This window comes from Dunckerocampus dactyliophorus, chromosome 15 (genome assembly GCF_027744805.1).
Source record: "Dunckerocampus dactyliophorus isolate RoL2022-P2 chromosome 15, RoL_Ddac_1.1, whole genome shotgun sequence".
NCBI lineage: Eukaryota > Metazoa > Chordata > Actinopteri > Syngnathiformes > Syngnathidae > Dunckerocampus > Dunckerocampus dactyliophorus.
Window position 1 is genome coordinate 11,482,746 of NC_072833.1, and position 1,153,433 is coordinate 12,636,178.

The window sequence follows — 1,153,433 nt, forward strand, 5'->3', positions numbered from 1 at the left end:
GTTCACATTCACACTTGTTAGAAGACAATATTTCAAATCGTTTTAAACGTGGCTATGTAGCTAGCAACTTAAACTAACAGATAATGGTAACAGATTTCTAAATTCCTTACATTTTGCAAAAATAAAAAAGGTTGCGGAGGGCCCCAAGTATATGTATACTGTACATACAGTGTATGGTGGTGGAATTGCACTGCTGTTCACATGCTCTGGTCAGAATAAAGCTATAAAAGCGGCAGACTCAGAGTACACAGCAAAGCGTTTGGGCCATTTGCGGCCCGCGACTGGACATGAAAGAGTCCGCAACATCCGGGCAAGCTCAGTGTTACTTCCACACTTCCAGGGGCAAGTAAACACCAACACTGAACTAACAGTGGTGTTATCACATGGATGTATTGTGAATTGTATCGTATCGTGAGGTACCCCGAGATTCCCAGCCCTACTCCCAATACTTGATGCGGCCCAGCCTCACCCAGACTCTACCTCCACTGGCCCCCAGTGAAATTGAGTTTGAGACCCCTGGTTTAGTGGGTTAGCGAGGTGTGTTGAGTCTAAAGCCAAGCTTGCCTGTTCAACGGAGGTGGCTCTCTTTTAAAGCAGCTATATGGCTAAACTCATAACCTGGTCACGACCAGATCCTGTCCAGACTTTTATCTGAAAATCAGTTACTAAAGCACCGCTGTTTAACTGTGGAACTCTTTCGGAGTTCATTGAGAACCCGTTGGATGTGCGAGGAAGACTAATTCAAGCAGCACTACAGCGGGAGTTGTAGCTCTCTGTAGTCGATCTCTAAGTGTACTTTGAGATCACACTGGTTTGCTCGCATTCCCTGATGAAATTCTTTATAAAAGAGGGAATAAGTGACATTTGCTCACTTTTTGAGCCGAGCGTCGGGAATAAAATCCAATATGAAATATTAATTTGGCCAATGTTCACAGACATGTACTGTATATTTGTCACAGCATTCTTTTAAATGGATAAGCGTTAATATGTCAACATGTTGCGCAATGTTGAGCGTTCATAAATGAAAGGAGCAGTAGGATATAGTTAGCATAATAATTAATGTTCACGTGCGCAATGACACACTCGGCATTATTCTACCAGAGGTCCTCCCTCGAGCTATTGGTGGCGACATTGGCAGTGATAATCTTTTTGAACTCCTCATAACGCTCCATCATAATTACTTGCTCATCTTGTGTAAAATACACCAGCTGAGATTGCTTGGTTTTTGCACGGAAGTACAATAATATGACGTCAAATGCCCCCTTTTCTGTGAACACGCACTGAGCACAAAGCTGAGAACCGGACTTGACAAAATAAGTTGATAACCACCGTTGCAGTATCATTTAACTTTGTTTGGAACTTGATGTTGTTAAGCTGCATATTGAGCACAAAACCCGGGTTTGTTGAGCCACTTTCGCAGTATACCCCCCTCTATGTGACTGTGGGGCCGCTATTGTGGCTCTTTCTGCTGTCATAACGGAGAGATGTGGCTTGACATGTTGGGGGGTATACGGCCAAAGTGGCTCCACAAACCCAGGCTTTGTTCTCAAGATGAAACTCGACAAAACCTAACATCCGCGATCAGACTTAATTGGTTTTGAACTTAATTTGTTAAGTCCGGTTTTCGGCTTTGTGCTAAGTGCGCGTTCACATGAAAGGGGGGCGTTTAACGCCTTATTATTCTACTTCAGCTGAAAAGTAAACGACCCCAGCCAGTGTATTTTACAAAAAAGTAGTACGTAATTATTATGGCGCGTTACAATGAGTTCCCAAAAGATGATGACTGCAAAAAGCAACAATGTTGCCGCCAATACAGCGACGGAGGACTGCTGGCATGCCAGCATGTAGCGTATGAATTTGCAAGTTAACACTGATTATTATAAAAACTATACCCAACTAGTCTTTTCATTTATCAATGCTCAACATTGCACAACTTTGACACATCAACACATATCCATTTAAAAAATAAATACATTGTAGCAACAACTTTCTTTTTGACGTCATAAACTCATTAAATATTTGAATCTGCTGTATCTCTTTGTAACCACTAGATGGCAGTGTTTTGCGTGTGACGTGTTATGTGGTGATTTGAAAACTTTTTTTTCGTGTTTATAATAAAATAAGTGTTTTAATGCAGTTGATTGGTGCCTCAGAGTGTTTATTCCTCCTGGAAATATTGTAATATAAGATGACGAACAGACTCAGTACTCACGTAAGGACTCCTTTGACATTTACATCTGCGAACATTATTTATTAATATTTCATATTACATTTTATTTTTGGTGCTCGCGTGAGCATATCTAGCGTAATTGCCACGGCTGAAAATCTATCTCACTTATAGATGGATAATATCATCAGGGAATGCTCTTTAAAAAAAAAGTTTCCATGTCCCATCGGGAACCTTGTAGTTTCCAAATAAATGGTGACGCCATCTCCGAATTAGCTAAACAGTGAAACAGTGGCACTTTCGTAGCTGATTTTAAGTTGAAAGCCTGGACATAACCTGGTTGCGACCAGGCTATGAGTTTACCGTAGCCTCAGTTACCATGGCGATACAGCTGCTTTAAAAGAGTCACCTTTGCTGAACACGCGAGTCCGGCTTTCCACTCAACACAGCTCGCTAACCCACTGAACTCGCTTCGCAGAATACCCCCGATGTGCGTGCGCTAATAGCGTAACATTTTTTTACGTATTTAATGAGATCAATTAGTTACCGCTGTTAACGCGCTATTTTAGACAGCCCTAAAATATATTCTTTATATCCACATTTTTGTTGGGAATAAAAAAATTGGGATTCACAATGCAGTTTATTCACTGAAGCCAGACTACTGTCGGTTGTAACTAATTTATGTGGCTGTTATTTTCTTGATTAATCAACTGGATGTGCTCATCACGTCTTGTTCAAATGGAAAGATGTTTAGGCGTCACGTCTTTTTCCCAAACAACATCTCTTCATTACCAAGACAAGTCTTCCACTCAGTTAATCAATGGACTGATTGACTGCTCATCTTCAATTAAAAATGAAGCATATACTTGGAATAAACACTGCAGAGCGGCCTTCGTTTGTCTTGATGGACGGCATCTTTTAAAACATTTCCAAGTACTTGCAAGTGGGTATGGTCCATTTCAAGTTAACTACCGTAATTTACGCATTTTAAGCAAAAGGATGCTGTTTGTTCTCTCTGTGGCCATTGCGACACTCACGATGTGTTGGTCCCATTTAACAGCACAGCCACCCGTACATGAATATTACTCAATCAAGTACTTGAAAATTGTGAGTGAGATAAAGCGGTGTCCTGGTCCTAATTTTATGTAAAGTTTGAAAGAGACTTTGTGCAGCATTTAGCGAAGCAGCATGCACAACCAACTATGTTCATCTGTACTATCTGCTTTCTTACTGAAACAGATGTTTTCCATTTTCTAGAAGTCTAGGGCAGGAGCCCGTACTACAAAGCACGATTTGTCCTTATCCTGGATGAGTTTGAGAATTAAGTCCAGATATGCCGTACTACAAAGCTGGTTCACTTTTTTAGCCGTCTATGTCACCACGGTAACATACGCTGGAGCTAACTTGCTCACAAGCAGAGGCCTGTGCTGCGAAAGTGGCTCAACTAGGGCTGCAACTAACGATTATTTTAATAACCGATTAATCGGTATTTCTTCGATTAATGGATGCATCCGATTAAAAAAAATAATTATAATTTCCGCCTATGAATTCAGAAATAGAAGATTTGAGCTGCCAAGAGCAAATACGTGCCCAAACACCAGGCTCCCGCTTGATTACTCTGTTAAAATAATGTTCAATCATAAAAAATCGAAAGGTTTGTCAAACAGCTTCAGTAAGACAATAAATGTACACAAAAACACAATCATGATCATTTTCTTTGTCGATTAATCTGAAGCTTGTTGTTTCAATGAATGGAGTAATAGGTTTGACCACAGGTGGACCAAATGAATATGACACAAACACCTACAGTTAGTGGTTGGGTCCGCAACATGTCAGAAATGAGGTAAAAATGTCCATCACTGTTTTCCAAAGTCAAAGCTGATATGTGGGAATATCTTGTTTGAGATTATAGGTCTGCTTTCATGGTTGACTAAGGAAATGTAAAAAATATTCACATTTAAGAGGTTGAAATAAGAGGATATTTACATATTTCAATTAAAAAAAACATTAATCGATGACCAAAATAGCTGTCGATTAATTGGGTAATCCATCGATTAATTGTTGCAGCTCTAGGCTCAACATACCTATACTGTACCTGGGCTTTGTGCCCATGATGCAGCTCAGCAAAACCTAAATTCCTCAAACAGAGTTAATGTGATCTTGTCTAAACATTTGAACGCACCTGTCCGACTGTTCAATGTTTCAGTACTTTCTGAACAACTTGCTTACTTACTTTCTCTATCAAGGAACTGAACGGCAAAATTCACAAAGGTGTGTGACCCTTGAATTGACCAGTAAATGTCTCGGTTCTATTAGAATCGGCATTGAAACAGTCCTCTTCATCATGTTGTTCATATTTTGACTTCATGAGACCAAGACCACACATAACAATTGATCCTGGGAAGGAGAGAGGCCGAATAAACCTCATATCTATGTGGGCGTTTACCCTAATCTACACCAATGGATTTTGTTTTAAAATTGCACATTGCACTTTACACATGCGCACGCCGGGTGGTCTCTCACCCAGCCCTCTAGTGCAGGCGTCGCCCGCCGCCTTTGCAGCGCCGTGCAGAATGCGTGCCATCAGCCGCTAATCCCCGGATCCTCCCGAGTAGGTCGGACGGTGCTTTCCGGGAGAGTCGGTCAGTGTTGCCGTGGGGGGGTCGGCGGCGCTGGGGACCTGTTGGAGATGACAGCTGACCAGGGCGGACTGAAGCTCGGGCACCAAAACAACACTAGCCGAAGAGGAAGTTGCAGTGAGACGGGTGTGTTTTGTTTGACTGCTTTAGCCTCCCGACGAAGAATTTGGTGTTGTTTTCCTCTCGAATGCATTTCTCTCTCCCCTCTCTCTCCGTGTGTGTGTGTGTGTGTGTGTGTGTGTGTGGCCACTGTGCCCCCACCTGTCACGTTAGCTAGCGTGCTAGGTGGCTAAGTTGGCTAATAAACCAGAAACACATAGCACCTCGGGCGAGGAGACGGTGCAAACGATCTTAGAAAGCGATGCAAAGCATAGAAAGTCCGCATGTTCTGATGCACTTAACATGTTACGCTTATTACTGCTTTATTAGCAAGCACCTTAATTAGCCAGCGTTCACTTCCAAGTCAGCCAAGCTGGCTAATTAGCTGTGCTATTAGCGTAGCGGCGGCTAGAATTAGCGAGCTGGCTAATTGACCCAGTTTTAGAGGGGCAGAGGCCGTCTGTGTCTTCCACTCGATGTTTTTGTGTTTACTTTGGACCTAAGGCATACACGGACCCGGAAGCTTGTAATACATTCAGTGTTGTGTCACTATAGTGTATGCGCACCTATAGCTTGATGGGACGAACTACTTCTGTGTACTGTGCATAAAAACAACACGCGGACTGCTTGGTTTGATCACTTTACACTTAAAAAGCTTGAAATATAAGCTGGGCGCTTGCATATTAGTTACAGTCATGCACAGGCACCACATGCTAAATAAATGCAGTTAGAACCAGACACAGGTTTCATTGTGGAACTAAACTGTAAGGAAACTCACTTGTGCATGAATGTGCCCATCTTTGGTCTTGTGATCCCTGGAGGCGTACACACTATAAACAGCAATCATCACGTTAGAAAAATAAGCAAATCAGCTCAACTTTAACCACTTTAACCTTGTATTGTTGTTGATAGATGCCCCTTTTTAGTGCCCAAATGTGCTAATGTTACCCCGTAGGGCTGTTGAGATGGATTCCCTGATGAGTGCTGTGTCGCCACGCTCACCGGCACCCGGCAAGAAGCTCTGTGAGGTGGACTTCCGGTCCGGGGCGACCCTGGAGCAGCTGTCCTCTCAGGTGTCCGAGCTGGTGCTACTGGAGCAGGGCGAGTTCGGTGATCATACCGCCTTGGAGGTGCACACGGCAAAGGATTTTATCTTCAACATGTTAGGTGCGTCTCAGTGCATTTTTATTGTTATGTTCTTTGGTTCTGGAGCTCCTGCAAAGGCTTCTTTTAAAATCGTCTTCAAAAAACAGGGGAAAAAAAACATAATTTTCCAGTTCTGTTTTTCCCTCATGTGTTGATGTATTTTTCATGATCCGTCTCCAATAGTCATCTTTCGTCTTCATTCATGGTGACTTCTTCCAAGTCTGCAGGCTTGCTTTCCTTGGCGTAATCACTTGTGGTTTTGCTGCTACTTTTCCTACTCCTTTTCTCACCGCCTGCTGTGGGAGTGGGAGGGAAGTTTGGGCTTTTTGCAAGAAAAAGATGATCTCTGTTGAAATATAAATTTAGGAACATGGCAGAGGCGGCTTTAATACTTCTCCGCCTCTTGAAGGTTCTCGTGAGGAGGCGCACCACAGCGAAATGGATCTTTAAACTTTGGAATTTACAGAGAAATGTGTTCTCCTTTTTGTTTTACTGCAAGCTTTTGTGCAGTCATTCGTGGTGCGGTGACATTTGAAATGATTGTCAAAAGACCTCATTAGTAAAAATGGTCTCGCACACGTAAAAGATCAATTCAACTGCTTATATGATTTTTGCAGGGAATAATCAACTGTAAAAACACGAGTAGTGAGCTTGAACTTCTTGCTGCAGAAGTAAAGCTTAATGCTATGTTTTGCATGATGTATTCCCCGTGCGCTGATGCAAAAATATCAAGAGTGGCAGCTCCATTTCCCTCATGGAGACATGTGTCATGCTAGCTAGCGACTCCAGTCATCATCTGGCAGCCAAAGCAGATCTATGGCATGGTGTCAGGAAATGACTGGAATATATTTGAATATTTGGTGCCAAGCAGCATATTGCCTGCCATAAATGACGGTCACGCTTGTTTACGGAGACGCCGTGTTTTTTGGCACTTTGCTGCGTTCCATCTCGAAAACTGGCGCAGCAGCTTGGATGAATGCAAATAGCAGCCGACTCGGTGTTAATGTTGGACACAGCAGGCCGCTCAGCGAATTCAATAACAAATGTATGATGACTTAACGTTGCACATTGAGCAGAAGTGACACTCCACTCACCAGCTGTTTTCCTGCTACTCTCGGTTGATATGACAATTTCCTCCAATGTTTTTGATGACATTTCTGCCGAATACAAAGGAGTGGTGTTCCTACAGCTGCGATGTAAGTCAAGTTTTAGTCATCTAAATTGACACCTAAATCACTCACACAGTACGTAGAACACATGAAGGACATATACAGCGGTCATAAAGATGACTGTAAATACGAGTATTAAATAAAAGACCTTACACTCATCTCTCTGGCTGTCTTGCACACTGGAAGGGGCGTTGCAAGGGAGGGAGAGACAGGCTTAGTGGGAGAAGGAAGTCTCTACACTGTCCAATTCATAGTAGCAGATCCTTTCACATTTTCATAGATACCATCTTTATCCCGGATGATGGTCGTGGTGTTGAGCAGCTTGGATCAGTCTTGTTGGTCGGCATTTCTCAATTTCGGAGCATTTTACGATGTGTAATTTCACTTTCCTGCCCTGCGATTGGCTGGCGACCAGTTCAGGGTGAAGTCAGATGGGATAGGCTCCAGCATACCCCCGTGACGCTAATGAGGATAAGCGGCATAGAAAAAGGATGGATGGAATTCACGTTCCTTTTCTTTGATGCACGGCACCAGAAGAGTCTGCCTCACGCTTGGGAGACCGAAAGGGTCACAATAAAGGGAAGAAAGTTAATTTAAAAGAACAACAAGTGACATTGTGCTTCCTCAGTGTAGCGACGCGCGAATGCGTATTCTTTCCCCGATGTGTTCTTCTGCCATGTGCTCGTAACTAAGTTCTTTTTTTCTTTACGTATAGTATTAATAATCGATGTGAGTGCGTACGTAGTCGGAAAACGTTGTTAATAAACACTGCAGCATCCCGAGGGGAATAGAATAACAGGCGGTCCCACTTACGGGCTGTAATTATCTTTACTACAACATTTGATTCCGCCATGTGCCACGGGAGACATCATTACGACATCACATCGACTGCACAGTAGACACCCATCCATGTCTATCCAGCTTGTCCTCATCAGGGTCACAGACGAGCTATCCCAGCTGACTCCAGGCGAGAGGCAGGGAAACCCTTGACTGCTCGCCAGCCAATCGCAGGGCACATACAGACAAAGAAGCATTCACACCTATGAACAATTTAAAGTAGGGATGAGCTTGCCACAGGCTACGCCAATCAATGCCAGCCTCTTTGATCACTCCCTAACCAAACCTATTCACCTATTCACTATTCTTGCATCTTTGTTTACACTTTGTGTAGCTGTCACTGGCTGTACTTTGCAATGGCAGCAGCTAGCTGGCTAGCTAGAGTAATCTGCCTCGCTGCTGGTCTTCGGACTCCGAATGTGACATTTTTACTACAGCTACATTTTGTTCTTAAAACAAAACAAGCAATGCGGTTAGTTTGGAGCTCGTTTTTGTCCCATGGGGAAGCCACAAGTGGATATCACGTTCATGGAGTACGTGTTAACTTTTTCTCGTGACCGTGATTAACTTTACTCTCTTGTTGTCATTATACTAATTACTGTATGTCTTGTCCCCAAAACACTATCTGTGTGTGGTTGTTTAATGAACATAAATATAGTGTGTCCAGCCTTATGATGGCGATACTATCACAGGGGTCTCTGACCTCGCCAGCTGATTTTGAGCTCACAAAGGCTCAAAGATATTTGCTTCAACTCTTAGTAGTTTTTTATTATAATGATGTTGAACTCAGATTTGAGGCCTTTTTGTATAATGACAAATGAGCACAAAATAGCATAAAGACGATTGTCACACTGTTTGAGTGGAGATCTGCTTGGTAAATAAAGTAGAGTATAATTTAAATGTTGCCAGTCCTAAACAAAACACAAATAGTTGACAGCTGTAATCGTGACGAAGGCTGAAGAGCCCTGCAATCTGGACACTACATGTATTGTGTTCTAAGTTAAGCAGGACAGATTTCTATTTAATAAAAGCTATTTATTTGTATTATTTATTCTGTTAATTTTGTTATTTAGAACTTAATTAATTATTGAACAGTTTATTTTGTATCACTCCAAAACATGCATCAAATTAAATTCAGGTTTGTGTCAAATTGTACAATAATAATTTCACACAAATCAAGGCAAAAAAGACATTTCACCCAAATGTTGACTTAAATAAATAAATAAGTAAATAATCACCTATTTGCCAGGGGCCCTTGGAATTGTCTAACCGCGCCCCTGACCAATTGCACTCATCATAAATAAATTGAAAAATGTACAGTTAATCCATGTGATTGGTATCGGCCCATCTCACCGTTGGATGATCGGTATCAGAATGGGCAACATAAAACCCTGACAGGAGCATCCCTAATTTAGACACTCAATTAACCTAATGTGCATGTTTTTGGGATGTGGGAGGGGGATGGAATACCCAGAGAAAAGCAAAATATGCATTTGAACAAATAATGCCCTTTCATTACGAATTTTGACATAAAAGCCGTAAACGGTCTTGCAGCCATTTGCAGGATAAAACAAAGAGCCACAGTTTTTGAAGAAATCCCATTTTCCTGAGGGATCCTCTAAGCTATTCTCCAGAGCAACAGGATGTTTTCACTTCGCTTCGGCTGTGATGGACCGTGGCCAACTCGTTCCCATGCCTCTCACCTCGTTTTTAAGTGTCGGCGATGTCTCGGTGGATTCATGGGGCCGCTTATTGATTAGTTTTTGCTCCTGTGAAGATGCTCTCTTTGCACATTTCAGCGTCGGCAGCAGCACAGTTTTAACCCCGTCATTATTGGATACCCTTTTGATTTTAGGCTGCCTAAATGGCATCAAGACAACACACTACGGTAACTCTACAAGTTATTAGATTCAACAATAGAAGGAAGACAACCACAGGTTTGTTACAGTAACTAGCTGTGCAATAGCCAAGCCTCGCTATTAAATTGTCATTTCACTGACACGGAATTGGGTCAAGCCTGAAAATAGTTCACAAAGAGAAACTTCAGTGTCCAGTTCCACTCCTTACAGGATTAGGTTCAAATCTGTGGCAGTGAAAACCAGCCCAGGCCGTCCCCCCCATCTTGGTTCTATTCTCAGACTACTACAAGCCGTGAATTTGTAATTTGGTCGCTGCTTCGGCTTCCCGGAATGACCTTGAGCTTCCCGCAACCAGTGTGAGAATTGGAGTTGCATTGCTAATTGATGGAGTTTTTTTCTTCTTTCATCCCCTCTTCCTTCTGGAGATAAATGTTTCTTCTTTTTCCCTGCCCGTTTGAGCCAATTTGTCAGCGGCAGATAAAAGCAGTTGCACGACTCCAAACGCGTTGCCCTTTGGTTTGAATCCCTCTGCGAACGTTTCCCCTCTCATCCTGCCTTTTGATGTCTGTTTCCTTCCCGTTCGTTAGACCTTCACCCTGAATTGCTCATAATTAGCTTGCACCACCTCAGTGACCATTCTCTGTCCACCAATCAACAGACTGCTTGGTGGTAATGCACGTTTTTGGATTTGAGCTGTGTCCGAACATATTCCCTCGCCTAGCTCCGGACGAGCTGGTGTTCACGTCTTCTGCTTCTGCGTGGCTCTATTAAGCTGCCTAAACATCATTTACATAATTGACTCCCGTCCTGCGGGTCAAATGGGCCCACAGTGCAGGCTGTTACAAGTGTGCTAAGTAGTCATAAAGAGGTTTCAGCCGCTCTTGCTTTTATCATAAAAACAGTTGGTAAGTAAAAGCAGCTCATATTTTGTTGCCCAAACAACCCAATTGACTATTGTTTCGTATAAGGTGCTAATAGGTCAATCCTTTCCACCCCCAACTTCTTCAGGTTTAGTCCAAAAGGTGGATCAGCGCCTCCCAGTGGCTAACGAGTACTTACTGCTGTCCAGCGGGGCCCGAGAGGGTGTCTTGGACCTGAACCCAGAGGACCTGGGCGACTACGCCAAAGGTGCAGACTTTGACCTGGACTTCACCCTCCTGGTGCCGGCCCTGAAGCTCCACGACCGCAACCAACCCGTCACCCTGGACATGAGGCACTCGCCACCATGCCACTCGTGGCTCAGCCTGCGCCTGTGCGACTCCAACATCCTGTCCCGCTGGAGCATCTGCTGCCAGGAGGAGAGCGGACTTCCTGATGGGGAAGACGAGGAGGAAGAGGGTGAAATGGGTATGCTTCTAGAAGTCATCACATCTGTTATTCATTTTAAGAAGACTTAATGTTTACCATTACAAGAGCCAAGCATCACACCAAATTATAGAAAAAGATAAAAAGTAGCCTGGAGGGAATTTCGTAGTCACCCTCTTTCCCTTTTTCCCCATCCAGGACAAGGCTCCATCCCTTCCCTGGGCTCCCCTCAGGCCCTGGATGGCTGCTACTTCTCCCCCACCCTGGTGGCAGACTGGTTCTGGGGGGTGGTGAGTGAGGCAGTAGATGAGCTGCGCCGAAGCCCGCAGAGAGGCATTCCGACCCCTGAACGACTGGAGAGGAACGGGCCGCTCACGACCATCATCCTCCAGGTATGTGGAAGAAAGTCATGGTGCTTCATTTTAGCATTACTATGAAGCATTTCATCCCTTTTTCTGTCTCCACGCTGCCCCCTGCAGGCAGGCTCCAGCCGGGTGCTGTATGACCTCCTTCCAGTGGTGTCGTTTCGGGGCTGGCCTGCTGTGGCTCAAGGCTGGCTGACCGCCAACCACTTCTGGGATGGTAAAATCACAGAGGAGGAAGCTATATCGGGATTCTACTTGCTGCCCTGCTGCTCACCGCTGGGGGGCCGGCCTGACAGGGAGTGGAGACTGGCCTTCTCCCGCAGTGAGGTACTTTTTCTTTCTTCTTCTTGTCCCATCCAGTCTTTGGAGTGTGTGGTTTAAGAGTGCTGTTTTTTCTTTTAACCAGGTTCAGTTGAAGAAGTGCATCCCCTTCCCCATGGCGCAGGCTTTCCAAGCTGCCAAGGCGGTGTTGTCGCGTCTCCTGGCCCGTCCTCGTGCAGGTCTCAGCCTCTACCACCTGCGCACGCTTCTCTTTTGGGCCTGTGACAGACTTCCTGATGCCTACCTGTCCTGCCAAGACTCTGATACCCCTGGTCGTCTCCTCCTGGGTCTCCTGGATGACCTGGCGCATTGCATCCTGGGTAAAAACTGCCCAAACTACTTCCTGCCGCAGTGCAACATGCTGGAGCACCTGACGGACGGCCAGGCTCTTCTCGTGGCTCGGAAACTGGCACACGTGCGTTCCGATCCCAGCGAGCACTTGCGGGCCGCTTTAGACCAAGCCCAGCAGGCGGGTCAGCTCAAGAAGGAACTTGCCACGAGCGCTAACGGCTCCCCCAGGCATCACCCCACCAATGGGATCATCTCGCCTTCCGAGGACAAGCTGGCTCAGCGTCTGCAGCAGCTGGTCACAGAGAATCCCGGGAAATCGATCTCGGTCTTCCTGAACCCGGACGACGTCACCCGGCCGCACTTCCGCATCGATGACAAGTTTTACTGAAGCTGCAGTGAAATATTTGAGTGTGTGTGTGTGGGCACACGCTGCATGGGTTGGGTGTTTAAAGCTGTAGCTGCTCCTGGTCGCCCCCCCAAGACACCCCCAGCCTGAATGATAACCTCCCTTCAGACCAAAACACACTCCTGTCCTACTACTGAACGGAATGACACGTCACTGAGCGGTTGCCATGGAAATGGGCGACTCTCACGAGCTGGCCTTAACGAGACTGATCTGGCTTGGTTTCGTCAAGCAAAGGTGTGAGCACCCAGACTGTTAATGTGCAAACGTGTATGCAGAAGGATGATCACGTAAGACGAACACTTCTAAAGACTGCGTGGCTAAAAGCTGCTTGATTGTTTTGATCGTTTTTTCATGTTTTATGATCACGTTGTGATGTATGAGTTAGAAAGCCAGAACAAGATGCGGCTGATGTAACTGAATGTAATGCGGTGAAGAGACCTGCCTCGCCTCTTCTCATTCACTCCCATTCGCTTTACGCTTTCGTTCATGTTTCTCAGGTACCAATCATGCTTACCTTGTTAAATTGAAGCCAGTCCCTTCAAAAGGTCTTTCAAGCATTTCAGCGTGGCTTCATTGGATAACACAATGTACCAAAGAGAAATAACACTTGCAAATGAGTTTGCAAAAGTACAGTTTACACTTTCCTGCCGATTGAACAAGTCTGTATCCAGTGAACGTTACCGTTGGCTGACCCAAAATTGATGTGAAACCACTTTTTTAAATAATGAAAAAAAGACATATCGCTCAAATTAGTGTCTTTGTTGATTGTTCAGTGAATGAATCTTTTTCTATGGCTGTCTAGAATGTCATGTAAAAAGGCTTCCATGTTTTTCAAGCTACAAAAAAAGCATTTGAAGGCGCGTGTGGTGGTTAATTAAGCCTGACTATCCATGAGGTGCAGAGCCGTGGACCTTCCAATTGTATTCTTTTGTTTTTTTTAACACTTACAAGCACACAGCCAAGTGTACAAGGCAACATGCAAAGTGACTCACTCTGCTGGTTTTTGTTTTTCTTTTATTCAAGCTGCTGTTTCTTAAAGGTCGGGTGTAAAGATTTGATGTGCAGACTGCTGATTTGTTTTAACTGCTGTCTGTGTGTGTGTGTGTGTGTGTGTGTGTGTGTGTGTGTGTGTGTGTGTGTTGAAGCTGAAGAGCAACCAAAGTGTGTTGGTGCAGGATGATGACTGCAGTGCATTTAGCTTAATGTTGAAAATGATAGTGCAGCATTTATGTACACAATACTTCTTGATTGAGGTACTTTGTCATTCTGTTGGCTTCAAAACAATCAGCTGTGCATATGAACGTAGTGCTTTGCAGGGATAGCATGACATCTGTGCTATTTTAGTTGCCATTTTCTGCGGAATATCTCAGACTCGTTTCTAAATCGCTCAACTTTTAAGTGCTGATAAAACCACACTCTTAGGTCAATTCTATTAATTTCAGTATATTTTAATATTTAACTTCTTGCTTTGGAAAAAAAAAGATATAAGTGCTAATTATTATAGTGATTTTGACTGTAACACGACTGAGTTAATGTATTTATTATCATCACCGCTGATTCTGAGGGCTTCATATTGATCAGTCTGAGCTCTAGCATGAAATAAATCACTACATTTTGGAACATCGTGTGTGGGAATTATTTGAAAACGCATGAGAATATGGACGTCACGAGGATAACATGACAGTAGTAGAGGAGGAACAGATGCAATGTACGTTAAATCCCATAGAGGGGGCTCCAGGACTACACAGAATGGGTGGGTGTCATACACTATCAGATCCCGACACCCCATTAAACTAAAACAATAATGACAAGTATAAAACTTTGCTACACTAAAGTTTTATACTCACTACAAGGACTGTTTGACTTTTCATGACTTTTTGAATCAGTTCATATCTCCAGTAAACTCCCAAATGTGCGGCTGAGTCATCTTGTCTTTTCTGGTGCATTTGTCAAAAGTGAACCTCGTGACCAGGTTAGAGCCACCGAGCTGATAATTTGATTTGACCAGAGCCTCTCAGTCTGGATGGTCAACAACAAGGCTGGACCACACTGGTTACAAATTACACATTCATGAAACATCCAAAATAATCATCAAATGTGTCCCCAGTCGTCAAAGCCGGAGATGAAACGGGGGCTAATAAATCAGTATAAAGCATTTACAAGCACATTTAGCAGTCTGCGGGTCATTTAAAATGTCTTTAAAGCCTCCCACTGAGACGAGCTCTGTGAAATTCATTCGGCTTTGGAGCTGATTGCGGGCAGAAGGAGCTGCATACTAAAACGTCCCCCTCTCCCGAAATCAGTGCTGACGTCAGGGACAAAGAGCAGAGAGGCTGGATGAATGAAATTAGATGGAAAATCAACTCGCAGTCCAGCCAAATGGCAAGCGGCTAGCGTTCACAGTGAGCATGATTTATCCCGGAATGAGTTCAGGAAGAAATCAAACGCAGCTTGACCTTTGACTTCAGCTACCTCTACTGTCTCACTCAAAATGCAATAATGCTCCTTTATCAGGCACACCTGCACAATGTGATCCAGGGCACAAAAAATCCAGTCTTTACAAATATAATATTGCCCAGAAAGGTACTGATTTAGCAGGTGTACCTAATATTGTGGCCAGAATATCACACTGATGCTACAAAAAAGTTTTTTGCATCCCATGCAGTTCAGGAAAGATAATTAAAGGGGGATATTTAGTGTATACCCCTGCCCACTAACTACACATTACAGTGTGTTTGCGTCCCCTGCCAGTAATTGTGTCTTCATCTGCCTTTTAAATGGGCCACTGTAACCTCAGCCCTCTGTGTGTGTGTGTGTGTGTGTGCGTGTGTGTGTGTTAAACTCGGAACAAGGCCAGGCTGTAACTGGATAGCACTTGGCCGCCTGTCACTGAGAAACTGGGGCTGAACACGCGCACACACACACGCCATCCTAGTTACATGCTGCATTAATGAAGAGGTTTTGGGTCTTGTCGGTGTCCATCTGCCACTGTGCTGGTTTCAGCACTCACATATTTTCCATAATGCCCAACGGGGCTGTCAAGAAACCATAACCTTGACCTCAGGGCATTTAAGCGCATGTGTGTGTGTGTGTGTACACATGTGGAAACATTTAAGAGGGCTCCCTTTTCGTAGCGAGTAAGGTTTGTGCACCTTCCCGTCTGCGAATCCAATCCATCTCCCTGTCCTCGTTTCTTCTGGTCCAGGACAACCTCCCCACAACACGTACGCAAACACACCCACCCTCTGTCGTTTTGTATTCCCACTCTGCCTCATTCTCCACTGCATCCTGAGTGTGTGCATGCTGAACATGTTCCTGTGCCAGTGTGCATTAATCTCCATTACAGCATCACGTGTATTAAAGGGAGTTTGGTGCTAGTGAGTGGGATGGGTGTGAGATGAGAGGACATGGAGAGGAGATGCAGGTCGCACATGGAAGGCGTTCCCCTTAACCTCCGACCCTTACACCTTTAAAGGTGTCTGGATGCTTATCATCAGGGATGCTACCCAGGCTCTTGAGATGACTAAACTGTTTGGACACGCCTCTCTCAAGTGTTCTGCTGGATGAACAACACCGTCATCAACATGATGAGGAGGCAAGCAGGGGTAAGAGACAGAGTGGAGGAGAGGGACACATTAAGGCGGCAACAGGAAAAAGATGAGACAGGAGGAACAGATGGATGAAGAACAGCGAAAAAGGGGGAAGACAGATTCAAGATCCACCAGATCCACCTGGGAGTTCTCAAAAAGAATTCAGATTGTTGTTTCCACTCTCCTTATTTTCTGCCGTCTACTCCGAAAGTACAGTTCAAAGCCCCACCCACAACTCTACCGACCCACCCTCACCCCCCCCACCCGAGCCAGCCCCTCCCCTCCCGTTCTCACGTTAATTAAATCTGTGTGTAATTACTGTCGTCGACAATCGGAAGCGAGCGAAGCAAATTGGTCACAGCCTCCGTATCTTTGAAGTGAAATTACTTCAGCAAACTTTTACTCCTTCCATCACAAGTCACATGTATAAATGTGGCTGGGGGGGGGGGGGGGGGGGTGGCGCAGGCGGGCGGTGGCAAAAGGGCAACCTTTTCCTCTGCAGGCATTAATGAGTATGAGGGTGTATTTAGAGAAAAATGGCCAACATAAAGTACAGTGGAGCCCACTTAAGTCCATGACGCCAATGATGCCAATCCGTCTACGTCCAACAACTCATCACCAAATCTTATTTATTAGCAGTGACGTGCGGTGAGGCACATGGCTGGCGAGGCACTGACTCTTTTGGAGTTTTTTTTATGTGAATACTGGTTGCTCATTGAGAGGATAACAAGAAAAATACGAAAATAATTCACTTTTGTTTAAAAAAAATGTCTTGGAATTGTTTTGAAATACTTCTTTAGTCCCATTTATTAACTGGAAAACGTGTGTTTTTACCTTTTATTTGTATAAGAAATACTGTACATGCAGCCTTTCTGTTCTGATACTTTGTTGCAAAGGTCTGGTCACCTCCTGATGAGTTTGGGTTTATAATCCTCCATTTTGGCAGTCAAATTCATTCAATCATTCAGTGGAGCATGAAAATAAGTTGCATGCATTCGCCTTTCTGCTAGCTAGTGCTACTGCTGTCAAAACAAAACAAAGAAACGCTGGCTTTTCCTCTATGGAAGAATGGCAGTGACAAGCACCTTCTCGCTCATGCAAGCCTGACCCCTTCAGGATGCAAAAGTACTGCAAGTGTCTCCCGAATGACATTACTATGTATTTTATTGTCCGATTAGCAAGAATGATTATGTCACACTTGCATGAAAGGCATTACACGGGCTGTAGAAAGGCATGGTGGTTAATACGTGTTTCTGCAACATTGTATTAGTGCCCATATGCTGACAAACCGAAACTGACAAACGCAAACTGACAGGCGCCATGATCCAGCTCCGTGTGCCACGAGATGATAGGCAGGCACGCTCGCGGCAGACTCGCTTGGCCAGGAAATGTGCAAATTCAGTGATTTTTACTTAACAAAACGAAGGAAATGAAAAGCGATTGGACAGAAAATACGTTTAGAATACACTTAAGCCTGCACATGACAGTTGAGCAATGTGGCGTAAACAGAGAATAATAGGAGTGTACAGGTGACTATAGGGGTGTTATTTCATGTCTACAGCGTTCTAATAATAGCAAAAAAAAGTATTTAGAAGGCTTTAAACAGGTTTTCTATCCTCTAACTATGAAAATATTCCATTCATTAATATCAAATCCTACTTTGCAGAAATTCACTTATCGTTGTCGGGTCTGGAACCGGTTAACCGCGATAAACGAGGTACTTCCTCATTAGCACTAAGCTACAACATCACTGCTGTCTAGTTAGACAGCATTAAAACGTGCACACAGTGACTTCCTGTTCAGTGCAAAGTAAGCTTCAAAATAAAAGCACGGCAGTATTAACCTGGATTCTACACCCATTCCTTTTTCTTTAGATGGTTAGCTTTGTGATTTGTGCATGTACAAAACTTTATTGTCATTGCAGTCAAGACATACAATGAAATGATCACAGAAGCTCTGTTGGTGAAGTGTATTAAATATTTGAATGCCGGTTGACCGTGCCTTTTAGAATAGAATAGAATAGAATAGAAGAGATCAGAATAGAATAGAATGCCTTTTATTGTCAGTATACACATGTACAATAAGATTTACAGCAGCTGCTCTGCAGACACGTGTGTAACTATAAAAAAAATGTAGAACAAAATATACACAGTACACAATAAACAGGTATATACATTTGCAGCACAGAATAAAATATCAGTTCGGAAAAGTAAGAATGAGGTGATATGTTCATGAATATACTGTACGTAGTGGTATGATATCACATGGCATACACAGACATTGCACAGGGTTTCAGTCATATTTGATATTGCACATTTGTAGATAAAGGGAAGAAAGAGGCTTGTTTTTACACCCCTGTAGCGCCTTCCCGAGGGCAGCAGGTTAAAAAGTTCAAGCCCAGGGTGGGAGCTGCCCTTGACAATCTTTGTTGCCCTGCTGAGGCAGCGGGAGGTGTAGATGTCCATCAGCGAGGGGCGAGGGCAGCCGATGATCTTCTGTGCAGCTTTAACTATTCTCTGAAGCCTCTCCCTGTCCGCCATGGTTCAGCTGCCACACCATTCTGTGATGCCACAATGTCATCAGGCTCTCGATGGACGAGCGGTAGGAGGACAGCAGCAGGTTGCACCCCAGGTTGTGCTTCCTGAGGACCCTCAGGAAGTGTAGCCTGGCTGCTGAGCCTTCTTGATGACCGCTGTGGTGTCGTTCGTCCAGGAGATGGACGCCAAGAAACCGGAAGGTGTGGACCTTCTCCACACACTCGCCGTTGTAAATAACTACACTGAATGGTATGTAAATGCATATCCATTTGGGGAAAAAGGGCCATTATTTGATTTTAAAAAAATTGTCTACAGTTGGACATCCCAAAGTTTTTACATATTTTTGCTGAGACTCGTCCCACTTTGTTCAATGGTCCTTGAATGCACCATTGCACAGATAGACTACAATACTGTATTTTTCATATTTGCTCCCAAAAGCTGATACTATGTTGGAATGCATAAAGGTAAGATTTGATGACTTTATTGCGCTCTAATGTGCATATTTGTGCAGTGCACAACCTTTCTGAAAAACAAAGTCCAGGCTTGTACTGGTGGACGGTGGCTCTGTATTCATTTAGTGCTTTTAATTTGATGTTGTTCCTGTCTTGGTTTTACACAATACACACAATACATAATCAATACGATCAATTAGATCGCTATAATGTAAGGATGTCCGATAATATCGGCCACCGACGATTATCGGCCCGATATTGGCATAAAAATGTGGTATCGGCATTGTTTTTTCCCTACAAGGCACAAGAAACACAAATGTATTCTTACATAAAAAGATTCATATTTGTATATTTGTATACAAATACATTATCGACTCAGAGATGGGCGGAGTAGCCAACAAAACAACTGTACTCATTTAAGAGTATTGTTACTTTAGAAGAATTTTACTCAAGAAAAAGATGTGATGTTACACATATCGGTTGATATCGGAATCGGAAATTGAGAGCTGGACAATATCGGCATATCGGTTATCGGCAAAAAAGCCAATATCGTACATTCTTACTGTAATGTAATTTCTCCAATCTTAGCAACGTTTTTCAGGATGTTGCACATGCATAGTAGAAGTATTGGTGCCTGACGTTTATGCTCTGTAACTGCCGTAAAACAGATCGACGGATGATGTACATTACACATGCTAGCAGTACAAATCGGCTTGCCCAACGCGTGACTGCCGAAATATAGGTTGATCGGATGTAGACACATTCCGCACATGCGTAGAACCGATTTTGTTTTTGGTACGTATTGCGTAATGACAGGGAAGGCTGCCTTACAGCAAAACGCAACTATTTTGTTTTTGGGCTTGGCCTGGCTATAACTATTGTTAAACAGTTGAACGCCACTGCGCCCTACTGACCAACCACTGAATTATTGCTCAGAACCATACACAATACGATACTCCCATCGCTACAATATCATATGAAAACAGAATAATCCAAATGGAGGAAAACCACATCAACAAACCGCAAGCAATGGTTAGTTTCATGGCAGGTCGCCAGTCCGAGGGGCATAGAGATAAACAAGTTCCACTGTACTTACAAATGTAAACACAACTACGACTTTATAAGGTTGTGTCTTTGCTGGTGGTAGTACTTTTATGTCGGACCACCTTCGTTTGGCCCTCCAGATCCAAAGCTGAATAAGTGACAACACTTAACGTCTCCACCTTTAGAATTCCATCAAGCCAACGATAACTTCAATCATCTCGCCATTCTTCTACCTACAGACTAATAACTTTACAGCTGTCAATCACATACTCCGCACCTCCAGGCCATGCTGCTCCATCCATCACATCATCTATCAATTCATCCATTAGCCGCTCTTCCTCCCTCCCTGCCCTCGTCTCCTCCCGCATGGACCTCTGAGGTCAAGAAAGGCCACATAAATCAATGTATAAATAATGTCACATAGGCCTCTGTATATGAATACTCTATATACTGTATGTGTTGTAGAGCTGCATGATGATTGGGAAATACCCCCCTCTTAAACAGTCCGAGAAAGCGTCGGCACCGCTTTTATTGACTTTGACCAACGCACCAAAGGAAGGACGGCCGCCTGCAACATAAAGGCTGTGCATGTACAATCCAAGATGACATAGATCGATGTGTACTTATTACAACTGTGGCAAAAAAGGTGATAGTGTTTGTTCTCGCCTAGTTGTTTACGATGCGCAGCACGAGCGTGTTTACAATAAATACACGGCGCATGTGTAGGAGCGATCCATCAAATATGATATGCGTCCACATTTCAACACACCACACAAAAATCCAAAGCACGGCTGTTATTAAAGCAAAACGTCACACACGAGTACACGCACTAACACAATCATAGCGCAGCGGCGCTAAGTGCAGAACCCTGTTCCGCGCATACAGCATGTGTGCGGCCACGTCGTCGTCCTCCTTCCTCACTGGTCGCCATTAAAGAAACCGCATTCGGTGTCCAATTTAAATATTTATCTCATGCATGCTCGAGCACCCGAGCGCGCTGAATGATGATGTTAAGTAAACACCAAAACAGAGACGACGCTCTCATCCGTGCAAGCCTCCGTCGCACTTCTGTTTGCAAACTAAACTCACCCATCCTGGGATCTCGTTTACAACTCTACTTCAAATTGCCGCTGGATTCTGATGAAATGATCTGTGGGCATGTGCTCTTTTCTAAAGGCGTTTAGCCCGCAGGCGTGCACCCCTTTTAATTAGAGGTCAATGACTGGATCAATCAAGCCCTTAATCAATTATTACACCCAAATCGCTTGTAAAGTCATTTGTCACAGCTCAGTAGCTCTCTTCAAGCTGTGAGAGGGAGGCAGGGAGTCTCCTGGGGTTATTTGGAATATGCCTCAGGGTGAAAGAGCAAAGACGAGTTAAGGCGCTGCCATGCATGCAGATGCATTGATGGACAGTTTGAGCCTGGAAGGAAATCATCAAATTAACATGGTCTTTTATGGAAAGGGTATTTTCAAATACACACGTGGGAGGAAATTGTTGGTACGCTTACGCCAAAACAGGAAAAACCCACAAGATTCACTGAAATAATGCAGAATATTAATGCTGTGTTGCACAACCTTTTGAAGCCATTACATTGAGACTTATTTTGGCCCACTCCTCGTGAGCAAACTGGGACAGCCCTCTCAGGTTTGATGGGTACCTTGTCCAGACTGCATGTTTCAGCTTTTTCCACAGAAATTCAACTGGACTTAAATCAGGGCTCACAGAATAGTCCAGTGTTTTGACTGTCCTGTTGAAGGACCCATGACCTGCAACTGAGACCAACTTTTGTGACACTGGGTAAAACATTTCGGCCAGAAACCCATTGAGAGTCTTGAGTTTCCATTGCACCCTACGTAGATTAAAGACACCCTGTGTTGGCTTCAGCAACGCAGCCTGAGAACATAAGCGTGCCCTCCGTAGGTATGGTCGTTTTTTCTTTGTATGCTGCATTTTTGCGTCTGTAAACGTAGAGCTGACGTGACTTGCCAAGAAGCTCGTTTGTCATTTGTGTGAAATTTGCTTCTCAGAAGCTTTGCAGCTTGTCAGTTTGCATTTTGAGAAGTTGGAAAAAAAAGTTCAGACTTATTTCAGTGACCATTGTGGGTTGTTCTTTCTTCCACAGAAGGGTACCAACAAGGTCCGTAGCCTACATGTCAGAAATCCTACCTTTTTGCCAAAACTAGCCTTAGTAATAAGGAATGTGTGACTGCTGGCTCCAGGGCGCCCCCTACAGTTGTAATTGAATTTATGGTAGCATGCTAGTGCTAACACATGCTTTTTTCCCCACTGAAAGAGTACATAAAGCTTAGTTAAATATTTGGCTGACCCACTCTGTGTGTGCACACCATCATCATCGTCATGTTCTTTGTGGGCGCACATGTCCCTGATTTGTTTAACCACAGCGTGCTGTCCTCATCAGTTTGAGGCTAATCCCTGCAGCGACACGGCCATGAACGTGCTCGGCCCTCTATCGCCCCTCCACACTCTTGCTCTATTTAAAATTTGAAAAGGAAGCATATTCTGCTTACACTAGATTTAGGACCCCCACAGGTAAAGTGGTGTCTTCTCCCCGAAATTATAATGACTAGTAACATCCTACCTTTCTCTCTGATGCAATGAATGACCTTGGAATGCCGTCAGCCTCTCACGGCATTACATAACATTGCATGTCATGTAAAATGCAAAGACAGGGCGCTCAATCTACAAATTAATTGTTGATTTGTGTGCGTTATGGAGGTTATTCTTCACTGTGATTGGTCAATTTCACACGTTTATATTCAAGGGGGGCAGGGGACTTGGAGTTATCAGTCCATTACCCTTCTGGAAAGATAAGCAATGTCCACAGAATGTTTGCAGGTTAGTGCAAGGCATCCTCTCCTCGCAGGAGAAGGTCACGCCAGCCTTCCTCCAGGTCGGGCGAGAGTTGCTGATCCACTCGCCTTTGCAAAGGTCACATGTGCCATCCCCAAAGCCCACAGGCCTGTGAAGGAACATCAATCACTGCAAACCTTGGACGTACGCCTCCACTCGAAGGTGATAGGACCATAATGGGCCATGCGGATGCCCACAGTGACCCCACTTGTGTACCTTCATCATGCAAAAAACCCAGCGGATAAACCACTGCATCATATGTCCAGTAGATACAGCATAGTGTATATTGTACGCTTACTTTTTAATAAAAACAACTCAAACCAAAGTCAAAGGTATTTTTACATTTTCCTTATTTTTTTGTGAATAGAGCATGAATTTTGATTGCACAATTCATGACCAAGCAGCAAATGTGCATTTTTTAAAGTGTGCAATGTGGTGCTGATCCAAATTAGCATCGTGTGGCCTGAGTGTGATCACAGTGCATGAAAACAAATAAGAGTCATTTCAAAGGCAATACAAAACTGGGAGCGATGAGCAGAAAAGCTGCCGAGCCGTGTGATCACACCTCTTCGCATTTCGCTGCCTGTCGCATTACTTTTGTGTTGTGCATCTGGCCGCTACGTATTCATACATTTATGCAGGGTTTAATTAAGTCTATATATCTGCAGCTGCAGCAAACAATCACTCAGGAGGGCGCCAAGAAGGAAGGCCTTTTTATTCGGCATTAACCGTAAGGTCAAATTAAACTTTGAGTGACGTCTATAAAAACGTGCAAAGAGGACGTAGAGTGACTGTGGGTGCGAACGGAAAGCAAACAAAAGCGCTGGCCTAGATTGTGTGTCGCCTCCAAGCGCGGTATTAGCAACATGGCAACTTATGCATGCATTAGCTGGTCAGAGCTGGTAGCAGCTTAGCTTAGCTTCTACTGATAACACCCAACACTCTTGTGGTGATTTATGCTTTCATTTTTCCCCCTCAGCAGATATTAAAAATCCTCCATCCACTTTCACACATGCACACACACACATGCACACACACGCCTGCATGGTAATGGCAGAGCGGGCTATGGAAGGTGAACAGCTGGCAAAGTGCAGATGCAGAAATGCTAGGCAATAATGGAGATGAAAAATGTGAAGGATGAGTATGGATTCCAACATGCAGCCTACGCTGGCATCCGGGCACATAGAACAGCTGCTCTTCGCCCCTCCACGGCGCCCGCCACAGATGCGGCGCTCCACTTGAAGAATGCAAAGTGGAGAGGCTCTCTGGTAGATTTATGGCGATGTAATGGCGTGCACATCCAAGCGAGCGTCATTATGGCCAAAGTGGAAAATAATTGGGGGTGATTTGAGGTTCCCCTCGTTAGCCTTTATATCCTCGTACATTTACTGGCCACAACATTAGGTACACAAGCGCTCTTTAATGGGCTGTAAAAAAAAAAAAAACAATGCCAGTGAAAGACAATAATGCTCAGTTTTGATGGCGGAACAATTAATATAACGCTGACTTGTGGGAACTAAAGTGCTTTTCTTGACTTTTAACCTGATCCATTCATCTTCCTGCTGGTACAATGTGTTATTTATTTTTATTTTAATGGCAGAGGGTGTCAAGTGGCAAGTGAAGGCTGTATGATTTAAGAGGTCTGATCATCTCCTTTTAAAATGGAGCACACCTCCAGGCCTGTTGCATGATAGAAAACACACGTTAATACACACCATGCTGCATAAATAACCGGCAGACTGGAGGTGTGACCCAACTTGGTTTAACAAGCGGGAGATTGACGGGGGTCACCGCCGAGCGCCTCATCTAATAAACCCTTCATTATCTGAACTGCCTCCCCATGAAACCCCGTCCCCTCTTCCTCCTCCTCCCCGTCCTGTGACTCACACCCGCCGGATGCTGGATGGTGCAGCGTCCGCAAACTTATACTGTTTTCATAACAGATTACACTCAGCCTGAAGGATGGACTTGGATGAACAAATTATCGTTCCCCGAAGCCAGAAAGACATTTCAAATCATTTGAAGAGCCACTCTGCCTTGGAAGGCATGGATGCATCCAGGTTCATCTTGGACAGAGAAGTCGTGGAAGCATTGCATGAGCATTCGGCACATGAGGTCCAAAAAGAGGCAGAAGGTGATGCTGGAAGTCAACGACGGGCAGTTTTTGATGGACTATTTGGGTGTAATGCAGGTATTATAGACCACTTTCAGACCAGTTTCAAGTCTCCCCATGGGAATACAGACAAGGAAGGGGACGTTGGACTGTTATCAAAGAAGTAGGAAGGACTGATGAACAGAGGACATCAGAGAGCAGCATCAGGAAGTTTGGTTCACATGGATGATCACATGGACAAACACCAACAGCGCTAGATTAGATATTGACTCTGAATTCGATCCCTGCTCTTGGGGCAATGCTAATCCGCTGCCAAACCGCAGATACGACTTGCCTTGGGGCCCCGCCCACTTTACACAGAGCGGATCAGTCTGTCAATCACGCCATGTGGAAGATTGCCCCCTGGCTGGCAGATGTGTAATCCTGCAGTGATAATTGCCAATCCCGTTTGGAAAATCCCTGCCTTCTATAGAGGCATGCTGTGAAGCAAAAACATAAATATAGATGTAATTTACCCGCAGGTGGTGTCGATAAATTCAAGTGAGCATAAATTTGCGACATGAACATTGAATAGAAAATGTTGTGAATGTAAGAACGTATCAAAATGATTGTCTTCTCCGCTTTTTACAGCAGACGTTTTGCACTGAATCCGACTAAATTCTGTGCAAACAAGTAAACTCTGTGTGTAGAAGGACTCTGAAGGATGCCTCTTCCACATTATAAAAACCGCCCTCCATTTCTTTTTTCCCCCACTCCGCTCACCATCCCACACTACATCCCGCTTTTCTCCTCAGTGGATCACAGGAAGCTAATCTCAATCTGTTTCACTGCGATATCGCACAACAGCTCTACTGTAGTAGCAGCGCCATCTTTTCGGGTTCGCCCGCCTCGGCCAGCGCCAGGCCTGGCGCTGGCCGGCTGCCTCATCGCTCTGTCCCTCCTGCCCTCTCTCTTTGGCGGCATGCTAGCGCTAAGCTGCGCCACTACAACACCCATGTGCAACGTTCCCATCGTGCCATGGCTCTTTTTGACACATTTTGCTTCTACAGCATCAAAGCTACTGGGAAGACAGTTTAAACTAGTGTCTTGTATGGGTACTACACATTATCAACACACTATAGAGTTTATTTGACTTATTCTGCTCATTTCAGGGCCTTTTAAAATGATATTGGATCCCAATGGGGCTGGGAACTACGTGTCTTTGTGTAAAATAGTCCATAAATATCCAGGGTGTTTTCAGGGCAAATCTGCATTCTTGTCCTCTTGGCTGAAAAAAAATAATGCTGACAGTAACATTGTTTATCGGCAATAATTTGTAGGACAATTATCGTGAGCCTAGATGCAGTTTTTCTTGGCATTTTTACTTGGCAGTTTTACTCAGTATCCGATCAGAAAAGAAATCAGTGGTAGTGTCAAAGTTAAAGCAACAACCGCCAAACTCCCAAATGTGGCTAAAAATGTACTTTGGTGTGTATCGATTTCAGTTTACCAGATTTTTTTGCTTTTTTTTTAGCTATGAATGAAGATACTCATTGTGGTTATTTGCCCTGTCATTACTATTGCGATGTTTCCCTTTGCTGTAGTTTAGTTTGTGTCCTTGCTTGCATGTGTACATGGCATTAATAGTTATGACAAATACATAATTGCTCCAGTTGTTAATCTCAGTATAATAATGACTGGTCTCCTGCATTCTACCATTGCTATACAGTCAGGACATGAGTAAAACAATAAAGTGAATTGTGTGTATGGATAAAGGGCTAAATGTGTTTCTGTTCCATATTTGTATGTTTTATGCTTTATGTTGTGATTTTGTATTTGCAAAACACTTTTAATTTTCATGTCAATAATACTTAATTAGTGTAATCTGCCTTCATGTTGAAATGAAACATTTAGCAAAGTATATATATAAGCAATAATACGTTTGAGGCGGTCTCATCGCCCCCTTTTATTGTTCCCTGCAGCTGCCTTTCTTTCATTTCCTCTTATGCCGGCCTCTCTTCAACAGGATGTTCCTGTCTCTGGACATCTTGTCTCATGTTGTTTGTTGTCCTCTCTCATGTCCCGTCATGTCATCTCAAAACAAGTCAGTATCGTAACAGTCTGGTCACATGCAGCCTTATTTGGCCTCATGCCTCAGCTACAACGATTTTGCTTGATACTTCTCGTCTCCCAAACGTTTGATTTGCCGTATTACACATTCTACTGTGATGAACACAACGTTTAACACTCATGTTCGCTGTCATTTCGCTGCCAGCCTGTGAAGCGCGTGCAGCGTTCATTGCGTCTGCGGGCTCGTGTCTTGTACTTGTCTTGTTCAGCAAAAGCAGAGAGAGGAATGAGACGGAGGAGCGCTTTAATGGACTCTTAAGATGACTGTGTGCAGGAAACAGGCTTTCTCTATCTGCACGCAGCAGCAAATGAGACAGCAAAAGGTGAAGGGTCGGTTGAATTATTAAAAGAAAAAGAAAAGAAACAGTGGCAAAGTGGTTGTGAACTCATTCTTTTTCTTTACAGTGAGAGGCTGCCTTAAGGATTCTGCAACTCTTCTGCAAAGTTGAATGTACAACTTGGACTGATGAACAATGAATGGGGCGCCAGTGAGCATTTTCTGGCATATTTTGAAATGAATTTGGCATGGCATTAGCGTCATCCTCTCGTGTCAGTGTTTGTGCGATTTACAGGCCAGGCGACACCCCACAAATAAACAACACCCTCTCGTAGTTCCAGAAGCATGGCAATGACAAACACGGCCTGTTCAACCTCTCCTTAAGGCTCTGACATGGTTCCATTGGTGCTTTTATAGATGCACTGTGCATGCTTTCCATCTTTATTGGCTCCATTTATATCTGTGACACGGAGTCTCAGCGGGGTGCATGCTGAAAAATGATGCAACCGAGTGGTGGCAGACCGTGACAAATCCAGTAAATCTATATTGGAGCTTCAGTCTTATAGTAATGCTTTTACTGCAGCGATTTTTAGGGTTACAGTAATATTTAGCATGATCAAATATGGCACACGGAGCTGGTAGACTGAGGGTGTTCACTCAGCTTGTTTTCTCACAATTAAATGTACCTTTCTGCCACTTTCTCACCCTGGAGAGGCTGTGCTGTGCGAGAATATCATCATCTATCAAGCATGAATATAATGGAAGTGACGCCTCGCACGAGCGCAGCTATAAAACTTGCCATCTGAATTACGACTCACTTTGCTTTCACAATCCAAATGTTGATTTTGCTCCAAAAGAGCCAGAGAATAGGACGGCGAAAAGGTACAGTAAGAGGAAAATAATCAGACGGAAATAACAAATGAGCCCAACACATAATGAGCCTGAAATTCCACTCGGGGGCAAAACCGCACTGTGACGAGGAGGAGATGGCGAGCAATTAAGTCTTTTAATGAATGCATACGCTATTAATTATTACTGAACTGTATTAGAAAGGGCCATGTAAAGTAATGTCCATTTATTTCTGTCGGTAGATGTATGACACAGGCCAAGTCAGCACAAAATATGACTTTTATGGAAATCGCCACACGTGCGTCAATTCATATTTTGTACTATAATACTATAATACTGTACTATAATTTCATTCTCATTTCGGGATTGTTATTGTGCTTTCTCTCAGCAGCTTTAGCGCCACCTGTTGTTTTGGCATGCACGTGGCAGCCCGTCTTTAATGCCTTTCATGTTTTTACACTAAAATTGGGTGGGAAATTAAAAAGGCTGTATGCAATGCTCACATAGGTGATGCGGGATCGCCGTGGCAACAAAAGGGACGCTTTTCCATATTGGGATGGAGGGGTGGCAGAGGAGTGGGAGAGTGAGGGAGGCTGTGTGAGTTAGAGAGAGAGAGAGAGAGAGAGAGCGGGAGCTTGTGAAGCATGCTGCTTGCTATGAACACACACACACACACACACACACACGCGCGCGCACACACACTAAGACTAAAAGGTGCCTTTTCTTTTAGCCACGAATTTGACTCTTCCAGCACCAGACAGGACTTCTTCCACCGCATACCTGCCAGCTGCCCCTCCCCCTTTACTCGCCCCCCTCCCTCTGTCTTTCTCTCCGTGTCTCCGCTCCACTCATTCATCCCTCGTTCTGCCAGCTGCAAGGCAGTGAGCGTGGCTGAAGGACACGGCGCTCCACTCGGATTTGGTGGAGGGACTTTGAGAACCTGTTCCGACATGGGGGGGGTAGATACATTCATACCATTACCCCTTACCCTAACCCCCCCTCCTCTTTCTTCCACTCTTTGAATGTCACCTCTGTGTCTGGAATGATGGATCGCTCCACGTCTTTTCTACCACTTCTCTCAGGATGAAGTCCACACTGTGATGCCAGGAGGGCATGAAGGACTCTAAATGGGGGGGAGGGGGGGCAAAAGGGGCTGCTTCCTTCTTTCGACCCAGCTCTACGAGCTGATACCTCAGGTCCGGTCTGCACTTCTTGAACTTGCGCTGTCATTGTGTCGAGCGGTGCCAGGAGGAGCTGCTCACTGGACGGTTGACATTTGAGACAATGATATGGGCTTCATCCACAGGACTGATGTGAAGGGACTACATTTTTGTCAGTGTCCACTTTAAGGATTCCACAATTGGGCAAATCGTGGAGCCGAACTTCTTCCCCGTAGCTCAAGGAGACCGGCGGTGGTGGCACGATGGACTGAACTGCTTTATTCGCGTGACAAAAACATGACAAACCCAAACCGAAGAACACAAACAAATCAAGGCTTCACCTGATTGGGATCTTCCATTTCCGTTTTTAAGAGTTCACCCCGTCTTTTCTTTCCTCCATCTTCATTTTTTCCTGCTGCCCCAGCTCATCATCAGAAGACGTCCCCTAGCGCTGCTCCGTCGACCTGGGTGAGTGGGCTGGGGGGTGGCCCACAGTACCCCCCGACATCTGGGCGCCAGCGGGGCGCTGGCGGCTAGTGAGGCAGCGGCAAGGCCTGTGCTGGGAAGATGGCCGCCCTTGCCAGCTCCCTCATTCGGCAGCGTCGGGAGGTCAAGGACCCCCAGACCAACCGGCAGATTGCCAGCAAGCGGAAGCCGTGCCCGAAAAGCAACAAGTCACTCTGCCAGAAGCAAATCCTCATTTTAATATCCAAGGTTCGATTATGTGGCAGTCGGGGAAGAAAAATGGAAAAAAGGCCAGGTGAGTTCCACCTTTTAAATCATCTGCTTCTCTGTCTGCTTTGGACGTCATCACGTTGATGGTCTCAGGCCAGAAAACAAATTAATCTTCACAGTTGAGGACATCCACTCTGTAATTTCCAGTCCACAGCTTAATCCCAATCTGGGAAGCATCCCAGCCTATCTTCCTGTTGGCAACACTGGAGGAGCTGGAATGGGATAATTTCCAGTTTAATCAATCGTCTGCAGATCTTTTCCACTGTCCAGATTTGTGTTGCTTGGTTCAGCTCAACAATAAACTTATTGTGTTTTAAAAGTGAGCCTCACTAGTGATCCCTGGAGGCTATCGGGTGTTGGGGGGCCCGGGGGGACATATTCACCTATTTACCTTTTTCAAGGCAGGTTGCAAACCTTGTGAATGATCCCGCCGATTGCACCGCTAACCACAGAAGCTAAGGGAGGCAAATGGGACATTTTTTACTTGCTCATCTTCAACCTCCCCAGGTGATCTTGGGTTCATTTAGTTTGACTTTTTCTGATGTTCCAAATGACCAGAAATGGTTTCTCAAATCATATCCTATCACAAAATCGCATTATTTCTATGAATTTGAATATTTCTTGTTAAGTTTGCTTTTATTGAGTAAATCTTGAAGTCATTTTCCAAAAAGCTTTGTTTCTTTTTAATAAAACTTTCATATTTTTCATTGCCTCCTGTTGAGACTGACTTCCACATCAAAATCTACTGGAAGAAAACACCTCCATCTTAGCCTTTCTGTTACAGGTGACAAAGCAAATTGGTATTATTGTAATATCTAATAATACATCTAACATATCTTATTCGTAATGAATTAATTACAATTTCAAAGTATGCAGAGGGCCAATGAAAAAAAAAGAGCTTTGGGATGAAAACGGCCCTGGGGCCACACTTTGAACACCCTGCCTTAATCTTTCGGTGAGCATTTTAAATCTTGAAAATGCATCTTATGCACAAATGCTTTTGCGAATTAAGATTGCTCAGCCTTGGCCACTGCTCTACTGGGTGCCGTTAGAGATTTTGTTTATTAATTTTATGTGACAATCGTACTTTGGAGAGCCACAGCGGTGTACCCTGCCAGGTGCGCAACGACTGCGGCTCTTGAACGTGCGATATTCATCACGCCGGTGTGCAAAGTTCACATCAATAATGACGTGGGCAACCTCTAATGCGGGAAGCAGCATCTGCCGTGCAGCAGGCGGTTGCTCTCTTGCGTAATTACGGCTGTAAAATATGTTGCAGCAGCGCTGGCAAAGCGGTGACGCCCGGCCATTGTCGGGGGAGAAGATTTCCATTGGGATGGCCTCGCCGCTTTTCACACACTTATGGATTTATTGTGGTAATGGCGGGCCGGAAGTATGGAGGCTGGGGTTAGAGAGCTATTATCAGGTTCACCGTTTCACTGATGGGGTCTGCGTTAAGTACCATGTATGGCAATGTGCATCTTCATCATTCAAGGAGGCTGTGCATGCGTGTGGACGGCACTGGTGACCTCTAGCTATGTGTGTGTGTGTGTGTGTGTGTGTCCTCCCTCCGACGCTGAGCTCCAGCCTGAGGCCACACTTGACCCTTCGTCAAGATGTTCGAGACACTGGCTGACATTTCATGAAATATGTTTATATCGGGGTGTTCGAGCTGCACCGCATGTTGATAAGTCCTTGTTTGCCTCATTTAGCGTCAAACGTTATCACACATGCAAAACTGTCTGTTTGTGTATGGAAAGTTTAGGCTGCCTTTGTGCCACCGAAGGCCGTTTCAGGCTGTTGCGCGTTAGTGTAGGTCCTTAAACGTTCACTGCCTACCTGTTTCTAAGTGATGGATGTGGGTGGGACAGGTGTTCGTTCGTCCAGCCCTGACCCACATGCCTTCTCACCTAAGTAAACCTTACTAAAGATGCCACCACAGCCCACTCAGCTTACAAGGTCAACTTGCCCTGCACAAACACGCACACACAAACATTCTTATGAGCGTACACATCCACACAACACAAACTAATAAATCAGCAGACTGATGTGCTTACACACACAAATGCTGAGATGGCATGATAATTGAGGTAGTGGGTGCAGGGTGGAGATAATTTCACCCCTCCAATATATGAGTGTGTGTGTGTGTGTGTGTGTGTGTGTGTGTGTGTGTGTGTGTGTGCATGTCAGTCTGATAAAATCTAATGAGGATGTTAAGCTGCCTATTGGATATCAAAGCAAAACCGAAATAGCTTGTGTTGTCCTCTGAAGTCGTCGTGGAAACCCCGGCTCCAGCACGGGAAAACAGCTCCAGTTCATACCAGGAGCAGCACCAGGCTGGGCCAAGCTGAGCATGGCCAGGACGAGCCGGGCTTTCCACCAAAGAGCGTGCTGTGCGGTCCATGCTCGGGCCGTGATTCATCATCTCCTGTCGTTAACACACACTGATTGATCAATAATGTGCGGGCGCGTTTGGAGAGCACACATTGAGTTGGGCCCATTTACTGCCTCATAGACCGGCCCGCTGGACAGGACCACACCAGGGAGCGACTCACTCTGTCTATTAGCTTATCTTCTCAAGGACATCTGGCCTCCACCCCCACCTCCCCTCCTCCCCTGGCATGTCCCTCCTCAGCCGCTCCATTTTCCCGCTAAATCATCTTGTTTTGGGGCCAATGTTACAGATCCCGCAGCTATTGTGCTGCCATGTTACATAATGGCGCCTCTATTGTTAATGGATCAGTACAATGAGCGGGTAGCTGAATTCTGCTCAATAAGCAATGCGACAGCTCTGTGGAGGCATCCACAACTGCTGCTTCAGGGCACAATATCAGGTAAACCTGCACAGTATATGGACTGTATCACTGCCGTTGTCAGTGTACGACATTATTTAGCAACACGAGAATGGCAAACATTTCAATTCAATATAATTAAATATACGCCTTCCAGCCATTTCCCCCTGCTGCTGTGCAGCAAGCTCCGCCCCCTTGTGTCCACCCATAAAAGGGTGCCCTTATTGAGAACTATTTGGAGTTTGTAAATATTTTGCGCGTGCGATGATCAATGTGTGGCTTTCAGAGCCGCCTCCTCACAGCCTATTGATTGATGGCACCGTGCGATGTTTGTTTTACTGCAGAGCTCTTCTTTTTTGGGGTGTGGTTGGGGCGGACTGCATCCATCATTGTTATTTGACAAAGTCTTTCTGCTTTTTTCCCCCAAAAACTGCATCAGAGAGAAAATATTTCACTTAAAGATGGCCGCTTGTGTCCTCCAGGTGACCTTGTTCTTAATTACTGAAGCATGCAGACAATATATTTATCCACGCTACCTATATACGCTACAGTTGCCGACGATTTTATTCCTGTTGAGTTGCCCCCTTAAATCACCCACTCAGCATGTCGAGCCCCACGGACTCCCTGTCCATGTCCATGCCGAACCCACATTGAAGAGGCGCACTGTCCCTTTAAACGACGCTGACAGTTCAAGATCAGGACAGTAAAGCCCGCATTAGCATTTTATATGCAATCAATTTGCCGCATGGTTTGCGTGCAGAAGTGAGCGAGACGTGTGTCACATAGCGATGCCGCTTTGGTGACACATGACGCACACACGCGCACGCAAATACACACAACAACAACACCGAACAGAAGCGCACGCACGCACACACACACACATATGTCAACACACACCTTGTGGTCATGAGCGTGACATTGTCCCTGACCAGCCTGACACTGTCAGACTCGTTAACTCGTCATTTTTGTCCACTTGAGTGTGTGTTTACCTCTCGCTCGCTTTCTCTCTCTCTCTCTCTCAAACACACACACACAGTCTTGTCAGTCATCATCATGCCAGGATAAATTGTCCCGGCCAGGAATGGATGCGTGTGTGCGTGCGCGCTTTCCCGCTTGCTTATGTGTTAATTTACTTTGATCACACAAGACTGGAGCACCCAAGGGTGGTGTAGGATTCACTGACAGCAGGTGCTTGGGCCCACTGGATCAGAACACATTTGATACTGTAATTACAAATCTCACAACAGATGCACACGGAATCATTCATTCTTTCACATGCAATACTGTATATAGTCTTCACTGCATTTGTCCAACATATATTCTTGACATGTAAATATATTGTTAAATGGTTATGGTTTCATTTGATTTGGACACGCATGCAAGTTACAATGGAATACATCACATAATTCAATTCACAGTTCCACATGTCCAAAAGGAGTAGGAAGAAGCGAAGCTCATTTAATCCTACCCCCCATCCGTTCCACGTAGTAGATTTTATTCACTTCCTGTATTCCAATAAAATAGAAATAAAAGCAGAGATTGCATCAAAATGTACTAAACTAATTGTTATTAGGTTTAAGACTGTTTTAAAGACAGTAGTGCAGCAGCTTGTATGTCACAGTGAGCCCATTCTCACAACTTTTTTGCAAAATTTTGTCCACTGTAATTAGTAGTAAAGAGACATGTTTCGGAGTCATTTGTAAAACGCGAATGAAAGTTGTGAAAAAGAGACATCCTCTCCATGCATCGTTTCCTTTGTTTTTGAATCAGTCTTCCACCTATTTGACTATGCTGTCTTGTTGTCCCTTCCCTGTGGAACACGTGCAACACATGTACACTTACATCTCTGCACTTAAAGTGCGCCTGCCAACTGAGTACACGCATCGCGCTGAATAATGTAGCATGCGCAGGTCCATACAGAGTGGCTGCATAGCGTCACACTGTATGAGTGGTCCTCAATTATCTTTTGTCATGCCCCCGCAAGGGGACAGAAATCTTTTTACGCCCCCCGATTTGAAATACTATTGAGAAACTTCCATCCATCCATTTTCGATGCCGCTTGTCCTCATTAGGGTAGCGGGGGTATGCTGGAGCCTATCCAAGCTGAGAGGCAGAGGGGAGGTAAACCCTGGACTGGTCGCAGCCAATCGCAGGGCACATATAGACAAACAGCCATTCACACTCACATTCATACCAATGGACAATTTAGAGTACCCGGAGAAAACCCAATCACGCACGGGGAGAACATGCAAAGCCCACACAGAGACGCCCAAACGGAGATCCAAACCCAGATCTTCCCACTGTCCCGACTGTGTGGCCAACATGCTAACCACTAATCATGCAGGTATCAATGGTGTCGATATCTACATTCACCTCCTTGTTCTCCTCAGTTCCCGATCGCCCTGGCATTTCACCTGGGTATAACCCGGAGCAGCGTCAGGATCACATCGTTCATTCCTGCATTCTGATCCATCGCATCAATTCTATTCCTCATTTGCTCAATTATTTTTTTCCTTTGCTTCTTTCTCTTCCTTTAGAGCACCGTGCTCCTTGATATCATTTCGCAGTGTTCTATTTTCCTCATGGATCTCAGAGAAGCTCTCCTTGAAGCTGTTATTCTGTGATTATACATTTCCAACCTGTGTGTGCAGGCTTCTTAGAGCTTGCCGTATTTGTGCTACAGTTTCCTGCAATCGCTCATTAGGCTCTTCAAGACGCAATGTAATATCAAATCCTTCTCATTCAACGGCATATATGACCCTGTTTCTGATTGCACACCCGTATCATTTAGCTTTTTGCTAGGCTACCGCTTTGAACTTCAGCAGTTTGCCAGTTAGCTTGACTAGCTAGTGGCTGTCGGCACTTGGAACTGGTATACTTAAAGGAATTTGTATCTTTCGCTGGTGCTACTTCAAGTCAATGGTGTCAGCAATACTGTGATCCCGAAATGTGGTCAGGAAAGCGCCAAAATAGTTAAAAACTCCAGTTTCGACAGCAGAGCTCTTGCCATGAACGTCCCTTCCGGTCACCCCCCAAAAAAAGAAGTGACATGATGTTGTTTTCGGGTAGAAATGTGGTGAAGCACTTCGAGGGGGACAGCAGATGATGAAATTGGACAGGGTCCATGCATAGCTCAGCTCTATGATGCACCAACGCCTGTGGCTATGTTTAAGCGGCAAGAGTGTGTCAGTGTTGATTTCCGACCTACTGTATATCTATTCTTTTACTTGGGATTAAGCATATCTATGCAAAAATGGAGAGTCCTGTAGCAACACACTCAAACAACAATGTTGCAAGTTCACAGAACAAAACAGAAGTTCACCAGGTTACCAGCGTTGCCGACCTGAGGGTCTTTTAAGACTTAAGACGGAATATGTTACAGTATTACAGCAGCGGTCTAGTGATGTGCGGATCGAGAGTGAAATATTGATACTTCCGATACCAGCTCTTCATGCTCTAAAATCAATTCTCAAATCAAAATATCGATACTTTTGATACTTCAGTCATTTGAGGTCATGTACATCATTAACAGGAACACAATTGAAAGTAAATAAATGATTGAGATCTCGTCTTAGGCCCTGTCCACACGAGGACGTTCTTGATATGTGGTTTGTTTTTTTTTTTTGGCAGATTGAAAAAAAGTCACGTCCACACTGTGCCTGTTTAGTAAATAGGTGCATCCAGACAGGAACGGATCGTTTAGTGAAAACAACGTAATACCCAAGGCACACCTATGTGTGGCGCTGTGAACACACACACGGATGGAACCACTTGACACACCAAACCATAGAGGAAGAAAGAACGTCTGTGCATAAGTCCGTCGTCTTCTGCTTACGAGAAGTGGAATTATTTCTGCGAGTAATTATGCAGTGGAAGACAACAAAATATTCAGATATGATGCTGGCTTGTCGTCAAGGCTCACTTCTGGTCACGTGACGGCGACATAATCGTTCTCGTGTAGAGCTGTCCACACGGCAACGACTAGCCGACGTTTTCAGATTTTGCCATTTTCAAAAACTACCGTTTCAGGTCACCCAGAACGCTGTGCCCGTGTGGGTGAGAGGCTGAAACCATAAAACCCTTAGTCGTTTTGACCTGAAAACGTTTCTGTGTGGATAGCTGATACGAGGTTGGTGCGAACTACTTTTTCTTCCGCCTTAGTAAAGCGGTGTTTAAACTTGCATGCATTTTGCCTCCGCATTGTCCTGCAATTCGCCTTCGCCTCGGCAATACCTGAATTTGAGTCAGTGTGGGATTAGAAACAAAATCAGTGGTATCACACATCACTACAGTGGTCCCCAATGTTTTTGAACCCACAGACTGCCTCGCATTCCCACAAGCCTCTGGCGGACCGGGGTGGTGGAGGGACACAGACGTTATTGTAATCTAATGCTATTCATTGATTGAGTATTGTGTATAAAACAAATACAAGCACATCAAATTAGAAGCATACAATGAATACAGACACATTATTGGGACGAGCCTGGAGTTTGTTTCCCAGAGAGGACATTTTAACATCGGTATTTGATGTGTGGGTGACAGGTTGTGTGTTCTTTAACATCTATTTTTTGGTAGTCGCCAAAGATCTAGTTTTGGACGTGAGTAACAACAATGTCTTTGTATTCAGTAATCCCCGTTTATCGCAGTTAATCTGTTTCAGACCTGACCATGAAAATGTAATTAGGATTCTTTCTTTATAAATAGAATATTTTTGTAGTTGTAGAGCATAGAAAACCTGTTTGTGATCTTCTAAATACAGTTTTTACCATTTTTAGAGCCCTCTAGGCATGAAATAACTCCCCTATAGTTACGAGGGAAAGGCTTCTTGAGACGTCATCTGTACTTCTGTGAAGAAAGTGTCGGACGTTTCGCTCCTCATCCGAAGAGCTTCGTCAGCGAACTAACAAGTGCTGGTAGCCTAGGCCTTAAATACAGTAAGAGTGGGCGGAATTGGTGTGCCAACACCCTCCTCCTATTGGTTCCTAACACTAAGACTGGGAGGAGTTGTGGTCTAATCCTCTCCTCCCATTAGCACCTCCGATCAAAGGGAAATGTAGCTCCCTGTAGTTGGGTATGAACGACTCTGATACTTGCTCAGAGTCAGAGTCTTTCATACGACTCTGATACTGGCTCAGAGTCAGAGTCTTTCATACGACTCTGATACTGGCTCAGAGTCAGAGTCGTTCATACTCAACTACATGGAGCTACATTTCCCTTTGATCGGATACTGGCTCAGAGTCAGATTCGTTCATACGACTCTGATACTGGCTCAGAGTCAGATAACCTTCAGGTCGGGTGCCCCTGGTAGCCTGGTTAACTTCTATTTTGGTCCGTGAACTTGCAGCATTTCTCTCATGCGGTTGTTTTTGGGAGTTGTGTGTGTTTTTGGCATTTGCAGAATTTTTCTTTTGCATCTGTTTATCATCCTGCAGCGTTTTGTGATTGCAGCATTTTTAATCTGCTGCATGTTCTCATTGTTTTGGGTTTGGATCATTTCTGCGTCATATTTTGCTGAAGAATGATACATTTTGCCATAAAATGTTATATTTTGCATCAAAAGCAATGGAATGAAACAGTTTCAACATGGCGGCAACTGGAGAGTAATATGTCAAATTTCTACTAAAACACCCAAAATCAAAATTCAACTAAATTCTCCACGTCGTTAAGTCCTGCCCCGTGACCAGCCAGCACACGGGTGCGTGACACGTCCTTCACTTCGCAGACTCCGTCATCCGTCTGCGAAGTCTAAGACAGACACACAAACACATGCACTCGTGCTCTGAAAATATCTACCAGGCGCTCGCTTAAAAGTTCATCTGCGTGCAGACGAGAGTGAAAACTCAGCAGAACTTCTTGCAAAAGTGGGGCCTCGGCCATTAAATTATCCATCATGCAATTAGACTCTGTGGGGGGGGGGAGACATTCATTAAGCTCTACATTAGTGAGGGTGCTTAAGTTAAAGCACTTGCAACATATTTAAAAAATGTGATAATATCACCAACTAATGACTTAATTAACATCAAGATAAATGTCAAAAAGAAGCCAAATTGTCAGAGCAAGAACACTTTAGATTTTCCCAGACTTGGCAGCTGAGGTTGAAGATCAGGTTTGTGTTGCTTGTAACACAAATTTAGCTGAGGTCACGTTTGTAATTGTTCTTGTTTCATGTTGCACTTTCGACTTGATAATATGTCAACATGACATATGTTGCTGCATCGTCCTGCAAAACAGTTGCCACGATCTTGCAAGAGAGACAGCGGGTGGGTGATTTCTCCTAAATCCTACTCGTCTTTTAAGATTTAAGCCCCGCGAGTTGGTTAAAACATCTTTGTTTTTTTTATCCCCTCCTGACATCAAACTACGAGGCGCATGGACGGACGGCAGAATGGAGGCAGCTACCAAAAGGGCAAAAGAGAGAGGGAGATGCTGCAAAGTCCATAGGGAACATTGGGCCATGAAGGACAGCCGTTCTCAGATATTTATCATCATTATTTTTTAAACCGTTTCGGCTTTATTGGGCGTTTTGAAGTAGGAGGTGACAGGCCAGCCCCCAGCGCTCGGGTGCTGACATTCACTAAAGGTCACGGGGGGCTGACAGAAGCTGAAGAAAAAACCTTCACATCCACACTCTTTCCTTTGATTCACAGCCCATACATAAATGGAAATATTAACATATATATTCAACTTTAGTGACTTTCATATGATTTGCTTAAGGACATGCCAAAGCGGAGGTGGGGGGTGTAGGTGGGGCATTAAATTGTCATAATGAAACCTGGCAATGTTATGCGGTGTTATTCAGCCCATTTTTCATCGCAAATTCACATCACACTCTCAATCACGACATGCCTTATGGACGAGGAGCGGCATGTGAGACATAAAATGTCATTTCCAGACTATAGAGAGCATGTGGGATGTAAGTCGCACCCACTAAATTTCAAGAGAAAGATTTGTACATACATAGGCCGCACCTGTCTGTACGCCGGAGGTGTCCACGTCTTAGTACACAGAAAGGTGTTACACAATGATTTTTTTTGTTTTGAATAAATGTATGTTTTTTTTCCAAATAGTGCCGAAGTGCATTGTAAAATGGCTCGTTAAACAGTGCCAAACAGTGAGTGTCGTCAAGGCCCACTTTGTCGCTAAATCTGGCGACATTCCAAGCCCTCTTGGCGACATATTTTCTCAAAGCAGCGACAAAGCTAGCTACGTTTTCTGGCGTCGCTGGAGAGTTTTCTGGTATTTGGGGACTGAAAAGTGAAAGCTCATATTAATCTGCAGTTTCTGATCTCACTGAGCAGCAGTGGGTGCAGCTGAGAGGTCCGCCCCGCCCCAAAGCACTCACAAGCTCCACACAGAGCATAGTGGAGCTCCACGCATGCGCGAGGCGGGATGCCACTGGGGTGGATCTCCCCCTGTTTTACAGAGCGGGATCTAAAATGTAGACATTTCTTTATTTAATTACTACTCATTCCACTCAATCCTAATTCGGACTTGGTCACTTACTTGTCAGTGTGTCAGAAAGTGTGATGGAAGAACGATGTGTGCAAGATAAAAGGTGGCTGGAGGCGAGTCCGAATGTAATTATTACACTGTCTAAATTTTGAGAGGCGCTGGCCGAGATAAAATATTGAAATGATTTTGTTTTTATGAAGCAATGGTTCATCTTAAATGAACAAACTAAGAATCAAGTTTATTTGTAGTTCTAAACATGATTACAGTGCTTTTACTCACTTTTTTTGTCTCTCCTACGGGGTTATGCTTTTTTCCTACAGCATCATATGCAAAATATGTAAATTAGCATCGTCATCTAGCGACTTGGAGGACGGCCAATAGCTCCTTTTCTTACTGAGAAGTTGGCAACAGTGAGTATGGCTTGTTAAATAGTAGCCTACCAGAAAAGTCATTCATGGCCGTGCTCCTCCTCCTAGGAAGCCACTTAAGTCGTCTTGACAAGCATCACAGCTGAACAGCCTCAGAATTCCTTCATCACACACTTTGTCAGTCTCTCTCTGTCATTGTCGCTCTTCCTTGCTTAGCCATTTAGCCTGAGCTATCCTTTTCGTTCACTTCAGCCTTTCCAAAACTCGTTGATAGCGCAAGGTTGGTGGTCTGAGTAGGCCAAACACAAACTGTAGTAAGTCTACACTTGACCAGGCTTACTTAAGATGTGTTAGAGATCGCTGCATAAGACTTGATATTAGCTGATATTAGCTTCCACTTCACTCGTCCATGTCACTACTTCCTGGAGTTGCACTCTAAGCATCATGGAAAATGTAGTTTTTAAGCCATAAATTGGCCGCATCACTGTACAAGCCCCAAGGTTCAAAGCATTAGAAAAAAGTAGCAGCTTATACACCAGAAATTACAGTACATAAAATATATGAATATGATTTTCTGTGTTGATTCTGTCTTTTATTTGTTTATTTACTTTTTTTGTTTGTTTTTCTTTGGTGCTTCCCAATCAGGGGTCTCCACAGCTAGTCAATCGCATGATTTGATTTGGCTTATTTTTCACGCCAGATGCCCTTCTTGATGCAACGCTCCCATTTTCGTCTCCAATGCAATGAATGGGTGTTGGGGCCCTGGCCAGGAATCAAACTTCTGGCCATCTGCACAAAATGCATTCATTAATTTACATATTTTATAATATACTGTATAAATGACTATAAAATACATTCATTTATTGTATTCGGGATATGAATTTTGTTTTTTTTTTACCACAGCATTGTACAAGAAGGAAATCGAACCAAACTGAATTGCGGCCCTTTGACCTGCAGGGGCTCAGTACAAATGTTCCTGCAGTCGTGACTTTCCTGGCCTTAAAAACACCAGGCAGTAGTGACTGTGAAGGTGGAAAGGAATGGAGATCCATCTTGGAGAGACGGGGCTGATAGTGAAGAGGAAGCAGGAGCTTGGAGCCGCTCTAAAATAGTGAGGAGGAGGAGGAGGCGATGGCGGCGATAGAGAGACACAAGGAGTCAGCTGGCCAAAGGAAGAGGGTAAAACAGACAGCTGGCCTGATAAGGACAAAAATGGAGGAATGAAGTAAAGATCTGAGACGTAAGGAGATACTGAAAAAGCTCTCTTGTATGAGAAAGACTCCAAGCAAATCCACTTATGAAAAGTCATGAATTGTGTGTACAGTATGTTGAATTAAACGGACACGCTCCCTGACTGACCCTAAAATTTTGGATTGTATCTATACAAGACCTCCAAAGAGGTGTACATCAATTTGGTGTGGGGGTTTTCTGCTTTGTGACTGTATGTAATGTGCAGTCTGACCAACGCTGCTTTTAAAGCTCTTTGGAAAAATGACGTCAGAACCTGCTCTACATTATTATATAAGCAGGAAGTGATGTTACTTCCACATCTCAAGGTGACGTGAGGCTTGAGACACAGCAGCTTCAAATATGAATTTGCACGCACGCACACACCCTCAGGGTCATGTTGTGGTTTCCTGCGGAAGTATACATGTAAGATTAATGTCATTGAGGGAAGCCGGGGAATGCTAATGTCAGGCAAGGATGGGACGTGGAGTGGGCGCCTCAGCATTGACATCCGAGCGCGCTGCACTGCAGCGAGGCTTGCGTGCGGTGTCTCGCACGGGGAAACACACACAGAGAGTCGAGAGGACAGTTTGAGGAGAGATTGATACCGACTGTACGTGATGGACTATTGAGTTGTGACGTGTGTACAGCATGTGTGAAATGTAACATTTTGTACTAAGTTGCATAAATTAATTAACAGATCTTCGGTTGGCATCACGCATCTGTTCCGGAAGGTCAGACTCACACCAAACCAAATACATATTTTGCCATAAGAAAAAATGTATATCCAATTACATACAGAAAACAATTCGAAATGCATATAAACGACAAATGAAAGGGACATAAAAAACATTGCATGTCACTTTTACGTTGATGAACGGTGATAACGAGCAGCAAAGGAGGAAGAGAAGACATATCCACATGGACGACACCTTCATTTTTTGCTATGAGTTTCATACCTTTCTTATTAAATGCTAGCCACTTGCAACTTTCTTTGGGTTTTGTCTCTGTGATTGTCTTGCATACTTTAAGGGGCGTTGCAAGGAATGGAGAGAGGCCTATTGCGAGGAAGAAGTCTCAATAATGACACTACTACAGTGCTTAGTTATCACTGTCCATTTCATAGGAGCATATCCTTTCACATGTTTAAAAATACAATCCCCATCCTTCATGATGGCCGTGGCGTCAGAGCATCTTGGACCGGGCATGCAGTCAGTGTTGATTAATGTTTCACTACTTTCTGAGCTTTCTTCAATGTCTAATTAACTTTTCACTTCCCTTTTCTTTGACCCACAACCATCATAAGAGTCTGCTCTATACTTGGGAGACATGATGGAGAGAAAAGAGTTAACTAAACAGAACAAAATTGACTTTGTCCTTCCTAAATGTAGTGATGCCTACATAGTCTAGTCATCGCTGAGTCCTTTTTTGAACATGGTATTTCTAGTTTAGAGCGTTTTCAGGGTTTTTTGAGCTATGGTCTTACTTTTGATCAGCTGACGAACAGCCTATTTCACTTTAATGGTTGTTTGCGATAAATTGCTTACTCAAAATTGTTTTTGTCTGACTCTCATTTCTTCTTTTTGCATTTTGAAGCTCTACTAAGAACGCTCTTAAGATCCAACAGTGCAAAATGTAAATTCTTGCAATTTTTCTACTGGTCTTAAGACTTTGATCATGAGTGTATTCATTTTACAATATGCTACTGCACTGCATCATACTGAAAGCTGTTTCTTTCTCAAAGAGAAACCTAAATAATTAGTCTTTGTGACCTGTGTGGCATTTTGGGGAGATTGTGAAGCTGTCAACAAGAACATGGCTGAGGAGACGCAGTGCATTACTGAATGTAGAGACAGACTTGAGGAGAAAAGTCCCTGCAAATCAGTTTAATTAAAGAGTAGCGATGCATGAGATTGCATTGGGAGCCTATGGTGTAAAGGATACGATTACACAGGCATGCACGCACAGATTGGGGAGACAAAAAGAAGCAAGTTAGAGATTGTTTTGAGGCGGATAAAACACAAAGAGCCACTATTGCCTGTGGTGGTTCTCCTCAGGTTGCTCTCCTGGTGTTTCCTGATGTGGTCCCACCTTGATGCAGAGCCTAATTAATACTGTCATCCGTGGGGTGACAGCAACACACACCTGCTGTGCGTCCTATGTGGTCACTTTCTTCGGCTGTAGACTCACTCAGCCACACTTTGATGTCATCAAATAAAATGCACTCACCGCACTTTAAGTCCCTTTTAAGATGGGTGTGATTGGTTTTGCATTCAACTTTTTAGGCAAGTAAAAGACACCACAATCTGAGGATCATGAGTGTGATGTAGTGTGCATTAAAACATGAAAATTTGATGAACGGAAAGCTGAAATGACAAATTAATACAAATGACAAGCAATAGATCATTTGTGGATATGTGCAATTAACTCGAGAGAGCGCGGATGAGATGCTTCCATGCACACCATGACTGACATTTCCTCATATTTGACTGATGTATTGCAGTACATCACTCAGCCGGAGCCGTGCAGTCGGTGTTGTTCACTTTGCAAATGAAAGTGATGAAAGTGATATGACCTGCAGCAAACAACAACAAAAAAAAAACAACAGCAGCTTCTCGTTAGGCGTCTCTTAATTGCCTCATTTGGGAGAGAAGAAGAGGCGGAGGAGGGAAAAATATGGCAAACTTTTTTCTTTTTTAACGACTCCTGACACTCGTTAAGGCATTTTAGTCTCGTGTGGTGTGTGTGCGCGTGTGCAGCCTGATTAGCATTGTGCCCCATGTTCCACTGCTGTGACTTCTGAGAGAGGCTGTGACAGAGGGAGCATTCAAAAGAATCAGAGAGCGAGAGCGGCAGGAAGGAGGAAGAAGTGCTGGCTCAGCACTGTGCCATGGAAGGGGAGGAGAGGTGCTGCACACCCACGTGCCCAAACATTAGGTACACCTGCACGATGATAATAACGAGCTCAGTTTGACTGACACCATCAGCGTGGTATTAGCGCATCCTTGGTATTAGATTGAATTAGATTGGCGCATCACATATCATATCACATGCTTCTATGACAGGTTTTATTTAGGCACTTTACAGACCACTACTTGAAATAAGTACAAATATAATCATGACAACACAGAACTGTGAAGACGTACAAATGGCTGCTCTGACACACACACACACGCACACACACGCGCGCGCGTGCGCACACACCCACTCGCTTCGGCAATAAGATAAAAACTACACTTTTGTGTATGTGTCTCTGCAGAAAGTGGTCATTAACTAATGCACAGTGGGCAACTGCCCCCGCCACTGTTGGTGTTGCATAGGGGGTCAGAGGTCACCGATGCAAAGGTGCAAAGGTACCTTGCAGGGTTAGCTGCACTTCATCCATCTTTGTCCCAGTGTTAGCCACACACACACACACACGCACACACATTGAGGACACACACATCTTTCATTTGGGGCTTCTATAAAATCACAGATGCAATGAAAACAAAGCCATGTTGCATTTCCAGTTTCACAATAAAGGTCCACTGGTGATGCTGTGCCCTAGCACACAGTTCAGTTAGTCAGTCAGCCAGCCATAACTAAACATGCACAATTTACATCTGCATGCTTATTATGATATTCATCTCCTCCTCTTGTGACTGTGAGTGATGGCGTTGTATGGTTTGAGTGTCATCTGGAGAGCATCTATAGACAGAAAATTGGTTTGTATTTGCCCCTAATGGCTCTTGGGGGAATATTGCCATCCATCTTGATAGGAGTCTGCACTTAGCATGAAGAAGAGACATACAACACTGCATTAAACAGCTGAAAGACGGAGAGTACCAAAGGAGGTGGGGTTGGGGAGGTGATAAATGACAGAAAGGAAAGGAGAGAGAAAAAGGTGCATGGGTGGGAATTGTGGTTCCTGTCCATTGACTCCTTTGAGTGTTACAACAGCGAGGTGATCGATTTCCCTCCCCTCCACCGCTCACTCACTCACTTTTATCAAAGCCTCCCTCTTGGACCTCCACGTCCTTCATCGCCCTTCACACCCCCGTCCTTGGCTTGGTGTCCCCCTGCTACCGTCCTTAGATATCATCTTCCTCTCCCCGCCCTCCATTCTGTGCCTATCTAATCATGTTCAACCTTCAAAAACCATTTTTTCCTATTTAAACATATCTCCTCCCTCAAAAGATACTGCACGGATGCTCCATTGAGGGATGCTGGAAGCTGTGTCTCACTGTGGACTAGTAGAGGGAGAAGGGGAGAATAGCAATAGTTGCATCCGCTTCATTAAACAGTTTAAAGTGTACCTTTTGTCTTCTTCCCCTTATAAATCAATCAATCACATGCAGTGTGTCTGACTCCACGCTTTTGCTACTTTACTGCAACTGGTACCTCAACAGCATGGTGCCAAAAAGTGGGATGGTACAGATCAGCAGTTTTGGTGACCTTCACCACTTTTGACAATGGAAACAAACAAAACAAAACTGTGCCCAACTGTGGATCATTTGCTAAGTTAACAATGGGATGATCATGAAGAGTACTCAAAATGTACCCCACCCTATTATTAACACAGTATTTGTGGTGTCGTGTCTTAGTTCATTTAACCTCAGGATAATCAGTTCATGTAAAAAAAAAAAAAAAGCTTGCTAATAGTTGTGCTTTTAAGACAGCTGCCTGTGATGTTTCAATTCTTTTTGAAAGCACTCAGAGCTCATCTCAGAGTATTTGCAAATAACAACTCTCAAGTCTTTCCCCCGCCTCCCCACATCACCGATGGCGCCATCACTCCTCTCTTGATGTATGCCTTTTGTCTTCTCCCTCTCATCCTATTTTCCATCTTGGCCTTTATCCTTTTGCTTATCTTCCTCGGCACACGCGGTCCCTTGCGTTTTTCCTCTCTGACGGCCTCTTTTGTCCCTCAGACTCGATCATTAAGGCTTTTTTTCTGTTTTGAAGCTTTAAATCATTACTTCTTACAGCACAGGGTGACCTCGGCGTTGTTCAACTTTCAGGGTTTTTGATTTTGATCTGAGCAAAAAGCTGAATTTGGAATGATATCTGAATCAAGAGGGGCAAGGTAGCTATGGTCTAATGCCAAATGAATAACTTTTCGCCGGTCATGATCTTCTGAAACTTTAAGAATTTGAATTTTGAGGACATTAATCCAAGCATAATCCGTCACATTTTGACCTTACCATGAGCCACAACGTCATATTGGCAGTTGAATCCTTTGGGGGTTGCAAACAATTTCAGTGATTGATCAGACAATGTCTCAAGTAAACAATCCCTCGGATTAGACATACTAATTTGGAAAGGCAAACAAAGATAAGACAGTCAAATTAACATCCAAACTGTGCTTGCTGGTTTTACTTTAACCTTCCGTTGAAAGACACGTGCGGTTTTGTTTGACAAATTTGTGTTTTCCCCTGGAAAGTGATAAACTCCTTATGACACGACCACTGCATCCTCTTATTGTGCTGCAAGGAGCTCCGGTTGGTAAAGACCACCGCCGGTTTGCCCTCTAGTATCGCTCCAATTAATTGCATCACATTTAGATGGCTGAATGTGCCTGCCAACACCTCTTCTGATGGAGATAAAATGGAAATAGAAAAGAGAGTAAATGTGATCATTGTAATCCTATTAGATGCATAACAATATCCTTACAGCCTCTTTTCACTTGCATTTATTTCTTTTAGATATTTCTAAATGTCAAGGTCTCCCACTAAGCAGTATTCTCCTCTACCACTTTGGTCAAATTAATTTTGTGTGTGTCTTTACTGTGTATCGTTCATGTAATTCATATCAGCCCGTCTAATGATTCATTACGTGAAAACAAGCTGCGAGGCTGTTAAACTTTTGGTGGTTACTGCACTTCATCACTTTCATCCCTATTGATCCTAAAAGTGTAAAGCAAAAGGGGGAGGGAGGGAGCTGATGAAATGGGAAAAGAGGAGGGGACTGTGTTTTGAAGGTCTCCCACCTCCTCCACTTCCTGTGCGGCCCTGCGAGCGACCAAGCCAATGTTGCTTTTTGGCAATGATTGATGAATCTTTGTGAATGTGGCCATTATCATAAAGGCCCTCCCTTGCATTCGACCCATTTTTCTATGTCACTCAAAGTGCCGCCCCAATAACACCACCCCGCCTCAATTTTAACGTAATTTAGAAACGTCCTTAATGTGAAGGCTGAGGATGAATCGGCTTGCATTTGTGAAGCACCTTCCATGTGCTCCACATCCAATACAAGAGATGTTATTACCTTTTTTGCCACCAAGTGTTTACCATTGGATGCCATAAATGCTGAGAGTTGAAATACTCGTGGTTGTAAAATCCATACTGTACAGTATATCCACAGATTAATAGCCCGGTGGCCGTCGTGCACGGGGCGAGAGAACGAGAGAGACAATATTGGAGTCAGTGGGGAGTAACAAGCTTATTAAGTCTGGGAAAAAAAACTGGGACGTGGTTGTTGGAAGTGACGTGCGGCTGCAGTCAAGCAGGACTTTGCCCAAAGTGCTTTAATGGTAAACGACATTGACCTTTGTGGTGACGAGGACAAAAGATTCAAGATTCAAGATTCAAGAGTTTTATTGTCATGTGCATGGTAAAACAGCAGTTATACCATGCAATGAAAATCTTATTCTGTTCATACTAAGACGGCACACAGCTAAGCTTTACTTTTAAGCAATATGGAACATAAACAGGACACATGTAGCATTGTGCATCCAACAGCATTACACAAAGTGTAAATTAAAGCTGCCTCCGAGAGTTATTGCTTGACAAAAGTCAACTGCGCTTTCTTTCCAGCTGTCAGCCAGTGCAAACAACAACGTGTCAATCGGCTGACTGAGGAGGTTGTGTTGCCATATGCATACTGAACGCACAAATGGAAAGGGGCGTCCTCTGCAGAGCCGCTGGAGGATGCAGAAGACGTCAGTTCTGCGGCTCCGAATGCATGCACATTTTGTTCGAAAAGCAATTACTGTTATGAGTTTGTGTGGATGAGCAGATCAGTCAGCCTTTTTTAAAGGACTTTTTCTTGTGTGTCAGGCAAACAGGCACCATTTTCCCACAATTATTGGCAATTTGCAATCTATTTTCAGTAAAATATCAAAGAGACTTCTCCTCCCTGAGCTACCACCTTATCATGATGGAGGAGTTTGCGTATCCCGATGATCCTAGGAGCTAAGTTGCCGGGGTTTTTATGCCCCTGGTGGGGTCACCCATGACAAACAGGTACTAGGTGAGGGTCCAGACAAAGAGTGGCTCAATAGACCCTTATGATGAAACAAACCATTGGACCACGTTGTCCCTTGGCCGGACGCGGGTCACCGGGGCCCCCCTCTGGAGCCAATGTGTGATTCACACTCCTCACTCCTTACCTCCCTGGTAAGGTCTTTTCAGGGGTTCTAGAGAGAACGATCCACAGGATAGTTGAATCTCGGATTCAGGAGGAGCTGTGTGGTTTTCGTCCTGGTCGTGGAACTGTGGACTAGCTCTACACTCTCAGCAGGGTCCTTGAGGGTGCATGGGAGTTTGCCCAACCAGTCTACATGTGTTTGTGGACTTGGAGAATGCATTCGACCGTGTTCCTCGAGGAATTCTGTGGGGAGTATGGGGTACCGGACCAGCTAATCGGACCAGCTAATTCAGGCTGTTTGTTCCCTGTATGACCGGTGACCAGTGTTTGGTTCGCATTTCCGGCAATGAGTCCAACCCGTTTCCAGTGAGGGTTTGACTCCGCCAGGGCTGCTCTTTGTCACCAATTCCATTCATTATTTTTATGGACAGAATTTCTAGACGCGGCCAGGGCGTTGAGGGGTTCCGGCTTGGTGGCTGCAGGACTGAGTCTCTGCTTTTTGCAGATGATGTGGTCCTGCTGGCTTCATCGAGCCGTGAGCTTCAACTCTCACTGAATCGATTACCAGCTGAATGTGAAGCGGCCGGGATGAGAATCAGCATCTTCAAGTCCGAGTCTATGGTTCTCGCCCGGAAAAGGGTGGAGTGCCATCTGTGGGTCGGGGATGAGATCCTTCCCCAAGTGGAGGAGTTTAGGTACCTCGGGGTCTTGTTCACGAGTGAGGGAAGGAAGGAACGCGAGATCGACAGGCAAATTGGAGCAGCGTCTGCAGTGATGCGGACTCTACATCGGTCCGTTGTGGTGAAGAGAGAGCTGAGCCGAAAGGCAAAGCTCTCAATTTACCGGTCGATCTACGTTCCTACCCTCACCTATGCTCATGAGTTTTTGGCAGTGACCAAAATGCCAAGTTTGCAGATACAAGCAGCCAAAATGAGTTTTCTCCGTCGGGTGGCTGAGTTCTCCCTTAGAGATAAGATGAGAAGCACTTGGAGTAGAATCGCTACTCCTCCGCATTGAGAAGAGTCAGATCATGTGGCTTGGGCATCTGGTCAGGATGCCTCCCGGACGCCTCCCTGGGCAGGTGTTCAGGGCAAGTCAGACCGGTAGAAGGCCTCGGGGAAGCGAGAGACTATGTCTCCCAACTGGCCTGGGAACGCCTCGGGATCCGCCGGGAAGAGCTGGACGAAGTGGCCGGGGAGAGGGAAGTCTGGGCCTCCCTGCTTAGGCTGCTGCTCCCGCAACCCGACCTTGGATAAGCGTTAAAAGATATGGAGAGACTTTATTTTTTAGCTATTATTATTACTATTATGATTATTATTATTATAAAGTATATATTATTATTCCCGCAGAAGAAAATTTCAACAGTCTCTTCTTCAAAAAGTACATTTTGACATCCCTGTACTCAAAATGTTTTGAGTCTCAGCATCATGACCAAACATTGTCACAAGGAGGCGGAGTCACTCTGAAGGGCAAAATGCACCGCCTGCCGCCACATGGAGGCAGATGTGCTAAGCGGCACATGGCCTGCTGTGTGGTCTGAGGCTTAATTTGGGATTAAGGCTCAGGATGTTACAGATTACCACACTCCACGTTAGACCTTCTGTGTCCAGACAGCCCTGCATGGTTGGATGAACTTTTATCTGCGATGGGTTACAGCAAGTCAATATCGCAGCTGAGGCCGCCACATCCAATCAGAGGCGGCAGCCCGTTGTTTGTCAGCGTGAGGTATTCCACGAAAGCATTTCTTTGACTAATTCACAACTGATCTTAATTTAAAGACTTATCAGATTGTATGCTTTGTTTTGCTGGTCTTGTTTAGCTCCTCCCTTCAAGTAGACTTTGCAGATATAGTGGTCAAAAGGTGTCTATTATACACAAAAAAATGTCCTGGCTGGTCCACCAGCATCACAGAATGTTAAATCGTTTGAAGCAAGGTCGCTGTGGACAACAGAGATGTTATTCCCCTCAATAAAAGCTATGTAAAACTTTTTAAAGGTAAAGGATTTCCAGAAATGCGATAAGACCAATGTTGATTCAGCATGTGGGTCAGGGAATCTCACACACACACACACACACACACACACACACACACACACACACACGGACGCACGCACGCACGCACGCACACAGACTGAGGGCAAACTGCCAGCTGCCCCTGTATTTCTCTGTCCTCATCCATATTTGATGTTCCTCATTAAAAGTTGATCACGGAAACACTTGTGCACGCTGACGTTTCTTCTACGTCTTCTTCCACGCCCTTAGACCTGCATTCGTGGTTGGAAAAGCCAAATACAATGCTCATGTGTCAAACGTCTCATTGGCTAATTGAGGCAAACGGAAGCCTGATGCGAGCGGAGGAGCTGAGTCATTGTTGAGTTCCACTAAGAAAGTTACAACCTTCATTGGATGTCAACATGTCCTTTGCATTTAAGTTCAACATCTATTGCAAAAAAGGAATCAGCAGTAGCCCTTAATTACATGAAAATACTACATAATATCACATAAACTCATGGAATACAATGGTATTTTCTAAGATATAGGTATCCACAGTAAGTGTACTTGCACCTGAAGTTGTGCGCTTTAAGTTTCACTCATTGCATGCGTTGCAGCGACAAAACTTGCACTTGCTACTCTAGTTCCATTTGACCGTTGAATCCAGTACTGTTACTTGAAAATGTCATTGTAATATTGATGTAGTTTTAGCAGTGCAGGGTTTTTTAATGTAATGCAGCACTTAATAATTGAATATTTTTCCGTAAGTGGTTTCATGCAAGTACTTCCACGTGTTCCTGCACTGTGCTGTCAAGCTATCTGTGCTAACAAGCTGTCCCTCTCCTCCCTGCTATTGATTGGCTTAGTGACAAGGGTTCTGGGTTTGGTGCCGTCGTTCATGCAGAGTAAACACCCACACGCCGTCCCATCAATTCTGCAGAAGGTCACAGTCCTACACATGCACACATCTTTGCTATTTGACTGTTTGACAGTGCAAATATCAAGACTCGTGCACACTTACAGGTGCGTGGAGATTTGAGCACTGGTCCGTGCAAGTGTTTAACCCGTTTTGTGTTTGCTCCGCAGAACCGCAGCTGAAGGGCATCGTCACGCGACTCTACTGTCGACACGGCTTCTACCTCCAAATGCTGCCGGACGGCACCATGGAAGGCACAAAGGACGAAAGCAGCTCCTTCTGTAAGTCATGTGATTAAGATGTGTGTCAGTAAACTAATCTCCGCTGCTTCCAAGCGATAGTTACAAGGGACTTCCTGCCAGCAGGCTCGTATATCGGAGTAGGAAGGCGCATCATAACGCCGCCATGCTTCCTTGGGTTGATTCACTCCGGGATCAATCAGGCTGAAAATGTATCCACACTTGGCAAGGTGCTGTGTGCCAACAGCAGCTAAATGGGCTCATGTTCCTATGATGTAATACCTCATACATGTGAGGAAGTCAAGCGTGTATTTCTCACTATTTGAACTGGAAGTGTGCACACATCCTTGTGCATGGCAAAAACATCACATCCTCGACTCCCTGGACTCTCTCCAAGCCTGCCAGAGAGATCAGTATTGTATTATGGGATAGCTCTGATGTGGCGACACAGCGTTTTCTGTCAGAACACTGATTTAGACAGAAAACATGAAGTTAGCACAATTCTGGGATTTACAGCCCTGCGGGAGGGGCAACGGCCGCCTGCATGAAATTTACACTCAGGCAATTCATTAAATGTGTGACTTTTTTGGCAGTGGCGCCACTGTTTGTCCTCTTTACATGATGCAAATATTGGCAGGTTGCCGTTTGCTGCAACATTTACATTTGGTCAAGTGGACTAACAAGCTAATTGTGAAGCTTTAACAACCTTGCACTGGATCATCTTGTTGGAATCCCTAAAATTGTGCTCCCGGAAGCGAGTTCCTTCAGGTTGCAATCAGGGGTTATCGTGCTGCCAAAATGTCGAAGTGGAGTGATTGTGTCTGATGATTGAGAGGCTGCAGTTGAGCAGGAAAGCTTTAACTTTTCAAGGAACGTCTCAGAAACTCCCAGAAAAAATAACCGATATTGCATGGGAATCATTCAGGTGTCTGACAGTGGGCATCAATCAACGCACTGCAAAAACAGACTTTTATTGTGGGGTTTTGTGTCGTGACGCCAGCCGGCCTCGCCACACTGACACAAACAATCCCGTCGTCAGGGGGCAGGAGCATGGAGCAACAGGGAGGGAACCGGACACATGTCAGAATCTCTTATTGTCACCTGCCCTCCTGGTTCTCCTGAACCTGATCAGTTGAGGCGAGACACTGACAAAACGGCCCTGAAGGACAGCATAGGCATTTCATAGAGGAGGTCATTTAAAAAACTAAGGCTAGTAGTAGTCTATCATTTCTGTCCCAAGATGCTTGAGGTAGCTGGGGTCAGAAGTCGGTCAAAAACAGGTTAAACAGGAGAAAAACTGTCACAAACGCTGCCGAAAAGATGTGCGAATACAATGTGGGAGCACAAAGCAAAGGGAAAAGAAGAAAGGAGAGAGGAAAAGCGAGATTAGGCTGATGAAAGCCATATTGACTCTCAGCGTGTAGATCAGAAAGCCACAAGGAGCGGCGTCATCCTCGGACTTTTATCCTCTTTAATTAGCGTCTCCCGCTGTTGGAAGGAAATGTTATTTATCTGTCTCTTCGCACGGGAACAACTCTCTCTCTCTTTCTCTTTCCATCTGGCTTGCTTTGTCTGACTCTCCCCCAGCGCTTGATAACACTCCTTCACACGGCACAAGACGAAGGAAAGAGAGAGGGACCAATCAAAGAGTTCGAGTGTGTGCGCCACGGTCGTGAGCTAAGAAGGGCGAGGCAGCACAAGTGGCCTTGTGAGGGTGAGAGCTTGAGGAAAACCAAACGAGGGGAAGTGAGGGCAGCGTGAGATGGGGTAGCTGATGCGTATAAAAGAATAGAAGAGAATACCGTTATTGTCATTGCAATACACTTGACTGTACAGGGCAAGCGAATGAGGTTTGGTGCGTATGATAAAAAAGACAATACAGGAAGCAAGTGGAATTAGTGCAACATGGCTGTGCAGGACATTAATCAATAACGACATAAGTAAAACAGCGCAGACATAGCGATGTCCAAAAGAAAACTAAACTGCAGTTCATCCATTAGAGGGCGGTTCAGAATGACAAGCGAGGGAAGATGGATAACGTCATAGAGAAATCGTTAAAGGAGATGGGGGGAGGGTACGTTAAACAAGAGCAGAGTGGAGGTACTCATCTTCTTCTTCGTTAGTCATTGACCACTGGGGAAATCAGACCACGTCATCTGGTCTTCAACTGCGATTTCTTACAGCTCGCCGACGATTAAAGATGGTTTGATTTGTTTGTCGATGGAAGTCAAAGACAGCTCTGTCACGCAAAGTGTCGGCTGGCTGATCCCTGAGCTGTGCTTGTGTCTTGTTCCAATATCTACTGTATGTGTGGAGTCTTACTGAAGACGTGTAGTGAAGGTGACCATATATGGGAGTGAAGTAGTTTTCCAGCATAAACAGACTGAAGGATGCAGACCAAAAATATAGAAATGAGATCCAAGGCCGCCTCTAAAGCATCGGTACACCTTAACAAGGCATCAAACCCAACCAAAACTGCTCAGAGGTGCAAGACTGTGGCAATTCCAAGGCTATTTTTAGCTGGATTTTGGGGTGTTTTTAACGTGTCCTTTCATAATTTCAACTAATGAGCTAAACACGTCCAAGGATGACTACGGTATAATCCTCTTTTCATCCCAAACAAAGACAAACTTTGTTGCACAATTCTAAACATCTTAACTTTGTGCTGCTGCTCCTCCTTTGCCCCCCTTCTTCCCCCGGCATCCAATCTCCCTCCACTTTCTCCTTGTTTATTTATTGTCTCCATGATCTCCAGCCCTCAAATTGACTCGCGGGATTGATTTGGCACCACCCTCCTTCCTCCCTTCTCTCATTTCCTTTCCTTGGGGAGTGACAGAAAAACAAAAGTTTTGATAAATATTTTTTGGAGGGGAGAATCAAATTGAATAAAACAGAGAGAGGAGGTGCTTGTGGGGAATCAACATAATGATCGGTGCTTTTATTACTCAGAAATAGTTATGGTGATGGGTGTGATAGCAAAGTCCTTTTTGATTGCGGGATGAAAAAGAACTGTTTAAACCTGAAGAGGGGTGCTTAAAATTGAACCAACATGACTTTGTACTTTTGAGATGGTGTGTTTCAGTGAAATATGAACATTTCCCTCCAAGACACCCAACTGGAAGTAGGCAGAAAGTTGCATACATTCACAAACTTTCTTTTCTCCCTCGTGTGGCTAACATTGACTTTCTGTCTTCATCCATTATGTTGGCAGAACTCCTTATTTAAAATTGATTTGAAACTGGCCTGTATTAAATTTTTCATTTCCACAAGAATTCCTTCACCCATCCATCATTTTAGCATGCACACGCATAATTAGTCATTGACAAAATGCATAGCACCGGTGCTGCTATTGATGTTCACTCTCGTGCATGTGATTCCAAGGCGGCCTTTGAATGATCCTGGTGAAAATAAACAGGAAGCGAAACCGCGACGTGGTGTCAAAATGAGGATTTAGTGAGGTGCATTGCCAAATGTGGCTCCAGTGGGAATGAGCTCCAAGCGAGTTCAAGAGGTCATTTTCTAATGAAGTGTCCTCCTAATGCTCTCTACTGTGATTTGGTCTCTTTTGGCTGCGTGTCCACCTGGGGAATTCTGTCAGTGCCGGGTCGACGTGACCTCTAACGGCCCGAGCCACTAGATTTTTAATTCCTCCTAATCCCACCGTCCCACGTCCTCCTCTTGCTGCTTATTCCCAATGTGAGACACAACAGGAGAAATTCACCCATTCTTTTGTCTTTGTGTGTTTTCAACAGTGCAGTTCAACTTGATTCCTGTGGGCCTCCGGATAGTTGCCATCCAGAGCACTAAGACGGGGCTCTACGTGGCCATGAACAGCGAGGGCTACCTCTACACTTCGGTATGGACCTCCTATTCAAACATGAATACAGTCCAATTTGAATCAAATAACCAGGTTTCATTTGGAACTGATGAAGCAAATATGTAAAGTCGTTTTGCGTAGGTTTGTCTTTCAAAAGACATAACACAATGAACCTACTTCACGAAGAGGCCAGGAGTAAACAAATGAAACTGAATGAGCTCACTAAATTTGTCCTTGAACATATTCTGCAAGGCTTGGACCATTCCCCCTCCCTGGAGAGAGTTAAACCCCTCCTATAGAGGTTATACTGGCTGTATAGGCTTTCTTCGAACAAAAGGGAAGGTGACCCATTTTTTTAGCACATCAGGGAAAGGACCCTTGCTGAAAAGTTTTGAGAAAATCCCTCTGAGTCAGATGAGGGGAGGGGGCGGGCGCTTTACCTCACCTTAAATGACCTGCTTGGCTCTTATTCATTGCTAAATATGAGTGAACGACAGAGGGACAGACTGTCGGAAAAAAACATTTGAAAGGCAGATTTTTTTCCTTTAGAGTCTGGAGAGGGTCGATGTGTTATGCTATGTGCAAGTGGCATGAAGGCGGGGATTTTATATTTTAGCAAGCCCAGAGTAGGCAAAATACAGCACCAAAACAAAGCTTGCATGCGCCATAAATCCAAAAAAGCTTTGTGCTCCGGCTCTGCATTGCAGGTAAAGGAGTGATCGGTCCGAGCGGAAAAGGGTGGCCATCCGAGCAGTGCAACCTCATTAAGGTAAAGGTTACGCTGCGAAAATATACTGTCCTGTTGGCCACAGCACTCCGGGCTCGATATCTTAACTACTGCGAGAAATGAGGGCACTATATAGATGACAGTTTGTCTGAGAGGTCGCTGTGTTGCACTCTTCTAGAGTTGCTTCTTTAGCAGGCAGAGTAACAAATTCGGTACTGAAGTGGGTATTCACATTGGACCCTTCGCTATATGCCAAGAACAATAAAAGATTTCGCCCGGCCATGAGAAAATTGAATAAATGAAAGAAATAAACAAGCAAGATATTTTTTTACTCCAGGGCTTCCTCACTTAAAAGGGCCGTATCCCACATTCATGTACAGCGAAACCTCGATTTTCATTATTAATTTGTTCCAAAAGGTCAGACGAAAACCGAAATGTATGAAATCCCATGCAATTTTGGCCATAGGGAATAATGTAAACCCAATTAATCCGTTACAGACGCCAAAAAATATTAACAATAAATATGTTTTATAGAGAAAAAATAGTTTTACATGCAAGATAATTAGAAATGATGCATGAAATGGCTTAAGGAACATTTAATGTCACTTTTAGCTTTATTGAAAACTCTTGTTGGGAAGACTCTGCGAGGAGCAGAGAGGCAGGAGAGGACGGCATCCACACCAACAACTTCTCAACATCGCAACATTAGTTTCCTTCCTTCTTTCTTCGCCAGGATGGAACTTATTGTTGATGCGTACATCCGGGAGAGATCAGCCACACGGACGCCACCTTCATACCTTGCGACAAGTTTTTCCTTGAATTCAATGGTGTTTCTCACCTTCTTTATCCAATTGCTGGCACTTAATGTCTCAAATGACAAATGCCAGCGGGACCACAGGATCAGAGGCTTGCCAACTGGAGTGAGGAACGAAGGCAGACGTGAAAACGAAAGCTCCATCCTCAGCATCGAGAATGTCCAAGAATGCACGGACATCGACTTTGTGCTCACTCAACAAAATGCCACACTGTCGTGACTCGGCAACCCCACAACATACGACCTGTATGCAACACTCTGCACTTTGGCCCCATGGTGGCTTATTTAGTGGTCGCACTCAATAAAAAATGCATCGTGAAAGTGGGTCAACAACGAGTAGGGGGCTTTGTTTGGGCATTCGATTCCGCTGAATGATACAGCACAGGCCAAACGGACTAGTTTATGTAATATTCTCTCTATCGTTTAACTTAGTATCACGAGATTTGGTGTCAGGTGTGCGATCCGAGATGGATGAATGAACAAGCAATGCTGCCATCGCACAGTAAAATATTGGACATGGCTACACAGCTTGCTTGAGCTTACATTGAAGCCATCTTTTATTCTACATTTTGCACACAACATTGCGAAAGCTATGGGAGCCCTGCAGGGACAAAAGAGACTGCCACCGCTTTAACGATAACTGTATATTCAGGACAATACATTACACATACCCTGAGGCGATTCTAGAGTCTGTTGGGGTCCTAGGCAAAAAGTCAAAAGGGGCCCCTTTGCATAGCACCACTGCCGTAAAAGTTCAAAGGTTGTCAACCTTCGGGGCCTTGCCTGGCGGCAAGCACATACCTATGTGTAAAATCGATACGCGCCGTATTGTATGATAACCAAGACAGTGTACAAGACCAGAGGCAAAATTTGGTGAAATTTTCAATTGAAAATTGAATCATACAAAAACAGGGCTGTTTGAAAGCAGAGGTTTCACTGCATATGTTGTACTGTTGTTCTACATGGTGTGGGAGTACCATATTGTGAAGTTGGTGTGTTTTTAATTTATCCCTGGTTTCATTATACAGTAGACGCCCCTACAACGTAAATAATCCATTCCGAGAACGTTTACGTTATAGGGTTTTTACGTTATACAAAGAGTAAAATACATGTAAATAGCCTAATCCGTTCCAAGATCTTCCCAAACTCTTCCTTTGGCCCTTCAAAATATTCAAAGTCCATCAAATATGGTGGGAAAATATAAGAAAAGGTTAGCATAAACATAGTAGAGTAACATTCCAATATAAAATAAGGTAATAAATAAGATTACTGTAAATGAATAAAACTGAAAAACAAAAACAATCAACTAGTTTAGGGGCGACTACGATGAGGAAGGGAGGTTGAAGGGAGAAGCCTGTCTCTCACACAAACTCACGTACGCGCCGTATAAGTCAGCCAATGAGATGAGAGCGTAGGCGGTGCCCCGATATTTGGCCAATGAGAGCGTGAAGCGTCAGAAGGCGTCACCTAATGTACTCTGTTAGTCAGGGAAAATGTTTCCCTCTCTCTGTCGCGCGACCTATTCAAATCGAATTTCTGAACTTGCACCGACTTCACGCTTTACGTTATATGGAATTTCTTACGTAAAACGATGCAAAAACTTTACATAAATTCTTTACGTTCAGTGGAATTTACGTAAAAGGAGGTTTACGTTATGCGAGGTACTACTGTACTACTCCTAAATCTTGTTGGGTACGGTTAGGTACGAAAACTTCTCGAGATTTCCACGAGGAAAGTCCACGTATGGCAGCACATGTCAGCCAAAAGGAGAAGAATTCAGATTTCCAATGTAGACAACCTTGGACTGGAGTATTGAGTACTGGAGTATGGAGTATTTTTTTGTTTGTTTTAATCAAACTGACTACAGTGCCACACTGGGATCCAATATCATTGTAAAAGCCCCTGAAAAGAGCAGGATAGGGCCCCTTTAAATCCTGATGGATAGTAGTAAAAAGAAGCCAACAAATGTAAATGTACATTTTATAAATAATAATCTTTGTGTTCAGGTGCTGCACGCCCCATGCGAACCAGCAAATGTAGTTTGTGTCATTGCTTGCAAACACGAGGTGAATTATTGAACACTTCCCTCTCGCAACATCGCACTCAGATTAAAGAGATACTACAACAACCAAGATGCTCCTTTTAATGCTCGGTTGTTGTTGAGCACAAGGCGCAAAGTACTAGAAAAGAGAGGAAAAAAACAAAAAACATGTCTTCCGTGGTGAAAGCTCAGGGTGGATTTGTTGTTTTGCACATGACAAAAACCTAGAGGCTCCTCTGAGCACTTTGTGGCACTTTTAAGACTAGGTGGGATGCTAGAAGCAGGCGTGATGGATTGACAAGTTTGTGGTCCCACTGGGAGCTATGACAGTCACCATCTTTGCTTCGCCTTCGTTCCCTGTCGCCCCGTTATCAAACCATTTGTGTCAGCTGGACTGTGCTGTGCTTCATTTTTTCCTCCATAAGTGTTTCCCTGTCTACATGTTCCTCTTATCTGCTGTCCTTGTTCTTTCCGCTGGACCTCTATGCCATTCAGTCCTGTCGCATTCAGCGCAAATGCTGGTGTAAACCCCTCATTGTGCACATAATGGACCTCTGCACACCTGTGGACACCCTCCCGAAAATGACTTCCTGGTAAAAATAGTGCTCAGCTGAGGATGCAGTGGCCCATTTTATTAGCCGTGTGGTGCGGAAAAGCCTCTTGGGCAGAGATGTGGAGATGATGTGCTTCTACTGCTGCTACTCTGTGTCTGCGCGTGCGTGCGTGCGTGCGTGCGTGCGTGCGTGCGTGCGTGCGTGCGTGCGTGCGTGCGTGCGTGCGTGCGTGCGGATGTGTGTGTCTACAGTATGTGTGGTGCAATCACGCTGCCTTGAACTGTAGGAGAACGGCACACACAGACACACACTTTCTCCCGTGTTCAATTTGGCTTCCCTCCACATCCCCACAAGGCCACATGTGCAGTCAGGAATAAACAAAGAAAGCCAGGCAGACATAATTGGGCCAGACCAATACCGGGGTCTCCACTAGCGATGCTTACCAAAACTCGTTACCATTATGGTACCGGTGCCGACGTAAACAGTAGCAACCAGACCAAAAAATCGGTGCCTCATTCTGGTGCACTGAAAATGAAGTACAGTATATATAATATGAAAATGAGTTCTGTTTTTTCTGCCCTTACTGATTTAAATGGTAATTTCACAAGTCATATGCACAATGTTTAAAAACTATAAAGTCACACAGTAACAGTATTTGTATCCCCAAAATAGCTCCAAAAGATGCACAGCTTTAATTTTCGGAGCCTCACACTTTCTCCTGCCTTTGTTATCTCTGGCATTATTCCTCCCCTGATAGTCTTCCACTTCCATTATCTCCTATGCTGCTTTTTTCCAGGGACAGGCAGTAATTTAAGCAATTTTTTGTGGCCCTCTCCCAGCTGAGGGTGCACCCACACGAAAACAGGGAACACCTCCTCTCACACGAGCCAAGGAAAGGGTGGTGGAAACCCCACACACACACACACACACACACACACACAAATACGAGGCTGTATTGTTGGGATGGAGGAACGAGGCGTGAGTTTTACATTCACCCTAAAATGCCGCAGGAGGATCCAAAAGCTGCCTCCCCGCTGCTTAGGACAAGACTTACAGCTGTCCCAAAAGAGCTGAGAGGGCCAAGCCCTATTCTGCATTCCAATCAGTGCTAACAATCCATAAAAACACACACACACACACACACACACAAACAAGGTCGTACACAAACACACTTGAGGAAGCTGTACTTGCAAGGTAGACTAGAAAAGGACAAAGGACTCACACGTGTGTAATTTATTACACATTGTTGGACTTAATAAATAAATCTCCCGCCGTGTCATGTTTCCAGCAAAGTTAATAGGGATGGATGGGTCCTCTGTGATATGTAGTGAACACATCCATCATCCAAAACAAAAACACAAGATGCTTTTTACAGCATGGATGCTGGAACATGCTCTTTTCATGCATGTCTAAATCCTGACACGTTTCATACTTTATATTGACTTTTGGATGTACAGTAGTTTATTTCCAAATAAATACTAAAAAAATCTTAGATCTTAAATCTTAAAACCATGATCTGCTATTGCTCTGACCTTTGACTAGCCAAAGCCAATGCATTATGCAATAACATCGTTCTAAAATGTTTTAGGTAAAAGCGACAGCTGGATAGTAGGATAGGTGCATTATACACACACATACACACCTGACAGGTGGAAAATTGGCAATTAGTTGTCTCCTCCGATAAACTCTTTAACAGTCTTTTTACAATAGGGCCTGAGAGGACACACACCTCCTTTTCAGTGACCTTCCTTCTCATCCTCCCCATCAAATCACAACCCGCTCGTTTTTTCCTTCGAGTCAGCACCCTTGTTTTTCCCTTTTCCTCTGCCCTCTTTTCCTTCACTTTTCCTCTCTTCAAGAGCCAGACAACCCCAGTCCCCCAACACACACACACACACACACACTCCAGAAAATGCCCTCTGATCGACCACCACTATCCTAACGTCCCCTCTGTTATGTCCTCCTCTCGTGTGGCGGACACATGTGGCCCGCAGGAAGGAGATGAGAGGAAATGTGACGGATGGATGAAGCGTCAGAGGAGGGGGAGGTGAGAGGGAGAAATAGCAGATGAAGCAAAAGGAGGAGAGGGGAAGAGCCATATTGGGAGGGGCTTTGGAAAATCCCCAAATGCACGGCGAGGGTCTGCTAGTCAAGGTGAGGAGCAGAGGACGTCCCTCCTCTGCTTCTTGGTCCTCATGCGCATCCTCCAGCTGTTCTCATTACCGCATGGCATGAGTGTGTGTGTCTCCACTGCTCAGCATATACAGTACTTTATGTATGACAGGCTTATTTCAATATATATATATATATATATATATATATATCAGAAAATTTCTTCACTACATGCAACAGCATGTTGATTGGGAAACACCTCCAATTATGACGTTTTGGTTGGATCTAAGACTCAGAAATTAGAAGGACTATTTTCTTGGATGTAGTAATAAATCTAATGTCTAAGGCTATAAATCTCAACACATATAACACAAGTCTGAACGTGCCCCATTGATGCTGTGAAATGTGTCCGCCCCAGAATGAACCCGTTGCTGCCTGATGGCGACTTCCAAGTGAAGTCGCTCACTCTTTGTCAGTGGCGCAGCCAGAAATGTTTAATCAGGGTGGGCAAGGTGAGACCATTCCTCACATAGGGATGGCAATACGTTGATACCTGAAATGTCTAGATGGCCATCGGGGTGGCCGGAGAGTGACCAATGCTCCGCCACTGCTCTTTGTTGCATCCACTCAAGGAGCAATCCAGTTTTTTGCAGCCTAATGTCTGTTGACTTTGTGCAGAGGTCTTACATTGAATCAATCTACCAGCAGAGCACACAGGGAGCCGAATGGTTAATGGCAGTTGTGTGAACATGGCTGACGAATGTCTTCAGTTGTGTGTGTGTGTGTGTGTGTGTGTCAAAACCCTTGCCTACGTCCACAGCGTGACCCCTCATCATTATTGTGTCTCCTCCTTTTCGCTCTCTATTCCCTCTCTTCTGTCTTTGCAAGTGAGTGATGAGGCTGGCGATGCATCCATCTGTCACAGTTTGTGTGCGTGCACAGGTCACATGGTGCTGGCTGGGTGGCCTCTGCTATGCAGGTGCGCGTGAGGAGAAGCACACAACCCCGCAAACCTAGTTGTGTAACGATGGCGTGTTCTCAAATAGGTGAAAGTTGAGGGGAAGTTTCAACTAATACCTGCACGGTTTGGTGCATAAAAAAGTTGCACAGAAATGAGCGCATACAAAATGACGGCGTGGTAGCTGCCTGTGTTTGGAGCACCCCCTGCTGAACACAAGAGGAAGTGCGGCAGGTTTAATGGGCCTCACAGCTTCCATTTTATTATGATTATTATTATTTCGCGCAAGCTCTCATCAGCGATCCTGTTAGACGTTCAAGGTGACGAGGGTTGTCAAAGAGACCCTTGATTGTTTGCTGAGGAGGAAATGATGAAATCGGCGTGACGGCTCGTCTGAGTAAGAGCTCGGCAGACAGAGTCTGCATCTGTCCCCCGAGTACGTGCCCTGTGAGCAATGCCCCCTAAAATGAGTGTGTTGTCACACAAAGTAGCAGCAGCTGACGGCACCCTGTGGTGAGTCTGCGAGCAAAGTGATGAAGGCCTCATTAAATTATAACGTAATGTGGCTGCATAAGGCCTAACAGGGTACTATTTGAATTATTATTGCTCAAAAACTACCTAAACCCACAACATTAGGTACACCCGCACACTAATGAGATGCAATCCAAGTGTTTTGATTGATGGTGTCTGAGAGGTATAACAATGTGTTTGTCATTATGGTCGGCGTTGCGCAGCATGATAATGAGAACCTCCTAGACCTTGCCAATGCTTTTGTCCTTATTTTCAAGACAAATACAAGACACACACAAAGTGCTTACGCGGTTAACGATAGCAATCTGATTACACCTTCTGAGGAGAATTTCTCTGGCTGCTATTAGAGTTGAGCAAATGGGTGGGCGAAGAAATGAATGGCCGCCTGACTGAATGGACGTGTAATTAAAGAATGTGCGATACAGTCAGTGTAATGGGCATGTTTATGTGCGTTACAATGGATAACAGGTTTACTGTCGCTGACAAGCAGCGAAGGAGGGAGAGGAGACGGAGGATGAAGAGAGCAGAAGGAAAAGAGAGAGAGTGAAGTCCTTATTCAGGCCTTTTCTGCTCACCCGTCACATCAAGGCTCCAAATCAATCCTGCAAATTGGTTTGTTCCCCGACAAGGTTACAAAATGATGGAGGGATGCGGGTGGAGGGGATGAAGTGAGAAAGGATAGACAGAATGTGGCAAACGGAGGAAGGAGGGGGGTTTGCATGGGGTGTCCCAGTGTTGACGTATTGTCGAATACAAGCGTGTAAATGTGTGTGTTTGTGTACCGAAGGCCAAAAGCGGGGTCGCTGGACCATAGCGGGGAATCGAAGGGAGGGTGGGCGAAAGATCCAGCTGAAGGTTGTTTGTTACAGGTAAACGCAAGCGGATGAAAAATGGCACAACAAGCTCAGAATCCCACTCCAGTAACCCTGTCATGATGAAATGTGGGCTCCATTTCCCCAAATTCCCCTATCCCAAATGTGTTATTCTTCACCTTTGACCATTTACATGTGTGTGTCTTTTTCAGGAACACTTCACGCCAGAGTGCAAGTTCAAAGAGTGTGTGTTTGAGAACTACTACGTCACCTACTCGTCCATCCTGTACAGACAGACGCAGTCGGGCCGGGCCTGGTACATTGGCATCAACCGGGACGGGCAGGTCATGAAGGGTAACCGTGTCAAGAAGACAAAGGGAGCCGCACATTTTCTACCTAAACTCATTGAAGGTAGATGGAAACAAAGCCTGTTTTTTTATTTCCTTGCGACAATTAAAACACTCTGTAATTGTGTCACCGTCTCGCCCTCTAGTGGCTATGTACAGGGAACCGTCCTTGCACGACGTTGCCGAGCAGAGTCCGCCCAGGAAGACGCCCAAAACCTCCAGTGACTCACCTGTGCTCCAGAATGGCAAAAAAGACCCTGAAACCAAAACAAAAACCTCTTCCTCCTAGCGCTTAGAAACAAAGGGGGATGGAAGGAAGCCACCAAAAGGACACCTGAACAGGGTTGCCAGATCTTATAACGAGACTTTTTGGCTGCCACAGTCGGTACCAAGCCTCAAAACAATATTTGCCGTCCACCTCCATGTCCGAGCCTCTGTGTGAACATAATCTGGGAAGCAATAACTCCAAGGAGAGGCGTCTCCACGCATCAGACACTGCGTTACGTAAGCTAGAAGGGAAGAACCAGATGCCTTCTTGCCATAACCACTGACTTTATCGATCCAGCACCCGAGTCTTCCTGGCTTTTCTCACAATGGGTGCAGTAGTGAAATGTTGTTTGGGTTTGACTGGTTCCCATCTGCTTCATCTTTCCATGCATTTCAGCAACCTTGACAGAAGCCCTGTGTGTGTGTGCGTGGGCGTGTGCGTGTGTGTGTTCCATTTACCACTGATGTGATTTGATGAATTTGTGACATGTACTCAATTTTCCACTCTGTGTTAATGGAGTTGATCAGAATCCGTCAACCTTTAAACGAGGAGCCTACAAGGCATCCTCTGTACACTGCGCACACATACACACACGTAATATGCATTCATTCCCTCACAAACACAAAAGAGGCAGGGGTGAATGTTTTGACTGGCGAGGAGGATTACAATTAGTATATGATACAATGATATACCAGATGGCTATATTTGTGCTTCATTCAATATGTTGATGACACGTTTGAAGCAAAATTGCATGACGGACGCAACAGACTGAGATGGCAACAAAAGTTGAATTACATAAAGGCCTATATGAAAGTCTACCCTGTATAGAATACTTCCCGTCATTCCCAAAATAATGGGCAAGTGCAATGTTGCTCAAGAAGCAACATTTCAAGGGTGTAATAAACAGAAAGAAAGATCTTTATTTTGACATAATATTTTGAATTCAGTTAACCCATTAAATATTTCCATTACTGTTACATTTGTGCCATGCCAGTAGGTGTTAACGATACTTTCACACCCCGCAGAAGCACTTAAACCTTAATTAAATGGCTAAATAGACCTCCAGGTTGCCATGTTTGACCAGTCATCCCCCATGGATCACAAAGTCCATTAAATGTTTGACTATTCCTCACAAAGTAATTACACAAATGTTTAATTAAACAAAGACGCTGCAAGAAGAGAATTAAGACCGTCATCAGATACTGCTTAGATGGCAGTCTGAAAGATTTAACTGTGATGGAAATAGAAAAAAAAAAAATACATCTCACATAGCCATAACTATTTGATTCTAAGGGCTGGGACATCTATGTTGCAATATTTTCTTATAAATGTTTGTTTTCACCGTTAACTTTAAATCAAGAAGCAAGAAGCTGTAAAGGGCTGATAGCAGCTTGTTGTGGTGTTGTTTGGGGCTCAGGACGGAACTTAGAAATAATAGAAATATAATATAAGTATAATATGTATCAATGTAATAATGATGTAAAATAGAAAGCATGCATTGATTTTTGAAGTTTAAAGGTTTGAGGTGGGATGCTTTGGGCAGGGCTACAGGAAAAAACATTACCTTTTGTTTGTTTTGATGCAAAAAAGAATAATAGCACATTAGCAACCTCTATGTGTTTTAAATGCTTTAAAACAGCAGTGGTCATTTCTGTTTGGCTCCAGGGCTCCCGCTGTTGTTGTGGAGTGCAACTAATTACACTCCATGTTAAACACTGTGGGTTTGCCATTGCTTTCAGAGGATGCAAAGGGAGGGGGAGTTTTAGCTATGGTGTGTGGATATGAACGGGGGTTAAACTCTAGAATTCGGAGGCATGCACCCGTCTCCTCCTCGGGGACTCCCTTGCCTCGGTCAATTCTCTCCATGCTTACTGAGCAGACTGCAGCGAGGGTCATCCCGGGCTGAGCAAGAGAGGCTGGCGCTCCTGGGGGAGTTCCACATCTCTAACATTAACCTGGTTGTTGTGCATGTGTGCGTGCGTGCGTGTGTGTGCGTGTGTGTGTTTAGGACCATATACAGGATGGTGAATCTTTGTGTGTGAGTTGAGGGAGAATCAATGAGCTGGAGTCCTTGGACAAAAAAACAATCAACACTATTAACAAGGTGCAGCCACCACCATGTCTGGGATGGGGGGAATGAAGTGGTGGAAGGGGAGGGCAGCTGCAGATTAATATTGATATCGAACACGTGTAAGCTTTTATTTTTCTTTGCCCTTTGTGTGTGTATGTGTGTGTGCATACATTACGTTGAGGTGGAGTCCCTTCACCACATCTGCAATGCAGCAGAAAACACACCAAAAAAAAGAGAGAGTAACGGGGGCAGGGAGGGGGAGCTCTGACAAAAGAGTGACGCTGTCCTCTCTGACTTTATTTTATTTTTAGACGTCAAGCTCGCCCCCATATGTGACTATACTGTATTATCATCATGATTATTATAACTAGCTATAGGGAGTAATGCAAAGTGATGGGACTGGCAGACGTTGGAGCACTATACCAGCACAGATGTGGTTACACGAGTGACCTTTACATACCTGCAACACAACACACACACACACACACACACACACCACACCATGGAGGGACTCCCAACCAAATGCAGCACAGAGTGTCATCAGTGTTTCAATGCAGTCCGTTTTACGTTTCTATTTAGTTTAAGAATATAATTGGGACTTTGCTGTTTGTTTTTTTTTAAGTGGTGGGGTTTTTTTTGCCCTCGAAGGTGGGTTGTAAGAAAAAGAAAAGCAAAAACCGTCTTCCTCGTCTTCCTCCTGATCTGCTCGAACCAACTGGCTGACCTCCTAACCTTTCACCTCATCAGCTGACTTAAACTGCACACCGTCTCTCATGCACCTTCTACCTTTAACGTGTATGAGTGATCCATCAATCTACGACGCATTATTTTTGTCGTTCTTTGTATTGCATGGACACTTGTGACAAAAAAAGAAAGACTTCCAGGAAATCATTGTCTTCCAAATGCAAAAAGAGCGCTTTAGTCTCCCAACTATCAAAGGTACAATGACACTATTTTTGTATACAACCACGCAAAAAAATATATATCTTTCTATAGAACCCATGCAGGGGTGGCATGTGTGCAACAGCTTCACCTGTTGCTCTGGAATGGAAAACCACTGCTGGACACCACCCAAAAAAAGAGCTGAGATGGACGACACACTGTGAAGGAGCAAAGGCGGGGCGGGTGGGTGGTCTTCCAGAGTCACAAAAGCGGGACAAGCTTGCATGCTCCAAATCATTTACTGGACACAAAGAAACAGTCTATGCCCTCTATTTACTCTTTAAACCCTTACCTTTCATGTGCAATATGATCTGCATTTATTTCTATGATAACTTACACAAAGTCAAGGGAGACATACTATTGGATATCATTGAATAAAACAACTAATATATTTGTATGATTGTAACACAAGTGGTCAGAGTGTTTTTTTATTGTGTCTTTTAATCTGATAAAAAAATGCTGTAACACAGACAAAAGAAATTACCAATATGACCTTGAAAGGGGGGTTTGGTGTCATTTAGCTGTGTCCCCAATTCAAGGTCTGTATCGTGCACAGTGTTTTTGGGGTGTTGAGGTCATGTGCCGTCCCAGTTTCAAAGGATCTTTGCGGCCTACAAATGCGCCCTTTTCAAACTATGTTCCTCAGTGTTCGAGACAATACTTCACGGCCTTCCCATACCTGTCAACCCTCCCGTTTTCACTACCATATTGTGCCCTTCTTTCCCGGCGGCCTCTCGGTTGAATAATTTCCTGTAGTTTAACTTTCATGAAAAAAAAAATTCGCTCCTGTTCAGCCGGAGCAGTACAGCTTCTGGTCTGCCTGGCAACAGTCAAAATACATTCTGTAACTGGTTAAGTCAGGCCTTCAAAATAAAAAAAAAGCACGGCAGCAAAATAAGACAGTGGCTGCGCGGTAGTTGTTTCTTTGTAAGCCCAGTTCTGGAAAATATTTCAGCGTAGTGGCGCTAAGCGGAGAGAAACCGAGCGACTTATAAAATGGAAGTACACTGTTCCCTCGTTTATCGCGGGGGATAGGTTCCCAAAATAGTCTGCAATAAGCGAAATCCGCAAAGTAGCCAACTTCATTTTTTAACAATGATTATATATGTTTTAAGGCTGTAAAACCTCTCACCATACACTTGATACTTTTCTCAGACAAGCAATAAAATGCGCTCACATTTCTCTCTTGTTTAACCGCTCAAAAAATTTCAAACCTTTGTTTGAATTTTAATGATCAACGTACAGGTCAGACACAAGAAATTATTAAGTCACTCACACGTATTTCACTCATGTGACCTTGCCTTTTCGTCCTGGCTCTGTTCCGCTGTACTGTAGCGTTTTGTATCCTTGTTAAAACATATCCTTCGAACCGAAGCAAGCTAGCGATGACACGGGAGACACGGCAGGGCGGCAGAGATTGATTGAAAATGGTCTACAGCCAATCAGGACACAGAAAACAATGGGCGGTGCAGACAGACAAGTGAGAGAGAGAGTGAAAGAGAGAGAGCAAGAGACATTCTTCCCACAATGCGATTCTTCTTAAAGGGCCTGTAACAGCGTTCATACCTGTAATTAAAAAAAAAGAAGCACTAAAAAAAAAATCTGCGAATCCACGAAATGTGAGCCAGGATAGACCTTTTTTTAATTCTTTTTTACAAGGAAAATGAAAGGCACAACACATAAACAAAGAATGATGCAGTTCGAACCATAGTCATCAAAAAAGTGACTGCAATAACGTTACAATAATGACACAGATTGGGACACCAATTTCTTTTTTAATAATGGTTGCCAATTCCTTAATACATAACATTATGTGTAGATCTTCAATCTCCAGACCTCCAATGGCTCAAATCTACTGTACATATAAAGCTCATTTCAAAATAACTATAATGATCAAAGCACTGTACAAATGGGCTAAGTAGCTCCAAACTCATCAATCAAGTAATTTAATATTAATAAGGTTAAAAAAAAATAAAACGTTTACCGCTGGTCCTCTCTGAGCTGGAGGTAAATCTGCTTTTCCACACAAATAAAAATAAATCAAAAATATTTTACTGTATTCAGCCTTTGCTTTTTACTTTTTCTCTTCTTTGCGGACGTGGTCATCAGTATTTCAAGAAGCGTGACGATGTGAACGCATGACAACCAGGGGCCTTTTGAACAAAACCAAGATAAGGGATATCTTGGTTATCCTGGCTTAATTTACCCGTGATCCAGTTGCACAAAAGTGGGGTAGTGGAAAGTGGGATATGTTCTGACGTAAGTTACCATGGAGATTTATTCTGTGGAGTTAGCCTGCTCCAGACCAGGTTAAGGTTCGGGATCTATTTTATATCATCCCTTATCTCAATCAGTAGTCGCTATAAATGGAAACCAATAATCACTCTACAGCCCATTACACATTGTTATCACATTCACATACAATACACATCCCATATAAATAGAAATACACACCTACAAGATAAAAGAGCCATACAGTCTGATGGAGTTATAGTCACACAATTTTGGGCACCACACACAGGAGGCGACAAACGACCGCGATTGGCAAAATTCATCGCCATCGCGTATGAAACCATGCGCACGGGAGGCGACAAGCGATTGTGACCAGCTACACAGGTGGGCGACGCATTCACATCCAGAGAGAGTTGTACGAGTCTCCCACGGTTCGATTGGCTGTCAGATATGGAGGGAATTTCGGGGTATCAAAGTAGTTCAGAGAAGGAAAAGCGGCCAATGTTGATCGAGGGCTCCTGCTGGTATCGGATCTTGCTAGTGTTGAAGATAAACTTACATAAATGTCCATGAAAATTCATGTAAACTTACCCGATATGTTTACCCTGGCGCCGAGTTCCCAAGCCGCTGCTTTTTTCTTTATATTATATTTCTTCTCAATATTATTTGTTTAGAAAGGTCAAATAGCTCCAGGAAATCTGACACGGCAAGTATTGCGTACCGATTAGCATCCTGTCCGCTTATTGGTCGATCAATCAAACTCACGCTGAGTGAATTTCAGCCAAAAACGTACCACTTACAGACGGAATGTTAGAGAGAGAACATTTTTATTCTATCATGTCCGACTTGCCATGGCTGAGTCCATGCAGTGTGGAGGTAATGTAATCTAATGCCATGTCTCATCAATGTAACATTACTGACGCCTACTGACCAGAATACTACATATAACTTGTCTTTTTTATACAAATAATAGACTACAGTCAATCACCAAGCAGCAATCAATTATGAATTAATTAATTTTTAAAAAAGAGTGAGGGAGCGATCTTCAAACCGCAGTGTAGCAAGGGACGACAGTAGACCCTGTATTGGGACAGAGTTGACCCCAACCATCTTGGGTCAGCCATCCTTTAAGATCCAATGTTGTTCTGACACAGAACAGGTTAATTTAACATTTAGTCAATCAAGAAAATGACTAAAAAACAAATTCAATTAGGCGGATGCCTTCTTAATTTAATTAACTGTGGATCCTTAGCACCATCAGATTGATTTTACACTAATAACGTCAACACTTTGCCATCTCTCACTTGTTGCTGATGCGCCTAATCCCAGGAAAACAATCCCACTCAACGCGGCCGATAAAAACTCAAGTGATCTATTGTTGATGCAGCTCGCTGTTAACACTTTGCTTCTATGGGAATTAAATTGGCCGAGGACCAAATGGCGGTGAGAGTGGATCATAAATGATGGTGGTGTGTTGTTGCTCACCGCTAAGCGGCACATCAATCATTTGTTCCATGGCTGTCTATTTTGGCGAAGGCCCATCCAGCACGGCATGAAAGCAAGGTCCTCTGACCTCACAATTGCTCCAAAATTCACACACTCTTGGAAAAAAGCACTTCCTCGATAAGTAGTTGTTATGGCTTCAAAAGTATAAGCTGTTTGTACAGTAGATACTCGCTGTTCGCGGGGGTTACAGTTCAACATCACTCGGGAATGGCAAATAAACGTGAGTCATTGAGACGGCCATAAAAATGTCTATTTTTACACTCTAAAAAAGCCTGGATTATGCTGTTGCGTTGCTTCGGCGCCACAGTACGCTACAATGGCTTGCTCCTTCTCCTCCAAAACCTCCTGCTAACTTGATGTTGACGTTATCCTCCAATTCTGGATCAACATTTGCAATAAAAGCGACTGTTTTAATTATTAGATTCATCCCCTGTCTCTCTTCAATTGATCTCTCATGACAAAGAAAGCTAACAAGCTAAATGCATTGAAGCCTATTGCAGGTTTAAGACTTATAATACGCCTCACACACTTATTAAACACATTTTACATGAGGTACTTACCACTAATGAACGATAATGTACGGTAATCGATAGAACGGACAGAATCAGAGTCACAGTCTAGCACTTAGCCTGGTCGTCAGGCTAGCGCTACAACCACGCTTCTGTCTATTGTGGGGCTGCCTTCATCTCCCTCTAAAGCGGCTAGCTCTGGTACACGATTCCGCTATTCCACAGCCCACTGGGTTATCCTGCTCGTCCGAGCAGTCCAAGAAGGCGTTTCTCCACACCGTAAACGACTTATGATCATATATTAATTTGTGTTCACCTCGCTGCAAGTTTTGAGGCCGGACTGCAACAAAGCTGACTGTCAAAGCTAGTGTTTTTGTAGCCACACAGGCCTGCCATCGTCGTTACATCGTAACATATATGCTATCCTGTATGCTGTATTATTATGCTGTGCATTTTATGCTGTATTATCACAATTTTGTAAAATATGATCAGTTTAGGACGAATTAGATGTGTTGTCTGCCAAACAATGGCCTATTTTCTGAGAAAAAAAAGCACAAATTTTCCGTAATTGTTTTTTTTTTCGCCTCACAAAATATCGGCAAGTTTGTGGTACCCTGAATGCTGAATCACAAATTTGCAGACATTCACCGTACATGAATACATGAGCCAATCGGCGACGCACAGCATCACAGAACACAGCAGCTGTGGGCCTGAAAGGGTGTGGGGGTGACACATACTCTCCCCTCCGCCTTGTAGGCTGTAATTGGAGCAGACAGCAGTTGGCCTTCCTGGCCTGACTGACAGACAACAACAGTCCACTCGGACCAAACTCACACTAAGGATCTGTCGTGAGCCGCTACAGAAGAGAAAAAGACAAAGGGAAGACATCGGATTAGCCAGGAAACAGGCTTTTTTGTGTCGTAGATTTTTTGTTTCCGTCACTATGAACACCTCAAGTCTGTTCCTGCTGGCATGTTGTCTATGCAGCCTAAGTGCACTGGGAGGTAAGAGACAGCAGATAGCCATGTAGCACTTCCACTAACAAGCCACAAGCAGTAGTCTGAATGCCACCAGCACAATAACAATCACACGCAATCAGCTCAAGGAATATTACCTACCTTTATTGTCCAAGATCAAATAACCAGGTGTGGCGATATAATGTGCACAGCTAAAACATGTTGCAGATATTGCAATACCAAGGACAGAACAAACATAGACCGTATATAGACCAAAAATCAAATGAATAAATGTAATTCCCAAACATTCACTGTTAGTTAAGTGGCATTGATCATTGTGGAGAAAATCATTAGCGTTCCGTCCCTCAGGCAGGTGATTTGATTAGCAACCAATTCCTGGACATGACTTGTAAGCATATGAATGTATAGTGATTAAATGGCCGTGCTAATTAGCCATCAGCTTTGATGTTATTTCCATTAATTAGACATACATGTACAGATTAGCGATGAGAGAATCATGAACGAATCGTTCAAAACCTCTTTTTTTTGGATCTGGACTCCCAGGTACTTGTCTACATGAACTCGTTCACAGACTCGCTCCTGCTACTGAAATTAAAAAAAGGAAACCAGCTAGCATGTCATTAATTATAACTCTTTTACAACTGTTACTCTAACTGCATGTGTATATACTGTATTTATTACTGACATGTATTGACAAAGACTCGAGTTTCACTGATTCATGGCACGGGTGTAGATGTGAGTCATGGGCGAATCATTGAAAAGAAAATCAAAGAAAAGAAAAAGAAAACTGCTTGTTTAACTATTTTATTACAATACTGCACTATTATTATCATATTATTATCTTATTGTAATGGTGAACTATTGTTCGGATTGTTATTTACATTTAGCTTATAATTTATCATGATGTGTTCAGGGTCATGTGGAAGTGGATTTATCTTTCTTTTTTTCCACTCAATAATTTAACCTCCAATGTGTGCAGTCTTTTGCAGACGTGATTAAATGTGGCACAAGTCAATTTTTTCCAATGGGGCGACTTTGAGAAGTGAATCAAGTACTCGATTCATGTCAGTGAGTGACTCATATGTACTCGAGCCAGTAAAAGGAATCAAGTTCACCATCACTAGTAGAGATGACCTTTCAAATCTGACAGGCTTTTTCCACTTGAATGAAAGTGAAAGTTAGCACAGATTCATTCAATTGCCAATATTCCATTCCGGATATTGACATTGTTTGGGGTCCTTTGATTGATCTAAGCAGAAACTCAGAGCAAGAAACTTGTGTTACTTACTAGATCGTTGCATCTAGACCAGTTGTTGGCACCGCTCAGGTTCCTCTGATCTTGACCCACTAGAAGTGCAGGACTGGTTGGGTTTTGTCATGGCTGAGGGGGCCTTGGTGAGCCAGGGTGGTGCCATCGGGGTTAGGCAGTCCACTCAGCATGGTAGCCTGGTCTGATATGGGGTTCCTAGTCACATTTCTGTCTTGTGGAAAGCAAAACAATTGTACATTTTAGTAGAAAGTCACCAACTTTACTTAAGATTATAAACAGTAGAAGTGGCTCTAACCTCACACAAGCAGAGGTTTGTTCGCACCTTAAAGTGCAGCTAAATACAATTTACAGTGCATCCCTCACTATCGCTGTTAACTGCTTCCAGACCCGGCCTTGAGAAGTGAATTTCCGCAAAGTAGGATTCCTTAATCATCCATCCATCCATTTTCTATGCCGCTTCTCCTCATTAGGGTTGCGGGGGCATGTTGGAGCCTATCCAGGCTGACTTCGGGCGACAGGCGGGGTACACCCTGGACTGGTCGCCAGCCAATCGCAGGTTTCCTTAATCATAAATTTTATATTTTCGTAGTTACTAGTTAGACCATAATAAACCTATGGTTTATGATACGTTTTTTAAAATTATTAGAACCCACTAAACATGAAGTAACACCCCTATAGTCACCTTTAAACTATTACGCAATATAGTAGACATAATAACAGAAAATAAAACATATTAGACATAAATAAGACATAACATAGACTCACACGTTAGCATTGGGCGAGTGTTCTGGACAGTGAACTTCCTGCGGGGGCTATTTGCTCAGCAATGTAACATTACTGACCTTTGTACATACTACATATCACATCTTTGAATGCACCTTTTGAATGCCTTATATTTGTATTTTTGTTCATTTAAATGCTTAATTTAGGCCAAGAATAGGTAAAATTTGTGTAAATGTGCTTCTTTTTTTTTTTTTACTAATAATAGGCCGCATTCAACTATGAAACAGTGATTTCTTTTATTTATTTATTTATTTTTGAAAACCCGTGATAGAGTGAAACTGCAAAATTTTAACCGCAATGTGGCGAGGGACAACTGTAATGCTAATTGAATCTTCAAGGCCAAGTGGACCCATATCACTAACAGCGCTTCCTGTGTCCCGTAACTCACACAACTACAGAACATGACAAACCGTCTTTGTCTCATTCTCAAGCATGACCCAGTTCTTCCTGAAAATCCGACGTTAGATATCTGTTGTTTAATTTGATACCTTGTAAAACAGGTGGAAAAGGTGGAAACATATTGAAAAATAAGTGAAAAATATTTGTAATGATCGGTGGGCCCCATTGCGTTCTGAGCGTTCAAACACACACATACTGGTATTGAACGCCTAGTAGCGATTTAGAACAATCTATGACCGAGCAAAGGATTTGATAGCGGAAAACTAGAGGCAAAATTAGGGAATAATGATATTCTATCCCTTCACAGCCACCTTCCACACCCACCCGCCCACAGCAATGCAGCTATAACTATAACCTTCCATCACTGTGACTGAAAAGGCTGAAAAATATAACCAATATCGGGAAAATGTGTGTGAATATGCAAGAGCACATTTGTGGGCTACATTTTAATTTACTGTTTCTTGTTATTGTCCAGGAGCTGCGGATGTAGAGCAGGCGCTGATGAAGAAGGTCTTAACCAACTACAACCTTAAGGTCCGACCTGCACAAACCCCCGAGGAGCGAGTGGTGGTCCGAGTGGGCATGATCCTCTCCTCGTTTGTTGGACTGGTGAGTTACAAAAAAAAACTAACAATGACCAATGATAAAGTATATAAAAAGTGGTGATTGTTTTTGTGCCGCTCTCATATAGCAAAATAAGGTGTGCTGTTCCGGTAAGCCCCCACTCGGTGCCAGCTGTCTCGCTGACATTCCTGACTGTGTTTTAAATAGACAGCCAGTCGCACACTTGTGTGATTCACATATGCAAAATAGTTACATTTCAAATCCTGTCATGTGTGTAAACATATGTTTCATACCTGTGTTTCCATGACTGTAGCTTCTCCGTCATTTTATAGCTCTTTTCTTTTGCTCTATCTTCAGAATATGAAAAATGAAGAAATGAGCACCATTGTTGTCATGAATCTGGTAAGCGTGTGTTAACGACGTATATGCAAAATTCACTTAACTGTAAAAAAAATAAATAAATCCTTTTAAAAGGAAACTTTAAAAACAGGAATGGTCAGACTACCGGCTGTCATGGAATCCCAAAGAGCATGACGGGATTAAGGTGTTGCGTATCCCCGCGGCGAAGGTGTGGCTGCCAGACATTGTTCTCATCAACAAGTAAGGAAACAATTTACTTCCCTTAGCTCCAATACTTCAAACATCCACAGTCATTATTGGCTTTTTAATTAAGGTGGAAAGCGCCAGCATGGAAGGAATCAGGCTATATTGGCAGAATGCCCTATTGAATGTAGCCTACTGTACGGTGGCCGACGTGGGCAAATATGCAGCAACAGCCAAAATTGATCCACTATCGCATACGCACAATCACAATAAACTAAATGCACCAGGAAACGCTGCAATCACATCATGACTGCAGGCTAAAAAACAAACGAACAATAACAACTGCAGAAGTAAACATAGCAATTAATCAATAAATCAACACATATCAATATTGAATTACAGTGGAACCTTGATTAATGTCATTAATACATTCCAGATGAATGTTAGCTGCTCTGTAGCTAGCTAGCTAGCCAGCTAACTTGACAGAAAGAGGCAACAAACACCTAATGTTGCTATACCACACTATCCTAAAGATATTAAAACTTTAAAATATATGCTTTCAATTTAACATCTTGCAGGGTTTCCCCAAATATGTTTTGAAGCTGTGGTGGTGGGCTGCATGGGAGGGCAGACTGCCGCCGCTGTGTTGGGCACCTGCTGCGTCTGCATTTTTAATTTTTTTTAAATTTTGACAAATAACAATTTTTATGACTTATTTATTTACTTATTCATTTAACTTTTTCAACAACAAGCAGAACAAGAAACAAGAATATTGCAAAACTGTTAATTTAATGGCAAAGTTTCTGAGAGCACTTAATGTACAGCCTTGTTTTGTTACCTGGCCTATTTAGTCAAATAGTACTATGTGGCTGGCACAAAAGTACCACATTTTGTACTATTTGACACAAACCTAAATTAATTAAATGCCTCTTTTAGAGTAATACGAATACATGGGAAATTCATTGTAAAATTAATCAATTGAAATAAACTTCATCGTGGTTCACTGCTAAATCAGCATTGAGCAGCAGCCTGCCCTTTGCCCCAGGGTCCTAGCACCCTATTGTTACATGCTGCACAGCTACCCATTCCACTGCTTGTTTTTAATTAAAAAAAAAAAAAAATTTCACACTGTTTTTGTTGGCTTGCAGCAATGATGGCGTATTCGATGTGGCGCTGCATGTTCACGTGCAGGCCTACAGCGATGGCAGAGTGACCTGGACCCCGCCTGCACTCTACTTGAGCTCCTGTAGCGTTAAGGTGACCACTTGCACCCATTGCCTTAAACACCTCCTCTCTTCATGCTGCTCATATGGACCTCCAGTTTGTCTTATTCCTTCGCACAGGTGACATATTTCCCATTTGACTGGCAGAACTGCACCATGCAGTTCCGCTCCTACACGTATGACTCCACCGAGATAGAGCTGCAGTACGCGCTGGACTTACTAGGAAATGAGATCAGGGAGATACAACTGGACGAAGCCTTCAGCGGTGAGGGAAATAATAAGCATCACCTGCATGTTTTGGGGACGTTGGAGGTGGCCAGAGAAAGTATGCATACTCGACTCATGCTCCAATGGAGTTTCCAACTCGGTCTCCAGACTGTCAGAGCGACCACTTGGTTCACTTTCTACAGTAGCTAACTGGAAACTCTTATTTTTATCAGTGTGAATGTGATTATGAATGGTTGTGTGTCAACTTAGATTATAACGTGACGAGATTTCTTGTTCAGAAAAAAACTGTCTCACGAAAATAAATTAATTAATAAATTAAATTAATAAATAAGTGAAAATTAACTTCATCATTTTTCCGGCAACACATGTCGACATAAACCGGTCCATTTTTCATAGATATGACCCCTTTGGGTCTCAAATTTTATGTTGACAAAAGCGGTTGTCCATGTATGTCATCTTCAACTTTACTTTTTAGTTATAAGAGGAACAAGATAGAGCAGGGCTTGATGAGTTGGCCGATATAGACCGGTTGTGAAGCGCAACTGATTTGAGTGGGTTCCACTGTACGTCTCTTGTGATTGGCTGGCGACCGATCCAGGGTGTAGTCTGCCTCTCCTCAGCTGGGACAGGCTCCAGCTCACATGTGACCCTAATGAGGACAAGCAGTATAGAAAACAGATGGATGGATGTCAGCACATTCATTTGATCACCATGAATATGTGATTTGGAATTCACATTTATTTGTGCTGTGCTTCCAGAAAGCGGGGAGTTCCACATAAGACACAAGCCATGCAGGAAGAACATGAACAACGACATGTACGAGGACATGACCTTCTACCTGATCATTGAGAGGAAGCCGCTTTACTACGTCCTCAACATCATCCTCCCCTGCATCCTCATCACCATCATTGCCATCTTCAACTTCTACTTGCCGCCAGACGCAGGTATGACTCTTGAGATTGAACTAACTTATGCTATTTTTAAAGGTTTTTAAAGGTGGTTAAAATGGTTAAAGGTGAGAAAATGGGCCTGTCCATCAACGTGTTGCTCACCCTCACCGTCTTCCTGCTGCTACTTGCCGACAAAATTCCCGAGACGTCGCTGGGCGTCCCAGTCATTGTCAAGTACATCATGTTCACCATGATCCTGGTCACCTGCTCCGTCATCCTCAGCGTGGTGGTGCTCAACCTCCACCACCGCTCCCCGAACACCCACATGATGCCCCTGTGGGTCCGCAGGGTGAGCACCAGCAAGCACACCTGCATGACAAAGCACTTGATTTCTCTTCTGTGAATTCATCCAGAAGTATGTTTTTGACACAACTTTTTCCACAACAACACTTGTTTGTTGTGCACCACGCTGAAGGTCACCTTAGGAGCCGACTGCTGAGGAGATGGATCACATTACCTGGCCGCTGCCCTTAAGCACATCATTCACCCTTGAGATGTTCTCAAGGGTTCTCGCCCTGCTAAAAGCCAACATTTTGACTAATGTTTCCAGCCTTAACAGGCAAATGCAGGCCAATTATACCTCATTTAGCCCATAAATCCTGCATCCCAAATGCACTTTGAAGACGTTACTCTCCTCTCTGTCCTCGATAGATCTTCATCCACATGCTGCCCCCTTACCTGTGCATGTTGCGCCCCAAAGTGGAGATGCCCCTGGCTTTGGAGATGCTTCCCGTCCAGCGGGAGAAAAAAATGCTGGCCATCAACAAGGGTGCCGATGAGTACTTCATACGCAAGCCAGACGCCTCCGTCTTGTTTCCCAAGCCCAACAGGTGAGTCCTTATGGGGGTCAAAGGTCATACTCGACCCTGCTTAAGTCAGTCCCACTTATGTCGCCATCCCATTTATGTCGAACAACTCATTCCTGGTCCACCATGTTGATACTATTACTAAAAAGTTCCCGCTTAAGTTGACGCAGGCATATACTCAATCCAAAGGGATCATTTCGACGAAAGTTGTTCTTTTTATGTGTTGTAGTACTGTGAAGCAGCATGCCGCAATGTACTGTCTAGTTATACTGTATCGCATTAAATACTGCACACATGACTTCCTTTTCAGTGCAAAATAAAGTTCAAAATAAAAGCATGGCAGTGTTAACAGGGATTTTTATTTTTTTTAGATTGTTAGCCAATATTTGTGCATGAACAAAAGTTTTATTGTCGTTGTAGTCAAGACATACAATAAAATTAGCAGCTGGAGCAGCTCTGTTAGATACGAGTATAAAATATCATACGAAAACAGAAGCATCAAAATAAAAAGATAAACAAATGGAGGAAAACCATGTGAAAAATCGCCATAGGTTCAAAAATCCTTCCTTATCACCCATTCTCCTTATGTGTCTGGCCAAAGTCACAAGTAAATGCATTTCAATCATTCCTGCTATGTTGACAACCACCTATGTAAAGGGGCATTGAGACAAAGTTTCCAGTGAAAATGACAACTGTGAAAGTTAAAACTCTCCCAAATTTGACAAGTAAAACGTTACCGCAATTTTCGGATTTTTAACCACATACTAATGAGTGTGAACAGCAAAAGGTCAGCCCGGCTTGGGTCTATGTGAGCAATTTGATGAGGAAGCAGTGTGCCCCAAGACACACACACACACACACACACGCACACACTTAATTGGATTTAGTGCATGTCTTGGCACCAGACATGGCTGGTTTTAGTTGAATTAGTCTAATGAATTGTAATTTACTCCTCGCTGAGGTGCTACTTTGAGTCCTGATGGAAGGAAATAGGAGGAGGAAGTGCATCTGAGGGGCAGTTCTTCACTACTGAGGTCACAGGACCAGCACTGCATTGTAAACCACCAATGTTTGCAGTGAATACCAAGCAGGTAATTCCTTTCAGTTTCAGGTGAGCTGGTTGGAGACACACTGCCCTCTAGTGGACAGATGACAAAAAACAAACAGAATGAAAAGGATCATGGAGGATAATCAGTTTTTTTAGCTTTATTGCGCCATAAAACAATCCCATTGCAATCGCAAGAAGACATTTCTTATATCTTGGCGTCAAACTGTGGGGTTGAATAGTGCCACCCTGTGGTGTATTTGTCAGAAAAATAATAGCACAAGCAACACAGTAGGGTTGCATGTTTTGACAAATTTTCGCCATTTTGTGCGCAGCGGCTCAGGAGTAGAAGTGTTAGTTAACACAGACCAATACAGGCGTGTATATTGCCCAGACTGTACATCCTCATACTCATGGCCATTTCTGTGTTTGTGCAGGTTCCAATCAGAGGGCAAGTCATCCGACTTGAGGAAGTACATCGATGGGCCCAGCAGCTACCTAGCTTTGCCCCCTGAACTCAAGTCAGCCATTGACGCAATCACGTACATAGCTGAAGCTCTGCAGGCTGAGAAGGATTATGAAGCTGTAAGATTTATTTGATTAAGAGTCCACATTTTCCAGAAAACTGAGCTGTTAACTGACCATCTCCCCCATGTTTCCCAGCTGAAGGAGGACTGGCAGTACGTGGCCATGGTGGTGGACCGCATGTTCCTCTGGATATTTGTCATCTTCACCACCGTGGGCACCTTGGCTATTTTTATTAAGGCCAGCCTGAACCGCGCACCAACCGACCCTTTCTAAAAACACAACCTCATGTCCTGTGTGGAAGTTTGACAGCACAAAAAAATGCAAATAAATGGACATTTTGACTCTTCACAGATCGGAAGCCAGGCTTGAGAACTTCAGGTTGTCTTTTCACAGGGTAGATTATGTTACTCATGGACTCAGACTAACGTATCAAACAGTCTGCAACAATTTTTAATATCATTAAATACATTTAAAAATGAAAAATATTCGAAAATGTAATGTTTATCTAATGTGGACAACATGACATAAATATGCCGACGTGGTGTCAACAAATAAACACATGAGGCCCAGCAGATGCCATAATGAGCCGGCCGTATGCTTTTCATTTCCATGTGTCACAATGTGCCGCAGTGTGTCACATGCTTTATGGATATTCCTGTGCCCAAACTAATCCTCTTTTTATTTAAAGCACTTGTGTGTGTTTGTGCACGGAGGCTATTCTTATGTTGCAGCTGTGGAATTCCCTTCGTATAGGCGACCTTTTTTTTCCCCTTGCCAAACACACACATGACTGAAAATTGTGTGGTTTTGTGATTTTGTTTTGTTTTAAATAATTTCAATAAAGAATGGAAATTAACCAGAAGGTATTATTTTTGTAACTCAACATTCTATTGATACACAGACACACACACACACACACACACACACTCGCGCACTGGCACTGCTACAGCCACACGGTCTTCCCTGGTATGTGTGTTAATTCATACATTTTTTTTATATTAAAATCACAAAAAAATGTAATATTACCCCCCCCCCCCCCCCCCCATTTTGCATGCATTTTAATGGGTTTGAATCATTTCATTGTCAAGTAGCATTAAAAAGGTTTAGTATTTTTGCTGAGTGCTTTCGTTTACAAACCTAAGTAGTTGTTGTCAGACATAACGGACCTGGAACGTTATGACATGAACATCATTTGGACTACAGGGAAAAGGAACACAATGACGTCGGGACACGAATTTCTTTTTTAATGATGATGTGATGTAAAGCAATGTACAGTATTTCATTCATTTATCATTTTTGATCGGTTATTCTATTTTGTTTTACATTTTATTTTATTCTAGCATTTATTTTAGATTCATAAATTATTTGTTAGGTTTTTAACTAATTTTATTTTCTATTATGAATTACTATTATTAATTTAATTGATTCTTAATGTACGGTACTTTTACGGCTACCCATTTTTATCTAGATTATTTATTGTTATTATTATATTCCTACAGCATATTTAATTTTATTTTCCTTTACCACTGCACATGCTATATTCTGTCAGTTTTTTTTTTTACTTCTATTTGCTTACTTTTTATTTTATTTTTTCAACACTTTTCCTTTCTTATTTTCTTCACCTCTGCATAATCCTGCTATTGTTGCACATTTTCTATTCTTTCCTCTCACCATTGCAAAATAATGGCACTTAGAAACAGGATGCGAAGAAACTTTTACTGTAAACTGTAAATTGTTGTCAGTGTTAAACACGTTTAACACATCGCGTGAATGATTGATCTGTAATAGACATGGAGAAGCGGTGGGATTAAATAAGATCTGCTTCTTTCTTCTCCTTTTCAGACATGATGGATTGTGTTGAAAATGTGCTTTAATGTAAATCGTTAAGCATTTTCAAAATAAATTATACATTACCATTACATAAAAGAGAACAGCGTTCGAATAAACTTTAGCATGCTGATGGCGTTGTCAACTCATACAAGCGCAAGCTCAAATTGTGGAAAAAAACCCTTGAGAGTGCTGTCTTGCCTGCTCCGCAAGGAGGTTGTGTCATTGATGTATTTACAGTATCCAGCTGGAGGGGGGGGCGGAGACATATTCCCTTTCCCAAGCATCAACCTGTGGCTGATTTATGGCCTGTTTATGTTTTCCCGCTGGAGACCCTGACCACCGCGAGGTACTGGGGGGACAGTCTGACCTAAGACACAATAGCTTCGATGGTATGGAAATGTACAGAGAGAGGAGGAGGTGATATATTATTATTTTTTAACGATGACACAATACAAGATCAGTCTAGTTGGCCTTTCGTGAGTTCTGTCATGAAGGCACAGTGCAGTGTCCTGGAACTCTGCCATGCAGGCCATTTTTGGCCAGTGTCTTTCTTATGGTGGAGTCATGAACACTGACCTTAAGGGTGTCCAAACTTTTCACGAATGAGAGGGCCACTTTGTTAATTCATCTTGGTCAAAATATGCAAAGCAGTTAAACACATCCAAACTTTGTGATAGTTGGCAAAGAAATAAGTAACAGTAAGTATTGTTATATCTTGCAAAATTCAACATTTCAACATTTTCTTTTAACATTACAACTTATAAGTATCTAAATATGCCGCAAGGCCAAAAAAAAAGAGCTGCAGCCAACAATGGCCCCAGACTGCACTTTGGACACACTGCCTTAAAAGTTCTAGCGTTGTACTATTTTTGCATGGGTAACGTACACTGGAGTCCAATAGTTAACCCAGTGGTTGACATGTGTGTAACTCATTGTGGACCCCAGTGGTACCTCTATTTCTGACATAATGTGTACGTTTCACCTGGAGGATACATTTTGCTTCCAAAGAAAACGGACTCCTTATATTTCGTCTAACCTCCACCCCGCCCACGTGCACGCCTCCCCAAAAATATCCCCATTGTCATAGCCCATAACCTACCCCTTTCACCCCCATCACACCACGACCCCTCCACTTCCTCTTTCTGTCCCACTGTCCCAACCTCAGATTGGTGAGCACCAACAGGTGCCTGCCCCAAAGGCTTCCCAGTACAAACACATTCCACCCTCTCGTCACTCCCTGTACCAGCACCCAATCAGGCCCCAGTTGAGGTATGGTCCCAACCAAGCAAAGACAAAGGAGACGGAGCTGCCAAAAGGTAATAGATGACTTAGAGTGGAGGTGTGAGGTCTTTACCCACCTGGAGCTACTGAAAGACCCGCAGGTTTGTTCTTGCTTGCAACTGGATGCCTAGAGGTGGTCTTTGGTCTTCCACAAGAAGATGCCATGACGGCCACAAGTGGACCAAATCGGAAGATGATGAACCTTCAACTGCGGCTCAACCAACTCATCCTCGCATTCTTTTGTGTTTCTTTTACAGGTAAGGGTACTTCATGTTTTCATTGAGAGCATTTGAAGGATATTTGTGGGGATTTTGACACATTTGTGTGGTCATTTGTGATGTTGAAGCTGGCTTGCATTAATCTTCGCTCATCATGTGCAGAGGTGTTTGATGGGGTTCTTCCACACCACATCCATTCAAGCAGGTTGCATTCACGCTTGTGGTTTGGTATTCTGGTTTTTCAAAAGATGCGTACTTTGGTGCAGTTCACTCAGCGTTCACACTGGTGTTTTTGTCAAGGAACCAAAGGCTGCACAGTAAAGAACATACGCATAAAATAAGAACTTAATTGGGCAGTTTTTGTGATATCATGTGATGTATCTCATATATTCTGCTATATTTACCAGCTTAGATTTCACAAAAAGCTTCTAAAATATACTTTGAAAGTCGCACAACAGGGTTTGGATGATGGTGAACGAACCATACTAGCAGAGCAAACATGCCAGAGTTCAGTTTAACCGAACCAAAATGCACAAGAATGAACGCATCCATGATGAACTTTGCTTCGTGCGCTGGGTACAAAAAAGGGCCTTTCCCAAAGTGTTCCCAAAAATTTGGAAGCTTACAATTCTCCAAAATGTCTTGAGTGTAGAGCATGACTATGCTTCTCAACAAGAAGGTGCATTCTGTGACATGCACACAAAGGAAAGGGAAATAGTTGGATGCCGTTGACTTTCACCTTCGACCTCATGTCAGACAGGGAAACAAGCTTTTCTGCATAAAATTCCCAGTTATAATGTTTTTGTATAAAACCACCAAATCGCCTCCATGGCGGTGACCCTAAAGTCAGTTTCTTCTACTCCGAAACAACCTGTGAGACGGTGCTCTCTGGCACATTTAATGAAACATATTAACACGTCATTGTTTGATAATCAGAGTCTATTTCGGGCCCAGATGGCGATGGTATCCCAGACATCCCTTTGATCCCTCTCCCCTGCTGCATATCAATTACATTAGCTCAGTCACCTTTGCTACTCGTCGCACACCACCAGCACCTGCCCTGCTGACCGTTCACTCTGGGCGTCCTGCCTGTCCTTCTTTGTCCACCCCACTCGTCTTGATGGAACACATATTTGGAAAGAACGTCATCAGGGGATACTAGAGACATGACTTTGGATGATCAAACTATTGACTCTTACGTTGCAAAGATGCACCCCTCCTTTTTATATCTTATTTACAAATAGAATTGTGTTTGTTTTTGCCCAGGGGCGTCAGAAATAGAGCGGCAGCTCCATCAGAAGATCTTTACGAACTACAACCTGAAGGTGCGGCCCGCTCAGTACTGGGAGGAGAGAGTGATGGTGCGGGTGGGGATGACCCTTTCCCAGCTCGTCAGCTTGGTATCATTTACACACTCATATTTGCAAATGTATCTGCGCTAAAATGTACAAAATACTAATGGTTGACCTCGGATTTACAGAATGAGAAGAACGGAGAGATGACGACCAACGTTTTCATGAATCTGGTATGAGAGAGAAAGCAGCCGTCATCATCCGCTCACTCTACTGTCATCTTTCATGCACCACTAATGATCTCATGCTTGGTTCGCACCTTCATTGACACGCATCACGTAGGACAAATTGGAGTCTCTTATAGGTGCCGTAAAATGCGATAGGGCAGGGGTGCCCAAACTTTTTCCACAGAGGGAAATGAAAAGATTCTGAGGCCATTTTGCTAAGAATTTATAGTGAATGACAACACGACTGAACACAAAATGCAGTTTTTAAATGAAACATTTTATTATTAAGGGACTTTATTAAGGTCCATGTGTGAAAAAGTGCCCCCTAAATCTAACTGGTTGGGCCACACTTAGCAGCAACAACTGCAATTAAGCATTTGCTATAACTTGCAATGAGTCTCTTACAGCTCTGTGGAGGAATTTTGGCCAACTCATCTTTGCAGAATTGCTGTAATTCAGCCACATTGGAAGGTTTTCGAGGATGAACCGCCTTTTTAAGGTCATGCCACAGCATCTCCGTAGGATTCAGGTCAGGACTTTCAGAGGTGGACTTGCTGGTGTGTTTAGGACCATTGTCCTACTGCAGAAACCAAGTTGGTATCAGCTTGAGGTCACGAACAGATGGCCGGACATTCTCCTTCAGGATTTTTGGTAGACAGAAGAATTCATGGCTCCATTTATCACAGCAAGTCTTACAGGTCCTGAAGCAGCAAAACACCCACAGACCATCACACTACCACCACCATATTTTACTGTTGCTATGACACTCTTCTTCTGAAATGCGGCGTTACTTTTACGCCAGATGTAATGGGACACACATTCCAAAAAGTTCAACTTTTGTCTCGTCAGACCACAGAGTATTTTCCCAAAAGTCTTGGATCATCAAGATGTTTTCTGGCAAAATTGAGACGAGCCTTAATGTTCTTTTTGTTCAGCAGTGTTTTTTGTCCTGGAACTCTGCCATGCAGGCCATTTTTGGCCAGTGTCTTTCTTATGGTGGAGTCATGAACACTGACCTTAACTGAGGCAAGTGAGGCCTGCAGTTCTTTGGATGTTGTTGTGGGGTCTTCTGTGACCTCTTGGATGAGTCGTCGCTGTGCTCTTGGGGTAATTTTGATTGGCCGGCCAATCCTGGGAAGGTTCTCTACTGTTTCATGTTTTCGCCATTTTTGGATAATGGCTCTCACTGTGGTTTGCTGGAGTCACAAAGCCTTAGAAATGGCATTATAACCTTCTCGAGACTGATAGAGCTCAATTACTTTCTTCCTTGGGGCATTTTGTGTTCAGTTGTGTTGTCATTGATTAATATTTAAATTTGTTTGATGATCTGAAACATTTTAGTGTGACAAACATGCAAAAAAATAAGAAATCAGGAAGGAGGCAAACAGTTTAAAAAAAATATGATAATATATTGCAATTTACTACTAATCTCCACCCACTCCATTCATGCCGTTGTTTTCTGGAACAAACGCACCAAGGTGCTGAAACCAATGCACAGTGTGAATGCTCTTCCTGCCTGTTTGAAGGCAAGAGACGAGGAAAACAGACACACATGCACATGGCAATATATTCAGGCAGGCAAATTTATTGACTTCATTTTCATTAATTGTGTGATTAATTTTCTGAACGAGAAATCTTGTCACATTTTTGTCTCGCGAGATCTTGTTCCACGAGATCTTGTGACACCCCTAGTTATTACTATTAACATTTCAACGTTTTCTCATTGCATTATGCCTTTTTAACTTTTATTGTTGGTTTAATTTGAGTTTTCTTGTTTAATTGTATTTGGCCCAATATAGAACAAGCTATGGGCCATGTGGCCCGTGGACCGCACTTTGTGGCACCTCTGCATTAGAGCTAACACACCAATACCACACCAATATAAGGTTTTGTGAAGTCATCATGGCAGGCTCGATAGAAACGCTATTAGTGTATTAGGGCTATCAATTGATTTAAATATTTAATCGCGATTAATCACATTTTTGTGCTCCTGTCCACCTCTCTGAAAAACTCCAGGCTCGCACTGCTGGATGGTGGGTCTGTATTCATTTAATGCTTTTAATTTGATGTTGTTGCTGTCATAGTTTTTCACAATACATAATAAGATCAATTAGGTCACTATAATGTACATATAATGTACATATGTTTTTCTGATGTGTTGAAAATCTTTCCCGGTGACTAGCTACCACGCTGCTAATGCTATTTAGATTTTTTCTCGTCTTCAGTCATGGCCACATTGACACAAGCCCCAAGCTGTCCTCCGCTATGCCTGCCAGTAGCTAGCAGCTCGTAACCGTGAATAACTTTGGTCTTGTTGCGAGAGCCATCTGCCAGGGCTTTGAAGCTAAACTCACTTGTCAAAATACCCTTTTTTGTCCATTCCTGCTCAGCATTTGTTCCCACTTATATATACAGTATATATAAGATCTAGTTGTTACATGTTGCTCTTCCAAGGAGTGGAGAGACTACCGCTTGTCATGGGACCCAGAGGATTATGACAACATTAGTGTTTTGAGGATTCCTGCCAACAAGGTGTGGCGTCCTGATATCTACCTCATAAACAAGTGAGTGGCCCCCTCAACTTGGTCTCGATAACGCTACAAATGTGGAGAAAGTATGACTTATTACGGTAAATTTCCTTTGTTTTCTCCACAGCAATGACGGTCAGTTTGATGTAGCTCTGTATGTCAACGTCTTGGTGTACAATGACGGCACAGTCAACTGGCTCCCGCCGGCCATCTACCGCAGTTCTTGCTCTATCCAGGTATCCAGTAGCTATCCAGTCTGGTTGCAAAGCATGTTCCCCATGCTGAAAACTCATGGCCGCTTATGACCCCTGAAACCAATCCCAAGGTTGCATATTTCCCCTTCGACTGGCAAAACTGCAGTATGATATTCCGCTCATATACCTACGACGCCTCGGAAGTGGAATTGCAGTATTTTCTGGATGATGAAGGCAAGGAGATCCAGGAGATTGTCATAGATGAGAACGCATTCACGGGTGGGCGAGAGACTTCTTCTGCGTGTCCTGATCCATGTTGACGTTGAGCCATTACTTTTATTGTCTTTAATTCCACGTCCTGTGTTCGACAACAGAGAACGGGGAGTGGGCCATATGTCACAAACCCTCGAGGAAGAACATCAAGGACGACCTGTATGAGGACATCACCTTCTACCTGATCATCGAGAGGAAGCCTCTGTTCTACATCATCAACATCATCGTTCCCTGCATTCTCACAAGCGTCCTGGCTATTTTTGTCTTCTACCTTCCCCCTGGAGCAGGTCTGTCGCTGATGTCCAAGTCCAGCAAACACAATTCCACTTGAACAATCACTTCCTCGTCTTGTCCTCAGGCGAGAAGATGACCCTTTCCATTTCGGTCCTGATTGCCTTGACTGTCTTCATGCTCCTGCTGGCGAACAAGGTCCCCGAGACATCGCTGGCCATTCCCATAATTGTCAACTACGTGATGTTCACCATGATCCTCGTCACCTTCTCTGTCATCCTGAGCGTGGTCGTCCTCAACTTGCACCACCGCAGCCCAAGCACGCACATCATGCCCAACTGGGTTCGGAAGGTAAGTCCCTGATTGTTCATCTACAGTCTGGAGAATCCAAAAAGATCCGGTTGATGTCTACAAACAACCATATCTTCTATGATTTTGCCATTTCTAGCTCTTCATTGACTTCCTGCCAAAGTACATTGGGATGACCCGACCAGAGCCCGACGAGTGTCTGCTGAAAGACGAGTCTTGCAACGAAACCCCCGTACCCACCTTCAACGGACGTCAGCCCGGAGGGGAGTACTTCTTCCGCAAGATCAACCCCGATCTTGTCATACCCTGGAGAGGCAGGTAAAGCCACATTGACACTTGCAAAGAATCATTCACCTCCACACAAACAACCTCCCTGGACCGAGGCCCGGTCCCGGCCATCTCTCGGTCTGTTCCCAGAGCATCAGAGTCAAGCTAAGCCCTTTATCCTGCCCACAGTCGCCAGCGCCTAAGCCGCTGTTTAGGTTACGCATCAGGGTCTAATCTTGCTGAAAGTAGGTGGAGGGAGTGTGAAGATTTGTGTGGTGACGGTGGTACCACTTGTTATCTGAGTCAAGCAAGGTGTCGATCTTTGCAGCTCATTTATGGGAGTTGTGTTCATGTTTGCACTCTTATGCTTGTTATGGATATACAGTACAGTATGTGTGTGTTTCATTGCAACTGGCCAGTGTGTGTGTGCAGTCGTCCATGCGGGCTGTGGAATGAGGATGGCATGTAAAGCATAACCACTCTACTATCACTACACACACACACACACACGCACACACACACATCTCCTGGTTGCTTGTTCTGTTGTCGCTCCGTTTCTAGGCAACTCTCAGAACCTGTCAGAACTGTGCTGACGCCTGGCGACTAACGTTGCAGTACGTGCTGCAGGCTGCGGTACACGCCATGAACATGACACTATCCAAGTGCATGCAGACAGTGTGAAGGTGCCAGCTTGACAATGCACACCACTCTTTTATGATAGATCCTATAGGGCATTAAAGGATTGGGGAATACGGTTTGTACATGAAAGAGGCTAAAAAAAAATCCAGTGTAGGTCATTGTATGCTAAGCTATCAGAACAAAACATCCAAATCTTGGCTTTGTGTTATAGGTTACAAATCAAATTAGTGTAATATGTCGTAATACAACTCAATAATGAATTCATTTTAATTTTACAATCTGCCAATAACAACAAGATGTGGGCTGAAATTGGCCCCCGGGCCACACTTTGCATAGCCCTGCTACAGTATATGGCCGAAATAATATACTGTAAATATACTGTAATAAATAGAAATGCATGTAATAAGCTTCAATACTAAAAATTAAATCAGAGTACATACAAATAAAAGTTTTTTTTAATGAATTTAATTCAATTCAACTGGTAACGTAAATGTACAATCATCGTAGCTTTACACTAGAGGTTGAGACATACGGTGTAAAACTCATGACAGCAGTAGGAAGTGGAATATTTAGCACCTTATTTAAATGGTAACCAGAACCAACATGTGGTCAGAATATGTTGCTATGACTGTAAAACGCTGGGTCATGGATTTAAAATTATATTAGCATAATTGCTATTGATGCGTGCTAGCAGGTTAGCAACAGAATGTTGTTATGTTTTGTTTTGCTTTTTGGAGCAGCTGTGTGTGGGCGTGTGTGTGTGCGCGCGTGTGCCTGTGTGCGCAGGGGTTTGGCGTGGGGGGTGGGTGGTAATAAAACAAGCAGGTCAAAGGTCCCGACCCTGCATGCTGTGTTTCGGGAGTGTGCTGCCGCTGTCACTCAGAGCTCAGAAGAACCGCACACGCATTTGTGTCCTCTGGTGGACAGCAAATGTCACTTTGTCTCTCTTAAGGTCAACAACAGCACATGTATCGAAACAAATGGTGGTGGGGACCTTTTACAGTCGGCAGTGTCCCTTTTGTGAAGGTGTTATCAAGATCAAAGAGAACTATTTAAAGGTCGGAATACTGCTAATTAACAACATTATTTTGCCATTTTAAAACATGACTTTTCATGTATTGTTTGATTTGCAAACAACCAAATGGCAATATTATGTGAGCACATACATGTTCCATGTCTCATATCATTAAATAAGGTAACCAAAATATTAAAAACATTTTAAGTATGACTTCTGTAGTGTAAGGGTGCATTCACACATGTCATGTTTGGTTCCGTTAAAACATGGGTGTTCAAAGTGCAGCCCGGGAGGCATTTGCAGCCGGCAGCTTGTTTTTTATTGGCCCCCAGCACATTGTAGAAATAAAATTAAACCAAAAATGAGAATTTTGGTTTGGAATACACAAAAGCTGCCCAAAGTATTTACTTTATGCCTATGTTCTTTAGTGCGCAGCCTTTGGCCCGTAACAAAAATACCAGTGTGAACGCTAACCGCACTAAAGTGTACACCGAGTATCTTTCTTTCATTTTTGGACCAGATCAGAGTACCGAATCACAGCTGTGGACACAGCCTTGGATTCTGCAGCTATACTTAATGTTGTGTAGTGTGTGCTTTCACACCCTAACATCCTAATGTCCTGTGTCTTCTTCATCCTTTTAAGGTGTGACAGTCCTGTGCAGCTTCAGAGGCTTCCTGAAGCAGACGGATTCTGTCTGATTCTTCCTCCCAACCTGAAGTCAGCCATTGCCGCCGTGACTTACATGGCAGAGCAACTGAAGAAGCAAGACACGGATGATTCGGTGAGAAGCACGGCCCATACACGACATCCATTGAGCTCGAGTGCTTACTCTAGTGTGTGTGTGTGTTTGTGTGCGCGCGCGTGCGTGTGTGCAGATAACAGAGGACTGGCAGTTCATCGCCCTGGTGGTGGACCGTCTCTTCCTGTGGCTCTTTGTCGTCATCACCACGTTGGGCACCTTGGCCATGTTCTTGGATGCCAGTTTCAACTACACGCCAGACAACCCCTTCCCATAAGGGGGCGCCAAACCGCCCTTCATACAAACAATGCATCCAAGGGGTCATGTTGTTGCTTTGTACTTCCAACGCAGCTCAACATAAGACTTTTCCATTATCGTGTTTGTTATTATCAACAAAAATGTCGCCTATCAGTCATAAAAATATGTCATTATGTTAGGTAATTAACTTAAACGATGCTATGTGTCCATTATTTATGTTTAAAAGATAAGAATACACTGTAAATGCTAATAATGATAAGAATAGAGTGTTTGGCAAGTGCAGGTTGTGGTGTAGGAGTTTGCCCGCTAGAGGGGAGCATTGAACCTGCATTTCAAAGTACATGGACCACAGAAGTTCCATAGAGAACATAGAAGCAACTCTTTGTTAGTTGATTGCAGGGCAAAGTGGCAAAAACAATTACAAGCTATCTCTGCACTTTCATTTCCTTATAACAACACAAATTAAACGCTTTAATCCAAAGGTTTATGCACTACAGACCCAGCAGCTTGCTTTTAGGCACACAACAAAACACTCCAGGACATTAATTGGCTTCCAAAGTGTGTGATGTCATTAGCTGTTTTTCCTGCTTGCTGATGTGCAGCGACAGAGCGAGTGTTCACACGGTGCAAATATGTCTTTAATAAGAGAAAAGAAGGCCTCTCTCTGTCTCCAGAGGACCACAGTCCACTGGTCCCTGTCCCGCTTCTGGTTCAACACTAAAGTTACATAAGAGCCTCCAGCGAGGAGGATACTGAGCGTGAAGCAAAAGGGCGCCGTCCCCCTCATTTGTGCGCGTTTGAGCTTTTCAGGGAAAAGCCGTGCGTGGGTGCTTTATCGACATCGGAGGGGGCACTTGTGGGACTTCAATCACTGTATTCGCCCTCCTTCTCGTGCACTTCAACTCAGGAGGAGGCCTCAGAAATGTGAGGGGGGGAAAGCCCCATGAGAGAATGCTGTGAGTGCTCGTCTTTGGGTTGATTTAGCTTTTTTTTTCTGTCAGGCATTGAACAAGGGCTAAAGCAGCGAGACAAATCGGTGTTTACTGCTCTAATAAATAAAAGAAAAGTGGATTGTAAGAAGAAGGGAGGGCGGGGGGTGGCTTTAAAGTGCAATTTTTGTCTTCTGTGCAAGCCAAGAGGACATCATATAAATCAGGTTACCAATGGAGACACCACTGGAAGGCGCCTGGGACTGTCCACAGCAACACACACAACCTTCATGTCTTCATCCTTCCTATCAAAGCGTGGGTGAGGGTGGGGGGTGGGGGTCCTGGGCAACAATGAAGCATTTGTTGAGGCGAAAAGAGATGGAGGTGAGGCGGAGAAGGGGACAAAAGTTCAGCACAAGTCAGGGGAAGGAAAAATAAGCTGATGGCAGACCTTGGAATATCTGCTAAATCCACCCAGGATGGAGGGAGGGAGGTGAGCACGCTCCTGATCACCTGCCAGGCAGTTGGGGGGCCTTCAGGCATGCTGCTTATGACTTCCTCTCTCATTTTTGCGGTCTAGTGTAAAGCTGCGTCTATAAAGGTGTGTTTGGGTGTATTTGGTGTCGAGCAACCAAAGTCCAAAGTCCAGCCCAGCATTGTTTTTTTAATGGCCATACATTTTTTTTTTTAATCCAAAGATGAGGGGCAAACTGAAAAGAAAAACATAAAACAAAGCTATAAAATCAATACAGCGCATACTCCCATCGCTACAATATCATATGAAAGCAGAAGAATCTAAATAAGCGTATACTAGGGCTGTCAAAAATAACACATTAACGGCGGTAAAGGATTTATTTCATTGAATACATGTTTACCGTTGACGTATGCACGTCATGACAAGCCACCCCTCTCCGTGGTGACGGTGGACGGTGGAGGCAAGCATTGCATCCCCACAAATGTAAACAGAGTCTGACACTCTTTATTCCTAAATTAACACATCAGCAGCAGTGCTCAATTCCAACGCCCCATATAACATAGCAACAACTCGCAAACACTTCTCTCTGTTCAACCACGAAACAACACTTCCTCGTTCTCCACCGTGCGACATCGAGGTGCATTCACACACACACCCAACATCAACACCGCTGGACATCAGTGGTTAACATCTACTGAAGTTCATGCAAGCAATCTTATTTTTTCACGCAAAAAAAGAGCAATCATTGTGTAGAATGAAACGGTGGTATTTCTGACTTTTACTATTCTTACTGTACTGCTTTGAAAACTACAATACTGTTCCAAATACCTGTAACTCCAGCCTACAGCCGGGTTCAGAGGAATTGCAGAAAGACATGCAAGAGACATTGCAAAGAGTCAGACGCATTATATTATGGTGTGGACTATGTTTTAGCTTGACTAAAATTTTCAATGAATTTGTATCTGTTAATAAATACGTACAATAGATACAGTATGTTAAATATATACTGTATAATGGTGTCATGTCATTTCTCTTTCTCTTAATTAAATACAGTGAAAATGGGCATATTCCAGGCGTAACTGCAAATAATTAATCAAGATAAATTAATCTGGGAACTGTGATTAATCTGATGTAAAAAAAATAATAATAACTTGACAGCCCTTAAAATATACATCAAATATACACAAAAAAAAACTTTTTTAAAGCCACAAGTAAATGTGCAAGCACAGGTTACATTCGGTTTTGATGTCGTCGGCGTCAGTCGGTCAGTCCGAGGGGTGTTGACATGAGCGGGTTCCACTGCACTAAAAGCATTTCTTTTTTCTTCTTAATTTTAACACAGCTGAAATGTAATTTGCCTTTTAAAATATATTAAACGGCTTAGCGTATACTGACCTAAATTCGAGGGGAACCATTATGAATATTACATACCGGTAAATTATTATTGTGACTGCCTTATTATTATTACCACATTACTGTTTGATAGGAAAAAAATATGCTCACACTTCAGTCCTAAAAAAAAAAATTTGCTAAAAAAGAATCATATGTCAGTCAGTCGGATATCGTTTCATTCCCAAATTACAATGGATTTGTTTTAGTGTCTTTCATAAACAAGTAAAAGGGGAAGAATATCAGCGTGCCACACGCCTGAAGGTTGAATGTTCTTTCATTTTCACTTCCTGTATGTGTCGGGGTGTCCCAAAACTTTTGTCAATACAGTGCATTCTTGTCCTCAAAGTCAAGTGGTGACATTTTGTATCAGGAAAATGGCCGAAATATGCACTTTCCTGATCATTTGAAACTTTAAACATCCTCTAATTGCATAGTTGTACATGTTTTCCTCACAACAGCCCCTCATTAGCATATCACTGGCTTGGAGATATGCTGTAAATCTGCTCCGACTGAGCCGTTTAATTAATCGTCCGTGTGGGAAAACACCTAGATCTAGGTCAGCACACATGCACTCATAGGAAGACGAGTATGCAAAAACAAACACTATGAAATTCCTCACAGGGATGTGAACATGTTTGTAGAGTAGAGGGTTGACAAAAAATAGGGATTCCAGTGGCAACCTGTTTGCTTGGAAATGGGGGGAACATTTCCCAGCACGCATGACACATGGCACAACACACACCCACATCTTACATGCCCATCCCCAAGAAGACCCCTTAGAGCACACACACGCACACACTCCCAAGGGCTTTTTGCATAGAACTTGAACACACTTACAGGAGCGGTAATATATTTGGGACAAGCTTATTTTGGTGGCTTTTTTTAGAAAGAAAAATGGCCAACTCTGGAATTCAGCTTTTGGGCTTTTTCATGTCCCTGATTGGCATCGTGGCCCTGATTATAGGTACCATTCTGCCCCAGTGGAAGATGTCAGCCTACATTGGGGACAACATCATCACGGCCGTGGCCATGTACCAGGGACTGTGGATGTCCTGCGCCTTCCAAAGCACCGGGCAGCTTCAGTGCAAGATCTACGACTCCATCCTGCAGCTCGACAGTACGTCTCCCTACAGAAATAATAATAGGGTAATAGGATGCAAGGTTGTCTTCAATGTTCTGCAGTGAGTAGCTTACTACAAGGCAGGGGTGTCAAAAGTGCGGCCCGCATCTCATTTTTTCCTGACCGGCAGCATATTTTTAAAATGACAGGAAAAGAATGCTACGTGGCTAATCATGATATTACACGAATACTAGCATTTATTTGCTTTGTCGTCTATGTCACAAAGTTGAAAAGTCTTAGTTTAGCATATCTTGGCCTCGATTGGATTGGTATAAGCATGTTGAATTACAGGAGCCCGTTTTTCATTGGCCCTCGCCGTGTTGTAAAAATGAATTAAATAACATTAATGAGATATATTATTCCATATGCCACTAATTTGCTTTGTCACCTATTACACAAAGATGTACATGTTTTGTTGATATAGCTTAGCATATATTGACCTACATTGGATTTTAGCATCTTTAATTTGCAAAATGTGGCCTTCAGTTTTTCCTTGGTGGAAAAAGGTTGGACACCCCTGGCGCTACTGTACAGTATATACTTGAAGTGCTTTTATGCATGTTCTTTTAGTACATGACCACTAGAGGGCGCTGCTACAGGTCATGTACACAACAGTCAGATCATTAGGTACACTTGCACCATGTAATGCCATCCAAAACAAGAGCTTTGTGCAAAATTCTGCCATTCAAAACTGAGAGTTAACCCTAAACCCTTGTTTGTTATGATTAGTAGTACTAGTAGTCATAGTAGTATTGATACTCAACCACACATTTATTATGATTTTCAGACATACACAAGTGTTACAGTAGTGCAATAATAAACATATCCTCAATATAGCAGTGTCATTTATATAACATTATGTTTATTTAGACGATGTATTATTATGTTTAGTGGGGACAATAACATGTCCATCCAGATGGGGGTTGTATCTCAGAAAGTTTGAATTGTGGTACAGCATGTGAACTTTTTGAAACTCTTGATGTCGAGCCAGGAAAAGCGAAACAAGCTGGTACGTAAGCAATGATACTACTGCTTCCAGACTGTACCATCTCACAATAGAGGCCTCCCACCACCATCGCACCCCTCGCTGCAGGAGGATGCTGTTTGTGTGCGGGGCAGGGTCGGGCCGGGCAGGACTGGCACAGACTGGTTCTAGGTGGACAGAAACAAAGGAAGGTTCCCCCTGATGGCTTTATAGGAGGTGGAGAGGAGGTGGGGTGGGGGGCACTGACAGATGAGGAGAGGGCAGTCGTATTTCAACGAGTGGCGCCACAGCGTGTTGTTACCCATGGTTTCTCTTCCAGGAAGAGTTGACACTGAGGCCCAAACCATCACATCATAAATAAAAGTGTCCTAACGAGCTTTTTTGTAACATCATGTCATTCTCTGCAGGCTCTCTGCAGGCCACCAGGGCGCTGATGATCGTGGGCATCATCGTGTCGGTTGCGGGCCTGGGCGTGGCCTGCATGGGCATGAAGTGCACCACCTGCGGAGGGGGCGACAAACTCCGCAAGGCTCGCGTTGCCATGACAGGGGGCATCATCCTGCTAGTGGGAGGTGCGTATCCTGAATAAGCAATACACATTCTTTATTCTTTTTTTCTCTATTAGAACAAAGTGAAAGTGAAATCTGCTTCTTCCTGCTCCTTTTCATGCATGTTGAATTGTGCAAAGGTAAACATGACCATGACCATACTGTAAGGCAGTTTATTGAGCCAAGGCACATGTTTTCGAGTGGAATGACTTGATATCTCAGGCCATTTAATTCTTCTGCTTGTCACTGCACGTTGCTGGTATGGATAGATGAACAAAGACACGTTATTTGTAGTTAATAAATAATTATTTTCGGATGAATTATCTGAAACCGGATCACCTGGTGATCTCTCACAGCACACAACTGTGCCGTGGCGCAATGTTTTGGAGTCGCTGTAGTATGCCATCTAAGGACAGCCAGTACAAGAACTGCATAAAGGGATCTGCCGATTCAACATGTCATAGATTCAAAGATCATACCCCTAAACATTTGGTACATCTGCACAATCTAATGAGATCCAGTGCAGATGTTTTCCACAACCTCGTATCATGCGTCACAGCATGATAGGTGGCGCAGCATGATCATTTGGACCGGCGTCCAAAGTGCAGAATTCACACTGCATGCGAGGCTTTAAATGGGGTAAAATGGAGTAAAACCGGACCAATGATCGATAATGTTTGCCATGATTTTGTCATTCGTGTCGTAACGGTATTTTCCTTCCTACCTTCCTATTGGTGGAAAAAAAAAGGTCGCCAGAGGTGGTTTGGTTAAAGAGGGAGATGGGGAAGTGTAAGTGTAACACCACCACCAAATGGCCACTTGACGTGAAGATGCACATCAAGCCTTTGAATTTTATAAACAGGTCTTACTTACCCTTGAATGTTATAGTCAGCTGTAAAACCCTTCACAATACACTTTATACAGTTTTCTCAGACAGACAATAACATTTTCTCACGTTTCTCAAAGTTCAAATTTCGTTTGAATTTTACTACTAGGTCGGACACAAGAAATTATTAAGTGACTCACGCGTATTCACTCCTCTAACCGTGCGTCGTCCTGGCCCCGTTCAGCTGTAGCGCTTTTGTATCCTTGTTAAAAGATATTGTTCCTGCCGTCGTATTTTCCTCCTCCTCGTCCTATTACTTGAACTGAAGATTAATTTAGCCGGTTAGCCTCTTCTTCCTTTATTGTTTTTTGGCAGTTAGCAAGCAGCTCACACAGTTAGCACACAGGCCAATCACAACAGCACAACAGGAAAGGGCAGGTGAGAGATTGATTGACAATGGTTTACAGCCAATCAGGACGCAGAACACAATGGGCGGTTTCTCCCTTACGACTGTTGTGGCTCTATATTTAGCCTGGGTTCTTAATATGCTCCTACAGGCACATCACCACATACTGAGATGAGGTGGAGCTGCACACGTCTTCAATTCTCACATGAGTATACAACACCCTCTACTGGTAGCAGTAGTAAATACAATAATATACAATGTGGCGGAGCTACTTGTTCACTCTCCGGCCATTCCGTGGCCACCCCCACGGCTGTTGTGTGGTGCAGAACATTAGTTTAGCCTAACCGCTGTTTCCGCTTGGACGCATTTCACTGCAGCACACAACATTCCGTGTGGAGGAAGCTGTCAATAAAACCTCGTCTCGCATGAAACTGCAAGCGGTCCGTAAGTTTTCCATGATTACTTTGGTCGGTTCCGATCAAGTTTTCTCACTATGTTGACTCTGACTTAAATTCTGAAGCGTGATTCAGCACGTAAATCTGTTGACACTGTTGACACTGTAAATCGGGGCACTGTAGCAACATGATTGGGCGTGTAAACGAAGGATTGTTGAGTTAAAATAGTAGTGCCAGTGGCTCGGCACAACACCGGTCGGCATCCACTTCCGCTCTAATACACCACAAGGACACAGAACACAATGTGTATTCATAGGCTGTTAAAAAAAACATGCAAAATTGCACTTTAAAAAATCCGCGAACATTGATCTGCGATGTAGTGAAGGAACAATGTTTATATAATTAGGAAATTGTAACTGCCTGAGGCCTTGCCTAGCTTTGAAGATAAATACTTAGCATAGTAAGTATTTCACTACGTTTAACTTTGCTATTTGCCGAATTTGCACTTGAGTTTTTGACTTATACATTTTATATTACAATTGTAACTTATAAGAAGGGTTCATTACACATGTGAGACATTTTTACAGTAAACATTAAAAAAAATTCCTACTGGATGTTAGACTTTAGTGTGATTTTGGTCCCAATGTGCTGATACACATGTCAAAAGTGACTGTACAGTCACACATGTACTGGAAAAATGGAAACCACCTAAGGAAAGATAAACCGTTTTCCCTTTACATAAAGGGAAAGACAGTACAAATACGTAAAACCACTAAATCCTACCCTGGACTCCAAAGGGTTAATGTTTTGGTTACCTTACAGCTTACCAACACAACAAGAGCAAATTATTCGTTTCCCTTAAAAAAAAAAAAAAAAAAAAACTGACTGCCTTCTGAAGTTGCAATCCTGTGTTAAAAATTTTTAAGACCCTCAGTGGGTGTGATGTAGTTTGACCCCTGGGCCTCTCGAGGCCACTGGACTGAGAGACTCCACCGCGCCAGACTTGGATTCCAACATGAGACGACCAAAAAAAACCCACTAAAACATAAAACCTGTCCCACCTTTTCAGGACTGTGTGCCATTGTGGCGTGCTCTTGGTTTGCTCACAACGTGATCCGGGCCTTCTACAACCCCTACACCCCCGTCAACACCAAGTAAGCCCAGGGCCACCTATTGAAAACCAGAATGTTTCTTTGATAGTTGGAGGGTTTTCCGGTGTGCAAACAACAGATGATAATTCACCTTTGAGGTTTTTTAACGGGCTAATCTTTGTCACAGGTTTGAGTTTGGCGCCGCCATCTTCATCGCGTGGGGCGGCTCCCTCCTGGACGTCCTGGGCGGCACGATGTTGGCTGCCTCCTGTCCGCGAAAGAAGCAAGCGTCCAAGTACCCGTCCATTGCTAGCTCTCGCTCCGCGCCTGGAAGCAGCAATAAGGAATATGTCTAAATATGCCCCCCTCCCTCCCTAATTCTTATTATTGTTATACAAAGAGTCAAAGTTTTTATTACTGTATTAGTTAAAGTGGGACTTTTTTCCTCATGTGTGCCTTTAATAACTTCTTGATGATGACTCAGCACTGTTTCACACAGTCCTAATATCCCAGTGCTACATGACAACACACTGGCAAGATGCAAGACCATGCATGCATCTTTCGCAATCCAATTTGAGTCAAGCTTTTGTATGACTTAACTTTATTTTTTACAATATGCAGAGGTCCATTAAAAATTGAGCCGCGGGCCGAAAAAAGCCCCCTGGCCGCACTTTGGACAACCCTGGTGTAGCCACATGCGTGTAATAAGCCACTAGGAGATCAAATGGGTTTGCAACTATTTATTTTTGCCAAATGTAGGATGACTTTTACACTTCCAAGATGGATTTTTTTTTTACATTACATACTCTGCATGTATAGCATATGTTTGTGTCAAAAATAAAGGTTGTGCAACATTATCCATGGTGATGTAATAAAAAAAAATGCATTCACATGCATTCTTCAGATTTTATCCTCATGAACACAACCAAACCACAAACCGGTGTCTTGGATAAAAATACAAAATTCACGCTAACGTGTTAAACATCATTCTGTGCGGCATGCTATGTGCAACCTGGCAACCTGTCACGCTGTGGACACCTGCTGAGCTAAAAACAACTTCCACTGATTGTTACAAGTGTTGGGTGTTTTAAATACAATATAATATTTGAAAAACTGTTTTAAAAAAACAACACATATCCCAAGAGGATATGTCTTTTATTTCCCTGGATGCAGTTTAAAAGATTGACCACTTCCATGCAAACAGCAGACACTTTTCAAATAAGATAACATCTTGATAAAAAAAATAAGTTGTTTTACAGCCAAAAGATTAAAAAATAAATAAGTCACATTTTATCAACACAAGCATTTCTGGACAACAACAACAACAATAATTAGAAGTCATTTATTTGGTGCTTCTCGTGAGGGTGGGATTGTCTTGTCCTGTCCATTGACACCTGTAGCGTGTCACTGAATGAAACATTCACAACTGTACAGGTTGATGTCCCCCGGTTGCCACAGCGACTCGGCCGTCAGCATGCAGGCCACAGCGGTGCGATGAGAAAAACACTACCACATACTTGTAGCCCTTTAGAGACGGGGATCATTGAGTTTGGGGATGATGCTCTTACAGACTCCATGCATAGAAGTATGCAACACGTCACTGCACGTAACGTAAGGCATTCCCACAAAGTGCAAACCAACAAAAATAACCATTTAATAATTACATTTTGAAAAAAACCCAGCACAACAGTGTTTCTCTTCATATTTTAACAGAAATCAGTAGTTTTTCTTGAAATGTCATAACTAACAAGCTTTCATCTACTCTTTAATACAGAAAGCACTTGACCAGTATAGAAGACACTCAACCTGCAAGGTAGCAGGGTGCTTTAACGCCATCACAGCTTCGTACCAAAACACTCCATCAGTGCAACTCCACACAAGCAGCTGTCGTCTAGAAGTCGGCTCGGACCTCCCGAGATGGGCGGGAGGGGTAAACAGACCCATGAAATATCTGAAAAGAAGTGATATGATTTACAATGAAGGCGTAGGCTCCGCCCCTCTTTGGGCCTTGTTGCGCCATCACCAGCCTTCACTGGAGACACTTGGCATCAAGCATGGATACGTTTTGGTTGGGGAGTTCCTCATTCAGGACATGGGGATGGACACGGGACATTGGCCATTGTTGTTCATGATGTCGTCCAGCACTTCATCGTCCAAGTCCACTATAAAAGGAAGTGCCGGAAATGTCAACAGAAAAGTCAGGATTGCGTAGTTCCTCCCAATCCACATCATATATCTACATCACATTGCTAAATATGCTACATACCAGTAAACAAATGTGACAAATATGGAAGCAAAAATGCGCTGGAAGTTCTGTCTCTCCTTTGCTCTCTCCCTCTTTAAAAGTATATTTTAGACGCTTTTGGTGAAATCTAAGCTGGTAAATATAAGAAAATATAAACATAACCTACGTATTGAACGCAGCATTCAGGTTTGGAATATTTGAGTTACGTTCCCTAATATGTAGGGGTGACACAAGATCTCGTGTCATAAGATCTCGCAAGATTAAAACGTGACGAGATTTCTTGTTTGGAGAAAAGATGTCTCGTGAGAACAGGGCAGCCAGAGAAGCCAATCAGACTGTGAACTATGACATCACTACTGTGAATCATAATACAGTAATATGGAAGCGGTGTGAAAGCTGCATAAACCCCGCCACAATGCAGCGCGACAGAGCCAAGAAGCCAGAGCTTGGACACACTCCTCCGTCACCTGGCAACACCAAAACAGTCTGGCTCGCCGAACACGCATGGGTGTCCAAAGTGTGGCACAGGTGCCATCTGTGAAACGTGGGTTATTGCAGAATTAAAATGAAATAAACAAAAACCCAGCAAAAGGGGAAACATAGAGCAAAAAGGCATAATGTAACTAGAAAACACCCAAATGTTGATACGAATAATTAATATGACAGACGGTACGCATTGCAATACATGTGACAAACGCCAATTCTGCAACTTTACAGAGTGAAAGATGACATATTAAAGGAAATATTACTGTTACATGATTATATTAAATATTACTATGACATATTCTCATTTATTATTAATACTATTCTGCTATTATCACAACAGTGGTTTGTTTGGTCCCAAAAACTGTTGATAATAATGTTGTTTTTCTGTGGGGACAATAAACATTTCAAAATGCGACTGCATTGATTCGGGACTCAAACAAAAAGGATTTTCTACTTATATTTTTTCATTGCACTTTCTTAAAGATTCATGTTAAAATCTCATCTTGTCTCGTCTCGTTCTTGTGGACCCAATTTTGTGCTTTTTGTCCGAGCTGGTAAATATAGTAGAATATAATAACCTGTGTATTCAACCTTGCAGACAGCATTTTGGTTTGGAATATTTGAGTTCCGTCACGTAATATCGCGTTACAAAAATACCAGTGTGTTCTGAACCACAAGTGTGATCTGATAATAATAATCATCATCATAAATGTATCATATAGCATCTTTCAAAAGGAACCAATGACTCGTAACAATATATCAGTTCATTATAAAACGGAAATAGTAGGTGTGCGAGATAAATATCGGGGCAATTATCGGGTCGGTATGAGGAATTATGATGTCATACCGATTAAGCCGATAACATTAAAAAATAGCTCAGATAACCGATTATGACAACAAAACGCTCTAATGAGGCGAGATAACCGGTGGGGGTGAGCAATGGGTTTTGTCCAGGTACTCCGGTTTCCTCCCACATTCCAAAAACATGCATGTTAGGTTAATTGGCGACTCTAAATTGTCCATAGGTATGAATGTGAGTGTGAATGGTTGTTTGTCTACAGACCCTTTCCAAAATATTAGAATTTCATGGAAAAGTTGTTTAATTTCCATTATTCCATTCAAAAAGTTAAACTTTCATAGATTTTAGATTCAGGGCCCACAATTTAAACGATTTCAAGTATTTATTTGTTTATTTTTACATAATTTGGGCTTTCAGCTCATTAAACCCACGAAAACAGGAATTCAAAAAATTAGAATACTGTGAAGAAATCAGCCCAAATTTTGCAGGGCATGAATTTTTTAAACTGAGTGTTACACACTAATCATCTACTAAAGTCAAATCACCTGCACAGGCTTCCCCAGGTGTCATTAAATTGCTTCAGTTTGGTTCGATTGTCTCATTTTGGTTCAATATGGGGAAGACTGCAGACATGACAACTGGCCAGAAGACCAACATTGATACCCTCCATAGGATGGGTAAGCCACAAAAGTTCATAGCTAAGGAGGCTGGTTGTTCACAGAGTGCTGTGTCCAAGCATATCAATGGAAAGTCTAGAGGAAGGGCAAAATGTGGCAGGAGAAGATGCACCAGCAAAAGAGATGACCGTGGGCTTTAGCGGATTATCAAACAGGGAAGATTCAAGAATCTGGCAGAGATCCAGAAAGAGTGGAATGAGGCGGGAGTCACAGCTTCAAAAACCACCACATTCAGACGCATCGGGGAGATGGGCTACAACTGTCGGGTTCCTCGGGTCAAGCCACTTCTGAACCTGAGCCAACGTAGGAAGCGTCTCCACTGGGCCAAGGAGAAGAAGGACTGGACTGTTGGCCAGTGGTCCAAGGTCCTCTTTTCCAATGAAAGTAAAGTGTGCCTTTCATTTGGGAATCAAGGTCCAAGGGTTTGGAGGAAGACGGGTGAGGAACAGAACCCAAGCTGCCTGAGGTCCAGTGTGAAATATCCACAGTCCGTCATGATTTGGGGTGCAATGTCCGGTGCAGGTGTTGGTAAACTCTGCTTTCTTAAATCCAAGGTCACTGCAACAGTCTACCAGAATGTTTTAGAAGACTTCATGATTCCTTCTGCTGAGGATCTGTATGGAGATGCAGATTTCATCTTCCAGCAGGACCTGGCCCCTGCCCATACCGCCAGAAGCACCAAAACCTGGTTTGATGCCCATGCCATCACAGTGCTTGACTGGCCAGCCAACTCACCGGACCTAAACCCCATTGAGAATCTATGGGGTATTCTCAAGAGGAACATGAGGGGCACCAGACCCAACAACAAAGAAGAGCTGACAGCAAGCATCAAGGAAATCTGGGCTTCCATAACTCCCAGGCAATGCCACAGGCTGATTGCTTCAATGCCACGTCGCATCGAGGCAGTGACATATTGTTTTAAAAGTACCATATTTTGATTGCTTTGATGTGATCCTAATTTTTTTTTTTTTCCTGCAAAAACTGAGAAGTAAATGGTGATTTCTTCACAGTATTCAAATTTTTTGAATTCCTGTTTTTGTGGGTTTTATGAGCTGGAAGCCCAAATTACGTAAAAATAAACAAATAAACACTTGAAATCGTTTAAATTGTGGGCCCTGAATCTATAATCTATGAAAGTTTAACTTTTTTAATGGAATTATGGAAATTAAACAATTTTTCCATGATATTCTAATTTTTTGGAAAGGGTCTGTATATGTGCCCTGCGATTGGCTGGCGCCCGGTCCAGGCTGTACCCCGCCTCCGAGGATAAGCGGCATAGAAGATGGATGGATGGATATACACACTACCAATACAAATAACTAGAAACATAATGTGTGCTAATGAATACAATTATGTGTTTGTAAAACAAACAGCACATTGGCTATGTTTGGGAGTTCAAATCAAGACATGCTGTGATGCTGAATGCCAGTCATACTTTTAGTACTTAAAAATCAATGTCACACAATTCAATTACTGTGGCATGAACCAAAATACATTACTTCAAGAAAAAAATCATTTAAATGAATGGAAAAATTCACTGAGCAACATTGTAAAGATTACCTTTCTTGGAGCGACCAATCTGGCCGAGCTTGGGGGCCCTCTGGCCCAGCCTCTGGGGGTTGGGACCGTTGGGGCCGCCGCCCTGGCCGTGACCCGGGCCGTGCTGTCCCCCCTGACCGGGCTGCAGAGGCGGCGCTGTGGGTGGAATAAGCTCGGGGATGCCGGAAGACCCGTACATAGCTGCAAAGAGATGCAGTACCTGCTTTGGCCACTGGATGTCCCCACAGTACGAAGGCGACTGGTTTTGTGCTGCTCTTCACTTCCGCAATGGAAGCGATGAATATATTGATCACAATACAACGTTGGGATTGTCCTTACGCGCTGTGAATTAAAAGAAACAAGTTTAAACAATGAAATGTTGAATATATGTTGAAGATGATGTTACAAAACCTCAATTTATCTGACCATGACCACCCTGTCAACACTCCTAACCGATACAAAAGAAGAAGAAGAAGAACTAAGCTTCCTAGCAAGGTTCAAACGCCTTCTACACATCCAGAAAGGGTATAATCCCGGCAATTACCTTCCAGTGATGTTGAAGTGAAGATCTGAAGCCGCTAAAAGACTTCCCAGAACCGTGTTGTTGTTTACTGGAGCTCTCTCTCTCTCTCTACGCGCCACATTGGGCGAGTGGATTTATTTAAAGGAGCCTCTTCCTCTCTATGGTGGAGATATGCTCCAGTTTTAATCAACCTCACACATTCCTAACCGAATATGCGCACGTCACTGCGATGAAAAATGTTGTTGACGCTTCTCATCACACGGGAGAGGTGGGCCTTAAAAGCAGCGGTGCGTAATTACGCACGTCAGACAAAGGCCCAAAACTAGCTGCGTGACTCTGCCAATGGGTGACACCGCTCAATAAGCCTTATGCATTAGTCAAGTGACGCTGTAAGTCACCTGACCAGGCCTGACAAGCGCAAAGAGTTTAGGGAGGAGATGGTAAAGCCCCTTTTCCACCTCAGGAACTTTACTCCGGAACTATGGAACTAACTATTACAGGAATAGTCATAATATTACCAGAGAAAATTTTAATATTTGTCAATTTAAAGGGAAAAAAACAGCCAAAATTGGAAAACAGGCAAAAAAAAGTATAAACTAAGGAGAAAAAGTTCATAATGATACATTTTGTCAACTGTAACACAAAGCTGAGATAGAGGTTGTTTTTTCTTGAAATGTTTTCAACTTCTTAGCATATTAACATGGGTTGGTTTACAAAATGTAAAATATTCAAGTGTCCCTGGCACTTTTATATTTCAGTATGCGGCCCTTGGTGGTAAAGTTCGGACACCCGTGGTCTAGAGTCTACAATTAGACTAACATGCATGTTTTGGGGATGTGGGACAAAGTACACAGGGAAAACCCATGCAAACATGGGGAGAACATGCAAACCCCACTGAGCCAAGGAACATGTTTTACATCACCACCGAGCAAAAATGTTGTATGAATGGCAACAGGTGGACTCACAGGTAATGTAATTGCTCTGCCTTCCACTATACGTAGCATATATAGATGAACAAAGAATCATTATTTGTAATAAATAAATAATCCATCCATCCATTTTCTATGTTCTCCTCATTAGGGTCGCGGGGGCATGCTGGAGACTATCCCAGCTGACTTTGTACACCCTGGACGAGTCGCCAGCCCATCGCAAGGCACATATAGACAAACAACCATTCACACTCACATTCATACCTATGGACAATTTAGGGTCGCCAATTAACCTAACATGCATGTTTTTGGAATGTGGGAGGAAACCGAAGTACCCGGAGAAAACCCACACACGTAGAGAACATTCAAACTACACACACAAATGCCCAAAGGAGAACCAAACCCAGGTCTTCCCGATCTCCAGAGTGTGACTGTGTGGCCAACATGCTGACCACTAGACCACCGCGCGTAAGTAAATAATAATTCAGCTAAATTGGATAATTTCCTACAGCACGCTTGATGATCTCTCGAATGTGCTGCAGCACAGTGGTTCGGAATCGCTGCACGGGAGCACCGTGTGGCCACCTTGAACGTTACCATAATGCTTTTTTACTATTACTGGATCGACGCAGTCCATCCGAACCAAACACAAGATGTGCTCTGACAAGCTGTCAAAGGAACATTTGGTGCTGTAACTCTCTAACGTATATCAGAAGCCTGAAGTAAGCCACTAATGGAAAAGGCACAACGATGCATAAGCAAAAAGAGGCAATCGAAAGAATAATTGATGGATGTGTGTCAGTTAAGAGGCCATATTCCCACTTGTTCAGGGGTGTCTAAAGTGATGCTAAGGGGTGCCATTTTTGGCCCACAACTTGTTTTTTATTGGCCTGTGGCATATTCTAAAAACACATGAGATATATTGTTAGCTTAGCATATACTGACCTACAATGGATTGTTTTGCATTTGTAATAAACAAAACGTATCAAAGTAGCCTCCCATCCTTTAATTTTTCTGTATGTGACCTTTGGAGAGAATGTTTGGACACCCCTGCACAAAAGCAACGGCTATGTCACAGGTCAGAGTTGATGTATCACCACAGATTGGTCTTTTGCACCAACGTAGATCTTGGTCCTGTCAAGTCCAAAATCTAACGGTGAATTTCCCTTGATAAATGCGTGTTCGACAGGATCAATCTGTGACATATTAACTGCTGCCTTCTTGCAATTTGTTTTAACGCTGTTCCATCCATCAGCCATGGGAGCAAAGTTCACATCTGCAGATCCAGCTTGAAGATTTGCAGACCTCCCAAGTTGTTCCCTCTGTTAAAATCAACTCCAAAACAACTTAAACTTGACCCTTTTAGCTGATGGTCTCCACATGAAGAGCTCTTGTGAAACATTTGCTGTACAAATCTACCCAGTCATCTCACTGAGTCAGCTGCATGGGCCCTCATGCGTGAGCAGGCAGAGGGCCTAAACTTATCTCCATTGGGGACAAACAGAAATCGTGCACAAACTCCATGCTATGCGGAGGATCACTGGAAGTATCATGTGGGCTTTGATGCAGAACGTCTTCTTAAGGTACAATCAAATAGAAAGTAAACTAGGATATACTTCAGAGTATAGATTTACTATCCACTGAAAATGAAACAACACGCAGCCATTATTGTCGAAATAGCTGGCAATGCAATGAGTACACCTCACAGTGAACATGTCCAAATTGTGTCCTTGGTGTGACTATTTAGTGTGAGCACCAGTGTTATCTAGCACTGCCTTAATCCTCTTGGACATGGAATTGACCTGATTGTTACTGGAATCTTCTTCCACTCCTCCAGGATGACATCAGTAGTCGAGCTGGTGGATGTGAGACACCTTGTGGTCCCACACCTTCCTTCCTTCCTCCCTTCCTTCTCCTTAAGGATGCCCCACAGGTGCCCAATTGGGTTCAGGTCTAGAAGAAACATAACTGTTCACTCCATCCCCTTCAAGAAGGCACTTATCTTGGAGGTGTTTCATATGTTGGAAAACTCCCATGCGGCCCAGTTTTGTCTTTAGATTGTCACAGAACATGTTGGAACTCATTTTTCCCCTCAATAACACAACCCGAACCCTAACCATGACACTACCACCACCTTGCTTGACTCTCGGCAGGACACAGTTATCATGCTACTCATTTGTGTTGGAATTAATGTCTCCCCTCAATGAACCACAACTCAGCCAGTGCCAGCAGCACTCATGCAGCCCCAGACCATAACACTTCCACCACAATGCTTAACTGTAGGCAAGACTCAATTATCTTGCTACTTACTTTTGTTGCCAGCTATTTAGACAATAATGTGTATGTGTTGACTCATATTCAGTGTATAGTGTATAACTAGTAATAAATAATAATGAAATCTATAGGCTCACTGACTACTCTATGGTATTGCCCTTTGACTTATCATTTAAATGGAAAACTTCCTGTTGTCTCAGCATCCTTACTTGGACAGAAAAGTTCTCAAGAGTAGATCAACATCAACATCACTTGGGTCAGCAGTAGTCACACAGCAACTGGTTTTACGTGTTTACACCAAAACACTGCAGGTCAAGCACACAGCGAGTTAATGCGGTGGCAGGCAGACACTAAGCTACAAAAGTGCAACAAGATTTGTAAAGATTTCGGAGGAATACATTGATAGGTAAGTTTTGTTTTCTTAGTAACTTATCCAGCACTGAATCATTGATAGAAGCACAGCTGAGAGGATCTAGTAAAGAGTTACTGGAGTCAGCAGGGTCCAATCCGGTCCACTGAAGTCTGTTAGCCCAGATGCTACTTTATTAACAACGTGTAAGATTGCTTTAATGTTAATGTGTCATTAAGTGGACACAACATTAGGTACAACTGCACAATCTAACGAGGGCCAAAATAATGTTCACTTATAATTTTGAGTGCATCCTCTGAGGTCAGCGATGCCCCGACATGTGATCCGGGTCCAGCCGCAAAGTAGGTGCCTCCAGGGGACAGAGCAGTGGAGCACGGGTCTGTGTGCGTGTCATGAAGAGATGGGAGACTGTAAGTAAGTGTACTTATGACCTTACGTTTTTGTGCGCACTGAGCCTGTTTGTGTTTGTGCAGGCTGCTTTGCACTCTGCTGCCTCCCTGTGTTCACCTGTAAGGTGAGCAGCAAGGCGGGCGCGTGCCCACTGCTACCCCTGCTGGACTGTATCGGCTGCGTGCCCCCGGCCTCCCTCGCCATCAGGGCCTCTGTGAGGGAACGATACGGCATACAGGTACTGTGTTCAAATATGAACAATATTTCCAAGCATGTGGTCACATCACTGATGTTGACTGATGTCCATTCTAGTTCATACTGAGGTGTTGGATGGGCCTTTACGGACCTTGCTTTGTGCACTGGTAACAGAAAAGCACCTTCCTTATGTCTTGTAGAGTTACAATTTAGGGGCCCGACCCAGCCCCTGATTGAGAAATTAGTTGATTAAAAGGTGTAGTATTCCATTCCTAAGGTCATTGGCAGGCCCAGTTGTGACTTGCTGCTTGACGCTGTGCTCAGCAAGTACAGTAAAACTAAGATGGAGGTGGAGGCGGTTGCAGAGCTGGAACGCTGCCATGGTAGAAGGAGGTGGTTGGTAATGTTGGCTCCACTGGAGGCGGAGTGGGCCGCAGCTCACGCTCAGTACTGCTAAAGTATGAGCTCGGAATGTGCTACATGTAAAAAATGTTCCTAATTTCTCAGTGAAGAATGCATGAATCCCAGGAATAAGGTTCCTGCATATGCTGGTGGAGAGTATCTACAGTGTACAGGTGCACATCCGTATTAGGAATGTTGTCTCGGTGGAGGTCACCGAGTGCCACTCTCGTTGTGTAGTGGCATTTTTACCTCCTCTCAACAGTGCACACGAAACAGAAAAATCTTGCATAGGTATAAGTGATGATTTTTAAGGATGGTGTGATAATATGGAGTCGTAAGTCCATGCAAGTGTTCAACTCCCACTCGTGCTCTCTTGCAGGGCAGCGTGTGGAGCGACTGCCTGTACGGATGCTGCTGCTACTCACTATCTTGGATGCAGATCTCCAGAGAGCTGAAAAGAAGGGCTGCAGCTCACACCTCCTCTTCATCCTCCTCCTCCTCGTCCTTGTCCTCTTCTGCAGCCAAATACATTAGACTCCCTCCCCTGCAGGGGTCGCACTTGGTCTGAACCACTCGGACTCACTGTGCTCATCAGCTTTCATGTCATCATATTATTTTAAAAACACAGGGATGATGTTGTGTGCAGAGGTATGTGAAGAGTTTTTGCCAAGAAATGCCAAAATTAACATATATAGCTATTTGTTAGTCTCTTATATTTGAATACAAATAAAAACAGCTTGCAGTGTCAACCCCAAAAATATAAGGGCACCACCACTGGGTAACAGTTGTTAGCAGTAGTGATTTATAAAAACAGATTGAATAAATGCATGTCTAGATTTGTCACAATTCGAAGTTAGAAAAAATTTTAAAAAATTAATTTCGACCCTAATAAGAGGATTGGTGTTCACTGCTTTCACTCACCGCTGTATGGTGTTCATGTAAATGTCCGTGGCACGTGCACATATACATATACAACAGCACATATACGACAGCAGCCTCAAAGAAGCACCCAATAATTTGTAATCGTTGTGTGGTTATGATAAGCTATTAGGGGTGTAACTATTTGTTTTACTAACAATTCGATTCGTATCACGTTTCGTGGTTGCCGATACCATTCAGGGCCGATATTGGTTCATTTAGAATGATACGATCCTACCTACTTTTTATCTTGTTCTGAAGCTCCGATACATGAGTTTGAAAAGGACTTGGACTTAACTTTCCTGTATACCCAATATCATATGAAAAAATTGCATTTTTAGGCTGGCTGCAGTTACACTACTCTTTGATGTCCAGTCGCGGGCCGCAAGATACGATTTGGTGGGCCGCAAATGGCCAGAGGGCCGCGAGTTTGAGACCCCTGGTCTAGAGCAAAGTGCACAAAACGCCTTTACTTTGCATATTGTCCCCATAAATGTCACTTAAAAGGAGTTTCAAATAAGGCCAGATGAGTTGAATATGAATACTGAATAAAGTGAATGAACTGACCAAAAGAAGAAGAAATGAATCAGCTGTATTTCACAGGTCAACTACAACTCCCATGACCACCACATACCCGGAAGACAATGACATCACTGGAGGATCAAACTTGCAAACTATAATAATAGTATATAATGTTATATAATAATGTATTTTTTTTCTTGAATATTTCAACACTATGCTACTAAAATTACATTATTTTTCCTCATAATATTATGAGTTTAAAAATAAAACGTAAAATTATGCCTTTTTCTCTTAGGTTACAACTTTTTTCTCTTAGTATATTGACTTTGACTTTTACAAAAATACTGCAGTTTGCTGTTGTTGTTTTTTTGTTTTTTTTCTTGTTCAATTACATTTTTAGAATGTGCTGCTGGCCAAAAACAGCCAAATGCCGAAAATGGCCCCGCACTTTGGACATCCCTGCTTTAAACTACAGTCATGGAAAAAAATGATTAGACCACCCTTGTTTCTTCAGTTTCTTGTTCATTTTAATGCCTGATACAACTAAAGGTACCTTTGTTTGGACAATTATAACAATGACAACAAAAATAGCTCATAAGAGTTACATTTTTTGGCAGTACAATGCTGTAGCTATTCATGTAAGAACTCGAGTGATTTTGGTTATTATCCACAAAACCATGAAAGTTGCTAGATATCCGCTCTTAAATGAAACTCTTATGAGCTATATTTGTTATCATCATCATATTTGTCCAAACAAATGTACCTTTAGTTGTACCAGGCGTTAGAGCCCATATTGTTTCGAGGAGTGCTGCCATTTAATGAATGTGGCACTGACAGAAGGTAGTCAGAGACGAGGCAAATCTCCTCTATGCCAGCTTAAGTGAAATAGCCTACAGGTTACAGCCCGCGGGCTCCAATGCACATGAGACAGAGAGCTGGCAAAGACCCCTGTGCCTGGGGTTCCCTGGGGATCTACCCGTCTGGACCAGAGTACCGAACCACGAGTGTGAACACAGCCATAAAAGCTAAATGGAATTAGAGTCACATCTGGTCATCTACTGTTTTACTATGTAAAAGTGCTGCGGTTGTGCACTTTTACATAGTTGTGGCACCTAAAACCCTGCCCTCATATTTATCATAATGTCCTATCAGCGCAAAAAAAGTATTCTTATTTGGTATTCCAGAGTGTCTCGCACCACGTAAGCAAATTGACACTGACGCACTTTTCAATAAGTATATCTTATCAACACAATCAGTCTGCTCGACATGACACAATTTGGCACGCTATAGGACCGGCCCGACCTGTTAGTGCGACACAGACACGTGTGTCTATAAAATAAGCACGACGGAGATGCTCATGATGAGACTGGACCACACACTGCTCAGGTAAGATGTCCATGCACTGTATCTTTTTTGCATTACATTGTGGGAAATGCACATAAAATGCACAGAACTCTTAAAGTAAGACCAAACTGTGGTGCTGAATTGTTTTTGTTTGATCTTTTCTACATTTATTTCTATTTCTTCTATTTTCTCCCTCAGTCAGCCATGTCACAACAACTGAGCCAACCCAAGCCCTTCACCATGACCACCATGACATCCATGTCAAACCAGTGGAGCTCAGGCATCTGCGACTGCTTCCAGGACGTGAATATGTGTAAGAGGGAGTGTTTCCTGCACGGCCCAGTGCTCCTTTATAACCCTCCTGTCTCTGCACGCAGCTGATGGCTAGGCCTGATGCAGCCTGATGCACAGGAATGCTGCAGATTGGAGATGAGGCGTTGAGGAGGATATGCAGGCGCTGATAGCGTTACCGCCTTGGATTCCCCATATGATTTAACACTTAACTGTGTGCACTTTTAAGAGCATTTAAATGCACCAGGGTGGTGGTGGTGTGATTTGGGAACAACAGGCAGGAAGGAAAGTTTTTGCGAAAACAAAAGAGTCAAAAGTTGCCAACAGGAAGGTAAAACAACATTCTCAAAATTGAAGCACACAAGGGCCATAAAGCCAACAGGAGCAAAGCCAAACAGGCAGCTTAACAGCCTCACACCAGATGTGACACTGGTGGGAAAAGAACGGGGGAAGCTGACCAGATGGGACTCATCACAAGCAGTGCAGGTGTCTCAAGTAATTAATTAATAATTTTAATCAAGTTTATAATGAAAATAAACTATGTGCTTCCATGCAGTGAGACTAATGTTGATCTCTCGGTTCTTCTAAGCATCCTGTCCAAAAATACTGTATTGAAATTCAAGCAAACACCAACACGCTCACCAATAATGTAAAAGCATGTTGGCCAAACAGTCAGGAGATCTGGAGGATGTGGGTTCTAATCTCTGTTGGGCATCTCTGTGTGGAGGTTGCATGTTCTCCCTGTGCATGCATGAGTTTACTCTTCTATATTTCTTCATTCGTCACACAGTGTTTCTGTTTGTATTTACTCCTGCAGTTATTATTTTGTTATTTAATAAACTATCTATTTCCAGTAACTGCTGAGACAAGGAGAAGGGGTCAGTTAAATAAGCTCTGCTTCCTCCTACTGCTTTTCAGACATCTTGAACTGTGTAAATTTAAACAAATTGTGTTCCTTATTGTTATTATCTTAAGCATGTTTGAAACTAAACCATTGCCATTAATGGCTTATTATGTTCTTTTCAGGCTGTTTCGCCTTCTGGTGCATTCCATGCTTCACATGTAAAACGTCAGTCGATGCCGGAGAGTGTCTCTGTCTACCGCTGCTGGACGCCTTTGGGATCATCCCGCCCATGACCACCGCCCTCAGGGTGTCTGTACGCCAGCGTTACAACATCGAGGTAGACGCACAATTGCTACATTGTATGTTTTGTGTATTTTGGTTAAAGGTGTGATCGTCCTGTGTTTGTTTTGGTTCATTTAAAAAAAGGTGGTGCATTTTGTCCACAGGGTACAGTCTGCAACGACTGCGTGTACGCTTGCTGCTGCGGGCCGTGCACATGGTGCCAAATAGCCAGAGAGATGCAAGTCAGAAGTAACCCCATTACATTTGTCAACATGGCATCCTGAAGATAAAAAAAAAAAATGTTATCCCTGCGTTATCACTGAAGCCAACAGAGCCATCTTTTACTTTGTGTCCACTTCCTTCAGCTGACGATATCTGAGATCTCCACTCTTGGAATGTCACAGAGCAGCTGATTAAACTTTGGGACAAACGGAACATCACATAATAGCACGAGAGACTTGACCTCTGTGACATCGCAAGAAAAAATCAAATAAAATAATTTTGTTTTTATAAAGTTATTATACACTACATCATAGGTGTCCCGGTGTGACAAGTCTTTTCTTGGCCTGCAGCACATTCTAAAAATACAATTAATTAAAAAAACAATAAAAAAAGAGCAAAAAGGAGAAAAAAATGTCAAATGCTGATCCAGTAGTAACAACAAAAAGGTGAGATACATGTTGTTTTATACATATGTAATTAAATTATATAACTTTTGGCTAGTCTTTTTAGAAAATTAAAAAATATCAAAATGGCTCTTGCGTCCTATTGGGTGAATCTGGTACAGATGGTCAGTGCCCCACGTGGCATCGATGCAAGTGGGCTGTAACAGCCAAAGGTGAAACTACTTGATATGCATCAAAAACTGATAGTACTGTACTGAGTTCACACTGAGCATATATCAAATAAAGTAACAAATGAAAACATTTACACTTTTCTAGGACTAGGGTTGAGACAAAATATTGATATTGCACTTTACATCATGATAATAATAAAAATAATACGCTTTGCCACATTTAACACAAAACTGAGATTCAGGCTGTTTTATATACAGTAAAATGTATTTCTATGTCTACACTGGATCGGTTTTAGGCTTTTTAGAAAATTGTAAATATCAAAATAGCCCCTGTGTCCTCTGACTGTAAAATATGCAGCCTTCAGTAGAAAAAGTATACAGATTTTGATCTGATGTCATCAGTCCCCATTTATTCATAAATATCCCCCCAAACCGCTTCGGTGTTATGGTGATAGAGCCAAAAATTTTACAATTTTAAAGAAAAAATCAAATAAATATTTGTATATAGTTGAAGGGTTCAGTTTTGGGGGGGATGCTTACCACTGGTATTATTATATCATGAAGGCATCATTGTTGATGCAGCTTGTACTGGACATCACTACACTGTGCAGGCTATGTTAAGGCCTAGTGTGCATATTAGCCATGAATTCAAGTTACAACACACGTGTGGAACTTTCCAAAGCTGTCTCTGGGGGAGGGGCCGCATAAACACAGAACATTGTGTAAAATTCCCGCAAAATTATTGTATCATAAAGACTGACTCATGCCTCAAAAACAATCGGGTGTCGGTGGGTGTTGGAGTAGGACATAGGGATTGTAAACGACCCATCATCATGAGACCGTGGACAATTGCAGGAAGGAAGTGCTTGTGGAGCAGCGAGCGTCCCGAGAGCTTGTTGGCTTTCAGATCGACCTTGAAGAGGTGCAAGGAAATGTATTTATTATTGTTATTATTGATGTTGTTTTCAATGCATTTGTTTTGACATGGCGACTCACGCATCACTGGAGCAATCCTGCTTTGTCTTTAATGCATATTTATGTGTTATATTTAGCGGTGACAATAATGAACGCTACATCCTAACAGGACAGACCAATGCACCAATGTTTCTGTCCATATGTCCAGACAGCTCCACTGACAACACAGATCTCCAACGTCAGTGATAGGGGCTCACCATGGCAACAACAGAGGCGTAGAGTCTGTTTTGAGTTGAGAATTTTAAAAGACTTAAAGCACGTTGTGTAACATGTTGCTTCAGTGGCATGATAGCCCCGCACAAACTACACCCACAACAGTGGAGACTTTTCACTGATAACCCTGAAATGTGGACTTTGACCTGGCGGATCAGGTGGTGTGTTACCACTTTTGCGTTAAATAGAATCAATACTGCACGTCTTAGACCTCAGGAGGAAAACTTGTGGATTTTAATACAACAAACACAACAGAGGTGAGACTATTGAGCACACTGCACCATTCATTACCGTGTTGTTCCCTATATTGATTCATTCAGTCAACCTTTATCTGTACCTCGAGGAATGTCTGAGGGCATGTCGACAGCACAAACTAAACATGCAAAAAATGAAACAAGCAAATAAGCAAACAAAACCGTTTCATGCATTCAAAAGCAATATAGTTATAAATCATGGCTTTAAATTGACCTGCAGTTGTGTCGCATTTTAATGTTTGTTGTTAGGTGTTGCAAGTTATGCTTAAAAACTAGTAGCACGAATAAACACATAGATTGAAAGTGTATTCATGATGACTCAGTGACATACTGTAAATGTCAACATAAGAGCTGTTCAAAGATGTGTTGTAAATATGTCTTCCTTGCCAGGAAATGTCCCACGTCTTTCCAGTGCTCCTTGTACTTCTCAGCTTCCTGTCACTCAGGCCCGCTGGCTGTAGCAGGATCCTGGTGGTGCCGGTGGACGGGAGCCACTGGATCAACATGGAGGTGATCCTGAAGGAGCTGCACTCCCGAGGACACTTCCTCACCGTGCTGCACTCACCCAAGAGCTGGTACATCCCCACCAATGCCTCCTTTTACACGTCCATCACCGTGCCCATGCTGGAGGACGGCACCAGTAAGGACTTCTACAATGAGATACTCAAGGACGTGATCGAGTGCCGCAAGTCCGCCAACTTCCTGAGGACATTTTGCCAGCAGCGCCTCATTACAAACATGCTGTCCATGGGTCACAGTATTCTCGCCGCGGCGGTTGCTACTATGTTGGACGATCCGGTTTTCATGAGGAAGCTACAGGATGCCAAGTTTGATGTTATGTTAACCGACCCTGGCCTGACAGTGGGGGTGCTCCTGGGGAATTACCTGAAGTTGCCGATGATCTTCAACGTGCGCTGGATTAATAATGGAGAGAGTCACTTCGCCACATCCCCCTCTCCTCTGTCCTTTGTCCCTGTGTCCGGAAGTGAACTACATGACCAGATGGATTTCCAGGGAAGGCTCAAGAACATGTTGCATTACATTTATAGTGTCATTGAAATTTACTTTTACATAAACCCAAAGTACTCAGATGTATTCCAGAGGCACTTCCCTCCTGGAACAGACCTGCTCTCCTTGGAACTTGCAGCAGATATCTGGCTGGTGAGGTCAGATTTCGTCTTTGAGCTCCCTCGCCCGACAATGCCCAACATGGTCTATGTAGGGGGGTTCCAGTGTAAAAAGGCCCGGCCCCTTACTCCTGATCTGGAGGCCTTCATGCAGAGTTCTGGGGAACACGGGGTGGTGGTCATGTCTTTGGGAACGTTGGTCTCGGCCCTGCCTCGTGAGGTCACCAATGCCATCGCGGCTGCATTTGCTCAGCTGCCTCAGAAGGTGATCTGGAGGATCGTGGGAGAAAAGCCATCATCCTTAGGAAACAACACCCTGCTGGTGGACTGGCTGCCTCAGAATGACCTCCTGGGACACCCCAAAACTCGCGTGTTTGTCGCCCACGGGGGCACCAACGGCATCTATGAGGCGATCTACCACGGAGTTCCGGTTCTGGGTCTGCCGCTGCTCTTTGACCAGTTTGACAACCTTCTCCGGCTGAAGGTGCGTGGGGCAGCCCTTGTGTTGGAGGCTAAATCACTTACCCAGGAAGACTTCCTCCAGGCTCTTAAAGACATTCTCGAGACTCCATCATACCGCGACAACATACTTCGACTCTCTCAGGTCCATCACGACCGCCCCGTGTCTCCTTTAAATGTGGCCATCTTTTGGATCGAGTACGTCATCAGGCACAAAGGAGCGGCCCATCTGCGGCCGGCAGCTTACGGCCTTGCCTGGTACTCCTACTTCTGCCTGGACGTGCTTCTTGTCATGGTTGCTGTTGTCGGAGCCTTTGTGGGGGCTTCCATCTTTATCTGTAAGAGTGTCTGTTGCCGCAGGTTCAGGAGAAAGATGAAATCTGAATAATAAATTTGGTGACTTGTTTTTGCAGTTGCTGAAGCACTGATCACTAATCCAGCATTGATTGCAATGGTACAGCATAAAAGATGGACAAGTGAAGATCTTTGGTGTGTGGTGGGAGTGTTTTGTTGGATATTGGCCAAATTGGATATGAATGAGTGATTGGGCACGAACAAGCCCTTTTAAACCACATGGTAGATATACTTTCTTCAAGCCATTGCCCCCACTGAGCCATTCTTTCCCTGAAACAATGTCAATTGTGTTTTCTTTTTCCGTGGTGCCTGAGCAGAGTTCATAACACTTCCTAAATGTCTAGAAAAAACCCTTGGCCTTATTTGCCACTCTTATAAATGCAGGTCTTATTTCATTAAAATAAAAATTCTCTTGTGTATTCTGTGTTTTCATTCTTGTCAGGTAAAACAACACTCAATAAGAAATAAAATAAATACCAATATCTTTCTTGTGTGCATGGTAAGTGAGATTTTAAATAAAATGAAGCTAGTGGAGCAACAATGTACACATCCCAAATCTTGATGAATACAATGAAGGAAGGTGTTCATGTGTTGAATGCGTCTAACGAAAGGGCAAAAGTGACAGCCGTGCATGAGGCCAGCATGATAGCCATGTCTCCTCCAAGTGTATGTTTTTGTTCTGGGCACGATAGGCGTTCTCCTCCCTCAGGATGTTGCCCTTAAAGCTGAAGACGTTGACTTCCTGTGGTAGGAAACGATCAAAGAATGGACAAAAGTCGGTCCAGACACCGTGTTCCCAGCACTTGCAGAGTGCGGGTCACAGCAGCAGCAAGATCAGCAGCAAAGCTTCCAGGGGTGAGCAAATTACACTGGAGTAGATTATTTTTGACATGATGGTAACCTTCTCTGTGTTGCAGGTGACCCCTGCTAGATTATTCATGCTTGGAAGTGACTGGCAATTTGGAGCCCCACTGGAGGAATATGACATAAAGAACACTTGCTTCTGAACGAGTTTGTCCAGCAGAGACATGTCCAATGACAGCTGTGGCCTTCCTTTGGACACAGACGTACTTGGCCTGACTTGCATATACGGCTTGGTGTTCTCCTTGGGCCTGCCCAGCAACCTGCTATCGCTATGGGGACTGTACCACTTGGGCCGCGGTAATGGTAGTTGCCAGCAGGTCTACATTCTCAATCTGCTGCTGTCCGACCTCCTGCAGCTGCTCACCCTTCCCTTGTGGATCCTGTACCTCCAGGGCAACCACCGCTGGCCCTACGGTCGACTCACGTGTGAGCTGGTAGGCTATGTGTTCTACGTCAATGTCTATGCCAGTGTCATGTTCCTGTGCCTGATAGCGCTGGACCGCTGCCTGGCCATCGTGTTCCCGCTGAGCAGCCGTAGGGTGAGGACGGTCAGGGTGGCCGCAGTTTCAGGCGTGGCGGTGTGGACACTTACGTTTCTCTTCTGCCTGTTTGGACTCTTGCCGTCTGTTTTCAACCCGGACCGACTGCTGTGTCTGGAGCAGTACCCAGTCAGCCTCAGACACGCTCACTTCAAGATCACCACTGTGGCTCTGGGCTTCCTGTTGCCATGCGCCATACTTGGGTGAGTTAAGCTGGAGAACACAGTCATGATAGCTTGCTGCATCACCACAACCCAGTCCACAACACTGAATATGTAGAGAAAATATAGTATCTTTGTGTCAAAAAATTCCTTCCCACAAATTTTGTGGGAGTGTTTAATTTTTTTTGTATAATTCTTACAACAATACAGGGATGAAAACATTCTCCTTGCCTTTTGTCAAAAGTCATGTAATGTCCTCCAAAAGTGATGGCGCTCTCACCCCTCCTCTTTCAGCTACACTTCAGCCCACATTGGAGTGACTCTGCGCCGCTCTCCCACCCTGTCGGCCCATGAGCGTCACAAGATCGTGGGCATCCTGGTGGTCATCACAGTCAACTTCATCGTCGTGTTCGGACCCTACCACCTGGTGGGTGGCTACAGATTTGCATCCTTGCTGTGGGCCAACGAGCCGTGCGCACTGGAGCGCGCTATCTTCCTGCTCTACCGCCTGTGCTACGGGTTGACCAGCCTCAACGCGCTGCTCGATCCCCTCTTCTACATCTTTTTGTGCGCCGACGCCCGGCTGGAGCTGCGGAAGGCACTGCCCTGCTCAGGGCGAGGCCAAAACATTCACAAAAAGACCACTACAGCTCACCAGGATGCCAAGGGACATCGGGAAAGTGGACATAATAATCTTTTTGTAACGTAGATCAGGTGTGTGGCACATTGGGCCTCCCCTCAGAGAGTATGCTACATTTGGGCCTTTGCCTAGTCCCAGAACAACTTATTTTCTGGATTTTCTGCTCAGCCTAAACTCTGTTTATTCTGTCATCGTAGGAACTTAAAATCAACAAATTTTGCCTTGCCTAACTGAAGTTATCTAAGCAGGTTTGAAAAATTAGATTTTTGTTTTGTTTTTCCCAAGCTGCTATGCCTCACACTTCAAATATTGCTGGCAAAGATCACTTTAAATAATCGAAGTTGTCAGGGGACAGGGCACAAAACGACAAAACAGACTAAGCTAACGTTGTTAACTTTGCAACAGTGTGTGTGTTTGCTTATGTTTATAGTGGGGAGTACAACAAAAATAATCATGGAAAACAATTCAGTTGTTAAGTGAAGTTTTTATTGACAAAACATTGCCCGACACAAATCTACACGTTTTTCATGCAAAGACCCTTATTTTTTTCACTGAAGGAGGTGGATGTTTTTGTCGTTGACCCCTTTTTCGTGACAACGGCATTAAGGTGGAGTCTGAAAGGCGAGAGTGAAGGATGTTCAAGCTTTGCATGCTCGTGGTCGCTCTTTTTAGAGCTTGTAAGTTATCCAACGCTCCTTTTTTTTCCTATAGAAAATAATACACCGAATTTTCTTAACACTTCTGTTTATGTTTCAGATGCCACTGTCCTTTTTGCCAGCCTGGGTGACGATGTGAGCCTCCCCTGCTTCTTCGAACCCGGAGCCAAATATCTGTGCTGGTACAAGCAGGTTGCAGGTGACAAACCTGAAATGGTCTTCTCTTTCTACGTCTACTTGCACAATTCCAAAAGCCCTCAGAAAACGGAGGAGGTCAGCGAGCGACTGACGGTTCGCCACGGAGCAAACTTCTTCCATCTAAAGATTTACGATGTGGGGCTCTCGGACACGGCCATGTACTACTGTGGGCAGACACAGCTCAGCGTTACGAGCTTTGACAATGGAATATTTTTGGTTGTACAAGGTACATGGCCTCTTTTGTACATTATGCTACTTTTGTAATGTTAATTATAAGACTACAGTGTATCAATTTAATTATATTTTACAATAATTTTGTCTTGTTTTTTGTTCAGTGATTGGCTGACTGATTTTATAAGCAAAGTTAAGTAAATAATTATGGTTTGCCACATTAAAAGGGTTCACAGCATGTCATACCTTACAATCTTATCACGAGTAAGGCGCTCATTGAAAAATAATGTAAATCCAAGTTTTACTACCTGAAAATAAGTCCATTTTAAACACCCACTGAGGTCACTGTAATGGGAAATATCCAGAATATTATAATTATCTGATGACCCTGAACACAAAATAATTACGTTTATGTTGTGAGCGTAGTGCTCCTTTGTTCTGCGGTTGTCTCTTCTTTAATTCCGATCATGTTCTGAGACAGTAAACAATTACAGGTTTGGATCTGATCATTTCAATGTATTAAATGGTCATTTTCTATTTATCAATAGAGTGAATGTTTGTATTCAGCGTATGCGAGTGAATGTTTGTATTCAGCGTATGCTGTGTGCACCTTCTTTGTCTCATCTTGGAGATTAAATCCAAGAAGAGCAATAACAAAAACTGCCGTTACAGTCGACAAAATTTGATTTCTGTTGTAGAATCAAGCCACCTATCCATCCTCCAGCAGCCAACATTCATCACGGCGACTCCGGGGGGTTCGGCTGGCTTACAATGCGCCATGCACCCTGGAACCAGCGATGGACATCACAGGTTCTACTGGTTCCGAGAGGCTTCAGGAGACTCCCGTTTGGGAATGACGTACGTCCACTTGGGGAACGGCAGCAGGTGTGCAAAGACGTCCGAGCGCCGTTGCGTTTACATGCTTCCCAAGCAGGACGTCACTCTCGCTGACGCCGGGATGTATTACTGCGCTGTGGCCTCCTGTGGGGAGATCGTGTTTGGCGAGGGGACCAGGCTGGATGTTGGAGGTGGAGAGACACACACTTTGTTGACAAAGTGTCTGCTTGCAGCTCTGCTTGTGTCTGTCCTCTTCAATATCCTGCTCACAGTTTGTATTTGCAAAAAGTCCAGAAGACAGCAGCTTCCAAATGGTGGTACGATCAATATCTATTTAACACTAATAATCACAAAAAATCGGAATGTAATGTTTCTCTATCATCCTGACAGAAATAACAACGCAACCAAGTGTCCTGGAAGACAATGTGGAAGATGAGGTGGGCTCATGAAACTCAAGTGAACTCCTGCCGCTGCACATGCACTCTCCAAAAACTTACAGGCTGTTTGTGTGTTTGTCCGACAGAGTGGGGACGCTGCTGCTTTGCCGTACGTGGCTCTGGACTTCAAAAACAGACAGTCCAACAGCAGGAGACAGAGGAGCCCTGAGGACACTGTCTACGCTGGAGTGAGACTCAAATATGTGGACTGATGTCTGCTAAGTCATTCTGTTTATTATGATTATTATTGTCGTCGTTTGTAACGTAGCTTTTGCAAAATATGTGTACTCGGGCTGCACAAAAAATCTACTTTAAAAAAAACTGTAATCTCAATTCCATCTAACATGCGATTTAATATAGATTATTTTTGTAATGTTACTTAACGAGCTGTATAACAGAAGCTGCCATTTTATCAAAGGGCTGTACTTTTGTGAGCATGGTGGCCAACATTTCTCACTTTCCAGCCGGGGCAATTTTGTTCCACTGACCTTGCCTGCGAGGAGAAGCGACCGCATTAACTAATTGACTTTCCTTTTGACTTGTCTTTATTACATGCATGAATATGTTGTGGAGTTAGCAAGCATGCTATTTTTTTACTTGATGGATTATTTTGTCTTTCAATGCGTTTTTCGTATTATTTCTATTTTCCTGGTCCTCCCATAAAGAATGACAGAAAGAACATTATTTAAAGCAGAACAATACAACAAGGAGTGTAATAATAATGACATTTACAATAAAAACTGCAGGATTTCTTTACATTACTCAGAATATGGTGTGTGTGTGTGTGGGTGGGTGGGTGGGGGGGGGTGGATTGAACGGCATAGAACATGAATTATTTCCCGACACGTGACCAATAAATGCTCTTTTACCACAGTAGGGTTGTTGGTGATGCACAATGAGCCAACCCTTGAAGGCAGCTACCTCGAGTAGCACTCGTCCTGATGGATAAATTGATCATGCTCATGAAACTACATTGTTCACAGTTGTCAAAACAAGTCACGCAGCACTATTTGCTGTGTGCACAGCAGGCAGGAAGTGTGTTCATTTCCACCTCTGCTATACATGTGCAGCGGAAAGTTGTGGAAACTTCTGTCATCTAAAAGTGGCACGGTCAGCGCACAAACCACACGTGACACATATTGGATGAAGACAGCGAGAGTCATTGCTTAAAATGATGAGAAGAAGACAAAAGGATTTTTTTTCTCTCTGTAGTGAGGCTGCGCCATTGCCTTCATTTGTACTTTATTTGTATGTTTTAAAAGTTGCTGTGTACAAAAAAACAAAACCAGGCCACATTAAAAGGACTGGATGCAACTCATTCCAATGTATGTTGTTTTTTTAACCAAAAAATATATGAGCACCACCACCGGCTAGCATACGTTACTGTGGCTTAAAAGTACAGATTGTAACAAAAAATGCCTATATTTTTCACAATTTTGAATTAAACTTCACAAAAATTGGCGCAAATTTGAATTCGGCCTGAATGAAATCCCTGCCGTTTGTGGCTGTCACTCACGGCTGTTAGCACACGCACACAAACACACACACACACAAATGCAGACTCAGAGAGGCGATCAACAATTTGCAGTCATGTTGTTATTACTATTTTAAGCTAAACTTTGCCAAATAGATATCTTTAGCTGACAAATGTGACATACACAAAACATATGGTCACTTTTGTGACATGTATTTTATTTAGTTTGGATTAATAGAATATTGAACTTATCATTTGTTTGGGACATTATTTTTGGAGGCAAAATTACACTTTCATGGGAAAAAATTTTTGCCAACCATATTATAATTCTCTGGGACATTCTTAGTTTCACCATTAGGGGGCAGTGCAGCGATTCTCTCTCGCTAAACGTCTGACGTGACTTCCTCAGTCCGCTGAGGTGGCTTGTTGGAGAAGGTCTGTCGCTGTCACTACACAACCGCAAACACGATCGCCGCAGCTTCTGCGACATCACATGCCGTGATATTCATTCGTACTTTTTTTTAAATTTATGAACACAAATGGTCACTCACCTTACTTCATATAGACAGAGTATACCAGTTTACCAGCAGCTAAATAGCACAATTATGAGGCAGCTTCTTTTCCTCTGGCAAAATGGGCCAGAAATGAGATTTAACAGACTCTGAAAAGTCAAGAACTGTAAAACATCTTTCATAGAGATGCAGCACTCTATGAAATTGCCAAGATATTAGGACGTGACCACACAACCATTAGAATGTTTTGTTGCAAGTGCACAAAAGGGTCGCAAGAAACGTGTGGAGAGAAAAACGTGCAAATCCAAAGCCAAATATTTGAGAAAAATCAAACGAGAAGCTCCGAGGAACCCATTATCATCCAGTGCTGTCATATTCCAGAACTGTAATCTACCTGGAGGGTCCAGAAGTACGGTACCTGGTGTTCAGTGCTCAGAGACATGGCCAAGATAAGAAAGGCTGAAACCCGACCACCACTGAACAAGGCACACAAGTTGAAAGGCTATGGCTTGGCCAAGAAATATCTGAAGACACATTTTTCAAAAGTTTTATGGACTGATGAGATGAGAGTGACTCTTGATGGACCAGAGGGATGAGCCCGTGGCTGCATCAGCAACTCAGACGCCAGCAAGGTGGAGGTGGGGTACTGGTGAAGGGCTGGAATTATTAAAAGATGAGCTTGTTGGGCCTTTTCAGGTTAAGGATGGACTCAAACTCAACTCCCAAACCTACTGCCAATTTTTTCCACACAGTGGTACAGGAAACAGCATCTTTCAAGAAGACCATGATTTTGATGCAGGACAATGCTCCATCTCATGCATCCAAGTACTCCACTGCGTCGCTAGCTAGTAAAGGTCTTAAGGATGAAAAAATAATGACATGACCTCCTTGCTCACCTGACCTAAACCCTACTGAGTACTTGTGGGCCCTTCTTAAACGTAAGATTTGCAGTGAAGAAAAAAGGTACACCTCTGTGGACAGTGTCTGGGAGGCTTTGGTTGCTGCTGCACCAAAGGTTGATGGTCAAATGATCAAGAAACTGACAGACTTCATGGATGGAAGGTTTTCTGTGTTACTGTGTTACAGTTATGTTTTCATTTTGTGAATCTAAACGTTTTTTGGGTGTGAGGGAATAACGCATATTGCACATTCCAAGTACAAATCAGGTTGCCTGACACTTGACTGCCGGAAAATAGGTCAAATGGATGTACATGCGTTTTGCACATGTGCAGAACGGATCGTGTTTACGGTACAGATCGTGTATATATATATATATATACTGTATTTATATATATCAAGTTGAATGAAATGCAGGATGTGTTCAGATACTAGAATTAAACCTATACAAAAAGCTATAAAAAGTAATTCATATATGTTCCCACCACACAGTGCAGTAGGTCTAAACTGCTGAGACACACAGTAAGTTTCCATTGGTGGAAACACACTCAAACACACACATGCACACACACACACTGAAGTGACTTCTGATTGGCCAATCAGTGACAACAGTTGAGACCTCACAAAGACTCTCCATTAGGAAGATGAAGACAACAAAATGATGTCTCGTGTGCTCACATGTCTCCTCTTGTTGACCTTCGGTGAGCACTCCCCCCACCCCCAACTCCCTTTATCGCTTTGAGCTCCATTACCTCCGCCAAGGAGATTCCTGTGATGGTTTGCTAATTAAGTTTCTTTGCTGTAAAGTTTTTGATTTGTGTCCTTACTCAGGATAATGAACCAGAACTTCTTGGTCTCTTCTCTTTACTAGCTCATACGGATGGCCAGAGGTCGTCATCAGACGTGCGCCATCTGCCAGTTCAAGCGGGCCAAAATGTGACTTTGGAGTGCTTCCACAAGGAATACATTTTCGGCATTTCCTACTGGTACAAGCAAGCGCCTGGGAAGAAACCGAAACTGCTGGCCAGCTCATACATCAATGGTCAAGAGAGCAAACTTTATGGTGAAGTAAAGCAGCACCCCCGCTTCAACCTGACTTCTCTCCCCGACAGGAACTGTTTGAACATCTTAGATGTGCAAGCGTCAGACTCAGCAACCTATTACTGCATAATTCACAGTTTGTCTGTCTCTGAATTCCATGAGGTCATTCTCATGGAGGTGAGATCGTCCACTTGGGCCATCCCAGCATCAGTGAATCAGTCAGCATCCAAGAGCATCCGGCTTAGAGGTTCTGTGACTCTAAGTTGCACCGTCCATACCGAGTCATCCTGTGACGAGGAACACCAAGTTTACTGGCTCCGGGGTGACCTGGGTTCCAGCCCAGGGATAGTTTACACATCCAGAGGGAGTAGGATGAATGGGAGCTGCGTCTACGAGCTGCCGATGAGCGGACTGAATGACTCAGACGTGGGGACGTACTACTGCGCTGTGGCAACATGTGGACACATCCTATTTGGAAACGGCACCACGCTGGCCTTTGAATGTGAGGGGCAGGATTCATGTTGATGCTGAGTGCTTTACCTGCAAATGACGCTTTGTGATGCTTGGATCTGCAGGTGACACAGTGCTGGTGCACATCTTGAGTGGAGCTTTGGCCTCCTCAATCTTGCTGATTGTCATCTTGGCCTGCAGCATGAACAAGACACAGACCTTGGGTCAGGCAGGTAATGCACTGTGCGTCATTTACTAAATATGTTCATGTTGAAAATATCAAAGTACTTTTTTTGCCCTAACAAGACCCACAACAAGCATCACCGCCTGCCTTGGCTCCAAAGGAACAGGTATGTTCTTGCGTCTCAGAGTGTGGTTAACTTTCATTATTTATTTTGTCTTGTTTGAAATGTATTATCTTAATGAACTTTATTAATGTGGTTGTACAGCAGGGGTGTCCAAACTTTTCCCACCATGGGCCACATGCAGAAAAATGAAAAGCTACTGTTTGTTTATTAAACACACTAAAACCAGCCTGATGTAGGTCACAATATACCAAGCAGTTAACTATAGTTAAAGACAAAACTACATACAGTTCAAAACTAAAATAGAAGCCAATAAATGTTTCTAATTTATTTATTTGTTGTTACTTTTACAGTCAAATATGATCTTTGAATCTACAATTAAAAGTAATTATTTTGGTCATAATTAATAATTAATTTCCAATTACTGCAATTGTTTTAAAGTTTTTAAAATCAAAGTTCCGTGTATAATTTTTTTTTTTAAGTTGTTTCATTCACAATTATAAATACTCGACCAGTAACTTCTTCGTCCGTAATTTTCGTTCATTGTTAGGGCATATATAATAGTAGATGATGGATTTACTCATGATTATGTCTTTCAGTCGACAGTTATAATAAATTCATGTGAATTTTGGGGTCAATGAAAGGCAATTATAAAACAAGGCTCATACTTTTTTCCTTTATCTATATATTACATATATTGAGGAAAAGGCTTCTTGAGACGTCATCTGTACTTCTGTGAAGAAGGTGTCGACACCTTCTTCACAGAAGTACAGATGACGTCTCAAGAAGCCTTTTCCTCGATGGACAACTCCTGTACGACTGAGAGCCTACACAGACGTATTACATATATTATTAACATTACTTATATTTTCAGTGTGGCCATAATCCTCCTTAGTAACATTGTTTTTTACTTTAGAAAATATGCCACAGGTCAATAAAAAACTAGCTGTATGCCGCAAAAGGCCCACGGGCCGAACTTTGGTCATGCCTGTTGTACAGTATTTGTCTGGTACATGCAGGAGATTAGAATTCTATCCAAATTTTCCGTCCCTATGATAAATACCGATTGTTGCCAGGGTGATGAAGACACAGATCTCCATTACACCGATTTGAGCGATCAGAAGGTCAGAAGGTTGACCAGACAGAGGGACGTCTCCGCTGAGTGTGTGTACTCAAGTATCAAGCAGTAGAAGGCTCGTGTTGTATGACATTAGTGTGAATTTTGTTTGTGTGACATTGTACAATAAATTCCCAGCCTCAAGTCGTACGGGACAATGTGCTGCTTGTGCACTACCAAGACACACTATCAGTGTGAAAAAGATTCCTTGTCTTGTTGCCCTCAGGGAATCTTCACAGCCAGTCCAGTTTCATTTTAATCCATGTTTAAAGATTCACTGACATTATTCATGCAATTCATTAATACTGCATTTGCTGCACTAGTAAACATGTTCACATAATGTATTTGACTGCTTTTATCTGCATGCTGTCCCATTCCTGTGTACGTAATTATGACGTATTTTTGTCCATGTTGGCCAAAAAACAAGCAACTCAACAAGCAAAAATCTAAAATAAAATAATACGCTGTCTGACGTCGGGATGTAATCGAACATCGTATCAGTGACATCATCAAACAAGAGCGAACACATCTTGAACTGCAGGTAGATCTGAAAAAATGTGAATATCATGAAAAAATTATATTCAGAAATTTCAGAAACTGGAACGTATATTACAGATTTGTTATACAGAGTGAAATATTTCAAGCAGTGGCAGGCAGTGCATTTGGTACACGGGTCTTCAGTGGGCTAGCCAGAATTTTTTTTCATCAGACGGCTAGCTGAATAAAGGTTCAGACAACTCCAAACATCTACACTAAAACATCATCTGAAGCAGTTCACAATCAGTATGTATCTAGTAACATGACCAAAATATAAAGCCTGTTAAGTAAAATACATCTACTCACCACAGATTCAATCCCCCATTGATGTCAATTTCCTTCTATTGAGTCAACCATTGTGTGGGTAATTTGTCTTGTTAAACAGTTTTGCTCTGATCAACCAATCAGAGGACAGAAAAGTGCAGATGTCACTGTGTGGCCCCCTCGAGAAGCAAATCTGAAGTCTGATTGGCTAAAAAAAAATTGTTTTTAAATACCCAGCCCCACTGCTAATAGTATGTATGTGACATGGACCAGCCCTCCTGACTCTGAAGGCCCCGGTGAGATTCCATTGATATGGCAACACATATAGAAGCTGAAATCTAATTGGACAAAAACATCCATCATACACATACGCTACTGGAAGCAGTGCAGACAAGAAACACACTACTAAATAAAGATAATAGACTGGAATAAATTTATATGATTTCTTGAAACAAATGCAATAAATGTTGGTCAGTGCTTCTGGTCATGGTTAGGCCAGTAGAGAAGTCTTCGCTGGCTGTGACTGCACACCACTGACTTCAAGCTTTTATTTTTTGCAAATTTAATAATAGCTTACAGATAATGAAAACCTAAGATTCAGAATATTACAATATTGCATATGATCAACTAAAAAATTATATAAACAGAAATGTTTAAAATATCCCCTTTTATTTGATGTGGCAATGATCAGGTGTCATGGAAGCCCAGATGGCTTTGATAGCGATCTGCTTTATCTGGTATTGCTCATCTTCCTTTTGACGAACCCGTAGATTCTCCCTGAGTTTCCGGTCAGGCAAGTTTGCTGGCCAATCAAGGATAGTAACACCATGGTCATTGAACCAGCTTTGGTACCAGTGTGGCAATTATATGGTGTATTTTGGAAAAAAAAGGACTATATAAACTCTTTAAATCCAGTGCTAACAGTGCTGCCAAGAGAGAAAATATTGTGGTGACCCGGTTATAACTGTGATTTTTTTTGTGTCGTCTGTTTTGACGAGTTTCGCACCAGAGGTGGGGTGTTGGCGTCTTTTGAGGAAAGCCACTGTTGTGCTTTCTGGCGTAGTTACGGCCGACATTAGCCATTTCTTTAAAATAAAGACCTTGTTGAGCAACCACCTCCTCGTTATTTCAATAGCGTCATGCTTTACAGAACACAGGGACCATAGGGCCCCTAGTGGTAGCGACCACTGGTCTGTGCCAGAGACCAGCTGGTCCATACCCCACGGACCTGCATAATCAATGACAATAGTGTATTTTAGAGAAAAAAAGATTAGGATCTCTGACATTACCCAGCTGACAGTGCTGCCAAAAAGGTCCAGAAAAGGGAGAAAATTTTAAAACAGCTTCATAAACCACAAGGACCAGTGTCTTTAGCGCCCCTAGTGGTAATGACCAGCTGGTCTGTGCCAGAGACCGTGGTCCATGCAGACCACAAAAATCGGCAACAAACAAAGCACGTTGAAGACTAAAGCCCACTGATTTGTAAAATATGGCACTGGACCTTTTTTAAATATACACGTCAACATACATGTGAAATATGTACTAATAGATTAACCAGTTACTGACATGAAATTGAAATACGTTCCTTGCTGAAATCACCTAGTACGCCATAAGCAAATCAATTCGCTATACATACCAACCACATAACTGAGAAAGCTCAGGAAGCAAAAACGCTACAAACATTGAAGTGGTGCTTAGTGTAAAGAACTTTAACCTTTGCTACATTTCAAGTGCGACAGCTCCCTCTGCCGGTATTTAGCCAGACTGAAACACTACGCCAATAATATTTTTGTTGGTTTTTTTTTTTATTTGGTAGTACATTAATTTCATTAGCACAAGGCTGAAATAAAATGTTTTGGTATGGAGTGGGGAAAAACATGAAAAACTGACAATTCTACATGTAATAAAACTTTGAGTCTTTTTTTTTTTTAATCTTTATTCATGCTGGTAAGAATACAAGGTTGTTAATGCAACATTTCTTCAGACAATCAGCACCCAATCCCAAGTATTTTTTATTTTTTTTTAAAGGGAGCCATTTCATTTCATTTCACTTGAACATTAGTTTTGGTCAAGAGGAAGATAAATGTCTACATAATTTGTCATGTTTCTCCAATCACTGAAGGTACCTAGTCAAAACAACAAATAGTTTTACCTGACAGCAGCTGTGGACACCTTTGACTTACCTGTTGCTTCTGAGGGTCTTCAGCCTCTGGATGCCACCCCCTGCCCCGACTGCAGGACTAAGCCTCTGCATGAATGTTAGCAGCTACGTACATGTTAACTAAGTGGGGCGAGCCTCAGACATTTTTGACAAAGCCTGAAGGGGGATTTTAATTCTCAGTAAGTTTTGTGCGTCACTTTTAACGCGGCTCGGAGAAAGAAAACTCTTGTTTTTTTGTTTTTTTAAAAAGGGGCCACACTTGCTGGTGTTTTTTCCCCCTGTTGGGTTTATTTGGACTACACAAGACTACACAAATAGCATTTGAAGACAAGGTGGACAGACAAGCGAGCGCTATGTGTCCTCAGTCGGTCAAACGTTTAAGTGTTAAATCTTCACAGCTCGTTCGATGAGAGCGCTCGACAAGCTGGAATAAAACGTGCAGCACTATTTTAAACATCAACATGTTTAGATATATACAGTGACAGTTTGGCTAAGACCGGCTGCTATCTAACGTCACAAATTATAACGTAGTGAAAAGAGTTAACGCTTTAAAAGTCCTACATCACAATGACAATCAAAAAGGGAGAAAGGTAGAGGTCTGTAAAAACTGGACCAAAATTATTAAAAGAAACAAGAAAACAAAAAGACGTGGACGTCGCCATTTCAGTTCCTCCTGAGAGATTTGCAGGGGAACATTAACGCGCTGCGCCGCAGACAGGAAGTGGATAGCGTCACAAACATCCAATGATGGCGAGTGGCAACGTAGGCGAGCGACGATCCTGAAAAAAGAGCAAATGACATGAGTGAAGCGTCTGCAGCTGTTGGCACAACACCACGTATCGCTCCATTAGAGCTGCTGTGCTCTCGAAGGGTGTCGTGCGGGTGTCGCTTCGCCGCGGACAAGAGCCACTCAGTCAACGACTGGTGCGCACGCCTTTCACGTGAGATTCAGATTGTGCGGGAACGGAGGACATTGACATTTTCTACTATTCTCACCTCAACTTCAAACGGCGCTGCCTCGCTTAATAAGCGTAGCGTGCAGGCGGCGGCGGTGGCGGAGGCGGCAGTCGCTCTGCGTAGGGGTCCCTGGGCCGAGGAACTCCGTACGGTGGGACCCGGGAAACAGGAGGGATACGGGAGCGCTCGTAGGAGTAGCCATTACCGGCGGGAGGAATGGCCCCATTAGGCGGTCTTCGGTGGGGGCTGCGGTCTCGGGCATAATACGCCGACGGAGGAGGGGGAGGAGGCGGAGGCCGACGCTCATACGGGTCGAGCGGCGGGTTCATGAGACGATCTCGCGCAACGCTGGGAGGAGGCGGCGGTGGTGGTGGCGGCGGCGGAGGCGGACCGCCCGGGCGTTGAGCTTCGTAGCCATACGGACGGGCTCTGTACTTTTCGTAGTAATCTACCACGCCGTAACTGCCCCGCTCGTCCTCATAGGGGCGCTCGGGGTAGGCGGCTCGCCTGGGAGGCGGTGGCGGCAGAGGTGGGGCAGGGTAACCTGGGGGCATGTGGGGGCGACCTCTCATGTAGCCTGGTGGGGGAGGCTCAGGCCTGTCTCCTGGGTAGTGTGGGGGGGGCCAAAAGCCACCACCATCTGGGGGGGGAGGAGGATAGTCCTCTTGCTGGTCACCTCTGGGCCTGGTTTTGGAAATCTGCACATGGATGCGTTTGCCTGGATGCAAGAGGAACAGAGGGTTAAAAAGGCATGACTACTGAGAAAGACACCCTGTGTATCATACTTACCATGAAACTCAGTGTTGTCAATCCCCTGAATGGCATCCATGGCTTCGTCAGAGTTGGCCATGTGCACAAAAGCAAAATTTTTGATTACGGCACATTCCGTGACCCTCCCGTACTCTTCAAATAGGGCACGCAGGTCGTCGTCAGTGCCCCGCTCTACATTGGCCACATGCAGCTTAACCGCCCCGTAGTTCTTCCCGTGGCTGGCCTCCACATTGATGGCTGAGCCGTGGAGCTTATGGAAGTGCAGGTTCTTGATAGCTTTCACCGCGGCCCTGCGGTCATCCATGTGGACGAAGGCGAAGTTTTTGATGATGGCACATTCCGTGACTGTGCCATACTCGGTGAAGAGGGCCTTGATTTCATCCTCGGTTGCTTCCTGGGGCAAGTTGCCGACAAAAATCTTCACCATCCTCGATCTGTTTCAAGGAAAAGTAGAGGACGGTGCTATATGTTGTACGTGCGCGGGCATCTCAGGAACACCTTATGAGAACGTCGATCATTCTGCGAGTGGGAGTAAATGGCCCCTTTGTCTCCGCAAAATGGCGGACACATTCAACACCGCGCAAATAATTCACTTAATAAAGGGTGAATGCGTCATGCAAAGTGTACACTATTGACATTATGGTGTATTCGGGTGTAAACCAACGATGCGTTTTCAGTTGAAAGTCGGGTTTTGTCAAATCTATTATATTAGCAATTAGCTTTGGTTAGCTTAGTTGTGGCGCCATGTTTTATTTTACACAAAGCATGGTATGACTTAAAGGGTATACACACGGTAAGATACAATCCCCCACTGATTAAACTAAACATGTTAACACATTATAGTATATATTTAAACCACTGGATTTTTTTTTTACATTACTCACCTTTTATCAAGAGGAACCAAACGTTGTACCGGCAGCCTGCGATTGCTTTTAGCACTGCTTCCGGTTCTTCTTGACTTCTCACTGCCCCCTATTGGTCAGAGTGATGACGTAACTGCTATTGGTGGGATTTATTTATTTATTATTTAACTTTATTGGAAATATCAAGCAGCAGTAACATAGATGGTACGCATGACAATTCAGCATTAACAAAAACACAAGGATTAACGTGAATATAGAACAAAAGCTGGACCACTGTACAACTTGCAACATTTGTAGTCAAGTCAACATTGTAATTTAAGTATTATACCAACAAGTTTCGCTTCATTCTGTCACTTTCTTTGGTGTAAAAAAAGACACATAAGGAAAACAAAACGGGGTTTTAATTTGTAACATGTCACGCCCGAAACTAACCAAATGGCCTTCTTTTTATACATGCGTCATCGGGGACTTTCGGTTCTATACTGCTGGATTCAGAGGCACGATAAAGCAAAAGAACGAACTTAACGTATTGGGTATTGTTAGTCCAGCGTTTACCACGGAAATAATATGTTACAGAAATGCTGAATAAGGTAAGAAAATTTCTTAAGTCAGTAGTTTTTCGCCAATTTTTTTTCAAATTGCCCTTAAACGCAACACTTAGCCCCCACTCTCCCATTTCCTGTCTCAACAGGGTGACGAAAGAAGGGAGGCGCAACAGAAGCTGCAGCAGAATTCAGCTTTAATGTCACTAGTACAGACAGGACAAAAGCAAGTTGCAGTTCTTCATTCATCTTCGGTCATCTTTACATTTGAGGAGCCAAAACAAGGTAAGAGCAACACAATGAGGAGAAATGAATATTCACCTTTTACAGTAAGCCTAAACTAACACCTTGTGTCAATATTTTTGTCCAGTTTATTCAAAATGAGTGTTTCTGAGACAATGGAGACAGAAGAGGATCTTTTGACTTGCCTCCACATCAAGTTCTACCACCCCCAGCAGAACACTAAAGGTTTTTACAGTTTGCTCCATCTGGGCAACAGAAGTAAACACTGTGCAGATGAGCCTCTCCGTTTAGGACGGGATACCCAGGTTTGCAACTTTTCTCTGGTCGACCGCAGGGTGTCCCGCAAGCAGCTGGCCCTCCATGCTTACCGCACACCTCAGAGTCAAGACATGCTGTTCACCCTTCAGAACTTGTCTCAGGTGGCAAAGGTGTACGTTAACAGCTTAGCCCTGGACTTCTTGGAGAGGGTGGATCTCCCGAATAAGGCCCTGGTCCGGTTCGGGCAGTACGAGATACTGATCGTCAGGGAGGCCGGCGAGGCCAAAGGGAGCTTTGAGGTGGAGTTGGACGTCCTGCCAGCGCCTCCATCTAGGGAGACATGCGCATGTCAGCCCAGCACCGTGCCAGTCATGGACACAGGATCCCAGCTGATACCCAAACCAGAAATCCAAGACCCTTTGGAGACAGATGAGACTCTCATGTGTCATTCACTCAACACTCTACCCTCTCTGTGACTTAGTTTTCCTTTCATTTAGCCACTTTCTGATCTTGATGACATCCTGTTGGTTTACTGGGCTTCTTGTACAAGTCCTGTTAATTATGAACTCATATTGTAAAGCTGTGATCTTTATGTAGTGTATCCTGTACTTATACATACTGTATACTGTGAAGTTTGTTTGAAAGCTGTTTAACCTACACTTTGTTAGTGCTTTGCAAGTACTAGCCACAGATCAGCACATATTTTAAAGCAGCTCTTCATTCAAATGAGACTCAGCATCGCTAAACTGTGTATCTTTATATTCACACAAGAGTGACAAAGGCCGGCATTGTTATATATATATATATATATATATATATATATATATATATATATTTTTTTTTTTAAACATCTTGTCAGTCTGAAATTTGAAAAAAATCAAAAAGGTGCATTGTCAAATAAAAAAAAAAGCATTAAAAATAACCTTGTTTGACGTGTCATCCTCATATCAAAGATGGTATTTCACACTGTAGAGGTAATTTTCTATAAAACACATACGCTATGCATATCAACTTGAATGGTGCAGTGTGAACGTCACTGAATGCACAAAAACATTATTCCTCCTCCAGAACCTTAATTTGAGGTCATCGGGTCTCCAGGCTTCCTTCAGTGCAAGGTGCCCAAAAACGTCCAACTCTGAATTGAATCCCAGCAACAAAGACAACCCTGTGGCAAAAACGAAAAAATAATTTAAAAACACTAAACCAACGCCACTGAACATTACATAAGGTAGCACAGAACAGAGTTGGCACTAAACTTTAAAATGGATCGGTCTCCTCCATGTGGAAAGACATTAGCTTCCATGATCTGGGGTCACCTGCAGAGTCTAAGACAAGCACAGAAACTGAGAACATCAAGATATCACGCAAATTAGGATGATGGACACAAACGAAACATTTACTAAATATCATAAAGTCACTGTAAAAGATGAACGTGACCAGGAGCAAAGCTTGAATTATTGTTCTACTTAAGTAGAATATACAGTATATTCATATTCGCAATGACTAGGTAGCATAACAAGTGACTCAAAGCGCAAGCTTATTTTCTTTTAGCGCCCAGCTAGGTAATTTGAAAAGCGTAGGATAAAATCTCAGTTGACAAAATGAAAACAAAAGACATTTCGCAACGTTCAGGTTGAACAACCTACCCTGTGTCGAGCTTCAAACTGATGAGGACAGATAGCAAAAGCATCTCCACGCTGTGATTAAGACCTCGGCCTGAGCAATGACTTGACAGTTAAAACTTCTCGTTTTGTGTTTCATATGTTTATTAAAAAACTTCAAATGAAAGGGGGAAAAAAGCAACTTCTAAATAAAATCATACATAACTTTGCTGTATAATCTAATACACTAACAAAATGTAAAAAGGGGGAAAAAAAATCCAAACTAAAATTTTGAGTTTACATGCGTACAAGTCGAAAAAGAAATCGTTTTTAAATAGCGCCACACAATCTGAATAGAAACACTCGCTGAAGTCTTTTTAAAACGTGATTTTGATGGAAAAAAAATCAAATTAATCTAAACAATGGCAACTATATTTCTGTTTACAAAGACTGGATGTATTCCAATTTGAATCATGTTTTTCTGCCATTATTAAATAGGTAATAATAGCGTGTCACACTGAACTAGACTAAGCAGTGAAACCCAAACAATCTGAATTTGAAAAGTGAAAAACAGAGGAACAGAAAAAGCATTGACAGCTCAGAGGAATACGTGAATGCAACAAAGAATCGCAGTTTTTTTGTTTTGTTTTTAAGAACGGCGCCGTCCGCAATACAGTATCTTCCAGTAAGTCTCCGGCGAACGCAACGCAATCCACCATACACAAGGGGGGGGGAGCGTATAGCACCATGCGCATCAGCAGACGGCGTTCTCGTCATATTCTAAACCTGGAGAGAGAGAGCATACCACACATGTCAAGGAACGGGTTTTACCCAAGATTCACGCAGCTTTTTAATGCTACAGCAGCATAGTTTTACGCTTGTAACACTGATTTACTAGCTAGATTATAGTTGAGCGAAGGAGGAGCGGATTCTTTATGATCTTTTCATCTGTCATTATTCTCAAACAAATCTAATGTGATGAGTGACACTTTGGAGGTCTCAATTCATCTGTACTCACCTCTGTGTTAAACTCCATGGGCCTGGTAGGCACCATAGTTGGGCTGCGGCATTGGAGGAGGGTGACCGCTTTGTGCATAGCTGGCCCTGGGGTATGGGGGTGCGTACCCCTGAGGCTTTGTCTGCGGAGTGAAACGGGTGCGCTCGTAGGAGTACCCATTGCCAGCCACAGGAGCAGGGGGAGCAGGAGGAGGTGGGGCTCGTCTAATGGGGCTGCGATCGCGGGCCATATAGGGCATAGCAGGAGGGGGAGGAGGCCGCCTGTCGTAAGGATCATGGGAGCTCATCGCAACACGCTCTCTAACCATTCCCGAAGGCGGCGGTGGAGGGATGGCACCAGAGCGCCTTTCTTCATAACCTGGGGCACCATAAGGGCGGGCTCTGAATTTCTCATAGTAATCCACCACTCTATAGCCTTCTCGCTCGCCATAGCCGCGGTCTGGATACATGGGTCGTCTAGGAGGAGGTGGTGGGGGGGGTGGAGGCGGGTAAGCAGACATGCGGCCTCCATAGGGAGGCTCAGGATGAAAGCGAGGAGGAGGAGGAGGTGGTGGATAATAGCCTCCTCTGCCAGGTGGCGGCGGTGGTGGTGGTGGTGGATAGTCCTCCTCTGCTTGAGCCCATGCAGGCTTGCTTCTTGACAACTGAACATGTATGTAATTACCTAGTGGACAAGGTTGTGGAAATAATGTCTTCATATACAAATATACCTTGTGATTCAAAAGACTTAAGTATAGCCATCGAACTTACCTTGAAACATCGTGTTATCTAGACCCTTTATGGCATCCATGGCCTCGTCAGAATTGGCCATGTGAACAAAAGCAAAATTCTTCACGATGGCACACTCTGTGACTGTGCCATACTCTTCAAAGAGCTCTTGTAGCTCTTTCTCATAGCCCCTTTCCACATTGGCAATGTGAAGCTTGACAGGACCCTGACTGTTCCCTCTGCTGGGTTCCACATTCATGGGCCTCCCGTTAAGTTTACGAAGATGGAGCTCACGTATGGCTTTGGTGGCTGCCTTGCGGTCATCCATGTGGACGAAGGCATAGTTTTTGTATTTGGCACATTCCGTCAATGTGCCATACGGGGTAAAGAGGGCCTCTATTTCATCCCTGCCAGTCTCCTCAGCCAGGTTCCCAATAAATATCTTCACCATTGTTGCTCTGCAGGCACGACCTGCATGGGGTTGAGAATATGAATGAACACAGAAAATTAGTGTACCAGGTGCAGTCAACTGAAGACAAGAGCGAATTGACCAATTTTGCATTATTCGGTATATTATAAATTAACAAAGTTGTGCTTTTAAGTTTAGTTGACTTCACGTGCAAGCAATATGGCTAGCAACAAAGAGGCTAACATGTTAGCACTTCCTGTTGTGTGCGCTGCCAAAAGCTTGCCATAAGCAAGCTAACGTTAGCAAGCTGCTACATTTCACTGGCATGAGGTCTCAACGCAAATTAATTCACATTGGTTATTGTTATTATGTCAAATGGGTTACCCTTTGCTATACTTTCAACGAGGAAAATTTGTATAAAGCTTAAAACCCACCGTAATTTCCAGTTAGCTTCGACAACCCGCACCACTACCGAGTCGCAACTCAAGGGAAAGAAATACGTAACGCAATGGCGGACACTGACGATTGGATCGGGAATATAAATCTCATTGGCGTATATATGTGTCACTCAAAATATATCCTATCGTGATTGGCTAATTTTGCAGGCATTATGGACGACTAAAATATACGTCATTTCCGCTTTAAGAAACATGGCGGAGCACGTTAACGATTAAAGTAGTGATTAAAATGGAGCATATGGTATGTTACATCCACAAATCATCATATTAAAGGTGATTTACAAAGACACGATATTTTATTTGTAGTCCTGTCGTCTTTCGCAACGTTTTAACCACACTGTTTTTAAAGTCTGAACCTATTTTTTGTAAATGCCACATAATGTCAATGCACTGTATGTGATGTGATATTTAAGTGTAGCGTGCACTATTTACGTAAACTGTGACAATTCCTTTGTGCGAACTTCAGTCGCTGCAACCCCACTTGACGTCCAGCAGAAGGCGCTGTAGGCAGAATTGCCAACCAATTGAGTTCTTGCAAATCCTGTAGTTCCTAACGTCGCACAATGAACAAATTTGAATTAAGGTAACTGCTCAAATGATGCATTTAGTTGTAAGGGAAAGGAAACTGGCAGACGTTCTTTCTGTCCAACACTCCGTTTGAATGGATATTAATTAATTCTCTGCTAAAAAAAAAGTGTGTTCATCAAGTGTATACCAAATAATGAAAAGTCCTTTATTGCCATCAGATCATGAGTGTAGAGACAAAATCTGACAGAGAAATTGACTGTACAACCAGCACGCACACACACTCACACAAAGTGCGACCAGTAGTAGGACACAAGGGTTACAGATACATAAGGGAGTACAGTACTCACACAATGAGGTATAAATGTACACAAACATACCAAATCAGACTTGCACACATGCAACTGAACCAAAAAGGTACAAATACTCTTAAGTGCCGTCTCCCTTTCTCTCTCTCTCTCTCACACACACACACACACACACACAAAGACACAGGTGAGTAGTATCATTACAAGCAATGCCAGTCGTCAACCGTTCTCCCATTCATTTGCCTCTCAAAACCTTTGGTCATGTGTATATGCTTGCCTGTTATGCACAATGCTGCCCCAGTAACCCCAAAATGGGGGACTGGAAGTTGCAAGCCAAAAAGAAACAAACGACCACCCTGGTCTCGCTCTACTTTCTAGTCGTGTTGGACATTCAACGTGTACATTAGCAGCAGTTCTAGTGGATGAAACAGATGGCTTTGTAAGTCAAACTAACAACACCCTTTCTTCATGCACAGGACAGGCGACCACCGACTAATGGTTAGCTACGTGTCATGCAAGTTAGAAAAATAGACTGCAAACCCACAAGACAGAGAAATCAAAAGTTCATCTCCAGAGCACGGGTACATTTCACTTCCATTTTTTATTTCATATTTTCTAAGATGTGGAAATAGCAACAACAAAAAGAGCGTTAACCAAGACAACAGTAGCAACATGAGCAGAGAGCCACTGAGGACTGTCGTACACCACTCGCCCAACACAGAACACCTTGCTCTGTTGTGTGCCAGGCGGGGCAACCACCACCTGGGTGGTGTGTGTTTGCATGTGGCTCTCATCTCATTTGAAGCTGTACCCACAGTTCTGTCGTCGCTGCCCCCGGCCCCATCCTCTCGGGCCCTCTCCCACCTGCAGCACATTCCTGCCCCCGTCTCCTCAAAAGCTGATCGACCCTCATGTGCATCCGGAGCGGCGTGCGACCGTGGTTTTTCCCGAGACTGTGGTTGGAAGCTAGCACTACTTCTCTTTTGTTTCTATAGTTTGGGCTTAAAAAAAAAAAAAAAAAGAAAGCGGCTGCTCGGAGCACCGCCCGTGACCCACCTTGACAGACTTAAGACAGGTGAGGAGGAGACCCATTACTTCACACCCTCCTTCCTGTGTTGACATGAGGCCAGAAATTGTGTTTTTAGTTTTGTGGCTGCCAAATAAGTAGAGCCTCCACAGTCTACTCAAAATTAGGAAATTGACTATTCTGATGTTTGGCACCGAGCTCGTCTATTTTTCCCTCCAGTCATTCCTTCTAGTCCTCTTACAATTCCCTCATCAGTCAGTTCTCTCCTTGGAACTGAAATAAAACACAGAACCTCCCTCCGTGGAAACAAAACACTTTTTTTTTTTTTTTTTTTTCTTTTTTAATTCAAGGCACAATGTCGATCAATATTCCAGCCTCTGTGAGTGTGAACACTGCGTCGTCGCATTGGACCGTCTGCTCATGTGCCACTCTCCACAGTTTACACCTCTCTCGCCTGCACTCAAACGCCGTGAATAAGACGTGTCTGTTTCAGTGGAGATATAGCGACTGCAGAGTCCAAGCCAGTGATAAACAATGAACGAAACAAACATACACAAAAAAAGACAACAAAAAAACCCTCAAAAAAGTCTAGTCCTGTTTGTTGTGTCTCAGTATTTTCCTTAAAAATGAAGTCGTATTCACCAGCTCTTTTTTGGCAAGCTAGTTTTGTTTTTTTTTAAATAAGCACTAAGTACTGATAGATAGGATAGCATACACCATGTGTTCTTAAGTAGATGCGTTTGTCGGGTTTTTTCACTCTCATAATATGGATTCAGGTATTTTGTCAGGTACTTTTCACTCGTCTGTTTAAGGTTTAAGTTAATGCAAGCAGGGACAATTTGCCATGGAGTCTTCTTGCTCGATTCTTGGGTTTCGCAAAGGGTGTGGCCGCCTCATTACGAGACGCCATTGACCAACGTTAGCGTCTCGCTGGTCGGCGTTGTGCCATTGCTGGGGGAACGCTTGGAGGGCGTTCGCTCGTCCTTTTTGCTGCTGGTCCCATTCTCCTGTGGGTAAATAAAAGAAAAATATGAACACTTGAGAATAGACAAATAATAGCTTGTCATCTGTCCGTACCTTGGGCTCAGCGCCAGTGTGGTTTTCCTTTTGAGGAAGGTTCTGTCTGCTCTGGGACTCAGGACGGGATATGTAGTCAGCAACAGTCACTAAAACATTGAAATTGGTTGAGAACAACAGGGGGACGACTGTGCATGAGCTGGTAAAACGTGGCACCTCACCACTATCAGTTGGCTGCCTGTCACGGCTGGTGGAGCCTCCCTCGGGGCGACTGCCACGGTTACGGCGGCGGCGGCTTCGGTTGCGTCGCTGAGGTCGAGCTTCGTCATCTAAAAAAGGTCAAAGGAGAACACACACATTCAGAAGAAATTTTGGGGGCTGACTTTCAGGAAAATGTCGATGATTGATTGCTAATAAAGTTTCTGACCCAGTCCATTCTCACTGGGCCCGGCCTGGCTGTCGGACTCTGCCGCAGCATCCATCACACTGGGCTCCTGGTCGTTGCGGCGCCGACGGGAGCGCCTACGGCGGTCTTCTCCCATGCCTTCGCTGACGTCCGTGTCGGCCTGCTCCCCCTCACCCTCCAGCAGCGAGTAAGGATTACTGTCTGGGTCCCTCAGCACTGCAGATGCCACAGCACAGTGGTTTGCAACTACACATTCAACTGCACTTTGCTCTCACTCAGTAGGGGGCACTGTGCAACCAGAAAGTAATTGGATAAAACAAATGACATACTGACTTCCTTTGCATTAGCTGAGGGTCAAACTATGTACGCTCCATATTTTCAACCTCCATCTAACATGAAATTTAACTACAGTGGAAGCCGTTTATGTCGACACCTCTCGGACTGGCTGATTGACATAAGCGGTTGTCGACATAACCGAAATGGAAACCGAAACTAGCCATTGCTTGTGGATTTACTTGTGACTTTGGCCAAAGACATAAGGAGAATGGCTGATACTTGAAACGGATACTTCAGATTTTTTGACAGTTGTATGACATCCCCATCAGCACTGTAGTCCAATAACAGCGACCTACCCCTCACTCGGTCTCCTAAGTCCAGTCCAGGTCAGATTTCCGTGATGAAGAACGTAGTTCCACTTAGTTGGCTTCTCAAAACAATATGAGTTCAAAAGATTAATACATTTGCATCACAAAAATGCCTTCTCAAAAAAACCCAAAAAAATCAGACCTCACAAAACGTTTGGCGTTATATATCTGTCTCGCCGTATCCCTGCGCACTGTCGCCTGCGTGTTCATTTGTATGCGACGAAGACACTCGCATTTACTTCCGCGACGGAGCGCCGCAGCCATCTTGTTTACGTATGTGTTCCACAGTGGAAGAAGATGAGAGTGTCTTCGTCACATTCCCATAAACGTACAGGCGACACTGCGCAGGGATACGGCGGGAGTGAAAGATATAACGCCGAGCGTGAGGTTTGAGTTTTTGAGAAGGCATTTTTGTGATGCTAATGTTTTAATCTTTTGAACACATATTGTTTTGAGAAGCCAAACTCTTTACTTAATTGTCCCCAGCAACTAAGTGGAACTACGTTCTTCATCACAGAAATCTGACCAGAACTGGACTTAGGAGATCAAGTGGGGTTTAAGTCGCTGTTATTGGACTACAATGCTGATGGGGACGTCATACAACTTCATGTCAAAAACTCTGAACTATCCCTTTAAAGGACGTTTGAACCTATGGCAATTTGTTGACAAGGTCTTCCTCTATTTAGACATATTTTTAATTTGATTCTTCTGTTTATGATATTTTATACTCTTGTTCCCTGTGGTGATTTTGATGTACTGTATGTCTTGACTACAATGAGAGTAAAGCTTTCATACATGGGCAAATATTTCTTCCGGTGGCTAACAATCATTAAAAAGTGGTAGGTTAATACTGCCATGCTTTTATTGCTCTGAAAAGTCAGTCACTGTGTGCACGTTTTAATGCTGTGTCTTGTTTCACATTGTCATTTCACGCTGCTTAGGGATAATAATGAGGTTAACAATACTACATGTTGACATAAAAGTACCCATTTTTCCATAGAAATGACCCCTCTGGCTCTCAAAATTTAGATTGACAATCGCGATTGACCAAGTATGTCTGCATAGACTTAATGGGGAGCTTTAGCAATAAGAACAGTGAACCAGGAGTTGATAAATTGGTCGATATAGACAGGACCGTCTTAAGTGGGCTCCACTGTACCTGAGCTGATGGAGTTGGAGGGCTTGGACCCTGGCCCGCCACGACCTCGCCCAGGGTTGGAGCCTCTGCCTCGGCCACCCCGCCGGGAACTTCTCTCCTCTACGCCAATGCCCCGGGGCCGCTGATCTCGCTCGTTAAAGTCCTCCGACTCAGAGGCATTGGACAGTTCAGAGTTTGTGCCTGCAGAGACCACAAGGTTGTCACAATTCTGAAAGCGTGTCTAAAAAGGAACCCCATGAAAACTTTTCCTCCTTACCATATCCAGAATACTGGCTGTTGGAGGTTCTGCGTCCTCTGCCGCGAACCCCATAGGTACGAGAAGTATGGAGTGAGTTGCTGCTCTCGTCAGTCAAGTACCCTTTCTCTCGGTCAACGGTGCCACCACCTCCAGCCCCAGTTCGACTCGGAGTTGCGCGATAGCCCACCCCAATCTGGCGGAGCTGTTCATCAATCTGGAGACGTTCGAGGCGTAGCTGCTCCACCTCCTAAAAGCATGAAGAGAGGAAGGAATGGCAGATAAAGCTTCCATTTAGATATATTCCACTAGGGGTGTCACAAGACACTCATTTCATGAGGCAAGAAGATAAACGAGATTGGGTCTACGAGAACGAGACGAGACGAGATAAGATTTGAACGTTACTTACTAAATATAAAAAAATATATGACAATACAATGTAATCTACTAACTTAATTTCTACTACGTTACACTCTTCTGTACTCTGTGTGTATGCTACCTGCCCCGCCTCCACCCACTGAGACAAAGAGACTGTATGACTGACAAAAGGGCTCTCTCCGTTCATGCTGTCCTATGGAACAAACACGCCAAGGTGCTGAAAGCAATGCACAGAGTGAAGTCTCTTCCTGCCTGTTTGGAGGCAAGAGATGAGGGAAACAGACACGCAAGATACTATAATGAGGCCGGCAAAATGATCAAGTTCATTTTCATTTTTTGTACGATTATTTAATTTATTATTCTGCCAGACTTAGTGGCCAAGGGACATTTTTTTTTTTCAGAACAAGAAGTCAGGTTTTAATCTTGCAAGATCTTGTGACACCCCGATATTCCACCACCAGACTTCATTAGTGCATTTGATGCCATTTAAATACCGTAAAGCACCGTGTATAAACCACACTTTTTTTCCCACTAGTAAGAAGCAAAAAATCGGGGTGCGGTTTGTACACGATGACAAGTCTGTGACCAGACGCATAAATTGACGAGAAGCCCATTTTACAATAGCCGTCTATGGGTCAGACAGTTGCTTTGACTTTACCGCCCTCTGCTGTACAGTTGCTGAAAATGCTTGTGTATGCAACTAACTTATCTGACGGCTGTCTGTATTTTCACAGAGTGAAACGATCTCTACACTGAAGCTAACCTAAGCTTCCAATGTAAAATACAATACAACGTTGGAGTTTATTGAAATTCACACTGAAGCAATGCAATAAAATAATAGAGAAAAAGAGAAGCAGTGAAAGATAAGATATCAAAACATCTCTGAAAATTGCTAATTTCTTTGTTTTTTTTTATTATTATTATAATTATTATTATTAATCTGTGCTTAGCCATAATATTAAAGATCTAGATGCCGAAGTTCAGATTTCTCCTTTATTCTTCTTTTTGAAATTGCTTAATACCTTTACGCATGTTGATTTGAGATGAAAGAGTTGGCAAGCATTTATGAACAAACATTTTTTTTTCCCCCGCCATGAGCCTGAAAATGGGGGTGCAGTTAATACACGGGTGCGGTTTATACACGGTGCTTTACGGTAAGTGTTAAGGCAAGGGTATTCAAATTCCGGTACAGGGGCCATTTGCGGCCCCGAATCCTTTTTTTTTTTTTATTGGCTTGTGGCATGTTCTAAAAATACAGATGATGAGGTGCCAAAAGAAGGAGTGGGTGGGGGGTGTAGGGTTTAAATTTTCACAATTACATTAATATTAATAACTATTAGCTTTGTTAGCTATATATTACATTGGCTTTACCGTGTTTAATCAAGTCAAGTTCAGTGGGCTCTGTGTCCTTCAGTGTTTGTTTCCCTCGGTGAAAAAGTATGGACACCCTGTGTTAAATCAATTCACCTACTTGAACATGTAATACATTCGTCACCAAGAAGAGTGTACTCAAAAATGTAGTTTTAATTAACATTAAGCACCCACATTGAATAGTAATGCTTGCAGAATCTAAACTAAGCCATATGAGAGAAATAAAAAGTCTGTATACATTTAAAACCCACTACCTCCCACACTGTCATTTATGTCTCGACACCCAAAGCCGGCCATGCTGCCATTACATTTGCATATCGTGACATAACCCCACCCCACGCCCTCTCGTAGCATCTATGAATTGATGAAGAAAATACAAACAACCCAAATAAAGACGATTACATGACGGTAAAGATGACGGCACATGATTAGGTTAATTGCCTGCATCGGCCTTCACTATAACCACACAAACAATGCTCACACAGTTCAAAACAAGCAGAAAACAAAACTACAGGATTAAAAAACATTTTTTATACTTTATATGGTGGTTTTATTGGCGGATGATTGAAGGCAAGGATTTTACTTTGCGGCGTGACTGCTGTCTCCACCAACGACAGCTGTACCACAAGGGAGGTGGCAGAGGGGGCTGTGAAGGAAATGAGGCACAACAAGGGGGTAGAAGGGGGGCGTAGTCTGCAGCTAATTTTGGACACCGAGAGTCCAGATAGGTGTAATCTAAACTCACAGCATTCTGGTCACCCAATCCCAGAGGGAAGGGCTATTTATAAAAGCACATGAGGTAAGGGTAAAAACGCATTGCACAACAGGTTTGCTCGTGTGGTTCCAGTTGATCCAATACGGTTCACGCATGGCCCATGCCACAAGCACACGCTGGTGCTGTTCGCTTAGCATTCGCACTGTGGTATTTATGTCATGGGACCAAAAAGGTTGCAGTCCTATGCATTCTTCCCTCTAACATTTGAGGGGAAAAAACACATTCACTCCACTCTAATGCCATCATGTTACCCTCTGTTGGTGACTATGCAGTCCACACTGACCTGCAGATAGGAAACATGGTACTCCAGCAGTGCCTGCGCGTTGCTGATGTTCTCCTTAGTTCCCACAAACACAAAAGGGACCATGCCCTTATATAACAAAGAGAAAACACAGAAAATAGAAGAAGTAAGTCTGTTGTTCACTTTTTCAAGAAAATCTGATGGTCATGACTGTAAAAACATAAATCAATTATTTAAATATGACATTGTAAACTCTTGAAAGCAAGCATAGTTAGGGCATGAAGTACAGAACATCTCGGATAAGCTCAGAGCTAGGTGCCAATAGCCCCCACACAGCAGACAGAAGTTGTGTGCATTGAAAACATTGTGCAATATGCACAATTTTCAAGTGGGGAAAAAAATTGCAGCAAGTGTGAAAGCAGACAGGACATGGAACATCGACACACTGTTGTACTAAAGTCATGTCATTTTTGCAGAGTAGACAGTGGTTTTAAAGCGACGAGGAGACAAGCCCAACGGTTCATTCACCTCTTTGCTGCTGGAAGTGTCGTCCCTGCCTGCCCCCTGCCTGCCTACCTCCTCCCGGGGAAGCTTTTTGTCGTTGTCTCCTTCAATCCTGACACGGACTACGCCCGACTTGTCCACAATCTCCTGTATGACTTTGCCATTCTTGCCGATCACTTTGCCTGCACAAGAGGGGGGCAGGTCAGAAGTTGTCTTAATATTGGGAGGACACTGCCGTAGTCAAAAGCGCAAAATGCATGCAGTGAAGCCCAGTATTGTCGCCAACAAACTGAACCACCTCAAGAATGTTTCCTCACTCACCTACAAGGTTCCTGGGTACCTGAAAGTAGTCTTCTTTAAATTCAAGATATTCTCTAGCCTGCTTTACTGCTTCGGGAGTCTGTAAAACAACGCACACATCAGGACAAACTGAAAAGGCTGATGACAATACAACTACGTTTAAGCCCTGAAGCCACATACCTCTCCATAGATTCGGAAGGTACAACTCTCTTCTTCTAGCTCGATAGCGGTGACACCAGGCACCTTTCGGGCTTGTTGGATGTTGGCGCCATGGGAGCCAATGGCGAGCCCCATCAGGTCCTCTCGTACCCGAACCTCCTCCTGGTAGGCTGAGGCTAACTGTTTACTTGTCTGGAAGAGGGTGGGATAGGTTTCAAAAGGAATACACAACACGCAATGGACAAATCATGTGCACACTGACAGCACATCAAAAGGTATGATTACCTCCAAATGTTTGGTGGCTTCCTCATTACGGGACATTAACATAAGCTTGGTACGGATGCTGCGGAAGTGCATGTCGCTGAGAAGGGTAGCACGCTTTGTCGTGGTTTCATTTGTAGACTGAAAATCATACAGAATAAAGGAAGAGGTGAAGACATGAGCGAGCAATATAGCTGACAGATACTGGGGGAAAAAAAGCTTAATTGGAAGTACTAACCAGCACAATGAGTTCATGTGATTGGGCACTGTAGAAGATGCAATTGGCGCCAATAGCTTTCCTGAAGTCTTTGTGAATGTTGTCGCCTGCACAGCTGTTATGGGGGAAAAAAATGACAATATGCAGTGCCTAATTGGAACAAAAGGTACTAATCAGAGCCCCTTAAAACATCATCATCATGCAGTTAAGACACTCACATATCCTGCAGGTCCTCCGGGACAGGGATGGTGACTTTGTGGAAGGATTTCTGCGAGGAGGGGCTGTTTGGGTTGAGGGGCCTGATCCGCTCTGCTGTGACAATCTCGTTGTAAGTGGCGTCACACGCCGCGTATTCGATCACATAAAACTTGAAAGCAGCCAGACACATTTTACGTTACAATGATGCTCAGATCATTTCCACTTTTAAACCAAAAAAATCACCATTCTAGTAAGGCTACAAGCACGTTCCTACTTTGATGTAAAGGGCAAATCAGGAGGCAGAGTAGGGGATCAATAATAAAGTTTATAAATGTAAAGTTTATAAATGTAAAATAAATAAATAAGAGGATCTGGTAGAGAGCCTACTTCACGCTCAAAATGGAGAGAATTAAAGTTATAAGTCAACACAAGAGATTCCTGGAGGCTCTTATCAGACCGTTCCAAATAACAGTGACACATTCGGCAGCAACTCCCCTGGCATGGAGGCGCTGCAAAGCTTACCCCCAGTCTATATTCCACTGACCCACTATTCAACGTACAGATCATGCTGGTGACTGAAAGGCTCTTTGCTTCAAATGTGGATAGAAGAAGACAATGAAATGAACAGTGTTAAAGCAAAGATGAGCTTTATTTACCTCCCCCTTCATCATTCGGACCCGGGCCAGCCACCAGCCACATGGCTCCTGTTCATTGGCCCTAGAGTAAACCTGTGAGGCGAGGCATACAATAGAGTCTTTTTTCATTTGCAGATGTTCTGCTTTTAAAAAGGATCCCTGATGAGGGCTGTGACAGTGAGAAAGTTCAGGAAAACAAGAGTGGCTGAGACTCAAGGCGCCAGAGGCCTTACCTCCACCTCCTCTCCTTCGCCAATTTCCTTGTGGTAGTCTGTTGGAGGTGGCAACCGCACGTCGCTGAAGGGCAACTGTCGCTCTGGCTGCCAGCTTCAGTGAGAGGGAGAGCACAAACAAGCTCTAATCCGGTGACACAAGCTTTGGCGATTCACACATCAAACTCTTCTTCAGGTCTCATCAAATTAAAACTGTAAGATGTTACAGTATAAGTTATAAGTATAAGTATAAGTAAGTTATAAGACGCAAGTCTAGACAGCCGTCGACAATAATCGCTGGATCATGTCCTACACACTAAATTACATTGTAAATAGTTTGAGTGCCATAAAGTTCAACAAATTACTTTGGGAGGGTGACTTGATATGCTGGACAAAAGTTCATAACGGTCTCGTTTCTTTAATCGGAACTACAATCTTTGTCTTATACAACCAGCCGAGCACGTTCTCAGGGAAAGTAAAAAAAGGGGGTCGTGACAGAGGGTGGGGGTGCATCCCAAAAACAGCAGAGGCCTGTCACCCCTCCCGCCCACTCTGCATAACTTGGGTCAGCCACTATTTTTAGGAGCGCCCTGCACTATATTGCACTGCCAGCCGAGTAGATAAAAAGGGTGCTGGGTGTGTTGATGGGAGAGGTGGAGGCTGGTAGGTGCAGTGGGGTGGGGCTACGAGTGCAACCGCCTAGGGAGGGGGCTGTTAAAGATGTGTAAGGACAGCTGCATTCCAAGCACAGGTGCTGAAGAGGAACATTTTGAATGCTCGAGTAAGGCACCGGCCAGAACCAGTTGTGGTAACTCAATCACAACACACACACGCGCGCACACAACGTACACGTAGGAGAGATTCAAGCTTACTTGTTTTCAAACACAATGGTGAGAGAGTCATCATGAACATCCTTGATGTAACCCTACAGGGGAAACAAAGCAGAGAGGGGGTACAAATTTATTGCAGTTATGAGGATTGGAGCGGTTCTGGTTGTGTGTAAACAATATTTTGGTTGGACGTCAGGAACAGAAAGAGGGGGTAGGGGCTTTTTCGGAAGCTGAGACAACAATGGCTGCGTGGAAACGTCACATGCCGAACAAGACATTTGTTAAGATCACAGGTAGACAATGTGCCCAGCATAGAGTTAAACAGGACGCCATTGTAAACAAACGGCAAACCTCGGCCGACACCCCCTGTGCTGAGCGATGGCAAAGTGGCAGCCGTGGTCTACCTCTCACTGTGACACTGCCCTGTAAGGGACAGAGGCGGCATCCATGTTGGCATGGGTACAACTGCTGGAAAATATCAATTTCACTATCAGGCAAATTAATTTATATTTACTGATGGTCTGGAAGGAGTCACATTGTAAACGTGGCAAGGTGGGGGGACCACATTTTCTTCCCCGCTCTAATTTATAGAAGTTACTTCAGGAGACAGCTGCATATTTCATCTCAGATAGGCTGCCACCAAGAAGTACCAGGTCAAAGGTTGGGCAGGTCCTCTTCCGGACATGACACGAGTAGTGGACAAGCGTCACAAAGACACCACATCCCCATCGCCCAAACGAGGGGACTATAAATCATCAAGCTCCATGACCATTAAGATGGGATAAATTTGCTGTGAATCTACGGATAAAATGTGTCCATCAACTGGCCATAAAGCCATTTGTTTCATTGTCCTAATAAAAACAATTGCAACAATTTCAGGATGAGTGACTACGCGAGCTGGAAAGTTGCTCGTACATGCCACAGCCAAACTGTCAACCAGTAAAGGACAGCGACAGGTGAGGTGGCAGAAGGCGAGTAAATTTAGGCGCATCTCAAACCTCCCATTCGGTCAGCCTGGGCCTGCTGAGCAACCAACGACAGGAGGGGGTGGGGGGACATAAGTTTGCACTGTAATACACAGGAAAGAGAAGCTCTTAAAAGTACAAATAGAAAGCAGTGAGGGGGGCTTAAGGTTGCCATTCCTCTCTTAAGTGGGTGCTCCTAAATGGTTTGTTTAACTCCAGGAAAGATCCAAATCAGGTTTCATCTGAAATTAAAATAATTCAAAATGTGCTGTCCCTGAGCGTGCATCTGTATTTGACCCAAAACGCGACAGTCCAATGGTGAAGACCATTTGACTGTCCGTATTTTGGGTCCACAAGATGTGAACGCTTATTTTGAAAATGTGGCAGAAATGAAACCGAAAGTCACCCATTCCTAGTAAATGACTGGTGGCTGCACAAACAAAAAGTACGTTAGCTTGACATGTAGCATCTGATACACCAGAGTTGCAGCATTTACACAACGTGTGTGTGTGTGTGTGTGTGTGTGTGTGTGTGTGTAGTTAGCAGATTGCTTTAACGCCCCCCTCCCAACCCACACAAACACACCTTTAAAGACATATCACACGTAGACAGATATAACGTTGACAATGGCTAAAATAGCGATGATGATGACAATTGCACCTATTAGCTTAAGAGCTAACTCGTGCTAGCTGCCCACCCCACAATGACCAGCCATGCTGGGACACCAAAGCATCTTCATTTCATTCAAAAAGGACTCGACTCGAACTAATAAAGTCATCCTTAGCGACCACAGTGGTTGAAAGAACAAAATGTAACAACTGGAAAAAGAAGAAAACTTTGCTTAAAAAAAAGGAGTGGTGAGCTACACCGGGTGCCTCGGTTACCTTATAGAAGGCCCCATTCGAGCCGCGAACTTCCACCGCCAGCCCGTCCATACTTGACGGCAGCTCCCCGCGAATGTGCTTGTCGGCTGAAGCCGCGACGACTCCGAGCGCGTCGGGCAACGAGATCACCCCCAGCTTCGCCGGCCCGTCGCCGCTCTCCGGCCGCTTGTGGATGTCCAGTGTTCCAGGTGGGAGGGAGAGGGAGAAGGGGAAGAGGTGATGGGTGTGATAGTGTCAAGTGAACCGACGAAGGCGCAGTCTCTCCAGGAGCACCGTGGTCACTGCTGGCAGCACGAACACCACGGACACACGGCTATGGACGCACGGTGACGAAGATACAGCGGCTGGATTTGGGCTGATGGTTGATTAGCAACGAAGCTAGCCACTATCAACACCTTGATCCAGTCAGTTGGAGGGATGCTAGCCTGCTACTAGCCACTGATAGCCTTCTGCCTCAAGTGTGGCGCAGTCGTTGTGTTGAACAACCGGAGAGGGGAAATCTTCACCGGGCGACGGTCCTTTTGAACCTGCTGTGCAATTTTCACAGGCGTTCCCCTCCGAAGAAAATGTACAATACCCGGCGAGTCCTCAGTGAAGCTAGCAAGCCTCTCCAACACACGCCGATAGAGTGAATCAGTGAGGTGCTGAATGACCTCAAACACCCAACAAAGCCCCGCCCACTACGGAAGTCCGCTCTGTGATTGGTCGAGAACCTTTGAATCAAATGATTCAAGGATTCAAAGGCTTTGTATTATGGAAAGGTAAACAAGGCATTCACCTTTTACAACGTCACTACCTACGTACATATAGGTAAAATTAAAAACGGAAAAACTATTTGTAAAGTTTTAAAAAATCATTCATACTGTACAGTGTGTACACAGAGGCATAGTGGTTAGCACTAAGAGTGGGTAACATGGCAAATTTTGGTATCGATAAGTAACTTACAGAGCAAGTATTGCCAATACCAATACTTTTTACATGAAACATTTCAAGCGCATTGAATGTTGAATGATGTTGTGATTTAGCCTTGAATTTGTTTATCAAGATTATAATCACATCAGAACGCAGGACAAACATTTTAACGAAACAAAAAAAAAACTTTTCTCAACAAACTTATTTGCGAACAATTTAACAATACATACTGTAAATACAACAATATAAGGCAATGTAGAAATATAAAGCAAATAATCAAATGATTCCTTATTACTACGTACAATTGTCAGAGCAAAATAAACAGTGCAACATAACTAAACAAAAGCAAACACTACAATTGGCTCTCATCCTAAGCCTTCTTGTTTCCAAGAACGTACATATTTACTTTTTTTTAAAACAATATAATTTCAATATATGAACAACACAACAACATAAAACAAATATTTCTGAAAATAAAAATAATTGAAATTGATCATTCACATCATGATGCTGAACTGTGGGTATTGTTACTCATACTTGTTACTGATTTGGATTGATCCACCCACTCCCAGTTAGCACATCAGCCTCATGAGTCTGGAAATCCAGGTTTGAATATCCAAAGTTGCATTTATGGAGCTATGTAACACAACACTTCCAGATAGCGGCATCTAAAATTCAATTGAGTGTCTTCTTTCCAGGTACTCCAGCTTCTTCCCACATCCAACATACATGCTTGCTTGAGTGTGAATGGTTGTTTATATACTGGTCATTTGAATCTCCATTGGCTGCAGCTTACCTGTGATTAAACAATGGATGGATGGCTGGATGATGCTCCATACCTAGGTGTGCAACCCAAGCTTTCAAGATCTGAGACAATCCACAATGTTGACTCACTTGACTCATATCCATCCATGCATCCATCCATTTTCTATACCGAGTAAACCCACACAAGCACAGGGAGATCATGCAAACTCCACACCAAGATGCTCAAACATAGATTCAAACCCAGATCTTCAGACTGTGAGGCACACAGCTTACCGCTAGGCCACCATGCACCTTGACTCATATCTCAAATGGAATTTTCTGCACCACTTAGTAAAGCAGCATTTTAGATTCTGCAGGCAGGAAGAGTTGAGGCGTATGGTTACATGGCACCATAAATGCAGCTCCGAGCAGACCAGAAGGACTGATGCCGGGAAGCAGGTGCGGACTGGGGAGGGGGTCAAAAGGTCATGGTGTAGAACCTCACTTAACAGTTGTGAAGTCCATGTGCACTTCTGTCATGGAGAACACCAGTGGAGAGACCACAATATAACATGTACATTTCACATACAAATAAACATATGCAGATACATATACACACATCTGTCAGTTACAAATCAAGCCTAACTCCATCCATCCATTTTCTATACCGCTTCTCCTTTTTTGGGTTGCAGGGGCATGCTGGAGCCTATCCCAGCTGACTTTGGGCGACAGGCGGGATACACCCTGAACTGGTCGCCAACTAATCGCAGGGCACATATAGACAAACAACCATTCACACTCACATTCATACCTATGGACAATTTAGAGTCTCCAATTAACCTAACATGCATGTTTTTGGAATGTGGGAGGAAACCAGAGTACCCGGAGAAAACCCATGCACACACGAGGAGAACATGCAAACTCCACACAGAAATGCCCAGGGGAGAATCGAACCCAGGTCTTCCCGATCTCCAGGCTGTGTTGGCCAACATGCCAACCACTAGACCACCGTGCGGCCCAACCCTAACTCTTAGTAATATATATTTTTAACTCCTTTGCTGACATTTACCATAATTTTGTCTTGATTCTAATCCAAACAATTCATAGTCATGACTTGTAAATTACAAACTTTAAACCTAACGAACACAATGTGGTTTCACAAATAATTAAGAGATCAATAACAGCTCTTTTATTATTATTATTATTATTATTTATTCCATCCATCCATTTTTTATACCGCTTGTCCTCAACAAACATTCACATTCACATTCACACTTAAGGACAATTTAGTGTCTCCAATTAACCTAACATGAATGCTTTTTGAATGTGGGAGAAAGCAGGAGTATCCGGAGGAAACCCATGGGGAGAACATGCAAACTCCATATAGAAATGCCCAAACAATTTGAACCATTGATCTCCTGTCTATACATAGTATGTGATCATGTGTCGTATATACAGGTCTAGTAGATATATCTGTGTACAGTTGTAAACTGCATTTCTTTAACAATTGAACATTTCAACCCTGCACATTTACGTTTATGCTCTGATTGTACGATAATGATAATCCATAATGCACATCAGAGGTTGTGTTTATGTTTTGTTTGTATTGTATTTTACTGATTTTGTTTGCATTTTTCTTGGCTTTTTGTTATTATTTTGTTGTTTGTATTATACCATCTTTAAATGTGGTTGCTGTAGCAAAGTAATTTCCTGCAATGGACCAATAAAGTAGTCTCTATCTGGACTTCACGGGTTTTTTCGCGATAGGTAAGCAGTTCTCGCAGGCGGATTGTACCACGTGTCTTCTGTATCCAATCAGAGGGCTACCCGCGGTCGCGCGCTCCTTGATTCAGGAAGTTGCTACTCACAGCTAAACATAACCGCTTGTTGGTGAAAAAGAGGCAGGTTTCAGGCAAAAATGGCAACTGGTCCCGGAGCTACTGGTGCATCAGGATTCGGAAGTGAAGACAGTTTGCACCAACAGGGTGAGACAATATTTACATGTTTTTGGCTGTTTTAATTGAATGTAGTCCTCCTGTATCTACGACGAAAACTACGTCATTGTACTCTTGCACAGTTTTGGCGTCCTTTCCACTATGTGACATGACCGAAGAGGACCTGAGACAGAATCCTCAGCTCTGCAAGCTCCTGGCAACTCTGGCACAACACGTGGATAAAACAGGGCTCACTGCCCATCTGAAAACAGAGCTGGAAAAGGTAGAAACAGAAATGTGTTTACATATCATGTCTGTGGGATCATTCCCACTTATTTGACGCTCACATTAGGGCTGCACCATTCTGCAGAAAAATCTGAATCGCAACTTTCTTGCTTAGAATTAAGATCCCGATACTCTGGGGCAATTTACACACGCACACGCACACCAGGGCCATGTGCGTTTATTTTGAAATTATTATTGTATTAGACTCCTCATTGGCTTTGCCTGCTTTAAAGAAACCTCCAATGATCTTTCTGACATTCTTCATGAGACGTCCCAGAAGGACAGTTGTTAACAGAGGATTTTTTTTTATATCAATGTATAAAAAAATTAAATACATCATCAAGTCAAAAACATGGCATGCTTGCTCACTCCCCACCACGTTCATGTACATAGTAAAGATAAATATTTACAAAGATTTGACTTGTGGCTGCTTTTCTTCAGACTGAGCAGAAGCTGCAGAGCCAGCGGCGTGTCTGGTTGTGTTCCGAGAGCTTCCACAGCTCACTGCAGGAGATGATCCAGGACTATACTGTTAGGAAGCATGGATCTACTGTACCACAGGACCAAAAGATGGTAAAGTACTACTACAGGCCATAAATGAACAAACATCTGCCACCATATGACTGATGAAAACTACTTTTTAATGTGTTCACAGTTTTATGAGACAATGGAAAGGTGTCTCCTTGTGGCCATGTGTGCCAGACAGTTGGACCCCAGCAACACCACCAAGCCGGATCAGCCCTCTCTTCTAGGCTTGACCCCCCAACAAGTGATGGAGATCATGCCTTCAGAGAGGGTATGTGATGAAATGAGTTTTTTATTTTTAGCCTGGTATTATCTTGGATTTTTTGTAAGCAATGCATATTTTGCTGTTTCTATGCCAGAATGTGCAAAGAATGAAGCAGATACTACCCAGAGAGGTGGAGGAACATCTAAAGAAAAAGTGTTTTAGCTACCTCTCCTACTATCAACCTGAATGGGGTGTGATTTCTTTACAAACACAAATGGATTATGTTACCAAGTTGATCTGTACATAACACGAGTGTTGATTTATTTCTAGAGAATCAGAGTGAAGGTCTGAAGAGAAGCAAGTTGTCTTATCTGTCTGGCCAAATGGACAAAGACAGAAAAAGGACAAAGAGTCTGAAAGAAAGCTCTTATGAAAATGCAGTTCTCCTGCAAAGACAGACACAACTGTGCCTTTCTGTGAGTTGAGTATCCTGTAATTGTATTCTTTGTGGACAAAGTGCTGTTCATTCTAGCTCTTTGCTCTGCCATAATAAGCACTTCTAGTTACTTTTTAATGAGCTTGCCATTGTACATTTTGTGCATTTTAATGAAGCCCACTCTCTGCAATGTGTGGTTTCCAAAAAAATGAGCTACAGTAATTATGCGGCACTATATTTAATGTAACTTCTCCAGGAGATGACCAAGTGTGTGCAGCTCTTGCAGTCTCTCATCTTGGAGCGCTGCTTGACGATCCAGGCAGATTTGGACAGGAAGAAGTTAGACTACTTTGAAGGCAAATGCGAATTAGTCTTGCAGAAGATCAAGTAAGGAGTTTACTGTCTTAATGAATGCGTAGGTGTATTTCCAATCTTTTTAATGATGTTTCTGTTTATTCTAAGGGCTGAGATGGCTGGGATTCAGCTGGACACTTACACAGCAGAGTCAATATCTGCCCACAGAGCAATAAGGCAAGAGGCGTTCTAAAAAAAAAAAAAAAGTGCATATATAGTTTTGGATTTTACAGATTTGGAAAACATGTCATATACTTTTGTCCTATTCTCATTAATGTCTTTCACACTGAAGAATTAGAGAGGGATGTCAAATTTGAACAGTAGGAGAAGCCAAAAACGTTTTTGTTTTTTCCCATCGGTGTTTAACGTTGCTGTAGTATTTGTATTTATTGTTGTTGGGTTTTTTTTTGTTTTTTTTACTTTTATTGTTACTGACTATTTGGTGAACCCAGGTTGTGCTATAGAAATAAACTTTGACTTGACTTTGACTTTTGCCATTTTCTCATTGCAGGATAAACCTGGAGTCAGAGCTGCAAGCCTACCAAGTGGAGAAACAATCTGTGGAGTTAAAACTTTCATCCTTTCAGATCTTGGGCAAGGAGTTTGACACCCTGGCTGAGGAGTACTGCAAATTTCGACAGGAGATCGAAATGAGAAACTGGGCTCTGAAGGAATTCACCAAGGACAACAGCAGTTGATGACCATGCCTGATCATTCACATTATGAAACCTGTATTAATACCATTAATACCCCTTCTTGTGTACTAAATAAACAAGAATGGGTTGAAAGTGTGAGGCGATCCTTCCCTGGGAAGCCACCAGAAGACGTCAAGGGAGGTGAAAAACATGTTTCAAACCTGCTAAGTTGAACTTCACTTATGTTTAAAGGCATATTACTTAATTTTTTAGCTCCTAGAGTGAGTGAGTCAACAGATGCTGGAGTGAGAAGAAAATTACACACAATTCACCAGAAAATTAGTTTTAGTGTATGCCGGTATATGCGTGTGCACAATGATGAAGACGTACTGTACTTGGAATTATCTGTAGTGCACTATATTCTCCACAAGAGGGGAGCATAAGAACGAACACCAAGGTCAGTTATTTTTGTCTAATCCAGTTTTAACACACATTAAAAGTAATCTTAGATACATTAGATTTGTGCCACATGCAGTAGATTGTAAACTACAATTACTTGAATAAAAGTATCGCTGCTTTTGAACGTTTTATACTATTTCTATTTTGGAGGCTGGTTTACCAGAAATGAAGGAAAAAACAAAAACTCACCAGCCTTAATTTTTTGATAGAGCTCTTGTATTCGATCTAATGTGCAGGTCTACAATACTTGTGAACCGGAAGTGTGCGTCAGCAAATCATCCAGCGTCGTCACTCCTCTTTGGCTTTTTCTCATCAGCATCACAGGAAGTGGCCGCCCCTCCTCACGACGTCAAACCTCTGGATAGCTGGTCCACCCCCCGCCAAACACGGTCCACATCTGGACACATGCACGCAGGGATTGTGGATTTCTACACACACAAACATTTGACCTTTTGGGGGACACGATGTCGGAAGTCCGGAAATTCACCAAGAGGCTGAGCAAACCCGGGACGGCGGCGGAAGTCAGACAGAGTGTCTCGGAGGCGGTGAGGAGCTCCGTGGACCCGGTGGTAAGCTTAGTGTTGTCTTGTTGCTGTCATTTTTTTGTACAACATAAACAACATACACATACACGCAACTCATTTCTGATCAGCAAAATTCAGTTTATGTTTGTTTGTCCAACCATCCATCGCACTGAAATGCGTTGCGTTCAAGTGCACACAATAAAAATGAACGTGCTGCACTCATGTGCCGTAATTTACATTTTCTGTCCCTTCATTCCCCGAAATGATCTGCATTGATGCGCGAGTTCCTTCAGGGACAATGCTCTCCAGTCCTCTGCAGCTTCTTTTGTCTACCAGTTGGGACAGCTGAAGCATGTCTGATGTCTGATGGACTCAGCCACATGATGCAACGAAGCCCACTGCTATCCATGCCCACATTCATGCATGTTGATTTTTTTTGTAGAAGCTACATTACATAGCTGACTGCAGTCATGAGGGGATTAGGCGCAGTGGTTTGAGGCGAAAAAGCCAACAGAGAGCCCTGCTGACACAGCAATGTGGTTGTGTGTGGATTTATTTTCCACTGTGTCAAAAGCACATGACTTGTCTTTGACATTCCAAGTGATCAGCTTGAAAGTGCACCTTGTCTTCTGCTGTTGTTATTCCCTTTCTCATTTTTAGATAGGTGCATGAGTTTGCACAAGAAATAGACTCTTGTTTCTCTGGGGGGAGGGGAGGCTGAAAGATTTTGAGTCTCATGATGACCATCTTGAGGAGTGTGATGCCAGGAGCGTAATGATCATGTCATAATGTCATAGCAGAGAATGTTGTCGTGCTTTAAGTAATGCCTTGAATCATTTCTTGCTGTTACTTTTCCTGTTGCATGCTTTGGCGGGTTGTTTGATGAGTTTTTTTTTTTTTTTTTTTTTACAAGGCACTGTTCTGAGGAGCTTTTGTTAGGAATTCCCCCAGGCATTTGTGCAAGCGTACTTTCTGTGACTTGTGTGTCCGTCATTTTCCTCTCTTCTTCAGACCTTTTTATGTATTGCTGCTTTCCGCGAATGCTCCTTTTGCACGTCTGGGCCTTCGATGCAGTTAAACTTATTTTAGTATTCACTCAGTCATACTCAGTACTGTTTCAAACTTTACATATGAGCTAATCCCAACACATGACCAGTTGCCGAAAAGACAAATGAGGCTTTTGCTGCTGTTGTGTTGCTGCTGCTTAGATACAGACACCCTGTGGAGCACCTAATGGTGGTGGAGGTCATCTGCTGTTAAAGTCCACATGTTGTCGCCCTCACATGTGTGTGCATCTGGAAATCTCACTAACATCATCATCATTAAACCTTGCAGGCCCAGTGGGCAAGTATACCTTGTGTTAGTCTTTTGGAGGAAAAGTGTGAAGAGAGTGTCCATTGCAGGCTCGCTCTGACACACCTTGTGGTGTGAAGCCCCTTGGGTGTTTTTGTATATTTACAGAAAAGCAGAAGTTTCTTCTCTTTGCCCTTGCCCTCCCTCTGTAGTAACATGATCCTGCTTGCTGGCGCTGCTCAAAGCTGGCCCGTGACTTGCAGCGTTGCGGTTGTTTGTTGCACATGACAGGAAGCGCAACTGCCGCTTTTGGGCCCTAGCATGCACTCCATTCTCAGGAGACTGTAAATGTTGCTTACATGTGGCCGCCGGGTTCATGTGAAAAGGCGGGGAAGTGTTGGATTTAATTCGGACCTTACAGTGCATTGACGAACCAAACTGATGGTGTAAAAAACTGCAAGGGCTGTAACGGTACACCATAAATCGCAGTTCTGTACATACCTCAGTTTTAAGGTCACGGTTTGGTTGATTTTGGGTACCGTAAGGAAAGCAAATGTGAAACTTATTGGCTGAAGTGCAGCATTAATTGCTCCTGCTTGTAGCCACGTTCCACATCCCCACTGAAGAGTGGGAACACCAAGTGTTTCCACACAGGAGACTTTAACAACAGAAGAGGCTTTTCAAGGCCTCCTGCTAGCCAAAGGCTGGGCTGTACTGTATTTGTTTACCGAGTACACGTATGACGATGGGCAGTTATAGTTCCTGTCCCTCACTTGATGTGTACTGTGTGAGAACTCAGTATGGAATGTTCGGTACCAAAAAATCTGATTCTGAACGCATGTACAGTTACACTCCTATTAAATATCCATGAGGGAGGTGTCTCTTCCAGTGATTTTGTGGCAGACTGGACAAGCTACTACCTAGTACTAACCTAAAAAATGGCATTCCCATGGAGTTTACTCCCAGGTTTTCCATGTGTTTCTGCTCGGACTCACACGCTGACCTAGTTTTGGAGCTCTTGGCCAAGCCTGTCAGTCCCCTTAGTCTCAGATGTTTAAAAAGTGGAAATTGAATGTAATATTTTCTGCATTTGCATTATTTGTTTTGTTTGTTGTTTGCCTTCTGCATGCAACATCACACAACAGGCTTGTTTGATTCTGTACACACTGTAAGTGTCCTTGTTTATCACCCACCACACCTCATTCCGCAGGAGCAGCCCAAGATCATCGAGCCTCTGGACTATGAAGCTGTGGTGTTCCAGAGAAAGGCTCAGATCCACAGCGACCCCCAGCGAGACTTGTTGCTCTGCCCGGTCGACGATGTCTCGGTGATGTCTTTTAATATAATCTTGAACTTGGTCACCATTTCTGCATCGTGGGGTTGTCGCCAGCATTGCCACTATGCCGCGCCGTGGCAATATTGACCTGAATATAAAACTGTCATTATTTTGTTCCCCCTCGAAAACAGTCTGAAAAAGATGGATCATCTCATAGTCGGGTTCTCATACATGCAAACCAACAGGCCCTTGCTGCAAGCAGTGCGAGGTGTACTCTTTAAAAATATATTGTCAAAGCTTTTCCTGAAATTTTAGCTCATAGATGAAAAATAGATAGATAATATAAAATAGGGGTCTCCCGATATCATTTTTTCACTCAAGTGTTTGCCCCCTTCCTGATTTCGTATTTTTTTGCATGTTTGCCACACTTAAATGTTTCAGATCGTCAGACAAATTTAAAATATTAGTTAATGACAACACAATTACACACAAAATGCAGTTTTTTAATGAAAGTTTTTATTATTAAGGGAGAAAAAAATCCAAGCCTACATGACCCTGTGTGTGTGGTTTTTTTTTTTTAAATAAATATGTTTTATAATACATGATGAAGGCAGTATGATTTAACATGTAAGCATAATTTACAAAATGTGTCTATATATAATGTATTTTCTAAAATTGTATCTTTAGAAAATATATTTCCAAAAAGGGTCTTGAAAAAGAGGGTTTGTTTTATGTTCAAAGTTGTCTTATATTCAGGGTCATCTAGTCAGGCCAATGCGGTAATGCAATCTGAATTCGTAGTGCAGGTTTTATCAAATAGAATGAAATTGAAATAAAGCCCTAATAATCCTCATGTACTGCATTAAATCAGCCACATTTGGCTGCATTCTGTGTATGCAAAAGCACATTTTTCCCTTATGATAATGTTCTGGGTCCATTCTGTAATACAGTGGAAGTATTCTTCCTTCCACCAGCGGAATGCTTGGTTGCAAACATACTGTTTTTACAGTTTTGACCAAAGAGAGCCAAGAGTTCTCCCAAGCATCCCAGCCGGACACCTCTGCTCTCAGCACATGTGGTTTTATTTACTTAGAGGAGGACAATCTTATGACGTTCATATGTTTCTCCCTTCTGTTTTCCACTAACTCACCATGTGTGTGCACGTGCAGGAGTCCCAAATATCACGGCAGAGAAGGACTGTGGTTCCCTCTGTGCCCCAGAATGCTGAGCGGGAAGCCAGGAGTCTGTTTGCCAAAGAGGTAATTCAGAAAACGTGTGGTAATTAAAGGTCTTGAAGTGGTGGTTAATGCCGCTTATGGCTTCAAATGTCAATAATGGGATGTAAGTAAAGCATTCAACGTTATAAAAAGTTTACAACCAGTGTGAGCTGTTCTTACAAAGGCAGAAATGATGATTTTAAGCTGTTATTAGCCAGATATTTTTGCTATTTGGTGGACCTAAGAGATCTAGCCATCCTTGTCTTCTGCACAACAAAGAAACATCAAACCTGGCATAGTTGAGCTTTCTTTTCCATGCCAAATAAAAGCAATATGTGCGACAAAATCCTTTTCTTCAGCAATGCAGGATTCAGTGTCCTAGAAACAAGTCTCTTCCAGGCCTGTGAGTCACAGTCAGAGGACTGCAATTCCGCAGACCTTGTTATTAAGGTGTGTTTTTTGTGTGTCTGGCAGTGCATCAAGATGTACAACACCGACTGGCATGTCATCAACTACAAATATGAGCCTTATTCTGGTGACTTCCGCATGTTGCCGAGGTAAGTTAGGACAGAAGTTGTGCTCATTATTGTGGTTGTCGTTTGCAGTGGAGTAGAACTGGCCTGCTGAGAGCTATTTGCCATCCTTCAGAATGCAGAATGCAAAACCCAGCATAACGGCTTTAATGATTTTTAAAATGAACATATCTATCATGTAATTCTCCTATAAACGCAGTTCTCTAATTCCGAATAAATAACTATGAAAAAATATGTAACAGTTTACCCCATGATGTGGACATGTGGTATAGAAAATGGAGGGATAGCAAAAATAAGCCAATAAGGAACCTTATTTTTCTAAAAACAAAGTAATCAACACTTTTCAAACTATTACTGTTGCAATTTTCTGCATAGTTATACTTTCTTAAAAAGAAAAGATGAACACCAGGGTTGTCAATGTGTTGCTTGGGGTAGTACAGTCGTCTCTCGCGACATCGCGGTTCGAATATTGCTCCCTCGCTCTATCGCATTTTTTAAAAAATGTATTAATTAATAAATGATCACCGTGTGTCACCGTGTGTGGATGATTGCTGAGCATCTCTCTTTCTCTCCGCCTTTCCAAAGCAAAGGCCTCAAGGCGGACAAGCTAGCCACTCACGTGTTTGAGGTTGATGAAGATGCAAAAGATGAGGTGAGGCCCGCTCGCCACCAGGTTTTGCCTCAAGGGGCCTTGCGGTTATCGACTCACTTGATGTCACCCGCCTTTCGTTCATCACCATGTTCTGCATACACTGCATTACACACGCTGATGCGTGGGCCTTGAGTCCATCCAGCGATGCCATCAGAGAGGGCTGTAAAAAAAAAACAAAAAAAAAAAACAGAAGCCCACTATAAATATTCCATAAATAGCTCCTATTGATCCTCCTCCTTGCTGCCCTCAGGCCGGATGCGTATGGATCTAGATGGAGAAAGGGTTTAACTGGGGGAAACAAATGCTGCTTTATCACTGTGCAGATGGCTGTATTGCTTCTTGAAAGTGTGTCATTGTGGCAGTTTGACCTGACAAAAAGTATTTTTGCTAAACAAAACAATGTAAAAGGGGGAAAAAAAGAAAAAGCACCATGGGTATACCTGCACAAAAAATGCAACACAACTGTATCATTGCTACAGGGAGATGCAAAATAATCTAAGTTTAACCAGAATTACAATCATATTGGTGCTCATTAGTTTGTTTGGGTGTACCTAATGTTGTGGCCAGTGACTTGTGCAATGTCCAGGTCTGTTAGATTTGGGGATTAGTTTTGCAGGCGTACGTGTTCGGGGAATTACTAACATCAAAGGCAAATACATCTGCAATAATATGAAACCTGGCAAGACATACTGGTAGTATTAGTCCTTTATGTAACCCTCCATGCATCCCCACAGGCCCATAACCGTGAATCATTACGATGATATAGGAGATGTGATCCAATAGGTGACAAGTGCAGTGCTATCAATAGAAAGTAGGCTGTAGTGAGGTTTGCATGCATGGTTGTGCAGCCACCCATCCATCACCAGGATGGAGCAGAGCAGCCAGCCAATGAGATTAGAAGGAGACGCTGGAGAGAGCAGCATGCAGGAGGACAAAAAGGCTACTTCAATGTGATTAGGCCCATCTCTCCCACACACTCATACACACACACACACATACACACACACGTGTATAATTGGCTGAATACATTACTTGGATTGAGAAGCAGCTGTGACATCACTGATGTTGTAATTGATGTGTTTGTGCTCAACAGGATACGGCGTCACTGTGCTCCCAGAGAGGTGGCATCATGAAGCAGGGGTGGCTTCAGAAAGCCAACATTAACAGCAGCCTGTCCGTGTCCATGAGGGTGAGTCACCCACCACCGTCGCACAAACAGATCGTCACAAATGACACAAAACTGCGGAGTCCTACACTGCAATCATCTCCGTTGCAGGTGTTCAAGAGGAGGTACTTCTACCTGTCCCAGCTGCCTGACGGCTCCTACATTCTCAACTCCTACAAGGATGAGAAGCATTGCAAGGAAACCAAAGGCTCCATCTACCTGGATTCATGTATTGACGTTATTCAGGTAGACTATGCTGGAAAAATGCGTCTTTTATGAGAATTAAACAGCAGTGTCCTTTTATTAGTGGTGTAATGGTATACAGTATGTATTTGCAATTCGATTTTTTGGTACAGACAATAAGGTATAGGTCAGAGGTGTACCGAATGTTCCCACACGGTACAAGTTAAGTGAGGGACAGGAAATACAACTGCCGATAGTCACTCGGTAAGGAAATACAGTGCAGCCCAGCCTTTGACAAATTTTCTCTCTGAATCAGGCTCATTGAATGCATCTATTAACATCCAGTCAGGTTTAAGAACAAACAATGAATGTGTAGATTACATTTCTGGCATTGACTAAATCCTGAATGCTACATCAGCACTCTTTTTCTGGGAGTAAGTCTTGTCACACTGGTGTTGTGCATGCATGTCTGTTTTCTTTGTCTCCTGCCTCCAAACAGGCATGGGCAGGGTTCACTGCATTAGTTTCAGCATCTTGCCGCGTTTGTTCCATAGAATGGCATTAACAGAGTGAGCCCCTTTGTCAGTCATGCATTCTCTTTGTCTCGGTGGGTGGAGGCGGGCCTGCAGGCATACACACAGAGTGCAGAAGAGTGTAACGTAGTAGAAATTAAATTAGTGACTTGCAATATATATTGTCATGTACATATCTTTTTATATTTTTTTTCAGTGTACTTTAAGTAATGTTAAAATCTTGTCTCGCGAACTGAGTTACTACGTTTACATGCAGTCAATATTATGCCTGACGTGAAAAAACAAAAACAAACCCGCACGGACAATGTTTTGACACACGGTAAACGTCACAACGTCATTTCCGCTTCTTCTTCCTATATCCAAAAACAACAACACCGGCACAGCGGATGATGAACTCCTTTGTTTGCGTTTTGGTGCTGATACTGACCCACCACCAGTACTTTTCTGTTCTATTAGAAAAGTACTTTTCTATTCTACACTATTCTGTCTCACTTTCTCTCACTTTCTTCCTCCACCTCCAAATCCGAGGCCATGGTTCTCAGTTGGAAAAGGTTGGATTGCACCCTCTGGGTTGGGAATGAGGTCTTGCGCCAGGTGGAGGAGTTCAAGTATCTTGGAGTCTTGTTCAGAAGTGAGGGAAGGTTGTAGCGTGAGGTCGACAGGCGGATCGGTGCAGCGTCTTGCTGTACTGGACCATCATGGTAAAGAGAGAGCTGAGCCGGAAGGCAAAGCTGCCAATTTATCGGTCGATCTATGGTCCCACCCTCACCTATGGTCATGAGCTTTGGGTCGTGACCGAAAGAACGAGAACGCGGATACAAGCGGCTGAAATTAGTTTCCTCCATAGGGTGGCTGGACTGGATAAGCAGAAGAAAATGGATGGATGGATAACTTTATTTTGTGCACATAAAATAATTATCAACTTAAAGTGTCCCATTTTGGGTTTATTATAAATGTGTGTTCTTAAATATCAACACAAATTTATTTAGAAACTTGATTTCATATTGTTTGTCTAGGTTTTTTAAAATTCTGTCTTTCTGTTACGATAAACATACCATAGAAATCCTGGACTGTTCACATCTTTATAACAGGGTAAACTTCCAAAATCAACAATCAGCAGGGGATCAAAAACATATTTTCTTCACTGTACATATATACATATACTGTATTTCACCTCATGTACCCCCTGGAGTGCCTTTAAGTATGAAATGTCCTCTGCTTCGTTCAGAGCCCTAAAATGCGGCGTAATGGCTTTGAGCTGAAGATGCAGGACCGCTACAGCCACTTTCTGGCAGCTGACAGCGAAGCCGAGATGGAGGAGTGGGTGACCACACTCAAACAGGCCCTACAGAGCAGCACCGAGGCCGGCCAGGAGAGGAGGAATGGCGCAGAGTCCCTGGATGGCTCCTTGGGTGAGAGGAAGGAAGGAAAACAAATACTGTTCATATAATAGCCTGCTATTTTAACTGATGCCGTACTGATGATGGTCCTGTCCAATCAGATGATGACACCACCAGCCAAGGAAAAAGCGAGAGCCTACTGGAAGGTCTCGGCAGGAACCTACAACCTGAGCTCACAAAGGTACTGCCTAATTGTGTGTAGAACTGAACTGTTAGTGGCATTTTTTAAATGACATTGACAAAGATATGATGACTTACAGGAAGTGAAAATATGTGATTCAGCGTACCATGCCCAGGCATTTCTATTCAGTCTGTGGAGACTTAATGTGTCTATAAACACACAACAAAGTCTTCTGTACACTGCTGGAGGCCACTCAAGCACAACTTTGCCCTCCCCCTCTGAAAGACAACTCCTGCTTTGGTCTGTATGAGAGACAAAAAAATGAGGACTGCCTTGTAAGGATTTTCTTTGACCTGAGGATTGTAGTTGTTTGATGGTCCTCTCTGTGGGTCAGTTATTACACGTGCAGTGTATGCAAAATATGAAACAGGCCAGAGAATAACAACCGAGAGGAATAAATCCCCTGAAATCTTGACCTTTGAACCTTTGTGTGTGTGCAGTATACCAGGGAGACAGACCAGCTCAATAAGATAAACCGGAATGAAGGCAGGCAAAAGCTTTTCTGTCTGGATCCCGAGACACAGGTGCAGTAGAGGAGATGCACCATCCACTGCTCGATTGATGATGTGATGATTGATCGCATCTCTCTTTGATCTCCCCTCTCACTCCTGCTTCCCTTAGAGGCTGGACTTTTCGGGTATCGAGCCAGATGTGAAGCCGTTTGAGGAGCGCTTCGGCCGTCGCGTCGTGGTCGGTTGCCACGACCTGACCTTCAGTCTGCAGGGCTGCGTCAGTGAGAAGGGCGACGGCGTCCTCACCAATGTATGCCATCACTTAAGACTTTGTTTGCGTTGCTGCTGGTCGAGCTATAAGGGGGTAACAAAGCATTTACTTTTAAAGCAAATTAAAGACTTCACAGCTAGGTTTGAATCCATAAAAATGACCGGATGGCAGAGATCTCCAAAGTGCGGCCCGAGTTGCAAAGTTGCAGACGCTGTTTGTTTTTTTATGGGCCTGTTGCACATTGACAAATATTTAACAAAAAACAACAGCAAAAATGGAAAAAAAGAGCTAAAAAAACAGCTAGCACAAAGCAGACATGCATGTCTGTTTTTTTTCTATGCTTTAGTATGCTGTCCTGAAAAAAGTTTGGATACCCTGCTCTTCAGGCAAAAGCAATGTCCAGCAACTCGAAAATGAAGTGTTGTCAAAAACATCTGCCTTTATTATTAATGTTGGATAAGAGCAGGAATTAGGCAAAACGAGGACACTCTTGTAATGCAGTCAAAAAAATTTTGTGAGCCAGTTTTCATGCAAAAATGACTTATTTTCATTTCAAATACACATGTAAAAAAGTAAATTACCCGTGGCTCAAAAACAGCAGCTAAAAAGTAGTATTTGCAGTAGTTTGTACATAAAAGCACAATGAAAGTGCCATGTTTCAAGTATTAAGGTGTTTTGTGTTTATACAGTTAAAAAGTCACCAATAAATGTGTCTGAAAATTAAGAATTCTTTCATAAGATGACTGAATTTTGGTCATAGGTGGAGCCGTTCTTCATCAGCCTGGCGCTTTTTGACATCTCCAAGAACTGTAAAATCTCTGCCGACTTCCACGTTGACCTCAACCCGCCCTGCGTGAGGGAAATGCTGACCGACACCTCGGGTCAGCTCTCGCCTTGCTCAGACTCCGAGGGGGGAGGAGGAGGGAGAGGCAGGGGTGGTGGGGGAGGCCGGGCTTTAATGAGCGGGGACGCCGGGAGGGGGAATGGCCTGCTTGTTCTTCAAAGGGTGTCGGAGACTCTGCTGCACTTTCCTACACAGGTAAAAGCTTTGTTGTGATGCCTTACTGTAGAACAATGAATCAAAGGCCACACATTGGTTGTAAGTGCTTTTTCTGTCCTAGGCTATCTTTTCAGTAACCAACCCACATGCTGATATCTTTCTGGTGGCCCGTGTGGAGAAGGTGTTGCAGAATGGCATCACCCACTGTGCCGAGCCATACATAAAGACCTCTGATATCAACAAGGTTTTTGCTTGTTTCCCCTCAACGATAGCATACGTAATGCTCCACACTGACTGGCTTCTTCCATATCTGCCCAGACCGCACAGAAGGTCCTCAAGGCAGCCAAACAGACATGCCAACGACTTGGCCAGTACAGGATGCCTTTTGCTTGGGCTGCTAAGTGAGACATCAACAAATTGTCAAGAACAGCAAAAAGGGAGTCCGATAAGCAATGTTCCCTCACTGTGTATCGCTGCAGGCAGGTGTTTAAGGACGCTCAGGGAAGCCTCGACATGGACGGGAAGTTTTCTCCACTCTACCGGCAGGACAGCAGCAAAATCTCCACTGATGACATCCTCAAGCTGCTGGCTGACATCAGGAAGTGAGTCATGGACACTGCCCTACTATTACAGCGCTCCTGCAGATTTATGCCTCAAATTATGCCTTAAATAAATGTCTGTCTTGAATTAGACCTGAGAAGAGCAAGCTTCAGACCATCCCTGGACAGCTGAATGTCACCATTGAGTGTGTCCCGCCCGACTTCTCAAGTATGTAAACATTTCTAAACAGCCCTCCCCACACACTTTTCTTTATACTCTGACTATTTTACAACATGTCTCACTGTGCCATGCACAGACTTATCTGAAGCAGATAAGACACTCCATTGAAGTCTGCAGAGGTGGTCACACCTTTGCCTGGAATGCTGCAACATAATCTAAAAATCAGTTGTTTTGTTGTGTTCACCTATGCAACAGTAGTATGCAGGCGGTATATAAACAGGGAAGTTGTGTGCTTCAATTAAAAAGCAGACCATGCACTCACACAAAATATTTTAGATTGCATTTGCAAAAGTGCATGCCTTTGTTTTTTATGGTTTGTATGATTAAATTGGGAGAGGCCTCAACCCAAAAACTTTGTGTCCGTTCATCATAATGTGGAGTCATGAGAACCAGCAATTAAGCAGTGCTAAGACTGGCTCTGAGCTTTAGGTCATGCTTCGGAGAAGAGGTTTTCACACGAAACGGAGCTCATCTGGAAGAGAATATTCTGTAATTTCTGATCATGTCTTTTTGTTGGCATGCAAGAAACAATTCCTTGTGTAATTCAAATATAATCAACTGAAAGATGACCTGTAAGCAATGAAGAAGAAAAAAAAGAGCAATCTGCATCACTATGGCTGCGTAGCCACTTGTGGTACGGTCCTCTGGTCCGGGCGGGAGAAAACAAAACATACTTGGTGGGCACTTTGGTGTGTTTGGCTTCACGTTCACGCTGGTGTTTCTGTCATGGAACCCAGAGACTGTGCAGTAAGGAACATACGTATAAAGTAAGGACTTGATTGGGCAGATTTTGTGACATATTACGTGACAAAACTCAAACATTCCAAACCAGCATGCCATCTGCTGGGTGGAATACACAGGTTATTTTTATATTCTGTTCAGCTTAGATCTCAGCAAAAGTTTGTAAAATATACTTTTAAAGAGTGCAGTATCACAAACACACACAGAGAGGGAACAGCAAAGAGCACTTCCAACACATTTTCTGTTACATATTGGTAATTTTTGCATCCTGCATGCTGTTATTTTAACGATGGTCCGTGTCTTTGGCCTGTGTAGCATTCCCATTTGAGCCACACCAGAACTGAACCGTACCAGAGTTCACTTGCATGCAGACCGAGACCGCTTGAGAAAGGGGTCTGAGTCATCACACCATGGTTTGGATGATGCCATTCACACTTGACCAAACAATCCATACTAGCAGAGCAACTGAGTTCCATTTAGCCGAACCAAGCATGAAGTGTGAACGCACACTAACTAACTTTGCTACTTCGCTCCCCAGACACGGTGACCTCCTCTTACATTCCCGTGAAGCCCTTCGAGGAAAGCTGCGAGCGTGTGTCCGTGGAAGTGGAGGAGTTTCTCCCCGATGAGGCGAAGTACAACTACCCTTTCACTACATACAAGAACCAGCTCTACATCTACCCTCTGCAACTCAAATACGACAACCAGAAGAGCTTCACCAAGGTGTGTGGGCCTCACAATGGAGCTGTTTGCATGTTTACAAAACTATTGGTTGATAAAAGTTGCTGTTTTTCCTCTCTGGTAGGCAAGAAACATTGCAGTCTGCATACAGTTTTTGGATTCTGATGAAGAAGGTGCAACCCCTTTAAAGGTGAGATGCGTCAGAATGCAATTATTTTACACTGGGTTGCATTCGCACTTTACCCGTTCGACTTGGTTAAAAGGAACTCTGGTGCGATTGCTCTGCGAGTATGGTTTGTTCGGTCGAGCGTGAAAGCAATCATCCCAACCCTGCACTAAACAAGCAGACCGAAACTGCTTGAGAGATGGTTCTCGGTCCACCTGCAAGTGAACTCTGGTGTGGTTCGGTTCACTTGAGCTCAATGTGACGCTACACCGACCAAAGACATGGACCAATGTTAAAATATAGCAAAAACCATTCAGAAATGACAAACATGTAAGAGAAAATGCATTGGAAGTGGTGTCTCTTTGCTCTAAACTCACCCTCCATCTGTGACTACGATGCTCTTTAAAAGTATATTTTAGAAGCTTTTTTGTGAAATCTAAGATGGTAAATATAGCAGAATATAAAAATAATCTGTGTATTTAACCCATCTGATGCTATTTGGTTTGGAATATTTCAGTTACGTCACCTACTGATACAAAAACTGTCCAGTCAAGTCTTTACTTTATATATATGTTCTTTACTGCATCACCTTTGGTCCTATGACAATAGCACCAGCGTGAATGCTATGCTGACTGCACCAAAATTCCTACAAAGTTTTTAATTTTTTGGTCCAGACCCGAGTACTGAAAAACAACCTAAAATAAATATGGGTGCACTCCAATTCGGATCTTATCTTGAATTTACATCGGGAGCAAAATAAAATGCATGCTGCTGCAAGTTTGTTTTCACATGTGTTTCATGCATGTTGTGTTGATGCTAGAAGAAATGGGGGTGGGGCGGAAAAGGGAAGAAGTAAAAGCTGGTTATTATGGCTGCCGCTATAAGAAGGGAAAATGAAGGGTCAGAGTTAGTTCCTCTCCTGTTCTCCCTGCTGAAACATGTCTCAATTATTTGTACGCGAAAATAGCCATCAAAGCACAATAGGTTGCTTTTTTCCTCCAAGCAGGATGGAGGTTCTTGGACCGGAACTGCCTAAACATTCCTCGCTGATGCTTGTGATAGGATTATATGTATGCATTGATCTGATAGGAAACGCTGAACTTTCTGCTTTTATCAGGAGGTAGAGTCTATGTGAGGCTGGGCCGCATCATGTATTTAGTGTGGAACCGGGGCGCCATACGGGGGAATATGTTAGGACAATTCCAAAAAAATAGAGATGTGGTGATAAAAGGTGCCCCAAAGTGAGGTGGTCAGAGGCACATGAGTTTGATAAAAGGAAGTTTCTCTTTATCTGGGTAACCCAATGCATCCTGTGAGCCGGCATCACTCTCGTTGCTGGGAATGGTTCCAGCTCAGAGTTAATGTAATGTAGTAGTAGTAGTAGTAGTAGTAGTAGTTGCCCTATGTGTGTTTACGTACCTGTTATATGTTGTGCTGTCGTTTTTGTGTTGGCGCCACGTTTGTAGTTTGTGTTCTGTCCAGTGATTCCTCTGTTCTTTTCATGTGTGACAAGCTCTCAGTGTTGGCTTGTGCGCCTCAGAACTTGCTCAGGCTTTGCGGGCCATACACAAATTTTTTTTAAGTCAAGTAGGAGGCCACAAAATATGATCTTTGTGACCCATGGGCCGTGAGTTTGAGACCCTTGGTTTAAATTTTTTTGGACCTGGTGTGGCACAACGCTAGTATGAACACTGGAAGATACTGTAAAATAAATGGCCGCAACTGTAGCCACACCCCCACCCTCATGCTAAAACCCTGCAATCAAGCCTCCCATCTTAGTGCCCCTGTCTTTGCCCTTGGCTGTGCCGATTTTCCATGATGGTACGACCCAGCCTGTTGCAATCTAAGACATCTTATCTAATCCTCCCCCAGTCCACCACCTCTTGCACGTTCTTTGTATGGGAAAATGAAGCAGGCTGGTCCTCCTGCAGTGTGCGCGTCTAATCCCAGCTTCAGTCAATCACAGTTTCACTCAGCTGTTCATTATCGTTCCTTCATAACAGTCAGTGAAGAAAAACATGGAGAATGAATGCAAAAAGTTTATTAATGTTTGTATTTCAGCTTATCTATGGCAAACCTGGAGACTCCCTCTTCACCAACAGTGCCTATGCAGCCGTCCTGCACCACAACCAAAGTCCAGAATTCTACGATGAGGTGAGATGCATCCCCAAATAAATATTTTCATTTATTAAGCCACTGTAATGGAAATGAATATGAAGGAGCCTCAATTCTCTTGGAAATGCCGTGTAGTCACTGAAATAATCCAATTACAGTAATCTATAGCACACAGTGGAAGAGGTAAAGTCAGGATGGCAAGGCTGTGGGGGGACCATATGGTCCCCAAAGTAAATGGATTAGAATCTTAAGAGACCTCCCTGCCTCCCCAGACCTCACTTTAAGTACACTGACATGTACAAAAGCACTCAAGTCATGAGAAAAACACACAAAAATATTTATGAACGCATCAGGGAGACATGTTGCATTTGACTCAGAGTCTCATGGAGGACTTGCTCATAAGTAGTTGAGTCATGTTCTTTGTCCATGACATTCTTTTGTACTTTTGAGGGGAAAAAAAGCTGAATAATGTTATTTCCTGCAGCTGGGATAGATGCATGCCCTAGCTGGGGCTGTCGCCTTGTGGAAAAGATGTGCATTGCATTATGTGTACTCACTGAATGAGTCGCGACACCTGAAGATGCACACATGCCAGGGACTAGTAAGGAAGAGTAGCCATGGTGTTAATTCGCTAACATCAAGCTTCTCCCTGCAGGTAAAGATGGATTTGCCGGTCCACTTGCATGAAAAACACCACATCCTCTTCAGTTTTTACCACATCAGCTGTGAGTCAAGCACCAAAACCAGCAGCAAGAAGAGAGAGGGCGTAGAGTCTCTGGGTATATATTCTTAATTATTTAACACAGGCAAATAGTGGATGTATGGTATATCAATAGGTTGATGTATGTATGATGTTTTGCCTTTTGTGTCTTGTGTGGTGCCAGTGGGGTACTCATGGTTGCCTCTGCTGAAAGATGGCAGGATGCAGTCCACAGAGCTCCAGCTACCTGTAGCTGCAACCTTGCCTCCTGGATACCTCTGTCAGGACACCAGAAAGGTACTTAAGTTAATTCTATAGGATTCTGCAACAATTCTCAGAGGTCCCACAATTATGTACAGTATTGAAAGTGTGTTGTTCAAAATCTTGCCTGTAATTTTGTCATTTTAAAAGTGCACTGGCAACACCTTTTGTGTGTCTGTAGCTGTAATGCTAATGAGCTGTGTCTTAGAGTATGAGTCTCCAAGACACACTAATGTGAACTTTATCCACTTTTTACATGGGTGCTAACTATCTACTTGTCCAACATAATAGATGCCATATATCACATACAACAACGTAACTTTAAGAAGTGGGACAGGAAGATACAAATGTTAGCAACAGTGCTAACATGACACATTTTAACAGCAACATCATGCTAGGTTAGCCTATTCTCTGAATAAAAAATGATCAAACTTACAGTGCCCACATCTGTAAATGACTGACTGAACTCTAGGCTTTATATTAAGATATGCAGTGAAGCCTGCGTTTTTTTTTTAATAAAGTGGTGGCTGCCCCAAGTGGTGGCATCAAGCTAGGGCCGGAGTAGAGGTAATATCATGTCCATGAGGAGGGAGGTTTTTTCTTCATGGCGTCATGAAAAGTGTCACAACTTCAAAAGCGAGCGTTTGAGTGCCTCTTCTCTCAAAAGCGGATCAAATAAGTGAGGTAAATGAGAGATTTTACTCACGTTTACTCATAAACAGGCTCCAGAGACACATATGACTGTTAGACCATCATTTAAAAGTCACTTTGGCATAACAGGGGAACTTTCAAGATACATCCATCCATTTTCTATGCCACTTGTCCTCATTAGGGTCACAGGGGTATGCTGGAGCCTATCCTAGCTGACTTTGGGCGAGATGCAGGGTACACCCTGGACTGTTTGCCAGCCAATCGCAGGGCACATATAGACAAACAACCATTCACTCTCACATTCATACATTTGGGCAATTTAGAGTCTCCACTTAACCTAACATGCATATTTTTGGAGGAAACTGGAGTACCCGAAGAAAACCCACGCACGCACCGGGAGAACACACAAACTCCACACGGAGATGCCCAAATGGAGATTCGAATCCAGATTGTCCCGGGGCCAACATGCTAACCACTAGGCCACTGTGCGGTCGTGAGCAGAATGTCATCATGAGAATTACACTTTTGGTCTTCTTGTCACATTTGCACAGTCGCAGCCGGATATCAAGTGGGTGGAAAATGCAAAGCCACTGTTCAAAATGAGAAGCCGTGTTGCATCAACAATATATGCTCAGGTGAAATGATCAGTTCTTCATAGCATTAGTCATAGACTCACCTATTTGCATGGCAACTCAAGTTGAGTGTGGTTTCCTCCACAGGACCTACATCTCCACAAGTTCTTCCTGCATTGTCAACTCATGAGGACCACATCAGAAGACAACCAGGCAGAGCTCATTAAATACCTGAAGGTCAGACACTTCGGGATCATGTGCTCAATGGTACATTACAAATGACTGTATCATCTGATCATCCCTCTAACCTTAGTGCCTGCATGCCATGGAGACGCACGTCATGGTCAACTTCCTGCCCATGGTACTGATGCAGCTGTTTGAGGTGCTCTCAGCAGCCACCAAGGAAGCCCAGCAGATTGCAGTCAACTCTCTTCGGTCAGTCAGTCGATCATTTGTGTGAATTATGTTTTCATTTAATAGTGATGAGTGTATTCTGTGTCCATGCAGTGTTGTCATACATGTAGTCTCTAGATGTCATGAGGAAGGGCTGGAAAACTACCTGCGTTCTTTTGTCAAGGTATCTGGCTTACCACCAGCTTCTATTTCCCACAAACAATAAACACCCATTATGTATTTTTGTCTCGCTCTCTCTCTTCTCAGTACGTGTTTGTGTACAACAAGCCTACGTCTGGAAACGCTGCGTACACCCACGAGGTGCTAGCTACGGCGGTCACAGCCATTCTCAAGCAGACGGCAGATTTCAACACGAGCAACAAGCTGCTCAAGGTGCCTGTTGTAGTACTAACAGTGAACAGCGGGTGGAACATACGCCAATAAGAGCTTTCAGCACAGCCTCTACATTCATTGATTCATTTTCTATACCGCATGTCCTCATCAAAGTCACAGGTGAGCTGGAACCTATCCCAGTTGACTCTTGACCAAGAGGCGGGGTTCACACTGGACTGGTTCACCAGTCAATCACAGGACACATATAAACTCTCATTCACACCTATGGATAATTGACAGCAGGGGTCGCCAATCCGTCGATCGTGAGCTACTACTTGTAGTTGATTTTTGGGACTTTGGCGGTCCATCTCGACTGATCTCTTGAAAAAAATGTATTATCAAAGCAGTGCCCTCACCTCCCGGAGAGCGACCAACAGGCACGCATTTTGTCCACTGAACTCGCCTGTACGCCTCGCCGCTGCCCAGTCCCCAAAATCCGGCCGGAGGTACACTTGTACACCGTCTCGCCTCATACATCGACTCGCCACCTCGCGCTAGCAAAAAGGTTGAGCGACAGAGGGAGCGAGTGACAGCGCGCTGCAGTGATGTGCTTGTGCACACAACAGTAATTATTGCATGTCAGTAGGGCTCAAAGTCTGCCTTTGCTACCTTTTAAAGTTAAGGGCACAAATACAACTCTATAGATGTGCACCTCCAAAAATTCTTTGAGCCGCGACGACACTGCTTGTTAAGGGCTGACTGTTGTAGGGCATTGACCGGCCCCTCTCTCATCAATCTGTATCGCTCGTCCACTACACTGAGCCAAAAAGCCAGGGATCTTGGGGTCAAAAAGGTTGGTGACAGATTTTGAGTCTGCAATGAACCTTACATGCATGAAGCCAGAGTACCTGGAGAAAACCCATGCAAGCACAAAGAGAACAGGCAAACTCCACACTCAAATGCCTCAGCAGAGATTCAAATCCTTGATCTCCTGATTGTGACACTGACCGCTAATAGGCCACCATGCGGCCCATGTTTTAGACTGACGATTTACAGCAGTATTTGATTTGTGTGCAACTTTGTTTTTATATTATTTTTAATGACTAGGTACTCTTGTATATGATGTTGCTTGTATAAGTTGTTTCCCGGTTGCATTTACATTGAACATCTTTTTCTGTAGTACTCATGGTTCTTCTTTGAAACAATGGCGAAATCTATGGCCCAGTACCTGCAAGAGGAAAACCGCATGAAGGTTTGTGTTCAGTAATTCCAAATGCAGTTGCATGTCATTTGTGCACTTCTCATCACAAATCTCATCACAGATGCCGAGGGCCCAGCGCTTCCCGGACATGTTCTACCAGGCTCTGCAGTCACTGGTACTCTCCATCATGCCTCACATCACCGTTCGCCACATGGAGATCCCCGAGGAAGCACGCTGCATCAACCTGAGCTTGGCCAATTTCATCAAGGTGAGCAGGCCAATTGCACTTGGAAGCAACCTGCAGCTTTACTTATCTGATGCTCTCCTTCCTCCTCCGTTAGAGGTGCCTGACTTTCATGAACAGGGGGTTTGCTTTTACCCTCATCAACCACTACATGTGCCACTTCACTCTCAAAGATCCAAAGGTGCACTTGCAGACAAACAGATTAATGTATTCTTTCAGAGTGCACTCATACATGCCTGTCGCCCACAGGTCCTGACCGAAATGAAGTTTGACTTCCTGATGGTGGTGTGCAACCACGAGCATTTCATCCCCCTGAACCTGCCCATGGCATTTGGGCGCACCAAGCTGCAGAGGGTGCAAGGTGAACTAGCTGCTGGATATGCAAACCCCTTCTAATGACCCTCCACAGCACCCTGTCTCCTCCCTTTTTTTGCATCCCCCACACTGATCCTCTCTTAACAATTCAACTGGCCACTTCACTAGGAATGTGTGTACAATCCATTGCAATAAAAAGTTTTGTATGAATTTGCATTCGATTGCACATGCGGTCCACATGATGAAGACAGGGTGTAGTCACAATCGTAGTGTTGACATGTAATGTAAATGCTGCATGCATCGTTTCACCCGCAGTTACTTTATTTGTACTCCCCTCCCCTTTTTGCCTGTGGTCAGATTTTATTCCGTATGCGACGGAGCTTTTTGGCCCTGTAGGTAGGTGACGCTCATGGCACCATCCGTCACTCCCGGCGCCTCCTCCTGCCCTCTGCGCCTGCACTCTCCCGCCGCCCCCACTGCCTTCCATTAACCACCTCGTCCAGTGCACGGCGCTATTGCTCAAGTTAACGCTTGCGTGTTGCAGAGGAGAGGAGCCTTGCTTCTGTGGGAATCGACTCATAGTCTCAATGAGTAATTGACTCTATTCATGAGTTCAGGCTCTTTCTTCTACACCTGTCTTTCTCTCTCTTTTGTATGTCACTATCATTAGAGATGATGATTGCCAGTGGTACCTTCTCAGGATGCGCTGCCTGTTTGGATATTAACATAACATTATTTGGTGGCATTGCACACAGTCGCTTCTCTTTGATTTCTGCTCATTTATTACTGTTTACTGTTTGTATCCAGCACAAATGTAGAAAATTATACATTTCCTGCATGAGGAAATATATAATGAACCCTCCCCCGTTGTTCTTCTTTCTTTTGTATGAGGAAACAACCATATAAGTCAATTTCACAGTAGTAGTTAGTTTAGCGAAATCATGTAAGCAAAATTATTTGCATCATGGGAGCCATATCATTTCAAATGAATTAAGTAAAATTGACTTAGTAAGTCAAATTATTGGATAATGGTATTGGACCCAATCTTGGATTTGAATGAGTGACAAAGAAAAAATTTTTCACCTTGTCAACATATCAATTTAGTACTATTGTACTCTGTACTTGACAATGTTGTGGCACTTCCTGTTTTTGCCTGAACACAGAGCAGAGTCTGGAGTTCAGCTTGACTGAGGAATACTGCCGCAACCACTTCCTGGTAGGCCTGCTGCTCCGAGAAGTGGCGGCGACCCTGCAGCAGGGGCCCGAGGTCCGGCAACTTGCCGTGAGTGTGCTCAAGAACCTGCTGATTAAACACGCCATGGATGACCGCTACACGGCCTTCAAGGTGGGCAACATGGACCTCAGCCCAATGATCACACTGTTTGCTAAAATACAATCCTCATTTTGTTGATTGCATACTTTAATGATGAGTTAAATGATGCGTTGAATTGAAATCGGCAAAGGTTGGCATACAAGTACAAGCCTGCTAATGCTAAGTTGCTATCTGTTGTTCTAGAACCAGCAGGCCAGGATCTGTTTGCTCTATCTCCCTCTATTTGAGCTGCTTTACCAAAACCTGAAGCAGCTGTCCGCCCAGCCATACATCTCCAGCCCCGGACTGGCCCTCAATGTGAGTCCCTGGTGGCCCTCTCTTAATCCCAAAACCATATTTATTGTTTATTTGAGCAAAAACTTAACCTTTTTGCTTGCAGGGCTCCAGAGATGACCTTATATCAAACAGTTCTTCAGACAGCAGGAGAATCAGCACTGCCATAGAGCGAGATCACGGTGAGTCAAGGGACACAAGTGTCTCAGAAACACCAATTAGCCACTCAAGGGACAGGTTTAAATGATAAAAATGATTATTCAGAGGGCGTAGCTGATCAAAGTGCTGGAACCAAACGCATGATTGACTCGTTGCATCCAGGTCCGCCCGCCCTTAACGGCCATGTGAGGAGGGATGACTCCAGAGGCTCTCTGTTTATGGATCCTGGGACGCCAGATAGCATTGAGGTGTGGCCTTTTTAATAGCTGTCCTACACAACGTTGCCCTGGTGACATCTGCCCTATGTTTACTCATGCTTTGAATAGGCTGTTTTACAGTGGTTAAAAATTAATCAAAGGAGACATACACTGTCTTTATGAATATATTTTGCATCCTAGCTTCTGTTTTGAGCACAGATTAATGATTACCGATACAATTTTGTTTTATTGACATACTTATTTACAGTGGGGAAAATAAGTATTTACTCCCCTGCTGATTTTGTAAGCTTACTCGTTTACAAAAATACAAACAGTCCAGACTTTTTATGGTAGGTTTACAGAATCTAAAAAAATAATTCAAAAATGTGTGCATATTTCATTAATTCATAAATATTTCTGTTCGTATCTTTGTAATGGAGTGAACTTACAAAATCATTAGGGGATGAAATACTTATTTTCCCCCCTGTTTATGCTGACAATGCAAAACAAAACACTGCCTTGCTGTATTAATTCCTCCATATGCACAAGGTTCACAAAAATGAATGAATACATTTAAAACTGCAGCATCAGCCTACATTTTTTGCGGCTGCAGAGACGTGGTTCCACCATGAGCAGCAGTCCCGGGGCCTCCGTCGGGCGTCTGGGCCCCTACGAGATCAGGGGCCTCCTGTTTGCCTTCCTGCACGTGGCAAAGACTTTGTCAGAGGGTGGGTGTGGGGCGACACTGCATTGCACAAGCCTTCTTCTGGAAATTAGAATTATAATATATATAGAAAATAAACTGCTCTTTGTCCACAGATACTCTAATGGCCTACTGGAACAAACTCAGCCCTCAAGACATCATGAACTTCCTCAATTTGCTTGAGTGAGAAGCCTTAATGTGACGTTAACTATGAGAGGGAACATGAAGAACAAAACTTTTTATTATTTGCATAAGCAAGCTTCCTTCAATCGCTTTCTGTTTGATTCCAGGACCTGTCTGGTTCAATTTCGTTACGTTGGAAAGAGGAACATCAGCCGGTGAGATATCACACTTTTCTTTCTCTGAAATTTGAATAATAATGTTATTGTTTTTTTTAGGAGTCAGGAGACATGCATGTCCAAGCTGTTCTTGTCTGACAGGAAGTCGCAGACAATGCCGGCCATGCGCTGCAACCGTGCAAGCGGTCTTCATACCAAAATAAACCAGTTTAACACCATGGAGGCCTCGCTCACTCTCAACATAGGTGTGGCACACGGTTTATTTCATTTGGACTCATGGACTAGTACAGGCAGTTTGAAGTGCACATTCAATCATGTTTGCGTGACACATCAATGACAGGTGCTTCACCTCAAAAACCAACAAAACAGAACTGAACTGTTTGGAGACACCTGACACATTGATGTCTACATACTAACACAATGAAGCTGACCTATAAATGGTGTACAATTACACAATCTGGATGTTTGATGCAGGGACGGGGCCGTCTGAAGCAGAAATTCATCATCAGGCTGTGCTTGAGGGTAACATCTCCACTGAGGTTTGCCTAAGTGTTCTGGATGTCCTTTCACTTTTCACCCAGTATTTTAAGGTGAGCGCACATTCATTAGCAAGGGGTATCCATGTAACTACTCTGTTTATTCCGGGTTTAACGTTACGCCAACATACTGTAAAACCGCTGAGCTTTTGTATAACCAGCTTTCATGATGTTTTTAAATTCAACATAAAAAACTGCTTGCAGGTAATTCCCCAATAAATACAAGTCTCAAATAAAACATATATAATAGTGTACAATGTTTCTTTTTTAAGAAAGTTCAATGACAAGCAGACAAGTGCAACAGTAAGCAACTGATTAAGTTGTTTGTTTACGTGTTTCAACGGGAAGACCAAGAGTTCCTGAACAAGAGCCTTTAACGACAGAAGAGGTTATTCAACCTCTGGCATTGCTAGCCAAAGGCACTGTATAGTATTGGATGTTTCCCGACTAGATGCATGACTAAGGGCAGTTAAGCTCAATGTACGTACCAAATGCGCCATACCGTTACACCGCTCATGTTTATGGTATATTTTGGTATGTGCCCTTTTCAGACCCAGCTGCTGGACAGTGACGGTCACAACCCAATGATGAGGAAGGTGTTTGACGTGTACCTGACCTTCCTCAAAGTGAGCCAATCAGAAGCCGCTTTCAGGCATGTATTTGCTGCCCTGCGAGCATTCATGAACAAGGTTGGCTAAAGCACACAGACGGGTCCAAGCAGGGTTGTAGAAATTATGAAATTGGAGTCTAACACACTAATGTGACGCCTCGGCAGTTCCCTTCAGTGTTGTTCAAAGGTCGTGTGACCCTTTGTGAGCTTCTGTGCTGCGAGGTGCTCAAGTGCTGCGTCTCCAAGATGGCGTCCCTGAGGGCCGAGGCCTCTGCGCTGCTCTACCTGCTCATGAGGAACAACTACGAGTACACCAAAAGGAAGACCTTCCTGCGCACACACCTTCAGGTAGAGCCCAAGCTGGCATAGCCTTGCAAGAGTTTAACATACACTTCCTCAACAGATCATCATAGCTGTTAGCCAGCTGATCTCCGACGTGGCGCTCAGCGGTAGCTCTCGCTTCCAGGAGTCGCTCTCAATCATCAACAACTTTGCAAACAGCGACAAGGCAATGAAGGTAACGTTAGCAAACTGTCGTCTTGCTTCACTGTTTGTTAGCAAGTAAGCACATTCAAGAGGTGGCTTTAAATTTAGTCCACAGTGTTCCCCTCGGAAGTAAAGGGTCTAACGAAGCGCATCCGCACGGTGCTGATGGCCACGGCCCAGATGAGGGAGCACGAGAAAGACCCGGAAATGTTGCTAGACCTGCAATACAGCCTGGCCCGGTCCTATGCTAGCACTCCCGAGCTGAGACGGACTTGGTTGGACAGCATGGCCCGCACACACCTCAAGAATAATGACCTCTCAGAGGTACAAACATCACCTCAGTATTTCATTATTGGGCGATGCTAGCTTGAATACAACCCCAGCAATATTCTGCAGGAGGGGTGTAATGGTACATGAATTCGTAATCAGATTTTTTGGTACGGAACAAAGGCGTACCACATTCAGTGAAGGCAGGAAGTATAACTGCTCGTAGTCACGCGTCTACTTGGTAAATAAATACAGTACAGTGGCAGGAGGGACGTGCAGGCAGGGGAGGCAGAGCCTACACAATGACTTTCTACAGCCTGTGTAATGCATTTATTGTCAGTGTGTCAGTTTAACATCAATGAGTAGGACTTTGGTCTGATGACTTGAAAATACTTCGGATTTTCATTGAGTGTATTGAGTGTCCATTCAAAGTATTAAACTAACGTGGCCGTTATGTCATTTCTAGCAAGACACCATATTTTCCCACAGAATCTGCCTCATTGAATACATCTATTAAAGTCCAATCAGGTTTAAGAACAAACAACGAGGGTGTGGCTTACATTTCTGTTAGCTCCAGACTGCTCGAGAGCTATAATGATTAACACCGAGATGTATCATCATGCTACAGAGGAGAATTTAATTTGCATTTGCAAACTACGGGGTCATGGTATTTTATTAGGTAAACACTTAACAGTACTTAGGGTTTGTAAGGACTCTAAAATTTCAAACCTATGGCTCTGACTTGCACGTCTTTACTTAAGACTTGACTTAGGATTAAAGACTTGAGACTTACTTGAGACTTGCAAAACACTAACCTCTGCTAATTGGATAGTAAAATACATAGAAATGTCATGCGGGAGGTACCAATGCATCTTGAAGGGGTCAGGCATGCGTGAGCTGGAAGGTACTTTTCACTGCAGTTCTTCCATAGAGGAAAAGCCAAGTTTTTTTTTTTTTGTTTGTCTTTTTTTTTTTACATCTGCAGCACTAACTAGCAGAAATGTTTAATGCATTCAAGATACAGTATTTTTAAACTCTGCTGAATGAATGCATGCAGTTAACTGCCAAGATGGAGAATAATATACCCTAGCTCACCAGGAAGTGATCAGACTTTGCAGGAAAGTATCAGAACATTTTGTGGAGAAGTTTTCTTCAAACAGTTTGCATTTTTTCATTTTAAAAGCTAAGCAATTTCATGTTTTACATTTTGTTCCCTTATTGTACCCAAAAAGAATTTAACTGTGACATTGCAAGCGAGGTATGGGCCGAATCGTAAGTATGGCATTCCGTTCCACCCCATTCTTCAGTAATGTTTGAATATTTAACTCTATATTGCTCTTTTTGTTTGCATTCCTGCTCATGTAATTGTCATTGTTTATCATTTCTACAGGCGGCGATGTGCTATGTTCATGTGGCTGCGCTGGTTGCGGAGTACCTGCACCGGAAAAGTAAGATTCCACTGTTTCCACTCACACCAAAAGCAGCAGATTCAAATTGTTAGAAACACAATAACACACACACAATAAACTTGGACAGCTTAATTTTCAAATGTCATAGTAGTTGACACAAAGACTAAATTGAGTCTAGCTACCAGGGCCAACAAACAAGCAGAATGAAGCAAAAGCCTGACACTAGACTCACAACCGGACACAGGTGGGACAGGTGAGGGCTGCACTGATTGGCTGGGGTGGCAGCTGACGCTCATAACGACCTCTGGGAGACACGTTCACACAAAAAATCTTTTTTTAAAAATCCCAAACAAATCCCTGATTCTTTCTCTGCTCAGAGTTGTTCCCCAGCGGGCTTGCTGCCTTCAAAAAGATCACGCTGAACATTGAGGAGGAGGCCGCCATGAAGGAAGACACGGGGATGCAAGATATTTACTACACCGAGGTTCTTGCACAAAGCATCCGACCATCATTGAATACGGCAATAAAATAAATCAAATTTCCCTTTTCCTGCTCCTCGTTAGGAAGTCCTGGTGGAGCACCTGGAGGTGTGCGTGGAAGCTCTGTGGAAAGCTGAGCGCTATGAGCTCATCACTCACATCGCCAAACTGGTGATCCCGTGTTATGAGAAGCGTCATGATTATGAGGTACCAGAGCTCGGATGTTATGCTTGTATCATCATACTGTGTACTACAGTGGTACCTCCTTAAGGAGGTTGTCGACAACCTGTCTATGTGGACCAGCTCATCAAGTCCTGGTCGACCATGTTCTTGTGACTAAAAAGTGCGGCTTTAGACCATGTCAGTTTTCACTCTACTATTGATACTGCTTTGTTGTCTTATGCCATCATTCTGTCCTTGATGTGGGTATTGGCAATTTTATATTCTGCTTGCCTTGCAGAAATTGAGCCGACTGTATGACACGCTGCACAGAGCCTACAACAAGATCATGGAGGTGATCCAATCAGGTCGCAGGCTGCTCGGAACCTACTTCAGAGTTGCCTTTTATGGACAGGTAGATTTTGTTATTGTTTTTGTTACTGTCTTATTGTAATGTAAAACATGATATCAGATACTTCTTTCTCTTATTTTGCACCAAGTTAAAATTCCTTACAATACTGCAAGCACTTAAGCAAGATTGAGCAATATTTTAAGCAAGGCAAACACAAAAAGCAGAAGAAAGTTGTGTCTTACCTCTGAATGACCTTCACTCCTGCGCTTTTTATTTCATCACCTTGGGCCCTCCTGGACAGCTGTGGTCTTCACATCTCTATCGACCCATTAAAAGCTGTTTTTATCATATTTGACTGGAACCTGAATGTATATACTGTAGATGCTTGTTTTCGAGTAATACTTATTGTTCAATAAATTGTTTTTCCTGAAAAATAACAAATTAACAAAATTCTGGGCCGGGATTGAAGCTGCCTATGCCTTTAAAATGTAGCAGCTGTACCATTACACCACAAGGAACTGATAGATGAGTAGGTGAATTCTGCTGTCTGCTGTCAATCATTGTGCCAACGAGCGCAGAGTACCTGTCTCATTTTTTTCCTGTCCTGCCTCGGGCTGACTTGGTGCTCTATGCCTCACAGCAGAGATGTACATCCTTTGTGCATTTGCACTGCACAAAATGGAGCCTCTCATGAGGCCCTACGCACAGCGCGTGTTCTGCATGTAGGGAAGGGCAGCTCTGTCTACAAACAAAAAGTGGAAATCTAAGAGATTAAATTGCTCAAATCAAAATCAAGTGTTTTGTTTTTCACCAAAAAGATCTTTTTCATGTTCTGTTGGCAGATTATTTTGCATATTTTAAGTAATACACAGGGTGGGTGTAAAGTAATTCACTAATTGACATTAAATACAGAATATGTTACTCGGAAAAAGCAGATTTTAGCAGTATTATTTAAAATTCAATATTTGATGAAAATCTTTTGGGATGGAGGGCCAGGTTGTCGTATTCACCCTTCAAGTTCTTCCGTCTTTGGTTTGGTTTTACAGACTTCATCCTCAAAGAAAGAGATCACAAAGCCCCACTTATGTTAGTAGTATTTTATATTAGGGAGTTACTTTTTTGGATTTTTGTGGTGTACAAGTGAGTGAGTGTGTGTTTTGTGCAGGGCTTCTTCGAGGAGGAGGATGGGAAGGAGTACATTTACAAGGAGCCCAAACTCACCGGTCTGTCCGAAATCTCCCAGCGACTTTTGACGCTCTACGGGGAAAAGTTCGGGCCTGAAAATGTCAAGATCATTCAAGACTCAAACAAGGTGCGTTCTGTAGTTTCAGAATTCATTAATTTCAATGTCATAATGACAAGTCATGTTGCTCTTGTGGCCCACAGGTCAACTCCAAAGACCTGGACCCCAAGTTTGCCTACATGCAGGTGACCTTCGTCAAGCCCTACTTTGAGGAGAAGGAGGCGCCGGAGAAAAAGACGGACTTTGAGAAGTGTCATAACATCAACCGCTTTGTGTTTGAGACGCCGTACACGCTGACGGGCAAGAAGCATGGTGGCGTGGAGGAGCAGTGCAAGAGGAAGACCGTGCTCACAAGTACTAACTTTTGAGTTGTAAAGTTCAAGTGATGACCGAGTGCTTTCCCTGACGTCATTTCCTCCCTCTTGGCCAGGTCTCCCTTGTAAAGGAGATCTTTGATCTCAATGGGACTAACCTGGTTAAATAAATGCTTAATAAAAAAAATTCAGGCTGCGTGACACTTGTGGTTCAGTCCTCTGATCCAGACCATAAGTTAAAAAAAGATACAGTTCCTGGTGTGCACTTCGGAGCAGTCCTGCTTAGCGTTCACCCTGGTATTTTTGTCATGGGATCAAGGACTGCATAGTAAAGAACATAATAATAGAATAAGGGCTTCATTTGGCAGCTTCCATGACATATTACCTGACACAACTCAAATATTCCAAACCAAAATGCCGTCTGCTGGGTTGAATATCGAGGTTATTTTTATATTCTGCTGTATTTACCAGCTTATATTTCACAAAAAGCTTCTAAAATATACTTTTAAATAGTTGTGACACACAGAGGAAGAGAGCAGAGTAGAAAGACAGTGCTTCCAACACATTTTCTCTTACATAATTGCCATTTCTGCATGCTGTCATTTTGACACTGGTCTGTGTCTTTGGTCCGTATAGGATTCACATGTGTACCTGTAATTCAAGTGAACCACACCGCACCAGAATTCACTTGCCAGCGGACTGAGACCCATGTCACATGCGGCCTCGGTTTATACTTGTTTGGTGCACACCAGGGTTTGGTTTGATTGTTCACAAACAGAGCGTACTAGCAGAGCAAACGCATCAGAGTTCCTTTTAACCAAGTATAAGAAGTGTGGAAGCAGCTGAAATGCACGGTCTTGTGGCTGTGTTTTAATTTGAGCACTTCCATATTTAAAATTCAATAAGTGTACTATGTACATTGTAGTACTTAGTTCCTTGTGGTGACAGTGTGATGCTGTCCGAAATCGATGACTGTTGCGCACTTACTGGAAATTATGATTCCAATATCTACCCGCTTCCTCTTCTCTCCTTTGTAATTGGTGAATTACGACCACTCGAGTCAGTCCCTTCCCTCCTGCTAAATAGCTAAGACGGTGACGATTTAAGTTGGCTGCGGTCCGTCGCTGCACATTTACCATGTGGGGTGTGTTAAGTGCAACATTTGAGTACTGACAGTGCACTCAAAATGCTAATTGCAAGTATGGAAGAAGCTGAAACACAGCCTTTGTATGAGTGCATAATTGGGCAACCATTAGTCTCCAAATTCAATTATATCAGACCAGCAGCTGAGTTGTTTTCCTTCTTCCTTGCCGTCTGTGTTTACTGCATATTTAGTGTAAATGTTTGTTGTGTAATGAGATCAAATATACAAAACAAATGATGCCTTTGCGAATAAGACACATTTTGAGAAGTATCTTTATTATTGTTGCAGTGTTTGTTGTTGCTTGTGTTGCAATGCTAATGCTTTTCTCATGGTTTGCCTCCCCTTCAGCGGCCAACACCTTCCCTTATGTGAAGAAGCGAGTGGAGGTGGTCGCGGAGAAGCAAGTGGACCTCCGGCCGGTGGACGTGGCCATTGACGAGATGAGGTCCCGCACGGCTGAGCTGCTCAAGCTGTGCTCCAGCGCCGAGGTGGACATGATCCAGCTGCAGCTCAAACTGCAGGGTTGCGTTTCTGTGCAGGTGCGGGATCTTGGAGCATGATGATGATGATGATGATGATGATGACCTTGAAGGACCTGGATGGTGTTCAGATGTGACGATTGTTACAGGTGAACGCTGGCCCCATGGCCTACGCCAGAGCCTTCCTACATGACAGCAAGTCCAACCAGGCTGGGGGCAAGAAAGTGAAAGAGCTTAAAGATATTTTCAGGCAAGCTTTGTTCATTCGTATGTCGAACATATTCCCTTACTAACCCAGTCTGTATATTTAGTCACTGATGGTCCATCTGATTAATTTTCTTCTTCCTCTATTAACTACAAATATCACATCTATCATATCAAATATTATCCAGTTTGAAAAAAAATTCCAAGTATCAGATCAGGCTATAATTTGTTGTGCTTGTGTCAGATCTTTTGTTTTGTTCCTTTGAGCCACTAAGAAACGTTCTATTTCAACCTTCTCACAGACGTTTTGTGGAGTCGTGCAGCATGGCTCTGGATATCAACGAGCGTCTCATCAAAGAGGACCAGTTTGAGTACCACGAGGGCCTCAAGGCCAATTTCAAAGACATGGTGAAGGAGCTCTCTGACATCATCCATGAGCAGGTAAACAGGACTCGGGCCTTATGTTTTCTCATTATGACCACCACAAGGTTCTGGTCTGGCTGGAGTTTGACAATATCAGTATGTCATCCATGGTCGTCAGTGTAGAACCATGCAATAGCCGTTAAATGTTCAGCAAGAGATATTTAGCAACACTGAAGATGAGACTCGGACAAATAACTTCCTGTGAGCTTCTCACGCTTTCTGAGGTCATCAGCTTGTCACTCCCAAGCTTGTGTTTGTGTGCCTTTGCAATGATTTGGCGTGAAAGAGTGCGCCATTGCTGCATCCTCTGATCTGTTCACACTAACTGCTGACGTTCTCTTCTTCCCAATTGTGCTGTCCCTCAGCTTTAAAGGAGAACAGGTAACATTGCCATTCACAGATCCTACCAACTAAAATCAAATGTGGCCTTGATGCTGGAATTTAGACCGGGAACATGCTGTTTTGTGTGTCTGCATCTTGAATGTTAATGAGCTGTGTGTGTGCGTGTGTGTGTCTATGCCTGACAGTGTGTGTGGCAGTTGTGCACTTTATCAACTTTTTACGTATACGCTGCAACTCTGCACTTGTCCAACATAATAGATGCCATATATCACATATGAGACCGTAACGTTAAAGAGTGTGACAGGAGGACAAACGTTAGAAACACTTGCAAAGCTATGTGAGCTACAGTGCTAACATACTCACATGCTAGGTGAGCCGCTGTTTGCTGAAGAAAAACATGATCAAATGTACATCTCCTGCAATATTTTAAGAAAACTACAAGGACAAAATATAGGTAGGACTAGACAAACAAGACTTTTTGGGTACCTCTTCTCTCAAAAGCAGACTTTTGCATACCAGTGGACCTTTTAAAATGCAACTATATAAAGCAGCTGAATGACATTCATACACTGACCTCACAACCAAATGTGAGACATCATCATATAGCATTTGCATGCTCGTCAAACTGCTTCTTTACAGTGACGTCCCGGTGCCTGACACCATCATGCTTTTATTATTCTACAATATAATTGTTTAATAGTAGCTGTTTACAGTCTCCCTGTGCGTTAGCAGCATGAATACAACTTGCTTTTTTTCTTTCTTGTGAGATGAGAGAGCTTCTTTTTTGCCTCAGATCTACCAGGAGGGTATGATGCGCTCGCTCCTGCAAAACTCCCTCCACGTGTTCCATGCTATCAGCGGGACCTGCTGACCTCGGCTGACTGTTACCCCTTCATGATATTCCACCACCCTTAAGTGTCGCAGCTCTCCTCCCTCTGTGCCCACTTTCTGCCTGCCTGCCAAGACGAGGACGCCATCAGGTTGCATTTCTACTGGATGTGCAGCTGAAGAATGTAATGCAGCATAAGTCATGCTGATATGCACTGCACTTTTTAAATTTTGTTTTTTTTCCTAGGCGACAAATTGCAGGACTGACTCATGTTGCCCTCAAGGGATATTAAAGCCATTATGCCGCCCCGCTATCACCCTTCACATCTATGCAGGATACCTCCTGATGAATGCTCGCATGTTCCCACTGCTATTAAACAAAGGCTAAAAGGAAAACAGCCAGCAACTAAAACACATGAGTCACGTTTAAAGAGCGTCAAGCAGCTTCATGTGTAAACAGGCACTCAAGGCAGAGCCTGTGTTGCATCTGGAATGTTGCTAAGCAAACAATGGCAGCCTAATGACACATGCCTTGGTTCCCTCACTTGCAATTGATAGTCTTTCACAAGTGCTACACTGAAAATGTGCATAATGTACATATCGTGTCACTGTGCTGTACATTTTATTCCATGTTAATGTTTGTAAGTACTGTGTGTATGTAATATGGTCACATGTTGCACTCTGGAACCTCATTTTTTTAATTATTGCATACAGGAGTGCAGTTCCTTGTTAAAATCATTAGATAGCTTTTTTTCCTAATAAATGACAGTATCAATTCAAGCTTCCTTCCTTGGACAACATATGATTCTCTGGCAACTACTGATTTTTCAAACGAATGTTGAGCTGCACCATTCTGAAAGCTGTTTGTAATATTTTGACTCTCCAAAATATTGTAAACGTCTGAGCATAATGCAAAGTTTAATGCAATTGTACACCAGTGGCGGCGCTATGGGGTGGCGGTGTTCCCTTGGTCACCGCTACGGCTGGGGGGACAATTTTGCTCTGTGGTGCAGAACATTAGTTCAGACTATCCGCCGTTTCCGTATGGACGCATTTCACTGCAGCACACAACTTTCCGTGGGAGAGCAGAAGAGAGCCGCCTATTTTGTGGATTTTGCTGTCAGTAAAACCGCGTCTTGCATGAATTGCAAGAGGTAGGTAAGTTTTCCATGATTACTTTACTTTACTTTCGGTTCCAGTCAAGTTTTCTCACTGTGTTGACTTTTACTTCAATTCTGACGCGTGATTCAGCACATCAATTTGTTAGTATTGGTAGCGCTCTGTAGCAACATGAGTGGGCGTGTAAACCAAGGAGTCTGGAGTTAAAACGAGTGCCGATCGCCATCCACTTCTGTATTATGCCCTGAGCGGGTTTGGCCGCCATCATGGTGAGCAGAATCCAGAAATTATACATTGAAAATAATGTCCTCGGCACACTGCTCAGCTAGTAATTGCTCTAATAGACGGTCCAAAAGCAGTGGCGGAGCTATGGGGTGGCTATTGGTGGCCGTGGCCACCCCACTGGCCATCTAGACAATTCAGGTATCGACTTATTGCCATCCCTATTTGAGTAATGGTCTCACGTTAGACACCCCAATGAGAAATTTCTGGCTCTGCCACCGCCACTGTACGGCACTGTCAACTACAACTTAGATATACTTTAGAGAAGGCATCATACAACTTGTGTAGGAGTATAGGTTTATAATCCACTGAAAATGACAAAACACAGCCATTATTGTCTAAATAGCTCCCAAAACAAGAACCAGGGCTGCACTAGTGCTGACAACACTGGGGAGCTGTGATTCATTGAGTGGAAACATTGAGTGACTTTCAACACAAGTGAGTAGCAATGCATCATAATTTTGTCTTGCCTACAGTCAAGCATGGTGGTGGTATCATTATGGTTTGAGTGATGCATGACTGCTTCCGGCACCAAGGGAGCTGTGGTTCATTGGCAGGAATCATACATTTGTACTGTGGCATTGCGAAGCCGAGCATGATTCCCCCTTAGTGAACATGTCCAAATTGTGTCCTTGGTGTAAATGTTTATTGTGAGCACCATTATTATCTAGCTCTGCCTTAAACCTCCTGGGCATGGAATTGACCAGAGCAACACGGGTTGTTACTGGAATCCTCTTCTACTCCTCTATGATGACATCACTAGTGGAGCTGGTAGATGTGAGACCTTGTGAGCTGCTGGTTCAGGACTGAAGGAGACGTACTTGCTCACTCCATCACCTTCAGCTAACAATACGATAATAAATTTACAGTTTCAAGATCATTAAATTACTTGATATTGCCTTTACTTTGTTAATCTTGGTTATAGTCAGAATAAAACCCATGAGAAAGATTTTAGGCAAACAAAATAAACAGAAGAGAATTGAAAATATCCATCTCATCACTTGAGTATAGCTAACCCCGTGGTATCAATAATGTGTGGCTCCACCCGCCCACTTCCAAGAAGACATGTTCGTCACGTTTTGCCTTTTACTTTTCCAGTTCCCGGCATTGACTCGGAGGCTCCCGCGACTCGTTCGACGACGGATTTGTTCTTGCTATTTTGCTTCCCACTTTTATTGTCCACGTTTGTCTCTCAGCGGTTTTAAAACTGGCAAATAATTTCAAGGTGCGAGGACGCCGCAGGGCAGTATGTCTTTTACTATCCTGGCTTTTTGCTTCTGCTCCTTACTCTGTTCGCTCCACGCCGAAGCAGGTATTGTTTGACAATACACAAATACCATACAAACTACCGTACAAAACACTACTGCCAATAGTAAAGTAAGCAACCTTTTTTTTACCACTTGAACTGCGCACTTTGTCTTTTTAAACGGACAATTGTTGGAAAATACCCCTTAAAATGCACTATGGGGTGCTTATGTCGTTCACTGTTATATACATGTAATTAAATTATGAAAATATTTATTTTATTTTCTGTGTCATGCTACTGGAATTGTTCATTTTTCGCCCGTACCGGACGCAGACAAACAAGGCAATCAAACAGCGGTGAATGCTTGTCTCACATGTTAGACTTAATGAATGTAGTAGCTGCTTCGAACATGTGTTCCTACACGAAATCGGTCTGCACGAATAGTATGTGCCTTTCATCGATCGCTTCGCTGTGCTGTTATTCCATAGGGGTGAAGCTAGGAACATTAATTAGTTGTATTGATGGTATTTGCAGTGAAGGGCGTAACTTTGGATCTACCGTTGGGGGGTTAAAGTCTTTGCCTGTTTATTTATTTACTGGATCATTTGCTTTTTTTTTAAAGGAGTATGGGTAATTTGGCATGACTGTATTAGAAATACGCTGTGATACTTTTACTGTGGGCTGTGCCTTCTTGGTCATTTCCTTCTCTTTGATCAACTGTTCGGCAATCACGTGCTTGAACCATATATAAAAAAAGCTTAGTTAATGTTCAAATGGTAACAGGCCGATTAAAAATGACAAGTGACGTCAAAGCAGAATTTAAGGAAATGCATTCAAGTGTTTCCCCAAGCTTGTCAATATTCACGACATGAAGTCGCTCTACACTTCTCTATGGAATCACAGGAGTGCCAAAATTAAAAGGGGAATACGTGTGTAAATACAAAGAGAATCAATAATAAAACAATGTACAAAAGTGGAAATACAAAGAGAATCAATACAAAAAAATATACAGATGTAGTCATATCTTTTTCCATTTTGTCATTGTTTTTTCTGTATTGTCTTTGTTTTTTTGAATTTGCCGTTGTTTTTCCTGTTTTGTGTTTGTCTTTTCCACTTGCGTTTTGTCATTGCATTTAGTAATGACAAAGACAAAAGAATGATTTCTGTATTGTCTTTGTTTTTTCCATTTTGGCCTCGCTTTTCCTGTTTTGTCTTTTTTGTTTCCATTTGTGTTTTGTCATTTAGTAATGGCAAATGCAAAAACATGCAAATGGGTAATTCTGCCAGGATGATGACTACTCCATACGTGATTACACGATTTCTGCTTGTAGTGGCTATGTAGTTATGGAAACTCGGGAGCCCGGAAATTATGTCACGGACCGAAAGTAGACGTAAATACACGTTTATCAAAAGTAAACGGGGGAAACTGAAATAAGATAATAAGATAGATAAGGCATTTACCTCCTCAAGATTGTGCCACACAGCTTCATCCATATCTTCATTCATCAACGCAGATATAGCCTTTAAAGACTTTTTTATAAAAACTTTCCATGACATCTTCCACCAACCGAGCAATTGCTCATAATTCTCGTTGAACACCTCTTCTCAATTCGTCCACGTCCACCATATTTAAATTTCCCACGTTTGCTTTTGATAAACATGTATTTGCGTCTACTTTCTGTCCGTGACATTATTTCCGGGCTCCCGGGTTTCCATAACTACATAGCCACTGCAAGCAGGAATTGTGTAATCACGTATGGAGTAGTCATCGTCCTGGCAGAATGCCTTTGCTGTGGGCGGGTCATTCTTTTTCATTTGCATGCTATTGCATTTGCCATTACTAAATGAAAAAACACAAAAGGAAAAGACAAATACAAAACAGGAAAAACAACGGCAAATTGGAAAAAACAAAGACAATACAGAAAAAACAATGACAAAACGGAAAAAGAATATGACTACATTTGTATATTTTTTTTTATTATTGATTCTCTTTGTATTTCCACATTTGTACATTTTCTTATTATTGATTCTCTTTGTATTTCCACATGTAGTTCCTTTTAATTTTGGCACTCCTGTGATTCCATACTTCTGTCACTGCCACCTGCTGCAGCAGAAGTCAGGAATGGTACGTAATGTCACTTGACGGAGCGTCTGTCATCACCATGATCACATGTTTATGCAGCAGAAAGATATTCATGCAAGATCATGTAGATTTTTATTAAATCGGAATGATGTGGTTATATTTGGGGGGTTACATTGGCTGGATCTGATTTTTGCGGGGGTCATGACCCCGGTATCCCCCGTGCAAATTCCGCGCTTGTGTGCAGTTCATTCTTCTTAACTGATGATACAGTCTGCCTTCATGCAGACAGAGCGATCGATCGGTCCACGTAACACACCAATAGAAGAAGAAAGAATGCATGAGCGTTAGTCCGTCATCTTCCGCTGTCCAAAGCTCATCTAAATTTATGAGAAGTGGAATTACTTCTTCGAGTCATTTTGGAGTATAAGACAATGAAATATCCGGAGAATGTCGACTGAGGTGAGTCATGTCCGTCGAAGCTCACTTCCGGTCACGTGACGGCGACGAGGTGGCGGTGGGTCAGTGAAGTTTTCGTGTAGGCCGTGCCGGTGTTTTCAGATTTTCCCACTCTGGAAGCCATATTTAAAAAAATAAGATGCCTTCAGGGCACCCAGAATGCTGTTTCCGTGTGGGTGGGTGAGAGCCTGAAACGACAAAATACTTTGCCGTTTTGACCTGAAACTCGTATGTATCCACACGCTGATACCAGCCTGACTTTTACTCCGTATCAGATCAGAAAGGAAATCAGTGGTATCGCACATCACTAACAGAACAAAGTTGTTAGTATGATTACTAATCAGACACTGGTGCACTCAGTGTCCTTAAACCAAAATAAAGGCACTGCCTACAGTGACAAACAGGAAACTGAGATACAAAGTAAGAGTCTCAAACAGGAAATTAAAGGTAGAATACAAGAAAACCAAAATTTAACTTACAAAAGTATTGTTTTATGTTTTCCCAATTAGAGAAAGTTTTTCGTCGCCACTGTGCCAACACTGCTAGCTCATTGAATTAATGGTGCATTACATCATGCATGAAAACACCATTGGTTCTTCTTTTTTATGTCCGGAAGGTCGTCTTCCTGCACCGGTGAAGCTGATTTATAAGTGGCTCGACGTGTTTACGGTGAACGTGTCTTGGCTGAAACCCAGGAGATTGCCGGAACACTGCAACGTCCGTTACAAATATGGGCCAGACAATGTAAGAGAAATTCTACGGCAATGATTGTGTTGTAGTGGTGTAGTAGTATAACGCTGTTTACTGAGGGTTGTTTGTAATATTTTCTTATTTAACTAAGGGACGGGTGCTAAACATTAGATGTATCAAACTGTATGTGCAGTGTTTTAGTACAGGCCAAAGGGTCAATAATAAGCAACAGCATAATCAGTACAGGTTGTGTTCGATGACTCAATGTTTCCTCATGTTCTGTCAGTCTTCCACCGAGTGGAGGAACATCACCATGACTCTCCTGACAGAAAAAGCTGGATCGTCTAACTGGACCTTTTCCGTCCAGACGGTCAGCGTTGGCAACTGCAAAGCAAATGAGAGCATACCTGCAGTCATCACCATCCACTCCCCGCAGCCACGCGGTAAGAGACACAACAGCTCCGCAGCTTTACTGTCATATTCTGTGATGCAGTCAAGTGACAGTATTTATTTTTTGGACTTGACAGCTCAGCTGGTGAAGGACTTCAAGTGTCTCTTCCAAGCTGATAAGACGGATTGTGATTGGATTCCGGTCGATCCCTCTGTTAACCTGATGCTTTCCTTTAGGTGGGCAAGGGGAAAGTCTTTTTTTTTTAACTGAAATTGTCTTCGTAATTTCCAGAACTTCAGGGTCCTTTGCCCAATCACCTCAAAATTCACCTTTAGGGGACAGGCAAGCACGTGTATAAAATCTGACCAATATTGGTTGAAAAACATGTCCGCCATCAAATAAAACGTCTTTATAGGTACCTAGTACTTGGTGGGTCTTAGCAACTACAGTTGTTTTGCAAACACCTTAGACGCTAACCTAAAAAGTTCTCGCTCAACTTTCAAAACAAATGACTCACCTATCAGGAAATACTATAGGAACACTACTTTAGATCATCCACACACAAGATACCAGTAGTTGCTGTGCTAAGTTGTTTTTCCAGTCCCTTACATTACTGCAAAAAACACTTGATGCATGTTTTAATAATGTTCTTTATGTGCTTCTAAACAATAGCGATAATGGAATCATTGAATAAAATGTGAAATTTATGTTTGAAATACAATAACAGTTGGTTTCATTGAAGATTGGCAAAGAAAAGTAACCATAATTTAAAAACAAGTAGCCATAAAAGTCAATGAAACGAAACATTTTCGTGAAATTGAAAATTGAAAGGTGAAGGGTTGTAAACAAAAACAATACTGTAACACTGTTACTCATCATTTGCAAAAAGTCTGTCTTTTGGAGTTGGCTAGATATTCTCATAGGCGTCACAGTGGATATTTTTCCTTGCCAGACATCGGGGGAAAATTCACCTGGCGTGATGAATCCAGGCTTGTCATTGGTCTGCCGTTACATGGAGGAGCTGGATGATGGCAGCAATGATCCACAGCCATTGCTCTGATTTCCTTTGACACCCTTTGCTGTGGCTGACGAGGCCCACGGCCACCTCTGTAGAGGGGACTTTGTCCTTGTCCTCTACCTTTCTAAATCTGTCTACCTCACCTCCATGTCCACGTCCTTTCACTGCTTGACCTCTCAGCTGATCTGCCTGCTCCATGCTGTCGCTGTGTTGAAGCACATGGGTGCAAATCCTTACCTACGTATATACTTTTACCGCAATGCGAAATCAATCATCACTAATTTGAGTTGTTATCCCTACGCACATGAGATCCATAAATTGAGGTTATCCATAAATATGTGCTTTGGGAACCATACCGTTTTTTAATTTTTTTTTACCAACAATACAGTTACTTATCATTTTGAGCAGTTGTAGTCATTGATAGTTAGTTGAGATGAAAATACAGTCATGTCATATGAAATGTGTGTGTTCAATTTTGTAATAGTAACACTTTGATTCTAACTGGTCATTTTGAACAAGTGATTTAAGTTGAGTGAACCAATTACTTAAATGTAAGGTGTATTGTATCCAAGCAATTGAAGAAAGTGTTTAGAGTTTTGAGAAATGTTCTTTTTTGATTATGTTTTGAGGTTTCTATTGAGAGTTTTGAAAGTTGAGCAAAAGCTTCTCAGGTTAGCGTTTGTGTAATTGTAAAAAACTGTAATTTTATTTTTAGAAAATGCAGATCAAATAAAAAAAAAAACGATCCGCGGTCCGAAAATGGTCCCCGGGCCACACTTTGGACACGCTTTTTTAAAAATAAAATGCAAGTGTAAACCTATTAGTGCCTGATGATGCCATCCCCTTCCCCTCCCCATTCTGGTCAGTGCAGGGTTTGTGGTGATGAAGAAATCAGTGAAGGTTTGCAGGTGTGCGAGCAACCTTACCACCGTGGCGGCAGGGACGGCTGCCACCTAAGTGCCGACTTTATTGGCATGGACATCTGCATGCTCTTGAGCAGCCAGGCTGGGATGAGCACGTTTAGACCAAAGCGAGGTAGGTTCTGCCTTCATCCCGCACATCATAGTACACAATGGCGTGGTGTTAAATGCGTGTGTGCTTCTTTCAAAGTGGTTTCCCCTCCAGCTCTGAGCTACGTTGTGGAAGGAGACAACCTCTACCTGAGGTGGACCACTCCCGAGGTGGGGCAGGACTGCAGTTGGGTCTACGAGTTGTGCTACAAGAGGTGCATTGAATCCCAAGTAGGTATTTTCCAGCAAGTGTGTACTTGAGCCATGTAAACAGGTGTCTCGTTCATCTCATTAATGTACTCTGTCCAGATATGCGAGCCCTTCTACATTTCCAGTGGACAACCCCGGAAGATAGCCTACGACAAAAGCTGCAGTTATGAGTTAAGGTCCCGGGTCTTAAAAGTCGAATACTGCCCTGAAATGGACAGTGACTACAGTACAGAAAAGATTGATGGTAAGATAACATCAAAATAGAAGTAAATGCACACGGACATGGCTGATTACCCTTCATTGTAGAAGATAAGCTGCCTGAGATCTGTTTGGGTGTGAAATGAATATAACGACAGTGCAGCAACAGTAAAATAATTTTTCATTTATGAGCCACCATGCATGGAAGTTGCATTACTGTGACCTCTTGCTGTGATTGACCCTATACAGTATCTGACAAGAGTTTGTATGATAGTATGAATGACGGAAATTTGGTTTCAGGTTTTTTCCGAATGAACCACAACTCCCCCAGTGTCCGCAGCACTCAAACCGCGATGCAACCACCATATTTGACTGTAAACAAGTTATCTTTCAACTCACCTGTGTTGGAATTCATGTTTCCCTTTAATCAACCGCAGCTCCACCAGTGCCAGCTGCACTCATGCAGCCTCAGACTATGATGCAACCTCCACCATGCTTGACTGAATTCTATTTTTTTTGCTACCCACTTGTGGTGCTGTCAGCTATTTACACAATAATGACTGCGTATTGACTTATTTTTTTATATGCTCGATGTTGGCTTTCTTACCGATATTGTCCACGACTTCATTACCGATACCGATTTCAAACGATACAATAATGGCTATTCCGAGCTATTGCCTCAAACTAAAGTCGTGTCATGAACACATTATGCTTCTCCTACTGGACGCATTTCGCAAATAAACACTGTTTGTGCAAAATAAGACAAATACTGCAATATGCAATACAAGTTATAGAAAAAGTGTCAAAAAGTTGCATGTGGCTGAGTGATACTTCCCGAGGTGTGATGTAAGATTAAAAGTATTGACAGTATTGATGCCATGTTCCGCATGACAGGTTGGACTTTAACTTTGGTTTTCCTTAGTTTTCACGTCTTAAGCTCTGTCATCCGGGAGGAGCTCAGAGTAGAGCCGCTGCTCCTTCACATCGAGAGGAGCCTGTTGAGGCGGTTCGGGCATCTCGTCCAAATGCCCTCCGGGCGCCTCCCTGGTGAGGTGTTCTCGGCATGCCCAGCCGGGAGAAGGCCCCGGGTCAGACCTAGGACACGCTGGAGGGATTATGTCTCACAGCTGGCCTGGGAACGCCTTGGTGTCCTCCCGGTGGAGCTGGAGGAGGTGGCCGGGGCCCGGGAAGTCTGGGCTTCCCGACTGAGACTGCTGCCCCCCCAACCCGGATAAGCGGAGGAAAATGGATGGATGGATGGATGGATGGATGGATGGATAGGTCAGTGTTTCTGATTGTGTTTGGCCTTGAGTGCACACCACTGCCGAGATGTACAGCTGCTTTGCTGTCGCAGAGGTACCCGTTTGTCATTCGTAATCAGCGCTACCAGTTAGGTGGGTTATACGGAGCAAAATGTAACACTAAACTTATTGCAAATTGCATATTTACTATACAATCCGAAGGCGAAACCTGAAAATACTTCCAGACCGCGGACATACAGCACTTAGCTTGTTTCTTTGTGGCGCATGGTGCAGTTTTTTGGGGTCTCACTCGTTCACTGATATCATTATTGGCAGAAAAAAACCTTTATTATCAGGCATCCCTTTTTATTTGCAGTTGATAGAGAATCTATACTGCTAAACAAGCTGTACAATGACGACTCTAAAGTAGATCCAAGTTTACTTTCTATAGTATTGTATAATGATAGTCAATGGCGTTCTTTTCTTTCACAGCCCAGGCTCCAGGCAAGACTCCCAGCGTAACACTGATTGTAGTAGCCATTGTCGTCCCTCTCGTCCTGTGTTTCGCCATCTTTTTGTTCTGCTATTGCATCAGGAGGTAGGTTGTGTAAGCCTCTAGGCAAAGACCTGTTTTTCCACCAGACTGCCATCAAGTTATATGTTTTTCTAGGCACAGCGCCATTCTCTACCCTGTCAAACACGACCCATCAGTGATATTCAAAACTGAAATTAAGGTAAATAATAAGCTTTGAGCTCATTGCGCTTGGATGCTAACATTTTTGTTGATTTTTTTTCAGGCCCTGACAAATCTTTACACACCTGTGCCAGAACTTATAGAGCCGTGCAAAATTATTATACCTCACGGACATTGCACTTCTCAGTTGGCCAACACACCCTCTGGCCTAATACAGCAGAACCTGACAGAGTGAGGGGTTCTGTTCAGGAAGAGAGACACGAATGGGACACTATGAGGAAATGCAGTGAACCTTAAAAAAAGACGCTTGCCAAAAGAATCTTAGGAATCAGGGCATACAAAAGGTGGTCATCACTCTCCTCAGGACTGCGAGTGGACTTGTGGACGGCGCAATAAACCACAGAAAGATTTTGCACAACACGAGGACATGCAGGACGTATGTGGACATGTTGCACGCGGTCTTTATGAAAAGACGTGTGCACTAGCATTTTTGACTCGTCCGAACTTGCCTTGTTCAACTCACTCAAGGATGCTTTGAATGTTATTATAATTATTGTTTTTTTCACTGCTGCATGACTCCTGAATGAGACTGTCAAATAGAATAACAATTCCAACATTTAAATGTGTGAATAAAGAATAGAATATACCACTGTAGTTCAGGAACACATCTATACAATCCAGAATGATGATGGTTGATTAATTATAATTCATCTTATATTAGGAACAGCTGTCGGTATGACGCCTGGTATGTCTACCAGCGAAATAATAAACGTACGGTTCAAATAATACATACAGCGCATCTGGAAAGTACTCACGACGCTTCACGTTTTCCACATTTAGTTGTGACAACCTAATTCCAAAATAATAAAATTCTGCACACAATACACCACAATGACAACATGAACATGTTTGCACATTTATTTAGAAAAAAACAATGAATAAATCACATGACAATAAGTATTCATAGCCTTTGCTTGATTATTATGGAATCACAGGAGTGCCAAAATTAAAAGGCAATACGTGTGGAAAAACAATGAGAATTAATAATACAAAAATTTACAAATGTGGAAATACAAAGAGAATCAATAATAAAAAAATATATACAAATGTAGTCATATTTTTTTACTATTTTGTCTTTGATTTTTCTGTCTTGTCTTTGTTTTTTCTGCGCATGTGCAGACCGCGTCTTCATGTGGTTGGCCTATTTTTCAGCAGTCACATGCGAGGTAACTCGATTTGTACGACGCATGGGTAAACAACGTCATCCGTCAATCTATTTCACGGCAGTTACAGATCTTAAGTGTCAGACAACACGATTTGTACTACACGTGCAATAGACGTCACCCCGCCTCACTCCCCAAATAATGTTTAGACTGGAGAAATGACAACATAATTGATTTTTTTCCCCTCATATCCTATCCATGGTGCAAGTGGATAAATTATAAGGCCTCATTTCCTGGTTGCATAAATGTATTTTTTTTATTTTTCATCACTTAGAAAACATGTGCTAGCAAGATATGTTTGGGTGGATGGTATTTCTCTGCTTAAAAAAAAGCTGAATCCTGTAGATCAGTGAATCCCAAACTTTCTACTGTCGCATACCCCTTCAGACAGTTGACCTAGGGGGCCTTGTACCCCCTACTCCTCCACACTTAAAAAACATAAACCTTTTGTTCATAATTAACTTGGAATATTGAACATAATTAATTGATTAATTCATTTCATAGTAATTGCGGGTCAAACATTTTTATTTTACATGGTCACATTTTGATGAGCACATGAGCACTGATAAATAGATAAGCAATCATCCTACATAACTTTTATTCCAGTTTGATGTTGGCATACTTCCGTTTGAATGGAATGAATTTGAGCTTGTATACCAACCACTGAATTATTATTATTTTTAATTTAATTGATTTTAATTAAAATAAAACGCAATCATTTTATGATACCTGATACGTTTCAAATTAGACATAAGACATACTCCCACACACACTCCGCCCATTTCCAGCATAGTGAGTGCGTCTTCCTCTGAAGAGCCTGGGACAAAGAGCTGCATAGATGGAATGTAACTTCCTTAGTACGCCCTGCGCGGGTTTGGCCGCCATGATGGAAAGCAGAACATTTCCCGGCACACACGTTTCAAGTATATGATAGTAAAATTATATTATTTTTCCTCAAAACATTACATTACGTCAAAATTGTGACCTTACGACTTTTTTCCTCTTAATATTTTGACTTGTTTTTCTTCAAATGGTATTTCCATTATTGTACGCCTATCCCCTCCCAACTCTCTTGCTTTCCATCATGGTGGACTTTCTGAGCCATGGCGTACTACACTCTAATGCATTCAGTTGCCGGAGAAGAACAGATCTGTATTTCTAGCGTCTTTGGGCTGGAAGCTGACGAAATCCCGAAGAAAAGAACTCTTGAAATGAGCTTCAGTGGAGCTATTTAACATTTTAAAGCTCGCTTAAAGACGTGAGAAAGTTTTAGTTAGGATGTTATTTTTTCATGTTTTGCTTAGCCTCTTGCTAGCAGCAGGTTCTCCAAGTCAGACGGGTAGGAAAGTTTGATTATACCCTTTTTTTCTCCTTTTCTGCGTTTCCCCTTACCTTACTGTTACCTTTTTCATGATCACTGAATGATTTTAAGAGCAGGATTATATGATTATCTCAAATAAATGTTACTTAATGTGTTACATGGAGGTTATATTCCGTGGCTGGTTCAACTAAACGGTTGGCGAAGCGCCCCTTGGTGGTGGCCAATGCAGTGGCCTTTTGCGGTGCTAATGGTCATCCGTGAAATACGGTCAGCAGCTGACCATATGTAACGGATGCCAGCCATTGTGGCTTTGCCAGTGTATGCTAGTAAACCTCAACTCGCGGATTACACATAGTTATAATCAGAATAAAACTCAGGTTAAAGATGTCAGTAAACAAAAATTCTTATATATTAGGAGACGCCTAACTCACGAGACAAGACGATGCACGAGATATGGTCCACGAGAACGAGATTTTAACATTAATTTAAAGAAAAGCACAGTACAGTGTTTCCTCGCTACATCGCGGTTCACCTTTCGCGGATTCGCTGTTGCTCAAATTTTTTAAAGTGCAATTTTTGCCTATTTTTTTAAAGTAGAGTATGAACGGGCATTGTGATCTGCGTCCTGATTGGCTGCAGACCGTTGTCAATCAATCTCATTCCTGTCGTTGCTATCAAGATAGCTAACTGCATGAGCTGCAGTCATTAAACAACAGAAGATGAAGCTAACCAGCTAAATTGCAGTAGCAATATGTTTTAACAAGGTTACAAAAACGCTACAGTGAGTGAATACCCGAGAGTCACTTAATAATCTATTGTGTGCATCGCTGCCCTTTGATATTTCTAATAAAAAAAAGATAATAATACAAAAACAAAACATATATTTCAAGACAAATCTTTGTGTTTTTATTAATTATTAGTGTCAACATTTTAGCTTTTTCCAGTTACCTTGTGCCTTTTTTCAGTATTTTTCCACTTTTGCTGGGTTTTTGTTGATTTTATTTCTGCAATGAGCCACGTTCCGCAGACAACAAATGTGTTTGTGAGCAATTTAACAATAGGTTACGTAACTACAACAATATAAAACAACTCACCAATTTCAATAAAATACTTCCCTTTTATTACATACAATTGTTTGAACAAAATAAAGTCAATAGTGCAGAATAACTCAAGGAAAAACTCTCATTCAAATCCTTTTGGCTTTTGTGCCAACATAAAATATAAAATTGTTGATGTCGTCTTGCATTGATCCGATACTGACACTACAGTACATTATCAATATTTTTGATGCTCCGCCCAACCCTACTTTCATGAGGCTGGCTCTTTATTTTCACCTTTATAAAGGTTTGTGTTAAAATTGAATGTAAAACAATGTTAGTGGGCACAAAAAAATGACTCTTTTTGTGTGGAGTGACAGTAGGAAAGTGAGGAAGTTACAAACACAAGTTCTCCAATGGTCGCAGTTTAAGCAATTGTGCAATCATTCCCAAAATAAACATCTAAGAACAAAAAAAAGAAATTTATGGTAGAGGAAATAGTACTAAAATATTGTATACAATTATAATGCATAAAAGAAAAAGCAGTACCGATGTCTTCATGCAAAAAAAAAAAAAAGTCAATAAGTCTCCCTGCAAAATGTCCCACCCTTTTGTTGTCCCATGCCCATCATTTACTACAAACTCTTCCAAGTGCATCTTTGTTCCTTCCATTCTATGCCGCTTCTCCTCATTCGGGCGACAGGTGGGGTACACCCTGGACTGATCGCCAGCCAAACAACCATTCACTCACTCACCAAAACATGTTTTTGGAATGTGGGAGGAAACCGGAGTACCCGGAGAAAACCCACACAGAAATGCCCAAGTCTTCCCGACCTCCAGACTGTGACTGTGTGGCCAACATGCTAACCACTAAACCGTGCGGCCCTTCTTTGTCCCTTAAGATTTTGAAGGTTGCAGCGTGCAGTGCTTTAAAGTCCAAGTTGGCCAGTACGTACATGAAGAGACAAACTACGTTAACTACGATTTCTCACGGGGGCTGCTTGAAGCACACTTGAAAAAAATAGTGAGTCAAGAAATTTCAACTGAAATTATGACAGCAGCTACTTAAAATATGTTTTAGTCACTTCCTGGCTATCTCCTGTGTGTTGTGTGCGTGGAGACGTTTGTTGTTTCGACATTTTGGATTTAAGTCAAAAGGAACTGGCCGTCTGTGGGCTTCGTTGTGGACCATAAATAAATGCAGGCACAGATTTCAATGACTTGAAGAAAGTACAAACACAAAAAGTAACTCCTCAATTAAAGTGATGCAAGTAAATGTAATGTAACAGAATCAAAGTATATCGAAACTTGTTCAGCGTGTTGTTAGCTTCATGGTGATGGGGATGCAGGAGTCCTGCAGGCACTGCGGGAGCTGTGGTTCATTAAGGGGAAACATGATTTCCAACACAAGTGAAAAGCAAGATAATTGTGTCGTGTCTACAGCCAACCATGGTGGTGGTAGCGTCATGGTCTCGGGCTGCATGAGTGCCTGGGGGGCAAGACAAATTCAAACATGTACAGTACGGTGACATTGTGAAGCAGAGCATGATCCCTTTCCTTTCCAACATCATAAAAAAACATAGCATTTTTCCAAGTGTTGACAGAAGAGGCTAATTTCAGACACATTGATCTTGCTCCTGTTTCTCTTCTTCTTAGTCAAAATCACACCCCCGCACAACTTGACACTTCAGTGGACCAGCGACTTTGATGCACAGCTGTGGTGGGCACATGAGCGTCTGCCGCCAAGCTGCAAGTACAAAGTGTCGTGGAGAACGAAGGAGAAATACTCGATGGAGGAGAGCGTAAGTGACTGTTAAATTGTTGGCAGACACTAATTTCGCCTTTCCACTAACGAGGAAATGACCTGCAGGGTGAAGCCTCAGATCGGCCGGTTTGGCAAAATAAGCGGTTTTGACTCAATGATTGCAATGACGTGAGGCTTTGTTGTTAATTCCCCTGTCATTCCAGGATCATCAGACACCGCCATCCCTGTTGAGCTTTTCAATGGAGGGGGGCTCCTTGTTTGTTTCTGTTCACAGCGTCTGTAAGGACCAACACAGCCAGCCTGCCGTCCTCAATGTTACATACCCAGGTAGAGCACGTTGTTGAATATTTATCAGTTCATGTTGAAAGGCTCTACAGTATTTGTTTGTTCATTGTTATGGTCATTTCCTTGCTCTCAGAGCTGGTCTCTGATGTGCAATGCGGCATCATCTCATCCACGCTCACTCAGTGCTCCTGGCGGCCGCTCAGTCCTCCTCCAAGTCTCTCTTTCTATTATGGGTATGACGCTTTCTCCACTTGTTTTTTTTTTTGTAATGTTGCAATGCTCTTATGAATACACTCATGGGTTTATTATTTTTATTATATTTTTTAGATTTTTTGAAATGTTTTATAACTTTGCATGCATGACCTAAGCATGATGCTTTTAACTGATGAACATTTTTGAACAACCATTTCTTCTTTTTGCATTGTGAAGCTCTACTGAGAACCTTCTCAAGAGGACTCCAACGTCAGTGACGCTAACATAGCTATAGGGGCTACTGTGCTAACATTACAGTCAGATTTTAACAGCAACATCATGCTAGGATATCCTATTTGCTGAAGAAAAACAAAATGATCAAACTTCCAGCTTTCATGACCTCACTGACAGGCTTTAAGATGCGGAAAGAAGCCTGTTTGTTTTTGTTTGTTTTACAAAATGGTCAGTGTATACACGGGGCAGGCTCATGTAACCGGGTCAGAGGTGGTATCATGTCCATGAGGAAGGTTTTTTTCTCTTCATGGTGTCATGAAAAGACTCAAAACTTCAAAAGTGAGCATTTGAGCGCCTCTTGCTCAAAAGTGGTGCAAACAAGTGAGGAGATGATAGATTTTTCTCACATTTGGTGCTCATGAACTGGATCGAGGGACACATATTACTGGTAGAACATCAATAAAATCGCTTTTGCATAATAGGGGATCTTTTAAACTTTCTTATCTAAGGTTAGTGGACGAGCTGGAAGACATGGCCTCCTTCGATGTCAAGTTACGAGAGTGCCCGTTGTACACTCACACCGACAGCCTGAGGACGGGCTGCCATCTGCGGTCCACAGCCATCCAGTCCATCTACGTATTGTTCAACACAACCCTTAATGATACCCTTGTCAGAAACACCTTCAAAATAAAACCTGTGCCAGGTGGAGACATTCTCAATCATTATTGTCCTTTCATGGACGTATTGTGTGTAGTCTTGGTCAACATTTTAGCATCCATTCCCTGTGCAGTGACTCCTCGTCCACTAAACTGGAGCATTAGTGAAGTTGGAGGCAAATTCATCTTAAGCTGGGTCCCTCCTGATGTCTTACATCTGTCTCGCTGGACCTTCATCATAAATTACACTGAGTGTGATGAAAGGAAGGTAGGAGCAGGACAAGTGGACTTTTATTTGCACACTGAATGTGTCACTCTGCTTTATGTCCTTACAGATTATAGAAGTCCTGGGAAAGACGTCAAAGCTAATACACCGGGTGTCTCACTGCTGCTACCACATGTCCCTTAAAGCACGCAGCTTAGACGGAGAGACGGGATGGAGTGATGCAAAGTATTTTGGTACGTGACAGAAACGAGTGTAGTTTGCTGTCCTCTTGTGGTGCTAAAGGGGCACATTTTCATTTTTGAACGTGTCTTGAGTACAGCTGCAGCCAAAGATGCGAACGCGAGGCTGTATGCCGCCATCATCATCCCGCTGCTGCTTGTTGGCCTCACCTTGCTCACTTGTGTGTGCTGCAGCAGGTCAGTGAACGCATCACATGTGCACTTTCTGGACTTTGTTCACAATCACTGTCAACGTGCAGGAATAAAGAACACATCTTCACCAAAGTGCCACAACCTCGGGACCTTCTCAGTGATATTTACAACAACAAAACAAAGGTAGTGTGCGTTTTTTTTTCCCTCAAGGAGTCTTGTAGTTTAGATTTGCCTACTGAATTTAGGTGCTAAGTGTACGAAAAATGTATTTGTCTCCGTCTCAGAGTGCAGTTTGCAACCTTCATTTCCCAGAAAAGGAAGAAGAGAATTGCAAGATTACTCTGGTGACGGATCAGCAACAAGAGCAATTTCACCATTTCATTTGACTCTTGATTGTATTTAACCTGTATTTTCAAATTAAAAGAGAAACAAAATTGACTACCTGAATCTACTTGAGTGAAACGAATGAATAAAAGTGTCAGGAGGAGAGGAGGTTCCTCCTCTGATGCAATTCTGCTTGTAGTGTTTTTCCATTACTCAGCATGTCCATAAATGTGATCAAAATAACACAGTATTGCTTTTAAACAAAACAATACCTTGTATTTAGCGGTGGACTTGGATTTCAGAGGAATCCTGATGATTTCATGTTTATTGTATGTGAAACTGTCATACGAGCCGCCATTTTGGGTCAGACTTTAAACCGTAAAGACATCGTCTGTAAAATATAGTTGCCGCTCTTGTACGTTCGAAGCAAAACGTGTTGCAGTGTGCGGAACAGAACAGTCTTATTTTTTAGGCTAAATCCGGATGTAACACTCGCGACTTTGATGCATTTCTGGAACTTGGCTTCAGCAGAATGGTGCCACGGCGCCCTCTGGTGGCCATAGTTGTCACAACAAACATGGCGTCTCAGAGTGGTCCTGATGCTGCGCGTCGATGAAATAGCGCTGCCTCCTATAAATTCTGATACTTGGTGGTCTCCTCGACGCAGTCTCTGTGGCGCAATGGAATAGCGCGCTGGACTTCTAATCCAGAGGCTCCGGGTTCGAGTCCCGGCAGAGATGGGTCACGCTCAGAACTGTTTTGAGTGTCATCTTTTGTTGTATTGTACGGATGCTGATGCTTTGAAACATGAGGATGCTGTGGTCGTCAGTGATGCACGTCACATTTGTGTAACTCAGTTATTATACACATCAGCCTCTTCTACAAGTTAAATCAAACCATTTACAAATAAATACGAAATTAAACAAGAATTAAAGTTAATTCAAGAAGGATGCTTTGGTGTGTGTGTTTTCCATTGAATGAAAGGGTCACGTACACACAAAATTGCAAGAATTTACGTTTTGCACTGTGGGATCTTAGGGAAGTGCTACGTATCAGTAGAGGTTCAAAATGCAAAAAGAAGAAATGAGCGTGAGACATAGAAAATAGAAATACAATTTAAAAAAAATAACTCATGTAATGAGTAGCTGTGCCATTTTTATTAATCACCTCAAAAATTGGTTGGCCATGCTTGATGCCAGTGTTTCCAGGAGACTAGTGGGAATATTGTTTCAGATGGTGAAGATGGCTTCACGGAGGGCATCCACTGTCTGGAACAGATGTCCATTTTTGTAAACTTAATTTGCCGTCCATCCCCAAATGTTCTCAGTTGGATTAAATCAGGGGAACACGCAGGATGGTCCAAAAGAATGACATTAATTCTCTGGAAGAAGTCGTTTGTCAGGTGGGCATTGTAGCGTTGTCCTGTTGAAAAACCCTGTCCTTACCGCACAGATGAGAGTCTTCAGTCATGAGGGATGCCCCCCTGCAATATCTCCACATGGCCAGCTGCCGTTTGACAACCCTGCACAACCTGACGCTCCATTCTCCCATTGAAGGAAAAAGCACCCCAAATCATGGTGGCGCCCCCTCCACTGTGCCGTGTGGAAAACATCTTAGGTGGGATCTCATGTCATGACTTACAGGGGACAGGTGACATTTTTTGTCATCAGGGAATAACCCTTTATTCCACCTTTCAATGTCCCATGTTTGGTGCTCTCGTGCAAATTCCAAACGGGCAAATTTGTGGCTTTGAAGGAGACGAGACCTTTGAAGACGTTTTTTCTTCTTATAACCCTTCTCTCGCAGATGACGTCTGGTGGTTATTGGACTGCACTCGGCACCTGTAACAACCTTCATTTGGGCAGGGGATCGTCCCGTGTCTTGATGGACAGCCAATCGGATTCTTTGATTCAGTGCCGGTGAATTTTTCGGGTCTAGACTTTTGTGTTCCCTAACCCTAAGGATAATTTAAGCAGCTTAAAATGACTTGTCTTGCTGCGTCACACCTCAGCAGCAATGGAGCTCTATGAGAGGCCTTGTTTATGCAGCTCAACAATCTGACCTCGCTCAAAGAGAGAAAGCTTTGTTGCTATCGAGAGATCATGACAGTGTGAATACCTGACCAAAAATGACATTAAATCCACATTTTTTGCCAAGACTTCGGCATTTAAAGGCTGTGGTCTTCAACTTTTGAGAAGCTGATGAACAGCCTGTTTCACTTTAATGCTTGTTTGCAATAAATGGCTTACTCAAAACATTTTTTTGTTGCACTTCCATGTTTTACTTTTGCATTTTGAATCTTTACTTAGAATGTCAATTCTTGCAAATTTTCAACTGGTCTTAAAATTTTGATCAGGAGTGCAGACACTGTCAACCTCGGTAACCACCAAGGGCCACATACTGAAAAATCCAAATCCAAAAACTTCTTATTTCACTGACATTTCTGAAAAAAGATCGATTATATGGATGACTGTATCACGTGGGCATCTCAAGGGAATTTTATCGACTTAAAGACAAAATAATTGAACTATAAGGTGTTGGAATGGTTAAGAATCACTGAGCATATAATGTGGATGTCAACATAATGTCAGTAAATAATCTGGTCTTCCGTTCATCAGTGATGAATGTGCAGCAGGTTGACCACAAGGTGGCGCCCCAGCATCAGTTTCTTCCCTCTGGGTCGCTTTAGTAGTAATCAGCAGAGAAACACAAATGACAAATGTCTAGCCTACATTATGTGACGACCATGACGGAGATTTGTTGTGTGGGCTCATCAGATCAGTGACGTCACTGCTTTCAGTGATTCCTCCGCTGTTGTCTGTGCACATTCCTGGTAATCCCTCCTCCTCCCCCATGTTACAACATTACCTCTCCAGGCTACTTGGCTGTTTTTCTTCTTGTCTTTCTTTTTTTTGGCCCACGCTGCATCCAGGGGAGGGAAAAGGGGGGCAGTGATGTGGTTCTGTTGACGTCAGAAAGAGAGCGAGGAATGCGCCTCTAATGAGAGTGTGACGTCAAGTTGGAGACAACACCGGAAGTGGCAAACGTCATACACACGTAGAAGGGTGCGAGTCAACCGGCAGCCTTAGTTTCCCGAAAACAGCACAGCACTGTAATATAGACGATCTACGAGTAGCGTTTTTACAGTAGGTTCTTAAAAAAGAAAAGCATTTCTGCCATAGAGAGGATGTTTGACAAGTGTTTTTAAAATTTTTCCTTAAAAACAGCAGAATGTTCCTCTGGAGACGCTTTGACTAACGTGTCCTTAACAGCAGCAGAGTGTACCTGTTGTATAAAGGCTCTTTGTTTCGTGTAAATATATTTATTCTGCTTTAATTTATGACAGAAATCATGTATTTATGTCCATTATCCATTTGGTGAAGCTCTGGCAGCGTACGGTGGATGTTATATACCAAATAAGAATAGTGGAGGGAGAAATTCATTATTTTTTTGGTTTAACATTTAAGAGATGCGTGTGTGTGTGTGTGTCTGTGTGAGAGAGAGTACTTGTATTGTCTGTGCATCGTCTTCGCCAGTTGTGGTTTTATTTTGAAGGGACAACCGGAAGCTTTGTCACATTCCGTCCAACCTGACGTGGCGTGCGCAGCGGAAAGCCGACCGGAGAGCAAAAGAAGCGGAGAGCGGAGAGGTTGGGGAAAAGGCACTAGTGAAATGCTGTAAAGCCCAGTGGGACCAGCCCGAACCAGGCAAGAACCGAGGAGAGTTCTTGTTTTTCTTCTTTTCCTGCGCGTCCCTCACAGTGCTTGCCTTTTTGATGCCGTCCTCACGGAGTTTTGGGCCAGTAACGGACTTCTCATTCCTGGTGGGCTGAACCATGCAGAGGCTGCTGCTGCTCCTCACTTTGCTGCTGACTTTACAAACTGGTAAGGATGCATTTGCCTCTTTACACAGCTACAAATGACGATACACACACGCGCACACGGACGCACTGATAATAAATCCCTGTGTTGGTAGGGGGGGTGGGGGGGTGAGGAAAAGGCCTCGTTGACCGTGCTTGGGTCGCCACACTTTTTTGTCCTTATTTTTCATACGTTATTCCACGGCCTACATGACCTTTGCATGCATGGTTTATGCATATGCCCCACCCCCCCCCAACACCCCCCCACCACTACCACCTTTAACCGTCCTTTGGGTGCTGTAATTGAGACTGGCCGTGGACGTGACAGGAATGACAGTGATTGATCTACGCTGCTCGGCTTGTTCTCCTGTGCTCCAATTCGTCCCGTGTCCTTACCTGCATGCCCACCATTAGGATTTAACTTTCCACCCCTTTCCCTTTCTCCACCCCCCCAGCATCAGCATCCTCTGTGCCAGCATCTTCAGTCGTACCTGTGGGGGTAGCATGTATTGGAGTTGTTGCTAGGCGACAGGAGGAGGAGGCTGCATGGATGCTTTAAAGCTACCTGTTAGATGGAGTAGTAATGTATGTGCCATTGTCTCGTCCTGGTAGAGAGGGGGGAGGGGGGCGTGTGCTGTGGGAAGGTATGGAAAAGGGATGATGTCACCGTGACTGCCACCTTTAAAGTGTGTGTTGCGCAGCGGCAAGCAGCCGTGCTAATGAATCCACTCCTGCTTTGTTACTATATCACATGCTCTACTCCTTCCCCTGTTTGTCCACTCATAAACCCGTTTGTCCGCATGATCATCACACCGCATATTTACATGTGAGCATGCCATGTGTCACATCGTCCCGTCATCCATTATCCAAAACACAATTTTGCCTCGTGTGTTTGCTGCTTCCTACAACGATATTTCACACTGTTCCATTTGCGAGCGATAGGCCGCCTCGGGCTCATGAATGACGGCATGGTTATTAGCAGCTCATTGTTATTTTTACGTGGCTTAGATCCGACAATACTCGATTGGTTTAGCATCCCTGGCCTTGAGACTCCGCACACAAGGTGATGGTCGCTAAATGCAGCTCTTTAAAATGTTACTGAATAATCAATGAGGGCAAACACGCTCCTTTCAGGACAAGGACGAGGTTTGACCTGCAAGCGCTGCAACCCCAAGTGCTGGCAAAAGGGTGTAAAGTGCAGGTGTTGCTAAACGATGGAGAATAATGAATGCAGTCTCTTGAACTACACCCGTAATTCATTACCTTCCCTATTGACTTGAATTGTGTGCGTCCAGCTTTGTCCCCAGTGCACAAAGCAAGGTCCATAAAGGCGTGTGTGATCGGCCAACATCAGACACTGAAATGCTGTTAAAATTCCCACAGACACACACTGAAATCTCGGAAAAAAGTCTTCCCACAAGAGAGGGAGCGGTTGCCCACATGTCCCAATACTTTTGTTCTTGTTTGTACTTCCATCCATTCATTTTCTATGCCGCGTATCCTCATTAGGGTCGTGAGGGTATGCTGGAGCCTACCCCAGCTGACTTTGGGCGAGACACCCCGGGCTGGTCGCCAGCCAATCGCGGGCTTGTTTGTGCTGATGTCGACTATTCAAATGATGACCTTAAATGACATCAGACCGGCGCCTGAGTTGATAAATGATGTGAATGTTTTTGCAGTAGTTTCCCAACAACAGCGGAGCCCTCCTATCAAATTTAGAGGATCTTTGACTCGTGTTTTTGCCGTAGTTCCTTCAAAACAGCACAGCGCTCTTGTCATATAAAAGATCTGCGAGGCAAGCTCCTGTAGAACATCTTTGACTGGTGATAACCAAGTGCTTGTGTTTTATTGTATGACTTTATGACTTTATTCACGACTTTGTTAGCCATTTTGATGAAGTCCTTGCCTTGTGTTGACATTACGGACAAAGACGAGTCTGCTTCCCTGGTCCTTAGCATTCTGACAATGTGGCTCCTGGAATCACTTAGTAGTAGGCCTATCGTGTCTATGAGGCTATTTTGTAGCAATGCTCCCCCTATGCCGGGCTTGTGTAGCAGCATAGAGACTGGAGTCTGTTGAGCATCCTACCGTTAAGACACCAATTGGGGTCACCGTTTTTCCACAGGATTGGGAATGAGGCCCATTTCCCAAAGAGCATATCTAATCAGCCGTCAGCCACCGAAGGCAGTCACTGAAGCGGCTGTGAAGCTCAACCTGGAAGCGGATGGCAACCATCCATCCATGCTGCCCCCCCCCTTAATCAACAGGGTCCTTGCTTTCACGCCATGACGGGTGCTGATTGTACCAATAGGCTGACGTGTTCGTCTGTGGGTTTCTCCTCCGTCTGCTAATGCATAGCGAAACGGTACATCCGAGTCGTGATGATCTGACAGAAAACCTCCGACTGCAAGCGCCCGTACTCCAAAGTAGGATGAGCGATGATCAAATGTGTGGTCAAAGATAAACCAACAACTACGAGGGCCTTGGGGGCTTAAAGCCCAATAATGTGATGGTGTTTGACAGGCTGGAGGCGATCGCAGTTATAAAAAGAAAGAGAAAAAGACGAAAGAGGAAAAACACTCCCCATTAAAAAGGTTTCTTTATGCAGAGTCCCCCAAGCAAGAGAGGCACACTTAATCACATCTGACGGAGACTATTGGACTTGTTTTCCCCAAAGTGCAGCGAGAACCCTTTTTAGGGTGGGGGTGTTAGAGAAAAAGTTGTTTGGTGGGACAAAGCGGGCAGGTGAGTGATCGAGAGGTGGTCGAGGTGGAAAGTGAGGGGTTTCATTGAGAGGGGGTGGAAGGAGAGGCAAAGGGTACGGAGGGGGGGGGGCGACCATTACTCAAGCTCTACTGCCCCCTCAGTGAGGCTGCTCATTCACATAGAACATGTTGGGATTGCGGCTTCAAAGGCTTTGCGCTGTAAACGACGCTCCTGTAAATCGAAGGCCGACCCAGCCTTGCCTGAGTAATTGGCACAAGTTACTGTTAACATTCCCCTTCTTCAGCTTCTTTCTTTCCACCTACCCCTTCCTCCGCTCTTCGGCTCGCTAATAAGTTCCAGATGTGCTTCTTGCATTCCTCTGGTCGGCGGAGAGGGGAAAGAGGAGAGGGGAGGGGATCGGGTGGTATGAGTCGGGGTGGGGGCGTGGGGGGACGGAGCACATGAATTAAAACTGGGAGCACATGACGAGGAAGAGGAGCTCGTGTATTGTAGCTCACAAAACACACACGCTGCTGAGTGCGGTGGTGGGGGAGACAAAAAGGAGGGAGGGAGGGAGGGCGGGTGTGCGTGTCAAAGAGGGAGATGGTGGGGGGGTGGGGGTAATGGTCCTGAAATCTCGAAAAGTTGTCCCCCCCCCTCCCCATTTCCTCCCGCCGCAGGAATGCAGTGACACTGATGATGTCACTCCATTTCGCCACCCTCCCACTTTCTGCTCCTCACTAGGGACGACGGAAGGCAAGGGGGTGGGAGGCAGGGGTTCGACTCGTTCCATCCATCTCCCCTTGACGATAACAACATTAGGGTCAGCCGTCCAACCAAATCAGTTCCCACTCGGGCCGCCGTGTAACAAAACAGCCCACGGGGGTTCAATTATTGTGCAACAAATAACGAGCCAGTGCTGCCGATGGTCGATGGCTTGCGATGACGTGCAATCATTAAAGCGATGCCATGCACATGCTTAAGTTCCTCCCGTCAGATGCAGACCCTCGCCAACCTAATTATGCCCTCTGGCGTACGCTTACCTTGGCTCGGCCTGTTAGCGCTTCAACTTCCTGATTAATCTGCTTGAAACTTTATGCAAGTCATCTCGATTGGGTTGAAGTGTCATCCCAAGTATGTTGACGCCAAGAAGGATTGAGAGAGGCTGCTGGGAGTGATGGGAATCAGCTACACGATAGGATCCAAGCTGGATGAAGGCTTCTAGTTCACCTGAAAAGGAGTGTTTCTTATGCTGATCCACAAGATTACCATAACTGACACGTCGTTCAAAAAGGCTTATCAACCCAAACTAGTCCTGTTCTTGCCCCGATATGTGTTCCTCTTGCGGGTCCTGCTCCTATTCCTGTCCTTCATGCTGATTTGCATCCGGATCCTGTTCATGTTTTGGCCTGCTTTTGCTTTTCTCACTCATTTTCCTGTTGCTATTCCTTCTCCTATTTCTGTTCCGGATTCTTTCTGTGTCCCTGTTTCTGCCCCTGGCCCAGCTCATGTTCCTGCCCGTATTCCTGATCCTGATCCTGTTCATCTTCCAACCACATTCTACTCCTGTTTCTGTTGCTGTTCCTGACAGATGCTGATCTTGATCCTGAACCAGTTTATGTTCCAGCTCCTGTTTCTTTTCCCACTCCTTTTCCTGTTACTGGTCCTGTTCATATCCATGTTTCTGACCCTAATCATTTTTCCCGTTTCTGTTCCTGCTCCCATTCCATTTCATACTCCATTTCATCCTGCTCCTATTCCTTATTCAATTTTCTTTTCCTCTTCCAGCCCCTGTTCCTACTCTTGTTCACTTTCGCACTCTTTTGCCTGTTGCTGGTTCTATTCCTGGTCCCAATCCCATTCCTGTTTCTGCTCCCATTGCTACTTCTGCCCCTGATTCTGCTCCTTTCCTGGCCTTGCTTTGACTACCAAAGCTTGCATGGACAGATTCTTGTCCCTATTATTTTATTTGCTGTTGCTAATTTATTCCTGAGACGTCACAAGACTGGCTGCAGAGCCAAGGGGTGTGACTTTCATTGCTCTTCCATCAGCAGAGAAGCTCTCACCTTCAAGAAGGTATGTATGGCGTTGTTGGCAAGGCTCCTGATATGAATACTATTACTGCACTCCAAGGGGTCAGGAGGTCAAGGCCCGGAGCTTTTATTGGCTGCCTCGTGACAGATGACATTGCAACAAGCCACGGTACATACCAATGAAATTAGATGGCGCTGGATTCAATTAAAGCGGACCTTGGAGGAGGTAATTTATCGACGGGATGCCGCCTGTGAAATTGTGTCGCTGCACTCCATGGCGGCGTTGCTCGCTCGCGTTTACCTGACAAATCACGTGACTTTTTTGAAAGCCGAGTGACGTTAGGAATGGATCGTTGGCCGAAATCAATCAGGAACCACGACTGTGAGCTAGCGATTCATGATGACATCGATTGTGGCGCGCGAGGAGTCACGCTGCTTCATCCGTATGACCCGTCCCCCCCCTCCCGCCCCGCTCAAGCATGCCCAGAGGACAGCCATTGTTAGATCCGGTCGCTCTTGGTTACCGCGGAGCCATCTTTGTCAGACGCCCGCCATGCTGGTTGTAAATCGCTCACGGATTACCAGCGGCTGGCTGGGTTTTTCCTGAGCTCCAGCATATTCGTATAACGTGTCAGATGCCTCGTCGGCGAATTATCATATTATCCTGCAGTGATCCCGGAGTTGCCATGGTCACACTTTCTATCATTGTGTCAGTGGTCCTCACGGGCTGTCGCCACGGCAACCACGCCGGCTACAGTGGTTTGCCGCGCACACAAAAAGCTCTTCAGATGTGCGTATGAGAGGAGCCCTAAAGAATGGGAGAGTGCTGCACACACACACACGTGCACACATATACACACACACTGATATAAGTGCAACCATTTTGACAGTGGTCAAGGTAGGTGGCAAGGTAGAGCAGGAAGGAACCAAAACGTCAGGCAGCAGGAGGAGAGGAGGAGGCCGGTGGACAGAAAGGAGGTGAATGGACTAGTTGACAAAAGATGTAAAGAAAGAGGTCGCTGACTGCTAGTAAGGGGGAGGGCTGCAAGGTAAGTTGACGGAGGAAAGCAGCGAGCAGGCAGACAATGCGGCAAACAAAAGACAACCCCTCCTTGCGAGACGTACCCCCCCTTCCACCACCACTCACACACACTTTGCCCTAATCTTGCCTCTGCTCCGTGGAGTCACCTTTGTGCTGTGAGAGTCAGCGCACCCAGCGGGTCGCCGCCTTTCACTGCCTACCACTCCACATTTTAGGCTCTCATTTATTTGTCGCCTCATATAGCGTCTCCATGGTGATGAGTTATTATTGTGGCGGCCATGTTGTTGAGAAAAGGCAAGCACAGGTGCTGGAGTCCATGGTGGATAAGACACCCAAAGACAAAAATGACATTTGTGGTGGACATATTTTTCAATCAGTCTTGCTCCAATGTTACACGCATGTGCTTGTCCGTCCCCGAGAGGTGTGCAGCGAATTTCGTGGTGATTTTGCTAAACACAAGTTGCAGCGGGTGTTTTGTAGAGCTTCGTGAGAAATGTCAAGTCAATCCAACTTATGGGGTTTAATAAGAGCGCCTCCATGTGGTGTATTTGTCCGAAAAATAATAGCACAGGCAACACGGGGGGTGCATATTTTGACCATTTGACCCTTTTTTGTACAGCGTTTAGCTTGCACAAACAAACACATGTGGAAAAATGTGAAAATGTATTGAGTGCCTAGAAAAGCACTAAAGAAACATTGCTATTATAAACTTGCAGGAAGAGCAGACATCATTTCCACCGAAGGCCACAAATAAAAAGGTACGGGGGCCACTACGATATGCTTCACATTTAAATCAATTAAACACTCCAGTCAATGCAGTGTGGGTCCATATATGACAAGTTATTAAATAAATGTAAAGAGAAAACAGCTTACATCTCAGCTTTGTGGTACAGGTCACAAAGGCAACCTCTTGAAATGGATCATTTCTTCTTAGTCTTTGTTATTATTATTATTATTAGTCCTTAACTAAATCACCTTTTTCAATCTTTTGAGCATTCGTATCCGGGCCTAAATTGGTTGTTCAGCATGACAGGATGCATTGAAATCATCAAAAATGGTATACTGTAAGACGCACGGGTCGTCAGCCATTTTGGTTGGAAGGTGACATTTTTGGAGCATTTGGCCATTTCCTGTGTGATGTTCAATTATGGCTGTGTAATGTTGCCCGGAGAATATGTTGCGGGCTGCATGATGTAGTCGCACGCTATTGGGGGGGGTGTCCAAAGTGCGATCCGAGGATGGCCGTTAGCATTTCCAAGAAATTAAAAAAAACAAAACAAATGCGATTTTTTTTTTCATGCGAATAAAGACCAAATATTAGTTGAATATTATGAGACTAAAGTCCTAATAGAAAGAGAAAAAAATAGCATGAAGTTGAAATAAAGACTAAAATATGTCAACTAAAAAAAAAAAGTGGTAATATTTTGACAAACAAAACAAAGAATATGTTTACATTTTTAGGAAGATTAGGTTGGGTAAAAGTTATAATATTCCCATAATGAAGTCGTAATATTATGAGAATAAAGTCATAATACTACAAGAGAAAAGATATATAAAAAAAGTGAAACTATTTGTAAAAAAAAAGTTCAGCCTAATAATACGCTTTGTTACCGACAAGACAAATCTGAGATACCAGCTGTTTTTTCTGGGGTTGGTTTTAAAAACTGCATTCTTTGATTTTCCAGTACGCGGCCCTCAGTGGGAAAACTTTGCACATCCGTGCTTGGAATGGATGCGCACACTTAATGATTCCACCTTGCTGCTATTGTGTGCAGATAATAAACCTCAAAGCTATTAAAAAAACAATCAATGATTGATTAATTGATGCTCTTATTAAGTAATTTCCGACCCCAGCACAAGTGGCTTTGTTTATGCCTTCTGCGCGAAAAGAGAGTCGCGATCACAACGCGTCAATCGACTTGTCATCCTGGTGCTGTGATGCTTTCAATCAACATCAACACAGCGAGCGGCGAGAGAGGCTGTGAGTCAGCCGGTGCCGCCTGACTTGGAGGACCGCAACTTTGTCCTGAAACAATGATGTCATCCTCCTCATTCTCACCCCTCCACTCCACGTTTGTGGACCTCGACGTCTCTTTGTTCTCACCGCGCCACCGCCATGGCCGCCGCACGCCGCGGCTACATGGAATTAGGGAGATAACAGAATCAATTTGGAGTGTATCGACGAGCGGCGAAGGGATTTGAGGGAGGGGTGAGACCATTGTGTGTGACTATCAGTGGGATAGGTGGAGGGAGGATGAGGTCATTTCTGCTCTTTTACCCCCCCCCCCGCCTCCATTCCAGACGAATGGGTGTAGCGAGCACATTTGGGAAGGTTTCATCAGACGGCCAGATGCGCTCACGGATACGCCAGTGCAGAAAAACTTTTTTGTCCGACTAATTTACAACGTCATCTGTTGCTATGGTGACGCCAGCCTGTAATCCAGCCAAGGCGCGGGATTGGCTGGGGAGGTGCAAGGGAGAGAGGATGGCAGCGGGGGGGACTTTGTTGGTGGGGTACTAAAGGGAGGTAGCAGGGAGGTGGCCAGAGACAAAGATAACATGATGGATGCCTCCCAATCCATGACGACTCTTAAGACTTTATGGCCTCCATGGCTTCACCTCCATGCAACAGTGAGAGGTGATGCAAGCCTGGAGATGAACGCTGAAATAAAGCGAGCGTTGACATTTGCAGCCTAGCATCAGGGTGTGCGGGGGCATATTAGCAGCACACTCAACTAAAAATAGCTCCAGATGTCTTTGCATGCATTTACCCTCACTGTTAGTTCGCCGCCGCAAATCCTCGCACCGCTACCTTGCCGCGTCGTGCGAGAGGCGCTCGCAGGCCACACTTGTGCTTCATGGTGCCTCACACCATCGTGAGTCACCTTGGTGATGGCATGCTGGCGTGATGATTTGATGAGCTGTGGCTGGTGTCAAAATGTCTGTAAAGCGGCCCGGATGGATCCCAAACGCTGCACCAAACTTTGGCCTGGACCGATGCTGCTTTGGAGACAGTAGAAAATATCCCACAAGGTTGAAAGTAGACAAAAAACATATCTGACGCCGTAATTAAGTTGTATTTGTACAGATGCAGTACATCTAGAAGCACATTTTAATGCTTTTAATGCTTAATTATAATGTCAATGTATTATTATGTCAACATAATGACCGGGTTTCCTCCCCATTCCAAAAACATGCATGTGAGGTTAATTGGCGACTCTAAATTGTCCATAGGTATGAATGTGAGTGTGAATGGTTGTTTGTCTATATGTGCCCTGCGATTGGCTGGCGACCAGGCCAGGGTGTCGCACGCCTCTCGCCCGGAGTCAGCTGGGATGGGCTCCAGCATACCCCCCCGCGACCCTAATGAGGATAAGCGGCATAGAAAACGGATGCTGCAGCCGCAACACTTATACTTTGAGACTACTATACTACTGCAGTTTCCCTGACTTTCTTATTTGGAGTTGTCATTCTATGACTCGGCTATGTTGCGCACGTCCACGTGTGTGTACATGCAACTGTGCCGCGCTTGGGTGCGGATCAGAGCCCTTACACTAGCCGAACATGCCGGACTTAGGGTATGATTGGTTTAGTGTGTGTACGGCCCGAGCCACATAGGCCTGACATTTCCAAGTTTCATGGAATGCCACAGCAAGGCCGCCCTCCCATGACGGCACATGTCCAACAGACCGCCTCGACGTGTCGATTATACGTTTGGGCTGCGGCGTGGTTGTGTGTGCATGTGTCCACAGGAAGTGGCTCACCAACTAGTGGCGGCAGCTCGGTCATCCGCACTGCCTGTGGTGTGTGTGTGATGCGTTAGTGTGTTTTGTGTACATGCGGTCACGGTCGCAGTTGCGCGCGACCTCTTTGTGTGGACAAGGGAGCTCCGGTGGTATCTTGGGGATGAGTGACTCAAGGAAATCAGGACACACTCTATATTTGTCACTGCAGCATAACCCACATAATGAAAGAATACAAGCTCCCTTGCAAGCACTCTGCGCTGAGATCTCCTTTTTTTAACACAGTGAAACACACACACACACACACACACACACACACACACACACACACACACACTGCTGTTGACAAGTGTTAACTGGCTAATATGGAAATCAGAAGGGGATGAGCACATGTTTAAATGAGTCAGTGTTTTCGCTTACCCGTGCCCCGGCTTGGGTGTTTTCTCTGCAGATTGTGCAGCCCGTGTCGGGGAGCGTTCAGTTTGGATTACATTTGTGGTTTACTGTTGAGGGAATACCTCCAGCTAGGCTCGCTAAGGTAGCTGAGGCGAGGATTTGTTTGGCCTCGGGCCGCTGTCGGCTTTGCAGCTTCGTTAAGAAAAAAAAAAATCTCTATAAAACCACGCAGGACTGACAAGTCTTTTTCGTGTTTGTTTTTTTTGTTTTTTTCAAGATGGTCCAAATCCACTCTTAACATGCTACTAATTAGCATCAGACATAGATTCTGGTGCCTGCAGGAGCTTAAACATGCTAATGTGATGACTACATTGGCCTTAGCAGCTTCCTTTAACGCTGCCTCCCTTTTGTTAGGTCAACTTTAGAAAGAAAAGTCAACTTTGGATTGAACTTTCAATGCAGGGGTACATTTATAGGATGCGGGGTCCAATTGGATACAGTAAAGATGCTAAAGCCCATCCATTATAGGTGAATATATGCTAAACTGTGTGAACAAAAACAGCGTCATGTATAGGCGATAATGTCTGATAATATACTGTATCTTAATTTGTTGTGTGCCGAAAACTTTGAACACCCCTGTTTTTGTGTATTTATGAAACATTTAAAATGTTTCCTGTGAGTCACGTGCAGTCTACACAAACAAAAAAAGGCAAAATACACATGAAGTGGTGATAGAAAAGAACAAAAACACACAGTGGACCAACAAGGAAGGACCCAGACCGGATGACCAGTGGATGGCTGTGCTCGGAAATGATTGGCTGAGAGCAAAGGGGCAGGGCTAGCTGACGAGGCCAGGTGCTACTCAGAAAAGAGATGTGGAGCCTCAAAAGTACAACAGAAAACTGCCTTTTCCTAATCCTTGTTGAATTGTACAAGTGATGGACTTAACAAAACCAGGGGTGCCTGTCTGTTTCGTTTGTATATTGGATCTAATGCACAGGCCGAGACAGTTGCAAAAAAGTATTTTACTATTTCTCAAGGAAAACAAGACAAAACCGGGAGAGGGAAACATAAAACAAAACGGGGACGGGGAATGGGCGGTGACAGTGTCCAAACTTTTGCCATACACAAAAAATGAAGGCTGCGGTGGGACACTTTTTGATATTCTTCACCTTTTGTTTACATGAATTACATGCTAAAAGTCAATCAAAAACGAGAAACAGCCTACATGTCGGCTTGTGCAAAAGGTCACAAAGCAGAGCGCCTGCAATTGTTCTGATGAGAAGCCATGTTTCATTTTGCGTTTAAAATATATAGACCTGGGCCTCAGTTGGCCCCTGGGCCGGTCTTTGGACACGCCTGAACTAAACCACATACAGAAGAAAATCTATTTTTTATACCGTTTGTCTTCATTAGTTTCATGGGTGAGCTAGAGCCTATCCTGGCTGACTTTGGGCAAGAGGCGGGGTACACCCTGGACTGGTCGCCAGCCAATCACAGGGCACAGATAGACTAATGACCATTCACACCAATGGACAACTCAGAGTCTCCAATTAGCCTTATGTATTGTATTTTTATTTTTAGCACCCAGAGAAAACCCACTCATGCATGGGGAGAACATGCATTAGAACCCTCGACCTCCCAACCTAAAAAAAAAAAAAAGGCCTACAGATAGAGTCGTGTTATATGTTACTTAGCAAATAAAGTAAGACCCCCACCTATTCGCGGTTTGGCATTCACCTAAAACCTTCTCAGTAGCGCCTCTGAGGAGCGTGGTAAAATATTAGCAGCCGCCAGCAGCTTATGCTGTAAGACAGCCATTTCGGTTTCTAGGTGCCATTTTTCAGGAATTTCCTCCTTCGTAATGTTGTAATGCAGCCAGCAAATAGCCCCCAGGCCTTACTTTGGACACCCCCGCATTATGTAAACCCCTTTTTCCCTCTAATTCATCTTTTCCAAGGACCGTAAGCCAACTGTGGTTACAATTTCCCACTTTGACATCAGTTCTGTGGTCTTTGCATGGCGAAAATGCAACTCAACTTGCATTTTTGTGTATTTGCGCAACAACCTTCCACATCCAATCACGGCATACTTTATTTCTCTTCATTAATCTTGTCCATTTGGTCCATCATCTCAGGAAGCAAATGACGGCCTTCTTTTCTTTTTATGTCTCTCCTCCTTTTTTTGGGCTCACTGTTGAATTATTCTAGGTATGCAAGCCGCAGAGCTCCATCTGCATCTGATTCCCTACTCTCCGTGTAGCCTCGCACATCTCCTTTATCTTCAGAATATTAATGTGCAGCACTGTCAGAAGCTATTGTTGTGATTGGTGCTGGAATTTTTCTTTTTTGTGCACGACTGCCTTCTTTCACATTAGCGGGCATATTGTACTTCCGCAGAATCAGCCTGGTCGGCAATGGAATAGGAGGGATGGGATGAGGACCGAGGGTTGTCACCGGAGGCGAGGCGGGGCGGAGGTGCGGTGACCGAGGCATATGGCAGTTGTTTAAAAAAAAAGAAAAAAAGAAAAAGTGAAATAGATGTGAACCTTCAGAAAAAAAGTGCTGGAGGCCTCAGAAGAAGTGTGAGGGAATGGGCCGCAGAGAGCGGGGAGGGAACGAGGGGGGAGAAAATGGGAGGGTGACTGTTAAAAAAAATTCGGCAACAGTGGGAGGTGACGAGAAAAGAAAGAAGCGAGGATAGAGGGAGAGAGAAAGTGCCCGAGGGCTGATATTTAATGTGATAAACGAGTTGTGACAGTCCGCTTCTAACCCCCTTCCAACCAGCAAGGAGGAGGGACACCGGAATAGAAGGCATTGTGGGTGAAAAGCACAACACGCCATTATATATGTATACAGACGGGAGAGAGGGAGGGGCTACTGTACCGGAGCATTCATTGACAGCAGGTCAGGCCCTCACGTTGGCTACAGCTGCACATCACAACTCATGGGTGACTTCACAAACATGCTCACTTTGATTGACACACCATTCATGATTGGCGGAGAAGTGCACTGCATCATACAGAGACGTGTTTGCAAGGCTGCGTTCACACTTATGGTTTGGTACTCTCATACAGACCAAAAGTAAAAAAATACATACTTGGTATGCACGCCGTTCACACCGGTATGTTTGTCATGAGGCCAAAAGTTGCACAGTAACGACTAGCAAGTAACATTGGGAAGCTTTTGTGACATAATACTAATAAACTAATAATCATAAACTAATTTAAAAATTGTTCACTTCCTGTGACAATTTCTCATCATTCCGTCCGCTGGGTAGATTATTATTATTATTATTATTATTATAATTATTATTATTATTATTATTATTATTATTATTATTATTATTATTATTATTATTATTATATTCTGGTATATTTAAATTGAAAACATAAAAAAATTGTTTTAAATTACATGACGTAACTGGTCTGCTGGGTTGAATATTAGATTATTTTTATATTCTGCAATATTAACAACTTAGATTTCACTAAAAGCTTCTAAAATATACTTTCAAAGAGCGTTTGTGAAAAATTACGTGACGTCACACAAGTATTTTAAACTAAAATGTCGTCTGCTGGGTTGAATATGTAGGTTATTTTTATATTCTGGAATATTTACCAACTTAGATTTCACTAAAAGCTTCTAAAATATACTTTGAAAGAGCTTTTGTGAAAAATTACGTGACGTCACTCAAGTATTTCAAACTAAAATGTCGTCTGCTGGGTTGAATATGTAGGTTATTTTTATATTCTGGAATATTTACCAACTTAGATTTCACTAAAAGCTCCTAAAATATACTTTGAAAGAGCTTTTGTGAAAAATTACGTGACGTCACTCAAGTACGTATTTCAAACTAAATTGTCGTCTGCTGGGTTGAATATGTAGGTTATTTTTATATTCTGCAATATTTACCAACATAGATTTCACTAAAAGCTTCTAAAATATACTTTGAAAGAGCTTTTGTGAAAAATTACGTGACATAACTCAAGTATTTCAAACTAAAATGTCGTCTGCTGTGTTGAATGTGTAGGCTATTCTTCTATTTTGCTATATTTACCGTCTTAGAGTTCACCAAAAGCTTCTAAAATATACTGTCAAAGAGCTTTTGTGACATATTAAGTGACGTCACTCAAATATTCCAAACCAAAAATGCAGTCTGCTGGGTTGAATACGCAGGTTATTTTTATAGTCTGCTATATTTACCAGCGTAGATTTTGCCAAAAGATTTTAGAATATACTTTTCAAGACTTTTTGTGACAAATTAGGTGATGTAACTGAAATATTTCAAACTAAAATGCCATCTGCTGGGTCGAATATGTAGGTTATTTTTCTATTCTGCTATATTTACTGGCTTAGATTTCACCAAAAGCTTCTAAAATATACTTTTAAAGAATTTTTGTGACATATTACGTGAAATAACTCACATATTCCAAACCAAAATGCCATCTACTGAGTTGAATACCCAAGTTATTTTTATATTCTGCTATATTTGCCAGCTTAGATTTTGCCAAACGCTACTAAAATATACTTTTAAAGAGTTGTCATCGCATTTTTTCATGCAAGTGTACCTAATGTTGTGACCAGGGAGGGTACAGTAGTGACAGCACAGCAAATTACAGGGGTAATCCAGATTTAAAAGCTCATTTCATTACATTAAAAACTACAGTGCCGTGATATTTTCCAAAGCGGCGGGGGCGGGACAGACGGAAAGGACGAAAATTCAAAGTGAGACGCACATCCTCCCCGCGATGGGCGTCCTGTCTTGGAGGGACAGCTAATTACAACTTGTCATCAAAGCGCAGGACACACAATGGCGTTTCTTTCTCTTCATTTTTTTTTTTTTTTGCCCCATTTTCCACATACTGTATGAGGCAGCAGCAGCACTCTCGTTTATCTGCTGTGGCGAGCACACAATGATGGCCACTGTAGCTTTGGAAGCCTGCGAGATGACTCACAGGGAGGAATGAGCAAGAAAGGACGAGAGAGGGGGGAGACGAGGGGGAAGGATTCTGAGAGTTTGGAGGAAATAGGGAAAAAGGGGATGAGAGTCTTTTTGATCTCCTCGCGACTGAGTCAGCATGAGATGCCTCTTCTTCATCTTCCTATTCCTGGTCTTCGTCTTCTTCCACTCGACTGATCTCCGCTGCTGATGGCCAAAGACCATGACGTTCTATTGCAGTGCACTCAATTAGCTGTAAAATAAAACCGCGGGCCACCGAACCTGATGTTTTGCATTGACAGCTCTCTCCTGTCTTTTCCTCCCATCCTCAGTGTGGACCGCCAGGTTCTCCCAGGAGCCGGCAGACCAGTCGGTGGTGCGGGGCCAGAGGGTGATCCTGTCCTGTGTGGTCTTCAATTACTCGGGCATCGTTCAGTGGACCAAAGATGGCCTGGCGCTGGGCATCGGCGAGGACCTACGGGGTGAGACCGCGCGCCTCCCTCCCTCAAGCGGCCTTCCTTTCGCAGGCTGCATGCAAATGAGATGTCTCTTTAAACGCTGCTGACGATGATTTGGTGAGATCGTTTGGAATCTGGGGCACTCTGCGGACCTTTATGGCAGTCAATCAACTTGATTGCCGAGACATAAACCTTACACTTTTAGATTGCGCACATAAAAAGTCCACAAGTAGTGTTACATCTGGCCCACTCTCTTTTTTAATGTAGTTTTGGAAGTCACGCTTGGAAGCTCAGACACTTGCTTTTTTTTTTTAATGTAGAGCTATATATTGATAAATAACGGCTAGGATATAAAAAAAAAAACAAAGTATCCAGCAGCTCACATGAAGACAGGAAAATTAAATGTGTTAAAACAGCGCATTTACATCATTTTATAATTAGCCTGCCTCATTTTCAAACAACAATGATCTCGTCGTAGTTTTTTATGTTTGGTGTTAAAAATCATTAAATCTGTTTACACAAAAGCTAAGCAGATTTTATAGTTTGCGTTTTATTCCGTTCATTTAGTTTGAGCGGTGATCTGAAAAACGAGGCACGTGCCCGACCGTGATTATGGCCTTTCATTTGCACTAGCGGTAGTTAGCATACAAAACATTCAGTCGGCCAAAGCAGCACATTGATGCTGCAGGATGCGTTCAGGTACAGCACAGAGTGTTGGCTAAAAGAGCTTTTGCAGAGCCAGGCACACACAACCCCCGCTGTCGTAATTTGTGCACACAACAGACTTGTGTTTGTCTGCCTCTCTCCGGGCTTTTCATACGCTGTCTTGCCCTCCACATTTCAGATGCAAATGCATGTATAAACAAGGCGCGCATGCACGTGCGAGCACAAGCAAGGACGCACAAGGTTAGGAGGCAAGCAGCAGCGAGGCCTCGCTCTCGCTCGCCTTTTTCTTTCGCAAACACCGCCTCCGTCTGTGCAGCAAATCATGTGTGTGTGTTTGAGTGCAACGGGACAAAGTCAATCGGGAGTGCTCCCCCCCCCACCAAAAAAGGAAATAAATAAACAACTTTAAAAAGCTGCTGTCATGACAGCTTTTCTACTGGTGACAGAGCGCGTGAATGCCACCTCATGGCGAGAATGTGCAGCAGTGGCACAGCTGGCGGATATGGGAGGGTGGGGGTGGTTGTGCTTGATTGTGCGTCCCATAATGTAGCCATGTATTACACAAAACAAGGCTTCATTCGGCCAAAACGTGACATGCAACTGAAGGTTCCACCATGAATGATATTGTGAGTTCACATCTTGTCAACTGTGTTGTCCCAGCTTGGCCCAGGTACCGAGTGCTGCGGGTCCAGGAGCTGGGCCAGTACAACCTGGAGATCCTGTCAGCTGACCTGTCTGATGACTCCTTGTACGAGTGCCAGGCCCCCGATGCTGCCCTGAGGTCCAGGAGGGCTAAGCTCACCGTCCTCAGTACGCCTTTGTTGACAGTGTATTGTGACCAATGCATATGCTATCATGCTATACAGTAGAAGTTTCAGAAAGCTGAAGACAGCTGAGTTGGGGGGGCTTCTCCCTTCTTTGTTACAGTATTTTTATTTTTACCTCACAAATGGCTAACCTAGTCATAAATAAGTCAAACTTTTTCCACTGAGGGCCACGTACTGAAAAGTAAAAGGATGCGGAGGCCACTTTGCTATTTTTATATCCACAATATTTTATAAAAAGGCTAAAAAAAAGCTTATACTGTATATATTTAAAGACAAATCTTTGTTATTATTACTATCAAAATGTCTGCTTTTTCGCTTTACATTGTGCATTTTTGCTCTATTTTTCCCATTCTTGCTGTTTTTTTGTTTATTTTTATTTCTACAATGTGCCGCAAGCCAATAAAAAAACAGCTGTGGGCAACAAATGGCCGCCCCGGGCCGCACTTTGGACACCCCTGTTCTGTATGATAGGAGCACTCTGCTGTTTTGAGGACCTGCTACAAAAACGCTGGTCAAAGATCCTCAACATCAGTTCTTCTTAGCCTTGTTTCAGTGAAGTACCACCCATGGAATAGTTTTTGCACCCCCGAACCAGAGAAAAACATTTCTGTTTGGGGGAGAAAAAGAAAAAAAGATCTGATTTGTTAAGGTACATAACAGTGTTGATCTGCAGTGGTCATGTTTGAAACATTTGGAAATAAAAACACATATGAAATAAAATGGAAAAAATATCATACAATTAAATAATTCAGAAAAAAAATTGTGCCAAAAAAATAAATGCCAGAAAGTGTCCTCTTGTGGGATTATAATAAAGATGTGTTCCGGTACCGAACCGTCGGTTATTTGGTACCGGGCCGCACAGAAAGAAAAAATAATTTCCATTATGTTTTATTTTGAAAAGTGACCGGATTCTCTCTGTTACATCCGTCTCACTTGACGCATGTCCATTGTGCGTGTGCTAACTTTTTTTCGCCACACAGATAGTCTACTACTGTATTTTTACCATTTTTCTTTCACCTCATATTTGGTCTCAAATGCTGATACTATGTGGGAATGCATAAAGGTAAGTTTTGATGACTTATTGAGTGCTAATGTGCACATTTGTCTCAAGTGAATTCATGCTAGCGTCAAACAGCGATGTAATAATCTAATAATCTCTCTGGAAAAACTCCAGAGATAAGATAAATTAGATCGCTATAATGTACGAAATGAATGCAAAAATGTTAGTTGATAGGATGTCTGATGTCATTCATGGCCCTGCCATATAGTTCAACTATGTTTAGTTATGCATTTATCATGATCTTTCTATTTACATGCATGATTTCATTATGGTTCCTTGTATACCTTAAAAACAATCGGCTTTGCGATGTCAGATGGTATCAAACCAAGAATCCAGATTGAATCCAATCAGTGTAACACATGCGATTTGGAACAAACCCTTCATTTTTATTCTGTCATCTTCTCCGCAGTCCCCCCAGATGACCCCGTGATCGATGGAGGGCCGGAGGTTCTCCTCAACGCCGGGGAGTCCTACAACCTCAGCTGTGTGTCCCGGGGCGCTAAGCCGCCTTCCATGATCGAGTGGCTTAAAGATGGCCTGCCTGTGGACGGGGCTGTCAGCGCCACCGTGAGTGGCGCATTTGAAAAAGAAAAGTCAACACAACGTTCACAGAGCTCAGCCTTTGCCCTGCTGTGTGGTTTCTTCAGGAGGTTCTTCCAGACCGCAAGAGGGTGACTACGCGCAGCTTCCTGCCCGTCCACCCTATCGACACGGACACAGGGAGGAACTACAGCTGCGTGGCCTCCAACCTGGCGGCCCCCGCGGGCAAGAGCACGACAGTCACCCTCAACGTGCACCGTAAGCACGCTAACACAGTCCTGTCAGCAGAAAAACAAAACACTTTGGCGCAGCTCATTCGGAGTCAAATAGAGGGCACACACATTTTGGAAGCGTCATACTTTGCTACCTGTCTCCCACAGATCCACCCACCGTGACCTTGTCCATCGAGCCTCGCTCCGTCCTGGAGGGCGACAGGGTCACCTTCACCTGCCAAGCCCATGCCAACCCTCCTATTATGGGCTACAGGTCAGCACTTTTTTAAATATTACGTCTTGAGTCTTAAAAGTCTTCAGTCAACTTGCAGCAGTTCTCTCATGCAGTTGTTTTCGGGGTTTGGTTTTGACACTTGCAGCATTTGCACTTGCTTTTTGCAGTGTTTATGTGACTGCAGTGTTTTGCTGTTGCATTTGTTTTCTAGTTTGTGTGTTTTTGTTTTTGGATCATTCCTGTGTTTGGGGCGTTTGGATGTTGCGGCGTGGTTGTCCCTGCCGGCCACCGTACAAATGTGGTTGATTCACTGCTGTTTTGTTGTTATTGGTTGATCACATCATGGGTTAGAGTGTTACTGTACTGTAGTTGAACACTTTCTTGCGTTATTACATGAGAGACTATCTTAAATCTTGCTCATTTACATAAACAGCAGATTGCAAAGTTAGCTGTTAACCCAAAAATGCTTTTAAATTTTCTGGCAAAATTATTAGATCAACTTTTGCAGAAAAATTATAATGTTAAGTGCAAGCAAATTCTATTTTCCTTAGAGTGAAGAGAAAAAGAGCAGTCATCCAAGTCAATTTAGCTTGTTGGTCGGATGTAATAATTTTAGTAGTCATTATTTAAAAACAATGAATGTAAACTAATACCTTGATTTTTTTCCTTTGTTAAGCCAGTTTATTATTTATTAGAGTGCAGGAAGAGCTGTCGTTTGCTGCAAAGTGGCCCTTCGAGGACGTCTTTGTACTTTATTGCCACGTCTTTTTACTAGTTTGTGACATTACGCTGCGTTAGATCTGCTCCCTTGTAAGAATAAATGGGAATATGCTCTTACTGACCTCCACAATGCAGAAGATGTCCAAAAAGCTGATCCCCTTTGTTGAAACCGCCCCCCCCCACACACAGGTGGGCCAAGGGTGGTGTGGTTCTACAAGGCGCCAGGGAGACCGTGTTCACCACCAAGGCGGACCACTCCTTCTTCACCGAGCCCGTCTCCTGCCTGGTGTTCAACGCCGTGGGAAAGACCAACGTCAGCATCCTGGTGGACGTCCACTGTGAGTGCCGCGCTGTCCAGTCACGGACGCTTCATTCCTTCCCAGCATGATCACACGCTTTTGTTCCTCCAGTCGGCCCCATTCTCTTGGTGGAGCCTCAGCCCAAAACGGTGGACGTGGACTCGGACGTTACCCTGAACTGCAAATGGGCTGGGAACCCCCCGCTCACGCTCACGTGGTTCAAGAAAGGTTCTAACATGGTGAGCCCAAAAAAAAAACATTTTGGGGTTTGTTCCTTGGAAACAAATGCATTCAGTCATTGATGATATGGTCTTTCCAGTAAATAAGCTTTAAATGTCAAGGGAGTGGCTTGTAATTGATTCATGCACAGGAAGTAAGTGTATTTAAACATAAAATGATGACTTATCTGCAGTATTTATTTATTTTTTGGAGAGCATGAATCAAAACTATTAATTAAAAGTTACTTATTGATTATTTTTGATTCAGCACTGATACTACATTTAATTGGATTGTGCGGGTGTGCCTAATGAAGTGGGCAGTGAGCGTGGCTAAATATAGGCTAACTCATTTGATGGATTCGGTCGCCAGGCAACAGCAGGGCCTGCAAGAGTTCGGTTAAAAGAGGACGGGCAGGTTTGCATTACTTTTAGGGTCACTGAGCGCATGCTGTACTATATGTGCGTTTGTGCTCCCTCGTTAATGTTCAGCCCGCGCATTAATGCTTGCTCTGCTCCCACACAGGTCCTCAGCAACAGCAACCAGCTGTACCTGAAGTCCGTGAGCCAGGCTGACGCCGGACAGTACGTGTGCAAGGCCATCGTGCCGCGGATCGGCGTCGGAGAGACGGAGGTCACGCTCACTGTCAATGGTCAGGAAGCAACTACACCGTTTACACGTCAAAGTTGCCTTTATTTTTACTCCTTTATTCCTATATATATATATTTTGTTTTTTTGACCCGCACAGGTCCACCCATCATCTCCAGCGACCCCATCCAGTATGCAGTGCGAGGGGAGCGGGGTGAGGTGAAATGCTTCATAGCGAGCACACCTCCTCCAGATAAGATTGTAAGTGGAAAAAGATGCTGTTAGTAATTATTTTAAGTGCACCACAATTATTTCAATGAAGGTTTTTGGTGCCGTTTGTTTGCTAGCGAGCAGGATTACATACAAAAATATTGAGTTGATAATTATTGACGGGTGGGCCATGGGAAAAAAGGAAAAAGATCACATTTGGGTGCAGATTCAGGACTCAAGGGCTGGATGGATTATCAGTGACTAATGCATGCACAAAATGGTAGCATATGTAGGTGGATGTCTATGAAGGTGCTGATCCAATTTAGGATTGTTTGGCCTTGGGGGGATGTGTGTGCTTTATGGAGTGACATCCTAGTACCATCCCTGTTGTTAAGACACTGTCCCTTGGAAAAAAATGTCCTCCATCCCATCATATCAACAAACCAACTCCAAGCCGGTCCACTTTTAGCTTGTGCGTCACAAAAAGCGTCCCAGATGCTTTCTACGCTCAGCTGCATCACGCAGGCGTCGCGGTTCCTTGACGGATGCGTCCTGACTGGCGGCGCCCTCCCCCTAATGCGAACGCCGCGGCTTGGGACATGGAAAGATTTATAAAATATAAAAAGGACAGAGGGGGGAACAGTTGTCCCGGTAAACGCCACAGCCGGGAGATTCTTCTTCTCCCGAACAAGTGGGCGCATTATGGGAACATGTGGGTTTATGCATAATTAACTGGCCTCAGTACAGTATATGCTGAATAATACAGTTGCTTTTAGTGGCTTTAAAGATGGAGGATGAGCACGATTCCCCCCCCCCCCAACCTCACCACCCTATGCCTCATGCATGCCATGTGACGAAATGCATGTCATTAGATAAAGAGGTCATGGTCACTCTGGTGTGATGAAATGTGTGAATATATCTTTACATAGATTCATTTTCTACAGCGCTTGTCCTCATTGGGGTCACAGTTAACATTAACGTTAACTTTGATGCTAACACGCTAACCACCAGAAAGATAATAATGACATTTTTTCGGTACAGTGCTTGTGTTGTATATTGCAGGTGTACCAAACGAACAGTGGCGATTGTTAATTGGCTGCTCGGGAAGCTGCACTTCCCCTTTAAATGTAATGAAATAATCGGTCAAATACGCATTGATAAACTTAAATGTGTATACTTAAAAGTGCATTGAAAGTGCGCTAGCATGTGCTTCGTTTCGTGAGTATTAAACTGCTGTTGAACGAGTTTGCTCTCTGATGCGATTTCTGGTTCATCTCTATTGAAGCTGTAGCTCCAGAACACGGAAGCTCGCAGCGAGAAAGTCAGACCCTCATTGGATAAATGATGGGGGGTCCAGGGAGCGGGACGGCCCTTGAGTTTAGCAATTACAATCTACAGCTATTTTCACTTTGTACATACCACATTGTAAGTGAAAGACATGATCTCAGCGTTGTTTGAGTTCTGTTCTTTCGTTGGTTCAGTTAGCCCAGCCACGACGGCAGCAGACGGCGTTGCTAAAATCGACACCAATGAGCTTCCCCTGTTTCAAAGACCAGCAGCTTCCACTGTGATTTGTTTTTTTGTGTAATGATGTGTGTGCATGTTGTGTTATGCAGTGATGGTAGAACGTATGCATGTGTGTGTTCAGGTGTGGGCGTGGAAGGAGAACGTGTGGGAGGAGGAGAAGGGAACGCTGCTGGAGCGCTACACGGTGGAGCAAAGCAGGACGTCGGCCGAGGGCGGTGGAGTCCTCTCCACGCTCACCATCAACAACGTGATGGAGTCCGACTTCCTGACCTCGTACAACTGCACGGCCTCCAACTCCTTCGGTCCCGGCACCATGATCATCACCCTGGATGAGACCGGTGCGTTGTGAGGGGGGAGTAGAAGACTGACGTTGACGTTGACGTTGACGTTGTTGCGTTGTGTTGTTGCAGATGAAGTCCCAGTGGGGATAATAGCTGGTAGTACAGTGGGCTCTACCATCCTCTTGTTCATCTTCCTCCTGGTCCTTGTTCTCATCTTCTACCGGCAGCGCAAAGGCAGTGAGTCACGCCATCTACCAGTATAAAGACACCATATGCGAGTTTCATGCTAATGCTAACACCACTAGCGATAGCACGAAAACCTCATGGTGTTGTCCTCTAACTCTTCAACTCCTGTAGTTCTTCACATAACAGGTCGAAATTTGTTTTACTGTGTTGCCTATCCTATTATTTTTGGGACAAATGCGCCACATGGTGGCGCTGTTATTAAACCTCAAAGTTTGACCCCATAAGCTGGGTGGACAAATTTCTAGCTGATTCACGACGAAATTTGGTACACACCTTTAGGGGACTGAGAAGCACAAGTCTGTTCAGCAACATTGGTTGAAAAACCTGGCGGCCTCCCAGCAAATGTCTTTGCAGGGTCACAGGCGAGAATTAGCAGTTACGATGCCACCTGCTTATTTCTGTCAAGCGTTGTTGTTGTTAACTTCATCATTACTGCTAAGCAGCGCAAAAAAACGCACAACTCCCGTCTAGTTACACAGCATTCAAACAGTGACTTCCTGTTCAGTGCAAAATATGCTTAAAAATAAAAGTTAGGCAGTATTGGGCTGGATTCTGGATTGGGCTGGATTCTACCACAGAAACTAACAAAATGCAATAATGTCATTATTTTTTTAGAGTGTTAGCCACCATAGAACGATGTGTGCATGTAGGAAAACTTTATTGTCATTGCAGTCACGACATGCGATTACTGAATTATTCTGGCTGTCAGTCGATTAAAACATTTCATCGCGATTAATCGCATTTTGTCCATTGCTGCGTTTCCTCACACTACGGTGTTGGCCGAGGGTCAAACAGGACGTGCACACCTTAATTGCGCGTCAAAAACAAAATTGGGCCCTTAAAGTAAATGTCCGTAAACGGGTTGTTAAAAATAGCTAAAACTGTAAAACATCATATGAAAACACCGGTCCGACTGGCGCTGACATGAGCGGGTTCCACTGTAATTGCCCATAAGTCATTGGCCATTTGTCTCATGACTATAGAACTTTGACGATATCTGCGTTGCATGGATGCTAGCATGTCTTCCATAGGTCAGTTCCACCAGGGGATGTTCTAATTTTTTCACATGGCTGTGTATACCTGAGTACATCACTGTAGCACAGTCATAATATTTACATAGAAGTAAATAAACCCCTCCATATGCATGCAGGCCCCTGCTGATGGTGCACCTGTAAAAACACAAGAGGTGTGTGTATGTGTGTGTGTGTGTGTGTGACCTCGTTCTGTTTTGCTTCCAGGTCGGCGAGGGGTCACGTTGGGCAAGCCTGACATTAAAGTGGAAACCATCAACAAGGAGAGCCACAGCTTGGAGGAGGATTCGGGCAGCGTGTCCACGGCTTCACGTATGGTCAAGGCCATGTACTCGGTGAGTCCTGCATGGAGCGTGTGCGTGTGCGTGTGTGTGTGTGTGTGTGTGTGTGTGTGTACGTTCTTATGTGTGAATCCTCTCTTCCCTGTGAGAATTCTTGTTTTAACACCTTTAATTCCATTTTCTCCTTTTCTGTCACTTGCATCCTTCCCTTCTTTTTTCCCCCCTCCCTTTCCGGCACTTCCTCACCTTTTTTTTTTTGGTTTGTTTGACCGTTTAGTTTCTCCCCTCTGTGTCCTTTTCTCCCTCCAATCAGCCCTTTAAGGATGACATCGAGCTCAAGTCCGACCTGCGCAGCGACACACTGGAAACCCGCCAGGAGTACGACCTCAAGGTGAAGAGTGCTCCCCTTTCATTTTGCACCCATGCAGGCAAAGCAGACAAGCTCAAATATAAAGTAGACTTCAAATTGATTCATGCATATGAAATGCCTTTTGACCCCCAGTGGGGTTGGACCGAGGTGACGAATGATTTTCATGCGTAAAGCTGTCAAAATGTTGCCCCACCAAACCATTTTGAGCGGGCACGCGCTGCAAAGCCTCCAGCTGGAGGACCAGTCGGATCATTTTAAAGGACGGCAGACATGAATCCACCCCAGGAGGTGGTTAGATCACCCCGACAACAGCCGGGATGCTTTTTTGCCCCCCGCCCCCTGCACTGCCCGAAGTGCTGTGAAACAATGCCTGAGTGGGGCGTCTGTTTATGTGAGACATTATGGGATGGAGGACTCTTGTCACGGATAGTCAAGTATTGCAGAGTTGAACCCTGACGAGAACACACTCTGATTCATGCGAATAAGGCGTGTCAAGAATTAAAAAAAAATTTTTTTTGTAAATAAAACAAATCTATGGCCCGACTGAGCAAGCCAGCGGGTTGTAGTTCACATCCATTAGGGGCAGTACATCCCCTTTTTGCAACAACAGATAAATGGGAACAAATTAACAAAATAAATACAATTTTAAAATATATTGAATTATAAAAATAATAAGTAAAGTAAATAAATGAAATGTATGACATTATCTGAAGTGTGGAAGTCTTGATTGTACTGTAATTCCCCACCTTTACAACTTGTTAGAGGTGAGCAACTACACGTGAATTATGCTTTTTCCCACCTGACCTGCGTATATGCTGTGCTGGTCTACGGCCACGCATGTCTAATGAATACAGAGTTCTTTTGAGGTCTGACATTGTTTTACTACATTTGGGAATGATTTTGTTGCTTGCATCGTAATTCCCTCTCTGTTTTTTCCAAGGATCCCACCAACGGCTACTACAACGTACGAGCGTCCACGCTCGACGAAGGACGTCCCGCCTCCCGCTCTACCATGCATTACTCCGACTACCGCTCCCCCACTGGCACCCCAGGCGGAGCTGCATCCATCAGCAGCAGCGCGGCCGGCTCGGGGGCCACGGCCAGCGGCGGAGCCCCCGTTCCGCCCGGCCCCCTCACATCCCCGGGCCGTCCCCAGGCTTGCTACGACCCCCGGCCCCCTTCCAGACTGTCTCATATCAGCTACGCCCAGTTCAACACCTTCACCCGTGGGGGCCAGAACCAGCAACCTCCAAGCAACCCGGCCCCGGCTCCCGCTGACTTCCCGGGGGACTGCAGCCTGCTGGACTCCACCTCCCAGCTGGCCTACGACAACTACGGCTACCCCTCGCATTACCAGACCTACCGCATGGGGTTTGCCCCGTCTAGCCTGGCCCCACTGGAGGCCGGTCCCTCATATGAAATGTACGGGGTGGGGCCTGGGGTAGCGGGTCCTGCGGTTGGGGTGGGCCCCGGGGGTGCCACACCCTCGGGCTCAGACACGGGACTTGGGAAGTACGGCAGCTCCACTCGCTTTTCCTACACTTCGCAACACTCTGACTACTCCCACAGCCGACACACGCAGAGGATGCAGACTCACGTGTGAGACCGACCTGTCATGCACAGCATGACGAGTGTCTTAGCGATAGCGTTGCAGCTAAAAACACACACAGGCACACACAGATTTACATGCACACACTAACACGCCCCAGTGAACACAAACAAGGCACACGCACACTCGTAGAGGAGCGTGCCCGTGAGACAAGGGTGGGTTTTGGGGAGGAGAAAATGGAGAGTCAGTAGTGACAAAAGTGTGGGAGACATCACACCGGCTCTTTTTTAAACGGGAGCTCAGAGAGAGCAGACGGCGCAAATCACAATCAAGACAAAGAAGGGGACGACAACATGATCGCAGAGACGTTTTGCAAAAGAACGTCACGTTTCCACCAAGCAGCACAGTTCGGTTCACTTCTCAGAGTTGTGAAGGGTACCAAAAAACCAGACATGTCGCGCCGCAGCACGTTTTGACACCTGACAGCCGCTGTCCAGTATGTGAAGAGGCGGAGCTCGCACACTGCAGTCCGTTAATTGCGACACAGAAAGTGATTACTTGGATGGGATTTGAAGATGACAAAAAACAGCTACCAAGAAGAAAGAACACCAAATGCTGGATGTCTTCCGTTGGTAGGGTGCCAAGGACCAACATGATGGAAATATGACTGCAAAGGCTGAGCAGACAAATATGGTACACACTGATCGGGAGAAATATCAGCCAGTGGAAGTCATGTCTGGTCGCCATTTTTTTCCTTTCTTTGCTGGCCTTCTTGAAGAAAAGCCCATTCAGATTCTTTCTATCATGCTTATTATTAGCCAATATTTAGCCAAGGGAAAGTGTTTAAGGGACTGTGGGTGGTTGTCATCGTTTTGCACTGCGTCATCATCAGTATTCATGCTTTCTCTCATCTATATCTGTCGTCTTTTTATTTGCACACCCGACGAGAGCTTTGTATTCTATTTTTTAACATTACAGAATTATTTTTGTCAATGTAAAACATGTAATGATGTATATGTTATGGACCAAAAGTTTGGAGGAGTCATGCCATCAAAAAAGGGTATATCGGTGTATAAAAGAAAACCTAGTGCCAAGTGTTCATATTTTTCTTCACCGTAGACTATGTACAGTATATGCAGTAGGAGCTCCTTCTATTGGCGACTGTTGCTTTACAAACCAGGTGAGGGACCTTGGGTCAGACTTTTTCCTTGGCTTGGGCCTTTTTTTTCGGTGCCCTGAGCTCTAAAATGAAAGACTAGTGCGGACGGCAAGAACAATGCGGATGTTGGGTTTAGAACTGAGTGGCCTTATCGGGAGAACATAATCTTTCCTCATCGTCTGCCTGCCAAAATGGCCAGAAGAGAATGTGTATGGAGCGTTTCCATGAAGGCTGTCTACAATATTGACATGTAGTAGTGAGTGTGTGTTTGTGTGAGTGTGTGAGACACGTCAAGATGGAGTGTGTGGGCACAGGCACGCACATCAATTTGTACAGTGTGTTTGTATAGACGTGTGAATGGATACGTGCATACTCCAAACGTCTGACTCATGTGTGCGTGGGACTGTTGAATGCATGTCCATGTGTATACAATACGTGTGTGTGCGAGTGTGCGTGTGTGTTTCAATATATGTCTATCATTTTTCTCACAAACCAGTACTTTTATACCTCTGGTAGGACTGTATCCTGTATTATTGTGTCTTTGAATATAGACCCCAATTTTTATGTTATTGTACTGTTCCGTAGCAGGAAAAAAACTGTTTAAAAGATGTACAAAAAGCCCATTATCAACTCATTTTTTATTTCATTACCGTCAATATTTTTTAAAAATCGTATGTAATTATTTTTCCACAGTATTACATAAATAAAAGCACTGTTTTTTATAAAAAAAAAATATATATATATACATATGAAAATGTGCCGTCTTTTCTTATGAAACACGATGTTGTATTGTTGTAATAATGACGCTCACCGATGGGTGGCAGCCAAGTGCGCTATCCGCAGGTTTTGCCTCTTTAAGACGGCCGAAGAAGAGTCTCCACACGTCACTTACCTGAGGTGGCTTGACAACCAAAATGGCGGCCACAATGTTGAGGTCGCTTACCAAACTAGGACGTCCTTCAGCAAAAGTATTATTAAATAGTAATATTGGGAGCCCTGGTTGCACTGTCCTGCAAAACAGGTAAGTAAGAGCATGGTTAAAATGTGCGATATAAAATTGTTGATGGTGTTGTACTGTCAGACCGACAGTGTAGCCAAAACAAGATGCACACTCACTCGCACTACAGTAAGCTAATGCTAGCAAATTGCAATAACACGCCGTTTATCTGATAACTGCATGATATATTTTTTCAACACCGATAACAAGTATTCAAAAAAATAATGAGTCCTTCTATTGAACTAAGCGCCCCCATAATAATGGCATTGCTACAACATCCAATAAAATAGAGACAACGTAGTGAATGAAACAGCAATGTCGTGATCATTGTGTTTGTTGTCAGGAAGAAACAATGGCAGCCAGATGTGGAGTGGACTGAGCAGTTTGCAGGCGCAGTGATGTACCCCACTGCTATGAATGAGAAATGGGTACCACCCCCGTGGAATGGTACCGTTGTCACTCGCTGAAAAATGATGCATTTGAAACGATAGGTCTAATCTCCATACAATATTCTACGCTCTTTGCTTTGGTCAGACAAAGATCCTCTGGCACAGAAGGATGTGTCCAACCTCACCATCAACTTTGGGCCGCAGCATCCTGCCGCTCACGGCGTGTTGCGTCTGGTGATGGAGCTCAGTGGCGAGTCAGTCAAAAAATGCGACCCTCACATTGGCCTGCTTCACCGCGGCACAGAGAAACTAATCGAATACAAGACTTACCTGCAGGTACTCAACTCAACGGATAAAGAATGGCAACACAGTGCTTCTTCCACCTTACGCACCTTAAATCCATCATGTCGCTTCTTCCTGTGTCTGCTGAAGGCTCTGCCCTATTTTGACCGTCTGGACTATGTTTCCATGATGTGTAACGAGGAGGCCTACTCGCTGGCTGTGGAAAGGCTTCTGAACATCCAAGCACCACCCCGTGCTCAGTGGATCAGAGGTAAGCATCACAAGTGGACCCTGAATGCATCATTATAATTTGCTAGAAACATGAAATTTATGAACAAACGGCTCCTCTGGGTTTAAATTGTAGTTCTGTATGGAGAGCTGACCCGCATCCTCAATCACATCATGGCTGTCACCACTCACGCGCTCGACATCGGAGCCATGACCCCCTTCTTCTGGATGTTCGAGGAGAGAGAGAAGGTCACTGCCGACTTCTTCTGTCTTTGCAAAAAACATACACCAGTTTATTTTCAGCATTTGGATTTGACTCCTTTGCTCTTTATACTGTAGATGTTTGAGTTCTACGAGAGAGTGTCCGGGGCTAGAATGCACGCCGCCTACGTCCGGCCTGGTGGCGTTCATCAGGTAACCAAAACAAACTACCAGGAAAGTGTGTGCACATGAGTGGCGAACTCTTCCACTGTGTTCCAGGATCTTCCTCTGGGCCTGATGGACGACATCTACGAGTGGTGCAAGAACTTCTCCATTCGCATTGACGAGGTGGAAGAGGTGAGTTGTCATTCTAGACCGGGGCGGTTCTGACAATTTGACTGGAGGGTCGCACTTCTGACGTCACTACTATTCTTATATTGTATCGTAGAGAAAGTAAGTATCTAATGTAAACGTACAAAATAAACAGGGGATCAAATAGTTATTTATTGTCATAAATTAAAACAGAAGCAATAAGCTTACATTGGTGAAAGATCGAGCACGCTGCTGTTTTTAAGGACTAATTGCAAAAATGCTCGTCAAACACTGCAGATTTTAGGAATCTGCTGCAGAAATGTTGGTCGCTCCCAAGTTTTGGACTAAACTTGTGGTCTGATGTCATTCATGGCATTCATTTGTCCCTCGGGCTGCCAGTTGAATAGCCCCGTCCTGGTGGCTCTTAGGCTATGTTCACACTGCAGGTCAGTTCCAATTTTTTTGCTTAGTTTAGTTTGGTTTGGTTTAGTTTAGTTTAGTTTAGTTTAGTTTAGTTTATTAAGGACAGTGTGCAGTTTCATTAAAAAGATGTCTGCACCAGATTTAGCTCAGAGCTAATTTCCATCTGCAGTCCTCACTCGTGAGCTGTATCTGATTTTTTTTATTTTCATGTCAGTGTGAACAGCACAGCACAGTTCTGATTTTTTTCAAATGCGACTCAGGCCTCATTCGTATTTGGATATAAATCCGATATGTATGCGATGCTACTGCAGTATGGACAGTCAGGTCCGACTTATACGTGTGTCATCGTAAGGCATGTATTTCCGAGACTTGGATAAAGTTACTCACCGATGAAGGCAAAAGCTGCTCTTGTCATTCGAAAATTATTTTGAAAAAGTGTCAGTGAAGCGGCTCACGGTTCCTGTCACCCACACGCTCCTCGGAACAGACGTCGCAGCAGGTCCTCCACAAACTCCACAAAAGTCTTGTCCTCAATTTGGTGAAGAAAATATTAACACCCTTTGCACAAAATCATTGAAATTGCCACAAACGCGCCGAGGAGAGCACACACACTGCAGCAATCTTCCGTAAACACACGGAAACGCGTGTGACGTTGTGTTTTTGCGCATGCACGTCACTTCCCGGACGCTTTGCTTCACGTTGACATGTCACATTTATTTGGTAATGTGAACGACAACATAGGGAATGTGGTGGAATGATGTCATCAACTACCTATCTGGTTGCTCCCCTCTGTGCAGATGTTGACCAACAACCGTATCTGGAAGAATCGCACTGTGGACATTGGTGTGGTGACTGCAGAGGAAGCGCTCAACTATGGCTTCAGGTGGTGCCAGATGCTTTTTTAGAAGGGGTTTCTCTGAAGACACTTGTATTTATTGGTTTGGGTTTGTCCCTCCCTCCCTCCACCAGCGGAGTGATGCTGAGAGGTTCTGGCATCAAGTGGGACCTGCGCAAGTCTCAACCGTACGACAAATACGACGAGGTGGAGTTTGACGTCCCGATTGGAAGCAACGGCGACTGCTACGACAGGTTGGACAGTGGGCCGCGCGCTTGGCTCCTCCCTTCCTCGCGCACTACTTGCCTCAACTGTGTCATGTCCTCGCTGCAGGTATCTATGCAGGGTGGAGGAGATGAGACAGTCCCTGAGGATCATGCACCAAGCCCTTAACAAGATGCCGGAAGGTGAGATCAAGGTAGACGACGCCAAGGTGGCGCCGCCCAAGAGATCTGAGATGAAGGTGAGTTGACGCTGGAAACACTTTTCAGATGTGTGTGTGTGCCGCTGAGGTGCCATGTTTGTCTGGTTCTTGTGGCAGATGTCCATGGAGTCTTTGATCCACCACTTTAAGCTGTACACTGAGGGCTACCAGGTGCCTCCAGGGGCCACGTACACCGCTGTGGAGGCCCCCAAGGTGAGGGTGCTTCAACCACATTACATATTTCTTCTGTTATTAGTGAAATGGTTTATTTAAATGATACACCATTGAGCTAATGTTTAGAATATGCACCAAAACCTTTAGTCATCTGTGCGCAATTCCACAACCAAACATACAATAAAAACCTCCACTGCAGTGTTCATAATTAGGAAGTCTTTAGGGAGTTGTTGTGATGCTTATTATTTTGTGTCTGTGTGTGTGTGTGTGTTGCTGCAGGGAGAGTTTGGTGTTTACTTGGTGTCAGACGGTTCCAGCAGACCCTACCGCTGCAAGATCAAAGCTCCCGGATTCGCCCACCTGGTGTGTTCTTTAAAAAAAAAAAAAAAATAAATAAAATAAATAAATAAATTGTGAATATTAAAAACAAAGCCATGCATCATGCAGCACCTTTTTAAACGGTTCGTCCTCGAGGCAGCTTTTACTTCATTAAGTACTTTTGAAATCCCCTCTCTGCTGCTTCCTTCCTGCTCATCTCAGCAACATTAGTGATTTAATTTAAGCCCTCAAAGTTGCTTAAACAAACTACTAGTGCTTTAACTTCAGGTTGGAAGTGGTTTTGTTTTTTAATGTACCGGTATGTTTTTGTTGTTTTTAGGCCGGTTTGGACAAAATGACTACAGGACACATGCTAGCGGATGTGGTGGCCATTATTGGTAAGTGAAGTTGTCAACAAGAGCGACGGCATCATTGAAATTGAGGTCACCAGCCCTTTTCTTCCTCCCGCAGGCACACAGGACATTGTGTTTGGCGAGGTCGACCGCTAAGTCTGCGTGGTTTTTTTTTTGTTTTTTTTTTTGTTGTAGAGGTTGCGACTTCTCACGGCCACACCTGCTAGTCAGGCTTACTTACCATCCTTCACGTACACAGGCCTGATGTTTGCAATCTGATGTATAATGCCTAATAAATATTCTATGATCCAACTCAAAAGAAAGCTTTTTGTGATGTATTCACTACCATGCGCAAAGAGAGCAAAACAGTTTGACTTTGTCCTGGTTTGGTCTTTTCAAGGGGGAGTGGCCTGATGAGATCTGAGCAAATGGACCTCAAGCTCAGACCACAACTTCCCCCTCTTAGCTGTGAGGGTTTTTCTTTTGCTACTCTTTAAGTATTCACCAGAAAAAGAGACATCCGCTGGGTCATCTCGTGTTGTTGGACGCGGAAGAACCATGGCCTTGCGGCGCAGGAGCCCGCTGCTGGCAGCCATTCCTCTGTGGATGGCTTTGGGTCGAGCCGGTGAGTTCAGGCCTACAAACTGGGGGGTTTGTTGACACGTGCTTAGGTCATTGATGAAGGGACTTGCGACGCCGAGGTTGTTTTTATCATATGAAAGTGAACAGAGGCTTTAAAACGGGTGAAGTTTAGTCAAAAATAGGCAGGTCCAGCTACAGTACATGTCGCTTGTGTAGGGAATAGGGGAGTAAAACGACTGATTTAATCAGAGTGAATCAGTTGTGAGTTTTACTGTTCAATGTGTACCATCTACAGTAGGTGATACTACATGCTGGCGCCGTCATGTGATCTCAGTCTTTCTGAAGAGTGATTCATTTCCTTTTCATTTTTGGTGGACAAACAGAAGTGACGTCACTGGGCACTTTATTAGGTACACCTACACAAAGTGTCAACCCGCAGCTCGTTCTTTATTGGCTTTCGGCATATTCTACAAATACAATGAATGTGTCGTGAACGAGCTATGATGAGATATGACAGCAATTTGTTTTGTGTTTTTTATTCACATTATCGTTATTTTAAAAAATTGTTATTTTAAATGTATTGTTCTTATTTGATTTACTCGTCGTAATTGGACCTTTTTATTATTGTTTTTATAATATTTGGCAGCACTATGTTTATAAAATATGTTCTAGAAATAAAGTGGACTGGATTGGATTGAATAATTTGCATTCTAATAATAACACAAAGCTGAAATTTGGATGATTTGTTCAAATAGAATATATTGATATATTGACCTACATTGGATTTTAGCATCTTTGAATGCACAAGATTTGCATCCTTCACCGTATGCGACCCTCTGTGGAAAAAGTCTGGACACCTCTGGCCTAATGAGGTCCAATAGGAGAGCCGTATCCAAAAATAATGACGCTCATCCAACACTGTTTTTATTATTGTGGTTGTCGATTAGCCTGCTGTTTCTAGTAGTAGTCAACCTTAAAAGTCACAGTGGTGTGAGAAAGTGTTTGCTTGGTCCAACTTGGTCTTCGGCGGCCAAATCTGGTTCTTGGGACATGGAATGTCACTCTTCTGGTGGGGAAGGAGCCCGAACTTGTGAGAGAGGTTGACAAATTCCGACTAGACATAGTTGGACTCGCCTCTCCCCACAGTTTGGGTTCTGGAACCAAACTCCTCAAGAGGGGCTGGACCTTGTTCTATTTTGGAGTTGCTGCAGGGGAGAGGCGGCGAGCTGGTGTGGGCCCGGCCCGGTGCCTCTGTGTTGGCGTCATCCCCGGTGAACGAGAGGGTCATTTCTCTACGCCTTCAGGTTGGGGAAAGGGTCTTGACTGTCATTTGTGCGTACGCGCCGAACGGCAGTTCAGAGTACCCAGCCTGCAAGAACTGCATTTTGTGTTGAGTTGTGTTGTCATTGACTAATATTTAAATTAGTTTGATGATCTGAACTATTTAAGTGTGAAAAACATGCAGAAAAATAAGAAATCCGGAAGGGGGCAAACACTTTTTCACACCACTGTATGTTGTTACTGAGACTACTACCCAGAATCAGCATGATGCCATAATCCCACAAGTCCACGATTAATTAGTATTATTCTTGTATGTCCTTCTTTGTGCAGACGCTCTTGCTGAACCCGAGATCTGCTACGTGCTGGATGGCATCCTGCTGTTGTACGGCATCATCCTGACCGCCCTCTACTGCAGACTCAAGGTTGGAAAAGAAAATCTAACCAACTGTATGGATGTGTTAATGAATTGCATGGATGCGGGACTGCCTTAAAAAAAAAAAAAAAGCAGCATGAATCAGTTGTCAATGGACATCCCTGAATACAGTATGCACCGCTTGAATGCAGTGTGTCAGCGGGTGTTGCTTCACTTCCTGTATGATTGTGAAAGATGTCTGAGCTAGAATGTTTGCACTCACATGAAAGAAGAGGATGTTTTCGTGAAAATCTGTCAAATGTGATCACCGCCTTCCTTATATCCATTTAATGTGAACATATGGGCCAAGTGGAAATGTTTTTCTTCTCTGAATATGCTTGGCCTACAGATCCGCAGTGCTAAGAAGTCTGCAGAGAGGAAGGAGAAGCAGGTGAGTATATTGAAAAATGATGATGCAAATGCACCTAAAGAGCTCACATGTTCAAAGAAGCGCCACACAAGCTAGAAAGTAGCATGAGCAGGCATATCCTACACATTACGTGGTCAATACGGATGTTTGCAATACATTTATGTCATTTTAAGTACAGGAGGCCTCACTATTGCGTCTTAATTTTAAACACCTTTCTCCCACTAAACAGACTGCAGAAGAAGGTGTCTACACGGTGAGTCTTGGAGCCAATTATGTTGATGTCTACTTGCCAAAATCTCCCTTTATTTATATTCTTGTTACGTAATTCTTATTGCCTTTTCAGGGTTTGACACCTCATGCCCAGGACACATACGCCACAATTGGCATGAAGCAATGACCGGGAAAGAAAACAGAATTTATGGTCTTATTTTTTACATTTACATAATCATTAACGGCTTGCTTTTGGGAAGGAAGGAGGGGGGGAATGCAAAGTGTGAGTCTTTTTTTGTGTCTTTTGTACAAGTCAGGAAAACAGAGAAGTTGAAATGTTGCGCAATTTGCAGCAAAAAAAAAAAAAGTAACGATAATTAAAATAAAAAAAGATACAATACATTTTGGAAGGGTGTGTGTCCCGCAAACTGCCAATTAGAATTTTTAAAATAAATATCATTAATTGCTGAGACATGGAGAAGGGGTGGGATTAATCAAGATGTTTCTTCTTGCTCCTTTTCGGACGTGTTGAATTGTGCAAGCGTAAACGTGTGATCGAGGGAAAGGCTTCTTGAGACGTCATCTGTACTTCTGTGAAGAAGTTCACAGAAGTACAGTAAGAAGCCTTTCCCTCGATGGACAACTCCTGTACGACTGAGAGCCTCCACAGACGTAAACGTGTGATGTTCTGGGGAGTAAATTAAAAAAACCACAACCACTAAAACTACAGTATTTGGAATACATGAAGTGAACAAATGTACTGCGATTGATGTAAAGCGCAAGGGCGGTAGGATTAAATAATCTTTGCTGTTTCCTAGTCCCTGTGGACATGTAATATGTGATTTGTAATATGTAACTTGTAGGCATGTTCAAATAAATTCAACCTTTACAAGATAAGGTTTTTGCAATGCATTTGATAAAGCAATCATTCAAACACACCACTAGGTGGCAGATGTATTTCTATGCTCACACGAACACACAAACGTCTCATACTTTATAAAAAACACATTGATTTCTTATGGTCCGTTGAGTGTGTAACCACCACCAGGACAGCAGCACATATCTAACCAAGCCACTTTTTGGATCATACAGTATATCTCAGTTCAGGTTAAACATAACCCTTCCCAAAATGTCACTACAATATTTCCATCATCAAAAAAACACATTCAAATTCAGTTATTGGTCTTGTAGGAGAGGAAGCATACTTCCAATTCACACCAGCCTCTCGTGTGAGCGGAGCAAGTAAAGACTAGAACATAACTGTCACGCTTCCTCAGCCAAACCGGAAAGGTGACTTCTGGCCCGAGCGAGAGAAAGAAAGGGAGGGAGAACCAAAAAGGTGTAATGCAAACAGGTGTATCCCTGACAGGTTGAGCTGAGCGCTGAGCTCGTCACTCCAAAAGGCCATGTGTGTCACCAGCCGCCACAGGAAAAGGACTTAAATTTGGGATTTTTGGTTGAAATATAGGAAAGTATGAGTGTTTTATGCAGCCAGGCGGATGGTTAGTAGTCCTCACATTGTGCGCCAGTAAGAAGTGTTGGGGAGGATGACGTTCCGGCTGAGAGGACCCTCGCTGCGTATCCTGGTGCTGTTGATTTTTGGTAAGACGACACTTTGCATGCTTATTTTCATCCTCCTTTACAGTGAACATATATGTCGTCATTATGATTCCATTAAATGCTAAATGCTCCCTGACATACTGTATAATCCACATTGCAGCACACTAATGTGCACATCAGGCAGGAATGAGCATTTTAACACCACTATGCGATGCGTTGTACTAAGAAAAGTGGCCAATAATGGGCCAGCACTCTCTGAGGCAAACTCAGAAGCCAAACTCAAGAAAACAGAAATAGAGAGGGTAAAAACAACAACCGTGGTTCTGCTGTCTAACATTTCAGGAAAAACTGGTCGATCAATCGCCTCCTTCTGTCTCGGCTTAACTGCTCGGACCCTCCTACAGAATTGTGTGTGTGGTGCAGACTAGAGGCACCTCAAGACGGAACCTTAATCAAGCAAATTTTGATTATGAAGCATAATCGTCTTTGGAAATGTGTCGTTTTTTGGCCTTTGCCCTCAGCTATCTACTGTAGGCTATCATGCTTCAGCGACTACTAAAAATCAAGAGTCCTTGCTCTGGTATTGCTAAATATTTTGGCTATGTTTCTAGAGGGCTGGGGGAAGGGGGTGTTTTCAGTGTTGTGTTGCTCACTTACCAGGATATTTCCACTAGACCAGTGGTTCTCAACTGGTGGGTCGCAGGTCTTTGCCTGGGGAAAAATTAAAAAAAAATAATGTATTGACCCAGTGTTTGTTTCTGGGTGACTGTCGAGCTTGAGTGGCAGAGGAAGGACATCAAGCGGAGACTTCCACTGTCCGACGCACAGTTGCAGATATCTGCAGGAGAAGAGCGTGCCATAAAGAGACAGCGTCTCAGCGCTGCGGCTCACTTTGTGTTGAAAGCAGTCCCTTAAAATCTAAGTTATATGAGAAGTTTGAGTTGAAAAATTCCCACAATTTGGGTCGCCACTTGTCATTGAGGGGTGATGGTGGGTCTCGCAGTTAAGAACCACTGCACTAGATGTTCTAAAATAACTAAATCCACAGAGGACGTATTGATATATTTCACATCCTATACATCAACCTAGTGGACTATACAGGGGGTTAACTGAACAATGCAGCACTGATGGATTCCACACACACCAAGCCTGAGACTCCTCAGGAGGGGTGAGAGAACACCCGCCAGGCTGCCAAATACTCAGAGGGTGTGAACAGCACACGCATGCATGAATCACATGCCCGTCACTTGATGCACGCTGGCCCATTCCCACTGCGTTGTGATTCAGAACCTTTGCGTGTGAGATGCTTTCATGCCCCCGGGCCAGAGGATGGATACTACTGGATGGCGATGACTGGGAATGAACTACAATTTGCTGGTGCAGGATGGAGAACAACAAGCAATTTTTGCATTTGGAGAAATATAATGACTGGACTTGGTTGCATTGATAGAAGTGTTCTGAACTGTAGAGGTGTTCTCCAGACACAATGTCAAATACACCGCGGCTGACTTTAATTCCCACAGGCTTGAACATCTCCTGTCCAGACATGGCGAGCTATGACAGCTCGTCTCGAGTAACGAGTCAAGCGACATATCTTCATTTGTGCTGATAGTTTGCGTCTCTGCCTCTTATCTGTCGCCGATCACTGAGGACCTCTTGTCCTGAATGCACGCTACGTGGACTCAAGCATTAGGGACAGCTACAGGAAGTGAAAAGTGGAGAAAAGAATGGTACAAAAGTAGTTTGCAGCTGTCTGAGGGCGTACTCACGCCATTCATGCCGTGCCGGACTTGGTCTCTCCTGGCCTCCGCTGGCCTGCGTTCACACTGAGTACTCGTGCTGCAGATTATTTCTTTTGTGCAAGGTGGCGGCTGTCATCAGTAACTTTCAAGAGGAGGGATCGCATTCATTTAATTCAATTTCACATCATTATTACACACAAACACACACACATAGTCGGGGGTGAGTGCGCGTGCTGTGAGTTTTGACTTTTGGATTATTTGGGATATTTTTACAGGTGCATCTGAATAAATTAGATCATAAAAAATAATACAAGCACATAAAGTGTAAAAATTCTAAACTAAAAAGCAGTATCTCATAAAATGTGAAAAACTGTCTGAAAGTTATATATTGTTTAACTGTTTTTATACATTTTAAACTGCAAAAACCTCCTGAGCCATTAATTGTACTCTTGGTCTGAACTGAACTCCTGCAATCAAATAACTTTTGCACCGTATTCTGATTTATTGACATGCACCTGTATTTATTTCTATGATGAAATGTGTCGGTTATCATTAAGAATCTCTTCCAATCGAAGTGCACCAAACTTGAGCATGGATCAGAGCGCTCACACTAGCCAAACGTGCCGCGCCGTAAGTGTGAATTGGGCCCAATCGCAGCACGTTTGGCCTCGTGTGAGTACGACCTAATGCTACTCCTTTTTTGTCTCATTTAGTCGCAGTGGCGCAAGGAGGATTTATCGAACAGCCCCCCAACAACGCCATACGCTCGCTGGCCGAGGAGGAGACGGTCCTGCCCTGCCGCTACCAACCTGGCGACAATGTGGTGGTGCAGGTCACATGGTACAAGGAGACCCCCAATGGCGTCAAGGAGCAGATCATCACCGCTCATCACAATAACGGCCAGACAGGTACTGCAGCTCCATGTGAAACATGTCTACTAATGTTTAATTTGTGGTGTGGGAAGATTTTGTCGAAAAAGACACTACAATTAGAAGAGAGGCTACTATTTTGACTTGAAACATTGGGGCTTTCTGGATGGGTGCAGTGTTTTTATGGCAAAATATCACATTTTCACTGCAGCATGACTGCTGTGTTGCTACAGGCTTGTCTTTTTTATATTTTTGGTGGGAATGCTGCAGGGTTTGGCGTAAGCTTTCCTTCTTATGTCCTAAAGCAGGGGCGTCCAAACTTTTTCCACCGAGGGCTGCATACTGTAAATCGAAGAATGCGGGGGCCATTTTGATTTAATTTTGTGAAAGAGACAAAATCCACCCCATGTAGACATGGTAAGAAGTCATATACAGTCTAACCTCAGTTTGATTCTTTTTACCACATAACTGTATTTTTGTATTATAGAATTTTTGCTAAAATTCTGCCTTGCTTTTTGTACACTGTTTTGTTTTTTTGTACAATATTGCACTTAACAAACTATTCCATTTGCCCCGTACTGTATCGTTCCTCAAAATCAAGTTCCCAAACAAAGCACCCTACGCGTTACAGACTCACTTTCTGTGTTTTTTTTTTTTTGAGTGCGGCTGTCAAATAACCCACCATGGGGTCAAAGAAAGTTATGAGTGCCAGTTCCATCCATTCATCATTTATAATTGTTTTGCATTGTTTTCTGCATGTAAAACTTACATTTTTTTCCCATAAAATGTGTTTTGTTGTTAATATTTTTGAGTGTTTGGAATAGATTAACTGGATTTACATCATTTTTGATGGAAAAAGTTATGTACGTTTTCTGTTTTCATTGGACCTTTTGATACAAATTAATACCAAAAACTGAGGTTCCACTGTATATTGCATGTCAGCTATGTGGTAACCAAGCATATTATAGGTATAAACTTTTAAACTTTTCCTCGTTACATTAGGACTTTTTGTTCTTTTTTCAACTTTTGGTGTTTTTTTGTTGACCTTTTTGTGTTTAATTTTATTTTTACAATATGCCGTGAGCCAATAAAAAAGGCCAAAAACGCCCCCCGGGCCACACCTGCCCTAAGGTGACAGTTAATAATAATGTTTTGTGTTCCTCCTTCCTCACCTTCTGTCTGTTTTTATAGCATTTGGGACGTGGTCTCGGCGCGTGCGATTCAAAAGCAGTGACCCCACGGTGGATTCGTCTCTGGTGGTCATGAGCACAGATGTGTCAGACGAGGGGACGTACATCTGCCGCATCACCATCTTCCCCTTGGGAAACTTTGACAGAGCAATGTCACTCACAGTGTGGAGTAAGTCTCTCATATTATTTGGGAAATCACAACATAAAAATAAGCACAAGCAGGTAGAAGAGGACAACGCTTAGAGCAGCCTGATCTACATTCCGACCCTCACCTGTGGTCATGAGCTTTGGGTAGTGACTGAAAGGACAAGATCGCGGGTACAAGCGGCCGAAATGAGTTTTCTCCGGAGGGTGGCTGGGCTCTCCCTTAGAGATAAGGTGAGAAGCACTGCCATCCGGGAGAAACTCCGAGTGGAACCGCTGTTGCTCCGCATTGAGAGGAGCCGGATGAGGTGGCTCGGGCATCTGGCCAGGATGCCTTCTGGACGCCTCCCTGGGGAGGTGTTCCGGGCATGTCTGGCCGGTGGGAGGCCTCAGGGACACGTTGGAGAGATTTTGTCTCTCAGCTGGCCTGGGCGGCCTCGGGACGAAGTGGCCGGGGAGAGGGAAGTCTAGGCTTCCATGCTTGGGCTGCTTCCCCTGCGACCCGGCTTCGGATAAGCGGAATAAGATTCAACTTCAACTTCAGAACAAAAAATGATTATATATTTTACCATGAAATCAAATGAAATATCATTATAATACCACCATAATCTTACCTATGATCCGGTAATCCATTATAGATATTTTATGATTAGCACTAGTTATTTTGCAGAGTGTTCCATAGTGAGGTATATATTTTCCATACAGTGGGATGTTTAACTGATGGAAATATTTGGTATTCTTCCCAATCTTCCAGCCATCCCCATCTCCTCCCTGGACCCTGTCATTCTGGTCGAGGGACAGTCTTTCCGCCAGGTGGCCTCCTGCCGCTCCTTGGCCCGCCCGCCGCCTCTCCTGTCCTGGGACACCGAGCTGAGCGGCCAGTCGGTCAACCGTTCGTCTGAGAACGGGGCCGTCTCCACCCATTACTCCCTGCACCCACTGAGGAGGATGAACGGGAAGAAGCTGGACTGTCTGGTATGGCATCCCACTCTGACGGGGGGCCCACGCAGGCTTCAGAACAAGCTGGTGGTACACTGTGAGTGGGGATTTGTGAATGGGTGAAACCTAATCCTTGAAGTGCATTCATGCATATTGTGTTGTATTCAAGTAGCCCGTATTTATACCTCTCAGTTCCTCCTGATCCTGAGGTGTCAGGCTACAATGGCGACTGGTATGTGGACCTGGAGCATGCAGCCCTGAGGTGTGTGAGTGGAGGAAATCCCAAACCTCAGATATTCACCTGGGCCAGGTACAGTTGGCCCCGCCTCCTAATCCGTCTGTTGACTCAGCGTCTGGTCTCAGTTACTTTTCCAGTAAGCCATGATGTGATTACACCATCCCAAAATTTTCCCACGAAAACTATGCACACTCATCCTGGCATCCTCACTTGTTTGTGGAAGCGAGCGCTTCGACTTGTGAAGTGCTGCATACAAAAGGGCGAAAATGTGTCAAAACACGCACCCCTTGTGTTGCCTGCGCTGTTATTTTCCTGACAAATGGGGTTAAACCCCATTAGTCAGGTTGACTTATCATTTCTCACACAGCACGCCAACACACCCACTGTAACTTTAGGGTGTTTATACCAAAAACGGTACACAGCTTTTAAGAGACTGACAAGCAAACGTGGAGAAGATTTAAGCAAGATTGGTTGAAATGTATGACTGCCATCAAGCGTAACATCTCTGCAGGGGCACAGGCGGGACTTGGCAACTAATTGTCCATTAGTCAGTTGTCTGATGTGGAGGTGTTCAAAAGTTTGCCGCAGAGGGCCACATAGTGAAAAATAAAAGGATGATATTTTTTTTATTCTATATGTATGTATATATACATAGTATATTTATATATTTTTTTAATTAAAAAAAAAAGGTAAAAAGGCTTAAATCACGTTATATATATTTTAAAGACAACGCTTTGTGTTATTATTAGTTATTAGTATCAACATTTCATCTTTTTCTGTAAACATTGTGCCTTTATGCTCTTTTTTCCCCCCATTTTTAGTGTTTTTTTTGGTAAAATTTTACATCGATAATGTTCCGCGAGCCAATAAAAAACAAACCGGGCCCAGGCTGCATTATGGACATTAGTTTGGACACCTCGTCTAATGACGATAAAACTGTGAGGATATCTGCATTACATGTACTCTAGTACTGTATGTCTTCCATAGCAGTTTGTCTACCACCACTGCAAACCACTTATTGTTCAAGTAATATCTAAAAACTGAGCAGTTAGACTTTAGGACATCGCCCTTGTTTTGCATGTCATTAGACAGCACGGACAGATTTCAGCTTTGTTTTGCTTGTGCCTCTGACACGCGAGGTGGTCGAGTCATCTTTGTCTTGCTTAATTCAGGGGAATTAAAGTGTCACCAGGGTGTGACCGATGGTGGTGCTTGGTTCCACAAAAAAACAAGCAATGATGTCTGCCACTTCAAGCAACACAGGGTGGAAGGACTCTCCTAGTCCTCGCATTCTGCCAGGAACACTTTATTGTTGTTAATAGCAGCAGCACGCCTTGAGTAAAAGCACACGGCAGGCAAACAAGACCGTCAACCTCACGCACACGTGGCGTGTCAAACCAGTTGGCTTTGTCAATAACAGGCGTCGGGTGAAGCAATCGATGGTGCCGCCGTGTCGTACATGTGCTTGTGTCGATGTCGTGACGGGCGGCAGAAGGGAGGAAAAAATGGAAAGGCAGCCCAAATGAAGGCAGCAGGAGACTGTAAGAGGAAGTGCAAGTGTTTGGTTTTTTTCTGTGTTTGTCAAGGAAACTGTAATTCACCAACATCCCCACTAGGGAGACCGCTCAAGTTGTGCTTCCCCTAAAACAGAAGATCACCCGTATGATGCACGGTGGTCATTTGCCAACATGCACTGCTACTTTTTGGTTGAATTTCTTGTTGTTGAATTTTGTGGCAGACGAAGACAGACAGTTTTAATGTCCTTTGAGCTCAGCCATGTCTCGTCCTGTAGCTCGAGGGTGCGTTGGTTGGGTTGTTTTATTTTTATGTTGTTGTTGTTATTGTTTGCTTTGTAAAGCGAAGCCCTTGGCACTGCATTTTATGTAGGAAATGTGCATTTTTTGTGCATTTCTATCACTCCAGTACCTATTTGCCATCAATATCTTTACTTTTGTTTACTTTATATTTATTATCAGTTATATTTATCCTTATTTTATCTACTCTTATGATACTCTTTTTATTTTGTATTTATTATCTTTATCTTATCTTTATTTCTTTGTTTTCCTTTAACAGTGCACAAACTCTTTCCTGTTTTTATGGTCATATTTGCTTATTATTATTATATATTATTAATATTTTATTTTTTTTAGTTAGTTTTTTTACAACATAACATCCTTTCTTTCTGTCTTTCTTTCCTTCATCAATGCTATCTATCGATCAATAAGTTATCGATCCATTACCACACATTATTATTTTCTCTTTAATTAGAAAATGGTTAAACACGGCAAGTGGGGGGGAAAAAAAAACTAAATAAAAGAATGAAAGAAATTAAATGAAAGATATCAGTAGTAGATCCGGAAAAGGGTAGGTTTAAATAAGCTCTGCTTCTTCCTATTCATTTTCGGACATGTTGAAATGTAACTGTGCTATATATACTATGTTAGTTAAGCATGTCTAAAACAAATAAGCCATACAATACCGTAGATCAGGTTTTCATTGATTGATTGGTAAGGGATGCATAAAAAGTCCCCAAAAAGAGGATCAATCAGGTTCAACTTCTGTGATTCAAAGTGTTTTTTTTTGGTGTGTGTTTGCAGACTGGGTGACAAGTTACCCGAGGGCGTGATCCCTCACCCCAACGGAACCCTTGAATTTGGGCGCCCCCTCAGCCTGTCAGACAGCGGCACCTACCAGTGCCTGGCGAGGAACGAGGTGGGGGTGGGCACAGCGGAGGTGGAGATCGCGGTGGCAGGTGGGTGTCCCATCAAGAGGTCACCCTTTGACCTGACATGCAAACACAACACCCAACTTCTTTCTTTTTCCTTGCTTTGTAGCAGAGTCTCACGAGAGTCAGACCATGACGGAGAACGTGCTGATGATCATTGTGGGGGCCATCGCTGGGGGGTTGCTCATCTTGATGCTGGTCATCGTCATCTGTGTCACCTGCCACCACAAGAAGAAGAACAAGATGCTGAAGAGGGAGCTGACCGAGAAGAAGTATGACATCACCATCAGGTGACCATCAGGTACACCTGCTCCTTCAATGAGGCGGGTGTACCTGATGGTGATTGTATGGAAGCAGAGAATGTCTTCATTGGTTGGTTTTGTAATTGTGCCCAACAGGGAGGAAATAAGCACTCTGTCCCGCCAAGCATCTTTCAGGAGGATGAACTCGGTCAGCACAGATGCAAGAGGAGCGGTACGTGTTCCTTCCTGAATTATTCTTTTCACACGTCATCCCGACTTTTCTCATCTCAACCCAGTTCTGCCTGTGTGGTGCTGATCCAGAAACCAGCAGGGTCCCTTATGTGTCACAGTGGCAGGGAGGAGGCGCTCAGATCGGCGCTTCATTGCAAATTGATAGACTTAGTCAGACATTCTTTCTCTTTCACATAAGATGAAGAGATAACCCGGCACTTTATAATCCTGCTGGGACGACATATGAGATCTTCTCGCTGTCGTGTTAACCTACTTTGTCTCTCAGAGGAAACGGGAAAGTTTGACTTGAGCAAGTTTGTCACTCAAGTCTGTCTGTTTCCTGTCATTGCAGACTGAGGAGAGCATCCCACTGAGGGTAGAGGGAACCCTGAGGACCAGCATGTCTTCTCTCGGGGTCAGTCTGTTGGATCAAACTTTAGCTCCGTTGTATGATGGCTCCACAAATATACAACGGAAGGGCCCCTGGTTCGACACCAAACTGAGAAATTACATTCTGATCGCTCGGCTGAATTAAATTCAGAGGTTCGAAGAAGGAAGTTCATCAGTTGTGATTGTGTCATTTCCTGTGCTGATAGGAGATGGCTCAGAGCCGTGACAGCCGCTCTACTCTCTCCGGCGGGAGGGGAGGAGGGGGAGCGTACGACTACCTGGGTCGACCTGTCCTTCACAACAACTCACGGAGGGGCAGAGAGAGGCCCCTGGACCGGGATGAGGAGAGCCGAATTAGGGTGGAAACCTATGTGAGGAACAGCAACATATCTCTGGTATGGGCTCACAGACACTGCATTTAATACATGTGGCACTGAAAACTGGGGTTTGTTACTCTGGTTCAGACCAAAAATGAAAAAAAGTTACTTGGCGCGCACTTTGGTGGAGTTTGCTTAGCGTTCACGCTAGTATTTTCGCTGTGGGACCAAAAGCTGAGCGGTAAAGAACATACAGACATGGATAAAATCGTTGGTACCCTTCAGCGAAAGACACAAAAACCCACAATGGTCACTAAAATAACTTGAAAGCTTGAAAGCTAACAAAGCTTCTGGGAGAAAAATCTGAAGTTTTTTGGCAAGTCACATCAACTACGTATGTTTACACATGCAAAATTGAAGCATACAAAGAAAAGAAGATAACTACTGTGAAACATGGAGGACACTCGGTTATGTCGTTACGCTGCTTTGCTGCATCCGACACAGGGTGTCTTTAATCTATGTAGGGTACAATGAAATCTCAAGACTCTCAAGGAGTTCTGGAGCAAAATATGTTGCAAGTCTTGGGTCCTCCAACAGGACATGAACCAAAACACACAACCAAAAACACTCAAGAATGGCTAAGGGTGAAACACTGAACTATTCTGAAGAACTTCTATGAGCCCTGATTTAAATCCAATGTAACATCTGTGGAAAGAGCTGGAACATGCAGTCTGGAGAAGGCACCAAAGCTGAGAGAGCTGGAACAGTTTTTCCATGAGAAGTGGGTCAAAATACCTGTCGACAGGTGCAGGAGTCTCATCGAGAGTTACGGGAAGGGCTTGATTGCAGTAATTGCTTCAAAAAGACGTGCAACAAAATATTAGGTTAGCGGCGCTATCATTTTCATCCGCTGTTTAAAAGCTCTCCTGAACCACACTTCACAAGCAATGTCTGATTTCCATTCGTTACATTTTAGTACATTTTTCCGTGTTATCACTTTTGTCCATTTCCAGTTATTTCAGTGAATTTTGTGGGTGTTTAGTAGAAGGGTACCTACCATTTCGACCATGTGTGCATATACAAAGTAAGGACTTGATTGGGTAGCTTATGTGACCCAGACTACACTTCAGAAAAAGCTTCTGAACTATACTTTTAAAGAGCGGCATTATCACACACAGAAGGAGAGAGACGAGAGACAGCACTTCCAGTGCCTTTTCTCATCATTTGACATGATGTCATTTCAACACTGGTCCGTGTAGCGTTCACATTTGAGCTAAAGTGAAAGGCCATCTATCTCTCAAGCGGTCTCGGTTGTTTGGCGCACACCGGGTTTTGCATGACTGTGTTCACACTTGACCAAAAGGACCACACACACCAGAGATCCTTTAATAGAACCACACATGACAAGTGTGAATGTTCCCTGAAACATGTGTATAATATTGTAGATATTGCACATGATGATATATTGTGTACCTCTGCAGCAGGAATCCCGTCTGCATCCTCCTCTCATCCCGTCGTCGCTGCCCGTCGTCCAATCGTCCACGGAGGTTGTCAGGCACATCAACGGCTCTGCCGAGGGGGGCTCGAGGCCCACCAGCACCACCAGGTCCCTGCGGCACTCCTCCCTAAGCTGCAGCTATCCACCCGTGACGGACGATGAGGACGAGGTAGACGAAGGCCTCGGGGGGCCCGGCAGGCGGGAGCATCCTGGCGACAGAGAGAGCGTGACCAGCAGCTCCCAGGCGTCTGAGGCAGGCTACCAGCTTATAAACGGGACAGTGAGGTTAAAACCAACTCCTAGCCCCACTATGGTTAGCCCCCATGCCTCCTTGGTGCACAAGGCCCAGATTGTGTAGCAAGAAAATGGTCACAACATACAGTTTACTTTGGAAAAACTCTTTAAAGGGAATGTCTACACTGGACTGGATTCAAGGACATGTACAGTAACTCTGTGCAGGTTCATTTGTGCACAGGTTTGGACTGGATCCAAGACGTGGATGTCTCTCCTTCTGCCACACCTGTGACTTGCATTACCTCCACTTATCATCTTCGTGCCTGAGACACTTTAGGACCCGATAAAATCTCCCTGCAGGCAGACGCAATATGACCACCGTGAACCATGTGTGGTCAAACTTTTACATATTTTGTATATTACCTGTGTATAATTTTTTTATGTGTGTCAAGTACTTTAGGGGCTTTTCTTACAGCAAATAGTGCAAATGTGAAGTATTATTTTGTTTGATGCATATATTAGACATCTTACATAGACACATAGATATGTTTAAAAAATATTACAATGCAATTTGACTAAAGACTCAGTGCTTTTTCATTTTTGTTTACATCCTGTATCTTCGAAGAGCCAGTTGGATTATTTTTCTACAGCGCCATCTAGTGTGCAGTGCTGTGCAAGGTGGTGTGATTTATCTATTGGACCAAAGCCTAAAACCTAATTTCCATTAGCTGGGCATGTGTTTGGGGTTTATATTTTAAGTGTGAATAAACTACATGTGATGATTTTTTTTTACAACAATTCTGTTTTTTTTTTAACCATCCGAATATATTTATTCATGTTAAAAGATGGATACTAAATTGACAATAATGGAGACGCCCTTTGTGAAGTAACAATGTTAAAATTGCCACAAAAGGCATATAATCATTCAATAATGTGAATATGTTGCCAGGGTTAGTTACCAGATCACAAGACGTTTTAAACAAAGAAGAGCGCAGACAAAAGTACTGTGTATAATTATTCCCTCTTGACCTATTAAAATCGAGTTAAATGTTATACCAGTGTGTGACGGCATAAAATATTGTGTAATTACAGTCAAATCTTTGTAGAATTCTTCTTTATCCTCCAGTTTGTTGTATGGTACTGTTTTGTCCGTTTGTCCATAAGCAATAAAGTTGTGAAAAAACAGGAAACAGAGCTGGACGGTTAAGATGGCGGAGGAGCAGCAGGAAACATCACAGGGGGAGATTGAGGGTGAGAAAAGCAAGTGTAACACAGAACGCACAACACGCAGCCAAAGTGTTTGTCTTGGTGGCATGAAGGGCAGACCTGATACGGGTGCTTTGCTTCCTTTGGGGGTTTTGGCTGAGCTGTCCGAGGACAAAGCGGCGGACACGCAGCGTTCAAATTAGAGAAAAGAGGCCATAGCTTTTTGGCTAATGCTAACAAGCTAACATTGCTACACAAAGAAAACAGAACGGTTGTGTGGTGACTAAACAGGACAACAATGTGACAGTCCCAAGGCTTTTGACTTAAGGAGACGTTAAATCAGTAGGGTTGATATTAAAGCCATTGAAGCGTGGTTATGTTTCTCAAAAAACGACGTGGGGACCAGTATGGTTTTGTTTTCGAGCTAGCTTGGGTTAGCTAGCAGCCGCTGTTGAGCATACATATCTTGTTTCATCTCGACACGATGTCTCTTTTAATGACTTGTTATTTGCTTATTTACATTCTAACCCTACCCATCAGTTATTGTACGATTAGACGGTTATACTGTTAGGATGAAAGTCCCGAACATAACTTAGGTGGGGAACCCGGTTGAATTCATTAATCCGCACTGATGTTTTATAGGAGTGAACTGCCTCGCATATGATGAGGCCATAATTGCACAGCAGGACAGAATTCAACAAGAGGTGAGAATTATGTTAACTGACTGGAGCAGTGTTCACTTGGAACCATGCAGCCATTTCCAATAAAGTATCCTTTTTCTCTTTTGTATTACCTTTTGTGGTTTGGCCATGTAGATAGCCAACAGTAACCCATTAGTGTCTGAAAGAAAGGAGCTCTCCGTGCTGCAGAGGGAGTACTCTGAGGAAGACACAGTTTATCAGCTCAAGATTAAGGTCAGTGAAACCTCATCACTGTGCGCTCTGGTCACCCTGCCTTCACTCCAATTCTGTTTTGTTCTGCTTGACTGCAGGACTTGTACAAAAAATATTCCTACATCCGCAAGACAAGACCAGACGGGAATTGTTTCTACAGAGCTTTTGGCTTTGCACACCTCGAGTCTCTTCTCGATGACAGCAAAGAACTGCAGAAGTGAGTGGTTGCGGTTTTCCCCCTCTCATCAAAGTAAAGCTGAAGCAGCATACATTCATGGTGTTCCTCGTGTGCTCAGGTTCAAGGAAGTGGCAGCAAAAAGCAAACTGGATCTGGTTAATGAGGGATTCACTGAGTTCACCATCGAGGACTTCCATCACACTGTAAGTTTGCTCATAAAGAAGTTTTATCTAGTCCTCATTCTAAAGCCTGGTTCATGCTTCGGTGTCGAGTAGGCCTGTCACAATAATAAATTAATTTCATCGAATGATAAAAAAAAAAAAAAGAGTTACACAATTATGATGCCCTTGATAAATTGACATGTGCATGTATGCGTGTGTGTTTTATCTGCTGGTCTCAGTGCCACACAGGCTGGATGACAAGAGTGTTCACTCTGCATCTGTCTGTGCACATTGGTTCTATAGTGCAATGATTGGAGAGAGTGAGCCGTCATCTCAATCAGCCTCTTTGTGGAGGCGGGGTTACTAGTGAGTGGAGACAGAGTGTTAGCAGTTAGCCTTGTGAGACAGCATATGCTAACATGAATGAAGGCGAGTGCCACAGCCCCACTGTGGGAATATTTCAGTTTTAAACAGAATGAAGAAGGTGAGCGCATGAACACAGATGGCCGACACAGACAGTTTTCTCAATTGGGGAAAAAAAAAAACTACAGATGGAGGTGCCTCGGGCAGCGAAGCCTTCGTCCCGACAGTCAACGCTGACTGAGGAGTTTGGTTGGCAATGTACACTCCACAAAAATATAAACGCAACACTTTTGTTTTTGCTCCCATTTTTTATGAGATGAACTCAAAGATCTAAAACTTTTTCCACATACACAATATCACCATTTCTCTCAAATATTGTTCACAAACCTGTCTAAATCTCATCAAGATGCCGATTAGACACCATGATTAGTGCACAGGTGTACATTAGACTGCTCACAATAAAAGGCCACTCTGAAATGTGCAGATTTGTTTTATTGGGGTGGTAGGGGGTGTGGGGACTCAGAAAAGCAGTCAGTATCTGGTGTGACCACCATTTGCCTCATGCAGTGCCATACATCTCCTTCGCATAGAGTTGATAGGGTTGTCGATTTGTGGCCTGTGGAATGTTGGTCCACTCCTCTTCAATGGTTGTGCAAAGTTACTGGATATTGGCGGGAACTGGTATACGCCGATACAGAGCATCCCAAACATGCTCAATGGGTGACATGTCTGGTGAGTATGCTGGCCATGCAAGAACTGGGACGTTTTCAGCTTCTAAGAATTGTGTACAGATCCAGAGCAACATGGGGCCGTGCGTTATCTTGCTGCAACAAGAGGTGATGTTCTTGGACGTATGGCACAACAATGGGCCTCGGTATCTCTCTGCATTCAAAATGCCATCAATAAAATGCACCTGTGGTCTTCGTCCATAAGACGCCTGCCCATACCATAACCCCACCGCCACCATGGGCCACTCCATCCACAACACCGACATCAGAAAACCGCTCACGCACACGATGCCACACGCTGTCTACCATCTGCCCTGAACAGTGTAAACCGGGATTCGTCCGTGAAGAGAACACCTCTCCAACGTGCCAGATGCCATCGAATGTGAGCATTTGCCCACGCAAGTCGGTTACGATGACGAACTGGAGTCAGGTCGAGACCCCGATGAGGACGACGAGAATGCAGATGAGCTTCTCATTGGTTTCTCACAGTTTGTGCAGAAATTCTTTGGTTATGCAAACCGATTGTTTCAGCAGCTGTCTAAGTGGCTGGTCTCAGATGATCTTGGAGGTGAACATGCCATGTGGAGGTCCTGGGCTGGTGTGGTTACACGTGGTCTGCGGTTGTGAGGCTGGTTGGATGTACTGCCAAATTCTCTGAAACGCCTTTGGAGACGGCTTATGGTAGAGAAATGAACATTCAATACACGGGCAACAGCGCTGGTTGACATTCCTGCTGTCAGCATGCCAATTGCACGCTCCCTCAAAACTTGCGACATCTGTGGCATTGTGTTGTTTGGTAAAACTGCACATTTCAGAGTGGACTTTTATTGTGGGCAATCTAAGGCACACCTGTGCACTAACCATGGTGTCTATTCAGCATCTTGATATGGCACACCTGTGAGGGGGGTGGATTATCTCGGCAAAGGAGAAGTGTGTAGCGTCGAGCTGCTTGCGTCCTCTAGGCTGGGTCACTCCTCCCCCTTTAAACCTCTCTTGCGAAGCATGATGTGGACCTCCAAAAAATCGAACCTTGCTCTGCAGCGAAGTGGACCGAAAGGGCGCTGATTGATCAGCTTTTAGTACATTTTCTCTGTATACGACTCGTTCAGACCACTTTCGCAAACGCCTTCTCCAATTTTTGGATCAACAGTTGTAAAAGTTAGTGAAAAATGACTGTTGGAACACAGTGATTAGTTCTCCCTCCATCTCTGTCATGGTTGCTCACTTAGTTGACTCACCAGAAAACATGTCCCCTCGCGTTTGGTGTAGAATTGAATGGCATGTTCAACACCCACACAGAACTTTGAAAGTAAACATTGTTGGAAAGGTGTAGTGACTGCTGAAGCATAAGCCAGCCTTTACACTCTTCACTTCCTGTCTGTCCTGTAGTTCATGGACTTGATTGAGCTGTGCGAAAAGCAGCCAAGCCTGAAGGAGCTACTGAGATCCTTTAATGACCAGAACGTGTCGGACTATGTGGTTGTGTATTTGCGGCTGCTCACCTCGGGCTACCTGCAGCGGGAGCATAGTTTCTTTCAGCACTTCATCGAGGGAGGATGCTCTGTCAAGGAATTCTGTCAGCAGGTGCGTTTTGACTTTCATTTAGCTTCAGTATGTTTTTAATTTTTTTTTCAGTGTTTGCTCATTTCTTTTATATGTACCTCTCCCAAGGAGGTGGAACCAATGTCTAAGGAAAGCGACCACATTCACATCATCGCCTTAGCCCAGGCCCTGAACTTATCCATCCTTGTGGAGTACATGGATCGAGGAGAGGGAGGAACGGTCAATCATCACGTCTTCCCGGAAGGCGGCGACCCACGCATCTTTCTCCTCTATAGACCAGGCCATTATGATATCTTGTACAAATAGCGCTACTGCCTCTCCCCCCGTCAATATCCTCAGCAGCCTAACCCACTAGGGATGAAACGGTATACCAGACAACCCCAACCGGCGGCCCCAGAACTACGTTGACTCCATCGTATTCAATTTTCACCCTATTTAACGAACACAAAACGTGAAATAAAGTTTGTGCGAGTCTGTTATGTCATTTACAAACTCCATCTGTTCCCTGAATAGTGAGCTCCAACCATGCATCTCCACTTAAAAAAAAAAAGCAATTACTAAAATAAATTTTAGTAATTACTAAAATAGTAATTACTAAAATAGTAATACTAAAATACATTTTAGTAATTAAATCACCAAAATCTAATGCAGAAATTTGGCGTTTAAGATGCTAGGTGGTCTACTATATACAGTGTATATATATATATATATATATATATATATATATATATATATATATACACACACACACACACACACACACACACACACACACACTACTTGGAATAAAATCAATAACATCTGAAATGGATGTTGTGGTCCACAGCTTAGCATGATTGACAAAATGTGGCCCTATGTAAAAAACTAATTGTGGAACTCTGCAGTATACGATTTATCGATTGAGATACTGCTGTGCCTACAGAGGCGGCTAGGGTTGAAGGAAAATCTCAATAACATGAAAATACTGATAACCGTGACAATTTGGGGCCCAGTAGTCGTCAATGTATGACATGTTGGTACCGTTTCATCTCTAGCAGCCACACAGATGAAGCATAACAATGGTGGTCTGAAACCAAACAAACAGATTGAACACACACAGTCCATGGTGTCCCCAAACAACGCCCAAGTCATCACAAAATATCGAATGAAATTATGACTGACAAGAATAGATGAAGTGACCCCTGGCATTTTAGAGTTGTACAGGTTTCTTTTGTGGTTGTAAATGTTATCTTCTTGCTTTGTTGGATTCTTTTCCTTTGTTACACTGCGTTTCATTGAGTTTTATTAAAGGGATTTACATGACAGTTACAACTGAAACTGAAGCTGTATTTTTTTTCTTTATTACCAATGACAATATATTAAGCTTTGTGGTCATATTTCAAACTTTCTGAATATCGACGCATTGACCCAAATATATCTTTCAAGTGTTGTTTTTGGAAAAAGTAAGACAAAATACATCTTTTTTTGTAAATCATGGTTTCTATAGAATCAGTATTTTTTTTTTACCTGAATGTAAGACCACCCTGAATATAAAAAGTCTTCTTCAAGGCTCATCTTTGCAGAAATATTTTGCAACAATGTAAATCATGTTTTTGAATATGAGTAAAAAACTGTAGATGCAATAAAAAAGTATAGCCTATTTCTTAGCTGCTGGACAGTTGACTGCATCATTAATAAGGTCACTGGTGTGTGTGTGTGTGTGTGAACGACAGGAAGAAAAGCTCTAGTGTGGGGAGAGGAGTCGTTTGGTGCTACCTGTTGGTTTACATAAGGCCTTCGTGATCCTGAAAGATTTAGTATTGATCAGATACAAAGTCATTTTTCAAGCTGGGAATGATTTTGTAATTTTGCTTTTAATTTGTTGATCATTGACAAATATCTGAACAGTTAACAATATAAAAATACAACAATACGGCATAAGACAAGCCCTTTTATTACACACAATTGTTTGAGCAAAATAAAGTCAGTAGTGCAAAACAACTACACAAGCCCTCCTGTGTCCAAGGCAATATAACATATAATTACAGTATATACAATATATTTGACCAACCCAACAAAAAACGTGTTTGTGAAAATAAAAAGAAGCGGATTAAAAAATATCGCTCATCATGCAAGTATCGATCCGATACTGATACTACTACTTGATTCGATTCGCTGACATTACGTGGGAGTGAACGCTCCTGTCGTTCAATAGTTAAGCTCCAAGCCAAACGAAGATGACACCGTTGTTGTCAAAGACGTTGACAAGTCGTGGAATATTTTCAGCTATTTATGTGCGACTTCATTCGTCTCTTACGTGTACGTTTCGTGGTGGTAAATGCGTTACTGTTCGTCATTTTCCCCTTCCACCTTTGTCTTGTGTGATGCTGTATTGGCACTTCACTCATTGCTCATTGTTAGCCCGAATGCTAACTGTTGACCTAGCGAGCTGTTTGCGGAAGTACACGATTAAATGCCACTGTTTATATGCGTTTGCACAAACGTTACCATATTCTCATAAAAGCTTGAATAGAAGTGTGGTGTGTTGAAACCTGCATACGATACAAATGTAATTACTATATAAAAAAAACACATTTACTCCAAACTACAAAATAGCATGTGAATGTTGAGAAGTGCTATTGACATGACATGTCAGATATAACATAAACATGGTCATTAGTCCTGTCCTTTCTGTCTGTCTAGCTGAACTGATTGAAAACATGGACAAGAAAGCCACCTGGGACCGCTTCTATTCTGAGAGCAGCAGCAGAACAACCACATTCAAGAACTTTGAGTGGTTCTTTGGCTTTGAAACTGTCCAGAACTTCATCATGCCCATACTACAGACTATGTCCAGCACTGAGGCTCCAGTCCAGGTCCTGGATATGGGCTGTGGCACCTCTGCGTTGGGTCCCTCCATTTACCAGCACTGTTCTGTGCCAGTGCGGGTCACATGTGCTGACATTTCCCCTGTTGCTGTGCAGCTCATGCAGGAGCACGTGCTGGCTAAAGCTATCCACCCTCGCAACTCATTTTCCCAGCTGGACTTTGTGGAGCTAGACTGCACGCAGCTGCACAAACACTTTGGTCCCTGCAGTGTGGACCTTATAGTAGACAAGGGCACCACAGATGCCCTACTGAGGTCCAAGGAAGGGCGAGGGAAGGCTCGCCTCGTGCTGAAGCAGTGTTTGAAGGTGCTGCGGCACTCAGGGTCTCTACTCCAGTTCTCTGATGAGGACCCGGATGCCAGGCTGCTGTGGCTGGAGACAGAAGCACGGGAGAGGTGGGCAATGGCGGTAAATGTTGGGCTGCAGGAAGTAGGGGAAGTGAGGGGTGTGTGTTACTACTGCTACCAATTGACTCCTCGTCTGAATGTGCAGCACTGACTAGTCCAAATGTTTCAAATAATAAAAATGAAAATTGAGTATAGAGTTTGTCTTCTTTGGAAGGCCAGATTCTGTCCACATGCTGTGCAGTCTTCATGTGGGATACTCAATATATTCCGCACATTATTGAAAGCGCAAATCCATGTCAAGCATCATTTATGAGTGTAGTGCGCCCTCTGGCGGTCAGGCAGTGTCAGTAAAAAATAAAATAATGCCAAAATTGAGTTAAGAATGGGGGAAAAAAACTGACGACTTGAGGTCTAAACATTGTATTGAAGTGTTTTGGCTAATGTTAACAACATATTCTATATCTAGAGTGTATCTCAGCATGACTGAAGTGTAATTTAATGACTACAGGTAATCCCAAAATGTTGCAAAAGAAGGAGTATTTATTACAGATTCTTTTTCCACTCATCTTTCACCGCAAGATGATAATTATTCATAATTAGTCGACTAGTGATTGACTTCTAGTAGTTGATTTAACTTGAAAACATGCACTCATTTAATCTGGAACAAGCTGAAGAAGTCGACCGGCTCCTCGTGCGACGCGTCTTGGCAGAAGTCTGGCGGGTTGAGCTGACTGGGGTCCTGAATGCCAATAACGTTGTTGACGAAACTGCAAAAAAATAAGAATGACACCTGGTAGGATGCAGCTATTGCTCATTGCTACGCAACCACCATTGTTAAATGAACAACTGTTGTCAGTCAAACATGTTATCTTTGTTAATTGTCATTAGAGTCCACTGACCTTGACACCATCCATCCAAATGGCTGAGTTTGGTAGGCCGTGGAGATAGGTATGCATCCAAATTCAGTGACTGTGCTCAAGTAACGTCCTGCAGGATGAAGGTAAGCGTGATCACGTGTGGAGATGAATAACGACCTTATTTCTGACTTCTGCTCTGGCTGCACTTTCACCTCCAGTTGTGGGAACGATGCCTGTCCACGTGTTGACGAGGAGCCCCTCACCCGGGCCGGAGGAGCTTCCCAAAACGGCCTGACCCAACAGAGTGGCGTTCCTCGGGATTTCCATCGGGTGGAAGTCAACCTTAAGGGGCTTCCTCTTGCAAGTGTGGTCTTTATTGTTGATCTCGTACATGGCGGCCTGGAAGGTCCAGTTGGAGTTGATTTATTCCACCCATCCTTCTTAGGTTTATTTGTTAGATGGTTCCATTTTTTGAAGGCCTAAATTCTTCAAGTGAAAGCGCATATGCTGTGTTTGAATTAAATATGATCGAGCACCTCTCTGAAGAGAAGCAGAGCATCATAGGTGAAGGACGTATTCTGGTAATATCCCATCTCCTGGAGCCTGATCCTCTGTCCCCAAGCGTCGTACTGGTAGTGAATGAAAGCCCACAGCTTTTCATTTTGTGTGGCCTGCACAAATACAACGTTTTAGTGAGCTCATATGTGGTTGTGTTCAGGCACTCCTTTACAACACAGCATACTGAGATTAATACGCACCACCGAGATTTCGCCACTCAGAAGAGGAGGGCTCACTGTTTGGCAGACGCAAAGCAGAGGTTAGCATAGTAAAAAAATACGGTGACAGGAAGAAATGCAAGGAATCTGCAGACCAGCAAGCCTGTCCTGCATGTACTTACTGCAAGGGTGAGGCTTCTGGGCCGGACAAGCTGCTAGAAAGCAAGCAAACACGACTAGAACTCGCATGTTTGTACCTCGCAAAGCTTCCACACTGGCAACAGTGAATGAGGAAGGAGGAGCCACTTCTTTATAAACACCAGCACACTCATACCAGGATAAAGTTCAGCCTCTTTATGTCGTTTAATGACCACCTTCTCCATGTGATAAATGTCTAAACTTTAGATAACACACTGAAAACGAACACAAACCTTTAACCAACAAAGCTTCTTTAAAGGAGGAATGGCTTCAAGGGTCAGTGTGCCATTGGATGCTTAATAAAGCAATAGGTTGTTTGTCAAAACAACCAGGAAGTTACGTCACAGTCATATGATATGGACACCTGTCCTGCATTTCTGTTAATAGAGAACTTAACACATTTAATTATAATTATTCAAAATCCACATTGTAACAGTTTGCCCGGTGAAGCACAACACGGCAGATCTTGGTCACACTTCTATTTTATTAGTTACGAAAACAAATGAAATCACATGATCAGCGTGACGCTTGGCACAATAAGATAAAGAAATCACCTGACGACTAGTGTGTTTGTGTGTCATTCACTGACTACGTATATGACGCCATATTTTGTCAGTCACAGAACGAAGTTACATTCAAGGTGGCTTTTGGTCCATGTGTCAGGTGATTTATGCACTGTCAAACCGGTCAGACTACAAGCCACTCATATCCAGCACTGGTACAGCTGTCAACTGCAATCAAATATAAAAATAAAAAATATAACAAATATATCATAAAAATCCCAATCATCTGTTATTCCCATTATTATCAAGACAAATTAATCAGTGGTTATTGATTTACCTAAGCCGCAAAGACAACTGGATGTTCATTGGAAGCTGGTAAAAACCAGAGAGGTGGTTATTTCACAGTTTTGAACACTCATTATAAATAAGTGAATTTTTCCCTGAGAAAGTTACCACGTGTTCATCTGTTAGTAAGTATATTGTGCAACACAGCAGCAATAGAAGCAATGTTGTAACAGCGGAAAGGAGCAAACTGCTCAGCCAGCTTTCGTAGCCCTGATGAGTTCATTGTAAACCCTAAAAGTACCGGTACGGCAAGTGTAACAAGATTTTCACACCAACAGAGGAGTAGTAACATTTTAAAGCGCTTGCAGAGGTAGATAAAGGTGCTTCGATAAATAAATGCAGCTACTTCACTCTTGTGGAGTTACTAAAAAAATACATAAGGAGGTTTCCTGCAACCACAGCTGTTATTGCCAAATAACCTCTGCAGTTTTGGAGACGACTCACCCGGCAATGACAGGAGAGTCTTGAAGAGAGGTGTCAGTTGGAGCATTTACGGTAATTACATTTCTATTATTTAATGCACACATGGCTGTATCACTGTTTAGGCACCGGCTTCAGATTGAGCAGCTGGCACACACTGTTGCATTCTGGTCCGTGTTGGTCCCGCAGGAAGGAAGTGATACCGCTGTGAACGAAGTTGGGGCCTCGGGAGGTCCTGGTGGAGTGAATCTGTGGGTCAGTGAGATACGTCAGTCCTTTGCCGCTGGCTGTCACCCACCCTGTGAGGAGATAAAATTCAACTCAAATGAATCTCATCTTCAGGTAGAAAGACCTTCATCGCACACTTCCGACTTTCAGACCTTGCAAGTCCACCACAACTTCCTGGCAGTTGGAGTGAAGGTAGGTGAAATGTCCAAAAGCGAGGCCGTATTCCGTTGCCGGGAGCTTGTTGTTCTTCTTTTCCTTGTTGTTGGTGAGTTTGACAAACTGGCCGAGCATGTAGGGCTCCACTGTGATGCAGCCCGCTATTTCATCTCCTTCTAGAATCTGTTCACCAGCACAGAACAGCATGATTGTTCAGTGTCAAAACAAACACAAATACTGTTGCCAAATGGCATTAAACCTCAATGCATGTGTGTGTCCTTGGTATGACCTGGCCTCACCAATAGCACCTCTGATGGCAGGAAGAACATCTGGGCCATGACCTCCTTGTCATAGAGTCTCTTGTTGAATTCTGTGACGTAATACTGGGCCGTCATCTGTCTCTCCACGTCTCTCAGGTGAAACTGAATCTGCGTCGGCTTACGGTAGTCCTTCCCGACGTAACTGCGGATTGGCACAAAGTCGGAAGCCCTCATCCTCAGGTTTGCGTAATGCTTTGAGTCATGTCTTGCTTTCTGGATACCTGCTCAGCCTCTCCTCCTGGTGCAAGAACTGGACCCAGATGGCGCTTCTGTGAGTGCCGTGCAAGTTCATTAACTGACCGATGTATGCACAGGTCTCCCTCGCCGTCCACAGTCCTGTGGCCTTGGAGAACTTCAAATGAAGAGCACCTGGTAGAGACAATGTAGAGGTAGTTTCTGTCAAAGGAATGTACAATGACTGAGAAAGTGTGGACTTACTGTGGGCTGTGCTGTATCGGTCCAGTTGGAACTTCCTCTTGTTGCTCTGCAGTCTCTTCAGCAGACATTCATGACAAACCCCAGCCAGGAGGCTCTTGTAGTCCTCCTGAGACAAAGAATACTTCCCCTCTGGAGCAACACAAGCAAAGGCGTTATGCTTCAGGCAGCTGTGGCACCAAGGGTTCAAGCTTTCAAGATCAACCGTGACCTCCTCCGGTACGCCATGGGAGTCTTGTGTGGAGAATTCAGTACTGCTACACTCTTCTGGAATTGCTACATTAGGGGTGTCTACACGTTTGGGAATACCCAGAAATTCCCATTCAGAAGTAGGGTCACACTCCGGATCACTGGTCTCTGAATCTTGTGTTCTCATGAGAAAGAAGCTTCCGCTGGTCTCCGATGATTTGCTGCTTTGGCGGGTCCCTGCAGTCCTGGATCTTGAGCCTGCTGAGATGTTTTCCCCTGATGACTTGGAACCAAAACTGTTGCTCAGAGAGCTTGATCTTAGTATCAACTGCGATAAGGACTGCGGCGCTCCATCTTCTGGCCCACGATCGTCGTCTGCGACATCAGAGTCGACTGTCGGTATTTCAGCTTCTATTACTTCAAACTTGTCAGAACCACGACTTGAGCATAAGGAAGTGTCTGGTCTTTCCGATTTCAGGAACGTAGCAGAGCCAACATTTTCAGGTCCAGCGGCACTTCTTCCTGAGTAGCCACCGCTACTACCGAGCCGTGGAAACCGGGAACTTTTCAAGGAGAGCTTCTGCCACGAAGAGCTAAGGCCATCTACACTTCCACTGTCAGGCGGTCGAGGAGCATCTTCTTTTGAAGGCTTGCAGGCGTCTGTCATGCATTCAGTGTTGAATGCATCCACTGTTGTCCCCAGTGCAGTCATGCACATCCTTGCTCCATCCTCTTCCTCCTTCCCGGCCTTACACTTTGCTTCGGTGGTCCCGCACAATGACGCGTGATACTTTTGAAATCTCTGCAACAGCTTGGAGAAGACTTCCATAGTGAAACCAACCAACGTGTCACTAATGTTTCTGTAGCTATCGGGGATAAAAGAACGGTCATCAGAATTGACGAAAGGCTCCACTTGCAACTCCAGCTTGACTTGCGCGATCAGCCGCATGATTTCCACGCAGGAGCCGCCTCTTTCCTGAGTGTGTGGATGGCAGTAGCGGTAAAAATGGGCCAAAGCTTCTTGGCAGGCTTGCGTGGCATGCTTCACGGCCTCCGAAGACCCGCTGAGCCATTTGTGAGTGACGACGAGCGAATAAGCAGCCTTGATGAAAGTGTGGAGCTCCTGCTTGCTGGTGACCACCTCGCCATCTGCTTTGGTGAGGAGGCCAATCTCAAATGCTTTTTTGGCCTGCAGGAGGAAGGGCTTCCTCAGTGTGGGGGGACACGCCACTGAGAAACTGTACGACAGCAAGCAGGTCCCTTGCGCTGTCTGCGAGAAGGACGTAGCACGATTTTAATGACTAATACACACATCATTAGTTACTATACATATGCACACGCTAAGGCAAAAAAACATACCGCATTGGTCAGCACATAGAGCGACGTGTACTGGCTGTATACCACCGCCATTTTGGCTGCCTTGGCTGCTGACAGGAGACGATGGCTTGCATCGCCAAGCAAAGACTGCCCATAAAATGAATACATAAAGTCAAACGACACAGCGCAAATGTTACTGTTAGAACCCATCAGTTTGACTCACTAAGTCAATATCTGGGTTGGCCTTGAAAGCACTGAAGTCCTCATCATTCATGGACACCAGAATGTTAGCCAGGATGCCGAGAGAGGTCCCGATGCCCTGTGAGGTTGGCACAAGTCAAGACGTTTTTCATACGAGTGTGCAAATTTGACCGCACTGGCTTCTAAAACTCGTAAAGTGGACCACTGTGACCTTCTTATCTGGCTGAGGCAGAGCGTAGTAACCGACCAGAGATGCCCAGACGAGCAGGGCGGCCTCCAGCCACAGGCCTGCAAGCATTTTACATTCCACCAGTTAAAACAACATCATATTTGTTTGGATGGCGAGGGAGCAAAAAACGGACCGAGCTTTTGCAAAACCATCCCGCGCACTTGCAGGCTGACAGCCTGTACCAGAGCACGGTCGCTTTCAGAGCCATACACCCAGTACCCTGTTGAAAAATAAAAAAAAAATGTTCATGGCATGCTATACTGTGAGGTGTCAACAGCTGTTCACCTGTGGCTCCACTGCTGATGATAAGATGGCTCAATATGTATTCAGCCTTCTGTAGTTTGCCTGTAAAAGGAGAGCTGGTGATTCTGGCACTCAAACATCCAACAAATCCAACACAGTCTCAACTACCTGAGTTGAGGTAGACCCGTGCCCTCCGTATGACCAGCTGAGGGGCCACGGGGGCGACCGGGTAGCGTTTGTGAAGCAGCTTGGCGACCTCCAACAATCGGCTGGACTCGTCGGTCCAGTAGAGGAAACGGTCTACCAGAAAAATCACTGCGAGTGCCGCGTGTGCCTCCTGGGCCACGATGGAGGCCTTGAGGACATTCTGGCAACACAGCAAACGAAAAAGTAACATCACAACAATTTTGACACCAGAGAAGACTTGAACAGTGTTGCACCAGCAGCTGGGGTAGGTGCTGGCTGATGAGGTCACTCAGGTTGGTCTTGTCGTCGGTGCAGATGGACTGCTTGTACTGCCACTTCTCAGGCACAAAGGGCCACCTCATCTCCATGGCCTCCTGCAGGAGAGAGGCCAACTCGGCACACAAGGAGTCTGCACAATTGAGCATAAAAAATACTAATCAAGTTGACGTTTGCCCCATTAAAACATCAAATCGTCAAGCGTCTTCATGTTACACAGCTCTGGTGCAATAGCGCCATCCTGTGTCTCACCTCTTAAGCTGCAGTACTTCTGCCTGTCAGTGTCCTCTATGGAAGCTTCTGCTGTTACTGACCTGAGGCAGTCTTCCAACAACACCCCCACTTCCGGGCCGGCCATTCTGGTGCACAGATAAATAAACAATATCGATAGTAATAACATAGCAATAATACGACAATAGCTATAGAGGATCTTTGCAGTCGAGAACACATGTCAAATAGATGATCTTTGACCAGTGACCAGTGTAATGCATGCTTTAATGCATGACTATGATTTATTCCGGAATACATCAAACTTTTGGTGATTTTAGTTGTATAGACTTTTTATTTTACTCACCTTACGGTCGGTTTCAAGTTTTGTTTCACTTTTAGGTTACGGGGCGGAGTTTGTAATGATGCATTCATGGCAATAGGGCATTTCTCCTCTCTAGGGGCGTTCTCGGCACAGCAAAAAGTTGGAACTTTTGCTATCAAGTGGCAGGCGTCGGTGAGCTCACGAGCACACAATTCATTTGAAGTAAATAATGGCGATGACGCATTAAAATATTTGGGGCCACAACGTGCTGCAAAAACGCGCAGTGCCGTGGCGCGTCGCCGTGACGACACAGACAGGCGGGACTGTGGGCTGCACAGCTGGAGGAGAGGAGCTGGCATGCAGATGACTGCATCTTCCAACACGCATCATCTGGATAAGTTGCTCCTTCTTTTCACGGACTGTAAACATGCATTAAAAAAAACAAATACCCGGATAGGCAATTTTAAAGAGTTCGAAATAAGTTCAGAGCACATTTTACTGCAAGACTGTGGTGTGTTGGAGCTTTTCTTTTTGGACGATGCCACGACTTTAACGTCCCTGCTCACTCCACAGTTGGTGTCCGTGTTGCATCCTACACGTGCAAGGTATGGGAGCCGTCCACTTGTGAAGGTAAGACGTGCACAATTTGATTTGAATGGATTATAACCCACATTTAAGTGTGCCGACTGCGGTTTAATGTAACTCTTGGAGCCACGTTGATGCCAAACACTGCTGAGGTGACGTGTGAAGCAGCCAGGCTTGCTCTGTCGTCCAACCTGCTAGTTGTGCATAGCTAGCAGAATGAATGCATGGATACATTACGCATGGCGTCACAACAACTGTTACATGACCCCCTTCGGGTCTGCACATAAAGAAAGCAGAAACACAAAAAGAGCTATTGAATGGATGGACCTGTGTGCTGCATCCCCAGGAGAGGATGGAGGAATGCCTGCTCCCAAAATAGACTTTTAAGGAGCGTCTGGGTGTGTATAAGGGACTTGCATATGTCAGTTTCGGAAATGTGTTAAAGTGAGGCAAATGAGGTTGCATTCACGCTTTGGTTCGGGGAAAGGAACTTGAGCATTTGCGGTGTGGTTCGGTTAGTCAAGTGCAATCATCCGAACCCTGATGTGCACCAAACAAGCGGACCGAGACCGTGAACTCTGGTGCGGTTCTGTTCATGTAAACCAGGAGTGTCAAACGCAATTGCACAAGGGGCCAAAACTCAAAGTCGACTTCAAGTCACGAGCCAAACAACATAACCCACCCCCACTCCCGGCGTCCTTCTACATTTATTGTGTATCCAGATATTTCCAACACTTGTATGATTCTTCATATTGGAAGTATCAAAAACCTTCTTGTCTTTTTTGCCGACATAGTTGGTTAATAAATGTAGCATGCCCCAATTACCCAGGCTCAAAAATAGCATTTAGTATGGTCAGATTTGGGGAAAATGTCACATTAGCAGTGACAAATAGATAAGTAAGTAGCCTACATATCTTTTATTGCATTGAAACCGACTGAAGGACTTCATTGCGGCGATCATAGCAAGCATGTTGATTAATGAGGTCTACGACTCAGGCCAACTTAATTCTGACCAATTCCGCGCTCCACGTTAAATGATGTAGCGGTCCACGAGTTTGACACTTGATGTAAACCAGAGGTCTCAAACTCAATTTGACTGGGGGCCAGTGGAAGTACAGACTGGGTGAGGCTGGGCCGCATCAAGTATTGGGAGTAGGGCTGGGAATCTCGGGGTAGCTCACGATACGATACAATTCACAATACATCCATGTGATAACACTACTGTTAGTTCAGTGTTGGTGTTTACTTGCCTCTGGAAGTATGGAAGTAACACTGAGCTTGCCCGGATGTTGCGGGCTGCAGTTACACTACTCTTTGATGCCCAGTCGCGGGGCCGCAAGATACGATTTGGTGGGCCGCAAATGGCCCGCGGGCCGCGAGTTTGAGACCCCTGATGTAAATGTACACGGACGGGTGTTAAAATGACTGCCGAAATGACAACTATGTCAGGTACTCACCTTACGGTCGGTTTCAAGTTTTGTTTCACTTTTAGGTTACGGGGCGGAGTTTGTAATGATGCATTCATGGCAATAGGGCATTTCTCCTCTCTTCTCCTCGCACTGGAAGTGCTCTGCTCTCTCCCACTGTGGGGGACAACTCTTCAGAAGTATATTTTAGAAGCTGTTTGGGAAATTTAATTGTAGGATATAAAAGTAATCTACGAATTTAACCCAGCAGACGGCATTTTGGTCCTTACAAGTCTTTAGTGCACAGCCGTTGGGCCCATGACAAAAATACCAGCGTGAATGCAAAGGGAACTGCGCCAAAGTGAGTACCAAGTGTCTTTTTTTTTTTTTTTTAATATTTGATGTGGACCAGGGAACTGAACCACAAGCCACTCACTCTGTTGGACAACCTGCAGCTGTCTTGACTTGGTGGTGTTTCACGGTGATTTTGCCCTCCTCTTTACTACGCCCCCGGAGAGATTAAGAGGCATCTTTGAGTGTCAGGCCTCTGCAACATCTTTACTTGCTCCAACTTATGTTTCTTGGAGCCAGAGCGGCAGGATTTGGACGCTATAATCTGCTGCAGTCCGCCTTAAATGCAAGTTTTAGCAGCTGTTTGGAAGGCATGAAAAGTTCCTGCTTTTTATTTACTGTTTTGCTTGCCGGGCCAGCTCAGTGTGTGTGTGTGTGTGTGTGTGTTTGTGTACAGAATGCAAATGAGGGCAGCCATCATCTTACAGTGTGTGCGCGCTGCTAAACCTGCCAGCAAAGATTAATAAATCAATGTAAAATCCATTTCATCAAGCTTGTCACAGCCGTGATCTCAGCTCGGCTGAAACGGTGCTCGACATGGGAAGATGCTTTAAATAGAAAGGTTTTTCGCAAATTCAAGCACCACTGGTGAAATCAGGTGATTTAAAATAGCCACCGCAATTTCCACCCCTCTTTTTTCCCCCTTCATCCTCATCTGCCGCAGTGCAATGACTTCAAGCCATTCTTGTTCTGTAGCACTGCCTCCAGCTCACCTCTTCCAACTCCACCTGCGCCTGTGTTGCGCTTAACTCTGCCCTAATTGGCCTCCGCTGTTGAAGGGCTGCTGCTTGATGTCTGCAAATATTAGAGGAGGAGGCGGAAAAACTACACTATCCGTTTTGTCTCCAGAGGCAACGCTCATCCCCTGACCTCCCGGGATCTGTCCCTCTTGTCCCGCCCCCCCCCCCCCGGAAAGGGCACAGACCTTGGAATTGCTTCATTAATGCACCCCGCCTCCTCACCTTTACCATGGCCAGAACAAGATAGCTGGAAAGTCATAAATCAAGCTGGAATTTAGTCACAGCCAAGTGGGACGTGCCTGATTGCCGAATGGAAGGAAAAGACACAATGCTGGTAGCATCCCTGACCACTCAGGCGGTGATTGCCGTGATTAGCTGAGGCCTCAGTGGAGTGACATTGCTCTGCTACAGATGTTACTCTCACAGAGGTGAAGCGTGATTGGGAAACGAGCGGCTATCGAGTGCCAAGAGTGCGCAACGTGACTTTTTTACAAGGAAAAGAAAAGCTCTCATTGCTTGTGGTTTGTTCAGTTTCTAAAGGAGGAATACGTCAGCTCACAGTGACTATTGTCTGATGTAGCCCTGAGCTTCGGCATGCAGGGAGGAAATGAAGCACGGCACTGAAGAACATGCGTAGAGGAAGGACTTGATTGGTTGGCTTTGGTGACATGTGATGTGATACTGTATGCTGGGTTGAATGTGTAGATTATTTCCTTATTCTGCTATATTTACAAGCTCAGAGTTCACAAAAAGCTTCGATACTTATTCCCGTTATTGTCAGACACACACACACACACACAGGAAGAGAGACGAGCAGAGAGACAGCACTTCCAACACATTTTCTCTTACATATTTGTCATTTCTAAATGCTGCCATTGCAACACTGGTCTGTGTCTTCGGTCTGCGTAGCGGTCACATTTGAGCCAAGTAAACCAAACCACACCAGATCCATCGCTCAGTCCGCTTGTTTGGTGCACTCCATGGTTGGACTGATTGCGTTCACAGGTGACCAAAGGAACTGTACTAGCAGAGCGTTTAGCTGAGTTCAACGTGACGAGTGTGAACGCACCTTTACGTAGCTACGTTAGCTGTGCTCACAAAAGCATCTCAGCCACAGTAAAAACCATACTTGCCAATGTCACTTGGACAAAGACGGAAAAACGTATGGACAGAGACAAGCAAAGTAGCCACGAGCCCGTTTACAAATTCATCCTGGTTCCATAACTCTGAACGTCTCTTAAAAAAAAAAAAAAAAGGCAAAGACTGACATTTCCGCTCATGTTAGTACAGTACGTGGAATCTGTGGATGCCACCAGCAACAACAGGAAACGACTTTTCTGACTTCAGCATCGCCTGCTCAGCTATGAAAAAAAAAAGATGAACTCTGACCGAGGCGCGCTCTGAACTTAGCGAAAAAAAACCCAATAAAACTGCTATTGTGTAAGTTTAGTATGCGGTATTTTACACAACTCCCAGCAACAGGCAGGCTTTCAGAAAGGAAGTTGTGTGATTGAGAAGAGGAAGTAAGACCTCGAGCACTTACATTGCATCCATACTCAATATGTGACTATACACACACACGGAGTCACACCTTTCCTGTGTTTGTTAGCTAGAACTTTGAGCAGGAAGCCCCCCCTGAAAACAAAGCAGGTCAGAGCCCGACATAATGATCCGTTGTAATGGCACATTGTTCCACACTTTACAGCGTTGCTGTGTGCTCGACACAAGTAGAAAAGTCCACAGTTGCACATGAAGTGGTGCAATATCTTGGTTAGAGTTTTGGAACCTTTACCTGTGTCACCCTTAAAGGTCCGATAGTATGTTACGTTTCCACAGACTTTAAATAAGCGTCAGAGGTGCCACAGTAGTGTACTGGAAGTGTGCTGTCCAAAATCTAACCTTAATGCTGGTGTTGAAGTGCACGCCAGCTTTGTGTTATACTGTAGGTGAAAAAGCCTATTATTAGCACCGTATTGCACATTATTATTGTTTTTTTCAAATATATCAGCTTTTTTTTTGCAAATAGTCTTCTTAAATGTTCTTCTTGTAATATTATAACTTTATTCCCATTTTTTCCCAATTTTCTCGTTAGAATACGACTTTTTTCTTTAAATTTTTTTTACTTTATTCTGGTAAAAATCACAGCAGTTGATTCCATTGCTGCTGCTGTTGTTGTTTTTAACAACAACAAAAAAAGATCCAACTATTTCAACTTTCTTTTGGTAAATTTTCTTCCTGTAATATCATGACTTTTTCTCCGTTATATTATAACCGTTTCGCTAAAAATACAACTTTTTTACAAATTTTGTTTTGTTTGTTTCTGATACGAGTTAAAAAAAATACAATAACTTTTTCTTCTTTAATACTTCAACTTTATGCGACTAAAATGACGTCATTTTTCCTCTTAATATTACGTTATTCTCGTAAAATTACGACTTCTTCTCGTTAGATTGGAACTTTTTTCTCTTAATGTTTTGACTTTTTTTGAGTAAAAGTGCTGCTGATTTTGTAATTTTTATTTTTTATTTTTTAATTTTTATTTGTTAAATTATATTTTTAGACTGTGCCGTGGGCCACACCTTGGACACCCCTGCCCAACTGGGAACACACTTTTTTGTGTGTCTGTAGCTTTAACGCTAATCTGCTGTGTCTCCAACAGACTGTGTGGTCTTAAGAACTTTTTCCACGTACACGGTAACTCTGCACTTGTCCCACCTAATGGATGCCGTACGTATATCACAAACAACAACGTAATGTTAGCAACACTAGCTATACCATTACAGTCACATTTTAACAGGAACGTCTTTTTAGGTTAGCCTATACTCAGTGGAGTAAAACAAAATGATCAAAGAGTAGAGAGTTTTATTTTAAGATGCTTAGCGAAGCCTGTTTTTTTTTTTAATTGCAAAGTGCTGGGCGCATGCACGGGTCGGCCTCATCCAGCAAGGGACAGGTCAGAGGCGGTATCATGTCCATGAGGAGGGAGGTTTTTCCTTCGTGGCGTCATGAAAAGTTCAAAAGCGAGGGTTTGAGTGCCTCTTCTCTCCAAAGTGGAGCAAACAAGCGAAAGAGATGATGGAATTTTGTCACATTTGGTGCTCATAAACAGACTTTGGAGGCACACCGCTTTAAAAAAGTCACTTTTACATAACAGGGGACTTTTAATTAGCCATATGTGGTACGTTAGTGTAGACTGGAGCTTGAGTGACACATATTGACTCCTACTGGACTCTTACTTCTGCCAGGGTATGATTACGATACTTCTCTTCCATGCATATGACGATATAAGCAGCTACTGGTGTTATCATGTTTCCATCTTCTCCCAACCAAATGAGCTGGAGCACATCCTCCCCCTGCTGTCTTACGGTCTCTTCCGTTATCTACCTCACCCTCCATGCCTCCTAATCCAATTCACAGCAGGCACCCCCCAAAGCCAAGCAACCACCCCCTCGTGTGTGCACAGAACAGAAAAGGCTCCCTCTTCCTACCATCAGTTCCCCCTACGTCTTTAAATAGAGCCTGCCAGCAACCACCCTGCAGCCCCTCCTTCACCAGCCTCAGGGGAGAGCGCTATCTACCCCATCATGCAACAGCTGTGCTTCTTCCGACTGTCCATTTGTTTGTTTTTTAAAAATACAACTACATGCTCACTGTCTCCTTTGGAGTTCATCTCAAATGTTCTTGACGGGCTTGAATGAAGTTTTTCTACACCAAACTCATCCAAGCACTGTCTTCTTGGTGTCTTCTTTTTTCATCTACCTGGGCACAACGTATGTCAACGTCAGGGGCAGGCTGGCTTATAGTTGAAGTCAATCAATGGCTGCACCCATGAGCAGGAGCTCAAGGTATTTACTTGCATGGAAATGAGCCCATTATTGAGATATCGATATGACACTCATCAGTGTCAGCGTCTCGCCGTCATTCATTAGCTTCATTCTTGAGATAAGAAAATCATTGCATGCGGCTGGTAAGTTGTTTGTTTTCCTAACTAGGACTAGCTTGTCTCATTAGGGAAGAAGATAGAAAAGTCGGCTGCAAACCAGAGGTGAAGTGACATTTTCAGCAGCACAGCCAGGACGGCGCTGTCAGCGTCCCTTTGCTCCCCATCCCGCCTCTCTCTAATCTGCCTGATCGAAGGGCTTGACTTGCCATCACCAAGCAACCAGGCGTGACACAAAAAGCTCTCCTGGTGTGTGCAACCCGGCGGCCATAAACAGCCTGGCAAAGAGACTGCAGGGAAATATGTGAGGAAGAAAAGGAGTTTGTTTGAAATGAAACAGCATCCTCAAATGATTTACGTCCTGCTGGAAACATGATGAATGGCGCCTTTGATTGTGGATGGCGAGACAGTATCGGCATCGTCGGCTTCATTAAGCCGGGTGCCGCCTGTGCCGCAGTGCCACCCAGGACTCACCAGCCTTGCCTGTCTGTGTGCACCTTTTTTTGCTTCAGCATTGCATTGCAGACATGGCCAGCAGGATGTGTGTACTCACTTTTTAGGACACATTGTTCTCACATGGAGGCAGAACTGAAACAAGCTTAACTCCGATGCACAGCTGCACTGTTAAAAATACAAATTGAGCACACTTTGTGCAGCAATTTATATTCCCCAGGTGTGAGCAGCAGGTTCTGTTCTGATGATAATCAGCTTTAAAGGTGTGCTACCCATCCAAAACGTGAAGGGTAGGATTAAATAAGATCTGCTTCTTCCTTCTCCTTGTCCGACAAGTGTAAACGTGTAATGTGTCGTCATGTGCTGTTATGAAACACGTCCATGACCACTTTACAAGGAAGGACGGCTCCGGAAGACTAATACTTCCTGTTTGGATTTCATATCCAGCACGTTTAGGCAGCAAACAAGTTGGGCCTAATTAAATTGTGCCCTCTGCTGGTTGTTAGCAAGTAGTGAAACCACATTGCTTTGCTTTTGGAACAATCCAAATACACGTGATTGATCAAAAATGGATAAATACAAACATTATCCCATCCCAAGCTTGACTTTTACATAGCAGCGTCCATTTTGGTGGCGGGAACGGTAGAAATTAAGTTCAATAATCGCCTGTCTGGGGTACATTCATGTAGGTTGTGTCTTTATATTACGGACTCTACCCTCCTGCACCTGTAACTCTGGAGCAGCTCTTTCTTTTTCCTCAGATTCCGCATTTGTCCGCAGGAGTGTGCATGAGCGTTTGTGTGTGGCCGAGGAAACTCGTGAAGCCTGTAATTGAGCGTGTCCGCCCACCACTCTGCAGCAGAGACAGCATAGTGGAAGGCTTCATTGTGCCACAACACACACACGCACTTCACACCCACAAAACACATGCAGAGTCTCGGGTGTGTCGTTGTTTTTCCATCAACAGAAATGTTTATTTTACATATTGATTCTCCAAGTTGTTGTTGCCATGGTTCCCTCCTCTTGGACTAACGTACTGCACATATTTCCCCAACACAACCGTCAAATAGGAGCAGCATTGTGCACATGTTTGCTGATAAAATATGCGATTATTTGTGTTTTTTGCCACAAGCTGCATCGGACCAACAAGATAATGACAGTGGTTTCCTGTCATTGAGGTCATTTGTTCTAATGAGCCGCAGTGAAGTCGACTAGTCTGACACTGAGCACACGACACAGACCGTTGACAGAAGTGAGTCATTTGCAGTCATTTTTTTGTGTCTAGTGCAAGACACTGAGCAAGACACAGAGAAAACAACCGAGGACCTCGTTATGGAGCCCCTAATGGGAGAGCAGTCAGCCACGGTGGACGAGCTGTTGGAGGGCTGCATCCAAGCCTTTGGTTTGTTGTTATACACATTTCCTGGTGTGTGTTGTGAATACTAAAATGCTAGAAAATATCTCATTGCCTGTGCTGTTGTTTGCAGACGAGAGCGGCACTTTGATGCACCCTTCGACAGTCCGCATGTTCCTCATGATGCACCCGTGGTACATTCCTTCCACGGACATGGCTGCCAAGCTGGTGCTCAAGTATCCTTAGATAAAAGAATGATGTGCAGTGTTGTTAATAAGCCAGCCTCCTAAAGCTTAGAGCAGGTCTGGTGCAGAAGAGGGGTCTCACAGAGCACGTTGGCTATTAAAATCCAGGTTCATGAAGTCCATCACATGTTCACATATTCACAAATAAACACGTCCAAAAAGCAGTAGGGTAAAGGAGCGCTTACGTTTTAAATTAAATGTTTCAATTGCCCTTTTTTGCAGGACAGTTAGTGAGTGAGGTGTGCTTTTGTAATAATCCACACAATCATTCAGATACATGGATGGTAGGACCAGTGAGCAGTACAGAGTATGGGGTGATCTGTGGTCCAGAACATGTTTTGCTGTATTCAGTATTCAAGTGATTCTTGCAATTTTATGTTGCATATTTTTGATGTGAGATTTGCAGCTCATTTTCTCAAAATGTGGGCTGATTGAAGTGTATTTTGGCGTCCAACACCTCCTGGCAAGGTTGATCCTTTACTCTGGTCTCAGATCTCAAGAAGAGGGCTGCTCAGCGGAGCATCGAACCAGAATATGCCACCTTGTCAAGTAATAAACAGCCATTTCACATGAGTCTTTGCAGAAGTCACACTCTGGCTGAGCTGCTTTTCTGCTGTCTCTCTCTCGTTTCATGCCTGACAGGTATTGGATCTCTGAGTTTCCTGCAGAGTTCAATCTGAACCCGGAGCTGGCCGAGCAGATAAAAGACTTTAAAGACCTCCTGAGCACGGAGGGCAACGAGCGCCAGAGTCAGCTCATTGACATTGAGAGCGTGTAAGCCACTAAAAGTTCGCGATCTGTTTTGTTTTATTGCTTGTGTTCTGCAATAAAACAGGCCTAGAAGCTTTCATGCTTCTTTTGGCTCGTAAAAGTAATTTTGGTGTGACCGCAGCTGCCCTTTTGGGGGTCATAGACATGCTTGGAGCAGATGTTGCGGAGATCACATCACTAACAAATAAAATAAAAACAAACTTCTGCATGTACGTACTTCCTTTTTGTAGCCATTTTTGCTTGTGCAATGCTGAGTCTGTATTGCTGCCTTCAGGCCGTCGTACAAATGGAAGCGTCAAGTGACTCAGCGTGTCCCCTCCGTGTCCAAAAAGAGGAAAATGTCCCTGCTCTTTGACCACCTTGACTCCTGTGAACTGGCTGAGCACCTGACCTACTTGGAGTACAAATCCTTCTGCAAGATTTTGGTCAGTGAGGCCGCAATTTTTTAATGAAGTGGCTACATTTCCGGCTCAAGCCATTTTCTTTGTAGTTTCAGGACTATCACAGCTTTGTGATGCACGGCTGCACGGTGGACAACCCTGTGCTGGAGCGCTTCATCACGCTTTTCAACAGCGTTTCGCAGTGGATCCAGCTCATGGTGCTCAGCAAGCCCACGGCGACCCAGAGAGCCTCCGTCATCTCACACTTCATCAGAGTGGCACAGGTAAAACAGTAACTGAAGTGCTTGTTATTCATTTTCATATCATCTTTTTATTTTGAGAAATCTGTCATCCAGCTGTTATATGCTATTTAATAATGCAAGACAAAAGAGGTGTGATGTTTGTGGGTCATAAAACAACTGAGCAGCAACAGACCCACTAAATAGACCAATCACGCAGACTTGGAAGAGGTGGGTAAAGGTAACGCCTATGATTAGATGAGATGCGGCAAACTTTGGAAACTTTCAGTGAGAAAGAAACAATAAATATGACAAATGAACACATCCTCACGCTTCTGGATATGACCCACGGTTTATATGTGCACAGAATTGTGCATTTAATTAAAAAAATGGTAAGTATTTTAAAGCAAACGGTGTGTAAAGGTGAATATTTAAGTGGCGTTTGGGTTATCTTGAACTTTTGTACACAATTTCTAACATAGGACGCCTGTTTTGCCATTCCTATCTCCCACATTCCCATACAAGCTGCGAGATGACTTCCTTATATGGTCCTGTGATGGCTCCCCGTCATCCTTTCAGTCCCAGGCTTTGCGGTAATTGATATTGCCTCTGCTGATGCTATCATCTGCTTTGGTGTCGTCCTCTCATTTGGAGGCAACTGATTTAAGCTGCAGTGCGCCATGGCGTTAAATATCCCACGCGTTGTTAATTCCCTTCCTGTCTAAATGGCCTCTAAACCGCTTTGGTATTCCACCGCCGTGCCCACGGAGAGTACACGCTGGGACAAAAATGATGTTGGTGCTGATTTCATTTGCACAGAAGGGAGCACAGAGGGCTGCGATGACAGCCGGAATTTCTCAGAGCTTCCCTCGGGGCGCAATTGTCGCGTTCCATATGAAGGGCACACAACAACTCAACAACTAGATTAATTTAGTACAGACATGCAGCTTTGGAACACAATCAGCGGTGTATTTTGTCAACCATTTAAGGATGAATGCTCCCAAAATCCCAAAACCGATCCTTTTCCCGGCCACGTGCTGTATGCTGGTTTGCAAACGGCTAGGCTGATTGCAAACGTGTGACCTGAATTGAGATTATTCCCCTCCAGCGTCCCTCCCACACAGCTGCGACCCCATCGATTTTGTGCAGGGAGACGCCGCGCAGGCTGAAGGGCATCGTAAGGCCCCGCTGAGCGCCATTCACAATATGCTAGCTTTGATGCAGCCAGGTTGAAGCACTCAGCTATGGGCTGCTGAACATTTTTGCATACATTTCCCGAAGTCTTCTCACTTGGAATGTTATCTGCAGCCACTGTTTATTAATTCCTCCCGTTACTCCAAACAGAAGCTGCTGCAGCTGCAGAACTTCAACACGCTAATGGCGGTGGTAGGCGGCCTCAGCAACAGCTCCATCTCACGCCTCAAAGACACGCAGGCCCACATCAGCGCTGAAACCAACAAGGTGAGCATCACAGATTAGTTGGTATTTTGTGGAGCTTCATTGAGTAGTGCCTGCAAGTTCCCCCCCCCCCAACCAAAACCTGAGTGCTTGCCAACAAATACCACGCCATGTTTGGGTTCAAATACTTATATTCCTCATATAAAATAAATTTATAACCTTTATTTAATGTTTTTTTGGGGGGGATTTTGACATTATCCCTCTCTGTTACAATAAGCCTACCATAAAAATGTGGAACTGTTCATATCTTTGTAAGGTGTACTTACAAAATTAGCTGGGGGTCAAATAATGATTTTCCTCACTGAGCATCCATCATCTCAGGTTTTTAACAGCCTCATCGAGCTGGTGACATCATGCGGCAACTACAGCCAGTACCGCAAGCGCTTCTCTGAGAGCTCCGGCTTCCGCTTCCCCATCCTGGGTGTGCACCTGAAGGACCTGATCGCCGTCCACGTGGCTCTGCCAGACTGGGCCGACAAGGAGAAGACGCGGGTAAACCTGGCCAAGACCCAGCAGCTGTACGCTATCCTGCAGGAGCTGGCGCTGATCCAGAACACGCCGCCCAACATTGACGCCAACACAGACCTGCTGAACCTGCTGACAGTGGGTGCTGAAGATGGATGCAGGCTGTCGCTAGCTGTCTAGATCCATATGGGTCTCTTCCTGTTTTGCGCAGGTGTCTCTGGACCAGTATCACACAGAGGAGGAGATCTACCAGATGTCTTTGCAGAGAGAACCTCGCAAGCAAGCGGTGCGCACCAATATTGACCTTTAGAGCACTTTTCAGTCCTGAAATGAATGTGGGAAAACTGTTTGCGTTTTTAGCAGAACTCTAGCTCCACCCCAGCTCCGGACCCCAAGCCCAGCATGATCGATGAGTGGGCTGTGTCGGTAAAGCCTAACGCTGACCCAATGGTCATCAAGAAGCACATAGAGAAGATGGTGGAGGTAACCAAAACTAACCGATTGTTTTCTCCCCCCAGCAGTTCTTTATTCGGTTCCTTAACCCTTCCAAACACCTTGCTTACAGTCCGTCTTCAAGAACTTTGACACAGACGGTGACGGCCACATCTCCAGAGACGAGTTTGAGGACATCAGGAACAACTTCCCCTACCTCAGCAAGTTTGGAGAACTGGACAAGAACCAGTGAGGAAGATTCTTTTCTTCCGGGCGGTAGACAAGGCCGATGTGTCGTAACCCGAGCTAACCGTTCCACAGAGATGGCAAAATCAGCCAAGAGGAGATGATCGACTACTTCACAAGGGCCAGCTCGCTGCTCAACTGCAAGATGGGCTTCATCCACACCTTCAGCGAGGCCACCTACGTCAAGCCCACCTTCTGTGAGCACTGCGCTGGCTTTGTGAGTTGATTTTGTTCAAAAGTTATTATTAAAGGCTAATTTTGAATGTTCATTCTAGAAAAGGTGAAAGGCCAAACAGAGAACTGCATAGACACACTTGATTATTTAGACTGCCAGGTCAGCTTAGAGCCAATTATATTGATCTACAAACTGCAGAATGTTGCATTCTGGGAGGATATGTGTGATGATAACCCTCCTCTGTGGTCGTGATACACTGTATGTGTGTGTGTGTGTGTGTGTGTGTGTGGCCCTTGACATTTTCTGTCCAGGTGAGTGGGCTGTAATGAGAGCAGCCCTGGTATTGTTAAAGGGCATATTTCGGAATATTGCATGCGTAAGCCAGAAGCCAACTGTGGTTCTGAAAACAGAACTCATAGGCTAAGCGATGCCGTACTATATCACATACATTAACGTAACAGTAAGCAGTGGGACAGGAGGACACAAACGTGAGCAACACGAGCATAGCTGTGTGAGCTAAAATGCTAACATTACACTCACATTTTAACAGCAAAATCATGCTAGGTTGGCTTATTCGCTGAAGAAAAACAACATGGTCAAACCCACAGCTCCCACGTCCGCAGCTGACTGACGAAGCGATCATCCGTGAGGAAGGAGGTTTTTCCTTCATTTCATGAAAACTCGCAATTTCAAAGGCGAGCGTTTGAGAGCCTCTTCTCTCAAAAGTGTAACAAACAAGTGAGGGAAATGATGGCTTTTTCCTCACATTTGGTGCTCATAAACAGGTTCTAGTGACACATATTACTGTTTGAACATCAATTAAAGCCATTTTTGTGTAATTGGGGACCTTCCATATACCGTTTCAAATGTATTTGTCACTGAATGCACAGTCAGAGGAAACATACAAATATGTTCTGTGGATCTTGCCAACTCCACATCACCGTATGCTGTATGTATAAGTGTGCATATGGTGAGCGGAAGCTGAAAGATGATGACACACAGTTCAGGAAGCGCAGGAACAAAATGACACGTCACTGTTGTCGCTGGGAAAGACAGATAGAAGCCATTCAGGCTGAAGATACTTTTTATGAGTAAGATCTGTGACTACTTTAGGGTAAATATACAGCCAAATAAGAGAAGCTTCCAATCCCAACCTTAATTGCAAACATAACAACTGCATTGTGTCATGGTGTACAGAGACAGTAAAGGTCAGTCAGTGTGGGCTGAGCTAACCTTCCTGACTTTGTTGCCCACTGCGTGAGTTTGTATACATGCATGTGCTGTGTGTGTGCGTGTATGTGTGTGTGTGTGTGTGTGTGTGTGTGTGAAGAGGTCAGGATATTTTCTGCCTCCTCAGATGTTCCAGGGCCGTGTGTGATCTCCCTTTCATGTCATTGTTCCCCCCGTCGTGTGCGCGCCTTGATGTCCGCCCGCCTCCATCCTCCTCCGACTGTCCCACCAAGCTCATCTCACCTTACATTGCGTACCCTCCCTCTTTCACTGCCTTCATTTAGCACTCTGGGATCAATACGGGGTATAGAGATTGTCCATGATACTGTAAGTGTGTGTTTGACAATTTAGTGGTGTCTTGAACCGCAAAACCATTTACCTAAGTGGATTTTTTTCTTGCTTCAAGCCTTTTATTGCTGTCTGTAGTGGCCCTAAAAATGAAGTGTGCGCTAACATAAATCTAAAGGTGTTGCTTATTTTTAGTAAATTAGATATACTACATGTCAATATAATCAGATCCCATTCAAATAACATGAGGCGTTCCACCTCATGGCCTTGTCCTCTCTTTTTTGCAGATATGGGGCTTCTACAAGCAGGGCTACAAGTGTAAAGGTAAGACGGTCATTCACCTTGTGTCATCAGATCCTGCATAGGCATGCATGGCCCACTCATAAGCACAGGCACTAACACGATTGATTCTCAGCCATCACATACACACCCTTTGCAGAGCCGGACATCAACACAGAGCTGCAGGGCTGTCTCTTTTTACCGCGTGCATCACTGCAGCTTCAAAATACACGTTTGAATACAAGCCTCAAGCCAAGCAAAAGCGTCATCAATGGTCAATAAGTGATGATAAGTTGACCGCCGTCAGACGTGTGTGGCATCATACATCAACGTTAACGTCCATGCGTGTTTGGCATGTGTATTGACTGAAACGTCATTACACACACACACACACACAAACACCACCCTATTGTAGTACATCAATAAGTTAATGAAGGAAGGTTCACCGCCATTTATCCCAATTTCCAGTGTTCGCTTACACTCAGAGCTCTATAGCGCCATCGACAGGGACATAATTAGAATGAATCATCCGGCAAGCTTTGTGTGTGTGTGTGTGTGTGTGTGTGTGTGTGTGTGTGTGTTGTTTTTTTTGGTGTGTTTCAGGTCAGTGGACTTTATTTAGAGAAGAGAGGAATTTTACAACTAGCAGTTTGGATGTTTGGACACCAAAGTGACAACACAACACACACATTGTGATATCAATGCAATCTAAAGCCACTCTTTTGCAGCGAACACAACATTCAGCTGTTATAGTGAGCTTAAAGGTTCTATATTGTAGTATTTTTCACCAAGGCACGCATTTTGACCACTGAAAATGCACGTATGCCCCGCCACTCTCCAGGCACGCAACCCGCAAGCTCCAGCCGGGAGCCCTGTCCCCAAAACCCGACTGGAGATACCGGTGCATGCACGCACACACTGGAGACGTGAAATAACATGCCTATAGGCACCTTTACACTCCTATTATTCATTGTTTACAACACATTGTGCAACTCTTATGCTGCAGGGACTCCAGACGGCCGCTAGCTAGCGAGCGAACCAGTTAGCATCAAATGTAGCCAAAAACTTACCATTTCCACACGAAATGGGAGGAGAACTTTTTTTCACTCTATCATGTCAGACATGCCATGGCTGACTTCACGCCGTGTTAGGGTAAAGTTTTGTCATTACTGCCATCTAGTGACCAGGATATTACATATCACTTGTATTTCAGTATGTTGTGATTAATAATAGACCATAATGTACCATGAAACAGTGATGATTTATTAATTGATTTTACGAAAGAACGCGATATAGTGGGGGGGCGATAATCAAACCGCGATATTGTGAGCTACGACTGTATACATATACTTTTTTAACATGTAAAAAATGAACAATTATGTTTTCAAATACCTACCCCGTCGTTCAGACTCCCCGTGGTTTGCCGAGATGTTGTCGGGCCCAGTTGGCATCGCCGTGTGTTTGTGTCAGTGCTCATGTGTGTGCATGCCGTGGAGCAGCCGCTTTCTGTTGCCGCTCGCTCTGCCTGTGGCGCCCGTCCCTCTGTCTGATCCTCTCTCTCCACCCCGCTCCATGTCTTTCTGCCGCCCCCCGACTCACCGCCGCCGTCTCTCCCTCCACCTCCTCCGAATGTCCCAACGCCCGCCGCTCCTCTTCCGACACCTCTCCCTGCCGTCGTCCCACCCCACTGATGCGTCAGCCTGCGGGGTCAACTGCCACAAGGCCTGCCGAAGCCGTCTGGCTGTGGAGTGCCGGAAGAGAACCAAGAGCATCAGCCACGAGACGCCGCCGGCCCTTCAGGCCAGATCCTACAGCTTCCCGCCTCCTGCCAACCCTCCACCCAATCTCCAGAACACTGGTAGGATCTTTTTTACCACTTCCTTGATTACTTATTCTGTTCATGGTCACCGGCAATTGGAGGCCTATCGCTACAGGCGAGGGTTCAAGGTGGGTTAGCCTGGACAGATGTGAAGATACACAATACACAATACACAATTTCAGGGAATCCGCGGGGTCATAAAAAGTCTAAATGCCAATAATTTGATTTTAAGGCCTTAACATGTCTAAAAGTCTCATAAAACATCTTAAACATCTCTTAAAAATATTTTAGCTAGTGAGTCAGCCTAGTCGACCATTAAATGAGTCAATGGCAATTTTTTTTAGTCGACACATCGTTTTACTGTTGACTAGCCAATCAAATCTGTGCATTGGTGCTAAACATCGCAACTCTAAATACAGCAGACAGACGAAAGAAGCGGACAGGAGGGAAGTGATGCGAGCAACACGGAAGAACGAGTGGGAAATTTGGGGAAAGAAGAGAGAAACTCGCGATGGCTACGGAGAGAAAGGACAGCGAGTGAAAGTGGTCATATCTTGTATCTATGTGTGGCTTCTATCACTTCAGCAACAATTCTGATGTTCGGGCTCACTGGGCAAACTTCGGTGCAACACTTACTGCATCTGGTCAAGTCCGGCCTTCAAAATAAAAGCATGTCAGTAAAATAAGACGGTTATGCCACAGAAATTACTGGGAAAGTAGAGAGATTCGTAGCTTTGTATCTGGATTTGAATTTGAGTTGATCGAAGAAGAAGAAGCTTTATTGTCACTGCAAGGGGGTACAATGAAATTCCGTTTGGCAACATCTCCTTGCAGCAGCAGCATGTTAAAAATACATCATGTGATAAAAATAAGAAAAAAGTACTAAATACGTGCAGAAAATGTAAAATATTTACAACAGATACAGACTGTAATAGTACTGTAATAGCTAATAAGTCATTGCCCATTTGTCTAATGATTATACGACGTTGAGGATGTCTGTGTTACGGTGTGGCGTGTGTTTGTTTGGACCCCAGATGCAGAGGCGAGGAGAGGCGCAGGTCTTTGTCAGAGTCTTTAATGGACAAAACTGGAACAAAAGGCGATGGCGAAAAACGTACCATGAGAAACAAAAACACAATTTACCCTGGCTGAGGCAGGTAGCTGCTGGAGGCAAAAAGTAACCGGCGAGAACCAAGCTCGGGCGTTTGGTGTAGCAGCAGGTACAATAATCCGACGCCTCACAGCTGGCAGCACAGGGCCTAAGTAGGTCGGTGTGAATTGGAGTCAGGTGCGTCCAGCAGCTCCGCCTCCCGCTGGGAGTGTAGGGTCTGAAGAGAGAGGGAAAACAAGGAGAAGGCAGGAACCAAGCGAGGACATGGAATGTAACAGTATCCCCCCCTACCAATGGGCGCCGCCTGGCGGCCTACCTGGCTTCTCCGGGAAACGGCTGTAAAAGTCTGCCAAGAGAGTGGGGTCTAAGATAAGGGCGCGAGCGATCCAGGAGCGGTCCTCGGGACCATACCCCTCCCAGTCTACCAGGTACTGAAAACCCCTGCCCCTTCTTCTCACGTCTAAAATGGCCTTGACCGTGAATGCTGGGTGACCGTCGACAAGCCTGGGAGGAGGGGGAGGCACCTCGGGAGGGCTCAGGTCGCTGGAAGTGACCGGTTTGAGGAGGGAGACGTGGAACGCCGGGTGGATCCTGAGGGAGTCCGGGAGGCGAAGCACAACGGAGGAGGGATTGATGATACGTTCGATGGTGTATGGGCCAATGTACCTGGGCTGTAACTTCTTAGAATCCGTGTGGAGAGGAAGGTCTCGGGAGGACAGCCAGACCCTTTGTCCCGGTTTATAATCCGGAGCGACCGTGCGATGCCGGTTGGCCAGGCGTTGATTCCGTTCCAACGTTCGTGCCAACGCTGCCCTGGTGTTGCGCCATGCCTGGCGAGCACGCCGTAGGTGGGACGACACAGAGGGGACTGCAGAAACCGACTCCAACGAGGGGAAGGCCGGAGGCTGATATCCATAGGCCCCATGGAACGGGGAGAGGCCGGTGGCAGAACAAACCAGGGTGTTACGGGCGTACTCTATCCAGGGGAGGTGGAGGGCCCAGGAGGCGGGTTGTTGATGGCACACACATCGGATGGCGGCCTCCAAGTCCTGATTGGCCCGCTCCGTCTGGCCATTAGTCTGAGGATGGTAACCGGACGACAAGCTGGGCGACGCTCCTAGCGCCTTGCAGAAAGCCTTCCACACCGCAGATGAGAATTGTGGCCCCCGGTCAGAGACCACATCGAGGGGAATGCCATGGAGCCGGAACACATGGCGCACCAGCAGGTTAGCCGTCTCGAGGGCAGAGGGGAGTTTGGGAAGGGCGACGAAGTGGGCCAGTTTGGAGAATCGGTCCACCATCGTCAGGATGACTGTGTTGCCGCAGGACGGTGGGAGGCCTGTCACGAAGTCCAGAGCCACGTGAGACCATGGACGGGAGGGAATGGGCAGCGGGCGAAGGAGTCCCGCCGGAGCCTGATGAGACGGCTTGTTCCGGGCACAGCTGGGGCAGGCTGCCACAAATGCTTTTGTGTCCGCACGAAGGGAAGGCCACCAGAACCGCTGCGAGAGAAGGAACATGGTGCGGGACACTCCTGGGTGGCACGCCAACTTAGACTCATGTGCCCAGCGCAGTACCTCCGAGCGCAGTCCTGGGACTACAAACAGGCGCCCGGCAGGGCAGTTCTCTGGGCGGGGGTCGTCCTTGCAGGCCTCTTCAACCCGCCTCTCAACATCCCATTGCAGGGCCCCGAGGATGCGGGACTGGGGCAAAATAGATTCCTGGCGAGCCTCTTCGGAGGGAGGGGAGTGCAGTCTGGAAAGGGCGTCTGGTTTGCCGTTCTGGGAGCCTGGGCGGAATGTCAGTGTGAAATTGAACCTATTGAGGAAAAGGGCCCAGCGTGCCTGTCTGGGGTTCAGTCTTTGAGCGGATCGAAGGTAAGCAAGGTTTTTATGGTCCGTATGCACAATGAAGGGGACCTCTGAACCCTCCAGCCAGTGCCTCCACTCCTGCAGCGCCAGGACGACAGCCAATAGTTCCCTGTTGCCAATATCATAGTTCCGCTCAGCGGGGGTCAGGCGGCGTGAGAAGAAAGCGCAGGGGTGCAGCTTGTGGTCGGAGGTGGAGCGCTGGGAGAGAACTGCTCCCACCCCGGTGTTGGAAGCATCCACCTCGACAAAGAATTGAGAGGCGGGGTCAGGGTGAATGAGCACGGGAGCAGAAGTAAACAGTGTCTTAAGTTTTTCAAAAGCAGAATTGGCGTCTGGGGTCCAGTGAAAAGGTACTTTAGTGGATGTGAGCTTAGTCAGAGGTTCTGCAACTCGACTGAAATTTCTAATAAACCGACGGTAGAAATTAGCGAAGCCCAGGAACCTCTGAAGGTGCTTCCTTGTTGTAGGAGCGGGCCACTCGACCACAGCCTGAATCTTGGCAGGGTCGGCTCGGAGCTGCCCCTTCTCCACAATGAACCCCAGGAAGGAAACAGAGGGAGCGTGAAAGGTGCATTTTTCGGCCTTGACAAACAGCCGGTTTATAAGAAGTCTCTGGAGGACTAGCCGGACCTGTTGGATGTGTTCCTCTAGGGTGGCGGAAAAAATTAAAATGTCGTCTAAATAAACGAAAACAAAGCGGCCGAGCATATCGCGAAGGATGTCGTTGATCAGATTTTGGAATACAGCAGGGGCATTAGTGAGGCCAAAAGGCATGACGAGGTATTCGAAGTGACCGAGAGGGGTATTAAAAGCGGTTTTCCATTCGTCCCCCTCCCGGATCCGAACTAGATGGTAGGCGTTCTGCAGGTCGAGTTTGGTAAAAAATTTTGCAGAGTGGAGGGAGTCAAAGGCAGAGTCTAGTAAAGGGAGAGGATATTTGTTTTTAACTGTGATGTCATTAAGTGCGCGGTAGTCAATGCACGGGCGGAGGGAGTTGTCTTTCTTTTCCACAAAAAAAAACCCTGCTGCTAACGGTGAGGAGGATGGGCGTATGAGGCCAGAGGCGAGCGAGGTCGAAATGTACTCTTCCAGAGCCACCCTCTCTGGTCGGGAAATATTATAAAGACGTGACGCCGGCAGTGCTGCGCCAGGCAGCAGGTCAATGGGGCAGTCATACGGGCGATGGGGGGGGAGTGAGCGAGCGCGATCTTTGCTAAACACCTCCCGGAGGTCGTGATAGGCAGTAGGAACTACGGATAGGTCGATAGCTTCGGGGGTGGAGGAATGGGTGGCGGCGAGGCGCGGGCGAGCAGCCTTAAGACAATGAATATGGCAAAATGCGCTCCAGTTGAGGATAGCGGGTTTAGCCCAATCGATGTGAGGGTTATGCTTGAGAAGCCAGGTTAGACCTAACACGACAGGGGCTGAGCGAGATGGAATAACAAAGAACCTAGCGGATTCGAGGTGATTGCCGGATAAGCGTAGCGAGAGAAAATCAGTCTGATGGGTGACGTCAGCCAGAGGACGCCCATCGAGAGAGCAAACTACTTTAGTAGTGTGCAACGGAGTTACAGGAATAGAAAAGCGTTTAATAAAGGCTTCATCAATGAAGCAGTCGTCCGCCCCAGAGTCAATAAACGCCATGATGTCTATGTCCTTGTCGGACCAGGAGAGCGTACCTGGGAGTTGCAGGCGGCTGGCCGACAGCGTCGATGTGGCGCGTCTGGGAGCAGGGACCGGCGCCGAGGAGCTCCTACGCGGCGGGCTGGCTGCTGGAGAGCGATGGCGGTCCGGGCGAACCGGACAGCGGGCGATGGGGTGATCAGCTTGGCCGCAGTAGATGCAGAGGTGCAGCTGGTGGCGTCGATTCCTCTCTGCCGGCGTGAGGCGGCTGCCTCCAAGTTGCATGGGCTCGTCGCCCGGGAGAGCACCGTGTGACTTGGTGTAGGAGTGGCGCACCCCGTCATCGTTTGTGGCGTGGGGAAATGTTGAGGGCGTCCGTCGATGGCCTTTATCCTCCTCTCGGGCGGCGAGGCGCTTATCCATCCGGACAGCCAGGGAAATGAGGTCGTCCAGGTCCGAAGGGGATTCCACGGAGATCATGTGATCCTTGATGGCGTCTGATAGTCCTGAAAAAAATGCATCCAGAAGTGCCGCGGGGTTCCAGTCACTTTGGGCTGCAAGCGCACGGAACTCTATGGCGTAGTCCGATACGCTGCGCCGTCCTTGGCGGAGACGAAAGAGTGCACGCGAAGCCTCGCGGCCTGGCGGCGTCCTTTGAAAGATTTGTTCCAGAGTTCGGGAGAAGACTGCATAGGAGGAGCAGACGGGGGATTGGCGCCCCCATTCGGCAGTGGCCCAGGCCGCCGCTCGTCCAGACAGGTGAGAGGTGACAAACGCCACCCGGGCCCTTTCAGAGCGGAAGGCCCCTGCTTGTAACTCGAAATGGAGTTCACACTGAGTTAAAAAAGAGCGTACGTCACCGGTGTCCCCAGAAAAGCGCTCAGGCCTTGAGAGCAAGGAGCAAATGGAGGGCGAGCCGGCGTCAGGGGCCGCAGGAAGGTCGGGGAGCGAAGGGGTCGCATCGGTTGCAGGAAGGGGTGTGGAGGCGGCGCTGAGCTGAACAGCCGACAGGAGGGCGCTGATCTGGGTCTCTAGGGTCTTCAACCGAGAGTCCTGTCGCTCGGCCATGTTGGTCACACAGGCGCCCAGTGCACCAACCTGCTCTTCCTGCTGACCCATGCGATGCGCAAGGTTGTGGAGTGCTCGCTTGAGAGGGTCGGTCTCCGCGGGGTCCATAATCCTTTGGTCGGATTATTCTGTTACGGTGTGGCGTGTGTTTGTTTGGACCCCAGATGCAGAGGCGAGGAGAGGCGCAGGTCTTTGTCAGAGTCTTTAATGGACAAAACTGGAACAAAAGGCGATGGCGAAAAACGTACCATGAGAAACAAAAACACAATTTACCCTGGCTGAGGCAGGTAGCTGCTGGAGGCAAAAAGTAACCGGCGAGAACCAAGCTCGGGCGTTTGGTGTAGCAGCAGGTACAATAATCCGACGCCTCACAGCTGGCAGCACAGGGCCTAAGTAGGTCGGTGTGAATTGGAGTCAGGTGCGTCCAGCAGCTCCGCCTCCCGCTGGGAGTGTAGGGTCTGAAGAGAGAGGGAAAACAAGGAGAAGGCAGGAACCAAGCGAGGACATGGAATGTAACAGTCTGTATACCTGTACGCGAGCATGTCTCCTAAGTCTCCTAAAGTATTTTGACCACAGCCCATTGGGGACACCGTGTTTTTTATACTGAGGCTGGAGCCAACAGACAGATTAGTGTGGGTACCAAATTTTAATTCATTCAATCCCAGCCATTTTTCAACCCGTTCAGTACCGGCCATTTTAGACGATTTGACTGATCTTTCAAGGCATGCAGAATATTGTGTTCTATGGCTATATAAACATGGAACCTACCAAAAGAAGGATTAGACTCCCGTCTTTCATCAGAAAAATAAGTTTGTTTCTACCTTTTTCCGTTCTTTGGTAATCAGCAGGAAAATATTAGTTCCCGACCAGAAAAGGGAGAAAACAAGCTTTTTGTGAAATGATGCATTTCAAGCACAACTTTCACTTTGACACAAATATGTTTTGCTTTTGTGACAGCTCTAATATCTAAACCACTATACCAACATAAACAACACAAAAAGGGTTTGTTTTACATCAAAATAACAATTTATGTACAAAAATAACGCCATGAAATATTTAAAATTGTCACATTTCGAACTGAACTATGTGTGTGCATGCGTTAAAATTTCCCTACAATGCGGATTTCTTTTTCGTGTGGTACGCAATGCAACAGCCTTTATGCAAGGGCTTCCTCTTCCTGTCATGTGTGTTTAGCCTTTCTCAGCGCTTATCAAATGCACTTCTGCCACCTAGTGGCCGTTATTATAGCATTCAAATTGCTCTCAAGTCTAATCCATTGATGAGGAGTTGCAGCAACACCTCGTTTAGCCTCTTGCGCAAAAAAATGTAAGAGACGTATAAATACGTTGTTGGGATTGGGCGTTCGGGTTTACAAAGACGTATAAATACGTTTTTGCTATTGAATGAGTTATGTTTTTTCCTTGGTCCGTGTACGACTCCTCCATAAAGTTCAGCAAAAATTGTTTGAGTAGTTTTTGCCAAACCTAGAAGAGGCAATATCATCACCGTTTTCAGGGAGTTGATGAGCTCACTTAAATGAGATGATGAAGTCATGAGTTGTGCTGTCATCCGCTTGGAAATATCCCGCCAAGCTTAAGCTGCTGCGTCTCAGTCTTTTCATGTCATGGCGGCAACAGCCACCCACAGCGCTTTTGTCTCCCTCGCAGCAAACGGTGCATTTGCAAGATAGAGTCCTAAAAACAATGGCGGCTCATTTGCAATGGAAATGTGATTGGCTCACTGCGGCGATGCCACCAACTCACAGATGTTTTTTTTTTTTTTTTTTTTTCATCCGACGACAGCCAAAGTGTTGCGCCGCCTCCGGCATCCAGCAGCTGTTTTATGTCGGCATGAACCCGTTTCATCGGCGGGTTAAGCAGCACCGCTGGGCCAACACAACAAAGTGACGAGATAAACAGACAAAAGCCATGATTCATTGCCTGTTTCTACCAATATGATAGACCAATCAACCTTGTGTTGCTTGTGTGCGTTCTTTGTTTTGCCCAGTAATCGCTGAAGAGGACATAGAGGCAGTGGAAGGAGGAGTGTTTGACATTCACCTATAAGCAGGTGAGGAGACAACTATTCATACCTCATGCTGTCATTCTCTCTCATTGCTTGCAGGTCTAAGTATAATGCAGCACTTCATGCACAATAATAAAGTCAAAGGTCCCAGGTTATATTCAAAATGGAGTTTTTTAATGATGTTTTAACAGTAATAATGTGACGCTAGAGCCCGTTTATGAGCACCAAGAATAATCTACCATCTCCCTCACTTGTGTCTTGAAGTTCCATGTAGAAAAAACAAACAAAACAAAAACAGGCTTCACTGCGCATCTTAAAATACGGTCCGGAGCTCTGCCAACTATCTGTCACCGACAGACATGGGAACTGTAAATGCTGGTTTATGTTTCTGTGTTGTCACTGTGTAGTCTCTTCCTACGCCTTTGTGATCCTCTCCAAATTCTGTGTAACGGTTAAACGCCCGTCATGCAGTTCTCTGCTATAACGCCGGGGTTAGTGTCATTTGTTAGCTTCTTTCGTCATGAGTGAACAATGGCAATTAAGGAGAGTCTTATTAGAGCTGGAACTAATTAGTGTCTTACAACACTCACTTTTATTGCAAATGTTGTAATCACAATAGGCGTTGGCGAGTTATACACACATTAATGTACTAAAATAAATAATCTACTAAAAATCGACCAGTCATAGCCATTACGGTGTCCGCTCAGTATTGCATTGTACTGTATGTGATATATGACATCTATTACGTTTGACATGTGCAGCGTTACAGTGTTTATGTAAAAAGTGTATTTTAAAAAAGTGGACAATAGTGCTTCTTGGAGACACACACACTGCTGAAGACAGGCGTGGACACAACTCATTAGCATTAAAGCTACAGACACACAAAACAGTGTGCTCCCAGTACAGCTTACTAAAAGCAATTTTAAACACTTAAAAATCCAGGATCAAAGCTAGATTTTTGACAACACACTTCTAGAAAAACACTATTGTAGGACTTTGGAGAGTTAAATGAAACTGAGCCATCATTTACGACACTTGCATTGGACCACATTGGGCAGGCGTACCTAAAATCTCTTTCTTTGCAGGAGCCTTGAAGTATTAAAGATGTCGTCCGAGGTCCTGTGGCTGCTGGTGTGCACTGTGCAGGAGGCCGTCTTGTGAGTAACATCACAGGACTGGAGATGCTGCAGTTACACTGTGGACACACACACACACACACACACACAATCCCAACAGCAGCTCCACTGGACTCACATGGACGTGCCAGTTAGTGTTCATGGGATGTGTTCATGTGCAAAATGTCTGCACGCGTTTGGACCTTGAACAGCGTTAGCGATAGTGGCATGACCCTTGTGTTTGACCTCCTTGCAGAACCGTCAAGTGTCATTTAATTGTAAAGCAGTGTTTATTTTACTTATTTTGATGCAAGCTTGCATGTTGAAGTGATTTTTTTGTTGTTGTTGCACGCCAAATTATCGCTTACTCCGCGAGGAGACGAGCATGTTTTTCTTCCCCCTGTGGAGATGCTTTCATCCCTGGAGTGCCACATTGTGAGCGGCTGGTATGTTACTGAATGAGATGCTTCTTCTGTGTGAATAGCTTGAAGGATGTCTGTTATTAGCACGCCTGTTAGTGCATATGAATAAAGCATACGTGATGAAAAGAAGAACATGTCTGCTTTAGTCTGGTCAGTGCCACATCTAAGACTTGAAGTCAGTCTGGGACTCGTCTGGACCGTGTCCCATTCAGTGCAAGCACATTGATCCGGCTCTACCCTCGACCCACTTTTCATCCAATGGTGCTATGACACTGCGAAAGTGATGCAGTTTCATTTAAGGCTTGCCAAGACCGCATTTCATGTCTCTCAGTGACAAATCATAAAACATAGGGTGATGAAGGAAGGATAAGCACTGTTTTTTTGAAAGAATGTCCCTTTATTTGGAAATATAGAATACTTGCTTGGAAAATGATTCTTTGTGGCAAAATATTGGCTTATCAGTGTTGCCATGTTTGTGGAGTGTGTGTAATTGGGCCCATTTGGCTAATTATTGGACTGAAAGGCAACCATTCCTCAATAAACTACCTGTGTACTAATCATTTTTTTTTTCAAGCTATTTTGGCTGTGTTGAAGAAGTATAGGTATTCATTTCCATTTTTTTAAATTATCTCTGTTCCTTAAATAACGACAAAACCTGTCCTATTTGAAAACCACTGAAAACGCCATTTTTGAACATACATTTATCTTAAAGGGGACCTTTTAGGCTTTTTCCTCTTTTCTGACCTATAAATGTTGCTACAATGTTGTATTCTAGTTTGAAACAATGCAAACGGGTCAGATAATGACGTTTGCGCATTTGGAAGTGAGCCCTGAAAGAGTTTTTTTAACACTGAGTTCCACTGACGTCAGTGCAACCCAGACTTCCTTATATGGGCATGCCCAGCACCCCCGCTCTGCTTCGCACATCGAGCAATGGCGCCCATGAAATGTTTGTTCGGGTGTGCCTAAAGAGGCAAGCATCAGGCAGAAGTGGTTAGAGTTGCCGATTCCCGGCCAGAAACTGTAAAATATGCTCATCTGTCAACGGCATTTCACTGTTTTGTGAACATGGGCCAATACGAAGCTGGATTATCCGCCAAACTGTTGCTGAAGTCCGACGCCTTTCCAACATTACTTGGTCGTGTTGAAGAGCCAGAAGAGCAAGCTGTAAGTAACAATTTATCAGTGTCCTAACTCTGTTTATTTTGTGTAAGTAATCGGACAAAAGGGGTTTGGCAGCTGGCCGGAAGTCTTCAGGAGCGTAGAGTACAAGTATAGTCGGTCCCCTTTAAACTAATAAAAGGACAACATTTCAGTTGTTAATTTTTATATTTGTGCATCAAGTGGCACTACTTTATCTCATTCAAAGCATGCAGCAAAAAAAAAAAAAGAAGTGGAAAATAATACATATATTTTTACAGCAGCTTTTTTGGAAGAGGGCATTTTTGGTCATTAGGATCTGGAGTGTGAAAGAACTGAAGAACTGAAGCTGTACTTCAAATCAATATCCTCTGCTAATAACAAGAAAGCTATCAAGACTGTAAATCTGTGCTCCCACTTCAATATCCTTAATTCAATTTAATTTCCATTGCTCATGTCCCTTGGTGTATCTTGCTTTAATTATTATTATTATTATTATCTTTATTTTTTTTAATGTATTTATCACTTTTCTTTTACGTTTTTATTTCTTTAATCTCGATTTCTGTATGATTTATTTTATGTGTTTTTGTTATCCAACTGTTATTTTTTAATGCCCATGGTTTGATGCACCATTAGTGTAATTTGTAAGGCATTAATAAAGTTGATTGGAAAAAAAAAGCTAAACTGACTGGTCCTTCCGCATGCGCTACTGATGGCGCGGGCCGATTGAGTTCCGAGTTCACGCTCTCTCTCGCTCTCTCTCGCTCTCTCTCTCTCTCTCTTTCTCTCTCTCGCTCTCTCTCTCTTTCTCTCGCTCTCTGTCTCTCTCTCTCGCTCTCTCTCTCTCTCTCTCTTCCCTCACTTGTACGTCTGCACAGTCCATTGTTTTCTGCGTCCTGATTGGCTGTACACCATTGTCAATCAATCGCCGTGGCGCTGCCCTACCTGTCTCCTGTGTCATTGCTAGTTTGCTTGTTTGCTAGCTTGTAACTGAATCTCGGTCCGAAGGAGGAGGACCGCAGCAATATGTTTTAACAAGGATACAAAAATGCTACAGTACAGTGGAACGGTGCCAGGACGAAAAGGCACGGTCACAGGAGAAAAAAATATACGTGAGTGACTTCGTTTCTTGTGTCCTACCTGTAGGTTGATCATTTAAATTCAAACGAAGGTCTGAACTTCTTTGAGAGTGTTTAAAGAAGAGAGAAATGTGATAAAATGTTAATGCCTGTCTGAGAAAAGTGTACAACGCGTATGGTGAGGGGTTTGTCAGCCTTAAAACATATATAATCATTGTAAAAAAATGAAGTTGGCTACTTGGCGGATTTCACTTATTGCGGCATATTTTGGGGACCTATCCCCCGAGATAAACAAGGGAACACTGTACACATCATTTGGTAATAAATTAAATTAAGACAACAAAAAAATATGAGGAACCCCTTGGGAGCCAAACCAAAAGAACTGGCTCTCTAAAACGAGCCAAAATTTCCATCACTATGACTCACCCCCCACTTGGGCATCACAAGTCCAGTTGTGGTCGGACTTCAGTGATGAAGAGCCAAGTTGCTGGGGTTACACAAGTAAGGAGTTTGGCTTCTCAAAACAAAATGCGCTCAAAAGAGTAATATATTTGCATCACAAAAATGCCTACTTGAAAAAATCAAACCTCACAACCTCTCCTTGGTTTGACTGATTGTCCGCCACATCTAGCTATCCACTTTAAAGTGGAGCATTGAAGATCTCTTTTAGCTGGTTGATACACCCCACCCCTCCAGTCAGCCACATCAAGACCCATTCATAGCCTGTAGAACTGATATTGATAAAAAAAAAAGGCAATTGAGGGAAATTGAATAGCGCCCCAGCTAATTAGGCCCTGATGAAGGCAGGATAGAAATAACCTCACATTGTTAGCTGGCTCTTGCTGCGACCTTGATTGCCACCAAGGTGAAAGATTTTAGGCCCTGATAGCTCAACCGCAGCATAGCAACGATGTAATTTGCCCCCCTGAACAGATGGTGGGGGCCTATTAGAAATAAATTTGCTCTGGAGAAGACCATTTGTGCTGCATGTATTGGCAATCTAGTGGGGTATCCAGAGTCTGTTTGGGGAGCCATTTGTGGTATGCAACTTACTTTGCGGCATCCGTAACATCTGTTAATTATTTTATATTACTTATATCTGTTGCTATTTACTAATTACATTTTATTTTATATATCTAACAGCTTGCTTCTTTGTATTCCTTTAAAATTGCAGAAGCTATGTACTGACTTAAAAAAAAACAGTCACTCATAATGGAAAATGACTTTATTTTTTCAACAGCTTTTGTCATGTTGTAAGATTTGGTGTAGCACGGTGGCCGGTGTTGCATTTGGTACCCGGGCCTTAACAGGCCAGAATTTTTCTCTACCGATGCTGTGAAGGCTAGTATTGTTAAAAAAAATGCTATATACATTACGTTGCCATTCACTCTCACTGTGATTCCCTTGAAACCTTGTCTCATTTGCTATTAGCCTTTCATTTCTCCTACAAACTTTGAGCATTAGTAACTTCCACCTGTGACCAGCGATGCTTGTAAATTTGGCACTTGCGTAAATGGAATGGATCGGTGATAAAATGTTCACACAAATCCAAACCTCTACACTACAACATCATCTGGAGCTGTTCGGGATCACCATGTAGCTAAAAACATCCGTAATTGGAATAATAAAGATAAAAGTTGCGTTATCCGTGTGTGGCTGGGGACATCTGTTCTCCACTTTTTTTCTTCCCGCCAAGGCACAAGAGCGAATTAGGAGGAGGCTTAATGTCAGCCGACTGATGTCATATGACATCTACAAGTTTATGATGTGGGTGACACGCGACCAACACTACCTTTGCGATCGCTGTAATGGGCACCCCTGATGTAGAATATATGTCCATTCATACACTGTATTACTTAACATTGTTTTCATGTAAAAGAAAACCAAAAAAAAACACATTTCCAAGGTGTGGCAGGTTTTATTTTACTGTGGCAGTACGACACGATCCATTGCATGTAGCTGAAACCCTGCCGTAACAAGATGATCATAACACAAAGATGAGATGTTGACTTTTTTCCCTTGAATTACTTTCATTTATTTTTGCATGTTGAACATGAAAGAAAATGGTAAAGAACAAACAAAGCATTATTCCATTTTTCTGATTTCGGTCCTCCATGAAAAAAGTTTATACACCCCTGCAATATAGTAGCATGTGAAGAGGCAACATGTTAAATGTCAAACAAATGATTGACAGCAAGGAGAGAACCACGCCTTATTAGGTCTTGTTTGCACATCTTCTTTGTGGGCATCAATGACTCCTGCCTGCAAGTGTTCACCTTCAGCCAAAGTGATGTTCGGGCTAAGGCTCACCACTTGGTGGAGATGTTGAGCTGTGCAAGTCATATTGACTGCTGGTAAGGCGCCCATTAAAAAAACAAAACAAAAAAAACCCCCGCAAAATAATTTAAAAAAGTGGTGCACCCCCATCTCCCAGCAAACAACTTGTCTGGGTTGCGTCACAATGCAAATAACAGCTGCCTGTGTAGAATCAAACATGCATACTGTACAACACGCTGCATATATAACACCTGACATGTGGCGTCATGCTTGATTTCTGTGAGCTGGCAGTCCCCTATTTTAGTTCTTTTTTTCACATCCACGCACAAGCTGAAAGCACACACAAAAAATGCCTTTTGTGTGTGCACTTTTCTTTTATGCTTTTGTCAGAAAAGAAAAATACATTTGTACCGTCTCATGTGTTTATTTGTGTAAAAGCAGTCCAAAAGGCTTAAGGACGATGGATTAGCTTACACTCGACTCTATTTAACTGAAAACAGTGTTTTTTTGGTTGTTTGTTGACACAATAACAGTGTTTTGCTAGTAGACAATGACACAAGCTGTTATTTTTTTCTTAATCAAAATAACAATGGAGTGCTACAGCGTTTTAGCAGCTCACAATGAATGCAGTCACTGCGATACAGTGTTCCTTCGCTACATCCGCGGGTCACATGTCGTGGATTTGCTGTTTCGCGGACTTTTTGAAGAGCAGTTTTGCATATTTTTTTACAGCGTATGAAAGCGCATTGTGTTCTGCGTCCTTGTGGTGTATTAGAGTGATCTATGGGTGCTCTGTTGTATGTGTCTGTTATTGTATTTACTACTGCTACCAGTAGAGGGTGTTGTATGCTCATGTGAGAGTTGAAGACATGTGCAGCTCCACTTACTCCATGTGTTTATGTGCCTATACAAGCATATTAGGAACCCACAGTAGACAATAGCCAGCTAAATATATATAGCTGCAACATTCTTGGCTAAGCTGTTGTGTTCTGCATCCTGATTGGCTGTAGACCGTTGTCAATCAATCTCCTTCGTGCCGTTTCCTGTTGTGGTCAATAGTCGCTTGCAAACACGCTAACTGTGTGAGCTGCTTGCTAACAGCCAATAAACAATAGAAGCTCACCGGTGAAATGAATCTTTGGTTCAAAGAGTAGGACGAGAAGGAGGACGACGGCAGGAGCAATATGTTTCAACAACAATACTAAAACGCTACAGCTGAACGCCGCAGGGCGAGTCACGGTCAGAGCAGTGAATACGCGTGAGTCACTTCATAGTTTCTTGTATCCAACCTTGTAGATTGATCACTAAAATTCAAAAGAAATTAGAACTTTGAGAGTGTTTAAACGAGAGAGAAATTTGAGAAAATGTTAATGCCTCTAAGTGTATAAAGTGTATTGTGGGGTTTTGTACAGCCTTAAAGCATATAATAATTGTAACAAATAAAGTTGGCTACTTGGAGGATTTCACTTATTGCGGGCTATTTTGGGAACCTATCCCCCGCGATAAACGACGGAACACTGTATTAATGTCTCCGATGGTTATGTGAAGGGGGTAGTCTTTTCCTGAAATTGAGCAACCACAACTTGTGGTTTATTTAATCCTACCACTTCTCTATGCCTATCACATGTAATTCAGTTCCACCATATCTTTTACATCTTGAAACTTGTTTTACATTTTTGTCATTTAAAGTTTGAGTGTTTTAATTAGACCTAAATTAACTCCTAAGTCACTCAGTGTACACAGAACACATGAATGACATATAAATGCAGTAATAAAAAGATTAAACACAATCATTAAAATGAAACGGTAGTGAAAAAGAGAGAAGAACTCCTTATTTCTGTCCCTATGGAAGGGAGTGACAGACATGCTTGTTGGGAGGAATAAGTCTCAATAATGAGACCACCTCGCTGCTTAATTATCACTTTCCATTTCATAAGAGAGCTTACACATGTCCAAGAATACCGTCTCTATCTGTGACGATGATTGAGGTGTTTGAGCGGCTTGGACTGGGCATGCAGCTAATGTTGATTTTGCCGCTTCTCCACTGAACGTTTTACAATGTCAATATCACATAACTTTTCCTTTCACTTTCCTTTTGTTGATGCGCTGCCACCAGAAACGTCTGCCTCACGCTTGTGCGACATAATGGAGGTTAAAGTTCACAAGTTAAGAACAAAAGTGGCGCTGTTCTTCCTCAGTGTAGCGAGCGTGGCTACGTATGACTCCGCCCATGTATTACTCCACCTACATATTCTTCCGTCACGCGCACAAAACTAGTTCTCTTTTTCTTTTTGTACAGTATTTATAATTTAAGGGAGTGTGTTTGTAACCACGAACCATTGTAACACCAAACACTGTAAAACAAGGCCCACCTGTAACAACAAAAACAGTAAAGGTGTTGGAATAAAATGAGTAAAAGTGGCGATGTTTTTATGTGAAATCTGTCAATAAAGACACAAAAAACATTTTTAATATTTGATACGTTGCATGTAAACGTACCCTTTACATCTACTCAATCCACTTTTCATCCAGTGGTGCTTTGACTACTAAAGTGATGCAGTCACACTTGGGTGTTGTCTCTTCTCTAAGTGACAAATGGACAGGAAGGTGACATAAAACACGGGGTGCTGACGGATGGAAGAGCACCATCCATCCATCCATGCATTTTCTATGCTGCTTGTCCTCACTAGAGTCGCGGGGGTATTCTGGAGCCTATCCCAGCTGACTTGGGGCGAAAGGCAGGGTACACCCTGGACTGGCCGCCAGCCAATCGCAGGGCACATATAGACAAACAAGAAAAATTTATGCCAGACTTGGAAATCTCCCATACTAGCTTGGAAAATATTTTGAATTGTTACTATTGTCCACCAGATGCAGCTACTTTTTTCCCATTCGAAGCATGCAGCAAAATACCTCACCTTTTACTGTTTTCTGCAACGGTGCAATAACGGCAATGCGAAAAAGGTTGTTGAAAGGGGATTGAATTCAGCAGCCAGCCAGTGACTGACAGAGCCCTATAGATTCTATCACGTGCCAACAATAGCCGTGCACCTCCCACTTATCTAGTCTACATGTGATAAAGGCGACCACACACATTTAACAATTTTTAATTTGCCGTTCTTCGAGGGGCGAGGGTTAAGATTAAAAACCTTTTGTGCATATAACGTTCTTGAAAGCAATGAGGCCTTTAAAAGTGTGCATGCTTGACTCCAAAATACATTTTTCGCTTTGAAAAACAAAAAAACCCTGCACAACCTTCATTCATTCACTGGCTGGCCCTGACAACAACTGGATGAGACACTTCAGGCTTTTGCTTCTACTGTACACTTTTGAATACATGCAGGAATGTACACAGGTGGTTGTCCACACTAGCCACTGTTTTTTTATATATATATACAGTATATAATATTAATATTGTTATACACTGTTATAGACATCCTTCAAGGCTGCAAACAAAACAGGCCAAGGGGCCAAGGCCAGGTGACGGCGAGGGAATCGCGCCCAAGTCCAGCACGGTGCGAATGGCCTGTTGTGAGTACGCCTTAAAAGAATCAGTCTGTGCTCATTTGCATAACCCGCCTTGATGGTGGCGTTGACAGCAGTGGAACTAATGCATGCCTCGTAATGGCTCAATTTCAAGTAGAGCGAGCCCATAAATTATTCTCAGGTCTTTGGTCCTCTTCCTTAACCACACATCACGAGCAGGGACAAGAAGAGGAAAAAAATGGAGGCTCGTCTCAGTTTGTGAGGATCAACTTGTGATGGCCAAACAAGAGGTGAAAAACACTGTTGATAGATGCTCATATCATCATTGCGGTCAGAGGAGGACATTGGCATTTTTACAAACCCCATAAAACGGGATTATTCACCAACCTCTTTCAGGTTTTTATGAGAAAACGTCTGAGAGAGGCATGTTAAAACTGCCTTTATTAAAGGCCTCTTAAGCCTCCTTTTATACCCAACAGCAATTGCTGCTTTATATAAGCATAACCTTGCTTCATGTAGGCTTATCAAGTGGATGAGGAGCGCTGCGGTGAGTGGGAGCAAAGTAAAGAGTTGGGATGGTGTAACGCAAATGTGGAGAAGTCAACAAGATTTATTCCCAAAGAAGAGAACAACTCAAGGAAGAAGATGGAGATGTTTTTACCAGGAGGTCCAGTTCATGAAGGAAGCAGCCCTTTATTACAAAAAGACAATCTGTTTGTTTTTCTCCTCTCTGGACGTGATCATTTTCTGTCCACCAATCAACAGACTGCAGTGTGTCTAGCCCCTCCATCTAGGTACTCTTTTTATGAGTACAAAAACAAATTGGTTCCTTTCATTCATTCCATTCAATCCAGAGCACCCCAAACATGCTCAGGGGGTGACACCTCCGGTAGGTTGTCGATATAAGCGCGATCGACTTAAGCGGGTCTCATATGGATGAGTACTGAAAACGGTACTTTTATAGGTACCAACCGAATTTCATCAGTAGTACCAAGCACCGATTCAAGTCAAATCAAAAGATACCAGTACCAGTCTACGTGGAGTGTCACGGTACCAGTCTTGGTAGAAGAGTAGAAGACCATACCAGAGGGAGGGGGCAATGTTTACACCAACAAGGAGGCAAATTAAAGCTGCAGAAGTTGAAATAAGTCATATTTTTAAGTATATGGATACAATAAAGCCTACTTGTTTAATTAATGTCAATTTTCTGGAAGAAGACACTTTTAAGACGAGACATGACACCTGGACGTATCCCGGTATGTAGAAACGACCAAACCACCAAAACGTCATTTTTGTATTCACAAATGAATAAAAATAGACTGAAAAACATACAGTATGTACAGTATGTGTGTATTTCGTTAGTCAGTGGTAAGGTTACAGCCAACATCTTTATTAATACTTAATTTAATGAAGTAAGCCTGGAATGTCCGGATACAAAAATTTAGGTGTCATTGACATGTAATCCAGCAATTAAAAATCATTCACTACATAGCAGACAGCTTGTACTGTATAGTGAAGTTAATCTACCCCAACAGTGATTTCTTTCTATGCCTCTCAAGACCACCACAACCACACGAACCACAGCAGATGTAATTTAAACACACATTAAAACATTACCAACAACACAAAAGAGCTGTAGAGAGTTCTACTATACGTTGGATGGACTATCCGATGGCTTTGGCAAGGAAAGATTCACAGCTAATAGCAATAGCATGTAGCTTCATCTTGACCACTATCGGCCACTATGTTCGTAGTAGTGTAGTTCATGGTAGTTCAAGAAGTTTGCTTCGCTTTCATTTGGAGTTTGTATTACAGTACTTCAATTTGTAAAATACGATACCTTTATTTTTACTCCAGCCTCTTTTGCTCATTTGTTTTAAACTTACTCCATGGTTTTCCATGACACAATTTTTCCAGAGGTAAAAGGAAAGGAACAGAAGTACGTAGAGCTGGCGTTTTGCTGCAGTTAAGGGTTTTCATGTTGATGACATTTCAGAAACAACTGTGATGTTATAATGCAAACAAGTGGATGTTGTTTTGATATATTTGTGAAAATGTACATACGGTATATGGAGAGATAAATATCTTACAATTAAAAAAAAAATAAATTAATAACATTTGTAAATTAATATTTATTACCATATAAACACACACAAAAGTACCTGTTAAGTACCGGTATCGATTTCCAGGTACGGGATATCGGTACTGTATCGGTTCAAATATCAAAGGTGCCCATCCCTAACTGTACATACTGTATGGTTATTATTATTATTATTCGGGTGGGACAGTGCATATTAATGGACATACAATACATTTCAGGAAACATAACGGATTTCGCACAGTGCTAGTTTCCAACCGCAATCCCAGATATAAAGGAAACATAAAAACAGAACTACCTGTAAAGAAGGGGTGGGATAAGTTCTGCCTCTTCCCACTCCTTTTGGAAACGTGCATTAAATTAATGCACGTTTCTTAAGCATGTAAAAACAAAACTAGACTATTACCATCCCAAAACAATGACTTATGATATAATACAGATAAATTAATGAATAAAAAAGGGGAATCAGTGAATGAGTGCACCTTTTGCAGTAGGGAGGTATGGACATTTTACTCCTGAAGACTCCAGAGATGTATTATCTTCTCTTCAGGCATAGTTGAGCCTATAAACATGAACAGAATGCACCCTTGGTCTTGTCTCTTTCACTATCCCTTCTCCCTTCACTGGCAGCCTTGCTTTTAATTGCTTTGAAGCAGAGCGTCCACCCCAGAGGAGCTCAACGAGATGTTTTACAGAGCTTTGGGGAGGCCGACTATTAATAAATAATACTTTACTTGTCTTGTTCTCTAACATTTTCCTCTTGACAAAAGTGTGTGACATCTGGGATGAGGGCACCAGAGACTTCCAATAGACATTGACGGGGAATAATATGGCGCATTGGTCATGAAAGGCACATTTTAATATTATAAATAGCTTTTTTATTAGACGCCATACTACATAGGGCATATAAAAAAGGAGGCTACAGCATTTTAATCATGTTTTGTCATTTTAATAGATTCAGCACGGTGAGGGGCTAACATTACAATCAAGTAAGCTTGATTTTAAACGCTCATCAAAACCGTACGCCCAATTATCGCTCCAAAGGAAGGAAGGAAGGAAGGAACCTTACTGTCACTTATACAGCAGTACAAGCGAAATTTTGCAATCACTCTTCCATACATATACAACAGGTAGACAGGACAGGATGACTGGGCGAAAACGGGGGGAGACCAAGTGGAGAGGTGAGGAGAAAAAAAGCAGTCCAAGCCTATGCTCCTGTGGGGCAGGGTACAGAGTGGTACTGGCAAAAAACCTCAGCAACATAGGCACAAATAAACACACTTTACAACATAAAATCTCGAAAGTTGCCCCAGGGGAGGGGGAAAGGGAGGTGGAGGTTTTCCAGCGCAGGCTGGCAGCCAGCCACTCATTGCAGCCATATTTCGGCTTGTACCGTGGACCCCACCTGTCAGCACTGGGGGGATGAATCGGCAAAGGCATGGAATGGAGTGTGTGTTTATGTGTGCGTGTGTGCATGTGTGTGTTGGGGCTGAAGAAGTCGCTCTGTTGTAGCGCACAATCTTCATGCCTCAGTTCGCAGGATGTCATCACTGAGTAAGGACAAACAGACACAATCTTTTCTCAAGCCATGTTTAATGACTGAGGAAGGTAAAGAGGTATCCTTTGTGTAGCTCAAAAGTGTTACGCTCCCCCTGCTGGAGTCCTCCAGTACTACATTGACTCATATTTTTGCTGGTATTACAATAATATTAAACCTAGAAACATATTACTGTACTCTTACTGGTGCAACTAACAATCAATATTTTAAGCATGAAATGAGATACAGTATAAATTATGGCAATCAATGTTAAACATTACTATGCTTCACCCACATAGCTGGTGCATATTATTCTCTGTGACATTTTTCGTTTTGAACTGGAGTCAACACTCAGGTGTAATGCGTCTCTACTACTTTCGTGGTGGCGCTGACCTTATCACAGAGCTAAATGTTAGCTGGCGTGAATGCACTGAAAGCCGGCCCGTACATACTACACAGGGATAATACATTTGTAAACCAAAACACCCTTTTGTGTAACTCACTGCACAGCTAAAAAGACATTATCCTCTGAGGAGTACAGCAAGGATTCACATGATATGGAAACCAGTGAAAATCCTTCCTTTTTCCATGCAGGGGTTTTCCTTCTTGCAGAAAGGAAGTGTCATTGAGAGCTAAGTTGAGGGAGTACACGCAGCAAACGACAAGTCATACACCTTGTAAAGTGACTCTGTGGGATTTGTTTCTTTCAATGCAGACCTTTCTCGTACAATCTCCAGACGATGCGACTTAATTAGATGTTGTCATGCTTCTGATGTTACAATAAAATAGAAAATTGATCCAGTCCTGGCTGAGAGATAGAGGAATTGATCACGTGGCAATTTGGAAGAATGGTAGAATTGATGGACATGCAGGCAAAAAAGAGGGTACCGGTATACTTGTGGGATGGATGGATGGGGAGGTTGGCTGGGAAGACAGACGTTTTCCTGGTTTGGTTGCCATGGAGATGAAGCCAGATGTTTTTGTAGGAGTCTACTTACGCTAAGGTCAGGGGAATCTGTTGCAGACGTGCCAAATCTATACAATTCTTGCAGGCACAGATATACAAATGATCGCTGAACATCTTGCAAAGATGAGTATGGGCACTGGAAAAGACACCTCCCGATTTTTACCTTTAACCTTGGCTATGGCGGTGTTTATTGAGCCACTTCCTATCTGAATCAGAGTGTTGGTAGTGTGATCTGGTAGTGTGATATTTTTCAGTTTTTCAGTTATCCTAGGTTTATTTTCACAAATATTTGTTTTTGTTGCATTGTTCATATTGTTATGTTTATATATTGTTGCTAGGTAATGGGTTCTGGGACACACAAGGGCTTCGAGGGGCAAAAAGCCGAAGAATCTGAATGACAGCCAATACTAGTTTTAGGTTTTTTTTAAATTTATTTTGCGCTGTTGATTTTTTTTTTGTCATATCAAGATCAAAAACCAAAACCCCTGCTGAATGTCGTGGCATACAGTACAGTATATTGCTGCTTAATTTATTGGTATTTATGTTTCTTATTTATTGGTATTTATGTTTCTTATGTTTTATTCTTTCTTGTGTTTTCTTTCTTTTCTTGGGAGAATGAACAGAATAAGATTTTCATTGCATAGTATAACTGCTGTTTTACCATGCACATGACAATAAAACTCTCTTGAATCTTGAATCTTGAATCTTGAATAATTCAAAAGCCAATAGAAACGAGATTCTGCCTTCCAATTTCAAATTGGCCAATAGGTTTACCTACAAGTAAGTTATTAGTGTTTTAGTCATTGTAACTATATAATGTAAAACTTGAAAGGACAATAAACCATAAACACTGACTGAAAAAATATGCAAATCATACATATCGTTTAAATTGGTACATCATTGTAGAGGTTGAAGTGTGGGCACGAAAAAAGTGCATCTTGACACTTTAAACACTTGAATTGCGCAGGTGACATGATTGGGGGGATATCAGTAGAAATGATAGTGTGAAAATAACAGATGTGCATGCTCAAATCACATCACATTGCAACATGTGACTTGTAAGAGTGTAGATGTTCAATGTGGTGTCCTTTTGATTATATAGTATTATATCAAGTAAAGTTCATAGACAGTTAAATATGCGTTCTGAATCCTTTTCCCCACCAAACACACAAACGCACACAGATTCAAATATTCATGTAAATAAAACCTCGGATATTAACATTAGTTTAGTTGACATAACCCAGGCAGAACAAACGGCGAACATGTTCACAACTTAGAGGGTAGTCTGCGAAAGTGGCTCAACCCACCGAGGCTTTGTGCTCAAGATGCAGCTCAACAAAACCTAAAGTCCCCAAACAGAATTAAACGGTACTGCAACGGTGGTTCTCCATTTACTTTGTCAAGTCCGGTTCTCGGCTTCGTGCTCAGTACTTAAGTGGGGCGTTTGACGTCTTATTATTCTACTTCTGCTCAAAAATGAAGCGATCCCAGTCAGTGTATTTTACACAAGATAAGCAAGTAATTATTATGGAGCATTATGAGGAGTTCAAAAAGATTATCATTGCCAAAAAGCAACACTGTCGCCACCAATAGAACAAGGGAGGACAACTGTCATTTCATTTTTGAATGATGTCTATATTGTTTTCATATTTTACTAATCTCAATCATAGAGTGTGTGTGTGTGTGTGTCTGTGTGTGTGTGTGTGTGTGTGTGTTTTGTTGAAAGCGAGGCTCAGCGTGCGCAGGCTGTAAATGTTCTGTTTTGTTTTTTTGGGGTTTTTGTTTTTATTGTCAGGATGAACACGCAAATCAATTATTCATGGCCATATCAAAGTGAAATCATTAATTATACTAATTATCTGTGACAAATAAGTACTAGGTCGACTGAGTTGCATCTGTATGCTCGAGACATGCTGTTGTGTTGACTTGTGGCGACTTCTTTTGTGACAACTTTTTCCTTTTTGTTAAAAGAGATTGATACCTCAGAGTGCTTATTCCTCCAGCGAATATTGTAACATAAAAAGACCAACAGGCTGAATAGTCAACAAGGACTTCTGTGACATATACAGTGCATCTGCTAATGTTACACAGCAGAGTGAGACAGACCTCTGTGTCAAGATACTAGAGAACAGCGCAAATCCAGTCTATATCGGTAAAATTGATATTTTTGTTTTTTGATATTGTGCTTAAAAGAAATATCGATATTTAAAAAATATTGATATATCGCCCAACCCTACTCGTGATGTGACTTTTTTTTCCTTTTTTTTTTCTCCATGCCTCCTTGGGTTTTGTAGGTTCTCAATAAATGATGACGCCATCTCCGAATTAGTTAAACAGTGAAACAGTGGCACTTTCATAGCCGACTTTAAGCTGAAAGCCTGGACATAACGATGGTATGAGTTTATCTTAAGTTACCACGATTATACGACTGCTTTCTTCCTTCGCGGAACAGGCAAGGCTTTGAAGAATAACCCCATACAGATTGACATGAACATGAACACCTGTGAGAAGTGAGAACGTCCAAGCGTATAACAGTAAGACGCAGCAATAAATAAATAAATAAATAATTTTGGTCGGCCCACTGGGAAAACTCTTTGTACTCCCAATGGCCAATGGCCTGTTTGTGACCTCAAGCTGAAACCAACTTGGGTTCTGCTGTGTTCTGTTTGTGTTCAATTGTGTGGTCATTCACTAATATTTTGAGATGACTATGTAATATTGTAAATATAGCAATATACATAGCTAGAGCGGCCACACGGTGGTCTAGTGGTTCGCATGTTGGCCACACAGTCACAGTCTGGAGATCGGGAAGACCTGGGTTCGATTCTCCCTTGGGCATTTCTGTGTGGAGTTTCCATGTTCTCCAGGGTTTTCTCCGGGTACTCCGGTTTCCTCCCACATTCCAAAAACATGCATGTTAGGTTAATTGGCGACTCTAAATTGTCCATAGGTATGAATGTGAGTGTGAATGGTTGTTTGTCTGTATGTGCCCTGAGATTGGGTGTACCCTGCCTGTCGCCCAAAGTCAGCTGGGATAGGCTCCAGCATGCCCCCACGACCCTAATGAGGAAAGGCGGCATAGAAAATGGATGGATGGATGGACATAGCTAGAGCCAAGTTTTTTTTTTTTTTAATGGAAAACAGTCCTCAGCTTGAGTCAAAATGAACAGGGTTCTTGGCCTTAACTGGTGACCGCCTTTGTTTTTAATGCTGTGATGATGGCCATCTTTACAGCCCCATCCCTCACTTTGTTTACTCGGGTGTTGCTATAGTGCCGTAATGGACTCCAATGATGGACACCAGTGTTGACGACTGTGTTATTTTGCACAGGGGGCCATTTGGATGGGAGCACCATGTTAATGAGATTGATGTATCACACACACACATGCAGAGAAAAAAGGAAAAAAATCAATGTTTTTTTGTTAGCATTTATATGGCTTTTGCTTGGGTATGGCCAAGAGAGTGCCTGCAAAACCTAATAAAAAGCGCAGAGAGTGTTAGCTGTAACAGCTGATAGCGATGAAGCCGACCAAGCAATGTTGTCCACTTAGCAAAGCCCATTAAACATCATTCCGCGCTAAATGGCCTCTTGCTTTAACACACATTCATAAATGTTTATTGTCACCTCCGGCCAATCACAAGCCGGGGATTTTTTTTTTTTTTACAGATCCTATCGTGTGTACTAGCACTGCATGCTTATTCTGGAGCTTTAATCTATTTTAACGTGTGATGATGTTTATTCGGATTTGTCTTCATTAAGTGCTTCATTTGCAAATGTGAATCCCTCTAATAGGCCCGAGAATTATAATGCAAGCTGAATTTAGATTGCAGGTAGATTTTGCTTTGCGTCTTTGCTTCTTAGCTCTTATCTGCACTGTGAAACTGTGACTTCTTAACATCCTGATGTGGGAAAAAGAGAGTGACTGAGCATGAAAGTGAAACATAATCCATATCTCTTGGTGCTAATCTCTTTCATTTGGGCAAATTTTCCTTCCGCAGCCGAATCAAAAAGGTCTATTTCCATGTTTTAATTTTTTTTTTAAAGAGACGCGGTTTTCATTTGCACACTTTTGTCGGATTACCTCAAGTCAAAGCTCCTGTCAGAAATGGAAAAGATGTCTATCTGCGACATTCCTTCATTCATCTCGCTGGCTGTTTGCACAAAAGGGAAAATTTCATGCAGGGAAGCTTGTCGCCTTTCATGCAGGGTCCCCTAACACTAAATTATATTTGGACGGATTAGCTTTCTGATCAATTGGGTATGCTAATCTTGCAGTGCTCTTCCCTCACAAGCCTCTTAAGAAGGGGAATGAGGAAGTGGGAAGACAAGATGTCATTTCTTCCTTTGCCAAAAGTCTTGATTTAAGTTAAACATCTCTCTTTTTTTTTTTTTTGGATGTGATGCTTCAACACAACAACAGTTTTGTTTCTCCAAGATTCCCAGAGGGAGGAGGAGAAGGAGGAGGAGGAGGAGTAGCAGGCTGCAAAGCAATTAACATTCACAAATGGCGTCAGGGAAGCTATCCGCCGAGGTTAGGCAGCCACTGAATGTCACCTACTGCCTGGGCCCGCTTCCTTCATTAAACCTTCCCACAAGGGCAGACACGCTTAAATACATATTTGCATACAAATGCAGCCATTAACCCTCCCAGTGCCGACCGTATCGCTGCCCGCATGTCCATCATTGATAGGAAATGTGGCTGGATAATGATGCTTTATTGACCTGGATGATGGGTGATGTGGACTGTTGGGGAATATGAGGCTTTTTGCCTCTGATGGCAAAACACTGTCACACATTATAGCTAGAAATGCACCACTGTGCAACTGCCACAGAACACGTTGTTTATAGACAAATAAGGAATAGACACCATGACCGCCCTGAAATGAGCTTTTATTGTCAGAGGACAGCTTCTTCTTAAAATAAAAAAACAGGCTTCACTACAGCTGCGCTGTAATCCAACTATTCCACCAGTCAGCTTCAGATGTGGGCGCTATATGTTTGATCGTTTTTGTTTTTTCTTTAGCGAATAGGCTAACCTAGCAATGTTAGCACTGCAGCCCACATAGTTCTGCTAATGTCACTAATGTTACGTTGTTGTAGGTGATATATGGCATCTATTACGTTGGACAAGTCAGAGTTACAGTGTACAGTAATCCCTTGTTTGTTGCGGTTCATTGGTTCCAGACCAGACCGCGATAAGTGAATTTCTGCAAAGTAGGATTCAATATTAATAAACCATAGAAAACCTGTTTATGATTTTCTAAATATGTTTTTTACCATTATTAGAGCCCTCTAGACAGGAAATAACACCCTCATAGTCACCTTTACACTCATCCATCCATCCATTTTCTATACCGCTGCTCCTCATTAGGATCGCGGGGCATGCTGGAGCTATCCCAGCTGACTTCGGGCGACAGGCAGGGTACACCCTGGACTGGTCGGCAGCCAATCGCAGCCTTTACACTCATATTACAGAAAAAATAAGCCAGGCTTGTGCTTGTGTGTGCTTCCATAAATGTCTTCCGGACATGTAGAAAGGAAGTAACCTGAAGATTGGATCGGACCATCGCTAGATTATGTTATTATTGTGCCTGTTGTGAGATCTTCTTCTTCTCCTTTCGGCTTTTCCCTTCAGGGGTCGCCACAGCGAATCAATTGCCTCCATCTAACCCTGTCTTCTGCATCCTCTTCTCTCACACCAACCACCTCCTTGTGAGATAAATAATTATAAAAGGTTGCGTGTTACCAGTGACCCTTAGTGGCCAGGGTAGACTGCAGTTCGTCAATGTCTTGTTATTTCATGTCTATAGGGCTCTAATAATGTTAAAACATAAACAGGTTATTAATATTCTGTTTATTAATATTGAAACCTACTTCACGGAAATTCACTTACCGCTGCCTGGTCTGGAACCAATTAACCGCGATAAACGACAGATGACAATATTGCCTTACACTTTATTTGTATTTTAGTTAGTTTAGAACATTTTTATGCTTGAAAATTCTTAATTTAGGCCAAGAATACGTAACATTTGCTTAAATATGCATTTTTTGACGAATAAAACTGCGATGGAGCAACGGACCACTGTATATGTAAAAAGTGGATAAAGTACACAGTGGCGCTTCTTGGAGACACACACTCTGTCTTTGACGGGCATGGACACACACAGCTCATTAGCATTCAAGCGACAGACACACAAAATGGTGTATTCCCAGTAAGGCTTATTAAAAACTTTTATACTGTCTAAATTCCAGCATCAAGGCGGAATCTTGTCCAGCAAACTCCCAATATACTATTGTAGCACCTCTTGGACCTATTCAAAACTGGTAAAAATACAATAATAATGGACCTTCATAGCCAAGATGCTTTCATTATTTGAGTTGAAAGGTCAGTTTAGACTAGAAGAGATCAAATCAGTGCACCAGCCTTGTCGTTACCCTTATATACTTTACACTACTTTGCAACATCCCTTTCAAGGTGCTCCAGGTGACTGGGGCATGTATACATTTTTAGCTTCTGCAGTGAGTACAGTTTTGCCGCTTTGGTGATAAGAACGTCAATTAATTAGTCATCTTCCAGCAATCACACCCTTGCATGGAGATTGATGATGTGTTCACAAAGATCCATATGGACTTTTCATTGGTCGTGCTTCCATCACACCACAGCTATTGCCCCCCTCCTCCTCTTCCTCCTCTCTATCTATCTTCTGCATCTCCCCGCCGCCGCACTTCGTCAGCACACGCACAGCCGTGAGCGGAGCTAATTAAATGCTTCTAAGTGAGTCGCCTTGCCTGCAATCGCAGCCTCGGCAAAAGGTCAGCTGACTCACAGGCATGAGGCAGACATTTCTCATGACTGTTTTCCTTTTGAGAAATTTAGCAGATTGTTAATTATCAGATTACAAGTTTGCCTTTCTAAAGGCCAGCACATTTCCCCCCAGAGGTGGTGGTGGGGGGGTGTATATGAAATGAAGATGGCTGAAGGCTCTGTCTCCTCCTTTGGCTTGATTTGAGTCAGGACTATGATTTGTTATCAGAGAGGGAAAGTGAGATAAGCGGAGGAGAGAGCTCCCTGTGTCCGACACTGACCTCCATACTTCTTTGTCAGCCCTGCGCACAGTCTCCCACCACCTCTGTCACTCATTGCACCAATTTTGAGGAGAAAGTCACACGTTTTGATGAGGCAGTGCATTAATAAACTTACTGTTCAATGAATACCTTTCTCATAGTGACATTTGGCATTTACTGCTGAGCCAGACGACCTGCCTGCAGTGATAATTACCTGATTGCATTCAAAATGGCAATGGGAAGTTAAATAAATACACCGAGTAGAGGCACAAATGTCAAACTACTAGAGAGGTTGTTATTGTTTTTTCTCAACACTGTCATCTGTATCCCCGATTCAGATGAGCCAAAGACCATTTAAACTCAGTTTGTTTTGAAGCAGCTTTAATAAAATGGTGCGATGCTTTAATGAGCCATTCATTGAATTCTGAATCACATTTGTCCACATCTTTAAAAAAACATTCTTATTGTCAGCACATTGAATGGCTGGGCCTACTAGCACCAGGAGAAACAAATACCAGGCCAAAGAGAGGCACAAGAAAACCTTTAGCCTCTTTTGGTTAAAGGTCCTCTTTTATGCAAAAGTGATTCACCAAATGTGACAATAATCTATCATCTCCCTCACCTGTTTGTTCCATTTTTGAGAGAAGAGGCACTGAAACGCTTGTTTTTAAAGGTGCATCTTTTCATGATATCATGAATGACAAACCTCCTTCCTCATGGACATGATCCTGCCTCTGACCCGCCGTGTACACAACCACCACTTTGTAAAAAAGATAGCTTCACGACACATCTTCAAATAAAGATCTGCCAACTATCCATTAGTCAGCTACAGTCTTGGGAGCTGTAAGTTTCATTTGTTTTGTTTGTTTTTCTTCAGCGAATAGCTTAACCTTGCATGATGTTGCTGTTAAAATGTGAGTGTAATGTTAGCTCTGTAGCTCACATAGCTATAGGCTAGTGTTGCTTACGTTGTGTGGCGATAATTATAAAAGCAATCTTCACTCACACAATGTACTGCAATAAAGATCGGTGAGGATGATTCCGCGTATAGAGAACATACAAACCATTTATTTTAAAAATGACATATTAAAATGAGCTGATTTAGTAAATTTTCTAACTGCTAAAATAATGCATAAAGTTAACAATAACTTGTTACCCAAAAGCGTATTTGTCTTTAAGAGAGGAGAAATATGATCTTAGAGGGAAATGAAATCTAAAACACTTCTATGCGAGAACAATGCTGAAAACCCACAGTATTTCAGTATGCGGAATTAAATTATGGAACGGATTGAGCAAGGAACTCAAACAATGTAACAAAATGGAACGGATGGCGGGGTAGGATTAAATAAGCTTTGCTTTTATTAGAGCCCTGTAGACATGAGATAACACCCCTATAGTCACCTTTGCACTCCTTATATGCATTGTTTGCATCACATTGCTCAACTCTTATGCTGCAGGGACAAAACAGCAATCATTTATTCATTAATTAACTTCTGGAAAAAAAATGGGCCGTATGGTGACCTAGTGCTTAGCATGGTGGCCACACAGTCAGGAGATCTAGAAGATCTGAGTTCGAATCTCCGTTGGGCATCTCTGTAGGGTTTTTTTCCGGGCTCCTCCCACATTCCAAAAACACGCATTTTAATTTAATTGGTTACTCTAAATTGTGCATAGGTATGAATGTGAGTGTGAAAGGTTGTTTATCTATGTGTCCTGCTGGCTCAATAAAAGTTGGGAAACACTGCATTACGGCACCTTTGTAATAAATGGCAACATCCATTTGGAATAAAATTTCCAGAAAAACAAGCTTCATCTACTGGTGTTGGCAGGCTCGACAGCTACCTAAATTAATTGTACTCTGTTTTCTTAACTAAATGCATCAGGTCGTTTAGCCTCACAGATCTATTTCCTGTTCTCTGACCTTCACCCTGCATTGGTGATTTGTAACTAATGTGCATATAAGAAGTTATTTGTGCTCCCTGCCTGAGGCCACGCGTTGTACCCAAACAACCCGCTGCATGCCTAGCCAACTATAAGTAAATTAACGGGACGAGAGGAACAAATGACCATAGAGATGGATGTTCTCTTCTCTAGGACACACACACACACAGGCCTAATTTGAGGTAATAAAAGACCACATCAAGCGTGACCCCTCGCTGCGGAATTGAGGGTCGATGAAGTGTCTGAAAGGCTTGTGCAATCTCAAGTCAATCGCTCACAGGTCCAAAGATCTCCTCGACTTGACAGACACAAAGCAATGAGATGGCGGCATTAGGAAAAAAAAAAAAAAAAAGACAAATGACAAAGAAATACGATACCCGACACTTCATGTTTTCATCCTTTATTATCTTGAGCAGTCTATGTGCTCATTATTAGCTTTATTTGTTAAAATATCTGTTTTGTGTGAACTGTTTGGAAGTGTCGGGGGAATTATGGGTAACGGCCAGAGCACTCCCAGCGCCAGTTGTGCCGTCTGATTTGTGGCAGAGGGCAGCCAATTATAAGCATCACGTCACTTTGTTCAACACTGCTGCTGCCTGCAGGAGGAAGAGGAAGAGGAGGAGAAGGAAACTTTAAGCCATTCGCTGCGATACGAACTACTTTGACGATGCTAATAAGGAGAGTAACTGGCGTTGCCACGGCGACCCTACATCACCTATTTTTGATGCATGAAGTATATTTGTACAAATTACTTGGATATACTAATGCAGACACTGCACACACCCCCCGCCCCCCTCCCCCATGGATAAATTTGCGCTCAATTTCCTGTTTCCTGCGATGAAGCTAATTTCCTCTATGTGCTTCCTTCATTAGCTCTCATAAGCTCTGGTGAATAAGATAATTGAGGATTCTTAAGATTTTGTAGGTGACATTGAGAGGGAGATTGGCTTCACTGTGTGGGGATAATCTTTGCATAATATTTAATGACCACTCATGCACGCACGCACACACGCACACACACTACACTGGCTATGGTGTCACTTTTTATTAATTCCCACTATGGAGAAGCTGCACTTGTGTCTCTGAGTGGGGGGGGGTCCAACTGTATGTGCAAATTGATAGAGACGTCTGTCTCGCATGGTATGGTGTTGGTCTCTCGTGCGTCTGCTGTCTTATGGTTGTGTGTGCCGGCTTCGTGCATGCATGTATGCATCTACGAGTTGCGACTGGCTTGATTAGCTGGCTGCATGACGGATCGACCTTGGATAACCTTTTTTGTGCTGTTGGTACTCCCTGGCCTCCTTATTCACTCGTCTACGTCAGTGCAGAAGGCAGACATGTTGGGATGTTGCAGCTAATTTAAAAAAGTAGTTTGGCAACAATATTAACTTGTTTGGGAACATTTTAAATATTAATGAATCATACAAAAGCATCAGCACTTGGTAACAAAAATTCTTAATTTCAAAGTGGATAAGGTGAGTGGGTTGGGGCATATGATTTTTTTGAATCTGATGTTTTTTCGTCGTTACTAAATTACTTACAACAGGCTCAATGTGTAAAAAAAAATACATTTAAATACGGTTAATGACATTCTTTGTAGCATTTCAGTCGACATTTATGTTAACTTATGTTAACTAACTTTATGTTAACTAACTGGGGTAACTAATAATGCAGTTACCGCATTAAAAAGACAAAATACAATGCAATTGTGTCAGCTTTTAGGAACAATATCTTTATTATGGACTTCACTGTACATGCAAATGCACAAGCCCATCCCATTGTTACATTCAATACATGAATAATATTATAGTGTGATGGATGGTCTGCGATATTAAAAAAAAGTGTTACTTGCTGACAGCTGCTTGCTATTCCAGATATCATCCTTTCCAGTCACTCGCGATTAGCACCTGAACATATCTCCTGGATAGAAAATTAAGTATTGATCTATTTTTCTCCTCTAGGTTCCAACCTCCCATCATATCCTAACACACTTTTTCTTATTTATTTTTTACACAGAAAATGCCACAAGCTGATGGAATTTCATATATGAGTTGGCGAGATGTTAAGCATGATAAAAATACATATAATCATAACACCCTTTAATGGATGTGTCCAGTGATTTCTGTGATAGGTGTTGTACTGTACTCTACTATTCATATATGACCAAAAAAGAACAGCTACAAATACATATGATTTGAATTACATCTACCCTCCGCCTCTTACTCCTCTCCTGTCTGTCCTATTTGTTTTTGGCAAGGATCTGTATTGGGGGGGAGTGACGGCCGCAGAGGCGTAGAGTAGTTGTGACGGCCGGCGATGGCGTCGCCTCACTGCTGTCTTGGGGAATTACTGGACATTCTTGGGAATGAAAGTGCCGCTCGTCTCCTGCCTTCTACGCACATGTGTAAGGCCAAATTGATCATGTTTATACTACATGAAATTAGTCGAGGTGTAATGATTCATTCACTACATCAATGCAACAACTATATTCCTATGATTCAACTACATCGATCAGGGTCTCAAGTTCCATTCAGGACGACATACTGTATATATTGATCTAACATTGTTTAAAAGGCGATCCATTGATTGAATCGATACTAGGACATGTAAAGCATTGGATTTAAGCACAGCAAGCTTTATATGAATGTGTCTCTTTCAGCACTTTTAATGATTGACGTTAAACTTTACTCGATTCAGTCTGTCCGTCTGTGACGTCATCGTCTTCCGGGTATGCGGTGGTCATGGGAGTTGTAGTGGACTTACGGACAATTCATTCATTGTCATTTCCCACTCTGTCACTATTTTCAGACATACTCGCATACACATATGCACATACATGAAACATGTCAGTCATGAAAGTGTATCCCTGACACACACGCATACACAGGCACACACAGTGCTGCCAGAACAAATGTGGAGTGATGAGATGAAGAATGTGGGATAGTTGACATCACTTTGTACTAGCAGAGATGTGGCTGAGTGTGACTGGGTGATTGATTATGTGTAACATAAGCATGAGTTCTAATATGTTCATTCGGCCCGCACGGGTGAGAAAGTTTCAACAACTAATTATCCAGGTATTTCACAGTCACACTGGTTTAATTTTTGGCAAAAAATTTACTGAATTGATTTAAGGTTACTGAATCGTTTGGGATCGTATCGTTGTAAGTGAACCAATATCGTCCTTGAATCGTATCGGCAACAACAAATTGTGATACGAATCGAATAATTGTTAAACGAATTGTTACGCACCTAGAAATTAGTAAGGATGTGACGGTTATGCCAATATCACATTTCAATACATACATGGTTTTAAGGTGACGGTTCGGTTCATTTTAGGTACAGTAAGGTAACTCAATGCAAAACATAAAAGTGGAGGTTATGTGTTTTTAGTGTCCATTTCAACTTGTCTTTTGGTTAAAAATCAATGCAATTACTTTTTTTTTGCATTTTGTCACACTGAAATGTTTCAGGTCATGAAACAAATTTAAATATTAGTAAATGACAACACAACTGAACACAAAATGCAGTTTTTAAACAAAACTTTTTATTATTAAAGGAGAAAACAAATCCAAACCTACATGGTATGAAAAAGTGATTTCCCCCTAAACCTAATAACTGGTTGTGCCACACTTAGCAGCAACAACTGCAATCAGGCGTTTGCGCTAACTTGCAATGAGTCTCTTACAGGGCTGTGGAGGAATTTTGGCCCACTCATCTTTGCAGCATTGCTGTAATTCAGCCACACTGGAGGGTTTTCCAACATGAGCTGCCTTTTTAAGGTCATGCCACAGCATCTCAGTAGGATTCAGGTCAGGACTTTGACTAGGCCACTCCAAAGTCTTCATTTTAGTTTTGTTCAGCCATTCAGAGGTGGACTTGCTGGGGCGATTTGGATCATTGTGCTGCTGCAGAATCCAAGTTTGTTTCAGCTGAGGTCACCAACAGATGGCCGGACATTCTCCTTCAGAATTTTTTGGTAGACAGCGGTATTCTTGGTTCCATTTATCACAGCAAGCCCTCCAGGCCCAGTCCAGTTTCATTTCAAAACTGCATTTTGTGTTCAGTTGTGTTGTCATTGACTAATATTTAAATTTGTTTGATGATCTGAAACATTTAAGTGTGACAAACATGCAAAAAACAAAAATACATCAGAAAGAGGGCAAACACGTCTTCAAACCACTGTAGCTATCATGACTTATGGTCCCTGACATGATAAAACAACACGTTGCTTTAACTGACCTTTTGCTTTCATAGATTAGCACGAGGAAAAAAACCTGACCAGAAGGGAAAAGCCTGTTTTTCAGCTACTATCTTTTTCATCCATGAAAATACTTTGAACTTTCACACACCATAAACAGCCACAATGTGGACAGTGCCATTTTGTCAGTTGGAAGAAAAGACGCACATTAAACGACAGCGGCAGAACAGATGGGATGCTTCACTCTGTTGACAAAGCTCCGGACTCCATCCATTTATGGTGACCGGTCCAGCGGGGGGAAACAAGCAAATGGAGACTGGATGAGATGCTAGCAACCAATTATTCAGCGTCAGGCAAGGAAAATCTCTCCTCCACCTCCACCAGTTGAAACATGGAGCAGGCCAAGCCGGCTTTCATTTCCAGTGGCAGCAAGTAGCCATGATTGAATGCCATTTTAATGAGCTTTCCCAATGAGGTGCCACCTGTTTTATCCAGATAATTGGATGATTGGCCACCCTTAAACGACCCGGGCTTGGCGAGAGACTCCTTTCTCGTGCCTTTCTTCACATCACATTACAATCCATGTGTATTGAGAAATGGCTCTGCCACTGTAAATTATTGCAACAACTCAGGTGACGAGTCCCCCCCCCCATTGTTGCACTGGGTGAGAATGCTATGCCTTCTTCCTGGAAAGTCCACTTCATTTTATTGTAATAGGTCTCAATCAAAGCAAATGAAGAAAGTCACAGTTTGTGGATGATGCTTTGTCTGTGTTGTACTGTGCCACAGACTTTTAACAGTCAACTCCCATCTGCACCATTTTAAACCATGGCATTAATTTCACACTGCTGTCTAGCACTAGCGATGTGCACATTGAGGATCAGAGGTGTAATGGTACGCCATCATCATGGTTCGGTATGAATCCTGGTTTTAACCCTCCTATCGACCCCATTCAATGTTTGTCATTCAAAAAGTAGTACAGTCATCCCTCGTAGACATGATATAACACCCCTAGAGTCACCTTTACACTCCTATTATTCTTTGTTTACACTCATTGCTAATGCACAGGCTATGGGATCACAAGAGACACAAGAGACGACCACGGCTGCATAGCATGCTAGCGAGCTAACTAGTTAGTCTCCAGTTTATTTATTTTAAACTTAAGAAAGGGTTTCAAATGGAGTGGGGAAGAAAAAAAGTAAGAAGCCAAAAACTTACCACTTCCACTATTGGAGTGAATATAGTGAATAGGGGGAGAACCTTTTTTTCCACTGTCATGTTGTACATGCCATGGTTGACTCCATGGATGTGATGTAACGTCATGTCTCATCAATGTTTTGTGTAACTACTGGCACCTAGTGGCCAGAATACTACATATAACTTGCATTTGAATATTTTTTTACTAATAATAGGCCATACTCAACCATTAAACAGCAATCATCTATTAATGAATCAAAAACCGCGACAGGAGTGCGGAAGCAATATTCGAACCGCAATGTAACGAGGGACGATTGTAGTTGACTTTTTATTTTTTCCCCTCATATTTCATAAATTTTCCTATCACCACCGTCATCAATATGCTTCATTCTGGGAGAGTCATGAATGTGAACCTCGAATTCGAAAACATTCGGATGGAGAATTTTCAAGATACACGAACTTTAAAAGTGAAAGTTTGACCTGATGGAGGCGCTGCAAGAAAGGTCATATCATCACCAAAACCAATATTGTTCACACTCTTGTGGTCATTAATGTTGTCAGTTAATTTGACAAGATTTCAATGAAAACTTTTCTAGATAAATTCATTCAAATGTAATAATTTGACCAGGTGGTGGCTCTAAAGAAAAGGTCAGTGCCTTGTCATCAAGGGGTTATTTACGTATTCAACAAATAAAGTACCTGACACAAAAACTTGAACAATTTTCTGTAAATCATTTTCTGGAGGAAAATATCCATGGGGTCAAATTAACCCCAAAATGTGTGAGTAATATTTGAGGAGAATATGAGGGTCAAGGTCACTGTTTGCTTCATTTTGGGTAAAAAATAAAATTCTGAATACACCTGCTTTAAAATAATCTTACTAATATACTTTAACATGCAGAAAACAATTTGAATTACATATAAATGATGAATGAAAGGGATAAATGAACATTTAAGTTGACTTTTACCTTCATTGAGGACGTGATTCTTGATGTGACTGGTCCCAAAGACATGATGTAGCAGTGAGATCAGCCACCACCATTTTCCTGTTTTGCCATAAGTTATTTCTTGAATTCAATAGCGTTTCTGACCTCAATAACCCAAAATAAAGCAAGCGCCAGCATTAGATCGAGACGTTGAGAAACACTATTGATTCAAGACATAACTCATGACAAAACAGGAAGCTAGTGTCCTTGTTGCTCTTGCTTCCACATCGTGTCTTTGGGAACAGTCACATCTTCAATGAAGGTAAAAAATAACCTTACATGTTAGTTTATCCCTTTCGTTCGTCATGTAGAACTATAATTGCAAAACTATTGTGTTGCCATTTTGTAAGACAGCTAGGAAGGATGATGTGAGATTAAAAAAATATGTTAAAAACACAGTTGGACTCACACAGCGTATTAACAACAAGAGAAGACATGCGCCATATTGTACGCTAACTGGAGAATGCATGCAAACTGAAGCAAAATTGTGGCGTCAATTTTTGGCGTTGAAAAACACGCTAACCGTGGTTCCACTGTATAGGTTTACTTTTGTTGAAATCAAAGAAAAAAAATTCTCTACCTTAGCCATCAACAACAACATTCCTTTAAGGAAAGTGCAACGAAGCAAACAAGTGCAACAGTAAAGTTTGAACAGCTCGTAGTCTCCTTCCCCATCTCTACTAAACAATGGTGGTACACCACTTTTGTCTTATCCACTTGTGTTTGTCTGTTTATGTATTTTGCTGGGAGGGCCAAGTGTTCCCAAACAGGACACTTTAACAACGCAAGAGGGTTTTTAAGCTCTGGCCTCTGCTTGGCACTATTGCTAGCCATGACTCCAACTAGCCAAAGGCTGGGCTGCAATGTATTTTTTTAGTGAGTAGACATGTAACTATGGGCAGTGATCCAGTTGTTGTTGCTGGGATAGGCTCCAGCTCACCTGTGACCCTAAAGAGAAAAGCGGAATGGAAATGAATGAATTAATATTCTCCCCATAATGCAGATATGAGGACAAAGGTAAAGATGTTTGCTATGAAGTATTTTGCTACCAGCATCTTTCAACCTGAGAGTTGTGTGGTGGCAGATTAATGGAATAAACGAGCACTTAATCCCATCAAAGGCTCCTTCATGATGCCCCCCCCATTAATCTGCCTATAATTACACACTCCCAAAACACACACAAAGTTGACCTTGTGTGAAAGAAAGACTTGTTTGGTCTTGAACACAGTTTATCATGAGGTCATTTAGGATTTTGTCTCCATGGTTACTACATTTCTATGCTACTATTGTACTCTACTCTGCTACTATTGTACTAAAAATATCAAATGGAAGAAAACATAGAATAATTCTCTTCCTTTGCATATACATAACAGATTCAACTATTGTGGGAATGTCACTGATGATGCATCATTGTATAATGGAGTTAAAGGTAAAGTTTTTTCACACAGAACTAATGCAAAAACATGTCTTTATGGACCTGCCCGAAAAGGGGCCTTTCCCAAGCTGTTCCTGCAAAGGTCCTGTTAATTTGATTTTGAGCTAAGTGGTCTAGCCCAACCCTGGATTCATTGATCAATCAGTGAATAGGTGTGCCTCAGCATTTATGTCCATTAAAGTGACTTTAAAGCCACCAAAAAGCCACAAATTGTAGTTGAAAAGTGACATGAGTGGATGTGGTAAAGGGGACACAATGGAACTATGAGTATAAAGTGGGACCTGTTCAGCCATTCAATGCACTTTTATGACTTGTGTGTTGTATTGCAGCACTCACACATGTTTGATCGACCTCATAAATGTCTCTAACAGGAGAGCTGTCAAAGATAAATCCTAAATGGCAGAGGTAAGCTGAGGAGAAAGGAGAAGGAGGTGGTTTCTCCTGCTAAAGGGGGCTAACACCAGGGCTAGTAAATAATATAGTAAATACTGACGCTTTTATTCCCCAACACTCCCATCTGTCTGGCCTAGGGAGGGGAAATAAATACTGCTGGAGTGGAGGAGGGAGCTGGAGATGGATCATCATGCAGTAGGGCCTACAGCAGATGAAAAATGCAGATTTGAGACAAGAGGAACATCAGTTTGAATTGCGAGGGCCTCCTGGGAGAGTCTGGCTTTAGCAAAACAACCTCTCTATATGCAAGTTCCTCCTCCCGCGGCTACAGGCGCAACTTTGGGATGTGCACTTCGCTCGAGGAGGACCATTTTCACATTTGTCGTCAAGAGGATGTCTGGGCAGGGGGGTGTTTAAACCTTCAATTGGTGTTATGGGGGGATGTACCAACGTGAAAGATTTGTGGCATCGGGATTAGCTTGGTGCCAATTGAGTTTCTGGATCCAATTTAGATGTGTGATGGTGCATAAACAACTGTGAATGTGCTTCTTGAAGAAAATACAGTGAATTTACAGGAATAATACTGATACATAGGCAGATATTATTATTTTCCATATAGTGACTGTAGTAGTAGTGCAATATAAGCAAAGCTTGTATTTAAAATTCTTCTGTATTATGTATATGAAATGCATTTTTTCATTTTTTTTAAGCAAAAGCAGGCATTTTTTCACTGTTTAGTGAACTTTATTGAAGATATTCAGCCACGCATGCAGTTCAGTGCTGTACGTATAATTGATGATTGGGCTGTTAGCCTCGGTGGAAGTGTCCTCCATTTCCCACGTTGGCTTTTTCGACTTATGTCTGTGCTTGATCTTGAGCGCACTGTAATGAAGCGAGGCAGCAGGCGATTTGCTTTGAGGAGGAAATATCAGTCGGCTCCCCTCTTTGAGTTGCAAATGCTCTCTTTTACCCAACGTCTCTGAACGTTCTCACCGAAGCCGTAAACCTACCGATGACTCATATTAGTTTATTTAAACATTTTCTGACCTATAATCTCTGAGACCCAACAAGAGCGTGAGTGTAAACATGAAATAACAAACGCTAAAGGGAGGAATGGCATGTTTATGGATCCAGCCACGGCCTTTCGCCAACAGTGTTCTACACCAATGATTCTCAGCTGGTGGTGGGTTGCGTCTGACTGTTTTCAGTGGATCGCGGGTCTTAATCTTTTGTTGCCCTTGCCATCTTATGACATGACATGTGCGGCTTATAGTCCGGGGTGTCTTATATATGTACAAATCTGTTTTTTTCTCTAAATTTAGTGGGTGTGGCTTATACACCTGAATTTACGGTTTATAACTTATGAGCATATCTACATGTGTTGGTTTGCAACATATCAAAGTGGTCCTTCCATCCTTTCATTTTTCAGTATCTGAAAAAGTTTGGAGACCACAGGTTGATATGTTTCATAACACCTGAATTTAATTTTTACAATATACCACGGGCCAATGAAAAACGGAAATGGGCCGTGGGCCACATTTTGGATACGCCATGCTATAGGGCTTATTATTTGTTTTGCAGGGACAAAAAGCTACATGTACCTGTATGTTCCCAAGTTGTAAAAGTCAAGGGAACAAAAGCAGAACCCCTTGATGGTGCCACCCCAGTGACAAGCCATTCCACCCCTAATCCCAAGAACTTTCTCAACACACAAAGTAGAAAAGTAAGTTTTTTTACTCCTACCCTGTTTTGTTCTTGTAATCAATAAATGCTCCATTTACTGTGGAAGTTTCGGGTGCACATTCACTTCCTGGCTGTGCCACTGGCTCCTGGTGCAAAATTCAACAGCAGGTTGCAGGCTTTAAATTGGATTTTGTCTGGAGTCGACAATGCTGTCAAGCTTAGTGCGGAATGTGGGGAGGATACTGGGAGTCCTCTGTCACCTCTGCACCTCTTCTCTGACTCTTTTCCAGGCTGGACTTTCTGTCTGCGTGCCTTTGAGCCAAAGGAGCCAAATGTCACTTTGGGTGTTCTTCCGCTGGCTCTGCTTTTATTGTGGAGGCTTCTTGTTCATTTTGAGCACTGAGTCAAACTGCTGTAGTTCTCATCTCAACCCAACATGTTCTCACAGGGTTGTATAGGACTAAAGAAATGTATGTTCTCAAATAGTAATACTGACACCATCCATCCATCCATGTTCTATACCGCTTCTCCTCTTTAGGGTCGCGGGGGTATGCTGGAGCCTATCCCAGCTGACTTTGGGCGACAGGCGGGGTACACCCTGGACTGGTCGCCAGCCAATCGCAGGGCACATATAGACAAACAACCAATCACACTCACATTCTATTTAAAAAAAACAAACTTTAATCATAACTTGGAGTGCATGAGAAAGTGAAAGGAAGCCCTCTTTGACCACATGGTCATTTATTACTGTAAGTATATTGCAGCAACAGAACTAATGTTGTAATCACTGTAGGGAGCAAACTGCTTATTAATACAGCTGACGAGTTCATTGGAAACAACAGTACATTATGTGTAACATGCATGGTTTTCACACCAACAGCTGAGTAGCAACAGTTTAAGGCGCATGCAGAGGTCAATGAAGGCCCCGGCATTTATTGGCTTTTGTACACCATGCGCTGGCAACTGTACAAACTACCTTTTAGGGCTAGTAAAGCTATAGAGTGCTCCATTTGATAGTCAACAATAATCTTTGAATGTGAAGACTGAGGTGGGCTGTGTTGGTGTTATTGTATGCTGACTTTTCAGCAAAACCACGCTCCCTGGCAACCTTGTCGCCTGGCAACACGAGGGAGGTTCACCAAGGGGAGCGAGAGAGCTCCTTGATTCTTAACATCCGCTTTTTGTTAACTCCATTCTCAGCCTCAATTATTCAAAGATAGTTTGTGGTCTGCCATGTCTTAGAGTGGGACACGCCCCCCCACACACAACCCCCTCACTTAAAGCTATAGGACTTGAGATGTATCTTCTTTTTAGAGCTGTTACACCACAGAGCTGCAATTACATGTTGATGCCTGCTCACTGCTGGGTAATCAACACTCCATTAGGCTGATGCACATATGTGATGACACACACACATGTGCGCACACACACACACACACACACACACACACCCTGCTGCTGTTTCTTTCTTATTTTAATTTTCCTTTTCTCTTTCAAGCCCTTAAATTCATACCACATTCCAAATTTTTCCTTCCTGAAGGAACATTTAAAAAAAAATCATATTCTGGCACAGGAAAATGATCATGTAATACGCTGCCTAATGTTCAGAGTAAATGTTTTATTCATGGCCAGAGGGTTTTCTCTCATGTTAAGCGGAAAATCTGCCACAGATAGGTGACACACACACACACACACACACACACACACATATGTGCACAAACAAACCAATGCTAATGAGCGCACACAGTCAGTAAGATGACAGTGCAAATATTTTTTGTTTTTTTGCTTAACACTTCATACAGCTTTGCATATTCCTACATCTTTTGTCCCCTTTAAGTTTGCAAATATTTTTGTTCTTCCAGTCCAAATAGGTGCCTTAGTCTTCTAGTACATGTCTATATTAGATTTTGCATGCTTTCTAAGAAGATGTGAGCCCTCCAAGTGTGTTATGATTCTACTTGCAGAAGAAATTTTTCAGCAGCAATTCTGGGCTGCCACATCCGTATTGCTCTCATTTGCAATTAAATGATAAATGATACAACATAATAACGCGATGTTTACGTGATGGCGCTTACATGACTTGCTTATAGAGCTTGCTGCACAAAATAGTGAGACGGAAACATGTCTTGACGCCTCTTCTGTCGAAAATGAGCTAAATTCCTGATTGCATGTCAGTATTTTGCAGTAAATAATAATTAGGCTGTCAGGGAGACAGCGTGGAGCAGTAATTGTTGCACTCTTGACAGGATAAGCAGAAAATATACAGTTGAGGATACTTTGTTTGACTTTGTGAGACCCCGTAAAGCCCAATAATAAACATGCAATCACCAATCTACAGATGCTCCACCAATGAATGTCTTCAAAAAGTTAAAAGGGGCTAAGATTGTACTGACACTAGGCCAGGATGGAAGTACAGGTACTACATCAATGTTAGCGATGTAAAAGGCAAGAACATACATGTGAAGTGTTCATTATGTCTCAGACACATCCATTATGAATAACTCTAATGTCAAGAAATGTCCACCAAGAAGGATTCAATAATAATAAACTGAATATTTTTGTTTTTGGAGCCTGTTTATGACTTTCAAAATATGGATTTTAACATTATTACAGCCTTGTAGCCATGAAATAACGCTCATATTGTCACCTTTACGCTCCTATTCCTTATTCTTTGTTTACACCACATTTTTCCAGCAGGCCTGTAGCGCAGGCTACAGGATCAACGCAGGGCCATAAGGTTGCTGTTGTACTAACTACAGTGGTACAGTACCAAAAGGGCGGGACTACAAGCACCCTTGAGTCCACTGATTGGTTGACAGCTGAGAGGGAAGCAACATGGGAGTTCACTACAAAAACCTGTTGACTCCAGTAGACACATCACCGTGGGAGCTGTCACTCCAATTATGTCGACATGCTGACCCACTAACACACAACGTCCAATCTCCACTACACATGCTATCTGTCCACAAACACACACGCACACACGCACACACGCAGACACGAGAGTATCACGGCAACAAACACGTGCAGCAGGGGGTTTAAAATGCTCGCCGCTTCATCAAGACTCCTATCATGGAGACTCTGACATCGCTGCTCGTGGCGCGACACATCAAAGTGGCATCTTGCTCGCCCACGTTGTGTTGTGTACCCCCTCCCTGCAACTTCCCACCCTTCCAAATCTCCAAATGCCAGAACAATCTCTTTGAACATCCAATCCTGCTGCTCTGCTTGTTTTTTTGTGATATTGCGTTCTATTGCATTGCCATGCCTGTTGTGATCACTGCGTGTTTGCACCTGTCATTGTGCACACCAAACAGCCATCACTGTCTGTTTGTTTCTGTTATTTTACAACCTATTTTTTAGTAATTATTACAGAAAATTTGCGGATGAAGATAGTGTGGAATATTGTAACGTAGTCTATCCACAAAAAGCATGGACTAATGACCTTTAACCCCAGATACCATTTTGTATTATCCATGATAAATACTGAAAATCCTCCAATTCAGGCCTCTATTCATAGTTTCCTATAATCGCACGGCGCATGGTACAAAAGCAAATAACTGACGGGCTCTCTAATTAGCAACAGGTCAAAAAACATTGTCATTAAAGTCTTTGGCTGTTGGCAACCTTCTGATGAAGGTGTTGGTATCAACTCCACAAGATGGCAGTAGCTGCATTTGAATCATGAGTGGTCAGGCTCCAGCATCCTTGTTTATCTCTGCACGCAATGTAAAGTGTTGCTACTCCGCTGTTTTTGTGCAACAAATGTGTTGTCACTTGTCGTACTGTTTACAATTAACTCACCTGCCGTATTAACTCTGGTTGAGCAGTTTGCTCCTTACCAATATTATAATGCTGGTTCTGTTACTGCTGTGTTGTGCAATATTCACTCCTGATCAATTTTTTTTACATTTACACTGTTGGAAAAAAATGCACTTTTTTGGGGGGAATTTTGCAATTCACCTAGTCCGCCTATAATGCCTAATAAAAAAAAAACAAAACAACAACGCTTCTTTTACATAACGTGACCTGCATATTAACCAAGCTATAGCGACATTGTTATTGTGGGAGCTAACACTAACAAGGGAAGAACTACTTTTCTGGCGTAGCAACACAGCATCTTGCTCACAGCGCCTCAGGCCACTACCGAGCGGTAACGTAAGCGACTGGAGCTGCTGCATTGCCTTTGATTTTGGAAATGTTAATGCTAGGTTATAAATCATGTCTCGCACGTTTACAGTAGAAGGTTGTGGCAATAAACTGAAAAGTTGGTCAACTTTGAGATTCCACATGCTACCAACTACAAATCTAGACAGACTTGGTATCGGAGCTCAACTTAGACCCGCCAGACATTGCTAGGAAGACTCAGCTCGATGCTCTCAGACTCTAAATTGTCCACAGGTGTGAATGTGAGTGTGAATGGTTGTTTGTCTACATGTGCTCTGCGATTGGCTGGCAACCAGTCCAGGGTGTACCAGGCCTCTCGCTCGAAGTCAGCTGGGATAGGCTCCAGCATGCCCCCGCGACCCTAGTGAGGACAAGCGGCATAGAACATGGATGGATGGATGGACTTCCATGTCTTCTTTTTGCATTTTTAAGCTCTACTTAGATCCTCCTTAAGATCCAACAGTGTAAAATGTAAATTGTTGAAATTTTTAAACTGGTCTTCAGTTATTGCTTGAAGTCAATAGTGTTTCTAACCTCAATAACCCAAAATGGAGCCAAATAAAGTTTCAGATTCCAGCACTGTGATATAAAGAAGGTAAAAACACTATTGAATTGAATGGAATTCAAGAAATAACTCATGACAAAACAGGAATATGGTTTTCGTGTTGTGTCTCGCAGCCACATCGTGTCTTTGGGAACACTCAAGAATCAAGAATCGTGTCTTCAGTGAAAGTAACCTTAAATGTTCATTTGTCCCTTTCATTCGTTATTTATATGCCTTTAGAATTATTTTATGCATGTAAAACTATAAACACGTGTTTTGTGTTAACAATTTTGAGAGTGAGCTGCTGACTGTACTGTGTAGCTAGCTGACTTCCGGTTCTGGTTGCCATTTTGTTAGCAAGCTAGCTTCTTTGTTATGAGCTAAGGACGTTTCTCCGTAAAAATACATTAAGAACGCAGTTGGACTCCCGCAGTGCATTAATAACACAGCAAGACGTGTGCCGTAACTTAGGCTATCCGGCACATGTACATAAACCGAGGCAAAATTTTGCCGCAAATCTACAACATTAACTTAAAAACATGCTAACTGGGGTGGAAGCTAAGCAAGGTTCCACTGTACCTGTTTGTTAATTATGCTCTAACTGGTAGAGTAGTGAAAGACGAGCAGTTTAAATTTGTAATGTACTCCTGACTGGTATAGAGGTGAAAACAAGTGCGTGTATGACATTTTACCTCATCTATGCCTTGCATCTTTGATTAGACATCCCAAATCAATAGGACTCATTGTACAAAAGTCACATCTATTGGAACTGACATCTTTTTACTTGTTTACCACATATTGTATATCCACAACAGGTACGAATTAAAGCTCATCGCTACTCACAACAGTACTATACATACAAAGGAGGTTGTGTTTACAACATTATTCAGACCTCCCGCTTGTCCCTGTGCTTGGTGGCGCTCGTGTGGCTTTCTTTTGACATTTAACGCTGTCTCGTGTTCCACAACGTGCTGTGTGATTTCTCCCCACTCAACGACCACGCCTGATGTGACATATGATAATGACTTTTTTGTGCACTGTTCCCTCCCGTGACATATGTCTCTGTCACGCAGAGATAAATGCAGAAGCTCTCAGCTGGATTGATTTTTGTTTTATTCAGTGATTTCTCAGATGAAGAGAACAAAAAACTGCACTTAACTTGGGAACAAACATTGTGGGGTTTTTTTCTTCTAGTGAACTGCATCAAACAGTTCATTTTTAACTGCTACAATTTAAAAGGTTGCCATGATTGATTGGCAACTGTAACACAGTGATGAGCCTCTCAGTCCTGTCATAACATTGAATTGAAGCTCCATTTGCAATAGACTCCAATGCATTTTGATGCATGACCACCTTATAAAATGCACTTGCCATCAATAGTATCGAAACATTGAATCAAATGATAATAGTCGTTAGTTCTTGTCTATTAGGGCTATTTATTTACACTACAATCACTGCACAATACCAACAAAAAATAATAACGCAGGTTGACATTTGCCGCCCTTATGCAGCGAGAGCACATTAGCATCGCCTTAAACGACTGGGGAGCAGCCCTGTGCGCCCCCTGGGTATGGAGGGCTGGTCAGTGACAAATGGCCCCCAACCCACTCAAGTGTGACGATAGGGAGAAGAAGAGCAACCACATTGGTGATGTCCCCTCCAAGACTCATGAAGTGGATGCGATGCTTGGTCGTCATGGTGATTGCATGGGACTGCTTGACTGGCTCATGACCACCCAGTCATGACATAACATTAAATTGGTTTATGTATTATGTATAGAGCATATGTACTGTTGTGGGAAGCAGGTAGCTGGGAAGTGACTTTTCTTTTTTTTTCTGTGTGCATGCATGTGCAACATTTTTCAATAATAATGTCAGCTCTTTGATAGGTGGAGAGTGCTCCCCAATATTCCTGACATATCTAGTGACCTGGAACACGAAAAAAGCTTATCTTTATGTGAGGGCGGGGACTGATCATTTCGATGTATAAATGTTCGATGTTTGTGTCTAGCAAAGCGCAAGCGCAGCGCGGGGGTTGTGTTTTTGCTGCCGTTCATCTGTTTGTTTGTTTGTGTTCAAAATAACTTGAAAAGTTCTGAATGGACTTGGATGACATTTTCAGGAATTGTCGGAAATGGGATATGAAAGAAATGACTACATTTTGGGGATGATCCAGATCACCGTCTGGATCCAGGAATTTTTTAAAAGGATTCTTTAACATTGCAAGACAGGACCATTTTCAGCATTTGTGCATATAATTCCACAAAAACTGGTCAGAGCACTTGGGGAAAAAAATACAAGAATAGAAAATATCAAAGGCTGGTCCAAAAAATGTAGGATTATTATTTGGGTGTGAATCGCAATATGGGGGGAACTATGGCCCTTGGTGGAGGTCTCTGGTTATATATTTTATTGCATTATACCCACTCGTTGTGTTGAAGGCTTTTGCTGGAACACTCGAGGAGACGTAGTAAGCTTGTTAACGTTTCCTAAAGACACCATTCGCCTCGTCGGATCAGCAAACTTCGTGGGACAAATGTGATAGCCCTGCAGAGGGTAATAAAAAGTCAAAAACCCACAAGACATTCGACCGTGGAAAAGCGTGCCAAGGTGGCAGTAAGTCAATTCCCATTTCTCCTGCTGATACCGTATGCTCTATAGTAGCCAGCCTAGTGCTGGCGTTAATGCAGTGCTAATTCCTATCTGAGGCGCAAGCTAGGCGGCTAAGCTGTTGTCGCTATCACTGCCAGTAAAACATATCATACGCCTCACAACACAATATTAGTGAATTATTGCTGTGAATATGTCCCTTTCTTCGCTGTGCTTGTTTGCATCTGTTGCCGGTGTCATCCGTAAGTGTTGTAGACCTGATTTGCTTGCAGTCAATCTGTCAGTTTCAGTCAGTAAATAGATAGATTTTGTTTTTTTTTTTACTAGATCTATTATACGACTACAATAATACTACGGGGTTTCATTCTAGGGCTTCATTTTTCAGTGTCTCTGTGTCATATACTGGCAGTCAAAAAAAACATGCTTGTGGCCATTTTTTGCATATATCATATCATATAGATATCACAACACAATGTCAGTGAATGTTATTGTTGTGGATATGTCACTTTCTTGGCTTTGGTGTGAGTTCATGGTTGCATGTGTTTGAATGTGGTTCCCGGAACGTAGTCTGTCAGTGATGTAACAACCAAGATGGCGTCGGTTCAGAAAACTAACTTGGGGGCATGTCAAAATTGTGTCAAAATCCTCACTTCATTTCAGTCCTATTTTATAGTTGTTTATTTATCTATGACAGCAGTATGACAAAACTGCTTTATTACATGAGTACTTTCATTTTGTTATTGTTTTTTTTTTTTTTTTACATTTTTTGGTAGCCACGGGAGTCCTTGTCCGGATGGATAGATGGCGCCGTTTCATGAAAAGAAAGCACCAAGACAGACCTCCTTGAAAATGCTCAACTTTCATTTCTTCAGCAAGCTTTACTGCCCTCAGTCGAATGGTGGCTGACACGCTTCTCCCAGCTGCTCTTTGAACGTTGATCCATTGCTCCAGTTGGTCTTCCAACTCCGGCCACCTCGCCTTGTTTCCGCGGAAACTCAGCGTCGTCTTCTTCATTTGGCGAAGCTCGTTTTCCTGCTTCCTCCATTTGCGAACCATGGATTCGTTTAGCTTAAATTCTCTCACGGCTGCTCTATTTCCATGTTCCTCAGCGTAAGTGATAGCTTTCAGTTTTAATTGTGCTTCATAAGCATGTCTCTTTGCAGGTGCCATTTTCGGGTGTTCTTAACCAAACCAATGTTGTTTTGCACAGTGCACATACGGGCACTATATACGTACCTACTGGGGGCGTGTCTTTAGTGTCCTCTTTCACACCGCACCCTTCCCCCTCCTGTCCTCTGTCACGTCCGCATTTGCTTTGCTGTCCTCAGTCACATCTGCCTTTCCTCTATATAAGCAGCGTGTCGGCAGGCAATGCTGCCAGTCAGTCAAGAGGAGCGCTCATCAAAGTCACACATGAACACTTGCCGGTACAAATTTTGGAACTCGGCGCACACATAAGGCGCTTCGCATTATAAGGCGCCCCACCCAGTTTGGACAAAATGTAAGACTTTTAAGTGCGCCTTATGGTCGTGTGGTTATGTAAACTGTTTTATGTTAATTGTTGTATTTAAATTTTATTACTATTATTATTTATTCCCTGATTTCCCGGATTTTTATTGTTATAAGGTTATTTCAATTATATTTCAGATTTATTCTGAATATACTTGAAATTTGTTGATCATGTACATTGGATGACACGTTATCTTACAAATTAAAGACAGCAGTAAGAATAATTCCATACATTTTTTTGCAAGCTGTGTAATTCGCCGATGGAGGGAGGGATCCGATAAAATCCCGTCTAAGGGGCCACTTTGGGTAGGGCCGAATTTGTGAAGTGCTGTCCCAAATTGAATACTGTCGTGACACACGTACCGAAAATGCTGATCACAACATATATCCACTTTCTCTTTTTCTTCTGTTCTTTTTTGAAATTGTGAATTACAACCAGTCAAGTTAGCTTCTCCCCTTCTGCCTCGAAGCCACCACCGCCACTAGAAAGGGCGGTAAGTGTCCATCACTGCAACATCCGGGTACTGATGGCGCACTGCATTTTGTCAAACCTTTCAGTGTGACTGCGCTTATGCACTAAGTGTAAGTATGGAAATGGGCAAATTGAGACACGAGCAATCCCTTGGTCATTTCCAACTTTATTCCAGTTCATTGTAGCAATAAGAAAAGCTGCCATTACATGTGTAAATCCTCACGCACACACATCTCATCCCTCGTCATCATTTCTAGCCTTGCACAACCTGTGCGCTCATCTCCTGCCTCTCAACCCTCATTTTTTTCGCTCGTGTGCCCCATAGGGGAGATTCAGACAGAGTGAGATACAGCCTTGCCAGCATATGTCTCTTGCAATCAATTGATGCCACAGGGCTCCTGCTCTCTCTCTCTCCCGCTCTCTCCTGGCCACCATTGCTAAATACTGCACCACAGAGGCCACCCTGGCTCCCCTCTTATTACGCTCCCTAGAACCATTTGTCAGAGAACGAGTGGTAATTGTGCTTGTTTTAATGTACACGTATTAAGGAATGAGATAAAGCAGGCGGCCCTGGCGCTCGTCACTTATACGTACCGTGTTTGATGCCAATACCGCCTTTCATTTTTCTTTCTTTTTTTAATGTTTGGAGCGAACTTTCATGTGCAAACAGTCACTGGTGTGTCGAGCACCACGCTCAAAAAGTAAAGTCAGTTTAGATATGCGAGCATGGCAGCGAACATCAGAAAGAGGCATGTGAAGTGCTTCTGGCGTCTCCTTAAGTGTTTTGTTTTCAAGACAAAGAGTGTTGTAATGACGGCGGGCCCAATGTGACATCTATGCCCCTGAATTTCCCAGAATTTTCTCTCTCTGTTGCCTTATTTTCCAGCAACAAAAAAGTGCCTCTTACAGCGTGATGACTAGAACACAAGAAGATGCAGAAATGCTGATTTTGTTTGATTTCTTTGCAGCTGTACTCTTAAGAAGGAATCACGTCATGGCTTTTCTTTGCACCCTGATGCATGCTCACTGACTTGTGATGCAGGGAAACCAAAAAAATGAACATATCAATCATACGCTGTCAAGCTGACAAGCAAAGAATATACAGTATACCATACACACTTGCATAGAAATTGCTTTCCTTGACAGTTCCTTTAATTCTGCACCCACACAAGAGCTAATGTGTAAATAAATGATCAAATAAAGAGCAGGATGGACTGATGGACTGTCTTCATTATGTTCCAGTCATTCTGGAGACCACTGGGAGAAGACATGGTGGTTTTAAATAAGCATCATCCATTCTCAATGCAGCTTTTAAGTCCGTTTTGCTTCAGTTACTGCGTGGCGAGTGGGCTGAAACATTCGGCTGTTCCATGCATTCATTCACTATCAACCATTCACATTGAGACTTTATTCTTTTGCTATCAATTGGCGTTGTGATGAGAATTGCATAGGGCAGCAAAAGCACACCTCTCAACTTCACCCTGTCATCTTTTATGGATGGTGGCCATGTAGCCTACAAGGGAGGAGGCCTCAGAAGTGCTTAGCTTTGGTCTCCATCCTCCAGTCATGTGCAACAGAATAAGGGAATAACAAGTGAAGCTTGGCCAAGCTTGGAATGAGTGGAATGTGTGCTTAGTTCTAAAATATATAAGGCAGTGAGATGTTTCTGGAAAGATGTTCGCCTTGAGGACTTTCTTTGCCGATTTTGTTTAATTTAGAGACTCGTTTTTTTTTTTATTCTGCTCTTTTTTTTCCATGGAAACGCACAGTATTGTCCAAAGGTAACAGTTTTGTTGGATGAGCTGACCTAAAAGATGTGAAATTTTGATCGATGAAGAACTAACTTTTCATTAATGAAAGATTATATTATTAAGTCTCAGAGGTCCCACATTAATGGAAGTGTGTTGTCCAAATATAGCCTTGATCCTGGAGTTTAGACAGTTTAAACATGCTTTTATTAATCCCTACTAGTTTTGTGTGTCTGTAGCTTTAAATGCATAATGAGCTGTGTTTGTCCACACCTGTCTCCGACAGAGTGTGTGTCTCCAAGAAGCGCTTTTGTGCACTGAATTCACTTTTAAATATACAATGTAACTCTGCACGTCACATACAACAACATAACATTGAGGAGTAGGACGTTAGCAACACTAGCATAGCTATGTGAGCTACAGTGCTAACATTACACTCACATTTTAACAGCAACAACATGCTAGGTTAGCCTATTCGCTGAAGAAAAACAACATGATCAAACTTGCAGCTCCCACATCTGCAGCTGACCAGAGCTCTCGGCTTTAGGTGTGTAGCAAAGCCTGCTTTTGTACAAAGTGGTGGGCGTATACATGAGGTGGGCTCATCTATCTACGGGCGCGGGTCAGGAGGAGTTTTTTTTCCTTCATGACCTCATGAAAAATTACAACTTCAAAAGCGAGCGTCTTTTCTCTAAAAAGTGAGGGAGATGATAGATTTTTCTCGCATTTGGTGCTGATAAACAAGCTCGAGGGAAACATATGATGGGTAGAACAACATTGAAAATTCATTTTTGCATTTAAGGGACCTTTAAGTCATTGATCCAAACCTTGTCTTTAAATGCTTGTAGCCCATACATAGCAAAGTGTGTATGCAGTGCCATGAATTATTTTGAAATGCCGGTAAACTGAATCGTGCGCAGGTGCAATTGCCGGCACTTTGACAAGATTACCTCTACGCGCAATTCACTTAGCGGCGCACTTGAGTCGACACAGCCCTTCAGGCTGTCCGTAATCGCCACAGATGGCTTTGTGAGATGTGCACGGAAATGCTCGGAGTGAAAGCTTGAGCATGGTCAGAGAAATGAAAAGTCAGTGACATTCCTTCTCACCTTGCTTTTCCTTACATTCCATCCATATAACCAAGACAGTGTGACTCCTGGAATGGGCTAACAATTTAAGGTAAAGAGACATGCGGTTTGCTGGAGTGTTCTTGTTAATATGTATCTTTAAAAAAAGGCCCGAAATAGAATGAGTGAGGCATCAGTTTGTCGGTGTGATTAAAAAGCATCTCTTCCCCACCATGTGTTGATCTAGCTTAGGACGGATAGACCTATTTAGTCCCAAAAATGTCCTGGGGCCCCCCTCTCACTTTGCTGCATTTGAGTTCTGTCACGTAACACCACTGCAGTGTATATTCCTACTGAGCCACTTCAAAATGTCCCCGTTTGACTGCTTCCACATCAATAGTAGACACTTGTGTTATAAAAATTCCTTTATTTTTAAAAGATGTCATTGCCAGTTGCTCCTGATGCTCATCAGTACATAAATGAGGTGACAATGTTAAAGCGCTTTGTGTAACGAGTATTTATACAAGTGAAACGGCGTCCTTTTAAAGGATATTTTAGAAGTTTTTTGTGAAATCTAAATATAGTACAATGGAAAAATAACTTTTATTTATTTATTTTTTTTAATTATTTGATTTACGTCACACAATACAGTCAAACTCATTAAAGTCGATGCCGCTAGGATTGGCTGACTCATTTTGACATCGGCCTTTGACATAAGGACATAAGGACGCTGGACACAGATATAAAGACGATTGGCAATAATAAAGGCTTTTTTGAAAGCTACAGTAGTTTCCTAAATTTCTGCATAGTTTAATTTCATTCTTGTCTTTTCATATTGTATTGTATTGTATTGTATTTGTATTGTATTTGTACTTTATTTATCCCACAGCGGGGAAATTTACTTGTTACAGCAGCAAGCAAGATACGCAAGTAAAGAGTACAGTGTAAAGAAATGCATATTGACTACAACATGGTTCAGGTGGTGAGGTGTGGTGGTCATATGATATTTTATACTCTGCAAAGGTTGAATTGAGGCAACTGGATTCTCAACTGGAGTGGATTTTTGTTTGTTGAAGTGTTGAAGATGTTTCGTCTTGAACCCAAAAGGCTTCTTCAGTTTGGAAGTTTTAAGTGTGGAGTCTCCCTATTTAGGTAACTGGTGGAAGTGTCCCCTGGGGGTGGTCACAATAGGGCTGTTTTTGTTGTGGTTGTAGCTGGGCGTGGTTGGTAAACGAGCGTCCTGCCTAACAATAGCTCGTTAGCCTGCCCTGTAGAAAAACAGCTCATTAGTGGCCACCCTTCCCGTGGAATGAAACAGTGTTTGGGGGGGGAGATGTTAGGACATTGTGGTAAGCATACGATGATGATGGTGCAAACCTCCTCCATTTTTGAGAGGGCCTTATTAGTTTGACGTAAATGGCTTCTTTCACAACCACCAGAGACATAAATAGGGAGACTCTACACTTAAAAATTTCAAACTGAAGAATGCTGTGTAATTACAAAGTACTCATGTTGCTATTGTTGTTTCACACTGCTTAGCAATAATGATGACGTTAACAATATCACACACAGATTTTTCATAGAAATAACACCCTTTGGGTCTACATTTTATACTGACAAAAGCAGTCAATCATCCATGTCTTATTAAGTGGGTACTTTTTAGTAGTAACCAGAACATGGCGGACCAGGACCTGTGAGTTGGTCGACTTAGACGGGTTGTCAACATAAGCCGGACTGACTTGAATCGCACCAAAGTGTATCTTCTTAAAATGTTTGGTTCGGACCAGAGTACCCAACCATGTGTGGACGCCGCCGTAATGACACAGCTCTCGTACTGGATCTCATTAGACACTGCAAGTCCATTTTTGGCTTCCTGTTCCTGCCAACAGTTTCTCTACTGGGCTTTCTGGACTTTACGACTCAGGAGAATGGGGGCGTCAATTCTGTAAGTCTTTGAGTTAAGTGCATGGAGGAAATCAATGCCAGTAGAGCATCCTTGGTCCCAGGGTCTAACATCTAATACCAGAGGGCACTGATGCAATCCACAACATCCCTTTCGGGTGGCGCTTTAATGAGCTTGTTCCTTATTAAGCTCTTCCCTGAGGAACACTAGGTTAGCAGTGGGCAGTTTGTTGACTGAAGGATTTGTGTTCAGAACAGAAGAAAATAATAAACTAAGGCTTTTTTTATAGGATGTATGCTGGCTAAATGTACAAGCAGTACGCTGTTTGAATGGCTGATGTTGAATTCCATTTCATTCTCTGCAGTAAATATATTTTGGATCTCTCTCTTTTGCATATTTCCTTTGGGTGCACTCCTGTGCGACACATGCACTCGTCAGATATCATGAAATATGATTTGAATTCAGAGTACCCCAAGTCTTAATACTGGGGATGACAAGCTTTGGAGAGCATGAGAGGTTCATCAACAGTGCAGCAGGTTCAGCCTTGGGTGAAGGCAACAATATGTAGAACAGGCCGTCAATCGCTGCTTTTTCCTTAATCATCGTGTCTTGCACAGCTTTAATAATCCATTTGGAAATGTGAGGGAATCACAGGTGTCTCCGCTCAGAAGTAAAGCGCCACTTAGAGTGCATTTGCAGCCTCGACTGGGCCGCTTGAAATTGTCTAACGTCAGAAAATTGCGCCGCACTTTGCGACATCAGCAATTCAATGAGGACCGACGATGGGAACAGCGAGACATTTAAAAGCCACCAGATTCCAAAGTGAAACCTCACTCATCTTGTTTCATCTTGTTAATAAGCAGCACACCTTGCCACATGCTATTGAGAGATTTTGACTGAGCTTTGTTAAACTAGCTTCTCCGACCAAGGAGAGAATGCTACTAATTATTTTTTGCATGAATGCCACTAAATAATGACAAGGAAGAAAGCACACCACACGTGCAACACGGTATTCAATTTATTCGCAGGTGTCTTACCACACAGAGGCAGCCATTTAACACATTGCGAACACTTTCAAAAGGGCCTTTGTATTTAAACAGTCTATGTTAACACTACAAATCAAACTGTCTGTTATTACTTCCAGAGGGATGCTGGCCCTTATAAATTTTTGAATGGCGGCACTTGCGATTTGCTTTAAAGCTGACACATTTACAAGTAACGCATCTCAACATATATCTTTTCACAAATGTGAGTACCAAGAGACAATACTAGGGCTGTCTTTGAGTAAGGATTTTCACAGTCAAATCTAATTTGTTCGATTTTGGCCATACCCGACTAATTGTCAAATGTTGTTTATTTATTTATTTTTATTTTAAGAGCACAGCTAATGGCAATCCCTACATATAAGAGATCTCATTTGCGACTTTTTCCACCTCGAAGAAGAAAAAGGCTAAGACACTCATAAACAAATAAACATGGAAAGTGTGCACCAGCAGTACCTTAATGTATTTAGTGACTAAAAGGATAAATTAGTTCTATATTAGCATTCTAAATACACACACATTTTTACCACAATATGTCTGCATGCTAATTGTTTTATCAGTATTATATTGTAGCATAGGATACATCCAAAATAAATCTAAGACGGTATGAAACAATAGCCAGTGCAGGAAGTACGCTGTCAATCCTAACATTGAGTTCTACTATTATGTCTACTGTAGTGGGGTAATATGAGTGTAAAAGTGACTACAGGGGTGTTATTTCATGTCTAGAGGGCTCTAATAAGAGAAGTTCATAAACAGGCTTTCTATGCCCTATGAAAATATTCCATTCATAAAGAAGGAATCCTATTTCGGGGAATCTCACTTATCACGGTTGTGTCTGGAACCAATTAAGCGCGATATGTAAACCTAAACCTGTATATACTTGAGAATAGTCAGTGTACAGCTTGTATAGCAGAATAGATGTCTAGCAGCACAAGTGAGTAGAAAGAAAATGGTGTCTTGCTGACAGTCAAGCATGGTGCTGCTATTGTCATGGTATGGGGCTGGGGGAGCTGCGGTTCATTGAAGGAAAACATGAATTCCAACATGTACTGTGACATTGTGAAGCAGAATCAAGGTGAAGGTGATGGAGTGGCCAAGTATGTCTCCTCTGTTTCCTCCAGACCTGAACCCAATTCAGCATCTACCTTTGGGGCATCCTCAAACGGAAGGAAGGAAAGTGGAGCATTGAAAGGTGTCTAACATCCACAAGCTCAACCAGTGATGTCATCATAGTGGAGTGGAAGAAGATTCCAGTAACAACCTGTGCAGCTTGGGTCTATTCCAAGAGGATTACGGCACTGGCGGCAGCTTGCTACCACCTAGCTAGAGTTGTTTGCCTACCTTCTGGTCTCTGGACTCCAAGTGTGACTTTTTACCACAATGACATTTTGTTTTGTGTGTGGTTGTTTAATGAACATAAACACGTAGTGTGTCCAGCCTTATGATTGTGATGCTATGACAGGGTCTCCTAGCCCGCCAGGTGATTCTGAGTAGCTCGAAGGGTCAAAAAATATTTTCTTCATCTCTTAATAGTTTTTTTAATTAGCTATAACTGTTGCATTCAGACTTTATGCCTTTATATCATGACACATGAGCACACCCTTACTGACTACTTTAAGTTATAAGCAGATAGTAATTTAATTTCTATTGTAATCTTCCTTGAGAAATATAATTAAATGCTTGCTGAAAAATGAGGGCTTGTACTGATACTGTATTTCGTCAACATCTGAATATGAAAGTATGCCCCCTGAAACCCTGTTCATGGGGCATCCATGTCCTGATGGTTTTGTGGATGATTGGCTTCAGGGCGCTCTGCAGAAGGATCAAGACTGTGAGCTGCACACCATTCCCTTGTATTAACTCCAGCATGAACCCTGTGTTTATACCCCGCTGTCAAAAGGAATAAGCTGAGACAGGGCGCAGTGCTGCAGTTGGCGGCTGCCTGGGCGTGTAGCGGTGACAGGAGGGTAGAGGGGGCAGAGGCCAGGAACCACTTAGGGAAAACAAAGTGGATGTGGGACTGCCCGTGTGTGTGTGTGTATGTGTGAGCAAAGCAGTGAGTAAGCATGTGCATATGCTGGAATGGGAGTCGGGCCTCCACCAGTGCTGAGGGCAGCTCGATTTTGGCGGGAGCTGTGTTGTTTATGGCTGTGGGCGAGGCGAAAAAAGAGGCGGGGGGGAGTGGAAGCGAGGAGGAAGTGGAGGATGAGGATGAGGAGGAGAGGATTTTGGCTGTGCTGTGCATGCCAGGTGGCCATGTCAGGGTCATGTTAGGCCCACTTTGATTGAAGTTGACCTCCAGACCTTATTGCCTTTGAAGGACTCTGTTCATTCCCAGCTTCTGTAGCTGGGCCACACAATAATCATAACAATACAAGTCTGCACAGATGTGCTCAGTGCATGATGAATCACTATGAAATATACGCTATTTTGTGTCATCAGCGTTTAGGATTAGTTTGAAAGCATCTGAATTTGCATACAGTGATAATGCTCAGTTTTTGGATGTCACTATCAGAAGGCTATTCATCAGTTGAAAATGTGTCTGTACAGTCCATCCATCCATCCACTTTCTATGCCGCTTATTCTCACCATTGTCGTGGGGGTATGCAGGAGCCTATCCCAGCTGACTTTAGGTGAGAGGCGGGGTACACCCAGGACTGGTCGCCAGCCAATTGCAGGGCACATATAGACAATGTATATGTATATATGTACTGTATGTACAGTATGTATATATATATATATATATATATATATATATATATATATATATATATATATATACACGAGGGATGACTGTATATATAGTAGGGCAGATTCAATATTTTAATCAGATTAATGAATTTTCAAAAATAATTAATCATGATTAATCAGCATTGCAACCATGTCTGAAATATGCCCATTTTTTACTGTATTTTATTGAAAGAAAGATAAAAGAGAGGACAGGATTTTAATATATTTTGTATGTATTGACAGATCCAAATGAACTGAAAATTGAAATTAAGCTAAAAGATAGCACACATGTTTGAACACTAGTTTCTTTAATAGTAGCACACTTTAATAATAATCACACTTCACCCGTGTTATTATGAGCAATGAGGGGCTGCATTCAAAGACACCACGTAACTTAAATTGAACTCACGTTCTGAGTTTATTTTCTGGGATTTCCGAGTTTACTTAAATGAAGCAAATTGTACTTCCACATCATGAGTTACAAAGTGAGTGATAAGAATATCCACTCATTGTTTTTCTTTGTCTTTCTGTTGATTTAGACCACACATACACGCATAATAAATATGATGTTCGGAGGTACACAGTAAACAGTACCTCCAGCGAGAGTAATTAAAATGTAGATTAGATTATTAAATTACTCTAAGCAACATAATCACCAAATACCGTCACCATATCACTTGATCATACCTTATGAAATAACAATATAGGATGAGAGAATGAGGGGCTAACAAGACACAGAATGACACATAGAATATCTTTTATTTTATGTATAATAAAAAATGTCTTTTTGAGTTTCTCCTGCTGAAAACCTTCATCCTCTTTCATCTCAATATGTAGTAGAAAGACAAAGAAAAAGAAAAGATGAGGTGTGAGAAACACAATAGACACCTCTCACACTCTCTTTTCTTTTTTTTTTCCCTCCACTTAGCCAACTTGATAAGCGTGTGGGTGCACATTTTTACCGTCACTTAATTAGCCTTCATCATAGCGCACATGAAGGTATCTGGGAGGAAACGCCTATGATAGCAAGAAAAGGATCTACTGTATATGTCTTTTAACACCTCTGTTTTACATTCATTCTTCTAGAGCCACGGCACATGTGAGCCTTCTGTCTCCATTCAAGGTGTGCATGGTCTATACATTTCAAAGGCCTAAGTAATGACTGTCAACATATGCAGTGTTCATCACGCATGTGTGATGTGACAGAACATCACCCCATTGACTCTGCTCTGCATTATCTATAATTACGTATGTATTCAGTCAACAGTTCCTTACATTTTATGCCACGGTGGATTGAATCACTATTTCCTTTTCCTTATATTACCTTATTATTGTTTTGAAGACTGCCTGTCAGGTTAACGTTAACCCATAACATTATCTCATACTATGAAAACATTTGATTAATTATTCATTTAATTATGTAAATGGTTCAGCCATCTTTTATTTTGGTAGAAAACCTGTTTTCTCTGCTGCTTATCCTCACTGTTTGATATTGATAGACATATCTCATGGTTAGGTCCTTTGGACTATCTTTAACATTTGTACAAATTGTACAAACACAACTGCCGCAAAGATGCAGAAGCAGTATGGCAGTGAAGATCTCTTAATAATAAAAAAAATTCTCCTCTTAAAATGTTTTTCTACTTATTACAGTGGACAACTTAGCATTACAAAATACTCCATTTGTCTCTCCAATTCTGATTTTAGAGTAGACTAGAAAGTCTAGATTTAGATCACGTCTACACTGAACACTTTGCAACCTCTGTGGTGTAGTTGAGTGTGAGCCCTCTCCACCTGCTAGGTCCAGTGATGGGGAAAGGAGAGGGCGAGGCAATTGGGAGCCATAGTAGCCGTCATCCACCGCTGATGGATGGGGAACATTATGGCTCTTGGGGACAGGTGCCACGACGATTAAAGGCCCCAGCCACTGGCTCGGAAAGAGTGGAAGTGGAACGAGCAGCAAAGTGAAACTGTTGCCGCAGAGCAAGTCAACACAAATGCTGCAGGAGGGGAGGGTGAGGGTGATAGTGGTGGTAGCGAGACCCTCTCTTTCTCCATGCTGGGATCTTAAGTGTGACACAGTGCGACTGTCTGCGGAGACAACAGGTCATCAAATAGCGACGCTCTGCCACTGCCATCTGATACCAGTGAAAAAGCTTCTCTGTGTTGGCGTTGTCGCTGTTTGATGACAGCAAGGAAGCACCCTGCCAAAAAGACACTCAAACTCATCTTGCTGTGGAATCTGTAGTTTCGTCTTAAAGATTAAACGTCGGTCATGAGAAAGAACCCAGACTTGCATGGCAACATTTCTTCCCAGAGTGCATTTCAGCCACAATGAGCGCCGCAGTCCACCAGTAAAAGGCCCATCTTTGTTGAAGTACAACAAGCTGATTGTAGAATTGAATCTTTTATGGGATGGTGTTGAGGAATAATGGGCCCTGGCTGAGAGCATGGAGCTATAATTTGAGCCTTCAAACTGCAGCGAGAAAGGGCCAGTGTCTGTCTCCGTAACACCGGTGATTATCTGGAAATTGCCTCGACATTGGGCTGTAATTTGGTGGGTAAGGACCACTAGGCTTGGGTCTACTTCCATTGCTATGCTATCAAAAATTGTCAGATGGAAAAAAAAAAAAAGATTTTCAGATTCCAAACTGCATAGGAAACCACTTCATCAAAATCAACACCTTTACTATTTCATGACAACTGTCTTTCTGATTGCTACTACTTTCCCTTCTTCCAGGATCTATCCATCAGTATTTACTGTTATAATGTTTTAACGTTTGCTCATCTACTTACCCATAATCCCTCAGCACACAGTCTCTCGCCTCCTTGGCCCCCACATTAGGGCTTTGATAGATTAGCTTCTCTGATTCACAGTGAGCACACAGCTGGCTGCCGTACCCACCAACATTCTCCATTGGGAGTGGATGTGTGTGTGTCCGTGCGCGTGTGTGTGTGTACATTTGTTGATGACTCAAAGGAATCTAAGATGCTCTCATAACAAGCGGGGCTATCTTGTGTTTGAACTAACACCGATGTATGTTTTCCGCGTTAAGGGCTTCTGAAACCAGCAACGTCTCGAGTGAGCTGACAAGGAATTGCGTTTCCCTCCGAAAATGTGTGAATGCTGCATTTTGATACGGCTATGATGTTGGTGCAGGCATGCCTCCTAGTGGTTTTGAGATAGTGATGGTATAGTGATAGTGATCTCATGTCGTTATCTTGAAGGAAGAACACATTTTGAATGAGTTAGTATTGAGACAATTGTAATTGTAAGTGATCATGTTGCTATGATGAACATGGGTTCTCTTTTAGGATTTAATCTTGCACAAGATGAGAATAAACACACAGGATTTAAGTTTTGCCTCAAATGATAAACAGAAATGTTTAATGTAAACATGCTGACAAGGGGAATATTTGAGTGAAGATGCAAGGACACAAACTTTCCTCATATCATGCCCGTAATGACGGAAAACGCAGTAAATCACATACAAAAGAGCTAGCAGTTGGCGTAACAGTAATGAAATATAAACAAAAATAAAAACATACACAACAATGGACGCGCAGTGATATGGAAGGAGAGAAAGTAACGCCGCGCGATTGTGAGGTCTGATTTTTTTCAGAGGAGGCATTTTAATGACGCAAATGTATTATTCTTTTGAACGCATATTGTTTTGAGAAGCCAAAGTCTTTATATAAGTGGACCCACCAACTAATCAGAACTACGTTCCTCATCACCGAAATCCGACCAGAACTCGGCTCACGTTACAAAGTGGGGGATAAGTCACTGTTGATGCACCACACTGCTGATGGGGATGTCATACAACTTCATGTCAAAAAATCCAAACTATTTCAGTTGAACTACGACCTGAAACTAAGAACAGTTGAAAAATCACAAGAACTTACATTTTGCACTATTGGATCTTACAGTGGTTCTAAGTAGAGCTTCAAAAGGCAAAAATAAAAATGGGAGTGAGACAAAAAAAATTGGAGTAAGCAATCTATTGCAAACAAGCATTAAAATTAAATAAAAAGTTTAAGTCCACAGCATTTAAAAGCCAAAATATCGGCAAAAATGTGGATTCAATATAATTTTCTGTCAGGTATTCATTCACACGTCATATGTCATAATCTCTTGATAGCAAAAGCAAAAACGCTTTCAATCTTTAAAGGCAGTTGGATTGTTGAGCTGCATAAGCAAGGCCTTCCAGACAGTGGATACCCTCCATGAAGCCATCTTCACCACATGGAGCAATATTCCCACTCGCCGCCTGGAAACACTGGCATCAAGCATGCCCAAACCAATTTTTGAAGTGATTAACCAGAATGGCGCAGCTACTCATTACTGACTCTTTTTTTGAACATTTTATCTCTATTTTAGGGGGGTTTCAGGGTTTTTTTAGCCATGGTCTTAAACGTTTGATAAGCTGATGAACAGTGCATTTCACTTTAATGTTTGCAATAAAATGCTTACTCAATTTTTTTTTGTCTCACTCACATTTCTTCTTTTTACATTTTTAAGCTCTACTTAGAAGCTCCTTAAGGGCCAACAGTGCAAAATGTAAATTCTTGATCGAGTGTATTAGTAATAACATAGCATAGTCCCTATTTCAAAGATTGCGAAAGAACAGCGCATGTATGCAACATTTTTGTTCTTACTTCACTCGACGTCTAGCTCCACATATGCTTGAGCCTGTGACGACTGCAATCGGACTCAATGTCGCCTGCAACCCAGCAATGTATTGAAATGATCAATGTATTGACACAATCATACCATATGATTGTGGACTGTCCCAGAACATGCTACGTTTTTAAAGAACAGACAACTGTATGATGTACAACGGAGCATTATTTAGTGTTTGTGGGAATTGCACAATTTTTTACACACAATAATATTTCACTCACTCCTGCTTTCCAAAGAAATGCACCTCACCTAATTATAATGTAAATATAGTGTGGCCGCTCATCCCTATGTCTGACTTGCTGTCATGTTGGGTTCCTCTTCCTGCTGAAAATGTCCCTTTTATCAGTGAAGCCACACAAATACCGCTCACCACCTCTTCCCAGCTTATCTTCGTCCAACTGTTAATTAACAGCGAGTGCAGCAATTACACTCGAAATATCCTGAGCAACAAAGACACAAAGATACTCCACCCTGCCTCACCCTGACCTTAAAACCGGACCGGCTCCCACAAATGAAGCCAATAAGGAAGACAGTTGATTGGAAGGAAAATGAGGGAGGGAGATAGCGGAGCAACACAAAGTACACTGCGCTCAGATAAGATTCGACTGTCTCTTTTAATTGGTTTGTCTCTCCTGAGAGGAGCCCCAAATCTGGAAGGTTTTCGATGATGAGCCTCTTGCTGCATGTGTCTGTAAGTTAGCAAGTGTTTGCGTTATGCCTGCAGGAGTATGTGTATATATATATATATATACATATATGGTTTGACACTTACACTGATATCACTGTACTTGAAGTAAAATTTGAAACAAGTTACAGGTTCTGTGTAAAGAGATGGTTTGTCTCGGCTGCTGTATTGGTATCCCTCACTCTTGTACCGAACTAAATGGCTGGTAAGTATCCATTGGATGCTCGCTGTGTGCGCCACACTCCGCTGCCTTTGACAGTGTCTGAAAGAGCCCGGGGGGTTAACGTGCCCTCCACACTTGCATATCGGGCTGCTGTGTGAACAGCTGACTAGGCAGCAACAAGGATACTGGCAACCATCTGGCGCCATCGGGGATCCAGATTCCTTGTGTAGCAGTTCAACCAGAACTGCACAACTCCAGCGGGGAAAGAGGAGATGCACAAATTAGGATGTACAACGACACCATCCTAAAGGTCCTTGTATTCGGTTCAACAAGAGTTGACAATCTGCAAGCCATATAAAAGGAGGCAAACATGTCAAGGTTTTTCACGTGTCTGGTTTGGTTTCCATCCATCCATTTTCTATGACGCTTATCCTCATGAGGTTCGCGGTGATATGTTGGAGCCTATCCCGGCTGACGGGCGAGAGGCGGGGTAGACATGCGCACGAGTACGGCTTGTCATTATCTGTAATCGTGATGAAGGAAAATCCTCATTGGGTAACTACTTATATATTCACTCCTCACGCTCTGTGATTGGCCAGTTACACACAGCGGTGTTTTTTTTCACGTCTGCTTGCTTCTAATTTGGCTGTTAGTCAGTTAGAAAATTTTGCTCGTTGCGCTTTTGAGAAAACTACAGTGAACAAGGCTGACAGATTATTTCCCTGTATTTCCCCGCCCACTAAGAGTACAGATACGGATATAGATCATTTAGATGGGTGGACAGATACAGACAGTGGTGCATAACAGATATCAAAACACTTTTATAATCACTAAACAAATTGTCTATGACTAATAAGTCCCACTCGTGCCCATGCAATGACCTTTTGCTTGATAATGTTCATATTTTTCAAACAATCTTGTTCAAAGCTCATAGGCATGTGCTTATCAGTCCCCTAAAGGTGTGTACCAAAATTTGCTAAACACCCTAAAGTTACAGTGGTCGTTTTGTAGAGTTCATTGAGCTATGCAAGAAATTTCAAATGAATCCCACTTACGGGGGTTAAACTTTGGGGTTTAATAACAGCACCACCATGTGGTGTATTTGTCAGAGAAATAAAAGCACAGGTAACACAGTAGGGGTAGATATTTTGCCAAATTTTCACCATTTTTTTTACGGTGGCTGGGAAGTGAAAAACACTTTAACAAACTCTGAAACACTTGAACATTTCAGAGAAATGAACATTTCAGAAAACAAATTACAGTTAGTGTTAGTGTTGTGTTCCAACAAAAAGGAAAGGGACTGTACCAAATCCCTGTACCCTTCCTGTAAATATGGGGTTTGGTATATTCACCTTCCGGTTTGGGTAATTGTAATTACTTTTGCTGTTTGTTGAAGTGTTTTGCACTTCTTGGCCACCATTCACCTTTCAGGAGTAGAAAAGTAAGTTTACACAAACAAACACACAGTACAGTAGCTGTAGCACCTAAACTGAAGATAGACACACATATTGCACTGTGATTAGTTGAAAGAGAATTGTCGATACTGTTTGATAACGTTTAACTGTGGATTACAATGAAGACAGTGTGTTATTTGTAGAATTCTATTGTACTTGAAATCCCACATTTGTTCCCTCTTCAACGGACAAAGACAAACACTGGGGGCCAGAATCAAAAGACAAAAAAAGGTAAAGCTCACATCTCTTTAACCGCCACCGCACAGGCTTGAAAATAGATCTTAACAAGCAGTGTGAGACATCCCTGCTATGTTTTTGGGAGGGAGTCACAAGGGAGAGGTCTGGAGAAAAGAAACTAGAGTGGCACCTCCATTTGTAAGTACAGCTGCAACGTCAGGATGCTGGCTGCGACAGAGCTGATGGATGATGGTGTGTTGAGATACCTCCTCTATGAACCCATACACAGAGTCTCTGAGGGAATGCTGAATAATGCTAAGAGAATCAGTTATGAAATAAGTCACGTGATCGCTCTAAAAGTGAGCCCTTTCCTAACTCCCTCAATTCTCTTTAAATATTTAGGGCTTGTAATTAAACTGTGATGGAGTGGGGTGCCACAGGGGGCGCTGGCTTTATTGGATAACAAGTGACAAAGTATCAGTCGCTGCCTTGACCTCGACATTTTTTTTTCCTGATCTTGTTATGTCCCAGTGACAGGTTGGTTGCCTGCGAGGGGATTCGAGGTAGGAGCCTTCATCCCCCCACCAACCCTTTTGTTCACGGTTAGACAGACAGGGAACCTTCTCCATCAATCATACAAGACATGCTCGGTGAGCTGAACTTTAAATAAATTCAAAATGAATTAACAGATGATAGGAAAATTGACAGGAGAAACATATTGCGGACTCTTTCTTGAAACGGATTTGAATTGTGCAAGTTAGATTATTGCGTCCTAGAGTTTGGACATGGAAGGCTGCCAGTGACAACCATGCATCAGGACACAAAAATGCAGGTTTCGCTGCATATGTTATAATGCAGGGGTCACCAACGTTTTTTCTTGCGAGAGCTACTTTTAGAAAATGAAAATGGCCACGAGCTACTCATTTTTGTAGAAATGATTTTCATACCTTATTTCAACCCAAACAGATCAAATATGCTTGCTTTACCAAAACATTCACAATTCACAATATCCACAACTCACATTTTATGTTTCAGAATACTTTTCTTTCTAGTGTTCTCACATTATTAACTGAAAACCTGAATGAAAAGCAGGCTTGCGGGCACCTCATGTGGTCGTGGGGGGCTACCTGGTGCCCACGGGCACCACGTTGGTGACCCCTGTTATAATGCAACCTGGAGCTCTGTCAACTACTGTATCTTTCAGTTAGCTACAGACGTGAGACCCGTATATGTATGATCATGAATAGGTTAGCCTAGCATGATGTTGCTGTTAAAATGTGAGTGTAATGTAACTCACATAGCTATGCTAGTTTTGCTAATGTTTATGGCCTCCTGTCTCACTCCTTAATGTTATCTTGTTGTATGTGGTATATGACATCTACGTTGGACAATTGCAGAGTTACAGTATATGTAAAAAGTGGATACAGTGCACAATAGTGCTTCTTAGAGACACACACTCTATCGGAGACAAGTGTGGACTTACAGTATTAGCATTAAAGCTACAGACACACAAGTATGTTCCCCAGAGGGCTTACAAAAGCACTTTTAAAAATGGTCTAAATTCTCGCATCAAAGCTATACTTTGGACAACACATTTCCAACAACCTATTGTGGAATTTTTAAGACGTTAGTTTGATCATTTCCTGAATTAATTTTCTCTGGCTTCTGCTCTTGAGCCAGCCCTTGTGTTTATTCTCATCCGTTCCTCTCCAGCAGCTAATAAAAAGATGTCCTGACTTGTCACCCTTATCATAATAGTCTGACAATAAGCTCGAAGAGGAAAGATGGAATATAGTCAAAGTGTGTGACTGCTGATGTGCTTGAAGGTCTTGGAATGAGCATTACATACGTCTCCAGTCCCAGGTGCTGATAAGGCAGGTCACCTGACTCACCTTTGTGGGAAATTGGGTTCTTGGAGAAAATAAATTAATGGTCATAGTGGATTTTCAAGGACTTTGGATGATGTTTCTAGCCTATACTTTATTTATGAATGCAATATTGGGTTTTGGGTTTGTTTGCCCCTCTAAATTGTATTCCCAGTGCAAATAACAACCGACCATGTTAGCAAGAAATACATGTCTAACAACATTTGTTGGCCCTCCAATAAGCGCATTGAACTCAGTGTAGCCTGAATTATTCATCAGCCTGTTTGCGACTTGAGACCAGTTCAAGGAGTTCATGTGGCCCTGCAGTGAAAAGGTTCATTAGTGGAATAAAAGATTTTGCACAGGAAGTCAATAAAAATAGGTTAAAGATGTCCCAAAAATTATCAGTTAAAAAATTGTCAATTTTCTGAACGATTGTTATGTTTGAGATATGAGACAACAGGCATTTTAATTCAAGTGTTTTTTTTTTACATTTGTCATCTCTGGCAGACATGCTGAAGCCTGTTTTATTTACCGTGATAAGTGAATTCCCGCAAAGTAGGACTGCTTATTTATAAATCGAATATTTTGCAGTTGGAGCATAGAAAACCTGTTTATGACCTTCTGAATACGTTTGTTTTTAACATTATTAGAGCCCGCTAGACATGAGCTAACACCCCTATAGTCGCTTTTACACTTTTATTACCCAGCATAGCAGACATAACAATGGTAAATTTAAGACATAAATAAGACTCGTGCTCGTGTGTGTTGCTATAAATGTGTTCCCTAGGGAAGCTGAGTGACTGGCGGAAAGGAAGTGACGTTGAAGGTTCAGAGTTGAGTTTTAGCTTGCTGTATTAGCCCGTGTTTTTATTAGGGACTTGTATTAGGGATTATTATACCTCTTGTGAGATAATTCAAACCTGCAATAAAAGCCTATAAAATAAAAGTTGTTCCGGCGATCAAATGTGGCGCTTGGGTGTGTCACCGAACGTTAACATTCCATTAACATTAACAGTAACATTACGGACACCTTATGACCAGTGTAGAATACTACATACAGTATCGTCAACATTTTTTATTGCGTTATTGTTATTATAATGTGTATAATGTGTATTATAATGAAGATACTTCATTTGTGCGAAAAAATACTGAACATTTGCTTAATGCACATTTTTTTCAACCACAAAACAGCATGTCTTATTTAATATATTCATTTGTGTTTTTTAAAAAAACGTGAAATTACAGCCGAAAAGAGGCGAGGGACGACTGTATAGTATTTTTGATTAGTGAGACGAACGCCATACAAGACAGCTACTTCAGTGAGCTTCTGCCAGAGTGAAACAGCCTGCGATTGATTTTTTTTTTTGTCACAGCAGATCTCTTAACCGATCTCTCCTAACTGTAATAGTAATGAATTTCATTACACAAAGCTGGAACACACAGGCAGGTGGCAATGCATGCAGAGGATGGCGTGAGGGGAAAGAAGAAGGCCTGGTTGTCACTTGGGGACTATCTGTCAATAGCGACGTATCTTGCCCGCTGGCTAGAGATCGAAATAACAGCCCTGCATGGAGCAATTATAGCAGCCGTGTAGTGCCTCCCTTTAGCCTGATGTATTATCTCCCAGTACAGAGTGTAATATACATGTAAATATAGATGCACAATCTTCAAGTCCACTTCGCACACAAGCATGTCGTAACAAGAGTGCCCCATAACCACGGTGACCAAAGACATCCTTGTGGCCATGTTTGTTTCCAAACCACAGTGAGTCAGGATTCTTGATTGGATTACTCATCTTCTCCTTGGGGCCAGGAAAGGCCTCTCACCGGTATCTTCATCCTCTCCTCTCTTCTGCATCATTTTTGCCTTCCCTTGCACATCTGGGGACGTGGGAAAAATATCACTTGTTTGTTCATTTTTAAGAAAAAAGACCAGCCGCTCCTTAAAGGGAAACTGCACTGTTTGTCAGCTGTCCCAACTATCTTTCCTCGAGTCATCTGCGAGTGAAAACACAAAGGAAGATGCTCCAAGCGTGCCAAGGTAGCTAAACAATGCCCGCTGCTCACTTGTCTTGTATATTGCAGTCTCTGCATGGATCTGTAAGTGTTAGACACTGCCTATAGAGCAACATAGACATATGACATACAGGAACGGAAAGTCAGCTGTGTCGCCAGTCTATGATGTCATCAGCGGTTGATTCTCAAAAATATTAACACAAAACATGTTTTTATAGTTTTATATACACTGTAACTTTTCACTTTTCCAACATAATAGATGTCATAGATCACATACAACAACATAACATTAAAAGAAAACTGCACTTTTTTAATTTATTTTGCCCATCATCCACAATCCTTATGTGAGACATGAACACACATGCCTTTCTGTTTTCTGTGTGTTTTAAAGATATAAAAACAGATAAAAAGAGACATCTCATTACTGCACGTAATGGGACACCCCAAGACCGCTATTAAAACACGTCCAAAAACCTCCAGCAACGTTTTATGGTTTTATATACATGCTGTGACCATGTAGTGACAGGTACATTCATGATAACACATAATACTTATAGTATTTTGCCGTATTTTGGTCCTTTTAAGCATTACCGGAACTTCCTTCCTGGGCGCAGTGATTTCACATAGAAGCATAGAAATGCCTACACCTAGCATTAACTTTTCCAAACTCAAAAACAAAAACACAGCAGCAGTGGCGGCAGGCAGCTCCAATAGCGTAACCTTTTTGGTCGTGGTCTGAGGCATTGTGAGCTGCAGGCGAGTGTGTGGTGAAGCTAGTCGCTAGCCGGTGTGGTGTGGCAAGGTGTCAACACGCCAATAACTAGTTCAATCGGCGTAAAAATGTTAATAATAATAGTAACAATGTCACTGTCGCTATTGTATTACCTGTAGTTAATATGCACATCACATTATATGTAAATTGAGCGTTGTTGGAGTGTTTTTCAGAAGGCTTTATAGGCAGAGTAAGTGTTTCCCAATACGTGCATTCTTAGCAGCGACTTTTAAGCTATTTTAGATCTTTACAAAGCACAGAAAAGAGAAAGATATATGTGTTCATGTCTCACATATGTGGATGATGGGCAAAATTCCCAAAACTTAAAAAGGGTAAATATGTCAACATTCAAGCACACATCTAACACATGAAATATGCCTTTTACAGTTATTTTGGACAGCAAAAATAACAAGATGAACATGTTTTGGAGTCATGAGCGCTTTAAAGCCACAGACACAGAAGACAGTGTGATCCTCGTTGTAATAACAATTTTAAACTGTCTGAATTCCAGCATCATGGTTCCATTTTTGGACAACACGCTATTGTCAACATTTTTATCAACATAATGACATTTTACAAAGGTGTAAAATATGAAAATGAAACAGTGAAATAACACACACTAATTATTTGGTAAGTTATTTGGTAAGATAGTTGGTATACCGTGAATACTCATGAGAAATCTCATGCAAAGTGTTGTGCTGGTCACTGGCTCACGCTCTTTTCTGAACCAGAACAAATCCCACTATCTCTTTCTTTCCGGCTTTGTCCGACTGTTTTTAGTTCATCTACTTACTGTTGCCCTTATCTCCCGTTCTCACAGATTCACTCTAATCCCATTTTCTCTGGCCCATCCTCCAACCGCTTTCAAGTTCTATTCTTGTTGGGCCCTTTTTTTAACTTTAGGTTTGGAATTTTTCCTGTCGCTACCTCCATCCTCTCTCTCTGTCCACTTGTCCTCAAACTCAACACTCAGCTGTGTCCTTCAATTATTCTTTTTCCAGATTTGCCCATTTACCCAGGGGACATTTAATACTTGCACAAAGATGGCTTCAGCTTTTCACGTATATAAATACCACCTTCTGCCTGCAGAGTTGATGGCTTGTCGCCAAACTGACGTGAACCCCATGGAGGTGACATGGCTTCTGTCAATCTGGCAGCCGGCATTTTACAGAAGGATTATAGAAATCAAGAAAATAGAGAGAGCGAGGGAGCAAGAACAAACTAAGGCCCTGTCCACACAGGAGCGTTCTTGGGATTGTTTTTGGCGGGTTGAAAAAAAGTTACATTCACAATGTGCCGGATTAGTATGCCGCATCAGTCATGTCCTCATTTATTATGTTGGCTTGTTGTCAAAGCTCACCTCTGGCCACGTGAGGCGATGGTGGGTCGGTGACGTCATCGTTCTCGTATTGCCTTGTCTACACGGCAGGCGTTGGGTTGGTTCAAAGAAACTCTGATGCGTTTGTTGTGCTAGTGTGGTAAAGGGTGATCATCCCAATCCTGGTGTGCACCAAACAAGCGTAAATCAAGACCACGTGAGAAATGGGCCTCGGTACTCTTGTAAGTGAACTCCGGTATGATTCGGTTCATTTGAGCTCAGAGAGCAACATTACATGAATCAAAGACACAGACCAGTGTTAAAATGACTGCAAAAAGCATGCAGAAATTACACATATTTAAGAGAAAATGCGTTGGAAGTGCGCTCTCCCTCTATGTGTGTGACAATGGCGCTCTTTAAAAGTATATTTTAGAAGCTCAAGCGCGCTAGCAAATGGCATTTTGGTTTGGAATTTTCTCAGATAAAATGTATATTATGTAATAGGTCACAAAAGCTGCCCAACTAAATCCTTACTCTATTTGTTCTTTACTGTGCAGCTTTTGGTTTAATTACGAAAATACTGTGTGAACGCTAAGCCAACCACACCCAAGTGCACAACAAGTATTTGTGCTTGTGCTTGAATATTTCTGCCCTTATGAATTATCTGCCCTTATACGGAACATGAAATTGACTTAGCTTCATTCAGGCGTGGTATGTTTCAAGGACACAGTGGAAATACGATAGAGCACCTTGTAATTACGCAGCTTTTTAAAAAGTGGGGGGGAAAGTGATGTACGACTTGTTCTTCTTCACAACATATCCCCAGCATTTTGCATATGAATAGAGCTCATCTCTGTGTTTGGAGAGCCAGATGCATTATTTTCAATTAATCAAAGTTGGTAAATCCCTCCATTGTTTACTTGTGTTATGACCTTGAGTCGTAATTAGAGCACACTCTGCTATCTGCCAGCAAATGGATATGTTTTCTCGTTTGCCAATTACATGTTCTTTGTTCACTGTATGTTTTAGTTTCTGTAACATGTATGTGTATTACACTGGCATTGTTTTTGTGTGCGTTGTTATAGCCCCCTGTTGTGTGTTAGCAGCACATTTTGACCTCATCTCGAAAGGCTATGTGTTTTATTATTGATCAACCCTGGCCAGTGGTGATCAAATAGAGATATTTTCATTCAAAGCCACCAATCCATACCTAAGTAATCAACCAATGTTTTTTATTTGTGGTGTTTGAAGGGACTTGGAACACACAGCATGATTTCATCGTCATCATGTGGCTAACTAACTTATTTAACCATGGCACTGACGAGCAAAGAGCTGTTAGAAGTTGCATGTCACTTTTGAAAGACTGATGAAAAAAACGCTGCGTGTTAAAGCCCCTTTTGATTGCTTATAAATGGAATTCAGGCGTATGCCGCAAGCGTAACTAACAATGTGGCGGAGTCCCCATGCTGAATTTAAAGCTGGAATATGCTGTGTGAATGTAGCAAATAAAAAGGATTCTGGTCTGGTCTCTGCCGTGCAAGATGAAAAGAACCATGTCCATGTTTGAAGTCACGCGTCAGGTTTATATCTCACATGAGAGAAAATGAGGGTGAGCTATCGCACCATCAACTCTCTCAGGTTACTCTCTTCTCACGTTGCATTCTCACTCATTTCCTAATGAGCCTAATGGACTGAGAGGAGCGTCTCACCTCTTTAAACACGATGAGGTCGAGCAGAAAATTGATCTGCATGGTGGGCCGTAATGAGACAGAATTCTTTCCTGTACCGTTCCAATGACACAGAAAAAAAAAAAAAAAAACCTGCCATAGAACGACATGTCCTCAGGAGAAATTAGCAAAATTTGACACTGGATTATCTTCATAGGTGACTATTTAAAAGTGTTTTTCTTCAAATTGCAGTGCATATCTTTTTGTGGGAGATTCACATTGCAGCACAGATTTTCGGTGCAGAAGGTCCCAAGCATGGGAATATTATACATATTATAAATCCTCATGCCTCATTTGAGCTTGCGATTTAAATAGCAATAGTGCCTTTCAATGATATCATACGTTGTAATTTAACCCTCCACTTGATGAAATCATTGTTTTATCTGCGAAGGTCACTGCTTTTAACGCCCAACTCTTTCAAATTAATGCTCACTTTCATGCGTGCCGTGAATTTCATTTGCCAATTTAGAGGCAGCTTTGGAGTGTTAAACACAAATACTTGATGGCGCTCAATCAAGTGAATGACGAGTGACTGTGTTTGATCGCAAGTCAAAAAAGAAAGAAGAAAAATCAAATCCTTCTCCACAACAAGGTATCTTTGAATATGTGCGGCAAAGACACCGATTGAATCATCAGATACTGTATGTGTCCGTGAGATGTACAGAGGAGGCGGTCTGAGGGGCTGACTCAACGGGATACAAGAGACTAGCTTCTTCTATTAGATGAGTAAAGCTCACAAGGCATGTGAAGGCATGAAGGCATGTGAGCAAAAATACAAGGGATAGACTGAGCCTTGATTCTGTCACATTACTGGATTACTCTGGACTACTTCATAAAATGCTAACAAAATACCCAGAATGAAGGGCATAGATTGTTCAAGGCACAAAATGATGGTACCCCAAACCCTAAACCTGTGATAAACACTGGAATAGTTCTGAAAGCACCCTAATCATCGTAGTAAAGATGGTGTAATTTCCTTAATCCCTTGGAAACTGGACTACCTGGCAATATAGCAAAATTGTGCGAGACCAGATAATAGAGCACCTAATTCAAACTCTGGGATATGAACTGGAATAGCTCCGAAAAACCCACAGACCTGGGTATAAACTCAATTGATCTCCGATATACCCCAATCCTGGGATAACTGGAGAAAGTCAGTATAGAGCTTAACCAAATCATACTAACTTGACTGGCCCAGAATATAGACTAAACTCTAGGCTATATAAACTGGGCCTACCCTAAAAATATCAGTGGACTACCTTAGAAAATGCCTAGTCTGCATGAATGCACCTTTGGGCCTTTTGCCCATCGCCAGTATCCTCAAATACTTAGCCCTGTTTGCATATCCAAGCCATCCCAAAGTTCCTCTTCCTCCCTCCTTTCCAGATTCTCCCATTGTCAACATTCAGGAGGAGTTCTGATTAAAATTCTCTTTGTGGGGGTTCATGAGCCATCAAATCCTTCAAAGCAACTCGCCGCCTCTCCCTTCTGTTTCCCAGTCAGAAGCAGGGTGACAAATCAGGTGCGTGACAAACCTCCCCCAGTAATAAGAGCATATCTTATTCCTTAGCTGCCAATATAACAGGGAGGAGTGAGACATCTGCTATTGGAAGAAATTGCTGCAATTTCAGCTCTACATGTCAAGAACTTAGCGACAATGGAAACCCTGCAAGGGTGCCTAATGAGGAAGCGTGGCGAAGGAGAGCAGGTGACATGCCAAGTGTGTCACGAGACAAGAGGTGTTGACATTTAGAATAGACACACAGGGTGCACGCCTGTCGATCATGCACATGCACCTACTCACTGCAGGATTCCTTTTATTTTTTCTTTTGTTTCTTGTTCTCCGAGGCATTTTGATTGAAGCTTACAATCTGTGGAGACCAATGCTGAAGAAATCCAATGCATATAGCATGATTGCGCTATGGGTGTATATAGTGCTTGTATTCTCAATTTCCATGGACATAGTATGCATTTCACATTGTTTCCTATTAGCATTTTCCTTTTAGCGCTCTTTATAGGGAATACCTTAATGTACCTTAATCATACCTTAATCATAATGTAAATGTGTAGCACAAAACTGTGACTAAATATATGGCACAAAAGTGTAAATAATTCAACAATGCCACAAACATGCATGTGCTCCCTCCTCACTGATAGGCATGCCCCAAAAATGGTATGCCCTTGTATTTTTCGGTCTGTCAAATCACCCACAGGAGCCATGATTGACAGCTGAGTGTGGTAGTGGTGTGTGTGTGTAAGAAACAAGAGGTTGAGTCAGAGGTGACATGTGTGTGCATGTGTGTGTAAGGACGAGGACGATTCAGGAGTAACGATCTTCGTCTCAAAGATGTAATGCGATGGGACGGGTCGTGTCAGAACAAAGAAATCGCAGGTTCACTAAAGCCCAGCATGGATGTGCTCATCACTGTGCAGTGACGTGAAAACGAGCGCTCGCTGTGACACAGGTAAAAAGGCTGTGAAAAGGAAGCAGATTCACTCGGCCTTAGCGCAGTGTCACCTCTGATGTACAAACATGAGGGATGCTGATGCACTCGGCTAAGCACTGAAGTTTGATTCCCAGTCTCTGGGTATCTTTTAGAATATACACCTGCATGAGGGTGACTTTAATTAAATTAAAAGTAATGGTTTGTATGTCAAATGTGATCTAATCATTAAATGTGATGTTGGAAGTTTGATCACAAGCTGTGTAACTCAAGTCTTCCTTTTAAACATAAGATGCATATCTCTTCATGTCTGTAAATCCCACTGGCCTGTGGGAACTGCAGCCCCACTGATGTGCCTGTGCTCCCCCATGCCCTCTGCTGCTTGCTGACCGAGCAAGGGGCACCCTTGGAGGAGTTTCTCGCTTGAGTGACTGCTCTAGATTCGACCAGGGTCATGTCTTTGAGGAGGGCTCTTTTTCAAGGATGCATTTGATGTCATTTGTTGTTGTGGACGGCATGTCAGCTGCAAGAAAAAGCCTGTAGGATAGAGCAAAACAACTAAAAGTACCACCTCAAAAAATGTAGTGGTGCCATTGCAGAAAAAATGCAACATGCATACAAATGACGAATGAAAGGGATAAATGAACATTTAAGGTCACGTTTATCGTTATTGAAAACTCTTGTTGGCGAGGATGGGTGAGGACCGGAGAGAGAGGGGAGGAGAGAGCCACACGGACGACACCATCGTACGTTGCTACAAGGTTTTTCTCACCTTCTTTATCAAAGTGCCGGCACTTGCAACTTTCTTTGGCCCCCCTTTCTTTGGGTTATTTTGCAGCCGTACCCAATTTTAAAAAAGACACTTTAGGTGTAACTGTGTCAGCTAGCAAAGAACTGCAGAGTCAAGAGGGGCCATTTAGCTAGGGGACAATGACTTCCGGGTGGGACGCATGCTAAGGCACCGTTTGTAATAAAGACACTAGGGATGTCCTGATCCCATAAAGATATTAGATATCCGATATCACCATAAAAACAGCATCAGATTATATCGGCATGCATATAAATTTGCGAAATCTGCACTTTAAGCATCATGGGAACTGTAGTTCTTTTAACCATAAATTAGCCGCATCCTTGTTTAATGCCTCAGGTTCAAACTGGAAAAAAGTAGCGGCTTATAGTCCAGAATTTACGCTTTTTGAAAACAATTTGAAATCATTTATTTTTAACCAAAGTGAATTATGTTCTTCCTTTTATTGTTATGCTCTTAACAAGCGACCTGTATTGACACAAATAGAAACTCCAAAAGAGTCAGTGCCTCACCAGCCATGAATGTCACTGCACGTCACTATTGACTGATCTTTTCCGGGTTTCGTTTTCAGCGACATCATTTGCTGCTGGCTGTATTCCAGAGGTTCGCGCAGCATGTGGAGAATTTCCACCAGAGACAGTTGGGCATTAAGCATTTCCAGTTTTTAGTCAGTCTATGAATGTCGTAGATGTTGTTGTTGCTGTAGCGAGAGTCCTTTGAGGGGGTTTCTCTTTATGGAATGAGTCCCTGTAGACTCTGCAGCATTTATTCTTCCTATTATTTCAAGTGTAGTTGGTGAGGCGGCCTTAAAATGTTGGCGTTTGGATGTTTAACTCCATGCGTGTGTTGCCATGTTGAAGTATACGGTCAGGTCTCACGAGGCCAACCATACAGGCCTAATTGTTATTGTCCAACAACAGAATCCGTTTGTGGCAATATGCAGTATCCATCGTTCTTACCCAGCAGCCACTCATGGTGGTCCTTGCAGGACATTGATCCCTCTGACCTTTCTGTGACTGCTCTTCTTTTTCTGGGAAGCGAGGTCCACTGCACTTCTTCAACACGCTTCAATGCGCAGCTAATTTCCCAAGGCTCATTGCAGACTACCATTAACACTCCGGCTAAACATTGGCTGCAACAGGCGGCTTTGCCTTGGCTGAATCTATGAGCTCGCTGGGTGAAGACCGTCATCAAGGCTGCGAGTGGCTCCTCATGCATGAAGTAGCCTCATAGACTCCTGATCAAAATTTTAAGACAAATTGAAGACATATACGAATTTACATTTTGCACTGTTGGGTCCTAAGGAGGTTCTAAGTATAGTTTGAAATGCAAAAAGACAAAAAAAAATGGTGTCAGCAATTTATTGCAAACAACCATTAAGCTGAAATAGGCTGTTTATCAGCAGAGAATTCAAGAGTTCAAGACCATAGCTCAGAAAAAGCTAAACCCACCCTAAAATTTAAACACAATTTTCAAAAAAGGACTCAGTAATGAAAAGCTGCACCATTCTTGTTAATCACCCCAAAAGTTGGTTTGGGCATGCTTGATGCCAGTGTTTCCCGGGGACTCGTGGGAATGTTCACTGTCTGAACTGATGTCCATTCTTGTAAACTTCCCTTGCCATACATCCCCAAATGTTCTCAATTGGATTTAGATCAGGGGAAAACGCAGGATGGTCCAAAAGAGTGATGTTATTCCTCTGGAAGAAGTCCTTTGTCATGCAGACCCTGTGAAATGCAGCATTGTCCTGTTGAAAAACCCAGTCATTATCACCCCTGCAACATTTCTACATAGCCATCTGCCATTTTTGTCAAGATTTTGGCTTTTATGGGGCTGTTTCTTTAACCGATCAGATTTCAGATTCTCCTCACAGGCCTACAGGTCAGCATTTTTCCATCCTGTGATTGGTTGATCAGAGCAAAACTGTTTGACAAGCCATTACACCCACAATGGCTGACGGAGAAGGAGAAATTTTGAGAGAACAGATGGATTTTTCTGATGTTATCTTGGCGTGGTTGCCAGTAACCAGTTTTGTTTCAATAAAGAGGCTGTTGATCGACCACCTCTTTGTCATCCTTACAACGTCCGGGTAGAACTTAAGAGGATTCATCCCCAATAGGCAAAATACCTCTCTCTGTAATGACATGTTACATTGCATTTTTGTATATTATAGATGATTTGTGTAATTGTGGTGTGATCGTGGTGGTATTAAGAGGTGGATTAAGTCATTTAATTCTCCACTGAAGGTCCAGGTACCAAATGCACCGAGTCACTTAAAAAAAGAGATGAATGGTACAATTGCTTCTCTTAATGATATAATTAGGACTGTCTTTAACGAAGGATTTTCATGGTCAAACATAACCGACTAACAGTTGAATTTTTTGGGTTTTAAAAGCATCACTAATGGAGATCTCTACAAATAAACATCTCATTTGCAACGTTTTCCACCTCAAAGAAAAAGGCTAAATCACATACAGTATGTGTTCACATAGATGCACAATATTCTGTCTGTCTTAGCTGTTTCAGCCGGTGTTTTATCAGCCCGAAGTCGGCTAGCTCAATATTATTGTCCGGTACGCCGCTGTTAAACCATGTCTCAAAAATTATGCGGTTGAAGTCCAAAAGTCGCTTACTGTGGGCAACGTGGAGTCATAACTCGTCCATTTTATTCATTAAAGACCGCACATTAGCGAGGAAAATGCTCAGTAATGTGAGTTTGTGCTGTGTTAGCTTCAGCTTAGCTTGTATTCCGCCTCATCTTGCTCGCCTTTGTTGACGTTGTCGACGCCGCTTGCGAGCACTTCCGCCCGGCTGAGTGGCGTGTGTGGACTACTCTGGACGTCTCAGGGACAAGTTGAAGATCGGTGTTAAAAATGCGCTGCGAAATCCAATATCCAAAAGCTCTTGTCGGATGTAAGATGTTAAATCAGACGCAAGATAATAACTACAAAACTGCAAATGTGGAAGAGACGCTGGACTTCACTGTGTATGCGCCACCATCTTGTGTATGTATATCGTCTTCTGTTAAACACACACGTCATTTTCAACTCTTTATTAAAACAAATTACGCTGAATTGGTATCAAAATAGGCTATTTATAACAGAAGTCAAAAAATGTACGCTCAGCAGCAGCCGTGGGCACCCCTTTGTAATCAGAATGGTACAATCCTGGTCACATGGCATTTTCATATGATTTGACTACTAGATTGATCGTCAAATCAGATTCGTCAGAATGGAATCATCGAGGAGTTGACACCCCTAGATGAAATTGTCACTTGTGTTGCATTTGGCCAATTTGGGCTCATCAAGCACTGTCTATTTCAGATTTCTGACGCAAATGGGCCTGAACACCCTCCAATATGTAACCTATACCCAGTCGCTATGGAAACCTTGACCCAAACCCTGAAGTCGGGGCGACACTGTGTTTTTTTCTATCATATGCATTAAGGGGATTACATTAGGAATACAATGTCTTGTAGTCCTCACTTCACCTTTTATGTCTTATTCTGTTGCCAAAGTGATATCATCACTGTGCTGAAGACATAATCCTTCTGTTTTTTTAGTTAGCATTTGTCTGTGTGCACTTTATCGGTGTGATACCATTAGCTTATGCTCACCCTTGGACTCAAGTCAAGACAGCAGAATCCCCCACAGGGTGATTGCTGAATAACTCTCTCATGGCTAATCCCCCTGTGGAAAAGGTTCCCGGATTCTGAGAATGGCGCCTGCACATGTGTTTCTCAGAAGCTTTGAAGACCCTGGCTGGCCTCTGACGCTCACTTCAATCCTCTGTGATCCTCCTGGATGAAGCTGCAGCCAGAAGGTGCCCGGTCCAAAGCGATGGCGGCGGTAAACAAACGTGCCTGGCCATTGCTGAGCATCATCGTTTTTCCACACAGACACACGAAAGAGAAAGAGATTGCGGTGGCGGGAGAATGGTTGACATGAAATGTGCTCACACAAACGAGGCTCCGCTCTGCAGTGCACAGTCGTTATTGGTCAGACCGTGTTCCTTTTGGGATGATGGTGGGATTTGAGGATAAACTGAGAGAAAAATGGTTTCTTAGACAAGGTGTCATGAGACTTTGTAGACATTTTTGCAAGAAATATAGCTATGTTACACTAAAATGGAATATCAGCCATATATAAAATGACACCGTCTTGACTACAAGACATTCACAAAGACTTGAAGCAGCTTGAAGTCAACAATAATCGACTTTAACATACTGTATCTACATAGATTATAACGAAATCTGAAAGAAACATTTTTATTTATTCATTATCACCAATAACTTATGGGTCAATTTATGTACCTAAATTCCTTATGAACTGTGCCATTCAGTTAAAAAATGGAGTATTTACTGTATAAATTTACTCTCAATGTATTTGATTTTTGTCTTATTCAATATCTCCACTTATTCAAAATTATTTATTCATATATTTATTATTAACAATTTATTCCTATTTTATCACTAATACTGCATTTTTGTCTTATTTTTGTCTTTATTTTTCACATTTTGATTTCTTCCTTTTTCTTAACGCTGTACAAGCTATATGCTGTCTTCTTTTTAAAACTCCTGTTTGCTTCTTGTTATATATTTTTTCAACACCTACCATTCTTTTCACACAGGAAGTGAACAGAGCGTGAATGACAAAATGTAAGCAAACAACATTGTAAGCGTCAACATGTAGAAGACACGATGTGAATCAAGTCTCAGCAACGGGTATGGCGGAGGGTTAGGATGAAATAAGCTCCGCTTCTTCCTACTGCCTTTCAGACATTTTGAATTGTGCAACTGCGACCATGTGATGTTCCTTAATATAACTTAAGCGTGTCTGAAAAAGCGAAATATCCCATACTGAATTATAGTACATAAGAATTGCACAAATGCGAAGATCGTTGCATAATAATTTGATAGCATTCATTAATTCAAACATATTTTCATGCATCCTCCACTAAAATCACATTTTTTTCATTATTGTTTTGGAAGAAATCGCCATTGTGCGTTGAGACTAGGCATCGGCTCGCTATGAGATTCTGACGGTATGACAACCTGAGGCAAAATATCATGGTTTGACGATATCACTGTATGTATTAGAATATATTATACAGCTCTAAAATCCGTAATTTGGAAATATCTGTATTGAAAAAAACAGAACGACAGCCTGTTGTAAACATAGTAGAATATGATGGAAGTGAAACATATGTATTTCAAATAAATAACCCAAAATAACTGAATTCTTTCAAAATAAATACAAAATAAAATGCTGTAATGTGAATGCAGTCTACTGAGGCTAATCCTGCACCTCAAGTCACAAACAAACAAGGCAAGATCCAAATAAATGATCTAAGTGGCTCAAGAAGGTCACAAAATAAATAATAATTAAAAAACAACTCATAATGTTACGTCATTCTTTCAAAGCGTGGTGAATATGCAACTTTTTACATCCACTTAATATTTTATATATCCACAAATTCATAGACAGCACGTCTGTTCCTTCTGAATATTTGTCTTCAAATATATTCTACAGCAGCAGGGAGGTTTTTTTAAGGTTTCGTATTTGACATAAACAAAAGACTATTTTGCTTGTATTGTCATTTTTCTGTTTACAAATTTCCCCCAGCAGTGACCTGACAGCAGAATGAAAATACAATTCAGCAAAAAAGATCCCAGTGTGGGAAATACGACATTCCCAGCGCTCTCACAATGCCACGTTAGTTAAACCTAAAGTCTTCATGGATCTTTCTAGAAAGTGGGACAAACATACACAAAACTATTCCTGTCAGTATAACAGGAACAATCTTTTTGCTGCAAAATAAAATAAACTCATCTGTTGAGTCCAGTGACGTGCGGTGAGGTTCATGGCTAGTGAGGCACTGACTTCTTTGGAGTTGTTTTTTTTTATGTTAATACATCTTGCTCATTAAGAGGACAACAAGAAAAAGAAGAGGATACTTCAATTTTGTTAAAAACTTTATTTTCAAATACTTCTGTGTCCCATTTATTATTATTATTTTTATTTTTTAAACTGAAAAACATTTCTGGTCTTACCTTTAAGCACAAGTGCCCGATCCTTCTCCAGGAAAAGGTCTGATACTTTCTTATGGAAGGATGGCAGCGACAAGCACCTTCCAGTTTAAGCACGCCCCCCACCCCCTCAGGATGAGGAGGGACCTGCAGCTCCTCCGCATATGACGTTAAAGATACTACACGGCTGTAGAAAGTCATCCAGTGCACTCAGTGAAGTGCGCTCAGACGGTAGGCTCAGCTCGCGTACTGAAGCCAAGAGGAAATTCGCCGCAGGCTCATTTTACGTTTCTGCCCTGCATTTGAGCAGGAAATGTTCAAAATCAGAGCTTTTTTTACTTAAGAAGATGTTAAAAAAGGTTGGAAAATATATTTGGAAAACAGTTCAGTAGAAAAATGTTTTAAATATATGTACTATATGTATGTATATTTTTTTTCATTATGACTCCTCCCCCACGCAAGTCACTGGTTGAATCGTCAGACGTAAGCACTTGGGTAGGAACTTTTGTTCGTACGCTAGTCATTATTTTACTGTAAAAACATCTAATATGGCACAAATCCACATTCCCAGTGTTTTGTTTTAGTTGTGGGTCATATTTGTAATCTTCAACAGATGTCGGCTCTATGGATAGTGATTACATTTTAGATTTACTGCGGAAATTTGCCACCAATTGATGTTGTGTGATGCATCTTGCAAGCAGAAAATGATAAATAGCTTAGTTTTAATGGAAAAAAAGTATCAACCTCAGTGAGTAATGGCCACACTAATAACACACACGAGACACAGCTTGGCTTGGCCGGTCTAGGTGCAGCAGGTCAGGATGACGACACCGTCTGAAAACCATTCTCTGGCCACGGGTGAGCAAAAAAACAACAGCCATAGTCAATGAATATAAACAAAAATATGTTTAAAACCAAATAGAAAGCCCAACATGTCACTGTACATTGTGTATCATCAAGACACTGCAACCAAGTACCAATATTCGTATCATTATACTATTTGTTATTGAATGCTCTTAGTGGTGCCGCTGAAATGCATTTTGCTTAAAACAATTTCCTGCTGAAGTAAAACACCCATAAACAACAGAAAACTATTTTCAGTATATCACGTTTGCCTTTTTTTTTTCAGCACAAGACTGGACTACTGCAACGCACTTTACGTCGGCCTCAGCCAGACCTCAATTTCGCGTCTGCAGCTGGTCCAGAACGCTGCTGCCCGGTTTTTAACAAACACGCCCAGACGTGAGCACATCGCCCCGGTGCTGTCGTCACTCCACTGGCTTCCAGTTTGTTTTAGAATCGATTTTAAAATGTTTGTATTTGTTTTTAATGCCATTAACGGCCATGCTCTGTCGTACCTGTCGGAGCTTTTAACTATCCGCAATCACGGCAGGGCCCTGCGTTCCTCAGGACAGCTTCTGTTAGAAGTCCCACGGGCAAAATACAAACAGTGGGGCGATCGCTGTTTCTCCGTCGCTGCTCCCAGACTGTGGAACAAACTGCCCACTGATATTCACACCACTACTGAAGTCGGCCTTTTTAAATCGAAATTGAAAAGTCATTTTTTTAGACAGGCGTTCAACACCGACTAGGGCGGTCTTGTGTCTATTTTTATTTTATGCATATTTATTTCTTGTTGATTCCCTGTACTTTTAAAGGCTTTTTTTTGTGTTTACTTTGTGTTTATGTTCTGTGTTTATGCTGTGTTCTTACGTATCGTTTTATTGCAAAGCACTTTGGGAGCCTGTGAGCTATTGTAAAGCGCTATATAAATAAACTTTGATTGATTGATTGATTGATTGATTTTTTTTTTAAATAAGATGTGGCACATTGCATTATTACATTTGACACTCACCTTCATTTGCAATATTAATAATTGTGCAGTACTGCATTTAGCCTAGCTTGCTGTGCTCCGTGCTTATTTACCACACGATGTTCCTTGGAAAAAATAGTAATTTTCTAATTTAATCTTCTCTGGTTGCACAGTTTAATTGAAGGTATTAAACTGAATTATGACACATTTAACATGATGTTTTCCAGAAACAGATGGATTGAAACTACTCCTATATAAAACACAGACCATATAAATAGAAATAAAATGCAAATTAATGACAAACACAAAAGCCAAAATAACCTGTTCACCTCATAATTGTCACACATGTTACATAAGGATTTGTTATTATATTACACTATATGTAAACATTCTACTGGATCCAATCATAGGAATGTGATTTTCCAATGACAGGATACTCATTTTAAGTCCACAGCCGGTGGATAGATGGGGAAATGGCGTTAGGGTAATAATGGACAAATTAAATGGTATTGCGACGTGGCGCACAAATTGCCAGCAGTAACACATTCACTGCAGGGCTGGTTTAACATTGCTGTGTTGTTGATTAAATGTGCAGAGACTGATAGATGTAAAAGATGAAATGTGAGCGCAAAGACACAAAAGAATGGGGGGGGTCACACAGTATGGTGTGGGTGTATGACAAGAAACGACACACGTATGCAAAATAGTCCATACTGAATAATGAAAAATGTGGAAATATAGTTCACCTACCAATTACAAATACAGTAGCGGCTTTAAATGGCTGGCGCCCAACTGATAATCTATTTATCTCACTGATAATAGCAATAATCTGAAAGACCTTTGAATTGCATCTGTCGTTGGATTTCATACAAAAATAACAATCTTTACTTAGTAGAAGTGTCAGCGTTTTAGTTAATCTTTGTCAAATGGAAAGTAGACTCCAGTAGGTATTCATGTATTACCGTGTGTAACCTGCAAGAACCAAGAAAAGGTTAAATGCCCTTTTCCATCTTCTGGCATCTGTGGGCAGCCACAATACAATTGATTTAGTACAACAACTACGACTCAGGACTTGTAATATTTTATTCATGGACTGTTAAATTCATTGAATGCATAAAGCTGTTAAATCATCACACTGGCGATATTAAGCAGACAAAAAATACACTTGGCTTTAGAATAAATCCTGGAAATAAATGTTAAATCATGAAACCCTAACTCTGAAAGTTGCAGTGGGTATTATGATTACGTTTTTCCTCACAGTGATAGTGGATATAGATGATTTAACACGTTGTGCTGCATTTGATGAGTCATTGTAAACCACTTCTATGCATCCATTACAACTGAGCGTATGTGAGAATATGGGAGGTTTTATCTGCCTGTTAAATTGATTTTTCTTTTACAGACTGCTGGTAGTCTTTCTCTTTTTTTCCTCAGTCATAATCAAGACACAACTAAATATTTCATATCTTATTGCCCTTTCAGTACCCAATCCAAGAAGTTTCATGTACATTTTGGAATGTATTGCACACTTTTCCCAACTGCAGTCAAGAGTTTGGGAGACATTTCGAACTCAACTGTCTAATATTTGGTTATGGACGTAGGATCGCTTAAAACCCCAAACAGTGAGCTAGAGAATGACTGCACTTCAACATTGTAGTCCATCCAAAAAAAAAAAGTTACTCCCTTAACATGTCTTCAATATATCAAATTCTATCTAACTATTCTAACTTATCTCTTTATTTAGTACTGGATAAATCTTGGTTATATACCTTAGGTGAGATAAGTAACAGGATGCTGGAGTTTATTTGTCAACATTTTACCCCCATATTCCATCCATCCATGCATTTTCTATGCCGCTTCTCCTCATTAGGGTCGCGGGGGCATGCTGGAGCCTATCCCAGCTGACTTCGGGCGACAGGTACACCCTGGACTGGTCGCCAGCCAATCGCAGGGCATACCCCCATATTACACTGCTCAATTTTTGTCCAATAACATGGAACGCCAGTTCAAATTCATGTGTCACATTCTATTTTTAACCATTAGAACTGTAATCTTTTGGTTTAGTCCTGGATATACTCTGGTTATAGAAGTGGGATCACTGAAACCTCAAACAGCATGCTAGAGGTTGACTTTGAGGAACATTGATTAACAGTTTTAGTCAAGCATTACTGGTATTTATTCATTTTCCACACATAACTGCAGTACGTTCGAAGCTGACGTCTCAAATAAGACGCTGGATTCCTGTCCAAACGTACACGAGACAGTGGAGTCATCTGAGGCAAAAAAAGGACAGTAATTTCCCACCAAGAAAGTCAGACGGCACATTGCGCACTTAGCTTATTTAATGCTCCAATGGCGATACCTACTCCTCCCGCTGTTTAAGAGCTTTGTTTCCTCATAGGGATTGCACCATCACTTTCCCCTGCAGATGTCTGGGTGACACACTCCTCCATGCCAGCCAGGCTAATGGGCGTCATTTGGGGATGGTGCTGGGAGAGAATGTGAAGAGGTCATGGCCGTTGCAGTTTGCAAAACATGCAATTGAGCATACGCAATTATTTTCTTTTATGGACTTATTTGTCAGTAACCATTACACTACTTTTCTTGGTGCATGAACTGAATGCTTTGCTAGCAAGATTGGCTAGGTTGAATCCAAATGTGCACCCTGTCAATTGCAGAAGTTACAGCAAACACTAGAAAAATATTACTCCAAATGCATCACTGAATCTCATGGCACAATGCAACAATGCAACAATGACACTGTCCTACTGAATTTGTGTCCAATTTTTGAAAATGTTTGATATAATCCCGGTACAGTCACTCTAATAATATTAAAGAATGTATGTAGAAAGTCATAAACGGCTTTTCTATCCTCTAACTACGAAAATATTTGATTTATAAATAAGAAATCCTACTTCACAGAAATTCACTTATCGGGGTCGGTTCTGGAACAAGTTAGCCACAATAAATGAGGAAACGAGGGACGACATAAAATAGCGTCACTTGTTAGCTCTGATGATGAGATGTGAGATGCTTTTTTTCAACATCTGCCACGGTCCAAGAAGTCCAAGCAGAAGCGGTAGTAATTATATCCTTGATCAAACTTACTTAAGATTTGTCAGATCAAAACACGATTCCTGCATAAAACTTAATATTAGAGTCCACTTCAGTAGTCCAATTCACTACTTCCTGAAGCTGCACTCATGAAGCATCATTGAAACTGTAGTTCTTTTAGCCATAAATTTGCCGCATCACTGTCTAAACCGCAGGGTTCAAAGTGTGAGGAAAAAAGTAAACGCTTATACATAGGTATGTTGGTGTTTCATGTGCTGCGTCGCTCCTTGCGTCACTCCCAAACTCTCTCTTAATCATGTGACAAGGACATGCAAGCGTCCTCCCCATCATGTGATACGGCATGTCTGGCTATACTCAGTTTGAACAGCAGAGAGCATTTCCAAACTCAACACACATGAACCCCTCAAGCAAACATTTGGCTGTGACAGCAACAATCTCAAAACATTTGGCAAGAACATTTGTTTTGATGTCATATTAAATATGACTGTAATTCATTCATCGCAATTAATCTTTCAATTTGACACTCCTACTTTTATTACCATACTGTATAACATAAAACTGCTTAAATGTTTGCACTATTCCTCCCAAATTCACCAAACAGTAGTTTCTGTTAAGACTGGTAAGCAAAAATGTATGTACCCTTTTTTTTTTTAATAGTGAAAATAGATTACATTTCACTTCAGCAGGGGGAGTACGGGAGCAGAGTTAAAATTGCGACAGCTTTAAAATGCACACGCCAACTTAATTTCGTTGCATCGTCATCCTGCCTTGAGCTGATTCTCTCCATCATGATGGAGCGCTGCCTCCATCTCAGGAGGGTGGGTTTGCGGGAAGGAGAGGGGGAATAATTGCTTACCCTCACACCCTGCGATAAGTGTCTCCTAACAGCCAGCCGCTGCGATGATGCCGATAACGACACTTCTTGCACAAGAGCGCTCTTACACGCTCACAACACAAGGTGCACTGCTGCCCGCACCAATGGGACTCCCTGGTGGAGCGGAGAGCCCATCATGAAAACAGCAAATACAAACATGTTTAAACTGGATCTTTATACCATCTGTCTCCCGCCTGTTGTAAACAAATGCAAATAAGGTGACAGGCATCACATAACAAAAACACAAAGTGAGCCTCTCCTCTGGCTTTTGTGCAAAATGTGCTGATAGTGGCACTCTTGCACACATACGTACAGACACATGCATGTCCAAAGGGTGCTGTAGGCTACAGATGTTAGGAGCCGTCATGCCTGATCATCTAATCATGACTCTTCCTTTAGGGAGCCAGTCTTTTTTTCGCCATACAGTTACAGAATCCTTTGCTGGCCATCAACACAACAGATTCACATTGCTGATAGAATAAAGAGCCTTTTTTGACAATATACTGTATCTCTTCATCTTTTTGGTTTTCCTCCGTATAAGCCAAGCGTTATGATGTTTTTGGTGGTGTTGTTGTCGTTTTTCCTGCCACATCTTATCAGCCTTGATGTTTTTTCAACAGTTTGCTACTGCACACACATTACTGCTGCCATCGTGCATTTGTAAATAACATACTGACCCCCTGCCTGGCTTCAGTAAGCATGCATGCAACTCCTTGAAGAGGAGAAGCTTGACATTTAAAACTTAAATGTGATTGGTTATAGAAGTGGGATCACTAACACCCCATACAGCGCTAGAGTTTGGCTATTCATAAACATTTTAGGCCCATATAACTCTTGGAGTCTAATTTCTCTTGGAGATGAATAAATTATCTATCTATCTATCTATCTATCTATCTATCTATCTATCTATCTATCTATCTATCTATCTATCTATCTATCTATCTATCTATCTATCTATCTATCTATCTATCTATCTATCTATCTATCTATCTATCTATCTATCTATCTATCTATCTATCTATCTATCTATCTATCTATCTATCTATCTATCGGATCTATCTACTGTACCTATCGTATCTATCTACTGTATCTAACATAGTTTTTGCCCAACATTGGGGTAAGTTACTGCCTTAGCTTGTCTCAGTATGTCCACAGTCTACATAGAAATATAGTATCTATTCTCTTTACTGGAAATAAGATAAGATATGCCTTTATTAGTCCCACAAGGAGAAATTCCATAAATATCTTGGTTTGAGAAGTGGGATCACTAAATCTGCAAACAGTATGCTGTGTGTATGCTGTATTTGTAAACATTTTAGGCTTGACTCGTCAGTTTTAGTCCAACATTTGGGAAAGTCATTGTTTTAACCTGTACCGAGATGTCACATTGTATTTAAACCGTTACTACTATAATCTCTTCATTTAGTACTGGATATATCTTTGTTATAACAATGGATGCTGAAACCCCTAAATGCTATACAGGGTGTATCAAAACAAGTAGGAGAGTCTACTTGTAGCCACTGAAGTTTCAATGTATTTATTTGCATATGTTGGTATGGACATCATCCTTCGGTCCATACCAAAATGTATTGCATAATTGCATGCATGACTGAACACAAGCCAGTTTTCCGGTGGAAAAAAAAAAATCCTCCAAAGAAATTAAAGGGTGAAAATTTAAGGAAAAGTCAGAAACTGTGATTTTGTCTTCAAGGAAATGGTCGGTTGGCACGTGCTTGGTGGGCCCAAGATGGTCCTCTACCACAATCAGAGTTAACATCCTCCGGAGCGACAGGTGAATGACCAGGTGAGCAGTGTAGAACATGCGGAGAACAGCGCAACTGTGCATCCAAAGAAATTGAGGTCATGAGTACCAGTTGACAAAAACGTACATCCATTGCTCCATTGCAAAGCGTGAAACAAAGGGTCAATCTGGGTATCGCTGCATAGAGGAACAAAAATTCTCATTTCGCATCACAGTTGGAGGATTATTTTTTTTTTGCCCACTGGAAAACGGGGCTGTGTTCAGTCATGCATGCAATTATGCAATAAATTTAGGTATTGACCCAAGGATGATGTCCATACCAACATATGCAAGTAAAGAAATATCATGAAAATATTCAATTGGAACTTTAGTGGCTACTGTTTGGAGAGTCTATTTTTTAATACACCTTGTATCCTTTGGTAAAAGATTGACATTTGACACTTGTCCACATTATACGCATTACTGCTGCCATCATAGATTATTAGATAACCTACACTTTCATGTAATTTAGTGGCTATACATTACACAACACAGTATAAGTCCTTCAAACATAGTCTAAGCTTAAACAACAATATCTCACAGAATGTGTATGCACTTTGTTGAGAGTGGAAGTGTTTTTGCTCATTTATATTAGGACTTTCACAAAAAACACTGTCGTGAATAGAGAAAAGATACATTTTTGATGGTTTAGAAATGGAGATAATGGCACATATATATGCCCTGAACCCCTGATCCAATCGACTTCGAAATTATGCAGAATTTTGTGCCAAAATATAGGAATCATGCTGGAAAATAGTCAGTATTAAAATGCAAAGGAGAATCTAAATGGTCATCGCCTTTAATAGTGTATTTCTAGTTAGATTTTTTTAGTGATGGAAATAATATGCACTGAAACCGGTATCCAAAATGTGTTTGAATTATAGCATTTTGAGATCAAATATAAGAATAACAGCAATATAGACGGAACGGAAATCAGTCTGTATTGAAATGTATGGATTAGTCCCCTTTTGTAGGGGACCAATAGAGCGAGGGGGAATCGCACCCAAGTCCAGAACAGCACACGACGACACACCCTTTAACTCCTTTGGTTTCTTAACATGACTGTGGCGTGTTTTCTTTTGTATTCATTCATTTGTATTCATGATATTATTAATTTGTGTACTAATATTGACATAATAGGTGTTGACATGATGAATTCATTATTCAACACCATTTAAAGGCAATGCAGCATTAAACATCAATACACAGTATCAATAACCAACCTACATACCTCCTCATCCTGAATATAATTGATGTTAGTTGTACAAAAAAATATATGAATGCTTTTCTGACACCATGCTGTGATTGATGAAGGCCCCCATCCACCATATGTTCACTGACACCTGCATGGACGCTACACAACGTAAAGGCTCTCCAAAGACTGACTATCGACTGATGTGTCAATGGGGGGAGTGTGTTCAATGGTTCCCAATGACTTCTGATTGATCTTCCACTCAAGAGGAAGGCGGCCTTTTATTTACTTGATTTTGAAAAGCTTAACAATGCCTTGCGTGGCGCCGTAAAAGGGCCATGCTATTTTGCAGAATTTGTTGCACCTGTTCATCTTGAGAGCTATGAATCTACCTTTTTTCCGTGTGATAAAAAGATGTAACAAAAATATTAAAATGTAAGAAATATTATAGTTTGGATTCTTGTTGAGATGAACACATACAGCATATTAAAATCTACATATTACAGCACAAATTGCCCCATTGAGACATGATTGCTCAAATAGGTGGAAGAAAATGCACCTTATACACTAATGATCCAAATTTTAAGACCAGTTGAAAAATTGTCAGAATTTACTTTTGGATCTTAAGGAGTTTCTAAGTAGAGCTTCAAAATGCAAAAAGAAGAAATGGGAGTGAGACAAAAACATTTTTGAGTAAGTATTTTATTGCAACAATCATGAAACTGAAATACCTAGGCTGTTCATCAGTTCATCAAATACCTAGGCTGTTCATCATGTCTTTATTCAAAGGCAAAAAACCTTCTCTCTTTGAAAGTGGTCGGATTGGTGAGCTGCATAAGCAGAGCTTCTCGCAGCATGCCATTGCTGCTACGGTCGGACGTAGTGAGACAGTCAATGGAAACTTAAAAGATCCTGAGGGTTATGGTATGAGGGCTGTTAAAAAAGTCAAGTGGTTGCCCCCAAAATTGTCACCGGCCCCTACCCGGAGTATTCAGTTGGTTGTCCGTCAAGACACGGGACGATCCTCAGCCCAAATGAAGATTGTTACTGGTGCCGAGCGCAGTCCTATAAGCACCAGACGACATCTGCAAGGGAAGGGTTTTAAGAAGAAAAAACATCTTGAAATGGCTCGTCACCTTCAATGCCACAAAAATGCCAATTTGAAATTTGCACAAGAGCAAAGTTTTATTTTCTGATGAGGAAAAATGTAACCTTAACAGTCCAGATGGCTCCCACATTACTGGCATGACAAGGATCTTCTACTTGAGTTGTTTTCCACACGGCACAGTGGAGGGGGCGCCATCATGATCTGGGGTGTTTTTCCTTCAGTGGAACAATGGAGCTGCAGGTTGTGCAGGGGGGTCAAACGGCGGCTGGCTATGTGAAGATGTTGCAGGGGGTATCCCTCATGACTGAGGGCCCTTGTCTGTGTGGTAATGAGGGTTTTTCAACAGGACAATGCTGCAGTTCATGGCCGCCTGACAAAGGACTTCTTCCAGAGGAATAGCCTCACACTTTTGGACCATCCTATGCGTTCCCCTGATCTAAATCCAAATGAGAACATTTGGGGATGGATGGCAAGGAGGTTTACAAAAATGGACATCAGTTCCAGACAGTGGATGCTTCTTTTTTTGTCTTGGCTCCCTAAAAAGAGCCAGCTCTTTCGACTTCCAAATGGTTCCTCAGATTTTTTTGTTGTTTATATTGATTTATTACCAAAATCATGTGTAAAATAAATTTGTAATATAAAAATGTTATTATATCAAATGTGTATTTTGGAACAGATTGCTACCAGAAAAACCCCAAAACAAAACAAAGACTCATTTAATTTAGACCCTAGGTTCCCAAAGTGGGGTACGCCAATTGTCATAGGGGTTACATGAATGAAAATGAAAAACAATTACATAAAAACAATAACACTCCCAATTACAAGTGCACCTGAATGCCCCAGAGCAGAAAGAAGGAAAGAGACACAGCATGAAGTTTTTCATTCCTCTTTGTGAGTTATATGAATAAGTTTAATGAGTTTGATGATTATGTTGTGCATTAAGAGTGTTTAATCTTGAAGATTTTATTTATATTAGTGTTCCAATCCCCGCACCGTGCGTGTCAGGATGACAAAGTGTGGATTGCCCTGAAAATGAGGCTTTATCGCTGGTTGTACGACTTTGGATACTGCTTTATCATGTTTGTTCAACTTTCCCTTTCCATTTGCTATCAAATTCATATGTAGACTTAAATCATAGCGATTGCAAGTGGACAACATCCGACTGAAATAAAATATATATGACGAATACTTGAACTATTTATCAGTGCTCATGTAAAACTTTTGTCGAAATTTCACCAAGCAAAATACACATTTTTGAACCAGAATGACTTACTTACTATACAATTAATGAACCTAGTAATCATGTTGAATTGTTCAAGGTAACGAAGATTAAAAGAGGTTTATGTTTTTGAAGTTTGCATGAGTAGGGGGTACATGGCTTCAAGTCAAATGTCTGAAGGGGTACGCGACTCTGAAAAGTTTGGGAACCACTCATTTAGACAAAAAAAGGTCCAATCTGAGTGTGTGTATTATTTGTAAATGTCCAACTATTTACAGTGAAAAACCCATCAACAAAACACTACACAACAAAATGCAAGTTATAACGTGAAAATGTAAAAATCAGAGCAGCATCCAGGGAACAGTTTTTGCTAGTCGAGTGAAGATTGGCATTCAGAAGCACAAAATCCCTCAGCTATTGTTTCCCTCTGCTCATTTTCTTAACCTTTCCAGAGTGCAGTCTCTAAATATGTAGTAGCTACGTTCTCTCATTCTTTCTTCTGTCTTCCTCCCTCCTGTTTGTGTGCTCAGGACTGTGCTGTGAGTGAAACTTTTCTGTCTTCCTTCTGCTCACTGTTGACACATACTGGTAGGCACCACACGTGCGGGTTTGGAGAAAAACAGACTAGGAAAAAAAAAGAAAGACTCTCTCGTACAATCCAAAGAGTTGACTCTAAGAGCCGGATCGTTCGTGAAACAGTGGCAGGATCATGTTCCCCTGAAAGAGAAAATCAGGCTGCCAGAAGAGAAAGGAGAGACAGGAGAGGAAAAGAAAGCTAAAAGCAGGCAGCTTGAATGCTAACTAAGTTTTTTTTTCAAGGAAAGGTTCGTTCAGCTCAAACGTTAAAGCACATTTTGATTGATAAAATGGTTTCAGACTTGACTTAAGGATATACTACAGTGTGAGTGTATGGGTGGGTAGCAGGGGTGGGTTTAAGGTGGGGTGGGGGGCCCTTCAGGAAGCTTATGTATGGGGGCTGAGAATTTGGTGCTACGCCCCAATCTGTTCGGACACGTTATGGTTGTCTCCCACAATGCATTTCTAGTTTGTTGCTTCTAATAAGTGAAATACGTTTATAGGGAAAGTAATGAGCAGGAGAGATAACATGAAGGTGACTTCATTACAAGTCATTTTGTGCAGATTTTGGGTACATCCCGTTGTAGTAACCCCGTCCAGCCTGCGAGGGGCATGCCTGTGCACCGCCTCACGGCTGCAGGTGGACGTACAGTCGACGTCCATGAACAACAGAGAAACAGCACGATTGCACTCTCGCAGTAAAAGCATGCAGTAACCCAAACAGCTGGGGTGCTTTTATTTTGAAGTAAGCACTGTGGTGATGTGTTTTCCTCTACATCCGGTTGTCAATGCAGGTGGAGCGCCTCGTCCACGAGCGTCCACATCTGTCCTGGAGGAGAGACACGGTGCTGCTGACTGATGTTGGTAGAGGCAATGGAAGGCTGCCTTTCGGTCTTCCCAACCTTGTGGATAAAGGCAGGAAAGAGACGCCAGTGACACACATCCTGACCGAGAATTAAGATTTTTTTCCCTTACTCCTCCTCAAAAATCAGGAGAATAACAACGGGAGGACTGCAGCAGAACAGTAAGTGAAGACTTTTCTAGTCTGTTTTTGCTGTGATGACGGGTGATGCTGAGGCACAAAAAAATATACGTTATTTGGGTTCGTCGCCTTTACGCGAACGATGCGTAAAGAGTCGATAGTGGCTGATTCATTTTCAGGTAACGTGATACTGTCTGCACTCTTTAGCACTTTGGAGGCAGCGTGGAAGATATCGCGATCATATATGGTAAAAAGCCACGTGTGTGTGTGTTTGTGTGTGCTAATTCATGGGCAAAACATGTGCACAATGAAGGCAAAGGGTGTGTTTTACGCATTGTCGCCGCACGAATATTCTAACCGCTTTCAACACTGATTTGGCCAATTTGGACTGGAATGTGCATTCATATTGAGGACTTCATGGAGAATTTCACTTGCTGTTACGCACACGTCTTGTGGACATTTTTCACTTCTATTGCCTTCCATTAAACTTAGCCTAGAAAACGAGCGTTTTATACTCATTTTTAGTCATGAGCATGCATAATATAATTAGGCTACTCTTTACTGCATGGGGAGAACCGTGACAGTGGGCTTTCGTGATTGGACCCAATCCTGTTTTAGGATAGCAGATAACCCCTCCCCAAATAAATGTGATCAACACGGTTTGTTCGTGAGGGGTGCTGCTGTAGGTGCATGCGTTGCGACACACGCACACGCACATGCACACACACGCAACCCGTCTTAAAGTCGGTGATAGAGTGCATTGAAATGCGTTATTGGTGGAATTGGTGATGTTATTATTTGCACACTTGCAGTAATGCAGTATAACTGATCTTATGCACTTGTATGCATTCACAAAGTGCTCGGTTTTGATAGACGTGGTAGTTTACAGCAGTGTAGAAAGTTTAGAACTGCTGCACTGATGAGGTCTGTTCCTAATCAACGTTCCCACTACTTTGTCAAGTGTCTGAGCATGCACACAAACGTAATGAGCATTCCTTGGACCTCTGTGAGCGCCATCAGACGTGCACACTTGTAGTATCACACCTGTCCAAAACTTCCATTCTGTCAGATTTTGTTTGTTTGTGGGTTCAAACAGACTGCAAGGTGTATTTCACAATGTAGCTGTCTTTATTCCCAACCTCAGACGAAACAAGCCGTGGAACTGTCTCAGACAATTCATGATGTGAATCTTGTGTGGAAAACCCCTAGTTTATACTTTTCCCGTTTACCATTTATCTTGTTAATTATGCATACTTTAATTTCCTTATTTGGCTTTTACTTTCTTTTTTTTTTGCAGCAATCTGTTCTGGCACTATTTCATTCATACTTGAAATTGATTTGGCTCACTTAAACTCTACTGCTGTATTAGCCAACCTGCAAAAAAGCAACATGTACTACATAATGCGCTGTTAATGAATTGATTGGCTGCGTATGGTAAATACGCGGCTGAACAGTGTTCGTCATTGCGTTATATGTTGTTACCATTTGTTGTCCCCTCTCATTCAGTGAGTTACATTGCAAAATGGTAAGAATAAATTATGTATCTATTTCATTGACAGTTCAGTTCGGATTTGTGTGCTGCATGGATTTGATGTGCGCTGAGAATGCGGGAACAGTGCGCGATTGCGAGTGTACGCGGTTTAGAGGGAACATTGTTCCTAATACGGTATTTTGACTCACATAGCTATGTAATATATATACTGTATGTATATATACTGGGTATGTATATATACTATGTATATATACTCAAAGCTGTTACTGCACTGCATTACATCCTTTTGTGCATTCGAATGCATGGAACAAATGCAGAGAATGCCTGATGGGATGTGTTGTAGTTGTCTACAGCAACTTTGCAAATCTAGTTTGACATCTGAAGCATTTTGACACACCTTCTGCATTGGCTGGTGCAGATGTACCTCGTTAAAATACACACTTTGGAAACCTTTACACTCTTTGTCTTCTTTAAGTGGATCTAAGGTTGCAAACTTTGCAGTTTCCTTTCATCAGGCAACTTTCTGCAGGGGCTTTTCCTTTTCCCGAATGTCATCAAGCAGGGCAGCAGGGGTCAACACCGTTTGACCCCCACAAAACAGTAAACTTTGAGTGTTTGGTAGATGTTGCAGCCTGGCCGTGATGGAGGCATTGTCTCCCATCTTTTCATCATCTATGTTGACGGCAAGGCTGAAAATTGGAGGAAAGCGGGAGTCGGAATTGGGTAATCTTGCTGTAATCCCTGGCATGGCAGCCCAGAAGACGTGCAGTCTGCCTCATTAACTCCCTCCTTCGCCGCTCCCAGCCTGGCCCTCATCCATCTTTGCCTCTCATCCGTCCGCCATGCCAGCAAGCAGAGAGGTTAAAGGAGCTTAGGGGAGCCATAAAAGCAGACACTTGCATAAAAAGGGGAGGATATACACAATAGGGAAATGAAAGATTCTCCCCTCCTACTTCTACTCGCTCTCCGTTTCAGCATTACAGAGCCTGATGATGGAAGACGTGCCCGCCCGGCTCTTCCTGCCGCACTTCTATCACTTTTCGCTTTTGATTAAGTGGTGAGGGAGGCCCATCATGCACACTGAAGGACCTCTCATTGTTTCTGAATGATTGCATGCATAAATTTGTAACGGAGGACGATGGACCGAGGAGGGGGAGGGAAAGATGGCGAGATTCACTGGTGGCTTATTGATCTGATCAGGTTACCCTTCCTCCGGGTTGCCATGGTGGCATGATATCTGCATCCAGCCTGGGACTTAGGCTGTGACCATCACTTTTTTTTTTTTAAAAGCATGTATTTTTCCAATGCAATATGGAGTTTGGCGACAGACAGGCTTGAAATGATTACAGCATCCCTTGTTCTACTTTGAAATCACATTTACGGTGCCCCCTACGGGTTGTGTTCAAAATTCTGTGGAAGCTAGCATAGATGTAATGTAGATATAGACATGTAATATAGTTTTACAATCATTAGACAATTGGTCAATTACTTATGGGCCATTAGGCTGCTAAGTCCCACCCGTGCCCCTTTTTAAAGACGTTTTGTTTGATGACACCCATCTTTTTCAACCAATCCTGCAGACACGTACCTGTTACTGCTCTAAAGGTGTGCACCAAAGTCCGTGGTGTTTCGGCTAAACACCATAAAGTTACAGCTGGTGTTTTGTAGGGCGCATTGGAAGAAATTTCAAATCATATTTTAAAGTTCTGAATCGTAATAGCAGTGCATCATGTGATGTAGTTATCAGACAGATAATAGCACCAGCAACACAGTTGGGGTGGGTGAAAGTTTTTGACAAATCTTCACCCTTTTGTGTGCAGCGGTTCAGAAGCAAAAGAATTACAGGGGTGTCGTCATTTTATCACCCGACTGCTGCAGTTTTTGTTTTTGTATTTTCGCCTTTTTTTTTTTATTGCTTCTTCTTATTATTCTAGCTTTCTGATTAGCTAAAAGGGCCAAACAGTTGAGGCTTATAGTGGCACCTGCTGCTGTGGCATGCACTTGACAGCCAGCAAATGCGCTTTGAGTCTTTAGTTTTCAACGTTTACTTGCTGGTGTCGGCCGCAGAGGAACTCTTGCAAAATTGTCGTATGATGGCGCCAGTTGAGTTCAAAGCGCCGCGCCGCTTTTAATAATGTGCCTTTGGTCTTCCTAATTGGGGAACCGTTGAGGGACTCGCCGCGGGAATCCTGGATCTGCATCCCAGTGTATTCCACAAAGATTGGGTCATGAATTCATTCAGCGAATTCATTTTAATCTTTGATGAGTTTTTTTTAATATATTTTTATTCCTCCCTCAAATATGTAATCCCGGAACCCTTCTTCATATCTGAGTAACCTCGCAAAAAGCAGGCACTGCCAATGAATTAATGAAGATGTGCTTTGTAGCCTCCAGCCTGATTTGGAATATTTGCTGTACCACATCGCTCAGCTTTTAGGAGGTGCAAGTCGGATTCTTGGAAGTATATTTGGATACTCGGCTTTCTTTCAGTGAACGGCATTCGCCCTTGGAACACTGTATGAGCAAGTGCAGGCATTCACCTCTTAATCTTACCACAACAATTTGGACTATTCCATGTTTTCAGAAGGCCCTTTTCTGTGCACAAACATCAGTGACCTCTGACATCACGCATGCTCTTCTGGATGAATGGGACAAGTAAATTCCCACAGTCACACTCCAAAATCTTGACGCGAGTCATTTCCCAGGCGAGAGAAAGCGGTGATTGGCTCCTTTCGGTGCAAAGTGGAGCACGTTGTGTAACGGCTATATGGGACACACATAAGAGTTTTACGCTCATAATTGAGGAGTGGGTGTTAGTAACTAATCCGTGTGCTGTGGGATATCACTCATCCACACAATTTCCAGTTTTGCATAATCATACAGTTTGTTTGCATGACAGTAGCACAACGAACTATTGGCTGCAGTGTGGCACAAAAGACAAAATGAAGCGCCTATCGAATCTATTGTATTATCCAAATGTGCAATTTCAGTATTTTAGGGCTTTTCCGTTTCATCTTTACAATTTACGAACCTATAGTACCGTGGTCACTTTAGGACAAAGAAAAGTTGTTTTGGGAGCACAAGGATTAGGACTGTACTGCTATTTTGTGTCCAGTTTACGTTGCTTCCCAAATTGTCAGCTTACCCTGGAGGGAGCAAAAAAAAAAACGAGGGGTGTAACGGTACGCCATAATCACGGTTCGGTACATACCTCTGTTTTAAGGTCACGTTTCGGTTCACTTTGGGTACATTAAGGAAACAAAATACAAAACATAAAACTGCTTCGCTTTTGTGTAAACAGCTTGTATTATTTTTTAATGAAACATCAAAAAACTGCAAACTTCTAGCAGTTGGTTCTCCATAAAAAAAAAAAAAAAAATCAATTTTTTTTGTTGTCTTTTGGCTCCCATTTATCTGGGCTTAGGACCAGCATTGCACATCTCCAATGGATGGGTGATAAAAAAAAATAAAATAAAATGAAACAATACATAAAATAAAGGTTTCTTTTTAGGACGTGCAACAGTGTAACACTAACAATGTGAATGATTATTTTATTTTATTATATTTAATGTATTATTATCATTATATTTTTACTAAATGAAACTTCCTGATTAGCTGAAGTGCAGCATTAATAGTTTCAGTTTGTAGCTCCACTCCCCATCTCGACTGTAATGGTGTAAAGCTGCTTTTGTCTTATTCAGTGTCTGGTGTTTCACTGGGAAAGCCAAGTGTTCCCAAACAGGAGACTTTGACGACGGAAGAGGTTTTCCAAGGTCTGGCTTCTCCGTGGCACTATCACTAGGCAAAGACTGGTCAGCACTGTACAGTCATGGAAAAAATGATTAGACCACCCTTGTTTCTTCAGTTTGTTGATCCTTTTTAATGCCTGGTACAACTAAAGGTACATTTGTTTGGACAAATATGATGATGATAACAAATATAGCTCATAAGAGTTTCATTTAAGAGCTGATATCTAGCAACTTCCATGGTTTTCTTGATAATAACCAAAATAATTTAAGTTCTTACATGAATAGTTATAGCATTGTACTGCCAAAAAACTCTCATGAGCTATTTTTGTTGTCATTGTTATATTTGTCCAAACAAAGCTACCTTTAGTTGTACCAGGCATTAAAATGAACAAGAAACTGAAGAAACAAGGGTGGTCTAATCATTTTTTTGAGCAGGCACGTGACTATGAGCAGTTAAAATTCCTGTCCATCACTTACTCTGTACAATGTGGGAACTTTGTATGCCTCAGTACCGCACCGAATGTTCCGTGGCAAAAAATCCCATTACGAATTTGTTACAAAAACTGTAGGAATATCTCTCAGCCAAGCACTCTTAAGAGACATGTGGTGCACCTCCACTGACAGCAATAAGGCATTTGTCTTTGCTGTTGTTGAAGGACATAACTTTACCCACAGCTACTTCAGCCTGTCAAACCTAAATGATGTTGAGAGTTTAGCCTAAAAAATCTTGTGCTTGAGCTGAATCTGGCTTGTACTGTGGTGTAAAAAGGGATGAGATGGTGTCCGTGGCTTGTCACATATCCTGTGTGCAGGGCCAAAGTGCAGGAATAGCGGCCATTCATTCTGCGGCAGAGGGCTCTCAGCAGGTTGAGAAGGCAAGGTCAAGCGACTACAGAGGGCCATTCTCTCATCTGGAAAAGAAATGCAGAAACGCTGCTGCAGACAACTAGCAATGTAAATGTCATCCTTTTCTGCCTGTCTTATTTAATCGTGACAGCTTTATCATTTCTTCTTCAATAGTAAAAGCTCGCTTTGTTTTACGCCGTGTCCTACAATGACCTTAAGTGTCGGCGACGTCTCCTTTTGATGCGCTGCTTGTTTGTAGCGAGCAAACGACAAACGTTTGCTGAGTCACCACTTCACTTAAGCCCCTGGCGGAGAAAATGTGAAGGCTGATAGCGTCAGAAGCATCTCAGCTGCTTACATTATTTTGTAATGAGGTAGGAAAATAACAGCAAACACAGAGCCAATTTGTTGTTAATCAATGTCCAAGGTCGCCGTGGTTCTAAAATCAACGGAGTGATGATTTTACAAGATCATGCTTTTCTGTTCATGACTTCAAAATTAAATGAGCCCAAACTGTTTCAGGCTCACAGCCACTCCTAATCAGTGGTGCTAATTGTACGGGTTTAGCAGGTTTCCAAGCACAGCCTCCTCCCTTTTTACTCCCCCACATTCCAAAATGGAGCAGTCCAAGATTCTATTCAGTGTTTGACGCCTCTTCCAAGCTGCTGTGACGCACCGTTTGGCCTGAGAGATTTGCGATTGGCAACTATGGGTGACATGCACCTACCATTCTCCCGGTGAGCTCCTGTAATAATTTAGCGATTTGATTTGACATGGCTCCTGGTGTACGGCAAGCTGTGGAGTGTGTGTGACACAGATGGTGTTAGCAGCAGATATGCTCACCATTCTAACAGAATGGTAATGCATCAGGCATTGCCAGCGTAAGAGATTGGCCCGTCACCCAAATTAATGTTTGACAGTTGAGCCTGAGCAGCATTTGGTTGCACGATATTCCACACGAGAATGTGTGCAACTGTTGCTCCTGCATGCAAACACGTTAAAAGAAGCTCTGAGAAGAGCCATGTTGTCGCCTGAGTTTCACCACCATGGATAGCTCCCATAGGAGCTGTTCTATCAGCACCACCTTCTTTCACCAGCACCCTGAGTTGCTCTTTAACCGTTACATTTCTAATTCAACCACAAATTAATGCCAGCCAATGAAAAGACACAGTCAAGCCCATCTGTAGGAGCCAAACAAAGGTCGTGTGTGTCTTGGGCAAGCTGAGGCTGCTGTTTTTTCTCTCCCTATTTTATTATTGACTCTTGTGAAGCCAGTGGGAAGGTCTTACAGCCCATGTGGGACAAGACTACGATGATTATATCTGATTTACAGCCCACGGCCCTCCTAGTGACGAGCACACACACTTTCCTCCGCTTCACACACACAGCTACCTTTCCCTCGTCACGCATCACTTTCCCGCCGTATTCTTGTGGAATTAAACAGTATACTTGAGAGTGGAATTATTTGGGCTTAAGGCATAAAAGATGCTGACTGGAACTGTTTGATGTTTGGGTTGCTGCTGTTTGAGCCTGATCACGGTGTGAGTGTGTGTGGGCTCCAATAAATACACCAAGATGCTTTGAATTGCATCAAAACAACTGCACAATGGCTACCGTGCTCAATGTGAAATGGCAGCAGAGACTTATTGTTGCTTGTAGCGCTTTCATAATGCAGAAATGTATGTAATGCACTGTGCAGAGACCGAGCGTCATGCATATGCAAGCGTTCCGTGCCCCGTCTCATGTCCCCGGGCCTCACCTGTCACCCAAAGAAGGGTAAAGTCTCTTTGCTGATGCAGCAACTGAGGCGTCACCTTTGCCGTGCAGATGGTCCTGATAGGCCATGGCACAGTGCAGAGACAGCTGCTGCACACACAAAGAAAGAGAGGTGACAGGAAGGGAAGAAGGCTTTAGATGGTAAACATGTGGTGGTGTTTGCAGGGCTTATGTGTGCTCTTCACTTTGTGGCCCGTGTATTCTACTTTGTGCTCACAGAGTCACCAAATAAGTGCTAGGGGTGTAGCAGTACTCCAGAATCTCAGTTCGGGATGCACCTCGGTTTTTAGGTCATTTTGGGTACCGTAAGAGAGCAAAATGCAAAAAATGGTTTTGTGTAAAGAGTTTTAATTATTTTTTACATTAAGCAAAAAGCTGCTGTTAGGTCATTTTCCACTTAAGCCAATTCTAAAAAAAATGGTTTGGTTTATTTATATGATGTTTCAGACGTGTTTAACAAGATACATTGAGGAACATCACAGTGTTACATTGATTGGTTGGGATTAAGCAATAACTTATTGGTGGTCAATGAAATAACAAATTAAATGAAATAATAATAATAAAAAGAAATAATATTTAATAGTTTACCAATCTTTTGATGAAAGGACAACAATGCAGACCAGTGCAGCAGCAACAGTTTGATCAGCGTGAATTATTATTTTATATAAATGATCATTATTATTTTACATAAATTAAAGCTCCTTGTTGCCTGGAGTACAGCATTAATAGTTCTAGAATGTGCAGAGGTGCCTAAGTATGCGGTACGGCTCACACGATAGGAAGGTTGTCTCCAACCTGAAGGTTGGGGGTTCAGTCCCCCACTCCCCCATGACCTTGTCGAAGATCCTTTTTAATGCCTGGTACAACTAAGAGTACATTTGTTTGGACAAATATGATGATGATAACAAATATAGCTCATAAGGGTTTAATTTAAGAGCTGATATCTAGAAACTTCCATGGTTTTCTTGATGATAACCAAAATCACTGAAGTTCTTCTATGAATAGCTATAGCATTGTACTGCCAAAAATGTAACTCTTATGAGCTATTTTTGTTTTCTTTGTTATATTTGTCCAAACAAAGGCACCTTTAGTTGTATCAGGCATTAAAATGAAGAAGAAACTGAAGAAACAAGGGTGATCTAATCATTTTTTCCATGACTGTACTTCACCAGGGAGGCCAACTGTTGGCAAACAGGAGATTTTTTTTTGTTTTTAACAAAGACGCTATTCAAGGTCTGGCTTCCCCTTGACTTCCCCATCGCTAGCCCTGACTCCTGCTTGCCAATGGCTAGGCTGCACTGTATTTGTTGACAAAGTAGGCGTGACTTTGGGCAACCATACTTCCTGTCCCTCACTAAAAGTGCTGTGCGAGGAAAAAATGTGATTACAAAAACATGTACACACTCCTGATAAGTACATGTTTTCACAAAGTCGGCAAGTCTGCTAGAATGCATGTGTTTTACGTCTGAGCGGTTTATTATGGTGCAGCACTTACTTACGCCTCCAATGTTCAGCAGGGTAAAGTGGAGTCAACTGCACATATTACTTCCGCTCAGTTAGTCCAAAAGAGTGAATGTTATAGGAGAAGACCGAGAGCTGAATGTCGGCAGAGAGAGAAAGTTTTGCAAATGGTGCTTCAACATTGACTCACCTTGGGTGCTTGTTTTTTTTGTTTTTTTTTGCCTCCCTGCTGCTTAATAACTGTACTGGCCTCCAGGGCAGGCCTAATGCTATTGTTGATATTTATGCATGCACTGCTAGCTCATAATATTCATCTCTAGGTGTTATTTCATGGCGCAGCTCACGTGGCTTGTCACTAATGTATTTTGGGGGCACATTACATTGTATTGCTTTACCTCTTGATTAAATAATCAGTCAATCGTGGGTCGAGAAAAAAAAAACAAACCCTTAACTCTTACTGCTTCACCTTAGCAGAAATTGTGGTCTCACGTGAATTCAGGGGATGTGAAATATGGAAGCATGAGGCCACTGCAGTTATCATCCATTCCCATTAGAGACAGAGAGGTGAGGGAACAGGGACAGTAAGAGGTACCAAAAGCTGCGGGAGGGAACAGGACACAGCTCAGCGTCGCGTTAAAAGGATGAGAGAGGCGAGAAGAGAACGAGGGACCGGAGCTGCAGTGTCGTGTTAAATGCTCAACATGCTACTTTTCACTGCGGAGGTTTCCCAGAGCCTCCAGGCTGTTTCCTTTTGCAGCTGAGTCTCCAGAGGTAGGCGGAGCCAGACAACTATGTCATCTGCATGCTGGCCCGCTATCTAGCCTGCTCAACTTTTCCTGGTTAGCATAGCTGCGCCAAGTGCGAACATTTCTGTGGTATTTAAAATATGCTTGAGCTGTTATGGACGTGATGTGATGGAACCTGACAACATGGCCGCAGGTTGCATGACAATATAACAGAGCTGCACAATTCCTCTCATGCTTTTTTTCCCCTGAATTCACACATTCATCGCCCTCACGTTGTTGCTAAATTGGTGCTTTTGCACTGCATTGCAAAAATATTTGCCAGCCTACATTTCTTGCATTATTTGTCCGACTGACCAAATTAAAGGTCAGTTGTGTTCTTGGGTGTAAGAGAAATGGAGCCCATGTGAACACACAGCGTCTCTGGGGGGCCCCCAGTGTCTCAAGATGATGTATACAAAAGCATCCCCCTTCCAAGAAGAATGATATCCCAGGGTGCAGGGCTGTCCCGTAATATTTAAGTGTTGGGCCCATGCTGTTTTACTTTCATGGACATTTATGGACTCCTCCAGTTGTTGTGTGAAAAGACAGTTTGTGAGGCCGACTATTGAGTTCATTTTCCCGTTTGCAGCCACGAGGGAGTAATCATGGATGCCGGCCTTTGAGGCGCCCTGTCAGTGTAAACAAGGCAAGATTATGTTTCTGAACCCGGAATGTAAGCTGCCTTTTGTACAGTCTCTGCCCAGTGGTATGTAGAAGTTTTATAATTGAATTAACCCAAGGCTTATGGCCTGACGTTGACTTCAAACGCAACGCTGCTTGCTGCTCATTATTCAAGCAGAGGGGTCGTCTGTTAATCTTTTTTTTTCACTGAATTCATCCTCTTTGCATTATCTTGCGAACATCCTCACACAGTTTGCGTGCGTGCGTGTGTGCGTGTGTTGGGGTGGGCTTGATTTATATCGCTGCCCTGGATGCGGCGATGATTGCTTCCTCATCACGAGCCTTGTAAATCTCCAGAAAGTTGAACAGCTGTCAGACGCGTCCATCAATCAGGGCCCTCCAAGCATTTAGAGAGGCTCAAATAAATGTCGCCATTTATCTGGTGGAGCGTAGCTGGATGTGCTTTTATACGGGAAGGAAGTAGCCTGTGTGCGGTCTGGCCAGTTAGCCATGATGCTAAAACATTAAAAATACAAAAAAGAAAAACGCTTCAGTTCTCTGGGTGTCATTGTAAACTTCATGTCATTTATTTTCTATGTGTGCTGTGCTAGCAAGCTGACATTGAAAATACCATTAAACATGATCAGATGCTTACGTATAGGCCTGTCACAATAGCACATTTTGCTGGATGATAATTGTCCTTCCAATTATGGTTATGGTTTAATTTATTTTGAACGTGCATACAGCTTACATTGAATGCTTCATGTTACAATTCACAATTCCATGTGTCCGAAAAGGAGTAGGAAGAAGCAGAGCTCATCATTGCTGATAAACAATATTATCAACATTTGCAACATTTGCATATACACATCCTGGATTCACTTTTAGCAACATTTGTGTGTGGAATGCTCTGTACTTTTAATGAGGTCCAACATTTTGTTTGAGTTTGGTCAAAGTACATGTTTTGGATGCAGCAAAATGCGATGTGTTTGGTCCACGTTGAGGTGTTATACTTCGGGAATCACGGCAGCTGAAATGTAAGTTCCACTGTTTTGCATTATTTCTTTCATTGTCTTTGTCACAAACTCTTTCATGTCACAAAATGACGATGCGCAAACAGGCTGAAATTGACATCAGATCGTGTTTTATACACAACAGGCACAGAGAAAGTATGCAACACTGTTTCCTCTGTTAATTCAATATGTTTGCAGTATTGTTCCACATGGCTATGGCTTCAAATCACTGTAGTCTGTGCATCAAGACCCTCGAAGTAACTGCATTGTCACCGGTACCCCTTGCAGGAGAATCGCCCATATGCTTTTGCTTGCTTGTTACTCCTCACAACGTTCACTTGCAGCACTGTGTGTGCACTCACTAGCGCCCCGCCTCCCTCCCCTGGGACAAAGAGACTGACCGACTGACAGGATGGTTCACTCACTCCGTCCATTTTGCTATAGAAGACAGATGCACAGAGTGAACTCTCTTGTCATCCAGCCTGTTAGGCAGAGAGACAGGAGGAAAGCAAACACGCACGCACATGTCAACATATCGAGGCTGACAAAATTATGGAGTTTGTTTTTATTTATCGTGCGGTCAATTGATTTATTGATTATCGTGACAGGCCTACTTACATCTTTGTCCTATATCATCAGATCAGGTTGTAATTTGTTTTGCTTATGCAGAACTTATTACATTCTCAGAAGAAGTTCTGGATCTGGATGAAACTGGTCTCTGAGAGCGCTTATTGTTTGCATATAATCCTGATTGTAGAATACTTTGAATTGCCTCCATGGATCAACAACAAGTGCTGCACTTATTTCTTTGTCTCATTTCCTTCCAGAACATTTTACGCTGTTTTTCTCCAACTGGCATCTTGTGCATTTTATGCACATCAGGGAATCTATGCATTTGCATGTCTGCTTTTGCTATGTATCTTTTCTTTCCTGCATTCAAAACCGAGCAGTGCTTTGCACAAAATATGCTTAAGACACATTTCTCTCCCATGGACAATGCTGATGTGATAATGTGCTCATTGGATAATCGGTTTGGTAGACTACAGTTTGTAACGGTGGTTCTGTGCAGGCACGTATAATGAGGATTAAACCGTACGGTTCCCATAGAGCGACTGTGTGGTTTATCTTCTTCAGCTCGTGCCACTACGTGTAAAGGCGTTTTAAGGCTGCACGGCACAGAGGCGTTCAAACGCATGTGCAATATGTCATTGTGCATTATTCAGCGAGAACAAACGGTCCCGTTGTAGACGTGTTAGCTGGGATGTCGTGTTGTGAAGTGAGTTTACTCACATGGAATCGCATGGATGGGCTCAAGTGGTGAACTGATTGGAGGACAGTGATAACACCTGACTGGAGAGGGGTCGGTAGGTCGGAGCTTAATTCAACCAAAAATGGCCTATTTAATATTCAAACATTATTCAATGGATGATAACTGCAGTAACGCTCCTCCTGATCACGTTTTGTGGTTTAGTTCTTTAGAATCCACCCCCCTGCAGAGTGTTTTTGACACCCCCATTCTCAGGCGACTGCAGTTTCAGGCCCGTTTTGACTCCAGCAGACAGCAGCTGTGTTTAATTTTGTTGCATCCCCACAAGAAAAACAAACAAAAAAAAAAACATTCCAGTAGCGCTATGCAAATGCAAATAAATGGCTGTTTCTTCTTTGTGTTTTGGGGCCTACTGCTCACTAGGGTTGTCCCAATGCGATCAGGAACCCCACAAACACTACTAAACATGTCGAAACAGTGGCGAAAAACCTTGGAAACTCCTCTGTTATGGAGCGTGAATGGAAGCTAGCGTGGTTCGCTTAGTTTAGCTCGTGCAGCTGTGTGTGTGCGTGTGTGTGCGACTCAGGCTGGATGAGTATACAGTATTTTCACCGTGCTGTGTTTTACTGCTTTAATGTAAGGACCATCTTACAATGCCCACTGACGACGTGCAGGTTCTGAGTGAAAAAAGACGAGAGGCACGTTTTATTCTTGCACCCAGCGCGTGTCAACCGTCAATTGCCATTCTCAACACACACAACACATTCCGGCCTTCAAAATAAAGCGCTCTTTGTCACATTTGTCTAATTGTGTAAACAAAATAATGGTGTCATTAAAATATCTTACATTAATAACGCGATTGGCATTACATCTGTGACTCCAAATCAAAACCAAAGATCGGTACCGGATCAGATCGGCAAGACTACAAACAAAATTGGATCGGATCGGAAGCCAAAAAATGTAGATCGGGACATCCCTAGTGCGCACCATTTGGTACTGTTTGGTTTGGTCAATGACCGATGCCCTGATTAGATATGCGGTGAGTCATTATGGCCGCCCGCTGCTTGGCAATAAGCCCCGCTCTGCGTGTCGTGCCTCTACCATGTTGATCAAGGTCCTAATGACCAAATTCAGGAGCCGGGCAACGTTCGGCTCCAGGCTGCAGGTTTGTGTTTGCAGATGGAAGGCTAATTGGATTCTTATTGGGCCCTGCTTGTGCTGGCTTTGGCCTCTAATAGGACTGTTCATAGAAAACACACTTGCACACGGCTGTAGTGTCTGTGGGTGACACACTTCGCCCACCTTGTCTCCACTGTTGCCCAGTAGGGGTGGGACTCTCAGGCCAGCTCACAATTCCAGGCGATCAGAGGCCTGCGGTGCAATGATAAAACGTTTATCGATGCATCTCAATGCATCTTTTTTGTGCTAAATAGCTTGTCAGTTTTTCCATGCATAATCTTTTTCTTTATATCATTTCTTTTTACTCAAGATTCAAGAGTTTTATTGTCATATGCACAGTCAAACTGGTGGTTCTGCTATGCAGTGAAATTCTTTTTCTGTTCATTCTCCCAAAAAAGAAAGAAAGAAAAAGAACACAAGAAAATGAATAAGAACAGAAGAAACATAAATACCAATAAATTAAGCAACAACAAAAGAAGAGACATGAATACAAATAAATAAATCAATAAATAAAGTGCTATGAGTGTGTGAGTGCTTCGTTGAGAAGTCTGATGGCCTGTAGGTAAAAGCTGTTTGCCAGCCTTGTGGCTCACTGTGTATTACTAAAACAAAGCATATTTGGAATGATCCACAATTCAAATAAACATGGACCAGATTCATTTATTTCCATTATCTTTTAATAATTGCAATGTTACATCTACCAACATATTTCCCATTGCACAGAACTAGCAGGAAAAGTAAAGTACAGCAGTATTAGTATCTATAAAATGAACAAACTTCAACATATTCTGAGTAACCAACATAAAAAAATCATTCCAGATAAACAATAGACTTCTGAATTCAATCGATTATTTCCCCCACGCCTATTGCTCACGCTGGTGTAAAAATGTGAACGAATGTTTGGTGCTGTTTGGAGAGACCGTTGCCGCAAATGGGCAGCCACGTTTCCGTCACTTACCACTGGGCAGCCGAGGCTCCAAATGTAGATTACCACCAGTGTGTGGCTGACGAATGAATGAAGAATGTTTGCATGTTCTCCCCATGGGTGTGTGGGTTTTCTCCGGGTATTCCGGTTTCCTCCCACATTCCATGGCATTCCACATGCATGTTAGCTTAATTGGCGACTCTAAATTGTCCGTAGGTATGAATGTGAGTGTGAATGGTTGTTTGTCTATATGTGCCCTGCCATTGGCAGGCTGTGCCCCGCCTCTCGCCCAAAGTCAGCTGAGATAGGCTCCAGCATACCTGCGACCCTAGAGAGGATAAGCGGCATAGAATATGGATGGATGGATGGAAAGAAGTCAGCAATTAGACTAGACTTTAGCCTCCTAACAGTCAGACTGTTACATTGAGGAATGACTTCCTGCAATTTCCAGTGGGTTGATAAGCTCGTCATGAGTGGAAAATTTGATTCAGTTTACGTCCGTTTTGATTAGAGTCGGGCCTTCTGCAAATTAATGATGCTAACCAAGGCTCCACTGTACAGGGCAAAAAGTTAAGATGAGGTTCAGGGGTGGATAGAGGGGTCTTAGTACCCCTGCTCTAGATACACATACAGTATATACATATACAGCATATATACAGTATATATAGAAGATGCACGGGACAAGCGCAATATTTTACATTTTAAAAACAGGTAAGAAAGACTGAGAACTAATGTATTATTATTTTAGTTTGTTTTTTAATACAGAAAACAACAGCCTATCCCAGCTGACTGTAGGTGAGAGGTGGGGTACACCCCGGACTGGTCGGCAGTCAATTATTATTGTTGTGGTTATTATTATTATCCACTGATAATAATCATATGTTAACGAGCCCAGCTCCTGTTTCACGCTGTACATTCATGCATCACGTGACAAACAGCAGGTGCTCCACAATAGAATATAGTACAAAGAGTGCACACTATAAAGGATATTGATCAACAAACAGGACCTGTTCTTCAAAATGCATTTCAGGACTGACTTTCAGACTAACTAGCGAGCTAAGTAACAACATCCTTTTAGAGCTGCTAGAATCTAACCTTTGAGTGACAGCACCATGGAGACATAAGACATGTGCAAGGTGTCGATAGTGCAAGGAATGCAAGACGGGTTTAGTCAAAGAGAGCATTTGGTTCATTGATAACGCTGGACTTTCTGCTGTTAACTGTTGGGTGCTAACTCCCAGTAGTGTGAAGAATACTAACTTTAGTTGAACACTTTCATATCTACAGTATATTCTCTAATTCTAAAAGCTAATTGTAATAGCCTCACCAACCATGAACCTCACTGCATATCACTGTCTCACAGGCGTCATCAAACATCATTTTTGCATCTGTAGTGATTTCATATTTTTTATATTTTATATTTAGGATGAACATGGCACTGTGATTGATGGTAGTAATTATTTTCACTTATAATGTTCTGGTATAATGTGGTGTGATTTGTTCAGAGTACAAAAGAACAGATAATAGGGGGGAAAAATCCAGCACTTCCTTCAGTTTTTTTTCTGTATCACATTGACATGGTTTGATAGAAATGTAAGAAAAATAGCCTGCATTTTGCAGTTGTTGTTTTCTTAATTTGAGTTGAGTGTATGTGTCCTAAAACAAGATGAGTTGTCTTTTATGAATAATGCAGCAGCTTAAAAATTAGATGACATTTCAAAAAAAGCTTGTTTCAGCTGACCTACGACTCAAAACAAGATGTTTTCGAGACCCTTTGACTTAACGAGATTTTCAGGCTCGATTGTCAAGCTCTTAAATCTCATTGAAAAGTTACTAATGAAGTGATTCTGTCTTATATTAAATTTGATGAGATATTTTGACTGGAAATGACACAAATATACTTTGTGAGATTGTGAGTATCAGGCTTTCACCCTGAACTATTTCCTAGTAAAGGTGAGATCACACTTGCTGACTATTCCCCCATGAGACCAATACTGAGCTAAATGAGCCGCTTTGTTGTAAGAATAGCACCTGCTAGAGGGTGCTATGAAATTAGAGCATACAAAGCTTGACACCTGGCCTTTAATAAAAGACAATTTGTAATGCACAGACCCTCTAAGTAACCAGGGCAGATTGACCATATAATTAATCAGTCTCTCATCCTCAGTTACCTGATCACTAGTAGATGGATGTGGACTTTTCAGTTCAGCATAGCTGCAATAAAAGAATGACTGTCACGGACTTCCATTCTGTTGGGGTTCCCTCAGTGGACAGTTGCATGGCTGGAGAAGAAATGGCAGATGCTTCAGTTGCGTTTTCAGTGTAAATTTTCATATCATCGAGGTTGCTTTGGCTGCACCGCATCAGCAATTCTACAAAGCCAAAGTCAATGAAAAGATCAATCAGTGGTGCTGAGACGTTTAGCCTGGTTAACTTTTCAGTTACATGAACACATGTTTGTTCTTCCTGCAGGCAGATGCTGTTTTTTTAACTGCAACAATCGTAATCTACGCCAAAAACAACACAACACAATGATTGCTCAGCAACGTCCTCTACATGTACGGCGAAAAGCACACACGTCCGTGTATACCACCGACACACTATCACTGTCACGCCAGGTCATGCTGAAGGTGCCTTCACTGACCTCTGGAATTTAGAAACAGCATGAACGACATTATATAACCATAACCAGGGTTTCCGCTACATGTAATTGATCGTGCCACTACAAAATAAAGGCTGCCACACCTTTAAAAATGAGGGTTTTTTAAAACCTGAAAACAATTTTAAGTAATATTGTAAGAGTGGATATACATGCTATCTAGATACACATATAGTTTATTATTTACGCACATTTTGACCACGATTAGTTTGAAAACGATTAAAAATGTCAATGGCACTGTAAACTAGTTCTCCAGCGAGTCTCGTGTTTACTGACCAAAATGACATTTTTAATTCAGTTATGAGAGCATGTATGTAACCACGGAGTGACATACTCTGACAACCACCTGCGTTGGTAACTTATGCTATCTGATGGTGGTGTTCTTGTTTATTTTTGTTTAAAAAAAAAAGTAATCTTGAGCCAGTTGCAAACAGTCCCTTTAATCAGCATGTAGTGAAACACATTTGAAAGACAACGTTCCGGCCTGATTGGTGAGCGTGTGAGCTGCTGTTGTCAGAGAGCTTCAACTTTCCAATACCACTCTGGGGTCTTATTCAATCAGGCGCGCTCACTGTGTCTCAGCGTGGTGCGAATCAGCGTCACTTTGAGCTCCTTCGAGTGCCTTTGAGCGCCTTACCGCAACTCCTTCTGTCTCTCCCGCCGTGGTTCGCATAAACCGCAAAGGACTTGACGCAGAAAGGAGCAGCCATCCAGCTGCGGCTCGATGGCGGAGAAAAGGCTCTTATCCGCGCCGGCCATCTTTGATGCTGGGCTTGAATGCTGGCAGATTACGCCTGCTGCAGCGCTACAGGACATGCGGTAGGAACGCCAGCTCTGTATCTACTGTGTACTTGCTACTGCAATGTTAATCTGGATGGACTGTAATTTGTGTAGTGTGTTCCACAAGACTAAGACCATACTACATACAGTGTGTAGGCCTACAGTAAGACCCCATTTTGGTCCCTCAAAGTACAGTGTTCACAAATGAAGGCCACAGGGCAAATTGCTGGAATCCAGTGTACCTTTTTGAAATTCAAGTGTGAAGACATAAAACCTTTGAGGGCATCACCCAAATTGTGAACCACAAAGTATCAGTATGAGTGTACACTTTCATGAGAACACTTAACTTTGCTGAGTTTCCAACCTTTGAGTCACGGCTAGGTTTTACTTGACTTTTAATATTGGGGTCAATACAGTAATAGCTCACCTTGCACTTGCAGGGTTTTTTTTTCTTTTAAAGTCGCTTCTCCACAAACTTAGGAGGCTTTTGCACAAAACAAAAAAAAGCACTATGTTTCATGAACGTACATCTATACTCATTTTCAGCATTTTATGCAGGTTAGCATGGCAGCTGGCTACCACATGAGCATACACCTGTATGGGAACACTTTTTTTGTATAGCCAATAGCAGGGGTGCAGCCATGAATTTTGGGCTCCATGAAAAGTAGATCATGTTGGCCCCCACCTTTTTATTTTTTATTCATTATTTATTTTTGGGGGGCACTAGGAATTGTCTCAGCTTTTTCCACCTATGTCGGCCAATAGCACTCATCTTAAATAAATTAAAACATTTACAGTTAATACACGTGATCGGGATCGGCCAATGTCAGTCATGGATGACCGGAATCGGAATAGGCAGCATACAACTCTGATCGGACCATCCCTAGTCAGGGACTCAACTGAAACCAAGTCTCTGCCTTGTTTATTTCTTAGAGGCTAAATGGCTGAATCTTAACACCACCCTAGCGGCCATTGTTGGCTGGCAGAGGCCTCACTCCACTGTATCCTTACAAGTGTCGTTTGACACCATAAAAAAGTAGGGCCCTATAATTTCAGCGGAATCACGGAATTGGCAAATGAAAACATAATCTATTGTTCAATGCGGAATCTTACGGATATTGACATTTTGTGAATGACGTGCTGTAATCGTGAGGAGAAGGAACGTTTGTGTGGGGAAATGTTTCCCCAGCGGACGACTCATTCATAGCGACATGTCCTCACAAACACTAACTAGCCCGCGAAAACACTCTTCACCGAGTGTGAGCAATTGCCAGTGTAAACTGGCTGGGTTAGCTTAGTTTAGCGGAGCATGCTAGTGCAGCTGTGTGTGTGTGTGTGTGTGTGTGTGTGTGTGTGTGTGCGCCAAAGTTGTGTTTTAGGTATAGTAACCAAGCGTTTTAGGATGCTCATGCCCGCTGACTTCGTGCGTGAAATAAAGCCAACAGCCAAATCTGCAAGAGGCAACCAGCTAGCTATCTCACTTAGCAACAGTCAAAATACATTTTCAACACAAACCAAACTTCCGGCCTTCAAAGTAAGAGCGGCACACATCCTGTAATAGTGGTAATAAACTAAGGGTGTTTTAAAACATCCATCCATCCATTTTCTATGCCGCTTATCCTCATTAGGGTTGTGGGGGTATGCTGGAGCCTATCCCAGCTGACGTATGAGCGAGAGGCGGGGTACACGCTGGACTGGTCGCCAGTCAGTCACAGGGCACATACAGACAAACAGCCATTCACTCACATTCACACCGGGACAATTTATAGACACCAATTAACCTAATTAGGTCTTAAAACAATAGCTTATATTAATACAACAATTGCAGTTGCATCTGCAACTACATCTTCTTTAACCACAAGCACGGATGCGATCGTTTGTTGAGGATTCTGTAGCAGTGAAAAAGAAAAAAACGGAATTTCGAGCATGATCTGATGAAGCCAGCTCGGATGAGAGGCGGAACGTCTTCTAAGACAACCTGAACAGTCCAGTTGCGATCGATTCAATGCCCCGAGAATGCAATGACCTGGTTTCTACTACAAAAATGGACGCCTGCAGAAACCCTCACACTCCTTCATTGGCATTCAGGAGAGTTTTGCTGGAATTAGATGTATAAAGTGTCGAATGTGACACTGCCCAACGTGTACATCTTCGTGCACAGCAGAGGGGAGGCATAATAGACAGAGATGGAGGGGGAACATGGCAGCAGCAAAGAGATAAGAACTTGTAAGTGCTTTCCTTCTATTATCCATCCCAGGCACTCACTCCTAGCGCTTTCTCAATGCATGCGTGAACTAGTCTGTTTGTGTGTGTGTGATTTAAATAGATCTGTAGGTTCATAGTAGACTTTGATATTTAGCTATTTATTTTAGGAATGGAAATAGAGTCAATGCTATGGCTGACATGCTCATTGCTCCTGAGAGAGTAAAATGACCCCCACTTACTTTTGAGCAGGGATCATCTCATCATCCTATGCAGGTGATATCAACGCATTGATCCTCACGTTGCACCTGGAGGCTGGTCGGACGCACGGGTTACAAAGCTGATGTCGTGCCGGCCTCCCGTCTGCACCGATCATCCTTCATGGCAAGATCTGCATGTAGCATGAGGGGTCACATGACCATGTGGAAACAAAATAGAACCTGGAGACTATGTGGGTTCACTTTGATATAAAAACAATAATGGAAATGAGGTTAAATAGCCCATCGGATGGAGACGCTGGCTCAGTCCTTTCCATAATTCATTCCCATCTGCGGGGAGAAAAGTCCTTCATTCCACTTGAAATAATACATGAGTCGTCCACCACAGACACGTCTGTGTTAATCTTTCATGGCCGTCTCTTTTCAAGGGACTATTTCAAATCAATCAACGTCCCGAAAAAAACTCTCCCTTTCATAGTCGTGCGCTATTTCATTTAATCAAAATTATTAACGGACTGCAAAGCACGGATGGACGTCATCTCAAATGGTTTTGAAGGTCTGCTTTTAAGGCAAGGACTTGTCTGTATGGCAAAGATTATATGTATGTGTATATATATTTATTTTTTACTCTTGTTGAAATATGCATCCCTGAGTGCCTTCTCCTGTCCCGGACTTGAAAGGGGCCAGCACTCTGCTTTTACTGTATTAGTATATGGTGTATTAATATACATGCACTCCAAAATTAGTGGCCAGTGAGTGCCTCCATTTTGAAATAAAGTACAACTTTTTCCTTTTAGAGGTTTTGGTGGCATGGAGGGGTGACATTCTTTGGGAAATGTCACCACCAGGTAATTGTGGTTATGATGCAATGATGGCGTAGATGTCTGTCGGGCCGCTTGGTGGTCATTTGCAAGCGTGCATTTATTGGGGTACGTGATTGCACAGAGATGGACTTCTCCTGGAGCCACATTCCTAAAACAGTTCAATCCAAATTGTCTTTGCAACTCATCTCTGTGCATATCTTTAGCCATGTTTGTGTTTGGTATGAATTTTTATGTGAGTGCCTGTTGGAGGTTTGCCTTGCACTTTTGTGCGCCATGCATATTTTACAAGGCTGCCTCCCCATCAGTTGGCCGCCTCACACCGACCCTGACAAGTGTTGCCCACCTCCCCTTCGCATGCACACACACACGCACGCACACACCTCATGCCACAGTATCGTGACGAAGTCCAACTTGCTTTTTGTCCATTCCTCCCGCTACAGTTAGTTTTCGGGGCCGGTGCCAACGTGCTGTTATAGATCGAAAATGACGTGGTTTTCCCCCCCCCTGTACTCACAGTGGCATGAGAGAGGAAACTTTTAAGTCATGCTTTAGTGGCTTCTTGGTTAAATCAATTATTCTGAGTCATAATAGCCTCCCTCCTCTCAGTCTGACATCCTTGTTGTTTATGTATAATTGCTTCATGATAGCAGTGCCTTATCGAGTGCATCGTGCCACGCACTTCAGCCCCAACGCTGACGTGCATTTTTTATCTCAGATGCATATCTTGAGAGTCATCTGCAAGGTCATCTGGACTCTCGCCTGCTGCTGTTAAACGCTAGAAGTCTCCAATGATAAGAATGTGAAACAACATTTTTTTCTTTATTTTATGGGAGAAGTGGAGCATCTTGTATTGACTACGCCTCTGCCAACCCCCTAATTAGCCCAAGCGTATCCAAGGTACCACTTCACTTGCTTGCATGCTTTCCTTTGCTCCTATTGTTCCTGGTTCCAGTTGAAAGTGTTGAAAATTGTGACCGGGTAAAACCCCACTGCAACTAAAAAGGAAAAGGAGTAGGAAGACGCAAAGCTTATTTATTAATCTTACCAGAAAAGACACATCAAACCTTATCAGCCACCTGGAACACCAACATAGCTACAACGCCTGTGGCCCGGGCTTGTTCCTATCGCTGCAGCGTTTGAAAAGTGCAAACCGGTTTGCCAGAGGCAAACCTGAGTGCTAAAGCGATCTGTGATTTTGGAAATGATGGTGCTGGACACCCAGCCCTTTACCATCATTGAAGATACTAGCTTTTGTTGGCTAGTAAACCCCATGGAGCCATGGTTTGTACTTCTGAGCCTCCGCAATTTATTTTCAAGGTTTTGTTAATAGTAGTGATGTCACAATATTTTATTACAGGTACAGTTTGTCAAATCCATTTTAGTTTGAGTCGTTCTTACCTCCAGGTGTGAACAAACTACAATTAAATCTGAATTTTAAAAAAGTATAGATATAAGAAGTTACCTGTATTGTTTGGGAGAATCAGGAAGTTAAAACAATACTGTGCACAATACTTTCCCTATAAAATACAGTAATAACATCTAAACAATTCATTGAAATGGTTAAAAAAAAAGTCTTACTTTTGTATATGCTCCGAGCGATCGGCCACCGATCAATATTGGCCGATTTCCGTAACAATACACGTGATCAGCGTATGCCGATAAACGCCTTTCAAAGCCGATCACAAAAAACGGTCGCCGTGCGCCGGCAAATCCCGTGTCATGTAAGGTTGCCAACAAAATGATGCGTCTCATATTGAGCTGACGCAGGCTACGCCAATCATTGCCAGCGTGTTTACACACTCCTTTGCCAAACCATCTCCGTTCGATTCACTCAACCTTACATTGACGACAGCTAGCTAGCTAAGTAGAGTTACCCGCCTGGTTTCTGGTCTTTGGACTCCAAATGTGACTTTTTAACCACAGTAACATTTTCTTTTTGAAACAAAGAAGCAATGCGGTTAGTTTGGAGCTCGTTTTTGTCCCACAGGGAAGCCACAAGTGGATATCACATTCATGGGGCATGTACTAACTTTTGTCGTTCAACAACTTTACTCTCCTGTTGTCAATATACATTATATTTATATATATATATATATATATATATATATATATATATATATATATATATATACTTTGCATGTTCTCCCCGTGTGCGCGTGGGTTTTCTCCGGGTACTCCGGCTTCCTCCCACATTCCCAAAAAACATGCAGGTGAGGTTAATTGGCGACTCTAAATTGCCCATAGGTATGACTGTGAGTGTGAATGGTTGTTTGTCTATATGTGCCCTGCGATTGGCTGGCGATCAGTCCAGGGTGTACCCCGCCTGTCGCCCGAAGTCAGCTGGGATAGGCTCCAGCATGCCCCCGCGACCCTAATGAGGATGAAGCGGTATAGAAAATGGATGGATGGATGGATATATATATATATATATATTAACCGATATGCCGATATGCCGATATTGTCCAACTCTCAATTTCCTAGTCCGATACCAACTGATACCGATATGTGTAACGTCACATATCTTTCTTGAGTAAAATTGTTGTAAAGTAACAATACTCCTAAATGAGTACAGTTGTTTTTTTGGCTACTCCACCCAACTCTGGGTAGATAACTAATATATTACATATTTTAGATAAGAATTGTGCCTTAATTTATGTTATTTTTGGAAATATTTAATTTGTTTTTAGTTAAAGGGGTATTGTTTAAAATATGTGAATTTGCTGATTATTTTGATTGATAGCGTTCATGTTCTTGTTTTATACTCTTATTTTATTGTATTAAAACTACTCAATGGGACGAATAAAGTTCTTGTCTTAGCCATCTGAGAAGATGAAAAACATTGTTTTTGATGCAAAACTGTTTCCCAAGTGTATTAGTGCGTGTGTGAATTCAGAAACGAGAGGCGTTAACGCAAATTTCTTTGCCGAAAGGCGCTTTATGAAAGTAAGTACATTTATTTGTATTCACTTACAGCGCAGCCTTGCCACATCCAATATGTTGATATCTCCACTTTCTAAACCTTTTACAATGTAATTTCACTTTACCTTTCACTTTCCTTTTCTTTCATCATCAGAAAAGTCTGCCTCACGCTCGGTTGTCCTTTGTCAGTGTCGCGACGCATGACTGCGTCATGACAAAAACAAAACAGCATAGATCGATAGTTTACTCGGTGAGCAAGACATTCTGCACTTGGAGCTTATGCTTGTCCACCTCAAAGGGTAAAAGTCTAATGTTGTCAAAGAACATGTACACAATAAGTTAGCAGTTCCTTTGTCAACTGGTTGAATTTGCCCAGATTTTGCTAAGTCGTGTGCCATTGTACTTTTCCTAGTCAGGCTGGACGTTTCCGACGATTGCTGTCAATGTCCTTTGTTCATATTCTATTAAATATGTTCAGAAATTGTATTAAGGTGCATTTCTGTATCACAATTATGAGATTCATTTATTGGAGATGTCCAAAGCTGGTTCCAAGCCTGGATAAATGGGAGGCTTGCATCAGGAAGAACATCCGCTGTAAAATCTAAGCCAAACAAATCATGCGATTGACTCGTGGGAAAAGCTGAATGTCAACCACCACGACAATTAGTTTCATTTGATTAGTTGTTTTTTTTTTAGCCCCTTTAGTCTGTCTCCACTTTATAGAATTTCCATGAGTTGTGACACGGTGCCAATTTCAGAAGGGACGTGTTAAGGCCAACAGGCTGTGAGAAAGGTGCTTGTCTTACACGTTTGCGGGGGTCTCTTGCCAACGCTACTTAAGCCCTCACACCTCAGGCCAACCTGATTAGACCACCTCTGCCTTGTTTCCATCCATTTTCTCTTTATTAGCTAATAGGCTTAGCGCTCTCCGGGGGGCTCCCGCTCCGACCTGCGCTCGCTCCTCACCGTCTCCTTCTCATTTGCCTCATTAGGCGTCTCATGGTTAAAATCTCACTTATGGCCCCATTTTTGTTTTTGAGATTCATGCCTGAACGCCGTTGCGAGCCATTTTGTTTTGACCATAGCTCACAAACAACGTCGATCGCGCACATTATATTCACTCAATTTAAAGTGAATGAATTATTCATACTGTTGCTGCTCTGCATTTAGGGACCCATCTCCTCCGTGCACTTTGTGTATGTCTGTTTTTTTTCTCCTCCCCGCCCGCAGGGTGGAAACGCACACTCAAAGAAGAAGGGCAAGTTTTATTACTGCTTTGCTACTACTGCTGGGCGTGGAGTCATAAAAGCAGAAGGCATCAGGCCTGACTTATCACTCGCAGTATAAACATAATAACTGCACCGCGATGCTGCATTACACTGTAATTGACCCTTTCTCATCTGCAAAATTGAGACCATCATTTCCAGCTCATGTGTGGCCAAACCTTTGTGTGGGTGATACATTGAATTAATACACGTATCTCTGACTTCATAAAGGCCACTTTAAGCTTAATTTGTGTTGTAGCATCAGCTCGTGTTAAAATTATCGGCCAAATATTCCCCAAACCCACCCTTTCCCCGTATCTTTTACTGACACGTTGCCACATACAGTTTGACACATTTTGTCATTTAAAGATTCACTTCCTGTGTTCAAGTGTCACCAATTTCTAATTAAAGACAAAAGAGTAGAGAATTTGTAGCCGTGGATAGATAGCTTATGCGGTGATGAAGAAAAGAAGGAAAATGAGATAAAATAAAATACAAAATAAGCAAATATGAGTCATAAAAAGGAAGAAAAAAATCTATATAGTACATATAGCTTGTGTAATGTTAAAGATGTTAAAATTAAGTTGAAATAAATTAAACATGAAATGAAAGCAAATAAAATGAGAAGAACACAAATTAATGATAAAAAATATATTTAAAGCTATTAAGGTGAAATTAATAAATAAACAGGTAAATCGATACACATTTTCGAAGAAACGCACAATTCTTAAATAAACATGGGTATACATTAAGCGGTGATGAAGGAAAGAAGAAAGGTGTTGAAAAAAAATAAAATATCAATAAGCAAATTGAGTGCAGGCCCAGCCTGTTTTTTTATTGGCCCACGGCACATTCTGAAAATACAATTAAAGAACAAAACAAAACAAAACAAAAAGTTGAAATGCCACATCGCCTTTTTGGGGTTTGTGGCTTCACACGTTTTTTCATGGATAGATTATGAAATCATGCCGTTTTGTGGTTGGTTCCGGCCTATTTGGAAAGTATGCATATTTAAGCAAATGTTACATATTTTTTGCCCAGATGAAGCATTTTCAAGCATAAACATGGCTACATGAGCTAAAATATTACCAAGACGCATTCAAATCGTAATATGCAGTATTGTACACTGGTCACTCGGTGTCAGTAGGTGAGTCATACAAGTGCCGGACTTGTTTGCCAGAACAGGCTTTTATTGCAGGGCTGAATTATCTCACAGCAGGCTTAACAATAATAATCATAATCATAATAATAACATGGCTACCGCTGTGGTTGTAATCCATCTTAAACTCAACTCTGAACCCACAACTTCACTTCCTGTCCACACATCCACAACACATAGCACAGGTTTTATTTAAAGGGATGTCCCGATAGACCTTTTCCACTTCCGATCCGATACCAATATTGCAGCCTATACCGGTTCATAGCAATATCAATCCGATATCTGCACAAATTCAGGATGCTCCGATCAGGGTTTTTTACTGCCGATTCCGATACCGAACATCCGTGAGTGACATTGGCCGATACCAATATGATTTTTCAACTCATTCATGATGAGTGGTATTGGTCAGGGTTGGCGTTAGACATTTCCAAGGGCCCATGGCAAATAGGTCATTACTGTATTAAAAGGACTCCTTAAAAAATAAACTTTGGACCAGATTGTCTTTTTTTTTTTTGCTTTTATTTGTGGGAAGCTATTTTTGTCCTATTTGACACAAACTTGAACTTAATTTGATGCATGTTTTGAAGTATTATGGAAACCTGAAAAATAAATTGTTCAATAATACATTTTTTTAGTTCACGATAACAAAATTAAAAGAATAAATAATTACAAATAAATATCTTTATGAAATAGAAATCTGTCCTGCTGAACTTAAAACAGACTAAATTCAGTGTCCAGGTTGCAGGGGTCTCCATCTTTCAGCACTTAGAGCTGTCAGCCATTTATGTTTTATTTATGACTGGCAACCCCTGTGACAGTATCACCATCGTAAGGCTGGACACACTATGTGTTTATGTTCATTAAACAATGACACACTAATAGTGTTTTGAGGACAAGACATAATTAGTATAGCAGCTAGCGAGCTAACTAGCTGCCGCCAGTGACAGCTCGGCACATCTGTAAACACAGATGCAAAAAAAGTAGAATGACAATAGGTTTGATAGGGGAGTGACTAAACACGCTGGCACCCATTGGCGTAGCCTGTGGCAAGCTGAAGCCGTTGAGGTTTTATAGACTAGTTTTGATTCCCCGATTCCACGGGACAAAGTGCGTCCATTGTCGGGTGAATACGGGTGTGGGCAACCCTATGTGACGCAGCACACATGTAGAGTTTGCTGCTACGCGCAGATCGGAATCGACCGCTGGTATGAAATGTTTTGTCTTAGTAGTACACAGTGAGTAAAAATAAATAATATACAGAAAACATATGCATACCATTGATCACAAAAAAGATGCATAGAGATGCGTTGATAATCATTTTGTCATTGCAGGCCTCTGAATCGTAATCGCATCGAATGGTGAGGTGGCGGGAGATTCCCACCCCTACATGATCTGTTTAAAAAATGAATAATATCAAAATGGCCTCTTGAAGTCTTTGATTTTCAGTATATGGCCTTTGGTGGGAAGGTTCGGACACCCCTGATCGATAGCAAATACCTTCATGTAGACAACAAAAGGAAGTTGCTGCTTTGTGTTCAAATGAAAGGAAGGACAAAGACGGATGCAACTGAGACTCAAAGTGATGTATGGATCTAGGTGAAAAGCTCAGTGGGAGAGAGTGTCAGGAGAGCGCTGGGGTAGCGCGTCTTAGGCGCACTCTGATCATGGAGTGCGTGGCTGTTGTGGGATCAAAGGCTTTGTCAGTCAAAGCCCCTTAACTCTGTCTCAGCTACTCTGGGAGGCCTGGACGTGGAATAATTCATGACCGAGAATGCTCGGGATGAGACGGCACATCTGGGGTCAGCGGGTCCCAGAGTCTTTCCCTATCAAGCCTCAGCCTCGCTGCATGGAGATGAGAGCGGCTCAAGGGTTCTGGCTCCTCGTCTGTGTCCTCGTCCCAGTGCCGTGTTCACCACGTTGCCATGCAGTGTTTGGCATAGGTGCATGTTTTGCATTTTATTGGAGTGAAGGTGGGTGGACTGTTGGCATGTGCGATGTGTTGCTCATCCTCGCCAGCGTGTTTGTATTTTTAGCTATTCTGCATATGCCTTAACTAATCCTTCACTGATGCAAACAGTTCAATCGCACTCATTTCGCAGATTTCAAGTTTCAAGCGGCATATGGTTGGAGCTCGCCGCAAGCCTGCATGAATATTGTTCAATCTTCCTCTGGCAGTTGTGCCATGGAAAGATGATGAGTAGCCTCCAAAGCAAACATCCTTGGTGAGAATACAAATTTTGCAGTGTTGTGGTAAAACACAGTGGCACATAGTGGTAGAGGTTTATTTGGAACATGCTGAGCAGCTACATTGAAATACCAAAATTTCCGTTGTACAAGATGCACCGGTGTTTAACCCACACCCACTAAATTTAGAGAGAAAAACAGATTTGTACATATATAAGCTTCACCGGACTAAAAGCCGCACATGTCCACGTCATAAAAAGGCATATAGCCTGTGAGGACCAGGTCGCTCTAAATTTGACAGGAGCCAATCATGAACTATAAGAAAACTCACAACGAGCTTATCAACCCATTGGAAATAAGAGGAGGGGGCCTTTTAGCATTCTATCTAAGATGCCACCGTAAGTCAGACTGTTAGATTGAGTAATGACCTCATGCGATTTCCAATGGGTTGACAAGCTCATCGTGAGTTCCCTTCTAGCTCGTGCTTGGCTCCTGCCAAAAAAAGAGCTACCGTTTCCTCACTGACTCATGAACGGCACAGTATTTAAACGATTAGTAGTAGTTAAGCTGCGGGGTTCAAAGTTTAAGAAAAAACGTAGCGTCTTATACGAAACGAAATGATGGTACATCACGTTTAAATTTGCACAGTTCATAGTTCATCATTTCATGACTGCTATTATGTGTGACTGTTTCAATGCAGTATTGTCATTGTGATCACTATCATAGTTCATCCTTTCATGACTGCTATTATGTGTGATTGTCATTGACAGCTTTGTCATTGTGGTTGTTGATATTGTTTTGTCCTTATGTCCTTGTTCGTCTTTATAGTTGTCACAGACATTTATTTGCTGATGTCATTCTGTATGTTTCTGTTGTTCTGTCACTATTGTTGTTGTTGCTGCTGTTGTCCTTGTCTCTTGTCTCTTTTTGTTTTTGTCCCCCTCTCGTCGTCCCCCCCCCCCCCCCCCCCCCCCCACCACCACCACCACCACCACCACCACCACCACCACCACCACTGTTTCCTTTTCTCTTCTTCTCTGTCCCCTCCTGCTCCGGTCCGGTCGCTCCAAATGTGCTTTATAACAAGCATCAAGGTCCAATAAATTTTGTATGACAGGGGAAGTGTATACCACACTTCTCCCTGGCAGAGTAAATCTGTTGAGCACTTGACGGCATTTAGATCTACAATTCTATCTGCTTTAAAGGCTGGACAGGACAGGGGTAAAAAAAATAAAAAATAAAATAAAAAAAAAAACAATTGCACAGTTCAACATGTTCGAAAAGGAGCAGGAAGAAGCAGAGCTGATTTCATCCTTCATCTTCATGGCTCATCAATTATTGATTGTTCACTTCCTGTGTTGAACTTGTACCAGGATTTTCTTATCGGGAGAAAAAGGGATAACACAGTGTTTGTAGTTAGCCTATTCACTAATTAAAACAATAAAATCAATAAAGGAGTAAAACATTTTATAGTTATAAAGAAGTGCATGATGATACAGTGTATATAAACAATTAGGGGTGGGTATCGTTTAAATTTGATCTGATACCGGTTCCAAATCGGTACTTTTGAAACGGCACCAGTGCTTAAACAGTGCTTGAACCAGCACTTGTAAAAAGGAAAACATATACATTTTGGCCAAAAACGGCGCCTTTTTATTTTTATGGCCTTTTGTGACATTCAAGTGGACTAGAATAGTAATTGAAATACGTCAATAATATAAATAAAATAAGTAAGTACGACATTCACCGATATGAAAATAAAACACAACAAATTGAGAATGTGCAAAAAAAACGACCTACTTGCGTTTCTGCTTGTGATATTCAGAATCCCTCGGTTCATGAATGCACCTCGCATGCCCTGACTGTGATTTTTTTCATAATGAGGACGTGTGTGTGTGTGTGAGTGAGCAGTACTGTTGGCGTATTAAGGTATAAATAAATTTTAAAAAGTGCATCTGACTCTATGTTTCTCTGTCGAAACTAACAAGACTTTACTTGCACAGTATCACCTTCAAGCCCTTGTTGCAGGTGCATTAATTTAGCACTAAAATGAGGGATCGATAGGCACTTAGTTTGTCGGTCTGGTTACTACTCTTAACGTTGGCACCAGTGGCAGTATGGAACAGAGTTTCGGTACCAAAACATCATCAGTAGGCTTTAAAACTCTAAACTCAATACCAAACCATACCTTAACTAAATATGTGAATGTCTCCTGTATATTTTTCTTTGTTAAAAGCTTTACAAATGCAAGATTTGTCTGTATTAATTAAATTGAAAGGCTTATTTTGTATTTCCTCAAAGAAAGGTGGACACATTTTTGTGAAAATAATGTATTTTGCCCAAAAAAAAGCTATACAGTGGAAGCCGCTGAAGTCTGTCCCGCTTATAACGACAACCTGTCTATGTCGACCAACTCATCAAGGCCGGGTCCACAGTATTCTTCTTATTGCTAAAATCGATTTCTGCTTTGTAAATAAAGTACAGTTTAAATGTCGCCAATCATACAAATAAAACACAAATAGCTCACCTCTCCTTTGTTTTCGTCAAAGTAACTCTAAATTGTGTCGGAAGTTGGACACTCCAGGTTTAGACAGTGTCATGCTACTTTATTCAGTTATTCGATTATTTCAGTGATTTATTGATGTGTGGATGAATGACTTTTAACCCTACCTTGGCTTGAACATTCCCTCATGGCATCACCTCTTCTCAATAGACGTCAACCTTTTAATGACTAACTCCTTTGCATACTATCCCTGCTGGCCACAAAATGACTGACATGTGAAGGTCCGCGATGGTTTCATTTAGGTTAGAGGACATTCTGGGGATTTTAAGACATCACAAATGTTCCCAAATCTTCATTTGCACTTCGTGCAGGCGTCATATTCGTGTTCATTCATGTTCCCCGGATTCATCTGTCCTTCCTCAAAAGTCCCGTGATACTCTCTTCATCCATCAATTGTTGTCTTTGGATTAACACAATCTTCTCGTGGTAACGTTAGCTTTATCATATTGATTAGCCTCTTTAAAGAGGGATAAAAGAGTTAAACCAAGATTTGGAATTGATGAAGAGGTCTTGGCAAGTGGATAATGACTTTATTTTCTGGTAACTATAGTTACTAGTATTCCAGTTGGTTGTTGCTATGTTTTCATTCATTGACGTGGCCATTTAAACCCCTCAGGGACAAAAGTTGTATGTCTAGTTTCTGCAGAACTGTCATCCTAAATAACATTGCATTTACTGAAGCATGCCTTGTGTATCGCCAACCCCCTCCACCAGTGTTTGTGCGGGTATTGTGCCAGCCTGTCACAATTAAAGTGCTGAGATGCAGGTAAAAAAGCCTTCATTATATTCCTCAGGAGCCCGTGTGCTATTAAAGCCAAACACAAACCCCTTTTGTTGGCTGGGCAATTACATTGATTCTTCACTTATGCTTCTTTTTGCGCTTTGTCTGGCATCCATTTTCTGGAATGGGCTTGCGTCAATGAGTCTTAGATATGACCAGAAAATGGAATACATATGAGTAGACAGGAGATTGAAATGAAAAGCAAAGCAGCAAAGGAGGCAGAGAGAGAGAGAGAGAGAGAGAGAGAGAAGAAGAAGAAGTCAGGCAGAGCAGCAATGGGGGGAAAGGGATTATTGAAAATTGTGCTATTGTTAGTCAGGGACATCAGAGTGCATGTGTGCGTAATCCAGTAGGGGAGGCAAGGGACTCACAAAGCCATGCCAACTGTTACTGACAGCACGCTGCAGGATTATTGATGCACCTATTCACTACCCCTCTTTTTTATTGCCCACTCACACCTCATAAATAAATAATCTCACATTCAAGAAAACACTCTTTATTCCCTCGTATCAGACCATATGAAGCACGTATACTGTATGTCTGAACATCACCTGATGCAAAGTGGCAGCACGGGGACAAACACCTGAACACCTGAACAATCTTATGACTTACAATACAATACAAGAGCTGGATCAAAAATCAGCCTGTTTAGGCATGTTGCGTCATGCCGGGGAGCATTTTCTTTATGTTTCGTTTGGCTTATTTAGCTTCAAGAGAGGCTAATTAGAAACAGCTCTCAGTATGATGCAGTGCATTTTTTCAATTGCAGTAATAGCCATATTTTTTTAATTTGTTACTTTTATCTGGAAAGATTGACTTTTAGATAGAGCTCATTGAATTGGGCACGTGTACCTAATGAAGTGGTCGTTGAGTGCATAATGAAGGACAAAGGTTAATGAAACATTTGCAGGTACAAGCGCTGACCCTGACGTTTTTAAAGGTGGCACCCTGCGCTCCAGAAGTGCACGTTGTTAATTTTAGTAGGCATTATTCCCGCCGCTGGCACGCTGCCTGCGCGTGGCGTTCCATAGTCTTACTCTTCTCCACTCTCGGTCAATTTACCTTGCTGAAATATCCTGTTTAATAATGAATGGAGCCCATCAGCTTCAAATGCTAATGGTCATCTCCCTGCATCCACTAATCGTTCCCTGAGCATGCTTCATGTGCAATACTGAATAAAATGTACTGCCAGCAAAGACTCCTGCATGTACTCCACCCTTCTGCTGCGTGTGGATGCTGCAGAAGCCGAGATGATGATAGCAATGTTGTCTTAGCGCCCCCCGGGGACCGTTGCAGTGCTCCCACCCTCAGGGTCAGAACCAGTGGCATACATCTCTGTCCGCGGGCCGGGTCTCCTTTGCGATTCAAAGCGGACCGAGTCGCTATACTACCATCCAGTTGCGGCGCACGTCGTTAATCATCCACATCTTCTTCCGCCACCTTGGATTCTTCACGCTGCCTGAAGCAGCTCGCTTTCAGTCCCTTTTTCTCCACACGGGTTGAGACACTTTTATTTCACAACATAGTGCAAGGTTAGTATTGGACCGCGTAACTCTAAACATCAGACTCACTTTACCTATGGGGGCCATCGCGTCCTCTATATTGCTCCTCTTTCACCTCCTCTTGAAATAAATCAAACACTTACAGTATGTGTGCACCAGAGAGAAATTATCTTCCATGATTCTGTATTCAAAACAGCAGGTTTTTATCTTACCGTTCATCAGTCATATAGTCTGTGAAGGTTCCCGCAGGAAGCCCTTAATGATGTAATTAGCAATTGGGAAATTACTGCACACATAACGTACAGCATGATACACAGAAAAGAAGATTCTGAAGCAATCAAGTAGTTTAGATGGCACGCTGATAACTGAAATGATTCTACTTGTGGCTGCTTCATTTAATGAGTCAACATTCATGGCATATTCCTTGGCCGGTGTGTCCGTTTGCAGTGCATCTGATGATATTTTCAATTGACTCTCTTCTGACTCGTCCAGGAGTGACAACCCCCGAATGGTGGGAAGTGGGAGTCTTTTGTGTGCTCACGAGACGGGAACAAATATGAAAAGGAGCCACGTGTCGGAGTCGGAGGCACTAACGCGCATTAACTTCTGCTTAGCTGAACTCTTCCTCACCTCGCCGAAATCAGTGCAGCCTTTTGCACATGGCAAAAGGAAGAGAAGCGCTGCAGAATATCAAAATTCTCTATCTATAACGCCTCCCTGGCATTAAGATGTGGAACGTGCATTCACCAGGCATGTGCTCTTATTTGGGCTGCAAGGTCTATCAAAGTTATTGGGGTTAGTATAAATAAATTTCCTTTCAATTTAATTGATTGCCACTGTAGCTACCATAGAAGTGGCTTGACTGGAAAGACAGCTTATTAAAGACAATTGAAAATGAAGTACAGTCATTCCTCGTTTATTGCGGTTAATTGGTCCCAGACCCCACCGTGAAAAGTACATTTTCGCAAAGTAGAATTCCTCATTTAGAATGTTTTCACAGTTAGAGCATAGAAAACCTGCTTACGGCCTTCTAAATATAGTTTTAAACATTATTAGAGCCCTCCAGACATTAACTAACATCCCTATAGCCACCTTTTGTATTACCCAACACGGTAGACATAATAAGACATAAATAATGTGTTCCTGAGGGGAGCAGAGTGAGTGGTGGACAGGAAGTGATGTTGGGGGTTCAGAGTTGAGTCTCATCTTGCCGTGGGTTATGGCCGCAACAGTAGCCTGTGGCTTTTTTAGGAATTTTCATTAGGGATTATTGTAGCTGTGGGATAATTCAAACCTGCAATAAAATCCTGTTGTTCCGGCAATCAAGTCTGGTTAAGGTAACATTAACTGACACCTTGTGTAGAATACTATATCGACATCTTTGAATTAGTATTTTAGTTCATTTAGCCATTTTTATGCTTGAAAATGCATAATTTTATTTTTAATTGTCTTAAATTTGCATATTTTTCCACGAATAGTAGGTCATAATCAACCACAAAACAGCATGAATTATGAAAAACTGTGATGTGACAGAATGAATTCTAATAGCGAAGTGGCGAGGGACGACGTTTGTAACTTAATTGTAAGCTAGGTAAGGATTTACAGTATATAGTGCCTTTGAAGATACCCAAAGTGCTTTAAAATGGAAAACACATTATTCGTTTCCTCCACAGGCACACACTGGTGGTGGTAATCTACATCTTTATCCACAGCTGTCCCAGGGAAGGCTGATAGAAACATGGTTCCCAGTTTGCACCAACAGCCTCTCCAGCCACCACCAAGCATTCATTCACATTTATACATCAGTGTGGGCGGCACTGGAGGCAAGATGGGTGAAGTGTCTTCCCCGAGGACACAACATACTTTCTGCATATGTTCTTTACTGTCCGTTACTAAAATACCAGCGCAAACGCTAAGCCAGAGGTCTCGAACTCAATTTCAGTGGAGGCCAGTGGAGGTAGAGTCTGGGTGAGGCTGAGCCGCATCAAGTATTGGGAGTAGGGCTGGGAATCTCAGGGTACCTCACGATACGATACAATTCACAATACATCCATGTGATAACACTACTGTTAGTTCAGTGTTGGTGTTTACTTGCCCCTGGAAGTATGGAAGTAACACTGAGCTTGCCCGGATGTTGCGGGCTGCAGTTACACTACACTACACTACTCGCGGGCCGCAAGATACGATTTGGTGGGTTGCAAATGGCCCGAGTTTGAGACCCCTGCGCTAAGCAAACCACACCAAAGTGCGCACCAAGTATCGTTTTTTAAATTAAAATTTTCATTGTACCCCAGTGGTGGGCCAAAAAGTGGTAGGCCTGAGTTTCGTTAGTACACACTGGTAATAATAGACAATATTCACAGCCCCAGCATGTCTCCAATGAAAATCTGCTTGGGTATCCATCGTTTCTTTGTACTGCCTTTTTTCCTCAGTGGAGGAGAAACGTTTTCATCACACCACACAAGCTGAACTTCTTTTTGGCAAGGTCGCCAAAGGAAACATTCCCTTGTTGTCTCTTTTAATTCCTTTCTTTCCATCTGTCATCAGATGTAATTATTTGTCAGCCATAAACATTGCACTGCAAGTCCTTCTTCAATTTTTGGACCCCCTTAGCCCCTTTTTGGGCTTTGAAGTTCCTAGAGGTGATGGTATATAAATGAGGATGCTCATTGTTGCACTACCAAAAGTGAGGACATGCTTTTTAAATCAGCCGTGACGCTGTCTCCTCTTCTGGCCACCACTTTCCTTAGTCACACCCAGAGGAGAGCCACTCCACCTGGGAGTCCATTGTTGGGTGACCTTCAGTTGTTTAGAAAAATGCATTTGTTGCAAATTCCCTCTACATTGCAAGTAAATGTGGCTTCCTGTGTGTATTGACAAGCCCGGTTGTTGGTTGGGGTTAAAGAGAAACTTTTAAGACAAAATAAATGCACCTCCTTTTCTTGAAATGAAAAGGGCACACATACTCACTATTTTTACATGCACTAAAAAAATTACATTTGCATGAATTTGGTTGAAAACAGCTCTTAAAAACGCATCTAAACACCTTGATCGGATCTGTTTCGATGTTTTAAAGGTCAGTTGAACATGTGGAAAAACAGATCTTGCATGTACACTTTGATGTATCAATCATTGGAGCAGGCTTCAACAACATCAAATTTACAAGAGAAGAAGATGAAGGATGGGGTACATTTACAACAAATAAGGCAATATTTATATTACATATACAGTATACATAAAGGGCCAGTATTGTAGAAAAAAAGAAAAAGTACTATGTATTGCCATACGTTGCCATTCACCCTTTCTGGGTTTAGAACCAGTTACCTTGTGCCAAGCGTCAGAGTCATTACCCACTGCACCATCCAGCCACTTACTTAATAATGTGAACACTATTACTAATAAAACAAGACACCCACTTAGTCCTTTATCTTCGAATACACTGCCACCGATACACCTTTCATTTCTGCTAGTAACTTCCACCGGTGATCGGCGGTGCCTGTAAAGTTGGCGCCCAGCCAAATGTAACGAGCAAAAATATCACGGTTTGGTGATAAGGGGTTCAAACGACTCAATATCGTCAATGTCAAATATATTTTGTCAAATTGTCAAATTGTCAAATATGTCAATATTTAATTAAAAAACATGACAAAAACTTTTAAATAAAATACATCTACTCACTATAAATGTCAATTTTTAATCCTGCTTTGGTGAACCATTCAGAAGACGGAAAAATGCTGATGTTATTGTAGGCCAGCTAGCTGGCCCTGTAATTTAAACACACATTAAAATGTTACCAACCACATGTAGGATATGTAGAAAACTATATACTGCGAGCTGAAATGACCAAAATCACCCCGATTTCTAAGGCGCACAGCATTTGTCCGATGATCGAATTAGAGAAAGTGCGTGTAAACTGGGACTTCAAAGATAAGTGTGTAAAACGGAGAGGCCAAACTATTTCTGAGATCCAACATGCATGTGAACATAGTGAGTGGCTCTAACTGGAGGGGTTGTGGCCGTCATAATCTAATTTAGCGTCAATTCATAGTCTCACATCCAGTATCTATTTAATCAAATCACTAAGTAGTCTTTTTCGTAGTCGTGCAGCATAACCCTTCTTGGCGGAGGTATAAAAAGGTTGCCATAAAAATGCAATTACACCTGAAATAGCAACCTCGAGAGTTACCGCAGCGGGGAATCAATCTCCCGGACAAGGTCTCGATAAAAAAGACCACACCATCAATCAGCGACAACGAGCTTCATGAAATATTCACGCAAGACGTACACGAGAGATGGATGTAACTATTAGCTAAGAGATGATACGCAGTGTGTTTTGTCCACAAATGAGGCTATTTTAAGGGCAAACTCTTTCACCGGGCAGCCAATCAATTTTTATGATGTATTCATCTCTTTCTGTGTGTCTTGCAGTGTGTTGAAGTCAGTTGTCAGTTTTTACTCAATCTAATCATCATTTTTTTTTTCTATAAAATACATCTGAAGGGGGACAAAGGAATGGAACGCCTGTAAACAAGTATGCTCAATTTGACCTCCGGGAGCACTTTTGTTTCCCATATTGTTTCCCTTCTTGAAATAACTCAGCAATATGTTGTTCCAAATAGCCATTTAAAGAACTTCCTTTTTTGTGGGTTTTAAAAATTTTTCATGAGAAAAAAAAAATGATTGCCATCCGGTTTCACAAAACGCATTATGTTATGTATTTATTTTACTTTTCCTGCTCGGCAGCTTAGTCATGCAGCACAAGTAGACTGGATGCGTATTTTCTATACCGCTCCCAGCTGACTTCGGGCAAGAGGCGGGGTACACCCTGGACTGGTCGCCAGCCAATCGCAGGGCACATATAGACAAACAATTACTCACACTCACATTCATACCTATGGACAATTTAGAGTCGCCAATTAACCTAACATGCATGTTTTTGGAATGTCGGAGGAAACCGGAGAACCCGGAGAAAACCCACGCGCGGGGAGAACATGCAAACTACACACAGAGATGCCCAACGGAGATTCGAACCAAGGTCTTCCAGATCTTCAGACTGTGACTGTGTGGCCGACATGCTAACCACTAGACCACCGTGCGGCCCTGGATGGATATTTTGTCACAGCAGATTTGCTATACAAGTCTGGTGTACTTCTCTTGTTGTAATTGTATTGTATTTTATTTGTAAAACTACTGGGACAGTACATGATTTAAAAGGGGTCAGAGAGCAGCAAGCGAGAGCAGTGGTAAAACATTAATGGGCTGTTTAAGGCACATACTTGATCAGAACCTTAGCAATAATCAATATTCCAGAATATGCTGCCCAGCAGTCAAATAAATGAATTCAACTGCCCAGCTATGGATTGTCACATGCTTGATGACATCACAAAGGAAGTAAATACTCCGCTGCCCCAGGCTCCATTCCAATAGAAAATGTACTTAATGGTGCCGTAGGTGTTGAACTGTCTTCTTCCCTCAGAGGGGACTTACTGCTGTCGGGTCTTTTCCTTCATTCATCCCTCCCTTGCTGCACGCTTGAAGACGATGAATTAGTCTCAACCTTCGCCTGGGACGCGCATCTAATGAAAGCCTTTGTGTTTGTACTCTCAGCCGGCACCGCTTCCAAATTGAATTGGATGTTGCGGCCCCGCTCGGTTTCTCTTGGCTTTCCCGCTCCTAACGTGCCGCCATTATCATGTTGTTTCGAGGCGTGAGTGTTACTGTCTGTTTAAACACACCTGGGCACTCCACACCTGATTGCATGTTAGCTTCGCACATATTTTGCTACTCTTTCTTGAGCAGACCAAAGAAGAAAAAGCATCACTTGGTTTAGAAGTTATGCACCTTCATGGATAGCCACCTCCTGCGTATCCAGGGAGTTCTCGTGTTCGGACGTTTCGTGGTTATATGTATGCACTCCCATAAATGACCAATATTGTACAAAAAGAAAAAGAGAAGTAGTTACATGCACGCAGAAGAAGAATAGTTGTGTGTCGCTGTACTGAGGTCGGACAGCGTCACATTTGTTCTTTTTAATTAATTTTTTCCCCTTGATTATGTCTCCCATGCGTGAGGCAGACGCTTTTGATTATAGTGCATCAAAGAAAAGCAAAAGTGAAGAGTGAAGTGACATCAGGCATCGTCAAATGCTCAGAAGGTGCAGAAAGCCGATCGATAATTGGCTGCATGCACGGTCCAAGCTGCGTGAACATTCACAACCTTGGACATGTGAAAAAAAATCTGCTGCTACGAAATGGAAAGTGATAACTAAGCAGCGTAGTCGTCTCATTATCGAGACTTCCTCCTCCCAATAAGCCTGTCTTTCCCTCCCTTGAAAGAGCCCTTCCAGTGTGCAACCAGTACAAAAGTAAGGAGTTGTTCTCTATTTTTGTTACTGTTTCATTTAATCATTGGATTTAAACTTTTTCTTACTGTATTTAAGATGTCTTTGTTGTGTTCTGTGTACAGTGTGAGTGACTTAGGTATATTTTAAGTTTAAGTTCTGACTTAATCGCTGTCGTAGGAACAGAACACGTATGCTGATGGAGGACCTTCTGTACTTACGGTAGATTTTGCCAGTGTGACTGATGCATTATTCAGTGGTAAATTAATTTAAACAGCAACTTGTGTATTATTTTAAGGCATGGAATGCAAATGCCTCATTTGAGGGTTCTGTTTTGGTTATTCCATCTCTTCTGACAAATTGCAACTTGACAAAAATCCATCGGCGTCGCCTCTGGCCCAACATGTCACATTACCTCCAGTCTTTGCTACAGCCGCCACTGTCTGTTCTCAATGACAGTGACACTTCAGTGTAGATAAAAACATGCAAACGTGACATTTTGCTTCACTGACAGAGCAGAAAAGTAACCTTCATTTGTACAGTACTTGCAAGTGTTGTTATGTAAAAACAACAACTATGGGGCGGGGCGGCACAGTAGGAGTACAACTTCATGTCCTTGCCACTATGCGACCACCAGGGCTAATTACACTCAAAACATGATGTGTTGGATTTTCTTAATAATTATGTTTCAAGTGTTTCCATGTAGCTTTGTTAAGTAGATGTTAATAAACTGGTTTTCATACAATTTACATTTTGAAATTTGTAATTTCCATTGTAAACGACTGAAGTATGTTGTACAATGGTGAATGAAGCCCACGTTAAACTCATGTGATACGGTTAAGTTCAGTGAGTGAACTGGACATACATTAAAAACAAAGGTTCTCTATTATTTTCTGTCATGACCCTCCCAGTGGACAGCATTTTTTTCATGCCCCGGCCGATTGGAAATATTAATCACAACCAGTAGTATTTATTTATTTATCTTTACAAACCATTGTATGAGTTTCTGGGCACTAGCATCATTCAAGCGTGGATAAAGTCACTAACAGACCTGCCAGCGTTGAAGAAATGTATAGTATCGTGTATAGTGGGGGTGTCACAAGATGGCACCGTGGCACAAGATTTCGCAAGATTAAAAGGTGACAAGATCTCATTCAGGAAAAAAGCTCTTGTGGGCGCTAGGCCTGGGATGAACTTAAATAAATGAATCACACGATAAATGAAAATGAAGTCAATAGTTTTGCCTCAATACATTGCCAAACAGGCACAGAGAGTTCACTCTGTGCATTGGTTTCAGCACCTTGGCGCATCTGTTCCATAGAACAATGGCATGAACGGAGTGAGCCCTTTTGCCAGTCATACAGTCTGTTTGTCTCAGTGGGTGGAGGCAGGGCCGGTAGCATACACACAGAGTGCAGAAGGGTGTAACGTAGTAGAAATTATATTAGTATATTGCAGTATATTGGCATATATTGTTTATATTGTTTCATTGTACTTTTCTTTAAAGTAAAGATCTCATCTCGTAGACCCAATCTCATGTATCGTTTCATCTGGTGGTCAGCACATGCCGTTAACTGCCTTTCAAAGCTGATCACCTGTGGCTGATACGATTGAAGACTACAGCCTACAGACTCAAGAGAACTCTGTGTGCAGTGTCGTGTCCCCCTCCACATTTCCTTCACACTCCGCAGGCGGAAAACCCAACATTCCTGCTGTTGGGTTGCCAACCGTATCAACCCATCGTCCCGTATTTATAAACAAAATGACGCGTCTCATATTGAGTTGACAAAGGACGCACTTTGTCCTGTATTGCCGCGAGAATCAAAACTAGTCTGTGAAATGTCAATGGCTTCAGTTTGACAGCTTGCCACAGGCTACGCCAATTGATGCCAGCGTGTTTGATCACTGCCCTAGCAATTGTCGTTCGACTTTTCTGTCATCTTCTTTTACACACTCTTGCTTAGCTGTCACTCATCCTTACATTGACGGCGACTAGCTAGCTAACTACAGTTATCCTCCTAGCTTTTGGTCTTTGGACTCCAAATGTGACTTCTTAACCACAGTTACATTTTGTTTTGAGAACAAACAGGCAATGCGGCTAGTTTGGAGCTTGTTTTTTGTCCTACGGGGAAGCTACAAGTGGATATCACGTTCATGGGGTACGTACTAACTTTGTTAAGTGTCACTGAACTACTTCCCTCTTTTGTTGTCATTATCAAATTATGTCTTGGCCTCAAAACACTATTAGTGTGTCGTTAATGTTGTTTAATGAACATAAACACATAGTGTTTCTAGCCTTATGATGGTGATAGGATGACAGGGGTCTCCTATCTCACCATCTGATTTTGAGTAGCTAACCAAAGGGTCAAAGAATACTCTAAGTAGGTTTTATTTAACTGTTGAATTCAGACATTATGCCTTTATATAATGACAAATGACCACAAAATAGCATGAAGACGATGGCCGCACTACTTGAGTGGAGATCTGCTTGGTAAATAAAGTAGTGTACAATTTAAATGTTGCCAGTCCTAAATAAAACACAAATAGTTGACAGCTCTAATCGTGATGAAAGTTGGAGACCCCCGCAATCTGGACACTTTATTGTGTTTTAAAGAGGACCTATTATACAAATTTTGGGACCTTTGTATTGAGTTCTGGACTCCTATAGAGCAGCTACACACGATAACCCGCACAGAAAGCTTTCTAGATCTTCCAGACTCTGCACCTCTTCCTGCAGTGTTTCCTGCCTCCCGCCCAAACGGCCTGTGTAATTTACCCTGCTTTCAGGTCTCACTTCCAAATGTGCAAACCTCATTATCTGACGCATTGGCATTGTTTAACATGAGAATACAACATTATAACAACATTTATAGGTCAGAAAAGAGAAAAAGCATAGTAGGTCCCCTTTAGGTTAAGCAGGACAGATTTCTATGTTATAAAGATATTTAGTTGTATTATTTTATTCAGTTATGTTGTTATCTTGAACTAAAAAATAAATTATTGAACAATGTATATACAATGTATTCATATTACTTATTACTTATTCATATTACAAAACATGCATCAAATTAATTTCAGGTGTGTGTCAAATCGTACAAAGATAATTTCACACAAATAAAGGTAAAAAACAAAGACCATCGGCACAAAAGTTTATTTTTTTTACCCCCCATACGGCGCCCCTGGCCAGTAGCGCTCATAAATAAATAATCCATGTGATCGGTATTGGCCGAGCTCACTCACGGAAGATCAACATACAGTAAAACCCCGAGCGGAGGATCCCTACTTTTAAGTGCTGAAAACAACCTGTTGTACAAAAACACTAAAACACTTATCATAAATCATAACAATGCTTCACACGTATGAACATTATGCATTGCCATTAGCTTCCCATGGACTTGCTTTGGACTTCAAATTAACTTACACAGCATAAGACAAAAATCTAAATGCACTGTACTGTCGTACAATTGACATTTAAAGAGCGTACATTTTAACAAAACATCATGAAGTTAAGTGCCACAAGACATATTGCCAATGAATTCAATTTATTGAGCTCTGAGCTCCGGATGAGGTGACAATGACAGACAGCTTATAGCAACTGAGGGTCTATCCACACAGAAACGTGTTCAGGTCAAAACGGCAAAGTATTTTATCATTTCAGCCTCTCATCCACACGGAAACGGTGTTCTGGGTGAAAGTGTATTTTCTGAAAACTGATTCCAGAGTGAGAAAATCTGAAAACGCCGGATCGCTGTTTCTGTATGGACTAGCAGTCTGTTAAAAACGATAGCGTCACCGCCCCGTCGCCGTCACGTGACCAGAAGTGAGCTTTGATGACAAGGCAACATGATATCTGAATATTTCGCCGGACATGACTCACATCAGTCGACATTCTCCTGATATTTTGTTGTCTTATACTCCACAATGACTCGCAGAAGTAATTCCGCTTCTCGTAAGGTAAGCGGAAGATGACGGACTTTATGCGCATTCGTTCTTTCTTCTTCTATGCTGTGTCACATGGTTCCGTCTGCGTGCCTATTCACAGCGCCACACATTTTCATTCAGCGATGCATTCCCGCCTGGATGCAACTATATAGTAATCTGGCACAGTATGGATGCAACTTTTTTTTTTTTTAATCCCAAGAACATTCCCCTACGGACAGGGCCTGAAACTTCTGTACACACAATGTGACACAAAATTACAACAATCATGACAGGAAGAAAACTCAAACAAGTTTATGTGCGTGGGTCAAATGAACAAAATCTTAACAGAGGACTTTCCACAAGCATCAAAAGGCTCCATTAGGTCCCAGGTCAGTAGTTTGATACTCTAATACTGCCTTAGAGTTCAATTTGGAACATCTACATTCCAGGTAAAACATTAACTGTAAGAAATGACAGAAAACCTTAACGTGCAGTCAAAAATACAGCTCAAGTACACAGGATGACTAAAACATTCCGGCACACCGAATAGCCTCCAGGTGTCAACACTGTAACGGCTTCATGCATTCATTCAAGTTCTCCTTGTTGTTCTGTCGTTCTGCATAAGACAGCGGAAAATATACTGTATAAACAAGTCATTAACATTTAGAAGTTGGAAGAATTCCAGAAAGTGATCCCTGACACAGATCAGTTGGCCAGCCAGCCTTCATGCAGAGGTCACTCAGTGTTATGTGACTTGTGTTACTGTAAGATTTATTATGCAGTATCCAAAGCAGCTGAGGTATCTGTTCATATGCAAGCCACTATACACACACCTGGTCACTGACAGCCATAATGTTTTGGATTCTGCACCCTGCTGCTCCTTCTACTTGAGTAGTAGAAACATCAACATCAGGATAATGCGCATGAACTCTGCACTTGGAAACAAAACAACAAAAACATGCAAAAACTGGGGGATTTCTAACTGTGTATTATTTTTTGATTAAAATAATCGACATGGGTCTCTCCTGAAAAGGGGTACCAAAAGCAAAAATTGAAGTTGTTATTTTCTAATGAATTTGCATAGTAAAATAAAGTATCACTTTTTCTCTTTCAGTTGATGAAGGAAAAACTTGCAAGAAAATAGCACATTGTGCTAAAGTTCATGGCAGCAGGGCACCGTTTGCTGCTCTGTCAACTGTAGCATTTACATGTACATAAAAAAAATGCTCTAATTTATTGACTTGTAATTATTTTTTCTTTATAAATGCTTGAGTTGCGCTTTGTACAAGTCAGTAAATGAGTTTTAAGTCAAAGGTGGAAAAAGAACAAATGTTGACATTTTTACATGTGCTTCAGGATGATTAACAAGTGCCTCACCGCTTCTTTAGTTTTTCTGTGCATACACATAAATGGTAATGGATAAACGATTCTGTGCACTATCGTGCTTGCTCTCTATTAGAATTTATGATGGGATTGCTTTTTCTGTGAAGTTTTTATCACAGCTTAGCATTTTCGGTGTTGTTGGGCTGAACAGAGCGACCTATTCTGACACGCAACACAGAGCTAGTGGATGGACTGAATCGTGACACATGGACATTATGCCATATTTGTGATTTTGAACCAGTGTCACCTTCGTTAATACAGCCTTCCCTCACTACAACACGGTTTACCTTTCACTGATTCGCTCTTTCACAGATTTTTTAATGTGCAATTTTGCAGTTTTTTTAACAGTGTATGAACACACATTTCTTCTGCATCCTTGTGGTGTATTAAGAGTGATCTATGGGTGCTCTGTTGCATGTGTCTGTTATTGTATTTACTACTGCTACTCGGAGAGGGTGTCGGGTACTCAAGTGAGAGTTGAGGACGTGTCCAGGCATGTCCATTTTGTCTCAGTAAATATAGAGCCACAACAGTCCTGTTTGGCTAAGGGAGAACCCACCTATTGTGTTCTGCGTTCTGATTGCTTGTAGACCATTGTCTAAGGCAGAGGTTACGCGGCTGTAGTGCGCATGGATTGCTGTAAATGAATATTCGGTTCATGGAGGACGAGGAGGAGGAATATGTTTTAACAAGGATATAAATACAAAAGCGTCACAATCAGAGGACTGAAACATGCGTGAGTCACTTCATTTCTTGTGTCCAGTCTCGTAAGTTGGTCATTAAAATTCAAACAAAATTTGAACTTTGAGTGTTTAAACAAGAGAGAGATGTGATAAAATGTTATTGGCCGTCTGAGAAAAGTGTATAAAGTGTATGGTGAGGGGTTTTACAGCCTTAAAACATATAATCATCATACAAAAATATAGTTGGCTACTTCGTAGATTTCTTTTTTTTGGCTATTTTGGGAACCTATCCCACATGATAAACGACGGAACACTGTATCTGAATTGTTGACGAAAAAACAGAAAAATAGCACACAAATACTCTGAAGTTCACATTGTGTGTCGACGCAGACATCAACTCATTTCTAAGTAGACTTCCTCATCACTTTTAGTTACACTGTGTGTAACTGTTTACATTTAACAAGGTGTGTAACGTTTTGTTGGAGTTTGGTCAAAGTACACATTTTGGATGTTGGGTTGATGGTGGCAGCGTATAAGCGGCTTGGGACGGGCATGCAGCCAATGTTGCTATTGCCGTTGAGCATTTTACGATGTGTAATTCCACTTCACTTTCACTTTCCTTTTCCTTTATGCGCTGCTCCAGGAAGAGCCTGCCTTATGCTTGGGAGACTTAATGAAGTGTAAACAGTAAACTAACAAGTTATCCTAAGCCGTGTAATGCGTGTGCGAATGAGGTGCACACACGGTATTCATCTTCAGCGCGCAAGAATGGTGACATGCGACCTTGCACTCCGCGAAGCGCGTATTCATCCGCTGCACATGCTGTAACTAGTTCTCAAGCAAGTGTGGTATTTATGGACCAAAATTACGTTTTTAATGAATTTATGAGAGCGTGTTTGTAACCACAAAACTCAGTAACACAGAACAAGGAAAGCTGCGACCTGAGGACCAACAGTAATGCTTGTTGCCTTAGAAGCCCTAATAAAGGTCAAAGCCTTTGCAGAGTTTTAATGTATCATCAGTACAGTGGAAGGAATTAATAACGAAAACCGTGGTACCCCTTTATCGCCAATGTGCAAGCAGTTTGTTCAGGTCGGATGCCCAAAGAATTCCTCCTGCATTACCTTTTTTTTTTTCGGAAAGAGAGTGAGCATTACTTACATAATGTAATTCTTTATTCTCAACTGATGTGTGCCCAGAGGCTTGTAAATATGTGCGCACTCCACACTACACACACACGTGCACACACACGCACGCACAGTGTTTTTCACAGCTCTCCATTTGTGTCTCACTGTCCATATGCGTACGTGCACACACAAAGCTGCATGTCACCTCACATCTTCTCAAGCCCCATTCGTGCTACTTCCCCCCAGTGAGTCACAAAGCGGCACCGCCGTGCCCGTGCATGTTCCCGCTCGCTCGGATTAAGAGCTGCGGCCGCCAAAGGAGAGCCGAATCGATGTTTTGTTTTTTTTTTGGTGAGAGCGGGGAGACATCACTTGTGCGTTTCATCACGCCTCTCCTCGGTTGTCGCCTCCTCACGGGAGCAGACGAGGCTACAGCGGAAGATGCATTATACAGACAGTCGCATGCAAGAGGAGCCGGGGCCGTGGGCCCGGTGTGAGGTTCTGCCTTCGAGCAGATCAATACGCCACCGTAAGAAGAGCGCTAAGTAAATAGAGAGGCCTGTAATGGGCTCAATGGGTTTAGTGAGTGTGTGACACTGAACACATTGCTCACACAGTGCATGTTGTCTCTTGGTTATCATATCTGTGCACCAATCTCGATGGACATTGCAAAGCTGCGGCAATGAGCGCCACATTAAGACTTCACTTCATTGCTCCTTGCAGTTTGTTTGCTCTGATTCGACAACTCACTGTGCGGACCCGACACAATGTCACGGATCCTCCAATTCAACGAATTTTGCAAATGTGCAACATGCATCTCCTGTTGCCTCTGCTGCCTATGAGGTGCACACAATACATAGTTAGGCCAATCATCGTCTTGTCAGGCTCTTTGTACGGAATTTGTGACGCTGTGAAATTAGATACTAGGGTGGTATTATTGATTTAACGTCTCAGCTTTGCTCCAGTGGCTTGGATTAAACACAAGGTACTCAAACAGTGTTAAAGTTATATAGTCTATTCCGTGCATGGATTATTAGTTTACAGTCAAAAGACCCAAAAAATTGACCATGTGTTTGAATAAGCAAACTCTTCTACTCGTGAATTGCTGCAAACAAAAAGGTGAAACTTTGTCAAAACATGCACCCACATTGTGTTGCCTGTGCTGATATTTTTCTGACAAATACACCACATGATGGCGCTGTTATTGAAACCCATATGTCAGGTTGTTTTAAAAGTTCTGATACAGCTCAGTGCGCTCTACAAAACACCCGCTGCAGCTTCAGAATGTTTAGCAGAATGACCTCAACCTTGTTGTTGAAAAACGTGGGCGCCATCAAGCAAAATGTCTTTGCAGGGGCACAAAACAACTCGTTGTCCACCAATCATTGACCGTTTGTGTAACGATTAGAAAACTTTAAGGATATCTGTATTACATGTATGCTGCCGTGCCTTCCAAAGTATCCAACAAGGACCACCTTCCTTTGTGCCTTCCTCGTCGCCCCCCCCCCCAATTTGAAATACTAGTGAGAAACTGATAATATCTATTTACGTATTTGTCTGTACTGTACAGACTGAACTCGAAAGTGAAACCAGCAAAATGCAGCAAAATGGAGAGCAGTGAAGCATACAAGCCCATTCAAGTGTTAAATTGCATGCTGAGTACGACAAATTCATACTTGTTGGCAGGTCTGCACTCATATTGAAAGTTCCCCCGTCCCAACAGTTCACCACGCCCACCCCCGGGGGGCCCGCCCCACTATTTGAGAAGCACTGCTTTATGCTGACAAATATATTTATGTATCTATTTACGTATGCATTGTCATCAAAAAGTGGATGATAGGATGTTTATTATGGCCATCATGAGGTCAGTGTAGTTGAATGAGGGCTCTTTTTCACCCCAGTGGTTATTTTGGACTTCATGCTTTGTCAGCCTCACACGCTCAGAAGATGGAAGAAGGAAAGAGCATGAATGGGTTTTTTTCCCCCAAGAAATGATATCGAGCAAGCCAGCCTGGCAACGTAAGAGTCCTCTCCCTCGCCATCCCTCTGTCTGCTCTTCTTCTTCTTGTTATCTACTCCAGCGTTCTCTGTCTTTTTCCTGCGTGCTGTTTCACTCGGTCGCCCCCGAAACCCTCACCTCTTTTTCTCCCAGATAAGGACGGCAGAGCTGCAGGCTGCTGGGCTGGTTAATTGGAAGCGGGAGAGAGTCTCAAGGCCTGGCCAGTGAGCCTTGTGCTTTCCTACCAAAAAACATCTCCAGGCACCAGGACAGCCACACGCATGCTGGCGGCCACACACACTTCGCCCACACACACACACACAAACCTAATCGGCCATATTCCCTTGGTGCCCACAGCAAACATTTCACGCATGCAAAACATCTCAACAGGAAGTATATTGACTATGTTACGCAAAGAGATGAAGTTGCTTACTGTAAACATGCTGCAGCGGCATGCTGCTTTGATGCGTTGATTGCCATTTAAGTGTGCAGGTACAAACCGCCAGAAAAGCACCTGTCTAATTGTTGGGGTGTGGCAGGATGGGAAATGACAGGACACAGAAGAGTTTGGCTTCATTGGACACCAGCACAATGGTGAAATAATGACATAAAATATGAAGAAATGATGGCCTGTGGAATTATTAATTTAAAAAATGTTTATTATTGTGGTTTGCGGTGGTGCACTCACATACAAGGCCACTCGTACCGTGCTTGGGCCCACTTTACACCTGAAGTCCAGCACCATTGACTAGTGTGAGTACTCTGATACGTGTTCATGTTCTCTGGCACGACTGGAAGTTGTGAGCCAGGGCTGGGGGCAATTGCATGCACACGTGGAGTCATAAAATGACTGTAATGCGTTCGCTCTGCAGGTTCTTAACTCTTTCACTACCAAAGACGTCTATTGACGTCTTTTCAAAAAGTAACGTTGACTGCCAAAGACGTCTATTGACGTGTTTTGGGAGCTACAGATCAAAGTCTTATTCAAAGTCTTGTGTGTGAATTTCTGACTTGTAGGCAATGTATTTCTGTCCCAGTAGGGGGCAACAGTTCTCTTTTCCTCCAACCGGCAGCGACAGATTGCCGATGAAGAAGACGGATTGTGGGTTGAGAGAGGAAAACGGCGAAACACATGCAGAAATCGAGCGGAGACAAAAAATACAGGCAGCTAACACTGTCACAGAGCTTGTCTGGCGGTAGATCTGCCTTTTAGTAGTGACGCGATCGCGAAAGATAGAGGTCCTGCGTGATGTAGGTGACGGAGACACAAATGCACTTGACAATGGCAGCCGAAGCAACAAGCTAGTGGTTAGCGTTGCTGAGCCATGTGGCGCGACACCGGAAGCAGTTCAGAGTCGGGTGACTCAGAACCCGACCCTGATTCTTCTGACGAGTGGCTGCCTTCTGGATCGGTCAGCAGCAGGGATTCATCCCCACATCCAGCAGACCCCACCGTCACTCTGCTTGAATTTGCTTCGCTGCAGAAAAAGCTTGTTTTCTCTGTTTTTTGGTCAAAATCAGGTGTTTTTGCTGAAACTACCCTACCCTACCGCCAATATCTAAAGACCCAAAAAAGACTAGAAACAAAATGTTTTTTCTGATGAAAAAAGAGAGTCTAAAGTCCTAGAGTCCTAAAACTCAATATTCTGTGGGTCTTGAAAGTTCAGCAAAAATGCCCAAAACCTCTGGCAGTATGGCGCTCTCTGCTCTGAACTTGGCCGGTAGTCAATGAGTTAATGATAACCGCCAGATTTTGTAAAAAGTTATAAAAACACAAGGATGCAAAACTCACTCATGAGAACATTTGTGTGTGTAATAAATAAGTGCCATTAATCAGAATCAGAATCAGCTTTATTGGCCAAGTATGCTCACACAAACAAGGAATTTGACTCCGGTTAAATTAGCTCTCACTGTACACATACACAAACACTTAATACATATATAAAAAGTAAGGTTAAGATGTGCAAAATTGATAATAATATCATGACAGTGCAATTCAAGTAAGGATGTGTGATTAAAACACCAGGACATTATTTGTATTTGTAGAAAAACAGTATTTACATTTAAAAAAAACTGGATTTACATTCAAGGTTGTTTTGGCTTACAGTGCTCTGTAGCGCTTACCTGAGGGAAGGAGTTTGAGCAGTTTGTGCCTGGGGTGTGAGGGGTCTGCAGTGATGTTCCCTGCCTGCTTCCTGACCCTGGAGGGAAGGTCGGCTCCAATTATTTTTTCTGCAGACTTGAGTAGTCTGTTCCTGTCCTGTTTGGGCAGCATTAAATTGACATGATTGCTCCTCTCGCAAGTAATTAACGACAACCACCGCCTTGCACAATAGAAATAATCAGGGTGACCCAAAATGAAACTGCAAATATACCACAAAGTCAGTGAAATTGAAGCAATGCAGCGGAATAGAAGTGATGGGATAACCAACCTGGCCGAAGCACGGACGCTCAGTGTGAGCGCAGGGGTACAGAAGAGGGAAGGGGAATGGCACCCATGTCCAGCGGGGTACGAATCATCTAGTCTAAGAATGTGAAAAGTGCTGCCTGTGGGCCATTTATGGCCCGCGGCTTGTTTTTTATTGGCTTGCGGCACAATGTAGAAATAAAAGTGTAAAGAAATCTAAAAATTGAGCAAAAAGGCACAATATGAAGACAAAAAGCTGAAATGTTGGTCCTAATAAGTAATAACACAAAGTTTTGTCCTGAAATATATACAATACGTGCACATAACGCTTTACTTAGGCTTTTTACAAAATAAAAAATATATACAGGTATATAAAAATACCAAAGTGGCCCCCTGCATCTTTTGATTTTTCAATATGTGGCCGTCGGTGAAAAAGGTTTTGGACACTAGAAACAGCTCGGCGGCTCTATTGCTTCTGATGATTCACCAAGCCGAGGTGTCCGTGCGCCAAATGACGACGCGACGAGGAGTCCCGCTGAAAGTCGCCATTAATCTGCCGAGCTAACGGCGAGGCTAAAGCTCTTGATCTGCTTCATTAGCATCTCCTCATCTGGGATGAATGCAGTTAGCGCCGCAGTTCTACGAGCGGCTCACGGTTGACGAGGCCCATCAAAGAGGAATGAGGAAGAGAGCTTGAGCAGAGCAAGTCCTCACGTCTGTAAAGACTATAATATGAGAGCTTGCCGTTTTAGTTCCACATTGTTTTAAGTGTTTTATTGTGTTTACTGTGGGTATAACAGTATGTATTAGTGTATTAGTGATCGAATGTTTTGGTTCGGAGCTTTTGGTTCGGTACAGAGGTGTACAGATTTCCCACACGGTACACATTAAAAGTGAGGGACAGGAAGTATAACTGCTCATAGTCACACTTCTCGGTAAACAAATATAGTGCAGCGGCAGTCATGGCTAGCGATAGTGCCAAGGAGAAGCCAGAGCTTGAAAAAGCTCTCCCATCATTAAAGTTTCCTGTTTGGGAACACTTTGCCTTTCCCGTGAAATACAGTGTGCCACCATTGTTCACTGTGCTATATTGTTATTTGAGAATTTATTGGAGAGCTGTTTACACTAAAGCTAAGCAGTTTTATGTTCTGCATTTTGTTTTCTTACTGCACCAAACTGTGATCTTAAACCTGAGGTCCCGGCATACTGTTACACCTCTAATCTTTACCAATGAGGTTGTGCTTTCATTAGCATGGTTTGTTTGTGTGCAACTTCTTGGATAGAACTTGAAAAAAATCCTGTCAAGTCTGAGCCAATTTGAATTTCATTTGGTGTGTGTATGCTAAATCTGGTCCAGATTTCAAATTTGAGCCATTTGCATTTAAAGTAGTAAGAACAATCCCAACACGCTTGTAACCTAGTCACATTTTGTACTCTTCTTCTACTCTGCAAACCCTTTTCAAATGTGACACCCGAAAATTGGCTAAATGGCACTTTCCTCCCTAAATTTGCATCACTCCTCTCTCCATGTTGTCCATGTTGAATATTAAAAGTGTCTCGGCGTGAGTCTCTGGTTAATTAGAGCGCGGCAGGGGCGGCCTCATGCTGACGGATGCTTCCCTGCTGAGCTTCTTACAGGATAGGATTAATGACTCCTGCCTGACTGGAGTTTGCTGCCTGTGTGTGTGTTTTGTTAGGTCGTTAGTGTGTATTAACTGTGTATAATCCTCACACACTGCTGTTTGTGGAAAAGAAATGAATATGTAAATACGTGTCTGAGCTATATCTACTTTATTCTGGATTATTACAATATGACTATATCAAAGCCATTGCAGGCGTTGCAGCTGGAAATACGCGCAAGATAGTCGAAAAATACACATTAAACTGCGTAGCACGAGGAGCACGAGGAGCCATAACTTTACCTGCTTCATGTGTATTTGCGCTGGAGGCTGGTGAAAACACTAACGCACTGCCATTTATTACATTTGCATGCAGTTAATTTGCATGCAAGACAACGCACTCATTTTGTGTATACTGTCAGCATACCTCAATTTTAAGTTGGCAGTAACTCTCCACTAAAGAAAATATTAAAACACATTTATATGAAATAATTCTTTATATTGTAATTTACAAGGTTTTTCTTAATAGGAAATGCAACGATGCAGACAAGTGCAACAGTAACAGTGTGAATTATTATTTGATTTTTAGTAAATGAAAGTTCCTTATTGGCTGAAGTGCAGCATTAATAGTTTCAGCTTTTAGCCTCATTCCCATCTCGGCTGAACAATGGGAAGGTGAAGTTTTCACAGGAGACTTTCACGACGGAAGCGGGTTTTTCAAGCTCTGGCTTCTCTTCTCTTTGTTTATGGAGCAGATGCTTGATATCAATGTCCTATCATGTGTGTAATGTGTACCATGTTGGAAATCGGTACGCCTGGGTACCGCACCAAGTGTCCCATACTGAAAAATCTGATTGCAAATACATGTATCGCAACACCCATGTCTTTTATATATGCTACGTATTCAATTCTTTCAACTGTGAAGTAGCAGAGAGTGCTTGTGCTACAGAAACTTTGCTGCAAGTGCGGGATGTAAAAATATAAAATGGGACAGCCTGCATCGTCGACTCCTCAAGTGACGGAAGGGCAGAGTTTCTGCCAAGATCACGATGCCAACATCCCCCGCGGGGTCGACTTGGGAGGAAATGGGTCGCTTCTTGCTCACATGACCACGCAGTTATCCTGAGGGCTTGCACAGCTTCGCTTTGACAAGGAGTCGGGTCAGGGTGTACACATTGCTCTTTCACTCAACTTCGCCTCTCGCACTGCCAGTGAGAGAGCTGTCCTCTTTCATAAGGCAACATCAGAGACACATGGAGGGATATAAAAAAAAGGGGGGATACATTGGATTTATAGTCACATTTTTCTGGGGGACACGGGTCACAGTTTTTTGGGTTTTTTTGAGTTTTTGTGTACGTGTATGCAACACACAGTAGGTAGAAAATGTTCATTTTTGCCAGAACATTTGTGTCATAAATTCAATGTAAAATGCCCAATGACTGATGGTGAGCCACTGGTCTTGGTCAGGTGCCTAACAAAACAAGCAGGGTACATGTAAACTTGTGTCTCTAGCCGATAGCTAGCAATAAAGGTGTCATTTTTTTAACAGAGTTTGATGGATGTGCGCATTTTAAACAATCCAATAGCTTAAGTAGTTAGTCACTAAATGGTGCTGACGTTTATGTAAAATGGGAATACTTTTGCGGAAACAAGAGATGTATGACACGTACTGTAACTACCTCAAATGTAGTGTTTAAATAAAAATATTTTAAATTGAAATCAATTACGTTTAACCATATTCTCTCATTAAAAGTCATTCAAGCCTATTTTACTCACTGAAAAATCTGTCTGAGGCAAAACAGTATTTTTTGTGTTTGTAAATATTTCCTGATGAAAGGATATTATCATATACATGGACATACATGGTTTTTATCCAGCAATCTGTAAATAATCTACAGTATACTAGAATTTTATTCACGGTATCTGATTGCTCTGTTGAACAACTTACTGTTATGGCATATGAACATACTGCAAATACAGGACGCATTCAGGTCGTCTACAAGTTTGTGTCAAACAACAACATTTTCTCTAATGCATGTCTGAATATACATTTGCCAAAGAGAAGCCTGTGCTGAGTCGACACACTTCTTGCCGCTGCCATGACACCACAAGGGCGGCCTCTCTATTGAATGCAAACTGCAAACACATTCAATCAAAGCCACTGTTCACACATGCACATGCACACACACACACACACACACCCACACACACACACACACACACGCACAATCCTCAGAGCTGCCGGTATCCCTCAAGACTTGTTATGCTTCTTCAATGTCCTTGGGATTTTGGCAGTTGGACTAGCCATCCTTCCTAATCACCAGCAAACAAAACAAAAGCCAAAGTGAAGCAGGAAACTGTAATATTTAGGTAGAAACACTGGTGTTGACTGCAGAACCTGTCTAATATCAAATGGTTCTGATCAATGTCAACAGACTCAGTGAGTCAGACGAATTGGTGTAAGTCGATGTTGTGTCTGACGCTTATATTTGTTTGTGCTAGAATCAATCACGAGTTCCAAGTGACATAAAAACAAAGGATGTTATCGCACTAGGCCAATCGCATCTTGCTTGGGTCCATTTCTCACCTAAAGTCTGGCACCTTTGGCTAGTGTGAGTGCTCTGATCCCTGCTCAAGATGATTCCCTTCCTTTGCACGCGCACAGCATAGTCGAGTCATAGAAGTTCTTAATGATAACTGACACATTTCATAAAACAAAGACTCAAAATAAGCCAAAGCCACGGCACACTTGTTTGCCCACGGCTACATTTGATGAGTAATAAAGATGATTTTATTGCTCCCCTCGCAATTAATTAATGACAGGGTCCACCTTGCACAATGGTAATAACCAGAATGGCTCAAAAAAGACTGGAAATCATCCACAAAATCAGGGAAATTGCAGTAATACAGCAGAATAGAAGTGATGGGACAAGGGTTGAAGCACAATGCTCAGGTTGAATGCAGTCCAGCGGGGGCCAGGAGAGGGATGGGGAATCACACCCATGTCTAGCAGGGTACAAAATGGCCTAGTCTGAGTACTCCCTACAATTTTCTTGTAGGCGTAAAATACACGCAGGCAGACTAGAACATGACCTTACCGAATAGTGGAGCACCATTGCGCCTTTGCTCTTGATGTTCTACACATCATTCCATAATGTAGGCGGTGCTTTGTGCCTACTCTTGCATATTAATGTAAGCATTACCCAAAGAAAAAAAAAATCTCCAACCTTCCAGAGACGATGAGTTCCTCGGTCCTCCCTCATCTTCCTCTATGAACGTCATGCTTGTGAGATGTTGATTTATGCAGATGCCACGCTCCCTGTCCCTCCTGTGCTGCTTAATCCAACGGCATCACTGTCAAGAGAGCATAAAGGGGAGCAAGTGGAGTTTATCATCTTTCATTGTGCACTACCAGGATGCAAACGGTTTCAGAGTCAAGGACAGCTATTCAGATTTCCCGTCAATCTGCAGCATTTTACTGTGAACTGCATTGGACTGAAAGCAGTGTATGTTTGCATACTTTTGCTGTCACTAATAGACCAGGTGCATGGATGACAGCTTTGTTGACATAGCATTTACATTCAACTACAGAAACCCTGATTAGACCTCCACCGTGGCCAAACAATCCTCATTTGCATCAATACCAAAGTGTACACTTAGATACCCACCTCCTAAATTCCTTTTTCTAAGAGAGGTTTTTTGCAGTGTTCACATTAGTGTGCACAATTCGTCGCCCCACATCTCTGAGACACCTCACGATTACATACCTTGCCAACTAGCAAACAAATATGTTGGATTATATTGCAGGGATGAGCAAATCACTTGCAAGCATCATAACCAATTACGCTTCATGTGAACTCATTAGTGTTTTTTGAGGTGCAAGCATTTCCATTAATTGTGTTTTTGTCTTTCCTAGATCCTGCCTCGCCACCGCCATAATGGCACCCACGCTTTCCTAGATTGTTGTGCTCCAGAGAAGAAAGGCCGTCCACTGAAACCATGAGAGTGTCCAGCGTTTGCTTCACGAAACATCCCAGCCAAGCTTTTTTTGGCCGCTCCTCTGCTTCCCTGGGAAAAAACACAGAATCTGGATTTTAGAGACAAAGCTCCAAAAGGCCCTCCCCTGTTCTGTTAGATTTCACTCTTATTTTGTTCCATTCCTCAGAGTCCTAGAGGCATCAACTGATGGAGAGACGGAGGAGAGTTAGAATAAGGACAAAGAATTAGATCAGGTAGATCTTGAAAAAGAACTGCTGAGTCATTAGGAAAACTGGAAAAAAAAGGTCCCTGCTAGGCTTTTTCCTGGGTAGCTACAAGAGAGAATAATTGTTGCTCACAAATCTATCGACGGCAGCAGAAAAAAGGTCCGACCTCTGCATCATTTAGCGTCTCAGAACGTCAATCATGATAAGGAGTGTAAGATTCCTGTGTTGGCCGTTGTTGCTGCTGACCCTCCTCAGCCTTTTCTCCAGAGTGAGGATGCTGGAGTTTGGAGGGGCACCTGGCCAGTGGGCACGGTACGGCCGCTGGGAGGCTGGCTCGGTGGGTGAGTTGAGCTTCAGCTTGAAGACGAACATCAGCAAAGCTTTAGTACTCTACCTGGACGATGGTGGCAACTGTGACTTTCTGGAGCTGCTGATCGCTGGTGGGCGCTTCCAGCTGCGTTTCGCTATCCACTGTGCCGAGCCGGCCGTTTTACACATGGAGACGCGAATCAGCGACGACCGCTGGCACATGGTCGTGCTCACCCGCAATTACCGAGAGACCCTCCTCATGGTGGACGGTGAGACCAAAGTAGCAGAGGTCAAGTCTAAGCGGAAGGAGATGGCCGTGGTCAGCGACCTCTTTGTGGGTGGGATACCGCCCGACATGCGCCTCTCTGCGCTCACCTCTAGCACGGTCAAGTACGAGCCCCCTTTCATGGGCTTGATTTCCAACCTGAAGGTGGGAGAGACGCCGCCCACCTTGTTGAACAGCCAGGGCATCCAGAGCGACCTGGAGTACCTGTGCACGAAACAGAATCCATGCTTCAACGGAGGCTTTTGCTCCATCCAGTACGGAGAGGTTCACTGCGACTGCACTCACACCCGCTTCAGGGGGAAGTACTGCAAGGAAGGTAAGCATACGTCATATATCGTAGGCTTTAAAAAGTATCTTCAATTTGTCGTGTTTTTTAGATAAAACACTGCTGGAGCATGTGTTGGAGTCCTCATATCAGATTCATGCATTCTTCACTGAGAAACTAACAAACATGTTGGGAAAATGTAATGTAAACAATGGGTGTTTCCTTAGCCCACATCTCTAAGGCTGTGTTCACACTCAGTAGTCTGGTCCGGACTATTTTGGTGTGGTTGGCTTGGTCTTCACACATGGTATTTTTGTCATGGGGCATACATACAATGTAACACGCACATTCTCATGTTTTCTTACACAGTATAATCATTGTTCAAGTGGATGCTTGTACAAAAATGAAACAAGACTGGACCGTGCAGTGTAAAACGGCTATTTTTTTCTTGGCTTTTTAGAAGGTATCCTGCACTGAGGTCACACATGATTGATTTTCTTTGGTGTGAGGCAGTCAGATGCAGGACAGGGAGGACTCAGGGTTAAACTCTGGTTAAAGCCATCCGGAGGCCCGGAGGAAGGAGGTTGCTCTCGAATAGAGGACACGTGTTTTTCTGCTTTTGCACCCTTACTTTTAAGATGTGTTTTGAATTATTGAAATGTTTAAATAGATGTGACTAGATGAGTCATGCAGGAGTCTTAGAAAGCACAGATGGTGGAGTGTTGGATGTATCAAACATGGTCGGCTCCTTTCTTTGCAGGCCTATTGTCTGTTTAGCTGCTGCTACCTTCATGTGCTCATGTGCTGTCAGCTCGTGTCAAACTCTGTTATGTTTTAAACCTCCTCCTTCCGCCTTCACTGACACATCCCATTTCCATATCTTGTGGTGCTTGGGCCTCTCCTGCACATTCATCCATCTCGCCAGGGTCCGCACCCCTCCCTTCTCAAGGCTATCTGGGTCCTCCATCTCTTTTTTACCTCCACAACAAGTCTTTCTCTCTCTGTCGCTCAGTTCACTCCACTTATCTCTTTTCACCTTTGCCCACTGTCAGCGTTTCCCATTCCTGCGGCTCTTACATCCTCCTCCCCTGTCTATCACGCTGGCAAATTCAGAAATGGATTTTGCTTCTGTGAATCATTCGTAATAGGGCAAAAGTATCACTGTGAAGTCACAGTATACTAGCTGCAATTGCTACGGGCCTCAGCAATGGCGTTTTTGCATGACAAAAAAAAAATGGTCGCACACCTGCCTAGATGGACTACAGGAGCCTACCCTGGTGGCTTTTTGACTAACTTTTATTACGTAATAACTTTATTAAAAGCACAACATGAATACCAGCAGTAAAAGCCTGGAGTTTGTTTTTCAGAGAAAAGATAGGCAGTGTATGTGTGGATGACAGGCAGTGTGCTAGCGTGAATTAACTTGAGGTTGTGCACCTAACAAGTATGCACATTAGCACTCAATCAAGTCAATAAACCTTACTTTATGCATCCCATGTAGGAGAAAGTTAGCAAAAACAACTATGGTGCATTCAAGGACCGCCCAACAAAGTGGGACACAATGAAACAAAACCCATCCATCCATGCCGCTTATCCTCACTGGAGCCTTTCCCAGCTGACTTCGTGTGAGAGGCGGGGTACACCCCGGACTGGTCGCCAGCCAATGGCAGGGCACATATAGACAAACAACCATTCACACTCACATTCACACCTATGGGCAATTTAGAGTCGCCAATTAACCTAACATGCATGTTTTTGGAATGTGGGAGGAAACCGGAGTACCCGGATAAAACCCACGCACGCTTGGGGAGAACATGCAAACTCCACACAGAGATGCCCAGTGGAGATCTTCTCCATCTCCTGACTGTGTTGGTCAACATGCTAACCACTCGGCCACCTTGGCCCCTGAAACAAAACCAGTGGTGCTTAAAATTTTTCAGCCTGCCAGCTACTTTTAACATGACCAAGGCCCAAAGATCTACCGCCTACTATAAATATAGAGAATATATGTATTTAGTATATTTCTAAATATGACCATTTATGTACATTGTACATGTATATCCGAGGTGCACACAGTTTTTCTGCATGCAAGTTACAAGTCAATGATCTAACTCTGACTATAAAACATATATATAAACTCTAACAAGTAAACAAAACAGTGCATCTAAGGCTTTTTTCTTACAAGGTGGTGACTAATTTGGACTTATTTAGAACACCTCCCTCTTTGCAAAAGCCAAAGTGTTTCCACACACTGGACTGCAATGCAATGGTGGTTTAATTATTTATCACTCGCTGGCTTGTGCTCTGGCATCCACCATGCTGCGTTTTGTTGTCCGCTGGTGCATGGCGATGACGTCGTAGACTGAATCGAGTCACGTTTAACGTCTTTGTCATTAAAAGTGCTAACCCCCCCCCCCCCCCCCCCCCCCCCACACACACACACACACACACACACATCAATATAAAGCCTGCCGTGCTTAAATCCAATGCTTTATTTTGTAGTATCGATGCAATCGATTGGTTACCTTTTAAACAATGTTAGATCGACATATGTCGTCCGGAATGGCAACTTGCCGAACACAGATTGATGTAGTTGGATCATGGGAATATAAATCGATGTAGTAGGTGAATCGTTACATCCCTAAGTGTGACGGTAGTCTAATGTCATGTCTCAATAATGAAACATTGCTGATGCCTAGTGACCAGAATACCACATATATCTTTGTCTTTCAGTACTTTTTGACTAATAATATGCCATAGTCAACCACGAAACAGCAATCATTTATGAGTTAATTATTTTTTGAAAAAGTGCGATAATCGAAGTGCTATATTGCGAGGGACGACTGCACTAGAAATGAAAATGATTATGCAAAAGACAGTGAAGCTGAAGTCAAATGTTAAAAAGGTTTCAGCAATGGGCACAATTTCCAATTAATCATGAAATATTGGTTTCACATACGAAAGTGTAGAAAACACACATTTCTATAGTGGAGTTTAGGGTGTGGAGCAGAGCCATCAAACAAGTGACTTTTTTTTGTCATAGAGTAACTAGCCGCTACTACAGATAACCTTTGTCATAGAAATAGGCATCTTACCGTAGAGTTCAGCAATAATCAGAATAATAAAAATGAAATTTGCATTATCCGTGTGGTGTTTTTTGAGTCCTCTGTTCACCACTTACTTTGCCGCAATGGCAAAGACGCAACAGCGAATCAGGATGGCATATGACATCTACATAGTGACGTTTATGACGTAAGTGACACATGCGATCGACCCACACTACCTTGCGATGGATGTAATGGGCCCCCCTGCTATAGACAAACAACCATTCACACTCACATTCACACCTATGCACAATATAGAGTCTCTAATTGGCCTAACATGCATGTGAATGAATGGGAGGAAGCTGGAGTACCCGGAGAAACCTACAAAAAACCTTCACACAGATGTCCCACCACATCTTTGAACCCGGATCTCCAGACTGTGAGGCTGATGTGCTAAGCACTAGTCTACCATGTAATTAAAATTTAAATATTAACATTAACAACATCCTGCTTACTTTTGACTGGTCACATGTCAGAATTCTTATAGGGCTCCATAAGGCCTGTCACAATAATCAATCAATCAATTAATCACATGATAAATAAAAATGAAGTTGATAATTTTGATATGCGCATGCCTGTTTGTTTTTCCTTTTTTCTTTCTACCAAACAGGCTGGATGACAAGAGGTTTCACTCTTCTGCATCTGTCTCAACACCTGGGCGTGTTGGTTGTATCGCGGAATGAACAGAGTGAGTGAACCCTCCTGTCAGTCATTCAGTCTCTTTGTCCCAGTGGGGAGACGTGGGGAGCTAGCAAGCGTGCACTCTCCTGCTGTGTGTGTCGTGTGCAACACTTTCTTCGTGCCTGTTGTGTATATAACATGATGTGATGTCAATTTCAGCCCCTTTGGGCACCGTCATTTTGTGACATTAAAAGGTTTGTGGAAAAGACAATGAAATAAATAATACAAAACAGTGGAACTTACATTTCAGCTGCTGTGATTCCCGAAGTATAATACCTCATTGTGCACCAAATGCATTTTGCTGCATCCAAAATGTGTACTTTCACCAAGCTCCAACAAAACGTAAACACCCCATTAAACATAAACAGCGTATTCCACACACAATGTTGCACAACGGAAGCTGGCGTCTGCATTGACACACAATGTGAACTTCAGAGTATTTCCGGGTAATTTCTCAATTTTTTATTTTATTTTTTGTCAATATCCAGACAACAACGAAAATGACACTGACTCAAAATCAGAAATAAAACCTCTTGACATGCCAGTAACAATGTTAAATACTCTCGAGAAATGAAAGTTGCTTTTGATATGGTGTACATATATTATCATTACATTCATGAAAACAGTTGTCTCAAAATAATGTTTACAATATTGTTTAACACCAATAATTTGTGGGACAATTATCGGCCAGCAAAATTTGTTATTGTGACAGGCCCAGGCTCCATCATAACTGCACCGTGTGCCAGTGAAATAATTGGCAGCAATCAAACCCATTAAGCTACATGGCAAGCTCGGAAAGGCATATATTGAGGAAACTAGTCCAGAAACACAAAAGTTAATTCATACAAGATGTAATCTCTGTATTAAATGGAGAGAGGTAAAAGCACTGACACTCGCAAGTAATTTGACGCAACCATAACAACATTGCTTCATACATTTTCTGCAGGAGTTCTCCGGTGCACTCTTGACAAAAAGAATCAACACCTCTAGCAAAACATTGTCTTCCAAATTTTTGTCTAAGCATTGCTTTTGACATTTGCGAGAGTGGAATCGGCACGCAGCTTTGATTCGGATCAAGGCCTTTAAGTCTCTATGTATGGAAGTGAAGAGCCGCCTCTAGCAGTTTCACAAAGCCGTATTGTTTCATCTTTTCTCAGCTTGGCTCTCGTGTGCCGGATGAACAGCTGCTGTTTAAGACAACGTTTATAGCGCAGAAAATGATGTCACCGCTGGCTAGCCGTGGACGTGTCTTCTTGTCCGCCTGCTTCCTCCTCCTCCTCCTTGCCGCCTGTCTGTGCGCGCCGTGTCAGATTGCTGTGCGCTGGCTAGAAGCTAAATTGAGAGCAGAATACCAATGCAGGGCTACAGTGACTGCAGGAAACATTTGTCCTTTTGAAACCACAGAGAGAGAGAGAGATAGGAGGAGAGAGGACAAAACAAGGCGACGGCGTGGAGACATTCATTTTCTCCGTCTTAATTTATCCTCAGATGTTCTTTGGTTTGACGATGGTAAATTGGGTCATTATGGCGGAGTGCTGTTGCAGCCGTCTATTTATTTCATCTTTTGACTAACTTCTTGACGGGAACGGAAAAGTCTCCCTCTTGTTACTTTTAAAGCACTTGAGATGTCTCTGTGAACAAATGCGTGCATATTGTGTGCAGGGGCCAAGTCCATGGAATAATTTTTTTTTTTTTTTCATTTTTACATTATTTTTACATGCTTACAGCGTATTCTAGATCCTAGGTTCCCAAAGTGGGGTGCGTGTAACACCAGGGAAACACCAATTGTCATGGGGGGTATGCGAATAAAAATGAAAAACAATTAGCGCCCAACACTCACAATTACGAGCGCACCTGAACGCCTCACAACACAGAGTGCTATAGCAGAAAGAAGGAAGGAGTTCTTCATTGCTGTGTGTGAGTTATATGAATAAGTAAGTTTGATGATTATGCTCCGTATTAAGTGTTTAATCGAAGGTTAATTTATATTGATGTTCCAGTCCCCGCACTGTGAAAACCTGTCGATGTATTTGCGCGTCAGGACGAGAGAGTGGACATTCCCCAGATAATGAGGTTTTATCGCTGCTTGTATATGTATTTTTGTACTTGGGATACTGCTTTAGCAACTTTCCCTTTCAGTTTGGTATCAAATGAATATGCAGATTTAAATCGTAGCGATTGCAAGTGGACAAAAGTGAAGCTCAAGTCCAACCCATTCAAAGGGAAGAATCACAACACCCGGCTGAAATAAAAGATATGCAAGTATTCATCTCCAAGATAATTCACATCTTATCTATTTATAATGTAAAACTTTTATCAACATTTGACCAAATTTTCGAAATTTTTGAACTAGAATTACTTACTATAAAATACTTACTAATTAAACCAGTTAATCTTGTTTAATATTTCAGTTTAATGACATGTAAAAATGCTCTATGTTTCTTAAGTGTGCAGCAGTAGGGGGTACATGGCTTCAAGTCAAATGTCTGAAGGGGTGCGCAGCTGATTTCTAGACGTGATTGACACCCAAAGCACTGTACAGAACTGCACTGGCTCATCTAGCTAATGCTATACTAGACACATATTTATGCTATTTACCAGCGTGAAATCCCATATGTTAATTAAATATGCGCAACGTTAATCAAAATTAACATGTCGTAAGCTTTAGAAATATAATAATAATAATAATATATGATCTCCATGTCCTGTATATACTGTATATCATTGGTTTAAACCTTTTTTCAGAGAAGTGTCCCATGTGGAATATTTTTCCAGCCAAGAATCACCCCAAGCAGAAAAAAAAACATTATTGATTGAATCAAAACAATGTAAAACTGTAGCACTGTAGCATTACTATCTGCTTTTTTACTGTCCAAAACATTTATTTGTTTGGAAAATTTTGAAATAAAAATACATATAAAATCAATAAATAAAACATAAACTGTAAACAACAAAATAATAAATCTAATTACATATAAAGCAGTGAGCTCCTATCATTGAAAACTTACTATTTTATAAGGGGGTAAACGTACAAAATAATGATAAAATACCTATTTTCCTGACTCACTCTCTCTATATGTATTTTTTTTTTATCTCCAGTACCCCCTGGAGTGCCTTCAAGAACCCCCAGGCGTACTAGTACCCCCATTTGAGAGCCAGCGGTCTCGATCAGTGGTTCTCATTTGATTTGGCTGCAGGACCCTCCATCACCCCTTAATAATAAGACCCAAAAAAATCCAAGCGCAATTAATTGGTTCCAGAATTGGTTCCAGAAAGCCAAAAATGTTAACACAAAACACTTTTCATTAGTTTTACATGCAGAAAACACTTCTAAATGCGTATAAATTACAAATGAAAGGCATAAATGTAGGGGTGTCACAAGATCTTGCGAGATTAAAAGGTGACAATATTTCTCATTTAAGAAAAAAGCTGTCTTGCCAGAACAGAGCAGCCAGAAGCCAATCAGACTGTGAACTATGGCATCGCTACTGTGAATGATAATACACATAACATAATGTGGAAGTGGCAGTGTGCGAGGGAGGATTTAAGTGCTTTACGCACACCATAAACCTTGCAAACTAGCCTGCACTTTATGTTCCCGGAGTCACGTCTTGTGACGTGTTAATGTCCAAGCAGAAGCTGAAGTATTTCTACACTTAATCAACCTTACTTAAGATTTGTCAGATCGAAACACGATCGCTGCATAAGACTTCTATCAAATCATGTGATACCATTTAAGAAAAAATCACTACTTCCTTGTTCCGCACTTATTATTTTCGTATGATTTTTTTTGCCCAAAGACCAGTGACTGAAAACAGCCCACCAGGTGAGAATCACTGCCTTAGGTTATCTCTTCAATAAATCGAAAGGTTTTAAATGACTCACATTTGTAAGGTAGATTTCTGCATTGCATTGCATTGTCATGTAAATATTCATGAATTATACATGTCATGAACGGTGGCCAAGTGGTTAGCATGTTGGCCACACAGTCAGGAGATCTGGAAGATCTGGGTTCTCTGTTGGGCATCTCTGTGTGAAGTTTGCATGTTCTCCCCGTGCGTGCGTGGGTTTTCTCTGGGTACTAGTTTCCTCCCACACGTCCAAAAACATGCACGTTAAGTCAACTGTAAATTGTCCATAGGTATGAATTTGAGTGTAAATGCCCTGCGATTGGCTGGCAACCAGTCCAGGGTGTACCCTGCCTCTGGCCCAAAGTACCCAATGACCCTAGTGAGGATTAAGCGGCATAGAAAATGGATGGATGGATAAATGTAATGTTGAACGATAGTTTCTACTTGTACTGGTAACTGACTTCAAGTCAGTAAATAAAACATATCTAAAGCAATGTAGATTAGCCGCAACAGTAATGCAGTTTCTCTATGCCGAGTAATTCAAGGCTCAGAGAAAATATGTCTGGAGAAGAGATATAAAAAAGAAAGAAAAACTAATTCTCTTCATGCTGAAAGTTTGGACACCTTATCAAAAACCCGTTATTGGCCACAGAGGGCTAATTTAGTTCTCCAGAGTTTTGTGTCATCCCAAAATGGAGTCTGGGGATTGTTTGTAATTAAAGGAGATTGTAGCATCGTGGGCACATTGTTTATTGACCTAGCTCCTGTTGCATTTATTTGAATACAAGCCATTGCACTCAAGAAGTGATCATTTCAACGAAACATCATCACACTTACATTCCCTGATGGTTTGTTAGGATAACCTGTAGAGGTGCACTGTAAATGTCCCCAAAATGTGTGCTTAGCAAAGTGAAACAGTGGTTTCGGGTCATATTAGTCGAGCTAGGACTTTGACAGATCGCGGCTCGGGCATAGAGCGGAGGACGCCGAGGAGAGTCGTACATCATGGTGATAATTGTAGCCAAGCAGGCTAGGGAGGAGGATTGGGATTGGGGTGGGTGATGATGTGGTCAAAGCCCAATAACAGAAGTTTGAATTCCTTCGGGAATGTGTACATAACTAAGTATAGTGCTAACCAAGACCAATCTACAGTAGCGTTCTAATGACAAGGCAATATGTCTTGTTTGTGTTTTAAATACTGCATTTTGTGATGAAAATGCAACATTTTCAGCCATTTTCAACCATTTCAGGGGTACGGTCAATATTCATCACTATTCTATTCATCACTGAGACACTTTTTGTATGAAATCCTCCAAAATGGTCTTGCTGTGCAAGGTGTTTGCCGTGTGGAATGAAATTGGCTTCCGGGCAGAGTGTCAATTGCGTGTTTTCCAGCCCGGGACCTCCGTCACATGTCTGTCAGATCAGGTGAGACCCTGACTGGCTCCAAGGTGTATAGCCACCTGGGCAAGCGTTCATCACATGCAATTAGATCCCTCTGTCAGTCTCTATGTGCAGGAGCGATCAAGAGGTCTAGGTCGCGTGACAGCTAACACCCACTTGTCGAAGGAGATGTTCAAAGCGACAGCATCTATGAGCAGTTCATTCATCACTATTAGTAGCGTTAGTGCAGACTGAGACTGCCATCACTGCGTTTTGACCTTGTTGTTTTCCGAATCAAAGCTGATCACACTTCTCTATTTATTTATTCAAAGTGATTCCCAACTGACAGGATCGCCTATGGAGTTAATGTGACGCCGGTGCCACCAAATTACAAAGGAAATGAGCTCCAACTGCCAAAGTGCCTGCTGCTTGTGTTGCTGTCACTCAAAACTCATGCAGGAGCGCCCCTTTTGTTTTATTTATATTCTCATCTGTGTACTATGTCTTTCAATATGGAAAGTACTAAGTGTGATTTTTAATTTATTTTTTTTTTTTACACAGCTCCACCGATTGTACATTCACGTTAACATATACGAATATAAATATCAGGGGGACTTCGTTTATTTAGTGCATTTACTAATTTAGGCTACGTTCACACTTGTTAATTCTCTGTATTTCACTGGTATTTTGTAAAAGGTCAAAGGCTGTGCAGAAAAAAAAAACATATGCATAAAGTAAGCACTTGATTGGGCAGCTTTTGTCAGATATTAAGTGATGCAACCCAAAATGCCATCTGCTGGGTTGAATACAAGGTTACTTTTTATATTCTGATATTTTTACCAACACCACAAAAAGTAAAATATACTTTTAAAGCACATCGTTTTTGCGCACACTGAGGGTGAGAGCAACGCATTTGCTCTTACATATTTGTCTTTTCTGCTCGTCATTTTAACACCGGTCTGTGCTTTTGGACTGTGCGGCGTTCACATTTGAGCTCAAGTGAACCGAATCGTACCAGCTTTCACTTGCAAGCGGAGACCCATTTCTCAAGCGGTCTCGGTTGGCTTGTTCGGTGCACACCGGACTTCAGATGATTGCCTTCATGCTTGACGAAGCGAACCGTACTGGTAGAGCAAATGCCCCAGAGTTCCTTTTCACCGAACCAAACGTTATTTACGTAACGTAACATAGTTTGGCATCCGATGAAAATGCTCATTTAAATCAAATGACAACACTATGATATCATCTCAACACACGTTTAGAATTATAATTATATAACTGTTCTGTGTCGCCATGCTTTTTGAGCAACCGTGATAGTGTAACACGTTCATTCACAGCCAGAGGAATTAATCACACATTAGCATAAACATTGACACACACATTTCCACCACTTCTCACAGGCTTACCAGAGATGGCAAATATTTACTCTCATTGGAAGTCTTTTGGCGGACTGTAAAGGACATGTTGTCCAGCAGTTGCAGTGTGTACAGGATGATGCTGGGCAGCCCGTATCTTCTTCTTCTCCCGCTGGCTGTGCAGGCGTGTTGTCAGGGGAAACGTCTGGGACGGGAGGTCATCCCAGATGCTTGGAATTACACGATTCCACTGTAAATTCAGTTCACGCAAAAAATAGGGTTAATCTTGTTATGCTGGGGGGGGGGGACGACTGGTGCCAAGTTGTTGTTTTTTTACAATGGCCACAGTTTCTAGTCGCATCGCCGATGCCAGCTGTTGTTTCAGCGTGACACTAAGCCGTGCATTAAAGCAAAACAACACACGCGGCTCCGGGTTTGACTAAACAATGCTTGTTGTGTAGCCATGGATTAAATTAGCTCAGTCGTGGCAACAAAGTCATACAAAGTCAGTAATTATATTTCTAAATAATGTCAATTTGAGTGTAGGGACTTATCATGGTGAATGTGTGCCTTAAGGCTGAAGAATGATAATTCCAGAGAGATGAGTTCTGCTGTTCACATGTGTGATGAAGCCTTCGGTGTGTTAACACTTGTCACGTTTTGTTCGGTTAAAAGGAGCGTTTGCTCTGCTAGTAGGCTTCATTTGATCAAATGAACTTGATTGTCCCAACCCCGGTGTGCACCAAACAAGTGTCCGCCTGCAAGCAAACTCTGGTGTGGTTTGGCTTACTTGAGCTCAAATGTGAACGCAACAAGCACCAAAGAACCAAACCTGTGTTAAAATGAGTAATAAAAGCATGCAGAAAAGACTACCATGTTAGTGAAATTGTGTTGGAAATTCAGCAGCTTTTAAAATTAATTGACATATTCAACCTAGTAGATGGAAATGTTTGACTTACGCCTTGTAATATGTCACCAAAGCTGCCCGGTCAAGTCCTTACTTTATGCGGATGTAATTTTCTGCACTTTGGTGCTATGACAAAAATAGTGGTGTGAATGCTTAGCTATGTGTCTTTTTTTATTATTTTGGTCTGGACCAGATTACTGAGCCATAAGTGTGATCTAAAAATTCTGAGACCCACCAGAGCGTCTCTCCTTGGTCACACAAGCTTCACCCCTCTTTCACCACCAGAGGATAATACAGACCTTATCCTGTTTTATTTGTATGAAAAAGAAAAGCGGCGTGATTTCATTTCCGCTGCAACTGGAGCTTCCGTAGTCTGACAATCATGCACAAAAGCTATAACTAAGAAGAACTGGTGTGTGATGAAACAAGCTATACAGCTGACCCTCTTATTACCCTTCAAGCGGGGAATGTGCAGACAAGAGTGGATTATCTCCCCTGGTGGACTCCCCGCTGCATCATCTTGCTTCCCGACTTGGCGCCTTCATGCAATATTTAGTGGTAGAGACTGATGGAGCTTGATAGTTGTCTTGCTGGGTGACCAAAATCTCTCTTTAACTTTACAGAGGTAAAAGCGTCAATAAAAAGTAGGCTCAGGTGTGAGTTTGCGGGCTGTCTCCCACCGGAACCCCTGCCTGTTCACCCTCTGCAGTACGCAATGCAGTGGCTTTTCTTATTTGGTCCTTGTGAAGCGACAAAGATTTGGACCGAAACTAAATCCATCCCTGTGTTGCTTTTTCATGACAATAACACACAATACTCACGCCCGCAAAGCCGGTAATGGAGGATCAACCTTGGCATTATCCTGTTATCCTCTCCCACTGGGGTGTTAATGTTGAACTAAGTCTGGGCTGAATCGCTACCAGTGGCACATTTGTGACGTAAATTCAAAGGACTTAAACCCAATGCGTGCAAAGATGATACACGCCAGCCGGAACCCTAATCCGGACACACAGGTGCGAAAGTGTTTACTCCGTCTGTCACTGGCCAGGTAACTACTGAGATATGGCCTGATTTTGCAATGTGTGGTGTCACAGCGTACAGGTGGCAGGCAGCAGGGAAGGGAGCAGGCCGACGTTCATGTGGAATACCACCCAGGTGGAAATAACACAGTCTGGACGTCTCACTGCTTTGAGAGGCCTGATGTGGAATGCTGCTTTCGACACTGTTGCTTGAAACAACACTCAGGACATAAATATGAAATCAACAAGCAAATGTCAACACTCTTTGGCAGTCTTTTTGTTAGCACTGTTCAGAAAATATATAATGATATCTTTACTTATTGTCGCTAACCAAAGCAAAAACACAAAATGAATATTGCCTAAAAGTTGTTTTTACTGTCTGCATCTGTATTTTTAAAACTGTGATGTCATAAAAGAGCAGTATGGTAGCCTCTTTTGCAGTGGATTTCATTTGCTGTTTTTACATCTCTGCGACGTGTGTTGGTGTGGCTTCCGCCAAGTTTTTCATTGGCCTATGGAGCAATTATGATGACGCCCTATAGGAATTCTGCCTGACAGCAAGACCTGTCAAAAGTGAGCAGGCTGTTTGTTTTTTATGTGTCCCTTACATTCTGGAGATAGTGGGTTTGAATTTCCATTGGAATATCTCCCGTGCTTGCGTGGGTTTTCTCCAGGTATTTCGGCTTCCTTCTCCTAAAAAATACAATTGTTAGGTTAATTGGACACACTGGTTTTTGTCTAACAGTGTTCCCTCGTTTATCGTGGGGGATAGGTTCCCAAAATAGTCCGCAATAAGTGAAATCTGCAAAGTAGCCAACTTTTTTGCAATTATTATATATAGGCATGAACATTTTCTCACATTTCTCTCTTGCTTAAACACTCTAAAAGTTAAAATTACATTTGAATTTTAATGATTAATCTACAAGGTTGGACACAAGACATTATGAAGTGACTCACGCGTAGTCACTCCTCTGACCGTGCCTCGTATGTTCAAACATATTGCTCCTGCCGTCGTCCTCCTCCTCCTCCGTGTCGTACTCCTTGAACCGAAGATGAATTCAGCCAGTTAGTAAAGATGAGCCGTTACCGATAATGCATTTTTGCCTAGTACGAGCATTAAACGAGTACATCTCGTCATAAACCGTAATCGTGATGAAAGAAAATTCTCATTATGTAGTCACTCTTCACGCTCTGTAATTGGCCAGTCACACACAGCAACCGCCCGTCCCGGGACAGACTCTTCAGGCTGCAGGCGGCAGCCACAAAGGAGCTGATCGGTGCCTCATTCACATACACGGTGCAATTGGCAAGTTGAAAACGGCTCGTGTGGCATCAAACATTCTGCCTGTATGGCTATCATTCTACATTATATACATAAGCGTGGTAAAATATTACACCCCTCTCAATACGTTGCAGTATGCAATCTTAAACTTGTTTTGTAACGTACGAGGTGCATTTCACAAGACAGCTACAGTATATACAGCTCGTGCGTCAGTCACTGCCGGTGTTTCAAGGCTGACAGATTATTTGCCATTAGGTGATGTTTGCATGAATCACCAACTTCACACAGATCATTAAAAAAATTATTAAATAACAGTCTTACAGATCACTGACACACATACACAGTACACATCTAGCGGAATAATAAACAATAACTATAACAACTTCTGATCAATATATGTCAATTTCAGACTGAAAATAATGTACCGATTTAAGTCCCACTCTTAATGGGTCATGGGGGAGGGGGGTGGGGGGGGGGGGGGGGGTGTTAAACCACGCCCACTTCCGGTTTATGCCCCGCCCACTCAGAGTACAGCTACGGATACAGATTATTTAGATGGGTTAACAGATACAGATACAGATAGTAGTGTACTTGCTCATCCCTACTGGTTAGCTTCTTCTTCTTCTTTTTCTTCTTCTTCTTCTATTGTTTATTGCCGGTTAGCAAGCAGCTCACACAGGTTGCTAGTGCGCTGCTTCTCGTCACTAGTTGCTAGTGACTATTGACCACAACAGGAAACAGCACAAAGGAGATTTATTGACAATGGTTTACAGCCAATCAGGACGCAAAACACAATGGGCGGGTTCTCCCTTAGCCAATAAGGGCTGTTGTAGCTCTATATTTAGCCAGCTATTGTCTTCTGTGAGTTGTTAATATGCTCGTACAGGCACATAAACACTGAGACGCGTCTTCAACTTTCACATGAGCATACAACACCCTTAACTGGTAGCAGTAGTAAATACAACAACAGACACACACTGTACACCAGAACACCGATTGACGCCCCTGCACAACCTGAAGCTCCATTGTTCCCTTAGAACAAAAATCACCTCAGATCATAATGGCGCCCCATCTACTGTGCCGTGTGGAAGCCGTCAGGACCCTCCAGGTCCAATTTACTTTACTTTAGAATGGATGGCTATTTAGTGGAAAAAATAGAGAACAGTTACATTTTTTACATGCAGTATCTTTTATAAAAGTGTTTGTGAGGACTTGGCCTCGCCAGCAGACACTTGCAGCACCAGTGAGGAGATCAAGTGCATTAGGAGACTGCTGGAGGCCCCAATGATGAAAAGGCGATAGCAGTGTTTATGTGACTCTGTCTGACCAGCATCAAACTTCCTGGTGTGTGACAGACCAGTCAACTCCCTTCTGCTGCGTCTCATCCGGAGCCTTCTTTCCATTTTGGCAGCAAGCCTCCGTCCAGTCAACTTTTTACTGCAGTGACGCATCTGTCGCTCATTGAGCTTCTCCTTTAAGAGAGTTCAAGAGGAGAAAGCGAAGGCGAGGAAGGCGTGAGCCTCCTGGAGGGCCCGCCATCGGCCCAGGCTGTCAAAACAAAGGCAGCACTCCTTGATAAACTTGGTGTCATGGAGGACGGGAGGCAGCATTTCATCCTGTTAAATTATTAACACCAGTGACTGAGGGAAACTTAGAAAGGTGAGGGGAGGAAACTCATATTTGTACCTCTAATCCCCGGGGGCAGGTGTGTTTATATTCATCGTAAATCAGATTCAGAATGGGAAATTGCATGTAGACATTAACAAAAAATGTCTGAGCTGCTTTTAAGCCTTACCAGATTCCATGTAAGTATATAAGATAGTTAAGGGTTGGACGAGAGTACCCGCACACCCCCAGCCACAACATTTTAGCAAGATTGGTTGAAAAACATGGCCGCCATCAAGAGGGTCCATAAGTCACACACTATTTGTTTAATGATTCTAAAACTTTGATATCTGTAGTACAGTACATGTATGCTAGAATGCTTTTCAAAGCATTTTGACCAGAACCCATTGGCCGCGCCACAAATGCCATAAACAGTGAAAAATTTCCAGCCCCTTTGGATGAGTGTTGTTTTCGGAAGCCATCTTAGTTTTAGTCTTTTGTACGAAAACACTTTTTAGTTTTAGTCATATTTGAGTCATTTCTATATGTGATAGTCTTAGTCCAGTTTCCATTGAAAAAACCCCCACAAAAATGTTCTAGTCTAGTTTTAGTCACATTTGAATCATTTCTGTATGATAGTTTTAGTCCAGTTTTATTCAACGAAAACTCAAAAATTGTTTTAGTCTAGTTTCAGTTTTAAAATATATATACATATATGTCTTTTAACAAATGAAATTAGACCAATAATTATTGGAAATTGGGACCAAGACTGGCATGTTGTATCAAGTGTTGCAATTCATAAAACAACTGTTAACCTTAACACTTTTGCATAATTACCAGATTCCTTACAAGATTTATAGTTCTATAATTAGGTTTGTTTTTTTGTATCCCCCCCAACTTTATTGTAAGCATGCTGCTTACATTACAGAAGCCAAGTGTGTTGTTTTTTAAGACACCTGGCGAACAGCAATAGGTCTAAAAGGCTACATTTCCCTCACATAGGCCAATATGTATTGCATTATACTTGCTGCCCGGCCAAAAATCACACACACACAAGCTAATGAATTGATGTTTGCACAACAAAGCTAACTTTAGCCAACTTTAGCCTGAAGCTAGCTAGCAGCCATTTGCGCCAGATGTGTTAACAGAACTTTGTGTATTGTTCCTTCGACTGAACATCGGTGTGGTGAGCCTTCAGGTGCCGCTTGAAATGTCTTTATTTTTCTTTCCGCCAAGTTTGTGGGCACATTTACCGCCATGCATTCAGTTTTTTTCAGATAGATTATATTTCAAGTATGTCTGTATATTGTTTTGACATTTCTGGCCCCTTTTTTGACACTGCCGCCATGGTCCAGAATGTTCGCTGTATGCCAGCTGGTGGGCGTGACCCAACAAGGGTAGGCATTGCTGATACATTGTAGCTTTTGATAGACGTTGCACGCACAGTATGGCAAAATTTAATGCATTTTGAATGTCTGACAGACCACCCAGTAACATTTTCAACCAGTTTCGTCTCATCTCGTCATGTTTTAGTCACTAAAGATCCATGTTTAGCTCGTCTTGATCATGTTATCGTCATGAAAAAAAGGGATATCAGTCATTGTCATTGCTGATGAAAACAACACTGCTTTGAATGTCCTATTTTTTCCACATGACTTTAAGCTCCTCTCATTTCCCACATCAGCGTAAGCTGTTATTCACGTCCTGTAGTTGGAATGGTCCAACAGCTTTTCCCTTTTTCCCCCGCTTGTATGTATGTCTGCCTTGGCCTCTGTGCATCCCGTGGAACCGTCCTATTTGGCGACCCACTGACCCATCTGAACACTGTCCCTTTTCATGACGCCCACAGCCCATTTCACATTCACTCTGGCGAACAAGACTGGGAAAAGTAGCTTCGTGGTTATAGCCCTCGTTCCGACTCCTCGGTTCTGTATTCCTTCCTTATGCTTCAGTGGGCCGCTGTCTCATTGAGAAGCACCAAGCTGACGCAGTCGCTTCTACATCTGCAAAAATAGGGGGTGGGCAATTAATGTTTCAGTCGGATGAGCAACAGTGTGGGGGCCCGAGACGTGAACGTGGGCTGGTCAGGGTCGATAATGTGTACGTCTCAAGCAGAAATAAATGTCCTCCATCCCTAGAAAGAGCTCCGGTACCACCACAGGCCAAAAACATTCATCCTGCTCTGTGGACCATGTGGGGGACCAGAATATCTGCTGCCTGGTCACAGTGCTACAGTATACAGGGAATTGATGTGTTTATCAGCGTAATAGAATCGGAGCTGGTTAAGAAAAATGTTGCATTTGTTTTTAGTGTTTTTTCCCTTCCTGGTGAATATCACCCCTCCATGGGACATCACGCTCCCATCTTAATAACGTTACGTTAAATGACTCCAGTACCCAACATTATGAGGGTGCATTCACATCTGGCTCATTTTCTGTTAAAACTGGAAGTGTGCCTCCCGGAAGAGCACTCAGTTGGACCCACATGGCTTTAAATCTCTGCATAGGTGTGCGTGTTTGTACCCTGGAGAGCCACCGACCAATACATTGCATTTGTTGCAAGCCAGTGCAATTAGGGACGCCTTTTAAGTAAGTATATCACATGTTAACATTTTCACAAAAGGAGTAGGAAGAAGCAGAGCTTATTTAATCCTGCCCCTTCTCAATAGATTGCTTCTACTGTTGAGTGTGTGAATTGAAAAGTGTCACATGCATTGCATTATAGGTAGTTTTTTAGTATTACAGGGTTATTTCACTTCAGCAGTAATTGGTCAGTCCATTCTGGTGCATGCCAAGTAAATTCAATCGAACAGGAGGGAGGCGGTGCAAGGGGGGCGTTATTGGTGTAAGTGAATAAATAAAAAGGTCATGTCATTATTTCATAAAAACTCATTAACTTTCATCCTCGGTAAAAGATGTCAGTGTAATTAGAATAACGCAGCCTGAGCTAATGAAAGTACAGTAAATAATGTTGGAGTGGGGGGGGGATCGGCACGTTATTGGCAGCTGCCCTTTGGAGGTGGAGATTGGGGTGATTCCTGGGTTAGTTTGCACGTGTGCACGTTTCATGCGCTGCTTCTCGCATGAAGCGATGTTTTCGCTGCTTTTGCTGGAGCTAATTGGGGAATTCATTTCATTCACTCACGCAAGATCATCAGCTCTGCAGTGAGATGACTGGACGCCACCTCGCCGCTCATTCATTATTGACAGGGTGCAAGTTTAGGTTTCACTGTTTGTCGTTAAGCAGACGAGCAGCGCCATGAATGATGGATGACACCTGATGGTTTGCCCCGCCAGAGTGTAAAACTGTAATCAAGTCCGAGCCAATTTAATCACCTCGTGGCTCGGATGTCTGCATTTGACCTTCACGCACAGAGATCACTCCTTGGGGCCGCCGCTGCTGATACTTTAAAGCAATAACATTGAATTAGGGCATTACATCAACAGCAGCATATTACAAGCTATCTGTCTGGGCTCTGTAGACACCAGGGAGATGAGCCAGGCTCTTCTATTTGTCCACCATGAGCGCTGGTTTGTTTGTTTACGCCATGTCTAGGTCAAACCTGATGCCCTCTTTCGTCGATGCCACCCTCAGCCAGCCTCTCTTGTAGGAATCTCTGCGCCGACCTTTTCAAACGTGCTCTTGTGTAACCTTGTGGCTGTTGTCACCTTTTCGTCAGATGAATGCGGATGCCTTTGGAAATCCATTCAAAGACAGAAGTAAAAGTGATTCATGTTGAATGTGTGTTTGGGCCGTGATGCATAGACTGTAGTCATCCCAGTAGCGTATGTTTAATACTCAAAGTGCCAATATGACAGATGGACTGATTTCAACTGGCAGTAAAAAAGGCCTTCATCTGTCAACGAAACACCAGTTTTGAAGGCACCTTTGTGATATGTCTATGAGTGGATGTGAAAGCTATATGACACCTTTTGATGCATTGTTTCTACATTTTTTTCAAAATAATATAGGTCAAAAAATGTTAGTCTATCTAGCATGGTCAAGTGCCTTACCGCTTCTTGTGTTTCTTTCTTTTCTTGGGAGAATGAACAGGATAAGATTTTCATTGCATGGTATAACTGCTGTTTTACCATGCACATGACAATAAAACTCTCTTGAATCTTGAATCTTGAAGTGTTAGCCTGTATTTTCTTGTTTTTGGCCTTAGTCATTAGGAGTTTTACGCATCATGCAGCTGATACAGAAAGTGCCGAATACGCATGTTTTTGGAGCTGAAGCATCACAGCATGCAAAAATTATTTTACTGCACTAATTAAAGTGAAGGGAAGTCCGCATGAGTTGGAAATGTGACAGCTTGAGCAAAAAAGGAAAAAAACAAAAAACAGAAGTCTTCTAAGCCTCCAGCTTCATCCTCATAAGAACAGAGATGGAAAGAGAGTTGACAGCGACAACAGCAAACACCTCTATTGATTTTTTATTTTTTTTTCCCAGCAAAAAAAAAAAAAAAATCCTCAACATTGATGGATATGCAAATGCTGCATGTATTGGGCTCCAAGCTCAAAATAGTAGTTTTGCTTTCATGTTTGTACTTAACATCCAATGCTAACCTCAGCTAAAACTGACTTATTAAATCTTTAGTTTCTTGTAAAAAGTAAAAAGTAACCTAAATGGACTCCAAGCAGCGTTTGAATGGATTAGTAGCTGATGAGCAGATGAAATCACACTCCATCATCAGATTGCACTCTGGGATCAGATTAAAATGCTGTCAAATTGCATAGCTTAAAAATAGAACACATGAAAGAAACATAGAAATGTATCCAATTACGTTGGGAGTGCTCACACGTGTCATGTTTAGTTTTGTTAATACGAACCTTTTGCTCAGCTGGTATGGTTCTTTTGGTCAAGTGTGGACCGAGACTGCTTGAGAGATGGGTCTCGTTGCGTTTGCAAGTGACCTCTGGTGGGGTTTGTTCTCTTGAGCTGAAATGTGATTAAAGTGTTAAACGACACTAAAAAGCAGACAGAAATGACACATATGCAAGAGAAAATGTGATGGAACTGATGGGTCTGTGCTCTGCTCTTTCCCTCTGTGTGTGACGAGAGCATTTAAAAATAGATATTTTAGAATCTTTTCGTGAAATCTAAGCTGGTGAATCGAGCAGAATATCAAGATATCCTACAAATTCAACCCAGCAGATGGCCTGTTGATTTGTAATATTTGAATCATGTCACGTAATGTGTCATAAAAGCTGCCCCGTCGAGTCCTTACTTTATGCACATGTTGCACACTGCTGCACTGCACAGCCGTCGGTCCCATGACACAAATACCAGTGTGAACACAGCTGTATTTTGTCTACACGTGAACAGCTGTAGTAAGTACTGAATTAAATATTATTTTATTAAATATGAGCAGAATTATAGAGGGAGGCTAATTCAACAGCTAAAGGGGACTTTTTAAAAATGTGTTTTTCTCTTGTGCTACTCATTTCATCCTCATGTATTACATATAATGATAAGAGCTTCAAAGAGGCTTTATTTGAAATGACCCACTTTTTTTTCTCTCAGAATAAAAAGTCAGAAGTAATTTTATGTATATAAATACTTAAAAAAAAAATCCAAAAATGTGTCAGACTAATAACACTTTTTTTTGTGAGGGGAGTGTAATTTACTAGACTCTTGTACTTCTTCATCTACTTCTTAAGAGTCCATTGCAATCTCTAGAGGTACAGTTGATCATAAAAGCCTCACTTTCTGACGAGCATTAAAGGTCAAGGATACCACACAACGAAATGACCTTCTGTTTTGCTCCTTTGAGCTTCATGCTGACCCGACACATTGTTGTATTGATTTCTATGGAAGGAAGGCAAGGTGCTTGTTATCACGATTGTATTCCATCAAGTGTTTACTTTCTGCTACAAGGACCGCATGCATTTTTTAGGCTTGGCACCTGGCAAGATGCCCCGGTGGATGTTGCAAGTGTGTCGTCAGTGGCTCGTCTTTTTTTGTTTTCTCTCTGCCGATCAGCTCTAAAGCCGTGAGCGCAAACCGTCAAAAGCACGGTGCGTGTTGAAAAGGTCACGGTGTCATTGTCACCCTTTTGCACACGCGTCACACAGGCGGGACCGCGATCCGTAATGGACTTCTTGTTGCAATAGGGGCTTGATTTAGTTTTAGGCTGCGCTCACACTTGTGGTTGGGAAAAAATGATACTTGGTGCGCACGTCGGTGTGGCTCGCAGTTGTATTTTTGTTCATTGAACTAAAGGCGTTTTTACCAGCTTAGATTTCACAACAAGCTTCTCAAATATACTTTTAAAGAGCAAGATTTTCACACATGGAGGAAGACAGCAGATCACACAGACGACACATCCAGTACTTTCTTTTTGCTGATATTTTAACAATGGTCCACGGAGCGTAAACTTGCAAGCTGTTTGACACCCATCTGTCAAGCGGTCTCGGTCCACTTTGGCGCACACCAGGATTCGGATGATCGTGTTCACACTTGAGCAAACAAACCAAACTAGCAGAGCAAATGCTCCAGGGTTTGTTTTATCCGAAAGCACCCTTGTATGAAGTGCTATGAAGCAGTTGTTGGGGTAAAACACCAGAAGTGGAATCCAAGGTCTTTTGCAGCTGGCAGCGTCCTTACTCACTGTTACAGATACACAAAAACAACATCCCAAGGCACCTTTGATGGAAAACAATTGCTGTAATTGTTCTTACTGTCGTTGGCGATGGAAAGCTTTGCAGATGGCTGCCAGTCACATCAAGCAAGTAACGTCTGCACAACATTATTGAACCTAAAAAACAAAACCCTGGTTGGTTATTGCAATGTTTCTGTGTGGGCAGAAGTTCATTTAGGAGAGTAAATAAAAGGTGTTCTCTCCCGCACTTTGTTTTGCTCCGTGAAACAAATCAATGCGCCTGTGATGAAACAAAACAATAATTCTGTTTCACTTGTCTTCTCAAGCGTTTGCTTGCTTTGCTGTTACTATTTCAACTACAGAAATCCTCACATTAACTTAATTCCTGGACTCTATGCTGCCCTTGTCCATTTTAATCTGGGCTTGGCCTGCTCAGCACCTTGGGGAGTGTGAGGCTCGTTGACCACTTCCATGCGGTTACATTAGCTCCTCTTGACCTCTCATTTGTAATCGGCTGTGTGTGTGTATGTTGCATTAATGTGTGGTGTTATAATCCCGTTGCGCACTCATAGACACTTAATAGTTTTGCAAGTGTAAAAAGCAGGAAGTGAAGAGCGGCGATGCGAGCGTTACAGCGGCTTACCTGGAGATTACGGCATCAGCAGTTCATCCACAATGTAACATGGCAGATCACCTTTAGCTGACGGTGAGCTTTCATGCACAGTGGAACCTTGGTTTTCGTCATTAATCTGTTCCAAAAGTCCGAAAAAAAACAAAACCTACCAAAACCGAATCCATTTTTCCCATAAAAAATCATGTAAATCTAATTAATCTTTTCCAGACACCCAAACATATGAACACAAAACACATTTTACGGAGAGTAATACAAGTTTTTACAATACAAGCTCTTAAAGAACCACTATCCTTTCTTCACAGAGACAGAGTCACCAATGTGTGAATGCTTTTTTGGACGCCGATTGGCCATACAACAGCCGAGAAAGTGTACGGAAAACGAGACATATTTGTGGCAATCATTTCCTACCAAAACTGGGCCGTATGAAAACTGAGGTTCCACTGTAATCATTTATTTCATCTTTTGGAATCAGGTGTACGTAAAACAAGAAATGCACCCACAATCCTTAAAGGACTTCGAATTTTAGTTATTTTATTTAATTTCTATCGTTTGTGTTTGTTTTTTACGATGTTATGCATTGTTGAAAGGCTACTCCCCTTACATTTGTGCAAAGAATACACAAATAATGTAATCCTTTTTATAAAACAAAACTGCCTATTTTCGGAAGAACTTTTAAAGAAAGCGCCAGTGTGCATGCAGGCTAATCATGTGGCGTGTTTCCCCAAGATTTACAACTTTGGCTGTGTTGCTGAGGCGTCATGGGTGGCTAACAAATATCAACTCGTGCATCTGCGCAGCATAGCCGACTGTATTACACCAAACCACACACCAAAATTGTTTGCAATTTGAATGTACAGACACTTTAGATCAGTGTTTTCCAACCTTTTTGGAGTCAAGACACATTTTACCTTTACAAACTCTCACGGCATACCACCAAGCGTGGCATTGACTTATTATGTTGTATGAATGGCAACAGGTGGATAGACAAGTTCATTATGTACAGTACCCTCTGCCATTGAGTGGAAGACCATGTGATTGTTCTGCCTGTCTTCATGCATAACTGGCATAGAAAGATAAACAAAGATAAATTATTTGTCATAAATAAATAAAATTTAAGAATTTAATAACTGAAATTGGATAATTTCCCACGACACACCTGATGATCTCTCATGGCGCACTAATGTGCCGCCGTACAGTGGTTGGGAATCACTGGTTTCGATGAGATGTTTGTTACCCGGGCTGAATTGAACATGTGTAAAAAGGTCCATTTCTCATGTAGCATCTTGACTTCTATTAATGAGACTTTTGGCATTGCATTTGGTACAGCTTGTAATGTCTGCATTGGCTTTGTTGCATCAATCCGGCATCAGTCTTGCTAACACGCTCACAGCTGTTGTATAATATCCCCAGTGTGTGGTGTTTCCCTTCATATTGTCCCAAAAAGATTGATGGAAGTGGATGGGAATTGGGTAGCTTTCTTTTTTTTCTTCTATTTCCCAACAATGTAAGCCACAGAGGAGCTGATGCATTGAGGATGCTAGCTCAATCCTAACTCAATTGGGGCTAGTCAATAATTGTCACTAAATCAGCCCCTTTAGTCTTTAGCTTCCTTCTCCATTCATTATAAGTGAATGGGCTTTTGTTCGCGTGACCGTTCTAACAGGGAGTGCGGCCACATGGACGCAGGCAATTTAAAAAGGGGTTGGACAGGCGAGTCCGTGTCCAAAAACTGCACAAAACAAACAGTGCTGCAAATAGCAAGCAAGGAGATCAAGAGATTTGTCTTCCCAATACTCATCTTCTTTGTTTTATCATTGTTTGTTTTGCTCCCTCCTCTGTTGATCTTCTCGTTGGCTTATCTCCACAACAAATTGCTCGACGTGTCCGGGCCAAGTGACGAGACTCAATCAGATTTGGCGCATTTGAACACAGACTTCAAATTTTTCAGGGACTATTTCACCTTGTCAGGCCAAGAATTGTATTGATTTTGACTGATTTCTCGCATAAGGTGGCTGAAGTAGCCTTGTTTTCAGATACAGATAGAAAGGATAGGTACAAGACACAAGGTTAGAGTGATTTAGATATTGCAGTATTTACAATAGTTGTAGGCAACAGTGACGGACAATGCATTTGGTACCCGAGCCTTCAGAATGTTTTTCGCCAGACACCGTGAGAGCCAGTACAAAAAAAAAAAAAGCAAATATTTGCCATGGAAGGGTTTGAAACCACAGTTGCCCGTGGAGAGAAACAGACATCTTAGCGCTGCACCATACAGGCATTTAGAGAGACTGGAATGCCAATGCTGTGAGATTGCCGCAGTACCAATACTAACATAAATACCAGTATAATAATATAAGTCCACTAATATTCAAATACATCAGCAGTACACTGGTGCTTGTAAAGTTGGCGCTCAGCCAAATGTAACAATAGAATGGCTGTGAGATTAAGTGTTCAGACAATTCCAAACACCTACACTACAACATCATCTGAAGCAGTTCACAATCAATATTTATTTAATAACATGACACGTAAAAATACATCTACTCACCAGAGATGTCAGTTTCCTCCTTCATAGTCAGCCATTGTGGGCGTAACTTGGCTTGTTGAACAGTTTTGCTCCGGTCAACCAATCAGAGGATGGAAAGGTGCTGTTACTGTGGGCCAATTAGCTGGCCCCGAGAGGCGAATCTGAAGTGTGATTGACTGAAAAAAAACAAAAAGCCCCGCTGCTAATATTGTGTATTGTGGACCAACACTCCTGATTCTGAAGGCCCTGGGCAGATCACATTGATATGGCAACACATAGACGCTTGCATTTGATTGGACAAAAAAATGTAATATACACATACATTAACGAAAGCAGTGCAGCCAAGAAAGAATTGTTTGAAATGAGTTAATACTATTTCATGGAACAAATACTAGCATGGGAGTTTTCAGTGTAGGTCAGTGCTTCTGGTAGTGTATAGGCCAGCAGAAAAGGCTTTGCTGGCCCTGACTGAACACCACTGACAGGCATGTTTAGGAACATCAGTATGTGGTGTAAAATAATGGAGCTGATTGAGTAAGGAACTTGAATGAGTTTAGAAAGTATACACAGGAAGCAGAATGATAACCAGAGTGTCTGATATAATATATTCCTGAATTTATTAATCAATTTTTATTGAACAAGTCATTGTTTATGATATATTCTGCATCCATTTATCCATCCATCCAATAAAGTATTTATTATTACACATATTAGTTTCTTTCCATTGGTGAAGGGGTGTTAATTAATATGATCTTCTTCTTCCTTGTCCTTGCCAGGCAAGCGTAGCCATACAGAATGAGTTTCCTCAATATAATTTTGTTAAGCGTGTTGGAAATAAACTCGACCCTTACCATTATCGTGTTGATTCAAACAGGTTCAACTCCCTATGATAGTCCTTGCATTTGTCCATGCAGAGAATAACAATATCATTAGTGGACTTAGAGTAGTGGCAATCGATCATTGAAAAAAAATTTCTAGGAGGTCACCAGAATATTTTCTTTTCTCCAGCAGTTTATCAAGACGGTGTTTATTTACCAGCCAGGGTCTGTTAGAGCACATTAGCAAATGCGACCACATGTAAGAACGTCTCATTAGCATGAGAACTACTTTTTCTGACACCAAACTGTTTCCTTTGACCTTCCTCTTCATGTCCCAGCTCTTAATGACGAACGGCCAATGCTTTCATCTACGTGGCTCGCTCCCCAACTCCATTAGGGCGCCCTTGAAATGTGTGGACATCTCCGTTTGTCGCCGGCATTGGCCCATTAAGCAGCAGTTAGCTTGAAAAAAGGCGAGGGGCTGCGGTGGTTTTGACATCTATTACGGCGCACCGCATTGTTTTGCCTCTTATAAGAGGCAGATAAGTTTTCCTGCCAAGGTGTGCAACTGCTCTGCTTCCTTACATCTCATATCTCCTCCCTCCTTCCCCATTATCTCCCCATATTCCCTGTCTTCTCCGGCTTTGCAAAGATAAGATGCACTGTCCCCAGTGACTGCCGGATGTCGATACCAATGTGCTGCTATCATCAGTAAACTGCCAGACTACCTTCAGCAGGCTCCTCCCGCTCTCTCGTCTGACCTTCAGTGCACAACATTCCGCGTGACGTTTTTCCGGACTGGGATTAAGTCATTTTCTCTAATGACCACGGGACAAACAAACACGTAATGGGAGCTGGAGCCTGCGCAGCCGGCGGTCCGTCTGAAAAATGGAGCGGCAAACATGTCGCCGAATGCATGCCGATATGTGTGTGTACACAGCTGTCGACCTCGGCGAGGGAGCCCAGCGGCTGCCAGCCAGCGGTTAGCAGCATCGGTCAAGTGGAACCGCAGCTGCTGATGGAACCCAAATATGGGTCATCTTGGTGGGCCGCACTGGATTAGAACTGGCCATGTTTTAACAAAGAGACCCCCAATGGGGAACCAAAAGGATGATTATTTAGCAGAGGTGTCACGAGACGCCCAGCTAGCACAAGACAATACACGAGATTGGGTCCATGAGAATGGGACGAGGCGAGAAAAGCACAATAAACCACAAAGATTATAATATATAATAATAATAATAATAATTACAATAATAATTGTATTGCAGTATTTCCTTTAACTTCTCATCATTGTCTCTGTAAAGTTGTGGAATTGCCGTTTGTGACATGTATTTCCTCAAAGGCAATTTGGAGCATTTCTTGAAATGCTAGCTTTTAACTGTATTAAAGAGAGGTATTTATTTTGTGATGGCGGCAAAGTGCACTTTCCGTGAGCACCATTTTGCTCTGTTCCGTTTCTATTTACTTTGCCGGTCAGACGCCTCAGTGAATGTTGACTGCTGGCTCTGCATCTCGATGTGTAGTTTTTTTTCTCAGATGGGAAAACTGGGTCGGGTGGATATTGTTTCAGGTAAGCCCATCAATCCGTCTGTGTTGATGCCCTTGCTCATTTGGTTTGAAGCAGGGTTCCCGTGGCATTTTTGCTTTGCAATTATCTTTTTCACTCCTGATTTATACTGTATGACGACTGGATGACTGACAATGAGGTCTCGGCCAGTTCAAGCCATTGCTCTATGGAATGCCGTTCTTCTCTGAAGCGTCTAGGTGCTGAATCAATGCACATGGCAATTTCTTTTTTATTTGTATTCATTTATTTTAGTATTGCGAGACATTGTTTTTCTGAACGAGAAATTTCATCACGTTTTTATCTCGCGAGATCTCGTGACGCCTCTATTATGTATAATGTAGATTCACCTATGAGTTGCATTCGAGGCCAAAACCTGGATTAGTCGAAGTACATGTTTACTTATGCAAGCGAAACATGTGTCCAAATGTTTTTGGCTGACAGCCATAGGACTAAGTAGAAGATCTGAAAGAGGATTTGATGGGAGATGACAAAAAAACATGGTCCCTTCCTGTCCACTGATTAGTTTGTGAGGGACAAGGACCTTAGGTCACTTTGAACAAAGAGTGATTAAATATCAATTGTCTAAATATATAACCGGAAGAACTCATTTTTTAAATCTGATTTCAATGTGCGTATTAGGTCAGGTTGAAAATACAAATGTACTTCACTTTCTTGGACATCTTATTTCAAATAGCAGGCAAAATGAATCGGGTAGATGTAGAAACATAACCATTCAGGGTGATGAGCAAGAGCCTTCAAGAGATAAAAAGTTCTCATGTGACACCACGTTGTCTTTTCGTGAACACACACTTGCTGCCATCAAGTCTTCAATACAGTAAAAACTAAATTCCACGCGCTCGAAAGCAAATCCAGGGGACGTGAAGTCTTGACTTTATGGAGTCATAATAGGCTTTTCTGTCGAAAATGTTATTCAATCTGGTTTCATCTTTTTGCACATGGCCACACGCTGTAGTGTCTTATAGTTACATGTTGCCTAACATCAGTCACCTGACAGCCATCCTTTTCCTCTTCTTTTTTAAATCAGCTTCATAAAAACAACCACAGGTTACCCTGGAGAGTAAAAGGCATGTCAGGCTTTATTGCTGTCCTTTATTTGTGTTTTATTTTCTATAGGTGTTTGCCATGTTCCAGCCTGGTCAACAGGGAGTATGCACACTTTTGTCTGCAAAACTTTTGCAGCCTCAGAATGTCATGCAAAAAAAAACCAACAACCATAGTGATAATAAAGATTTTGTTTGCTCGAGAAACGCTCAACATAACAGAATGTCATAACGGAGCTATTCATACTGGCTATCCTGCAGCTATCATGTCCACAACTAATGGTTCCAAAATATTAATAACTTCTTCTCAGAGATCATGAACTGCTGGGGGTTACCTCTGGATCAATGTAGTCTGATTGCTTACAGCGGGAAAATAAATACCAACATTCCATCCAACACCACACATCGGAATTGTCAGAAAATATTTTTTTTACTCAAGAGCCAAACTAAAAAGCAATTGCTGAGACTTGGATTGGGCTAGGATTACATAAACTGTGCGTCTTCCTGGTCCTTTTCGGGCATGTCGGTGTAGTGTTGTGTAAAAGTGATGTTCCTTAATCTAACACCGTTAAAGCATGCTACAAGTAAACATAACCATGACCGTTTTCCTCGCAAGCTTGTTTTAGAAATGTGAATGCAAGTCAAAATAAGTCATATTGTTCAATTATTGCTTTTTTTTTTTTTTCCTCAGCAGAATACATTCCTCAGTGAAGAAAGTCCCTTTCATATCTGTTTCATCGTCTCTGTTTGACCCCAAATCTCCTTTCCTCCCTTTCATGCTGAATGTGCCACGCTTCTGCGATCCAAATCAGTCAGTTTATTTTTTTTTCTCTCACTTTATCTGGCAGAGAAAGCCTTAACTGTAAAGTCCCATTTGTCTGGGGCAGGTTTTTTTCGTCGTGGAGATTTAATGTGAAATCTGCAAAGGCCGTCTCTCTCGGATTAACTTTTCAGTGAAAGTTTTTGGCAGTGTGATGGAGTTCAGGACAAAGCTTCCGTTTGATAAAAAAAAAGTGTGTCCTCGTGCGTCTTTACATCCCTCCCGTCTCCTCTTTCCTCATCAAGTCATCATTATCATTTATGTTTCCTGCAGCGTCTAAAAGGATGTCAAACAGCCTTCTTGCCTCGGCAAAATCAAAACACGCAAACCCAAAAATGTGTCTTTATCATGACAATCTTATAGTTTTCCACGACAGCTGCTATTTTATTATCCCAGTGGCTCTGTGTAGTCTGTGCTTTTTCGTTTGCATCTTTAATTAATACTTTGTTATTTTACACCTCCACAAAAAATTTATATGTGGCCTTTGTTGTGCGTTGTTTTGGATGAGTAGGCATGCTTTTGTGCATTAAGAAACTATTGGGTGAGGATTAGTTTTTGAAAAGAAAAGAAATAAAAATGCTCCACTGCTTCCATTTAAATGTGACTTTACCGCATGTTCATTCATTCCGTTGCAGCCTCCTTTTTTATTTATGCTCTCCTCCTCCTCGTCTTGTGAATTTTAGTGTTGATATACACCGTGTGTGTTTGTACTGTATGTGACAACACATATTTTATATATTACACATTCCCAGCTTTTCCACAGTACACTTAAAAAGATGCATGCGTCCCAGCGGAGCTTCAAACCTGAGGCAATGCGTGATCCATTTTAATTGCAAACACCTCCAGGATAATGGTAATGGGTGGTAAAGATGACTAGGAACCTATCAACAGGATGTAACAGGTTTAAGCGGGCGAGTGCAATTCCTCCTCGGGCAACTTTTCCAAAGTATTCTCGCATTGCAAACAAACCATTTTAGAAGCAATATGCGCCAATTAACCTTCAGTCAAACTGGGAATGATATGGATTTAACATTTTCTGGCCCTTCAAGTGTGTTTCTTAATGTTTTCAAGAGGGTCTAAATGTGACTTGTACAGGAAAGATGAAATAATGAACGGTCATCTGTTATTTTTTTTCAACCGCTTAATCCGTTCTCCACAGGGAAGTCGTACGCATTAGAAGTCACCACATTAACCAGTGGCGTAATGGTGCACCGTAATCAGGGTTAATAAATGGAATATTTTTGTTGTTAGAGCATAGAAAACCCGTTTATGACCTTCTAATTTTGATTTTTACCATTAGTAGAGCCCTCTAAACATGAAATAAAACCCCTGTAGTCAGCTTTACGCTTGTGTTATCCAATGTAGTAGACATACAGTAATAATAGAAAATAAGCCATATTAGACATAAATGAGATAACGGTAGCATTGACAGTGCACTTCCTGGTGGCTTTTGTCTCATTTGATTTGATTTGATTTATTTGAACATTTCATTTCACTTCAGTATACATCACATATCATTATTTACAATTCCACATGTTCAAAAGGAGTAGGAAGAAGCAGAGCTAATTCAGTCCTTCCTCCTCCTTGTTTCACCTCAATGTAACATTACTAACACCTAAAGACCAGTGTGGAATACTACTCTACTATTGTTACTGTTTGTGGTTAAGGAGAGACTCACCATGCACTTCAATCGCTTTATTAACAAGCAGAGGACACATGCCGTGAGCATTCACTCAGGAGCTGCTCTCGGCAGTGTATCACCTGCTACACTGCTAACCTGCTGCTATCGCTCAGCTAACAGTCAATGTCTTTTCCCAAGCCCTGCGTCGTAAAGTTGCAGATACTGTGTTACACTTCATATAATGCCTTTTGAATGCCTTATATTTGGATTTTCATTCATTTGGCCATTTTTATGCTTGAAAATGCTTAATTTAGGCCATGAAGACGTACAATTTGCTTAAATATGCATATATTTTTTATATTATTTTTGTATCTGTTTTCTCTTGTATGTCCTGTTTATGGACCTAAAATGTATTTTCTCTCTTCTCCATGCACTCGCTTTGGACTCTTCCCTGAAGTTGAGGAGTACGTCCTGGAAGGTAAGACCGATGTTGTCCTCCTCACTCCCTCACGTGACGATGTTGTAGATGGTGATGCTGGCTGCTGTGCTGATGCTCTGCGCATCGTCATCGTGCATTGTCACTCTGGACTGCGGTTTTAACGTGACTTCCAGGGGGCAAAATTGACGCCAGTGACAATACTCAAATTGTCACTGTTGTTTCTCCTCTTTATTTTTTGACCTTGTCCTTTTGAACGTGGTGTTGTTTTGATTATGGTTTGCTTGTTTATAACATACTATACAATCACACGGTCAGCGTTAAGACTTTCTTGACACACTTCAGCTCTCCCTCACACAACACACCCAGATTAACAAGGAATGCCCTTATCTTGAGTGGCAAGTAGTGGCTTAAACGTGCATATGTTTGGATGATTTAGATCTCCTCCATGCTGAGTCGCATCTGATGGATTACCTGTCAAGTAGGCAAAAGCGGCAGGAGGAAATCACAATGATGAACTGGAGGTTGTGTGTGTGTTTCCTTTTAAAGATGCAAATGTTGCAGTCTTTTCTCACAGCAAGAAGGGAGAGTTGTTTTCATATCCGAAATAGCGAAATAGATGTCGGCATGTTATTTGCTTGTTATCAGCTACCCATGGTGAGCATTTGAATTCCAATGTGCCGCTCTGGATATAAAATGGAGGCACTTGTAGACCGTAGGTTTGGAGCTGACAATTTCTTGAGAAAATGTAAGGTTGTTAAAACTGTCGACAGTGTTTTTGTGTGTGGGCAAGGAAGGAAAATAGTCGTTATTGTGGGTTTGTATCATCACTTTGTGACTCAAGGCGTGTTGTATTTTTGTCAACCACTCAGATTGAAAGCTTGTGTTTGTCAAATGTATATTTAGCCGTATATTCCGATGAAAATGAACAGTAAATGACTTTCAAGACACTTATAAACAAGTAGTTTTTGCATTAATCATTAATCATTTAGGCTGGTTTATAACCCTCACCCTCCATCCATCCATTTTCTATACCGCTTCTTCCTCATTAGGGTCGCGGGGGTATGCTGGAGCCTATCCCAGCTGACTTTGGGCGACAGGCGGGGTACACCCTGGACTGGTCGCCAGCCAATCGCAGGGCACATATAGACAAACAACCATTCACGCTCACATTCATACCTATGGACAATTTAGAGTCACCAATTAACCTCACCTGCATGTTTTTGGAATGTGGGAGGAAGCCGGAGTGCCCGGAGAAAACCCACGCGCACACGGGGAGAACATGCAAACTCCACACAGAAATGCCCAGGGGAGAATCGAACCCAGGTCTTCCCGATCTCCAGGCTGTTACTGTGTTGGCCAACGTGCTAACTAAATATAGACTTATATCGGCTCATTTTCTTCTTTGCGTTTTTTTTTTTTTTATTACTGAATAAGCTAGATCCCATCCTGTTAACTTTACTATGACAAATTTTGATATTTTTTCCTTTATTAGAAAATGGTAGCCTGATAATGTTTGGTCACTGAATCAGTCGCAACTGGACTGTTCAGGTTGTCTTAGAAGTCGTACTGCCTCTCATCAATTTGTGCTCAAAAACTAGGTAGGACAGCTTCAGTCTGACTAGATAAGACAGCTCCAGTCTGAAGGATTGGTACAGGATCCAAAGAGGTGGATCTCAACTGGTTTGGCTGCGGGACCCACCATCACATCACCATCACACATTCGATGACAAGCGGCGACCCAAATTGCGGAATTTTTTTAACGTAAACTTCTCAAATATCTTATTTATTTAGTCACTTACATTTCCTTGTTTACATTTTAAATATAAAAAGACTGCAACGTTTACGTGGCTCGCTACAGGGTAGAGTTTTGAACCTGTTACAAGCATTATATCCCCTCCCCCTTCCTGCTCTGAGCATGTAACCTGCGGCCTACGTAACACGCACATGCACAGGAGCCTTTGCTAAAGTATAAGGTGGTTGAGCCGGTTGCAAACAGTCCCTGTAATGAAAAGACATTAAAGTGCACTAGTGCAAAATAACACGGTGTGCCAGCACAAAACCAGTTTCAGTTCAGCGACAATACGTTTTTATCCACAAATTCAAAAATTATTTTGAAAAACAGGCCAAGGTTTTTGTCAAGGTTTTTGGTATATCTTCCGGGGAGTTAAATCAGAGCATTTGCACAAGGAGCTGGATGTGACGTGAAAGAAGAAGTTAAAATCAAGCGAGTCCAGTTGCTCTTATTCAACACTCTAATAATAATAAGAGGACAATTTCTTCAGTAGACCACCCCTCTGCCTGGGCTAATAGATTGAATTGGGCGTTAATCTGTACCGGCATACTGTACCTAATAGCCTTCATTGTGGTCACAAAATGAGCTCTCGCTTTATGACACACTTTTCTCCAGTAGATATGTGGCTATCTAGCTGTGTGTCGGATGGACGGCACCTTAAGTCCACGCTCGATGTCCTTCCTTTCCCGCTCAAACTTGACCAAGTCGCCCAAAATCATGGCGCGCACCTCGTGGTGGCGTGGGAAGTGAGTAGCACAGACACGTGGTGCATTCACAGACACCGGGTCATTACACCATTCATTTTGGAAAAGTCTCTGCAACCCACTGAAAACGCCTGCCGGTCTGAACCCACCAGTTGGGAATCACTGTTTTAATGGTAGCGGCATGCCTCAACAAGAATGGTTTCACTCTTTTGTGGTACAAAACGACCGTCGTTAAGATACAATTTAGTGGGGCCTCTGCCAGCCAACGGCATTAGTCTGGGCGGAATCACCTCGTTAGCATTCTTTTCACAATGGTCACGGATACGCCTGAAGCAAGGGGCTGTACTGTATTGTGTTTATTTGTTAGAAACTAAATTATTGAATCTCTTAAGAAGGGATGAAAGGACAACATTGTATGTGGGGGTTAGGTGGTCTGATAGACCTCCCCCTCTGTTTACAAATGGTTTCTCAGCTTTGACGTAGATGACTTCCCTCACTCCTCTTTCAAGCCTTCTGTCTCTTCAGAATGTGCACATTTTTGTCCTCAAAGGAGTGCTGTTTGTCTTTGAGTTGCAGGTAGACATCGAAGTCTTGACCTGAAGTGTTTGCCCATCTGTGTTCTGAATGGCTCCGCGCTATTGTATCTTAACAATGGTCATTTTGCATCACACACAAGTGCAACTGTTCCTGTCTGGACGTGTCTCTACATTAGAGTATACTGTAAATACTAGTGATGTTTTGAGATGTGTCGAGTAATGGAGTGGGCGCTTCCGCAAAGCGTGTACCGAGGCTTGGTTCATTGGGGGGAGGGGCCGGGAATTATGGCCTCCGAAGCCTCGCTGCCCGGCTGCACCACGTGACGGATTTGGGAAGTGGTTCAGAATTTGGCGCAATGTAATATAAACCGGCCGCACGGTGGTCTCGTGGTTAGCATGTTGTCCAGCACAGTTGGAGATCAGGAAGACCTGGGTTTGATTCTCCTTTGGGCATTTCTGTGTGGAGTTTGTATGATCTCCCCGTGCTTGCGTGGGTTTTCTCCGGGTACTCCGGTTTCCTCCCACATTCCAAAAACATGCATGCTAGGTTAATTTGCGACTCTAAATTGTCCATAGGTATGAATGTGAGTGTGAATGGTTGTTTGTCTATATGTGCCCTGCGATTGGCTGGCGACCAGTCCAGGGTGTACCCCGCCTGTCGCCCAAAGTCAGCTGGGCTAGGCTCCAGCATGCCCCCGCGACCCTAAAGAGGAGAAGCGGTATAGAACATGGATGGATGGTAATATAAACCCAATATAAACCCCTCAGGCTTAGACATTAAAGTGGGGGTTTTGTGGAGAGTCATTTGAGAGTCAGTCATTTGAGCGTTTGGATAGTGTTTGATAGTTTGGAGAGTTTGGTCAACGTTAGTTTGGAGAGTTCAGAGAGAAGATCTAAGATTAGATATAGGTGTTAAGAGGATGAATTTTCTGTGCCATGTGAAAGGATATTTTTAAGGGCCGGAAAAGTTGTGTCAAAGAAGAGCAATCGCCTGAAACCAAAAATAGTTAAGAAACTATTATTTTGGAATAAAAATCAATAAAATCTCCCCTGTTCTGTACATCATTGTTCAAGTTACACAAGCATGCGTCTTCAGTGCCCTCTTCCTAGTTACACAAGCACTGTCACTGTCCCCTGCCTGCATAAATCCATGCCAGGTGACATAAAACCATGATCAAACTAGCCAGATCACATGATACTGGAAGCATTTATGGACAAGAAAACATAAAAAAATATATATGTATATATATTATCATACACTTTGTCGATTAATTATTTGGTCATATATTTTTTTGTAATACATAGTCATTTCCCACAGCCAAAACAGATGCCAGAATTCAATGCATCACACATGAACATACAGCTGCCTGTAATTGTATCCAAGGCCAGCAGGTGGTCTCGTGTGCACATGAAGCTTCAAGAAATGAACCCTTTCTCGAACCAAATTAACTGAAATGGTTCAAAGCCTTGTGAGGCTTCATCTCATCTTGTAGGATTCAAAGTATTTACTAAATACTTTGGATCCTACAGCAATTCCTCAGACGAGAGCTATCCGTATGGAGCTATTTTAGGGTTATTTGAAGTTTTGGACTTGGAAAAATACAAATTGAAACAGAAAATGTTAAAGTTTTGATGTTGAATTTTGAAAAAATACAGAAGCGTCTTCAAAATAAAACATTTTCTTTTTAGGTTAAATATAATTATGATTCAGGCCGCACGGTGGTCTAGTGGTTAGCACGTTGGCCACTACAGGAACAGCCTGGAGATCGGGAAGACCTGAGTTTGATTCTCCCCTGGGCATTCCTGTGTGGAGTTTGCATGTTCTCCCCGTGTGCGTGTTGGTTTTCTCCGGGCACTCCGGCTTCCTCCCACATTTCAAAAACATGCAGGTGAGGTTAATTGGCGACTCTAAATTGTCCATAGGTATGAATGTGAGTGTGAATGGTTGTTTGTCTATATGTGCCCTGCGATTGGCTGGCGACCAGTCCAGGGTGTACCCCGCATGTCGCCCGAAGTCAGCTGGGATAGGCTCCAGCATGCCCCCGCGACCCTAATGAGGATGAAGCGGTACAGAAAATGGATGGATGGATAATTATGATTCACTAATTCTTTTAATACATTCTTTATTTTCATTTTTCACTTTCATATATTTTGATATTTGAGATTTTTTTTTTCTACTTTCAAATCTTTATTTTTCAGGTTTAAATATTTTCTTTTCACTTGCAGTCTTTTGGCTCGGATTTTGCGGCTGTGGACCTTCCCTTATCACGTTTCTTTCAGGGAACAGTTGGAGATGAAATTCTTCGCAACCTAATAGAGGTCTGCAGGACCACTCTGTTAAATAAATTTCACCTCCCCTTGCGTGGTCTTTAATCCCCAATTATGAGAAGGAATAAGACTCACACTCCAATTGACAAGTTTTACAGAATGTATTGAAAAAAAGTCAGACAGAATAGTTTCACGTTCTTCGGATATCCGGGCTAACTGTCTCTCCTAATGTCCTCCTGCGGCTCCCTGACCAGAAGAAGAGAGAGTCCGCCTCGGGCGATGGGCTCCCAGCTTTTTATAGGTGTTTTCCCAGAATGCTGACGTGGGATCTGGCATCAAGATATCTTATCCTTTGCATTCTTCGGTGATGTGTGTATGATGACAACAGCTGAGAATTGCGTTTTAGCTGACGTGGTAGAACTCTCATCAGCACCTTTTCCTGCAGAAGTACATTCTATCAGTAGCGGCTGCAAGCGGATGTGACGTCGCGTGCAACCCAGCAATTAAGAGCGATGACGGTTGTGTTCAGAAGATGCCGCACAATTTAAGTTGCTACATTCGTTATGTCTGACACGGAAGATAAGCGTTCACCTTGTTTTCAACTATTTCATGTGAGTTGCATTGTTTTAATTCCAGCATTCCCTGAAGGAAACTCATAGGGGAAGGTCCACAGCCTTTTTGTTAAGCTGTCATGATTCCACACCCCTCTCAGTTGATGACACGCCCCCCACGCGGACTCTACAAGTGCAAGTCTGAAAGTCTGCAAGTGAAAAGAAAAGATTTTATCCTTCAATAGGAAGATCTGAAAGTGAAAAAAGAAAAAATTAAACTAAAAAATGTCATTTGAATTAGAAAAAAACCCTCCAGAATGTCAATGGGGTGGTATTTCATGTCTACAGGGCTCTAATAATGGCAACAATTGTATTTAGAAAGTGAAAACAGGTTTTCTATGCTCTGACTGCGAAAATATTTCACTTATTAATATTGAATCCAACTTTGCTGAAACCAATTAACTGTGATAAACGAGGGACGACTGTTTGTGAAAATGAAACATTAAATCAAATAATTTATTCAAAGGAGTTACCAGAGTGAATCATAATTATATTTAACCTGAAAAAAATGCACCTAATTTTATTTTGAATACACTGATATTTTTCAAAATTCAAAACCAAATCTTGAATTTTCAGTTTCAAATTGTATTTTTTCAAGTACAAAACTTTTGGCCCTAATATAGAACCATCTGTCCTACCTATTAGCATGAACTGATGACAGGCAAAACGTCTTCTAAGACAACCTGAACAGTCCAGTTGCGACTGAGTCATCCATCCATCCATTTTCTATGCCGCTTGTCCTCGCTAGGGCTGCGGGGCTATGCTGGAGGCTATCATAGCTGAATGACGGGTGTGGGTACACCCTGGACTGGTCGCCAGCCAATCGCAGGACAACAATAAAGACAACCAACCATTCACACTCACATTCATACCTATGGACAATTTAGAGTCGTCAATTAACCAAACATGCATGTTTTTGGAATGTGGGAGGAAACCAGAGTACCTGGAGAACATGCAAACTGCACACAGAGGTGAGAGATTGGAACCCAGATCGAACCCAGATCTTCCAGATCTCCTGGCTGTGTGACCAACATGCTAACCATGAGGCCACCGTGCAGCCGCGACTGATTCAATGCCCTGAAAATACAAAGACCTGGATGAATGAGAATATTCTCAGGCATGGTAACCTGGTACATACACAGGAAGTGAACAGAACATACACTGCTTTTCAGGGGTAGGATTAAATAAACTCTGCTTCTTTGAATTATTTTTGGACATGTGTAAACATGTGATTTACTTTCATTGAACTGTGTTCATGTTGTTCAAAATAAGCTAAACCATTACCGTTACAATTTGTTGCCAACAGTGTGGTCTGGACTGATCCTATTGATGTTCAGTCATGGCAGCATTGTAATTAAATAGATACAACCCAATGTTATTATCTTGAGGTTGTCATACGTGGTGCACCGATGGGTGTTTTTGGTTTTTGATTCGCGCTAAAAGCAAACACACATCTGGATAAGTGAACTTCCCAAATGGAAAGTCCATAAATGTAAACAGATTTTACTCTGGGAGTCTTACATTGTAACGGAGACAATGCATTTAATTGGACTGTGGTACCAATCACCCTTGGACCGCTCCTGCACCTCTCTCTGCTATTTTTAGGGGCTTTCACTTTGACCTTTTTTAGGCTAATTAATGTCACAAACCCTGTGTCCAAAGGTGCGTTGAGATTGATGACGCTGAGGTACAGAAGCCCGGGAGGTGTTTGTCGCAAGTGGTTGCCTGCCCTTACTTGAACATGTTGCCTGGTGGATTGATGATGTTCTTGCGACACTGACCCCCTTTTCGATGGCGAACAATCCGTGTGCCGCCATCTGTGTCCTCATATGAGCATGTACACCCCTCTTCCTCCTTAGGGACTTCATGAATGATTTATAATCTCGATATTTAAACACCTAATTGTCTGTTGGTGTATGACTTTTTCAACACGGGAGTGGTCACTAGGAGGTTGCAGAAATGGTCTCATGACCTAAGTGCCTTCTTCGTTGCCATCGTCTTTGGATTGTTCCAAGTTATGTTGGGCTTTTTGGCTTGAATGTCGATGCAGTTATGCAAATGTGATGTAGATAGTTCTCTCAGCTGACAGATAAAGTGCTTCACAAATGGAAAAGCAAACAAATTCATGCATTTTAAAAGGCACTAAAACACCGAGGCCATTTTTAATTTCCACCTGATGATTGAACAAAGCCCGAGCGGGCCCAGTCGGACTAGTTCTGCCGCTCTTATACGATTGGACAGCAGCAGATTAAATGCAAACCTGCTCAGGTTGTCTGATTTAATGTTGGGCTGAGGGATGTTCTTGCCTAGCCAAGCTGATCTTAATCAATCTGATCAAGGCTAATGATCTTTTCTGTCTCAGTCATCAGACCTCTAAGCTAATCCCATCCTCAGGGAAGGCAACTAACATTTTTATCACTGCTTTTCTTGCTGGAGAAAATGGCTTGATGTTGGGATTACCGTGTTAAATGAGATTATTTGGGATCACTCAAAATAGACGGTGGATTTGATTCTTATTTGTTTGTGAGAAACAAAATTCATAAAGGCAAAACTTATCTGCAAAATATATATTTTTTGCAACAAAAGGAGATAACGACACAGAGAAGATATTAAATGTACCTGTGTTGTTGTGGTATTAACCCAGATTTTCTGTTTCTGGAACAAATTGTGCTCTTGTACATTATCCTCAGTCACTTCGGAACAGGTAAACAATGGACCAGCCCAGTTGAAAAAAGATAATATGTATACACTCTTGATCAGAATGTTAAGACCAGTTGAAAAATTGCAATAATTTACATTCTCATTCCCATTTTTTCTTTTGGTATTTTGAATCTCTCCTTAGAACCTCCTATCAAGTAGTGCAAACTGTAAATTCTTGCAATTTTTCAACTGGTCTTAAAATTTTGATTGGGCATGTTTTTTAAGTAGCAAAGTCATAATGCATTTACTTAAATAAGTGTGAAACAAGGGCCCTCTAATCAATAAATCTTAAGTGAGCAGTTTTCATTGAACGCATGAGAGATTTGTTCAAACAAAGCAATCGATAAGTGGATGATTGCTGCCTTTTTTACACACCCACACACACACACACGCGCACAAACAAACGCACACAGGATGAATGGACGGGCCAAAAACAAGGAGCAATAGGGCTGAATGGCTTCTTTCTTCCACTCTGAAATTGCTCACCAGCCTTTGGACAAGTCTCGCGCTTTGAATATGTTGATGAGCCGCCAGCCTCTGCCAGATGTTGCAGTGAGATTAAGCCTCAGCACATTGTGGATGAGGCCAGGTCTCCACGACATCATTTCACCCCTCTTGTGTTGTGATCGTACGGCCAATGCATGAAGTCAGTCCACCACCAAGTGACCACTTCCAGAATCTGTCTTTGGACGATTCTGTGTGCACATCGGATGAAGAGATGACTGGATTGGACCATGTATGGCCTATAGCTCTGCTGCTGAGGGCTCCTCAGTTTTGCATAAAGTTTGTTCACTGTTCTTGCTATGCTCTTTGTGTGAGTTTTGTGTAACCCGCCTGGTTCAGCCAGCCCTGGGCTTGAACCAGGGTGCACAGAATGAGAGTCGATCGCACCAGCAATTGAGTTGACTATGGCGTATTATTAGTCAAAAGATATTGAAAGACAAGGTATATGTACTATTCTGGCCACTAGGCGCCAGTAATGTACATTATTGAGACATGACATTAAATTGCTGTCACGCTGCATGTAGTCAGCCATGGCATGTTCGACATGATAGAGTGAAAAGTTCTCATTCAATTCCGTGTGGAAGTGGTAGGTTTTTGGCTTCTTTGTCCTTCTTCCCCATTCCGCTTTAAACCCTTTCTTAAATTTAAAATACAGTAAATGAATTGGAGGCTAACTAGTTAGCTCACAAGCTTGCAAATGGTTAAAGTCATGGCCGTCTCTTGTGTCCTTGCAGTGATCCCGTAGTCTACCTATTACAGTTGAGTAATGTGGTGTAAACAAAGAATAATAGGAGTGTAAATTTTACTATAGGGTATATAGGGTTTACTATACTATAGGCTGTTATTTCATGTCTACAGGGCTCCAATAATGGTAAAGATTGTACAGTCATTCCTTGTTTATAGCCAGTGCTCTCAAAAACTGAATATGGACGTAATCTCGTGGCTATAAAAATACCATGTGTTACTGCTTTGGCCCGGTCAGAGTGGCTTGCTATAGGTTGTTTATATGCTGAAGTTATCAGTGTTTGCACTAAGCTACTTTTCTTTCTTGGAGATGTAACATTCACTGCCGGATGATGCCGCTTTAAGTGTGCTAACATGTTAGACGTGTTTTCTGCAGCATTCCCGATATCGTGGAACAATATCGACACACAACTTTGGATTTATCCACTTGCCTTTGTCCATCCGTAATTTTAACAGGGAAGCCAAAGTGTTCCCAAATAGGAGCACTTAGATCACTCTACCAATAAATTTAATGAGAAAAATAGCACACAATATAACCGAAACTGTACACAAGTGAACCGAACCGGAACGGTTCAATACATCCATGTGAACCGTTACACCCCTAGTGTCCATATATATGACTTTCCCATTTTTTGCATCTTTGTGTATAAGAGGCACTTCTTTCCTTCCTTTGGGAATATAAGACGAAAACTATTTTTGAGCATTTGCCAATATGCCTCAAGTTCACGGTTAGTTTTATATTGCCTCGTCTTGGATGTGTTTGTCTAATTTATACCCAGTCAGGATCACATTATGTGTTTGTGCATACTGACTGGAGGGATGAAGTGAGAAAAATTCTCATTTTCCACCTGACACCTTCACTTTTGTGTGGCTCAAGACAAGAATCGTTGCTTTTTTATTACAAAAAAATAAATAACTGTTCCTCTCTCTCTTTCTATACACACACACACACACACACACACACACACACACACACAAAGAAAAGAACGTTATTTCATGAGTGTTAGAAGACTCCCTTTGTGTACCTGCAGCCTTTTCCAGATTCAATTATGCCATGAAATGCCAGCAACTGCAAAGCTTAGACTTGGTGACACCGGGGAAGATTGCGGCAGAAAAGTCCATCCTCCTGCCTCCTGTCTCTGTGCCGTCTGTCTGGCTGTGAAGCCAAAAGGTTGAGGGAAATGCCACATTTATCTTTCTACCCTCACTCTGTGTCCATCTCTGTGTCAACGATGTCCTTACTGGACAGTAGTGGTGTGCACCTTTTTGATACTGGTGTTCAATTCATAATGGCGGAAGAACAATGACAGGAAGTGGTTCAGTGTAGGGCTGGGCGATATGGCCTAAAATCCATATTGCGATATGCATTACAGCCTTTTGCAATAGTGATATCCAGTAATCCCTTGTTCATCAGGGTTAATTGGTTCCAGACACGACCGTGATAAGTGAATTTCCGCAAAGTAGTATTCATTCTTTAACATTATTAGAGCCCTCTGGACATGAAATAACACCCATATAGTCACCTCTGCACTCACATTACCGAAAATAGTAGATATGAGTGAAAATTAGCCATTTAAGACATAAGCTTAAATAAAACTCGTGCTCGTGCATGTTGCAATAAATGTGTTCCAGACGTGGAAAAGAAGTTGACATTGAGTTTTAGCTGGATTATGGCCTCAACAGTATCCTGTGTTATTATTAAGAATATTATTTTTATGATTATGTTATTATTATTGTGCCTCTTCAATTCAATTCAAACCTACAATAAAAGCCTGTTGTTCTGGTGATCAAGTCTGGGCCTTGTATGTTTCACCTACGGACACCTAGTGACCAGTGTAAACAGTTTGAATGTGTCTTTTTATGCCTTATGTTTTGGTTTTACTTTTTTTTTTTTTGCCATTTTTATGCTTGAAAATGCTTCATTTAGCAAAAAAAAAAAGTACAATTTGCTTAAAAACAAAATTCACAATGTGGCAAGAGATGACTGTATAGCATAATTTATTTTTTGACATACAGGGTTTTTTTTAACTTTATTGAAACACACATAATATACACAAACAATACAAAATATTAGGATGAAAGTTTTACATAATTTTGATTTAGTGGATTATTTTGAGTCTGAGCTATCCTGGAGCATATCCATTCTAAGAAACAAAATTGTGATGAACACATGAAGCTGTTTTGAAGTACATTTTGTGCATTAGCTCAATTCAAGGTCAGTTTGATTTGTGGTCTGTCTTCTTTTTGAATTCACAATAAACAAAACCAGACATTTCTGAGAAAAAAAGAAATGCTGACATCTTTTTTATACCCCCACGGTCAGGATTCACCACTTTCCCCCCCCTCTATTCCACTGTCACATCTCCACTGATGAGTAATCAGAAACGAGGCGGACTGGCTCAGCACATGCCAAAAAAGCTTTATTCTGTCCGGGACTTTATACGTCCTCCACAATCATACAAAGTATAGCACTGGTGAGTAAAATGTCTCTGACCCTGATTGTAAGTATACGGCCTTAATTCTTGACCATTGTCCAACTTTGTATTGCACTCAGTCCAATGCGTAATACACTGGGCCGTTCATTCCACAAAGAAAAGGTCAAGAAGTTCTTTCTTGATTTAGAGAATGCAGACAACTCCCACCTGAAAAACCGACGCGAGAGCCTTCTAGACGGAGTAAATGAAGAGCACTTTTACCAGCCTGCGTCACTCCATCTGCACAGCATACAGTATTCATACAACTTGTTTGACCTTTTAATTGAAATGTTAGGGCAAATGAGTTGTCAGAGCCCCAGACGTGCCCCACCCCCAATGCACCACTGGGGACTCATTAGCTCTTCTGTCCCATTATGGAATATTCTCACAGGGTGTTGATTGTATAACGCAGTAGCCTAAGGTATCGGCGTCCTTCTCCAAAACGACAGGAGGCTTTTTTTCCTCACAGTATAAAATCAAGCTGCATTTTGCAAGCATTTGTTATTCCAAGTCAACTAAACCAGCGTGCCTTTTGTTTTTGCGGGAAAACACTCAACTTTTAGTCAAACTCAAAGAGAAGTAAGGTGGGAGCTTTGATAAAAGCAAATATTGAGCCCATGACATCCTTTTCTTTCTTTGCTTCTCCTTCTTATAATCATAGCAATTACTTGCTAAGCATCCAATTGGATGACTCTGCCCCCTTCTCCTATGCTTCGCACAGCCACTCGGTATGGGCTGGCGAATGTAAAATACCCATAACACGTTTTTTTTGTTGATATATTGTGAAAATCTTGTTCGCTTTTGTCGCATTTAGCTGGCTTTTTTCACATTGAACTCATTTTCTTGCACACATTGCACACATTAGAGGTAGAAACTAAATGTTAAATCTAAATATAAAATGTAAATATAAATGTTAAAAATAAAGCTACATGTAAATGTTAAATATTAAAATTACATCTAAATTTGAATGTTAAAAGTAAATTTTAAATATAAAAATGCAATGTTAAGATGAAATACATCTTTTTTTAATATGCAAATAGCACTTTGAGCACTCACAAACCTGACGACACCTCTGAACGACCCGTGAATGCAGAGAAGTATGCAGGAAGGACCAAAACATGGCCAGTTCTCTCCAGGTAGGAGAGATTGAATGACTTGTGATCATGTTGATGTATTGGTGGCCTCACATACAGGAAGCCAATATAAAGAGGGTGGTTTATTACAGGTTCTCAATTTCCACATATGATTTGTTCTCTCATTTTACTTGCATTAATTATAATGACCGCGTCCCCAAACAGGCATCACTCAGTTCATGGCGCATCTTTATCTTTAGCATTCAAATTAATGCAAGTAACGGTGCATGCCGTTGAAATTAATTTGCTCCAACCATGTGAGTGTACGTGGCGCGTTGCATGAATACAGAAAATAGTTGAAAATACGGTGATCCAACAAGCGGGGAAAGCTTCTTCCACGTCAGAAAGAAGTACTACCGATGAAAGTAACGATCAGATTTAGATATAACATTTAGATTTAACATTTAGCTTTAAGATTTAGCATTTAGATTTTTACCTCAAAGTACTTAAATATGAGAAAAGGAAGTTGCATTTCAGATAAGTGAGCTAAATAGTCAAAACATATAGCTAAATAAGTGTGATTGAATTTTTACATTCAGCACATAAAATTACATACAATTTTAATTTATAAACTGCGTAATGACGTGTAAAGGCATGACGTAGAAAGAAAAAAGTGGAGTTACCAGAGATTAGAAGTAGACCCAAAAGACACAAACCTGAAACATAATTGCTGACTAGTCGACTATTAAAGTAGTTAAAATAGTTGTTAATTGCAGCCCTACTGTTAAACACAGGAAGCGAACAGACTAGCAATAAGTGCTGAGACTCTGAGAAGGGCTCGGATTAAATAAACTCTGCTTCTCTCTACTCCTTTTCGGATATGTTTTTGCAAGTGTAAACATGTGATGTACTTTGAGGTAACACCGGTAAGCATGTCCAAAATAAACTAAACCATAATCAATAATGTTCAAAAGCTTTTTCCTAACTCCCCCTCAACCTGTTCTTTGATTTGACTGTCTTGCCGTGTTCGGAGATTACCCTTATCTTTCTTTGCTACTCCTTGCCTTTGTTTTAGTGAACCTTAGCCCTGCCTTTTGAAGACAAGCCAAGACCAAGTATGGGTTTAGGGAAAAGTCAGGCAGGCTACAAAGTGTATTTACTTTGATTCCTTTAGTATTTCTCAGTCCTGAATGCAGGATTTTATTGGGAAGGATTGATCACTTCCATCTTACACCAAAATAAACATATCACTGAATAAGAAAACTGTACACTTTCCCTTTCAATCCGTCACCTCTCACATTAGCTAAACACCACTGTTTACCTGTCTCCATGTAAGCTCACCTTAGTCTACTGTGACCGTGATTGAGTGCCGTGGCGGAAAGCGTCAGTGTTCATTTCATCCATATTTGATGAGCCAGTGTCTCTCACTCATTACGCACAACCAAGGGAAGCTTGTAATCAACATTCACAAACACTCTGAATAATTATTTACCAAGATTGCTGTGTTTATGCACGCGTCAAAACAGGTTGCTTTTTTTTCCCGTCCCTCCCCGCGCCCTTTGTTATTTCTTTTCTTCCTCCCGCTCTGTGATAAAGACCTCTGATTAAGTAATAACAAGACTGATTTCCTGTTGTTGTTTTAATCATTCGGCTTGCTCAGGCAGCCTCCTGATTTGTTAGCTAATGCTACAGGTGCCTTTCAACCTTTTGTCATCACTGGGGCAACGCGCCCAAAATAAACCAACGTGTTACAGATCCTGCATCTAGAATGTTGTTGCCTTATTTTATCACAATGTTCTTCCCAATTTATTTAGTGATTGCAGGCAGGATGTTGTGTTGCGTTACCTACGATTCATAACCGGGTGCGGCCACCGCATAGACTGACAATATTCCAACAACGGTCTCTGTATATATTGTCAAGTAGAGTATAATATATTTACGGCATGTTGAGGAGCATGGGTACAAGTCCAAAGACTGTTTGTGTTTGGCCAGCATTAATTAAGCAACAAGCAAAAGGTACCTATTTCATGTTGCAACCAAAATATCTGCCAGGCACCGTCTCCATGGGCAACACTGTTGCTAGACCAAACTTCAAATGTGATGGCTAGTCCTAGCTTTAGCACAAGTTAATTGGGAGGCCATTAGTCCATTAAGTATCCCCAAAGTCCCTTAAGAGAGCCATTACCTGCCTTTTGCAGCCACAGCAAGCCCCACACCCACAATGCCCTTTCTCGCCTTAATTACTGTCACAATTTAAAGCCTCTAATAAGGCTGTCATCTTAGCCACTTATTATTATATTTCTTTTTAAAATAACCCTCTGTGTCGTCAGCAGTGAGTGGCTCGTCTAACTTCCACACAGCTGCCATCGAGACAGCGTTCCCTCCTGCAGACAGCAGAGATTAGCACATCCAAGCAGCGGAATGTCCAAAGGAACAAGCCCACTAAAATTTCCCTTGTGTGAAGTAACAGCCTTTTTGAATTGCTAAGTTCTTCGGACCTGGATGGTCTGTGGAGGTTGGGGCGCCTTTGGTGTGTCCACCTTAATGTTGGTGCGTAACGTGGTCTGTGTCGTCTTTGTCGTTGGCTTTGTGTGGACCCTGAGATGCGTTTGTGCTCTGACTTTGACACAGCCAGAGAGCTCCATTAAAGTTGCAGCTGCTTTTAGATGCCGAAAGTCCCTCTTTTGAATTATGTAGCAGGCAGGTATATGTGCGTGTGTAGATGTGTGTTTTTCCGATTTGAAAAGTACAATGGAATATGCTCTGTTGAAGCCGCCCCCACGATGACCCCTCCATTATAGTCCATTTAATAGACTTAGTGAGAAACGTGATATTACCCAACCCATCCTATGAGGACACAGCTTTTGTTTACACAGTCATGGAAAAAACGATTAGACCACCCTTGTTTCTTCAGTTTCTTGTTCATTTTAATGCAACTAAATACAAATAAAGGTGCCTTTGTTTGGACAAATATAACGATGACGACAAAAATAGCTCATAAGAGTTAAATATTTTGGCAGCACAATGCTATAGCTATTCATGTAAGAACTTAAGTGATTTTGGGTATCAAGAAAACCATGGAAGTTGCTAGATATCAGCTCTTAAATGAAACTCTTATGAGCTATATTTGTTATCATCATCATATTTGTCCAAACAAATGCACCTTTAGTTGTATCAGGCATTAAAAAGGATCAACAAACTGAAGAAACAAGGGTGGTCTAATCATTTTCCCCATGACTGTATTATAAGTACATTGTGATGATGAACCGATTAGCAACATTTGAGAGTCTGCCGTCCCTCTGAACCAGGCATGAAGCGATAACGGGCACCTTAGAAGTGACGTCACTTCTAGCCCTGTGGAAAGAATGTCCACAATTTGTTTTTCACTTTTTTCCTTTCCCTCAAATAATGTCCACGATAAAAGCCGTAAATACATAATTTACCACTCAGCTGGACTGTAGTGCCATCGAGAACCTTGTCTGTGGAGATCCTTGCCTTGGGATTTTTTATTTGGAATTATTATTTATATTTCAACATTTCATTGCCCCAGATTTTACATTCACATCCCAAAATATTTCCAACCCACACATGTTTTCTCTCTCCATTTTTATTTGGTCTGAAGCTGCCAAGATGCATTGAAGTAGTGCATTGACTCATAAGCACAGTTTAGTGTGCTGCAAGAACATGGTGGACAACCCACAAATGCTGTCATATCAGCAGTAAGTGTGTTCGACATTAAAAAATGAAGACTTTTTACATCGTAGCTAATTTCAATGCCACTTTTTAATGTTTCGATGCCTTCGCTAGATACTGTAGATGTAGCTTTATTGTCATTGTAAAAACATTACAGCAAAATTGTTGAATGAGTCACTCTCCATAAATATACAAACTACATGCCGATAAACAACTACCTGGTCAACTAACTGTTGACAAGGTTGGGCCAAACTTTTCCATGAACTGGCCCTTTAAGGACTCTCACTGCGTTCATTCCAAGTACCTCTCGATTTCCTCTTCTACCACAGGCCAATCAGTAGCTAATGGACACTAATGCAAAGAGTGGAGCAAGTCACACACATGGCGAGTGCCAAATCAGCCGCTTTTCATTCAAATGTGCTTCAGTGGTTCCAGTTGGAGGCTTTGATTAGGACCAGGCTTGCTGCTTGAAGAAAGGGAAACAAACATGCAACTGGGAATCGTCATGTACACTTGCGATTTATTGTTGCCGCTTTTGTTGTTCATTATTGTTTTTGCTGCTGAAGTGGCGCCGTGAGCCTGATTTCCACCATGCTTCTGATTGGCAAAGCTGATGGCTATTGAAGGGCACATACTCATCCATAGCCGTGTTGTTATTCCATAGCTTGGCAGAGTGACGACATCAGCATCTAATGACACCCTGCATGTACACAATGGCCGTTGCCATTAACATTTAACCACTCATGCTTGATTAGCTCTACAGAGACAATGGAAGCAAGATTTTTGAACTGTTAAAAGCAGCTTATTTTCTGAGTAATTACTTTATCCCTATTTCCAACCTTTCAGACTTATGCTGTTTAAAATGTTGTGCTCTTGTTGAAAGTGATGTCGAAGTGACATATCATGAGGTTGGCGTGTTTTAAAGTTATTTCATTTTTATGCCACTGCTCAATCTCATGAACGGTCGGGTATGAGGACTTTTCACAGGAACTTGTCAATTTCTCGCGTCGCAACTTTAGGAAGTCCATGTATGACAACTTGCTGTTGCTCAGCAGTAACCCTTTGTCGTTTTTTCATGAAAATGGCAGCTGGAAAGTGTTTTGTCGGATGGAACAATTGGTGGCGGGTAGGGGTCATGAGCGGGGGTAAGGCTGGCCAGTCCCAACGAAGTTGGGGTAGTCAGGGGAGCAGCCTGCAGAATCCCAGCGTTTTGGCCAAGAGGAGAAGAATACAAATTTGCCCTGTACACAACCTTGAGATTTATGGAGTATTTTGTTCACTGGAGTCAATATCATTTTTAAAGCCACATAAATTAGCGGGATAGGCCCCCTTTTCCACACCAAACACACCCAAGCATGCCTTATGGACCTTCCTTTGTGCACCGGGGCACAGAATAACAGCCATTCTGCTAAATATGATGGAAAAATGTACAGTTGAATATTGAGGGGTCTATTACAACATTGAAATGAATGCATTGATTAAAATTAAGAGCTATAGTACAAATATCACATTGTGTCTGTTTGCATACATGGACATCATACAGCAAAACCTGAACTTAATCGCTCAATCGCTGTTTGTGTTCCAGGTGGCTGCTTAGTCACAACCACACACACGCACAGATACGTGCCTGCCTGAGCGATGCTAATAGAACTGTCCGTCAAGTCAAATCAGTGACAAACGTGGAACCATTTCAATCTATTCAAAAAAAGGAGCCTGCAAGGAGGGGCACCATGGCAACCATGAAATGATGTTGTAGTAATCGTCTCTACCATTCAGGGCCAAGTGCATCTCTTCAGTGCGTCCAAAAGTGTGGAGAAAATAAAAACATTTTTTGTAGTTTTCATTTGCGTGCTTAGAGTGTGAATGTGTGTTTTTAGTCAGCACACCTGCACGAAAAAGCTCATAAATCACTGTCTGCGTGTACCTGAGCAGAGGTTTCTGTTTTTCCTGCCTAAATGGACGACGGCCATTATTTATGATGACGCCCACTCGTAGCCGCTTGTTGTTGCCACCGGGCGAGCTGTCAGCTGTCACCTCATGCTAATGGCACGGATGGCACTTGGACACACCTGACAGATACATACTATACAGTTATATGTTGGATTGCTGGTATTAGCAGATCGCTAGGAATAAGGTATGGATAGAAGTAGAGTCATCTCTCCACTCACATGCTCACTTATGCCACATTATACTGTGTGTGTTTACAACCTGAAGGGTTTATCATCAGCTGTGCGCGGCTTGAAGATATCACCCATGAAATTGCATGTCAAAAATATAAATGTAAAATGCTCATTTTTGACTGACCATTTGCCAACAAATGACTGACAAACTGCACAGCCTTTGTTCATAGGTGACTAAGTAAATAGTCATTTCGCGTTATTGTGATATCTCTTAACATTTCATATTTGTCTCCAAACATTGCAGCTTTTTTTCTTGTTACCTTTTACTTTTTTTATTTTTTATTTGCCCCTCATGATATTAATGTGCCACCGGCCGATAAAAAATAAGGAGTCAGCAAGTTGGACACCCCTGTCGTAAGTTCAGGTCTTAATCTTGTTGAGGTATTTTTGTTGGTATCCAGCTTTCGATTCATCACGCATTTAAACCTTGTTTCTTTTACTGTTTCTTCCTGAGAAGTTCATGATGTCAGTAGTTCTCAGTAGTCCTTCTCCATGTCTCTGCAATTACATATGCTGTAGTCTGGTTTCATCCGGTGTTTAACATTTGAATTGATTGCCATTTTAGGGAAAGAAAAGAGTTCTGCTTCTTCCGTATCCTTTAGACATCTCCTGGTTGTACTGTTTCTGACACTGGCACATATTAGTCCATTGTTTAACTTCCTTCAATCCATTCCGTAACTTTACTCCACATATTGATATGCTAAAAGTGGTAAATATAGGACTTCTTTATTGAATCCAGATATTTAGTGACATTTTGCCCCGCACGTAACACAGCAATTGGACAGTTTTTCCTCCTACAGGAGTAGCCGGTGTGTCCAGCGTCAGTGCTGCAGGCGGGACAACGCAGCTGAAGAGATAACAAAATCCTGCCAAGGTAACAGGCGGGTGTGTGTGGGGGACTTCAAACCCTGACCACTTCGCAGTTTGTGTGTTTTGTGCTTTGCCTAGCCTCCCCTCCACGTTCCCTTTCCCCTTCCTTCCCCTGGCGGTGACATTTTCTGAAGACGTGTGAAGCCATGAATGGCAACGAGGGGCTCTTTGGAGTGTGCGTTGGAAGAGTGGCCTGCCGGAGCGAGATAACGCAAGGGCAGGCTGCCGCCCACCTGCACGCTCGCACCCCACTTACACGTGCTTATTGGGGGGGGGGAACTGAGCTGGGCAAAAAGCACTTATGTTGTAAAAACAGTTTCAGTGAAGGAGCCTGCAGAAACTCACAAGTTTCACATACAAATCTGCTTTGGGTTTAGCGATACATGTTTGTATGTGAAAACAAACTTTGCAACATCAGCTTGGCTCTTTGTTAGTTTTTGCTCTCCGATATGAGCCCCTTTGGTCTCATTATCATGGAGAACACACACACGCATAAACACACCGACGTGTTGCACTGCACTCCAGTGTCGTGCAAAAAAGTATTTCAACAAGAATGCTCTCTGTCAACCACAGATGCTCATAAATATGCATGACCCTCACCGGTCACCCCGGGTGGTACGTGCACACACATTCACACTTTGTTACCCCTTTTTTGCCTGGCATTGCGCCTGGAGAATGGCGGCGGCGGCGGCAGATGGCGCCTGTTCAGGACGGCAGAGTAGTAGTATTGATATTCTCCATCAAGTGGAGATGAGACCCCTTGTGCTTCCTCCCAGCCGTCACAGCTATGAGGGTAAACAATTGATACGAGGGAAATTAATACAAATAAGGCTGCGTTAAGACTTGTGGTTCGGTACTCTGGTCCAGACCAAAAATACAGGTACTTGGTGCTGTTACCTCTGTGAGTCAGGTCCCTAATCCAATAAAAGATCCAATAAAAGATACATTTGGAAAAAATGGGCGTGCAAAATACTTTTAGGGTAGGACTTATCATCTGACATGGTTAAAGATCAATTTGTGCTGTGATTTAGAATATATGATATTTTTTTAACCCTAGCCCTATGGAATGCATTTTATTGTTTCCCAATAATATCCATCCATCCATCCATTTTCTATACCGCTTCATCCTCATTAGGGTCGCGGAGGCATGCTGGAGCCTATCCCAGCTGACTTCGGGCGACAGGCGGGGTACACCCTGGACTGGTCGCCAGACAATCGCAGGGCACATATAGACAAACTACCATTCACACTCACATTCATACCTATGGACAATTTAGAGTCGCCAATTAACCTAACATGCATGTTTTTGGAATGTGGGAGGAAGCCGGAGTGCCCGGAGAAAACCCACGCGCACTCGGGGAGAACATGCAAACTCCTCACAGAAATGCCCAGGGGAGAATCGAACCCAGGTCTACCCGATCTCCGGGCTGTTCCTGTATTGGCCAACGTGCTAACCACTAGACCACCGTGCGGCCCTCCCAATAATATAGTATAGTTTTTTTTCCGTTTTAATTTTTTTGAATTTTTACCTTTTCCACTTATTTTACCAGCATAGAGTGTGTGCTATTTGGGTTAGTGAATAAAATGCAAAAATCCTTCCATTTATTGATGCAATACATCATTGGCCCATTTTGTCCACTAATTGAGAAATGAATGTAGCTTAGCTAACTTTTCTAATGAGATGTCAGCTTCAGCACATATTGCTACAAAATCTTCAACAAACTGTAATGCTCACGCTTGTGATTAAGGAAGATGGAGTCACAGATGTAATTGGCGTAATGTGACAAATGTGACAAACAGCGCTCTTATTTTCCCAAAGATCTATCTCCTACTATAAATATAGGAAGTATACGTATTTGCATGTCCGTGTGTAGCTTGAAACACCGCGGGGGAGCAAGAGCAAATCAGGAGGGGAGCTTAATGTCAGCTGACTGATGTCATGTGACATCTACAAAGTGACGTTTGCACGATCGAGCCAAGCTACCTTGGCGATCTACCGGTAGCTCACGGTCGACGTAATGGGCACTCCTGCTTTATGCTGTGATGTGAAATACACAGTTTTTTACAAGAGTGCCGTTGTCACACACACAGAGGTAGAGTGCAGAGCAGAGAGACAGCACTTCAGACACATTTCTGCATGCGTAGCATTCTCATTTGAGCTCAAGTAAACCAAACTGCACCAGAGTTCACTTGTGAGCAGACCGAAACCCATCTCTCAAGCTGTCTTGGTCCACTTGTTTGGTGTACACCCTTGTTCAGAAGATCAAGTGCACACTTGACCAAACAAACTGAACAGCGGAACCTTGGTTAGCGCCATTAATTCGTTCCAGAAGGTCCGACTCTAACCAAAATGGACGCTAAACAGATACATATTTCCCATAAGAAATAATGTAAATCCAATGAATCCGTTCCATCCATCCGTCCATCCTCTATGCTGCTTATCCTCACTAGGGTCGTGGGTATGCTGGAGCCTATCACAGCTGACTTCGGGCGAAGACGTGTTCTTGACATGAATGTTCCCAAAGACACGATGTGGCAGCGAGATCAACTCCTTCCTCCTCAACACCATCTTCCTGTTTTGTGATGAGTCATTTCTTGAATTCAGTAGTGTTTCTCACCAACGCAAGTTGCAAGTGCCAGCATTTTGATAAAGAAGGTGAGAAACGCTATTGGATTCAAGAAATAACTCATGAAGGTGTTAATCTCGCTGCCACATTGTGTCTTTGGGAGTCGTTTTTGAGAGTCAACCGCTGACGGCATCATAAACGGGCACTTCAGGTTTCGGTTGCCATTTTGGCGTAACGCTTCAACGTTAACCCAAAAAACACAGCGAGCCGAAGTTCCACTGTACTTGCACAGCAAACTCACCAGGATTCCCTTTAACTGAAGCAGCATGACACGTGTGAACGCAGCTTTATTACGTTTTGTACATGGAAAACCTGCCAGCTCATTAAGCCAAAGCTATAATCAGGCCTTTATTTTATACTGATGAAATATGGAGAAGTGAGTATTGATTTGGATCTCTGTTTCTAAGCTATGGCTGTTATTAATCTTTGTCCCTCTTTCAGCTGCGACCTTTAGCCGACAATTAGTTTTAATTACAGGAGCGTCTGTGGGAATTGATTGACTGTAATCCGCTACTCCCTTTTCAGCGCATTTAATGTCTAATTATACATTACAGTCCCATAGCTTTGTGCCAGAACAAGAGGCCTACATTTTATAGGATGGTAGTGAGGGTTAAAGTTCACATTTCTATGCTGTGAATGGCTGTTGCTCTGTACCAGATCTAGAACTGTATTGATTTTGATGCACAGGGCATTTACTCACGGCACACACAGTTCACGGCCATGGTCAGCCACATCTAGACGTTCAGCGGAGGATTTATGACGACTTTAGATGAGCTCAAGTTATCACTCTTGTGCTGTGACCAGAATTCATCTCTTTATATTGCTGCATAATAGCTTCTAATACATGAAGGAGAGCAGAGGAGGGCCACAGGCCGCTACATTAGCATTCATCCAGCATCATGGATTAAAGTGTTAATCCTCACACTGCCTTTATTCTTTATTATTATTATATTTGTATTGTTCCACCGCCATTCAAAGCTTTGGAGCCAATGCTGCACTCTGTGAGATGTTGTCATGAACTTTATGCAACTTTAGAGCGTAGCAGAGCCATTTTCTCTCTAATGTGGGTAAAGTGTGATGGGATTATCAGCATGGAAGCAATGTCCTGCAGAGAAGTGTCTCTGCCCCTCCTCAACTTGCAAACTGTGACCAAGTAATGACCTCCCGCCTCTGCGCACAGCGTGGGAGTAATATTTTGGGGTCTCTTTCTCGCACTTATGTGTCACTAATCCAGTATTCTGTAGGGTGGGACCACTGGGGCTGAGCTGATCCAGCTGTGTGTGGCATCCAGTTGCAGTCACACTGTTGGGAATGGCGGCCATGAGGGCGTCAGTTGCCAAAAAGCTGGTGACAGAGGCGGCATCGCGCTCCTCTGATCTCCTGCCAGATGCGAGGTGGGAGAGGAGGAAGGTGGGATGGGAGATGGAGAGGTTAATAATTTTGAAGAAAAAAAGAAGGATTCAAGAAAAAATAATAAAAAGCTTTGACAGCAGATGGAGTGGTTTCCTTAAAGAGCTGTCATGGGGATGAAAACATCACGCTTGATGAGATATGATGAAGTTGTGACAGATGGGAGCAGTGCAGTCGAGCATCGAGGACCCTTCCTCATTAGACAATACCAAAAGCACACACAATAAACATTAGACTCGGTATTTGTACGCTTTGTTTTAGCAGGAATCTTGTTTTAGAACAGTGACAGTTCACAAATCCTACTCTGTATGAATTATAATCCTGGAGCATGAACATTTCATATTTGTTTTACCCTATTGACTCAAATATAAGACCGCTCTGAATATACGACCCCTCTTTTTCCGTTTTGAAAATTATGTTTTCAAAATCAGTGTATTTCACAGGTATTGAAAACATGATTTAGTAGATTGCAGTAAAACAACAGTGCAATGAAGTGGAACACCAACCAGTATGTCTGACTCAGAACTAGATCCAGGACCCCAGTTCCGGCTGGTCTTTGTGGTTATTCCCTCTGTGTACATTCCACTCTGTAATATTGTATTCCTTAGCTGCTCAACAGTTGTTTGATGATCTGCGTCATTTATAACCGTTATCTCTGTTGTTTGCTAACTTGCTAAGCTAACAACCTTTATTATGAATTCACTGAGCTCACGTTCTCGTGAGAAGTTGTTGGTCGCCACCTGCTTGTATAACCTGCTTGTATAACCTAATATAAAATTACGAGCCTTTGTTCGAATTTTTTCACAGGAAAAAACAAATCTTACACCGTTATTGTTTTCCACTAGCGGGTAATCTGATGAATTACTATTTCAAGTGTTACGATGCCATTACCAGTCACACAAAGTCTGGCGGCTTTTTTCAACTTTATTCTGACCTTAACACGTCAACAGCAGTGCTCTCCAATTTGCACGCCGTCTCTGTGTCCTCTCCACATTCACACCTTTCCTCAATTTCCACCAATCACTCACCTGAGGGGAATTAACGGACATGGGAACCCTGGACATCAACACAAATCACAAGCAGGTCATATCATTGTGCACTGATATGGTAAGCTGTCCCCAGCACAATTAAGTAATTACTTTCCCTGGTAACTAATTACATTTTTGAAGGTGTAGTTATGTTCCGAATTAGTTTTTTGGGAAGGTTAAATAGTAGCTATAACCTTTATTCATTTCTTTCAAGTAATTTGCCAAACACTAGTTGTATGAGGTTGTTTGTCTATACCAGCCGTGCTCATTACTGCCGGTAGATCGCCAAGGTAGTTTGGGTCGATCGCGTAAACTTCACTTTGTAGATGTCATATGACATCAGTCAGCTGACATTAAAGTTAGGCTTCTGAGTCACTCTTCCCTGCGGCGTTTCAAGCTACACACGGAGATGCAACTTTCATCTTTATTATTCTGATTAGGGATAAACTAACTCAGGGGTAAGATGCCTATATCTATAACTAAATTATATCTCAAAATGATGTATCAGTTCACATGTAGTGGCTAGTTATGTTGAAAAAAAAAAAAGTGAATTGTTTGATGGCTTTGCTTCGCGTCCTGAACGCCACTACAGAAATCAGTGTTTTCTGCACGTCCGCTTCTTCAACCATTCTTTTATGATGAATTGGAAAATGTGCCCATTGCTGAAACCTTTTTAATATGTTGCCTTGACTTTGGCTGCATTGTCTTTTGCATAAACATTCTAATTTCTTGTACATCTGTAATGTTTGGTAGCAAACGCTAACTGGATGTAACATGAAGTGTGTGTCCCAATAAATGCTATGTAGCTATTTTGACTGACATATTACTGATACTGGTACGCATACTTATGTACACAACTACTGTGGAATTGTGTGTAATTATTTTTATTGGCATATTGTATATAATTGTGACATCAAGTACTTTGATTACCTGTAAACTTTGAAAATGTGAATGTGAAATACTAACCATTACCGGTTAGATTTTATTTATGTTATATGTTTTATAGAAAGAGGTAGATCATTGTAACTTATATAGATACAGTGTTCCCTCGCTCTATCTCGCGGATTCAAGGATTCGCTGCTTGTGGATTTATTTTTGTGCTTTTTTTTTATACACTGTTACAGGCTGAGCCTGGCCCTTTAAGAAGAATTGCAAGTTGAGTGTCTATCAATCTATAGCTCGCAGGCTGAAAAAAATGTGAGCACCCCTGGTCTATACTTTATGTGTTCTTGCGATGGGCTGGCGTCCAGTCCAGAGTGTACCCGGCCTACCACCCGACGACAGCTGGGATAGGCTCCAGCACATCCGGGACCCTGGTGAGGACAAGCGGTGCATAAAATGGACGTATGGTTGTATGAGGCATGAATAATACTACTGTAATCTATATGACCCAGATATGAGCAAATACAGTCAAACCTTGCTTTTCAAAGGCTCCAGTTTTTGTATTTTCGATTTTTGACTGAAATTTTGTCTTGGTTCTTCCACACTATCTTGGTTTTTGTACAATATTGCGTGTAAGAAAGTTGCTATTTAGCGTTTGGTACATTGAATGTAGACAGACCACCGCCAGCATTGCTTGTTTATTCAGCCGTCTTGATCACACACTGTTGTTGCCCCCTGCAGGTGGAAGTACTGCATGAACGAGCACCTCTGCTTTGATGAATGGGTTAGTTATTTGGGCAGTGTTTGGTGGGCCAAATGAAAAGATTTGGCGAGCCGGATGTGGCCCACGGGCCGCCAGTTGTCTTTAAACCATTACCAAATCCACATTCTTGCTATGCTGATTCTCTTTTCTTTCTTTGTGCCTCTTTTCCTGCACTCCCATCATACGTGAAAAGCCATTCTGCACAGAGCCGGCCTATTTCACACAACAGTGGCACCAGACGTTGCCGCCATTGTGTCGAGCGTTGTCAGAATATTTGTTTACAAGGTTCAGTGCCGTTTAATTTTCTTGTGATCGGCTCCCTGTCGTCTTTAGCCCGCTGCTCACTACAACTCAGGGGCCCTGTTTGTTTGAATATTTTCTTTATTCCTCTTTGCTCTCACGTCCCTGAACTAATTAGGCAAACTCAACAAATAGCGTTTGGTGCCCGGCAGCTGATATCCGACATTTAATGTGGGAGGAGCCAAAGCAAAATAGAATGCACCATTCAGGATGTCATCTTTGCAAACATACTGCATACAGCAAGTATACTTCATTATTTCACCAGGTTTTAGTCAGACCTCATCAGCCTTGGTGAGTTGAAATAACCCCAACAAAACTTCTCTCGGGTAATTCTGACTAATGAAATCAAGCCGTTGTTTTCCAGCTTCTAATATAGGCAAATGAACAAAATATGCAAATGATTTTTGTGACATTTCCACTATTTTGGTTGCCATAATTATCCTGGGTGTGTGAACCTCCAGCAACCCAACAGACATCAGGTTCTCCTGATGTTCACCCGACCCAGTGAGCTCAATGAAGTAAGTGCATTTTCCCAGCTGGAAGACATTAATTTTCCATTACGGGATTGTTGTCGTAGTGCCACCCCCTGACATCGAAAAAATAAATAAACAAAGAGGAACTCACCCAGCTGAAAAACCTCACAGCCTGCTGGATTTCCAGGAAATTCAATGGGATTTTAGTCACCACCGCAGCGCTAGCAGAGGGGAACGAGACGCAAGCGGCTAAACGCCGGCTGAAGTGGGAAGAAAATTGTCAAAATGAAACATTAAGCATCAACAAGGGCTCAAGGCAAGGTGTTGTTTTGCACTAATGTGTCTCTCTGACTGCAGCTTTCCACAGCTGAGAGGATTTTGTCTCGACGACAAGGCAGTGCTTTTTGCTGCTGAGGTGCACGAGAACAAAAATATCCATTATACTGAAAGTTGGAAGGAATCACATCACTTACTTTTAAAAATAAAAACACGTTTATCATAGCAGTGTACAACAAAATTAAATAAATCACAGAAATTGGTACAGTTCTGCTACAGTCCTGCAGGTGGCAGTCAAACAAATGAACGCTGTTTTTTTTCCCCAAATACTTTTAGACCATTTTTTGTGGAGTTTTATGCGTGCCTTTGTCTTTTCTCGCAATGTTAAAGAATCCTTTAAACAATTCCTGGATCCAAACGGTGATCAGGATCACCCTCAACATTGAATCAGTTCTTCCATATCCCATTTTTGACAATTCATCCAAATCCATTCATAGCTTTTCAAGTTATTTTGAACACAAACAAACAGATAAACGCAGGCATCAACATAACCTCTGCACTGCGCTTGCGGTTTGTGCTGCACTTGGCGGAGGTATTAACAAATTTACCCTCCCAAAATAATTGTCTATTTCTTGGCCTGAGTGCTCAGTACAGTGGAACCTCGGTTAGCATATTTTTCGGTCAAAAAATTACAAAGTGTGCCTTTTTTTTAGTACATTTTCCAGCTAGCGTACAATATGGTTTGTAACCAATTTTTGTCAGAAAACGTTCTTGTTAGCAGCCTATTAGCATGCTAACAAAATGAAAACCATAACAGGAAGTCATTGGCCTCCAGCTCCGTTGCCCGTGTATGATGTCATCAGTCGTTGACTCTGTAGTTCTTTGCACAGTTACGCCATGAGTCTCTGCTTTTTTGTTGATAACGGCTGAACAATAAGCCACGATGGCGCGAAAGTTGCGACTGCCAGCAACACTGCTCATTATCAAGTCTTCAATTAATGTAAAAGTGACATTAAATGTTAATTTATTGCTTTCATTTGCCATTCATATTCTTTTAAATGCATTTATCTTTATTTTCTACGTCTAAAACGATGTGTTCATATTTTTGCATTATTTCTTATAGGAAAAAAGGATTCGGTTTAGCGTATTTTGCGGTTCGAGTCTGGAATGGATTAATGATGCTAACCAAGGTTCCACTGTAGTATTTTGTGAAAAGCGGTGTTTAATCCTGTTAACACACAACATTGACCATTACCTCCTGGGCGCTCTTATTGCACATATCAAGAGTTGATTGCTTTTGTACTTCGCATTTACGCTCCAGAACTTCCTCCCTGATAATGAGCCTGTCAGCCTCTCCATCACATCTGATGCCACAATTACAGCTTCCGACATCACAGAGGAGCAGAACGAATAAGGGCGAAAAACAAAAATGGACGTTGGAAGGATGCATTTCGTTGCCCACTCTCCACTCTCAGGCTCCACTAATGAGCTTGAGTCCAGAAGTGGCAATCAGAGGCATTCAGTCCATGAAATTGCCTGCGCAGAAAAGGCGGATGAAGCGCTTGTGGGATGCATCTGTGGCGCTGGCAATGTGAAATTAGGGGGGGGGGTGCAGGTGGTCTGTATCGGAGAGGACACCGGATCTCGCTTGGGAGCGATGATTAGTTGTGACCTCATAAATGAAAGGAAAATAGAGGTCAGACACAGAATTTATTGGTTTTTGCGAGATGAACTTTGGCTCCTCCAGGACACAAACTGACAACATTTACTGGAAAGGACACACAGATGCTGGAGACATACAATCATGTCATGAAAGTGGGAGTGGCTCTTCCTTTAATTTGGTCGTGCTAGCCCGCTAGCTCTGCTGAGCATGCTCCGTCTGCCTGGTGTAAATGATCCTAAGTGAAGATATCATCAATATCCCCACAGTGCGTTAGCTTCCAGCTTCTAAAACGAGAAATTAGTCCAAGCTCTCTGCCTCGACATATGGAGGTCCTATTTATTTATGAACTGCTTCATTACGACGGGAGCGGCAGCTGCTCCGATCTCTACCCCTTCACCGGTCTCTGGGAGATGAGGTTTATTTTTCCAGATGGATTTCATGACATATTAGCTGTGTTTTAATGAACAAAATGTGCGCGTCAGTGAGATCACTCAGCATTGCACAGTTAATTAGGAGATGTGTGGGAGCAGATGAGATCTTCTCTCTTGTAGGGGCACTCCACAAAAAAAGCACGCTTTCAGTCAAGCCGGTTTTTAAAAATAACATGTTTTATTCCTCTATTTCTACCAAATGATAGACCTCTCATTTTGATGTTAAAAAGTGACCTAGTGGTTAGAATGTTGGCCACACAGTCAGGAAATCGGGAAGATCTTGGTCCGAATCTCCGCTTGGGCATCTTTGTGTGGTGTTAGCATGATCTCCCCGTGCATGCATGGGTTTTTTCCGGGTACCCAGTTTCCGCCCATATTCTAAAAATATACATGTTAGGTTAATTGGAGGCTCTAAATTGTCCATAGGTATGAATGTGAGAGTGAATGGTTGTTTGTCTATATGTGCCCTGCGATTGGCCAGCGACCAGTCCAGTGTGTACCCCGCCTCTCGCCCAAAGTCAGCTGGGATAGGCTCCAGCATGCCCGTAACACTAATGAGGATAAGCGGCATAGAAAATGGATGGATGGAAAAAGAAAATTTTATATGTTCTTTTAATGCGGGCATGCATGTTTCTCTTTGGGCATGCATTCTTAATTACACGGCAAGGCGCTGTCCGATGGAAGCTTTAAATACAGCGGCACATATGCTGAGAGTGTCTCCAAACAACTTAGTGCATCACTCTTGACAGATGATGGCTGTTGCTGCTGCGTAAAGTGGAAAGTGACCATAAAGATTTAATGACTCACTCGCTCAAGCTTAAGTGTCTTGCCAGGGGGGGGTCAACGGTTCCCCTTGGAATTTCAGGGAAAACACACACAAAGAATACGATGTATGTTTACACCACACCGAGTAGAAAAAAATGTTTTTAGACTCACACATAAATACACTCAGTGCGTATGTTTTTAAACCCTAATCCTGAACAATAAAGTCACTGGATGCTTCATTAGATCCACGTGTGCAATCTAATCTACAAGCAATAGAAGAGCTGCCATTAAAAACAACAACAATCATGCTAGGTTTTGGTGTTCATTTAACAATCTGATTTTTTTTTGTGATTGTAGTTTACGGTGATCTAATATTGTAGCTAAATGATTGCACTGGATCTTATTAGTGCTAATTGTTAAAACAAAAATGAAACACTATTTGTGTCTATGATTGGCAAATGTGGAGACTTGTGAATGAGAGAATGTAACTTTTGAAATTGAGCATACTCACTGTTAATAATTGAAAAGACTGACAGCCACAGAGGCCTTTAACACGATTCCATAACTCTCAATATTTCACCTCTCACTATCTCGTCCTTTTGAATTATTACAGCACTTTAAATCCAACCAGACTCCATATTACTTAAGCTGTGAAAAGACATCATATGCAATATAAATGAGTCTGCCGAGAGAGGAATTTGTATTCACTTTCAATCAGAGCCACGTTTCAACAGATGTCTTACAAACGGCATGTCGGCCATGCCAGCACCTTTGGGTTACGTGAGACATACTGCAATTATTACACAGTGAAACTTTAACTGTGCTCGGCCGAGTAAAATCTGTGATTTGTGGACGGTGTTCCCTTTTATAACACACACCAAGGGTGCAACAGCCTTTCTTTTTCCCCTCCTTGTTTTTATTCTATATGACTTATACAAACTTCGTCTTGATATTGTTTGCCTTTTGGCCATGCTTTGAATGGTGGTATACATAATGAATGTTACCCCGCTGGGGTGTCATCGCACCATTTGGGCATAAAGAGGAAGACTTAGCGTGAGTATGTAAAGTGTGGTGTGGTGGCCATATGCTGCAAAGAGCCCTTAGAGGACGATGCTATTTAACATGCCATCCCATCACCACGGGGGTTTGAGGAGTAAACACACCCCAGACGTCGTCAATGTGTCCACCTGATAGACGGTGGAGGATGGAGGCAGCAGAAGGACAGGTGGAGCAGGAGGGATAGAAGCGATGGGTTTGTTGTGAGAATGCATTGTTGTTGTAACATCTGTTGGTGTGTGTGTTGTGTTTGTGTGGCTCATCATTAAGCCTTTACATCTGGGGGACATCGGGATGCAGTAATGCTTGGCAAGGTCATTGAGGAGCGTGCTGTTCTTGTTCAATCCTGCTTCAAGACTGCATACATTTGGTCAAATAAAAATAAATCTAAACCTTAAACTATACATGCAATGGCATTTTTACTTAGTACTATGAAAAACTGAAATGCAGTCATCCCTCGCTTATCACGGTTCATTGGCTCCAGACCCGACCGCAATGAGTGAATTTTTGTGAAATGGGATTCAATATTAATACATTGAATGTTTTCGTAGTTACAGCATAGAAAACCTGTTTATACAATTTTTTACCATTATTACAGATGTGGAGTAACAGACATGGAGAAACACACCTGTAGTCAACCTTTACACTTCTATTATTCTTTGTTTACACCACATTGCTCAACTGTAATGCGCATGCTACGGGATCGCTGTAGGGACATTAGGAAGCTAGTGAGATAACTAGTTGGCCTCCATTTATTATAAACTTAAGAAAGGGTTTCAAACAGAGTGGGAAGAAGGACAAAGAAGCCAATAAATTACCACATCCACACTGAATGGGAGGGGAACTTCTTTTCACTCTATCTTGTCAGATATGCCATGACTGACTCCATGCAGTGTGACGGTAAACTAATGTCATGTCATGTCAATATTTTTTGACTAATAATACACCATCGTCGACCACGAAACAGCGATAATTCATTCATTCATTCGTTCATTTTTGAAAACCCACAAGGGAGTGATAATCGAACCATGATATTGCGAGGGATGACTGTAATACTGGAAAACATCAAGGGATTCTATTGGTGGATTAAATCTTGCACAATATGTAATGGCAATCATTTATTTTGCCATTTCGCCATTTGATTTTCACAAATATATTTCTGCTAATATACACATTAATGTCAGACTGATTTGCTGGTAGGGCAAACTATGCTTCGTTATGATATCTGCTCCAAGCAGGAGACTGTCCTGTCTCCAAAAATAAGTTTGTTTCCACACCAACAGGTTGTGAGTAACCTGGGGTACATCCTTGCAACTGATAAAGTTCCTGATAAAGTTTGTATAACTATGCTATGGGAGGCTCTTGCGGCAGACTGCTATGGGTTTGTTTCAACTGTCTTCTTCTGCGCAGAATAAATATAATAAAAGATAAATTGAGCAGTTTATTTCTTCCTTCCACCGGTGCTAACAGGAATTTTCCAGGACAAAACTAGAAAGGAGTCTTGCACGCAGGCACACGGACCACAGGTTACATGACACCTGCAGGTCATGGACATACACTGAGCTCATGTGGTTCTAGGAATCGTAAAAAGGCTTTAAAAAACCCATTTGGGTTGGTGACTAAATTTAACAACCCATCCTAATGTTATCTTGTTTTTTTCCCCGCTGCACATCTGTATTCAGGTCCCTCTGCTGTCAAATTGTACCCCCTCTGTTGGTGTTTTCCTTCCTGGGTTGGACAATTTGACCGATTTTGGCATTGAGCGACAGTGCCTTCCTGTTTCATTGCAGGAGTCTTTGCCCTATCTGCCTAATGTATTATGAGCACGGCAACAAAAACAGAGAGTGGTGAAGTGAGAATGACTGCACTCCTTGTAAAGGGCCAACAGAAAACCGGACAGATAAATACAACACCCTGTTTAAATGTTTTCTGCGATCCGAAATGGTCGTCTTCTTTAAGAAAAGTGTGTTAGTCATTGGAGCATTTCTCCTTTGAATTCTGTTACACAAGGTGGGTTTTGTGGATTCACACTGCTTACCATTAAGCACTCAGCTGTCAAGCACCCTTTGGTCCAAAATAGCAATACAACCTTTGGCTTTAGCATCCTGGAGACTCCTTCCTGGGTTTTGTGGACTCTCAAGGGAAAGCACCCACACTTCAGCAGGAACTTTGATTGAGTTGTTGCTCTCTGCAAGCGTATTGATCAAGTTAAGAGAGGTTCACTTGAAAGGTGTTGACTTTTTGATGCTTTCAGAAGGACCAGCTTTTGAAAGTATGTCCTGCCTGCAGTCAAATCCAATTGGTTTGTTTATGGGAACCGCTTTTGCTTGGATAACTTGGATGTTTGCTTCCAAGAAATGAATCCTCCAGACAGGCTCCTCCGGCCTTAAGGACTTTGGTATTATTTCCCTCCGCCATGGAATTTTACCCTGATGGTCTTGTGTCCTAGCAACTATTGAGTCCTTTCTTTTGGACCATTGTCTGCAAAATTAATTCCCGTAGCCTAGCCTTAGTTACTTTAGATAGGGTGAACAATGACCTGTGGCAGAGGAGTTCCTCATCTTTTGGCTTCTTCATTGTGATCTCGTTGTTGTTTTAAGTGTTCTGTAGTCCTTTTGTGTCTAATGATAAACTGGAGGTGTTCTCTGGCTGTTACTGTATTTTTTAATCCCCCCAAGCATTGTTGGGTTTGTTGAGTTTCACGGAAACCTCAGTTATCTGTTAGCTTGCAGTTCTAGTGAGACGTGCAGCCTACAGTAAGCCAAGATGAGTATTTTAGGCTGCGGCTATTATCAGTGTTGGAATAATCTTTGACTTCCACAGATAGCTCATCTGACCTTCTTTGTGTGAGACCTTGAGGTTTTTTTTTCTCTGATTTTAGTACTGTGAGGGAGAATCTAGCTAAAGCCTTTCTTGCCAAACAGTTTTCTCTGTGTTCCATAAGTACTCCAGAGGAAAAAAAAAAAGCATTTGTGAGAGCAATAGCCTTCGGGTGTTGCGCCAAATAAAAATGCTTCTTTTTTTTCTAAACCCTTCACACACTTCACTCAAAAAATGTTTGCTTGTTTTCCGTTGATATTCTCTCTCTATCTGTTTATCTCTCGACCTCTCCCTTTCTTTCTTTCTCTGTTCTTTTTTCTTTTTGATTTGAACTCTGACATCCACGTCTGCCCCAGGATGTCTGTCACAAACTGCAGTCCAACGTTGTGACAATGCTTTTGTTCTTCCCGTGCCTTTTATGACCTTCTTTTTCTTCCTCTTTCTGTTCTTTTTGTCTATTTGTTCCCTTTCAAGGTCTGGCGCACCTGACGTTAAACGACCAAGGTATGGGTTCATTCCTTTTCTTTTGGGTTCTCTTTTTCCTTTTTCCTTTCTCTTCCAAGGAACTGACTCTATGCCCTCAGCAGCCCTTTGAAACAGCTTTTTTCTTTTCTTACTTTTCCTCTGTACCATTCAAATCCAAACCCTCTTTTCGACCATCCTACCCAACTTCTCCCATCACCTCATTTTGATTTTCTCCGATCTCTCCCTCATGCCATGTCTTTGTGTTTTCCTGTGACCACCAATGTGTGTCCTACCCTTTGTCCTGTCCTATGGCTCACGTCCTGGACCTTCACCTCTGACCACCTTTGACCCCGATGACTTCACCCTGGGGCTGAAGGTAACGCTCTTCTGCTATCCCTCTAAGACAACACAACGATGACTTCATTTGCAATGTGTTTACTGGTCAACGCTATCCACACTCTCATTCACCGACACTTCAGGGCGAAAGTGTTTTTGTTGAATGTGCAGAGTTTTTTGTCACCACTCTGCTGACATTCCTATTGTTTGGCAATCTGATGAATTCAAAGGGCTACTGTTTACATTACAGCCGCTGGAATTTTCTTTGCTGATGTTGTAATGTTTCTGTGAGCTATGTTTTCATTCACAGCACAAATACATCTTGCACCACAGCTTGCTATTTCCCCCCAAAAGGTGTTCAAATAATTGTCTCCTACATGGTTTTTGTATTCTGTAATGTACATCAGGAAAGGCGCATTCCATGGGCGACACCGCCTCACGGTTACTGTATACCTGCTCTCCCTTGGCTGACCTTTCGATAATGCTGGCCTCCAAGTGAGGACTGTCTTCCTCTCACTGCTATGTTCTCCTCATTTGTTGACCTTTCTCCGCCACTGGCTGCTCAGTCAGAATTGTCCACAAAAAAACACGGAAGTGTCGAAGCAAAGTTCATAAAATCGAAAAGGAGTGAACAAGTGCAGCAGTCAGTGAATGTTCTGACCTTTGCTGGTGAAGAATAACAACAAAAAAAGCTTCTTCTTCCATTATGGTGGTGCACCATTCATGTGGTCGTAAGCAAAGACAAACCTTTGAGTTTTTGTTCTCATTCACAGAGATGTTCCCCAAAGAAGACGTTGAAGTCAGGTGATTACAATGACCTGCTGGGTATATTATGTAGCTGGGTCCTTGACCAAGCTGAACCGGCGTTCTTCCTCTTTTTACACTGATGGGCGAGTTCTGAGGCAGAGCCTCGGAGTCCGGAGTTTCCAGGGCCACAGTTTACACTAGAGCTTTTATTTTGAAGACCCTCGATTTGGCAACTTTCGGCTAATCAATAATAATAAAAAAAACACTTACAGCAGTCATTGTGTGTACTGTTGAACTGACAAATAAATGTTATGTAAGACTACAGTACTTGTTCCTGAATGTTACCGTAAAGCAGTCACCAAACATGCAGCAACAGAGCTTTGTCAAAGAGATGAAACACTTCCAGCTCCCCAAAAGAAAATGCTCCTCTCTCCCATCTGTACATGAAATAGTATGCTAAAAATAACACACTAAAAATCATTGAAACGTAACATGCGTATAGATGAAAGGAATAGATGAAGAATAAAAATGACATTGTACTATCTGTCATGCTTTATGTCAACAGTGCCTTTTCAATTACTATACTATATTTATATTTCTTGTGTGTATGTGGTGGAAGGACACGCCTTTGGTGCACAGCAACTTGCCCTAAATGGTAATGGTGATGGTGATGGTTTTATTTATTTCAACGTGCAGACATGTTGCATTGGAATACATCACATATTACAATTCACAGTTCCAAACTCCCAAAGGAGTAGGAAGAGGACAAGCTTATTTAATCCTACCCCCCATCCCCAACAACTACAATACATTTCTTCACTTCCTGTATTCCAAATACACTCCCTTCCAGTTGAAGGTGTCGAAAATTGCTGTGATAATGTAATAATGCAATGAATAGTAGAAAAAATAGTAGTCAAGTTTCAAATGTAGTCAAATTTCATGTCACCGTAACTACTTGATTTGACAGTCCTAATAAATAATGCCCAAAGTAACTGACAACAATATCATCAATATTCAATATTGATGAATGTGTGATGGAAATTTACTTTTAATAATGCTCTACATCAGGGACGCATGATAATTATCAGGCCAATATGCGGAATTATGACGTCATACCGGTAACTCGGATAACATTAAAAAATAGCTCCGTTAACTGATCAGTTTTTTTTTACTCAGCTGAGGCGAGAATGCCAGTACTGTGGTGTGTGTTACTGTTACTGGGCTAAGGTGAGCAAATCAAGCGCTGTTTTTGTGCTTGACATGCTGTGCTTGCAAACAGCCTGTCGTCATTTCCCCACCTTCCCTGAGCTCAGTTGTCAACGCTCATGGCCTCGATTGTGGTGATCGTGTTGGACTTCTTTCCTGTGTGTGTGTCATACATTTTGCGTGCTATTTGCACCAAATGTTCTGCAAACATTCCGTGAGGAGGGAAAAAAAATCAACCTTCAACATACCATACCTTGTCATCCACCTGAAACGGCAACATTGCTACAACGGTGTTTTGAAAGCCTGCTAGCCTTCGAAAGCTAGCCACAATGGACGACCAGCCCTTGCTCAATTGCTAGCTGTCAGTCTGGCAGATTAAAAGGGGACAGTTGCTAAATGTAAAGTGAAAGAACAGCATTCCGTGTTTAGATGTTTCGCGGTGTCTCGTGCTGGGCGGAGGAATTCAGTGTGTGCCTGCTCAGCCACACTGAGGAAGAACAACATCTCTTAGTAGTTAACGTTTTTTACCCTTCATTATGTCTCCCCAAGCGGCGGTGCGCCAGTGAAAAGGAAAGCCGTCACAATGTAAGTGAAAGCGAACATTATAAAAAGCTCAGAGATAGGAGACACACCCACCAATATTTGCCGCTCTTGTGGTCCCAACCGCTCCACGGTTGCGGCCATTGTTGAGGGTAAATATTATTTAGTGCTTATGAACGCTTGAGGGGTTCAAGGATTCTTTGCGCTGCTCCAAGGAGATGTGATAGGAATAGAGGGTAGGGTAGGAGGGCAGGAGGGTATCATTCCAGACTACCCTGGGACAGTATAGTACAAACATATACTGTATATAACCTACATACTGTATATTACATACAGTATATATTATATACAAAGAAAACACAAGGCAGGTAATTTGGACAATGGGTGCATGCAAATATAAATAAAGGTGATGAGGGGAACTAACTGATTATTCATCAAACATTGCCCAGCCAGCCATTTATATTGATCACCTTGTTTCCAGGATTATTATGGTTTGGTCCCATGTGGACGGACCAAAAAGGGAAAAATCAATAAACCTATTTAGAACGTTTGACATGTTAGCAAATTACCTGCTTTTTTTTTTTACTAATGGATTCTCTGCTTTGTATTCTCCCCCCCGAGTGTGCACATGCATGCAATCCAAGGTAGCTGCATATTAACAAAGGCTGCGGCCGCAGTTAATGATCACAGGCAGGTGCGTCTGTCGTCACATACCCGGGCCTGGAAAAAATCAATGTCGAGTCTCCTTAAAGCCACGGCTGTCCTTCAGTGCCGATGCAAGGACGAACCCCAGGCCTCAGTCGCCGCTGATCTCTATCTCGCTGTCTGGGAGATCACTTCCAACGCCACACGCTGGGCTGCACGCTTGGCAAGCAGCAGATTACGTAAAATTATGTTTTTTACCACCAAAAAACCCCACACCTATCTCATTTATTTTTGTATAAGGATCACTGTAATGATTTTAATTTGCATATAAAGTATACATATTGTTTAAAACGTACTAATACTATGTAAATTGCAAAATTTAAATGCTCTCATTTATATTCATCCTCAAATTGAGCATGGAAGATGGGAATAAAATCTATTATATCTAATTTCCACTTAATTATAACAATGATACCTAAATAAATGTGCACTTGGCACACCTGCAGGATTGAATGAGATCCAATACAAGGGCAGCCTCCAAAATTGTGCCTTTACAAATATAATAATGCTCACTTTTGGTATTAATTTAATAACATTTATTATTGTGATTGTTGTGGATCATACTGAGAGATAGTGCTAGTCTTGTGCTGCTCTCATGTTGCTAAACAAGGTAACCAAAATTGTCGAAAACACTCAGCACAGACTACGCCATTGCAAATAATTCGATTTTGTAGGTTTATCAAATTAAGAAGCGTGTGGACAAATAAATATATCCAGTTAGGTGCATAGCCTACGCTTCCCAATTATACATCTACAAGCTTGCAGTTTATTAGAGTCAGCAGTCTCTGAGGTGTTTATGTGCGCCTCCAACAGCTGCCCTCATGCTGCTTTAGCATTAACAAGCCTGTTGAGGGACTCTCCAATAATTTCCAATAATAGAATACAACAAAATGTACACCTTAATTGCTATCAGTTGCTAGTATTTCCAGACCAGTTTGCACATCCGTTTCACTAACTGTCCATTTGGTTTCTACGTAAATGACGCTAGAATCTCACATCTCTCGGGGGCGGGGGGCTGCATGACGTGTACCAAAAATCAAATTAAGCGCTTCCTGGGAGATTGTCTCCTGGCAGGTATAATGTAGATCTCCTTGAAGATATCACAGGGAAAATGAAGGGAGTATTGAGCGTGATCTGTATCTAACCCGCAATGTAATAGACTAGGTCCAGGTCAAGATAGCCATCTGGACCGAGCTCACTGAGGGCAGTTGATAGACTCTGTGTGGTCCTGGCTGGTTTTAAGGAGCAGTGTGAGATCAGCGTCATTAATCCATTCCAGAAAGTCTGATTCAAACCCAAATGTGCGTTAAACCGAATTAACCAAGTTTTCCTTAAGAAATAATGCTAATCCTGACAATCTGTTCGGGGCACCCACAAATGTCAACACTGTTTTATAGTTTAACAATTATAGTTTTACATACAGAAAACCATTCAAAATGCATGTAAATACATATAAATGATGAATAAATGGGAGAAAAGAAGATTTAACATCACAAGGTGACACGGACGCAACCTTTGTGTTCTGCTTTGAATTATTTTTTTTCATTCAACAGTGTTTCTCACCTTCTTTATCAAAGTTCTGGCTCCATTGTGGGTTATTTTGCAGCCGTGATCAATAAAAAAAGCAGAGGCTTGTTGTGTAACGTTTAGGTAGCAAAGAACTGCGGAGTCAACCACTGCTAGATGGGTGACTTCCAGTGCCGTTTTCCAGTTAAGAGAATGCTAACACGCTAACATAGACATTTTGACGTTACAACAGTTGGACGCAGTTGGACTCACCTTGTGTATTAATAACATGACCAGACGTGCACCCTACGCTAACCGGGAAATGTATGTCGTGTGTTGTTTTGTGTAAAGTTTTCATGTAAACCAAAAAATACGCTAACTAGGGTGTACACTAACTGAGGTTCCACTGTACGTATTCAATCCAGCAGAATGGAATATTGGAATGTTTGAGTTACGCCATGCAATATGTCATGAAAGCTGCCCAAGCAAGTCCTTACTTTATGCATATGTTCTTTACTATGCAGCCTTTGGTTCTATGACAAAAATAACAGTGTTAACACTAAGCCAACTGCACCAAAGTGTGCACAAGTACAGTGGTACCTCGCTTTTTGTTATTAATTCGTTCCAAAAAGGAAGAAAATTAAGCATGCAGATTCCCTTAATTTTGGGGGATCGAGGAACCTTTCATATGAAACCAATCTTATCCGCTGATCTTATCATCGTTCACAGAGGTCTGAAAGTCAACTACTGTCCCCTTGACTGACAGATAGCAATCAGAAGCCAGCTAAAGCTAGCGGGAGCAAAGAGCCAGGCAGCGGCCTGCTGTTAGCACTTCTGAGCAGTGAAAAGAGCAAAGCTAATACAAGGAAAATGATGGCGTTCATGGCATTGGACGACAAGCAACTTTCGGTCGCTGTGCAATTTATTTTTGTTAAGAGGCTCAAATCAGGTCTGCATTGTAATCTGTTGTGCAAGTTGTATTTGTTTTTAAAATAAAAAATAATAATTGCAACTGATATAACTGTGTAATTTGGACAGCAGTTTTGTAAACTTTTAATTTATCTGAGAGAAATACCTTATGCACAGTAAAAACAAAATATAACAAAATAAGATTGGAACATTGAAGGAGTATGCCAGTGATTAAAAAAAAAGAAAAAAAAGTTATCGACCAAAATTGGAATCAGATCAGCTGGTCAGGCTTTTTCGGCGCACCCCGACCTACCAAACACTAAAATGAACGAATACCGAAACAATTGTTCCCATAGGAAACACTGCCAATCCAATGAATCCATTACAGACACCCAAATAAAAAACAAAAACAACATTTATAGAGAGTAATTGTAGCTTTACATGCAGAAAACAATGCAAAATAACTGTAAAGGAAACAGATTAATGAACATTTAACACTTTTTACCTCGTTTTTTTAGCACCTTTACCCCTTTAGTAGCATTAGCTTCCTTGATTTATTTTTTCTTCAACAGGACGAAACCATTACCGTTCCATAGTATTGTGGAAAGTCAGTATGATGAGAGTTGGCGTTGGGTGTTGGTGCTGAATAAACAAATAATGCTGGGCGTTATTGTCTGTCCACATCTTTATTAATACCACAAGATTCAACATGCCAAAGGGTGAAATACAACAGTTTCTTAATATTGTACCATAATGGAGACGTAGAACCAAGGACCCCTTGGTGAAAAGTTTCATTGAAAAACAAATTATACAAAAAATGAGGTGTTTGAAACCCGAGGTTTGATTGTATCTTGTTTTGTAATTCCTGTTCCAGACTAGAATAACCAAAAAGTCCTTATCATTCATGATTATCAACAAAGTAAGTGGACCCCAGAGTGTCGCCATCTTCTTGCTTTTACACAGCATTTTGACAAAACATCGACTGTCTTGGATCAGATATTCTTTAAAATCCATAACATTCATGCTGATTTGTTGGTTAATTACAGAGTCCAATGGCTTCCTTTCTTGTGAAATGACCGGCATACAATGTGGGGTTTCTTTTAGAATAAAATTGAAAAGTTTCTACATTTTCTATGGAAACAATATAGCTGTGGGCTAATTACCAATTTCAAGAGTTCATTATTGCAGTGGCTGATATATGAATGGTCCATTTTAATGGCATAATTACAGTCATGAGGCTGATGTTGATTGACAGCTGGCGGAGGCTGTCGTGCCAGACCTGCAGCGGCTCCCCCAGGGTGAAGCCAATGACACGGTTTCAGGTGTGCCACAGTCATTGCCGCTCTGTCGGGTGGGCTCTCTTTCTTAAGATCGATCAGAGGCACGTGCCGGCGTTTTCAAGGCAAGTCACGCTTCGTTATTGGCAGCTTCACTCGGAGAAAGTGACAGATGCCTGGCGAACGCCCGCGTCACTTTGCTCAATAACGGCCCACCCAAAAGGAATAAAACAGGAAACGGCTAAAACTAGATTAGTAAAATCAATAAAGTACAGCACATCAACACCACAACAATTAATCTGTAGTTTACTGCCACATTCCTAAAACTAAAAATGTTTCAGATAATGATTAAAGGTCCCCCATTATGCAGAACGTACTTACAGCGTATACACAAAAAGTGAGAAAAATCAACCATCTCGCTCACTTGCTCCACTTTTGAGTGAACAGACGCTCAAACACTCGCTTTTGAAGTCCCATGTAGGAAAAACCTTCTTCCTCGTGGACATGAAGTGTGTGACGTTGGACAAGTGCCGAGTTACAGTGTCTATATAAGAAGTGGATCAAGTGTTGAGATGTGTTATGTTGTGGATCCCAGGATGCAGAGTCAGACAAGCGTGTGTCAATCAAAAATAGTCGTTTAATACAGTATAGCCCACGAAAGGGCGTGACAAAGCTTCCACACAAAGCACAAAAAATAGCTATCGAAAGAGCTGCCGGTGCAGAACAGGATAACCATGAAATAATACCAGCACCATGACAAAACTAGTAGCAGCAAATAGTTTTGAAAGAAACGGAAGTTTTTAAAAAACAAGTAAAAAGATGTAAGTGCTAATACCACAGAGACAGCAGTCAGCAATACAGTACTGATCAAAATTTAAGACCAGTTGAAAGAATTGCAAGAAATTACATTTTGCACTTTTGGATCTTAAAGGGAAAAGTACACTTTTTTGTTTTTAATTTTGCCCATCATCCACAATGCTTATAATATGGGCTTTAACATTATTAGAGCCCCGTCAACATGAAATAACACCCCTATAGTCACCTTTACACTCCTGTTAGTCATTGTTTACAACGCATTGTGCAAGCTAGCGAGCTAAACAGCTAGCCTTTCTTTCTTCTAAAGCCAAAAACGTACCACTTAAACAAGGGGATGGGAGAAGAACGCTTTTTTTCACGCTATCAGAATCGGAATCAGCTTTATTTGTCATGTGTGTTACCACTCTAGGAATTTGACTCCGGTCAACATCATTCTCTGTTACCAAGTACAACGATTGTAAATGAGTTTACACATAAGGAGAAGAAGGAGAACGCTACTATACGTATTTACATAGAACGTTATAGAATGATTTGAATAATTCTACTGGTATTTACAATGTTACAGGTAGAAATTTACAGTGTTACGTCCAGAGCAGGATGTACAGTAGTGTTATAATGTCATATAATGCTCATGGGTGCAAATAGCAGTGGTTGCTAATATAAATGCATAACAAGTGCCTAGGGTAAGTCAACAAGGGCAACTCAAACTGCGATTGGAATTTAGCCCAAGCAAAAATAAAAATAACTTAACAAAGGCTACGTTCACACTGCAGGTCAATTCTGATTTTTTTTTTTGCTCATAGTGACGTGTATCTGATTTTTTTCATGTCAATAAGAACAGAACAATTATGATTTTTTTCAAATGCGACTCAGGTCTCATTCGTATGTAGATGTGAATATGATATGTATACGATGCTACTGCAGTCTGAATGGTCAGGTTGCATATATATCCGACCTGTAAGTCATCGAAAGTCGAGTTTTGCCGTGCTTACCGAGACTTGGATAAAGGTACTCACCGATGCAGGCAAAATGATTATTTTTAAAAAGCGGCAGTGACATGTGGTCCTCGGAACAGACATTGCAGCAAGTTCTCCACAAACTGTCATAGCTTTCTTTCTCGCCCTCTTTCTTTTTCATCTGCTATACGCAAGATCAGTTGGTGAAGAAAATATTGACTCCCGTTGCACAAAATCAAAATGAAATTGCCACAAAACGCGCCAAGTAGAGCACACGCACTGCGGCAATCTTTACTTCGGTAAACACACGGCAATGCGTGCGACGTTGTGGTTTTGCGCATGCGCGTCACTTCCCGGATGCTTTGCATTCACATTGACATGTCACATTTATCTGGTAATGTGAACGACCGCATACAATTGGGCAGAATTGGGCATCATACCCTGCTGTGTGAATGTAGCCATAAAGTACACAATCTTGGAGACATAGTGTTGGAGACAGGCATGGACAAACACAGCTCATTAGCATTAAAGCTACCAACACACACACAACATTGTGTTCCCAGGAGGGCTTACTAAAAGCACTTTTAAACTAAAATTTCAGCATCATGGCTAGATTTTCAACAACACACTTCCATACACCATTCCACACACGACAGAGGTGCCATGCGCGATCGTGGCACTATTTTAAAATTGTTGAAAAATACCCCAATATGGCAAATTTAACAGACTAATTTAGTGCAAGGCCAGATGAACACCAACAGTTTTTCTCCTTTCAATATTTTAATTGTCTTCATAATTCCAGTGCAACCTATTGACTGACTTTAAGGTGATGCATCGTGCTTCGTTTGTTTTTGCACATATAAATACTGATCATTTTGACCACACATTGACATTTCCTGAATGTTAAAGGACACAAGCACGCGTAATTTGAGCGGAACTTAATGAAATTTGGCCATCGGGGCATTCATCTCGAGCGAGCACGGCTGTAGTGTAGAAATTGGATCCAGGTCAGTTTTTTACAAGATGTAATTAAGGCCACCGGGGGGCAAGAAGTGTGGAGGAAGGAGAGGAGGGCTGACATACGAGGCGATGGAGGTGTACATGAGATAAGGCAGCGAGGTGAGAGCGGCTGTTTGGATGACTAATGACTTGCAGCAATAAATAAATACAAAAGCAATGACCGCATATATATATATAGGGAAAACACATTCAGCCAGGAATTGCAACACTTATCTCGTTTCGGTTCATTAAGTGTCAGGATTTTTAAAGAGAATGAGAAGCGAGACTGCAAGGGCACCATCTTGTCCCTTTGGACGTTCTAGAGATACCGTATAAGCGATTAATAACACACAGGATGTCGGCCACATTTTGAGTGAATAATCTTCCAGAAAGGATGCAAGAAACGTCCCGGGAGAAAGTGTGAGGATTAGGTCAACTTTGGAGGTGAAATGACACACACTGCAGATCGGCTGTGACAATACAAATGCTACTTCAGCTGGACTCAACGTGTTTTAATATTTTGAAGTATTATTGTTTCTTTTCTCCGTCTGCTTCCTGTCACCATCTGTCTGTTTCTGTCTCATCCCTATCACCTTGTTGTTGGATTTTTTTTTTCTCTCAGGGTGTTAGAAACCTGTGAAATGCTGTCTCAAGAGCTTGTGTCGAACCGAGATGGATCAAATTTCTGTCTCCAGTCTCCTGAGATGTGTTTTAGCTGCGCAGGACAGTTCTTGCGGCTTACAGAGTAAAATCCCTCAGCCAATAACAACAAAAATCAATCCATGAAATTATTTGGAGTTCTTTTGATGCCAGGCTGATTAGCTTGTTAGGCTGTGGTTCAGTACTCTGACAAAACACGCATACTTGCTGTGGGTTTGGCTTTGTCATTGGACCAGCACTGTAAGGTACACCAACATATTCAGTGGAACCACAGTTAGTGTCCAACCCGGTTAGCGTGGTTGTCGGTTAACATCAAAAATTACCAAAATATACAGTCGTCCCACGTCACTTTGTCACTTTGTCACTTTGTCACTGCGCTCCTTCACTTTATCACGGTTTTTGAAAAATTAATTAATAAATTATGTTTTGTGGCTGACTAACGCCTATTATTAGTCAAAAAAAATAATTATAATAGATGAGACATTACATTACATTACCGTAACACTGCATAAAGTCAGGCATTGCATGTCTGACAGGACATAGTAAAAACAAGTGCTCCTCCCATCCCGTGTGGAAATGGTAAGTTTTTGGCTTCTTACTTTGTCCTTCTTCCCCACTCTGTTTGAAAAATGTTCTTAAGTGTAGAATAAATACATTGGAAGCTAACTAGTTAGCATGGTAGCATGCTAACTAGTTAGCTTCACTGCAGTGATCCCGTAGCCCGCACATAAGTAAGAGTAATAGGAGTGTAAAGGTGACTATAGGGGCATTAGTTTATGCATATGGGGCTCTAAAACTGGTAAATATTGTATTTAGAATGTCATAAACAGATTTTTTATGCTCTAATTACAAAATATTCCATCCATCCATCTTCTACCGCTTATCCGAGGTCACGGGGGCAGCAGCCTGACCCGGGAAGCCCAGACTTCCCTCTCGTCGGCCTCCCGGCATATCCTGAGGCTTTCCCAGGCCACTTGAGAGACATAGTCTCTTCAACGTGTGCTGGGTCTTCCCCGAGGCCTTCTACCGGTCGGACGTGCGTTTCATCCCAATAGTCCATTTGTTAATATTGAATCCTACTTCTCGGAAATTCACTTATCACGGTACCAATTAACCGCAATAAACGAGGGATGACTGCACTGTAAAAGCAAGAAAAAATGCTGCAAAGGCACTCCAAATCTTCTGTGAAAGATCCCCCTTGGGTCACTCAAATGGTTTTCAATGGGAATCAAACTACAACCACATTATTGTTTTTCTCCAATAAATTGTTTTTTGTTGTGATTTTTTTTTTTATTATCCTACATTTTTTGATGATGTCGATGTGTTCTGCGTTTGCTTTGCGAGTACATTTCATTTTGGTCTACTTTGCATGCAATTTGTCTGAATTCTGTTATGTACCAAAACAGTCTGATTGAGAGATGGGTCTCCGTCTGCTTTCAGTAAACTTTGGCGTGGTTCGGTTCACTTGAACTCAAATGTGAGCGCCACACGGATCAAAGACATGGGCCGCTGTTAAAATGACAATGCAACATGCAGAAGTGACATGGAAGAAAAAATGTGTGCAAGTGCTTTCTCTCCGCTCTGCTCTCTTCCGCTGTGTGTGTGTTACAACTGTTTAAAAGTAGATTTTAGAAGCACTTTGTGAAATTGAAGCTGGTTAATGTGGCACAGTATCAAAATAATTTGGATTTGGTTTGGAATATTTGACATTGATAACAATTTCATAAAATCACAAGTTGATGCAATGTTCAAAAAATAAGTCACACACCATTACAACTTTTGCCGATCCTTTTTTTTTTTCAAAATCAGGCATTTTGACCGCAACAATCACAAAAAAATATTATTATTATAAAATAATTATTTGTTACATTTAATGTTTCATGATACTACGCCAACCGTCACCACTTTCTTTTACATATTTTCATTTGATTTGATTTTTTACATTCTGATGATTTACTCACTCACACAGTCGTCATGCATACTCATTCTGTGTAATAAAAAAAAATAAATAAAAAAAACCTCCTGGCAAGGATTTTAGAGCTTTCTTACCACACGGAAATGTAGATTGTGGGAAAATTGATAGCTCTACAAGACCGCTCATTTAATACATTTAATCAAAAATAAAGAAATAAAATCACTGGAGAGCTGACTAGGATGTAAAGGCATGCTCAAAAATAATTGCTCTGACTTTCACGCTTTCTCTTACCCTCTCCTGCAGGAAAATGAATTTAGCATTTAGTAAATAAAAAAGGAAGGAGAAGCTAATCCCTTCAGTGGAGGAGGTGGAGGAATTTCTGTAAAGAAATATGGTGACACACAAATTAGAGGCTGTTTTAATTGAATAAGGGGATTTCGAGGAGGACGAGCACATTAAGATGAGGGTAGTTTAAATAGAGCAAAGAGGTAACTAACACAAACCCAAGGGGGACGGCCTTCATGTCAGTGCTACTTTCTATGCATCCTCGTTTTGCCACATTTATTATTCAACACAAAGTAATAAACACCTTTCAAAGCTTGTGTTTTCGTAGCCCAATTTCAACCTGCAATACAAACAAACAAACCCAGTATTTTACACCGCACTCATTTTGGAGACTACACACGGCAGGGAGTGAGTGGTTTTGTGCTCACTGGAGCGTATAAGTTGAGTCAATGAGGCAAGAGGAATAACATTAGAGCCCCTTGTCTGAAATTGCAATCCACCAAGCAGGTAGACTAGATTCACTGCGTAACCAATGAATAGCTAATGATGGAGAGCGACACCAGTGGAATCTTTCTGACATCACTGGAGAAATATTAAATTAGTAAAGGACAGCCCCGAATTTAAATACAGACTGGAAGGTCCCATATTATTCTATTTTTCACTGTTTTTAAATACGTGTCAGATGAGCCTTGATGTGACAATTAAGGCAGTTTAAAAGTACTTTCAGTAAACACCATTTTGCGTGTCTGTGTGTGGCTCCAAGAAGCGATATTGTGCACTTCGTCCACTTTTTACGCATACCCTGCCACTCGGCACCAACGTAATATTCAGTATGTCATATATCACATACAACATTGAACTGTGGTCAGGGGAGGATAATGCTAACATAAAATAAATATTCATATTTGCTCCTTGAACTGTATTATAACTATATTTTCAGGATAGGATTACAATCATTTTTAACATTTTCTTAAGTAAAAATTACTGAATTTGCAAATTTCTTGATCAAATACATGGCAGAAACCAAAGATAAGGCTGCCGCCGGCGTCTCTTCTCAGCTTAGTGCGCAAGCCCAGCCTAACGTATGAGTGCTTTCACTGAGTGCACTGAGTTGGATCATGGCGCCTGCCTTTTCTGTTTGTCTGCAGGGCGCCAGTAATATTATGTTGCAGAAAGATTGATGACTTTCAACTGTCTTTAATATACAGTAAGTGTGACATCATTGTTCTTGCTAATAGGACAATACTATACACAAAAAAGTCATATGGGGAGTTTGGAGGTGCTTGTCAATGCTGTCCTTTCATAGAGAGGAAATGCCAGTATATACAGTATATATATTTTTTTTTGATAGCAGCAGCACAGGCTGGACAGCAGCAAGTAAAATGAATTGCCTATATTTTCATGCTCTCCCGAAGGAATGATGAATGAATGTGTTTGACAGCCAGGATGGAGGATTACATACCCAAACTCACCAGAAGGTGATCAGACTTAAAGTATCAGAGCTTTTTCTGGAGAAGGATAGGGTCCATGTACTTCATATACAGATGTACAGGTAAAACCACACATGTTTTTCAGTTTATAGGGAAAAAAAATGTATGAAGAGTATTAAAAAACAATTTCAAAACATGTTTTCTATCCGCTTAATGAGCAACTTATATGAACATCAAAGAAAACTCGGAGGGAGTCAGTGCCTCACCAGCCATGAACCTCACCACAAATCACTGACATACAACAATGTAGCATGGGACAGGAGGACACAAACGTAAGCCACACTAGCACAGCTATGTAAGCTACAGTGCTAACATTACACTCACATTATAACAGCAGCTTCATGCTAGGTTAACCTATTGGCCGAAGAATAATGAGATGATCAAACCTGTTTATGTGTAGCGAAGGCTGCTTTTTTAATTTTTACAAAGTGGTGAGCGTCTAAAAAAGGGCAGGTTGATCTAACTTGGGGCGTGTCTGAGGAAGTACTATGCCTATGAGGAAGGATGGCTTTTGTTTATGACGTTAATGCATTGAGGAAGGTAACTGGAAAGACTATAACATAAAGGACATTTTAAAGGTCCTCCCGAGGCGTGCAACCGGAAACGTGAAGGTTCAAGAAGGACGCTGTTTGTTAAGAGATCCCACCCCGGGGGGGGTGTTTCACTGTCAAGGCCTTCACTCGTTTCATTAGTGGGCTCGTTGTTGTACTGCTCCACCGGGGTTAATGGTGTGTGGTTACTGTTGGCAAGCCCTACTGCTTGATTAAATTACTCATTGGAGTTCGGTATTAGTCGATTAATCTACCAATTAATTGGCCCGGTCAAAGGGATTGTAAATGGGCGTCTGAGTTATTGCCATTTGTTCAACGATTTGCAGTAATTGTGTTTGCATTAAATTAATAGCGTTATATTTGTAGTATATATTTAAAGGGCGTCATCAAAGATTACTATAGGAATACTAATTTGGAGATTTTAAAAAATCAATTTACTTACCGGTCAAAAGTTTTACAACACCCCAATTTTTCCAGTTATTTATTGAAATTCAAGTCGTTCAAGTCCAATGAATAGATGGTACCAACGTAAGTGGTGAAGTGCAAGTGTCAGGTCCATGCAACCTAAAACATTCATAAACAGTGAGACAGGAGAAAGAAGACAACACGTATGGCCTTTTTACTCGCGAGGAGAACGGAAGAAATGTACTCAGCATACAACCTTCTGCCGCTCTGAAGACACTCTCCGTCTCCTCGCTTTTTATTTCCTTAGGGAGTTTCCTAGTTACATGAGGCATTGCAGCTCTAAAGGGTGGGGGGGCTACAGCTGCAATGTGCTACGGTTAAGACTACACAATAAAAGACATAACAAAGCTGACAAGTTAAGCAAATCGTTGATGGAACAGGAGGTTCAGACAGAAGGTATTTGTGTCTGAACTGCGGTCAGATGTTTTCTTGTTTTTCTTCTCCAACGTCCTTGAGTCATCCTGTTCAAGCTCACGCATACAGCACAAAATTATAGCAGTTCAGCAACAGTATACTGGCTAAAAAGAAGATGGGGCAAATATACGATAACATGTATGTACATTATTCTAACAGTAAGGTTACCCAAAACTAAAAAATAATGTGTATTTCAGAATTGTATAAAAAGGCCTGTTTCGGGGACCACAAAATGGTTCAACAATTTAAAGCTGTTCTGCAGAAATGGAGGTTGATCAAGCCTTGGCAGTTGGTGCAACTAATTCCTACAGGTGTTCCAAGTTCTGGAGTACTTACTACCTCCTCTGTCTGCATAAAAACAGTGTTCGGAACACACTGTGGTACATCAGTTGAACAGCATTGTGCCAGAGAAAGTCATTTGCTGCTACAAAAAGGAAAAAAGAAAAAGGGGAATTAACAATGGAAGAGAAACAGACCATCTTGACACTTATAAATTTGCAACATTTATCAACACTTTCAATTCAGCCAAAACAAAAACAAAAAAGACACAAATGTCTGGAAATGCTACTTTATAAAACCAGATTCCAGTAATACATTAATTAAGTAATCCCATAAGATGCAAAAGTGCGTTTTAATGATGGTGTAACAGTAATAATATATGTCCCTAGAGAAAACAATATCTATCATCTACCTCATTTGTCTGCACCACCTTTGAGAGAAGAGGCACTCAAACATTTGCGTTTGAAATTGCGACTTTTCAAGACGTCACGAAGGAAAAACCTCCTTCCTCTTGGACATGCTACCACCTCTGACCCGCACCAAGCTAGATGAGCCCACTGCAATTTGTAAAAAACAGGTTTCGCTACGTATCTTAAAATAAAGTCCAACTCTATTATTATACCTATTATGTTATATCATAACATGGACCCTTTTAACAAACCTGTTGAAACGGTCCCTGACGTGATTCATCCGCTTTGCTTAAATATGTTACAAATTGTTTGTAATTTCGTTCTACATTGTTCGATTTTTGAAAAGGAATGCTTACTTCGCAAAAATTCATGACGAACCAGCTCTCGCAGTTCCGGAAGTGACATCATCGGGATGATACCCAAGTTGGTTCAGTATATTTTTCATTAAAATAGTAGTTGTGCCAAAACGTGTGTTGCTGATGGATGTTCACAGTATCGGAGTGATACTGTAAGTTGTTTTGTTTTCCAAAAGAGAAAGAAAAAACTTGAATGGACTTAATGGGCGAAGCAAGTGCAGAAAATGAGAGACAGATGGAAGCCCGCCTCGTTTTCTCTCCTTTGCAGTGATTATTTCACTGATGACCTCTTTGAAGGAACACCTTTACAAGAAGCATTTAGCTTGAAAGTACAGTATAAACGCATTTTGAAAGGGAATGCTATTCTGCCGGTAAACAAAACACGGAAGCATGACCGACCACTGCGTCAAAGTTGCCACAGAACAAAGTAAGCCATTTCTTGTTTACATAATCTCTTCTCAACATTATTCCACCTTAGCGACAAGGCTGCAAGGCATTTTACATGTTATATAAACATCTTTTCACATCGGTATACTGTGGGGAGTGTGGGTAAATTTATCCTTGACGTGCAGCGACATATAGAATCAAACAGGCTATAAAAATTCCTTGATGCTCATTAAGAAAAGAATTTAAAACAATAATTGAAGGATAAGCAACTCCAGTGTAATTTACACTTACACTTCTGTGTTTTGAAGACGACGATCTTCATCTCCATGTCTGAAGGCTTAAGTCCATGTTCTGCAAGTTCCCTATTTCATCTCCAAATGTTTCTCCCTCTTTTCACCTTGAAAGTGATGGACACATCGCTCAAATCTTTGCTACAGTCGCTGTAAACATTCTCTGTCTCATACGCCGCCATGTTGGTGTAGCTGAGTGGTAGTACTCCGATGACATCACTTCCAGAATTGAGGCTGAACTGCGAGAGCTCTAGTAGTTCGTCATGAACTAGAAATGTATTTTTTGCAAATTTACCACTCACTTTCAAAAAGCTAACAATGTAGAACATACTGTAATAACACACAATATATAACATATTTAAGCAATGCATGTCAGGGGCCCTTTAACACTCCTCTAATATCGTTCATGTCCAGTGCAAGCGAGCGTATTGCCTGACTTAAAGGCAATGCGTAGTGCTGTTGTCACTTTCTCTTTAGTCGGCCTTGACTTCTGCACAATGATCGTACCTTTTCCAAGAAGACCCCACAGATCAGATGTTTGAAAGGTTTTATGAGCAGGAAGTGTCCAACTAGCCACCGATTAAATCTCTTGATCTTCAAATTAAATTCAGCAATCCCAGATATGTAAACACACTTCCATTACAATCTCTTTGCCTCTTGTTTCCATTTGTTTGTCAAAATTATGCAACTGTGTAAATACATATTGCCTCTCACCCTTTAATAGTCTTGTTCTCACAAAAGCATGGCATAAAAGCATGACAGGCTTGACAGTTTAATATCGACACACAGTGCTGTGTTTGTCCAATATTTATCTTTGTGAGAAATCTCCCTTTTGTTGCATGAAAAAAAAAACACAAAAAAAAACACTTCAAGTCCCATTCAGTGTTTAGTCTTGTCATTTTTGACAGGCACGCTCAGGCCCAAATTACACATTGGCTCTCCAGCTGCAAATTGCAAAGCACTTTGTTGTTATGTAGGCGGAAGGCAGAGTGTTTTATGAAATAAGCGATGAAATATGGAAGTTTTGGAAGAGAAAAGCATAATGCAAACATGGAATGGAATCCATTAATTCCACTCAATTCTTCCATGGACAAGCTCCATGTAGGAGGGCCTGCATGTTTGTGTGTCCTGTCGAAGAGCTCTTGATATCAGAGGAGAGGTATGAGCAAAGAGCAGCAGAAGGAGATTTGGAGAATTACCAGGCTGCAGCCTCAGCATCCAGTTCAGGGGATTAGCGAGAGGACTGAGGTCCAGGAGAAAGGGATGGGTTGGATGGGAAGGGGAGATCAGTGTTTGTGTGAAGCACTGGTCAAACACTGAGAGCTTGGAGGGCTGAGTGGAAGCATTTCACATCACAGAGGGCATCCTCAAGGTCACCGATATGCATGGAGAAGAAACAACGAACCGCAGAGAATGCCTGTCAAATAGAGGATCTTTGACGCATGATTTTGCGGTGGATACTTAAAAACAGAACTGCTGTCAAAAGAGGATCTTTGGTGTTAAAATTGTGCTTCTGTTTTAATTCCTGACTTTGTTGCTTTATCCATGACGATGTTAGCCATAGTGGGTGAACATCTCGCCTTGTGTTAACGTTATAGACAAACAGGAGACCGACCCCCGGAGCAATTAGGTTGAATCGCCCTCCAGGGCAAAATTACAACCTCAGGCATCTTTCCAGTGATCTATTCCCAATTGACCACATTGTTTGTCCACAGCAGGTCTTAAAGCTGAAAGCAGTCACCCAGCAGCTGTAGTCATGTGTAGCCGTATAAACAAACATGGCAACAGCTTACCTCCTCACACCCGCTTTGACTATTTGCTGGCTTTTAAGCCATCGCTACGCCCTTCCTGTCTCAGATTGCACTCAATCTGTGAAAGGCGCGCTGACAGCCGAGATCGCGCATCCCATTTCGTCTGGAGAGTCACTCAAGCTCAGCGGGGGATGACGCTCTGCAGGACGACACGCTCTCTGGAGCAAGGCCAGCCACTCAGCTGTGTTTGTTACCTGGCAACAGAGGCTTCTTTGGCCTCTTCTAGCAGAAAATAAAAAATGGAGGAATATAAATCAATAATTATGGTTAAATAAACTGCCTTGTTACACCAAGGCATAAAGAATTAAATCACTTCAAATACTTACAAATAGCTTCTCTGTGTTTTCACACCCCACAGCTGTCTTTCTTAAAAATGTACTTTACTATACATATTTTAACTTGGCACTATGGTGGTCAAGGGAAGGGTCATAAAAACATGCTTTTTTATCCTCTTTGCATTGAGGAATTGGAACAGCAAATATGTACCCACAAAGCTTATGAGTACATACTGTAATAACAATTCTGGTATTGGGATTAATGCATTATTCATTAATAAATTCAGAGAAATACCAAATCAATTAAGAAACAATATTGGTACCTTTATCACAGCAACATTCATTAGGCCAAATTTTGTGTACATCATTTATTATTGTGGTCAGAAGAAACTGCACGGCTTGACTTATTGATCTATTGTCAGCTCACCAGGTGAACCTGTATAGATGGTCAATAAAACATCCAAGATGGCTGCCATACTTTGTTTATACACAACCATGACACCTTCCTGCAAGGGCGCACCGTGCACATCTTTATGTCCCTCCTGCAGTGCTGTCTTCAGCCCCGGAGACATGTAGAGGCGTGATAGATGATCTACCGACAACCTCTTCCTTCTCTGCCTTGTTTCACCCCACGATGGGCACTTCCTGCTCGTTTTCCACTATTCCAACACTGTGTCAGTGTATACGTTAGTCAACGGTGCAGCGAGCAGCAGGGCAGCGGATAACACTCTGGAGGTGGAGGTGTCATTGTCAAAGTCCAGCCTAGTAAGAAACGAGGCCTTGGAGGATTGGAGACACATTGATTCCTCACTTCTGTCATGAGCCATCTTCCGCCTATGTGGCCATTTAAGGTCCATGTCTAAACTTTGACCTGGACTATATACAGCGCATCAGCCATTATCTGCTCTGGGAATCCTATGCATTAAATCTGGGGACTAAAGAGTTGTTCACCTGCTTTTATGCATTGACCTTCATTATTGTGTTGTGCATAGCAGTTTGCAATGTATACAAATCCAATTCTCACAGGGGACAAACACACAAAGGAGGAGTGAAATTAATTGGACTCCGACTGTAATTGATTCCACCTTTGACCCCGTAGCACATCCAGCCCACAAAATAATGCATGCTCATTGTCATTGTTGTTATTTTTTGTTGAGTTTTTTTGGCGTATGTAAATGAACTAGACGTTGGTACAGAGGTTTGCTGCGCTCACGTCTTATTTCCGGTATTATGTTGTCGATTGGTAAATGATACATCAGTACTCACATTGCAGTGTCATCATGCAGACATCCATGATGAGTGGCCAAAAGCAATTAAAAAAAATATAGAAATATTTATCCTGCGCAAGTGCAGTTTCCAATTAATGGTCGTATTTCTATTTTAATGATTCTTCTGACTGTTTTGGAGGGGAGAAAAAACATCTTAATTGTGTGATAAGGCAGCAGAGAAGGTCGGGAACCTTTATTTGAAATGAGGTTTAGTGCTTGAATTTGAACAAAGCTCATTTTTGGACCTCCTTATGAGTGCTGCCTTCATAGGTCTCATCTTGCCCCCTCTCGTTGAATGACTTCCTGTGTGGAATAATTTTCTCCTCTCTGTGCCTTTGCATCTAATTTCTTCAATTTTTTTTTTGCTGAGCAGGCATACTCATCTCTCCCTTTTCTCTCCTCTCATTCCAGGTGACTCATCTCAGAGTGGTAAGACATCATATATTTTTTATTTCCCCTCTTTGTGCCACCTTTGGCCCTTTCTCTGTGTGTACATTCCCCCGATGACTGACTGGCTTTGTCACCACCTGAGAATCACTCTGAAGAGCCTCAGCCTTTTTGCTTTTTAAATGTAATTATCTCTTCAATTTTACAATGGATCTTTCCTCTTCTGGATCCATACATTAACTCTGTGGTTTAAGAGCGTTCTATCCTCTGTGACACATCAAATCCCCCCAACGTCCTCAAGCCATGGCCTGCATTGCTTTCCAGTGTAAATATGCAAATATGAAATGTTTCTATGTGGCAAGAAGCGAACCCTGGGCACTATGATAGCTTTCATTATTATTATTATTTACAAGTTTGTTATGCTGCAGAGTGTGTGTGGTGTCTATTTTTTGCTGGTTCTTCCCTTTATGCATTAAGGGTGTGTATTAGGGATGTACAGGTGATGTTAAACCATGTTTGGTCCACCCTACACGGGACAATCCATACGGAGCGGCAGTTTTGCGGTATATTTTTGCACTGTGTGTGTTTTCCACCCTGTACATATTTCAAGTGAGGAAAAGTCTGCCTACAAGCGGATGAAAAGGCATTCACCGACAGAGTATATATTGTAGAGCATAGACGACAACTGCCGTGCGGTCCCGCCCGTCTGTGTCTACGATATACTGTACACTCTGACACGTGGATCTTCACAGCTATGTGCCTGCCGGTCCCCCTCCTGGTGCTAACGTTGAGGTGCGGTGCACCTATTTTTGAACACGTCACTTCCGTAAACAGACAAAGATGAGTGCATAAGATGAAAGCAGCGCACTGCCATTTATTAGAAGAGATAACAACTCTTCTGCATGCTACAACAATGAACGCTGCACTTCAGGTAAGGATTTTTACGAAAAATAAAACAATCATCACCATGTTTGTACTCTTATTGTTGCACTTGCACCTTGCTAAAAGGAAACATTGTAAACCAGGCGTGTCCAGCTTTTTCTTTGTTCTTTCTAATGATATATACTGTTAGTATGGGTGTCACAGGACACTCAGGACACAGGGTGAGACGCTACATGAGATTGGGTGTACGAGAATGAGACGAGACAAGATTTTAACATTACTTAGTACAATGAAAAAGTATGTGACACTACTACGTTACACTCTTCTGCACTCTGTGTGTATGGTAGCGGCCCCGCCTCCACCCACCGAGACAAAGAGACTGTATGACTGACAAAAGGGCTCACTCTGTTCATGCCGTTCTTCTATGGATCAAATGCGCCAATGTGCTGAAACAAATGCACAGAGTGAACCCTCCTCCTGCCTGATTGGAGGCAAGAGATAAGGAAAACAGACACAGATGCACACGGCAATATGTTGTGGCCGGCCAAATTATTGAGTTCATTTTCATTTATTTTGTGATTAATTCATTTGTTTATCATCGTCCCAGGCCTAGTGCCCACGAGACATTTTTTTTATCTGACATCTTGTCATGTCTTAATCTCGCGAGGGCTTGTGACATTATTAGATATTACTCTGTTTGCTTTGTCAAAAGCTTGTATAGCTTCCATAGCTCATAGTACCGACCTACATTGATTGGTTTCAGCATCTTTAATGTACATATCAAAGTGGTCCCAACATCCTTCAGTTTTTCTGGATCCTATATCAATATTTTTATTTGAATTTAATCTGAGATTCCACTTGCGTTTTTACACTTAAAAATTGTATTAAAACATTAATAATTTAATAATAATAATAACTAATAAAGACCGAATTTGGGGAGAAAAAAGTTGTTCTCTGTACGCACAAAAAATGGACTGAATCCAGATCAAAACCATAGCCCAAATACCGAGTTATTTACAGGTTTTACACCCCTAGTTCACACTTGTCATGTTTGGTTCGGTTAAAAGCAACGCTGGTGCAGTTGCTGTACTAGTACTGTTAATCAAGTGTGAACATGATCATCCGAGCTGGTTCGGTTCACTTGAGCTCAAATGTGAACTCTCCACAGACCAAAGACCCGGACCAGTATTACAATGACAGCATAAAGAATGCAGAAATTTCAAATACAAATATGTAAAAGAAAATGTGTTGTAAGTGCCGCTCTCTGCTCTGCTCTCTCTGTTGCGTGTAACAACTCTTTAAAAGTATATTTTAAAAACTTTCTGTGAAATGTAAACTGGTAAATATGGCAGAATGTAAAATTAACCTATGTATTCAAGGCAGCAAATCACATTTTGGTTTGGAATATTTGAGTTACATCACTTCATATGTAAAAAAAAAAACAAAAAACTTTTTTTGTGCATATGTTTTTTACTGCTCAGCGTTGGGTCACATGATACAAGTACCAGTGTGATCGCTAAGTGAACCTCCCGACAATGAGCTGCAATGATCTTTTTCTTAAATTTTTGGTCCAGCCTATTGAACCACAAGTGTGAACGCAGCCTAAATGTCCGCCCCAAGTTATTTTACTTTTCTGCATTAATTTCACGTCCCAGTTGTTGAGTATTGGAGCTGAAATGCTGTGGAACATGTCGGCGTCCATTGAACAAAAAACAAACAAACAAAAAACACTGTTATAGTAAATATGCTGACACGTCACAGCACGCTAGCTTTCTATTAGCACATCATTTGGATAGCGTGATTGTGCAAATCACATACTAGGAAGATAGGACATCTAGACTAATGTAACGTAGCGACGCCACGCTCCAAAACAGGCAGGAAATGGGATGAGATCAGTTTTAAACTTCCTGCTCACAGCGGCGGTTTTTGCTGATCTGTCACTGTTTCGCATTTTTGGATAATTAGGTTCCCTCTGCATCCTAATAGCATGATTTACCGCAACGTGCTGCATGGAATGGACAAGCATTAGTGTTGTATCCTGTCCTATTATGTATATTATGCACTCTTTAGATAGACACGCTTCTGTATGAGTTGCAAATTCAGCTCGGATTTATTTAATTTTAGTTCGAAAGCTTTGTGTGCAAAAATACATTTTGGAGGTTCTTTAGTGAAGTTTTTGCTAAGAGAATAGGCAATTTTATTAAAACAATCCTGCAATAAGAGGGGAGGTAAGGGGGTCATTACAGGTGACTCAGAAGAGAAAAAACATTTCTGTTTTTAATATTAAAACTTCAATTTGGGGTGATCATCTGATGAAGCAAGCAAAATTACTGAAATCTGCAGGAGTAATTCAATAATTCTGTTTTCCACAAACCGTGCACTTTCTCAAGGTGTACTCACACTAGACCAACGTTGCCACACTTGAGCCCACTTCGCACCTGGTCCACCGAGTCCATCATGTCAATTAATGCAATCGCTCCTCTCGCAAGTAACTCGTGGCAGCTGCCGCCTTATACGGCAGGAATAATTCGAAGAACTCAAAATAATCCACAAAGTCAGGGAAACTGGAGTAATGCAGCATTGTAGAAGCGATGGCACAAGCACGAATGATCAGTGTGAACACAGGCCAGCGAGGGCCAGCAGGTTACAAATGGCCTAGAATGAGTACAGTACATTCTATTGAGAAATCTCACTAAAGTAAATCTAAAAGTAGTTCTTCTGAAAGGAAAAAAAATGTTACATTAGATACATGCATGTAAAATATTGTTTAATTTTAATTCCAGGAATCATTAAATGGCGTTTGGCATTCTCCTGATCACTACTATTATGAATAATAATACAGTAATATGGAAGTGGCAGTGTGCAAGGTATTATTCTCAACGTACATTAAGTGCGTTATGGCAATGTAACCTACCTTGGCAATGTAACCTACCTTGGTGTTCTCAGCGCCAGCGAGTGACGTGTGCCTGTTTTTTCCGTCAGAGTTAAACAGCTGCTTGCTACTTGTTGATGTTCAAGCAGAAGCTGTAGTAATTCTACATTTGATCAGCTTTAAAGATTTGTTAAATCAACCCACGTACTGTAGATGTTCAGACTCGTCCGCACCCTTAATCACCGCGCGGTTCTATTGACGCTCATTGCATTTGGCTAAGCGCCAGCTTTCAAGCACCGGTTCCGTTTCATAACACACCTCATATGTAGAAGAGATCCGTGTTGACAATTCAGAGACACGGTCGCTATATTTAGCAATGAAGGGTGCATATTTAAGTGTTTCTTGCATCATGCATTTATTCGGTATTTAAATCCAAGCCGTCAACGAAGGTGAAGCATCCGCCGAGCAGGCATGCTGGAGTGAGCCCCACTGCAATGCATGTCTGAAAGCTGTAAAAAAAAAAAAAAAAAAAAAAAACCTCTCCATAATACAAAACATGCAAAACATGCATTGTTGTTCAAAGTGTGGCGCAGGGGCCATGAGTGGAATGTGGCTCATTGCAGAAATAAAATGAACAATGTAGAAAAATAGAGTAAAAATGCACAATGTAACTAGAAAAAGCAAAAATATTGGTACTAATCACGAAAAAAAAAACACAAAGTTTTGCCCTTTTATTTATTACATATATTTTTTAAATTATAAATATGAAAGGACAGCTGGACAGCCCTGACAAAAACAAGCAGACAAGAGTAAAATAGTGAGCTGCATTGTTATACTATTATTACTCTAAATTAGCATAACAATGGTTTATTTGGTCTCCAAAAATGTATACGTTTTTTGGAGCGTAAAATGTTTGTTTTTCCAGTCATATTTTTTCATTGGACTTTCCTTAAAATTCATCTTGTGGAACCAATCTCGTACATCGTCTCGTCTCCTGAGTCCTGAGTTTACTATCAAGTAAACATGGCTCCCAGCTTTACCCTTAAGCTATTCATTTATCAATTAATATTGGTTCATTTTGCTCGTCTTCCCAATACAAAGCTATCAGGCTATGTTGTCCCTTCCAAGTAGAGTCAGTCAGTCAGTCAGGTACAAACAGAGATCTTTATCTGCAGGCCAATTCCGCTTGGACTCCATCAAACGACATTGAGAGAGATGTAAACATCTTTTCTGCGTATCCGCCTGTCTCAGCGTCCCAAAGCTGTGTTCTTCATTCTGTGGACGATTAGCATCTCCTGCTTTTTTTTTTTTCCCTATTTTTTTTTTTTCCTTTCCCATGTGTCGTCCCTTGAACGTCAGCACAAGCCTGTCTTCACGCAAGCGCAACGACAGGATTGGCCCGCTCGCCACGGGAGAGCGCTCACTGAGCCGCACATCTACAATTTGGAAGATAAAGCGAGGGATCCGAGCTTTGCATCGGGCGGAGGGTAGCACTTAGCAGAACACATTGTTTTTCTCAGCCTTCTCCCTGCAGAGCAGCAACAGTCAGAGAAACCTCAAAAACAAAACAAAACACAAAAAAAGTTTTGATGCTCGGAGCTATTTGTTTAAAACGTCTGGCATTATACAGTCATCCACAATTGGGGAGTTCATTATTCTGTTCAGTAAGTGGCTTTATTGTGAGTTAACATAGGAATGAAGGAAAAGGCCCGCTGTGTATCCTGACTTTCCTAATTTATGAACTGATTTCATCAGCTTGCTCATCATGATGCACGCTTCTCTGGGCCATAAAAACACTCTATTATCTTGGAAACACAACCACTTATCTTCTCTGCCAGCCAGCCTGAGAGGGCCACGACCCAATGGTCAGCAAGAGACAACAAGACACACATTTCCATTGCAGAGGAGGGTGCTAATGAGATAGCTACCTGAGATAATTACTGCTCAAGGAGTCCAAGCTCTCAGACGCTCCTATGGGGAAGCACTGCAATTAAAGAGCCACTCATTTGCTCCATTTGAGGCATTATTTACGCCATGTGGAGGCACACCTCGAGACCTGGGCCAAGATAGTTGGGATGGATGCAAGCATGGCAGAACAATGATCATGGTAATTAGGACTAAAAATTCCCTCAGAAATGCCAAAGGAAGAATCAAACTTAGGACTTCACTGCTTGATAGGGGTGTAACAGTACGCCATATTCCCGCTTCATTTTGGGTACAGTGCGGGAACAAAATGCGAAACAGAAAACCGCTTAACTGTTTGTGGTAACAACTTTAATTATTTTTAAAATGAAACATAAAAACTGCAAACTGCTGGCCGGTAATTTGGCAATAAATAAAACCAAAAAAAAATACATACATTCAATGAAAAATGAAAATGATATTTTTTGGAAAGTGCAGCGCAGACAAGTGCAACAAGTAAGAGAGCCATAGACTGGGCTGCGCTGTACAGTAATCCCTCGTTTATCGCGGCCCTTTGGTTCCAGACCCGACCATGATCAGTGAATTTCCACAAAGTAGGATTCCTCCTTTATAAATAGAATATTATACAAAACGCAAAATGCATACAAAACCTGTTTACGATCTTCTAAATACAGTTTTTAACATTATTAAAAATGAAAAGTCCTCTAGACATGAAATAACACCCATTTACATTTGGATTACACAATATAGTAGACGTAACCAGAAAAAATAAGCCATTTAAGTAAAAAATGAAACGTGTGTGTGTGTGTGTGGCAGTAAATGTGTTCTGTACGGAAGACAGGAAGTGACGTCGGGCGATCAGAGTTGAGTTTTACTTTAGTTCATGGGTCACGGCCACAACAGTAGCCCTTGTTATTATTGTTATGTTATTACTATTGCACCAGTAATAAGATCATTTAAACCTGCAGTAAAAGCCTCTTGTTCTGGTGATCAAATCTGATCCTTGTCTCACTGACCAATTGCTGACACCTTGTGACAAAAGTAGAATAATAGATTCATATTCACATCTTCTTAATGGCTTGCATTTGTATTTTAGTTCAATTAGCCATTTTTATGCTCTAAAATTCTTAATTTATAATTCTTAATAATTTGTACAATTTGTTTAAATGTGCATATTTTCTAGCTAATAATGGGGGGTTGTTCAACCACGAAACAGCGTGATTTATTAAATAAAACATTTTTGAAAAAAGGGATAGAGTGAAGCCGCTATATATATACAGTATATACTGTATATATACCGCTCTATATATATATATATATATATATATATATATATATATATATATATATATATATATATATACAGCAACAAATCTGATTACAAATACCTGTATGTACCGTTATTGGTGCCAGTAATTAGAAGTGATTCTTTTATCCACATGAAATTAAAAATTTGGAACCAGGTTTTTAGGTGGCAAACTACATTTTGTACATTAAACGTTATGAAAACAATATCTACCGTACAGCATATTCCTTCAAAAGTCACAACAGTGTATCCATCAGCAGTAACTGCTGTGAGCTTCCAGTAGTGCAGTCGGCAGCAGTCTGATCGATAGGCGACCCGATAGGAGTTATGAGCACCATGAATCAACCTGCCTGGGCGTGAACAACATGCACGCACATTTTCTTACCCCCTCATTAAACTTTAAACACTTCCAACCCCTAGTCGTTAGAAGTGAGCTGTTACAAATCCTCTATATTGTTTTTTTTGCCTTCATGGCCACCGACATTTTTTTTTATGCTGATTCAATACAATCATTTCAACCCACAACAAAAATCCACATGGAGATAATACTACTACTGCTACTGTTGTGTGTTATTACAGTCTGGTAGACAGCAAGGTGCGATACCTGTATGTGATTAATAGGCCCAGGTGGAGTGTTATCAGTGCAAACATGGAAAACACAAGGTCAGGGTCATGCAACAGTCAGGGCAGGATTCTTGCCGTAGGGTCCCGTTGGAACATGAGGAGGAACAGATACCGTTTGTGTGTTCATGGCAATAACACTGGTACTAAGCATGCACGAGTCAATATTGTGATTAACAACAGCAATTTACAGTCATAACATACATGTAATACAGATATCCTCAAACATTTCCAATCAATACACAAATGGTCAATGACTGATGGACAATTAGTTGCTAAGTCCCGCCCATGCCCCTGCAAAGGCCTTTTGCTTGATGGCGACCATGTTTTTCAACCTTGCTCAATTTTTGCACGCGTTTGTCAGCTCCTTAAAGGTATGTGCCAAGTTGCATTGGGTGTTTTGTACAGCGCTTTGAGCTGCTGTGAGAAATTTCAAGTCAATCCAATACTGGAATGTGAAGACACTGTCACCATGTGGTGTATTCACCGGAAAAAGAATATCCCAGGCAACATAGGAGGGGTGCGTGGTTTGACAAATGTTTACCCTTTTGTGTGCAGTGGTTTGTGAGTAGAAGAAGTGTTCCACTGGCGGGTGTCCAAATTTATTCCCATGACTGTATGGTACATGCGTTTGAAATCCCTGCTACCCCTGATAAATTTAACAAGACACGGTATTGTGCACCATTCTGAAGGATCCTGGTAACTTCTAGCAAATATCATCTATCTAGCATATCATCAGCAATTACCACATCGACATTGGCTACGTATGTATTGGTGTTGCTGGTAAAGTACCTTCCACCCTGCAGCTAACATAAGTGACTTTTTACTAGGATGTCTGTGTGTGTGTGTGTGTGTGTGTGTGTGTGTGTGTGTGCAGACAAATAGAGAGCTTGACAAATGCGCTTGTTAAAAAGAGGCAGGCGTCTGTGAAACAATCGACCAATTAAATCCAATCTGTTTTCCAAGGGACAGATGATATCGTACTGTAAAAGTGCACGATTCAAAATGAAACTGCCCTCGCCTCGAAATTTAGCATTTGTCAACAAAAGTTGACTAAAGCCTTACATAAAGAGAAAAATAACATTGCACTTGGTACAATTTGAACTATTCTTTCCTCTATTACCAAAATCCCGCCATGACAACTCACCACTTAAAAGCAAAAATAGTTCAAACCATCCGTATTATTATTTTATTATCATAGCATCCTGGGTTGTAGCTCAGATGTGTAGCTCATTAATGCAGACACCAGCTGTTACGCAACACTTCTCCTCTCCTCAGCCTCATTGTGTCTCGCTTGCGTTTGCTCTCCGACGCGGTGTCGCCGCAGCTAAAGAGGCCTGTGCTGGAAGAGGAGATCACATGACAGATTTTGCTGTGTTTACTTGAGGCAAAGGAGGAGAAGAGTCGCTCAAGATTATGGAAGGAGGATTGGATGTTTTTATTGCCACCAGGAAGTTTAAATTAGTGCTTTTGCACATGGAAGCGTGGCCCGATCGCAACAATTTCAATCACTATTTGCGTTCTTTTAATCACACACGGCAATTTTTATGCACAATTAAAGCACATCTCGGCAGGTGAGAAAGCGAAAGCAAGCAGTATACGTTTGAATACGTCTAAGTAAATATATTTTTAACATTCCTTGTGCCACCTCGTTAGCGGCAATGACGTGTGAGCGAAGAAAGCTTTGTTTAAACTCTTTCACTAGCCAAGATGGGCCATATGGAGACAAGACAAACAAGCACATTTAATTAAAATGTGCGTCCAGAAATAGCTGGTGACAATGTGAGTTGTTTTAATGCGCGTGTGTAAATCCTGTGCAACGACGGGAAGTCACCTTTACTGAAATGTGTGAAGGATGCAGATTTACTCCCAAAGAATAATCCATATGTGCCGGAATGTTCTTTCCCCAATTGCATTCTTATCTAAATCTGCATGCTTGCGTACAGTGAATTACAATGCACCGTGTGCTCAACACAACATTAGGAACTGTTGCACAATCTCAGGGTGTGTTCACTCTTGTCGTGTTTGCTTCCATTACGGGGAACTTTGCTCTGCTAGTACGGCTCGTTTAGTCCAGTGTGAACACATTTCGGGTAGTCTCTGTCCACTTGCAAGTGAACACTGGTCAACACGACACCGACCAAAGACATGGACCAAAAATCATGCATACCTGACAAATATGTAAAAGAAAATGCATGTGCAGTCTTTCTGCTCTGCTCTCTCCATCTGTGACTACCCAACCGCAAGTGTTAATGCAGCCTAAATAGATCCAGGCATTTTACAGATATAATGCTATTTAATATATGCATTATTGTGGTTGTAACTTGCTTTGCTGTCAAACTGGGCTACATTATAGCAAGAAGGAGCTCTACACCGAGTAGATTTGAGCGGCTGGAGGAGGGGTGGGTGTATAAATCCATGATTGCCATGCCCGGCACTCGTAATGAGACGCATTACAGAGCTGATGTTGTAAGATTAGGCCAACTTAAGAGACATGAGCAGCCTTGCAGATCAGAGCTGAGCTCGCGGGAGAGAGGGATGGAACAAGATGGATAGCATACCTGCATACCCAACAAAAGAGGTCTCTACCTCAAAGCGGGCAAGGATGCTTTCTTCGTGAGTCCCATAAGGACTACATATATGCAAAACACACTTGTTTGATTTCACTGAGTGTGGAGAAGCACCCGTTGTGCGGCCATGTTTTGGAGCACAATAAGCCTGTCCATATTCTACTCTGGTGCGATGCATCAGCATTTTTATGTTTGTGTGATGGGTTCATATTTAAACAAAACAGATAACCATCAGACAGCAGGCCTTTTTTGCAATTAGCATGTTTCCATCAATATGCATGGTGAACAGTGTTGACAGTGGTTCAGTTGAAAGGCTTTTAATTGCTTCTGTAAAGGCCTCTGATTGTCCTTTTGAAGCCAAAATTGGCGCTTTGATGTTTCTGACCATGGCGAGGGACAACGTCAGCGATCCTCCACATGAGCCGCACCATAGTAGCGGGTGTGTTTGTCTGGGGCAGAGGCGGGTTTCTGGGTATTGGCAGTGGAATGCCATTTGTCAGTGCTTTCATTGTCAATCCAGGCTGAATATAAGGAACACAGAAAGTGTATTCGCCGAGGTTTAATAACAGCTATTTTTTTTTTGCTACCGCAATAGTTTTTGCACTTTCCATTGGGGTACTGGAGGATACCTTCAGGCTGGCACTGGACACATTGTAGTCCATTTTCCCAGTGCATGGCTGATCAGGACGCAATGCAATAGGGGCTGTGGATCATTTGAATGCCCTCAATTTAACATTTACCAGAGCTGGTTTTCTCTTTCCACTTCCTGCACCTGCAGCAGCATCATTGCAACCCTAGCGCTTGACACAGGCCCGGCCAGACGGAGTTATGGATGACTGTTGGCCCCCTTTGTCATGGTGAGATCGGGTCAGTACAAATACACGCGCTCACAAATGGCCTACCTTCAGGTACGCTGCCCCTCTTTGCACCAAACAGCTGCTCCTTTGGCTCACCGTCAATCCCTGCAGAGCTCACCACTTTCTTTCTTTCTGTCGCTGCTAAGCTGTTGATGAGTTTCCTGTCTTTTCACCGCTCGACCCAATCCGGTGTCAGCCATAATGAGGCAATACATGTGTTTGCATATGACTTAACTCAGGTAGAGTGGCGGGCTCTGCAACATCTTTCGCACGGGTGTCGGTGCGTCCATGCATGCATGCCTGCAAGCCCGCATGCTCTGTGAAGTTTCCCCGACTAATGAGGCCTCCCTTCAGGCCCGGCTGACATCAAAAACACATTGAGGCGCGGCGAGACAGATGCATTTCAGGAATGATTTCTGCTGCCTCTGTCATCAGCGGCCGTGCAGGTAGCCTGTTGACAGCAACAGACACAACAGACACAAGGATCTTCTTTTCACCCTTCCCTTGCAAAACATCCAACACTTCCCCATTAGGACTGATTCCTTTCCGTGTTTACGTCTCATACTGCAGTATTAATTTTTTCTCCTCCATTTTGAGTAATTGAGAGTTAAAGGAAAAGGCACAGCACTGCTCTGCAGCAGTGATTAAAAGAGGCAACTTAATTAAAGTTGGGGAGAAAAGAGATTTATCACCTTCTTCAATTTGCTGGCAGCCGCTTCGTGGAAAACGCCAGCAAGCGTCTATGCACCCTGGACGCTCTCCTATTGATCCAAGCAGAGGAGTGACGACATGAAAAGCAGAGGTCTCCGCAACAAGTGCTTGCAGTCAGCAAGCCTTTGCAGTGTGAAAACAAAACCCTTGCCTCTGCTTTGGCGAATGTGAAGAGGCCGCACAATGCTCAGCGTAATTGCTGCCGGAGTAGCTTTCCCATCACCAGTTCAGCCTTTCATTGATGGCAGAATAGATACTCGAAGAGCATTTTTCTTGCACAAAAAGGATACGCACAACAGAGGCACAGGATATTCATACAGCAAAAGAGGAGACGTTTTATTGCTAACGGTTTAAGGGAGTGACGCTGCTGCATGTGTGGGCGGACTGAACTTGCGGAAGTGGAATGGACTCTCCTCAGCAGCTAGTCTGGGTTCAGGAGTGACAAATGGTTTCACCGTCTCTGCCAAATAATGCTCATCATCACATGATCCGTCCTGCCTGGAGTTATAACTCATTTTGGACTCAATTTCATTTTAGTGGGAATTTTGCAATGATGTATGATTATTATGGGCTGGGTTACAAGCAGGCGGTACCTAGAAACTGCTTTCATGCAGTAAACCTATTTTATTTGTACTAAGTGGATATTGGATTTGGACTTCAAATGCATTTGCAAGACACTCTGTCCATGTTCTTTGTGTAATTACCTGTGACTGCCATGTTGACCTGTCCAGCCTATTAGGACTAGTTGAGTCTGACATCGTCATGGCAACAGTTGTATAAGGGCCTTTCGGGCACTTGCGCCACTGGATTGTTGTGCTTTTTTACCCAAAAGTACAAGCTGCAAAATGTGTGGCTCACTTGAGGTCTGATCTGCATTCCTGTGACCTGAGCAAGACTCTTTATCCACTTGTCACCACCACGAATCAACCACGAGAGCTGTGCCGTATGTCTGCCTGATGGCACGGGAGCAGAGGCGGCGACCATTTGTATGCACGGAAACAGCCTGGCTGTCACAGCGAGGGCTAACCTTGGAGATTAAGAACCCCTCAGAAGCTTTAGAGCCTGGAAGAGATCATGTTTTGGTCCTCCTGATCGCTGCCACATGACAGCGTGATAAACAGGGGACTCAGTCGGCACACCGCGCCTGCTTGATTTAAATTACCCCTCACGCTTGTGTCGCCATTAACAGGAGGCCGACCGGGTTCTGAAGGATGTGCTCTTCATGCTTAATCCTGCCGGATAGGAAAGGGTATTAAAACATGGGATTGATGGGGTTTAATTGACAAGGTTTCACAATTATCCAGTGATCTGGTGTTATATAAAGGCTTGCTTTATTGGAAGAAATACGTTTCAGAAACCATTAGCTTATTAATATGTGGCGTAAAACTATGGAACCTATTGTGAGTAAACTAAAGAAACGTCCAAAGAACTCAAGCAATGTCCAAATATGAGCCAGTTTAAGAAACAGTAATGCATATGGTTTTTGCAAAGTATGTGGGAGAAGAAGAATGCTGAGAACCAGAGTGTGTGATACAATTTTTCTGTGCATCCATTCATTTATTAAGTAAAAGTACTGCTCGTCATCTTTTTGTGTGTTTGACCTTTTTACCTCCGGTGCAAGGAAACACTAACAACCCCTTTGAAATGTAAGATGCACCAGTCGAAATTGAGACAAAAGGGAAATGACAAAGTGATGGAGAGGAATAAATGGATTAATAAGAGAAACAGAGAGGTTGCGGGGCGGGGGGATGCGGTGGTGTCTCACTTGAGTGAGCATAATGGATCGGAACCTAATCAGCAATCGGTATTAGTCTTGATGTAGCTGTGTATATTCAAATTAATCATCAAGGACGGGGCACCCTCCTCCCTGTGCCCTGAAGAATGCATCTCCGCTGTGCCTTGCTGGGGAAATTGATGATGAATGACTCCGTTTACCAAGCTGCCCCCATTAACGAGCCTATTGACAGCTACTGCTTCCATCCCAGTTTCCACCTTGCCTTTTTCTCATGGTAAAAAGTGTCAGCGAGCATCGGCGACGATGGCGAGGTGCAACGGCTGAGCCCAAGTTACATTTTACCTAACATCTCGCCAACTAGATAAGCGAATGAGTTATGGTACGGGCAGCACTTACAAGGGACTGGTGAAGCAAGGATGTGTGCATAAATCCCAAGGTGTATTCTCTGGCAGCTGTGGGTAAACAAAGATAAATGATATTCAAGCGGCTCGTAAGAGGACGCGTGTGTACATAATCAACACCCACTTGGTTTATGAGGCCGGCGTGATGCATTTTCACTTGCCCGTCACTGTTTACGTTGAAGTAGAGAAGTCAAAACCTAACCAAGCTAAAATGAGAACATGCTCTGCTGTTTGGTTATGGTGGACATAGGGTTGGTACTGAAAGTGAGGGACACTAGGACCCAGGGATGGCCAATCAGGAGGACAGCCCCAAGCTCATTAAGCACAAGTGTGTCCTCTTTACTGCTAAGATTACACATGTGGACACTCTGGTAAGCAATGATTATTCTTCAATTTCAGAAGTTTATTTTATCTTTGAAACATTTTTGTTTGGTTTCCATGCTGACATTCCATGTTCTTGTCTGTTACCGACCTTAGCGTTATTGTTGTCCGGCTGTGACATTATGGTTTGTTATTGAGCTTTGATCTTAGCTTAGCTCGTTACAACAGTATTTGGTTCAGTTCAGCAAAAACGAGCCTCAGATTGAAACTAAATGAAAACCATTGGCGAATCATTAACCACCGGCCTTCCATTGAGAGATGGATAGCTCTAAAGAGAACAAAAATAAGGGTGGTGGGGGGAGAAAAATAAGCAATCAGACGAACGTAGGGGTGCAAGGAAAGGCTTGTGGCGGACGAAAAATGGCTCAAAAGTCTGAGAACACATTTCTGGTGTAGCCATTCGTCATGTGGGGGCAAAGGCGGTGGGGGGGTGTGTGTGTGGAGAGAATGGATGGCGGTGTGTAGAGGGGGGATCTGGCGAGTGATGAACGGTTGGCCTCTCCCATCAAGGATGCCTTCTAACCTGTGCGACAAAGAGGCACATCCATCATGTGTGCGTCCAGGAGTGCTTTGCACAAATGTACAAACGTATAGAAACACACTGGTCACATGATGCGAGCGTGCTCATATAGACTAACACATCATGGAGGAGGTCAGCCCCTTATGTTCCCCCTATCGGTACCAAGGCATGAGCGGTAGTATTGTCGCAATTAGCTATAATGTAACCCAAATCTGGCTTTTTTTTAACAGAGTTTGTTTTGCTCATTGCAGTTCAGTAAAGTCGCCAGAAACTTGCGCATCTCTGGGAACGTGTTTAAGGTCTTTATATCACTTACATCCTCTTTGTTATATCTCAGCTGGTAAAAAAAATCCATCCATCCATTTTCTATGCCGCTTCTCCTCATTAGGGTCGCCGGGCATGCTGGAGCCTATCCCAGCTGACGTCGGGCGACAGGCGGGGTACACCCCGGACTGGTCACCAGCCAATCGCAGGGCGCTGGTAATAAATTTGCCACAGAAATGCAAGTGTTTGAAATGTGTGTGAACCAGAAGACGTCATGTTGTATATAGATGTCACATACACGCTCTAATCGAGACGCGTCATTATGCTTTTGCTTAACTGAGCGCATAAAATAAGTTTACACTAAAATACGTGTGACACTGCCACCGCTGTGTCGTGCCGCTACTGAGCTTGCAATTTTTTTTTATTATGACAAATTACAATTTTTATTACTTATTTATAAAGTCATATTTATAAACCCTTAACACTTAAACTGATAGTAAAATATCGAGTCTCCTTTTGTTACCTGACCTAATTATTCTATTTAGTACTATGCGACGAGTGCAAAAGTACAACATCTTGTACTATTTGACACAAACCTAAATTTGATATGATGCCTTTTTTACAGTACAAAGTATTACAGATACATGGGAAATTAATTGTTCAGAAATATATATTTTAAGTTCAAAATAACACAATTAACAAAATAAAATAACAAATATTTTTGTCATAGAAATAATTGTATAAACTTACTGTATAAACTTACTTGTATAAAACGTACTTACTTGTATAAAAATGCTATATAAACAGTATAAATTCTGAGTCTAGGGTCATGAAAGCACGTGTATCCAACTTGCAGCACTATTGAAGCTACTTATTAAAGCTAAGAAAGGAGAGGTGAGCTATTTGTGTTTTATGTGACTGTCAACATTTAAATTGTACTTTTAACAAAGCCCATCTCCACTCAGTGTGCTCATTTGTCATTAACTACTCAAGTATTATCATGATAACAAGCGAGCAAGATTATTAAGTGACACTTTAAAAAAGTAAGTCAGTTAGCATGGACCCTATGAATGTGATAGCCGCTCGTAGCTCGCCCGTGGGACAAAAAGGAGCTAGCTAGCTGCCAGCAGAGAGGCAGTGAGAGGCAGGGAAAATGTTTAAGCAAAGGTGCCAGAAAGTCGAATCAGATTGAAACGTGAGCGATCACACAAGCTGGCATAGATAGGCTGAGCCTGTGACAAGCTGTCGACTCCACATTTTCCTAACTATTTTTCATTCTCATGATAATAAGGAACAAAGTGACCGTCAACACAATACTTTTATCTGGGCATAACTGTGCAAGTGCCAACAGGGCAGACAGGCGATTCCGGCGCATGTTTATTAAAATAAAGCTCAGTGAAACATTTTTAGGATATTTTAAATTTTTTTCAAACTAATTGTGGTCAATATGTGCGTACATAATAAGCTATATGCGCATCTCTATAGCATATACAGTATATCCATTCATACAATATATTACTTAACATTGTTTTCAAGTTTGTTTTAAAAAAAAACCCTAATTTTTAAGGTGTGGTGGCTCTGATTTTGTCATGGTGGTGCACCACTATCAATTACCAGGAACCCTGGAGTGTGAATGGCTATAATTGCACTGTGACTGACTGGTGACCAGTCCAGGGTGTACCGTGCCTCTTGCTCCAACATCCACCTGGATAGGCTCCAGCTCGACCTTAATGACAACAAGCGTTATATAAAATGGATGGATGGATCATTTGTGTTGGTGCAAATCAACTAGTCTTCCTTGGATGACTGCGGGGGCAGTTTGTTGGCACTGACACCCTACCCAGCTGTGCGTCAAACAGGCTGCATGTGTCTCTTGTGATATTGTGCATTCTGAATTGATGTGTTTGTGTATGTACGCAAGGCATCATTTATTTCCTCCACCTGTTCACGATCCACTCATTCACCCTCTTGGCAGCTGGTACTAATGGTGATGGGGCCACTCTGATGTCACGTGTGGGCAGCGTGGGATGCTCACTTATGGATTCCAACTATTGACCGTGACCAAGGCTGAAGGCTGAGCTGGGCTGGGGTGGGGCTGATAAGACGCTGAGGCCCTGGCAACGCTTTTATTGACATGCCGGCCCAATCAACACTTGGAGTCGAGCAGAGCGCTTGTTACAGCAGCACTGTACTCCGGTCAGATGACCCCGAGATGGGGGGTTGGAGGCTGTGTGACTCTCAAGCAGAGTTCCGGTTGAAAGCAGGGCAGAATGCATTTATATACATTCAATATTATGATAAAAAGTAAAATTGTTGTACACATAAACAGAATTACGCATTACAGAATTACAGAACATGCGCCCCGTGACCCGTACACACAACGGATACCATTGTAGTAATCTTAGCTACCGCTATTTACTTTTTCATTAATTAGTTAGTTATTTTAATTTATACAACAAAGACGAGCACAACATAAAAGTAAAGGCACAAAATGAATACTGACTTGCCATCGGTATGACGAAACACAAGGAACACACCGGGTTTTGGCTCCTTAGCACAGAACTGACAAAATCGTATTTTAAGTAGTTGTTGTCATCCTTTCAGTTGTGTTCTTGTAATTCTGAGGCTGTGACATTTTTTCAGCATCCCCAGTGAGAAAGCTTGTTCACTTAGATTCATTTTCTCAACTGTGGGTAGTGATTGAGTGACCGCGATGTGACGTCAGAATAAAGAAATGTCTTTGTATAATATTTTTCATTTCCAAAATTCATATGTGTTAAATTAAAATGCAAAAAACAGCCTACATGTGAAGATTTGTGTTATAGGTAAAAAGGTGTAATAGTAATATGAACGTTTCTTCTTACATTACACTTTGTCGCTCATTTTTTTTATTTTTTATTTTTTTTATTTTTTTTTTCCAAAATATTTGGACTTCATTTTCGTAATATAACTTTTTTCCAACACCATACATATATCTCCAACTCACAAACACGTCTCTACTCTTCAACGACACTTCCTCATCGTCACTAGATGACTGCGAGATGCAGTGACGGACACTCCAAACTCTTTATTATCCATCCATCCATCCATTTTCTATACCGCTTCTTCCTCATTTGGGTCACGGGAGCATGCTGGAGCCTATCCCAGTTGACTTTGGGCGACAGGCGGGGTACTCTTTATTATGTGTGGTCTAAATAAGTAGAAATACAAAGAAAAACAATAAGTGGATATTCTTAGCACTCATTTTGTAAGTCTTAATGCAGAAGTGCAATTTGCGGCATTTAAGTATGCTCGGAAAATACACTCAAAACTTGAATTCACCCTAAATGACGCGGTGTCTTTGAAAGCAAACCCTCATTGCTCATAGTATCATGGTTAAAGTGTGATTCACCTATGTGGGATCTTTTAGCTTGATTAAAATGTTCTGTTAATTTGGAGCAGTTAATACATACAAAAATATATAATCCTGCCCTGTCATTCATGTTCATTTATTTCATTAAAAATGGGCATAATTCAGACATAGTTGCAAATGCTGATTAATCATTATTTATTCATTTGAAAACGTTATTATCTGATTCATCTTTTTTCTTGTAAAATTATGGCTTTTTTCTCGAAAGATTACCACTTTTTTATTATTATAACTTTATTCCCCTAATTCTAAAATTACTGTTCTTTTCTTCCATTTTGCTTTTGTTTTTTTTTAGTTTTCTTGTTTACTTGTATTTTTAGAATGTGCCAAGGACCATTAAAAAGACAGCTGTGGTCCCTAAATGGCCCCCGGGCTGCACTTTGGACACAGTTGCCCTAGATGGACCAAATCAATATGAACCAAACACAAACAGTTAGTGGTTCGGTCCGCATCATATCGGAAAAGAGGCAAAAATAGTGCTCACTGTTTTCTAAAGTCAAAGCTGATGTGTGTGAATATCTTGTTTTGCCTAAAAGAGAATGCTTTCATAGATAACTAAGGGAATTTAAAAATACTCACATTTGAGAGCCTGACATCAGAGGATATTTCCTTTTTTTTTTAAATAATCCAATAAATAGTTGTCAAGTAATTATTGTAACTCTACTCTAAACTTTGGGACGTACTGTTCAATATTTCAGTACTTTTTGTGGCCATTTTCCTCTGCAAACATGCTGACTGAAGCCTTGCCATGGCAAGGTACTGCTGATGAATTGTGAGGGGTCATCTTGGTCTCTTGATGTCAAAATGTGAACATGATGGAAATGACTGTTTAAATACCAATTCTAATTGAGCCAGGACATTTATTGGTCGATTCATGGATCACACACCTTTTACAATTTGGTTGTGATAGTGTTCAGGTTTAGTGTGTTTTTGAAAAAAACAAAAAAACAAAAAGAGCCATTCTGCAAATAGTGAAGGAGTAGTAGAAACATAGTAGTGTTGCCTCTGTCGCTAAGGGAAGTTCACTTTGCGACATACTGTAGTCTCCGTGTGCGTGGGGGGCCAAGGCTATGCCGGGCCCTTCTATGATTAATGTAGCGATATATAATCTGCAACCTGCTTATCCGCTGTGCCCTCAAGGTTAGACTTCTGAATAGCGGATGAGTTTGCTCTGCGTTACATTTCCATGCAACACGAACACATATTTGTGGATGTTTTGCTAAGGGAGCCATGTCCTGACTGGCTCCTCTCATCATACAGTGGTGGCCTTCATAGCCCTTCATAGTCACTGGGAAAGCAAAGGGAAAGTGAGTTTTGAGAAATGGCACCCTTAGATGAGTATTATTAAAAATGAATGAGGGCATTACTTACTTTTTTCCAATATCTGATTCAGAGTTAATGAGGGAAATTAGAGCGAGGGAGGGGGAAGAAAGACTGATTGTACCATGGAATGAGAACTTTGCACTGTTGCTTAGAGCCTTTGTTGCCATGGAGATCAGCGGGGTGGCAATTAGAATTGTGCTATCATGTTTGAATGGCGTATACATAATTGATGGCACCAATTTCGTTTTTCTGGCGTCGTCGTCGATGATGATAGATCAATACTTCTCTTTGTCTCGGGTCCCCTTCTTTGAGGTGCCAGCTCTGTTGGGTCTTGTTGTTGTTTTTAAATGAAGTTTTTACTCTGAGGAATAGCTCTCAGCAGGCTGTTAGCATACATTTAGAGACGGTGACTGAGCACATAGTGGGTCCGCCTCTTGCATCTATTGTGATCCGGTTCTGGTGTGTCAGTCCGTCCCTCTTTGAGAACCTGAGCCTTTTTTGTATTCCAATGGCTTTCTGTCACCACTGTGCATTTCCATGGCTGTGGTAATACCTACCATCCAGCCCGTTGCCATGGTGATGGGGTGCCTGTGCCACTGCCTGGCATCAGTCTAGTCCTGCAGGTGCCAATGTGTTGCTCACTAAATGAAACCTAAGCTTACGTTGGCTTTTTCAAATAGAAAACCACTCCTGCCTTTTATTTTTACTGCATTGCTACATTTTTTAAATGTTGTTTTCCTAACCCTAACCCTTTTATTTATTGTTATTATTATTAATGGATAAACTATCCTCAAACAACTTTGCTATTACACATTTTTTGTCCTTTTTTCCCTGTAAGAAAATGATAACCTGGTACATGTTAAACACAGAAAGTGAACAAACTACAGTATCTGTAACTGCCATTTACATGCAATGAGGCTCATGGCTAGTGAGGCACTGACTCTTTCAGAGGTTTTTTATGCTAATGATGACTGCCCATTAAGAGGATAACAAGAAAAAGAAGACATTAATTCACTATTGTTTAAAACAATCTCTTAAAATTGTTTTCAAATACTTCTTAGTCCCATTTATTTATTTATTTTTATTAACTGGAAAACACTTGTGTGCTTACCTTTTATCTGTATATGAAGTGCATGCAGCCTTTCCTTCTCCAGGAAAAGTTATAATACTTTGTTGCAAAAGTCTGATCGCCTCCTGGTGAGCTGAGGTATATAATCCTCCATCTTGACAGTCAAATTCATTCATTCATTCAGCAGAGCATAAAAATATCTTGAACGCATTTGACTCTCTTGCTGCTGCAAAAAAAAACCCAGCAGTTACAAGCACCTTCCAGCCAATGCACACCTGACTCCTTCAGGATGCAGCGGTACTGCAAGTGCCTCCGGTATGACATTTCTATGTATTTTATTGTCCAATTAGCAAGAATAATGATGTCACACTTGCGTTAAAGACAGTACACAAGTTGTATAAAGTCATGGTGTATAATACATGTTTCAGCAACATTATATTATCGGAGACATGCTGACAAACACAAACTGGCAGGCGCCATGATCCAACTCAGTGTGCATTGTGACGGTAGGCAGGCACACTTGCGGCAGCCTCAGGATCAGGAAATGAGCAAATTCAGAGATATTTACTCGAGAAAATATGTTTAGGACACAGTTCAATGGACAAATATTAATATTTGTTTCATGTTATCATTATATGTTATGTTACCATGATCAATATCTTTTTTTTTCATCATGACTGGTGAGGCATAGAGAAGAGGTAGGATTAATTAAGCTCTGCTTCTTCATACTCCTTTTTGCACTTGTTGAATTGTGCACGTGTAAATACGTGATGTACTTCAATGTTTGTTAAGCGTGTCTGATAGACGCTAAACCATTACCACAACTACCATGGTCATCAACATTTTGAATATTTTCATTTTGTCGGCAGTTTAAATATATATATATATATTTTTTTGTGTCAAAACGGAGGTCTGCTGTTCAAAGATCACTAACTGAAAAATCTTTTTGGATTCACTCACTCGGCCACAGAAGGATGTTCTCCAAGGCTGATGTATGCATATTGGACATGGGATTGTTCGCCATCGCCCCCGAATGTCTGAGCGGCTGTCGTCAGTGTTGCAAGATGTCTTCTGGGTTTTGTTTATCTTGATGACCAAGACGCTTGTTTTTGCACCCGTTGGCATGCCCACTGGTAAACAACTTGTCCTCAATTAGAGCAACTCTTTCCCTTTTTCACTCATTAGTCTAGAGCACCAGCTGCTGCGTTTTTCTCAGACGGTTGTTTTTTTTTAAATTTTATTTGCTTTTCTCTGAATAGTAAAAAGATGCACAGATGGAGAGTTTGTTATCAGATTTAAAATACAATTGTACAATTTCCTGCTCTTGCTATTAATCAAGTGTAACAAATTACAAGATTGTGTTACAAGATCGGCATAATGAGGAGTTAATTTCTAGCTGTGAGTGGGCTTTGTGGGTGTCTCTACGGCGGTCTGGTTTTTGCTGGCAGGTGGGCCCAGATGTAACAGAGCAGCACCAGGAACCAAATAAGTTACCTTAAATAAACAACAAATGGGCCCACATAGATGGAACCTAAATGGGAACTAATTAGATCCTGATCACTCACATGCTGTTTCTCATTATGTGCTATGGTCTGTATTGGACCAAAGACCAAAGTACTTGCCCAAATAAGTACTGATGTGCGAGCTTACAATAGCAAAACTAAAGTACTCACCTGATGAAACATTTTTGTCATAATTGTCATCCGTATTAAACAACTATAAAATATTAGCGAAATGAAGTTTTCAAACACGCCCCAGCAAGTTTTCGGAACTGAACTGAATTGTGACGTCCCCTTGAGAATGCTTTACATAATCCAGATTCAACCAAACACTGCCATGAACGCACAGCAAAGCAAAGAAAGTGACATATTCACAACAATAACATAATAATAACAGTCACTGATATTGTGTTGTAAGGAGTATATTCCCACACAAAATTCGGCAGGTAAGTTGTTTGACTAGCAATGATTGACACTGATAGATGGACTGCATGGTACCATACAGTGATCAGCGATCCCTGTTTAGCTAGCCCTGGCATGGAAACCCATATTATTATTTGTATAATTAAGATTTGTATAATATATCTAGTAGAACAATTATGGATTTACTTACTGACACTGACAGATCAACTGCAAGATACAAGACGAGTGACAACAATAGCTGTTTATCAAGCAATTTGGCATGAAATCCCATATCATTATTCTAACATATATAGAAGATATCTAGTAGGAAAAAAATGTGAAATTACTTACTGCGACCGTGACACGCTTTTCCATGGTAAAACGTCTTCTGGATTTTTGACTTTGTTTATGTCCATCCATGTCAGTGCTTGTGTTTTCTTGGTCTCGGTGGAGAAAAGATTGTCGAGACAGCTGATGTAGGAACACTCTCCGCTAACACACGCTCAGTCCCAAACGTTGCTTTATCTGAGGCGCATTATCAAAACAGTTGTCTTAAAAATATACTGAAATACTGAATGAAGCATTTGTTGCGTTTGTGAACTTGCTTACTTTGTCTGCTCAAGTATTCAAGCAGAAGCCATCCACACGAGTGGGCATAATGTAATGACAAAAATTCAACCAAAACTGCACTACAACAATATAGAATCCAATATAGTCCATGGACACTTCTGGGTCGGAGTGTTCTTGGTGAAAGATCGCTTTTTCTTCCTTCTCCAGTCTCCTTCCGGAGCCTGGTTTGAGTGATGTGTGCAAAAAGCTGTCAATATTTGAACATTCGCGCACACGTCTAACACAGGAAATATGCCTTTCAATGTTATTTTTCACAGCAAAAATAACAAGATTAAAATGTTGTGGTGTCATGAGCACTTTAAGATGGTCTGTACTTGCAAATCGTAGCTTCACATGTTTATAGTGTTCTATAACAAGACAAAATATACAGTACAGTGTATTGACATGTGCAGCTTTGAAAAAAAACAAAAAACACACAGACCAACACCTGCCCTCTCATTGTGAAGCATCTGCTTTGTCCAAAGCATGCACTTACCTGCACAGCATGCCGGCGTATTCCCACAATCTCCAAATCTATTTTGTCCATATGGTCTCCATTTCATTGTGTGTCTGCATGTGTGTGTCTTCCAGTGTCTGTGCTGAGTAGGTCTGCCTCTTGTCTAAAGTCCCCCCGTGGGACCGCTTCTTTGTTTCTCTCAGCAAAGATTTCACATCTGTTTACTGCTTGTTTGCTCTTTGCAGTGTCGTTAATAATTCAGCACATGTATACTCTTTATTAAGGCCATTTCTTACTTCTTAGATATGTGGAATATGCTCAAGAAAAAAAAATGGTGGATTTAGTAGGCTTTCCCACAAAAAACAACACACAAATCCAGGGTTTCACTAATTTACTGAGTACAAGACAAGTTGGATATGTATCACACATTGGGCTGCCAACTCCCTGAAAAATAAATACGAGACACCTTGTTAGCGAAGCCAACCGACTCGATTGTCTTTTTTTTTTTTTGCCTTTTTTTTTTGTGTGAAACAATTTGTAGCGACTGTTCAGCTTTACCGCGCTTTACAGCGCCCAGATTAGTTTACCTCCAGTCTATGGTACGAGTAGACTAATAAAACACCAGGCGTGAATGAGGCTATGACAGTGGAAAAGTGTCTACAGTATGTATAGAGTCTTCTGTGTCAGACATAATGAATGTAACGTTTTGCAGTGTTCGAAAAGGTTCTCTAAGTAGAGCTTCAAAATGACAAAAAGAAGAAATGGAGTGAGACAAAAAAAATAATTAAGCAATTTATTGCAAACAACCGTTAAACTGAAACAGGCTGTTCATCAGCTGATCAAAAGACCATAGCTCAACCCCTTCCCCAGAAAACCCTTAAAACAGAAATAAAATGTTCAAAAAAGGACTCAGTAATGAGTAGTTGCACCATTCTTGTTAATCACCTTAAAAATTGCTTTGGGCATGTTTGATGCCGATGTTTCCAGGAGGCTAGTGACAATGTTGCTCCAGGTGGTGAGGATGGCTTCATTCAGCCTAAAAAAGGGAACAAGACATTCTTTCCAATTACTCTAAACCAACACAAATAAATGTCACCTATGCACACATAGAATTATGTGATAACATTTGTGTCATCATTCAATAATCTACATATGTGATATACAACTGAGGCTCCTGAATGAGTGCATATATGTACATACAATCACTTTAGGGGAACTTTACCGTGTGTTATTTATAGTGGCAAGCTCATACTGGAGGTCAATGTGTGCTGCGTCTTTGAAATGTAATTATGTGGCGATTGGCCCAGTGTTCACACGTGGATGAGGATTTATGACCGACGTGGACGTAATGGATGTCAACCAAGAGGCAGTCCATCCCCCTCCTGTCTCACCCCTCTCTTGGGTGTCTCAGAATAAAGTGTGGCGGTACAGGACTTGGAGGTGATGAGTGCACGGCCCAGTGCAAGGAGAGGGCAGCGCATGTACAGTATATTTTGTGTGTGTGTGTGTGTGTGTGTGTGTTTGTGTGTGAGTGTGACCCATCTCCTATCCAACGCTGCCAATCTGCTTCAGGGTTAATGTCGAGATCTGGAGCTCATGAAGGTGTCACAAAGTGCACAGCAAAGAGCTGATCTGCATGAAAAGCGAGTCCACGCCGGCCTTGTCGCATGTTGATGGTGATGTGCTACGCTGAGAGATTCAAGGTCATATGGCGGATAGCACAGGAGCTATGTTGACATCTGAGAGCATGTACTTCTGCTGTGGATTGTTTTCTTGTGGGTATAATTAACTGAATAGAGATTACTTAGGTAATCTGGCCCAGCAGTCCACATCCTCCTGCCTGAGGTTGCAGGGGCAGATAGTGAAGGATGAACTGGTAGAGTCCCATAATGAGCAGCTACAACAGGCATGCTTATGGCCTTCAACCAGACAAATAACCATGCAGTCGGCCCATTGCCTTCTCCGTCCATTGTGATAGGCCCCAGAATGGGAAATCATTTTTCCATTTATTTTTTAATCAGTTTCTCAATTTCTCTCCTCCCTGCCACCCATGCTGAAAATAATTTAATCTCGGTGGCCACTTGAAGAGATACAGTTTTGGATGCAAGATTGCCAAACGCATGCCTGCAGACTTTGCACGGATGCGTGCTGTCATTGGAAGGGACACTATATGGACAGCCATGTTGGTACACCTGCAGGGAGTGTAAATAGAAGACAACAAGGAGTGTGTCTACATTTTTCCAATATAATAACTTCTACTCTTTTGGAAAAACTTCATACGAGATTTTGCAGTGTGTCTGTGGGAAAAACACTTCTGGACTCATGTGTAGGAAATATCCCTTTTTTTGATAAAATGAAGAAGCAGCGTTCAAACTTGTCATTTTTGGTTCATCATGGTTGGTTAAAAGCAACTCTGCTGCAAAAAACAGCAACTCTGCTGCAAAAAAAAGCAACTCTGGTGCTTTTGTTTGGTTCTTTTTGGACTGCTTCCAGTCGTATATTTGTATGTTAAGATTTTTGTGTGTGCAATCAGGTTTCAACTTGCCATCTTGCCATGTTAATCTTATCTGACCAAGGCCTTCAGAGTCAGGAGTGCTGGCCCATGTAACATATACACTTAAGCAATGGGGCTGTTTTTTTTTTTAACACTTTTCCATCCTCTGATTGGTTAATCAGAGCAAACTGTTCTACAAAACAAGTTACACCCACAATGGCTGACTGAGGAGGATAAGTTGACATCTCTGGTGAACAGATGTATTTTACTTAACAGGTTTTGTATTTTTCTCAGGTTATTAGATAAGGATGTCACAGGATCTTGTGAGATCAACACGTGACGATAGTTCTTGTTTAGAGAAAAGGTACCTCGTGAGAACAGGGCAGCCAGACTGTGAAATACGGCATTACAGCTGTGCAAGATAATACACAATATGGAAGTGGCAGTGCATGAGGCAGGATTGTAAGTACACATTAAGTGCTTTACGCACACTATAAATCTTGCTATCAAACCTACCTCAGTGTTCCCAGCTTAATTTGCTCGTGATGTATAGCTGTTTTTTTCCATCGGAGTTGAACAGCTGCCACTGTGTTAATGTCCAAGCAGAAGCTCTAGTAATTCTACATTTCATTAACATTACTTAATATTTGTCAGCTCAAAACACAATTGCTGCATAAGACTTATATCAAAGCATGTGCTAGTAGCATCTATTTCACTTTTTCCTGGTTTGGGGCTCTAGGCATCATGGGAACTGTAGTTCTTTAAGTAAACATAAAACTACTGCTATCTGCAATCTATGTTAACGTTTATTTACTTGACTACACATCAACATATCAGTCACTAATTTGAAGTTGAAAGCAGTGATGTATGTCAGGCGTATTGGTGACGATGTATTCGAAGATTAGGGACTTATATTATTAGCGATACAGTATTTGTGTGGAGACACCTGTTGTGTTGGAGTTGCCCCGCATTGTACCTGCCAGCATGGTGCAATAGTAATAATGCCACTCAAATATGAATGCTCCATGGACCAAAGACACAGACCGGTGTTAAAATCAGTATGCAGTAATGACAACTACGTGAGATAAAATGCTGTGGACGTGCTGTCTTTCTGCTCTGCCCTCTGCCCTCTGTGTGTGTGGCAACAGCACTCTTTAAAAGTATATTTTAGAAGCTTTTTGTGAAAGTGTAGAGGGTAAATATATCCGAATATATAAATCATCTACATTTCGGTTTGGAATATGTCACGAAAGCTGCCCAATCAAATCCTTAGGTTTTGCGTACGTTCTTTACTGTGCAGTCTTTGGTCCCATGACAAAAATAGCAGTGTGAAAGCCAACCGCACCAAGTATCTTTTTAAGTATCTACAAGTGTGAACACAGCCTTAGGATCAACTCTACTTCAGCCTTTGACATGGGTGTTGTATGCTTTCTGGAAAAAATAGTTATTTTAAATGAATGTCACTTCAGTCACACGTGGGTTGAAAGCGTTGCTGCCCACACACACACACACATGCACACATAAGTATACATTTCCCAGACCTGCTCACCTGTCACCAAACACCTCTGCTGCCACACTTTTAGAGAAGATGTTGTTTACCTGGGGCTGTTTGATAGAGATGCAGGCAATGTAATAAGCAATGATGAGCTGCGCCCATGTCGTTTTCTGAATCTGTGCATCTGTGTGCAGCGGCTCTCCGGAGGCTGAATCATCTCTGCTGACAAATAATAAAAGAGAAGTGGGAGATAGTGCGCACTGCCCCATAAATATTTAAGGTGTGCAGGATTATTACAGGGTTGAGGTTTATGATTGTAGTGGTTTCGAGGGATTGTGAATGTGCACTGCCCTCATACATTTTTACCAATTTATACGTGTGGATGATTTGGTTTATTCTTTTGTCACACGTCCGGGGCCTCAAAGTGTCTGATGCGTTTATGGCAACTCCTGCAGGCTCGCTTTATTATGACAGAGTATCTTTTCAAGCACACAATTTCTCCTCACAACTTGAGAAGAATTATGAACTCTGACTATATTGGATTATAAATTATTGTGCCGTATGACGCAGGATAAAGCCATTTACTTGGCAACATCATTCTTATTAGAATGTGTATGAATAAGAGATGGTCTATTTTCTTTGGTTATAAAGAAAGTCTGGATGATAGATCTTGATTATGATAATGCATGGGAAAAGTCAAGTTGAAATAAGTGAGCTATGACTTTCCTTGTGGTGATGTCCCAATGGTAAAAGTATTATATAAGACCAACACATTTATGTATTGATAAAGTCTGAGCCTGTGTTCTCACTTGTGGTTCGGTACTGTGGTGCGAACCAAAAAATGTAACCTGATACCCACTTTGGTGTGATTCGCTTAGCTTTTACACTGGTATTTGTGACCAAAGGCTATGCAGTAAATATGCATAAAGAGGACTTCACTGGGCAGGTTTTGTGACATACAGAGGTGTGAAAAAGTGGTTTGTCCCCTTCCTGATTTCTTATTTTTTTGTATGTTTGTCACACTTAAACTTTTTGAATGAAACGTTTTAGCCAATGCAAGTTTATTTATAGAGCAGAATTCATACGCACGGTAATTGAAAGTAATTGAAAGGGTAAAAATCACTTAATAAAATAATTCAATAAAAACATAAAATTATTCTAAAATCATTACATAAAGTTCCATAAATCATTCCATGAATTTAAAAAAAGATTAAAAAATGAAGAGTGCAGATAAAAAAAAAAAACTTTCAGTTGTCATATGCACAGTTGAGTAGTGTGTTTTCATCTCGGATTTGAACATTGCCAAAGTTGAGGATTGTCGCACATCCTCTGGAAGATTGTTCCAGATATTGGCAGCATAAAACTGAAACACAGCCTCACCGTGTTTAGTCCTGACTCTAGGCACCCGTAGGAGACCACCCCCTGAGCTTTTCAGAGATGGAGATGATTTATTTGGGTCTAACATGTCAGATATGTACTTTGGTGCAAGACCATGAAAAGACAGAGCTGTTTTAAAGTCTATTCTCTGAGCAACAGGAAGCCAATGCAGAGACCTGAGTACTGGACTAATATACCCATATTTCCTGGTGCTAGTCAGGACTCGAGCAGCAGCTTTCTGGATATACTGCAGCTGTTTTACTGCTCGTTTAGAGAGCATGGTGAGAAGGCGATTACAGTAGTCTACCCTGCTGGAGACAAAGGCATGGATTAGTCTCTCTAAATCTGGCTAAGACACTATTATGTTTGTTAGGTGGTAAAAAGCTGATGATGTTATTGATTTATTGTGGTTGTTGAAGTTCAGAGTCTATTATTACCCCTAGATTTCTAACCTGAGAGAGCACAAGGTGAGTGACAACACGTTCTCTTTGTTTCTGTGGGCCAAAGACAATGATTTCAGTTTTGTCTGAGTTTAGTTGGAGAAAGTTGTTTTGCATCCACACACTGATCTGTTTGATGCAGTAAATCTGCAGGACCATGTTTACCGGACGTCAGCGACACGTAGATCTGAGTGTCGTCTGCATTGTTGTGGTAGGACACATTGCAGCTGCATATTAGCTGGCCTTAAGGAAGCATGTACAGATTGAACAATAGGGGTCCCAGGATTGACCCCTGGGGAACTCCACAGGTCATAGCCATTTGGTCTGAGACACAGTTACCAATTCCAACAAAGTACTTCCTGTCCTCCATATAGAACTTGAACTAGTTTAGAGCAGTACCAGAGATTCCCACCCAGTTTTCTGTAATACCAAATCTCTGTAATAACATCACATGGTCAACTGTGTCAAAGGCAGCTCTCAGGTCCAGCAGAACCGAAAGTGAGACTTTGCCTGCATCTGTGTTCAGATGGATGTCATTTATCATCTTGCTCTCAGAGCTGTCTCGGTGCTGTGGTGGGGCCTAAAGCCTAATTGGAAAGAATCAAACACATTGTTAGAGAGGAGAAAGTCAGTAAGCTGTTGGTATACAACCTTTTCTAAGACTTTTCCCAAGAATGGCAGGTTTGATATGAGCCGATAGTTGTTCAGTATGGTGGCATTAAGACTGCTCTTCTTCAGAAAAGGCTTAACGACAGCTTTTTTTAGGGCCTTTGGAAATGTTCCAGTCTGAAGTGAGATGTTAACTAGATGCATGAGTTGCGGTAGCAAACTGCTGTGGGTGCAATTACAGTGGGTAACTCATCAAGGCAGCACATTGATGGACCCAGACTGCGGATGATCTCTTTGACTGTTTTGTCAGTGACAGTTGTGAAATGTGTCTGCTCGAGGTGTCTGACTGCAGAATACTTATTTGTGTTGTGGAAATGATTGCATTTCTCATACCTTGAACTTTGTCATGAAAGAATGTTGCAAACTCATTGCACTTAGATGTAGAAATGAGTTAGGGCAGTGCAACTGGAGGGTTTATTAATCTGTTCACTGTAACAAACAGTACACGAGAGTTGTTACTACAGTTGGTGATGATTTTAGAAAAGTTACTCTCCCTTGGTTTGAAAACACTAACCTTTCTTTGTAAACCTCATAATGAACCTGGAGCTTTGACTTATGCCATTTCCTTTCGGCTCTCCGGCATTTCCTTTTTTGTGTCGTGACAGACTCTTCTTTTCTCCATGGAGCCTTTTGCCTACTTTTAATCGTTCTGACTGGAGCAATGGTATCCAAAACATTTACAACGCTTGATGTATAAGAGCTCAACAGATCATCAACGTTAAAACACAGAGTGTTTTAAAACCTAATCCTTGACATTAACTGTGTCCTGGTGCTGTCATTAATGAGTCTTCCCTGAACAACTGCAGACCCAACTGCTGGTCTGATCACAGAAGTGATCAGATAAAGCAACATCCACAACATTCACATTTGAAATAGCAACGCCCTTGTCATGATCAAATCAAGAGTGTGCCCTTTGCTCTGGGTAGGTTCAGACACATGCTGAGTTAGACCAAACATGTACAGCAGTGAGTTCTTTAGCATGCCTGTCATTAGCTACATCCACATGCATATTCAGGTCCCCTGTAATGACCAAACAGTCAAAATCAGAGCACACAACTGAAAGTAATTCAGCAAAATTGTCAAAACAAATCTGTGGTGGTTTGTCAATGGTAATATAAAGTATGGAAGTCTGTTTTAACACCATTTTGAATGACACATACTCAAAAGAAGAAAAAAAAGCTCAAATGACAATTTTTGGGTGAGTATATTGTCTGAGGTTTTGTCGCTTTTCAGAAACAAAGTTGAAATGAGGAGGACTACACTCAATCAGGACAGCATTAGCTGTGTTTTTGTCGAGCCATGTCTCAGTTGAAAATATAAAATAAGAGGAAATAAAATGATTAATTAAAAATGATTTAATACTTAAAGATCTGACAATGAGTACAGCATGTTTAAAATTAGCTAGAGTTGAACTTGGCGCTGTGTTCTTGTAAGAGATGTGGATTAGATTGCTTTGATCAGACAGTCTAACTATCTATCCCTTAACTAATCAATGTGGTTTGACAGTAGTTATTGTTTTAGGCGAGATCACTCCCTCTCTGGGCCTCTGGTTGATATGAGGTTTTGCAACGCAGAGGCCATTAGTGTCCTAGACAACCACATTGACACTGTTGGGAATATTTTATTATTAAGGGAGAAAAAAAAAATCCAAACCTCCATGGGCCTGTGCAAAAAAGTGATATGGTGGTGGTAGTGTGATGGTCTGGGGCTTTTTTGCTGCCTCAGGGCCTGGAAGACTTGCTATGATAAATGGAACCATGAATTCTGCTGTCTACCAAAAAATCCTGAAGGAGAAATTCCGCCCATCTGTTTGTGACCTTAAGATGAAACAAACTTGGGTTCTGTAGCAGGACAATGATCCAAAATACACCAGCAAGTCCACCTCTGAATGGCTGAGGAAAAACAAAATGAAGACTTTGAAGTGGCCTAGTCAAAGTCCTGACCTGGATCCTATTGACCTTAAAAAGGTGCTTCATGCTCGAAAACCCTCCAATTTGGCTGAATTACAACAATTCTGCAAAGATGAGTGGGACAAAATTCCTCCAGAGCGTTGTGCTTGATTGTAGTTGTTGCTGCTCAGGGCGGCCCAACCAGTTATTAGGTTTGGGGGCCAATCACTTTTTCACACAGGACCATGTAGGTTTGGATTTTTTTTCTGCCTTTATAATGAAACGTTTCATATAAAAACTGCATTTTGTGTTCAGTTGTGTTGTCATTGACTAATACTTAAATTTGTTTGATCTAAAACATTTATGTGTGACAAACGTGCAAAAAAAAAAATGGGGAAGGGGGTGAACACTTTTTCCACACCACTGCATTATGTTACAAAACTCAAATATTCCAATCTGCTGCATTGAATAAGGAGAAAGAGCAGAGAGAAAACAATTTCAATGTATTTTCTCTTACATTTCTGCATGATTTTAACACTGGTCCATGTCTTTGGTCTGTGTAGTCTGCTTGTTTGGTGGCCACCAGGGTTTGGATGATTGTGCTCACGCTTGACCAAACAAACTACACCTGAAACAGTGTAAATGCATCCGAAGAGTCTTTATTTCAGAAGCAATCCCAGTACTGTATGTCTCCCTCTCTGGTCTCCATTCCCAGCCCCTCCCAGTTGGTCAAAGGACTTTTTTTGTATCCCATTGGTTGGTAGATGAGGAAAAATGACTGTGACATCAGTTATTGATTCCACATTTAATACATCGGGCTGCAACGCTGTGCCAGACACATTGATTTCTATTTTGGATGTCACAGAGAACACAAAAAAGGTGAAGGCTGTTCCACTCTGAAAAATGGGTGAGGGCAGGGCTCCAGACTAACTTCTTTTGCTAGGAGCACAGTGGCCCCTAACTTAAAATTTTAGCAGCGCAAGCAGAAAATATAGGGGTGCACACCGACATCGACCTGCAAAGTAAATATTCACATTTCCTCTCATTTTCACTGTATTACTGAAAAACAAAAAATAAATGCCAACTATATTTTCTCTATCCACCCTGTTTCTGTCCCTAGCTTCTGGAAGGCCTCATCATACACATTTGAACTCCAATACCGCCCTCTTTCCTTCTTCTTTGGTGTTTGTCTCCTTTCTTCCTTTTTAGGAGTTAATGTAGCTCCTGCCAACTGCTCGGCTGAAGTGTGGAGCACAAGTTTGTCCGCAACAAAAAATATTCAACAACACTAAAATAAAAACTGCTAATTAGCTTGTAGGGTTACCAATTTAGGTAAAAATAAATAAGGACACCTTGTTGGCAGGGCTTTTGCTTTTGCTTTTGAAACAAATTTACTATTTGACACAAATTTAATTTCATACCTGTTTTAGAGTAATATTAATACATGAGAAATTAATTGTTCGATAATCTCTTTTTTGGTTAAAAATAACACAATTAACTGAATAAAATAACAATTGAAATATATTTTTTTATGGAAATCTGTCCTGCTTAATATAAAACAATATAAATTGCGTGTCCAGGTTTATCCAACTTCCAGCGCTATTAAAACTACTAAAGGAGAGGTGAGCTATTTGTGTTTTATGTGCCTGCCAACATTTCAATTCTACTTTATTTACAAATCACATCTCCACTCAGTGAGCTCATTGTCTTTATGCTATTTTGCGATCATTTGTCATTAGATACAGGGATCATGTCTGAATTGACATATATTATAATTGACAATATTTTTTATAATATTGTCAATATTGTCAAAGACTTTAAGCAAATATTCTTTGGTGTGCTACTCAACTGATCAGACGGCAAGCTACTGGCAGTTCTAGGAGTTACCTGTTCTCGTGATAGTGTCACTTTTTTTTAAAGCTGGACGCAGTATGTGTTTATGTTAAACAACTTAGACACACAAGTAGCATTTTGAAGAAAAGACATAATTATTATAATGGTGAGAAGAGAGCAAGGTTGTTAAGCGACACTTTAAAAAAGGAAGTTAGCACGTACCCCATGAACGTGACAGCCATCGTAGTTTCCCTGTGGGACAAAAGCTCAGAACGAACCACATTGCATGTTTGTTTTAAAGACAAAATGTCACTGTCGTAAAAAAAAAACAACAAAAAAAACTTATTTGGCGTCTGTGGACCAGAGGCGGCTAGGCGGATAACTATAGCTAGCTAGCTGGTGCCAGAGAGACAGTGGAGCCAGGCAAAATGTGTAAACAAAGATGGTTGAAAAGTCAAACTTAAGTGCGATTCAAACGTGAACGATCACACATGCTGGCATCAACAGGCTTAGACTGTGACAAGCTGTTGACTGCACAAATTGACTCCACATTTTCAGAGACATTTTTCATTCTCACTGTAATAAGGGACGTCCCTTGTCCACTCAGTACAGGACACATACTTTTTTCTGGTCGCACATGCGCAAGTAGATTCACTCGCAACGTCTCATATTTTAGTCACAAAATACAACCATTTAGTCGCAATCAGGGGCCCTGGAAGCTGTTCTTTTGAGGGGAAAATGGCAACCAGCAAATAGGTCATATTTGGCTGTTGAATGTTCCTTGCACCGGGCCGCACGGTGGTCTAGTGGTTAGCATGTTGGCCACACAGTCAGGAGATCAGGAAGAATCTCCGTTGGGCATTTCTGTGTGGAGTTTGCAAGTTCTCTCCAGGTAGTCTGGTTTCCTCCCACATTCCAAAAACATGCATGTTAGGTTAATTGGCGACTCCAAATTGTCCATAGGTATGAATGTGAGTGTGAATGCTTGTTTGTCTGTACTGTATGTGCCCTGCGATTGGCTGGCGACCAGTCCGAGGTGTGCCTCGGCCATTGCCCGAGGTCAGCTGGGATGGGCTCCAGCATACCCCTGCGACCCTAGGGAGGAGAAGCGGCATAGAAAATGGATGAATGGATGGATGTTCTGTGCACCCTGGTAGTGGTTGTTTGAGCTGTAACTGTAAAAAAAAAAAAAACTGCAATATTTATCCACCATTTTATTTGTAATACTGTCCACTGCTGTAAATGGAAAATACTTAGTGCATACAGCATGTTGAAATAATAAGCCTAAAGCATCCCATAATGGCTTGTGCAGCTGGTCAGGCAAGGCGTATATGACTGTTGGTGCTGAGATGACATTGCCCACAGGACAGAAGGGTGGTCATCCATGCCAGGATGAACATATGGGAATATAACGGGCACACGTGTTGGGGTCAACAGGCTTTAATACTACAGGACAAACAAAGTTTAGCCTTATTTTAGCTTTATATTATTCACAGTTTGTCCATAAATTAGCTTATTTGCTCCGTTGGATTTGGACACAATATATGTTGAAAACCAGAGGCTACTGTATACTTTCCATCGCAATTCTGAACCCTGAAGGCAGAGGTGACTTTATGTTGCTGCAAATGTGAGATTTGTATGCACAAAACCTTGTAGACAGGGTACATTAGTAAGAGAAGGATGACTAAATAAGAAGAGTGTCTCTCCCCCGGTCAGTCCTTGTGTCTTCTGCCCCCTCCCCAAGACAGCCCTGTCAGGACCACTGATGTCACATGTCAGTCAAGCATGTTGCAAGTGATGTGTGCTGCACATGAAAGTCATTAATCATCATGAATGATGACCATCGGCTTGATGCATGCTGTGGCACTGCTGAATATGTTCAATTGCACAATAAAAAGGCTATGCTTGTACAGTATGTCTGTACAGTGGGGAGGATTTGCAAAACACTAGCTAGCGTATATCGGGCGAATAGGAGGAATTATGACGTCCTACGGATAAATCCGATAACATTAAAAATTGCTTCAATAACTGGTAATTTATAAAGATTCTCCAATAAAGTGAGTTTACCCCTACTGTGGTGTGTGTTACTGGGCTAAGGTGAGAAAATCAAGCACTCCTTTTCTGTGGTGTGCTGCACACCCCCCCTGAACTCACTTGTAAACAATCATGGCAGCAATCATGTGAGACTTCTTAATCTTATCAGCCACCTGAAATGCCAGCATCGCTACGACGGTATTTTGAAAGCCTCCAAAACACCAGCACTGCTAAAGAAGTGATCACAAAGCTAGCCACAATGGACGACCAGCCCTTTACCATTGTTGAAGATATCGGCTTTTGTCGGCTAGTGAACCACTTAGAGCCACAGTTTGTACTTCCGAACCGACGCTATTTTTTGGATGTATGCTTAACAGCACAATACAACATGGTCGCCACACTCTTGCATACACCGATAGATGGAAATATGGATATAAACTTCATGACTGATTTATGGACGTGCGATGTTCGCTTGCTGGGTCTGACAAGACAGTGGTTGGATAAGGACTTCAAACTAACTTTTAGTTTGAAAAAAATTTCTAGAAACAGAACTGTTCTCAATTTTTTTTATATTTTTGTATTTTGTTTAATAGTAATGATGTCATATTTGGTTAGAAGAAGTCTACAGGCACAGTTTGTCTAATCCACCTTTGAGTTTCTTACTTCAGGTGTGCACAAATTACAGTTAAATGCAAATTAAACAATATATAAATAAGGTAACGGTTACAGTATCAGCATTGAGAAGCAGAAAGTTATCATATCAGTTTGAAAAAAAGAAATACCGTGCATCTCGTGCAACTTTTAATGTTTCAGAAAACAAATTAACGTGAGGTGAAACAAATGAACATTTCATAAAACACATTAACAAAACGTAAAACAAATTAGCATTTCAGGAAATACATTCAACAAAGACGAAATAAATTGCAATCACAAAAAACAGAACGGGAACATACCAATATATCTTTCTTGTTTTATGAACTGAAATTGTAATTTGTTCCTGATTGTAATTTGTTTCGCCTTGAGTTAATTTGTATTGTGAAATGTTAAAGTGTTTAACAGTTTATTCATAAAAACAATATACTGTTAAAGTACCAAATCCCCGTACCAGAAGCATTATGATTTCCTGTAAATCCGGGATTTGGTACATTTTCCTATCGGTTTGGGTAATTGTAATTTGTTTTGCTGTTTTTTAAAGTGTTTTGCACTTCTCGTCCACCATATGTAAGCCTGACAAATACAGATCCTCAGAGGTAGACAACCTAACAAGTCCACAGCCTGACTAGGATGCAGCCTCACAGGGAAACGGCATCACATAAAAACGGGAAAGCAGGCGCACTTTGAGTGATGCAGGGTTTTCATGTGGAAGAGTCGGGAATATGTGGGAGGATAGGAATCATCATGGATAAAATGTGAAATAGATCCACCGAGATGGAGTGAAGTCCAGAACCAGAGAGTGTGATGAGGATTGGCTTATAAAGAAAAGAAAATGGATACATTGACGAGGGACAAGAAGAGGGAAGAGAGGACTTGTCCTGACAATTACTGTGGCTGCCAGAAAGAGGCTAATCAAATGGCACTTGGCATAGTGGGCCTGTTCTTCACGCAGCTGGTGTGGGAGGGATAGAATGAGCTGTGACAGGAGGGAGAAAAGATTGGGACGGAGCGAAAAAAGGTTGTGCGGGGATGCAGAGGCAACAAACTTATAGGGAAGGGTGGATTAGGAGGGCTGGAAGGAGGATGCTGGAAGTGGACACGTGTCAGCGGGAGCTAACTTAATGTGGCAAATCCATGCACCTGTGTTACATGTGGTGCACAGTATATTTAAGGGTACATTCACACTTGTCAGCTTTGGTTCAGTTAAAAGGAACTCTGGTGCGTTTGTTCTGCTCGTACGCTTTGTTTGGTCAAGTGTGAACGCGGTCATTGCAGGTGAACTCAAGTGCAGTTTGGTTCACTTGAGCTCAAATGTGAACGCTACAGGGACCAATGACACAGACCAGTGTTAAAATGACAGTAAAAATCATGCATAAGTGACAAACATGCAAGCGAAAATGTGTCGGAAGTGTTGCTTCTCTTCTTTGCTATGTGTTGGTATGCAGCACTCTGTAAAAGTATGGTATATTTTAGGGGCTTTTTGGTCACGTAATATGTCACAAAAGCTGCCAAATCATGTCCTTACTTTATGGATATGTTCTTTACTGTGCTGCCGTGGGTCCGATGATACAAATACCAGTGTGAACACTAAGCAAGGCTGACCAAACTGCACAGCAGGTACTTTTTAAAAAAAAAAAATTATTGGTACGAATCAGAGTACCGTACCACAACTGTGACGGCAACCTAAAATAACATCCTCTACTTTGGTCATTTTTTAAATTTCTTATCGGAACATGTAAAATGATTTTGCATATTTCTTAGACACATGAATGAACAGAACTCATCCTATCTATTCCCAATTTGTAGCTTTCGAGTGGATGTTACTTGTGTAACTGTCTCGTATGAATGAGTCACAAGAGCAGGCCTGGGACTGCATGAAGTCACAAAGCTTGTGAGGCTCACAGCATGAAGAGTGACACTGTGCAGCAACAAGGTGGCCAGTCGATGCTAATTTCAATAACTCTTTAATTGTGCGTGTCAGGGATGCTTTGGATCAAATACTGAGTGTGTGTGTGTGTGTGTGTGCAGAGATAGGTATTCTCCCTTATAAAATATTCATAGTGGAGTATGCACAAAAAGAGGAGGAAAAAAGCGATAGAAGGAGCTCTTCAGGGATTTTGATGTTCAGCGTTTGGCTAAGAGGAAGCGAGGAATGATGGAAGGTTAACACACTTCTCTTTGTGTGTCTTCCTCTCTTGTCTTCACCCCTCCCTTGTTGCAGGGAATAGCTGACATTGTGACATTGTCTCCTCCTCTTCTTTCTTGCTCTGCACCCCTCCCATATGCTCCAGATGCAAGCGAGGATAAAAGAGTTTGCTGCTATCGTCTTTCCTCACAAATAATGGGATTAAATAATTAATTAAATCATGAGAAAAAAGGTGCTCATAAACTGGGATGGGTTTTAATTTCTCCCGTTCTCTAAGTAGAAGAGGACTGCAAGCTCAACAAGCGCTCCTTTTTAAAATTGTAATATATTGTTTCCTCTTCATCTAAGCCCGTATGGAATGGATGATGTTTCATGTATGCTTATCGTAAATGCAGTCTCCACTAGTTGCCCTGTATATGGTCTACGAACATCTGGGGTCTCCAATTAGCACCAGGTCGAAAAACATTGCCGTGAACACATGCGGCTGTAGGCAACCTCCTGATGTCGTTAATTAACTCCATAAGATGGCGGCAGCTCCATTTGAAGTATAATGAGTGATCTAGCAGATTTATGTGCCTCAGCATGTCGCATATTGGTGTGAAACTTGTGTGTATGACACGTGTTTAATCATCAGTGGTATTAATGTTGACTTAGCAGTTTGCTCCTGACCACTACTGCAAAATTGGTTCTGTTGCTGCTCTGCTGTTCATAAATGACTTTGTGGTCAAAGAGAGTTTTCTTTTCCGCTTCCTCATACGCCAAATAATTCTAAAAGTTAAAGATTAAAAGTTAAAAGTTGTAGCTGTTTGGGAAACTCTCTCCAATTATCACTTGCTTCCAATTACAAAGTGTCTTCTTTGCGATTAATAAACACCCAGACTATAATTAGAGCATTTACAATATAGACGTGATTGACTGTGGGATGACTCACATGTAATTTATAGCCAAGGTGGTGATGTGTAGTAGTCAAAAAAGTAAAGTTTGTAATGAGGTAGACATCATTATTTGGTGAATTAGGCAGAGAGTACAATACAAAATCCAGTTGCAAATCACATAAAGAAACTGCAAATTTGTGAGTTTCTGTTAGACTGAGCTCGGGGTGGGTGTCTAATTAACTCGCTGCCTTTAGAGGATGCGTGTGTCCTGAGGATGCATTCTGAGAATGAGTAGAAAAAGCTTAGGATGGCTTGCAGCGAGTGCCAGCTCATTAGGTACACTGGCACAATCAGATGACATTCAGTTGCATTCAAATTTCTGCTTTTGCAAAGATGTTAGTGCTTACATAGTATTCACACTGTTGGAGAGGTGCTAATTTAATAAGAACTCGTGCAATGGGTCATTGGGTGTACCTAATGGAGTGGCCATGCTACATTTGATGTCCCTGAATGATGATCCAGAGTACTGTTGCAGTTTTTTTTGTATATAGAGTCAGGAGATTGGGTTACTCTTTCCTCAGCTGTGCACGCACGCACACACACACACACCCACACACACACGCACACACACACAGACACACACAGACAAAGCCTCTTGCAGAGCCTGATGTCATATCAATCTTGCGAGCCTAAGCAGACTGTTCAGTGAGATGTGAAATTGAAACGCAGCCTTGGTTATTAGACAAACAGTCCACCAACCCTACTGCCGCTTCTCTTGTCAATAGCCACCGTGAGTAAGCAACTAACAGCTCATTTGTCGACTCACACAAGCCTGTGGTGGTGTGTGCGTGCGTGTGTGTGTGTGTGTGTGTGCGTGCGTTTGTGTCAACAAACCTTGACATGAATGTGGATTGCATGTATAGCCGCAGTGCAAATGGAAACATGTGCATAAAGATTCCACTTCTCTGTACTTAGTAATGCATGATGCTAAACATGACACTGACATGCTACTGGATCTTGGATATTCTAATGTTTTCTTCGGGCTTTGCATTATTCCAATATTTTACAGCCAACCAATGCCAAACAAAATTTTAAAGCAAGAAAAAACAAAAAACACCATATCCTTTCCAGTTGAATTAATTATGTTTTTGGGGGGATTTTTTTTTTACATTTCCTCCTCCACGCTCTTAGACCTGTCACAGCATTTATTTATTTATGTATTGTTCTATTGTTGTTGGGTTTTTTTTTTTAACTTATGTGCTTCATTAAGATTCACACCACACTGGGAAAATTACCAAAAAAAAATCTGCATCTGAAACGGCTTGTCAGATGCCGGCGGTACTGCATTTGTTATAATGCAAATTTGACAAGCCACAAGTCTTGTTTGCACAGTAGTTTTAAAAGTTGCCGGACGCAGTGTCAAAGTCTCCTATTTGCCTTGTTCTCCACCTCTTGTTGCATACTATTTTTTTTTACCTGTTCAGTAGGTCAGCAAGTCTCCTGGTTAATGCAGGTCTTGCTTAAAGTGTTGCACTAGTTCATGCTTACATTGAACAACTCTTAAGTGACTACAACATAATAATAAATACAATGTAACATTTTAACGACATATTTGTCATCATTGGTGACAGTCTGCAGCGATGTGAAAGTGTCAATCAAAAGGTATCATGCTGAGGCTGAACAAGCCTCCAAGGGTGAGAGGCACCTACAAGGGCTTGTGAGAAAGATGAGAATCTATTACAAGAACAAAAAATGAATCAGGGGGAAGATGAGATGAGACAGAGGGAGAGAGAAATAGCTGCAGGGTCACGAGCGCTGCCATGGTGTGTGATATTGTGCTTACAAAATGGATGGTTTCCAAGGCGACAGACAATTAAACTGTTTTAGCGGCATCAAGGGTTCTGCTCTTCCACCCAACAGTGAGTTTTATCATTAAAATTCAAAGTGCTAAACCTGTGGGGAGGGTTGGCGAGCACCGTGGTCAGAAGGGCAAAGCATGACAATGTCAATCGCATGATTACATTAAGACAAATTCCCCAAAAAAACACCAGCATTATTTAAAGGTGGAGGAGAGAAAAGAAAAAAGAAAGAAAAAACAACAACACAGAATCCAGTCAAGAGTCCTTATATGCTGAGAGCTCTTAAAATGTATGACATCCGCCACCGCACTTAGTCATGGCTTTGAGTAAGCCCACGGAACGCTGTGTAGACATCACTTTTAGTAATTAATTCAAGTGCTTGATCAGAGGCCTCGCATGTATTGTACAGTGCCACACTGATGCGGGGAGGGTGTCAGTGTAACCCCCACTGAAAGGAGTTTATCTGTTGTATCTACAGTATTTATCTATCTACCTAGGCTGTTTCTATCCAGGTGGAAAGTAACTTCCCTCATGCGCTTCCAGTCATCTCTGTTTCTTGCTGTCCTTGTCCATTTTACTCCTACAAAATTAATGTCGTCTCTCCATCGTCTTTTCGGGCTGCCCCTCTTTCTCTTACATGTGTTTGGCTGCCAATCTGTCAGTCCTTTTGTACACCTAAACCCTTGCAACACCTGCCATTCCCACCATTTGGTTTAGATATAGAGTGAATGGTGTCCCTTACACTAGTTATGCAATGAGAGAGCTAGTTAGTTCTGTCCCAGATTTGCATTTGTAGCATCTGCCTTGCCGTGGATCTTTGTGTCGTCTGCAGTTTGGTCTGTGTTTTTTGTTGTATTCCCTGTCTGCACCAGACCATTGTGGGTGATACACATTGATCATAGTTTGTTTTCATGTGTGTGTGTTCTTGTCACATAAGATCTTTCTCGATTTCCCAAAGCAGCTCCATCCGCTACCTGTCTTGCTCTTCACCGCTCCGTTTATGTTAATCTCCTTTGTAATTGTTTGTCCCAAATATTTGTAGTCCCTGACAATCTCTATTTCTCCATCCTAAATCTTTATGGCTTCATCGCTGCCATAGTTTACCATGTACTTTGCTTTATCCTTGTGTAGCTTTACTCCGATGCATTTACTTTCCTGATTTACATCACACACAGTAGTTGTGTTCACAGGTCTTGAAGTAGCCAGTACATCGTTATCAAGAAAACATAGATCTGTCATTTTTTTTCTCTCCATCTACTGTATGTTGATTCCTCTGTCGTGGAGTGGGATGTTTATGATTATTTTTACATAGGCTTCGTGAACGCCTGCCCTCTTAAAAAATACACTAAAGGGGTTTTACGCCACAGCGAACCACAATAATAAACATGTATTGTAAAATCAGTAAAATGAGTAAAATGAGTATTATTATTTTTGCAAAGATTGTGCATTATTATTATTATTATATTTGATATTTAAGAAGCCTTATTTGTTTGTTAATGGCATAATGTGCTTAGTGAGAAACATGCATCAAACTGGAAATGATTTAAAGCATCATGAGGGGTCAGCATCCAGCTGCTTTCCACCAAAGGCGCAGAAATCAAGCGGTAGACAATTAATAATAAAGAGGCTATTATGGGTGACTCCATTTCTAATGGGTAGTTTCATTCATGTAGTCTGGGCTTACTGTGAGGTTAATTGAGACCTTGACAGCACGTTCGCCTTTGCTTCATGCATGTGTGCCCTGACTTACATTCAGCTACAAGCATCAGGCCTTTCTTTGACGGAAAATCTAAAAAGGCACCTGAAAAGGACTGGAAAGAGTAATTGTTGCTCTTAGCTTGTGCAACAGTTAAGTGATGTCTTTTTTTTTTAATATCATTAACCCTTTATGGGGTGCACATGTAAATGAGGCATTTTCTCTGCTCCGACTCTTGCCACATCCAATATGGCGGTGACGTTGACGTACGGCTCAGCGTAAGAAGAACAAGCAAATCAACTGTGTTCCACAGGTCAACTCCCATGACCACCACATACCTGGAAGACGACAACGTCACAGACAGACAGACTGAATCGAGTAACGTTTAACGTCTTTGTCATTAAAAGTGCTAAAAAACACACATCCATATAAAGCCTGCCATGCTTAAATCCCAGTGTTTTATTTCCTTGTATCGATGCAATCGATTGATTACCTTTTAAACGATGTTAGATCGATATACGTCGTCCTGAATGGAATCTTGAGAACCCAGGTCGATGTAGTTGAATCGTAGGAATAGAAATCGATGCATCGATGTAGTGAATGAATCGTTACACCCCTAATTGAAAGTTATGTGATGTTTTATTATACAATATATTTAATCTTGCTAACTAACAAGAACACAGGTGCAGATGGAAATACAACTTCCTCGGCAGAGGCAGAAACATCTGAGCACCCCTCCTCCCCCCCAAACTGTCTCCTTTATCTCTTGCTCTCAGCCTTGTGTGTTTACTAAAGAGGCGTGCACAAGAGAAAGTGTGCAGTCAGCTCATGGAGGCAATCACACACTGCTCACTGTTAACATACTTAATACATAATTGAAAATGGCTGCTTTTGCCATTTGCGCCCCGTGCGTAAGCATTGTCACAAGGCATCTCTAGGGGGAGATTTGCTTTTTATTTGTTCCTTCTATCTCTTTCTATTTCTCCCTTAATGACTATTTTCTACCACTTCACACTTCACTTGAGATTGCTCAAAATGTCAATTTCCAGAGAAAATGCACCTGTAAATGCCTGTTTGTCACATGATGTCATCATTCATGTGAGCGCATGTATACGTATCATTTGTGTGTTTGTCTCCCCTCCAGACGATGATGAATCAGTATCATCATTGTTCGTTTTAGCGGGTCCGCCCGTCTTTAATCGTCCCGGTTTGTGAAAGTGCACGGATATAATAAATAGAGGCTAAATTTTCTGCCATGGCTGCAAAATGGCTTTCCATGTGAGGCTCGGGCTACCATCTCTGGACAGCCACCCCTTGGAAAACCCACTAGGGAAATCCAGCGAGGTCTTGGAGGTGATTTTGCTGTAATGGAACTTCAGGATAAAGCAGATTTGATGATCCACCAGCTGTACGCCGGCCTCTTGGTGGTTTGTTCTCATTTTGATGCGTTACCTGAGGCCCCTGCAGGGAGGCCAAGGCGGTAGCTCCAAGGTGAGGGTAGGGTTGTATGAGCCAAACAAACACAGGAAGCTGAGTGTCACCTCTGATCATGTTGAAAGAATAACATTTGATTTGGATCACTATCAAGCTTGTGTATAAGACAAATACTGTAGATTGCATGCAAATAACATAACATAACAGGAAATGGCATGAAGATGGCAAGACACCCCCCCATGCCCGCTGGCTCCACTCACTGACTTGTCACTGTCCTCCCCATGATGCTGCTTGACATGACTGGAGTGTCTCAGACTTTTGGGGGGTTCCTTGCTCCATCCAGCATTAACCCAGCCCTCCATGTTAATACATTATATACTCTATGCACCTCACGTCACCCTTTCCCTGATGTAGTCTGTCTTGTATTCATCTTTGCTCGGATGCAAATCAATTTGTCTCACAGATGAAACACTGCTTGTTTGGTGATTTGCACTCTGAAATAAATTTTGCAGCGTGAAACTTTGGTGCGGATGGAGACATTTTGTTGTATCATTGAAGTCAATAACCACAGCTAATTGCTTTCATCTGGCAGTATTTGATCTGATGTGTGTACAAATGCATGCAGGGGGAAGTGTTCCACCTGCAAATCTTTGGTGGTGTTGCATTTTACAAACGCACTTGCTGCCAAGTGTGTGTTTGTGTATGGTGGTAATATTGTGCCAAAACATGTTTTACTCACGTCCAACGATGAAATAACAAGCTCAGTGTGATTTTGCAAATACAAAACATCATCATTCACAAAGTAATGCATTTTATTGTGCAAATAAGAAACATACAAATCAAACAGATACCTCCTGCTTCAGAAACAAATACAGCATGTTTTATGCATATAAGGGAACATATTTCTTTCTTTGTCTCTTCTTTCTTTCTTTCTCCTTCAAGTACAAAAACAGAACATCCCTCAAGTACAAAAAATCAATCAAGTTCAAAAAAAAATTCGGAAAATACAAAAAACTGTCACATGACCATTGTCATGTGACTTTTGGCTCTTAGCAACTAATTTGGGAAAAGGTGTCATTCAATAATTACAAAAATAATTCATAAATGCTGTAGTATAACCAGGAAGATGCAATTAATGTGTGAGGTGAGTTTACCAGCACTACACTTCACAGAAGTGAAATTATCGAAGGGTCGTTTATTGTTTCTTTTCGGTATAGACATTTGTAGATGATCCTGGCTGCTTATGGAGATCATTGACAGTAATTCGTACTTAACAGAGGACTACTTGTTTTGATAAAAATAAAAATAAATAAATAGTTGTATCCCGTTGTCTATGTTACCACTGTTGGAAAGAGGTATCCTTTGCTGTCTAACAAACGTTTGCTTGTTACTGATCCGGGAAGGTTGAATCTGTGGATGTATTTCTAACTTCTAACGCAGTGTGACTCTGAAGGTATTTGCGTGTGGATCTGCAAGGCGGAAAATTAGTGCCAAAAATATTGTGACAGCGGTAAGATTTTTCATATTTTTTCATATTTACAGAATTGTTTTTGTACTTAAAGGGTTTTTTTGTTCTTGAAGGTTGTTCTGTTTTGGTACTTGTAGGATATTTTTTGAACTTCAAAGATTTCAGTTTGTACTTGAAAAAAAATATGTTCCCTTGTATGTGTCAAACATGTATATTGTTTCTGAAGCAGGATGTGTTTGTTTGATAGGTACTTTTCTTATTTGCAATATTTATTTGTGAACCGTTGTGCGTGAGTAAAACATGTTTTGTGTGTTTGTGAGATTTTGGCTTGATTTTAACTCCATATTTTTGTCTTTGATGCTTGGCCTGAGAAGGAACTTGTGTCCACGTTTATGAGGCCCTGTTAGCTCATTCAAGACCCTTAAGAATAAGATCCAGGTTTGAGACCCATGCCGTTGCCTTTAACTGAGCTAAAATTGTCCCCAAAGTCATCAAACTTAATTAGTAGGCTAGTGGAACTAAGGGAGAAGAAGGCTGCTGTGGACCATAAAGACAGAACATCCATTACAAATCAAGCTTCTCAAGTACTCTTGTGAAACTCTTTGTAGTCGTTGGGCGTTGTACCAGGTTCTACAAAAAACTTTATGTAAAAGGTTGTTGCAGGTTACACCTTAAAAGCACTTTGAAGGCCAATGGATCTCTGTCACTCATCTTTGGTTTGGTGTTCTCGCCGCAGGAAAGGAGGAGTCCGTAGCGACCTTCAAGGGCAACGAGTTCTTCTGCTACGACTTGTCGCTGACGCCCATCCAGAGCAGCACCGATGAGATCACACTGTCTTTCCGCACCCTGCAGCGCAACGGCCTCATGCTGCACACGGGCAAGTCGGCCGACTATGTCAACCTGTCGCTCAAGAGCGGCGCCGTCTGGCTGGTCATTAACCTGGGCTCTGGGGCCTTTGAGGCCCTGGTGGAGCCGGTTAACGGCAAGTTCAATGACAACGCCTGGCATGATGTCCGCGTCACCCGCAACCTGCGTCAGGTAAACAAAAATTCTTAAACAAAAGAATTTCTACCTTCTATCTTACAAGCTGGAGTGCAACGTCTTTCTGCTACATATCTTTGACCTTCACTGTGTCTACCACTCAACTACCGCTCTTTAACCCTTTATATGTTTATACTACCACAAAAGGACTGTAGCACATTACACAACTTACTTAAGTAAAAAGTGTCATTTTCAGTGTATTTATGATCCAGATATATTATTATTATTATGATCTTTTCATCTTTATATGGCTTGTTGTCCTTTAAATGGCTCACTATATCAACACAACTATACATATACTGTAGCCATATAACGACACTGTGCAGTAATGATGGACATGCATTTTTGCAACTCGTTTGCGAACATCAAGGCCGTTTGTACCTTGCGTTGTGTTCACATGCACAGGTACAATGTGTGTGTGTGGCGAGTACACTTTCTATTGGCTGCTGAGCTCATCACTTGGCAGTTGCAGAGTGCGGTGGTGAGACACAATCAATTTCACTTACACTTGCCGTGCTTACTAGCTCACATTTTGGAGGCAAATTGTAATTGGAACGAATGGCTTGTCAGAGCTAATAATGGCCAGTCTGAGCTGTTCTTGAATACCAAAATAGGCTGACTTGCACATGTGCATTAAAAAGCAAACACCCGGTGCTGAAGTTTTTGGACACTAAAATTAAGCCTCACCTCAGGCAGGTTTTCTGCTGTACTCGTCAAGGACACAAGGACACTCCTCTCTTGCAGATTGTGGGTTAACAGTGCAGCACCGCATGGCTCTCGTGTGTGATCAGCAGGGTGAGACGAGACTAATGAGTTCCGAAAGCTGACATGATTGTAAAAGATTTGCGGCATTAAGTGAGCCACCTACCCGCCGAGTGTGCCGTAATGAGGCAAATGAGTGTCCACTGCCTCAAATTCAGGACGTTACATAACGCATCTGCATATAGGATTCCCTTTTAATGACATTCTAAATATAAAACTGTCTAGCCATCTTTTAATTCTACATTTATTCACTTGAAATTATTTACCTTAAGGCCAAAATACATGATATTTTAGCAGATAATTGTTTTTTTTTGTTTTTGTTTTTTTTTACTGCGTAAGAATGCCATGTAACAGTGGAGCGCCACGTTGTGCTTTTTCTTTCCAATTTGTTTTTTTTTTTCAAAAAATCCATAGCATTCACCCTAAGGTAATAATTGGTAATAATTTATAAATAAGTTACAATAAAGCCTAAAATGTCATCATATTTCTTAACCGCATAATTATACAGAATACATACATGTATTTTTACCTCAGACTTATTGCTGGCAGCGCTACATGTCTCTCGTTTACTTGTGGGGTTGTTTTTGGTCTGAGTTTTTGTGACTTCTAAGGTTGTATTTACGTCCTACGATGCCGCCCAAGTGTCCTGCACCGTCTCAGGATTTTGGCAAGAAACCTACACCAGTAATGATGCTGCAGGAGAAGGTTGATCTTCTGCATATGTTAAAGGGTATGGGGTGAATGAAAGCACTTTTTCATACATGAAGAAAAAGAGAGGGACATCACAGGCGTGGTAATATTACGTTTTTAAGTTTTAAAGCGGAAGCTCGCACTGTGCTGTACATTATCGTCATTCTGCACAGCAAATTTCACCATCATCATCATGGTTCGTTGTCATTCATTAATAGTGAGTACCTACACTTTTTAAAATGTGAATTGCTTTAAAATGCTTTAATAAGTATGTGAGGGGTATTGTATGGTTTAAGCTTGGATTGCACTTACGTGCATTTAGCTTGTGAGCTTCCTTCGTCACAAGTGAACAATGACAAAGAGATGGGGAGGGAATCTAATCTGAATCTAATCTTATAATTACAACAGTCAGTTTTATTGCAAATGTTGATCCGACATCAGATGAGACCGCATCCTCAAGCTAGCAGGAAGGTTTGGAGGGGGAGAGCAAGCTGGTGGAGCATACGGCGGCACCGAGACGCAGCAGCATAACCCAGGCTTGATTAGAGTGTCATAAATAGACATTTTTTTTTTATGGCCGTCTCAATTACTTGCGTTTATTTGCTATTGCTCCCTGTATGTATCCCCCATGGAGAGCGGGCATCTAGTGCAGCACTAACATGCTGTGTGCAATGTGTGCAAATAACAGCATGAATTCCCTGTGGTGCTTTGTAAGTGTTGCAAGAGGCCAACCTTTGACCATCGCTTTAATCTGCTTTACATTATTTTGCCCATGCTGCTCACAGTGCTCCCCTCTGCTTGTCCAACAGCAGACAGCAACACTTCACTTAAAGAATCCCATGCACGGTGATTTTTGCAGCTCTCCTATCTGTGGGTCTGTACCTGTTGTTTTGTGCACAAACGTAATGTACAGTATCTGTGCACAATTAGGTGGCTTTCACAAGCTAGGAGGGGCTTGGAAAAAGAAAAATACAAATGATCACAGGATCACAGCTCCTCCTGGTGGATAGTAGATGTACAGCAAGATAAGACTTTAGCTGATCCCTGTGGATGAGCGTTGACAGGCATTCATTTGACCTTGGAGTAGTATATAGTAGCTGTATACCTTTTATCAGCAATGCAGGCCCTCTGTTCACTATGGAATACTTAGAAAGATGAAATGACTTCTTCCCCACCAAACCCATCCAGCCACGTCTTTCTGCACCTCACAAGGTTGTAAACATAGAGTAGTCCAAGATGATAAAGGACTCTGCCCTGTTTGTTTAATCAACCGACTTTTTGCCGACACAGTAGAAATTCATCCCCATGTGGGACACGTCAGGCTGCTTGAGGACACGCTAGTGTCTTAGTTTGTTCGTGGGAAGCGTAGAGAATACGAGAAGAAGGTTTTAGTGCCTTCATGTGAGACTAAAGCAAGCGAGCGGGAGAAAGCAGAGAGAGAGCAGTTTGTTCGTCATCTTAGAGGAACACAACAGAGGCGTCTTGTAATCCCCCAATGTGACTTTACAAGCCAGAGATTCAACATCCAGCATTCAAGTGACAGAACTGGGCCAGTCCGTCGCTTTTTAGCCAGCGTCTGGAGATACAGACCCCTGAACCCAATGTATCGCTTCACAATCTTTCTCTTGATGCCACGCTCACCTCTTAAGCTTCGGACCCAAACATCATTGTCCTTCCATTCTCTTTTCTCACCTCGTCATGTTCTCCCACGTTCTTCCTTCTCAATTTATGTTACCTGCAGCATTATTATTGTAATTTGCTGTGTCTGTTATGCATAGATGTTCACATTAGCAATAGTGTGAACCAAATCAGAAAACAGTGAGACATTGGCTTTAAAATAGTTACTATGCTGATCTACTAAACATTTGCCTGTATAAAACACATACAAACTTGATTGCGTGTGCCAAGCTGATCCACTAACAGGCTGCAACGAGGATTGTGTCCGTCATTTGAGCAAAACAGCACTCTCTGTTTGCCTTTATGAATATGCAGAATACTGTACATGCCGATTATCAGAATGCAGAATATATTGGGAGGAGGAGATACAAATGTAATAATCTTGCAGCTGCAATGTGATTTATCAACGTTGAAACCTGTTTGCGGTCAGTACTTTTATGTATTTTTTAAGGCAGGCGCAAACTGGCGTGTTATGCATGTCATTGTAGCGAGAAGGAGGCATTTGATGACAGAGGATGGGGAGAGAGAATCTCCCCGTGCACTTGTCAACATATGTGGACTGTCAGAAATAAAAACAGTAGAGACGTATCGTCTATCCAGCATTGCCATGTTAGAGCTACTGGAAGGACTGATATGGCGCCAGTCCCAAAAAGCAGCCCTGCCATATCTCATATGGAAAAACTCCTTGAATCACGGTGTTTTCCTGTATCTGGATCATTAAAGAAGTATTTTTTTATTTTATTACATTCACACATGTTTAGTACAATTACATTTATTAAACAGTTTAGTCTCGTAAGTGCTTGAAATATCCTCCTTCAACACTGCGACACACAGTGCGGCAAAAATTCTGATCCTGTATATGATGAATTACAACAAAAACATTGCTGATGTATGGATAAGTCGTGCTTCCTTAATACGAATGACTGCAGACATGCTATAGCCCAGTCATAAAACCACCAGCACCCACTATGGCTGTGCATTTGGAGAGCGAAACAAGGCTCATTTGCATAACCTTTGCACAACACTTGATAAAGCCATCCGGGCACACACACCTGTAATCAGATAACAAATCTCAGATACATTTGCATTCAAGCAGGAGTCAGACAGACGGCTATAAAACACTGCTAAAACAGACAGAGAGAGTAAGTGATGGGGGTAAACATGATGGGTTAAGACTAATAGTACACATATTTTTATTGTCATTATTTGATTTGTGACATATGCGATTCAAGAGAAGACTTATCCTTCAAGAGTCATTAAAATTGAAAATAAAACAATACCTTATGTATGTAGCACATGACCATATTATATTAGTGACCACATTGTTGATTTTTGCATGATTATCTCTCCCCTGTAGGGTCTCCTGCTTTGGAAATGCTTTAAATGATTCAATGTCTTTTTCCTATTTTAGGATGCTGCAGACACCAAGTCCATCTGTATTACAATTATTATTATTATTTTCAATTGTTCGAGTTGCCTTTCAGTGTAAATGTGGGCTTTTTTGTGTCCATTTTCACCAGTTTTACATGTCTGAATACAATAGGGGGGGCTCACAAGAAGGACACAAAGAAATACATACAAATAAATAGTGGTGCACTGTCCCAGCACTAAACACACACACACACACACACACACACACCCACCCACGTACACACACACACCCCAGTCACAACCCCCTGTGTGGAATTATTCTAACTCTTGTCTCTTTTACTAACAACCAACTCCAGAATTCTTCCAGTTTGATTCTTTTCATTGGTGCTTTGGTTTTTGGCCTTTCCTGTTATGATTTCCACTAACTAACACTGTGTCACTCACGGAATGTGAACCATTCTACTTAACCTACAACTTAACATACTAACAAATGTATTGTTATCCTTTTTTCCCTTTTTATACTTTGTTTTTGTAGATATTCTTAAAGCCAGAGTAGCTTTCTTTATTTCTTTATCTGGATATTTTACCATATTAGGGAATGGGAAGCATACAGTATATATATATATTTTTTTTGCAGTAGCCTGGTTTTTGAGAGGAGAAGATGGCTTTTCACTTTTTGGGGGCGGGTCTTCAAGTGTGTTCTCCTGAGTTTAAGGATGGTCATTATTTTTTTTCCTTCCCCTCCCTTCCCTGTTTTCTCCTGAAGCACGCAGGCATTGGACACGCTATGGTAAACAAACTGCATTATATGGTAGATATCATTCTAACTGTCTTATAGTTTGGTTTGCCCTGGGTTTGTTTTTTTTTTCCCTCCTCTGTTTGCTTTTCAACATTCAAGCTGCCATCAGGTAGCTGCCAAATTCCGCCTTTCTTTATATTTTGTATGTATTTCATGTATTTCTTTTTGTAATTTATTCTTACTGCCACCTGGTACTCCCCTACCTTTAAGGTATACATCCAAAGAGGTCTATCCAAATTTATATACAAATGTATGTGTGCAGTCATGGAAAAAAATAATTGACCACACTTGTTTATTGTTCATTTTAATACAACTAAAGGTGCATTTGTTTGGACAAATATAACAATGACAATAAAAATAGCTCATTTTTGGGAAGTACAATGCTATAGCTATTCATGTAAGAACTTAAGTGATTTTGGTTATTATCAAGAAAACCATGGAAGTTGCTAGATATCAGCTCTTAAATTAAACCCTTATGAGCTATATTTGTTATCATCATCATATTTGTCCAAACAAATGTACCTTGAGTTGTACCAGGCATTAAAATGGATCAATAAACGGAAGAAACAGTGGTCTAATCATTTTTTTCCATGACTGTATACAGTGTGTGTGTGTGTGTGTGTGTGTGTGTGTGTGTATGCAGTGGTGTGAAAAAGTATTTGCCCCTTCCTGATTTCTTTTTTTTTTCATGTTTGTCACACTTAAATGTTTCAGATCATCAAACAAATTTGAATATTAGTCAGTGACAACACAAATCAACACAAAATGCTGTTTTTAAATGAAACTTTTTATTATTGCAGTTGTTGCTGCAAAGGTTGACCCAACCAGTTATTAGGTTTAGGGGGCAATATATTTTTCACATAGGGCCATGTAGGTTTGGATTTGTTTTCTCCTTTATTAATAAAAAGTTTGATTTAAAAACTGCCTTTTGTGTTCAGTTGTGTTGTCATTGACTAATATTTAAACTTGTTTGATGATCTGAAACATTTAAGTGTGACAAACATGCAAAAAAAAAAGAAATCAGGAAGGGGGCAAACACTTTTTCACACACTGTATGTATGTACAGTATATATATACACACACACACACACATACACACACACAGACACACACACACAGTACACTAGTATACCGTATATTTTCAAGACTTTTTGCTCTTTTTCTCTTTTTGGTTTAAGTTTGTCCCCTTGGTTGTTTTTTCTCTACTTCTGACGCTATCCCTATGAAGAAATAAAGAACTTTACAATGTATCTAGTCAATTGAGCATTAGAAAAGTGTTTCTTTGCGTTTTTTTAACCTCCCCCCACCTCCCTCCTGATTTATTTTTCATAAATAACAATCCCTGAGACGTAAGTGTACACAGCAGACTTCTAAAGCAGGCCAACAAACACCCTCTGATGGCGCCTCCAGTGAACGTCAACAGGGAAAGAAAGCAATAGTGAACTTATCAAAACTTTATCTACAGTTAAAATGGTTAATTCGCTGGTCAGATTCTGATTTAAAGCTACAAAAACATATCCATTTTGTTCAACTATAAGTCCTATATGACACAAACCAAGCATTATTATCTTTGGAACAGTAGAGTTATTGTATTGTATCCCATTAGATTATCCTGTGTGCAATCATATGAACCAGTTTGGGCGGTCTATGGTGTAGCTCGTCAACTACTGAACTACTGCAGACAAAAGGGTGAAAATTTGTCACATCATGCACCCGTACTGTGTTGCCTGTGTTATTATTTTTCTGACAAATTCACCACATGGCGGCACTTTTATTAAAGTCGACTTGACTTGAAATTTCTCACACAGCTCAATGCACTCTATGTAACTGTAACTGCAACTGAAACTGCTCATAACCTATTTGTGATAGTTACCGGCCAGGCAGTTACCAGTTAACAGTAGCCATGGTGCCTTTCACTGGACCCGCCACGAGTCTGTGAGTCACACGGGGGAACAGAGCCTGCAAGAACTGGACTGTGTGCACAACCCGAGCCGTCTCATAAAAAAACTAACACAAACGTCTGCATGACACCTTTTTTTTCCCTCCAAAGACAGATTACATTAAGTATATATGTACATGTATATATCCCGGCTAACATATATACATGCATATATATTAATTGTCCTAATATAATCGATACGGCCATAAGACACGTTAGCCACACCCTCCCTCGTGCTGTTTCTTTTTTTTTTGGTTTGTTATTTTGACTTTTTGTTTGGTTCAGTTCCAAATTAACCAACTAAAACCAGTAACGACCTCACACCCAGAGCCAAAAGGAGTGAGGGAGAAGTGAGCGAGGAGACATTTTTATTTTGTGCGTGAATAAAAGAAGGATGTAGAATAAAAACTAATGTGTGACACGGAGATTTGTTGGCCAGGAATACTGTGGAGACATCATAAGACATGCTATCACCGCTAATGGTTGTGCGACATCCTCCCTCTCCTCGCTCTCTCGTCCCACCCTTCTTATAAAAACAATCCTGTCTCACCTCTGCTGAGTTCATCCGTGATGTCGTACTCATTCTGTCCCGCTTCCCTGTGCGCTATTTGCATGTGTGCACCCTCACTGTGTCTCAAAGACAACCAGAAGGACATTTTTCGACATGATTGTATTCCTTCCTGTCATCGTTCCATGTAAAGTGCATGGCTTGTGCATCACTTTTTCTTGACTTGGATGGATTCTTTTAGGTTTATTTTAACTTGTCAAAATCAAACCGATGGAAACAACACCGCCAGTCCAAATATGGATTTGGTTTGAGAAAAGAATCCGCTTGACTAATTCAACAAATAGTAGTATCTACCCCCCCAAAAACACAATTAAACCAATGTAATTAAGGTACGTTGTTGCAAGTGTACTAACAACCATTTTTGTGTCTGACTTCCCCTTACTGACAGTAATACTAACAGTAATACTAACCAATGCATTCACAAGCAAACAAACCCTAACCCGCTCCGTTGCACTGGCCTCGTTTTGACCTTTACTAACCCACATATGGTGCTGACGATTCAAACTGAAGGACAAGAAATTGCCCCACAAAATAACCTGCCAGGCACTTATTGAAATACCTGTCTCTCATGTGTGTCCTTTATGACTCCCAAGTATGACATATGTGTGTTTCCATATTTAAGTTTCTTGACAGATTTGCTGCCAACAAAGGTAAGTAACACATTTAGTCTCGTATACATTTTGGTTATACTTCTGAAAATGGCCAGTAGGGCACTTGACCCGTTGGCTCCTCCTGCAGCCGTGGAGAATAAATGCTATGGTTATTCTATTCTACTCATGTTATGCCACCTTGACACTTGGATGAATTTTGCCTCTGCATTGACTCATATTTTGCTGCAGCAATGCGTGTCATTGAGATGAAAAGTGTGAAGACTCGCATTTGTGACCACAAATGTTGCGCATTGGCATGAAATGCCACGCTGACACACGACTAATTTACACCTCAGTCAAGTACTCTTTATGTCTAGAGTACGACATAGGATGAGCGATGTGCATTGTCACCACCACTTCCTGCATCCGTGAAGCAGTCGTAGCAGTATTGGGTCCCCCTTTGTCCTGATTGACGCCACGCTACCACCCATCACCCCTAGCTGTGTTAATTCCTCTATTTGCACGGGACCTCCAAGATGTTGAACTTGAGAGAAGAAGCTCTCATTGCAGAAAGGTATCTGTATTGCAGTATCTCGCAGCTGCAGTACTGTTACTACTTGCCAAAGACCAGGCGGGAAAACGGAAAGCAGGAACAGTGTGGGTGAGGGAATGACTCACTAGAATACATCACTTTGGGAATTATGACCAATTAGAAACAGAACTTCACAAAGAAAATCCAAGAGGTTACAGACTTTACTTGAGAATTCCCCCTGACTTGTTCCAAGAGATGGTGGAAAAGTTAACCCATTCGTGAGAATGAGGCACGCTTTGATACGCACTGCTCGCATTGTTTGCGAATAGGTTGTGTTGCGTTCATGCCTAGTTCACACAAGTGGCACAAAGACTATGCATGGCAAACCATTTTAACAGTTAAACGTTTTCTTTGCACACTGGCACGCAGCCCCGCACAGTTTACATATACTACAGTTTACACATACTTCACACCTGTTTATGGCCGCTTTACTCATTGGCATGCAAACCTGCGGGGACAACATTTGTGTACGTGTCAAGGTGGCTTTAGGGATATTCAGCGTTCAGGTGAAGTTTCATGATGAAGTTCAAATGCATTAAAAGCTGTGGAGGTGAGCTAAATTTGACCTTTTCTGAACTTTTGAATGGACATGTCGAACTGTTCAGTGTTTCGATATGTTTTGCACAATTTACTGTTCTCTAACAAGGAACGGAGCTACATTCACAGCAGGTGATTTTTTTTGTGTTTTGTTTTGTCACTTAAAGACATAAGAGCATGCCGAGTCTACTGTATATGTATCCCTGTTGCAACCTGCTGATGACACTCTAAGCTCAGTGGCCACTTTGTTCTAAGAACATCGAATGGTGAGCTAGTGTTGATGAATTGTTCTGTGTCTTCTTGGCCTCATGCAACGTTCCCTCTAAGCTGCGCGCATGCGCAATCACACACTGATCTTGTGGTCTCAGCGCACAGCAAATCCTTGCAGCGCAACAAAATAATATCCAACCTGAACCGTAAATAAAATAAACACAGAACAATTTATCCTGTACAGTTTTGCAATGCAACTCCATGAGTGACAGGCGACAAGAAGCGGTAACAACACAATGACGAACACTGTCCAGCCAATGATGAGATCCTGGTGGTACGTATTTACTGACGCAGCCATGAAATGATCAACTCGCTGTTTCCTACAAAATTCAGATCATTGATTGGATGAGATAGTTCCACGGCTTGTTTTTTTCTTAGGTGAACAAAAAAGAAAGCTACATTGTGAAATACGTGTTGCTGACCTTTTGAACCCATTCATATACAAAATACCACAGAATGGAATTTGGACTACCTCAAGTTCTCAGGTTCTGGACATGTGTGATGCTACATGTGCACGTCTGGTGGCGCTCACAAAGGTCAGGTGTGTGCTCAGGTCGTTTCTCTGGGAACATTACATTCGGGAACGTTGGTCTCATGATGTCAGCATATGAACAGCATGATGAACACAACTGTTTAAACGCCAATTCTAATTGAATCTGGGATTTTTGTTGGTCCGTCCATGGATCACACACTGCTGTGAATTTTGCTGTTCAGCTCCTTGTTAGAGAACAGCGAGTTGTGCAGAAAGTAGTGAAACGCTGAACAATTTAACATGCACATTCAGAAGTTTAAAGATGACCAAATTAAGTTCTCATGTAAAGGTTGGAGCGCATTTTAGCTTCATCTTGAAATTCCCCCCAACAGCTGAATACACCAACATTTTTGTGAGCAGTGTAAATTGACAAGAAACAGTAAACTAGTATATTGACCAGCTGTGGTTTGTACAGTATTTGACAAACTAATAGAACGTTCAAGAAAACTGATTGCTGTGACAAATTGAATAGGATGCCAAAATACAAAATTAATTTAGAGTAGTGTAATGATTTTTTTGTGTGTTTTTCAATGATGATGCCAATATGTACTCCACACAGCAACATGGTTGCTAGCACAGTTTGTCCGCAGCAAAACAAAATAATGAATGAGCCCAGTTCATAATATCACTGGTTGTACAATCCCAGAGTTTCATACTTTGCATTTTACTTTGTTATACGGGTCTTTGTGCCACATAGAAATGAGAAGCTTTTTACATTTTAGAATTGCCGGCATCGTTTAATCGGAATCTTATTTGTGAATTTATGAAGACTGTCTTACTTGTTGACAATAGGAGAAAGACGGAAGACAAAATATTTAAAATACATGTCATTCTTTTTATTTCTATTAGGGCCTGAGCACCAAGCGGTGAGAAGACCCTATTGAAACTACTATGTTTATTATTAGAAAGTAGTGAAACCAACAGTTTGACATGCACATTCAAACATTTAAAGATGACTAAATTAAGTTCTCACGTAAAGGTTATCGCGCATTTTAGCTTCATCCTGAAATTTCACCCAACAGCTGAATACACCAACATTTTTATGAGCAGTGTAAATTGACAAGAAACAGTAAACTAGTATATTGACCAGCTGTGGTTTGTACAGTATAGTACTAATCACAAGTTATTGTTATTATTATTATTGTTATTATTACTATTATAACTATATCTTAACATGCATGAAAACTCACCAAAATTTGCAAGCGTGTCAGGTCTGATATTTTCTATCTTACATTGCATATTGCCGTGTTTGTCTTATTTTGTATTTAGCTGTGAAATGCATCCAGTGGCAGCACAGTAAAGAAGCATAATGTGTTCACATTAGTTTGAGGTCAGCTGCTGCCGCTATTTGTATGAAGCGCTGGACAATATCAGTATATTGGATATCAATTAGAAAACCGATATTGAGCATCTCTTGTTACTTGATAATGCTGCTTATTAATTTTGTTTTCGTGGATGTTTTGGTCTATCCTAATTGCTAACTGTTTTTGGAATCATGGCCAATACGCCTTTGTATTAATTTATTTCATTGTAATCATTTGAGTGTAAATGAATGCGGACACATTTATTATTATTATTTCTTTTTCAGTCCTGTCACTGAATGCACTGTATGCTTTCTTGACCTATGATAGCTCCCTTTTTATTCATTTTTGCCTTCTTTAACTTCATAGGTGTCTGGCAGTTTATTAATCAACAACAAAACCACAAAAACAAAACAAGTAAACAAAACAACATATGCACCCAGACTAGCAAGAGCAGACATACAAATGAGTTGCCCTCTTTAGAAGGGATGTACGACAAAAAGAAAACGTGACGTCAGCTGAGGAAAGGACCTGTGCAGTGCAGTTGTAAGACAATAAAAGATTCTCACAGATAAGCATATCTGTGCATGATCTTTTCCCTCTTAATGTATGTATTCTCTCTACTGCACGCCACTTTGCATATATTTGCTGTGTTGGCATTAAAAAGTGAATGCTAGAAGATGAAACTTGATATCTATATAAAAACAAAGCTCTTTTAGCAGGCAGTTGTGTATTTTGATAGGGGAACAATCGAGACAACAGCTGCACTCTAGAGTGACTCTTCCCAGTCTGATGGCACCAAAGCAGCCATGTGCTTCCCTGCACTTAGGGCACAAACCAGCCAATCACAGGAGATTAATCATCTTTCTTTCTTCCTTCTTCTGTCTTGACTCCTCTAATTCCTGTCTTCTCTCGTCACCCTCCATGTTCTTCCTTCCTGTCCCTATCTCGTCCGGTGCCACGCCTGCGTTGGCAGGTAACCATCTCAGTCGACGGCATCCTGACCACCACGGGCTACACGCAGGAGGACTACACCATGCTGGGTTCCGACGACTTCTTCTACATCGGTGGGAGCCCCAACACCGCCGACCTGCCGGGGTCACCGGTTAGCAACAACTTCATGGGATGCCTCAAAGACGTGAGTCTTGCATCTTAAAACTGAACATAATGTAACAAGAACCTACACAGGGGCTACAAATTATGAGATATACATGACATTTGTAGTGCATCTTATAGACGTGCTAGCAGTTATGTATGCAGATACGCTCAGATTTTTATAATCATTCGGCAAATGGTCAATGACTTATGGATAATTAGTTGCTAAGTCTGGCTGCACGGTGGCCTAGTGGTTAGCATGTTGGCCACACAGACAGGAGATCTGGAAGACCTGGGTTTGTGTCACCGTTGGGGCATCTCTGTGTGGAGTTTGCATGCGTGGGTTATCTCCGGGTACTCACATTCCAAAAAATATGCATGTTAGGTTAATTGGAGACACTAAATTGTCCATAGGTATGAATGTGAGTGGGAATGGTTGTCTATATGTGCCTTGCCCTTGGCTGGCGACCAGTCCAGGGTGTACCCCGCCTCTCATAGAAAATGAATGAATGAATAGTTGCTAAGTCCTGTCCATGCCCCTGCAAAAATATTTTGTTTGATGGCGGCCATGTTTTTTTCCAAATCAAACATTTTACACACGTGTGCTTGTCAGACCCGAAAGGTGTGTCCCAGATTTTGTGATGTATGGACACCCTAAAGTTCCAGCAAGTGTTTTATAGCACACGTTGAACTGTGTGAGAAATTTCAAGTCAGTCCGACTTCTGGAGTCAAACTTTGGGGTATCATTCCCGCCAACACTGGAATAGTACAGGCAACACAGTAGGGGTGCATGCGTTGACAAATCACTGTTTTGTGTGCGGTGGTTCTGGAGTAAAAGAGTGGGCTTGCGCAAACAAATACTGTTCTGAAAAAAGTAGTTGATTAAGTTTGTGTACTAAATTAAATGTCAATCACTGCAAAACCAGCTTGAGCAAAAAAAAACAAAAAAAAAACAAAAATAAAGCTAGTATGAAATATGATAAGAACAATGCAAACATAGAAAAACATACTAGAGTCTAATATGTTTGCTATGTTTGCACTGTTCTTGTCGCTATACAGTATATCCTATTGGATTGTCTCGTAACTAGACAATCCAATAGGATATACTCTATAGCAGGGGTCACCAACACGGTGCCCGTGGGCACCAGGTAGCCCCCCACGACCACATGAGGCGCCCGCAAGCCTGCTTTTCATTCAGGTTTTCAGTTAATAATGTGAGAACACTAGAAAGAAAAGTATTCTGAAACATAAAATGTGAGTTGTGGATACCAGCATTTTGTGAATGTTTTGGCAAAACAAGCATATTTGCTTTGTTTGGGTTGAAATAAGGTATGAAAATCATTTCTACAAAAATAAGTAGCTTGTGGCCATTTTCATTTTCTAAAAGTAGCTCTCGCAAGAAAAAACGTGGTGACCCCTGCCCTATAGTGATACAATGTTATACTTATGTGGACTTGAGTAATATAATGTACGCTAAAAAAAAAACAAAAAAACCTTGAACATCTTGTTTTTTATCAATTTGTGTTAAAAGTGGGTATTTTACAATCTGCAACAGCAAGTTGCACAAAAACAAACCCATGCGGATGAAACCCTTGTTGACGATTGTAAAGGGATGACATCCTTTCAGTTTTCCCTCTCTGGATATGACATCAACTCTTAACAAGCTATCAAGAGGCGCAATCACAGTTGAACGTATAATGCCCTTGTAAGTGTAATGACTTGTGTAGCGGCACGCCAACATGGTGCCGCCTGCCTCCGATTGCCGCCGCATTTTCTCATAAAGCCGCGCTGATTGAATAAGTAATTACTTTTGCCATCGCTTTTAATGGATCTTGTCGTAATGATCTTCTCTAACTTAATTATGCTTGTAGAGTTACATTTTTATTATTTGGCTTGCTTATCGGTGGAATTCCCCCTTTAAAGGGCACTCCACGGCCCCAGGGACATTTGGTTAACTTCTGACGAAAATGTTTAGGGGGTTCAAAATGGAGCAAAGTTAACAGCACATTAAAACTGTTATCACTTAGGCAGGGGCATCCAAACTTTTTCCATTGAGGGACACATACTGAAAAATGAAAGGATGCAAAGGTCACTTTGATATTTTGTAAACCAACACATGGAGATATGCTAACAAATTATATACATTTCAAGAAAAAATTGCATCTTAGCTTTATAATGCACGTTATTTGTATGAACTTCGGCGATTGTTTTTTTTCCCCATTTTTGCAATTTTTTTTTTATTTTCAACTTTCTTCTTAAATAATCTATGCACATTTTCTTCTCATAATATTATGACTTTATTCCCGTAATATAATAACCTTTTCCCTAAAATATTATTCCAAAAATTACCACTCAATTTTGTTTTGCTGTTTCTCATAAAATTAAGATTTTAAAAAGATAACATATTTTTCTTTCATTTCAATGCAATGCTGCTAAAATTATTATTTTTCATCATAATATAGCAAGTTTATTGTCTTTAAATTGGAACTTTTTTCATCGTTATAATATGACTTTTTATTATACTTTTTATTATTTATGACTATTTATTCTCATAACATTATAACCTTTTACACAAGCTAGTTTTAAAAAAAATACAACTTTATTTGTTGTTTTGTCTGTATTTCTGTACTTTTTAGACTTTCAAAAAAATTGTGTTTTTCTTTAATATTTCTACTTTGTGCTACTAAAATGACTATTTTTCATCATAATATTACAAAGTTATTCTTATAAAATAATTTATTCTTGTAAAATTACTGCAGATGTAAATAAATTTTTGCTTTTTTTATGTTTCTTTTTTAAATAATATTAATATAGGGCCGCACAGTGGCCTAGTGGTTAGCATGTTGGCCACACAGTCAGGAGATCTGGGTTCAAATCTTCGTTTGGGCATCTCTGTGTGGAGTTTGCATGTTCTCCCCGCATGTGTGTGGGTTTTCTCCGGGCACTCCGGCTTCCTCCCACATTCCAAAAACGTGCATGTTAGCTTAATTGGAGACTCTAAATTGTTCATAGCGATGTGAGTGTGAATGGTTGTTTGTCTATATGTGCTCTGTGATTGGCTGGTGACCAGTCCAGGATGCACCCCGCCTCTCGCCCAATGTCAGCTGGGATAGACTCCGGCATAAGCGGCATAGAAGATGGATGGAAGGTTAATTGGAGACTCTAAATTGTCTATAGGCTCCAGCATACCCACGGCCCTGGTGAGGATAAGCAGCATAGAAGTATGGATGGATATTAATATAATATTTTAAGAACGTGCCGCCGGCCAATGAAAAAAACAAAACAAAACAGCTGCGGGTTACAAATGGCCTCCGGGCCCCGGGACACTCCTGCACTCCAAAAAAGCAGCAAGGCAGCCGATGCCCAAGAAGTTTCTTAGATATCTTGAAAAGCAGAAGAAATCCCATTTATCAGTAGCAAGTCTTAAATGATCTTAATGTGCAAAGTCAATTGAAAGCGAAAGCAAGAAGGCCGTGGAGGTTTAACGCTGGGAAAAAGTGCAAAACTAATTTCTTTTCATGTTGGTTTTGTTTCACAAAACGTAAGATCAGAGCAGCAGTTACTGCTGGACACATCAGAGAAGAAGGTCAATCACAGCCTCTGTAGGCTCTTAAAATACTTTAACTGGAAGGAAAACACACATCTTAAACTCTATAAGGCATTTACATGATGTGGACTAAAGTACCGGGACACCTGACATGTGCAGGAAGGGAGAATGTAAGACAATTGGGATTACTTTTGACAAGATGGTGGAGTGTGTCTTCATGCGGAGAGTCTTGGCACACTTGTGAGGTCGCTGACGGGTGGAGATGGACTTTTCTGTCTCATTTTGTGCAAGATTAAAACCAAAAGGACAATTTGTTGGTGTTTTCCTGTTTGTTTCTCCCAGTTCATTGTAGCAATATAGAAGAAACACCACTGCATCTTGGAGTAACAAATGTTGTAGAAAAGGTGTTTGAGGTGCTTTGGATGAGTTTTGTTTATGAATCGTGTCGGAGCAACTTGCCGGCTTCGGCTTCTTGGCTGCATTTAAGCTCTAACAAACATCAGCTAAGTGGGAGGCTGTGTGTGTGTCTGTGTGTGTGTGTGAGAGACGTGTGCGTTTCATCTGGCGTCGCCTCAGCTCGTCTTATCAGCGGTTGCGGTCCACAGCCATGCTTTCATGCAGCCACCGTGGTCAAACGCCTTTGACACACTCGGGCAGCACCCTGTGGGCTGCGGAGGAGTGCCCGGAAAACCTTTCATGTTTGTGTGTTTGTGTGTTATGTACAACATCAAGTTACACAATGCATGACCTCATAATGTGCATCCGTGGTTTTGAGAGTGTGAAGATAAGCTGTAGTTACAGTCAGTCCTCACGCTTCTGATCAGTCTCCAAAGTGATGTGTGTGTGGGTGTGTGTGTGTGTGTGTGGGTGTGTTTGTGTCGGAGTCTTCTTATGATCACGGAGTGTGTGTTTTGTGATGCATTGCTCTCTTTTTCGACACCCGTCTTGCTGCAGCCTCCTCCATCCCTCCTCGTCTGTGACCTTGCTATCGCCTATTTCACACTCCTTTTTCATCCTCCTCCCCTTCCCACCTCCCCTGTCATCACCTCGCTGTCATCTTTTGCCTTTCTCTGGACCACTTCTGTGTAATTAAGTCCACAGTAACGGCCATCGTCGCGATGCCAGCTTTGCCATCCTTGGCGCGGCCCAAATTAAAAATTGATTTCTTCGACTGGTTTCTCCTCGCACTGGATGAATGTGCTCAGCCGCCTCCTCGACCATACACACGCACACACTCGGCCCCGCCCGTCCAACTTCATATTGACATTTTAGAGGCAGCCTCCTTCCCGTGTCACCTTTTCGGTGTGCGTGTGATAACATCTCCTTAAAGTCACCTGTCACGCTCACTGTCACGGTATCTATCCCATAAGTCCTCAGTGCTTCGTCCTTTCCACTTGTTGGACACTTTATTAGGTACACATGCTGCACTATCTAATGACAACACATCCCTACAGTGTAGTTCTAAAACCAGATTAATAACTACTAAAATAATACCTCTTTATCAATGTTGAGCATTACTATTTTTGACGAACTGAAGTATTGGATTCAACTGGAGTCACATGATGTCCGTGCATGTCCTTAAAGGTCCCTGTTTTTGTGTTCCCCGGCAGCGTCTCATTGACGAATAATTCGCATCATAGTTTTTGTCAATGAACTTTTTTTTCCTGATGAAAAGACGAGACACGAGTAACGAATAAAAACAAATGCACATTCACAAAAGCTAAGACAAAACGAACCGACAATTCCGTCAACGAACAAAAACGAGACAAAAATGTTGACAGAAATAAAATCCAATGTAATTTTTGTTTTGCAGAAGGTAAGGACAAGTTCGGAATATGAGTATATCGTATCACAGCAATTTTAGCGCCGCGTGAGAGGGGGCGGGCGTGAATTACGGAGGAGATCCAATCAGCACTACTGTCTTTGTGAGGTTGTGATATTGCATTTTCCGCCGGGAAAACGATACGGTATGCAGCAATATTGTAATAGATTATGCAACACAATATGTATATGCTGGGAGGAAAAAGAAGAGAAGACGTATGGGCACATATCACGTTTGACACTATGGAGAACAAGACACTGTGTAAACCATGTGCAGTGATTATCACTGCTCAAAACATACAAACATACTTTAAGCAGCATCTGCGGGCGAGTCACCCTGACAAATGCAGCAAAGAGAAGTGATAGTTGGCACAATAATCTGCTATTATTTTGATATGTTATGTTACTGCTGTTTTTATTGCTGAGAAGGAGCAGAGTTGCATTATAGATGCATAATGTGTTATGCAGAGTTGATTTACAGATAGATACTTTATTAATCTCTCAGAGAAATTCACTTGAAATTACTTCATACAGTAGTTGTACTGTGTGATATTATGCGTATTGTATTATTATTCGTCATCTGAAACAAAAGAAATGAATTTAAAAAAATTCAGGTAAAATAATGTAACTTTGGAGTGGTCTAAATGATTTACTCATTGATATAGGCTATTCATTGAGAGCCAGTCTCCTTTTTGTGATGTAAGATGCTTTGCATGTCGCATACATAACTGTCATTTCAAGGAAACTTTGAAGATGCCTTATCTTTTATAGTTTATTTTCCATCCATTATTTTCCTTTTTTATTTTATTTTGCATCTATCCATCCATTTTCTATGCCGCTTATCCTCATTAGGGTCACGGGGGTATGCTGGAGCCTATCCCAGCTGACTTCGGGCGACAGGCGGGGTACACCCTGGACTGGTCGCCAGCCAATCGCAGGGCACATATAGACAAACAACCATTCACACTCACATTCATACCTATGGACAATTTAGAGTCGCCAATTAACCTGACATGCATGTTTTTGGAATGTGGGAGGAAACCGGAGTACCCGGAGAAAACCCACGCATGCACGGGGAGAACATGCAAACTCCACACAGAGATGCCCAACGGGGATTCAAACCCAATCTACTGACTGACTGTGTGGCCGACATGCTAACCACTAGACTACCCTGTGCGGCCCTAGTTTATATTTTAGTTAGACAAAATGTTGTCAGACTAAAACGAAATCAGACTAGATGACTAAATTATGACTAAAACTAAAATACTTTTTAGTTAAAAAAGCTATGACTAAAACTAAATAGAAAAACTGCTTTAGAGATTAACACTGCTCTCTGTGGTTCAACAACCAAAATAATAACAGTGGTTCCTCAGTTTATGTACGCCCGTTTTGCGTAGGATTCCATTTTTGTGAAAAATTATTGGAAAACACATCGTACGGTCAAACCTTGTGCAAACAAACAAACTAGCCCTAGTCGTAACTCAGAATCGAGTGCCCAAACAAAGCATCCAAGCACTGCTGACTCAGTCTCTCTGAAGACTGGATCGTGTTTTTTTTTTTTTTTTAAAGTTGGGACACACAGACAGATTCTGTCCGGAGAATCCTTTAATGATCTTTATTTATGTGTGTAACTCCATATCTGTCTCCTTTCTTCCTGTCGGACCAGGATCCATGAAGCACTGAGCTCCTTGTGTTGTCAACTTTAAAATGCACTACGTGACTCTGAGTGTTAGAATAGGCTTTCAGATAGTCTTTGTGGGTTTTTTTTTTATTGAGTATGGCTGCAAAATAACCCACCATGAAACCAAGCCGGAGTCATGACAGTGTGATGTGTTTTATGCCGTAAAGAGCTGTTTCGTTTTTGTGTGCGATGGCATCTGATGATGTAAACAAAGTTGTGTGAGCACACAGTTGTACTTGGATATGACACGGATACCACCAATTTGATAAATAATTCAAGGAAGAAGTCGTAGCAAAGTACGGATGTGGCATTCGTGTGGCTCTATCCCTTCCTTCCTCCCTCGCCGTTGATCGTTCATTCAGTAAAGGTGAACGTGGCGTTAAAAGTTCATTTATACATTTTATTTCTCATTTGTATGTGTTTTGCATTGTTTTCTGCATGTAAAACTAACATTATTCAATTGGAATTACATGGTTTCCTGGGGGGGGAATTCTGTTTTTGTACATTTTAGACGGACCATTTGGAACTAATTTATAATGAAAACAGAGGTTCCACTGTATAACGTATTATTATTAGTAGTAATGCCTCTGACAGTGTCGCTTAAAGCGGAACATTACTATTTTTGACACAGCTGATGTATCAAACCTCATTGAGCAGGTGTACCTAATGCAGTGGCCATCTGTGTTTTGGAAATGAGTGTTTCACGATGTCACTGAATTAAAGGTTAAATGATTAATTAGGAATATAAACAAAAAATCAAATGTGTCATAAATTAGCTTTCCACCAAATAAAGCAGCCTGTTTAACCTTGGAGTTGCAGCAGCTGAAGAAAACAAATGCAGTGAGTGCATTTCTTAGTCCATTACCTGTCAGTGTGTGTGTGTTGTTGTGTGAGGGAGCGTGAAGAGTGCCACAGCTCAGGGAGAAAACACGCAGAGACACACACACACGCACACACACACAGACATGCAAACATGCAAAAGCCGCCTCGCGCCATTACCTGGAGGACGGCCGGCGCTTCTGAATGCTGTCTGGAAGGTGTTCAACAAATATGAAAAACAACAAGCGGCAGGGATAATTTAGTTTGCCCGTAGCTCTTGAATCTATTATGAATGCACAGACAACCACACACACTTTGAGCTGGAACAATAGCGCCACATTTCATCAAAGGCTGTGTGCGTCAAGGCTGCAGGCAACATACACGTCACCATGTGTCTGCAGTGTCCCACAAGCCTGTTATTGCATATGCACTGACATTTCTTTCTTCTCTACAACAGCAGTTTGCACAATTGATGAATTGGAGCCATTTTTTTCTACACTTGTTTCATGCTTATTGTGATATTGTGTAGCACCCGCACCTTCAGCGAAAGCAGGCCCCCGAGCTGCATGTACTGCAGACCCCAAGTGGCCGCTCAGGGTTTGAGTCATCCAAAGCATGAAGGACATTCTCAGCAAATCATTTAGCATCCGGAAAAATGGCCTCCACTGTGACCTACATTAAAAAAAACAACTTATGGTACAGTAAATGTTGGTTAGTTTGAATGACAAAAAAAAAATCCTTTTTACCCCCACAAGAAAATAGTGGAAGTACAAAAAGATCAATGACCTTGAATAAATAGAACACATAAGTATCTTAGGTAGGTAAAATTGTCCCCAATTATGCAAACGTGACTTTTTAATGATGTACAGTAATATGTGTCTAGAGTTTCTTAGCACCAAATGTGCTAAAATCTCCCTCACTTGTCTGCTCCACTTTTGAGAGAAGAGGCGCTCCAAAGCTCACTTTTGAAGTTGCAGCTATTCATGACATCATGATGGAAAAACATCCTCCCTCATGCATATGAGTTAGGGGGTTATGGTTAGGGATTGTAAAAAAGCAGGCTTCACTACATATCGTAACAAAGTAATTTTGCTGGATATGTGGGAGCTGTACGTTTGATCACTGTTTTTCTTCAGCGAATAGGTTCATGAATAGGCCAGCCGCCTTGTTGCTGTTAAAATGTGAGTGTGATGTTAGCACTGTAGCTCGCACAGCTATTCTTGTGTTGCTAACGCTTGTGTTCTGCTGTCCCGCTCCTTAATATTACATTGTTGTATGTGATGTATGGCATCTATTGTGAAGGACAAGTGCAGAGTTGCAGAGTACAGTTGTCCTTCGCCACTTCACAGTTCAAATTTTGCAGCTTAACTCTATCAGCATTTTTCAAAAATATATTAATTAATAAATCATCCTGTTTCATGGTTGAATACGGCCTATTAAAAATATATATTTATGTATATTTAAGCAAATTGTATATATGTTTTGCTTTAATTAAGCATTTTCAAGCATAGAAATGGCTAAATTAAGTAAAATACATATATAAGGCACTCAGAAGACGCATTTAAAGATGTTGTGAATGATATGTAGTATTCTACACTGGTCAGTAAGTGTCAATAATGTTACTATAATGTTCAGTGAGACACACAAATGCCAGACTTGATTGCCGGAACAACAGGCACAATTATCTCTAGCAAAAATCCCTAGTAAAAACACGGGCTACTGATGCTGCAGTAACCCACGGCAAGCAAAAACATAACTCTGAACCCCAAATGTCACTTCCTGTCCCCCCGCCACTCAGCTCCCCTCGGGAACATTTTGTCTTCTTTGTTTTATATGGCTTATTTACATACTCATATTTATTCTTATTATCCACTATATTGGGTAATACACGTCCAAAAGTTACTATAGGGTATTAGTTGATGTTAAAAACTGTATTTAGAAGGTTGTAAACAGGTTTTTTTATGGTCTGACTACGAAAATATTCCATTTATAAACAAGGAAATTCACTTATCACGGTTGGGTCTGGAACGCAGCTCATTAACGTTAAAGCATAATAGCTGTAATAGCACAATTCACCTCCTACATTTCGCCCTCCAGGTTGTGTACAAAAACAACGACTTCAAGCTGGAGCTCTCCCGTCTGGCCATTGAGCGTGACCCTAAAATCACCCTGAACGGTGACCTGGTGTTCCGCTGCGAGGACGTGGCCGCCCTGGACCCAGTCACGTTTGAGACTCCTGAGTCCTTCATCTCTTTGCCCAAGTGGAACACCAAGAAGACGGGATCTATCTCTTTCGACTTCCGCACAACAGAGCCCAGCGGCCTCCTCCTCTTCAGCCACGGCCGCCCTCAGGGTCAAAAGGAGCAGAAGCCCGGGAGGGAGCTCAAGACTGATTACTTTGCCATAGAGCTTCTGGATGGCTTCTTGTACCTGCTGATTGATATGGGCTCTGGTAAAACAAAGCTGAAGGCCAGCCACAAGAAGGTCAATGATGGGGAATGGTGTCATGTGGACTTTCAGAGAGAAGGAAGGAAAGGTGAGACATCAAATTTTCTTATTTATGTTTATTTTCATGCACTAAGCCAGTCTTGCAATGTGACAAACAAGAACATCTGCATATGTGAAAGATGTGCTTGATGGCACAAGCATGGTGGACGTTCCATCTTCCTTCTAATGGTGTGTTGTTAATGTGAAAGTGTGTGCGTCTGTCTGCATGTGATTTCACTGCTGTAATTGGCTTTTAATAGAAAATTAAGACAGAGCTGTTAATCACAGAAAGAGCGCAAGAGAGGGGGTCTTTGTTTCACCTGCTCCCTGCTGCATTCTGCTTCCTTTCTCCTCCATTTAGCCTGTTAGCAACACATTAGACAGATGCTGGATTATTTTTTTTTTTTCCATCTGTGTCCTTTACCGTGAGCACACAAACATTTGCACCACTCTGTTGTGCATTGAGCCCGATATGCTGTTTCCTCTTTCAGGCTCCATCTCAGTCAACAGCCGCAGCATACCTTTCAGCTCACCAGAGGGCAGCGAGATCCTCGACCTGGACAGCGACATGTACCTAGGCGGCCTGCCCGAGTCCAAGACAGAGCTCATCCTGCCGCCCGAGGTGTGGACAGCGTTGCTCAACTACGGCTACGTGGGCTGCGTCCGTGACCTCTTCATCGATGGCAAGAGCCGGGACGTGCGCCGCCTGGCTGAGATCCAGAGCGCGTTTGGCGTTAGCAGCTTCTGTACCCGTGAGCTGCAGAAGCGCTGCAGCAGCGCCCCCTGTGGCAATAGCGGGCTGTGCAAAGAGGGCTGGAACCGCTATATATGCGATTGCACCGGCACTGGATATCTGGGCATGAACTGCGAAATAGGTGGGTTTAATGGGATGTAGGAAAAAATAACAAAATAGACCTTGATAGGTCCCATTGTAACCTACAGTAATGTATGTCTTTCTTAGCCTCTTCGAGTATTAGGGATGGTGACCGCTTACTCTACCACATTACATAACCTCTTTTTTTAATGAATCTACTGATCATATTGTCAGCTTGACTTTGAGTTGTGGTTACCCTCAAAGTCTGGACATCCAGGTTAGAATCTCTATTAGAACATCTCTGTGTGGAGTTTGCATCTTCCCCATAATATGCATCTTAGGTTAATGGTCCACAGGTGTGAATGTAAGCATGAATGGGTGTTGTCTTGCCCCAAAGTTCACCAGCTCACGACCCTAATGAGGACAAGCGGAATAGAAAATGTATGGTTGAGTGATCATATTATCATATTATATTTCAACACTATACAAAAGATTATCACTTGAAGATGTTTCATTGACACTGACATCATGCAGCTTTTGTGCCTCCCCATGGGGGGCCTTGTTAAAGTAGCTGGGACCCACCCAATCAGCCCCTTCCTTTTAGTCTTTTCAAGAGCGTGTTGGAGTGAGTCAGTCTATTTAAATCATGACAGTGTAGAAAGAGGATAATGCCGCTTCATCTGTAACTACAGTGAAGCTCTTCTGCCATCTTGTGGCTATTTGTGTTACAGAATCCTCATGAGACCACTTGATGTGATCAAGCAGCCCGATTTTTAAGGTGTTTTGAGTGAGTAATTGTCATGGAAACTTCAGTGATTCACTCTTAAATTTCCCCGTGAGTCAGTTTACCACATAATCTGATCTGTGTGGACCGTGTACAATAGAAAGGTCATCGTTTGGACTGGTTTGGTTTAATTTTGATTTGAACATGCACGCATGTTACAATGGAATACATCACATGATTCATTTCACAATTCCACACGTCCAAAAGGAGTACGAAGAAGCAAGTTTATTTAATCCCACCCCCCATCCGTTCCACATCTTGTACAGTACATGTTATTCACTTCCTGTATTCCATATGTGAGTTTTAATACATAGAATAATGATAAATAATGTAACAATATGATTATGTAATTATTAAGATATTTTCACAATCAATATAGTAATCAGTAAAATAATAAATAAATAATAATCAATAGAAACAAGCATAACCAACATAGAACAATAAATATAATAATGCTAAATAAATAAAATAAAGACACGCATAATAAAGCAAGTTCAAGACACTTCTGCCTTGTATTTAGCAAATATCAACTGCTTGTATTGTTTTTTGAATTCCCTCATTTTGGTGCATAGTCCTTTGCTCAATCCGTTCCATAATTTAATTCCGCATACTGAAATGCTGAGGGTTTTTAGCGTTGTTCTCGCATAGAAGTGTTTCAAGTTTAGTTGTTCCCTAAGATCATATTTCTCCTCTCTTATAGAGAAGTATTGTATGACATTTTTGGGTAGCGAGTTGTTGTTAACTTCATGCAGTATTTTAGCGGTTTGAAAATGTACTAAATCAGCTAATTTTAACATTTGTGATTTAAAAAATAAAGGATTTGTATGTTCTCTATACGCGGCATTATGAATTATCCTCACCCATCTTTTTGCAGTACATGTAGTGAGTGTTTCTCTAACACTTGACACTGCAGTGTCCTTTTGTGTTTTGTGTTTTTCCAACATGCAGCTGGTGGCAGAACTTTGGACAACAGTAGAAAGATGCCTTGTAACCTGTGCCTCGTATGCTTGTGTGCAGCCCTTCCTCCTCGTCTAGCTCAAAATCAAATCCAAAAAGACAATCTCTCTGTGTTTTCCAGTTTTATTCTAGTTTATTGTAGCGATAAGAAGGAAATCGCCATTCCAGTTGCGTTACTAATTTACCCTTCCTCTCCGACGCAGAGGCGACAGTGCTGAGCTACGACGGCAGCATGTACCTAAAGATCATCATGCCCGTCACCATGCACACGGAGGCAGAGGATGTGGCGCTGCGCTTCATGTCCCAACGCGCCTACGGCCTCCTCATGGCCACCACCTCCAAGGAGTCGGCTGACACGCTACGACTGGAGCTGGATGGGGGCCGTGTCAAGCTCACCGTCAACCTCGGTAGGCCGCCGTCATTCCACATTGCCCTCTTTTCCCCTCATTTGCAATCCTCCTCCTCCTCATATTGGGCCTGCAAAAGGTAATTTTCTGACGCTTATATAAATACTAATATGCCCACTACTGTTTAATATGAATTTGTGATTTAAAAAGCTTGAGGCTCATACACTACAGTACTTGCACTTGTGCAGTAGTTCCCAAACCGTTTACAGTGGCGTACCCCTTCAGACAGTTGACCTGAACCCATGTATCCCTTAACATAAACATAATTCATTGTTTAATTAATTGTAGCGTAATTCTGGGTCAAAAAAGTATATTTTGCAAGGTCACATTTTGATAAAGTTCCACATGAGCGCTGATAAATAGATTAGTAATCATCATTTTTGTCCACACACAATGGCTATGGTTTAAGTCTGCATATTAATTTAATGCCAAATACAATACAAAATACAAACATACATACAAGCAACGATAAAGCCTAATTTTCGGAAGAATCACCACTCACAGTGACAGGTTTTCACCGCTGCACCTTGCGGGGAATGAAACGCCAATATAAATTAAATCTTCTAGATTAAACACTCTTAATGCATAAAATAATCATCAAACTTACTTATTTGTTGATATAATGCACACAGAGCAATGAAGCACATAATGCCCTGTCTCCTTTCTACCCCCTATTACAATTGGTGTACCCTTGGGAGCAGTGGCGGAGCTACAGGGTGACCACCCTTGGTCACTCTCCGGCCACCCTATTGGCCACCCCCACAGCTGGGAGACAGTTTTGACAAACGCGACTCTGTGGTGCAGAACATTAGTTCAGCCTGACCGCCGTTTCCGCTTGGACGCATTTCACTGTAGCACACAACTTTGCACGTGGAGGAGCTAATAAAACTGCGTCTTGCACGAACTGCAAGCGGAAGGTACATTTTCCATGACTACCTTGGTCAGTTCCGGTCAAGTTTTCTCACTATGTTGACTTTAACTTAAATTCTGAAGCGTGAATCTGCACATAACTCTGTTAATAATGGAAGCGCTCTGCAGCAGCGTGAGTGTCTATACAGTAGTTAAGTCTATAGTTAAAACAGCAGTGCCTGCCGATCGGCATCCACTTTCGTATTATGCCCTGCGAGGGTTTGGCCGACATGATGGGGAGCAGAATCCAGAAACTATACATTGTAAACATGTCCTGTGCACACTGCTCAACTATTAATTGCTCTAATGGACGGTCCAAAAGCAGTGGTGGCCGTGGCCACTGTCCAGCCACCCCACTGGCCATCTAGACAATTCAGGTATCAACTTATTGCCACCCCTATGTGAGTAATAGTCTCACCTTGGCCAACCTAATGAAAAATGTCTGGCTCCGCCACTGCCTGGAGGTGCACGTACCCCACTTTGGAAACCTAGGCACTAGTGCACTACTTAACTAAGCAATACTTCCTTCTGACCAGTAGGTGTCAGACAAAGACAGAATAGCGTCTCCTGATTGATGCTAACACAAATGGACTGTGACACAGTCCACTGTTATCCTCTCGGCCCCGCCCTGTCCACTTTGCATCCACCCCCTCTTTCACCCTTTTTAGTTTTTCTCTCACAGCTCTTCTTCGTCTTTAACAAATCTTTTCACGGAATAAGGTCCAGTTTGTCTCAAAGTGGTGCTAGTCTGCTCCTGCTCTTCCTCAAGCTCCTCCCCTTTTTTGGGGGCACTAATGCCAGAGACTCCCATTGCGTATCATAAATATTTGGATACTCCAAAGCTTCATCTCGCTTGGGGCTGAGGAAGAGCAGCCACCGCACATGCGAGACAGCAAGGGGCTCGTCACTGTTTTCTCTCTCCTCTTTCTTATTTTTGTTCTCTTCTGCTATCCATCCACACCCTTCTGTCCACAACCACGGAACTTTTCATCCCTTCAACGGCCTGTGTGTCTGCGGCCTCGGATCAAACAGCCAGGGAGACCGGCTCACAGCTCCATAGGTTTACAAATGCACTTTAGAACGTTACTACTCAGCTGTTAATGCTGTCTGAGCAGTTTGCTCCTTACGGCTATTACAGCATTGGTTCTGTTGCTGCTGTGTTGTGCAATGTACTTGTTAATAAATGAACTGATGTCAAAGAGAGCTACGTTTTCCTTCCCACTTTCTCATACACTCCAAATTATAATTAAAGGTAAAGTTATGAACTTCTTCAATATAATAAGTGTCACATTTGGGAAATAACAACCTCCCACCAGCTATTCCAATTAGCACCTTCTCCTCTTTGATATTTAGCTAAAGAAGCATCCTGACTGTAATAAGAGCATTTACAGTAAATACTTATGAGTGATGGCGATGTTATTTCATCACTAGATTCATCACGCAGTGTTCAGAATATGTTCCGATCTGAAGTGGGTGTGGCCTCTGTGCTTGTTGCAATTCACTTGACAGGCCCATACAGTCTATTCCAAAGCTTTATGTGATGCTGGTCCCCGGCTGTTTGTGTCCACTATTCTGTCGCGGTTGACAGCTCGAGAGCACAACCCAGCCACACGTCCACATGCAATGCCACTGGATGTTACGGGATCACATCATGTAACTGGAAATGACCAGTGTTAATATAACTCCTTGTTTTGGCATTTGCATGAATCAGGCATGAGGTGACTGGGATGTGCAGATCACCCTTTCTTGTCACTTTTGTTTCTGGTCTCTGGAGCTCCCAAAAGTGCTGCAGGAGGCATGTGCACCTCTCATTTTGTGCACAGAAGGCCACATTAGTCGGAGGATATTATCTGTGCAGATGCTGGGAGAAGGGTAATACAACAGAAGCAAATATTATTTCGATGAATTTGATGATCACATCTGTTCTGTCCTGCAATGTATAGCAGTAGGTCAGGTTTATATCTACAGTGTGCATATATATATATATGTATGTATATGTATATGTATGTATATGTATTCTGTAATGTCGTATCTTCATATAATTCATGACTCTTAATGACAAAGTTAAGGTATATCCATAATAAACATGCATACACATGTATGTTGCCCTCCTCCTATGGTGCAGTCTTGCCTTCTGCAGAGCTTTGGTGCCTAGAAAGAAGAATGAGAAGGTGTAAAGCGTGAATGCTAGGATTGATGAAGTGAAAGGGTGATCCTGACTCAGAGCCTGTCCCCGGATGGTGGCCCCACAGCAATTGTCGGTTGTCTGCAGAATGTACCTTGAAGGATGTAAAATGTCTCTCTCTTCTCTTTCTTTCCTGCTCTTTTGATTTAATCTCACCATTTCGCTCTCTCTCCCACCAGATTGTATCAGGATAGACTGTAGCCTCAGTAAGTGGTTCTATCCATTCTTCTGACTCAAATGTATCTCATCTCATTCCAATGCGGTGCAGTGGCCCTTTTCTGCTCGCCCTCGACCTCATTATCACTGACACTGCTCGTTATGCTTGTCTCCTCTTTTTCTGCAAACTCAACAGCTGCATATGTTGTTTTTTTTTCTCTCTTTTTAACTTTTATTAGTCATTCCTTCTTTTCAGTTTTCTCACTTCAATCTATTGAGTTTTTTTATTATATTTTTTTCTTCATCACATTCTGCTACTTTAAATTATACCATCCCTCATTGTATCAGAAAAGGGCAACTCGACACTACATTGAAAGACTGTCCTCGTCAAGCAGCACATGCACAACTCTGCAAAAAAAAAAAGAAGAAAAAAGAAAAAGAGAATAATTACAGAGTGTTTAATTTTTGTCACAATTGCACAACGAGGCCTTGCAGGTAAGTGGCAGCGGGCCGGGTTGGTGACAAAAGTGGAGAAAATCAGACGTTTGCTACCATGTTTGTTTGACTGACTTTAAGAGGTAGGGATGGTAACGGTGACGGTTTCATTTTATGGGATGCTTTCTTATTTTTTTCTGCCGGCCTCCTCAGTGAGGCGATGTGAACACATTTCCTAAAGGTGTACTCACACTTGGCCAATCACGCCGTGCTTGAGGCAACTTCACACCTAAAGTCACATTAGGCCAGTGTATGTGACTAGCATGTGAATGACTAGACTAGAATGCCTGTAATATCGTTTCTTGCAAGTTGTTCATGATAACCGCCACATTTCTTTGTAGAAAGAAAATACAAAGACTCAAAATAAACCAAGAGCCACGGCACGCTTGCTCACTTACGTTTGTGTGTGTCACGTGTCAGGTAAATTGCAGTAATACAGCAGTATAGAAGTGATGGCACAGCCAAACGGGACAAAGCATGAATGCTCAATGTGAACGCACGCCCAAAATGGTGCAAAGTGCACATCTCAGCTGATGCAGTACTCACGTGTCCACTAGATGTCAGACAATGACTTGTTCTTGTAGCTTTTTAGTTGTCAGAGGATGTTTCTGAGCCTGCAGAGGCCTCAGAGCATTTGTGGACAAAGTATTGGGACACAACCTTTCATGAATTAAACAACTTATAAGGCATGGTGGACAGTTGGTATCCTTGTGCAAGATTCATACTTTAGAAATGCCCAGTGGTTAATGAATTCAGACATTCTATTCAGTCCTACTGTGATGTCACAGTGCTGTCTCTCACACACCTGGCCTTTGCAGAGAGCGTTTGATATAACCTCTTCTCCAGATTTATTGAGCACGCTGTCATGCATCATGTGACAAAAATATCTCAAAAAATATGTGTGAGACTTTGTGCAAGAAGTAGCATCCTTTGCAGGGCTTCTACAAAATACCTATTTTTCACGATATATAGCAGGAGCGCCCATTACGTCGATCACAAGCTACCGGTCGATCGCATAAACGTCACTTTGCAGATGTCATATGACATCAGTCAGCTGACATTAAGCTCCCCTCCTTATTCGCCCTTGCGCCCCCCGCAGCCATGGTGAACAGTCGTCTCAAACTACACACGGAGATGCAACTTTCGCCTTATTACACGTAATACATGAACTCTGTGTCCAATGAACGCTATGTAGCTATTTTAACTGACATATTAGTGGTTATATACACGACTATTGAGGAATTATGTGTAATTTAATTATCTTTATTGCCACATTGAATTTAATTGAATTGTGAATTATTTGTGAATGATATCAGCTACTTTGATTACCTGTAAAGTTTGAAACTGTGAATGTAACATATTAATCATTAGTATTGAGTATAGTAGTTTGAACGTTTACCAGTTAGATTTTATATATATGTTCTATGTTTTATAGTAAGAGATAGATCATGCATGCTGCAACTTGCATGCTGAAAAGTGTGTGCACCTCGATATACATGTGCAATGTACATAAATACTTATATTCATCAAGACAGTAATATACACTCCTGATCAAAATTTTAAGACCAGTTGAAAAATTGCTAGAATTTGCATTTTGCACATTTGGATCTTAATGAGGTTTTAAGTAGAGCTACAATATGCAAAAGCCAGAAGGGGGAGTGAGCCAAAAAAACATTTAAAAAACAAAAACAAAAACGAAACTGAAATAGGTAGTTTGTCACCTTACCAAAAGTTTAAGACCACAGACTATAAAAGCCAAAATCTGCTCAAAATTCTCATTTTCTATCAGGCATTCACACTGTCATGCCCTCCTGATGGCTAAACCTAAGAAGCTTTCGCTTCCCTTCGTGAAGCCATCTTCACCACTTGGAGCAATGTCCCCACTAGCCTCCTGGAAACACTCGCATCAAGCATACCCAAACCACTTTTTGAAGTGGTTAACAAGAACGGTGGAGCTACTCATTACTGAGTCCTGCTGAGAACATTTTTTGTTCTGGTTTGGAGAGTTTTTTGTTATTTTTTGAGCGATGGTCTTAAACGTTTGATCAGCAGATAAACAGCCTATTCCAGTTTAATTGTTGTTTACAATAAATGACTTTTTCAAAGTGCTTTTTGTCTCACTCCCCCTTCTTGCTTTTGCATATTGTAGCTCTACTTAAACCCTCAAGATCCAAATGTGCAAAATGCAAATTCTAGCAATTTTTCAACTGGTGTTAAGATTTTGATCAGGAGTGTATGTCCGTCCATGTCCGTCTTACTTAACACTGTTTTCACGTAAAAAAAAAAAAAAAAAAAACACCAAAAAAGTCATTTCCAAGGAGTAGCGGCTTTTCCTGAGCTGTGGCGCCCCGCCACGATCCATTACATGTAGCGAAACCTTGTTTTCTATATTTATAGTAGGAGGTAGATCTTTGGGACTTGATCATTTTAAATGTGGCTCGTAGGCTGAAAATGTGTGAGCACGCTTGATATATAGTTTTATTGCACTACCTCCTCCAGAGTCAGGTCAGGGCGTGATGCTATCTGTTTGGACGTGGCCTCTCGAGCAGCCAACATCAGGTTCTTTAGCACTAGAACCAGAGCAGCTTTGGTGTGACATATGGGAAGCGTGCGGCGCACTCGCCGCACGTATGCTGGTGTCGGAACCTTCGGCCTGTAAAAGCTGCAAAGTGATTTATGTGCATAGCAAACAGATGAAAAATGTCTAGAGATGTGTCTTGGCATTGTTACTGTGGACTATGTGACATGTTGACAATGCTGAAGTCCATCATGCATCATTTTGAGTGCATATGTTCTTTTATTTTGATGCTCCTGGTTCACTAAAGTACTCTGTGTGCTCTGTCTTAGGACCGTTCAAGTTAAGGGACGTGTTTGTTTATGCGTATGATTGATATGGTTGGTGTGGCTGTGTGTGGAAGCATGCACTAGTCTAGATTGTGGTCTAAAAAGTCCCATAATGAAGCACATCGTGTCTTTGACTGTTCCTGTTAGCTCAGATAGGCATGCACACTTAAGTCATCCTTGGTATTTTGGGTGTCGTGTTCCTCCTTTGCACCTGCTAAAATATCCAGCACAATGCATGTATCTGTCATTCACGACAGGTACATTGTGTGCACAGCAGCTGCAGGTCTCGCAACCTTTTTGCATTGTAACACCACTTGGTCCAATCTAATTTGTAGTGACGGTGGAATTTGTAGTGGCTGCTGTTGCATCAATATTTATTTTCTTATTCTCAAGAGCTTGTACTGTCTTCCCCTGCACGCCTTCATAGAATATGCTTTTATTCACACTGAGCTACAATATGCAATAAGATGGTCTTAACAGCTTTGAGATTATTTGGAAGATACACTGGCTTGTAGGGATGCGCCGATCAGGGTATTTTGCTGCCGATTCCGATACCGATCATCCATGAGTGAGGTTGTCCGATACTGATACTGATCACATGGATTAACTGTACATTTTTCAATTTATTTATGATGAGTGGTATTGGTCAGGGGTGCCGTTAGACAATTCCAAGGGCCCCTGTCAAAGGGGTAATTATTAAAAAAGAAACATTTTGGTGGATTGTTGTTTTTTTTTTGTTGTTTTGTTTGTTTGAAACAATTTTTGTACTATTTGACACACACCTGAATTTAATTTGACCCTTTTGAGAGCTACTGAAAATCACCTTGTGAGATAGGAGACCCCTGTCATGGTATCACAATCATAATAAGGCCGTACACACTATGTGTTTATGTTTGTTAAACAACCACACACAAATAGTGTTTTGAGGACAAGACATAATTAGTATAATGACAGCATGAGAGTAAAGTTGTTCAGTGACACTTAAAAAGTTAGTATGTACCCAAAGAACGTGCTATCCACTTGTGGCTTCCCTGTGGGACAAACAACGAGCTCTGAACTAACTGCATTACTTGTTTGTTTTAATAACAAGATATCACTGTGGTAAAAAGTCGCATTTGAAGTCTGAAGACCAGAAGCTAGGTGCATAACTCAAGTTAACTGCTAGCTAGCTAGCTAGCTCTCGCCAATGCAAAGTACAGCCAGTGACAGCTAGGCAAAGTATGTAAACAAAGATGCAAGAATAGTCGAACTGGGATAGATTTGGTAAGGGAGCGATCAAAGACGCTGGTATCGATTGGTGTAGCCTGTGTCAGCTCAGGACGAGCTACGACATTTTGTTGGCAATCTTATGTGGCACAGCAGACATGTAAGATCACGCGCAGCATGCCCATCGTTTTTTGTGATTGGCATGAAAGGTGTTTATCGGCATACACTGATCACTTTTTTTTTTTTACAGAAATCGGCAGATATTGATTAACGGCCGATCCCTACTGGCTTGTATTAGGAGTTTTTGTTCTCATGGTGATACTGGATCTTCTACTTCATTGCTCGTGATATTGGTGGACCAGCCAGGACACCTCCATTCCATTCCATTCCATTCCATTTTCCTCCGCTTATCTGGGTCCGGGTCGCGGGGGCAGCAGTCTCAGTAGGGAAGCCCAGACTTCCCGGTCCCCGACCACCTCCTCCAGCTCCACCGGGAGGACACCAAGGTGTTCCCAGGCCAGCTGTGAGACATAATCCCTCCAGCGTGTCCTAGGTCTTCCCCGGGGCCTTCTGGCATGCCCGAAACACCTCACCAGGGAGGCGTCCGGGAGGCATCCGGACTAGATGCCCAAGCCACCTCAGCTGGCTCCTCTCGATGTGAAGGAGCAGCGGCTCTACTCTGAGCTCCTCCCGGATAACCGAGCTCCTCACCCTATCTCTTAGGGTGAGTCCCGCTACCCTACGAAGAAAACTCATTTCAGCCGCTTGTATCCACGATCTCGTTCTTTCGGTCATGACCCAAAGCTCATGACCATAGGTGAGGGTGGGAACATAGATCGAACGGTAAATTGAGAGCTTTGCCTTCCGGCTCAGCTCTCTCTTCACCACGACGGTCCGGTACAGCGACCGCATTACTGCAGACGCTGCGCCGATCCGCCTATCGACCTCACGCTCCAACCTTCCCTCACTCGTGAACAAGACCCCGAGATACTTGAACTCCTCCACCTGGGGCAGGACCTCATTCCCAACCCGGAGGGAGCAATCCACCCTTTTCCGACTGAGAACCATGGCCTCGGATTTGGAGTCTCATCCCAGAAGCTTCACACTCAGATGCAAACCGTCCCAGTAAACGCTGCAGGTCACAGCCCGATGAGGCCATCAGGACCACATCGTCTGCAAATAGCAGAGATGAGATCCTAGTGCCCCCGAACTGGACTCCCTCGACACCTTGGCTGCGCCTAGAAATTCTGTCCATGAAAATTATAAACAGAATCGGTGACAAAGGGCAGCCTTGGCGGAGGCCAACGTTCACCGGAAACAGGCTTGACTTACTACTCAGCCAGGACACCTCTTTTGCACGAATGATGTCTAACGTTTGCCATTGTATTGATGGGAGTGAATTACGCTTCTCAACTCTAGGGGGAGCTCTGAAGCACAAACGAATTATCATTATTTCTGCTTCAACAGAATAGTGCCAAAACAGTCAGTGATGGATAGCGTCGTCCTGACTATACCAGCATCCTACAGAGCTTGTGAAGTTTGGGCAGCATCAGACGAAGCCTTGAATATAATTTATTTTGGAGATACTCGAATTGGGTTTTGATTTGTAAAGGCAATTTAACGCTCCGATGGAGGCAAGCCATTTTTTATTTAATGCTCATTTGATCTTCCACCACTGCAGGCCACATGCGATGAAGGCAGCCGATAATATTCAGCTTGCATAATAACTGTGCACCAACACATCGTGTACGTGTGTGTGTGTACATATACAGTATGTAGAGTATATACTGGCTTGATGATTTTGTCAATAAAGTATTTGAGTCATTGCAGAGACGTATGGATGCAGTCCTCCTAGCTCATGCGAGTCATACACGATATTAGTTGTTTTTACCAAGACACCATGACTTCATACTTTATAACTTGATGCTATTGTAGCAGGTTTGTGTTTTCAAAGTAAAATCTAATTATTTCTTGTATGCGACAAGACTGTTGTCTGACCTTTCTGTCTTAATTAAATGATAAAACCCATAATACAAGCCTTTATTTTGCTATAAATATAAATCTAGAAGCTTTTACCTTTCATATGAGCCAATTCTGATTCCAAATGAGCAAAATGGGCAAATAAAAGTGAATTTATTTATTGTTCCTCCAGGTAGGATAAGCACATTTATACATGTGTGTGTGTGTTTATAGTACACCATTGTCGTACACCAAAGTACACCTGTTAAATGACAAAAAATACAAGCCAGAAGGCCATTGTACGCCAGAACGTTCATCGACGGGTTGGTGCAAGAGGTGTTTGTGATCGCTACTTGACCTCACCACCTCGGGTCCATAAGTGCCTCGAAAAACACAAATCTGATCCTCGGATCAATGTTTTTAGAAACAGATTTAAAGCAAAAAGACACTTTGACTCTCTTCCCCTTTGGAATATTCAGTTTGACACAAATTGCATTTGGTTTAGGCACACCTGAGCCCTATGACATGAAATAGTGAGCCTCCTCTGTTCACACTTGTCACATTTGGTTCGGTAAAAATGTTCTGCTAGTACGTACAGTAAGTGTTTGGTGTGAACCCAGTCTGCCATGCCATGATGCATACCAAACAGCGGGATGAGACAGCCAGCCTGTTCATTTGCATGTATAAAAACCTCTTGATGACCTTCTTCAGGGAAAAGTAGTGTATTATATTTGGGTCACATGGCAATACCTGAGACAATTTGATGCACCATGATGCCATCCCGTGCTGTGTTAGCTCCTCCAACAGCTGTATGGCATTGCAGGTAGATTGATCTGATTACAACGAACCTAACGAGGCATTGGGCAGCAGCCGGGAGCTGTCAAAGCGCATCCTGCCTTGCTGGGCTGATAGCGACCCTGTGGGACAAGATGGCAATGCAAGGAAATGTGTCTGAAATCATAAATCTGCTATAAGGGATGGTGAGCTGGGATGTGTAGTGTCAGATAGGATGGGAAGATGGAGCGTGCAGATGGCACAGGCATGTTTTTGCACGTGTTTGATGCTCCAGGGAGAGCTGTAAAATTCCAGAAGCAGGATTAATTTCTCGCTTCCTCCTCGAATCAATCTGCCACTCCAGCAGTGTCTTCTCGTTTCAAGTGCGTCTTCCTGCCGCCGCCGCCATATGCACATGAGCGGCAGTTATTTGGCGCTGGATGCTAAATCAACACCAACAGTTAGTGTGCTCTCCTCCCCTACTACATATTCTTGTGTGTCAGCATCACACAACGTTAGTCCTCTGCCAAAGCAGAGTCGACACACTTATGGATGCGCACACTCAGGCCACAGCTAGCTTATCACTATAATTGGCGTGGGGTGGGCAGAGCGTCAGGCGTGGAGAATCATGGCTGGGGGGCTGTTAGAATATGTTTGCTTACTACTTCTCACTTCATCCCCCTCCCCTGCTGTGTCCGTTTACGTATTTCACCAGGAAGTGTGTTCAAACGAGTCACCACCAAAGAGGGTTTTCAAGCTCTGGCTTCTCTTCGGCACTATTGCGAGCCAAGGCTGGGCTGCATTGTATTTGTTTACCGAGTAGACGCATACCTATGGGCGGTTATACTTCCTGTCCCTCACTTATGCACGCTTTCATACAATATGGAATGTTCTGTATTAAAACATCTGGTTACGGATACATGTACCGTTACACACCTCGGAAATATCTACGCTATCCTTGGCCTATTAAGGTACAATTTTTAATTGGCTAATTTATGGATTAGTTTAACCATATGTGGGTTTACAAAGATACATGAGAAGTCAAAAGTACCAAATTCTAATAACTACACAAGGGTACAAGGCCCTTTTATTTCCATCTATTTACACATTGTTTAAAATGGCTTCGGTGCACACACACACACACACACACACACACACACTCACACACACGCAGTGTACAGTGTTTCATTAGACTTGCAGCAATGTGCCTGCGCTCTTTCCGAGATGGGTAAAATGTGATATCTTAAGATAGGAGTCAAATGGCATTATCGTCAAGAGGATAAGGCCTTCTAGCTGTGTGAGGAAAGTGAAGCTTGTATTTTTTTTTTTTTTTTTTGCCAAGACAACACTGCATTAACTTGTGTGGCCTTATGTAACATTTGCAGCAATCTGCCTTTGCTCTGACTGGAAGAGAGGAAAATAATGAAACACATGTAAGACGTCCTCATGGGTCACTTGGCTGCACTCTCAGCCCTCTCCAAGCTGCATGTGCGCAGCAATAAAAAGTCATTTCCACTCTGGGTGCGTGTGCAAGAGCCATTTGGTAAACGATGATGTGATGTTTCCTGCATGCTGAGGGACTCACCAATCATCCAATCTAGTCTGATGCAAACGTATTTAGATTTTAACTGTGAGATTCAGCCGTTTTCTAAACCACCCCAAATCTGAGAGTCAATGAAGGCAGTTTACTGGCCATGAATCATAAAATTCTTCCTCCCAGGTTTTAGAAAAAAAGGCAACATTTGCATAGTGCAGCCTCAATAAATTCATCTCAAGCCGAACAGGTGTTTGCCTGGAAGGAGAATCATTTAATTCCAATTGTTTTCATTTTTATGTGTGTGTTTGTTTGGTCACTCTCTGTAGAAACACATGAAAAAAAAGTTTTACTACTGGTGCATTACAAATAAGCAATATTTATATCAGCTATATACTGTAGCTATATGTGGAAATGAGCAATATGCATAGAAATACAGTGCATTTCAATCATATCAACTTGCACACTTGGCTGCATGTCGAACTGCATGCTCTTTTTGAAGTGCAATAGGGCTTCAGTGGTCAACCAAATGACTACAAATTAAAAGTTTGCATTGTTCTTAAGAACACGCTGCTGTTATGTTACGTGAAACACATTTTTTTAGTAGCCTTTATATTGGGAAAACATGCCCTCGCTACATCGCGGTTCACCATCTGCATCCTTGTGAGGTAACAAGGGAACACTCTAACTCAGCTGCATGTGAGAATGGCAACCGGATACATCTTTTCATTATTACTATTATTCATTTACATTTGCAACTTACAATTACTACTAATTACATAAAAGCAGTCAACATAGGTGACATATCCGCCGCGCAGGCGAGCTGGAGTAGAGCTCCACCTCCGTACCGCAGTGCAATGTGGGTCTGAAAGCTGCATAAACCCCTTCACAATTCAACCCAACTCCTGACCGGCGACAGAGCTTGGACACACTCCTTTGTCGCCTTCCTGGCAGAACACGCATGGGTATCCATACTGTGGCCCAGTGGCCATCTGTAGAACCTGGCTCATTGCAGAAATAAAATGAAAGAAATAAAACAACTGGGCAAAAGTGGAAAAACAGAGCAAAAAGGCATAATGTAACTAGAAAAAGCTCAAATGTTTGATTAAAATGTTTGATGTGTGATTTCTCTTTAAATATGTGTCTAACGGTGTTTTTTTCATTATAAAACTTTATTTTTTTTTTAAGGACAGCTCGACAGCCCTGATGTAAATAGACAAAGACAAGTAGATAAGACAGAAATAGTGAGCTGACATTGTTCAAAGACAAGCTGGAGCTATTAATGCTGCCACTCCTATTGAAAAGCCAGCATTTCAAGAAATGCTACAAAGGAAGTATGAATTCTCTGTGAGAAAATAAGTGTCACAATTGCCAATTCCACAACTTTACAGAGTGAAAGGTGATCTATTAAATGAAATTGCATTATTAGTATTTATTAGCATTATTATATGTTTTCATAACAGTGCTTTATTTGGCCTCAAGAAATTTTGACAATCATATTGTTTAGCATCAATTTGTGCCACAATAAACATTTCAAAACACACCTGCATTGTTGTCTGACTTGGTTTAATAAAAAAGTTTGTTTGTCCGATCTCGTCTCGTCTCGTCTCGTTCTCAGTGATCCAATCTCATGCACCAACTTGTCTCGTGACACCCCTAGCCATTATACCTTTAAATTATTTAAAATAATTTTGTGTTACATTATGCGCACTCCCACCAAATTCTATCTTTACACAACAAAAGCTAAATATAAAAATCCAGGTTAGATTTGTGAAAAAGTAGACAGGCAGTTGTACACAATGCCGTTCAATTCACTTCCATTCAGAATAACGACTGTGTAATTACTGTGCATTTGTCTTAACGTCCAACGTGGACGTGTTCACGTCGTCTTGCGTTCACACTTCTTAACAAGTGAGCATGACTAGCACACTTAGCATAAGATGGTGGCGGCGTTGGTGGTGGTCTTTCGCCACCAGCCCACTCGGTATAATCAAGTGTGAAGGTTGCAAGGAGGAAGCAGCCATTAACCTCCCTGCATTGTGTGTGTTGCATCTCACTGTCTGCCTGTCCAATTTGAATATTCCCCAACTGTACTACAGTGCCTGGCGTGCTCAGGCCTCCACTTGGAGTATCCTGTTTAATATGCTAGCGGGTGTGCCTGTGTGATACCATGCAGAACCTTCCCATCTGCTCCAAGTGTTGAGGCAGGGATGAGGCAAAGGACATTGCACCCTGTTGCTAAGCCTCCCAAAACCTTGGCGGCGATAGTGAGCCAGAATTTCTTTGTTTGCAGCAGGAAATAAGGAGAGGAGCACAACAGTCCACGCAAAACACACAATTTAAAGCTGTTTTAGGTGAGTGTGCGCTTGCAGGCCAATTCATTTAGCATGAAATCATGTCATGGTTAATGTTGATCTGTGGGAATGAAATCAGGATTATGCAACGGGATTCGGTGATGTTTAAGAATGAGAATGAAACAGGCATGAGTGTTTTATTTATTAATTGCTTGAGAGGAAGACCACACCAGTGTGTTTCTTGACATTTCAGGGATCGGGCATGTGCATTTGGGATGATGAGATGGAGGCGAGCGTTCAGCCGTTAGATGCCAAGAAGAGTCATACTGTGAGGCGGCACTCATTCAGAGATGTTGTTCAAACGCACAGACACCTGGGACTGAGTGCGTGTGCACACGCGTGTGTGTGTGTGTGTGTTGTTGGAAAGGCGGTATTTAAGTCTGTTTGGAGGCAGCCGCTTGCTGTGCAGCAGTCATTTAATGAAGGTGTTGAAGGAAGAACTTGCAGCTGAAGTGACAGATGTCTGAGTGTGTGTGTGCATACGTGTGTGTGTGTGTGTGGCAGGGCTTGTTCCTCTTCATCACATACACACTAAGGACATACTCACAGTGCACTTCGGCCCATTTGTGTGTCCCATCAAGTTTATACTGCTGTATTACTACACTTTCCCTCACTTAGTGGTTTATTTGCAATCTTATTTTGTGTCATTCAAATGATTTATTTTTGTTTTATGCCATGAATTATGTGCGGTTCGGCATCTGCGTCCCCTTATATTAGCAGATTAAATTTCTCTGTTTTCAATTGTAAATATCCATCCATCCATCCTGCTTCTTCTGCTTATCCACGGTCAGGTCACGGGTTCAGCAGCCTAAGCAGAGAAGCTCAGATTTTCCTCTCCCTAGCTACTTATTCCAGCTCCTCCCAAGGGATCCAGAGGCGTTCCCAGGCCAGTTGAGAGACACTGTCTCTCCAATGTGTCCTGGGTCTTCCCAGAAGGTCAGACGTGCCCTGAACACCCCCCCAGAGAAGTGTCCAGGAGGTATTCTTAGCAGATGCCCGAGCCACCTCATCTGGCTCCTCACAATGTGGAGGAGCAGCTCCTCTACTTTGAGTTTCTCCCAGAAGACAGTGCTTCTCACACTATCTCCAAGGGGGAGCCCAGTCACCCCTTAGAGGAAACTCATTTTGACCATTTCTACCCACGTCCTTTCAGTCACTAGACAAAGCCAATGACCATTGGCGAGGGTAGGAACGTTGATCCACCTGTAAATTGAGGGCTTTGCCTTTCTTCACCACAACGAACCAATGCAGAGTCCGCAACACTGTTGATCTTGTGAGCCATCCTTCCCTCAAGACACCAAAGTACTAGAGGTCCTTCACTTGGGGCAGGATCTCATCCCCGACCGAACAGAATCAGTATCAAAGGGCAGACCTGGTCCAGTCCAGCCGTCACTGGTAACGAATCATACTTACTGCCGGTCATACAGAGAGTGAACGGCCCAAATCAGGAGGTCCGATACACCATATTTCCTGAGTAACCCCCACAGGATTCCTCGAGGGACACGGTCGAATGCCTTCTCCAAGTCCACAAAACACATGTGCATTTGTTCCTTGCTACATCACGGTTCGAACATTCCTCCTTCACTTTATCACAGTTTTTTCAAACATTGATTGATGAATAAATGATTGACTACAGCCTGTTATTACACACAAAAATCTGCATTTACATTTTATATTTTTTGCCCAAATTAAACATGCTCAAGCATAAAAATGGCTAAATGCACCAAAATAGAAATACAGTATCAGCCATTAAGACCGCAACTTGTGAATGTAGTATTCTACATTGGTCACTAGGTGTCAGTAATTGTTGGGTGAGACCACGACCAAAGCACCAGACTTGAACAACCGGCTTTTATTGCAGGTTTAAATTATCTCACATCAGGCACAATAATTATAACTTAATAATAATAATCATAATAATAACACGTAGCTCACAACAAGCGAAAACTCATCTCTGAACACTCAACGTCACTTCATGTCTGCCTCCCCTAGGAAAACTGTCTAAAACGGCTAATTTTCTCTGATAATATCTACTATATTGGGTGATACGAGTGTAAAGGTGAACATATGGGCGTTATTTCATGTCTAGATGGCTTTACTATTTAAAACCATGTAGAAGATTGTAAACAGGTTTTATATGCCGTAACTATTAAAATATTTCATTTATAAAGAAGGAATCCTACTTTGTGAAAATTCAGTTATGGTGGTCGTGTGTGGAACTAATTAACCACGATAAACGAGCAATTACTGTACACTGGTTGAGCAAAGTCCCATGCAGCGTCAACGACCCTGCAAAGTATAGAGCTGGTCCACAGTTCCACAGCCAGGATGAAAACCACATTGAATTTCCACAGGTTTTTTTTTTTTTACAGAATAAGACACCAGGAATGTACATGAGTAAAGGATGTGATATACAATATGAACTATGAATGCTAAAACATTGACTATTAAATAGTATGTGAACGTCCTTCCGTTTTTACTTCCCAGACAGTGTAGTGGGTAGGTTAAGTTGTGTGTCACATATTTTTTGACTTGTGTTTGTTTGGCACCCTGGGTGAGGTAGTTCGCTGTATCGCTGCATGCGAACAGCTACTTAAACCATCAAAAGGTTGTCTCTGATTGACTGACTGACTACTTCCAAGTCATGCTGCCAGCTTGTATGTTTAAGGTTTAAATACTTTGGAAGCAACTGGCGGGCCAGATTCAAACGCTCGGCGGGCCGCATGTTGCCCCCGGGCCGTAGTTTGTCCACACCTGTTTTAGAGTATCAAGAATAGGCTTTTTATGATTGTGTCCATTATTTGCGTTTTTTTGTCATTCACATCAATTTCGGCATCTTTGAACATAACCCTTGCCGTGGTCCACCTCTTCCAATCGTGCTATCAGAAGGGAAGCGTGCTGTGCTTTACCGCAAAGCAGAGCATTCATGCCAGAGTTGTGGAGCGTGTGTGTGCGTGTGTGTGAGGTGTGAAGTGGACCCAAGCTCGGTACGATTGACCAAGTTTGAGTACACATCCAAAGAGACCATGCCAGGTACACAGATGGCACAGCAGAGAGGCAGCAAAGGGCTAGTACTTGAGGTTGTACTCCACAAACACTATTTAGACAAAAAGTATTGAGAGGGCCTTTTCATAAAGTGTGACTTTTGACATCATATATGCTCTTAAACACACTCCAACTTTTTCTCTTTTCTTCCATTTCCTCCTGCTCTTCCCACACTTTAGTCCTTTTAATGTCCAAAAATTGCTAAATAAATTATGGAAATGGCACAAAGACGATATTAGCCAACACACACACACAGTGAAAGCCCCGGTGGTTCAATTAGGTGCAGCAGTGTGTTGGCACTGCCGGAACCTTGGTGCTGTGTGGGAGATGCATACACAATGTCCTCTCTGCACTCCCCTGCAAGGTCTGAACAGCAGAATAAACTCTTACTGTGAGAGGGGAAAACAAGTTTTTTCCTACCTTGGTTCATACCCAGCAGCAAGCTCCCCAGTCTCTTTTATAATACAATAAAACAGTAATATTTCTGATTTTTATAGCCTGCATTTCACCCTAGTAAAGATGCAAAAACAACATGAGGAATGGAAGTGCATATGTGGGAATACGGCTTTTCTCCTTCAGGCACACAGTGGAAGAAGTAATGGAGATGCCAAATGGCTGCCTGATTATGACACATTTGGTCTTTTTGGGATGCTCCTGCTACAAAGATCTATTGGTGAACTGACAATTATAGAGATAAATAATTATTAAAGCTGCATGTGCATGTTTAGCCACTTTGATTAAATCATGTGCCTTGCTCAGAAGGAATTTCAGGAGATGTCTTGTTGTCCTCTTGTACCCTGTTTACCGTAAATGCTCTGATTCTAGCTGGGGCATTTACTAAACAGCAGCGGAGAGGAGATGCATGGGGACGCTAACTTTTGAATGTGTATAATCTGACCTCTTCCTGCTTTGACGTTACCACCATGTAACACACGCACACACATTAGTTATGTTTGTTGTCAGCTAACAATAGTGATTTGGCAAAATTAAAGCTACATGTTAGCTATCTATGAACGTACTGTCATCCCTCGCTTATCGTTGTTAATTTGTTCTAGACCCGATGGTGGCAAGTGCATTTCCGCAAAGTAGGATTCAATATTAATAAATGGATAATAAATTAACAGTTTTCATAATTAGACAATGCACCCTGTTTATGACCTTCTAAAAATTATTTTTTTTTTACCATTATTGGAGCCCTGTAGACATGAAATAACACTCCTACAGAACATTCCTATTATTCTTTGTTTATAGCACATTTCTCAACTGTAATGCGCAGGCTGCGGGATCACTGCGGGGACACAAGAGACGGCCACCGCTTTAGACATAGCATGCTACAGAGTTAACTACTGTAGTTGGGGTTAGTTAAGGCTTTAAAAGTGAGTGGGGAAGAAGGACAAAGTAAGAAGCCAAAAAATGTACCACTTCCACACTGATTGGGAGGATAACTTTTCATGTTGGACATGCCATGGCTGACTTCATGCAGCGTTAAGGTAATATAAGGTAATGTCATGTCTCAATGTAACATTACTGAGAGACCCGTTATTTGCTTTTGTACGCCGCTATATGATGCCCTGTGGTTAATTTAATAATGTGTTAATTCGAGTATTTCCAATTGCACTTTCTTTTCAACCGTGTTGGCAGCCTGCATTTAAAAAGCTATTTTAACAAAGGTGACTACCATGCTTTAATTTTTGCTCCAGTCTGCAAGAATTTTGCCTGCTTGTGTTCTCTGTAAGCACATTTGAATCCCAGAGCTTGAGGTCGGAAGCCCCAATTGTGCCATCGACTCTTGATCGACTCTTGCAATCATGCCCTTTTGCTTAGTGGGAGGGAGCTAATAGGAGGCTTTAGTGAATATTCCATAGCAGTGCTCTTAAAATCTAGAAATTACCTGTTAGTTGGCTGAAACGGAAGCATACAAAACATTGTGACCACATGTTTAAGTATACCAGTATGGCTTATTGCTCTTGTGTGACTCATTGATTGTATTCCAAATGGTCTTGTTAGCTCAGCAGCATTAAAATGTTCCGTCCCTGTGAGTGAGCGTCGACCTTTTGACTGGGCGCCACCCCCCCTGCAGTCACCCAGTGCTCCCTACACACTGTCTGCATATGCTTGAGCGGCTTAGACAAATGTCCTGCCTCAACCTCCACCCACTCACCCAGCCACCGCCATGTGTGACCACGTGACTCATGGCTGGTTCTACCGCTTGGCACACCAGCTGCCCACATGCCAGGAAGTGCCCATGGCCTCTCTCGTGTTGTGTGTCATTGTTGTTTGGGCCTCCATGTTGGCGAGCTGTAATCATTCCTCGCCGCCTGGCTAGCGTCTGATTCTGGCATGTTTATTTGCATAACAGGCGAGCAAAGCTTACTGGCTTTCCAGCGTGCCCACTGTGACATGAAGGTGATTGTTAATGACGACAGGGATGTTCAATGAGCCACACAATGCTCAATTTGTCCTTCATTGAAAACATCTGTGTATGCCCACGTGTGCGTTTTGGAGAAATTATCTGTCACTTCTTCATTGGTTTGTGTGAAATGTGGCCATTGCAAACTGATGGTCTTTTCCTTAATCATGCTGTTTTGATTAAAGTTCTGACGTGTTTCTGAATATTTTATGCAGGAGAAAGCAAACTGATGTATCGGATGGCATCAGTCAAAGTTGTTTATGAGATGAGAACAAAGATGGCGGGGATGTATGGCAGCCTGTCAGCATGTCACAGCCCCAAAGCATCGCCTTTCTCTTTTATGGAGGGTGGATGCAGTCGGTGAAGGACCCCTGGGGTGGGGGACCTGCCTCCTTGGCTGTATGAGGATGGGCCTGCTTCCTGAAGCGGGTCATGATAAGAATAACATGAGAGTTGGTCTCATGAACCACTGTATGATTTTGCTTTGGGGGGGGGGCTACTTGTCTACTTGGCTTTGAGTTAGTTCTGTCTTTGGGGTTTCCTGGTAAAAAGGGAACAACTGGTACTACTTTGGCCACTTGTCAGTTCAATTTAATCGGCAACAATAACAAGTGTTGGTTTAGCATGTAAATATGGTTTTGTTTAGTTGAGTTGATTTCAACAGTTTGTAACTATGTTTACAATAAAGAGCATCACATGTTTGTACTTGCATAATTCAACAATCTCCGAAAAGTCGTAGGAACAAGCAGAGCTTGTTTGGTTATGTACTAGAGCAGGCTAGTACGTCATATATTTTATTTAAGGAAAACCTCGGTGTGAACAGGTTTGGATTTTCTCCACTTTTTGTGTCACAGACTGTGCGTGGAAATTGTGTTGAAGGAGCGTGGAAATGCACACATACACACATGCACACACACACACACACAACTTCCTGCAGTGCTGTGATTTCACTCCCTCGCTTGTCCACAGGCAAAGGACCCGAGACGCTGTTTGCAGGTCAGAAGCTGAACGATAACGAGTGGCACACGGTGAAGGTGGTGCGACGAGGCAAGAGCCTGCAGCTGTCTGTGGATAACGTCACAGTGGAAGGTGAGTTAGCACTATTCACGTTAGCGAATGCAGTGAAAGAGTTAAGAGCTGCCAACAAAAACACCAAGGAGGAAGATGAAAGGATAAAAGCAGAGAAGGAAGAAAAAGGTGTGAGCTTGGCATGAGCACAGAATATCCCAGATCCATGGGTGACCTTGCCATGTCCTCCATGGTGTGTTATTGTGGCAAAAGGAAAAAAAAATAGCATCCAGGAACTTTTAATGACTATTTTTGGAGCCAAATGCAAAATGGCACACACAGTAATAGTCTCTGCATTGTTATGTCATTGTTAATTTCCTTCACGGCAGATGAACATATGCAATAAAATGAAACTCTCAAGACAAACTTGCAACCCTGATGGAATGGATATAATGATTGTAACAGAGCATGGATATTTCCCTGGACACCTTCCATTGCCTAAAGCAGAACAGTGCAACATCATTATTTGTCTAAATGAGTGATGTTTATCAGCATCTCCCATCATTCCAGGCCAGATGACTGGTGCCCACACACGTCTAGAGTTCCACAACATCGAGACGGGCATAATGACCGAGCGCCGCTTCATTGCCGTGGTGCCCTCCAACTTCATCGGCCACCTGCAGGGCCTCGCCTTCAACGGGGTCCCCTACCTGGACCAGTGCAAGAATGGCGACATCTCCTACTGCGAGCTCAATGCCCGCTTCGGCATGCGGCATATCATTGCTGACCCGGTGACATTCCGGACCAAAGGCAGCTACCTCGCACTGGCCACGCTGCAGGCTTATGCCTCCATGCACCTCTTCTTCCAGTTTAAGACCACCACGCCCGACGGCCTGATGTTGTTCAACTCTGGAGATGGGAGCGACTTCATTGTTGTGGAACTGGTCAAAGGGTGAGCATCAGAACGGACTTTAAGGACTGGAGTGGACAAACACAAAGCAGATGCTGAAGAGCGCTGTTTATAATTACACTATAAAAGAGGCGTTTGCTTGTGTTTCTCCCTTCCTCTTGTTCTCTGTTTAGCAGAACACAAAGAGCTCAGGAATTAGTGCTTCTATTGTGAATGCAACAGCCAAAATAGTCTCTGCCCAAAATATGTCTGCGAGAAGGCCCAGCTACTGGCCATAAATTGTGCTTTAGGCAAGAGAGAGTAGTAAACAGAGTAGTAAAGATTTAGGCTGTGTCTCCATGTACATCCCAATGTGCAGGTGTTATACACTTTAACATAAAACAGCAAAAAATGGGTGACAGAAAATATGGAGCCATTAGGCGTTGAGAGTGAAGCGTCATCTATCTTTAAGCACCTCCAGACAAACCAGTGCGGCATGAAGGGGTAACGAGGACAGTTGCTGAATTATATTTGAAGCACTTAACACACACACATCACCTTTGTCATTGTTCCTGCCTCCCTCCCCAGGTACGTCCACTACGTCTTTGACCTTGGCAATGGGCCGTCACTGATGAAGGGCAACTCTGACAAGCCGCTCAACGACAACCAGTGGCACAATGTGGTGGTGTCCCGGGACGCCAACAACGTACATACGCTCAAGATCGACTCGCGCACCGTGACTCAGCACTCCAATGGAGCCCGCAACCTGGATCTCAAAGGTAACGTCCCCAAAAGCAATACAAAAGACTTAAATACAGCCGAAAAAATCAGCATCAGCCGGTTGATAAAATGCTCTGCTAAAGAGAAATGCCTCTGTAGCACAATTAATAATTAATTATTGCCTGTTAATTGAAAGCAGATGATAATTGGAGAGAGGCTATTATTTCCGAAATGTGAAAACTCATTTTATATGTATAACAAGTTCATTTTTTAATCATGCTTTGGAGTGCATGCATGAGAAAGGGGAAAAGATAACTTACAGTATCTCACTTTGACCACATGGTTTATTAAGAAGTATATTGTACAACCTGGCAGCAACAGAACCAATGTAGTAATAGCGTTAAGAAGCATACTGCTCAGCCAGCATTAATAGCGCTGATGAGTTCATTGTAAACAGTACGGCAAGTGTAAGACACATGACTTTCACAACACCAGCTAAGTAGCAACATTTTAAAATGCATGCAGAGGTAGATAAAGATGATACATGCTGACCGCTCATGGTACTTTAAATGCCGGTACTTCTATCTTGTGGAGTCAATAAACACAAAATTAGGAGGCTGCCGACAGCTTTAGCTGTTAATGCCAGTGTTTTTGTTTTTTTTTTTTAACACTGATGGTTATTTGGTTCTGTTGCTGAAAATACCTGACTGTGTTAACTAAATATAGTAGGGGTGTAACGATTTGTTTTAATAACAATTTGATTTGTGTTTGTGGTTGCCGATACGATTCAAGGACAAAATTGGTTAATTTAGAACAATACGGTCCAAAACGATTCAGTCACTTTAAATCGATTAAGTAACTTTTTAGCCAAAAATGCAACCAGTCTGACTGTGAAATAAATCCCTGCATACTGGACAGTGCAGTTGAAGTTTCCTAGATTGCCGTTGTTTTTTGTAAGGAGATCAGGTATAAATTAATTATTTACATAAACAAACAAGTAAACAACAATTAATGGCAAATGCATTCATATTTTATTTTAATAAAGTGCAACAAACACTTCAGGTTGAATTAACAATGAATGAATTAACAGGTTAAATTAAATCAAGTCTGTGATTAATTTTATCTGATTAAACATGCCTTGAACTTTAATTTGATACCTCATTCACTTCTCTACCCCAAGTATTAAATAAGTTAGACCACATTTCATAGCAGGAAATAGTGCCTTTGGTTCCCGTTGCTTTAACACTCAGTCAAGACAAAAGCTGTGTTTGACCCACCGACCAAGTACAACCGTACTACAAAACATACAATAACTTCGGCTGTGACATTTGTTTTACATTTGTTGTCACACGCCACACTACAAATTGCATATACACAGTAATTCCGGGGCACAATTAACATATCAGATTTTAACAAAATTTCATCTGCACATAGATATTAATGTGAATTTATATCCTACATACTGTACCTTTCATCTTGTCCTGAAGCTCCGATCCATGAGTTTGAAAGGCTTAAAGTTGGATTTAACTTTCAAAGCACTTGTATGACTCAGTGTGGTCTAACACTATATAAATATAAAGTATATAAGTATAAATCCAGTATAAAGTGTGCCGATTACATCACAGGCAGGCTGAATCGAGTCTAGCGCCCGAGGTGTAGGTGTAGGGTGTCTAGAGTCACTCTTTACAGGACAAAAACTCACGAATTCGGAGCGGACGTGTCAGCTCCATTTATTCAACTGCACATGTGCCAACCACACTGTAAAACCTGGTAACCACAACAGTCGCCTTTACATGACGTCACTCAACAGGCATGAAGTAATCAACTTAAGCCAAATCAAACTGTTACATGTGTAACGTTTAACGTCTTTGTCATTGAAAGGGCTAAAAAAAACACACATCCATATAGAGCCTGCCGTTTCTTAAATCCAGTACCTTATTTCCTAGTATCAATTCAATTGATTGATTACCTTTTAAACAATGTTAGATCGATATATGTCATCCGGAATTGAAACTTGCTGAGCACAGATCAAAGCAGTTGGATCATAGGAATATAAATCGATACATCGCTAGTGGATGAATCGTTCCCTAGAGTAGACGCGTTAATTGTAGCATTTGTGGTACATACAATTGGATGAAGCTACGAATAAAAGAAAACAATATAACTCATACTACTAATAATAATTCATTGAAACTAACACAAATTATAAATGGACAAAACCTGTCACAAAATATATTAAAATATATGAAGGTCCACCGAAGAAAGTGATGTGGTGTTGCCATGACAACACTAGCCTCCTTAGTACAAGCCACTGTATACAATCTACTGCTTATTGTCATGCCTTGAACGAGGAACTCCAGAGGCCCAAGGATGTTGTCATGTTCACTCCTCACGTCATTCATATTGTGCTCTTTCAAAGATAATGTGCTGTTGTACTGCCATGTCATGTACCACAGAAAAAACACAAGGCAGCACGAGGAATCCTCTTGACAAAAACATCAACACACATTCCAGCAATTTTCCCCACCGTCTTACATCTTCTATAAACACACCACACGCATGCACAGAGGCGATGTGTTCTCTTCTGACTGTGCGGCATATCCACACACACACACACACACACACACACACAGTTACTCACAACGGTCTGGGAATCAACCCCATAGTACAAATAGCAACAATAAGCAATTCCCACAATTTCTCTGGTGTGCTTCTACCTGTGTATCAAAGAAAAGAACATTATGTAAGCTTTATCTTGCTTGCAGAAAGACAGGCTTGTTTTGTGTGTTCCCCGTTCTCAATCTCTTTGTTGTTTGGATGAGCAAAATAAAAAGAAGCCTTGATGCATCGATTTGTCAGCATAAGGGGCTATGGGAGAAAGACACCAAGGGTAGTTATGGATTGATATTGTCGTGTATGCTGAATTCTTAGGGTGAACATAGAAGTGATGGTAATTGTCCACAATTCTGTTATGTCAAACGGTGCAATGACAATACTGTAAAAGCCTCTTCTATTCTATTCTATTCTATTCTGTTCTGTTACCGGTAGTTTATTTTGCTTATGCTTAACAGTTACATCACATGTTTACACATCATGTCTGAAAATGAGTAAGAATAAGCAGATTTGATCATTTATCCATAGCCACCCGTAGGCCCTACAGTATGTACTGTAATCTTAAATACTCAAGACTAATAATTATCTAATATCTTATATATTTATGGGTTCAAGGATGATCATCAAGCAGGACAATCTCTTACAGCTTTGCGAACACAGCCTGTTCAGAATGTCTTGGACGAGATTAGAAAGCATTTAAACCTAATGCTTACAAAATGCAGATTAAGTAAAGAGTTTATTATCATTTTGCACAGTCACTTGGAGCTACACACATTTATTATCTGTGTTCTCTACAGAACTCTGGTCTTTTTTAGCCGGGGTATTTATTCACATAAAGCGCAAAGGGTTAAGTGGAATTTCTGAAATATGAAAATCCTGTATGCATAACATTTGAAAAACAGATATTTTTCTATGTGTTTTGGCCTCTCGTCCACATGAAAACGTAAGTATTTGTCCTTAAAGACTGAGCTTTTGGAAAACTGCGGCCAGAGTGGTGATGTTCCAAAACTCTGGCTGCAGCGTGTGTCTGGAGATTGGTTAAACCAAGCTTTATGGTTTGTGTTGTAAGAAATGTGCGAGATGATCTCACAATCTCATGTAACAACAGAACGTGATGTTATTGACTTATGGGTGTTGGTTTAATTTCGTGCAGTGGTAGATGCGCGCCTTAACAACACACACGGGCGATTAAAAAAAACAAACATTCATGTTGTCTCCTGGGCTCCGTGTAAGCGAGTGTTGAGTTTAAAGATAATGTACACATCATCATACATTCACCTTTAGTCAAGGGGACCATAACACCGAGTCTGGCCTGATGGTGGTGGTTGCAAACTCTGGGGAAAGATTAGTCGCTTGCCAATATCAACTAGCATCTTCCAATCCCGGGCCATGACTAGCTGTCCAGTTTCTGGTTTGGTAGCTGGTTGGTTAGGCTGTTTCTGTCCCTCTTGAACGAATGTTGGCACAGAGATGGAAATGGCAGCTCTCAAGGCCAAGAAGTTGATGGTGTTCCTCTTGCTCTCGAGGGCTGCTGCCAGACTCTTGATGACCTGATTGTGCCTACAGGTGTACAACTGGTCAAGATGTGTTTGAGAGTCACTGAATTTGGGCAAAGGGCGCAGGCTGGGGCCTCGCCATACCACTGGTGAAGGTTTTTTGGGGGATGGGAGCACATCATATGTTGCTCTTATGATGAAGCTGATGTTTCTTGCTTCCATTTCCCAGAGCTGCCTCCAGGTGAGCTTTCTCTTCTCCACGCCTTCCCACCTCATCCATTGTCCCTGCTTGGCAAGAGAGACAGCCTTTGCATTTCTTTCAGCCTCTTCCTGACGGCGCACTTCCTCTTCCGCCATTTTCCTTCTTTGTGAAGCTGAAGCTTAGTGCCAAATTGGTTTATTCACTGCAACGCCAAATCCTCCTCTTCCCTGCTGGGCATGACCCACAATGTCATGCTTCAGGGCTGACGTAGCATGCTGTACTATGTCTGATGGTGTCCATTTCCTTCCCGTTAACAGAGCTGGTGCAGCATTTCTGATGGTCTGATCTCTGGAATCCTTCAATGTCATCTGTAGTCTCACTTTAGAGCGCTTGTATTCTTCAGTGAGGCTCGTGATAGGTAGTTCAAGGACTTTTTTGCCGTAGATGCTGATGTTGGTTAATCAGCGTGGGACCCCAAGCCACCTCTTCACATACAAAGTTATGTTTTGCTCCATCTTTTCCACCGTTGTCATTGGGACCTCGTAGATCGTGAGTGGCCACATTACCCTACGGAGAAGTCCAAATTGTAGGCACCAGAGTTTGAGCTTCCCTGGCAGCATTGTCTTGTTGATGGTGTCTAGACTGGTGATGTCCTGGCTTAATACCTGCACCTGGTCTTTGTCCTTGAGGCTTGCATTGTACCATCGGCCCAGGCTTTTGACAGGTTGCTCTGACACCATCGGACCTGGATCGTCACCAGTGCAGAACACGTTCTTAAGCTCTCCCTTGACTATTGAGATGCTTTGTGAGTTATTCAGCTTGATTTTCATCTAGGCCCAACTGATGTTCTCCTGCAGCTTTCCAAGTAGTCGCCTGGTGCATGCTGCAGTAATGGTCAGGGTGGTCATGTCATCCATGGATGCTCGGATAGGTGGAAGGTGGGTTCCATTTTTTGTTAGCTCACAACCACCTATCTACCTGGCCCTTGTTGAGAAGAATTGTATTACATTTTTGGGTAGCAGGTTATTGTTTGCTTTATGCATAATTGTAGCTAAATGAAAGTTTACCAGCTCAACAAATTTTAACAATTGTGATTTTAGGAATAATGGGTTTATGTGTTCTCTATACGCGGCATTATGAATGATCCTAAATGACCTTTTTGAAGTACATTTAGCGAGTGAAGTGTACTTTTATAGTTATTTCCCCATATCTCCACACAATCAGTTAGATGTAGTAATACCTGAGAGCAATAGAGAGTATGGAGTGATTTTTGGTCCCGAACAAATTTTTCTTTATTTAGTATTGAGGTATTTCTTGCCAATTTATGTTGTATATTTTAAAACGCAAGTTGCCTACAGCCACAGCTGTTAATGCCAATGTTTTTGACTTGGCACTAATTAGAGACCCTGGCGGTTATTTTCTTTTGTACACCAGACACCCGGCGATATAAGAGACTCTTTGGTTAATTTAATAAATGTTTTATTAATTGAGAAAAATGTTCATATCCTACTAATTCCAGTGGGATTTGTTATTTATTTTTTAATTTTTATGTGTTTTATGTTTCATGTTTTCATATATCTGACTCAATATCCTTTCCAAAAACGGTTGATAGTTCCTTATTTTTTTCTCATGATACCAATTTTTGCAGGCACTCAATATTTGTCTCAAGCCCAAGGTGGAGAAGCAGGCATTGCATGATGTTTTTTAGTCAGAGTGGAATGCGCAGATCTATATAATTTCCTTTTTAACACAGCTTCAATTTCACCTGGTGGAGTATCGCAAATGGCAAAGGAGGCGGAGGTTTTGCAATGAAGCTCTGCCAAAGCACACCCTGAGAACATTTCCATGATAATAACCAAACAAATCACACAAAGTATAACTGGATTACTGCCTCACGTCAGATGGAATGAATGTCTCAACTCCAGCGTCTTGTAATCGGAGTCTTTGCGAGTGGGGGGGGTACAATGCACAAAAACCTTTCTCACTGCCGACACCATTTCATCCTCGCTGCTGTCACTGTAATCACCTTCCTTGTTGTTCCTGCTTTGTAACGATTTCAGTCAATGGCCATTCTTACCTGTTGAGATTAAGCTATGGCTGTTGACCATTGCTATGATCATAGAAATGTGATTTATGTCATTTACATCATCATACAAATGTGTTGAAAACCTACTGCTTTTCGTCTTTACCTCAACGGCTTTGACAATTTTGTGTTATATATGATTAAAAATGAACAGGGACCCTGATTGGATGTAGAACAGATGAGTCGGTGAGTCTCTAGTATACAGTATTGAACTAACTTCTAACTGCAACTGCACACCATAATCATAATTTTATATGTACATTTTTTTTTATGTTTGGTCATGGTGCAGTTCAATTTTGGGTACAGTTAGAGAACAAAATGCAAACTGTAAAAAATAAAATTGCATGGCTTCTCTGTAAACATCTTGAATGTTTTTTTTTTTTTTTCTACAATGAAACATTTTTTTTAAATTAAAATCAATAAAAACTCAGGTATATATCTCCAATAAATACAATTCTCCATCTATACTGAACAATGGCAACACACTGCTTTTGTCATACGTCTTTGTCCGTTTACGCATTTCACCAGGAAAGCCAAGCGTTCCCAAACAGGAGACTTTATTGACGGTAGAGGGGTTTTCATACTGTGGCTTCTCCCCGGCAGTATCTCTAGCCATGACTACCATGCGCCAAAGGCTGGGCTGCACTGTATTTGTTTACAGCCTAATCGCATGACTGTGGCAAGTTCTACCTCACTCAATGTGTACCATGTGGGAAACTGGTCCACCTTGGCACCCCAAATGGAAAAGTAATAGAAAAAACTTTCAGTCACAAGATTATGAAATATACTTATATACTAATATACAGTGCTTATAGATTACTATTTAAAAAAATGATATGAAACACGTATGGAACTTATGCTGAGATGTGATATATTATATATGACAAACATACAGTAGTTGTTTTCACATGATTCTTATGAAATTTATTTTATTATCTTGGATGAAAAAAAAGCAAAAGTAGCCACTTTCAAGAGTAAATCATGTAAGCCTCACATGATGCACAATATATGAAACATAAACTGAAGGTGACTGAAATTTAACATTTTTTTCTCTTTTTTTCTCTTTTTTCTATTTCTTTTCCATATGGGACCATGTTGAATGTTCCGTCCTGAAAAATCCATTTACGAATGCATACACCCGTGCACCCTTTTACTTCACCCTTGTCAGCTGGTCAACAAATGCTTTAACCGTTCTTTACTTGTATTACATCAAAAGGCAATTCCACTTGCTAGCTCTATGGGGATCACAGGAGCAAGTGATCTGTTGAAAAGAGTTTTTTTTTTTTTTTTTCCCTGGCAAGAGAGAGAAGCTTGAATGCTTGAAGACAAGGTTAACGTATTACGCGAGGATACCGAACAAACGGGTCAAGACAAATATGAAGTGAATAAAGCTTCAGGGCTGTAACCTTGGGTGCAGTAGGTGGGTAAATATGAATTATTTTATTTTAATTTTACATTAATATAACCAGTAAATTAAAAAGCCTCCGAAATATGGAGCCCATTTTTCCTTTTATCGCCTCATGCCTCATGATGCAATCAATCACTGCTGTCAAGAGAAGCATCATTATTTAGCAATTGAAATCCCCCGCTGCCCGAAGGAGAGCAAGGCTGGTGCGCGTCCTGCTCAACAAACACGACTTTAAAGTAATCAATAGTTGTAAGAACCCACCCAATTTCCACTCTCTATTCTGGGCAGTAAAGTGTGCCTGTTAAAGACGCGATTCCAATTAGTTGCGCAAACCCTGCGGAATACAAAAGCAGCACTTAATGCAGAACCTTTGTCGCGGTATCACAGCGTATCGCTCGTATCGCTCTGTGCCACGTCATTGTACAGCATCTTGATCTACAAAGGTAAATAAATGTAACCCGCCTGCTTCACACTGCCCACGCCGGGGCTCGAACACAGGACCTTCGGAATGGGAGACGAGAGCATTGATCGTTGGGCCAAAAGCCTGTGTCGACCCAGCGTTCAGGGCAGCTCTTAAGTTCAAGGGAGTGAGATTTACCAACACTTGCGCAGCTGCACTAGCCGCCTTCCGTTACATAAATATAGGTTTTGGATTCATGGTGATGCATTACGAACATGGAACCAGCATCTATACAGTAAGTCTTCTCGTTAAGCATACATAAATCACCATCCAACTTACGAGCTTGCACACATAAGTTTTGCGGTGTTGATGTGAAAGGGTCAGAAAGCCACAGTAGATCACATGAAGGCATTTAATAGTTTGTGTTTGCCCGGGAAATGGGAAAGGGGGGTGGAGAGGGAGATTAAAGCAGCCATTTGTGTATTCAGGACTTTTCATTATTGAACTTCAATTCTGATGCTATCTGAGCATGTGTACGGAGGCGGGGAAACAGACCGCAATAACATCACTTCACTTGAGAGCCAATTACAGGCCTGGGGTGCTGTGTAAAGGTCAGCTCCTGGCTGTCCCGGTTATTTAAATAGTCTGCCTTGACTCTCGTATTGCATTGCAGCAATTTCACAAATTTTATTGCCTTTAATACTAAGAGTAATTACGAGAAAACTGACTGACTAACCTATTCTTAACTGGACAAAGCATAACATTCCTTTCCCTGCAAAATTATAGTGAGGTGATGTGCATTCAAATGTCTCCAAATGGTTTATTTTATTTTGTGTCATGATGTGAAATACATTTCAGTAATTATTATTGTTAGTGTGATATCCTGTTCAAACGTTCAATATTTTACTTTTTTCTCTCCTCTTTCATAATGTTTCATGTTTAATTTTATGCCTGGGGGGGACAAAAAAATTGAACAGAGGGCCACACCCCTGCCTTCACTGAAATAAAGGAAGTCAGACAAATAAATATAAATAAGGAAAAGGAAGCTGTAATAATGTAATAATAATGTTCATGTGGAAAACAGCATATTTTCCATGAAGTAATACAACGTCAGAGGCGCCATTTAATTCTACAAAACTGGCTCCCGTCTTGAAATTGTCATAAACAAGTCCTGCAGAAAAAGCCCCTGAAAACCCTTGATTGACCCGCGCAAATGTGTCAGGGGCCCGTTTCATTCCATACTGCCTTCACCGGCCCCTGAGAGGTCATTACAGTAACCATGGCAATGCGGAGGTGTTCGGTCTCCGGCAATGTCTGCACAGCTATAATTGCTGGTGTCTTTTGGATCGCTTGCCGCTGCACTTCTGCTGCACAAGCATTCATCATCACGGCTCGGACAGCAGAGTCAGACCAGGACAACGCAAGAAAGTGGTTACTCATCACTGTAACACACAGGAAACTTATTGGTGAACAAAAAGTTGGATCAGTAGCACAATCACATTCGGACTCAGTCAATAGCAAGTAATGAAAGACTCAAGACCAAGTTGAATGTCATGACAAGATTAGATCATTCAAAAGCAACGGTGATCAGTTGATCACCTTGACTTTGAGGACAATTGATCTCAGATCTTCTGACAGACAGTATAACCTACAAAATGAATCAAATTACTGGGTATTGGCCTACCAATGCCTACAGGAACATCACAGGTTTACACTTACACAAGTCAACATTCCCAAAAAGGAGCAGGAAGAAGCAGAGTTTATTTAAGCCTAGACTTTCTCCATGTCTCAGTGGTTAGTGAGCGTCTGTTCACGTCCAATGTTTAGCATGTGACCATTTTCAAATAGGGAGAGAAAATAACATGGAATGTGTAAGAATAGAGCGATAGCTGAAGCAGCGATGAAAGAAAACAGAAATACATCAAAAATAAAAATAATCATTAAAAAAAGATAAACGAAAAACATTGCATAATAACGCCAAACCACTAGGTTATTAAATGAAATTATATGACAGCATGTTTGTCAGCATTCTTCTTTTCAAGTGCAATTTAAATGCAATTGGCATGTTTAATAAAACACAATGTGAGATTAGCACAAACACTTCAAAAAGCACAAATGCAGAAGGTGATGAGGTGTCCTGATCATATTTTAGGGCAGTGGTCCTCAATTATTTTCTGTCATGCCCCCACTGATGGACAGAAATGTTTTTGCACCCCCCCAGTATGAAATACTAAAGAAAACTGATAATATCTATGTATGTATCTGTACTGTACAGACTGAACTCGAAACTGAAACCAACGAAATGCAACAGTGAATCACACAAGCGTATTCAAGAATCAAATTGCATGCTGAGTACAACAAATTCATACATGTTGGCAGGTCTGCGCAAATACTGAAAGTCCTCCCTGCCTCTCACTCCCGCCCCACCATTTGAGAAGCACTGTTTTAGGGTGAGTGGAGTTTGTGAGTATCTAGTGCTTTACACAGTCAACAAAACGTGCTTTGGTGTACACTGCCAACAAAGAAAGCCCTTTCAAAGGCAGAGGTACAGTCGACCAGTCGGAATCTCAAACAAAGCACGCTTTTTGCTCTTTAGAGATGAACTCCATACAGATAATTTCATGTTTGCTAAATGGTTGTACCAGCTGCAGAGTTCAGTGCGTCACTCAGTCAGACAGCTAATGAATTCATTACATTGATTGTAAGGCCCAGGGAGCCCCTCCAGCGGGGGAAACATGAAGTGTCAAGTCCTCATTAATTCTGGAGAGAAGTCTGCAAACATCATTGACTTATTCCATTACACAAAGTCCACGTACAAATGACCTCTTGGCTCATTGCGTCTCACAGGCTTCAAGTTGAAAGTTTGCCTCATAAGTCAGTACAACAGCATTTTGGACACTTTCCTCAAGGCCATAACTGAAGACATTTCTAAGGCATTCCACATTTATATTAATGCAATTTACTTGACGTTACACCAAAATATCATCCAGGAAATGCTGCCTGTGTTCATTTTTCTCCTCCCAAGGGGTGCACAGTGTAAATCTCCCAAAGCATGAAATGTCATTTTCAATGATGTAGTCGGATGTGCTACAATCACCTCACGTTAAGCGTAAGCTTTTCTCTCAGGATCGGGGGAACCATCGGATCATGTTCTCAGCACCCCTGCCACGACAAGCATTTTATCACATGGATGTCTCCTGGGAAACGCTTTCCATGACTCTGTGTCTTGTGGTGACAGCCATGTTTTCAGCCTGCATACTGTATTGTTTCTTCAAAGCAGAGTACCTATATGTCTGACTATTATGTGCAATTTTACAGTATGTAGAATTATACGTAGTACAAAAAGTGCACTGGAATTAGTAGGAAACTGTTTTCTCAATTAATAAATAATGTATTCAATTAAACACTCTCATAGTCGCTAGGTCTGTGGTCTATGAAAGCAAATAACCACCAGTGTCTGTAATTAGCGCCAGGTCAAACACATTGGCATGAACAACTGTGGCTGTACCCAATGGAGTTTTTGTTAACTCAATAAGTTGGCAGTGATTGTCATGGATTTCAAGTACCATGAGTGGTCAACATCCAGCGGTTTTATCTATCTCTGCATGCACTTTAAAATGTTGCTACTCGGCTGTTGGTGTGAATGTCATCTGTGTTACACTTGCTCTACTGTTGTTTACAATTAACTCAACCGCACTATTAAACTTAATAATGTTGCTGTTACAACATTGGTTCTGTTGCTGCTGTGTTGTGCAATATAATTGTTCATAAATTACCACGTGGTCAAAGAGAGCTCTGTTTTCGTTTCCGCTTCCGCAGGCACTATTATTAATTAATTATTATTATAATAAGTCATTATTATCGTTACCACTCTGCAATTATCACCTGCTACCTAGTGCTAAATAACAAATAAGCAAAGAAGAATGGCACTCAGTAGAGCGCAGACCACCACCAAGCCCTCCTTTTAGGGTTGTCACAAGGTCTCATGTCACAAGAGCTCGCAAGATTAAAATTTGGCAAGATTTCTCGTTCAGAATAAAAATGTATCGCGATAATACATAAATTAATTAATCACAAGATGAATAAAAATGAACTCGATAATTTTGCTGGCCTCCATATATTGCCATGTGCATGCATGTCTGTTTTCCTCGTCTCCAAACAAGCAGGAAGAGTGTTCACTCTGTGCATTGGTTCAGCACCTCTACAGAACGGCGTGAGACCTCTTGTCAGTCATACCGTCCCTTTGTTTCTGTGGGGGGAGGCTGGGCCGCTAGCATACACACACACACACACACAGTGAGCCCATCAACACGAATGAGCCTGTATGCTGAATTTATTCAAATTAATGTTGAAATCTTGTTCTCTTGCATCGTCTCGTCTTGTGAGTTGGATGTCTCGTGACATCCCTACCTTCTTCACAAATGATTGTCTGTCTTGTCTTACTAGACTAAGTTCATGTCGCTATAATTGTATTATTGTGTTTTGCAGGAGAGCTGTACATCGGTGGCGTGATAAAGAACATGTACAGTAATCTGCCCAAGCTGATTGCGTCCCGGGATGGGTACCAGGGCTGTCTGGCCTCTGTGGACCTGAACGGGAGACTCCCTGACCTGATTGCAGATGCCCTCCACAGGGTGGGCCAGGTGGACCGAGGATGCGATGGTGAGTCTTTTAAATCACAAATTTGATACCGCCACCCCCGCCTTACAGAAAGAAGTGAAATGGTAGCCTGGCGCCACGGAACACTTGTGTGGCTGTTATTCACTGATACACACCAGTGGCCACTCCCATGCTCTCACAGCCCCTGGGCAGCCTTTGCAGTCTAAGCTCCCGTCATGTGTAAATCCTCTCTATTGCACCATAAAACCTGCATGAGTGAAGAATCTCTCAGTGTAGCTAATCTCAGCCATGCCCCCGCCTTCCTCGCCATTTGCTTCATTAATCTTACATTTCCTGTGTGTTTACCTCACATATACTTTCTCCGCCGCAGTCTCCAGTCGCATGCGCCCCCAGAGTTGGCCCAGTTAATCCTGGATATATCACTGGATTTTGGCAATATCGTCCCCCCCCATTCCTTCCTTCCTCCCACACACTCTCGCCTTTACCCCTCCGCCACATCCCAATGGCGTACTGAGCGTCGAAGAGCACAGGCTTGATTTCCCTAAGGGCCACGCTGGCTGACTCAATGAGGCACTGATCCAGCGTTTTTTTTTTTTTTTTTCCCTCATGCCACCTCCACCAAACCCCTCCTGCATCATTGCTACTTCTGCCAGCCAGACTCATTACCTGCCTACAGTTCCACACCACATTTACTTGACTTCAAACACAGTTTAAAACGGCATTAAGCCATCACACTTACTCCCACCAGCACGCAAGTTCTACTGATGCTAATATTAGCTAATGATTGGATGTGCCAGAGAGCTGAGTGCTTCTGCTTCAACCAGCTCGGCCCTGACAGTCCTTTGGCCAGCAGCTCCTGGACTGGAGCAGGCCTTCATGATCTGACTGGAGCAGTCAAACATATTTGTGGTGTCTCTTTTCGGTTTCTGGCCTCTATGCGCTCGCCTAACAGCCTCACTTGGAGGTTTACTTGTCCAGCTCTAGCAGCACGGTGTCTTGATGAAGATAAGAGTTTGATCTCCTTGTCTAGGTTTTAGGTGCGTTATAAAACTCAGACTTTACAACTGTTTGCTAGCGACTTTGTCCTGTTTTGACCTTGTTTTGTTGCAGAACGAGTTTGCAGGATTGGGTGTCTCGATCGACTGTAGCTCTAGATAAACATCCAGCACTAAAAACTTGAAGCACATCAATATGTGGAATAAAATTATAGAATGGAGGAAGGGTACAGTACAGTATAGTCCAAGCAAGTGGCAGAATGCTGAGAACTATAGTGTCTGATATCATTTACGGTGGAACCTCGGTTAGCATTAAGGTGTTTCTCACCTTCTTTATCAAATGCTGGCACTTGCAACTTTCTTTGAATCCATTTTGGGTTATTTTGCAGCCGTGATCAAAAGAAAAGCACTGACTAGGGTTGAGAAACGCTACTGAATTCAAGAAATGATTTACGTCAAAACACAAAGGTGTTGTCCGTGTTGATCTCGCTGCCGCATCGTGTGTTTGGCAAGAATCACATCTTCAATGAAGATCAAAGTAAGCTTAAATGTTCATACTGTATATCCCTTTCATTCAACATTTGTATGTATTTTGAATTGTTTTCGTCATGTAAAACTCTAATTGTAAAACTATAAAAACATGTTTTGCGTTAACATTTGGGGCTTTTTGGAACATATTGATTGGATTTATTATTTCTTATGGGAAAAATGGATGGGTTTAGAATATGCTTTGATTAGAGTTGGACCTTCTGGAACGGATTAATGACGCTAACCAAAGTTCCACTGTATTCCTGAATTCACTCATTTATTATTAATTAGCACGTTATTATTGATTATATGTTTTGCGGTCATTCGTTCATTAAACAATGTCTATACAAGCTATCTTTCTGTCTATCTAGGAATAGGGCAGCCATATTGGTTGTCCATGCTCATTTTTTCATGAGCATTTGGAAAATGAAATGTCATGCTTGGCTGAGGAATGTTGATGTTTTTCAGGCATCTGATCAATAGTCGAAGGACTCTCTTTGATTAAGGTGCCAGGTAATTAGCCAGCTGTAACAGAAACAAACTGCACAAGTTAGAAAATAATTTAAGTCAACTTTATGTTGCATGAGAACATCGCTGCTATCACGTTTATTTTTTTTATTTTAAATGATTTATTTTTCCGTGTGTTTTTCTCGTCTCTCACCTCCAAGCAGGCAGGAAGAGAGCTCACTCTGTGCATTGGTTCAGCACCTAGAGGCTTCATCTAATAACTGAGAACAGAGGGACACCTCTTTTCCGTCATACAGTGTCTTTATCTCTGTGGAGGACACAGGGCCACTGGCATACACACTAACACAGCAAAATAATGGAGCCTTGTGAGGAGCAATGCAAAGTAATATTGTCGAAATTAGGAGGGAAAAAGATGCTTGTACCAAATGCCACAAGCCCCATATGTGGGAATATTAATGAGCAAGGTGAGCCCATCAACACATAAAAGCCAATATGCCGAATTTATTCGAAAGTTATGGCAACATAAAAGGCAACAAAACCAACTGTCCCACCTCAAACATATCTACTCGATAGTTTTCCCATCTGGGAAAAACTACACATCAACAGTGAAAGATGACATATTAAAGGAAATATTGCATTATTATTATAAAAATGGTTTATTTGGTCTGAAAAAATGTTGACAATAATATCATTTAGTGTCAATTTGTTGGACAGTAAACATTTCAAAATGCACCCGCATTGTTTTGTGACTCGGTTAAATAAAAAAGTCCGATTTTTCATTGTACTTTTCTTAATATTAATGTTAAAATCTCGTCTTGTCTCATTCTCTTCGACCCAATCTCGTGCATCGTCTCGTTGCGTGAGTTGGGTGTCTCATGACACCCCTAGCTAATGGCAGAAGAAGATGTCTGTTGTCCTATGTCTGGTACTGTAGCATGTTTCATACTGGCTCAGAAGTTTATATGACGTGCAAGAGTGAGTCCGCAGACAAGTTACAATGGTGCCGTCATAAAATGAGAATGTAAATGCCTTCGGCCATCCATGAGCGCACCAGGAACGCACGGCATAGGAACTGAAGAAATGTCTCCTACAAAACCTTGAACCCATCTCAATATAATTTTGGATACGGTTCATAAAATTTCCCACTTTGGTTACAAAGCCAAACTTAACATAACAATATATTTGTATTCTGTTTATCTATTTACATTTTAAGTTTAAGTAGTAACCGCCAACCCATCATTGGTTTCTTATAGTTGGTAGAGGTCTATCGGATGCAATTTAGCTAGAAATGTTGCTTTGAGCGATACAATTGATGATATTTTGACAGCTCCTCCAAAATGAAACAACATTTAAAATCAGACTAAATGAAAGCTCAACATATGCATCCGAGTTAATATCCTGCTGCAGAAGTGTTCTTGGAGGCAAACTGTACATTTTGTTGCCAGGGCAACTGAGCAGGGAACATGCCGCATTCCAGAAAAGTAGAAAGATCTCCCACTAGGAAAAGTGCATTGGAACGTCGCTCGATCTATCAGCCATTGGATTTTTTTTTGTTTACTGGAATGCTTTTAAGGTGGTCCTACTCCCCAGCAGGCGTAAATGATCTGTCCTATTAGTCACTTTCTTACATGAAACTTGTGTCTCTTAGGACCCAGTACCACCTGTACGGAGGACTCCTGCTACCATCAAGGGGTGTGTCTCCAACAGTGGGAGGGCTTCACCTGTGACTGCACCATGACGTCCTATGGAGGCTCATTCTGCAGTGACCGTAAGTCCCTAAGTTTTGTCCGAGCGAATGGTGTGAGGCTGGGTTCCTATAAAACCTCCACAGGCAACCTTGAAGTTAGCCTTCTGTTAGCATTCTGCATTTCTTGCATGTTTGATTTAGACAGGAGTAAAGACCAGGCTAACAATCCGATAGACTTGTTTGCTTGTTATGAGATGACAGCCAAGGTAAGATACTGTACATCGCCCTCCTCTGTTGCCTTCTACAAACTACTTCAGTCTATCTTGTTATTGCTACACATGATGAGTTGTGACAGTAACAGGCTCATTAGCGAGGGGCTCTCGCCACTCACGGACGAGTCCAGCTAGGAGAGCATATCATCGCCGAGTGTCTTTCCGGAGATAGGACAGCCTTATGATGAACAGGACGTAGTGTCAGGGCTAGAGTCCAGTTGTTGCCTGAGGGGATCGCTCAGTGGAAGTGTGTGATTTGTATGAGTGTGTGTGTCAGATTAAAAAAAGAGGTCTCCAGCAGTCTGATCAAAAATGTATTTGAGGACTGAGAGCAGCAGAAGAAGAAGCTTGCAACAAATATCAATCATTTTAAACGTTAACATCAATGACCATTCCCCAATTTGATCAAAGTCACGAACTACAACAAAACCACACGAGTGGCTCCCAGTGTTGCTGGTGGTTTAAGTCCTTTTGTCTGCACTTTTTCGTCTTCTGCCAGGGCAGTGTACACTCAGCAGTTACACATGTACAAGAGCTGGATGAGAAAAAATGGCTTTGACTGCAGGTGCACCTCATGAAATGGCTGTAACTGTATGTGATCTGGTCAAAGAATGCTCAATGTAGAATTGTGTTACAAGAGAAGAGTGCATGCTTTGCTTTGCTACATTCTCTGACAGCAGACACTGTATTTTCCTTCCCCATGGAATGATCACATCTTCTGGATGGAGTATTTTCTCAACATTTCTGCCAGCTTGTATCTCTCGCCATTACTTTTTCATCCACTTGATCGGCAATGTGGCCGGGGTTAATCCGCCGCTTTGTTCTCTTTCGGAACTGGAGCTTTCTTCTTTACTTACTCGGCAAATCATCGGCCTTTTCCTTTTGGCGTCAGCTGACTCATGACAAATTGTGTCTGAGTTGGCCACCTCTCTGGGACACCTCTGGAAAACCAAGGTAGGACTTTACTGAATATGCACCTGTGTAAATCTGTTGGTTCTGCGTCATCTTTTGTCTTCGTGAAGGCGGGCTATAGTGGCACCATGTCAGCAGTATTTTTTAACGCTTCACTTCTTAAGTTTGCCATTTTTTTGACTTGTCTTTTATGAGAAACACTTTATTTGCAGTCTAGTTTTCTCCCTCAAATCATATTATTTGTGTCTTACTGCGGGCAAATACAGCAGGTCTGCTTTGCTTTATGACTTAATAAACACTGGAGGTTGCACGCGCCCCTGAAACAGAAGCAAAAGAAGCAGGACTTCTTATAAAATAAATCACAGAACCTCCTCGCCATGTTGGCACTCTCATTGCCCAAGTAACAAATCTTGACAAGGGCCTTCCACCACACAAAGTGGTATGCAAACACACAAAATGTCTTGCTAAGATGAACAATTAACATCTATTAATCACCTAAGAATACTTTTGAGCATAGGGCCCAGTCACACAGTACCAGCGTCAAAAGCAAACATGAGTTTCTTTTGATAAATCTGCCACTCCGGACAAATGCGTAAGTGCAATTTCCCGCCGCCGTTTTTTTTTTCCACTTCAGCAGAGAGGTGCTCGACATTATTGACACTAGAGCTGATGATTTATGAAGGCCGGTTGCAGTTGGGGCTGGGGGTTGTGCGGTGACATTCTTCAAAGCGATGGTTTGTGTGACGTGTGGCGCACACATGGACAGAAATAAATACAGACGTGCGGAGGTTCTGAAAAGTGATGTCCATTACTGCAACACACAGCGCATCAGCGACTATTACGGCAACATGTGATTACAAAGGTTGCACAAAGTCTACTGAATGCGACAGGACCCCTGTTCCGGGTCTAGAGGCAATTCTCAATGCCAGAGAGAAGAGAGAAGTACGATAGGTATTGTTTTTAATTTTCATTTATACAGTGGTACCTTTTCATACAAATGTCCCAACTAACAAGGGTTTTTTTAGATGTGAGCCGATTTTTTGCTTTGAACTGCGAGCTAATTTGGCTTTCAAGCTGCTAGTTACCAGCAGGCATAGCCGAGGACAGCTATTTGGTGGCTTTTGCCAATGTGACAAAGGCGGAAATGAGCGAGTGCACACACACCGCTCAATGAATTGGCAGTAAAAGCTTGCGAGGGAATTTTTTAGCATTATTATTATTATTTATTATCAATTTATTAGCATTTGTGGTTGCACTGCTGTGTTTGTCAAAGTTGGCAGAATAAAAGTTGCATGTTGAAAGACCCATGGTGTCATACTGCCACGTCATTGAAGTCGCCAAACTTGTGGTGTGATAAAGTGTGTGTAAAAGAGTGTGTGTGTGTAGGTCGCTGTAAAAAGTGTTTGGAAATGAAGTACAAGCTATAGTTCTGAAAACTACTGACTGTTCTTGAGCACTGTATTTTTTGTAAGTTGTCAATATTTATTTTTCTAACACCCTATTTTCATTTCACTTAGTTGTTGGTTGTTTTTGCAAACTTTTATTTTATGGCTAGTGACAATTATGTTGTGGGCGATTATTTGCTTGAAGAGAATAATGTGTGAGTGATGGACAGGTTACCTTTGTTTTATAAATTGAGATCCATTTTGTGTTGAGCTGTTCAAAAAAACAGATTGTTTAGTCAACAAAAATTTGCATAAAGCAAACATTATCTAGTCTCATGTTGATAGGTATATTAAAAACTTAAAATATTCTTTCAAAAGTACACTTATTAAGGACAAAAACATATGTCTCTCTGTGATTAATTGTGATTAATCATGAGTTAACAATGGAGACAATATGATTAATCATGATTAAATATTTTAACTGATTGACAGCACTAATCTGCAATAATTGCACAAAATAAACTAGGTAGAGAGATGAATGTTATATATTAAATAGCAAACCCAACATTGTCCATCAACTACTATTACTATGCGTCCCGTGCGTGCAACACAATGGGAATTTGTGCTGATGCGTGTAGAAGTACTGTGTTATTTATGGTGCCTGATGGTGGCACAGTGGCCATCAGTTGCACTGAAATGGTGATTTTGTTGCCAATTAGGGCATCAATGTAGTTTTACATGTTCAAAACAGAGCATTATTATCTAAAAGGCAGAATTTATTTAGCTTACTATTTAGATTGTGCAAGTACACCTAATGCACAGCTCTTCAAATAAATTGTTTTGGGGGCCATATTTTCAGAAAGCTATGAAACCAGGACCAGACGGCTACCTTAGACATTTTTTTTGCCCAATGGTAGTTGAGAATAAAGTCATAAATAAAGATGAACAAGCACTATGTTAACCAGTGGTGGGCGGTGCATTTGGTACCTGGGCCTTCAATGGGTCTGCAATAATTGTTTTTTGCCAGACACCGTGAGAGCCAGTCCCAAAAACCATTATAAAATTGCTTCTAAATATTATGCACCGCGGTGGGGTTTTGAACCACGGTTACTTGTATAGAGCAACAGCCTCGCTAGCGATGCGCCATACAGGCTTTTAGAGCACATTAAGTAAGATACGTCTGTGTAGGCTCTCAGTCGTACAGGAGTTGTCCATCGAGGAAAAGGCTTCTTGAGACGTCATCTGTACTTCTGTGAAGAAGGTGTCGGACGTCCGACACCTTCTTCACAGAAGTACCAATATAAGTCCCCGATATAATTGTCTTCAGATACACACTCACCAATATGCGTGACTTACATTACTGCTAATAACTTCGAGTTAGTGACTAATTTTCACCAGTACATCGGTGCTTGCAAACATGACGTTCAGCCAAATGTGACAATCGTAAATAGAACAGTTTGGTAATTAAAGACCCATACAATTCCAAACATCTACACTACAACATCATCTGAAGCAGTTCACAATCAATATTATGCAATATGTCATGTATCTAATAACGTGACAAAAAATGAAACCTTTTAAGTAAAATACATCTACTTACCAGAGATGTTTTGGCCAGTTTCGGCCATTGTGGGCAGTTTTGCTCTGATCAACTAATCAGGACAGGAGGCCTGCCTCTTTGCTCTGATCAACCAGTCAGAACTGGGGGCCTGCAAGCTGACTTTGAGGCAAATCAGAAGTATAATCAGTAATCTGATTGGCTTAATAAAAACCCCAAAAAACAACCCCATTACTACTGACGTGACAGTGACCTTGACAGGATGTCCGGGAATTTGATTCTGAGGGTCCTGGGCAGATTACATTACATACACACACACACACACATACATGTACACACTGGAAGCGCTGCAGCCAAGGAACACACTACACAATGAAGAATATTGATTGACTCTTGGGAATAAATTAATGCAATTTAATGGAAGAAAATACTACAGTTTAAGTTTGAAATGTAGGTCAGTGCTTCTGGTAGTGGTCTATATGACAGGAGCACTCTTCTATTTTTAGAAGACTGCTGCAAAAGTGTTGGTCTCTCCAAAGTCTTGAACTGAGTTTGCGGGCCCTTAGGTTGGGCTGAGCTCATGCATTGTCCAGTAAATATAGAATAGAGTAAGAAGTAAGCTGCCTGTTTCATATTGGAGGCCTATTGTGTGCTTCTAACGGACAGGAAGGTACAGGAGGGCTGCTTTCTGAACAAGGTGAGCATATGTTTTGCCTTTTAAGTAGTTCAGATTGTGTCTTTCCTGCAGAAATGGTCTCTTTTCTATTTTCTTCTTCAACCCTAGAAAAGATTTGCTATCACATTTCATGCACACAGAGTTTTTGCAACAACAAATTAGGAAAAAAATGATGTTGAGCATCTTGCATTTGGACACACACACACAAATACACACACACGAGAACATTTGTTATTCAGTCACAGCCTGCAGTGATTGACTGGTCTATTTGTCTCTGTGTAGCGCATAAGTGGGCCACTTGGTGTTGTGCCTTATTCATCTGGAAGCGACTCAGACGGAGATGGTGTGTTGTTGCTCAGCTTTGTTTCTGTCTCACATTCTCATGTGAGCGGGAGAGGGAGGAGAGGGAGATGCTGGGCCCTAAGGGGAAGGCGAGAGAGGGTGTGTATGTGCAGTTCTCTCTTTTTTTAAAGCCATTCGCATCTGCTGGCTGTGTGCTTGTGTACAGTAAAGCCAGCTACTGGTGCATTGCGCTGTCAGCCATACTAATTGGTTGTCTTGTGTCTTTATGCACTGACTGAAGTTATATACACATACTAGGGGTGTAACCATACATGTATTCCTAATCTGATTTTTGGCTTTGGGACATTCAGTACTGTCGTGTGCGGAGTTCCCGTGCAGTTCACATTAAGTGAGGTACAGGAAGAGTAACTTCCCACAGTCACGTCTCTATTCCGTACACAAATATTTCCTGGAGAAGTACCTGCTTTGAATTTATGTCTTGCATGTTAAGACCTCTCAGAATAATCGATAAATGATTAATCGAATGATTAAAAAAACAAAGTCGATAATTTTGCCACCTGGAGAGGTTGACATGTGCCTAGAGTATATGCCTGTTTGTTTTCCTCGTCTCTCTGTAGCATAGAGGCTGGTTGACAAGAGGGTTCGCTGTGCGTGTGTTTGGTTCTATAGGGGAATGAACGGAGAGAGTGAACCCTCCTGTCAGCCTCTTTGTCCCCCAGTACGTGGAGGCGGGGCTACTAGTGAGTGGATACACAGACTGCTAGCACGTAGAAAGTTAGCACTCAAACGCTAATATGAATGAAGGCACAAAAGCCATGGTTTTTAAGCCAGATGCAACAGCCCCAGTGTGGCGGTGTAGCAGGGCCTTCGTCCCGACAGTCAACACTGACTGAGGCGTTTCATCGGCAAAGTAAATATAAAAGGAAACAGCGCAAAATGGTGCGTGCTCACAGACGGTGTCGCGGGTATGCTGGAGCCTATCCCAGCTGACTTTGGGTCAGAAGCGGGGTACACCCTGGACTGGTCACCAGCCAATCGCAGGGCACATATAGACAAACAATCATTCACACTCACAATCATACCTTTGGACAATTTAGAGTCTCCAGTTAACATGCATGTTTTTGGAATGTGGGAGGAAACCGGAGTACCCGGAGAAAACCCACGCACGCACGGGGAGAACATGCAAACTCCACACAGAGATTCCCAACGGAGATTTGAACCCAGACAATACTGTGCCCAAAATGAACTGAACGTCGACCTTAAAACATGCTGACCGGGTGTACCATTACACCCATAACAAATACTCCTGTATTTTATGCATAGCGACAGTATTGCGGGTTATTTGGGTTGATTAACTGTCGTATTTGTCAGTATATTTCATTTTAACTGACAAGGTATAACTAACTCTGCATACTAGTTTGACCCAATCTATTGAGATCCATTCAAAAAGCTGTATCCACATATTGTGAGCATTGTGAGAGTCATGTAAAACAGGCAGTGCAAGGCAAAGCAATGAGCTATTTACTTTAAGAGTAAATACCTAATAATACATTTGGAAGGTACAGGAATGTGTTTCTTATGTACGACTGTAGAGTTCAGTGGGAGTATTTTGAGTGTGGATTCATTTATGATGCAAGGTCTCTCAGTGCATGTTTGTTGTGACTTTTGCAAGCACACTGCTAGTGCTTGATAAGACAGCAGGCAGCGGTCACCTCTTGCCAAAATAAAATAACATAAACAAATAAAAAAACTTTCACAAAGCTAATAGCCAGGATGACACAGTGACGCATCACAGAGCAGTTTGTTTTAGACCAGCGTTTTTATATGGTGAAAAAATGGTACCATTAGGTTCCATACCAGTAAGACTACAGTGCCCTGTCCCTTTCAATGTTTTAAAATAATATATATTAGCTGTAGAAGTGACACACTGTTGTTTCTCAAGATGAAACAGAAAGGAAAAACGAATAAGCTTTTCTTGTCAAACTTGGTGACTTTGTATTTTACTTTGAAGCCGCTTGTTTTCTCAAATGAGTGGATTAAAATCAGCCTTAATGTGAAGTTTTAGCCCCGTGTGATTGTTCTAACTATTCAAGCCAGAGCTCTCAATGAAAAAATAACACTCTCAAGCTCGCTGATCCAATGGGCCATATAAACTCCTTGAAAAGTGTAAGAGGAAGACCTCTTGTTGGCCATCTTAACTCTCTCCAAGTCCATTTGTCTTCCCACCACATTTTGCTTCCCCGCCGCTGCCACTTGCCAGCCGGCCGTGCAATTGACGGCCACCTCGTTAGTCTCAACCCCGTCTGCATAATTACTTGGCGTGCTTTTATCATGCGCATGCAAAAGACGACCGGCTCGCGGATGGATGCCCACTTGGAGGAGGCCTTAGCTATCTTTGCATTTGCAGATGCTTTGAGCGAAATCATGTGTAGACGGATGAAAGAACAGTTACGTTGAATGAAAAGGGAATTTTGGCTTGACTGAATGTGAGGAGTCAGCATGTCAAGAGCCAGAGTAGGATTGGTTGAAGGTGGACCTCTGTAGGACCGAGGATTGGCGACAGCTTGGCTAAAAGTAGTAGCCCATCCCTTCAGCATTAAGAGTCTTGTGTCTTAGCCAGACGAGCAATACTTTCGCGTGAAACTTTCCCTTTGCTCTTAATGAGTTTCTGCTTAAATGTCGATCCAGTGCAGAGCCTCCACTGCTTTGTCGGGTTTAATTAAAGAACGGGATCGCTTTTAAGCCACAATGCGCGTTAAAGGACAATTAACAAGGCTTAGTAATTGCTTTGAGACCACTCTAGATAAATGCAAACATCATCAAAGCCCTCAACTCTTTTTTGGAATAAAATAAAAGGACGAGTAGGAGAGGAAAGAAGTTAAATAAAAGAGGAGGACGTCTTAGCAGTCAAACTTTTTGAATGACTGACACTGTGCCCACAAGTTTGATCCCATGGCTGCTGATCGATCAATAAGTTCATCTTGCAGCCCCTGCCTGGCCTTGCTTTCTCCATCTTGCCATCAACACTCCTGCACTAGGAAACTTTGAAAAGAAGCCCAAGGCAATACAATATGATGTCCTTTTATATAAAATTACAAGCCTTATATTTATTCTCTTCGCAAGTAAAGTTAATTCACCTCCTTCAGGTCATCAGGGCTCATCTCGGTACATCCCCTCGTTCTTGCCTGTTTTTCTGCTAAATCTGTCAAACAATATGATGATTATAGTTTTGCTTTGGCACTAAATACCCACCAGTAATCAATTCACACTGCACGGCACTGAGCTGGCTAAACAATCCAATCAGTGGCGTGATTCTCTATTTGAAGGATACACTTTGCAGATACACTTTATCCTTCAGCAGGAACACAGACATTTTCCAGAAGCCAGAATTGATTGTGTTACCTAGAAACTTGAAACAGCGACAGAAATGTCCGCGTTTAGACCATTATCTCTTGAAAAAGAGAAGTCAATACCACGATCGATGAGTGGGCACATTTGCGACGCTAGCTGGGTGCTCTTTTTCTCAGAAAACATTAACTGTAGGATAATGGACACATTCATTGACAAATAATAATGATGATCATGCTCAAGCTTTGTGTGGACACTGTCTGGTCTCACTCATCACAGTGGGTTATTTGCTTTGCACAAGTCATAGTAAATAGTATGAAGTAAAATGAATGTATTATTTTTTTGGAGTGTGCTACAAAGTGTGCACACAGCCTGAGCACACTCGTTTGGAAAGTACAGTCCAGTTATGTATAATTTTGGACAATTTCTTCCTAAATTCCTGTGTTGTTATTCACAACACAATTGCATCTCTCCCTATATTTTCTGCTTGTTAAAACTATCTTCTACCCTGTGCCGAGACCAGTAATGGATTTTCCATAGCGTGAGCACAGCGGCACTTTGAGGCGGGCGTGAACAAGGAGGCCAATGAAGTGATAAATGGTGGCTTTCCAAGAGGGCGATAATCTTTCATTCCCCATCGCGGTGACGCACTAATAGATTCCTCTGCTGAAGCCCTGTGTGGAATTTTGTACGTCCTTGGTGGTGATTCATGTGTTTTGGGGGGATTACGCCTTATAGACTCAGAATTATACAACTTTACCCTTACTGTAGAAATGTGACACTGTAAACATCAATGGAGGACATCCAGTATTTACGTAGCACAAGCTTTTTTTTCTTTTCTTCTTCTGTCTTCTTTCCATTTAATTCCTGCATTCTCTGTCCACCAATCAACAGACTGCAATGAGTCTAGCTCCGCCCTTTATTTAGGATACCACTGAAGTAGTGGTACAAGATCTTTTTATTCAGTGCCCTTCCAAGCTTTAGACATTGGAAACACACAAAAAATTAATCCCATGCTAAACATAGGCAACTACACTGCTTTGGTGCAACACTCACATGGGCTGCATGCACTTCAGCGTGCCAGAGGATGGCTGGAAAACATCCACGTCGCTCTTTTCAATGGCTTTCTTCATCAGCACTCATGGGAATGCTTGATTTCACTGCAACATAAAAGTCAAAGCAGCAGTTCCACTCTGCCAAACACAACAGAGAGATGGGTTTTATGTTATGCGGTGCATTGCATGACAATGTTTTCTTTTGGTGGCGTTCCTTTGCCCGTAAGCTCAGTTGAGCCTGTCATGTTGCATATGCCGTAGGTAGCGTGGGAATGCAAAAGATTGATCAAAGTGCAGTCACTCGAATTGTAAAGTAGATATGGCATAACTGACAGTAGAAACGTTTGTGTAAATTAGCTTTGAGAGAATGCAGGGATTTTAATGTGTCCACTGCTTCTCCAGATGCCTATGAGCCAGATCTCAGGGCAAACATAAATTACTCTCTCAAGAAATATTTATATCTAAATCTGAAAGCATACATATTTCAAATTGACAGACAGATTGTTTATAAAGCAGCTTTCTAATACTGCTGTGACAATAATGGCTTCACACTTGCTTCACCTGCACAGTAACAGTTATAATTAGTTTGCTTTGACTTGTTTAGCAATGTTCTTCTTTGTGTGCGTTCTTTATTACGTACATCCAGTTGTTCTCTACATACGTGCTTCCCTTCAGTCATTTTCACTTTCATGCCGAGCTTGGCTGTGGAAAAGAAGGCTCGCTTAGACTCCTAAATTGGCCCATTTTGGCTGCGTGCTGCAGATGGAGCATGCATGGATAGTCAGTCTAAGTGTGTTTTGATCTTAAGAAAACACGCACACACACATAAACACGCAAGAGTAATAAATATTGCCTCCCCTGTTTTTTTGTCATGGTGCTCCCAGGAGATGTGCTGATATTGACAAGAGGGACGGCCCTCTGCTTGATCAATAGTCTTCTTCTCCAGTTCACTTGTGTTTCTTCACATGCCTCTCTTGCCCGTATAGTCTCATCTCCTGGTGGATTGACTTCTCACCTCATTTGTTTTGCACTTTTGATCACCATACTCACGCCATGTTGGAAGGATGTGGGAAGACGAGGTTTGTGGGGGGCATGGCGAGGCTCAGGAGACCTCACTGCTCTGATGTGGTAGTTCTGATCTTATGAGCTTATAATAATGTTCCAATTCACTCATCTTTTCAATAGACCTCTGCTAAAGTCTGCTATTGGCAGTGGATCTGTGGTCTACAAAAGCAAATAACCACCGGAGTCTCTAGTTAATTCCGGCAGCTGTGGCTATAGGCAACCTCTGTAAGGTAGTGGTTTTTTTTTTAAGATGGCAGTAACAGCATTTGGGTGGTCAACATCTAGAAGTTTTATCTACCTTTGCATGTGCTTCAAAATGTTGCTACTCAGCTGTTGGTCTAAAACTCATGCATGTTACATTTGCAGTATTGTTGTTTACAATGAAGTTGTGCAATATACATATATATATAATATATGTAATACATGACCAAGTGGTCAACGAGAGCTACGTTTTCCTACATGATATATATAAATATATATATATATCATGTATCATGTATCATGTATAAAATATATACATATATATATATATCTATATATATATATATATATATATATATATATATATATATATATATATAGATAGATATATATATGTATATATTTTTTATATATAATGATTAATGGGTAATTTTTGGAGTAAGCATATCTCAAATTATTGCCTGCTTCCAAATAGCACGTCCTTTTTCCAGTAATTAATGAAATATGTAGTGTGTGTGGCTATAATTAAAGCATTTGCACTAATGTTCACTTTTGATTTTCTGTTGTTAATTGAAGCACATGTTTGTGATTGTGGTTATAGTCTGCAGTGGTGTAGAACTGTTTCTGTTATTTTGGTTGCCTTATTCAGTTAAATGAGAGGCCCAATTATAAACTTTTTGGCCCCATTTGTTCTAAAGGATAAACTTGTCCTTCCCTTCAATTGCATTGTGGGAAAACACACATTTCAAATAGAGAATCAGCCTCTTCTCTTTGGTGTGTGTGTGTGTGCGTGTGCATGTGTGTGTGCGTGTGCGTGTGCGTGTGCGTGTGCGTGTGCGTGTGCGTGTGCGTGTGCGTGTGTGTGTGTGTGTGTGTGTGTGTGTGTGTGTGTGTGTGTGTGTCTATGACTTCCATTCACTCGTATCGACAGCCAGTGCAGCACCGATCAATTCCACAATAAAATTGTAATGAAACAAGGCGACCTTCATCCCATTTGTGTTGGGTGCAAGTAACCAACTTTTTAATTTGAGGCAAAGCAATTCCGAGTCCACATTTCCAAACTGCTAGACAAGACCAACGCTCCAAAATGAGACGTCTTGGGAGGAAGAAAAAAAAAGAAAAAGAAACGCCTCTCGCAGCACCTCACAATGCCTTTTGAAGTCCCTGCACGCTGGGGATTGTCTGCACTGTTTCTTTTTTTTTTTTTTTTGAAAAAAAAGTGTTAGTTGTGCAATTTTGCAAGTGCAAATTTTGCATTGCAATTAAGATCTGTAGGCTAGAGAATGTTGTGTGACCTTTTTGATTGTGTTTTATTGGCGACAATGAGTCAGGGAAGGACAGTAAGAGCGAAAAAGAAGAGAAGCCAGGCAGTGACTCCGTGTTGGAGTATTACCCAGCATATCTTTTGGTATTTTCTGGCAGCATTTAGGTCTTCAAGGACCACAGGGGGGGGACACAGAAAAACTCAAAATTTGATATGTGGCCTATAACTGCTCTCATAAAATATTGACGCTGTTTTCAGCCCACAGTGCCGTCACCAATGTTCACATATTCCACTTCATGATAAAAGGCTAACCACCACCCCCCACTCAAAATCCCCTATGCTGCTGCCGCTATACCAACACATCCATTTCTCTTAGAAATTATTTTTTCCACTTGTTCCGTGTGTCTACGGTTTAAGTGAGGGGAGGGAAGAGACAAAGAGCACAGTCAGGTGTAGGGCTGGCCAGTGAATCGCAATGTGTCTGCATTGATGCGTGCCAGCTTTCGGACGTGTTGAATTGTGCAAGTGCAAATGTGATGTTCCTTAAAGTGGGCCTATCCTGCTCATTTCAGGGGATTTTAAAATGATATTGGATACCTGTGGGGCCTTTTAATAAGTTGTGTACAGGGCAAATCTGCATTTTAATTCTCTTAGCCAAAGTGCTCAGATTCTGCAGCCTACTTCCGCAACTACACCTACTCTGTTGCAATTGGTCAGGAGTTCAGGTTCAGTTTCAGCCCCCCCCCACCACTCAGAGCTGCAAAACATTTTAAACATATACCATTACCATTACCATATCCCCCCCCAAACAGATTCCCCTCTGCAGTGGTAGGATACTTAAAAGGCGGCTAGAGACTTGCTGCATTGATTTTATTGTTCAATCAGGAAGGATTACTTTTGTGCAACAGGACTGGAAAGGAAAGAACACCAAAAGGTGGGAGTGCGTTAGCAGTTTCTGGAGAGTAGTGAAAGAACAGCTAGAAGAGTGAAGATTGCCACTTCCGTCATTTGGCCTCCAGGGATGACGAAGAATGCATGAAGGAGCAGCAGCCTCTGTAGAAGACATTTTGTTGACTCACATCTCTGTACTGTTTGTCCCCAAAAGTCCAGACATTACTGGGACTATTTGTGGCATCCTGCAAGTTCCAAGCGCACTTTGGCTAACTTTGAAAGTAGACTTAACCTGGTATGTTGGCTGTGTTTATCTGAACCGTGGTACGCACCAAACAAGTGTACCGAGACCGCTCTAGATATGAGGCTTGCAAGTGAACTCTGGTACAGCTCGGTTCACTTGAGCTGAAATGTGAACACTACCAAAGACATGTACCGGTGTTACGATGACAACAAAAAGCATGATGGAATGACAAACGTGTAATAGGAAATGCGTTGGAAGTGCTGTTGTCACCTTCTGTGTGTGTGACAACAAATATCCATCCAGCCATTTTCTCTACCGCTTGTCCACACCAGGGTCACGGGTATGCTGGGGCCTCTCCCAGCGGTCCTCCGGCGAGAGGCAGGATACACTCTGGACTGGTCGCCAGCCAATCGCAGAGCACGGGCAACAAATATAAAACCTATAAAACCTGAATTTTCAACCTAGCAGACAGCATTTTGGTTTAGAATATTGGGGTTGCGTCACGTCAGCCACAAAATTTACTCAACCAAGGTGCACACCAGGTGTCTTTTTTTTTTTTGTACGGAAGACCAGAGTACAGATCCACAAGTGTGAACGCAGCCATAGTGTCACACAAATCAGCCATTTGTGTCAAACAAAACTAAATTAAGAGGCAATTTGAACTAACACTCAACCACTTTTGCATTCTCATTGTTCGCTTCTCCCTTATTTTACTACTTTGTCTCAAACCAGTAATGACCTCCTGGGAGGCTTTATTTGCGAGTGGCAATCAGTCCTTGAGGCAGTTAAGTGGCAGCAGGATGCCAAGGCCTTGCCTGGCAAAAAGGCAGTAAATTATTAATAATAGGCTTAAAGAGGAATGGTAGTCATTGGCAGTGAAGCCCAGGTTTGTGTATTTTCTGCGGCACATTCACTCATGCACATTGGGGATAATTATTTAAAAGGAAGGAAATTGGAGAAACGCGCAGAGACTGGCTGTGGAAAAAATAGGTATGACCAGCGTAGGGTGGGACAATAAGGACACAGACGTGGAAATGATGAATTTACATAATTAAAAAAAATACTGATTGCATTTTTTTATTTAAATTTAGCATTGCATCAATTTCTCATTGAATATAAATGAGGGAAAAAATAATGCATGTGTTGTACATGAGTCAATGGGATTGTTTGGCCTTGGTGGAGGTCTGAGCTGATTCAGCTGTCATGTGCACTGTAAATGTACATCTGAAGATAATCAGGAGAAGGATGCATGGTCTTTAATGCATAAACAAGCCTGAAGTGGGTGCTGAGAGGACTCTTTCACTCCATCTCACTTTTTCTGGCTTTATTTCATTCTGTTTGCCAGCATCATCCGCCTGTCCGAGTTTATGTGCTCGGACCAAATAACAAAAAAAAACGTCACATGGGAATGAGGAAGAGTGGCACTGAGACACACACACACACACACTCACCTGTGAAACGGCAGGAAAGAGAGAGACAGCGTATTAAAATGCATGGCTGCCCTTGCCAGTTTCCATAAAGCTCACCATAGAGCTGCAGCGCTGCAGACAATATGTTGCAGCCAGAGGATCTTAGCATTGCACCCACGGAGCCATCGGCGCGTGGGGGGGTGGAATGAGCGGACCCGCCCTCGTGTTTAGGGATCTGTCACTTTACCCTCCGCCACTGACCTCACAAAGCTGCTGCTGTCTTATTCCTACACTTTGTGTGGAATCTTAAAGGCACAGTTTGTGGATGTCTCTAGGTGTTTAAAGGTACCTACATGTATTTGTAATCAGGATTTTCTGATCACTAATCAGTAATCAGATACAAAACGTTCAGTACCGAGTTCCCACACACTACAATTTAAGTGAGGGACAGGAGGTATAACTTCTCTGAGTCATGCATCTACTTGGTAAACAAATACAGTGCAGCCCAGCTAGTGGGAGTCATGGCTGATGCCAGAAGTTGAACACCCTCTTCCGTCGTTAAAGGTGCAGAATACTTGGGGCCTGATGTAATAAGAACTCAAATAACGAGTTGCAAAATGTATGAGCAAAATAAAAAATTGCACGTACTATTAGTAGGTGTGTTGCAGGTGATCTGCGATTGCTTGAGTAAATTTTAACAGGTTCAAAAGTGGAGCCAACCGCCCTATTTAAATGAGGATTTTGCATGTGGTAGAGGCTGTCACTAGAGTGGCCGTAAATGATAAATGAGAGCTGAAGCCATGGAGTTGGAAGTCTAAACATAGTGGTGAACTCCAGCAGAGACATCACATCATAATAATGCTATATTAGTGTATTTTGTCATTTCATATACATGTTTCATACTACAACATGTTGTGTAAAAAATGGAATTCACAATTTATTAGGTTATTATTAGGTTACATCTTGAAAATGTACTCATATAGCGTTATCTCCTTACACATTACTTACTGTAGATAGCTGAATAGCTAGGTAAAATCCACACTGTTGCACGAGGGGACACGAGGGGCACACAGCTTGTTTTCACCGGCACTAACCTGTGCGTTGGAACGATCTGGATGCAAGAAATGTAGTGTTGCAAGGAGTTTTTCCATATGAGATTTGGCATGGCTACGTTTTGTGACTGGCTCCAAATCAGCCCTTCCAGTAGCTCTAAAATGGAACTGCTGGGTAGATCATTTGTCTCTACTATTTTTATTTCTGACAGTCCAAATATGTTGACAAGCGCATAGATTATTCTCTCTCTCTGTCGTTGTCATTGCACCTGCCTCCTCGCCACAATCACCACAGCCACACTGTGCCAGTTTGCACCTGCCTTCCAAACTAAAAATGATGCAAAAACACGAGACCACAAAGAGGTGCAAATTACAATGTGGGTGCTAAATGATTGCATTTGCATCTCCTCCTCACAATATTTTTTGCATTGTGTAACCTGCATATCCATCCATTTTCTATGCCGCTTGTCCTCACTAGGCTCGTGAGGGAATGCTGGAGCCTATCCCAGCTGACTTTGGGCATGAGGCGGGGTACACCCTGGACTGGTTGCCAGTCAATTGCAGGGTACATATAGACAATCATTCACACACACACATTCATACCTTTCATACAATTTAGAGTAACCAATTAACCTAACATGCATATTTTTGGAATGTGGGAGGAAACCGGAGAGTACCCGGAGAAACCCACGCATGCACGGGGAGAACATGCAAACTCCACACAGAGATGCCCAACGGAGATTCGAACATAATCTGCATATATTGTGCATATTCATGGATATTCACACTTAAAATGTATTGACGGTGGTATTTTGCGCATACAAAAGACGCAATCTTCGGTGTACCCTGTTAGTAGGTCAGCTTTGCACACGGGATCAACTTTGCACGTTTTTATACACGCACACCTTTAGTAGATCAGGCACTTGCCCTTGATGATGAAATACTTGAACAGACGAGGACAAGTGGATAAGATTAAAGCGGTGTGCTGCCATTGTTCAGTACAGATAGTGAACGCGGCTACAAGCTCGAACTACTGCTGTTAATGCGGCACTTCAGCCAATAAGAAACTTTCATTTACTAAAAGTAAAATAATCATTCATACTGTTCTAACTGTTGCAGTTGTACTAAACCAAGTAAATTATTGTAATCTTTCTTTTTTTTTGAGAACTGTATTTATTATATAATATCACCAACAATACTTTAAAAATCATTCAAACTGTTTCCACAGAAGCTAAGCAGTTTTATGTTCTATTGCTGTTCCGTTATTGTACCCAAAATGAGCCGTGACCGTGGTACCTGCTGAATCATGATTATGACATACCACACTTCTATGTGTCACCTCTCAGATAAAACACCTGATCTGTCTGATCTGAGTGTACAATACTGTACAGGGGAGAGAGGAAAATAGACTGTCGATACATGCCCCGAGCAGAAAAAATGTCAAAGGCCGGCGAGGCAGATGGATTGAGAGCCGCAAGATGCTCTCTTCACGGTGTTGTGCCTCGGACATCGATCGAGAGTAGCTCTCAGACCTCGTTGCCTCAAAGTCAAGAGCACTGCATGTTGGAAACATGACCCGCGTGTAGGAGCCGACCTGCTTGCCATTCAAAACCAGGAGTGTATTCCGCTTGAAACGGGTCGAGGGTGATCATCGCCAAAGCAGCGGCCGCCATGTTCTGCAAGTGTCAGTACTTGCCTGAGGTGGAGGCGATCAATCACTCACATTTATATGCATTTTATTTCTCGCTGTTGCCCGCATGGACCTTCATTCATCTGGATTGCGTGAAAGGAAAGTCAATAGAAAATTAAAATGACACCTCGGGTGCTGCTCTCTCATCACCAAAGTGAGAAACCTGCAGCCGACAACCAAAGATTTATGAACACGGCCACATGTTGACATTTTAAGTCTGTAAATAAGACTAATAATTAGCTCGCTGCATGCAACCCCTTCTTGCCCTTTCTTTGCAGTGGCAGCCAAATAGCCTGATGTCATGTTCAGCTGAGCACAAATACCACATCAACACACGGGGGAAATAAGCAGGTTCAAATGTCCCCACACTTATTATTTCTTTCTCTTTTTTGCCTTTTATTCCCTCTTCAGCAGTGATTGATGGTCGACATTGTTCGGCGGCTTATAAACACACGTCTGTAATTGTGTTTTGATATTGTTACAAAAGTGAAATTACTCTGTCCCATTAAATTAAACAAACATTAAACGAGAGACTGTTGACAAAAGTACACTGGAAGAGCAGAGTAAATAGTTTAATTCTGCTACCTCAATAATCCAAACATGTTGTGAATGTTGCATATCAATTTCTAATTAACTAATTGATTAATGAAGTTTGGCTAGAACCCTTAATTTACATTATAGGTGCAAACCCCCATGTTTACCAAAACCTAAACACCCTGTATTGTCACTTTACACCTTTAATGAGTAAAGAAGACTCACTTACTGGTAGCAAGGGAGTCCAAAGTGCATCCAGGGACCCTTTTGCTGTGCACAGTTCATTTTTTATTGGCCCACAACATACAATATTAGAATATAAGAATGAAATTGAAGATGTGCAACATCAGTAATTTTTTATTGTATCTGTAAACTCTTTCACCGGAATGCTATTTTAATGCTAAAATACAATTATTGTTATCTGTGAATGTTCAAATGTACTTTTTAAACAAAAAAAAACTGAAAAATGTGTAATGCCATTATTATTATTATTATTATTATTATTATTATTATTATTATTATATTTATTCAGATGTATTTCTGAACAGAAAAATGTGTTTGCCTGCTGTTATCAAGGCCAAAGAAGGAATACAAAATATTCAGTAAAATATTAATATTCTGTTATTCTGTTTGATAAAAAAGACAATTTAGTTGTTTGCTTGTTATTTGCTAAAAAAAATACATACATTTTTAGTTTTTTAATGTTTATAAAATAGTTGGTTTCTCGTTTTTATGACAGGTGGTCCAAAAATCCACTTAAGCGATGTACACTGGATTGCTTTTTGTGTCTTTAATGAACAAAATGTGAAGGAAATCAAAGTGGTCTCCTCATTCATTAAATATTCTGTATGTGACCCTTGGTGGGAAATGTTTGGACACCCCTGCTAGAAGCTGTTGACGGTTGCTCCCTTGACTTCACCCCAGCTTTGCCACCACGCGCGACAGAAGGACAGGCCATACTAATCATCCATTACTTATCCGATCTGTCACTCGGATGTGGCGTGTCACGTTGATGAGATCTGTGCATCTACGGCATGAGGCGCCGGCCGTTTGATTGAGTCCGAGTCAGAGGAGATGGAATTTTAATGTGCATAGGACTAAAAGCGGACATCCTTGTTATGATGAGAGGCAACACACATACATACACTCACTGCCCCAACACTGGTGACCTTTTTCATATATCATGGACACGAAGCATGACCTTGTGTAAAACACTTTACGCATGGGTGGTAGAGTATGTGTGTTGGATTTATTCTATCTGACGACAACAAAGCTAATATTATTGATCAGGTAGGCAGCCAAATTTTAGGGCACTCAATAGTGTTCTGATTTTAACATATTCCACATGACATATGTGGCGCCCCCTATGGGTTGTGGTCAGAATGCTTTGAAAGGCATGTTAGCTACATATAATCCAGATATCCTCAAAGTTTTACAGTCATTATACAAATGGTCAGTACCTTATGGACAGTTAGTTGCTGCACCTGCGCTCCTGCAAATATATTTTGCTTGATGGTGGCCATGCATTGTAACCAATACTGCTCAGTTTTACAGACATATGCTTGTCAGTTCCCTTGATGTGTGTACCAAGTTTCATTTGGTGATGGGGTGTTTTGTAGAGCGCAATGAGTGCAAATTTCCACCTTTTTGTGTTCAGCAGTTCAGGAGTAGAAGAGTTGCACCATGTGGCATCCTAAGTTTTTCACATGTATTTAATGTATGCCTGCTTTTTAAAATTGTATTTAACGTATTGTATTCGGTGCGCTGAAATTTTCTTCTCTGATTTTTAAAACGCTCAGGATTCTGGAAAACATTTTTCCTTCTTCCAAATAATAAAAATGTTTTGTCATGAGGGATTGCAAAGATCCCTGTTGAATATGTCCCAGCCTTGGAGACGGATACAGGTTTGCGTGCAGCGAGTCCCTGTCCTCAAAATATGTTCCCTTCCCATATGACCCTCATGGAAAAACAACATTTCTAATTGACAGCAGCTTCTGATGACTCAGAATCATGATGGTTCTTTCCGTGTGGTGTTTTGACCTGAAGGCTTTGCATGTTGTGGGCTCATCAGGTATAGCATTGACTGCATGTCAATTAGGTTGTCAGAGAGCAAACAAGATGAGCGTGAGAGAGGCAGACAGATGAACGCGAGGGCACTAAACAATTTGTGTGCAGTTGAAGGAAGACATGCTGCATTCCCCCACTGCACTCGTGGTTTTAACGCCTCAGACAGTATACTAGTAAAGCTGCAAAGTCAAAGAAACTGGAGATGAAATGTGCTATTAATGCTTTTGTGTTAGGCTCTCATTTTCCTGACCATTATTCTTATTGCACCTGATTTGAAAATGACTTCCTTCAGGCTTCTGATTGGCTGACATGGCCTGTACTGTATAGTTGAGGCTTCTCAAAATACACTGAATGCATGCAGATCACGTATTAACATGCAGAAGGTTGCGTCACAGCCACATAGCAGTGCTAAGCAACAAATGAGACTGTGAACAGCAGCCCACATTAAGTTGCCGTCCCTCTTTCTTTTTAAATGTACGTCACACAGAGCATGTGGCGTGTTAATGTTAATGACTTGTTACATCTTCTAAGGATTACAACTTCTGGTTACAAAGCTCTTGCTCCCTTCTCTCGTTTCCTCTGTGCTCTGCTTTGGATTGATTTCCTCCACCAACCAAACCTCTGCTATTGACTTTTTTTTGTGCAACACAATACCATTCACTGGACACAAATCGAGTGGCCAGTCTCTGGCGTCACATCGCCGTTGCATTTACAGTGTCGTGTTTCAGGCATTCACATTACTACAATCCGCAAATGGCCTGTCATGGGTACCTGATGTTTCATGCTTGTCAAGGGCCATTTGGTTGTTAAGCATGTCTGATTTTGTTTTGGGGGTGTTTTGATACTTCAAAACAGGTATAGATTTAAGCTGTCTCTTTCCTCAGTGCAGCTTGTCGCACTGAGAAGGTAAAATTACCACTGAAGTTGTCAGTCGCTTGCAAGGAAGTCCAGCTATTTCTCTAAAGACCTGTAAAAACAAATGTGTCAGCTGTCAAACAGAAAAGCATCCGGCACTTGAGCAGATGAGAGTGTGGTTCTTTAATTCCTAACTGCACTCTGACAAATTGTCCATTTTGTAGGTTAAAAGTGGCCAAACCGCAGTACAGGGGGCAGCATAGTTCCATGTGTTGCTATGGTAACTGCTGCAGGATACTTATATCATTTTCCAACATAATATACATTCATGCAACCGGAAGAACGTCAACTAAAAGCTCAACCAAACCAATTTTAGAAAAACAGACCATTCAAGCCACAAGCACATAACGGGCAAATACTGGAAACAAGTCATCAGTCAGGGACCAGCGTACGTTGATAATTTAATACATCTAAATGCTAATGCTAATGCTAATGCTAATTTATCACCATTGGAAAGTTAACACTTAGTCATTCCAACGGTACAATTAGCATTCCTCTACTGCTAAATCTCATTGAACATGCAGCTTTGTTTACTTACTTAGCCCAAAGAAAAGATGTGTACATTTTCACATCTACAGTAACCATCAAAGTCTCCACTTTTCTTTGATACCAAGACTATCCATGTAGACCTTGAACATGCACAGAAGAATTACATTTATTTTGGACATCTTTTTGTAGGAAACCTCTCAAAACCAGGGTTTAAGAGGTTAAAATGTTGTTGTCTCCTCCTCCCACTGCTCGCAAAGATTTGCTGTGCTCCCTTCATGGTCCTCGTGGATCGGTGCAGATATGGTTCCCACTTGTTTTTGCTTATTTGTCACCCCAGCATGCTCCGAATCTGCTTTGCTGCTCCAGCGGTGGGTTGAGGTGGCTCATTTTGTACGGCAAAAGGATCACAGCATGACAAATGGTAGTGGGCGAAGCCAAGTCTCTGGGTATCTGTCCAGTCCAACCTGGCACGTTCCTCCAGGTCTTCCAGCGAAACAAATGCAGCTGAGGCTATGAACATTTTTCATATTTGGATTTGCCTAGTCCAAAATACCTTTGGGTCACCATACAAGCATTACCTGAGAACGCCAATACGTACGGGTGTTCGGTACGGGTGAGATCAAATGTGACGAACTTTCTCGTTTGGAGAAAAGCTGTATTGCGAGAACACGGCAGCCAGAAGCCAATCAGACTGTGATCTATGGCATAGCTACTATGAATGATAATACAGTAATTTGGAAGTGGCAGGGTGTGGGGCATTATTGGAAGTGCACATTAAGTGCTTTAGGCACACCTTTGCAATCCAACCTACCTTGGTGTTCACAGCAGTAGTATCAGCAAGTGATGTGTGGCTTTTTTTCTTCCATTTGAGTTAAAAAGCTGCTTGCTACTTGTTGATGTCCAAACAGATGCTGAAGTAATTCTACATTTGATCAAATTTACTTAAAGATTTGTCACATCAACCCACGCAGATGTTTGGATTTGTCTGCACCCTTAATCATCAAGTGGTTCTATTGACACTCATTGCATTTGGCTCAACGTCAGCTTCCAAGCACCGGTTCTGTTTCATAACACAGCTCATGCATAGAAGAGATCCGTGTTGACAATTTAGCGACATGGTCGCTATATTTAGCAAGTAAGGGTGCGTATTTAAGCGTTTCCTGCAACATGCGTTTATTCAGTAATTAAATACAAGCCATCAACAAAGGTGAAGCATCCGCCGAGCAGGCGTGCGAGAGTGAGCTTCACCTCCGCAATGCCGTGCAATGCACATCTGAAAGCTGTAAAAAGAAAAATACAATGTAGCCCCTGACCAACATTGCTAAGAAGGCAGAGATTGGACACACTCACCTTCCTTGCAAAACATGCATGGGTATCCAAATTGTGGCACAGAGGCCATGTGGAACGCGGGTCATTGCAGAAATAAACAAAAACCCAGCAAAAGTGGAAAACAGAGCAAAAAGGCATAAAGTCACTCGAAAAAGCTAATATATACGTACTGTATATACATGTGTGTGTATATATATATATATATATATATATATATATATATATATATATATATATATATATATATATATATATATATATATAGTATATATTTTATTATGGACTATCAAAGGACAGCTAGACAGTCCTGCCGTAAATAAACAAAGACGAGAAAAACTGTGAGCTGTATTATGATTATATATTATCATAACAGTGGTTTATTTGGTCTCAAAAGATGTTGACAATAATATCGTTGTGGGAAGGTAAACATTTCAAAATGCACCTGCATTGGTTTTTGACTCGGTTAAAGAAAAAAGTTTGTTTGTCCAGTCATGTTTTTTCATTGTATTTTTCTTAAAATTCTTGTAAAATCTTGTCTCGTCTCGTGGACGCAATCTCATGCATTGTCTCATCATGTGAGTTAGGTGTCTTGTGCCACCCCTCCCAATAAGTATCCAGTGGCCTGTCACAGGTTCCAGCTTTAGCCTTGTTCCCCCGTCACTGATACGCTGAGATACAAATGAGGAGGCCAAGCTCACTCACAGAAGCCTACCTCAATCTCGCCCTTTCCCACAGCTTCCTTTAACGACTCCATCAGTCATATACAAGGCTCCGCCACGACTGGCTGTGACTTGCATGGACCGAGCCACGATTATCCCTTTTGCACTGAGATTAGGTGGGAGGCTAAAGGGACATTAAGTCCAAAAGACTGACAGCCCCTTCTCAGTCAAGTCACATGGCCCCCATGCATCTTATTCCCTTTTTGACTTTCCAGTAAAAAAAAAGAAAAAAGTTTGAAACATGGATTTTAATTAAAGTCCATATTCGGTAGTACCTGAAAAACACAGAATTGATGATAAAAAGTTTCTCATTGGGGATGAATTCATTCATCGTCTGCTGGCTGCTGATGTGGACACACAATCAATTGTGTGACAGGCAGAGAGAATAGAAATCTCTTATAAAGTCATTCACAGTCAAGCTATTGAAAACCCCTCTGTGTCCCAGAGAGGTTCTTATTCGGATATTTGTAAGAAGGTATCTAGGATACTTTCTAAACTTAACCATACATGACTGAGGGGATAAATGTTGGATATCAACATCATAATTATATGCTCTAAGCCTAGAAAAAGCTCCACTTCCAGGAGTGTCATGTAAGATATGAACACTGTGAGGTCTTATGCTGCAAACTACCATCTAGTTTGGTTTTGATTCAGCAATATCATTGTCGTTGACACCTAAGCCGTGGCAAAAACATCCATTAAGGTTATGATGTGCTGTATTAAGATATGAACGCGATAATGAAACAGGCTACCTGCCAACCGCTGCACAAGCTGTGAACTCGGTTTTATTTGAAACATCTAATTTCTCTTCCCATCCTCTAATAGCTTCTCAGCACGACTGTTTGCTTTCCAATGATTTCCCTTCCCTACTGTGGCCCTGCCGTTGCCTTCATCGGCTAAATAATGAATTTGTTTGAAGCTAGATCGTCTCCTCCCGGCTAGCTGGCGAGCTACATCTGTTTTTAATGTGATTCTTCCGGAAATGTTTTCCTGCAATCAGTGACACCTCGAAGGACATTGCGTCGCCATTATGCAGAGTCATTGACTGGGTATGATTGTATGAACATTTAGCTGAATGTGCATCAAAGTGAAGTTATATGGTAACATGAAGTCATTGTTCGTTTCTGAAACGTAATTCAGTGTAATGATTATAAGTCAGTCCGACACCTCGCCTTTCGCCCAATGGACTCATTTAGTTCCATTATCCTTATTTCTTCACCAACAACACAAAAAACACCTGCCACGCTGCGTGTTACATAACACCCAACATCGTGGGTCTCTTCCCACCATATGCGTGTCAATAGTGAACCGACGCGTGAGATGGGTAATGGGACTTATCTGGACGGTAACGCCTCTTCAATCACTGTCAGCACCTGGTCGCCATTGAAGAGTTGTCATGCGCTCATCCAAGAGCTATGACAGCTGTGTTATGACAGAGGCTTTTAGTGTACTTCGAGAATACAAACAACGTGTCTGCATTACAATAGTTTAGTGTAGCAAAGCAGCAGTTACGTGTTATTAGTTACACATTCCGTACAACTTCTAACACCGGATACGCTGAAAAACGTATTGGTCAGTGCTACTTTTGTGTGTTGTGAAGCGCTACACCTGTTTCCTAGTAACCTTGACAGCTTGTGTAGAGAAAGGTAGCACATTTGAATTAAGCAACCTCCACTTCCTATACATGTGGTCATCGTCATGTTTTTAGTGGTTTTTGACAAGCTTAATAAATTAAGTTTAGGAACATCACATGTGTAAACGTACACAATTCAACATATGAAAAGGTACTAGAAAGAAGCAGATAATATTTAATCCTACACCTTTGCACCTTTGTCTGACCAGTTACTCGTTTGTTCACTTCGTGTGTTGAAATGTAACAATAGGGAACGTGTATTGTTCATGGAATTGTGAAAGAGTAAACATTAGGGATGAGCCGGATACTCGTTTTAGACAACATAATCATGATAAAGGAAAATCATTGGGTAACTATGTATGTATTCTAACTATTATGTATTCACTCTTCATGCTTTGTGATTGGCCAGTCACACACAGTGACCGCCCCACCCTTGACAGACTCCGACAGCCAGAGAGAGGAGCCATGCCTGTCACTCTTTCACAAACAGACGCAATACAGACAACGGCTCCAGCTCACGTTCTCTATTTCACTCTATTTCAGCTTGTATGATGTTTAAAGTTAGTTGGTAGACTTTTTTTGTTGCGTACACGGTGCATTTGGCACCGTGGTGTCGTATTGGTCACTGCCTCCACTCCGGACAGGTTTTTTTAGGTTTTCCTCAGCTCATATTCAAATGTACTTGATAAACTTGTTTTGTTATGTACGCGTGTTATGTATCATGTTATGTTATCGTTTATCGTTATGTACGCGATGCATTTGACAAGACAGTCTCATGTTGCGTCGGTCACTGCCGGTATTTGTTTTTTGTTTTTTGTTTTTTTGTCTGCTTATTTACAATTTGGCTGGTGATATAAAGTCAGTTGGAAAACGTTGCTCGTAGTATTGAACGCGGTGCTTTTGAGAAAACTACAGTGAACAAGGCTGACAGATTATGTCCCTGTTTGCCATCACTGGATGTTTGCATGAATCAGCAACTTCACACAGATCATTAACAAATAATTAAATAATAAAGTCTTACAGATCACTTACACACATACACAGTACACATATAGCTGAATAATAAACAATACATATAGACACTTCTGATCATTCCATGTCAATTTCAGACTTAAAATAATGTACCAATTTAAGCTCCACCCATTTCTTGTTAAACCACACCCATGTTTGGTTTAGACCACGCCCACCCCGAGTATAGATACAGATAATTTAGATGGGTGAACAGATACAGATACAGATACAGATAGTGGTGTGCTCACTCATCCCTAGTAAACGGGAGGTTCCCCAATGTGCATTGCTGGGCATGTTTGAAACAAAGCATAGCCATAACCAATGTGTGGCAATAAAAAGATAGCTCATGCAGTGTTGAAAGAAAAAGAAAAAAGTAAATACATAAGGAATAAATAAATAAATAAATATGTTAACAATTATTCATACAAAATAAAATACATTAAACTAAAAAATTCTAGATAAATAAATAATACAAAAAAAACCAGACAGAGACATTGTAGAATGTATAAAATAAATGCAGGATACAAACTAAGCCATAACTTACTAAATAATGATCAATGAAGTTAGGGTTAATGCTGACGGACACTCTGACAGACGTTTTCAGCATTTGTCTTTCTCCATATACCTTGTAAGCATCATATGCTTGCACTGTTTCTTGAACGGACTGGTTGCTTAAGTTTGAAAGATGCACCTTGTAACTCTGTCAACTAGCAAAGTGATGTCATTAATTATTGTGACGTATACTCTGTGGGTGTTCAGGCACATCTTTTAAATCTTTAGTTAATCAGTAAAGGGCTTGAACTAGATCCATTGATTCCCCCATGAATGTTAATCTTAAATCTAATTTAATTGGAGGAACGCAAATCACATCGTGCAGTCAGAGTTGAATGGCTGGTTTTATGCATGAGGCAATTAGAAGGTATGCTTATTCAATTAAGTACAAAATTTAATAGAATAAGTTGTTCTTTTGAAAAGACCCAGGTTTCTTTCCCTGCATTTCTCCTATGTTGTTTCTTGTTGTTGCATCCTTGTCACACTTGTGTGGCTCTATTGGAAAGCCTTCACTTCATTTAATGGTGTGTCTGTGCCCTGTGAAGCCTCTTGCACAGCTCACAGCGCCCTGACTGGAAGTTCATAAAGACGACAAACCCTTTTTTGTGTGTTATGCTCATTAAATGATGGATCTTGTAACATGAATTTGAGAAGTCAAAAGAAGAGAACCGTGACTTGATCTGATTAGGGCATCTTTTTGGGCCTGTGGGTAATTGTCCAAATGCGTGTGTATGTGTGTGTCTCTGTAAGTGCTGATACAGTGCAAAAGCAGTGATGAATGGCACTTCTCGAACGCTGGCGTCAAAGCCCATTTTTGATACATCTTGATTATGACCCCTGAGAGTGATGGGTTTCTAAAAGCACTATCTTAGAAATCATACATTTTTAATCATGCCCTCTGATAAAACGTTCACAAACGGATATGCTGGTGAGGATGTACTTCTGTTACAGTTTTGGGCTTACAGTTGATGCATGCCAGCACTAATTGGATGGCCACTGACGAAGAATCACCATTCTTTGTTCTCTTTGACATGATTGTTCCCTGCTTCATCCCTCGCTCTCTTCCCTCACTCCTTTCTCCTTAGGGGCTCGGGGAGCTAATAGCTTCACCTCCTCACCATTAATCAAGCCTCTATTAGCTGGACACATGTAATGCTTTGGACTAATGGAAAAACATTCAGTGAAAGAACAAAGTTGCAACTGATGCATGACTTTTGTAAGAGTATAGTGGGATGTATTGCCTCTGGATTCCAAATGAGAGCGCATGTGTAATCATAGATGTTAATCTTGGGGCAGCACTGGCTCAGGAGGTAGAGATCAGGTCATCTAGAAACCGGAAGGTCGCCGTTTCGATCCTCTTATTAATTATTAGCATTATTAATCACAAACAATATTGTCTGCAAGAGAGCAGCAGCGGCAGCGGGACACTTGAATCTCACTGAATAGACCAGCAGACAAAACGCTCCCTGAGTGGTTGCCATGGAAACAGCAATGTGCACGACTGCAAACCCGAGTGACACGACTGCATTGTCTTTATGTACTGAAGTCGATGGCGACATATTAGATCGTATCCTCCTGAGGATATTGAAAGAAAGAGTTAATAACGACATAAGAAACCATGCATTCATGTTTGTGAATGAGCTCAATTTGGAACTTTGTAGCTCAATTTAGTTTTGGCACATCATTCAGCTGACACAGCAATTTAGGTCTGTATGAAACATATAGTTGGACATTGGTCATACTTAACCCTGCCCTTCATTTAAGGTCAAAACGTCCACCATTCCCATGTTGGAAATCTGTTCACTGGCAGTCAACTTTAAGTATGTGCACTTGCTCACTCAGCATACGCACAAACATTCTTTGCTTGTTATGAGTTGGAGGCCTATGCCATTCATACGACAATTATCTAAGAGCATGTGAGACTGCACGGTGGAAGGAGGCACCTTCAACACAGATGGCGTCTTGTTCCAAGAGTTTGTAGCGCAAACCTCTTGCTGACTATTTTTCCTGTGTTTGCAATGAGAGAGAAGACACTAACAGGGCCAATGTAATAGGGCTGAGAGCATTGGTGTGGGTGGAGAAGAGGCGGGTTCTACATTGTGATATATCACTCTGCCAATAGTCATGGCCAAAAGCTAGAATCACGTTGCATAGCTATATTTTTTTTTATAAAGTATTGTATCTTAAGGCTGCCTCTGTCATTCTGACAAAAAGACTTAATTTGTTGTTACCTTATATGCACTCCTGATGAAAATGTTAAGACCAGTTGAAAAATTGCAAAAATAATTTACATTTTGCACTGTTGGATCTTAAGGAGGTTTTAAGTTGCGCTTCAAAATACAAAAGATAAAAATGGGAGTGAGACAAAAAAAAAAGTGTAAGCAATTAACTGCAAACGACCTTTAAACTCAAATAGGCTGTTCATCAGCTGATCAAAAGTTTAAGACCACAGCCTTTAAAGGCCAAATCTTGGCAAAAATGTGTCACTTTCTTTCAGTTATTCACACTGTCATGACCTCTTGATTGAAGGCAATCAAGACAAAAGCTTTCTCTCTTTGAACGCGGTCAGATTGAGCTGCATAAGCAAGGCCTCACAGCGCGCCTTTGCTGCTGAGGTGGGATGCAGTGAAAGAGTCATTTTAAACATTTGAGGATGGATGGCAAGGGAAGTTTACAAAAATGGTTCCAGACGGCACCTGGAGCAACATTCCCAATAGCCTCCTGGAAACAATTTGTGCAATTTTTCAGCTGGTCTTAACATTTTCATCAGGAGTTGATAGAGACAGTAATGGCATTTGACAATCATTTGGTTATACAAGCATTACATGAAAACGTCCTTAGTCTTGGAACCCAAATAGCACACGAGCCTGTCAGTCATTTCCGTATCATATGAATCTCTCATGTGTGCAGGCAAAACTCAACAGGAACTTGACTTTCCAGAAGCGGGCATCTTATGTATTTAAAACTAGTCTCTTCCCATCAGTGGTTTCTTGTATGAGAGGGTCTCTGTGCCAAGGCCTGAAATATATATGAGGTGGTGCACGACTGCGCCATTTCAGGACCTCCTATTATGACTTTGAATCACAGTATTCTCCCTATGCACTGAATAATTCATGATCAGAAAGTATCTGCTTAGTCAGATTTCTGTGTGTGTGTGTGTGTGTGTGTGTGTGTGTGTGTGTGTGTGCATTACGTGGGATAGAAACCAGTCAGAGTCAATGCTCTGGTCTAAAGCCGGTGCAGGGATCAAGCGGCCGGAATCATGGAAGTGGAAGGAAATGAAAAGCTTTTACCCAACTACAGTATATCTCACTGGTAGTTGTTGGCAACCCCGCTATTTCAGTGGGGAAAGCAACGAGGCAGATGATGAAGTTAAGGGATGTTGGAGGAATTTTCCCAATTTAGACCTCCACCTAGCAATCTGTTGCCTTTCCATCTGTAATATACCACTTTATGGCAGCCTTCCAATGGGGTGCCTAAAGGGCGGAGCTAGACAAGCAGCAGTCTGTTGATTGGCCGACAAAATGGTCACTTCCATGCGAAAACATTTCACACTGCACTGAGATAAACAGAAGTGGACCGCTTGGTACAAACATGGCCTTACTGGCATGTTCTGAAGGACAGGGTTTGTCTTTTGTGTTGTGTTCCTGTGTCTGCATTTATTTCCTGTTTTGTGTTTTTGTTATCATTTCCTTCTCCTGGATTTGTGGCGTAGCGGCGCGCACCTGCTGCCAATCACCAATTAGTAGCGGTGCACAGCCCAGCGGCGGCAGCATGGCGTTACCGGTTGATTGCATGTTCTTACTTGATGCTGTGTGTGTGGTATTGCCGAGTTTCCTGAGGCGAACTGGGTACCCCCTGTGTATTCCACTACACAGTTCTGTTCTCCCGCCTTTTGTGATTACCCTTTTTGTGCATTAGCTATTTTCTCGTCTGTATTCAGATTTTTTAAAACTTTTTTTTAACTTTTCTGTCTTTTCCGTTATAAATTATAAATACAGACTTAATTCATCACACATGCCATGCCTACGTACTGTAGGGTAAACCTAAATCAGATATTTTTTGCACTGTGCTAGACTTGGGCACGATTTCCCCTCCCTTTCCTAGCCCCCACTGAACTGCCCTCACACTAAGTGTAAATGCCCATTTGCTGGTCTCTTCACACTGTTGTATTACTGCAACTTCCCTGACTTTGTGTATTATTTTCAGACTTATTTGGAGCCATTCTGATTCATTCATTGATGCACATTCATTGTTTGGGGGGGAAATATAAATAATTAATGGCAGTTAACCACAAGAGAAAGTCCAACGTAGCGCAACAAAGACGGGGCACTGAGCCGACCGCTCATTTTTATGAAGTTCTTCTCCGTTGGTTCTCGCCGGCTTCGTCGGCTTTCGCGGCTCGTTCTTCCAGTCGGTGATGTGCGCATCAAAACTAGGAATCAAAATAAAAACATCCCGGGAGAATCAGAATGTTAGCCTCGGTTCCCATCGTTGCTCGAGACTTAAAACCCAACCCTAGACGTAAACCGAGAACCACCTCTTTTTAAATTGCGCAAGCATAAATTACTTGTGTAAGGATCGGTCACCTTAATTAAATGACGCGCACAGGAATGTAGTTATGAGTGAGCGAATGAGCGAGGGCTTTTATATTGTATGTGTATGTACATGTACTGTAAATGCAATTGTGGCATGTTGTGGCCCACCTTTTTCAATCATGCCAAAGAAGGGGAAGTGCACCATACTTGTGCGCAAATCAGAGCGCTCACACAAGTGCGCTGTGCTCTCGGCGTGAAGTGTGCCCAAGCACGGTCCGATTGGCCTAGTGTGAGTATGTCCTTAGTTACTGGTAGATAAATATGAGTAGTGGGCAAAGAAGACAAGGGGAATGGTTCCTCGGGGTGACCAATGAAGACCTAGAAGCAAAGCGACAGTGAAAAATGTGCCCCCCGATGAAAACTCCTCAGGTGTCCTCTCCTGCGAGCCACTTTTAATCATTCTCCCGTCAGGCTTTAGATAACTTGTGACCTCAGACATGATAGGAAATTAAAAATGAGTTCTCCGCTGATTGACAAAATAAGCAGGGAACTTCCCCGAAGGGCATCCGTGTCTTTAATTACACTTGGGGCCAATCAGGGTGATGCAGCTTTGATCAAGGCTAAATATTAGCATTCATCTTGGTTTCCCCGTGTCCTCATTAAAATCTCACCTTGTCTTAAGGGGGATGCTGTGCCAATCCTAATGTGTATCAGAAACATGCAGATGACCAATCACATCAGTTCTGTAGACGGTAACTGCCTTTGACCTTTGCTTAGCCATTGCCGCATTTTCCTCTCCAGCAGCCATCTTTGCTTCACAGTGAGCCTCACATAATGAGGCCATGATCAAAGCAGTGTTTGTGTTTGCATTAAATTTGGAGGGCAAAGCCTGAAAGATGATTGGCCACCAGGAGGGCGAGGAGGGTGGAGACTTCCACCTACCTGCAACTTTGCTAATTGACCATCAGGTTATTGATGCTGTGCCAAGACAATAGCAGCACGGCAACCTGCAATCAGACAGCCATGTTTGTCTCACATACTGTCCTCATGCAGCGGATAGAGATCGTCCCCCTGCCCACTTTCCTCCACACTGGCGTGCCAAACTGAAAACAAACATGTCTGCTGTGTGGAACTTGAAGCAAATAACCTAAAAAATAATTGAATTAATCGGACTAGATGGCCAGCCTCTCTCAATGGGGGAAGACGCCGGGTTTGCTGAATGCTCTCTCACTTGGAGGCCAACTGCATGATACCTGGAAGTCCTGCTAGAACGCCATCACACTGTTTACTCTCATATCCAAACTCTCCTTAAAGAAGGTGTGTCATCCTCTGTAGGTTTCACCAGTGATATATGTTCTCATGTAAGTGAAATATGTTTTTGTATTTTATGGTTCCCTTTTTCATATCATATAGCCAATAGCAAGGATGCAACCAGGAATTCTGGGCCCCATGAAAAAAAAAATCACGTGGGGCGCCCCCCCCTTTTTATTTTTTAATAATTACCTATTTTTTGGGCCCCCTGGCAGTCAGAGGACAAATTGTCCTAACGTTTCCCCCTTATACGGCACCACGGGCCAATAGCACTCATCATAAATACATTTTAAAAATTACACTTAATCTATGTAATTGGTAGCGGAGATTTCACTCATGGGTGATCGGTATCAGAACCGGTAGGATAAAACCCTGATCGGAGCATCCCTAGTATGTGTTCCTAGGAGGCTGGAGTGATGTAAAAGCCCTTGCCAGGTGCTTGAGCAGTAAATCCCTGTTGCTCTGATTTAGCGCCTCTTGGCGTCCTTGCACAGGGCTAAGTCTCCTATGTGTGACAACAATAACTCATGAGTTGTGTACAGACAGGTCTTTAAGTATAGGAAATGTACAGTATGTTGATTGTCATTGCATAATTGCACAAGCTTAATCCAGATCTTGTGGCATAACAAACTGGAATTGAATAGCACATATGCTACGTATAATCATATAACAATTTTTTGTTATTATGTTTGTCATTATTATTAGTAGTAGTATTATTATCACGATTATTATTATTGCCGAAGGCACACATAATCACAGGCTAGCCGGTTTCTGAACATGGCCGCTCAACCATACACAAATCAAAGTTGTCTGCTGTTTTTAATGAGATGAGACAGAAGGAGTAAAAAAAATAACACTCACCCAGGGGAAGAAGGAAAGGAAGACTATAATTTGTAGCTAGACATCACAAATTGAATAATTTAAATATACTAACTGGAATCTTGGCCGAGGGAGTGAAAATAACCAAATGAGGCAGAATTAGCGAGACGAAGAAAAGGACATGCTTTGCTTTTATTTTTAACTGAACAACTCTCCTCTGTTGTTTGTTATGCAGGCACAGGGCACCCTCCAATGTGGAGAGATAAACTAACATTGAATGCAGCAATAATTAATCGAGTAATGATTCTTGTCAGTGTCGCATGTTTACCTTTTTTGTCAGTTTCCAACCATAATGTTGTTTTTTTCACTCCTGGTCATCATAGATGAGGCAGCCTCCATTTTATATTCCCACCTCATTCCCGGGAACATTTATCTTCACGTGTAACATGCCAGCAGCCTACCTTTGGAATAACAACACATATTCCCTGTCTGTTATTATTAGTACACAAGCCTAATGACTTTATCTGGCCCTGCGGTGCATGACAACTCAGCTCAGAATGCCGCTGTTGAGGTTTAGTTGGCTTTGCTTCTAAAGTGTGCTGTTATTAGTAGGAAATTAGCATTTTTTGTATAGTTTAAATAAATGCCAGAGGACTCACAACGGTGTATGGGAGGTGTTTTGTGCTTTTAGTAAGTGCTACTGGGAACATGCCATTTGGTGTGTCTGTAGCTTTAATGCTAATGAGCTGTGTTTGGCTACGCCTCTGTCCGACAGTGTGTGTGTCTCCCAGATGCGCTATTGTACAGTTTTACATGTAGGCTACTCTGTAACTCTGCACTTGCAATAGATACAAATATCACATACAACAATGTAACATTAAGGAGTGGGACAGGAGAAGACAAACATTAGCAACGCTAGCATAGCTATGTGAGCTACATCATTAATGTTAAAGTCCTGCCAGGTTAGCCTATTTGCTCGAGAAAAACAAAATGAACAGGTTTACAACGCCCACGTCAGGAGCTCAGTGACTGATAGTTGGTAGAGCTTGATTTTAAAATGTGTAGAGAAGCCTATTTTTCTACTAAGTGCTGGGTGTAACACGGGGCGGGCTCATCAATGTTAGGGGTGGGTCGTAGGCGTTATAATGTATGTCCATGATAAAGCTTTTTTTCTCCTTGATATCATGAAAACCCACAACTTAAAAAGGAAGTTCACTCAAAAGTGGAGCAAACAAGTGAGGGAGATGAGAGTTTTCTCATGTTTGGTGCTCATTAACAGGCTCTTGTGACACATATTACTTTTAGAACATCATTAAAAAGTCCTTTTTTTGAAAGGGGTCCTTTACTGTTACAAAAATGCAATTCCTTGTTGTATTTCTGCTGACATTCTTGGCACATGACGCTGACTCGTATACCATCTGGCATCTCAGAGCCAAGATGGATGTCTTTGCCCGGGCTAATCTTCAAATATGGATTTCACCTAAAAAGTGCTCACATCAGCCCTCTCCGTCTGTGTAAATTATTGAGCGCCTACATGTGATGTGTTTACTTGTCCTGCATGCTCATAAATAAGTGATGCCGTGTCATGCAGGCAGCGTGTAAGGGGATATGACGGACAGAAGTCTGCACATAGCAGCGGAGGAAGACTGAGTGCATATGCGGGGGCGGAGGGTGTGTGTTGCGGAAGTGTTTATCTCCAAGTCTCACGTTCCGCCTTGTCATGTTTTATACAAATGCACAACTCGCAAATCAACAGAGGCAAACAATTGCACTCATATGTACTTAAGCCGTGTGGAAGCATCCAATGGCACTGTGAATGATGGCTGCGGCTGCGGACAGGAATCAAACAATCCGCCATCCCTCGAGCACCTCTTTCATCCAGCTCCTGTCTTTTTGTGTGTCTAACAACACTCCTTTCCCTCCTCTAGGATGACTGACACTTGTTATTGGAGGGTTTGACCACTTGTATTTATTCCATTTTACTCCACGAAACGGAGATCAAAAGAGATTTATTTTTACTTTAATTGTTTGTCAGCAGGATTGTGCACAAGCAATTCAATTTCCAAAATTGTTTATAGAAAAATTTGTTAGCGTTGCACATCATGAATGTTTGATTCTCAATGAATAACGCATGCATCTTAATGACAAAATGCAGTCATAATCAGGAGGTGGGTTATTTATGAAGGTGTTGGTCTTAGCAGATGTCAATGTGGTTTGGAATATTTGAGTTACATCATGTAATATTGTTACAAAAGATGCCCAATCAAGTCTTTATTTTGTGCATATGTTCTTCACCAGGCAGCCTGTGGTCCCATGACCACAATACCATTGTGAATGCTAAGCCATTGTATTTTTGGTCCGGACCAGAGTACTGAACCACAAGTGTGAACGGACCCTTGATTACGATTGTTTGGCCTTGGAGGAGGTCTACACTCTGCTGAGTGCCATTCCATTCCTCTTCTGAAAAGATTACTGCCGGCAAAAAGGAAACTCTTTGCAGTTTAATACAGTCGGTAATGATTGTTAAAAGGTCCCCGGAGTCATTTTTGTTCTGGTGTGAGTGGAATATTAAATTTTTTTTGACTCCTCAAGCATGGGAATTTGCTAGTTTGTAAAATTGAAAATAGCAGTGCAAAATTAATTTCAAGTCATTTTGCTCGTAAATATAATTGAATGACTTTTGCTGTTGTGATGCAAATGTGAAGTTCACGGAAGAATCGGGAGTAGCCGACTAGTAGAAGGCCAATAAATCACCAGCTGATTGGTTGTAGCATCAATTATGTGCTTATTACGTTTTAAGATGCAGTTCGCTCTCCTGCTGCCGACTTGAGGCGACTTAATTGAATAGCCAAATGAGACGATATGCTGGCAGCTTGGCGGCTAATTAATATGTTTGCAATGTCACCTTCCGCCCTGGCTGCTTGCATGAGGATGAGGCACCAGACTTTTAGGTCAGTTTTCCCTTTAATGTATTTGTTTTTGTTTGATAATTTGTTATGTAATTACAATTTATCTTTCTGTATTCAAATGTGCAGCGCAGCTTTGTTGTTTTTTGTTTTTTTTGGAAACCACCATTATTGTCAACAGTAGTCGATAGCGTGATGGACAGCAATGCACATGTATTCCAATCAGGCAGCCCCAATTTGGCTATCAATGATAACCTCGGCATGTTAACCCTTTAACCTTGCACCTTGGCAAGTGCTGCACAGATAAGCTCTCCAACTTCATGTCTCCATCAGCTTCACCCTTAATGAGCCCCCTGCCACCCATAAGTGGTCGATAGGGGGCCTGCAACCAGATTGCTAATGTGTACTAATGTTGAGCTTTGGCTGTCAAAGCATGGAGTTGGAGCCACAATGAGTGATGGCACAAGAAGATCTCCTCTACTTTTATTTAAAATATGGATTGAAATATACCATTCCATACACATACACATACCACACTGTTAAATGGGAGTAGAATGTAATTAGCCCTGAGAGGGCAGTATAAAATATTAGAAATTCAAATTGTCATCCCCTTACAACTATTCTAAAGTCCGAGACAAAGGACTATCTATATGAATCATTAGCGTTTGACAAAATGCAATGACAACGTTGCAAAGAAAGCTCGCGACTTAAGGAAGCGGGGAAAATTCAACGCAACTGCAAAATCTATATCAAGTTAAATTGAGTATCAGAAGAAGCCTAAAGTATTTGTCATCAAAGACATCAAGAAACTGTACAAACATAAAATATCATATCATCTTGACTGAAAGGAAAATGAGGCACAACACACAAAGAATGACGGAGTCTAATGGAATAAAGTCATCAACTTTCAACATCAACACTTCAACACATAGGATTATTGAACAAGAAGGTTGAAGCATTTCGCCACAAAGACAGATAATACAGCAATAACAATAAAAATGATGATAAATGATCACTTATTTATCAAACCATCAGAAGCATGTATGATGGGGGGTAGCATTAAATAAGCTCTACTTTTTTCACTCCTTTTCGGATATGTTGAATTGTGTAACTGTGATGCTCCTTAATGTAGCGCGTTAAACTAAACAAATAAATGCAAAAACCATGACCATGGCATGTTTTTCCATAAAAGTTTTGTTAATATCAAATGAGTACACTTAGAATAAAATCATTTTGTTTGTAGTGCAATTGTTTTTTTTTAATACTAATGCCAAAGCACTTAGAAATAAGGATACAAAAAATCTTAGAAATTCTAAGGCGAATGTTAGAACAACAACAACAATGAACAACAGAAAAATGTTTTAAAAGGTGAGCATTAAAGGTACAAACAAAAGCAAGCAAGATGTAAAATCATGTTTAAAAACTGCTGTCTGATTTTTTTTAGATAATAAATGAATACAGTAGATGGTTCTACTTACATAAGGTTTTGTTCTACTCCCTTGTTTATCGCACTTGATTGGTTCCAGACCAGATAAGTGAACTTCCGCAAAGTAAGATTCCTTCTTATAAATGGAATATTGTCGTAGTCAGAGCATAGAAAAACTGTTTACGCTGTATTAGAGCCCTCTAGACATGAAATAACACCGCATACACTTGTATTGCCCAATATAGTAGATGGAATAATTGAAAATAGACATATTATACATAAAAAGACATGACTCACACATTAGCATTGACAGTGTGCTTCCTGCGGTGGCTATTGTGTCATCAATGCAACGTTACTGACACCAAGTGACCAGTGTAGAATACGACTGTAATACTGCTGTTTGTGGTTAAGGAGAGACTCACCATGCACGTCAGTGGCGTTATTAACAAGCAGAGAACACATATGCAGGGAACATTTACACAGGAACTGCTGTCGGCCAAAACTCATGCCAGTCTCTCACGCTCTCCACCAAAGACGCTATTCTGCTCTCCACACTGCTAACACTCAGCTAAACAGTGTCAACTCTACCTAGCTGATGCCACACATGTCACTTCCCAAGTTTGTCACTTCCCCCGCTTTTTAAAGGCACACACAACAAGTCACAGATTTTACACTGCATATCACGTCTTCTGAATGCCTTACGTTTGTATTTTCATTCATTTAGCCATTTTTATGCTTGAAAAGGCTTCATTTAGGCAAAGGATATATAGAATTATATTAAAAATTCGTATTTTTGGAGGCCTTATTCAATGACGAAACAGCGATAATTTATACATTTATTTTGAAAAACCATGAAAAATGCAAGATTTGAGCCTCAAAGTGGCGAGAGACGAATGTACATGGAGAGTATTCTTCCCTTTACAAATGCTGGAGCACTTACATTGTATATAGTCTCCCTTTTAAAAGAAATATAAAAAAACATTCCAAGAACTATCCGAGTGGAAAATAGTCATAGTGACCCTTAATAACTTCTATGAAAAAACAACCGGGGGATTGTGGAAGCCCCACTCAAGGGCCAAGGGTGAATTGGCAAATAGCTCTAAAAAGTCCCATGCACACACACACCCCACACGCACACAGACAAAACAAATATATATAAGAAATAAAAAAATGCCATCCACACAAGTGGTGTCATAGATTACTTTTAACTCAGGGAACCGGAAATGTCAGGAGGGCTCAAAATCAAGTGTAAAACACTTTGTTCACGTTGAGTGAAAAAATTGTGCAACAATGTGGTCAGCACACACAACAGTCTCCTAATGCATTTTGGATGGTTTGGCTGTATGATCTGGCTTGTGTGTGATGACGACTGACACATTGTAGAGACACCATATCCTCTAAAGTCCTGCTTCCCTTCCACTATTTCATCCCCACACATACTGTATGACCTAAAAGGATATTTCCGACCTTCTGTTTCTGCTCTGTGACAGAAAAAAGGGAAAGTGTATCCAGAGAACTTGGAGGAAATATTTTCCTCAGAGGGGTAAATCAGTGTTTATTTCAAGTGTTTTTTCTCTCATAGATAAGAGATGACACGAGAAGAAGCCGCTGACATCAGAAAGAGGGATTATGACAAAAGTGCCTCCCAGAGGTGGGAAATTATAAGGACTAGAGGTTTTCAGAACAGGAAAAAAAAAAAAAAAAAAAAAAAAAAAAACTCCATGCTCGGAGCTGGTGGTGTTTGTGGTAGCGTTGAGGATTAAAATGGTATAAATATCAAGAGGGGAGTGGGACATCGAGGCAAAGGAGCGGAGAGGCTGAGCCAAGTGATATTTATACAGAGATGAATCTACAAATCTAGCATCACATTATTCCACTAGACTGCCGTCTTTCTAATAGCAAGCTGCCCAAATCAATGTTTCAATTATAATTTTGTATGACGTCTCCTGAGGGAAGTGCTGAATTCTGCAGTATATCCTGCAAAGTTGTCATTTGGTGCAGCAATATGTTGTTAGTATTGTGTAATGGGCTAAAATAACCATTATAAACCCATCTTTAAAGTTCACAGCATTATTTCTAAAGGCCACAGAAGCTCATTATATACTGTTTGGTCAGGATAATTCATCCCAAATCGAGGAAGTTTTGTAGCTGCAGTATAAAATGTACATATAAATAGGGCAAAAAAGAAATAATGAAAATGTAATGAAAGTAATACAACAAGATTGGAAAAATAAGAACGAATAACTAGAGGTGTTATTATTCCTTTTAATGGCTATTCAATTCGTATCACAATTTGTTGTTGCCGATATCATTCAAGGACAATATTGGTTCATGTAGAACGATACGATCCGAAACGATCCAGTAGCTTTAAATCGATTCAGTAACTTTTTAGCCAAAAATTCAACTAGTGTGACTGTGAAATAAATACCTGGATAGTGGACAGTGCAGGTGAAGTTTCCTAGACTCCTGTTGTTTTTTGTAAGGGAATCCGGTATAAATTATGAATAACGCGGACGTACTTAAGAATAAATTATCAGTGAGTACAAAAAATGAGTTAAAAATGCAATAAAAATAAATTATTTACTTGAAATAGTGCAAACCAAACCTGCACTTTGCACCTAAAGGTGAGGGGCATTATACAAATTTCTCAGCAAATGAGTGTGGTATTGTATCTTCAATTAGGTGGTGAAACTTTCTCACCCGTACGGGCCGAATGAACATATTATAACTCATGCTTATATTCCACTGAATCAATCACCCAGTCACTGTCAGTCACATCTCTGCTAGTACAAAGTGATGTCAACTATCCCACATTCTTCATCTCATCACTCCACATTTGTTCTGGCAGCACTGTGTGTGCCTGTGTGTGCGTGTGTGTCAGGCATACACATGACCGACATCAGCAAATTATGCGCTCAAAACGATGTTATGATGGCCAAATCATGCAGTCTATCGGCCAAATACTAACAAAGGTAATTGGTAAGTCTTACCTGTCAAAGGTTCTTCCCAGGGATTTGGCTTGGGCAGTAAAACAAGTCGTACATTTCCATGCGGCACATGAATGCGGCATCTTCTCCGCTCTGACTCCTGCCACATCCAATATGGCGGGGACCCTGACGTACGACTCAGCATAAGAAGCAGCAAATCAACTGTGTTCCGCAGATCCACTACAACTCCCATGACCACACATACCCGGAAGACGACAACGTCACAGACAGGCAGACTGAATCGAGTAACGTTTAACGTCTTTATCATTAAAAGTGCTAAAAAAGACACATCCATATGAAGCCTGCCATGCTTAAATCCAATGCTCTATTTCCCAGTATCGATTCAATTGATTGATTACCTTTTAAACGATGGTAGATTGATATATATGTTGTCCTGAATGGAAACTTGAGAACCCATATCGATGTAGTTGAATTGTAGGAATATAAATCGATGCATCGATGTAGTGAATGAATCGTTACACCCTTACTAATAACGCTACAAGAACACACATATTACAGACAGAGCACACATATTGTACACCAGAAAAAAAAAAGATTGCCCTCTACAGGTAGTCCTCGGGTCACATACGAGTTCCGTTCCTAAACTGTTATGTAAGTGGAATTGGTGTACTTGGATCTTACACCAAAATGAACTCATTCAATACCAAAGACACAGTTATACAATTTTATAAACTCGAACGCCCAATCCCAACAACGTATTTATACGTCTTTTACGTTTTTTTGCACGAGAGGCAAAAAGAGGTGATGACGCGACTCCCCGCTAATGGATTTCACTTCAGAGCAATTTTAAGCCGTAGAAGGTGGCAGGAGTGCATTTGATGAGGGCTCGGCAGAAATCATGCGGACAGGAAAAACTCACATGACAGGAAGGAGGAAGTGAGTGAAAATGGAGGAGTGTAGCGTGCAGAACGTTACGCACTGTAAGGAAATTTTAACGCATGCACACGCGCACACACACATAATTCAATTACAAATGTGGAAATTGTAAATACAGTCAAACCTGTCTTAGCGGCCACCTTTATAGAATGGCCACCTGCCTATAGCGGCCACTGAAAAATCCCCCGCAGCAAATTTACATGTTATAGACCCTGTGTATAGCAGTCACCTGTCCAACGCGGCCAGCGGCCACCCATTTTGTCTCCCTTGGTCAATATCTGACTGCATATAGCGGCCAAATTACCAACTCAAGTAGAAGCTTCATGCACAAAAAAGTTTTGTTTTTCAATCAATGAAGCCGTCGTGTGTAGACTTTAATTACTGAGTCCTAGCTCAGTCACAATCATTCACAAGATCCACACAAACTGTTAGTTGTTCCACATAAAAAAGCCGTCTTCTTTTGAGCTTGCTATTTCCTGGTCAAACATGTAACTTTAAGAGCATTTGCACCAAAACATTACCGCAAAGTAGGCTGGGAACAGGACGTGCTCCCAGCGACGCTACAATAAAAAAAAAAACATACGCTAGCATGCATGCGGCAGCGGGAGCAAAACTGAGTTCGGTTGTACTTAATTGAAATATTTTAGAATGTACTCACGTTATTTTTCATCAATCCTCATCCACAAATCCATCAAAGTCCTCATCTTCTGTATTTGACACAAACAAAGCTGTCTTCTTTTCCGTTCGCTACTCGTCTGTTAACTTGACAGTGTTATTCAGCTCCGAAGCAAAGAAGGAAACTTCTCCTGTTTCTTCTGCCAACTTTATTTATTGAACGCGGCCACCAGACAGCAGCTCAGAACACACACACATCTCTCAGCATCGTCTCTCCTTCCTGCTTGCCCACAAGGCAAAGGTTAAACAAGTCCCACTACATAGCTGTCCCGGCAATGCCTGTAAGAAATGACACCGTTTATTTCCTGGTGTGCACTGGTCAATACTGTAATGCCGCTTGTTGTGGGGAAGGAGAGACTCACGTCGCCGATGCACTTTAATGGCTTTATTAACAGCGGAGAACACTGCAGGACTTTACATCCACGCCAACATAAACACACTTCCCAACTCTCTCGAAACTCACAGCTAACACTGAGCCTAGCTCTCCTGCTCGGGACGCCCACCGTCACTTCCCGTCACTTCCTGATGAACTAAAGCGGTAAAAAGTAAAATATTAAAAACAAGCGTAAGACATTACGTACTAGCACAGCTTTGTTCTGTGGGTGGTGGATACATTCTATCAGTTATTATTAAGCCTCTAGCTTCCTTTTAGTAAGTAAAAACCTTGGCTATGATTGCACTACATTTTCATGTAGACCTACAAAGTACACTTGGAAGAACAAGAGGTGAATAAAAGTATTGCAACTGATGTGAAACTGATGAGGGGTAGGATTAAATAAGCTTTGCTTCTTCCTACTCCTTTTTGGACATGCAAAATTGTGAATTGTACTATGTGATGTGCGACTGTTTGACTCATGCATGTTCACGATGAATTAAAACCATGACCCATGAACCATGATAATAACAATCCTAGTAGTGCTGTACAACTTGTATCCACAGTCCGCAGTGCCCTCTACTGGTCAACATTATTATTATTTTTTCCTTTTTTTTTTTCTTTTTTTTCCTCTACTGGTCAACATTCAAACTGGACGCCAACCTGTCTATAGAGGCCACCTGTCTATAGCGGTCACTTTTGCAGACTCCCTCTAGTGGCTGCTATAGACAAGTAATTCATGGTGTTATATTTGTAAATTATTATTTTGGTGTAAAACAACCCCTTTTTTGTGTTGTTTATGTTGGTGGTAGTTGTTTAGATATCTGAACTGTCAAAAGTTATGCTTGAAATGTATCTTTTCACAAAAGTTGGTCTGGTCGGGAACTGATATTTTCCTGAAACTTACCTATGTTCTGCTGATTACTCAAGAACGGAAATAGGCAGAAAGAAGCTTTTTATTTCTGATGGAAGACAGGAGTCTAATCTTGCATTTGGTAGGTTTGATGTTTATGTAGCCATAAAGTACAATTTTCTTTGCCTTGAAAGATCAGTCAAAATCATCTAAAATGGCTTGTTGTCTTTTGAAAAATGGCTGGGATTGAATGAGTTAACTCCTAAGTCACTCACAGTGTACACATGAAGGACATCAATTACAGTAAAGAAACACTAAATACAAGAATGAAATGAAACAGTAATTAAAAAAAAATGAAATTTGAAATGTGTCTTGACTGTGTTCGTGGCTGCGTGCACAGTTGAGTTTGCTGATGTTGTTTTGGTGTGATTAAGCAGACAATAGCCTGTTTTGTTTGTGCAGTAAAGAGATAGTTGATTGACACCCTCATCATCATCCTTGTAACGTCCCAGTAGACGTTACAAGACAATCCTTATACTTAGACACAAGGGATTAAGATAAGTGCAGCCAATATTGAGCACATAGTGTATTCTTCCATAGTGCACAACGGTGTAACTAGTTCCAAGCGACTCGTCTTTACGGACCAAAGTTAAGTTTTACATTCATTTGTGGGAGCGTGTACATAACCACGTGACGTCAAAACATGGAACGCCATAAACCGAGTGCCACCTGTAAACAGATTGTTTACAACTGTGTGTTATAAAATCTTATGGCTGTGGGGAGGAATGACCTGCAGTAGCACTCCTTTCTGCACTGCAGATGTAGCAGTCTGTTACTGAAGGGGCTGCTTGGGGCCTCCACAGTGTCATGCAGAGGGTGAGAAGAGTCGTCTCTTATGGATGTCAGCGTAGTCAACATCCTACTGTCTGCCACCTTCACGATGGTGTCCAGTGGGCAGCCTAGGGCAAATCCAGCTCTCCTAATCACTTTATTCAGTGTTTGCCTGTCTCTAGCCTTAATGCTACCTACCCTACCCCAGCATACGATGGCATGGCATATAACACTGTAGAAGCCACAACGGTGTCATAGAAGGTCCGTAGCAGTGGCCTGCACAAACCAAAGGCTACATTTCCTTTTAAACTTCAAACTGCATTAAGACATATGCAATACAGGTTACGACGTTCCGTGGTTACGATGCACCCACATAAATTAGCAATATTGTCCAAAACGTTAACTTTAACCTCCATTATGTCTCCCAAGCGTGAGGCAGACTCTTCTGATTGCAACATGAAAAGTGAATTAGACATTGTAAGGCGTTTAGAAAGTGGAGAGATACCGACCGACATTGGTCACTTGGTTGGGCTAAGCCAGGGGTCGGCAACCCTTGTCGCGGCTCCCTTCAGCACAGCTCGCTGATTTTTTGTTACACTTAAGTCAAGGAAATGTGCATGTTCGAAAAGAGTTTCAAATGTCACTCACCACAAGTCCATGAATGCATCTATACGGTGTTCTGACTGCTGATTGGCTAAGCAAGGGAATGGGATGGGGGGGCAGTGTGTGCAGTGAGGCATAAAGAAGACATCTGAAAATGTAACGTTGAAAGACATTTTCAAAACAAGCACTCAGCTTTTTCTCAAAAGTGCCCAAATGCAGGTGGCTGTAAGAGTGATTTCAGAACTACTGTACTATAGAAGGTTGAGCAGAGCAAACATATTTTCAAGAAGGGGATGAACGCTCCAAACTCGACTACAGCCGATAGTGTTGACGCTGCACATGAGATCGTGAGGAGGAAGCTATTCGCAGATGGAAAGAATCGTTCATAAAAATATCAGAGCATCTATTCTGCAAATTAAAATAATAAAAGGGAAATTATTCAGAAAATGAACGAAATGCCTCTCTCTGCAAAGGCAGTCAAGAACAGGACCAATAGAATGGCAACAAACACCAGTAGGCGAATTGATGACATTAATTCAGCACAAGCATATTCAAGTGATACAGACAGTACTTAAATGCAGATATGTGAACTCTTTTACGGTCAAGTTGGCTACATTTTGTTTTAGTTTTACTCATATACAGGAACGACTCAAAAAGGCTTACATACTGTAGTTCAAATCATTTCAAAGTTGCACATGCACTCTGCACTTCTGTTAAATTCTGTAAAATTACACAAAGATGAGAACTTTTTAAACGTTTATAAACTGTGTAATATTTTGCAGCTCCAGATTATTTTTCTTTACTGGAAGAGGAGGCAAAATGCCTCTTTTGATGGTAAAGGTTGCCGACCCCTGGTCCAAGATGTTGGAGTGTCACAACCATCATCAAGAATAAAGATGGTATCTTTGAACATTTGTAAGGATATGCTCCAATAAAAGCAACAGTGATCACTAAGAAGCATCGTGGTATCATAACTGAGACTTCCACCTCCTAATAAGCCTTTCTCTCCCTTTCCTGCAACGCCCCTTCTAATGTGCAAGACAACCACAGGAAATAAATTCTTGTATTTCATCTTTTTATTGCTGTATTTACTATCTCCTTAATGTGTTCCGTGTACAGTGTGTGTGACTTAGGTGTCAATGTATGTATACATTCTGGCTTACACTAGAACATGACTAACATTGCAAAACTTGGAACAAAACTTGTACACAGACCGACGCCCTACTTTATTGCAGGAACATTATGCAGAAAGTCAATGTGTTATGTTCAGCTTGCATGATAATATATAACAGGCTGTATGTGATGCTATCAGTCTTATATTTTCCCGCATATCAAGCCATGTACTGTAAGTTGAGCACTAAAGACAATTTTCTCCCCAGTGATATCCTGCAGCTTTGTCATTTTTGTTGCAGCAAAATCTCGACGGCAGGGGCGAGGGCGGAGCAGTGCTCCTTATCTCCGTTTTTATTCAATAGACACCTCAGACAACAACATCGCCAAAGATTTGTTTGTTTCGGAAAAGTAGCTGCGCAAGACTCTCTTCCGCTTGCATTAAGATTGTAGGTTGTTTTATTGTGAATGCTGGACACCTCTCCCAGAAATATGCTGACTAGAAATTAATTTTTCCACCTTGTCTCCAGCACTATTCTCAGGCCTTCATTGGCTATAGAAATCGTATGTAAAATCCTCGAATCCGTGTCAAAATGTCTCTGTGTGCAGGAGATTACAGTGAACCCCTATTATTCTGGGATGGCGTGAGCAGGCACTCTCCCTCCCTACCCACCTTTTGAGCATTTATCCCGATTATTGCCTCCACAATGGCAAGATGCACAAAATAGTGTCAGGTCCCTTCAAAGTGTAAATCTTTCTCGGCAAAGGGAAGAATGAGCTCCAAAAAAAAAAATCTCAAAATGAACTGTTTCTTTTTCTCAGCCATCAGCTCCAGGGGCCAGTTTCTTCAGAGTTAGGGGGCCCATGGATTTTATGGATGAGGTGGGGTTAGCTCTGAGAGCTGTGCCCATCTGGCTTTGACAGCTGGGCTCACAGCTGCAGGGGGCGACGAGACTGGGCTGGGTGGGCTGGGATGGATAGATGGCTGGAGGTGCAGGAAGGAAGCAATGGAGACATCAGTAGGGGTGAGAGGAATTTTATCACAGCCAGCCACCGTGCCAGCACATCCTATTTTGCACACAGCAAAGGATCAGACTGGTTGGCCCTGCACGGAGCTGGTGTATAGATGGGTCAGCCTGTGTTTGGGTCAGGGTCAAGACAAACATACAGAACTCCAATTACCTTTGGCATAATTGGGGGACATATACAATTAACAGGATTACCTTCAAAATAAAAACCATTTTCCACAAAATTCCATGAAAGCATCCATTAAATGTTGTTCCCGATGAAAGTGGGAATGTATTCATTTATTTCCTATGTCTGACAACATTAATGGCAACAGTCATTGTTGGAAGGAAGAAGCCTAACTCAAAAAACAAACATAAATAAGGCATTCCACCTTTTTTTTTTTTTTTTGGACACTATTGTTGACTGTTCACACTGTTTACTTGATTTGCACTGGAGTTTGCATGTACCGCACTTTTTTTTTCTAAAATAACACCTCATTATAAAGTTGACTTTTTTGCTATTTAAATTGCTACACATCCCCAGGGATGCATACTGAAACTCTGTACCATATTGCCACCGTTGCCGACGGAAACGGTAGTAACCAGAAGCGTACACCATGGTGGCGCATCAGCATTATGATCAAGGTCTCGTATTTTAACACAAATTTAAGTTTCAAACATCACACTAAGCTTTACATATCTGGCGTTAGATGCTGTGAGTGAAAAAGCTATACTTACATTTTAAAGCCACTCTTTCCTCTCTGTGTTGAAAGATTTTTCAAGCTGTGCAACTGAGAGTGGAAGTTGTCAGCCCAGCATTTGAAACTGACCGAAAAAAAGGCTTCTAACATCACTCAGAGAAGCCCCCGCCCACAAGAGTGAAGTTGAAACACAAACAAAAAAACATATGATTTCCTTCTTTTAAGTACCGGTTTAGGAAACTATGCCAGAAGTACCGAACTGGCAAAGGAACAACTCCCTTTAATTAAGTATACTGCACAACACAGCAGCAACAGAACCAATGCTGTAATAGCGGTAAGGCGCAAACTTCTAAGCCAGCATTAAAAACACTAATGAGTTCATTGTAAACAACGCGGCAAGTGTCACATGCATGTGTTTCCTGCGGGCAGAACCTCTCTTCATGCGAACATTGCTTCGAGTGTGGCTGAACAAAAGCGCTGATGAGACATGTTCACGAGTAAGCCAGTAACTGTCCTGTTTACAAATTCTAACCTCTGGCACATATCGGATCGCTGTAATTACCAAACAGCCATTTAAGCATCGCTGACACATGATAGGCAATGTCACCCTAAGCGCGATTGTTAGGGGGACCTATCAGAAATTGGCATTTCTGGTGCTGGGAGAGAGGGGAGTGATCAATGCTTTGTTTTCTCTCCAACCTTGCATGGATGTTGGATGTTTTGCTTTGTCTAAATAAAGCAATAATCATACTATTCCTGTTTAATCCTATTACACTTCCCCACATTGAATGTATGCTTCATTATTCCTGACACTCTCTGTTCAATTACACGCCAGGAAGACAGATGAATTCAACCACATATTTCCTTTCAAGTGGCCACAATGCCTGCTAGTGGATTCCCTCCATAACTGTGCACTTTAGTGCAGCCATTAGCGCTCCATAAATAGCTTGTAATGTCACCATTGCCGCCCCTTTTTGGAGGCCACAGTCAAGGAAGATGGATGTGGGTTTAGTGGATGACCAGGAGGCTTTAATTATAAGCCCAGAAAGAGAGCAGCGTGCTGCATTGATGTGAATCAGAATGAGGACTAATGGAAGTCCTGCTTTAAATGGCCAAACTGTTTTGTCTAAACTAGGTAGGTAATCGGACAAATAAGCTTGGTTATTTCACAGGTTTTGCATATCCTTCTTCCTGCTCCTAGTTGTATTGGGATTAGTTGGAAATGGGATTGAAACACCGGCCACACACTGCAATGATATCATTACACCAGGTGGCTTATTTTGAAGAGAGACCAAATAGAGAATAGCACAGACAGGATACAGGAGTTAAAAATTGATGACCTTCCAGCTTGTCCCATTTTGCTAACCTTGATGAAAAGATCCCAAACCCTTCCTTTGTCTTTGGCCACCACTGCAGGTAGTCATTGTGGTCCAGTTAAATATGTGTACAATGCTCTAATCCTTCCTCAGTACTAGAGCGATGATGCAAGGTTTGGATCTCATGTCTATCACACTTCCCTTCCTTCAACATGAGAGTATTTTCTCCTGGTGGACTTCATTTCAGTGTCTCCAGTCTCAAGTGCACGACTCCTGGCCTCTGGGTGATGGCTATTGCATCACATTGCAGCCGCCCCTGTGTGTATTAGTGTGTGTGCGTTTCTTGTTTTTCTTTGCAGCAGCAGGTGCTCGACTCTCTAATAATGAGGTCCCAGTCCACTCAGTCCCCTGAATGCAACGTCTGTAGTCTAAGTGACAGGTTCATGATAAACAAAAAGCATTTTTACCCGCTTACAGTATATACTTGATAAAGAGATAAAGAGGATAAAGAGAGGTTGTGTTTATGATAACATTTTAACTTAGACTTTCTAGAGCAGGGATGGGCAGTTAGGTTTTTCCCTGGGGGCTACATGATAAACAGAAACAGGTTTTTGAATTTGGTCTCGTAACCCTAAACATGGCGATCTGCTCTCCACAAACTAAACGCACAACTTTATCTCTGAAAATAAACTCATGTTAAAATCGCTGCATTCTACATTGGTCTTTCTATTTTTAGCATGAGCGAACATTTTTGTGGGTAAACTCATAAAGTAAAGGTGAAAGTATATGTAGGCTACAGACGTAAATGCCATAAGGACATATGCAAAAACACTATACCTTCAAAATAATTTTTGAATCCATAATTTTCTGCTTGCGCTCCTAAAATGTTAAATTTGGGGCCACTGTAACCCTATTTGAAAAAGTTAGTATAGAGCCCTGTGATTACTTTGAAGGGTTCATTGAACTGACTCAAATATTGCTTGATGTTATTGTAGTTTGCATGGATACTTTTGCTGTTGATATGTATAATTGATTATTTGTTGTCGGGTTTAATGTTATTGTTTCATGACTAATAAAAGCAGTTGTTTCTAATTTGGAATTGCTTTTGTTGTTGTGCGGATCTACATTTCCATTCTCCAATCCAATCGCTTGTTGTCTGTGTAGCAAAAGGTTTTGATTGTACAATACCCATCTGTGTTTGCAAGCTTCTTAGATATTGCCGGATTTGTGCTACATTTTCCTGTAGTTGCTCTGTCATTGGGCTCTTCAAGGCGCCATATAATACCGAATCCTTCTCGTTCAACGGCCTTGTTTCTGATTCTGGTCCTGGATTTCCAGGTCCAGCTTTGAACTTCAGCAGTTAGCCGGTTAGCTTGGCTTGCTAGTAGCTGTCGGTCAGTTTTGTGTTTACGCTAAAAGAACTACAATTCCCATTAGGGCTGTGAACGATAAATTGATGCAAAGGGAGATACGACGCAGAGTGCAGGTAAGATTGCAAGGTTTGCATGAAGGACTTAATGTGCGGTTCCAATCCCGCCTCATGCACTGCCACTTCCATATTACATGTATTGTCATTCACAGTAGTGATGCCATAGTCCACAGACTGATCCTCTTCTTGTGAGACAGATTTTGTCAAAACGGGAAATTCATTTGTTCATTCATTCATTTTCTATGCCGCTTGTCCTCACCAGGGTCGCGTGGGTACGCTGGACTCCCAGCTGACTCAGCTGAGTCAGGGTACATCCTGGACTGGTCGCCAGCCAATTGCATAGACAAACCATTCACACTCACATTCATACCTACTGTATGGACAATGTCGAGTCTCCAGTTAACCTAACATGCATATTTTTGGAATGTGGGTGGAAACCGTAGCAACCGGACAAAACCCACACATGCACGGGGAGAACATGCAAATTGAAGATTCGAAGATTCAAACCCGATCTTCCCGATCTCCCGACTGTGTGGCCAACATGCTAACCACTAGGCCACCGTGCAGCCCGAAACGAGAAATATCGTCAATAATCTGGAGTAAACGAGGCCGTTAAACAGTTCAAAGTGTCATGCTTAGGTCATGCATGCAAAGTTATAAACCATTTCAAAATACACCAGCATTGTTTTGCGACTCACTAAAGCCAGTCTTTCTTAGAAGTAATGTTAAAGTATCTTCTTATCTCGTTCTTGTGGACCCAACAACGTGTATCATCTCGTCCCATGAGCTGAGTGTATCGTGCCGACCCTAGTAGGCAGTGTAAAAGTGTATTCCTTGTCTGACTTCAGTGTTGGTGCATGATGAGGACACAAGGGTGTCACTTCATGTTGACAGACTACCTCTCCGCTGGGATGTTTTCACCTGGTGTGTGTTTGTGTGTCTGTGTGATAATTCATAATTCTATCCTTTATAGAGTCTATCCTCTCTGCTGCCATAGAAGATGACATATGCTGGCTTTTTTCTGTTTTTGGGCAATTTTTCTCTGTGTTGCTCTTCCTCCCCGAGTCTTAGCTTAGATCTCTATCAGCCATGATTCATCTGATACACAATCTCACTCCATCTCTGCTCTGCTCCGCTCCAACACACATGCAGACACACACTCACACAAGCATACACACAGCACTCCCGCAAGCTCCACTTTCAGTCCCATATCTAATCATTTATACATCCACATTCTACACCGTGTGCATCTTCCTCCTCGTTATATGGTTTCACCGTGACTTTTCTTTTCTGTTATTTTATTGTCTTTGTATCGCCCCATGTCACTGTTGCTCATTAACTTAAAATGATTAATAATGTATTATTACACAGGACAAATGTACTGCATGCCAGCACTCCCAAATAAGTGCACAGTGTCTAATGACATCCAATAATAATAACTGGTGGTGTGGTCAGATGTTACAGTAATGTGGTTATAGCAATATATGAAAAGCACAATATCACGCCACAGACGAGAGATGAATAGCGTGGCGTGTCGGATGAGTGTGGGTGACATGTGCAGTGTGTTTTTACCACGTCCAACGGGAATGGCAACAAAATCTTCAACGCCATTCTGGAAAGTTCTAGGTAGTTTCTTTTCATTTCCGAAAAGACGAAACAACCAACTTATCCCCCGCACACAACAAACATGTATGTGGTTTGGCTCAATGGCATGGAAGCAACGAGCATGAGCAACATGATCGCGTGCGCCCAGCTTTGACCCTGATGTGACGTCAGAATAAAATTCATTTCTTTGTGTATTATACACAATTAGAATTTTTTTTACATGCAATTTGTTGTAGTTATTGACAAACTATTTACTCAAAAAAATGTGAGTATCTTTTAATTGTATTTATTTATTTATTTGCTTCTGAAGTTTTTCTGCAGCCCAGTTCGGCCCCGCCCACGTCGACCCCTATATCTTCAAAGTGTTACAATCATTAGACAAATTGTCAAATACTTATGGACAGTTAGATGCTAAGGCTCACACATGTCCCTGCAAAGATGTTTTGCTTGATGGCGGCCATGTTTTGCAACCAATCTTGCTCACATTTTACAGACAAGTTCTTGTCAGTCCCCTAAAGGTGTGTGCCAAATTTGGTGGAGATTCGGCTAAACACCCTAAACTTACTGTGGGTGTTTTGTAGCGCAGCACATTGATCTGTGGGATACATTTCAAGGTGATTTATGGGGGTCAAACTTTGGGGTTTAAAAACGCCACTATGCGGCGTATTTGTCAGAAACAATAAAAACACAGGGTAGTAGTAGTAGGGGTGCATGTTTTGATGAAGCTTCAACCTTCTGTATGCGGCACTCCAGGAGTAGAATACTTACTATTTTTGTACAATTTTTTTTTCCACATGACTAAAACAGATAACCAAAATACAGTACAACCTCGGTTAACAGCATTAATCCATCCCAGGTCAGATGAAACCCACAATGTACCCTAACTGAATCACCTTTTCGCATAAGAAATAATGCAAGTCGAATGAATCACATCTAATTAACACACAAAAATGTTGACACAAAACGCTATTTATCTTAAACAATTAGTTTTACATGCAGAAAACCATTCAAAATGCATATAAATGACGAATGAAAGGGATAAATGAACACTGAACATCACTTTTACCTTGATTGAGGACTTCATTGTTGACAAAGATGGCGATGACGAGCAGCGAGGGAGGAGGAGAAGAGAGCTCCACATGGATTACACCGTCATACTTTGCTATGAGTTATTTTTTGGATTCAGTAATGTTTCTCACCCTCGTCATCTAAATGCTGGCACTCCCTTGTGGGTTATTTTGCAGCCGTTTTCAATAAAAAACTTGAGAGAGACTTGTGCCGTAACTGCTTTGGCAAACTCCAAAGTCAACCACTGATGATCAGACAGGCAACGGAGCGAGGGGACAATAACTTCTGGTTCCCGTTTCCATTTTGAGAGCATGCTAACAGGCTTCAAACAGGCACGTTTTGTAATAATAAGTTACAAACACAGTGTGTTAATAACACGACAAGGCGTGTGCCATATTGGCTGAGGCAAAATGTTTGCAGAAATTTTCAACATAAACAGAAAAATACGCTAACCGGGGCGTACGCATCTAGTATTTTGGTTACCTGAGTTAGCCACATCAGAAACAGCTCTCAGTATGATGCAAACAGCCATAATAATACATGTATTGTTAAATGAATACCACTCTCTCAAAACAGAGCATTCTTATTTTTTATAAAGGCAAAGGTGTACCTAATGGTGCAGCGTGTTTTGTTTTAAAGAAAGCATCTTTTCATGTGTGTTTTCATGTGCACAGTGAGCCTCACACATTGTTGTGCCTCCCATCTTCCTGTTACATTCCAATTCTTCCAATTGTACTCCCTCCCTCCCGCTCTCTCTTACCTCTCATGCCGCTCTAACCACACGCACACACACACACACACACAAACACACACTCCGCTATGCCTCACAGTCATCGCTGTGTTTTCAAAGGCTCTGAGTGTGTCCACACCTCCTGTCTTCTACCTTTCTTGCCCTGGTGCTGAGGAGCCGCCCGCAAATCACCCGTCGAGGGGAGAGGCAGCTGAGCTGATCAGAGGAGGGGGGAATTTAAAAAGAGAGAGAGGGAAAAAAAAAAAAAAGGAGACGGGAGAAGCACGCGGGCAGGAGGAAGGATGCTCTCCCTGCTGCAGCTTTTGATTCGATTAGCATGAATTTCACAGCAAATGCAGCAGTTGCCGCAGCTCGCCTCGGAGCTCCAGCGAGAGGACCAGCAGCCTCCGCTCGTCTGGAGGGCTGAAGCAGTAGGAGGGCACAAACAAGAGGAATTACACCCTCAGCCAGTGGAAGGACGGAGCTTCGTCCCAAGTCTCAGGATTGTTGCTCTGGTGATGCTTTAATCCGCTTCTTTTTTTTTGGTACTGCTGAGCGTTCCATTACTAATATTGATTTATTTGTCTTGGGGGGGGGGAAAGGACCGCACACGGAGGTAGCCAACCATTTTGTCCTGCTTTTGTTGAATTTATTTATCTCACTGCTAAAGCCCGGACTGCTTCTCAGCTTCATTTGGATGTCTTGCTGGTTCTCTTCACCTCTGCCGTTGCAGCCTGGCAGTCCAGTGTGTTCTGCCATCATCCAGCTCTTCGTTCATTCACCTGCAAACAAAAAGTTCTAACAGGATGGCTGGAGTGTTTCTCCTCATCACAGAGGCTTGAGTCGTGGGAGGAGGAGACACATCAAATCCGTAGCCAAATAATTGACCCCATGTAGGCAAGATCTTTGGGGAAGGGGATAAAATGGAGTTAAATCATTGCTAAGAAAAGGTGGGATTTTATTTGAAAGTTCATCAGAAGGCGACTTGCTTTGGTTCTCGAGGATACAACATTTGGATACCAATACAAGACTGTCGCAGGATTTGGAGGTTCTTTTTTTTTCAGGAAGGATTTTTTTTTTTTTTTCACATAATTTTTGTTGGATCCTTTTCATTTCCTTGGTTGTCAATCAGTATTTTATTTTTATTCCCCTCCCTGCTTGGGCTTAAGAGCAGGGGATGATGGGCACTGGATTCCTTTGAGATGTTCTTTCCCAGTTTGTGTCGTCAACGAGGGAGGGGCCTCCTCTTCTTCACAGGCCCCGCCCTCATGGAGCAGGAGATGGAAGTGGAGGTGGACGGAGGGCTCCTGGTGGTGGCCAGGCCCGTGGCAGCTTCGCCCGTGGTCTGGGCCAGTCCGGCATTCCTGCTGCGGCTGGTACTCTCGCTGGCCCTTCTGGTGCTCCCGTGCCCAGCCGTGGCCGCAAGAGTCTCCTCGTCCCTCAGCACCACCCACCATGTCCACCACTTCCACAACAAGCATGGCACTGTGCCCATTGCCATCAACCGGATGCCCTTTCTGACACGTGGGGGCCATGGTAAGACCATTCTTTTTGTTGGCTTGACCAGTATGAGTGGAAAGTGCATGTGGATATTTGACATGGATTTAGTGGATCAGGGAGAGTTAATTTCCTTCGGAGGTTTGATATATGGTGGCAATGAGTTCTAAGCTGAGTACATAAGGCAAGGCAAAGGTACATCCAACTATTGATCTGTGTCATCTCTGCAAAGGCCCCCAACTCGCTGCCTCAGCTCCCAATAGGCCACCATCATCTTGATTCATGTCTCTCTGCTGGTGCATGACGCTTCCAGAAGCTGTTTCTTTTTCGCTTTTGCTGTCCGTCTTCCAACGGTGGAACAGCAATGTGGGGTCCAGTCATAAATCTAACTGTGTTACTTGACCATTACCCCATTGGTATGTCCCAAGGAATGGGTCTTTGGCTACTTTCAGGAGTAGGACTGAGACAACAAACCAAGAAAAGCGGTATTGTTTTTCTGATGATAACTGTGTTTGGAGAGTTTTTGTGTTTACCTCACCTGGAGTTATGAAAAACTCCACATGGATATGGGCCTCCCACCAAAAACATCATGCACATGACTGCAGACATGAAGAGTGTTTATTATCCTCTACCATCTTTTGCTCTCGACCTCCCCACCCTCACTTCTCTCACGCTACGCATAACCAGCATCAATCAGTGTGGCATCATGGAGGGGGTGTGAGGAGCATCACCAGGCCCTGTGAGGTCAGTTGGCTGCAGTGGTGTCATCAGTTTCTCACTGCTGCATTGGATTTATGGTTATTATATTCTGTTCCCATCCCACAGCCTCGTGCATCGCGGTGTGACTGTGCACACAAATGAGGGGCAAATATGAGATGAGTGTTATTTTTTGTACCGACTTTATCTCTACCATGTCAGCAACATCCACTATCATCTTCAATCTTCATACTAATGAGAGGATGTAAAGAAAGCCTCAATTCCATTTTCTTGTTTTTCTTTTTTGAGCTGCAGATGACAGATACTGTTATTTTATCAACTATCATAAAATGATGAGGCACAAGGGTCCTCTTCCTATTCTCTTTCACTGTTATTTCCCTGCCTTCTCCTTTGCCTCGCTTGTATAATTGGATTGCCCCTCTCACATCCTGAGTCACTGAACTATTTCAATGGTTGTAATTAACATAAAAATATTCCCTCTCGCTAGACCTGTCACAGAAGAAATTGAAATTTTGGCCCTGTAATGTTCTAACATGTTAAGCGAGGTTTGATTGGTGAAACTCACTTAGGCTGGGTTCAAACCTGTTGTTCAGTACTCTGGACCAAAAAGAAATAATACTTGGGTGGGGTTGGCCTTGCTTTCACACTGGTATTTTTGTTATTGGACTAAAGGCTACGCAGTAAAGAACGTACGCATAAAGTAAAGACTTGATCGGTCAGCTTTCCACATAATACGTGTAACTCAAATATTCCAAACCAAATTGCCGTTTGCTGGCTTGAATATGCAGGTTATCTTTATGTTTACCAGATTTCACCAAACACTACACTATACAATTTTAAAGAGCACTGTTGTCACACACACTCAAAGGGAGAGAGCAGAGCACAGAGTCAACACTTCCAACATATTTTCTCGTACATAGTTATAATTTCTGCATGCTCTTTGTTGTTTTTTTAAACACCGGTCAGTGAGGTGTTCACATTTCAGGCACACCAGAGTTGACTTGCAAGCGGATCAAGACCGGATCAGTCAAGCAGTTTGAGGCTGCTTGTTTGGTGCTCACCAGGGTTTGGATAATCATATTCATATTTGACCAAACAAACCATGTGAACACACCCATAATGGTTTGATTAATCAAGCATGTAATACCAACATTAACCTTTTAAAACCCCAGTACAGGAGGCAGCGTGTTGCATTTGTGTTGCTATGGTAACTGCTGCACGACTGTATATATATATATATATATATATATATATATATATATATATATATATATATATATATATATATATATATATATATATATATATATATATATATTTGATTTGAAGAACAAAGATTACCGGTATTTATGTCTTTTGCTAGGAAGTCCAGACTTAGCTTCATGAAATTCTCATAAGTAGCCAGCCCCATGTTGTAACTTTGCAGCTCTTCAATGTGCATCATCAATTGTGATGAGACTGATGAAGGTCCTTTGTTTACTCTGCATATAAGATGCAATGAGCAGCTGCTGCCAGAGTTTGTTTAGAGAGTCTCACCCACATTGCTTGCTGATTACAGCTAATTGAAGAGCGTTGACCACTGAACTGTGGCATTTCTGTCAGTCTTGCCCGGTGATTAGTGGGCCACCCTCTACCCTATGCTCACAATGGCAGCCTACAGTTATGTATTTGTGTCTAATTCATGTCACGCACAGAGCAGCTAGAATGTATAGGTCTGAAGCTGGTTCACAATGAGGTCCTTAAAAAATAGCTTTTGTTACATTTGTGAGTACTATTTCATTCTAACACTAAATGTACACCCATGCCACAGACTTATGTATAATTATACATTGTTTTCATGCACCAGTGGTTAATGTTTGCCCTCATTTGCTGCTCTTCATCTGTCAACACATCTGTGGTTGGAAACACACCAACACAAACACACACACACACAACACACACACACACCTATGCATATTTCAATGTCTCAGTCGGAAGACAGGGAGCGAATTGTTTGCCATGTTGAGGTAATCCGACCCGAACACCCCGCTGCATCGAGCTAAAGGGATTAAATAGCTCATTTGGATTCAGGAATTCTTTGATGTTTTACATGGATTACTTCCAAGCGATTTCACCACCGGGTGCATCAGTTTGCCATTGACAGTGGACAGGACAGGACACATGGGGGCGGTGGTGGCGGTCGGCAGCAGTTGTAAACATTAGGTACAGCTAAGATAAAATCCATTCACTTGCGTATTATAATGTGAAGGACAGTTGACAATTTTTGTTGAGATACATGGACAGAATTTCTAGGCACAGCCAGGACATTGAGTGGATCTGGTTTGTTGGCTACAGGATTGGGTGTCTGCTTTTTGCAGATGATGTGGTCCTGCTAGCGTCACCGTGATCTTCAACTCTCACTGGATCAGTTTGCAGCCGACAGTACCTCCAAGTCCGATTCCATGGATCTCGCCTGGAAAAAGGAGTGTCATCTTCGGGTCGGGGATGAGGTACTGCCTCAAGTGGAGGAGTTTAAGTACCTTGGGTTCTTTTTCACGAGTGAGGGAAGGATGGAACGTGAGATCTACAGGCGAACTCTGCATCTGTTCATCGCGGTGAAGAGGGAGCTGAGCCGAAAGGCAAAACTCTCAGTTTACCGGCCAATCTACGTTCCTAACCCTTACCGATGGTCATGAGCTTTGGGTAGTGACCAAAAGGACAAGACTGCTGGTACAAGTAGCCGAAATTAGTTTTCGCTGTAGGGTGGCTGGGCTCTCCGTTAGAGATAAGGTGAGAAGCGCTGTCATCCAAGAGAAACTCGGAGTAGAACCACTGCTCCTCCGCACTGAGAGGAGCCAGATGAAGTAGCTTGGGCATCTGGTCAGGATGCCTCCCGGACAGCTCTCTGGGGAGGTGTTCAAGGCACGTTCGACCGGCAGGAGGCCTTGGGGAAGAACCAGGACACGTTGTACAGACTATGTCTCTCAACTGGCCTGGTAATGCCTTGGGATTCACCGGGAGGAGCTGGACGAAGTAGCCGGGGAGAGGAAAGTTTGGGCTTCCCTGGTTAGGCTGCTGCCACCCGACCTCGGTAAGAGATGGACGGATGGATAGTTGAGATACATTGGTGGTCTTCTTTCAGCATCGCCTATAGTTAATGCTGTGAAAGTCCTGTAAGTGTACATGGACAGCAACAAAGTTTCTCACAATATTAAAAATGTCTTTCAGAATGGCGTAAAAGTCAAAACAAAGACAAAAAAAATCTAAGTAGGGGAATGGAGGCTAACTGTCAATAACTATAATCACGCCATAAAAGTGTAATATTCGGTGAGGAAATGCACCCATACACAACAATTTTAGTTGACAGTTATTGCCCATGCTGAGCAATGCTGCGAAAACATGAGCGAGGCTATATTTTTGCACTGTGTTGATGTTAATTACAGGCTTGCCGCCATAATCATGGCAACACGTTTCGTTGCTCTCAAAGTAATTGGAGATAAAAAAAAATATATTTTCACATTGATTTTATGCCAATTAGCTAAAACGGCCTTCAGGATCTCTCAACTGTCACCGCTGTCCTTTTAGTTTACGCTCTCTCGCTCTAGCTGCTCTCTGCAGGTGTTATGCTCCTCTTTTGTCTATTTTCTCCGCCTTTATTTCTGCTCTTTTGAAGCATTGATTGCCGTGTCCTGCTCTACCGCGTTTGAGAGAACAGTTTTGGGCTTGTAATCCCCTGCGTCTGTTTGTTTAGCTTGACCACACATGCATACTAATGATGTCAGCTGCTCCCTGTATTCCCCACTTCATCCTGCTTCAAAATTAATAAAAGCGCTCGCCTTCAAAGTTTGAGTGTGGCCTTATAATCCCAAATTGTGCCGCATCACTGTGTCACTATGTGCATGACAAGCCGCTGTGTTTGATAATCGTCACTTTATCTCTCGGGTGCAGAATGTGTTTTGTATGTTTTCGTATATATGTCTGTGCTCGGTTGTCGAGCTGTCTCCTTTTAGAGTCAAGTCACAGCCCTTGTCTTTCAGAGGGTGCATTAGTATTCATGAAGGTTGGCCTCACACGGCGTGCGAGGCGCACAAGCGCATGCATGGACACATGCGCACTGATGAGAAGCTGAAAGGATGCCTCAGGTGTTCTGGACAGTTGAGATAAGCGAGCTATCTTTAATTTTTTTTTTTATTTCCTGTTCTGCCTCATCCTCTTCCTCACACCTGTGCCACGAAGAGAGCATGCAGAAGAACATTTGTAAGTTTAAGTTGAGAGTCTCGGTTTGATGATGCTGTTGTTGTCTTTGAGCGTTTCTCATCAGCAAGTCATTCCCATGATGTGTTTGGCTTAGTTTTTAGGCCAAATGGTGTTTTCTGATGCAACCCATTTTTCTGGGGTTGGGACCAGCATTGGACATCTTCAATAGCTGAGTGTGTACCATTAATATCACGAGACGCCGTAATCATGAACGTACCTTAGTTTTAATTTCACGGTTTGATTCATTTTGGGGACAGCAAGGGAACAAAATGCAAAATGCAAAAACATGAGACAGTTTGGCTTTTGTGTAAACACTATTGTTGATTTTTAAAATGAAACAAGAAAAGGCAGGTAATTCACCAATAAATACATTTCTCAAATAAAAATAAAAATACATATTTTAAATGAAATATTATCTAATATTTTACAACAAGGGGGTCCGAACTTTTTCCACTGAGGGCCACATACAAAAAAATAAAATAATTGAAGGATGTGGGGGGTCAATTTGATACATTTTGGACATTAAAGTTACTAGAACCAATCCGATGCAGGTCAATGTATGCAAACCTATATAAAGAAAACTTCCATATCGTCTTCGTATTATAGGTGACTTATAATGTACAGTATATTGTTGATAATTAATGTATTTTATTTTTTACAATATGCAGAGGATCAAAAGACCAAAAATGGCCCCCGGGCCGTGATTTGAACACCCCTGGTTTAGAGTGTTTCTTTTTAGGAAAGTGCAACGATGCCACAGTAAGAGTTTGAACAGGAGAATAATTATTTTATTTTTAGTAAATGAAAGTTCCTTTTTGGGGAACAGCTTGTATCTCCATCCCCCATCTCTACTAAACAATGGCAGCACACTGCTTTTATTTTATCCAGTTGTCTTTGTACGTTTACATGTTAAATCCGGAAGGCCAAATGTTCCCACACAGAAGACTTGATGGAAGATGGTTTTCAAGCTTTGGCTTCTCCTTGGCACTATCATGAGCCATAACTCCTATTAGTCAAAGGCTGGGCTGTACTGTATGCCTCTTCACTGAAACAAAAGTTCTGTTTCGAAAAGTCTGATTACAAATACGTACACATACACAATACCGTTCAACCCCTCCCTGCGCCTCAGTTTGATATCTGCACAGTCCAATGTGATCCAGTACAAATGATGTGTTGTCCCTTTACAATGACATCATTGTGCATGTTTTTTCAGCAGTGTAGAACTGCACTGTGCAGTACTTTTAATACTTTTCTCACTTTTTTAGGATAGACAAGAGGAGCAAACCCTTCCTACATAAGCAGGAAGTGTGGAACAAACCAGAATGTCTTGGTTAGATGAAGCATTATTAACCCCCGATTGATAAATTACACGATCGAGAGGTGTCGGCATCATCATGTACATGTTAACTGGAAGAGGTTCTTCTACAGAGAGCATTTCCATGGTTGACATTTGTGTAAAGTGTGAGAAGAGGCGTGCTGACGATCCTCCCCACCGGCGGTTTGATTAATCCCCTTCCAAGGCACAACAGGGCGCATGAGCATTTGTCACAAACTAATGGATATGAATGGTGATACTATTCAATCTGTTGTTCTTGACAAGGCGTCTATTAGTCTTGGTTCGACTTATGTTGCGAGAGGTGGATATTGTGACATGGCCGTGCTGATTGGCTGGATGTAAGCAGGAAGTACATTTCAAACCCTTTTACGGAGGACAGCCTTTCAGCCTACCACCGGTGCATGAAAGGCATGAGCGTGGGTCACACCTTGGCTTTGTAGACGAAGAGGGCATGACTTCAGAGGGCGCTGTGATGTAAGCACACCTGAATTATTGAAACTGGAGGGGGTCCTTCAGGAGGAGATCTGAGTGTCCGCAGGCTGAGCTCACCATCAATAAAGTATCAAGAACCACCGCCGCATCTCTTCTGAAGAAGACATAAACATGGCGTCTTCAGTTGCAAATGAATGGGCGGACTATTACAAGTGGCTGTAAGAACTGTGGATGTTGCATTTCAGTATTGTTTGTCCCATTTCCTCCCACCTATTGTGCGCACACAGTGAGGCCCATTAATCTTTCATCCTAAGAAGTGGCTTTGCTCGGCTGGCCTTTCGGCACAGCACTTCATTGTATTTAAAAAAGCTTTCCGTTCACTTCATGTTTGACATCAATTATTCACCACAAAATGCAAATTCCTTGACAGAGCACTCGCTGCAAGCCAGACGTCACAAGAATATTCTCCGTGTCAGCTTTTGTTTATTCCATCTGCAAGACGGGAGCGTTGACTAGCTCATGGGATAGGATGGGAACGGCCATTGTATTATTGAATCTTATTTTATACTCATTTATTTACTCATCTATTTTTAATGCCCTCATGTTTGTCAGATGAGTCCTCCTCTTAATTATTCTTTGCTGCTGCATGTGTGTTTTATGATTTGAAGCATCACCAACAACGTGCATGTTTGTGAGTGGAAATGCAAAGATTTGGGGAAATTAAATATTACGGCATCCTCACTTTGCTTATCCTGTGTTTACTTCAAGATTCTTTGTGCCTTCAGCTGACACATCTGTGTCGAGACTCCCGTGAGTGACATATGCGGCATTACCACTGCAACTGATCTTCCATCCCTGCATGCTGCCTACATTTTTGGAGAAAACAGCAAGGGGGGAAGATGATGGAGAAGATGCAGTGCAAAATTGAGTTTGAGATTAATTGACGGGGGTCAAGGCAAAGGAAGGGAGATGGAGGATATCAATGTGTGGTCCTAACTCATCTTGCCTTGACACACTTAAATATTCTCCAAGGGGGTTTTCTGGAGAGGCTGTGGACATGATTCACGGCTGGACTGGAACAGGAATCCAGGGGGAGAAAAAGTGAACCCCAGCTAGTTGCCGCTGTGCTCCATGCCACGGTGAGCTTCTGCCATCTCCTCTGAACCTTTTCATCATTCCGCTGCAGGGGTAATGTGTGCCAGGCCATGGTACCATGCTGGGCGAGGCAAGGACACATTCAGCTTCACAGTACCGAGCAACAGCATTTCGGAAAACCACTTTATTTATGTCTCTGCTATAATCAGAGACCTGTGGAATATTCAGTGATTGGTTCTTTTGGTGGTGTTTCCAGCATCAACACTGTAGTCATGCATGACTTTGCTATTACACATTCTTTATCCTTCTTTTCCCCTTTGTAAACTGGGACATGTTCAACACAGGAAGTGAACAGCAATTGCTGAGACATGGAGAAGAGTAGGATTAAATAAACTCTGCTTCTTCCTACTCCTTTTTGGACGTGCTGAATTGTGCAAGTGTAAATGTGATGTTCCCGAATGTAACCTATTAAGCACGTTCCAAATAGACTAAATTATTACCATTGTGTATCATGCCTTTGAATTGGCAGTACAGGACAAACAATATGGTTCTGTGAAGTTTGGTAGACGGTTTGGGAGGGTTTTCATTGCCTCAATTTGTGAACAGGAACTATAATAGCTGGTCCTCAATCCTCACCTCACCAAAAAAGTGAGACAGTTTGATAAATTTGGTACCTTTGAGTGTACATTGGAAATGTAATGAAATGCACACTGTTACAAACTGTACTGTGCCTCTTGGTGGAAACGGGGCCTCCTCACGCCATGCATTATGCATTTGTCATTATCAGATTCGTAAGATGTGCTCTTAGGTTTCTGGTGAGGACAAGATGGCTGCCTGTTCCATCGCAGCATTGAGGAAGAGCAGCACAGGCCAAGTGTGAGCGATAAGTCGAGTGGCTGTAAACAAAATTGATTACAGGGCAGCCAGTGCATTCCTAATGGCAGCGGAAATCCAGGACCATCCCAGATGTTGGATTTACAGATCAGGAAGCAGGGGCTGGGGTGGTATAATCTGTCTGCGATAACTATAACTGTTATCTGCTAAGCAGGAGGCTTGTAAGATAGGCGAATGGCTCAGCCACTCGTCCACAAGCATCACACAGTCCACTTTCAACATGGCTCTTAAAGGAGGCAAAATATTAGAAACAGGTCTCAGTACATCTGACATTGTGTGTTATGCTACGTGTGCCTTGGCATTTTTAGCGTGTATTTTCTTAGAATGCTGTGTTCAAAACATATTTTATTTCTTGGCATCACTTATTTTGCACTTGTATGAATACTTGTGTGTTGTGTTACTGACAGCGCTTGTGTTTGGACAAGATTGTGGTAACTATGAGTGGCTGGGGTAATTGATCTTGTGCATCCTCCCTAATGTCAATCATCCATCTGCCTCTGTTCATCAAAGCTCCATTTCCCTTTCCTGAATGCTCTCTCTCTCTCCTTGAGTGCTCTGCAGGTAATAATTGTATTTCACTTTCACAGGGTGGGGCTTCAGTCCCATGAGCATTACTTGTTATCCAAACGTCAGCGCTACTGAAGACTACTAAACAAGCGTTTACAGGTTCTGAACTGAAAGTTAATGGATCAACTACAGCACTTTCTTGTATAGAGTGTACAAGATTGCCCATTATTCTCATATTGGACAAGTATACATTATGTGTGCATCTGCAGTAGGTGTGGGAATCTCCGGCCGCCTCACGATTTGATGCGATTACGATTCAGAGGCCTGCGATGCGATGATAAAACGATTATCCCGAGCTATACATCTCAATGCATCCTTTTTTGTGATAATGGTTTGTACATTTTTTAATGCACATTTTTTTCTATATAGAATTTATTTTTACTCACTGTGTACTACTAAAACAAAGCCTATTTGTAATGATCCACAATTAAAATAAACATGAAACAGATTAATTTACTTCCATTATCTTAATAAATGGAATGTTACATCTAACATATTTCCCATTGCACAGAACCAGCAGTAAATTGCGCCAGTGGCAGCATGTATCAAATTAACAAACTTCGGCATATTCTGTGTAACCAACATAAAAAAAATCTGTCATTCGTCACTAATAAATAATCAAGACTTCTGAGTTCAAACAAAAATCCTGAGCATAAAATATCTGATAAAAATAATATTTTTGCTGTATGTGCAAAATATAGATGAATGTACCAGCAGTTCTCATACAGAATAATGCTGGCAGACTTCAGTATATTATAACTAACAAAAACAAAATAGGCTTCCCTTATCCACAAATAATACAAAAAATACAAATGAATAGGCCACAAGATATCAACATGCCTCTGCAACATTATTGAACTGCTCAGCCATATTCCTCTCGTGTGTAGCACATGAGACGCTAGCTTCCAGTCATCTGTAATGAAGTGCACCGTTACGGTGACATAACAGCGCCTTTTCCGAGTTGGGTGGAAAATTATCACCTGCTCGATGGCTCTCTTGTCGGCAGCAACTTCAGCTGGCTGTCTTTCCTCCTCGTTCGAGCAGAAACGTGCTATGTGGTTTTTCATATTTGTCGTGTTCCCAAAATATTTTAAGTTTGTATGACAAGGCTTGCGTATTGTCTGGCTCTTGTCCAGCTCATTTTTACCTTCAACGACGTGAAAGCCAAAGTGCTTCCAGACGCTCACTTTAAATGGTGCGGGTTGAAGTTTCCGCTCAGCCATTCTGGTAGCGTCTTAGGTGCACCACCATAAACTGTCCGGTCGGCACTTCCGCTTTCCATTTTTTTGTAATTTTTTTTTTTTTGTTCCGTCAGCATTGATTATTGACATTTATCAATCGTTTGATAATCGGCAATGTCCGCATAGCGTTGCATCTAAGAATCGATTATTCCCTACACCCCTAAATTGCCTATAGGTGTGAACGTGAGTGTGAATGGTAGTTTGTTTATATGTGCCCTGTGATTAACTGGTGACCAATCCAGGGTGTACCCATCTGGGATAGGCTCCAGCTCAACCCTAATGAAGAAAAACATAATAGAATATAGATGGATGGATGGGTGTGTTGGTTTATTTGTTTATTACAATCCAATTTAAGTCATGGAAAGTCGTACAGAAGAGTGAAAGCTGGTACAAATGGACGTATTTACTTTCTTCATAGCTTTGGAAACACAATGCAAGGATACTTTCTTGAAACTCAGTGTGTCTGACAAACTGACTTTGTCTCAGTTTGTATCTTCCGCTCCCTCACCCAAAAAAGTCATTTATTTTTGTCCTTGGCTCACTGTATCTCCTGACAATCAAAATATATTTTTTAACGAGTTTGTCAAAATACTCGCTCTGATCATGAAGACTCAGCTGCAAGAGCTGGTGTTAATGTGTCACGCTTCCCAGTGGTAATTCGTCAAGCTCATTTTCCCAAAAGGCTTGGTAGAAAGAAGGACAAGAGCACCAATGGAGGCACAGGCGATTATGCAGGTGCGAGATGAAGGGGGTGTTATTTCCTCTTCACCACTCGTCGTTTCCTCTCTGCGCAGGGAGGGTGACCTCTAGCTCGGCGATATGAAGAGAACGTCATGCAACATTACCCCTCACTTTGCCTTGGATGAAGTTTTATTTTCGTGCTGTTCTGTGGAGACAAAACAATTCCTTCCCTGGTTGATAAATGTCTGAGACGTGGGTGTGCGACGCGCTAGAGAAAAGCTTGGTGTCCTTTTATGAAGTAGATTCTATTTCTCTTCTTTTTGGAATAGTTATTCCCTGACAATATTTCATGGGATAACAGAAGCTTGCAAGGTATACTAGCTTTATAAACTATTTCAAGTGGTACCTTAAGTTGAGTCGCTAGCATTTTGTCTCCAGCAGGATCGAGGCCATAGGCAGTCATAGTGAAGTTAATTGTGAGATATTTGTAACACTGCTTATTGTCTCCCTTTGCACTCTCACTTGAGCAATGATGTGGCATTTGAGGCTCGGATAGAGCCTCTAAATCACACCTCTCATTTATTAGCGTTGAATTAGAAATTGGGAACAAACAACATTCTTTCCAACTGCTGCCTGCACTGTGTTTGCATCGTGGGAGCGGCACGGTGGTGAGGGAGGGCACGTATTCGTAGCGCGTGGGTGCGTGTGCGTCTGTCTTGGTGCGAGCTTGTGATGCAACACGCTGTGTGTGTGTGTTGTGCAAAGGCAAGGCAATGCCATCTCGGTGCACACGACACCAAGGTTCATTCACACTGAGAGATGCATGGCAGCAGTACACACATACATGGTGGTCTGTGTGTGTGTGTGTGTGTGTGTGTGTGTGTGGTCCAAGGATAGGGAAAGGCCAAGTTCTATCTTATATAGAAATTGTACAACTAACTGCGGGTCAGCACAATGTTGATTTTTCGCATGTCCATTGTATCAACAATGAATGCATTTTGATCAATGCAGTATACATTGTCTTTTTCCACAACCAGCAGCCTGCGGTTGGTTGCCATAGTAACCCACCCCCATGGTCCAGCATGTTACAGATTTTACACAATATGCCCCAAAACCAGCACGTTGCTCGCTCTTCTCACCTTAATGTCTAAAATAGCAGATTGTGGCTTTTTGGAAGTAAGAAGGTAACTCAATGGCATTTTCAAAAATATTCATACATAATATTGATACAAAATATTCATACATATCCAGACAGAAATAGGAGACATTTACTTACGACTGCTTTGCCTACACTGACTGATCTTGACCTTTCCGCAGTGCTAGTGTGTAGCTAATACACAAAGATAAAAGTCACACACTCGCCACATATACTTGTAGCATACCGTGAGCTTTTAAACCACAGTTTTCCCCTCATCATCCCAATCAAATCATAATTGGCTCTCCTGGGCCCTGTACACTTTGTTGCTGCATAATTGGGGTCTGCAAATGTGGACCCAATGCAGGTCTAGTTTGAAACAAACAACAAAGGCATCACCTGTCCTCCTCTTCAGAGATTTGTGTCATTTATAATTGAGCTCGTCTCTATATGGTAAACAACTGCACATTAAGGACTGCTCTGTTTGGAGTATTTCTCAGTATGGGCTCTTTGATGCTCGTGGATGCTCATGGTAAAGTTAAGTAAAACTGGAGGAAATTCAGGAACTGTTCTTTAAGCAGTGCCTGTCAACATTTGGATTTATGCATCCAGTAATCAAAAATTAATGCAAGAGCCGGTTCCCTCCCTCACAATCTAATTTCTGTCATCTAACTGTGCATGCTGCATGGCCTTGACGCTCTCAGATCCTCTCTGCTTACCTCCTCCTCCTCTCGTTTCGCCTCCATCTCTCTTTCATGCCTTTGCTCTCTCTCTGCTGCATTAAAGAGGCTTTATCTTTGTTCTCCTGTTCCCTCATTAAAGCCGAATGCAATCGCAGCACTTGTGTTGTGTTTCCCCTCCGCCTCTCGTCCCACTTGAGCCCGGCCCAGGCTTATTGGATGCCATTGTTAGGGGTTGGAAAAAAATGGAATTTGCCTCAAAAAAATGTCGTCTGATTTGTTTCTGCTGCTGTTAATTGAAACGTGAGCTGACTGGAGATGAAATAGGTGAAGTGGTGGAGTAATTCATGGCATATCAAGAGGGGCACAAAAATAATGATGATGCTTCAGCAGAATACGGAGAGATTCCCTGTTTCAGGCACAGAAGTTTGACTTTATATTTTCATGAAGTCAAATCACAGCAAAGCCTGCCTTTTAATGATGACCTCTTTCTGACATCAAAATACTCATGTTGATTTGATGTTGATTTCTCGACCAGTGGCTTCCTTCAAATTGTTTTTGGTGCTCAATTAGAAGAGCATGGTGCTGCAACATGGGACGCCTTCTTAATATGACCGATGTGATGTTTGCAAAGCCTCTGGTTGCATGGCATTTCCAACATGTTTGTTAAAGTTGACCTTAAAGCTCAGTGTGTTTCCTTGCAGCGGTGGGATGCATATGCACCCCGGGGTAGCCTGAAGTCGCAATTATACAGTGACTGAGCAGCAAACGCCTGGAATTAGATGTTTATGTATAGTTCTTGCAAACAGCATAGCACTGTTTTGTGCAGAATTCCAACATGTACTTTAAAGCAGGGGTGTCCAAACGTTTTCCACCGAGGGCCGCATACTGAAAAGTCAAAGGATGCCATGGCCACTTTGACATTTGTATATATATTTTTTTATTTTCTGTGAAAAGATTAAACAAAACATACAGTATTACAGACAAAGCTTTGTGTTGTATAATTGTTAACAGTATCAATATTAAAGTTTTTTCTCTTTACACGGTGCCTTTAGCTTCAGTCTGAGATTTTTTGTGTAATTATATTTCTACTATGTGCTGCGCCCAATAAAAAATGAGTCACGGGCTGTTAATGCCCCCTAGACTGCACTTTAGACACCCTTGGTCTAAATGAAAAATGAAGAAATGTGGTCTAATAAAAACTGTTAGTATACACTATACTGTTAAGCATCCATGCACTGACAGGTTATTAATGTATGAGTTATTGATTTACTTGCATTTTATAAAAAAAAAAAAAGTGGACATGTGTTGCTTTTGTAGTGTTGTGCGATGCCAGTGTTACTGCTACTTTGACTAATACAGTATTACTACAGCAACAAGTACTGCAGGGTAAATAAGTGATGCACATGTGCACAAAAAATGACATCACACATGTTGCCGAGTGTTTACGGAAGTGAATGTGTCTCGACTTGTGCGTTTGTGGCAGTTTCAAGGATTGTGTGCAACCAGAGTCAACCAAATTATTTTGTGAGGGAGATTAAGAAAGAAGAGGAAAAGAATTGGGGCTACGACCATTTGTGGGAAACTCGCAGCGAGGAGCCAGTGGGTGGATGTCTGTGCCAGGAGTTCTGGGACATTGACGTGAGCCGCGTCGCTGACAGATTTTAAAAATAATTTTCGGGTGACAAGAGTTAACTTTTGTCTACACCTGTGAGTACATTTCCCCAAGTCTCGGCAAAGCACACCTCTCCATGACGTATACGTGATGGATACATATGAGATTCATATCTACATATGAACAAGTACGCGTGGCTTGCATTTGAAAAAGTCGGAATTGTACTGTTCACACTGACATGAAAAAATAAGATACAGGTCATATTTGAACAAAAAAATGGTCAGACTTGATCTGTAGTGTGAACGTAGCTGACGATGCAGAGCGTTAGCTCGGCTAATAAGCGCCAAGCCAAGGTTGTCTGTTCAGACTTCACCCTCAAGGAAGCAAATCCACGCAGAGGGTCTCTTGGGAACCGCCCTTTCTGGTTAACCTGAACAATTGTATCATATGATCGATTTCCTTGTGCAGACTTTGCTTTGTTCAATACAGTAGCGTCACTTACTGTTTACGCTAAGAAGTACAAACAGAAAAGAACATATTGTGCGCAGGACATTATATACTTTATACAATAATGTTACAATTATATTTTCAGACTTTGATACAGGCCAGTTTAAAAAGGATGACGGGCCAAATTTGGCCCACGGGGCGTAGTTTAAACACCCCTGATTTTAAGGAATTCAGAAAAGCAGTTAAAAAATTCTTAATGTTGTGGTACTATGGTACTAGCTTTATTGTAAATGTGCTGTGTAGGTGTAATGGGGTTTTTGTAGGCGTACTCTTTGGTAATGCGCTCACAGAAGTGGTCATCGGGTGCCCCTTTTTCGTAAACATTTGGACACTACCTCCAGGAAGTGAACATGGATGAAAAAGCTAATGTTGGCCTCCCTTTTGAAGGATGTTCTCCCAGAGTTTGGAGTTTTGAACTTTGTCTGTGGGGAGTTTTGACTTATTTGTTGGCTTGTGTATAATGTTTATTCCAATAGTGTTTGATGTACCTCGCTTTGTGTACTGGGTCACAGCCTTGCTGGTACATACAGGGGCCGTATCCAACACAGAGTTGGGAGCATTGAACTGTTCAAAATGTCTTGGTCAGATTCATAAAGGACTAAGGGACATAATAGAATGTCTAATCTATGACCCAATCCAGTCAGTTAGGGGGTTAATTAGGAACCACACAGAGGTCTCCTAGGGATTTAGATCAAGAGTGAAGGCGGATCCAAACTGTGAGGCTACTAAAAATCATCAAGAGACTGATGAGGCTAAGATGAGAAACAGGGCCACATCAAATGGCACGGTGGGCAAACAGGTCAACACTCTGAGCAACACTCTCTCGTCTTGTGAAATGTGATCGATATGTCGTGTTTTTGTGCTCAGTGTTGAAGTGTTTCACAGCAGGACTTTGAAGTCGGTACATACAATACTATCAAACCCGGGAGTGCCATTTTCTTTGATTATTTATATATTTGTATTTGCAAGAACATTTTAACCATGGCAGTTAACAGTGCACTAGCTTTCTTACAAGCGTGCAAGATGAATCATCCCAGTCAAAAGGCTTCCATGTATGCTGTCATTTCTCCCTCCCTGTACCCATAGACACTAATGGATTTTCCATGCAGCACATCTTTATCGTCTAATGCACAATAATGCCCTGGGTGTTTTATGTGCATGTCCTGGGAAGCAGTAATGCAGAGGTTGATCAATGCTTTCTTGTTTGGTGGGTAGAACCATATGCAAGGAAGAGGAAGGTTGAGGGATGATGTGGTGTAGTCGCAAATGCACAATAGCGTCTTTTTTTGCGCTGAATAATAAATACGCCCATGTGGCAAATGCCTTACATATGAGATGTGGCCACAAATGGACCTATGGCTTGTCACAAAATTACACATGTTTATCCACAAGACTCACTTTAAGGCATATTCCTTCATGTTATTTCAGCCTAGCGCTAGTGTTGACTGCACTGACACTGGCCGCTAGTATGAGGTTGTAATCACAGCTTTTAGCTGAAACGTCAGAAAGACTAATGGCAGAGGTGTTTGAAGTATGACAGATAAAGAAATAGAGTCACAACATTTATTGCACCTGCACAACTCTGAGAGAAATAAATAGCCTAACAAAGGTGATAAAGGAGGCCAATTGCTATTTTTTTTGATAGACTCCTTCCATTGGATCTCATTAGATAATGCAGGTTTACTAATATTGAGGCAGGGTATTGTATAATAATGTACACGCATGTGTGCAGAAAAAACGATGTTAGCTCAGCAGCGCATAGCATGAAAGGAATGGTTGGCCGCCCCCGGTGGGAATAGATCTATACCTGTCTCCATTGCCGGCGTGCTCTGCTCGGCTGCACTAAGCGTACATCTGTCACACATGTGCTGCCAACAAGAATGGGAACAGAGGACGGGCACCATTCTATTGTTTGAGCCAGGGCAGAGTCTCTGTATGCCGTAAGGGCAAAAGTATCGGGACCAGGACACCTTGAAGAAGTTGGAATGGAAGAAATAAGAAATTGTTGTCATTCCTTTTCCGCTATAACTGCTTCCACTCTTGTGAGGAAACTTTGTGTGCATTGTTGAAGTCACAGATCTCTCAATTTTAAATTTGTCCCTCCGCTGGCAGGCGGCGTCATATCCTTGGACATAGTCTCGTAAGGTGGAGCCATTTCAAGTCTTAAAAGAAAAAATGGCAGGAGTTTGCCATAATACTGCAAAGAAGATGAGATATAACCTTCAAGGCCCTTCCCACAGATAAAGCTTCCTCCTGCATTTTAGCCGACTTTTGTCTGGTGCGATTGTTTAACCCAGTTGATGCTCTTTCTTTACTTGCTCGCTTTACACGGAGAGCCTTCAAAGTTGTTAGCCAGCCAATCCTCTTAGTGGCAGGAAGAGAATCTCCCTTTGACACAGTGACTGACGTATATAGCATGAGACCTGTCACATGTGTATGTGGTGGGAGTATGTGTCCAAGTATTAAAGCTCCTTTTTTTCTTAAAATATGTAAGAAATCTGCAGGTTTTAAAGGTAGGCTCATTTTCAGTGACAGGCAGTCATTAGCACCTCAGTATGTGGAATTTCTTGCCCATAATGGATAAAGAGTGCGTTGTGTGAGGGTCTGAGTGGTTGGATCCATCAGTCAAACGTCTTGACAGAGCTGGCTGATTGTGTTAATGCTTTCATGTTGGACAATTGGGCAGTAAGCTGCTTTCACTGGGAGACAAGTCCTCACTTAGCGCCTGCCAGGGCTGTGACGAACCACTAGGCGGAAGGACTAAAACATACCCATTCAATTCAAACATTTGGCTTAACTGTATCTAATGAAACCTGCTACAAGATAGTATTTAATATTATACTCATGTTGCTGTAAAAATAGCCCGGCTATATAGCAGAGAGCAGTGTTTGTGTTTATGTCACGTGTGGCTGACAAACTTTAAAACAAACACGAGCATAGGGTGGGAGGCTCCCTCTGGTGGACAGAGGCAGCTGAATGAATCATCGCAGTGCCCCGGCAGCCATGGTCAATAAAAGGCTTTGCTGGGAAGAAATGCATGATGGTTGTAGTTGTTGTTTTTTATTATAAACTCGTATTGGTACTTGTATTGTATATTTACCTACTTTTTGAGTGTTAAGTTGCTGTGTGATAATTTTGGCGTTTTTTCAAAGATGACACAGTGAGTCACACTGTTATATTGAGTAATGACGTCTTGTGATTTTCGTTGGGTTGATAAGCCCGTTGAGTTTTCTCATAGCTCATGATTGTCTCCTGTCATATAAAGAGCTACTGTACCTTGTCCTCACGGACTCGTGTATGCCACAATATGCCATTTTATGATGTGGGCATGTGTGCTTTGTAGTCCGCTGCATATATATGTAAAAATCTGTTTTTCTCTGAAAATTTTGTGGGTGCAGCTTAAACACCGGTATATGACGGTATATAAAATCACTTGAACTTTTTGTAGAGGTTGGGGTGCCATTGGTAGGGGAAACACTGTGGGGATCAACATTTGTTTTTTTTTCCACCTTAATTCTCATCCATGTTCAGATGGTCCATTATTGTGAGTCTATCTCAACAGTGGGGTTTGTTCTGATTCAGTGCCATCCTCATTGCTTACTTGGCTTGTTCCTCCAAGATACTGTAGGTTGCTCTTCAGGCTTGGCTGGAAGAAAGACAGATGTGGCTAAAAAGTGGAGATAAACATGCAGCAAGGAGGAGGAGACACGGTTGAGGAGAGACAGACACAAACAAGAGAACCCAAGTGAAGAGATGATGGAGATGAAATTGGGCCAGTGATGATAATTCTCTGTGTGAAGAAATCAACAAGTCATTGACTTAAGACAGACTCAAAGACTCTCATGGGAAATGCAGAAGAAAATTCAAAAGCCTTCTGTGGATAAATGTTGCGAATTAGCACATGTGCTAAAACACTCAAACAATGCATCTGGTCTGTCAAGTGTAATTGTGATGTTCACATCAAATAAACAATAAATAAATAAATAAGAGCAATGGTTGCCATGGGCACTTCTTCACTCACAAAATACTTTCCCATCATCATCATCCCATCATGTGTGTGTGTGTGTGTATATATATATATATATATATATATATATATATATATATATATATATATATATATATATATATATATATATATACTGTATATATATATATATATACTGTATATATATATATAATATCCATCCATCCATTTTCTATACCGCTTCATCCTCATTAGGGTCGCGGGGGCATGCTGGAGCCTATCCCAGCTGACTTCGGGCGACAGGCGGGGTACACCCTGGACTGGTCGCCAGCCAATCGCAGGGCACATATAGACAAACAACCATTCACACTCACATTCATACCTATGGGCAATTTAGAGTCGCCAATTAACCTCACCTGCATGTTTTTGGGAACGTGGGAGGAAGCCGGAGTATCCGGAGAAAACCCACGCGCACACGGGGAGAACATGCAAACTCCACACAAAAATGCCCAGGGGAGAATCGATCCCTGTGTGTATACAGTATATATATATATACACACACACACACACACATACAGTCAAACCTGTCTTAGTGGCCACCTTTATAGAATGGCCACCTGCCTATAGCAGCCACTGAAAATCCCCCTAAGCAAATTTACATGTTATAGACCCTGTATATAGCAGTCACCTGTCCAACGCGGCCAGCGGCCACCCATTTTGTCTCCCTTGGTCAATATCTGACTGCACTTAGCGGCCAAATTACCGACTCAAGTAGAAGCTTCATGCACGAAAAAGTTTCGTTTTTCAATCAATGAAGCCGTCGTGTGTAGACTTTAATTACTGAGTCCTAGCTCAGTCACAATCATTCACAAGATCCACACAAACTGTCAGTTGTTCCACATAAAAAAGCCGTCTTCTTTTGAGCTTGCTATTTCCTGGTCAAACATGTAACTTTAAGAGCATTTGCACCAAAACATTACCGCAAATTAGGCCGTGAACAGGACGTGCTCCCAGCGACGCTACAATACTGCCTACATGCTAAAACCATGCTAGCATATGTTTTTAAAAAGCAGCAGGAGCAAAACTGAGTTCGGTTGTACGCAATTGAAGTATTTTAGAATGTACTCACGTTATTTTTGATCAATCCTCATCCACAAATCCATCAAAGTCCTCATCTTCTGTATTCGACACAAAAAAAAGCCGTCTTCTTTGCCGTTCGCTTAACTTGTCAGTGTTATTCAGTAAGGGCGACCTTACTCCAGCAAAGAAGGAAACTTCTCCTGTTGCTTCTGCCAACTTTATTTATTGAACGCAGCCACCAGACAGCAGCTCAGAACACACACACATCCAATCTCGTCTCTCCTTCCTGCTTGCCCACAAGGCAAAGGTTAAACAAGCCCCACTACATAGCTGTCCAGGCAATGCCTGTAACAAGTGACACCGTTTATTTCCTGGTGTGAGACAATGTGCACTGGTCAATACTGTAATGCCGCTTGTTGTGGGGAAGGAGAGCCTCACGTCGCCGATGCACTTTAATCGCTTTATTAACAGCGGAGAACACTGCAGGACTTTACATCCACGCCAACATAAACACACTTCCCAACTCTCTCGACACTCACAGCTAGCACTGAGCCTAGCTCTCCTGCTCGAGACGCCCACCGTCACTTCCCGTCACTTCCTGATGAACTAAAGCTGTAATGACACTGCCGTATAAAAAATAAAATATAAAAAACAAGTGTAAGACATTACTAGCACAGCTTTGTTCAAGATTCAAGATTCAAGATTCAAGAGAGTTTTATTGTCATGTGCATGGTAAAACAGCAGTTATACCATGCAATGAAAATCTTATTCTGTTCATTCTCCCAAGAAAAGAAAGAAAACACAAGAAAGAATAAGAACATAAGAAACATAAACACATAAACATATATACCAATAAATTAAGCAACAAAAACAGAAGAGACATTAATGCAAATAAATAATACAAATAAATAAAGTGCTATGAGTGTGTGCGTGTGTTGCGTGCGGCACACACATCAGCGAGGACCTCACCTGGTCTCACAACACCCAACAAATTCTGAAGAAGTCCCAAAGGAGACTCTACTTCCTGAGAAGACTGAGGAAATTTGGCATGTCCACCACAATCCTGAGTTGCTTCTACAGATGCACTATCGAAAGTGTCCTTACCGCCTCCATCACTGTTTGGTACGGTAACTGTACAACACGTGATAGGAAGGCACTCCAGCGGGTGATCAAGACCTCACAGAACATTGTTGGGGCAGCCCTCCCCTCACTGCAAGACATTTATAAATCTAGAGTCCTACACAGAACACACAACCTCATCAAGGACAGCACACATCCACAACACTCATTATTCACACTCCTACCGTCAGGCAGACGCTACAGGAGTTTGAAGTCCAGGACCACAAGGCTGGCAAACAGCTTTTACCCACAGTCCATCAGGCTTCTCAACGAAGCACTCACACACGTCGCACGTTCTGTGGGTTGTTCTGTGGGTCGTGGATAATAACAAGCCTAGTAGTGCTGTACAACTTTTATCCGCAGTCCCACAGTGCCCTCTACTGATCAACATTATTATTAAAAAAAATTCCCTTTTGTTTTCCTTTTTTTTCCTCTACTGGTCAACATTCAAACTGGACGCCAACCTGTCTATAGAGGCCACCTGTCTATAACAGCCACTTTTGCAGTCTCCCTCTAGTGGCCGCTATCGACAAGTTTGACTGTATATAGGGATAAGCCGGATACTAGTTTTAGACGAGTATCCGTCACGAATAATGCATTATTGCTGAGTACGAGCATGAAACGAGTACAGCTCGTCATTATTCGTAATCATGATGAAGCAAAACCCTCATTGGGTAACTGCTTATGTCCTGACTTTTCACGCTGTGTGATTGGCCAGTCACAAACAGTGACCGCCCCTCCCTAGACAGACTCCCTAGAGCCAGAGAGAGGAGTATGCGATGCATTTTACAAGACAGAGTTGAAAACGGCTTGTGTCGTGTTGGTCACTGCCTCCAATCCGGACAGGTTTTTTTTATAGGTTTTCCTCAGATATATACTTTATTGATCTCTCCAAAGTTACTTGGTAAATTTGTTTTGTTATGTACGCGGTGCATTTGACAAGACAGAGCTGTAAACGGCTCGTGTTGCGTCGGTCACTGCCGGTGTTTGTTTTTGTTTTTTTTTTTTCATCTGCTTACTTCTAATTTGGATGGTTACAGATTATTTCCCTGTTTGCCACCACTGGATGTTTGCATGAATCACCAACTTCACACAGATCATTAACAAATAAAGTTTTACAGATCACTTACACGCATATACAGTACACATTAAGCTGAATAATAAACAATAAATATAGACACTTCTGATACAGATAGTGGTGTACTTGCTCATTCCTTATATATATATATATATATATATATATACACACTGTCGGTGTGTGTGTGTGTGTGTGTGTGTGTGTGTGTGTTTAACATATGATGAGTCAGTGGTGCATATGAGAAACACTGGCCCTAATGCAACAGCGTACACATTCGTGACATCTTACACACATTAGGTGTGCATTTTGGATCAAGTGTAATGTTTATTTCATCTCTGTTGCCTCGGTCAGCTTTTTACAGTCTCAACCTACGTGCACTCTTTTTTTTTTTAGCACCTTCCTCCACCCACTCACCTCATCATCTGTCCGCTTTCATGCCACTTCCTCTTAAATACATACCAAGCTAATGATAAGTTTACTACTGTGCTTGTAGAGCAGCACACGGAGCTCTATCTAACGTTTTCCTCACTCGTATGGCTCAATGAGGTTGACAAATTTAGCATCTCCTTGTTAGGGCCCATACAGCCAAAAACACTGGCATGCCAAACAAACGATTTATGGGGTCAACCTGTGGGGTTTAATGCCAGTGCCATCCTGTGGTGTATTTGTCAGAAAAATAATAGCACAAGCAACACAGTGCATGTTTTGACAAATGTTCACCCTTTTGTGTGCAGCTGTTCAGGAGTAAGTGGTAGTTGACGCAAACAAATACAACCGTGACTGTAATATTAAATACCATCTTGTAGCAGGTCTCATTAGATACAGTTAAGCCAAATGGTTGGAGTAGAATGGATATGTTTTCGTGACAAAAGATGTTGCGTTAGAGATATTAATACCAAATATAGCAGCAGCTTATATCGTAGCTTTACAGTAGTTTTCTTTCATGGTGAAAATTTAATGAACTGCTAGGCTGTGTGGTTCAGTACTCTTGTCTGGACCCAACATAAAAAATATTCAGCGTGCACGATTTACTTAGCATTCACACTAGTATTTTTGTCGTGGGACCAAAGGCTGCGCAGTGCAGAACATATAAATGAAGACTTGATGAAGACTTGATGGGACGACAGCCATGCAGACCAGGCAGGCCATCTTCAAGTATCTTTTTTTTCTTTACGTTGTATCAAAATGTTATTTCTTCAGTACTGTCTCATGGAAAGATATATTAAAATATTTGGAGAAACATGAGGGGTGTACTAACTTTAGTGAGGTACTGTATTGAGAGGCGTAACTCGAATATTCCAAAGCAAATTGACATCCGATGAGTTGAATACATAGTTTTACATTCTTTTATGTTTGTTGGGATGATCGTGTCATTTTTGTAATCCGAGTTAACATCTCTGTTGAGGCATGTATGCGGTGTTCACAGTAGCTAGGGACCATTCATTTCTAAACTGTGTTTAGCACACTTAGCTGCCCACAGGGAGGCCGAGCATGCATATTCATGAGCTGCAAGGGACAGCAGGCGAGGAAGTGCGTCAAGCAGGATGAAGAAACAAAAACAAAGAGGAGAATACAAAGAGAGGAAGGGGAAGGAAGGCATTATAATGGGCATGTTCAAATGAGAGACTGTCAATTAGCCAGAGTTGGATGCATTGTGATGGGGCAGCAGTCACTGAACGGCACATTTGATCAGTTATCTTGTGTTTTTATTGCTGCTTCTTAGTTAGCGGAATTAGGAAAAAAGGATCAAACCAGCGTGTTTGTGGGCGTGATCGGCAGACGTGGGAGTAAGCCACTCATGTGCAAGTCGTTAGCAACTCTCAAGTCATAAGCCTCAAGTCTCAAGCAAGTCCCAAGTCATTGTGGTGAGAATCAAGCAAATCAAGTCAAGCCATTGCTCAGGTCGAGCAAATCACAAGTCAATTCATACAAAAGTCTGATGAGCTACCCCATATTCCACATTTAAATCAGTAAAGACTTCGTCGTTAACAATAACTCAAAACAACTGAAGCCTGCGTAATATAACTGACTTACTTAAATGCTTACTTCCCCCTTCAGGAGGATCAGGCCGTTTCTCCATGGCCTGTCAACACATCTGGCTAAAGCAGGGGTGTCGTACCTGCATCTTGTGGGCTATTTGTGGCCCACAGGACCATCTTTTGTGGCCTCCTAATTGACATCAAAGATTACTGTAAGTGCAGCTCACAAAGCCTGCTAGAGCAAACACAAACCAATACTCAACTCACAGAGTGCTTGTCACTTGAAATGAACAGGGGTCACTTACTAGAATCACGGTAGTGAAAATGACAGTACAACATGTAACAGGTACGTAAAGGCACTACTACTATGGTCAATAATAAACTATGTTAACTGTAAAGGCGTAACTTTCTCACCTTTTTGCAAAACAAATGCGGCAAAGCATCCTGGGAAGCCTGAAGTATTCCTCTATCACTACGACAATCTCAATAATAACTATAAAGTAGACCTACATTTCATGACTTTCAGGCAAAAACAACAAATTGATTTGATCATAAGTAAATAATTTAACTAAATTATTGTAATGTAATGTAATTATTAACGAGGCAACCTCTGCCATGATAAAATCAACACTCTGTTCGCCTGCTCATCATATCACAAACTCGTCCTTCATATAACGTCACATTAATCTTATACATATCCTAAACTTAACGTTAGTTCAGCAAGCTACGTTAGCATTCATGTTAGCAAACGTTACGTTTCTAGTTAAGGTTTGCCGGGTTTGACAAGCCAGTAAGTTAGCTAAAGACGCTTTTACTGCACATTTTGTTGAGAAGACATACACATTAGGTAGCTTGTTTAAGCTATGTTAGCGTTAGCAAATGTGGAAAGAGCTAGCTAAAAGACACATTCACTTTCTTTGTGGGTTATGTAGTTGGATGTTGTGGTGGTCGTGCCACTGATTTTGGAGCTGCACAGCTTGCTTATCACTGCTCTCTTGTCAATACCGTGATTGACAAGATAATCCTTGCACCCAAATTGAATCATTTTTGGTCTAGCTGCCTCCGTGACTGCTGCTCCCGGGTTGACCAACTCTTGTTCTTATCCTTGTACAAGTAGTCTTGCTCGGTGTGCTGCTTGTATTACACTGTAAAGAAAATAATGTGATCATGTTTCAAAATACAACATCATTTTGAACATAATCTAACTTTAAGTAAATGCAAAAAATGCTATTATTAAAATGAAAGAACTCAAGTCATTTCAAGTCAACTGCCTCGAGTCTAAGTCAAGTCTCAAGTCAAGAAGACCAAGTCATAAGCAACCCAAGTCTTGTTACAGTGTTACTCATGAAAGTCTCAAGTCCTCAAATTTGCGAGTCAGGTCATGTGACTTCCTTCTCTGGCGGGCACGGACACATCCCCGCTGGCACCAATTAAAAATGCAAAAAAGATTCAAGAAGCTTTTTTGTGAAAAGACATACAGCGAATTAAAAAAATTTAAAAAGGAACTCTAAAATATAAGTTGTACAGTTATAAAAAGTCCAACAGCAGTCATGCTGTCGATGGAATCAGTGTCCCACATAATGCAAATACAACATAGAAGTAATACTGAATGTACCATAAAGCAAATAATAATACATGGTTCTTAAATCATTAGAAATGGTGGACATATGCTATAAGTGGTGATCTGTTCTAGAATTGCATTGATATTGTAGTCTTCTGGGAATGACCTTACGTGATAGTTCATGCCAGTGGCAGTTTGCTGGAGTACATTTTGCGGACAATAAGATCCAAATGAATAGTGACAAGAACCTAATGAACAACTTGTCCTTGTTTTGTTGCCTAGCACCTCGTCTTGTCTTGGTTTGTGTGTCTTTCAGATTACAAACAATGTGCCATCCTCAACAACTCATTTTAGTTTTAAACCATTTGTAGAAGCGTATCGTACATCCCATCGCAGCGTTGTCGTTAGGAAATGCATATATTTCTTTCAATCAACCGCTGTATATGCAAAGACAACATTTGCATTTAAAAGCAACTTGTTATGCGGCTCATTAAGACGCTCTGGCTGCAATCCTTGAGTATTGGATTTTACACGATGGTGCATTGGACTTATAAAGCTTTTATGGAGCACCACTAGGATATTGCTGTTGATTTGACTGATGATATTGTTTTGTTTTGCATTGCACCACATTCATCAAGACACGCATGTTCAATAAAATGCATTTATCATGGAAAAAGTCAATACGGCTTTTAATTAAGTGAATAGCATCAAACTGAAAACTGTTTAGGATATTTAGGCTACCTTATTTAGCTCCAGAAGGTTGTCAATTTGACACAGCTGTTGGTATGATGCAGTCGAGTACCAAAATGATGGCTGCAGAACTTGTGCACTCTACTTTGTAAGCGCTTCGTCCTTCCTGCAGAGGAGGACGTTCAATGGCAAACACTATCAGCCCTCTATCGCTCACCCGCTTCCGCCACCAGACGTTAAACTTCACCGTAGGTTATCCACAGGGGCCTCTGAAATGTTTGCCATCCAAAAGAGAACTGATTTTCCCCACGGCAGCTAGTGTTTTTTTATTAGTGACCAGGGGTATTGTCGGTTGTCCCTGTGGGGTGGTGTTGCTTTCAGAGGAACATTGGGGTGTGAGCACCTTTGGGTACAATATGTGACGGTGTAGTTGATGAGATGGAGTGGATGCAGAGTGCACAAGCTGCTTTCCAAACCTAATGGCCTATGCCACAGGCCGCGGTGAGTTAAATCAGCCTCAAAATTCATGCACCCCCTGAACTGACCGCCTTGGTCCCTTGGCAGCATTTAACGCGGCTGACGTTCCACCTGACTTCCCACATTATTCAGCCTCTTAGGCAGCTCTCGTCTTATTGTCCCAGTGTTTACTTTGTAACTGTATTTAAAAAAAAAAAAGAAAGCAAAATGGCGCTTGGAGCAGAATGAGTCTACCAGGTGTGACCCTTTGTCACCCGTCATCATTTACATTTTATGCATGCAAAGCCATTACAGGAGGCCGATAAATCCAACACACTGGACAGCTTTATTGGCCCACAAGGGAGATAATTGAATTTACAGGGGTTGTATATGTTTATACTCCTATATTTATATGCTAGTGGCAACTCTGCACCTCCTACTTGTGGACATCCATCTGCACAAGTGAAAAGGAGCACCATTGCACCATTGAACTGCTCCTGGATTGGAAAAAAAAAGAAAGAAAAAATATAACGAAAAGGCCCATTTGTGCTATAATGTATCTCATTTGTCTTTCCTTTTTGCGCACGTGTTTTGTACAGTGGCCGAGAGCGGCAAACACACAGCAACGTCCAAACACTCCGAACACAGAAATGACCAAGAACGAAATACATAAAACAAATAGGGAAAATGCAGCAGTCAGATTATGTGTCAAGGCTGCAGGATTAAAGACAAATGCAAACGAAAAATTATGCAAAATGCCAAAATCACACACAAACTCCCAAAACAACTTCATGAGAGAAATGCCGCAAGTTGAAGGAACAAACAGAAGTTAGTCATGCTAGCCAGACCTGACGGCTATCCGTCTTTAAAGATTTAAGACAAGGGCCAATTGTTTGCATAGATTTTTTTGGCGTGAGAGACACTAAGAAAAAATTACTTTCTCATTCTGCGGACTTTCTGTTTGGCATCCTGCTCACAGATATCCCTCAAGTCTGGCACCCCTGGTAGCGTGGCTAACTTCCTGGTTGCCTGGCTAACATCCATTTTGTTCTGTGATGTTGTGGTATTTTTGTCATGGAGTTGTTTTGGGGATTTGTGTGTTTTTTCGGGGGAGTTTGCAGCTTTGTGTTCTCCTTCTCTTACATTCGTTTTTGGTCCTACAGAGTTTATGTGATTGCATCATTTTTAATTTGCAGCATTTTCCAATTGCATGTGTTTTATTGTGTTTGCGTTTTTAGAGCGTTTTGAAGATTGTTGCCCGTTTTCCCCTGTCAGCCACTGTAGTTTTTGCTATGAACTAAAATGCTACTCATTGGAGCACAGACCTGCCAAGGCCAAACGACCAGTGGCTTCTCAGATTCTCACCTTTTTCGTCATTGGGGCTCATGCGTTGTTGACTGGTACATTTAAGCAAAAATGTGGAAAATCTCCCAATATTTCAAGACATTTTGCATAATTCTACAACTAAACAAAGAAAGGCTGTTGAATATACCTAACTCCCTTGGCATAGCGAATTATAAATGCATATAATTACATATAGTAATGCATAAGACCTGGTTCGAAAACCAAGTAATGGCTGACAGGTTTGCTAAGTGAAGGTATGATGTGCACATGTTCTCGTTTCAGATGTGTGCACACTTGACATGTATGTAGGACACCCTTCATTCCTCTTTGCATCTTTTTGCATATGCAGCCACCTCAAGGCAATGTCTTTCCAATGAAGCTCGGTGACAACGCCACACATTTGCATTAAGGCCCTCGCGTCACAAGCGTTAAACGTCTCCACGTTTAATCCACAGCGACTGCAGCATTTTACTCTCACCCTAAAACACGCTCTTTTTAGCGGCCTTTGTCGTGTTAAGCTTCACCCAGATCTATCACGTTTTTAAGAAGGATGAGGAGAAAGAGAAAGAGGAGGAGTCGCCGCTCCTGTGGCCTAATGCCGTGCTTGCTTCCCAGAGGCTGCACTGTTTGGACTCATTTAGCACAGCACGGTGTTTGATAAGCAAGCTGCTCCTTAGTCACATTGCTAATGAAACAATACTATAGGCCGTGTTTAGATGTGATGCCCAGGATGGAGTCACAGTCGTCCCTCGCCACATTGCAGTTTGAATTCCACGGCTTCACTCTATCACGGTTTTTCAAACATACATTAATTGATAACTCATGCTGTTTTGTGGTAGAACATGGCCTATTATTAGTCAAAAATATGCATATTTCAGCTAATTGTATTTTTTTTTGTCTAAATTAAGCATTTTCAAGCATAAAAATAGCTAAATGAACTAAAATACAAATATAATGCTTTTAAAAGATTATTCAAATTGGGAATGCAGTACACTACATTGGTCACTAGGTGTTAGTAATTATTCGGTGAGACAAGGACCAGACTTGATTGCCGGAACAACAGGCTTTTATTGCAGGTTGAAATGATCTCACAACAGGCACAATAATGAGAGCATAATAACAATAATAATCATAATAATAACACGGGCGACTGTTGCAGCCATAACCCACCACAAGCTCAAACTCAACTCTGAACACGACGTCACTTCAGGTCTGCCACCCGTTGTGCTCCCCAATTAGCCATGGAACACATTTACTACGACACACACAGACACGAGTTTTATATCTTAAATGGCTTATTTTCTGTATACTATATTGGGTAATGCAAATGTAAAGGTGACTAAATGGGTGTTATTTCATGTCTACAGGACTTTAATAATAAAAAAAAATGGTTTTCTTTTCCATAACTACGAATATATTCCATTTATAAATAAGAAATCTTAGTTTGCGGAAATTCGCTTATTACCGTTGGGTCTGGAACCAATTAACAGTGATAAACGAGGGATTACTGTGTACTAGGGGTGTAAAAAATGTCTTGTGGGCATTAGGCCTGGGACAATAACAACTTACAGTAATTAATCACACAATAAATGAAATTGAAGCTGATAATTTAGCCAGCCTTAATATATTACCATGTGCATGTGTGTCTGTTTTACTCGAGTTCACTCTGTGCATTGGTTTCAGCACCTTGGTGCGTTTGTTCCATGAAACAATGGTACGAATGGAGTGAGCCCTTTTGTCAGTCATACAGTCTCTTTGTCTCCTTCAGGGGAAGCCTGTAGCTAAAACTTTCCCTACTTTAATATGCATTTATAGAAATATATTCATTTGACATGTAAATTACATTTGTGGTGTCCCCTAAGGGTTGTGGTCAACATGCTTTAGAAGACATGCTAGCATGCACGTAATGCAGATATCCTTAAAGTTGTATAATCATTAGACAAATGTGCAATGATTTATGGACAACTAGTCACTTAAGTCTCCCCCTGTGCCCTGGCAAAGACATTTTGCTTGATGGTGGCCATGCCTTTCAGCCAATCTTGATCAAGTTCTGCACACATACGCACACTTGTCGTGAATAAAATAATAGCACAAGCAACACAGTATGGGTGCATGTTTTGACTAATGTAAACCCTTTTGTGTGTCATTTTTTCATGACTGTATACAACCTACAACAATCACATTAATTCACTTCTCTGCAAAGCCTGGCTTGAAGTGGCCACCGTCAAGTAGGTGGTTGCTAACTGGTGCCCGAGTGCCACTTGACACACTATGCAGTGCCTCCAATCCAGCTGGCCCGTAGAAAAAGAGGAAAATAAGAGTGTAATGATAAAAATGAGGAACCTGTGGCAAAGCGAGATTTATTTACTTTTTCTTCCAAACTCTTTTGAGTGTATGAATAAAGCGCGCCGCTCTGGGCTGTGCATGCAGCAAAGAAGACTGTCATTTACGTTTGATTGAAGCTGACATTCTGCCGACGCTGCTGCCCCTCCCCTATGAGGAGGATTGCCTCCCGGTTTATGGATTTGAATCACTATGTTTACTGAGTGTCTGTGTCAGGCTGACAGGCTTTAGAGGAGGGATCCCTTCACGAGCATCACTGGCCCCCTGTTGACTCTGCCTGGACACCTTGATTGACATGTGCATGGGAATGTTGGAATATTCTATTGTATAATAATGCATTGAGCTTGTATGGGAAATGTACATGGCAACATCCTCATGAGTTATTTGTCTTGGCAACATTCTCCAACATCAGATGACTACTTAACAACTGAATTCAGGATATGAAATGAACATTTAGTTTGAGCATTCCAGAGACAGTAATCAATTAATTGATTAATTTGACCCTCTGGTGGCCAACAGATGCAGTGCCTGTCCAAATTCACCAAGTCGTAATTGCTTATAAAGTATTCATTGGCTCGTACATGGAATAAAATGGCACGGCTTGACCTTTCCAATGTTGCTGCTTTCCTCTCTCTCGAAATAAGATGAATTTTGTAGTTTGCATTCACTCCTGTTATTAGTGGGACTTCGTGGGATGGTTGCTGCATCCAAAGTCTTTCGGCCCTTTCTTGATGATGTTTGTAGCCTAGCCTGATTGTTTGCCGTGACTTTTACTTCCATCATCCGCATGCATCATTCCAAAGAGCGTCTGTTAGTGAAATTTGAGGGAATGCACGCCGACGACCCCGGCCTGTTTAAAGATGGAAATTAATTCAGTCCTAAGCAATTGGGCTTGAGTGACAGTCCTGGCAAAGGGCCTTGATTTCCCCTCAGCGCCGTCGCTCCATCTTGAAGTCAACCTCATACATAAAAAAGAGCACCAATTAGGAGTTAGTCAGGCCTGCCCACCGCTCCCTGGATTATGATTCCATAATTGAGTGTGCCGGAGGTCACCTGTGCGCTGACTCCCACTCCCCCCGGCGGGTTGAGCAGCATCACCGGCCTGCTAACGGGGGTTGAAGGCAGGCTAAATGGCTGCCTGCGCCACACAAAATTGTCTGTCAATGGGTGTAGCTTGGCACTGTGTGCATTGATTCCATAAAGGACCACACCTTCTCACAAAATCATTCTGACCTTTTAGGCTGCAAGAATGCAGCTTTTGAGGATAAAATTAAAAACTGCATAGTACCACCATGTTTATATGCACTTTACAGTAGAACCAGTTTAAGCCGGTCCTGTTTATGTCGCCAGCCCGTCTATGTTTACCAACACATCAAGTCCTACTCGAACGTGTTCTTCTTATTACTTTATGTCAATGTCCGATATACATGGTCAACCGCTTTTGTTGAAAAAAAAAAAACCCAAAGGTGGCATTTCTATGTACATTAATGTATTTATTTTTATGTAGTAGGGGTGAGATCAGTAATGAGATCCCGTGTGACGAGATCTTGCGAGATTAAAACGTGACAAGATTTCTCATTTGGAGAAAAGCTGTATTGTGGGAACAGGGCAGCCAGATGCCAGTCAAGACGGTGAACTATGGCATCGCTACTATGAATAATTATACTGCAATATGGAAGTGGCAGTGTGTAAGGCATTATTGGAAGTGCTCATTAAGTGCTTTAAGCACACATGCCAATCCAACCTACCTCGGTGTTCACAGCTTCAGCATCACTGAGTGACGCGTGCCTGTTTTTTTCCATCGGAGTTAAACAGCTGCTTGCTACTTGTTGATGTCCAAGCAGAAGCTGTACTAATTCTTATCAAATTGTACTTAAGATTTGTCAGATCAAACCACGTAGATGATCGGTCTTGTTTGCACCTTTAATCACCGTGTCTAGTGGTCAGCATGTTGGCCACACACTCACAGTCAGGAGATCGGGAAGTGTGAATGGTTGTTTGTCGAAATGTGCCCTGCAATTGGCTGCCGACCAGTCCAGGATGTACCTCGCCTGTTGCCCAAAGTCAGCTGGGATAGGCTCCAGCATAGGAGAAGGAGGAGAAGCGTAAATGTAAATGGTTCTTGCGTCATGCATTAATTCAGTCATTAAATACAAGCCGTCAACAAGAAGAAGAATCCATCGAGCAGGCCTGAGCTCTATCTTCATAACGCTGTGCGATGTACGTCTGAAAGCTGAAAAAAACCCTCCACAATGCAACCCAGGCTCTGAGCAACAGAGCCAAGAAGATAGAGCTTGGACACAATGGCTTGCTGCACCACGTCTTCCTGACAAAACATGCATCGGTGTCCAAAGTGTGGCACAGGGGCCATTTGTGGAACGTGGCTCACTGCAGAAATAACATAAGCAAAAAACCCAGCAAAAGTAACAAAAGTAACAGCAGCGTAAACAAGAGCAACATAATTACAGTGCAATTACACAGCATTACAACTTGCACACAGGGACTTTCCGTTCAGTGCAAAGTAAGCTTCAATATAAAGGTATGCCAGTATTAACCTGGATTCCACCACAGCAGTTAACAAAATGCACACATAAAATGTTTATTTTTACTTTGTAAGACACCAAAAGAAAGATTTACATCAATACAAAAGCTTTATTGTCATTATAGTCAAGACATACAATGGAATTAAAAATGAAAAACCACAGCAGCTGTGTTTGATAGGAGTATAAAATATTAAATGAAAACAATATTGCAATACAAAAAACAATGTCAACAAATTGTCGTGGGTTGAAAAATCCTTTATCATCACCCATTCTCCTTATATCTCTGGCCTAAGTCACAAGTAAATGTGCAAGCAATGGCTAACTTCAGCTTCCATCTCGGTTATGTCGACAACCGCTTATGGCGAGGTGAGTCAGCCAGTCCGAGGGGTGTCAACACAAACAGTTTCCAATATATTTGTATCCAAAACCAGCAAAGACCCAGTTGGCTGAGTGTGCACATAGACCAGAGTTGAAAGAGTTCAAAGATGCATAAAAGCACACTGCAGTGGTCAGCACTTTCTTTTCTCCTCCTCTCTTGAATCTCCTCCATGCTCTTCTTTTGATTGATTGATTTATTTTTAAAATTTATTTACTTTTAGTGCAGCTCCCAGACCTTGTCCGCCACTGATTGAGGTGCTCAATTATTTAAGCAAACACAAAAGTGCTGCCTTCAACTCCGACTGTGACAGAGTCAAACCACTGAGCCACTGGCTGAATTATTCACGTCACCCTCTACCTCAACTGGCTTTTAGCCTGAGGGTGTTCACTTTAATTACACAATCCATACTATAGTTTGAAACAGAATGTAGGGATTATTTAGGAAAGGAGACACAATTCATAGAGATGTGGCCATTTTTAATTGAACAGATGGGCTGAAGAGCATCATCGGGAGGTGTGAGGTGTCAAGTTAGTGCAACAATTCAGTTGTTGTAAACACTGCAGACATGCCCGTCACTTTCCACTCGATGCCCACAGCCGGGGGGCTCCCCAAGGCGCTGGTGCTGGGAAACCACACATGCACGCACACGCACACGCACACAGTAAATTGAACATGTCTGCACTTCCGTAATAGCCATTGTTTGTATGTCCATGCACATGTTTGTGCAAATGTATCCTCTTCAATGCTAATTCAAGCGTAACAGCATTCCCCCACCATGATATTAGTGGGGAGCAAAAGTTTGATTCCTCAGTGTCAAAAGCCTGCCTGTACTCAAATAATCCAAGGACAGCTTTACATTTTCTTTGGGTATTACTTTTTTTTGCTGTTTGTAGCCCCAAACATTCCTCATTGTTAAGAAATTGAATATGTAAACTAAATGTATCTCATTTAAACAACGCCATGTCATTTTGGTCTTACATGGTCACAAAGGCATTAATATGACGTCTCATTTACGTGTACAAGGCAGTGGGTTTGCACTGAGTTGGTTTATTCTGGAGGCTTTCTATTGATGTTTGCTATGAAAGTGGTTATCATATACAGTACAGTCAGCAAAGTAAGTATTTCATCCACTGCTGATTTTGTTAGTTTACTCTGACAAACATATGAATAGTCCTTCATTTTTATGGTAGATTTAGAGAGAGAGAGACAGAATGTAAAACAAATCCATAAAAAACATTAAATAAAGGTTAGAAATGAATTTGTATTAGATTGAGGGAGATATGTATTTAATCCCCTACCAACTAGCAAGTATTCCGACTCCCACGGACTAGCTCCGATCTCAGTTCATTATGTGGATAAAAGACACATGTCACAGAAACAGTCTCTTCCATTCAAACCTCGCCACCACCATGGGCTGTCAATGGACCTCAGGGACAAGACTGTAGACCTGCACAAGACTGTAGTGGACTACATGACTATCAACAAGAAGTATGGTGAGAAAGAGACCAAACATGGTGAAATAATTTGGAAATGGAAGAAATATAAGACAACAGTCAATCGACCTTGATTTGAGGCTATGTGCAAGATTTGACCCCGTGGGGTAAGGATGATTTCAAAGATCACAAAACTTGACTGAGTAGACTTTATAATGTACTGCTAGTGCATGATCATTAGCAAAAAAAAACCCAAAACAATATAACTTGTGCAAGACAGTATCATGCTAATAGTTTGCATTTGAGTTGTGTAGAGGAAGTGTTTTGTATTCTAATTTATTGGTCGCCGCTGACCCGTGAATTAGAGCTCTCTGAGGAGGAGCCAAACGCTTTTTCAGGCCTGTTTACAAATGTCTCTCGGAAGACTGCGCAAGAGCACACAAAGTGTGAATTGTGTTGCATTCTACATCTGGTTGCCATTGATTTTAGCATCCAGTGTGGCTGCTTTGTATCATCAGCACACTTCGAAACCATTGATCAGATTATTAGCTTCCCCTAACTGACAAAATCACATGTATAAATGATTATTGACTATCGATAGTCAGAGGGGCAATGTATACACACCAATCTCCCTTCAAAAGATGATGACATGCTCTGCCTTGTGGGATGCCAATAATATTTACAAATAATATTTACACATATACTGTACATACGTACAGTATATGTGTAAATTGCACAGCTTAATTCGGCATGTGAGTGTAGCATACAGGCATATTGGATAACTGAGCAGTTCTAAGTTCTGTTAAATGCAAACCTCAAGGGAACAGCTCTCATCTATCTTTTACTATTTTAGTGTGAGAAAGTAATTACTATATTGTATTCACAGTACCCAAAATAGCTGCTTTATTTTGCTGTATTTTTGCAACACGATTAGGATTTTTTAGTAACTCCAGAAAATGCAGTCAAGGCCACTGATTAAAGACATTTGTATGCAAATGCTGAGGTTGTGTGTTAAAATGTGATCCGTGAGTGTCCACTGGCTAATTTAATGTGGCGTTTAGCGAAGCCGATCCCCTCCGACGTTATCTTGCCACTGTAATTATCATTGCAAGATTAACGATTACATATATATTTATTTTTAATCCCTTCGTTCGGCTGAATGATGAATAGCGTGCTGTCATTGTGTCACTTTTATGAACCACTCCGAGGAGTCAAATGTGAGCTGAAAACACACGTCATCAAATTGTCAAATCACCAGGCTGCATAATTGGACGTGATCTGACGGCGCCTATGTTTAGTCAGTGAGTCACGGCGGAAGGGAAAATGCAAACTACTAAGTGGGAAGACATTTAGTGTGCTCTGATTTTGCAGGATTATTGTCTTGAAGGCACAAGACACACGCAACAGTGTGCATGTTGGGACGCTGTGCATTTGCAATACGGACAAAATCCATTAATTTAAAGAGGACTGTGTTGTGTAGAACCTTCTTTAAAGCTTCCTCAATTCATTCACAAGGTATTTGAATACTGGAAGTGGCTATTTCAGCTTGTATTCCCCTATTTTAGTTTAAATTTGCCTTGATGAAGAGATAAACCTTTGGGCTGACAAATGAAAGAAAAGTCAGTGGTTGGTCTGAACCCTCCATGTAGACTTTTCACCTGTTAAACCCTGGGCTTGAGTGCCTTGCTGGGGAAAAAAAGACGTATTCAAAATCATTTCTCTGCACAAAAAAGGTCTTCATGGATGATCTTGGTGTCAATATAAAGAGGAGATTTTGATGGTTGCTGTGGATGTGAAACTGTGCATGACTTTGTCACTGGATAAGTATAAATAAAGCTGCTTGTTCAGTGAGTTTTAGCGGTAGAGGATGAGACTTGGACCACTAGAAGGGCTAAGTGTTGTTTCAAATGACGCTAAGTTTGTCGCATTGTTTGGTTTTATGAAATGATTCACGACATACGCTGCTCTCCATTTGCCTGCTTATTTTCGACATTTGCCCATTGAAGTGCATGTGGTTTGAATGGTCTTCTGTTTTCCAAAATTGGTTTGGTTGAGCGTTTCGCTGAAGTTTTTACAGTTACATGCATGTAGAGCATGTGTATAGTCATCCCTCGTTTATTGCGGTTAATTGGTTCCAGACCCGATTTATACATTTAATATTTCCGTGGTTTTTAACATTATTAGAGCCCTCAAAACATGAAATAACAGCCCTATATTAATAATAATAATAATAATATACTATAGTAGACATAATAATAGATATAATAATAGAAAAGAAAGCATAATATATTCTCACACATGTTAGCATTGGGAGAGTTCCTTGTTTTTCTTTCTTTTGTTTTACTTCCGGGACTTCTTGTGGTGACTAATGTAATGTGGCGTTCCTATGGCGTCACACAGTATGACGTTCATTTCAAGATGTATTGCCAACCTTAACGCCAACAGGTGTTAAGCTAGCACACTTGTGTTCTCCTCGCTCTCTCTCCCACAACAACACTTCCTGCTTATCCACCAATAACATGAACTGTGAGGTGCGTTCTCAAACATCAGAATTTAGAACAGCAAGATTATAATAGGACGTGTCTTTCAATGTGTTTAGTTCATTCAGCCATTTGTATGCTTGAAATGCTTAATTTAGTCCAGAGTATGCAATATTATTATACAATGTATGTAATATGTAAAATTACCCTAAACATGCATATGTTTTGACTAATAAATAATAAGCCTTAGTCAACCAGGAAATTAATTAATTCATATATTTTGAAAAACCGTGATATATTGAAGCCACGAAATTTGACGTGTGATGTGGCGAGGGACGACTGTATTGATATAAGCATCACATGGCATTTACCATAGCAACACAAATGCAACCATGCTGCCCCCTGTACTGCCCCTATTTTCATATTTTGCTTCATTTTGCCTTGAACAAGAGAGAGAACGTACTAATAAATGTAGATTTTTGAATGTTGATTTTGACGTATGAGTTGTGTGATGGCAGCGGACGCAATAAACAGCTCAGCAACAGTTAGAAAACGCTTCTAAAATGTAGCAGTAATTAGAAAAAGCAACTTCATTAGTGAGTGACGGCAGCAGGTGATAAGACGGGGGAATACTGCGCAGACACCGATGCTGGAAAGTCATTATCTGCCACACACGTGTTAATTATTTTACACACATCAGAGACCGTTGTCGCCTTTCTCCACTGCAGATTTGTGAAATGGCTTCTTTTTGGAAGAGATCTTTGCAACACCTCTGCGATCTGTTTTTTCAAAGGTGGCTGGACAGGGGATGAAAGTGATGGGATGGAAAGGCAGAGGGGGAGCGTAATGACAATCTCAGCGGTTTGGCCTTTGATGCAAAGCAGATGCGGCTATCCATATTTCCTTTTATTGTGCGCCGGCCTCACTGGAGACGCTTGTTTGATATTTGAATATTTCTGACATCGCTCGCCCACGGAGCTTATTATTTCTCTGCCTAAATACAATGTCAATGCAGTGTTTTTCCTCCCTGGCACACAGGAGTGAATTGGAATTAGAGATGAAGAGGGCACTTGAAACCTCGGTGGAGATGCTCACAGAGTGATAGCAGGCAGAGCAAGTGTTGAAAAAAGAAAATTGAAATCAGGGCACGCGGCGATCCTCTGAAAAACAGAGCAGATCACAGCGGTTGAAAGAAGAGGTGAGATTATGTGTGATTATGTGCACTTGCATGGGGATCAGAACCAAAAGAGCAGCCATGTGACGCAGCATGCAAGTCAAACAGCCGGTGGTGTCAGCTGCAGCATCCTCTACCTATTGATTCTGAGCAGGTGGCAAAAATGGTTGATGAGTCCTGCGGTAGTGGTCATTCCAGCGATGTTTGATGCCGGACATTCGTACCCCGGCAGCTCCAAAACAAACGCTGTATAAAAAAGGTTTGCTTGCCTAATTTGACCACATGAGAGCATCTAAATGTTAGCCACGCCTCTCAAAGTCACTACGTTTACATGCACAAAAAAACCCCAACAACTGCATGAATTTGGTTGAAACCATGACCAGTCCAGGGTGTACCCCGCCTCTCGCCCGAAGTCAGCTGGGATAGGCTCCAGCACACCCGCGACCCTTGTGAGGATCACCATTTTTTTTTAAACACACGCAAACACCTGTAATTAGATGAAATACAACTTTTTAAAAGGTGCTGTCCCACCTTGGCTTCAAATTGCATACTTTTTTCACCCCAAAAATATAAGAACACCACCACAGGCTAGCATATGTTACCAATAGCGCTGTCAGAACAAGTTGTCCAATAAGTGTCTTCACAATTACAAGCTAAACGGAATGGACATTTGTATTTCGCTCCAACAATGGGGAGTGGCATTAAATGAATGTACTCACTAGTGATGTGCGATACCACTGATTTAGTTTCTGATCCATCCATCCATTTTCTATACCGCTTCTCCTCTTTAGGGTGGCGGGGGCGTGCTGGAGCCTATCACAGCTGACTTTGGGCAACAGGCGGGGTACACCCTGGACTGGTCGCCAGCCAATCGCAGGGCACATATAGAGAAACAACCATTCATACTCACATTCATACCTATGGACAATTTAGAGTCGCCAATTAACCTAACATGCATGTTTTTGGAATGTGGGAGGAAACCGGAGTACCTGGAGAAAACCCACACACGCACGGGGAGAACATGCAAACTCCACACAGAGATGCCCAAGGGAGAATCGATCTCCAGACTGTTACTGTGTTGGCCAACATGCTAACCACTAGAAACCACCCGTTTCCGATCCAATACTGAGTAAAATTCAGGGTGGTATCACTGATACAGATCCGATACTGTTGTTGATACCATTGTGCAAATACACCTAATGTGTCTGGTAAATTTTAAATCATTACTAGTATTTCAGTTTTTCAAATCAAAGCATGAAGAATACAAGACATCGGACTAATTTATTTATTTTAACCACTGAAGTAAATTGAGGTAGCGGGGTGATTTACAATATAGCCAAGCTTCTATACAACAACAGAAAAAACAGAGGACAAAATCATATACAATTTGTCAAAATGGCATTTAAAATAAATAAGTAAAATTATAAAGCCATTAAATGATTAATTATTATGAACTACTATAAGAATGAAAACAAGCTCTGTTTACGATCGGCCATCGTTTCAACACACTGAGACTGACTGACGGAGCATCCGTGTGCCACTGTGCTTATGCTTTATGCACTTACTTAGGCGGAAGGAAAAGTAGTTTCCACAAACCACGTATAATTTAGACAAGATCTCAATCATTTAGTTACTTTCTACTGCCTTCCTGCTAACGATACATTACCTCAAATGACTGAAGTATAAAAAGTAGGGATATTTTAATCTAAGAATTGATTTCAAGCATGAAGAGCTGGTATCGGAAGTATCGATATTTCAGTATTGAGCCGCACATCACTAGTACTCACCGCTTGCAGTACCGAACCATGACAGACAGCGCCTTTAACGGTCCAACCACACCCAAAGTCCTAAATAATTTCATAAATAGCCAGCTTGTCCGTAACGTGACACGCGACAACGTTTTGTTGTTTTAATTTGTTTAAAATAGAAAAATTATGGCAATGAAAACTGACAAAAAATAGCATTTCTTGCTAAATTAACTTAGCATGGTGCTACTCTAACAGACTGAATCCTTGCTTCGTACTGGGCTTTTACAGGCGGTCTTCGTTTAACGATGTTTCCTGTTCCAACGTTTTGTGGGTATGACGCACAGGAACGTGAAAGAAAAAGACACAGTTACATGCACACCGCAGAGGAGTACAAAGGTGGAAGAATATGTAGTCGCAAGTCGCCTCACAAGGAAGGACGACGTCACTTTTGTTCTCTTTAGTCAACTTTTTTCTCTTATTTATATCAAGCGGACACTTCTGATGATAAGAAAAGTGAAAAGCGAAGTGAAATTCAACATTATAAAATGCTCAGAAAAGGAGATATCAGCAAACGCCGTGACCATTATCAAGGATAAAGATGGCGTCTTTGAACATGTGAAAGGATGTGCTCCTATGAAATGGACAGACACTAAGCAGCGTAGTGATCTCATTATTGGGACTCCCAATAAGCCTGCCTGTCCCTCCCTTGCAACGTCTCTTCCAGTGTACAAGACAACCACAGGGATAAAAGTAAGGAGTTATTCTCTTCATTACCATTTCATTTGATTCTTGTATTTAATCTTTTTATTACTAAATTTCATATGTCCTGTGTAGAATGCGAGTGGCTTACGTCTTACATCACATCATTGTTATAGGAAGGAAACTGGCACGTAGTTCGAGGACAGATATTGCAAAATCTCTGGAGGTGAAGTCCTGACAGGAAGCAAGACTCAATGTGGGCATAAATGCATGATGGATGTGCCTTTGTAGTATCTACAGAAGACCGCATGGTGGTAATTCTGTGGTTATGAATGAAAGACTGCAGAAAATGTGCATATTTATATCTATGTCCACTTATTTAAGTCTTCTGCACACGGCTTCATCTCTCCATGCTTTTTTTTCCCATACCAGTTCGTCCGACTCCCCAAAGAGTCGGGCTGCGTCGACGTAGTAAAGCAATTAATTATCTTGTCATCCCTCGACGGCTGCCCATGACAGCATGTAGAGCAGCAGCTCCTCAAGAAGGTGGCCAAATTAAAAAGGCTGGGAGAGCTTGTCATATCTCGTGAGCGCCGTTTTTAATGGAAAAACTCTATGTACATTCACGTTTGTTTTTTTTTTTCTTACAGTGGAACACAGGGAAATTGATAGGCTAAAGCACAGCAACACATGTTGACATTAACGGGAGAACAAGAAGCATGTCGTAGAAGCTGTGCTGATGGGTTTTAAAACCTGTGCAAACAGTACAATTAACCTTATGGTTAATAAACTGGCTAATCTGGCCTCATTAGGCTTAAATGAGCACTACAACAGTTGGTATTTTTATGGTTTATTAATAAGACACAGGAGTCATGGAGGTCATGCTAGTTGCAAGACACGGACACCGAATTAGGTTCATGATCTGATAAGTAACTATATAAGAAAGTTTATCGTGGTTAATTGGTTCCAGACTCGATCGTGATAAATGAATTTCCGTGAAGTAGGATTCCCCATTTATAAATCAAATAGTTTCATACTTATGGCATAGTAAACCTGTTTACAATCTTCTAAATACAGTTTAACATCATTAGAGTCATCTACACATGAAACAACACCTATATAGTCACCTTTACATCCATATTACCCAATATAGTAGATATAATCAGGAAAAAATAAGACATAAATAAGACTCATGCTTGTGTAGACGTGTGGACAGGAAGTGACATTGAGGGTTCAGAGTTGAGTTTTAGCTGGATTACGGCCAGACTATGTGTTAGTTATATTTTTTTAAATATTATTATTGTGCCTGAATTATTTATTTTTTATTAGTTGATTGCGTTCCTTGTTGTGCTTGGTGTTTGCGTCATGGGGTGGACAATACTGCAAATTTTGGCATCAATCCCATACCAAGTAAATACAGGGTTGCAGAGTTTTTTCTTGAAAAGTTTCATTGAATGATTTTGTCATTTTGCGTTTAATATGTTAATTACAGTATGATTGTAATCACAATAATAAGATTTTAGGCAAAAAAAACATATTTTTTTTATCAACGAAATTTATTTGTGAACAATTTAACAATATACTTTATAAAGGTAACAATATCAAAAACACAATCATTCCCTGTCATTGCACAAAGACAGTACACAATATAGCAATATATAAACATAATATATACAATGTAACAATATGAACAACACAACAACAAAAACATATATTTGTAAAAATAAACATAAAAGACAAATGAACTCATCACCCTACAACCCTGGGTTTTAATTCTATTGATATTTGGATCAATCCGCCCACCTCTATTGCATAGCTTATCATACTGAGAGCTGTTTCTATTTATTAACTTACCTTATTCAGTCATAATAAAAAGAAAATATGAGTGCACCACTGCAAACTACGGCCACAATAATAAACACATGTAGTGTGTGCATTTGCCCGGCGAGAAGTGTGTGATTCAGTCAAAATGCATATGTATTTTTTTAATATTTGATTTATTCTCAATGTATCTTCCTTACCTTCTTTATTTTAATGTATTCCCTTATTCAAATTTATTTTTTACATTTTTTTCTTCATTATTAACAATTTATTATTTTTTCAATCCTTTATTAAACTTTTAATTTGGATCCATATTTTCATACTTATACTTTTATACTTTTCCTCTTCTTTTCCTTCACACTGGACCAACTAGGTAGTCACATTTTGCGCTTATTGTTTTGTTTTGGGCTGCATGGTGGTGTAGTGGTTAGCATGTTGGCCAACACAGTAACAGTCTGGAGATCGGGAAGACCTGGGTCCTGGGTTCGATTCTCCCATGGGCATCTCTGTGTGGAGTTTGCATGTCCTCCCCGTGCATGCGTGGGTTTTCTCCGGGTACTCCGGTTTCCTCCCACATTCCAAAAACATGCATGTTAGGTTAATTGGCGACTCTAAATGTCCATAGGTATGAATGTGAGTGTGAATGGTTGTTTGTCTATATGTGCCCTGCGATGTGTGCCAGGGTGTACCCCGCCTGTCGCCCTAAGTCAGCTGGGATAGGCTCCAGCATACCCCCGCGACCCTCAAAGAGGAGAAGCGGTATAGAAAATGGATGGATGTTTTGTGTTTTCTTCCTTTCTTTTGTGAACACAGTTTAAATGGCAAAATGTAAGCATATGCAATATTGTGTAAGTGTCACCATGTAAAATATATGATATGAATGAATTATTATTTTAGTAATAGATATGGAGAAGGGGTAGGAAGATATACACTGTAACCTCTGCTTCTTCCCGCTCCTTTTCGGACATGTTGAATTGTGCAAATGTAACTTAAGCATTTCAGAAACAAATAAAGCATCCCACACCATTGTTTTAGTTGAATGGTAGAGAAGGAGGTAGAGTTTTGTTTACCTCAGGGCGCTCTCTACATGCTAAATAATGTACTGTCCAACAACAAAGAATACACACATGCGCACACACACACGAATTTTGGTTTAGTCTGTCGCAGGATCCCTTACTTTGTCTTTGCTGATTTTTAAGAATTCACTGCAGCCATTTTTTGATAATTGGCTGTCGTCTAAAGTCCTGATAGGCTCCTGCAAGCTTGGCAATGACTGCCAATTATAGGGGCCTTTGCTATTATCATTGAGCATTTAATTGTGTATTTCCAGTGCCCCGAGAGAGCAGGGTGCACCCTTGATGGCCGCTTCATAGCCGTGGCTTTATGGTTATTGTTATGCCTGTGGTCGACAAACACGATTACTCCACCTGACATGTAGGTGGGGGTTGAGGGGAGGGAGGATGACAAGATGGAGGACGTGTGCAGGGAAAGGAATGCAAAATGTCATTTGTGAGTGAGTGAGCGGCATGGCACAAAAAGTGACACTAGTCCTCCCCCGCCTGCTGGAATTAGCTCATACATTTGATGGTGAAATAAGCGTTTGCACAGCACAGAGTGACACATAGCATCATTTTCTTTGCGTGTGACTCCGAAATGCCAGCAAGTGGTGGGAGGGTGTGTTTTTTTGGGGGGGGATAAGACGAGGGCAAACACAAAGACAGGCTGTTTTACTGACATATTCCATGCGAGAGGGATTGGGAAGAATTTTACAGCTACATTGTGGTTTGTACTTTGGTGTGGGGGTGGCTTTCACACTCAGTTCACTCTGGCATTTTTGTCATGGGACCGAAGGCTGCGCAGTGAAGAACATATGCTTAAAGTAAGGACTTGATTTGGCAGCATTCGTATCATATTCCAAACCAAACTGCCGTCTGTGGGTTGAATACGTTGGTTCTTTATTTATTTATTTACTGTCCTGTTCAGCGACTTAGTCGTGCAGTACGAGTGGACTGAACACGTTTTCTGTGAGCCTCGTATATTCTTTCTGTTCTAGTTGTACTGCTGTTTTATTTGTAAAACATGGTTTAAGAGGGAACAGACATTAAATGGTAAAAGTTATTTCACTTGTATAATATATTTGGCTATATTTAACAGTTTAGAGTTCACAAAAATCTTCTAAAATATACTTTTAAAGCGCACCATTGTGGGGACAGAGTATTTTTTTTCTTATATATGTTTTGTTTCTGCATGCATTTTAACAGTGGTCCGTGTCTTCGGCCTATGTAGCGTTCAAATTTGAGCTCCGATGAGCTGAATCGCACCAGAGTTAACTTGAAAGCAGACCGAGACATCCGCTTGTGTGGTACACACCAAGGGTCGGGTGATCGTGTTCACACTTGACCAAATGAGAGGCAGAGTTTTAACTGAAACAAGCAAGTGTGAACGCACTCTTAACAAACAAAGACCACATGCCATATTTTGTGTTTTCAGTCACTGGTGGAGAACACGGGGGGGCAATCAGTCAGTGAGCGCAAACACGACAACACCCCTCTGTCTCCCTCAGAGTGCCCGCCATGGCTGACCTAGATAATGAAAATTAGGGAGCTGTGAGGAAAAAAGGGAAAAAACATGAATTCAGCAGAATCCAAATGCTTTTTATTGCTGGTGTAGACAGCTGCAATGTGCATTTGCATAATTCCGCTTACAGATGGTGACAGTCGTGGCAAAGTCTGTGTGGATTGGCGCACACATCCGACTCCTGCCATTGTTCCTCGACATGTCCGTGTTTGACTGGGACTAGAGTGATGAAATAGCAAAAAAAAACAAAAAAAAGGAGTCTTGAATGTTGAAGCTCATTTTTTGTCCCCCACCATGGCTCCACTCAGAAAGCGCTCTCTGAACCTTCTTGCTTAGCAAGGCGGTCTTGGCACTATCACACCCTCTTTTGCATGTTTTTCTGCAATATTAGCACATTAAGGAAGCACCCACTCTGCCAAACTAGGTCATCACACTGTGGATAGCACACTTTGAAAGCCAGAGTGCTACATACGGGCCACAGTATGTCACATGTATTCACTGCATACAACAAATACATTGTACATCTGATTTGGCAACCTGCTGGACTTAACGCTGACATATTCTTCAGAATTTCAAAGTGGTTAAGAAGAAGCGAACGCAGATAATGTTTGTTTGATGATCTATTTCTTTTAAACTGTCGCTCTCTCATTGCCATGGCAACCCAGCATCACTCCCCGACTGCCAGGACCTCCCTTTGTGTTGGATTAGCTTTAGCATGGGTACTAACCTTGCTATTCAGAGTTGTCTACAACACTTTTACAAACATGTAAATACACTTTACAACCTTAAACATGTCTATACTCTTTGGATTCCTGCTTTGTCTTGTATGGACAAGTTTGTGTAAAGTGTGCCGTCTATTATGTCCTCTAAAGAGAGCGAGGGCCATGGCTAAGTATGACAAATGAGTGTTGTGGTTATCAATGTTGGAATGATTGTACATTTTGTTGAGGCGTGCAGGAACTAACATGCTTTTTTTCCCTCTGCTTTTCTCTTCTCCTGCCCTCTGATACACAACAACAAGGTAAGTGACACGTTTACACTTTTTTTCCCACCCTAAAATGCTACATTGTTGATTGTTTTTTCAGGCAAGCGAAGGCAGCACTTCACAAACAGATTGGAATAGCAGGAAGTCTGCCTATTAGGACTGTGAATCATGAGCATCAGTTAGTAATTACCAGGCCTGTAATACCAGGGGTGTACCGTAATCATGGTTCGAAACAAATCTTGGTTTTAAGGTCACGGTTCATTTCATTTTGGGTACAGTAAAGGGAAAAAATGCAAAACGTAAAGTGTGCTTGCCTTTTGTATAAGTGGCTTTAATGATTTTTAAAATGAAACATAAAAAACTGCAAACTGATAGCAGGTAATTCTCAAAATGAATACAATTATCAAAAATTATAGACACAGTCATCCCTCATTTATGGCTGTTAATTGGTTATGGACCCGGCCGGAGACAAGTGAATTTCTATGAATTAGAATTTAATATTAATAAATTCAATATTTTCATAGCATAGGAAACCTGGTGATCTGCGAAATATTGTTTTTACCATTATCACCGCCCAGTCAGAGATACTGTATTACACTTGATATCATGTCTTTTGAATGCCTTATATTTGTATTTTCACTTATTTAGCCATTTTTATACTTCAAAATGCTCAATTAAGTCCATTAACATGGACAATTTGATAAATATGCTTTTTTAAAAACTAATAATAGACCATATTCAACCACGCAACAGCGGGACCGGGATAGAGTGAGGGGGCAATGTTTGAACCATGATGTAGCGAGGGACGACTGTATAGCATACAGATAAAATGAAGGATGTGTGTCCCCACTTTTCTACATTTTGAACGGTAAAGATGCTACAACCAATCCATTGTAAGTGAAAAACCTATCTGAGCAACCATCAACATCTTAGCTTTGCATTATAGGTGATAAAGCAAATTAGTGTAGTATCTAATAGCTGCCTGGCCCAAAAAAAAGTCAAGTGCAACATTGGTGAGGCGGACTTTAGCTTTGATTATGGGACCTTTGCTGTGGCATCTTTTCCACAAGCTTCTACAATGTCACGACATTTGTTTATGCTCAGAGTTGCATTATTTTTTTTTGCCAAGATCATGTATTGCGATTCGGACCACTATGTAAAGCTTCCTCACTCTTCTTCCTCTTTTTAATAATGCGCTGGACAGTTCTTAGCCTGGTTTCAGTAGTTCCTGCAGTCTTCGTAGATGTTTTCCCATACTTGATGCCAATAATTTGATGCTTCTGGTACAGATTAACAAATTTAACTTCTTAACTTCTTAACTTCTTCTTTTCCATGACCACAGGACGTGTCTTTCCATGTGGTTGTTTCACAAATGAGAAGCTCACTGCATCGATTAGGGTTAAATAACTTGCTGCCATCTGAAACATAATGACCCATGCAGTAATTATCCAATGGGTGGCTCTTACCCGTTTGCTTAGTTAAAGCCAGGTGGTGACTTTTCTTTTGGACAGGCTATGGGTATCTCATTAATAATTAAACAAATAAGCCGAGGGCCAATTAAAAAACACGAGCCGCACCCCTGGTTTACAGCAATAAGGCAGAGAAGCACAACAGTAACAGTTTGAACAGTGTGAGTGATGATTTGATTTTAAGTAAATGATAGTTGCTTATTGGCAGAAGTGCAGCATTAATAGTCGCAGCTTGCAGCCCTGTTCCCTGTCTGTACTGAACAATGGCAGCACACTGCTTTTGTCGTATCCACGTCTTTGTTCATTTAGGGAAGGCCCAGTTTTCCCAAACAGAGGTTTTCAAGCTTTGGTTTCCCGCTAGCCGACTCCCGGTATCCAAAGGTTGGACTGTACTGCATTTCTTTACCAAGTGGATGCGAGACGGTTATCCCTCCTGTTCCTCATTTTTAATGTCTCTGATTCTGTGTGGGAAATCTGTGTGTCTCTGCACCAACTTCTGTATTGAAAATTCAGATTGCATATACATTTAACACTACACTGCAGAATTTATTTAAGAAATACCCGAAAAACATATTTTATTGTTAAAAAAATGTATTATAACATCTGTTTATTCCACGAGTAAGGATTGCGAGCACAGCTCAAACGTGAGCACTTTAAAAATATAGTTATATAGTTCTGACATTTATTTTATTTTTTACGGTTTCAGTGGCGCTTGGTGTGACCCCTGCAATCTCTCCAGCGTTAAACACACTGGCCTGAAATCTGCACTAAGCCCCCAAGCCTCACTCTGTGCAATCCGCTTATAGCTCCAAATTAGCGGTCGGCTTTTTCCCTCCGCGCACTCCACACCGCTGCCGGTGGCAAGTGGAGGAGAAAGACATAATGCTGCCTGTGTTCGGAAAATGATATATTTTTTTTAATTAAGTTTGCTGAAGGGTTGTCCTCATGCTGTAACTTTTGATTGGACTCTTGTTGCAGCCAGACAGGGATGCATCACTCTCTTAGTTTGTTAAAGACCTAATTACTGCCTCCAAAATACTTTTTTTGTGCATTTAAGTAGACATCAAACTGCACTTCAGTGAGATTTGGGGATGTGTTTTATGCACTATGCTTTATCTTAGCAATAAAACGTTCATTCGCATTTTTTTAGTCCCAGAGAAGATAAAGGCACTCAAACAAGATGTAGGTGCACTCTCAAGTATGCAGTGCGTGATTTCTTGTGAATTTCCTTTGGCAAAGTGCTGTTAAGGAGATGACCTTTGATGTTCACCATCTTAAAAATGATCTTGGAGTCATCGTACATTAATTCTTGAATTAATATTTGATGATGAACTGCGATAGATTGATGAATACTAACATGTTTTCAAAAGATTGGGTCATTTTGGGCCATATTGTTGTCATTATTCCATGCGATATGTTTTTAACCACACTCATCCACACTGTCTGACCCTAACTTAAATTCCATCACAGTTTTCAAGTTTGATTTCTCAGCCCAACAACATTGTGCCTCATTTCAAAGCAGCTCTAAGTCCAGTGCTGCAGCAATTGAGGGGGCGGGGCCAAACAATTGGCAGGAAGTGAAGTGCCGTCAAGGGCGATGCTTGGCTGAGCATAACACAGTCGGCAGGCGATGATTTATGGTCGTCGCTCCGCTCTGCGCTTATAGAAGCTGCGTTTGCATAACATGAAAACATTGTACGAGTCAGGGAGGGGGGCAAGGAGGTGAACATTTGAAATTAAACTAGATGGTGGTGAGGCTGCAAATTGACTTGTGTGACATGTTTTAAGGACGAGCCAGGCGGCCGCGCTCATTTGTCATGCGTCCGTCAAAAGACCCTGTCGCTGGCTTCTCTCACCCACGTTAGGGGACAAAATGTCATGTTGAGGACGTGTGGGCGCTTGTTGTCCACCGAGTGTGTCCTCGTGGATCAGAGTGTCCTCTGAGTGTTGATTCACACTGATGATTTACTATATTGACCTTAATATTCTCCATGCACACTCATCGAGCGCTGCCAGACTGGGGTCTCTAGCATTTCAGGTTGCATCACCTGTTTTCCTGCTGATGGAGCAGCACCAATTTATGAAGGTCACTGTTGGGCTTTCTTTGTGCAGGGGAACTTCTTATTAAGGCTAGCTTTTATCACTCCTTCGCCTCTGCTTCCTCTGTATTCTAATGGGCTTTGCTTGATGACGCGGTGTAATTAACATTAAAAACTGAGCCACATTGTCTTTGTCTTCTGGATACACCTCTTGTATTGGATTGAACCCATAATGTGGCTTTCTTGCTTATCTCAAAGTACATATCGAAGCTGCAGGGAAGGTAGCAATCGACGACGCTGCTCCCTCGTATAAAAACTTGTTTAAAAATCATGTTAGGTGGTTAAATTAACCACGGAGACGACAACTAATGAGATTAGAAGTCACTTTGTTTTTGCTGTTTGGCATGTTGTAAGCTGTTGTTTCCCCGCTGTGTGTCAAATCTGCACTTTTTGGGTTGGGAATACTGAATTTAAATGTGGTGTTTGCAATGCCGTTCAGCCAGAATACTTGATATCCATGGCTCGGTGGCGATCCTCCTATTTTAAGCAAGCAGAGAGGACTGTTTTATTCTGTAGTTCTGCAGAGATGCTCCAGGGAAGGCAATGGGATGCTTGCCTGGACTGGATTGCAGTCTTTATGAAATCCACATCCTTGCACACTTCAACTCTGTTACGCCTTCCTCCTCTGTGCTGGTGGAAACCTCACCGAGGGGTACATCGTCAGAAAAGAAAAGCCCGTCCTCGGGAGAGCACAGCCTCTGTCAGCATCTGCAAAGTTACACGGATAAAAAAACGAGGGCAGATTATTGTCGGTGAGGAAATAGACAACAAGGAGAGGCTGCAGCGGGAGCCATTGAAGGTCGGAGGCAAAGGTGGCAATCTGCCATTTCCTTACTGCCAGTCCTCCATCTCCTGCATAGGCTTCTACAAGTCTCTCCCCCTCTCCATTTTGTCAGGAACAGCTGTGAGAGTAAATAGGGAGCAAAATGTCAGCCCATCCCGACATGCCGAGTCATTCATTCCCTCCGTGCTCAAGAGGGAATGATGAATATCTCCTGTTTGGCCTCTCACAAGCTCTTTTTTTTCATTTATTTTTCAGTCCTGCATGCAATAGATGTTGTATTTGCATCCACCGTGTTCAATTTTTCAAAGCACCAGTGCATTGCTTCATGTTAAATTGCCTAGCACTCCAGAACTTTCTAGTAGGCAGCTTGAATGCCTCGCGAAAGGCTATCAAATGACAGAAAGCATGCCAGCCAACTGTAATGTATTAGATTGCAACTCCTTCTCTTTATGCTGTCAGTCTCGACCTTGCATGACAGAGACGGTTTCAAAATCCAACATGCTGCACAGAAAATATTTTTCATAACAGTTTTTGCTATTTTAAAGATGCTGTATGTCACGGAGGGCGCTTGCATTCGAACGTACCGCCCGCCTCCTTCCTGCTTTGAGTATGTATACTAGGCTCGACGTGAAGCGCCGAGAGCGCTCACCCAATAATGAAAGAATAAATATAGGTGTAAACACTGATAGAAATATGAGCTCTCTATTCACAGTCGTTATACAGACTTCATCCTTTTCTTTCCGTATTAGAAAATAGTAGGATGGTATCATGTTGAACACAGGAAGTGAACTAACTCTCAGTAATTGCTGAGACATGGAGAAGGAGTAGGATTCAATAAGCTCTGCTTCTTCCTACTTAGTGTCAGGCGTGTTGAACTCTGCAATGTAAACATATGATGTTTTGTGTTTGCTTAAGAATGTTTGAAATTAACTCAACCTTCACCACCATTTCCATTGTTTAAAAGACAATATTCCAACAAGGAGACATCTTCTTCGAAAGGTCTGTTCACCTGTCTACTCACCTGTTTATCTGCTTTCATGGCATCTTGCTGCTTCTGGTAGCTACAGTAGCTCAATGTCTGATGCTGATACTCCCAATGAGCGTTATGGCGGGAATAAAAAGGATTAGCAGGTTTCTGCCTTCATCTTCATCGCCTCGCACCAGAAGCTAATACTTCTTGACATCTGTGAAACTATTTTTCTCCCTCCTAAATCTGTTGACTGAAAGTGATGGGGGTGAAAAGAGGGCAGCGGAGGTACACAGCACTTTTCTGTGTTGTCATCTTAGTTGGGTTTTGTTGCTGATTTTTGGGTACACCATGTTTCAAATCCGCTCATTATGTGTCTTATTACCTTCATTAGCTCCTGCATAGCCACTAATAAGCGCTCTACATTTGAGTCGATGCCTTTGGAGTTGTTTGGTGTTACAACGCTTGAATGGCTGCCATGTCTGTGTGTGTCGCGGCAGGGTTTATTGTGCTCTTATCTGCTCGCTACCGTTGACAAGCCCAGATATGATTTGCACTTTATTTGCCTCCAAGCGTATCTTTCAGCCAAGCTCGGCTTCCGCTCACCGCCGTAACCTGTCTTATCGTACTTGAAGAGCGCATGGACGCACCATATTTGTACTTGGATGAGCATTCAGCGGCAACTTCTGTCATCACAACTGAGGAGCACAACTCGCTGGGCTAATTCTTCCCCTGCACACAACTAAACTAGGATGACATTTAAGAATGGTAAATGGCGGAGGAATTTGCCGTCTTAACTGCGCTGCCATGCATTTCCCAGACCCCAAAATGGCCTGAAGACAAATGCTTGGCTGTGTGTTTACCCACTATTTCATCCCATCAGAAGAAAGCAGTGTTTGTGGATTAGTATGGGATCAAGCAGACCTTGCGGACAAAGGGCCGCTTCCACAAAGCAACATTTTTTGCATTTCCCTTGTTCGTAATTGTGAAGAATACTGGAAAAAATGGTCAAAATTGTGTGGTTTTTTTCCTCAAACAAAGCTTGCTAACAGTCCTAAGTCCCATGCCCCAGTGCTCCCGCAAAGATGTTTTGCTTGATGGCAGCCATTTTTTTTAACAATCGTGCCCAAATTTGATGTCCATGTCAGTCCTCAAAAGGTACCAAATTCTGAGGTGATTTGGTTAAACACTGAAATGTTACAAAGTGTGTTTTGTTAAGGACACTGAGCATAAGACCAATGCCACTTATGGGGTTTATTAATCATGTGGGTATTTGTCAGAAAGATACTAGCACAGCAACACAGGAGGAGTGCATATGTTGACACATTTCCACTCTTTTGTATGCTGCGGTTCAGGAGTAGAAGAGTTAGCTTTCACAAACATACATAAAGTAATGACTGTACACGGGCATCGTCCCGCCTCTCTTTCGGCCCTGATACTAGCTGCAAATATTGCAGAATATTGGCCGAACAACTCGGTCCCCATCTGCAGCGTAGTGCATCAACAGTGACTTTCCCTCTACTTTGTCCCGTGAGCTGAGTTGTGGTCAGTTTTCGGTGTTGAAGGAAGCAGTTTTGGCTTGTTGACTGGGTCACAAAAGTAAAGTGTTTTTCTTCTCAAACAATATGCATTCAAAAGAGTAATACTCTGCGCTATTTTCTTTCTCTTCGTAACTCTACGCGCTGCCGCCTGTCAACTGTTGCACACATTTCCATCACTGGGAACCGAAGTGGCAAGGATGAAACAGTTTTGTGTGTGTAGTGCACACTTGAGCAAGGACAGTTACGTCCCTGAATGCCCAGGACAGCGGAAGGAACATGTTTTGAAGAATTCTGCTGTTTCAGCACCCCAGGTAAGAACTAGCTACTCGCTAAATGAAATGCCACCTATTACCGCCTTGTTTAGAAGCTTGGAACAGTTTGTTGGTCTCACAACTACAGCTCTGGGTCCAGCTTCAGTTTGGACCACTTCTCTGTCCCTCCTCTCTCTCTGCCCGTTCTCACTCCATTTGACAAAGTTTGGAATCAGTATATTCTAATTTATAAAGGTATGCCTTTGGCTTTGTGCTAAAAGGAATGTCATTATCACTTGTTTCATAGTCAGACATGTTTACTTTCAGTATCCCAGTAGTAAACACTGTGAAACAGGTGATGAAAAGGTGCACAACATTGACAGACGGCAGCTCTTGTTGTTACGAAAGGGGAGAAAATAGCGCCGAGCAATTGTGATGTCTGATTTTTTGTGGGGAAAATGATTTTGTGATGTAAAAGTATTACTCTTTTAAATGCATATTGTTTTGAGAAGCAAAACACTTTACTTTTGTGACTACTTTAGTCAACACCAAGTCTGCTCACTGGACCAAGCAGGGGAAAAGTCACTGATACACTACACTGCCGATGGGGAGGTCATACAACTTCATGTCAAAAAATCCAAACTGTCCCTTTAATATATCCGGGGGCTAGTGTCTTCCACAAGCACAGTTTTGGTTGTCATAGATGCTATTCTTGCATTTCGCTGCTCATTCATGGTATTTCTGTTCAGTCACTGTGGATTTTGTCACTCAAATCAAGGCTCTAAGAAGAGACAGTTTAAGCCGCTGAGACAATCCTTTGATTTTAGGCGATATAAATAAAACCGAGCACTCATGCAAAAGAAGGTGAAGTTGGGTGCACAGAGACTATATCCCATTAAAAACAATGCATATTTGTAACACAGCCCACAATGTGCTTGTGTTGGGCGCCAATCGAGCCAAGTTGTGTTAAGTGCCATTGACTCCAACCCAACAGATTACTTTAAAAGTCAAGTTGCCCCTCATCTTAAATGATGACGCATTGCGAGCAGGGGCACCAGTGAGTTTGTTTGCCGTGCCCTCAGCATCTGTGGAGTCTTATATTCGTCTCGTTAAGAGCCCTATCTAGTGCTTTTGTGCTGGCCGCAGAACCGTATCCCAGCACCTGCCACCAAATGGAGGGTTATGTAATGGCCGCCACCTGCCAACCCGCAGAGAAAAAGATGGTCTGGTCTTCGCCACAAAGAGAAGGTTAAAGGAGGAGAGAAAGTGAGGCAGTTAGCAAAAGAGACACGGAGTAAGTGGCAAGCCTTTGGCTAAATGTTGTGGTTCCAGACACAGCACGCAGCAAATCTCAGTCTCTGCCCTCATGTTTGGCTTTTTGTCCTCTCGGATCATTGGTTCAGCTTGATTTGTTTTCCATTCAAGGGCTCTCAGAGTACAGAAAGTCATTTATTTAGGATCAGGCTTTTCTCGCCTCCCTGCCCTCCTCCTCAGAAGATATCAGCTCAGTGGCAGGCAACCCAGTCCCACATCCAGGAATCCTTCCAGGTCACAATGAGTGAGGAGAGATAAAAACAGTACAATGAACTGTATTTTCTTCATTCAGACGCTTCATAGAACTGAGGCACAGACATTTGTGTTTCAGAGTATGACAATTACCCCAGATTTTACTGTGGTTCCTTACTGGAATATTCTTTGTTGAACCAATGAAGCCCTTATCCCCATAGACATGGGTCCAGTATATTTAGAGGCATATATTTTTCTCTGTGTTTTTGCCTTTTGTCCACTTTCAACAGTTCATTTCAAAAACTCCAGCGACAGTGTAAATGTAACCTGCCTGCTTCACACTGCCCGCTCCGGGGCTCGAACACAGGACCTTCGGAATAGGAGATGACAGCGCTGACCGTTCGAATGCTCGGACAGAGCATTCAGCACAGGTCTTAAGGCAGAGGAAGTGAGGTTTTACCAACGTACACCTACGCAGCCACAGGGGCTGGCATCGGTTACAAAAGTCTGTGTTTGCCAGTGGTAGGGTACATGTGTTTGTTATGAGATTTTTCGGTAGAGAACTTTTGAGTTGAACGTTGAGTGAGGGGCAGGAAGTGTGCTTTGCATTACACGTCTACTCCATAAACAAATACAGTCTTTGGCTAGCAGGAGTCATGCCTAGGGATAGAGGTTAGAAGTCGGAGCTTGAAAACCCTCTTCTGTCGCCTCTATTTGGAAACACTTGGTATCTTTAATGTGCAAAATGTATGACGGTGGCCGCGCACATCCTTGAATCTTTCTGTATGCTGTACATCCCTGCATTATTTTTTTTTATTTGAGAATTGTATTCATTAGAGAACTACCTTCCACTGGTTTGAAGTTTCTTTCCTTTTTCAAAAAATCATTAAAGCTGTTTATACAAAAGCTAAGCAGTTTTATATTTTCTAATTTGCTCCCTTACTGTACTAAAAATGAACCGGACCATGACATTAAAACCAAGGTACGTACAGAACCGTTTTTCTATTGACACCACAAGTGCTTTTATATAGAAAGGACAACCCTGCCTGTTTTGTTCATGTTCGAGCCTATTCCTTCATTCACCTTGTTTCTACCTGTGTTGTATCTTTTCCCATCAATAACTTTCTTCTGATGGGCTAAGATGGCCACATGGTTTGTGGCTCCAAGACCACATGCATCTCCACATGCATAGACATTTTTTTCATTCAAGAGAGTAATCTTAAAATTTCATGATGGATGTTCGGTGGTGCAACATTAATCCCACATAGCTGACCTGAGTGTGTATCAAAGCACATACACACTCAATATTATGTATTCACTTCACACATCCACCACAGACTGTCCTTTCATCTCCACACCTCATCCATCTTTTGATGTGGGATACTGTGGAGTCTGAGGAACACAGTCCTGGGGAATGACAACGAAGTTCTCGCTCACAAGAAGAGCCTTCCTATTGATCCCACCCCCTTCTTCATCCGACTTCAGCCTTATTCTCGACCGTGGAGCTTTCTCTCTCGATTCCCACTTTTCCGAGGTTATTATTCCCTTAACAGTAAACACTTTTATTCTACCAAACACTCCTGCTCTTGCTCCCCCCTCCAAGCCTCCCTCGGCAGTACACTAACGCACTGCGGCATCATCCGCTCATTTCATCAAAGCAGCATTTAGTGCAGAATGTTGCTCTAACCCGCGGTCAAGTGCGCTCCGAGAGTGTATTTCATTTCCGACATGCCCAAGTGGAGGCTTGGACAAACTAATTGTGCAAGGTGTTGGCTTACACCCTCTTAACTCAATACGCTCTTGCTGAGGGTCCATTACAGCAGAGGGAAGTACTCGCAGTGCAAAGGAGGTCTGGCATTTTCATTGTTCAGACCAGGGGTCTCATCGAAAAAATGTGCGTGAAATTCTGACTAAAAGTCTCTGCACGCCAGAAACTCAAAATTTGTGTACAGACAAAATTATACAGACTGGCCTACACACACATTCACGCAATTTGTAGTTTATAGATCCCAGCTTGAGTAGAACTGTGCGTCCGCCTCAAGTCACACCCTTTCCACGCCTCCGCTTCACCATAGAAGGTCAATGCAAAGTGAATCATGAATGTGGCATCCATATTTAAAGAGCCTTTATTGCATTGTTACGATCATGTCAGACAACAAGGACAACTGAAATGGAGGTGGAAGTACTGGGAAAAAGTATAATATTTGGAGGACACAGCAGTGACATAACAAATAAAACTAAAATTGAGAGACGGCACATCTGCGGTGATTAGTGTGAATGAGCAGGGTGAAGCGTGGGAAAACTAAAAAAAAATAAGCAATGGTGGGATTTCAAGGCACACATTTCCATTGTTAGTGAGCATGTTTGTAAATGTTCTATCTAATTGATATACATAAGCTTAGCAAAATCTGTTTCATTTCAAGGTGGTTGCAAGCAGTCAAAACGGGGATAAAGTTACGTCGAAAATGAATTGCTGTAATTCCAGATGAATATTTTAAAAATATTTAATTTTATGTTGACATGAAAACATGAAAATATTATACTTATTTTATGAGGAACTCATTTTGTGTGAAGCACAACAAAACAAAACCCCATCATTTGTGGAAAAGGAAACAAATAATAGTAACTTTTTGTACACATAAAGTTATTTTGATTGACAACATGATGTTTCTTATAATTAATATTAATCAAATACATAATTATATTGTCATGATTGTGTTTTTCATGAATCCTTTAGTCCGGATACTACACTCGTGCGTAATGGTGTTTATGATACTTTAGGACTGCTGCCACAACTACTACACTTCACTGTTCTTCCTATTTTTTATATCGTGTCAATGCAAGGCCCTAACCTAACTTCAAATGTTTACTTACATATTTATGTCTCAGTTTTTGGTCATTTGTGGTGTGGGAGATGGGTCAGCACTGCAATGCTGAGCTGTCAGACTTAATGACTAATCAAACGGCGACGTCCCACAGCTTAAATATTCATGCAATGCTGCCACTTGCTGCCAGTTTGATTGGCATGTTATTAGAAGAGTTAATGGGAGAAGATGTTATGGTTCTTGTTTGTGTGTGTGTGTGTGTGTGTGTGTGTCGCCTGTAATTGCACGTAACTGGTAGTGCAGTATCAGAGCCTCCCCTTCCATTAAAAGAGTTGCATGTGTGCATGTTATCTGTAATACACGGTCTTTAATTGGCTTTCACACCACACATAGCCCGCATTCTACGTGCATGATGAACACTAATGCAAAGGAGTGCACATACAGTATGACGCTAACTCTGCAGTCGTGTCCACTCACTGGACACTCAGGTGCACTAGATCATGGTAGTCAATACGGGAGTGTGGTTTAATGCTCAGCTTTGATTGAGGTGTAGTAATTGGAGCAGTTTGAAATATTTTGGTTGCCCTATTTAGGCCTCAGTAGGATGCAGTACAGTTCTGCACCACTGCAAACCCCCCACAGAGTGTAAATCCCCTTGCGCTTGAATGTAGGTAGATGAAAACCACTCATTAATAAAAAGAAAGAAAAAAGATGAGGTTAATTTTGTGTTGATGCGCTTTTCACTTTTAATTATATGCACAGTTGTGTTTATTATTAGCTCTACGCTCAATGAGAGAAGACAAGATCACAATCGCGTCAGTTTGATTTCATGTTTAGTGCCTTCTAGCCAGTGTTGATTCAGACTTCACAGTTATACAACTGTACAGAACCTTGCCATGGTGACAGTCTTTTTGTGTCTTTGTTGTTGTTCTCTGCAGAGAAATCTGCATGGGTCATAGGAATGGGAATGGTTCAGTTTATTTGGAACATGCTTAACAAAATGACATTAAGTACATCACATGTTTACACCAGCGCAATTTAGCGTAAAAAGGAGTAGGAAGAAGCTGTTATATTAATTGTACCCCTTCTCCATTTCTCAGCAAACTACTTTTTGTTCTTTGTTCAGCATACACAGGCACTCCCATAAGTTATTAATACTGTCTGAAAAGAAAAAGAGAACTAGTTGCGTGTGTGTAGCAGAATAATACATAGAAGAATATGTAGTCGTGCCTCGCTACACTGAGGAAGGACAACATCTCTTAGTGAACTTTTTTCCCTTCATGATGTCTCCCAAGCATGAAGCAGACTTTTCTGATTACAGTATGTCAAAGGGAAGTGGAAGTGAAAGGTGAAGGGAAATTAGGCGTACTAAAATGCTCAGGAATTAAAGAAATGCTGACCAACATTGGCTGCATTCCTTGCCCAAGCCACAGCCATCATCCAGGATAAAGATGGTATCTTTGGACATGTGTAAGGATCTGCTTCTATGATTTGGACAGTGATAACCAAGCAGTGTAGTGCTCTCATTATTGAGACTTCCTCCTCTCAATAATAAGCCTGTCTCTTTCTCCCTTGCAACGCCCCTTCCGGTGTGTAAGACAACAACAGGGGATAAAGCAGAGTTGTTCTCTCGGTTTTATTACTGTTTTATTTCATTACTGTATTAAATCTGTTTAATACAGATCCAATTTTATATGTCTGTCATATGTTCTGTGTACAATGTGAGAGTTAATGTGGGAGTTAATTTAGGTATAAGTTCCGAAAAAAAACCCTCCACTTACATCGCCATCATAGGAACGAAACTCGTATGTTGACCGAGGACCAGGTTACCATTTTTTAAAAGGGAAAGAAAAGGATACAAATGTGTAGAATTTCAAATTGTTGTTGAGTTAAGAAGGGCCTGCACACAATCATGATTTGTATTTATTCATTTAATTCCTAAATAAAAACAACTCTGTGAAAGGAAATCATTGTCTAAATAATAATCTGGCCTCCTCGGCGCAGCAGGTAGGATCGACTGGTCGGGTCAATGGTGCCCCAGCTAATTGGACTTGACTGATAAATATTTCAGCTCTCTTTTTTGGCGGTTGCGGTGAGTGTAAAGTCTCTATCATTGTTATTTGAGCAAAAGGCCAGCATGGTTTGACTAAAGGTCAGACGGATCCATACTCAATTTATTTGCAAGGCAACCCGGAATTGATTTAACTTTTTAGAGGCGACTGGTGAGGCAAAAAGGAATATTTTTGTTCTTTATTTACATCATTGTTATTGGATGGCATAAGAAATAAATTACATTTGTGGTGTCGCCAATGACATTTTTGTTGACATCAAAATGCTTTGGAAGGCATGCTAGCATACATGTAATACAGATATACTTACTGTACTTATACTAAGTTATATAATCATTAGCGAAATGGTCAATGACATATTGACAATTACTTATAAGTCCCCGCCTGTGTTCCTGCAAAGACATTTTGCTTGACGGTGGCCATCTTTTTCAACCAATCTTGCTCAGATATGTCAGTCCCCTAAAGCTGTGTACCAAATTCAGCGGTGATTCAGCTGAACAACCAAAAGCAGGGATCTCCAATTGTTCGTCTCTCGTTTTTCGTTTTGTTCTTTTCGTTTTTGTCTTTTTCCACCAAAGGCTGCATACTGAAGAATTATGTTTTATTTAAGAATTACTATTATTTAAAGACAAAGCTTTGTCTTTAAATAATAGCTGGGTCTCCTGAAGGGGGTACAAAAAGTGTGGCACAGCAAGGAAAAATTAAAGTTATTTTCGAACCAATTTGCATATAAAATTAATTATTTCTTGTTATGTTTCAGTTTATGAAGAAAAACCTGCAAGCTGCACATTTTGATATATTTCATGGCAGCGGAGCACTGTTTACTGAAATCTCATTTGGAACATTTACATAAAAATGCTCTATTTTATTTACTTTTTAAAAATAAATGCTTGGTTTGCACTTTGTATGAGTCAAAAATGAGATTTAAGTTAAAGGTTTTAAAGAAAACAATTTTGACTTTTTTTTATTTTGATTTTTCATGCGCGTCTCAGATTTTCAGGGTGATGAAGTGCCTCACCGTTTCTTTAATTTTTCTGCATATACACATGAGTAGTCATGGAAAATGACATTGGGCACTGTCGTCTGCTCTATTTATTACAATTTATGATGGTTAGGCTTTTTTTCACAACTTACCATTTTGGCTGTTTGGGCTGACCAGGAGATGACGTAATGGCAACGTATATTTGATGTAACACAGAACTATGCTTCATACTCTGTGCGCGACACAACACTATGTTCTTCAATGCATTTTAGTTATCACAAGAGTAACACACTTCACCTTCCACTGAAACAAGATGTAAAAAAATAGTTCCCCAAAGTGTATTGATACAATTTTATTTGTAGAAACCCAAATTGTAACGCCTGTCATGGACATTACATTATCACTTTCATTCGTTTGTCCAAATTGTTGACCAAAAAACCTGAGAAATAACCCGGAAATACTCTGAAGTTCACATTGGGTGTCAAGGCTGACGTCACCTCATTTGCATATACAGTAGTCTTCCTCCATTCAATTTTATATTGCATTGTTTGCGGACTACCCTGTGTATGTTAATGACGTGTTACGTTTTGTTGGCATTTGGTCAAAGTGCGTGTTTTGGATGCAGCAAAACGGTTGGATGCACAATGTGAGGTGTTATACTTGGGAAATCACAGCAGCTGAAATGTAAGCTCCACTGTTTTGTATTATTTTTTTCATCAGCTGTACATGTCACAAAATGGAGATGCGTGAAGGGGCTGAACTTGACATCAGATCGTGTTTTATGCACAGCAGACAGGAAGAAAGTATTCAACACTGTTTCCCCTTTTTATTCAATGTGTTTGCAGTATATTTTTATATGGTTGTAGCTTCAAATCACTGTAGTCTGTGTGTTATGTCCCTCAAAGTGACAGCATCCTCTCTGGTACCCCTTTCAGGAGAATGACCCAGTTATTAGGCTGAATCCTAATTTGACCCCTTAGTCCTTCCCCTTCGTCTTACCCCTTGTCTTACCCCTTCCCCTACCCCTTAAAGCCTCGCGCCGAGGGGAAGAAGCCACTAAGAAATGGGACATCACTTGATTCTCATTACATCATCACCTTTCACAGCTTGCTGGCTGTGACATAAGCAGATGAGTTGTATTATTGTTCATAACACATGTTTCCTTCCATAAAGTAAGGTGCATACATTTCTATATTAATTCATGTTATATAGCCTTACCTAACAACACCTTTCTTTTCAGTAAAAGGCACACATTTTTACAGCTTACAGCTTACAACCAGCACTGTTACATTTATGAAATTAGAAAATGTGTCAAACATCATATGAAATAGAAAGAACGATATTACAAACTTCATCAAATGTATAAACCTTATCAAGCATCATTTCAAGGTTTAAAAACGCCCCTGTTTTGGCCTCGCTCTCCTCCTGTTGTTGATGTTCTCCCTCAGGTTGTTTTGTAAGAAAGTCCAGAATTGCATATTTTGCATACTGAGATTGTAGCTTTTGAATGTCCCTGGGGTGCTGTGTGGTGGAGCAGAGGGCTGACTTCAGTTGGCTCAGCATCTCCTGCAGGAACGACACACATGCATGATTGATGGGCTACAACTATTAACTCATTGTAAATACAATAATAATAGCAATAGCAGTATAGTAGTAGTGTGCTGAAAACAAATATATATCATAAAACATGAGTGAGGTTACTGTGAAACTCAATAAGTATGCGTAATTACTTACATTTACACTGTGTTTCTTTCGCTTCTGTCTTCTCAGCGGGTGTTGTAGCTCCGCCTTCCCCTTCTACCACACTTTTCAAGGGTATATACCCCTTAGCGCTTACCCCTTATCCCTCGGTTTAAGGAGAATCCGGACACCAATTGATTCTCGTGAACACGCAAAACCTAGGGGTGAGGTAAGGGGTAGAATTGGGATTCAGCCTTAGTCTCAACATTTCATCCTTTCTTTTGACATTGTGCGCCTTTTGGTCTATTGTTCCCATTTTTACAGTTTTTTTTTTTCTTGGTTTAATGAGCTGTGTGAGAAATTTCAAGTCAGTCCAACATATTGTGGTTTAACAACTGCTCACAAACACATCTGCAGTTTGAGGGAGTTAAATAGACAGTTATAATAAACAGTCAAATAGAGCTCCGTACGATAACAAATGACATCTGGACAGCCTTCCATCTTCGGTGGGGGTTTTGGCTGACCCCGCGCTTCACACTTAAGGAATTTGGCTAAACATGTTATGTGAAAGCAACTGTTATACAACCTTGGGTCATGTTAAACTCTTATTTAGTGCAATTGGAGTTTACAGAAAGATGTGTTCTACAATAACCATGTGGTGTACACTAACCAAATACATGTTTTCCCATAGGAAATAATGCAGCAATTTGAAATGCATATAAATACATATAAGTGACGAATGAAAAAGGTAAATAAACATTTACTTGGTTACTTTTTCCTTCAATGACTTGATTGTTTACGGACACGATGTGGCAGCAGTGAGGGACGAGGCTAAGAGCGTGCTAATAGGCTGCTAACGGCAACATCTTGTAATAAAGATATGTTACAAAGACAGTTGGGCTCAAGCGGTGTATTAATAACACAAAAAGATGTGCGCCATATTATACAACAACTGACATAGCGTACGCGACCAAGGCAATTTTTTTTGCATAGATTTTTGACGTCAACCGAAACACTCGCTAACCGGGCCGTAGACTAACTGAGGTTCTGCTGTATTTGTCAGAAAAATAATAACACAGGCCACACAGTCGAGGTGCATGTTTTGACAAATTGTCACCCTTTTGTGTATTGCAGTTGAGCAGAAGAATTACACCACTGGGTGTCTTAATTATTTCAAATGTCTTGCTTTCATACAGCGCCTCCTGTTGCTATGGTGCATGCCACAGCATATGAAATACATGCAACTTCCATCTTAAAGCTATATTTTGCATTGATTGGTACTTGATGGTAGCCATATGCGGACTTTCTTTTTTTTGCGAGTGCATACAGTGAATATTCTATGTTGTGAGAGGACAAAGGGGCCCTGCTGACATATTTTGGTGGGATGAACACATTTTTTCCACCTCCTTGGCGGTGGATTTTGTCAGAAGCCATGCAGCAGGTGTTTTGCTGGGAGATAACAGTGACACATGGTTGCACCCTGTCAGACTGCACTCATTAGGGACGCTGTGCCTCCTATCGTTTCCTCATTTAGAGGAGAACACACACACACACACAGGAAAGTAAAGTCGCAGGAGGCAGCAATCATCGCAACAAAGCAGGTGGTTGGACAAGGGGAGGCAAGGGGATTCCAATTCTTCTTGTAGCGGAGTGATGATGCTAAAGATGAAGACACTCAAAACAGTGACAAGAGTGTGACTGTGACATATGGCAGACGCTGCGGATGAGCGGGGTGTTAATTGACAAAAACAACTTCCAGTCTGTGCTTTGCAGTATGTATGTATGTCGCATCAGTTACATGACGAAAAGGAATCCTCTTTCAGGGGTGTTGATGCTTGACATAAAGGGTTAGGATTACTGTACAGAACGGGATGGGGAAAATAACACTGACCACCAACAAAATGTGAGAAAAATAAAAGGATAAACAATAAAAGCAATCATCTACATTTCAAGAGCAACGTCAGGCAAAATATAAATAAAAACAACAAGGAGCCATGAATACAAGCAGTGGGGTTGTAACAGTACAAGCATTTGTAGTCAGGTTTTTTGGTACACATCAAGTTAAGGATAGGAAGTATAACTACCCGTAGTCGCTACTCAGTAAACAAATACAGTTCACCCCAGCCTTTGACTAGCGGGAGTCATGGCTAGCGGCCGTGCCAAGGAGAAGTGTGAATGTAACGGATGCCAGCCTGTGAGGCTGTGCAAGTGTACGTTGGTAAACCTCACTGAACACGCGGTCGACAGTCCATGCTTTTGGCCGTGTGGTCAGCGCTCTCGTCTCCCATTGCGAAGGTTCTGTGTTTGAGCCCCGGTGCGGGCAGCGTGAAGCAGGGCGGGTTACATGAAAACCCTCTTCTGTTGTTAAAATGGCCTATTGGTTACCTCGGGTGTTTTCAAACACAATATATTCTTGTATTATGCTTGTTTTTTTTTAGAAAATAAGAATATTTTATGATAATTTATTGACAAAATTTAATAAATGTTTACAATAAATTAAATATACAAAATAGAATTTGTAAACAGTCATAAACAAACATAACTTATCGACTTCTGGTGATTGTTGGTACAGCCAGTACCTTTTTTCCTCACTGAGGAGTTGGGAACACGGCCTGCACTATACTGTATGTACAGCATGTTTGTGATGTCCTTCCACCCTGCTATTAGGGCAAGAGGGACAACTTTCCTGCCCCCATGCCATCACGTTTCCCCTTCCTCGCTGCTTCCACACCTTGTTGCCTTTCATCATCCTCTCCTGCATGGCTGTCCTCCTCCTCCTCCTCTTCATCTTCCCCTCTTCTAGCCGCCGCTGTCATGCTGCGATAATTAGTCAGCACTGAAATAATATAGCCGCCGGGGAACAACAAGAGGAGAGCAAAAGGCTGTGCCACGCCGGTATTGAAGTGAGGAGGAAGACGAGGAGGAGGAGAGGGTGGGTGGGATGTAGAGGAGGGGGGACTTGTCAGCCTGTTTCAAATGGTTATCATAGGATTGTTAGATCTTGAAAGTGTCAGGTAGCTGTGTGTCTCATTCCTTTATGGGACTACCTTTGCTTGTAAGACTGTGTGTGTGTGTGCGTGTGTGTGCGTGCGTGTGTCTTTTACTGATCACTGTGGCTATTGTATGATGGTCTGAGTGCAGCCCACCCATGAAATAACAACATGTGTGTACTGTATGTGTGGGAAAATACCGTATTGTCCTGAATCTTTTTCAACACTTGTTTTTGGGGGGAAAAAGGTGTTTTAAGACAAACTCAAGATAAAAAAAAATACATTTTAAAAATGTAATATCAGTGAAGTAACAACTGGCAGATTGCAATAAAAAATCATATTTCTTTGCTGTTCGACTGTTGTGTGAAGACGCTTATACTCATATTCTACTTATACACTCATTATCAAATTGACCAACTGAAAAATTGCAAGAATTTACATTTTGCACTGATGGATGTTAGGCTCATCCGTCTTGACGGACAGCCAATTCAAGTCACGGCTGGTGATATTTTTATGACTATTTGTTCCATAGCCATTAGGATCTTTGGAGAAGCGCGTCCGACCTCAGCAGCAATGGTGCACTGCGAGAGGCCTTGCTTATGCAGCTCAACAATCTGACCGTGTTCAAAGACAGAAACCTTTTTTGCATTTGCCATCCAGAGATCATGACCGTGTAAATACCTGACAGAAAATGACATCGATTTAACATATTTGCCAAGATTCAAAAAGGTTTTATCTCACTCCCATTTCTTCTTTTAGCTTTTTGAAGCTCCACTTACAACTTCCTTAAGATCCAACATTGCAAATTGTACTTTCTTGCAATCTTTCAACACTTCCATACTTTTCTCAGCGTGTCAGCATGTTTCTGTCTGTGTCACAGCTGTATTTCTCCTGGTCACTGGTGTGTGTGAGTGACAGGAAGAAAATCGCTGACTCACCTGGGGAACAGTTTTTAGTCACCACCTGTTGCTTTGCATGTTTAAACATCTTTGGCCCTGTCACGGTTTCTTTTTTGTGTTCTGGTTCCTGCTGTGTTTGTCTTCCGTGCGCTCACTGTTACATGGTCAGTGCCTGATTTTGTCATCTGTACACCTGTGTCCTGCCCTGATCCTCGTGTCTCCTCCAATCATCTTTCTCCTTCCACTCGTGTTTGTCCAGGTGCACCTTGTTGCCTAATCAGTCTGTTATTTAATTTCCAGTTTTCTGTCTTTGTCTGGTCGTCACGCGCCTCATGTGGTGAGCCTTGCAATCTGTAGTTTATTTGCTCTTTGGACATTAGGAGACTTTGCCTTTTGATTTTGTATATGTGATGTTGGTTTTCCCAGTGCCCCCTTGTTGTTTCATAAGCAAACCATTTTGTTGGGTTGCATACGACTGTTGTTGTCCTTGTTTCCCTGCATTTGGATCCGCTTGCCGTGCCGCCACACCATAGATTTGGATAAAATGGGGAAGAAATGTTTATTTAACTGTATACCAAGTGCTCATGGGTAGTGAACGCTGCAATCACCATTATTGAACAAACACACAGAGGCCCACTGGTGAACAACGAGTTCACAGTGATGTCGTGACTCCACGCAGCGCTTCCTGTTTGCCATCACCAAGGTTATAAAGCAAAAACAATGCAACGCGACCGCCTACAGACTGTGAAATCTGTGTAGCATGCAAATTGCTTGTTTAAAAGCTCACAAATCCGAATGCTGTCAAGTTCCTTTTGACAGTGAGATCTGAGAAAACTTGACGTTGACGTTAAAACACGCTGGTTGTACCGGCAGCATCAACGACACGATACAAAGTCTGTCATCTTACTTCGCTTCAACTTAGGGCGAGGCTACAGATCAGCAATTCACTGAGCACCTTGCCTTACATTTTTAATCTATATGGATTTTAAATGTATTAAATTCATCAACTTAACCCAGGGGTGTCCAAAAATTTTTGTGCGCCACATATAGAGAAAATGAAGAGTTTGGGGCTACTTTGCTATCTTTACATTTTATTTCACGGAACAAGCTAAATTCAATCAAATGTGGGTTAAAGGCAGAGTTCGGGTTTTTTGACATGAAGTTGTACGACATCCCCATCAGCATTGTAGTCCATTAACAGCAACTTACCCCCCACTTGGTCTCCTAAGTCCAGTTCTGGTCGGATTTCTGTGATGAAGAACGTAGTTCCACTTATCGAGGGAAAGGCTTCTTGAGACGTCATCTGTACTTCTGTGAAGAAGACTAGCTCTTAGTCTTGCAAATGAGGTGAAGCCAGGGCCGAGCCAGAACAATAGATACTAACGAGCCATTATCAGAGACGTTCATACCCAACTCAGGGAGCGACACTTCCCTTTTATCGGAGGTGCTAATAGCAGGAGAGGATTATACCACTACTCCGAGATATGCTGAGCAGTTAAGTAAATTTAAAGAAAAAACAGCCTACACCTCAGCTTTGTATATAAGGGACCCTCTTGAAATTGTTAATTTCTTGTTATTGTTGTTGTTGTTGTTGTTATTATTATTATTGGTGTTGTTGTTGGTGGTGGTGGTATCAGTACAGCAATTAAATTGCCTTTTGAGGGCTCGAATACTCATCAAATATTGCAAGCCTGGTGTAGCTTGGCAAACGTGTACATAACCTTCTCAGTAGCTCCTCATGAAAGGAAGAACACAATTCATCAAAGACTGTAGGACGCACAGGTAGTCAGCCATTTCAATTTATATATTTGAAGTATTTGGCCTAGTTCCAGTTTTTGGTTTCTTGTGGTAGTTTTGCACATGACTGCAATATCTACTTTGATTGTAATGTCCTAAGTTCTCCTGTTTCTCCTCTCGGTGCCTTACAGCTGGGACAACATACATCTTCGGCAGAGGCGGAGCCCTCATCACGTACACGTGGCCGCCCAACGACCGGCCGAGCACGCGGGCAGACCGGCTGGCGGTGGGCTTCAGCACGCAGCTGAAGGAGGCCATCTTGGTCAGGGTGGAGAGCGCCAAAGGACTGGGCGACTACCTGGAGCTGCACATAGTAAGAACAAGGCTTCCCATTATTTCATTTGTAGATAGCACCGCCATCAGGTTGATGGACGCCACTAGGTAACAGAAATTATTTGTTTTATGGGAACCTGCATCCTGTCCTCTTACTTCACAGTTACTAAAAACTGGGAAGGGTCTACCAAATATTCACCGGAAGATGGCCATGACTGAATGGTGCAAGAAAAAAAGTTGTCTATATTTGGAGAAGCTAATTTGACATTTTAGTCCTGTACAGTGTTAGCATGTGCAATTCCTGTATATCCTGCAGGTAGATTGAGTCTAAAAACATTGCAAAATGTGCTACGAAATGTTCCATTAGTGCATGGACACCACTTGGTTTATTACATGGTCTATACCTGGTAGTGGCTTGAACTCCCCCTAAAAAGTTCCAAAGCCAAGAATCATAGCATATGTTTTGTGTAAGAAATTAGTTGAGGCATGCACTTGACACAAACCAGTGAGAATATTAGTGGAATGCGTCAAATGATCGTAGCGGGGCCCACTCGGACCCAAGTGCCATGTACGCGTACTTAATAAAACAGATGGCAGATGGAACTCAGTGGCTTTTACTTGCGCTCTCAAATGAGGAACAGCAACATATCTCTTGTCCAGTTAGAATGGATGAATCATGCACACAGTGACTTCCTGCTCAGTTCAAAGTAAGTTTCAAAATAAAAACACTATTGTATAAACACGTGAATTCTACCACACCAAGAGGGAACTGCATGACATTGCTTATCTGTTAAGTAATTTGTTTATAATTATTATCATTATTAGAAGACAAGAACTTTATTAGCATCAAATTGTTCACCAATTGAATTGTCAGTTGATGTCAGGAAATTGTTCATGTAATTTAATGTTTACTTACGTTTACATTTACGAGAGGGAAGAAAATTCAATATTGTAGTTGGCTATGTGTTTAGATAACTCATTCATTTTCTAATTAAAAAATAAAAGATATCCTGAAGAGCAACGAGAGGGAAGGCACAGAGTCTTCCAGACAAGGCAGAGAAGGGAAGCCAGATAAGAAGTCCGAATAAATCCTCTTCCAATAATGAATTAATTAATGAAGCCCATGTTGGCTATGAAATATTCACCTAGCGACGTCCCAGCATTAGTGTTATTTTTGTGTCTCCGATATGTGACGCTGGCAGGAGTCCAGCCTGTTCAGCACCTCTACCCAGCCTTGTTGAACTACGTCTATCGCATTCCTACATTGTGCTAAAAGCTCGTTTAAAAAGCAGCGCTAATGACAACTTTAAATGACAATTAAAGGGAGAGACATCAGGGACATTAAATGCGTCTGATTGTCTCTTTGACCCTCCGATGCATAAACAAGACCAATTTGAATGCTCGGTGATAAATAATACTTAGCAGGGAGTTAAGGCTCTAATGAGGAAAGTCAATTCGGGACAAACAATGCATGTGTATGGAACGTTTTCTTCACCTGGTCTGCAGGTTTTTATCTTCCCTCACTCATTTACTAGTATACACCCTCTGTCAAAACTTCAGTGGCTCATTTATGCCTCTCACTCTTCCACACACACGAGTGCTTTGGACACATCAGCATGGCTCCATGGCTCCCATCGCAATTAAGTTTCATTTGCCGCCGTTCCTCCTGAGCCATTCCCCTAAATGACTTCTTTCAGTCAGTGCCGCGTGTTTGGGTCGTCTTAATTATACTCAGCTCTCTTTAAGACTTAGAACGAGAGCACCCCAGCCTCCAGAGGCTCATACCTGGAGTGGCACGGAGTAGAAAAATAGCTGTTTGAAGACATTTTTCAACCGTAATTAATTAGCTTTAGTCCACTGATGAGCTTTGATTTTCATCCAAGACTGCTAATGTTCTGGACTACATACTTCGGCAGGGTGCTACAGGTTTTGCATGTCTTTACACATCCGTGACTGCAAAGGTTGGTTCAAGTATCAAGGTTTTTCCAACCACAGCCGATTCAGCAAAGCTGGTAGATGTGGTCCAAGGACATTCCATAAATGTGTTCAGGGTTTGTCAGTGAGGCCCAAGGAATCCTATTCACCTGGATTGTTAACGGGTAGAAAAATACCTGTTTTCATTTTCAGGTTTGGCATCGACCTCTTGATGGCATTCTTTCACCTGTAATTAATAAGCTTTAGTTGACTGATGAGCTTCTTCCAAGGTCCATTGCTCGAGACTCCATGCATGCGTTTGCGCATCCATGACTGAACAGGTTGGTCCAAACGATGGCTTTCTCAGTGTGGCCTGTGGACTCCCAGCCATCTCTAGTCACTTTGCAATGTGTTACCTCAAAGAGGGATCCCTCCCCTTCCTGTCCAGATAGAAATACGAGCACGGGTGTGCACAGCTGATAGTGGCATGCCACAGCGATGGAATTTTCCTTATCTCATTTCCTTTATGTACCCTACCTCCTTTACCCTCTTCTTCTTTCATGCCACTCTCCCTTTCCATTTCAGTCCATTTACCTGACACAGTGAGGACATCACTCACTGCATCGCACTGACATCCTGTCATCAGGTCCAGGAGAGGGTTGAGGGCCTGAGGGATAAGGTGCTTGTGCTCAAGCATCCTATCCTTGCAGCACGCTGTTGTATGCACTAATTATCTACTGTGGGTGTGTCCAAAAGTGCGGCAAACTTTTCCTGCTGACATTTGGAAAGTTGTTTGATGATTCTTTTTTTTTTTTTTTTTTAAATCGTTGGTCGAAAAGGCCAAACGGAATGAGTCATTGCTGAGCAAATACTGCAGCATTGCTCATGTATCTGCTAAGACTTTCTGTTATCCGTCAAGTATGAGAAGCCCCAAGACAAAATCAAAAAGAGTTGTTGTTGCTTGTTCTGTTTTTCAATTTCCTTTCACTTTTTGAGTTAAACAGTAAGTGGCACAAGTGATACCACTCTTGTCGGGTTTTTTTTAAATGGACATGACAAGTGTTAGCCGCCCCTGTAACCCCCACCATGTCTTTCACAGGATGTTATCGCTCCACAGAGGTGAAAAGCACTCCTCTGGGGAAAGTAGCACATCACTTTTTGCTTTTTTCTTTTTGTTCCACTCAAAATGTCTATGACAGTTTTTACCATCACAGCCTTGGGTGTGGGAATCCGCAAATTAAAGGTGAGGACAATTGTGGAAGGGGACTGATAGTCAAATCTCCCACGTGTGGCGGCTGGAAATGGTAGATGTCCTTGCTTGACTGTGGCCGTTATTAAGAGAATTTTACACCCTCTGTTATATACAGTGGGGGTTAGGTATGTAAGTATTTGATCCCCTGCTGACTAAGTAATACCCTCTTACAAAGATATGAACAGTCCATTTTTTATGGCTTGTTGTAATAGAGAGAGACAGAATATCAACAAGAAAATAAATGTTCTAAGGTTATAAATGTATTTGTATTTGAGTGAAATAGGTCTTTAATTCCAAAGCAACTGACTTTGGTGAAGAAAGCCAAAGATCAGACGTTTCTTGTATTTGGTGTCCATGGTTGCACACAGCTAAGCAGGTTTTGAGGCGTTTGCTTGGCAACTCAACGTTTCAGCTCTCTCTACACATTCTCAATTGGATTAACATCCAGAGACTGGCAAGGCCACTTCAGGATCGTAGGGCATGCTTACACTAGGCCATTGTGTGCCCATTCCCTTTCCCTCTCCTGGCTTGCACTCACACCGAACATTCGAGCCACGGCTCCTGCATTTCACGTCTATCACTTCTATTCTTCTGTTTTACTGCAATTTCTTTGACTTATTGGATGATGTCCAGTCATATTTCGAGTCATTGTGATTATTTCTACTTTGCAAGGTGTCAGTTGTCTTTAATTACTTGTGAGAGGAGTGATCACATTAATTAAATGACATATCTTTAGATGTATAGATAGACAGACAGACAGACAGACAGACATTTGATCATCTCCAAGAGATGAATGTAGTCGTGGGTGTGCGAGCATGCTGTGGGTTTGACTTTTAGACCATCAGAGGGGAGCCTTTGTATTTAATTATTTTATGAATTGTGTCAGTTATCATACCGTGGCCTACCTCTTCCAATCGTTCCAAAGTAGGGGAAGTGGGCCTGAAGCGGATCAGTGCACTCACACTAGCCAAACGTGCTGTGCTTTCCGGTGTTCAGCGGACCAAGGCACGGTGCGACAAATACACCCTTAATGTGCTTCTTTTTGTGATACTCTTGTAAAGGTGACTTTGGTTTAAAAGTCAATTACACTTTACAACTGTAAGGGGGGTCCTGGAGCAACAAAAAAAAACAATTACAGTAATCTCTCGTTTATCACAGTTAATTGGTTGCAGAGCCGACCATGATAAGTGAATTTCTGCGAAGTAGGACTCCTTATTTATTAATGGAATATTTTGCAGTTAGAGCATGGAAAATACAGTTTTTAACATTATTAGAGCCCAGTAGACATAATACCCCATAATACATACCCCATAATCACCTTTACACTCTATTATTCTATTACGATTACGCTATATGGTATACATAATAAGTAGAAATAACAAGAGAAAATAAGCCATTTAAGACATAAATAAGACTTGTGCTTGTGTGTGTTGCTGTAAATGTGTTCCGGTGCTAGGGGAGCTAAGTGGGGAGCAAGCAGAAAGTGATTTCAGGGGTTCAAAATTTGGTTTTAGCTTTGCACGGGTTATGACCGCAACAGTAACCCATATTATGGATTATTTTGCCTGTTGTGAGATCATTCAAAACTCAATCAACGCATGCTGTTCCGGTGATCAAGTCGGGTGCTTGTGTGTCTGACTGATTCATTACCGTAACATTACTGACACCATTTGGCCAGTGTAGAATACTACATGTCACCACGTCTTTGAATATGTCCTCTGATTTTGTATTTTCATCCAGTTAGCTATTTTAAAGCCTGAAAATGCTTAATTTAGGCAGAAATTATGTAAAATTTAAGTGAAGCTGCGAAATTCTCAGTGCAAAGTGGTGGGGGATTATTATATTCCATACTGCAGCTTTTTATTATTTTTAGCTTGCAAGCAGCCTGCTAGTGAGGCCACTAGGGCCCCTCTTGTTGTGTATAAGCAACTTTGCACTTGTCAGTGTGTGGCTTTATGGCTTATAAGCAATAAACAGAGCATGCAGGCTCTTTAATACGAGCAGGAGGGCTCTTTCTTGTCCGGGCACTGTTGACATGTGGAGTGTTTTCACGGCGACACGAGCACGACAGCGGCTTATTTTTTATGCATACAGAGATGAGCCATTGATGAAAGAAGCAAATATCAGAGCCATTCTCTTTATGAGGCGCTCATAAACTTTCTAAACGGCTGGACAGATGGCTGAATAAAGTTTTAGCGTTTTCAGATGCACCTCACACTTTGGTAATGATGCAGTCCTTTCCATTTTTTCCCTTTATGTTGTTTCTCTGTTTGTTGCTAATCACCCTTGCTCGTCATTATGTTTACAGCGTGGTAAGGTGTTGCAATAAATGCCCGCTGGGAAGTGTCTCATCTGCAGTTATGAGCCAGCACACACAAGGCCTCCTCCAGTCGCTCCATCACTTCCTGTCCACTCGCTCCTCGTAACATTAAATAAGGGCTGCTTCTGATTGCCCATCAGGGAGCCATCTTTCACCACAACTGCCCTATGTGCGTAGGGGGCGGGGACAGGCCGATCACGGCATGACGGTCTCCTTTTGACCCTTCCTCCGGTTTGTGACAAGACCTGGAATAATCACCAAGGAGACGGTTTATGGCTGTGCAAACACTGCCACTGGCTTAATGTGTTCTCTGTAGGAAAGCATACAAAATGTTGAGCAGGGGTCAAATGTCATCTACTGTAGTTCCATATGTGTGTTTGTGTAAGCTAGCCCTTCTTCTCCTGAACCGCTGAAAATGTGTCAAAACCTGCACCACTACTGTGCTGCCTACACCATTATTTTGTGACAAATACACCGTCCAGTGGCGCTGCTAAAAATCGAATTGACTTGAAATTTCTCACACTGCTCAATGCACTGTACGAAACACCCTGTGTAACTTCAAGGTGTTCAGCACAATCACCACAGAATTTGGTACACACCTTTTAAGGGGACTGCCAAGCAGGCGTCTGTAAAATTTGAGCCAGATTGGTTGAAAAAAATGGCTGTCATCATGCAAAACCTCCTTGCACAGACTTAGCAACAATTGTCAACATGTCTAATGATTATAAAATGATATCTGTATTACATGTATGCTAGTCTGTCTTCCAAAGCATTTTGACCACAACCCGCAGGGGGCACCACAGAGACACAGACGCATGACAGGCAGCTGATGTCACATAAAGGGAGATGGTGTTATGGATCCATCTATCATAGAGGGCAGCTGGCAGCGCGTGCACTGTATACATACTGCTCTTAGTTTGCAAGGACACATTTAGGATGAAAATGTTCAGTGTCTTCAAGGGTGAGCAGACACTGTTCCTTCCTACTGTATATACCTCCCACCCCCCGCAGCGCCGCCACCTTTCAATTCCTAAGCGGTGTCACTTGACCACCACACCCTCCTTCGTCTTGTCCAGGGAGGAAAAGGCAAACAGGCAGCGAGGAATGGAGCACAATGGAGGGAGGGGAGGACAGCAAAGGAGGCGAGGCACTGCATGCTTTGACAAATGTCCTCCAAAAGGGGGAGTGTGAGTGGACCCCCATCAGTAATGAGATCAGGTCTTTGGAGGGTTTGGTCGAGTCACTCCCTGTCTGTCTCTCTGCAGAGGCTGTATCGATTAATTCTGCCTGGATTGCTAATTAATTGTCCCTGTAGGTGGAGGGGCTCCATCACAGGTGGCTAACTTTGGATGGAGATTCTGTACTAATCCGCCTCCTTGTTATATATTCTTGTAACTAATACTTCTGAATAATACTGCCATAATACTTCTGAATAATACTGCCATTCGTGATGCATTTGCCCCTAGGAAGCATGTTTGCCTGGTATCTCGGAATGACGATACTGCAATGCATTAAAGAGAATATATAAGGGATTCTCAAACTGGGTTTCTGGGACCCTCAGTGGTCTGCAATTTCTTTTTTAAAATAACGTAATTGTGTATCATTAAGAAGTGCATTATTATGAATAAGCAACCACTAGATCAATGGTCCATGGTCCCAAAAGGTTTGCAAACCCTGCACATATAGCACTAATTTTGGGACTTGACATGCCTTCGCATGCAGTGTGATATTAAGTTGTAGTACAGCGTAGCCGTGACTTTTTTAATGGTTCAGTACTGTACCTAAAGTTTCAAGGACAATATGGTCGAAAACAAAAATCTAGAACAATAAAGAGGTTTTGTTTTGATTGCTGTTGGTTTATTGGTTTGTAGTTGGTTAGCTAGCTTGTTTGTTTATTTGCAGGATTACACAAAAACTACCATACGTGATTAAATATGGTGGAATGGTGGGACAGAACCCATTCAATTTTGGTGCAATTCTGGGTGCCTTTTGAGGCTCTGTTCCTCCAGCCCCAAAATGCAAACGTCCCGTCCGTCTAATACAGCTACATTTGGACAGTCAAACAAAAACAGACCAAATGTACTATTATTTCACTTTTATTGAATGAATGTGAAAGTAAAGAGCTTCAGCTGTAATTGCTGGATCGTCTTTACCCGTGTTGCAGCAACAATGAAGGATGAACGCGTTCAATATGTCGACTCCATGTCACGTGGAACCCACTGCATCGTGTGCATTATGTTTAACGTATTGCAGCCCTACTTTAACTTGAAATGAAAGCACCCGTGTTGAGATGATTAAAAACTAATTTATGCAGAGAAGGGCAGCTGCTGTTGATGTAGGTCCAAGAACGCTTGTTGCATTACCAATGCATCCTACAAGTTATGGAGCAATTAGTGGCTTAATGTTTTTGCTCAAGGCAATGTGAACATGCTCGATAAGAGCCTGGGAATCAAACTGGCGACCCACCCTAGGAAGTTAGGTAGGGCCTTTTAGGGATTTGCTTGAGGTAAAAGTGTTGCTTAATCCATACGAGCAACACAATAGTTTGGTTGACAAGATTCTTGTTGTGCTTGCTCTAAGTCTCTGTGTATCCTGCAAGTGCGGGATGGACTGATGGATCAATAAGCTATTAGGGTCAAAGACAAGAAGTGCACGCATCCTGTCCTGACTTAAATCACCCGGGAAAGGCAAAACAAACCAGGTTTTTGCTCTATTTTGCCCTCCAGTGCCTTCTCCTCCGCTCCTCATCCTCCTCTCTCCAGCCGTGTTCTAATTACACAGTTGACGCTCCGGCTTTGTCCAGGTGATTTCTTTATGACATCGCCACAAGTGAGCCAGAGCGTTGCCGCGTGCTCAGAATTGGAATGCATCGCACAAATTGTTGGCTTTTTATTTAGGGCTTCTTCTGCAGGAGCTACAATTTGGCTCATTTGAACCTGTTTTCAAATTAGACTGCATGATCCTCGTTTGCGTTTAAAGCCTGAGCAACTCTCACGCCAATTCTCTGCCGGAATATTCTCATTAAAACTCCAAAAAGTCATTGACCAACTCGTAATGATGACAGGTGCCTGAGTGAAAGGCCTCTTATAAAAGTGCCAGTGAAGTGATGTTTTACAGGTTCCGTTGAATGAGGTTGAAAACAACCTTTTAATTAAGCTTTGCCCTTCCCTTAAAATCCATATCGCCATTCATCGTTGCCATTTCATTTAAATCCACTAAACATGCATTGCAAATCACTGTTGGTGTGCAACAACAAGTGTGAGAAGAGGAACTGTCAATGATCCAGTATTATAGACCAATAAAGAAGGTGATGCATGGTCACTGCTATGATAGACATGTTTCTCTCCTATCCATCACTATCACTAATCACTATCATTTTGAAGCTGTTATTTTTGAAGCAAAAATGCCTTTACTCCATGGGTCGAGGACTACTTTCAGCAGTAATCCAGCCTGACTGGTGTGGGTGACCGAGGTCTTGTCTCGGCAAAACATCCACTCTTCCTTTGTCTCTTTTTTCTTCTCCCCCCTGAGATGAAGCTGTGTCAGGTGGATGATAACTTAGGCATGGCCGAGCCCCGGATGTTTACGCTGGCCTGTCGCACTGAGCAGCCCTGCCGTTGTTGAATCTTTCATGCGCTATCACCCAACCGATAAGGTGCAAATAGTATTCACTGGCAGCCCCGCTTGTATTGCTTTCATAAATCTGCTGCAGAGATTTTTTTTTTTTTTTTTTTTACTTTCGTGTCTGTGTAGCCAGCAGCACAAGAGTGGAACTCGTCAAAAGATTGGGCTTTATGATGGCAGGAGAAAAATGGTAACATCAACACAAATATTGCTCGTATAACTTCCGTGTAACATGTCCGCATCTCATCAAACCATCATAGTGGCACCCCCAAAATATGCAGTCAATCAAGGACGAGTTGGCCAAGAATAAAAACACCCAATCGTTTTTTGTAATGAAGCATAGGAAAGACAAAGTGTCTGTATCAAGTGGATGATGAGTGTTGAATAGTATTGTTTGCAAGTAATGTTAGGAAACACAATAGTAGCATTTAAAATAGTAGCACTACCACTGCCATTGTTAGGTAAGTTGTAGTTCCATTACTGGACAACTACAGTGCTCTCGGTTAATCAAAAATGTCAACAAAGCTCAAGCTTTTAAGAGTAAGAGTGAGGTTTGGCTTTCTTAGGACAATATTTTTGGCCAATAGTTACCTAACTACTGTTGGGCAACTGATAGTTGGGAAGTATTGTTAGGCATCTATTAGTGGGTAACTATTATTAGGCAACAACACATATGCAACTACTGTGCAATTATTAGTGGGGAAACGTATTAGTGGGGAAAAGTAGTGTGCACAATTATTATGAAACTAAATGAAAATACAACATTTTCCCATTTTAGTTGTTTTCAATACAGTTTCAATACAATATTCACAATCTGTTTTCAATTTGGTGCTGCATCCCTCTGAAATACCTGTTGCTTTGTTGTCTTTTATCCCATTTTTCCTGAGCAAAAGAAGCTTCCTAAAAATTGTGCACACCTTGACAGAGGGTGCTGATGTCCTTATAGGATACACCCTCCCTTATAATGCAAATGCACATTAGCAGATATGCTTAAATACAGTCCGCATTCAACTTTATACGGCTAGGAGTTGTCATATGCTTTTGTTGTGCAAACAGTGTATTGTACAGTACGTCTTTAAAATGTGATCACAAGTGCTTACATCCATGTCTTTATTTTTTGCAGTTCCACAAGGTCAGCCTGGGGAATAACATGATGCAAATGTGTGCTTGTGTTGGGTGTATCGCAATGTGAGATTTAAAGTTAGGAAAGAATGTTTACAAATGTTGCACTTTGTACATAGTACAGTACAGTGTACCTGGCAGGAAATGGTGTGTGTGTTTTCCAGCTTCTGAAATGGGACACTTATATGCACATCTGGCTCGATGCTTGAGAAGCACATCCAGACAGCTGGTACGGCGGTGCCAGTGTTTAATGTGCAAATTTGTACCGTGTTGGAGTTCTTCAATTTGGATTCTACTGTACTTTGCCTCATTTGCTTGGCAAAGCGATGGAATTATGCGAGTGTGTCAGTCAGCCAAAGAGCACCAAAAAAACAACTGTGTTTTATATCCTGCAGGTAACATCTTGACATTATGAAACTTGTTCACAGCTGCATGAAGAGGCAGAAAAATGTCAAGAGAGTCCACTTTGACTCGCATGAGAACTGTGTAATGTCACGGCAGCACGGGAATTCATTTTGCTGCTTTCTTCCTCCAACCTCTGTTTCGGTGATTCAGCATCCAGACATCATTTTGTCCTCCTGTGAGCCTTCTGTCAAAGCAAAGACGCTGACCCGGATCATTTGGTAACCTCATGACCCTCCATGTTACCACGGTGCTGAACATCACGACCTCCAGTGTCCTGCAGCGAGATCCTTAAAAATTGTTGTTGTTTCATGACATGTGAGGCTGAGGGGCCACGCTGTCCTTGTCTTAAAATCTTATCTTAAAAGAATAGAAATAGTTGTTTTTTTTTACACCATGTTCATATTAGCCTAAGGAAGGGGCAATTAGACAACAGCCAGGTAGCAACTTGTCACAGGGAGGTCACATGGGTGCTCATTAATTAGCGCCAACTGGAACCAGCCAACATGTGGCTTGTCTGCGCGTTCCGAAACAACCCCTAAAAAGGTCACCCAAACCTTTCAAATCCAACAATTAAGCCTCGCTGCTGGAGCAAGGTTCTTTTATCCAGTCATAGCAGTCTTTTTAAGTATACAATATACTGTATATGGACAAAACAATTAGACGTATGACGCCTACAGGCAGTGTAGAAATTACCCCATGTCTTTGACTGTAAATTACACAAGTCCTATTTAAGGGGTACAACTTTTGCAGTTTAATAACAGCACCACCACAAGGAGTATTTGTCAAAAAAACAGTGGCACAGGCAACACGGTAGGAGCGGATGCTTTGGCAAATTTCACCCATTTGTGTTCACATGACTGTACTTCCTTACAGTCTCTTGGCGAGACTTTCAAGATTACACGATTTTTGGAGTATGCTGTAGGGGAGCATGTCCACCATGGCGTCTTCTTCTTTACCCACTCATTTGCTTGTGTTCTGTCCATCCCCTCAAGTGCGTGAGCCTCATGCAGCTTCAATTAGACTCCCCCTTCATTATTTGTTCCGGTTAGACAGCGTTGAGTCAACTTTTTTAATTGGGTTGCAGTTAATCCCAGCTTTTTTGTGAGCCACTTTCAGTGGAGAGTATATGGCCCCCTGAGTGTGTGCGCGCGTGTGTGTGTGTAGTGCAGGTGTCCTCACAGCAAGGCACAATGCAATGTAAAAGCAGCATATAGGAAGATAGGATTAAAGCTGCTGTATGCCACAGAGAGCGGCTGCTAAGAGGGTACTAACTTGCGAACGTACTGCAAACATTATGTCCCACCTCCATCCTGCTTTGAATATGTAAGCTCCGTTGAGTGTAACACACACACTAATTAGGTTTGTTGTCAGCTAATGATAGCGATGTGACATCGTTTAGCTACAAGGGGTGTCGCGAGATCTCTCGAGATTAAAACGCGACGATATTTCTCGTTTTGGCTATGGCATCACTACTCTGAATGATAACATACGTAATATAGAAGTGGCAGTGTGTGAGGCAGGATTGGAACCGCACACTAAGTGCTTCACGCCCACTGTAAACCTTGCAATCCTACCCACCTCGGTTTCAGCAAGTGACGTGTACCTGTTTTTTTCCATCGGAGTTGTCCAAACAGAAGCTGTTATAAATACAAGCGGTAACAATGGTGAAGTATCCTCTACACAGTCGAGCGGGAGTGGAGCTCCATCTCTGATTGTACAGACGTATCGCCGTGCAATGCCGGTCTGAAAACTTCATAAACCCCTCCACAATGCAACCCAACCCCTAACCAGCGACAGAGCCAAGAAGGCAGACTTTGGACACACTCCTCCATCGCCTGGCAGCACATTACCTTCCTAGGAAAACAAGTATGGGTGTCCAAAGTGTGGCCCAGAGGCCATTGCAGAAGTAAAATAAACAAAAACACAGCAAAATTTGTAAAATAGATCTAATTTGGTCACAATGACAATTTACGCCATTTTTAATACAGTTTAACTCGTAATTGTGAAAAATGTAGACAACTTTTGGTACAATATGTTCTGTTAAACAACTATTTGTCAAATTTGGGAGTAGGTGGTCGTGTTTGTATATTTTTGGTTGGGAAAAAAATTGAATTTTGAGCTGTTGAGGTACAGCAAGCGAAGTAAGATGCCGCAGTGAATCTATTAAACAAAGGAGTCAGCCATCACTTTAGATATAACATACACTTTAATAAGTGCTGTCAGGTTCAGATTACAATACATGAGACCTCCAAATATACACAAGACCACAGGTGCGGCAGGGTTAGTGTTAAAAGGAGTGAAGAGGAAGCTGCGTGGACCTAAAGTGAGTTTTAGATGATGGATGAGCCTTTATTGCTTCCAGGAACGCTTACAGTGCACATCCTGCCTGGAAGTGCCGGCGATGGAACTCTCATTGAGTTTCCCAAACATTCACTCCATGGATTTAGCAATCATATTCTGAAGTATGAATGTCTGCACCTATCTGGAGCACCGTATGTCTTGTGATAAGCATACAGGAAAGCCTTCTGGAAACGTCTGAAGCAATGAATATGGCCTTTTTAGTATGATACATCGCTAATATTGGCATATTTACAGTTTTGAAGGTACAAGTCCTCCTTGGTTCCAAATTACACTTTTTCCACCCAGAAAATATCAGAACACCACCACTGGCTAGCATGTTACCAACTCATTGCTCATGCACAGGCATGTGCCTGTAAAGTGAGCACATATACACACACACACAGTCTGAGCAGTCCTGTCTAAGCAGGAAGGGCTGGGGGGGGGACTCACTTATACACTCACTTATACATTTCCTGCTTATGCCTGAATTTCTTTTACTTAATTGTCTTTAAGATTCTTGTAATATTTATTTAGAAATAACACAAAATGGAAAAAATAGATTCATTCTAAGAATGTATTTTTTTTATAAAATACATAATTTAAAAAATTTGGAAATACCGTCTATATTTTTTAAAATAAAATAAAATAAATACTTCATTGTCTCACATCTTTGTGAGAGGATAAACTAACACAGTCAGATTCAGAATCAAATACTTATTTTCCCTATTGTATGTAACATTTTCTTATTATGTATATTCAAGCCTCCATCTTCCCAAATGAGAGGCTAGAGATGATGTGATGAAAAACCAGTTGAATAAAGAGTACTTTATTACAACCAGCAAGCATCACAGCAGGTCGGCCGCGGTGTGAGAAGGCTAGGTCAGATCAGAAGCACTTATGACATGATGGAACCCTCGTCAGTAGAGCCTCAAGTCGCTGTGTTGCTGTGCTGTGTTCTCATGTGTCCCTGCAGTGATCCCGTAGCCTGCGCATGAGACAGTTGTACAATGTGGTGTAGACAAAGAATAATAGGAGTGTAAAGGTGACTATAGGGGTGTTATTTCATGTCTACAGGGATCTAATAATGGTAAAAACTGGATTTAGAAAGTTATAAACAGGTTTTTTTATGCTAAAAATATCCAAAATTTTCTATTTATGAATATTGAATTCTACTTTGCGGAAATTAACTTATCGCGATTGTCCATCCATCCATTTTCTATGACACCTATCCTCATTAAAGTCGCTGGGTATGCTAGAGCCTATTCCAGCTGACTTTGGGCAAGAGGCGGGGTACACCCTGGACTGGTCGCCAGCCAATCGCAGGGCACATACAGACAAACAACCATTCACACTCACATTCATACCTATGGACTATTTAGAGTCGCCAATTAACCTAACATGCATGTTTTTTGGGGAATGTGGGAGGAAGCCGGAGTGCCCGGAGAAAACCCACACACACACGGGGAGAACATGCAAACTCCACACAGAAATGCCCAAGAGGAGATTCCAACCAAGGTCTTCCCGATCTCCTGACTGTGTAGCCAACATGCTAACCACTCACGGTTGTGTCTGGAGCTAGTTAACCGCAATAAACGAGGGATGGCTGTACCAAATAGTTGTTGAATACTTGGATAATTGATTAATCATCGATTCGTCAATTAACTGTTGCAGCTTTATTGATACATCTACTGTAGTTCCTCAGTGTGGAAAAAGTATGGAATTTTGAAATGTCAAATCCGTAGGAACACTGGAAGAAGTTGTGGTGAAAAGACAGATTGTTGGGAAAAGATCACAAAGCCACGCCTACACACAACAACTTCCTTAAAGACAGAAACATCTGGAAGGACGGGACCTTAATGGCAGCTGAGGTCTGGAGCAGGCACAGCACAAGAAGAAGAGTAAAAAATTAAACAAGATATAACATGAACAGAGAAGAGATGAGATAACATGAACACAAGAACAGATGAGTGGTAGTCGTCACTACTATTGTTTGGCCCACTGTTTTTTGCACAACGATGACATTACAACATGGCCTTTTCTTATCTCCAATGCATTTTTAACCCAGCTGGCCATGTTCCATTATGTTCAGCCATTTTCACTCTCATTTATTTGATTCTATTATATTCTTCCCCAACCTTTATCTAGACTGCTCCAAAACTGTCAAGTCCATTGTGGCGTGAGTGTGTGTGTGCTCTGTCACCGAGGCTGCTTTAGCCTCATAAAACTACACATTCCACTTCCTTTAACTGTGATTAATAGTCACATCTAATTAGCTCTTTGGAATAATGCCTCGTAGAGAAGTGTCTGAGTAGAGTAGACTTATAGTGGCAGACAGGGGCAAATGCACAGCAACGAACACAGCAAAGGAATGATCCAAAACTAGAAACGCGCAAACACCGTAAAATGCTACAAATTAATAATGCTGCAATCATATAAATACTGCAGGATTAAAAACGAATGCAAAAGAAATACCCTTTTATTACCAAAAAACAGGCTAACTGAGGTTCCACTGTACATGAGAGAAATGCCGCAAGTTCACTGAACAAAATGGTAGTTAGCCAGGCTACCAGACCTGAGGGATATTCGTCTTTAATGACATAAGATGTAATAATTTACAGTATTACAGATTGCCTAATGTTGAACAAAGAAGTCCGTCTTCATCCCGCAAACTTTCTTCTTGGCATCTCTTGCAAATGGACATCCCTCAATTTTTTTGCATTTGTTTCTCACTCTGCAGCGTTTATGGGACTGCATCATTTCCAAACTGTGTTTGGAGCGTTTGGACGTTGCTGAGCATTTGCCCCTGTTGGCCACCGTAATTATTTAACTGCAGGGGTCTCAAACTCGCGGCCCGTGGACCATTTCTGGCCCGCTGGGTAATATTATGCAGCCCGCGACTACACATGGAGGAGTAGTGTAAATGCTATAAAATATTTTTTTTCGATATGATTCTACTTTATAGCATTGATCTACCTGAGAGAGACATGAGATGTTGAGTTTAAAATAGCTTTACTGTTTTTCAGACACCGAAACTAAAATCCTGTTTACACTTATGTTGCTAAACATCCTCATGCTTTTTGTACCATTGCTGCTTATCGCCTGGTTAAAATATGCTGCAAAAATTCCACCCCTTTTCTATCGCTTGTCTTCATTAGGGTCAGGAGTAAGCTGGAGCCTATCCCAGCTGAATGCAGCAAAATACAAACTATGACATGTATTTATTTTTTTGTTTCACCCTGTCACTGTATCGAGATATTGTCATTATCGGGAGCCGTGCATTGCGTATCATACCGTATAGTGGGGTACCCTGAGATTCCCAGCCCTATTCACAATACTTCATGCGGCCCCGCCACAACCACACCCTATCTCCAGCGGCCCCCGGGTAAATTGAGTTTGAGACCCCTGCTTTACTGTATATATAGAGAGAGACAGTATACTACATTACTAGACTATACTATGTTACTAGACTATACTACAATACTAGACCAAATGTCATTTTCTAATAACACCTCAGTGTGCCTCAGGCATTTGTGTTCTTTATCATCTTTTCCCATAGCTGCGCACTTTTTTTGTCCTGTCCTTTCCTCTTCATGCCCCCCTACCTTGCCTCCCTTCCTGCTGGAGACATGATTGACTTTCTCCAAATGTGACTTCCAATCTAATCTCGGAATCTCACCGCACTCCCGCGGGCCAAATTGAGGGGAAGCTGTGGATGGCTATCTGGAATTTAGGTCACTTAAATGTTGAATTTGTGGCTCATTTTTTGCCTGAAAATGATTAGACGGCCTTCAAGTAATGATTGCAATGCTTTGATGGCCTTTTCGTTGCAAGCATCTGGCCCTCCATCACAGAGGCTGTCCTCCATGAAGAAACTAAATGACAGCACCTTGACATTTCCCTGATGTCTTTTTAATTACTTTGATTGTGAGGAGGCATGCAAGGCGGGCTAGGGCTGCGAGGGGCTCCGATGGTTTTGGAACTCACAGTATTGACCTTTCAGTGTTTGGTTTCATGTCAAAATAAACACCAATAAACAAACAGACTCTCATCTAGATGTTTTAAATCCATCTCCCCGCTCAATTCGGACTTGATCTCAACAAGTAAGCAGCACTATCGGATGGGTTTTTTCTATTTTTTTTTCATGGTGGTGTGAGGACAGCCAAGTGAAAAAGAAAACATCCTAATCTAGGGCACGAGCTGCATTCCATTAACTCTGCCTGCCAACCCTTATCCATTGATCTGGCCTGATTCGCCATACTTTCAAACTTTTTTTTCTACTTTGATGTCTTGGAGTGGGACTCGTACCTCGTGGTTTGACAGAAAAATAACAAAGATGAAAGCTGCTGTGTTATAAGCAGTGGGCGAGGAATAGGTGGTGGGTAGGCAGAGACTGGAGATAATGGGATTTAAGGTTTACATGGAAAAGGTGACAATCGACATCACATGTCAAACTCAAGGCATACTGTTTGGATAATAGCATTGAGGCTAAATCCCAATTCTACCCCTTAACTCTTCCCCTTCGTCTTACCCCTTCCCCTACCCGTTAAAACCGAGGACCAAGGGGAAGAAGCCACTAAGAAATGGGACACCACTTGATTCTCATTATGTCATCACCTTTCACCACTTGCTGGTTGTGACATAGGCAGATGAGATAAGTGGTTATAATGGTTATGATAATGATAATGGTTCATAATATTGTAATTTTGAATGGAGTCCTGGAGTGCTGTGTGGTGTAGCAGAGGGTTGGCTTCCATTGGCTCAGCATCTCCTGCACGAATGACACACATGCATGATTGATGGGCTAATAATAGTAATAGCAGTATAGTAGTAGTGTGCTAAAAACAAGTATAGAGTGATGGTAAAAAAAAGAAACGTGAGATACCTAAAGTTGAATAAACTTTGATACTCTAGTGTGCTATCCACATATGGACAAAAAGCATTTTAGTCTAGTTTCAGTTCAGTTTTAGTACAAAAAAAAAATACAAAGTGCTCGTCCTGTAAAGGTCTACAGGTGAATACAAAATCAAATGTAGGTATAGCATTTCTTAAAAAACATAATATACACAAGTAATATACAATATATACAGTACATCCATCCGTCTTCTATGCCTCTTATCCTCCTTGGGGTCGCGGGGGTATGCTGGAGCCTATCCCAACTGACTTGGGGCGAGAGGCGGGGTACACCCTAGACTGGTTGCCAGCCAATCGCGGGGCACATATAGACAAAGGACCATTCACACTCACATTCATACCTATGGACAATTTAGAGTCACCACTTGACTTGCGTCCACACGGTTCTGAAGCTTTCTGACTTTTCTTTCTTTCTGAGCAATTGCCAAAATTATAATGTATGAAAAATACACTTTATTCCTGTAGAGGGCATACTGTAACACACGAAACAACAAATATACATTTTTAATATTAGACAGCAAGATTACACAAAAACCTTTCAACCGATTTCCATGAAACTTGGTGAAGCGGTGGGTCACGGGCCAAGGACAAAGCATAACAATTTGGTGTGGATCCCAGTGAAGGTGTGGCTGCAGGATTGTTTTCATTTGGATTATTGTGTGACATTTTCCTTTCTTTGTCAGTGAATAATGCATGAGCTTTAACACATTTCAGACAAATGCAGGAGGTTGTGTACAGAATGTGGATTGTTTGGCCTTGGTTGAGGTCTGCCCCCAATAAGAAGCCACTCTTACTGCTTTGAATGGCAAATAAGGTGGGAAAGGGCCAGTTGTGGTACAATTACAAGCTATAGTCATTGTAAAATGTGTTTTTATAGCACAATAACTCTTATAGAGGCGCAAACATGTTCTCCCGTGCACCTCCCACGAAGCACAAGTTGACGTGGGAAAAATAAGAGGGCATATTTTCCCTCCTTAATTAAAAGTGTAGCTGGCGTCCTGCTCGGGCTCAGCGGCTTGTCCCAAACCCCTCAGCCCGGGTGACAGCCATTCAGAGCAGAAAATCTGTCGACTGCATCTCGCTGCTTGCGGCGTAATCGCTGCCTCTCACACCCTCTTTCCAAATTAACTGTCTTCATTATCGCATCCTCGCAGACACTCTTTTTCTGTCGTTCTTCCTCTATCCTCCATCCATCCTCTCCTCTCTCTGTAGCTCTTCCTTCCCTCTGCCTTTCTGTCTCACCCCCCAGAAAGTAGGACAACAGCAGAGCTAGAGAAATAAAGCTTTTTTTTTTTACTGTATTATTTTGTAAACTCTTCCCTCCCTGCCCCAAGTTGGGAGATTCTAAATAGCATCATGAGTGGCCAAAGGCGTGAAAATGCATTTTGGGTGATGATTGAGCGGTGGTGGGAGCTTGTTACGTAATCTAAATGTGTTTTAGAGTGGAGGCTAGGCGCCGTCCCACTGAGTTGTTGTTGAAACGTGGCCAATGGAACATGGCCACGCATCATTTAGCACAGTGGTGCACGGCTAAAAACATCAAGGTGGCTCCTCTTATTCTTTGTTTTTTTTTTTTTAAGTATGCCACCCTTGGTGGAAAAAGTTTGGACACCCCTGAGTAAAAGCATACTCAGTACTCAACCAATGGTATCATGTCACACCTAAAGTCCGCCACTTTTGGCTGGTGTGAGAGCACTGATTCATGTCCAGGCAGAGCACACTTCCCCTCCATCGGCACGACTGAAGAGGTGGGCCAGAACACAGCATGCAGAGTCTCAGAGTCAGAAGGACTGTGATGTGATCGCTCCTCGCAGGTTCTTAATGATAACATACACATCCCACAATAGAAATAAAATACATAGACTCAAAATAATCCAAAAGACAAACCCATGGAATGGTTGCTCTCACACGGCTATATTCATGTTTGTAATGAACACGTCATTTAATCAACACAATCGCTCCTCTTAAGTAATTAATGAGAGTCGGCTCTTTCAAAGTAAAAATAACTAGACCAACTGGAAATAATACTGGAAGTAATCCATAAAGTCAGGGAAATTACAGTAATACAGCAGTGTAGAAGTGATGGCACAAGCAAACGGGTTGAAGATGCTCGGTGCGAGAGAAGGTCAGCAGGGGGCCAGGACCTGGAGGGTGTGTCCAGTGTGTACCCTCTGGCTGGGATAGGCTCCAGCATACCTCCACCACGACCCTAATGAGGACAAGAGGCATAGAAAATGAATGGATGGATGGATAAAACACTGTATAATTGTCTTGGTGGACGTAATGGTGGACATGTAGATTAACAGTTGCATCTATCTTAGTTTATCTCGCAGAGATGCAATGTACACAACGTAAAAACGTTCTAATACGCTCTCTAAAACTAGAATGTTCTCCTTGACGGGCACTGACAGCTTGTTTCCGCAAAGACGTTACTCTCATGAGGCACGAAAGTGTCTAGTGTTATATTGTTTTACAAAGTCACAGTTTACCAAGGTGTAAAAAAATGTTGTTTCGCCGTTTCTCTCGTCGTCGTCTCTGATGCAGTCGAGTGAGTGAGACAGAAAGAGCGGCACCTCGCTGGTCTGTGTGTTTGTGTGTGAAGGGCCACGTACCCGGGCAGGGTGCAGCACAGAGACAGAGCGACAATGTCCGTGCAGCAAAAAAAGTTAATATATCGGTTAAATATTCACTGATGTTGATTAATCGGTGATACAACATAATCGGCCCGGGTGGTCGGGCTCTAGGGGGAAGTGCGCCCAAACCCAGCAGAGCAGTAATGGCCGAGTGTGAGGGCGGCCCGAGTCATCTCTCATTAACATCAACTCAGCTTTTTCCAACGCCACACTAACCTGCTTGTAAAAATCATAATTGTTGTTTTAATTAACCTTGAAAAGAGCCGTCTACAACTTCCAGAAAAGCGTTATAAATGATAACTGAAGTAAGCAAACCAAAATACTCCACTAGCATGTTGTTAACTGCTGTCTGGTGACAGTCCTGGTAATTTAATGCTAATTAATACTGTCATAATGCAGTAAAAGCATGGTGGAATGTAACATGAGGCTATTCACATGAGACAAGATCCAGTAAGGCGATAGATTGAGGAATATGACAACGTTTTGGCAGGAAGTAGTACAAAGACAGTGGTTAAGAACATCAAAGTGGGCATAGAAAATGAGAAAAAAAAACAAAAAGAGCCTAGAGGAAGAGGCTTGTCAGAGCAAAATAAGCAATGACTTTCTTTCCTCACCTCCTAGAGTGGAGGGCCGTTGGGACAAACTGATTTTTTGGCAAAATCTTGCATATCAGCAAACAGTAATCACTAACGGATGACTTGCATTCAACACTAATAGGAACACACATGCCCAAAAATAATCTTGTAGCTTGTGCACAATCATGTCTAAGCAAGCTCCTCTGTGGCCACTTTTATATACAGTTTCATATATTGCAAGGTATATTTCCCAGGGGGCCAAACTGTGCTTGATCCCTGGAGTGCTGCGGTTCAGACAGGTGCACAAGAGAGTGTATTTGGAATTGTCATTGCCAGGTGATCTGTCTTTTCCCAATCCCTGCCAGCCCGTCTCAGACGGTGCCAGCACAATGCACGAACACAGGGGAAATCGTTCGCCCTGCTGTGGAGTTTTTGTCAGCTGCTGTGTGCATAATATTACTGCAGCGTCTCCCAGGAAAGATTTATGACAGTGCATTTAGTGCGAGTGGTAAAAAAGAAAAAAAAGTGATGGTTGGCAACATCTGTGATACACAAAGTGAACAGGAATGGAGGAGAGCCTAGGTTCCCAAAGTGCCGTACACGTACCCCAGGGGTACTATAAAATGAATTAACCAATTACTTATGTTCAATCTTTAAAGTTAATTAAGATAAAAAGGTTTATGTTGTTTAAGGGTGCAGGAGTAGGGGTTACTTGGCTTCAGGTCAAATGTCTGAAGGGGAAACACTGGAGTAGAGCATCCAATGGTGCTGATAACAACCTCCATCACTCATCCACCGTGCACCAAGCTCATTGAGAGGTGTGGTCCACATTGTACGGGACTGAGAGGCAAATATGATGTTTTAACTTTGCTTAAATATGTTCTATATTGTTTGTAATTATGTTGTTCATCTTTTTGAAAGCGAACGTTAAATTAGTAAAAATTACATTTTTGTATGTGGTGGCGGCCGTGTTGTTCGGCAGTCGTCAGAAAAGGGGCGTTTCCCAAGCTCTCATCTTCGGCACAGTAAACAAACTTGAGAGAATGGACGAGATAGATGACGTTTACAGTGATTATAGCAAAGATGTGAGCGATATGTCAATAGTTTTCGAGGAGGAAAACATGGACATGCAGAACATGGAATTAAGGCGTATTTATTCAAACCACCGACAAAAGGACTACATATGTAGCATAGGAATAGCATCCTTGCATCCAAAATGCATTTAGGCCATACTTTCAAGGCAAATGCGTCTTGTAAAGATGTTGCTTTATAGCAGTCTTCAGTGAAATAAATGCGAGGCGCTGGTCCATATCACATAAAACGAAATTAGCACTTGCTTTGTTCTCCTGACATCCACAGCTCCACCCGGGGCTGCTCACAGCATGTGTCCAGTGGACATGGCTATCGTACTTGCTTCGTTCATCGTAATCTCAACCTTCATCTGTTTGAAAAGAAAACAAACTTATAGTATCAACCGGACACTGTGAACAGCCAGCGGCAAGACAACGTTTTGGCATGACTACTATTTTGACGACAAACATTCCAAACTAAGTCGACAAGCTAACTCTTTGTTTACTCTGCTTAAGATGAGAGCTTTCCCTACACCGACGTCACTTGGGAAACAGCACTTTTCTGACGATTGCCAAACAACATTGCTGCCGCCACATACAAAAATGTAATTTGTTCTAATTTAGCATTCGCTTCCAAAAAACAAACAATGTACAAAACATATTTAAGCAAAGTTGAAAAATCTTCTTTGTGACCCTTTAAGACAGCTAAGATGTACAAGGCCCGGCAAAAACTTTGTAAGGGAGGGGAGATGAAGACCTCAAATGCTTTCATTATGGGCTGTCAGATGTCAGCATGAGATAAAGACGTTGGGTCAGGACTCCAATCTCCAGCGGCTGCCGAGCAGCAGCAGGAAAAACAATTCAACAGTGTTGACACGGCGTTGATAGGAAGAAACTCAGCATCCTGCATTGCGATGCGCTCTGGATAGGTCCTTGAACGCACCATGCAACATGGTTGCGTGTGTCTCTATTGTCCTCCCTTCAGGACACAGCGGCCTCTCCTTCGTGGAGCGCTAACGACGCTCCGGCTGTTCCATGTAACGACGTGCAGCATGCTGGGGGCGAGCGGTTAAGATGCGTTGACCTGTGCTTTATTGAGAATAATGGCGCCAAAATGGCTCCCATCAGCTTCAATATTCCCCAGATGAGCGTTTATGTATCATCGCGCTGGACGCTTCCCTGGAGCATCATAATGCAGACGGAGAGAACATCCATCTGCACATTAATGGCCAATCAGCTTGTGCTAAAATGTCTCAGCAGGAAGGCACGCTGTGCTTACTTTGAGTGTTTCCAGGACACTGTCAGCTGCAATGGGCCTGGATCTCATCTGAACATACAGCAATGTGAATTATTGACATTATCAAGAGCCATGTTTACTGGAAAACAATTTTACCTACCCATTGTGCCGGCAGGGGCATAGACAATCTTTTCCAGTCGTGCCAAAAGAGGGGAATAGCCAACCGTTCCATGCTTTAGGTATTAGTGGGCCCAGGTACGGTACGATTAACTTAGTGGGAGTTCGACCTAAGGGAGTCTTTGGTGGGGTTTGTTTTGAAAACAAAATTGGTCAACAAACACCTACAAAACCACTGCAACTTTCATTGCAATTTTGGGGAACAACTCTCATAGAATCAGTTATTTAAGGCCACAATAATCTCAATAAAGTCTCACGAAATCTTGGGGGGACTGCTTATTGTGCCTTTTCAAAATGCTTTGTTCAAGCTTCTGTTTGGCTAAATTGGCCCTTATGTTTAGATGTTATGGCAGCCTGTTAATGCATTATTGTAGCTTAACATTCATCGTTGTTCCTGTTTTTGCATTTTGGCACCCACGCTTAGTATGGAGTAAGTCAGTCATTTTCACTTTTCTCTGTATACAAAAAACAGATGCACCACAGAATGCAGCAAAATAAGACATCTCACAGTGTTTTTGTGCAGAGTAGATGCTTTATGTGCTACAATATTCATCCCACGGCAGTTCATCACAAGTAGTCTCCTTTTACCTTTACAAAATTACCCTTTTTCCAACAGGGGAGTTAAAACCAGTGAGGGGGTGGGGGGTTGCCTCCTCTCTTCTTCATATCTATTTGTTAACAGCCAATGCAGTGAAGTGTTGTTTTAGAAAAGGGGTGAGGCTGCAGATGCTGACTATATACTGCAATACTGTATATTGATCTCAAGTGAGGAGAAACTACAACTATTCCAAAAAAAGTGGTTGACATGCCCCAGAAAATGGACAAATATAGGTTTTTAATAATCCTCTTGTTGGTGTGGACACAGCCTTGGTCCATCAGCAGCTGTGACATGAAGTTATCAGTGACAACAAATTGTCGTCCTCTTCACTGTGATGATCACAACAAGGCCCAATGATCGCGTTTTGGCAGCCTGGAGCGTGAACATTGAGCCGTCTATGGCCCATTACCTCTGCTAGATTGTTGTCTACTGCTGTGTGTGTGCGTGTGTGTGTGTGTGTGTACCCTGTGATACTGTTTGACACACACTGGCTTTCTAATCCTCATTGAGAGATAAGAGCCTTTAATGTGACGCGTGCACACACACCGCACCGTCTCATTAGCATACACACCTCACATATCTCACATTTGATCTTACTGCTTGACACTATCTCCAAGTAAAGAAGCCGTCAAGATGCTAGCGCCACATTGTCGGAATATCTCGGAGTTGAAATTTTGTGTCACGCTTGTTGTTACCTAGCTCAACTTTTATTTACACGTGTGGGCCCTCGCGCGTTGTTGACCTCCAGTGACATCTCCGACAGCCTGTTGTGTCTTAATGTTCTTCTATTTCCTCGTAATGTTTTTTTTTAATCATTGAACAAGCGCAACAAGTTAATTTGCCGCAGTCATCACTTTCCTTTATGTATTACTTTTGTGGCTGTTATTACATGTTGACGCACGCCCTGCAAACAGAAGGCACGCAGAGCAGAATTAAATTAATATAAATTTAGAGGTTTATCTGCCGCAGTTATTTTTACACACAAACAGGATGTCATCCATCTTTATGTCGCACAGGCCGAGAACGGGAAAGGCAAGCGAGAGAGAGACAAATGGCGGTCGACAGAGTTCAAGAGAGAAGCAAACAATAAACGCGCACCACCTGCTGCGTTTGTATTTATGCAAATTAGCATTTTTTGCAAATTAGCATTTTTTGTAATTATGAAAATGAGACCTTTTGAGTAATTCATTATCAGCATCATGGCAGAAAAATGCAAGTAATTGGATTTTGTTTTGATAGCAACAATTGGAATGAATATGCGAACGGACAGCTCATAAGCATGAGCTCATATTTACACTCGGCAAGTCGTACCGTGCCTGGGCCCACTTAACACCGAAAGCATAGCAGGTTTGGCTAGTGGGAGAACACTGAATGGCGCCCAGGCACGGCACGATACCTGTCTTTTGGCAGGTATGGAAGATGTGGTCTAGCGCCTGGCACGATTCCACGCACACACGTGTGCAACGAGTCTTTGAATGATTACTGACAGAATTCATAATTTATACAAAGACTCAAATTTATCCAAAACTCAAACACACAGCACCCTCGCTCGTGTTTAATTCACGCAATCGCTTCTTGTGAAAATGAATGACATCTGCAAACTTGCACAAAATTAATAATCAGAACGACTTCAAACAAGTCAGGGATTATTTCAGGAAGTCATATAAATTGCAGCAATGCCGCAGAATAGAACGTCATTTAAAGGGACTGTTTGCAACAGTTATGCAGCTCTCTAGAGGATGCAAACCTTTGAACTTGCTTCAAGTAGTATGTATGTCTCGCCCTCTTCCCGCTTGGAGCACAAAAACCACGCCCCATGTAACACACAAACGAGCATTAGTTAGGTTTGTTGTCAGCTAGTGGTAGCAATTTGGCAATGTTTAACTACTAACGCTAGCTATCATTGAATGTATAGCCTATCGTAACAACGGCATGACTGCAAATTGTTGGTCGCTCCTCAGAGACTGCATTACAACACATGACTACAGACTACAGGTATCTACTGTACCTGCCTACGGGACAGCCATGAGTGATAGCCAGGAATGCCAGTCATCTTATTCGGCCCGAACCGAAGAACCAAACAATTTTAATGCAGTTGAATTTGTAATGGTGAAAAATATAGGGATTTTTTTTGTTCTGTTCTTTTTACACTGAGGTACCGAACCACCACAGGAAAACTTTCATAAGCAAAGATAAAATAATACGTTTTTGAATAACAGTTTTGTAAATAACTACGTTGAATTTTATGTAAATTAATATTATTCATGGAAATAAGGGCGATTATTTTATTGGAAAAATAATGTTGGTAGACCATAGTTTGTTGTTTTGGTTCATTGTGTTTCACCAAGAGTTTATTCCCACTTTGTTCGGCTGTCCTTGAATGTAGCATCGTTGCATGCTATGAGGACAAAGTGAAAGTGACGTATAACTTTCTTTGATGCTGCCACAAATAGACTTTCTTCTTTCACCTCACAGTTGTTCACAAATTTTGATGCTGTGTGTGAATGCATTAAAAGGGATGTGAATATTTAGGGTCACTTTTACCTTCATTGAAGACTTGATTGTTGACAAAGACGGTGATAGGCAGCAGCGAGGGAGAAGTGCTGGCACTTGCAACATTGTTTGGCTCCATGGTGGGTTATTTTGCAATTTGCATACTAAATAACTCAAGTGCACACAGATGCTCTTTGAAGTTGCAAACATGGCAGGACATGCCCCAATAATCCAGGCTGAAGAAATATTAGTTAGTATGGTCATATTTTGAGAAAATGTCTCATTAGCACTGACGAGTAGATAAGTAAGCAGCCTACACACCTTTTGTCCCAGTTCCTCACGTGCGCATGGCAAGATTGGAACATACCACTATAATGCACCCCTGTGGTTGCGTTCTCAGGTTGGGACAAAATGCGCATGACGTCTGGTGAATGTGTCTTTGTGTGGACATACATTTTTTTTAAACTTCACTCGCAGATGGACATTTTTTTTACATCGGAGTGGGGAAATGTGCATTGTTTTTGGCTAGTTTGCAGCTATACGACTGATTGTTTTGGTGTGGTTGTTTGTTTCATAAAAAAGAGATTGTTGATCGACTGCCGCGTCGTCATTCTCTCAATGCTCGGGCAAAAGCTAGATGTGCAACCCAGAAGAGTTTTGCAGCGTGGGATTCTTTGTTTGGACACTCAAGTTTGCGAATGATAAGTGGGCAAACAGACTAGTTTTGCTATTATGTCACTATTGTGGTTAATATTTTCATTACTACTATTGCCACTAATAACTGTGACTGTTTCAATACAGTATTATCAGAGTGGGTGTTGATACTATCTTCTCATTTCCATTCTGTTCTGTATGGCAATCATAGGCTTTAGCTGATTTAGTCCTGTTTGTTTCTGTTGTTTTGTTACTGTCATTGCAATTGTTGTTGGTGCTCTTGTTGTTGTCTCTCTCTCTGTATTGTCCCCTCTTTGTCCCCGCACTCTCCCCTCTGTATTCTTTTCTCTTCTTTTCTATCCCCTCCTGCTCCGGTCTGGCCGCTCCAAATTTGCATAACAATACACAAATCAAATAAAGTCAAATAAAAACTACATAACAGGGGAAGAGTATCTTAAACTTTTCCCTGGCAGAGCAAATCTGTTTAGCATGTAAGGGAATTTAGAGCAACAATACTATCTAAAAAAACTAGACTAGTTTGTGCAGCATTCTCAACATTAATTTGTGCCAAATTAATGTCTAATAATTTAATAATAATTAATAAAAATGAATGTGCCTTACGGGATACCGTAGTCACAACATTTGGTGTTGGGTGTGTGATCCAAGATGGCTGAATAACCAAGTCTGTCCACAGGTTTATTAATACCACAAGAAATGGCCACAGGGTAAGATACAACAGGTTTGTTACGCGTGATATTGTACTGAGAACAGAGGCAAAAACCGAATCATGCGAAAACGGGGGCATTCGAAAATTGAGGTTCTACTGTATGTGCGAGAGGAGCTATTGATTGAATTAATGAATGTCGTTATTATGGTTTATGATGTTGCTGGTGCAAGAGCATGACGTGGGTTTAATTTTTGGATTATTTTGAGTATTTCTATTTTATTTTACAGTTGTTCTAAGACTCATATGTTGCTAATGTGAGTGTGCATGCCATCGTGCTGTGCCCTGGCCCACCTCCTCCGATCGTGCCAAATGAAGGGAAAGTGTGCTGAAAATGAGACAACAGTGAGGAAGCTCATTAGGAGCAATGGAGGTGCACAAGGCTTTCTTCATTTTCAGTCACTAATGAAGTACTGTAAATTCCAAATTATAAACCGCTACTTTTTTTCAGACGCTTTGAACCCTGGGGCTTAAACAATGATGCGGCTAATTTATGGGTAAAGAACCACATGCCACGATGCTGCAGTCAGGAAGCAGGGAAGTGGACGCTAATATCACGTTTTGAAGTCTTGTATAGTGATCGTGTTTTGATCTGACTCTTAAGTTTGATCAAGTGTAGAACTGCAGCAGCTTCTGCTTAGATTGCTTGGACTGCGGAAGTTGTTAAACTCCGAAGAGAAAAAGCGGCTCATGTCTCATCACTGGAGCTAATGAGTGACGCTGGGAAAATCGAGTGTAGGTGGGATTGCAGTGTTTATCGTGTGTATTTCTGTGTCATTATCCCATTATCCCATCCATAGACAAGTGTGGCCTATATATGTACTTTTTTTTTCTCTTCAAGTTTGGCAGGTGCGGTTTATATTCAGGTGCGCGTAATAGTCCGGAATTTACGGTAATTTATAAATGAATTGTGTGGGGAAGTTTTGTTGTTCTTTGCCGCCATCTTCTTGTTATCCTCCTTTGTTGACTTTTTTTGTACAGCGACAATCACTTAATGCTTTCCAACAAACGTCTCCTTTTGATGTCTTTCTGTGATCTTTTCACACTTATACACTCTGATAAGGACAGACAGGCAATGCAGTCCAGCTTTATGAGCTTTTTCTTCTTGTAAAATAAAAACATTTCATTTACTCGCAATTAAAGACACATTTAATAACCTGACATAATTCCCATAAACGATTAATTTATTTGGACACAAATTTAGCAAACTTAGCTTAGTAGAAATGAACTTAGAGCAGTAGTAAAGGGGTTTTTTTTGCAGTAGTAAAGCTTTTATTCTAATAGTGTGTTTTGTTTTAACAACACCAAAACCTCACCGTTTCTCTCACACTTGCATCTTGCTTGTAGCCATTTGTTTGCTTGTTGCATACAGTATGTGTGTGTGTGTGTGTGTGTGTGTGTGTGTGTGTGTGTGCGCGCGCATCACCGTCTCTGTCTATCAGCTGGTGAGCAGGTAGCAGGTGGTGCAGCGAGGCGCAGGTGTCATGCACAAGCTTCGAACGGATGTTGAGGTGTGCGTGTGTGTGTAGTGATAGGCAATGATGCATGCTGGCAAAGTTTTCAGCTGTTTTCCTGTCTTTATCTCTTCACCGCACATACATGTAAGCGCACACACACTCACACTCTCTCACTGTAGCGCCACGCTCACACAAACATATCTATTTTTATGTTTTGTTGTATCATTTACAGTAAAGGTCCCCTGTTATGCAATATGCAGTTTTCAACGATGATTTAATGAAAAGTAATGTGTTTCCCTAGAGCCTGTTTGTGAGCACCAAACGTGATCTATCGCCTCGCTCATTGGTTTGCTCCACTTTTGAGAAAAGAGGCACTCGAACCCTCGCTTAATAACATAACATCAGAAATTAAATTAGTCAATTTAAACACTTATATGCGAGAACAACGCTAAAAACCTACAGCACTTCAGTATGTGCAATCAAATTATGGAACGGATTGAGTAAGGAACCAAGATGAGCGAATTCAAGAAACAATGCAAGCAGTTGATGTTTGCAAAATACAAGGAAAAAGAGTGTTGAGCTTGTTTTGTTATGCTTGTCTCTATTTATTATTATTTATTTATTATTATACTGTACTGATTATTATATTTATTGCGAAAACATCTTAATGATTACATCATCATATTACCTTATTATTGTATTAAAAAAAATTGGAAGGGATGGGGGTTAAGATTAAATAAGCTTTGCTGCTTCCTACTCCTTTTGGACACGTGGAACTGTGAATTGAATTATGTGATGGATTCCATTGGGATGTTCAAATAAAATTAAACCATTACCATTACCATTACCAAATAAAATGAGTGAAAAATATGACAGTATAATATGGGACCTTTAACATTCCTCTACAGATTACCACTGGGAGGTCAGTTTACATTTTTTTCTCTTTCTATTTTCTACCCACATGAATATTTATGCAGTTACAGGGGTAGGTAGCTTTCCACTTGACATTTTTTATTTACAGCTTGATTTGCTTCACTTTCTCAAACTAAACTGCAACAACTAAGATTTTCAGTCTGCCTGCTGGCGTTTATGTAGGGAAAGGGCAAGGTAAGGAGAAAAGGACTTAGCATAACATGGAAAATAAGATGCAAAGGACCCCAAAATGTCACCAAAGTGTCCCGAAACTTTCTCTTCAACATAAAAAGTAGCAGAACATGGTTGAAGAGGAAAAACAAATCAATAGTTCTGTCTGTGTCAAAGAGTTGTTGTCCACTGATGCAATGTTACACAAACCTGTTGCGGATATCTCAGTGGAGAGTCCAGAGAGGGTCTGGTCTGTGTTCTGGCTGTTCTGCTTTGATCCGCGCCCCGACAAGACCAGTGTCGACAACGGTCCGACATACTGTTAGTTCTGGTATCCTTCCAACCCTCCCACTGGCATCATAAGCGGGTCAAAGGGACACACAATATACGCTGAAAAACAAGCACACATTATGAATAATAATAACTTCAAGCACATCAACTTTAATGTGCTGTTGCCATGGCAAGGTGTTCACAGAATGTGTGTGTGTGTGTGTGTGTGTGGTGGCGAGGCGGCTACATTTATCATCTGCAGAGCATGTTTGTGTCACACCTTTAAAAATGGCTGAGGGAAAATTAGTAATTGTCAACATGTCTCCTCCATAGGACTTTTTGATCAATGTCAGTGAATAGAAGCGGGAAGTTTTGGAAGTACCACCAAGTTGTACAGTAAAACCTAAGGAGACCATTAAAGAGGAGATTCAGCTCTCAGTTCTCACATTTGTGCCTCTGTTAGCTTATAATTTCTTTTTTAATTGACATAGGCCTATTCCATTACACCACCACCCCATCACTGAACAACATTAGATTGTTTTACTTTGTGCCCAATATCTTTGGGCCTTTTTGTTCAATCCACTGAAGATGCAATTGCTGTATTTTCTTTTGTTTTTCTTTTGCTAATTTTCTAAATTGTTAGGACGTTCTGAATAAATCTTTAGTGAAAAAACTCTGTTGTTTTCAACATTTTCCTAATTTCTTGCTAATAATGCATAACTTCATGCATATACACATCCAGGGATATGGGTATGAAAATGTGCTGATCCAGAGGTCTAATTTCACCCCTTTTGCCCATATTCATCGTTGATCAGCTGTAAACTGTATTTCTTTGTCAGCCAGTCCGAGGGTCATCGACGTACATGGGTTCCAATGTATACTGTATAAACAGTTGCATGGTATAGACGAAGCAATAACATGTTAAATACTGTCATCCCTCGCTACATCGCTGTTTAAACATTGCTCCCTCACTCTGTTTTTTCCAATAATGAATTGTTTTGTGGTTGACTATGGCCTAGTATTAGTCAAGTCATATGTAGTAATCTGGTCACGAGGCGTCAGTTACATGTTACACCGATGAGATGTGATAATAACTTAAATACAACAGTGCATACAGCCAGCCATGGCATGTCCGACGTGGTAGAGTGAAGAAAAACTTCAAAGTTGTCCTCCCATTCCGTGTGGCAGTGGTAAATTTTTTGTTTCACACTTTGTCCTTTTTCCCCACTCTGTTTGAAACACGTTCTTTGTCCTTCTTCCCCACACTTAAGTTTAGAACAAATAAATTTGTTTGATATGCTATGAGCGGCGGCCGTTTCTTATGTCCCTGCAGTGATTCGGTATCGATGTTGCGCAATGTAGTGCTAACAAAGAAAAATAGAAACATTTCACGTCTAGAGGGCTTTAATACTAGTAAAAATCGAATTTAGAAGGCCAGAAACAGGTTTTCTCTTCTCTAACTACGAAAATATTCAGCTTATTAATACTGTACCCTACTTTACGGAAATTCACTGATCATGGTCGAGTCTGGAACCAAATAACCGTGATTAACGAGGGGAGACTATAACGATAGATGAATGGAATTCTGGATAAAGGATATCAGACAGTATGGTTTTCAGTATTCTTTTTCATGTACCTTGTGCTCTTTCTTCAAATGGTTCACTTTGGTACATTGTTTGAGTTCTTTGTTCAGTCCATTTCATAACGTGGAGTTACAGTGAGTACAAAGTCTACTTTCCACATAGTTCCCGCAATTGCAGTGTGTAATTGTACAGGTGTAGCTCATGGATAAAAATGGGCGAAAGGGATTATGTTGTCAGGTTTATCTTTCACTCTGCATGGAGGTGTGGATGTTGTTAGGCGAAATGAAAGGACAACAAGGCAGCCGTGCAGCGATTGTGTTGGCTTTATCCATGTTTGCTTATAGGGGGGCAAATATTAGCCCTGTTCTGATAGGTGGCTTTTCTACTCACTCGGGTTACCAAAGTTTTGAGAGCGATCTTCCAGCATTGAGGTTCACCCGGTTGTTGTTTTTGATGCAAGCTCTGCAGCTCTGGCTTTCATAGGAAGGCTTTAGCGTGCCAGCGCGAAAGGACTTTTTAAGTTTGTCCAAACTGCAGACTGTGCAATATACACCAGAGAGGAGAGGAGGTAGAAAAAAGGGGATTTGTGCTCTTGTTTTGGTATCTGCAGCGCCGTGACAAGAAGGGAGATGGAGCAGGAGAAGGGAAATGAGGCGCAGAGCGGAAAACAATGGAGACTGAAAACACTTTCCTCTTGATTTCCTGCAAAGGTCACAGTCATTCCTTTCCATTTCAGCCACATGCCAGAGCTCTAAATGCACATCTTGCCCTTAGCTACACACACAGTCACGGCATCAAAGTGTAACAACATCAAAAGGCGAATGAAGAAGAAGCAATCTCGAGTTTCTTTTTCTTTTTTTCTTATCTCCTTGCAGTTCTTCCACGAGCCTGACGAATGCTACATGCAAACCGGAGATGAAAAGTGACAAGGAAGGAGTCTTTGTCTCTGACACAAAATAGTGACGCTGCTTACGCAATCAAAGCCTCTTTTCGGCTTGTGTTGACTCCCGTGAGGCGCCGGCGAACTTAGCTCTCACAGTCACACACGTTTAGGAAGTGGTAATTATTTAGGATGCACACACGACCCGAAGATAACGATGACTCTTGGCACACATGAAAATGAGAATTTGGGAATGCTCGCAGAGGCTGTTGAGTTAGTTTTCAGCCGCAAATTAATTAAATGGGATTATGAACAAGATAAAGAGTGGACTCCAGGGGAAGTAGGGGCACGGGGGGGTCTAATCTCTCTGGTGTGTGCATCCATGCCTGGGAAATATAATATTAGGTACACCTGCACACTCAAATGGGATCCAACAAGAGCTGTATCAAATATTTCCCATTGGAGAAACACTGACCGGAAAGAAAGCCATTCATTTGACGACCTGGTTATTTTATGTAGTGACACGAGAGGACCAAAATTTTAGAGGCAGCTGTTCCAGAGCGCTGCAAACTACATAGCAATTTGGTCCATAGTATTATTGCAATCAGCATGGAGTAGAATGAGCTTGTATTGTACAAAGTCACACTTTACCATGCATAGTCATGGTTTATTCGTTTGGGATATGCTTAACAGGTTACATCGCATGTTTACAGTTAAACAATTCAAGATGTCCGAAAAGGTGCAGGAAGAATCAGAGCTTTTTAATCATACCCGTCCTCCATGCCTCAGCAGTGTCTGATTATTTGTTCACATCTTGAGTTCACACTTAAAGCTGCTGTCTGCAATGATTTAGATGTTGCTCACGTTCGAACAAACTGCAATCATTATATCCCTGCCCTCTTCCTGGTCTGTCAGTGTAAGCTGCACCCCACTCACACACGCATGCAACAAAAGGATAATGTTATGTTTGCAGCGTTTGGAAAAGCTTTTGATTTCACTCACCGGTTCAACAGGAATATAGAAACCACCATAGCATCCACGTTTAAATCATTTTGTTCTTGCAGGTGAGACAAGCGTGATTGACAGCCTTAACGTCGTATTCGGCCCGAACAGCAATTTTGACAAAGTTGAACTTCTAATTGTGAAGACTATAGAATATTTTATCTGTTAAATCTGTTTTCTTGAACCACTATTGGTAACATAGGCTAGCCATTGGTGGTGTTCTCATACTTTTTGGTTGAAAAAAAAAAAGCAATTAAAATAATAAATGCAGGAGTAAAAGAAACACTCATGATGTATAATTTATAAATCATTACATAATATATATAGTATTAAACAATGATTTATTAATTATCGTAAATGAATGAATTATATTGCTTGAGAAGTTATTTATGCAATACAGTGGAATGCACATATTGATTTTGTTGACATCTATATCCGCATCCTTGGCCACCGTTTGGCCACTTGTTCTGTTGAGCCAGCATCCATTTCTTCCTGTTCCCATCCTCTATTCTCAGCTGCCCTGGCATTAGGCCTGAGTGTAATGCAGAGCCCACTCACAATCACCTCGTTCATGTGTGTGCTTTGCTCCAACCCATCCACTCTGTATATCAGTCGCAATATGATCTGATCCATCTCATCATTTTGCTTGTTGAAAGCATCCACCTTTTCACCCAGCCCAGCAATTTCTTTGCACAGTGCAGCGCTCCCATCCCTCAAATCGTCGACATGACTGATTGTGATTGCTTTTTTATGTCATCACTCAGTTTATATTTGGTCATTTATCTCCTTGCGATATTCCAACCTCTCTTTTTGTTGGTCTGAGCAATCCAATGACATTTTCTTCCTCATGTCATTGAAAATCATTATCTGTCGGGGGGTACCTGGTTCCTGCGATCTGTCCACGTTCTCGTTCTCGTCCGGATGGACATTCAAGACAGCAAAAGTCTTTTCCCTACCGCGTTGGTAAGCAGTAACTTTGATGTTCAACCATTGACGATGGTTAGCTTGTCTTGCTAGCAGTTATCCGCAATTGTCATTTTTTCCATTACTACCTCATGCCAGACAGTATTCAAGCCAACGGTGTCATCAGCAGATCTTGAGATCTGTAGTTAAGAAAATTGTAAAAATAGTCCAAAACTCGATGTTGAGCTCAGGCAGTTGGCGTCCACCTTTAGCGACTCACTAATGAGCCTCAGGAGGGCCAGATGCAAGGACTACACAAAGAAAATGGAAAGCAGCAAAGTAGCGCTCACACGCAAAGACTAGGAGGCATAGAATAAATACTGTACAAGCAATCTACAAGAGACTGGAATAGGTGGTAGATGCATGCATACACAGTCATGTCAAAAAAAATGTGGACACCCCATGGAGTAACTCTTTTTTTTTTGTGACAAATACACCACACGGTGGCACTGTTATTAACCCCTATGGTGTGACCCCTGAAGTCAGATTCTCACACAGCTTAGTGCACTCTTCAAAACACCCACTGTAACTTTAGCTTGTTTAGCCGATTCGCCTCAAGAGTTGGTACACACCTTTACAGTGGAATTTGGTACACACCTAAAAGGGCCTGACAAGCACATGTGTAAAATTTCAGGTTGAAAAACATGGCCGCCATCAAGCAAAACATTTTTACAGGGCTCATGGGTAGGACTAAGCAACTAATTGTCCATAAGTCATTGACCATTTGTCTAATCAATATAAAACGATATCTTTATTACCTGTATGTGAGCATATCTTCCAAAGCATTTCACCACAACCAGTAGGGGGTGCTACAATGTTAATTACAGTCATTGAAAACATAACATGACATTACTGTACACACTCAATGTAGTAATGCTGTGTAATCACAGTTTCTTTGCAGAAGAGGGTCTCCAGGATGTTTGATTGTTGGCATGTGTTCATTGTGAGAGTGCATTGCGGCAAAGCTGCAGCTCGTTTTAGGAGAGAGGGCGTAAGAAAGGAAGGATGGAAGGGAGGGAGTCTGTCAGATAACGCCCTATTAAGATGGCTGGATGTCGGACATCGTCAAGGTGACTGCGAGAGGAGGCAAACACATACAAATGAGAAACAAAAGATGAAGGATGACAGTAGGAGTGGAATCGCCCTGCCTGGATCATCTTTTTCCCTATCAGGTGATCAGACAGCGTCTGACGACGAGCCTGCACGTTACGCAACCGCCTGTCCCCCTTTCTTATGTAACGCTCCAGAATGGAAGATAAGCCCCATACTCTTCTCCCTGCAGCGCGTGGCACAGCTGTTGTGCCGCTGCAAGGGATGGTGGGTACACGCTGACAAGAGGATAAGAGGCACAGGGCCAGAATTACTCTCCAAGAGGCGATGCAAAGATATGATGTAGCATTAAGACGTCAGGCACGTGGAGTGCAGTTGCAGAAAAATATGAATCTCTAACTAAGAATAGTGTTAAATCACAGAAGTCTTTCTGTGCAGCTAGGAGTGATTAGTTTTTTTGCTCTGTAGGCTAATGAATGCTGCAGCTCTGCACTCGACACCTTACTTGCCCAGCCTTCCATTCATCTTCGATACAGCTTCTCCTTGTTAGGGGTGAGCTGGAGCCTATCCCAAAGAACCATTCACACTCACATTCACACCCGCAGACAATTTCAAGTGTGAATGGTTGTTTGTCTATATGTGATTGACTAGCGACCAGTCCGGGGTTTATCTTGTCTCTCGCCCAATTCTAGACTAGACTCCAGCACATCCTGACACCAACAACAAGCTGTATAGAGAATTGATGGATGGATGGATGGATGGATGGATGGATGGATGGATGGATGGATGGATGTTTCCTTTGTCCTTACAGGGTTCGTAGTATGTTTTTTATGAATGGCCATCTTCCATAAGAACCTGACCGTGACGATTCTGTCCTTGACAAAATGAAACCAGGAATCAATTTAATCAAAATGCATTCCTTCATCCTTTTGTCCTTGCACCTCCCCACCTCTCTTATTAAAAGGAAACACTCTCAATAGATGCTGTGATCCCAAAGCACCAAGATCGCCAGTTCCTCCCCAAACGTCCTTGTTTCTTTCGAAACCTTCTACACACATGTCCCTAGCCGGGTTATTCTTATTCCATCATTCACACATCTACACTGCAAGGTCATGTGTGGAACAGAAGGACTGTTAGTGGGAAACCTAATGACAGCACCATGTTTTGCCCATTTCACTGGACCAGACTTGGAGGAGCCCAAGAATAAAGCATTATTTTGGTGGCATTAACTGACACCACTTTTTTTATAAGAAACACTTTATATGCTTGACCCCCACCAACCCACCTCCCTCATCCCCCCCACACACACACACACAAGTCAGTCAGGCGTTCCCCCCAGATATGTGCATTTAAGGAAAATGTCCATTAAAATGTCATTACCACCACAACAAAATCATTATTAAGAAAAAAAGCACAGTTTCCCAGAGGCTTGCCACCGTAATGGGCTCAATATATCCCTTCCCTTGGCGCCAGGAAGAAGGCTAATGTTGCAGAACACAAATGCTAATCTGCCGGCAAGGCAGACGTGTGAGTGAATTTGACTGATATTTACAGTTTTAATAGCGTGGCTTGAATTAATTCTCCTGGCAAAAGGGTGTTGCGATTATTTTAAGCCGCCTTGCGCTGTACTGGGGCTGTAATAGAGATGCTCGCATGGTATTCCCACTTACTCACTGTCTCCATGTTTTCTTCTTAGCAGTATCTTGAAGGTATGAATAGCAGTGATTTCATTGTGAATCGCGTGTGACACTACACCAAGCCCTCCCCCGCACTGATAGTATTCATATTCTAGTCAGTATTGGATGTCAGCAGGCACTGAGTTCATTACACAAGTCCATTGATTAAGTGGCTTCCAACTCTAAGCCAGGAGCACTTTGCTATCTGAGACGTTCACCTCTTATCATAGAGTGAGACTATTTGTTGTCTGTCAGAATGGACTTAGATGGAGCGACGTCTTGGCTTTGCATTTAGTCCGATGAGCGCTTGGTCCTGGAAGTAGCCTCCTGTTCATGCGAGTGTATTCACACTTGCCGTGTTGGGCTTGGTTAAAAGCAACTCCGGTGAACCAGCTCTGCTGTGTTTGCGTCAAGTGTGAACGGGATCATCTGAACCCTGGTGTGCACCAAACAAGCGGACGAAGACCACTGAGAAACGGGTCTTGATCTGCTTGCAAGTGAACTCCGGTGCTGTTCGTTCACTTGAGCTCAAATCTGTCTCGCTCTGTGTCTGTAACGACATTGTGTGAAATCTAAGCAGGTAAATACAGTAGAATATAGGGGTGTCTTAGAATAGTTGACTATTTGATGCAACTGTCAATATTGCCGTCGAATCATATAAAAATATCACGTGATCAAGATTGTACCATTCTGACTACAAGGCTGGTGGCCACGGTTACTGCTGAGCATACATTTTTACAAATAATGTCTTTGTTTTTGTTATAAACAGCCTTTTTGGATATAAAAACAGCATAATTTGTGTTAATAAAGAATTAAAAAAACAGAAGACCTGTACTTATCACCCCAGGCATACTTTGGCCACCCCTGTGTTAGGAGGAGAACTACAGAGCTATTGGACTTGTGTGTAACAACTAAACTTCTAGTCCGGGTGGAGCAAATGAAGGATCACCCAGAGATTCTCAAATATTGGAAGTATTTGCTGACTGTTGCCTCTCTTGATCCACAAACTGCGGAAGGCCGGGACCATTGACCCGGAAGATGTGACGCTTGCTCCTCTGGGATTCCTGACATTGGATGTAACCAGGAATCCTAATCCACAAAAGTGTTGACAAGCCATAGTGGCGTCTTTTCCCAGAGCTGATTTGAACACGAGAAATGGCTGTGAAGTTCTTCAGCTCAGTGTGTTGGTGTGCTTCCGGGCATCAGCTGACCTCTTAAGCAATATACTGTCATAGAATTCTGCTCCTGCATCTTTTGAATACTTGGTCCTTGGATGAATAATACTCTGGAAGCACTTTTAGCAGCAAATTGGGCTTAGGACGGCCACAAATCAGACTGTGATTTTACTGTTCATTAACTTACTGTACAACCGCTGTGCTTATTTACTCAATTAACTCGCTCATTTAGCTTCTGTTGGCATCACACTGGTTTAGTTGCCTTTTTTAAAATACCTAATCACCCATGAATAATAAGAAAGTGCTGTGAGGAAAAAGCCACGCATTCACCTCAGAATACAAGCAAATAAATGCAAGTAAATATTTGCTAACGACGCAGTGGGTCGTTGCAACATTTGCAAATTAGCTTGACCTCGGGTATGCTTAAGATAATCTTTATTGCTCTTGATCTTGCAGCCGCCGCGCAACTCAGACGCTCTGTAAAAGACTTTGACCTTTGGCGCGGCTCAACAATGACAACGAGAAAATGGTGAGCACAAGAGAGTTGGTGTAGGCGGTCAGCGGGAGGAGCTTCAAAGCCGTGGGCAGCTGCAGTGCTAATCGATGCCAGGTGGGGCGGGGGTCATCCGGTTGATGAACACTCAGGGTTTCAACAGGTACTTTGTTTTGTGAACTGATGCTTAAATCCTCGTCAGGCAGAATAATTATGTTGTAGCATCTAACAGTACAACTCGCACATTTTAGCGAGTATTTTATTAAATGTTCTCAAGGGACAGTACTATAAAAAGTAAACTTGGATATACTTTAGAGTAGTTAGTGTTAGCGGTGTCACGATACAACATTTTCGCTTCCGATACAATTCTGATATTGTAGTCTGGTATATTGTCCGATAGAAAATAGAAAAGGCTTGATTAAGTGGTATTACGCAAACAGAGAACAATAGTCAGCAACTGTAGGAATGAGAAAAACTGACTCATTTACTTCTTGATGCATCTGGTGTACAGTTTTATCGACAATAGGCATAATGTAGCCAGGCTCCAGGTGTGTCAATGAGGCATTTAGACCTGACACTACTCACCATGGACAGAGGCTGGCTGTTTTCTGTTGTAGATATTGACTTTTTCATGTTTTGTCATGCTTTGCAAATGTTGGTGGATGTTTCAGGAAGCCGGGTGTTGCAAAAATCCTGCTTCAAATGTGTGATGAGGTTGGTGGTATGAAACTTCCCCGGTTCTGTGCCATCACGGGAAACTTGTGCATGACAAGTTTTCCACTCAGCTGCAATGTCCTCTTCATACTTCTAACAAATAATACTGCCACACGGCTGACATCACTACTTCTTCTTCTTGCTAAACACGCTAGCACACGCTGCTGTTGCGATCACATGGGGTCTGCATGCTGAGTAGAATGGCTGCTGCTGGATAGAAGTGCTGGCGCATAGTCGGTAATGGACTGCTTGTATCGGAGTGACAATATCGGAGCTTTTAGGCGCAGGCCGATATAGTCCGCTACTGTTTGTTTGGTTGATATCGAACCGGTATCCAATATTGGCTCGGGACACCCCTAGTCAATGTACAGGTTATATACCAGTTTTGAGTTATTATCCACTGAAAATGCGTCAACAGATACACAACCATTGTTGTCTAAATATCTGGCAGCACAAGTGAATCCACCTAACAAAGTCCAAAAGGTGTGAATATTTAGTGTGACCACCACTGTCAGCTAGCACTGCCTTAATCCTCTTGGACATGGAATTGACCAGAGCTGCATAGGTTGTTCCTGAAATCTCTCAAAAACAAAAACAATAAAATAATGTCAAGTCTTTCTCAGAAACTATACTCACTTCAAAGCTTCTTTTCCCTTCTTCTTCTCAGTGTTTTTGTCCTCCTCTGTCCATAGGAGAGGGGAAGGATCGGTGTCATCTTCAATGTGGGAACGGACGACATCACCATCGAGGAGAGCGCGGTGATGGTGAGCGACGGCAAATACCACGTGGTGCGATTTACACGCAGTGGCGGCAATGCCACGCTGCAGGTGGACAACCAACCCGTCATTGAGCGGTTCCCCTCAGGTAAGAATGTGGCCCCTCATTGGGCTGCATCTTATTGAATAAAGTGAATGGTTTTAGTGTGTGGGAAACACAATGGAGAGAGAGAAGAAATGTGGAGCTTGTTATTATATTACTGTTATTATTATTTGGTCCATTTTGAACTTCCACTATCCAATAAAGAGCTACTATGGACTACCGTCTTCTGAACTACCAACCCCACTGTTTTAGTCTATAGTGACATGCAAGTTAACCTTTTTGAATTTGTAGGTTGAGGACTTGTTACATGCTAATATTGATGCCATGCTTGCCCCATGAAAAACAATATCAAGCGTGTAGCCTTTTGACTACATGGCGCTCTACAGTCCTCTCTTTTTATCAAGATCGTCAAAACGGTGCATGTGCCTACCATGTGGCGCACTTGTGTTTTGGAGAAACCCTTCATACAGACGGGGGTGTTTTTGGACATGCCTTTGCTGCAAGATAAAAGCATATCATTGCACATCCTCGATGAGTCACTACGAGCGCTCCTACTCTATTTAGGCCTCACTTGTAAGGCTATTTTAGGTGAGCTCACACTTCATTTCTCTTTCTGTGTCTCTCTCTCCAATGTGTTTGTCCTCCCTTGTGTTCATGGTTGTTTCAAAGGAAGACATGGTGTGTTCCCGTCTCGTTAACCTGTAAACGAGCTATGCTGGCTGCAAGGGGGGCGGTACTGCAACTAATTGTGCTATCAAGGGTCTAATGAGTCGTTCACAAGGAAGAAAGGAAGGTCGCTTTGCATCGAAAGTTCCAAAGCATTATTGTACACTAAGTGGCGACTAAAAGGTGTACGAAAAATATCAATAATCAATGTGCAAATGTGATTGCAGTGCAAGTCAATTCAACAAGCATATTGTCAAAGGTCTCCTATTATGCAAAACTGTATCAATATGTCTCCTAGAGCCTGTTTCTGAGCATCGCACGTGAGAAAAATGTATCATCTCTCTCACCTGTTTGCTCCACTTTTGAGAGAAGAGGCGCTCAAACCCTCGCTTTTGGAATTGCAGCTTTTCATGATATTAAGGAAACACCTTCATACTCGTGGACATGATATCGCCTCTGCCCGGTCCCAAGCTACGAGCCCACCCCGTGTGTATGGCCACCGCTTTTTTTTTAAAAGTAGACTTCACTACACATCTTTATATGAAGCCTCCATCCGTCAGCTACAGACGCGGAAACTGCGAGTTGGTTCACTTTGTTTCTCTTCAGTGAGTAGGCTAAGCTAGTGTTGCTAACGTCTGTTTCCTCCTGTCCCACTCCTTAATGTTACGTTGTATTATGTGATATATGACATTTATCACGTTGAACAAGTGCAGAGTTACAGTGTATATGTAAAAAGTGAATAAAGTGGACAATAGCGCTTCTTGGAGACACACTCTGTTGGAGACATGAGTTGACAAACACAGTATTAAAGCTACAGACACACAGTATGGCGTGTTCCCAATAGGGCTTACTAAAAGCACTTCTAAACTGTCTGAATTGCACCGTCAAGGCTTCCAAATACACTATTATGGGATCACCAAGACTTACGTTGTTTTTTCATTAAATTGTGGCACCTTTTAATAATTATCTCGCAAAACTGTTTATTATTATGTAGCTTCCAATTCATGTAGCCAGTGTGTGTGGTCCAAAATCAATAGGCAATGAAAAATATAGTAATCAGAATTACACCTACCAACCTGACCTTTGACTCAGAAGTCAAAATGTATCACTTCCTCTAAGGTAGGCTTTAGGGATGATTGAATTCTTCCTTTTATTACAGCAGTTGCCATCACAGCATTCATCTTTTATTTTTAGCCTTTGTTTTGGCATTGACAAAAGCATATTGTCTCACACATCCATCAGCGCAGCAAAGCCTGCAGAAGACAGAGACGGCTCACTCTCTTCAGCTACTTTTGTCATGTGACACATACCCGCCCAAAAAAAAAAAAAGAAAACAGCAGATGCTTCCTAAATAGGAGCGTTGGTCTCCAAAAGCGCCGACTGCTTTGAAAGCAGCAGCCAGTTAACACTGGCGAGAGAGTGTCATCCTTGCCCAATATTGTATTCTTTTTATTCCTCATCCCCTTTCCTGTTGTTGTCACACTCTCCTCTCTCTGCTGATCAAAAATTGAGTGTTATTTTGTTGTTTGTTGCTTGGCGAGATGAGTCTTGTGCACGCATTCGGGGGTTGGAGCCCGCCTGAAGCTTGGAAGATGCAAGGACAAGGAAACGGAAGGAAAAGAATTGGGACAAGGAGGGCAGCAAGGGGAGGGGGCTTGCCTTTTTGATTTATGTATGTGCACAAGACACACGGAAACTCCTTTTGGGCTGTTCAGTGGCGGGTGGCGTCCTGGAGAAGAAGCAGTCGGGAAGCAAGCACCTCGCAAACGGGCGGAGATGAAGGTTGGGCTCCCTCGCCGAGGCAGGAAGTGTGATTGCAACAACTTCCTTTGACCCACATCAGATGGTTTGATTCTCTAAGTGGAACAAAACACTCGACGCTGACACTTTTGGGATTGAGAGTATTTGATTTCCTCTTTGCTTATCAGAGTCATTTTTTGTCTTGATGGAACGCCGGAATCAAAATGTCCAAGTTGCCTGAAAGAGAAATGAGGAATGAGTCAGTCTATTTGCAAACACTCTTGCTATTCCTATCGATGACCAAACGCTGGGTGCCTCCGAAAAGCTAGGGGGCGATTGGAGTAATTTCAGCTGGTTCAACTACTGTATATGGGTAGAGGAAGAGATTTCTACACGCTAATAGATAGTCTGTTCAAATGGATAACATAGCTTTCCACAGCTCCTATGTGTGCTCAGTAATGTTTAAATGGCATCTGCTCGGGCTGTTGTTGTTATGGCCGGTGCTCCTCATGCATAGATCAAGGAAAAATCACCACTGTGATGGCTTGCTTTGACCAACTATTTACAATTAAACTTAATGCTACGCAGTGAATTAGTTTTAATTGATGGATTACAAGCCAACAATGTCCAAATTGTGGCATATTCTATGCAGTATTCCATTCTTACTTCAGGAAATAAAGTTTGCATGAATGTTTTTGGAATGTGGGAGGAGGTACCTGCAAACACGGTACAGAGATGTTCCAAAGGGGGATTACAACCCTTGACCTCCTATCTGTGAGACTGATATCCACTAGGCCACGAGGCCCATGAGTTTTTCCATTGATCAATTTACCTGCCCTCTGGGGTTTGTTGTGACCTCCTGAAGACTCCCTCGTTGGGACAGTTGTATGTCCCACCTAATACTTTGTGCTCTCAGAGAGTTACTTTAGGGAATTCACTCCTGTAGACCACATTCCGAGAGAGCTCCCATAGGGAAAAAGTTGCCGGGACAGTAAACCTGTCATGAAAGAAGCTGACATGGTCTTTTTTCCCTTCCTGCCACTCACTGCATCCTGCACTTTAATCCAACATATTTGGAAGTGTACTCCATAGTGATGATTTGGACGGACAGGATGCTGACAGCCAAACATGGCCGCCACAGGTCAAGCACTTTTAAGGGCAAAGCAACACATCTTCTGATGGTGATGTTTGTAATCCTCGGGGAGTGTGTGTGTATGTGACATGATTCTCCCTGCAGTAGTGTGTGTATGCCCGCGTGTGTGTGATGGACAGGAAGCAGACAAAAGGTGTCAGAGGAGCAGCCGGCCAGCTAATCCAGTGTGTCAGGTGTCACCTGGGGCTCCTGCAGCCCACCCACAAACGCAAAGTGGCAGAACCAGCAGATTCTTGTCTCACCCATCCTCCCTTTTCCAACCTGACCACACATGCACACACTCAGAGGGAAGGCTACATGATCTTTAATTGTCCAATTTCACTCAGAAATCCCCCAGCTCTGTGGAAAAAGGTCGCCAATCGGATGTGTCTCATTATTAAGTCTGGAGGTTTTTTACGCTTTTATGCCCTCGTTCCTTCCACCTTTTTTTAATCTCTTTCCATTATACCTCTGCCATCCATTCACCGTTGTAAGGGGAGGTGGAGGCAGGCCCGAGGATCTACTTCCTGTCTGGAAAAAGCAACATAAAAGCACTCAGGGGTGCAGGTTTAAATGGAGAAAACAACAGGAGGATGCTTGCAGGTACTCAAAGTGAACATGGATATAACAGCTTCCACTCTACTGGGAAGACTTTCTGCAAGATTTCGGAGGGTGGGCCATTTATCCAGAGGTTCTTTCCACACTGAGGAACTAGTTTAGGGCAGGTTCCCACAAATTTTGAAGAATTGTCCTAAATGTCTTGGTTGGATGACTAATTTGATATTCAGAGACTAAAGTGGTGTCAATATTGTTGTATCCCATGAAAACATTAGGACGCCTCAATGACGTTTGTGCTCAAAATGCTTTGGAAGACATGTTAGCATACATGTAATACATCCATCCATCCATTTTCTATGCCGCTTCTCCTCATTAGGGTCGTGGGGGTATGCTGGAGCCTATCCCAGCTGACATCGGCCGACAGGCGGGGTACACCCTGGACCGGTAGAAGATATCCTCAAAGTTTTATAGTCATATGACAACTGGCCAGTGATGTATGAACAGTTTGTTTCTAAGTGTCGCCTGTGATCCTGTGTCAGCCTTTTAAAGGCGTGTACCAATTTTGCTGTGATTCAGCTAAACATTCACAAGTTTGTGTAGCTGTTTTGTAAAGTGCACTGCACTGCGTGAGAAATTTCAAGTCAATCCGACTTATGTTTAGTAACGATAGCACCACTGTGTGGCTTGTTTGTCAGAAAAATAAGAGCACAGGCAACAGAGAAGAGGTGCATGTTTTGACAAATTATCACGTTGATGTGTGCAGTGGTTCAAGAGTAGAAGAGTTCCATCATTGGGTGTCCTCATTTTTTCACATGAATGTGACACTCCATTCTTGCTTGCAAACAGTCCTTTCAAAGGCTGTATTGTTGGTACAAAGAGTTCTGAAGCTTCTTTTTTGGGTCTCTGCTGCTTTGCAACATGCAACATGTTCTGATTTGATCTTGCACAGTTGGACAGTTTCTCCAATTACAAGCCTGTGGCACAGGGATGATGGAGACACAGTGTGTGATGTGTGACGTGTTGAGAGAGAGTGAGAGCGGGAAGGAGAAAGAGGGAAAGAGAAGAAGAGAAGGGAAAGATAGAAAAAGAAAAATAGAAAGATGGAATGGGAAATGATTGCTTTGGGTAAAATTAGACAAGTGGTAGTGCGAGATGAAAGGTGGTGAGGATCCCGTTGAAGGAAAATAAATGCACCGCAGGCTTGATCACTCCTGCACATATAAAAAATGTCGTTAAGACGATGTGTGCATTTCTAACCTGCACGGGCGCAGCAGCGGTGGGTGGAGTGTTTTTACACTGAACAAAGCAGCGCCTTGCTATTTTTTGAGAAAGTCTTAATAGGAAAAACAAATTACTTGCACTGAGGAATCATCTACGCAGTTTGTTTGTACAATTCCACTTGTTCATGCGGAGAAGTTTACGAGCACAGTGAGAGTGATAGCGCTCGAGCCTCGCCTCTATTCTTGTAATGCGGATGGAAGCGATCCATCTAAAGTTACCACACGAAGGAGGCAATGACAGAGAGAGGCTGCTCTAACAGCCAGGGAGAGAGCCCCGTGGCCGCTGGCCAGTCATCTCCAGTGTAATCTCCACCCTGCTGGATGGATTTCCGATGTGGGTGTCCTGCACAAGGACATCTGGCTGCCTGCAGAGCTACATGATATACAGTGGGGAGTCCTTGGAGAGCATGAGCACACACATGAATGTGCATTGATATCTTCTCTTCTTTGACATCCTACCTAGGGTTTTCTCCAGGTACTCCGGTTTCCTCCCTTCCGAAAATATGCATGTTAGGCTAATTGGCAACTCTAAATTGTCCACAGGCATGAATCTGAATGTGAGTGTGAATGGTTGTTTGCCTTATATGTGCCCTGCAATTGGTTGGCGACCAGTCCAGGGTTAGGCTCCAGCATAACTGCAAACCTAATGAGAACAAACGGCACAGAAAATGGATGGATGGATGGGTCCTACTTCTAGCTGTTTGCAATAAAGAACACCATTCCACCCATTCCATTGGTGATTTCTGCTTTTCTAGTCTACTTGAACTTGTAAGGGTCCCAATCTGAACGGTCTATTTTGTCTCCTGTTCATCATTGTTATTATTATTGTTATTTCAGTGTTGTGGAAAAGCCTCAGCATGCTTTACGGAAGTGCTTCTTAGCCGCAGGAAACCACGCTTGGACCGCTATCAGCACGTAGAGGGCCGCAAAAAACTTAGTTTAGTACTGCAGTTTTGGACCACATGGGTTATCAGTTGAATACACCAGAAATCTGACTGTTGTCTGTTGAGACAGCTTCCGAGCACGTGATGGCAGTAATCTGTCAGCAACTTGTTTATCAAGCTTTTTTTTTTTTTTGCTCTGTTGTCGTTGACCGGATGTTCATGGCAAGAGCTCAGCTGTGGCAACCGGAGTTTTGAACTATTTTGGCACTTTCCTGACCACATGTTGGTGTCACACAATCACAACTGCTAAAACAATCGACTTGACCTCGGACCGGTGAGAGGTACGGATTCCGAGAAATAAACAAGTTACAAGTGCAGAGAGCCGCTAGCAAGGCAATCTAACCGGCTAACTGCAAAGTTCAAAGCAGTTGCCTAGCAACAATGCCACGCAAAAAGCTAAATGATACCGGCCCTGGAAATCCGGTTAAAGCTCAACATTGTCCAAATAAACTAACAAGGCAAAGGGATTTCGTGAAGCACCACCTACAGAAATGACTATGTACTGTATTAGTTAGTAAAAGCTAACTCTTCTACTCCTGAACTGCGACACAAAGAAGAATGAAACATTTTCAAAACATGCACACCTACTGTGTTTCCGGTGCTTTTCTTTTTTTGCACAAATTATCCTCCTGGTGGTTATTAAACCTCAAAGTCGGACCTCCATAAGCCAAATAAGCTTGAAAATTGAAGGGCTAACTTCCCGTACGTGTGACGTGCGAGCCTTGAGTCCACAAGGAGGTTGCATAGGGGGCAGTCCCCCTCACACCTCATCTGTCCGGCCAGCCATCCGTCATTCATTCTTCTTCCCCTCTTTCTCAATGTGCCGTCATCACATTTCCTGTGTGTGAGAGCCCCCTGGGGAGCGGAAGGAGGTAGCGCAGACTGGAGAGACAAGACGGCCTATTTTGGAGCACTGCGGCATCGGATCATTGGAGGTGTGAAGGTCTTGCTGGCTGAGATCCTACCACTGCAGGTGGTCGTGGTCAAGTTATTACCTACTGCTGAGTCATGAGAGGAAAAAACACATCTCAAGATACAGTTGGTCAGTTTTGAGAGTTTTCGACCAATAATGGCGATACAGTCTCAAGATACTTAAGACTAACAGCTCTGCAATTGTACTTTGGCATTCACGCTAACTCCTAATTAGACCTCTGACACGGTGTCCACATTAGACTCCATCAAAGGACCCGTGTGGCCAACCGCCCTCCCGTCACCTCCGCGCCACGGCATTGCTTTGACCCTGAGGTTGATTGAAGTGCGTCAAGGGGTAATAAGTTTGTGCTGCATGAATGAAGCTTCTCTGACACGCTGACGGAGCGATGTTAAGCGCTCAATTTGTTTAAGGAAAGCACAGGCAGGGGAGGGTGTCACATGATCAATGTGTTGACTCTTCTTGTGAGGCGGGAACTAACAAAATGTCTTCTTTGAAACAACCATGATTTTTATTGCTGACTGTGAACTGTTTAATATCCTGTTTTATTCACTGACTGCAATTAAGTTTGCTTTGCTAATGATTGCCCGTTTTCTGTTTATGTGACTGCAAATGTATTTAAGTGTACTCAATTTGGGACAGCTTTTAATACTGTGAGCGAGCACTTGTAACGATGCAATCTGTCTAAATCATTTATAAAAGATTCTAACATCCTAGTGTGCTAAAAGCATTTAAATACATTTAAATACATGGTAACTAGAGTGCTGAGCAACAAAGCAGCCCCAAAACAGCCACATCCTGTCCTAACTAAAACGCACATAACTTTTATGCTAAACATTTGCCATGTTGCCCTTCTAACCTCTAACCTGTTTAACTTCCAGATTTGTTTTATTTTTTTACTATTCATTTTTTGTAACCTCTCTTAATTTTTCTCCAAATTTCTTAAAGGGAACTTTGATAATGAGCGCCTGGCTATTGCTAGACAAAGAATCCCATACCGCCTCGGTCGGGTAGTTGACGAGTGGCTACTCGACAAAGGTAATAAAATCCCTTTAACTCCACTAATGATCCAAGTGCATATAAGCTGCCGCTAACCGCAACTCTGGAAGAGATGCAGCACCATGTGACCTGGAGCTCCGCCCCCTCTAAACCGCCATTATAACCCACAAAACAAGACCAATAATCAAGTCTTAAGTCTTCCAAAGTGATGCAATCGGGATTTAAAGTCTCATAGGTGAGCGCATCCTTTTTAAATGGGACTGCATCTCTTCAGAGAACTAACCCCCAAATAACCTGACATAACCCCCGCTAAAAAAGACTATATGTTTCTTTCCTGTGTCTTGTTGGATGAATGTGACTAGACAACGTCTTCCCGAAAACCCTGCCGATATCCACTTTAATGACACATGAAAGTCACTAAAAGTTAAAGGGACTGTTTTAATGTTAATGTGGCCCAGTCCAAATTGATGCCCGTTTAACCCTTTGAGTGCTCAGTGTGCCCCCCCCCTCCCCTTAACTCCTTTTTGTCTTCAGCCATGTTTATGCTGCTGAAGCTCCCGACGACAATGCAATAATTGGAAATAAAAGCACATGTAGCGCGAGGAAGCAATGACAGAGTATCCTACTTTTTTGATGTGCCTCACAGATATACAAAAATGAGGCATTAGCCCGTTAGCGTTAGCTGCTTCTTCCGATGCAGACTGTAATGCAACAACAAATAAACAATCACCTATGCGCAGATTAATTCAGTTTGCGTCAGACAAACAGGAAGAAGGCCCACATGTTTATTTCACCAAAACAAAAGCGGGCTTGGGTCGTCCCGGTGTCTCCTTCGCTGAGGGAGGTTTCAACACAAATCCCAATCAGGCGCGGCGCGGGAGATGAAAGTCGAATGAAATGGCGGATCAATAAAAGATGACTCACCCCCTTACGGAATTACATGTATGCATTATTCCCTTTCAAGATCCTGTTTGGGGGAGAGCGTTGGGATTATGTTGGGAATAAATTAATAATGGGTCTCCTAAACCTCACATGCATAATAGTAGAGATGGGTTGTTTAGTACGATTTGGGTGGGGGGGTGTAACGGTATATGTATTTTGTAATGTGATTTTTTTGGTACGCAACATTTGCTCCGGTACAGAAAAATCCAATTAACAATACATGTACGGTACATATGAAGTGATGGACAGGAAGTATAACTCCCCATAGTCGCACGTATACTCCGTAAATAAACAGCCTTTGGCTTGCAGGAGTCATGTCTAGCCAAGGATAGTGCCAAGGAGAAGCCACAGCTTGAAAATCCTCTTCTGTTGTTAAAGTCTTATGCTTGGTAACACATGGCCTTCCCACTGAAATACATAAACGGGCAAAGACAAGTGGATAAGACAAAAGCAGTGTGCCGTAGTTCAGTAGAGATGGGGAAGGGGCTACAAGCTGGAACTATTAATGTTGCACTTCAGCCAGTAAGGATCTTATATTTATTTTTAAAAAAAATCATTCACACTGTTCAAAGGATTACTGTTGCACTTGTCTGCACCGTTGGACTTTCCTAAAAAAGAAACCTTGTAAACTATTATATCTTATGTCGTATTTGTTTTTTTAAGAAAATGGAATTTATTAGACAACCAGCTGCTAGCAGTTACAATTTGCACTGTGTTTTCTTACTGTACCCAAAATGAATCGAAACGTGACCTTAAAACCAGTGTATGTACCCAACCGTGACTGGGGATGCGTTAAACCCCTAATGGGGGGGCATGTCCGAGCTCAAAGGGTTATTAAAGGTCAGAGCAGAATCTTACCACCTAACAGCAAAGCCCATCACACTAACCACTGAGGGTTTCTCCAAATGCCCCCCCCCCACCCTATTACCATTGCCAGATACAAGTTGGAGCCCTCAGTTCTAACCGCATTATAAATTCCTCTAACACAATTGGACCAGGTTGCGGCGATTTCCTGAAAACATTGATTAAAAAAGCTAACAAAGTTCTAACTGTGACTCTAAAGATAGCGACCCCCTGTATTGTCTTCCTCTCGTGCAAAGACTCAGAGGGTTAAAACAAACAAAGCATTGGATTTCTAGGAAATACACGAGGTCCCTTTAACATTTATTGTTTGAAGAACGTGGGGCATGTTTTTGTGTGTCAATGTTTGGATTCCTGTGAATGATGGTAGCATTTGATAACACTTTGTCAAAGTGGTAAAAGAGCTTGGATCATTTCCCAAATGCTCCAGGTTTTGGTACCACCTGGTTTTGCTCACTATTCCCTGCAGATGTCATTAGAGTAACGCCTCAAGGATCTTTGACATTGAGGAACTAAACCTTTCTGAAAAGCCTTACTGTTGGGCACAATTCCCATGCAGTCCCACTGGAAAGCCACCTGAGTCCTCCATGCCAATCTCAGTACCCGCCCCATCCCATCCCCGTCAAACCTGATCCTGATCGCAGTGAGCGTCTCCGTCCTATTCCCTACCCGCTGACTTAATCCAAAGCGGCAGACACTGTGGAGAAGTAATGAAGGGAACAAATCAGTCTCCAAAGTTCCTTCCTTTAAAAGTTACTCGGATCCGTCCTCTTTTCCTTGCATCTCCTTCTACCACTGTGATGGATCAGTCATCCTTGTCTGCCCTAGACTTTTTCTGCTTAGACCCTCTGCAACTGTCTGCAAATGGCATCAGTTCCTTTGTGCGGAAAATCACAATAATAAGATCTAATTGTAGATTCCAGATTAGGAATTGTGTGTAGGCCTGTAATGTAAGTGATTTTTTAATGATGTCCTAACACTAATATGTCTCCTGCGAGCCTGTTTATGAGCACCAAACGTGACAAAAATCTTTCATCTCCCTCATTTGTTTGCTCCACTTTTGAGAGAAGAGGAGCTCGACTGCCCGCTTTTGACGTTGCATCTTTTCATGATGTCATGAAGGAAAAACTTTCTTCCTCATTGACATTATACTGTGTCTGACCCACCCCTAGCTAGATGAGCTCGCCCCGTGTATACGCCCACCACGTTAGAAAAAAAAGTACAGGCTTCATTATACATCTCAAAATAAAGCCCCGTTCTCTGCCAGCTAGCAGCAGTCAGTTATGGGCGCCACACACGAGAGGCGACATCGCCTCTACTCCATTCATTTGAAAGTGACCTGCGCGATAGGGCGATTATCGCAAGTCATCGTCCAGCCACGCGGCACGCGAAATTTGTGCGGCTGAAAGTTTGTGCTTGGCCATGTCATCGTCCACACGCTGTCTTGCAACACGATCCCAGAAAGTTAAACAATTTTCAACATTTCATTGTGGTTGCAGACAAGGACCAATCAGCAGGAGTTTCGTTGATCGACTATTGAGCGGACAGGATGCTAATAAGTACGGTCTCGCAGGTAAACGTGGAAGAAAAAGTAATACTTGCCATTTCATATTTCAAAAAAAAAACTATAGTGATATAAAGAAAAAAGCAGCGGCATGGGAACTTGTTGCCACCAGCGTAAACATATTGGGTAACTTTACATTAACTTACACGGACATTTATATAAGTTTATCTTCAGTGTTAGCAAGGTCCGGTACTAGCACGAGCACTGGATCAACACTGGCCACTTTTCCTCCTCTGAACGAAGATACCTCCAAATTCCCTCCACATCCGACAGCCAATCAAAACCGTGGGAGACTCGTACAATTTGCTCTGGATGTGAACGCGTCACTCACCAGTGTAGCTGGTCACAGCCGCTCGTTGCCTCCCGTGTGCAGGTTTTGCAACGTGTTGGCGATGGCTTTTGCCAGTCGCAGTTGTTTGCCGCCTCCCGTATGTGGCGCCCATTAGCTACAGTTGTGGGAGCTGTAATTTTGATTGTTTTACTGCAGCAAAAAGGCTACCCTGGCATGATTTTGCTGTTAATACGAGACTGTAATGTTAGCATTGTAGCTCCCATAGCTATATAACTGTATGTATCGCAAGATTTGGTATTGGGTTGTTGTTGTCCAAGATGGCCGAATAAACAAGCAATGCTATCAAGGTACCACGGGGTACCACGGTTTTCATCTGTTTGAGCTGTTGCCATCTGGAAAACGCTACAGATGCAATAAAGTAAGGACAAATAGACTGAGCAGCACTTTCTTTCCGAGAGCTATCACAATCCTGAACTCTCACATGTAAAATGCTGATATTCCTTTCACTGTTATTGCTGCTGCCTAGAAAAACTACCTCACTATTCCTCATCCGTGCAATGAATGTAGGGAAACTGTAGCTCTGTGCAATACATTGTAGTGTGTTTTGCACTTTTATTGAGCTTGTTTTTTTATTTATTTGGTGAAAAAAAAATAGACAAAATACTGAGGCGTTCGAAAACCAGGCTTTGACTGTACAGTATATGTAAAAGTTGATAAAGTAGACAAGAGTGCTTTTTACAGATGCACACAACACAGTTCATCAGCATTAAAGCCACAGGCACACAAAACGCTGTGTTCCTACTAGGGCTTACTAAAAATTCCAGCATCAAGGCTAGACTTTGGACAACACACTTCCAGCACACTAGTGTGGCACCTCAGACACTCGACAAAAATAGTACAATATGGGACCTGGGTGACGATATTTCTTGTTTGGAGAAAAGCTGTTTCGTGGGAACAGAAGTCTATCGGACTGTGAATTATGGCATCAATACTGTGGATGATAATACAGTGTTTCTTCATTTATCACGGGGGATAGGTTCCCAAAATAGCCCGAAATAAGTGAAATCCGGGAAGTAGCCAACTTCATTTTTTTTACAATTATTATATATGTTTTAAGATTGTAAAACCCTCACCATTCACTTTATACACTTTTCTCTTTTCTTTCACTTTTCAGGCAATAATATTTTCTCACATTCATCTCAAAAAACACTCTCAAAAAAGTTCAAACCTTCATTTGAATTTTAATGATCAACCTTCATGATTAACACACAAAATTATGAAGTCACTCACACATATTTCACTCCTGTGACCGTGCCTTTCCGTCCTGCCGCCATTCCACTGTACTGTAGCATTTTTGTAAAGCAAGCAAGCAAGCTAACAATGACACAGGAGACATGGCAGGGTGGTGCAAAGGAGATTGATTGACAATGGTCTACAGCCAATCAGGACGCAGAAAACAATGGGCGGTGCAGACCGATGAGAGAAGAAAGAGATAGACGCTCAACTTCCCACAATGCCATTCTTTTTAAAGGGCCAGGCCTAAGACTGTAACAGCGTTTATACGCTGTAATTTAAAAAAAAAGCACTAAAAAATTCTGCGAGACAGCGTATCCGCAAAAGGTGAATCGCATTAGAGCGAGAGAACACCTTACACGTACTAGTGACAGTGGCAGGATTTGAACCGCACATTAAGTGCTTTACGCACAATATAAACATTGCAGTCCGAACAACCTCGGTGTTGCCAGCATCATTCGTCACATGGCGGGTGCTTTTTTTCATTTGATTTCAACAGCGGCGGTGCTAATGTCCAACCAGTATCTGTAGTAATTCTACATTTGATCAAATTTAGGATTTATCAGATCAAAACACACAACATGTAATTCGAGAGCATAATTCAAAATACACTACTTCTGGTACCGCACTCTAAGCATCATGGGAACTGTAGTTCTTTGACGTGTCTTTACATCATTACCCGTCAACATAAATAATTAGTAGTAGCAGCTGCAACTGCCGTCATTATGTTAACTTTTAGTATTTAAAATTTTTGTTTCAATTTGTGGAAAGAAGTGCAAATTTATGAAAAATTTCAAAATGTACCTGCATTGTTTTGTCACTCAGTTACATTTTTTTAAAAGTCTCTTTGTCCTATCTTTTGTCATTGTAGTTTTCTTAAAAGTAACGTTAAAAGATTGTCTTGTCTCGTCTCTTGAGCTGGGGGTATTGTGACACCCCTGCGCGACATCATTGCATTTTTGTTTTGCATCTTCTTGCCAATATTTCTAAACCAATTTGGTGCACAAATGTAACACATTGTAGTCTTTTTGCAGCTGTCAAGTGTGATAATAACAAGTAGAAGGCAAATGCATTTTTTTACTCAAGCTTGCCGTCACTCTCAAGTGTGTAAGTTTGCACGAGTAGGATTTTAAAAATAAATGATGGTTGGTGAATGAGTCTCCATGTCCTCATCTAACCAGCGTTCTCTCTCTGTCAGTGACGCTCCCTTGACAGTATCGCCGTTCAGGAGACATCCAGAGATATGTAGATCAGATAGAAGCACATCGGATTAGATCTCCTCTTCCAAGAGTGCCGCGGATACGTTGTCATATTCCTCGCCGTCCTCGGGGACCTCGCTGGGCTCTCAGTCTAAACTTCATGCTGCGTTTAGCCACTCATCTGCCTTGTCAGACACAATTAATTCACGGTGCTCGGCCAAGGAAGCCGCCCAACTTCTGTGGAATATGATGAAAAAAAACGTCATAATTACCAAAGAGAGCCTCGTGTTGAGGGACAACTTGGGAACGCTTCTTAATGGGCTTTGTCGGGACCTGCCCCGCCTCCTTAAAATGCTCTCTTTTCATTCTAAGGAGGAACTTCTTGTTGGTTATAAGTAATCCTTGCGAGTAAACACAAACCCATTAAGACGACAGGCCCTACTTTCTGACCACTCAGAGTGCAGCCATATGCACTTTGCCGCCATATGGAGAAGAAGAAAAAGAGATGCTCTTTCCATTTAGAGCATCCTCCCCTCACGCCAATCTCCTTCTGCTCTCGCAAACATTCCCGCCCTACAGGTGTGGAGGAGAGGACTAAAAGTATCAAGCTGCCATCCGCTGCTCCCCGCCTACCCTTGCAGGCTTCATTTGCCGTCCTCAGAAAGAGCAATCCATGCATTAGCACTGAAAGTTTCCCGCAACTCGGTTCAGCCCCGCCCACGGACCAGTACCGGGCTGTGACTCGATGGTTGGGAACCCCTGTCTTAGAATATTGAACTATTTCACGATTTGATTCTGAGGAGTCTGATTCGACTATCAATATCACCTTCTAATCATATGAAAATGTCTTGCGATCAAGATTGCGCCACTCGGACCGGCATGTGCCCATGGCTGCTGCTGAGCATACATTTTTCCAAGCTACACGCTCGGCTTCAGTTACAAAGAGCGTCCTCTATTTTCACTGACACGTGTGTAGATGTACACAATAATACATTTAAGGAGGGGGGCATTATAGATTGAAAGTAACCCACCACCCACACCCCCCACCCTGTGTATGCTTGGACATGCAGAGGTCATCAGCACAATGATCCAGCTTGACTTTCAGTACAATATATACAATATTAGGTACTCTTGCACAATCTAAGGCGGTCCAACGCAAAATAATAAAAATCTTTTTCCCCAAACTCACCCCAAATATTATACATACTGTATATATATGCATATACAGTATGTATATATATACACATATACATATATATGTTTCGAGGTATGGATTTAACAATACAGTGGAGCCTTGGTTAGCTTCATTGATCTCTTCCAGAAGGTCCGACTCTAACTGAAACATACTCTAACTGAATACATTTTCCCCATAAGGAATAATGCAAACCCAATTAATCCTTTCCAGAATGCCAAAAACATTAACACAATACACATTTTTAGAGTTTTACTATTATAGTTACTATTATAGTTATAGAGATAAATGAACATTTAAGGTTACCTTTACCCTCATTGAAGACATGCACTGCAAATTGTTTGCCACTTGCCAAGATTTAAAATCATATTTCTAGACACGTTCGATAATTTCCCTAGTTTTAAGGGCTATTTACTCGTTGACTTTATAGTATAACCTTCATTTTAGAATAAGGGATTACTTTTTGACTAGTTTGACTAGTTTGACTGTAAACGTTAAAATTGAGCAAATAACTCTCAAAGTAAGTTATTTTGGTTTTCCCAACAAATCAAATCTTGTTTAAAGTTTCCACAACGTCCACAGGATGCTTAATTTAAGCATTGCTAAACAACAATGTTCAGTTTATTAAACAGAAAGGTAATGGCATATTGTCAACAATTTTTGATGACCAATGCAGACGAATTACTAAATGACTAAATTACAGATTTTGAAGAGCAACTTGGTATACTGGTTTAGGTAAATAAATGAAGGTACAAATGAAAGGGACAAATGAACATTTAAGGTTACTTCTTAACCTTAAATGTTCATTTGTCCCTTTCATTCGTCATTTATATAATTGTATTTGTATTAATTAATAGTATTATTATATTATATGTAATTGTATTAATTAAAATATAATTGTACAACTATCATTTTTGAGACATCTGGCATAACTGTGCAAGTTAGCAAAGCACTACAAGTCAAGCCAACCACTGATGACATCATACATGGGCGACAGAGCTGACTTCCGGTTCCTGTTTCCATGTAGTGGGAACCGAATAGGATGCTAACAAGGACATTTTGGGATAAAAATCCATTAACAACACAGTTGGACTCATGCAGTGTATTTATAACGCGACAAGACACGTGCCATATTGTATGCTAAGCGGAAAACGTACGCAAACTTAGAGAAAATTTTGGCGTCCATATGGCGTACATTTTTTACATTTGGCGTTCATAATCAATGTTTACTGAAAAATGCGCTAACCGGGGCGGACAATAACCAAGGTTCCACTGTATGTTAAATGTTTGGATTGCATTGCATTATTATTAACTAATGAGAGGGCACATCTACTCCGTAAACAAATACAGTGCAGCCCAGCCTCTGGCTAGCATGAGTCACAGCTAGCAATAGTGCCGAGGAGAAGCCAAAGCTTGAAAACCCTCTTCCGTCGTTAATGTTTTCTGTTTGGGAACACGTGGCCTTCCTAGTGAAATACAAAAACGGACGAAAGCAGTGTGCTGCCATTGTTCAGTGCTGTACAAGCTGGAACTATTAACGCTGTACTTCAGCCAATAAGGTACTTGTATGTTGATGTAGCTCTTGTATTGAATCTCATTAAATATAGGGCAAGTACTGTATACCTAATGTGGCATTACATTCATTTCAATGACTAAGAAAGAGAGATGATGTTCTGGCTCCCATATTCCTTGCTAGCTGTTAAGAGTTGACCTCCTCCAGATGCGCAGTAAGGACTATTTTGCCCCTTCATATATTTAGCCATTAATTTCTTGCGATGTTAAAAAGCCTTTGGTAGCTCATGGCAGTGGGCTGGCCGTGGTACCCTCTGCACTGCGGTTAATTAAAGCTTTGTATACAGCTCTGGATGTCTGCTATAATGAGAGCCTTGGCTGCCTCCCACCCCTCCAGTGGGGAAAGAGAGACTGGCTCAAAATCCATCAAACTGCTGCAATAGCGCCTTGTTAGCCCGCACGCACTCAGAGGTAAAGGTGTAAATAAATGTTTGGCCAACTTGCCAAAGGCCAGATATGACACACAAAAGGTCACTTTGTTGATATTCTTCATGTGCTACTCACCGCATGCCGCCGTGCCATTAAACACTGCTTTGCATGCAGAGGTGGGACCGCCCCTTGCCATGCAATCAACCAAACCCAAATTGGCTCCAAAGCGCTTGTGTCACGTGTGATTTGATCCAGCCCAGATCTACAAACGGATAACATCATCAGAGCCTCAGTAAAAACAAACATCGATCTCCCCTCGTCTAGTCTGGAGGGCACCTTTCTCGTGTTTTATTCCCTTGATGGAATAAATGGGTCACCCCGCGGTTGCTGAACTAACATATGACATTTAAAGGTACTAATCCTTGCCACCCCCAACTCTACTTCATAATCATAAGCTGCTTGTCAATATGGATTACTGTTGAGTTTGTGACATGATCGCACTGCTTTGGGTGGAAAAACATCCTCTCGCACAAACAGTGTCTTTTATTTTCAAAGCAACTTAAGGCATGCGTAGCCTCTGTCGTGTTTGCGGGAGTGAGCTTCAATTTCTCACTGAAGAGCGGTGGTATAGGGCGGATGGGGGACAGAGTGCCCACCGGGGGCTGATTGCATGAAATGGAAGACCCTCCAGGCTGTCCTTTTACCAAGGATACCGCAATAAATAGTCATTTTTTTCCTTTTAGTGCCTTAGGTTTTTTTTTGTTTGCCTCACTAGTTGATTTCCCTTCATTAGGTACACCACCACATTCTACTCCTGCTCACCTCCTGCATTTGGCTAAAATCTATTACATTATTCACTGAAAAAATATTAACAATGCTTACTGGTTTCCTGGTTTTCTTACTGGTTTCCTCCACAAGTAGTTTATTTTAATCCTGCAGACTTTAAACTGATAATGTTTGTGTGAGGCGTAAGGCGTATACTGTACGTATTTGTAATCTGAATTTTCGGTACGGAGCGTTCGGTACGGTACACAGGCGTACCGAGTTCCCACACATAACCCAAACTTACACATTAAAGTTAAGTTAAAGTAAATTCAAGTTAATTAAGTACAGGGTCAGGCAAAATGATCTGACACATTTGTAGGTTAAATAAAAGGCAAATAAAGTAAAGAAACAAGAAAGTGTTTTTATTTTTGAAAAGTACATATAATGCCATTCTGTTTCATTATGTTTTAAAAATGAAATCAGTCAAATGGGATCCATTATTGTCCACACACTCAATGCAGATCCAGTAGCTCTGAAGTTGGTAACCCATAACAAGATTTTTGTTTTTTTTTGTATTTTTGTTGCTTAATTTATTGGTATTTATGTTTCTGATGTTCTTATTCATTTTCTTGTGTTTTTCTTTCTTTTTTTGGGAGAATGAACAGAACAAGAATTTCATTGCATAACCTGTTTTACTGTGCATATGACAATAAAACTCTTGAATCTCTTGAAAGATTGTGTTTGGAGCTGGTACGGGATCATGTCTACCAAGATGGAAGTGCAAACGGAACGCTCGTTGTGTTGCAGTGACAGATTCGTTTGTTTTGATAAACGTTTCCACAATGAAAGCGCGACGCTAAGCAGTCCAATTCATGGCAGCAACTGAAAAAGAAACGAAAAACAATGGCATTATAAAGAAACAAAGCAAAATGGCATTATATGAAAAAAATGGCGTTATATGTACTTTTCGAAAATAAAAAACACTTTTTTGTTTCTTTACTTATTTGTCTTTTATTTAACCTACAAACGTGTCAGATCATTTTGCCTGACCCTGTAGAATTGAATTGCGTTAATGAACTACCGCCCATTGTCACACATCTAATCAGTAAACAAATACAGTGCAGCCCAGCCTTTGGCGAGCATGGCTAGCGATAGTGCCAAGGAGAAGCCACAGCTTCAAAACCATTTTCCGTCGTTAAATTCTCCTGCTTGGGAATATTTGGCCTTCCTGGTGAACTACGTAAACAGACAAACTGTTTCTGTTTCTATAGACCAGAAACCACCGGCCTGTCATCACACCTAACAGCTTAATCATTATCATTAGCGCCATGTGTTGCATTCAAACATAGTTTTTTTAAAACAGGGTTCCCCAAACACCGGCAGCGGCCCCGGTACCGATCCATGGGCAGTGCAGAACTGGGCCGTGGAGAACTTTCAGAAGCAATGATAAAAAAAAAAGAAAACATCATTCCTGTTTAAATAGAACTGTGCAAAACAGTATACATGCAGTGATCGTAGGTGTATTCAAGTTCCAGCACTATTAAAGCTACTTTGACAAAAAGGAGCGGTGAGATGTTTGCGTTTTATGTGACTGCCAACATTTCAATTTTACTTTATTTACAAAGCAGATCTCCACTCAAACACTGTCCTCATCTGTCATTAAACACAGGCATCATGCCGAAATTGAACAGTTGCAGAAATGCAAACCGTTGAAGCAAATATTCTTTGGTGAACTAATCAACATCAACCGGCGAGTTACTGACAGTTCACAAGCTAAATAGCGACCCGTGTGATAGCGTCACGACAGTATTTTAAAGCTGGATACACTATGTGTTTATGTTAAAGAACTAGACACAGACAAGGCATAATTATCATAATGGTAACAAGAGAGCGAGGTTGTTAAGTGTTACCACGTACCCCATGAACATTTTAGCCACTTGTAGCTTCCCCATGGGACAAAAATGAGCTTGAATTAACAAAGCGTGTATGTTTTAACGACAAAATGACAATGTGGTAAAAAAAAAAAGTCACATTTGGAGTCCGAAGACCAGAGGCTAGGTAGAACACTTGCTAGCTAGCCAGCCAGTGAGGCAGAGTGACAGCCAGGCAACATGTGTAAACAAAGATGCCCAAAAAGTTCAACAGCAATGACATTGAAAGGTGAGCGATCACACAAGCTGGCATCGATAGGCTTAACCTGTGACAAGCTGTCGTCAATTGACTCCACATTTTACAGACTATTTATACTTTATGCTTACTTTTATCTGGTCGCACATGTGCGAATAGATGAAAAATGCACCCTCAATCTCCCAAATTTTAGTGTTTAGCAAATTGCGACCCTTTGGCTACAGTCTGGAGTTCTAAATGTTCACATTATGTATAAGTGACACTTGTCAATGGAGCAGATTAAATTCTCAAGCCACAGTGCACACACAGACATTCACACGCGCTGCATTAATCGATGGAATTTGTTTGACAACACTCGCAGATGCATCTATATCGCTGTGGAGGAAGTCATTAGCAGAGTAGAGAAGTAGCTCATTGAAAGCTCATGTGGAGCTCAGAAAAAGGCCCAGCATAGCAATCTTGCAAATGTTTTCAGACAATTAATTCGTCTTTATTAAACACTAATTTCTCTGTGGTTGACCGGCGATCAGTCCAACTTCAGCTAGACCCTGCAGAGCGTAAGCCACAGAAAATGAATGAATTAAAGCTAATGACGGCCATGCTCACTCCCATCAGACCAAAAGCATCTTTCATTTCAGAGTCTCTATAAATATTAGCATCTCCCACTGGTATTGGATGTCTTTCCCTCTTCCCTTATGTAGATTGATTATTCCAAGAGAAGGTTTTTTGCCTCGTCCTCTATAATTACCTCATCAAGACCTCTCCTTCCATACTCTCCACATTAGTGGCGCTGCAAGGATGCATATTTCATGAAAAAAAGTGTAAAGAGAACCTTCACCACTCCCCCACAAGTCCTGGTAACACATTAGTCCCTGGTTAAGTGGTCCAGCCCTTTCATCCATCTATCCATCCCAATGAAGGGTAATGAGCAGACCTTACTGAATTAAACACCCCCCTCCAGTGAAGCAGACCGAGTCTGACATTTTTTTTCCTTTGGCCGAGGTGCTTTATCATCGTGCTTCTCAGGTGTATTGGAGGTCAATAACACCATCCCAGAGTTGTTCTGATGGATTCCGGCTGCGAACCTTCAAGTGTCAAGGTCGACCCGCAACGGCCCGCTGCAGTCCAAGTTGGCTGTTAAATTATGCCTTTGTGGGTAAAAAGTGGCACCTGCGACCTACCTGGATCCAGTGGTTCCAAAAGTGTTGCCATTACCAGGAATTACATGTGGTAAAAACAGAAGCAACAATCACTACAATTCAGTTCTGCTCAGGTGGTAGAGTGGTCGCCTCCCAACCTGAAGGTTTCTGGTTCAATCCCCATTTCCCCTGATACTGAACCCCCAGTTGCTCCTGATGCTGCATCATCAATAGGTGAATGAGGTAACAGTGTCAAAGCGCTTTGAATCAATTAAAGTCAATTAAACATGTTTTGCCACCCTTCTGCTGGGATACCAACACCAGTCATTGTGTTGAACTGTAGAGCTTGGTGGTAGTGACTCTCATGTGTCTTTACTTGTACTACATGTGTTCTACTTTGCGTGTTTGTTACTTATCAGGGTCCTTCTTTTTCCATGTTGTCTTCCCTATCCCTCACACCCTCACCTCTCATTTTTTCAGGCCGCCAGCTGACCATCTTCAACAGCCAGGCATTCATCAAAATCGGGGGTGGGGAGAAGGGGCGCCATTTCCAGGGCCAGGTCTCGGGCCTGTATTACAATGGCCTGCAGGTGCTCAAGCTGGCCTCCGAGGGCGACCCCAATGTGCAGACACAGGGAAACCTGCGGCTGGTGGGTGACGTGCCCTCGGTGCTCGCCACCGACACCACCTCCACCACCCCACTGGCTGACATGTCCACCACCATCATGGAGACCACCACCACCATGGCCACCACCACCACCCGCAAACAGCGCTCGCCCACCATCAGGGACAGTGTCACGCAGGTAAGGTGTTTGTTTGGACTGATAATAATGCTCAGTTTTGATGGACTCTCTAAGGGAGCTATTAAAGGTCTCAACATATAGTGTAGTATTTTTCACCTATTTGAAATACTCCATTGTGCTTGGAGTTTGTATGAGACACAGTTGCCCAGGACAGGCTGACTAGCTAATTGGGCATATGACATTTTTTTAAATAGCATTTTGAAATGGAATTGTGGCACATATTTGGACCTCTTGTGTGTTATTTTTATTTTACAAAAGGATTCTTGCATCACATGTGTTTTATTATACATAGGCACTATACTTTAAACAATATTTGCTTGAATTATTTATGCATAAACAATAGGCTTATGAAACAGGAATGTGTGCCGACAGGTTGCAATTATGTCTCTAGAGGGACCTCATACTTATCAATACATGGTACATCAAACAAATTCTTGTTGTCAGATATTTTTTTTGCATTACGGTTGTGATCATCCTTGAAAAATTCCGTAGTGCAAATTTATGTTAAGACCTTGTTGCTGATGTAGCATGGGCTGATAATAAGCTTCAGCTTATCTGGAAGACAACCCAAATTTCAATTCCTCCACAAACCCGCCTTATAGCTTTGATCATATGTGTAATAATAAGCTTTGAAAAGAGATGGACTTTTTTGAATGCATGATGTGCTGCACTATATAGTATAAAATATTATCAAGATAAGATCCAAGTGTGATTTATTGTGTCATAATCACTTTGTTAGACATCACCGGACACAAACATGTCTCCTTTTGGCCTCATTGGTGAGCAGAAGCATGCAGCAAAAACCAATTCCATCCACTCAAGATGTTTTTTAATGTGACTGCATTGTGACCATGCTAAAACAGCCTTTTATTATTCAGCCAACAAGACATTTTTGAAGAGCGTTTAAAAAAAACTGCCAAGGACACCCATTGCTCGATTCTTAGAAGTGCTCAAGGATTTATTATACTTGGTACCCATGGCATGAATGTTTGATGCTGTTGCCAGGCAACTGTCCCAGCATCATGTGAGGCATTTTGATGGATGAGGGGGCGCGGACACACAGTCAACAGTCACTCAGCGATTCAATATTGGAAAGATAGTGTTGCTGTACTGAATATTAGGGGTGTAACGGTAGGCAATAATCGCAGTTCATTTTGGGTACAGAATTCCAAATACATGTATACATGTTGAAATATAACAACTGAGTATATAACAAGATCTTGCCAGCGAGTGAAGTCAACCTAAATGTTCTTTCCTCTTGACTCTTCCTTCCTATGTGTGTGTTTTTGCAGAATGCGGATGAAATTTTGGTAGCATCCGCCGAATGTCCAAGTGATGATGAAGACTTGGAGGAGTGTGAGCCTGGAAATGGTGAGTCGACTCAAGGGGGGTTCTGTTGCTGGTTCTATTTTTGGTATCGGAAGCAAAGTGTGGACTGTTAGGATGTACCGCCAGAGCTCTGTGACCAGCTGCACTATCCTCACTATGCAACTCAGATTGGCCAGACATGGACCCTTGGACTTGTGTGTTGTGTCCTGCTTTTAATGAGACAGAACAATTTGGCACACAACTGTGGCCTTGAATTATGTGCATAGCTCCTTAAGCATTGTTCTGACCTGAAGTGGAACAGTAAATCCTGATCTAGCTTGTTGCGTGACTACACAGAGTAAGATGCAAATTAATTCGACAAAGAAGATGAGGACCACACAGTAAACAAAAGGGGACATAATTCTTTTTGGCATTCTCTTTCAGCCAATCAACAGACTGCAGAGTGTAAAGCTCAAATTTTTGATCAGCAGCATTTGATACGGTACAGAGCCTTAACAAGTTCCCACACAGTACACATTCAATGAGGGACAAAAAGTGTAACTGACCATTGTCACACATCTACAGTGCAGTTCAGCCTTTGGCTATCAGGAGTCATAGCTCACGGTCCAAACAGTGGCCTAGTGGTTATCATGTTGGCCACACAGTCAGGAGATCGGGAGATCTGGGTTTGAATCTCCGTTTGGGCGTTTCTGTGTGGAGTTTGCATATTCTCCCCGTGCATTCCACACATTCCAAAAATATGCATGTTAGGTTAAATTGTCCGTCCAGACTCTAAATTGTCCATAGGTATGAATGTGAGTGTGAATGATTGTTTGTCTATATGTGCCCTGCCACCAGTCCAGGGTATACCTCGCCTCTCGCCCAAAGTCAACTCCAGCATGCCCCGCGACCCTCGTGAGGATAAGCAGCATAGAAGATGAATGGAGTCATGGCTCGCAACTGTGCCAAGGACAAACCAGAGCTTGAAAACACTTGGCCTTCCCAGTGAAATACATAAAGACAAGTGGATAAAACCATTGTACAGTATGAACGGCGCTACAAGCTGGAACATACAATATACATCATGCCCTTAGATTTACACGTGCGAGGAGAAACGGATCTGGAAGCTCAACGTGCAGCATTCTCCTGTGGTTTTCATCGTAGGCGGCTAAGACGGAAATAGAGACTCACTTACCTCCTTATTGGAGACAGAATGATTTTTTTTCCTTCAAAGGTGGATGTTACACCCAGGCCTAATCTCCTGTGGAGAAGCTCAACTTACTCTCTTACATGCCCACACAGCCTGTGAGTGGCAGACAGGCTCACCTTTGTGCAGAGAGACAACTGTCTCACTTTGCTTTTGTGGGTGTTTGTAAGTTTATGTGGAGGAATCACAAACACACTCCCTATCGCAGCCTCCATTAAAGCCAGCCGGCAAAGAAGAAGCCAGAGAGGTGGGATCAGCTTGACTGAGAACTGCATTAATGGTAGAAGAGGAATGCCATTGTCCATCTCAAACAGGAGCCAACTGGACATTGTCGGTGTTTCCAATTATGTTTGAGCTCCAAGATGGAAGGAACTACAAAATAAGTGCCTGTTTGTTTCTGCTCTTCTGTGGAAAGATTTTCTGCATTTGTCACACAGCTCAATGTGCTGCTCTACAAAAACACCCACTGTAACTTTCAGGCATGTTGCTGAATTGACATGAAATTTGGTGGACACCTGTAGAGGACTGACTGAATTTGAACATGATTGGTTGAAAAACATGGATGCTATCAAGCAAAACATGTTTCCTGGGGCACAGGCGCGACTTAGTAACTAACTAATTCATTAAACAGTTGTCTAATCATTGTAAAACTTTGAGGATATCTGTATTACATGTACGCAAGCATGTATCACAAAAAAGGAACCCATAGGGGTCACCACAAATGTCATTTACAGTCGTGACAAAATTAGGACACCATAAGGTGTCCACAATGTGGGCTGGGACTTGACAAGGATAAATGCAGCTGCACCTCCTTTTAAAGCCGGATTGTATGTTTCGTTAAACATTTTAGCAGTCCAGTGTATGGAGAAAACAAACGATGCCGGAGGATGAAAGAAGTTCAAGGCGGATGCAAATGAGACAAAGCAGTGGTTTGCAGCGAGGAGGAGAAGCACACCTGTGGAGGAGAGAAGAAGCCTCATTAAGATGCCGTGTGGCAGAGAAGACTGGATAGGACACAGAACTAAGAGAGGGAAATTCCTGCCTCCCCCAGCAGGCTAATTAAACTTTGACTTTGTTCGGGAGCTGTAATTACATCAGCCAATTAAAGCTCTGGCAGGGATCCTCCAGCGATGTTAATGAGTGGAGGGACAAGGGCTTGGAATTGGGCGGGATTACAAAGATGAAGTCCATGCATGCACTCGGAAAACTCAGCTGATGCACTCTTAGACATATCTCACAAGCTCGGAAAAGGAGCATTTTTATCTGAACAGTCTCTACCTCAGAATGACCTCATCTCACATACCTCCGAGCTACTTTATAAGTCCCAGGCTGTTCGGAGGCGCTTTATCAGTTTTACTGTGAGAAGATGAGAGCTTTGAGGAAGCTCGTCAATAATTCATTTGATGATATATAGCATAAAGACAACCTGTGGATGCTCCTCTCATGTTAACGAGAGCTTTTGACTCTTCTATATATCCCTCCATTCTTCAGAGACGTTCTAATTTACAGAGATGTTTCTTTATGACCACATTTACACAAGTATGAAGTGGTCACTGAAAGAATATGAATTGTTATTTGTTAAGCATTATGAGTACGGGCAAGTTGCTTTGTGATGGGGTGTAATCTTATATGTATTTTTTATCTAATTTTTTTGTTCGGTACAGATGGGTACCGATTTCCCGCACAGTACAGTGAGGAACAGGAAATTTAAATGCTACTCGTTAAAAAAATATACAGTGCAGGCCAGCATTTACCTTGAGGGAGTCTTGGCAAGCAGTAGTGCCAAGGAGAAGCCAGAGCTTGAAAACCATGTTCTGTTGTTCAAGTTGGGAACACTTAGCCAGTGAAATATGTAAGCGGACAAAGACAAGTGGATAAGACAAAAGGAGTAGAGATTCAGTAGAGATGGGGAACGAAACTGGAAGCTGGAACTATTAATGCTGCCAATAAGGAACTTTAATTTACTAAAAATAAAATAATCATTCATACTGTTCAAACTGTTACTCTTGTACTTGTCTGCGTTTTTACACTTTCCTAAAAAGAAACCTTGTCAACTATGTATGTTTCATATTTATTTTATGAATTGAGAATTACCTTAGAGCAGTTTGCATTTTTTATGTTTCATTTAAAAAATCATTAAAGCTGTTTAGACTGGCTGAACTGTATTTTTGTTTACCGAGTAGATTTGTAACGACGAGGTACTCTTCCTGTCCCTCACTTTTAATGTGTGGGAGATCAGAACGCTTCTCTACCATGCCAAACATTCCATACCGAAAAATCAGATGACGAATACACATATCCATAGTAATTCTTCAGTTTTGATTGTTAGGATGATTGTTACGTGGACTTTATCTTTGGATCTTGTATGTTTCTGTCTACTAGTGAGGCTCCAGGTCTTGATAAGAGAGGATGCCTCGGTGTTTGTGTCACACGACTATCCCCTTGCGCCAGTGAATCACAAGAGCGGTGGCTTTGTAAACACCTTAGGAAGAGCAACATCACAAAAGATGATACGGGCAGCGGCGTTGTACCTGCTGTGTCACACCACCATGGATTTTTCCATCCGCGACCTGATCAGAGACAAATTACAGAGCGGCTCCTATTCCCGATGAGGTCCTTTCGCTGTAAATATTTCAAATGGCTGCGAGCGGTCCGACGTGACGGCTGGAGTAACGATGTTTGTCAGGAGGACGACACGGCCGCATCAGTACCCATCTGGCCCGTAAATAGAGGCGGCTGACTCATCCTGAGCGCGGTGAAGATAAAGAAGGGGTTTCATCACGCAGCCTCAACTTGAGGTTGCACCGCCTCGGTGCGGTCCAATCACAGGGGTCAAAGCCAATCAATCAGACTGAATAACCCAGAGTCTCTCCTGCCTTATTGGTTAGGTGATAGCGTTCAACATTATTATTCTTCATGCATGTTTTAGCTAGCCAGGCCACACGTTTAGCACCATAGCGTCTTTGTTTTAGGATTTTCTGGCCAATCTGAGCTGCATAATGATGGTGCAGCCAGAGAAAACAACTAGAACAAGGGTGTCCAAACTTTTTGCAAAATACAAATAGAAGGATGCTTTTTTTGTGCATTAAAGATGCTAGGACCAATCCAATGTCAATGTCAATATATGCTGATCTAAATGGTAAACCTCCACATCTTAACTTAGCGTTATAGGTGACTAAGCAAATGAATTCAATATCTAATAATATATTTCATTAAAAAAGAATCAGTTTTATTTTTACAATTTGCCCAGGACCAATAAAAAACAAGCTGTGGGCCAAAAATGGCCCAGAGGCATCACTTTGGACACCCCTACAGTAGAAGGAGACGTGTGTTTGAGGGCTGAGTCTCCATGGTCCACCTGATACACAAAGATGTCTTCCAGGCTGTGGCTCTGAGAGGCAGCAGCCGGCATCGGTTGGAAACATATTTATACTAGGACCGGACCACCTCTTGTTTGTGGTTGCCCCCCGGAATACCGAAAGCCTGCCATGCGTCCACACAGGCGGACAACAAATTAAAAACTGTGCCGCCTGGAAAACACTGTGACTTTGACAAGTCATTCCGCACGACTTAAAACGGATTCCAACTAATCCAGCAAACTTCTACATCTTTATGCCACTCGTCTTTTTGTTCCTCCGACGTGCTCTGCTGTCCTCTCAGGCGTCAAGGTGAAACGCAGCCCGCAAACACACACACACACACACACACACACGCACACACACACACACACACGCACACATGCACATACACCGGTGAATGAGGGAGACAGTGCAAACACAAAATAGACGTCATTGCCATGGAAACTAGCCCTCTGCACAAGTGAAGAATATGCTTGAAGTTTCTCTCTTCACAGCTCTCACATTTTGCTTCTCTTCAAGGCCTTGGGGAGGGTGGGGATAGGGCTGGTGGGGTGTGTGTGCTGAAAGGATGGCATTGAATGCATCAGCTTTTTTAACTAAGCTATTGTGATTGATGAATGTTTGTCTGTATGATTTGGGGGTGGGGCTGAGCTGACCTAAGGGGCTGAGGTGTGAGTCCTCCCTTCCTTCTTTCCTCTGATTGCCCCCCCCCCCCCCCAACCACCCCCAACCGCCACCCCCACCCCCTGTTTCACCTCGTCCAGTAAAAAAAAAGAGCCATGCAGTCATGATTTCATGCTTCTTCTTCTTATCATACTATGACATGGACAACCCCACCCACTCTGCCCTGGCCCTCCTCCACACCCTCTACGTAACTCTATGTAACTTCTAAGTTAAACCTTTTCTGAAAATGGAGTGCCATGTTGTGTTCTAACCTTAAAACCTTCTTTGTTTGACACCCAGTGACCTGTCATTTTTATGTAAATGATAGATATTAAGTGGCTCATTCAGAATGAAAGAAATGTAGAAACTATTCACTCGTGGTCGTGAATGGTGATAGAGAATGTCATTGACCTGTGTATCTGTCTGTTTTGGGGAGGGAAGGGGGCTACTAGGTAAAAGTAAGTACAACCCTCACATTTCGGCAAGCATTTCATGATAAATTCTCAAGCAACAACATTAAAGAAATGAATATTCCTTAGAGCAGTCAGTGTACAGCTTGTATAGCAGAATAGATTTACTGTTCACTGAAAATATGTCAACACACAGCCATTGTTGTCTAAATAGCTGTCAACACTATTAACACACACACACATCAAAATAACCTTATATTAAATAATTGCCACATTGTTTTATTAGCCTTTTGCTACATTCATACTGCAGGTCAATTCTGATTGTTTTGCTCATATGTAATCTGATATCTGATCTTTGAAGACAATTCCAATTTTTTCAAATGCGATCCAGGCCCATTTTGTATGTGCATATAAATGTAATGTAAACGTTTGGGTCGCGTATATCCGACCTATATATCATCGAAAGGCATGCAAATTGAAGAAACTCACAGATGTAGACAAAAGTTCTTCGTGTTATCCGAAAATTAAATAATTAATGTCCCACCAGGGCCGCACGGTGGTCTAGTGGTTAGCACGTGGCCAACACAGTAACAGCCTGGAGATCGGGAAGACCTGGGTTTGATTCTTCCTTGGGCACTTCTGTGTGGAGTTTGCATGTTCTCCCCGTGTGCGCGTGGGTTTTCTCCGGATACTCCGGCTTCCTCCCACCTTCCAAAAACATGCAGGTGAGGTTAATTGGTGACTCTAAATTGTCCATAGGTATGAATGTGAGTGTGAATGGTTGTTTGTCTATATGTGCCCTGCGATTGGCTGGCGACCAGTCCAGGGTGTACCCCGCCTGTCGCTCGAAGTCAGCTGGGATAGGCTCCAGCATGCCCCCGCGACCCTAATGAGGAGAAGCGGTATAGAAAATGGATGGATGGATGTCCCACCACTCCTAGCGCCGACATTCTTATCCTACTCTGACATTCTTATCCTACTGCTAGCCTCTTCCTTCTTATTCTCCAATGCAAAATAATTTGGTGAAGAAAGTGTTGACTCCAGTTGCACAAAATCCTTAAATTTGCCACAAGTGCGAATGAGATGCCATGTTTACTTCTGTAAACACACTCCTCATACGCATGCGACATTGTGTCTTGAACGTACCCATTGTATACAAGTTACAACAAATTAAAAGACAATATCAGCCATGAAGAGATTATATACACGACTATAAGAAATACAGCAGCAACGACAAAAGAGTACTATAATAACAAACCAAACAGAGTAAAATAATAATAGCACAAATTCTTATTTGCACACATGTGTAAAAGTTACATCAACCCTGAAATGTATTGAATCAGAAATAAATCATTCGAAAAAAGACCACTAATATTACAGCACACATAATACGTTACAGACTAGATGTTGAGTCTAAATAGCACATTTTTTGTCAAATTGGGCACCTGACGGCTTTGGCCTTTGGCCTTCTTTTCTCTATTGTTATTCCAAATCAACTTCGATTTCTCTTCATCCCCCACAGCCTCTGCTATACCCGCCATCCCGACGGGCGCAGCTTCTCGGTCAAGGTTATGTTTTCATCACACACAGTTGCCGCAGCCGCAGTGGCTCCTACACAACATATGAGAGACCTAATTTGCTAACCACTGAGTGACAAGACACAAAAACACTTCACAATGCCATCTATCCATCCATTTTCTATACTGCTTCTCCTCATTAGGGTCACAGTTGAGCTGGAGGCTGGAGGCTATCCCAGCTGACTTCCGACGAGACGAGGAGGACGCCCTGGACTGGCCGCCAGCCAATCACAGGGCACATACAGACAATAACAATCTAACTATAATATAACAAGCATTCACACTCACATTCATACCTATGGACAATTTAGAGTCTCCAATTAACCTAACATGCATGTTTTTGGAATGTGCAACTTCACAAAGCAATTTATTTATTTTATTCAGGCGGGGGCACACGGCACCCATTCATCAATGCCGCCCTGTGTGCTTGTACATAATGCACATGCCCGAAACCGCCCCTGCAAGTGAGTAGCAAGATAATTGTGTCTTGCCTTCAGTCAAGCATGGTAGGCTTTCTGGTCTGGGGCTGCGCAGGTGTTGCCACCAATGGGGGAGCTGCGGTTCACTGAGGGGAAACAGCTACTCCAGTGAGTAGCATCATAAGTGCCTTGCCTACAGTCAAGCACAGTGGTGGTTGTGTCATGGTCTGGGGATGCATGAGTGCTGCCGCCAGTGGGGGAACTGCGATCCACTGAGGAGAAGCATGAATTCCACCACAAATGACTCCACCTCACAGTGGACATGTTCAAATTTATATTAAATTTATAGTAAATATAATCTGTTATCTAGCACTGCTTTATCTTCTTGGACATGAAATTGACTAGAGCTGCACAGGTTGTTATGGGAATCCTCTTTCACTCCTCCATGATGACTCACTGGTGGATGTTAGACATCTTTCAATCCTCTACTGTCCTTTCGTCCGCTTGAGGATGCCCCACAGGTGCTCAGTTGGGTTTAGGTCTGGAGGAGACATACTTCCACTCCATCACCTTCCTCTTGCGTTTCTTCAGCCAGGCAAGCAATTCATGTTTCCCCGAGATGAACCGCAGTTTCCCAGTGCCAGCAGCACTGGTGCAGCCCTGAACTATGACCACCATGCTTGACTGTCAGCAAGCCGCAATTATCTTGTGACTCACTTGTGTTGCCAGATATTCAGACAATAATGGCATTTTTAGTGGATAGTAAATACTTACTACTCCAAACTAGATGAAATGTACTCTCTATCTTACTGCCCTTTAAATGGTTGCTACAATGTGAGGGCTGCACTCACTTCTGTGAGATTCTGTCGATTAAGCTAATTAAGGATGAGCCAAAGAGGGGAAAAATCAGCCCCTCTCAGTCATTCTTATAAAAAAAAACATAATAGTGAGGGTGAAAAAGGGAGGGGGGCGGGGGGTGGAGGGTGGATGTTGATCACTATCCAAGAACAATCTTACACAGCTTTCTTTTTGTAATTTTTTTTTTCATGCAAAAATCATGCGGCCAATTTGTTGATGTAAGTGACCTGAACCTCGTGGTTTGCTACCTTCTTCAACCAATCACAGCAGAGACATCAGAGTGTTAGGTCAGCTTCATGTATAGTCTAGCAGTGATGTTAGCTGTTTCAGTGTCATGTGTAGTCTGCTATTAACTTGTACTACTCACATAGCATGTAGAGCTACACAGGTGTAGGGTAGACAATGTTCTAACATCTTGTAGTTTTCAGATTGTCAGATCAGCATAGAACTCATGAGATAGTTTAGACTAAATAATAGAACTAACCTCATGTCAAGTTGTCACCAGTGCTTCTGTGTTCATGTGGCCTGACCCGCTTCCCTCCGCTCTCTCTTTCTTGTCCTAGGAGGTGAAATAGTGTTGCCCATTATAACAGTGGACTCGCTAGACCCCCCCTCCATCGCCACCCGCTACCCAGTAATGCCCCCACCCCCCACCACTTACCGCCCCTTCCTCACCTTACTCGAAACCACCAAAGAGTCCCTCCCCTTGCCCAACATCCGGCCCCCCTGCCCCTTGGACCAAGAGGACTGTGAGGAAAATATTGAGGTGTCGACGTACGGCTCGGGGGAGATGACCGAGTCTGACGACGAGGATTATTACAAAAACTCCCCCCTGGTCACAGACAGGACCGTCCTCCCACCTCCCCCGGCTGTCGAGGGCCAAAGCCCCCAAGACCGCCATTTCTCGCGCTTCCCTTACGACCACCGCTCACCCGTGTCCTCCACCCCCACGGCCGACCCCGACCAGCTCAGCCCTCGCGTCAAGGTGGCAGCTGGCGGCAGCAGCAGTAGCAACAACATCCCAGCAGGAAAAATGAACACCCGGGATCAAGTGCTGCTGCCGCCAGCCCACCCCTCATCAGACCCCGGCCACCGTAGAGTCCCTGGAATAACCTACCCTCCCAATTTCCCCCATGTTCCCACTCCAGATCCCACATCTCCTGAGAGAGGCCTGCCGGGTGCCGTGGAGGTGCAGCAGTCGAGCAGCACCACGGGGATGGTGGTCGGCATCGTAGCGGCCGCCGCCCTCTGTATCCTCATCCTGCTCTATGCCATGTACAAGTACCGCAACCGCGACGAGGGCTCCTACCAGGTGGACCAAAGCCGCAACTATATCAGCAACTCGGCCACACAGAGCAATGGGACGCTGGTGAAGGAGAAGGCGCCGAGCGCCGGCAAGACGGTCCCCAAGAACAAGAAGAACAAAGACAAGGAGTATTACGTCTGAGGGGAGTGCCTCCATGACACACAGAGGCAGGCCGCGTTTGAGAGAGCGAGAGGGAAAGAGGCGGGAAAGGGCAGACATTGGAAAAGCTGAGCCCGACCTTACAGAGGCAGACTAACTTGTTTGGACCTCACGTCTCAACACCTTCCCGTGCCAACAAGCAAATCATGACCTGCTGATCAGGTTGCAGTACTGTAAAGAAGCACCCTCAGTATTTGCGCCACCCATCAGAAACCACCGACAGTATCCAACGCCGCCATCTTGGGGAGGTGCCGTCGTCCTCGGCCATTTCTCGCTCTCTCTCGCTCTCTCTCGCTTGCTCGCTCTTGTGGCTCTCTCGCCATGTCAGCTGATGAACTCTGCCGTGTTTCAAGCATGTAGTATTCATCGACGACAAAGACACAAATGTTTTTTCTTTCCGTGGAATTCAGAGAAACTTTAAAACATAAAAAAATTAAAAAAACGTAGCAATTTATGTGAAATACTACCACCAACCGCTCCGGTCTAACAGATGCTGACTGTCAGGCGTCGGGGCCAAACCGTCCTCGGTCGTCTCTGTCATGTGTTTCTGGTGCTCGGAGGTTGGGCCGGCAGAGAAACTCTCCCTGCAGCTACAACCAGAAAAAAAGCTCCAGCCAAGCAGAGGAACTCTGTTCTTTATGACGCTAAATATATGTATAGACAGTGACCTACATTGCTGGGAAATGGAGAGTTTGCCAATGCAGTGTAGCTAGCACACACCTTTTTTCGACGTCAGCACCGTTGGAAGAGTAAGGCCTTTGTGACTGTCTTCGCTCTGAGAAATGAGAGACTTTTAATGGGAATTCTAGGGGTTCTTCTAGCTGGGGCTCCACTGTGGAAAGTGAGGCTCAAAGGGCCTCTGTGGAGCCTGGCTGCAGGACCAGTGGCAGCGATACACGTATATACACAGGAAGACAGAAAGAACGCTAGTGTTCCAATTTTCTTGGCTCTATTAAAAGAAAAAAAACTGTACCATGATAAGAAAAAAAAATGCCGAAAAAGTTTGTGAAATGTCTAAATATTTGCCATCACGAGAAACGTGTCCCCAAACACCCCAGTCCACCCCCGGCAGTCATTCCTGCTGAAAAATGTCCACATTCCTGAGCAATGGCAAAAATATTTTGTTTGTCATCGTTTTTATTTTGGTAAATTGCCCGTTGTATTCATTTTTTCTATGTTTACTTTTTCATCTCGCTCGCTCCTTTTCTCTCTGTATGGCAGATTCTGTGTCCCTTCATCCATCCTACTATTTTTTCATTCGAGCAAGGGTGTCCAAAGTCTGTCCATAATTGAAGAATGCAGGAGGTCCACTTTGATACATTTTGTACATGAAAGATGCTAAAAACAATCCATTGTAGGTCAATATTTGCTAAGCTATCCGGACAAAATATTTTAGCTTTGTGTTATAGGCGATAAAGCAATTTAGTGTAATTTCCAAAAGTATATCTCATTAATCACAACTTTAATTTCATTTTTACAATATGCCGGATGGTCCATAAAAAAATGAGCTGTGGGCCAAAAATGGTCGTCCAGTCGCACTTTGGACACCTTTGCTTAATTGCTATTTCCGTGTGTGTTACTCCATCACTCTGCTGCCACATTTTTGTGTTTTGTTTCTCATTATGCACCCCTCCCCCACCATCACCCTGGCATACACCTCCCAGTATCTCCCTGTTCTTTCTAAATGTTATTGTAAAGTGTTCCAGTGAGATGACTCTAAATATGTGTACATTAACAGAGGGAATACACTTGGTTATATAACTTCTTACTCCTTGCGTCTCTTGTCTGTTTTATCATGCACTGTAGTTTTCTTTACAGCAGCTGCGTATAAGGGCCACATTTTAGGGGCCACTTTAATATTCGTCACATTTTCGTTCATTAAACATGCTAACATCTATGAAATTATGATTATTTCATCAACTAAAATGCCTTATTGAGGGCCAGTGTTCCCTCTAAGCCGCATTCAATCGCGCACTGCTCTCGTGTTCTCATGCAGAGCACAAAATACAATCCAGGCTGAACTGCAAATGAAGTAAGCACAATTTTTCAAACTTTTATTCAGTACCATTTCGCAATGCAACTCAGTGAGTGACAGGGGACAACAAGCGGTAACAACATACACGACGAACACGGTCCAGGATATGATAAGACCCTGTTTGCACGTATTTACTTATGCAGCCAATCAATTAATTAACAATGCGTTCCATAGTACATGCTGCTGTTTTGCAGGTTAGCGTATAGCTCATGGTGCAGCGGAGTTAAGAGCGCTAAATGCTGCGGAGTATGTGCAAACAGAAGAACAAGAGATGAAAAACTGGGTTTTTTCTTTTTTGAATGAGAAAGGGCTTCTTGAAAAAACATGCCGCATAGCCAAAGTAGCAGTTTTGGGAGTGAAAAGTGAGGACTGAATGTGTGGCGTAACTGTGCATGATACGTCCCGGATACAGGAAGTCTTACACCGAGTTTGTGTTGCTGAAGGGACTGGAAGGTTGGTTGAGAAGTCATTTTATTATTATTTTTTGGACAAAAGTAAACACATCCAACAAATATGGCATCAATTTCAAGTACATTGATGAAAAAGTGCCACAACAGGCTGCTTTAAAAGTATAACTACCTAACTAACAATATAAATGGTAAACAAGAAATGGAAAATGAAATTCTAAACTAGGAGTTTTCTACAAGATGGTTAATTGAGACCATGGCTTGTTTTGTCTGAGGTTGAGAATAAAGAAAGCTACATCGTGGACTCCTCCGTGCCAGTTATAAACAAAATATGACAGAATGGAAGTTCTTAGGTCCAAAACCTGAGAACCAAACGTCTGATGGCGCTCACAGAGGGCCAAGGAATCCTCAGGTCGTTTTTGTGTATGCTGAGATGAACATACTTGCAAATGTATCAAATATTATGGCAAAAATTTACATATTTGAAGGGTCCCAGGTTTATTTGGAAATACTTTAAAAAGTTACATTAAGGAACATCACATGTTTACACCAGCACAATTCAATGTGTCTGAGAAGGAGTAGGAAGAAGCAGAGCTTATTTAATCCTACCCTTTCTCTACATCTCAGCAAGTACTGATTATTTGTTCACTACCTACCTGTGTTCCACATGTACCTGTTTAACTACAACAAAAAAATGGTAAAGAAAAGGATAAAGTGTAGTTATCTTCTTTAATATTTTAAATTATTATGTTTTAAGTAACAGAAAAAATAAAGAAGAAAAAATAGAAAGAAAGCAAACAAATAAGTAATTATTAAATAATAGTTACTGTTAGCTACTAGCATGCAGCATTCTCTTCCTCGTTGAGAAACCCACACAGCTAAACGAGCTGAAATGACCAAAATACCTCCCTGGCGTTTTTCGAGGCACACAGCGTTTGGCCAACGATCGAATTAGTCCTTGTGCATGTAAACTGGAAATTCACATGAAAACCAAAGCAGGAATCCAAGTGGCGCGTGTATGTAAACATATAAACGTATACGAATTCACTCCTCACAAGCGGCATGGTGCTGTTTCGGGCTAATTGATGACGCGACACAAATAGAAGCCTAATTTACAAGTCAAACGGGAAATGGCCTGTGAATGGAAGGGAGCCAGATGGAGCTGCAAAGTGAGCAGGAAGAGGCTGGAAAAGGAGGTGTGGAACACAATCAGCGCATACAAGGTGAGGAGTCAAGGGTGGAAACAAGAAGATGATCATGAATGATTAGCTGTGCTATATTATGTACTGTATTATATATCCAACCATTTTTTATACTGCTGGTCCTCATTAGGGTCATTAGGGTAGGTTGACCATATTTTGATTACGTAAAACCAGTAGTTCACAATATTCAACTTTATGACAATTTGTAAAAATTTTCCTGAAACTGAATTTGGGGATTTTATTGGCTGTAGCTATGAAGAATTACATTCTTGTATTGTTTCACTCTGTGTGTAGTGACTGTAGAATGTAGGAATTTCACTTTTGGAGTTGAACTAGTGAAATAAATTACTTTCCTATTCACTCAAATTTATTGAGAAGTACCTCTGTAAGAGTTAAAACATGAAAGAACACCTATTATGCGTTTCCTCTTTTCGGATTCATAAATGTTGTTACAATGTTGTGTTCCAACACATCAGATGATGAGGTTTGCACATTTGGAAGTGAGCCCTGGAAGCAGTTTTGGACGGCTCTGCACGCTGTGTTTTACAGAGTTACCTTAACACAGAGTTGCATTGACGTCACTTCCTTATATGGGCATGCCCAGCACCCCAGCTTCGCTCTGTTCGAGCAATGGCGCCCATGAAATGCTTGTGAGGGGTTGCCTAAAGAGGCAAGCATCAGGCAGAAGTGGTTGGAGTTGCTGATTCCAGGTCAGCAAGAGAAAAATATGCTCATCTGTCAACGACACTTCACACGGGACTGTTTTGTGAACATGGACCAATACGAAGCTGGACTGTCCGCCAAAATGTTGCTGAAGTCCAACGTATTTCCAACATTACTTGGTCGTGTTGAAGAGTCAGAAGAGCAAGCTGTAAGTAACAATTTATCAGTGTCTGTTTATTTTGTGTTATTTTGTGTTAGTAATCGGACAGAAGGGGTTCGGCAGCCGTCCAGAAGTCTTCAGGAGCTCTTGGGAGTCTGACCAATCACAGCGGAGTGGGCTCCTACCTGGAGGAGGGTACTGGTGGAGTAAATTACACAGACCGTTTGGGCGGGAGGCAGGAAACGCTGCAGGAAGAGGTGCAGAGTCTGGAAGATCTAGAACTCTTTCTGTGCGGGTTATCATGACTTGTATAATATAATAGGTCCCCTTTTAAAGAATCCAATATAATAGAAATAAAATGGCTCAGGTGGTAGAGTGGTCGTCGCAGAACCTGAAGTTTGTGGGTTTGATCCTCCTTCCTCCCGTGATCGCGTATCTCGGGCAAGATACTGAACCCCCATTGCTCCTGATGCTGCGTCATCAGTAGGTAAAAGCTCTATACAAGCAAAAGGCCATTTAGAAATAACTTTTTAAAATATACAGTACTGTGTAAAAAATAGGAACACTGAGTGTACAAATAAAGAAAAAAGATAACTAGGAGTCAGTATATTTTCAGACCAATTATTCTGTATTTGAAAAGTGTTTATACAAGGCACTGAGCTTTCTAGCAACATGAAAACAATTATTATTTTTGAGGCCTCTTTCGAGGGGACCTAAAAATGTCAAACGATTCTTTTCAAAATTGAATCTCAAATGTCGTCCTTTCTGTCCTTCCGCCAAATAATATAGTCCGTCCTAGTAATGTGTCGGTCGCAAACGAATCTGCTGTAAGAGCCGACTATTTGAAGTGAACGACAGGAGCCGGCTCGCGTCGTTAGGAGCAAAGTAGTTTTTTCCTCGTCATTTTTTCTGTGAAAGGCGAAGGTCATTGGTCAAGATGTGTGGCGGCGTCTCTGTGTCCACACTGAGCGGGGTGGGGGGGGGCGGAGTGGAACACACGCTGTGGTGCCCTAAGAGCTGATTCGTTAGTGAGAAATGTAACCTATTTTGACTTAATTTGTCTATTGAGATGGGTCTTTCATTTACAATATTATGGTATGTTTGTAGCTGCTCATTGAAGTTTAAATAAATCCATTTAAATAATAAACATTTGCTGTCGTGTATTTTTTGCATGAGTAATTGATTTTACACAATACACATCATTTGGGAATCAATTAATTTAAGACAACAAAAATCTGAGGAGCCACTTAGGAGCCGAAAGAGCCTTTTCTTTTTAGTGAGCTGAGCCAAATAAAAAACGGCTCTCTAAAAAGAGCCGAAATTTCCATCACTTGTCGAGGAGCTACGCGGCTGAATGTGTGCGATGTTGTTGTTGCACAGGTTTGTATTTAAAAACGTATTTCTGTAGCATGGGGTTAAACTTTGTGGAGAAGACGACAAAACTCCTCCTAAGCGCACGAGAAACACCGGAAATGCTCAACAAGGACCTACGAAGCAGAAAACTTGCTCTCTTTATTCAGCAATTTGGTTTTGTTTAAATAGAGAGGAATAGAGCTGCTGAAGATGCCACCCTCTTTGCAAAATACGGTAATGGGGGACTTAATAAGCGGTAACCATTGATACGTCTTCGTATTGGCGCTAATGTTAACAGTAGTTAACACTTGCTCCACGGTTTTTAAGCAGTTTTGCTCATTTTTAGAGCAACAACTCTCAGCAGGTGAGGCGGTCTCCATGGACATCCGGTTGAGTTGAATTTTAAAAGGTGTGCCGCCATCTTGTGGCCAGTGTAAGTAAGTTCAACTCCATTTTCCTGTTTGAGTTGTAGCAGGAAACTCCTGAGATGCACCAGCCTCCAGTGAAAGAGGTGACCTTTTTACCCTGACTTAAACACTTCATGACAAACAAATATCTAATCTTTTGCTTCGGTGGCAGGAAAATTAACTGATCCTATGTGGGTTCAGTCCCATTAGTCGCAGAAGAACTCAGGCAAAGACATCCAAGATAGAAAGAAAGATGACGGAGCAACTGGGGTCCCCAGGCACAATCCGGGCTCGGAATGACAGACCAGCCCGCAAGAGCCGTTCAAAACACTGTAGTGTTTTGCAGCATATTAGTCATATTACAGCAGTGGTTCTGAGCCCTTTTAAGTAAAGTGCCACCTTTTGGACTATTTTTTTTGCCCTTTGTCTCCAGTACTCACTGGAGTACCTTTAAATACCTCCCATTTGAGCACCAGTGATAGGGTCTCCTGTGATCCTGTTAGAGATCCGTGTGATATTTCGATATGTGTGTTATGGTCTTTGTTGTTGCAGCAGTGCAAAGGATCCAAGAGGCCCAAGCCAGTTCCACGGAGTCTATCGCGTGGCTGGCGAGTGACGATGATGACGTGTCAGTGGTGTTATTAAATATGAATTCATGTTGGCAGCAGCAGCACAGGAAATCTTGGGTAGGCCTTGCGCCTCAACTACCTCAAGTTTACAGTATATGGAAGTCAAAATAAGTATGTAAGTACAGGTAAGTGTATTTTTTTTAAGCAGTTATGGTGTTTAGATCACTAGATGGAGCCATTGCACCAAGTGTGATACGACAGTTTGGGAATCAACATTCTAGAAGTCTGTTGTTTCCATGGGGGATTCACACTGTTCAGAGGCTGGATCTGCTGCACACATCACTGTAACCACAGCACGAGGACAGGTGCTTATTAAATGGCCATAGGTCCTCATTCTCCCTGTTTCGAGATTGACGTGTATTTGTCTGTTTGATGCCAGACCGTCTGCTTTTCGGAGGAGAACATGGACAAAATCAACTTTGACTTGCTGGATGATGCGGCACGGTGCCAGCTCTCTGTAGATGCAGTCTCGTCTTGCTAACGCTTCCCCTCTTACAATATCACCGAGACAGGAGCCTCTGATTTGTTTTGTTTTCATGCAAAGATTGTTTGGATGTTTTCATAATAAAGATAATTTATAAATGATCTTCTCTGCTCTTTGTTGTCTGATCAGCAAGGACGCCATCACACACTTGCATGTTACACGGGCCGTAGAACTCCATGGTGTATCGTCCATTTTCCTGCAAACATATTTGCAACATGAGAAACTGCAACAGGCATGCACCACGCAACCCGGTTTGAGGGATTGCGCATTTAGAGGTGATATAATAATTGATGACACAGCTCTATGGAAAAAATTATATGTAATATTTTTATTTTTATTGTCCGTGAAGACAGGTGCCTTCCCTGACCACACGTGACTGTTGTTACCGTTATATAGCGATCTTTAACAAGCACATTTGCACTCAGTCCTTGAAAACCGCAGGGTTCCTGTCATGTAGAAGATATTTGACTTTGCCTTAATGTGTGTTTCTGTGGAGAGGCCACTTTTGTCCTTTTTTGACACTGGAAAGTCTTTCCCCAGTATGTTATCTTTCATGTTTGATGCCACAATGGGCTCACAGCGCCCTCTAGCGGTGATGACCAAGCATCACACCCGTTTCTCTTGTACAGAGAAAGTCTTAAAAGGTTTAGCCAACCAGTCCTCAAGAGTGCAGTCTATAATGTGTACAGTGACCAAAAATAAATACATATGGGCTGTTGTCCAAGGAGGTGAGCTATTCTGGGTTCCTATTTTAGTTTCAAAAAGGATTGCCCAACCTTTTTCCAGACTGAAAAGATCAAATGCTGCAGGGACTGCCTTTATATTTTTATATTTAAATATTGAAAATAGCAAAAGTGTCTAACCATCTATCCATCTATCCAGCTAGCGATAGATGGATAGTCCGTCCGTCCGTCTATTTTTTTCATAGGTCCTTTGCCAGTCTATTAGCATGCACTTCATGTGTCAAAACATTTTATTAATATTGAAGAGACAAGTTTTATTTATTTTAGCGTATTTTATCTGATAATGCAAGATTGCTCACGCTGGTAAAACACAACAAAAATATAAATGCAACATCATCTTTCCCATCTTTCATGAGCTGAACTCAAAATGTTTTCTATGTACACAAATGCCCCGTTACCTTCAAATATTGTTGACAAATCTGTTAGTGAGCACTTCTCTTTTGTCAACATCCACCTCACATCTGTGGTATATCAACATGCTGATTAGACAGCATGATTATTAGGCTGGCCACAATAAAAGGCCACTACAAAATGTGCAGTTTCATCACACATCAGAATGCCACAGATGTCGTGTTGAGGGGGTGCTCAGTAGGTGCTGCAGGAATGTCCACAAGAGAGGTGGCACATAAATTGAGGTTCTCAACCATGAGCTGTCGGCCTAACAACCACAGACCACATGGAACCACACCAGCCCAGCATCTTCACCTCCAAGATAATCTGAGACCAGCCACTCGAACAGCTGCTGCACAATGGGTTTGTATAACTAAGACTTTATAAGACTTTCTGCACAAACTGTCAGAAACCATCTCAGCGAGTCTCTGGAGTCTCGACCTGACTGCAGTCATACCTGTACTGCACTTGCAGCGTGTTTCCTTGTGCAAAGCTAAACTGCCAGTTAGCCAAATGTCCTCCGAAAACACACAAGGTTTTCGTGAGGTCAATTGTAATTTTTGTAAAACTGTAACGGAAATGTAAAAACAGTATCAACATATACTGGAGTAGTATACATTAGTATTAGTAAGTAGTAAATTAGTAGTAAACATTAGAATGTATTATTATGCACAGCAGCGACAGTCTCCAAGCTAAACAAAATTAGCATCCTTAACTGAACAACACAGTCATTGAAAGACATTTCTTAATCCACACAGGTGGACATAATTACAGTTGCACATTCCTGACACTGTCTCCTAGAATGGCCATTCTCCGAAAAGAGCTACCGTAAGAAAAACTTAAAGTTACTTTTGAAACAATTTCCAAATTCAATTTAAGCAGCATTTGTTCTGTTCTAGTTTATGAAGGAAAAACTTGCAAGAAAATATCAGATTTTGGTATCCCGTTCAAGTACACTTTGAATATATTGTTTTATTTTACACCGTGATGCTTATTCAGCTGTTTCAATACACGATCATTGTACAACAGAATGCAAATTTGGGTCATGCAGGACCCCCGATGAATGTGTGGTGGGTTTGGCCCACCTGCCGGACCGGAAAAGTGTCCTTTCAGCAACTTGAAAAAAATGCGATTTTGCCACAGCCGCGGCACTGAAAAAACGGGCGAAAATCGACCTGTTGGAAAGTGGTGTTTTTTTTTTAATCTTTGGGTCCTGCCGGGACCCCCAATGAATGTTTGGGGGGTTTGGCCCACCTCCCAGACCGGAATTGTGTCGTTGATGGAAAAAATTGTGTAATGGTGCATTCGCATTTTTTCAAGTTGCTGAAACGACACTTTTCCGTCCCGGGAGGTGGGCCAAACCCCCCAAACATTCATCGGGGGTCGAAATCGCATTTTTTTCAAGTTGCTGAAACGACACTTTTCCGCCCCAGAAGGTGGGCCAAACCCCCCAAACATTCATCGGGGGTCCCGGCAGGACCCAAAGATGGCAAAAAACCCAACTTTTCCGAGGGGTCGATTTTCACCCGTTTCGACAGTGCCGGCACTGTCGCGAAATCGCATTTTTTTTCAAGTTGCTGAAACGACACTTTTCCGCCCCGGGAGGTGGGCCAAACCCCCCAAACATTCATCGGGGGTCCAGGCAGGACCCAAAGATGGCAAAAAAAACAACTTTTCCGAGGGGTCGGTTTTCACCCGTTTCGACAGTGCCGGCACTGTCGCGAAATCGCATTTTTTCAAGTTGCTGAAACGACACTTTTCCGCCCCGGGAGGTGGGCCAAACCCCCCAAACATTCATCGGGGGTCCCGGCAGGACCCAAAGATGGCAAAAAACCCAACTTTTCCGAGGGGTCGATTTTTACCCGTTTCGACAGTGCCGGCAGTGTCGCGAAATTGCATTTTTTTCAAGTTGCTTAAACGACACTTTTCGGCCCCGGGAGGTGGGCCAAACCCCCCAAACATTCATCGGGGGTTCAGGCAGGACCCAAAGATGGCAAAAAAAACAACTTTTCTGAGGGGTCGGTTTTCACCCGTTTCGACAGTGCCGGCACTGTCGCGAAATCGCATTTTTTCAAGTTGCTGAAACGACACTTTTCCGCCCCGGGAGGTGGGCCAAACCCCCCAAACATTCATCGGGGGTCCCGGCAGGACCCAAAGATGGCAAGAAAACGAACTTTTCCGAGGGGTCGATTTTCACCCGTTTCGACAGTGCCGGCACTGTCGCGAAATCGCATTTTTTCAAGTTGCTGAAACGACGCTTTTCCGCCCCGGGAGGTGGGCCAAACCCCCCAAACATTCATCGGGGGTCCAGGCAGGACCCAAAGATGGCAAAAAAAACAACTTTTCCGAGGGGTCGGTTTTCACCCGTTTCGACAGTGCCGGCACGTTTCCGCCCCGGGAGGTGGGCCAAACCCCCCAAACATTCATCGGGGGTCCCGGCAAAAAACCCAACTTTTCCGAGGGGTCGATTTTCACCCGTTTCGACAGTGCCGGCACTGTCGCGAAATCGCATTTTTTCAAGTTGCTGAAACGACACTTTTCCGCCCCGGGAGGTGGGCCAAACCCCCCAAACATTCATCGGGGGTCCCGGCAGGACCCAAAGATGGCAAAAAACCCAACTTTTCCGAGGGGTCGATTTTTACCCGTTTCGACAGTGCCGGCACTGTCGCGAAATCGCATTTTTTCAATTTGCTGAAACGACACTTTTCCGTCCCGGGAGGTGGGCCAAACCCCCCAAACATTCATCGGGGGTCGAAATCGCATTTTTTTCAAGTTGCTGAAACGACACTTTTCCGCCCCGGAAGGTGGGCCAAACCCCCCAAACATTCATCGGGGGTCCCGGCAGGACCCAAAGATGGCAAAAAACCCAACTTTTCCGAGGGGTCGATTTTCACCCGTTTCGACAGTGCCGGCACTGTCGCGAAATCGCATTTTTTCAAGTTGCTGAAACGACACTTTTCGGCCCCAGGAGGTGGGCCAAAACCCCCAAACATTCATCGGGGGTCCCGGCAGGACCCAAAGATGGCAAAAAAACGAACTTTTCCGAGGGGTCGATTTTCACCCGTTTCGACAGTGCCGGCACTGTCGCGAAATCGCATTTTTTTCAAGTTGCTGAAACGACACTTTTCCGCCCCGGGAGGTGGGCCAAACCCCCCAAACATTCATCGGGGGTCCCGGCAGGACCCAAAGATGGCAAAAAACCCAACTTTTCCGAGGGGTCGATTTTTACCCGTTTCGACAGTGCCGGCAGTGTCGCGAAATTGCATTTTTTTCAAGTTGCTGAAACGACACTTTTCGGCCCCGGGAGGTGGGCCAAACCCCCCAAACATTCATCGGGGGTCCCGGCAGGACCCAAAGATGGCAAAAAAACGAACTTTTCCGAGGGGTCGATTTTCACCCGTTTCGACAGTGCCGGCACTGTCGCGAAATCGCATTTTTTCAAGTTGCTGAAACGACACTTTTCCGTCCCGGGAGATGGGCCAAACCCCCCAAACATTCATCGGGGGTCCCGGCAGGACCCAAAGATGGCAAAAAACCCAACTTTTCCGAGGGGTCGATTTTCACCCGTTTCGACAGTGCCGGCACTGTCGCGAAATCGCATTTTTTTCAAGTTGCTGAAACGACACTTTTCGGCCCCGGGAGGTGGGCCAAACCCCCCAAACATTCATCGGGGGTCATGGCAGGACCCAAAGATGGCAAAAAACCCAACTTTTCCGAGGGGTCGATTTTCACCCGTTTCGACAGTGCCGGCACTGTCGCGAAATCGCATTTTTTTCAAGTTGCTGAAACGACACTTTTCCGCCCCGGGAGGTGGGCCAAACCCCCCAAACATTCATCGGGGGTCCCGGCAGGACCCAAAGATGGCAAAAAACCCAACTTTTCCGAGGGGTCGATTTTTACCCGTTTCGACAGTGCCGGCACTGTCGCGAAATTGCATTTTTTTCAAGTTGCTGAAACGACACTTTTCGGCCCCGGGAGGTGGGCCAAACCCCCCAAACATTCATCGGGGGTCCCGGCAGGACCCAAAGATGGCAAAAAAACGAACTTTTCCGAGGGGTCGATTTTCACCCGTTTCGACAGCGAAATCGCATTTTTTTCAAGTTGCTGAAACGACACTTTTCCGCCCCGGGAGGTGGGCTAAACCCCCCAAACATTCATCGGGGGTCATGGCAGGACCCAAAGATGGCAAAAAACCCAACTTTTCCGAGGGGTCGATTTTCACCCGTTTCGACAGTGCCGGCACTGTCGCGAAATCACATTTTTTCAAGTTGCTGAAACGACACTTTTCCGTCCCGGGAGGTGGGCCAAAGCCCCCAAACAGTAATCGGGGGTCCTGGCAGGACCCAAAGATGGCAAAAAACCCAACTTTTCCGAGGGGTCGATTTTCACCCGTTTCGACAGTGCCGGCACTGTCGAGAAAACGCATTTTTTCAAGTTGCTGAAACGACACTTTTCCGCCCCGGGAGGTGGGCCAAACCCCCCAAACATTCATCGGGGGTCCCGGCAGGACCCAAAGATGGCAAAAAACCCAACTTTTAAGAGGGGTCGATTTTTACCCGTTTCGACAGTGCCGCGAAATTGCATTTTTTTCAAGTTGCTGAAATGACACTTTTCGGCCCCGGGAGGTGGGCCAAACCCCCCAAACATTCATCGGGGGTCCCGGCAGGACCCAAAGATGGCAAAAAACCCAACTTTTCCGAGGGGTCGATTTTCACCCGTTTCGACAGTGCCGGCACTGTCGCGAAATCGCATTTTTTTCAAGTTGCTGAAACGACACTTTTCCGCCCCGGGAGGTGGGCTAAACCCCCCAAACATTCATCGGGGGTCATGGCAGGACCCAAAGATGGCAAAAAACCCAACTTTTCCGAGGGGTCGATTTTCACCCGTTTCGACAGTGCCGGCACTGTCGCGAAATCACATTTTTTCAAGTTGCTGAAACGACACTTTTCCGTCCCGGGAGGTGGGCCAAAGCCCCCAAACAGTAATCGGGGGTCCTGGCAGGACCCAAAGATGGCAAAAAACCCAACTTTTCCGAGGGGTCGATTTTCACCCGTTTCGACAGTGCCGGCACTGTCGAGAAAACGCATTTTTTCAAGTTGCTGAAACGACACTTTTCCGCCCCGGGAGGTGGGCCAAACCCCCCAAACATTCATCGGGGGTCCCGGCAGGACCCAAAGATGGCAAAAAACCCAACTTTTAAGAGGGGTCGATTTTTACCCGTTTCGACAGTGCCGCGAAATTGCATTTTTTTCAAGTTGCTGAAATGACACTTTTCGGCCCCGGGAGGTGGGCCAAACCCCCCAAACATTCATCGGGGGTCCCGGCAGGACCCAAAGATGGCAAAAAACCCAACTTTTCCGAGGGGTCGATTTTCACCCGTTTCGACAGTGCCGGCACTGTCGCGAAATCGCATTTTTTTCAAGTTGCTGAAACGACACTTTTCCGTCCCGGGAGGTGGGCCAAACCCCCCAAACATTCATCGGGGGTCCCGGCAGGACCCAAAGATGGCAAAAAACCGAACTTTTCCGAGGGGTCGATTTTCACCCGTTTCGACAGTGCCGGCACTGTCGCGAAATCGCATTTTTTTCAAGTTGCTGAAATGACACTTTTCCGCCCCGGGAGGTGGGCCAAACCCCCCAAACATTCATCGGGGGTCCCGGCAGGACCCAAAGATGGCAAAAAACCCAACTTTTCCGAGGGGTCGATTTTCACCCGTTTCGACAGTGCCGGCACTGTCGCGAAATCGCATTTTTTTCAAGTTGCTGAAACGACACTTTTCCGTCCCGGGAGGTGGGCCAAACCCCCCAAACATTCATCGGGGGTCCCGGCAGGACCCAAAGATGGCAAAAAACCCAACTTTTCCGAGGGGTCGATTTTCTCCCGTTTCGACAGTGCCGGCACTGTCGCGAAATCGCATTTTTTCAAGTTGCTGAAACGACACTTTTCCGCCCCGGGAGGTGGGCCAAACCCCCCAAACATTCATCGGGGGTCCCGGCAGGGCCCAAAGATGGCAAAAAACCCAACTTTTCCGAAGGGTCGATTTTCACCCGTTTCGACAGTGCAAAATCGCATTTTTTCAAGTTGCTGAAACAACGCTTTTCCGCCCCGGGAGGTGGGCCAAACCCCCCAAACATTCATCGGGGGTCCCGGCAGGACCCAAAGATGGCAAAAAAACGAACTTTTCCGAGGGGTCGATTTTCACCCGTTTCGACAGTGCCGGCACTGTCGCGAAATCGCATTTTTTCAAGTTGCTGAAACGACACTTTTCCGTCCCGAGAGGTGGGCCAAACCCCCCAAACATTCATCGGGGGTCCCGGCAGGACCCAAACATGGCAAAAAACCCAACTTTTCCGAGGGGTCGATTTTCACCCGTTTCGACAGTGCCGGCACTGTCGCGAAATCGCATTTTTTCAAGTTGCTGAAATGACACTTTTCCGCCCCGGGAGGTGGGCCAAACCCCCCAAACATTCATCGGGGGTCCCGGCAGGACCCAAAGATGGCAAAAAACCCAACTTTTCCGAGGGGTCGATTTTCACCCGTTTCGACAGTGCCGGCACTGTCGCGAAATCGCATTTTTTCAAGTTGCTGAAACGACGCTTTTCCGCCCCGGGAGGTGGGCCAAACCCCCCAAACATTCATCGGGGGTCATGGCAGGACCTAAAGATGGCAAAAAACCCAACTTTTCCGAGGGGTCGATTTTCACCCGTTTCGACACTGTCGCGAAATCGCATTTTTTCAAGTTGCTGAAACGACACTTTTCCGCCCCGGGAGGTGGGCCAAACCCCCCAAACATTCATCGGGGGTCCCGGCAGGACCCAAAGATGGCAAAAAACCCAACTTTTCCGAGGGGTCGATTTTTACCCGTTTCGACAGTGCCGGCACTGTCGCGAAATCGCATTTTTTCAAGTTGCTGAAACGACGCTTTTCCGCCCCGGGAGGTGGGCCAAACCCCCCAAACATTCATCGGGGGTCATGGCAGGACCCAAAGATGGCAAAAAACCCAACTTTTCCGAGGGGTCGATTTTCACCCGTTTCGACAGTGCCGGCACTGTCGCGAAATCGCATTTTTTCAGGTTGCTGAAACGACACTTTTCCGTCCCGGGAGGTGGGCCAAACCCCCCAAACATTCATCGGGTGTCCCGGCAGGACCCAAAGATGGCAAAAAACCCAACTTTTCCGAAGAGTCGATTTTCACCCGTTTCGACACTGCCGGCACTGTCGCGAAATCGCATTTTTTTCAAGTTGCTGAAACGACACTTTTCCACCCCGGGAGGTGGGCCAAACCCCCCAAACATTCATCGGGGGTCCCGGCAGGACCCAAAGATGGCAAAAAACCCAACTTTTCCGAGGGGTCGATTTTCACCCGTTTCGACACTGTCGCGAAATCGCATTTTTCAAGTTGCTGAAACGACACTTTTCCGTACCGGGAGGTGGGCCAAACCCCCCAAACATTCATCGGGGGTCCCGGCAGGACCCAAAGATGGCAAAAAACCAAACTTTTCCGAGGGGTCGATTTTCACCCGTTTCGACAGTGTCGCGAAATCGCATTTTTTCAAGTTGCTGAAACGACACTTTTCCGCCCCGGGAGGTGGGCCAAACCCCCCAAACATTCATCGGGGGTCCCGGCAGGACCCAAAGATGGCAAAAAACCCAACTTTTCCCAAGGGTCGATTTTCACCCGTTTCGACAGTGCGAAATCGCATTTTTTCAAGTTGCTGAAACAACGCTTTTCCGCCCCGGGAGGTGGGCCAAACCCCCCAAACATTCATCGGGGGTCCCGGCAGGACCCAAAGATGGCAAAAAACCCAACTTTTCCGAGGGGTCGATTTTCACCCGTTTCGACAGTGCCGGCACTGTTGCGTAATCGCATTTTTTTCAAGTTGCTGAAAGGACACTTTTCCGCCCCGGGAGGTGGGCCAAACCCCCCAAACATTCATCGGGGGTCCCGGCAGGACCCAAAGATGGCAAAAAACCCAACTTTTCCGAGGGGTCGATTTTTACCCGTTTCGACAGTGCCGGCACTGTCGCGAAATTGCATTTTTTTCAAGTTGCTGAAACGACACTTTTCGGCCCCGGGAGGTGGGCCAAACCCCCCAAACATTCATCGGGGGTCATGGCAGGACCCAAAGATGGCAAAAAACCCAACTTTTCCGAGGGGTCAATTTTCACCCGTTTCGACAGTGCCGGCACTGTCGCGAAATCGCATTTTTTCAAGTTGCTGAAACAACACTTTTCGGCCCCAGGAGGTGGGCCAAAACCCCCAAACATTCATCGGGGGTCCCGGCAGGACCCAAAGATGGCAAAAAAACGAACTTTTCCGAGGGGTCGATTTTCACCCGTTTCGACTGTCGCGAAATCGCATTTTTTTTCAAGTTGCTGAAACGACACTTTTCCGCCCCGGGAGGTGGGCCAAACCCCCCAAACATTCATCGGGGATCCAGGCCGGACCCAAAGATGGCAAAAAAAACAACTTTTCCGAGGGGTCGATTTTCACCCGTTTCGACAGTGCCGGCACTGTCACGAAATCACATTTTTTCAAGTTGTTGAAACGACACTTCTCCACCCCGGGAGGTGGGAGAAACCCCGCAAACATTCATCGGGGGTCCCCGCAGGACCCAAAGATGGCAAAAAACCCAACTTTTCCGAGGGGTCGATTTTCACCCGTTTCGACAGTGCCGGCACTGTCGCGAAATCGCATTTTTTCAAGTTGCTGAAACGACACTTTTCCGCCCCGGGAGGTGGGCCAAACCCCCCAAACATTCATCGGGGGTCCCGGCAGGACCCAAAGATGGCAAAAAACCCAACTTTTCCGAAGGGTCGATTTTCACCCGTTTCGACAGTGCGAAATCGCATTTTTTCAAGTTACTGAAACAACGCTTTTCCGCCCCGGGATGTGGGCCAAACCCCCCAAACATTCATCGGGGGTCCCGGCAGGACCCAAAGATGGCAAAAAACCCAACTTTTCCGAGGGGTCGATTTTCACCCGTTTCGACAGTGCCGGCACTGTCGCGAAATCGCATTTTTTTCAAGTTGCTGAAACGACACTTTTCCGCCCCGGGAGGTGAGCCAAACCCCCCAAACATTCATCGGGGGTCCCGGCAGGACCCAAAGATGGCAAAAAACCCAACTTTTCCGAGGGGTCGATTTTCACCCGTTTCGACAGTGCCGGCACTGTCGCGAAATTGCATTTTTTTCAAGTTGCTGAAACGACACTTTTCGGCCCCGGGAGGTGGGCCAAACCCCCCAAACATTCATCGGGGGTCATGGCAGGACCCAAAGATGGCAAAAAACCCAACTTTTCCGAGGGGTCGATTTTCACCCGTTTCGACAGTGCCGGCACTGTCGCGAAATCGCATTTTTTCAGGTTGCTGAAACGACACTTTTCCGTCCCGGGATGTGGGCCAAACCCCCCAAACATTCATCGGGTGTCCCGGCAGGACCCAAAGATGGCAAAAAACCCAACTTTTCCGAGGGGTCGATTTTCACCCGTTTCGACACTGCCGGCACTGTCGCGAAATCGCATTTTTTTCAAGTGTCTGAAACGACACTTTTCCACCCCGGGAGGTGGGCCAAACCCCCCAAACATTCATCGGGTGTCCCGGCAGGACCCAAAGATGGCAAAAAACCCAACTTTTCCGAGGGGTCGGTTTTCACCCGTTTCGACACTGCCGGCACTGTCGCGAAATCGCATTTTTTTCAAGTTGCTGAAACGACACTTTTCCACCCCGGGAGGTGGGCCAAACCCCCCAAACATTCATCGGGGGTCCCGGCAGGACCCAAAGATGGCAAAAAAACGAACTTTTCCGAGGGGTCGATTTTCACCCGTTTCGACAGTGCCGGCACTGTCGCGAAATCGCATTTTTTTCAAGTTGCTGAAACGACACTTTTCGGCCCCGGGAGGTGGGCCAAACCCCCCAAACATTCATCGGGGGTCATGGCAGGACCCAAAGATGGCAAAAAACCCAACTTATCCGAGGGGTCGATTTTCACCCGTTTCGACAGTGCCGGCACTGTCGCGAAATCGCATTTTTTTCAAGTTGCTGAAACGACACTTTTCGGCCCCGGGAGGTGGGCCAAACCCCCCAAATATTCATCGGGGGTCCCGGCAGGACCCAAAGATGGCAAAAAAACGAACTTTTCCGAGGGGTCGATTTTCACCCGTTTCGACAGTGCCGGCACTGTCGCGAAATCGCATTTTTTCAGGTTGCTGAAACGACACTTTTCCGTCCCGGGAGGTGGGCCAAACCCCCCAAACATTCATCGGGTGTCCCGGCAGGACCCAAAGATGGCAAAAAACCCAACTTTTCCGAGGGGTCGATTTTCACCCGTTTCGACACTGCCGGCACTGTCGCGAAATCGCATTTTTTTCAAGTTGCTGAAACGACACTTTTCCACCCCGGGAGGTGGGCCAAACCCCCCAAACATTCATCGGGGGTCCCGGCAGGACCCAAAGATGGCAAAAAACCCAACTTTTCCGAGGGGTCGATTTTTACCCGTTTCGACAGTGCCGGCAGTGTCGCGAAATTGCATTTTTTTCAAGTTGCTTAAACGACACTTTCCGGCCCCGGGAGGTGGGCCAAACCCCCCAAACATTCATCGGGGGTCCAGGCAGCACCCAAAGATGGCAAAAAAAACAACTTTTCCGAGGGGTCGGTTTTCACCCGTTTCGACAGTGCCGGCACTGTCGCGAAATCGCATTTTTTCAAGTTGCTGAAACGACACTTTTCCGCCCCGGGAGGTGGGCCAAACCCCCCAAACATTCATCGGGGGTCCCGGCAGGACCCAAAGATGGCAAAAAACCCAACTTTTCCGAAGGGTCGATTTTCACCCGTTTCGACAGTGCGAAATCGCATTTTTTCAAGTTGCTGAAACAACGCTTTTCCGCCCCGGGAGGTGGGCCAAACCCCCCAAACATTCATCGGGGGTCATGGCAGGACCCAAAGATGGCAAAAAACCCAACTTTTCCGAGGGGTCGATTTTCACCCGTTTCGACAGTGCCGGCACTGTCGCGAAATCGCATTTTTTCAAGTTGCTGAAACGACACTTTTCGGCCCCAGGAGGTGGGCCAAAACCCCCAAACATTCATCGGGGGTCCCGGCAGGACCCAAAGATGGCAAAAAAACGAACTTTTCCGAGGGGTCGATTTTCACCCGTTTCGACAGTGCCGGCACTGTCGCGAAATCGCATTTTTTCAAGTTGCTGAGACGACACTTTTCCGTCCCGGGAGGTGGGCCAAACCCCCCAAACATTCATCGGGTGTCCCGGCAGGACCCAAAGATGGCAAAAAACCCAACTTTTCCGAGGGGTCGGTTTTCACCCGTTTCGACAGTGCCGGCACTGTCGCGAAATCGCATTTTTTTTCAAGTTGCTGAAACGACACTTTTCCGCCCCGGGAGGTGGGCCAAACCCCCCAAACATTCATCGGGGGTCCCGGCAGGACCCAAAGATGGCAAAAAACCCAACTTTTCCGAGGGGTCGATTTTTACCCGTTTCGACAGTGCCGGCAGTGTCGCGAAATTGCATTTTTTTCAAGTTGCTTAAACGACACTTTTCGGCCCCGGGAGGTGGGCCAAACCCCCCAAACATTCATCGGGGGTCCAGGCAGGACCCAAAGATGGCAAAAAAAACAACTTTTCCGAGGGGTCGGTTTTCACCCGTTTCGACAGTGCCGGCACTGTCGCGAAATCGCATTTTTTCAAGTTGCTGAAACGACACTTTTCCGCCCCGGGAGGTGGGCCAAACCCCCCAAACATTCATCGGGGGTCCCGGCAGGACCCAAAGATGGCAAAAAACCCAACTTTTCCGAAGGGTCGATTTTCACCCGTTTCGACAGTGCGAAATCGCATTTTTTCAAGTTGCTGAAACAACGCTTTTCCGCCCCGGGAGGTGGGCCAAACCCCCCAAACATTCATCGGGGGTCCCGGCAGGACCCAAAGATGGCAAAAAACCCAACTTTTCCGAGGGGTCGATTTTCACCCGTTTCGACAGTGCCGGCACTGTCGCGAAATCGCATTTTTTTCAAGTTGCTGAAACGACACTTTTCCGCCCCGGGAGGTGGGCCAAACCCCCCAAACATTCATCGGGGGTCCCGGCAGGACCCAAAGATGGCAAAAAACCCAACTTTTCCGAGGGGTCGATTTTTACCCGTTTCGACAGTGCCGGCACTGTCGCGAAATTGCATTTTTTTCAAGTTGCTGAAACGACACTTTTCGGCCCCGGGAGGTGGGCCAAACCCCCCAAACATTCATCGGGGGTCCCGGCAGGGCCCAAAGATGGCAAAAAAACGAACTTTTCCGAGGGGTCGATTTTCACCCGTTTCGACAGTGCCGGCACTGTCGCGAAATTGCATTTTTTTCAAGTTGCTGAAACGACACTTTTCGGCCCCGGGAGGTGGGCCAAACCCCCCAAACATTCATCGGGGGTCATGGCAGGACCCAAAGATGGCAAAAAACCCAACTTATCCGAGGGGTCGATTTTCACCCGTTTCGACAGTGCCGGCACTGTCGCGAAATCGCATTTTTTCAGGTTGCTGAAACGACACTTTTCCGTCCCAGGAGGTGGGCCAAACCCCCCAAACATTCATCGGGTGTCCCGGCAGGACCCAAAGATGGCAAAAAACCCAACTTTTCCGAGGGGTCGATTTTCACCCGTTTCGACACTGCCGGCACTGTCGCGAAATCGCATTTTTTTCAAGTTGCTGAAACGACACTTTTCCACCCCGGGAGGTGGGCCAAACCCCCCAAACATTCATCGGGGGTCCCGGCAGGACCCAAAGATGGCAAAAAAACGAACTTTTCCGAGGGGTCGATTTTCACCCGTTTCGACAGTGCCGGCACTGTCGCGAAATCGCATTTTTTTCAAGTTGCTGAAACGACACTTTTCGGCCACGGGAGGTGGGCCAAACCCCCCAAATATTCATCGGGGGTCATGGCAGGACCCAAAGATGGCAAAAAACCCAACTTTTCCGAGGGGTCGATTTTCACCCGTTTCGACAGTGCCGGCACTGTCGCGAAATCGCATTTTTTCAAGTTGCTGAAACGACACTTTTCCGCCCCGGGAGGTGGGCCAAACCCCCCAAACATTCATCGGGGGTCCCGGCAGGACCCAAAGATGGCAAAAAACCCAACTTTTCCGAGGGGTCGATTTTCACCCGTTTCGACAGTGCCGGCACTGTCGCGAAATCGCATTTTTTTCAAGTTGCTGAAATGACACTTTTCCGCCCCGGGAGGTGGGCCAAACCCCCCAAACATTCATCGGGGGTCCCGGCAGGACCCAAAGATGGCAAAAAACCCAACTTTTCCGAGGGGTCGATTTTCACCCGTTTCGACAGTGCCGGCACTGTCGCGAAATTGCATTTTTTTCAAGTTGCTGAAACGACACTTTTCGGCCCCGGGAGGTGGGCCAAAACCCCCAAACATTCATCGGGGGTCCCGGCAGGACCCAAAGATGGCAAAAAAACGAACTTTTCCGAGGGGTCGATTTTCACCCGTTTCGACAGTGCCGGCACTGTCGCGAAATCGCATTTTTTCAGGTTGCTGAAACGACACTTTTCCGTCCCGGGAGGTGGGCCAAACCCCCCAAACATTCATCGGGTGTCCCGGCAGGACCCAAAGATGGCAAAAAACCCAACTTTTCCGAGGGGTCGATTTTCACCCGTTTCGACACTGCCGGCACTGTCGCGAAATCGCATTTTTTTCAAGTTGCTGAAACGACACTTTTCCACCCCGGGAGGTGGGCCAAACCCCCCAAACATTCATCGGGGGTCCCGGCAGGACCCAAAGATGGCAAAAAACCCAACTTTTCCGAGGGGTCGATTTTTACCCGTTTCGACAGTGCCGGCAGTGTCGCGAAATTGCATTTTTTTCAAGTTGCTTAAACGACACTTTTCGGCCCCGGGAGGTGGGCCAAACCCCCCAAACATTCATCGGGGGTCCCGGCAGGACCCAAAGATGGCAAAAAACCCAACTTTTCCGAGGGGTCGATTTTCACCCGTTTCGACAGTGCCGGCACTGTCGCGAAATCGCATTTTTTCAAGTTGCTGAAACGACACTTTTCCGCCCCGGGAGGTGGGCCAAACCCCCCAAACATTCATCGGGGGTCCCGGCAGGACCCAAAGATGGCAAAAAACCCAACTTTTCCGAAGGGTCGATTTTCACCCGTTTCGACAGTGCGAAATCGCATTTTTTCAAGTTGCTGAAACAACGCTTTTCCGCCCCGGGAGGTGGGCCAAACCCCCCAAACATTCATCGGGGGTCCCGGCAGGACCCAAAGATGGCAAAAAACCCAACTTTTCCGAGGGGTCGATTTTCACCCGTTTCGACAGTGCCGGCACTGTCGCGAAATCGCATTTTTTTCAAGTTGCTGAAACGACACTTTTCCGCCCCGGGAGGTGGGCCAAACCCCCCAAACATTCATCGGGGGTCCCGGCAGGACCCAAAGATGGCAAAAAACCCAACTTTTCCGAGGGGTCGATTTTTACCCGTTTCGACAGTGCCGGCACTGTCGCGAAATTGCATTTTTTTCAAGTTGCTGAAACGACACTTTTCGGCCCCGGGAGGTGGGCCAAACCCCCCAAACATTCATCGGGGGTCATGGCAGGACCCAAAGATGGCAAAAAACCCAACTTTTCCGAGGGGTCGATTTTCACCCGTTTCGACAGTGCCGGCACTGTCGCGAAATCGCATTTTTTCAAGTTGCTGAAACGACACTTTTCGGCCCCAGGAGGTGGGCCAAAACCCCCAAACATTCATCGGGGGTCCCGGCAGGACCCAAAGATGGCAAAAAAACGAACTTTTCCGAGGGGTCGATTTTCACCCGTTTCGACAGTGCCGGCACTGTCGCGAAATCGCATTTTTTCAAGTTGCTGAGACGACACTTTTCCGTCCCGGGAGGTGGGCCAAACCCCCCAAACATTCATCGGGTGTCCCGGCAGGACCCAAAGATGGCAAAAAACCCAACTTTTCCGAGGGGTCGGTTTTCACCCGTTTCGACAGTGCCGGCACTGTCGCGAAATCGCATTTTTTTCAAGTTACTGAAACGACACTTTTCCGCCCCGGGAGGTGGGCCAAACCCCCCAAACATTCATCGGGGGTCATGGCAGGACCCAAAGATGGCAAAAAACCCAACTTTTCCGAGGGGTCGATTTTCACCCGTTTCGACAGTGCCGGCACTGTCACGAAATCGCATTTTTTCAGGTTGCTGAAACGACACTTTTCCATCCCGGGAGGTGGGCCAAACCCCCCAAACATTCATCGGGTGTCCCGGCAGGACCCAAAGATGGCAAAAAACCCAACTTTTCCGAGGGGTCGATTTTTACCCGTTTCGACAGTGCCGGCACTGTCGCGAAATTGCATTTTTTTCAAGTTGCTGAAACGACACTTTTCGGCCCCGGGAGGTGGGCCAAACCCCCCAAACATTCATCGGGGGTCATGGCAGGACCCAAAGATGGCAAAAAACCCAACTTTTCCGAGGGGTCAATTTTCACCCGTTTCGACAGTGCCGGCACTGTCGCGAAATCGCATTTTTTCAAGTTGCTGAAACAACACTTTTCGGCCCCAGGAGGTGGGCCAAAACCCCCAAACATTCATCGGGGGTCCCGGCAGGACCCAAAGATGGCAAAAAAACGAACTTTTCCGAGGGGTCGATTTTCACCCGTTTCGACTGTCGCGAAATCGCATTTTTTTTCAAGTTGCTGAAACGACACTTTTCCGCCCTGGGAGGTGGGCCAAACCCCCCAAACATTCATCGGGGGTCCCGGCAGGACCCAAAGATGGCAAAAAACCCAACTTTTCCGAGGGGTCGATTTTCACCCGTTTCGACAGTGCCGGCACTGTCGCGAAATCGCATTTTTTTCAAGTTGCTGAAACGACACTTTTCCGCCCCGGGAGGTGAGCCAAACCCCCCAAACATTCATCGGGGGTCCCGGCAGGACCCAAAGATGGCAAAAAAACGAACTTTTCCGAGGGGTCGATTTTCACCCGTTTCGACAGTGCCGGCACTGTCGCGAAATTGCATTTTTTTCAAGTTGCTGAAACGACACTTTTCGGCCCCGGGAGGTGGGCCAAACCCCCCAAACATTCATCGGGGGTCATGGCAGGACCCAAAGATGGCAAAAAACCCAACTTTTCCGAGGGGTCGATTTTCACCCGTTTCGACAGTGCCGGCACTGTCGCGAAATTGCATTTTTTTCAAGTTGCTGAAACGACACTTTTCGGCCACGGGAGGTGGGCCAAACCCCCCAAACATTCATCGGGGGTCCCGGCAGGACCCAAAGATGGCAAAAAACCCAACTTTTCCGAGGGGTCGATTTTCACCCGTTTCGACAGTGCCGGCACTGTCGCGAAATTGCATTTTTTTCAAGTTGCTGAAACGACACTTTTCGGCCCCGGGAGGTGGGCCAAACCCCCCAAACATTCATCGGGGGTCATGGCAGGACCCAAAGATGGCAAAAAAACGAACTTTTCCGAGGGGTCGATTTTCACCCGTTTCGACAGTCGCGAAATCGCATTTTTTCAAGTTGCTGAAACGACACTTTTCCGCCCCGGGAGGTGGGCCAAACCCCCCAAACATTCATCGGGGGTCCCGGCAGGACCCAAAGATGGCAAAAAACCCAACTTTTCCGAAGGGTCGATTTTCACCCGTTTCGACAGTGCCGGCACTGTCGCGAAATTGCATTTTTTTCAAGTTGCTGAAACGACACTTTTCGGCCCCGGGAGGTGGGCCAAACCCCCCAAACATTCATCGGGGGTCCCGGCAGGACCCAAAGATGGCAAAAAAACGAACTTTTCCGAGGGGTCGATTTTCACCCGTTTCGACAGTGCCGGCACTGTCGCGAAATTGCATTTTTTCAAGTTGCTGAAACGACACTTTTCCGCCCCGGGAGGTGGGCCAAACCCCCCAAACATTCATCGGGGGTCATGGCAGGACCCAAAGATGGCAAAAAACCCAACTTTTCCGAGGGGTCGATTTTCACCCGTTTCGACAGTGCCGGCACTGTTGCGAAATCGCATTTTTTCAGGTTGCTGAAACGACACTTTTCCGTCCCGGGAGGTGGGCCAAACCCCCCAAACATTCATCGGTTGTCCCGGCAGGACCCAAAGATGGCAAAAAACCCAACTTTTCCGAGGGGTCGATTTTCACCCGTTTCGACACTGCCGGCACTGTCGCGAAATCGCATTTTTTTCAAGTTGCTGAAACGACACTTTTCCACCCCGGGAGGTGGGCCAAACCCCCCAAACATTCATCGGGGGTCCCGGCAGGACCCAAAGATGGCAAAAAACCCAACTTTTCCGAGGGGTCGATTTTTACCCGTTTCGACAGTGCCGGCACTGTCGCGAAATTGCATTTTTTTCAAGTTGCTGAAACGACACTTTTCGGCCCCGGGAGGTGGGCCAAACCCCCCAAACATTCATCGGGGGTCATGGCAGGACCCAAAGATGGCAAAAAACCCAACTTTTCCGAGGGGTCGATTTTCACCCGTTTCGACAGTGCCGGCACTGTCGCGAAATCGCATTTTTTCAGGTTGCTGAAACTACACTTTTCCGTCCCGGGATGTGGGCCAAACCCCCTAAACATTCATCGGGTGTCCCGGCAGGACCCAAAGATGGCAAAAAACCCAACTTTTCCGAGGGGTCGATTTTCACCCGTTTCGACACTGCCGGCACTGTCGCGAAATCGCATTTTTTTCAAGTGTCTGAAACGACACTTTTCCACCCCGGGAGGTGGGCCAAACCCCCCAAACATTCATCGGGGGTCCCGGCAGGACCCAAAGATGGCAAAAAACCCAACTTTTCCGAGGGGTCGATTTTCACCCGTTTCGACAGTGCCGGCACTGTCGCGAAATTGCATTTTTTTCAAGTTGCTGAAACGACACTTTTCGGCCCCGGGAGGTGGGCCAAACCCCCCAAACATTCATCGGGGGTCATATAAGGACCCAAAGATGGCAAAAAACCCAACTTTTCCGAGGGGTCGATTTTCACCCGTTTCGACAGTGCCGGCACTGTCGCGAAATCGCATTTTTTCAAGTTGCTGAAACGACACTTTTCCGCCCCGGGAGGTGGGCCAAACCCCCCAAACATTCATCGGGGGTCCCGGCAGGACCCAAAGATGGCAAAAAACCCAACTTTTCCGAGGGGTCGATTTTTACCCGTTTCGACAGTGCCGGCACTGTCGCGAAATTGCATTTTTTTCAAGTTGCTGAAACGACACTTTTCGGCCCCGGGAGGTGGGCCAAACCCCCCAAACATTCATCGGGGGTCATGGCAGGACCCAAAGATGGCAAAAAACCCAACTTTTCCGAAGGGTCGATTTTCACCCGTTTCGACAGTGCCGGCACTGTCGCGAAATCGCATTTTTTCAAGTTGCTGAAACGACACTTTTCGGCCCAAGGAGGTGGGCCAAACCCCCCAAACATTCATCGGGGGTCATGGCAGGACCCAAAGATGGCAAAAAACCCAACTTTTCCGAAGGGTCGATTTTCACCCGTTTCGACAGTGCGAAATCGCATTTTTTCAAGTTGCTGAAACAACGCTTTTCCGCCCCGGGAGGTGGGCCAAACCCCCCAAACATTCATCGGGGGTCCCGGCAGGACCCAAAGATGGCAAAAAACCCAACTTTTCCGAGGGGTCGATTTTCACCCGTTTCGACAGTGCCGGCACTGTCGCGAAATCGCATTTTTTTCAAGTTGCTGAAACGACACTTTTCCGCCCCGGGAGGTGGGCCAAACCCCCCAAACATTCATCGGGGGTCCCGGCAGGACCCAAAGATGGCAAAAAACCCAACTTTTCCGAGGGGTCGATTTTTACCCGTTTCGACAGTGCCGGCACTGTCGCGAAATTGCATTTTTTTCAAGTTGCTGAAACGACACTTTTCGGCCCCGGGAGGTGGGCCAAACCCCCCAAACATTCATCGGGGGTCCCGGCAGGGCCCAAAGATGGCAAAAAAACGAACTTTTCCGAGGGGTCGATTTTCACCCGTTTCGACAGTGCCGGCACTGTCGCGAAATTGCATTTTTTTCAAGTTGCTGAAACGACACTTTTCGGCCCCGGGAGGTGGGCCAAACCCCCCAAACATTCATCGGGGGTCATGGCAGGACCCAAAGATGGCAAAAAACCCAACTTTTCCGAGGGGTCGATTTTCACCCGTTTCGACAGTGCCGGCACTGTCGCGAAATCGCATTTTTTCAGGTTGCTGAAACGACACTTTTCCGTCCCAGGAGGTGGGCCAAACCCCCCAAACATTCATCGGGTGTCCCGGCAGGACCCAAAGATGGCAAAAAACCCAACTTTTCCGAGGGGTCCATTTTCACCCGTTTCGACAGTGCCGGCACTGTCGCGAAATCGCATTTTTTCAAGTTGCTGAAACGACGCTTTTCCGCCCCGGGAGGTGGGCCAAACCCCCCAAACATTCATCGGGGGTCCCGGCAGGACCCAAAGATGGCAAAAAACCCAACTTTTCCGAGGGGTCGATTTTCACCCGTTTCGACAGTGCCGGCACTGTCGCGAAATTGCATTTTTTTCAAGTTGCTGAAACGACACTTTTCGGCCCCGGGAGGTGGGCCAAACCCCCCAAACATTCATCGGGGGTCCCGGCAGGACCCAAAGATGGCAAAAAAACGAACTTTTCCGAGGGGTCGATTTTCACCCGTTTCGACAGTGCCGGCACTGTCGCGAAATCGCATTTTTTCAAGTTGCTGAAACGACACTTTTCCGTCCCGGGAGATGGGCCAAACCCCCCAAACATTCATCGGGGGTCCCGGCAGGACTCAAAGATGGCAAAAAACCCAACTTTTCCGAGGGGTCCATTTTCACCCGTTTCGACAGTGCCGGCACTGTCGCGAAATCGCATTTTTTTCAAGTTGCTGAAACGACACTTTTCCGCCCCGGGAGGTGGGCCAAACCCCCCAAACATTCATCGGGGGTCCCGGCAGGACCCAAAGATGGCAAAAAAACGAACTTTTCCGAGGGGTCGATTTTCACCCGTTTCGACAGTGCCGGCACTTCGCGAAATTGCATTTTTTTCAAGTTGCTGAAACGACACTTTTCGGCCCCGGGAGGTGGGCCAAACCCCCCAAACATTCATCGGGGGTCCCGGCAGGACCCAAAGATGGCAAAAAACCCAACTTTTCCGAGGGGTCGATTTTCACCCGTTTCGACAGTGCCGGCACTGTCGCGAAATCGCATTTTTTCAAGTTGCTGAAACGACACTTTTCGGCCCCAGGAGGTGGGCCAAAACCCCCAAACATTCATCGGGGGTCCCGGCAGGACCCAAAGATGGCAAAAAAACGAACTTTTCCGAGGGGTCGATTTTCACCCGTTTCGACAGTGCCGGCACTGTCGCGAAATCGCATTTTTTCAAGTTGCTGAGACGACACTTTTCCGTCCCGGGAAAGGGGCCAAACCCCCCAAACATTCATCGGGGGTCCCGGCAGGACCCAAAGATGGCAAAAAACCCAACTTTTCCGAGGGGTCGGTTTTCACCCGTTTCGACAGTGCCGGCACTGTCGCGAAATCGCATTTTTTTCAAGTTACTGAAACGACACTTTTTCGCCCCGGGAGGTGGGCCAAACCCCCCAAACATTCATCGGGGGTCCCGGCAGGACCCAAAGATGGCAAAAAACCCAACTTTTCCGAGGGGTCGATTTTCACCCGTTTCGACACTGTCGCGAAATTGCATTTTTTTCAAGTTGCTGAAACGACACTTTTCGGCCCCGGGAGGTGGGCCAAACCCCCCAAACATTCATCGGGGGTCCCGGCAGGACCCAAAGATGGCAAAAAAACGAACTTTTCCGAGGGGTCGATTTTCACCCGTTTCGACAGTGCCGGCACTGTCGCGAAATCGCATTTTTTTCAAGTTGCTGAAACGACACTTTTCCGCCCCGGGAGGTGGGCCAAACCCCCCAAACATTCATCGGGGGTCCCGGCAGGACCCAAAGATGGCAAAAAACCCAACTTTTCCGAGGGGTCGATTTTTACCCGTTTCGACAGTGCCGGCACTGTCGCGAAATTGAATTTTTTTCAAGTTGCTGAAACGACACTTTTCGGCCCCGGGAGGTGGGCCAAACCCCCCAAACATTCATCGGGTTCATGGCAGGACCCAAAGATGGCAAAAAACCCAACTTTTCCGAGGGGTCGATTTTCACCCGTTTCGACAGTGCCGGCACTGTCGCGAAATCGCATTTTTTCAAGTTGCTGAAACGACACTTTTCCGCCCCGGGAGGTGGGCCAAACCCCCCAAACATTCATCGGGGGTCCCGGCAGGACCCAAAGATGGCAAAAAACCCAACTTTTCCGAAGGGTCGATTTTCACCCGTTTCGACAGTGCGAAATCGCATTTTTTCAAGTTGCTGAAACAACACTTTTCCGCCCCGGGAGGTGGGCCAAACCCCCCAAACATTCATCGGGGGTCCCGGCAGGACCCAAAGATGGCAAAAAACCCAACTTTTCCGAGGGGTCGATTTTCACCCGTTTCGACAGTGCCGGCACTGTCGCGAAATCGCATTTTTTTCAAGTTGCTGAAACGACACTTTTCCGCCCCGGGAGGTGGGCCAAACCCCCCAAACATTCATCGGGGGTCCCGGCAGGACCCAAAGATGGCAAAAAACCCAACTTTTCCGAGGGGTCGATTTTTACCCGTTTCGACAGTGCCGGCACTGTCGCGAAATTGCATTTTTTTCAAGTTGCTGAAACGACATTTTTCGGCCACGGGAGGTGGGCCAAACCCCCCAAACATTCATCGGGGGTCCCGGCAGGACCCAAAGATGGCAAAAAAACGAACTTTTCCGAGGGGTCGATTTTCACCCGTTTCGACAGTGCCGGCACTGTCGCGAAATTGCATTTTTTTCAAGTTGCTGAAACGACACTTTTCGGCCCCGGGAGGTGGGCCAAACCCCCCAAACATTCATCGGGGGTCATGGCAGGACCCAAAGATGGCAAAAAACCCAACTTTTCCGAGGGGTCGATTTTCACCCGTTTCGACAGTGCCGGCACTGTTGCGAAATCGCATTTTTTCAGGTTGCTGAAACGACACTTTTCCGTCCCGGGAGGTGGGCCAAACCCCCCAAACATTCATCGGGTGTCCCGGCAGGACCCAAAGATGGCAAAAAACCCAACTTTTCCGAGGGGTCGATTTTCACCCGTTTCGACACTGCCGGCACTGTCGCGAAATCGCATTTTTTTCAAGTTGCTGAAACGACACTTTTCCACCCCGGGAGGTGGGCCAAACCCCCCAAACATTCATCGGGGGTCCCGGCAGGACCCAAAGATGGCAAAAAACCCAACTTTTCCGAGGGGTCGATTTTTACCCGTTTCGACAGTGCCGGCACTGTCGCGAAATTGCATTTTTTTCAAGTTGCTGAAACGACACTTTTCGGCCCCGGGAGGTGGGCCAAACCCCCCAAACATTCATCGGGGGTCCCGGCAGGACCCAAAGATGGCAAAAAAACGAACTTTTCCGAGGGGTCGATTTTCACCCGTTTCGACAGTGGCGGCACTGTCGCGAAATCGCATTTTTTCAAGTTGCTGAAACGACACTTTTCCGCCCCGGGAGGTGGGCCAAACCTCCCAAACATTCATCGGGGGTCCCGGCAGGACCCAAAGATGGCAAAAAACCCAACTTTTCCGAGGGGTCGATTTTTACCCGTTTCGACAGTGCCGGCACTGTCGCGAAATTGCATTTTTTTCAAGTTGCTGAAACGACACTTTTCGGCCCCGGGAGGTGGGCCAAACCCCCCAAACATTCATCGGGGGTCATGGCAGGACCCAAAGATGGCAAAAAACCCAACTTTTCCGAGGGGTCGATTTTCACCCGTTTCGACAGTGCCAGCACTGTCGCGAAATCGCATTTTTTCAAGTTGCTGAAACGACACTTTTCGGCCCCAGGAGGTGGGCCAAAACCCCCAAACATTCATCGGGGGTCCCGGCAGGACCCAAAGATGGCAAAAAAACGAACTTTTCCGAGGGGTCGATTTTCACCCGTTTCGACAGTGCCGGCACTGTCGCGAAATCGCATTTTTTCAAGTTGCTGAGACGACACTTTTCCGTCCCGGGAGGTGGGCCAAACCCCCCAAACATTCATCGGGGGTCCCGGCAGGACCCAAAGATGGCAAAAAACCCAACTTTTCCGAGGGGTCGGTTTTCACCCGTTTCGACAGTGCCGGCACTGTCGCGAAATCGCATTTTTTTCAAGTTACTGAAACGACACTTTTCCGTCCCGGGAGGTGGGCCAAACCCCCCAAACATTCATCGGGTGTCCCGGCAGGACCCAAAGATGGCAAAAAACCCAACTTTTCCGAGGGGTCGATTTTCACCCGTTTCGACACTGCCGGCACTGTCGCGAAATCGCATTTTTTTCAAGTTGCTGAAACGACACTTTTCCACCCCGGGAGGTGGGCCAAACCCCCCAAACATTCATCGGGGGTCCCGGCAGGACCCAAAGATGGCAAAAAACCCAACTTTTCCGAGGGGTCGATTTTCACCCGTTTCGACAGTGCCGGCACTGTCGCGAAATCGCATTTTTTTCAAGTTGCTGAAATGACACTTTTCCGCCCCGGGAGGTGGGCCAAACCCCCCAAACATTCATCGGGGGTCCCGGCAGGACCCAAAGATGGCAAAAAACCCCAACTTTTCCGAGGGGTCGATTTTCACCCGTTTCGACAGTGCCGGCACTGTCGCGAAATCGCATTTTTTTCAAGTTGCTGAAACGACACTTTTCCGCCCCGGGAGGTGGGCTAAACCCCCCAAACATTCATCGGGGGTCATGGCAGGACCCAAAGATGGCAAAAAACCCAACTTTTCCGAGGGGTCGATTTTCACCCGTTTCGACAGTGCCGGCACTGTCGCGAAATCGCATTTTTTCAAGTTGCTGAAACGACGCTTTTCCGCCCCGGGAGGTGGGCCAAACCCCCCAAACATTCATCGGGGGTCCCGGCAGGACCCAAAGATGGCAAAAAACCCAACTTTTCCGCGGGGTCGATTTTCACCCGTTTCGACACTGTCGCGAAATTGCATTTTTTTCAAGTTGCTGAAACGACACTTTTCCACCCCGGGAGGTGGGCCAAACCCCCCAAACATTCATCGGGGGTCCCGGCAGGACCCAAAGATGGCAAAAAACCCAACTTTTCCGAGGGGTCGATTTTCACCCGTTTCGACAGTGCCGGCACTGTCGCGAAATCGCATTTTTTTCAAGTTGCTGAAATGACACTTTTCCGCCCCGGGAGGTGGGCCAAACCCCCCAAACATTCATCGGGGGTCCCGGCAGGACCCAAAGATGGCAAAAAACCCCAACTTTTCCGAGGGGTCGATTTTCACCCGTTTCGACAGTGCCGGCACTGTCGCGAAATCGCATTTTTTTCAAGTTGCTGAAACGACACTTTTCCGCCCCGGGAGGTGGGCTAAACCCCCCAAACATTCATCGGGGGTCATGGCAGGACCCAAAGATGGCAAAAAACCCAACTTTTCCGAGGGGTCGATTTTCACCCGTTTCGACAGTGCCGGCACTGTCGCGAAATCGCATTTTTTCAAGTTGCTGAAACGACGCTTTTCCGCCCCGGGAGGTGGGCCAAACCCCCCAAACATTCATCGGGGGTCCCGGCAGGACCCAAAGATGGCAAAAAACCCAACTTTTCCGCGGGGTCGATTTTCACCCGTTTCGACACTGTCGCGAAATTGCATTTTTTTCAAGTTGCTGAAACGACACTTTTCGGCCCCGGGAGGTGGGCCAAACCCCCCAAACATTCATCGGGGGTCCCGGCAGGACCCAAAGATGGCAAAAAAACGAACTTTTCCGAGGGGTCGATTTTCACCCGTTTCGACAGTGCCGGCACTGTCGCGAAATCGCATTTTTTCAAGTTGCTGAAACGACACTTTTCCGTCCCGGGAGGTGGGCCAAACCCCCCAAACATTCATCGGGGGTCCCGGCAGGACCCAAAGATGGCAAAAAACCCAACTTTTCCGAGGGGTCGATTTTCACCCGTTTCGACTGTCGCGAAATCGCATTTTTTTTCAAGTTGCTGAAACGACACTTTTCCGCCCCGGGAGGTGGGCCAAACCCCCCAAACATTCATCGGGGGTCCAGGCCGGACCCAAAGATGGCAAAAAAACCAACTTTTCCGAGGGGTCGGTTTTCACCCGTTTCGACAGTGCCGGCACTGTCGCGAAATTGCATTTTTTTCAAGTTGCTGAAACGACACTTTTCGGCCCCGGGAGGTGGGCCAAACCCCCCAAACATTCATCGGGGGTCCCGGCAGGACCCAAAGATGGCAAAAAAACGAACTTTTCCGAGGGGTCGATTTTCACCCGTTTCGACAGTGCCGGCACTGTCGCGAAATCGCATTTTTTCAAGTTGCTGAAACGACACTTTTCGGCCCCGGGAGGTGAAATTTTGGGGGGTTTGGCCCACCTCCCGGCCCGGAAAAGTGTCGTTTCACTAACTTGAATATCGCATTATTTCAAGTTGCTGAAATGACACTTCACAGGCCCGGGAGGTGGGCCAAACCACCCAAACATTCATCGGGGGTCCCGGCACGACTCAAAGATGGCAAAAAAAACAAATTTTCCGAGGGGTCGATTTTCGCCCATTTTTTCAGTCCCGGCACTGTCGCGAAATCGCATTATTTCAAGTTGCTGAAACGACACTTTACAGGCCCGGGAGGTGGGCCAAATCCCCCAAACATTCATTCAGAGTGAATTCTCTTCCTGCCTCTTTGGAGGCAAGACACAAGGAAAACTGACAAAATTATTGAGGTTATTTCGATTTATCGTGTGATTATCAGTTTTTTCTGAACAAGAAATGTCATGTTCAGATCTTGCGAAACTCTGACAGCCCTACTCATGGATGTTCGACATTAGCTGGTGACGATGGTACTGGACCTGACATGAAAAAATGGCAGTGGATAATAAAATACTAAGACACTATGTCACGTTGATCCACTTTAAAAAGAAAAACTACTTTAGTCAGTCAATCAGAGATAGTCTATATGACAGGACACCAAATCTTGCAATACGTTTTTATTCTTGCTGTTTTTGGGACAAAGTTATGAGCCTCTCAAATGGGATAAAAAAATACATCGGATCAGTGGTCATCACATTGGCACACCTTCTGTAGATTGTGAGTGATAAAAAAACAACAACAAAAAGACATTTCACAGTTTAAAAATCAGCGTCTTTGGGATGGAAACTGTTGCTACACGGTAGTTTCATGTTTCCACAAGCCAGTTTTGACACGGGGGGTACTCTCGGTGCAAATTAATGGTACAGCTTGCCCGTTCTCTTTCATCGGGCCACCATTTTGCGTGATAAGGTTGAGCCCGTACGACTTAGTCGCTTCTAGTTCGGTGTTGCCAGGTCGAATTGCAGCACTAGAGTCTTTACCGGAGCTGGACCCCATGGGCGCCACCTCTGCAGTAACTGCAGCTGGTTTGTCGGCACGGCGTGATCGTCGCGGCAAGCTGGCGCTGTCGCTGCTGTCGTGCTGCATCTGACTTTGGTGGCGCTCCCTGTAGGCCATGTATGCCGCGCGGCGGCTGTTGCGCGCTGCTACGTCATAATAGTGGTGCCGCCTATGGGGGGCACTCTGGACGCTGCCGTCCACACTGGTGGGGACGTCATAGGAGTATTCCCGCAGCACCGTCAAGCGGCTCGCCCGGTGCGCTCGGCTTCGGTTTTTGTGGTGCCTGCAGCCTTGCCCGTTGACAGCCTGGGCAGCAGCTGAGTCATTGTTCATCGGGCGGAACTGCACCTCCACCGGAGCGATGTGCATTTTGATTTCATTGTCCACCGAGTGTTCCGTGAGGCTGTTGTCCAAAATGGCAGCCCCGTTGGATGCCACGGGGGCAGAGACAGGCTTGCATTGAGCGGCCTCGGCATGCAGATTGGTTAGCTTGCTTCCCTGAGCCGAGTTGCGCACATCTGGCACAGTCTTATTAGTGTAGGAGGAGTCTGCGCTGCTGTGGGCGCCCTTGTTTGACGACTCCACGTCCGTCTTAGCGGATCCAGCGGTGGACGCCAAGGCCACGCCAGGCTGAGGTAAAAGAGCGTCATCCTGCACGGAGTAGCTGTGTCTCCCGGTGCAGCACACCTGCGACCAGTAGCGCCTCATGTCCTGCCTGTTGACGCAGTGTTGCGCCACCATGAAAGCGCCGAGGGCCAGCGCTGTCGAACCAAACAGGCAGGTGAATGCCAAATCGAATGGGTGGTCCCGCGATACAGCCATGGCACCGAACACCCAGAGGCCAGCATAGAGTCCCAACGCCACCGCCGCCCCTGTCAGCTGAGCACCAAAGGTGTGCTCGTTCTCCAGCGCCACCAGGGGTGCCACCCGGGACACAAGAGACGACGCCTCCACGCGCTGCAAGCCCGCTACTGCCGAAGCAAGATGCTGCTCCTCCTCTGCCAGCTCCTTGAACTCGTAGCGGCGCTCTGGGTGGCGGTGCAGCTGGAGCAGGATGCTGAGGAAGTACATACAGTCCACAAAGACGATGAAGCCCATCGGGCCGTAAAAAGCGCCAATGCTGGGCTCCCACGCCATCCAGCAACTACAATGAAGACACACAAGAGTTTTTACTCTCATCTTATTGCTTGGACTTTACTGACATGATTAGGAACTACTTACTAAGGTGCATTAATCTGGCTGCCATAGTTCTTGATGTTAGCTGCCGCCGTGATGCCACAGACTATAGTAGGTATCCCTCCGCCAATTAAGTAGAACCTTTAGGAAGTAAGTGGAATCTCAGATTGATCCGATTTGGTGGCCTGCCAGCAGACTGTGGCGAACAACATACCTTAACATGGGGCGTGGCGGCGGCGGTGGCTCGTCCAGCTCCTCCTGACACTTGGCTTTGCGAGTCACCTGCTTGTAGATATTACGCGCCGTCACGCCTACCCAAAGAGCGGTCGCCAGTGTGGAATAGTGCAGTAAAATTCCCACCTGCAAGAGAAAACACTCATCTTGTACAACATGACCTCGGGGGGCACGGTGCAATGACTAAGGGGCGCAAAAAACGAAGAACAAAAAAAATGCCAAACTGACAAAGAAAAAAACAAACAACATGCTCTGCAGACGGAAACGGGGATCTAAGTGACAGCTGCCATGTCAGCGGAGGTGGTCCACCAGTCGTGCGATGCAGTGGAGCTTGGTGTCGGCGATGCACGGAGGTGAGCCCTTCCCGCACATCTCCTAAACTATGGTGCCTGCCCGCCATTTCTGTTTTTATACATTCCATCTTCTTTTTTTTTTTTTTTTGATGAAAAAAATAAAAAATACATTCCATCTTCAGGTGAATAAACGGACAAAGACGAGTACATAAAATAAAAGCAGTGTGCTGATCACTCTGCCAACTCGTATTGTTGGACTTTCCTAAAAAGAAAAGCTGTAAGTGTATGTAAAGTGCTGCCAGGGGCCATTTACAGCACTGCAGCTTGTTTTTTATTGACCCGCAGCTTTTTCTAAAAATTCAATTTGTTATTAACTAATGATATACGTACATTATTAGATGTTACACTAATTTGCTTTGTCACCTATAATACAAACCTTCTATAGCTCAAAAACAGTATATAGCAAAACTTTGGTTTTGGTTGGTGGATCCTCCTATCAGTTATTCAGTCTCTTTGTCCTAGCGGGTGGAGGCGGGGCCGCTGGCGACTGCACACACAGAGTGGTGCAGGTGAGGAGTAAAGCGGCGTGTACACTTTTTGCTTCCGCATTGTCCCGCAATTTGCCGTGGCAATGCGTGTCATTTTTTTATGGATTTATGGCACATCTGAACAAAGTGTTGAAGACTAGTTAGCGTCCTGTTTACACATAAATTACACACTTGGCACGCAATTAGTTACCGAAAATGGTGCGCCTTTGCATAAACTGACCACACTCCCGGCATGACTTATTTATACCTTGTCAAGTAGTATTTATGTCAAGTGCATGACAATAGTACGCCCAATGCGCATTGTTCCTGCATGGGTATGCATTGTCACCGCCACTTCCCGCATCCATCAAACAGTCCTGGCATTATTTGGTCCCGCGTGACACCACGTAACAGCAGGCATCACCCCCATAGCTTGAATAATTTGCGTTCCTGGTAAGGAATAATATCCAATGTTCATGAAGTGCAATTTTTTTTACAGACTCAATTTTATTTATTGTTTTTATTGTTGTGTGTGATTTTTACCGAAGTGCTTTTTTTTTTTCCTTCAGGTCTATTTTGTCTTGTTTTTGGTTGTGATTGTCATTTTTATTTAAAAGCAATTTTTGCTAAAAGAGACAGAGTTCATTTTATTTTCATTGGGGTTTTTTCTGTCTTTTTTTGTTTGTTGAATTTATTGTATTTAAAAGCTCCCGACATTCCAGTTAGAATGTTAAATTCACAGTCCAGATTTGGCTCACGGGCCAACAGTTCAATAGCCCTGTTCCAAAGCATTATTACCAACGCTGTTAAATACTCACTGCTTGGCAAACACTTGGATGTTGGGTCTGATTGATGCCGCCCACAAATACGGCGCACGTTAGGGAGATGTGTAAACAGAGGTTCACTAGCATGTGCCAACACTTGCGGCTGACGCGGACGGACCTGAAAGAAGCAAAATTTTGAGTTAGCAGAAAAAACAGGAAAAGGTCCAAATGCAGTCAAAATGTCTTACTTGTGGTGGTAGATGTAGCTAACAATGATCGTCAACAGACAGAAGAGCAGCACGATGGCGGTGGCGTAGATGACTGGATGCAGCGGCTGAATGCTGGGAGTGAAATAGTCTACAGCGCTGAGGTCCTGCAATTAAAAAGACCACAATTTTCAGTCTGACTAAACGGGATACATTAGAAACTGTAACAGGGAATAAACAGGAAGACAAAGTTCAAGTACAATCTTTACATCTTAAAGCAATGGATGCATAATGAATTATGGACTATTGGGAAACAACCAGTGGATGCTGGAGAAATTGAAATTGAAATTGAAATTGAAAAAAAAAAACAGGAAGAGAGTGAATATTGTAAAGACTGTCATTTGCTATCTAAGTGGGCTGCTGGAGAAATCGAAACAGGAACTAAATAGTAAGGTTTTGGTGCAGGACCATTCTGAAATATTGCAATACAGCAGAAACCCTCAACACATTCATTAACCTCCATTCAATGGAGGTTTAATGGATTTCACCATTGCCCTGTACCAGCTAGAGGCGCAAATGGTTTACTGTCTAAACAGGCTGCAGTGGACATTCAAACGGGAACCATACAGCTGGAGGTACGCAGCCGTTACATTTTGAAGCAATGGAGAATACAGGACTTCATTATAACAATCATTGCAATTGCAATTTCCCATGGGAGAAGAACCAGCAGAGGGTGCAGTTAGTTTGCTGCCTAAATGGGCTGCTATATAAACAGAAATACGAACTATACTAGAAGGGAGTGACTTTTTTCCAAATACTTCAATAGTTCATAAATCGTCAACACAGTAATTACATGAAATGGAGATTTGATTTATTTCATTATTGGGTGTAAAATAGAATGTGCAACAAATTTGGGTTGCAGTGGACATTAAATATACAGGATGTTTCACTACGACGGTGGACATTGAATCAGGATATGAGCATGAAGTGAGTGAAGGTGGAAGATTTATGGATTTCCGCACGGACCTCAATCCACAGAGGGCGCTTGCTGCAGAAATGGGAGCAAAGTTTTGTGCAAATTCTGCAATATTTTGTAATATTAAGAAATTGAGAAATTATAAATTATTGGGGGCTAATGGTGGCCGAGTGGTTAGCATGTTGGCCACACAGCCAGGACATTGGGAAGACTTGGGTTCGAATCTCTGCTTGTCTCTGTGTGGAATTTGCATGTTCTCCCCGTGCGTGCGTGGGTTTTCTCCAGGTACTCCGGTTTCCCCCCACATTCCAAAACATGTATATGAGGTTAATTGACGACTCTAAATTGTCCATAGGTATGAATGTGAGTGTGAATGGTTGTTTGTCCACATGTGGCCTGCGATTGGCTGGCGACCAGTCCAGGGTGTACCCCGCCTCTCGCCCTAAAGCAGCTGGGAGAGGCTGGGATAGGCTTCTATGCCAGCTGGGATAAGTAGCATAGAAAATGGACTGATGGATAAATTATTGGGTGCAGCCTGCAGAGAAATAGTTTTGCTGCCTAAACTGGCTGCAGTGGACACTAAAACAAGGAATGAAGAGGAAGGGACTGAAGTTTTGTGAAAATACAGCAACATTTTGAAGAAATGGAGAAATAATGCATTTCATTATTGGGAGGCAACCTACAGCAGGCACAATTAAGTTTCCTGCCTAATAAATGAAGGCAGGAAATAATCAGCAAGTGAGTTACAAGCAACTGGTATCAATATGTCTGCTGCCGAAATAGGTAGCAGTGAACACTGAAATAGTGAATATAGAGCGAGTTTTTGGTCTTTACATTTTGATGCAATACAGGAATAGGACTTCAATACTGGGGTACAATTAGTTTGCTGCCTAAATGGGCTGCTGAGCTACTACTGTCAAAAGCTCCTTCTTACCATGAGCAGCCCGTAATTGCCCAGCGAGTTGCAGGATATGGTGGTGAAGTTGTCATGTTGGCCCAAAATGCGGCAACCGTCGCTCTGCCAGCCCCCCTGGCCGCCCGCCATGCTGAAGTTCCAGCAGGCGGATAAGGCGTCAGAGCCCCTGGCGAAGCGCCGCAGAGTCACATTCACTGGCGTTCGCAGCATACGCATGGAAATGCCATCTAGAATAGACAAGTGGTATCAACAATAACAGTAAATATAACGAATATGTTCTGACTTGCCTATCTTGGCCATAATGACTGGGGTGGCCACGCTCCTTCGCTTTCCACTATCCGCCAGCTGGGAGGTGTTGCCCGATGAAGGGAAGAATTTGCCATTGCGAAAGCCCAGGAGGTGTAGCCTGTAGACCGTGTCCTCTACCTGCCCGGGAAGCAGCGCAGCCTGGGTGATGAGTGACTGAGGGAGCTGCAGGGACGCCTCCACCGTGGTGCTCTAGGGGAAGACAATACCATCATCATAATAAATATTACAAAAATAATAAATAAATAAAACTACTTACTTAGATTAATTACTTAAGTTGTCTGATATTATAAAAATTAAATTCAATACATAAAAACTAAAATGTTTGCAGGAGATTCTTGAAAATAGCAGAGCAGTCTGGAGTTTCTGTAGACTGTCCTTAAAAACAGCAGAATGGTTCTGCCATACAGTAGTTCCTTAAAAATTGCTCCTGAGTGCTCCTGGCACACAAATTGGATCTTCACTTATGTTTTTGCATACGTTTCAGCAGACTGCAAACAGTTCTCCTGTCATATAGAGGATCTCTGACTAGAGTTATTGCAGTAGTGCTTTAAAAACCGCTGCGTGGTCCTGTCACAGGACATCTATGACTAGCATCTTTGCAGATGGTCCTTATTGGCTGAGCACATAGAGTCACAGAGTCAAAGCAGCTAAGGTTAGCAAATACGACGACACTTATATGGAGTTTGGGTTTATTGACAACAATGACGGAAGGCCAAAATGGGTCATGTGTCTTCAGGTGCTTGCAAATGAATCCATGAAGTCAAAATATTAATTAACACAGTAAAAATGTCCACAAATTGGAATAAGAGACAGCAAGTATTAATAATAATGTTGTGATTATGTTAAAAGTTGAACCAATTAAGTATGCTTTGAAATGCTTTTAAAACAAAGTGGGTTCATTTAAACTGTTCCAGTCTTGTTACTCTGGTTTGTGTTCTGTAAGCTTCAAGATTTGTCACTTGAAATTTGAATTAGTTTGAGTACATTTCTATGAAACAGGTCTGAAGTATTTAGGTTGAAATGTTTGAAATAAAAATCATTGTTATGGCATCTAGTACAAATTCTAGATGCAGGTTGATAGAATTCCATTCTAGAAAGTCCCCAACCAACGAACACAATTGGTTCCAGACGACCGTTCGCAAGTCGATTTGTTCGTAAGTCCAACAAAAGGTAATTTACCAATTATATAGGTACTACATGTACGTGTATACATATACAGTATATGCGTATGTATGTAAATATGAGTTTGGATGTAGTAGTAATATTAAACGAGGAGAGTTAATGAAAAAACAATAATAAAAATGATATAATAATACGTAATGATAAATGTTATTTACCTTTGAAGAGGAGTGGCCGTGCATACGTTGTTGGTGGTAGTGGTGGAGGAGGAGGAGTTATTGAAAAAAAGGACAAATCGTCGTCGTCGTTAGACTCTTCTAAAAGAGGTAGTGTTCTGTGGGTGGTGTACAATTAAGCAGGCCTATTAACTCTTCATAAACTTTAATCACACGCTCTGTCCGGGTTGTATCATACAACTACAACTTAGACTTCCTCTCTCCTCTTCCTCTTCTTCCTCTACCAGTTGGTCCCATTAGCAGTGTCACAGTGCCCTCTACTGGTCAAGCATGTAGCAGTATAAATATGGAGTTCCAAAAAGCAAAATACATGAAAATATAGACCAGTCAGCTTGCGTTCGTATCTCCGAATGTTTGCATGCCGGATGTTCGTAAGTTGGGGACTTAGTGTATTTATTTATAAATCGGTAAGAGGGTCCTTGGAAAATGTTCTCTCCTGTAAGGACGCCCAGAAAGTTTAAGAACCCTTGCTCTAAGGGAGTCGATATCATCATCAGAATAAATATTAAAAAATACATATCGTATTGGAATTTTTAAACAATCATTATTTAATTTTGACATACCATTACAAAATCACAAATGTGATAAATATAAATTAAAAATAAAACATGAAATCATATGCATGGATCATCTTGCTGACCTTGTGGAGGATGCTGGAGAAGGAGCCGGTGGTATTGCATTTAAATGTGAGCTGCCGGTCATGCCCGGGGGTCCGTTCTGGGGTGGGCCTCTGAAACATCATGCAGGTCATGCCGTTCCACTCGTTGGCCTTGACCGCGTGGGCCTCCAGCGCTATATTGGGGGATGTCTGCGAAAAAGATCAATATTTGGTTAAAGGCATGCTGCGTGACTCCAGTACTGTGGGTGTCCGTGCAGTTTGTAGAAACAGAAGCAATGCGGTCCCCACCAGGGAGAAGGCTTGCGCCGATGCCAGACGGTGGACTGCTATTTTCTGCAGACAAGCGATGATACGCGAGCATGCCACAGCCTCACGCTGTGCCATCCACAACACCCGCTCCTCTGCCAGCATCAGGTTACTGGCCATGCTCACCATCACCTCACCCAGCTGGATAAGGAGACAGTCGTAATGTCCATTTTGTCTGTTGACATTCATTCATCAAAATATCCTTCAACTTACGTCCTTAAACTTCTCCACAAACTTGCTGAACTTTTCGATCATCTCCGCCACAAAGATGATGTCCATCTTGTCTGAGAAGTTGGCGGCGTCGATGGTATAGACGAGGAGGCGGCGAGCTCTGGGGACCACGTTGCTTTCATTCAAAGGCATCTAAGAAGGCATTAAGAGAAATATCATAAAGTAGGAATGTTCAACTGGTGGTCCGCGGGTCAAACGCACTGCCACCCCCTTTGATGACAGACCGATTTTCAAGTTCATTTCAAAACTTGGGAGTGACTAACATGCAGCAGATCCCTTAAACAGTAGAGTGCTCCTGTCACATATAGAAGATCTTTGACAAATGTTTTTGCAGGTCTTCAAAAAACAGCAGAGCGCTCCTGTCATATGGAGGATCATTGGCTCACATTAGTAGCTTGCGCACATGCACACGCACATCAACACACCTGGTTGATCACATAGAGGAATCTGGTGACATCCTTTTGGAACTGGCACCGTGAATAATCATCCTCAGTCCACAAACCGTTGCGGTTACAGTAGCGCCAAGCCCGCTGCTCCTCGTTGGACCCACCAGAGTAGCTACCTGCGCTTGACTGCAACCTGTTGCAAGGGAGGAAGGCTCGGATTCCGGCCAGGGTGCGAGGCCACCTGGAATGTTGTCAGAAAAGATGGGTCATCTTATATCCGGGGTCTAAATATTTCTACATGCAAACCATCAGGTGACACCAAACCTCTTCTTATATTCGGGTCAATAGGTAGTCATCATTTGTAGTGTATAGGTTTGACCACAAGTGGGTGCTACTTGTACAGCCAGTCATTACTAAAGTGGCAGTCCCAACCTGGCGTACTTGCAAGTGTGTGCTGTCTACTTGTAAAACGTGGGAAACATTTGGGGATCTGTACGCAGTGAATCCAGCCTCAGTGCAGATTTGGGAGCATGCAGACACGACGTAGCACTTTTGGTGTAGGAGGAACTTTCTCTGCTTGCGGGCTGCATCGAGGCTACAGATACGTGTGGCGCGCGTGCCCTCTGCTGCCAAAGACCGCACAACGCACTGCCCCCCACCGCCCCTCCCCAAACACACACACACACACGCATGGACAAATAAAAGCATGCAGAGAGCGCAGACCTCCGCCAAGCGCCATAGGTCCCCCCATATTGTGATTTACATCTTTCCATGTGCTCTGGCCATTTTTTGTGGCTTTATCTCACAATTCCCTCCTTTTTATTTCACATTTTAATAGTGAAATAACATGTTTGAGACTCTTGGTCGATGTAATGAATATAATATAACAATAACAAAATATGTTGCACAACTACTGTTGTAATTTACTTTTTTTAACCGTCCTGTGTGCTGGGGCACAGTGGTGATGTGACCCTCTGTTTGGTTTGGTCACATGGTGGACCCTCACGGCCAGGTGTGGCATGCGGGCCACGTACTTACACCTTGCGCAACCGTGCAAGTGACATGCTGCCTCCCTGCTCTTGCCACTCCCTCCCCACTTTGTCAGAAAAATGTGGCGGCCGCGGCCTCCGCAAAAAACGTATGGACTAAAAACATGCACGATGGTTTGTGACCCAAGCCTTAGGCATCCAATCCCACTACCACTATTAATAATGATGGTGATTTATTTTAACCAACCTGAACTCTCCCTTGTTGTTAGAGACGCGTTCAGGGGCACAATATTTGGCAGAACTCTCCAGCACCACGATGTGGACCGTCCTGGTGGTGTTTCCTCGGCTCGTCCTGACCTGGCATTCCCAGTTGCCGGTAAAGCCCGGCTGGATGTTCGAGATGGTCAATGCGCTGCCAGAACACATATTCAAATTATATACAGAACCAAAAAGTGCGGTGTCAAGATGTTAATCAGTGCTCCTGTCATTTAGAGGACATTTGAATAGCATTCCTAGTAGTGGACCTTTAAAAACAGACTGGCTCAATCATATAGAGATCTTTGACTGGTGTTTTTTTTTTTTTTTTTTTTACCAGAACACATATTTAAATTAGATACAGAACCAAAAAGATACGGTGTCAGTCTGTTATTATAGTTACCTCGCAATAAGGGAGCAGTTCTGTACCACACGTTTCTCAATGAAGATACCCTGGGCGGCATCTGGCATTACCATGCGGCCATTTTGGTACCACAGCACTTGCATGTCCTCAGCAACGAAGGAGGCCTGACATTGGAAGGGAAGGCTATCTCCCTGGAAGACGACCTGACGCTGGGATGGAGTCAGTTGGAAGGAGGGTAGCTCGAGCGGCGCATCTTGAAGGAAGCAATTTTTTGGGAATTAATAGTGTGGTACCATTCCACAAATAGAGTACCCTTATTAAAGGCCCTACCACAGGTGAGGAGCTCTGTCTTGACGGAGGTGATCATCTGGCCCTGTAGCGACTGTGGGTACGAGCACTTGGTGTTCTTGACCGCCACATTTCTGTCGTGGATCCAGCGCAGAAGCCACAGGAGGTTGCAGTCGCATAGCAGGTAGGCTGTCTGGAACTCCCTGAAGGGTCGTCAGCAAGATAGGTTAGCAATTACTTGGTTCAACAATCTAAGATCTGAAAGAATCTATTAGAATCATAGATTCGCAAACTGTGGTACAAGTACCACTGGTGGTACGCAGACTCCACCAGATATAAAAAATAAATAAATAAATAAATAAATAATAAAAAATAATAAAATATTCGAGACATAGTTATAAAGGTGGTACTTGGTATAAAAAGTTACATACAGTGACTTTAAGGACAGCAGGTTGTCAAATGTCCCCTGAGCCAGCGAAGAGAACATATTCCCTGAAAGGTTCCTGGAAATATGTTGGTTACAAAAAAAAAATCACATTAGCTTGCAGTCCAAACATCATCACTGTTGCACATTCAACACTTACAGCCTGATGAGGCTGGTGAGGCCCTTAAAGATGTCTACGTTGAGGCAGCCGATGCTGTTGTTGGACAAGTCTCTGCGGCACAAGGTGAGATATATTTGAGAGACATTCACATCAATGCTGTTGATCAACAAAAATTAAAACAGTAGCATGAATGCTGAGAGAACAACATCCACACCGACGCAATTGTACGCCATTAAAACATTTTGAGAGTCGACCCTACCCATCAATGTTGTTTGTGTAAATGTTGAAAAATTGAAAGAATTTATATTTTCCACTATCAACGATCTTACTGTTCTTAAGGAAGTTCCAAGTCAGGCTTCAAAATGAAAAAACGAAGTGGATGCCCTCCGTGAAGCCATCTTCACTACCTGGAGCAACATTCCCACTAGTCTCCTGAAAGCACTAGCGTCAAGCATGCCCAAAGCAAGTTTTGAGGTGATTAGAAAGAATGGCGCAGCAACTCATGACTGACTCCTTTTTTGTAGATTTCATTTCTATTGTATGGGCAGTATGGGGGTGTCAGGATTTTTTTTTTGAGCTATGGTCTTAAACTTTTGATCATTCATCAGCCTATTTCAGTTTAATGATTGTTTACAATACATTGTTTACTTTATTTTTTTTGCGTCTCACTCCCATTTCTTCTTTTTGCATTACAAAGATCCAACACTGCAAAACGTAAATTTTTGTAAATTAAAAAAATATATATAAAATAAAAAAATGACATTTTTATCATGTGTGTATTTGCGTTTTTTACTACATGATGACTACACAGTTTTCACAAGAAAGGTGCCTTAAATAGCAAAAAGCAACAAAAAATGTCCCCTTTCAGGAATGCATGTTGTGACTTGAAGGTGCTGCATTCAAGGTGCTTTTAGGGTGCTTCAGGGCGGGCGTCTCTACCTGCACTTCAAAAAGGCAGACTGATGTGATTCATCATGCGTGATTATGCCATGTCAACTACAGCAGTGTGTACAGTGTAAACAGTGATACGCTTCAAGTAGGACAAGCATCCTTAAAGTAGTAACTTTAGAAAGGCTGGAAAATTAGCTTTCATCTTACTTTACAGCCTGAATTAAAAAGCCAGGAATGACACATCAAGGGAAGAGCAAGTTTCAAGATGGCGCTTTTATTTTAATCATATCATAATAGTATGATATTGAGGGGCTACGTGTACATGTACATGTGATAAAAATAAAGATCTTTGTTGTTCTTTATCTTTAGCATGTATCTATTCAAGATTCATCCGAGGAATTAGGGAAGTGGGGGCCAGAAAAGCAGAGCGGGAGCAAAAATAACCTGATATGTGATTAGACTCAAGCTGGGACCTTCAGCTGTTTAGGTCAGTGGAATTCACTGTGTGCGTTCTAGTACTGGAACCCACACTCACTTTTGGAGGATACTGTAGGTCCTACAGTATATCTTGTCAAGGGTCAATACAATAGAAAGTGAACTTGGATATACTTGACAAGTACAGCTTGTAGGGCAGTAGGTGTACAACAATTCCTCAAAAAATTTGAGTACCACGATTACAAAAAATAATCTTAAAAAAATCTGCCTCGAGGAATCACTTATGTCACCCATGCAGAGGACAAAAAAGGAAGCAGAGGTTTGAAGGCGTGGGGGAATGTGCCAAGGCAACAAAAGAGATGGAAAACAAAATGGAAAAAACAGACAGAAAATGTGACTAAACAGCAAGTTGAACACCGTCACGTGTATCCGTTGTAACGTGGCACTTACATACCACAACAGCACATCTTATATGTTGCATCATCCCCTCCCGAATGGAGCTTAAGATCCGAGACAAGGTAGCATTAACGTAGCGCAAATTAGTGAGATTACGGTTAATGTACTTTACTAACATAACGTTAGCCGTGTGGGCTAGTTTTCTCTTAATTATGACTATTGTCAAATGTGTGGCCCTTTATTACAATGGTAACGTGACTTCATACAGGGTTTATTTCAGGGACAGGGGGAGAGAGAGAGTGACAGAGCACAGCAATGCGCCTGCTCACACAACAGTAATTATTGCATGTTAATATGGCTCAAAATCTGCCTTTGCTACCTCAAAATTAAGGCACAAATATAACTGTGCACCTCCAAAAAAACGCTGCTTGTTAGGACTAACTGGGGGCAATCTGTGGACCATGGCTCATTGGTCATTGCATCACTGCAGAAATTAAATTAAATTTAAAAATCAGCAAAAATGGTATAAAAAAAAAAAGAATAGAGCAATTGAGAAACACAATGAGAAAAATCTAAAATGTTGATGCCAACAACCAATAATAACACAAAGCTTTGTATTTAAAGACATAGCTTTAAATATCTGTTGAGTTGAGTTACTCACTATGTTCCAACACAGCAGGTGTTTTCATTTTACTTTGAACACTGCAAAAATTCAATATCTTACAAAGAATATTTGTCTTCTTGTCTTCTTCTTGTCTTGTACTAAGTGTGTAGTAAGTGTAGTAAGTTTAGGATTTAGCCATCACCATAATGTAATTTAGTCTTAATAAAGTAATTATTATTTCTATTCTTTTCCAGTAAAAAATAGTTCGTCTGGGATGGATAAATTCATCTCCAAAAGCACCATAGATCAATACATACTTTATTGAGCTCCAAGAGAAATTCACAACAACAGTGAATTCACCATCATGTACTTGTAGTCCATCAGACCAAGAAAATACAGTTTGTTCCTATGCATGTGAATTTAAGAAATAAAATGTTTGATTATCAACAAACTTAAACCAATTGGTTGTTCATTATTTAGTGAAATGTTTTATTTTCTGGTGTATTTATAATTGCTCTTTAACCAAGCAAAAAAAAAATTCTGATTACTCCATTAATCGAAAACATATTCAGTAGAATACACGATTACTAAAATATTGGATAGCTGCAGCTCCATATAGCAGTATAGGTGAGTAGCATGATAACTATCTTTGCAGTGGTAGTGTAATTGTCTGGGGCTGCATGAGAGATTTTGCCACTTGGGGAGCTGTGGTTCATTGACTTAACTAAAGCTGCTGAAATGCTGTGATCATCATGAAGGACAAAGATGGTATTCTTGAACATGTGAAAGGATATGTTCCAATGAAACGAACAAGGATAACTTTAGAGGGTAGTGGTCTCACTCCTTCCAATAAGCCTGCCTCTCCCTCCCTTTGCAATGCTCCTTCCAGTGTGCAAGACAATTCAGTATGCTTTCTATAGTATCTTGATTGGTATAATCACTATTGTGAAAAACTATATATGTACTGTAGCTGGTATGTCTCAATGCAGGGTCAAAGTGCATCAGCAGCAGCCATGACACTCTAAGCGTGTGAGATCCATGAGTATGCAGCAAGCTAATTGCCTTCCTGTTTCAGTCGTATTGCTCCACAAGCGCAGCCAAACGCAACTTTAGCTTGGCAACGTCTGCTGATTCCTTCTTTTTCTTACACAAAATACTCTCCAATCATACATTATATAAGCACATCCTTGCGTTGTGTGTGAAAGCGTATAAGAGCCGCTGAGCTGTCTCTGGCACGGGGCCAGACTAAACAAGTCCGTGGAAGTAAAATAGACCATCTTCCCTTATGGACACGTAGTGGAACTGCCGGCATGCGAGTGTGCTCACGCACACAGCAAACATTGATACGCACAACAGCTGCTTTCTACACAGGAAGAAAGTCTGCAGCAGTGTGTGGAAAATATGGACGAGTGCTATGAACTTACAGTCTTTTCAAGGCCGGCAATCCCAGGAAAGCACCTGGTTCTATTCGGCTGATCAGATTATTTCGCAGGTCCCTGCAAAAGAAACAAAAAAGGAAATAACTACAAACATACCTGCCAGCAGGGTTCTGTTAAGAGATCAAAGCACAGTACCATGATGTGATAAGTAAGTAAGTAAGGACTACTAGAACAACAAACACGTCTGCTGGTGAGGTTCTGTGTTTATGGCTGCATCGCACGTGACGTCACGACCGGGTGCTGTCGCCACGGGCTCAAACAGATGGGGTCAAACAATCGTATTCATAGCTAGACGTCATCTAAAGTCAGAGTGAAAATGCATGTGAGCTGTTAGTAACTTAACAAGGTTGTGATTTACCAAATTAATTGTTAGATTAACACCCTCTTGGGAAAAACAGTGAAGGGAAACGATGGAGGACACATACAAGAATGTATTCATGCAGGCCGACTCAATGTAAGAACGCAAATAGACATAATAAAAGCACCATTTTTATTTTGTTACATTCATTATGTCTGACGTGGAGGATAAGCTTTCCCCTCTGTTTTATGACACTGTTTTCAACTATTTCATTTCTTCATGCAACACACCATGCACACTCATTCAATTGGAGTAAATAATTTCAACAACTTGTACCATCATTCCCTTTAATCTGCCAAACATAGTGCAAAGATGCTGAGTGTGTTTGTGGTCATATTCAATATGTACCAGAAATGATGCGGACTGCCTCTAGATCACGTGGTTGCAACTCAGAAACAAATCAAAGCCTGCATTTCAGATGAGGACTACAAGAAAATAACTACAAACATGTCTGTGAACCCTGCATTTTACTTCCATCAAAGCACAGGAATACAAGGTGAGAAACTATTAAATTCAAGAAATAACTCATGACAAAAGATGATAGTGGTGTCTGTGTGGTGTCTCGCTGCCACATCATGTTTTTGGGAACAGTCACATCTTACATCAAGGTAAAAGTAACCTTAAATGATCATGTATGGTAAATGGTCTTTTACTTGTATAGCGCTTTTGCACCTCCAAGGCACTCAAAGTGCTTTGACACTGGCAGCACATTTACCACATTAACCCTCAACCTTCAGGTTGGGAGATGGCCACTCTACCACCTGAGCCATGCCGCCCCATTAATCCCTTTCATTCCTCATTTATATGCATTTAGGCATGTAAAACTAAAAAAAACTTGCTTTTTGTTAACATTTCTGAGAGTCAACCTATGATTACGTCATAGGTGACATAGAGCTGACTTCTGGTTCCGGTTGCCATTTTGTTAATTAGGTATGCTAACAAGGATATTTGTGATAAAAATATATTAAGAACACAGTTGGACTCATGCGGTGTATTAATAACACAACAATATGCGCACCATATTGTATGCTAACCGGAAAATGTACGCAAACCAAAGCAACATTTTCAACTTTATCTGAAAAATATGCTAACGGGGCAGACGCAAACCAAGGTTCCACTGTACATATGAAGATAATTAGTATTCGCTTGCATTAGCCCGCATTAGCCACATCATGGTTGGATTCATGAACGTATAATCTAGCCTTTCCTTGACTTTTCCCTTAAAAATGTCCTGACTGAAGGACACTTGAGCCAGTTTTCCACGATAAGCAGAAGGAATTAGCATGTGATGTTTGCCTACTGCTCAGCTTGTGTATAATAATGGGGCACTCTGTGTGGCTTATTTCCTTGCAGACACCTTGAAAAAAAAGCATACAATGTATCCACAGAGACAAATAACTGATTCTCTATCCTATCTTCCGTCTGGATAGAAGGGTAGAAAAAGCAGCAGAAAGGAGGGGGAGAGGAATGGATAGTCGTTTTTATTTTCAATGAATTCGATGGAAGGTGGGAGACCTTTCAGAGATTGTATTGCCTCCGACCTTTGCTTGGCCTCATTATAATGACAATGCAGCTCCACTGGATGATGGTGGACAGGGAAGGGGAAACTGAGGTGGGGGTGGCTTTGTGGCCTAGGAGGCACAAAGGAGGCTTTTGGAGGTAAACTTGCCTTTGGATTCAAAACAGTTTACGACCACATCGTCTAGCCACTCAAGAGACAAAAAGCACGTAAAAAGCCTTGGAGGGCTTGGTGAGGCATGCTTTAAGCTTACACACTTCCATTTGTCTTTAGGGTTTCAGCACTAATGTCAGTCCATGAAGCAGGATCTTTGACTAGTGTTTTTGCAGCATGTCCTTAAAAACAGCAGGGCCCTCCAGTCATATAGAGCAACTTTGACAAGGATTTTTGCAGTAAGATAGTGGAGTACCCCTGTCACATAAAGACATTCCTTGACTCGTGTTCCTAAAAGTACTGTATGTCCAGAGCACTCCTGTCATATTGAGGATCTTTGAATTGTGTAAACCCATTGTTGGGTTTTAATAAACAAATTAGTTTGGGGAAGTAGGATGGAATTTGGGGAAGCAAAACACAACAAAAACTCCACAGGTACAGAAGACATAGCTCTAATTCCCTATTGATGCAGTAATGCTAATGGTCTGGTTACTCTATCTGCAAGGAAACCATTCCCTGAGTAATAAATCACATGTGGCCCAAAGCCAGATTATGGAAACCTTTGCGGGTATGGGGGGAAGCGCGGGTGATGACATTTCCAAAAATCTGTTGTATGGGGGCAAAAACATGCAAGAGAAAACACGATACTTACAGTTTTTCCAGTGTAGACAATCCAACAAATGAGCCATTCTTGAGTTCTTGAATTTTGTTGTTGTTGAGAATTCTGTGAAGACAGAAAACAGTATTAAGGAAACCAAAGCAAAAGAATACATTAATTCACTTTTACAATCCATTTGTTTACCCCTTTCTGTGTTCAAACTCCCAGCTTGAAAAATCACTCAAGAACCGGAGGTTAGCATGTGGCAGTTGACTTTACCACGCTAGCAGTACCCACAACTAAGCACATACTGAAATCATTACAGGGGCGTTCAGGGGACATGTTTTATTAAAGGGCTGGCGACCGGTGACTCAATGAATTGCTGCCTTTCATAGTACTCAGTGGTTTTGTGCGAATCATGGGAAAAAAGGTGCAAGAACAGGAACAGTGGCCATGAAATAAAAGCAGTCAGGGTCCAAAAACGGAACAAAAACCCAAACTTCTCAGCAGGGTATCACTGATGATAACCTAAGGAAGAAAATGCAATAATTTTGGTACACTTAATTGAATTAGTGTACTGATCTGAATATAAGGTGGCATTTCTGACAAAAGTCTGGAAAAATATGTGTCTTACAGTATATTCAGGGTCAAGAGGTTTACACATGCAAACCAACGGGTGACTTTTTTCCAAAAACAGGTCTTAAAAAAGAAGGGTACACAACTAATCAAGACAGCATATTTCCCTTGAAAAAATATGTCTTGAAAAAGAGGGTCCGTCTTATATTCGGGGCTCTCGAGGTTGGTATATTTTTCCAAAAACATATCTCGGAAAAGAGGGGTTGCCTTATATTGAGGGTCAATAAATACAGTACAAATACATGAAAACCAACTATTGTATTATTTTTTCCCCAAAAATGGGTCCTGAAAAAGAGGGGTTAACTTATTATCAGGGTTGTCTTATATTTGTCGGTGGTCTAGATATACATATACAATATATACAAACCAACAGGTATATTTTTCAATAAAATAGTTCCTTGAAAAACAGTGGTCAGCTTATATTCAGGGTGCCCTGCCCAACACAGAATTTTTGATATCGCTGTTAAGTCAGACCCTCCTAATCCTCGTCTGCAGCGAGGCTAGCCTTGCCGTCTGATGGTCTACCGTGGTCCCCCTTATCTTGATGCACAGATAAGTCCCGAGGGACACATCCTGTCTGTTGATGGTGACATTCCACTCAATGTTATTTATGGAAAATCAGGATTCAGGGCTTTAACACAAACATTTATGCGTTACATATTACATGCTGTGCTGCATTCCTGTGTCATGAACTCCAAGCCATGAGAGCAAATCTTTGCTTTTCTCCTGTCATTCATCCTCTGAGTGAGCTTATCTTGCATCTGGGTGAACATGTCATGGCTTCCTACAGGACTGCCAGGCAAATGTTCTTAGTACCCAAACACATTGCATCTTTCCCTCTCGGATTACTCAGGCATGTGGTATCATTCGGAAGGCCAGGAATGCATTTTTACCCCCTCAGCGGAAAGGAATTCAGAGCACCACCATTATTCTTTAAAGTCAGGTCAAATAAAATGTGACTGCAACTAATTCCTGCTTGGGCCCTCTATTATAAACGCTCCTCCTACCAGTTATAAATGATGACCACCACCAGTGCGTCATAGAAGTAAAGCGGAAAGACTACTGTAGAAACAGTCCATAAAGTCCAAGCCATGCACAATTGTTCATGCATAAGCACATAATTAATACAATCTCTCCTCCTGGTAGGTACGTTTGCTCACGCATGAACATCACATACACTGGTCATAAAATTAATGTGACAATGAAACAGGCAATCTACAAAGTCAAATGCCCTCTGTGGCACATGAGTACTGTACGAGTCAGACAATGCCCTCCAAAAGTATTGGAAGAGTGAGGCCAAGTTCTTATTTTTGACGTAGACTAAAAACATTGGGCTCAATCTGGCCTGCTGGATACACAAGACACAAAATCAAAATTCTTAATAAATGCTATTCCTAATCATTAGTTCTGCACTGTGTTAGTCAGAGGAGAGGGGCGCACTGTTTTATCAGTGTAGAAGAAGAGGCACAAGGGACCGCTTCCTATTCATTCACAAAACTGTACAGGACACATGTGTGCTTGGGATGTAACTAGCTCATTTGCGCGTTACTATGAACTACTGGGCTGAAGTGTGGAGCACAAGTTTGTTAGCAACAAAAAATATTCAATAACAATAAAATGAACTCAGTAAATTAACTGGTAGGGTTTCCAACTTCTGGAAAAATAAATAAAGAACATCTTGTTGGCAGTGCCAATCTACCCGCCTGTTTTTTTGCCTTTGTGTGACACAAATGTACTATTTGACACAAAATTGAATTTAATTTGATGCCTTTTTTGAGTAATACCAATACATGGTTTGAATTTGAACAATTCCGATTCCTTGTTTCGATTCTGGCGCCTAACAATTCCTGATTCCCATGCGTGTCAGAAGCAGGGTCATAAAAGTTTGCATGGTTTAAATGAGGGCGCTAACCTTTTCGGATGAAATGCCTGGACTACTACATGAATTGTATAATATTAACTTTTTTATCAACTTTACTATGAATTTCTTACAGGGTTACCATTCAACTTGAATATAAATGTTATAAATTTTCAAAAAAAAATGTTTACTTTTGAAAACTATTATCCTTTGCTTGCTGCCTCAGTGTTGGAGTAAGCTATGTTTTTATGAAACCCTTATTTTGTGAACACAGGTAAACAGGATATAGCTGACAGCGCTTTTATTTTGAAGGCCAGCAGTGTGTTGTGTGAGTTGAGAAGGTGCCATGAGGACCACTTCTTCTGTAGACCACCACCATGCCTGGGCCAATAGATTGAACTGGGCATTAAACAGTACCGTTATATTGTACCTGGTACTCTTCATTGTGGGCGGAATTCCCCCACGCAACTCAACATGAGTTTTTGCTTTATGCCATGCTCTTCTCCAATAGATACACTGCTGATCAAAATTTTAAGACCAGAAAAAAAAGGCAAAAAATGTCACAGACCCTGAGCCAGAGGATTAAATTGGCTGTCCGTCAAGACACAGGATGATCCTCGGCCCAAATGAAGGTTATTACTAGTGCCGAGTGCAGTCCAAAAACCATCATCTGCGAGAGAAGGGTTTTAAGAAGAAAAAACATCTTCAAAGGTCTCGTCTCCTTCAACGCAACAAAATTGGCTGTTTGAAATTTGCACGAGAGAACCAAACATGGGACATAATTGAAAGGTGGAAAAAAGTGTTTTCCCTGATGAGGAAAAAATGTAACCTCAACAGTCCTGATGTTTTCCAACATGACTGGCATGACAAGGAGGTCCCACCAGAGATATTTTCCGCATGGCACAGTGGTGGGTGCACCATCATGACCTGGGGTGCTTTTTCCTTCATTCAATGGAACAACGGAGCTTCAGGTTGCGCAGGGGCGTCAAACAGCAGACGGCAATGTGGAGATGTTGCAGGGGTCATCCTTCACAACTGTTGGCCCCTGTCTATGTTGTCATAACTGGGTTTTTCAACAGAACAAGCTGCAGTTCACAATTTCGACTGACAAAGGACTTCTTCCAAAGATCTAAATCCAATTGACAAGTTTTAGGGATGGATGGCAAGGGAAATTTACAAAAATGGACAGTGGATTCCCCCCGTGAAGTCATCTTCACCACCTGGAACAACATTCTCATTAGCCTCCTGGAAACACTGGCATTACGCATGCCCAAACCAATTTTTGAGGGGATGAACAAGTATGGCCCAGCTACTCGTTACTGACTCCTTTTTTGAACATTTTGTTTCTACATTAGGGGCGTTTAGTTTTGGGGTTTTTTAACTGCGGTGTTAAACTTTTGATCAGCTAATGAACAGTCTATTTCAGTTTAATGGTTGTTTGCAATAAATTGCAATAACCACCACAACCACCACCATCAATGCGTAGAAAAGATACATAACGAAAAGTCAAGGCCCTACACAGTGGTTACATTCGCTCAAGCGTGAACATATGCACGCTTGCAAATACTTGGCATAGAATGAATGTGCCTGCTCCTCCAACCAGTTATATATGACAACTGTCACCAGTGCTTCAAGGAAATAAAACAGAAAAACTACTGTAGAAAAAATCTACAAAGTCTAAGCAATGCACGTACGTTTGCATGCTAGGTACTATGCGTGTCATAAAATGCATGCATCCAATCCTCCTGCCAGTTATAAATAATAACTCCCCACATTTTCTTCCACTCCCACTGAAGCACATCTCTTGAGGTACAACAAAGCATCAAAATCCTCCTTTTCGTTCCTTAAGTGTATATTATTTTCTTTAGAGTCTACTTGGCGCCCTGCTCTGATATTCTCATGTTCAATGCTGCAATCTCTTAACACCACAAAACCTGCCTTTTCTCCTCTAAGTAAACAAAAGAAAACAAAAAACAGCGGTGCACAAAATAGATACAAATTGATCTATGAAAGACACTATTTTGTTACACGGGTTATCAGTTTTAAATTACCTTTGGAATATAGTATAAGTGTATTTACGTCCTAATAATTACTCATAATTGGAATACCATAGTAAACACGATGCTTTCAAAGGCCCTCGTTAAGCGGAATATTGTGATTATCATCGTTATACTCACAGTGTGACCGTCCTATTGGGAAAGGCATCAGGCGGTAACACCTGATGGAGCTCCATGTTGCTGCAGACCACCTTCCTGTCCGGGCTCTTCAGTGGGCTTTTCGAGCGTTCGTCGTATGATTTGCAATCGGACGCGTCCAGTGAGGATCCAAGGCCAATGCTAATCACCAGCGAAAAAACAAAGTGTAGCACTTTCATTTTTCCCACGGGGCCGTAAAGTCACCACGGTGGAAATGGACAAATGGCATGGAATTACTATCGGAAAGTCGAGTTTTGTAAGTAAGGTTAGACGGACATACTAATCACAAACATTAACTTGGAGCTTTTCAAGTTGTTCATCTTCCATTTCTAATGTTTCTCCATCACTTTCAATGCAACGGAAGTGTTTTTTGTTTCTTCATTTGCGCTCCACCGTTCAAAAAAAAAGTTCATACATCAATACAAACCCTCAAACGCAACACTGGGGCTGCTAGCTAACGAGGTTTTCTTTGTTGCGTGGATGCCAAAAATGTATTTTCTTTCCTAGTCATCCCCAAATTATCCACGCAAACAAAAATTGCCTCCAGGGTCTGAGCCAAACAAAACGTCTCCTCTTTTACACCAGGAAATCAACATGAGCTAACACTCGACAACAGCGGGCGAAAGTTACTACGCATCCAAATACAAGCAAATCTAGCTTGCATCTGTTATAATACTGTATCCAAAGTCGTCATGGTATGTCTTTGGGTCCCTTCGTGTCTTTGTAATGAATTCCAAGCGAATTATTGCCCATTCAGATGTCCAAGCTCTTCCCACGGTCCTGCCCAGAGCTTTCCTGGTGTTGGGATTCAACGCACTTCCGGTTGTTCCAAAATAACACAACCGGAAGTGCTGTTTGTCTCGTATCTTAGTCCACTCTTTTTAGTTCTGGTTACTTTTTAAAAGATGTTGGCCTTCTCCGGCTCCAAACTCATATATATATGTGTGTATATATATATATATACAGTATATATATATATATATATATATAATTTTTTTTCAACAAAAGCATTATAATAACACTACCACCAGCCAGTAGATGTTACAAAGAGTGGTTTAAAAGAACAAATTGAACGAATACTGTATATGTTTATGTTTGTCACAATTCAAAGTTAAACCTTGAAAAAAAAGTTTCATTCTCCCCCAAAAAGAGGACTGGCGTGCATGGCTGGTATGAACATAAAAGTCCATAGCGCCCGCATATATACAAAAGCAGCGAGCAGCGGCTGACAATTTAGAGTCATTGTGTGGTTATAATAGGCTATCCATTCAATTCTAAAGTTAGCAGCAAAACTTTGCCAAATTGCTATGACATCTGACTGTCCCAAAAATTCAGCAAAGCATCTGTGCATAGGGGATCTTTGACAGGTGTTTTTACAGTAGATTCTTAAAAACAGCAGAGCAATCCTGTTAAACAGAGGATCTCTGACTGGCATTTTTTGCAGTTGGTCCCTAAAAATAAGAGCATTCCTGTCCTATACAGGATATTTTGCAGTAGATTCTTCTCCAGTCATATAGAGAATCTTTGATTAGTATTTTTGCAGCAGGTCTTGAGCAGAGCTTTCTGTCACGTTTGTCACACTGTCGAAGGCTTGACCCTCGGTATGCAGAGAAGAGGCGGTGGAGTGCAAAATAAAGAGTCTTTTAATAGTTCCGATACTCAAAAACACAGGAACAAAAGGCGACAGAGTGGAACGCTCTTTGGAAAAATAACAGGTATGTCCAGGCAGTAACACGGATAAGTAGACCCATCTAAGTAACAGCACCGGTGAGGAGACGAGGTACAGCATGAACAAGGGTAACAACAACAATGAACTAGCGCCGTACGTCTGACGACGCTGGCCTTTTAACCGCCACTAATAATAATTGGTAACAGCTGCGCGGCCACCAAGTGTGAAGCGTCGGCCCCTTCCACCCGGCAGGAAGTACATCTTGCCAAAATAAGAGCGCACGACAGGAAGCACTCGCTACTGTCCTGCGAAACCTGACACTTTTTTTCCACATTGAGGTCCTTAAAAACAACATTGTGCACCCATTATATATACAGAGGATCTTTGACAAAAGTTTTTGTAGTAGGTGCTTTAAAAAAGCAGAGCACTCCTGACATATAGAGGACCAGGATAAACAAATGTTTCTGTTTCAATGTAGTTCTTTATTTTTTTTACTATATTCTATTCTGTACCTGTATTTTAATATATTAAAATATATAAAATATATATTTTAATGGACATTTTAATACCTAAATATCGATATTTTCACATCAATAAGCTGCAAAAACCCAATTTTTTCACCCACAGCATATGACGTGACTCGTTTCTAGCTGCTGTGACTGCTGGCCAACAATTTGTTTTATTTGTTATGAATGGGTCGACTGAAGAACCAGTGGAAATGTCCAGAATGTATTGTTTAAACAATGCATTCTTAGCAAAACTTGGACATAGATTTGTGGGACATTTGAGCCTCTATCTCCACTATTTTCACCACGGTCTTCGCTTCCAAAAGCATCTCGCTAAACGGACTTGTAATATCAGAAAGCGTCCACTAGAGGGAGGTAAAGTGTTAAGAGTATATGACATTTCAATGACTGTAAATACTTGCAATAGTATACAAGGCCACTAGAGGGAGTTAAAGTATTGTTAAATGTCTTTGACACGTGTACAAAAAGGACTTGCAATAGCGTAAGTTCCACTAGAGAGAAGCAAAGTATTGTTTTTACACCACTTGTCAATACAGAGCTACGCTATAAATTATAATACAAATGTTTATTACTGTGCGTGATGTACAATTGCCATGCGTAACCAAAATATTTTCTCCCACATTGTATTTGTAATCCCAGTCCCTTCAGTATGTATAATTTTTCCTGCAATTTGTTCCTCTGTGACACGCTGCCCTGATTGTTTGTGTTGCATACTTAAGAACAAATTGCAGCTTTAATCACCTGAAACAAATCAATAGCACACCACGACTCAGGAGTTGCTAAAAGTTGTTGTATAGCAATCAGACTAATACAAACAATTACAGAACCTGCTGACTTTTCCACGCTTTAAATCCTCTTGTAAGCCTTTTATTCATCCATCCTTGCAATGAATCATGCTGCATTTTGTCGCTTTGACCCCCATCAAGCGCTAATTTGCCTGTGAGCTACCATTTGATTGCTGCTTTGAGTCGTTAGCGTCAACATCGGCAGCCATCCCGACCCCTCCGCCTTCAGGATTTGAGGTTTTATTTATGACTAAATGGGCAAATTTGATCTTAATTGCCTGTCAGCATCACAACTTCAAAGATTAGCATCATTGCTAATATTTTGGATAGAACCTCCTGTCATATAGAGGATCATTGAGTGGTGTTTTTGCAGTCCTTAAAAACAGCGAAGCACTCCGGTCACAAAAAGAGGATCTCTGACGAGCATTTTGGCAATAGGTCCTTAAAAACTACAGAGTGCTCCCGTAACATATTGAGGATCTTTGACTAGCATTTTTGCAGTCTGTCCTTAACAACAGCAGAACGCTCCTGTTTAGCTTCTTTCGCTACATGCCCGTCTCCCTGGAAACTATTCCCATGCCACCACTTGCAGGTGCTTTGCTTCAGGTGATAGAAAAAAAAACAAAACAAGCATTTTGGCGCCAGTGAAAAAAGAAAAAAAAGGTAGAAATGAAGCGGCTGTGAAGTGTGCAGGCTTAACGTGTTACTAGCCGAGGATTAGCACGGGCTTCACTGCCCCTCCCACTGCCCCGAGCGCCTTTTAACTGTGTGGTCTTTTCTTTTTCACCCCTCTTTGCTTTTCTTTTTTAATCTATGCATGCAGCCGACAGGAATGTGTGCACAAAGAGCATGGTGAGGGTGGGGATTTTTTATTCTTTTTGCCCAGAAGAAGAACAATAGCCAGTTTATCAAATGGCAAACGGTATCACAGCTAGCTGTTGCAGCTGGTGCAGCTAGGGTTGCCAACTCCCTGAAAAATAAAAAGGGACACCTTGCTGGTGGGGCCGACGGACCCGAGTGTCTTTTATTTTTTTTTACCTTTTCAAATTTCTGTGAAATGATTTTTTTATACTATTCAGGGTTTCTTCTTTTTGAAGCTGTGGTGGTGGGCTGAATTTGTATTATGACAATAGCAATTTTTAAGATTTATGTTTAACTTTTTTTATTTAACTTTTTTCGACCAGCAGAACCAGAAACGAGAACATTGCAAAATTGTTAATTCAACGGCAACGCTGCTGAGAGCAGTTAAAGTGAGAGTCTAAAATGTCGAGCCTCCTTTTGTTACCTGACCTATTTAGTCCAACAATATTATGTGACTAGTACAAAAGTACAGAATTTTGTACTATTTGACACAAACCTAAATTCGATACCTGTTAGAGTAATACAAATACATGGGAAATTGTTCAATGACATTTTTCAATTCACAATAAGACCTGAATCTGTCCTGTATGAACAGTAAAAATCCAGAGTCCAGGGTTATGATAACACAGGTGTATCCAACTTGCAGGACTATTAAAGGTACTTTGAGCATGAAACGAGTACATCTCGTCATTATCCGTAATCGTGATGAAAGAAAATCCTCATTATGTGTTCACTCTGCACGCTCTGTGATTGGCCAGTCACACACAGCGACGGCCCCTCCCGAGACAGACTGTGCAGGCTGGAGCCACATAGGAGCTGATCGGTGCCTCATTCACGTGCACGGTGCATTTGGCAAGTTGAAAACGACTCGTGTGGCGTTGCCCTTCGTGTGCTGCTTCCACTTTACTAGGTTTTCCTCAGCTCGCCTCTATTTCGGTTTGTATCCAAACTTATTCGGTGAACTTGTTTCGTAAAGTACGCGGTGCATTTGACAAGACAGCGCTGTGCAGGCTTGTGTTGCCTCAGTCACTTATCCAACTCAATTGGACTAGCATGACCGCTTTTTTCCTTGAAATGTATTTTTTATCTTATTCCATGAAGTCATAAAACAGGCGTGCTACCTACAATATAAGAATTTTGTGAATTGTCAGTTTCAGTACACAGCCAGTGGTAGCAGAACCTGCATTGACTGGCCACAACTTTAGGTACACCTGCACAGCTGCATCAAACATTCTGCCTGTATGGCTATCATACTACATTATGTACTGTACATAATATTACACCCCTCTCAATACGTTGCAGTATGCGTGTTGCAATCTTAAACCTGTTTCATAACGTACATGGTGCATTTCACAAGACAGCAGTATAAGGCTCCTGTGTCAGTCACTGCCGGCGTTTTGGGTTTTTTTTCGTCTGCTTTCTTATAATTTGGCTTTAACATGCTTATGGTCTGATTACCTAACAAAATAACATGTCTTTTGAGGACAGGACATAATTATACGACAACAACAGAGCAAAAATGACACTTAAAAAAGAAAGTGAGCTAGCATTACTACTATTGCTAAGTTAACACGTGATAGCCACATCCCCGTTGGGCAACAACGAGAAGACTAGGCAGATAAAGCTAGTTAGCTATCTAGCTAGCTAGCTGCCACCATGTGAGGCAGAGTGACAGCCAAGGCAAAGGGATAAATTATTGTAAGATGCCAAAAAAGTCAATCGGCAAAGAGTTAGATAGGTGAACTATCAGACACCTGATGAGTTGTTTCTTGAAGTCAATTATGTTTCTCATCTTCTTTATCAAGTTGCTTTCACATTTTTTTGGTCCAAGGTGGGTTATTTAGTAGTCGCACTAAAAAAAATGCAGGGACAGTGAGTCAGCAACGTGTAGGGTGCTTTGTTTGGGCACTCAATTCCGCGGCGTGATATGCTACTACGCTACTACGTGCCAAGCGGAGCAGGAGCCTGGTTCCCATGGCCAGCATGAAGTGGAGCCTGTTACAGGTGAATGCCGAGGCTGCCAAATGTCACCGATTCTGTTCATAAATTTTATGGACAGAATTCCTGGGCGCAGCCAAGGCGTTGAGGATGTCCAGGTTGGGGGCCTTGGGAGCTCATCTATGCTTTTTGCAGATGATGTGGTCCCGATGACCTCACCAGGCTGTGACCTGAGTGTGAAGCTTCTGGGATGAGACTCAGCACCTCTGAGGTCATGTTCCTCAGCCGGAAAAGGCTGGTTGCACCCTTTGGGTTGGGAGTGAGAGGTCTCGCCTTGTCTCGGTCATCCAGGCGCAGCCCGGAGTAGAGCCTCTGCTCCTTCACATCGAGAGCAGCCGGTTGAAGTTGCTCAGGCATCTAGTCTGGAGGCCTCCTGGACACACGAGGTATTTCGGGGATATCCAACTGGAAGGACACCCCGGGGCAGACCTCGAATGCCTCAGTCCCCTGGTGGAACTAGAAGACGTGGGCGCGGACAGACAAGTCTGGACTTCCTTACTGAGACTTCTGGACTTCTTTTTTGCTCATATTTTTTTTCCTCCATGAAAAGTGACTTCCATTTCCGTATGTTTCGGTTTTTAACAAAAACCGAGGTACCACCATACTTTAAAAAAGGACAGGGAGACTTGACATGAAGACGGTCAAAGTGAGCTAAGCTTCCAAACATGAAAAGTGATTAATAAAGTAACCCCAAAACGTTCAATGACTTACCTCTGCTGTCCAACAAAGCAAATAAAAGACAGGAAGAGCTCGCATGAAGGAAGCCCGGAGTGAGATTTATTGAAATATCAATGTTTTTTTTTTTTTATAAAATAAAAATAACATAAAATAATCATAAATTAATCCAAAAAAAGTCAGTGACTTACCAGGGCTGCCTCACAAAGCAAATAACGGATAGGGAGACCACATGTGAACACATTCAAAGTAAGACAGACATACAAGTCAAATTAGTATATATATAAAAAAAATAAAATACTAAAATCAGTGGCGGCTGCTGGTCTTTCAAACAGCGCAAGCTCATTGGGGTCTGACATACAATTAATATGATTTTAGCATGTCTGCTGCCATATTGACAGGGCCAACTAGCCAGCTACTCCTCCCCAAAACTCAATAATGCTGGGATTGTTTCGTTTACATACAATGTAGTGTGTACAAAGTTACAAAATAGCTGTAGAATTGCTTCGCTGTGAAATAATTCATTCCAGAAGAGACTTCACTTCTGCTCTTACTGCTGAATCTGCGTGTGCAGAGGGGGATTCTGTTTTGTCCCACTGCTGCTGTTGGTCAAAATCCTCGGCCCAACTGAAGGTTGTTACTGGTGCCGTGTTCAATAACCATCAAATGGCATCTACAAGAGAAGGGTTTTATAAACAACAAACATCTCCTTCAACACCACAAAACTGCCTGTTTGGAATTTGCACAAGAGCACCAAACATGGGAAACTGAAAGGCGGAAGAAAGTTTTATTCTCTGATGAGAAAAAATGTAACCTTGACGGTCCTGATGGCTTCCAACGTTACTGGCATGACAAGGAGATCCCACCTGCGATGTTTTCCACACAGCACAGTGGAGGGGGCACCATCAGGATCTGGGGTGCTTTTACCTTCAATGGATCAATGGAGCTTGAGATTGCGCAGAGGCGTCAAACGGCAGCTGGCTATGTGGCAATAGCTAGGTGGCATCCCTCTTGCCTGAGGCCCTCATCTGCATGGGTTGTTCAACAGGACAGTGATACAGTTCACAATACCCGCCTGACAGAGGAAAAAAATCGAAGAACCGCCCTACTTCATAGACCCCCAGTGAAGCTCAGCTTCCCAAAAAAGGGATGTTTTTTGCCGTTTTTCCAATCAGGGTCTTACTTTCTCACGGGGAGTTTCCATGAGCTGATGCTGGAGCTTCAATGGAGATTTACCATAGCGTCTGTGCTCCTGCTGAGGAAAGAGAGATCGCATCAGAGAGCCACCATACTCAAGTGCAGATTAAATTAATGCTCAACATACTCATGAAATTAAGTGCATTCTAGCACCCTTTCAATGCTTTCAAGTTGTAAGTCTACACATTTAAGTTTAAAAATGCATATTTGACCAATTATTGATTCAATATAAAGGGGAAGTTCAACTTCCCTTGTCAATTAAATAAAAGACAGGGAGATCTAGCATTAAACTAGTCAGTTTGTTCCACAATTTAATTCCTTCTCTGTATAAAAAATAACATTTTTGAAATGAAATACACATTAAAAAAAGAAAATTAATACAATACAACTAGTTTTGTCAGTACTACCGCACCATCAGCTGGTTATTCTGTGGTACTACAGGGTGAAGCATAGTATGTTAAATACTACAACGACATGTTCATTTTTACTTTAATCAGAACTGCAGGTAGTTTGGGTAAAGTTCAGTGACCACTGAGCTCCCAAACCGCCACCATCATACCTTCAAGTTGTACCACACTCCTCCAACCTGTCTGGAGCTGCCAGGAACAGCAACATTCATCATTGTGTCGTCTAAATGAAATTTGCCATAAAGCGTAAAAAGAGGCCTAATGAAAATGAAGTTGTTTATGATGTGCATGATTACCAGAGGATCCTCCTCGCTCGGGAATGAACGATGGCATTAGAGTCGCTCCCCGGTAGAAGTTGCGCGGATGCCGGTGAAGCGTTGAAGTGAACTGCGTACGAGCAATCCATCACTCTTAATATGTATATTATTGCATATGTTGCTTGTTAAAACATGACTTTACTGCCGTGTTCATGTGAAATCCATGGGACATCACAGACAACAGAACACCTGCTGAAAACAACCACAGCAACAACAGCGGAACCCACCACAACTGAGGCAAAAACTGTGAGAAAAACCTGCAGAACCCACAAAGACTGAGGCAACAACTGCAGAGACAGCATCTGCTGAAGCAGCAAAAGAATTTTGTGCAACATTTCTCAACCAAATCATTTTGTGTATGAGATAAAGATGGAAAAAGGCAAAAATTTGGGCTATGGCAGCTTGTGGGGAACTGCTACGACGTCTGTTCCGAGGTGCGTGTGGGTGACGAGTCGGAAACAGGAGTGATGTGATCAGTTCCAAAACATCCTTTTTGCTACTGACTGGTGTCTGCTCCATCGTCCGCCATATCTCTTTGAGTGTGTCTATTTTGGCGACAAATTGTGACGTTTTTTGACTTTTGATGATGTATATTTATGGTGTACATAGCCCGAACATTCAGACTGCAGTAGCCTCGGATACATATCAGATTTATGCCCACATATGAAAGAGGCCTGGGTTGCATTTGAAAAAATCTGAATTGTACTGTTCACACTTACATGAAAAAAGACATACAAGTCACATATGAGCACAAAAATCGAAATTGACCTGGAAGTGTAACCGTAGCCATCGTCGATGTTTACAACAGAGGGTTCCTGTCACATACAGAATCTTCGACTAGCGTTTTGCGGCAGGTCTATAAAAAAAAAACTGTATTTTTGTGTTATTTAGGCTTAGAACGCTATTGTTTATAGTACAGTTACAAATGTTAAAACCAAATGATGGTGACAGTTTGACCCAGGAACATATGAATTTATTTTTATTATTTCCTATGAGATTGGTTGTGTCACTGGGCCACACGGTGGTCTAGTGGTTAGCATGTTGGCCAACACGGTAACAGTCTGGAGATCGGGAAGACCTGGGTTCGATTCTCCCTTGAGCATTTCTGTGTGGAGTTTGCATGTTCTCCCCGTGGGTTTGCTCTGGGTACTCCGGTGGGTTTTGTCCTCCCACATTCCAAAAACATGCATGTGAGGTTAATTGGAGACTCTAAATTGTCCATAGGTATGAATGTGAGTGTGAATGGTTGTTTGTCTATATGTGCCCTGCGATTGACTGGCGACCAGTCCAGGGTGTACCCCGCCTGTCGCCCGAAGTCAGCTGGGATTGGCTCCAGCATGCCCCTGCGACCCTAATGAGGAGAAGCGGCATAGAAAATGGATGGATGGATGGTTGTGTCACATATTTTTTTGTTTGTTTTCCTTGTGGAAAAAAGTCCAAGTGAATTTTTCTCGACACTTGAAAAACACACTTTGGAGACAGATCACCTTGTGTTCGTCAAATTAATTCATTTTGGATTCCGCCAATATGACCTGTGATTGCTGCTTGTCACAGGTAGTGAGAAGAAGGGGGAGGGTTCAGCAGGCAGGCGATACATGAAATGATTGGTTGAGTGCAGCGTCTTCCCATTATCTTGTCCCTTGCATTGTAATTATCACTTGTGCTCTTTCTGCGCCGCCGCTCACGTCTCTTTCTCCTCTCTCCCCTCCGCCGCCGCCATTGTAATCGTGATTGACTGGCGGCGGCGGTCCAAACAGCAGCATCTTGAAAAGGCATCAGACGCACACATCTCATAACTGCCTGCCATTTGATCCACACCATCATCATCATCATCCCGCCGTCCCTCATGTTTCTTCAGCTTGAAGGATTTCAGTGTAATGTCAGTTTATGCTTGACTTGATACACGCAACATGAAGTAATCATGGAAAACTATTAACTTGTTTAGTTCACTGGGCTGGATCAAATACCTTTGACATTATTAAATGTAGTCTTCAAAAACAGCAAAACGCTCCTGTCACAAAGAGGATCTTTGACTACCGTTTTTGCAGTACATTATTAAAAACAGAAAGCCGCTCTTGTCGCATAAAGGATCTTTGACTAGCATTTTTTTCAGTAAATCCTTAAAAACAGCAGAGATCACATAGATCAGTGGTCCCCAACCTTTTTTGACCCACGGACCGGCTTGTGTTCCCACAAATCTCCCGCGGACCGGGTGGGGTGTGTGTGTGTGTGTGTGTTGGGGGTTCGTACTTATAGCGATCTAATTTATCTTATTTATTATGTATTGTGTGAAACTAAGACATAAATAACATCAAATTAAAAGCACGAAATGAATGCCGACGCGCCATCCACCAGTTCAAGTTCCAGCCAAGTTTTTCCAGAGATTATTACATGGCTGTTTGACGTGTGTGGTAAAAGGCAGTGCGCTAGCATGAATTAACTTGAGACAAATGCGCACATTCGCAGTCAATAAGTCATCAAAACTTACCTTTATGCATTCCCACATAGTATCAGCATTTGACACCAAATATGAGGTGCAAGAAAAATGGTAAAAATACAGTAGTAGTCTATCTTTGCGGCATGAGATAAAGTTAGCACACGCACAATGGACATGTGTCAAGTGAGACGGATGAAATAGAGAGAATCCGGACACTTTTCAAAATAAAACATAAAAAAAAAGAAATAATGGAAATTATTGTTTCTTTCTGTGCGGCCCGGGGGTTGGGAACCACTGACATAGATGATCTCAAACCAGCGTTCTTGAAATAGGTCAAGAGTGGCCCTGTTATATAGAGGACCTTAAAACACCAGGGCACTGCTGTCACATTGAAGATCTTGTACTTGTGTTTTTGCAGCTGGTTCCTAAAAACAGCAGAGCACTACCATCACATAAAATATCTTTGACTAGCGTAAACATATTGCTTGTGTTAGTAATATATAGTAGTATAGGACTTTTTGATATTGGTGGACCAGCCTGGGCACCTCAGGTTGTGCTACCACTAGCATCCATGAAAAGTGTTGTTTTCAGCATGTACTGTACTTTCTGAATTATCTGCTTCACCTGCTGATTATGTTGCTTCAGTACTAAAACTAACCTCCCACAATAGTACAGTAGCGTCTACAACTGTTTGGTTGCATTCAATGAGACTCATTGGTATTTCACATGCAGGACCACTGTTTTACATTTGGGAATTGAATTTTTGTTGTTGTTTTTTTAGAATGCACGGCGAGATGCTGCCCCGCGACAGCTTTGAGTGATACACCTTGTCAGAGAGGGAAGTTCATCAGCAGCCACTGAGAGCGCCATCGATTGAGCTGCCCTGAGCCCCTGCCAGATAATGGATTGGATTAATCCCTGGCTGGATAGGACTTGCACACGCATGCACACACACACACACACACACACACACATAAATGTAGTGATGCTGTTTTTTTGCACATGTGAAAGTGACCCAAAGGGCATGTAAACACTCAGAGGCAGTGATGTATCGACGCCACTTTGACTGATATCACAGCATTTTGTCAGACATCTGTCCCTGCTTATTTTTAGGCGTGAGAGATGACTATCGTCAAATCTGTATTTCGACTTGATGGTAAACGCCTTTGAAGAGTTTTTTCTCTTCACAAACATATTAAGCCAATGAAGTCAGCATACAAAACTATTTACTTGGTTAAATAATAGGACTGTTTCACATACATTTTACATAAAAACTTAAAAATAGCAGCACATTCATGTCATGTAGAGCAGGGGTCCCCAACCACTGCCGTGGCCTGGTACCGGTCCATGGGTTGGACAAACCGGGCCGTTGAAAACTTTCAGAAACAATGGGAAAAAAAAGACAGTGAATATTATATAAATGCATATCTATTTTGGAAATAAGGGCTATTATTGTATTGGAAAAATGATATACTGTTAGAAAGGCCATTGTTTTTGCATGTTTATGGTGTTTTGTTTCATTGTTTCGCCGAGCGTTTATTCCCAGCGGTCCTCGACCGCACCATAGTTGTTGTATGCTCCGAGACAAAGTGAAAGTCTAACTTTCTCCAATGCTGCCACAAATAGACTTACATTTTTACCGTTCATCATTGTTCCCAAATGCTGATGCTGTGTGTGAACGCATAAAGCTTTGATGATGTTGTTATGTGTCTGCCCCACCGGTCCACCACAGGTTTGTTAGAACGCAAACTGGTCCATCTTTGGCTAGTGTTATGTCATTTTTCATTAGGCATCCGTCCTCACTTATTTTTAGGCGTGAGAGATGACTAATACATATTTTGAGTTGATGTAAAATGCTTTGAAGAGGGTTTTTTTCCCCTCACAAAAACACATTAAGCCAAATGTCATCAATAAATGGAGAGCGGTCTCATTTCGATGATAAACAGATTGTGCGAGATGTAGCGCAAGTCTATTAAAGAAGTGCCCCCCTCCCCCCAAAAAAACAATGTGTCCAAGCCGACTAATCAGACTCATCTCGTCGCCGGCGGGGGTTTACCTAAAATAGTTATAGTAATCTATGGACTGTAATGTGATTTGCGAAGCACTTAGTGGCCATTCATCTTCCCCGTGTGCCTTCAAGGCAGCGATGATGACAGCGTGTATACATTCATGCATGAACACATTGCTACTCTTGCTCATAATGAAAAGCAAACTTTGTTGGTTCCTAGTTAACGAAAAACTGCACTTTTAAAAAAAAAATTGCCCATCATCCACAATTCTTATGTGAGACATGAACACACATCTTCCTCTTTTCTGTGCATTCTAAAGATATAGAAACAGCTAAAAAGAGGCAGTTCATTAATGCACTAAATGGGACACACCTATTCTGCCTCCAAAACCCCCCAACAAGGTGTTTTATGGTTTTATACATACAGTACATGCTGTGACCATGTAGTAACAAGCACATTCATGATAACACGTACTACTTACAGTATTTTGGTCATTTTTAAACTCATTTCCTTCCCCAGGCACATTGATTTCACACAGCAACACAGAAACAAACGCTAAGTCTAGCGTTAACTTTTCCAAACTCAAAAACAAAAACACAGCAACAGTGGTGGCAGCTCCAATATGTAGCGTTACCTTTCGCAGGTGGCCGGAGGCATTGTGAGCAAATTTGTGGTGAAGCTCGTCGTTAGCCGGCTAGTAGCTAGCCAGTGTGGTGTGGTGAGGTGTCACTACGCCAGTTATGTAGTTCTTTGAGGACTGCAGATGGAAATTAGCTCTGAGCTAAATCTGGTACAGACATCTTTTTAATGAAACTGCACACGGTCCTTAATAAACTAAACTAAACTAAACTAAACTTTGCGTAACAATTTTAACAACAATGTCGCTGTAGCTTGGTTAACATGCAGGTCCCATTATGTAAATGGGGCATTGTTTTTCAGAAGGCTTCATAGGCAGAATAAGAACCATTACGTGCATTCGTAGCTGCCTCTTTTATCTGTTTTTATATATTTATAACACACAGAAAAGAGAAAGCTTGTCTCACATTAGGATTATGGGTGATCCTTATGTGTGTCGAATGGGCACCCTCTACAGGTGGGATACAGGCACCCCCTAAAGTGCTCACATAAAGTGGATAAAACCAAAGCAAGTGGTGAAGGGGGTGAGTTCACCGCTTGGCCTCAGCCCTCAGGTTAATTAGAAGGTAAAAAAGTAAGTTATTACTTCAAATTTAAAGTAATTGTATTCTTCATATTGTATTATATTGAATATATATGACTGGGCAAGCGTCTCAAGCATATGTTATTTCATTATAGAAACGTTAAATAACAAAAAGGAGTAAATTGTGAGCCAATCTGAGTTGGTTTAGCCTTGAATGCTAATTGAGGTGTTGATGGTGGGAAATGATGATGTCAGGGTGCCATTGAAGCTCCAACCTCCAACCTCTGCTGACTCCTGACCGACCCAAAAAAGCAGAAAATTATTATATTATATTATATTATCATGGTCATCGCTTACATTAATTTCCTCTACATACGTCAGTTGTTTTTGGCTTTGAAGCCGTCTTAAAAACAATTTTTTGAAAAAAGTCATATTGGTCCCTTTTTAGCCTTTTTGTCTTAAAAATTTCAGTAAAATCATTAGATGCATATTGTTTTGAGAAGCCAAACTCTTTACGTAAATGACCCAGCACCTAAGCAGAACTACGTTCCTCGTCACAGAAATCCGACCAGAACTGGACTCGCGGGACCAAGTGGGGGGGGGGTAAGTTACTGTTGATGTAGTACACTGCTGATGGGGATGTCATACCACTTCATGCCAAAAAATCAGAACTATCCCTTTAAGTGTGTAATGGACTACAATGAAGCAATGTCTGCGTTGATCTTCTGCCGCCCCCAACCTCCCTTTCACTCATCTCTGTGTATGCTCCTCTTCAATAAAGACGAAAGTAAAAAATGTAACAATAAAACAGATTAATTTGATTTACATTACAGTGGAACCTCAGTTTTCATCATGAATCCGCTCCAAAAGGTCTAAGAAAGACAGAATGCATTTTTCTAAGTTGTCAGGAAGAGATGTCAGAGGGTTTTTGGTTGTTGCAAGCTGCATTGCTTTGAAAATGTACACTAGTTAGCACTTTAGCACCATAGCGTACAAAAGCCATTGAATTAGATGTTGCATTGCATAAAGAAATGCATGAATTTTGGTCCACTGACTTGCATTGCATTGTTTAATTAGCTCACACTACATGGCCACATGATGAATTTAACGGCAGTGTTTGTTTATCAAAGCCGAGTTGGTGTGTGATCCGTCGTTGTCAAAAAGTCCATTTATCTCTGTGAACAAGGCGGCAGTAGACGAGGTCCGATTAAAGAACTCCTCGGTGGACGCCTCTCACCTTCAGCACAGTCTCTCAACTCTGGGAATGAGAGCGCTCAATCATCAGATGCCCTCCCCTGACACGGGCCTGGGCGACGGGGTGGAAAGAGCAATGGGGTGTCGCCATCTCCGCCAGTCCCCCTTCTTCATGGCGTGACTGCAGCATGTTTGGGTTGCACCTCACGCAGGGGGAAAAGGTGCAAGAATCTTTGCTGGATGAATGGGTTTGACTCTAGGGATGTCCGGTATGATATTATCGGCAGATAGGGGCGTAAAAATGCATTTGTATCGGCTTTTTTGCATGCTCCACACAACAACAAGCTTGCTAGCTCAGTTAGCATGCCCGCGGTCTGAATTATTATCACTACGTGGTACTGCTTACCTATTGTTGTGTATGTGTTCCATAGCGGATGAGTCTCGCGTTGTAGCGGTCTTCATCCGTGCACGTAAACACTGTGGAACACATACACAACAATGGATCAGCGGTAGCGCGCAGTGACACCAACGGAGAGAAAATAGCGCAGAGCAACTGTGAGGTCTGATTTTTCGAGAAGGCATTTTTATGATGCAAATGTATTACTCTTTTGAATGCATATTGTTTTGAGAAGACACTCTTTACTCAAGTGTCCCCACCAACTAAGCAGAACTACGTTCCTCATGACGGAAATCCGACCAGAACTCGGCTCATGGGACGAAGTGGGGGGTAAGTTACTGTTGATGCACTACACTGTTGATGGGGATGTCATACAACCTCATGTCAAAAATTTCGAACTGTGCCTTTAATATCCAAGCAGATGCTATAGTAATTCTACATTTCACCAAAGTTACTTAAGATTTATCAGATCAAATCATGTAGATGTTCGGACCTGTCTGCACCCTTAATCACCATTACCATTAATCACCATCAACATTAATAATGTCTGCTCTGAGCAGGTTGGTGACAACTGGTCTAAAGAATATGGCTCCTAGCAAATGCTTGTTCGACTTGACTTTTCATAAAAAAAAAATCTTTAACTGATATGAAGCACATCATTTCACATTAAGAAGCTGACAATCCTTCTTAATTGCCACACATATACTTTTTGCATATACAGTATATATACACACACACACACACACACATATAGAAAGAGTGAGAGAGAGAGAGAGAGAGAGAGAAATATGTATCTTGAGAAGGGGGGGTTCTTTCACACTTGCCCTCAAACAGTCATGCTGAAAATCTAAGGCAAATTTTCATTTTACGGCCCGTCAGCTCGGTGATAGCGAGCAAATGAATGCGGCGGCAAACAAATCTATCAAATCCTACATCAAATAACCCGCGTGCTGCCTCTCACCGCGACTTAAGGACACAAACAGACGACAGGGGGGAGAAGGGAGGTAAAAAAGAGGGGAGGAGGCGGCAAAAGGAAGGCTTCAAAGTGCAGGAATTGCTTTCAAATTCGGGAAAAGGAGGAAAAACACCAACAAAAATCGACATAAAAGTTGTGAAATGCTGAGTTCAACCAACGACCCGGATATATGACGACGCTGAACATAACACAACCCCTCCTTTATAAGTTCTGTCTTCCTTGGAGCGACAACATGTCTTTGTTTACGTTTTTCGAGGGGGAAAAGTACTATCTTACATTGGTGTCGTATCAAATTGCATTAAGGAATGTATTCATGTTGATGGTAGGTTTAGAATTGCATGGCCCCACCACAACTATGAGATACTCTGTTTCTAGGGGAAAAAGCGCTGTCTTACAGTGGAGTCAATACAGTAGTTTTTGCAGCCCAGCGCACAAAAGCAGTGGAATTAGGTACTGAATTGAGGAAAGGAATGCATTTATTTTGATCGCAGTTTTTAGAATTGCATGACTGGACCCCAAATATAAAATGACTGATCTTTTTCTGACTTTTTATAGGGGGAAAAATATTATATTTGGCTCAATACGCTATAATGAGTGTCTTTGGAATTTAATGTGATGCCAAAAAGTGCGACGAAGAAGGATGCAATCAGTCATCAGTGGCTATAAATTTTGGAGTTTTGTGCTGACGCAGATAAATAGTTTGACAGAGCCTCCTCACACTGAGTTTTCCATTAGGGAAATGTCGTCGCTGCTGCCGAGACATTAAATGTGTGTAAGTGTGTACTTTATGGGTGTGTATGATCTGCATACAGTACATCACTGTCGCAGTGTCAGGAAGTGGACGCCGGAGGTCATCTGCTGCCTCTTGGAGTGGTGCCCCGACGCCGTTTAGTTTGATTAGCCATAATTCATTAGACTCACTTTCAAAAATAAATAAACACCGGCACTTCTTTTTTGCGACTTTTAATCCCATCAGTGGCCACCTTGAAGATGCGAAATATGATACAACGCACATGAGGCCTGTTGGAATCATGGTCGCTTTGATTGAAAAAGTGTCGTCACGTCTGTTCATGAAATGGCTTTGAAGATTAAAGCTGAACAAAACATGAAGTGAACAAAGAAAATTAGAGCAGGGGTCACCAACGTGGTGCCCGCGGGCACCAGGTAGCCCCCCACGACCACATGAGGTGCCCGCAAGCCTGCTTTTCATTCAGGTTTTCAGTTAATAATGTGAGAACACTAGAAAGAAAAGTATTCTGAAACATAAAATGTGAGTTGTGGATACCAGCATTTTGTGAATGTTTTGGTAAAACAAGCATATTTGATCTGTTTGGGTTGAAATAAGGTATGAAAATCATTTCTACAAAAATGAGTAGCTGGTGGCCATTTTTATTTTCTAAAAGTAGCTCTCGCAAGAAAAAACGTTGGTGACCCCTGAGTTAGAGCATAGATGCTCTACCTCGTGGTGAAACAAATTCATGACATTTAAATAGTGGCCAACGTAAAAGAGAATTATGCAAAATATAGATTATTCTAACTAATCAATGCTATGAGTCGACATTTTATTGTTAGAAATAACTTCTTCGCAAAACATTCTGAGAATCTTCTGAGAATGTAGCACCCTGAGCCAAAATAGTACACTAAATAATTTTGTGTAATTTTTTGAATTTTTCATGTGCAATCGTGACTTGTTTCCTGAAAAAAAAATTACGGAACATTAATTCTTTCTAGTAACTTTACAACTTTTATGTAAAAAAAACAAAAATACACCTTGACGGTATTAACATCACAACCGTCTTGTGCAATAGCATGAATCACTCCAAAAAGGCCTTTATTAGGGTAATTAAAATTCCTTAGGAAGTAGCATTCCTTCTTCAATAACAGGCCGTATTCAACCACAAGACAGCAAGATTTATTGATACATATATTTTTGAAAAGCCGTGATAGAGTGAAGCCGCGAAATCCAACCGCGATGTGGCGAAAGACTGTGAAAAACTGTGTATCTATACATACAATATAGTGTATGTATAGATAGATGGTGTGTGAGTGGTGTATATATCATCATATATAGCATTATTACCACTCTTACTAAACGAAAAGGGCTGTAGCAGGTAATCGTTTTAGGTAACATTGTGACATGTTTCACAAAAAATTAACATTACAACATAAATTTGTAACTTCATCAGAATAAATATTATGAAAAAAAAACCTTAAACTTCTTTCATATTGTATTGCAACATTTTTGTCGTAATGTAATGGCTTTTACTGGAACATTCGCCCAGTGTTCGCCCAATTCATGGAATGTTTATCATTGTACAATGATGTACGTAACTTTATTAAGAAAAAGTACCACTAATGTTACATCACATGTTTCTGAAAGGGTGTGCAAGTTAAAAAACGCAAGTTAAAAAAAAAACTAATTTTGCTGTTTTTTAGCTGTATATTAATAATGTTTGACTTCTGAGTACAAGACTTATGAGGGCTTCCAATTAACAAAAATCGTACATTAACAAAGTGCTATAATGACAAAAAAAGAGGCTTTTCTCTGCCTTTTGGCCTTTCTGGCGAGTACTGGGCCAAAATGTTCAACTCAATCAAGGCCGCCATAATTCCTCGCAGGGTAGCACTGGCACTAACACGCCGCTTCTAATGGCCGCTCGTAATCAAGCACCGTGATTATGCACTCAGGGAAGTGGGCCCTGGCTCAACAACCCCCCTTTTTTCCCAGAGATGTCCTTTTTCCTCTGAGCCAAGTGCACTCACAGCAGCGAGGACGTGGGTGCTTCATTAGCTTGTATGTGAACCGCCACCGTGTTTTGCTGCAAGACTTCCTAATTTCCACAGAGTGAAAATGGCCCCCTGAAGAGCCCTCTGCTGCCTGCCATGAGTAGGCTATGTGCTGGCTTTGTGGTGCCATGAAAACCTTTTGGTGATTGCACAGTTAATGTGCTCACTGCAAGCAAGAAAGCTAACAATTCAATGAACAATTCAAGAATCTATGAAGCTGTCTACATAACACACCAGACTGTGTGTCATCTCAAGAGGCAGCTAGGTTCTTGCTGTGATAAAAACACCAAACTTCCTTCAAGGATATTGGTGATTAGATACTTTCTGACAAAATATATTGATCAAAGCTATTCAACGTGAGTTTAGTAGGTTAACTTGAGTCCTAAAAACATCAGAGCAGCTGCGAACGGCCTGTCGTAACTTCCCCTGAGCTCACTTGATTGTGTGGGACTTCTCACAGTTTCAGAGGAAGACATTTCTCCAAATTCTCCAAACATTCCGCAATGAGGGAAAAGAACATTGGGCCTCATTCACGACCATCTTCTTAAAAGTCTTCTTAAGAACTGTACTTAAGAAGGCGCGGGTTGGAAACTGCGCCACATTCACGACACGTTCTTAAGTAGGGATAATCGTTCTCACCGGTGTTCTTAGGTTGATGAATGCCACGTGCATGTGAGGCCTAATTTGCATAGGTCACCGCCTATTATTTCCTATATAAGGTCAAAAATGGGCCGTGCGCAACAGGCAGCTGGAGGCCAAGATGCCAAAGCGCAAGGGCAAGACTGAGGAGCAGCTGGACAACAAACGAAAGAAAAACTTCAATTCTACAGAAATAGAGGTGCTTTTTCAAGAAGTGAGCGAACACAAGACCACCGTATTTTCACGTGTATAAGGTGAAGTCGCGAAATCCAACCGCGATGATATTGGTCATCAGGCCATCCAAAAAGAGTCGGCATGGAGCACCTGAGGGATCTGGAGGAAACGGGAGGTGGGCCATCAATCAGAAACCAAACCATTTCTGAAACTCTACAAAACATTTACACAATCATGATGGAAAAATAAAGTCAAAATACATAGTTTGTGTGTGACAATTTATTTTTTCTGTGGTTACATTTGATTGATTAGACGCTGCCTAATTAATACAGCAGCCCCGTGCGCTGGCTCAAGACGTGGCTGGGGGTGCATGTCGTTATCTGGGGGTGCTACGTGCGCAATAGGCACACCACGTTTCATTGCGATGTTATGCAAGACGCAGCAGGCCATTAACAACAGAGAGAATCAATTATTTATCCAGTTGACCAAATAAATAAATAAATAAAACATATTTGCAATGGAGAATTCCTGGATTAATGAGAGCCTTCACAAACAAAGAATCAGAATCTTTGCCTCTTATTTTTTTGCCATTCCAAAGCATAAATAAACTAAAACCTAATATTAAATACTACAAAACCTACCTTTTCTGGTTTGTAGAGCAGCCTTCCACCTGCAGTGTCCAAACACATCCAGCGTCCCTTGAGTATACCGATGGTGGGAGTGTGTACGTGTGTGCTTTTGGTTGTACATTTGTTCTTGTGGGGTCTGCGGATTATTCAATGGTGTCATGAGCCAACGTGCCAGGGCATAGCCTCGATCACCTGTAAAATAAGTTAATGGCCACATAACAACATGCAAAAGGCAAGAAATTAACATTTTACGCACCGATTAACCGGTATTAAACGTCGCATGCTGCGCCATGACTCAGGCGCATTCCAATGGAGGAATTTCGGAAAATGTAGGAGTCGTGTGTACCTCCAGGGGAACTTGCAACAACATTCAGAATCTTGTTGCGAATCTGAGATTATTTGGATATTAATTGAGTGATATCGTTTGCGATTGAGGTCGGGAAATGGATGAATGAATTGGGATTTGAATATATATTTATCCATGGAGTATATTTTAGTTGTTTTGATGATAAATAATTGTTGGGATATTTGATTTGCACTACATTTTTTGGGATCAGGTTGCAAAATCCATCATGAGGGCGATTGCGCATTGAAAGTGCAAGCTGTATTTGTACGTAAGAGTCCTCCTGAGCCTTCGTGGAATTCGTTCTTAGATCTAAGAACTGTGAGTTAAGAACACGTTTCGTGAATGCCAAAAATCTTCGTAAGAAGGCTTTACGAACACATTTGTGCTTAAGAACGTTTCATGAATGAGGCCCATTGAGCTTCTACACATCAAACCTTATTCACCTGAAGCGACAGCATTGTTACGGCGCATGGGGCTTGTTCCTATCACTGCAGTGTTTGAAAAGTGCAAAAAAGTTTGCCACAGACGGGTCAAGGACTTAAGCCAAAATCTGTGATTTCATCATGGAAATGATGGTGCCGGACGACCAGCCCTTTACCATCGTTGGCGAAACAGTCTTCTGTCGGTCAGTAAAGCCCTTGGAGCCACGGTTTGTACTTCTGAGCAGCCGTATTTTTTTTATTTATGTTTTGTAGTGAAGTCATGATATTTGGTAAGGACAAATCCAACCTTCTTTGAGTCGTTCTGTGTGCACAAACTACAGTTAAATGTACATTTTTTAAATAACGGATACAATTAAGTTATCGGTTATTTGTATCGGTAAAGGCTTGAAAAAAAAAAAGGATTGTGCATCTCTCCAATTAATCCATTCCGGACACCCAAAAACATTAACACAAAACACTTTTTAAAAAAATCGTTTTACAATTACAGTTTTACATGCAGAAAACAATTTCAAATGCATAGAAATTCATAGAAGTGATGAATGAAAGGGCTAAATGAGCAGGGATGTTTTGTGATAAAAATATGTTACACAGAAAGTTGGACTTATGCAGCGTATTATTTAACAATAACATGACAAGACGCATGGCATAATTTACGATAACCGGGAAATGTATGCGAGCAGAGGAGAAAAAGTTTTGCATAAAGTTTCGAGGTAAACAGAAAAATACGCTAACCAGGGCGTAGGCTAACCGAGGATCCCCTGCATTGTGTTTTAATGTATGACTTGATAAATATATGATCTATTAGATGAGATAAGAATGTGAAGGTATGACAGAGCCTTTGACATTATATACAAAAAGTCTGTGAAAAATGTGGCCCATGAACAATTTATTTGAATAGCACTGGTTTAGCCCAACTCCTGACTGATTGATGGACTCATTAGGCAGTATTTCCTAAGACGTTTGTCCATAAAATGCATCTAAACTTACCGCAGCGAGTGAACTCTCCCTGCCAAATAAGTCTTCTATTATGCAGCCACTGCCAGCTGCTTTAATTGCATCCATTATCTAAAGCTGTAGGTCTGGGCCAAGGTTAAGGGGGAAAAAAAAGAAAAAAAAAGATTGGGGATTTCCGTTATCTCTTGTTTACGCTCAAAAATATATAGTTATATACTGCTGTATTGATGATAAGTAATGAACACATATTGTCAGAAAAATAAATAGGGAAAGGCGAGAAAGGGATTTCTTCCACACTTTTATCATAGCTATTTTCCATACAGAGGAGAAATAAGGATGCTTAGGCCTAAGTCGTATTAAAAATGGAAGTTTGTTTGAGTGGCAGGGCCACATAATGGAGTTTTCCTCCTGAGGTGAAGAGCTTCACCATACAGCGCTGCAGTCAGCAACGTGGCTCCAATAAGGTGACATATGCAGGGGCAGATGGGACAGCTTGTTCACTTTTATTTATCAGGGATGTCGGCAGCATGTTGCACCAGCCGATCGTGCCAAAAACAACTGATAGGTAAAAGCTGCTGCTGCAGAGTAGACACCACTGGCAACGTATCTGTTTGAACCTTGATCAGTAATCAGCCCTTTCTGATAGCACGTTTTCTTTGAACGAATGTCACTCCTGTCAACACATCTCTAACACAGCGGCACCGTGTGAACAGTTTTAACACCACAATGTGGCATCAGCCCGATCTGACAGCATGATTTCTTTGATCATCTTTGAGTTTGCTGGCCAATCCATTCCAGGGATACCGTAGGCAGGTGCCAAGTCCTGCTGGAAAAATAAATTAGCATCTCCACAAAGCCAGTCAGCAGAGGCAAGCATGAAGTGCTCTAAAACTTTCTGGTAGATGACCTGACAAAACACAGTGGACCAAAACGCCAGAAGTGTTTATCCTTAGCCTTCTCATTTTTTCACACTTATACAGTATATCAAGTCCCAGTTTACATGCACATATTTGATGGCGGGCTAAATGGTGTGTGCCTCCAATACGGTAGGGGGCAACTGTGGTCATTTCAGCTCATTTAGCTTTGTGGATATAGAAGAAGAGGATGCTACATGCCAATAGTGAGCAGAAGCATCGAGTCTAACGAATAGCACAACTTTCCACAGCTTTTTCATGCGGTCTGTAATGTTTTAATGTGTGTTCCAGCATCAGCTTTGGTTCTTGTGGTTATGGTGCTCTTCAGAGGAATAAAAAAAAAATCACCATTATGATGTCTTGCATTGACCACTATTTAAAAACAAACTTTGCGTTACGCAGTGAATTATTTTTAATTTATGGATTACATATCGGTGATATTGTTGTATATGGACATTCTATTCTTACTTTACTAATAAAATATGATTAAGGACCTTTTGTCTTACATAATTGTCATTCCTGTCAACTCAACATTGATGGAGAAAACCTAAAATAAAAAATAAGAATTAAAGTAAAAGAGATATTATTATTTTATTTTGTATTTTATTAATTTTATATAGTTTTTTTAAATTTCTATTTAAATTTGAATACTAATGTACCAGATATACTTAAACATCCGTCTCTAGTTTATACACTAAGGGTGTTTCGATTAAATAGAGTTTACTTAGTCTGTGCACACTATTAGTACATTTGGGGTCCGATTTAAGCACACATTTTACAAGAGCATAAAAAAGCTTTTTGCTACCAAAACTCTTCAGATAGTGAATTCATTCATATTCCCACGCCATGCAGCCCGAAATAATTCTCTGCTGCCCCCACACACACTGAAGTAGCATAAAAATAGCAAAAGTGGAGGATGCACAGTGATGTAGGTCAGTCAGCCACCTACACCTCTCGACCGTCAGCTTCAGAGTGACACTCCTTATTGCCACAAATAGCTGGCAAAAACCATCATGAATACTTTGGATACTTATAGCCTCTATGCTAAAATTAGACTTACCAGGCTTCTTTCTTCGAGACTTGCCACCCAGCAGGATTTATACGCTCTTTAATATGGCCCAAGATGACAGGAGGGGATGATTTCTATCTGGAAAGAATGACGTTTCCATTAGCTGAGAATCGAGGATGCTTCATACGAGAACCCTGCACCCCTTCCTCCGTCTTATCAATACCGATGATGCACTGAAAAGTTTTTTTAAACTAGAAAAATTGATTTAACAGAATTAACTTAAACCTGGAACATTTTTGTTGTTGTTAACATTTATATACATACGTAGCTGCTTTTATAGAGGCAATGTAAAGGGCTTGGTTCCTACAGTCCAAAACATTTATTTACATATATTATGTTATTATTACTACTATTATTATTTATATATTTTAATGTATATACGTACAATAATGTAGCAACGTATCTACAGTGTCATCAATGACAGGAGTGTCACACCTGTCAACAAGCTGAACTCATATCCATGACATTTTTGTCGTTTTGAATATTTATAGAAGTAGCTTTCTGTAAACAAATCAAACGGCTTGGTTCCTTAAAAAAATGAAGTTAAATATTTATATTATATTTATTACATTAAATGTATATTGAGGCAAGCTATCGTCAAATGACAGGAGTGTCACTTCTGTCAACAAGCTGAACTCTAATAACTAAGAGGCAGTAGATTTCAGAAAGACAATTTAAAAGTTTAGTTCCTATATATATATATATATATATATATATATATATATATATATATATATATATATATATATATATATATATATATTTTATAAATATAAATATAAATATATATAAATTTATATTTATAGATAAATTTATATTATATTTATTTTATATTTAATTTTATATTATATATAAATTTAAATAAATATATTTATATTTTATATATATATATATTTATTATTATTATTTGCATTATTATTATGCACTGTTTTTTCATGATACACATTATATATATTGTTTTTAATATGTGTATATATTTTCATTTACATTCTTACATTAATTTAACGGCCAATACATCACAGCAGAACGTAACCATCCCAAAAAGCGATGCAAATGGCACAATCGGGATCAAGTCAGTCAATAGCTGTTCTACTACGACTCTCAAATTGGTTTTATATATCCATAAGATAAAACGAGCAAACATATCTGACATTCTAAGTGTCTGACTACCTTAAAAATCAATTTCCACATCCCTCTGAACACTTGAGATAATATTGTCCGAAGGGCAATGACCTTCAAAGCCAGCACATTTAAACTTTAAAGTCTATAAATAATTGAAGCCCGCTTAGCGAGTAAAAGATAAAAAGGGCAGTGAAATTTTGAGTAAGTTGGTGTTATTATCAAACAGCTCTGCATTTTGGTGGCTGCACAGGTACATTAGTCCCGTTTTGTGGTTATGTTAATGCGTCCTCAAAAGTCAAACATTTAAATGTGAGACAGAAGTTCACTAAACAAAATTGACGTTAAGATATTGAAATATTTTAAGGCCTTAAATTCATACTATTGGATTTTCGACTTTTTAAGACCCCGCATATAATAGTGTCCGTAATATAATAGCTGCACAGGTCAAAACAAGTCCATTGCAAATGTTTGGAAAGAAAAAATCTAATAATAGGTTTCAGTCCAGACAGTAAAGTGTCTCCCGGTTATGTTAGAAACTTAGTACAGCGCAACTACAATCATTTGACAAATGAGCAATGAGTGGCCAAGTCCCGCCGTGCCCCTGCAAAGATGTTTTGCAAACAATGCATACTGTATACTGTATACTGTACCGGGATGGGCAACCTGGAGCCCATGGGTGCGATATGGCCCGCAAGAGCATCTGATTCGGCCCAAATGCTCATAATATTTCATTTTAATTTGATTCTCCACAATTTTGGTGCTCCCAGCCAACTTTCCGAGGCCAAACTTGGCTCCGTCCTTGTGACAAAGAGGGAAAACGGGCTGAACTCGGGCCATCAGCAGAGCAGTGATGGATGGTTTGGTTTGCGTCGTCTTCGGGGGCCTTAAGATGCTCTGCTGCATGCGCTTGAAGATTTTTAAAGCACTCCCTTTGCCCTAATAAAGATGTCTATCATCACAGGCGAATAAGTAACCTTGTCAGGGCGCCAAGTCGCACAGGGCAACGTCGTCAGCCCGCTCAATCAATCACGCATAAACAACGCGACAAGATGAACTCGATAACAATTTCAGTGACGGAGGTGGGGAGGAGGGGGGTTGCGGCATAAAAAGGGATAATGAAAGCCGAGAGGCAGTGCCAGTAATAGCATCAAGCTAATAAAAGAGATAAGCAATCAAATGGGAAGCCCGAGCGCAGTAAAAGGAACAATATCTTTCTTCTTTGGGGTGGGTGGCACGAAGAGGAGGGGGGGACGTAAAAAGATTAAAATACGTTCTTTAAAAAAAAAAAGAAAATCACAAAAGTCGGAACTAATTAAAATCAAGAGACGTGGCCAAGGGACAAACCATGGAGGGCCACAAGGCTTATCGTGGATGGCCATTTTAATATTGGGAACCACTATTTCAAGACATTTTGGCTGCATGAAATAAAAATTATAGCTGGGCATCATTTAAAATTGAACGATTCTCATTCTGATTCTTTGTTTTTTAAGATCCGGTTCCTTATGATTCGCGATCCCTCTGCTTTTAAGGGACAGGGTCATGAAAGTTTGCATGGTTTAAACGGTGGTGCTAACCAGAGCTCTTTTTGGATGAAATGTCTGAATGTCTCCCTCAATTTTTAATGAACTTTTTGGCTATTTTACTGCAGGGCTTTTTTCAACCACAATATAAATATCAAACCGTTGAACTTGAACATCAATGTTATGAAGTTTCTTTCCACAGAAGCACACATTCACAAAAGGTGTATACTTCTTTTTACATTTCCACATTTGCTGTTGTTGATGTGTTAGTGAGTGTGTGATGCTGCAAGTATTTAAAGGAAAACTGCACTTTTGGGGAGGAATTTGCAAGTCGAATGCGAGTACACACCTATTTCGACTATAAAGCCGTAAAAAAAAAACCCTCCAAAAAACGGCAACAATGTCATCTATTTACATAACTGACCTGTGTATAAACCAAGCTACAATGACATTGATATTGTAGCAGCTAACACAAAGATCTAAACAAAATGAAATGGAATTCAATGCAGCAAAACAAACCATAACATAAACCATAACGCAACAAAACTGAATGTAATGAAATGCAATGCAATTTAAGAAAACATAATGTCCATCTATCCATTTTTCTTAGCGTACAGCGACTGCATTCCTGCAGACGCTGCCCCGATTCGCCTATCGATCTCATGTGAACAATATCCCGTGATACTTGAACTATTCCTCCTGGGGTAAGACATCACTCCCAACCCGAAGGTTGCAATACACCCTTTTCCATCTGAACATTTAACGTTTTTTTTGTGTGAATCCCTCCAACTAAACACATCTCATTCGCAAGACAACGAGATGAACAAAACCAAAACACGGCCACTTTCGGCAGGTGGGGAAATCACACCAAAGTTATTCCCAAAAGTGCACACAAAATAGGAAGAATATGGCTTGAAAAACAACAACTTGCCAAAACTCTCAGTTAGCATTCTAATTTCTTGGATTAAAATTCACAGTCGGGATATAAAATAAAGTTGGCGTAACAGCACTGCTTTGCCAGCTTCCCGACTTTGCATCTGGGGTCCAAAGCTTTACATAACATTAATTCCATGTAAAAATCTATGCAGCAGCTGTGGGCACCCCAATGCAGTCAGAATGACACAATCTTGATCACATGACAATTTCATATGATTCAAATGCGATTTTGACGGTCGAATCAGACTCCACCGAATCGAACAGTCGAGTGTTATTTCACCTGTCAATAATGCGATTGGAATTACATTAGAGTTTTTTGAGGATTTTGTAGCAATGTGGGAAGCAGCTCACATTCCATTCGAAAAGTTAGCGGCGCTACATCCGTTTCTGAAATACTGGGCAATATTGTACAATGATGTATTGCATCATTAAATGTAAGGTTCTTTGCATGTAATTAACGGACATTTTATTCACTGATATACAATGCACAGCCTCTATGGGGTTAAATAAGTGTAAAAGGTAAAAAAAAAAGAATTGAATCAGCTTGACGTAGCAAAGCTTGTCATAACAGAACTTAAGGTAACAAAACTTAAAATGTAATGCAGTGCAACCCAATGTTTTGATACGCAGTTCAAATTGTTTTCTGCATGTCAAACTATAGTTGTAAAACTATTTTTAAAAAGTGTTTTGTGGACTAATTTTTGGGTGTCGTTTCTTCTGGAACGGATTCATGACGCTAACCGAGGTTCCACTGTACACAAAAATATAAAATCAGCCTTTTAGGAAGCTGATGTCTTTCATCGTTATATTAAAATACCTTTTCACGTTTTTTTTCTTAAAGTAAAATCGACAAACTATAGAAAAAAGGTGAAAAACGGCAAGAAAAAGGTAGGTTGATCCTCCTCCCCACTCCATCAACTCCCAACATGTTCAATCACATGATGCATGGAATTCCATTTATGCGACAAGATGGATACACAGAAGACAGACGGACGCATGGATGGATGGATTCATGGATGCAACACTGCTTACATTCACTGCTACTCCCGCAAAAATATGATTAGACTGTCAGAGCAGAAACGTCAAAAATAATTTGTGAACACCAATTAATCAAGAAGCAAATGAAGCCACATACATCCATATTGGAAAAATGCATTACCTCACTTGCTGCACATTTTTAGATAAAACAAAAGTGCTTGTTTGATTATATCACGGTATTTAACTGGTGGCCCTAAATCTGGCCTGGACAAAAAAAATAGGAGTGACAAATCTTTTTGCAGTAGATACAGCAGAGAGCTCCAATTATATAGACGATCTTTGACTAGCATTTTTTGCAGTAGCTCTTTAAAAACATCAGAACGCTGCTATCACATAGAGGATCTTTGACTAGTATTTTTGTCGTAGGTCCTTAAAAACAGCAGAACATTCCTGTCTTATAGAGGATCTTTGACTAGCATTTCTGCCGTGGCTCCTTCAAAACATCAGAAAGCTCCTATCACATAGAGGATCTTTGACAGGCGTTTTTGTAGTAGGTCTTTCAAAACAGCAGAGCATTCCTACCTTACAGAGGATCTTTGACTAGTGTTTTTTTCAGTGCGTCATTTAAAACAGCAGCGCACTCTTGTCATATGCTTTATAGAATCTTTGACCAGTATATGGTCCTTAAAAATGGATGAAGTCTCCTGTCACAAAGAAGATCTTTAACTAGTGTTTTTGCAGTACATCATTAAAAACAGCAGAGCACTCCAGTCAAATAGAGGATCTTTGGCTAGTGTTTTTGCACTAAGGTGCTTAAAAATAGTAAAGCGCGGCTCCTCCCAGATCTCCTCCCAGATCTGGACCAGGGCATCTATGAGCTCCTGGACAGTCTGAGGAGCAACCTGGCGGCGCCGGATGGACCTAAACATAATGTCCCAGAGGTGTTCTATTGGGTTTAGGTCAGGTGAACGTGGGGGCCAGTCAATGGTATCAATTCCTTCATCCTCCAGGAACTACCTGCATACACTAGCCACATGAGGTCGGGCATTGTCGTGGACCAGGAGGAACCCAGGTCCCACTGCACCAGCGTAGGTTCTGACAATGGGTCCAAGGATTTCATCCCGATACCTAATAGCAGTCAGGGTGCCGTTATCTAACCTGTAGAGGTCTGTGCTTCCTTCCAGGGATATGCCTCCCCAGACCATCACTGACCCACCACCAAACCGGTCATGCTGAATGATGTTGCAGGCAGCATAACGTTCTCCACGGCATATCCAGACCCTTTCACGTCTGTCGCATCAGATTGAACTTGTTCTCATCAGGGAAGAGCACAGGGCACCAGTGGTGTAGTTGCCAATTCTGGTGGTCTATGGCAAATGCCAATCGAGCTCTACGGTGCTGGGCAGTGAGCACAGGGCCCACTACAGGACGTCGGGCCCTCAGGCCACCCTCATGGAGCCTGTTTCTGATTGTTTGGTCAGAAACATTCACACCAGTGGCCTGCTGGAGGTCATTTTGTAGGGCTCTGGTAGTGCTCATCCTGTTCCTCCTTACACAAAGGAGCAGATACCGATCCTGCTGAGGGTTGAAGGGCCTTCTACGGGCCTGTCCAGCTCTCCTGGAGTAACTACCTGTCTCCTGGAATCTCCTCCATGCGTCCAGGTACCGCAGTGATGCCCTGGTCCAGATCTGAGAGGAGATCCCCCAGGACACCATCCGTAGTCTCATTAGGAGCATGCCCCGACGTTGTCAGGCATGCGTACAAGCACGTGGGGGCCACACAAACTACTGAGAATCATTTTGAGTTGCTACAATGACATTTTGGCAAAATGGACCAGTCTGCTGCATCATTTTTTTCACTTTCAGTTTTGGGGTGTCTTTGATTTCCCCCCTCTATAGGGTGATCATTTTAATTTCTATCAAATTATAGCATCATTTTGTTACTAATACATCACCCACTTATTATCAGGAAAGATATTCAAGATTATTTTCCCCCCAGTTTAGATCTGATGTGTTATCGAAGTGTTCCTCAAATTTTTTTGAGCAGTGTATATATATATATATATATATATATATATATATGTGTGTGTGTGTGTGTGTGTGTGTGTGTGTGTGTGACCTCAAAGTTCCCTAAACCTCAAAGTTCCCTAAGCCAGGGTGGGCAACCTGCAGCACACTAGACAAATACGCCCCGTGAGAGCATTTGATCTGGCAAAAAAAAAAAAAAAAAAAAACTCAAAGGACACCTAAAAGGCACAACAATGAGGAATCCATTATGGTGAGCTAATTATCACATTAACACTGTTTTCCGAGGGGCCAGACTGCATGTTGCATCCTCCAGCATCAGATGACAGATGCCTGGACTCATTAGTGAGGGCCACGGAGGTTCTGACCAGCTATCATGACTGCGATTGTGCGGCCATCTGTGAGCTAAAAACATCATACGTGCGTCCAAAGGGTATTAGCCATTTTAAATTAGAACCACCTGTGCATGTTTGGACAGATTCATGCTCATAAGAAGAAAGTCTGACTCTCTTGAAGGTGTTTTTAAACTTTCTACAAAAACAAAAACAGCCTGTACTCACATGTAAACACCTCCGACGACTCTTCCTTGTCAAAACAAACACACCTTGGTGACAGCCATTAGTGCGAATCGCCCGGTTGACGCTATGATGCATGCACGCTAGCCACAGGGTTGGGCAATCAAATGTCCCAACACCTGCATCCTCACAACATGGCATGCAGGGCCTCCTGTACAGTAGAAAGTCAACGTGTATAATAAATGTTTCTGCAACATTATATTATTGGCGACATGCTGCCGAGTAGAAACTGGCAGGCGTCATCGTGTGCACTCAGACGGTAGGCAGGGCTTGCGCACTAAGCCAAGAAGAGACCCTAGCAGCCGCTTCATCTTAGGTTTCTTCCCTGTAATTGATCAGGAAATGCTCAAATTCAGCAATTTTTACGAAACAGTTAAAAACATTTGGAATCATACATACAGTACAAACTGCCTCCTGACTGCACGTGACTGGAATGTTGGGGTCCTCTAAGCAGCTGGAGGAATCTGCTGCATTCAGTCCGTTTAACGCTTGTTAAAACATCCTCTATGTGACGGGAGCGCTCTGCTGTCGGGTACAACAATTTCCACGAGATCTTTTGAATTTTGCACGTCACAACTTCAGGAACTTCATATATGGCAACTTGCCAACTATAGCAACCAGCAACTACTGCTCAGTACTGTTGATCATTTTCTTTTGAAAATGGCAGCCAGAAAGTGCTTTTTTCGGATATAAGAATGTTGTATCCAAACCGGAGCAAAGCCAGCAAAGGAAAGATTTTTTGGTTTGTGGGAGCTAGAGACCTACCTCACGGTTACTGCTCCTCTGCTTTAGCACTTCTTGGACAGCTGTTTCATGAACAAAGCACCATACAACACCGGTCTCTAGTATGCATCCCATTATATCCAATATCCAGTTCTTCTTTACTGTTTGCTGATAATCATTAGCACGTAACCAGTTGAGGGGGGCATGTCTCTTTGCAGCTCTGACTGGTGGTGGAGGGCCTGGAGCAGACACTCGACCCTTGACCAATCACAAGTAGGCAAAGATCCTCAATGTAGACCAGTATTTTGCCGTTTTGTTTTCTGTTTTTCTGGTGAATTTCCAGGGGTCCTACCTGATCAAACTTTTCTCAGCTGTCCTTGAAATGTAATAAATCACCTGACCAAAGCATTTTGGACAATTTCATGCTTCCAAACACATTCTTACAGGTGAAATTATCTTATCAAAAATCCATGTTTACTTTTGTCTGTCTCCAAAAGCCCCCCAAGATGTCGTTTTTTTTTTTTTTTTTTGTCAAATTTTAAGAGCGTCTCACAAACAAACAGCAAAAGACCTCAGGCTGGACCGGTGTCACAAAGTGATGGAAGCTGTCATCACGGTGCATTCAGGGAAACCCTGTGAAGATGATTTGCATGCAGGTAACCTATCTGTTGAGTAACCGCAGGTGGGCTCCATAAAAGCCATATTATTGTCCAGCTAACAACAATCACATTACAGCACAATGACACCTTTCAGAAGAAGCCAGCGAGGGGTTTGTCAGCGTGATGGAACTCTAATTTATCCGCACCATTTGGCGTCCTCTTATTCTGTTCTGCTCTAATGGCTATGCTGACAGTGACATGATATTCTGCATAAACACAGCCAGACGAGACGCTTGCAACCTCCATTTATGTGATCAGAAGCTGCTCGCTGCGAGGCGTTGTTGTCATATGCTGCCCATTATCACCTTGTCTGCTGTTTTTTTTCCACTGTTACAGTATTTTACTTGGACTGCGGCTCTCTTAAGTGCACTCAGGACTGTTTTTATGTTGGTGAGGATGGAGTTCTTGTTCTGGTTTGGTCAGTTTAATAAAGTTACTTTTTTTTTTTTTTTTTTAAACAAAATCAGATGTAAGCTGGGCCTTACTAATTCCAGTCTTTGCTCCAGCTTTCAAATCCTGACCTGCAGTCCCAGTCCTTACCAGTTGCAGTCCTCTAGGCTGATGATCCTGACTACTTGCAGTCTTTGGTTATCCTGACTAGCCAGTTTCATCCTGACTACTCGCAGTCTTTGGGGATCCTAACTAGTTGCATCTTGGCTAGTTGCAGTCTTCCCTGATTCTGACTAGTCGCATTCTAACTGGTTTCAGTTGTTGGTGATCCTGACAATTTGCATACTGACAATTGCAGTCTTTTCCCCAGCTTGCACATCATGACTGCTTGCAGTCTTCCTTGATCCTGACTTGCATCTTGAGTATATGCCGTTTTCACCTAGCAAGACATTTCTGATCTGTCATCATAGTCGTCATAGTAGTGAGTCACAGTGTTTCCACAAGGCAGCTGATCCTGACCAGCTGCCATCCCACTACTGACTAGGTCCAGTCTTTGCCACAGTCAGCTAATTCTGACATGTTGCAGTCTTCACCCCAGCCTAATGAGCCTGACAAGTTCCAGACACCACTCCACTGTGCTGATCCTGACCTGTTTCCGTCCCAGTCCTGACTAGTTGCAGTCTTTGCTCCAGACTTCAGTCTTTACTCATCCTGACTAGTTGCAGTCTTCGCACTCGCTTGCTGACTTATTGCAGTCCTTGCGTCAGTCGACTGATCCTGACTGCAGCAGTCCTCACTCTAACCTCCTGACTATCCCGGTCTGTGTGCGCTCATCCTGACCTGTTGTAGTCCTCAATTCAGTTGACTGATCATGACTGCAGCAGTCCTCAGCCTGCTGCTTCTGACTTGTTGCAGTCTTCACCTCATAGTGCTGTTCCTGACCTGCTGCAGACTTCATCGCAGTGTGTTGATCTTGACCTGTCACTGTCTTCACCCCAGGCTGCTAATCCTGACCTGTTGCAGTACTGGTCCCACTGTGGTGATCCTGACCTGTTGTAGTCCCAGTCCTGATCAGTTTGTGGCCATACCTGCAGATCCTGACCTGTGAATGAATGAAAGTGGCATGGGAAATAGGCACCATAACAAAGGCATGGCAAAGAGCAGCAGGGATTCCGATTTCCAAAGAAAATAATTCTTCAGACATCAACCAGTTCCACCAGGCTAATCTCAGTGGAGGGAAAAATCTTCAGCATCATAGCCCAAAGATCCTCAGCATACCTGAGAAGAGAAACAACGTTGTTGACACTTGGGTGCAGAAAGCAAGAATAAGTGGCTTCTCGGTTGTCTGCAGCACGCAAACATCATCTGGCACCAGGTACAAACAGACAAGCGCAGAAATTGGTGGTGTGGGCAGCTTTAATTGGCTTTCAAGTCCCATGGAGCATCACATTATTTGTCAAAGCCGACAATATTTCTAGGATCTTCAGTTCTGTGTAAAAACAAAGACTGGTCCAACTTCCTTGTAGCACCTGGAGATGGGCATAATGACAGGCTGGACCATTTCGGGTCAAGAGTGGGTTGTGTCTTCCTCCAATCACGGTGTACATGGATGACATGACAATTCTAACAGCAACAAAGACATGCACCAAATGCTTCCTTAACAAGCTTGAATCAAACATCAGATGGACACAAATGGAGTTTAAACCTAGCAAGTCTCGCAGTATCACCATCATCAGAGGCTAACTGTCCATTGAGAGGTTCCACATGAATGATGAGGCGACATCAATGATACAAGAGAAGTCCATCAAAAGCCTTGGTCGCTGGTACAACGTTGATCTCAAAGGCACGAATAAAGTGGAACAACTCAATTAGGATACCATCACTGGCCTGAAGTCTCTCACTCTTCCAAGAGGGAGAAAATGGAGACCAGATACAGCCGTAGAACGCGCAGTCTGCCCTAAAACATAACGACATAGTGGGGCAAGTCCAACAGAGCAGAGGAGGTCTTGGCTTGGGAGTAACAACACCCACATGGCTACTCCAATCAAATGCCGGCGCCAGGTGGTGGAGGAGGTGCACCGCCAGGAGGAAGCTGCCAAATGTGCCACTGTAGTGTCTCAAGTCAAGCAAGGTCGTCAGATGCAATGGAGAAGAGGGAAATCACCTGGAGCGAGCTGTGAAGCATGGAGTCCAACAGGATCAGTTTTGTCTTCATGTGACACCCTACCCTATCCTACTTTTTTGAGTCTTCCAGTGTGTAAGAACTAATTCTGCCCAAATACAGTATGTGACTGTTTACCTGTTGTTTTCATGACTGCCCCCAGAGAAGCACTTTAAGTGTGATTGGCTTTTCACTTTTTCGCCTACTTCTTCTTCTTCTCTCTCTTATTGCCCAGCAGGCCAGGAGCCAGCGCAAATGAATGGCAGCAAATGTCAGCCATGTTTACCCCCATATCGTACCTGCTGGGCAAACAGCCCCTGGCGACCACAATGCCTTGTACCCACTGTGAAATTAACTATGCATCCAATTTCCTTCAACGCTGTGATGCTGGGACAAATGCGCACTGCAGACGTGTGGTGTTGTGATGGCAGAAATCTTTGCAAAGGTGTGCAACTTCACTTTTTTTTAAAGCCACGCCACCTCGTGTACTCATACGGCTTGTCAACGATGTCACCACTCTTATATAACAGCTAAAATAGCGCCTGTTCTCTGTGTACATCAGCTTGGATATACTCTATGTACTAATTATATTATCTATATTTATTAATGATAATTAGATATTTAATAGAAAATATATCTAAAAATATATATACTGTAATATACAGTATATTGTGAAAATCCATAATTATAGGCATAACTGGTGTCTTAATTGGTGCCGTTACTAATAAATAATAATCTAAAATTCAATGGTAGTTGTAATCAAAATTCAATAATTCATAAAATGTAATGTGAAAAATAACATTAATTTATCAGACTTGTATACAAATATACATTCATGGAGAGCAAAGGTCTAAAAGGTTTGCAATGATAGTTAATAATACATAATGAATTACTTATTATTATGATTATCAACGACCACAACAAAAACAACTTAGACATTTCAAAAATGTTTATATAAACCTTTATCAGTGGTAACTTTGCAAATTCATGGACAGGAATTGTGTCTTGATTATGGAATTAATCATATAAATGTAATATGTAAAATATAATTTTAAATAACTAAATTGAAACTAATAAAAAAATAATAATAAAAACTTTTGAAATCATTTAATTTCATTACTTTATTTGTTAAATTGTATTTTCATTTATTCAATGGTCTTTTATTGAATAAACGAATACATAAAAGCAATACAAATGGTAATTTATTACAATTTCTTACATTTAAAAAAAAAAGATTGAAAATCTATTAGTAGTTGTCAACCACCGTGTACTATGCATTACCGCCACCTATGGCATTGGAGGTCAATTGCAACTTATGCCTCTTCAATTATACAATTACTTGCACAAAAAAAGGGTTTCTGTCTCTTTAAATATGGCCTTAAAAAGTTGAAAAGTCAAAAAGTCACACTTGTGGTGTGTTTGTTCTGCAGTTGTTAGTTTTTTGCTTCCCCCCCACGCGTCCCCGCTCTCTTTGCAGGCTCTGGTGAACACAAACAGCTTTCGCCAAGGGATTTGCGGATGCATATGAATCAAGAGCGAGACTTTAGGAGCGCTGGGCGTGTCTTTTTGTTAATAGAATACGCATGGTCGCCTTTCCCCGGGGCTGTTGGCCATGAGAGGAGAATGAAAATGAAAATGTTTTGTTGTCGTGGGATTACCACCGAGACCTCTTTGGATTTTGACTCGTGTATTTGCGTCTTTAGGAGGAGTGAATGAATCACTTTTAGGAGGTGCTGTAACTACATTTCATCCTGTTTTTAAAGTATGTAATTCTCAAACTGCAGCACGTGCACCACTGGTGGTACATGGGCTCCATCTTGCACAAGCTTTTAAATGTATATACAATTATGATGGAGACACATACAGTACATTTGAAATAATTGTACAGATACAAATCTATTAACCAATGGTTGGCTAAAGATTGTAAAAACAATGGCTCTTGCAAAGCAAAATATTGTTGAGGTGATACTCGGTGTAAAAATTTACATCTACAGCAGTAAGAACAGCAAAAAATGCTAAATGTATTCCAAACTACAGTTGCAGGGCCCAAAATGAGTACTTTACGGGAGGGCTGCCAATTAATATTCGTCAATTTGTTGTACTGTTTTTGCATCAGTACTATTTTTTCTTTATTTCTTTGAAGCATTGATGTTTTTTGCTTGCAATGAGACAACATTGATGGCTTCATCTCCCCGGCAGCCTCCGTGACAAATCCAGCTGGATCAATATGTTTTGATCAATTAAATTGCACTCTCTGTGTTGAAAGTAAAACAGTACACGGCCAATTAAATTGGAAAATTAGCTCTGCTCGTCTAATACGCCGCGTTTTCCATGTCAGGTAAACAAAACAAGACGAGGCGTCCTTTCATATTAAAATAATGGACGATAAAAGCTTGCACTGTTAGTATATCTCGCTTTATAGGAACTAGACAATGAAGATGAGACAGACAAACTTATTTTAATACTTTAATACATTATTTTACTTTCTCCGGCTAAATGTTACAATACAGTAATATACTGTACTATACAGTAACATACTGTATTGTAACACGGCATAATATTAGCAGAGGTTATTGACCCAAATATATTTTTATTTTAAAAAATGTTATGTTATGTTATGCTATGGCTGGATATGAATCGTGTTCCGTTATGTAGCTAGTGCACAATAGGATATATATATATATATATATATATATATATATATATAAACAATAAAAGACAAATAGCTTGTTGATGTGTTGTGATTTACGCTGACTTTTCTCTCATTTGCACTTTCCGTCGCCCGACAGTAATCCTCCTCCTTTTCCAAGCAGCCATTTGTCATTCCACCGCTGCAACTGCCGCCGCCGCATCGCAAGCAAATTGCAGCCCATCAAAGAGACAACATGCAAAAGCAACATTTCAACAGCTTTTGCGCCTGGTGTAATGATATGATGTAGTGGACAATGACAGCGCAATGATGCAGGGTCATGGCTCTGAATGTAATGTACAGTATGTGGTCCACATTATGCTCAATGTGTGTATATGGCTTCCTGCCTTGCTTGTGTCTGCAGCACTATTAATTATATAATAATAATAATAATATCAGTCATATGAATTAACTGTGTTAACTAGCTTGATCTTCCTAAATTGTCTTTAATGGGGTGCAGTACACTAAATGTTTTTAATCCGCTCGCCTGCCAGCTCTTTTTCACATGAGCTCCACTGAAGCGGTGCAATTAAGCTCATTAACACGTTTGCCTGACAACACACGAACAGCTCATTGCTTCGGATTTTGACCCAAAGTTAAACAGGAGGAGAGAAATGCAGCAGAATGCATACAGAGGCTCTTTAACTGGCGTTTTTGCAGCAGCACCTTAAAAACAGCAGACTGCTCCTGTCACATAGAGGACTATCTTTGACTAGCAGTAGATTCTTAGAAATTGCTCCTGCAGAGGATCTCTGACTAGTGATTTTGCAGTAGGTTCTTAAAAACAGAAAATCACTGCCACACAAAGGATATCTGACCACTGCTTTTGCAGTAAAAACAGCAAAGCAGCCCTGTCATTAGGAAGATCTTTGACTAGCATTTTTGTAGTAAAAATAACAGCGTGCATTTGTCATATAGAGCATCTTTGAGTAGAGTAACAGCAGCATGCGCCTGTCATAAAGGATCTTTGACGAGTGTTTTTGCAGTAAAAAAAAGCAGAGCACTCCTGACATTTAGAAGATCTCTGATGAGCTTTTTTTACAGTAAAAACAGCAAAAGGCTCCTGTCACATAGAGGATCTTTGACTAGCGTTTTTTTGCAGTAACAACAGCAGAGTGCTTCTGTCACAGAGATCTCTCACTCGCTCTCTCTTCCTCTAAGGCTCATTACTTCCCTTCTGGCACGCCAAGTGCTGACCCAGCAGCATTGCGGTCCTCCATCCTCCACGTGTCCTTCAACCTTGTCCCCCCTGGCAGGGGAAAAAAACTGTCACCCATTTGGTCGTTGACACTCATAAAGCAAAGATGGTAGTTATATCCGAGCTCTTAAAGGCTGACTACATTAGAGGATGACTATTTAGTTTCATTCATGCCCTGTTCGCTGCCTTACAGGCAGTATTTGACCCCTCTTGGGTGAAATAAGAAGGCAACGGGTTGGTAAAAGCAGCGAGAGGCTGGGATCTGAGAGGCATGGCTAGGAGTGAAAATGGATATTAATTTAAAGAGATGGACTTAAAGGAGGCAAAACAAAGGCTCTCCCGGCTAAATGTGTCAAGTTGTATGCAGGGTGGTGTGGGGGGCAAGTACGCCCCCCCCCTCCGCAACACCCTTCCCCCACCGACATCCTCCCCCATCTGCATATTCCCAGAGTGACACAACTAGTTAGCTGGCTAATAAATCAAAGCCTGGCTGCCCAAATTGGACCTCCTAATGCAATTAATAAGTGCTAAAAGTGTTTAAGTGGCCGTGATTCTCACATGACACTTTAGAGGAACTTTTATCACACTGAAGAAAAAACACAACACGGCAACAAAGATTCAATCTAGTTAAAGATCCTCTTTGTGACAGGAGCATTGTGCTAATTTTAATGATTTACTGCAAAAACATGAGTCAAAGATACTCTTTATCAGGGGCCCCCAACCACTGGGCCGGGGCCCAGTACCAGTCCATGAGTGGGGCCGAACCCGACCGCGGGAAGGTGCAATGATAAATAAAAAAATACACTCTAATTTTATGTAAATGCATATCAATTTCGGAAATGAAGGCCATCATTTTATTTAAAAAATAATACACAGTTACAAATCCCACAGTTCTGGCATTTGTGTGTTGTTTGTTCCAAGCGGCGACCCATCCCACTTTGTTTGACGGTGCCTGAACGCACCATCGTGCATGTGCTAACTTTCTCGCATGCCGCACAGATAGACTACTATACTGTATTTTTACCGTTTTTCTTTCACCTATTTGGTCTCAAATGCTGATACTATGTGGGGGAGATTTGTGGGAACACAAGCCGGTCCGTGGGTCAAAAAAGGTTGGGGACCACTGCTCTATATCAGTGGTCTATATTGGGGGGGGGTGTCGTACATTATAGCGATCTAATTTATCTTATTTATTATGTATTGTGTAAAACTATGACATGAATAACATCAAATTAAAAGCACAAAATGAATGCCGACCCACCATCCACCAGTTCAAGTTCCAGCCAAGTTTTTCCAGAGAGATTATTACATCGCTGTTTGACGTGTGTGGTAAAAGGCAGTGCGCTAGCATGAATTCACTTGAAACAGTCCCAGCTGACTTCGGGCGACAAGCGGGGCACACCCCGGACTGGTCGCCAGCCAATCGCAGGGCACATATAGACAAACAACCATTCACACTCACATTCATACCTATGGACAATTTAGAGTCACCAATTAACCTAACATGCATGTTTTTGGAATGTGGGAGGAAACCAGAGTATCCGGAGAAAACCCACACACGGGGAGAACATGCAAACTCCATGCAATGACCACCATGCGGCGAACAAGAGGTCTTATGATGCAAATATCAGAGTCAAGTGTGATATTTGATTTCGGGGGGGGCGTAGGTGAAACAACACAGATGAGGCTGGTTGACTTACACAAATATCCTTAGTAACCCGGAGGCTACAAAGCACAAAAAAAATAATAGGACCATTTGCAGCATGGAAGGTTGCCAGATCTGCTTGTGAACAGATGCTGGGCAAAAAGAAATAAATAAATACAAATAAAAAGGACTTGCAGATGCCAGCGTGCCTTCCGGCGTTGACAAATAGCAGCTTATTTTACTGAGCAAAGCAATCAATAAATCTATGGCCCCCACTCTGTTCAGCCACCATTCATGATTGATTTCCCCTGCTTGAACTTATTGATTGGTGTGCACCTTCACAGTCGTAACTTTTCTAATTGCACCTGGGAAAAAAAAATAAATGAAAATCGTGTGCTGATCGTGGTGGAGCTTGTCACATCATCAGCTGACACATCAATGCAAAGACGCCTAAATGAGAAGATGACCCTGCTTAAAACAATTATTTTGAGCTCATATCGCGTTGACGAAATGATCTATGGAGGGCAGAGCTTAAATTGGTTGCCCATGGGCCAAATCTAGACCGGGAATGACATCAGACCAGTACATGGGCTGAGGTCAGATCAAAACTTGGTCGAGACTAGGGATGTCCCCAGGATCCTCATGATGGGGATCGGCTGCCAATCCGCTGTATTTGTGAAGATCGGATAATATCGAAGGATAACACCATCATGCAGACATGCCCGCGGTGTACCGTGGTGAAGTTAGTTTCATATTGGACGTTGGATACGGCTCCATAGCTACAGCAGTAGTTTGCTCTCACTGTGCCCGGACTGTGTAGGGAGCTCGCACGGGAAGTGTTGCTTAGACACTGGTTGCTTATAAGAGGGAGCGCACAAACACTACAAAATATATCAAAACGGCGGCAAAAAACCTTGAAACTCCACTGTTACAGAGCGTGAATGGAAGCTAGCAGGGTTCACTTAGGTTAGCTAGTGCAGCTGTGTGTGTGCGCGACTTCACCGTGTTGTGTTTAACTGTTTTAATGTAAGGACCATTTTACAATGCCCACTGAAGACGTGCAGGCTGACATCCCATTAGAAAAGTTAGCTAAGCTACATCCATTTCTCAATTACACTAAGTCCCCCACTAACGAACATCCGACGTGCGAACACTCACAGATACGAACACAAGCCGACCGATCTATATTTTCTTGTGTTTTGCCTTACAAGTCCGTAATTATACTGCTACATGCTTGACCAGCAGAGGGCACTGTGACACTGCTAATGTGACCAACAGACGCCTGGGGTAGAAAGCTACATTTTAGCATTTTAACCCAGACCGAGCGTGTGATTAAAGTTTATGAAGAGTGAATAGGCCTGCTTAGTTCTACACCACCCACAGAACACTACCTCTTTTAGGAAATATTCTTTGTATGTATACTTGTACACGTACATGTAGATGTAGATCCCTGGTGGTATAGTGGTTAGGGTTTGGCGCTCTCACTGTCTGACGAGGGTTTAATTCCTGGTCACGGAATGCAAATTTAATGTCTTATGTTCTTATTCTTTTTTGAGAGGATAAACAGATTAAGAATTTCATTGCATAGTATAACTACCTGTTTTACTGTGATTATGACAATAAAACTCTTGAATCTTGAATGTAGTACCTATATAATTGGTAATATTAATTTTTTTCGACTTAAGAACGGTCGTCTGGAACCAATTGTGTTCGTTCGTTGGGGACTTAGCGTACTGGACAAAATGGGCCAATAATGTATTGCATCAATAAATGTAACAATTTTTGCATTTTATTGATTATGCTGGTAAATGCTGATCCCTAGTAGAGACTATCATTTATTTAACAACAGAGTCCGAAAAAAAATATGTCATATAGAACAGCAGCCGGACCCACGGACCGGCTCATTTTCTCACAAATCTCTGGCGGACGGGGGGGATTCGTAAATTACAGCGATCTAAGGTGTCTTATTTATGATGTGTTGTGTAAAACTAAGACAGTGACAACATCAAATTAAAAGCACAAAATGAATACAGACCCACCATCTACCAGCACAAGCCTGGAGTTTGTTACTTCAGTGTTTGATGTTTGTGGTAAAATGATGATGAATTACAGTAACTTGAGGTTATGCGCATTCAATAACGTCATCAAAACTTATCTTTATGCATTCCCACATCAGCATTTGAGACCAAATATGAGGTGAAAGAAAAACGATAAAAATACAGTAGTAGTAGTCTATTCGTGCAGCGGAGGAGAAAGTTAGCACATGCATAATGGTGCATTCAAGGACCGTCCAACAAAGTGGGACGGGTCGCTGCTCGCAAGAAACAACATATACTGTACATGCAAAAAATATGGTATTTTTCAACTGTATATTATTTTGTAAATAATTACCATATTTCCAAAATGTATATGCATTTACATAAAATTTGATTTACCGGTAGTTATGTTCAAATGTATTTTTTTAAGTGTTTTTTTTAAATTATATGTCGCTCATCGCTTTTGAGAAAAGATGTCGCCAAAAGGGTTTGGACTGTCGCCAGATTTAGCACGAAGCACGGAGGGGGCGGCAAGGCAGCGGCCCGCTAAGGACCGCTGACACACACAGCAGACTGAGTCAGACCTCCGTGTCAAGATACAAGAGAACAGCGGAAATCCAGTCTATATCAATATGAACGATATTTTTGTTTTTGATATCGTGCTTAAAAAAATATCTACAATTAAAAAATATCGATATATCGTCCAGCCCTCGGCGAGACATTTGGTTTCTGACGTAGAAGATGAACCACTGACATTTGCTGACCTGTTCACATGTGGTTGCCTTTGAACAGCCTCATAAATACGTCACGGCTTCAAACCTTACGACCAATTTTGAGAAAGCAGAGATAAAACTAACACGGCTAAACTGCACATTTCATGCATCATTAACAACAGCAGTTCACGGGAGCAAGGAGAAGGTCGTTGCAAAGTGGCGTGACATCACACGAGCCTGGAATCAGATCACTCTACTGTTTTTAAGGACATAATATGCATATGATGCAAAAGTACAGAAAATACACTAGTCAAAGATCATCTACATAACAAGACTGTTCTGTTGTTTTTCGGAATCTGCTGCAAAAACACACGTCAAAGATTCTCTATATGACAAAGGGCGTGACACACACGAGTGATCTGCTTCCAGTCTATGGCTTGAACTCTACACAGACATTAAGGTTTGTCTTTTATTTTGCATTCAAAGTTTTCTGGCCATCATTAAAAATGTAGCAGAATTATCTGCAGTGGCAGGAGGTGGCCTGAGTTAGAATACTTTAAACACACATTCTCTTGAGTGGGCGACCAACATGCTGCATCGGGTGGGCTTTCTTTTCGCAAAGCCAACAATTAAAACGCGCGAGGAGAATTAGCGTGGTGGAAGCGTGTCATTAACTCGCAGGGGATGCAGAAACAATGTAGCCTCCAAGGTGGTATCCAAAGATAGGCCTTAAACTCCCCCACTCCTTACCTACTGTAGGTGGATGCCCCCCCATACCTTAATAGCGTCTCCAATAATCCATAAAGGATTAGGTTCAGTCATACCTTTAAACTTTTACCTGAAGTAAGGTCTGAAAAAGTCAAAGTCCTGAAGTCAGACAAAACACAATATGTATCTACTAGTCAAAGGTCCTTTTTATGGCAGCAGGGCTCACCAAAGATCCTCTATATAATAGGAGCACTGTGCTATTTTTGAGGACCTACTGTGAAAACACTGGTCAAAGATACTCTCTATGAATGGAGAGTGCTGCTCTTTTTAAAGAGTTACTGTAAAAACGCTAGTCAAAGAACCTTACCCAAACTTACTTTTGGGTAGCCTATATGGCTACGGAGCAAACATTTCAACATCGATGGCAATAATCAAAATAACTGTGGAAATGATCAATGCTGCAGCTGCAGTATTTATGGATCTAACAAAAGCAGGAAAAGGAGGAAATGATGTGGTTCTAGTAGCTTGTGGCGTACCTGAAGAGTCAATTGTAGGACCAAACCTGTTCAAGCTATACATAAACGACATCTTCAAAGCCACAAAAGACTTTAAGACAGTAATCTTTCCAGATTACACTACAGCATTTTGTTCAGGGGCGAATACACAGGACCTAATAAAAACAATCAGAGAGGAAATAAATAAATCTAAAAAGCGGTTTGAAGAGAACAGGCTATCTTTGAATGTAAGCAAAACTTAAAATAATGCTGTTTGGTAACAGTAGAAAAGCCACTCCAACACAGAAATAGACGCCGTCGACATTGACAGCGAGAACGAAAACAAATTTTTAGGAGGCATAATCGCTAACAAAATGAGCAGAAAATCTCACATAAAACACACACAACATAAAGTGGCAAGAACCACTACAATATCAAATAAAGCAAAACATATTCTGCACCACAAATCCCGTTATAATCTCTAGTTCTACTGTGTTACCTTGTCTGAGTTACTGTGTGGAGATAACTACTGGAATAACCACAAAAGTGTGCTTGCTGTTGATTCTTTTATATTTAATTCCGTCTTCCTCCAGTCTTACGCTGTCCTCTAGTGTCTTTGATCTTTCCACAGAGGCCAAGCAGGCATGGTGTTCTACAGCTAACACACTAACTTCCTGTTTAGCTAGTATGTTAAATGTCTGCCAGCAATAAGTCAGTGACAATTATGTTGTTTACAAACAATACGTAACAACAGTATGACTCCAACATGTGACATGGAAAAGGCACCTTTCCCTTCCAACGTCATTTCACAGGCGGTTAATCGTTACCAAGGTTATTTCATTAAACATTTTGTGGCCCTCGAGCGCACAAAGAAGACGCAGCATGTGCAACATTACGACGGCGAGGAGAGGTCGACTGGCGTATCCTCAGCGACGAGCCGTGACAGAGATATGCTGATGTCGACAGTTTCCACTCCGCTTTTGTTAATTAAGCGTATAGACATAATTTCTCCCGGTTAAGTCTTACGACTCAGAATGTGTGATGTCATTCATTTAAAGCGGGGATATTCAACCAGTGGTCCACATTATTGCAGGAGATTCCTCAAAACAGCAGAGCACTGTTGATATATAGAGGAGAGTGCTCCTGTCACATAAAGGATCTTTGACAAGCATTTTTGTAGTAAATCCTCAAAAACAACAGAGCACTCCTGTTATATAGAGGATACTTGATTTACTGTAACTTATCATTTCAGACTGGAAAATTTCCTAACAAAATGAAAATAGCTACAGTAGTTGTGGGACAATTTAAACCTGCAACAAATGCCTGCTGGTGCTTGTCTCACCAAACAATGACTAACACCTAGTGACCAATGTAGACTATTACATTCACAATTAGAATGCATCTTCTGCCTTGTATTTGTCTTTTTGTTCATTTAGCCATTTTTATGCTTGAAAATGCTCAGTTTAGGCAACAAATATGTACAATTTGCATAATTATGCAATTATTTTGGAAAAAAACGTGACAGACTGAAGCTGTGAAATTCAAACTGTGATGTGGAAAGAACGACTGTAGGTAATTGAAAACAGCAGAGCTCTCCAGTCATATAAAGGATCTTTGACTACCATTTTTGCAACAGTTCTTTAAAAAACAGCAGAGTGCTCTTTGACTTACATACTGTACATAGCAGTAGGTGCTTAAAAATAGCAGCACTCTCCTATCAAGCGATCTTTGACTAGCGTTTTTGCAGTAAGTGCTTAAAAACAGCAGCGCTTTTTTTTCGCAGCTCCAAAGTTAGCATGTATAGACTACAAAGGTAAAGCTGCCATGTTAACCAAGTAAGAACAAATCCCATACATGATAATAATAATTCTACCGTCATCATTCTTCATTAGCTCCCCGTTGTACTCGGCCACAGCCCCTCCCGCCGTCTCCCCTTTGTTCTTTAATAGCGATTGCGAATGATTAATTGACTCTATTTTGGTTTTACATCATCGATGACACGCTACGCCCGCTTATCAGTTTCCCGTCATTAGGTGGCAGAGCTTAACAACGCCACCCACACGACTTATCTGGATAATGCATGGCCCACAGACTTTTGACTAGGTGGGGGTAGGGCGGAGGGGTCCTTAATTTGTCATGGCAATTGTCGGACAGTCACGGTCGAGTGAACACTATGACCTTTGACTTGTTTGTGTATGCGTATATATATTAACATTTGTGTATATACTGTATATACAGTATATCCAGTATACTATCCAGTATACATACAGTATATACAGTGTGTATATACAGGTATATGTATGTATGTATGTGATAAATAAATTAATTAATCACACGTTAAATGCAAAGAAACTCGATAATTTTGTCTGTTTTCTTCAATTCCCGCTTCCAAACAGGCAGGAAGAGGGTTCAATTGGTTCAGCACCTAGACGCACCTAGACGGCATGAAAGGAGTGAACCCTCATGTTAGTCATACAGTCACTGTGTCTCTGTGGGGGGAGGCATTGTACTTTTCTTGACTTCTTAAATTTTCTTAAACTTAACGTTAAAATCTCGTCTTGTCTCACTCTCTTGGACCCAATTTCGTGTATCGTCTCATCTTGGGAGCTGGGTGTCTTGTGACACCCCTGTTATACATTATTATTACTATATTATTATAACAATACGATGATGTCATTATTAAGATTTTTCCATAATCCATATAAATCATATATACTAATCAGTGTAATAATAAATAAATAACAATGAATAGAGACAAACATAACAAAACAAGTTCAAGACTCTTCTTCCTTGTATTTTGCAAACATCAGCTGCTTGTATTGTTTCTCAATCCGTTCCATAGTTTGATTCCACATACTGATATGCTATGGGTTTTTAGCGTTGTTCTTGCTTGTAAGTGTTTCGAGTTTTGTTTTTCCCTAAGATCATATTCCTCCTTTCTTGTAGAAAAGTATTGTTATTGAAAAGTATAGGTTATTGTTAGCTTCATGCATTATTTTAGCTGTTTGAAAATTCACAAAATCATCAAATTTTTATATTTGGTATTTAAAAAATAAGGGATTTGTATGTTCTCTATACGCGGCATTACGGTTTATCCTCCAAATACCTTGGCTCCTTCCTTGCTTCCTCAGATCACGTGCTTTCTTAGCGATTTCAGCCTTGCACTTTGTCAGATGGTCATTCATATACAGTAGACGTTTGTTCCTTTCAGCTTCTTTCCCTGGTTTCAACAGTGCGAGCTTGAATTTCCTGTTAGTGAACTTGATGATGATGATGATGGGTGTAGTGCTATTCCTGCCATACAGTGGGATGCAAGTGATGTCTACCTCCACCGTCTTTGATTGCAAGAAAGTGACAACTTGTTCCGCTGAAGCGACATCCATGTAGTCTGGTTCGTCCTTATTCCCAACTGCCCTGGCATAAGACCTGGGTTTAATCCGAAACCCCGTCACGATTACATCATTCATTCATGTGTTCCGATCCATGTAATCAATGGTGATTTTCAGTTGCTCAATGATTTTGTCTTTTTCTTCATTATCTTTTTTGAGAGTGGCCCTCAGTGCTGCATTACTGTCCTGTAATTCTTCGTTCTCCACTCTCGGACTTTGAACTTCATCCCTCAAGTCCTGGACCTCCATCATGACCCAGCCTCTGTAGTTTCAGTAGTATTTGTTCTTTGTCATTCTCTCTGTCGTAATTCAGCATGCTTGGTCAGTTGGCGCTTAAATAGCTTGCATGCGAGTCGGCAGGTCTCGGCGGCCTACTGGTCGTTATTAGTATCTACGTTTTAGCTTTTTCTACTGAGAGTATGTCTTTTTGCACTTTTTCAACTTTTGCTGGGTTTGTATTTGTTTTATTTCTACAATGAGCCACGTTCCACAAATGGGCCCTGTGCCACACTTTGACACCCATGTATATTCGGCGAGCCAGACTGTCTGGATTTCACCAGGAAGGTGAGTCTTTTCCAGGCGACAGAGGAATGTGTCCAAGCTCTGCTTTCTTGGTTCTGTCACTGCAGTGGTTGGCCTGAATTGTGGAGGGCTTTATGCAGCTTTCAGACCGGCAAACTGGCATCGCACGACGATATTTATGTACCATCGCGTGGTGGATACTTCAAGCAAGAAACAGTTCTCGACTTTCACTTTAAATGCGCACCCCTTATTGTTAAATATAGCGACCATGTCGCTAAATTGTCAACATGGATCTCTTTTACATATGAAGTGTGTTATATGGTACGTGTTTGTATGGTACTTAATACAAGCAAATGGGTCTAACACAGAAAATGTCATATGTAGACTGACAGTTGACTTGCACCAGATAAAACCGCCCCCTCTACGTTTTCATTTTCATCTCTAACACTTCAAACAACATTTTTTTGCTCAAATGCTCAAACATGTACGAGGTGAATAACCCAGACTCACCGTTTCCTTGGAGGGCATGCAGGTTAAAGCAGGAAGTGGACCGAATCAACCCCCAGTGAATAAACACATTCTACGGAAGGACAGAGTAGATTAGACAAAGCACAGACACACTTTGATGAGGAGAGCTACTTGTATTATTTATGATTAAAAATTGCTTCTCTCCGCCAATGAGTGCTTATCGTTTTGCACCAGCAAAAAGCCAGATAGGGTGGAAGGAAGATAACAAAAATAATTAGCAAACACCATGCAGGCAAGCAGATATTTTGTTGGGTAAGGAGGAATGAAACGGACAATATGAGCGCGACTGTTTTTAAGGACGACTCTTTTAGCCTAGAAAACAATCTGAAAATGATGAGTTGTCTTATATTTGGGAGTCTCGAGATAAATGATTTAAACCAACAGACGGGGCAGATGACTTCTATGTCAGTTGTTATTTAATGGATATTGACAACATGATTTTATAATAAATATTATTTTTGTGGAAAATATTTTCTTATATTCAGGTCTGTATGTGAGCGACAACAGACATTTATGACAGGTTGTGTAAGCCTTACATGGGGACACTTCATTAACTTTATTAAATGTGCTAACTGACATTAAAGCCTACTTTGATGCAAAGATTCTACATTTACAGTAATCTTTCTATCTATACAGATATATATACATCTATATCTATATCTAGATCTAGATATATGTACATCATGAAGGAATGAAGGAATGTTTGAAATGCAATTCCTTATCAGGCCTAAGAAAAAAAAATACAAAGTTCCAGAAGGAAAAAATACAAACGTTAGCTGACTTTGCCATCATCGTCGTCATTCCAGCTGATTTTTATCCAGCCAATTTTGCTCACGCTTCACAAATGGGATTAAAAATGTTTGCCGCCATCTGTCACAGCATTTTATCATATTTTTAAAAATTTAAGATGCACATATCCAGCTTATCCCTGGTGGTGTAATGGTACATACACGGTTCTGCCTTTCATGGCAGAGGACATGGGCTCAATTCCTGGCCAGGGTTACAGCATAAAAACTAAGACAAAACATTCATCTAATTAACTCGCTGTGGCGACCCCTGACAGGTAAAAACTGAAAGTGCAAAAAAAAAAAAAACATGATGACAGTTTAATGCAATCCCTCTGGACCCGTTTTTGGACAAAATCAGAGAACAAAAAGGAGGACTCAAATATAAGACCCCCTTTTTAAGACCCTCTTTTTTGAGACCTGTTTTTGGAAAAAAAAAAAAAAAAAAAAAAAAAAGAATCTCTGTAAATAACCTTATTTTAATGGTAAAGGTTTAATTTGATTTTGAACACAGGTTACATTTTAATACATCATACATTACAATTCACAATTCCACATGTCCAAAAAAGAGGAGGAAGAAGTAGAAGCAGTACTTAGAAGTAGAAGTAGTAGGAGTAGTCCCTACTGGCAATCCGCTGTATTTGTGAAGATCGGATAATATTGGCTTCCGCCACGATATCAGTCCGATCCGGTTGCCATATCACGTTCGTAACGTTGAGCCAAACTCCAACATGGAACGTCCTGTAATGCACCTCGAAGCTGGTTGCCACTTGACTTGCGCCACCACAAGAAGAAGAAAACACAACACCGCCGTGCAGACATGTCCACGGTGTACTGTGGTGAAGTTAGTTTCACGTTGGACGTTGGATGTTTGGCTCCAAAAAATTTTATTCTAAAAAATTAAAAAGGAAAAAACGGAATTTGGGAAAAAATTAAACGGATTTCATAGAGCCCAAAGGGAGTTTGTTTAAAAAAAAAAGTCATATATTCTAAACCACACTACAAATTGATCTACAACCATGTCAAAATTTGTCCTACCCTCACAGAGGTTTGCTACAAAAGCCAAACAATATTGTTGGTCATGCTGTGTAATAAAGTAAATTCAGCAAAACTTTTGGTTGCATTATTTTTAATGCTCTGGGGAGTTATTTTCAGAACCATATTCAATCCCACAAATTCATGTTTGTAACAAAAGCTCATTATTATTGAAAAACAACAACAAAAAAAAAACTATTGGTACCGGATTGGATCGGATCGGCAAGACTATAAAAAAAAATTGTGTCGGAAGCCAAAAAATGTGGATTGGGACATCCCTAATCAGTAGTTCAAGATCTAATCACTTAGACCTAATCAGTTGGAGTTCAAAGTCTTCTTTACGCCTTCCTGGTGAGGTTTGCTTCGAACACACTGGAGGGATTTGGCCTGGGAACGCCTCGGTGTCCCCCCGGTGCAACTGGAAAAGGTGGCTAGGGACCGGGAAGTCTGACACTGCTGCCCCCGCAACTCAGACTCAAATAACGAAAGAAGAGGGATGGATGGATGGATGGATGGATTATTAAGTCAAAGACAAGTAAGATAAAATTCCCGTATTGATCTACAGTATATATAAGGTGACTCTGAATATAAGAAAAGTACACTTTTTTAAGATCCATTTTTGGACAAATCTTTTTTAAGACAAATTCAAAGACAATAAAAAGAGACAATATTACCATAATTAGCTGAATAATCGACCACATTGAATATCAAATAACCAGCTCTTTTTCAAAACCTGTTACTGGAAAAATACTCTTTAAGACAAAATCAAAGACAAAATGACCATATTGGACCCGAACATGAGATAACTCCTTCTTTCTCAAGACATCCATCCATCTTCTACGGCGATTATCCTCACTAGGCTCGCGGATTTTCAATAAATATTTTTCAAAAAATATTTCTATAGATAAAGATCACTGGTAGATGGAGAAGGACTGTAATCTCTCGAGCCCAAATTTAAGATGGCCATTCTTTTTCAGGGTAAAAAATAGATTCTTATATTCAGGTCAATATGGTAACATTTAGCAACCACAACATACAGTTATGAAATCCTGATTTAACAACAAAAACGGGGAAAAAAGCAGAGCCCCTCCTCCTTGGTGTCAAACGAGGGCGTCACAAGCGAGCAACTCCCGTCATCGCTTCATAGCAAGCGATTGTTTTGCGGTGGCTGATAAAATTAAATTGCAAGCTTGGACGATTCCAGCAACAGTCGATTACGTGATAATAATAATAATAATAATTATGTTTTCCCCCTAAAAAGCCAAACAAGGCATGTGTGCTTCCCAAAGAGGTCAAAGGACCACATTTTTTCTCTTTTTTTTCCCAACCCTTTGTAATCAAATTATACCTGCAAGCGCTCAATATGATAATCTCAATTAGCGCAGTTTATCGGAGTGTGAGGAGTGTAAACAAAGGCGCTCTTTCCGATCCCTTTAGAGAAATCAAATATTTTAATAGCCTCTTTTTCCCGTTAATGATATTCCGCCGCCTCTCAACACACCATTGCACACATATTGAAAGCATTCATTGCCAGAATAAGCAAAGACAGCCAGGACTCAATCGCAGCGCTGTCTGTCGTCTTTGGTGGCTCTCTTGACGTCACAATCTGATGAATTTGCTCATTTTCTTTTTTTCATACATTCCTAACACAAAACGGCTGCAGAGGACAGAATTAATCTTTTAAGTTTTTCAGTAGGTCCTGTCATATATAGGATCTTTGACTTGTGTTTGCAGATTTTTTCTTTTTTTTTTATGTCAATTCCATTCTGTTGCTAAGGCAATATGGCCGCAGTTGACAGAATGAAAGGAATACGCAAATGAGACGCGCAGCTATGCCAAATCAAGGAAAGATGAAGCTTCATGGGTTAGCGGCATTAAGATTGCATGCCATCACTACACTACAGCGATTTAGCTTGAGCATAGTTTGGCTACTAACCTTAATAATATCCCAGCACTTACAACTCCACGTTAGCTTATTCACACGACTGACTGTCCTTTAATGGACGAAGAACCACATCCCACTTAACGTTGCGCCTTATTGCGATTGCAAAATTGCAATATATTTGTTAATAAATGAGTATGTGGTCGAAGACAGCTATGTTTTCCTTTCCACGTTCTTATGCACTCCAAATGATTAGTGCATTTGCATTGTTATATTTAGCTGCAATTTTTAATGCAGCACCTTTACTGGGTCTCATAAGGTTATGCAAGTGTACCTACTTTTTTGGCCTAAATGTAAGCATTATTTACTGTTTTTCCAATATCGAGCATCATCAGAATCAGCCTTAAGCCTTTATTGAGCTCCACTGTCTTCAGTGTTAAGTAAGAGGCTTCACTCTGGTCAATAGACATTAACCTTTAGCTCCTCTACACAAGACGATCGATGACGAGTTGAGTCGCTGCGCAAAGACAAAGACAACAACAGACATCTGGACCTCTTTAGCCAACATGATATGATGGCGTCTCACTGTGTTTACATTCATACTATTGATTTAGTAAGTCAGTAAAGATGTATTGTCACTACGTTAAACGGTACTTGACACGGTCCACTGTGAAGTGTTCACTAAAAGTTGACCACCACATCGTTTGACCCCCAATTGTTATGAAACAGCGGAACCTCGAAAATCAAGCTACTGCAATCAATATACACAAATGAAATAAGCACAACCTGATACATTTGCAAGATGTTAGCATGCTGTGCAGTTTAACTTTCTCTTTCGACCTTTGTGGCTTTCTTTGACACAGAAACGGCAGAAGTACGCACGAAGAGAAGACGTCAAATACGCTGTATATCGCAAGTTTTGCGAATGAGCGAAAGGACCTTAACTTAACATTTTTACATTACCTGTTGGATCTTTGCGTCTTTTTTTTTTTTTTTTTTTTTTTTTTTTACAAGACTTAGAGACCGCGAGACAAGAAGACACCAGAAAGGTTCCACAAAGTGAGTGCGTAGCTAGCTTAACTTTTAAAGATATAATGTGAGTGTCTTATTGTTCTTTGTAGAAGCAAGAATGTAAAAAAAAAATGCCAAATCTGCGACATGTTTTGACACATACGTTAGCTAAAACATTGACATGTTCATGTAATATACTGCATTAGTTCTTAAGTATTGTCATTATTTCATTCGATTAAATTGTTTAGCTAGATAATAGCATGCCATGCAGTTCAGCTTTTTCTTTGGATCTTTGAGGCCTTTTTTGCGACACTTACTCCGAAAGAAAACCACACCAGAAGTATGTAGGAAGAGAAGATGACAGTGTGAGCGGCTAGCTTAACCCTTTAGGCGCCAGACTTTTTTCAGTTTTGACATTACTATTTCAGAAGGTGGCAGCTTGAAAATGGTTAGAGATAAAGGCATACCGGAATTGAGAAAAATCATCAGTATGACCCAAAGTTTGTGATGGGAGTAAATTTACTCTGATGTGCATATTATGACGTTACCGGGATCAGAATTAGCCAGATCCCTGTCTCCATGACACCGGCTCATCAAAATGTCTGATCCACTTGTGATACTCTTCCTCATCTCTCAAGCACTGCTACCTGCACCGCCATTATTACTACATACATAGACATAAAGTATCTATCTATCTAATATGCCAGTGAATATTCCCACTATCAGGTCAGATCTATTAGCAGTGTATTTTTTGCCAAGGAGTCTCCCGTGGGTGGTACAGCGTATGCCTCTATTTCCGAGTTGTTTGGTTTTTTTTACCCTGAAAACAGTTTAGCAAGGCAAGTATGCTGCATGTGTAGGGTCATGGCGAGCGGTATAGTTTTTAGTTAACGCCCACAAATGGTGCTCAGATTGAAGTTCCAGATGTCCGCCATCTCCTGTTGTAAACTATTAACTACATGAGGCACCATATTTGCACAAATGGCTTGTTAAATGTCAGCAATGTTGCTTGTCGTAATTTTGCAACTTTGGCGCTTAAAGGGTTAACCTTTTTACACCAGTTGTTGGATCTTTGCGTCTTTTTTTGCAACCCTTACTCCAAAAGAAAGACCAGACCAGTGACCGTGGGAAGATGACAAAAAAACCCCATCAGAAGCGATGCAACGTGAGCAGATAGCTTAACTTTTAAATAGACGCTACTGATCAAAAGTTTTAGAAAACCCCATTTTTCCAGTTATTTTGTGAAATTCAAGTCGTTCAAGCCCAATGAAGATGCCGATCCACTGTATTTTGAAGTTTTTAAAAAATATTCAAATAGTTCTGAGGTATTATTTATTTGGTTGCAATCCGAACAAATCCCAGCAAGCGCGTTAAAAAAGACACATTAAAGAGATGCCGATTTTGGCTCATGTTGAGATTTGGAGTGCTGCTACAAACAAGCAAAATTTGCGCTTGATCCAACTAAAACACTGGGCCCTGTCTTCTACACACAAAAAGATATGATGTGTGTAGCATCTTGCTAGCTGTAATGTAGTGACTGTATGTGTACCAGCATTTTCAATGCATTTGGAATAAAGACTTAGACTTGAAGCCACAACCCGCACGTTTTCTGCTACAGCGGGCGAGAAAAACAACCCACACATTTGTCACCCCGGTGCTAGCAGGGCTAGCAGAGCGTCGACTGCTTGTCATGTACGCACGGCCATCTCAACATGTCATCACATCAGTTCATTTCACACTTGGCTTGAGGCTTTGTGATGTAACGGGCAGCCATGTTGCCCCGTAGTACTTGCCTGGAATATGAAATAGGAGGGAGAGAGAATGAATATATGTGTGTGTGTGTGTGTGTGTGTGCATGTTCTTTAAAGTGTAGTTTTTACAGCTAAAAATGACAAATAATTTACAGTACAGTGAAGTTTATGGCGGATGCTGCAGCAGGAACGCATAGATGATCTTTGACGAGTACCTATGTGTTTAAAGACAGTGTAACATTTCACATTCATGCGAAAAGTAAAAGGTATGAAGTAAAGGTCCGATGTGTAAAAGGAAGATTAGAAATGACTTCCACACTTATGGAGCATAAACATGAGAGTAAAGTCAGATCAATGAGATTCCATTACCATCCTATCTCATTTCCCCACAGCTGAATTGGAAATGGCTTCGAGATGGATCGCGTCATTACCAATTCTAGCGGATCCACGGGAGCCGTAGACCACTGTGTGTGTGTGTGTGTGTGTGCGTGTGTGTGTGTGTCCGCATGTGTGCACTATCTGCACCAGCTCGTGATGAGTATAGGTTTTTAGCAGCATGCCAGAAGGTGAGCGAGAGTTCATGCACTATCACAACCATCATCCATGCTGGTTCTAGGCCTTAGACCACACATCTATTTAGTCTATTTAGTCCGTTTAGTTAATATATCCAATATAGCCTATTTAGTCAATGTAGTTTTGTCCATTTAGTCTATTTAGTTCGTATAGTCTATTTAGTCTACTTTTGTCCATTTAGTCCATATACAGTCATCCCTCGCTACATCATTGGCTCAATCAGGGTTTTTCAAAAATTAAATACTAAATGAGCGCTGTTTCGGGGGTTGACTATGGCCCATTATTATTCAAAAATATTGAAAGTAATAGTATTCTGGTGACTGGCTGTCAGTAATGACACAAAACGTTGATGAGACATGAGCGCATCAACCATCAACATGGTAGAGTGAAAAAAAGTTTTCCTGCCATTCCGTCTGGATGTGGCTTCTTACTTTGTCCTTCTTCCCCATTCCGTTTGAAACCCTTTTTGGAGTCCAACTAGTTAGCTCGCTAGCATGCTATGCTTAAAGCCATGGCCGTCTCGTGTCCCTGCAGTGATGCCGTCGCCTGTGCATTTGCAATGTGGTGTAAACAAAGAATAATAGGAGTGTAAAGGTAAGTGCTGTAACTGCTATTCAGCAACCGTAAATTGTTATGGGGGCCGCATTTTCACAAAGCTAAGGACCAGGGGTGGAAGACTTCGACCTTCACTATTATTCTTATTTTGTGTATAATGTAAAGTAAAATCTTCATATTTTTACCTCACAAAATGGATAAAATAGTCATAACCTACTTAAAAAACACAAGTCAAAGATCTTCTACATCAGTAGTCGCCATCCTTTTTGGACCCACAGACCGGCTCTCGTTCCCACAAACCTCCAGCGAACTGGCAGTGGGGGGAGGCGTCGACATTATAGCGGTCAAATGGTATTTATTTATTATGTGGTGTTTAAAACTAAGAAAGGAACAACATCAAATTAAAAGCACAAAATGAATAAAGACCCACCATCCACCACTACGAGCCTGGAATTTGTTTTTCAGAGAGAAGATTATAACATCACCTTTTGATGGTGGTGGAATACATGAAGAGGATATGCGCGTGAGCTCCTCAATAACAACGGGCCTGTCAGCCAGCACAAAAATGCACTCAAAATGTAAAGAAAGAAGACGAAGTAAATAACAAAGGTCATGAAATGACATTAAATAAATACAATACAAAATAATAATGCAATTCCATTGACTTAAATGCACATAACTGAAGCACAAGGAATGGAATAAAAGAAATAAATCATTCAATGTAAAACAACATACCTGCAGTGTGGTGGAATACATGAAGAGGACATGCGCGTGAGCTCAATAACAACGGGCCTGTACAGGAATAAGGCACGTTCAGCACAATGCACGATAGCACGCTCACGCACACGCACACCCCAAATAAGAGAGAAAAACCTGGCTGCTAGCTAAATAGTTAGCTTGCTCTCCCACAGTCAAAAACATCCCCAAGACCACACTACACGACATATTATTAAAGAAACATAAATAAGTAACAACATGGGTTCCATTACATTAATATAAAACAACATTTTAACCACCGAAATGCTATCACAGTACTTAGTTGCTCCCACACCAACGTACCTGTCAGCCAGCACAAAAAAATGGACTGACTGACAACGTGAGCAACAGTACGACATCCCCTGAACCTTCAAAATAAAACCTCATACCATGACAAAGGAAATACGAAAATAAAGTTACAAATGTTAAATTTTAACTTAAGAAGAAACCAAAACAAATCACAAAGTAGGGATTTTGGAGAAATTAACCCATAAACAAAAACATTTCAGACATGATAATACATGTTTTTTTGCATTTGTTACACTAGCATGAATTAACTGGAGGTTATGAACTGGACAAATATTTACATTAGCACTCGATAACGTCATCAAACCTTTATGCATTATTTGGGACCAAATATGAGAGGAAACAAAAACGGGATAAATAAAGTACAGTAGTCCAGTGGTTCCCAAACTTTTTACAGTTGCGTACCCCTTCAGACATTTGACTTGAAGTCATGTACCCCCCTACTGCTTAAAAAACATAAACCATTTTTACATTTCATTTAATTGAAATATTAAACATAATTAATTGGTTAATTTATTTTATGGTAAGAAATGATGGTTTAAAAACTTGGTAAAATGTCTTCCTGCATGGTAAAATTTTCATACAAGTTTTACATGCTCAGTTTTACATGAGCACTGATAGATGTGAAATTATCTTGGAGATGAATAAAGTATCTCAGTATTGGTCCTGAATATCTTTTATTTCAGCTGGATGTTGGGATACTTCCCTTTGAGCTTCACTTTTGTCCACTTGCAATCGCTATGATTTAAATCTGCATACTAATTTGACACCAAATTGAAAGGGAAAGTTGAACAAACATGATAAAGCAGTACCAAAAGTACAAAAATACATATACAAGCAGCGATAAAACCTCATTATCAGGGGAATCTCCACTCCTGACGCACACATACATCGACAGGTTTTCACAGTGCGGGGACTGAAACATCAATATAAATCAAACCTTTAAACACTCTTAATACACAGCATAACCATCAAACTTACTTACTTATTCATATAACTTACACAGAGCAATGAAGAACTTCATGCCGCGTCTCCTTCCTTCTTTCTGCTATGATGGTGCACTCTGTGCTATGAGGCGTTCAGGTGCACTCGTAATTGTGAGAGTTAGGCGCTAATTGTTTTTCATTTTTATTCACGTACCTCCCATGACAATTGGCATTTCCCTGGGGATACGCGTACCCCACTTTGGGAACCATGGCAGAGTGCAGAGTGGGAGTTAGATGGCGCGTCCAATGACCGTCAAACAAAGAGAGATGGCTCGCATTTTTAACTGTATTTTATTTTTGACTAAAATAATGTCTCATATTTACCCAGTTGATATCCATTTACAGTCAAACTTGTCTATAGCGGCCACTAGAGGGAGACTGCAAAAGTGGCCGCTAGAGACAGGTGGCCTCTATAGACAGGTTGGCATCCAGTTTGAATGTTGGCCAGTAGAGGAAAAAAAAGGAAAAAAAGGAAATAATAATAATAATAATAATGTTGACCAGTAGAGGGCACTGTGGGACTGAGGATAAAAGTTGTACAGCACTACTGATGTTCTTATTCTTTTTCTTGTGTTTTCTTTCTTTTCTTGGGAGAATGAACAGAATAAGAATTTAATTGCTTAGTATAACTGTCCGTTTTACTATGCATATGACAATAAAACTCTTGAATCTTGAATCTACTAGGCTTGTTATTATCCACAACCCACAGAACAAAGCTGTGCTAGTAATGTCTTACGCTTGCTTTTAATATTTTACTTTTTATACGGCAGGGTGTCATTACAGCTTTAGTTCATCAGGAAGTGACGGGAAGTGACGGTGGGCGTCCCGAGCAGGAGAGCTAGTCTCAGTGCTAGCTGTGAGTGTCGAGAGAGTTGGGAAGTGTGTTTATGTTGGCGTGGATGTAAAGTCCTGCAGTGTTCTCCGCTGTTAATAAAGCCATTAAAGTGCATTGGCGACGTGAGTCTCTCCTTCCCCACAACAAGCGGCATTACGGTATTGACCAGTGCACATTGTCTCACACCAGGAAATAAACGGTGTCACTTGTTACAGGCATTGCCTGGACAGCTATGTTGTGGGGCTTGTTTAACCTTTGCCTTGTGGGCAAGCAGGAAGGAGAGACGAGACGTGTGTGTGTGTGTGTGTGTGTGTGTTCTGAGCTGCTCTCTGGTGGCCGCGTTCAATAAATAAAGTTGGCAGAAGCAACAGGAGAAGTTTCCTTCTTTGCTTCGGAGATGAATAACACTGACAAGTTAACGGACTAATAGCAAACGGAAAAGAAGACGGCTTTTTTTGTGTCGAATACAGAAGATGAGGACTTTGATGGATTTGTGGATGAGGATTGATCAAAAATAACATGAGTACATTCTAAAATACTTCAATGAAGTACAACCGAACGCAGTTTTGCTTCTGCTGCCGCATGCATGCTAGCGTTTTTTTTTATTGTAGCATCGCTGGGAGCACGTCCTGTTCCCAGCCTACTTTGCGGTAATGTTTTAAAGTTACATGTTTGACCAGGAAATAGCAAGCTCAAAAGAAGACGGCTTTTTTTGTGTCGAATACAGAAGATGAGGACTTTGATGGATTTGTGGATGAGGATTGATCAAAAATAACATGAGTACATTCTAAAATACTTCAATGAAGTACAACCGAACGCAGTTTTGCTTCTGCTGCCGCATGCATGCTAGCGTTTTTTTTTATTGTAGCGTCGCTGGGAGCACATCCTGTTCCCAGCCTACTTTGCGGTAATGTTTTAAAGGTACATGTTTGACCAGGAAATAGCAAACTCAAAAGAAGACGGCTTTTTATGTGGAACAACTGACAGTTTGTGTGGATCTTGTGAATGATTGTGACTGAGCTAGGACTCAGTAATTAAAGTCTACACACGACGGCTTCATTGATTGAAAAACAAAACTTTTTCGTGCATGAAGCTTCTACTTGAGTCGGTAATTTGGCCGCTATATGCAGTCAGATATTGACCAAGGGAGACAAAATGGGTGGCCGCTGGCCGCGTTGGACAGGTGACTGCTATACAAAGGGTCTATAACATGTAAATTTGCTGCGGGGGATTTTTCAGTGGCTGCTATAGGCAGGTGGCCGTTCTATAAGACAGGTTTGACTGTATTTAAAATTTGATGTAGTAATTACAAATTAAGTTTAAATTTTTTTCCTGCAGCCCAGTTTGGCTGGTTGGAGACCCCTGTTCTATCTCACATGAGTGTTCTGATGTTTTTAATGACCTGCTGCAAAAATGTTATGTAATGCTGGTGGGCCTGTCTGATGTCATTCTTGGTCCGGATTTGGCCCAGTTGAATAGCCCCATTTAGTCCATATAGGCCATTAAAGCTGACATCCATCATGGACAACACCTCTCACCCCCTACATGACACTGTGGGTTCCCTTAGCAGCTCCTTCAGCAGAAGACTGTTACACCCACGGTGTAAGAAGGAGAGGTTCCGCAGGTCCTTCATACCGACCGCTGTCAGGCTCTACAACACCTGCACCACCAGAACCATTTGTCACTATGTATTCTTTACTTGCGTATCTTGCTTGCTGCTGTAACAAGTGAATTTCCCTTCTGTGGAATAAATAAAGTACAATACAAATCTTTGGTCCACATCGTCTATTTAGCCCACATAGTAAATTTAACTTCTATAGTCCATATAGTCTATTTTGTCCAATTAGTCTATACAGCCCTCTTCCCTGGAGTTTGCGTGTCCCGATGATCCTAGGAGCTAAGTTGTCGGGGGGGGTTATGCCCCTGGTAGGGTCACCCATGACAAACAGGTCCTAGGTGAGGGACCAGACAAAGAGTAGCTCAATAGACCTCTATCATGATAAAAAAAAAACATTGGACTACGTTTTCCCTTGCCCGGACCCATGACAACAACAACATAAGTCAAAAGAAGACTAAAAAGCATATTCCATATAGCCAATGTAGTCCATTTAGTTCATTTGGTCCATATTGTCCATTAAAGGTTAGCATTAAAAAGTAGTAGTAGTACTGTATATAAGAATGTCAACACATGGACCAAAGACCGAGACAAACCTCTGCTTATTTTTGTCCAATGACTAAAAGTGGACTGATATCATCATGGACCATTTGTTGACATCAGCGAGACAAGGAAAATAGCAACAGCTGTCAGCGCCTGTCAAAGCCCAAGAGAAAGAAAAAGACAAAGAGGACAGAAACACAATCACAACCCTGAGTCCGAGAAGAAATCGCCAACATGAAGCTGAAATCAAGATGGAAAAACACACATTTTATGAACATGACATCAGTATGTGCTGACTGAGGTTTAAACTCATGCAGAACTTTTCGTGGAATGAATGAAGTCAGTCGATGAGGTCACATCCCCCAAAACAGTCCCAGTTCAACACTCAACAATTTAATGGGACATATTCATTCAAAATTATTGAAAAGGAGGTTTTGTACGACTCAATGATCAAAAATGACATTATTTAAATGTATAAATGCAATTTTACTGATTCAAAAAAAGTCTGTTTTACAAAGTGAAAAGGTGATAAAGTTTGTATGTTCCACTGTGGTGATGATGCATCTTAATCACTGTTACTGTGCATGGAGCGTGCCTCTTCCTTGCTCGTTTTCCTCCTAGCTTTGCCTTAGCAATCTGCCTAAAGGGGCCACCGTAATGACGTCTAATTTTAGTCTTTTTTTTAAGAGAGGACCCAATTTGGAGTCCCTTCAGCTTTTCCTTCACCGTGCCACAAAGTAAACAATGGATAATCAGAGCGAGAGGCGCCTCTGCATTGCAGATATGTGCATGCTCCCGCATCAAATCAATTGGCAATTAGCACCATTTCACCGCAGATGTTACCCAGCCGTTTAGTTTAACCCTTTTTATTTATTTATTTGATTTTCTTCCTGAGCAAACATAATTGCACAACCGTTGCTGGAAAATACATTTCCGGAAAGAGCGAAAGGGACGCTTGAAAAACGCTGTTTTCCGGTGATAGATGAACAAAAACTTCCTCGATCAAACACAAGAATTGATGGCAAAGAGGAAAAGTCTGACGATAACCGCAGAGCAGTGCTGTAATATAACGTACTATAACATACACATAACATACACATAACTAAAAATACTAAAACTACAAGGCTAAATGTGATGACGACGATGATACTAAATGCTAAAATATGACATCACTAAATGATATGGTGCCAAAATACAACAAAACCAAATGCTACAATGCTAAAATTCGACAACAGTAAGTGCTACCGAGCTAAATGCGGTGTATAGCAGAGCAAGACACCTTTCCTTTCTGAATGGATGAAGTAGCAAAGGTCAAAGAGCATGCCATTTCCCGCAGATTTCCCCTTCCTACAGCGACTAATGCTAATTCTTGCAGCCTTAATAAAGGTCAGGACACTTATTTTAATCACCTTGTTTTGTTTTTAATGACCTTACGCTGTAAAATGTCTTCCTCTTTTGAATTTTGTGCTTTTTTTGTTCGTTATTTTTTTATTTTATCCCTTCTTTCCACAGTTTGCTGTTCCCATGACTTTTATTACGAGATGATGTCACGTTGTTACAGTAACCACCACATTAGCTCACTTTTTCCACATTGATGTGAGAAACATGGCACTTTTTTTGCCTTTCGTGGCTGCATCACTGTTTTCACCCACTGGTCATGGCTAATCGGCTCAGTTTGGAACACACACACCAGCGCGTCACTCTTATGCCACTTATGGGGAAAAGACAAACGTCCCGCAGAGGACACTGAGACTGAGCTGGAGAGCTTGCTGTATTCATTATGTTGCTTTATTGGCTCAATAGGGCAAACTGTGAGGAACCACACGTGAGATCTAAAGATGTGGCGGCTCCACAAGCAATTCATTAAAAATGAATCTGAATGAAAGAAGACTTGAGAGGGAAGTTTGAACACAAGAGACAAAAAAAAAAACAGAAATTTGTCTCATTTTAAAATGTTTAATTGTAAAACATATTATTTTATTGTATTATTATAATTACTGTACAGTGGTTATTTTGTAACTTAGTATTATTTGTTATAATGCTGTATATTCAAACTATTATTATGCATCACCATTATTGCTTCTGGTAATTTACCGTAATTTTTTTCTCAACATATGTTAGCCCTGGATGCCGCAATACACAATGCAATGATGCTAAATGCGACAATGCCATATGCTATGTGGCTAAATGTGATGAGCCAAAATGCAATGGCATTAAATGCAACACTGCTAAATGTGATGATGCTAACGGCAGTGGCACTTAATACCATGACGCTAAATGTGATAATGCCACATGTTAATGATAATGCTACATACATCAGCGTTAAATGTGATGATGCAACGACGCTAAATGCGACTTTGTTAAATGCAACAATGCTGAATGCGATTAAATGAAATGCAATGCCACGAAATGCAACAATGCTAAACGTGATGACACTGAATGTGGCAATGCTAAGTGTGATGATTGAAACTGCGACGGCACTAAATACAATGCCGCTAAATGCAACAGGACTAAACGCGATGCAAAATACAACAATTCTAAATGCAGTGATGCTAAGTACAAAGCCACTAAATTAGGCTGACAATATTTTGATTACCGAAAATCAGGGCATTCGGGCAACGGGATACTCAAATGATACTTGAAGTTTACTCCGAAATGCCTTATGATTTCAATACATTGAAAGTATCTCGCCTCTGTATGGAGAGACAATTGTTATCTTATGAAATACTATTGATAACCAAAGACTCAAATTCAGATGGAGGCTTCTGAGAGGTTACTCAACATGTTTTATTAAGCCTGAAAGAATGTCTCTGTCGTCACATGCGGCCGAGTGCCCTAATGCCGGTCAATTTAATGGCCCAATGAAAAACAATGAAAACCACGACATTTTCATCACTTTAAAAAAACAAAACAAACCATGGTGTCCAGGACAGGACATGAAACAGGGAATGTCTTGGGGAAAATGCAACAATGCAAAATGTGATGACGCTAAATACAATTCCCCTCAATGTGACCGGGTTAAATGTGATGCTCCAGAATGCAACAATGCAACATTTCTTGTGTCAAATCTTTTTTTTTTTCGTGTATGAAATTGCACCAAAAACTCAAATCCTGTGCAAATCTTCAGTATTTGTTTTTAATCAGCTGCAAATCTTCAGTAAGCTTTCAAAAGCGGCAACCACCGAGTCCGACCTAATTTAAGAGGTTTATGTCTTGATGTATGGAATATTCTAGGATTTTTCCCCAAGCATGGGAATGCAATGCATGCGAGCGTATGATCAGTAAATCAGCTGGGATGAAAAGGTACCACATGGGATCCATTTCCTGTCAACATTAATAACGCTCTGCAGCTTTAAGGCATGTAGGAAAAAAAAAAAAACCTTGGAAGCATTTCCTTTCCCAGTCCTGAGGCAAGTGTGATTATTCCATTTTAATCAGATGGGTTTTTTTATTTATTTTTTTTTACATGAGCTCTCTTACATACTCTATAGTTAATGTATTAAAATGTTGATGTTCTTGGCTTTTTAGTGGCTGACTGGAGGTCTCTTTTGGAACCTGATGTTACCAAAAAGCTGTTTGTCTTCCTAAAGTAAGTTTAGAGCATGTCGAAATAAACATCCTCCTGTATAAGGGCATGAAACCAGAGGGGTGTGGCACATAAACATACACATATATATATATATATATATGTATATATTTAAATTTAATATCTTGCAAACAGATAAAACAGATAAAAAAAACAGATAAAAAAATTTTGTAAGATAAAATTTGCAAGATATCGCATAATTTCCTTCATTATGGTGCTTTACGTTGGTGCAATGAGTACAATTTGCACAAAATTTAGTTGGGGTTGTCAGCAAAATGAAAACAGAAAACAGAAATATAGAACATTTGTGTGTTCAAAGGGTTTGGACGACAGCCAGAACCAATTGGACATCTTCAATGGCTTTGTTTTTGGTATGGAGGGGGGCTATTCGTATTAAAACAAGTGATGGGCAATGTGGTGACTGTAGACACTTCTAATGCCAAATATCTGCAATTCGCATCTGTAATCTTGCGCTAAAATGATGTGACATCACCATCACGTGGACGTAATTTCACCTTTTGTATTAATGCATTAGCATTTTTTCCCCCTTTCTTTCTCTGCGTATTTTTAGCTGCAATCTCCTTACAAGACATTTTAGGTGGGATAATGTTATCCCGGAGCATAAAGCGAGGGGGCATATTTTTCTGCAAAGGAGAAGAAGGGGGCCAAGAAAAAAAAATCTATAAATCAAATCCTATTAAAGCGCCAGAAGACACTAATCCGACCCACGCGTCCCCCCCTTTGCCAGCTCTCTGCGTTAGGAGTATTTAACGGTGAGTCAGTCCCACTCCTTCTAATCAGTGGAAATGAGCTCTTATATAAATATTCACCTTGCGCTTAAATGTTTGAATTAATAATCTAATTTGACACTTAAAATATGAATTAATAACAGTTGTGATAGACACCGTGTTTTATTGTGATTTAACATTAATACAATGCCGCATTTTGATTACCTCATTAAGATACAGAGCAATACTACAATACATTAATTAGTATTTTCTAATGCGTAAAAGACCACGTCATGTCCATGATTATATTTTTTAGACAAAGGCCAAAAAAGACTTGCTGAGTGAACATCTTTTCCTTTGATGGGATCAATATTTTACAATCTATATTTTATATGTATATTTTTAGACCTGTTCAATTTGGATTTGGAACATTTAAGTTTAAAAATGTCTTAAAGGGTCACTGACATGATTTTTCAACTTTGCTTTAATATGTTGTATATCGCTTGTAATTACGTTCTGCGTTGTTCGTTTTTTTGAAAGCCAATGTTAAATTAGTCAAAATTACATTTTTGCATGTGCCAGCGGCCATTTTTGCTCTGAACTTCTCAAACAGGAGGTGTTCTCTAGTGACGTCAGTAAAGGCAGAGCTCTCATCTTAGGCAAAGTAAAACATGAGGGAATGGACGACATGGACCATGTTTACAGTCATTATAGCAAAGATTTGAGCGATGTGTCATTAGTTTTCGAGGAGGAAGCAACATCTGGAGATGAAATAGAGAACTTGCAGAACATGGAATGAAGTCGTATTTATTCAAACCGCCAACGATGGGCCAACATGTCTGATCCTGAGGTGACAAAGGCATGGAGATGAAGATTGGTCGGCTTCAAACACAAAATGGTAAGTGTAAATGAACTTGGAGTTGCCTATCCTCCAATTGTTGTATTATACAGGGTCAGGCAAAATGACCTGACACATTTGTAGGTTAAATAAAAGGCAAATGGGATCCATTATTGTCCACACACTCAATGCAGATCCAGTAGCTGTGAAGTTGGTAACCCATAACGAGATGGTGCTTGGAGCTGGTACGGGATCATGTCTACCAAGATGGAAGTGCAAACGGAACACTCGTTGTGTTGCAGTTACAGATTTGTTTGTTTTGATAAACGTTTCTACAATGAAAGCGCGATGCTCACCAGTCCAATTCATGGCAGCAACTGAAAAAGAAACGAAAAACAATGGCATTATAAAGAAACAAAGCAAAATGGCATTATGTGAAAAAAATGGCGTTATATGTACTTTTCGAAAATAAAAACTTTTTTCTTTGCTTTATTTGCTTTTATTTAACCTACAAATGTGTCAGATCATTTTGCCTGAACCTGTATATGAAATTATTATTATGAAACATAAAATACATTCTAAGAAATGTTAAAAATATGAGCTACAATCACAGTAATAATAAAATAATAATACAAACAAACGGATACCTTGCTGAAAGCCTCCTGTATCTAATGTTATGTCTTATTCCTTACTAAGCGACCCTTTTGCTTGCTCATTTTAATGCTGACCTCATCTGCAGAAGGAAAATGATGACTCGGCAATATGATAGAAAGTGCTGGAAAGGATGATGACACCATATTGGACATCAGCTCGCAATCCCATCTTGCACACATTAAGTTAATTGACTGTGTATAGAATGAGATCATATTTGAGCTTATAGAGTTTAGGTTGAGGTCACATGATTTTAAAAACACACAAAAAACGAAGAGCGATATATCAGCATCTCCTCCATGAATCCCTTCGCTGTTATCTTCTGTCCCTGAGGCGCTACACGAGGACATGTAGGCCACCAGTGGGACTCCAGTAGTTAATCTCTGCGCTAGTTAAATGCTCTTGTATGGCCCTGAGCGGTAGCAGGCAGCCTTCTACTCTTTTTTCTGCTTTGCTAGCTCCCTGAGGACTCGCTTTTATTGAATTACATGATGGGGAAAGAATAACTTACTTCCAGGTACCAGCAGCAGCAGCAGCCCCCCTCTTTAGGACGTCGATACTGCTTTGTTTTTATTTGGAGTTGGGCTGAGGGACATTGTTTCGCTTTTAAACTAGACTTAGCATCTACAAACCTACCTATCTACTTTAGAAACCACACTTTACATCTTCAAACCTACCTAGGAACCAGCCTTCCTGTCTACAAACCTACTTGGGAACCAGCCTTCCGACTTATAAATCTACCAGTGATGTGCAGTGAGGCTCATGGCTGGTGAGGCACTGACTCCTTTGGAGTTTTTTAAAATGTTAATACAGGTTGCTCAATAAGAGGATAAAACGAGGAGAATAATTCACTTTGGTAGAAAAAAAAATGTTTTCAAAATGTTTTCAGGTACTTCTTAGACGCAATTATTAATTTTCTTATGAAGTGAAAAAGTGTTTTTACCTTTTATTTGTATATGAAGTGTATGCAGCCTTTCCCTCCTGGAGAAGCACTGATACTTTGTTGTAAAAGTTTGATCACCTCCTGGGACACTATGGACAGATTGTCGAGTTGCATAAGCAAGGCCTCTAGCAGCGCACCACTGCTGAAGAGGTTGGACGCAGCAAGAGAGCCATTTTAAACTTTCTAAAAGAACCTGAGGGCAATGGAATAAAAAAGTCAAGTGATAGACCCAAAAATGTCAGCGTCCCTGAGCCAGTGTAGTGACGAGAGTTAGGTTTGTAATGGATGAGAGTGCAACAGTGTCCACGTGGCTCTTCCGTCCCTCCCCTCCTTCATCCACTCATGTTCACCAACAAGGGTCAGTAAAGGTAAAAGTATTCCGATACCGATCATCCATGAGTGAGATCGGTATCACATGGATTAACTGTACATTTTTCCCATTTATTTATGATGAGTGCTATTGACCAGGGCCACCATTATCCAAGGGTGTCTGGCCAATAAGTAATGTTCATTAAACAGCAACACACAAATAGTCTTTGGAGGACAAGACGTATAGTATAATGACAACAATAGACACTTGAAAAAGTTAGTATGTACCAGATGGACGTCTCTCAACTTCCTCGTGGGAGAAAAACGAGCTGACCGCATTGCGTGTGTCATTTGGAGTCCAAAGACGAGAAGCTAGGCTAGCTAGCTAGCTGCGGACAGCTAAGCAAAGCGCGTAAAGAAACATACAAGAAAAGTTGAACACCAATAGGTTTGACAATGAAGCAATCAAACACGCTGGCATCAATTGGTGTCGCCTGTGTCGAGCTGTCAAACTGAAAACATTTGAGGTTTTACGGACTGGTGTTGATTCTCGCGGCAAAACAGGACAATTGTGCGTTCCTCAATACGGGTGTTGTCAACCCTACCTGACATGCGCATTCATGTCATGTCTGCTTTGTCATGACATGAATGGTCGCACGGCGATCCGTTTTTGTGATCGGCTTTGAAAGGCATTTATCGGCATATGCCGATCACTTTTTTATGGAAATCGGTGGCCGATCTATTGGAGCATCCCGAGGTAAAAGTGATGTGAAGTGTTCATTATTGCCTTTCTTTCAGCATCAACATGTATTTGCATGTTTTTTCTGGATGTAAAACTATAATTATTCTCTGTAAAATGAGTTTTGTGTAAATGTTTTTGGGTGTCTGGAACAGAGTCATTGGGTTTATTTTTTTTATTATTTACTATGGGAAAGATTGATTTGGTTTTGGTACGTTTCTGTGTTGGTATGAACTTTTTTTTAATAGATTAATGACAAAACGCAAAGTTCCGCTATACTTACCTTCCTACATACCTGACCTTCTACTCTACAAATTAGGCTACCTTTCTACTTTACAAACCAGTCAACCTACCCTAGAAACCAGCCTACCGACCGGTGACATGCAGTGAGGTTCATGGCTGGTGAGGCACTGACTCCTTTTGGAGTTGGGATTGACTGAAAAACATTTGTGTTCTTAATATTTGTCTGTATAGTAGTACAGTAGAAGTAAATGCACCCTCCTTCTCTCCTTCCAAAGTTTTGATACTTTGTTGTAAAAGTCTGATGACCTCCTGGTGAGCTTGGGTATATAATCTCCCATTTTGGCAGTCAAATTCATGAATTGACTCAGCAGAGCATACAAATATCTTGCATTTGACTTGCTCCTAAACAGCTAAACTTGCTGCTGTCAAAAAATAAACACTGACTTGTACTCTTTATGCAAGCATACAAGCACCTTGCAGCTAACGTACGCCCCGACTCCTTCAGGATGAAGCACCATCATCAAACTCTGTTTACTCACTGAGTGCTAACCACTCACCTACCTCTACATAACAGACTACTTAACTTCCTCCAAAACCCACCCTTTTACCCTAGAAACCTATCCCTACCTACAATCTTATTAACCCACGGAATTAGTGTCTCACCTCCTATACAAGCAACCAGACTCCATACCAGTCTAAACCAAGAGAGTCCCCCATTTTTCTTGCCCATCACTTCCTCCATGAGGACTCAGCTTCAGACGACTTGCACAAGGCCAGCACATTTGCTGCAATTAGACACACGTCGCCAAATCAAATAACTACAAGCTGGACGGCCTCAAACAACGTTCAATTTCAGCTTCCGATGCTTTGCTTAAGTCACTGTCGCCATATACTCCAGAAGACTGACTAATGCTTCTTTCAAAGGAGCAATCTCGCGTGTCTTTCTGCTAATGGATTTGTTGTTTTTTGTGTCAAAAATATGACTGCCTTTCTTTCACTTTCTGCAACTCCTGACGCTTTATTTGTTATTAGAAGTGCAAGCATAGCTAGAATAATTGTCACCATGTCATCTGTGAGGTCATTCTCTGCCCCCTGGTGAGGTGGCAGGCACAGCATTATTGCTTTAGGTTGCTCGTAAATTATATTTCCTGTTCCCTTTTCCCCCCTTTCTTTGCAGACTTGACAGGATAATTGATGTGCAATTGGCCTCAAGTCGTCGAAAGTATATAATGTATATACATTTTCTTGTCAGGTGGAAAGGTCACGAGGGCTTTGCAAAAAAATTGTCTTCTATTTAAGAAAAAATACATTCTTTTTGCACTAGGTCCTTAAAAATAGACGGCCACTTCTGTCATATGAGGATATTTGACTTGCATTTTTGCAGTAGGCCCTTAAAAACAGAAGAGCACTTTTGTCATTTGTCGGATTTAATAACAATTTACACAATTTAGAGGATAATAACAATGATAATGTGTATTTTTCCTCAAAGTTCTACTCTTAGCACGCCATTATAATAACATGAATAATTATTAAAAAAAATGGAATACATAAAAATTAGCAAATAAAAATAAAAGTAAATAATTATGTATTTTAAAAATATTTGTAAAGTTGAAAGTGGTAAAAAAAATATATATATACATACATATATAGATAAACAAAATGTATACTAATACATTTTTATTTTATTTATTTATATTTTTTAGGACAAATAATGAAAATATCTTAATTTTTTAACTGAATTGGATGTTGACATTGAAGCTTATCATGTTGTGATTTCACACGCTAGCGTCCGTTCCACCCATTGGCTGTTGCAGCAGGCAGGCGAGGCCACAAAACTACACTCTCCAGCTAAAGGCGATGTCGTGCGGAACAAGTGGAGCGTCTGTGTGCTGCGAACAAAATGGACAGCTATGAGTCTGCGAGCGGCGACGCCACCCGGGGGGAGGGGATCACGCACTGTCACGTCGGTGAAAGGCTGACGTGTGGCGGCAAGACAGGCGCCGTGCCCTGCAGCCTAGCCTATGACGACCATGATGATGATGATGATCCGAAGAGGGATCCTCAATGGGGTGAGCAGAAGACTGAGATTACAAGTCAACATGAGCGCGGAGAACTGTGTCGCTCGTCACATTAGCACTGCTCCCAAACGCAAGGAGAAGATTTAACCTTCAATGGACAACAAGACGGATGAACTGTATGGACAAAAGAGCTGGGCCCTGCAAGAACTGTCAGTAGAGTAGAACCACTCTTACAAGATTTAAGGTGGAACTTCAAGTTCACTTCAAAGCTTTGGAGCAACTTACATCTTGTCGGATTGAAGACCGAGCATTTTTAGGTAGGTTCTTAAAAACAGCAGAGCACTTTTGTCAAAGACGACCTTTGACGAGTGTTTTTCAGGCAGGCGGTCCATAAAAACACAAAAGCACTCCTGTCATATAGAGGATCTTTGACTAGGGTTGTTGAATTTATTAGATGGAATGACCTAGAGAGGAAGTGGGCGTGACTTGATGGAGGTAAACAAATCAAACTGGCGGTGCATACAACAGACATTTTTTAATAGAATTTATTTATAAACAAACGTGACTTATTTGTCAGCATAGAACAGATTTTTCATACAGACTTTTTTCCCCCACCAATGTGACCTAAGTAAGAAAATAAAAAGCACTCATTTCATTCAACAAGAAAACAAATAAAAAATAAACAGTTTACAACTAATCAGAGGTAATTGTATGAACTTTTGAACAAGCTGTTTTTTTTGTTTTTGTTTAAGTTTTTACAATTTCATGACGCCACTGTCAGTCTATGCATCCAGACGAGAGATAGATAGATAGATAGCTAGAGAGAGAGAGAGAGATCAGCGAACACAACGTTTATTTCCGGTAATGACACTCCAAGCTTCGATGGCCACGAGAACACATGATCGCTGGGCGAGGGGTGGGGGGGCTGGGTGCGGGTTTGTTGGGGTGTCAGGTTCGTAGAATTTTCCCAAGTCATCTGCTGGATGGCATCAGAATGGATGCTCTTTTTTACTTGTATTTTTTTGTCTTTTTCCAAGATTAGTGTTATTTACATACACAAGTGATTTGTTTGTGTCACGGATGGGTTCAAGTAATATTCTATTATTGGGTTCAGAATCAATAGGGCAGTGCATAGTACAAAGATAGGGAAAAGTGCAAATCTTCCTATTGTCGGCCCATCCTGCCATGTTTCGACCATGCAAGAATAAAACAAGAGCTTAAATAACAGCACTTTTATGTCATAAAAATAATCATAAAAGATAATTGCTCGTGTTGACAAGGAAAAGAAAAATCTGGAATGCACATCCATTAAAAAGTTGTCACTAAGTGGCTGGGAAAGATGCTAACGGTTAAATAGAGTTAAAAGGGGTATTGTTTTTTTTGTCAAGATTGGCTGGAAGGTATTTTTAGTAGCCATTTTTGTTTTTCTTCCCTCCTTTCAATCACTTTTACATTCAAAATATTGAAAAATATGTTCGGAAATTGAAGCTAGCTTGCGAGTTTCTCTCGGAAAAGGAAATGTCCACACGCCAGCGCACCATTAATGATGTTAAATACCAAATAATCGAACAACTTTGTGTACCAACTGTATCTGCGCCTCCCGGATTTCGACCACTTTCCGTTCATAATGGCGAAACCTGCGTTCCCAAATTTAAGATAAAAGTGATGGCTTCGCACAACAAAATGGCCATGACAGGAATGAAGTGAAACGCAGATGTTATTTCACTACATTAAATGCTAGTTTTAGTGGCCGTTTGTTTATCCTCCCTCTTTTCGACCACTTTACACTGTTAAAAAAAATCTGTTTTGAAAACAAAATGACCTCATCATTAACAACATTGAATAATTTAACTATGGTATGTGACACCATATTTACAAGAAGTATGTGTACAAAATTTCAAGATCAGATAACAATTTGTTTGTGAAAAAGAGTCATTTACACACTTTTTTTTGTCAAGATTACCAAGAGGTACTATTTCGGACCACAGTGAAAGTAAAAGTGACAAATCTGATCCCACATTCCGTGTTTTTCTACCAAAGAACAAGATGGCTGCCCGCAGTGCGGCATATAAACAACATAAGCACAACAAATTTATCTTGAATACCAACTTGTTTGCGTGTAGCATGTGCAAGTTTGTGATGACGTATGAAATTTCAAGATTGGACATCTTTCCTGATCATATTTTTGGTCAAGAAGTAATATCTATACGTAAAAAAAACAAATCCAACCTGAAATTCAAGCAAGCTTCCGGTTTGATCTTGCTGAAAACAAGATGGCTTCTCAACGACATAAGCACCATTCATAAGAAACTGAACTTGCCTTGTATGCCAACGAGCACGTGTACATAACGTCAAGACCGCATTTCTGTTTAATGATTTACAAACTTTTATTGGTCAAAATTGCCATGAAGTGATGAATCTGGTCTAAAATTAAAGCTAGCTCCTGGGTTTCTCTCGCAAAAAACACGACGGCTGCCCCCAACATGCAAAATTTCAGTTTTATTTGACAAAAGAAAGGGGAATTACTCACATTTTTTTGTGGTTGTTTGTGTTTCTCCTCTCCTCAAATTTAAGCTAGCTTCTGTGTTTTTCCCTCTTGCGCTACCTTGTGTTCACGAAACACTATGCTCATATAAAGTATTACGTTTCCCATTTCCTTTATAGGTCATCAAACTCAACTCAGCCACGGTAAGGCCACTGAAAAGGAAAATAGGAGCTTTTAAAATGTTACTTGCATATATAATCTCATCTGACATAGTGGAACACTACTGTAAATAAACATGTAAATACATATATACTGTATATATTGTGTCATAATTACACTGAATGACTACTTAAAAGATGAAATGGTATAAAAACAGGCATAAATATAAGGCACTCTAAATGCAAAATGGCGGAACAAAGGATGGGTTTTATAAATAACGACCCTATTGGACAGGCTGGCGGTGGGCGTGGCCAAGGGGGTGGTGACTGAATATTTATTGCACAATGATAACAATTTCTTCCAAGCCGATGTGCATTCCAGTGAAAAAAAATCACTTTCGTATAGTTTGTCTCTGTAGAATAATATATTTATATATATATATATATGTATGTATATATGTATGTATATCTGTATAGCTTTCCCCGACTCGTCCCGACATGGAAGAACTAAGATAATCAATAGCAGCAGCTTCATACTTTGCTCATCCCTGTTGATTCCACAAAGCCCGGGTTTATAGTATAGTTAGTTGGTTTTTTTACCTTCAATTTGTATGCACTTGGTGCTACATACAACCCAAGGGGAAATTAATCTGCATCTTTAAAAACAAAAATAATTCAGAGTGTAAAAAAAAACAAAACAATCACACTGGTTAATAAAGTACTACAAAACAAAATGAATCATTTTATTTATTTCATTGATCCCCTCGCCAAACTGTGGATGATGAACACGGAGACAAGAAGAGGGCGTACTTGGATTTATTACTACTGAACATCTGTCCGATGTTATTCTTTACAATGTCCTCCGATGCCTCTCGTTGTTTTTGTTTTTTTACTCCCAAATAAATCCTTGAAGCAAAACACTGGATGCTTCAATGGTCCATCACTTGGTGGAGTTCATACTTGGTCCTTTTGGGATGTTTGTTTTTTTTTGTCATTGTTTTTCATTGTTCGTTCCTTGACGGCACACTTTATGAGTTGTTAGCAAGGAGTTCATACGTTCTCAAGCAGTTCATTTATGGCTCAGAAGAGAGGCGCAACTGGGTTTTTTTCCTTCTCCTTGCCGCATTTTCCCTCCAAATGTCGGGTAGGGGGGCGGCGGGGGGTGTCTTTTTTTACGTTGCATAGTGATCAAAGCTTCCCAAGTACTCTAATCCAGCTCTGTAGCAGAACTGGTATTGATCCTGGAAACACAGAGAAAAAATCTGTTATTTTTTCTCCCATTCCGGGATCACGGAGGGGATGCTTGGAATCTGGGAGCGCTCGGTGGTTCTCGAGATGGATTACTGGATCGCATGCAGGGGAATCTACAGGGGATGGGAGGGGTCTCTAGGCTCATGCAAAAGTACCTCTGTTTGCACCATGGCTGGCCTCTGCGTCCGCAGCATCTTCACTGTCTGAAAGATGTCGACGACGCCCTCGTATCTCATTCGCTCCAAGGCAATGCTTAGGGTGATGAAAACGCCGGTTCGACCGACGCCGGCGCTGTGCGATGGAGGGGAGAGAGTGAAGGGTGAAGACTTGAGTGGTTCTCACCCACAACAATGTTGCTTCCTTTTATGGTCATTTTTCAAAAGGACCTCCTTAAAGGTCACCCCAAATGACACGGTGAAAAGTGATAAAATGCAATAAAGTGAGGAAACAGCACACAATTTTTTGCATTTAACACATAGAAATTAGGGATGAGCGAGCACACCACTATCTGTATCTGTATCTGTTCACCCATCTAAACGATCTGTATCCGTATCTGTACTCAGTATGGGCGGGGCATAAACCTGAAGTGGGTGTGGTTTAACTGAATATGAGTGGGACTTAAATCTGTACATCATTTTACGTCTGAAATTGACATGGATTGATCAGATTATTCAGCTATATGTGTACTGTGTTTGTGTGTCAGTGATCTGTAAGACTATTATTTCATTATTTGTTAATGATCTGTGTGAAGTTGGTAATCCATGCAAACATCTAGTGATGGCAAACAGGGAAATAATCTGTCAGCCTTGCTCACTGTAGTTTCCTCAAAAGCAATGTGACAAACAGTGACTTTATATCACCAGCCAAATTAGAAGCAAGCAGACAGAAAAACCGGCAGTGACCGACGCAACACAAGCCATTTACAGCTCTGTCTTGTCAAATGCACCACGCAGGCAAAGAAACAAGTTTATCAACTAACTTTAAATATCAAACAAACCGAAGTAGAGCAAAACAGAGAATGTGAGGTGCAGTCGAGCCAAGCAAGCAGACAGTCACTGTCTGTATTGTGTGTGTGTGTGTGTGTGTGTGTGTGTGTGTGTGTGTGTGTGTGTGAAAGAATGACAGGCATGGCTCCTCTCTGTGGCTGTCGCGGATCTGTCGAGGGAGGGGTGGTTGCTGTGTGTGACTGGCCAATCACAGAGCATGAAAAGTGAAGGCATAAGTTCTTCTCCAATGAGGATTTTCCTTCATCATGATTACGGATAATGACGGGCTGTACTCGTTTCATGCTCGTAGTCGGTAAAAATGCATTATCCGCACCAGACACTCGTCTAAAACGAGTATCCGGCTCATCCCTAATATAATTTTCATTGATGTAAGTTAATTCATTTTAGTCTATGCTCTGTAGCCCCTTGAGCTGTGACGTCATTCCAGTAAGATATCCTGCAAGGATGCCTGTCGCCATATTGTTTTATGTGTAATGACCTGTAAACAGCCTTAAGCAAATTCTTGGACGTTTTTGGAGAGAATACCAAGACTTTGTGTCACGGGAGGGTGCAGTAATTACACAGCTCACAGTGTTTTTAATCAGCTGGAAAGAGCTGCACAAAAAAAAAGGGCCATCGAAGTGGTCATTGTTGTGCTCGCCACATTTCAACGATGATTGCTTTGATGAAGTTTGCAGTGTTGCCAGATTGCTGGGATGAAAGGCAAGACTGCAGCCTTCAGCTGTGCCTAGCATAAGATATCCTTCTACGACTTGTACGTCCGACAAGGAAAAGCAGCCACTTCATTCGTCTCAGCTTGAGAGACAGAGTCCGACTGCCAGCACACTAAACTTTAGACATCAACGCCTAAGACCAAACCAAGTCGAGGCACTGTTGAAAAGCAAAACAGTTCTAGAGTAAAGAAAGCAGTGTAATTTTGTGATTTGAATTGTAAAATGATAAGATGTAATTGGCAGTTGCATTGTGTGTTACCTTTTTGGCAAATGAAGAAAGTACCTCTAACTCACATAAAGAGCATTATTTTTAAAATGCAAATTTGAATTACTTCATGAATGTTGCATTTGTATGAGGAGAACATTTCAAATGCTACGCTAGTGGCATTTAGGAGGAACTAAAAATGAGTTACGAACACTAATAACCAACCTGTTGTCCCTATAACATGTTCATTGACAATATTACTGATGGAGAAAAAATACAGTGATATAATTATATTACATCGAGCTTGAACAGACGCAGCTCTTTCATAAGGCAACACAAGACTGTAGCAGCAGAAGCCCTGCTCCTCGTATGACATCATAGCTCTACACCAATTTGATGGAACCCACCAACTTTGAAATTAAACTGCTCAAGTACAACATTTTGGAACTTGTTTGCATACATATGGGGAGGTACTGTTTGGTATAACCTTTAAATTCATCTGAGTGTCTAGACAGTATTGGCTATTTTCTGGTTATGTCATCATATTGGCAAAATAGGCATCATCTAGAGCTTTAATTTGACGTTTGACTTCATATCCATCCATGTTCTACACCACTTGTCCTTAATTGGGTCACAGGTAAGTTGGAGCCTATGCCAGCTGACTTTGGGTGAGAGGCGGAGTACACCCTGGACTGGCCGTCAGCAAATCACAGGGCGCATATAAACAAACCACCATTTACACTCACATTCACACCTACGGACAATTTAGTTTTCAGAGATGCATGTGTTTGGACTCGATGTGGTTTCGACAAATCCATTTCCGGCCTTGTTATGGCTGAATTTTGACCTTAGCGATCCTCCTTCACGCCACAATTACTACCAAAATGTTATCAGCAGAGTGGATAGCTACTTACTGTAAGCACACCAAGTTTGGACACAATCAGATAAACACTATTGGAAAAATTGGGGTTTTCTTATTTGACATCAACCAGACGAGGTGCTAATTCATGAGTTTTGTAGGTCCACAAGGACTTTCACTTACCTACAATGGACTGAGATAGGCCCATCTTGGCCAAACTGCTCTTTAGTTTTATGTACTTGGCCGATGAAGTCGATGAAGCCCTCCCCAGATTTTGGCACTCCTTGCTCGGGCCAGTCCGTGAACTGGAACTGCCGTACCGTTCGCGACTGGCCGTCCTGGGTAAAGATAGACCGGGAACTTGAAATGAGTTCTACATGAATCATCAATTAATAAATGACTGCTTACCCTGGCATCTGTTACTTTAAACTCCCTAAGAATGTACTGCGGCATGTTGTACTCAGCCATAGGGTCCACCACAAAGTACTGGTACCTAGCTGATCTCTCTGCGGGCCAGTACTGGTGGCATTTTTCCTACGAGAGACACGCACAGTCATCCACAACTGTGTCCATTGCGTTCCCTGCTCACATTCTCTAAAAATGCATACCCTGCCCATTTCTCTGAGCTTGGTTAGCATGACAACAATCGTGGAATTGTGTTCCCACAGCATTCTCCAGAAGTCCTCCGTGGTTTCCGCCAGGGGTCCCTGGGTAGCGATGTAGGCTTTCTGTTGCCTGTGAAGATCAGGATTGGATCAGCATGGGAAAACAGCAGAAGCATATAACGTAGTTGATAAAGAGCTTACCTATAGCCATCAATGAAACTAGCATTGATGTAGTCAGAGCCCTCCACGCCTCGGATGGGCTGGAGACACACTCGCGTGGACTCGTATGGCATGATGTTGACAAGGCGGTTCTTGAACTTGTTGCACGGCAGGTTGGCACTGATGAATCGCGATGTGTGGGCTTTAGTGTTTGCTAAACGCTGTGTTGGAACAGAGAAACAGCGCAGTCATACAAGGTATATATATACACTCAACAAAAATATTAAACGGCAAATTATTATTTATATTTGCTGGCAAATATAAACACAGATTGCAGGCCGCAAACGGCCCCTCCCTGTGGCAGACTTTGGACATCCCTGCCGTAAGACTAATCATTGGACTCCATAGAAACGGTAACTTTTCCAAAACATCCAAAATCGGTACCATGCACAAGTAACCCTGAACCTACAATAACCAGAACTATAGAGATTCACATCACACCTTGAACTCTAGTTCCATGCCGGTGACATTCTCCCCGCACTCTATCTGCGTCAGTTTCTGGATGTAAGCGTAAAGGTTCCGGGCGGGCACTTCGGTGGTGCCGCAGTTGACAGCCTCCTGCAGCGCGTCATGGATGAAGACGTACTGGTCTTCTGTCTGCACCATGTAGTTACGCTGGGCACGCATCAGCGTCACGTGGCCATAGATGTCCGCCGTCTTCTCGTGCTTGATCCGCTCCAGCATGGCGTCAATGACGATGAAGCAACCTGTGCGACCCACGCCGGCGCTGCCGAAGTAGAGAGAAAAGACTCAGTTGCTGGAACTTTCCTCACCAACATATTGACCATTTGGGTTCAAGAGCAATTCAACTTGAAGTGGCACATCAGACGTTGCAGCTAGCGCCTTCCAGGGGGGGCAGTTTCTGGCATTGCTAGCTTGTTTAGCCCAATTCCCTCCCTCTCCATTTCTGCAACCCACCTGTACTCCCCAAGCCATCACCACAAATTATTGTAGGAAAAAGTGCCATTGCAACAGATGTGGACACGGACGTCAAGGCATAAAAAGTCTAACACAATCCGACTTCCATGTGGTCGCAATTTAAATTTCTCATTGGATGTAACCATCTAATAAATCTAAAATAAAGCAAAAGAGAGTGATGGAGAGGGAACAGGAACAGAGCAAAAAAATGCAAAAGTGACATGAAGTGGAGATTTTTGATTAACAAGATATATTTTCTTACCATGTTGGACCGATGTTGCATATTGATTCAAATATAAGACGAACCTGATTATAAGATGACCCTGAATGTAAGTCGATACATTTGTTGTAAGACCTGCTTTAGTAAAAAAAATGATAATTCGAATTAAGGCAAATTCAAGGGCAAAAAAACCCCACAATAATTATATTGACCCAAACATAAGATGAATATAAGACAACCTCCTCTTTTTCAAGACCTTGCATCCGGGTCAAGACAGTAAAACCTCAGAGGAAATGTTATAAAAAAGCCCTCAAAAAACATTTAACCCACAAATACTCATAATGCATACTGTACTGACTCGCATATAAGACGCCCAATACAATACGACCAGTTTTCAAGAAAAATATTTTTAAAGATTTGCTTAGGGAAGAAATCGCTTGTTTGGTGCTACCTGTTGGTCTTGTATGTATAAATCTCTAGACCCTGATTATAAGACGACAAGTCTTTTTCTGACTGTGTTCTAAGGAAAATTACTCTCTTTACCGATAACTTAAACATTTAAATCCCCTGTGTCAACCTGTGGAGGTCAATATCGATCCATTTGGCTGAGATGCCTGTGAGGTGTATTTGATCTGGAACCGTCCGTCTTGTCTTGTCATATTTTTAGCCCTCTTGCACCTTGATGCGTGTAGAGCCAACCATTTTAACCAGTCTTGTCCAGCCTCCTCTGTCCTGGACAAGATGTCAGACTTCTTCCAGGGACATATCACAGACCCTCAGATCCTGAGCCGCAGTGTCAAACAGGAGGAGAGCGCCTCCGGTGTGTCTCCATCCAGCCTGGAGAGGGTCAAAATCCAGGGTTGTACGGGTTCTGGAGGTAAGTGGGAGACATGTCGGAACCAGTGCACTCTTTGCAGTGCTGCAAGTCGAGATGCAGGGAGTTGTTCTCGCATCTCGGTGTTGGTGACATGGTGGAACTATTTTACTCCCTCAATCCTCCTGAGGGCTCTGATATCAAACCTGTCGAGCCTGGCTGCCTGGGTGTTGTTCAGGGGCCATGTTCCCGCACCTTCCTTCTTCTAAAAGCTGCATTCGTTTTCCCATTTGCTTGGGAAAAACAGTGGTGCCTTGGGCGAGAGCAAAGTCGATCGTCGGGGGCCAGAGTGCGACTAATGCGGCATGCGGCGGCCGACGAATGGAAATAAAGACGGGAGTCACTGGTTTTAACAAATGAGGTCATGATCACTCTTAAAAAATGGCTGACGAAGGCTTTGTTTCTTGATGGAGGACGACGAATGGTGAGCATCGCCTCCGGACGGAATGCGCAGAATACATTAAGCAAATTTGTTCTTAAACATCAAAGCCGTGATTATGGGGAACACGTGTAATATTCTTTCATTGACAAAAAAGCTGTCAGTGTGCTTTGGCAGTCAGCTAGCTGGCAGAGACGGGCTAATGACCTGACACTGTGGCTTTTTGCAGCCAGTCAGACCAGCTGCTTTTTGGACGTTGACACACATTAAGTGTCAGACTAATGTGCTTTCCGCAAGTTGACGGAACAGAAGGAGGAGGGAGGTTGGGGAGAGCACTGCACTGTAAAAATACAGCTGCACACAAGATAACACATGCAGAGCAGCCAAAGCAATTACATACGTATTGTTAGCAAATCTCCTAGCTGTCAGCTAACTTGCCAAACATAGTGGGGTTAGCAGACGAATAAAAAGAACATAGCACACAGTATATCTGCCTGCAAAACTGCGAAAATGTTAAATGTAAAAACCATACAAACTTTAAAAAATTCTATAGTTACTTTATGTGTTATTATTTAAAAACAATAAGGAATAAATTATATTGTCACTAATATAATTGTCATTATTTTTTAATGCATATTTTTTAAAATAGATTACCCAATATACCCAATAAGTCTTTGTTTGGTTTTAGTCATTGCAGTTTCTTATTATTAATTATTTTTAACATCTATTTTTGATTAAAATAAGTATCTAATAGTAAAACTTAAAAACAACAAAAAAAAGGACCTACTGCAGAAACGCAAGTCAAAGGCCCTCAATATGACAGAAGCACTCTCTTAACTTAAGAGACGGGCCTATTTTCGGAGCAGGGGGATGATTCTGATGATCTGATAGGCCGCCAGCGGAATTAAAAGAAGTTGCCTTCAACCGCATGTAGCTGTAATTAACTACACTTCTAAAATCTGAGCTAATCCTCATTTCCTTTTTTTTCCCCGACACAAGTTAGCTATCTTTCACTTTCTCAGCCTCTGATGGCTTTTATACCTCTCTGCTGGGAGTCCGGACATTGATGCTGCTTAAAAGCTATTTGTTTAGGACCCTGCCCCCCCACCACGGGATAAATCCGACACTTGTGAGCCGCTGCTGATGTGCGATGTGCTTCGTGTCAAATCTGCGCTTGCTTTGTGGCAGAGCGTGGGAGGAAGATGTGAACCGAGGGCAATGACACCAGTTACTCCCTGTACCGTGATGTTAAGAAGTGCCATCTGTGGAACACACAGCCAAAATTTGTTTGGGTTTCCCTTACAGTGACAGTATGCAATAATCAGGTTTTTTAATTTCAAGCCGAACTGCCAACAAATATTAATTAACCCACAAACACAAGAGGTGGTGTTGGAATAAAAAAAAAAAAAAAAGGTAAGATAGAGATATCATGCTTGGTCAATGAAACCAATGAAACTGTGACCTGTGTTCTGCACACAAAAATATTCGTATTTTGTAGATGAATGACTATTTGGACTTTGAATGCCAAAAATGTCATAACTTCAAAACAGAAGGAAGCGATCTCATTTTTTGACACACATTTAAATCTCACATACGGTTTCAAATGTGAACAATGTGAAGGATTCTCTGATGGGATGCCAACAAACGCATGAACTTCACCAAAATTGAAGGAAAAGATGGCACCTGCTGAGCTCTCACATACTCCAACAAAATTTGAACGTGATCAGGATAAAACTACAACTTGTGTTCTACGCACAATATATGTTCGGCTGTGGCAGATGGATGACAATGAGGACAATAAATGAATCCATATCACTTCATCACAATAAAAAAGAGCCATGTTGAAATCTCACTGACTTTAAAATGTAAAAAACTCGAATGATTCTCCCGTAATAATTTCATCAAAATTGAAGAAAAAGCCTGTTCGCGAGATCTTCGGACATACTGTCGGACTGATAATCCAAAATTATGAATGTACATGCAAAATGCTAAAAAAACACATTATGACTTGATATCTAATCAATAAATATCTGATTTGTTACGTTAGTATCGACGAAAGCTGGACTACATTACCAGCGTTTACTGTATATGTCTGTGAAATAATCTGACTTAATGATTCAAAAATCCCAGGTTGCATTATGCTGTCATAGCTATTCATTTGTTCATTACAAAAACCATTTTCACGCCTAAAGTGATTTCCTTACCTGCAGTGCACCACCATGGGCCCCGCGTCTGGAGGGTTGCAGGCTTTTACCCGCCTCAGGAAGGCCAGGAACGGCGTGGGGTGTTCAGGCACCCCGTGGTCTGGCCAGGCCGTGAACTGGAACTGCCTGACCTCCCGCTTCTCGCTGGAGCCATTCTACGGAATATGAAGTTACATCTCAGTGATTCCCATCCTAAGTCATTTAGGGGGGGAAAAAAGAGCATTAAAACTTACTTTAAAAAGTGCAAATGTTCGCACGCAATATGTGGCTAACTCCACTGTGTCGAGCAGCGTCACTTGGATGAGGCCATAGGTTTCCGTCCCTCGAGTCGGCCAGTATTGATCGCACTTTACCTGCAAATCAAAGTGCGGGAGAAATGTTCTGTCATTCCCAATGACTCGTCCTAAATCAATGACATATGACATTAGCGTAATATACCATCACAAGCTTTTATGACATTAGCATTAATACTAATCGTATAACACTTCTGGGAGGACTTCCTGCAAGATTTGGGAGTGTGTAAAGTTGGACTGGAGGTCATTCCAAAGGTACTTACTCCATAGAAGATTTGAAGGGTACTTCCTTTGACCACACTCCAGCTCATCCGGGTTTTGCGGAAATTTGTAATCCTGCGTGCTAACAAATTTTGAACGGCACTCACATGAACATTACAAAGAGCTTCTTCCTTCAACCAAACCCGAACTCATCCAGTTTATGTAATCTGCTCACTAACAAACAAATTGGAATGGCGTTAACTGAAGCACAGATCTCCCTCAAGCCTAAACCAGCCAAGAATGAATAACCACACTGAAGACAATTTAAGTGGTTCTTCCTTTGGTCACAGCCTATACCTTCCATGTTTTGCAGAAATCAGTTAGACATAATCTAATCAATAACAACAAATACATCAAAACAACTCCAATTTAAGCAAAGACCTCCCCAAAGGCAAAACAAAGCAGGGCATAGATCCATGTTCTTCCATACACCACATTAGGAACGATATTGGCTATGCATTTTTTGCATAATCATGCTCAAAAACATAACGGAATGGGATTCACTCAAGAGTAGACCTCAACCAAGGCTAAAAAACCCCCTCGAGAACCTACATCCATGGCAAACAAGTTTTAATGGTTCTTAGACTACAACCTACACCATCCAGGTTTTGCAGAAATCAGTTGCATGTAATCTGCTCATTAATAGACAAATAAATCGGAACAACGCTAACTCGAGTGAAGTCGAGGCGATGTCTTACCCTGGATCTTTCCTCCAACTTGGTCATCATGACAATGATGGCGCTTCTCTGTTCCCAGATCATCCTCCAGAATTCCCCGAACGTCTCCGGGAGGGAACCCTGTGTGGCGATGTAGGCATTTTGTTTCCTGTAGCCGTCGATGTAGTTGGCGTTGATGTAGTCACTACCAGGGATCCCTAAATATGACAATAATAATTAATAATAATAAATAAGAAGATTACAGTCGTCCCTCACAATATCACGGTTGGATTATCGCTCCCTTGCTATATCGTGTTTTTTCAGAAATAAATTAGTTCATAAATGATAGTTGTTTCGTGGTAGACTGTGGTCTATTATTAGTCAAAACATATTGAAATAGAAGTGATATGTAGTATTCTGGTCACTAGGTGGCAGTAATGACACAAAGCATTGAGGCATTACCCTACATTACATTACCTTAACACGGCATGAAGTCATGAAGTCAGCCATGGTATGTCCGACATGATAGAGTGAAAAAAGTTCTCCTCCCATTCCGTTTGGAAGTGGTAAATTTTTGGGAATTTTAAGATTAGAAGAAATCATTTGAGGCTAACTGGTTAGCTCGCTAGCTTGCGAGCTAGCGAGCGGCCGTCTCAAGCCCTTGCAGCATCAGAGTTGCGCAATGTGTTGTAAACAATGAATAATAAAGAGTGCAAAGGTAATTATAGGCATGTTATTTCATGTCTGCAGGGCCCTAATACGGTTAAAAATCATATTTAGAAAGTCATAAACAGGTTTTCTGTGCTCTAGCTATGAAACTATTCCGTTTATTAAAAATGAATCCTATATCGCAGAAATTCATTTATCACAATCGGGTCTGGAATCAATTCAACGCTATAAAATTATTTTTATTTTTTTCAGAAAACGTCCTTCCTTGTTAGCATCCCATTGCCAAGCGAAGAAAATGGCAACCGAAGTTACGTCGCCCGTCTATGATCTCTTCAGCAGAAATGTTAACATAAAACACATAGTTATAGTTAGTTAAAGTATAAAACACATTTTATAGTTTTGTAATGATAGTTTAACATGCAAAAACAATCCTAAATGTATATAAATGACAAATGAAACCAATTAACTGCCATAAATGAGGAATTTTGCCCTTCATCCACAATCCTTATGTTAGACATGAACAGACAAATGTGTTTCTCTTTTCTGTGCATTCCAAAGATATAAAAACAGACAAAACAGAGACAGCTCATTAATGACACACCTATGCCGCCTACAAAGACCGCTATTAAAACATCTCCAAAAACCTCCAACATGATTTTATGGTTTGAAATACATGCTGTGACCATGTAGTAACAGCTACATTCATGATATCATGTAACACAGTAATTTGACGTATTTTGGTCATTTTAAGCATAACGACGTTATGACTGCAACCGTTTTCTTGTAATGTTTTGACCTAATTTTCAAGACATTCCTACTTGTGCAAAATTAAATTTTATCCTCATAACAGTACGACAAGAGTTCTTTTTTTTTTTTGCAGTATTAATTTAATTAATTTAATTTTGTAAAATTACGACTTCATTCTCGTAGCGTTACGACTACAACTGTTTTCTCACAACATTATGACTTTGTTCTCGTCAATTTACGTTTTATTCTCTCACATTTCAACATTACATAAAATGACAACTTTATTCCCGTAATACTGCAACTCAATAAACTTTATTCTGAAAACCTTACTACTTCTACTTTTTTCTCGCAATATTCTCTTAAAGGACACAGATAAATGTCTTAAAACGTAAATCTAAAAATAGTAAATAATACAAATTATTACTACTACTCCTGCTAATATAAAGGGCATATCGTAATTCACAGATAGCTGTGCTAAAATTTAATTTAAAAAAATTATATAATAATAATATTTGCAGTAAAGTTCAGGCAGCAACGCAATTAAGTACCATGTAGGAAAACAAACTTGCAAAAAAAAAAAAAAATAGCCAAATGAGTTTTCCCTCGCTTTGCTTATTTTAAATGAAAGGCGCAGCTGCCTTGTTTTTTTTTTGTTTTTTTTTTTTTTTTTATAATCCAGAGCAAAGAGACAGAGCTGACAGCTAGTCAATGCTTCAGGACTGGCAGTTTTGGGGCTCGGCGCACACATGGTGGACCGAGATAAGTCTCATCTGCATGGACGCCACGTCTCTGAGAATCCCCTCCCCTCTCTGCAGCAGCAAACACCCCCCTTCTTCCTGGGCTTCCTTTTCCTGCCAGGTAACTTATTCAACAGATTAAAAAAAAAATAAAAGTATATAAAACATGTGAACCCGATGAAAAACACTACATTACATTGTGTACTTTATGTCTGTCTTTTTGCTGATGGACAGGGGATAAAATACAATTAATTCCAGTTAAAATGGAAAATAAAGGCAACAAAAAAACAAAATTATGTTTTATTTAACAGGGGTGAATGGAAGTTGTTTATTTTGGTGCATTTATGGTGCCTGCCAGTCAGGATTTGCATTAATTATGTCTTTTTCTCTGTCTGTTTATGAAGGAAGGAACATTGCAAGCGTCACTTCCTCGCATGAAGCATTGAAACATATCTGAAAAAGATATAAACCCGACAACACTTGTAGATTTTTATAGTTTTTAATTTTCCTCATTCTACATGTGTTATGGAAATGTTCCTTGTCATGCTCATACAGTATAGGACAAAAGTTTGGACACACACAACACAACCCCATGGTTCCAACCCCATGGATAAGGCAAGAAATTGCACTAAAACCCTGACAAGGCACACCTGTGACGTGAAAACCATTTCAGGTGACTACCACATGAAGCTCAGCGAGAGAACACCAAGTGTTTTTAGCGCTCTTAAAAAAAACAAAGTATATGTCTAAAATATAAGACATATTTGGAGTTATTTCACACTTTTTTGTAAGTACATAACTGCACATGTGTTCATTCATAGTGGTGAGAATCTACTTTGTAAATAGTCATGAAAATAAAGAAAATGCATTGAAGGTGTGTCCAATCTTTTGGCGTGCTCAAGTGTGTATATTCCCCTCTCTTCTTGGTCCGACCACGCAACAGACACATACACGTGCATTAGCCATGTTTGTTGTCAGCTAAAATAGTCATTTGGCAAACTTTAGCTAGTAACGAGTGGTATCATTGAATGTACAGTTTATTATCACCACACAATGACTTCACATTGTCGGTCACTTCTCCGAGAATGCTGTTGTTTATGTGCACACGTGCCACGGACGTGTACGTGAACACCAGACAGCGGTGGGTGAAAGCCAAGTAACAACAATTCAGTATATTCGGGTCAAACACATTTTTTACACCAACACCTCCATACCGCCACCAAGTTTACCTTCAAATTGTGACAAATATAAACATTTATTTGTTCAATCTGCTCTTTTAAACAATTATTGGTAACATCTGCTAGCTTGTGGTGGCGTTCTTATATATTATGGTTGAATTCATTTGGAGCCGAAGAGGGACAGCACAGTTAAGGATTATTTTGACCTTTTTCTTACATTTTTATCTTTATGTTTGTGCCTAGGGAATGGTCATTGTTATGCGTGTGATGGGAGTGTTTAGGATTTTTATTCTTGTTTTGCCTGTGATGCATGGATATGTTGTATGCATGGATTGTTATGCATGGATTTGTGGAGGAAACGTCCTTGTTTTGCATATGTTCAGGAAACTGTCAAGATATGATATGAAAAGTGTTGTAGGAATTGCTTTATTGTATGCATGTGTTTATAGAACATTTTCCTTGTTATGCATGTGGTGGATTTGTTTAGGAAATTTCCTCATTTTGCATTTGTTACGGAACGTATCCCTGTTACACAAGCATAATAAGGAAATGTGTCTAGGAAATGTGTATGCGTCCAAGAAATTCCCCTTGTCATACATACGGGATATTTACTGAACGTCCTTACTATGCATGTGTTTGGAAGTTTTCCTCGTTATTCATTTGTTAAGGAACGGTTACTTATGAAGCATGTGTTTAGGAATTGTTCCTCCTTATGCATCTGTGCAAACGGCCTTGTGCATGCAAAATATGTGTTTAGGAAATTTGTCCTCGTTATGCATGTGCTCAGGATAAGTTCCCTTCTTACGCATTAGTTTAGGGAATTTCCTTGAGGCGTGTGAAGCATCTCTCTGAAATGTTCTTAGAGATGAACGTATATAAGAAATGCTGTCAAAATACAAGCGTCAAGGACTCTTTCCTCGTTATGTATGTGAAGCATGCCCTATGGAATTTTCACTCGTGATGCATTGTCTTTGTTATGCGTGTGCCTCGGAAATGTTACTTTTTATACACGTTTAAGAAATATCTTCGGTATGCATGTTTAAAAAGTTTTCTCTGTTATCCATGCAGATTATGAATTTTCCTTTTTAATTGTAAGTGTCCTTACATTTTCCTTCTCATATATGTGACGCATGTGTTTAGGAATGCATACTGTTCGGAAATGTCCTCACTTTGCATGCATCTGGATGTAATAAATGTGTTTGTTCTGCATATGTTTACAACATTTCCTATGCATGTATTAAAGAAATGTTCATTGTAAAGCATGCTGATTACGTATTGAGGAAATGTCCTTGTTTTGCATATGCTAAGTACATTTTCCTTGTTCTGTATGTGATGCAGGTGTTCAGGAAATGTCCTTATACTGCAGATGATGCATGGTGCAGCTGTCTTGCAGCTGAGCTTAATGTGCCACCCGTACGCATATTTTGCATCATAAGTCCTCGTTCAATGCACTGCGCTGCGACTTCATATGAAATCTAAGCGTGAATCAAATATAATCACAGCTCGGCTGCGAGAGAAATAAGAACGTGCTCGCGTCTCTCGGGTTTGCGGGTGATTGTTCAATCGGACTCGAGTGCCGAGCTCAGCAAGGCAGGGGGAAAATTGCCTATTTCAAAAAGCCATCTATTCCCCCCGCTAGCAGCCGAGGCATGAAAGCAAATGACATGTTGGCACCACAAGAAAAAGTACAGCGTGGTCATGCTGTTAAAAAGCAAGATGGAGGGGAGGGGAGGGACGTACCGTCAATGGCGGAGAGCAGAACTCGAGAGTGGTCGTAGGCGATGACGTTGGCGTATCTGTTCTTTGGCTTGTTGACCTCCAGGTTAGAGTGCTCCCAGGTGAATTGCTGCCCGGGGTCGATGGACTGGTGACGGGGAAGAGATAAAATTATGTGTATTATTTGTTATGACAAGTGCATTTTTAAGTCTTGAAAAAAAGGGGTCATCTTATAGTCGGGCCAATATGGTAATTTTGTCATTCATTTTGGTGTTAACAAAAATTGTTTTCCAAAATTGAATCTTGGAAAAGACGTCTTGTCTTCTATATACAGAGTCGTCTTAAATCTGGGTCATATATTTGTCTTATATTCAGGTTGATATTATACAGTATATGAGAAAATACTGCACATTTGTCTGATTTTGTCTTAAAGACAATGTTTTTCGAAAAAAACAGGTCTTGTCTTAATCATTTTTTTTTTTTTTTCCTAAAAACAGGTCTTGAAAAAGAGGGCGGACATTTTATATGTGGGTCCATTCAGTGGGGTACGTGTACCGCCAGGGGTATGCCAATTGTAATAGGGGGTACATGAACGCCTCACGGCGCAATGGAGAACGGAGCAGAGAGGAGGAAGGAGACAGCACACGATGTTGTTCATCGCTCTGCTGCATCACATGAACAAATAAGTACATTGGATAATTATTTTTTGCACTAATATTGTTTAATCTCAAAGATTTTATTTATATTGGTGCTCAAATCCCCTTACCCTTCAATTTGGTCATAAATTATTATGCAGATTCAAACCTTAGCTGTCATCGGTGGACAAAAACGGTGGTGCTCAAAAACGTCAAACACGTTTTGACCCAGAATTACTTTAAAAATAATTAACGAATAAACTGTTCAATAATACATAATGTCAATAAATATTTGTAAAAGATACGTTGGATGATTACTTATCTATTTATTAGCGCTCATGTGAAACGTTACCCAAAATGTGACCATGCAAAAATACACAATGTTGACTTGAAATGACTATAAAATTAATACCAATGAATTGTGTTGAATATTTCAGGTTAGTTCACAAAGTGTGCAGGAGTTTGGGAGTTTGGGAACCACTGATATACTGTAGGTTAACCTGTCAAAACGTGCTCAAAAGGGCAACTAGACATGCTCGCCGTGTGCAGTGACTGCAGGAAACAAAAACCTAATTTAATCTATACAACTAGTCTGCAATTCCACTCTTGGGGACTCGAGCCTGTCATCCTCCAGCAAGTCTCTCATTGCACATAAATGAAGTATGAAATACGACATCACTAAAAGGAAAACGGGGCATCTTTTACCACCTCAGGGAAAACACTCTATTGTGCTTTTTTAATGAGGAAATAACTCACTGGACACAACATTAGGTACAGGTGAGCTCATCTTATCTTTCTCTTTTCATCTTCCTTCTCATAGTTTTGCTTGTTTCAGTTTTTTTTTTTTTTTTTTTAGAAAGATGCCAATAATAAAATAAGACAACCTCGGGAAAGCTCATACTCACCTGAGGAAAAGTTGTTGGTTGCCTTCTGTTGGTTTGCATGCATGAATCTCTGGACACTGAATATGAGACGGCCTGTATTCTTAAATTCAGGGTCGTCTTATATTCAAGTCAATATAGTATTGCAACACAATACATACCATAATTTCCGGTGTATAAGCAGCTAAATTTTGTCACGCTTTTAACTTCTACAGTGATTGTGCTAATTTATGGCTAAAACAACATTTCCGCTTCGATTGCAGCTCAGTAGTGATGTGGATGAGTGAAGCGGAAGCTAATATCACGTTTTGAGGTTTTACGCAGTGATGTCTGACACATCTTCAGTAAGTTTGATCAAGCGTAGAATTACTACAGCTTCTGTTTGGACTGCTCCGACCGCCAACCGTCCACTATCACCAATGGGTTTCGAAAACCTGGACTACTGCGTTACGAAGAGCATTAGCTCAAGCTAAATGGCTAAATGGCTTGAGACAAAAGTGACAGAAAAAGCGACAATGAAAAAGAAAGAGAGGGACTGACAAAGTGTGTGACGGAAGACTTATGAGGCTGAAAAAGATGACTTGAGTGGTTTTGTTCCCAGGAGGGTAGGCTACTGTTTAGCTAGCCATATTACATGCATTGTTCGGCACTGTTTAATTTGCCATGTTACACGCGCTGTTCTGTGAATTTAATCAAAAGTTTAAAAAATCTTTCTGTGTAACATCTTTCTGTGTAACAAACATCCCGTTACGACGTGGACACCTGTGGCTTAAAGACAGGTGTGGCCTATATACAGTATGCACACATCTTTTTTTCTCTTTAAATTTAGTGGGTACGGCGCACCAGTGTGTGCTGGGGTCTGGAAATTACAGTAATTGTTTTTTTTCCCCCCTTGTCTTTGAGTTTTAATTTGTCCAAAATGGGTCTTGAAAAAGCGGGGGTCACCTTATATTGAGAGTTGTTTTATATTTGGGCCAATATGGTAAATTTTGCCTTTGATTTGGTCTTACAGAAAATGATTTCATTCATCACTCGGTTATGCACCAGCACAGTAAGATTGTCTATTTAATCGTGTTTTAAAAAGACAGTGGCTGATTGAGTGCCGCCCACCCCTCACCTCATACTCCTGGGAGAACTTGAGGTTGTCGTTGGCTTTCAGGTGCTCCAGATGATCCGCCAGGTCCATGACAGGGATTGGGGGGTGGCTCACCATACCTGTCAGTCACATGGAAATGCAGGTCAGTCATCTGTGGATTCAGTTTTTTTCTTTTTGGGATTTTTATTTATTTATTTCAAGTAGAGGCATAACCCAAGCACAAGCAGATAAGCAGGTGTTTTGATCTTGTTAGGCTCGTTTGTGTGTGCCATGCTCGTGTTATTAATTAAAACAACATGGAGGCCAAAGCCGGGTTAGCATGAAGGGAAGATGGTTAAGAAGAGATTTCCACACTGGGAGTTATGGTTGATGTTTTCCACCTTTCATTTTTCCAAGAGGATTAGGGAGTATAGGTAAGCTATGTCGGGGAGAGAAGAAGGGGATGTAGGGTAGGGGTGTAACGATACATACTGTATATTATTTGTAATCAGACTTTTTGTAAACATTCTGTACGGTACAGAGGCGAACCCAGGCCCCATTAAAAGGGACTGGTTGCAACCGTTAAGCGGCAGCTGACAGGGTGCTACCTTTCAAATATGCTTCAATCCCGTCCTCCTGCTACACGCACGTAAGTCATGCCCACAAAGTTTGTTAGTTAGTTATGTTTGTTCTCAGCTACTGATAGTGATTTGTCAAAGTTTAGCTACTAACGTTAGCTGTCATTGAATGTATAGTGTGTAAAATAAGTTAAAGTGGAGACAAAGTCTCATGAGATTTGCTTAAGTTTTGCGGGATTGTACATTTTAATTTTATTATTTAAACAAATTCATGTTAAGAAGCATTTTATCAAATGAACACACTTTTTGATTAAAAAATATATATACTATATTCTTTTAATACTGTATATTCTTAAATTGTAATACAATTATTTTTTTCAAAAATATTTTTTACGACTTTTATTTTTTGTGTGTCTTTTTCTTGCCAAATATTTTGGTCGAATTTAAACCAACATGAGAGGTTCCCATTTCTTGCTTCCGATTCTCTGGGTATCATCACATTTATCTGTTTTATCATCACTGGTGAAAAACATACCTAAAGTCAATTAAAGTGGAGGTGAGCCTCATGAGGTTTGCCGAAGTCTCGTGAGATTACGTTTTAAAATGATTTGTATTTGTATTTGAAGTTTTCAGGAACATGGCTACAAGTTGGAACTATTAATGCTGCACTTCAGCCAACAAGGAACTTGAATTTACTAGAAATACAATAATCATTTAAAGTGGTCAAATTGATTATGCACTTGTCCGCATTGTTGCACTTTCCTCAAATCCAACCTTGTAAACTACTATATATTATTTTATGCTTATTTTTTTATTGGACAATGGTATTTATTGGAAAATTACCTGCCAGCCCTTTGGATTTTCTTATGTTTCATTTTTAAAATCCCGAAATCTGTTTTCTGCATCAGTAGTTTATGTTTTTGCATTTTGTTCGTTTACTATACCGAAAATGAACTGAACCATGACCTTAAAACCAAGGTACATATTGAACCGTGATTATGGCGTACCGTTACACCCCTAGTGTAGGATGCAAAGGGGAAGCTAATGTACTGTCATTGATGGCAAATGGATAATTGAGGCCAACTAACTTGACAAATGGAGGCTACTTGGGTGACCGCACGCACGCGAACCTGTGGAGGAAATGCTTGTTAAGTACAACAGGCGTGTCATAGCGGCCTGATTAAAACAAAAACAAAAACAAAAACAAAAAAAAAGGTGAAATATGAACAGCCATGTTTGAACCAAGTAATACTAAATATGGATCAATTTGCAGAGTAAAAATGTATTAAATACCGTATTGACTGGCTATAAGATGCTAAGTCTGGAAATAGAGATCATCTATATTTCGAGATATACATGCAAACCAGCCAATGGGCTAAATGACTTCTCACCAAGTGAGTCACACACATAGAGGGGCATTGAAAAAGAAGGACTGTCTTATATGCAGGTTCGTCTTATATTCTGGTATCTACTATAATTTTGTTTTGCTTTTGTCATATATTAAAAAAAAAAAGAGTCTTTAAAAAGGAGTGGTCTATATTATTTGGATGAATATTTGGTTATAGGTTATATAATTTTGTCTTTTTATCTTAAAAAATCATTTTTAACAATTTTTTTTTACTACGTTCTTCATTACGGAAATCTGACCAGAACTGGACTTAGGAGACCAAGTGGGGGTGAGTCGCTGTTATTGGACTACAATGCTGATGGGGACGTCATACAACTTCATGTCAAAAAATCTGACATAATATTTTCCAAAAATGTGTTTTGAAAAAGTGGAATAGTCTTATATTGAAGGTAAGCTTACAGTACATTTGTTTAGGTAGGGTAATTTTGTCTTTTTTTTTTTTCCTTTTTGAGGTTGGCTGAGTGGTTAGCACACGGTCACATAGGCCACACAGTCAGGAGATCGGGTAGACCTTGGTTCGAATCTCCACTGGGCATCTGAGTTTGCATGTTCTCCCCGTGCGTGTGTGGGTTTTCTCCGGGTACTCTGGTTGCCTCCCACATTCCAAAAACATGCATGTTAGCTTCATTGGCGACTCTAAATTGTCCTTAGGTATGAATGTGAGTGTGAATGGTTGTTTGTCTATATGTGCCCTGCCACCTGTGCTGGCCACCAGGTGTACCCCGCCTCTTGCCAGAAGTCAGCTGGGATAGGCTCCCGCGACCCTAATTAGGGTAAGCAGCATTGAAAATGGATGGATGGAGGTTGAATTACAAGACACTTTTCCAAAAATAGGTCTTGAAAAAAAAGGGGTTTTTGGGGCGTCTTATATTTTTTGTTTAAAAGCCACTTTTCCAAAAAAGATTCTTGAAAAAAAGGGCGGGGGAGCGAGGGTGCCGTTTTACATCCAGTGTTGTCTAATAACCGGATCTATCGTTATATACGTATTCAGGGCAAGACGGTGATTTTTTTTTTTGTCTTTGTATTTTTCCTTTGATTTTCCAACAACAGTCTTGAAAAAGACAAGGTCATCTTACATTTAGAGTCATCATATTTTCCGTCAACAGGGTAATGCATTTTGTTTTCATCTTTCAGGTTGAGTTAAAAATATCTTTCCACGAAAAGGTCTTGCAAAGAGGGGTCGCTGTATATTCTGCGTCATCCTATATACTAGTCAATACAATAATTGTGTCCATGTTTTTTGGTGTTTTTGTCGCAAAAGATGAGCACTGCACTGCTTGGTAGAAACATGGCTGAAGAAATAATGTGTGTGTTTGCTAAATGGGGTTAATTATTAGTAACACCATGCTAGACGCTAGGCAAGGCTAAGCCAACAGGACACAAACAGGCGTCTCTGTCGCTGCAAAAAGCTCCAGCTCCGAGTGACTTCGATGAGCCAGAGGTGACATTGGTTGAAAACAGGCGTTCCTTGTTGAGGAGATGCTAACGTGCTATTATTGCAATAAGGAACCTGGGACATCGAGAGAGCGCTCGGCAGCTTAATTTCTGCCCACAAGTGGGCATTAGCTAATGGAAGGCAGGGGGCCTCATTTTCCCATCATCTGTCGCTGAAAAGGGTGTTTCTATCGTGGCATCCTACTTAAAATCCATTTCCACCAGCGAGACGACAATGAAAGCGCCACTTTCCGTCTTGTCGCTCGAGCGTCCTTAAACATGAAAACGTCCAATGAATGAGGGCTAACAGAATAGAAGGTCCTGAGAGGCTGAAAAAAAAATTCAGATGGCTTGAGATGGTTCCCTGAGAGCTTTCATCAATATGCACTAAAAATAAGCCTGAAGAGATAATTCATCATCCTTTCAGCTGACCTGGAAGATGGGGCGTTACTGGCTGTGCCCCAAAACATGTCCAGCAATCATCACGCAAGATCACAGTTTCAAATTTGCCATAAATTGGTTTCGAAGTGAAAACTCCGTAGTGACGCCTTTGACTACCTCGCCAGCCCAGGTGTGGATGACAGCTGCCACCAAACTGTCAAGACTTCTCCAGGAGGGAGGATGTTGTGCCTGCACCTGTCCTCAGTCTCCTTCCAGTCTTTAACTTAGAATCAAAACTCACCAAACGTCTCATATAATCATAAATATAGTCAAAAAAGTCATCAATTCAAATACAAACAATAAGTTTACACAAGTCCAAGTTCCTTAATATGACAAGGGTAATCTTTTTAAGGACCTACAACAAAAACACTAGTCTGTATGATGGAGTGCTCTGCTGTTTTTAAAGACCAACTGGTTGTAAAAGATCCTCTGTGTGACAGGAGCGCTCGGCTGTTCTTAAGGACCTACTGCAAAAATGCAAGTCAAAGACCTTCTGTATGATGGGGCGCTCTGCTGTTTTTAAGGACCTACAACAACAACGCTAATCAAAGATCCTCAAAATGACTAAAAAAAGAAGTCTGCTATTTTTAGAACCAACCACAAGTCAAAGATCCTCTATTTGACAGAACTTCCCTGTGATTCCTCTATGTGACAAGGGTGCTCTGCAAATATATCAGTTCAGTTTTTGAAATGGTTCGAACTGCGGTGATGTCATTTAGGGGGGGCGGATTTGGCTCGCAGGCCACCAGTTGCGCATCCTTGGTGCCGTGTATGTTTTCTTGATAATCCCAGGTACTCACCGGGTGTTTGGAAGTTGAGGCGACGTAGCTCCACTGGGTCGGTGGGGTGATGCAAGGGCATCTCCTTGCTGTTGGGCAGGCTGCCTTTCCTGGCTTCGGATTCTGCCCTTTTTCTGCAGAGAATAAACAGCATATAATTAGCATTTCATTGTTATCCTTTTGGCTATGAAGGACTGTTATTTTCACACAGTACAAAAGTTTCAAAACACTTGCAAAGGCTGTTATTTTAAATCTTTTGAGGCTCTCTTACCTGTCTGGTTTGCTGCTCCATTGTTAGCAAGGAGAGAAATATTGAAACACGTTACAGTCCTTTAACCTTATAAAAGCTAATTGTTATCTTTTCCTGCAACTACCACTGCCTCACTGATGGAGTATTTTCATGCATCTGGTTGTGAGTTGTAAAAAGGAAAGAAAAAAAACGTGTCTGGAGGCTTGCCAGCGCCCTGCAGCATCTCTAAGGCATCACAGCCATGCAGTGACATGCAGCAGATAGTGAGACGCTTCACTCCTACACTTGACTGATGCGCCGTGACAGCACCTCATCTGTCTATCGCTCAGGGGAGGAAAAACAGGCCTTAAAAAAAAAAAAAGAGTATTATAGCACGGATGCTCACCTCTTGTACAGCAGGATGGCGATGACGATGCAAATGATGAAGACCACGGCTAGCACAGGACCAACCACCCAGATGAGACCCTCCTCCTCGTCGATAATCGGCTGGGGGTCGTTGTCGGCCGAAACCACGGGGTCGGAGTATGGGCTGGTGGCGTACATGACCTGAGCCAATGGGAGAATGTATTTTTTTTGTCATAAATAAATAGTAATAAAATATTTACTGCAAAAACACTCATCGCAGATCCTCTTTTTGACATGGGCAAACATCCTCTATATAACAGGAGAGCTCTGCTATTTTTAACGATCCACTGCAAAAACGCAAGTCAAAGAGTCTCCATATGACAGGAACGTTTAGCTGTTTTTATGGATGTACCGTTCATCAAAGGTCCTCAAAATGACAGGAAAGCTCTGCTATTTTTTAGGATCTAAGTCAAAGATCCTCTATATGACAGGATCAGCAAGACTATTCCTGTGCACATTTTCCAAACATGACCAATCATAATTATCTCCAGTCTTCTTGATTGAGCTATTTCATATTCCAGCAGCAGATTAAAGAAAAATGTCCTATGGGGAAGAAAATTCTCTCTTAAGTGATAAAATTGTAGATTTTCTCTCAAAGCGAGCGTCATTATCATCTTACCTGCATTCAAGGTGAGCATATAGGACCCTCAAGCTCATCCTGATGTTTAATCATGCCGCTCTTTCACTCACACATACACACACACACACACACACACACGCACACTGCAGCGGTGCAGATAAGGCGGACATAATTAAAGAGACGGCCCGTTATGGCGATAGTCTTGTAATCAGCTACGGTCTTACGGGGCTTCTCGGCCTCAAGGCGGTAAAAGGTCGTCATCTTCAAGTTTTTCAAACGCTCTAAAAAAAAATCAGAGGCTCAAATTAACACAGCGGCCCCCTTTTTGGTAGAACGTGAAGACCACCTGGATCGGATCGGAAGACACGGGGCTTCGTCCATTTGTTGGTGATACGACTGCTGCGTTTCAATTTGTGCACTTCCGTACTTAGACTTATACCCTTGAATAGAATACTTCCATCAGTACACTTCAATAAGTATACTATGTCCACTGTGAACTTAGTACCTGAGTGCTATCTCAAATGCCGTCGTTACTCACTTCCCGGAAATTATCGTAATATTTACCTGCTACTTCTTCTTCTCTCCATTTTAATGGTGAATTGCAACCACTCGATGGACCTTCTTCATCAACATTTGGACGGAAATGGTAATGGTTTGATTTGTTTCGAACATGCATACAAGGTTACATTAGTGTACATTCCATATTTACAGTGGAACGATTGAATATGTATTCAATACAATTCAATACATCTAATCCAACTGATCACCACATGGTGATCAGTTGACAGCTCAGCTCCTCTCTTCATCCGTGTGTCCAGAACACGTGGACGCAGGTCTGATGATACGACTACAAAGTCAATCATAGACCTGGGGCCTATGGTGTCCTGGTGCCAAGTGCACTTGTGGACATCCATATGTTCGAATATGGTGTTCTTTATGGACAAACTGTGGTTCGCACAGGACAGTCCAATAACATCACACAGCACGGGTTCAGATCGGGGAGGTCAGTCCTCCCAATCACGCCTCTCCAGGTCACACTGTCATTGCCCACATGGGTGTTGAACTCTCCCAGTGGAACTACGGAGTCGCCAGCTGGGGTGCTCTATAGCACCCCTTTGATAGACTCCGAGAAGGCTGGGTAGTCTGAACTGCTGTTTGGCACGTACGCACAAATGACAGTCGGGGCCCTTTCCCCAAGGTGTAGGGAAATGACCCTCTCGTTCACTGAGGATGACTCCAACACGGGGGCACCGAGTCGGGGGGCTATTAATAAGCCCACACCAGCTCGACACCTCTCCCCTGCAGCAACTCCAGAGTAGAACAACGTCCAGCCCCTTTTGAGGAGTTTGGTTCCAGAACCCAAACTGTGGGTTGAGGTAAGTCCAACTACGTCTAGTCGGAATGTCTCGACCTCGCGCACAAGCTCGTGCTCCTTCCCCACCAAGAACCAGATTTGCCTGCCGAAGACCAGATCGCCCAGGTGCCAACCCTCGACCGCCACCCAAAGCACATACCACCGGACCCTTATGCTTTCTCCCACAGGTGGTAAGTCTACGGGGGGGGGGAGATCCCGTGTGGCTTCTTTGGGCTGGGCCTGATCGGGCCCCACAGGTGAAGGCCCCGACACCAGGCGCTTGCCTGCAAGCCCTTTCCCTGGGCCTGGCAGCAGGGTGAGTACCCGGTGTCCCACGTCCGGGCGAGGTGCGGTCCCTCCTCTTGTGTTTATTCATAGTGTCTTCTGAATTACTCTTTGTCTGTCCCGTCACCTAGGGCCTGTTTACCTTGGGAGACCCTACCAGGGTCATGTAGCCCCAGACAATATAGCTCATAGGATCACTCGAGCACTCAAACCCCTCTACCACAATAAGGTGGTGATTCACGGAGGAATATTTTTATTTAAATATTTAAAATTATTAATTGAATTCAAAAAATGATAAAATAAATTAATAAAAAATATTTCTGAAAAAATAAATACAGTAAATAAAAAATTAATTATAAAAAATTATATTTAACTTAAATATCAAACTTGCAAAATGTGGAGATACATCTCAGCAACAACAACACAATCAGGTTCAAAATAATTATTTTTCCTGGTCACTTGTTGCGATTTCATAGGACTACAACTGTAAGGTCGATGGGATGATCCTGCAAATAATTCTGTATTAAATATAGAAAACAAAAACCCAGACTTACATTTTCAGATATATCCAGGGCGGCGAGGACAAAAAAGATGTACTCCTGTCCACTTTGTAGCCTCTTGTTCTCAAAGTCTCCGTAGAACTTGCCGTCGCCCAGTGTGAACTCTTTGGGCAGGTCTGCGAAGTAGGCAGCGATGTAAGCTTTGGGCTCGACCTGCCTGCGGAGACGAAGGCCTCGGCTGGTGCGGTTTATCTCCTGCAGCAGCTACACAATGTGGGAACGAGATGATAAGATGGTGAACACGCTGCAGCAAACACATGAAAGTCATAACAAACCATATCTGACTGTCAAGATTTGGCTTTTTTGGCTTTTTTTTTCGCTGATAGCAGAAGGAAGGCAGAACATTATGCGATTGGATTTAGCTCTCCTTTTTGGAAAAGAAGGAAAAACTTGGGATTTATCCATCATCTTCAAAAGTGACTAAATCAATTAAAAATGTAATTATGTAGCTCCATTATTTGCACTTCAAGAGGCCTTATTTAGCCGGAAATGTAAATGAATAAAATACATGAATAATGTAATCATTTTTTAATGGTTTCAAATAACTTGTGTAAATTCATATTTAATTATATTTACATTTAATTTCAATATAAACTTTTAATTGAAAATAATTAAATATATATAAATTAAAATATATATATGTCTAACCTTTATAGTGAAAAAAATATATACATATCTTTTTTGGGGGGGCGTCACACATTCAGCTCACGAGACGGGACGCCACACAATATTGGGTTCAGGAGAACGAGATGAAAACTCAAAATGTCAAAAGTTAAAATAATAACGACAGTTGTAGCTGCCACTACTAATCAGTTATTTTGATGTGTAGTACGCAATGAGCCGCCACATTCCACAGATGGCCCACAGCCCACACTTTGGACATCCATACGTGTTTCACCAGGAAGGTGTGGTGCTGCCAGGCGACGGAGGAGTGTGTCCAAGCTGTGCCTTCTCGGTTCTGTCGCTGGGCAGAAGCTGGGTTGCATTGTGGAGGCGTTTCTGCAGCTTTCAGACTGGCTTTGCACAGCGATACTTTTGCACAATTGGAGGTAAAGATCCACTCCCGGTCGCCTGAGCAGCAGATACTTCAGCTTTGTTGACCGCTTGCAATTAATTACCGAATAAATGCATGACGCAAGAAACAATTCCTGTCTTTCACTTTTAATGTGCACTCCTACTCGCTAAATATAACACGGATCTCTTCTACGTATGAGGTGTGTTATGATGCGGAGGTGGTCACCACAGTACCATTATTAATGAAGCAAGACACCCATTTAACCCTTCATCTTCCAATACATCATCACCAATACGCCTGAGGTTCATTTCTGCTGCTAACTTGGAGCATTAGTACCTAACTTACATATTACGTGCATTATCTTTCGCAGTAGCGATGCCATAGTTCACAGTCTGATTGGCTTCTGGCTGCCCTGTTTTCACAAGACAGCTGTTCTCAAAACACACACAATCAATTTTAATCTTGTGACACCCCTACACACTCCTGATCATAACTTTAAGACCAGTTGAAAAATTGCAAAAATGTACATTTTGCACTTTTGGATCTAGGAGAACACACGCAGTATAAAAATTGGATGGATGGATCTTAAGGAGGTTCTAAGTAGAGCGTCAAAATGCAAATAGAAGAAATCGGAGTGAGACCCAAAACATTTGAGTCAGCAATTTATTGCAACCATTAAACTAAAATAGGCTCTTCGTTAGCTGATTAAAAGTTTAAGACTGTAGCAAAAAAAAAACCCAAAAACCATAAAATAGAAATAAAATTTAAAAAAAATTATAAATCAGTGATGGCTAGCTGGGCCAGTCCTGTTAATCACCTCAAAACTTGGTTTGGGCATGCTTGATGCCAGTGTTTCCAGGAGTCTAGTGGGAATGTTGCTCCAGGTGGTGAAGATGGCTTCACGGAGGGCATCCACTATCTGGAACTGATGTCCATTTTTATAAACTTCCCATGCCATCCACCCCCAAATGTTCTCAATTGGATTTAGATCAGGGCAACACGCAGGATGGTCCAAAAGTGACGTTATTCCTCTGAAAGAAGTCCTCTGTCAGGCGAGCATTGTGAACTGCCACGTTATCCTGCTGAAAAACCCAGTCATTGGCACACAGACAAGGGCCTTCAGTCATGACGCCCCTGCACAACCTGAAGCTCCATTGTTCCATTGAAGGAAAAAGCACCCCAGATCATGGTGGCGCCCCCTTCACTGTGCCTTGCGGAAAACACGTCAGGTGGGATCTCCTTGTCATGCCAGTAACGTTAGAAGCAATCAGGTCTATCAAGTTTATGTATTTTTTTTGAATGACAGTTTCAAATGACATGTGACATGAAATGTCTTCCTGCGTCCAACCTCAGCAGCAATAGCGCGCTGCAAGAGGCCTTGCTTCTGCAGCCCAACAACCCCTTATCTACCTTTGCCATCAAGAAATCATGACAGTGTGAATAATTGACAGAAAAGGATATTGAATCCACATTTTTGCCAAGATTTTGGCTTTTAAAGGCTGTGGTCTTAAACTTTTGATCAGGTGATGAACAGCCTATTTCAGTTGAATGGTTTGTGCAATAAATTGCTTCCTCAAATTTTTTTTGTTTCACTGCCCAGTTCTTCTTTTTGCATTTTGAAGCTCTACTTCGAACTTCCTTAAGATCCAACGGTGCAAAATGTAAATTCTTGCAATTTGCGATTCAGCATTCACGGATGGACATTTTTGGTGAGATGATGATTCCCCCCCTCCAAAAAATAGTCTGTTTTCTTCCGCAGAAAACACATGTCAGTCGGCAACAATTTATACATTGAATTATGGCCTTATCAATTACTCATGGTTTTTCGGCATACACTTGCAATCCCGGAGGTAACCCTCGCAAAAAAGTAGGATCTACTGCAGGGGTAGGGAACCTATGGCTTGGGAGCCAGATGTGGCTCTTTTGATGACTGCATCTGGCTCTCAGACATTTGTTAACACCATAAAATGTGTTTATTTTAATTTGTTTTCCTGACATTTTAAAGTAAACAGAAATCACAGTGTTAAAAATAACATGCACAATATGCATTCTAATGCATTTTAATCCATCCATTTGATTTTCTAGCGCAATGCCAGCTGTCCTTCCCATGTTTTCCGTGTCAGACACCAAAACTTGATTACTATTGAGGTCGTCCCTACTTTAATCAAATAGTCAGCTAGCTAATTGTGCAGAGACCACCCGTTTGACGAAAAAGGAAAAGAAAGAACGATACGGAGTAGAGCGCAAAACCGTGCAGCACCAGAAGTCGCGTTAATGGTAGAAAGTAATTGAATTATTATTGGTTAGCTTCAATATAACAACATTATTACAAAGAGGAAAAGGCTTCTTGAGACGTCATCTGTACTTCTGTGTAGAAGGTGTCGGACGTTTCGCTCCTCATCCGAAGAGCTTCGTCAGCAAATATGCAGTGTACGCTAACTAGGGCATCCGCTAACCGAGGTTCAACTGCATTCACATAACATTTGCTGACGAAGCTCTTCGGATGAGGAGCGAAACGTCCGACACCTTCCACACAGAAGTACAGATGACGTCTCAAGAAGCCTTTTCCTCGATGGACAACTCCTGTACGACTGAGAGCCTACACAGACGCATTATTACAAAGAATACATTCAGAGACTTATTATATTCTGAAATTGTTAGTCTTCCTTAAATATACACACATTTGGTTGTATTCGGTGTTAGAAAATATGACATGGCTCTCACGGAAATATATTTTCAAATATGTGGCTTTCATGGCTCTCTTTGCCAAAAAGGTTCCCGACCCCTGATGTACTGTACTGTATATACAGTATATAGTACCAAGCAGTGGAGATAATGCATCCACCTAACAGATGTGTTAATAACACTACAAAACACGCGCCAACGTAAACCATAAAATATGCAGTGTACGCTAACTAGGGCATCCGCTAACCGAGGTTCAACTGCATTCACATAACATTTAATTTAACTGCAAAACAGAGACACGTTTTTCTATCGGAGAGAGACAAGAAGATATAAATAGATGTATTTTTTTTTGTACTGGCCAGAGGCATGAAAATAATAATACTAACATATAACATAATAGTACAACAATTGTACAATAATAATGCATCATCCTCCATCTTCTATAAAGTCTGCAGCGTTGCGGATCATCATTATGCAAATCAAGCCCGCCTAGCTGTTGAGCATCTGACTTCGCATCTGCGCTCTCTTGCTCACGCCATCATGTGTGCGTGTGTGCACAATGCGTCGGCCTGTCACTCACATCGGCCCGCGTGTGTGAGTGTGTGCTCTGTTTTGGCTGCAGGGCTGTTGGTGCTGCCCGATAATGTCTTCAATCATCCCCGCTGTCAAACAGGGCCAAATCTAGTTGCCCTTGGGAAAAGTTGTGAAAAGGTGAGTGCCAGTATTGACAAACAAATAAATTCTGACAGCGCCACAACTTTTTTTTTTTTTTCGGGGTGGGGGGTGGGTGTGTGTGATCGGTCAAGGCTCCAGACACGGACCAGGGAGGCCTGTAGGCATGAGCTGTAAAAGCCAATGCCAGATGGAGGAAGCGGCCTTCTTGGGTGCATGATATATTCCAATCGTGCAAAAACTCAGCTTTAAAACGTTGGCCCTGCAAATGTGTTTTTCTTGATGGTGTCTATGGTTTTCAATCTTGTTGAAAGTTTACAAACAAGTACCTGTCAGTCCCCAAAAGGTGTGTACCAAATTTGGTGGACAATCAGCAAAACACTTTAAGTGATAGCGAGTTTTCTATAGAGCGCATTGAGCACTGACTGAGAACTTTCAAGACATAATTCATAATAACAGTGCCATCATGGGGGTATATTGATATATTGAAAAAATAATAGCACAGGCAATACATTAGAGGTGCCTGTTTTGAAAACATTTCACAATTTTGTGTGCAGTTGCTGCAGTAGGAGCGTTACAAATACATACCCTATCGTGTGTAAATGTAAATTACTTTAGTGGCACCCCCTATGAGTTGTGTTCAAAATTCTTTGGAACACATGATAGCATACATGGAATACAGATATACTCAAAGTTGTATACTCATTAGACAAATGGTCAATGACTTATGAGCAATAAGTTACTAAGTCCCGGTTACTAAGTGCCAGCTGACAAGGAAAGATGCACATTAATTGTTAACACCCAATTTCACCCAAACTACTGTCACTGACTGGCCGAGACCCCACCCAACTACAAAAGACTGAAACCATTCTTGTCTGGGCATGCCTGTAGCTTAGAGGATAAATACTTTGGATCCTGCACCAAGCCCTCAGACTGGAGCTGTCATATCTAGTCAGACCAGAGCTGTCCTACCTCGTCTTTGAGCATAAACTGATGAAGTCTCATCCAAATTACAGACAAAACATCTTCTAAGACAACCTGAACAGTCCAGCTGTGATCGATTCAATGCCCTGAGAATACAATGACCTGGATGAATGAGAATATTCACAGGCATAATTCCCGGAGGAGGAGGAGACTCTACAAACACGTTTTGCTTAATGCCAGCCATGTTTCTAAACCATGGCCAACCACATTTTACAGAAATGTGCTTGTCAGTCTCTTTAATGTGTGTCCCACATTTCTTGATAATTATTAAGCACCGCTCAATAGGCCGGCCGATCGATCAACATCAATTTCCTTAATTTTGGGGGATCGGTGATTGGCCAATCCTCACATATGAAACCAATCTTATCTACCTCTGCAAAGTCAGTCACTGTCTCCTTTTGCTCTGCCAGAGTGACAGCTAGTAATTTAGCTAAGAATAAAGCCAATGCTAGCTAACACTTATCAGCTGTGAAAAGAGCAAAGCTACTATGAGAAAAATGATGGAGTTTATGGCATTGGACGACCAGCCATTTTTGGTCGCTGTGCACTTTATCTTTGGTAAGAGGCTTAAATCAGGTCTGCAGTGTACACTGATGTGCGAGTTTTTATCTTGTTTTTAAAATGTGAAAAATAAAACATTAAAGGAACTGATATAATGTAGTTTGATATAATAGTTTGGACAGCAATTTTCGAAACTTTTCATTTACATTTCAGAGAACGACCTCATGTGCACTTTAAGACAACACATTTGTATTGTTTCACAGGTACTGTTCAACGTTTTTCAACAAAATAACATTAGAACATTGAAGGTGTATGCTGTCATAAAAAAATGTATTGGTATCGACCAAAATCGGAATTGGCAGGTCAGGCTTTTTTAAAGATCGGTGATCGGCCAGAAAATTGTAACCGAATTAGGCAAAATATCCAGTGTGTTTTGTTAGGCTGCCTGAAAAAAAAATCAAGTCAAGACAACAACAGCACCGCCATGTGGTGTACTATTCCAAACAATGGAATAGTATGTTAGTATGTTCTGACTGATTTTCACCCCTTTGTGTGCAGGCAGTTCAGGTATATAATCATTTTTTCCCATTTTACATGATGCAAGCACTGAGATGGAGGCTCTTGAGGTAATCACCACAGGAAGAAGAATAAGAGGGGAAAGTGGGGGATGAAAGGTATGACTTTCTGCCACACTAAAACGGCTACTTCATTTGCATACGAACACTTCTCTCAGGCGCCCATTTGCGTCAATCAGTGGTGCCTACTACACTCTTGAAGCCCTTAACGGTTTTCATACCTCTTCTAAATTCATGTCATCCGGATTGTCCCAGGGTTTGAAGAACTTGCCGGTTCGCTGCTGTTTTTTCAGCGGCACAACCACGATGTAATATGCCCTGGAAAAATACACAAAAAAGCAGACAAATCAGTCAAAAATGTAGCAAAAACTACAATTATGCGAAGCAAAAACTGATGAAAATGGCACTATAGAGATACAAGTCAGTTTTTCAGCCATTTTGTTTCCGGGACGTTGTTCTGTATAAACAGTGTAGTCGGCTCAGCAATTTTTTCCATCGGAGGTCGTATCAGAGGCGGGATGTGGTATGTGTGATGCTAACGTCACGATTAAAAAAACAATACAAGTACATTGAATATCCTATTGCTAATATCTCGCTTTGTAGTATACATTTGTATAAAAGGAAGGGGTGGCTAAAATGCTGAATCTTCTGTTATGCGTCTGACGCTCCAAATTTGCAGGTTCTCCTATGAAAAGGCAATACTTTACGAGCAACGGAGATGTTTAAACACCTGAGGTGCCGTTATGCTGTTATGGAAATACAGCATGTCATAAAACTGACTACACGCCGTACATTTCTTCAAATATTTTATATCTTTGCATGGGACAACACTACAGAAGCGAGACTTTGATACAATGTAAAACAAGTCTATGTACAGCTTGGATAACAGTGAAAATGTACTGTCCCCTCAAAATAACTCGACACATAGCCATTAATGTCAAAACGGCTGGCAACAAAAGTGAGTAGAACCCGCATGAAATCGTCCAAATTGTGTCCAAAGTGTGAATATTTAGTGTGGATAGCATCATTCTCCAACACTTCCTGAACACTCTTGGCCCTGAAGTCCACTAGAACATCACACGTTGCCTGTGGCCTCCATGATGACATCATGGAGCTGGTGGATGTGCGACTCCTTGCACTCCTCCACCTTCCGTTTGAGGATTCCCCACAGATGTTCAGTAGGGTTCAGTTCCAGCTTCTTTAGCGAGGCAATGGTCGTCTTAGTGGTGTGTTTGGGGTCTTTATGTTGGAATACTGCCCTTTGGCTTAGTTTACAAAGGAAGGGCATTCTGCTCTGTTTCAGTATGCCACAATATTATAATATAATAATAATTATAATATCATAATGTTGGCGTTCATGTTTCCTTCAATGAACTGTGTTCCCCAGTTCTGGCATCACTCATGCAGCCTCACCATGACACTCCCACCACCAAGCTTGCATATACTGTAGGCAAGAAACATTTTTCTTTATCTTCCTCACCTGGTTTCTGCCATACATGCTGGACACTATCTGAACCAAATACGTCTCTTTAGACCACAGGACATGGTTCCAGTAATCCATGTCCTTAGTCTTAGTCTGAAAAAAATAACGCAATAAATATGACTGTAACTAATGAATTGCAATTAATGCTTTAATTTGACACCCCTAGCTAATATCCCACAGAGGTTTCTGGGCTTCCTCGACACTTGCTAGCTTAAGATACCCAATGCTGCACCGAAACATCGTCAAAATCCCCACTTACCGCACTTTCTCTGACGTCTGCACCGAGGGCAGCTCCACCGTCACCATGCCGTCCGAGTTTGTTTTGCCAACAAGGTAGGGCTTGGTGCGAAGGATGTCCGGCGCTGTCATGGTGGACACACGGTGCTGCAGGCCGCCGGCGCTGTTGCCACGGTTGGTCAACAGGAAGGAGTACTGTGTCTCTGGTTGAAGCCCCGTGATCAGCTTCTGCGCCAGTTTGCCGTCCACCTCCACGCTTTGGCCATTGTCGTACAGGATCTGTGGGCAAGTAAAACGCATCATATACCGTACATGTTTTGTGTTGTTCATGGAGGAACCGCTAAAAGGTCCAATGGTTAATTCAGAAGAAACTGGAAAACTTGAGCGGATTATGTGTAGTTCCAGCACCTCTGACCAAATTGCCTTCAACCTTAGGGGTTCTGCTTGTGAGATTTGCCTAGAAATTAGCGCTCACCGTGAAAGGCTGACCAGCATTGTAGGTGTCCGGGATTTCCCACGTCAGCAGCACGGATGTCTTCATGGCAGCTCTCACGTGAAAATTTTTTGCAAACACTGCTAAAAGACAGGGGGTAGCGGTTGATTTAGACATCTTATTTTGTACCACTAAACAAGTACTTACGTGAGAACACCTCCAAAACCAGACTCTTAAGACTTGTCCTCTTACCTTAACACCCACTTTTAAATGTAATGGCTGACTTTTAACTCAAGACAAAAACAAAAAATTGAACTTTTCCCATGTGAATTAGTTAGAAAGACTACAAGCTGTACTTTAATACCTTCTGCTGTTAGCGGCATAGGGGGCATACTAAGTAAGATGAGGGGACTGGTCATACCTTGATCCAAAGGCTGTGTCCTGATTTGGACACTTGGGCTATAGGGACCAGAACCCTTGCTGGTGAAGGCACACATTTTAATATCATAAGTGGTGTCAGCCTTAAGGCCATCCAAGGCCACGGTCGATTCCGGGGCGGTGATGAAGAGTTCGGAGGGACTTCTCGGGCTGTTGATGTCCTTATACTGCAGAGCGTACTTGACTATTTGGCCGTTGCGCTCCGCCAGGAGGAGTGGTTGCCAGCTGACCTGAATAGTGGATGTGGTGGCGCCGTCCGCGGTGATCCGTTGGGGATAACCGCTCGGCACGTCCTCATTTGTGGTCACTTCCTTGACTGTTTCTTCACCAAAGCCCACCTTGTTACGCGCGGAAAGCCGGAAGGTGTATGAGGCGCCCTTGTGGATCTCTCTGGTGGTGTAGTGGTTATCTCGCTCGGGGAACTCGATGACAGTCAGGGGTTCTAGGTCCTTGCGCCCAAAACGGAGGCGGTAACCTTGCAAGAGCCCGTGGGTGACTGCTGGGGGATGCCACTGGAGGAGAGCAGTGCCCATGTTGGTGGTACTGACCATTAGTCGAGGTTTGTCAGGAACTAAGAAAAGAGTAGTAAACAGAGGACTTAAGTTACTAAATATACTGTTAATGTGAAGTATCCTTAAGTGCACAGTTTGGACAAAAGTATCGAGAGACAGTTCTTTGGTTAGGCTCAAGCCTTTACTTTCTCAAACCCAGCAAATCCTGAACTGAACCACAGTTTGGACCAGAATTATGAAAAGAAAAATCTTGCAGTAAGACTAAGATTTGGCAAGACCGGTTCCCCCAAGTTCTCACTAACTAACACCTTGTCTACATCAGACTGACAAACCCTTACTTTCTTGGAATTAACATCTTGGAGAAGGAACTAGACCGTGTTTTAGGCCAAAATTCTCCAAAAATTATGCAGTAAGGCCCAGATTTGGTAAGACTGATTCCCCTGGTACCCTGCCCTTGACTTCCACTTAGTTTACACGGCACCAGACAAACCCTTAAATTCTTGGAATGGTTCATTTATCTGGCACTGGTACTGGAGGTCCCAAATAAGGTCGTAAAAGGTGTTGATAAAGGATTGTTTAACTTTATATGGAAAAACAAACAAGATTATTTGAACAAAGGAATACAGTGTAAGTCCATTAATGATGGAGGGTTAGGGACGATTAATTTAGGAACATTTACTCACACTCTAAAGCTTAAATAAATCTTATTTTTGAAAAAATAGGTGGACTAAGTTTCTTCTGAACTGCAATCTATACCAAATTTACACGTGCGACTGTCACGTTTTTGGATAATTGGTTTGAGAACAACACAACATGAGTACAGGTGTCCCTCACTACATAGCGGTTTCAAAATTGCTCCCTCACTTTTTCAAAAATGTATTAATAAATGATTGCTGTTTCGTGGTCGACTATGGCCCCTTATCCATCCATCCATCCATCCATCCATCCATTTTCTATGCCGCTTATCCTCATTGGAGTCGCGGCAGTAGGTTGGAGCCTATCCCAGCTGACTTCGGGCAAAAGGCAAGGTACACCCTAGACTGGTCGCCAGCCAATCGCAGGGCACATATAGATAAACATTCATTCACTGGCCTATTATTAGACAAAATAGTCTGAAAGACAGGTCATATGTAGCATTCTGGTCACAAGGCGTCAGCAATGTTACACTGATGAGACATTACAGGACATTACATTACCTTCACACTGCACGGAATCAGCCACGGTATGTTCAATCCCAATTTGTATATGGACTTTTGAATAACATTGCTCCACTATGTACTTTTGCTAATTTAGTTGATGAAACAGTTTGACATTTGTTTTTTGAAAGCATACACACATGTTTTTTTTTGGTTTAACCTGTAATTACTCTTCAATAAAATATAAACGGTTGAAGTAAGACTTTGAAACACAAGACGGTTTGTTTGGCTATGATAAAGACACTGTTACAATATAAAATACATATTTATTACCCATGCAAATTCTTACATCCAGAAATGCAAATGGTCAAAGAGAACATGTCTCGTGCAAGAAGTCACTATTGAAATGGACACTTTAATCTGCTCAATACATTTGACACTAAAAAAATCAGAAATTGTAACAAAAACAAAAACACAAAATCTTCCTCTTTCAAGTTATTTATGATTTACATACTTTACGCCTCACTGTATGGTTTGTATTGCTTATTGTATCTGTATTTGTCTAGCCATCCATTTGGAGGTTTTATTTTTTATTTTTAAACTAATTTCTACATCTTTATGCTTTCTTGTTACTCACGACTTATGTTCAATCCAAAAACGTAACCTTAGGGTAGACCTAAGGCACACTGGAGCGGACTATAGCCTGGGAGTGCCTCGGCATCCCCTCGGTAGTAGTGGCCGAAGACAGTGAAGTCTGGGTACCCTACTTATACTTCTGCCCTGAACTTTATAATGATCTTTCCTTTTCTTATTCTTGTCCCCTTATGTTTAAAGACCAGGACTCAAACTCATACTTTCATCCATACCGTGTACTCATCCACTTCTACGACACCCTCCAGAATTCCTGGAGATTTGCTGGAGCGAAGGGTTACCTGCACCAGTGGTCGTAACCAATTTGGGCTTGCTGCGTGCGCCGTCGCCCTTTGTCGTGTAGGCCGCCACAGTAATCGAATACGTGGTCTCGGCCTGCAACTCTGAGATGACCATTTCCTGTAAAGTGGCAGAAGGGACTTTAATACGAACGCTGTTTGCATACGATAACAACAAATGACTTAACTTGGGAAGCATGCTGCGGTGGGACAAGGGTAAGGATTGGAGAGCACAAAAAGTCACATGCCACTCATGCAGAGGACGACAGCGGGGACAGGACAAGTTCTGGTTGAAGTACTTACATGATCGGTTGTATCATCATATTCCCACTGATTATGTTGTAGGGAAAAAGACAGCAAATAAAGTCAATAACAAATATGAATCATTGCTGGACAGCATTGAGCCGTATCTTGCTAAGAGTGGGTGAATGTGGGTACCTGGGCATCATCAATCAGGATGTCCTTGATGACAGGCTGTCCTGTGGGCTCGCCATTAACCATCCTGACATAGTGCACCTGGTACCCTCGGATCTGACCGTGCTGCTTGGTGGGCATGGGCGAGCGCCAGATGACTTTAATTGACGACGAGTTGACAGCTTCCACCTCGACTTTGCGAGGTGGCCCACTAGGAACTGGAGGGGGGACATCATGGGATAGAAGGGACAAAAGGTCAAAAGGACAAAAGTTTTTTTGTTTTGTCCAAAGCCGCAAAATAGTGCCAAAAAAAGTAAGAAAAAAAAACCTACAAAAATGTAGCGACATTTCAACAATGCAAAGGGGGGTAAAAAATAGGTCTGGCAAGTGACCTAATCTGGAAACGAGAGTGGAAAAACCAAAAGAGAAAAGTGGAGCCAAAAAGAGTGGCTTCAAGTGGAGCAAAGCTTGAAGCACTGCAAGAATTTTGGCTATGAAGCGAGCAAAAAAAAAAAAAAAAAAAAAAAAAAATGACAAAAATGATTTTACCACATCACACAGTTGCAAAAAACGGCCTTTGGGGGAAAAATAACTTCCACCTTTTGCTGGTATTCCCTCTGTCCTAGAAAAAGGCATCAAAAATTGGTAATTTGGTAATTTCCATTACCATTACCAAAACGACAGATGGGACTGGAAGTCGGAGGCCATACCATGTGTTGCACAAAAAAAGGGTGAAAAAGTCGGAAAAAGCGTCCAAAGTGTGTTAGAAGCAGGCCAAAGGAGAGGAGTTAGTCAGTTTTTGGGGGGCAGGGTAGCGGACACATACCATCCTCCTCCGTGCGGACGACTTGTGGCACACTTTCCGGTCCTGCTCCAGCATCAGTATGCGCAGTCACCGTCACACGATACTGAGTCCATTTTTCCAGATTTTCCAAAAGGTACTGGGTGCTTTCCGGTGGGATGTTGTCGGCGACACGTCCGCTACCGGTGGTATCCTCCCCACCTTCGTTGGCGGTGTACTGGATGCTGTATCGCGTTATGATGCCATTCTGCGATTCAGTTGTCGGCGCTTGCCAACTTACCAGGATACTAGTGGACGTGGGGCTATAGCACTTGACGTCCATTGGCGGTCCGGAGGGTTCTGGTTGGTCCAGTTGTGAACCAGTTATTGTTTGGTGAGGCCATTTTGGTTTTTTTCATAAAGTTTTGATAATGATTGTAGAAATGGGGAAAAAAGGAAACAAAAGAAAATGAGGACAAATGAAAGGTGGAATAAAATAAAAAAACACAAAGACCGACACATGGGTGATGATGGATGGAGGGGTGTTCGTTGGAAAGAGGACGGCTTTGCCTTACATTACCTCTACAACAAAGCGACAAACATACTGTACGTCAAACGTCCTAACTTTCTTTTCAATTACTTTTCGAAAGATGAAAGTATAAAATTTCAATTTGGCAAGCAGTTACCATCAATCCAAAAACATAAAGGTTGATGCGTTAAATGGTTTTGTTAAAAAATAAAAAAAGAGGAAAACAACATTGCATTCGTCACCAACCTTTCCGAAGCCTGTTGGTTTGTGGTAAAAGCCTTTGATTGTACGACAAGAGAACTTCCCAGCAAGGAGACATGACTGATTTTTAGTAGATTCTCATCATCAAACATTAGCATGCATAGCGTCTGGTATACTGTACCTACCTTGCTACCTTGTCTTTCAGAGATGTCACATTTATGTGGGACATTTCAAGCCGAATTGGATTATTTTGAATGGTTATTCCATAAATGTGAGGTCTTTGAGTAGTACAAATAACCTGAGCTTTCTTTGATGTCATTATTAGTGTGATTCATCTGTAAATTGTGTGTAAATCAGACTAACTCCAGGATTTCGGGGTTAAAAAGACCTCAACCAACTTATAAACACTTGTGGGATCAGCTTGGATGTGCTGTTTGTGGTAGAGTGCTAAAGACCACTAAGTCGCTATCCCACAGCAGTGTGTAACCAGGCTGATTCAGATTATTTTGAATGGTTGTGACATAAACGTGAAGTCTTTGGGTGGTACAAAATATTTGAGCGTTCAGCGTTCTAGCGTTCAGATCAACTTTAACCTCGGGGAATTTGCGTCTTGCTATTGTGGCGTCATAGAAAGCTCAGTCTGACATGCACGGTCAAACGACAAGGGCACGCCCTTTAAACTTTTGGACAGCAATTGTGGACACTTTGTAATCTTGTCTGCTGAGTCAGCACTAAAAACGGTATTTAGTCACTCCTGTTTTCAAATGCATCACCCCCTTGATAGATCCTTGATTCTTGTGGTGCATCCGAAAACTACCCAAAAATGGGATAATAGGGAAGAGGACCTACGTGTTTGTGGCGTTTCCGCGGAAATCTCGCTGGTGTAAGCACCCACGCCATGTTTGCTACGTGCCGCCAGACGGAAGGTGTACGTGGTGAAGGGTTTCAAGTCCTTCATGAGGTATGTGGACGTCGGCTCAAAGCTGATGCGCTTCTGGAAAGAAAAGAAGTTGTCAGTTTGCATCCTTTAATGTGCAACGAAAAACAAAAATTTGCATTCTGGGAGATCATTTTTTTAATGTAACATTACTGTGGGACAGTATTTCCATCACTGACATTGAGATGAGATTTTGCAACTGGTGGTGATCCCGTGTCGCCGCGGTTTCTGCTCAAACGTTGACATCCCACAGCGGTGTGTGACTAGGCTAGTGTGACTGTCAATCAGAGACTATGCCCGGAATTTGGGTGGTAAGAAAAATAGAATCTTGATCCCAAGCTAACAATGAGACACTTGTGGGATCAGCCACAATCATGTTGCCATTCCACAACAGTGTATGATGAGGGCTTTGTGACAGTTTATCAGTGTTTGCCAACAGAATCTGGGGGAATAGAAAAAATTTTGAGTCTTGATCTCAGCTTGAGTGTAATGTTAGTGTGACCAAGACAACCACAATGCCGTCCCACAGCAGTGTTTGACCAGGGTGGCGGCTGTTAATCACTGGAGACGACAGCCATAATTTGGGAATAAATAGAAGGGAGACTTCACTGCAAACTAACTTTTAGGGCCAGTTGGATGTTCTGTTAGTGGTTGAGTGGCCAAGACAACCATGTTGCTATCAGTGTTGCTAACCGTGTGTCACCAGACTGGTGTGGCTGTTTAACTGAGACTACCTCTACAATTTCGGAGTCTAAAGAATGGAGTCTTGACCTAAGCCTAACTTGTGGCATCAGCTTGGGTGTGCTATGCATGCAACAGTGGCCAAGATAACCATGTTGCCATCCCACAACAGTGTGTGACCAGGCTGGTGTTACTGATAATCCACAAATTTAATGCAATTTACATCACACAAAAAGCACCACACATTTTGTTACCTCGTCTTTATCATCCCTCTTCTTGTACAAAAGATCGTATCCTGTAATTTGGTTTTCCTGTCCCGTTTGGACTGGTGCCACCCACGAAAGCAAAACGCTAGTTTCCGACTTCGCTTCTCCCTTGAAGTCTGTTGGTTGGGCAGGAACTGGAAGAGGAATGAAGAGATGAGAGCTTATTGCAAGTAAACAACAAGACAATTAGCATTTCGTGTTCTTGGAGATTAGCGTTTGTTGACAGCCCAGAGATGTTTGCTACTGTGACTAAAATGTTTGTGACACCGTGACTATACGAGTAATTAAAGCTGGCTCACCTCCTGTCTTTGCAATGATTTGTAGATCCGGGGAAAGAGGTCCGTCTCCGACTGAGGTGTAAGCTAAAACCTTGATGTAGTAAGTTTTATTGGGGATGAGGCCCTGAATGGTGACAAAGTTAGCCCCCCTTACAATCTGCTTCTCCCAGAGGTTGACGTGCTGCAGTGAATCCAAAGTATAGTAGACCCTGTAGCCCATAATCTGCCCGTTAGCTTCCTCCGGTTCCTCCCAGTTGATGACAGCTGTCGTGGCGCTCAGCATTTGCCCCCGGAGCCGCCGCGGCGCCGTACTGGGCGCTTGCTCGGCTGTTTTAGCCTCGATGCCCTCGCTTGGCGGCCCTCTTCCAATGTTGTTGACCGCCACCACGCGGAACTCGTAGTCCGAATAGGGGCTTAGGCCGCCCACACTGTAGCGGGTGGTCGCCACCCCGTCGATCTCCTTGTAGGAGTCCTCCGAGTACTTGGACTTGTGTTGGATGATGTAGTAAGACACCGGTTCAGGGTTACCGGAATCCCACGTCAGGGTGATGCTGGTGGCGGTACGTTCAGTCACCACAGGTGTGCCCGGAGTCTTGGGTAATGCTGAGGAAAAGGGCAAAGATGATAAGGTCACAACAAATGACACTGGTGGCGCCCCCTGAAGGTTGTTGCTTTGGAAACATATTAGCGTACATGTAATACAGATATTATGAAAGCTAACAAATGGTCAATGACTTATGGACAACTAGTTGCTAAGTCCTGCCAGTGCCCCTACATTACAAAGATATAACACAGTGATTATTTGTATCTAAATAGCTGGCAACACCAGTCAATCCTTAAACCACAGCTCCCCAGCACCAGGAGCTCTCATGCCATAGCTGCAGAACACCTTTACCTTCCTCAGCAAGGCACTGGCCATCTTGAAGGTGTGTTTGGACTTGTTATGTTGGGGATGGGATCACGTTCTGCTTCACAATGCCACACTACATGATGGAATTCCGCCTCAGTGAACTGCACCTCGTCAAGTGCTGGAAGCATTCGTGCATCCCCAGACCGTGATGCTACCACCATCCTGCTTGACCGGAGGCAGGACACAATTACCTTTCTATACTTTGAAGTTATTTAGAAAATAATGGCAGTGTGCATGTTGGAATTCGTATTTCCCCTCGATTAATCGCAGCTCCCCCAAATGGCTGGCAGCACTCGTGCGGCCTCAAAACGTGACACCACCATCACCAAGACACAATTATATTGCTACCCGTGTTGCTAGACAATAATGGCTGTGTGTTCACTAATTTTCTGTGGATAGTAAAGATATACTGCTATACAAACGGTCCCCAACCTTTTTTGACCCACGGACCGGCTTGTGTTCCCAAAAAGGGGATGGGGGTTCATACATTGTAGCGATCTAATAGGGATCTAATTTCTCTTATCTATGGAGTTTTTCCAGAGACATTATTACATCGCTGTTTGACGTGTGCGGTAAAAGGCTTGAGACAAATGTGCACATTAGCACTCAATAAGTCATCAAAACTTACCTTTATGCATTCCCACATAGTATCAGCATTTCAGCACCAATATGAGGTGAAAGAAAAATGGTAAAAATACAGTAGTAGTCTATCTGTGCGGCATGAGATAAAGTTAGCACACGCACAATGGACATGCGTCACGTGAGACGGATGTACCAGAGAGAATCCGCCAACTTTTCTAAATAAAACATAATGGAAATTATTTTTTCTTTCTGTGCGGCCCGGTACCAAATGACCCACGGCCCGGGGATCACTGCTCTAAAGTATATCCAAGTATCTATCTTGAAATATCTTCAAAATATACAGTACATTCTAATAAAAATGGCGGCGAGAGGTTACTGTCCCTTACATGCTTATTTAGTGTTTAAAGTCACGTTCTTTGCTAATCTCAGGTTGTGTTTATAACTTTAATAATTTAGCGGCAGGATTTATGACTTTAATTCCTCACGCCGTGGCGTAAAAGGCAATAGATTGTCTTTATATGCCGTGTGAAGTATGCTACAGGGGGTCGACACTGTCAGGTTGTTATATTGTGACTAATATCTCTGTTATGTTTGAGGAAAAAAAAAGAAAAAGCTAGGCCGATCCCCTTGCGAGGCACCATAGATATGATTGAGTTCAGATAAGTGGCGTGCCTGCGGAGGACGCAGAGATAAGCCCCTAACGGTATTTTCCGGTGTCTTAACACGGCAAGGAGGGTCGTGTCGGGACTCGTCTAAAAGTGTTAAGCACACCTCTCCGTAGGTGACCCGTCATGGTTCATGTCTGATTGGAGTGATGACTCACAAGCTGGGAGACAACTGTGAAAGCTTGATTTACGGGACATAACATTAGCTACACACACATCACCAAAAATGCTGTCTTTATACTCCGTTATTATTATTGTGCATCACTTTTTAACATCATAGTTACCCTATATAAATAAAACCTGAGCAATTAGCTGTAAATACCCATTATTGTTTTTCATTATTTATTTATGAAGTCTTTTGTTGTTTTTTTTTATTACCAGAATATTATGTCTTTTTTGTCAGTTTATTTTCCAAAATAAAATAGGTTATTAATTGTATGTATGTGTATATATGTATGTGAAATGATTAAAATTAATTGATCATGATTAATCACCATTTGCAAGTACAGTATGTCTGGAATATGCCAATTTTACTGTATTTTATTGAAAGAAAGATACATGACGGGACAGGATTTTTTATATATGTGTATGTATTAACAGCTCCAAATGAACTGAAAATTGAAATCAAGTTAAAAGATGTCTGAAAATTGATCTAACACTAGTTTCTTTAATAATACCAGACCATTTAAAATCACAATTTAACCATGTTGGTATGAGCAATGAGGGGTCATTTAAGTAAAATTCATGTTTAGATGCAGCAAATTGTACTTCCGCATTATGAGTTACAAAGTGAGTGGTAAGCACATCCACTTATTGTTTTTCTTTGTATTTCTGTTTATTTTGATCACACATACGTGCAAAATAAAGAGGTTTTTGTGATGTTCGGAGTGTATGCATCTCGTCGTTGTCTAGTGACAGACTTGTTTGTGTGCTGCCGTGGCTTGCCATTATGCATATGTGTTCATTATGCAAAAAAAAAATCAAATTAATGAAATAAATTCATTACTGCTGTTAACGCGCTATTTTTCACAGCCCTATTATATACAGTATATTTTTTTTTGTATAGTTTTAGTATATTTAAATTTTTTGGGGAAATGGAGGTGCATATTCACAGAAACACCTAATTAAATTTGGGTAGGGATTACCTAAATTATTATCCATCCATTTTCTGTGTCGCTTATCCTCACTTGGGTCGCGAGGGCATGATGGAACCTATCCCAGCTGACTTCGGGCGAGAGGCGGGGTACATTCAATTGTTATTATTATTATATTATTTTATTCTTTTTGTTTACCCCGCACACCAAAAGAAATCTATTTAATCAGTATTTACTTATTTTGAACATTTTCATTTTTTTTTCTGATTTATTTATTCTTTTCTTGTGAGTAGATTGTCTAAATATTTGTTGTGAAAGACAGATGCCATTATTAATTGAGATCACTACATCAATCTTGATTGTGGGACCTCCAGTCCATATTTGGTACGGATGTTCCAGTACACTTTTCCTACTACCTGCTTGTGCCACTGCATGTATGCCCTCCCTGCCAGCATCTTACACCCTGCTGTGATGTGCTGCACTGCCTCTGTGGCTTCTTTCCACAGCCTGCACCCGGGATCCTGTCTGATGTGGTAGACCGCAGCCTCTATTGATCTTGTGTTTAGGGCCTGTTCTTGTGCTGCCATGATTAGTGCCGCCGTGCTGTCTTTCAGTGCAGCCTTTTCCAGCCACTGGTATGTTTTCCCAATGTCAGCCACTTCTTCAATTTGTTGGTGGTACATTCCATGCAGGGGTTGTCTTTCCATGACAGCCCATCTGGCTCCTTCTCCTTACTGGGCTTCTGTTGCCTGAGACATTCACTTAGCAGGTCGGCCCTGGGGGCCATTTTCTTGATGTATTCTTAGAGACATGTTGTTTCCTCCCGGATAGTGCCTGTGATAGTGCTCACTGGTCCTCGGCCCCCCTTTTTTCACTTTGTGTGCAGCCTCAGGATGCTGGACTTTAGGTGGAACCCTCCATGCACTGTAAGGAGCTTTCTTGTCTTGATATTAGTGGCTTCCACAGGCCAGGCTATTAAGCCAGCGGAGCATCTGATTCTGGGTAGGGCACGGGTGTTAATGGCCTGGATCTTATTCTTGCCATTTGGCTGACTCTTCTGGATCTGCCTCACCCTCTTTAGGTATTTGGCTGTGGCTGACCTCTAAACTGCCTCCAAATGGTTACCATATGTCTGTGGGATACCCAGGTATTTGTAGCTGTCCTGCACATCTGTTGTGTTGCCTTCAGGTAGTTCAACCCCTTCAATTGCGATCATCTTCCCTCGTCTAGATATCTTTCGGCCACACTTATCTAGTCCGATTGATATTTCAATGTCATTGCTGTGGTGTTTATCCTTGTGAGGTGAATCAGGCAGTCAATGTCATGCTTCTTCTGGGCATATAGTTTGACGTAACCCGTGTAGAGGTGTCTCATCCTTGTTTCACTTCGGAACCGGTGCACGAAGCCACGCTTGTAGCGTCCTGTTGATGTTACACTGTTTCAGGCACTTAGTTTCCATTGGCATTGAGTTGTAGGCTTTCCTGCAGCCCCTTGACGTCTAGGAGAGGTACTGTATTGTCCAGATCCCAAACTAACAATACAACTAAGAATAATACATAGTAATGATAAATAATAAGGGGGTGTTTTCTTGAACTTGTTAATATTTCTCAATAAATAAAGCAGTAACACCCCCAAAAAACATAACATTAAAAACATTTTGAAATAATTTATCAATTAATACATCATTGAATAGTAAAAATCAGACATATGTAGGAGATGGATATATGTAAATAGGGCCACTCCTCCCTACACGCAGAACCGCGTGCTGCACGTAAGGCCCCACGACCCATGGGGAGGGGACCCATTTTGCGTAAGACAAATGTGCATCGCTGCTGCGAGGTACAGAGCACTAAGTCAGCCCGAAGCAGGAGACAAAAAAAGAGACAAATAATCTGACAGCGAGGTTAACATCATGATTGATTGCAGGATAAGAGAGTAAAACTCACCTGCCAGTCCCTGGTAGTGTAATGGTACAGTTGCTGCCTTTCTAAGGCGAAGAGCGTGGGTTAGATCCCAGCTCTGGACATTTTTTTTTTATTCTGCTCATTTTTTATTTGATTTATTTTATAATTTATTGAAAAAATTGTTTCCCATATATTGATATTACACCAAAACATTTATCATGAATTGTAAATAAAAGTCTGCTTAGTGCCCCAATTTGGCGGACGGTCCTGTGTGTAAATGCATAATAAAATAAAAAACAACAGTAAGGCCGACTTTTTGATCCAACCCATAGCTTATTGGATGTGCAGTTGTATCTAATAAAACGGTCATTAGCCGTGCATACCTTTGACTGTAATCTGTGCCACTGCTTCTATGACGCCTAGTGTGGACATAGCCACGCACGTGTAGTTGGCCGACTGGCGCACGTCTGTCAACTCTAAGACGTTACGTCCAATGGGCATGTCGTCCTCCGGCGTTAGGTCCTCAGCGCCGAGCATCCACTTGACGTACGGCATGGGCGAACCCACCGCCACGCACGTGATGTTGACGCTGCCGCCTGGCATGATCTCGTTGTCCGTGGGCGGGATGGAGAAGCGCGGCGGGACACGGCGCACTGGGAGGAAATAAAAAGGCGGCGTAAAAAAACGGAAAATGATGCAATATTTCATGTACTAATGACAAACCGCAATGAAATTGAACACATTCGCTGGTAAATGGATGTAAACACAACATGCACAACATACTGCATCACTGTTATGCAGTGTCGACACAACTTTTTATGACACGGTGGTGTGCAATCACAAAATAATACATGGAAATAAACAGGTGAATAACTTTCAAAAAAGCTGCAGAATTCTATTTATTTAGGACATTATGAGCCATTAAGGCAACCCAAAACATCCATAATGACATTCAAAAAATACAAGTTCACTAAGCAATAATAATAATAATAATAAAAGTAACAATTTAAGAGATACAAATATCTAAAATATATATATTTGTGGTCAGAAGTTTATATGTAGACACTCATCATGAGCTTGAATGTCTGAATAAATTGGGGTTCTGATTCATTTGAACCGCTCTTATGATAATAACACATGGCATATCTTCAATGACTATAAATACAAGAATTGAGCCATTGTTGCTTTTTTGAGACACAGTTTTTAGTTCCGAAGTTTAAATACATGCATCAAGGTGTGTATGTCTATATTTGATATTTGCACCTGTACAATATGTAGACTTTTGACGCTGTGTACATTAGAGAACATTTAAAACACTAAAACTCAATCACTCGCCTTACAAAAACAGAAGTACAAATGAATGATTCATAGCCCGAAATTGATGACCGTCATTCCCATGATGAGTGTTTGTAAACTTCTGACCACAACTTTATAGTCTAGTTCATTTTAGCTTCTTAGCATTTTTTGAGTTACTCTCAGAAAAAGTGCCAAAGAAATGCAGTGTTTTATTATTATTACTTACTTTTATTTATAATTTGTGAATGCATTCTGGATGAACCGTTATCATGCTAATGCCAAACTCTCAATATATATATATATATATATATATATATATATATATATATATATATATATTCAATATAATCAGATTTATTTCAATTTATTTGCATTGATGTATTATTTTATATAATTGGAATACCATATTAATTGAATATATTATTGATTCATTTTTTGTTGCTTTTGCCTTTGATTAGAACTATTAAGACCCTTCACCAAAAAACAGGCTAACATATCAAAAACTGAAAAAAGGAGTTGCATACTAAGCAAAGAAACAAAAATATTTATCTGCTTTGGTGAAGGTAAAAAAGCAGCAGTCTTTCCTGACAATACTATCATTAGTTTTTGTAAAAGTCTTTTTATTGGCCATTAACAACACTTGCTGCAAGAGTGTCTCCGGGGGACATGGCTTACATTATTAAACATTTAATTAATATCCAATTGGACATCCTGTCCCCAGTCACATAACATTATCCTCACTCATTTAAATATCATTACAAACGCCTTTAAAACTACATTCTTTTAGTCCGTAGTGGCAATTACATCAAATAACATGAGCATATTTTGTATTATTATATGCTTTTAGAACTTGAACCGACCATAGAGGCCAAGCGGGAACACTGAGAACATGCAAATGTGGAACCCGTGGCCTCATAATAGGCATGCACCTGTGGCAATAATGACCATTCATCAACACATGGGTGATAACAGTTAATAATAATAATAATATGACATTTTAAACACAATTTCAGGACATTTCTTGCTGTAATTGGAGAAAGAGGAAAAACACACCAACCTTCTCGTAGCTCTGAGGGGTTTTTTCGACACAAAAAAAAAAAAAGAAAAATAAGGAGAAAAAACAGGGGAGAGTAAAAAGGCATCCAGGTTAAACAATTCGAAGGACTGCACCCTGCTTTAATAAAACTCAATAAATCACACTAAAATGACCTTTTCTGTGTTGGTTTCATTCTGACAGCTAACAACCAGAGACAAAAAAACACATACAGATACACTATATGGGGCAAAAGTACTGAAACATGCCTTTTAATACAATCATTTGGATTCACGTGTTGCTATATGGCCCATGGGCTGCAGGTTGGCTGCACATGATATATTATTATTTTAAAAAAAAATTACAATTCCGAAAAATCTTTAAAAATCCTAAATATCTCCGAGCTCATGTAATATCTTTAAGAGCATAATTTGTACCACTTTTACTTCCTGCAGGCCAAATGTCTCAACTAGATCAGGAGTGGACCACACGTGGACCACACGAAAACATTTTAGACCACTTTTATTGTCTCAAAACTTTTGTCCATGTTGCTCAGGGGTGGGCTACTCTTTATGTGATCAAGGAATCATTTTGTGAGTTGGGCATTTTTGAGCTATACCAGTTCCTTTCACGGTTTTTCATGTTTTTAGAATTGCATGTCGGGCTGTGAGTAAATGCTCTTGTGGGACATATACTGCCAATGCAGGCTGCCCAACCCAGACATAAAGACTAGCAGATCAAAAAATAACAATAAGAATTTGTAGACAATCTTATAAAAATCGTGTACATTATATGATAGCGTTACGAGAACAATTGGTACCACATTTACTCCCCTGAAGGTAATGTGTCCCAACACTTTTGTCCTTGTAGATCAGGGGTGGACAACGTTTTTGAGCTTTTATAACTTTTCCTTTATGTTTAAGTGTTTTTAGAATTGTAGCTCCCCGGTGCTGGCAGCACTCATGCAGCCCCAGACCATGACATTCCCACGACAATGCTTGACTGTGTTGATACTTGTCTTTGAACTCCTCACACACAAGCGTGACACTAACTGAGCAAATAAGTTTTTCTCGGTCTCATCAAACCACAGCACATGGTTCCAGTAATCCATGTACTTAGTCTGCTTGTCTTTAAAAGACTGTTTGTGGGCTTTCTTGTGCATCATCTTTAAAAGAGGCCTTCCTTCCGGGATGACAGCCATGTTGACCAATTTGATGCGCTGCGCAATGTATGGTCTGAGCACTGACAAGCTGAATTCAACGTCACAAATTCAACCTCTACAGCAATGCTGGCAGCACTCATACGTCTATTTTCCAAATGCAGCCTCCGGATATGACGCTGAACATGTGCACTCAACTTTTTCGGTCGACCACAGCGAGGCCTGTTTTCCGTGTTTGTGAATTGCATGTCAGACCGAAAAAACATGCTTTAGTGTGCATTATATGGCCCATGGGCCACAAGTTGCCCACCCTTGATATATATACACTTTGGTAAGCATAATATTAAGGCAAAGCAAAGCAAAAGGTAGGAAAAATTTGATAAATAAGTTAGAAAATGCACCATATTTTTATCATTAAAAAAATTCTATAAAACAGGTGTCCTTCCAATATTGCCCAATTGGGAGAAATAGAGAGGATTGCATCAAAAAAGAGGGTAAAAGTCAGGATTGGAAAAGGCAAAGCAGAGCAGATGGGTTCACATTAGTGCAGGTTAAAAAAAATAAAAAATAAAATAAAAGTGTATACTTACTTTATGTGGAACCTGTAAGCTTTATTGAACATCAATTGCTTAATCAATAAAATATAATATACAACATAACATACCTCGGACGTAAAGGTTGGCCGGTGCCGAGTAGCGCGTTCCGTCGTTGTTGGTCGCCACGCATTCGTACTTCCCCTGATCAGACTCTTCACTCTGCTCGATCTGAAGGGCACCTGGTTAGGAACAACAAACGAGGGCAGCAGAGGAGACTTAAACAATGTAAAAACATACATCCTTCAAAAAGACGTCCAATTTTAGCATTAAATAATAATGGTGTACTGTTCCTTTAAGAGCTATATCATTTGTTTGATCCACTGGCTGTGGCACAATGGAGACTGCAGACAGCAGGAACCTCCAAAGTCATTCAGAAAGCTACGACGAAATGTATGCAAAAAACAGAGAGAAACAATATAGGGGACAAAAGTATTGAGACACGCCTTTAAATGAACAATCAAAGAAAATCCAGATAATTCTATGATTCTAACATTTGTGGTTTGATGAGTGGGGTGTGGAAGCCTGGCCCTTCTGGATTCATTGGGAAAAAAGACCAATCATAATTTTGTGCTGAAAAAAATAGCACACCATGAATATATAGATTAGTATATAACAACAGTAATGATAATAATTCCGAAAAAACGTTTAAAAAATCCTTAGAAATTCCCCAAAATCTCAGACTGTTTTACTTTTAAATGGACATTTTGGACCACTTTTACTCTTCTAAAAGGTAAAAACACAATCATAATATCAAAATTTTCTTTCATAGGAATCAATTATAATTGAATTCATCTGTTCCAGTGTCAATCTGTGGCCATCAAATACGCTTCATTAACTGTACTACCAACATTAATGTTCTTGTTCACGTTTTGTTCGATAAATGTGGTGCAATTCCATGCAGCACTTTGTCACATCCCTTTCCTGGTTCAATGGTTAAACATCACACATGTTGAAGTCTTGTGCAAAGTATTTGGTATTTGGAACGTTTTGCATCCTAAAAGATTACAATCTTTGTGTTAAACATTCCTATTTTGCGCGCTTGTACCGCTTTTTCGCACCCATTTCCTGGTTCTATGGTTATCGTCACACATGTTGAAGTGTCGTGTGATTACAGTGCAAAGTTTTAATTATTTATTTTTGGATTTGGAACGTATTGCATCCTAAAAGATTGCAAACCAGAAAACGTGTATGATATTTTCTGCAAGTTTAACAGTATTCAAGCCATGTGCCCATTTTTTGGTTCTATGGCTATTATAATGCATCACTGGTAAAAAAATAAATAAATAAATAATAATAATAATAAAATAATAATAATAATAATAATAATAATAAAACATTAAAAAAGTAATACACAAAATATCCTTGGGGAGTTAAAAGAGTTAAAGCTTCATGAGATTTGCTCAAGTTTCATGAGAATAAAGCGTGCATTAGAATTCCTATCATAAAAATAATTGTATCATAAAACATTACACGTTTTTTTCACAACCGTATCATTATCACATTTTTTTTTGATGAAATAATTTCCCCCAAATATTATGGATAAATTGCAAATCAATTTTGGAGACTATGGTTATCGTCATATCATATATCCCCTTTTCTTCCACCCCTGGATCTAAAATAAATACAAATTAAAAGCGAAATGCACAAGTATTTTAAGTGGAAGTAAAGTCTCATAAGATTTGATGAAGTCTCATTCCATGTTTTCTAAAACTACTTTATTTAAAATGACTTATTAATTCTTAATCGTGAGATATTTTGGTTGGATTCCAAATTGACTTTGGATGTTCCCGTTTCCTTACTTTTTCTATTTCAGCCATGAATGTCTCCACTGCTGGCAACAAAAGTCAGTACACCCCTAAGTGAAAATGCCCAAATTGGGCATAAAGTGTCAATAATTTGTGTGGATAACTTTTTTTCCAGCACCGTCTTTGCCCTTGGGCATTGAGTTCACCAGAGCTTCACAGGTTGCCTGTGGAATCCTCTTCCACTCCTCCATGACGACGGCACATAGCTGACGGATGTTAGGCACCTTGCGCTCCTCCATCTTCCGTTAGAGGATCCCCACAGATGCTCAGCAGGGTTTAGGTCGAGACACATGCTTGGGCAGCAAGATAATGGTCGTCTTGGGGTTGTCATGTTAGAACACTGCCCTGCGACTCAGTTTACACAGGCAGGGCATCATGCTCTGCTTCAGGATGTCGCAACTCACAATACATGTTGGCATTCATGTTTTCCTTAGTGAACTCTGCTCCCCAGTGCTGGCAGCACTCGTGCAGCCCCATACCCTGACACTCCCACCACCATATTTGACTGTGTTGTCTTGGTGCTTGTCTTTGAACACACGTTTGACATGATCTGAACCAAGTAAGTTTATCTCGCCTTCATCAGACCACAGGACATGCTTCCACTAATCCATGTCCTTAGTCTGGTTGTCTTCAGAAAATTGTTTGTGGGCTTTCTTGTGCGTCACCTTTTGATGAGACTTCCTTCTGGGACGACAACGGAAATCTTCTTATAGCCTTGGCCATCTTTATGTACAACAACAGTCTTTTTTTCCCCCACATCTTCAGAGTTCTTTGCCGTGTTGCACTTCAGTATAAAAGAGTGTGAGAGCGATGAGACCAAGTTTAACACACCTGCTCCCCATTCACACCTGAGACCTTGTCACATAAGAGAGTCACATGAAACTGGAGGGAAAATGGCTAACTGGGCCCAGTTTGAACACTTTCACCTTGGTGTGTACTCACTTACGTTACCAGTGGTTTAGACATTAATGGCTGCGTGTTGAGTAACTTCGAGGGGACGGTAAATTTCCACAGTTATGCAAGCTTTACACTGACTACTTTACATGACATCAAAGTGTCATTTCTTCAGTGTTGTCCCATGAAAAGATAGAATAACATATTTGCAGAAATGTGCGGGGTGTACTCACTTTTGTGAGGTACTGTATGTAGAAGGGAAAAAATGGGTTTAAGGAGACACTTATCCTTTTTTGAGTTTTTCTTTAAAAAAAAAAAAAAAAAGTTGAAAAAATGTTCCTGTTCTTATCTTGAATATTGCGGTTGAATTCCACTTTGACTTTAGAGACGCCCGTCTACTGTTTCTATTTTTTCTGTTACTAAAATCCCAACATTTTCCAACCACTACAATCCCTCAAATTAACACAAATGAAAGATTGGCTGGCGACCAGTCCAGGGTGTACCCCGCCTGTCGCCCGAAGTCAGCTGGGATAGGCTCCAGCATACCCCCGCGACCCTAATGAGGAGAAGCGGTATAGAAAATGGGTGGATGGATGGAAATATTTTTGTATTATATTTTCCAAAAACTATTATAGAATTAGATCATTTTAAATGAGAAGAGATGAAAAATAAATTGACAGTTATTTCTTATTTAATTAAAAATTATACTTTATAACGAAAGTCAAAAATGTTTTTTTCACAGAATATATTTTTCCCAACTTTTCTGGTTTTGTTTTCCTTTCCTTTTGTTTTTTTTATTTTTTTTTTTATTATTTATTTATTTATTTTTTACATTTTTTATAACACCTTTTGTTTAACATTGTGTCTTTCTCCCGGGTACTGCAGTTCAATTCCAAATTGACTTTGGAGGTTCCCGTTTCTCTACTGTTTCTATTTTATATATTTAAAAATAGGAATCAAAGCTATCCTTTTGCCATACCTATTTAAAATATATTTTGAAGGGAAAAACTGTGTTTGAAAAGACACTCATCCTAATTCCAATGCTTAAAAAAAAGACAAATAATAATAAAAAAAAGATTTAGCCCTGTTAATATAGTGTACAACATGTAACTGGTCAATATGGGGATGAGTGGTACTGCTTTAAGGGGAAACATGGATCAAACAAAAGAGGTTTACAGTAGAAGAAAAGCAGCATAACGGGAAAGGAATGACTTTTTTTTCCAGCATATTCAATCACAAATCGAGTCACATTGAGAAAAAGGCAGCATTGTGCAAAAAAATGTGAGGGAAGAAAAAGATCCATTGCACTTTCGAAACAAATCCAACACATAACCCTCTGGAATAAAAGTTTGCTTTTTTGTTGACATGCAAGAAATGGATGTCAGAACAACTTACAACCTCGCCAACAAACAAACCCTTAGCTGAAAAATAAAATACAAGTGTATTAGAGAAGACAAAATTCAAAATTTGCTGGGCCAAAAAGACACCCTTTGTTATTAAAAATCCACCATGGGATTAGCAGTGTGGTGTCACAGGACCAGACAAAAACAACTGCAAAAAAATGTGTCCTCCTTCCTTCCGTCTCTCCGACTCTACTGTTTTCCCAAACCCTGAAAAATTCCAAAAATTACCAAAAAAAAGTCAAGAAAAGTGAGAAAAATAGGTGAGAAAGAGGTGGAAAAAAAAGCACCGGAAGAAACTTTATCAAAAAAGTGGTCGTTTGGGCTTTTTTGTAGAGAGAGGTATAGGAGAGGAAAGCAAAGTAGAAGAATGGAAAAAAAAATAGTTCAGCTTCTGCATCACTCCATATTTTTTTTTATGAATTTATTTATTTTTTTTGCTGAACAAAAACAGCTTAAGGGAGGGGAAAAATATGCTTGGTTGTTTTAGTTGGACAAAAAAGAGGGACGCATGATTTGCTATATGGCAAAAAACAACAAAAATAATAATAATAATAATAATAATTGTCATTGGATATGCTTTTTTTTCTCTTTATCTTTTCGAGCCAGGGTAAGCATATCACAAGAGGCTCTAATTGAAAAATAGAATTAAATAGATGGTATTTGAAATCAAAGAAGGGATGTGATGGAGAGGAAGAGGAGGAGGATAACAAACATGGCGGCGATTCACTTGAGCATCACTTCAGCGCTCTTACCTCGTATTGGCGTACCACCTGGGTGGATAATATGAATGCAAATAAGATTAGAAAGAAGAAGGATTAGTACGCTTTTGGGGGGGGGGTGCTTTTGGAAGAAATGTAAACAGTAAATAGTAAGGGTGTAACGGTACATGTATTTGTAATCATATTTTTTGGTACAGAACATTTTGGAACACATTTAGTGAGGGACAGGAAGTATATACTGTATGTGGTAAAAATGTCCTGTTTGGGAACACTTGGACTTCCCTCTCAAATACGTAAACAGACAACGACAAATGGACAAACAATGTGGCGTCATTGAACAGTAGACATGGAACGGGGACTACAAGCTGTTTTTCTCCTCTCCTGGTTCTATGGTTATCATCATATTTCTCTTTTTTGCCATCACTGGTAATGGGGGGGAAAAAAAGCAAAGGTTAAGTCTTATTTGCTGAAGTTCATATAGAAGTATGTTTAAAATACATATATATATATATATATTTATTATTATGTTCTTATTTTTTGCAATTATTGGTCATGAAAAAAAGGAAATATATCAACAGTGCGTTACAGTAAAAGTCTGATGAGATTTGCTGAAGTCTTGCAAGATTTTTTGAATGTAGTTTTATTTATTTTTTAAAATTATTTTATTATTTTTATAAATATATATTTCACAAGTCAGTTCCTCATATTTCCCTTTTTTGCCATCACTGGTAATGAAAAAAAAACACAAAACCAAAAATACATACCGGCTAATTAAATTTTGTTAATGTAAAGTCGAAGTCTCATGAGTCTTGTGGGATCAAATTCAATCCATTATTTGAATTAAAATTGTATAATGTCCACCCCCCGCCCCCCCCCAACAAAAAAAAACCACACAACTTTGCGTTCCTGCGCCTCCTGAAATTGCCACATTTTCTGAGAAAAATATTTTTTATTCCTTTAAAAAAAAAAGTAAAATTAAAATAATACAACAATACATATTGACTTCTCGCTTCTGGTTCTATGGTTATCATCATTCTCTTTTCTGTCATCACCGGTAATGGGGAAAATACAGTATACAATAAAAATATACTTCAAGTCCATTCAATCCATTATTTGAATTCAAATTTGAGAATTTTATTTATTGGAGAATTACTTTTGTAGAATTTGTTTGCAATTTTTACAAAAAAAGCCGTTTTATGTTTTTCATGTTGTTCCTCTACTGTACCCAAAATGACCCGAACCGGGACCTTAAAACGGAGGTACGTCAATATGGCGTACCGTTACACCCTTAATAAATAAACAAAGAAACAGGAAAGGGACAGAACGAGAAGAGAGTTCTGTGCAGGATTCATCATCATCATCATCATCAGCGTCGGAGGACCATCTACTGAAGAAGGAAGACAACAAACCTCCCTAAACGCTTCCTTAAATGTAAACATTTATTACCATTAGTTCAAAATAAGTGTATGTGAAGGTGAGCTGTGCCTCTAACAGTAGTAATAGTAGTAGTATTGTAGTATTAATATAGTAGCCTCAACTCATCTGTTAGTAAAATCCATGCCATGCATTTTTTTATTGTAATTAATAGTTGTTGGAAAGAATTAGTGGGAAGGAGTGATGTGCGCTTTAGAGCTAAGCAAGCACTTACCAAAGGATTCTGTAGTAAAAACACAAAAACAAAATATAGAGAGAAGAAAGACATAATAAGCGTAAGAATATATGATGGTATTCTTGAAAGGGGTTAACTTGCAAAAGGCTTTGTTAATTTGTTCTGTTTAATAATCATTAAGAAGAAAAGTAGTGGAGGGTTAGTTGTGTTGACAAGACCAGACATCCACGTTGTTGACATACAGTGTACAAGCAAACGCTGCTGGGAATAATGCTGGTTAAGTTTTTGCTAATATACACTGTCAGAAATAGGGGTACCAGAGGACTCTAATGTCCCATAGTGCTTTGTTCCCAAGGGCAAAGGGTACAGGCATGTTCCCCAGCTTCAAAACTCCAGTTTAAAAGCTGCAAAAGCACTACCTTTTAGGATAGCAATGCAGTGTCCCTCTAAAAGTACAATCATGTGACCACTGTCCCTCAGAGTCCAAACTTTATATGTTCAAAAGCCAAACGAGTACAGATACCTAATTTTCCCAAAGTGTAAGGTGTAAGCAACAGGCCATTGTATCCTCAAAGCTGCAATAACACTACCAACTTCTGTCCCTTTGGGTCCAATCTTTACAAATACTCCTTATTTGGTGAATTGTTGGACTCCAGTTTTAAATTCACCAAAACCAAACAGGGAACAGATATGTTAATAATGCCACAATATCTATCCCTTGGGGTTCAATCTATACTAATACACCCCATAAAGTGAACAATTGGTCTCCTTGTTTACATTTTACAAGACCAAAAAGTGAAAGTATATGTTCCTAAATTGTAAAGTGCAAGGTAGCACCACAGTGGCAAGATATTGGTCCTCTAAAGCTACAATAATGCAACCGTTTCTGCCCTTTGTTGTCTAACTTTACAAATACACCCCATAAAGTGTATTATTGAACTCGAAGACAAAACAGGGAGTACATCTGTGACAAGCCATTGTACCCCTAAAGATACAAAAATGGCGATTCTTTACTAATCTGCCCCACAAAGTGAATTATTGGATTCCTGTTTTACATTTCCAAAGGCCAAACAGGGAACAGATATGTTCCCAAATTGTAAATTGTAAGTTAGCACCGCAGCGACAAGTCGTCGTACCCCTAAAGGTACTTTTTCTGAGAGTGTAAAGGCCAATAAAATGGAAAAAATAACACCAATCACTGCTATATGGACAATTATTCTGTCTTGTTGTATTGGTTTGTCTGTCACAATAAAGGTCCATATACCACTGACAGAAAAAAAAAACATACTCTGACTTTCTGGATTTTGGATTGATTTAACAAAACTGAAATGAAAAGAATGGAACCCCCAAAAACAAAGAACCGATGCGGCTAAAAGGAAAAACAGCAAATTGGTCACCAACACTAGAAGACAAAGGAGGACAGGTAGCACACACATATACAATAAGACAGGAAATAGTTGATGCCATGACCTAAAAAAATGAAGCCCAATGTGACGTTAAATTAAGAGAGGACAACACAGGAAACCTACCTGATCGCAGCTGTTTGATACGGCCATTGTTGTTGGTGGTATTGACAGGGAGGAAGTCTTTGAACCAGGATATATCAGGGTCCGGGTTGCCACTGGCAGCGCAGAGCATGGTGGCGGTACGGGTTCGCTCCACCACTTTGAGCTGCGGGCCCATGTCTATGGTGGGGAAACCAGGGGGCAGCTGGTCCTCTGGGGGGACATAAAGGGAAATTTAAGGTTAGAATGGATAGAAGTGCTAGTCCAAGATCCTGTACATGACAGGGGTAGGAACAGGTGGCAGATTTCAAACTTATAGACTAGGTTTAAATCATGGTTGAGAGTACTCCTACTCAAAGTTCAGTGACAAAAGGTGTCAGAAGTGGGATTGTTGACAGAAGTGATCTATCGCTACCCTCGGTGACAAAAAAAGTTAGGACTATCCGTGAAGCTGCTTTTGGCAAGCCCGGTTGAACAGTTGAGCAAGTCAACAACTTTCTAACTTTCTGACCTGGTTCACGTCCAGGTGAGGGTAGTTACTCGTCAGAGGTCTGTGACACGTGGTATCAGAAGTGGGATCAGAACTCTATTCTCTCTGTGATTTTATGCTGCACTTGCTTCCAGTTCAGGTGCTTAAATGTCGAGTGTTGCCTGCCATACAAGGAAATTCTGACTTCACCTCCATAGTTAGCTTGAGCAATCAATGGGTATAATCTGCTAATGGCTTTGGGAGTTTATGTGTATATGGCCTTCTGTCATCAGCCAGAAATCTGCACTCGGAGGTACTTTTGGAGCCAATGTCCTTTTCACACTTGGCACTCATACGGCCACCGCCCCCCACGCCAGCCCCCGATAGCAACGCCGCTGGCTAATGTGTGCAAATTGTCATTGGGGGTCTTTTCACAGCAAGCATCAGCGCTCAGCACTTTTCTTTTTTTATAGAAGGTGACTTCAGCATTTCTCTCTTCCATCTCATTTAGTGTGCGGCAGCCATTGTTGAATATACAGTACGCTAGCATGTGTTAAAACAGCAGCAGCTGCCCTTGTCTTAGGCTGCCCTTGAAATTGCAGTGCTCAGCGAGGTAGAACTCTAAAGGAGGGGGTGGGGGGGGGGGGGGGGGGGGGGGGGGGTCCTTTCCCTTTCCTTGTTAATTTCAGCTTTCACTTTAACGGCTATTTTACAGATGGGACTGCATCCTTTTCAAACGTCGTAAATTTGGAATTATATTAGCTACTGGCAAATAAATGCAGCACACAAGCTTTGGAGTTCAGCATCCTGAATTAGACACGTTTAAAAAGAAATGTTCCTGTTAAACTGAACTGTTTTAGAGCCAGATGTTAGTAACTATGCAACCTCTGTTGTAGTTCACAGCATTTTTTGGTGGGGTTGAGGTCAGAGCTTGGGTCTTTCACACCCAAACTACAAAAGGACCTTCCCTTAACTCTTCGGAAGCAAAGTAATACCCCAAAAAGTGAGACTAAAAATACAGTAGGTCCCCGCTTTTTGCTGTGCTTACGTCCTCCGACCACAAGGAAATGGTGAAAAACTGAGTAATTAATGCAGCCATAAAAATGTTTTTTTTTTTTTTCCCACACAAGTCTCGCTGCCCCACTCCTCTCCAAACACACCTGCCAGGGGTTTCACCTTAATGTTCTCCTCCTCCTCCGGAACATTTGCAATAAAAGTGACCCTTGTACTTGTTACATTAGATGCAGCTCCACACCCCCTGAGTGACAAGACTGGAAATTAATTTTATATATAGCGTCCTTCTTTCAAAAATACACATTTATATTAATGACGTGCAGTGAGGTTCATGGCTGGTGAGACACTGACTCTTTTGGAGTTTTTATGTTAATACAGGTTGCTCATTATGACGATGGCAACAAAAAAAATGTAATTTTTGTTAAAATGTGTTCCTACTTTTTGTATATGAACCACTATCCTCCAGGAAAAGTTCTGATACTAAGTGATAAGTGATAAGTGATAAGTGTAATCACCTTCAAGCGTCATCCCCTTGGCAGTCAAATTCATTCATTCATTCAGCAGAGCATGCATTTGAATTACTGCTGTGAATCCCCACCCTGGCTTTTCCTCTGTATGGAAGGACGGCAGTGACAAGCACCTCCCAAATCACACACGTGCCGACCCCTTCAGGATGAAGCGAGTACTGCAATATTTTATTGTCCGATTAGCAAGAATAATGACAATAATGACAATAATCACATTAACATACCGATGTCACATTAACACACACGTTTAGACTAAAAAAAAAACAGTTGCCATTATGCTTAGAGTGACCTAAACAGGAAGAAGCGAAATAGAGGCTACTATCATATGTTTTTAGAGAAGGTATATATAGCGATCATGTTCTGTTCTGATAAATCTTAAGTAACTTTGGACAAACTTTGGCACAGCTTCTGCTTGGACATTAACACGCCGGCAGCTGCGCAAACTTCGATGAAAATAACAGCTACACATCACAAGCGGGTGACGCTGGGAACAAGAAAGGCTGTATTGCAAGGTTTATAGTGTGTGTAAAACACTTAATGTGCGGTTCCAATTCTTCCTCAACACCTTCCACTTCCATATTATATACTGTAGTAGCAATGCCCTAGTTCACATTCTGATAGATTTCTGGATGACCTTTTCCGGCGAGACAGCTTTTCTCTAAACGAGAAATATCATTATGTTATCATTATGAGATCTCGTCAAATCTATATTTGTTATTATCATATTTGTCCAAACAAATGTGCCTTTCGTTAAACCAGGCATTAAAATGGATCAATAAACTGAAGACACAAGGGTGGTCTAACAATTTTTTTCATGACTTCATATGTGTTATATTGCCTGGGGGCTAAGCCCAGCCCCCCCCCCCCCCCCGTTTTAAAACTCAGTGACGTCCCTGGATGTCGCTATTTTTGTGCACAAAATCAAAATTACATTTTGGAAACAAGATCATTGGTTAGTAAGCCCAGTAGCTCACTTTAACATGCTGTCTAAAGAAGGGTTTTAGTTAAAAAACAACAAAAAAACCCTAAATTTTTGTTGCCAAATTCAGTGGAATTTTGTAGTTCACACGGATTGTCACATCCTGTTATTCAAAAACCCAGCAATGCCCCTGAGGCTTGTGGCGTGGTGATTGATCGCTCGTGTAGCATAAAATAATTGTGTCTTCAACCTTAAATGCAGCGAGACTCTTTTTCAAAGTGCAACACAGGAGCAAGTTCAGGTGGGGACACCAGGAATTGAAAAAGTTTGTGGTTCAGGCTGAAGTCAGTCATTCGCTAAATTTTTTCTTATCCGAGATTTATCCGCCGAAGTAGCGGCTCCTTCCACTGTGCCAAGTACCCAAAAGCATTGTTGGAAGGCAGCCATGATTGTCATTTGGCGGGCGTGGATGCCGTCTCTCGTGAAGCCAAGTTGGTTTCCGGCGCATTGCAGCCTCATGAAATTTAATGAAGGTTTCCAAAAAAGGTGTGACAGAAGACGACAATTAGCCATATCAGTGCCGGGAACGTATGGAAAAGTCGAAATTCACAAGAAACAGGGCTTACTTTCTGAATAGAGGGTGGAAAAGCCATAAAGAAAGCAAACTAAAGTGGCAGCTAAAAAGCCACATGCCATCCTAAGTGAGCATCAAAAGCCACTTGAGCGCCAGAGTCGCCGTCACCATGGTTCCCACCATTAAGTGAGTCATTTGGATTTTTATTTATTTTTTTAAGGGAATGGGTGATGTTTGCTTTTTTGTCTCAGGGGCGCGCGCCACTATGGTGAAATTCGATTAAATGTTTTCTAAGGCATAGAGCTGAAAGCAACTTAATTAAGCCACAGCTTAATAATCACTGGTACTAAAAGGTTGGTTTTGTGTCAGAAACACATTGTAAAGGGAAATGTATTGTGGTGCTTGGTCTGTTTATGGGAATTATTCTTGTAGTTCAAACTTCTTAAACCAGTTCTCTGACCACGGCACTCGAGTATCAAACTCATTGTTGTAGCTACTGTAAATTCCTTACACCAGTGATTCCCAACCCCCGGGCCGCGGGTCATTTGGTACCGGGGCGCACAGAAAGAAAAAATAATTTCCATTATGTTTTATTTTGAAAAGTGGCCGGATTCTCTCTGTTACATCCGTCTCTCTTAACGCATGTCAATTGTGCGTGTGCTAACTTTCTCTCGACGCACAGATAGACTACTACTGTATTTTTACCATTTTTCTTTCACCTCATATTTGGTGTCAAATGCTGATACTATGTGGGAATGCATAAAGGTAAGTTTTGATGACTTATTGAGTGCTAATGTGCACATTTGTCTCAAGTTAATTCATGCTAGCACACTACCTTTTACCACACATGTCAGACAGCGATAAAACGACTCTTCGTTTTACACAATACATAATAAATAAGATAAATTAGATCGCTATAATGTACGAACCCCCAAAGCCCCCCTCCCCCGGTCCGCGGGAGATTTGTGGGAACACAAGCCGGTCCGTGGGTCAAAAAAGGTTGGGGACCACTGCCTTACACAACTGTCAACTGTACACTGAAATCCTGTACCCCAGTGGCCACCAACTTTTTTGAGCCCAAGATCCCTGGTCTCGGCCGTGAGCCTGGGCAAGCTCTACACCCTGAGATAATCCTTTTGTAGAAAGGATTTTAAAAAGTGATACATATTTAAAGAGAAAGCTTTGAGTTATTATTGGTTATTGGTGTCAGGACAGGTAGTACCTGGATTTCAACCAGGTCTATCAGTTTAAAAAAACCTGCTCCCGGACCCTGAAACTAGAGAACCGCGCTCTTTGTCATTGTAACTGTCAACACCACCACTTCTGATACCATTTGTTACATAAATGCTTCCACGACAGTCACAGGTCACTCATTGCACAAGTGTGTGACAAGACGTACTGTTTGCAACTCAACAAACTCTTTGTCACTGTGAACACATACTTAACACTTCTTCGCCCTGAAGGTTATTCTCATTCGTTTTAGAAATCAATCTGATTCTCTCTCCCTGATATGATTTCGAAAGCAGGCCACAAAACATTACCCACGGTATCGTGGCGGCAGCATGTGCCGAAGCAATTTCTACCCCACTCCACGCTGTATCACTTCAAGTTGAGGGGCACTGATCAAAGCTCTTTCCATGCTCCAAAAAATTCCAAAAATGAGATAGAGGAGGGTGGGTTGGAGCACTAATCAAGTGAATGATAGCACAGTGCTAACGAGGACGTAGCTTGGAATTAGCTCGTTTCATGGCTTGCAAATGCATTAGCTGACCTAGAAGGAAATAGAAAGTGCAGTCTGTGGCTATATTTGGGAATATGTGGGTAATGTGTTACATAGTTTCCTTGGTGTGTTTTGTTGCAACCTCAGAAAGAGTCAGCTTTGCAAGTACCACCGTTTTTGTGCAACCTCCGCTTACCACCACAGCTTAGCTTCGAATATGTGGGCTGGTGCTTGTGGTGGACAGCATCTGATCAGACTAAAATTCATGATTACAGGTGGTTCTTGGTTGAGGCCTTTCTGAGTTCCATAGCTTTAGTGTATTTAGTAGAATCCATCCATCTTCTATGCCGCTTATCCTCACTGGGGTCATGGGGGTATGCTGGAACTTATCCCAGCTGACTTTGAGAGGGAGGTTACACACTGGACTGGTTGTCAGTCCACTCACATTCAACCATTCACACTCACATTCATAGCATTGGATAATTTAGAGTCGCCACCTAACCTAAGATGCTTGTTTTTTGGAATGTGGGAAGAAACCGGAGTACCCGGAGAAAACCCACGCACGCACGGGGAGAACATGCAAACTCCACACAGAGAAGCCCAATGAAGATTCTAACCCTCTTCCAGATGTCCTGACTGTGTGGCCAACATGCTAACCACAAGGCCGCAGTGTGGCCCCTATTTAGCAGAATCACTATGAAATTTGGTTTGGCAGCTTTAGCAGACTGACAAGCATATGTTTGTCAAATTTGAGCATGACTGGTTGGAAAACCTAAAAACAAAATCTATGAGGGACTTTGAAACTAATTCCGTAAGTCATTGACCTTCTGTGGAATGATTTTAAAACTTTGCGGATATCTGTATTACATGTATGCTTTATTTGGATGTCTTCTGAAACATTTTGACTAAAACTCGGAGGGGGCACCACAAATGCCATTTAAAGTCATGGGGTGTCCTTATTTTGTAAATAAATAACAACATAACCTAGCAGTGTTTGGTTACACACTTTGGAATTTGATGTTTTGTAGGGCCAGACTTCCCACATATGCACACCACCGGACACCAAGGGGGCCATCTCGCTTTAGTAACCCAATGAGCGAGAACAAAACCCTGAGCTCTATCTTATAATAAAGAAAAGGTTAGTGTCAGGTTAGAGGGCGAGCTGCACCATTTTCAACATTTTTTATTCTGAAACAATTCAACCTTGGGGCTAAAACTAATTCTGTGGATGTGAAAATGTCCCAGATAACAGTTCAATGTGTCACAAAGGTTCAAATTATGTTGTAAAAAAAAAAAAAAAAGCTGGACAAAGACGGTCTGCTCTGATTTAGCGTATGGCTCGGGTCCACAGGTGTGAAAAGTTGCTAATGAATATTGCTGCCAATGTTCCACAGTTGGCTCACGCAGCTAATTCCAATTTAGTGTAATAGGAATGTTAGCAGGAATAAGCCCGCTCTTAGCCTAAGTGGTATTACGCCTCGCTAGCTTAGGGCCCTCTGAAAGGTACTTCGGTAATTTCCTTAACAGATATGATTTTTTGGGGAGACTGTGGGTGGATAACGTGAGGCTTTCTACGAGCCACTAAAATGTGTTTAAGTGTGGGATGGATTCTGTACTCCTGTGTGCTTATCAGCTGTATATCATAAAGGTTAAGTGTTAAGGCTGACCAAAAATAATAGCATGCTTATCCTGAAGGTCTTGCATAGTTTTGACTTTATTGAGTTGGAATCTGTCAGACGATGGTGATGCTGCTACAACCACAACAAATGGATGACAAGTATAATACATTTTCTATTGAAGATATTTTCTTTGAAGTCTCATATGTTAGAATTGTTACGTGTTATCGCTGAGAAAACTAATAGCACGCTTGTTCTGGGTGTGTTGCACATTTTGAGCCTTGCTAAGTTCAAATCTGTTGGAAGATGACGATGCTGCTGCGTTCCAACCGACGGAAGACGGGGGTAATAAAAAATTGCGTGGTGCGAAAAACCTCAATAACAGTTTTGCAATAAGTTCGATATATCAGAATTGTTACATCATAACACACGTGCTCTGGCTGTGTTGCACATTTTGAACCTTGTTGTGCTCACATCAATGGGAAAGTAGCAATACTGTTGTGTGAACGGAAGATGCGGGCAATAAGATTTGATTTGATGCAAATAAACTGCGAAAAGCCCCCGCAAATAAGCCAGATTTAACCAAACTGTTCTGTGTTCCGAGCAAACTTGCCCTGAGTGTGTTGCACATTTGGAGCCTTGTTGAGTTGAAATCCGCTGGAAGATGGTGATGCTATTGCATACCAAAGAACGGAAGGACAACTACCACCACTTGTCTGAGGATTCTAAGCTGTGAAAGTGTTAGCGTAGTTAGCCTTCAAGCATTGTCTGATGTTGCTTGCCATCTTTACGGGTCATGGCTCAGGACACTGACGCTGTATCATCATCATTATCAGCAAGACACTGACAAGGGTCTATACCCTGAGAAAAAAAACATCTCTTGGGAGAGAGAAAAAACCTAGCCTCAGTTATTTTTAATAATAGATATGGCTAAAAAGCTTGCTGGTATCCTGCAAGTAATGGAAAATGGGGGTTATGTGAGGTTTTGCAGCCTTAGCAGGCATGCATTAGTGCACTTAGTGGAGGTAACAATGCCAATATTATGTTTAAGATAATATACTAATATATATTAATCACCTTTTGTCGCACCATCTTTTTTCTTATTCAATTTTTTTTTTTTTTTAGAGAAGGGGTTAATTTTAGCATTAATTACACGTAAAAATTTAACATAACTAAAATTAAAACATGCATCAAATTAAATTCAGGTTTGTGTCAAAATCGTTTCACACAAAAAAAGGCCAAAAAAAAACAAAAAACAATCCACCCAAAAGTTTATTTTTTAACAATTACCTATTTGGAAGTGGCCTTTGGAATTGTCTAACGGCACCCCTGACTAATACCACTCATCATAAATTAATAAAAAAAATGTACAGTTAACCCATGTGTGAGTATCGGTATCGGCCAATTTCACTGATGGATGTTCGGTATTGGAATCGACAGCCTAAAACCCCGATTGGAGCATCCCTGACAAAAATCCAATAAAAGAAGTACAAAAAATGCTCTTAAAATTTCTTATGAAATGCAAAAAAGTACTAGTAATAGTACTATAATAATCACACTAACAATTATCCAAAACAGAAGTACCAAAATCTAACAAAAGGAACTGAAGAAATCCAAAAGACAAATTACCAAATTTGAAAAAAGGAACAATGCTGTCGAAAATAGTAATCAAGAAAAATAACAGCAACTAAAACATTGCAATCACCTTAAAATCCAAAAGTTAACTACGTAGAGCAAATCAACAAAAGAAAGGCTTTTCAGTATTTCAGCCATATGAGTTGCGCATTTAGATAAATGCACTATTATCAATTTTGACAACAAGAACCTTCCATTTAGTTTACAGGCATTAGTGCATTAATTTTTCTCTTATTCTGTCAAAACAGTGCTTAGAAACTACAGTATAAACAGTTATTATGAATTTATGAGGCTGCCTTTGCTTTGATCAAAAACAAATACTGAGTCATGACATGGGCCGGGGGTTATCTGTCATGTTCCCAAGCCAGCCGAATGCCTTTTGTGGCTCCGGCAGATGTTTTTCCCCCCCTCTCATTGACGACCGTGACATCAATCTCGTTGGCAGCGTCTTGGTCTTAAATCACTTTGCGTAGCTTCCAGATACTGATTGGGCCTCCTTGATTTACCACGTAATATACAAAGAGGTGCGTTTATTCTCCTTCCAGTGGGGAGATCAATTTCTGCAGGGACAGCCAGCTTCATCTTTTTAATTACAATAATGACTAACTTGTCACTTTTGGTGACGTACGAGCAAGTGATAACTGTCTGCGCAACGGCCACAAGGCGTCACGTCATTGACAGCACTGGAACCGCATGCTTTCTGCTGCCAATCCGCAAAAAAAAACATATAATGATATCATATGCAGTTAGTTACTCTATTTGGCTATGAGACAACACATCTACAGCTCACTATATAGACACACTTTACTATTAGAAGAAAGAACAGTGTGCTTTCTTGCTGGTTAATGCAACAAAATATCAGTATTGGAGTATTGTCCTGGAATATAATCAGTGATCATGCAGCGGCGCTTCTGTTGCATGTGGAATGACGATTCAGCTTTTGGCAGCGCTGCTACAGCACCATCCTACCCCTTCTCTTCTCACAAATGGAATTGATGCATTCTGTTTTTCCGTCACAGGAGAGCAGCTTCTCATTTTCCACTCCCACTGTCGACTTGTACACAGCGACATAAGTTTGTGTTTGTGTGTGTGTGCACAGGAAATGGCTGTTGACAGCATAATGGGAGTGTGAGGATGCAATATAAATCCTTAATCATGCCTGAATCATGAACTTCAACAGCCCGGTGCACACATCATTCCCGCCGGAAGCGCAGCTAGATATGACCTTAGGAGGTTTATTGTGTGTTTTGAAGGCTTTTGTGCAAAGTTACATTGCTTTTCTCTGCTTTTGCCACATGCATTTATACATACTATCCATTTTCAGGCTTTCTGGTCGTCTTAATAATGCATAAGGCAAACTTGTAGTAACAGCATACAGTAGGTTGCCATCACAAAGCAGCTCGTTCCTTTAAGATTTTTGTGATTTATTTTTGTTGGATTTCTTCTTTTTTTGAGGAATGTGTTCGTTAATTTCTGGTAATTATTGTTTTTTTTATTTTTATTTGCATTCCTTTTTAGCATAGTTCCTTTTGAGTACATTTATTGGATTTTTCGTAGCTGGTTATAGTTGCTTATCAGATTGCTTTTAAAATTCGGTCCCCCACTTTTGAAAAACTTCCTGTTTCTATTTTTAAAACATATTAGAGCATCACAATCCTCAGTTTACCATGCAAATGTGTTATCTAAGGAAATTGAGCATGAGGTGCTGTGATGTTTTGGCAATGCCGAGGCATCTTGGCCTTATCACCTTTTGCTTTTCTTGCAGAAAAAAAAACAAAATGTATTTTTGAAAAGGATGCAGCATGAGAAAATAAGCAGGGAATAGGAAACTGCAATAAAGATGCTAATGCTAGTGCAGCTTGAGCGCATCCCCTCAGTTATAAATTGCAAAACATTGTGCAGGGTGGTAAACAGGAGGTACCTGCGATGTGGACCTTTTCTCTCTCAAACCAGTCCCAAAGGGCTTTTTGTCGGCTCGCTTGGGGAGATAAGCCCGCCAGCTAGCGGGGAAGAAAGCGAGGAAAAGGAGGGGCCGGCAACCTGTCTTGTATCGCATAGAAGCTACTAGCTCCCCTCAATAGGAGCTCATTTGCCGTGTTGTGTAATTGTGCCGCATAATAGAACACACTTCACTCCGGCAGCCTCTTTTTTTCCTCAAAACCGCCATTCATTGTGTTTTAGCCAGTCATTACAAGCCTTTTGACCTCAGGGCTGCCTGTGTACTGTATTTGCCTTCCACAGCAGTGTTACAATGCACCGCATATTCACAATTTTTACGAAATTTGTCAAATTCCTCTTCGTAGCTTGAATAAGTTAATTTCGTCTTCTTATTGAATATATGTTCATTTTCATATATTCAGACAAAACTCTTAAGGTACAACTCTAAAGGTACTATTGTGGACTTTTAAATTCCTTTTTGCTGATTGTTAAGTTGGACCACTTCGGGGTGTACCCTGCCTCTTGCCTGAGGTCAGTTGGGCTAAGCTCCAGCTTCAACCTTCACCTTGAATGATGACAAGCGGTATAAAAAATGGATGGATGGATGATTATTTAGTCCTTTTTTTTTTTTTTTTTTAGCAAAAACCTGCTATTATGTACTGCAGAATTCCTTCTTGGTGACTGCTTAGACCCTTTTCTGAGCAGAAAGCTGGTAGTCCAGCACCCCAGAATAAGCATTCGATGCTCATGTTACATAACTTTGATAAGTCCATTAGCTGTCGACTAAGTTTCTTTCTCGATTGAAGTCATTTGCATACACCCTGGCACAATAATTAACATGCCAGCTAAATTATGCAAATGGACGTCTATTCTTTAGCCTGCAGTGCTTTATCTTTATTTTTTTAGGCTTTAAAATCAGACTGCAAAACGCCAGTCAAAGACCCTCTGTATGACAGGAATTGGACCGCCTTTGCGAATCTGCGACAAAAAACCACGACCTACCACGTAAAACAGTGAGGCGCGTGGTGGCGCTGGTCTCTCCGACGCTGTTTGAGGCGACACATTCGTAGATGGCTTCGTCGCGAGGCGTACGGAGCGGCTGGATGCGTAGAACTGAACCGGAGCCGTCGTCGAACTCGATCACCTGCAGGTGCGAGAGACACTGTGTGTTAAAGGAGAATTTGTTTTTTGGGGCGGCTAGGGTCGTCCAGCCGTATGCGGGACCCTCCGTACAGTCAGGACACATTGACGATGGGGACAACACAAAACCTATTGGACTATACTGAAGTATTCAACAGAAAGTTTATTAAATAGCATCGAGGATAAACAACATACACTCTCTTAATTGGCTGACTTAACTTTAAGAATGGGAATAAATGGTCCTGATTGGATGAATTTTGCTTGGGTAAAAAAACATTATGAATGCGTCCCACTCTTAAAGTTATAACACACTATGCCTTATAAAAAGCATCACACTGGATTGTGTCAATGGGACAAATACAAATTAGCATCAGGGCCACACTGAACAGAAAACTAAATATAGAGTATATACTAGGAGACAATAATGAGAGTAAATATACGTAGAAGTAGGGATGCTCCGATCGATCGGCCACCGATCCTTATCGGACGATTTCCGTGAAAAAGCATGTTATCGGCATATGCCGATAAATGCCTTTCAACGCCGATCCCAAAAGCCGATCACCTCTGGCTCGCACTATTGCAGCATGCAGCTTGTATTGAGCGTCCCCCGCCCACTTTCCTTCACACTGCGCAGGCGTGCCAAACCATCACAAACATGTCTGCCGTGTGGAACTTACCTGTCGTTTGTGAGAGTGATAGAAATTTTGCACCCTGCAAAACATGCCACAAAAAATATCGCGCCCGGGTTGCATGTGAAAAAGCTTTCATTTAATACGCCATTTGATGCACAAACACTTGATGGAGTGAGGTGAGTTTTCAAGGCTCACATTGTAAATCACCAGTCAAACAGCAGCTAATGTGGCCAACGCTGGACAGTGCTCACCCGTATGTGCGTGACAGGCAGCAGTCTAAAGCAAATATCCCGAAAAATAATTGAATTCATCGGACGACATGACCAGCCTCTCTCAGCAATGGAAGACACCGGGTTTCCCGACTGCTCTCTCACTTGGAGCCCCGCTGGGCGCTACCTGGAAGTCCTCCTTGGGCTCCCATCAGACAATGTACTCTCATATCGAAAGTCTTGAAAGTCTCCACCATTTTTTAATAATTACCTTTTTTGGGGGGGCCCCCGGCAGTCAGGGAACCTCGGAATTGTCCCAACTTTTCCCCCTTATACGGCACCCCTGGCCAATAGCACTCATCATAAAAAAATTGAAAAATTTACACTTAATCTACGTGATCGGGAGTCATGTCAGTCATGGATGATCGGTATCGGAGTCGGCAGCATAAAACCCTGATCGGAGCATCCCTATTTAGAAGACAAAAGCTGTAATCTTACAGTAAAATGCAACGTAATGTAACAGCGAAAAAGTCACACGATTATGTGAATAAAGGACTGATGTGACAAGAGAAAAACGTTGAGAAAAAGACAGTATTTTAATACAAAAGTCATAAACTTATAGCAATACGGACGGATCGATACAAGTAAACATACATAAGATGACAACAATAATGTAGGAACATTACAAGAAATGTCAGAAAGCGACAAGAAATCAGTTCAATTATTTTGAGAGAAAAGTCGTATTCTTATAAGATTACAATAATTAATTAGCAATGTGAGAAAAAACGTGGTAAGCTGACGAGAAAAAAGGTCCATTGTAACATTGTATTATGTTATGTTATGTTTTACAAGGAAAACGTCGGAAGGTTGCAGGATTCAAGTTTTAATGTTATGACAAATGTTGGAAAATGACGGGAAATAAGTTACATTCTTTTAAGACAAAAGTCGCATTCTTAAAGACGTAGAGCAAAAGGGAGAAAGCCCGAAGAGAAAGCCATAAGATTACAATTAAGACAAAAGTTGTAATATTTACAATGTTTTAAGAGACAAAAGTCGCAAGATTGCTTCAGATTATGGGATTTATAATTTTTTTTCCTAAGAATAAAAGTTGTAATCTGACAATGAGTATAAATCCATAATGCTACACCTTACAGTTACAAGATTTTGCATTTTTAACGTTACTAGTTTTCGGTGCGGCCCTTGTTAAGCACAAACAATAAAACATTGAGTCGTACGATGAGGTGACATAGCGCGACAGGAAAAAAAGACAACTTTACAGTATTTTCACGGATGACACATAAAAACCAACAAACAAAAACAGGACGGTGTTTGTTTACAGTAGCTTCTCATGCATGCTGTACATTGAATACTCACTGATTTTTAGAAAGCCCTGTGTCGTAACTCAAAACTTTTTTTAAGCATAGTTTTATCACAAATAAAACTTTTGGCATTTGCACACACTCGCACACACACGCTCCCACAAACTCACACGCAGTATAGAAGAGCATTTCAAACATTTCATCGGCCATGCTTGCAAGCTAGTGTTAGCCATGAGCAAGGAAATGTTTGCGTTTCGATGAATGAGGCCAACATGCAGCGTAACAAGCCATGCCGTTAACTCTGATAACATATCAGGAATATAAATATATTTTATACTGCATTTATACTGGAAGCCAGTATGGGTTGAGGGTTGACGCAGGAATTAATAGGAATTTTATCAGAGTTCAGCAATGATGGGTATGGTGTGCTGATGGAAGCCAAAATAAGGAAGCTATCATATAATGTAGAAACACTATATGGACAAAAAGATATGCAGTCCTTGCATGAAAGCATTAAATCAAATTGTCTTTTTCTAATGATAACCTTCTATACTTGAAGATGCTTCTGTCCAGCTAGTGTACAACAAACTGCCACAAACCAAAAGTATATTGTTTTATTTTTTACTGATTACAAGTCCACTTAACGTGTACCAGTGCTGATAAATTTGGTGTCCTCTTGAAAGTGTAAAGTTCTTCACCAGGGTTCAAGTTTGTAGGGATTATATGCAGAGTTGGATACAATAATACAAATAAATGCTGCAATTTTTTAAATTATTTTACTTTATTTTAATAGTTTTAATCAAATAAAAAATAACTAAATTTCATTAATTTAGTTAGCAAGTGATGACGAGTTTAAAATTCAGTAAAATAAAAAAAAATGCAGCTATTTTTTTTTACATTATTTGGTTATTTTCTGGAAATAAAGTATAAGAAAATAAAATATCATCACATTGATGAAAAAAGCACAATGATATTAATTCAATATTAATGATTCAAAATAAAGCCGCAATTTAACAAGAAAAGTACGTTTACTTGCGAGAGTAGAGTTGTGCTGTGACCAGAACAACGATGTAGGGTTACAATAAAAATGGCTTACAAAAATAAAGCAGTCATGTTACAAGAAGAAAGTTGGTTACAAAAACTCTTTAAAATAAGTAATTGTAGGAGAATAAACAAAATCTAAAGTAAAGTCGGAATTTTACATTTAAAAAACAGTAAAAAAAACAACTTTTATATTAAATGTGTATTTATTCAGTAGGTGTTGTACGTTGATCATTATTAGAAGCATTTTTAAGTAATAGTTTTAAGTAAAATTAGTGGGTGGAGATTTCAAAATGTTGATATAACGTCAACATGATGCTAATCCCTGCTCAACTGGAACCCCAAGCATGGTGCACCCTAAAAAGCAAAATACTAATGCTTTGTAGCATTCAGTGAGATGGACATACACTCCTGATCAAAATCTTAAAACCTGTTGAAAAATTGCTAGAATTTGCATTTTGCACATTTGGATCTTGAGGGTTTAAGTAGAGCTACAATATGCAAAAGCAAGAAGGGGGAGTGAGACAAAAAGCACTTTAAAAACGTAATTTATTAAAAACAACAATTAAACTGGAATAGGTTGTTTATCACCTGATCAAAAGTTTAAGACCATCGTGCAAAAAACAAAAAAAACCCTCTCCAAACCAGAACAAAAAATGTTCTCAGTAGGACTCAGTAATGAGTAGCTCCACCGTTCTTGTTAATCACTTCAAAAATTGGTTTGGGCATGCTTGATGCGAGTGTTTCCAGGAGGCTAGTGGGGACATTGCTCCTAGTGGTGACGTCATGAAGGGCATCAACTGTCTGCAACTGATGGTCATTTTTATTAACTTCCCTTGCCATCCATCCCCAAATGTTCTCTATGGGATTTAAATAAGGAGAACATGCAGGATGGTCCAAAAGAGTGATGTCAAGTCCTTCGTTAAGCGAGCATTGTGAACTACAGCGTTGTCCTGTTGAAAAACCGAGCTGCTATCACACAGACGAGGGCCCTCAGTCATGAGGGATGCCCACTGCAACATCTGCACGTAAGCACCCACCATTTGACGACCCTGCACCACCTGAAGCTCCAGTGCGCCACTGAATGAAAAAGCACCCCAGATCATGATGTGGGGTAGAAAACATCTCAGGTGGGATCTCCTTGTCGTGCCAGCAACGTTGGAAGCCATCTGGACCGTCAAGGTTACATTTTTTTCTCATCAGAGAATAAAACTTTTTTCCACCCTTCAATGTCCCATGTTTGATCTTTGTTCCCTGGCAAAGTCTAAACGGGCAGTTTTGTGGCATTGAAGGAAACGAGGTCTTTGAATTTTTGTGGTCTGTGGTCTTAAACTTTTGATCAGGTGATAAACAACCTATTTCAGTTTTTTTTTTTGTTTTGTTTAAAATTCCAAGTTGCAAATGTTTTTTGTCTCACTCCCCTTTCTTGCTTTTGCATATTGTAGCGCTACTTAAAACCTCATTAAGATCCAAATGTGCAAAATGCAAACTCTAGCAATTTTTCAACTGGTCTTAAGATTTTGATCAGGAGTGTATTATGCGTGAATGTGTTAGCAGCCAAAAAGCGGTGCGGTTTTCTATCGAGCATTTTACATCAGAACAATGGACCTAATACCTCGAATCGCTGGTTGCTGACTTTCTTCCCCTTCTTGTTCCATACGATCTTTGGCCGCGGATCTCCCGTGGCTTGGCAGATGAAGGAGGCCACGCCCCCTTGGACGCCTGTTTGGTCATTGGGGGTTCGTAAAAATTTTGGCGGTGCTGTGGAGACACGCACAAAAAATGAACCAACGTTAGACACCAAAAGTCACCATCTAATGGGAATAAAGGTATGGTAAGGTTACAAGAAATACAATTATTTTTTGCCATGAAAAAGTCATAATCTTAGGAGAAAACCGCTGTCTGTTTTAAGAAAAAAAGTTTTATGACAAAAGACCATAAAAAGTGGCAATCTTAGGAGAATAACGTCATAATGTTACGACAAAATGTCATAAGGTTACTAGATCGAAGTTGTAATCTTAATAGAACAAATCTGTAATTTTCGAGACTAAAGCAGTTATTTTTTGACAATAAAGCTGTAAGGTTGCGAGAAAATGTTATTTTGTTTGACAGAGTCTTAATTTTACAAGAACAAGGGTATGGTAAGGTTACAAGGACAATTTTTTTATTTTTTTTTCCCGTGAAAAAGCCATAATCTTCTGAGAAAAAAGATGTAAGGTTATGAGAAAAAATGTGTAAGGTTCCGAGAAAAAACAATCCCAATGTCACAAAAATTAAGTCCATAATGTTACAAATATAAAGTAAAGAATAAAAGATATGGTAAGATTGAGTAAAAAAATATTTTTTAGTTTGAAAAAGTTGTAATCTTAGGGAAATAAAGTCACTATGTCATGAGAAAAAGTTGCTAGGTGATGAAACAAAAATCCCCATCTTGGAAAAAATTAATCCATCATGTTACCAGTAAAAAGACGTAAGGTACGAGAAAAAAGACATTCGATATCAAAAAATGTTAATCTTTTGAGGAAAACAACCATAAAGCCAAAACAAAATGCAACGTTACAAGAAACAAGACATTTTGCTTGATAAAGTCGGAATCTTAGAAACTTAGCTAATCCCTTTGTGATAGCGTCGTAAAATAAATCGGGGACCTATAGAGGGGCTTGTCGTGATTTTTCCTTGACAATTTTAGTGTCGGTGATGCCATCGGGGAGCTAATTTGTAGCAGAATCTACCACAGAGACTTCTTCAAAGCAGTAAAACAAGTTGATCGTTACTGCGGCAAATACAAATTGGTGCTTCCCGAGGTCCGATTAGCTGCAACATTCTGCCCGTCCTAATTGGCCCACATTCCGGTTCACGGCAGCAAGTGGAGTGTAAAGACGACCAGGACAACAATGGCGACAGAGGGGAACAGTGTTTGCTTTGTGCCAACATGGCGTGCATCTTCCCGTTTCCACTCTCGGAATACTTTTGCAATTGCAATTAGCGTTAGCATTGTAAGCATCGCCTATTGATTTTGAACTGACGTGATGTGTTCCAGTCATTAAGGTTTGTTCTGGCCTTCAATTTCCAAACACTGCTTTCAACTTCCTGTTTGCTTTATTCATTTTTACGCCATAATGTCCAGTCGTCTTGAAAGTAGGTTAACTAGCTTTAACTAGCTAACCGTTCTTTCCAAGAGCAAAGGATGGAATCTTATAAGAATGAACCCACAATGTTACAGGAACTAGATCCAAGGAATGAATTGAAAATACAGCTGTACTGTGGCAACATTACGAGAATCGCTTTCTTTTTATTTTTAGGAAAAAGCACACAAGAATAAATTTGTGAGAAAAAAAGTTGTAAGCTCATCACAATAAATAAAAGTTGTAAAATTACGGGCAAAAATCATAATCTTGGAAGAATTAAAATAGTGATATATAACTCTAATATGAGAACATTTGCATTTTTTATGGCTAAACTCATAATATGATGACTTGTAAGCATGACAAGGTTTTATTTTCTAAATGAAAAAGTCGTGCAGCCAGTCCTCGTGTTATGACGTTCCGTGTTGTTGAGTAATTCTGTCGAAAAAGAGAACTAGTTTCGTGTGTGGGGCGGAAGAATACGGAGACAAAGCAACACATAGAGTAAAACGTACACTACTTTTATTCTATTTAGTTAGCTTTTTAACTTTAACCTCCGTTATCTCTCCCGAGCATGAGGCAGACTCTTCTAGTGGCAGCATGTAAAAAAACAAACAAAAAAGAAAGTGAAAGTGAAAAGAGAAGTGACATTAGACGTCGTACAATGCTCAGAGGAGGAGTAGAGAACTCCACATCAAGTCAACATAAATAAAACCAACATAAAAAAGCCGTAAGGTTTATGAGAAAAAAAAGGTGCAATCGAGAATTTAATTGTCCCACAACCTGTGATATTACGGTCCAAAAAATCGGGGTCACCAGCATATTCCTATTGAAGCTGGAGTGGCAGATTGATTGGACGGTGAGGTCCATCTGTCCTCCTGTGGGGCGACTGTCCTCCTTTTATCAATCACTTCATGGCAGGCCATTAGGTAAGGCAGACCGTCATCTTCGTGTGTGTGTGTGTGTGTGTGTGTGTTTGTTGGAATGTGCAGGAATGGCGGTTGCGTTGGGAGAGGGGAACAAATTAACCTGCAGGACTCGTGGAGGGGTGCAAATTAGTCCGGGATCTCACCATTCTACGCAACGGGACTGTAATTTGTAGCTTCAAAAACATCTTCGTATCGGGACTTAGTGTCCACACTCCAGCCTGAAGGCAGTTGATGGGTAATTGATACGCCGCTCGGGGTCTGTTTGGCGCCCATGATGGACAGCTACAACATTGCGAGGCGTGATCAGCAGGGTTCGAGTCATCACTGAGGCATGACGTGAAGCTAATGGTGTTTTCACAGACATAGCCTGGCAAAATCGCAGTCTAACATCCATTATGTTAAACGTCCTTATGGCGTCTCTCGCTTTGACAGCGACAATAGCTTCGATCTTTACTGTTGACCAGCCTATTGCTTGGACACTGCCCTTAGAAATATATAGAGTAGAGTGCAGACTTCCGCCAAGGCCCGGTTGTTAGCTGTTACGAACATCTTTCCCAAAAAAATTGTGTATCCGCTTAGGAGCTGTTTTGACACCAGGCAGGTAAACAACCTGTCGTTATGCGCGACAGTCATTTAGCCGCCACGCAACCACAACAACCCTGTTGTGACCACCCCTGGGGGACACACCCACCAGAGACATAAAACTTCAGAAAAATGCAGAGTGTGGACTATAATGTGGCACAATAACTAACATTAGCGTTTGTTTTTATTTTAGTGATTTATCAAAGACGACACTCAGGGCAGTGAGAGAAAAATGGACCGCTGCAGCAAAGCGGAGAAAGTGGACTATAATGCTTTGGTGCCCAGAGCCAACACAAGGTAGCTAACATTGGTGTATGTATTTATTCTTGTTATTCATCTGAGAGGAGACAAACGGCAGCAAGAAAATGCCAATGTTGTCCATCCATCTTTGCACTTTTAAGTCCAAACCCATTAAAAGTTTGTTTGATAAAGTCAAACTAAAGTCCAACATTGAAATTGTGACCTCACTTCGAGCTAAAAAACATTTAGAGTCGTTCCAATACTGCAATAATGTTTGATTGCCGGGGTCCATTAAAGAGCATGAATCAAAAGCCCACTTTTGGTTTCCATTCGTACAATCAGTCTGACTGACATGTTTCATTTCATTTGCATGAAAGGAGCCCATTTCCTCTCTGAATATTTAACTTTTTAGCGGGTGATAATTAATCCCAACACACATTTTTTAAAAAGTAGGAGATAGTAGCAACAGACGTGCACTAATATTGATGATAGCTAGAGGCTAATGCTAGCCTCTTAACAAGTCAGGAAACAAACAGCACAGAGGAACGGAAACTGGGTATACAAATCGACCCCCACCTCCCCCCACGCTCCCGCTTGCAATCTGCATCGTTGTGATAAAAATTTGTCTTTTGTGACGCTGAAGAAACAAACTCGGCATTGTGCTGTGCTCACAAAGGAGGGTTTAGGCGCACAAGAAAAGGAGAGGCACCGCGGCTTAATTAGAAACGTTTTTGCATGTTGGCACGCGTGCCATCCTCGGTGAAAAATTCTAATTCCAATTAGTGACGACTTGAAAAAAGGGATTCGGACCCCTCGGATGATCGTTAATTACCGGGAATGGAGGCGTTTATTCAGCTCCATCAATGTTTGTGATGCTTAAAAATGCTACCCAAGCCAAAAAAACCATGTGACATTTCTAAATATTTATTTAGATTGGCCAGAACATTAGGTACACCTGCGCAACGCAAAACTTAAAAAAAAATAAGTATTTTTTATGATAATGACTGATATTCCCTGTTTATTCTTGTGATGGTGGTTTGTAAAAGTGCACTGCATTGATTAGCTAGTTTCTTCTTTTTATTTTACTATCGGAGTCATCAACCCTTACAAGTGGCACAAAATGAGGCAACCAAAATATTAACAGACCTGCCAATCTTATACATTTTTGGATTTTTGGCCCTTGGTTGCTGTTTTTTTTGGTTTATTTATTTTATTTATTTCTCCAACATGCAGTGGGGCTTGAAAAATGAGCCACGGGCCGCAGACGGCCCCTTCGGACACCCCTGCTTTTATAGCCTCTTCGTCAGGGTTGAGCATGTGACGCAATTCTCGTTGACGATTAGCTTGTTAGCTTCCCGTCGCAAGGAAGAGAAGGGGAGAATTAGTGATAACAGTCCGTAGATCCGAAATCAGGGAGAAGGCGTTCGTGGAGGTGGGCTGTCCGTCCTCTGAACGAGTGGTATACGCACAGGAAATAATGTACTGCAAGCCAACCAATCACAGCCAAACAGTCAGCGTTGCCGCAGATTGAGGATGTTTTTGGAGGTGCACGTCACGCATGGCGCTGGTGTAAGCGACGCCGGCTGGCTCAACAAGGAAACTGAAACTAGAAAAAGCAACAAAATGTGTCCCTGAGAGCAGCAAAGTGCACGAGCGTATTCAAGGGTCAAAATGCATGCAGTGTACAAAAAATGCGTTTTGCCAAAGTCGATCCACTCTCACACAGTGTTGCCAACTTAGCGACTTTTTCGCTAAATCATTCCAAACCTTCTTGGCGACACAGTCTCTCAAAGGCGACTAGCGACAAATCTAGCGACTTTTTTTGCCGTTGTTGGAGATTTTTCTGGTATTTGGGGACGTAAAGTGAAAGCACGTATTGTTCTGCAGTTGCTGTTCTCACTGAGCAGCAGTGGGTTCTGCTGAGAGGTCCGCCCCGCCCCAAAGCAGTCACAAGCCGTCAGTGTACAGTCAGCTCCCGCAGCACACCGAGAGCATCGTGGACCTCTACGCATCCATCACGCATATGTGAGCCGCGATGCCGCCGGGGTGGATCTCGCCGTTTTACAAAGCGGGATCTAAACTGTTAGTTTCTTAATCTTTATAAAATGACTACTCATTACACTCAAGCCTCATTCGGACTTGGTCACTTCCCTGTCAGCGTGTGTCAGAAGGTGTGATTGAAGAACGATGTGTGATAAATTAAACAAGTAGTCCTCACTGCAAGATAAAGGGCAGAGGTTCGTTATTATGCTGTCTAGACTTTGAGAGGCGCTGGCCGAGATAAAGTATTCATTTTATTTTGATTAAGTGATGGCCAATTTTAAAGTAACAAACCAGGAATCAAGTTTATTTGTTGTTCTAAACGTAATTAAGGTGTTTTTAACAACCTTTTTGTCTCTCCTACGACGTTATGCTTTTTTTCCAACAGCATCTTTTACGTTATATGCAAATAATATGCAAATTAGCCAACGGCGTCATCAGCGACGTCTAGGGCAGCCGATAGCTACTTTTCTTACTGGGGGGCTGGCAACAGTGCTCTCAGTGTTAATCCAAATATCCTTGACGATGCTGCAATGGTAATGGGTCTCGCATGTGTGCAGGTGTACCTAATGTTCACCTCACCTGAGCTTCCTTTGTTGTGCAGAACTTCTGTTGGACTTTGGGCCACTTTAGCTTGCACACAGCTCCTTCAAACAGAATGGCTAATGCGCCTGTCCCGCATTCAAGGTGCTGACAGACACCCCGACGCTTGTCATCCTGCACGCGTTTGCATGTTCTCACCGCATGGGGAAGGATGCGGGGAAGGGCATGAATATCACCATGCGGCGGGTGCCATTAAATGACCACATTTCTTTAAGAAATCTTGCATGATTTGGTGTTTGCAAAAGGGGGAAAAAAAGTGTCCTCTCACATCTTTCTCCGTCACAGAAACACACTTTTCCTCCATCTCCCAGGGGACACATTAGCGCGCTAGTGGGATCCAGTTTGTCACTTAATAAAATGGCCCACTCAGACAGATGGCTTTTAGAATAAGCTATACAGCAAGCGATGAAAGACTCCGCTTCCTTCCTCTCTTTACGGCGCAAAGCAAACAGTAACATAAATATTGAATCGCATCACAGTTGGCGTGCGACCAACAGAGGCACTCCTGTTTGGAAGTCAGAGGGAACATCTGGGCAGAGGTTTTTAAAGACGCTAATGTGAAACACTGGGGAATGAGAGCATAAAGAAGATGTTTGTTTTGGAGAAAGCCTAGATAAGTAATTCTAATTGTACAGGCTTACTCTGCTTGCTAGTCAGTGCAGTCTATTTGCACATTAAAAAAAAGTTAATTATCTGATAGGATAGGCAGTGGCAGGCTGGAACGCAGAAAAGGCATTTGTGTTCATTTTGTTATCCACAGGCAATGGAACTATTCATTAAATGGCACCAGCTCTGCAGCAAAATGACCAGTAGTTATCATGCTAGGCCTGCACACACTCTGGCAAAAAACAAAGTGTGTGTGTGTATATCAGTGGTGTGCAGTCCGGGCCAGCAAAGCCTTCTCTGCTGGCCCAACCATTACCAGAAGCACTGACCTACATTACAAACTTAAATTGTAGTATTTCTTTCCATTAAATTATATTAATTTAATCCCAACAGTCTATTTATCTTCATTTCATAGCATGTTTCTTGACTGTAGTGCTTCCAGTAGTGTATGTTACATATTTTTTTTGTCCAATCAGATTTCATCTTATATGTGTTTATCCATCATCCATTCATTTTCTATGCCACTTATCCACATTAGGGTCGCGGGGGTATGCTGGAGGCTATCCCAGCTGACTTTGGGCGAGAAGCGGGGTACACCCTGGACTGGTCGCCAGCCAATCGCAGGGCACATATAAACAGACAACCATTCACACTCACATTCATACCTATGGACAATTTAGAGTTGCAGCCATGTTTTTGGAATGTGGGAGGAAATGGAAGTAACCGGAGAAAACCCACGCACAAGGGAGAACATGCAAACTCCACACAGAGATGCCCAAGCGGAGATTCAAACCCAGGTCTTGCCAATCTCCTGACTGTGTGGCTAACATGCTAACCACATATGCGGCCACATATGTGTTTATCTTCATATTTATTCTCATTTTTGTAATTTATCCAAATGGCAACTAAGGGCAACTAAAAAAATGACCTCTACAGCAAATTGTGTTGATGTACTATAATAACAATAATAACCAGTATGTTTTATTTTTTTTATTTATTTATCCAAGAGGAGACTAAGGGGGCAAGAAAATCGGCCACTGCAGCAAAGCACAGATGACAGCGTCCAGAATAAAAGCAGTGCAACTCATGTTAATGTTATGTATTTATTATTATTTTGCTTGTTACATCTTAGTCTGCATAGGCCGCACGGTGGCTGAGTGGTTAGCATGTTGGCCACACAGTCAGGAGATTGGGAAGCCCTGGGTTAGAATCTCCACTCGGGCATATCTATGTGGTGTTTGTATGTTCTCCTCGTGCTTGCGTGGGTTTTCTCCGGGTACTTTCCTCCCACATTCCAAAAACATGCATGTTAGGTTAATTGGAGACTCTAAATTGCCCATAGGTATGAATGTAAGTGTGAATGGTTGTTTGTCTATATGTGCCCTGCGATTGGCTGGCGACCAGTCCAGGGTGTACCCCGCCTCTCGCCCCAAGTCAGCTGGGGTAGGCTCCATTGTACCCCCGCGACCTTAATGAGGACAAGCGGCATAGAAGATGGATTGATCTTTTTGCATAAAGTCAATGTCGTCATTATTTCCTGTTTATTTTCTTGCGGATATTCTCAGTTTGCAGCGAGCAGGCGAGCCCGCTGCCATTAATCATTCCACAGGTGCAGCAGCGCTGTCAGAACCCATGCATCCCAACGCTTTCTCAGCCGGGGAGAAAAGCAGAATCTGGGAAAAAAAAAACAATTCCCTTCGCCTTTTGTCTTCCCTGCACTGAGTTTGTCAGGAGAACGAACAGAGTCCAGATTAATTAGACTCCATTTTGTGGTCATCTTGTTTTTTTTTTTTTATGTGGCCATGCCCACAGTCCTTCCAGGGATGTCAGCGTGATTTATCACGTCGCCATCTTGACAGCGCCTTCCCTTCTTCCTCGCTGCAAAGCCATTAGAGCATCTCTACATTACATAGCGCCACCCTACGCGCAACATTTATCATCTTTTGTCCAAACTTTCTGCGTCGCAATGAAGCGCTGGGAGGTTAGCCGCAACAAAATAAGCTAATTAAAGTGAGGGGGGGAAAAAAGGAACGAGGTGTGGAGGGAACAAAAAAAATAGTGGAAATGCCAACAAAGGAGCGTTCACAGATGGCAATGAGGAAGACAAGCGGTGATGTGGCAACACGCCTGTGCCACCTTCTCGGTTCGGTATTTTTAGTAGTGTTGTTTGTCCCGATACCTCCTTTTTAACGTTGACTTGAGCTATCACAACAAACACATCATGTCAATACAGTTGGCCCTGTGAAGATATGTTGTCATCCTCAGTCGGGGGGGCACCATTGACGGTTTAGCTAGGCAGGTGATACCATATCTTGGCACATTTTTGTTCAGGTTCTGGATTCCTTTCAGACACAGGTTGCATTTGAGGTTGCTTCGTCACCGAACCTTCGAATCTCTGTTGGGCATCTCTGTGTGGAGTTTGCGTGTTCTCCCCGTGCGTGAGTGGGTTTTCTCCGGTTTCCTCCCATATTCCAAAAATATGCATTTTAGGTTAATTGGCGACTCTAAATTGTCCATAGGCTGGCGACCAATCCAGGGTGTACCCGCCTTTCGCCCGAAGTCAGCTGGGATAGACTCCAGCATACCCCTGCAACCCTAACGAGGATTAAGCGGCACAGAAATGCATCAACACCAAACCAACCTACAAATTAATACATTTTTTATTTTTTTGAGAAAGGACGAATTCATATTCCAAGGTTCCACTGTTCTTGTTCAAGTTCTGGATTCCCATTTGATATTTCCGACCAAATCTTAGGTCAGTCTGGCTTTCTGGAATGACTGACATATAAATCAAGAATATTTCGAGGTTAAAATTGATTTTTTTTAAATTTCAGAACAAATTTACTTTGGAATTTTAGGTGTACCAAAAATTCTTGTGTATAAGACGCTACTTTTTTTCCTCATACTTTGAACCCTGCTGCGGCTTATACAAAGGTGCGGCTGCTTGGTATCTATACTTCCGAACTACTACTAATCATTTAAATATGTATTTCGGAAAACGCTATTACTAAGATAGTCCATCATAAGGGCAAAAAAAAAAAAAAGTTCAGGAAACAACCAAAACGCGCTGAGAAGCCACCATTCTCGGTGTTTGCTAACCCTGTCGCTCTTGTTGCGCACACTTGAGTGAGCAACATCAAGCACAGTTTATACCAATTTTCTCCAGTTATTTGTGTCGTTCACGTCCAATGAATAGCTTGAAATGGTACAAAGGTAAGTGGTGAAGTGCCAGAGGTAAAAAACAAAAAAAAGGTGGTTTTGGTTACCCAAAACTTAAAAATAATATGTATTTCAGAATTCTACAAAAAGGCGTGTTTCAGGGACCACAAAATGGGTCAACAATTTAAAGCTGTTCTGCAGAAATGGAGGTTGATCAAGCCTTGGCAGTGGGTACAACTAATTCCTCCAGGTGTTCCAAGTACTTAAGTACATAGTGTACTGCCTCCTCTGTCTGTATAAAAACAGTGTTCTGAACACACTGTGACACTGTACCCTTCGTGAACATCAGTTGAACAGCATTGTACTGGCAATGGCAAAAAAAAGGGAATTATGTAAATGTATGTAAATAGATGTATGTGTTTCCTCCAGAGAAATTGGAGTGTTCTCAAACTTTTGACTGGTGGTGTATAAGCGGAGACGTACCTGGATCCAGAAGAATCCACGCAGGGATCCACGCACTGATGACTCATAGGCTGTCACAAAGGTGCCACTGTACCGTGGTTCTTATGAAGTCCAGAGGATAACTCCAGCAGTAATAATGTGTACTACCCAGCAATTTCACAAGTGACCCTATAAAAACCGTACACAATGTACATAGCGCCACAGGCGTACACGTCGTATCCCCTGACGTATACTAAAAGATATAGAAATACAAAGACAAAATAAACGACCGGATGTAGACCTTCGTCTTCTTTATGGCTGGTCGCAACCAACGTTTAGGTGCATACCGCACCTACTGTACCAGAACGTAAACGAGTTGCGCACATTGACAGTGACAACCCGGCAGTGACAAGCTTCCATCATAGAACATACACGAAGAAAGGAAATTGACGCCACTTTCAAGTTAAAGGCACTGGATTTGAGAATAAGCGGCATAGAAGATGGATGGATGGATGGCAATGGATTTGGCTGTCACGACAAAGAAACACAGCTGCTTCACGTAGGACTACTGCCATTTGAAGGAGGACACAACTCACCGAAAGAGAGAGAGAGCCGGCGACGTGTATGACAACGGAATTGGGACGATGTTCAATTCTGACACGGAAGAGGGTAGGCTATTGCCATCTACTGTTTGTTACATGCACTATTCGGCATGGTTTTTATCTCGCTGTGCACCGTTCTGAATTTAGTTCTGCAATTAGCACTGTCTGGCACGCACTGTTTGGAAAAAAAAGCCATTTATTTTTAAATCTTTCTGTGTAACGTCTTTCTGTGCAGTAAATTTGATGACGTACACACCTGCGGCTTATACACCGGTGCGGCTTATACAGTATAAGAACAAATCTGCTTTTTCCTGTAAATTCAGTGGGTGTGGTTTATACACTGGTTCAGATTATACACCGGAATTTACGGTAATCTTGACATCAAATGCCACAGTTTCCACTAATTGCTAATTGGCATAATTCGGGCTGTGATGATGATGAATTTCGAGCCTTATCTGGACGTTCCTTTCAACAGAAGAACAGTCGATACGGCCAAAATGTCAAGGCAGGGCATTAGCAGGGTGATTATTAATCCATATCAAGCCAGCTAGACAATTTAATTATCAGCTAATCAATAGTTGAGCAGATCTTACAGATGTAGAGCAGTGACCTACTCTCAATAATCAGAAGATTTCTGCTTCTTTTGGGTTTATAATGAAATTAATCTCCACTGCAGGATTCTATCTGCTAAAGCGCTTCACCTAAAGCACATCCGCGGTATAAAGACAGCTAATTATAGCAGCTATAGAGGCTAACTGGCTTTACATTCAAAAGTTAGCATGTGTTAGATCACACAGAAAAAAAAAAAACACGCTGATAGCATTTTAACAAGTCTGAAGCCTAATCATGACGGCAGGATTAAAGTCTTCTGGATTACTGTCAGGATTAAATAGGATCATAGTCACAGAAAAATATCAGTTTTTGCTACACGAGAGGGGACAGATTATTAGGAACAGGTCAGAAACACTAGTCAAAGATCCTCTATATGACAGGAATAGCCCTTTTATAGGCCTTCTCTACACCTCATCCTTTATGCGGACATCTTTTGGAATTATAGTCATGACAGATGAGGGCGGTTGTCCAATTAGATGTAATAGCAGACAGCAGATCAAGCATCGTCAAATTGGTTCCAAGATGGTAAATCTTGTTTGTAAGATAAATAAAAGTCGTAGGAACAAATCCAGACATCGACATCATCCAGCCAGCGCTAACTATCATGCCGGGGGGGACGGGAGCAGATGGGGGACGGATTAAGTGAAAAGTTTGCGATGAAAAACATCAGACAGCTCGTTTGCTGTCGCAGGAGCTCAAAAGATTCAAAGGAGTTCCTGCAGAATGCATCGTCACCCTGGGCGAAAGTATTGAGACGTTCTTCCTGAATAATCTATCGCTTCGTAAAAGCTATTTGTGATGTGCTCGGGAAATGTCGATTTTCCCGGAAGATCCCTAGAGATACGTTTGGATGAGTCCAGTGTGGGATAACATGATAGCTTTGACCTCAACCCCAAGCCAGCCCCTAGCGACCTCTGACCTCACAAATTCCTTTCAGGTAGAATGGCAAAAATCTAAACCCTAAAATCAAAATAAAATGAACACATAAAAAATATATGTATTCATTTATTTTTAATACTAAGAATAGATATCATAACAATAAAATATTTAAAAAATAACAACTAATCTCTATAAATGAAAACTTTAGTAAAAATAATTATGATAATAGTTGTTAGTAAAATAATTTAAAGTAAAGTAAAAATCCTTTAAATGTATTCCATTTTTTTGTAATAATAACAACAACAAAAGAAAAGAAGAGAACATTTTCACTTTGCGCACAGCTTTTCCACTCCCTTTATTTACTCTTGATTAACACCACCATTCCTGATGACTTGAGGTAATTAAATCAGCTGATAATTAAAAAAATAACCTAAATCAAAGTCTAGAGGAAAGCCTGTTACAGTATGATGGATACATCAAAAGACACTAGAACTGTCAAGGGGCTTTAATATATATATATATATATATATATATATATATATATATATATATATATATACATATATACATATACACACATCAGCTTTTAACTTTGGTTTGGGTTCAAATGGAGAAAGGCTTTTTCACCGCTCAATGGAGGCAAATAAAACTAGAATAAATAAATCCATGCTTCTCCCAAAAGAGTGTGAGCGACTTACTTCACTCTATCAATTCATGCAAATCGACTGTGACAAGGAGGAGGTGGCGGAAAAAAACATTCAGGATGCTTTCACGTAGGCACGTGGAGGTGGAACGGCTGTCTGGGGGGCCCGGCGAATCCCGAAGCGGTGGTCTCCAAGGAGACGAATGGCTTACATCATTAACTCCCACCACCCCCTGCAAGAATGGTAGTGCCCACAGGCTGTAGCAAATGCACTCTGAGGACTCCTACAGTGAAACCACAAGTGAAGGCCTCAGGCCAGGTTTTAGCCACATGCACGGGCAAGCACATGGACGCACATGTACCAAAGCAAAAAGTGTTAGCGTTAGATGCTTTACGAGGAAATACATCAAATTATCTGATGATTAAGTGTACTGTCTTTTGACTGGCACTGAATCTATCTAAAAAAATTCCCATAACTTTGTTAACGTTAAAGAAAAAGATTTTTGGCCCACATTGGGATCCCAGGTCCTGTTACAAACGCACAAAATTTCAGGACGATCCGATTACAACTGTTACTTAAAAAAAATATCAGATCATGTTACCCAAACCATAAACATGTCACACGGGTACTACGAACCGAAATATCAAATGAAACAGTCAACTGTTTTTGGAATGCTGTTAAAACTGCATTCAAAAAACAAAAAAAACCAAACCTCAACATTGTCAACATTGAGGAAAACAATATGTCCTGTGCACAAAAAATGTTGGTACTGGCAGTGGGATGATTTCTGTGCATTTATATTGTCATAAATTGCGAAGGACACCAAAGTAACAATGCAATTATTGGGATATACTATGAAAGAATGTAATAACATAGAAGAAAAAGATACAACATTTTGAGATTTGAAACACTGTCACAAATGCACAAAAGGCGCATTCTGACGTGTGGTCATCGCACAAAAAATATCAATAGTCACGGTGGTAGTGGGATGTAATAATAAAGGATTTATGTGCGTTTGGATTCTCATCAGTTGCAAAGGATATTGCAATAACTTAATTGCGCAGAAAAGTGATGTAATCGTAGCATTTGGGCTAATACGCATGACATCATGGTGGAATTGCATTTTCAGAGTTATAAGTGCAAATAGACAAACATTTATTGGCGAGAACTTGTTTTGCTTGGGGGGGGGGGTCAAAATTGCCAGGCTTTTGTGCTCATTCTTCTGTCGGAGCGTGAGCAATCCATAAGTTGAGGCAAATGGCCTTCAATAATAACACGCTTTCCAGAGAGGTCGGCATTCACCAAGTTAATAACAGGCCACACGCGGTATTTAGACGTAATTGCACGGCGTGTTGTTGACAAGAGGCGAGAGAGTGAAGGCGTATTTAGATATTGAAAAAAAAACGACAAGGAGAAGCACATTGCATGGTGGCAGATAAACATGGGTGTCAGTTTTTATGTTTTATGGTAGAATTAAGACGGGCATGTTGGCCACACAGTCAGAAGATCGGGAAGATGTTTGTTGATATCTGCCCTGGCGACCAGTCCAGGGTGTAACCCGCCTCTCGCCCGCAGTCAGCTGGGATAGGCTCCAGCATACCTGCAACCCTAGTGAGGATAAGCCGCATAGAAGATGGACGGATGGGTGGAATTAAGACAAGTCTATTTTGGGGGTATATAAGTCGGTAAACTGACGTGACAAAATGTAACTTCATCAACTACAGTATTTTTGGTCATCGCTGAGATCTCAAGTGCTGCTGCAAACATTCAAAATTTCAACGTGAACAGATTACAATTGCGGCCTGTGTTCTGCGTGCAAAATAATATCGGGCGTGGCGATGAATCCCTGCGGTGGGATACAATAATGATAAACGGTGCAATCGTGTTGCGCAAGTGTGCCATCAGGATTTACGTTAGCACTCTCAAAAGTTGCAAAAGATACTGTACCAAAATACACGTCATAATGTACTTTTGTTTTTATCTGTGATGGAAAAAAAAATCATAACGTAGTCAAAGTTAGAGACACAAATTTTGGCCCATGGTGAGATCTCACTACTGTTACAAACGTGAAGCATTTTAACCTGACCCCATTAAAATGTACCCTTTGTTCTTCACACAATATACCAGGAGCGCTGATCCCATTCTAGGATACAATAACTAATTGGTGCAACTGTCTTGAGAAGGTGCACAATCAGGGTTCATGTTTGTTTCCATTATCAAAACATGCTAAGTAAACCAAAATAACCACTCCTAAGTGTACAATTTTGTGGACTTATGATTAAAAAACTTTGTCAACGTTGGAGATAGTGATACCTGTTTTGGCCACATTGAGATACTGTGACAAATACGCAAAATTTCAGTGTGATGCCATTAACACTGTGGCCTCTGTAAATTATCGGTAGTTGCGACAAATCCTCAAGATGGGATACAGTAATGGAAAATGGTGCTATCCTCTTGTGAAGATTGGGTTTACATGAATTTGCATTGCCAAAAGTTGCCAGGAAACGAACGAAAACAAATGAAAATGAACAAAACAAAATAACCCCAAAATATTTCTTTGTGCGATTTATAATACATGTATGTTTGTGATTGTCATACGATAATTCCATTACAGAGAGAAAAAAAAAAAGGCCTTTCCCCTTTCTTGGACTGAAACTGGCCAAAGAAAAAGATCGTAAAATGCTACATGTCCTTTTTTGCTATGATGCCATTATATAAGAGACCTGAGGTGCACCACGCTAATGCTAACGTCGTCATCCAAAAAAAGACGCTAATTAGGCCTCCGCTTTTCAAGTGTGACTACGCGCCGTGCCTTGAAATGAGCGACAAAATAGAATTTCCACTTGAGCGAACGTCCGTCGGGATGATGAATGAATGAGCTGGCGGGGAGTCGGGAATGACGCCGCGCTCGCTCTCATTTTTAACGCCATTAAATCGGATAGACAAATGCTGTACAATGTTTATTACTCTTAAGAGAACATACTGTGCGCTGTGTGTGTGTGTGTGTGTGTGTGTGTGTGTGTGTGTGTGTGTGTGTGTGTGTGTAAGGGTAAAAGGCAATACTCTAAATCAAATTAGCATGCAGGCAAATTAAGCGGAGGGATTTAATTTGAGCTGTTGTAAAAATGCTAATTTTTTTTCGTACAGCCCGCACCCCTGAAGCTACTATGCAAATACGACACTACTTTACAATAATTCCGATTAGGCTATGCATGCATAAAACACACACATTACAGCGCGGCGGTGTCAGCTGGGGAATAGACCATCATTAGCCTTACGGACGCGCTGCGAGGTTAGCCTGCTGTGCTACATGTGTAGTGTGTCGTGTGTTATATAATAGCGTCTATTGTGCGAATGCATATAATTATGATTTTAGCAAACATTATGGACACACCTTCCGAAAAAGCACAGGTACACACCATTGGGTACACAAGTAAAGTAGAGCATACAAGCTCTATACCACCACCACCAATATTATTATTATTATTCATATTTTTTACAGTTTTTAATTACGGGTGGTTGTGTGCGAGTAAGTCGAGTATTGCTGTATGTCGGATCTTACACCTTAATTTCCGACCATGTGTAAACGTGATGTGTTCTGTGTGTGACCGCATGCAGAGAGGACAGTTGAGTTTGCTGATGTTGTTTTGGCATGGTTCCGCTGACTAATATTATCATCATCATTATGGTTGACTTTGTATGACGCTGTAATAACCTTCTCTACAGTAGTACGATACAGTATGTACCAATGCACGCGGGTATGCCCCAAAGGCAACTTCAGGTAAATATAAGGTCAGAAAATGCAGTCAGAAAAACAGGAAATCCTGTTAACAGGAAAAACCCCATCCTGGACACAAATATGCACCTGTAAGGGTTTCAAATTGACTGTCAATATTTACTGAATCCAAGACAGATAGACATAAAGGATACACTACCCCTCTGCAAAGGGCTGCTTCCTCTGGTCAGCTCAGACTAAGTACACTGGCTCTTCTAGCAGCAACAAAACTTTCAAATGTCGAAAATTTGAAATGCAGTAATAGAAAAGTGCTGTTTTTGGAGACCCATGTTTTGTTCAGTGCAGCGCTTTTATTGTGGAGGCCGGAAATGTGCTGTGTTTTTGGACGGCTCTTGACTGTTGCGTGGAGAGACGATGAGAGGAAGCTGCATACTAATAAAAAAGAGCCTCCCGAGCTTTGCGGCTGCCGTCCTTTGTCGTGTTGAGCTTGCAACGTCAGCGGACATCTTTTGAACTGTAAACATTCTCATTATCACTAAAACGGCTCCTTCAATGTGATACTTTTTGAAATGTTTGACTAAACGAAAACGGCACTTATTATTATTAGCATTGTTTACATGCTTCTGCTTCTGTTTTATAGTCCATGTTCTACCCATCTACCAGTGCTGTCAATATATTACCAAGCAGCTCTCCATTTAAACTTCTAACGCAACATTTACTTCCTGGGAACACTGAAGTTCAATAAGAATGTTAACAATTTTAGATAGAAGATATCCCAAAAATGCTAGGCCTACAGACATGTTCCTAGCTCTAAAAGATGCCATCTACTCAAGAGATTCTGGGTCGGGTAGAGCGCTGACTAGAAAACAGGTACACGATGTAGTTCATTATTAGCTTTGTTTACCTGTTTCAGGTTTCCTCGTCAACAAATGGTTCAGCAAAATAATCGTTTGGTGCCTCATCGCTCTTTTTTTTCCTCCCCTCGGCTCACTGGGGGGACAATTACGTCCCTCTTTCAACCTAGCGCCAAGCCCAATTTGCCACACAAATTAAAAATGGGCCACATTTGAAGAAGAAAACAGAGAGGGACGGAGGGTGGGAAAAAAAAAAAAACCCTTCCCCAATCCTCAAAGAGCATTTTTCAATCTATTTTGCACCACACTTTGCATTTTAATAAGGAAACAAGCCCGCCATTATGCTTAATAGCGATTGTCAATTGGGGCGGTGGCATGGCGAGCGGGCGGGACCGGCGGTTCTGAGCGGCGCACCATCTGTTGAGCGTGGGAGCCGACTCAGCCGTTTTGTGCCCTCGCATGCCTCGTAAGACTCGAGCACATTACACGCCCAAAGAGCGCCAACGGAGGGGAACAGTTTGGGACTATACCTTTTTTTTTTTTTTTTTTGAAATAACAGCTTACCTGTTTCTGTTTTCTAATCATCCTGACACCAACTCATCTATATTGAACCAAGAAACTCTTGACTTAAACGAGCATTTACATCTTGGTTACCTTGGAGTCCAATAAAATTTGGCCTTTTTATTACCACTGAACACCTGTTTTGGTTTTCTCGTCACTGCTCTACCCATCTCCTGATATTGGACTTATTTAGAACCATAAAATACTCTTGCAAACATGTCATTGAGCTGTATAGTGTATTTTATACCATATATAGTAGCCTTTTTTGGTTACCTTGGAGTCCACCATTGTTTACAGTCAGGGTGCACGATAATTATCATTCCGATAATGATCGGGCCGATATGAGGGAATTATGACATCATACCAACAAATCCGATAACATTAAAATAGCTCCAATAACTGATAATTTTAAAAAAACGCTCCAATGAGGCAAGCTTACCCGTACAGTGCGGGTGAGCCAATCAAACGCTCCTTTTTTCTCCTGCCTGTGAAGTTAACAGCTTGTCCTGACTTCCTCTGAACTCACTTGTAAACAAACATTCACTTTCCGAGGAAGACATTTTGCATGCTCGTTGCGCGAAATGCTCCGCGACGATGGGGAAAAATAAACCCATCGAGCACACAAAAAACCTTATCAGACACCTGAAACGAGACCTCCGTGGCGTCACACCGGCTGCTCGGAGAGTGTGCCCGAAAACAGTGCACCTTGCTGGGCCACGCCAGGCTCCTCCCGACCTCCGTAGTGGAACACCAGCTGCTTGGAGCATGTGTCCAAATGTAGTGTACCTTGTACCGCTCTACTGTATACTCTGGTTCTCTGGTAGTAGTGATGTTTGATTAGGACAAATCAACAGGTACAGTTGGTCAAATCCAAATTTGGTCGAGCCGTTCTTACCTCCAGGTGTGCACAAACTACAGTTGCAATGAAATAATAAAAAAGTAAAAAAATCAGTTATCGGTACTATGTTGCTCTGAAGAAGCACAAAGTTATCGGTGTTGGTTTGGAAAAAAAAGAAGTTATTATGCATCTGTAGTTTACAGTCATGAACATTGGTCACCTTCTTCAGCGTTTCTAGTCGGCGCTCCACCCATTTACCGCCGTTCTACCCATAATGAACCAATAAACTCCTGGGGAGATGTCTGTACCCTTTTTGGTTACCTTGGAGTCCATTAATACTGTCATTACTCAATTATTAGCACTGTTGACCTGTTTCAGTTTTCTCGTCAGCCAGTGCTCCACACATCTACCGATGTTCTACGGCTAGTGAACCATGAAACTCTTGACTTGATGGAACGTCTCGGTAGCATGTCTGTACCTTTTCTGGTTACTTTGGAGTCCAGTATTAGCATTGTTTCGGTTTTCTAGTCAGCACTCAACCCACCTTCCAGAGTTGTTCGACAATTCAACCAAACTTGGAAACATGCATGTATTTTTTTCGGTTACCTTGGAGTCTATTAGTCGCATCATTGTCACACCTGTTTATGTTGAATTAATTGATATGATGGAACATTTTTGAGTTTGGGAACATGGCTGTCTCTGTTTTGGTTTCCTTGGAGACCAATAATATTGTTTCCAGTTTTTACCATTGTACTGTTTGTTTTCTCATCAGCTTTCTTAATTTCCTAAATTGAAAACAGCATGTTATGTAGATGTTAGGACATTCCTCAGTGATCCATGACTCCAATTTTCCCAAATGACCAAAGTGTGCTCAAGTCTTTATTGTCCAACTCTTGAGGACAATGACCAGGTGGGCCAGAAGTGCTCAGCTCGCCCAACGGGAATCTCATGATGAGAAAGTGGCTCGGAATTGAGCTCTCTCAAACATCAGGCACCTGTCCGCTGATGTGTGACAACAGCTTTCAAACCTCATTGAGCTCTGGCCCTTGCACCCCCCCAGTGACACCCGCATCCATGAATCATTAGCTTCTGGAGTCACAGCGGGGACAATAAAACTTTTATCGCTCCCTTTGCGCCCACTGGAAAAAATCCCTCTCAGTGTGAATATCACTGAATAGGACAGGAGGGGACGATTTGATGATGATGATGACCCAAGGTCATACAGCATAGTGGCCTTTTTTTCTTTTTTTTTTTTAAGAACTTTATGACAGGAGCACACTGCACTCTGTTGCTAGTCAAAGATCCTCTATGTGACAGAAGAGCATTGCTATTTTTAAGGACCTAATGCAAAACCACTGGTCAAAGATGCTCTATATGGCAGGACCACTTTGCTGTTTTTAAAGACCTATGGCAAACACACTAATCAAAGATATTCTATATGACAGGAGCGCTCTCATATATTTATACAGTATGTGCATTTCATATGTATTTTATTTTATATTTACTACATGTATTAATAACATGTACGTATAAAGTTGATCATTAACATTATATTCCATTATTAGTGACATTTTTCATGACATTTTTACTTATTTAATTTAATTTTCATTTTAAATTCATGAAAAAAATAATTTATTATTATGAACTCTATTTGCATAGTTTAGCATTTTTTATTTTGATTTTTTTGCCAAATATTAAAAAACATATCTCAATGAGTAATGTTTTTGTTTTTTTTAATTGTGCACTTACATGAATAATGTAATGCATTTAATTAGGGGTGTCCAAAATGCGGCGTGGGGGCCATTTGCGGCCTGCAAACCGGCTCATTACAGATTGTATAAATAAAATTCAAACAAAAAAACCCAGCGAAACTAGGTGAAAAAGGCAAAATGTAAAGAGAAGCTGAAATGTTGATACGAATAATAAACCAAAGCTTTTTCTTTAAATATTTGTAAAGCTTTTATTAGCCTTTTTACAACATTTAAAAAAAACATTAAAATATCAAAGTGGCCCCACACATTCTTTGCTGCGGCCCTTGGTGGAAAAAGTTTGGACACCCCTAATTGAATGTGTGAAATCAGAAAAATCAGTATGCTTAATGCGGTACAGGTATATTAGTTTGATACAGCTCTCGAAATGGACAACCCTCAGGCCCAGAACACACACCGCTCAGTCCGTCCCTTCACTTACTTTGAGCGTCGGCGAGGTGCAGGATGAGACCCGTGGTGAGCAGCAGCGGTAGCAGCAGCGTTGCAGGTCTGGCTGTGGGCATGATGGCACAGCTTGGCACCAGCATGCTTTGGCAGCCTCGGTGACGCTGGCTCACAGAGAGAGCCCTGTGAGTCAGTCCTGGTCTGAGTCCTCAGATGCAGGGTCTAGTCACAGCCTGTGTAAGGAAAGGAAAGAAGGAAGGAAGAGAAGGAGAGAGGAAGTGAATGAAACAAAGCTGTTTTATCTCCGCCTGCACATTTCTGACATACCCCCGCACAGCCTCGGCTGGAGCTGCCACGGGATATAAGTGGAGGGCTTGATGTGCTGGGGGGGATGTTCTGACACTTCTCTAAATGGAAGAGTCACTTCACAGTGTGTGTGCGTGTGTGTGTGTGTGTGTGTGTGTGTGTGCGCGCAAAACAAGGCGCATCGACTTGTTTAGATGGCAAGCAATTACATGAGCTGCATAGTCAATTCCTTGTGACACTGTTAGTCAAAGATCCTCAATATGACAGGGCCCTTTCGAGCCGTTTATGGCACAGGGGCTGCAGGTTAGCCACCCCTGTTTTAATGTATGCACACAGAAGTCATTTTATCTTCAACTTTGCGACCCGTTTCTTCACTTCCATGCATTTGCTGCCTTTGATGCTTTTCATTGCACATTTATTATTACAGGAGAGAAAAGAAAAACACACAATGTTGTCATTGTGAGCCTGCGGTGGTATTATTGTGTTCACATTCAGCGGCGGTGCTCTATTCAAATACGAACGATAGCAATCGTGCATTATTAAACAAAGGCTGACAACATGTGCGCTGTTAATTAGAAAAAAGGCTGGAGTGGAGAGGAGCTTTGGCAACAACAAAGAAAGCTATCTTTGCTGCTCTTCTCATTCTTATCGATCATAAAAGATTGTTTACATTCACAATGATAGACACTCCGCATTCACTTATTTGCTCTGTGTTATTAAAGCAAAAAAAATACGTTTATCTTCCCTGCAGACTGAATGGTGACGATCTCAGTGGCATTTTGCAGTTGGTTCTCAAAAAAGAGCGCTGATGTCATAGAGAGGATCTTTGACTGCAATGGTTCTTAAAAACAGCCGAGTGCTACCATCAGTTGATTCTCAGCTGGTGAGTTGCGACGCCAAAAGAGGGCAAAAAAAAAAAAAAATCATACAAATATAATCTTGTGCTTTTATTCTGAAGGGGTAAGATGGCGGGGCAAGTGGATGCAATGGCCCTTCTCTCACTGTCTGTGTGTGTTTACATGCTTTAATAAGTCCACGTTTGCTTTCCCCCTAATGCATAGACGTTCCTCGCCACTTCACGGTTCGAATTTTGCGGCTTCGCTTTACCACGGTTTTTCAAAATAAAATTGTAATCAATTATGGCTGTTTCGTGGTTGATATGCAGCATTCTACACTGGTCATTAGGTGTCAGTAATGTTACACTGATGAGACAACCGTCACCACAGGAATTACACTGCCCCAAAAAACAACAACAAGGAACTCACTCGATGCTAACGTGTGAGTCTATGTTATGTCTAATTTATATCTAATTTTGTATTATTATGTTTACTGTATTGCTTATTCCGAGTGTAAAGGTGACATATAGGGGTGTTATTTCATGTCTAGAGGGCTCTAATACTGTTAAAAACTATGTTTAGAAGGCCGTAAACAGGTTTTCTATGGTCTATCTACAAAAATATTACATTTATAAACAAAGAATCCTATTTTGCAGAAATTTGAGTTAATCAAAAGAAAAGATGAATTTGTACAGTATATTTAAGTCTTTTTGAAAAGCACTTTTTGTTTATCTGAAGAGTTGAATCAGATCAATTGGACTCCTCAGATATACTCTGTACTGAAAGCCTTTACAGACCTTGTTAAATTAATTTTGAGTTTGTGGATAAAAACGTACTGTTCAGTTTTTGCAATAGGTATTTCAAAACAGCAGCATGCCCCTGTCATGTTGAGCACCGGTCCCCAACTAGGAAGCTGCAGCCTAGTACTGGTAAATAAGTACTATTGTAAATAACTATCATAAATGTATGGTGTATAAGCCGCTTCTTTTTTCTTCAACTTTGAACCCTGTGGCTTATACAGCGGTGCAGCTAATCTATGGCTAAATTCTAATATCGTGACAGCTCCTTTACTACTTTAAGTACTTCTAATTTTTAAAATACTGTGTTGCTCGCAAGTCAGTGAGGAAACGGTAGCTCTTTCTTTGGCAGGAGCCAATCACGAGCTATCAGTTCACTCACAACAAGATTGTCGACGTCCTGGAAATCACAGGAGGTCATTATCTACAATGGTATAACACCGTAACAGTCTGACTCACGGTGTCATCTTACTGAGAACATCACTAAATTTAGCACACAGCAACTTAACACTCCAAAAGTATCCAGATAGTATATCAGAAATATACAAGCATGTACCAATAAAAATTTAAATTAAAAAAAATCATTTCTAAGTTTTCCCATAAGGCATTGCGTCTGAGCAAAGCATTCATTAGGGCGATGCAGTGAAATCAGCCTCCTCTGGGCTCCTCTGACTCCCTCTGGTGGACAGAGGCAGCATTGCAGTGCCATGCAACTATGTCCTGTCCTCCAATGAACTGCTTTTCATTTTAGGTTTTCACAATGTCAGTGGTCATCATTTATAAGACTACATTGTACTTGCCTTTGTTTTAGACACATCATATACTACGTGTGTTCATGCGTCTATACAAAGTGGAACATTCACCACAGACTGCGCTGCTAATAGGCTGTTCCTCCTGTGTACCTTCACGTGTGATACCAAAAATAAATAGCATTACATTAACCACCCCCAACCGATCCGCAAGAGATTAGTTCGGCAGCAAACCGGTCTGTGGACCCAAAAACGTTGTAGACCACTGATATAGAGGATCTTTGACTAGCATTTTGTTTGCTGTTGGTCCTTAAACACAGTAAGTACTTTTTGAAGACCAAAATCCCAGTCCAGATAATATCAATATATATAGATAATGATATTAGCTTTTTAATATATTTTTATTTTCTCTGTTTTTGCAAACAAATGCCGTTATTTTTATGGATTACAACAAAGGGGTGGCCAACCTGTGGCACTGCGGGCTTTTTCTATAAAAAAAATCCCCAAATATATACAAATTTACGGAATAACAAAGCAGGAAGGTCAAAGAAAAAACCTTTCAGAAAAGCCTTTCAGAATTCATTTCAGCAACAAAAATGGTCACCTCATCTCTTCTCTATTTGTTATTTTATTTTCTACAGCCTCTCCTTGACTCCCAACCACCCTTAGCTCCACTCTCCCTTTCCTGCCAGCAGCTGTTGGGTGCAGATGGATGGTCGCCCATCGTGCAACACACTGACCTGCTATTGTAGTGACCGATGATGCTACGTTGAATATACACACGCACACACACAAAAAGGCAACACTACGGCATACAAATTTATGACTGTCTACATGCTTGCATCACCTGTGTTGACAGCACACTCCTAACAGGCACCATTATTGGGGGCACAGTCAACGCACAGCATGATTGACAACTAATGAAACACTAAGGCTCGTCTCGGCCAAAGTATCAAGAAAAAAAACTTGTCAGCATCAGGAGCAAGGGGTGTGCAGCCAACCTGCATGGGTTTAAATTTACGCCGCATGAACAAGGCGAGGCGAGGGCTAAATCATGTTATGAACAGGGGACGGGGTGGGGGGGATTTAATGGGTAAGCGGAGCAACAAGGCAGAAAAAGTATAAGGAGGGAGGAGGGGTTGTGGGGAGCTTTCACACCAAAGAGAGAGACAGGACACTTTATTAGGTACAACTACAACAGTCGTATCACAGATTCTGCCAATACAAACTGGAAACTGATTTGATTATTTGGGATTCCGGTTTCAGCCCTGTCAAGATATGTATTCAAATTCTGTTACAATTCTGTTCAACTTTTGTTGCACTTTAACAGCCACATTAAATCAATAACATCAGCAGCTTTTTACCACCTAAAGCACATTGCCAAAAATCAAGGGAATAGTGTCTAAGCCAGCTTTAGAGAGACTAATCCATTCCTTTGTCTCCAGCAGGCCAGACTGCTGTAACAGCCTTCTCACCAGGCTCTCTAAGCGAGCTGTATAACAGCTGCAGTACGTCCAGAATGCTGCTGCTCGAGTCCTGACTAGAACCAAGAAATATGGCCGTATTCGTCGCTGACGCTCACAACGCGTCAGGCCACTAGCAAAAGGTAATGCTACATATTGGAGCTGCTGCTACTGTTGCTGTGTTTTTACTTTTAAGTTTGGAAAAGTTAACGCTACGTGTAGCATTCCTTTCTTGTCGTGTGAAATCAATGCGCCCAGGTAGTAAGTTCCGTGAATGCTTAAAACGTACGGCAAAATACTGTATTACATGTTACCATGAATGTGCCTGTTACTAGGAATGTTGCCTGTTAATAGGGATGTCCGATAATATCGGCCAGAAATAATTATCGGGCCAATACTAGCATAAAAATGTGATACCGGCCAACATCAATATCGTTTTTTTCCTCTACAATGAAAGGCGATACAGAGCTTTTAACGCCAACATCGCAAATTTGCAACATTGCTGAACTTGCTGCATCGTGTAGTTAATACTGTGCTGCTCACAAGCCTGTGAGGATGAAGTAACACTATATTTAGCAGGGGGTAGGTTAGCATTCCACATACCAGTCTTACTCACTGTGTTTTTAAAGAAAGAGCTAAATAAAACATCACAGCAACATAAAAGGTAGATAAAAACAGACAAGACACGACCAACAAAAAATGCAGAATACCGGTAACCAACAACTACAGTATGTGAGGTCTAAACATGTAACTTGGCAGCCATTTACAACAACAGTACAGCAAAGCACGCTGGGAAACAGGCGGTGCTGTTGTCAAAACTATATACAGTACATAGACGCTGCATCGAGCGCCGAGCCGTACATCAACGTCGCCACCATATTGGATGTGGCAAGGCTGTGCTGTAATTGAATACAAGTAAATGTACTTACTTTCATAAAGCGCCTTTTAACTTAATGCCTCTCGTTTATACATTTTATACATTACACACCCACTGATATACGTGGGAAACAGTTCGGCACCAAAAACAATGTACTGTATTTGATGGCTAAAATGAGAACTTTATTGATCCAACACAGTATTCATTCACATTACTTCAGTTATAGAGCACAAAAAAACATACACAGTGTATACACAAGTTAAATATATACAGTATATAATAGTTTTAATGCAAAATATAAGATAAGAACATGAAAATTAGCAATCAAAATAATAATCAGCAAATTCATGTATTTTAAAAAATACCTCTTTAACACAAATGTATTCTTATATAAAATTTGTAATACATTAATCTATCTACTCAAGGATGGGCGGAATAGCCAACAAAACAACTGTACTCATTTAAGAGTATTGTTACTTGTTACAACAATTTTACTCAAGAAAAATATATGTGATGTTACACATATCGGTATCGGTTGATATCTGAATCGGAAATTGAGAGTTGGACAATATCGGCATATTGGTTATCGGCAAAAAAGCCTATATTGAACATCCCTATAAAAACCCTATAAGGCATTGTATAAATTATAAGAGTTATAATGGTCTTTATATGATTCCATAAAATAAAATAAAATCATTACCTAATATCAATTATTCCTTGCTAAGAGGGGTTTTTAATATTTTGTGCCTTTCATGTAACCAAATGTTGCACCAAAATAGTAGACACACCTTAGTGTGAATTTCCACCACAGTGTCTAAAGGGTGACTTTTTCTTGAATTGGATGTGTGCAGGTGTACCTAATGTTGTGAACACTCGTGTACACGCAGCGTATGGAGTAGCCTCTTTTTTTTTTCACACCACAGGCTGCTGGCACTTCTACATATCCTCACTCCTTCAACACAGTAGCGCTCTGTGTGAGGATGAATGATGCCGCTTCCGTGAGAGGAAGGAGGACGGGCGGGGGATGATGTCCTGTCATGTGGACGGCCCAGTGGGACAGAGCGATGGGAACTGAACATACCAAAAAAAAACCCCCAAACAAATACAAATAAAAATAAAAAAAAACAACAAATGCATTTTCTGTTTGTAAAGCAGCGGGGATCAAACGTGTAGCCAGTGTGATACAGTCACAAGATCCCGAGGCCCACTGATGTGCCATTCATCCATCACCATTACATCATATTGCAGCATGATAATGCACGGCCCCATGTTGCAAGGATCTGCACACAATTATTGGAAGCTGAAAACATCCCAGTTCTTGCACAGCCAGCATACTCACTGGACATGTCACCCACTGACTATGTTTGGGATGGCAAATGGTGGTCGCACCAGATACTAATTGGTTTTCGGCCCCGCCTCCAGTACAGTTAAACTGAGCATTTTGGAGTGGCCTTTTATTGTGGCCAACCTAAGGCATGCAGGTGCAACAATCATAGGCCTTCTAATCAGCATCTTGACATGCCAGACTTGTGACTTGGATTAATTAAGATATAGACAGATTTGTGAACAATATTTGATAAAGATATGCCGTTTATGTGCGTAGAAAATGTTTTAGATCTTGGAGTACAGCTCATGAAAAATGGGACCAAAAACAAGTGTATATTTTTGTGGAGTGTAAGTGGTGGATGTTCCAACGGCGTGGTTGTGTGCTGAGAGAGCAGCTGAGATTACAGCAGTGTTAAGGGGATTTTTCTTTGCATTTTGCATAAGCTATTAAGATATCTCCCCATCTACCTACAGAACAGTCTCCTAAAGTTGCACAAAATGTCGACGCTGAGACCATTGCCATGCATGACATCGTGTGAGAGCTCGGTTTAACTTCACGAGGTGCTTAGTTCGGCAGACATCCAAGGATTAAATTGCTTTTCCTTTGCACTTTGTCTTATTATTATAAAGAAGGATTGACCTCAACAAGGGCTCTGAAGTGAAATTCAGAGTGCTTTTGTTGCATTTGCGGTGTAAATTTTCACCAGGATACAAATGCTGACAATATTTGGTACATTTTCGAGTACGTTATAGCCCTCAGATGAAAAAGTGATGAAAAAAATAATAACAGTAAAGAATAATAGAATAAATTATTTCATAGGGCTCCCTTTGTCACTTATTGCACAAGGATGAGAAATGCATTTAATTCCTTCCTATCTTCCATCCTTCAATATTTCGATAATATGCGGCCCTTGGCGGAAAAGGTTTGGTCATGCTTGTTGTAAACAATACAAAGAACACGGATGGTGACATTTTAGCGCCTCTTGAAACGGAGCCAAGATGCATTGCTGTGTGTATGTAAATGCACTGCTTAGAGGACGTGCTGGAGGATGCTAGGAGGTGCTCAGGCTATATTCAGAGGGCAGCAAAATGATTAAAATGCCAAGTGTCTCCCATTATCTAAATGCTAATTTGTCTTCCATGTAGCCCCAGCTACAATGTTACACAGCATTATGTGTGCTGGAGTGCACCAAGGCAACGGCGCTTGAATTTTTTTTTGGGCTTCAATTAGCTGCACGCGTACACACACAAACACACACACATGCACACGCACACACATACACACAACGCTATGTGTTACCTAAGGTGACACACTCAGTGGATGTTTTTATATTTGTCATAAGTCCTTAACATGATCCTTTTTACAATGCATATACTGCCTACACACCTCTAAGTCGTGCAGGATGGGTGTTTTATGTTTAATTAGGCCAATAATTTACCTTTTGTAAACTATTTATTTAATCATACAAACATACATAAGAACATGACTAAATACAACCATCACTGAAATAATGAGTCATTTTTTATCGAGATTTTATGAGCATTTGTTGAAATAATTTCCGTAACAATTAAAACCCTACCGCAAATAGTTTTAGTGCTCCTTTTTTTAAGGACATACTGCAGAAACACTTGTCAAAGATCTTCTATATGACATATATATACATTCTGAATATATCAGGGGTGAGCTGGTGTTTTCGGGACCTACTGCTAACATGCTAGTCAAAGATACTCCAAATGACACGGGGGCACTGCTGTTTTTACAAACCTACTGCAAAATTACTACTCAAAGATCTTCCATATTACAGGAGTACTGTTGTTTTTAAAGGAACTTCTGCAAAAAACAAACAAAGAAAAACCCTCAAAGATCCTCTATATGATAGGAGTAAAGATGATCAATACTGGCAGCAGCTCTTCCCTAAAACCAATGTCAGGTCACATCTTGTGTAATGAATGAATGAACACATCATGCTTCTTTTCCTGTTATGCCACTTGATGCATTTCATAAACACCGTTTGTGCAAAATAAGACAAATACTGCAATATGTAAGTTACAGAAAAAGTTCCATATTTATTTGAAACATTTTCTCTCAACAAGTCGTTAAAAAACACAATGACCAACTAAAAACAACATGTTCTCCTACTATTAACAATTAAGGCAGTTAGTCTTAATAAATTCACAAATAAGAGTCCAATTATTAAAGCTGGCAAAGATACAATTTGGAAAGTTGCACATTTCTATGTGGCACAAACATCCTGACAAGAGTAAAGTGAAAAGTATGAAACTCTGGACCAATGCAAATCATTCAGCACAGGTCACTTTTGCTGCAGGTACGCTACCTGCGTGTGATCTTAAATGATTCTTCCTGTGGTCAGATATTAGATTGAAAGTGTTAAAGAAAGACGCATTACTCCCCCCTCGCAGCACTTTGCAAACCGTTAACATGTTAACAATCCAAACGCGAAACTTGGAAATAATTCCAGACATACGGACATCCGAAGCTTGCAAGCTTCTTGCTGTGTGGAGCACGACATCATCACTCCCCCGCCGATAACATTATCGGCAGAAAAATCAGTACCAATATTAAACCGACATCTTATTTTTATGCCAATATCGGACGATAATATCGATGGGCTGATATTATCGGACATCCCTAGACAGGAGAGCGCTGATCTTTTCGGCAAAAACGCTAGTTAAAGATTCTCAACCGGTGGGTAGCGGATCTGTTTTCAGTGAGTTACACTTTTATTCTGAAGGGTATTTTTTCATGCAGCACGGTGTCGTCTGTTAGTACTCCAATAGCATAGTGCTATTTGGAACTCGTTGCCATAGAAGAAGACCGACAATGATTGTTAACAATCTCCTGCCACGAAGATGGTGAATGTGCCAATCCTGGATCTTGCGGAGCTTTAGAAGGTGTTTACAAGTATTTTACGGTTATCATATCAGCTGTTTAAGTGGAATGTGCATCCTCGTTATCTATTTAATTGTCATAATTGGAGGTGCTCAAAAATCACCGGGTAAAATTGCTAATGCTAATTGCTGGAGCGTATATGGGACCTATATGACAGGATGCTCTACTATGTTTAGGAATCTGTTACAAAAATGTGTGTCATTTGCAACAAGCTTTTACAAAAACAACAAAAAAAACCCATCGTAAAGCATAATGAAAGCCAGTAAAGTTGCTAAAATCTTGCAAACGCGATCCCCCTGGCCGCATTTTCTGACATTTACTACTGCACGGGGAAAGCAAATCTCTTTAAAATGTCAAACGGTTTTGATTTCCTGTACTGACATTTGTTTGAAGGTGGCATTTGCATTTCTCCAAGCTGACAAAACTCACACATTCATTCTTTTCGCAAAGCTTTTCAACGTCATCCAAAAAAATCTATTAGAATTTTTAGTGCTACGTATTTAACTTTAAACACCGTCGTCCCACCCAGCGTGTCCTTTGGCGGTCTTATCGTGATGCAAAAGTAAGGACAACCAAAAACATTTTGTGTAGTCAGCAAACAAGCATCTCTGTTATCATATTTTCATCCCCCGCCGCCCTCGCTGTCCCCGCTGTCCCCGCTGCTGATTTATTTCCATGCAAAAAGCTTTGATAAGCTTGTGCTAGCAATGCTTTCCATGTGTTCTCCTGCTTGTTGACTCAGTCTGCTTATCACATCACAGTCAGAGATAAAACAGCAGCAAAACAAGCTGAAAGGTGGGGAGACATTATCTTCTCAATCCTTTGGAGCCCATTGGTGAGGTCAAATGTCACACAGGTGCACATTCAGACGCACACAATAGTCCAAAACGTTTTCATATGCCAACAAAGGTGCTCCTGTCTTATAGAAGCCCTTTGGCTAGCATTGTTGCAGTAGTTTCTCCAAAATAGCAGATTCAATGCTCATGTCATGCAAAGAATCTTTGAGTACTAAAAACAGCAGAGCACTCCTGTCATATAGAGCGATCTGGGACGAGCATTGTTGCAGTAGCTCCTGAAAAACAGCAGAGAGGTTCGTTCCTGTTGCACAGAAGACAAACACATCAAAGCACTCCTGTCACATGGAAGCTCTCTGACCAGTGTTTTGCAGTTGGTCATTCCAAACAGCCGTGCTCCTGTCGTATATGTGATGAGTATTTTCGCAGTAGGTCCCCTCATCACATCGAAGATTTGTGTTTTAATGTATGACTTTATGATTTTATGCAAGACTATATTTCCCATTAGGTGAATTCAAAATATGAAGGTTTGACAGAGTTGCCCTGACATTATATACAAAATAAGAATAACAGTTGAGGGAGAAGTCTGACTCCCCTCGGTCCCGGGCTTTCGGAATCTGTGTCCCCCGGAACAATTTAGTTGAGTCACCCTATCCTATGCAATACTCCCTGGAACGCTCACAATCGTGATTAAGGATTGAGATTGCCTTATCATGAACAGGCTTGCCCGAGCCCACCGACGATGGGCCTCCACTCCTAGACGGGCTTTTCTGCCTGCCCGAGTGTCATCAAAATGAGATAGTGTCCAGGAGCTGAGGGGATTAGGCGCTGCATAATTACCTATTTAAAGCTTCCTAATTGAGCATTTCATTAAGTGACTTAGCACCGAGGTTTCTGCCAAGGAGGCCACTTGGAGAAAGAGAGCGTGGGTGTGATCATATGTTTGCATTTCGGAAAACGCAGCAGACTGTAACCTTGAATTCAAGGGGTTATCTTATTAGCATGTGGCTTGTTTTGTGTTTACACAGCACTTCAGTGTGTTTGGGGAGCGGCCATGGCAGTGAGGAGCTGATCTTGGTTGTCCTCTATAAACAAAACGGGAACCAAGCTGATGTTTGCTTAATAATAAAAATACAACAGCCCTAAATGCTGACTCATGACAACGGCAAACATGCTAACCCGACCCTGTGGTAGCAATGTAGGGATTATCAACAACAACTCGTCAGCCAAACAAGAGGTCACGATGCAAGCCATCAGAGACGTCACCCTGCATTGTGGACCCTGCAGGACACAAGGAGGCCCCCAGCGCTCTCGTCACTGTACGCATTCTGAACAGCAACAAGTAGAGAAGAATGTGGACTATAGATAGTTTCCTGATGACCAGTGCAGCCTAGTTTCTGCACGGGATCACCAAGGACACTACCGAGGAGTTAAACTTGCCTTTACTAAAAGACGGGACACCAGTTGCAGACGTAAAGTGTCTGGCCCCTGGGGGAATCACACTACCACTGAGAAATGCCGGACTCCAGGATGAAATAACGCTAGACAAACTGAAAAATGGCTGTTTCCTTGCTAGCAGCGTACATGTTTTACCTCAAAAGAGTACAAAGAAAGTGATAGCTGTAGTTAGAATATCCACATTTGAATGACTCTACTTCACTTCCATTTTACGATCCGGAAAATGTATTGCCTAGCATAAAGAGAAGCAAAGAGTACCCTTTGACTGACTGCACACTTAGCTCTGATTATTCCATAATTCATACCTCCTGATCTAAGATGTCATTGATTTTTGCAAATAATTCAGCCCACTTTCTCCTGTCCTGTCACATGACCATGTTGTCACCTACTGCTAGACAAAGATGTATGCAGTGGTGTGCAGTCAGGGCCAGCAAGGCTTCTCTGCTGGCCTAACCATTACCAGAACAGACTTACATTTACAACTTCATTGGAGTATTTGTTCAATTCAATTATATTCATTTATTTATTATCTTCATTCCCTGGCGTGTTTCTTGGCTGCAGTGCTTCCAGTAGTTATTTAGTTATTTAGTTTTTGTCCAATCAGATTTCAGCTTCTATGTGTTGCCAGACCAAAGTCATCTGCCCAGGGCCTTCAGAATCAGGAGTGTTGGCTTATGTCAAATACACACCATTAGCAATGGAGCTGTTTTCTTAGCCAATCAGACTTATGATTCGACTCTCAGAGCCAGCTTGCAGGCCACCAATTCTGACTGGTAGATCAGAGCAAAACTGTCCCCAAAGGTAAGTTGGCTGACTTTGTAGTTATCTGAGTCTTTAATCACCAAACTGTTCTACTTATGCTCGTCACATTTGGCTGAGTGCTAACTTTACAATCAATATACCACTGATCATCGACGTAAATTAGTCACTAACTCAAAGTTACTAGCAGTAATGTAAATCAGGCGTATTGATGACTATGTATCTGAAGATAAGGGGATTATATATTTATATTATTAGCGATAAAGTATTGGTATCACGACGGTTGCTGCTACCTTACTTGATGTGTTGGAGTTCCTCTCACTCTAAATGTCTGAATGGTGCATCGCTAGCGACTCTGTTGCTCTACACGGGCAATCCTGGTTCCAAACCCTGCTATGGCACATGTTTATTATCATTGTTGTTTTGTTTTTTGATACTGGCTCTCACGGTGTCTGCTGGAAAAAAAACCTGGCCGGGCCACTGAAGGCCCAGGTACCAAATGCACTGCCTGCTGTTTTTAAGGCCCCACTGCAAAAATGCTCAGCAAAGATCTTCTCTGTGACAGGAGCATCCCGCTGATTTTAGAGGACCTACAACAAAAATGCTAGTCATAGATCCCCTATGTTACAGCAGCTCTCTGTAAATGAATAATGAATGATGTTGTGACAAGAAAGTCCAAAAACAGACAAGCTATTACGTGCAAAGAAGACTTTGCTCCATACCCACGTTGCCTTTCATAAAGCTGCTACCAATATGGACTTTATCACCACGGTACTCCAGACCAGTGTAGCTCGGCGGCCCCAGACAAGTAATTAAAGTTCACACTGAGGCCCGGATACTAAAATATAGTCATTATCCTTGCAAAAAATAAAAAAAAAATACAACCTTTCCAGGTCACATCATTGTGTTTGCAGCAGTAAAACAAGTTTATTCCTGTCCCGGGCCATCATTATAGTCGCCCCCCATCCACTCGCTGCTATTTTATGGAGCGCGGCACAATGGTGGGGCGACTGAGAGATTCAATAAAAAAGGTGCTATCACAATTGGCAAGATAACTATGTTGCCCTGGAATCTGTGCTTGATTATGCCTCCTGTTTTATATTCCGAGGCATGCGAGGTTTTCGTCGTTTTTCATCACCATCCTGTTTAACAAGCATCCCGCCCTCCCCCAAACAATGCAGTTGTTTTACAGCTCCCTTTAGCGCTAATCACACCTTTGTCATGAAAAAGTTTATACACTGAGAATGACAATACATGCCATCTTTCCAAAGATCCTCTATATGACAGGAGTGCTTTGCTGATATTAAGGATTTACTGTAAAAATGGTAGTCAAAGATCCTCTATATACCACGAGCATGCTGCAGGTGGTAAATAAATGCAAGCAATGACTAAAACATGAATATCAAATCACTTTGGGTAAGAAAAGCTTTGATAAACATCAATAACGCCTTTAGCAGTGCGGTCATATGCTAACAAAAGAAGAAGTTTGGTCAGACTACCTTGACCTCTTTTGCAGGAGACAACTGGCAATGCAAGCTAGCAACCAGCAGCACTCTGGAAGATTAATGATGGCGCTAACGACGTATTTATCATGTGACTGGAGAGTAATGCGACACCTTTCTAATCTGAATATATTTCATTGGGCTGCTACGCCGCTCTGGACTCAAACACGTTTGTGTGTGTGTGTGTGTGTGTGTGTGTGTGTGTGAATGTTAATCATCCGCGTCGTAAAGTGATGGCGACTGGCCGCAATAAACACACCCGCATAGCCGGTCTGAGATAATTACATGAAGATGAAGTTTCTCACTGCAACATCACTCTGTTTCTACCATCCTCCGAAGCAGGGCTCTTCAACGAAAGGCCGGTGGGTCAAATCTGGTCCGGGAATGGCGTTAGAACGGTTCCGTTCAAAACTTGGAAGAGACAAGTGTTTTTGCTGCAGATTCCTAAAAAGTATTCTAGTCATAGGTCCTTGAAAAAGTAGAGCACTCCTGTCACATGGAAGAGCTTTGACTCACAGGAAGTCCTCCAAAACAGCAGAGCGTTCTGGTCACATAGAGGATCTTTGAATAGCATTTTGCAGCATGTCCTGAAAACTGTCACTTCGAGGATCTTTGAGTTGCAGTAGGTCCTTAAAAACAGAGTGCTCCTGTTACTTAGAGCAGTGTTTCCCAACCTTTTTGTCTTCTGTACCCCCAGAGCCTGTTTGTCATACCATGAGTACCCGCTCACCCATACGTGTTGATAATTCTCCAAAAGTAGAATGGAACAACTGTTATGATTTTGCCGCAGCTGTGCCACAGGTTATTACCAGTTGCAGCGCACACGTTCCATTATTGTCTGGCTTAATATGAAATGACTAAGAATATTTACTTATCATCTCGGAAATTAAATGTTTACACGTAACCCCTGCAATGTGCTTGCGTACCACTAGGGATAAGCGCACCCCAGGTTGGGAACCGCTGATTTAGGACATCTTTGACTGGCAACAGGTCTTTACAAACAGTTGAGCGCTCCTGTCATTTTAGGATTTTTGATTAGCATTTTTGTAGTAGGTCCACAAAAAGAGCAGAGTGCACCTGTCCAATAGAGAATCTTTGACTAACGTTTTTTTTTTTTTTTTTTTTCCAGCAGATTTACACAAACAGCAGAGCGTTCCTTTCATATACAGTCGTCCCTCATTCATCGCGGTTAATTGGTTCCAGACTCGACCGCGATAAGTGAATGACAATATTCATAAATGGAATATTTTTGAAGCTAAAAAGAGTTCTAAATACAATTTTAGCATAGCAAGTTACCAAGCTAACTAGTTAGCCTCTCTGATTTATTTATTCTAAACTTAGAAAAGTGTTTAAAGTGGAGTGGCAAAGAAGGAAAGTAAGAAGCCAAAACCTTACCACTTCCACACTGAATGGGAGGAGAACTATGTCGGGTCAGACATGCCATGACTGACTACATGCAGTGTGGAGGTAATCTAACTTGTTTTTCAATATTTTTTGACGAATAATAGTCCATAGTCAACCACAAAACAGCTGTCATTTATTAATTAGTTGGGTTTTTTTTTTTAATGAAATAGAGTGAGGCAGCAATGTTTGAACCGTGATGTAGCGAGGGACGACTCTAGTCTCTTTGACTAGCGTTTTTGCAGTAGTTTCTTAAAAATAGAAATTTCTGCCATATTGAAGATCTTTGACTAGCATTTTTGCAGTAACAACACAGCGCTCCTCATATGGAGGCTGTGGCCGTTGATTTGTAGTGTATGTATTTGATTGCTGTTAGCGACTTTTTCCAGTGTATGGGGAAGATTTGGGGTTGTTTGTCTATGGGATTTGGTGTTTTCCCACTGCAAAGGAGCGTCTTGTGATGTACTGGAACCGACGAGGGCCTTCCCCAAGCTGCTGCCACAAAATATGCAAAAGAATTCGCCCTACCCTGGAAAAACATAACTTGTTATTTCCCTTGTTTCTGTGCAACCAAACCCTTGGGATTTGCTGTTTTTTTGTCACGTGAGTGTAAAAACACCAAAGACACTGTGGAAACCTTCACTTTGCAATGTCAAAATCTTTAGTATTGATTTGTTTCAGGTGTGACGTGTCTCCATCTTTTACGCTCCTGATCTCGCCAAGAAAAAGGCCCGCAGAGACAGATCACAGGAGACCCAGCTGTTCGCAGCCGCTGCTTTTATTAGCCGACAGTGCAGGAGGAAAGGAGTAGTGGCATTAGAGCAGGAGGAGTGCAAGGGCAGTACGGGGCCACGGATTTCCCAGCTGTTAGTCTGCAAGCTCTGGCCTCAGGTCAGCAACCACGTCAAGACAACGTGCCTAAAAATGATAAGGTGGGGGGGGGGTTCCTTCTGCTTCTCTTTTATTTCCCCTGCAATGTTTTCACAAAAACACCCTGCTTACGAGGCAGACGAGCAGAAACGTTTATGATACTATCGTAAATGCAGATTCATTTTGGAAATAAGGTGTTTATTTTATTTGAAAAATAACATACAAAAGACTGGGCAAGACACTTCAGCACAATGTGACTAAATGTGAATGAATGTTTGGTAGTGGTCGGGGAGGCCGTTAGCGCCAATTGGCATCCATGTTTCCGTCAGTCTACCCCAGAGCAGCTGTGACTACAGATGTAGTTACCACCACCAGTGTGACTGTGAAGTGAATGAATGTTATATCAACCCAATGAATTATTATTATCCTTGCTAAGAATGATGAGGAGACGAGAATGAAACTGAAACGATGACAGCATGTACTTAAAATATGGTTTCATCACTTCCGTGCTAACGAGCAAAACCACTCGTGTGTTTTTCGTGTTTTGTCATTTCGGATTAAAGTTAAAAAGAACTATCCAGAACTTTCCACACTGGTAAGATGTTGTCGCTGTTCGCATTCAAAACTAGATGTTCGGCAACTACCACCAAACATCAATCCAACTCCAAGCTCGCCGTGCTTGTCTTTGTTTTATATTAGCGGCGCTCTGATCGATCGGCCATCAATCGGCATCGTCCGATTTCCGTGAAAAATCATGTGATCACCTGTAACCCGCAATCCTTCTGTGCAATGTAGTGTCTTGCCCTAACTAACGTCTTGGGCAGCGTCCTCCTCCCACTTCTCTTCAAAACAAAAACAATCATGTCTGCCGTATGGAAATGAACTGCCAACACACGCCACGAAAACTATCTGGCGGGGTTGCACATTAAAAAGCTTTAATACAGCATTTGAAGAACAAACGCGGAGTATGGTGAGTTTTCGAGGCTCACTGTGTGATTATCCGTCAAACGGCAGCTAATGCAGCCATGTGGACAACACCTGCCCGGATGTATGGAACAGTCAGAAGGCTAAGTTAGTAACCTGAAAAATAATTGAATTCATCAGGCCACCCTTTGTCAGTGGTGGAGTACACCGGGATTGCCAGGTGCCCTCTCACTTACGTACCTGGAAGTCTTGCTAGAGCTCCACCAATGTACTCTCACATCCCAAGTCTCCTTAAAGAAGGCGCCTCATGTCGGGATGCTCCGATAGAATGGCCACCGATTAGTATCAGACGATTTCCGTAAAAAAACACGTGATCGGCTCATGCCAATAAAAAAGCCGATCACAAAAACGACGGCGACGTGACAAGTCATGTCAAACATAACACGAATGTGCATGTGTGCTGTGTCACGTAGGGTTGACAACACCTGAGCCGACAAGGAACGCACTTTGCCCCGTATTGTCGCGGCAATCAACACTAGTCCATAAAACCTGTAATGGTTTCAGTTTGACAGCTTGACACAGGCCACGTCAATCGATGCCAGTGTGCTTGATCACTCCCTTGTCAAACCTATTGGTGTCGGACTTGTCTTGCTGTCATTTGCTCTCTTTCTCTGGTTGTCATTACACTGTATGTCTTGTCCTGCACAGCATATTTGTGTGCTGCTGTTTAAAGAGCATTACCTATTGGCCAGAGGCCCTTGGAATTGTCTAATGGCAGCCCGGGCCAATAGCACTCATCATAAATAAATTGATCCATGTGATCGGGCGATATATCTTTTCTTGAAAAAGTAAGTTAAATTAAAGTTATTTTATGCTCCCTTTTTTCATATCATACAGCCAGTAGTGGGGTGCAGCCAGGAATTCTGGGTAGCATGAAAAAAATCACGTTGCCCACCCCCCCTTTATTAATTTAATTACTCATTTTATTACCAGATTTTTGACAGTCAAGGGACCTTGGAATTGTATATACAGCACCCCTGGCCAATGGCACTCATCATAAATACATTGAAAAATGGATAATTAATCCATGTGAACGGTATCAGACGATTTCAGTACTGAATGAGCGGTATCGGAATCCGCAGCATAACACCCTGATCAGAGCACCCCTATTTTATACATCGGTAAATTCTAAACGCATTATCCACGCACAGGTGTGCGGGAACGCGAGAGGGTCTGTGGGCTCGAAAAGGTTGGGGACAACTGATCTACATGATAAGAGCACCCTGTATTTCAGGACCCGCTGAAAAAACAAGTTAGATCATCTATATGATGGGAGCGCACACTCGTATGTTCCAGCACAACACAAGGCATATTTACAGTGGGAGCAACCCCAAATCTTCCCAAAAAAAAGAGTGGAAAAAGCTGCTAACTTGAATCAAACACATACAGCGCATGGAAATGGGGTATCATGAAAATATGCAGCCATTTATAAAGAAAAAACAAAAAAAACAGTGAGAACCTTACCTTTCTGTGTTTAGTCTTATTGGTCTTATTAGAGCAAAAAATCCCAGGCAGTGTTGGATGGCATTCCAGGGTGGCACCATTGTAGCACGGAGCCGGGACTTGTTGTTGTTTGTTGTTGTTGTTGGGAATGTGGCGGACCGAAATAGCTGCACATATGAACCCCGTCATGGCTGACCTACGCTCTCTTATCATGCTGCTGCTGCTGCTGCTGGGTGCATCCTTTCTAATCGTGTATGTTGGAGGCAAAGCCCAGATGCTCCCAGCTGAGGCTAATATGTCTAATTAGAACACAATCCAGCCCTCATTCACATATACAGTATGTGCAATGCAACATAGACAAACTTTACATCATAAGGGCGAATGGTGGCTTATGATGGACACTATGGAAAATAAAAAATAAAAAACGGCAGCAGAAATGGAAGAAAATTGTTCATTTTGATAGGAGTGGTATGACTCAGTGCTACCAAGAAGATATAATCGTGTAGGAGTGGCGACTATCCAAATCCACAAATTGATGGTTTACGATGTGGAGCTACCGAGTGTAATCACTCCAATTGTCAGATTTTGACATTGTTTTCCACATTTGTTGTGTTACAGTGACTCAGCAGCATACCATGCACAATTGTGACAATTCTCATCAGCTTTATGGCTTGTAGAAGCAGAGCAGCATATCTTGCACAGTTGTTTCTCCAGGTGTCCCATGCTACATCGTGGTTCGAACATCGCTCCCTCACAAAAACTATGTTATTAATAAATGATTGCTGTTTCGTGGTTGACTATGGCCTATTATTACTCAAAAATAGTTAAAGACAAGTCATACTGTATATAATATTCTGGTGGTGTTATATTGATGAGACATTACCTCCCATTACATTACCTTCACTTTCAAGTTAAGCCGTGGATGCAAAATGCGACATGACAGAGTAGAAAAAAGTTAGCCCATTCCATGTGGAAGTGGTAAGTTTTTTGCTTCTTACTTTGTCTTTCTTCCAAAGTCAATTTCAAAACCCTTTCTTAAGTTTAGAACAAATAAATTGGAGGCTAACTAGTTAGCTCGGTAGCTAGCTATGCTTGAAGTGGCGACCGTCTCTCATATCGCTGCAGAGATCCCATAGCCTGCGCTTAAGAGTTGCACAATGTGGTGTAAACAAAGCCAGCTGCTACAACAAGGAACTTTCCCAATGCTAACATGTGAGTTATTATGTCTTAATATTGCTTATCATGTCTACTATATCAGGTAATATGAGTATAAAGGTGATTAAAGGGGTGTTATTTCATGTCTACAGGGCTCTAATAGTGTTAAAAAACATAGGTCATTAAACAGGTCTTCTAATGTGTTACTTCTTCGTATGAATTCACTTATTGCTGTCGGGTCTGGAACCAATTACCGCGATAAACGAGGGACGACTGCACACCAAAATCAGTTCCAACAATTCTCATCAGCTTTGTAGCAACAATGTTAGCATCAGCACACGCGACAAAGTACAAATCCAACAAAGTTGAAGGAAAAATTCAACTTAGGCTAGTCCTTTTTTTGGAATAAGTATCACAAATGCGATACTCGTGACAATAAATGTATCGTTTTACAGTAAAACAAAAAAAACATGCAACTTCAACTTAGATAACAAGTGACGACACACACACACAGCAATGCTAGCTTCAAATGCAAGCCCACTCAGTCCATGTGACTTTGATGTATCGCATATTATTCTTCTTTTCCTTGTTAAAGCTACTCATTTTGTTGCAAAAAAAAAAAAGCGAAGGAAAAAGTACAACTGATGCAAAGTAAATGCCAGTTTCAACAACAAGTTTGTGTATGACTTCAAAGGCATTTGTCCCCTAAAAATCAGAATCAATGAAGAGTTCGACCTCAAATTAGATAACAAGTGATGCCACATACGGCGACAGCTGGCTTTCAAGGGGAGCTTGCTTACTTTACAAAACATCCAACATATATTCTTCTTTTCCCTTGTTGAAGCTCGTCCTTTTTTTGGATTAAGTATCATGTAAAAGCCAAAGACAAAGCAAAACACACCATCACCGTTTGCTGAAATGAGTTCTTGCAAGAGGCATGATGCTACTTTCTACTAGTTTTTGTGTGACTTGAAAGGCAGATTTTTCCACCCCAAAAACGGAATAATCAAGAAGCGTTTGACATCAACTTGGATAACATATGAGCCTGTTCTTTTTTTTAAGAATACTGTGGCGATCTCGGCAAAAAGACTTTCAGAGGCACTTCAGCTGCTTGAGTAGGAAGTTGTCTTTATTTGGGCAAGCAGCAGCCAGGATGGAACTTGCAATGTTCTTGGCGCACAATAGCAATGAAAAGAAGGTAACTACGAAGAACACTGACCATGGCCATGGTGAAGATGAAGATTAAATAGATACACGCTACACAGACTTAACACCAACAGATAAGCAGATGCACATAGTGCAACTACAAATACAGTAGTACCTCACATAACGTAAACCTCCTTTTACGTAAACTCCACTGAACGTAAAGAAATTATGTAAAATTTTTGCATCGTATTACGTAAGAAATTCCATATAACGTAAAGCGTCAAGTCGGTGCAAGTTTGTTTTTTTTTCAATCAACTTTATTAATAAGTCGGTGCAAGTTCAGACTAACAGAGTACACTTGGTGACGCCTTCTGACGCTCCACGCTCTCATCTCATTGGCTGACTCATACAGCACGTACGTGAGTTTGTGTGAGAGACAGGCTTCTCCCTTCAACCTCCTTTCCTCTTCGTAGTCGCCCTTAAACTAACTTATAAACAATTAAGTTAAGTTACAAATTAAAATTTTGCACAGCATTATCGTGTAGTGCGTGTGCGTTTGTCTGTGAGACCAGCTGACTCTTAGACTCTTTGAGTCGCGTTTCAACTCAGGCTAGTCCTCCTCCTCCTCCTCCTTCCTGCCTTCACTTACACTCCTGATCAAAACATCTCGTGAACGGTAAGATTGTTTTTGTTTTTCAGTTTTATTCCTTTACAGTAATCTTATTTATTACCTTATTTTATATTGGAATGTTACTCTACTATGTTTATGCTAACGTTTTCTTATATTTTCCCACCATATTTGGTGGACTTTGAATATTTTGAAGGGCCAAAGGGGTGAGTTTGGGAAGATCTTGGAACGGATTAGGCTATTTACATGTATTTTACGCTTCATATAACATAAAAACCCTATAAGATAAAGGTTCTCGGAACAGATTATTTACGATGTAGGGGCGTCTACTGTACTACATGGAATGATAAACAACAATTTACATAACATTAAACATGTAATATTTACAACTCTTTACAAAGCAGTCCAGCAAAGCATGCTGGGAAGCAGGAAGTGACGAAAAAACGAAAGAAAAAACGAAGAAAAAGCGTTCAATCCTTTGATCTTTGCTGGAGTTCTTGCAAGATGTGCTGCATGACGCTACTTTCAACTACGGGTTTTTATGCAACTTCAAACCTATTTTTCCTAATAAAAAAAAGAAGAAAGAAATCAGTAAAATGATAGATAACAAGTGACCCACTCCTTTTTTGGAATAGGGTCCAACAGAACCAGCAAAACACAGCGTTCATGTGTTTGCTGGAATGACATCCTGCAAGATGTGCTGCATGATGCTATTTTAAATGATACAGCTTTTGTCTGATTTTTGGTTTCCCCCAAAAAACGCAACGCCGAAGATTTTCCATTCAGGAAAATCTATACTAAGCTATGCCTTGTTAAACGACAAAGAACAGTCTAAAATGTACAAAAACTACAAAGGTCACATGAAAGAAAAAAAATGTTTCAGACAGATGTCAACAGCGATAAGCATCTGGCATGACGAGCTCCAACTCAGCTATCGGTTACTACTCGGCGCCGGGGGGTCCGTGCGCTGCCAAGACGACGCTAACGCCTCTCTGTGACGATCGCTGCCTCCGGAGGTTTTGTGCAAAATGGCCGCCGCCTTGCCAGCACATTAGAACGCGTCAGTGATCTCATCTTTTTTTTTTCCCCCCTCCTCTAAAGGAAGCACCATCTGTGACTGACAGCGGGGCCTCGGCCATTTATTTAGAAGGCGGTATAAACAAAACTGATGTATATCATTTCTACATCTTCTATTTATCTGCTGGAATCGCTCATCTAAGCGTCACTTATTGGAATAAATCCTTATTTTCACATACAGTAGCAGGTCCTGAAAAACAAAAGAGCACTCCTGTCACTTGGAGGATCGCTGACTTAAGCATTAGCTCCAGCAAAGCGCCTCCATCTCCGAGAGCATCTTTGACCAGCATTTTTATGCACTAGGTCCTCAAAAACAGCAGAGTGCTTCTGTCATATAGAGGATCTTTGACTGGCTTCTCTGTGGTGACATTATTTGGGGTTGTTTATTCAGACCCATTGAGTCAAACAGCAGGGTGGATGGATGCAGCGCTGCCAACCCTATGGAGACACCCCAGGCCCATTGACGCTTGGACTGAGGCTTCCGGATGTTTTTTTTTTTTTTTTTTTTTACATTTTTTAAATCATATTCCTGTCTACATAGAGTCAGTGTCTGTCTTGTGTGGAAACACACTTCTCCTGACACAAAGCAAACAAAAGAGGGGACAGAGTGTATGAGGCCGGGTGCCAGCCAGCCTCTTGTCGAGCATGAAAGCTCAATAAAGAACACTGTATTGATTTGCTATTTGCTAAGTTAGCCATTATTTGTTTTGGATGCAGGGAAAGTTCTTGATTTTTTGTTCATCTACTGTGCCATTCAGATGAGCTTGACAGATCATCAATGACCATTGAGTATGATTGTAAATGGTCATGTATTGATTTATAAAGCACTCTCATGGGTACTGGATTGGTGTCTGACCATCTACTGCAAAAATGTGAGTCAAAATCCTCTATAAAATAGAAGCACTGTGCTGTTTTTCAGGCCCTCTTGCAAAAACACTAATGAAAGAGCCTCTATAAGACAGGTACTGTTTTTCTGGACACCTCTATGTTCCAACACAACACAAGGCATGCTTGCAGTGGGAAAAGACCAATCAAATACCTTCTATATGACAGGAGTGCTCTGCTGTTTTAAGGAATGTCTGCAAAAACACAAGTCAGATATCCTCTATTTGACAGCAGCGCTCTGCTGTTTTTAAGGACCAACTGCATAAATGCTGGTCAAAAATCTTCTATATGAGCACTACATGTCTGCGTATGACTAGACTCATCAATCATTGCTAGTTTTTTATTATTAAAATGCACCTCATCATATCACCAGAGGGACTGTTAAACATCCGGGCCATGTTCACCGCCTTTCAGGATCTGTTTGAAGTGTGTAACACGTGGGGAGATCAGTCATAGAAGGATGGAGACGGCAAGGAGGCAAAACAGTGACGTGTCTCACTAAGTGCTCCCAACACAGGAGGTCTTTTCATGAAGAGGATGTGTTACTAAAACTAATCCTAGTTATCCCAATGACAATTCATGTCATTCCTTTTTTATGAATCCACTCCATGATGTGTATTAACCTACTTGTCCCTTGTTGACATTTAAGTACCCTTAGCAAATATTTGGCTTGTCCCTCAGAGGAGTTCAAAAGAGTCATAATGAAAACCGCCAATCTTGTTTTGACAGGAACAAATTGTTGTGTCTGTGCAGGAAGTCCTCTTAGGGCTTAATTAATGACTTCATTGGCAATCAATACCCCCACTCCCACTCCCGAAACTCTGGTGTTGTGACCCCAAAAGGGTGCAGTAGAGTGAGAATGCCTCAGTTTTACCTCCAGCACTTTTCTCCATTGCTGCATATAGTTGGTAAAAAATAATCATTCTGGACTAAAACTACAATTACACAAATAAAAGAAATAAAACAATTGATCAGCTGGAGGACAACGAGGCTGTAAGCACCACATGAGAGCACAATTAGTCATCAAAGCTTACGATAATTGTTCTAACGGAAACACTAATATGATTGTTTTACACAACTTTCCAAATGTATTAAAAATGTTACATTATTATTGTTTTATTTGAGTTGTTCAACAACATAATGTTGTTAAAATGATAACATTTTTCACTGCTTTTTGGCCTAGTTGGTAAAAAAATACAAATGTAGATGGTAGTAAGGATAGTCAGGATGCTTTTGACAATGTTTATAAAAACATGCTGCAGTAGATGCTGTAGTAAAAAGATACTATAGTCGATGCTAGTAAATTGGTACTAGAAAAACAATTCTGTTGTAGATGCTATAGCAAGTACGGTCGTCCCTCGCTCCATCGCGGTCCCTCACTCCCACACAGTATTAATTTTTTCTAAAATTAATTTATTAAGAAATTATCGCTGTTTCGTGGTTGACTATCACCTATTATTAGTCAATAAAATGCATATTTAAGCAAATATTATGTTTTCTTGGCCTAAATGAACTAAAATACAACTACATTTTAAGGAAATACAAGACGTTTATTAACTATACACTGGCCACTAGGTGTCACTAGTAACACACACCAGACTTGATTGCCAACAACAAATTATTTTATAATGATTTCACAACAGGCACAAGAATAACAGGCACCATTTGCATCCATGTGTGGAATACGCCCATTTTTACTGTACTTTATGAACAAAATTTGCATGTATTAGCAGCTCCAAATGAACTGAAAATGTAACTCAAACTAAAAGAAAGCACACGTCTGAAAATGTATTTGCCGAACACTAGCTTCACAACATTCGATACACACTTTAACCGTGTTATTATGAGCCATGAAGCGTTGCGTTCAAAGACACCACGTAATTTAAGTTGAATTCACATGTTTTCAGTGTAGATGTATATTGTGGGATTCTTAAAGGAAAACTCCACTTGTTTTGGAATTGTTCCCATCAACCACAATCCTTATGTGAGACATGAACACACGTCTTTCTCTATTCTGTGCGTTCTAAAGATATAAAAACAGATAAAATGAGACACCTCATTAATGCACGTAATGGGAGACACTTATTCCGCCCGTAAAGCCTTCTGAAAAAGATTCCAAAAAGCGGCAACAATGCTCTATTTACATATGTGACGTGCATATTAACCGAGCTACAGCAACAATTTTATTAATATTATTATTATTATGAACATTGTGAAGCCGATCGAATGACGTTGGCGCTTTGACACTTTATCAGAACACACCTGCCGGCTACTGGCGGCTAGCAACCAGCTTCACCACACGCTCGCCTGCAGCGCGTCACAATGCCTCAGGCGACTACCGACGGGTAAAGCTACATATTGGAGCTGCTGCTGTGGTTTTTATTGTTGAGTTTGGAAAAGTTAACGTGAGGTGTAGGCGTTGCTATGTGAAATCAATTCGCCAAGGAAGGAAGTTCTATTAATGCTTACAAGGATCATAATACGGGAAATGGCTGTATTATGGTAATTTTTGGTGCATAAGACGTACCAATCTTTAAGGTGCACCCATTAAATTGAGAGAGAAAAACAGATTTGTACATATATAAGCCGCACCGGACGATAAACTGCAGATGACGTCATAAAATGGCATATTGTAGCGCGCACAAGTCCGTGAGGACCAGGTAGCTCTTTATTTGACAGCAGCCAATCATGAGCTATGAAAAAACTCGCAAGCTTGTCAACTCATTGGAAATTACAGGAGGTCATTACTCAATGTAACAGTCTGACTTATAGTGTCATCTTACAAAGAACGCTAAAACCATCACAAAGCAACTCAAAAGGTAGCTAACAAATATACAATATAGGTACCAATACGAGTTTAAAATTAAAAAAACAACTATTTTAACTTTTTCCAATAATGAATTTCATGCCAGCAAAGCATTTGATTGGTTATGGCTGCGGGGGCGCCGCAATGTCGTCAGCCTCCCACTTGGCTCTGGACTCCTATGGCTTCCTCTGGTGGTCAGGGGCAGCATTGCAGCAGCCCGGCAGCCATAACCTATGAAATGCTTTACTGGGACGAAATGCGTTATGGGAAAAATGTTAAATTCATTTTTTTTTTTTTTATTTTAAACTTGTATCGACAATGAGGAAGTGTCTTTCCAAGAGGGGCTAGAGACGTTTTTGTGAGTTGGAGATACATACATGGTGTTGGAATTGCACTGCTGTTGATGTGTTTAAGTCAGAATAAAGTTATTAAAGAGCGTCAGACTCTGTGTGACTCAGTACAATAATTAATTGTTAACGCTATACAATTATTAATAATTACATCAATAATTAATTACGCTAACAATTTTAGCGTAATTAATTAAATTAATTAGTTACCGCCATTAACGCAATATTTTCGACAGCCCTAATAATAATAATAATAATAATAATAATAGTCATAACCATCATCATTATAATAACATGGCCTTACTCCAGCTAAAACTCAACTCTGAATCCCTGACATCACTTCCTGTCCACACATCCGGAGAGACGAAACACACTGAAAGAACACTGGAGCACGAGTCTCATTTATGTCTTAAATGTCTTATTTTGCCTGATTATAATATCTACTATCGTGGGTAATATTAAATATTTATTTCATGAATACTGAATCCTACTTCATGGAAACTCACTTATTGCGGTGAGTCTGGGACCAATAAACGGCGATAAAGGAGGGATTACTGTACATGGTAGATAAAAAGATGTTGAAGTAGATGCTATATTAAAACAAGGCTTGCTAAAGGTAACCATGAGGCACATTTTATCATCAGTAAAGTGCGTTTCCATCCACAAGAGCTTCTTAACTTCAAATACAGAAAATTACAGCGCAGCTATGACTCACGCTCATCTCTGTTGAGTATTTTAATAGACTCCGTCATTAAGCTCAGACGGTATTGTTAGCTTTGCCGGCTTGGAGTGCAAATGCAGAATAACCTCCTTGTGAGTTTATTTTTTTTAAAGAGGGGAAGAAATCAGCTGCCTTTTCACTTCCTGACGTCAGTTAATGAAGACGGCGTTACCGGGTTCCGCACAGCCGCCTCTAAAGATTTTATATCATTGCTTCCCCCTTCAACCCCCTCTAGCTTGCTTTATTTCACTGCGGCTTTAATGAGAGTCGTTTGGAATAATGGGCTCCCATTGAACGGCGGCATCTGCATCCAATGCCGCTTTTAAACGAGCGAGCTAATTTCCGAAGATAATCGCCTCACGCTCCTGCCGAGATACTTTTTTTGGTGTCGATGTTGTAGATTTTTTTTTTTTTAATATATATTTTTTCTCTCTCTCTCTCAGTGACTTTAAGCACAAGGAAGCAAAATCTAATTTGACAAATACCCTATCCCAAATAAATGTGGGTAGTATACAGATTAATACATGATGTATATAAAGTACAATACAAATTATTACAAATCCTACCCCAAATAAATGTTGAAAGTAGATAAAATGGTACTTAAATACACAATATATATGAAGACAAATACAATCGGAGATACTGCCTTATAAATGAAGCACAATAAAATGATTAATTAAATAAATTAATAATCCAGGGGTCCCCAGTTGGGTGCACAACCTCAAGCTAATTCATACAAGTACACTGCCTTTTACCACACACGTCAAACAGGGACGTATAAACCTTCTGTGAAAAATAAACGCCAGGTTCATACTAGTGGATACTGTGTCTGTATTTATTTTGTGCTTTTAATGAAATGTTGTTCCTGTTTTAATTTTAATTTCATAATAAAACAAATATTCTGGGTTCCCGGCATTACAGTCTGCTTGCATCAGGGCACAAGCACTGCAGTGACCAGAGGGATCATAGAGCAGAACACTTTGGCCGGAATTTGGGAATCAAAGACGAGACGTTCAAAGTTTGTTAAAAATACCCGACCATGCGTCCTGAGTTCCTTTTGCATTTGATCCCGTCTACATTCCGTCTTCCGTCTGTCCGCATTCCTCTTGTCAACCTCGGTCGTGCACCATTTGTGGCCTCGGGGTTATGGAACATAAGTCGCATTCCCAGCTTTCCCTTCGTCTGGCATGAATGTTGAGGTGTCCATTTACAACGGCACTCACGGAATGTTACTCCTGGCGTCCACGGAGGAGGAAGACGTGTAAGGACAAGATAGCGTCTGCATGGGATTCCTTGTCCAGACTTCTTGAGGCTGAAGTGTACTGTACTTTTCATAGAGCGTGTCCTCGCTAGGTCACCAGTTAAGATTACATTCGGAAACTCATATGTGCTATCTTTGTCCGCATAGACTTTGTTTTAAGAGTAATCCAAGTCCGAGGCTAAAATGGACGGTCTATCTTTAACTGTTGCCGGTAGATTTGGGAATACCAGAATGCAAATATAGACATCTGCCAAAGGGGGGAAGGGATGTTTCGTAACTTCATTTACTTTATTTAGTTCATAACGTTGGAAGAGTTGCAATTAAAGAAGAGAAAGCCAATGACATTAATATAGTGCCAAAGAGTCTAAAATGTGTTTTATACTTACTAAACGTCAGTGAAAAAATAACTACATTCATAAAAATACACTAAAGTGGAACCTCAAAAATGCCCTTTTTAAGTAACACAAGTAAACAAGCAAAACAAAGTAGGGCTTAAAAGTCACCTAAAATGTTGGAGACATTTTAGACGGAATTTAACCGCCAACATCACGCAAGACGCCAGCTTCTCAATGCTAGTGTTGTGTTTTGCCTGTGTTACGACATGGTACGTCCTTAAAGGGATAGTTTGTTGTTTTTTTTGACATGAAGTTGCATGCCATCGCCATCAGCAGTGTAGTGCATCAACAGTGACTTACTCCCCACTTCGTCCCGTGAGCCGAGTTCTGGTCGGATTTGGTGGTTAGTTGGTGGGGCCACTTAAGTAAAGGGTTTGGCTTCTGAAAACAATATGCGTTCGAAAGAGTGATAATTTGCATCACAAAAGTGCCTCCTCGAAAAATCAGACCTCACAATCGCTCTGCGCTACTTTCTCTCCCGTGTTATCACCGCGTGCTGTCAGCTGTCCATTGTTGTCAATGTGTTGCACAGTGTTTACATGCGCGTGTTCCACAACGGATGAAGACCGCTGTGACGCACATGTAAAACTGTGGAACATACACCAATGACCAGGCGCCAGCGCGCAACGATACAATGGAACAGAATGTCATGCTGTCAAAAAATCCGAACTATCCCTTGAGCAATCATAGCAAAAACATCTCAGATAGAACTAAGGGAAATATTGCATACTAACAATGTATGTTCCATTTAATACAGAGCAGTGTCAAAATTACGACATTAATAATTAAAAAAAATAAACTACGAACCTCTAAATTCCCCTGAAGTTGTACAATTTGGAATTTAACATAACATTTCCACAAAAATACAGCTTCAAAGACACGCAACACTTCAGAATGACCTCACATGAGCTCAGCTGTGGCTTTTTTTGCAACACTTTTTCCAAATGGTGAACATCAGCCTAGCGCACACATTTTTACCAACAAGACTGAAGAGCGTCTAGAGGATGATCGGAAGTAATAGTAAGTAAGCAGAAAGTGTTTTGTTGTTTTTTATGATACCCTGTTAACAGTGGTTAATGTTTTTTGTTTGTTTGAACACACATGGCAAAGTGAGTAGCCTTTTTTGTTACACTTGTTACAACACAGATGACGTCAGCATAGTGTACGGCATCGTAGTTCCGCAAGCATGTGGCGGCAATTATTCCGCAAAGCAAAGAACTGCAAAACTGGAGATATCAGTCAGGCTAGTGGACAGTGTTTTGTTGTTTTAACAATGTCCTGTCAACAGTGGTCAATGTATTTTTACAATCGCAATGAAGAATGCTAATGCACATCTGTGACGCTACATTTTTGTTTCAACTTTTTATTTTTTTACACACACGTGGCTAGCAGGTTAAGTTGGCTTTTTTTTTTGAGACACTTGTTACAAAGTGGACAACGTACAGGGTTTTTTTGTTCGACAACACAAAACCAATAAACAGCCAAGAACAGGAACAGTTCGATCAGAAGTTACATAAAGTAAGCGAAGTGTCTTGTGGTTTTACAATGTCCTGTTAACAGTGGTTAACGTATTTACATTTTTAGGTAGCAGGTTTGCACCGCTTTGTGTAAAAGTGGATGACGCACGGGATTTTTCATTGACACTTATTCAGTGACACTTCTTTCTCAAAAAAAGAAGAGCCAGGAACAGGAAGATTGGAAGTGACATCAAGCTAGCAGAGTGCTTTATTGTGTGTTTTTCATGACATCCTGTTAACAGTGGTTGACGTTTCGTTTTATTTTTACACTCGCAATTAAGAGTGCGAACACATTTTTTTACGTTTTTATTTTACACATGCGTGGCAAGTAGGTTAAGTAGGGGTTTTTTTGCGTCATTTGTTACAAAAGTGGACGATGTCACGTGAGTAGTGGAAGGGATTTTTCGTTCGCCGACACTTATTTTGAAAAGAAGGAACAGCCCCAACAGAAACATTGGAAGTCATGGGAGGTAAGAAGACAGATTTTTTTATGACGTCTTGTTAACAGTGGCTAACGTTTTTAGGGTTTTTTTTTTGCATGTGTGATAATTAGTTAAGGAAGGTTTTATTTCGACGTCACGAAAGATGACAATGTTGTGCAGAAGTTTATTCACTTTCTTGCAAAGAAGGAAGAGCGAGTAACAGGAATATGAAGATTGAAAGTTACGTGAAGTAAGCAGACAGTGTTTTATTGTCCTTTTAACGGCGGTTAATATGGTTTTTATACACCAGTGAAATAAGGTACGACTGGAAGATCGGAATTAACGTAAACGTACCGTATGAAAAAAACATTTTCGGCCAGCGACACTTATTCGAAAAGAAGGAACAGCCTTGACAGGAAGTTATGTGATGTAAACAAATTGGGTTTTCTTGATTGTACAATTACTGTCGTCTTTTTAACACATATTTTTACACTTACATAGCAATTAAGTATGTTGACATATGAGACACGTCGTCGTTAAAGACAATTGGTTACCTTATTTTTCGTAGGCAGTTGATTTGGCTGTATAATGCTCATTTTAAAGTGACGTACACGCTATAAAAGGCTAACAATGCAGTTAAAAAGGGGGATATTTGTGGAATCTTTGGAAGTTTAAACGGTGCAAGGCACATTAACGTCTGTTAGCCACTCGTTTCTTTCCCACACAGAGGGGGGGCGAGCTTGCATTTGCCCTGCCAAAAACATGCATGAAATTCCTGGGACCAGACTTCCTCCCGCCCCCAGCTAGCGTCTAAATAATAGATTACCAACACTTCAGCCTCTCCTCCATGACTGTCTGGACTCATTAAGCGTAAAAAAAGATAGCCAGCTGCTGAGTCCAGGTGATGGTACTCTACGCCGGCGGGCCTCTGGCAGTGGCAGCCCACCCTTGGGAGGGGAGATATACGGTGCCACTTTTGACCCAGTTCATTCCATAATCCAGTGAGAAGCTTCTAAGCTTGTTGGCAAAGGGAACCTAGAGGGAGTACTCAAGGTACGGGGGGGCAAATGGTGGGAAAAATGTAACCACATAAATATGAAATAAAGTGCCCCAAAAAAAATGGAAAAAAATGTAATCAATTATTGACACGGACAATGGCAACACGGACTACGTTACGCGAGACGCCAACCTAGTACAAGTTTTGACGCTCTCTCTTTATTAACTGTTCCCATCTCAATCTGAAGGTCCAAATATGGCCAAGGGGGTGAGCGGGTACCAACGTCTTGCAACGTTATTGTTGTTGATTTTTATCGTTCAAAGAGTCGGATTGGTTGAAATAACATCCACTGAAAGAAAGAGAATACGTTGCAAAGTGGCAAGCACAACTTACAACAGTTATTGCAAAAATATCACAGATCGGGCGGCATGGCTCAGGTGGTAGAGTGGTCGCCGCCCAGCCTGAAAATTTCGGGTTTCATCCTCCGTCCTCCCGTGATTGTGCCGAAGCGTCCTTGGGCAAGATACCGAACCCCCGGTTGCTCCTGATGCTGCGTCATCAGTAGGTAACTGTGCTAGCAGTGTCGAAGGAGGTGGGAAAGCGCTGTACAAGTGAAAGACCATTGACCATCGAACTGATGAAAAGCTGCATGATGAAGATGCAACCCGGAATTAAATGTGAATTTGTTTAACTTAAAGAAGCGTGTCCACACAAAATACAACTGAAAAGTAGAAAAGTAAACTGCTGTTGTCACATGTTTCTTTTGTTTCTTACAAAATAAAACACATAAAATACATAAATAAGTATTTAAATAGATAAGTAGATACCACATAAACACATTAAACACAGTGAAATGAGATAATAGTATAATAATAATAATAATAATAGTACAAATAAATACCCCACCCCAAATAATTTGGTTTTTTGTCGGGCAATCACAAACAAATTGCATCAGATAAAATAAATACCAATAAAAATAAAACTAAAAAAACAGACGCAGCATGATAGATGAATACATGTATACACGGGTGTGGCATCAAAATAAATACATGTACCCCAAAAAATTATAATTTTTGGTGGGAATAAAAACTAAAAAACAATAAAACAGCTAAATTGATAGATTGATAAATAAAACACCCTGGCGCAATGTTTAAATAAAATTAAATACACTACCCCAAATATATGTTTTTTTTTTTTATTTTGTTTTAAAATTTTGGGGGGGAGGGAACAAAAAGAGAATAACAAATAAATAAATGGATGGAATTATAAATAAAATACATAAATACCCTGGTCTGGCATTCAAAAAATAAAATGTGAAAACCTGTAATGCCACTGAATAAAAAGCATGAGTTTGTGCACGATCAGGTTGAGTTCAGGCTCTGTCTGCATTGACCACTCAAGTTCTTCCACGCCAAACTCAGCAAGCCACAGTCATGCAGTCACACAGCCAAGTGTTCCAATACTTTTGGCCACGGAAACAGAGGTGACCTCAGACATTTTCCTCCTCCGTTCATCCCTCTTTCACGTCTTTCTCTATAGTACTTTTTCTCCCCCCCTCTGTCCCTCAGTGTCGGCGTCCAAATGGCAGTCATTATAGTCGACATGAAAAGTCATTTTAGTTCCGCCTGGCTTCTTCAAAGCAGCTCGCAATAATTGCAGATTGAGTACAGCGAGGTAGTTGTGGGGGGGGTAAGGGGGGTGGGGGGGATACTGGGGTTACATGGACTACTAACAGTGTAAGAATGGCAATACTGGAATACAAAATTAAGACCAGAAAAAAAGGACTAAAAGTTGTCACTGTTGTCATTTTCCGTACTGCAGCCTGTATGCGCTGCCTGGAGAACACAGCAACAAGACCTGTTTTCTTTATTAAAATAATAACGCAGTTTTATTAGAAAGGTATAGATTTACTAGTAAGTGGTTTTAGATGACATCAGGCACACGTGTAGGTCAAACTATTAGAACACCTCTAGGCAGGATTTAAACCACAGCAAACTGCAAACTTATACTGGGTCCCATTTGCTTGTCCTAATGTTGGATAATTTCATTTATTTGATTCCATTACATTAAATACCAATGCAGTAGCTAATACTTGGCTTTGTGCATACATATCCATATACATATACACATACACTATAGCTTTTTCCCCCGCACTTGACAAGCACTTCTCCGTCACACTCATCTTGTGAGCCTGTCTATTTGGCACAGCGGGTAGCATAATTGTTCTTTGAAGGAGCCTTTTTTTCTTTTATATAATATTATTTTTATCATGACACTCTATTTTGGTGCTCGGCAGGCACTGAAGGCCCCCCCCCCCCGAATCGAAGAACGGGCTGCAGCGGTGAGTGATAGAAAATGTCTAAAAATGGTCACGTTTAAATTTAAATTGTACCACTTGCATGGCTAATTTTTGTATTACTATTGAAATGGAACACTATTTGAACACGCCGTCCGTCTGTTTTAGTTTCTGTACCGTGATGGTATCTTATGCTAACGGTGACAGTTTGTTGGTTAGGCCACGTTTTGAAGAAAAATAATGGAGGTCAAGGACAGAATTCCGATCCTTTTTCCAGCACCACTGACCCCGATCCTGATCCTGGCCACAGCCGTTTGGCGTCCATCATATGTGGCGAAACCCGATCTTTGGAGAGCAGAAAACAGCTGCGAGACCTTCACAGCACACGTGGTGCTCGGACACGACATTAGGTACACCAATCCCTACACAGCGATCCAAAATGGGCGCTGCATCAGATATTGCGAAGATAATAACAATACACGTGTTTTTTGATGTTTGCCATGTTGTTTATTATGGAAAAGAAAAAAACAAGAATACATCATCCCTTGTGTATCGCGGTTAATTGTTTCCAGTCCCGACCGCGATAAGTGAATTTCCACTCAGCAGGATTCAATATTACTAAATGTTTTCATAGTTTGACCATAGAACACATGCTTATAACTTTCTAATTATAGTTTTTACCATTTTTAGAGCCCTGTAACCATAAAATAGCACCCCTATAGTCACATTTACACTCCTATTTTTTGTTTACAACACATTGCTCAACTGTAAGGCACGGGATCACCGCAGGGACACAAGAGACAGCTGCCGCTTTAAGCATAGCATGCTACTGAGCTAACTAGTTAGCCTCCAATGTATTTATTCTAAAGATAAGAAAGGGTTTGAAATGGAAGATGTGGAAGAAGGACAAAGTAAAAGCCAAAAACTTCACTTCCACCACTTCCACATGGGATGCGAGGAGAACTTTTGTTCACTATGTCATGTCGGACATACAGTCGTAAGGTAATGTAATGTCACGTAATGCCGCATCAATGTAACATTACTGACGCCGAGTGACCACAATATTACATATGACTTGTCTTTCAATATTTTTTGACTAATAACAAGCCATAGTCAACCAGGAAACAGTGTTAATTGATTAATTAATTTGTGAAAAAACCCAATAGTCAGGAAGCGATGTTCAAACTGCGATGTAGTGAGGGACGACTGTAGTTTCGCAATTTTCTGAGAAAAAGGATGTATTTGTTTTTATGAGTGTCACAACGTAATAAAATATGAACCAAAGTGAAACAAAATGGAATACTTCCTGGTTCATGGAGGACGTAAAACAACAATAGGTGGTGCCATGATGGTTCCAGGCTTTTTGTGGTTCCACTGATACGAATAGTGCACCATACCATACCATATTAAAGTCAGTTATGCACTCCTCTAACCGGATTCTCACCCACATGTCATTGTTTCTTGGCGTACTCGTTACATTATCATATGAGTCCAAAAGGAAATTGTAGGTTTTGTGTAATACTGCAAACTTAATATGACCTGTATACGCTCCATAAGTTCCTGTTAGCTTTGTAAAGCCATCATTTCCACATTGAATCTCATTTTACAGGTTATTTCGTGGCCTAAGCGCCACCCCTGTAATTTTTGCATAATCCTGCAAACTCTATCTGTCGTGTGTGCACTCCATAAATTCTAGTTCCATCATTAAAGCCATCATTTCCATGTTGTATCTCATTTTACAGGTTATCCCGTGGCTCCATGCGCCACCCCTGTGATTTTTGCGAAATCCTGCAAACTGTATCTGTCCTCTATGTGCCGCAAAGATCACTTCCAGTTTGCTTATTAAAGCCATAACTACCACACTGGCTCCCATGAGACAGCACAGGTGTAGCAAATGACTGGTGTAGCTTCTAGCGAGTGCGACGCAGACGTGTTATACGGCGACAGAACAACTTTTTCCTCTGTGATCTTTCACTTTGATATGAGCCGTGCGAGACAGCGAGAAGGCGAGAGGAAAACACGGAGGGACAGAAAGCCAAACAGGGGACGATGACTTAACGTGGACGAACAAGCTCAGCCGCGGCTCAGCGTCCCTCCTTGACAGGCTGACGGACAGCAGAGGTGATTTTGCTCGGCCGTGAAAATGGCTTTCTTATTATTCCGACTCAGTGGCAACTAGCATGTTTGTGTTCCCTGATAAAACCATTGCACCGTAGCACTTTTATTGATTGATTGATTGATTGATTTATTTCAAGCAAACCACCCTTGAAGCTAGTTATGTAGAGGTTACAGAAGGAAATGCTCTCAAGTAAATAAATAGCGGGGGGCCAAAATGAAGCAAGGGTGAAGTCATGATCACTTCATTATGCCAAGTCGCTGTTGTGCGAAATAAAAGAGCTTTCTGGTTTGTCGCAACGCATCAAGGCATACAAGCGGCGCGTGCTTCACTTGATTAACACCCAGCTGCATAGTCGAGAAAAGAAGCGTGCATGCGACGTGGCACGTGACATGCACGGGACACCGCTGGCCTCGCTTGGAGGAGTTTGTGATGGACGAACGGAAAGCCTCGACCTCAACCTGGTCAAAAACCCAAATGAATCAATACATAACGACCCTGGTATACATCAAATAAAATAACATGAAATTGTATCAAACTAAATAACATACAATAAACTTAAATAGAAATTAAATCTAAAATATATAAAACATAAAAATGTCACTGCCAAATGAAAACCATGTATCGTGACTATTTTTCTTTTTTTTAATCACAAAACAACATGAAAATATGAAATTTCAAGTCAAATAAAAAAAATGTGGTTGAAAGATCAACAAACAAATCAATAAATGAACATTACAAGTACAGATAAAACAAATAGATGAAATAAAATAAATATAAGTCAAATTAAATCATGAAAAGCATGCAAGGTTTCCGCTACGTGTAATTGGTCGAAGCACAGCGCCATGACTCACCTTTAAAATCAGTTGTTGTTTTTAAACAATGTTAAGTAATATATTGTATGAAGGGAGATACTGCATATGCTCATCTCTGTGTGGAGTTTGCATGTTCTCCCTGTGCTTGCGTGGGTTTTCTCCGGGTACTCCGGTTTCCTCCCACATTCTAAAAACATGCATGTTAGCTTAATTGGCGACTCTAAATTGCCCATAGGTATGAATGTGAGTATGAATGGTTGTTTGTCTATATGTGCCCTGTGATTGGCTGGCGACCAGTCCAGGGTGTACCCCGCCTCTCGCCCAAAGTCAGCTGGGATAGGCTCCAGCATACCCGCAACCCTAGTGAGGATAAGCGGCATAGAAGATGGATGGATGTACAGTATATTCTATATACGTAGATACATATATAGCTCATCATTTATGCACATATTGACCACAATTAGTTGGAAAACAATATCAAAATATCATAAAAATGTTTCAATGCGCTTTATTTTGATAAACATACACCGGAATCACCTGTCTGCCCTGTTGGCACTTGTGCATGTGTGACCAGATAAAAGTATGCAAAAGTCTTGTGTTGACGTTCACTTTGTTTGTTATTATGGAGAGAATGAAAAATAGTCAGTATATTGTGTAGTCAACTGATGGCAGCTTGTCACAGGCGAAGCCCATCTATGCTAGCGTGTGTGATTGCTCACGTTTCAAACTCATTCCACTTTCTTGCATCTTTGTTTACACATTTTGTCTCTCTGGTGGCAGCTGGCCAGCTCGTTTTTGTCCCACGGGCGAGCTACAAGTGGCTATCACGTTCACGGGATACATGCTAACTTGCCTTTTTAGTGTCACTTGCCAATCTTGCTTTCTTGCTATCATGATAATACTTATGGCTAGTCTTGAAAACACTACTATGGTGTCTGAGTTGTTCAACATAAACACGTAATGAGTCTAGATTTAAGATAGTGGTGCTATCACAGGGGTCTCCAACAGGTAGCTCGTAAGCTAGCAGTAGCTCACCAGCTAATGTTGAGTAGTTCACCAAAGAATATTTGCTTCACCTCTTAGTATTTTTTGTAAGTGTTCTATTGTATTTAATGCCAAATGAGCACACTGAGTAGAGCTGTGCTTGGTAAACAAAGTGCAATTGAAATGTTGGCAGTCACATAAAACACAAATAGCTCACCTCTCCTTTCTTTATGACAAAGTAGCTTTAATTGTGCTGCAAGCTGGATACACCTGTGCTATCATAACCCTGGACTCTGAATCGATACTGTTTTTACAGGACAGATTTTATATAAGAAAAATATTGAAATTGTTATTTTGTTAATTGTGTCATTGCATAGTATAACTGCCTGTTTTACTATGCATATGACAATAGAACTCTTGAATCTTGAATGTTGAATTTTGAACAAAAAAATACATTATTGAACAATTCATTTCCCGTGTATTCATATTACTCTAAAACAGGCATGAAATTACATTTAGGTTTGTGTCAAATCGTACAAAATGTTGTACTTTTGTACTAGTCACATAGTATTGGACTAAATAGGTCAGGTAACAAAAGGAGGCTGGACATTTTCGACTCTCACTTTAAGTGCTCTGAGGCCACTTTGCCATTAAACTAACAGTTCTGCATGTTCTCTGTTCATGTTCTGCTGGCTGCTGAAAAAAGTTAAATAAATAAGTTCATAAATACATAAATACGTCATAAAGACCAACCCATCCAGAGCCCTGACCTCCACCTCATCAAACTCCAACATGAACCAACAGAGCAATACATGGAGAAATAAGTGACCTGATTGACATTAAACACACAACAAAATAATGGCTGAATGTGTTTCGTGTGGAAGAACTTGCAAAGCCATGAGCTAAATCCCATTAAACACTCCAAAAATGTACATTAAAAAAAAAAAGAACAAAGCTGGTTGATGCCCAACACGATTACATTCAATCAATATTTTTTTAAATGAAATAACTCCAGCGGTTTGCTGTCCAAAGAAAAGAAAGTATTTCAATTTTGAAATCACTTTTAGTCTTTTAATAAATCAATTTGAAAAAACAAGGAAAGGTCAGGCCTGACATCATAGACCTTAAATCATGTTAAATTGTTCTCACCTGTTGTCCAACGAAAAGCATGGACCTCCATTCTTTTTTTTTTAGCTTTATTTTAATTTTAAAAAATGAATAAATAAAATTAAGACATCAAGAAAAAGCCTGGTCTTACAGCAGACAAAAATTAACTCCAATTTTATTTTATTAAATTGAATAAAATTACATCAAATGCAATTAAATCAGTCTGACGTCAACTATTGTCCAATAAAAAGCATGTGCTGCCTTTTTATTGTTTTTGACACACGATATTGCTGAGGTTCGGTCTCTCCGCCATTGGGATTCTTACACACCAAATCCCTCAAAGCTGACCACGAGCATTCTGTCACTTGCACACACACACGCACACACACTTTTCCATTCTCTTTGCTTTCACAAGAATGACTCATTTTTGTTTGTGGAGCGTACAAAAATATCGGGAACTTCCCCTCCAACGTGTCGTCTCCGTCCGAGCTTAACATTTAAACCACATGGCGGGACATCTGAAAGACATAAAGCTCGCTCCCAACATTCCCCCGTGTTCTCTCCAGACGCTGGCAAAGGTTTGTATGAGATCACCAAAACATGTAAAAATAAACCTCATACGACTTTCAGGGTCACTTCCTGGCTCCGCCCCTTGTATCCATGTAGGTTCACATACTTATATAATGTCACATAAAGCAAATAAACACAAGTATGTTTATATTTGTCAACAACTATACACTAATATGTCCAATATGTTAATTTTCGCTGAATGCATCGCTTTAATGCGTTTCTGCTTTACCACATTGCTTGTAGAGCCCCCTAGTGGCCCAAAACTGCACTTCCACCCCATAAAGAGAGCTCTATTTTACCTATAACAATAGCTAACAGTTGTTGCTTAAAATAGCACAGCTGCTAAGAATATAAACAGAGGAGTGCATCCCTGGAGAGTTCCAGAAATAGCAGCAGGGGTCACTTTTTGCTAAGTTTACACTAAATGTACCCTATTAGGGCAGATATCTGTAAGGTTTACAAAGTTTCCGAGCGCTTTTGAAGCTGCGAAATAAAGTTTGAAGTGTGCAAAAGCTTTAAAATGTGCTATTTGTGACAGTTAAACTAAAACAAAGTGTCAGTTTGTGTCTTTTGTGGTATAACTGACATTCCGGGTGTCAAAAAGTGTCCTCTAGTGATGCAAATGGTCATTAAAAAAAAAAGGTACTATTGAGATTGTTTGCTATTATTTTCCTTAAAAAATATGTTTGAACGGTGCAATAGCTTTAAAATGCATTTTGATGACAGTTTGAGGAAAACATGGGGTCAGTTTGTGTCCTTGGTGGTATAATTGATGCTCCAAGTGGTAAGAAGTGTGCTCCCATGCTGCAAAAAAGGGGTCTAAAAGAAGGTATTACTAAGCATTGATAGTATTTTTTTTACTTAAAATGACATTTGAAGGATGAAGAAGCTTTAAATTTACTTTTTTATGAGAGCTTCACCAAAACGAAGTGTCAACTTTTGTCCTTGGCAGTATCTAATTGAAAATCCAAATGGCAGAAAGTGTGCTGTCACGCTGCAAAGGGGAATAAAATAATGTATTATGTTATTATCGCACATTCAAAAATCAAAATGTGGTATAAGTATTTATGTTTTTTGCTTTTTTTACTTCAAACTGTTGTTTAAAGCGTCAAAAGTTGCCCAGTATTGCTTATAACTCATCAACGTCAGCACAACTCAATTTAAAGACGAACAAACCAGCAATGGACATGACAAAAAAAAAAAACTGGGTGCACCTGAACGCATTACCAAAGCAAGTCAAAGGGTGTTTTGCGGGTGACAGCTGAGCGTGTACGCGTGCGTGTATGTGTTTGTGTGCGCGCGTGCACCTGAAATCACTGCGGCAGCTGTCACACACACGCACACACACCCTCCAAGAGCACACATGCTTTTCTTACCTTATCAGCATTGTTGCGTTCACTTTCAAAGTCGTCTGTTTAATTTCTTGTGTTTTTTTTTTTAATCCAGCAACGACAGTCGAGTCCACGGAGGCAAAACGTGGAGACGCATGGGAAGAGAGAAAACAAAAATCCGCTATTCTTCCCCCTTGTTGTCCCTCCTGTAGTCTTTCGTCTGTTTTTCTGGGGATTTGTTTAAGTAAGGGTAATCTCTGGCGTGTTGAGTATTTGGGATCCGTCTATGTCCTGGCTCTCCATTGAGCGTGAACGTGGCGAGACTGTGGCTGCAAAGTGGTTGCTCGCTTGCATTTGCGCGGACCCCCACAACCCCCCACAACACACACACTCGCTCGCTCACTGTGGAGTGTGAGTGCGCGGTGACGTCACCAGGCGAAGTCCCACACACACACACCCACACCAACATACACCAAAACTCCCCACGGATCAACTCGCTTCAGGAATGTGTCTCGTTTCAAGCCGTTGATTGGTTATTTCCTGAATTATGGATTTATTTTGTGTATTGGGATGACGTAATAGTACCAATTACCGTAATGAACACCGTATGAATAAAAACAAAGAGGATATCCTTTAGATTATTTAAAAGTTTGACACTTTTGAACCTTTTTTTAAAGCATTTACTTCTTGCAGACAGCAGGGGGCGACTGTAATGACATGTACATTCAAAGGACAATTCATTAGGTACATCTACACATTCCAATGAATGAATTTAGTCAATTAGTGTCATTATTATTGCCTGGAGACCAGGCCTCTCGCACGAAGTCAGCTGGGATAGGCTCCAGCATACCCCCGCGACCCTCGTGAGGATAAGTGGCATAGAAGATGGATGGATGGAGTATCATTTTTGTTTCATTGTATCAAGATTAATGACGTAATATCATCATTTCCAACTTTTTTCTGCTCTGTTGTGTTCTGGTGCAGTTGTGGATAAAGGTGCATGATTTTCTCCCTTGATTTCTTTGTTCCTATTTTGGCATTTTTTTTCTGATAATTATAATAATAATAATGATAATAATAATAATAATACAAGGAAATATAAAATTACATTTTGGATATATTTATTTTTTGTTTGCATTCCACAATGGAAGTTTACTTAATTTCTTAATGATGTTATGGTGAATGTTTAATGGTCATTGATTTTACCAGGATGATAATGTTTGTCTTAATTTCTTGCTAGTACTAATAACAATGACATAATTTGGGGCAAGATCGGGATAAAGATGCCGGTGTTTTTGGTTTATACTACAAAATTGACTTTTGATGTGTATTTTCTTGATGAATAATATTCTGGATAAAGATTCACATTTTTTCTTGTTTCCATTGCAAGATGCCACTTTTTATTTTCCTTCATTTCTTATTTATTAATAATAATTACAATTACATTTTGGTGCAGATCTGGCTAAAGGTGCAGGACTTGTTTTGTTTACATGGCAAGAAAGGTGTTTTTCTTTCCCTCGTATTGATCATTTTTGGCACAGTTCTGGATAAAGGTGTAATTTTGTTCTTGTTTCTATTACAAGTTTGCATGTTTTCGTTCTTCCTTTCTTATGTACACGCGACGGGGTATTTGGCGGGAATGGTAGCTCGCAATTTAAGCGGTATATATAGTACATATGTACAAATATGGCATTGTTAGGGACACACTATGCACGGTGCCCTACACCTTTAATGGAGGGTGCTGCAAGCTAGCATCGGTTTTCTGTTAGGAGATGGCATTTCGCACCTTTCCTAGAGCAAGGAGTGGATTGTGTAAACTGCAGAGTAGCTCTCTTTATGGACCTAATTGCTCCTCAGCTCATTGCACCTGCCGCATCAAAGCCAGCCCCTTCCCCACTCCACGAGATAAGGACGTATCGACTACATATGACTCAGCATGTCCACCATGGAGGACATAGAAGTGCCCGTTTGGGTCAAGCGAGAGTTCAAGTGGATGCTTTTCATCTTCAGAGTTGGCTATGTTTAGCCCTATCAGCATTTTATTGGCACATGAAAAAACACTGGACCAATAATGGGCCCTGACTCGCAGTTTGGGCACCCCTGCTGTAAGTAAGGAGATGCAAGTTGGTATGTGATCTTTCAAGGCACACATAATATTGTGTTCTATGGCTATATAAACATGAAAGATTACACTCCCGTCTTTCATGAGAGAAAAAAAGTTTGTTTCTACCTTTTTCCGTTCTATAGTAATCAGAAGTAGAACATAGGTAAGTTTCAGGAAAATATTAGTTGCCGACTGCAAAAGAGCAAAAACGTATTGTATCTTTTTGTGAAAAGAGACAATTCAAGCATAACTTTCACTTTGACACAAATATGTTTTGCTTTTGTGATATCTAAACACCTATGCCACAACACAAACCACACAAAATCATTTTTAACATCAAAATAACAATTTATTTAGAAATACCATGAACTATTTACAGTTTTCACATTTTGTACTGAACTACATGTGCGCTTGCGTGTGTAACTTCCTCTTCCTGTCGTGCGTTTTGCCTTCCTCTCATGATGCACTTCTGCCGCCTAGTGACTGTTTTTATGGCATTAAAATTGCTCTCAAGCCTAATCCATTGGTAAGGAGTTGTATCAGCACCTCCTTTATCCTCTCGCAAAAAAAAAAAAAAACGTAGAAGACGTACAAATACGTTCTTGGGATCGGGCCTTGGGGTTTAAAAAACATAACTACTGCATGTCTTTGGTATTGAGAAACTAGTGGTAGCTAAATACATTTTCAGACATGCGTGCTAACCTTTAGCTTGATTTACATTTTCAGTTAATTTGGAGCCGTTAATACATACAAATATATTGTAATCCTGTCCTGTCGTTTATCTTACTTTCAGTAAAATTTTGTAAAAATGGGCATATTTCAGACATAGTTGAAAATGGTGATTAATCATGATTAGTTAATGTGAAAACAGCGATTAATCTGGTTAAAAATGTTAGCCGTTTGACAGCCCAACAAAAAAATAAATAATTCCCTTTTATTACATACAAAAATAAAGTCAATCGTGCAAAATAACTGGAAGGTACTATTGGCTCTCACTTAAATCCTTTTCATTGTGTGTACAAGGACTTATAGAACAATGTATAACTAGACAAGCAGTCGGAGAGCGCAGTCCTCCGCCAAGAGCCGTAGGTCCCCCATATTGTGATTTACACCATAGTAATAATCCTACATTTGTTTTGGATCAGTCTTTGATATTTTCTAGAACCTGTTGGAAACTTGTCCCGTATTTTTTCTTCCAAGTGCTCTGACCATTTTTTGTGGAGTATAACTATAAATATAGGTAAATATGCATATAGGCAACAATAACACTATCAACAATCTAACAATATGAACTACACAGCAAAAAATTTGTATTCATGAAAATAAATATGAGAGAACTGAACAATATACTGTAGATCTAATCACGCTAGTATCAATCCAATGCTGGTACTATCCTTGGTAGGTTTTCCAACTGACTTTATATCACCAGCCAAATTAAAAGCAAGCGGACGAAAAAAACAAAACAAAAACAAAACTTAAGACAGTGACCGACGTGACACAAGCCGTTTTCAACTCTGTCTAGTCAATTGCACCGCATACTCCTCTCTCTGGCTGTGGGGAGTCTGTCTAGTGAGGAGCGGTCGCTCTGTGTGACTGGCCAATCACAGAGCGTGAAGAGTGAATATAGAAGTAGTTACCCAATCAGGATTTTCCTTCATCACGATTAAGGATAATGATGAGCTGTATTCGTTTCATGCTCGTACTCGAAAAAAAAATACATTATCCTTAACAGATACTCGCCTAAATCGTGTATCTGGCTCATCCCTACTCTGTACTGTAATACGGTTCCAGCTAGACTTCTGTTAATGTGTACTAAGCTACTGTATGTTTCGATACTTTATATTTAAGCTAGTTCAGCGATTAGCATGGCTTCTCTGTCTCCTCCTGCTCTCTCTTGCTCGGTAGCCATTCCTCGTCCTCCAGTGATAATGATACCAATGAAAATGGAGTTTATTTTCCGCCATATGGAGGCAAAGCACATATTTTTGCCGCGCTAGCTACAGCGGGACATGACTAGGTTTCATCATCAACATGCATTATAGCAAAATAATTTAATTATTATTTTAGTCCATATTTAGATTGTTTCTGTCGTATATCGTTTATGTCGTGCAACCCTAGTAACTATACAGAACGTTCCGCAACGGCATTAAAGACATTTGTGCCATTCCTGTCAGAGCCGGTTAAAACTCGCTGCGGCTGTCATACCAATGGGGAGTCACCATTCATTCACGTCCAGGACGTTTCGTCACCCCACTATCACCCTGCCCTACTACCCTACTATGAAATCTAACTGCACCGCCAGATGTTTCTTGGCGCCAGGTTGGGGACCACTGGTATAGAGGATCTTTGACTTGTTTTTGCAGTGTGTCCTTTCACCCCACTTTTCCTCGTCTGTTCTTGATGTGCTTGGGCGGCGACCATAAACAAGTCAATCTCCATCTACGGTGTTGATGTCGACGTAGGATTAGATATATCCGCTTAAGAACGATTGTTATCGCTCGAGTCTCGCTTGATAGGGAAATTAATTTTACGATGGCTGCTTCACTCGATCAGAATTGTGTACAAGGCGTGGAGGGGTTCCGAAGGGCGGGACATACGACTCAGAGGCCCTTGTTTTTGACAAGTGTTACTATTATACACTGTGTTGCATTCAGGGAGCAGAAGTTAATATTACATTCAGAATCATGTTATGAAATTATCAGTTTAATTAGGCTAGCATTTTAGCAGTAGGTCTTTAAAAGCAGCAGAGCGCTCCTGTCGTATAGAGGATCTTTGCACTGAAGCCCACGAATGAGGGTATCCTTTGGGGTCTTTGTCTCGTCACGTCCACCAGCTCTGACCTGCCATCTTATTAACCACGATGGGATGAGACATAATAGACAAGTCACATCGATGTAGCAGATGCTAACATGTAGTTTTAGCAACTTATTTTGTATGCTAGAGCACTCTTACTGTGACACACACACACATGCACATGCACACAAGTGTAGTCGCACAGCATGGCAGGCAGTGACACAAAGCTAATGCCTTGTCATACACACTGTCAGCAGATTAGCCAGTGGATTACACCCTGGCCATTAGTTGTGCACACAGCGAAAGACCACAAACATGGAACAGAGAAAGAACGGAAGGAAAAGAAGAAGATGCCATGCCAGGGATGGGCTGTATGAACGCTAATGCTAGCTATCAACACTAATAATGCAAACGATCAGGAAAAGGCAAATGGGATTGTGAGTTTTTGTGAAAGTGTCCATTATTACTGAATACTCTTTCCCGGATGCAAGTTGGACATATTTTCAGTCACTAGCCGTGCGATCCTTGGTGGTTGTACATGTCAACCACTGTACAATCATTATAGCCCATATCGTAATTCAAAAATGCTCAGCTAAAAAAGGGAAGGTTAAAAAAAACACAAACTTATTTTGTACCCTTATTTGTGGGTACAAAACGCACACAAAATGTGGAGCTAGGGACACCGCCTGTCGATTATAGACTATCTGATAGTTTTCCCACTTGGGGGCAATACACCCAGATACAGTCACATAGCAACAAATGGAATCCTTGCAGATGGTTGTGTTTGGATAAGCATTTGCTAGCATCTCAAGGTAGCATTGGCTGCGTTTTCAGTGGGGCCTCCAAGTGGAGTCGTCCCCTTTCTCCGTTTGCTCTTTTATTTTTACGATAATCGCCTTCGGAGCCACTTTGCAAAGCCATAATTGCCTTGCTTGAGTCGCCTGCCGGGGGCTTCATTTAGTACAGGAGTGGAGGGTGTGAAGTCAACAAGGCAGGGGGAGTGGAGGCTAAATGGAAATGCTGATATCCATTCAGAGCGTTAGAAAGAAGCATTTCTGCGTGTTCAAAACAACGATTATTCACGGGATGCATGCACGCCTGCCATGCATGCGCATGGTTGCGTGAGTGTGCACCCAAACGTGTGCACACTGTGTGAAATAAGCTAAAGCTCAGCAAGCAGTGGCGTGAGCAAGATAGAGAGGCGACTAAACCTACAAATCCCCCCACAGGATATTCTAGTTTATTAAGATAAAGATGGACGAATGAGGGACTATCCTAATCGAGGACATGTGATTCATACTGGCGCTCTGATTGGCTGACAGGCTAACAAACCATAAAAACTCATTCCGTTTTTTAACATGCAAGTTGAGCCAGAGAGGGAGGGGGCGGGAAACTAATTCCCTTTGCCTTTTTACGAGCATTTAATTTGAAACAATTAAGATATTACAGCACGGCAGATTCACAACGCAAGAGTGACAGCTGGGCGCCATCCCATAAAGCTTGGAGCCATCGCCAACAAGGCACCTTGATACTCTGCTTCCACTCTTGTTTCGTAAAATGCAAAGGATGTTTACTGTTGCGATAGTACTTTCCAACAGGAATCACTTAATATGTCAGTTTTATCGCCGCAAAAATTACACGTTTTTACAACTTCGGTTCCCTGACGTAAGAATCATGTGTCCCAATAACTTTTGACAACTTCTTTACACTATAAATTTGTATTTAAGTTAAGACGTCAGCCATCATGTCGACATCTCCTCGGGCAAAACTGATGACCAAGACCGACAACACTGCATTTCTACCATCTTTCCTAACGCACAAAAGCCAAACTGACCTGAAACGACAACAAACGATACACTGCTAGCTGTCATCTTGATTGACTGTCACGTACCATACCGATTTTTATACACGAGTGATAGAGACCTAAATCGGTTATGAGGACACACTATCCGATTACCATAATGCAAATCTGAATTGTGACACTTTGGGAATGAAAAATCTGAATTTCGTGTCTACCTACAAGTACCAGACAAACTATTTAAGGTCTGATACTGGTACGGACCTGAATATAAGATGGACCTGAATATAAGATGATCTTTTCCAAGACCCGTTTTTGGAAAATATATATATAAATATATAAAGAGAAGACGAGTGGCGACACATTGCACATCCATCCATTTTCTATGCCGCTTCTCCTCATTAGGGTCGCGGGGGCATGCTGGAGCCTATCCCAGCTGACTTCGGGCGACAGGCGGGGTACACCCTGGACTGTTCGCCAGCCAACGGCAGGGCACATATAGACAAACACACTCACATTCATACCTATGGACAATTTAGAGTCGCCAATTAACCTAACATGCATGTTTTTGGAATGTGGGAGGAAACCGGAGTACCTGGAGAAAACGGGGAGAACATGCAAACTCCATACAGAAATTCTCCAAGGGAGAATCGAACCCAGGTCTTCCCGATCTCCAGACTGTTCATGTTGCATATATAAATCCCTAAATGTGAGACAAACCTGAGTTGTCTTCAGACTTTTCTAGCGGATATATGCCGACCTAGAACCCAAATATAAGCCGAGCCATCTTTGTCAGACTTTTTCAAGGGCCAAAATACCATCCTATATTCTAAATACAAGAAGACCCATCCTTTAAGATAGATAGATACTTAATTGACCCCAAAGGAAATTCAAAAGGATTTTCGTTTTCAGACTTTTTTCTAGGGAAAACATACCCTTGTGAAACCTGAGTAAGACAACCTGTTTTTTCAGGCTTTTTTCGATTGAAGTACTGTCCTGAGTCCAGAATATAAGATGACCTGTATTTTTCAGATTTGTTTCCCTTGAAATTACCACCCTAGACCCCACAAATATAAGGGGCGTTCCACACAGAACCATTTTCAGGTGTTTCATCGTTGAAGCCATTCAACCACATGGAAAGGGCGTTCTGGGTGCCCTGAGACGGTATTTTTTCCAAAACGGCTTCCAGAGTGGAAAAATCTGAAAACGCCGGCTCATCGTTGCCATGTGGACAACCAAGCTGCTACGTTCTGAAAACGATGACGTCACCACCCCGTTGCCGTCACGTGACCGGAAGTGACAAGCTGACACGGCAACATAACATCTGGCATGACTCACCCCAGTCGACATTCTCCTGATATTTTGCTGACTTATACTCAAGAACATATTTTGTTGATTTCTACTTCTACTTCAAATGACTTGCAGAAGTAATTCCACTTCATCCTCAGTGGAAACAAGCCAAAGACTTGCGCATCCGTTCTTTGTTCTTCTTTAGTTTGGTGTGTCACGTGGGTCCCTGTGCGTGACTGTTTACAGCGCCACAGGTAGGTGTGCCTTGTGTATTACATCTTTTTCACCCAGTCATTTGTTCCTGTCTATTTACTAATCCGGCAGTGTGGACGCAATTTTTTTTCAAAATGCCAAAAAAAAAAAAAAAAAATGCCAGGAAGGTTTCAGTTTTTCTTTTTTTTTTCTCAAGAAAATATACCATCCTCGAGCCCAAAGATTTTTCCAGAGGAAAGTACCATCCTAGAACCTGAATACAAGGCTACCCATCTTCATACATTCTTTTATCGAGAAAAAAAATGCAAATTTAGACCTTGAACGGAAGACATGTCTTTCCAGACTTTTTGATGGGGGGAATATATTGTTGAAGACCCCAAAATATAATCTAAACTATTATTTCCTAAGGCTACTTTCACACTGCAGGCCAATTCCGATTAGTTTGTGTGCATGTGACTTATCTTATATGACGTATCTGATTTCATGCCAGTGTGAACGGCACAATTCCGATTTTTTTAAATGCGACTCAGTCCTCTTTTGTATGTGGATATCAATCCAATATGTATCCAATGCTACTGCAGTCTGAACGCTCAGGTTGCCTATATTCAAGATTCAAGAGTTTTATTGTCATATGCACAGTAAAACAGGTAGTTACACTATGCAATGAAATTCTTGTTCTGTTCATTCTCCCAAAAAAAAGAAAGAAAGAAAACACAAGAAAATGAATAAGAACAAAAGAAACGTTAATGTCCGACCTATACATCATCAAAAAGGCACGTTTTGCTGTCCGAGAGTTCGGGAAAGCTACTCACATTTTTTTCTCAAAAATGATTTTAAAAAAATCTGTGAAGAGGCTCATGTCGGTATCCCACCACTTCTGGCGCTGACATCCACACACGCACGCGCTGCTCAGAACAGACGTCGCAGCAAGTTCCCGACAAACCGCCATCTCCAAAAGTCTTGCCCTTTCCCTTCTTCATCTTCGACGCAAAATAATTTGGTTACTACAATGTTGACCCCGGTTGCACACAATTCTGGAAATTGCCACAAATAAGCCAGGACGGAGACGAGGGGTTTACTTCAATTCACACACGGCACTACACTGTGTGATGTTGACTTTTGTGTGCATGCGTGTCACTTCCCACACCCTTTGCGTTCACATTTACAAGTCCCATTTTTTAGTCATGTCATCGACTACAAAAAATCTGAATTGAGCATCATCATATCCTGCAATGTGAACGTAGCCTCAGACCAGAGTTAGCTGATCAAACCTGACAGTTTCAACTGCTCACTCGCGGTCTTCCTCAGTGGTCATGTGTCTTTTTCCAAAAAAAGACAGGCATTATCCTTGTGTTGGTAACTACAGTATTTGTGCACGTGCACCCTCATGTAGCTTCAGCCAAGCCGCTATCGCTACAGCTGAACTCTGACTGGAAGCGTCGGCCGGCCGAACAGATTACATCCGTTGTCGATGAGCACGTCGTGCTTACTGCTAAGATTGCCTGAACCCCCCTCCCCCATGATGCTGATAAACTGTCCGAGGCTTTGACAGGATTCAAGGTGGCGGTGGTGGAAGGGGGACTTGTAAGATGTAGCAAGTTTAACTTTAATTACTGGCTCTTTTGAAAAAGGGATAAAGGAGGGGCAGGTGCATGCTTTGCAATAAGATTAGCCTTCGATGGAACCGTCGATAACATTGTTGGACTGTGATTTCATCACATCAAAAGCTAGTGAAAGGCATGTTTCACCAAATGGAACACGACAGAGCAATTTTGGGTGGATAAAGATGACCAAGATGATGAAAAACACACTTTTTTGTGCACCCCTGAAGTGGATAATGTTGAAAATCAATAGGGATTTTCTGTGGAGAAAGCAAAATAGTAAAGACTGATTAAAAAATGTATGCGTGAAGGTATCTTTTTTTAGCTAGGGCTCATTCAAAATCAAGAGAACTCTTGCTGCAGATGTTTTGCCTCAGGTAACATTCAAAGCTAACAGGGCTTTGGTCACTTGAACTGTAGCATGCTAACACTGCGGAATGTAGATTTCTTTGTGAGTTACCATTCAAAACCAATACAACCTTTGCCCCAAATGTTGAGATTGGTCGACATCTTGCAACTGTTTGCCACCCCCACAAAAAGAAAAACAACAAGTAAGTGGAGAAACATTCCATAATATCTAAATGAGTTGCTGTGTATAGGTTGGGTATACAAAAAATGTCTAAAAGTGCATAACAAATCTCTCAACAACCAATGCAGTTGTACAATTTGATTGAATCAGTACACACACAAATCCGCGCATAATAAGTTGCTGTGATGTTTTCGGTGGTAGCTTTCCAAACATGACTTTGTTAACAGTGTTTATGGCGGCAGTAAACAGTAAAAGGCGACTGCTTTATCGATTTGTCCTAATTACAAGAGTCAGTAAAATTTACGGCTTTCAAGGCATGCCAGGCGCCACTTAAATGGCACGCTGGTTTTCGGCGGTTAATTGCACGCGATCACATGATGCATTGTCCTTCAAGAACAAACGCATGCAGTTTGAAGCAAACAGTCCTTCATAGCAAATCATGCTACAAGCGGCTGCGGTGCAGATAAACGGAAGCGCTTAGAATGGAGACTGGCATTCAAATTCAAGTTTCCGATAAAACGCAACGCTGCCAGCCTTGTTGATGCTGATTGCAGGCTGGCCGAATGGAGCTGCTCTGCACTTAGTAGATCATCGTAATTAAAACATAAATTGGAAGTATTGAGCGTACGGGTGAGGGGAGGAGGAACCCGCCTGGGACGCATTGATTCACGTGTGCACTTGGAAACAATTGCTTCTGATTTGCACTGCGTTCAAAATACAAAAGTCTTTGTAAATAAAATCAATAGCAAACAAGCGGATCTTGACAATAGGCTGGATTGCACTCATTCACTTAATAACCATATGCTACTGAGCTGGACACTTTATTAGGTACACCTCATGAAACGGTACTGCATCACATTGATTTTAAGAAGCTAGCTCCTCTGATGTAACCAAATATGGAAAACGTTCTGTATTTTTAGCCTTTTGAGCACTGCCTTACCTGGAAAAACACCACATTATGGCATAAATACATAAAATAATAGTTAGCTCTTCTAATGGTACCAAATAAGGGAAACTTCCTGTATTTGTTCCCTTTTCAGGAGACTTGGTTGAATAAATACCAAAAATAGCACGATACTGTTAAAGAAAAAAAGTAATAAGAAAATACATATTTATGTTGAAGTTGACTCTTCTTGTGTAAACAAATAAGATTAACTTCCTGTATTTTTTTGCCTCTGTCCTGTCTGGAAAAAAGTAAAAAATAAAATAAAATGACAATAAAATTTCAATAAATAAGAATGAGAGGTATTTACTGCAAACAATAATAATAAAAAGGAATATAATATCATAAAAACATTGCTCTTGCCCATGAATCCATCACAATACTCCATAAAACTATAATAATAATCACTATTATTATTATAATGATGTAACCAAATAAGGTTGCAAAACATTACTATGTAATAAATTAACTCCAACCACGAGCCTACTAGCGTACTGCGCGGCATGGCTCAGTTGGTACAGTTGTCGTCTCCCAAACTGAAGGTCGCGGGTTTGATCCTCCGTCCTCCCGTGATCATGTTGAAGTGTCCTTGGACAAGATACCGAACCCCCAGTTGCTCCTGTTGCTGTGTCACCAGTGGGTAAATGTGCTAGCAGTGTCCATGCACTTTGAGTGCCTTGGAGGTGGAAAAGCGCTATCCAAGTGAAAGACCATTCACCCACTGCTACCGCTAAGTTGAGTACTGAGACTTTTTTCCCCCCCAAAGTTCAGGGCTTTCTCCTTTTGCTGTTTCTCCGCTAATATAGCGTGCTGCAAGAAAAGCAGCATGCTGCATGAGGTGCCATGTGGCAGGGCTGGAGACGCGTTACTCTAATATGAAGAAAGGCTCACGGCGCACACCTGAGCCCCTATGCACCACGGACGAGGAGATATCTTGAAGTGAGCAGACTATAACACTGTGACATGTCCAAAGCCGAGCACTAATTATGCCCCCACTGCTGCAAACTGTCCATCACCACGAATACAGCATTCTCCAAATAACAAACATTTGTCACCAAAAAGTCAAAGAAAGCATTTGGCTTGCAGTGTCACACCATATCATAGCAACCCCCAGATGCAGCAGCATAAGTTGGATCATTTACATCGCCACCGTCTTACCAGCTTTAAATGAGGTGTAAAATAGCTGAGAAAAAAATGCTTACCTTTCAGCACTCAAGCAAACTTCCTGACAGAGCTGCAGGGTGACAAAATAAAGAACACCAAAATCATTATGGGTTGATTGTAATCACTGCTGGAATGATTATAGAGCAAACATTTACAATATCATGTGATGATCGCATTTGGCAGCACTCTCCCTCCAGAAATTCTGTATTTTGCACTTCTATTTCGTTTTAGGGAGGAGGAAGATTTTAGAAACTCTCCTCATATAGAGCAAGGGTCCACAACCACCGGGCCGTGGCCTGATACTGGTCCGTTGGCAGGGCCGAACTGGGCCGCGGGAAACTTTCAGGTGCAATAATTTTTTTTTTTAAATACCAAAGTTTTAAAAATCAATTTATAAATAACTAAATACAATTTTATGTCAATAGATATAAATGTTGGCGATATGGGCCATTATCCACTGAGTGCTCATGTGCATATTTGTTTGGTGCACAACCGCAAGTTAATTCATGCTAGCACGCTGCCTGTGACCACACACATCAAAAACAAACTCCAGGCTCGTACTGGTGGATGGTGGGTCTGTATTCATTTAGTGCTTTTAATTTGATGTTGCTCCCCGTCTTAGTTTTACACGATAATAATAAATAAGATAAATAAATGGCATCGCCATAATGTACGACACCGCCACCGCAGATTTGTGGGAACAAGAGCCGGTCTGTGGGTGCCACTAATATAGAGGAACTTTAAAGAGCATTAGGTCCTTAAATGCAACAAAACGCTCCTCCCATTTAGAGGATCTTTGTCAAGCAGTAAGTCCTTAAAAATAGCAGATCACCATCCTAGCAGTGGGTTAAAAACAGCGTCTGTTATATCAAGGATGTGCGACTGGTGTTTTATCCCCCCCTTATTTTAGTAGCTCCTTAAAAAGTCTATGAATCACCGTTAATAATTCATTTAAAAAACAAACTCAAAAGGTAAAAAGGCGTAGGTTGAATAGAATAAGGGGGGCTAGCATGTCAGCACTGATTGTGTGTAAGGCGTTCAAGGTCTGGTAGATTAATGCAGGGTTCACTTTCAAAAAGTGTGGTGGTGGTGGGGGTGAATTAATCATGTGATTGATGGCCAGCATATCTCCATGCCTTGTTTTTTTCCAACTGGGAGATAAAAATTTATGCTTGGCAAACGTGCAATTGATTGTGGCAGGCTGGCAGCGTGTGAGTGGCTAAAGCGTCTGAATATCTGCTGTCAAAAAAGCGGAATTTATTCCTGGTTGATATGCAAGGCGTACGTCGGCTGTGGTGTTGTACAGTGCTGCTGCCATCATCACTAGTTAGTCTTATCAATGCATGCAAAAACCCAAGGAGGACGTGACAAATCCTTTTTTTTACAAGTCCAATAAAATCATCTTCTTGTAATTACAGCAAGGCAGCTTATCAGTGCTACGTGACATTTTAGCACATCTGCATTGTTGGGATTTGTTCTGATCCAAAAACTCTACAGCGAATGATTAACTCCACTTATCAGCAGGTTATAAAACAACACCTTGTCTGCCCTACATTGATGTATGTCTTATAATCGGCCTTGAATGAAGACCATCACATTAGGGCAACATCAAGGCGGCGCAGCTTCATTTGTTTGCTTTCATGCTGAATGATGAAGCCTGTTAGCGACAGCTTTTTTAATCATAAAACCATCATCTATGCTAGTGCTACTGAACTAGCGGCATAGTTCACGACCAAGCTTCACTTATTCAGTATACACTCCTGATCAAAATCTTAAGACCAGTTGAAAAATTGCTAGAATTTGCATTTTGCACATTTGGATCTTCATGAGGGTTTAAGTAGAGCTACAATATGCAAAAGCAAGAAGGGGGAATGAGACAAAAAGCACTTTGAAAAAGTAATTTATTAAAAACAACAATTAAACTGGAATAGGCTGTTTATCAGCTGATCAAACGTTTAAGACCATCGTTCAAAAAATAACAAGAAACTCTCCACACCAGAACAAAACATGTTCTCAGCAGGACTCAGTAATGAGTAGCTCCACCGTTCTTGTTAACCACTTCAAAAATTTGTTTGGGCATGCTTGATGCGAGTGTTTCCAGGAGGCTAGTGGAACATTGCTCCAAGTGGTGAAGATGGCTTCACGAAGGGCATCAACTGTCTGGAACTGATGGCCATTTTTATAAACTTCCATTGCCATCCATCCCCAAATGTTCTCTATGGGATTTAAATGAGGGGAACATGCAGGATGGTCCAAAAGAGTGATGTTATTCTCCCTGAAGAAGTCCTTGGTCAAGCGAGCATTGTGAACTACAGCGTTGTCCTGTTGAAAAACCCAGCTGTTACCACACAGACGAGGGCCCTCAGTCATGAGGGATGCCCACTGCAACATCTGCACGTAAGCAGCCGCCGTTTGATGACCCTGCACCACCTGAAGCTTCAGTGTTCCAGTGAATGAAAAGGCACCCCAGATCATGATGGACCCCCTCCACTGTGCCGGTAGAAAACATCTCAGGTGGGATCTCCTTGTCATGCCAGTAACGTTGGGAGCCATGTGGACCGTCAAGGTTACATTTTTTTCTCATCAGAGAATAAAACTTTTTTCCACCCTTCAATGTCCCATGTTTGATGCTCCCTGGCAAAGTCTAAACAGGCAGTTTTGTGGCATTGAAGGAGACGAGGTCTTTGAATTAGTTTATTGTTTTTTAAACCCTTTTCCCGCAGATGCCGTCTGATGGTTATTGCGCTGCAGTTGGCACCAGTAAGGGCCTTAATGTGGGTGGAAGACCGCCCTGTGTCTTGATGCTTAATGCTCAGAATCTTTCAAAATATTTTTAATGACTGTCTTACTGCACCCAACCTCAGCAGCAATGGACGCTGCGAGAGGCCTTGCTTATGCAGCTCGACAATCCGACCACGTTCAAAAAGAGAAAGCTTCTTAGCTTTAGCCATCAGGAGGGCATGATAGTGTGAATGCCTGACAGAAAATGAACATTTTGAGCAGATTTTGGCTTTTATAGCCTGTGGTCTTAAACTTTTGATCAGCTGATAAACAGCCTATTCCAGTTTAATTGTTGTTTTCAATAAATTACTTTTTCAAAGTGCTTTTTGTCTCACTTCCCCTTCTTGCTTTTGCATACTGTAGCTCTACTTAAAACCTCATTATGATCCAAATGTGCAAAATGCAAATTCTAGCAATTTTTCAACTGGTCTTAAGATTTTGATCAGGAGTGTATATCTCTGTGTGACAGGAGGGCTCTGCTGTTATTAAGGGCCTCCTGCAAAAATGCTAGTCAAAGATCCTCCAAATGACAGGAGGACAAACATGGTTAATTTAATACTGAGATTCTTGGACGCGTGTTTTTGCACCAAAGCACGGCTGACATAGAGAATCTTTTACTCAGGTCTTTGCAGTGTATCCTTAAAAACAGCAGAACGCTCCCGTCAGTTAGAGGATCTTAGACCAGCCCTCCTGCTGACTGCAGCTCTTGTCTAAATGTGCATGTTGCCTCAAACAATGAAGCGTAAAAACAATCCAGTGGGCTTGGAGGCTTGGCAGCCTGCTGCTGCACACTTTTCTCCACCATATGTCTTTGTCAGAAATGTTTGCAGGGTGCTGCAAGATGAAATCAATCCGGGGCCGGGTTGTCGAACTATGCTGAAGCCCGCCAGATCGGCCCGAGCGGAAAACAACTGGCCTGCCAATGACATTCAAAGACGGACCATCTGGTCTACACCGTCTAATAGGCGTTTAGCGGAGGGATGGAACAGTTGACGCCTTTCTCCTGTCTCAATTAGCAGCACAGAAAGATGGATGTCAAAGATGTTTTTTATGGAACCATCAACAATGTGTGATAAGTGCCTGTTGGGGGAACATATTTTCATTGTGCCAATGACAAGCAGGGTTAGTCAAAGATCCTCTACTCTGCTACTCTTTTCGTTTGAATGGGTTGACATTTTTTGTCCACTCACAATGTGTATGGCTTAAGTCTGCATATGCATTTAATACCAAATTGAAGGGGAAGGTTAAACAATGATGATAAAGCAGTATCCTAAGTACAAAACTAAATACAACCAACAATAAAGTCTAATTTTCGAGTGAAATTCACTCACTCACATTGACAGGTTTTCACCACTGCGCCGTGCAGGGACAGGAACACTAATATCAATGAAATCTTCAAGATGAAACACTCTTAATGCACAAAATAATCATCAAAAGTACTTTTTTGTTCGTATGACGCACACAGAGCAATGAACAACTTCATGCTCTGTCTCCTTTCTGCTTTCTGCTCTGTTCTTGCACCGTGAGGCGTTCAGGCGCGCTCGTCATTGGGGTGTTAGGTGCTGATTGTTTTTCATTTTTATTCACGTACCCCCAATGACAAATGGTGTACTCCTGGGGGTACGCATACCCCATTTTGGGAACCTAGGCTCCGATGTATAGAACAGGAGCGCTATGCTGTTTTTTCAGGACCTACTGCTAGTAAAAGATTCTCTAAATGACAGAAGTGCTGTGAAATTAAATATTATAGCTCATGATGACTCCTTTGAGCATTTAATGGGGAGAAAGTAAAAAAAAAAAAAGCAACGCAAGAAGATAATAGTCAGAGTTGCTCTCTGGCAGCCATGCTGATAGGCAGCCTTGTGGACTGGCATCCTTTTTAAATTGTAGCCCAGCTTGATGGGTGGCTGTCAGGATGGGGGGGGACTTTTTATGGAGAAGTTCTAAAGGTAAAAAATAGCAGAAAAGGAAGGATGGTGACCTCAATACTGCAGTGTGCGAGGAAAGACATGTATCTTAACATGATCAAAATCAAGCCAAAATAAACTGAGAGCAGTGATAAATGTTAGTTTAGCAGGTTGGATTTTTCTCCAATTTAAATGCAGCATTTTTACATTAACATCTCAAAATATTTCAGCCTCACTGCTTAATCTTGCCTGGCTATCGTTCTGCTGTGCAACAGATGGACTTTTAGGACGTCGGCTCGCCTCTCGTTATCGCATTCGCTACTTTTGGGAATACAATCTTCCCTCGCTTCGTGGTTCGGATTTTGCAGCTTCACTCCATCACGGTTCTTCATGGTTGAATATGGCCATATTATATTATATTTTTTGCCTTAATTAAGCATTTTTAAGCATAAAAATGGCTAAACGAACAAAATACAAATATGAGGCATTCAGACGACACATTCAAAGATGCTGTGAATGACGTGTAGGAGGGGTGTCGCGAGGTCGCGTCTAAAACAAACTAAAACATAACTAAATTAACAAACCTAATAATAAATAAAAACAAGAAGAATTGTCTTTAAATGTATATGTATGGAAATGTATATGTTGTTTTTTAACATAAATTGTTTTATTTTAAATGATAGCTGGACAGCCTTAAAGTAAATACACAAAGACAAGTAGATAAGAGACAGCTGCATTATTATTATTTTTATTGTTATTATTGTTGTTATTATTGTTGTTATTATTGTTGTTATTATTATTATCATTATTATTATTATTATCATTATTGTCATTATTATTATTACACGGTATATTATAACAGTGGTTTACTTGATCTCACAAAATGTTGACAATAGTATCTTTGAGTGTCAGTTTGTGGGACAATAAACATTTCAAAACACACCCGCCTTGTTCTGTGACTGTGTTAAATTAAAAAAAGTCTGTTTGTCCAGTCATATATTTTCATTGTACTTTCCTTAAGATTATGAAATCTTGTTTCGTCTCGTCCTCCTGGACCCAAACCCGTGTCTTGTCTCGTCTTGTGAGTTGGGTGTCTCGCCACCAACCTGATATGTAGTGTTCTACACCGGTCACTGTAATATTTGGTCGTGGTCGCCAGACACAACAGGCTTTGATTGCAGGTTTGAATGATCTCACAAAAGGCAGAATAATCCCTAATAAAAACACAGGCTACTGTTGCAGCCGTAACCCACACCAAGCTAAAACTAAACTCTGAACCCCTGAAGTCACTTCCTGTCTGCCACTCACTTTGCTCCCCTAGGGAACACATTTATAGTAACACACACGAGCATGAGCCTTATTTATGTCTTAAATGCCTTATTTACTATCTCGTTACTATGTTGGGTAGTACAAGTGTAAAGATAACTATAGGGGTGTTATTTCATGTCTAGAGGACTGTAATAATGTTCAAAAAGCATACTCGGAAGGTATGCTCTAACTACAAAAATACTCTTAAGGAACCCTACTTCAAGGAAATTCACTTATCACTGGTCTGGAACAATTTTAACCCCAATATACTGCTTTATTTATGTCAGGATGTTTCTTGTTAAATAAAATGAAGGCCAATTGACTCCATTAACACTCCTTGAAGGGATCATCAACTGCTGTTGTCGTGTTGAGTCTTTTCTGATTCTTAAAGATTAACTTCTAGTTAAAGATCCTCTGTTTGACAGGACTGCTTTGCTATTTTAGGAATCTACTGCATAAACGCAAGTCAAAGATCCTTTATATGACAGAAGTGCTCTATTGTTTTTCAGGACTCACTGCGAAAGCAGGGGTCAGAGATCAGGACCCACTAGGACCTGCTGTTAAGGATGTACTGCAAAAATACTACTCAACAGGCGTGCTCTGTTGTTTTTAAGGACTTGCAAAAACACTAGTTAAAGATCCTTTGTGTGACAGATTTAGGACCTGCTGTTTTTAAGTACCTACTTCAAAAACACTAGTCAAAGATCCTGTGTATGACAGGGATGCTCCACTGTTTTTTAGTATTTGCTGTTTTTCAGGATGTACTGCAAAAAACACAAGTGAAAGATCCTCTCCATGACAGGACTGCTCTACTATTTTTAAGTACCTACTGCAAAAACGCAAGTCCAAGATCGTCTTTACAGTATCACAAGAATGTGCTGCTGATCAAAGATCCTCTATATGACATGGTGTAGTTTTCTTCTACAAATAACTTCCTTAGTTTAACAAATGAATTGTATTTAAATGTGTGTTTTCTAGCAAATAGCTGCCATTAGTAAGTTCCATTCCAATGCAGTAGACTAAACGCTGCATGCAAAGCAGAGGGGATGAGTCTAGTTTCTGGAGCGACTACAGTCGTAGCCCTGTAACGCTTTTAGTTCATTGTGTAGCAGCAGCAGCGACGCTTCTTTTGCCAGCAGCCACAAGAACCAAATGGAACACAAAAGCTCCAGTTGGCTGGGTCACATACACACGCACACACACGTACACACGCACACATGCACACTCACACAGTGATTTACCTGAGGGATGTGGGCACGTTTTGCATGGACCACAGAGTGTAATTTTGGACTCCATTAACATGAGAGAGATGAAGAAAAATGGCCCGAAGCGAGTTGGCATTGTGAGGACGCATCCTCCCTTCTTGATCCCATTCATGTTAATGGACTTCAAGAGGGTCGTCTGGGAGCTCACTGGAATCTCGCTTCAATGCTAGGCAGCAATGATTTTCATGCATTGGTATTTTTTTTTTTTTTACAGTGTCAGATTTAAAACAAAAGCTTGTACTCAAGGTCATCAGGACCAGAAATGTCAGCTTGCCAAAAACTGCTTAAGGAAATATTAATTTTCTGTCCATTTTAAAGGTGCTGTCTGCCATGGTTACGTATTGCAGTGGAGGCGTTCAAAAGTGTATCCCGCCCCCTTGCTGCTCAGAGCACGTAAGCCACATCCCATGTGAAACACACGTGCGCATCAGTCAGTCAACAATTTAGCTAAGCTGCTAATTATACAGCTAGAAGTCAAAAACATGACATATACAATATCAGCAGAGATTATTTGTTATTAGCCAGTGTTGGCTCATAGACATAAGAACATGGATGCCATTGGTGATTGCACTTAGGACTTGGGCTGTAACAAACTGCAGATGAGAGTAAAATTTGTTATGCTAATGATAGTAATTTGACAAAGTTTAGGTTCCAACGTTTTCTTAGTCATAATACAGATCAGTAACAATATAATGCTATGCTACAAAAGCAGTGTTTAGAATAGAGTATGATTTGATTTTATTCTCAGCCATGACGTTTTATTGCCAAAAGCTACGCTGAGACCGTCTGTGTGTGTGTGTGTGTGTGTGTGTTTGTGTGTGCACTCAATGGACACGTTCACGAGACAGCTGTGACTGATAGCCGTTAATGCTACTCACCCTTTTCGGGCCAAACGACAAATCTTATTCAGTTCAACTCACATTTGTGAGGAATATAAACATTTTTTGTACAGTCTGTTATCTGAAACCATTATTTACAGCCAGTATATTTCCACAAGACTACTGCTTTTTATTGGAAAGAAAAAAACGTTTGCTACATGCTTTGAATGGGGAAAAAATAGTGCCCTCTGGTGGACGAATATAAAAAATAAAAATAGAAAGCCAATTGTCTAAATTGTAAAGTTATTAAAGGATGGCATTGGTTTATGTTAAGGTACAAATGGGATCAAAAATGACATTTTCAGCGGGCCATTTCGGGTGACAAGGAGCAAATTTGTCAGTTTTGTGCAGCGGTGCAATTTTAGGCTAACTTAAGAAATGGAAATGACAATTGTAAATAATTCTAACACTCATTCAACACAGCCAAAATGGCTTGAACATTAAACATGGAATAAAATGTCCAGAGGATCTCTAGAAAAACCACAACACAGAGTTTGCAAGTAACTCTAAGTGTAAAGTGTCCTCCCTTCGCCCTTCCTGTGGTCAGACATTATTTGTGAAAGGGTTAAACGACAACCCGGTCACCCATATGTTCCTATAATTACCTTGCTTTCGTGTCAAGGCGCAACACTTTTCTTTTTGCTTTCAATTACGTTCCCTCTTTTGTTGCACTGCAGGGTGAACACCGGAAGGTGACAAAAGGTGCAGATCTTATCGCTAAGAGCTGTAGTAGGTCATGTTAGCATGTTTGGTTGGGTTGACAGAAATGTGTAGTGTTACAAAGAGGCTCTGGTTTTTGCAGCTGACCCTTAAAAACAGCAGAGCACTCCTGTCATACAGAGAATCTTTGACTAGTGCTGCCTTCATGTAGCAGCGGTTGGCATCAACTGCACTATCCTCACGTTCACCAAGGTCAGTAGGTCTCTGCTGGCTTATTCAGACGAGAGCATGCAATTAAGGCTGGAGGGTTGGTGATGGCGTGGTGGGCATGTATCATCCAGGCTGAGTCATACGTTGCCCACCAGTACAATGCATCATTCTCACTTAGACTATTTGGAAGGCCACCAACAGCCCACAGGGGAATCATTAAGCTCGTATGTAAATATGAGGGATGCATGCAGATTTCACCTTGCCTGAGAAAGAGAGGAGGGGGAGGAAACCTCGGAATGACACACAAGGGTCATTCGGCCGGGTTGGAAAAGAACGCCTGTGGATTTTTTTTCGCTATGCTACTGCAGGTATGCAGAAATATCACCAGAATTTTAATGACTGTCGCATTTGTATTACATTTTATGACAAAATGAAAATAAATAATAGATTTGATCTAAAGCTGACAGTCAGTTGCAAACGCTTCCTGATCGTACAGTACATGCGGATACGGAACTTAAAGCAAGGTAGTATTGTTAGGACAAGAGTAGACCCAATTGCCCGATGCCTGCCGATGCGCTGCACCATTGCCCTCGCAGATTGCTGTGGCTCAAGCGTTGATACCCTGCAGTTACTGTCACCTGCAGCACCGGAGAGGATGCTTTTATTCGTTTTTTGATGAAAGCTAAAATACAGGAAATTTACAGGAAACTATTTAAAATACAGTCGGGTTGACAAGATGGGCCTTGTTCCTAAAAAACAAGTGAAATCTGCCGTTTTCTCTTATATTTTACTTATTAAAGCAACAGTATGTAGAAATATGATCAACAAAAGCTATGATAAAATACCATGTAATAACAAAAACAAGTGTCGGTAAGGAGGGCGGCGGTACTGCCTGAGGAAGTTTGGCATGTCACCTAAGATCATCAGCAACTTCTACAGCTGCATCACCGTGTGGTACGGCAGTTCCAGCGCAATGGACCCTAAACGCCTGCAGAGAGTGGTGAAGACTGCTGAGAAGATCACCAGACTCCACTGCCCTCTCTCCAAGCCATCTACCACCACAGAGTCCACATGAGAGCTGCCTCCACCCTCAAAAACCCCACCCACCCCCAGCACAGACTGTTCACACTCTTACCCTCAGGCAGAAGGTGCACAAGTGTGAAATGCAGGACTTCCAGACTGAGCAACTCCTTCCCTTCAGGCATAAGACTTTTAAACAGAATATTGCCTTCTACCTCAGCTCTAATTACCATATTTATTTATGATAGATGCCACTGCCATTTGCACATATTCTATTTGCACACTGCCCATCAACACATTTTACCACTGCACATATACATTGCACATACAGTACATAGTCAATATTTCTGCACTGTTCATTTTATTTTTCCTGTATTTCCTCAGGTACTGTTTATTTACCTAGTTTTTACCTTTTATATGTGCGCCATTCATTGTGGAAAGAAAAGTAAGAATTGCATTGTAATGGGGAACTTCCTTAATATGCATATGACAAACATTACCCTATCTGATTTCATCTTATCTTATGCCCGGACCAGCCTGGACACCTCTTCTAGTGTGTTAGCACTAGTCTTGGTGCTAACAAGCAAAACAAATCAGCCATGTTTCTTTTTCTGAACTAATTACAGCCATATTACGTAGAAATATGTTTAAAAGCCTTCGGCTAATACGTTAGCATGCAATAATGACATTAGTGTACCTCTGTACCAGCCTGCACACCTCCTACAGAACTTACATCATGAGAACATCTGTAAAATATTTATTTTTCCCTGAGAAAGTAAATCAACCTAGAAGGCTTCTGTTGTTTTTTCTTACCTACCCTGTAAGCGTATAAAAGTCAAGGTAAAAAAAGGTCTAAGATGTCACAGAGACACGTTGATTCTACAGAGAAAGGTTCAGTAGCTGAGGACATTTTTACGGTCAGGTCAGAGCAACCTCGCCGGGAGTGCAGACGACAAGCAAGTCAAATTGGGAGTGAAACATTTGTATACACGTCTGGGGCATAAAAGTGAAGAGACGTCACGGCTTCTTGCAACAACAAAAAAAAAAGTATAGTCCGGAAAATGTGGCGTGACAAGCAATACAACGGCACACTTTTATTGTGTCTTACTGTCGTTTCTGTCTGCCGGTGTCACGCTTTTGTGTACTTTGCAACTAATGTGCCTACATGGTTTACATTTTCAAACATCTAAAAGCAGGAGGACATACGGTACAAAACAAGCACTCTAAGCAGGATTTAGAAACAAGATGGATTTCCAACTATTAAAGCAGTACTAAGTGAAAATCACCACTCACTTGGACAGCCACACTTGCTTATAATAGGAATAATAGCAATTGCGTCTTTTCATTGCCCTGAATCACCCACATTAAAGGAAAACTGCACTTTTTAAAAAATTCTGCCCATCATCCACAATCCACAATGTGAAAAATGAAAACACATCTTTCCCTTTACTGTGCGTTCTAAAGAAAGAATAACAGCTAGCATGAGGCAGCTAATGGGACACACCGATTCCACCTATAAAATCCAACAACAACAAAATGCCAGCAATGTTACATTTGCATAACGTAACCTGCATATTAACCAAGCTACAGCGACATTGTTATTATAGTAACACTGAAGAACTACTTTTCTGGTGTAGTGACACAGCGCCTCGCTCACAACGCCTCACGCCACTACCGAGCAGTGATGTGCGATACAACTCATTTATTTTCTGATTCGATACCGAGTAAAATTCAGGTTGGTATCGGCAATGCTGATCCGATACCGATACTTTGTGCAAATATACCAAACATGTCGTGTACATTTTAAAAAGTAGTGTATTTCAAATCATAGCATAGCTCATAAAATAAAAAAAATATAAGACATCAGAGGAATTTATTCATTTATTGTAAACAACTGCATATCATTTATACAAAGTCTCAATAATTTACTTACTTTCCACCGTGTTCCTGTTAATGGTATACATTACCTCAAATGACTCCATTACCAAAGTATCAATATTTTGATTTGAGCCTAAAGCTCTGGCATAGGAGGTATCGACATTTCAGTATCAATCCACACATCACTACTAGCGAGAAGTAACGTAAGCGAATGGAGTTGCTGCATTAAGGCAATTGCTGATGAGTTTGAATTTAATTTACCAGCTCAACGGGGGGCACAAGTCTAGTGCTGAAAGACAGAGCCTTCCCATCAGTTGGCATCCCAGTGACGACGGACATTGCGCGTGTCTGTTTCATTATGGTTTCATTTTGTCAGTGAAACTTGTGTTTATGCTAGGACAATGGCTTAAGTGTTCCACTATAACTGGATCTGCCGAGCACCCAGCAACGTTATTCTCTGCCTGACGGGAGTAAAAATAAAAAGCAGTAGTTGCCGTGGACTCTCATTTGAAGTCTGTCGTTATTGCTGATAGCTAATGCTCTCTCTGTGTTGCTCTTGCTGACGGAAGTAGCGTTCCTATGGGCTCTGTGAAATCAATACGTCCAGGAAGGAAGCACTGGTAATGCTAAAATGACCAAAATACTGTGAGTATTAAGAAGAACCAAATTCGCTCTGCACAACCTGCATTTACCCGCAAAACTAAACCACCCAAAAATCTATTTTGTTATTATTAATATGTCACATAGTTGGACTGACACAATGTAGCAGCGCTCGAGCCCCAGCAATTTCGGTGGTAGAGGAACAAGCCGACCAAGCGGAACACAGCAAATAATAATTAGCACAATAACAAAACATTAAAAAGGGGAAAACTTGAGGAAATGAAGTGTTAAGAAACATCTGAGGCCACGACAAAGCATATGCTCCTCTCGGCTAGTTTGCAACAATGCTCAATGTTCACTCCCTGCAGGAACAAAAATGTCTATTTTTAGAGCCGAGCAAGTCATACAGTTTTAATGTGTCTTAAAGATGGACTGCCTGTCTGTCTTTGGCATATTTCACACAACCTCTGATCCTTACGGACACGAGCACAGACACAAATATACATTGTTTCTACAAAAGAAGTCCAGTTCGGGGACAATGATGAGATATTACTTCCTAATCTGTGGAGCCAGTGGTATTTGGAGCTCATAATGTGGACTCTGGGTAGTAATTACGTGCACTCCCACTCGGTTTATTCTGTTGAGGATTACTGCAGAGCCTCGTGTGAATAGCTTATTTTTATACATGAAATTAAGGTGTAATTAAAAATCGATGATGATGCTCATTTGCACGCCCCCGTCGCCAACTCCTTCTAATACACGTAAACATCTTAGAATAGCACAAAACTACACTTTTAAAAATAATCATTCATGTTGTCTCCAGGGTTTCTGGCAGACAAGTATTTATTTTACAGTGCTCCTGTCATTTTGAGGATCTTCGACTAGCATTTTTGCAGTAGGCCTTTAAAACAGCAGAGAGCGCTGGTCATTTTGAGGACCTCTGACTCGTGTCTTTGCATATTTTTGATATGGCAAGGGGTCAAACCATGCTGTCCATTGTCTTGAAGAAAATAAGTGACTATTATTTAGAAAGCCCCAAACAGCCGGCCTTGTCCAGGTTATACACAGGACCCCATGGCAGCATCCCAATATTTGTTGAAGGGACGAGATGACGTCTCCAGCTGTCTCCTCCACAGCTGCTCCCTTTCCCCTCCAGTGAGCAGCATTGCCTTCGCCCGGAGGCTACAGCGGTATATACGGTCGGCAGGAGTGCGCCTATGTGTTGCACTCATACAAACGAGGTGCGCTTTGATTCATCAAGATTCCACGTGGACGTGACGGATGTCTCTCTGAATACTGATGGACGCATGCAGCGGTGACAGCGCCGATGACAAACGGCCGTCTTGAGCCGAGAGAGAACCCGAGGAAAATGGTGCGCTGATGTATGCCAGCCCTTTGGCCTGGGCTAGCGTTTACTTCATCACAACAGGCTCCACTACATAACTGTGTACTTCTGGAGGTCCTTTAGGTGTCCAATGTGTTGAAAGGTCCATATTGATCGCATACTCAAACAGTCACTTATGACAAATGGAGTCTTAAATCACATTGGGAGATGAATCGGGCTGGCGGCAATGTCATTAAGGCTTTGTGATGGCTGACTTAATAAGGTGATTAAATGAAGGCTAGCTCCTGTGTCACAGTGTCGTCTCTGACAAACCCGACCCCGGATGGGCCACCAACGCCACTTCATCATCGTGGCTGCCACCTTTTGGCATTTACATTAATCTTATAGGGTTTTCCCTGTCAGTCATGTTGGGAATGGCCCGGAATTGAAAACTGTAGCGTGGCTGGTAGTTTGAAGGACTTACTCTGCTAAAGTGGGAGTGATTTGGACAGAAAATGGGCAAAACATTATTGACAAGAAGTGTCACGAGTGAAGACAGGGCATGATGCGCCTAACACTTTTCAAAAACATAATATTAGATTTGAATTACATAATATATATTATAGACCATGGACCGAGAAATTGATTATTAGGCAGAAAATGTGCAACAATGAGGAGGTATAAGTCAAACACGACTGGATGCAAGTGTATTTTGTGAAGACGGTGTAGGATATGCCAAATACTGTACTTATCAGAAACAAAATCTTGGACTTTTTCTGCAGTAAACTGAAAGCAATATCGTGGAAATAGTGACAGAATTTTGATGCAATGTGCAAAAATCTGGTGAAATAATAGGAGAATGTCTTTTGGGAAGACAATGCATGATATGCTGTTTGACCTAGGTCTAATGCCAAATGCAGAGGGATAGATTTTTTGGATGAAAGATGCACAAAAATCAGGAGGTAGAGGACAAATACTACTGGATGTAAGAGTCTTTGGTGGAGACGGTGAATGCCACATGCTTTTGTACAACTGAGATCATGGACAAAAAGACCAATCATGGGCGGGGGGATTTTTAACTGAAAATTGCACAAAAATCCAAGGTCAAACACTACTGGCAGTAAGTGCATTTTTGAAAACAGGGCATGATATGCTGTTTGATTGATATCTAATGCCAAACAAAATGATAGGCCTTTTTCAACAACAAACTAAACGCAAGATTGATTTAGAGGGATTGGTTTTTGCCTGAAAAATTGTGCAAAAACACGACTGGAAATACGCATCTTTGGTGAGGACTGTGCATGATATGCCAAGAACTCATCAGGAACAAAACCTTGGACTTTTTCTAGGACAAACTGAAGGCAAAATCATTGACCAAAAACTGTCAAAATGCAGAAGTGAAATACAAAAGGAAATAATCGTGTTTTAAATTCAAGACGTTTTAAATTCCATCTCCAAGCCAAAAACAACGCAATGTCTATATCTAGCATTTGGTTTAAGGTTCAACAACGTAATTCGCCCCCCCCCCCCCAAAAAAAGAGCACCAGAATGTGTGGTAAAAAAACTTGGAATGGTTTTGCGTGAGCTAATAAAAGTGCTGTTGGCTAGCAGAAAGGTGCAAATGCTGACAAAAATCAGCTGTGCCTGCTGCCAAACTCACAGACACAAGCTTAGGCTCTTGGCTGGTTTTGTAAACATGCGGCTACATACTGTATGTATCTGGTCTCGCGTGACCCCACGTGCCCCATATGGTTGAGAAGATGGTGTTGAGCGCGCCCAGGCTCTGCGGGCAACGTTGGCAACCAGAAAAGCCCCAAAGGACTGCAGTGTTGAAGCAAAATGATCCCCAGGACCTGTTCTTTTTTGCTCCTATGCCCCAATCCGGCTTGGCTATAATGTAGCGTGGTGCACAAATGATGTTTTTACACAATGAAGTGCTATTTTTTAGGCTGCAGATTTGCAGCGTCATAAAGGAAGGCAGCAAATGTACTGTAAGCACATAAATCATGTATGTTCCCAGCATGCGGCTGTAAACATAAGGCAACCTGCCGAGCGCCACATTGGCAGTAAAGTGATGTTGGTGAGGAGGGAGAGAACAGGTGCATGATGGGAATTAATACACATGCATTTCCTCTGTTTGTAGTGATAATAACACTATGACACACGGGCTTATATTGTGTCATAAAAGTAGCGTTGTGCACTGCAGGCAAGACTTCGGAGGTGAGAAATTGAAGCTGCTGTGTGTCAGAGAGAGCAGCTGCCTAGAAGGTGCCCGTGTTAGAAGGTACTGAGTACATAAACTATGCCCAACGTAACACACGCACTATTTGGTGAACGGACATGAATTATCAATGAAAATAGCCTATCATAGCGACATCATCACTCTCTATAGACATGTACGTGAATGACAAACAGCCGTGAGTGACCAACCGTCTTATTTGGTCCGAACGACCATTCATGCCAATTTATATGCAGTTTAACTCGTACTTGTGAAAAATATTGACATTTTGTGTTCAAGCTGGTCTTTTAAAGCACTATTAGTAACATATGCTAGCCGGTGGTGGTGGTGGTGTTATATTTTTTGGTTGAATAAAATGTAATCTTGAGCCTGTGACATACAAGTAACATTTGTTTAAAATGAAAAACAAAAGGAAAAAAGTTGACGAAGAAAGTACAAAATTTTGATCAAATTAAACTATTGCAATTTAATTCAAGTTTAAGTAAATTAATTACATGAAATTAATTAAAATTAAATTATAAAACTGTACACTTGTTGTACTGAAATTAAATGAAACATAATTCAAAATAAACTAAATAAAATAAACTTAACTCAGTTTGCTAAGATCTACACTTGAAGTTCTTTTCATGTCATACTGCAAAATAAATTCAAATGAAATACATCAAATAAAATAACATCTCATTTTCTTTCATGTGGAAAAAGTTGACAAAAAGTTTCATGTGACAGAGTTTATTTGTCGGAATGGCCTCTCTGTTCTTAAAAAAAATAAAATTCGACAATTAGTCGACTATGGACGAAATGAAACGAACCGGATTTGTCTATGAAAATCCTTAGTCAAAGACAGCCCTACAAAATAAATAAATAAATAAATAAAAACAAAAAGGCAATGTGATTGACTGGAGGCCATGCATCACGCCTCTTGCCCAAAGTCAGCTGGGATAGGCTCCAGCTAACCCTGAACAGGATAAACAGGAGGAAATGTCTGAACAAATGAAATGAAAGCAAATTCAATGTAACCCGTTGGCATGTACAAGTAATAATGATATTACGGAATATAATTACATTTGATCTTTGAACTTGGAATACTACTGAAACACTCTTTGTTTTGTGCATTTTAAAGCATGTAAATTCATATTTGAAGTGACATTTTCATGAAAGCATGTACGTGCTGGTTACAGTAACTACAGTTTCACCCCCTTGTTTGGGTCTTTTTTTTGCAGTAGGCCCCGGAGAGGTCGGCCCCGGAGGGTTGGTGTCAGTGGTCCAGTAGAAATAGGCGTTTACATCTCTAATGCAATTTGTGCTGAGCACAGTTGCCCAGAAACAGTTTGGTTGGTGAGGACCACTCACTGCCAGCATAGGGACTGGGGAAAGGGGGACATCGGACAAGGAGGGCTCACTGCACACAAATGAAAAGCACCAGACGACCTGAAGATGATTCCATGTGTGAACTAATGCCATAATGGACACTATATTCATGGAGTGCGCCTCTCCATATCTTCCAAAGGTGTCCTAATTTGAGTGGATGTCCGTGGTTGGTAGCATTAGGTCACCCGCCAGCCAGCACGCTCATCCATTTGAGCGGGAATAAAGCTGAAATCAATTTCCTGCCGGTCTCTCTGCGGGACTATTTGAATGGCCCTCCTTGTTTGTGCCCAAGGGAGCACTTACTCTACTTTTTTTTTTTTTGCTGACCTCTATGTCCTCCCCCCCACCTTACGAGCACACATTGAAACGATAACTGCTTTCCAATCTGTGGTCAAAACAACTGGCCACAATCTTTTTATTCTTTCGGAAAGCCAATCGTTCTCTAGGGGCGTACTCAACAACAGTTAGCACGGATATGGATCGTTGCTGGTTAGCAAAGTAGGCCTGGTGGCTGGCATCCATCATATTCATGTGCTAGAAGAAAAGGCCAAAACGTGTACTCGACAAATGTCACACAAAAACAGCTGTTAAATGAGGGACCATCTTATATTTGAGCAAACACAGTATTTTTCTTTTCTGTCTTTAAATTCTGACTTTTTTTTTGTCAACACGGGTGATTTTGCATTTGATTTAGTCTTAGGGCCGGACGGTGGCCGAGTGGTTAGCATGCTGGCTACACAGTGAGGAGATCGAGGAAGACAAGTGTTCGAATCTCCGACTCTAAATTGTCCATAGGTATGAATGTATGATTTGCCCTGCGACTGGCTGGCGACCAGTCCAGGGTGTACCTTGCCTCTCGCCCAAAGTCAGCTGGGATAGACTCCAGCATACCCCCGCGACCCTAATGAGGATAAGTGGCATGGAAAATGGATGGAAGGATTTAGTCTTAAAACACTGGGCCTAAAAAAGGGTTTTGAAAAAGAGGGTCGACTTACATTCAGGGTGATCCTATATGGGTCATTACACTGTTATTTTTTTATATTTCTTTAGTCTTAAAAATAGTTTTACAAAAATAGGTAAATAAAAAACAGACACAACGACAAAGAACAAAGACAAAACATAGCGCATTGATCCGAATGTAAGACGAACTGCCGTATAAGATAACATGGTATTTCTAGAAAAAAATATTTAAAAAAAAGAGGGTCATCTTACATACATGCAAACCAACAGGTGGCGGCAAACAAATTGTGAGTATGCGCATTTACGTGGTCGTCTTACATTCAAGGCCGTCTAATCAAGTCAATAGAGTAACTTCATCTTTTGCTGTCATTTTTAAAAGGTGTTTTTAAAAAGATGTCTTAATCATATTTTTTGTTTTTGTCCTAAAAAATGTTACTATAAAAATAACAGGTTATGAAAAAGACCAGAGTGGTATTTTAATCAGGTCAGTGAGGTATTTTTCTTCCTGTTCTTTATTTGAAAAATATTTTCCAAAACTGTATTTTAGTCAACAACAATTGAGCACAGAAATGGATTGTATCCATCATATTCATGTGCTAGGAAAAAAAAGGCCATAAGATAGTTTAGCTGCATAAAATCAAAAGACAGCAAATAGGAGCCTATTTCAATGATGGCACCACCAAGGAGGCTCAGAATGCGTCGCAGAATGTGTCGCTACGACTCGCTGCTTTGGGTAATGGTGTTGTTCTTTGGCTGGGAAATTAAATATCATATCATTAAATAGAGATATGCACAATGAAGTGCCGACAGATCCATCTTGCAGGGCTCAATCTGTTTGTGGCTCCCTGACGACAGATCTAGCTAGCAGACCCCGCTCATTGAGGACCTTTTTAAGAGACGGATTGTTTTCTGTACAGAACGTATGACAGTTACTAAAGAAAGCTCAACAGCCGCAAACTGTTTGTGGTAGTCCATGATGAACTGGAGTTGGTATTTAGGTTCAAAACCCATTTTCCAACACAAATGACGGCTTAAGAGCGCTACCACTGACTATTGCTATTCATATACTCTTATATTTAGAGTTGTCTTAGAATTTTGTCTTTTTGCTTATTTATTTTTATACAAAAACAGTCGTTTGTCTTATATTCGTGCCAGTACGCTAATTGTGTCTTTTCTTTTTTTTCTCTACGGACTTTATGTGAATTTTGTTTTACAAAAAAGGATCTTGAAAAAGATATATATATATAGGGTCATCCTATATTTTGTCTTGACAAATGTGAACCCATTTTATATTTAGAGTTGACTTATAGTCGGTCAATACGGTCACTTTTTACCACTGTGATTTAGATTTTGTTAAAAATATTTTTCCAAAAAAGTTTTACATTCAGGGTCATCTTATATTCGAGCCAATACAATCATTTGTCTTTGTTAATGTCTTGAGATATTATCACAAAAATGTACCTTGAAAAAGACGGGTCGTCTTATATTCAGGTCGATACAATCATTTTGTCTCCTTTAGTTTTTTGTTGAAATGAAAATATTTACTTGAAATATTTTTTTCCAAAAAAAGGTGAATAGGCCAGAGTGTACCGTCTTGCCCGAAGACAGCTGGGATAGGCTCCAGCATATCTGCAACCCTGGTGAGGACAGGCGGTATAGAAAACGGCTAGATGGCTGCAGAGTAAATAAGAGGACTCATCTTATATTCAAGTCAGTTAAGCAATGTGTTACTTTTTCCAAACTGACATATACTTTTAAAGCCCTGGTAAACAGTTAGCATTGAGTGCAATCATCTGCCCTATTTTATAGACCACTGCAGAAATGGACTCCTATATGACATCACTTGGAAGCTAACAGCTAACAGAATGAAGAATACTGTACAGCCAAGCTTTTGGCGTTTTGGGGTCTAAAAGAAGAGTTTGCGGCTAATACAAGCGGGCACGTCAGCCAAGGTGGCAGATGTTCTCCTATAAATAAATAACTGCAGCAAATGAGTAGCATTCTGGGCCGTGTGCTTGACATCTTGCGCTGCAGACTGACACTCACAAGTGGAATAAGAATGAGAACATGTTGACACCAGGTTGCGCTGCGCTAACATCATTTCTTTGATGTCACGCAAATTAAATGATGTTCAAAAAAAAAAAAAAAAGAAAAAAAGACAACAGTCCTTTCAAGGACGAGCTGCAGTGAAGCAGCGCAGTCAGACGTGACCTTAACGCCGTTTTAATTTCCACTTGGAGAATTTCATCTGCATGATTACCGTATCATCGGCCTCGTGTGTCACTTTTACGATGCCAGCACAGAAAACTTGTCGCTACCTCATATTTGAGGGGAAGAGATTGATTTTGACTTCATTTTTTTTCCCCCAAAAGTGGGTCTTGAAAAAGAAGGGTCATTTTATATTTAGGTCATTCATTTTTTTAAATTTTGTCTTTTTTGTCAAAACATGCAATATTTTTTTTTTTCCCAAAAAGGTTCTTGAATAAGAAAGGTTGTCTTATATACTGTATCAATCAATGTCATAGTGTTGTCTTTAAAGCGAGTAAACGGTCTCGAAAAAGAGTGGTCATCCTATATTCAGGGTCATCATACTGTATATTTGGCTCAATACAGTAATTATGTTTTTTTGTCTTATAGTCTAATAAGAGGGGTGGTCTTATATCACTGATCTACACTCAAAATGTTTCTGAAATGAAAGTACTTCTTGGCTAATTTGGGTCGCTGAGTACAAAAATGATGTTTACAAATGCTCATCAACTCTTGTTTTAAAGATACACCACCCCTGTGGTATACCATATGCCCAAAATTGGCAATGAAGGCCACATAATAAGGTCACATAATGTTGAATGCAGAAGCTGTATTCACTTCACAAGAAGTGCCTAGTTGAATCGTCATGATGCACATAAAGTGTGTATTACTCCCTGTACGTTATGTAATAAAGAACCTTGCATATCTTTAAAATTTTAACTAATATGATTTTTTGACGGTCATTTGATGGTTCAGCAGCCCAAAATTGACCTAGGGTGATATGTTTTATCTCAGAAGCAGACATTTTTTGAAAAGTTGTAGACCAGTGAAGCCATTACGGTTGGTTTTCTTTAATTTTGGCTGCAAAAATATAGTTTCAAAAAAGAGTTTTCCAAAACTGGGTCATCTATTGGAGTCAATATGTTAATTTTGTCTTTTTATTTATTTCTTTGGTTTTGCGTTATACATTTTTTTTTTAAGTTTGGGTGTTAAATTGTGTGTGTTAAATATTCAAAGCAATAAAGTCATTTTTTTGTACATATTTGTACAAAACCGGCTTGTGCAAAATGAGTGGCTGTCTTATATTTGGGTACATTTTTTTCATCTATGATTTTTCCAAAAACAGGTCTTGAAAGAGAGGGTTGTCTGATACAGTATTTGGGTCAAAACTGTGTTTTTTTTTTTTTTCCATGTTTGTCTTTGGCTTTAAAATACGGTTCCAAAAATGAACATCAAATAAGAAGGTCCACCTTATATACAGGATGGTCTTATAATCAGGCCAATACAATATTCGTTTTCTTTGATTTTCTGAGAAAAGAATAATTTTCCAAAAACGGTTCCTGAAAAAGAGTGGTGGCCTTATATTTATTTTGTTTAGTTTCATATTTTTTTTTTACTGTTTTTTCTTCAACAAAAAAAGATATGTGAAAGAAAAAACACCCTTTTTTTAATTTTGCCCATCATCCACAATCCTTATGTGAGACATGAACACAATCATTCTCTTTTCTGTGCATTCTAAAGATATAAAAACAGATATAAATAGCAACTCATTACTGCACGTAATGGGACACACCTACGCCGCCAACAAAGACCGCTACTGGAACGCCTCCAAAACCTCCAATAAGGTTTTATATACATGCTGTGACCATGTAACAGGTACATTCATGATAACATGTAATACTTACAGTATTTTGCTGTGCTTTTAAGCATTACCCAAACTTCTTTTCGGGGAGCATTGATATCGCTGGCCGGCTAGTAGCTAGCAGGTGTGGTGTAGCAAGGTGTACGCCAGTAACATAGTTCGATCGGAATAACAATGTTAATAGTCACTGTAGCTAAGTAATAAGTCTTTCCAATTACATACATGCTTAGATGCGTCTTTTTAGCTGTTTTAATATCTTTAGAATGCACAGAAGAGAGAAAGACGTATGTGTCCATGTCTCACATAAGTGTTGTGGACAAAGTACCATTTTTTTGGTCTCTGATTTTGTCCTGAAAAAATATTTGTCTAAAAACGAGTCTTGTGAAAATCAGGTGTTGTCTTATAATTGGGTCAATACAATAATTTTGTCTTTTTTTTTTTTTTTTTTTGTAGTTCCTGGAGTGGATGTCCAAATGTTCCCACCTTGCACAGCCGATAAGACGTGATTTAAAGCAGATAACGATCGTATCCGCAACTGTTTTTCCCAGATATCCTCTGACGGGGGATGCTTTGAAGGGGCGGCGACCTTAGGAGAAAAGGTAGCTAAGCAGTTAGCCTGACTTTGTGAACCCGCCACTGCCAGAAAGGTTCAATAATGGACTCCTGACTTCCAAACAACACATTAATAGGAACCCTCCTCTTTGAAAGGCAGCGGCTTGAGTAAGGATGGATTATGTCCACTTTTAAAATGGCTAACTTGAGTCCGGTGGATTTCAGCCAACAAAGAGGTCAAAGACACACACCTGTGTGGCTTTTTCTTTATTTCACTGGATAAAAAAGTTCTCCTTTTCCTGATCCAAGGCTTATCTT

General features: G+C 42.2%; 32 protein-coding genes, 1 long non-coding RNA gene and 1 other non-coding gene across 118 annotated transcripts in view; 25 read left to right on the forward strand and 9 right to left on the reverse strand.

Annotated features, from left to right (window-relative positions):
* The first annotated feature begins 4,684 nt into the window (after positions 1 to 4,684).
* On the forward strand, positions 4,685 to 14,378 carry tmem102 (transmembrane protein 102). Of its 3 annotated transcripts, none has more exons than XM_054753774.1 (6): positions 4,685 to 4,932; positions 5,818 to 6,072; positions 10,925 to 11,263; positions 11,420 to 11,613; positions 11,701 to 11,913; positions 11,993 to 14,378. In XM_054753774.1, the coding sequence occupies exons 2-6, from the start codon at positions 5,847 to 5,849 to the stop codon at positions 12,584 to 12,586; spliced, it is 1,566 nt and encodes a 521-aa protein (XP_054609749.1). In that variant the 5' UTR covers positions 4,685 to 4,932; positions 5,818 to 5,846; the 3' UTR covers positions 12,587 to 14,378. The 3 variants fall into 3 exon arrangements, with proteins under 3 accessions (XP_054609749.1, XP_054609748.1, XP_054609750.1); XM_054753775.1 differs by having other exon boundaries at positions 4,686 to 4,932; positions 5,861 to 6,072; positions 11,993 to 14,377; XM_054753773.1 differs by having other exon boundaries at positions 4,685 to 6,072; positions 11,993 to 14,377.
* A 14,908-nt stretch (positions 14,379 to 29,286) lies between these two features.
* On the forward strand, positions 29,287 to 69,164 carry fgf11a (fibroblast growth factor 11a). The gene is made up of 5 exons (XM_054753262.1): positions 29,287 to 30,369; positions 52,609 to 52,719; positions 56,430 to 56,533; positions 65,256 to 65,454; positions 65,537 to 69,164. The coding sequence occupies exons 1-5, from the start codon at positions 30,177 to 30,179 to the stop codon at positions 65,677 to 65,679; spliced, it is 750 nt and encodes a 249-aa protein (XP_054609237.1). The 5' UTR covers positions 29,287 to 30,176; the 3' UTR covers positions 65,680 to 69,164.
* Positions 69,165 to 70,512: 1,348 nt separating this feature from the next.
* On the reverse strand, positions 70,513 to 77,263 carry LOC129167883 (uncharacterized). Its single transcript, XR_008566180.1, has 3 exons — positions 77,205 to 77,263; positions 75,184 to 75,372; positions 70,513 to 73,774 (listed from the first exon to the last, which is right to left on the reverse strand). It is a non-coding gene; the product is annotated as an uncharacterized LOC129167883 (long non-coding RNA).
* Positions 73,673 to 83,057, forward strand: chrnb1 (cholinergic receptor, nicotinic, beta 1 (muscle)). The gene is made up of 11 exons (XM_054752536.1): positions 73,673 to 73,922; positions 76,823 to 76,956; positions 77,269 to 77,313; positions 77,402 to 77,511; positions 78,603 to 78,711; positions 78,798 to 78,942; positions 79,664 to 79,849; positions 79,921 to 80,144; positions 80,507 to 80,685; positions 82,144 to 82,291; positions 82,370 to 83,057. The coding sequence occupies exons 1-11, from the start codon at positions 73,862 to 73,864 to the stop codon at positions 82,505 to 82,507; spliced, it is 1,479 nt and encodes a 492-aa protein (XP_054608511.1). The 5' UTR covers positions 73,673 to 73,861; the 3' UTR covers positions 82,508 to 83,057.
* Positions 83,058 to 85,344: 2,287 nt separating this feature from the next.
* On the forward strand, positions 85,345 to 94,326 carry chrnb1l (cholinergic receptor, nicotinic, beta 1 (muscle) like). The gene is made up of 11 exons (XM_054752535.1): positions 85,345 to 85,602; positions 86,830 to 86,963; positions 87,044 to 87,088; positions 89,537 to 89,646; positions 89,738 to 89,846; positions 89,936 to 90,083; positions 90,179 to 90,364; positions 90,436 to 90,659; positions 90,757 to 90,935; positions 93,182 to 93,320; positions 93,415 to 94,326. Exons 1-11 carry the CDS (start codon positions 85,509 to 85,511, stop codon positions 93,553 to 93,555), a joined length of 1,509 nt encoding a protein of 502 aa, XP_054608510.1. The 5' UTR covers positions 85,345 to 85,508; the 3' UTR covers positions 93,556 to 94,326.
* Positions 94,327 to 97,080: 2,754 nt separating this feature from the next.
* Positions 97,081 to 102,587, forward strand: cldn7a (claudin 7a). Its single transcript, XM_054752537.1, has 4 exons — positions 97,081 to 97,449; positions 98,845 to 99,009; positions 101,682 to 101,766; positions 101,891 to 102,587. The coding sequence occupies exons 1-4, from the start codon at positions 97,227 to 97,229 to the stop codon at positions 102,057 to 102,059; spliced, it is 642 nt and encodes a 213-aa protein (XP_054608512.1). The 5' UTR covers positions 97,081 to 97,226; the 3' UTR covers positions 102,060 to 102,587.
* Positions 102,429 to 108,322, reverse strand: si:dkey-112a7.4 (uncharacterized). Its single transcript, XM_054752538.1, has 3 exons — positions 107,994 to 108,322; positions 107,471 to 107,791; positions 102,429 to 103,865 (listed from the first exon to the last, which is right to left on the reverse strand). Exons 2-3 carry the CDS (start codon positions 107,646 to 107,648, stop codon positions 103,789 to 103,791), a joined length of 255 nt encoding a protein of 84 aa, XP_054608513.1. The 5' UTR covers positions 107,649 to 107,791; positions 107,994 to 108,322; the 3' UTR covers positions 102,429 to 103,788.
* A 3,163-nt stretch (positions 108,323 to 111,485) lies between these two features.
* Positions 111,486 to 114,531, forward strand: LOC129194854 (cornifelin homolog B-like). 3 transcript variants are annotated; one of them, XM_054800303.1, is made up of 4 exons: positions 111,486 to 111,581; positions 111,846 to 111,955; positions 112,019 to 112,173; positions 112,912 to 114,531. In XM_054800303.1, the coding sequence occupies exons 2-4, from the start codon at positions 111,853 to 111,855 to the stop codon at positions 113,098 to 113,100; spliced, it is 447 nt and encodes a 148-aa protein (XP_054656278.1). In that variant the 5' UTR covers positions 111,486 to 111,581; positions 111,846 to 111,852; the 3' UTR covers positions 113,101 to 114,531. The 3 variants fall into 3 exon arrangements, with proteins under 3 accessions (XP_054656278.1, XP_054656277.1, XP_054656279.1); XM_054800302.1 differs by having other exon boundaries at positions 111,489 to 111,581; positions 111,851 to 111,955; XM_054800304.1 differs by having other exon boundaries at positions 111,509 to 111,581; positions 111,833 to 111,955.
* A 688-nt stretch (positions 114,532 to 115,219) lies between these two features.
* Positions 115,220 to 117,340, forward strand: LOC129194856 (cornifelin homolog A-like). 2 transcript variants are annotated; one of them, XM_054800306.1, is made up of 5 exons: positions 115,220 to 115,358; positions 115,515 to 115,629; positions 116,634 to 116,788; positions 116,898 to 116,982; positions 117,099 to 117,340. In XM_054800306.1, the coding sequence occupies exons 2-5, from the start codon at positions 115,521 to 115,523 to the stop codon at positions 117,110 to 117,112; spliced, it is 363 nt and encodes a 120-aa protein (XP_054656281.1). In that variant the 5' UTR covers positions 115,220 to 115,358; positions 115,515 to 115,520; the 3' UTR covers positions 117,113 to 117,340. The 2 variants fall into 2 exon arrangements, with proteins under 2 accessions (XP_054656281.1, XP_054656280.1); XM_054800305.1 differs by having other exon boundaries at positions 115,325 to 115,358; positions 116,898 to 117,313.
* Positions 117,341 to 118,384: 1,044 nt separating this feature from the next.
* Positions 118,385 to 121,366, forward strand: ugt5g1 (UDP glucuronosyltransferase 5 family, polypeptide G1). The gene is made up of 2 exons (XM_054800285.1): positions 118,385 to 118,974; positions 119,362 to 121,366. The coding sequence occupies exon 2, from the start codon at positions 119,365 to 119,367 to the stop codon at positions 120,943 to 120,945; it is 1,581 nt and encodes a 526-aa protein (XP_054656260.1). The 5' UTR covers positions 118,385 to 118,974; positions 119,362 to 119,364; the 3' UTR covers positions 120,946 to 121,366.
* Positions 121,367 to 121,615: 249 nt separating this feature from the next.
* Positions 121,616 to 123,197, forward strand: si:dkey-165a24.9 (probable G-protein coupled receptor 132). 2 transcript variants are annotated; one of them, XM_054800298.1, is made up of 4 exons: positions 121,616 to 121,766; positions 121,829 to 122,314; positions 122,438 to 122,517; positions 122,770 to 123,197. In XM_054800298.1, exons 2-4 carry the CDS (start codon positions 121,940 to 121,942, stop codon positions 123,182 to 123,184), a joined length of 870 nt encoding a protein of 289 aa, XP_054656273.1. In that variant the 5' UTR covers positions 121,616 to 121,766; positions 121,829 to 121,939; the 3' UTR covers positions 123,185 to 123,197. The 2 variants fall into 2 exon arrangements, with proteins under 2 accessions (XP_054656273.1, XP_054656272.1); XM_054800297.1 differs by having other exon boundaries at positions 121,619 to 121,766; positions 121,829 to 122,517.
* Positions 123,198 to 123,644: 447 nt separating this feature from the next.
* LOC129194849 (uncharacterized) lies at positions 123,645 to 126,184 on the forward strand. 2 transcript variants are annotated; one of them, XM_054800295.1, is made up of 5 exons: positions 123,645 to 123,792; positions 123,872 to 124,195; positions 124,839 to 125,294; positions 125,368 to 125,414; positions 125,501 to 126,184. In XM_054800295.1, the coding sequence occupies exons 1-5, from the start codon at positions 123,750 to 123,752 to the stop codon at positions 125,624 to 125,626; spliced, it is 996 nt and encodes a 331-aa protein (XP_054656270.1). In that variant the 5' UTR covers positions 123,645 to 123,749; the 3' UTR covers positions 125,627 to 126,184. The 2 variants fall into 2 exon arrangements, with proteins under 2 accessions (XP_054656270.1, XP_054656271.1); XM_054800296.1 differs by having other exon boundaries at positions 123,872 to 123,970.
* Positions 126,185 to 128,942: 2,758 nt separating this feature from the next.
* Positions 128,943 to 131,401, forward strand: LOC129194852 (uncharacterized). Its single transcript, XM_054800299.1, has 5 exons — positions 128,943 to 128,998; positions 129,169 to 129,840; positions 129,914 to 130,021; positions 130,095 to 130,138; positions 131,170 to 131,401. Exons 1-5 carry the CDS (start codon positions 128,956 to 128,958, stop codon positions 131,281 to 131,283), a joined length of 981 nt encoding a protein of 326 aa, XP_054656274.1. The 5' UTR covers positions 128,943 to 128,955; the 3' UTR covers positions 131,284 to 131,401.
* Positions 131,402 to 131,598: 197 nt separating this feature from the next.
* On the reverse strand, positions 131,599 to 136,890 carry LOC129194848 (RNA-binding protein 4.1-like). 2 transcript variants are annotated; one of them, XM_054800294.1, is made up of 4 exons: positions 136,785 to 136,890; positions 135,919 to 136,334; positions 135,169 to 135,847; positions 131,601 to 134,951 (listed from the first exon to the last, which is right to left on the reverse strand). In XM_054800294.1, exons 2-3 carry the CDS (start codon positions 136,325 to 136,327, stop codon positions 135,195 to 135,197), a joined length of 1,062 nt encoding a protein of 353 aa, XP_054656269.1. In that variant the 5' UTR covers positions 136,328 to 136,334; positions 136,785 to 136,890; the 3' UTR covers positions 131,601 to 134,951; positions 135,169 to 135,194. The 2 variants fall into 2 exon arrangements, with proteins under 2 accessions (XP_054656268.1, XP_054656269.1); XM_054800293.1 differs by having other exon boundaries at positions 131,599 to 135,847.
* Positions 136,100 to 138,689, forward strand: tifa (TRAF interacting protein with forkhead associated domain). 2 transcript variants are annotated; one of them, XM_054800300.1, is made up of 3 exons: positions 136,104 to 137,353; positions 137,455 to 137,590; positions 137,676 to 138,689. In XM_054800300.1, exon 3 carries the CDS (start codon positions 137,686 to 137,688, stop codon positions 138,280 to 138,282), a length of 597 nt encoding a protein of 198 aa, XP_054656275.1. In that variant the 5' UTR covers positions 136,104 to 137,353; positions 137,455 to 137,590; positions 137,676 to 137,685; the 3' UTR covers positions 138,283 to 138,689. The 2 variants fall into 2 exon arrangements, with proteins under 2 accessions (XP_054656276.1, XP_054656275.1); XM_054800301.1 differs by having other exon boundaries at positions 136,100 to 137,353; positions 137,455 to 138,689.
* Positions 137,486 to 142,058, reverse strand: LOC129194846 (RNA-binding protein 4B-like). Of its 7 annotated transcripts, XM_054800291.1 has the most exons (7): positions 141,976 to 142,058; positions 141,175 to 141,603; positions 140,426 to 141,088; positions 139,063 to 140,193; positions 138,878 to 138,971; positions 138,730 to 138,788; positions 137,486 to 138,223 (listed from the first exon to the last, which is right to left on the reverse strand). In XM_054800291.1, the coding sequence occupies exons 2-3, from the start codon at positions 141,581 to 141,583 to the stop codon at positions 140,433 to 140,435; spliced, it is 1,065 nt and encodes a 354-aa protein (XP_054656266.1). In that variant the 5' UTR covers positions 141,584 to 141,603; positions 141,976 to 142,058; the 3' UTR covers positions 137,486 to 138,223; positions 138,730 to 138,788; positions 138,878 to 138,971; positions 139,063 to 140,193; positions 140,426 to 140,432. The 7 variants fall into 7 exon arrangements, with proteins under 7 accessions (XP_054656266.1, XP_054656267.1, XP_054656265.1 ...); XM_054800292.1 differs by lacking the exon at positions 138,730 to 138,788 and having other exon boundaries at positions 137,486 to 138,136; XM_054800290.1 differs by lacking the exon at positions 138,730 to 138,788.
* A 1,104-nt stretch (positions 142,059 to 143,162) lies between these two features.
* fxr2 (FMR1 autosomal homolog 2) lies at positions 143,163 to 155,920 on the reverse strand. The gene is made up of 17 exons (XM_054753470.1): positions 155,251 to 155,920; positions 153,444 to 153,496; positions 152,593 to 152,686; positions 152,381 to 152,452; positions 151,745 to 151,893; positions 151,548 to 151,641; positions 151,334 to 151,450; positions 151,070 to 151,240; positions 150,911 to 150,989; positions 150,614 to 150,771; positions 150,128 to 150,214; positions 147,342 to 147,570; positions 147,086 to 147,265; positions 145,304 to 145,498; positions 145,098 to 145,205; positions 144,937 to 145,025; positions 143,163 to 144,866 (listed from the first exon to the last, which is right to left on the reverse strand). Exons 1-17 carry the CDS (start codon positions 155,299 to 155,301, stop codon positions 144,756 to 144,758), a joined length of 2,037 nt encoding a protein of 678 aa, XP_054609445.1. The 5' UTR covers positions 155,302 to 155,920; the 3' UTR covers positions 143,163 to 144,755.
* Positions 155,921 to 158,744: 2,824 nt separating this feature from the next.
* Positions 158,745 to 161,433, forward strand: haus4 (HAUS augmin-like complex, subunit 4). Its single transcript, XM_054753015.1, has 9 exons — positions 158,745 to 158,891; positions 158,984 to 159,123; positions 159,567 to 159,698; positions 159,781 to 159,921; positions 160,010 to 160,106; positions 160,186 to 160,331; positions 160,548 to 160,678; positions 160,754 to 160,822; positions 161,157 to 161,433. The coding sequence occupies exons 1-9, from the start codon at positions 158,825 to 158,827 to the stop codon at positions 161,341 to 161,343; spliced, it is 1,110 nt and encodes a 369-aa protein (XP_054608990.1). The 5' UTR covers positions 158,745 to 158,824; the 3' UTR covers positions 161,344 to 161,433.
* Positions 161,434 to 162,050: 617 nt separating this feature from the next.
* dock11 (dedicator of cytokinesis 11) lies at positions 162,051 to 194,580 on the forward strand. Of its 3 annotated transcripts, XM_054752742.1 has the most exons (55): positions 162,051 to 162,308; positions 164,767 to 164,883; positions 166,002 to 166,091; positions 166,524 to 166,606; positions 167,168 to 167,234; positions 168,328 to 168,423; positions 168,511 to 168,645; positions 170,344 to 170,527; positions 170,617 to 170,696; positions 171,137 to 171,220; positions 171,318 to 171,458; positions 172,180 to 172,458; positions 172,541 to 172,663; positions 172,738 to 172,820; positions 172,899 to 173,021; positions 173,111 to 173,187; positions 174,479 to 174,663; positions 174,746 to 174,811; positions 176,849 to 176,941; positions 177,558 to 177,681; positions 177,787 to 177,899; positions 179,066 to 179,149; positions 179,234 to 179,323; positions 179,400 to 179,521; positions 179,594 to 179,663; positions 179,747 to 179,872; positions 180,993 to 181,064; positions 181,135 to 181,281; positions 181,355 to 181,438; positions 181,507 to 181,618; positions 181,930 to 181,968; positions 182,736 to 182,917; positions 183,089 to 183,202; positions 183,285 to 183,360; positions 183,500 to 183,585; positions 184,148 to 184,262; positions 184,354 to 184,420; positions 184,528 to 184,575; positions 184,636 to 184,781; positions 185,011 to 185,126; positions 185,624 to 185,761; positions 185,848 to 186,030; positions 186,086 to 186,199; positions 186,277 to 186,492; positions 187,826 to 187,883; positions 188,222 to 188,328; positions 188,408 to 188,530; positions 188,784 to 188,897; positions 190,000 to 190,146; positions 190,221 to 190,431; positions 191,884 to 192,074; positions 192,164 to 192,264; positions 192,521 to 192,659; positions 193,007 to 193,022; positions 193,777 to 194,580. In XM_054752742.1, the coding sequence occupies exons 1-54, from the start codon at positions 162,204 to 162,206 to the stop codon at positions 193,010 to 193,012; spliced, it is 6,192 nt and encodes a 2,063-aa protein (XP_054608717.1). In that variant the 5' UTR covers positions 162,051 to 162,203; the 3' UTR covers positions 193,013 to 193,022; positions 193,777 to 194,580. The 3 variants fall into 3 exon arrangements, with proteins under 3 accessions (XP_054608717.1, XP_054608716.1, XP_054608718.1); XM_054752741.1 differs by lacking the exon at positions 193,007 to 193,022; XM_054752743.1 differs by lacking the exons at positions 181,930 to 181,968; positions 193,007 to 193,022 and having other exon boundaries at positions 162,052 to 162,308.
* A 273-nt stretch (positions 194,581 to 194,853) lies between these two features.
* Positions 194,854 to 205,539, forward strand: LOC129168527 (uncharacterized). Of its 4 annotated transcripts, none has more exons than XM_054753904.1 (10): positions 194,854 to 194,969; positions 199,614 to 199,741; positions 199,974 to 200,130; positions 200,215 to 200,314; positions 201,968 to 202,131; positions 202,207 to 202,337; positions 202,416 to 202,560; positions 204,248 to 204,353; positions 204,426 to 204,489; positions 204,553 to 205,539. In XM_054753904.1, the coding sequence occupies exons 3-10, from the start codon at positions 200,001 to 200,003 to the stop codon at positions 204,682 to 204,684; spliced, it is 972 nt and encodes a 323-aa protein (XP_054609879.1). In that variant the 5' UTR covers positions 194,854 to 194,969; positions 199,614 to 199,741; positions 199,974 to 200,000; the 3' UTR covers positions 204,685 to 205,539. The 4 variants fall into 4 exon arrangements, with proteins under 4 accessions (XP_054609879.1, XP_054609881.1, XP_054609878.1 ...); XM_054753906.1 differs by having other exon boundaries at positions 194,901 to 194,965; XM_054753903.1 differs by lacking the exon at positions 194,854 to 194,969 and adding an exon at positions 196,284 to 196,437.
* A 1,212-nt stretch (positions 205,540 to 206,751) lies between these two features.
* il13ra1 (interleukin 13 receptor, alpha 1) lies at positions 206,752 to 212,238 on the forward strand. 2 transcript variants are annotated; one of them, XM_054752747.1, is made up of 10 exons: positions 206,753 to 207,011; positions 209,687 to 209,832; positions 209,999 to 210,122; positions 210,214 to 210,313; positions 211,016 to 211,209; positions 211,297 to 211,430; positions 211,498 to 211,621; positions 211,708 to 211,804; positions 211,867 to 211,942; positions 212,044 to 212,238. In XM_054752747.1, exons 1-10 carry the CDS (start codon positions 206,951 to 206,953, stop codon positions 212,143 to 212,145), a joined length of 1,158 nt encoding a protein of 385 aa, XP_054608722.1. In that variant the 5' UTR covers positions 206,753 to 206,950; the 3' UTR covers positions 212,146 to 212,238. The 2 variants fall into 2 exon arrangements, with proteins under 2 accessions (XP_054608721.1, XP_054608722.1); XM_054752746.1 differs by having other exon boundaries at positions 206,752 to 207,011; positions 211,016 to 211,430.
* Positions 212,239 to 212,749: 511 nt separating this feature from the next.
* Positions 212,750 to 212,823, forward strand: trnar-ucu (transfer RNA arginine (anticodon UCU)). Its single transcript has one exon. It is a non-coding gene; the product is annotated as a tRNA-Arg (tRNA).
* Positions 212,824 to 215,676: 2,853 nt separating this feature from the next.
* Positions 215,677 to 244,008, forward strand: kirrel1a (kirre like nephrin family adhesion molecule 1a). 4 transcript variants are annotated; one of them, XM_054752813.1, is made up of 15 exons: positions 215,677 to 215,967; positions 231,133 to 231,282; positions 232,585 to 232,734; positions 234,221 to 234,378; positions 234,459 to 234,609; positions 234,732 to 234,837; positions 235,708 to 235,856; positions 235,929 to 236,056; positions 236,559 to 236,685; positions 236,782 to 236,882; positions 238,480 to 238,696; positions 238,769 to 238,876; positions 240,124 to 240,251; positions 240,475 to 240,588; positions 241,508 to 244,008. In XM_054752813.1, the coding sequence occupies exons 1-15, from the start codon at positions 215,919 to 215,921 to the stop codon at positions 242,168 to 242,170; spliced, it is 2,499 nt and encodes an 832-aa protein (XP_054608788.1). In that variant the 5' UTR covers positions 215,677 to 215,918; the 3' UTR covers positions 242,171 to 244,008. The 4 variants fall into 4 exon arrangements, with proteins under 4 accessions (XP_054608788.1, XP_054608790.1, XP_054608789.1 ...); XM_054752815.1 differs by having other exon boundaries at positions 240,511 to 240,588; XM_054752814.1 differs by having other exon boundaries at positions 238,769 to 238,873.
* Positions 244,009 to 244,157: 149 nt separating this feature from the next.
* Positions 244,158 to 248,518, forward strand: ndufs2 (NADH:ubiquinone oxidoreductase core subunit S2). Its single transcript, XM_054752817.1, has 14 exons — positions 244,158 to 244,296; positions 244,616 to 244,719; positions 244,807 to 244,997; positions 245,094 to 245,214; positions 245,308 to 245,420; positions 245,511 to 245,585; positions 245,652 to 245,729; positions 246,905 to 246,990; positions 247,077 to 247,196; positions 247,276 to 247,405; positions 247,484 to 247,579; positions 247,820 to 247,903; positions 248,199 to 248,256; positions 248,330 to 248,518. Exons 1-14 carry the CDS (start codon positions 244,190 to 244,192, stop codon positions 248,365 to 248,367), a joined length of 1,401 nt encoding a protein of 466 aa, XP_054608792.1. The 5' UTR covers positions 244,158 to 244,189; the 3' UTR covers positions 248,368 to 248,518.
* A 162-nt stretch (positions 248,519 to 248,680) lies between these two features.
* Positions 248,681 to 251,333, forward strand: fcer1g (Fc epsilon receptor IgFc epsilon receptor Ig). Its single transcript, XM_054800157.1, has 5 exons — positions 248,681 to 248,836; positions 250,405 to 250,496; positions 250,836 to 250,877; positions 251,086 to 251,109; positions 251,200 to 251,333. The coding sequence occupies exons 1-5, from the start codon at positions 248,770 to 248,772 to the stop codon at positions 251,251 to 251,253; spliced, it is 279 nt and encodes a 92-aa protein (XP_054656132.1). The 5' UTR covers positions 248,681 to 248,769; the 3' UTR covers positions 251,254 to 251,333.
* Positions 251,334 to 252,517: 1,184 nt separating this feature from the next.
* nectin4a (nectin cell adhesion molecule 4a) lies at positions 252,518 to 264,498 on the forward strand. 5 transcript variants are annotated; one of them, XM_054800147.1, is made up of 11 exons: positions 252,518 to 252,668; positions 255,082 to 255,276; positions 256,429 to 256,596; positions 257,326 to 257,607; positions 257,703 to 257,820; positions 260,346 to 260,500; positions 260,586 to 260,745; positions 260,872 to 260,947; positions 261,299 to 261,361; positions 261,543 to 261,731; positions 263,138 to 264,498. In XM_054800147.1, the coding sequence occupies exons 1-11, from the start codon at positions 252,614 to 252,616 to the stop codon at positions 263,507 to 263,509; spliced, it is 1,833 nt and encodes a 610-aa protein (XP_054656122.1). In that variant the 5' UTR covers positions 252,518 to 252,613; the 3' UTR covers positions 263,510 to 264,498. The 5 variants fall into 5 exon arrangements, with proteins under 5 accessions (XP_054656122.1, XP_054656121.1, XP_054656123.1 ...); XM_054800146.1 differs by having other exon boundaries at positions 260,583 to 260,745; positions 263,138 to 264,495; XM_054800148.1 differs by having other exon boundaries at positions 257,703 to 257,772; positions 260,583 to 260,745; positions 263,135 to 264,489.
* Positions 264,499 to 264,551: 53 nt separating this feature from the next.
* On the forward strand, positions 264,552 to 269,253 carry LOC129194773 (ubiquitin thioesterase OTUB1-like). The gene is made up of 7 exons (XM_054800153.1): positions 264,552 to 264,636; positions 265,234 to 265,295; positions 265,407 to 265,505; positions 265,583 to 265,701; positions 265,781 to 265,865; positions 268,304 to 268,498; positions 268,586 to 269,253. Exons 1-7 carry the CDS (start codon positions 264,594 to 264,596, stop codon positions 268,781 to 268,783), a joined length of 801 nt encoding a protein of 266 aa, XP_054656128.1. The 5' UTR covers positions 264,552 to 264,593; the 3' UTR covers positions 268,784 to 269,253.
* Positions 269,254 to 270,384: 1,131 nt separating this feature from the next.
* On the reverse strand, positions 270,385 to 273,695 carry LOC129194775 (ependymin-like). The gene is made up of 6 exons (XM_054800156.1): positions 273,447 to 273,695; positions 273,307 to 273,341; positions 273,085 to 273,219; positions 272,761 to 272,947; positions 272,591 to 272,678; positions 270,385 to 272,458 (listed from the first exon to the last, which is right to left on the reverse strand). Exons 1-6 carry the CDS (start codon positions 273,511 to 273,513, stop codon positions 272,341 to 272,343), a joined length of 630 nt encoding a protein of 209 aa, XP_054656131.1. The 5' UTR covers positions 273,514 to 273,695; the 3' UTR covers positions 270,385 to 272,340.
* On the forward strand, positions 270,507 to 272,025 carry cskmt (citrate synthase lysine methyltransferase). Of its 2 annotated transcripts, none has more exons than XM_054800154.1 (2): positions 270,507 to 270,775; positions 271,160 to 272,025. In XM_054800154.1, exons 1-2 carry the CDS (start codon positions 270,694 to 270,696, stop codon positions 271,840 to 271,842), a joined length of 765 nt encoding a protein of 254 aa, XP_054656129.1. In that variant the 5' UTR covers positions 270,507 to 270,693; the 3' UTR covers positions 271,843 to 272,025. The 2 variants fall into 2 exon arrangements, with proteins under 2 accessions (XP_054656129.1, XP_054656130.1); XM_054800155.1 differs by having other exon boundaries at positions 270,672 to 270,750.
* Positions 273,696 to 273,801: 106 nt separating the features above from the next.
* On the reverse strand, positions 273,802 to 279,244 carry alpk1 (alpha-kinase 1). The gene is made up of 14 exons (XM_054800143.1): positions 279,085 to 279,244; positions 278,763 to 278,869; positions 278,489 to 278,643; positions 278,217 to 278,415; positions 278,091 to 278,150; positions 277,939 to 278,025; positions 277,788 to 277,864; positions 277,599 to 277,694; positions 277,418 to 277,522; positions 275,873 to 277,328; positions 275,656 to 275,803; positions 275,414 to 275,576; positions 275,111 to 275,297; positions 273,802 to 275,029 (listed from the first exon to the last, which is right to left on the reverse strand). Exons 1-14 carry the CDS (start codon positions 279,150 to 279,152, stop codon positions 274,845 to 274,847), a joined length of 3,093 nt encoding a protein of 1,030 aa, XP_054656118.1. The 5' UTR covers positions 279,153 to 279,244; the 3' UTR covers positions 273,802 to 274,844.
* On the forward strand, positions 279,178 to 305,265 carry LOC129194771 (RAS guanyl-releasing protein 2-like). 2 transcript variants are annotated; one of them, XM_054800150.1, is made up of 17 exons: positions 279,178 to 279,672; positions 287,803 to 287,919; positions 288,005 to 288,107; positions 288,609 to 288,665; positions 288,759 to 288,890; positions 289,162 to 289,312; positions 289,378 to 289,551; positions 290,851 to 290,967; positions 291,286 to 291,567; positions 291,641 to 291,715; positions 291,793 to 291,912; positions 291,995 to 292,110; positions 292,183 to 292,324; positions 294,088 to 294,124; positions 295,779 to 295,937; positions 303,579 to 303,641; positions 304,682 to 305,265. In XM_054800150.1, exons 2-16 carry the CDS (start codon positions 287,850 to 287,852, stop codon positions 303,635 to 303,637), a joined length of 1,794 nt encoding a protein of 597 aa, XP_054656125.1. In that variant the 5' UTR covers positions 279,178 to 279,672; positions 287,803 to 287,849; the 3' UTR covers positions 303,638 to 303,641; positions 304,682 to 305,265. The 2 variants fall into 2 exon arrangements, with proteins under 2 accessions (XP_054656125.1, XP_054656124.1); XM_054800149.1 differs by having other exon boundaries at positions 279,180 to 279,672; positions 291,790 to 291,912.
* Positions 305,266 to 307,214: 1,949 nt separating this feature from the next.
* On the forward strand, positions 307,215 to 850,379 carry LOC129194678 (neurexin-2-like). Of its 10 annotated transcripts, none has more exons than XM_054799950.1 (24): positions 307,215 to 307,385; positions 391,010 to 391,239; positions 448,763 to 449,962; positions 481,211 to 481,231; positions 516,310 to 516,339; positions 537,565 to 537,582; positions 584,451 to 584,752; positions 590,022 to 590,045; positions 597,360 to 597,521; positions 607,444 to 607,882; positions 608,325 to 608,708; positions 610,592 to 610,795; positions 614,069 to 614,095; positions 631,636 to 631,755; positions 632,245 to 632,626; positions 633,152 to 633,342; positions 645,974 to 646,147; positions 649,745 to 649,864; positions 773,622 to 773,803; positions 814,851 to 815,022; positions 823,177 to 823,266; positions 837,023 to 837,345; positions 838,638 to 838,716; positions 847,710 to 850,379. In XM_054799950.1, the coding sequence occupies exons 3-24, from the start codon at positions 449,251 to 449,253 to the stop codon at positions 848,591 to 848,593; spliced, it is 5,040 nt and encodes a 1,679-aa protein (XP_054655925.1). In that variant the 5' UTR covers positions 307,215 to 307,385; positions 391,010 to 391,239; positions 448,763 to 449,250; the 3' UTR covers positions 848,594 to 850,379. The 10 variants fall into 10 exon arrangements, with proteins under 10 accessions (XP_054655925.1, XP_054655932.1, XP_054655931.1 ...); XM_054799957.1 differs by lacking the exon at positions 307,215 to 307,385 and adding an exon at positions 370,680 to 370,799 and having other exon boundaries at positions 848,295 to 850,379; XM_054799956.1 differs by lacking the exons at positions 307,215 to 307,385; positions 823,177 to 823,266 and adding an exon at positions 370,680 to 370,799.
* A 32,606-nt stretch (positions 850,380 to 882,985) lies between these two features.
* On the reverse strand, positions 882,986 to 906,094 carry adgra3 (adhesion G protein-coupled receptor A3). The gene is made up of 19 exons (XM_054753786.1): positions 905,273 to 906,094; positions 900,656 to 900,727; positions 897,959 to 898,030; positions 894,248 to 894,319; positions 894,095 to 894,166; positions 893,706 to 893,866; positions 893,415 to 893,628; positions 893,004 to 893,168; positions 891,807 to 892,008; positions 891,364 to 891,513; positions 891,133 to 891,291; positions 890,866 to 891,033; positions 888,849 to 889,059; positions 888,580 to 888,788; positions 886,712 to 886,836; positions 886,518 to 886,641; positions 884,860 to 885,005; positions 884,691 to 884,786; positions 882,986 to 884,613 (listed from the first exon to the last, which is right to left on the reverse strand). Exons 1-19 carry the CDS (start codon positions 905,467 to 905,469, stop codon positions 883,263 to 883,265), a joined length of 3,966 nt encoding a protein of 1,321 aa, XP_054609761.1. The 5' UTR covers positions 905,470 to 906,094; the 3' UTR covers positions 882,986 to 883,262.
* Positions 906,095 to 978,067: 71,973 nt separating this feature from the next.
* The window catches only part of LOC129194857 (receptor-type tyrosine-protein phosphatase delta-like), a 415,432-nt gene continuing 240,066 nt past the window's right edge, over positions 978,068 to 1,153,433 (reverse strand). For 4 of the 46 annotated variants that reach the window (XM_054800309.1, XM_054800310.1, XM_054800308.1 and 1 more), the window contains 37 exons: positions 1,130,315 to 1,130,346; positions 1,076,827 to 1,077,022; positions 1,055,798 to 1,055,946; positions 1,050,847 to 1,050,988; positions 1,039,457 to 1,039,645; positions 1,036,352 to 1,036,369; positions 1,031,566 to 1,031,676; positions 1,029,767 to 1,029,778; positions 1,027,797 to 1,028,066; positions 1,022,280 to 1,022,861; positions 1,021,969 to 1,022,114; positions 1,020,946 to 1,021,090; positions 1,019,412 to 1,019,726; positions 1,018,610 to 1,018,803; positions 1,018,475 to 1,018,501; positions 1,018,175 to 1,018,292; positions 1,015,578 to 1,016,165; positions 1,015,199 to 1,015,299; positions 1,014,746 to 1,015,002; positions 1,013,225 to 1,013,321; positions 1,006,566 to 1,006,775; positions 1,003,773 to 1,003,933; positions 1,003,409 to 1,003,423; positions 1,003,159 to 1,003,271; positions 1,000,164 to 1,000,205; positions 998,540 to 998,637; positions 995,931 to 996,054; positions 990,902 to 991,077; positions 989,883 to 990,002; positions 989,650 to 989,804; positions 985,496 to 985,781; positions 985,037 to 985,215; positions 984,839 to 984,965; positions 984,639 to 984,764; positions 984,414 to 984,568; positions 981,602 to 981,737; positions 978,068 to 981,436 (listed from right to left, as the gene is read on the reverse strand). In XM_054800309.1, the coding sequence (XP_054656284.1) occupies positions 981,368 to 981,436; positions 981,602 to 981,737; positions 984,414 to 984,568; positions 984,639 to 984,764; positions 984,839 to 984,965; positions 985,037 to 985,215; positions 985,496 to 985,781; positions 989,650 to 989,804; positions 989,883 to 990,002; positions 990,902 to 991,077; positions 995,931 to 996,054; positions 998,540 to 998,637; positions 1,000,164 to 1,000,205; positions 1,003,159 to 1,003,271; positions 1,003,409 to 1,003,423; positions 1,003,773 to 1,003,933; positions 1,006,566 to 1,006,775; positions 1,013,225 to 1,013,321; positions 1,014,746 to 1,015,002; positions 1,015,199 to 1,015,299; positions 1,015,578 to 1,016,165; positions 1,018,175 to 1,018,292; positions 1,018,475 to 1,018,501; positions 1,018,610 to 1,018,803; positions 1,019,412 to 1,019,726; positions 1,020,946 to 1,021,090; positions 1,021,969 to 1,022,114; positions 1,022,280 to 1,022,861; positions 1,027,797 to 1,028,066; positions 1,029,767 to 1,029,778; positions 1,031,566 to 1,031,676; positions 1,036,352 to 1,036,369; positions 1,039,457 to 1,039,645; positions 1,050,847 to 1,050,988; positions 1,055,798 to 1,055,946; positions 1,076,827 to 1,076,932 (5,859 nt within the window). In that variant the 5' untranslated portion in view covers positions 1,076,933 to 1,077,022; positions 1,130,315 to 1,130,346 and the 3' untranslated portion in view covers positions 978,068 to 981,367. Of the gene's footprint in view, positions 981,437 to 981,601; positions 981,738 to 984,413; positions 984,569 to 984,638; positions 984,765 to 984,838; positions 984,966 to 985,036; positions 985,216 to 985,495; positions 985,782 to 989,649; positions 989,805 to 989,882; positions 990,003 to 990,901; positions 991,078 to 995,930; positions 996,055 to 998,539; positions 998,638 to 1,000,163; positions 1,000,206 to 1,003,158; positions 1,003,272 to 1,003,408; positions 1,003,424 to 1,003,772; positions 1,003,934 to 1,006,565; positions 1,006,776 to 1,013,224; positions 1,013,322 to 1,014,745; positions 1,015,003 to 1,015,198; positions 1,015,300 to 1,015,577; positions 1,016,166 to 1,018,174; positions 1,018,293 to 1,018,474; positions 1,018,502 to 1,018,609; positions 1,018,804 to 1,019,411; positions 1,019,727 to 1,020,945; positions 1,021,091 to 1,021,968; positions 1,022,115 to 1,022,279; positions 1,022,862 to 1,027,796; positions 1,028,067 to 1,029,766; positions 1,029,779 to 1,031,565; positions 1,031,677 to 1,036,351; positions 1,036,370 to 1,037,966; positions 1,037,976 to 1,039,456; positions 1,039,646 to 1,050,846; positions 1,050,989 to 1,055,797; positions 1,055,947 to 1,076,826; positions 1,077,023 to 1,117,886; positions 1,118,253 to 1,130,314; positions 1,130,347 to 1,153,433 lie in introns of those variants that run through there. The other 42 variants (XM_054800347.1, XM_054800315.1, XM_054800314.1 and 39 more) reach the window with 42 other exon arrangements.

Excerpts from the sequence above, each read along its gene's own strand:
- ugt5g1 (XM_054800285.1), top strand. The coding sequence starts at position 119,365 with ATGTCCCACGTCTTTCCAGTGCTCCTTGTACTTCTCAGCTTCCTGTCA.
- cskmt (XM_054800154.1), top strand. The coding sequence starts at position 270,694 with ATGACACCGTTGTTGTCAAAGACGTTGACAAGTCGTGGAATATTTTCA. Across the intron at positions 270,776-271,159 it reads ACTTCATTCGTCTCTTACGT|CTGAACTGATTGAAAACATG; the intron begins GTACGTTTCGTG and ends CTGTCTGTCTAG.
- alpk1 (XM_054800143.1), bottom strand. The coding sequence starts at position 279,152 with ATGAATGCATCATTACAAACTCCGCCCCGTAACCTAAAAGTGAAACAA. Across the intron at positions 278,644-278,762 it reads GAAGTACTGCAGCTTAAGAG|ACTCCTTGTGTGCCGAGTTG; the intron begins GTGAGACACAGG and ends TCAATTGTGCAG. Across the intron at positions 277,865-277,938 it reads GATGGTTTTGCAAAAGCTCG|GCCTGTGGCTGGAGGCCGCC; the intron begins GTCCGTTTTTTG and ends AAATGCTTGCAG.
- LOC129194678 (XM_054799950.1), top strand. The coding sequence starts at position 449,251 with ATGATAAGGAGTGTAAGATTCCTGTGTTGGCCGTTGTTGCTGCTGACC. Across the intron at positions 607,883-608,324 it reads TCAGAGAGAAGGAAGGAAAG|GCTCCATCTCAGTCAACAGC; the intron begins GTGAGACATCAA and ends TTCCTCTTTCAG. Across the intron at positions 632,627-633,151 it reads GTTGTGGAACTGGTCAAAGG|GTACGTCCACTACGTCTTTG; the intron begins GTGAGCATCAGA and ends CTCCCTCCCCAG.
- chrnb1l (XM_054752535.1), top strand. The coding sequence starts at position 85,509 with ATGACGGCCACAAGTGGACCAAATCGGAAGATGATGAACCTTCAACTG. Across the intron at positions 85,603-86,829 it reads CTTTTGTGTTTCTTTTACAG|GGGCGTCAGAAATAGAGCGG; the intron begins GTAAGGGTACTT and ends GTTTTTGCCCAG. Across the intron at positions 89,847-89,935 it reads GCAGTTCTTGCTCTATCCAG|GTTGCATATTTCCCCTTCGA; the intron begins GTATCCAGTAGC and ends ACCAATCCCAAG.
- fgf11a (XM_054753262.1), top strand. The coding sequence starts at position 30,177 with ATGGCCGCCCTTGCCAGCTCCCTCATTCGGCAGCGTCGGGAGGTCAAG. Across the intron at positions 52,720-56,429 it reads GGACGAAAGCAGCTCCTTCT|TGCAGTTCAACTTGATTCCT; the intron begins GTAAGTCATGTG and ends TGTTTTCAACAG. Across the intron at positions 56,534-65,255 it reads AGGGCTACCTCTACACTTCG|GAACACTTCACGCCAGAGTG; the intron begins GTATGGACCTCC and ends TGTCTTTTTCAG.
- kirrel1a (XM_054752813.1), top strand. The coding sequence starts at position 215,919 with ATGCAGAGGCTGCTGCTGCTCCTCACTTTGCTGCTGACTTTACAAACT. Across the intron at positions 234,838-235,707 it reads CCTCCTATTATGGGCTACAG|GTGGGCCAAGGGTGGTGTGG; the intron begins GTCAGCACTTTT and ends CCCCACACACAG. Across the intron at positions 240,252-240,474 it reads TGGTCAAGGCCATGTACTCG|TTTCTCCCCTCTGTGTCCTT; the intron begins GTGAGTCCTGCA and ends TTGACCGTTTAG.
- LOC129194846 (XM_054800287.1), bottom strand. The coding sequence starts at position 141,583 with ATGGTGAAGATATTTATTGGGAACCTGGCTGAGGAGACTGGCAGGGAT. Across the intron at positions 141,089-141,174 it reads AGATAACACGATGTTTCAAG|GTAATTACATACATGTTCAG; the intron begins GTAAGTTCGATG and ends CTTGTCCACTAG.
- LOC129194854 (XM_054800303.1), top strand. The coding sequence starts at position 111,853 with ATGCCCCGACATGTGATCCGGGTCCAGCCGCAAAGTAGGTGCCTCCAG. Across the intron at positions 111,956-112,018 it reads TCATGAAGAGATGGGAGACT|GCTGCTTTGCACTCTGCTGC; the intron begins GTAAGTAAGTGT and ends GTGTTTGTGCAG. Across the intron at positions 112,174-112,911 it reads GGGAACGATACGGCATACAG|GGCAGCGTGTGGAGCGACTG; the intron begins GTACTGTGTTCA and ends GCTCTCTTGCAG.
- tifa (XM_054800301.1), top strand. The coding sequence starts at position 137,686 with ATGAGTGTTTCTGAGACAATGGAGACAGAAGAGGATCTTTTGACTTGC.
- il13ra1 (XM_054752746.1), top strand. The coding sequence starts at position 206,951 with ATGTTATTTTTTCATGTTTTGCTTAGCCTCTTGCTAGCAGCAGGTTCT. Across the intron at positions 210,314-211,015 it reads AGTCTCTCTTTCTATTATGG|GTTAGTGGACGAGCTGGAAG; the intron begins GTATGACGCTTT and ends TTCTTATCTAAG. Across the intron at positions 211,805-211,866 it reads ACTTGTGTGTGCTGCAGCAG|GAATAAAGAACACATCTTCA; the intron begins GTCAGTGAACGC and ends GTCAACGTGCAG.
- adgra3 (XM_054753786.1), bottom strand. The coding sequence starts at position 905,469 with ATGAAAGTGCTACACTTTGTTTTTTCGCTGGTGATTAGCATTGGCCTT. Across the intron at positions 900,728-905,272 it reads CCCAATAGGACGGTCACACT|AATTCTCAACAACAACAAAA; the intron begins GTGAGTATAACG and ends CTGTCTTCACAG. Across the intron at positions 894,320-897,958 it reads TTGCCGGCCTTGAAAAGACT|AGACTTGTCCAACAACAGCA; the intron begins GTAAGTTCATAG and ends CTTGTGCCGCAG.
- chrnb1 (XM_054752536.1), top strand. The coding sequence starts at position 73,862 with ATGAACACCTCAAGTCTGTTCCTGCTGGCATGTTGTCTATGCAGCCTA. Across the intron at positions 78,943-79,663 it reads ACTGGACGAAGCCTTCAGCG|AAAGCGGGGAGTTCCACATA; the intron begins GTGAGGGAAATA and ends CTGTGCTTCCAG. Across the intron at positions 80,686-82,143 it reads TTGTTTCCCAAGCCCAACAG|GTTCCAATCAGAGGGCAAGT; the intron begins GTGAGTCCTTAT and ends GTGTTTGTGCAG.
- haus4 (XM_054753015.1), top strand. The coding sequence starts at position 158,825 with ATGGCAACTGGTCCCGGAGCTACTGGTGCATCAGGATTCGGAAGTGAA. Across the intron at positions 158,892-158,983 it reads AGACAGTTTGCACCAACAGG|TTTTGGCGTCCTTTCCACTA; the intron begins GTGAGACAATAT and ends ACTCTTGCACAG. Across the intron at positions 159,124-159,566 it reads TGAAAACAGAGCTGGAAAAG|ACTGAGCAGAAGCTGCAGAG; the intron begins GTAGAAACAGAA and ends GCTTTTCTTCAG.
- LOC129194771 (XM_054800149.1), top strand. The coding sequence starts at position 287,850 with ATGGAGCCCCTAATGGGAGAGCAGTCAGCCACGGTGGACGAGCTGTTG. Across the intron at positions 288,108-288,608 it reads GCTGCCAAGCTGGTGCTCAA|ATCTCAAGAAGAGGGCTGCT; the intron begins GTATCCTTAGAT and ends CTCTGGTCTCAG. Across the intron at positions 289,313-289,377 it reads AATCCTTCTGCAAGATTTTG|TTTCAGGACTATCACAGCTT; the intron begins GTCAGTGAGGCC and ends TTTTCTTTGTAG.
- nectin4a (XM_054800144.1), top strand. The coding sequence starts at position 252,614 with ATGACGTTCCGGCTGAGAGGACCCTCGCTGCGTATCCTGGTGCTGTTG. Across the intron at positions 260,746-260,871 it reads AGGGAGCTGACCGAGAAGAA|GGAGGAAATAAGCACTCTGT; the intron begins GTATGACATCAC and ends TGTGCCCAACAG. Across the intron at positions 261,732-263,134 it reads GGAACAGCAACATATCTCTG|CAGGAATCCCGTCTGCATCC; the intron begins GTATGGGCTCAC and ends GTACCTCTGCAG.
- fxr2 (XM_054753470.1), bottom strand. The coding sequence starts at position 155,301 with ATGGACGGGCTGGCGGTGGAAGTTCGCGGCTCGAATGGGGCCTTCTAT. Across the intron at positions 151,894-152,380 it reads TCCGAATGATGAAGGGGGAG|TTTTATGTGATCGAATACGC; the intron begins GTAAATAAAGCT and ends GCTGCTTTCAAG. Across the intron at positions 147,571-150,127 it reads ACCATGTTTCCTATCTGCAG|GAGGTGGAGCAGCTACGCCT; the intron begins GTCAGTGTGGAC and ends TCATGCTTTTAG.
- dock11 (XM_054752741.1), top strand. The coding sequence starts at position 162,204 with ATGTCGGAAGTCCGGAAATTCACCAAGAGGCTGAGCAAACCCGGGACG. Across the intron at positions 179,150-179,233 it reads CATCAACAATATATGCTCAG|GACCTACATCTCCACAAGTT; the intron begins GTGAAATGATCA and ends TTTCCTCCACAG. Across the intron at positions 184,782-185,010 it reads CTCGCTCACTCTCAACATAG|GGACGGGGCCGTCTGAAGCA; the intron begins GTGTGGCACACG and ends TGTTTGATGCAG.
- tmem102 (XM_054753774.1), top strand. The coding sequence starts at position 5,847 with ATGTTACCCCGTAGGGCTGTTGAGATGGATTCCCTGATGAGTGCTGTG. Across the intron at positions 6,073-10,924 it reads TTTTATCTTCAACATGTTAG|GTTTAGTCCAAAAGGTGGAT; the intron begins GTGCGTCTCAGT and ends CAACTTCTTCAG. Across the intron at positions 11,914-11,992 it reads TGGCCTTCTCCCGCAGTGAG|GTTCAGTTGAAGAAGTGCAT; the intron begins GTACTTTTTCTT and ends TCTTTTAACCAG.
- ndufs2 (XM_054752817.1), top strand. The coding sequence starts at position 244,190 with ATGGCGGCCACAATGTTGAGGTCGCTTACCAAACTAGGACGTCCTTCA. Across the intron at positions 244,297-244,615 it reads TGCACTGTCCTGCAAAACAG|GAAGAAACAATGGCAGCCAG; the intron begins GTAAGTAAGAGC and ends GTTTGTTGTCAG. Across the intron at positions 246,991-247,076 it reads GCGCTCAACTATGGCTTCAG|CGGAGTGATGCTGAGAGGTT; the intron begins GTGGTGCCAGAT and ends TCCCTCCACCAG.
- si:dkey-165a24.9 (XM_054800297.1), top strand. The coding sequence starts at position 121,940 with ATGTCCAATGACAGCTGTGGCCTTCCTTTGGACACAGACGTACTTGGC. Across the intron at positions 122,518-122,769 it reads TTGCCATGCGCCATACTTGG|CTACACTTCAGCCCACATTG; the intron begins GTGAGTTAAGCT and ends CTCCTCTTTCAG.
- LOC129168527 (XM_054753902.1), top strand. The coding sequence starts at position 196,461 with ATGTCTTTTACTATCCTGGCTTTTTGCTTCTGCTCCTTACTCTGTTCG. Across the intron at positions 196,525-199,613 it reads TTCGCTCCACGCCGAAGCAG|GTCGTCTTCCTGCACCGGTG; the intron begins GTATTGTTTGAC and ends TATGTCCGGAAG. Across the intron at positions 199,742-199,973 it reads ACAAATATGGGCCAGACAAT|TCTTCCACCGAGTGGAGGAA; the intron begins GTAAGAGAAATT and ends ATGTTCTGTCAG.
- LOC129194852 (XM_054800299.1), top strand. The coding sequence starts at position 128,956 with ATGATGTCTCGTGTGCTCACATGTCTCCTCTTGTTGACCTTCG. Across the intron at positions 129,841-129,913 it reads CACCACGCTGGCCTTTGAAT|GTGACACAGTGCTGGTGCAC; the intron begins GTGAGGGGCAGG and ends TTGGATCTGCAG. Across the intron at positions 130,022-130,094 it reads ACAGACCTTGGGTCAGGCAG|ACCCACAACAAGCATCACCG; the intron begins GTAATGCACTGT and ends TGCCCTAACAAG.
- LOC129194848 (XM_054800293.1), bottom strand. The coding sequence starts at position 136,327 with ATGGTGAAGATTTTTGTCGGCAACTTGCCCCAGGAAGCAACCGAGGAT. Across the intron at positions 135,848-135,918 it reads TGACAACACTGAGTTTCATG|GCAAACGCATCCATGTGCAG; the intron begins GTAAGTATGATA and ends TCTTGCATCCAG.
- LOC129194773 (XM_054800153.1), top strand. The coding sequence starts at position 264,594 with ATGGCGGAGGAGCAGCAGGAAACATCACAGGGGGAGATTGAGG. Across the intron at positions 264,637-265,233 it reads ATCACAGGGGGAGATTGAGG|GAGTGAACTGCCTCGCATAT; the intron begins GTGAGAAAAGCA and ends GATGTTTTATAG. Across the intron at positions 268,499-268,585 it reads TCAAGGAATTCTGTCAGCAG|GAGGTGGAACCAATGTCTAA; the intron begins GTGCGTTTTGAC and ends ACCTCTCCCAAG.
- LOC129194856 (XM_054800305.1), top strand. The coding sequence starts at position 115,521 with ATGTCACAACAACTGAGCCAACCCAAGCCCTTCACCATGACCACCATG. Across the intron at positions 115,630-116,633 it reads CTTCCAGGACGTGAATATGT|GCTGTTTCGCCTTCTGGTGC; the intron begins GTAAGAGGGAGT and ends TGTTCTTTTCAG. Across the intron at positions 116,789-116,897 it reads GCCAGCGTTACAACATCGAG|GGTACAGTCTGCAACGACTG; the intron begins GTAGACGCACAA and ends TTTTGTCCACAG.
- cldn7a (XM_054752537.1), top strand. The coding sequence starts at position 97,227 with ATGGCCAACTCTGGAATTCAGCTTTTGGGCTTTTTCATGTCCCTGATT. Across the intron at positions 99,010-101,681 it reads CATCATCCTGCTAGTGGGAG|GACTGTGTGCCATTGTGGCG; the intron begins GTGCGTATCCTG and ends CCACCTTTTCAG. Across the intron at positions 101,767-101,890 it reads TACACCCCCGTCAACACCAA|GTTTGAGTTTGGCGCCGCCA; the intron begins GTAAGCCCAGGG and ends TCTTTGTCACAG.
- si:dkey-112a7.4 (XM_054752538.1), bottom strand. The coding sequence starts at position 107,648 with ATGTACGGGTCTTCCGGCATCCCCGAGCTTATTCCACCCACAGCGCCG. Across the intron at positions 103,866-107,470 it reads GATTGGTCGCTCCAAGAAAG|TGGACTTGGACGATGAAGTG; the intron begins GTAATCTTTACA and ends TTCCTTTTATAG.
- LOC129194849 (XM_054800295.1), top strand. The coding sequence starts at position 123,750 with ATGTTCAAGCTTTGCATGCTCGTGGTCGCTCTTTTTAGAGCTT. Across the intron at positions 123,793-123,871 it reads GGTCGCTCTTTTTAGAGCTT|ATGCCACTGTCCTTTTTGCC; the intron begins GTAAGTTATCCA and ends TTTATGTTTCAG. Across the intron at positions 125,415-125,500 it reads AAGACAATGTGGAAGATGAG|AGTGGGGACGCTGCTGCTTT; the intron begins GTGGGCTCATGA and ends TTTGTCCGACAG.
- fcer1g (XM_054800157.1), top strand. The coding sequence starts at position 248,770 with ATGGCCTTGCGGCGCAGGAGCCCGCTGCTGGCAGCCATTCCTCTGTGG. Across the intron at positions 250,497-250,835 it reads CCCTCTACTGCAGACTCAAG|ATCCGCAGTGCTAAGAAGTC; the intron begins GTTGGAAAAGAA and ends CTTGGCCTACAG. Across the intron at positions 251,110-251,199 it reads CAGAAGAAGGTGTCTACACG|GGTTTGACACCTCATGCCCA; the intron begins GTGAGTCTTGGA and ends TTGCCTTTTCAG.
- LOC129194775 (XM_054800156.1), bottom strand. The coding sequence starts at position 273,513 with ATGCGAGTTCTAGTCGTGTTTGCTTGCTTTCTAGCAGCTTGTCCGGCC. Across the intron at positions 272,948-273,084 it reads CTCTGCTTCTCTTCAGAGAG|GCCGCCATGTACGAGATCAA; the intron begins GTGCTCGATCAT and ends TGGACCTTCCAG. Across the intron at positions 272,459-272,590 it reads TTTGGATGGATGGTGTCAAG|TTTCGTCAACAACGTTATTG; the intron begins GTCAGTGGACTC and ends ATTTTTTTGCAG.